This window comes from Notechis scutatus, chromosome 1 (genome assembly GCF_049901735.1).
Source record: "Notechis scutatus isolate UNSWTSFEM ecotype Mainland chromosome 1, rNotScu1.2, whole genome shotgun sequence".
NCBI lineage: Eukaryota > Metazoa > Chordata > Lepidosauria > Squamata > Elapidae > Notechis > Notechis scutatus.
This window is the reverse complement of record NC_142009.1, coordinates 308,621,017-309,774,449: the sequence shown is the minus strand read 5'-3', so window position 1 is coordinate 309,774,449 and position 1,153,433 is coordinate 308,621,017. Positions and strand designations below refer to the sequence as shown.

Here is a 1,153,433-nt window from a genome sequence, read left to right as displayed (position 1 = left end):
TGTATTCTTGGGTTCTTCCATCTGAAGGGAAGAAAGAAGAAAAAACCAGGGTGGAAATTAGATATTGGATTTTATCCATTTCCATATTTTTATATTTAATCATATCCAGTTTTGACATGTAAGATTAATAAGGAGGAATTCCCTTCCATTGTTAGAAATTCAGAGCTTACTCATCAACTGTACAAAGCTCATGAATTGAATGCCTGTATTTAATATTTCTATGGATTCAAAACTGAAGTGCTTACTGGAATGCAAAATCAGAAGAACTCTGGGTGGATCCAACATTTTTATTTTTGGATTCTTGCTATGTCTATAAGCAACATAGTAATTAATATTGTTTTGATCAAGAGAATCTAAGTCCACATTCTTTAAAAAATTACCATATTCTAGACAGAAATGATTTTAAGACTTAGAATGGGGAGAGAAAGAGAAAGCAGGCAATTCAAAATGGAAGTCATTGCACCTCGTCTGGAGCTCTGATTTATTAGGAGAAGGCAAACAATTTAAGTCATTCTGCTGACACACAAAATAACCTCATTATCATTTCTAATACCAATCAATATTCCCCACGCTGCCCTTTGGAGAGAGAAATAAATAAACACCAAGTTTTCCAAGCTGTGTAATTATTGCCAAGATCACATTAGCCAAATAGTGTTAAAGATTTCATGGTAAAACTTTAGGGCTCCCCATGGCAGTCTCCCCTTTCTCTGCCTCGTCAATATATTTTTACACTGAATGAAACGCAAATTGATATCTGGTCTATTGATTAGCTATCTTCCCCTCCAGGCTTCCCCCACTTATCCCACTACTAGCTTTTATTACTATTATTTGTATTCTTCTTATTGTTGTTGGTCTTATTATGCTTGTTGCTTGTGGCAACTTTGTCAGATAGATGTTCTGCTGCTCTCTGGGGCTGCCAAATGGCATTAGAGACCTCCTCTGGCTGACTTTAATGGCGCAACCTCCCCGTCCCCTGTGAATGGAGGTATTGTTTGAAGTTAACTGATTGATGTGAGAGCCTCCAGCTCCCACTCCCCAGCATGTGGTCCCAAGCGCAACATATGCTTCCTGCTTGCTAGATTTGTCTCCAATAAGAAAAACAGGATTTCTTTTCAATTTTAGGCTTGGGCCAAATTCATCAAGAGAAAAGATGCAAAAGCCAGACCAGATGATCTATTGTCTCTCTTTTGCTACTTAGGAAGTAAATAAAGACTTACTTAAATGGTATGTTTAATTTCTCTTCTACAAAGGGGCTTTATATGTGTGGGTATAATTCATTTCAATGTCACTCCATTTAAGTTAAATTTGATCAGAAGTGGACAGAAAGATGCATGAAAGAAATAACCCATTCCTGTTTAATTTTGCAATTCACTTAAATGTTATTTTCCTGCAAACTTCAGCTAAATATGTATTATTTTGGTGCTGGGGGGGAATGGAGAAATCCTTCACTAATGACCATGCTAGCTGGAGTGATTGAGAGTTGTAACTAGACAACATGTGGAATATCATTGGTTCCTTCTCTTGTCTATGGAGATTCTCAGTCATCCAGGTCATGAAGAGCTGAAGAAGTTTCTTGGATGAGAAGTTAAATGTTTTCAAGCAAAAACAAAGATAATCCAATTGCCATTTGAAAAAGCACCTTTGGGTGTCCTTTTCTTGCTGTAAATTAGTCCCTCATAATTTTAGTGATCTAAAATTCAGAAGGTGTTTGGGAGGGTGAAAATCATACCAGGGGTCTTGAGATTCCTAAGTGGTGGTTCAGGCTTAGGAGAAGCACAATTCTTTCCTTGTGATCTCACCCTTTGGAGCAGGGGTGCCAAACTCACATCATCACAGCAGCATCACGTGACGTATCAGGACTTTTTTTCTTCTTTGATACACTGGGGTGGGCATGGCTAGCACATAACGCATCCAGGCTGCGGGCCATGAGTTGGACAGCCCTGCTTTGGAGGGTCTTTTAGCATTGTGACAAGATCAGAGTAGTAATCATTCCATTCCCATAGTAACCATTCCATATTAGTTTGCTAGACTGAATTTCTCACAGAATTATTGTGTTGGCTGGTAAGCACTGAGTTAAAGAGAAGAACTAGGGTGGTTAACACTTCTGGGGAAATGGGAAAATTTTACAGCATTTACCCAGAATTTCCTCCAGCAACTGCTATTTCTCTTTTTCTTATCCCAAGAAGCAGTGACAATGAGGCCATATTGCTCTGATGAGTTTTCTAAAGAGAACCTGGGGCCCCCCTGGAAGGGATTCATGTTTTAATGAAAGGACTCTTGAGAACCATGCCATGTCACTTTCCAGACTTTGAGAAAAGAAAAAGGGATACCAACCAAGGGTATTTTCAGGCAGTTTTATTAAACTTTTCCCTGTCTATCAAAATATTGTTCATACACCCTTATTCAAAAGATGTAGAAATGTTTCCACATACATACACACACCATTTTGCAACCCACAAATAGGATTACAAAAAGGTGGATGCCATTTCAACTCAACTGTGAAATATAATTTCATTTACAGGCCATTCTGCCTTCCCATGGAAGCTTCAGAATTGTAATTCTTTGACTGAGGCAAACTATGTTTATAAGAAAAAGTCCCCAGCGTATTACCAAATTAAGATTCTCAAGACATTCTGAGAAAAGCAATGACAAATATAAGCAATACTAATCTTTGTAGCTTAAATGTAGACACAGTGGGATAGAGGGAAGAGCTGTGTTCATAAATGTTCTCTTCCACTCTTTCAGAAGAAAGAAGATTGGCCCTTATTTTTAGGGATTTTCCCCCATTTGGCAGATATATTCCCTTATGGGCAAGGTAATTCTATATAAAATGCAGGGTTAATCATTTGCTGAAGTAATAAAAAGTCTCTACATATTTTGCACTATAATGCACAAAAATATAAATAAGTCCATAATAAAAATATAAACCAAGTTTCCTTACACAGTAAATTCTCTGTGGGTGAAGAACAAAGAGAGATGCAAATCACAACTGCATATGTTGTAAGTTGATAGCAGAGTCACATTCTGATTGTGTCAATATATTACATTTATTTTTGAGCTGATGGGATACTGACAGCAGCACAATAGGTTGACTTGAAATTAGAAAATCTAGCTTGCATAGAACTTGAGAGTTCTTAGATTAAAAGATGGTTTTTGGTTCAACTGGTTGCAGATTGGACAAATTGTGCCAAAAATTGTTTCCATTACAGTAATAGGGAATATTGCATCTTCTACAGCTAAGGCTAATAAATTAGCCTGCACTTTATTTGACTGGAAAGCATTCAATTCAAATCAAATTCTTTACCTATGGTTCACAATAAGCCAAAGAAACAACTGTATAGAATCAAACAGTTAAAAGAAAAAGAAAGTGAAATGATTCTTAACTTATGTTTGGTATTAACTGTTGCTTTGTTTTAGTGATAAAGAAATTTGATTACTCTAGGTGGGTTCATATTTTTAACATTAGTTATTATATTTTAATATTTTATTTTAAGATATAAAAATGGTCATGTGCTTCTCTCCACTTTATTATGTGAAAATGTTTCACTGCCATAGTATTTCCAAGGTGATACTTATTTAGAGTACTTTTTTTCCCCTTCACAGTCTGTTAAAGAACATCAGGAAAATGTAACACCATAACAGAAAAGATAACTGAATCCTGGAAAAGTAGAAAGTATGAAAAATAAACTCACAAATCCAACCTTACAATTTTAGGTATAAATTGAAATATTCTGTTACTACAACCACCCTAACCTCATAAAAGTACATTCCAAGAATTAGTAGGATTCCTGTTTCTCAGTCTTGTCCTCTTGTAAATCTTGTAAAAGTTTGTACATTTTCTTTGTATGTTTTAAATACTGTAAAGAATATACAATTATTTTCCACTTGTATCTCACCTGGTGAGTCTCTCCATTAAAAAATTCTGATGAAAAAAATGCTAGAAACTACCTTTCTAAAGATTTATATGCATATTTCTGCTTATTCCAGAATTTGATATCAAATTCATCTAGCAAATGATTTGCTTTTCATTGTTTTCTATCTTTCTTTTTTAATTGTGGATTTGCAGTATTTGTCACACTTCTTCTAATTTTAGAAGTCCTTGATACCCTAAGAACATGCCCTAGAAACAAAAAGTCAGACTGAGTCACTAGAATTTATCTAAACCTTGTTTGCAGCTAATATGCTGTTTTATTACTATGACAATTTGAGTATAACAATGGGCATGCATTAAGAGCCAGATGGCTGAGATAATTTGCACTTTCTGTTTTCATTTGTAATTGATTTGCAAATAGAAGATGCCACTCCACCACTGACAGATATATTACACTTTTCCTACAGCACCATTTCTGGCATAAAATACATCCCCTTGCAGAAGAATCTGTAGGAGAAGAGTAGGCAAAGTTCAGGGTTGGAGTTAAGTACATCAGCAGCTTAGAGTCATTACATTCCCTTAGGTTCCCATAAATAGTCCAAATCCAACCTTTCTTGAATTCCATTGACCCTTATCTGGCACCAATTTAGAACTTTAGTTTACTAGATTCTTGTACATATATTTTAGTAATAAACCTTTTGTATTGCAACTCAATATATATAGTTCTGATCCTTGGTGCCTGACAGAACCCCAAGCAATCTTCACTGTCTGCATCCACATAGACATACATGTTTTAGTCCCCAGGGTTTTGCATCATTCTCACACCTTCCACTCATGACATAGTATTGGGGAAATCAACATCTATTTTCATCTATGAAGATCACTGGGCAACTTTCAATCAGTTGCTATATCTGACCTAACTCACAATGTTCTTGGAATAAGAAATCGGGAGAGAAAAACTGTGTATCTCTGCTTTAAACTCCTAGAACAGGAGGAACAAAACTGTAAAGGAATAAAATGATAATGAAAATAAAATTAAGCAATGCGTATGGAAATGTCAATTACTTCAGAAACAGGATTCCAGATTCTTTTACCTTTTAATATTGTAAGCTGCTCAGAGTTATTGTGAGATAAGATAGGTGCTTGATACATTTTACAAATAAATAAATCAAATATTCTTCATGATTTGAAGATATTTTGATATTTGAAATATTGAAGATATTTGAAGGTATTCATTGTATGTGTTGTTACTTGGAAAATACAGATGTGTTTATGTGTAATCAAGCTTTCTTCCCTTTTGTATTAAAATTGGTATTAAAATAATACTCTTTGAGGCTTTGAGTCCCATTTTTAACTTTCTTAATACACATAATTATATGAAATGATATAACTATTTGAACATATTGGTATTGTATATTGTTCCAATTGTTTCTAAAAATGATTTTGAATTATTTTCATTAATTATGGAATTATATTGCTATAATCTCCTGTGGTTATTTTTTTCTACTATATATTGTGGGTGTTATAGAATTTTTCTTTTATTGTCCACTATGAAGATTATTTTAGAGAGCAATATAGAAATGTGATAATGAATAAAATAATAAATACAAGTAGTCCTTGCTTCCTCATAATTGGCACCAGCAACTCTGTCATTAAGTAATATGGTCATAAAGCACAATATGACATGACCATACCAACTTACAACAGGAGTTGAGGCAGATCCAGTTGCTGTCATTAGGTGAGTCCCACATGGTCAGATCAACCCACCATCACATGATTGCCATTTTCAACCTCCTGCCAGCTTCCTCATTGACTTAGCTTGTGGAAAGCTGCCAATGAAAGTTGCAAATGATGATCATGTGATTGCAGGATAGTGGGACCATCATAATGGTGAGCCACTTGACAAGCCCTCAAATTCAATCATGTGACTACAGGAACACTATAAGGAACAGTCATTAGTCTCTTCATTCAGTACTGTTGTAACTCTGAACAATCAGTGAATGAATGGTCACTGAACAAGGACTATCTGTATAATATACATTAAGCAAAGCTTTGTTCCTGTGGCAAATATGAAGAATGAGGTATGTTCCTGCATTGGGGTATGAATTGTCCTCTGCTGCTAACCAGACTTCATTAAAATGGACCAGGAAAAGAAAAAAATGTTCTTTTTCCTTATTTCAAATACTAATAATCGTTACTTAATTTCTCATAGATAATATTATCCATTAGAAAAATGAACTGTAAATGTTATACAACAACTGATGCTTCTAAGCTTTGTTAAACACAATAGCTGTGAAATTACAATTTCCATTAGAGATTGGATGAATCTAGCCTCAATACATACACTAGGGAAATATTGTAGTCTTTAATCTGCTAACTGCATGCCATTACTGTTAAAGACTGCTAACTTTTAAAGAATAATAAGAGTGTTTTGTAAGCGCGCACATGTATGTATGCAGTTAACGTATTTTCTTTAACACAAGATAAGTAAGGCCAGAATGAAATCTTACCAGGAGTGAGCTTCAAAATTTTTAGCAATGGGTTCTCTGCCCGGTTGCTGGGTGGACATGGCCATGGTGGGCATGGCCTAGTTGGCCTCCTGCACCATGGCGGGGGGGCATTTTTGCCCTCCCCTAGCTTTGGAGGCTTTCCTTGAGCCTCTGGGAGGGTAAAAACAGCCTCCCCAGGCTCCGGAGGCTCTCTGGAAGCCAGAAACAAACCCATTTCTGGCCTTCCCGAACTTCCGGGAGGTCTGTTTTTCACCCTCCCTGAGCCTCCGCATGCGCCCTGCACTTACCTGCATTGGAAACGAGTTGGGTGGGTACTCCTGGGAGGGGCGGAGAGGGGAGGGCAGGGCCAGCCAGGAATGGGATTTGGGGGTTCTCCAAACTGTGCAGAATCTTAGCTAGAGGATCTTCCAAACCCCTGCAAATCCCCAGCAGCCCACCCCATGAATCTTACATGAAGGATGTCATAGAACTCCTAGAATGATAGTGCTGGAAAGGACTTTGGAGGTCTTCTAATCCAACCTCCTGCTTAAGGTAGACTTTATATCATCTCAGACAAACAGTTGTCCAATCTTTTCTTGAAAGCCTCCAGCAATGGAGCACACAACTGGAAGTTAAGTTATTCCATTGTTAATTGTTCTCACTGTCAGGAAATTTCTCCTTAATTCTCAGTTGGATCTCTCCTTATCAAGCTTCTAGCTACCCATTACTTCTTTTCCTACACTCAGATCAACCCCCTCTTTTCTGTGACAGTCCCTCAAAGTACTGAAAGACAACTATCATGTCTCTTATCATTCTCCTCAATAGGCTAGACCAGGGGTGTCAAATTCAAGGCCTGGGGACCAGATCTGGCCCGAAGGGCCATCCTGGAAACAGCAAAGGACTGGTCTGAGGTTCCTCTGTCAGTGAAAATAGAGCTTGAGAGGGCTGCAGAGTTAGGGTTAGGGTTAGCCATCCTGATCTCCATTTTTGCTGGCAGAGGGTTGCAGGAGGCTGTTGCAGCCTAAAACTGAGCTTGGGAGCTCGTTTTTGCTGGCAGAGTGCTCCGGCAACCACAGGTGCCCCAACATGAGTGATGTCAAGCAAGCCACCCCACCCTGGTCCCCCAAGGTCAAACACAAACCTGATGTGGCCCTCAATGAAATTGAGTTTCACAACCCTGGGCTAGACATACTTAGTTCCCTTAACCATTCATCATATTGTTGTGCTACTCAGATTTCAGCACTGAATTCAAAGAGGATTCGTATATTTGAAAATTATTGATGTTTTTCTCACTTTTTAATATTAAGATTAATGACAGAATTCAATTATTTTTGACACTGGTCCAACTGGTCTTAAAATGCACTCCACTCCAATTAACAAAAAGCTCCCCTTATAATGAAAACTTTTTCCTGCCCCATCATAATTTCACACTTTTAAATTGCATTTCTAATATGTGATTTAAATAATAATAATAATGTGAAATTCCAAAAGCATCATTTACATGTTAAATTCAAATAATAGAGCTGCCATTACCACAGCAATAAAATGCAGTTTCCTCTCTTCTCCTAATCCTTGGAAATAAACATATTTCTGTGGTCAAAAATGCATAATAAATTTAAAATATTGAAATAGTAAAATAAGATTCTGGACTCATGTGTGCCCAGTCTAGATGTTGATACCAGACCTGTAGAATGAATGTTCCACTTTGTAGATTCAGCTTTGATGAACATTGATATGCACCAGTGCAGATGGTTGATACTTGGACCAGTTTGTTATTGCAACCATCATAATCTGCTCTCTGAGAAGTCATTTGCCTCCCTTTGAAATGACCATACCTGGATCTCAGCCTGAAGGTCCAGCCCTAATTGTAATACTTATATTCCAAATAGAAAGGCTCAATATAGCGGTTAAGATATATGAGCGGTTAAGGAACTATAGTAGGACACCATGAGTTCTAATCACTTATCTCAGCCTTAGAAAATAGACTATGGCACTCAGAAATCTCACCAAGAAAACTGCATGGACTTGTCCAGGCAATTGTGAGAAGCCAAACCTGACTGGAAGACACAAAAATATTTTAAAAATAGAATCCTCATAGCATGAACATTAAAAACACTTCTATTCACTTTAAAAATAGCCTGGTTTGGTTCATCATTCTTTATTTAATAAATTAGCAAATGATGAAATATTTAACAATGACTTGCAATTCCTACTGGTGTTATAGGTTCAAAAACCATTTCTATTTAATATTGTAGTGGACATGCAGAAGTAAAATAGAGCTTAATAGAGTAATCCTTTATGTGTATAAGCAGAAGTAAACCAGAAGTAAATGGGCTGAGGAATTAGTGAAATAAATCAAATCAATAAAACAAATCATGTTGATGGGAGGAGCCATTTCACTGAACTATTTCTCCTCAAATCATTTGTCATTTTAACCACTTAATTCAAATTACTTTTTTGCTAGCTCCACTTCAGCCATGCTTTCCCATCTACGGCCATTTACACTTTTAGATGGCAGCAGAAAAACAATTGCAGAGGCAAAATGACAACCATTAGTATATCAGATTTCCCAGAGGGGCTAATGTCATCCACAGTTTGTGTGCATGGACTGGGAAGCCCTCAAGGCTCAAGAGAAGTTGGTTCACTTTGACAGAATGAACTGGCTTGCCCTGTGCTAAAAGAAAGGTCAGTTCTGAGGCTGGGTAATGTATGTGAAGATAAACAGATTAACAGAGTTGGAAGGAATCTTGTAGATCATCTAGTCCAACTCACTGCCCAAGCAGGAGATCCTACACTATTTCTGACAAATGGCAGTCCAATCAGTTCTTGAAATCCTCCAGTGATGAAGCTCCTACAATTTGCAAAAGCAAGCTGTTTCATAGATAGATTGTTCTCACTGTCAGAAAATTTCTACTTATTTCTAGATTGAATCTCTCCTTGCTCAGTTTCCATCCATTATTCCTTGTCTGGCCTTCAGGTGCCTTGGAAAATAGTTTGATCCCTTCCACTCTGTGGCAGCCCCTTAAATATTGGAACACTGCAATCATTGGAGAGTGGCCACAGGAATTTAAAACAATACACTGGGCATACTAAAGTTAGAACTCAACTTTTGCCATGACACTTCCTCATTATTATTACTTTGCCCAAAATAAAAGGATGGCTGCTGTGTATTTATTTAAAACATCCAAATTCAAAATAAGAAAGAATTCCAGACCATGAAAGGTACTAAGCAGAGGAACTATCTGCCTCCTGAAATCATGGGGATTACATCACTGGAAGTTTTCAAACAAATGTTGAACAGCCATTTATCTGAGAATCATCATTTTTGACCTAGTCAACACTAGAAGACCTCAAATGTATCTTATGATTCCATGAAAATGAGAAATGAACTTGAAAACAGCTGAACATTAGGTGCAAAACCATGCCTGATAATAGGAATGATAGGATTTTACAATTCCTAAACCACTTAGTGACATGTTCACTGAGACGCTATCCCAATTGTGGCTGGTAATACAGACTATCTATAAGGAAATAGCCAATGAAGGAAAGGGTTATATTTAATATATCACATTTCTATATCTGCCCATTCCTGAAAGTGACTCAGGGCAGCATACAAAATAAAGCACTCTAAATACATAAAAACTTATTAGAATACAAGTAAGATATATTTAAAAGTTTTTTTTTTAATCATGGAAAAAACAATAAATACGTTTCAATTAATCATCATGTAACCATCTTGCAGGCTCCCAATATTATGGGCTTCACAGGTCAATTGGAAAAAAAAACATGTTTTAAAGACCTTCCAGAAGCCTAGTCTCATCTCATGTTATTTCACTGAGGATAAAATTGTATCCTGATTATCACAAAGAGATTCATATTTAGAATAACCTACAAAGCAAATCTTTTTGTGGGAATCTTCTTTCTTGCCTTCTTTGTGACAAAGCTACAATGGAACAGTGGCGTTTTTGCTGGCTTTTGCATTACACAGAGTTCTTCCCGGTCTTTGCTCAAGTTCAGAATAGAACCATTTTCAGCATAGAAAATATAATGTCTTGCTTAGTGCACAGAGGGATGCTTACATTTTTCTTGACAAATTTGCAATACCTCCAACCATTTCAAGAGGGTAATTATTGTGACTGAATGGCTGGTCTAAATTTCCAACATGGGTTGGAAAATGTTTGGAGACTTTCTGAGCTGCTCCATCCTAATTTCTGTTGAAATGCATGGCACACTTTTGGAATTTTTAGCAATGGGATTCCATGACTTTGGAAGAACTCCGCTATGGAGTTTGGAAGAGAAAAGGAATGTGGGAACACTGCCTCTGACCTCAAGGATGAGGATATGAAGAATTATATCACTCCAGGAGCCACCATCTTGCATCCTTTAATGTTTTCTTAAGTGGAGGGCCTAAGCAAAAATTAATATTCTCCATCATCTGCAGTGATTTGAACTGGACCAAGCTGCTTAGGGATCTGATGGTAAATATGCAACACATTACCCAGAGAGAAAATGGCATATATGTTTGTTGTTATAACAAGATCAGATTATTCATCCATGTAATGACCACCATTCAGTTACTGTAGTGACTGGAGCCGATTAATGTTCCCTATTTGCAGAAAATACTCATTATTTATTGAACAGCAACTGCACAGCTTCCTCATTACTATGGTAAAAAAAAAACAGCCATTTGTGCTCTGAGCAAACAGCATTCAACAACGCTTTGCTCCTGTGATCATCACAAATCTACAGGTTCCCGCAGAACATTCGTGATGACTCTAGCTGATGAGCATGAAATTTAATTTACACTAATCAGTCTGAGGCAAGGGGTGCATGAAATTAACCTGACGCATTAATTTTACATTTTGCAGCACCTATTTGTCACTCCAAATAAGTGAAAATAGGCTCCTCAGCTAGGCTCTTCTCCTCACCCCAAACTATAATGCATAGTTAGCAATAGCAATAGCATTTAGACTTATATACTGATTTATAGTGCTTTACAGCCCTCTCAAAGTGGTTTACAAGTCAGCATATTGCCCCCAACAATTTGGGTCCTCGTTTTACCCACCTCAGAAGGATGGAAGGCTGAGTCAACTTTGAGCCTCGTGGGATTTGATCTGCCAAATTGCAGTAGGAGTAGCTTGTAGTACTGTACTCTAACCACTGCGCCACCAAGGCTCCTTATAGTTAACTTACTAAATGCACAGTAAAATGCACAATAATAAATAACACAAATTTTCATATCAAATAGTTGTGTGGATAGCTGTATGATAATTATATTTTGCTCCAAAAAGATGTGAAGGCCTCTGTGCTACAAGATTAATGAAAGTCACTCCAAAAGACCATTTAGACAAATATGTCCATCCATGGATGCAGGACTTTGAAGACTATATTTAACCTCAGCCTTTAAGATCTATATGATTGTACATTGCCAGATGCTGAAGAATCATTGTGTGGCAAGTCTATTCACTTAGATCTTGTCTAACAAGGCTCTACTTATTCTCTTCTTTCATGAAATTGCCCTATCTGTACATTCCTAGAAATCTATATATTATAATGTCTTGATATGTCACAGGATGCCTTAAGTCTTCAAAACTGTAGATGTAATTTAGGTCTAGTAATCTCTGACACATATGAAATCTTGTCGGTAATTACTCAATACGTGACATTATAGCCATGTTCCTGATATTTCCTTTAACTAAGAATAGCAAGGAAAGAAAAGTCAGTTTAACTACTTGTAGTGTTCATTTAGGAAAGTCAATGGAATTCATTGCATGATGAAGCTAAGCACTCAGGTTGGAACTAATATATAGCTGGCAGGGGACTAACATTTGGCATCACCTACCATTTCCCTCTGTGTAATTGTTCTATCAATCCGCTTGGGATCTCATCTAGCTTCTTCATTACAGGCTTCAGAGGGAGAGCTCTATGCACACTGTGAGTTAAGAGGAGATTGTGTCCCTCATTTAAGACCCAACATATCTTTCTGACTGCTTGCTAATTGTATAGCTACCTGGCCTCATTCTTCTCCAGCAGTCATTAAAATTCAACACCATGCTCCCTGAGCAGTGCCATTTCTGCTCTTGGACAGGCAGCTGTAGATGATGTTGATGATGACAATGATTTCCAACACAATTGTTAATATTTTAGAGTAACCATAACTGATCACAGAACTTGAGCCTGTGCTGGAACTTTAGTCTCTGTTCTGTTGTTTTTTTAATGTATAAATAAAGAAAGAAAAAAAGGGAAAGAATAGATGATTCTTGAAAGGACTTGAGCGTTTCAAAGGATCCTGCAGCCTGACATTAAATATTGATAAAAAATGCAAATTGTTTATTGATTTTCTCCTAGGCAAGGCTGAGATAATGAGAGAAGGGACCTGCTTTAAGGGTAGATGCTGGAGAGACTTTAAAAAAACATTGCCCCTCCTCCACTTTTTTTATTCATTAAAAAGCATCGTTGTTAGATCGAGTTAATGAGGTCTTCTGGTTCACTTGATGTTTCAGACCTTTCTCCTGGTTTGAAGAGAAAGGAGATCAATGCACCTTTATTGTACATGGCTCTGAACAAGGAATCCACTTTAAAACATACTAGAAAAATTTGTTGTGGTGTACTGGGATATTTTCAGTGGTGAAGGTAGCTTGATAATAATTTGATTATATATATGCATCCTCACACCTCAAAGGTAAATTCTTTGAAAAAAGTGATACTTCTGCTTTCCACAAATATTTGCTTTTCAGTTTGAATTTGATAATGCCAATATTGATGGGGTTTGTTGGTTAATGGTGATATCATCAGTGATACATGCCCTCCATCCCCAAGGCAGTTTGGCACAGTTAGCATAAAATTTTGTGTCTGTATGTGTGCATATGAAGAAGATAGATAATGATAGATAAGTAGATAATAGATGATAGGTAGGTAGCTAGGCAGGCAGGCAGGCAGGCAGGTAGGCAGACATGATTTATCTCACAAAAGATAGAAGAAATGCTAAGGTGGCACAAATGTACACAGGACAGCTCATTGCTATCGTTATTTTTTATTTTATCTATCAAATTTATTATACTGCCCACTCCAGTAGACTCTGGGTGGCTTACAAAATAAAACACTAAATTAAAACAATGAAAAACACAGTCAAAACAAAACAAGATGGCCCAGACTAAAAACAACTATTAAAACAAAGCATGACAGCACTTCCCCCCTCCAAACACATCCACACACACAAAACACATTAACCCAGACCCTGGACCAAAGCCAGGTCTTCATCTGTCATCAGTGTGTACACCCAGATAGCCTAGAGATTAATTCCCCCTTCCTCTTGTCAAAAGAGGCATAAATACAAATGATTTTTCTGATGCTCTTATTTGCTGGAAAATATTCTGTGTGAAAGATCCCATAACCTGGGGAGAGTTAACAAGGTGCATCTTTAGTACATTTTTTTAAAGAAAAGAATGATCTAATGTGAAAGGAAAGGAAAGGCACAGTACTAATATTCATATAATTAATTATAAATAGTGAAGTAAGATTAGATCACTACTTTTTCAGAAGAGTCATAGCATCTGCATTTTGTATATATATTTCATCTTTATCTTCAGACAAGGGAAGATTTCCCCATTTTAGGATTAAAATTCATACCATTTTAATATTTACACTTGCTTGCTCCATATTTTTCCTTTTATTACTCAAGCTACCTCTACATATTTTATACTGGCCTCATCTAGACCAAAATAACTGCCTTTCCATCCTGAAGAGGACACAATTACTGGCTTACTCAGTGCATAATTAACACCCTACAATTCAGTATTTGTGACTTATTAACAAGTTCTAAACATACTTCTTTCTGTTACCATGATTGACAACTGACAGCTTTTTGTTACATGTCTTGTTTGGTCTTCTTCATTGCTTTTAATAAAGTTTTCTTTTGATATTTTTCTAGAGCTTTCTTAGGTACTTCCTGTCTGGAATTGGATCTAGGGGCTAACTCTAGGCATAGAGTCCTCTGCTTGAAAATTATAATCCCAATCTTTGTTTTGTTTCTCTACAGTATGTCATCCCTCTAAAGTTTAACTGAAATCAGATTTTAATTCAAAATCAGATAGTTGATGTGTTCAAAAGTAGAAAATCTAATCTGGTCAGGATTAAGCAAATCCTCTGAATGACAGTAATGGAAAACCCATTGTTTGGTCTATAACAATTATTTTAGGCTATAAAACTGAGATAATTCTTGTGCGTTAGCCATAAGACTATGGAGCTCAAAAAGGGATACTTCAGAATTTCTTTGTAAATCAAATTTAGTTCAAATGCTTTTTTTTTTAAAAAAAAAAAAACAAGTTTTATTAATTTTTAAAACACACAAATTATCATTATTCATTACATGTTTAAACCTTTTTCCATTGTAAATTTAACAAGTCAGATAAATTATGATTCTGTTTTAAACCATTTCCATATAATATACCAAAACCTCTTATTCAATTTCTCTTTACTTCTCTTTACTCTTATTCAATATCATTATTATTATTTCATCTGATTCTTTCTGACTTAGTTACCATTATTCTCATTCTATATTTCTACAAGTTTTTACCAATTCTCCCCCCAAAAAAGACATATACACACAACACACAAAACATAAAAAAAAATCTTTTTGGAAAGTAACTTGGGCCCAGGTATCTCTCTCTTCATGGACTTCAATTATATTCATGCTCATCTTACATATCATTACTTATTTTATTTACCATTCTAAACCTTCTATATTAACTTCTCCACATATTTCACACTTCTTAATTCTACCTTAATTAATCATCTTAGTTTAAATCATTATACTTGTATCTTTTGTCCATTTTTTATCATCCCTTTGTCTCATCCCTTATAAAAAAAAAGAAAATCAGTTTCTCCTGAAATCATTAATCAGAGTATGATGCCTTTCTATCTCCCCTAAGTTAATCAAATTAATCTTTAAAATAATATCTAATACCCAATCAGATTTTGCTTGGTACATTCTATCTAACTAATACATCCAACACAATTAAGTGCATAATTAGACAATAAATCCAAATATTAAAAAGAAATACTATAATAAAAATTTTATAATAACATCAATACCATAATTTTATTAAACTCTTTAATTAAAACAATATTCTAAACCTCTCCTATTATTAAGTTTTAAAGCCAATCATTTTTAAACATTTTAACATTTTAATCTCTTATCAACTCTTAAACCATTACAATACTACCATCTCATCTTATGTACCTTGCAAAATCTTTTTTTTTAAAAAAATTATACTTTATCCATTATCCATAAAAATTCCTTTTTTCCATTTAATTTCAAAACATTGTAGCTTTTCTCCACCTTTTCCCTTTCTTTCTTTTCCCAACAAACCTTTCTACCCCCCTTCTTCTAGCCTCTGCCTTACCGGCTTCCCTTCTCTGTCGTATTTCTTTTCCCCTTTGTTTACAATCATCATATTGGTTTTGCACTTTATTTTTCCCTTTCTTAAATGTTTTTTGGATCTTAAGTCCTTAAATCCTTTAGTTTTCTTCTTTTCTCTTCTCTTCTTTTGTTTCTCTCTTCCTTTTTCTGGATCAAATTCTGAGATTCATTAAAGATGGCTCCTTCCTTTCTTTCTTGTTCCTCTGCTGTCTTCATCTGTTGTAATTTTTGTTGATAATTAGTAAGCGCCATTTCTAAGAAAAGGAAAGCTTCTTCCACACCATCTTTACCATTTTTTTTTGCTTGTTCATATTCTTTTCTTAATTCCTCAACAGAAAGAGCCATTATAAATCTTTTCTCTTCTTTTCTTCTTCTTTCTTCTTACAACAACCAGAATATTCAAAAGAAAATACAAAAGATAAAACAGTCCCAAAGTTATCAATCAGTCCAAACCAAGGCAGGGTTCTCACTTTCTCCTTCTGGGGTAATATCAATCAAAGAGAAAGAAAGTCCAAATCTGTTTAAAATCTTATTACAATATATTCTAGTCTTCAAATCCTTAAGGCATCTGCTCCAACAAATCTTAGCATACAAATATTTTCTTCTTAATCCTCTCTCTTCCCACTCATCGCTTAAAACCAATTTCCACCTAAAAAAATAGGTTTCTTAATATCCAGTTATTTATTCCGTAGGAAAAGAGGGAAAGCTATCCTTTCAGCACCTTCAAGCAGCCGCTTTTTTCCTCTTCTGGCAGGTATTATTCAGAGAATCATACTTTTCAGGAATTTTATTAAATATGTCTTAGAGTCCTAGGAGCCAAGAAAAACTTTCTCCTCTCAATCACTTTCTCCACTTCCTCCTGCGCATTCTTACCCGGCTGCCAGCTTCTTTGTGGCGGCCATTACGGACCGCCGCTGCACCGTCCTGGGAAAAGGGAGTTCTGCCGGCCAGGAGGGAGTCTGCAGCACCCCAAACCCTTCTCCGGATCCCCTACTTCAGCTGCCCCTGCAGGGCCTAGCTCCGTACCCGGCTGGGTCGGAGCCCCAAAACGCTAGCGCGGCAGGGATCGCGCAGCTTCGCAAATCCCTGCCGCTCGCGAAGCCGACAAACCGGAAGTTCAGTTCAAATGCTTTATTTTACTTTCAATTATACAACTGTTCTTTCTTATCTCTGAATTTGAATACACACTTTTTCTTGAATTTTTCATTTCATTTTTCTCCCATTTTGCCATCGACAGAGTTTATTTGTATATTCTTAGAATTGACAAACTAGTAACTGGTTTTTAATAAATATATAAGGACAGCAAGTAACATAATGCTACAGCTAGCAATAGAACTTAGGTGAAACTGTACTTCTCTCCATATCTCCTTCAGTCCATAGAACAAGAGTGATAATGATGACCCACTATATAACAATAAACGCAAGAGGAAGGAAAGGGCTCATGGAACCACTAAGTATTTTACTGAACTGAGCAAAGAAATATTGATAAATGCAGATGCAAAACATTAATGCAAATACAGAATATTGCAAAATGCAAATGAACTACATTTAAATTCAAATCTCACAATGAAGAAACATGTGGCGAGCTGATATATTCTTTGTCTTTGGAAATCTCTTTCTGCCTCCAGAGGTGTATGTAGTCCCCACTCTACTAGCTGTTCATAGCTGTTTTATTTCCATATGTCTTTGATCCTACATCTCTGAAAACTGGGGCCAAATATGGAGACAGACAGACAGATAGATGATAGATATAATGTTTTATAATTCTAGTTTTGTACTTGCATGCTACACAGAATTCTTTGGAACAAGTTAGAAACATGTTAATTAATAAAATAGTAAATGTCAACCACTGTGTGGAAGTTTTAGGTTTCTGTTCCTTCTTATAGTTCTTTCTGTTTAAATTAGTCTGGGCTGTATGGACAGGCTTCTACTACCCTGTATGACAGAGACTTTTCTTATAATACTGCCCTTTTCACCTTGCTGTTGCTGGCTGCTTTTTTGGAATAAGTAGATACTGTAAGAAGGAGAATTGACTAGTCTACAACTTGCCCTCTGACTCTGACAGATCTCTATGAACTGAGTTCAATTTTAGTCAAATCCTCGATTCAATTTGGATTATAAGTTCAATGCAATGGTTGGAATAGAATTGATTTGATTAAAAAATTCATGCCTGCATGCATGAAAAAAGTCCAAATCAGTCAATTTGGAGACATTTAATTCAATGCAATGATTTATGTTGTTGCTTTGATGTAAAAGTTCAAATCTTTGAACCAAAGCTTCACAGGGTCTTACCTTTTGAAAATAAATATGGAAAGAGAACTGGCAGAGAAATACATAAAGGAAGCATGGCAACCATGATAAAGAATATAGTGAGTAGAAGAAGGCAGTTGACTGGAAACATCTTGTCTGGAGACTCATCAAAACCTGAGCCTTGGAATTAGGTTCTATTACCAAACTAGAACTAAAGCTGAAAGCCAGAACAGACATTCCCCCTCTTGCAGATTTTACAAAGTCATGGCTTGAATTATTCACTCCATCCATATTTTTTTCAAATTGCACACTCCCTTAGCTGTCTTCAGGAAAAATAATACCATGTACTTGTCAAATAAAAGCATGATTATCATGATGTTGCCTCATAAAAGGAAGGCATTTCTGCCTCCCTGGTCCCCACTCTAACAATATTTCAATTCCTCAACTACAAGAGAGTTCAGACACAATAGAGAAATCAGCAAAGAAAACTTATTTTTTCTCTCTCCAGAGGTATTAATTATGCATTTATGCAAGCACACATATCAGAATTCTATTTTAAAAATGTCAATTCCCTTCCCCCCATTTTTAATTTTCTTATGGTGTTTTGGGGCCTATGATGTTTTAACTGTACGTACTTAGTCTTGGAATGGCATTTATTATAACAAATTATGAATCTACTGGTTATGTTTGATGTAAGAAGTCCATTCAGTATGGTCTATTCAATATTTCAGGGCAAGACCTAATGTCTATCCCTGCCCTGAAGGCCAAAGCCTAGATCATGTTAGAGCACTTAGAGTTTCTTAACCTTGGCCAGCTGGCTGAGAAATTGTGGGAACTGAAGTCCACACATCATAAACTTGCCAAAGTTTAGAAAGACTATCTTAGGGTATGTAACATTCTAGGTTGATACTAAGAGACTTATTCTTTAAACTGGTTGACTCACTTTTTAATTTGCCTGTAAGATAGCAATCAGTATGGGAAACCCTGATAACTTCAAAGCAAATAGTTGGAGGTTTTGTTATTTTATTATTGTCTGCTCTACTATTACTCATTTATTTGGAATAGCATCTCTAGGAAACTAACTAAAGCTCAAAGTTGCTTGAGGAACTCCAAAAACTTAAGGACAGCCCTTACTCCCAAACCATTAAGATGATGAAAAAAGAATAATTAAATACCACATTTTGGATGAATTTTAATTATTTAATTTGTTTAATTAAATGTAAACATCAATGAAATTATGTAAGATATAGATTTAGAAGTAAAAAAAAACTTTATTTTATTTTGCTCAATGCATCACACTTTTTGGAGTGCAAGATGGGCCACTCTCAAATATGGCAATGTGGCTACTGCGGTAGTAATGGCAGCTCATTTGGACAACTTATTGTCCAATTTTTGCAACCCACTTCTTCATTTCTGGATAGTAATTATAATTCAAATTACAGCTACTTAAATAAAGCCAAGTCTTTCAAAAACAGAATTATAAGTCACAATAATGGGCCAATATTATAATTATATGTAGCCAAGCATATGAATATAAACAATAAATTAAGCATAAAAGTTAAATAGAGTTATCAATTGAACCATATTATCAGTGTTAAAAACCATTGGGAGAAGGGTGGGAGATGGATCATTCAGTGGTGGGATTCAAATTTTTTTTTACTACAGGTTCTGTGGGTGTGGCTTGATGGGCATGGCAGGGGAAGGATACTTAAAACCTCCAGTCAGAGGTGGTATTTGCCGGTTCTCCAAATTTCTACTACCGGTTCTCCAGAACTGATCAGAACCTGCTGAATACCACCTCTGATTATGATCCTATAGAAAAATTCAAATGCCACATAATTTTTATTGCTTTATTGCTCTTCCAGCCTCACTGATCTTATAGAGTTGCTGTGATAATAAACAAAGGGGAAACCACACAAGTAGTGCCAGTGTCTTAAGAAAAGATCTGGATATAAAAAAGACAACAGGATTCAGGATGCAAGCCTCTCATCAGCTGAAATGTGAAGTGTCAGTTCATGTTCACATAGTATTCTAGCTAGCATCAAAAAGAATAATGTCATTATTTCAATGGGGCTTTCTTGCCCTGTAAATCTTTAGTATCGCAGCCTTAAAATGTTAACTCATAATATATTTTAAAACAAATGTTTTAAACCAAGACAACAGAAAACTGATTTTGTTGCCTTGGGGAGTGCAAACACAGCAGCAATAGAACTCATATAAACAAGGGAATATAGGCATGAAAATGAAATTAGGTAAATAAGATTCCCAATCAAGAAAATATGTTATTATGTGAGAACATGATTCTTTGGATGTTGGGATGTGGCTGGTTTCTTTTAAAGCAGAAAAAGGCAGAAAAAGCCAATTATTTCCAGATTCCATAAAAAAGGACAAAAAGCTCCTGCTACTGTGGAGAGCAATCAGTCATTGATGAGATTGACCATTGATTGCCTTTAGTTAGATAATTGAAAACAGACCCTCTCCTCTAAAAGAGAATTTTTGACTGCACCTTAACCTGACATGAGAAATTGATCCCATATGATTTTTCACTGTGTTTCTGCAAGACAATAGAAGGACCTGAACATCAGACTCAGTTCTCATACTTGGGGGTGGAATATGATGTAAGAATTTTATATGCACTATAAAAACAAAGCTGATTTTCTTCAAATTTCACAGGCTAAGCATATCTAAAAGAAAATACAAGTGGGGATCCATCACTTCCCTCTTATGTGCACAGACAGGAGCATTTTAACACTAGTAATGATCAAATACCATCCGGAAGATTGTTTCATGTGTCCAATGGAAATAAATTTGTATATAAGATATAGAAAATTCTGGGAGTTGAGGTCCACATGTGAAGTTCTAGATGTTGAAATGTCAACATTCCATTTTGGATATACGGAGTGTGAAATAAATCTGACATGGAGTGTAAAATAAATCTGACATGGAGTGTAAAATAAATCTGCCCACAGTTTAGTAAGTAAATATTTATATTAGTTTTTGTTTTTGTGAGGAGCAGGTACTTAGCAAAAAAAATGTTGATTAATAAACAGAAACAAGTAAAACCTTTGTAATGGAATGAATGGATATTAGTGAATGGGTCCATTAGCACTGTTCGCTGTTCAAAATTCATAAAGACCATGGGTGTTAAAGAAATCAAATCTAGTTATTTATTCTATTTATGAATAGCTGCATTTAGGAAAAAAAATGTTAAAGTAAGTTGCATATAAATTCTATATATTTAGAGAGGTTATAAATGACTGCAAATGCTGATCCACATTTTAAGACAACTGTAGGAAAATGGTTTGGATTAATCCCAATAATTGCTTTATCTCAGATGGCATTTGTAATAGGTCTTTTTGACTTACAGTATTATGTCTCTTTTAATTAGCTGATTTTTGAAATTTGCTTACAATATTTATAGATTAGACCACAAAGGAGCAAATCCTCAACTTACAACTCAACACACACAACATGAAAAATATGATACCATTGTGATGCAATATATTGTTGTTCTGAGCTATTGTGACAGCTGTTTGGGGTAAAAGGTAAGCTATCCTCTTACAAATCAATTAAAAGAAAAATAAACAAAACAGGCATGCAATGTTACCAAGCCAACAGAAACCAGAAAGTGCCTGTAAATAAATAAATAGGAATCCAAGCAAGATTGTTTGTCTGATTCTAATGCAGGAAATGTAACCCTGAGCTCAGTGATCCAAGAGCAAATTTCCCAGCAGGCTGCCCTTGACAAGCAGGTGTCAGTCAATCATGCACATTTTTGCCTCCCCAAGAGGACAGATGGTCCCAGCCTACTTAGCAATTCCAGCCTCTGTTGTCAGTCCCAACTCTGCAACACAGTGCGCTATAATAAAGATGCTCTGAGATTTGTGTTAATCTGCAGTCTTTGGGGTAAACTGTAAACAAAGTGTGCAGAGTTATTGTTTCTCATTATAAGACTGCCCTCTTATCTTTTTATTCGCCTATGGCATATAGATATCTTTAATAGCCTAGACACCCAGGCTCAGCTTCAGTGCAGATTACTTCCCATCATTCTGAAGCACCAACAAAATTACTTTGTCTGAAGAGGCTTGACCTAATCTGTGTGAGGCTTTGGGGAAAAGTGAAGGACCCTTATTTCTCCTGACAAGAAGAGCAACATCTTAACAGTGTTCCTGTTGTTAGATTTTAAGCAAACGTAAGCTTTATCCTCATTTGTACCTGTTTCCATTTTCCTATGCATATATACCTCTTTTTCTGAATAAAGACAGTGTTCTCATCTCTCTTTCCTAGAGAGACTAGGCTAGTAAAGTGGAATGTGTGTGTTTGAATGTTATGTTAGGTTCACAATTCTACCTTCTCTATGGTGTGAAGCCTTGCTTCTCCCATTAATTCTCTATACAAAAAGCTCACAAGATTGATTGGGGTGTTTAGAGTATCTGAAATGTTCTTGGGTGTGTTCTTCAATCCATTTTTAAAAAATAATTTTCTCAGCATTTTCATGTAAAATATAAACACAACATACTTTCCACAGCTTTGGGGGCAATGATACATGAACTCAAAACAACATTTCTCTGTATGCTTCCATCCAACACTTGGAAGAGGGCACAGGAATCTATATTTTGGCTGTGTCTTGAGAGCTGTGAACCTGTAGGCCAGGGCTGTCAAACTCACGGCCCACAGGCCAGATGCATTATGTGCTGGCCACACCCACACCCGGTTTAGCAAAGGGGGGGGAAAATCCCGATACGTCATGTGACGCTGCCATGATGATGCGAGTTTGATACCCCTGCTCTAGGCTGTTCCATTTTTTTGATAAAACTTCCATATATTTGATAAAATATCGGGGAAGTAAGATCAGGTGCACTTGGGTCAATTCCTTCTTCCAATCTGTGGATATGGCTATGAAATCAAGATGTGCTTTTAGAAGCAAGGCTAAGGAACATCTTGACTCATCCCCATCCATATAGTGAGGAGAAGGATTCTTTGAATGCTTATAAGTGAAGTTCATATTTTTAGCTGATTTTTTTCCAGATACAATTAAGTGGTGATATGAAATTCATTTCTTGTCTGTTGTACATTTCAAAGCTTACAGGAGGGGAATATTTAGCCCAATATTAGTTCCTATATTAAATTATGTTCCTAAATTAAGCAGCAAAGAAATTGGAAAGGTTGTATTTTACACATGTATTTTAGAGGCATATACCTACTTAATTTTCTTTTTATTTCCTGTTTTGGTTTTCCTCACGTGACTTCACAAGAATTTTATCACATTAAATTAATAGAGCTTTATTCTAAATGTCAGAATCTCTGGTTCCTTTTGTCACCATCCCTCTTGGCGTAGTAGACAATGGTGCCACAAGTGTCCAACATTTGGCGATGTCTTCACATTGTACCTATTTTCCTTTTTATGAAGCTCCCTCTAGGGTTCCTAATGCAAATAATGGTCTCTAGATTAGCTTCTTTTCACAAGGACTTTCTTTGGATAGGGTTCTGTATTCAGCTGCAAATAGTCATACAGGTAGTCACAATTCTACCTGAACTTTAGGATTTTGATATTGTTTGTAAATGCAGAGAAATGGCAAAAATCAGAAGATGCTGCAGAAAAAAAGAAACAATAGCAATCTCCACTCACATCACTACATTTATATTGTAAAGTATCAACTTCCTTATTCTGGGTACCCACCCTTTGGGTATAAGTACATTGTGTGAAAGAAAAGATACTGAATCCTACCATATGCAGGGAATTCTATGCATTTGCAGGACAATATAACCATGGATGCTCTCACAATATTGCCTGCAACCAGTATCATTCCGAAAGCTGAAACTGAGGAAAGAGGGTTTTAATTTCTTTTTCCATACCTTTGCCCTGGGAGGAGTGTGCATTCATCCTTAAGTCTCTTACCCTTGGTGGTCTGGACTGGAGAGCCAGACTCCATGCCTTGCTTCCTGCCCCCAGCATTCAATTATTAAAATAGTGAGCTCTGAAAGCAGTTTGCAAAATGGAGTGGGAGAAAACAATCTCAAGAAAAAGAGAGCTTGGGAGCAGCTTGCAAATCCAAACGTCCATTTATAGTTGGGCTCAGGCGCAAGTCTTCTCCACCTCAACATTCCTGCCTATAGACTAGAGGCTGAAAAGCTGAAAACAAGGAATATTTTCTATTTGTGTAGGCTCCCACACAATTTAAATTTGATAATAGCAGGATTCTAACCTGTGCAGAGAGTTGATATATGAAATACAATAATACATAGAAAGGACAAAACCAAGAGGTTCATCACTTGTTTTTTTCAAAACATTAATCAAATGGCAGGGGACCCCACCCAAGTCACAAACATGAGATGGGAGACACAGTAAATTTAATCAACCAATCAATCAATAACTTAATATATTTGATATGTATTTTGAGCCCTGAAATGTTTATTTGTTCCAAAAAGTACTGTCTTAAATATTAAACTGTCTTAAATCATATGAAGAAATCTAAGAACATTCCTAGCATTGCTCAGAACTATATGTGCACATCAGGGGTGCGATTCAATTTTTTTAACAACCAGTTCTGTGGCCGTGGCTTAGTTGGTGGGCATGGCTTGGTGGTCATGTGACTGGCTGGGCGTGGCCAGCTCAACATCACTCACATTGAGGCACTCATCTCCTCGCCTGGCCTCTCATGATTGTGGGGATGCTGCAACAGTCATAAGTGTGAAAAACAGTCATAAGTTACTTTTTTCAGTGTCATTGTAACTTTGAATGGTCACTCCACACAAGCAAAGTACCAGCAAAGGAAGGGGAAAAAAACTCCAGAGATGTTCCAGAGATAAGAAGTCTAGTCCTACTAAGAATGTAATAAGAGTTAATGGAGAGGCAGTTTCTGTAAGCAACACCAGAATGCTTCCTTCCTGCCTTTCTTACAGGATTAGGCCAGTAATTTCTTCTAACAACTGGTTCTCCAAACTGCTTAGAATCTAAACAACTGGTTCTAGTGAATAGGTGCGAACCTGTAGAATCCCATCTCTGGTGCACATTGAAACCTGTGCAGATAGAAGTTGCCAAATTCAGTTGAATGGCTATTGAAATACTAAAAGCTTTCTTCAGTTGCAGACAGATAGTGGGATTCTTTATCATCATGACTCACATAGTACATGCATATGGATACCTCATCAATTTCTGAGGCATGGTTATTAGAAATGCCTTTTGGTTTTGATTTCTCTTCAAAAATTTCATGAAAAAATGTCATTTGCACCTCCATTCTCAATGACAGTATTATCTTGTAAGTAGACAATCCATATATGACAATGTTTTAGTATGATTTTCAAAAAATGGCTGCTCATCATCAATGATGTACAAAAATGTTGTGTATTGATGATCATTTAACTGTTCAGATTGATAATAGTACATAATAATCAATATGTGACACACATTTCATATTTTATGTATTTTGTTGCAGGTCAGCTAGCATTAATCCCTTTTGGAAAATATACTGAGGCTTCCCTTCCTTTGGCTTCAGATCATCATTAGCAGAGGGAAAAGCAGACTGACAGGTTGGCCTTGTTAGAAGGGACAGCTTAGAATCTTTGGAGTCCTTGCTGCTCTCTGAGTTTGGTTGTTTGCTTTCAGCCATTTCATTATCTGACCAGGTAACTTCTTCAATGCTAGAAGGGAATGGGGTTTGCTATCTTTTATATACAGTAGCTTGGCTTTTCGGAGTTGGTACAGTATTGTTTACCCCTTTGTAGTTCTTTAATTAGGCTATTGTTTATGGCTTGATTGTTTGTCTGAATCTTGCTTTTTTGCTTTCTATTCTACCTCTTCTCTTTCTTACAATTTTCTGCTGGAATTCTACATCTTCTTCAAGGGTGGAAGAATGGCTTTGAAGTTGCTCTAGGTTCCACTAAATAAAACAAAATAATTTAAATCATTGCTTTTAATGTTATATAATAAATAAGTCCTATTGCAAACAAAAATGTTGTATCAGCCAATGCAAATGTCTAACGCAATTACTGGTCTTTTCTGTGATAAGGTTATTATCAGTTTGGGATGTAATTGTGAAATTAATTTGAAATTGATATGTAATTATATTTTCATTATTTATTTTATAATAAAATCATTAAAATAATTTAATAATAGTATTTTTCAATTTGACTAATTAGATTTGCCTTTATTCTGTTCATAATACATTTTAAGTTCCTTGTTACAATATTATTTGACTCTTCCAATATTATTCTCTCCCTCTCCATCTCCCCCCTCTTTCTCTCTCTCTCTCTCTCTCACACTCTCTCTCTCTCTCTCTCTCTCTCTCTCTCACACACACACACACACACACACACAAACCCACACACATTATTCTAGTCCAGTCTAGTCTTGTCTACTCTACTCTATGCTACTCTACTCTACTCTACTCTACTCTACTCTACTCTACTCTACTCTACTCTCAATCTTTATTTCTCCTTGCAACCAAACCGTTTACAAAATTAACCAGAGCAATACTGTTCTAACAGAATCCTGACTCCCTTTAGAAAAATGATTTCTAATATTAGGTACTGTAATTATATTACTAACTTCATCAATTCTTTACAAAAGGTTTTCCATCTTCTTGCTGAGCTGATTCTCAGAAAAGTAAAACTTGTCAAGATTGGCTTGTTATAAAAACATGTCCAAATCTTTACCTTTTTTTACAGAATATTCTGTATGATATTCATTTCCAAATCAAGGCGTCAAGTGGTAAATATTGTATATTTTTTCCAAGACACTGTTAGACTTGCAGATTTATGTTGTTTTGGTTTAATTCCATGGATTGACCATTCTCTTCCACCTCAATATGAAAGGCACATTATGAATCCAAATGGAAAAATTTCAGAAAAGATAATTAGCATGTCATCTGCAAATCTTTTATACCCATGTTAGTTGCTTTCTGATCTACAATCCCCATTAATAACTTCTCCTGGCAGGGGGTGGGGGCAGATAGGGAGGACAGATAGCATCCAGCAACATTTTATTTGTCACTTAGTGTCGAACTGAACTGGCATGGCTGCTTGCTATAATCAAGTAATTTATTATCTAACATGCTTTTAAAATGTTGGCTGCTGTATTCTTATCATTAGTGAGGATTAAAGCATGTTGCAGGGTGACTGTAGGGTATGGTAAAAAGATTCAAGTTGGCATCCATGACAGTATGACTGAAATGCCACCTGGTTTTTATGGCATCAGACATTATGGAATACCATTCCTGTAAAGATATGGATGGCTTCAATCCTCCATGCCTTTCAGAAAACTCTTAAGATTTGACTTTTTCACCAGGCATGTCTCTCTTTTACTTCTCCATACAGGCCTGGAGAACTGGAGAGTAGCTACTGACCAGCAATGACTGATGGGAGCATTAGTCACTGCTGGCCAGTTGCTATTCTCCAGTTTTTTAAATTGGGATGGGTTTGAACAACTAGTAGGCAAAGGCAGAAAACCAGTTTGGATGAACCAGACTTTTGCACTATCCAAAGGAAGATTGCCCTGAAATACAGTGTCCAGGGAGGAGAGGAAGGGACATGCTTACATTAGCATGAAGTATTCAGCAGGAATCAGGATAACTGCTACCCCATGGAGTACCAGTGACAGCACGAGTGGTCAGTAAAGCAAGTCAGAAATACACACGGTTAAGATAAGTTGAAGGGGAGTAAGCCTCAGATATAATTGGGGGATAAGATAAAGACAACAGCATGACAGGGCAGAAAAAAACAGAGGTTTTCAAGGCATGTTTATGCAGGTGGGGAAAACCCTAAAAGCAGGGATGAAAACAATCTGGCTATATAGGGGCAATATAGTACACTTTATAAGTCACTTGTTATGATCTTCCAAGAGGGATGAAAGGAACCTATACACAATCCATTGAATAAAATCTACAAACCTAAGAGAGTTTAATTTTAGGAATTACATTAGCTATTCAGCTCAGATAATTTATCTAGGTTCATACTTTGTTTAATTACAAATTCTGAGAAATCGAAAGAAACTTGTTTTGTTTCATCAACATATTGCAATAATATGTATTCCCTATATTGTGCTTTGTAGAAATCAGTGAGTTGGTATCTGTACCTTTTCTGCCATGTTGTCTGAATCCCTTTGTCAATTTCAACTTCACTGTTATCTATCACTGTAAAGTCACCACAGATATTATGGCGCCAGCTTATCTGTTACTATTTCAGCTGGGGGATTTATATAGAGTGAAGTCTATTTATAAAGCTCTTTGTATGACTGTCCAGTGCCTTCCAATAAATATTTTGTTCCCCTTACTCCTTCATGTGCCCCTAGATATTCTTTTGCTGTTTGTTACACCCAAATGTCTATTGGAAAACAAACACTTGGGTTGTATTCCTAAAAATTCAAAAGTAGACCCAAGGCATTAATCATACAATCTCTGAAACTGGATAAGAGAAACCAAATTCTTAGTAGTTTGATGGACATCCAAGCACATTAAGATACAGGGCAGGAATGAAAAGGGCCTTTGTTCTGATACTTAAATTGGACATTTCAGTTTTACAATTCCATATGCAGTTTTCATTGCACTTCATTTTCTTACTCCCCTACAGGAGGGATGGTAGATTAATTTGTTTAAATTGTTTTAATCTACAACTTTTGGATCAATGCTTGGCTTAAAACAATTTCAAATGATTTCCTTTTTTAAATTTTGGACCTCTTTTTAGCAGAAATTACATCCCCAAAGTACAAAATGTCACGCTGCCACAATTGAGCCTGAGAAAGTGGGAGGGAGGAATTCATTTGAGTATATCTAGTTAGACAAAATAAATTTCTTTTGTTGTTTCAAGGTCACGTAGTGTTGTGCATAGTGAAAAGGAAAGTTTACTTTGGGATGGATGGTGATTGGGCCATGTGATGTGGTGATAGGGATGGGGGATGGATTTGTAGTTTTTTTACTTTTGCAAGGAAGCCCGAAACTTTCAGATTCATGATTCCATAGATGTACCAGTTACTATCCAATTAAAGGAACTTTTGAGAGATGTCTGTCTTGGAGTTATTGGTTGAAATGGAGGTTTGCTGGAACACTGACAATAAATATGAAAAATGGCATATAATAATGATTACAATTAGGAAAAAATATGAAGTGCATGTGGGGAAATTGTCTTTATAAATAAATGTGCATTTTTGTGAAGTTTCCTTTTTAGGAACTAATTGCAAATTGATGTCAAAATGGATTGAATTCATGGCTACACTCATACAGAACAAGCATAGGTGGAAGACAGATTGATTTGCCCAATCTTATATCATGGGATCCTTATTTTAAATAATAAAAATTAGACCAAAAATCTCCTTTGACTACTGATTTTCTACATACATTAAAGAATACAAAGTTCACCCATAATAATCCTCTATGATTTTTCAAATCATGCACAAAAATCCAATCCACCATCTGGAAAGATAGGTACACTGATAAAATCCATGGAGCTAAATAATGCATATGCATTCTGGAAAATAACAAAATTGTCCCAATCTCTGCTAAATCTGTAGGATTGAATATAAGATATTCTATGATGCCTAGAAGGAACAAGGCAGCTTACTTGCAACAATAGGAGAGTTGCATTTTAAGCGTTCTTATTCTTAAGATTCTTGACCAAGCACATGTACCTGTGTACGCATACATATTCAAAATTATGAACTCTAAAAATTCTAGTCCACTTGCTGAGGTTGTTTTCTTGGCAGTAATTTGTCCTCTATCAGTTTTAAAATCAAGTAATCTTTCCTCTTCTACAGGTGTGCAGGCTTTCTGTTTCCCTGATGAATAGCCAAAACAATTACTGATTCTTGTCAAGGAAAAGACTAGTGCAAAAACATTCCTGATGTGTTTACATTTTCATTGCACTGAAACCAATGCTATTATAGAAGAGTATTTCCAGCTTACCCAGCATGAGCATAAGTATTTTAGGACAGGAGTACATGACATTGTCCTCAACCTACCCCTTGCTAACAGCTAACATGCTCATGGCCATTAATTTCACTAGTGGGTGCTGAAAAGCTGATCATTTCCCTTTCTTTTTTTGGCAAGTTAATTAATAGAACAGTGCAGAGATGGATTTAACCTTGGCTTTGGGGCTTTGTTTTTAACCAGTTAAAATTAGGAAGTCTTCAACCACTTTCCTTAAATAGCCCAAGTGACAGAGATGGAAAAGGTAAATCAAAGTTATGCTCTTTCTTCTTTATTCTGCTAGCCCATGAAGGGTGAAGAATCAGGGAAATCTGCCAGGCAGGGATCATAAAAATCTTTGTCCATAGCAAGCCATCTTTTGTTCTGTCTGTTTTAAATCACATTTAAACTCTGCCACATCTTGCTGGATTAGCTCCAAGACTTATACTTGATCCAGGTTTTGTTTTCATAGATTAGTCAAAGAATCTTCCTCCACCATCTTTTGCAGCTCAGCAGACAGAGACAGAGCTGGAGTTAAGTTAATTGTTGAACATTGTCCACACAGTCTGATAATTTGAAGTTTTAAAACACTTTTATCAGGAGAGAGGAGAGAGACAAGCACTGACAGCACCTTCTGAAAGCAGAACATCAGACCAGACCACTAAAATGGCCAAAGAGGAAAAGAAAGGGACTGAAATCTGGAAAGGGATTTTTCACAAACAGATTAATAACCACTTAAACTGCCTTCATTTCCTGTTTATTCTTCAGTTTATACAAGCCAGGCAGCTAAAAGTTGCGGAATGGAAAAGCTCTGAAAAAGAAAAGAATAAGTTTCCAGCATTAAAGTCTATGCAGTTCTTTTTTTTTTCACAAATCCTCCATTTCCCCCCAAAGGATTAAACAAAAATGAATTTATATGCTAGGCATTTGGGATATGTGCTTGTCAGAAAACAGGATTATTTCAGATGCCGAACATTTTGTTATTTTTTATCTCCTTTTCTCTGTGTCCTTCTGAAATAGCTGGCTACTAACTAGCAAAAAAAGGATTATAAGGGGTCAAAATGCTTTTCCCTTCATGCTTTTCCCTTCATCACTATGAACCTTGCACCACAGCATAACAAAGACTGTTGAATTATCCATATGAAACTGTGATATTATACTTACTAGTCTAGAAGAGATATGTAATAAAGAGAATAAATGTGGTTCTCCTCCCCACCCCCCAAGATTTGAATATTCCCAAGCCAATTTCCACTTTAAAAAATGTAGTCCAGTTGCTTCAGTTTCATCATGACAAATGCAGATACACAAATCTGATCTCCCCACTGTATTATGATATGTGTGTGCTATTTTTCTTTACCTACTACGAGTGGTGACAGTACAAAGAGAGTAAACCAAAGTCTTCTGAGCACTGGTGATTCCAGGAGATCGTAAGAGATAGCCTCCAGTGGTGATTACGGTTTTTTGAAACAGCAGTATTTTTATCTCAATTCTTTGGAATAAAACATTTATGATAAATAATATGGAAGCTGCTATGTTCCATCAAAGATCAAAAGATGATAGGTTAAATTAGATAGATAGATAGATGATAGATAGATAGATAGATAGATAGATAGATAGATAGATAGATAGATAGATAGATAGATGAGAGAGAGAGAGAGAGAGAGAGAGAGATGATAGATAGATAGATAGATAGATAGATATTGGACAGAGAGACAGAGATAAAGATAGTTCATTAGTAAACATAAAGTAATAAGCCAAGACTGTGAGTAATGAAACCACTGTTATTTTTATGAAAGAATTAAAAAAAAAACACTAAAACACAGCAGGAAAGCAAATTCACCTTCAAATCTGGAAATTGGCCAGATAACTTTTGGCCCATTACCTTCTTTCAACACATCCCACTGACAGGTTGTTGTTATGGGGAAAAAGGAGGCAGGCAGAGCATTATGTGTTTCACCTTGAGTTGTGCGTAATAAAGGCAGGGTATACAATAAATGTAATCATTAATAAATATAGGAATATAAATAAAACCCTTTTTACTTTGCAATTTATATTTACAAGTTACTTACATGCAAAATTTCCTGTATCTCATGGTCATGAGGTCACGCTGCCATAAATGTATTAGATTTTAAGATATCACATCACTTCTTTTTAATACAAAGGCTACTTATTATTTATTTAGTAAATGTATAGGCTGCCCATCTCATATACATGACTTTAGGCAGATCACAATTAAAACAGATTAAAAACAGTTAAAAAAAAAACCAACAACCAGAATTTTTAAAAACAAAAATAGCATAAATATAGCAGCTAAGACGACTCACAATGACTATACTGTATACCACATGCTATCTTGATTTCTCAAACACATGAAGGAAATCTAATAGCAAAAGAACCCAAAACTCATTATCACAGCACATAAGTCAGATGTGTAAAAAGCAAATTCTACAATATTTTCCCAATCTCTTATCCTGAATTTATTTGTTTACAGCAGTGTAAAGATGAGTACTTGCATAAAAGTAACTTGTAAACATAAATTGCAATAATCTTTTCAACAGAAGAACTTTCAGGTCCAAATTGAGATTATTTATTATTATTAATCATTGCATAGTCAGCCAGATGTTCAGACTGGGTTTGGCATTTTTGTCTGCCTATTGAATCCTTACCAAGGACCGGGGAAAGGCAAATCTGGATGTTTGACAGTGTTATTGGTACAGGATGGAAGCTGTTCCAAGTAAATCTACAATCTACAAGCCTTCTACAATTGACTGATGGCAAATTTGTCAATGCCAATGGTGTACAAGTGGTGCTCCAGTTGTTTTGGGATTGCACCCTATTTTTATTATTATTGTTGTTGTTATTTATTGGTTACAGAATCAGCCAGATGTTTAGACTGGATTTGACATTTTTGTCTACCTATTGAAACCTTCCCAAGGAAATGGGATAGATAGATGCTGTTTGATTGAGTTACAGGTATTTTGTAGAATGTATGCAGTTCCAAGCAACTGCCTTTTACAATTAAATAATGGTGATTTTGTCAATGATGATGTCAAATAATGCTCCAGTTGTTTTGGAATTGCACCCGAGGTGTCCATTACTGTTAGTACTATCTTTGCTCTCTTTTAGCACAGTCATTCTATTTGCTGGTCTCTGCATTTTGTGATTTTCTCCAATTCACATCCGATACCTGTACAATTAGCACAGCCCCCACGCCCAAGGCTGTGTGCTTTCTCCACTTCTCTTTTCCCTATATACCAATGACTGCATCTCAAATGATCCATCTGTTAAAATACTGAAGTTTGCAGATGATACAATAGTGATTGGTCTCATTCGAGACAACGATGAATCCGCATACAGATAGGAGGTTGTACAACTTGCCTCGTGGTGTGACCGGAACAATCTGGAACCAAACACACTCAAAAGTGTAGAAATGCTGGTAGATTTTAGGAGAAACCCTCCCATACTAACACCTCTTACAATACTAGACAACACAGTATCAACAGTAGAGACCTTCAAATTTCTAGGTTCTATCATATCACAAGACCCAAAATGGACACCTAACATCAAAAACATCATCAAAAAAGCAGAACAAAGAATGCTCTTTCTACACCAACTCAGAAACCTCAAACTGCCCAAGAAACTGCTGATACAGTTCTACAGAGGAATTATTCAGTCTGTCATCTGCACCTCTATAACTGTCTGGTTTGGTTTTGCAACCCAACAAGACAGACACAGACTTCAGAGAGTAATTAGGATTGCAGAAAAAACAATTACTATCAACCTATCTTCAATCAAGGACTTGTATACTGCACGAGTCAAAAAGAAGGCTGTGAAAATATTTACAGACCCCTCACATTCTGGACATAAACTGTTTCAACTCCAACCCTCAAAATGATGCTATAGAGCACTGCACACCAGAACAACTAGACACAAGGACAGTTTTTCCCCCAAATGCCATCACTCTGCTAAATAAATAATTCCCTCAACACTGTCCAACTATTTTTACTATTAATCTTCTCATCACTCCTTATCACCCATCCCCTCCCACTTGTGACTGTATGACTGTAACTTTTTTGCTTCTATCCTTATGATTTATATTGACTGTTTCCTAATATGATTTCATTGCTTATTGTATCCTATGACTATTATTAAGTGTTGTACCTTATGATTCTTGACTCTTGACAAATGTATCTTTTCTTTTATTGAGATCACTTGCACCAAGACAAACTCCTTGTGTGTCCAATCACACTTGGCCAATAAAGAATTCTATTCTATTCTATTCTTCTTTCTCTTCTATTCTCCTGCCTCTATGCTTTGTACTGTGAACTATCGAGACTGTTTTGTCTTTCTTATCAACAATTGTTAAGTCTGGGATGTTATGCAGCAAGCGCTTGTCTGATGAATTCTAAAGTCCCAGAACTTTAGCTTCTTCATTATCTATTACTTTGTCTATTTTCTAATCTTGCTTACAGGCAAGTGATATATCTTGCAGATATTCCAGAGCACCATTATTACTAATCTGTCATGCCATTATTTGAAGTCAGTCTATGCAATCTTCTTGCAGCAACTAACTAGGTGGTCCACTGTTTCTTCAGCTTCTTTGCGTAGGTGGCATTTGTTGTCTGTTGATATTTTCTCAGTTCTGGCTTTGAATGCATTTATTGTTAAGTCTAGCCAGAATTAGCCCTTTTCTTTTTCTTTTTTCCTTTTACTGTTCTTAGCCATTGCCGGATCGTGTTATCTGCTCTGCCTGCTGTTTTTTATATACTGGTCATATAATTATTTCCCTTGCCATGTTTCTTTTCTATATCTCATTTTGTTTTTCTTGTAGGCCAGTTTGGTCTCTCTAGTATTCAGTAAACTTTCCTGGGATGCTGCATCTTTTTCAATGTTCTTCAGATATTCACCTAGTGACCTTTTTTCTTCTTCTTTTTCTTCTTCTTCAACTGTCTAGTATATTGTCCAGTATTGCAGGCTAATTCTGCTGAATGCTGACTGCCACATTTCAGCAGTTTGAGTCTCACTGGCTCAAGGTTGATCAGCCTTCCATCCTTCCAAGATCGGTAAAAAGAGGACCCAGATTGTTGGGGGCAATATGTTGACTCGGTAAAACAGCTTAGAGAGGGCTGTAAAACACTGTGAAGTGGTATATAGGTCTAAATGTTAGTGTTATGTATTGCGTTCTGAGACTGTTCCCACTCAGAACGTGGACTGCTCCTATTGGCTGATGTCGTTTGACAGCTGATTATAAAAGGGAGCTGTCAAACAGCATCAGCTGATGCCTATCAGCTGGCTGCCCTGTTAGCTCATGGCAGCCGCAGCAACCCTTTATTGTTAAATAAAGTTATTGCTGAAGTTACTCTGCATTACCTCTGTTCTTCCCACCACCTATTTTTTATTATTGCTATTGCTACTTTTATCAGACTGTCATAGTGCCCTCCTATTTCCCTTGATAAGTAGAGTAATACCCCCAACAGAATCAAAATTCCAAGGCAGGCATTTTCCTTGAAGCTTGAATTTATTGCAAATGTCATATTGGCACATCTGGGAAAACTGGAATCTGAAAGTCTCTGAGTTTTCCCCACCCAAAGTAAAGTTCTTTCACCTGCACCAACAAGGGCATCACACGGTCCAATCAAGTCACTGTCCCAACTGTAGTTGAGGTGCAGGCTGAATGTCCTTGACTCCCAAGGGAAAAAGTGTTGTTATAGCTATACATCCTACATTGTCTCCATCCACCCCCTCCCATTCCCACAGCTTTCCCATCCACTGCTTGTGGCAGCCCTGAAGATCCAAATGTAAAGATGGCCTCCAGGGTTGACGTAGAGTCTGTCAATATCACTATGTAGATGAAAAGTATGATTTATTGTCATTATTTTTCTCAACTTCTTATCTCATGCTTTTAATTCTGCTTGAGTCCAGTCCATTGTTCCAGCTATGTATCTAATTGCTCAGGTATTAATTGCCTTGATGGAATTTCCCTCACTGAATTCGGACTTTAAGATTTTCTTCATTCTCATGATATATTCACTTGTAACCTTGTTATAATTCAATACCATTTGTGATTTAATTTGCATTTTGAAGTGTTTAGTATTTTAAAAAAAATTAAAAAGCCCATAAAATCACCAAAGCATGTTAGATTTTAGCAATCAAATGATCACACTTGAAGTTTCATAAGGATAGTGGTATCTTGTATTATCTTGATGAGATTGTGAGGTTTTAACTATATTTTTCAGGGGGAAAAATATAGGAACCTAGAGGAGTATGGTATCCTAGTAATGAAGAAACACATCTCCCACTCGGAAGGTTGAAAATTCAGTCCTAGGCAGCAGCATATTTCCTAGGTCGCAAATAAAAAATATTTGCTGCAAATTCCACATAGGCGTTGGGAATGATATCCTTCCAGTAAATGCTCAGCTCCATCTAGTCGCCCCAATTCTACCCTAAATAAGAGACTACAAGGTCGTAAAAGGGAGTTTTATTGCTATATACGGAGCTATCCAGGAATTCTCAGAGAGTTAAACTCTACAGCATAGAAGATTGGTTCTATTTTAGAAGCAACTCTCTTCTGCCTCCTGACACTTTCTGTGGGACGTTTCTTTGAAATAAGAGACAGTAAGAAACCAGTGCTCAAAACTTCCAAATTCAAAACATTTAATAAAAGTCCTTTTCTGACTATCATCACTTTTTCTATCCTAGAACGAAGCCATAATAGTGTTTTTCCTTCATTTCTTTTCCGCCCCAGAAAAGGCTTTAATAATTTATTTTATTTTATTTTAAATGTGCTACTGAAAGCAAACTATTTTTCTTAAGCTACAAAGCATAAATCAATATCTTTTATTGTCCAGGCCCACATCCAGGCCCCAGTACTTCTTAACAGCTGCAGGGCTTTTCCTCATTTTGGCCTTTTCAATCCCCATCTTGCAGTCACCTAAGACTCCCCCCCCCACTTCTTGGCCTTCAGACAAGGAGTAGCAGGCTTTTTCAACCCACCAAGACTCATAGAGCTCCAGCCGTTCTCTTTTATGTCCTCCTCTTTTCAAGCAGCTTCCATTACTGCTGCAACCTCAGCCCACATGATTATTTCATTATGAAACTTTTGCCTCTATTCCCTTATGAAGCAAGACAAAAGAGATCAGCACCGAAGAAGTAACTATAAATAATGGATTTTGCCTGCCTCTCCTGCCCAGTCAATAAGAGACTGTGAGGCAAATGGCAAACATGAGAGACTTTCAAAATGTCCACCATGAAAGAGGGATGGCATTGTTGGGAAGCTTTCAAACCAGGGAAAGGGTAGCTGGTGGATCACATTATATTTCAGTTCTCTAAAGACCCAATCAAAAACGCAACTGTAGCTTGTTCTGCATCTCTCTTCTCAGCTTAGGGCTTCAGGTATCAAGAGAACATTTGACAAGCTGCATGCTGTTGCTTTTTAATACCAAACTCACTGAACATTTTTTTATGGTGGAGACACATAACATCGCAGCAGACTTACCCTTTCTATACAAGCATGTCAGGTGTTTTAGAACTGAAAGCAGAAAGAAAACTGTTGACTTCTTTTGAACTTCAGCTTTTCCGACATAGATAATATTTACTAGCCCTGTTTCCTTGCTAGGTTTCCTTTCAGAAGGTCTGTTAGGACTGATCACTACTGCCAGATTTTGCCCACTAACATCACCAGCACCAGAAGATAATTGTTCAGGTAATAGAACCTCTGATGATGAATAGGAGACAAATAAGAAAAGTTGGGAGGTTTTCAAGGATTCTAAGCCCTCTCTGCTTTCCATAATACACTCAAACTGGGAAAAACATTATATAATTTGTGAAGTGCAACAAGAAGGATGCCTTTCAAGATAAAGCAGCAAGTGACAAAGACAAATGTTTGTCAGAGTACTGTTGCATTAGAGCCAAAGGATCTTTCTGTGTACATCTTTTTTTTTTTAATTAAACCATGTAATAAATTGTGTTGGAAGGTGTTATGTCTCACCTTTCCTCTTTCCAAGAAAGATGAAAGAGTCCAAACACAGGCAGGCAAGAAGACTCGGTCTTTACAGAGTTAATCTTTTATACTGATAATGTCCTTGGCATTCTAACACACTCTACCTGCCAAGTCCAAAAAGATAACCCAAAAAAACTACTCACTAAAGATTCCACAGCAGACCACAAGAAACAATCACACCAAAACCTAGAAGAGAAGTAAAACTTTGTCCTGTACAAAGTTTCCAGAGAAAACACACCCACTTTTATCCCCTGTGGGGTGTGGCTCAATGACTCAGCTCACACTCTGATTCGCCCACGCCCCCTACGTTGCAGCTCACATTTCTTTCTACGACGCTGCCTAGGATCAAGCCAACATTCATCTACTTGACTCCCTGTCAGGGGCTGCTCCGATATGCCCTCCTCCTCCTGATTAATCTCAGTCTGTTCCTCACGGTTGTCTGCTGAAACCTGAGGTATTATCAGGGAGGAAGGCATTGCCAGAGAGGAAGGTCCTGGGGAGGAAGGCATTCCCAATTCCTCCTCCTCATCTTCCGAGTCCTCTTCCTCTAATAACGCAGGCTCAGGAATCGGAGCCACAACAGAAGGTATATAATATACTTGAAATAAATATATTTTAAATCTGTCTGTATCAAAGCAATTCTATGCCTGGCCCTTAGAAATAAATCCTCATATAAAACAACTTATATTTTGGAGGAGAAAAGCAAAATGAAAATGCTTCATATTTAAATTTGAAGTATATAATTTTTCAGTAAGTGTCCATATAACTGTAAAACACAGGTGTCAAACTTGGTGTCACGTTGCTGTCGCATGATGTACCATGACATTTTCCTCCTTTGCAGAGCTGGGATGGGTGTGGCCTGCATGTGACATATCCAGCCCAGTTTGACACCCTTGCTGTAGAACATACAAAGACTTCTCAAGTCTACCTAATGTAGATAGTGACTATCAATCAAATTTCCATACTAGACATTTTGGAAGTACATATTAATTGAGTAAAAAAAAAAGCCCACACAACTTGCGGAACACTGAGCTCTTGCCCATTTTCTTCACCAATTGCCCCAGTAGCAGTGTGACTATGTTCTTTCAGAACTGGGGCTGTATTTCCATTTGCAAGGATGGTGACTGGTACAGAGAAGCACTGGAGAACAATGAACAGAGAACAGTGGGAACCTTCATGCTTTTTTGATACATATAGTGAAGTTATTTAGAGCAAGTATTTATTACAGGAGTATACCCAGCAGTTCTGACTTTTACCCGGCATAAGGTTTCTTCCTAAGTCTCCTTACCAACAACTATTTTCTTCCAGCAATTCTGCTAACTGCTTGACTTCATCCCTCTTTACTCTGCCTTCTTCCTCTGTTTCTGGGCTTATCAGAGAGAGCGAATAGAAAGGAAAGTGCTGGATGTATTGCTTGTGTGTGCAGCATAATCCTTCTCCTGGATTAGCAGATTGACTTCACTGACCAACTTCTCCTCCACCTGAAGGAAGAAACTTTTTCAGGGTCTCCTATCCAGTCCTTCCCCAGAGATAAGAGCTTCACCAACAACAGACAATGCCCTTTTGTGTTGAGATTTGGATGTTGTTATCACCTCTTCAGGACTTCCACTCCTTTCCTCCAGGGAAACCACCTCTAGTCTCTTTCCCTCTCTGACCATGAACTGTCAACTGCTTCACACACTCACATAATTTTTACTCTCCAACTTTTCCCTCCATTCACTCTGTTTTCCATTCTGTTCTCTTCTCCCTCTCTGTCTCTCCCAATTTTAGTCAGACTAGAAGAATGTCACCAGCAGATGAGGAGTTTAGTGTCCTGCCAGGCTTTTATTCTCCAATCTCAATATACCAGATTAGACCAATAGGACTGCTGTCTCTATGTCTGCCCCAATGGTAGGATTCAAATAATTTTACTACTGGTTCTGTGGGCATGGCTTGGTGGGCATGACATGGCTTGGTGGGTGTGGCTTCCATTCCCAACCCACTCCTGGGGGGAAGATTACTTCAAAATCCCATTTCCTCCCCACCCCACTAACCTGATTTCTAGCTCCATTCTCCTGTGCAGGGCAACAATAGAAGACACAGCCGATCAACTGGGACTCAGAATGCAGAGAATAGATGGGGGCAGGGGTATTCAGAATACTCAAAATTTCTGGTACCAGTTCTCCAGAAGATCTTCACCAACAACAGACAATTCCCTTTTGTGTTGTGATTTGGATGTTGTTATCACCTCTTCAGGACTTGTCAAGTCCTGAAGGGACTACCCTGTCAAGATTGGGATGAAGGGACTACCCTGTCAAGATTGGGATGAAAATACCGTATATACTCGAGTATAAGTCGACCCGAATATAAGCCGAGGCACCTAATTTTACACAAAAAAACTGGGAAAACTTATTGACTCGGGTATAAGCCGAGGGTGGGAAATGCAGCAGCTACTGGTAAATTTCAAAAATAAAAATAATTAATTTGGGAAACGATCTCACTATCATGAAAGGTTTAATTGATTCACTAACCCAAAAGAAGAAGATGATGATGACAGCGGGAGGCAGGAGTCACTCTCTTCCCCTCCTCGGAGGCCCCCTGAGTCAGGAGTCGCTACCGCCGGCGCGGCCCCAGTCCTCCGTCGCCTCAGGAAGGAAAGGCAAAAAGGAAGAGCCGCGGCAGCACTTTGCAACAGCAGCAGCGGCACCGGAGGCTCAGGGTCAGCGGCTCCTGGTTTTGCCCCACCCTTCCCAAGGCAACGCGGGACCGGAGCCGCACTGGCGGCAGCAACTCCCGACAGCCCCAGCCGGACACCTGAGCGGAGATGTAGGGAGAAGGCAAAGCGATGGAAGATCCTTCAGGGGAAACTGAGGGAGACTCACCCTGGTCCAGATGAGCCCCTTCCCCCCCTAAGGAAGCAGAGGCAGCCAGCAAGGGCAGGCAAGCCCCACTTCACAGACTCCGTCCGTCCTCACTCCCACCCAAAGCCACGAAGTCCCCAATCGCACAGCCCAGAATGGCCCTCCCCTCAGGGGCAGCAACGACACCCGGTTTTTCCCGAGACAAGAAGCTCCGCTGTGCAATGAAAGTGCCCTGGCTCTAGGCTCAGAAAACAACGCGAGCCAAGGTCGCCGCTACGCCGGCTTCTCCAACATCCGGCACCGCCCTGTTCTATGTGCCGGGCCCGGCAAGTCCGAGCAGCCAGCGCGTGGAGCAGGACGGCGCGGACATCGTTGGCTGCCTCTTCGCAGCACGGAGGCCTCCCCGGCTGGCCAGCTGCTCTCTTCCTTCTCTGCCTGTTTGTTCTGTGTGACCGAGGAGGAGGAGACCGGCCGGCTGGTTGGGGAGGCTTTCTGCACCGAGGAGGCGGCTGCTGGTGTCCGGCTTTGCTCCGTTTCTCCGATGGTCCGGTGCGGCCCTGTCCTTTACTTGGGCAGCCGGGCGCTCGCACTGCGCGCCACGGCGGCAACAGGCAGTTTCGCCTGGGCTCCGCTCAGGTGTCCGGCTGGGGCTGTTGGGAGTTGCTGCCGCCGTGCGCCCCAGTCCCGTCGCCTCGGGAAGGGAAAGGCAAAAGCGCTTGCCTTTCCCTTCCCGAGGCGACGCGGACTGGGCAGCACCGGCGGCAGCAACTCCCAAAGCCCAGCCGGGAAGGGAAAGGCAAAAGCGCTTTGCCTTTCCCTTCCCGGGCGACGTGGGACTGGGGCCGCACCGGCGGCAGCAACTCCCAACAGCCCCAGCCGGGAAGGGAAAAGCAAAAGCGCTTTGCCTTTCCCTTCCCGAGGCGACGCGAGACTGGGGCTGCACCGGCGGCAGCAACTCCCAACAGCCCCAGCCGGACACCTGAGCGGAGCCCGGTGGAACTGCCTGTTGCCGCCGTGGGCGCCGCTGGGCGCCCAGCTGCCCAAGTAAAGAACAGGGCCGCACCGGACCATCGGAGAAGCGGAGCAAAGCCGGACACCAGCAGCCGCTCCTCAGCGCAGAAAGCCTCCCCAACCAGCCGGCCGGTCTCCTCCTCCTCGGTCACACAGAACAAACAGGCAGAGAAGGAGGAGAGCAGCTGGCCAGCCGGGGAGGCCTCCCGTGCTGCGAAAGAGGCAGCCAACGATGTCCGGCGCCGTCCTGCTCCACATGCTGGCTGCTCGGACTTGCCGGGCCCGGCACATAGAACAGGGCGGTGCCGGATGTTGGAGAAGCCGAGCGGAGCTGAAGCGACCTCGGCTCGCGTTGTTTTCTGAGCCCGCGAGCCTAGAGCCAGGGTGCTTTCATTGCACGGCGGAGCTTCTTGTCTCGGGAAAACTGGCCGTTGCTGCCCCCTGAGGGGAGGGCGATTCTGGGCTGCACGATTGGGGACTTCGTGGCTTTGGGTGGGAGCGAGGATGGACAGAGTCTGTGAAGTGGGGCTTGCCTGCCCTTGCTGGCTGCCTCTGCTTCCTTAGGGGCGGGAAGGGGGCTCATCTGGACCAAGGGTGAGTCTCCCCTCAGTTTCCCTGAAGGATCTTCCGTCGCTTTTGCCTTCTCCCTACATCTTCCCTCTGTTAAAATTCCCCCCCACACACACACACACACTTATTTTCGGGCGGATAGATTTCGTGTCTGAGCATTCTCACATGACGGTGGGTCTTTCCCCCTAAAAACAGTTAAAAAAGAAAAATATATCCTCATGCAAGAACTTTTCTGCTTCCGATTACCCCCATGCTTAAAAGTTGCAAAGGAAACACGGAAGCAGGGAAGCGCCTGCCCAGCTCCGGAGCTCCACACCATTTTTTTTTTCAGAGGGGAATCTGACTCGAGTATAAGCCGAGGGGGATTTTTTCAGCACAAAAAAATGGGCTGAAAAACTCGGCTTATACTCGAGTATATACGGTAACAAAACAATTGCTGCCACTCACATTATATATTGCCTAAGAAGGGGATAAATAGCATAAGGCAACTTTATGATTACTGATAAGATCTGAAAGCAAGAAATACACGAAATGTATTAGTCTGAGAAATATAATTCTACTATTTTTGATCAATCAGTATTCACTGAAGCCTTTCCCAATCTAGACATCTAGATAAATGGACTTCAATTTCCAGAATTCTCAGAAATGGCCATATTGGCTAGTTAATTCCATCATCTGAAGTTTACACATGAAGTTTACACTTGTTCAAAGTGTTTTAAATAATATTGCAGAATAAAATTTGATAAAATTAAGTAAAATAAATTTGATTAGTAGCTGAAATAAGATTTTTCCAGGATTAAAATAACATCTTTCAGATATTAAAGGAGAGAAAGAAAATGGGAAGGATGAGGAAAGATCAAATAGGTTTTATCATTTCTAAAGCAAATATCTACAATACCTAAATCAATAAATGTACTGCTCCCAGTCTGGTTTCAATATCACAACTATACAGTCATGTCCTTCTTTAATTTACTAACTCCTACAATTGTTATGTTACAACCAGGAAATGTAATGTAAACATTACTCTTCCTTTTAGTTGATAGTTCTTTTGTAATCTCTAGAAAGGTAGCCAAATTTTACTCAATCACTATTGCTATTCATTGAAATTACTTTATTGATGTTTTATTCAGGTACATCTCCTGTTGCACCTGAATTTAATTCAATCTATTTATCTGTCTCTATGTGTCATATTCACTTATTCATTCTTAATTCATTCTTAATTTTTTGCCTGAAAATACAATTTTTATTTTTATTTATTTATTTAAATGATTTACATAGCCATCTCTCTCACAGAATCAACAGTGATTCTTTGAACAAAAAGGAGGAGAAATTTTAGCAGAAATAAACCAAGTAAACCAATTACCTATTTAGTATTTTCAAATGATTATTGTGTCTAAGCACTAACAGGTAAAATCCATATATACATATCTAATACTTGGAAAGTGGGAATGAGTGACTTTGCAAATATAAAATGCAAATTAGGTTGGTTTCCATTAATATCAAATAAGCAATGTTTCACCCTTCCTATTTGCAGGCAATTAGGAAAGAAGGAAAAGAAAAGAAGTCAGAAAGACGCAAGGTCAAATCCATTCTCTCATGACTTCAGAATAAGTAAGAGTCTTATTCATTATTTATATTGTTACCTGTCCATCATGACATGATTATCAGATTATGCTATGGTGGATCAGTTCCATAAGTCTCCTTTCAAGCTAGTAAAAACAAACAGAGTCTACATAGATTTCTTTTACTACTTTATAAAACATATTTTGATATATGAGCTCATTGTTATGCACTTATTGTGCCTCTCAAATACAAAGAGCAAAATCCAAGGAGATATTTCCTAGCTAATAACTTCTGGTAGGCCAAGTGTCTGTCTCATTTAGAGAAGATATTTTTTGGATGCAAACATTTTTTTCTTAACTCCAAATACAGTGAAATAAAAAGCTTCTCTATCTCTGGTTTCCCCCACAGTAATAACACACAAAGTACAAGATGTTTGTAACAGGCCCCTGTGGGGCTCATGGATTTTGAAACCGTGCTTTGAAGATGAATCCCAGTTTTAGAAAGACTGAAATCCAACAGAAATGTTGCATTACTTTATTCTACATTTTAACTTGTTCCGTTTTTGGTAAACCTCCACAATGTTAAGTTTGCAAGAGGTAAATGTTGCCGAGATAGAGATAATATTTATTTCACTCTAGTTGGAATTAAGAAAAAATGTTTGCATCCAAAAAATTTCTTCCATAAATGAGACAGACACTATTGCTCCAACTGCCGGCTCCCTATAGCAATACAAAGCATGAGGTAACACTCATTAAAGGCCTCCGTTGGGGACAACCCTAATTGCCAGATTTACATTTTGTAGGCAATGCATACTTAGACTAATAATTCTACTTTGAGGTGCTTTGCTAGCCAGAAAAGAAAAGAGCATATTCTATTATCCTCAGGCCTTCAAGAGGTGACGAGAGCAGGCCCAGAAGAGATCCTAAGGAAAGTCAAGCTTTCATATAATTGGCATCTATCCCACGCAAAGACTTGATGTTTGATTCTATCAGTTCCCAAGAAGGCAATAGGATTCCCAAAGGATTCCTCAGCCTTTTATCCTTCTTCTGTCTTAGCAACCAACCACTCATCTCATCATTAGAACAATCGTCCCTTTGCTGATTGAAGTGGGACTGGGAAATTCTAGCTTTCAGTTCCAAGTCTTATTACAGTGAAATATAAAAAGCCATAGTACTTAAAAAAAAACAAAAAACACCTTATCCATGATCATTGTGTCTATCTTTATCGCTTTCTCTATCTCTTTCTACAGTATTTCTATTATCGATTGATCAATCCATCTTCTTTCTTTCTTTCTTTCTTTCTTTCTTTCTTTCTTTCTTTCTTTCTTTCTTTCTTTCTTTCTTTCTTTCTTTTTTCCTTTGTTCTTATCTCTATCACTCTATCCCCTTTCTCTAGACCTCTATCTATAGTAGTGCCACTTAATTACTCCATTCCACAATATAAATAAGTTCACAAAGCAGCAGTGTAACATGCCCTTATAGTAACTGCCCTTATAGCTGCATTCTGCACAATCTGAAGCTTGCAAATAATCTTCAATGGTAGCCCTATATAGAACCCATTGCAGTAGTCCATGCAGGAGCAAGATTTAAGTGACTGAATCCAGGAAATAGTGCATTTGGCACACAATATGAAGTTGTGCAAAAATTCTCCTAGCCACAATTGCCCGGTGCTCATTGAGCAGGAGTCACGAGTCCAGGAGAAACCCTGGATTGCACACTGTGTCTGTCTGGAATAGTGCAAGATGTTAAAGTCTTGTATCTGGAAGCACCATCTACCCAAAGCCACTCAGTCTTATCAGGGTTCAGCTGAAGTCTGTTGTCTCCCATCCAGATACCAGCATCTTCCAGGCACTCTGAAAGTGCAGCAACAGCATTTGGGTCACCCAAAATGAAGCTGTATTAATGCTATATTGGCTTGTTTCCAATTCTGGCATATTTTTTTCCTGGGAGATAGAGTTTATTGTGTTTTGTAAAGACTGTAAATGTCCATCCTCCAGACATTTGTAATAAGAACTTGATAATTCAACTGGTCAAGGTACCTTTCCTTATTTGTTTGTTTATTTATTTATTTATCAAATTTATGGGGCCTCCCATCTCACAAACAAGCAACTCTAAGAAGGACTATGATAGCAGTCTTCGAATATTTGAAGGGCTGCCACAGGGAGGAAGGGGTCAAGCTATTTCCTAAAGTGCCTGTAGGCCAGACAAGGAATAATGGATGGAAACTGAACAAGGAGAGATTCAACCTGGAAATAAGGAGAAACTTTCTGACAATGAGAACTATCAACCAATGGAACAGCTTGCCCTCGGAAGTTGTGGGAGCACCATCACTTGAGACTTTCAAGGAGAGATTGGACTGCCATTTGTCAGAAATGGTGTAGGGTCTCCCACTTGGGCAGGGGATTGGACTAGATGACCTATAAGGTCCCTTCCAACTCTGATTATCTGTTATCTGTTACGTGGCATACAACAAGGCTAAAAAACTGTAGTTAATGAATAGCAAACAATTAGGACTGGTGTTAAAAAAATAAAATTGTAAAATACCAATCTAAATGAGAAAAAAATATTAGGTGAAGAGATATTAATAATAGTGTAGCTACCTTAATAATTCATTGGTCATGCGAGTCCCCGATCTGATTGCACAACCAAGTTAATTATCTGATGCTTCACCACTTGTCTTAAATGATTTTAAAGCAGTTGATATACTAGGAAAACAAGAGGCACAAAAGATCTTTTCCCCCTTTTGTTTCTTCTGGATGATTGTGCAATAACAATGTCTTACCAAGTGATGGATTCTTCTGCAGTCTAATGCACACATGGCCCCCAAGTCAGGCATGATAGAATTTCATAGAACAAGCCCACTGAAAACCAGGGATGCACACTATGTTTCTTTCTGTGATTTGCCCTTGCCCACAGCACAAACACCTATTATGTGTTTATGCTGTATATCCCAATTGGAGTTAGCTGAAACAATTCCATCTGCTTGTAATGAGCCCCTTTTGTTTGTAGGCTGATTTGGGATTACTTTGTCTCAGCAATAATTAACGGAGCCTGGGATTGAATAAATAGAATCCATTTGGATCTGAAGCTTTCCTGGAAGTGCATTGTTTGCTAAGTTAGACAAATATATTTTCTTAAGTGGTATTGTCAGTGTTTAAAAAACTAAAGCTAAATGGAGGACACAATAGTAAAATGCACATTTTTAGACCTTTTTTCCTCTCAATGTTATTATTTTTATAAATAACTCAAGGCAGTGGACATACCTAATACTCCTTCTTCCTCCTATTTTGCCACAACAAACCTTGTGAAGGGAGTTGAGCTGAGAGAGGTAACTAGCCTGAGGTCACCCAGCTGCCTTTCATGCCTCAAGTGGGACTAGAATACACAGTCTCCTAGTTTCTAGTCTGGTGGTCTTAATCACTAGGCCAAAATGTTCATTTTCCAAGCAGGGGACATCTAGTTCAATCCCATCCCCCTACACCTATTTCACAATGTAATGCTTTATAAAGCATGGGTAGGCCACCACTCATTCTTAAGCTACAAACAACAGCCTCTACAAACCTTCAAGATTGCATTATTAGCATTAAAGGGTAAAGTTAGTTATATTAGTTTCAAGAAAAAAGGATAATATTAGAGTGAGAATGAGGTTTCAATGTTTTGAGGCAAAATCTTCCATCAATACCCATCAACTTTCCTCAAAGTCCTCCAAATCAAATTTTAACCAGCCTTTAGTTTCTCCAATAGTCCTATGTGGACGTAATGTTGCCAGTATCTCCTGCAGTTTTCTAACAGTGCTGGCCCCTGAGCCTGGCCAGGGCCAGATGTTTGTTATGCAAAACTTACAAAAGAGACAGCTGGAAAAAAGGAATAATGGGGCTATCAAAGTCATCCAAGAAGACAAGCTGCATCAGATCTTCTTTCAGGAGAATTTCAAATCTATCGTTAACCTGCTGAATGTGTGTAGATAATTTTGAAATCCTTCACTGCTCTTGAGAATTTTAAATCTGTGTACCAAGCTAAAAAAAGGGGTGGGTGGGAGGGGTGCTGATCAATAGAAATGGTTTTTCTGCCTCTTATTGCAATGCACTTAAAGGGAGAGTTTTAGGTAGCTATGGCATTTGCAAAGGGCTTCCCAGAAAAGTCAGCCTGTGAAATCTTACAGAGCATTGGAGGCAGAGTATTCTCCTTCCAAGTGACTGAAAGACATATGATGCAATATTAAGTGTCTGAGGGTGCAGATAACTAACGATCTGAAATGGTCTCTCCACATGTCATCCTTAGTGAAGTGTGCAAACCAGTGTCTGCATTTCCCGCGTCAGATGAGGAGAGCACATCTTTCTCCTTCTATCCTGGCCACTTTTTACAGAGACAAGATTGAGAGTGTTTTAACAAACTGCATCACTGTTTTGTTTGGTGGCTACAGTGCCTCAGAGAGAAAGTCCTTATAGAGAGTGGTGAGGACAGCTGAGAAGATTATAGAAAGTGAACTTCCTGTTATTCAGGATACTGCTTATAAGTGCTATGTGCTTAAAGCTCAAAGCATTGTTAGAGACCCCACACACCCACTTCATGGTCTGTTTCTGTTGCACCCCTCTGAGAGAAAGTTTCAAAGTATTTCTAGCAGGACTACCAGATTCTGTAACAGCTTTGTTCCCCGTGCCATCCGTCTGGTAAACTTCCAATATTCATTTTTCTTGCCATGTACATGTATACATCTGAACTGGATTGTGTTGTTTCTCCATGTCATATAATATATGTGGATATATGCATAATTTTGTATTTATTCATTTATTTTGTCATATTTATATAGTTTATTGAGCTACCGACCCTTTGAGAGCTGTATGCAACAAAATTTCATTTTAATATATGCCAATTAGTGTACTTCCAAAGTGACAATAAAGGTATTCTAAGTCATTTACAGTTTCTGAAAGTGCACCATTACAACAACCTTTTAAAACTTTTTCCTTCTTCACCAGACTTTTCAAATGGAACAGTTTCTTATACCTTTCATAGTCTGGGCAGGTGGCAAGTTTCTTTTTCCTTGGATTCTGCCCCTGCTTCTGCTTGTTAAGGCCTAGATTTGGTTGTTAAGCTCTGTGAGAATTCACAGAAAAAAGATCAGTGGCTGGAAAGTCCCATTCCTCACACAATGTGTTTAATAATGTGAGAACAGCAAAGTCTGAACCACGTGAATAAGATTTAAATGTTGGGGATCTAGTCATTTAATATACAATAGACCTCATAGTTAGCCAGGCTCATTAGGAAGCTGATGATTATTTGTAGCACCTCGGATATTGTAATGTATTCATACACTTTTTGTTTTACTATTTACCCCATTTTGAGTTTTGATAAATATAATTTTCCTACATAAATCAGGTAAATGAAGACATTAAAAACAAAGAGGCTTTCAAATCAAGCTCAACATCTGGCACGGGCATCCTGGTAATTTAAACAACATGCCTATTCCTTCTTCTCTTTGTGTGTTATGGCTGGAGAAGAAAATCATTTGGCTTACATTTGAATACAAATGTAGCTGATTTTGCATTTTGACTGAAACCCAAAAGAAAACTCTATTGTTCCTTGAAATCTACGCTTGTCAAATATCACTAAGCTGCTTGTTATACATCACCAGTCCAATTGGACTCTAGACTGTTCCCATTCAGCTGTCTTCATTTGAGTCTTTGAAGGAGATTTCTTATGAGTTAATTTTATGGGCTAATAATCAAAAGAATGTTTATTGAACTAAAATAATAGCATGACCTTGGCCCTTCTGCTGGAGAGTGACATTTAATAGCATTATAGCATTTAAGGTCTATTCTCACACTAAAGAAGGATCTTCCAACATCACACCATCTCTTTTAAAAACTGAAGATACTGCTAATAATTGTCCTTGAAATTCCCTTTCACTTTTACCAAGACAACAGGTAATATATCTCTTCTTCCTAAAGTCATCCTAATAATTCTGTAGATAGCAGGATACTTGTATGTGGTAAATTTATCTTTTTCTAATAGAAGACAATAGCTGTAGCTTTCAGTTGAACAATGGATTTTTTGTTTGTTTGCATGCAGGTGTTTCATTACCTAACTAGGTAACATCATCAGCGTAAGTGCTCCTTGGTGAAGGTTTACTTGCATGCAAATTTCTCCTATTTGAATCATTTCTGAAGTGTCTAACACCCATTTATAGTTATAATAGAAGAGAATATCTGTAGCTCAGGGTTGAACTATGGAGTTCTTAATATTCTTGAACTTGTTTGGTTGGTTGCTTGCAGATATTTCATTAACCACCTAGGTAATATTATCAGTGCAAAGATATTACCTAGTTGGGTAATGAAATATCTGCAAGCAAACAACTAAGTTCAGAGAATATCTATTTTTTACTGAATGTATTCTTTGCCTCTCCATTGATATAAATTCTGGAAGCAGTTACAGCAATGAATACAGAATATAAAGCTAATGATAAAGCTTATTAAATTAAAATTAGAAGCAAATGTTAAAATATCAAATATATTTACAGTTATTTAAAATTTGTCTTGTGCTAAGAGACTTCCTTGGCCTTTTTTTATTTATTTAAGTTTTTATTGGTTTTTAAAAACAAACATAAACAAACAAAACATAAAAAACATCAAGCCATCTTCCATATGTATACATACAGTGTGCCGGTTGGTTTACAAATTGTTTTGTGCTTCCATTTCGTAGTCTTCAATTACAATTACATTGCATATAATCTCGTATTTTCAATCAAAATCAATCATTTGACTATACTTTTATTCATTCATGGTTTACAAGATAATCATAATTTACTTAATTTGTTTTATAACAATTCGTATCATCATCCCAGATCTATCCTAGAATCATTTTGTAGATATAATAAGAAAGAAGTACATTTTTATATATTTATCATTTTCTAAAAGTCTACATATTTCATTACTATATTTTATTGTCTAACCATTGATAGAATAGATCCCAAATTTTATAAAATTGTTTATCCTCTTGTTCTCTAATTTCAAATGTCAATCTACTCATTTCAGCACATTCCAATATTTTCTTAATGATTTCCTCCTGTGATTGTGTTTTCTCATTTTTCCAGTTTTTGGCAAATACAATCCTAGCCGCTGTTAATACATTTACAATCAGATATTTCAAGTCTTTACTGTATATTTCAGGTAAAATTCCCAATAAAAATATCTCTGGTCTCAAATCTATATGTTTTTTTGTCATTTTTTCCAACCACATGTGGATTTTAGTCCAGTATTTTTTAGCATCCGCACAAGTCCACCACATATGGTAATATGAGCCAGGTGTCTGATGACATTTCCAACATTTTTCAGATTTATTCTTGAACATTCTTGCTATTCTTGTCGGGGGGAAATGCCACCTGTAAAACATCTTATACAAATTTTCTTTATATGCTGTTGACATTGTCATTTTATAATTTTGAGACCACAATTTTTGCCATTTCTCTAAATCAATCCCATATCCAAAATTCTTCCCCCAAGCAATCATAGTTTCTTTAACTTGTTCTTCTTCTAGTTTAATTTCTAATAAATATCCATACAATTTTTAAATCACCTTTTCATCAGTACCTGTCAAAATCTCATCTAAATCATTCAATTTATCATAGAAACCTTCAATTTTAGAATCTTTATCATACCTTGAATGTATTTGCGCATATGAAAACCAATTCATCTTTATACCTTGTTCCTCTAGTTTTTGTATAGATTTGAGTTCATCCTTTTCATTCAATATTTCACTATATCTAACTGTTTGTTCCTTTTTGTATATTATAGGATAAGAAAATGGTTCAATGGTCAATAGCCAGACTGGAATTTTCAAGTAACATTGCCTTTTAGTCTTCTCCCAGTTTAACCACAGAGACTCCTGTATATAATGTCTTCTAAAATACCCCTGTGTTTTAGTTCCTTTATACCATAAAAAAGCATGCCACCTCAACAACAGATCATGTCCTTCTAATGTCAACAATCTAATATTTCTTAGTGTTATCCATTCCTTAACCCACATCAGATTTGTAGCTTGATAATACAACTCCCAATTAGGCAAACCAAATCCTCCTCTAATTCTAGCATCTTGCAAAAGTTTTAACTTTATTCTCGCTTTCTTACCTTGCCATATATATTTCAACACAATTTTATTTAAATCTTCAAAGTAATCTTTTCCAAGCCTAATTGGAATTGTTTGAAACAAATATAAAATTCTGAGTAATATATTCATCTTGATTGTTGAAATTCTCCCTCTTAGTGACAGTTGTAAATTTTCCCATTTCGCCAAATCTAGCGCTATCTGCTGTTTAAGTTTGATATAATTATTCTCTTTTAGTGTACTACATCTTGCTGTCAAATATATCCCCAAGTACTTGATCTTATTCGTGACCTGAATTTTCAATAGGTCTGCCAGTTCTTCCTTTTGTCTTAATAGCATATTCTTTGTCAAGATCTTTGTCTTATCTTTATTTATTTTCAAACCTTTCCATATGTCTCTATCTTTTCTATCAATTTTGGTGCTGTTTCTAGAAGGTCTTCTAAGATGAAAACCAGATCATCTGCAAATGCTTGCAGCTTAAATTCTTCCTTTTTGATTTTCATTACTTTTATATTCTTTTCATCTCTAATATTTCTGTTTAACACTTCCAAAGTTAACACAAACAACAAAGGTGATAGTGGGCACCCTTGTCTTGTTCCTTTTCTTATATTGATAGAGTCTGTCAGTTCTCCCTCTATCATTACCTTTGCCGTTTGCTTATAGTATATAGCTTCTATTGCTTGAATAAATTTTCTAGCAAAGCCCATCTGTTCCAGCAGTAATAACATGAATCGCCAATTCACGTTATCAAATGCCTTCTGTGCATCTAGAAATATCAGAGCCATTTGTTTTTCAGGATGTGCCTCGTAGTATTCCAAAGTGTCCAAGATTACTCTCATATTATCTTTAATTTGTCTCTTTGGCAGAAATCCATTTTGATCAGGATGAATAAAATTATTTAGATTTTTTTAAGTCTTTCTGCCAATATTGAAGCAAAGATTTTATAATCTGCATTTAGTAGAGAAATAGGTCTATAGTTCTTAATTTGTAATGGATCGGCCTCCTCTTTTGGAATAAGTGTAATATAGGCTTCTGACCATGATTTAGGTATCTTCTTCTTTAACATAACTTCATTCATAACTTCTAGCAATGGAAGATTCAACGATTCTTGTAATGTTTTGTAAAATTCTGCCGGAAGTCCATCTGGGCCTGGTGCCTTTCCATTATTTTGCTTCTTGAGTACTTCAGTTAACTCCATCATCGTTATATTGCTTTCTAACATTGTTTCAATCTCTTTAGGTATCTGGGGTAGATTAACATTCTGTAAGAACTGATTAACTCTTTCCTCATCAATATTCTCTTGCATTCCCATAGAAGTCTCGAATGATTTCCTTCTTCTCTTTACTACCATAGCAAACTTGGCCTTGGTCATCTGTTAATTGCAATATTTTCCTTGATTCTTTCTCCTTTCTCAATTTGTATCCTAACCATCTACCTGGTTTGTTTGCGTCTTCAAAGTACTTCTGTTTAGCACCTCTAATTTTCTGTGCTAATTCTTCTTTTTCTATTTGACCCATTTTATGTTTAACTATATCCATTTTTAGCTTGATGTCCTTTTCTGTATTTTCTGTAGCTCTTTTTCAAGTCTTTTGTACTCATCCTCTAGGGCCTTAGAGGCTAATCTTTTCATAGTATTTCTTTTCCTTGTATAGTCTATTATCAAGCCTCTAACATATGCCTTCATTGTATCCCATACATTCTGAATTGATGTATCTTCTTTTTTGTTTTCTCCAAAGAAGAAAGTCAGTTCTTTCTCCATCCACTGTGTAAAGTCTTTTTCCTTTAAAATAGTATTATTTAACGTCCATCTAGATCTTCTTCTTTGTCCTTTCCATTTAATTGTCATTGGATTGTGATCTGCCCAAGTACTTGTTTCAATATTTATTTCTTGAATATTAGTTATTAATTCTGTTGACATCCATATCATATCTATTCTGGACCATGATGAGTGTCTATTTGAATAGAAGGTGTATTGTTTAGTTTTAGCATTTCTTTCTCTCCATGTATCTTTTAAGTTTATTTCATCTACCATTTTAAAAAAAGATTTAGGGAGAGTCTTTCTGTTTTGCTTTATTGTTTTCTGTGCTATATAGTCCAATTTATTGTCTACAATTCCATTAAAATCTCCCATCATAACTATATTAGCATAGTCCAGTTCAATTATTTTCATATGTAATTTTTTGTAGAATTTTTCTTGTTTGTCATTCGGGGCATAGATTGCAATCAGGAGTGTTTTCATATTATTGTCCTTTATTTCCACCATTAGTATTCTTCTGTCATCATTGATATAAATCAATTTTGCTGGGATGGTCTCTTTAATATATAAAACCACTCCTCTTTTCTTACATTGTGTCAAGGAAGTAAATGTTTTCCCTAGTTTTGGTTGTATCAACAATTGTTCATATTGTTTTTTAATATGTACTTCTTGTAGACAAATTATATCAAATTTTAATTTCTCTAATTTATGAAAGGTTTTCCTTCTTTTAATGGCTGAGTTAAGTCCATTTATATTAATTGTAATCAGTTTTTTCTCTTCCATGGTTATATTTTGTAGTTAGGTTTAACAGCTCTCGTAGATCTTGGTTCACGTTGTTCTTTGGCTTCCACCTTTCCACCTACTGCACCTTCTTCTTTGTCAATCGCCATTTGGCAGTCCTCTTGGAATTCAATTAGTGAGATTTTGTTTTCTGCTTCTTCCTCTTTCCCTCCAAAAAATTCTGTATAAAATAATTCCGCTTTCTCAATTGAGTCAATTCTATATCTATGTTCTTGCCATGTGAACATTAAACCTTCTGGAATCAGCCATCTATAATTCACCTCTTTTTTAAGTAGCATTTTAGTCAGGAATCGGTATTCTCGTCTCATCTCTCTCACTCTTCTGGGTATTTGTTTCAAGACCACAATCTCCTTGTCTTTATATTTCAATGTTTTCTCTTGCCACTTGCAATATTTGTGTTTTAATGGCTTTCTTTGTAAATCTAATGTGAATTTCTCTTGGTAAGCTATTTCTCATCGCATATCTTGTGAAAACTCAATAAACCTCATCTATTCCACCCATCATCTTCTCTTGAGTTATTTCCAAAGCTTCAGCCAGTATTTCTATCATTATCTCAGCTAAGTTTTTTCCTTTTTCTTCCTCTACATTTTGGAATCTAAGATAGAATTCTGATCTATCCATCTCCCATCTCAACATACCACTTTTATCTTGTTCAACCACCATTAATCTATTATCAATATCTCCAATCTTGTCTCTTTGTTTATCTTCTTCTTCAATTTTTTGGAATCACTCATCATACTTCAACATCATTTGTTGGATGCTCTCCACTTTTTCATTGGTTTTCCCTGTTCTTTGTTCAATGTTCTCTGTTCTTTGTTCAATGTTCTCTGTTCTTTGTTCAATGTTCTCTATTCTCTTTTCAATATTCTCTGATCTTGCTTGAATATTTTGAATTCCTTGCATAATCATCTGCAGGGTCACTTTTTCTTGTTTTTTTTTTCTTGCTTTAACATTGTCTGTATTGAATGTTGTCCTCCAGATGGTGGAGAGGAGGAAGTAGAAGTTGAAGAACCAGGAGCTGTTAGTTTCCGACTCATTTTAAGCAATTCAGAATCTTCAGATTCTTCTAAACCTTAACCCAATTGTGAAATAACCAATTGTAGTTCGAAATAAAAATAGAAAAAAGAAGCCAAACAGTAATGATAAAAAAAAAGAAGAAGAAAAAAGGGAGGACAAAATTTATTCAGGTTCTTGTATACCTTAATCCAATTGGTGGTTAGATGAAGAAAAAGGCTTGGGGGGGAAAAAGGAAAAAATCTTCAGGTTCTTCAACACCTTAATCCAATTGAGAAGTCTCAAATAGAAAAGAGTACATAAAAATAAACCAGAAAGGTAGATGAAAAAACAAAAATACCAGGAAAGGAGAAAAAAAGGCTATTCCCTTAAAAAAAAAAAGGAAACATTAATACTAAAGCTTTCCCTTTAAAATAAAAAGCAAGCATAGAGATTGGACTTCCAAAGAAAAACAAAAAAGAAAAACAAAGACAAGCTCCAACAAAGCCAAAGATCCAAATAGCTATTGCAAAATAAATAAATAAATAAATAAATGAAATGAAATGAAATGAAATGAAATAAAATAAAACTGGTGAGGAGGGATAGCACAGCTTAGAAAAAGTAAAAAGAGCACACTGCACTTTGTTTAATTATCCAAGGCTCTTATTATAACTCTCTTCTCCAAAAACTTATCACCTTTTCCCCCCCTAGGTTTCAACACCAGACTCCAGCTGTTAATAGAAACCCAGAAGAGCACCTGCAATAATACTCTCCCATGCTCTTCCCTCTTTCTTATCAAACAGGCAGTGTCCTTGAAAAAAAGTCTCAATTCTTTCTCAGCTTTGTCTGGTCAAAGGAAAAGTAGAGTATTTCCAAGCCTCTAGTTGGCAGTGTTACAAAGTTTCTTTAGCTTTCACTTTCCCCCTCCTTTTCCAGCAGAGTATAATAAGAATTAGTTAAAAAAGGAAGAAAATATTTAAAAAAAAAAAAGACTAAAAGGGAGTCTCTGACTTAATATATTATAAAATCAAAAAGGGGAAAGAAAAGAGTAGATTTAAAAAAAAGGAAAAAACCAGTCCAGTTTCGAAATATAGGATCATCAGCAATAAGAAAAAAATAATTACTTTGACATTCCTGTTTAAAATCGCCGCTTATTCACTTCTGTCAAAAAACTTTTACAGATTCTTTCTTTCCCTTAGGGTGTCCTCTCAAATCTTTAAATAAAGAAAAGTTCTCACCAAACCGGCACTTTCTCTTTTCGGAGCTGTCCCAACTTCAGCAGCTTTAATGGCTGCCTATTTGCCGCTGGCAAAAAGAGCTTCTCCTGGATCTACCAGGGACTTTGCGATATCCCTGGGATCGACAGGATGTGCTCTTTACATTCACCGTCTCTTCGGGATGGTTTAGATCCACTTGGACCGTCCAGGAGCAAAGATATCGGCAGCGATCTCAGACCTCCAAGATCGCATGCTGTATCGTCATGACGCCAGCACCTCCCCGAGACTTCCTTGGCCTTTTAATGTCATGCTTGGGGCCACATTCAGAAAAAAAACAAGTAAAGCCAGGAATAACATAAAGCTGAAATTGATTCATTTTAAAGTAATTTAAATTAATTTGATTTATTATAATTAATCTTTATACATTTTGTATTTATTCCAGTACTCATGCTAATCTTCAGTGGATAATCTTAGTGACAAACATCTTGTATCTGAGCACTTGGCATTGGCCTGAAATTTAGTAGCATGATGGCCAAATTACACATTGAATCAAAAGATGTATTTTTATGCTTTAATCACATCTCCACATAAAAATTCACTCTCCTGGCTGTATATAAATATATATTTATTTATTTTTGGAAAATACTATTCACATTTATTTTTATGATGATTGAGAGTCTCTAGTGGAGAACAAATTGATTTCTGAAGCATTTGCTACAATAAAAGATGAATAATGCTTCAACTAACAAAGAGAAACTGGGAAAGAAACATTTCCATTCCACAGCAAACAGAAGGAATCAGTTCCCTGGGATTCCTGTTTTTCCTTCTGCTATCAAACATAAGTCATTCTGCATATTTTTCTCTTGTGGCGGCTAACTCTTGCATGCATTTTCTATTTAAAATATACTTGATATTTTTTCCTTCGTAGAAATAGGCCTATAAAACAATTAAAGCCAGGGTAGGCAAGCAGTGACTTTTCAGCAATTTTTTTAGGTTCCTTAAAGCAAAATTGCATCCAGTTTTGGAGGCCACGGTATCAAAATATGTTTAGGCTCTAGAAAGAATGCAGAGAAGAGTAACAAAGGTGATTAGGGGATTGGAAGCTAAACCATGAGAAGAATGGTTGCAGGAATTGGGTACATCTACTCTAGTTTAAAGAAAAGAAGGACTGGGGTGACATGATAGCAATGTTCCAATGTCTAAAGAGCTGCCTCAAAGAAGAGGTGGGTCAATCTATTCTCCAATCACCTGAAGGCAGAACAAGAAGCAATGGGTGGAAATTTATTTCTAGAAACTTATTTCTAGAAATAAGGAGAAATTTACCGACAGTTAGAAAAATTAATCAGTGGAATGGCTTGCCTTCCAAAGTTGTGGGTGTTCCAACATTGGAGGTTTTTAAAAAGAGATTGGACAACCATTTGTGTGATGTGGTATATGTTTCCTGCTTAATCAGGAGTTTGGATTCCAAAGTCCCTTCCAATCCTGTTATTCTGAAGGCACACATATATTTAAAAGGAAAACATTTTGGCTCTGCCCTCATCATAATGCTACTATTCATATTTAACTTTGGGAAGCTGAAAGAATGAAACCGAATTACAATCTTTTCTTCCCTAAATCAATGCCATACTATTTCCAGACTGAGCAGAAAAAACAATACTGGCATATTTATCTTCAAAGCAGCTTTCCAAAATCTAATGATCTCCATATATGTTAATACTTTACAGATAGTCAATATCATGTATGCGTTGGAATTCTGGGAGCTGTCATTCAAACACTTAGAAGACCTCATTTAGGAAATGTTGTACTAAAGCAACCTTCATAGAAATATGTCCCAATGATTAAGGTAGTTTTATACTTGTATCTATAATTGAGTCTAATATTTGGACCTGCTTTTTCATGTTTCAGGAAAAAAATTAGTGCTCAATGGGAGTAGAATTCATCAGGATTGTTTCTGTTCTTAAACTTCCTCCCCTACAATAATTTGAAAAAAGGCCAAAATTGTGTTACAATTTTCAGCACAAATATGGCTAAATATATTGGAAATCCAGACAAAAAACAATCAGAAATAGAAATCTATCTGAAAAATAAATAGCAATATACTGGAATTTCAATAATCTACAAATTCCTAGTAATAATTGTTTTTGTCCTTTATTATCAAATGGGAATCTTTGTTTAGCAGAATTCTGGCTATTTGTCTTTGGGACTTTATTACTGGCTGACTGAAGCATATGTTTAAGATGTCTACCAGAATTTCAGTAACCTTGCTGTCCTATTTGCTTGATTACTTTCCTTTGAAAGGCCATAACAAACACATCATAATGTTTTTATATCTTCTACTTGACCTATTGGAGCTTTTTAAGCTTCTAGAAAAGGTGGTTCTTTGATTTACAACTCTGATGTCTCTCAGTTTAAGTGAATGTAAATCTCACTAAAGGTGCCTTTCTCCCAAGTTCAAATTATGAAATCGAGGCATATAAAGAATAGCTGTTCCAGAAAAAATTACCAAACTAATTTTATACACAGTGATATAATTTCTCTTCTTCTCCAATAATTATATTATCAGTACTGTGATTAATCTCTGAACTCTTAATTTCTTACTACCATGTAGTATTCCTACTATGCTATTCAAATGTTGTTTGTTCATGAAACATTTTGACAAAAGAGGGAGGAAGTTTAGACAAAAGGACTTAATTAGAAGCTACTAAATGAATTCAATTTGCACCTTTCATTTATCTGAAGCTTTTGTATACAGCATCAAATGAATAGGCCGCTAATTTAATTCATATCTCTATTTATGTCTGTCAAGATAGAAGTAGGGGTCTTCAAAGCAACCTTTCCAACCTGAGGCCATCCAGATATAATAAATCACAAACTCTTTAGAATTTTAATGATTATGCTTGCTGGGAATTTTGGAATATGTTGTTCAACAGCTTTGATCTACAATGGATTGAGGAAGGATGTTTTTACATACCAGGAACAGTCAAGAAATAGTACCAGGGAGTCTTAAGAATGCATTGAGACAGAGCTGAGGGGGATCCATGAAAGTTGACCAAAAGACACTAGCACAGAGTATTGCACTCAACTACTGTCCAGAAGTGACAAACTTGCCAAAACTCTAGAGTGCCAGGCACTAGCGGAAATAAAATATCCACAGAAACTATGGAAAAATATGACACAGGACAGAAATGGCTTTATATGTACAGGAGAAAAACAGTGATGAATGTCTTAGAACCAAAAAAAAAAAAAACCTCCAAAAGGGGCTAAAAGCAGCTAATGGCAACTAACCTTCTGTACCCAGATAGTTGGAAGGAGAACAAACCAGAGAAGTGACTTGAAGATAAGGGAATAATAAATTTTAAAAGAGGGATGATAGCAGTAGAGACAATGGTTTAGTTCATATAAGGAAATAGATGGGTGATGATGGAAGGGTTAAAGTTAAGTTCTCATTGTTTAGATAGAGAAAGATACTAATAAATAGAAAGAATAGAAATAAAGTTATAATATAATAATAGAGAAATTCGAAGGTGGTAGTGAAATACAATATAGAAGAATACAATAATACATAGTATGATAACTTAAGGAGAAATTATCAATAATAATAATATTAAAAGTATTAATTATAATTTTTATTTAAAATAATGCATAGATAGAAACAGAAGACATACATTACAACTCAGAATAAGACAATAGATGAAATTCATTGCAAGAAACTTCTATAGTGCTGAGGAATGTTTGATGATTCAGCACAGATAATTAATTTCATAATGTGAAACATGCATTTTATTTTAAAATGATTCCTAAAGTTGTCCTTCTCAACTTTATGAATCTTTGTCATTTTGTGATTCTGAGCTGCATACAAAACACAGTCAAAGAGAGGATATTAATAATCATCAATATCTAATTGAAAAAAATAGGCACATATGTCTCAGAACATGCTCATTTATTATCCCAACCCAATAGAGGAGAGTAAAGCTATCTGTAGGTCTCTGTAGGTGTTTAGAATGATGAAAAGGACAGGACTATCCAAACTTCAGGAACAATTGTTCTAATGGGCAAATACAACAACAGAGAAGGCACACCTCCTAGATCTCATTATCAATCAATCAGAATAGAGTTGGAAGGGACCTTGGAGGTCTTCTAGTCCAACCCCCTGCTCAAGCAGTAGGCCATTTCAGACAGGTACTGGCAAGTCTTTTCTTAAAAACATCCTGTGATGAAGCACCTACAACTTCTGAAGTCAAGTTGTTCCACTGGTTAATTGTTCTCACTGTTAGGATGTTTCTCCTTAATCCCAAATTGCTTCTCTCCTTGATTATTTTCCATCCATCATCTTTTGTCTTGCTCTGGTGCTTTGGAAAATAATTTTACCTCCTCTTCTTTGTGGCAGCCTCTCAAATACTGGAATACTGCTATCATGTCACCCCTAGTCCTTTTCTGTAGACTAGCCATACCCAATTCCTGCAGGAAGCATTTTTACAAAGACAGAACTTGAAGCATGGTCATGGAAGATGTAGCAGTTACCAAAGGAATGGTAGTCTTGCAAGTAATGCAATACTATACCATGAAAGGCTTTATATGTGTCATTTTCCTAAGATGTCCTGGAATGGTATTGTACCAGGAATTTTGGGCATTGTGAGAAATCCCAATTTGAGCTGCTCATCATTTTCAGAGTGCTGCTACTGCAGTTCATGTCATTTGTCACCAAAGCCCTTAAGGACACTTTGCTCAGGTTTTCTAGCTTGGAAGAAGTAAGATCTGACATATAAATGGATTCTGAAAAGTTTTTAAAGTTTATCTATCCACAGTTACTGCTCCCTTCACTTCAAAAGATGGATCCACTTCTCATGCACAAAGAAGTCTGTGCATGGAGGAGAGTGGGGGTAACATGGTAGCAGTGGTCCAATATCTAAGGGCTACCATGAAGAAGAGAGGGTCAACCAATTCTCCAAAGAACCTGAAGACAGATCAAGAAGCAATGAACAGAAATTAATGAAGGAGAAAAGAACTAAAGAGAAATTTACTGACAGTTATAACAACTAATCAGTGGAGCAACTTGCCTCCAGAAGTTTTTAAGGTTTTTAAGAAAAAAAAGTGAATAACCATTGCTCTGAAATGATATAGAGCTTCCTGCTTGAACAGGGAGTTGGAGTAGAAGATCTCCAAGGTATTTCTGATTCTTTTATTGTGTTATTCTAGATACATATCTGAAATTAGTCTCCAAATATTATTTAGTATTAGAAAGTCAATTTAGTTCAATAGAAGCTCCAAGTGATATTTTTCTCCCCAGCTCCTCTTACCAATGTGAGAAGGCAACAATAACCATGAAAAATTAGTCAAGTTTAATCTTCCCCTCCCTGTAATTTCTGCAAAATAAATAAGTAAACAAACAAATGCCATCCAAATCCATCAGTTCTGTTATTCCATATAAAGACTTGGGATCTAATTATAGGACTAATCAATATATCAGTGGGAAGCAGCTCCTTAAGCACCCTCCAAGCAGTCATAGATTTAGGGCAACTGAAAAGAACATAGTCAGCAACAGCACAAAAGGGTACAGAAGCAAATGAGCCTCATAAAAAAAGGATGAATGATTCTGGCAATGCAAGATGCTCTGAAATAATCTAGATTTCTTCCCTTCCTTCCCTTCCTTATCCTCTCACTTTTTAGCTTCCTTCCCAGCAAAGCAAATTAGAAAAACACAAAGCGCAATGTTGTTGCAAGTTATCTAGATCTGATTACCCAGGATAAATATTATACATCTTCATTTATGTCCTTGCTTCTTTCCTGTAAAAGTGAAACTAACTTCACCATATCGAGGCACAATAAAATATTGTGTTTCAGTGAATTGTGCACCTGTCAGGTTGCATAATTTCAATGTTGCCAAAGCAAACACTCCTCTCCAACCCCAACCCCCATTGAACACAGAGTACCAGCTGTGCTAACAACAACTTCAACACATGGCCGACATGCTTGAAGGCATGATATACCCAAGATAGAGTGGCTCATTTTGTTTTCATTTATTTGCTCGTTTATTTAAAATAAATATCTCCTAAGTTTCTTCTTGCAAATTTTCAAGGCAGTGTACAAAAACCAGCATTATTCTTTGGGACTGGAAGAATCATTGTTGTTATCCAAGCCTTTTGAAACTCAAAATCTTTTATTATTGCAAATAATTTTTATGTAATGTTGAAAAATTAAGACTTATTATTGAACTTCCACAGGCAATAGAAGCCTGTGATCATTACAACTTCAGAATGCTTGCTGCATCTAACCCATGAGAATTGGGAGAGGTTCTCTTCCTGTCTATGAGCATCAATAGAAGAAAATTACTTTGATTGAATTCTGCTTTGGCATAAATCTTTTCTATGCTTCTATGGAGAAGGAAGAGAAAAGTTTAGAATACAGATTTTTTAAGGAACATAAGCCCACTTGGGAATTCAAATTATTCAATGCCAATTTCTGGAGAGGCAAAATATGAAGATGAATGTTTACCTTTTACTCTGCTAGTAGATTTTCAAGAAATATTGGCTAGTCATCAAAGGAAAGATATGTATTTATTATACATATTATACATACCTCTTTGCTGCTTCACTCATGAATCTTTCAGTGGTTTGCAACAAGAGCTAGAATACTACAGGTATTATAATAATTCCAAATCATCAAATATGTCCCATAACAATAATAAATACCAACAACATAAATCCAAAATAATCATAATAGCGAAAACCTTAACTTCTTATAAACCTAAGCATCCAGACTCAAATATATTCAATCCTTCTATTAATCAGGACACGAGAGAGGGGGAGAGAGAGGAAGGGAGGGAGGGAGAGAGAAAGAGAGGAAGGGGGGAGAGGGGGAGAGGGAGGGAGGGAGGGAGAGAGAGAGAGAGAATATTAAATAAAGCCTGTCTGTGAAAGTGTAATCTACCATTCAGGGAACAAAATATGGGTCATTCAAGTGAGGCGTAAAAGAGATATCAAGGTGTCACAGAGGCATTGACCTGGATCTGAGGATCTGACATTTGGTTCACAAATTTCCAATTAGGTTTAAATCCAAACACAGCTCCTCAAATTTCTAATTAATGACCCATCTAAGCAGACAGCATTTAGAAGACAAGGCATTGCAGTATTTTACACAGGAAACTGCAAGGAGAAAAAGAAAACGGAGGAAATAGTCCAAAAGGGAAACCTTCACTGGGGAAAGGAGAAGGAATTTATTTTATTATTAACAGTTTATTCAATTTTCACTTCATTGTTTTATCCACTAACCTTTCCCCAATTCTATCATTTATGGTCATATTCTGTGCCCTTTTAAGTTTCCCTGGTCACTCATTTTTACTGAATAAAATAATATGCATGTATAATAAGTAAGCCACTTGGAAAAAAAATAATTAGGGTAAAGTGTCTCCATATCATAAAATGTATCCTTTTCTTCCTGTACTGGCTATATAGCAAAAGTACCCAACCTCTGGACTGCAGACTGGTATCGGTCCACAGCTTGTTGGGAACAGGGCTGTGCATGCAGGGGATGAACGTGCAAAGCTTCATCTGTTCATGTACACAAAACCATCCCGCCCACTACTGTTGGTCTATGCAGGCAGAAAGATTGTGGATCGCTACTCTATAGCAAATCACATTTCTCAAAACGTAATGTAGGAACAAAGCAAGTATGAATATATGTGTATATCTCACTATACACAGATACTAATCAAAATAGGATATTATGCATCATTCAATGGATGGCTATCACATCAAATCTTGAACCAACTAGTCATATATGTCTCAAACTTTATTTGCTTCCCAGTTTTATAAAGTAATGCCAAGCCTAAATCACTTTTAGAAAAGAAAGCAAGGATCACACTTTAAATACAGGATTATTTTTTTAATCATTAATAGTAGTAAAAATATTCTTTTTTTTCCTTTTAAAGTAATGTTGATGCTAAATACTGTCAGTTATATAAATAGGCACTGGTTTCATAATCCTGTTACTTTGAGAGGTAATGAATCATTTCCCTTTAATTCCCTTCTTTTAAACCAGTTGCCTGCTTGATTTAGGTAACCAAATTGTTAAGCACTTGCTTTAAGACTACTTACTGCTAGTAAAGGCCAGAATGTGTAGAATAAAATCTTATGAGCCTATGAGACAGTGATGGATAAATATTAATAATAAATTAATAATTAATAATTAAATAATAATAATAATAATAATAATAATAATAATAATAATAATAATAATAATAATAATAATAATAATAATAATAATAATAATAATAAAAAATCAGTGTTTATTACTGAGACCTGATTTAACAGTAACAGGATTGTTGTAACTCTCTTAGAAATCTATCCTTCCAGGTTTTAAGTCACCAGAAGTCCATGACACCAAGGACAGAACAGGTGGGGTTCATAGCCATGGTCTTGCATGAAAGTCTCACAATGACAAGAATATTGCCTCAGAGATTAATATACTGTATATGAAAATTGGAGATATGCAACCACTGCTGCTGTTGTATAGATTCCTAGCTGCCTTCACAAGCTCCTAGATATTTTTGCTCCTAGATATTATTTCAGGGCTAGGAAATCTTCAAAGCTATTGGCCTTTAGTCAAAGGCCTCTGGTGTTATTCAGGAGTTCATGGCTACTATGGCAACCAAAGGTTTCCCACAAATAATTAGAAACTTGTCACATGTAGACAGACACAGTCTGGATGTGGTCTTCAAATCAATTGAGATGTGATCTGAAGATAGAGGACATTAATATCTGTCTTTCCAGTCAAATTGTGGATCATCTAAGTTTTGGTCTCCTGCAAGAATGGAAATCAATTAAAATGGACCTTGTGAATTCATAAATTTTCCAGAGATCCCTTGGGGATTTTTGCAGCAATTTCATGGGTAGTTCAATGATTAAGCGAGGCATTTATTAGCAAATACTTCATTTGCTAACAAATCCCTTGCTTAATCATCGCTTATCTGGAACATGATGCCCTTGTCCAATCTTTTATAAAGGTATTGGGATTTTCATCTGCTCTTTGGAATAATATCTACTACCTGAGATAGGTGCCACATGATTTGGTGTTCTTCCCTATATTATTTAACATCAGTGCACTGATGACATTGAATTATATATTTCTTCCCATCTTATGAATGTCATCATGCAGTGTGCTCAGTTAATAAAATATGTAGAAATATGTCCATGTCACAGATGAAGATTTTTCCAGAAAGAAGGTCACTAAGAAAGATAAGAAGAATTAGTGTGTATTTTTTTCTTTGCTTCATGTGGGAAAACAGAGAAACAAGAAAAAACAAAGAGAAAATGGGGAGGGGAGCATTAAAATGCATTATCTTTGAAAATGAGTGGGACCTGCTAACCACCTATCCACTCACCAATTGCTTCAGCCTATCTGTCACCACTATGCAATGCAGTGCAGTGCAATCCCACTCACTCACAATGCAGTACAGTGCAATCACTCCTGCACTAGATTGCTCCTTGCAACATTTAAAAGAAGTGTGATTTCTTGCTCCACTTAATGAGCTGAACTTGCAACTATATTTTGTTAACATGGCACTTGCCCTCTAGAATGCTATTCCCTCCAAGTCCTTAAAAGTTGTCTCTGTCCCCAAGCCCTGGGTCAGAGTGGCAGATGGACTCCTTATGTGATATTTTGGTCTTCAAATGCTATAGGTTCTTGCTTTCTGGACTTTCTAGCCACTATTTGAGTCTTAAATAATACAGCAAGACACAGGGTTATCATTTTTGTTAGTAAGCATCACTCAGAGACAACCTACCCAACTGGGGATAACACAATGCATAAAATTATATTAGCTAATTCTATCTAGCTAATCAGATTTGTTTACATGATTATGACATTTAAGATAAGGGAAAGCAATTAAGACATTTAAGACATTTACCTGAATAAGATATTTTTTTTAATGTAGTCCACAAGGGAAGACCTTGTTTTGTGTGACTGTTCGAAATGTTGTCCCCTAATATAATATTTATAGATAATTTTTTATGTTTTAATTGTACATCACCCAAGGTCATTCTGTAAGTGACATGGGTGATTTCTAAACCTGATAAACAAACAAACAAACAAAAGCTTTCAGTAGTTTCTTATCAGCCCTGCTTGTCTGGTCTATGATTATCATGGCAACAATTAGTATTAACTATTTATTAAAAATATAAGCACTATCCACACTTATAATAAGTTTGTATTCTACCCCTAAGGTTTTTTTATAAAAATTATTTATAATAGAATTCTTTATTGGCCAAGTGTGATTGAACACACAAGGAATTTGTCTTGGTGCAAATGCACTCAATGTACATAAAAGAAAATATACATTCATCAAGAGTCAAGAATCATAAGGTATAACACTTAATAATAGTCATAGGGTACAATAAGCAATCAAATCATACTAAGAAACAGTCAATATAAATCGTAAGGATACAAGTGACAAAGTTACAGTCATACAGTCACAAGTGGGAGACGATGGGTGATAAGGAGTGATGAGAAGATTAATAGTAATAAATAAGAAACATTTATGTCTTTAACTAGTCTGTACCATGGAGTTCAGTTCATGTGAAAAATAATAGCAAGCACCATTGGTATAAAGAAGGCATGTGTTTTCTTCACTTAAAGATGCAGGATCCAAATCAAAATGCAATAAAACTCTTTTCCTTCTAATAGAGGATATAATTGGGCAGAATCTCCAAGGAATTTGTTTGCTCCTTCTACATAAAACCCTATTACTGGCTGAGCCCAGAACAAAGATTCATTTCTAGTGATCTCCTACCCTTAATCCGCCCAGCTTTCTCCCTAGTGGGTACACAGGTGCTCAGACAAGTTAAGAACCTCTTTCTTTGCAAGGAAGCTGTAAAAAGACTTAGGCACGCTGTAGAAATGGAAATTCATCAGTGAGGCAGGAAAATGATCCTGTTCTATAGGGAGACAAAGAGGAGCTTTATGACCCAAACAATAGCAGAAAGTGGGGGAAATGGGTGGGAAGGAATGGGACTCCATAATGGCAAAAAGGAATTTGAATTTTATCTGAATTTTACCTTAGAAGACACTGTTGTTTCTGTTATTTTACAAGGATTTGGCACTAATGAAGTACAAAGTGCACTTGGTGCTACAAAAGCACACAAGTCAGAAAGCTCAACAAGCAGTCTCCTATATTCTTTCCTGCTTGTCAACATGAAGATATCCATTCAGACCCAAAAGAGAGCTAGAATGTCTCCTTCGGTTCTCATTGTGCAGAGTTTTTGTATGTGGAGGAACAATGGGTCTTATGTCAATGCTATCTGTTGTCTGAAGTTTACCAGGTTAGACACTGCTTTAAATATTCAACCAATATTGATTAAAATTGTGATCAGGTGGTAAATACATTACATCCAAGATTGGGCTAAAGCAGTGTTTTTTCAAACTTTAAGAGGTGTAGATTTTAACTTGCAGAATTCCCCAGCCATCACAGGGTTCTGGAAGTTGATGCTTCCAATGCTGGTTGGGGGATTCTGGAAGTTGAAGTCCACACATTTTAAAGTTTCCAAAATTGGGGGGGAAAACATTTCTGCTGGTAGGGTCCAGGACTTTTTTTGCTGTGGTCCCTGCCCTTTTGAACCTTGTGCCCCCCCCCCCCATGAGATCCCCACTCAACCTTCTGATCTTCCATAAAGGCTTGAAGATCCACCGGTTGGTCTGGGAGAGATGCACTTGAAGATCCACCGGTTGGTCTAACAGTTGCACTGGAGATGGTTAAGACATTAAGACAAGAACCCATCTTACCCTGTGTGCATCTTGTTCCCTTCCTCCCCATCTTTTAATTGTAATTTATTAATAAAAATAGTTTTAATGTTTTAGTACCGTGTTTCTCCAACAATATGGTCTCCACCAATAGGAAGCCATAAAACCAAATTAAGCCCCTCCCCCCAAATTAAGGCCCATATTAAACATGCGAAATGGGGGGGGGAATGGTGGGGGGCTTGCCATTAGGAAGTACTTTTGTTGCATGCCTGGATATGGTGCTGCCTGTGTTGGTGGGGCACTTCACATCGGGAGACTGGCACCGTTGCTTTCCCTTCTCCCTTGCTGCCGCGACATTACAGCAATGCCGCGGCATTTGGCGCAGCCACGTGCGGCCAGTCAGGGCTCCTCCCTGCAACCGGAGCCCTGAGGAGACACTTGGCTTCAGGCGCTCCTGTCGCCGCCTTCCCTTTGCCTTTGAAGGTAAAGCGAATTATTTTAAAAACGACACCCTACTACAACAAAGCCTCCCCTGCCCGAGAGGGCAGCCCAACCCCACATGGGGAGGCGAATCTCCTGGGGCCGCAGCACAGGATCGGGCCACCTCGGGAGAAGGGCCCAGCCGCCATCCCTGCCTGGTGCCGGGCAGAGCGCGAAGAGCTTCGCCTGGGACGCCCAGCGCAGCTGACAGGCGGGCCCTCCTTCCCAGCGGCAGAGCTCTCACCAAGACAGCGAGCGCCTCCCCGCCGGGCCCTCCACTCATCCCACCAGGGCCGCGCCAGAGCCGTGCGGGCTGGGCAGAGCCAGGAAAGCGAGCCACGGGAAGGGAATCCTAAAAGAGAAAGTGGAACCAAAACAAAACAAAAGGAGACCAGGTCAGTTTTCTGTTTTAGAATAGAATGGAACCATAAGGCTGGAAGACCTTGGAGGATTTTTAGTCTAACACCCTGCCCAAGGCAGGATATATTATACTGTCCCAGACAAATGGTTGTCCACTTTTTTCTTGAAATCTTTCTGCAATGGAGCACCTACAACTCTGACATGCAAGCTATTCCACTGATTAATTGTTATCACTATCAGAAAGTTGCTTGGATCTCTCTTTGACATACTTCCACCCACTGCTTTTTCTCCTACTCTGAGGTGCTTTAGAGAATAAGACAACCTCCTCTGTGCCAACCCTAAAGTACCAGAAGAAAAACTTCTCTTTGTTAAACTAGACATACCTAGTTCTCTTAACTGTTCATGGTATGATTCAGCCTCCAGACCTCTTATCATTTTTGTTGCTTTTTCTGCACTCTTTCTAGGGGAATGGAACAACTTGCCACAGCCAACTTGCTGCAGCCAACTCATCATGACCGACTCATTGCATCAACTCATTATGGCCAACTTATTGTGTGACAACTCGCTATGGCCAACTCGCCACAGGACAACTCACTGCAGGACAATGTATCAATTCTATTTAATTATTTAAAATAAATAAAAAAATATTTTAATTTTTGCCATTCACATTTTATTCTGTCCCTCCTTTTGTGTCCTTTCTTTAATGATTCTACTCCACCATTTCTTTGATATTAGTGTAACTCTCATCCTGCAGCGAGTTGTCCTGTAGTGAGATGGGTGTGATGAGTTGTTCTGCAGCAAGTTGGCCATGACAAGTTGGCTGTGGAGAGTTAGCTGTGAGGTTAGGTGAGTGAAGGAAGTAAGGAAGGGAAGGGAAGGGAAGGGAAGGGAAGGGAAAGAAGGAAGGAAGGAAGGAAGGAAGGAAGGAAGGAAGGAAGGAAGGAAGGAAGGAAGGAAGGAAGGAAAGAAAGAAAGAAAGAAAGAAAGAAAGAAAGAAAGAAAGAAAGAAAGAAAGAAAGAAAGAAAGAAAGAAAGAAAGAAAGAAAGAAAGAAAGAAAGAAAGAAAGAAAGAAAGAAAGAAAGAATCCGTTCAAAGATCATCAAGAGAACAGCCAAGTATCCACTGATTGAAAAATGGAGACTTTGACTTCATATGGTGCAGCTGGTAAATCTTTGCCATGCAAATAGATATAATATCTACTTTTCCATAAAGAGACAAAACTAACTAGTTCATGTCTGAAAGCCTTCCTGAATAACAGATCAGTATCTGGAAAACCAAAATTTATAGCCTGATGTCAAAGGGTAAAACTGATTAGATTTGCACACTGCAGTGTTTTGTTCAGATTCTATTTAGTGGAACATAGCAAGTACGTTAATATTTATTCCATAGTTTTATATAATGTTGTCATTATTTTTGTAACCTGATTACAAATATCAGATACATAAGTCATACACTGACTAAAATCCTCTAAATAAAATAACAATATGAAGTCTCAGGCCCATTTTTTTTACTCCGCACCTTTGAGGAAATTCATTTCCTAAATTTCATAATATAATTATCAAAAACTGTTGGTACAATATCCTTCTATTTTTTTACTCTATTTTTTTACTCTAAAGTAAAAACTCTCTGAATTATCCCTCCTGGCTGAAAAGATTTAATTTGCCATGCAATCTAAGAGAGATTTGCCAGATAAATGACAGCAACTGCTGATAAAGATATTCAGAAAAAAATGGAAGAAACGCGAAGAAGGGGATGGGCATGATGTGTCTGAACTAATGTGGTGTTTTATGACTCTCTAGTGATGATGAAATCCAATCAGCATCACTCTGTTATTTTTCTTTAAAGCCCTCTGAGGATTTCAAAGAGTTTTATAGCCCTAACACCTTTAATTGGAAGTAAGTTGCATTGATTTCTAAGGAACTTTGTTCCTTCCAAATAAGTGTCTGTTAGGATCTCAGCCTTAATGTGATTAACTCCCCATTAACAGTCCCCACATGTGTCTGATAGCTACTTGGTGCTTTTTTCTGAGCAGAATCAAGATTTTTTTTTAAAAAAAAATCATTTCATAATATACAGGATCTGCAGGGTCTCTGTAATCTGTTTTCTTTGCTATTATTCCTTGTCCCACATAAATGGAGGAAGGACCACCTAGGTACAAAGCGGGTATTGCAGAAACTAAATAGAGAACAAGTAGAGATAAGGGATCTGCTTACTAATTACTTATTATGAAAATGTACCTGGCCACCAAAATCATTCATGCTGACTCTGGGTGAATGACAGAAATAAAATCCAAATACAAAACCCAATAAATCCCCATCCCAGTGCCAACGATCAAATAAACCATTTGTTGGGCTCTGTATCATCCCAGGGTCCCTAGGCCTACTGGCAAAACCATGTCTTCGGGGCCTTTCAAAATAGTAATCATGGTATCAAGCCTATCTGGGGGTTGATATTCCACAAAGAGGGAGCAAACATGGAAAAGGTCTTCTTCTTGGTCCTACTATATGGCCCTCTTGTAGAGATAGGACCCATAACATACCCTACCTTTTCTCTCTAGTGGATTGGCTGTATGTAACCAGGAAATGATGTCCTTCAAATAACCTAATACCAGGCCATGTAGAGCTTTAAAGATGACAACCATCACCTTTCAAACCATTGAGTTTCCTAGCAGTTCTTTTTTTAGTTACAGTTATATAAAAGTTATAAATACCATCTACCAGGCAGAGCAATTAATAGATGCATACTATAAGGAAATCAACTGTCCTTGACAACGCTACAACAATACCTCCACATGCGGATTTCTTTTCCTTTTTCTCCAGTGTCACGACAACTACTATCAGGTAACTGAAATAAATTATTTCTCTCTTTTTTTTCTTTTAATAACAATAACAATAGCATTTAGGCTTTTTTACCATTTCATAGTGCTTTACAGCCCTCTCTAAGGAGTTTACAGAGTCAGCATATTGCCTCCAACAATCTGGGTCCTCATTTTACTGACCTCGGAAGGATAGAAAGTTGAGTCAACCTTGAACCAGTGAGAATCGAACTGCTGGCAGTCGCAGAATTAGCCTGCAATACTTCATTCTAACCACTGAGACACCATGGCTCTTAAAATACAAGTCAGCTAATCAGACATGCCCGAAAGTCTTGTTATTAGATGAAATTCTAATGGATAGAATCCAGTAGTATTCTTGGAAAGTCTGATGGTAAAAGTCTCCTCCTCTGAAAATGTTTTTTGCCTTGATTGGTCTGTCTTTTTTTAATTAAAAAAGAAAAAAATGTGACATTATGGAGACCCTGGGTTTTAGACTTTAAACCTAATTCCAAAATGTACAATTCAGTACAGTATTTTTGAGATTTTGTGAGTCTCCATTTAATTTGCTTAATTATTTAATACATGTATTTTAAATGTTCTACTAATCCTATTTCCTCAGGCCATGGTAATCAGAGGTGAAGTTGGCTTTAAACTGATGATTTTGGTTTTATAATATTATAAGAGAAGAGCAGGCAGAGCTATGGGTGGGGTGGAGTTAAGGACACCATCAGCCTAGAGACATTAGGTTGCCACAAACAGTCCAGTTCAACCCCTCTTGGATTCTGTTGACTCTTATCTGGCACCAATTTAGTATTGAACTTTTATTGATTAGAGTGTTGTATATAGGTTTGAGCAATAAATCTTTTGAACTTCAATGTAATACCTGGCCCTGACTCTTTGTGCATGATGACCATTCTATTATCTTGTCTGGTTATAGATTCACTTCAGATAAGTTGGATCTCTCAAGCTGATGAGAAAGTATGGGGAACTGTGAATGGAGAATGTGAATGTGAATGGAGAACTGTGAATATGGAAGAGATAATCATATGCTGGGTTCAGTGGTGGGATTCAAAAAAAAAAATTACTACCAGTTCTGTGGTGGGCTTGGTCGGCTGGCATGGTGGGTGTGGCAGGGGGAAGGATACTGCAAAATCTCCATTCCCACCCCACTCCAGGGGAAGGTTACTTCAAAATCCCCATTCCCTCCCCACCCCACTAACCTGATTTCCAGCTCCGTTCTCCTGTGCAGGGCAACAAAAGAAGACCCAGCTGATCAGTTGGGACTCGGGAGACAGAGAATATATGGGGTGGGGCCAGTCAGAGGTGGTATTTGCCGGTTCTCCAAGCTACTCAAAATTTCTGCTACCGGTTCTCCAGAACTGGTCAGAACCTGCTGAATACTACCTCTGGTTGGGTTGTTAAGGTTTCTTAATTGAGCAAACTGAGTGTTCCTTGGTTTACCTAAACAAGGGGAATAGAATATAATTACTACATCTAGAGTTGGTAGGAGTTGAACATTAGAGCTATTTTGGTAAATAACTTACTCTACAGAGTTAGGTGTCAACAACCCAGAGGTCTTTAAATTTCCACCTGACTATGCCCTTTACATTACAAGGAGGGCTAAGAAAATCAAGATGGTGGTCATTACCACATGATCAAACTCTGCTCACCCCCCTCTTTAAAGCTTTTTTGTATGTGCAACATATGTAAAAAAGAAGGTGGGTCTTTGTGAAGGACTAGCTTTCATTTGACATTTTAACCCCTCCCCTTATGGATGCTCCTGAACATAATGGTTCTGAAACAGAAGATGCAACACCATTTGTGGGTAGGGTGTTAGTTACCACCCCACCATTTTCTTTTTCAATATGCTCCTTCTGTTCTTTTGTACTATTCCAAATGGATATTCACAAACAGTTAAATTCCGTGAAAATAAGTAGTGTCCACTGAGTTATACTTGAATGATTTATTGAATGGCTGAAGATTGTCAATAACACAGCTGTCTCAGATGAAAAACTACATACTCATTTGAATGGGCATTGTGTAATCCAGAATTCTCCAGAGAGTAATTCAAATCTATGTGAAATTCCCACCTGAACCTCTGTAATCTTACATTTAGATTTAATTGAAGTAACTTACATGATAGATGGTGGGGAGAGGCAGAGAGGGGGGAAAGCTACATATTTCCTCTCCCTGTCGATTTTTGAAGACACTACAGTTATTTCCAGAACTTCTCTTACATCCACTCTTATATGTTGAACCAACTCATTACAGCTAAACAAAACCAATCACACTGAACAGCATGCATGGTGAAACTGTCACAATAAAGATCACGATGAAAACATTTGTGGCTATCTGCGCATTACAAAAGCAAATGTACTAGCTATGCACAGTGGACACAGTTTGGAGCATTGAGCAGAGAGCACAGATAGGAACCTATATTGCACTGCAGCAATTGATATTTCTCTATACCCCATTCATTGCTAGAAAATTGGGGCCACATATTTCTGGACAAGAAAGAAATAATTTAATCCAATTGGATTACTAGAGTGGTGGAGAGACCTATTTCTTTCTTTGACCAGGCTCCCTTGCCCAGAAATAGGAAAAATTGTTGCCTGAAATAGGAAAATTTTAAATGGGACAAGCTCCTTTGAATGTGTACAGTATGTAATTTTAAACATGAAAGGAAATGAAAACAAGAGGTAAAAATTAGTGCATTTTCTTCCTCTTTTCTTCCTTCTCAAAGGAAGGCTATTCTGGCTCAATGGTTCCTACACACAATGGTTCCCCCACACACCAATAACTGATTGCCTTTTATTAAGAGGGAATTATACATATTTATAGGAACAATTACACATCAACATTTAGAAGCTGGAGCACACATCATTCAGGTGATACAGGTAGCTTTGCAATTACCCGATATGGTACTTGACAAAACATTGGTGTTCAAACATGCCTACTCCTGCCATCTCTCCTTATTTTCTGGGTCAGCTACTCAACCTTTTGTTTAATAAATTATTTGGACATTTCTCTAAGTGGAATGTTTATCAAATCTGCTCATCATGTGAGTCTAGGAAAAACTAACATTTATAGAAGAGAGGATTGTAATAACGTTCAAAATCAGATCAGTGTGCTGAATGTTGGACTAAAACAAACTAGATGAAATCGAATAGATATGAATGTAAAGTCTTATCATTATTTACAAAATTATCAAATAAGCAGTATATGAATGCAGGATAGAAAAAATAGACAATAGAGCACATGAAAGGATAAACAAAAGGATTTTCAAATATTAAAAAAAATATTCAGGTGTTTGAAGATAACTGTTATGTTTCCTTAAGCCACATTTTCACTCTTACCTATTTTGGCTGGATTTTGAAACCCATGACCCACATAGAATCTTCTCTGGATAAAATTATTTGTCAATAGTAGAGAGATGTCATTTATTCCAAAGGTGCTTTTTCCAAGAGGCAACTGGACTTTCTGGTTTTCTTTTGAAGACGTTTCGCTTCTAACCCAAGAAACTTCTTCAGCTCTGACTGGATGATGGGGAATGGAAGGATTTATACTCCTTGCAAATGCTATAGCTCAGAAGGTATAAAAGAACATAATCAGGGAAGATACAGCATAGAGAATAATATTTAGCAGTCCTCCAATTCAAAGGTAAATTTGGTACCTTTTATCTTAGACTCACATGCATGTCTCAAATACAATGATGACATTCTATAAAATGAAAACTATTCCAATAGAATACACACACACACAACACACCAGGGTTTAAAGTAAAGTTTTATTAATGGAATTCAGGGCAGATCAAGCCCTTGCAAAGCACATTTTACACTAAAGGATGCAGTCATTGGTGAAAGTAGTGCTATTTATCATCATGCTAAACTGGGTTGGAAAACTAAATTATAAAGAAATCAAGGGTAAAGCCGAAAATACTATCTGAAACTGAATCATAATTCAGCTGTTATCTTTCCATGGGCTCTTCATGGAACACACAACCAATATTTTTATATATATATTACAGTCTCTGCCTCACCCCAACACCCAACATCTCCCATTCAGTGAAAGAGAATACCATTTTAAAAAAAACCAACACAAAAATGCCTTTGGGCCTCCTGGTTCTAGGGACCTTCCATCTTTGGTTTTGAATAGGGTACATGTGCAATCTGGGACTCTGTTTGTTTAATGCATCTTTTTATAAGTCTTAGGGAAAAGGTACAGTAATTTGTAAAGTTCATAGATAAAATGGATTGATTTTTCTGATTTCCTTCCTTTAATTTAAACGAATGACTAATTAGGCAAGGCCACCAAAGAAGATAATATGTAACAATGTAGTTACAATCTGACAGAGTCTGGAAAGGTTACAATTTCTGTGATATAAACTTAGTGGAGTGGAGCACAATTTATAGATAATGCTCATGATCAGCACTGATAATTTGCTGAAACAGAGTTTGGGGGGGGGATTATACTGCCAAGGGTTCAAGAAGGTTCATTGGGCTGGAATAAATAAGCCTGCAATGAAACTGTTTAATGAAATTTCAGTAGCCCAGGGAGGTGACCTGAATGATGAAAACTAGACATTGAGGATGGAGTTCAGAGACGTTATAGTGATTTATTAACCCCCTCATATTGTTTTTCTGTGCTCTCTTTTGAGCCCTCTTTGCATTATCTTCCACTTAAGTAAAAGTTTGCAAATTCTGTCATGTGTCCTTTCTCTGACTTGTATCCATGGCTCAATTGTTTTGCATAGTTAGAGAAGGTCTTCATTGGCCATTTTTTTCATAGAAAATTCACTACAGAAAGAATCCAATAGCCACACTGTTCAGGAATTATCTTGCAAAGCATAAAGATGTTCATATTTGTTTTCATTCATTTTTCTATAATAAATAATAGTATGAATTACACATATAACCAAAATGAAATAAAATCAGGATATGGGTACATTTATCTCTGCTTTCTATAAGTTTTATGTTTTCTGATGCACAAGATTGCTACGATTTATTTTTGTGTTTGCTTTTGAATGTTTGGATAAAAAGAACTGCATAAAAATGAAAGTTCCCATACACATTTCTTTAACTGGATGGAAAGATGAAGTTCTTCAAGTATATAATCATGTCTCACTAAATACGTATTCCACACTATAACTATACTCTAATCTATATATTAGTTTACAAAATGTGGACTTGGTTGGATCACTATTAAAATGAGAAGCAAAGATATTTTTTTCTCCTTGAGTCATGCAAAGGCCTTAATAAGTATAGTGTGTTTAGGGGTAGTTTCTTTACAGATAAATTAAGAAACACAAAAGAATGGTCAATATGTTTTTAGTGTTTGTTTTTTAGTCTTTAACACTATGAAGTATTCCTGAAATAAGATTATTCTTATTCATTCTTCAACATAGTGACAAAATTAGTAAACTAGCAAAATACTGTGGACATAATATATTTAGATTTCAGCAAGGCATTCGACAAAGTAGACCACAACCTACTTCTTAGGAAGCTAGAAAAAAGTGGAATAGATAGCACCACCACTAGATGGACTCGCAACTGGCTGACAAACCATACTCAACAAGTAGTCCTAAATGGATCTAAGTCTACATGGAGGGTGCCACAAGGTTCCTTAGGCCCAGTACTCTTCAATATCTTCATTAATGACTTAGATGAGGGAATAGAAGGGGAACTTACCAAATTTGCAGATGATACTAAGCTGGCAGGAATAGCTAACACCCAAGAAGATAGGCATAAGATCCAGATGGATCTTGACAGACTGCAACACTGGGCCATATCTAACAAAATGAAATTCAATGTAGAGAAAAGTAAAGTCTACCCTTAGGCAAGAAAAACCAAAAGTACACATATAGACTGGGCAAAACAAGGCTCAATAGCAGTAACTGTGAGAGGGATCTTGGAGCCTTAGCGGACAACCAACTAAATATGAGCCAGCAGTGTGCAGCAGCAGCCAAAAAAGCTAATGCAATCCTAAGTTGTATTAACAGAGGGATACAATCAAGATCAAGGGAGGTAGTAATACCACTCTATAAAGCTTTAGTAAGACCACACCTAGAGTACTTGTTCACCACATTATAAAAAAGATGTTGAGACTCTAGAAAAAGTACAGAGAAGAGCAACAAGGATGATTAGGGGACTGGAGACTAAAACATACAGGAACTGGGCTTAGCTAGTCTAGTAAAGAGAAGGACCAGGGAAGACATGATAGCAGTCTTCCAATATTTGCAAAATATTTACAAAATCTATTTTGTAAAGCACCTGTAGGCCAGACAAGGAATAATGGATGGAAACTGAACAAGGAGAGATTTAACCTGGAAATAAGGAGAAACTTTCTGACAGTGAGAACAATCAACCAATGGAACAGCTTGCCCTCGGAAGTTGTGGGAGCGCCATCACTTGAGACTTTCAAGAAGAGATTGGACTGCCATTTGTCAGAAATGGTGTAGGGTCTCCCGCTTGGGTGGGGGTTGGACTAGATGACCTACAAGGTCCCTTCCAACTCTGATTATTTGTTATCTGTTAAGATTAAACTGCCAGAATTACATCCTCTTCCCTGAAACTAAACTCACTGAACTCAATGAAATGCTGTAACAATTCAGTCCTACAGATGTCTACTAATAAGTCTGAGCTGAGTAATACCTACTTCCAGATAAGTGAATAAGAAATTGCAGACACATGGCTTACCAATTAAGGTTATATATTATGTCTGCACTTTCTACAGATTTAATTTTGACTTTCTGTGGGTAAGGCTGCCTTATCCTGCTTCAGCAAGTGGCGGCTCATTTCAGAGCTAAAATATGAACATATCCTTACACACTGTCCTGAAGTGGATTTTTCATGACCAGACATAAAATTTTTATAAATATACTGAGAGAAGAAGAAGAGGAAGAAGAAGAAGAGATCTATTAGATAAGAATCACAGAAAACTGAAACCAATGTAGCAGTGGGTAAATCTCATTCGAGGTGGTGGTGGGGAGTAAGCTTAATCAGAGCTGATATTGTTTCTGCAGTCTCTGAACACAAACCTGACTCAAGAAACTATAATGCAGAATCAAATTAAAAATGGAATAATCTAACCCTTGCTGCTAAATATGCCGCTATTGTATGGAGCTGATGCCCCTATAGACATAGTGCCTTCTTATTTCTTTGTGCCCCTGTTGTATGCTATCAAAGCAGGAGTTTTTTTTATGAATCCAACTTTCTCAATTATCTCTGAAACAAGAAAATATTATTAACAGTTTGAGAACATTGTGAATCTTACATCATCTTCAAATCACAATTAGTATTCAAACTAGTTACAATTCTGATAGTTAGCATTTCAAAATTAATTGGAAACAATTCCGACAGGGAGGGAGGAAGGGATTACATAGTGTCAGATCGTGCATCTGCCATTCTTCAATGGAAGAAGAAGGGGGTGGGGATTGATACAAGTAATCCTTTTTGATGTAACCTGAATATATTAAACCTTATATTGAATTTGTATAACTGCACATGATATACAACTGGAGGACTGGAGCCAGATGGCTAGAAACTTGTCACCTCTTGGAGAGATAGCAAGAGGAGAAGAGACCATAAAAATTCCAGCTCTGGAAGATACTCCCTGGGAAAATCCTCTAAGATAAGTTCACAGGAAAGGGGAGGGGGGGTTAACATGTTGGTTTTTTGTTTGACTAAATCTACATCTAAATAAGGGGAGGGATTCTAACTCCCTTTATCTATTACTGTATACCTGGAAGCACTTTAGATTCTGCTTTCACTAATGCTGGATTCACCTCCTTTCAATAAAGGTATATTTGAAAAATACCTGGTTTTCAGAAGTTCATTCTTTTCGGTTGAAGGGGAAAAGTCCATTGTTTACACATAGCAGTAGTAGGTAAAAATATATCCATATTATAGCATGCTACATAGAGATATGATTATCAGAAACATTGCAATTCAAAATATTCTATATATTTATTTACAAATAAATTCTTATATGAGCTGTCTGATTCTACCAGTGGACTATAAGGTGCACAATCTTACCAGAGAAGATTATGCAGTGAGTGGAGTGGCAAACAGATTTAATAAATAAAATAATAAAATAAAATAGGTTTGGGCTAGCCTTGTTAAGATTGTAGTTCCCAGTATACTTACTAGGAAATCAATCAATCAGAATAAGACTCATTTTTTTAATAAAGTAAGACTATGCTTTTTGTTTTATCTTTTAAAACATACGAGTTTTTATTTCCACCTCCAATCTTCTCCCACCAGTCTGGTAGTGGCAGAGAAGAAAGATGTATATATTTCATATTTTCAAATTTTAATATGAAAATATTTTAGTTTCCTTTCTTAATTGTAAATCACAGGTATAGCTGTTCAAGGCTCTTACTACTTATCTTGAGTGTGCAAGAAGGGTTGAAAAAAGGGTTGGTTGTTAGAGTTGTAACTGGTCTCTTTGCCCCATGGCTAGTCCTGATGCCTGGGCCTTGTCCTTGTCGGCTTTGAGATAAACAAGACAATTTTTCAAAATGACAGGGGCACTTTATCTTCTGTACAATAAAAACTATTTTTAATTTGTTAAAAAGAGAATTAGTTTCATAGCTGGGTAAAAGTTTGAATATGGGTCTAATGCTGCTAATCTTTTGTCCTAGCTATTAAACTGGATTTCAGAATAACTTTATGTTGGTTTACTTCTGAAAAGGACAGATTCGCAAACAGCTAATAAAGATTATAAATAGGATAAAGAGCAGGGGTGGGATTCAAATTTTTTAACAACCGGTTCTGTGGGTGTGGCTTAGTTGGTGGGCATGGCTTGGTGGTCATGTGACTGGCTGGGCGTGGCCAACTCAACATCATTCACATTGAGGCACGCATCTCCTCGCTTGGCCACTCATGATTGTGGGGATGCTGCAACAGTCATAAGTGTGAAAAACGGTCATAAGTCACTTTTTTCAGTGCCATTGTAACTTTGAATGGACACTCCACACAAGCAAAGTACCAGCAAAGGAGGGAGAAAAAACCTCCAGAGAAGTTCCAGAGACAGGAAGTCTAGTCCTGCCAAGAATGTAATAAGGGTTAACAGAGAGGCAGTTTCTGTAAGCAACACCAGAATGTTTCCTTCCTGCCTTCCTTCCAGGATTAGGCCAGTAATTTCTTCCAACAACTGGTTCTCCAAACTGCTTAGAATGTTAACAACCGGTTCTAGCAAATAGGTGCCAATCTGTAGAATCCCACCACTGATAAAGAGTGCCTTTGGCTTATTTAGCCCTGTAATTCTGCCTGCAAAACAGTTAAATGTCTCTAGAAAGTTCCACATCTGGCACTGTAAGAACAAAAGCCCTGTTGGCTTCTTGTTTACCCTAGGGCTGTGTTTATCAAGCTAGGCAACTTTAAGATATTTTGACATCAACTCCCAAAATTCTCCAGCCAGAATTCCAGGAGGGATAGTGGAGTTTTGATTCATCATCATTTGGAAGCATAATTTAGTTAATATTTCCCAAACAATTGCACAGATCAGATTTGTTTATTCTCAGTAAAAATCAAATGACAATTTCAGGTTATCAACATACAAATACTGAAATAACAATACCAGATTGCATGTAAAAATGTAGGTTCTGAAATAAAATGTGTTGTTTAGAATAGTTAAGAAGTCACAAAAAAGTTTAGTCTAGAGTAAGAAGCCTGAGCTTCTTATCAGCTTAAGAGCCTGGAGGTTATATGGAATGTTGCTGAGATGAATGGAGAACCCACTGGTAACTGGTGTCCTGTACCTCTTCACATCAGTTACCAGTGGATTCTCCATTTTTTAGGGCATAAAATGCTCTTTTTCTGTATGTCAAAACAGCTGCTGCCTCTGTAAAGTGAAGAGAGCTAAGCTGCAAGAGGGATTCCTTTTTGTGTTTGCCAAGCTCATAGTGCCATAGACTCTGATGCTGTAATTTATTTATTTTTATTTGTCAATTGCTTACAAGATAATAGGTATAAGTAAAAACATAGTTATGAATACATGGATACATATAAGAAAAAATATATAAAAGAAACAATAGGACAGGGATGCTAAGCACGTTGGTGCGCTTATGCACGCCCCCTACAGACCTCTTAGGAAAGGGGTGAGGTCAATAGTAGACAGTCTAAGGTTAAAGTTTTTGGGGTTTGGGGAAAAAAACCACAGAGTCAGGTAGAGTATTCCAGACATTGACCACTCTGTTGCTGAAGTCGTATTTCCTGCAATCAAGTTTGGTGCGATTAACCTTGAGTTTGTATCTATTGTTTGCTCTTGTGTTGTTATGGTTGAAGCTGAAGTATTCATTGACAGGTAGGACATTGCAATGTATGATTTTATATACTATACTTAGATCAGACCAAAAGCGGCATAGTTCTAGGTTTTCTAAGTCTAGAATTTCGAGTCTGGTCGCATAAGGTATTCTGCAACGAGTAGAGGCATGGAGGACTCTTCTTGTAAAATAATTCTGGACTTTCTCAACTGTGTTAATATCAGATACGTAATGTGGGTTCCAGAGTGATGAGCTGTATTCAAGTATTGGTCTAGCAAATGTTTTGTATGCTCTAGTTATTAATGTAATATTGTCAGAGAAAAAGCTACGTAAGATTAGGTTAACAACTCTTAACACCTTTTTGGCTATGTAATGGTGAGAAAGTTTATATAACACAAGCATCCAATGTGTTTCCTACATACCAATACAAACAGCTTCTTCCTATGGTGTCTTTGATACTCTCTGAGTTTGGTTGTTTGCTTGCAGACATTTTATTATCCAACTAGGTCACATCAAGTAAGCGTGGGATTTTGTCCCCTATTTATATACAGTAGTTTGCCCTACCAGTTTTGTTGAGGTATGCTTTTCTCCTTGGTACTTCCTTGATTAGGTTATTGTTCTCTGCTTGACTGTTCGTATACTGTTAATCTCCTTTTTACTGTATCTTTTGAGTAGGCAGAAAACTAGCAGACCACAGTCATGAACACCAACTAGCTGGTAGAAGACACAATGAAAACTCCTTAATCTCACAACACATGGGCAAGCTCAACCACAGTTTCAAATGGAAAACTGTGAGCATTCCAGATCAAGCTAAATCCAAAAATGCTCGTGAATTCATGGAAGTTTGAAATTCAGACAAATCACCATCAATAGACACTTAGAAATAAATCATACTTACACACCATTCAACAGACAATAAAAAAGCTACGGAAACAAAAAGATCAGAACACATCTTTTCCAGTGGCCAACACCCAGATAAGCAATGTTTTACTTCCCTGGGTACCACAAACTGAAAAGAATCTCAGATAACTTTTGTGATCTCAAGTGCTATTTGAGATAATATTTTCAATATATAAAGCTGCTTTCCTATGCCATTTATGCTTTAAACCAAAGATCTTCTACACTACAGCATGGATGTCCAACATTTTGGCTTTCCTGAACAGGCATTGAGTGAAGAGGAACTGTCTTGAGATGCATATAAAATAAATAATGTGGTTAATGTATCTAAATCACATAATAATGTCAGAAGTTTATAAATTTGTGGGGTCATATTATTAGCTGTCCAGGACTCCATGCAGCCTGCAGGCTGTGGGTTGGACACACCTGCTCTACAGTATTCTGGATCCATGGTTACATCCTTAGAGAAAAGGGACTCCCATCTAATTTTAGCCTCATCACTTCTAATTTTCCTAAGTGGTATATAAGCTTTTTTCACTTCAAAATACTGGAATGAAGCAGAAACTGAGCAAGGCAAAAAAAAAAAAAAAAAGCATATTTATTCTTTCAATATTGTGATTTGCTTTTATTTAATGAATATAATACATGTCTTATAAAGAGACCAATTCATCTTAAAAATTTTATTTTTCTATTCTTTTTTTGTTACAATCTCATAGTGATCCCCTATTATATCCAGACACACTCAGGCCCCTGAGACCAGTTTGTCATTTTGCTTGTCTGAATAAAACAATGTGAATTCTTCACACAACTACCTGACATAATAATGTTGTCTTCTTTAAAAACAACAAATTCTGTGCGGAAGAAATCTGAGAAGATGCTCAGTAATATTCCCCTTGTTGGGACAAGTCTGTTGGCCTCCCTTAAAGTATAAAGCCATAAAAAATTCCAACATAAAACCCATTTTTCACAAGATGGGAGTCAGCCACAGGTTGGCATGGTGACAACCGTACTATTAAACCAGACCCCTCCCCATTTCTTAGATGGAGATAAGATTTTGTGTATTGCATTCACCATTTATTTCCATGTACTCAATTTGTTCTACCTGCTCCCCCTTTTTCCTGCTGAATTCATTTGCTGATGAGAAATATTCTGTTCCTACAGCAAGGTATTATGGTGCATCAGCACTTCTGTCTTGCAAAGGAGTAATGAATGGTGACATTTTAAAAAGGTAAGGAGGAAAAAGCCACAAATCTGAGTTTCCTTATGTGCCTAAATATTGTTTCTGTGATACTATTGGAAGACCTCTCTTTTGAACTCAGGCTGAGGAATAAAATGATGGGAAATAGAATTTAGGTAAGGCAGTGTTGGTGTAACTGGATTTATTAGCAAAGATGTTTAATGGGGAAAGCTATACTCTTCTCACTGCTATCCATTAGTAAGGGTGATTCAAAGTAAAGCTTGTGCTGACTTTCAATAGCTGTGGTTGACTCTTAGGACATAGAATAAGGGTTGGAAGGAACCTTGGATGTCTTGTGGTCCAATCCCCTGCTCAAGTTGGAAACCCTATACCAGGGGCGGGCAAACTATGGCCCGCGGGCCACATCTGGCCCGTTGGTCTGTCCAATCCGGCCCGCCCCTGAAAAAAATTCACTGGGCGTGGCGTATTGCCCTGCACCGCATGGCCCCCAAAACTGCAAAACAGTGCGGAGCGCTCTCGGGGTAGGAAAGAAAAGAAGAACTTTCCAAAGGCCTCAGCTGGGAGTTCGAAATCACCTTCGAGTGCGACCTCTTCAAGGTGAGTCCCCGCGATCCCCCCCTTTTTCTGGGGCTTCAGGCTTAAACTTTGCAAAGGCAAAGTTTGCAGGCGGAGCATCTTCCCGCCGAGGAGCGGGAAGGGTTCCGCCCAGCGGGCGGGCTGCTTGGCGCGGGCTGCTTGGAGCCACCTAAAGCTAGGCCGCTGCTGGTGGAGCCTTGCCCTGCCTTGGTGCCCCGCTTCCCGGCTCGGCGGTCCTGCTTGGGCGGCACTTTAAAGCCTGCTCCCAGCACCGAGCAACTTCCCAGCAACTTCGGCTTCCTTTTAACTTCAGGGCGCTCGCGCTGGCTAAGCGCATGGCGGAGGCGAACCCGCAGCGCCGTCGGGTCGCCTCCTCCAAGCAGCCCGCCCGCCCGCCGGGCGGAACCCTTCCACTCCTCGGCGGGAAGACGCTCCCGCCTGCAAACTTGCCTGTGCAAAGTTTAAGCCTGGAGTTCCGAGCCGAGCAACTTCCCAGCAACTTCTGCGGCTTCCTTTTTCCTCGCGGGCGCTCACGCCTGGCCCCGAGCCGCGGGCGGAGGAAGCCTGGCGGGCGGGCGGGCTGCTTGGAGGAGGCGACCCGGCGGTGCTCTGGGCTTCCCTCCGCTGCGCGGCTCGGGCCAGGCGTGAGCGCACGCGACTTAAAAGGAAGCTGAAAGTTGCTGGGAAGTTGCTCGGGTTTCGGGCTTCCAGGCTTAAACTTTGCAAAGGCAAAGTTTGCAGGCGGGAGCATCTTCCCGCCAAGGAGCGGGAAGGGTTCCGCCCGGTGGGCGGGCAGGCTGCTTGGAGGAGGCGACCCGGCGGCACTCCGGATTTCCCCTCCACCATGCGGCTCGGGGCCAGGCGCAAGCGCCCAAGAGGAAAAAGCAAGCTGCAAGTTGCTGGGAAGTTGCTCGGGTGCTGGGAGCCGCCGTCATGGTGAGCGGCTCGTCGGGCACGTACGCGAGGAGGAGGGCTTTTAAAGTGCTGCCTGAGCAGGACCGCCGAGCCAGGAAACGGGGCACCAAGGCAGGGCAAGGCTCCACCAGCAGCGGCCTAGCTTTAGGTGGGCTTGGATGCCCCTGAGCGTGGTTTGCTGTTTGTTCTCTCCTGGGACTCGCGTTTGGAAAGCGTGGAAAGTAGTAGCAGGAGCAGCCGCGGTGTTACTTTTTCTTATCTAATATATAAGGGTTGGCCATGTTCTGATTGGCTGGAGGTGTGTTCTGTTCAGGTGGGGGGCCAATCAGCTCTGTGCTTCTTCTTCTTCTACCCGCGAGAACCTCAGAAAACAAATATATATTATATATATATATATTAGATAAGAAAAAGTAACACCGCGGCTGCTCCTGCTACTACTTTCCACGGTTTCCAAACGCAAGTCCCAGGAGAGAACAAACAGCAAACCGCGGTGTTACTTTTTCTTATCTAATATATAAAGGTTGGCCATGTTCTGATTGGCTGGAGGTGTGTTCTGTTCAGGTGGGGGCCAATCAGCTCTGTGTTTCTTCTTCTTCTACCCACGAGAACCTCAGAAAACAAATATATATATTATATATATATATTAGATAAGAAAAAGTAACACCGCGGCTGCTCCTCCTACTACTTTCCACGCTTTCCAAACGCGAGCAACTTCCCAGCAACTTCCCAGCAACTTTCGGCTTCCTTTTAACTCGCGGGTGCTCGCGCCTGGCCCTGAGCCGCATGGCGGAGGGGAAACCCGGAGCGCCAATGGGTCGCCTCCTCCAAGCAGCCCGCCTGCCCGCCGGGCGGAACCCTTCCCGCTCCTCGGCGGGAAGACGCTCCCGCCTGCAAACTTTGCCTGTGCAAAGTTTAAGCCTGGAAGCCCCGGAAACCCGAGCAACTTCCTAGCAACTTTCAGCTTCCTTTTAACTCGTGGGCGCTCGTGCCTGGCCCCGAGCCGCGCAGCGGAGGGGAAGCCCGGAGCGCTGCCGGGTCGCCTCCTCCAAGCAGCCCGCCCACTCGCCAGGCTTCCCCTCCGCCGCGCGGCTCGGGCCAGGCGCGAGCGCCCGAGGAAAAAGGAAGCCGCAAGTTGTGGGAAGTTGCTCAGGTTTCCGGGGCTTCCAGGCTCGGGTGCTGGGAGCAGGCTTTTAAAATGCCGCCCGAGCAGGACCGCCGAGCCAGGAAACGGGCACCAAGGCAGGACAAGGCTCCACCAGCAGCAGCCTAGCTTTAGGTGGCTCCAAGCAGCCCGCTCAAGCAGCCCGCCCGCCCGCCGGGCGGAACCCTTCCCGCTCCTCGGCGGGAAGACGCTCCCGCCTGCAAATTTTGCCTTTGCAAAGTTTAAGCCTGGAAGCCCGGAAAAAGGGGGAATCGGCAGGGACTCACCTTCGGAGAGGTCGCACTCAAAGGTGATTTCGAACTCCCAGCCGAGGCCTTTGCAAAGCTCTTCTTTTCTTTCCTACCCTGAGAGCGCTCCGCACTGTTTTGCAGCTTTGGGGGCCAAGCAGCGCAGGGCAATACGCCACGCCCAGTGAATTTTTTTCAGGGGCGGGCCGGATTGGACAGAGCAACGGGCCGGATGTGCCCCGTGGGCCATAGTTTGCCCACCCCTGCCCTACACCACTTCTCACAAATGGCAGTCCAATCTCTTCTTGAAAGTCTCAAGTGATGGCGCTCCCACAACTTCCGAGGGCAAGCTGTTCCATTGGTTGATTGTTCTCACTGTCAGAAAGTTTCTCCTTATTTCCAGGTTAAATCTCTCCTTGTTCAGTTTCCATCCATTATTCCTTGTCTGGCCTACAGGCGCTTTAGAAAATAGCTTGACCCCTTCCTTTCTGTGGCACCCCCTCAAATATTGGAAGACTGCTATCATGTCTCCCCTGGTCCTTCTTTTCACTAGACTAGCCAAGCCCAGTTCCTGTAACCGTTCTTCATATGCCTTAGTCTCCAGTCCCCTAATCATCCTGGTTGCTCTTCTCTGCACTTTTTCTGGAGCCTCAACATCTTTTTTATAATGAGGTGACCAAAACTGGATGCAGTACTCTAGGTGTGGTCTTACTAAGGTTCTATCCCAGTCACATAACTTCAGGAGGATATTTATTTAATTGCTTGTGTGATTGTTTACTTATAAATGGTATTTATAATTGCCCCCAATTCCAAAGTGCTATGGGTGATATGCAGCATCAAACAAAAAATAAAAAGGCCAACATAAATTTAAAAAATTACCAGTAGAACCAGAAGGCCCCTGAATCAATTTCTGATCCAGGGAATTCTCAAAAGATTCAAAAGTTACCTCATGCATTTCTACAAAAACTAAGCTGAGATACTTCTTTTTTTTTTTTTTTAGAAAAAAATTAACTGGAGGTGAATAGTGAAACTTTGTTCCCTATTATACATTCTCAGTCTGTCTTGGTAGTAAAGTATCTATTATAACTGAAAAACAATAGGCCACTGTATCAATTATGGCATCCAAGGCAGCATGGAGATGTGCAAATTGGTCGTCATAAGTGATAAAGAAATTGACATTTTCTTGTCATGGACCAAAAGGTAATTAGCTTCTATCACCTCCCCCCAAAGCTAAATTAGAGGAACCATTATACAAAACCTACTAGAGAAGAGTGATTGCTTCACCTTCATCACTTTATAATATGTTTCATTAGCAATAATTAAAATGTATTTCTGTTTGCTTTGTTTTGTTGTCTGTGGAGATTCTCAGTCATCCAGGTCATGGTTGCCCCAAAGGTGCCTTTTTTCAGGAGGCAACTGGACTTTCTTGTTTTTTCTTTGAAGGCATTTCGCTTCTCATCCAAGAAGCTTCTTCAACTCTGACAGGATAGTGGGGAATGGAAGGATTTATATTCCTTGCAGACAGCTGGTCATTTACATCCTTTTAGAGGGTCATTTTATCTCTGTCCTCATGGTAGCCTGAGTAGTTGCTTTGTTTTGTTGTGTTTCAAGAAGATTCTTTTTTGTCTGGAGTTTTACCAATAAAAGACTGAAGGCTGCATAGAATATTTGGAAGGACACAGCATCTCTTGAAGGCTAGATGCAGTTGTTTGAGTCCTGTTTCTGCAATTGTGCATGCATATAAGATATTTCCACAAACTCTACTGGCAAAGTGATACTCCAAGCAGTACAAATGCTTTGTATAACTAAAAAGCATTTGTACCATACGTTTCAAAAAGCAGGAGGAATAAAATGCAGTCAATGTGATTATATAATTGTTTCATGGCGCTTTTGAAATGGCATTTTATTGATGTGTGAGAGAGCCTGTGTGCATTGATAGAACACTTAAATTTAAAAAAACCCACATGCTGCAGTAATGTATGTAATGACTTCCAGATTGCTTTACTGCAATGTTTTATCAATACTTATAAGCACATCAGTAATGCAGAGGTGACGAAGGGAACAAATGAATTGAGCGACAATTACCTGACTAAGACTTCATTGAGAGATGGAGCTAGGTCCATAATTTTGAAAAACATTGTTATAAAAATCTGATTTAAATCAAGCTAAACTGTAAATGTCATTATGAGCAGGAGTCAGAAGCAAAGAATCCACAATTACAAGCAGGTTACAAATACAAGCCAAGAATCTAACAGACTAATAGAAAGACTACATAGTCTTTCTAAGGAACAACATTCAACCTCGCTAACTATTTTCCTGAATCTAGGGTTCTGGAAACTCACTATTCAAGCTGGTGACATTCACAGAAAGGTCAACAAAAACCAAGTAGCAGTCATGACTACAGATTTGATTCCCTGGCCCTTTAAACATGTATGAGGACAGGGACTTCTATCACAAAGTCCCAACCACCATCTTGAATTTTCTGAAACATGCTTGCATACTCCTCATGGATACCTGTGATACAGAGACAGTGATACAGATCTCTAAATGTTTGCTATTTCTCCAGCAGTTCCTTGAAATTATCTGTCTCTTGAAAAATAAAAAGCCACAGTTATTTGGTAAAATATAATAAATTTAAAGGGAATTTGGAGATTAAATCTGGAAAGAAGTTCTACAAATGATATCTCCCCAAGGATTTCTGCACACCAGAAATGACGGTTGCAAATAATTCTAGATATCCAGAAACAATTTCTTAAACAAAATTTTGATCAAAGATGTCCATAAATAGATGGATGCACAAGTCTAAGGTATTAAAATACCATTCAAGATTTAGAATAAGCCTCATTTTCAGTCATCTCTCACCTTCTGTTTCTAATTAACAATGTCGCAGAGCAAATTCCCACAGTAAACACAGTAAACATAGATAAACATAGACTTTTTACTGATGATTTTTCTAGACAACTATGTCCTCTGGATATTTGTCAGCAAAATGTATCACAATGAATCACTAAAGTTTAAAGTTTTATCTGAGTCCTCTCCCAGAGGTTTAATGGAATGGGAGATTAAATACGTGGAACTTTTCTCACCAATTTGTCCTCCAACATACATACATACATACATACATACATACTGTACATATACATACACATGTATTTGTTCATTCATTCATTCATTCATTCATTGAATTATATGTCTGTGCATCTTATAAATACACACAAACACATATATACATACACAAGTACAAAAAAAAATGAAAAAAAAAACTAGCAATGGTTACTCAAGGTAAACCAAATCAATTAACAGGTCTCTCAATGGGCCTCCCAACCATCAGGCCCTTAAGCACATCAATGTCTTCAACACTTTGAAAGGACACCAGAGTGATCTGGTCTTGTGGGGTATGGTATTCTAGAGGGCAGGGAAGTGTGAAAGGCACACTTCAAAGTAGCATCATTCTGTAATTGAAGTGGGAGAGGTAGATACAACTGGAGGTGTGGTCCCACGAATAACTCAGCACCATGACATGGAGGAGTTTATAGGTGTCAACCAGCACTTATAATTCCTCCTAGAAGCACATTGAGATCCAGTGCAGTTCATAAAGCAAAGATGTAACATAGTACTGTTAGGTATAACATTGATACCAAATATGGTTTGGGTGAATAAATATATAAAACTTAGATATCATGGTTTAAGTGCTTATCACTTTAAGCACAATGCAGCAGGCAATTAGCCGATTAAGGGTGCGGTTAGAAGTTACTATATAAGGAAGCATTAGAAGCTGGAAAGCTTACTGTGTGTTACTGCTGCTTGCTGTGAGCTGGCTGTCTGACTGTAACTGGCTGTAACTGTGTGCTACTGTAACTGTGTGCTGCTGCGACTAAGGTTCCATCCCAGTCACATAACTTCAGGAGGATATTTATTTAATTGCTTGTGTTATTGTTTACTTATAAATGGTATTTATAATTGCCCCCAATTCCAAAGTGCTATGGGTGATATGCAGCATCAAACAAAAAATAAAAAGGCCAACATAAATTTAAAAAATTACCAGTAGAACCAGAAGGCCCCTGAATCAATTTCTGATCCAGGGAATTCTCAAAAGATTCAAAAAGTTACCTCATGCATTTCTACAAAAACTAAGCTGAGATACTTCTTTTTTTTTTTTTTAGAAAAAAATTAACTGGAGGTGAATAGTGAAACTTTGTTCCTATTATACATTCTCAGTCTGTCTTGGTAGTAAAGTATCTATTATAACAGAAAAACAATAGGGCACTGTATCAATTATGGCATCTAAGGCAGCATGGAGATGTGCAAATTGGTCGTCATAAGTGATAAAGAAATTGACATTTTCTTGTCATGGACCAAAAGGTAATTAGCTTCTATCACCTCCCTCCAAAGCTAAATTAGAGGAACCATTATACAAAACCTACTAGAGAAGAGTGATTGCTTCACCTTCATCACTTTATAATATGTTTCATTAGCAATAATTAAAATGTATTTCTGTTTGCTTTGTTTTGTTGTCTGTGGAGATTCTCAGTCATCCAGGTCATGGTTGCCCCAAAGGTGCCTTTTTTCAGGAGGCAACTGGACTTTCTTGTTTTTCTTTGAAGGCATTTCGCTTCTCATCCAAGAAGCCTCTTCAACTCTGACAGGATAGTGGGGAATGGAAGGATTTATATTCCTTGCAGACAGCTGGTCATTTACATCCTTTGAGAGGGTCATTTTATCTCTGTCCTCATGGTAGCCTGAGTAGTTGCTTTGTTTTGTTGTGTTTCAAGAAGATTCTTTTTTGTCTGGAGTTTTACCAATAAAAGACTGAAGGCTGCATAGAATATTTGGAAGGACACAGCATCTCTTGAAGGCTAGATGCAGTTGTTTGAGTCCTGTTTCTGCAATTGTGCATGCATATAAGATATTTCCACAAACTCTACTGGCAAAGTGATACTCCAAGCAGTAAAAATGCTTTGTATAACTAAAAGCATTTGTACCATACGTTTCAAAAGCAGGAGGAATAAAATGCAGTCAATGTGATTATATAATTGTTTCATGGCGCTTTTGAAATGGCATTTTATTGATGTGTGAGAGAGCCTGTGTGCATTGATAGAACACTTAAATTTAAAAAAAACCCACATGCTGCAGTAATGTATGTAATGACTTCCAGATTGCTTTACTGCAATGTTTTATCAATACTTATAAGCACATCAGTAATGCAGAGGTGACGAAGGGAACAAATGAATTGAGCGACAATTACCTGACTAAGACTTCATTGAGAGATGGAGCTAGGTCCATAATTTTGAAAAACATTGTTATAAAAATCTGATTTAAATCAAGCTAAACTGTAAATGTCATTATGAGCAGGAGTCAGAAGCAAAGAATCCACAATTACAAGCAGGTTACAAATACAAGCCAAGAATCTAACAGACTAATAGAAAGACTACATAGTCTTTCTAAGGAACAACGTTCAACCTCGCTAACTATTTTCCTGAATCTAGGGTTCTGGAAACTCACTATTCAAGCTGGTGACATTCACAGAAAGGTCAACAAAAACCAAGTAGCAGTCATGACTACAGATTTGATTCCCTGGCCCTTTAAACATGTGTGAGGACAGGGACTTCTATCACAAAGTCCCAACCACCATCTTGAATTTTCTGAAACATGCTTGCATACTCCTCATGGATACCTGTGATACAGAGACAGTGATACAGATCTCTAAATGTTTGCTATTTCTCCAGCAGTTCCTTGAAATTATCTGTCTCTTGAAAAATAAAAAGCCACAGTTATTTGGTAAAATATAATAAATTTAAAGGGAATTTGGAGATTAAATCTGGAAAGAAGTTCTACAAATGATATCTTCCCAAGGATTTCTGCACACCAGAAATGACGGTTGCAAATAATTCTAGATATCCAGAAACAATTTCTTAAACAAAATTTTGATCAAAGATGTCCATAAATAGATGGATGCACAAGTCTAAGGTATTAAAATACCATTCAACATTTAGAATAAGCCTCATTTTCAGTCACCTCTCACCTTCTGTTTCTAATTAACAATGTCGCAGAGCAAATTCCCAGTTAACAAGAACACAGTAAACATAGATAAACATAGACTTTTTATTGATGATTTTTCTAGACAACTATGTCCTCTGGATATTTGTCAGCAAAATGTATCACAATGAATCACTAAAGTTTAAAGTTTTATCTGAGTCCTCTCCCAGAGGTTTAATGGAATGGGAGATTAAATACGTGGAACTTTTCTCATCAATTTGTCCTCCAACATACATACATACATACATACATACTGTACATATACATAACATGTATTTGTTCATTCATTCATTCATTGAATTATATGTCTGTGCATCTTATAAATACACACAACACATATATACATACACAAGTACAAAAAAAAAATGAAAAAAACCAGCAATGGTTACTGAAGGTAAACCAAATCAATTAACAGGTCTCTCAATGGGCCTCCCAACCATCAGGCCCTTAAGCACATTAATGTCTTCAACACTTTGAAAGGACACCAGAGTGATGGCCAATCTGATCTTGTGGGGTATGGTATTCTAGAGGGCAGGGAAGTGTGAAAGGCACACTTCAAAGTAGCATCATTCTGTAATTGAAGTGGGAGAGGTAGATACAATTGGAGGTGTGGTCCCACGAATAACTCAGCACCATGACATGGAGAAGTTTATAGGTGTCAACCAGCACTTATAATTCCTCCTAGAAGCATATTGAGATCCAGTGCAGTTCATAAAGCAAAGATGTGGTACAAAGTATTTTTATTTATTTATTTGATTTGCCAATTGTTTACAAGATAATAAGTATAAGTGTATACATAGTTGTGAATACATGAAATGGGTACATATAAGAAAAATAAAAGAAGAATAAGAGAAACAATAGGACAGGGACGGTAGGCATGATGGTGCGCTTATGCACGCCCCCTACAGACCTCTTAGGAAAGGGGTGAGGTCAATAGTAGACAGTCTAAGGTTAAAGTTTTTGGGGATTGGGGAAGAAACTACAGAGTCGGGTAGAGTATTCCAGACATTGACCACTCTATTGCTGAAGTCGTATTTCCTGCAATCAAGTTTGGTGCGGTTAACTTTGAGTTTGTATCTATTGTGTGCTCTTGTGTTGTTATGGTTGAAGCTGAAGTATTCATTGACAGGTAGGACATTGCAATGTATGATTTTATATACCATGCTTAAATCAGACCGAAGACGGCATAATTCAAGGTTTTCTAGTTCTAGAATTTCAAGTCTGGTGGCATAAGGTATTCTACAACGAGTAGAAGAGTGGAGAACTCTTCTTGTGAAATATTTCTGGACTTTCTCAATTGTGCTAATATCAGATACGTAATGTGGGTTCCAGACTGATGAACTGTATTCGAGTATTGGTCTAGCAAATGTTTTGTATGCTCTAGTTAGTAGTGTGATATTACCAGAGAAGAAGCTACGTAGGATTAGGTTAACAACTCTTAATGCCTTTTTGGCTATGTAGTTGCAGTGGGCTCTAGCACTTAGATCATTAGAGGTGAGTATTCCAAGGTCCTTTACAGAGCTTGGGTCATCAACAAGATCTTGACTATTCAGCTTGTATTTTATTTTCTGATTTTTTTGCCAATATGTAAGACAGAGCATTTATTTGTTGAGATTTGAAGTTGCCATTTGTTTGATCATTCTGATACATAGTCAAGATCTTTTTGTAGGGTAGCAGTATTGTCTGTGGTATTGAACAGCTTTACATCATCAGCGAAAAGAACGCAATTGCTCTTAATATGATCACAGAGGTCATTTATGTAGAGTATGAAGAGAGTTGGTCCTAGAACACTGCCTTGGGGGACACCACTATTGACAGGTACAGAATTTGATAGGACGCTCCCAATTTTGACCATTTGTTGTCTGTTTGCCAGGAATGCTTCTATCCAGTTATGCAGTTGTCCAGAGATACCATAGGATTTTATTTTTAGGAGTAGTTTGTCGTGTACCACTGAATCAAAGGCTTTACAGAAGTCTATGTAGATTGCGTCTATTGCTTTGCCCTGGTCGAGTTGTGTCGTCCATATGTTTTTGCAGTGTAAGAGTTGCAGATTACAGGATAGTTTTTTCTGAAAGCAAATTGTTTATTGGAGAGTAGGTTGTTTGTCTCTAAGTGGAGGATGATGGATTGGTTAATAATTGATTCCATGACTTTACAGGTGACGCAGCATAAGGAGATTGGTCTGTAATTTTCAACTAGGCTTGGGTCTCCCTTTTTGAAGATGGGGATGACTGTGGCTTGTGACCATAGGTTAGGCAAGGAGCTGGTCCTGAAAGATTTTTCAAAGATTATGCTTAGAGGTTTGGCTATGGCAGTGGATAGCTTTTTTAAGAAGTAGGCACATATTCCATCCGTATCAGTTGTACTTTTTCCTAGATTGGGGTCCCTTCATACAAACACTCATGTCTTGATCAATTCATAATGTGAAAGCTGCAATGCACTCTACATGGAGCTGCCCTTGACAGTTACCTGGAAACTTCAGTTAGTCTACCAGCTGTAGCACCAGAAGTGACGTATATGTTGTGGCCTGCCAGCAGAGCTGGCGGCAGACTTGAACAATGAGGAGGTTGGGGAGGAACATGGGCCAGTCCTGGAGTCTGGGGAAGGCTCTGATGAGTGCTCCGTGTCAGAGGCAGAGATGGGGCCAGGGCTGTCCAACAGTTATCAGCTGCCTTCAGAATTGGAGATTAGTGGGGCAGAAGAACAGCTGGAGCCTGTTGCCAATGTATGCATGCGCAGAGCTGCCAGGAGAAGGGAACAGTTAAGGAACAAGGGTCGACTCGGGAGTAAAGGCACAGGTGGTTGGTGAATGGCCCCTCCCATAGGGAATAAAGAGGAGCAAAAGGGGAGTGGGAGGAGACAATTAGTTCATTTAATTAGTGTGAGGATTTGTTTGTGACTCTCAGAGAATCTTTGCCAAGTATTTTCTTGTACAGCATTGCACTTGGAAGCTATCGGCCTGGTAGCTCTCCAAGCCTGATAAGGTTTGTAGTTGTAATTCACCCTTAAAAGACTGTTTGCCGGGATTTTGCTGGATGGGACATGATTCATGATTTTGTGAAGCCTAGTCAGAACAGGATATGCTTTGGTATCCTCTTGTAACACTTCTTGCTTCATAACTGCACTGGTTGCTAGTTTGCTTCTGAGTGCAGTTCAAAATGCTGGTCATTACTTATAAAGTTCCAGGTTACAGCAATTAAAAATACCCTGAATTTGGACCTGAGAAGTGTGGTTTTCTTTTAGCAGTTCCTGGCCTCTGGAATGAAGTTCCCTTGAAATTTTAATAGCTCCCTCCTTACAAGTACTTTGAAGGGTCTTACCCAGCTAGGTCTTCTCACAGGCCTTTGGATAGGATTGATGCCTCTTTCTTTCTTTCTTTCTTTCTTTCTTTCTTTCTTTCTTTCTTTCTTTCTTTCTTTCTTTCTTTCTTTCTTTCTTTCTTTCTTTCTTTCTTTCTTTCTTTCCTTTGTCTTAACAGAGATGATAGCCCAATATTGGTCCTCTTGGATCTGAAGATACAGAAGTCAATTTGCCTGTCAACTTACATCCAAAATTTTGTTATTTTCCAGGATTCGTTGGCAGATGAATCAAAAAGTATAGGTAGTCCTCACTTACTGACCACAATTGGGACCAGCACTTGAGCAACTTTGTTGTAAAGTGAAATGAGACCAAGGCCACTTTTATAAGTTCCAGCTGCTGTCATTAAGGGAATCACTGCAGTCATTAAGCATAACATCATCTGACCAGAACTTGCAACTTTCTGCCAACTTCCCCATTGACTTTCATAGAATCATAGGGCTGGAAGGGATCTTGGAGGTCTTTTAGTCCAACTCCTTCCCCAAGGCAGGCATTATACTAGCCCAGACAAACAGTTGTCCAATCTTTTCTTGAAAACCTCCAGTAATGAAGCACCCACAACTCTGGGAGGCAAGATGTTCCACTGATTAAATCAGAGTGTGGCTTTTTTAGTGGCCTAGAACTTAAGCCCTTATCAGAAACACTTTAAAAAACTAAATACACTTAACTTATCAAATTACGTATTTATTTGTTAAATAAATTTTATTTTATAAATATATTTTAAAATATAATATCTATTATATACCTGTGTGTTATTTATTTGTTTTATCAAATTTAAATTATTAAATTATGAATTTATTTAATATGAAATAAATGACAGAGGGGAGATATAATAGCAATCTACAAATAGCTGAAGGGTTATAACTTACAGGATAGAGTCCTTCTCTACAGAGAAGGCAGGACCAGAAATGGAGGATGAAAATTTTAAGGAAATAGGTTCAAGCTAAATGTCAGGTTAAACTTTATAAGTTGCCAGCCAGGGGAACAGATTGCCTCATACACTTCTCTTTTGATGGAAATCCATGCAGTTTTCTTAGCAACATTTTCAGCAAGTAGATTGTCATTACCTTCTTCCTAGGATTGAGTGACTGATCCAAAACACTACCCAGCTGGTTTTATGGGACTAGAAGTCACACTCTTCCAGTTTATAACCTGTTGCATGGTACTACAGGGCTGTCAACCCTCCCACTGGCAGGCCAGATGCATCCCGCACTGGCCACGCCCATACCTGGTTTAGCGAAGGAGAAAAAAGTTCCAATACGTCACATGACATGCCGTGACAATGTGAGTTTGACACCAATGAACTACCACATCAAACTGGCTCTAGTATATAATATAGTATAGTGCAGTGTGGTGTGGTTTAATGAATATCATAGCATAACATAACCTAGCATAATATAATTAACACTCTACATTTACTATTTTCCATGTAATTCAACTTTCATGGTTGTGTGAATTTTGTGGTCTAAATATTATGTATGGCAGGTCACCTCATGGAATTTTGAGAAGAGAAAGTGACTGCTAAAATGATCACACAAGGAAAAACAGTATACCTATGTCTTAGTGTCTTTATGGTCAGAAAAAAAAGCATCAATGTATAGGGAAAGATTCATTTAAATTTAGGGAACTAATACATCATTGTGTGTTGTTTTACATTTAAGAAATACAGAGATCATTTTGATGCTACCTTTTCGGTGTCACACAAATTATTGCTGAATTGGAAATGGAACAAAATTGAAGAGGGCAACATACGTAATTCCCCCTAGGATAATACCTTTGCTTAAAGACTTCCTGGGAGCATTTTTATTGCCATCTTTAAAATTCCCCACTAACATTAATCCTGACAACAGCCCTGCTGACTGATATAGACAGGATGGCAATTATCTAAGCAAAAACATTGCTTGGAGATTTCTAAAATGGTGTGAGAGAGAAGCAAGGTGTGAGAAAAGTAGCGGGTCAAAATAAATCAGCCCTGTTACATGAGTCTTCCCTCATCCACAGTTCAGGAAGGTAGATTTAGGGCATGAATTGATCTTTGATGAATGTTCTCATACCTTATGCTGTCTCATGGTTCAGAACACAGTGGGTTGGAAGGAATCTGATTTTCAGTTCAATATTTTGTTACCGTAGTTCTTAAAAAGCAATGGGCATGGAGAACCCATCAAGCTGAGATCAAAGCTCAGATAAGCTATAGTTTGTCCTTATGAGAAATGGGAAGAGTCCTTCACTTCAAAAGAAAATCCTTCCTTTCTGCAACCTACCTGAGTGAGTTGGCAGCCATATAAATTTTCTTAATAAATTATAAAATCCCTATTGGATCAAGTTGGATTTCTAACATGCTTGGCATTATGTGGCCTTCATGATACTTCTGCAAAGCTCATAAAACATGGGAGATGCTATGTGAATTTCAAAGAACAATTTATCAAGAAGTAAAAGATTAAACAGAGGGATGCAGCCCCTCCCCACAAAAGGGGCTGTCCTGTTGTTGTTGTTGTTGTTGTTGTTGTTCTGGTTTATCACACTGCTTACTCCCTTAAATGGATCCTAAAAGTTTAACCCTGAGAATGCGGCCCTCAACAGCAAAAAAGGAATATTTGTACATCTGGTTAACAGCTGCAGATAGGTATCTACCTCTAAGCATCTGCCTAATTTCCATTCAACCTATCCAACAACATTTCTAGATGAGGCTTTATTATGCAGTAATCTGCTTCATGCAAAAAAATATTATGGGTATGTCAATTACACTATCTTCCATTTATACCCCCAAATTTCCCCCATCTTTTTGTCTCACTCCTTCCCAATACATTTGGTTTGGTAACACTAGGAACTGTCTCTCTGGAGTAAGGTCCCATATCTTCCATGAATCTGTATTTTCTATACTGTGTTTTACTGCAGGTTTGAAAAGAAACTACACACCAACAACAGCCAAGCCTCCTACAACTGGCCCCAATCCATTGGGTTCACAACCTCTGGCGATCACAGAAAAAAAAGTGTAAGATCTATTACACAGACAAAAGCCAGGAAAAGCACCAGGGCCAGACAAGATAACTCCTTCTTGCTTAAAAGTCTGTGCTGACCAATTGGCCACCATCTTCACCCGAATCTTCAATAGATCACTAGAGATGTGCTATGTTCCTTTCTGCTTCAAACACTCTACGATCATCCCAGTGCCAAAGAAGCCCTCCATCAAGGAACTGAATGACTACAGACCAGTTGCTCTAACATCTGTAGTTATGAAAATCTTTGAAAGGATTGTGCTGTCCCACCTGAAAACCATCACAGATCCGCTGTTAGATCCCATGCAGTTTGCATACCGAGCAAATAGATCGACAGATGATGCTGTTAACATGGCATTACATCCTACAACACCTTGAATCTCCAAATACCTACGCAAGGGTCCTCTTTGTAGACTTCAGTTCAGCATTCAATACCATCATTCCAGACACTCTTCTAAGTAAATTAAACCAATTAGCGGTACTTGAACACACTTGTAAGTGGATCATAAGCTTCCTAACAGACAGGAAACAGCAGATGAAGCTAGGCAGAATCACATCCAATACCTGTACAATCAGCACAGGGCCCCCCCAATGCTGTGTGCTATCTCCACTTCTCTTCTCCCTATATACCAATGACTGTATCTCAAACGATCCATCTGTTAAAATACTGAAGTTTGCTGATGACACAACAGTGATTGGTCTCATTCGAGACAATGACGAATCTGCATACAGACAGGAGGTTATACAACTTGCCTCATGGTATAACCGGAACAATCTGGAACTGAACACACTCAAAACCATAGAAATGGTGGTAGACTTTAGAAGAAATCCTTCCATACTACCACCTCTTACAATACTAGACAACACAGTATCAACAGTACAGACCTTCAAATTTCTAGGTTCTACTATAACACATGACCTAAAATGGACACCTAACATCAAAAACATCATCAAAAAAGCACAACAAAGAATGTTCTTTCTGCACCAACTCAGAAAGCTCAAACTGCCCAAGGAGCTGCTGATACAGTTCTACGGAGGAATTATTGAATCTATCATCTGCACCTCTATAACTGTCTGGTTTGGTTCTGCAACCCAACAGGACAGGCACAGACTTCAGAGGATAATTAGGACTGCAGAAAAAAGAATTACTACCAACCTGCCTTCCATTGAGGACCTGTGTACTGCACGAGTCAAAAAGAGGGCTGTGAAAATATTTACAGACCCCTCACATCCCGGACACAAACTGTTTCAACTCCTTCCCTCAAAACGACACTATAGAGCACTGCACACCAGAACTAGACACAAGAACAGTTTTTTCCTGAAAGCCATCAGTCTATTAAACAAATAATTCCCTCAACATTTTGTTCAACTATTACAAAGTCTGCACTACTCCTGTTAATCTTCTCATCACTCCTTATCACCCATCCCTTGCACTTGTGATGGTAGGACTTTAACTTTGTCGCTTGTATCCTTACAATTTATATTGACTGTTTCCTAGTATGATTTGATTGCTGATTGTACCCTATGACTATCATTAAGTGTTGTACATTATGATTCTTGATTCTTAACGAATGTATCTTTTCTTTTATGTACACTGAGAGTATTTGCACCGAGACAAATTCCTTGTGTGTCCAATCACACTTGGCCAACAAAGTATTCTATTCTATTCTACTATTCTATTCTTCTTCCATCTCTCCTGCCAATGATGTCTCTGTCTCTGTCTGTCTCTCTGTCTCTGTCTCTGTCTCTGTCTCTGTCTCTGTCTCTGTCTCTCTCTCTCTCTCTCTCTCTCTCTCTCTCTCTCTCTCAGAATGGGCCCAGTGGCTGGACTTTTAACAGATGCTGGAACTTAAACCATCAGCTGCTACTCGTTCTTGCATTTCAAGTTGCTATTAAAATCACAGTGGCTGAGTAGAACAGAGTTAGCTTATTTTCTCTTGACAAACTGATATGGCTAGCCAACAAATGTTGACTGGAAAAAGTAAGAGCTGCTATTTAAGAGATTGTAAGGGCTAAATGGATGCTCTAAAAACTATTCTAGGAGTTTAGAGGATGTTTTCCAACCTGGGCACTTCTAAAGCAATATTTTCCTTAATCAATATTTATTATAGAGATGTTATGCTCAAGGCTAGGGATGTGTAGGGATCACACACAAAAAAGAGAATTACTTAGAGTTTAAGCTATATATTTAATTTGTACATTTTGAATAGGTTGTTTTTAACTCTCTGAAAGATCTATCTGTAACTGTCATTCATTTCCTTACAGGCAGATGCACTACTGATCTTTTTCTAAGTTTATGTATAATATTTCCTCAAGTAAATTTTTCCATTGTATGTTTTAACAAATTCCCCTCATTATGCTTTTTATCATTTGTTTGTTCATTTATTTATTAGATTTCAAGGCCATTTGATTCCACAGTATCTCTGGGTAGCTTGGATTTCTCCCATATAGGCTTTTAAATACTTGTAAATACTTTAATGCGAATATCCCTAGTATATGCGATTTTGCACAGAACCGCCTACTCTGTGTTTGGTGTGTGTGTGTGTGTGTGTGTGTGAAGTAATCATTGCAACGAAGATTATTGAAAAAAATGAAGGCTACTAGAAGATTATGTTGGTTGATCCCATCTGCTCACTAGAGTCCATTTTGGAAGAACAAGCCAATTCCATCCAACTAAATCAGTGCCTTTCACAAGTATTTCAAGTGCCATTTGCAGCCAGGCACAGGCAAAAAGTCCCTTTTAATGTATATTAGTTTTAGATTGCCCGCAGTTTACCTGGATCAACTTTGCTCTTTTTTCTCTTCAGAGGCAGCTTTGAGATTCAAACCTTTTGAATTAGTTTGCTACAATAAACCTCAGATTTAGTCTTTGATGTTTCCTGAACTTCTAGTCTGACCGGGTTGGCATATCTCTTCACAAATCTGCCATGGCCCTCATTCAAGTAGAGTTCATATGCTTTGCAAAGTCTTCTGTAGCCCTCATGCAGGTAGATGTTTTAGCCTTGTTTAATCCCTGGGACTTTAGCATGGCATTTTCCCAGCTCTTATATAATTTAATGTGTTTTATATTCTCACATTTAAAAAAAGAGAAAACAAGTAATTTAGGAAGCTGCTGAAGCAAACAGCTGGTCTTAGACATAATCTTTTTTTTCTTTTTCAATGGACTCTCTATATTTATTTTCTTAGAAAAGAAAAATGTCAGGTAGCAGCTGCAGCTGAGTGTTTTCAATGTTTTCTCTAGAAATGTACACATGTCTCCAGAATAAAAGTTAGCTGACACTGTGGACAGTTCTGTGAGATTGTTTTTGTCAAAATTTCCAAAATGATTGAGGATTTACACAAAGGATTACATATTTTTTTCATGACAGTCAAGTGATGTCGCACATATCATCAAGTTTCTGGGCTTGTGATTCAAATACAGACATTTGCAACATTAGCGCATTGATATCATAACAGACAAAGATATGAAAACACACAAGCCACTTAACTATCATATTATTTATTTATTTTATCAAATTTATATAGCTGCCCATCTTACAACTAGTGATCCTTGGCGGCTTACAACAAAGCTGAAGGACAGTTAATTAATAAATACTAAAACAATATTGTAAACATTATTTTTTTAAAAAATAAAAAGATCCCCCTAGCCATGATTGATTGTGCATGGGGCCTCTGGGTTGAACCCCACTCAGCACCAAAGATCGCATATTCCTAGAACCAACAGGCCCCATAATCCAGAGCCTCTCAGTCTTGCCAGGGTTCAATTGAAGCCTATTGTTCCCCATCCAGACCCTCAAAGCCTCCAGGAACCAGGATAAAACATCCAGAACATTACCTAATTCACCAGGGGCAGAGATGTATAATTGGCTATCCTTAGCATACCGATGAACCTCCCTTCATAGTGACAAATGAGTTCTCTCAACACTCTCATGTAGATGTTGGATATGAGTGGAGAGAGCATCGACCCCTGAGACACCCTACATAGTAGAGGCCAAGGGCAAGATACCTGTTTCCAATCACCACTGATCTGAAAAAGGAGGTGAACCAGCAGAAAACTGTGATGTTCACCACCATGCCTTTAAGTAAATCCAAAAACATACCAAAGTTGATCAAGTGAACCAAGGACGGACACTCTAATCCCATACTACCCATGCCAGAGATCATCCAAAAGTGCAACCAATTTCAAAAATTGACTGAAAATCATGACCATAAAGCTCAAAAACTCACAGAAAAAAAGGACACCTTTTTGAAATTTCTAACAAATCAGAAGATGAGATAAATCACGAGGATTGCCAAAATATGACTTTGCCTGGGCATGCCAAAATGTCTACAACCGGTCCTACTTTGGGTTGGTCATTGACTTGTAACACAGTCCACATCCCAGGATTGTTATTGTGGGTAGAACAGGAGAAAGGAGCTTTGTGTAAGCTGACCTCAAAATAAAGGTGAGATATAAAACTACTGAAAAGAAAAATAACATATATTGACATCATGGTGGCTTTTACGAGATGCTCTAAATGGCAGATAAATTACAATAGAAGTAAAATCTCCCAGTTCCTGTACAGCCCCTCAAGAGGTAAAGAAAGAAGGTTTCTCAGCCTTGGATGTTCACTTTGCTTATTGTTCTGCCTGAATACAGTCTTCATCTACAATGCTAGAAATGAGTCTATTTTCTCTTCAAGAGGATTCCTCCCTCCCGTTTCCAAACAAAGACCCTGACAAATGCTTTCACTGCAAAAACGCTTCGTGTCGCTATTAATGCTTATGAAAACGATGGAGCATTAGAGCCCAATCATTCCTTGCTCAAACTAGTCAATAAATTATTTAGTTTGCAAAATGTCATTATGTGTGGGGTTTACTTAATTGAATAGAATAATTTATGGTAAAACCTTGAAAAGAGATCAATGCAGATGGCATGTGAAAATGATTGAGTTTCAGCACAGGCAATTTGATTTTTTTTTCCTGGTCTCTCATTATAATAATATTAAAGGAGAAGCATCAACTTTTGTAAAAAAATAAATAAATAACAATAATAAAAAAATCAATATTTGATAAGTGCCCAGGCCATGAATTTTAACTAGAATTTTAGGAGCAAGGTAGAAATAGGAGTAAATAATTAATGCCTTCCCTAGCCTGAACAAATAAGTGTTTTGTTTGGTAAAAGAAAAAGTCCATTATCCAGAGATATTTAAGGCTTGTCAAAAAAAAGAGATGATTTAAGAATCTGGGGAATCTGACCTTTTTCATTTAAAAAAAAAGTGTAGTGTGAGACACAAAAAGATATTAGTGCTGTAGCCTCTTTAGATGTTCCACAGAAAACTGAAAATGATCATTTTTTAAAAAATCATCTTTAATTTTGTAGTGAATTGTGTATGTTCTCTTGTTGTAAGTCTACTAAATGGAAGGAAGAGAAATGTTTTCTAATTTTTACACAAGATGGAGCCATGCCAGGCAAAAAGAGAAAGTGTGTGTATGCTTGTTGGAAGGGGGGAATAGCCAGGATTAGAAAATTATTAATTTAAGAGGAAGAAAATTGAAAGATAAATCTGCCCATGGATTTCTATCAGTTATATGACATAAATGAAAAAAGAATTAACCCTAGTAAAATGCGATCGAGCAGGACAGATTTGTTACATTATAAATATGTAAACGAGACAGGCCATGGACATAAGGACATTTAAGGCTTTGAAGATGTGTAAATTTCAACTTCCATGTTGGCTAGGGAACTCTGGGAGTTGAAGTCCAGACAACTGCAAGTTGCCAAGGTTGAGAAACACTGCTTTAAACCCTTAAACTACTTGGCTATAGTAGCAACTACAAAAACCCACAGGGATTTCCCCAATCCAAAATGATAAATCTCTTCTTTTCCAGGACACTTATAGGGTAAAATGCAAATTAAATTGAATTGAACTTGATTCAAAGCAGCATGTCCATGTTGTTTTCTTGACAACAATTCAGAAAAATGATTTGCTATCGCAGTGGTGGCTAACCTTTTTCGACTCCTGTGCCAAAAATCATATGCCAGCACCCAGAAGGCTATATGCACATGCGCACACACCTCCCCGCTGCCTTACCTGCACTGTGCATACGTGCGCCTCCCAGTTGATTTTTGGCCCATTTGAGGCCTTTTTCAGCCTCCCTGAGGATCAAGGGAAGCCTCTGCAGCCTTGGGAGGGAAAAAAATGGGCTAAAAAATGGTCTAAAAAAATGCTAAAACAGGCCATTTTTCAGCCTCCAAAGGCTGCAGAGGCTTTCCTCAAGTCTCCGGGAGGGCAAAAAAGGCCTCAAACGGGCTGAAAATCAGCTGGGAGGCATGCACATACACAGTGCAGTAAGTTTGGCTGGGGCTCGTGTGCCGGCACAAATGGCTACGCATGCCACCTGTGGCACACATGCCATAGGTTCGTCATCACGGTGCTATCGCCTTCTTTCGGGATATTTCTTTCTTTAATTCCCAATTCTATCATACAATTATCAAGTTTTCCTGTGGTCTCCCATCTAGGCATTATCCACTTGCAGATATTAAATATTGCAGTCATAGTATATCTCCAAGACCATGACTGGTGGAAGTTGTAAGCTAGGAGTTCTTTTTTGTGGTTGTTGTTGTTTACATATAATTGCTTTCTATGGAAGAACACTGAAAATGAGACTTTTCGGGTGAATCTTGAAATGGTATTGTTGATTTATGTCAGGATTCTACCACTGCATTTTACTTCGCATATAAACTGCAGACTTCTACAATCATCCTCCCCTCTGCTTCTGATGGAGAAAATCTAAAATCCATTCCCAGGAAATGAAAAAACAAAGAACACCATATTTCAAGTGGTCCTAGTGTGCAAGCTATCACTTAGGGCTCTGAGTGAGCAGAAAACTAAATCTTGTGTATCTGGTTAGCTGTAAATTGTCGACAAACTGTTCCTATTCATTATGTGGATGTATTCTTTGCTTTGATATGGAGGAGGTTGTTTTATAATGGCCAACACTGCTTCACTGCAGCTACTAATATCTTGTACTTTCAGATCCATCCATCTACTATTGGTCAGAATTTGTGCAATGGGAGGAAAAGAAGCAGTATATAAATAAAATGTACATTTTGCTACAATCAGTACATTGAATATAAGGAAAGGGAGTCTTTGCTGATTTTACTCCGTAATTGATTATAGGGGACAACACTCATCTCCATTTCAAAGGCAATTGAGCCAGCATTGTCCAAAGATGCTTCAACAGTCATATGGCCAGCATGACATCATAGAATGCTGTTTCCTCCCCACCAAGGAGGTACCTGTTTATCTATTTGCATTTGAATGCTTTTGAATTGCTAGATGGGCAGGAGTAGGCAAAGATGGGAGCTTTCCAGCTGATAATCCCAGCATCTTAATCACTGTATTAATGCAATTTTAATGATCTGATTCAAGTCAGCTTACATCAAAACATTACAACTATTTAGATGGAACATATTATTATGAAAATCCACAAACAATAGTACAAACAATAACAATCAATGTAAATTCCACATAAACCAAAATATTATAAAGAACTTTAATTTGAGGAAAACTCTATCTCAGGTGGCAAATTCCTAATACATTAAAGCAGTCAAATTCATCACAAATTTCAATATTTCTGGTTCTCACCTCAGTTCCCATAAACATTTAATGTACCGGTAGCAGTTTCCAAATGGTATACAAGGACAGTCCCAGACAGAGCACAGATGTGACTGTCACTTTCTGAGTCACATTGTTTTGTACAACTTGATGGCATAAAAGAATAATAATTACTATAATTCAGTGTTGCAGTTAGCACATATCTGACTTTTCTTTCATTGTTATCTCCTTAGTCTATGCAAGAACTTGCATACTATGTATCTACATAAAACACAAAGTCCATATTCGTGTGGCATTTTTTTTCTATGTATCTATTTTGTATTTTATATAGAAAATAAAGCATAGAATTATTCTGAAAAATTGTTCAATGAGAACCGATACTTTTAACCATAACTACAATTCTTTGACTGTGTCTTCCTAAGCCTTGAAAACTATCATTAAAATTGTTGGTATCTTTGAAGCAATGTTCAACTTCTTCTAAATACACAAGCTGAACTAGGAAAATGAGTTTGAATTTGCACTAATGGTATCCCAACAAAGCTATTGTTCACAATAAGGTTTTTTGGACAAATGCATATACACCCACACTTCTTATCTGTTTTGGGGATACAGTCAAATGTTCACTAAGCATTGGCTCCCAACATTCTGTCCAGGATCAGTTTTGTTATCTAATTAATTATACAAAACCCAGATTATTGTATCTTGCTGCATGAATATTTTAAAGTTGATTAGGAGGTTCTTCTGTTCCATACTTAGATTCCACAATTGTCAAAGGGAAATATATTTGGTTTTATGAGCTGGAATAAGTCCACCTTTTTTAGAATATTATGAAAAAAGCCAAATGCTTGAAAAATTATAACTTTCATCTGAGATTGGTATATCTGTCAGATATATTTCAAGCTTTGAACAGGTGGAATGCTTCACGGAAGAAAACCACCATTATTACTCATTATTATGTAATTCAAGAATTTATGGACACATTCCAGCTATGGATATAGCAAGCTGGTTTTGAAACTTCTCTTCATTTTCTCTACCTGATGAGCTTTCAAGGACAAGATTCTTGAAAAAAAAATCTCAAGGATGAATTGAGGTAATGCTGAAAGCTGAAAATCCCATTTGAAAACATACGAGTAACACTTTTACCATTTATGTTTAGCCTTAGCTGCAGAATCTCCAAGAACAATTTCAGACTCAGCTTTGATTCAATTGCTAAACCTTACTTCCAACGAATCACTTTAATTTTTTATTGTTCTTAAAATATCTCTTTGTTTACCCTAAAACAAGCAAGCTATTGCAAATGTGATTTCTCAATGGTATTGTCATACCTTTTCAAAACTGATTTTTCTACACTTCTGGATTTAAACACACAGCATTCCAGCAAATTTGCATTGTTCTCTTTCTTCCTTTCTGCACAGAATTCAAAAGCAAGGGCAAGCAAGCAGGCCCCATTTTAATATGGATAACAATAGAAGGAAATGTTGTTTGATGTAAGATGGGAAGGAGGAAAGAAATATGGTTTTCTAACTTTGCAAATGCTTTGATTTATTCTGAGATTTTTTTCTCTTTGAAAGTTGAATGTAACAGGAAGGTTGAGTGTGAGATTTGTAGGTGGCACATGGTACTTATACTTATCAAAAGGGTATTTGTTAGAATAAGGTTGAGAAATGTTGTTCTAGCTCATCTTTTGAATTGCCAAGTCCTTTGAATAATAGACCTATAGGCCATCTTACATTCGTCTTAGCAAATGCTGCAATTTTCATATTTCCACCTCATTCCACCTCAAGCTTCCTTGAGGTTAAGTAGATTCTGCTGCTGATAGATTTATGCATTTAAATGTGTGATTAGAAACAGAATTAAACTTATTTAGGTTAAAGGGAAAAAATCAACAATTGAACAACCTAATCAAAGCATTTAAAGAACTGCCGGATTGAATATTATAAATCATAACATAATTAGAACTGAATTGATTTTTCCATTAACATGAAATTAAGACTAATTTCCTCATGCTATATTTACTCTAATATTCCCCAGATGCAAATGCAGAGTCATAAAACGTTTAGTAAAAATGATTTTCTAATTGTTTCCTGAGCTGATCTCTTACATCACCAGCTTGGCTCTTTCTTGAAGGTTCCTGAGTAATTTGTCTTTCATCCTTACTTTTTGACAGAAGATACAAAAAGAAATTTTGAATTAAAAAAAAATAGTAAGATGTTAATGACGAAAAAAATTCCCTTCTGCTTCACTCCCTGGAATTGTTTGTTGACCAGAAATTGGTAATTATAAGTTTATCCATTCAACAATTTATATAACTAATAGACCTTTTGATTCCCATCAGAACTGAATCAGTGGTGGGATTCAATTTTTTTTGCTACCAGTGGGTGTGGCTTGGTGGGTGTGGTGTGGCTTGGTGGGCATGGCTTGGTAGACATGGCAGTGGAAGGATACTGCAAAATCCCATTCCATCCCCACCCCACTAAGCTGCTTTCCAGCTCCGTTCTCCTGTGCAGGGCAACAAAAGAAGACCTAGCTGATCAGCTGGGACTCGGGAGGCAGAGAATAGATGGGGGTGGGGCCAGTCAGAGGTGATATTTGCTGGTTCTCTGAACTACTCAAAAATTCCACTACCAGTTCTCCAGAACTGGTCAGAACCTGCTGAATACACCTCTGGAAGTGATGGTCAGGGTTCCTGAGTAGGCCTGGGTTTTGTTTTATCATTCCTGGATCAGTCGGCTTGTCAAACTATGTAAGCAGGGGGAACTCACAATATTTATATCCAACTGGCCCACTTTGCAGAATCCAAAAATTAAGATTTTAAAATGTGTGAGTGTATATAAATATCTGAAAGATTTAAGGTACCTATCTGTTCAAAAATAAGTAATCCTCCTTCAAACCTCTGAGGAGAAAAAAGAAATTTTATCTGAAGAGGATGAGGATGGCCTCCAAGGGATATGAGGTTGCAAAGCAGGTTGAGGTTGTAGAGGCATCTGCTACCCTTATCTCATATTCAAAAATATTCAAACATACTGTTCAAATATTCCTACAAGCAGATGGAAACCTGGTTTGAAAAGCTCAGTAAGGTTCAACCGGGCTAGCATTTGAATGGGAATCCACCAGAACATTCCAGGCTTTGGGGCAAGTTGAAAAGTTGGGAAATATTCTAGAAGAAGGCAACAGTAAAGCACATCTGTACAGTTGTGGAGCAAATTAGAGGGGCTTGTCCATGAAGTGGTTAGAAACCAAGCTCACTTTGAGAAAGACTATCTTTGGATGTCCAGCATCTGTGGAGAGAAAACCCAGGAAAACACAATATCCATAATTCCTCTTCCAGCAATGCATGATTGCCATTGGCCTAAAGCTGGGAAGAGTTATGTAAGATTTTAAAGGACCATAGAATTACCATTCCTATATGCATGGATAAGATTTATACTACACTTCCCAAATGAGAGTAGAAGAAGGCATTTCTTCACATTGATATTTATTTTCAAAAAGGAAAAAATAACTCATAAATTTTTTTCATCGCTTTCCTTTTTCTTGTTGATTTTTAGATCTAGAAGTTGGTCAGTCTGACTTACCTTCTCCTTGAGCTCAATCTGTTGAGAGTGAGATAGATGGAGGTATTAACTTTGGACAGCAGGTGTGTCTGCAGATGAGGGGTATCAAATCTGCAAGAAGGAGGGTACAGAGTTGCAATCCAACCTCGCCCTTTTATAAATACCTATGACACATCTACAAGAGTGTAGATTATAATTCACAGATCCTGCCATCTTGAAGTTTTTGATCTCTTCCTACAGGCACGATAGCTCTCTAAACCAATTGGATGAATCATCATTCCAATAACATTGCTCAGCCATCAGAAAAAGACTTTTGAGCATTTCTTGAAGATTCTCACTTCAAAATCTAGCTGCCACTTCAATGAGGTGGACTTGCCAGTTATTTTTAATCACACACTGATGATTTTAAATAATAGCTTGGGGCACATGTAAATTAAAATGGTTTTAAAATCCATTCCACATGTAGTTTTATATATGTATTTTCTTTGTTAGTTTTCTGGGGCTTCATGTAACATACAGAGCAACCTTCCTTCAGTTTTTCTTCGTAACTGTCCTGTTAGGTAGATGGTGATCCATGACAGCCTTGAGTCACTGAGTGTAGTGGAATGTAGACTGGATTTCCAGGAAGAAGCAACTCCATTCCAGAGGACCACAAGAAAGTGACATTTAGGTAGTTTGGTTGGAAGAAAGAGAGTCAAGATGGCTTCTAATCAGAAGTTCTAGAGTATATATTTAATGATGAAAGTAGTTGCTTTCATTTTTTGTCAATACATGAAAAATAATAGAGGAAACTTAGAATAAGTTTCTTATTCTAAAGAAAACATGTTAGAAGTAACCATTTTTCTTGGCTTTTGAAGCCTGACATCAATCTTGCCAAACTAGAGCAACTACTTGCAACAGTAATGATATACTCTGAGAATATCTAAGGAGGAACTATCTTGTCCTCTTTCTCCCAACCCAATTAAATTTCACTCTCTCTTGGTCCTCTGAATGCAAACTACATTCTACTACACTCAGTGAATTATTGTGGCTGAGGATGGACTTTAACAAGGTTCTCCCCCAGAGGCTGCCCAGTTCTAATCCTTCAATTTAAACATTGCACGTCACTGACTCGCTTTAATTTCTAGGTACCAGATTGCTGTTCAGAGCATAAGCACAGTCAGGTGACATTAGAAGAAGCTCTCATGATGCCTGGGCAAGAGAGTGTTGAGCACCCCATTGGCTGTACCTGCTTCGAAGAAATGTCAATGAGCAGAGAAAACTTTTACTTTCCCTTCACATTTTGCTTAGTTTTGAACATGGTAAATTTTAAAAATGATTGACTCCAAAATGATTTATAAAAATGACAGCCTGGATTATCCAAGGACTTTCCTTCCAAAATAAGTAGAAGCTTGTGAAACACATAGAACTGACGGCGAAACTGACAGCTTCCTCCAATGCTCATGAATCTAGAACAGTGTTTCTCAAACTTGACAGCCTGAAGATGTGTTGGACTTCCAGAATTCTTCTATTCCAAATTCCAAATGGGGAATTTGGGGATTTGAAAACTATACATCTTCAAGCTGCCAAGCTTAAAAAATCTCTGATTGGGGCGGGGTGTGTGTGTGAGCATTTTTTAAAAATCAATCTTTTTCATGGAGAAATTCCACCACTCTCTCCCTCACACGTCTTCTCATTTCTCATTCCATGTTAATGTGCACTGCCTTAGGCCCTTCCTTTGCCTTTTTCTGATGTAAAGTTTCTGAATACTTGGAGCATATGGCTGAGAAAATTGGCCACTGAGACACTACCTCATTCAAGCACAGACACAATCAGATTTCTCAGGCTATAATTTCATTTGCTCCAAAGGCCGCCTTAATCACCAAGGCATGTTTTTTAACAAATTAAGACTTTTTCCCTTTTCTTTTGTCAACCTAATATGTTCTTGACCTTGATTCTAATTGGATCTATATGACCAATGACCAGTGCCAAAGACCTGTCACATTTTAAAACTACAAGAAGAAACAAAATAATAGTAAATTTTTGAAAACAGCAGAACACCTTGATAGTTGGGAAGGACATGAAAGAATAACAATGATCCAATTTTCATAGCTATATTTCATTTTACATCTAGAGATTGGCTCTGGGAAAAGTTCTAGGACAGGGGTGTCAAACTCGCAGCCCGCAGGCTGGATGCATCACGCGTTGGCACACCCACCCTCATTTTAGTGAAGGGGGGGAAGTCACAATATGACAACATGATGACATGTGTTTGACACCCCTGATCTAGAGAAACAACATGCTAGGAACTAGGAATCTACCCCCCAAAAAACGGTATGTTTCCATACTCCTGAGCTATTTGCATTCTATTGTGGTTCTTTGCCATGTTCAATATGCTATTTCTAATTGAGCTGGAGATACTCAATGATCAGTCCACTACATCAAATAAATGGAAGTTCAAGCAAAGTTCCATTGGCATTGGAAGGCCTTTTTTGTTTCTTCCTGTGAAGAAGAAGAACAATGAATAACTACATAGTCTCTCTTTTCTAAAAAGCCATAGTGCCATGATTTTGCCATAGGGACAGGAGTTGAAATTCCTCATGGATATTTATTAGCTTTTCTCTTCAGTTGTTTTAGGAAACAACTTCCAGAACTCTAAACTGACATAGAAAAAGACATCTGTGAAAGAAAAGGAGTGAGTTTTTGCAGTTGGAATATGAAACTGTAGCAGCACAGAATTTCCACACTTGTTTAAGTTGGGGAGATGTGCCTTGGGGAAAAATGTTAATGAAACTTCACAGCTTGGCAAAACCTATTATATTCTTTTTCCTCATTCCCTAATTATCCTTCCGGAGTGTTGCAATACATTGTGTTTAGGTTCTGTTTCTGATTGAAAAGCTGCTACTTCAGATGTGAAGCGTAGAGATTCATATATAGCAGCTGTATATAGCAGCCTTCATATATAGCAGCCTTTCATAATACACAAAGACATCCCAATGTTTGTCCACATTCACTATTTTAATGGGTTACTATCATTTGGGTACCATCCCAATTTACTTGGAAGTAGCATCTTCACTGAGTATCTCCAGCTCAATTAGAAATAGCATATTGAACATGGCAAAGAACCACAATAGAATGCAAATAGCTCAGGAGTATGGAAACATACCTTTTGTGTTGTGTTCCCAATCTTTGGAATAGCATGCATGCACGCACACACAAGAGTTTTGGAAAACTCTTAAAACTCAGCTGGGTCTAATATATTAATATTTTGTGGGAGGGAACAAATTATTATTTGTTGTTTTTTTTTGTTGTTGTTTTTAGATCATTTTAGTCTGGGCCCTTTATGTGTTTTAGATTTAATGGTTATGATGAATTGTGGTTTTTTTTTTAGTTCTGTATTTTGTCCAGAGTCCATTGGATTTGGGCAGCTATAATTCCCAATCAATAATTGGGTAGCTATAATGCCCAGAAATAATTTATCAATAATAATAGTTTTGATAGTGGAAGTGGCAGTATCTGGAGACAGCAAAATTAAAGAGAAAGAACTGGAGAAAACCATAAAATACAGACCTGCAAATAGGAGTAGAATGATTGGGGCAGAAGAAAGCAAAAATAGTACCAATAATGATAGGCACCTTGAGTGCAATCCCAAAACATCTGGAGCACCACTTGAACATGTGCAAAAATAATTATTATAGAGATCTTTTTCTTTCATCTGTTCCTACATGAAAAATCATCTGTCCCTTCTCTAGATTCCCAATTTTATAGAACCTTGTGATATGGCTATGGCTTTTGAATGACAATACATTCATTCATTCATTCTGGAATGTGCTTTCAGGAATATCTTTCTAGGCAAGACTTTTGAAATCTTGCTACATTTCTAAGCAGCTTTAGAGAAGGGATGGAGAAATCTGTGGTCACCCAATTACCTAAATTGCAACACACACACACATCACTCACACACACACACACACACACACACACCATGTAACTCTTCCATTATACTCATAACATTTTCTTTGTTTACTTGCCAGCTTCACTGGGTAGACCTGACCTAAAAAAGTGATTCCACAAAATGTTTTAAACTACTTTCTTGCAAGCCTAATTATGTTCCTCCTCCTCCAGTAAATTAGTGAAGTGCCTAAGACACTTCCAAATGTTAACTGAACATTCTGGATTTAAAATATGTTTTGTTCTTTGTTACCTTGGCAACAAGATAAATAGACCTTTATGCCCTCCTTATGAACATGCAAGAAGTATCTAGCTATTTTTTAGAAACAGAATTCTAGACAAGACCAATTTTTAATCTGATTAAGACCAACAGGGGTAACTCACCACAGAATTTAAAATGGTGTCATATGGTAACTGAATGTCAGCAGACAGAACAGCATTTGAAGACAGAACAATTTCTTTTTTCCCTGCCCTCTTTGTTGTTTCAAATTTGCTCCAGGTTCTCAGGTGACCCACTAACAAATGTTATGGGAGCAAGGGAAATGATACAGGTGAGTAGGAGAAGAAGGGAAAATGTCTGTTATGAGAATGGAGGTCCACTTGTGCAAATATTTGAATAACATTAATTGTTAATAGACATTCCCAACAGAACTTTGTAAGGAGAAAAGTCATTCTTCTGGTTCTTTTAAGGACAAAAACATTGCATAGACCACAAGCATTAGCTGAGTTCAAGCCTGGGATTTATAATGATCCATCTCCGTAAAGTATATATTTTCTATCTATTCAGTTAGTAGTTAGAAATATTAAGCATCTGGCTACAGATGCAGCATTCATTTCTCTCAATCATAGCAGAAAATCCAACACGCTGATTACATTAGTAGAATGCAATTTACATTTAAATTACATTTACCTTCTTTTGCATTTAACAAAGCCAAGTCCTTTAATCTTTTATGTGTTTAAGCAAAAAAAGAAAGATTTTCTAAAGTAGGCAAGAAAGCTTTTTTAAAAAAAAGAACTAATCACATTACTGTAGAAAATTCTCTTTATGGTTGCTCTAATTTGTATGTGTCAAGAAAGTTCTAAGAAAATCTGAGTTTAAATATGCATTACAAATCCAGTAACACAAAAAGAGGGTCCTAGACAACTACGCCATCGTTTTATGTAATTCTTTGACTGCACTATTAGTTAATCATATACTCTCCACCCGATTTCACATCCTGCCTGCACTTCATATACCGCCCACAGCAATTACCAGGCAGATATTATGGAGAGTCTCCTCTGCCTTTCCCACTTCTGAAACATTATCATTAGAAGATAATTTGGATCTAGATTTTTTTTAAAGACAGCCTATTGAAGAAGTTATACTTTGGAGTGTAGATGGACTTTTGTTTGCTTGCTTTATTAAAAAGTATTGTAAAAACATGCTAATGTCACAATACTTCTGGTATTTTCAGTAATACTAAATGCAAATGATGAGTGAACCATTTTCCCCACTCATTTATTAGAGGGAGTCCTTTTCTGACATGAAAGGCCGAAGATTTACCAAGACTCAGCTCATTAGCTACACTCATCAAACACAGATTCCTTTCATGGTGTGTGACACATCTAGAGATTTAAGAGCACAACCTGCAATTCCTTTTCCCTCAAAAGGGGCATATCTTAAATATCAGAGAGCAAAAATAGATGTTATCCTAATCTTGCCTGATCAGGCATTATGATTGGCCAACTATTCACCAAAGCGCTGCAGATTCTGTTTTCAGTGAAAATGTATTTCAAACTTAAAAACAAGGAAAGAAGCTTAAAGATGTAGCAAAAGTATAGATGATCATGTGCCTTGAAGGTTTTTCAGAATTCAGCTCCCACCGACACCCAGTCAGTGTGGCTAATGGCAAGGATGGTGGGGTCTTCTGAAATCTTCTGGAATTTGGAAGCTTGATGAGTGTACATGTACCTATCAGGCAAATTGAATAAATAAGTAGGACAGTGGTTAATTCAGGAAACAGAAACAAACCAAGTTTACGCACTCAGTGAAAGCAAAGCCATGACCATGGCAAAGAACAAGAAACTAATGAGTAGACCAGTTCTTTGAAAATTCTCCAGATGGCAGATCCTTATGAAGAGACCACAAGTTTTCTAAAGGTCTGAGCACAGAGAAACAATGGGGTTTAGCCATCCTGCTCACAGCCAATGGTGAGAATAATCAACCAATGGAACTGCTTGCCCTCGGAAGTTGTGGGAGCACCATCACTTGAGACCTTGAAGAAGAGTTTGGACTGCCATTTGTCAGAAATGGTGTAGGATCTCCCACTTGGGAGTGGGGTTGGGCTAAATGACCTATAAGGTCCCTTCCAACTCTGATTATTTGTAATCTGTAAACCACTGCAAACGACTTTTAAATGACGTTAAGTTCACAACTTCACTCACTTTTGGAAATTGGCCATTAATTAAAACTAGATGCTAGAGAAGATTAAAGGTTTTAGGTAGATGAAAATGTTATAGAGAGTTATAATTATAAAAAGGAGATTTTTGAAGAGTAGAACTAGAAAATAGTAGTCCCAATATGAATGTCTGTAATAATATCTATCTATGGATAGACTAAAAGATGTTAATGAAGAAATGACAGATGTAGAACAAATTTTATCTGATGGGAGAAATGGCATTAAAAGTAGTGTCCTACTTTTAGGACCCACCCCTGTCCTAGAGAAATGAAATATTTTAGGATATATTTAAAAAAGCAGAATATTTCCCCTAAAAGAGAAGTAGAAACTCAGAGAGGCAGAAACTCAGCCCCCCACCATTGCTAATGGGCCTGGGCCAGTCTATTCTACATAACAAAGATCTACCTCCTTCAGGCAGACCCATAATAGGAACCCCAAAGCCCTTTCATTACATCCAGCAAGGCTCAACCAAGCCTGGGACTCAAGACAGCCTACAGAGTTGCTCCTACATGCCCCCCATGGGAATCTGACAACCAATCAGAATACAAGCTCAAATTCAAATCCCAACAGAGGGCATAAAACCCAGCATCTCTTCCCTTTTTCACTCAGGAGCTCCAAGGCACGTGATCCTGTCCACCATTAAACCATCTTTCCAAAAAGCCTCCATGTTTCCAAGGTCTTTTTCCCCACTTGGAACTGAACCCAGAAAGATATTTCTTCCAACAGTAGATTTACAACCAATAAGACAAGAGACTAACTAGAAAAGAATGTTTCACTAGACCTCCAGTAAGTTTTTAAAATTAAATTTTAAAATTTAAAAGAGAATTATAAACAATCAATGAAGAAAATGGATACTTTTTTTCTACTGGAATTACAAAGGAGGGTTATTAAACCCTTGAAAAACTCTGCAATGGGAGAAAAAAGAAATGAAATCAAATCCTATGGCAACATTTGAATGAACTAGAATAGGGGTCCACAACCCTCAGTCCTTGTACCCACACTAGTCTGTGGCATGCCAGCATCCAGGCCACACAAACGAGCAAAGCCCCATCTGTGGGACGTGACAGCAGATAAAACCACACTCCCTCTGGTCCGTGGAAAAACCTTTCTCCACAGAACCAATCCCTGGTGCCCAAAAGTGGGGGGGGGGGGGCACTGAACTAGAGATCAAAACTGTTAGAAATAAAACAAAATAATACTTTTAATGGACATTCTGCACCAGGATTGAGAAGATGATGTTTAATGGATTTGTTTATTGATAAGAGATTGGATATGAGATAAAGAGGTATATATATGTAAGAAGGGTGGAGAGTATTTAAATTTATTCTTGTTATAATGATGGTTGGAAGTCACTAATTTTTATATTTCTTTTCTCTTGATTATATTTTTACTTTTCTTTTTCTTCCTTCTCTTTTTTCTTTTGCACTTTCTACTCCATTCCACTCTTTTTTCTTTAAGTTTAGTTTGCATTAGATTTTAGTATTATAGTGAAAATGTGTCTGTGTGTGTGTGTGTGTGTGTGCATATAGTATATGCATTTTGACTATGATAGTACATTATATGCACTGTAAATGAATATTATAACATATATATGTTTATATATACAATATATGTGTGTGTGTGTTTGTGTATATACACATACATACAAACAGCCAGAGAGGGAATAGCTTAGTTTTAAAGAAGGCATTGCAGTCACTTCCTGGAAAATGGAAATGTTCGTGTGAACAACAAAGCACTACTGTGTTTCCACAGCATCATTAGGCTTCTGCAGCTAATTAATTTCAGATTCAGCTCTGTAGGTTAATGCTGAAGCTGCAAAGTGAAGTGTTTCCCATTGGTGAGAATTCTCGCCTTATCCCATCTCCCGGCTCCTAATTCCATTCATCCTAATAAAGTCAAGATGTCATGGTATCTCAACATTATTTCAGATTGCTTTTCAAACTGCATGGTTCTTCCTCCCTGCTGAAGGGAAGGCACCAGGGTGGCTCACCACCACTTTATCATGCTTCTTAAACTGGTTGGATGTTTTCCTCCTTCATGAAAAGGCAAACACAGAAAAGCAACCATAGGAATTTTATTTATTTTATTTATTTATTTATTTGATTTGCCAATTGTTTACAAGATAATAAGTATAAATGTATACATAGTTGTGAATACATGAAATGGTTACATATAAGAAAAATAAAAGAATAAGAGAAACAATAGGACAGGGACGGTAGGCACGTTGGTGCGCTTTATGCACGCCCCCTACAGACCTCTTAGGAAAGGGGTGAGGTCAATAGTAGACAGTCTAAGGTTAAAGTTTTTGGGGTTTGGGGAAGAAACTACAGAGTCGGGTAGAGTATTCCAGACATTGACCACTCTATTGTTGAAGTCGTATTTCCTGAAATCAAGTTTGGTGCGGTTTACTTTGAGTTTGTATCTATTGTGTGCTCTTGTGTTGTTATGGTTGAAGCTGAAGTATTCATTGACAGGTAGGACATCGCAATGTATGATTTTGTATACCATGCTTAAGTCAGACCGAAGACGGCGTAATTCAAGGTTTTCTAGTTCTAGAATTTCAAGTCTGGTGGCATAAGGTATTCTACAGCGAGTAGAGGAGTGGAGAACTCTTCTTGTGAAATATTTCTGGACTTTCTCAATTGTGCTAATATCAGATACGTAGTGTGGGTTCCAGACTGATGAACTGTATTCGAGTATTGGTCTAGGAAATGTTTTGTATGCTCTGGTTAGTAGTGTGATATTACCAGAGAAAAAGCTACGTAGGATTAGGTTAACAACTCTTAATGCCTTTTTGGCTATGTAGTTGCAGTGTGCTCTAGCACTTAGATCATTAGAGGTGAGTATTCCAAGGTCCTTTACAGAGCTTGGGTCATCAACAAGATCTTGACTATTCAGCTTGTATTTTATTTTCTGATTTTTTTGCCAATATGTAAGACAGAGCATTTATTTGTTGAGATTTGAAGTTGCCATTTGTTTGACCATTCGGATACATAGTCAAGATCTTTTGTAGGGTAGCAGTATTGTCTGTGGTATTGAACAGCTTTACATCATCAGCGAAGAGAACACAATTGCTCTTAATATGATCACAGAGGTCGTTTATGTAGAGTATGAAGAGAGTTGGTCCTAGAACACTGCCTTGGGGAACACCACTATTGACAGGTACTGGATTAGATAGGACGCTCCCGATTTTGACCATTTGTTGTCTGTTTGACAGGAATGCTTCTATCCAGTTATTCAGTTGTCCAGAGATACCATAGGATTTTATTTTTAGGAGTAGTTTGTCGTGTACCACTGAATCAAAGGCTTTACAGAAGTCTATGTAGATTGCGTCTATTGTTTTGCCCTGGTCGAGTTGTGTCGTCCATATGTTTTTGCAGTGTAAGAGTTGCAGATTACAGGATAGTTTTTTTCTGAAACCAAATTGTTTATTGGAGAGTAGGTTATTTGTCTCTAAGTGAAGGATGATGGATTGGTTAATAATTGATTCCATGACTTTACAGGTGACGCAGCATAAGGAGATTGGCCTGTAATTTTCAACTAGGCTTGGGTCTCCCTTTTTGAAGATGGGGATGACTGTGGCTTGTGACCATAGGTTAGGCAAGGAGCTGGTTCTGAAAGATTTTTCAAAGATTATGCTTAGAGGTTTGGCTATGGCAGTGGATAGCTTTCTTAAGAAGTAGGCACATATTCCATCCGGTCCAATAGATAGAGATGGTTTTAGGTTGCGTATTGCTTTTTCAACATTGTCTTCTGTGAAATCGATATGTATTAGATCATTGTTGTTATCTGTGGTACGGCTAGGAAATATTGGGCATGATCCATTGCTGTTTACAAATACTGAGCCGAAGAATGTGTTAAAGATGTTGGCTTTAATGGTGTCGTCGTTGCAGTCTTTACCATCAGGTCCTATCAAGGGAGGGATGGACCTTGAGTCTTTTAGTTTGTTGTTTACAAAATTGTAAAAAGCGCAGGTGGAATTGGTGCTTAGAAGGTTTTCCTCTTGTTTAATGTGATAATTGGTGCATTCGGTCTTTATCTGGTGGCATAGATTTTTGTATCGGTTTTTGAAATTGGCAACGTGACCAGATTTGTTTTTCTGCCAGAGTGATCTCTTTTTGGATTGAAGTTTCCTTATTGATATGGGTAATCTGCTTTTTGTTTTGTTTTGGGAGTTGTTGTTGGTACATATAGTTTGATGACTCTTTTGACTTCAAGTAAAAATATGTTATAATGGTCTTCAACGGTATTGCATCCAGTGAATAGAGATTGCCAATCAAGGGATGAGAGATCGTTGTCTATAAGATCATAGTTGCCTTTTTGAAGTTACAATAGGGGATTACATCATTGTGGTGATTTTTGTGTGGATGTATGTTGAGACAAAAGTCGATCATATTGTGGTCACTACTGGAAAAGGGTTCTTTAGATTGTATTCCGTAGATTAGGTTCAAACTGTTGCAGAAGATGAGATCGAGGCAGTTGTTTAGTCTAGTGTTGTTGGTTACTAGTTGTTCCAGTCCCAGATTTGTAATAGCATTGTAGAAGGTTGTGTGTATGATTTCAGTTGTACAATCATTTAGGGTCCAGTTAATATGAGGTAGATTGAAATCACCAAGAAGGATAAAAATTGTAGGGGGATGAGCAACTGGGTAGAAGCCTGCTTTTATGCTTCTTCCTTGATCAGCTGAATGTAAAGGTGGCTTGCAGTACTGAGCGTTGCATAGAGAATCATATAACAGGGTGCAAGGTTTGTGCTAAAAATGCCTCTGAAAGTTTGGAGAGGAGTAAAACCTGTTGACCTTGTGGAAGTGTCCTTTGTCGGTTTAAAGAGTCCTTTAAAATTAAATACATGGACTGCTTCTGTCATTCTGCAATTCACTAAGCTGAATTGCAAGATCATCAGATGATCCCAGTACTTGTGAGATCCAAGAGATCTCCATCCTTCAGATTTGAAACCTTTATTGTCAGAATACAACATGTGTACAATGAAATTGGCAGAGCCTCCCTTCATGCACCTCCCACCCCACAACTTTTCAGCCTGCCAGAGTGCTGTGAAGATCTGGCTTTTTCTTCCAGTACTGGTGACTGGGCTGGGGCACTTCCATTTTTATCCGTCTTTCTATGTCTTGTTGTGTGCCTCCAAGAATCATTATAAGAAAGGCAGCCATGTAAGCCTTGTAAATAAATAGCTAGTGTCCTTATTCAGCTTCTGGCACCATATGACAATTAAAGACATGGGTTGCTTTTGTTATTTGATTCCCACAAAGCTGAACTGCAAGATGATCCTCTGATCCCAATAATACAACACTAAAACACAATAGAAAGCCAGATAACAGCTTCTGCTTTGGGCAGAAATGAAGAGGTTGTGTCTAGTCACCAATGTTTTCAGACACAATCTCTGGCCCAGCACGATGCTAAACATGTTGCATACTGATGCTCTCCAGTGGCTGCTCTGCCGCATCCTAATTCAAAACTGACTAAGAAAAACAAAAGCTGTTAACTGGTCATTTCATATGAATCAACCATAAGTGTCGTGATGCACATGTCATCACCTATTTGATTTGAAAAGTTTCATTATACACCAGATGCCATTTGAAAGCATTGGATTACAAAATACATGACAAGGATGGTATCAGAACAGCAGGAATTCTGGGACAACATATTGCATTTTTCTCTCTCTAATATAGTGATAAGGATAAAAAGGAATGCAAAGGCATCTTGCCTCTTTTCAAGAGCATGACTTTCTAATTTTAGTCACAGCACTCTAAGAGTCCTTGTTTATTAGGTAATATTGTGACTTCAAAAATCAAGTTCTAGCAAATAATCACAATGTACGGAGGGATATTTAATTATATGTACATCCTAAATTTTTTATCAAGGGGATTACAGAAAAATTTCCATTGTCAGGAACTACTGACCAAACTTCCACAATCAGCTTCTGAGAGATTGACTCCATCCAAATGAACAGGAAGGAGTAGAAGAACAGTTTGGGGCACAATGAATTTTGCTGCAACTACTTCATTTCTGTTGCACGATACGTTTCTGAAGTTGCTTCTTGGAGATGACATCTAAATTGGTTCCTGGTTATGATCTGTCTTTTATCCAGACTTCTTACTGCTCTCATCTCCAATCTTGCCGTTCATCTCATTGCTTTGTAATTGTGATTGGCTTGAGGTGCCTGCCTATCATCCAGGACAGTCATTCATTAAAAAAAAACACGTCCAAAGCTGTTTAGATTCTGTCTTAGAATAAGGGGTCCTTGGTGCTCTCTGAGCTTGCTTGTTTTCTTGCAGACATTTCGTTACCCTAACCAGGTAACATCATCAGTGCTAGTAAGGAGTGCTGTTTGCTGTCAGTTTACATTCTGGTGACTTGCTTGTCTGTGTGGGTGTGGGCAGTCTTAGAGATTCTTTAGTTTGGTTCTTTACTGATGACTCTTAGACAGTTTCTTGATTGGGGTATTGCGTACTTGATTGTTGGTCTGAGGTTAACCTGGAGTTCATCTGGGTGTTGATCTGGGTGCCTGTTACTGGTGGAGAGGTGCTGAAGTCTTTTGTCCTTTTTGGGCTGCTTGATTGTCTCTTTTGCATAGTCTATAGATGTTCTTAATGTCTATGTGTCTATTGATGGCTGATTTGTCAGAGTGCCAGGTTTCTAGAAATCCCCTTCTGGACTTGACGTGGTCTAGGACTGTCACATTTTCCCAGTTGAAACTATGGATAAATCTGTCTATATGTTGCAAAATTAAAGAATTTCCATCATGTCTTCTGACTGCCAGTTGATGTTCATGGATGCCTTCTGCCAATCTTCTGCCTGTTTGTCCTACATAGTGGTTGTTGCAGATCTTGCATTGTATGTTATATGCTGTTTTTTCTTCTGCGGTTGTTGGGTCTTCTGGTTTGCTTAGGATGTTTTGAAGGGCTTTAGTTGGTTTATATGCTATGCTGATTCCATGTGGTTGTCTGTTGGTGATTTTTGAGATATTTTTGATGTGTGGCATGACGTATGTAATTTTTTTAGGGTTTGTGTTGGTTGTGCTGTATTGGGTTGAGTGGTTAGAGACTTTTTGATAAAGTTGCCTGGGTATCCACTTTGTTGGAATGTGTTGTAGATGTTCCATTTCCTTTTTCTGCTGTTCTTGGTTTCTGTAGTGTGTTTGGGCTCATTTAAATAAAGTCCTTACATAGCTGCTCTTGTGCAAGGTTGGATTGTTGCTTTAGTAGTGGAGCACCTGGTTAGTATGGGTGGTTTTTCTGTAGACTTCCATTTCTAGTTTGTCATTGTGGTCTCTGCTAATCAGGATGTCCAGGAAGAGTAGCAAGTTGTAAACTGGATTCCTTTAAAAATGTTATTGATGGTTCTGTGGGTGTTCTCTAACTGGTCCTTTTTTATTATGGTGAAGGTATCATCTACATATCTGATCGATATTTTCAGTTGTATTTGTGGAAGTGCTGTGGGTTCTAGATGAGGTTCATGATGACCTGCCTTAGAATGAATCCATAATCTGTATTTTCAGACCATAATGTGTCTGTAAAGAATTATTTTTAATAAGATACTAAAAGCTCCATCCTAAAGAAAGTGTACTCAACCTAGACTTCAGCATTATCTATATAAAATTTAAATTTTGTATTGTACCATGCACTAGCTTGGGCTTTAGAAAATATTTGGTTAATCTTAGAATCTAAGCAGGGTCAGCTAGGTTATTACTTGAATGGAAGAGCGCCAAAACTGGGAATAAAAAACACTCAAAACAAAAAAAAAATGATAAACCACTTTGCATTGCTGCCAACAAAACTGCATGGTATAGTCCCTAGGAGCTGAATGCAGATCAAGGACATCTTTATCTTTTAAAGACACAATTCTTTGCATTTAAGTGTCAAATTTGATTTTCAGAAGATCCCTTTCAAACTCTTCACAATCTTTCTCAGCACAACCTAGGAAGAATATCTAATCCTCTGTTTGTAGCAGTAGTTCTAAGCTGCTTGCTGGTAGCAGACCAACGTGGAATAGAAAGGAGCAGTATTGCTGTCTTTTTTTAAAAAAAATCCTTTTATTTATGCACTGTGGAAGCAAATAAATACAATTCTCAAGCTGCTTTAAATTTGACTAGCGTTTAGAGCAGGAGGAAGGCCAGGGTGATTACACTCCAATAGATTCTCTCTCCCAGCTGGCCCTTCTCTTGCCAAATCTCAGTTAACAAGTTTTCTAGATAAGAGATTCCCAACTTCCAAAGGACTCATGTTAAAGAGTTTAATCCTCTCACTGTTCTGCTAGTTCTGATTAAGAACCTATCCCTCTGCTCTCAGGAATTTGGATTAATTACCAGACAGTTAGCTGAGCTTTTGGGATTCATTTACCTCCTGAGAAAGCATTTAGCTAACAATTATGCTGCATTTTAGCAACTTTCCAGAAGAGGCCCAGACACTGGAAAACATAAATATTTCAGCCAACAGGCATCTTTTATTCAATAAGCTTTAATCTCTAAATGAACATTGAACTACAACACAGAAATATACATAGGCAAAAATCAGTTAGCAACATACAAGAAGTTATAATCAATTTTACAAGGAATCATGCCCATAGAAAGAATAATGCAGATCGCCTTTGATATTATTTAAATACATTAAAGAATATGCCTGCCTAATGTCTTATGAATAATCATAGAGGTTATAATCACCTCTTCCCTATTTTTCATCCAAACGGAAAAAAAAAATCAAGGCCGCTCGGAGCCTAATTTGCAATCTCATAGGAGCCACGTTGATCAACCTTGACGGACGTTGGTTTTTAGAACAACAAATTTGCTGAGCTTTTTTGTTTTTACAAATGCAGATTAGTTTAGGAAACAATATTTAGTGACATTAGTTTGACTTAGAACTTCATCCATAAGTTTTTATTATTTAAAATTCCCAGTAATTGGGAATATCTAGCCCTATATCTATCTATCTATCTATCTATCTATCTATCTATCTATCTATCTATCTATCTATCTATCTATCTATCTATCTATCTATCTATCTATCTATCTATCTATCTATCTATCTATATTGTCAACTAAAAATGCTTCTTTAGTCTTTTTAGTTGCCAGGAGAAAGGGAGTGGGGAAAGTAGCGCATTCCTTAAATTCTTGAGATAATTGCTAGGCAGCCGAAGCTGTTGGTGTGCAGGATTATTATTGGAGAGGATGATTGATGACTATTGGTTATGGATGTGTCCCATTGGAGAATATACATCCAGGGGGTGGGGGGAAGACCAGGATCAAGGGTGAAATGAATGACGTGTCTTAAAGTCAGCTTCACCCAGGTAATGCCGACATGGTCACTCCTAATAAATCATTTTTTTTTTTTTTTTACTTTGAGAGATGCAGCTAGAGATTTATGATTTGAATGGGGACATATTGTCAGAGCCTTGACATATATATTCCAAGAATGGAAATCCACAAACTGCATGCAGCCCCAAATCACCCTTTTTATAATCAATACCACCCTGAGAAATTATACATTTTGAATTAAATCCCTGAGAAACAGAAGTGCAACTCCCCATCAGTTTACATGAAGAGAAGCTGTGAGTCCAGGAGGATCCCGACCCCCCCAAAAATTATACAGACTGTTCTAGCATTATTTTTGTATGTATATGTTATAAATTTGGAGGCTGGTTTTTCTATTCTATATTGAGTAAGGTTTATGATATTTCACTGTAAATGTCTGTTATTGTTTTTATAAATTGCCAAATGTAGGGATTAATAAAGGACTTCTCAAAAAGTTGTCTCTCTGTAGTCTACCCAAATTGACAGCCACCTAGCCTAATTTTCTGGAAAATTGTAGTTATCACAGATTAAATGTGAAATTTGTTCCTGTGATTCAGTTGGATAGAAAGGTTATCAAGCAGTATTGGGAATTAGAACTCACTTTGATACAACACAGCAGAAATATCTAACTCTCCAGTGAAATCATGGCCCTGAAAGATGAAATGCCTATATTTTTAAAGAATAATTCCAGGGGTGGGATTCTACCAGTTCACACCTATTTGCTAGAACCAGTTGTTAACATTCTAAGCAGTTCGGAGAACCAGTTATTATAAGAAATTACTGACCTAATCCTGTAAGGAAGGCAGGAAAGAAACATTCTGGTTTTGCTTACAGAAACTGCCTCTCCGTTAACCCTTATTACGTTCTTGGCAGGACTAGACTTCCTGTGTCAGGAACATCTCTGGAGTTTTTTTCCCCTCCTTTGCTGGTACTTTGCTTGTGTGGAGTGTCCATTCAAAGTTACAATGGCACTGAAAAAAGTGACTTATGACCGTTTTTCACATTTACAACTGTTGCAGCATTCCCACAGTCTGAGAGGCCAAGCGAGGAGATGCGTGCCTTGATGTGAGTGATATTGAGATAGCCACACCCAGCCAACAACATGACCACCAAGCCACATCCACCCAGTCACATGACCACCAAGCCACGCCTACCAACTAAGTCATGCCCACAGAACCGGTTGTTAAAAAATTTGAATCCCACCCCTGAATAATTCCATCTCTTTCCAAAACAAGAAAGACAGAAAAATATAGTCAAGTGGTGGAGACTAGAGATTAACTTCCTCCCTCACCAGAAAAGCAAGAAAGACAACAATGGTGTTTCTAACATATTTATGTTCATCAACAAAATGTCTCAAAGATATAAATGCTTTATCAGAACAGAAAACACCACAGTGTAGTGGTGTGTTTAAGATATTTGACTAGGATAAACATAGGTTCAAATCCATACTATGGAAATTAAGCCAATTGTTATACATAAAATTAACCTGCTTCACAAAGTTGCTGTTGTTGACCAGTATTATTTAAAAGAGATCCCCTTTGATGGAGGAAAAGAGGGAGCAGGATATATCCCTATTTATCTTTACATCTCAAGAAAGTTGAAGTAATCAAAGCTCCTATGGCAAATGCTGGCAAGCAGCCAAAGAAAGGAAGGTAAACTAGTGATGAAGTAAACCAGGAGTGTCAAACTCGCGACTTTTTTCCCCTTCTTCGCTAAACCAGGTGGGGGAGGGGCCAGCACATGACAAATGTGGCCCATGGGCCAAGAATTTGACACCCCTGAAGTAAACAATGAGAAATTAAGAAATTAAGAAACTCAGCAAGAAAAGAACATTTTAATTTAGTTGCTACTTTAAAATCCAGGTTGCTACTTTAAAAAATATCATAATCCTTTATTTTTCAGGTCAAGAAGATCCTAGAATAAATTAGGAGAAACTGGTTAGAGTGCCCCTCGTGTAAAATAGATGAGTGTGCTTTGCTTTCTGTAATATTTCCTTTAAAAATTAATTATGTGAGTTCTGCATGCAATTTATTTTATTTGCCTTCCACCCCACCTCCCAGGTTCTGCAAATTTGCATTGAATGACAGGTGCTTTTTATATGAAAATAAATGGGTGGAATAATATAGCTCCTTTCAAGCTATATTGTAGTAAAGTAAGAAAGGAGGAGTTTCATTCCAGAGACCAAACCAAAGCTCCCTTGACATCTATACAATCACTGGGGGAGTGGGGGAGTGGTAATGTATTATTATAGACTGGGAAATATAAAACAAAGCAGAAAATCTATAGAGAGTTAAGTAGAAAGGGAATAATCAGTTCAGAACAGAGGAAAAATGCTCCTAAGTAAGCTTTAATCTTCAAAAAAAGAAAAGGCTAGAATGCTAATAACAACCTGGTCTTCACATTCAGACTGCCAGAATGACCCAGGGCTGACAAGAGTATCAAAACCTCAGAGATCTTCCACACTTCTAATGCATCTATTGAAACGAACAAAGCAGTTTCAGTAAGAAGTTAGGCTTTGAGGCCAGACTGAAATGAACTGAAATTTAACACTTCACTCATTACTGAGTTAGGCTCGGTGACCTAAATAGCCCCATTCAGCTCTAGGCTTCTATGATGCAAGAGCATCTGGAAATACTGGCCATCACCGAGACTCAATGACTTGCTCCCAGTTAGTTGTAATACAGTATATTTCAATCTCTTCCAACCCTCTCAAGATTTTCTCTGAAAATTTCAAGGGTCCCTTGTTCTTCTTTCTTTGCACATACCTGCTTATTGTCTCCCTTCTTTCAAATTATATTAAACGTAGGAGTGTCAAAAACAATACTGACCAATATTATCTGTTTACATGTGCTGTCTTCAATTTAAAAACCTCTAATGCAGAAATTCTGTAAATTATCTTAATATGTTATACATTTACATACTTAGTTGTTATATTTGCATCGCATCATTTTATCAGCACAACAAAAAACAGGTTCAGTTGAGACATAGTGATGTCCCAAAATGCCCCAGTGAGCTCCATGCTGGATTTTGGACTTGATCCCAGATCTGTCTAGCCCTGGATCTACTCCAACACAGACCAGATTAGGATACTCAGGTTTTAACAATTGAATTATCCAAATGCAAGGGGCCAAACATTATTCTGAACATTTCTTTTGGCTAATTATCATGGATTTTGCTCAGATGCTAATCCTAACGCAGGTATTATGAATACCATCTAGGAATTTAAATAGCTTCATATAGAGTTCTATAGGTCCATGAATATTCATAATTATGCCATTGCTAGTCAGACTGATGAATATAGGTGTGGCCAGGAATGTGATCTGTCTTAAGGTTGGCTTGTGATAGGTGTAGTGCTCCATCCTGACTCTCCAGGTTCTCTTGTTGGCTTTTGAAAACATAAATCCTCTTGAACCAGCTCAGGGTTTGGTGCTGAGGGTCTGGGTTCCACAGTGGTTCTTTGTCTTTCTTTGGTACCAGTTCATGTGAAAGGAAGAGATTGAGCACAAAGGGAGTTATCCGTATACTCAGCATGATCTCCATCCCAGTCTATACAAGTGATGCCATCTAAGTTCCTATCCAGTGCCTACACTGGAGGCAGTGAAGGTCTAAATAGGAGTAATAGATTATTATCAATCCTAATAAAATAGAGTGGCCATGGGTTTTATGGTCCCCTGGATCGGGAAACTTTTCTCTAGTTCTGATTGGGTCACTACAATCTGGGGGTTCTCCTTGAGTTCAACTTGAAAACAATTTGGCAATCATGTCTAGGAGGACCTTTGCATAAATTTACCTTAACTTACTGCACCTCTGTATGGTTTGCCAACTGCACAGAGGCAGATAGGAAAGCACTCCAGAGGGTCAACATCATTGCCCAGAAGATCATTGGTTGCCCTCTCCCCTCTTTGGAAGAGTTTTATAGCTCCAGCTGCCTTAAGAAAGTTCAAAACTTTCTCAAAGACCCATCTCAACCTGGGCACCCTTTTTTTGAACTATTACCACCTTACTATGGTACAGAATACTAAAAACAAGCACAAATAGGCTGAAAACAGCTTCTATCCCAGGGCAGCAACTCTTTTGAATTCTACTGTATAAAGCAGTGTTGGTGCGGTGTTGGGGGTTTTCGGTTCAATGTGTGGAGCGTGAAGGATGTGTGTTTGTGTTTATTTTCATGTTCATGATGTGCACTGAAGATGGTGTTTGATTTCCTTGTATGAGGTGCAATGACAAAGTAAACTAAACTGAACTAAACCTTGTATGATAGCTGTGCTCATTCCTGAAAAGGAAGGAAGGTCTTACTCATTTTCAATTAGATTAATGTAATGGACTCTGTATGTGACTATGCTAGAAAGGCACTTGGAAGCTTCAGTTAGTCCAAAATGCATCAGGTTTCATCCAAGTGATATGACTTCTAGACAAGCTGCCCAAGCTCACAGTAAGCTTCTGGGCGCAATTCAAGGTGCTAGCTGTCATCTTTAAAGCATGGCATGGCATGGTTATTTGCCTGTCCCAATGGTTTCAATCCATTTTATCTGAGAACTGCTCCAGTTCTTCTTTCTGAGGCAAATGCCACCTTCTGGGTCCCAGCAGATGTAGAATTTCTGTCATAGCAGTTGCCCCCTTTAGATCAACCTTCCCCCTGAGATCCAACTGTAAAGACCGGCCTCAAGACTGTGAAGATCCAGTTCTTTCCTTACTCATCAGAACCTGGATATTAATAGAGCTCAATACATCTGTTAGTTTATGAGTTTTTCTGATATGTCTTAGTTGATTATTCTTATCAATCTTAATTGCATTATTTTTATTACTGTACTTTTTTACATATTGTTTGTTCATTTCTCAGGTGGTGAAGGAACATTTGCTCTTCTTATGATCTTATGATCCTGAAGAACATTTGAAAAAAGGAACTCGGGAATTGTCTGTTCTGAGTATAATTTTTGAAGAACCGAACTTTTCTCTAAATCACACATGGAAGTGCAGTGTCAAATTGTTCTTCATTTCTCTGTATAAGGATTTAAAATCGAGTAAATTCATAAAGTTTGCTTTGATTCTTGCTGACTGTATAGATAAAGGTTCACCATCCTGACCTGTCTGTAGCTCTTCCAAGAACACTCCAGTAATCTCAGTAATATTTAAACCATACTTTGCATTTTATAGCAGTTAAATCCACTTTGCACTGTCAGACATGGATACAATAGCATCATGGACTTTTGTCCCACGTTTAATTAAATTGGCAGAGATGTACAGGGAATAAGGCCTGGATATGTAATTGATTTTCTTTTGTTGATTATAAGAAGTGCCTCTTGGAAGGGGATTCATTTTCTCTTTTCCTTTAAAAAATATCAAAACTACAAGAACACTATAACAGCTGCTAAATTAAATATTTTTAGAAAAAAACTATTAGGTATATTTATGAAGAACTAACTTACTATTTCTCACAAAAGTTAAATGGAAGCTCTATGTTCAGAGGCAATATATCAGGGAATGCCAGGTTGGGTGAGTAAAAATAGAAGTATATTCCTGCTTTAATATCCATAGGTTCCCAAGAAGTATGAAGTTTTCAATTTCTACTGGAAAGAAGATTGCAAGACTAGATGATCTCTATATCTCATCCAATTTCCCCCAGCCTGATACCCTCCGAACAAGTTGGGATTAAAATAGTTTAAGTGAAAAGCTGCGATGTTCACAATTCTGGATAACATCATACTTAAAAATCTGAACATTGTCAAGTTACAGACACTTGGTCTCATCAAACTAGGATCTTCTCCTGTCCTCCACTGGTCATTTACTTCAGTTGAAACTTACCTAAAAGTAAAATTAAAAACTCTCAGTAGCCTGCTGTCTGTCTCTAATTTTAACTCCATGAAACCAAAACGCTTTAAGGTATTTAAAGCATTATGAACCTCGGTTCAAAAGACTACAGTGGCTTCTTTGTCTTGATTTTGTTTCCACTCAGCACATGTGTTAATCGGGCCTATTTATTAACAGGCCAACTATCCAAGATCAGCTTTTAATGGGAATGATTAAGTACTGTGTAGCACTTAGCAAAATAAACAGAGTACAATTGCATTCTTGTCAGTGGTTTCTGCCCTGAACAAAGGTGGACAAAGGCAATTCTGACATAACATACTGGGCTTCTACACTTTGCAAGAAATTAATGCCATGCCCCTTTAAACAAATCCTGCATTTTTTTTCTACAAATTCTCCTTCAGTCTGGTTGAAAGAGAACTGATTAATTTTTCTTTAATAATGTATGATACTTAGAAGATAGCCAAGGAATGTGTGTGATTTTAGAGAATAAGGTAAAAATTGACATTTCTATACCTTCAATTCAAAGGTCAGCTTCTTCTGAATACAGTTTTCATTTAGCTCTTACAATTAAGAGTTAACAATTTTTATTTTAAATAAATAGAAAATCAGAGATAATCAGAAACCCTTTGATTGACATTTTTAAGGAAACCGATCTGATGCACATGTCCTGGCTTAAGATGCATTTTGGAACATAAGGACTCTTCAAGTTTTCATATTTTATATTTAAACTAGGATGCATATTTTAGGTTAAGAGTGAAAAATCAAGTTTTCTTACAGAATTAGGGTTCATTTTCATGATTTTTTTTAAAAAAATGCAAATTAATGCAAAAAGGTCACATAAATCTATCCACATTTGTTGAATTTGACACATGCTAAAATAAACTGATCAATCTGTACTTAAAATATAAAATGCTTCAATGACAGATAATCTGAAATCTTTTAATATTTCGTATTTACATTTCAATAGGAGACCAACAAATATAGACTCTGTGGCAGCAGAATACAAAGAATATTGAAGGCAAGGTATCAGTGGGGTATAGTGAACAACCTTAGGAAAAATTCAGTTGAGCTTGCTTCCGAATATATGAAATGAAATGGTAAAGAATTTCCTGCCTGAGCACTAGAAGACCTCCAAGGTTCCTTCCAACTCTGCTATTCTATTCTATTCTATTCTATTCTATTCTATTCTATTCTATTCTATTCTATTCTATTCTATTCTGTTCTGTTCTGTTCTGTTCTGTTCTATTCTATTTAGCATTTTTGTGTTAACAATTTTCTCATGTAAAAATTCTAATAATGAAACCATTACAACTGAAATCACAAATTGCATTCATCTACCATACGTTATAACCAATAATGCTATTCCTAAATTTTCTGGGAAGGATCAGAAAGCGTTCAGTTCAGAAATACTTAAGCATAATGACCCACATTAATCCCTTTTTTGATTTGGATTTTTATTGACGTGACTCTATTCTGAGTTGTTTCTTCCCCTTGACTTCTCCCCAAAGCCAATGTTCAGTTACAGCAAACTGAAGTTATACTCATTTTTAAAAATGCAAGGTATATGATCTCTTCCACTAATTCTGATATCAAGGGTAACTATATGGCTACTGCCTTAATAAACTGCTTTAGTAGAATTATCTGCCCTTAAAAAAAGTATATGAGGATTTCGAAGATATCCAAAACCTCAGCAGAACTTCGAATTTATCATGGCATGTGATAACTTCTTTAGAGTCACATTAAGCAAAACTGCATGTATAGTATAGGAATGACAAGGCTATTGGGGTAAAAATTAGCTTCAATGTTACGTCATTGTTCATTGCAATGTGCAGCTACCAATGAGTTAGAGTTTCCTTGTCTGATTGCTCACTGCAATCTGGTGGTCCTACATAGTCAAAAGGGCAATCTATGCAGGGGATCTGGTAGATTGCACTCATATTCAATCTGTAAGCTTCCCATAAAAACCTGGTTGGATACTGTGATAACAGAATATTGGACTAGAATAGACTTTCATCTGATCCAATACAGCTGTACTTAAGATCACTTCATATACAACTCTGCAACTGAAGCCAACTTTGCTCAACCTTTTGTAAGAGGTAAGTACTAGTTAGGAAATTACCTGAATTTTTTAAAAGAGTGGAAGAGGTTATTTGGATCTATTCCCTTGCTTTTAGTAATAGTTTACAGGTAGTCCTCTAATTGCAACCACAATTGGGACCAGAATTTCTGTTGCTATGCAAGATAGTTTTTATGTGGGCCACACCTGATTTTACAACCTTTTTTGCCATGGTTGCTAGCAATGACATAACCTTGAGATTTTGCAACCATTATAAATACAAGCCATCTGCCAAGCACTCAAATTTTTATCACGTGCCATGGGAATGCTGTGAAAATCATAAATGCAAAGATCAGTTAGTTGTAAGTTACATTTTTCAATGCCATTGTCATTTTGAATGATCACTAAAATAATTAGTGACTTGAACTGTAAGTCAAGGACCTGCTCTAGTTTATAAAAAAATCAAGAGATGAAGGATTTGTTTAATAAAAAAATAAGGATTATTATATTGGGCATGTCAAAGACCAGGTCTGGCCTTTGTCTGGAGCTCCAAGATTCATACTCCAAAAGAGTAAGTGGGACCAGGAGAAAACCTAATTTTGCTTTAACTTAGTTAAATAATGGGATTATTTGATAATTTCCCCCTTCTGTCTCCTTAAAAACTAGATTGAAGTTGGGAAACAATTTGGAGGTTACTTTCCAAATCTGAGCAGTTGCCTTTGCCCTGGCCATGTCCTACTAGTGATATCCTCTTACGTCTGTAAATCCCATATAGCAACAGGAACTGGTTTCAAAGAGGGTGATCTCGCAGTTATCTTATTCATTAAGTCTTTGAATCTTGCTCCCCTAACTCATCAACCTTACCCTTCCCATGCTATCACAAAAGCTTTCACTGTCTACCCAGCATCAGCATCTGTCTGTGTCAAAGGCTCTAGGCAGCCGTAATGTTCTACCGCAGCATGGCATTCAACTGTAATCAAAAGACCTGCTGCAACAGAAGCCCTTGCTGGTAATTTCTTCCCAGCTCAAAGTCTTGGCAATGCAGCCTTGGAGCAGGCATATGAACGGCTGTCCTCCTTGTCCTCTTATTGAGCACCGTAGAGCTGGTAAAGAATGACCTTGCTCAAGGAATAGCACAATGCAACACAAGAGCAATAGCTGGCAGTACAAGAGTTACACTATGGGGACTGTAGTGTCATTGCTCTCTCTCTCTCTCTCTCTCTCTCTCTCTCTCTCTCTCTGCATGTGTGAAGGCACGGAAAGTTCAAGGCACACGTAGAAAAAAGAAAATGAAAGATGCACAGTTCCCAATTTTGAAGTAAAAAATTCTTCTATTCCCCTTTCCATTAGGGAATCTTTACTCTTAAGATATTTGTATGAGGAAGAAAGAGCAGGACATTTCATTTTATTTCATTACATGAACCCACTTCATGTGGTCTACATAGCCAGGATAATCAAAAGTATAGCACTAACACAGGTCTATTCAGTGGAGATAACATTTATTGTTATAGAGTAGGGATGTCAAACTCAATTTCATTGAGGGCTGCATTGGGGGGGGCAGGGGCAGCATGGCCAGGGGGGCAACTTGATGTTACTCATGTTGGGGGGGTGCCTGTGGCCCAAGCACTCTGCCAGTGAAAACGGGCTCCCGAGCTCTGTTTTTGGCAATGATTGCCTCCTCTACCAGCAAAAACAGAACACCTGAGCTCCATTTTTTGCTGATAGAGGGCTGTAGGAGGCCATCACAGACCTCCCAAGCTCCATTTTCACTGGGAGAGGCACCATGGGCCAGATCTTTGCTGTTTCCAGGGCAGCCCCACAGCACCCTTGAGTTTAACACCCCTTTTATAAAGAAAGAAAACATTAGTATCCATTATGTGATGATTATGATGATTGTTACAATAATAAAAGAATACCACAAAGAATCAAAGGAAAAAAGGGGGGGGGAAACCAGATAGAATGCAATGAATCCCAGAATGTTCCCTCCGATAATTGCCTGGCAATGCTCAAGATCCCTTTTTGAATAAAATTCTAGGAAAAGTACTGAAAGTCACCATTAGATTTTCTTGAATAAATCAGTCACTGGAGCATTTTCCAATGTGAATTCAGACCAGCAGCTTTGGTCAAACATGTGATCCATTCATAGAAAACAGACACAGACACATAGACAAACAAACAAACACACACACACACACACACACACACACACACACACAGATAGAGAGAGAGAGAGAGTTCAGGAATTGCATTTATACCTTGAACAACAGAGGCCTACAATTTTGCCTACTTCAGCATCCTCAGAAGACAGCAACAAAGCAACTCTAAATATAGAGATAAATGTTCATATATACAGAGTATGGCCACCCCACTCAACCAAAAGACTTTTTTTTTTCCAGAAGTTAAGTTCTTGGTAGACATTCTTCATTGGCTGTATCTGATTTCATGGATTACTGATGTGGAGGCCTGTGATGTGTCTTATTTTGTGTATGGCATGCTTTGCTTCAATCCTTTTGTTTGCTGTTTCTTTCTGATGCGTGAGATCTCAAAAAAAAAAAAGAGAGGAATTTCCTATCAGATGAATCACTTGAATTGATGGTTATTAACAACATTCTTTTTAACTACTGTGTATCTCCTCTGCAGAATCAGTATACTGATTACACTACATGGTTGGATTCACTTTCTACACAAGTGTCAGCAGAAGCCCGATTGAGAGCTTCACAAAAGAATAAAGGGAGACAACAATACACTTTTTTTGAAAGATGTTTTTCAAATGCTAACAATGAAACAGAATTAGTGATGCATTCTCATTTTTGCAGGCGTTTGTTAGAATCTGAAACTCTGACTCTGCTCTGAGTGATTTTCAAAATACCTATACAATCCAATTGGCAGCCTGAGTTGCATATTCGTATTATCTTGGCAGATGTTAAATTTCTAATGAATAATTATTGAGATTCTTATCCTGTCTCCCTTTCTTTAATAGACATGTGCTTGGACTTTCAAATGGCTTTTGACAAAAGCTCCTGAGGAAGCATAGCAATTATGTGATAAGAAGCATTCTTAGTGGACAAGAAACGCAGATATATAAAGGGAGAGGTGGACAAAGGCTATATCCCCATTAGCAATAGAATCTGGAGAAAGCCATGATGATATCAAAATAATACCTGCATGTCATCACACAAAAGGCACCATAATGTAATCATATCACAATCCTTATTAAATAAGTCAGTATGCCTTTGGCACTGTAGTATCATGACAAACATGTTGAGATTTCTATCTTCTTGCTCCACTCCATAGATATGTCACGTGTGCTCACTAGTGATTTTACATACAGTATCATCCAGCTGTTACCAAAGAGATTTAAAACATGAACCTCATTATTGTTCTTTTGGCACAAAAGCAATTGGATGACTCTAAAGACACTGTTGGCTGCTAATTTTTACATGATCTATGTGGGATCCTAATAAAACTGTATTGGGACTAAGAATATTTAACTAGTTTGCAGATGACATTAAAGAGAAAAAAAGAGAAAATGCTAATGGATGGAAAATAATGGTTAAAACTAATAACAGAACAGTAAAAGTAAAAACATTTTAGAGGTGTTTGGTTGACACACAATCCCAGCTACTTGGTTGTGTCTTTCTGCAACAGTCTGCACTTTGGGTCCTATCTATTGTGGTAAGTAAAATTATAGAATTATGTTCCGAAAAGAAATGTGCAATAAAACAGCTGAGGCAGGTAGGCCAGCCATCTAAATCTTAAAATGAGGAAACAGTATAGTAAAATACAGAGACACCAATTAAAGACCTTCCCTGGAATGTGGTATGATTTTTATGGTGTAAGCTTCTTCCACACTCAAAAGTGGAGGAAGTGCAGAAAGAAACTATGATGATGACACAAAATAGCATCTTTTGTAGCTTTAACTACAATTTGAGTGTAAAAAAGAAATCTTAGCAAGGACATTTTCTGATATGTGCAGTTCTGTCATAAAATATGTTTATCCAGCTTGGATAGCTCACTGGTTTGTCAAAGGTCAGTCAGTCCAAGATGGAAATGTGACTATCCCTTGAGATGATCATTTGCGATAAGATGGACTCTGTTACATGAGATGCAATCTAATCATAAATTTAAAGTTCTGCCACAGTGGGGTTCATTTACAACTAAAGGTGCAGATTTCAAAACACAAGACTACCCTTGTCCTTGGACAAATAATTCTCTGATACATTATGCTCTAGATTTGTTGAAGTACATAAAAATGATTACTTCTCCTCTACGCTCTTTGGCAATTGGGGTCATGAGGGCAGCACAGTCTGGATTCCTTTTTTTCCTAGTCTGGAGAAATTGAACTCTTTGCAATTCAACATGTCTGCATGTTTGCTTAGCCATTTAGTGAGAAGTTTCAAATTTCCTCACAATCCAGTGCTGTGAATGAAATTTTCTTTCCTTCTTTAATTTATTTCGACTTATATACCCATTCAACTCATGTTATGACTCTGCTGGCTGACAAACAAATTGTAAAATCATCATAAAAGGAATATGTATCAAATACAGACAAACCAAATACTAACTTATATAGTATAATATCCCTTAGAGATGGACTCATTCAATCTTCTGTCCCTGTGCCCATGGAAACAGCCAGGTCTTCAGTGTTTTACAAAAGGTACTTGAAGTCACTCTAAATATTAAAACTCTAATTCATTTCATCTAAAAATTGCCTTTGGATACATTGAATAGTATATGCAGTGGATATCCAGGTACATACTCTGAAGTCATTTTAGTTTGCAGTTGTGTTGAGAGGTGCTTTTTATGCCTGGTTTAGTTCTGATGGGGATGTCTCAGAAGAGTGCAGGATGTGGGTGTTTTAGCAGGTGTGGGTGGCAGCTTACCTGTCTAGATCTGGATCTGTGCTGCTGCTGAATGCTTGAGTAAAAGCGAGTCTAGGTTTCGGATGAGCTCTATGGACTGGTTTACACCTGTAAGTTAAATAGAGGGGGACTTTGGACCTGGCAGAGAGGTGGTGTGGTGATGATGGTGGGGGTTGGTTTGTTCAGGTAATATGGAGCAGCCAGTAACAAGATAGTGGTGATGGGCAGAGGGAGTTATGGTGGAACACAGGAAGGCATACTCAGCGCTTTTTACTGACTCTTCCTTTCAGTGGGCTCAATCCCAATGCCCAGTCACTAGATCAAGAGTGGCCATGGCCTTATCATAGATAAGACAGTATGTGTAACTGAGATCTGAGTGAAGGTCCCATATCAGAAATGTACCTACCTGGCTTTTGAGTGATGATCAGTTACAACTTCAACGAAAGGGACAGAGGAATGGCTTTGTTCATCCAGGAGACTCTGGTGACCTTCACAGACATTTCTTCACAGATAATCAAATGTGAAGCTCTGTTTGAGAAATCGGGCTCCAGTGAACAGATGGGATTACTATCTCTGTACTGATCTCCCTGCTGCCCAGAAGCTTCCCTGCCTGAACTCTCCATACTGTACTGAATTGGCTTTGATTTCCCCAGACTTATGGTTCTGGGAAATGTCAATATGCCTTTGCTGGACTTGGAGTCTGAAGTTACTGAGGAAATCAGGGTCATCCTGGCAATCATAAACCTATCCCAAATCACTAAGGGCCAGATAGGATTCACATATTGGATCAGTTTTAGTCTCAGGTTGATATCAATGTGATTTGGAGAGGTGGAATATCACTTTTTATTGCTCTGGAATTCTTGAGTTTTACTGGATTTCTTAAGGACATTCATATGAATCTGATTTTCTTCTCCTGTCTCTTTCTATACGTGTGCACCTTTCCATCAGTGTTAATTCCTGATGACTGTCTAGACTGATCCCTGCAAATTTATTGGCAAGATTTCAGTTGCGGTTTGGCATGTCTGTTTCCTAGGACTGAGAGAGACACAAAACTTATCACTGGATCTTCCAGAGTTGAATGATCCCTGGCCTTTTTCTGATCTTCCCTTTTGGGAAAGGTTTTGAAAAGGTAGTTGGCCAGCAGCTTCAGAGAGGATAGATATTGTTATTAGATGTTATCTGATACCTTTCAGTCAAATTTCATATCTGTATCAAAGTAACATTTATTTATTTATTTATTTATTTTTATTTATTTATTTTCACATTTTTGAACCACCCTTCTGTCTCAGAGAGGGTGGGGTACAATAACATACAGCAAACATACAGCATATAAAAAAATTTAAAAAATAGAAAGGTCTTAAATTAAACAGTTATAAAGGATCTGTTAAAGCCTTGTTAAAATTAGTTTAAAAAGCAAAGGGAGGCCTCTTAGAGTACCAGCCAGTCATATGGCAATGTGCATCTCTGGGCTTCTTACATGAGGCCTCAGAACCATGTTTTAACTTTTCTTCAGAATTCCAGGAACCTGGGATCCTGCTCCACCTCTGGGGGTGGGTGGGTGGAGAATATCACAGGATGGAGGAAATGGGGATATTGATAACATCTGTAGATGACCTATAGTGGAACTGGACTGGAGATGGTGCCTTCCTCTTATCCTTTTTGATATCCTGATGGCCTTCAGTATCACTGATCTTCTGTATGGTCTCAGGAGGTTGTGAGTGGGAAGCACATCATTATGTTTCTATTTTTTCCAGGTCGCTTCCAACTGGTATTAGTGACATTTCGGGGAGGCCCTTTTAGTTTAGTTTAGTTTAGTTTATTGTCATTGCACCTCATATAACGAAATCAAATACCATCTTCAGTGCACATCATGACCATGAGCATGAAAATAAACACAAACACACATCCTTCACCCTTCACACATTGAACTGGAAACCCCCGACACCACACCAACACTGCACTATACAGCAGAACTCAAAAAAGCTACTGCCCTGGGATAGAAGCGGTTTTTCAGCCTATTTGTCCTTGTTTTTATTATTCTGTACTATCTGCCAGATGGTAATAGTTCAAAAAAAGAGTTCCCAGGATGAGATGGATCTTTGAGAATGTTTTGAACTTTCTTAAGGCAGCAGGAGCTATAAAGCTCTTCCAAAAAGGGGAGAGGGCAACCAATGATCTTCTGGGCAATGACATTAACCCTCTGGAGGGCTTTCCTATCTGTCATTGGGCAAACCATACAGAGGTGCAATCTGTTAAAATGCTTTCTATGGTGCAGTGGTAGAAGGTCACCAGCAGTTTCTCATTCAGTTATTTTTTTCTGAGAAGCCCCAGAAGCCCCCTTTGACTCATGCTTTGTGAGGTACCTCAGGTTTCTGTTTAACATATTCATGAAGCTATGAAGACAAGCTAATTCCACTGGAGCAAGGCTGATAAAGCCACATTATACATGTCAATGAGATCTATTATACAAGTCAATGAGGTCTATTTATTATAAAAAATTGAATAATATACTAAAATAAATTTAACACCAATTCTTTTTTAGTGTTAACAATGCTTCAGCTATTTTTACTTAACACTTTATTTTTATTTTTGAAAAATTCAGTATACAGTAGCTCCTGAGATTCCATACACTGACAAGGTTAAAAGTGTATAATCAAATAATAAAAATATAATAAAAAGCTATTTGATCCAGCAGGAATCCTGAACATCATAAAATCATATGACAATTTTCAGAATCAGGCACCAAATGCTTGTTAAAATAGCATTATCTTAACAATTTTGAAGAATACAAACAAAGGATATCAGGCATATTTCTAAGGATAAGATGTTCAACAAAATGGCTACTATAGAGAAAGACTGCCTTTGGGTCCATGTCCCTTTGAATTCTTAGAGAGGCAGGACTCTGAGCATCCCTTCTCTGCATCCATATACAAGCTGAGCTGAATCTATTTGACAGAGATGGTCCCTAAGGCACCCTGGAACCAAGTAAAATGGGACTTTATAGGTCAAAAACAGTGCTTGAAATCTGACTCAGAAACCTTTTGGTCATTAGTGCAGTGACCAGAGAATTGATGTAACATGACAGTAGTAGCTCTTTTCCACTAACATTCTAGCCACCACATTTTGTACCAAGGTCATTTTCAAAGGCAGCCCCATCATGTGGAGTGGGGGGAGGGGTTGATGAGGACATGTATGTGTCACAGCACCGAGCCTGATTTTTTCCCCTCCCCCACAAGGAATTCTGTCCCTAAACAGAATCTCTAAGCAAGAAACTATGGATACCATAAGCACAGAGAAATAAGCTTGCTTCAATATATTTCACATAATATAATATTGAATACGTGCTATTGGTCATAGTTACTCTTTGTTTTCACCACTATTACTCCAGGTATTACTTCGTGCTCCACATTTTTTTTTATTATTTACTGTCTTTATTATTTTATAAGTAATACAAAGCAGCAAATATATCTAATATCATTTCCTCCTTCTGCTACTACTATTATTCTCCTGTGAGGTGTGTTGGCCTGAGAGAGAATGACTGGCTCTAAGATTTAGCCTGGTGCCTTAACCATTAATCCAATGGCTCTTATACATGTTATTCAAACCTAATCAATTGATAGTTTCATATTAATTCTGTAGGCAGAAAACAGATTCAGAAACAAAGATTTATTTATGGAGCTCTATCTAATACAGAGGACTGGGTATGTTTTGGATATCCCCTCGGCAATCACTTTTGAGAGATAGCAATAGGCATCCATGTATTTGATCTTAATGTTGCAAAGAAAGGAAGATTTTATACACAACCTCTGATGTCTTCTTGTTCAGTGGGAGTGCTACCCATCTTCACAAATATCAGAAATACTGTAATCAACTGGGGCTTCTACCTTGAATTGAAAAAGAAACCAACTATGATGTAGATTCTCTCCAATCAAGATTATTGCTATTATTACTATTTTCATGCTTGGTGTGGAAATGCATCGCCAAATTGTAATCAAAACAACAAGAACTGCTTGTTAGTGAATCACATCATCACTCCATCTAGTTTAGTTTTGCTGATTAGGAGCAGCTCTCCAAGCTATCAGTGGGAATGTTTTCTATCTTCTCTGAAAATGCCAAGGATTGGACCTGGCATCTTCTTCAAATCATGTGGCCCAACCACTATTATAGGATCCTGACTCTGATTTTTTTTGGGTGGCTCAGTAATGTTGTAAGAGCTCAGGCCATTTCAGTTAAACACAATGAAGTAAAGCATGGGTTAGCACATTGCACAAAGTCCAATTGATTTCTGATTGCTTATCAAGCGTTGTAATCCAGCTTGTCCAATGTTCTGTGTGAGCACCACAAGGAAGTGAGAACTAAAAAAGAAACAAAATAAAGCATTTGGACTCACTGTCAGGTGAATCTCCAGCATGGGTTTTCCCTTTAAGGCTTGCTTGTTCTCGGCTGCCATAGTAATGGGAGGGGAGGCATGGTATGTGGGTTTGGAAGTGAGTTGAGGTGATGAAGGTCCATATGAACTAAAATGGAGGTTTGCTCTCAAGTATTATTACACTGCTGAATGGTGTTTTTTTATGCCCAGTCAAGGCCAACCGTCCTAGAATTCCAGATGGACGAAACCACCCGAAGATGTGCTCCACATGACACTATGCAGAACGTGGATTGGACATTCAGCCTGGGTTCCTAGGGGGAGGGATTTGGGGAAGCTTTCAATATGTAATTTTCGCGCCTTTTGGATCAGATTTTGTTTTTCTTTCGCTGCTATCATTTCAAACTCAATAAAAGTACCTCTTCTCTACTTCAATGAAGTTGGGGGTTTTCTTTCTTGGGTTTTGAATGGATGCAAGCCTGACACTCACTTAGTATCCATCATCACACTTTTTAAAAACAGCATTTGCAGACTTTATCAGTTAATAAACTAGTAGTTCCCTTTACTGTCACAAAGTAGATTTTAACTGGGCTTTTAATCTTATTTGGTTATAGTCATTCCTCTAATGACACCTTAGTCCATAAATGTTCTTCCTTAAAGGACAGCCACATCTGAAAGGCCGAGGACACAAGTGAGACCAAAAAGCACCTGAGTAAAGAAGAGCATGGTTCAGATAAAATCACATTGTTCTTCAACCTGATTCACCCCATCTCCTCCAAAAAATTTCAAACACACATATACACAAAACTGGGGGAGAGGTACCTGAGCATTCATATATTCTTTGTTGTTCTATGTAAATAATAAATCTAAAGTGTCATAGTCTTTGTAGATCCTATACCCTACACTGGTTCTATAATGTAGGTGGAAAATAATTCCGTTATTTTTAGTCACTGAAATTACAGGGTCCAAAGGAGAAAATATCACTGACATGCCAAATAAAAGTATATCTGCCCTCTTTCTTGAAAAAGAGGTTGCTTCCAACAGGGGATGGCAATGAACTTTCACCAGAGTTACGTTTGATTTATAAGAACGCTTGGATAGGGTTTCGGATGTTTTCAAATGATTAACCAAGAAACAGAGGCACTAGATATTCAGGGGGCTCCATGCATTTTAAACACCAGAGAGGCTATTATTGATTCCCCCCGCCCCACTTCTCCTAGTATTTTGCCTTTCCCATTTGAGCAGATTAACAATTTGAACAATGTGTTATTATTTCGTGTATAATCACAGTGCGTATTATTCTAATGCCACTGGACAATTTTTATTATGTGATTTACAGCGCACTCCTGTACACTCAGTTGCATGTGTGCATAGCATAACAACCCCGACTATACAGAAACCTCTCAATTGTTTTTCACTGGAAAAAGGACTGGATTTTTTCTTTGTCCTTTATAAAAGCGCTCTTCCAATAGAGCTCCACTTATTGCTAGGTCAAGAGTATCATGAAAGTAGGAAAATGCTAGCTGGCACAAATATTGCAGCTCATTTTCAATGCCTACAAAGTAACAACCAATCACAGCAACAACTTGAGGCAGAAAGCAAGAGAAAAGGCTCTTTCCTCTGCTACAAGTGAGCCACAGCTCCAAAAAACTTTTCTTTCCTCCAGAGGAATGATAGAAATAATCTTAGCTCCTGGGCATGAAGATTATACTCTCCCTTTTTTAAGTGGTAACTTGGATAATAGAGGAACCATTTAACCTACATTTTGTGAAACTAGTCATGGCTGCCACAATCCAGTGTGCAATTTTTGCACTGTAAAAGGAGACCACGTACAGTGGGGAAGGGTGCCAGTTGCAAGAAAAAGAAGAAAAAGAAAGGAATTGCAAATTAGAAATAAGATAGAGGAGAAGCAATATCAGCAAAACATATTTGCTGGTTTCGCACATGAACACTTGGTTGCCAAGACCAATGGGTAATGGGTAAAGAGCCTATACCCCAAACCATCCTTCACATAATTATATTTAATAAATTTGTAATATTAAAAATGATTTTTGGTGCAGCACACTAAATGGAAATGTACATAAGTATGCCTTGTATACCAGCAGCAACTCTGATAATCACTGTTGGACTGTGAATTTGTCCAGCCCTTTTTCATCTGCTTTGCAATCACTTCTTAAATGATGAGAATCACTGCTATGATTTTTTTTTCTTGACAACAACATAACTTGTGCTAGACATTTCCCAACTCAGAGTTATATTTCATTTTTGAATACTGTTGATCTAGGAGTTACAGATAACAGATAATCAGAGTTGGAAGGGACCTTGTAGGTCATCTAGTCCAATCCCCCACCCAAGCGGGAGACCCTACACCATTTCTGACAAATGGCAGTCCAATCTCTTCTTGAAAGTCTCAAGTGATGGCACTTCCACAACTTCCAAGGACAAGCTGTTCCATTGGTTGATTGTTCTATATAGAGTTGCTTTAAATATCATGGGAAGCTTGAAAATGGGAGACCCATATTAATATGAAGAGTGACATTAGAAAGCTCCTGTCCAAATGTTGGCATTGAATATGTAATGGTATGTGAGAAAGCCCTTGAGGAAGGGCAAAGAAGTATTGTTTAGACAGGGAATGGTCAGACAAGAGAGAGGGCGGGAGCAGGGCCTGTCACTGCATAATGGGCAAAGAGATTCAGAAGAAACTCTCTTTAGCTTCTTATAGAGATGGCAGGAGAATTGTAATTTCAGATTTGCAAGATTAACGTGACTTCTTTAATGTAAATCTACATTAAGATAATCTAGATTTACTCTATCACATCTTCTGATAATATTTTATTGCTGCTTACTTTAAGATAGCTGGATAACCATTGCCTGCATCAGAAAAGTCTGACCTGGTATCTTACAGCCAAACTGACTGTAATGAAAGCATATAGCATTTCATCTAACCATGATAGTACCAAAATAACAACAAAAAAAGATCAGGTTATATATTATTTCAGTGATGGGTGACTAAGGCTGTGAAGATATTGTGAAACAGCACTTCAGAGAGGTCACAATGGAACCTCATGACCAAAAGTTATAAAGTTGAAGAATTGTTCTGCTCTGTAGTTCTTTTGTAAACCTAGGAAACAATTCAGGGAGGTTTTTGTTTTTTTGTAAAGACAACAGATAAAATTAGTATCAGAAAAGAGAAACCAGAGCATCAACTTTGGGCTCAAGTATTGGGAAATGGATCGAAGTAATTAATGCTATTAATCATCATGGTTATTTGTGTGATTTACATTTGAATGGGAACTCTGCTCATGCTTTCTAAAATCTGAAGTTATCAATTGTCTCATCTCTTTCTTTTAGCAAAATAGGACATATTGTGTGAAAACACAGCGTCCAGTTCATTATGAGTTACAGGGTCTTTTCATCAGTAACATTGCAAAATGCAATTGCCATTGACTGGTGCCTAACGAACAGCAATAGACAGTTTCCTTTAATTCCATTATTTCTCTTTTGAGGATAGGTGAATATTCAACAAATGAGCTGGCACAACAATTCCTTGTGCTGTCAACATAACAGATGACCTGGACCTTTAAAAAAAGTAGCTATATTCTGTAGCAGAACATAAACTTTACATGCAGAAGCACCCCAGTTCAATCTTCTTCATGCACCAATAAAAGAGAACTCAAGCTGTAGCATTCATTGGAATACTTCTGTCAGCCAGAATAGTCAATACTTGATGGAACAATAGTCTAATAGCGCTATTGGATCAGTGAACTGACGGAGTGTAAGTCAGCTTTTAATGTTTTACCATTTATTTGAAGCTGGAACATCACTTTGATTTCTGGCTTGAAAAGAGAACATTCCTTCTTTCATGATTCTACTGGAGGGAAGAAATGGTTTATACCAGTTAGGAATTGATAGTCACCTAACACAAGTCCTCACTGGTTATCAACTGAACCAAACTTGCTATATCATGGACTACCTAAAGACATAAATCCACAGATAAAAGCATGCTTGGTAAAATGTATTGAACTGGGGAAGCAGCAGAGAAGACTGAACCTTAACTCACTGTCAGATGAGTTTTGGGCAACTCTGGGCAAACCTCTTCAAACGTCCTCAATAAGCCTAAAGGTTTATATCTAAAGATACATTCTCTAAGGCAGCATGGGCAAAAGTCATTTAAGGCTTTCAAGATAATAACCAATAGTTTATACAGTATTTCATCCAGAAACAGACGGCTATCAGTGCAGTGTCTTAATCACAGATATAAATGGTCCCTTTGCATTCTTCCCAAGACTTCCTACCTGCACTAGAAATTGCAGTTGGTGCAAACTAGCACCAACTGCAATTTCTAGTGCGGGCACAAAGACAAATCCAAATGAAGTGCATTACTATAGTCAAGCCTGCACATTACCAGCAAATGAGCCATAGTTTCTCAGTCACTTTTGCTGGAAGAGATATAGTTGTTAATCAGCCAGAGTATTTAAAATAACAAACTTTCTGGTTAGAACTTGAGCTTGGGAAGCCAGAAAGAGATTTAGACCCAGAAGGATCTACAGACCATATATCTGCTCCTTTTGAGAGACTATATGCCAGTTTGGTCCAGTAGTTAAGGCACCAGGATAGAAACCTGGAAATTGCATATTCTAGTCCCACTTTAGGCATTAAAGTCAGCTGGGTGAGTTTGGGCAAGTCACTTTATTTCAGTCCAACTCACCTCACAGAGTTGTTGTGGGAAGAATAGGAGGAAGGAGTATTAGGTATGTTTATCACTTTGAGTTATTTATAAAAATAATAAAGGCAGGATTTAACCGATCTTTAAACAATAATCTTATTCAGAACAGTTAGATCTATCACTTCTCTAGAATTATGGAACCTAACAATAAACACCTCTCTCTTACCTATATTCAGTTTTAATTTATTATCCCTGATTCACCCCATACCTGACTGTAAGCAGGCATTCGGGGGAGAGTTCCTGAAGATGTCACAAAAAATAAATCTAGTAACATCAGCCTAACAATAACACCAAGATTTAAATCTGATTATCTTCTTCAGTAATCTTGTGTGGGTATTAAAAAACTAAAAGTGAAATGTAGAAAGAGCCATGGTGGCACAGAGGTTGGAATGCAGTATTACAGGCTAAATCTGCTGACTGCCAGCAGATAACAGATAACAGATAATCAGAGTTGGAAGGGACCTTGTAAGTCATCTAGTCCAACCCGCCCCCCACCCAAGTGGGAGACCCTACACCATTTCTGACAAATGGCAGTCCAATCTCTTCTTGAAAGTCTCAAGTGATGGTGCTCCCACAACTTCCAAGGGCAAGCTGTTCCATTGGTTGATTGTTCTCACTGTCAGAAAGTTTCTCCTTATTTCCAGGTTAAATCTCTCCTTGTTCAGTTTCCATCCATTATTCCTTGTCTGGCCTTCTGTTGCTTTAGAAAATAACTAGACCCCTTCCTCTCTGTGGCAGCCCCTCAAATATTGGAAGACTGCTATCATGTCTCCCCTGGTCCTTCTCTTTACTAGACTAGCCAAGCCTAGTTCCTGCAACTGTTCGTTGTATGTTTTAGCCTCCAGTCCCCTAATCATCCTGGTTGCTCTTCTCTGAACTTTTTCTAGAGTCTCAACATCTTTTTTGTAATGTGGTGAACAAAACTGGATGCAGTACTCTAGGTGTGGTCTTACTAAGGCTTTATAGAATGGCATTAGTACCTCCCTTGATCTTGATTGTATCCCTCTGTTAATACAATTTAGGATTGCATTAGCTTTTTTGGCGGCTGCTGCACACTACTGGCTCATATTTAGTTGGTTGTCCACTAAGACTCCAAGATCCCTCTCATAGTTACTGCTGTTGAGCCTGGTTTCACCCAGTCTATATGTGTACTTTTGGTTTTTCTTGCCTAAGTGTAGGACTTTACTTTTCTCTACATTGAATTTCATTTTGTTAGATACGGCCCAGTGTTCTAGTCTGTCAAGATCCATCTGGATCTTGAGCCTATCTTCTTGGATGTTTGCTATTCCTGCCAGCTTAGTATCATCTGCAAATTTGGTAAGTTCCCCTTCTTTTCCCTCATCTAAGTCGTTAATGAAGATATTGAAGAGTACTGGGCCTAAGATGGAACCTTGTGGCACCCCACTGCTTACTTTCCTCCATGTAGACTTAGATCCATTTAGGACTACTTGTTGTGAGTCCATCTAGCGGTGGTTTATTCCACTTTTTTCTAGCTTACTAAGAAGTAGGTTATGGTCTACTTTGTTTAATGCCTTGCTGAAATCTAAATATATTATGTCACAGTATTTTGCTAGTCTACTAATTTAGTTTGATCCTGATTGGCTCAAGATTGACTCAGCCTTCCATTCTTCCAAGGTTGGTAAAATGAGGAGCCAGATTGTTGGGGGCAATATGCTGACTCTGTAAACAGCTTAGAGAGGGCTGTAAAGCATTGTGAAGTGGTATATACATGTAAGTGCTAAGTGCTAGTATTATTGCTATGTAGTTCTGGGAAATGCATATGGTAACACCCATTTTGTGGAGCAACTATCTGTCTCTAAGGGAGCCATATTGTCTGAGACCTGACAGGCAAGCTGACATTTCTCCAGTCTCATTTGTGATCCATAAAGATACCATGATCAATGGTATCTAAAGCTACTGAAAGGTCAAGAAGAACTGAGTCACACTCACCCTCATTTATTTTGTTGACCAAGGAAGTCAATCCTGCTGCCTCCTCAATAACTATATTGAAATGTGTCAAAACACTTTGAAATGAGTTAAGAAGAAGACTAATAATTATCTCCTTTTAGCAAAAGGAGTAGTGTAAAGTGATGTATTAAATCAACTAAAGCATCTGTAATAACCTCCTAGCTAAAAGTTATGCATCTTGGAAGGTTTCTAGGAAGAATTCTAGGAGAAATATTACTGTATGGAGCACTTCCCTTGCAACACAAAACAAACCAGCAGACCATGAGTTTGCGGCTTTAAACTCACAAAAATATCTGTTTCTGCCATAGAAGAACTTATGAGTCTTCTACAATAAACATGCTCCATATGGTACAATTACTCTGCCATTCTTTTCACATTTGCTTTTAGTAAATAAATGAGTCTTACAGCGTGTTTTGGTGAATGACCATCTGATCAAGGAATGTTGGCCAGGTAATTATACATCACTCTTTGACAAGGTGATATAAGATGAAGAAGAGTTTCTGTGATGCTGTGAGTAAAGGATGTGCAGTAGGGGCTTTTTTAAAATTAGAAAACAGAAAACTCACCTTTGATATTTCTTGTAAAGTTATCTCAAACTTTATTTTCCTTCAGAAAAGAAAAAAATCCTTTTCACAGCATTTTTTAAAATCCTGGTCAAGCTTCAAATTTAATTCGATTGAAAAACATGTGTGTCGTACCTTGTAAGTCATCTAGTCCAACCCGCCCCCCCACCCAAGCAGGAGACCCTACACCATTTCTGACAAATGGCAGAAATGAAACTACGTTCATTGTCTCCCCTTGGCCAAAACAAATCATTAGCAATTCTGCCTTTCTGCCTTGTCTTGAAAAGTAAGCAAACTCCCCTTCTTTATCATCAATCCTTTATTCCCAAACCACATGTATAGATGCACTTCAGGGAAACCAAGCCAAGATGCCAATTCCTCTGTGAGGTTGCAGATGTGCATGCTTTACTATCAGTGCCATGCAACAGGTTATTTGAGGGGGGGGCATGGACAACACACACAAGGGCTCAATATTGTGGAAATTGCCTATGCTGAAAGATATTCCAGGCACTTTGTAATTAGCAGTGAAGAAAAGCATTCCTAATTCATTAGGTCAACTTTAATGGGTTCCTCATTAAAAGTTTTTGCTCTTAAGCTGACAGAAGCTGGAATTTAATAGTAGCTTCCAGCACTATCTTTATGAGCAGATCTCCATTGAATCTGTCTCTTTATCACCTGAAGAGAGGTTCCTAAATGGAAATTCCTCAACCCTAAGCAACACAGATTGATCAGAAGCCTAGAGATGGTTGTGCCCCTGTGCTTTAATAAACGGAAGCCACTCTTGCTGCAAAGGTCAGCCCTCATTAGTACTGACCAAGTTGGCTTTAAATTTATTTTAACTCCCTTGTCCACCCATGTCTTCACTATTAAATATATAATAGAGGAGTTCATAAATATAACCAGTCCAAGAAGAAATTTTGCAAGGGTTTAGCAACCCCAATCATAGTAATAGTAACCATTCCGTATGAACTTTCTTTATAAAGTAGGAGAGAACTTCTCTCATATTCAGACCATAAAATGAAGCCCTTTCACTCATCTTTTCCATTAAATATATTGTTACAACTCATAAAACAATGCCAGTCCCTTCATATAGCAATCCAAAACTTTAAGGACAGAGAAAAAATGAATCGGGGAGGGGAAAATGTGCAACAAACTCTAGATAGATCTAAATAACTAGATAATCTAGTTATTTATTCCTAAATTATTCTTACCATTTATCAAGCCTGAAATGTGGTAATTCCAAGGCCTGAGAAAGAAAAAGCTGAAAAAAGTTTTGGAATTCATCACATTCAGATCTTGTCTGTGAATTGGAAAGTCAACGTAGAAAATAAGATAGAAATGACGGAAATGACTTGCAGAAACTGTTATTTAGGCAAAAAATGGCTGAAGCATTTTTAAGTCAAAACAATGAGATAACATTCAGAAGCATCTGAGACAGACATCTCCCTAATTTATTAAAGTGCATTAAATAATAAAAAGGAGGAGGATGTAGAGCACAATCAAACTTGCAAAATTCTGTTAGTATAGCCAATATCTCAGTTAGACATAGTTTTAGCCTTCTTGTGGAGCTGGTTTCCTAGTTTAGTCTACATAGTGAAGTTGGCAGTCTCCAAGATTGTCATCTTCTTTTGCCAGTACTACTCATTTCCTTCCTTGGTTTCTTTTTCTAGAAAAAAAAAACATGATACAATCATTAGTACAAAATCCATCCATTCAAACTGCTTTCTTCTCACAATATTTCCTGTAGAAAAAGCTTCTTTCCTTAAGACTTTGTAGCAGGAGTAAAACCTCACTGTCAGTTTCAGCTCTGAATAAAACTAACTCATTTCCAGCAAAATGTGACAAAGCTATTTTTTTTAAAAAAAAAAAGATAAAGCAACAATATTAAGTTACAACTTTTATTCTTGATGTAGTTCTTGAGATTCTGAATTAGTGCTTGTCTTTTCTTTTACATTTCACTCCCACCTCTGCCCTGTGACAGGTGCTCTTCCTTTTCACTGCATGCTCTTCTACCTGCTGAACTGAAATTAAATCAGGGCTAGAAAATAAGTACTTGACAATTTTTCTAATATACATTTTTTTTTATCCCTAGCTTAAGGGTAAGCTGGTTCTCCATCTCTCCAACCTTGTCTCTCCATCTCTCATTTTGGGAGGACTTAATATATAAATGAAATCATTTTACTGTATTCAGATGTCCCCACAGCACAATTAACTAGTTTCATCCTATGCCTGTTTGGGAAAATAAAATTAAACCAAACATCTCTATTATGGTCGCTGCCAGAATACAGTGGACTTTTGTAATAGGTTTTACAGAGCTCAGATGGAAATATATAAAAATCTCTGATTAAGTTAGAAAAAATAACTTGCAGGCATAAATGCTAAAATGTTAAGCTTAATCACTTAATTATAAAACTATGTTGAAAAGTTATAGAAGAAAAACAGTTATAAAACTGTAATAAAAATGAATGTTAATAAGATTACATGGAAATTTACATCATGTTATCTTAGTCAGACTGAACAATAATTGTTATGTTTCACTATTTGCATAGTTCAAGCTCTGAAAAAGAACGTGACCATTTTAAAAGGGACATGACTGTTATGAACTTCAAGAATTAATAATATGTATAATTTGTCTGGATTGCTCAGGAACTTTCTTAGACATGAGCTTAAGTGACGAAGTTATTTTATATTCATTTGTTTATTTCTTCATTTTGAATGACTTCTCAGCCAAAATAAGTTGCTCTGGGTGGCTTTTAAAATGATCATAAATACAATACATTTCAAAAATGAAACAGATCATCAATTAAGAACACTAGTCATATTACAATGCCCCTTACAAACAATTTCACCCAAAACTCAGAGAAACAACCTAGTCTTCAGCTCTGCAAAAGGACAATAAGGACAGAGCCTTCCAAATTTCAGGGGTCAAGCAGTTTCACAGGGCAGGTACTGTGACAGTCAAAGCATTCATCATAAAATCAGCAGGACAGCAGCGGCTGTCCCATTTGGATACGTTACAACAGTACTTGATATTTCCAAGCAGCAGAGCATTACTTTTAGTAAAAGTAAGGTAAAGGTTCCCCTCCCACATATGTGTTAGTCATTTCCGGCTCTAGGGGGCGGTGCTCATCTCCATTACAAAGTTCTCCGTTACTTTTAGATGTCCACAAATATTCCAGTTATACTTAGTGCACTGGATCTGCTTCAACAACAGTTCCATGTTTTTGTATGTTTATTTCATGTGTGCAGCATAGCCAACAAGTACTAAGGGTGCACATTACCATTGTGTAAGAACAGTAGATTTCTATATAAAATGGTACATGATCAGTGAAATGGGCTGTGGTGGCACAGTGGTTAGAATGCAGTACTGCAGGCTATTTCTGCTGATTGCCAGCTGCCAGTAGTTTGGCAGTTCAAATCTCACCAGGCTCAAGGTTGACTCAACCTTCCATTCTTCCGAAGTTGGTAAAATGAGGACCCAGACTGTTGGGGGCAATATGCTGACTCTGTAAACTGCTTAGAGAGGGCTGTAAAGCAGTATATAAGTCTAAGTGCTATTGCTGCTGCTATTGCTAAATTGCATGTTATTTTCCTGTTTATCTGCCAAAAAAATCTATAAGATATACCCCAAAATGTTTAACAAGCCAGTGTTGTTGTCCAGTGAAATCAGTCAAGGTGGCAAATAGTAATAGCAATAGCACTTAGACTTATACACCACTTCATAGTGCTTTACAGTACTCTCAAGCATCTTACAGAATCAGCATATTGCCCCCAATGATCTGGATCTTCATTTTACTGACCTTAAAAATTAATAAAATAAAAGGACAATTATTAATATTAAAAATCCAAAATTTCTTTCTTTCTTTTTTCTTTTTGCTAAGATGACTACCTTTAACCAAGTAGCCAAGAGCCCTTTTCAATTGACATGGGAGAAGATAATACCTCCCTAATAAGTAGCTATTTTCTCTTGCAGCAAAGTTTCATGTTTCCTAATTCTGAAAGCATTAAAGTAATACTAATGGAGATTTGCTCAATCACAACTAAATTCTAACTTCATGTTAAAATGAGTTAATCAGGCTGTGAGAAATGTTGGGGTGTTTGCTGCTGCTCATACTGTCGTGCAATCATGTTCATTTCTATTCAGGAGCAGGCTCCATGTTTTCAACAGAATTTACTCACAAGTAAGCATGCATGTTGTTGTAATAGATAGAGCAATAGACAGGGATATTCAGAACCTCCAGTGTGGTGGGATTCAAATAATTTAACAACCAATTTGCCCAGGGTCAGGTTGGCCGTCGTGGGAGGCGTGGGCCATTCCCATCCTCCAGCTGTGCCGCACATGTGGGATGAGCCTCCCATGATGGCCAACCTGACCCTGGGCAAATTGGTTGTTAAATTATGCCCCCCCACACACTATCAAAGTGGATCCTGGGTGCTGCGCTGCAATGGAGAAATGGGAAATGGAATGGTCGGCACAAGGAAAGGAGGAGGAGCAGGGAGAAGAAAGAGGGAAAGCAGCCTCCTCCTTCCCTTGTGCTAGCCACTCCATTTCCTGTTTCTCCATTGCTGCACAGCACCGTGCCGCAGAGCTTGCCCCACCCACCAATCCCAACTTCACAAGATCTTTTTTTTTTTAGAAGTTAGAATTGGTTGGTTGAACTTTTTTTTTATTCCCCCAACTTTTGTTTCCCTGCACACGACCGCGAGAAATGCTACAGAGAAACATGACAGAGCTGGAAATCAGGTAGGCAAAGAAATGCTTGGGAGAAGTGAGGGCAGATGCTGATGTCTCTGTGCAGCTGCTAAACAGGACCACTGGAGGGAAGTCTGGCATCTACTAGCATTTAAACATGGAAGCATTCCAGCTCTTGCCAGGAAGGGAAAGCCAGTATGGTCATGCAGGTAGGATGCCTGCTTGCTTCAGTACCCTCCCTGACCCTCTGGTGCTCTGCCAGCACTTTGGCCTTGGGCTGCCACCTTATGTGCAAGCCCTGCCCCTGCTGCCTGAGACAGTTTTTGCCTGAGTGACATGATCAAAGGTTTCCATTGCTCTCTCTTGGACTTTTGGGGAGGGTTTTCCCCACTGCCTGGAAGGAAGTTGAATGAAAAACAGACATGTTCCAGAAAACACAGATTTTTTGGACTAGAACACATCTACCCAGTTCACAGAACTCAACAAACAATTGGGCACCAATTATAGTGAATCAGTGTGAACCGGATGAATCCCACCACTGGATACATCATTCTGATATGTTTTCAAACAAAAAGCCTAACAAAGTGCATTGTCAAAGCACCATAGCATCTAATTAGTAGACCAGAACACCTTACCTTGATTGACTTGAAGCAAGGTCCTGGATTTCTAAAAGACCCAAAAACCAAACCAAAGACACCTTTGCATTCAACTTCTGAGAAGTTTCAAAGATTCTTATTTATTTATTTGTTGGTTGGTTGGTTGGTTTATTAAATACATAGGCCACCATCTTCCCCCAAGGACATCATAATTTTCCATAACATCTCTGTTAAGAAACTGTGCTCAGAGTTAAAGTTAGGATTGCAATGGACTCTCCTCTTAATTCTAGTTCCTCAATATGGCTCCTCTGCCTATGTGCTCCTGTGCACCTCAGTTAATTCCTGAAAGAGTCTCATTTCACCACTGTTTTGTTTGGTTTTACGATTCTTCTAATTTAAATAAATACTTGGGGAACTATCAGTCTGCAAAGCAAAGTATCATCTTCAAATGTTATCTGTCTTTCTAACTATGCCTCTAGGCCTCATTTAGGCCTCTGAGGGTTGATTAGAATATTAAAAATAGTGAACAGCTGCCGCCAAAACTTTGTTTGGAAAGGAGCCCATCTGCCAGAAAAAGAATGGCAAAAGAAAATTGAGGTAGTAGAGAATATTTATTTATTTATTTTATTTGATTTGTCAATCGCTTACAAGATAATAGGTATAAGTATATACATAGTTATAAATACATGAAATGGGTACATATAAGAAAAATAAAAGAAACAATAGGACAGGGACGGTAGGCATGTTGGTGTGCTTACGCACGCCCCCTACAGACCTCTTAGGAAAGGGATGAGGTCAATATTAAAAAATCTAAGGTTAAAGTTTTTGGGGTTTGGGGAAGAAACCACAGAGTCAGGTAGAGTATTCCAGACATTGACCACTCTATTGCTGAAGTCGTATTTCCTAAAATCAAGTTTGGTGCGATTAACCTTGAGTTTGTATCTATTGTGTGCTCTTGTGTTGTTATGGTTGAAGCTGAAGTATTCATTGATAGGTAGGACATTGCAATGTATGATTTTATATACCATACTTAGATCAGACCGAAGACGGCATAATTCAAGGTTTTCTAGGTCTAGAATTTCAAGTCTGGTGGCATAAGGTATTCTACGAGTAGAGGAGTGGAGAACTCTTGTGAAATATTTCTGGACTTTCTCAACTGTGCTAATATCAGATACATAATGTGGGTTCCAGACTGATGAGCAGTATTCGAGTATTGTTCTAGCAAATGTTTTGTATGCTCTAGTTAGTAGTGTGATATTACCAGAGAAAAAGCTACATAGGATTAGGTTAACAACTCTTAACACCTTTTTGGCTATGTAGTTATAGTGGGCTCTAGCACTTAGATCATCAGAGATGAGTATTCCAAGGTCCTTTACAGAGCTTGGATCATCAACAAGATCTTGACTATTCAGCTTGTATTTTATTTTCTGATTTTTTTGCCAATATGTAAGACAGAGCATTTATTTGTTGAGATTTGAAGTTGCCATTCATTTGACCATTCTGATACATAGTCAAGATCTTTTTGAAGGGTAGCAGTATTGTCTGTGGTATTGAACAGCTTTGAATCATCAGTGAAAAGAACGCAGTTGCTCTTAATATGATCACAGAGGTTATTTATGTAGAGTATGAAGAGAGTTGGTCCTAGAACATTGCCTTGGGGGACACCACTATTGACAGGTACAGAATTTGATAGGACACTCCCAATTTTGACCATTTGTTGTCTGTTTGACAGGAATGCTTCTATCCAGTTATGCAGTTGTCCAGAGATACCATAAGATTTTAGTTTTAGGAGTAGTTTGTCATGTACCACTGAATCAAAGGCTTTACAGAAGTCTATGTAGATTCCATCTATTGCTTTGCCCTGATTGAGTTGTGTAGTCCATATGTTTTTGCAGTGTAAGAGTTGCAGATTACAGGATAGTTTTTTCCTGAAACCAAATTGTTTATTAGAGAGTAGGTTGTTTGTCTCTAAGTGGAGGATAATGGATTGGTTAATAATTGATTCCATGACTTTACAGGTGACGCAGCATAAGAAGATTGGTCTGTAATTTTCAACTAGGCTGGGGTCTCCCTTTTTGAAGATGGGGATGGCCGTGGCTTGTGACCATAGTTTTGGCAAGGAGCTGGTCCTGAAAGATTTTTCAAAGATTATGCTTAGAGGTTCAGCTATGGCAGTGGATAGCTTTTTTAAGAAGGAGGCACATATTCCATACGGTCCAATAGATAGAGATGGTTTTAGATTGTGTAGTGCTTTTTCAACATTGTCTTCTGTAAAATCGATATGTATTAGATCATTGTAGTTGTCTGTGGTTCGGCTAGGAAATACTAGGCATGATCCATTGCTGTTTACAAATACTGAGCCGAAGAATGTGTTAAAGATGTTGGCTTTAATGGTGTCGTCGTTGCAGTCTTTACCATTAGGTACTATCAGGGGTGGGATGGACCTTGAGTCTTTTAGTTTGTTGTTTACAAAATTGTAAAAAGTGCGGGTGGAATTGGTGCATAGAAGGTTTTCCTCTTGTTTAATGTGATAATTGGTGCATTCAGCTTTTATCTGGTGGCATAAATTTTTGTATCGGCTTTTGAAATTGGCAATGTTACCAGATTTGTTTTTCCGCCAGAGTGATCTCTTTTTGGATTGAAGTTTCCTTTTTGTTATGGGTAATCTTTTGTTTTGTTTTGTTTTGTTTTGAGAGTTGTTGTTGGTACATATAGTTTGATGACTCTTTTGACTTCAAGTAAAAATATGTTGTAATGGTCTTCAACAGTATTGCATCCAGTGAATAGAGATTGCCAATCAAGGAATGAGAGATCGTTGTCTATAAGATCATAGTTGCCTTTTTTGAAGTTATAATTGGGGATTACGTCATTGTGATGATTTTTGTGTGGGCGTATGTTGAGACAAAAGTCAATCATATTGTGGTCACTGCTGGAAAAGGGTTCTTTAGTTTGTATTCCGTAAATTAAATTCAAACTGTTGCAGAAGATGAGATCGAGGCAGTTGTTTAGTCTAGTGTTGTTGGTTACTAGTTGTTCCAGTCCCAGATTTGTAACAGCATTGTAGAAGGTTGCGTGTATGGGTTCAGTTGTACATTCATTTAGGGTCTAGTCAATATGAGGTAGATTGAAGTCACCAAGAAAGATAAAAGTGTGTGGGCAGGATGCTGCCCATGTTAGTAGTGTATTTAGCTTGTTTACATGTTCGATGTCATAATCAGGTGCTCTGTAACTTAGTAAGAATCGAAATGTGATATTTAAGGATAGTTCACAGACGATGGTTTCAGGAAGAGCAAGCTCCTGGGTAACTTGGATGTTTTTTAGATGTAGGGACTTTTTATAGAAGATAGCAACACCACCTCCTCTACGAATTTCACAATCTGATCGGTAAACATGATAGTCTCTTACTGTGGTAATGGAGTCAGGGAGAGATGTGTTGAGCCATGTTTCACAGACAAATATGATGTCGAATTTATCCATATTTAGTAAGAGGAGAAATTCAGGTATTTTATTCACAAGGCTTCTTGCATTGAGTAGCTTACATTTAAGGCCAGCAGTAGTTGGAATTGAGGTAGCTAGGGGCGTGCGTGCCTAGTCTTGGGTGATGGTGGATTGGTTGAGATAGGGTTGTGGTTGAAGGTTAAAGCTGAGTTGAGGGTTATGTGACTTACTTTTGATACAGTCAGCATGGTAGTCAATATACAGGTCCTTCTCTCCATTGTCTAGACGTTTTTTGAGTTCAGTGCGGAGTACACGGGAGCAGGCACGTTGCTGTATGGTTAGGTCAGGGCAAGAATGGAGGTTCTTATGGTTGGTGTTGGTTTTGGTGAGTGAATTTATAGTGTAAATGAATTTACGTTTGCTTGATTCATTTTCAAAATGACCCTGCAGAAGCGTGGGGCCACAGAGCCATCTCTGTTTTTGAGCTCTCGGCCAATGCGGGAAATGTCAAGTATTTCATCAGGGGAGATGGTAGACACTTGATAATCACTGATGATGTTTCAGACAGTTGTGATGTCATCATTATCATTGATATCCTCTAGACCAAATAAGATGGCATTTGGACATTTCCGTTCATGCTCAACAGCTTCTCTGATGAGGATTGGGATATCATTATTTGTCTGGCTTATGTTTTTTTGTGGATTGGGTTGTGGATTGGGTTGTGGTTGTTGGGTAGAGATGTGGTTTGTAGCTATTGGATGTTCAGGTTTTTGCATTGTGTCTTTTTTTTCAAGGTTGGATAATCTTTCTTTTAAGGCGTCCAGGGATGCTACTATGGTGTCAAGGGATGTTATTCGTGTTTCTATGGTATCAACTCTTTCAAACAGATCCAGTTTGGGTCTGCATGATTTGCAGAGGTATGGAAACTCATTGGATGATTCTAGGTATTGAATCATTTGCTCGGGTAATCCCAAGCAGTCATGATGAGCGTATTTGTTACATAGAGAACATTTGATGGAGTTTTCATTATCCTTTAGAGTTTTGTAGCATTTAAGGCATATTCTAGATAGCTAAAGAAGTTGGCAAAAGCAACTGTAGTAGTTTGCCTTCTGATGTGATTGACCATAAGCTCTAGGACAATCGCTTCTTCATAGTGACCTATTGTGTTCCCACTGGCATAAAATCTTTGAATTCTTTAAGTTCAATTTTTTTCTTACAATAGTTTTTTGGGCTGGACCGTAACACTCCAAATATATAAATGTTTATCTTTAAAAAAAAATTCATTCCCCATTTCTGTCAAGCTGGAACCAGTTACTATATTTTCCATTTTATTTTATTTTTAATGTAAATTTGAATGCAACAATTTCATAGGATTCATTAACTGCCATAATTGAGACCTACTTGTATATTTTATATTATTATTTTTTAAAGTATAATTGTATTAAAACTTTAAAGAAAGATTAAAAACTAATATAAAATGCAAAAAGAAAAAAGAAAGAGCTAAAATTTAAAGGGAAAGAAGGAAGGAAGGAGCTTCTGATTTTCTTTTCAGCAGTTACAATTTTAAATTTACCTCTTGCTCTATGGTGACAACACAACTCAATTCTTTCATCAATCATCAATTATCTAATCATCAAAAACATAAATCATAAGTTCATTTTTTTCTGTTTCGCACAAAACATCCATAAGGGATTTCCAATAAAATATTTTCTTTTTCTCTATCAAAGAAGTTGGTTTGGTCATTTCTAAAAGTTCTATCATCTGCACCAAACATTCCACCATTTGTGGGTAGTATTGAAACTTTCAATCTTTGTTCATATAATAATCTTGCTGTCATATACAAAGTTCCATGATTTTTCTCAACTGTTTGTCTATCAATCCCAAAATAAAAATCTTAAATTTCAATGGTGTATTAATTTTTTAAATCCTCTGAAATATATATATCCAAAACCTTCTGACTGCCTTACAAGCCCTTCTTGCTCAGTTTACAACATAAATTTGATGTTTTAGACAAATTCTCTGATGACTTATAGTTTATCATTTTATAAAAATTATCCTTAAAATTATAACATAATGTATATTTATAATTGAATACATATTTATAATGTAATGTATATTTCCCATTATTCCATCTCTAACCAAAAATTTTAACAGACTTTATCATACTTCCTCTTTTGCTTCAATGTCAATAAAAGTTTAGACATATTAGCAATTACATATTCATCATTTATAGCAATAGCTGTTAAGATTTATATGCAGTTTCGTGACGTTTTACAGCCCTCTCTAAGCAGTTTACAGAGTCAGCATATTGCCCCCAACAATCTGGGTCCTCATTTTACCAGCCTCAGAAGAATGGAAGGCTGAGTGAATCTTGAGCTGGTGAGAATAGAACTGTCAGTACAATTAGCCTACAATACTATATTTCAACCACTGCACCATCACAGCTACACAATTCTATTTCAAAAACAATCTTACAATGTTCAAAACCATGAAATATTTTATCTATTTCAAATCTTTCTAATAATTTTACATAAGAAAACTATGGGCAAGCATATCCTTGTACCACTAGATTGTCTCTTGATTTCATTTTACATTCCCCCTGGAAAAAATCTAACTTCTCGTGATTAGTTAGGCATTTGTGTTTGTTTATTATTTCTCATCTATAAAATCCTTCTTGTGCTGAGTGCCATAAAGATCTTTTCAGGCACAACCTGAACTTTATTGTATCACAAATTTCAGTACCACCGAAATCTCATGTTCTTCTAATTCCAAAAATCTTCTGCAGCACCTATTCTTTCATTCAAACCAAGCAACAAGCTTCAAAATACCATTTCAAATCAGGTAAATCCAATTCTTCTCTTCCTTTTGCATTTTGTATGCACACAATTTGGATATATCTTTCTGCTATTGTTTATATAGTGCATCAATTGTCAAAACAGGTATTGATAAACAAAAACAACTTCTAAGCAAAACATTCATTTTTTTTATCACAGAAATTCTCTTCAGCTATAATTTCTCCCACCTTAACAAGTGTTTTTAAAATTTCATTCTATGCATTTACATAATTATTTTGTAATAGCAGACAATCATATTTGCCATAGTGTTGCCCAAGTATTTTATCATCTTCTCAATCTTAAAGTCCATTTTATTAATCAGTTCTGTTGAGTTTGTATTTTCAGATTTTTTGCTAACATCTCTATCTTCTGTTTACTAATCTTAAATCCTGCTAATGCATCAAATTCTTTTAATTTGCCTATTAATATTTTGATTTTCTTTAAACCTTCCAATCCAACATTGAGTCATCTGCAAAAGTTCATAACATATAAGTCTCTTTTTAAATCTTTATTCCTTAATCATTTTATCTTGTCGTATTGTTCCTCTGTATATCTCACATGGTTTGGTTTTGTAATCTCCATTAACAATTAGTTGTGCTTTCTGTGAAAAGTAACTTTATTAAGATTTTTCCAAACTCCATATCTTCTAGTACCTTGAATAAGAAAGCCTAGTTCAAGTTATCAAAAGCCTTCTCTGTGTCAAAGAAGTCCAATTCGGGATTTTCGAACACAAAGTGAAAAGGTCTTGGTGCATAACACACCAGATTGAAAAGAGGAAAGTGTAAATCTTGATGTGGCGATACCAGTGGATAATAGAATAGAAGGCAAAGAATTGGAAATAAACACAAAGTATCATGATTTGAAAAATCAAAATTGAAAGATTATGACAGAAATGACATAACAACATGATCCCAGTGGTTCTTGGCACCCTGGATGCCACACCAAAAGCCTTGGATCACATTTAGAAAACCTGCACATTGACAAAGTTTCCATCATATATACTATACATTATGATATTCTATGTTATTGAGAATAACTCAATGTGAATGAAGTTCAACCCAAACTAAACATTATGTTATATAATGATATAATAATAATAATAATAAACATCTGGCTGACTGGGTAAGCTAACATAATAATAATAATAATGAGTATTATATCTGTTGTTTCCCATGTTTATAAGCCATATCAACTAATTCATAATTCTACTATTCTTTAATCACTTCTTGTTGATGTTGTTTTTTAAAAAAGCACTTCTATTTTTTTTCTTCAATCTTTTTCTGCCACACTGCAGTTACATTATTATAAACACATTGTTAATCTTATTGAATGCCTCAAGGATGTTTGGGAAACTGTCATTATTATGTTTCTATGATTTATATATATATAGAGAGAAAGTCTTTTAAAAAGTCTAAAATCCTTTAGCTGTATGAAATGCTAAATTAATCTGCAATCTGATAATTTTGACAAATGTACAGATCAAAGTAAACCAGATTGGCCAAATCCTAGTTTAGAAGCTAAGTACAGACCAGATATTACTTGTTCTTTTTTATATATATGATAAATATTTTACTATATTTATATAGCTGTTATCTGAGTGTGAATTTCTTGGTGCTCTGGGAGCTTGGTTGGGTTTTTTTTTGTTTACTTTTATTGTTGTTGTTGTTTTTGCAGAGATTTCATTACCCAACTAGGTAACATAATCAATGCAAGTGGCTGATAATGTTACTCAGTTGAATAATAAAATATCTACAAGCAAATAACCAACCTCGAAGAACACCAAGAACTTCATAGTTCAGCTCCAAGCAACCAATACTATATTCTATTGTTATTTGAATGCCAGTCTATTCCCTAATTATAGAGTACAGAATGAACATGGCAAACAAACAAAAACAGTTTCATTAATGGAATTTTCCCATAATATTTTTGAAGGAATTGCTGTAAATGGCAGACAGATGTTTCAGATTCTTTTGCTAATTGAATCCACTGGAGTTTGGAATGGTAACTTCACTCACTTGTTTAACATGTAAGGGCAATTTTGTCATAGATTTCAAGCGCAAATCTGAAAAAATAAATTTACATAAAATGTATGTCCAATCCATATCAAATACACACACACACACACACACACACACACACACACACCAGAGGTGGTTTTCAGCAGGTTCTGACCAGTTCTGGAGAACCAGTAGTGGAGATTTTGAGTAGTTTAGAGAACCAGTAAATACCACCTCTGACTGGCCCTGCCTCCATCTATTCTCTGCCTCCCAAGTCCCAGCTGATTGGCTGGGTCTTCTTTTGTTGCCCTGCACAGGAGAAAGCAGGTTAGTGGGCTGGAGAAGGAATGGGATTTTGCAGTAACCTTCCCCCAGGAGTGGAGTGGGAATGGAGATTTTGCAGTATCCTTCCCCTGCCATGCCCACCAAGCCACACCCACCAAGCCACACCACGCCCACCAAGCTATACCATGCCCACTAAACCACACCCACAGAAATGGTAGTAAAAAAATTTGAATCCCACCACTGACACACACACCAAAAAAAATCCGACTCACAAGTGATTGACCCTTATAAATAAAGTCTATGGGACATTGGGAATCTATGTTGATGGGAAGGGGGAAAATAATCACAATAATAAGAAATTTCAAAGTGGGGCAACTTGACTGTTGAAAAGAAGTCTCAATTGTTTTTATAGTTTTATGGTAGGCTGTTATATACTTATTGGTTTGTGGCATTTCTCTGCTGGATTGAGACAGCTCATTTGCCAGCCTTTCCATATGTTAATAGGCCCAAACTCTCCATTCCAGGGGTCTCTGATCTTAGCAACTTTAAGATTTGTGGACTTCAACTCCCAGAATTCCTCACCCAGCAAGGAGTTGAAGTCCACAAATCTTAAAGTTGCTAAGGTTGGAGACCCCTGCTCCATTCCATCTGTGGGTCATAGAACCATAGATAGAATAGGACAGTCAGCACCAGCTGATATCTGAAGTCTCTTTCTTGAGACACATAAAGAATACATTTTGTGCATATATTTGTAAGACATTATTTCACACAAAAGAATGACAATTTCATCACGGACTGAAATTAGAAGAAGGAATTAAATTCTTGGATGGAAGTCTGAAGTCTGAAATGTTCACCTTTTGTCTTTGGTAACAATTGCCCTGGTTAAAAAAGAAAGGGTGAGATCACAGATTCACAATTGTGTCTATTTTCAAGCCATTAAATTTTATGTAAAGTTGCTTTAGTTAAAATCTACTCATAATATCTGAATCAGGAGAGGTTGGGTATGTTCTGAATCAGTATTTGGAAGCATGGATGATGTTGACAGTTAGTAGACTAAAATTTAATCCTAACTATCCTTTGGGATGGATGGTTCCCAGGTTCAGGAACTGGGACAAACATCTGGTCTAATGGGGTTACACTTACACAGAAATCATACATATGGAGTATACTATAATTTATTTTGTATCCTGGTTGATATAATGGGTAGATAATATGGCCAATCAGGTTGCAGAATGGTATACTTGGCTATGCATAAATTATGCAGGGATTCTAATATTAAAACAAATAATTGTACAGTAGGGGGTAAAGTTGCTGTTTGGGTCTAATATGATGGTTAACGGGTTTAAGCAATAAGCACTATGTCCTGGGATATTAGCTCCCAGAATTCCAAGATAATTGGGAATATTTAAAAAAAAACGCACAAAATTGTGCAACACCTGATAATATCATGTGGTATCTGATTTGTCCTTCAGTTTTATTTTAGCTACAGCTTTCATTTTATTTCATTTTATCTAAAATTCTTCTCTGGTGCAATACTTCCTTCTTTTTACTAGCTAGTTCAGACCAATTTTACGCTAAATACTAATTGGAAAACTGGCCATAGTGACAACTGTTCAGTAGGGAGAAAAACACCCCACAAAGTAATATTAAATTGTTCCATATAATTGCAGAAAACTAGTATTAGTTCACACATTCACCAAAGAGCTAATTTCCCTTCTACATCCAAGCCTCTCCACATGTTCAGAATGAAATGGGAAAAAATTATGCCGAAAAGAGCAATGACAGAATAATAATTGGAAGGGACAAGGGAGACATATAAATTTAAGACCCTTTGAAATGGCCATATGCAGGATTTGTTATCAGCTAATCCTAGAGGCCATATTGTTTCCAAAAGTTCTGCAGGAGTGAAACAGAGGTTATAAATTTGATATGCCTACCGTGTGCTACATATTATGTTGATTTTTCCCTCTTGCAATTCTTGGTAGAAAGCTATTAAAATATTATTTGTTCAAGCATGCCCATAACAGATTCGTTTGTCCCTTAGTGTGGATTAGCATAATGTAAAGATACACACACACCCAAACATAAGCACATCAGAACACATTATGAATGTATGTGCTTAATTTAAATTAATTAAATCTTAATCTCAGTTTCTTCTTTTATTCCTTAAATAAAAAGACTCTGGAAGAACTCAAAGGAATCACTTATGGATTATCAGCTAATAGTAAACAGCACCCATCACACAGACTGTCACATTGTGTTATGTTCTGTTGTCCTTTTTCCTCTCAAGCTTCCAATCTGGCTAGGAATCAGAAGACACTGTCCTTTTCAATCAAACAGTAAAAGCTGTAAGGCAGAATACATGTGGACTCACTAAACAATAAAAAGCAAATTCGTGTTTAGATAATTCCATATACAGCGCTGATTGCCAGCAAAAATAATTACTCCATTACATTGAAATTCATGAATAATTTACCAGCTTCATCCAAGAAAAAAATCCAGGACTAGTAAACTGTTTGATGATCAATGTGAATTACCAGTTTTAAATAAAAGGACAATCAGTTTGATTATTTAATTAATGCATGGTGTAAATAATTATTTTTGTGTGAGAGTTCTTCTCCCTTTTTTATTCATACAGAAGAAGGGATTTTTGCTGACCAAAATCATAGTCCATTCAAGTAAAATTAGGAATTTTTTTTAAAAAAAGCAAGTTTGGATCAGGGAAAGTCATTTTGTTTTAGCATTTCTCAGACACTTAATCTGCATTGTTTCTTTTATTTTTCTTATATGTACCCATTTCATGTATTCATAACTATGTATATACTTATACCTATTATCTTGTCAGTGGTTGACAAATCTAAATAAATAAATAAATAAATAAATAAATAAATAAATAAATAAATAAATAATAAAGAAAGAAAGGGATGAGAGTGCAGTCCTGCCTTAGAGAATGCTATGAGATAAGATCCTTAAAACATCTGGAACATCTAAAGCATAATAAAGCTGCCAGTCTCATTTCTGCTGTTCAGCTTGAATCATAATCTTTGAAGATTATTCCTATTTGGGCAGTTCTGATCATAATAAATTCTTTCACAAACCTTGGGAGGAGAGAAGTCAGTAAAAGTTAACAGACCAAAAAACAAGTACAGTACTGCATCATCCTTCAGATTTAGACAGCCACATGAGAATATTGAAAAGATGCACAGAGCATCTCACTAAGACTAAAATGTTTGTGTCCCCTATGTCATGAATTTTACTGAGTAATCCCAAACCAGATTCTTACCTAGCTTAAATAACTTGTTAAACCAGGGTTTATTAAACTTGGATAATTAGCAAGCAGATTATGTAGGCATATCCTGGGGGTAATGAGCAATTTGTATTTGATTGTTTGGGAGTTGAGGATCCAGTTTGGGACTTCTACTGCCTAGGTGCTCATATATAGGCAACAATCTGGAATTGTCATGGGGTTGGGGGCGGGGGTAAAGACATTACATGGAAAAGAGGTAATTGGATCATACCACTTTGAGAACCTCTGTGCTAAGCCATAAAATGGGAAGTAATTGCATGAAGCTATTCTTTTTGCCGTTGTTATTACTTTTATACAGTATTCCAGCTGTCTGCTTATGTAAATACTTAAGGTCTTACACCTTACTATTATACTTACAATAATGGATTTTTTTTTCAACAAATCATGATTAAACAATATGTTTAAGCAAAGTTTGTTTAAGTAATGTAGCATTCTTAAGCTGCAAGGCTGGGGTTGTTGCTCAGTCTTTATGCTAAGCCATCACCACAATACGTAAATTACAACTGCTGATTCCCAAAACATATTAAGCCAAAACCAAACATATTGCACAAAGCAAAAAACTCTCTTAGCCTCATTTAACCCTGAGAGATGTTTAAGGATCAAAGTCAAGCAATAAATAAATTAGTAAATTGTTAAATTGTTCAGGATATGGAATAGATACAAATTCAGGTTGTATCTAAAAATAGTTTTGTTGTTCTCAGTACAAGAAGCATTTTGTAGATGAGAAAAAACAGGCAATCACAAATGGTTAACATACCGTGAGATACTAAAATTCTGTCAAAGAAAATACAAAATGAAACAGAGAACAAATTATGGGACAGAGACATAACAGTCAATGGTTTTCCTATTTACAGTTAACAGAAAGATTCAAAGTAGAAAAAAATTATAGTATCAAATATTCAAAGACTGACTTTCAAATGGAGTTGTGTACAAATGATGAGCATGTGATTGCTAAAGTATAAAAACTTTTATTGAAATCTGAAGCAAAAGATGAACAAGTAAAAACATGTAATGCAAAGTGGGCTATAATTTTTGGTTATAATATGCAGATGGAACAATGGGGGAATAAGTGATTGAAAGGATTGCGATTTACACCATGCTATAATCTTAAAGGGAATTTTTATAAAACGATACAACATTGTATATGACTCCAGAAAAAATATCTAGAATGTATAAATGTATTTCAAATCTGTGTTGGAAATGTGAACAATAGAACGTATCATTTTATTATGCTTGATAGATATGCAAAAAAATCTAGATGATTTGGGGTTTAAATGTATATATACTTATATATATAAGTAATTCAGAGGATTTTGAAGATTAATATACAAGTGAAACCAGAAATTTTCCTCGTGGGACTGATGGATAAGTGGTTGCAAAAAAGACATAGAACTTTGTTTTTATATATAATAACCATAGCAAGCTTATTCTGTATACAAAGATTGGTAATAACCACAATGGAGCAATGATTGGTGAAGACGATGGAACTTACTAAGATGGCCAAATTGACACTTTGATTAAAGAAAAGACAATGTCTACATTTATTGCTGACTAGAACTCCCTTATGTACTTTTTGCATGAAAAGAAATAACTAAACATGATCTATAGTTTGAAAATTAGATAGGACAAATTATAGAAAGTCACTGTGTAAGTGTAGAGAAAGAGAAATCTATAATTGTACTTATAACTGATGTGAAGGAGATCAGAAACCACTTCTTTAAGCTATTTTCATTTATATTCTGTTTTTCTACACCTATTTTTCTTCTTTGTTTTTGTACTTCAGCGTTGTCTTTTACTTCTCCCTTTTTCTTTTTTTCCTTTTTATTTAATTTTAGTTTGTATTAATTTTCATTCTTGTTTTTAAAACTTTCAATAAAAATTATTTTTTACAATTAAAAATAAACAAATATATATGCCAATCTGAGGCTCCACTGAAGGATAGAATCTTTACATATTCCTGACTGAGTTGCTGCAATTAAGATTATGGCCACAAGTACCCCAATAGTAGGAGCAGTAATGGCTGCCTCCATGCAATTCAGTCACATGGCATTAGAGAATTCTGCACCAGGCTGAAAGCCAGTTTGGGCCCCTGTGATCAGGGGTGGGCTGCTACAGGTTCGCCCAGGTTCAGGAGAACCCATAGCTAATGTTATGACCATTCAGAGAACCTCCAAATCCCACCCCTGGCTGGCCCCTCCCACCCCATTTCCTACCTCTGGAGGGCCTCTGGAGCCCAGGGGAGGCCATTTTTTTCCTCCCAGAGGCTCGAGGAAAACTTCCGGAGCCTGGGGAAGGCGAAAATGCCCCCCCATCATGGTGCAGGAGGCTGACTAGGCCACGTCCACCATGGCCATGCCCATCCAGCAACCGGGCAGAGAACCCATTGCTGAAATTTTTGAAGCCCTGTGATCCCATAGTATCAGCGGTGTGGGAACTGATTTCTGACTCCATGACTTTGTATTTGAAACCACAGTGAAGCTTGTTTTTATATATTTTGTTTTGAGATGCTTTGGCTTTATTTTCCCATTGAAGAGATCTCTGTCCCCACCCTCTAGGGACAGCTTCTGAGGTTCTGATCATAGATAAGGTCACCGCTGCATAGACAAATTTGCATCTCTCTTTCTGTGGTCCAGATGGAGCAGTGATGAAGTAGACACATTTTCTCTGTGATCCCGTCCTTTCTCATTCTTGGTATTAGCATGTAAAGCATTAGGATATGTCATTTTCTTTTTCTTTCTTTTCCATTCTGGATAAAGTGGAGGTAAAGGTATTTTGTAGTTACTCAACCTATAACAGCTCATAAGGAGTTTTTGTGCTCCTGGTTTTCAGCATTTCAAGAGGGCAGAGATGAAAGAAAGAAAATAAAAGGAAATAAATCAAGCTGACCTCAGCTATTAAGTCCCAGGCTCATATGTACCATTCAATAACAATGCATTTCTAAGTAGCAGTGCAAAACAGACGACGTGAGTCAGGTAGTAGATGCATATTTAAATGATATCTATTAATGCAAGAGCATTTGTCTTCTTCTGGTAGCACATTCATTTACATCCTGATTTATGTAAAGTGCATCGAGACCAGGCAAAGGGCAAATGCATAATGAGATTAATTAATGTGATCATCATTTCTCAACATTCTAAAATAAACTTCTTGACCTTTTCCTTCCTGCATTCAAAATCTGACAATTTCTTTGCCATGTTCTAGCTCAAATCTGTTCAGAAAGCAAAGTAACTTCTGGTGATACGTATAATTTTGAAAGTAGGCTGGTTGTGTGGCTCTCTAAATTATATGTTAAATGCCTTAAAGCTAGCCTACCCTTGCACTTTAAAAACAGCTTGATCACAATAACCCAGCTTGTTAATCAGCAGGCAAAGCTTTAATACCAGATAATTAATACCATAACTTTCAAAAAATATATCTTTTTAATTCTTATGGGTGGTATATGTCCTCCTCAATTTTGAGTCCTCTACCAGAGGGCTGGGAGTTTGAGAGTTCTGCACAGTATTGTACCTGTTCCTTAGCAATAGCATTTCGACTTATATGCTGCTTCTCTGTGCTTTACAGCCTTCTCTAAACAGTTTACAGAGTCAGCATATTGCCCCCAACAACCTGGGTCCTCATTACAGTTTACAGAGTCAGCATATTGCCCCCAACAACCTGGATCCTCATTTTACTGACCTTGGAAGGATAGAAGGCTGAGTCAACCTTGAGCCGATGAGACTTGAACTGCCAAACTGCTGGTAGCCAGCAGTCAGCAGAATTATCCTGCGATACTTCATTTTAATCACTGCACCATCACAGCTCCTGCGCTGCACTGTGCTGTTATGTACAGAGAGCTCTGGTGTCATTCCTCAGATCAATTGGAGCCATTTTCAATCTAGAAGTCATAGCCCTGAGTGCTCCTATCACCACCACTGGGATCACATTCATATATGCTACACTTGATGGCCACTTGTGTAAGCTTGTCTTTAGTTGATTTCCAATGTTGTCTTCCACAGTCCCCCGAGTTCTTGGAGAAGTCTTTAGTGTCTTGTTGACTTTGTATAGTGCCAGGCTTTTACAGATCTCTATCTCATATCAGCTGCTGTGCTCTGTAATGGTGGAGATGGCAGTGATGTTCCAATTTCAGTTATTGTCTGCACATTCTTTTGGGTATTCTTCAGTATGGGATATAACGTGTAGTTAGTCTAAATCAAGTTGTGAGAACAGCTTTATCTCTACTGTGTTGAAACATTTGGTAAATAACTGTTTCAATTAGTATGGATGTACATCCACCCCACTTCCCTCAACATTTCATATATGCCCTCTCATTAGGCCTGCTGTTGTAGTAGCATTCCATAATTCCAGGTCTCATCTATGTATGATTTATTACATGTAACCCCTGTATCATCAGAATGTTCTGATTCCCCAGCATCTGGTACATATAAGTACTCCACCCCTCCACTGACAATAGAATTCCCTGTGTTTCCAGGCTCAAAATTTTGAGGCTGGACAATCTAGATTTGCACCACCTATGGCCTGATCTAAGCATAGTACACAAAATTGTCTGTTACAATGTCTTACCTGTCAACGACTTCTTCAGCCTCAATCACAATAATACACGGGCAAACAACCGATACAAACTCAAGGTAAACTGCTCAAAATTCAATTGCAGAAAATACGACTTCAGCAACAGAGTGATCAATGCCTGGAACATCCAACTCGACTCCTTTGTTACAGCCTCAAACCCTCACAGCTTCAACCTCAAACTGTCTACCATGGACCTTACCCCATTCCTAAGAGATCCTTAAAGGGGGCATACATAAGCACACCAGCATGCCCACCATCCCTGTCTTACTGTCCCCATTTATCTGTATTTACTCCCTTTGTTCTTGTTTATGTTCATACTTATACTTGTTATCTTGTATATATTTGACAAATAAATAAATATCTGTAGATAAATGAAAGATAGATATAGGTAGATGATAAATAGATTATATAGATGGATAGATAGATAGATAGATAGATAGATAGATAGATAGATAGATAGATAGATAGATAGATAGATAGATAGATAGATAGACAGACAGATGATAGATTCATTTGAGTTAGGTGATATCATGAATACTATCCATGTGGCTTTTTGGTTTCCAAGTGTTTCATTTCAGGATGCTATTTTGCCTTCCCATTCTAATCTGAAGCCGTAATATTTCTAATTGTGTCCCCTCCGAGTACGAATCCTGTCTGAGTCTGCCTAGCTTTCCCAAAATCAGCCAAGACTGATTACATATCTCCATCCATTCCCTGCATCCACATATACATACCATACACATACACAGATTTTCCACATCTCAAATGTCTCTTATGTGATTGTGATTTTTTTTTATATTGTCGTTTTCATTTTTACATCTCATTGTAAATACTTGCAAAAGTGCCATGAACTGGAATTATACTCTTCTTTCCTTCCCTCAATTATTTACATTTTTCCACTGCCACTACTTCCCTCCCACTCTCAAACAAATAAACAATAATGCTGATTGCATCATTTTAGTCTTATTTGTGCAGATAAAAGCTTTACGCAGCAATGAATCTGTGCTGGTACCAAACAATTGCCTTGGTACTTGCATCTTCCAGAAATACACATTTGGTGTATTTGGAACCCAACAAAATTAACCCACCATCTGCTTTGTAGCTATGATTGAGATCGAAAGAACTATGAAATTAACTTAGTGTATCTGCCAAGGGAGACTTGGATGCAGCTTCTCTCAATATATAGCAATCTTTTAATAACATAATAGAGGCTAAGGAACTGCACTTAATACACACACCTGTCTTTTGAACTCTGAAGCCTAGAGGCGTTTTTTCCCCCTTATGTTAAACTATGCATCTTTACTCTTTTTGTGCAAAGATTCTTTCTAGAATGGAAGAGTCAGCAGCATTCCCAACTCCTACCCAGCTGCCTTGTTTATTTATTCAATTTATATTGTTTTCCTGTGGGGTCCTTTTTTGGCTTTTTCATTATCTCTTTTGAATGGCATGTAGATGTTTATTTTTATAGAGATAAATGTGCTATTCAAAAGAAACAATCAAAAAGACAAAAACACCTCTTCACACCCAGATGAGCAGAATTAATACCAAGATTGTATACTAACAATTAAGAATAAACAATACCCCAATCAAGGAACCACCAACTCAGACAAACAAACTATCAATAAACAACAGTCTAATCAAGGAACCACTAAGTCCATTCCCACACCCACATGGCAGGACAAGTCACTAGAATATAAAATTAGAGCAACCTCACTCTCTTCGGGCACTGATGAAGTTACCTAGTTGGGTAATGAAATGTCTGCAAGAAAGCAGCCAAGCTCAGAAAACATGAAGGACTTACAATTCAACCCTCAGTTATAATTGTTCTCTTCTATCAAAATTGTCTTCCATCTCACCTAAATGGGTATGGGGTTACATTGGCCCAATGTATTTTGTCAAAATATCTTTCTGTGCAATTCCTGTGTAATTTGGCCCACTTCAACCTAACTTTTTTGCCACCTTCTTCCTCCAGCAAATACCAAATTTCAGATCTAGCCTCCTTTTATTCAGATTTTGAAAGCTTATTATTTTTATGAATGGACAGAGTCCTGACCTTGATGGATTTTCCCCCCAAGATTCCATTGGGTTGAAAACAATGAAGACTATGGAAATCAAATAGGCAACTGAACCTGTGAAACTTAGCCAATAGTGTAGCACCATTCTCACAATGAAAAAAAAATGTATCTTTGTTCTGTTGTCCAGCTGTGAGCCATCCATTCTCCACCTCAAGAGGGATGGTAAAACATCTTACTCACACACATTATGCAACAACACATGGCTAAATGCAGTGCTGATAAATGGCCTTTTATCGCATCTCCATCCTTTCAGAGTAGCACATATCTCCTCCTCACAGTGAAGCAAGTAATTACAAAACAGACAGCATTTCCTGATCTATTTCACTTTGGGCCTCTCTAATTTGCTGTTCATCTTATCCACAGACAATTGCAATTGTTTTCTTGCAAACTTGCTATCGCCTCCACGCAATGCCCCAGTATTTATACAGTTGTCTCAAACTCTTGCAGACATCTAATTAAAAGAGGCTGTTTTGTGATGAAGTAAGGGGAAACTTTTCCCGCTATTGATAGCACCCATTTCCACAAGCAGCGATAAGAAGGTGGTCACTAATTAAAATAGTTAAGCAACCACTTGTTGTGACACATCTCTCATTGGGTACTTAACATTTCACTCCAGCACTTGGCTGAACTTCACTTAAAAGAATGGATGTCAGCTTCTGGTTTCAGGAAGCAAGCTGGAAGCAGCAGCATTATATTTCCCCAAAACTTTTTTTTTTTTTTTGAAAATTTTATTTGGGTTTTCACAAAAACAAAATACAAATAAAACATCTTTTTTGAAAATAGCATGGTCCCAGGTTATCACTTCTTCATACAGACACAAAACTCAATTTCATGCTCATTTTTATATTCTATTCCATATCTTATTACCATTTTATATTTTCTACATAGTTTTTCCCCTCTTTTAATTTTCTCAACTTTGTTTTAATTATCTCATCTCAATTCAAATCATTATATTTATACTATTGTCTGTCCTGTTTCAATTTCACATTATCTTTTCTTATTAAGCAAATTTTTCTCTGTAGTTACCAATTAGAGTATGGCACCTTTATATCCTTTAATTTTATCCATTCAAACTCTTATTTAAGCTTCAATGTATACCTTTAAGATTATAGCATTCAATATAATACATAACTTCAAATCGAGTTCTGCTTGGTACATTCTTAAAATAGAGACTATATTCTTAAAAAGAAAAAATTATATATATATATGTAAATAAAACACACATTCCATTCCAATTCAATTCTATCATTAATATGCATTAAAATCTTAACATCTTTAACATTTCTTTTCAATTAAATATCATACTTCCTTGGGAACACTTATAAACTTTCCATAGTTAATTCTTTTTTTTCCATATTTCTCACTTATATTTTTATAAATCATTACTAATAATTAAAAATGTTCCCTTTTAATTCTCTCAATCATTTTAATTCATTTATTTATTAACAAACATCCCACTACATTACAGTAAATATTTTATCCATCATCATATTTTCTAAAATTATTTCTATTTGTAATATAACAATGCTATCTTATGTACCTTTGCAGAATCCCTTTTGCAATTAAATTTTCACCCATTATCTCTAAACAAGCTTATGGTTACAATCCTTATATCTTTTCTCTGTTTCTCCATTTCTTGTTTCTGTTTTTACAACTTCTTTTCCTTGCCTTCTTCCCCCTCTTCTTCTCCCTCCCTTTTTACCCCCTCGTCTCTCTACTTCTAACTCTCTCATCTGCAATCCCCTCTTCTGTTGCTTTCTAATATTATACTTATCTTTCAAATTGTTCTTTTTTTGGTTGTTTTTTCTAGTCTTAAACCTTTCACTCTCTTTCCCCCCTTTTCTTTTTTCCCCCACTTAAAATTATTTGATCATTAAAGATGGCTTCTTCTTTGTCCCAATCTTCTTGTTCTGCAAGCGTTTCTTGTTGCTTCTCATAGTTCCAGATCTCCATTTCTAAGAATTGAAACACAAAGCCAAAAGAACTTCTCCCTTCTTGTGCATCTTCTTTCCATTTTTTAAGTTCTGTTTTCAGTTCTTCTAAGAGTGATACCATTTTAAAAACTTTTAAACAACCACACGGTTAATTTTAGTCATCTAGATGCAAAAACCAAAAATCACCAAATAATCCAAGGCTGTTTCTACTTGCTTCTTTTTTCCACTTTCTCTTCCTGAGGTTCTATTATTTTGTTACCGAGTTTCAATTAAAATGTATCTTTGAGGAATCTTGTTAAAATTTCACTGTAAGTTCTTTTTAATTACAGTTCCATTTCTTAATTCCAGGCAGTCTCCTCCATTTTTCCAGATCCTGCTCTTTTATTCTTTTTTTCTCTCCTTTCCTGCTTTTAAAAACTTTTAAATGTCCAGAAATCTTTATTATCCCTTTGACTTTTATTTTCAGCTTAGATGCCTATTAATGTCAAAGTGGATTTTTTTCCAATTTCTTGCTTAAGTCTCTTAGCAATCAGTATAAGGAAGGGAAGAAAAAAAAACCTAATCCTTTCCCTTCTCTCTCTCCTTCGCAGCTTCAAAATCTTCTTTGGGAACAATGTTGTTAAGTTTAAATTCCAGGGTACCTTATTTGTTGCTTTTGCTGTTTGACCCGGTCAACCAAAATTTTCTCTTCTTATCTTCCTCCCGCACATTCTTTTCTGGTCGAGTTCTTCTTTGTGGTGGCCATTTCTGACCACCACTACAACCGCCTTCAGGAAAGGGAGTAATGGCCAGCTGGGGAGGAGAGATGCAGCTCTCCTCAACCCTGCAGGCAGTCTCCCCCCTCTTCACCACCTCTACGGGGTGGCTTAGCCCCAAAACCAGCTGGCTCGGGGCGCTCCAGCGGCGAGCACGGATCGAAGCCTCAGAGAGACAAGGTTTCGGTCTGTCACCGAAGAAGCTCAAACCGGAAGCCATTTCCCCAAAACTTTGAGGGGAGGACAGGTATCTGCATTTGAGAGGGTGACATAATATTTGTATAATGGTCTGAGAGGCTTACTGGTGTCTTCCTTCCTCCTGCAGATTTTCCTTTTTTTTTCCCCTTTAAACAACAGCGCAATTCATAGTGCTAAAACAACACAAAGACTGATTTTGGTGCAAAGAAGAATTTATTAGACAGTTTCTCATGGACTGAGAAAGATATTTCTTATCACACTACCTATGATTAAATAGCTCATCTATGCAAGAATGATTGTGTCAAGCCTCCTCTTTTCTTTATGGACACAAGAAGTAATTCTCATTGTCTCTCCCCTCTCCCTTCATAACTTATTTACTTCTTTCCCTCTAAACAGTACTTATCTTATATGATATGTAAAGTTATTTCCTCAGAATGATGCTCCATACAGTGGATGAAATGGACTGTGATCTCCCAAAGCTTAAATGATAACAAATTTGTTAAGTTTTCGAAGTACCACAAGATGCTGTTATTTTTACAACATCTTTTTGTGTCTCCAGTGGCATTCTGAAAACACAGATTTCTAACTGTCAGCCAGCTCCTTTTTTTTTTCACTTGTACCAAAAAGAAAAAGGAAAGAAAAGGAAAACGAGGTAGGTGTCTTGACACAAAATAACTGCCTTTGCTCCTGCCCCTTTAAGAGAATAGTATCTCCTTTCTTAGCCTCTTCTTGAAGGCAGCAGAAATGAAATTAAGGCAGAGGCTACTAAAAATTAAGGAGACAATGCAAAGCCTTGGACAGTAACTTCATCTCAGACCTTCTAGCAGCCTTTCAGGTATTAAAGAGATTTGCTTTTATATTTTGTTTCTGGTTGGCAGCCTACCCTTTATAATGACACCATAAGTGAGGGAGAGTTTTCTACAACAGGCTTCCAATTTCCTCCTGTCTTCCTCCCCAACATTTTTCACAGCTGGCTTAACATAATAGTTGCACCTATTACATACTCTCCCTTTTTTTGGTCCATTACTCCAATAACCATAGTTAGCCTGAAAGAAAAAAAGAGAGAAAGTTGAGATGGGAAGACAGGCACTTTTCTAGGAAACTTTTATTCAGCATAATTCAACTTTATGTTTTACAAATAAAAAGCATTTATTTAATTTCAAAAAGAGATATTAAGAGAGACAGAGTGTGTGAAAGAGTTGGTTTTAAAAATACAGGCAGAAATAAACACTTCCAAAAAGTGTAGGCTGGAAAAACTCTAAATATAATATGAATCACAGATGTAACAGGTTGTGATCCAAGCAGATTTCAGGCTGTGACCTTGCAGATTTCACACATACAGAATATAGAATCATCTTCACTTCTTTTAAATTCCTATGGGAATAGCAAGGTTATATGGTTAATCTACAGTGTTTTAAATCTGGTTCTTAGCGAAATAGATGTTTGGACTCTAATCCATGTTGTTTTTGAAAGAAATGTAATATTTATCATTTTTCCTCATGATCACATTAATGAAAGGTTTGCAATTGGCAATATCACCAGTGGGATCAATCAAGATTGTTTGAGGATCCATTTCCAAGGTGGTTAATAACTATGTAGGGTAAGATACAGAAAAAAACACTGATGACACTCACTACTTTATTTGTGTCCTGTTAAGAGCCCAGTTTTGCTTTGGTTAAGAATTTCTGTTCAGTGGACGTCTTATTTAAAACCAGTTGGTTTTCAGGTACCAAAATGGTTGTGTTCTGAATTCATTTCAAATTGTTGGCATAAGAGACTGCCTCTTTCTGGTTGGTTTTGTCTACCCAGTGAGAATAGACAGAGAAGGGGCATTTGGGGCATTATTGTTTAAGCAATGCTATTTTATAAGATCTAGGAAGTGGCTTCCATCCTGATAATGTTCAGACAGCTATTAAAGACTTGGAAATTCTTCCAAACTTTGGAGCATAGTAATTTTTGGCCTCATGTTGGATGGGGTATTATGTATTTAGATGTTTGTCCTCAGGGCATTCAGGATATTTCTTTATTTTTATACTTTTGCTACTTTTTTTTAACTATAGGCTGCCTAGAGCCTCTGGGAATCAAGCTGACGCCAAATCATACTACATATGTGTGTATATGTATATGTATATGTATATGTATGTGTATATGTAATGATCAGTATGTTTCAAGGCCTAGATTTCTCAGAGACCACCTATTCTATGTAGATACTGCCCTCAAATGAACAGGGAACAACTGCTAAAGACTTCACCTATCTAGAGCAGGGGTGGGATTCTACCAGTTCGCACCTATTCTCTAGAACCGGTTGTTAACATTCTAAGCAGCTTGGAGAACCAGTTGTTAGAAGAAATTACTGGCCTAATCCTGTAAGGAAGGCAGGAAGGAAACATTCTGGCGTTGCTTACAGAAACTGCCTCTCCATTAACCCTTATTACATTCTTGGCAGGACTAGACTTCCTGTCTCTGGAACTTCTCTGGAGTTTTTTTCCCCTCCTTTGCTGGTACTTTGCTTGTGTGGAGTGACCATTCAAAGTTACAATGGCACTGAAAAATGTGACTTATGACCATTTTTCACACTTACGACTGTTGCAGCATCGCCACAGTCATGAGAGGCCAGGCGAGGAGATGCGTGCCTTGATGTGAGTGATATTGAGTTGGCCACGCCCACCCAGTCACATGACCACCAAGCCACACCCACCAACTAAGTCACACCCACAGAACCAGTTGTTAAAAAATTTGAATCCCACTCTGATCTAGAGGTACAGGAGGGGTCCTCAAAACAGCTTGCCTTCTCAAATAAGGTTGGTTCTCACTCTTGTGACTTTCTGGAGAGTTGTAAAAATGTCACTGTTATGGAAGTTTCTTGGGACCTGATTGGTGGGGAGTTCTCAGTGTCAGACGTGTAAAATGTGATTCCAGATACAACCACATCTCTCAATGTTCTTTTGCAGAAGCTAAAAATGAGGCTTTTTTGAAGATATTTTGTAGTGAGAGCAGCTGCTAGATAGGTTTGTTTCCTGAAATTGTTTTGATTTTGGTTGAGATATTATCTTTATGGGATACCTTATTTATCTTACCATGGTATTTTAAAGTGTGTTTGTTTGTTATCCATTGGAAAGCTTAGCAGATTAGGCCAGGTTACAGGTTGTATGAATGATGTGTAGATATGTAATTTGCATTTACCAAATTATCCTTATGTATTTTGTATTTTTGCCGTCCAAATTGTACCATTTTTAATCAATCAAATATACATCTCAAGAATAGCTATTTTTTGCTTTTAGGTACTAAATGACACATATGTTCTTGTTTAGCTAGGGATTTCCTGCCTGGGAGAAGTTACAAACTGTATTCCCAAATTAACATTTCTTTAAAAGAACAAGTACATTAAAGATTTAGAAAGAATAGGACATTCAGGAACAATTCAGAGTGGAAAAGCCTTTAGAGGCATTGAGAGGACTTTAGTATTTATTTATTTTATTTTATTTATTTATTTTATTTATTTATTTGATTTGCCAATTGTTTACAAGATAATAAGTATAAGTGTATACATAGTTGTGAATACATGAAATGGGTACATATAAGAAAAATAAAAGAAGAATAAGAGAAACAATAGGACAGGGACGGTAGGCACGTTGGTGCGCTTAAGGTTGCTCAATAAATATGACTGGCCAGTCCCTTTGAAATTATTACTGTCTATTGATAAAGCAGTTTCTGTGTTTTGGATCACTGCTTCTCACTTAACTGTATCAACAATATGAGTTTCCTGCTGCCTGATTCATAACTACATTTCTGTCCATTTCAAAATTTTAGCTGGTATTGGGAAGGGGAAAACCCATGGATCCTGGAAATTCTTCCAAATATATATGTCTCCTTCATATTACGCTATCATTCAGGGGAAAAGAATAAAACTTTTCAAAATCAACAAGCAAGAATACTTCCTCAGATTTCCCCCAGTAGATTACCTTTTATGATATTCAGCAAACATCCCAGAATTTCTCATGCCCCTATCCTGTTCAGTCAAGTGTACTTTTAAAATATCAAAGAGACATTCAAAAGACAGCTGGGTGTCTACTCAAATGTTCATTATCCAGGTCCAGTTAGTTCTTCTGACAAGGTTGTTTTTCTGAAAATGCCAGTGGATTTGGGCGTTTTATACATTTTCAGGATGAATAAGTAGAGATCTGCTTTTCCTGATCCTTAGAACTAGGCATCATATATCTTCACAGGTGACCAACTTGATACTAAAACACAGCTTACTGTATAAATCATTGTAGATGTTTATTTCTCTCCAATTGATGTTCTAATAACTTTAAATGCATTATCTGCAACCAAGGCATGACGCAAGGCATTCTTATGAGGTCTATTATAATCTGTACTGAAAGAAGAAGTTGAAAAAGCTTGCTTTGCATGTTGACTTCTTGACTTTGCTTTCATGTTTGCTGCTGATTGATGCACCACCAGATCAGTTGCTTTTTACCTTGCAGTAGCTGCTTTGTTGCTTGGCTCTAAAATCTGTGACAGGGACTTCCATTTTACTTTTATCTTCTTTAGCTAATGTTGCCTTTATAAGCAATTGTATCTGCATGCTCATTTCTTGCTCTGTGGGGATGAGCAGCCTAATTCAAAACCTTATTACTTATTTATTTATTTATTTATTTATTTATTTGATTTGCCAATTGTTTACAAGATAATAAGTATAAGTGTATACATAGTTGTGAATACATGAAATGGGTACATATAAGAAAAATAAAAGAATAAGAGAAACAATAGGACAGGGATGGTAGGCACGTTGGTGCGCTTATGCACGCCCCCTACAGACCTCTTAGGAAAGGGGTGAGGTCAATAGTAGACAGTCTAAGGTTAAAGTTTTTGGGGTTTGGGGAAGAAACTACGGAGTCGGGTAGAGTATTCCAGACATTGACCACTCTATTGCTGAAGTCGTCATCAACGATATATCATCGATATATCATCAAAAGTTTAGATTTAGAAAGGGTGAATGGCAGTGGCTGTCTTTCCAGTTGAAAGCAAATATCCAAAACAAAACAAAAATAACCAAAGCAACAAAAGATTGAATTGACAGGTATGGAATATTCAGAATAGGAAACTGAAGAGAGATTCCTCCCCTTTTCAATCGATAAGCAAGAACAAACAATAGCACCTGAAGTTTGACTGAAAATATAAGACAAAATTCATTGAAGTATGAGAGAGAAGGAACAAGAAACAAAGTACAGACCTCTCAAAATAATCCATCGCTGTATAATTTCTGTCGTCCAGGTTCCAAAGAATGTATACTATGACACCAGTAATCACACCGTCCTTAAAGAGCAACTTGAGTAAAGCCTTGATCACAATCACTACAAAAGAAATTGGTAAACTGATTTCTCAGGTGCATGAAAAACTAATGAGTTCCCTCCAAATCAGTTCAGATTTTAAAAAAATTAATTGAAATAGCTGAAAGAAATTTAAATTCAAGTAATAGATTACTGACTGGAAATTTGCTGTAAGTATTCAATCTGCAGGAAAAGCAGAACAGAATTCAAGATAATTATATGAGAAGCATCTGGGATTCAAATACCATTTTCCAAGGTTGGGTTCAGTTTTTCAGAAAAGTTCTGTTAACATGCAAAGATAAATCTTAATTTCCTACGTAGCTAACACTTGCAATTTAAAATTAATGCCAAAGACAAATTCTACTTAATGTCAGAGTAGAGTTGCAATAAGAAGTGTTGATACACAGACAATTATTTCTGGAAAGTACAGTATTAAGTGAACAGGAAACAGAAATGCAAATTAACAGCAATGCAATAGAAAAAATATTTATTAGGGAAAAAAGAAAATATATTTTAAATGTGGACTTCAAAGAAATAATAACAGTGTGTCATATACCACTGAAAATCAAGAAATTGTTAAACAAAATAAATATTTATATGTTTTGAGAATTCAGTTTAGCTACTTTATAAAAGAAATAATTTAGAATTATGTGGCATTTTAAAAATCGACATACTTTTGTTGTATAAAATTTCATGGGTTGTAGTCCAGACAACTACCTATCTAGAAATTAGAAAACTGAATAAAAGCAGCTCAAAACATTTTATATTAAAAATAAAATAAAATTCTGCTGTGTCATTAGTACTTTCATTATTGGTCAAATCCATATAAACAATTTCCTCATTCCTACACTTCAATTTTCTACTGTCCATTAGTACCCTGCTCATCATCTTTCTCATTATTTGTGAAAAATTCATAGGAGGTTTCAAATCAAGTGGGATGTCACTCTTGGAATTTACTGATTGATTTAATTTGATTTTTATCCCAAAATAATATTTTTATTATTGTTTATAAATAACTCAAGGCAGCAAACATACCTAATACTTCTTTCTCTTCCTATTTTCCCACAATTTTCCTGCATATTCTAATAGGAAGGGCAGGTTCTACATGTAACCAAAATAGCAGCATCCAAACATAGCAAACAGATTTTAACTAGTCTTGAGCATCTCTTAAGTTCCTCTGCCTCCTGTTCAGGGAAGTAAAAACTCCAAAACATCTTAGTAATGTGCCAACCTACTTGGTGAATATATTGTAGATAGTTGCTACTTGAGAGAATATCTTCATTGATTTCAAAAAACTATGGGAGTCAGACCTGGTTTGTATTTGGAAGGGACAGAATTAGGAAATATTCGAGGAACAAACTAAGCTAAGGAGTTAAAAATAATATCCCAGAATGCAGCAGTAAAAAGCCATTTCCCTCTAATTGCCAAGAAAATACATAAATAAGTGCTTGAAGTTGCAGAAGTTAGGTTCAACTAAAACAATGTAGCTTCACAAGAGCTATATTGTTTTCAGAGTAATAGAGTTGGAAGGGACCTTGGAGGTGTTTTAGTCCAGGGGTTCCCATCCCCTCAGGCTGTGGCCCACTACTGGGCCAAGACCTTTCAAAACCAGGCTACAGTAGAAATGGCCGAGCATGTGTGCATGGAGCTCCACTCTCACAAGTGGAGGGTGCTCACATGCAAAGCTCTGTTCGTGTGAATGGAGCTTTGCGCACAAGTGCCCTCCCCTCACAAGTGGAATTTCGTGTATGAGCACAAGCCCTCTCTGCTCAAGCACCTTACATTCATGCACGTGGCACTCCATTCATGTGAAGGCAAGGTATTCCACTGATTAATTGTTCCAACTGTCAAGAAATTTCTCCTTACTTCTAGATTGGTTTTCTTCTTGATTAGTTTCCAACCATTACTTCTTGTCTTGCCTTCAGGTGCTTTGAAGAATAACTTGACCTCCCCTTCTTTGTAGTAGCCCCTCAGATATTGGAACAGTGCTATCATGTCATCCCTAGTCATTCTTTTCATTAAACTGGACATACCCAATTCCTGAAAACTTTCTTTTCATATGTTTTAGCCTCCAGTATCTTAATCATGTTGTTGCTTTTCTCAGCACTCTTTCTAAAGTCTCAACATCTTTTTATATCATGGCAACCAAAACTGGATGCAGTATTCCAAGTATAATCTCACCAAGGCATTATTAAATGGTATTAATTATACCACTTTATACTTGTACCTTCTAGTATTGCAACACAGCCTCACAGACATCAATAGAAGATGGGATAATGTCCCTGCAAAACTGAAATGTTAATTTCTCTCAGATTTTCTGCATGGGGGTAGGGAAAAATCAGGTTATTTTGCTTTTCTTACATACTTTCTTTTAACTGTGTCACTAAGGTGCCCTGTGAATCATTTTTAAAAGTCATATCTTCTCCCATAATGAAGAAATGTATTCCTATTTAAATCTAAATATGTATAAATCTAAATATTTATATACATAATGTTATGTATTAGCACTTGACAGCAGTTCTCCTTCTGGTCCGCTGCCTGAGCGGGAGCGCCGAACGCTCCCATTGGCTGATGCCCTTTGACAGCCGGCTATAAAAGGGAGCTGTCAAACGGCATCAGCTGTCGCCGCCAGCTGGCTGTCAGATTGCATCTGAAGCCGCGGCGACCCTTTATTCACTGAATAAAGCTGTTAGCGTTATCCTGGCTCCGTCTCCCTTCTGTAACCGCCGCTCTACAACACTGGCGACGAGGGCGGGATGCAGTAAAGACGTCCAGGCGAAACAATTGAGCCGAAGTCACACAGAGAAAGAGCTGAAGCCGCTAATTACCGAGTGAAGTCACCGCCGCCGGCGCTCTCCAAAAGAGCGCGAACTTCAAAGCTCCGAAGCTGAGGAACCGAACGCCGCTGACAGGCGCTGCTGAAACGCTTTTTAAAAGCGACCGCTGAATTTTTCCTCACCTAGCACACCCACGGTTATCGCTCAAATGGCATCTACGCCGACCTTCCCACATTTCCAGCCCGGAACAGAGACTTGGGAATCCTACATTAATAGATTTGAATGTTTTTTAAACGCTATAGACTTGTCTAGGGCTACAGACCTGAGGAAAAGGTCTTATTTTTTAAGTTTTTGTGGGGCTACAGTTTTTGACACTGCCTCAGCATTAGTGTCACCACGACCTATTAAGTCTATTCCCTGGGAAGAGCTGAAGGATATTCTAGCCAACCATTATTCCCCCAAACCCTCGCAGATAGCTAGGAGGCTAGCTTTTAGGAGAAGGGTTCAAGCTGAGGGAGAAACCATAAGCCAATATATGGCAGCTTTAAGATCTGCTGCCATCCACTGTGGGTTCAGGGACTACCTTGATGATATGCTACTTGACCAAGTTGTGGGGGGGGTTAGAGATCTAAAGCTGCAACGTAGGTTATTAGCCAAGAAAGATCTCAACCTAGCCCTAGCCCTAGAAGAAGCTCAAGCTGCTGAGCTATCAGAAGTGTCTGCAGCTGAGATTCAAGGTACTTCCATTAGACAAGGGACGGCTACAGTCCACTACGATGAAGCCTCCCAGGAGGAAATAGAGGAGCCAGTAGAAATAAATCGCCTCACACGCCCTAGGGCACCTTTAGCTCCACCAAGGAGAAACAACAGCCAGTTCACCAAACAACAATCCCCTTGTTTGAGTTGTGGGGGAAACCATCCTAGAGCCAAGTGCAGATTCAGAAATGCTATTTGTCTGAACTGCCAGATGCAAGGGCATATAGCCAGAGTTTGTCAAGCTGAACAAGCCCCTGTCCCAAGATCCCGAACCTCTGCCTCTTTCCAAAGGCAAGTAAAAAGCTGCTACACTTGTTATCACGCAGGCAGCGTCTCCACTAACCCTAACAAAATAAGCGTTTCTCTTCTTTTAGAAGGTAAACCCTGCCATATGGAGGTGGACACCGGGTCAACCCTCTCCATCATTGCATGGTCCACGTTAAAGAAGATGCTGCCTTCGTTCCCAAGGAGGAAGCTGACCACCTGCCACCTGAATCTTCGGGACTACCAGGGAAGGAACATCCCCGTCCTGGGTAAGGGAAGATTCCTTATTCAATTCCAAAACTTTAGAGGTTACTTGCCACTGGTAGTTGTTGATGGTGCCCTGCCTAGTCTGCTAGGACTGGATTGGTTCCCTGCCCTGGGGCTTAGCATAACAGGGATTCACACTGTCAGAAACTCTGAAGTTGATGCCCTTTTTAACGACTACGCTGATGTTTTCAGCAGTGACCTGGGCTGTTATACAGGCACCCCCATATCTTTCAATGTGGGTCCACAAGCCACCCCAGTCCGTTTGAAACCTCGAAGAGTTCCCTTTGCCGTTAGGCCCAAATTAGACGCAGAGCTGGACAAACTCATAAATCAAGGAGTTTTAGAACAGGTAGACTTTGCAAGGTGGGAGACACCCATAGTTACACCTTTAAAAAGGATGGCAGTGTAAGAATTTGCGCGGACTATAAGACGTCCATCAACCGTTTCCTTCAAGTTAGCACATACCCAGTACCGGTTATTCAACACCTGCTTCACACATTTGAGCCAGGCCTAATCTTTGCTAAATTGGACATGTCCCAGGCATACCAACAATTCCCTGTGGACCAACAAACAGCTGACCTTCAAACCATAGTAACACACAGGGGTGCGTTTAGATGTAAGCGTTTACAGTTTGGGGTCAGCGTGCCCCTGGCATATTCCAATCACTCATGGAAAGAATCCTCCAGGGCCTACCCGGGTGGTCCCATACTTTGATGACATATTAGTATCAGCCTCCAGCAAGTCACAGTTGTTACTCAGGGTTAGGTCTGTTCTTGACAGGTTTAGACTAAATGGGCTCAAATTGAAAAAGAAAAATGCACCATAGCTACCAGTCAAGTAGACTTCCTGGGTTATCGAATTGATTCCTCGAATTCACCCTATTGAAAGCAAAGTCAAAGCCATTCACGATGCACCCACACCTTCTAACAAGGTAGAACTACAGGCCTTTTTAGGGCTTTTAAACTTCTATGCTTCCTTCTTACCCCACAAAGCCTCTGTAGCTGAGCCCCTGCATAGGCTCCTAGACAAGAATGTTCCCTGGCACTGGGGGCAGGTAGAAGCCAACGCTTTCCGAGCAGTGAAGTCCCTCTTGACTTCAAACGCAGTTCTGGTGCAATTTAACAAGGACTTGCCCCTAGTACTCGCAGCTGATGCCTCACCTTTTGGGATAGGAGCAGTTCTAAGCCACAGACTTTCAAATGGATCAGAGGCACCCATTGCCTACTTTTCTAGGACATTCTCTCCTGCTGAGAGAAACTACAGCCAGATAGATAAGGAGGCTTTGGCTGCTGTAGCTGCTGTAAAAAAGTTTCATGAGTTTCTCTATGGCCATTATTTTGAACTGGTCACAGACCACAAACCACTTTTAGGACTGTTAGCTGGAGACAAGCAAACCCCACAGGTACTTTCCCCAAGAATGACCAGATGGACTCTTTTTTTGGCCGCTTATTCATATACCTTGATCCATCGCCCCGGAATAAACCTGAGCCACGCAGATGCCCTCAGCAGATGCCCCCTGCCTACGCCAGTCGAGGACCCAGCTCCCATCCACGCAATCTTCGAGTGCACGGGACTGGACCTCCCAGTTTCAGCTGGGGATGTTGCTGCACACTCAAAAAAAGATCCGTTGATTTCGCAAGTCCTGGACTGGGTGGGAAGGGGGTGGCCGGATATACAATTTGCCCCTGAGCTAATTCCCTTTAGAACCCGCAAGCAGGAGTTGTCAGAAATTCAGGGCTGCCTGTTGTGGGGGACAAGGGTAGTCATTCCTGCCTCATTGCAAGAACCAGTTCTAAGGGCACTGCACGTGGGACATCCGGGCATGGTGAGGATGAAGGCCTTGGCCCGAAGCTACGTTTGGTGGCCTGGACTAGATGCCCAAATTACCAGTTGGGTCAATGCATGCCAGGCCTGCCAGGCGACAAGGGCAGCTCCACCCACAGCCACACCCACCAGGTGGGAGGACGCGGGGGCACCCTGGGCCAGGGTTCACATTGACCTAGCAGGTCCCATGATGGGAAAGACTTTCTTGGTGGTTGTGGACTCATTTTCTAAATGGACCGAGGTGGCCATGCTGACTTCCACCACAACACAAGCCATCACAAGGGTTCTGACCCAGCTGTTTGCTACGCATGGACTGCCAGACACCCTGGTGTCAGACAACGGGCCTCAGTTCAGCTCAAACGAGTTTGCCATCTTCGCAGCCAACCTTGGCATCAGACACGCACTCACAGCACCCTTTCACCCTGCTAGTAATGGGTTGGCCGAGAGGGCCGTTAGATCAGCCAAGGAGGTTTTAGCCAAGCTGAGCATGGCAGACTGGCACTCCAAGTTATCCACCTACCTGCTCACACAGCATGCCACACCATGCCCGACCACCAACAAGTCACCTGCTGAACTTTTAATGGGCAGGCGACTCAGGACAACCCTGGACAGGTTGCACCCCTACTACGCCTCCAGCACACCCCTGGCATCTGACAGCCATGCCAGGGGTTTTGCCCTGCAGGACCTGGTGTATGCCAGGAACTATGCAGGGCAACCATTATGGCTGCCAGGGCGGGTAGTTTCTGTTACAGGGCCCAGGTCTTACAAAGTCCTCCTGGAAGATGGGAGAACCTGGAGAAGGCACATCGACCAACTCCGGAGACGCTGGACCTCGCCCGCCGCCGAGAGCCTAGGCAACCCGCCGCCGAACTACCCGGTCTACTCACCGCCTGCCGCAGCCGCCCCGCAGCACTACCCGGTCTACCAGAGGCCCGACTTTCCAGCCAACCATCCACCGCGCGTAGACTTACCAGAGCAGCCGCCAGATGACAGGTCCGGAACAGCCATCGACCCTCCACAGACGCCTGGCACCGCAGAAGGCAAGAAGGACTGTGCTGCAGCCGCCCAGCCTCCAGAGCCGCGAAGGTCCGGTCGCGAACGAAGACCGCCATTACGATTTATGGACTGCGCATGCGCGCGACCAGGGGGAAGGAGTGTTATGTATTAGCACTTGACAGCAGTTCTCCTTCTGGTCCGCTGCCTGAGCGGGAGCGCCGAACGCTCCCATTGGCTGATGCCCTTTGACAGCCGGCTATAAAAGGGAGCTGTCAAACGGCATCAGCTGTCGCCGCCAGCTGGCTGTCAGATTGCATCTGAAGCCGCGGCGACCCTTTATTCACTGAATAAAGCTGTTAGCGTTATCCTGGCTCCGTCTCCCTTCTGTAACCGCCGCTCTACAACACATAAAAATTACCATAAATTGATTTTGTTCAAATCTGTCTCCTCCTTTTTCTACTTTCTCTCTTTCTCGCACTCTCTCCCTTCAAACCCTAGAAGGATTTGTACCCATCCCAGATGAAGAGAAAGCGGCAATCAGTCGTGTGTTCATCTTGATCTTTGTTGGCACCAAAAACAGATGTTCATCATTTCAAGTACTTCTTGAAGGCTCCTAACATCCCTATCAGATGAATAGATTGCATTTCATTTTTTCCCACAGTTTGAAACAGAGCAAGGAAATATACGCCAAGTCATTCAATCAGCCAGGCAACTGGTCTGTCCTCTTTTTATTATTACGGGGGCTGTTGGTAGCAAAGACATGAGTGAGGAGCAAAATGACAAACCCTTCTAACTTTGCCTCTAAGTTGGGCAATGCTTTAGCTTACTCACAGCTCCTGGACTATTACGCCAGAATAAATTAAGTCATGTGCCTAGGAGTGATGCTACAGAGCCATCACATGTATGACTTGATAAAGCACTTGTACATCTTGACGTATCAGTGTTAAAGAGCTGCAATTCTCTCCTGCTGAAATCAGTGGGAGCTCACAGTGTTTAAAGTCCAACAGATTGTGACCTGGGTTTCTAGTTTCCATGGTTACAAAACAAAGTCAAAGAGGCATAAATAAGAATGGCCATTATTTAAAATCCCATGAGTATTTTCCTGCCATTATATCTCACTTTTCTTCCAAGATGAAATTCGGGTAGGTTAACTGGCCACTGCTGACCCAGCAGAGCTGCCAGTGCCAAAGTCCCCTGAGAAAGGTGCCCTTTAAGGCCTTCTATACAATGCTAGCCCTCAGTTTCTCAGTTACACCTCTGGATAATTTTTATCCCTTGCTTTTCTTCTCCCTCCCCTCCACACACCTGCACACATATACTTTCCCTACTTTTTCAGGTAACATTTATGCCTTTTTTTTTTTTGGTATCTTCTTTTTAAAAGTTTAGGTACCTCCACAGGAAAGCTGCTGCAGGGAAAGAACGGGAGAAGGAGCCAAGAAAAAAAAATCTGCTTTATTTTAAAAGGATACACATTGCCTTCTGGAGCCAGTTCAAAATGCTTTATGGTGCATAAAGCCTCCATTGGCTTAGGCCCAAATTAGCTGCTAGACTGCTTACACCCATGAAGCACACCCTGCACTTTAGATCATCAAGGGGTTCATCTAGCAAGCCTTGCCAAGGCTATATTTAACGGCAATAGCATTTTTGTCACTTTTTTGCAAGGGGCAAGGGATAGACAATTAAAAATTCAGTTTTGTCTCTCTTTGTTACAGTTTAAAAGTGACTTAAAAGATTGTCTTTTCACCCAGAACTTGTAGGTTGCACTTTTAATGCCATTGGGCCAGAGGTGGTATTCAGCAGGTTTGGACCAGTTCTGGAGAATCGGTAGCAGAAATTTTGAATAGTTCAGAGAACCGGCAAATACCACCTCTGACTGGCCCCACCCCCATCTATTCTCTGCCTCCCGAGTATCAGCTGATTGGCTGGGTCTTTTTTTTGTTGTTGCCCTGTACAGGAGAATGGAGCTGGAAAGCAGGTTAGTGGAGTGGGGAGGGAATGGGATTTTGCAATATCCTTTCCCTGCCACGCCCACCAAGCCAAGCCATGCCAACCAAGCCACGCCCATAGAACCAGTAGTAAAAAAAATTCGAATCCCACCACTACATTGGGCTGTCATGAATTTTCATGGTTAAACTGAATTGTAGATCAGCCATATTTGTCAGCCCTTTGGAGCCAGGTAAATGGAAAAGGAAAAGTATTTTAATTAAAATAATGACATATATGGCACACTTCTGGTTGCTTCTGTGGGAAGTGAGACCTTCATCCTGCTCTCACTAGTTTTACAATACTATAGCCAAACTCTCTCTGTGTGAGACTGTTTCATCATCTCTCATGGGAAATTCAGCCCTGGAGCCAATTTTTAAAAAGGAAAGTTAATTTGATGCTTTTCACAATGAGAAATACTTGAGATTGAAAACTGCTCTTCAGAAAACTGTTCTTCCATATTTGAATTATTTCCAGGTTGTGCAGATAGAACTCCTCATAGTTCTATATACCAGAAGAAGTGATTATTTGAAGGCCATACTTGCTAATATATTCATAATGGATTCATAATGGATTTCAGAAGCTGCAAACTGATTCTGTCTTTCTCAACTGAAGGGCAGAAAATGTGTGAATAAAACCAAAGTATTTCATGGTATCACACAGTGATTTTTTTTAAAGAAAGAATGTGAGAAAAGAGAAAGTCCTAACACATCATACTGGCAATAGCATAACCTTTTCCATACTAGATTTAATGCGGGCAACACAATATTAGATGGACAAAGTAGATGTCATCCTTTTCAAATCCAAAGCTTATTTCAGCGGCAGCATCTAGTGCAACAATATATACAGAAATTACATTTCTTTGAGAGAGAATGGAGAATCTCGATGTAATTCCATCCTATCTCTCTGTATTTTGGAATTGTAGAATCTGGCTTTCAAAAGGCTTGAAATCAAAATTAACAATCCACCAGAGAAAGCACCCCTGTCACATCTGCTTTTGGGGTTGAACATGAGATTAGTATTTAGGTCATCATCCAATTCACAAGTATGGTAGAAATGCTTTCAAATCACAAGTTCCTTTGTTGTATAACATAAAAGATGTGCAATTCACTGTCTATCTCATTTTTCCCCTCACCATCCATTTAGGCTCTATCTAATAAGCCATTACCTTCCATCACCTCCCCCAGTTAAACTGGGGTTCATGCAGCCTCTGCAAAGAACTCATTCAAAGAGTGTGAAAGGGGCTACAGGCAGTTTAAAATCTGATGAAATTTCTATACAACAATGACAACTGTATGACCAATTGAGAAAAAAGCCAGGACACATGAAGAATTGACTAATTTCAATCAAGTCTTTCTGGAAATGTGAATAACAGAAAAACCAATTGGATCCCACAACTCATCGTATCTGAGGTTTACTTCATTGTTAACATTTATATTAATGCTGAAGTCCTCTTTTAGGGAAAATAATGCTTAAAAATAGAAAAGATTTTATTCTTTAAAAAACCTTTATTAAATTTATAGGGATAAAAGAAACAAACACAAATTGTATCAACATTTTCAAAGCATTTTCAGGAAATATGTTATAGATTGGGGTGATCTTTTCAACAGTTTCTTTCCATTTCCCCTCCTCCTCCACTTCCTTCCCATCCTCATTTATCCATCTCTTCCTAGTGTCCAAGTGTGTTGACTAATTTTTCGTACAACTGTTAGTTTAATTACAGAGAGGGGGAGAAAGAGATCATGGAAGTAAGGAGATTTAGCTTTAGATCTGTTCATCATCAGTATGTGCTGTTATTTTCAAACATAATTAAAGATTTAGCTATCCTTGGTAGAATCAAAATTGTCCTACACTGCTATGAATTAACAAAGAACTTTCTGTGGCTGATCATCCTTGTGTAAGCTATCTATAGAAAAAAGGAAAGCTTTTGTGATCTGTAGAAAACCCAATACAGAAAAATTGGAAAAGACAAAAATAAACCTTTGGGAAAGAGAGGAAAGAGATAAAAATAATCAAAAGGTCTTGACCATGATCACCATGGTGTACAAGTCATTAAATCTGTCATCCAGTCAATATTTCTGCTATATTGAAAGATTGTTATGAAATATAGTTAGGACTCCTTTGGACCTTGGAGGATCTGATTGCTTGTTAAGATTAATTGTTACATGTGAATACAATAAACTGGGGGCTAGGGCATGTAATTTTATCTCTAAAAAGGTCTAGAGCTATTGGGAGCTAAATTAACTTCCCCAGTCAACCATGTCATTTAAACAGAGAAGGTAAAATTGATAGGTTGGTTGCTTCTTTTGTTGCTGCTGGCATAAAGAAATAGGACTGAGGGAATGGGGACTAAAAAGTGTTGCTTGGGGCCCTCCTGTAATGATATGGAGGAATTACTGTAGGAGACAAGAGGAGAGCCACAATCAGGACAACAATGTGATAAGAAGCAGCTTACCACATAACAAGAATATAGACCCTTTCTACTTCTTTGGGATGAAAGGGTGATGGTGGAGAAATGTTCTTTGAGACTTACAGTCTGTAGAGATTCTCAGTCATCCAGGTCATGGTTGTCCCATAGGTGCTTTTTCAGGAGGCAACCGGATTTTTCTGTTTTTTCTTTGAAGACGTTTCACTTCTCATCCAAGAAGCTTTTTCAGTCTGACAGGATAGTGGGGAATAGAAGGGTATAAGTTCCTTGCAGACAGCTGGTCATTTGCATCCTTTTAGAGGGTCCTTGAAGCACTTGGAGTTTTATCTGTGTCCTCAGGGTCACCTGAATAGTGTACCTGGTTCCTGTAGTCTGCAATTTTTTCCCCTCTGGAAATCCATTCCTACTCCCACACCATTCAAAGGGTGTTCATCCCAAATTGTATAGCTAAAAGTCTGTAGAGATTCTCAGTCATCCCAGGTCATGGTTGTCCCAAAGATGCTTTTTTAGGAGGTAACTGGACTTTCAGACTTATAAGATTATGTTAATGCAACCTTACTATAAAATAGAATTAATTCACCTAGGTGTGTTGCCTGTCTTAACAACTTTGCAAGGCTGATAATGCCAGAGTACTTTAAAATTGATGGGAATAAAAATGTGGGCCTTTTGGATCTTTTTTTTTTTGTATAGAAACTAATCAAAATGAAGGTATTTAAGGCACCCATTTTGAAGTTGCCAAGGTTGAGAAACACTGGTCTAGCCTCTATAGGTAGTGTGCACGTGTGTGTGTGTGTGTGTGATTTGGCTAGTCGTTATATGTGATAGGTTGGAGCTCCTAACAAATTGCATAATTCACAACTTACAGTTGCATTACTGACTGAGTTGTTTGCTTATTCATTTATTTTACAGTACTTATAACCCATCTCAATCCCAAAGGGCTCTGGGTAGCTTTTTGATAATGTTGAAGAATTTACTTTGCATCTGGTAATAGCCCACAGTGTAAAACCAGGATGTGGCTATAGGTGCTATTGGTCTGCTGATGGCTTATTTATGTATTTTTTGTTCGTTTGTTTCTATCAGGTATAAATCTAAGTTTTACTAGACTTCTTCCTCATCCTTCAGACAAGTTGCTCTTTGGGGCTAATCACTGTACTTTCCAATTCACAGGGTATGATTTTTCAGAGTAGATAATAAGAAAGTTGGCATGGGGCCATGTGGTAAATGTATCCAAACTACCACATTTTTAATTCAACACTTCTGGATGGCATGAAATATCGAACAAAAAGAAAAATCTGAATACTAAAGAGCTCAATCTCAACAATATCAACCCCCCAACCTAACCACAAAAAGCACAGATAAGAGCTAAAATGTCCACCCCAAGTCAGTTGGGAATGAAAGTACACAGAAATGAAACACTTTTAACCTGCCTAGGCTAAAGGCCACTCCTCCTAAGGGAGAGAGCCAAATGAACTTCAGGGGAAAATATTAGTCCATTAGGTGGGATCTCTTACAGAGTAAGGTTGGTCATCTTACCCATGACTTGCAAACCTCAAAAGGATATGAATTTTCAGCCGGTCATATCTCAAAGACCTGACTAGACAGACAGATTCAATTCTGCCAAGCTGACATTGCCTGACATGTTGGGCTCTAATCTTCAGCCATTACATTGAAATAGCAGCTGTTCTACCTCAAACCAAAGTTTGATTTCTTATTTGACTTGCTTCAAGTAAGCTGGCCAACTATTGTTACCCTAAGGTCAAATGGCCCTCAATAAGCAGTCATTGAATGTCACTGTTTCTGGCAGACTGTAGATTGCCCTTTTTAACATAAAAGAGATTCAGGACAATCTAGAACATAAAATAGAGTTGGCAGAGATCTCAAAGGTGTTCTAGTCCAACTCCCTGCTCAAGCAGGAGACTCTATATCAGAGATCTCCAACCCTCAGTCTGTGGACTGACCCTGGTTCATGCCAGAAATCGGGCTGGACAAACAAGTGAACCCCCGTCTGTGGGGGTGCCCTCTTCAGTCTATGGACAAATCTCTCTTCCTAGAACCAATCCCTGGTGCCCAAAAGGTTGGGAGCCACTGCCCAGACAAAATTATCCAGTCTCTTTTTGAAAACCTTCAGTGATGGAGCACCCACAACTTCTGAAGGCAAATTATTAATTGCTCTCACACTTAGGAAATGTCTCCTTCATTCTAGGTTCTCTCTTTGGTTAGTTTCCAACCATTTCTTGACTTGCCTATTGGTGCTTTGGGAAATAGTTTAGCCCACTCATCTTTGTAGGAGCCCCTCAAATATTGGCATATCATTTCACCCCTAGTCCTTCTTTTCATTAGACTAAACATACTGAATTCCTGTAATCATTCTTCATACATTTTAGCTTCCAGCCCTCTCATCATTTTTGTTGTTCTCTGCACTCTTTCCAGAGTCTCAACATCTTTTTGTATTTTGGGGTCAGAATTGGATGCAGTATTCCAAGTGTGGTTTTACTAAGGCTTTGTAAAGTGGTACTAAAACTTCACGTGAAGAGATTAGTGAAACTCTTGAAAGTGTATTTGCCCCTAATATACAGTATATTTGCCTTTGGGTCTGAATGTCATACTGGAGTTGTAATAATATCCTGTTTGTTCTGTTCTGTTCTGTTCTGTTCTGTTGTGCTGTTCTGTTCTGTTCTAGCCTAGCCTAGCCTAGCCTAGCCTCATTTCACCTCACCTCACCTCTGTAGGTACATTGATGCCTTCCTAACGAGCTTTGCAAAATTTGCTTTCAGCAAATTGTGATCTGATTTGACCCTCACTTAAATGCCGTACACTCACCATTGGTGGCAAAAAGGCCCAAAGTTTCTTTTCAAGTTATACAGTATTTTATTCAGCTTGAGTCAGCCTCTCAATACATGTTAGTTGGTCACTTTTTTGAAGAAGGCATGCACCTAATCATCACCCTGGATTTTTAGTTAGTCTCCTGGGAATGATTGTGATGAGTTTAGCCAGGGCATTCTGCTAATCCAATTTTCATTGCCAGAATATATCATTCCTCAACAGTATTGTCAGAGGTGCTATCAAACTTAATTTGGAATATATTGTGCCAAGAACTGGTTTTTAAGAGTCTCTGAAGGTCTTTCTTTTCTTCCAGAGAGGGCATGCAGTTGATAAGTTTTGACTGCATTAGCATCTGGCCTGATACGACATACTGAAAATATATTCCTCCACTAGTAATTAGGTTTTCTCCTTAATGAATTTGTCTCATCCTTTGGGTAAGCGTACCCTTTCCAAAATGTATTTTTGACAATGACATCAAGTTCCTCCAGGGTGGTGACTAGAATAATCATAATCTGAACTATTAAGATACCTAGTACGACAGTCCAAAGTATTTCTTTCTTATTGGTGGAATACTTTACTACCTGTAACTGATTTGATATCCTTCAGGAAGGCATTTGAAGTGACATTATCACTATGGTGTGGTATAGCTCAGCAGATTCTTTATCTAACTTCACCTGATAATAATCATCCTTTGTACCAAAGATTATGAACAGCTTTTGCTGCCTTTTTCAACATTCTCCATCTGTATGAAAAACTAAACTTTGTCTTAATGACACTTGACTAAGCCATGACTGTTGGTCAGTGCATGTCTGTTGTATGTTTATGATGATAATATATCTAACTGGGTCAGGGATTGTAAAGGCATTTTCTGACATTCTTGGACAACTGGTGCTTAATGCCTGAAACTGTGAAACAGTTTTTGAAACTGTTTGAAGTTAACCAATTCAGTATCTTCACTGTGAATTCTAAAGATGATTACTTTAATCAATATCTTTAGTTTGAGCTTCCTTGTATTTAATTTTATTCATATTTTTGCTCCTTGATTTTCATTATTTGACTTTACCATTCACCATTGGAATTGTGGCAACAGCATAGCACAGGTTACTGACGTTTTATCCTCCTATTTGAAAATGAAACTCATCTTTTTCTAAGCCAGTGTCCCTCTGTATATATTTACATGAGGATGATGAGATATTCTGGAATCTTCTCTCTCCCCACCTCCCGACATGCTATAATTTGACTTAATTGACACAACTTAAGGCCATTCTATAATCAATAAAGCACATATTGATTTCTTTCTGGTATTCTTTGCATCAACAATGTCTTTCCTTTCTAAAACTATATCAACATCTGGCATCTTCCTTTACATGTAAGGTTGTAATCTGGGGTGGATAATTCTAAGCATTATTTTACTAGTATGTAAGATTAAAGATGTTATGAAATCATTTAATGCTGTGTTCAGTCCACAAAATCTAATTCATATTATTTTGTTATTGATGACATTGTACCCAAATATTGACTTTGACATATCCTTCTTACTATGAAAGTACCAATATTTCTCCATTGTTTTTCATGTCCTGAGTAGCAAAAGGCATGATTTCCAGATGAAAAGTGTCCAGTTTCTGTCAATTTCAGTTTGCTAATATATAAAATTTCAAATCATTGTAACTTGCTTCTTGCATTCCATGTCCCAAGTGTAATTCTACCTTTGTAGTTTTGGAATTTCTTTTCCTAGGTAGCAATGTCAGCAACTACATGTCTCAAAGACTTTAATCTAACAGTATGATAAACACAGTTAGTATTCTGAAAGATCCTTAGCTTTTCCTCTTTAGCCTTGTTGAGTGCCATCCAACCTGAGCAGCTTACCATCCAGTGCTATATCATCAGTCACAAAATCCATGTAGTTTTCTTGGTAAAATAATAGTGCACCATTCTTTATCTCATGCAGTACAAGAGGAATTTGTGCTATTGTCAATACAGTGAACATCCACTTATTTCCATTTTACTATCTAATAGCTGCCCAATATAGATGTCTGCTTGTTTTAAGTTGGCCCACTGAGATAAACATTACACTACAGTGGATGACCCCACTGAGATTATATACTCTTGTCATATATGCCTAATGTTCTGTCCTCATTCCTTTCAGGAACACCCTGTTGAGGCAGTATAGCAGGACTGAGCGGAAACCTTATATTAGCTTTGATTACAGATATACATCGATAACATATGATAAAGTTAGTATTGTCTGTAATATTGTTAGTTTATTATGTATGTTGTGAACCAGTCCAATTGGATTGAGGCAGTCAACTCAATAAATACTCCGTTTTCCCAGACTGATGTCTTTCAGACACGGGGTTTTTCTTGCACTTGCTGAAGTTCTTGAAAGCCACACAAAAAAATTACAAGAGCTTTATTTGGGGAGGGGGTGCAGATACATCCTATTTGCTGTTCTTAATTTGCAGAGCTTTATCCTCAATGCAGTGATGCATGACTACAGTTGTACAGTCTTCAAACTCTTTCACTGCTTTAGAGACTGTGAGGCATTATTTAAAATTCTGTTCCCATCTCTTCCAATTTTCTCCCAGATTGCCTGCAAATTGCTCGCCTGTTGGAGGTACAAAATATCCCATAAGTCACAAGGAACTGGAGTAGGTCAGTAGTAGCTAAGATGAGAAACAGGTCCACTTATGACACCATGAAACATTGTTCCCCCACAGTGAGTCTACAGAAAGTAAACTCATGTGGATTATATCCCTAGTGGGATCTGTTTTCCTCTTAGCAATGACAGAAACCAGTTGGTAAAACGAACAGCCTTCTTTATTAAATCTGGGGATACCTTTATACAACATAACATTCATAAATAGCAAACCATCTCCTCTTTTCAGCATACACACAACCCTCTTAAAGGAATAATATACAAACCATACTGATCATATGATCCTGGAGTGTAACTTAGTATTTAAAGCAGCTTTTTTAAAAAAACAAAGAGGAAAAGAGAAAGGGAGATAGATTATCTTAGAGACAGGCTGACTAATTGAATGCATCCCAAACAGGACTTAGCTGACAACATTTTGCTGTACACCCTGATGTATTAACACATTTCTATGACCTGTAATAAAATGAAACTGCTTCACAGTGATCCAAAGAGAGACCCCAGCCAGGGATGTCTGTGTAGAAGTAACAAAAAAGCCAAGCAGCAGCAACTAACACACAAAACTCTGCCCCCTTTTTATATTTTTTTCTGAAATGCATTTTTTTAAAGGGGGGATAGGACTTTGATTGCATAGTCATGGCTTCCACTTTTGATTTTTTTTTAACATACACCCTCGCAAATGTGGAGACCCCTGGCCTTCCCTACAAAGTTATTGATAAATCTTGATTAGAGTGCCATGAATAAATGGTAACTGAGTTTTTTGGATACATCCAAGCAGTTTAATTGTTGTGTAGGAGAAGGAAATAAAAGACACCTTGAGATTGTTTTTTTTTGGAAGAAGTGGCATTTTAAAAATTATTGTGTATGATTTTTATAGAAGGAATGCCACTGAAAGTCAACTTTGAATTAATTTTAAAGGGTCTTTAAAATTCTACCTTCAGGAGGGAAATACTAAGAAATTTCACAAAATTAACCATTTTCAGAATACCAGTGAACACTCTTAACATTTCTGTATGTTTTACTAAAATTTATTCTATTTCTTCTATCTTTGAAAGAGGCTGATGGCATAATCCTACACTTTTACACTCAGAAGGACATCCAGCTGAGATCAATAGCTTATGTTTGTTTTTTTCCTGGGCAGGTGAACACCTTTTTGCACTAAGTACAAGACTGAAATTATTCATCATAATAGAGAGCCATGTGGGAGCTCAGAAGTGTCATCTCTAAAGTTGACTGTATAATTGGAAAAGAAATGGGAACATCTCAAATGTCCTTATTAGGGACAAGCAGAAGGACATTTCAGAGTCAATCTTATCTGGAAAAAGGATAGCTAGTCCTTTGGTCGCGCATTCTGAGAAAGAGGTTTAAATGATTCTCACAAATCCCACATTAATACATTCACTAATAAATGATTGTTGGAGTTGGATCCTATTCAGCTTTTCAGATTCTGTAGATTAACCCCTTATCTTATTAACTATAGATCTAACAAATGAGACTCATAATCAATTTTTTTTCTGGGTTGTGTTGTGCTTTTAGGGGCTTGATAAATATTCTTGTAAAGATGACAAATCAGTTGAGATTTTATAGTTGAATGGGAATGGAGCTTAATTGACACCAAGGAAAATGTCTGTAGCACCACATTGTTACCATTGCTAAGCAGGCCCAAGGCCTTTTCTAGCAGCACCCATTTTGTGCATCTGTCTTTTCAGAATATATGTAATATATAACAGAATAACAGAGTTGGAAGGGACTTTGAGAGTCTTCTAGTCTGGCCTTCTGCTCAAGCAGAAAACCACTTCAGACAAATGGTTGTCCAATCTCTTATTAAAAACTTTCAGTGTAAGAGCATTCACAACTTCTGGAGGCAAGTTATTCCACTGATTAATTGTTCTAACTGTCAGGAAATTTCTCCTTAGTTCTAGGTTGTATGTGGAGAAAGGGAGGGAGGGAGGGAGAGACAGAGAGATATATGATAGAATATTTAGATGCTTTGGCTGCTTTTCCTTTCAGAAATCGTCAAAGTAGCTTACCAATGCACAATTAACATATCACTGTAACAATGTAAAAACAGCCAGTAGAAGTATAATAAAGGTGCTTGTTGATGACCAGGACAGAACAGATTAAGAAAACATGATAGAATGTGTGCAAGAGAGAGCAAGGGGAGGGTAGAATACATAAGCCAGTTAAGGCCTGAGAAACCTCCCCAAGGAAGGAGTTTGTACCATTTGTGTTTTGAATGGATGCTAAAGTGTTCAATCAGACAGTTAAGGACCAAATCCATGCAGACTTCCATCAGAGAAAAACAGATGTTGTAATCAATTTAGTTAAAACAGGGAGCCAACGAAGAGACATCTGGATTGTTTAATTTGCTCATTTTGATGGAGCCAGAGATCATTCTTAATGTGGCATTGTGAAGCTGGAGGTTCACTGTAATAATGGATGCTGGCAGAGCTACAAACAAGGAATTAAACTAATCCAATCGAGTTGTACCAACATTGGACTTCTGGGGAAGAAATGGTGAACTGAAGACAGTGTAGCCAATTACAGCAGAATGAAGAGCTGACAATTAGTCAATCTTTGTAATTCTTCCATCTCTTTGTAATTCTTCTCTCAACAAGGAGATTACTTGAGAGACCCACAAGAGCTCTAAACAGTTGCTTCTCATGAGGAGACTGCAAGACAGTGGTCTCTGGTGGCTTTTGAGCTCTGGGAGACAAGATAGTACCTTCTTTAATCAAACCATACTCAGCACCTTTATGAAAACTGGATTTTTATACTTCCTTTTCTAATTACTTTTGGAAATTGTTTGGGGTTTTTTTTAATAAAGAATTTTTATTTTTAAAAACAAAGATACACATACAAAATGTAGAAACATAAAACCATCTTCCATGTTATATAAAATGGAAATTGTTTGTTAATTGCTTTTCAACTGTTAGGAACCTTTCGATCAACAAAATAGATCCACTTTCCAATACATAGGAACTTCTGTTCCTATCCTTCTTGGCCTCTTGGTCACTTTAGAAAGCCTTTAAGGGGAGGAAATTGACAGCTTAGCAGCCCAAAAGAACCACATTTACTTTTCATATGACTAAAGAAATGTATGTGATTCAAAATTTGTAGATTGAGTCAATGTACAAGCATTTTTTCCTCTTTTCTATAGAGTGGGGGTAAGGGGGTATCTGTTATTCTGACCCTGCAGTAGTTTAGAGCATTGCAGTGATGAAATTAAATTATTTGATCCTTGTTCTAAACATTTCAAGGTCTCCAAAAGTGAAGCCTATTACAAATCATAATCAAGCAGCTTTTCAGAGTTTGGGGGAATGGAAATGATATAAAAAATTCTCGACTTATGACCACAACTGAGCCCAACATTTCAGTTGCTAAGCAAGATTGTTGTTTAAGTGAGTTTTACCCCATTTTAAAACCTTTCTTTCCACTGTTGTTAAGTAAATCACTGCAGTTGTTAAATAAGTAACATGTTGGTTAAATGACTCTGGCTTCCCCATTGACTTTGCCTGACAGAAGGTCTCAAAAGGTGACCTACAACCATCATAAATGCATGCCAGTGGTCTAGCATCCACATTTTGGTCGTGTGACCGTGGACATACTGCAACAGCCATAAGTGTGAAAAATGGTCAAAAGTCACTTTTTTCAGTGCCATTATAAATTCAAACAGTCACTAAAGTATAGTTGTAAGTTGAGGGCTATCTGTAGTAGTGTGAAAGTTGTTAGGTTGTTATAGCAACAGCAGTCTATGGCTATGTGCATGGAAAATGCTACAGTAGGAAGTCTGCATCTGATATTCAAACTTGACAGCATAATGTTCCGGTGGGAGCTTTGATTTAATACCAGGGAGACCCAGTTTCAAATCTCCACTCAGACCTATAGCAGTTGTGTAATTTTAGGTAGGCATTCTCTCTACCTAAATGACCTCCAAATATTATTGTGAAGATAAAAAGACAGTGAGTAGGTACTATGTATGCCACCCTAACCTCCTGGAGGAAAGATGGCATATCAGTGTAGTAAATAAATTAATGGAGACACTGAATATAGACTTTCCACATAAACATGACATATGGGTGGCATACAAATTGCTGTAAAGAAAGTAAAGAAAGAATAAATTATGGCATATGGTCACTAGCAAGCTTGTCCTCCATGATCTGAATAATCTTCTATGAAAGCTGTCCATAATGAGCCCAAAATAAATATATTGGTGCATAAATCTCACTTTCTATTTCCACCTTAGGCTAACAGGACTTCGTCATGTTAAAAATGAGATATTCAGAAAAGCTTAGCTTGAAAAGTTCCTCCAAAGCTCCAGGCAAGTAGCCTATAGATATTAGATCAGCCAGCTTCTCAGTAAATCATAGGTACAGAGACAGAGAAACCTCACTCATTTGATCATGGCCCCATGATAAACAAACAAATTATTACTATTTTATGTTATTGAGATACACAACAAAATCAATTGATTTAGAGATGAATGACTATTGTTTAATTCATCTTTTCTTCAAAGCCATACATGTTTAATTTTGGGTTACATTAAATCAAGCAATATTGTCATCAAGAAATTCCTTTTATAGGTACTAAACCCTAATAGTAATAGCACAGGGGTCTTCAAACTTGACAGTTTTAAGACTTGTGGACTACAACTCCCAGAATTCCTCCTCCAATCATGTTAGTTCAGAAATTCTGGGAGTTGAAGTCCACAAGTCTTAAACTTGCCAAGTTTGAAGACCCTTGCAATAGCTTATATACTACTTCACAGTGGTTTACAACCCTCTCTAGGTGGTTTACCAAGTCAGCATATTGCCCCCAATAATCTGGGTCCTCATTTTACTCACCTCAGAAGGATGGAAGGCTGAGTCAATCTGGTGAGATTCGAACTGCCAAATTGCAGGCAGGTGGCAATCAGCAGAAGTAGCCTGCCATACTGCATTCTAACCACAGCACATCACGGCTCTAATAATAGAAAAGGAATGCCAATAAGGATACAAAATAAAACAAGGGCTGATCACAAGTGGAGAGATGACTTACAAGCCTATCGATAAATATTCGACCATGGAAACCTGATTTCTTTTGCTCAGTTATGATAAATTACTTTCCTTTATCAGCCCTTTGAAATTTCAAATCTTAATGTGAACATTAGTGATGTATTTTTGGGCCACATAAGCCAAGCTGGCATGGAATTGGTTTCTCACAGTCTCAGTTTTATCTGCGTTATGTGCTTGCAGTGAGTCCAGGCAAACTAACTTGCTGTGAGCTTTGTTGCTAAATATAAAAGAGAATTTTGCTACAGAATGAAATTATCTTAAGTATCAACCTGTGGAAAGATGGAAACCAGGTTTTTGGGTTTTTTTGAGGAATATAAACCAGGAAATAGCCTGATTTATAGGTAATCATTCTGATATAATTACTGTGATGCTCAAGAACTTACCTCATATCCTATTCTGTCACATGTTTACTGGAGAAAATCCAAGGCTTGATAGATCATATTTCTCAGATTTAACTGAGATTAAATCTGTCAGTGTAAAATACAATATCAACTCAATATCAAGATATTTGAAGGAAATCAGACAGAATGAATATATATAACACCTGTAACAAAGGTCTCTACCTCTTTTTTTCTCACCTTATTAATCTGTAATATTAAACTTACATTTCCTATTGTTCTGCTTATTGTGGCAGAAATGCCCATCAAATTGCAAATAATACTAAATTGCGTAAATTCACATCAGTCTTCATAATTTGGTGAACTAGGTACAGATTATAGGAACTTGAGAGAGCCAAATGCTGATCACATTATTTAGCATACATACCACATGCAAACTGAATATGAGCCAACGGTGTGATGTAGCTGCAAAGAAGAAAATGTCATTTCAGGCTCCAGCAGAAATACAATTTCTTCTGGCAGTACATTCTTGTACTTTATTCTGCTTTTGCCAGACCCCATTTCATGTTCTGGGCATCACATTTTTATAGGATTTAGAGAAATTGGAACCATTGCAAAATAGACCAACAAAGATTATCAGCTCTCTAGAAGCTAAACATAATGAATAAAGACTGAAAGGTGTGTATTTCTAGCTTTTAAAAAAGAAAAACTGAACAAAGTTTTGATAGCATTGTTCAGATATCAGGAAAAAAATGCTGCATAGGAGGTAGCAATGAGCTGTTGTCTCATGTTCCAGAATGATGGTTTTAAGGCATAGGAAGGCAGATTCTGATTTAATTTTAGAACACATAGTGGCGGTTGGTTGCCCTCATATGATGTGCTTAAGTGGAGACTAATCAGGGTACCATGTGTCCAGAACATTTGATTTGGATTTGCACTAAATAGCAGGTTGTATTCAATGGCCTAAATGATTCCTTCAAGCTCTGTGATTCTCAGTTCTCACTTTGCCCTTTTGAATTCAGAAATGTTTAACATAGCTTTTAACTATGGTATTGGCTTTTTATACTAAACTGATATTGGCTCCTTATACTGAATAGATATTACTGCATGCAGGGGTATGTGTGTTCAATGTAAGAAGCCAATACCAGAACTTTTGAGGGGAAAAATAAAGAGAGGGAGGGAGGGAGGGGGGAGAGAGAGGGAGGGGAAGGGGAGGGGGAGAAAATATTTCCTTAAGCAGATTTTATGAAATTATATTAGCAATAATAAAGTAAGCAGTTGTCATCTGGAAAGAAGAATTTCACTGTTTTCATGCTGGTTCCAGCAGTAAACAAAATTCCTTCTTTCACACACTTCTTTCACTCCACTGCTCATTCCAGCTCATTGAAGGAAGAAATGCAAATGGTTTCCCCTTAGCCACTTTCTGCCACCAAGCAGATGGCAACTGCTGGAAGCCAGCAACATGGATACCGGTCACTGAAACTTCATCGGAAGCTCCCTCCGAGGTAAATAAGCATCTTCAAACAAACTAATTAAAAGGGTGTTTTTCATTAGTTAAGACCATCTGTTAGGCTATGGACCTGGTGGAATTGCAACCCTGGTGGAGAGACTAGAGATAGCTAAATGCAACATGGGGTCTCTGAATATTTATTTTGTTCAGTGATGATCCAATGAGATTTTTCAACTGTATGATTCCTGGTTTGTGCACTGCATAAAAAGCACCATTTCTCCTATTCCTCCTTCTCAAACTAGACATTTAGTCACATGAAAAATGTGCATGAACATTTCTTTCTTTTCCCAACTGGAGTTCCAACTGTATTTTTTAAACAAGAAGAGTTTTATTTGCTTTGTTTTTTAAAACAAAATTTTTGTTGAGAATATGAATTTGTCACACTTCTAAAATTTCATCAACTGGCTAACACTGGCAGTTGAAGTCCACAAGTCTTAAAGTTGCCAAGGTTGCAAACCCCTGCTGTAGAGGATTTTTAGCTCAACACAGATATTTTAGAAACTATGTGTGGCAGAACTGCCTACCAAATATTGCCAAGCATGACAACTTCTAAAGCATGGTGGAGTAGAAATGTGGAAGCAGTTGAGCTTGTGGGCTAAAACTAGCTTTTTAAAAGAATTGGTGGTGAACAGAACTTATTTTATACAGTTCATCACACATGGGCCTTCTAATTAACTGTACTAGATGCATTCAAGCAAATAACAAATACATATAATTGCGCTTGATGCAATCAGTACAAAAACACATCTCAAAAGAATTTTCATAATGTCATACATCATATTTTGAAAAAGAAACACTTCTTATATAGAGATGTGATATTTACAATTTAGAATAGAATGGAATGGAATGGAATGCAATGCAATGGAATGGAATAGAATAGAATAGAATAGAATAGAATAGAATAGAATAGAATAGAATAGAATAGAATAGAATAGAATAGAATAGAATAGAACACTTTATTGGCCAAGTGTGATTGGACACACAAGGAATTTGTCTTGGTGTAAATATTCTCAGTATACATAAAAGAAAGGATACATTCGTCAAGAGTTGAGAATCATAAGGTACGACACTTAATGATAGTCCCAGGGTACAATAAGCAATCAAATCATACCCAGAAACAGTCAATATAAATCTTAGTATACAAGCGACAAAATTACAGTCATACAGTAGGAATATTGTTGTTTCTATGCAACATTATATTCTATTTTTGCTCCATGATTCTCAGCATTTAGGTTTGCCAAACATCTAATTAATGTAGGAGATTTAGCTTCACCAGGTTTCTGGCATATGTATTACTTTTAGCTAGAATATGGAAAAGATTTTTTTTAAAAAACTCAGATCACATTTCTGAACTAATCCATGAGGGTTAGGAAAACGACTTATTGGAAATAACAGGGTAAACCATTATAATCTGGAAAGAGATCAGAATAGTTAAGTAAGAACTGCTGTACAAATATTTGATCCTAATAAATGGCACTGTTTTATTTGCTATGTTTCTCTTGGGGTGTCAGATTTGTTTAACATAATCACAATGAGAGCCAATAGCCTGAAGAATAATCTTTAAACACATGAAATAAGACAATATTTTTTACCCTTAGACAATTATCTTCCTTTTTATTATTTTCTGATTTTATAGCTTCACTAATAATCAGCCATTTAGATGCCAATATTGCTGCTCTGCTAACCAAGAGAGTGGCCAAGTACTTACCTTCCCAGCCAATATTACTTAGTGAGGCATGAAGATCCAACCATCATCTACAAACGCATGACAGAGCAGCAGCTGACATCCATCTCTTGGAAAATTAAGTTTAGGTGCACAAGGATGCTAAAGGTTGGCTTTCATTCATTGCCTTGGAATAACTGAGCCAGATTGCTCTTGTCAATGAAGCAATGATCAGCACCAGCTGAGGAGCTGGCTTGAATTTCCCATTAACTAGACCTTCTCCATTTCTGTGCCAGAGGTTAAAAGTAGAAAGATTTAAAGCTCAGCCAAACCAAAGATACATTTGCTTCCTTCCAGATAGCATTACCAATTAAACCTACCAATTATCCTTTGAGAAATCTAATTCTAATAATACAGTGTAATTGTAAAATGGTAATCCAGTGACCGGAATACCAGAAGTGGTTTGAACATACTTTTACATTTGGATAGTGCACCAGACTAGGGTATATGAATAGGATTTTTTTCCCCACAAATTTTTCCACAAAAAAGGAGCTTGTCTTGTTGGATTGGACTGATTCCCATTTAGTTCAACCTTCCATATTCAGAATAACCAAGAAGATAGGACTTGGGAAGCCCACAAACAGAGAGATATTTTATTGTTACTCCCTACCAGCTGGTATTCAAAGCATGCTACCTATGATTCAGGAGGTAGTAAACAACCATGGAGCCCAATCCTCCATGAATTTATCCAAATTTGTTTTTAAAACAGACTAAACTGGTGCTCAACACCACATCTAATTACATTTAATTCCAGAGTTTAACTGATTCTTCTCCAAGAGAAGAGCTGTTGTCCAAATTGATAAATCCATAATTGGAGGGAATCTTTTCACCAAAACTAGTTATCAGAAAACATATAGTAAAATAAACCCATTGTATAACAAGAACATAGGGCTCTGGTATTGTGGCATGTGTGTGAGCTAACTGGAAGATTCAGAAGACAGAAAAGAAGTAAAGAGAAAGTTTAGAGGGAGAGGTAGCATCTGTTATTCCTAAATATCCATAAAATCAGAAATTATATCATTTGTGTCAATCTTCATTGTTTACACAATGAAGTCTTTAAGAAAATCATGTATATCATCATAAATTATATAAAATTAGCATCGATCCAACATATTTTAAATGTAGCTGACATGGACAATTTCATGGGGATGCTAGGATGTGAAACTGTTCCATTGCATCTGAAGTTCACTAACTTGGGATATTTAAATTAAAATTTTACTTATTTATTCACACCAAGCATATTTATAAGGTTTGTGCATATTTCCAAGATTATTTGGAAGAGCTAACTTCACCCAAACCCAGCTATTAATTAAAGAAGCTTGACCCTGAAAACAATGGGCATTGCTTTAAGGAACTCTCTCATTAAAGGCAATTCTTAATTCCTTTAGCCATGGGGATTTTTGATAAGTTTGTTGGATCCCTGGATGAATGCATGATCAGATCTAGCAACTCTGTTCTGATGTTAGATTAACTAACCAGTTAAATCCTATTGTTTGTATACATATAATTTTGTGAACATTCTCTCTTAAACAATGTCATTTTATAAATACAGTGCTATACAATCGTGTTGGAGAAAACATCAGCAAAAAAAGTTAATCTTTATTAATATGCATGCAATTTGATTATTATATACAAGCTGCAGAAGATTTGTAGTCATTGACTTCCAAACTATTTCAAACATGTTCATGGTCAGAAGACCAGAGAGTTTGGATACTAGGGAGTCAAAGAAAAGCCAATTGGAGTCATAAACTCTATAGAAAATTAACTGAATAACAGAGTTGTAAGGGACCTTGGTGGTCTTCTAGTCCAACCCCTGCTCAGGCAGGAAACCCGATACCAGATGTGTCAAACTGGTGGCTCGTGGGCCATGCCCACCCCAGCTCCGCAAAGGTGGAAAATGTCATGAAATGTCATGTGATGGCAATGTGACATGGCGAGTTTGACACCCATGACCTATACCATTTCAGACAAATGGTTCTCCAATCTCTTCTTAAAAACTTCCAGTATTGGAGCATTCACACCTTCTGGAGTTAAGTTGTTGTTCTGACCCAAACTCTTTTCCAAGAAAACAAACATGAACCAAAGGGAACAGAAACCTGTTAATGATTCTTACAAATCCCTGGTTAAAAGGCTGCTGCAAACTAATTAATCTTGATAAGCACAAGCCTTGCCAAAACTGTGTGAGGCTGCCAAAAATAACAGAAAAGGTTACCTAGAAATATTTTACAACACAAGAGTCTTCAAATACCAACTAAGATACCACAATGTCCACAAGGCTCAAGTTTCAAAATGTCTTTGCTTCCTGCAAAGAACGTCTGATTCACAGCTGGCTTTTATCTTCTTGAAGGAGGGGCCATTACCTTGCAGCCTTACTCCTGAGTCACCCATGCTGCTGCAGCTGCTCTTTCCTGTGAGCAGCCCTGTGCGTAGGCGCACTTGGCACAGGCTCCTCAGGAACCTCCTCATTGCTGCTGCCAGCACCCACAATCTCTGAAGGCAGCAGTCCACTTCTTAATGGTCCTGGTTCCTCATCTGAGTCCTCGCTTTCCTCAGCCATCCACACCTGCTGCCAGCTAACCACAACCATTGTTAGGAAATTACTCTTTAGTTCTAGGTTGCTTCTCTCCTTGATTAGTTTCCATCAATTGCTTCTTGTCCTGCCTTCAGGTGCTTTAGAGAATAGCTTGACTTCCTCTTCTTTGTGGCAAGAAGACATTGGAAACTGCTGTCACATCTATGATTGCTACGATTGCTTGCTCTCTCAGTTGTATTCTTGGTTAAAACCAAACAACTAATATCTTTATATTCTTAAATGATAAAAAAGATGTTATAGATGCTTTTATCACAAATGCCAGTTTTTAATTAAAAGAGTGGAACTTTAAAAACTTTTAACAAGTTTTTAAACAAGTTTTAGAAGGTTGCTTAGATGTTACTAATCATTGAAAATGAGTTAGGTTGAAGACTACTTTTTTGACTTAGATAATACATATTGTTTTATGCAATATATAATCTATGGATGTTATATGTGTATTTTTAAATTGCTGAATACAAAATATATATTTAGGAATCTTGGATTGTGTCAAAGTTCCAAGATGCATAATTTAAAAGATGTATGGTTCCAAATACAATATCAATATTTTATTTGTTGGCTATGGGTAACAGTAGTAAACTAATGTTCAGGAATAGGAAACTATCCATAGTGAAGAGAAAGCTGAGTGTTATTATGTCAATAATTCTAAAGGAATAATGCAATCATTCTTGATATATAATGAGGTTATTAATAACAATTGAGAGGACCATGAAGGAACTCAAAGGAAGAACTGATTTGCAAAAGTTCTAAAAACTTTAGTACAAAAACACTGAAAACCTTTTATTTAACCACAATCATACATTTTTCTCCTATATAATCTATAATATGGAACAACAATCTTTTAAAAATTCTTTATTAAAATTATGCCAAACTAAAAGAAAAAAATTAATGAAGCTTTACTGTCACACTCATCTCTAGATTAAAAAAAATTTCTACTTTCCCCTTTATGTTTGGTTATTTCAGTATTTAAATACACTTATTTAACCTAACAGGAAAATGTCCTTTCCAAGAGAAGCAGATTTTTTTTTAAATGGCATTGAGCAAAGCTGCTGATCTTTCAAAGTCTTTGATCACTTCTTAAAGATTTTGAAGCCATTTTGTTCACTTTTAGAATAAATTGTGAGGGTTTATAAAGAAAATCAAATGGAGACCCAGCACAGGTTTGCCACTGACCCTTTAATTAGAGCAGCAGGGGTGGAAGTAAATAAACTCTGGCATCTTCTTTTCTGACCTTCGATTTCTGACAGGGACAAGCTGTACTAGAGAAACCTTTTAATAACCATGTTCCTTGCCAGGAGCGGGAAAAATGTTTGATCTTTCCTCCATAGGATGATAGTGTTGAGGCCAGGTGCTGCTGACATAGCAAAACAACAACCCACAATGTTAAAGAAAAACATTAATTTCTATCTACATCTTTCAGATTAGCCACAAAGCCCTTGAGGCAGACAGTATCCTTTAAGGAATAAATCTATTTGTATAGCTGTCTACCAACCCACCATATAGTCATCAAGAGTTGAGATTACCTTTTATGATTTAGCATTACTTATACAAGCTCAAGTGGACAAGGAGTTTAACACAATGAATGAATTCATTCACCGTAGGTTAACCAGAAACAATGAAAATGTTAAAGTATTCAACCATCTTTTTCCACGACTTTCTTCCTTGACTCAATGCTATCCAGGAAGATTTATGCAGGAATACTAGGCAAAGCAGCCTTTTCCAAACCAAGTCTTCTCCAAATGTGTATTGCAAATCCCAGGATTCTCAGCCAGCATAGCCATGCTGAGAATTCTGAAAATTAAAATTCATAACCCAGGGGCAACTCAAATTGGGCAAATCTGAAAAGGAGAGTGTCTTGGAGAGTGAAAAGTTGAAAGAGAATAGAAAATAGAATAGAATTTAGAATAGAATAGAATAGAATAGAATAGAATAGAATAGAATAGAATAGAATAGAATAGAATAGAACTCTTTATTGGCCAAGTGTGATTGGACACACAAGGAATTTGTCTCTGGTGCATAAGCTCTCAGTATACATAAAAGAAAAGATACATTCATCAAGAGTCAAGAATCATAAGGTACAACACTTAATGATAGTCCTAGGGTACAATAAGCAATCAAACCATACTAGGAAATAGTCAATATAAATCATAAGTATACAAGTGACAAAGTTACAGTCACACAGTCACAAGTGGGAGGGGATGGATGAAAAGAAGTGATGAGAAGATTAACAGTAATAGTAGAGCTGGATTGATTGAGCTTGGAGAAGAGACAACCAATCATCTCTTCATTGACATTTGTAGAGAAGTCCTATTCCACTTATTTCCAGTCTTTCCAAATAATTCCATGAATAATCATTTTAAAGATGTGGTAATATGCTGGTTCTCCTAATGGAGTCTTTAAAAAATCTGTGGATATCTCTGTACAAACTATAATGTGGACTTCATTCCTCTTCCTTCAGAGGCCATCCCACAGATGGTTGTCTTGCAATTTTCATATCTAGTAAAAATGGCAGGAACAGCAACTGGGGTCCAAAATAAAGAAATGGAAAATTAATGTCTGTAATAGACACAAATCAAACTTAAAAAGGAAGGTACCTTAGAGCTATAATAGCTCTCTTAGAAAGTTGGCATACTTCCAAATATGCTTGCATATACAGTGCCAGCACAGCCTATATGTTCAGACCTGTCAGATCTAGTCCTGTTTTACCTCTGGCATCATTCTAGTTTTATGCTTTCTCTTGTATCTAAGGACTAGATAGGTGAAATTTCATTGCCATTTATTTGCTGTTACCCCTGACCTTTGTGAACAGAAGTCTGTTGTTAGAACACAGAAGAGTTGTACAGCTCATAAATCCAGTGGCTCTGAAGAAATTCTTGTCAAGGTTAATGACCTGTTTCATAGGAAGGGGCCACAAAGCTTTCAAACCCTCCTCATGGGACACATAATCTGAGAGTTATCCCTGATTATTTCTGCATTATAATATCAGACAGTATTGACTCCCTTAACTTAATAGTAGTAGTCTCAAATTGGGTTTCTTTTCCTTGCTAATATCATTAGACAACCAATGATCTATTCATTGACTGATAATTGAAGGGAAGCCCTATTTTACTTATTTCCAGTCCTTCCAAATGACTCCATAAATAACCTTGTTTAAAATGTGGTGATATGCTAACTATTTAAACTGACTTCCCTATGATGGGAAGTTTTGTTAAAATGTATGGGGATTTCAAAACTCAAGGATTAGGCACATGCTATGCATTCAGAAAATCCCAAGTCCACAGCACTTTCAGACTAAGAGAGATTTTTCTCTGAAGCTTTAGCAAATTAGACTGAGCCAGATGGACTGATACTCTAAGAATTTTCCAGAATATATTCAAACAATATGAGGGCAGTTCAAAGTTGAAATAAAATGAGGGAAGTGTACATATCTTGTATATGTGAAAGCAGATAATATTAGCTGATGAAAACTTATATCTTTCTTGACTCATTTGAGTTCATTACTAATAGTATGTAGATAACTGGTTTTATTGATAGTCTCCATATTTGTGTTAACTTATCTTGCCAAAACTCCATCATAAACTTGAATCCTTTCACACATGTCTGTTCACAGATTCAACATTCTTTTGGCAAATTCTTTGGAAAACAAATGTAAAGATGCAGTTAACATGTAGATTTAGAAAGTCTTTAATTTATGGCTTGAGAGGTTTTGCTGCCTCACCAATTAAGATTCAGTAATACTTTTGCTTCTAAAAGGGACACTCATAAGGAAAGGACTACTTCAATTTAATATGCATGCAGTAATTACCTATTTGCGGGGGTGACATTTAATAGACTGAAGTTCATTGCGGATCGTTTTATCCTTTTGTGAGTTTCCTGCTGGGAAAGGACATGCATTTAACATTTAGGAACCTGGCAAAAAAGGAGAAAATTATACCTCTTGGCTATTCCTTTTTGATCTTGCCTGCTCTGCCAAGGTGAAAATATAAGGTGTGATTCATACCAAAGACTGTAGCACATTTGAAATTTTTGTTTCAATGGATTTGACTGATCCAATGCATTTTGATTTTGTAGAGATCAGGTTCGTCCTTCTAAAGTTCTAATCAAAGTAACTTATTTCATGCTTCCTTTTAGCGGTTCGTGTATTTTTTCACCCAAAAATTCAATCTAAATAACAGGAACACCTCCCCCCAAAAAGTTCACAAATGCTCTACTGCCAAAATAGGGGGAAAAAATAAAACCTCTCAAACAAATTAATGTTATAGATTACTGCACCTGGGTCTGCAAATGGGTGATCCATCCTCTTCTCTCCCCCATAAAAAGCACTTGTTCACCAACAGAAGTAGAAATGCCAACATTATTTTGCCATGTGTGGATAAATCATATTCTATCTTAAAAGAAAGAATCCATAGATAGATAGATAGATAGATAGATAGATAGATAGATAGATAGATAGATAGATAGATAGATAGATAGATAGATAGATGATAGATAGATAGATAGATAGATAGATAGATAGATAGATAGATAGATAGATAGATAGATAGATAGATATAAAGAGAGGGAGAGAGAATAGAATATATCTATATTCTATTCTATTCTATTCTATTCTATTCTATTCTATTTTCTCTCTCTCTCTCTCTCTCTCTCTCTCTCTCTCTCTCTCTCTCTCTCTACACACACACACCCTTTTTTTCTAAATCAGGGTGGCCATGTTAGTGGACAGAGCACATATCTTCCTGAAGACCATCTGGCTGGAGAAGGCTGCAAGCCTTCCTTCCTTCCTTCTGCCAGTTTTACAGTTCTGATAAAATTCTCTATATCTGTCAGTATTCTATGACTGGAATTTCTTTCTCAAAAGATTAAAAAAAACTAGACAACATCTTTAATACAAAAGCAATTCCAACAGTTACTCAAACCAGGGAAGAGCAAGAAAGGGAGATGGAAGCAGACCAATAATAACCATTACCAGGCTTTTATTACAAACGTTAGGTTGAGTTCCTTTGCTCACTGAGGGAAGGTTTTGCTGAAGATAAACCCTGCCAAAATTTAGCAGAAAAAGAAAGTAGTGAACTGTTCTTCATTTTACTCCAAAAGATTCTTCTTTTGGAGGAAAAAATTGCTATTTTAAGGTCATATGATTTCAACCAGTCAAAACATGTTAAATTAGCATTTTTATCATCAGGCAGATGCTGACTCACGAAGTACAGCTATATATACAATTCTAACCAAAGTTCTAATAAATCCCATCTGGTTCTGCTATGAAGTCAGCAATTTCCTTGATGTGAAATATCTAAAGGTTAATGCTCTTCTCGCTCTTAGTAATATTATTCTCTAAAGCTTTCACTTTTCTGCTCAGCAGCAATTTTGCTTTTACAAGGATCTCTGTGCTTCTCCTGTTTCAGGGAGAGCTGTCCCTTTGGAAATAACTCTTCACTGCACAAGAAAGTACATAAAGAACTACAGGGGACACAAATTTGCCAACTCATGCAGTCATAAAGTTTCAGTTTCTGAGAATTTTTCATAGCTTTAAGTAGCATATTACAGAAGATCCTAAGGAAATGTTGTCAACATTCTGTAGCCTCCATCTCCACATTAGTTCTGCAGCAGAAATTCTAGAAAGACCTGGCACCAGTGGCCTTCTGAATGTCTCTACCAAATTTCCAAGGAATGGGTCTAACAAATGGTTAGGCAGATTGAGATATGAGCCCAGTTGTTCATCATCCTCAATATTCAGTTAATTATTACTGGCTTAAGGTGTATATGAATGTAACTATGCTTAGGTTTATCTATCCTTGTTAGGGAAGATAGGTCAATATTCACACATGAATAAGTAGTTCTTTTTGTGCAAGCATATGTAATTTTGGGTAGCCAATAATATCATTTCATCTTTGAAAAAACTCACCAGCAATCGCATTCCTGAAAGTAGTCAAGAGCTTATCAAAATATAAATTTACTTTAATATGTATTTGCATTTAAGTTAAATTAAACCCATTAAATTCTATTTATAAGACTACTCCTTCATACACAATTTTCCCTTTCTGTCACATTTGGAATCATTTGGGAAGACTGAATGCTGTCCTAAAGCTATATCCTCCTGTTTTAGTATCGCTCCTACAATTTGCATTTGGAAAAAGGAACGGTGGTTTATTATTATTCTTTATTATTATTATGAGCCACAATGGCGCTGTGGTTAGAATGCAGTACTGCAGGCTACTTCTACTGACTGCCGGCTGCCTACAATTTGGCAGTTCAAATCTCACCAGGCTCAAGGTTGACTTCCATCCTTCCAGGGTGGGTAAAATGAGGACCCAGATTGTTGGGGACAATATGCTGACTCTGTAAATCATTTAGGTAGGATTGTAAAGCACTGTAAAGTGGTATATAAGTCTAAGTGTTATTCCTATTATTGTTTGTCATACAGTCAGCCAGATGTTCAGACTGAATTTGACATTTTTGTCTATTTATTGAGTTCTTTCCAAGGACCTGGGATAGGCAGATGTGAATGTTTGATGGTGCTACAGATATTGTTGCAGGATTGTTTAGTGATTATTATTATTATAGTTTTATCACACAGCCAAATACTTAGATTGGATTTGGCATTTTTATAAATCTATCGAATCCTCTCAAGGACCTGGATAGGGAGAAGTTGTTTCATGGTGTTAAAGGTATTGTCATAGAATATAAAGTGTTCCAAGTTTTGCAGTTGACTGATGGTAATTTTATCATTGCCAATGGTATTCAAATGGTGCTTAAGATGTTTTGAGATTGCCTCCAAGGCACCTGTTATTCACCTGTTTTCTTTTGCCATAGTCATTCTATATCTCTTTGCAGGTTGTTGTCTTTTGTGATTTTCTCCAGTTCTTTCTGTTCTATTCTGCTCTCTCCAGGTTACTCCCATATCCACTATCAGAAATTTTTATGTCTTTCTTATCAACCCTCTGGGGTGTTATGTGGCAGAGGCCTGTCTGTTAGAATTCTAAAATCCCAGAGCACTTTAGCTTCTTCACTTTATATTACATTGTCTATTTTGTATTCTCACCATTTCTTGCTTGCAGGCAAATGGTATTGTTTGCAGAATTTCCAATGGCACCACTGTTGTCATTGTGGTATGTTTGTCATTCCATTGTTTGTAGTCAGCTTGTGCATTCTTACAGCAGCTAACAAGATAGTCCACTATTTCTTCAGCTTTTTTATAGAGGTGGCATTTGTTGCTGTTTTCTCAATTCTGACTTTGTGTGCATTTGTTCTTAAGACTTAATTAACCAAAATTAGCCCCATTATCTCTTTCTCCAACTTTCCTGCTCTTGGCCATTGTCAGGTCATTATCATTATCAGGTCTTATCATTATCAGCTTTGCTGATAATGTCTTATCATTATCAGCTCTTATCATGTCAGGTCTTATCATTATCAGCTTTGCCTGCTAGGTTGTTTTTTGTTTTTTTTTGGGGGGGGGGGGCATACTGGCTATGTAATAATTTGCCTTGCCATGACTCTTTTCTATCCTTCATTTGTTCCTTATTATTATTATATGACCACTCAGCTTCCAAAATGCAGCATTCTCTCTTCTATTAATCTAATAAATATTCTCACACTGTGTGCAGAGCCTCATTTTGGAACTTTATATATAGCCATGTAAATAAATCAGTTTTCTTACTAGGAGATAGGTGAACTTGAATTCCATAGTTAACACTCAAGAGACAATACATCAAGTTGGGGCTTTGACGGACAGTGCAAAAGGGAAGAAAGAACAATGCTAATCACAACTTGCCAGTCTGAAAACAGGATGATGATATTCTAGTCATGAAAAACTTTACACCACCTTCCCCAAAATAAATACCTTATGTATTCGAGTACAGTGAATATCCATCTTCTAAGGTGTCACATGAAAATATAAAAATCCACACATTCTGATTTATTCCTGTTACCACCTTGCACTTGAAGCTGTATGAAATGACACCAATTCCACACATACACTAAATGGCATTTGCACCCTGAACTTTATGAACTAAATTACGCTGCCTCCTTCTCCAGCTGCCACAAGCTCCTAGTCCAAAGAAGGTGTGAAGTTCATAATCCACCCTCCTTCCCATCTGCTCTAGGTCACAAGAACTTTGGAAAGCAGCCATTTACAAGCTCAGACCCCAATACAACAGCTATGAACTTTGACAAAACTGCTTAGACAAAGGCACATTATAAAAACTATGGAACAGTTGTAGCTTACCTGACTTTTGTTTGCTTGCAAAGATCAGGGCTTAAATGCTTACTAGAAAGATGGCAACGCAGCCTGGAGAAGAACAATCTTATTTGTCTCCCCTGCCCTTATAATCTACAGACAATGCATGGTTTTGCAGTAGAAAAGTTGTGTGTGCACCAGCATGCCAATGAAAGAAGTGAATTTCAGAACTCTAACATCATGGCTGAAGAATGACATTGAACACTTCAAGTTGGAGCATTTCCCATCCAGGTAGTTCTTGCTTAATGAATGGTCACTTACTTGTGACAGACCTTCCTGGAGTCACAACCCAGTCCTGGAGTTCCGGCAGCCACACAATCCCCACACAGTCATGTGATTACATTTTGGGTGCTTGACAATCAACTTGCATTTTCAACTGTTTGCTATATCCCAAGGACATATAGTCACAATTTTTGGTGATTGTTTTGTTTTGTTTCCAACATCTACTTCCGGTTTCCAGCCCATTGAAGAAATGGGTTCACTTAAACAACTTCTGCAAAAAAAGGTCATAAAATTGGGCACATTCACATGGCGACCTGCTTAATGACTGCCATGACATATAATTGTGGATCCAGATACAATTACAATTGTAAGTTGAGAACCTCCTTCTCCTTCAGGGAAACTATATGGTCATAGAACTCACGCAGCTACTTTGGGCTTTTGTGCTCCAAAATCCTTTGCTGCTTCAGAGCATTGTTTCTCAACCTTGGCTGCATTGTAATGTTTGGACTTTAATTCCCAGGACAGAGCTTAAAAGATGGTTAGGGAACCCTGGGATTTGAAGTCCACATATGTTAAAGTTGCCAAGGTTGAGAAGCACTGCTTTAGAGGAGTTATTTAAAAGGATAGTGGAGAGGATTGAGAGTTATTTTGAAGCAACGCAGCTGTTCTACTTCAGCACAGTAAGCTTTTCTTTCTAGATTCTGAAGTAGAAAGAAGTGATTAGTCCCATCTGGGCAAAGAAGGGATTTTATTCCTTCCAACCAGAGCAAACATCTCTGTCTTCTGGGCAATACAAACTTGTTAGAAGATAGATAATGTGTAGCTTAGGAAAGGAAAATACTTGACTTGACTAGCTTGCCAGTATAATAAGAGGACAGTCCAGTTTTTTTCAGACTAGCCAATTCCCACATAGTCCTTGGATAAAATTCCTTGAGTTCATTTCATGATAAAATATCCAGCAATTCTTCTATTAATCTAAGGTTGCAATTCTGCTAATTAAATTTCCTTTCCCAATTGCTTGGTCTAAGTCACTGAGGCAAACATGTCAACTATTAAACCACCTTTTGAAGCATGGGGTTTCAGTCAAGGCTCCCTCACCTCAAAGTTTCATTTTCCTTTAAAATCAGTAACTGCAGTATTCCATGTTCCATTTCTTCCATGTTGCTGCTGTTTTTACTTTGCCCATCAACTCTCCCCTATTATTTAAAATAGGTGGTCCTTTGTGCCTTAACCACACCATTGTGTTTAATTTTTATATTGTCTTTCTTTCAGGAGTTCAGGACAATGTAATCCAATACCCCATGACTGTGAAACAGGTTGGTCCAAGAGATGATAATTATCCCAAAGTCACCCATAGGACTTCTTTGATTTTGGACAGATCTGACTGTGAGCATGCTCGGCTTACTCCAGTATTATTTTAATACATTATGCATTGTAGTACACTGCAGTTCTTCCCTTAAAGCAACATTGCTATTTTATTCCCACTCAAATCCGGTCATTGGAATCTAAACATCATCTCATCATGCTGAATCCTAAGAATGATTTTAAGTCACCCCTGTTGTATTCAGAAATCTGCCTCCATTTCCTAAGCTGTGTCTCCAGTTATACCTAACAATCACACAGTGTCCTGCCAACATTCAGTTGCTGCCTTTTCTCCATATTTCTGTTGTCTCATTCTCAGCTCATGAATGAGGTAGCCTTTAGCCCTAATTAGCCTGAAATGGGTATTGAAGTAGCATTTATCTCCTTTTAACCCCAGGAAAGCCTCAAGGTAGGTAAAACCTGTTAGGTTTTGTCACCCATTATCTTGGAGGACTGTCAAGTGACTGGCAGGAACAGAGAACAGAGGCCATATAAAGATTAGCAATGGAGGCAGCAAATTTCTTGTTGGAAATGTATTCTGCCAATTCAAGAATGAATGGATAACATTTTACAAGGGAATGAGAAAGACCCTCAGTCAAATTACATATGTTGCCCTTTGAGCTGTAACTTTGTTTTTATTATGAAAAACTAAACTGATTAGCAGATGGCTGCTCATTTGTTTCCCCTCTGTCAACTTTAATGCAACACAAAATGGAAATTATTTAAATGAATGCTCGGAGAACTCTTGGGAAAGCAAAGCTCCTGGACATTAAATGCTTAGCTATTTTGGCACATTCCACCAGCCTTCCCCACTTTTCTTTTTTCCAAATAAACAAGATTTTTCTTTTTTTTAAAATGGATCCTGATTCTCCCCCCTTTTGAACATTTGGTAACTTATAGTGTCATGAAAATGTTTTGATCTCATGGATTAAAATAGATAGGGCCAAACATTAACTCAGAGATAAGTGCATGTGTTGTGTGGAGGGCTTTTAGTGTATTCTCCAGATAGTCTTCACCACCTCTTGGCATTTGTTTCTGGTAAAGCCAGCCAGAAGACTTAGCCTGAATATTTAAAATAACAAACAGAAATGGGTAGAAATATCATTAATATACAAAAACATTCCCAACCACTCTTTCCCCAAAATATAGGTTTTGACAAAATATTCCATGTTGTTTACTGAAAATTTCTACTCATTTTGGACTTCCGGTTTGAAGGGCTTCGGCAACAGACAGAAATTCGTGATCGTGCACGGTTTCTGTCTGGGCTCGCCGCTGGAGCACCCTGAGCCAGCTGGTTTCAGGGCTAAGCCACCCCGTAGAGGTGGTGAAGAGGGGGGAGACCACCAGCAGGGTTGAGGAGAGCCGCATCTCTCCTCCTCAGCTGGCCATTACTCCCTTTCCCGAAGGCAGTTGCAGCAGTGGTCAGAAATGGCCACCACAAAGAAGAACTCGACCGAAAAAGAATGTGCAGGAGGAAGATAAGAAGTGAAAGTTTTGGCTGACCAGGTTAAATTCTAAAAGCAACAACTAAGGTACCCTGGAATTTAAACTTACAAAAAATAACATTGCTCCCAAAGAAGAGTCGGAAGCAGTGAAGGAAAGTGAAAAGGAAAAGGTTCGGCTTTTTTTTTCTTCTCTCTCCTTCCCTATATTGACAACTAAGAGACTTAAATAAGAAATTGGAAAAATCCGCTTTGACATCAATAAGCAATTAAGCTGCAAATAAAACAAAATGCCAAAGGGATAAAATATTTCTGGACATTAAAATTTTTCTTTTTCATAAGCAGGAAGGGAGAGAAAAAGAATAAGGGCAAGATCTGGAAGAGGGAGAAGACTGCCTGGAATTAAAAAGAATCTACAGTAAAACTTCAACAAGACTTCTAAAAGATACATTTTAACTGAAACTTTGCAACTAAATAGTAACCCCAGGAAGAGAAAGTGAAAAAAAGAGCAAAAAAGAAACAGCTTGCGTGTATTTGGATTATTTGGTGATCTTTGGATTCTTGGTTATTACATTTGAATGACTAAAATCTATCGGGTGGTTGTTTAAAAATTTATACAATGGCACCACTTCTGGATGAATTGAAAATGGAACTTAAAAAGTACAAAGAAGAAAAGAAAAATAATTCGAAAAATAAGTATAATACTGGAAAGCAACAGAAAAGGGGAATACAGAAGAGAGAAATAGAGGTAGAGAGACAAGGGGGTAAAAAGGGGAGAGAGAAGAAGAGAGGGAAGAAGGAAAGGAAAAGAAGTTACAAAGGACCAAAGCAAGATATAGAGAAACAGGACCTATTTAGAGATAATGGGTGAAAATCTAACTGAAAAAAGGATTCTGTAAAGGTACATAAGATTGTATTGTTATATTAGTAATAGAAATAACTTTAGAAAATTGGAAACAACGTATGATTAAAATAGTTAGTGTAATTTAGTGAAATGTTTGTGAATAAAATAAGTGAAATAAAATAAATGAGAAAATTGAATTAGGAAGGAACAGGAACATTTTAATGAGTTAATGTTTTATAAAATATAAGTGAAGGGGGGGAATTAACTATGGAAAGCTTATAATTGTTCCCATAGAAGTATGATATTTAATTGAAAAGTAATGTTAAAGATGTTAAGACTTTAATGAATATTAATATTAATGATAGAATTGAATTGGAATGGAATGTTGTTTTAATTATATACATTTATATTTTTTTCTTTTTTTAAGAATGAAAGTGTGTATTTTAAGAATGTACCAAGCAGAATCCGAATGGAAGTTATGTATTATATTGAATGTTACAACTTTAGGGGAAAGATATAAAGGCGTCATACTCCAATCAGTAACTACAGGAGAAATTTTGTTTAATGAGAAAAGATAATAGATAATTGAAACAGGACAGACAAAAAATATAAATACAATGATTTGAATTGAGATGAGATAATTAAAATAAAATTGAGAAAATTAAAAGAGGGGAGAAGCTATGCAGAAAATGTAAAATAGTAATAAGATATGGAATAGAATATAAAAAGGAGCATGAACCTGAATTTGTGCCTGTACGAAGAAATGTAACCCGGGATTATGCTACTTTCAAAAAAGATGTTTTATTTGTATTTTTTTTCTCTTTGTGAAAACTCAAATAAAATTTACAAAAAAAAATAAATTCTACTCATTTTGGCTAGTTTAACACAATACACTGAACCACAAAGTAGCCAGCCACATTTTAGCCCAGCTTTAATGCCCTATCTTATGTATTCAAGGTATCCCATCAGAGGTGGTATTCAGCAGGTTCTGACCAGTTCTGGAGAACCAGTAGCAGAAATTTTGAGTAGTTCAGAGAATCGAAAAACACCATCTCTGACTGGAGATTTTACAGTATCCTTCCCCTGCCACGCCCACCAAGCTACGCCCACAGAACTGGTAGTTAAAAAAAATGAATCCCACCACTATATCCCATATATTCAAGTTGACTAAATCTTCCATGCTCAAATTGATCATGTATTGATAATATTAAGCAAATAAAATGAGTGCAGAATGATTTAATTTGCTTTATTAATTTCAGATCTTTTTGCTAATTTCTGAGTAATGGTCCATTTACCTAAATAGAAGTGGCTCTTTATTAATTTGATGGATTTTACCAAAGCTGATCTTCAATACATTCATCTCCAACACTCCCACTTCTGTCTCCAGTCTATGAGTTTTCTGACTAAAAAGCATTTATTCTCATGCCCAGCCTAAGAAGAGCTCTCTAGGTCACTTGATTCAGAATGCCTTTTTTTTTTTTTTTTTAGAATTCTTACTCCAAAGTAAGTTGTTATACATGTTAAAATGAACACATAATCTCTCCCTCAAGAGTCTCATCCTTAACTTCAAAAATCCAAGAACAGCTGGAAATACTGGAAACTCCTTCTCATATCAATCTCTCATGTTTGACTCATATTTGAGCAGGCTAAACACATGCAAAAGATCTCTTTTTCTACACCTCGATTTGATAATGCTACTGGAATCATTCCAAATGTGTTTTGAGACAACAGTAATACAACAACTCCTGATTTAATGTTAAATTTCCTTTTTTTTATTTTTTTATAGGATAGAAGTAGCTTTGAGGGACCAAATGAAGCAATTGTCCGGAACAACTTCACTTAAAGGAGACCCAATTTTGGCATTACTTAGCTTATAGTGAAGATTGTGTAGCCTCGTCTTAGCTAGGCACTTACCTGCATCAGTATATTTGTATCAGCTTTGACACAGCCTAGGTAATGGAGCACCTTTTTTTTCCTGAACACCCATATAGTTTTGTGTTATAAATATTAATCTTCCAGGGAGGCCTCCGATGACTTGTTTGCCTAGGGCCAAAGGCCACCACTGTGGAAAGATGAAATCCCCCTGGATTATCAGAGTTGGCAATCAGGTTTTCTGTTATAATGATAGCACTGAGATCAATAGCAGGTATTTGAAAGACATTTTTCTATACGAAAACTGTATTAGAAAAAAAAATCTAAAAAGAGAGTGTTTTAACACTGTCAGAACTGTTGATTGAAAATTATATATAATCTTGGTTCAATAATATTGGTTATTAACGTAGCATAATCAGTGAACATGATGCTTTATCAAGAATGATGATAGTAGAAAATGATTCTATCAACATAGAAAAGTACAGAGGGTAGAGAAAGGCACTATTAGCAAAGATAACAAAATAATATTTAATATGTATCATAAAATGACACTTTAAATGTTCCTTTAATTCACTCATGCAACAGGCTGTATTAAAGGAAAAACATTTGCTTTGCCTGCAAAAGATCCCAGGTTCATACCTTAACAGTGCTGGGTAATTTCACAGAATGAACACTCTACTTTTGATAAGAAAGAGGATGGGTAGTGAATTGAGATCAAGTTTGCCAATTGTCTTCCTAAAACCTTCATTGTACCTAAGCTCCAATACAGCTGCCTTCTAGGAAACATTCAAAAGTACTTGGCCAGCTTACAATAGTTTATGTAACAAATGCAAACAGAATTTCTTCCCTCTTTCATCCCACCTCCCTTTCTGGTTTCCACTTTAAAAGAATGCAATAAATTGTTTTATGGGACTCACCCTTTATTGTTCCACCATTTTGAAACGAACTCTCTCTATCTGCAACTCAATTGCTTCTACTAATATGAAAATGTGCCAGTCCTAAAACACAACTAAATGTTTAACTATCACTAAATTCCCCAAAGAGTTAGTAAAGGTTTTCAATTTTTTTGTAAACTACAAGGTTTATAGCATGTAATATGTGATGACTAGTGCAACCTTTATCTTTTTTTTAACTGCCTATAGATCCTATTATTCCTTTAGGTCTTTGCATTGGCTAGACAGATCCCATGCTGCATTGTTTTCTTCTTTGCATTCTTCACTGATCTAGAATCACTCTGGATAGTCAGTTTTAGCAACCTCCCTCCCCCACATGCTTAATTCCATCTTTGATTACTAGTTATTCCCATACTCTCCTAAATTCAATTCCAATTCTGCTAACTTTCTTTTAGCTTCTTTCAACTGCCCATCTTTATGACAAATTTTGTCTGCATGAAAACCACTATCTGATCTTTCCAGCTTTTTTCCAGCCTCCACAAGCACAGTTTGTCTATTTGGAAAACCATGTGACCAGATGGCAGAGGGTGCTTATCTTCTCCATTCTGTTAAGATTCCTATAAACTGGCCAAATGGCCAGAGGATAAAGGGTAGAGTTGCTGCCATCTGAAAGGAATAGGCAAGTGAGAGCATGTGGAATAAAAATGGCAGAAAAACAATAGAATTCTCCCAATATGAATGAAGTAGTCCTACTAGATGGATCAATGTCTATTTTCTTAGCAAATATAATCATTGAGATTTGTCATAATTATGACATACAAAAAAAAAAGCATGTTCATATTTCTCATGTCTGGCAAATTGAGACATGACCTCCAGATAAATCTGGGAAAGAATGGCTGACATATTTTGTTTATGTTCAACCAGTGTGAAAAGATTTATGCAACAGACCAATTCCATATAAAGTCTAGAAAATCCAGTCAAAATGTCCTTTATAGGATGCTAAAAGCTATTGCTCAGCAATGCTTGGAAGACCACAGGTTCTCATTCCTAGACTAAAGAATAAACATATTGCTTTATCTAAAAGGCATTATCTTTTTGCTTCATTTTCTCGCATAATTCTACTTCAACAGCCATCTGTGATCGGACCTCAGCACTCTATTTAAATGCCAGAAGTCATCTTAGTTATGAAGTATAACCAAGTTTAGCTCTATATCTGCATCCTGCAGCCTATTTCTTATCTGTAATTTTCTAGTCCTTCTGGCTGTGACTCATTTATAGCAGATCTTACAACTAACGTTGATAAATGGACTTAATCCCTAATGGGTGCCAGGAACTTTAAATGTAACCTTTTCTCTATATGACTGTTCTAGAAAGCACAGTTTGCAAAATTATCTTCCTTAGGCTGCAGTTTTGAGGCAATAATTTAGACTGCATAGACCAGGTTCATGTCAAATAGCAAAATAGTAAGCAAAGATATTAGAATAATTTACAAGCACCATTTTTTGCTAAAAGAGAAACAACCGCCATTTTATTTACACAATTTAACCAATTCCAAGTCTGTAGTTTATGCCAGCTGCCCCACACTATGTCCAAATAATCATCAGATTATAATTTATTTGTTGTCAATGAGTTACAACATACAAATCTATATAGAATGTATATTAAAATTCCATGAATAGAAAGCCAGACTAGCTGGATTCTCTTGTCATGTTAAGCCATGGTTTGGCTAAATCTGATTTATTTAACCACAACTGGCTGAATTTGCGCAACATATTAAACCAGGAATGGGTAACTTTTGGTCTTATATTTGGGGTCATATGGCTCTAAAGAAGTTTCTCCAATCATCCAAGGCTCTGTTGTTCATTTTCTTTCCATTTTGAGAAAGGAAGCAAAAAAATTACAGTGTGAACTGGATTAACTTTGTTTTAAAAAGAAATACAATCCAAACCTTCTCCTGAAGCACAGAAAACAAATTTAAATTCTAGCTTTGCCTATATGATTCATCCCCAATACCTTCTCCTCTTCCACTGTCAGAATTGTTAAGTGAAGTTCCCAAACACACAAACACACACACACACACACACACACGTACACACAGAGGCCATCATTATGTTAAACCATAAATCACTGCTGGGCAAACTTCCAAAACATGGTCCTCATTGCTTTTTTTCACTCTCACAAGCCCACAGAGGAGATTGTTGCAACATACTGTTGTCACAGAGGTGTCATGTCTAAAATTATCATGCTATAATTCATGATTTACATGTTATAATAACTAAATTATCATAGAAAGTGTCATGGGAAAATAGAGATATAGGTTGGGATTTTCACAGTTTATTGAAAGTGAATCTTGAAATTCATTCTGGAGTAAATTACAAGAGCCAGTTTGATATAGTGGTTAAGGCATCAGGATAGAAAACTGGAGCCCATGAGTTCTAGTCCTTGCTTTAGGCTTGAAGGCAGCTGGATGATTTTGGGCCAGCCCTTCTTTCTCAGCATTAGGAAGGAAGCAATGGCAAACCCCTACTGAGATCTTACTAAGAAAACAGCAATGACTAATCTATACACAAAGTGTGGGTTATAACAAATAATAAAAATGTCACCAAACTGACAAAGGACAGCACTGCAGGGATGAAAGATACATTGAAAGTTAAAACCTGAGAAAATTAAACAATATTTACCTGATACTCAAAAGCTTATTTAGGTACCACATAACAACTAGTAGGCCTTGGATAATCTCAACAAATTAAGCAGAATTGGGCCACAGTTAACATTTGGATGGAGCAAGTCTTGTTGCCTATATTGGTAAACTGAAGAAAGCATATTGGGAAGTGGCAAGCCATTCCTGCACAGTTCCCAAATATACTAAATGGATGTGACTACAAAGCCACCAGGAAAGAAAATCAAGTTGAAAGAGACTTTACCTCTTTTAACTGCCTGGAGGCATTTTAGGAGCAAAAGTGTAGTTGAAAGGCTCCGTTCTTCATAATTCCCTGTGTATCTTCAAAGGGGCTCCTGAAGAAAATAATGAAGGGCTCAACAATATCAGCAATATACATTGTGCTCCTGCGGAGAAGGGCCGAACTTGAAGATTGAACCTCAAGCTTTACATGCTTTGCTTTGTTTGATGCTTTATTAATGTCTACTGTTTTTCTTAGTTATCTAGCTAACTGTTTATCTTAGTTATATACAGTAGTTATCTGCTATTCAGTTAGTATTACTGTCTAACTGTTTATCTTAGTTTATAGGTAATTTTTTTTTGGTTGGGCTTCAGAATTCAGGGACCGTGGTCAAACCCACAGATTTCCTGACATTTTGCGAGCAACTCTAGTGAAACATAAGGAAATGTGATGCTTAGACCACAGTCATTAAACCCTGAATCCTAACACCTCCCAATGTCAACAATACTGGGCTAGAAGAACTAATGGTCTGTGTCAAAAGCAGTTTTCCTGTGTACAGTATTCTTATCCTAGTGTGGAAGTAGGTTGGTGTAGAAGAAATTATCCCTCAGTTGTCTAGATTCTCTCCATTACCCTCAAGGACTTATGTTTTGCTGACAGAAGACCATATATTTCTCTTTCAATTCTGTATTAGGGTATCATTGGTCAACATTTATGCAATGGGATTAGCCCCACCCACCCCTTTGCTCTAGTGGAAGGGACTTGCTGCAAACTCCATCTGTTAAGGCTGGCAAGGTCGAGGAGAAGAGCCTTTTAGCTGTAGCTCCCACCCTGTGGAATATTCTTCAATCAAAGGCAAGATTTGCTTCCTCTTTTCCTCCTGATCTTTCAGAAGGGCCTTGAAACCCAGTTATGCTTGTTCGCTTGGGGCATCAATGGGGACACTCTTTGCTGGAGGGGTTAAGAAAACCTCACACTTCTGTATTGTCCATCCACTTGGCCTTAGTTCTTAAATCATTCCTCTTAACATTAATTCTTTTTGTGTCTACCCTTTAATCACCTGTAAGCTGTTCAGAATTACCTTATATGGGTAGCATATTAAATAAATAAATATAAAAAAATAAATAAAAACAATTAACTCTCCTGGGATGGGATGGAGTGAGTTGGGAACTTGCCCAGACCTTCCAGAGAGCTTGTATAGATTTGAGTATATGCCAAACTTTTGAGCTGCAACACTGCAATCATTCAGTGGATATGAGTACAGAATTTTGTTAGCAATCACATTCTATACAATTTTTCTTTGCATGCAAATCTCAGCAAGCTTACATTCTCTACACAGTATTTCAAGTGGCTTAATGTCTCCCCACCACCACATTATTTATTCTGCCTTTCATTTCTATTGTACGCTTTGCAGACCAGGCACGCCAAACAAATAGCAACTTGTTAGTTCCAATAATAACAGTCATCTACCTAATCATTGTCAATTCAGCTGCTGGTTGCTTTTGGGCATCTTCCCTCCACTCACCCACCCTTTTCTCTTTTACACTTTAATTTCAGGATTCAGTAGGCAAGATCACAGCAGTTAGTTAACAAAAGTATGCTCATAAAAACCACTCCTCAGATAGGCTGACAAAGGCAGTCTGCTTTTTGGTTTTATTGCAACTTGTCATCTGAAAACAGAGATTTTTAAAGAGAAGCTTAGCAGATTTGCTATTTCTCTCATGTGACTGGAAGTATTTGTCAGGCTAACCATTTTGTTTAGTCTATGAATATTCCGTCTAAGAATGTCACTCCTCCTCTTAACAGTAATAAAAGTTTTTGAGATGCAGAAGGAAGACCTTAATTCCAGGGGAGAAAATCAGTCCCATACTCCCAAGGCAAGGGGTTTCTTTGTGCCATCATTATATTTCATTTAAAAATGCTATGAGGTATTTCAAAGTCAGTGAGTTCTCTGAGGCTTCTTCTATTTTCTAACAACAGAAATAAAAATCCATTAAGGAAAAAAGAAATACTAGTTGACTGGAAGCCCTAGGTGCCTTCTATTTGGGACTCCCCTCTGAGAAAGATAAGCAGCACAAATAAACATTAAATTGGCAGCTGTTCTACAATAGCCTCTCAAATTCTCATCCCACTTTGCAGGCAGAGAAACTGTGAAGATTCTTTCACCAAATTTCTTCAGAAGGAGGGCAAAATCTCCCCTGGTTATTTAAAGCATGGAGCTCACCACAGGTGGTACCAAGCTTTTCTTAGGAGTTCTATTTTGGTTTTGGTTCTTTCTTCAGTAGCAGCAATGACAGCAGACATCTTGATAACAGAACCACCCTTTTTTCATGTGCCAAATGCTTGGATATAATGTTATCTGGGCCATTGTGGGGAATATGTCTTATTAACTGTAACAAGTATGCTTGTTTGTCAAATTTCTAAGGCCTGGACTTCGTAATGGCTTTGGGCTGGGTATAATGTTAAAAAGAGTTTGCAACAGTATAATAAAAAGAAAGGAACAACAACTGTCCAGAGAGAACAATAAGACATACAATCTGAACACAATGCATTCCCATAAGAGGCTTGCAACATATGCTAGCCCAAGGCCATGGGGAAGAACCGTTCTCTATGGCCCATTTAAATGAGACCTGGGAGAATTCTCTTACAGAGGAGAAGCACAGCAACAAAGGAGCCCACTTCCTGGTTCTCTTCAGATGATATGATTTAATCAACAGGATCTGAAACATGTCAACTCTCTCTAATCATACAGGGCAGGCAGAAAGTACAGGAGACAGTCTCCCAACTACCACCATAATGGCTGAAAGATTTGAATGTAGCTCTTTCCTTGGGGGAAAGATCAATGACATTCAGGAAAAAAAAGGTTCTCAAAAATTTCCATTTAGTTTTAACTAAAATCTCCTTTTTGTGGCCCCTCAGCTTAGCTGTAGCTCTATGGATAAGTCACTGACATAAGCCAGGGAGGATACCTAATCGTTCTTATATTTTGTCTGTTTCTGGCTAGTCCCTTGTTTCTTTTGCCTCTGCCCAAATGTTTCTTCTGACCTCTCCTAGGGAGATGTTCCATGTATTTTGTCTCTTTAAACTTCAGCCTTACTACCTACTTCCAGTTTAACAATTATGTATAAAATCAGGTCACAGAAACACTCAAGAGATCCCCAGTTAAGGTATTTACCATAGAAACAGTCATGTAACACCTAAAAAGCATTGCCATTCCCAAAATCAAACCCCAAGTAAAGAAGAATAGAATAGAACAGAACAGAATAGAATAGTTGGAAGGGACCTTGGAGGTCTTCTAGTCTACACCATTTCAGACAAATGACAATGACCCTAAAAGAAAATCAAATTAAAAACATGCTTCAACACTTAATGCCACAAACCAAGAGAGTAAGTTCACCAAAGAGATAGAGAACAAAGAAAACTCTTGCTGACCACATCACCACACCAAATGAAGGCATGCTACCTCCCAAACTCACAAAAAACTGAATACACTGCCATGTTTTACATTTATGAGGTAACCTTCATCAACAAAGCAAAAAGATGCTGAGGTTAGTGCATCCATTGCGATCCACTTTGATCTCTCAATGGCTTTCAATAACACTGGTCATGGTATCCCTCTAAGCCAGCTCAGGGGAATAGGAATAGGCACTTTTATAGTAATTCTCCTATTTCAGGGTTTGTTCCATTCAGTATTGATAGGGAGGTTAGAGGTTGAGTCAGAGGCCCTTTCTTTGTGGAGTACCTTAGGACTCCATTTTCTCTCCACTACTTCCATTTAACATCTTCATGATACTTCTAGGTCTTCTGTGGAGTACAGTATCATCAGATGCTGGTGGCACCCAACTACGCACTTCTACCCTCGATCAATCAAGCAACAGCAGCAAGATCCTTTCCTGATGCCTGGAAAACTGGGGGACATGAATGGGGAAATACAGGCTTCAGTTCAATCCTGGCAAGACTGAGTGGCTATGGGTTTTAAGGCCATCCAAATTCAGAGAGCTTCCACCTTTAACTCTGCCCTTGGGGTGAATTTCTCCAGTCAGAGCTAATATTCAGTTTGGGGGCCAATGTGGACTTATGGCTTCTGCTCAAAGAACAGGTTGCAGCTCTGGCTAGGGAGATCTTTGCACAAGTTTGTCCTCTGCATCAACTATGCCTATTCCTGTACCAGGAGACATTGCTCCTAGTGAGTCATGACTTAGTCACTTCCTGCTTGGATTTCTTAGCAAACTCTATTTGGGCTGCCCTTGAAGAACATTCAGAACCTGTAGTTCCTGTCTCTTGTTATTATAAATGTTCTACTATTTGTCATCCATTTTTCAACTTTCCCAGTTTGTAATATTTCATTAAATAGCCCAACTTTCATGGAGAATTATCAGACATCAAAACTCATACATTTCTTCTTTCCTGGTACAGTCCAATTCTTAAGTTTCTTTGCTTACTTTTTAATCATTTCATGACAATGATAAAGATTTTTAATCAGATGATGATGATGATTTTACAGCTAAATGTTTACTAAGAAGAGATTATTGCTTAAAGGATGACCTCTTTCTGTCCACCAGATTCATCCTAGGTATATTGTTGCTGAAATCTTGTTGGTAGTATGAACTTGAACAAACTCATAATATCTGAAATAGATCCAAAAAATTCTACAAAGTTTCATTTAACCAGGGCAGACCAGATAACTCTAAGCCTTTCTGTTCCTATTTCTAATCTCTGAAGCTTCTTCGGTACCCTGGCAATCTTCAAAAGCTTAAAAGATGGTGCTGAGGCAGCAACTGCTACAAAAAGAGAAATTTCCACTGTTCATTAAAACACCACTGAGGAGATTGGGAAAAAGAAAAATTGGACAAATCTGCCCTCATATCAAAGTAATCCCTGCAATCACCAGTGGTCTTCTCAATTATAAAGTCTTGCAAGAGGGAAAGAGATGTTGAAAGAAAATGCTACCATTCATTCCGCTTCATTGCTTCTCAGTATTTCATTCCCAACATCCATGTTTAGCAAAGTTTTATGAACTGTCTTAGCTAGTTGAATGCCTTAATTACAGTTTTTATACAGAAAAGTTCAGTGAGTTAATCTCTTATACTTTTCCGCATCCTCAACCTCAATAATCAATTCCAGCATATTCTTTATCCTCCCCATTACCCCCCAAAAAATCATCCTCTCAATCTTTTTTAAGATAATGACTAATAATCTTTATTGTAAGGATATTTCTTTCACTTGAAATTTCATTACATTCTTCTTAAAACAAAAGGTGTTAGAACTTTAAAAAAAACACCTCCAATTTTTAAAAAGTATTTCTTAAAAATCCTTTCATACATTTCTAAGTGCCCTGCACATTATATCCTGTCCTGATCAGAAATGGCTTGTAGACTTGTAGGCATTTGTCTTTTGATTTGTTTTGTTTTCATCATAAATGATAGGATGTAAGATCTCTGTTTTTCCAAATTCCAGTTCAAGGATTAAAAGGGGTTACAATATCCCAGCAGTGATAAAGAATGTAGTCAGTCATTTCTGAAGTTCATATCTAGCCCTCAGAGCATATCAAATAGTCTCTTCATGACTACATTCATGACAGCTTCCTCTGCTGGCTGGGGAATTATGGGAGTTGAAGTCAACATATGAAAATTTCTGGGAGTTGAAATCCACAAACAGACAACATAGAGAAACTCTGGTTTAAGTCATCTTTTTTCCCCCACATTCTGCTGATGTAAAAGGTTTTTCATAAACAAGATTATGATTCTGTGATTCTTTAATATCAGAAATTATTAACCCTCCCACAGTGACACTTTTTAATACTGCTTTTTGATGCCCCCAGATTAATATCTATAATTTACTAGCTATTTGAAACAACACTGAAAATTTCCCATCAATAAATAAATTGGATGCATTTCTAGGCTATTATTCATCTCACAACTGAAAGCAAGGGCACTCTGAAAAGGATGTCAAATAAAGAATCTTATCAAATCTTTATGAAAAAAGTTGCAATTTAGATAGTTGGATGCCAAACGATAGCATAGATGCCATTTGGGCTTATTAAAAGCAGCTCTTCTATTCACTCTATCCTTCCATATACCTTGATCCTAGCCATCTCCATTGTCAAGATCCTGTCACTATAGAGTGTATCCTCTATTCCTTTCTCAAGCATTGTTACAAGCCATAGGGAAGGTGGGTTGCCTTATCAAAAGATGAGTGCAGAGGATAGTAGTAGTAGTGGCAGGCATTTTAGTACTTTTCCTATTTCAGAGTGCCCTTGCTTTTAGTTGTGAGTTTTCTTGCATTACTATTGTGGATAATAACTATGATAGCTGATTAATCTCCAGCTGGTAAATAGGATCCATAGTAGTAATAGCTCTGGAAGAAGGCTCTCAATGGCTATTTATATTTTTAAGAGCCTCAGAGACACAGAGGACATAATGCTGATTTGAGCCCCCATCCCCAGTTTTTTTGCATCTAGTGAATTTGTTTGTTCACTAAAATCAATAGCCCAATAAATAAAAATGTGGAGAACTCCAAGTACTGAAATCACTCTTGGAAATATGATATTTTACATCCTGATACATACTTTGGATTCTCCTTCATGTAAGCATTATGGGACAATTGTCCCATTGCTCTTCCTTAAAATAAAATTTAAAGGACTTGTTCTACATTTGCCTTTTTGGGAAAAGAAAAGACAGAACTATGCAATTGAATGACTTAGATGCAATTCAATAGCTCTGTTGATTTTCTCCAAAAGGCCTAAGATTGTCAAGCTCATTGTAGGCTATCATTCTTGGATTAAGCTCAATAAGTGAGCATTGTGCAGCTAGACCAAGAAAAACATGCTTGTTTATAAAAAATAAATAAAGGGGGAGTATAAATAAATAAAAGCTTAAGTTTTTAAGCATGTGATCATTCTGGGTAACCAGGTCCTAGAAAGGTCTTTCTTGATCTTAGCTTTTAAGATTACAGTATGCGAAAGAGATGAAAAATTATTTCAATGAAAAATAGGCATATAAATAGTAAGGGGATAGAAAAGTTACTTGGAGATTTATATTTCCTTTTATTCACAAGGTCCAAGTCATATAAATAATGCACTCAGCAGTCCTACAATAACCTTTTCGTTGACAGCTCATCTTTAAAAATATACTGATCCTCCCCATTTAATGTCTCTTTCAAAAGCTCTTCTGAGAATCTGGCACTTTTGTCATCCCTGGTGCAAATTCCTTGAACAAAGAATGGCATTTATCACAGATAATGCTGCCCACAGTATATAAGCAGCAATTGCAAGAACAAGCCAACAAAGAGCAGATTGAGAGCTTATTTACGCAATCTCATTTTTTAACAGATTTATAAACTACTAACTGCATTTGACTAGCACATTTTGTTTATTTGCTTGTCAGGAGTTCAAGGTGGCAACTGCTCAAATATAATCAGTAGCTTCTAGGGTAATTTTCAACATTCATGGCAAACATATTTAAGTTTCATGAGCGTGTCCACTCTCTTTTACTTATTCCTTCTTTGCCTTGATTGTCCTTAACTCCACCTGTAATTACTGCTATGATGGGCTATGATGGCCAACAGATTTTTCCAAGGATGGCTTGACTTTTTGTCTTGCACAATGATACCATCAATTCTAGTGATGACAATTCCATGAAGAGCAGAATGAATCAAGACTATGGCACCCTGAAAAAGTTATGGAAAGCAACAGGAAAAAAAAACCAAGAACTTTCAACAAAGCAAGTATTTTCTCGGGCATTCTCAGTTCCTGAATCTGGAGGAAATCTAAAGATCAGAAAATAATTAGTGTTGCTAAATACTTCAGTAGATGAATCAAAATTTTGGATCAGCCCTATTAAGGGTATAGCATCATTCATCTTTTTTCTTTTTTTGCAGAAAGAGAAAGTGAATGAGGTAGTAAAAGAGGAAGACATTCAGTTAATAATTACAACAAGTAAATGGATCTGTGTACTTTAATAGAATGCTCACTTAAGATATGAACATGTAGAAAGGTGGAGGAGAATATGTTGTCTGTTGTGAGGAATGTTGATCAAAATATGCCAAAATAGCTGTATATAAGAGCATGACTGCTTACTTTGTATTAGGAAAGGACCATTGGTTGTGTTGAGAATCCAGGAAGAATGGGGCACTTAAGAAGTGTGATGCTAGAACAAAAATAGATGCTGGATGAATGTGGATTGAATACTAAAGTGAGTGAGAAATAGCTAGTACATTGAAATGGTTTTTTATATTGAGAGAATGAACAAATATGGAATTGCAAAACAATAAATGAAGCCAGAATGAATGAATCAGAGGTAGGAAAAGACCAAGAAAGTAATGCTTTATAAGAAAACAAAATGAGGCTGAGTATGCAGTATGGACATTGGTTATCTCCCAAAGAGGATACTGTCACAGGTATGCATGTATGTATTTAACTGATCACCAACTGATCACAGTGTTTATGGAGATTCTCAGTCATTCAGGTCATGGTTGTCCCAAAGGTGCTTTTTCAAAAGGCAACTGGCCTTTCTTGTTTTTTCCCTGAACGCATTTTGCTTCTCATCCAAGAAGCTTCTTAACTGAAGAATAGAAGAACTCAAGAAGAACTGAACAAGCATATTGGATGAGAAGCTAAATGTTTGAGGAAAAAACAAGAAAGGCCAGTTGCCTTTTGAAAAAGCATCTTTGGGACAACTGATCACAGTGCTGATACATTTTCTAAAAGATGATACTCAGATTGCCATATTTTTCTCCCAACAATTCCTTAGATTAGGCTTGTTATATCTCAGCTGCAAAACACAATATGATGAGAGATGACAGCCCTACTCTAGTATGGCAGTCTCCTGGTATAGCATCATTCTTAAAGAAATATTACAGATTACTAGAAAGTGTAATGAGCTTTGCTGATGCAAATGACAAACTAAAGACAGAACATGCTCAGGGGAGAAAATGTTTCCATGTTACACATTAAGTCTTGTCCCCCACAAATAAATAACGCCCTACTCTCTGAGACATGACAATTCTGGCCCAGGAACCTCAGAAAGGATTTGTGAAAGTAAGTGTGATTCTTATCTTATTTCATTTAAGCACCAGCATGAATATTATTATTATTAATGCTAATTCATAACTGTGCTCGTAAGTTATGCTTACGCACATTGCTGAATTAACCCATTTTCTTGGTTTTCATAATACTTTGAACCATGAACTAATTAAGCAAGCACAGTTTCCATAATACAAGCAGCCAAGACATGTCAACATAATTCTCCAACCAAAATCAAAAATTAAGTTTTTGCTCAGCCCTCATCTCTCCTTGTTAAGACAGTTCGTTACATTTACATTTACATTTTATTTGATTTGTCAGTCGCTTACAAGATACAGGTATAAGAATAAATATAGTTTTGAATACATGAGATAGATACTTATAAGAAAAATAAAAAACAATAGGACAGGGACGATAGGCATGTTTGGTACCCTTATGCATGCCTCATTATTATTATTTCATTAGTATTTATTATTTCATTAGTAGAAAATTTCTGTTACCTGATGTATCCAACTAATCTAGTCTGTCCATAGGGAGCAATCACTTTAGAAATTCAGAACCCAAAAAAGAAAAGAAGGATTTAAATGTCTTTAATAAATAAAATGGCAGTGCAGAGCCACCCACAAGTGTTTGGGGAAAGATCAAGAACCAAGGAGAATAACAACAAAAAAAATCCTCTCCTTCCATGTTATTTAATTACTATTATTCTTCAGTGATTCCTCATGACTTTAAATCCCAAAGGATAATCTTATCAAAATTGCATCTGCCTCCCATTCTCTCCCAGCCTCCCAAATCTCATGTCATTCTTGTCCTAAATACAGAACAGCACATGCCAAGGGCTTCGACATGAGTAATAATTGCACATTTATGGGCTTTTTTTTTTACAATAATCAAGGAAATCAGTCAGTCATCAGGATGACTTCATGGCACGGAAAATCTTCCTTAAGCACTACCGTTTATACTTTCAAGTGTCTGTGATTACCTCATCTTATTCTGGCCAGCAGAATTTGGGAAATAATTACAAATTAACTTCAGAGCCTGTATTCCAGCTAGAATATTCCTGACGTACATGATTTTCCCCAGAGAAATAACTCATGGTTCTCCACTTTCAGGAGAAACTTTTCAGTGGCAGCACTGGCCTTTTAGAGAAGCTTCTTGGTTGAAATTAGATTGGCTCCTTCCCTTTTAAACTGTAATTTAAAAACAACTCTTTCATCAAGCATTTTGGAATTAGTGCCGTTTCTTCTTTTCTACTGTTGCTTTTCAACTGTGCTTTATTTGTAGATTTTTACAGTGGACATTTTAATTGCATAGGCCTATTGCCTATATCTATGAACTGGTGAGTGTCCTTAATTGGATTACAGTGGGATGTAAGTTTAAATAAGTAAATAAATAGTTCAAAATCAAGGGAATTAGACATGAGAGGAAATCTACGTTGAAACAAAGCTGTGTAGTTCATTCAGTTCAGTCTAATCCAGTCACTTGTCTCTCCAAGTCCTCAAAGATCATTCTAAGCCCTCTGTTTTACAGACCTTTTGACTCAAAGCAGCAGGAACTGAACGAGAAACTCATGATTGCAATGTAGCCTCTCACATAAACTTTTCCAACCTTCATTATGGTAAGTCTTCCCAAGACAAAAACTGAATACACACATTCTGGAGAGAGAGGTTATCTGAGGATGGGCTCCAGCATGAGCCCAAAAGCTTGGCAGACTAAACCTCTGGTCCAGGTGACTGATTCAGATTGGATCCTGCAAAAATTGAATAATTTGAGCTACATTTTGTTTGTTGAAGAGACAGCAAATGCAGGGGCAAATCTAAACCTATGGAACATTTGCTGAAGTTTAAGGAGATAACGTTGGAGGAGACTTTGTAGGTATTTCAGGTTACTAGATGTAGGAAATCTAACCTCAAGCCTTTGCTTAAAGACTTCCAGTCAGGAAGATCCATCAACTTGTAAAATAAATTCATTGTCAAACTGTTTCTATCATCAAGATTGTTCATCTAATATTTAAGTGAAATCTATTTCCTATAACATGTTTCTTAGAGCTAGATAATTTTTATGCTAACAATTTATAGCATCATCCAACCATTGCAGCAGTAATATACAGTAATGTGGATAGGCTTTATATGGCACATTATATTGGTTAAATACTGCTATAAATCAATAGCCCAGAAGTCCTTATCATCCTGCTGTCAAAGCCAACAAAAATCAAGTACTTTGTCCTTGCCTTTTTGTCATCTCCCCTGCCCCTCTAGTTCTCTGTTTCAGATTAGACATGTCCAGTTCCTTCAAATATTTATCACAGAATATGTTTTTCACCCCGTTGACTGACCTCATTGCTATCTTCTATCATTTTGTTGGAATTATAGAGATTAAATTTCTCTATGGCCTTCTTAAAATGTGGTATCTACACTTAACAAATATACTAACTATATTAATTAGAGGAGATTTAAAGGTCTAATAGAACAGGGGTCCCTAGCCCTCCCAGGCCACAGACTGGTACCAGTCAGTGACCCATTGGGAACTGGGCCATGCAAGTGTCAGGCAAATACACAAAGCTCCATTTGTGCAAGCAGCAGGTGAAAGCATCCCTTCCCCTCACCACCTCCATTGCCACCGCCAGTCACAGAGCCAGAAATGTTGGGGACCTTTCCTTTCATAGAGAATAGAGTACAACTAGTTGAAACTTGTAAACGATGTTTCTATTAATGCAGCTAGCACTTAGTTGATTTTGGATGAAAACTAACCATAATCAGATCTAGCTAGTAATTGGATGAGATGACTAGGAAAGCCCAGGCCATAATCTAGGACAGAAAGTTGAAAAAGTAGCGTGGAAGAAGATAATGTTCAATCACTCCCATATGGGAGTGTCTATCTAGGCTCATCCACTCCAGTTGAAGCATGTTTTCTTTAACTTTTGTAGATATTTCAACAGCTAATGCATCTTATGGTGATGAGATGATATATATACCATAACAATATCCTGCCAATTTTTTTCTGGGAAAATGTGGCAGAACTCTGACCCCTCCCCCCATGTAGCTTCTACTACATGAAAAAGCCACTACTAAGCCTGTTTTAGCTCTGGGTTATCCAAGCCTGATATTCCTTCAATTTATGAAATACTCTACATATTCTACTGCTAAAAGGTAGAATTATTGTTGTAACTAAAAATACTACTGAATAAAATCAATTTGTACTTTCAAAGCAATAGCATTTAATGAAACACCTGGCCATATCTCAGACTTAGCAAACAGGGTGCAATAACATTTAGTGTCTTATTGTATCTTTTAGATCCTGAAACATCAAAGGAAGGCATTATGTTCCCCACATTCTTTGTTTTCCAACACCTGGAGTGGAATTTACACTGACTGTGAAAAAAGCCAAATTCAGTGTATATGTAACAGATCTATACAGCAGTCTTCCTATTTCCTATAAGTCACATCTTAAAATGTTCAGTATATGGAATGCAGTGCAGGGACACATTTCTTACAAAGAGTTCTAGTTAAATACACAAGCATGGGGAGTCCTATGTCTCAGGCAAGAGAGGTTGAAGGTACAAATGTCACATGGAAACAGATGTGATTGAATGGCTCGCTAAAGGGTTCAACACAATGAACCTTGGTCAGAAAAAAGTAATTCAAACTCATCAGACAGCTCTGCCAGGTGTATCACAATTTTATTTTGTTCTCATCACCATTATCTTAGATAGCCGTATGTGCAAGACCAGGTGGTAATGAAAACCAGCCAGCCAGGAGAATAATGTGAAGGATGGTGAATAAAACCAGTATATATCACCTGGCTCCTATCTTTATACTTTCTTTGGTAATCCTGGAGTGTCAAAAATTGACAGAAGTTAATAACCAAGTAGCACAATTTAGTTTCTTCAGAAGCTTTATTTTTATGTGGGACTTAAATACACCAGAGCTACACCTTCTCTATGAAGGGGGTGGAGAAGCATTTCTTTCTGAATTCAGATAAACATTTGGAGAAGAAAACTGATGTCCACTTGAGCTTTGGTCAACTGGATAGGACAGCTCCAATATGTGACAGAAGTGGACAGAGGCTCCCTATTCCTATGAGCATTTAGGAAGTTCAATAAGGCAAACCTAAAGAAATAAAGATGGCTGGAACATAAGCTACCAGAATCATTTGCATCTGGTTCTTTGTGCAAATATAAATAGTGGTCCAAAATGAATAAACAGAACAGACTAACAACCCACTTTACAACTGGCTGGAAAATGCTCTGAGATCCACACAGGAAGCCTAAATTGCTTGAATGGCTATTTGGAGCAATAAACTTAAGTGCAACTTTTCTTCTTTGCTTTTTCTCTACAAAGGTTATTACAGATCAAAAGTTCAAAGCTCTGCCCTCAAGTTTATTAAGCCACTTTTGAAGTAGGGTGGAAGGCCTTTATTATAGGCAGCAACTGCCTGCCAGAGACTTCCCATGTCACAAATTATGTTTCTTTACAGCAAGGAGCAGCTAACCAGCAGGCAGCACCAAAATGCCAGCTTTAATTAGGACCCCGATTTTCCAACACATCTTAATTTATTCAGAATAAGTAATGTTCTTTACCATTTGGAGAAAGAGAGAGAGGCACACTCTTGGCAGACTGCTGAGCTGAGCAAAATAAAGTTTTACTCTATTCCCAAGAGTCTTGGAAATACTGACGACTTTAAAAAAAACTGTCTGTGTGTGGCAGGTCTGAGAATCATGCTTTAACAGAAGAGGCAAGGCCGAGGCAGCTGGCCCTGAGTTTCATTAAAGAGATTCCATGCACACATACAAACACAGAGCAGAGAAAGAAAACTCCGGATTCTCTCAGATTGTTCTTATACATTGTTAAATCTGCCACTGAAGACATGCCAGTTTCATAGTTTCACAAGATTTTGGGGGGTTATTTCTCAAAATAAATAAACTTTTTGTATTTGTATCTGTTGACATTTTAAACTTGTAAGCTGCCCAGCTTGGTTAGTGGGCAGTGATATAAATAGTCGGCCTACTATGTCTCAAGATTGTCTTGATTCAGGGCAAAATTTAGACCAAATCCTGTTTAAATTATTTTTTATTGAAGAACGTCAGAAATTTCTCTCTTGAAGAGTTTATTGAAGACTTTTTAAAATCTGTATTTAATACATTATTGATTTTGTGAATTAGTTGTTAATTAACCATACATTATTTTATGAATTGTTGACAAATGATAGACAGGATACAGAATCAAAATCCCCCTTAGTCCTGAAATTAAATGGGTGTTTTCTATATATACGTTAAATCAGTATATTGGAAATATAGATATAGATATACTGTAGGCCATATATACAATCATTTAAATACTTTTCATATTAATTAATAAAGAATAGCCATGCAAAGTTACATCATAAACATACATGCATTTGTTCTTTGAGAAGATTTCTTCCCCAAACATCCTGCATAAAAATTCCCCAAACATCCTGCATAAAAATCTTATCTGAACTCAGATAAGAACAGTTTTGACCCACTAGAGAGAATGGTGGTCCTGCCAACTCAGCAGGTCAGCAAGAGTTTACCTCAGGATATTTCTTCAAGGCTATCCAATGCCTTGCTACTGCCTGCATAATTTGCTTGTTTCAAATTTTCCCTTTTATTAACCAATCTCTCTCCACACATTTTGCATCACTGTGTTGCTGATGCCACTTGTTACTAAATGATATTGTTACTAAATGATATTATTACTAAATGATATTACTTTTTTTCCAATTAAGAAATACCACTGGGGTGATTATCTTTTCCTCTTGGTCTTCTACATTTAATTTTCAACGTATCTATGAAGTTTCTATGGCAGCAATGGGCTAGTTTAAAAGCCCATGAAAAATAGGAGACTCTAATGTTCCAATAACAGTGATAAAATAATCATTGGGATAGAAAAAAGAAACAGGTCATTCTGGCAAATGTGAAACATTTTGGCTCTGCCAAGTTTATTGGCAATGTGAAAGACCCTTGTTATTTCAAAAAGTTTAGTGATATTTTGATTTCTCCTTCATATTAAGAAAAATGTAGAAGTCTAGACTCATTCTGAGCTAACCTATTTGGTGTTTTTTTTTAAACTCTTATTTATTGACTAAGGAGCCGTGGTGGCGCAGTGGTTAGAGTGCAGTACTGCAGGCTACTTATGTTGCCTGCCGGCTGCCTGCAATTTGGCAGTTCAAATCTCACCAGACTCAAGGTTAACTCAACCTTCCATCCTTCTGAGGTCTGTAAAGGAGGACCCAGGTTGTTGGGGCAATATGCTGACTCTGTAAACCAGTGCTATAAAAGCACTGTGAAGCGGTGTATAAGTTTAAGTGCTATTGCTATTGCTAAAGGAAGAGGGATTGTTATATAGTTGTGAAGCTTTTCTTACTGTGACAGTCTCAAACTCAGTTCCCTTCCTGAGCCATGTGGCACCCAGACAAGGTCAGTTCTTGCAGTCTTGCTATCCTAGTAAGGCCATGAAGTCATAGTGCCAGGTTTTGATAAAAACCTTGGCACTGCTGTTGTTTTTGGAATTTCTGCACACAACCTAACACTAGGTACTGTGGAAACTTGCTGCCGTTCTGGTACATCAACTGTTGTTACTAAGGAGCTCCTAGCAGTCTGTAAGAGATTTGGATATCTTCTTGGTTGGTATAGAATCATAGTGTGCTTTTTATGTTATGTATGTAAATCTGTTTGCTTTGACTAATAATAAAGCTTAAAATCCCTTTATGAACTGATGTGGTTATTGTCTCTCGATACAAAAGAACCAATTGATTGGGCACCTGATCACTGCCCACCTGATCACTTGGCAAAACACCAAGCTGCAAATCCATCCCTCATCTTTCTAATAATTGAAGTAAAGCAAACACCATTGGAAGGCATGTGTTAATTTCAAACTAAATCCTATCCAAGGGCAGGAGTACTCCATGTGCTCTGATAGTCCCAAAGGTGCTTTTTTCAGGAGGTAACTGGATTTTCTTGTTTTTTCTTTTGAAGACATTTTACTTCTCATCCAAGAAGCTTCTTCAACTCTGACTGGATGACTTTCTTTAAAAATATGTACAGCTGTCTGCAAGGAATATAAATCCTTTCATTCCCCAGACCTGAAGAAGTTTCTTGGATGAAAGCAAAACATCTTCAAAGAAAAAACAAGAAAGTCCAATTGCTCCTGAAAAAAGCCCCTTTGGGACAACCATGACCTGGATGACTGAGAATCTCCATAGACCATATGCTCTGGTATTGCCCTGTTTCCATTCATTGACAGCCATGAAAAAAGTAGCTGGGCTCATGGTGTGGCATCCATCTTCCATATTAAGTCAATTAGTTAAAGCAGCAGGGGGAGGTTAACCTTGGTAACTAAGATGTGGGATTCAAAAAAAATTACTGCCGGTTATGTGGGCGTGGCATGGTTTGGTGGGTTTGTCTTGGTGGGCATGGCAGGGGAAGGATACTGCAAACTTCTATTCTCTCCCCACCCCACTAATCTGCTTTCCAGCTCCATTCTTCTGTGCAGGGAAACAAAAGAAGACCCAGCCGATCAGCTGGGACCCTGGAGGCAGAGAAGAGATGGGGATCAGAATCTGCTGAATACCACCTCTGGTGTGAACTTCAACCTCTGTTACAGCTGGAGAAGTCCATATATTTTAAAGTTACTAAAGTTGAAAAACTTTGAGGGTCTTTCTGAAACACCGTCCCTCTGGCAACTTTTAAAAGCAGTAAGTATTATATCTGACAGTGCTCAGTAACTGCAAGGAGCCATTGCTAGAAAACTGTACAGAAAGACAGAAGTTTAAACTGTGCTGGCTCAAGATGAACATTGTCTGCAAAGTGGAAGTAGTAGGTCAGCCAGTTCTGCGGCCCAAGAGGTTGAGGCTTTTGGCAAAGTTCCTAACTCCCTGTATTCTTTTTCAGTATTTTAATTATCATAAAGACAAGAAAAATGTCAAGAAAAACAAAAGCGCAGTGGGAGTAATCCCAAAGTGATGTGTCCATAAAGATATCTGAGGGAAAGGGAGAAACCAACAGTTATCCAGTGGAGATATACAGTAAAAGGGAAACCAGATACTGGAAAACATTTCACTCTGGTCTGTCTTTCAGTTTCCCAATCAAATGATTCATTTTGCAGGACGAGCAGAAGACACATCCTTGTTACTCATTCTTATCAGGAGAGATTGATAGCCTACATCCATATGGCTGGAATTTTTATACTAGTATTTTTTTTAGTATTTATTTGATTTGTCAATTGCTTAAAAGATATAGGTATAAGAATAAACATAGTTTTGAATACATGAGATAGATACTTATAAGAAAAAAAAATAGGACAGGGATGGTAGGCACGATTGGTGCGCTTATGCATGCCCCCTACAGGCCTCTTAGGAAGGGGGTGAGGTCAATAGTAGACAGTCTAAGATTAAAGTTTTTGGGATTTGGGGAAGAAATCACAGAGTCGGTAGAGTATTCCAAACATTGACCACTCTGTTGCTGAAGTCGTATTTTCTGCAGTCAAGTATGGTGCGGTTAACCTTGAGTTTGTATCTATTGTTTGCTCTTGTGTTGTTATGGTTGAAGCTGAAGTATTCATTGACAGGTAGGACATTGCAATGTATGATTTTACATACTATATTTAGATCAGACCGGAGGCGGCATAGTTCTAAGTTTTCTAGGTCTAGAGTTTCAAGTCTGGTGACATAAGGTATTCTGCAATGAGTAGAGGAGCGGAGAACTCTTCTTGTGAAATATTTCTGGACTTTTTCAATTGTGTTAATATCAGATACATGATATGGGTTCCAGACTGATGAGCTGTATTCAAGTATAGGTCTAACAAATGTTTTGTATGCTCTAGTTAGTAGTAGGATATTACCAGAGAAAAAGCTACATAGGATTAGATTAACAACTCTTAATGCCTTTTTGGATATGTAGTTACAGTGGGCTCTAGCACTTAGATCATTAGAGATGAGTACTCCAAGGTATTTGACAGAGTTTGGATCCTCAACAAGGTCTTGACTATTTAGCTTGTATTTTATTTTCTGATTTTTTTTGCCAATATGCAAGACAGAGCATTTATTTGTTGAGATTTGAAGTTGCCCTTTGATTGACCATTCTGATACATAGTCAAGGTCTTTTTGGAGGGTAATAGTACTGTCTGTGGTGTTGAATAGCTTTACATCATCAGCGAAGAGAACGCAGTTGCTCTTAATATGATCACAGAGGTCATTTATGTAGAGTATGAAGAGAGCTGGTCATAAAACACTGCCTTGGGGGACACCACTGTTGACAGGTACAGAATTTGATAGGACGCTCCCAATTTTGACCATTTGTTGTCTGTTTGACAGGAATGCTTCTATCCAGTTATGCAGGTGTCCAGAGATACCGTAAGATTTTAGTTTTAGGAGTAGTTTGTCGTGTACCACTGAATCAAAGGCTTTACAGAAGTCTATGTAGATTCCATCTATTGCTTTGCCCTGATCGAGTTATGTAGTCCATATGTTTTTGCAGTGTAAGAGTTGCAGATTACAGGATAGTTTTTTCTGAAACCAAATTGCTTATTAGAGAGTAGGTTGTTTGTCTCTAAGTGGAGGATAATGGATTGGTTAATAATTGATTCAATGACTTTACAGGTGACGCAGCATAAAGAGATTGGTCTGTAATTTTCAACTAGGCTGGGGTCTCCCTTTTTGAAGATGGGGATGACTGTGGCTTGTGACCATAGTTTTGGCAAGGAGCTGGTCCTGAAAGATTTTTCAAAGATTATGCTTAGAGGTTCGACTATGGCAGTGGATAGCTTTTTAAAGAAGTAGGCACATATTCCATCCCGTCCAATAAATAGGGATGGTTTTAGATTGCGCAGGGCTTTTTCAACAATGTCTTCTGTAAAATCAATATGTATTAGATCATTTTAGTTGTCTGTGGTTCGACTAGGAAGTACTGGGCTTGATCCATTGCTGTTTACAAATACTGAGCCAAAGAATGTGTTAAAGAGGTTTGCTTTGATGCTGTCATCATTGCAGTCTTTGCCATTAGGTCCTTTCAGGGGTGGGATGGACCTTGAGTCTTTTAGTTTGTTGTTTACAAAATTGTAGAAAGCACAGGTGGAATTTGTGCGTAGAAGGTTTTCTTCTTGTTTAATGTGATAATTAGTGCATTCAGTTTTTATCTGGTGGCATAGATTTTTGTATTGGCTTTTGAAGTTGGTAATGTGACAGATTTGTTTTTCACCAAAGTGATCTCTTTTTGGATTGAAGCTTCCTTATTGTTATGGGTAATCTGTTTTGCCTGGTTTTGGGAGTTTTTATTGGTACATATAGTTTGATGGCTCTTTTGATTTCTAGTAAGAATATGTTGTAATGGTTTTCAACAGTATTGCATCCAGTGAAGAGAAATTGCCAATCAAGGGAAGAGATTATAAAATCATAGTTGCCTTTTTTGAAGTTATAATTGGGGATTTTGTCGTTGTGATGATTTTTGTGTGGACGTATGTTGAGACAAAAGCCAATCATGTTATGGTCACTGTTGGAAAAGGGTTCTTTAATTTGTATTCCGTAAATTGAATTCAAACTATTGCAGAAGATGAGATCGAGGCAGTTGTTAAGCCTAGTATTGTTGGTTACTAGTTGTTCTAGTCCCATATTTGTTACAGCATTGTAGAAGGTTGCATGTATGGGTTCAGTTGTACATTCATTTAGGGTCCAGTTAATATGAGGTAGATTGAAACTAGCTTCTCATAACAATGAAATAAATAACGCTTGTCAGGTTGTACTTTCATGTTCAAACAATACCATTAGATAATAGCAAACAAACACTAATATGACCAGTAAAACAGCCTAAAGTGTGTTCTTGTTAAAACAGAACTAACTTTCTTAAAAGTAACATGTGTAAACTCCCTATGCTCTAAAGGAAAGAAAGATTTTTGAAGAAAAAAAAAAGGTCTTTCATGAAATCCAATCTATGGATCTTCATAGCTAATACAATATGTTTTCATTTATTCTGTTTTGTTAAAATCCCAAAGGTGCTTTTCGAAAGGCCTCTGGACTTTCTTAGTTTTTTTCTTTAAAACATTTAGCTTCTCATGTATGAAGCTTCAGTTCATGAAAGCACCTTTGGGGCAACCATGACCTGGATGATTGAGCATATCCATAGACCAGGGGTGTCGAACTTGCATCGTCACGACAGCATTACATGACATATTACGACTTTTCCCCCCTTTTCTAAACTGGGCCTGGCCAGTCTGTGATGCATCTGGCCCATGGGCCGTAAGTTTGACATCCCTGCCATAGACAGTTGTATCTGGTCTAGACCAGATACCAATACAGTGATACCTATGGGCAACATGATCCACGTGAATGATTGAAGGTAGTGTCTGTTATTTCATACATTAAATAAAAAATATTGACTTTTTTAATGCTCAAAAAATTAGGAGGTCACTAAACCTGACAAGACTTTGGTGTTTCCATTTGAATTAGTAGTAGCAATTTATTTTGACTGTTGCCATTTTATATACCAAAGTCTCTTTGCAGTTTACAAAAAAAGAAAAGAAAACCAAACAAAATTAGTTAATACAGTTAAATAACAAATAAAATAATAAAAAATATATAAAAGCAGATCAATGGGGAGAAATAACCTTGGATTTCCTGACCTAAAGTTTCCTTACTCAAAGATATGAACAAAAATTGAAGTAGATTTCTACCACTCATTTTGATATAAGGGCGTATTTTTAAAATCTGCCTTAATAATAAAAAAAAACAATCACAATTCCCTTTTGTTTTGAACATAGCAAGTCATAAGGCCTTGGGAAAAGAAGACAATTGTCCACAACATATCATCTCTCCCCCATTTAACAATGCCTAGTGAATTATTTTCTGATTTCAATATTTCATTATAAGCATTTTTCATAACGGATTGGAAAAGTGAAGTATAATCTGATAAGTAAATAAATTGATTACTCTTTTTTTCCAACTCCAAACTGGAAACTCGTTTATAATATATTATCTGGGAACATGCAGTAATTTTAAAAACTATTTTGTTTTTCAATTGAAATCTTAATCATATATATAGGGAAATAGTGTTTTTAGGATGAGAGTGTAACTTCAGCAATCAAATTATGTGTAGGCTTGACATACAGAACCTGTAATTAATGTCTTCCCAAGATACATTTGCTAGAGTTAGAATTTGGATCTCTAAATCCAAACTGAAACTTATTTTGTTCACTGAGAGAGAAATCGGGGACTTAATAGTCCTGCTTAAATATGATGAATATATCCTATATACAGAGAAGTATTAAGCTTTTTTGTACTTGCTGTAAAGGTGATTGGAAGTCACTTCTTCAATTATTCTTTTTTCCCCCTTTTCTTTCTTTCCCCCCCTCTTCTTCCTTTTTTTCTTTCTATTTTACTTGACTTTTAAATTATAGTTTGTGTATCTTTTACTATCTTTAATAAAATACATAATATTTTAAAGTGCACAATAAAGAGTATTGGGAAAAAAGTATCCCATGCAAGACAATTAAGGGACTTTATTTTTCTGCTAAAAACAATAGATATGTAAATGAACAATGTACGCCCTTTCTGCTACAAAATTAGGTTATCAATTAAGCCTATTGCAGAAAGAGTCAAATTAGTTTGATTAGACTTAGCTATTTAAATTCAGAAACAGATGCCTTTTTGTGAGTTTTGTACAGATTAAAAACAGAGTTCACATACAAAGATGGGATTACATACACTTAAGACAATACCTAGCAGTTTGGTTCTAACAGATGGCCTTCACAATTAGTGGGATAAGGCTTTGCCTTTTTTGTTCTTAGATGCTATTTAAATTCTCCCTGGCTTTTAGGTTTTAGATTTCATTGCACAGACTTGTAATGGTCATTCCCAACCATATAACACTTAGCTTAAGGTACAACCAGTGCCTTTGGCTAGTGAAATATATACAACTCCCAGTTGTCTAGTAGCAGCTGAGTCTGGTTTAGCATGCATTTTACCAAGTGAAAGATGAATCAACCAGAAAGCACTATTCTTCTCTGTTAGAAGATCAATAGAGAACAGGTTAGAACTGCCCACTCAGGAAGAAGTTGGATGAATTAAAAAAAAGAGCCTTCAAAATTCCCAATTATCACAGCTGATCCAGAAGGACACAATGGTCAGTGGTACCGAAGGCTATTTAGATATCTAGCAGGATTAATAAGTCAATCTCCCCCTCTCTCACTGTAGGCCATTAGTGATAATGATCAACGCTATTTCCATTTCAAGCCCAGGCTGAAATCCTGACTGGAAGAGTCTAGATAATCCATTTATTCAAACTCCTTTGAAGATGGTGGTCCATCTCTTTCTCAACAACCTTGAATTCCAACTGAGAGATTTGATAGATCTCTATCTATCAAATAGACTGGGTGATAGATATAGGATTAATCCCTAAAGCAGCCATGCCAAAGTTTTCATTAAGTTGCAAAAAATAAGACTTTGCCAATCCGAGATGTGAATTAATAACATTAGAGAATTAAGAGAATGGAGTTGGGAAAGCAGTTATTTTTTATCATTCATTCCAGTCTATTGCATTTTTTTTCTTTTTATGTTGCTTTTTATTTTCCGTGAGCTTCCTAACGTCACTTGGAGTGAGGTAACATCAAAATAAATAAATAAATAAAAATAAATCCTGTCATTTTTTTAAAGAGAAAAAATCTTTTCAGTACTTTCTAAACAGAAAAAAAATCCTAAAATAGCAGACCTATAAAAATGGATCACCAATGAATGCTCCATGACCCTTAGAGATGTTGTTCTAGAAATAAACCAAAATGGGGGTGGAGCAGAGGCAGATGTTATAAAGCCACATCATTTTATTTATCTGACTAGACTCTGGGGGGCTCTGAGTGGCCGGCTTGCCTAAATTAATTAATAAATTAATCCCAAGATTTTCATCTTGTGTTTTTCCAAGAGCACAAAATTACTTCCATCTGAGTTTGCTGATTCAGAGTGTTTCTGGCTGTGGTTTTACCACAGAAGAAATATTGATGAAGCAGCCTAGCTTATTCTTGAATTAAGAAGCCAAGAAAATTGGTTTCTATGATCAAATTTAAATGGCTTCCCCCACTAGTTGCATGAAATGAAGGGAATTAGCCTAGTGTTCTGTCATTTTGTAAATAACCCTAACCCAATGCATTTATTTTGAATGTTTTTCTGAATCTAACTTTAGCAAGCTTTGAGTTTGTAATTTAACACATGGAAGGATTAAAACAAAAACTTAATTTGTGAATATTAAAAGGTAGAATGAAATCTATCATGAGGCAAAGTGCAGAGCAAAAATTTATCTTCAGGAGGACAAGAGAAAAAAAATCAGGCATGTAAGAATGTTGATACTTCATTTGAAAGCAGTATTTCAGTATAATAAAATTGCTATAAAAAAAAATCAAACCACAGACCAATTGCCTTTTTTCCCTGTTTATTCCATATAGAAGAGCGAACCTAGCAAGACTTTAAAAGGTGATCACTAGTACTTTAAACTTAACAAAACTAAAAACAGAAACAACACTAGCAACAATGCAATCTTTGTAGCATTAGTGTCACATGACAATACCAGGTAATGACTTCATGTCTACTTCAATATCATTAATATATAAATTAAATAGAAGGGAGCAAATAAACAGCCCTGTTTAACTTCCCTCTTCAATAAGATAGGGTGTTAATGTGAGCTTATTCTTACTCTAGCTGCAATGTAAGTATATGGTTCAATAATTAGTTTAAGAAGCTTATCAATATCTGTCCTAGCTAGTTTCTCCCAGAGATGAGACCTGTCAATAAAATCAAAGGCAGAGGTAAAGTCAAAAAAAATTACATAGAGTTGTTTTATATGCCCATCGGTATTTTTCTGAATAACGGCTTTTCACTCAATGGACAAAAAATGTCATTGTTAATGTGTGCTGATGACATGGCTCTAGTTTCCTATACTGAGATTGTCCATAGAAGATTACTGGGCAGACTAGCCACTTGCTATGAAAGGAAAAAACTGAAAATAAATTATAATAAAACAAGGGTAGTTGTCTGCAGGGTAAGTAGTACCAGGGGTGGGATTCTACCAGTTCGTACCTATTCACTAGAACCAGTTGTTAACATTCTAAGCAGTTCCGAAAACCGGTTGTTAGAAGAAATTACTGGCCTAATCCTGTAAGGAAGGCAGGAAGGAAACATTCTGGTGTTGCTTACAGAAACTGCCTCTCTGTTAACCCTTATTACATTCTTGGCAGGACTAGACTACCTGTCTCTGGAACTTCTCTGGAGTCTTTTCCCCCTCCTTTGCTGGTACTTTGCTTGTGTGGAGTGACCATTCAAAGTTACAATGGCACTGAAAAAAGTGACTTATGACCCTTTTTCACACTTACGACTGTTGCAGCATCCCCACAGTCATGAGAGGCCAGGCGAGAGGATGCGTGCCTCGATGTGAGTGATATTGAGTTGGCCACACCCAGCCAATCACATGACCACCAAGCCACACCCACCACCTAATCCACGCCCACAGAACTGGTTGTTAAAAAATTTGAATCCCACCCCTTACTAGTACTAAATACAAATGGACAATTAACCATCCAACAAATAGTTCAGATTGGAGGTGGGATGAAAAGGTCATTGCCCAATTGGAAATAATCCAGAGCAACTTCATAAGGAAGATCTTGCACCACTCTCAGGGCAGCCCTGTTGTTTATTTAAGGATGAAGGTAGGGCTACTTTCTATCACTGTTAGAATATGTCTTGAAGTGCTGGGGCAATGCAAGAAACTAAAAAGTCTTCAAGAGTCCCATGTTGCCAAACTCTTTTTCCATTACACAGCTGGAAATTAATGGACCAAATTCCTATCACCTATTATTCAAATGTATTCCCTATCACCTTTGAGAGAATTTAAATCTAGAATAAAGGAAATGTTTTTGTATATCATGTTTACACTGTATAATGCTTTGGTTTCCACCATCACTTTCCTTTCTGGCATTTTCTTAGTAAGAGTAATTGGTAATTGATTCTGGCTATGCAATCCATAGTGCCCTATCTCTGGTGCAAATTTAATAAGAATATAAGAATAAGAATTCATGAATAAGAATTCATACAATGAATTCTGGATCAGGGTACTTTATTCCATACAAGCATAGGCTGCCAAGTAAAACTTCAATTTATTTGATATTACATCATCCAATAACTTTTTTCTTTAGCCATTAAACAACAACTAAGCTAGTCTTTTGTGAATTTAGTCAGAAGTAAGTCCCAGAGGAATGCAGAAAATTGCAGCCCAAGAACTGCAATTCTGCAATTTCCAACTACTGATCAATATATCAGTACCAGAAAAATGGACACAATAGTTAATGTTCTGCAGGGAAAATACTTATTTAGAGATATATTTCTTTAGAAAGTTCCATAAATCTGAGCACAAAATAGTATAGCGCGTCAAAGAATAATAAAAAGAAATACTTTAAGCTTTTTATTATGTTAATCATTAACTTATTGTTGAAGTGCTAATGAGTAAAATGTAAAAATTAAGAATGAAAAAAGTAACAAAATAATGAGTAGGGTTGTGCAGATCCTTTAAAAAAATGCTTTAGAATACATGGGAGGAGGTTCTGAAGCCATTAAAAGAGACATTTCTTTTTTCCATGTTTACCCTGTGGCTGCTTTGGAAGCTGCTCCCAACTGTAGCAACCTTCATGTGGATGTGCAGTCACTTTGTTTTACATTCTTCTTGTAATGGCCTGTGGGAATGACTTTGGGGGACAGGAGGCAGAGCTGCAGTCTAGACAGTCATCATACAAAAGGTATACTAACTACCAACAGCATCCCAGTATTTCAGAAGAGACTTTGGCTAGTTTTGGGGAAAGTAAATTTAAAGGAAGAGAGAAGTGCTTTCCAATTTGCAATTGATGTCATCCCTTTATGATAGTCCAGGAAGCACAAACCATGAGTGCTAACATCACCTTTACTAGCATGTTTTCCCCAAAATAAGACCCGGTCTTATTTTCTTTTGGGCCCGAAATTAAGCATCAGGTCTTATTTTCAGGGGATATCTTTCACACTTATCTTAGGACCACAACAGCCAGGACTCCCATGCCCTGACACCTGCTGTGTCACTGTCTGACTTCTTCTGTGGCTGCTTGCGGCCACTCGTGGCTGGATGCCACATGATTCACATCACGCCGGTGCTGCTGTTCATGGCATGACATGCTATGCAGCCTCCTGCTGCGAGTGGTGGCACTGGCACAATGAGCATGTAAACTCCTGCTGCGAGCAGCAGCACCAGCGTGATGCACCATGTTTCATCCAGCCATGAGTAGCTGTAAGCAGCTGCAGAAGAAGTCAGGTAGCAGCGCAACAGGTATTGGGGTGTGGGAGGCCTGGCTGCAGTGGTCCTAAGTAAGTGAGTGTGGGATGCATGGGGCATCCACCCCACCCCACCCCCATCCTAACTTGATTTTTACACATGTGCCTCACCCGACCACATACAACCAGATGGTGGGATGGAGTGGGCAGAATCTTAACTAGGGCTTATTTTGGGGCAGGGCTTATATTAGGTGCACATATAAAAATCAAGCTATTTTCGAGATAGGTCTTCTTTGGGGGGAAACATAATATAAGTATAGTAACAGAAGTCAGAAAGCACTTTTCCCCCCTTTTACTTTTGCTTTTCCCAAAACTAAGAAGGTCCCTTCTGAGATATTTCCCATGCCTCTTTTCCTTCTGTGGGCTGAGATACCTTTTACACGATGGTTGTCTAGTCTTTGGCTGTTCCTCCTATCTCCCCAGATCATTCCTTTAGACCATTAGACTTCCCTAGCAAAGCAAAGCAAAGCAAAATAACTATAGAGAGCAGGGAGCATCACCCAAAGCAACCATGTGGGTCTGGATAAAGATGCTATAATGATTTGAAAAAAGAAGTTTAATATTCATGTCCAGGCAATTGAAAGCATATCTTTCAAAGTATTTGCCCAGCTCTAATGGCTATCAAGAGGTCTGAAAAAGTTGTATGCTAAATAAGTTATATTCATGCTATGGATCAAGATCACGTGGGAGTCTTTTCTCTGACTGACAGATGACGATAAAATCCAGCCTCTGTATACCAACTTTTTTTCCCTTGCATGGCCCCCAAATCCTCTCTTAAGGATTAGGAAAGGGAAGTCCCATTGCACAACAAGAAGTTCATTTATGTGATGTTGGATCTCAGCAAGAATGTCTTTATTAAAGCTAAGCAAGATTTCCTCCTTTGCTTCAAGTGACAGTATTGGAAGTATTTCAGAAATGTAATATTTTAGTAGAATAGCACATAATCACAAATACTAGGCATAGACTTTGGTTCAAATTGGTTCAAATCCCTGCTCAGCCAGTTCATTGAGTGAATTGAGGCTAGTTATAAATTTCTCAGTCCAGCTGACTTCACAGGTTTGTTGTCAGGGGAATAAGAAGAAACCCCATAAACACTTCATTGAACTCTGATAGAAAATATTGAAAATGAATGTAATAATTAAATACAATAAATGAATAGGTTACATAAGGTAAGAATGGCAGGAAAAAGAAAATGATTAGGTGTTTTTTGTATTTCTTGGGCTCATCTGCCTGGTCGATTTAGTTCACTACTACTAAATTCAGTTGCTGTAAACTTTTTTCTCCCAATGCACAATAACCCACAAAAATAACACAATGTAGTATAAAGAGGAGACTTGTGGACTTCAACTCTCAGAATTCCTCCTCCAGGCATGTTAGCTCAGGAATTCTGGGAGTTGACGTCCACAAGTCTTAAACGTGCCAAGTTTGAAGACCCTTGATATAGGGTAATAGAGTATTCTTATGAATACTCAAGCTATCATGGACTTTTGCACATTCATTTACAGATTCTTGCCTAAAACCTATTTATTTTTCTGTCTTCATAAGAAAATAGATCTTTGTTTCATTGCTCCTCCCTAATTTCTTGATTTTCTGCCCACCTTGCCCAGTGATTCTTTATTCTGAAGGGCAGACCCTCAGCATCCCAGGATAACTTTGTACTATGGTAGTTCTCGGCTACAAGTAGACCGGTGGGCTTACTTGCAAATTCAAAATAGATATAGCCAGGACAAGAAAATTTTTGGAATTTATACTAAGGCACAACAAATAGATAAAATTTTATTAGGTCCAGATTAAAAAAATATAACTAAATTTTATAATTATTTACTAGAGACGGAATTAGAAGAGGAAGTAGTCAAAGGCAACATGATAGCTTGGAGCAGAAACATAGGACGTAGCATTGCATTATTAGAATGGGAAAAGGTTTGGACAAGGAATAATAAAATTACAAGATCAGCAGCATATAAAGAAAATGCCTATAAAATGTTTTATAGATGGCATCTCTCACCCTTGAGAATAGCGAAAATGTCTCCTAACATGAATCCAAATTGCTGGAAATGTAAAAAGAAACAGGGAACATTTTTTTCATATGTGGTGGTCCTGCACTGAAGCCCAAAGATACTGGCATAGAATAAAAAAATGGTTAGAGGAAATAACAGTGGAGCAAATTGAATTAAAACCAGAATTCTTCCTATTGGGGATATTTAATAGACAAATTCCTAAAAATGTTAAATATATAATACTGCATATTCTTACTGCAGCCAGAATAACCTTTGCACAGTGTTGGAAACAAGCAGATATTCAAACAGAGGAAATGGTTATACAGAAGATAACAGCCTGTGCAGAGATGGACAAATTAACCTTAGCACTTAAGGAAAAAAGAAACATCAGAATATTATAGAAGCTGGGAATGCTGGTATGATTGAATAGAACAAAAATAGAAAATATATTAGTAAATAATGTAAAATGTAAATCATAATTATATATTCGCAATAAGATGTATTTGTAAATGTATCACCAATATTGATAACAAACAAGGAATCATAGACTGTCGATAGTAGAAATGTTAGGGTTTTTTAAATCATTTTCTTTTTTTCTATTTCTTTTCTTTCTTCTTCTGTGTGTTGTGTTTGTTTGATATTTTGGTTTTGTAATCAATAAAGTTTGTTTAAAAAAAAGTTTCCCTTCTCTTCCCTACCCTTCCCTACCCCTCCCTTTCCTTTCCCTTCCTTCCCTTCCCTTCCCTTCCCTTCCCTACCCTACCCTACCCTACCCTTTCCCTTCCTTTGGTCTTTACTGTTGTTTTTATCCAAGCACCAAATCTGTTATGTGTTCCCAAAGTAGAGCCCTGCGCATCTTCCCTTGAATGAACCCACCAGCCTGCAATGGAAAAGACTTTTTTTTTAAGCTTAATGCTATGGAGAGCGGTCATCAGAGTACACAATCCCAGGGTCAGCAATTACATTCTTCCTTCCTAAAGGCTTGACATGTGATATAGACAAGCTAGAGATCAGATCTAGGGCCTTTCTTTTCTGCTTGTATAATAAAACATAAAATAACCTGTATCTTCCCCTCCAAGCAAAGATTTTTAAAGCAGCTAACAAAAGCTTGCAATCAAAACAAAAACAGCCCGACAATAAAAATACAAAAATGCAACACAAATTATTTCTTTGAAAGGAAGAGAGAATATAATAGGAGAAAAAGCAGAGGCAATAACAATAACCAACTCCTAAGAGCCATAAAATCAAAAGCTGGTCTGAAAGAAAAATCTTCAATTTATTCTTACAGAAAATGCCCTCATGGATTTTGAATATATTGAGGAACACAGGAGAGGCAATCTTAACAAACGCTATGCATGGAATTGAAAATGAAAGTCAATATAGTAATGTTCCTACATAAATCCATGATGAGGCTGCAGAGTATGCTCTATTCTAGTCACCCCAACTTTAAAAAGGCTGCTGTAAAAGTGAAGCGGGAAACACCTAAAATGATTAGGTGGTTACAGCAACATTTCTGTCAGGTGCAAATAATCAGGAGCATTCACAGAGTTCAAAGCACAGAAGAGTTTATTATTGCTACTTCTAATACAAGAATATAGTCAACTCTAATAGTCAAAGCTAAATTGCTGCTTGATAAGGGTCAACAGAATTCATGGGAGGCTGGACTTAGATCACTTGTGGTAATACAATGACTCCAAACTGAAGACATATTGAAACCCCACCTTCTAGATCAGCTTGCTCTTCTGCTACAATTTCTATGAGGAAACACTACTGCTTGGAGCAAAGCTGGATGAGAGAAAACATGATCGAGCCACAAACAATTTTGCCTGAGAAAATGAAAATAAAGAGCAGTTATTTCTCCACAGAAACTATATTGGAATTTAACATTGAAATTAAATGAGGGGAGATTCAGACCTGGAGTTTGCTGCTACCAGATATAATGATAGTTTAAGTTGGTGCTGGTGTTGACCCATAAAGCCCTATATGTCTCAGGGGTACCTTAGGGACTACTTGTTCCATGTGGTATCTGCCAACCTGCATGATCTCATAGTCACTGTCATGTTAAATGCATTGCTTTGAATTATTATTTCAGAACTTCCAGAGGATCAGATAGTCAATGAGTACGACATGGATGATTATATTGTTTCTTGAATCACAAGCTGTGGATTGTTAGATCAAGGGAGGGACAATAAAAAAGGGTTTTGGAACTTTTGAACATAGTGCTAAGGTTTTCTAATGTACCTGATTGGGCCCTGGACCCCATGCTGGACTAGATGAGCTCTTAAGCTCATCCAGCTGCACCCTTCATGGACTTCTAAATGCTTAACTCCTGTTATATTCCTCCTTCGAGGATAAATGTCAAGGCTGTGTTCACACAACATACTTAAACTTATTTTACTTAACCATGATTAATTGAATAAATCAAAATTGGATTTCATATACAAAAGTATATGAAATCATAAACCAGAATTTTAAAACCATAATGCGGTTTCTCACAGTAAGCTAAGCCACATGCAAGTAAATTACATCAGCATTGTGTGCAGTTCAGTTAACGGAACAAAAAATATAGGAATTTTCAGGCAGGTTTTTGTTTCATTGGGAAGATTCTCTTCTTCTCTCTTTCTTGATGCTTGCTATACATCTTCAGAATGGAACAAATTAAGTTTATATATAAGCAATAGACTTTTTCCAAGTGTGCAATTGAAGGCACATCATTCAAATCTGATAGAGAAGTAAATAAATAAAAACACTACATTCTGATTTCACTTCTTGAGCTCATGATTCCAAGTTCATCTCCATAAATAAGTCTTGATTCATACCTTAAAAATAAGCATATGTAAATTGATGAGGGGGGAGAGTCACCAATACAACAAGAAGGAAAGCCATGTAATAAATTAAAGGTTATCTTGAAGAACAAACTCAATGGATAATTGACAGCCCATTGCTGGAGTTTAGCAGACAGTAGATTTATATTAAAAGAGCCATGCTCATTTACTCTGAGTCTCATCTTATGTGGTATATTTGTAATACAACAGTCTCGTCTAAATAGGTCAATTAAAAGCAAATGCAGGCTGGATTATGATAAAGAAGACATTGCAATGTAAATTAAGAGATGATTGATGATGATGATGATGATGAGGAGGAGGAGGAGGAGGAGGAGGAGGAGGAGGAGGAGGAGGAGGAGGAGGAGGAGGAGGAGGAGGAGGACAACAACTCTGGGGGTAAATGCACTTACACTCATCAGAGATTAATGAAATGGTTCACAAGTAGAAAGTTTCTATCGCTCTTGAAAGTTTGAGGAACAAAGAAAGTAACTGGTATTAAATGATGGAGAAGAAATCTGTAATTGATTTCTATGGTAGAAGAAATGCAGTATCTGCCAAATGGATTCTGCCATTGAACAGAATCTGCTGATGTTGGGCTTTCTTTGAGCAAAAAAGCTACACATGAGAGATGAGCCAAGAAGGTATCATATGTACATATGATGTAATGCTAAGGATTTTTATAAGATGCGCTTAAAAGATTGCCCTGGATTAAAAAAAAAAAAAAAAAAAAGAGAGAGACCATTCTATGACAATAAGGAAATAGACACAGTTAAAGAGTTTATTGGGAAATACATTAGAGGAAGTTATTTTCAAAATTCCAGGATGACAGTCAAAATGGAAACAAATATTTTTTAAAAAATCCATTAACCTCCCCACATCACTAATTAGGAAAAGAATTGCAATTTTTTGTTCAGTAGTTGTCAGGAAATAGTACCGGAAGCAGGTAACATCAATGCTCCTCACTGGCTTCCACATTTGTTAATATCAGTATTTGTAATGGAATAGACTTCACAAACTTCCATTTGCTCTATTTGTGCAAGAGATCCATAAGTTTTGTTTATAAAATGATAATTGCTGGGAACTAAAATAAAAAGTCAAAACCATAAAAAAGCAAAAGTTAGAATATTTTGGATATATGTGACACCCAGAAAAATACGGCATGCTTCACATAATCCTCCAGGTAAAAATTGAAGGCAAATGAGGTCCAGACAGAAGAAGAACATCATGGTTTCAAAATCTAAGGAACTGGTTTGGACAAAACTCAGCAGCACTTTTTTATGCAGCTTGATGATAAAAATAGGATCGCCAACATCATATGATCGATATAACACAACAAGAAGAAAATAAAAGTAAGATGGGGATCTTTAGAAAGCACCAATAGGGGCTTCCCTAATCTGAGTTTAATCCAGAATTGTGGAGTTTATCTCCAAGCATAGTAAGCAATGGCTGTGTTAGTTAGATGAGATGAAACCCACCCATCCAGAGGGCGCCTAGTTGAACTAAAGCTATCAAGGAGGTGATTTATCTGCAATCAGCTCATGCAGTCGGATGAAATTATTTCCCTTCCTCGATTTCCTGTCTGAAACTTCATTGTGACTTAAAGGCCAAAGAGATAATATGTAGAATTCCAATTTCCTGCCCAGCTTCTATGTTTAATTTCTTTGACTGATCTGAGCCCTTGTGTGCAAGAAGAAGTGAATGTATCGAACCTACACTTTCCCCAACTCTTTTTAAAATCATTAAAAAAAAAAAAACATTCACATATATACTTTGTAACCACATTTTTCAATTGTTGGCATCAATTTATTTGGTAGGTTTTAAAATATTAAAGACAACAATGGCGTAGCCTGTGTCTGTGCAATGATTTGTACCTGAAAAATTCTTTAAAAAGCAAGGAAATAGATGGAAAGATTATGCTGTTGTTGTACACCACCCAAAGTTGTCTTCAGTGAGATGAGAGGCTATAGAAATGTGATTAATTAATAGATGCTTCCCAACCCACTCATTATAGACCATCATTCATCTGCAGCTAAAGATATCATTTCAAATATAAATTGAACATACCATTTCTAGGCTGCCCTTTGCAAGCCCTTGAACAAAATTTCATTTTTAATATCCAGTGACAGAATCCTGCTTCCATCCCATGAAATTCTAGGATTGCATTGCACTTTTCCCCTTCTGCTTAAGAGAGATCAGCCAATTGATCTATTTGTCTCAATTGTGGTCTTTTTTTGCAACAAGAATTGATCCCTTTTAACTAGTAGCTCGGTGCTTAATGATTTTGTAATTGAGGCTGTTTACCTTCTGAGTAATTGTTGTTTCTTCAAATAATTGTATGAATACCAAAGGACAAATAATTAGGATTTATAATTATAGACTGAGCTTTGTGCTAACTCCACAGAAAAGTACTGAAAATTTATACACATTTCATGCTGCAGCTGTTGTTGTTATTCTAAACTTTAGTTGATCAATTCTTCTTTTTGCTTTTTACAGCACATGAATGCATTCTATTATTTAAATGGCTTTATCCTTTTGTTTTATAGACGGAATGGACTCTGACCAATACACACTGCAGGTAATCTTTGACTTATGCCACAAATGAGCCCCAAATTTCTGTTGCTAGGCAAGACGGTTCTTAAGTGATTTTTGCTCCATGTTATGATCTTTCTTACCACAGTTGTTAAGTAAATCATTGCAGGTGTTAAGTTAGTAACGTTGTTAAATGAATCTGGTTTCCCCATTGACTTTGCTTGTCTGGTTGCAAAAGATGATCACATGAACCTGGGACATTGCAACCCATCATAAATACATGCTACTTGCCAAGTATCTGAATTTTAATCATGTGACCAAGGGGATGCTGCAAAGGTTATAAATCAATTTTTATGCTGTTATAACTTTGAACGTTCACTAAACAAATGTTTTTAGGTCAAGGACTGCTTGTATTATATTCCCTGAATTTCTATTCCTTTACAGAACGCCAATAATGGCTCCCAGTCAAGGGTGAGATGGAAATATTTTTACTACCAGTTCTGTGGGCATGGCTAGGTGGGCATGCCCATGTGACTGGGTGGGCGTGGCTTCTTTTTTTGTGCAGCATCCACCCACCCGCCACGCTCCATTTTTTTTTGCTTCCTGAGCCTCAGAGAAGCCTCCTGGGTGAAGCAGTAAGACAGCAAGGGGGATCCTGGCACAGCTGATCATCGGAATAGCTGATCATTGGGAGAAAAAAAAAGAAATACCGGTTTGGCCGAACGGTAGCATTTTTTTACTACTGGTTCACCTGAACTGGGCCAAACCGGTAGAATACCACCACTGTTCCCAGTGGTTCCCACGTTCTTTTACTGCTGCTCCTTCCCATATTCCAACTTCTAATGATAGGTATGGATCCAATTACAAAGGACAGATATTACCAGATTCTTTCCTAGCATCCAAAAATCAACATCTGGAATTTCAAAAAAGTTATACTATAGAGTACACCCTCAATCACCACCACAACCACTGCCTCCCCTTTCTATCTTTGGGCTTTATGGATTCAAAAATGATCATTTTTGAATTCAACAATTGAGAAGAATCTATAAGTTCATGATTTTCTAATAATGAAAGTACACACACACACACACACACACACACATATTCTGCTAGAGAGAAGTTTCCCAAGGATGGGCTCCAGCATGAGTCTGAAGGCCTTGAAGACTACATCTCTGGTCCTGGTGACCAATCTAGATTGGATATGTGTGTGTGTGTGTGCGTGTATTATTTAATATAAATCACAGAGAACTTAGCTACTCTTTATGTGTTCTAATTAATACACAGTGAACTTTTTATTTTTACTTATTTGTATTCTGCCTTTATTATTTTTACAAACAACACCAGGTGGTGAACATATCCAACATACCTTCCTCCTACCTATTTTGCCCCCAAAAGCAGCAGCCCTGAGAGATGAATTGGGCTGAGAGAGAACGATTGATCCAAGATCACACAGCTGGCTTTCATAGCTAAGGGGGCACAAGAACTCCTACTTTCTACCCTGGTGCTTTACCTTGGTTCTTTTAAGGATGAGAAGTATAACTGTCCTATTCCCTACGGCTAGAGAAGAAAAGGGTACCCATTAAAATTAAGAAATCAGTTAGCAATAGACAAATCTTTTTATTCACATGGAAAAGCTGAAGCAAGCCATTGTTGTATACATTTATACAAAGGATCTGGAGGGGAAACACAACCCCGTACATAGTAAGATGATAGAAAATATGGTTCCTTATGAAATGCAGTCATTACATACACTATCAAATTTTTCCAAAAGTTATTTTGTTTGGCAACAGTTTATCAACAGTCTCCACTTGAAAGTGGCTTTATTTAAAAAGAATAGAAAGAAAGGGAGAAAGAGCACAAAATTCATGCAGCATGTCTAGAAACAATCCTGAGAGTTTGCCTTCCTTAGAAAAACTGTAAAAAGATATATTTGTCTTTCAAAGTTCATAAAATGCAAATGCTATATTTATTGTTAAAACTATACAAAAATATGAACCTAACTTAATAATTACCCCCCTCCCCCAAGAAAACATTTTACCCCACTTCTGTGCGATTTTGGCTGTAAACAGAGGATTAGATCCAGTCTGGTCATAGGATAAGTAGACCCGTTGAAATAAAAAGAAATGGATTTATTTCAGTGGGTCTGCTCTTGTGACTAAGTCTGGAGCCAACTCTTTTTTTTCCTGCACTCAGAAGAGAGAAAAGCCACAGTGTAGTTAACAGACTTCATCAAGTTAGATTAAGGCAGGGGCTGGCAACTTGATAGCCCACCATCTCTCCCCAATTCAATACGTCATTGGTCCAAGATTGAACAATGACCAGGCACCCCGGGCATGTTCAGTGGGACAGTAATTATGGTGGGAGGAGGTTTTCCAATGGTAAAAAACCAAGATGGATATATTGGGGAAAGAGAATCTGTGATGCCAACCCCTGGTTAAGGAATTCTAGGAAAGGGGATTAGTTATGAATGCAGTTAATTATCAGAGTTAGGGCAAAACTACATAATATACATAGACATGTGTAAAAGCTCTCATAGCTCTTTTCATCTAATCAAAGAGATTGGAGGCCATTTTCAAAGCAAAACGATGATGTGGTGCTTGATCCATATCCTACCTGGTAATTTGCTACCTCAAACAGTCTTTCTAGCAGCTCTACAATAATGGAGTAAAGTGTTAGTGATAAAAAAAATAATTCTCTCCCAAATTAGATTTGACTAGAAGTAGAAGCCATTGGGTCTTTTATGCAATCATGTCTGTGCAATAACTTATAGGTTGACCTTTATTACCAAGGCTTTCACTGCCTATCTCTTATGGCAGACCTACCAACATGTAATCACAGGCCACTCTGGGACTTTGTAGTTTAGCAATGTTGCCCATGAAATTACCTAACTTGTTAACCTGTTTATTAGAGCTGCTGTCTGATAAAGGAAATCTTGGCCAATCCACTATTTGAGTTTTGGCTTTTTACTAATCAATTAATTGGTAAATACATTTAAATGCACATAAATAAAAACAAAAGTTCTGAAGAGAAAAAAGTAATGTATCTTTTGTTTAAAAAAACACATGTACAGGTATGTTGCAATAAGCACCACCTGGGAACAGACATATCTATGTAAGTAGAAGAGAGAACAGGGAATGCTACAGTGTGCCACATGCCATTCTCAGCTTTTCCTTGTATTAAAAATAAGTTTAAACAAAAGTTTTAAAATCTGCTGCTCAGTTAATCAGGAGGCACCTTTTTAATCAAACTTATGGTGTTTTCATTGACAAATGTAACATATCAATCTATCAAATATTTCAGCCCTAATATTTGTATAGAAAAAACATGGAAAAAGCATGTTCGTCATGTTCTGAAAAAGAGTATCAAAACTGAATACAAAGCAAGTGTTCCAAAATGTCATCATATACCTTTCCAATAGATAATGTTCATAAAAATATATCAAATCCTAAACCATGAAAAAGCAATTACAATATAATTTTTGTTGTTCTGCTACATAAACCAGCTTTTCCGTAAAACAAGGAGGCAAATTCAGGTATGAAAACATAATTATTGCTTTTGCTACAATTTTTGTTTTGTTTTTACATATAGTCATAAATTACACTGTACAGTAGAAAATATTTCATAGGAATACATTTTATGATTTGTTTTGATTTGCTGGTTTCAGTTCTAACAACAAATAGAAAATTAAGAAAACAAGTCACAAATGAATGGTTAAAGGCACTTCGCTTTTCAAACAGTTCTCAGCATATTCTTTTCTGCGTTTCTCTTTTAGAAATTATGGTAAGCTTTGTACAATTCATAGATTGTTGAGGCACCATAAAGGTTTAGAACATTCCAATTCCTTGACAGTTTCTGGTTTCCACAACATTCCTTGTCGCAATAAATTCTCCCGTCTCCACCATCACCTTCCAATACACCCATTATTCTTTCTTCCTTTGAAAGTTTGATTCCACTGCCTCAAATCCCTTTACGAATGTTTTCAAACTTCCACTTCTTGTGCTCCATCCTGGATGTCATTGATCACTCCAATATCAAAGCAGGTGACTATCATGACATGCGACTTGCACAGGTTTACACATTGCTCTAATTCACTCGTCACTTGTTCTAATGCCTCCAGATAATCTTGCGATTCCTTATCAAGATCAGGATCAACCTCAACTAGTAAAAACAAACAAACAAACAGAAGGTGTTTAATACCCAAACAAGTATCTAGGGATTAATGTAATAATCTTAAACCAGCATTATAGGTTAAGAATTTCTAAGAAAGGAGATTCCAAGAGGGGGGATTTGTTTGATCAGTCTATCCCAGACACCTAATTGACCTAGTGGGATTCCAAAGGAAATTGGAGTTCCTGAATTTGTTCCACAGTTCAGTCAAGGTCTTAGCTACTGCTTGGAATAAGCAGGCAATGGTGACCTTAGAACAAACTGCACTTATGTGGACTCTGTGTTATCGATCCCAGAGGGTCCCTTGATTTTGGGAGCAGCTCCAGGATATGAAACAGCATAAAAGGCACCTAAAAGTGCCCCCCAGGAAAATGAAGAATGAGTTCAATCAAGCATAGGTAAGAGCCTGTCTTAAGATCTACACTGTGGTGATAAGGTAGCAAAACATAAATGAATCTGCTCCCAGTTAAAATTCTGTGTCAACCCTGAAGCTGACCTGAACGAGACCATTTCTGAGGCTTCAGTGTTACCACACTGGAGTTGAGGGATAGGGAGGAGGGACTATAGTTGGGGTTTGTAGCCAAAACAATGTTTTGCCTAAATCAAATGCTGATCTTTTTGCTAACCTCTATTTTAAAAAAACTTTTTGGGTTTTTTAATTTTATCTTTTAAATTTTCTTGAATTTAAATCTAAAATAAATACATTAATTAATGTAATTCATTTAAATGTTTTAATTTAGTTTTTGTTAACTTTGCTCTGCCACCATATTTTAAAAGAGCTCTATATTTTAAAAGTGAATTAACATGCAGCTAGGACAGAGACACTACAAGGATGAATTATGAAAAGAGATCAATGAAGATAATAGCTATCTCTATAGCTCTTCAACAATTCTGGATCAAAACGCTGCATTAAAATATTTAGATTGTACCATTCTTCAAAATTTTCTGCCAATCAAGCACTTTAGCTATTAGCACTAAATAAATACTTACATTCTCCTTTCCACTTGCTTGGATCCAACATCAGCCTGCATTTTGTTTCTTCCAATTCCTCTTTCAATAACTCATGCTTTGCTTTCATTTCCCTAATCCGTTGGTGACGTCTCTCTAGGATTTTCAGCTTCGTATTAAAATATATCAAGCCCTTTAGGGGAAAAAAATTATTCATCTGTAACTCTTTGCTGGCCATCTGCTTGCTTTTTCCCCGTTACCCAAAAGCCTACAGTCCACACCATTCAATTTCAACTGCTCATATACAGCCTCAGCAAGCAATATTAAACATTAGCTGAATTCTCTTCCATCCTATCTTTGCTGAAAGTGAACTTTCATGGATGCTAATCTAATAAAGCAACCTTCTACAAGCACTTAGGGCTCTTATTGCCATTCTGAATTAATGTGCTCCTTTACAATACTCTTAAATTACAATCATGTATACAGAAATTATTTCCCCCCCTGTGAAATGAGGAAATATAACTCCATTAGAAAAAATAAAATTTCAAAATCCCAATTCTATGTGCAGGTGGGATGCTTAATCATGTCCCATCTGGTTTGCTCCATAACCCATGCTCCAGTTGTCTTGCTTCATTTTAAACACGGTTTGAAAGTGGATGGGTAAAGGGTTTGCAGAGTAAAAGTAGGAGAGAAAACAAAGCCTCTATTCCCATTTTATTTGTCCGATGTTTAAGCTTTCAGGACAACAAAAATAAACTATACATAAAGCTAAAATAGTGCCCGATAAAATTCAAATATGATCAAAATTTTAAAAAGCAGCAAAATACAATTTACAATAATGGATACTAAAACACAAGAAACAATGTATACTAAAAGATCTAAGATTGATTGTGGAGTTATCAATTAACATAAAAATGCATATGTGTAGCATTTGGATGAGAAGTTATTTTACAAACTCCCCAACTCACTTAGGATCTCCTTCATTGGCCTGAGGGTTCTGCATTGAAACCATCCCCAATTGCATGCACAACACAACTAATTGAAAATTTTATGTTTGCTGCAAAATAGCTAGCTCTGAACAGATAAATAAGATGGAAATACATGACTTACCTTTTCAACATCCTGGAAAGGCTGTTGTAAATGAAATAAAAGAAGCAGTTATTTTAAACAGGTAGCAAACTAATGATTGTAATTCCTGTTACCTATCAGAATTAACTGGATTGTTTTGCCAATTACAAATAAATTAAACTCACAGCATCTTGAACTTAACAGAATTCTAAATGATACGTTGTGCCATTTACATAAAGAGTTAATGACCCTTTAGTGAAAGGAGACTCATAAAGTTTCATCAGGCAGGCAATTATTATAAAGCCTACTCATAATGTATTAATTGATATTCTCCACTCACTCCATCAACTGCATTAAACACAATTAATGGGAGACCAAATTATTTTCAATGGGCAAGACACCCCAACATATGAACTATTTAAAAATGGCTTATGATATTGATTTAATTGCAAACTTGTTCTTCCACTCGGGTACTAGATTTTAAGCTACAATCTTGCCTCACAGATTGTGAAATTTATATTGTCCACTTTGTTGTAAAATGTGTCCTGACCTCACTTTCCTCTTGTCGATGTCGCTGTAGTCGTTCCACATCATCAATCTCATAAACTTTTATTTCAAATGGCTCTTTTAAAGTCCCTGGTAAAGGGGGGAGATCAACCCACTGGCCAGCAACATTCTGTTTTCTGCCCAGAGATGAAGAATCAGGAAGTGGAGCTGGAATCAGCCGACGGCGCTGGAAACCTGAGATTAAAAAAAAGTATCCTCATATCTTTGCCTCCTAAAATAATTTATGAAAATTCTAACCCAAACAATACTTAAAATACTTGTATGTAGCCACAGACATTTTGCTATAATAATAAATACATTATGTGTCTAGTGAAATTCTGTCACAGGGCAATATAATCAAGAAGCATAAGTGTAGCTGAAAGTAAACAATTCACACTGGGCTTTTATGCCTGCAAATATCAGTTGATCAAAACTCCTTTCTTTTTCCCTCCTTAATTTTTTGATGCCTTAACACACAAAGTTCTACAAGTTTCCATATCAAAATGATTGATAATCAAAGTAATCCAATAGGATTCAGGAAACATTTCGACATCACAATAAGCTAAATGTTAAATAACAGTTTCTATCCCAGGGCAGTAGCTCTTTTGAATTCTGCTGTATAGTGCAGTGCTGGTGTGGTGTCAGGGGTTTCCGGTTCAATGTGTGAAGGGTGAACGATGTGTGTTTGTGTTTATTTTCATGGTCATGGTCATGATGTGCACTGAAGATGGTGTTTGATTTCATTGTACGAGGTGCAATGACAATAAAGTAAACTAAACTAAAATGACGTGATTGAAAAGCAAAAAAAAAAAAAAGCCATAAAGCAAAAAATCATGTGACCAAGCTGATTTATAATTGCAGTCTTGATTGCCAGTATTAAAGGACTGTTCAGGTTATTAAGCAAAGTTCTCATCCAACCATGATTTCCAACTTCCAATTGGTTTCCCCATTGAGTTTGCTTATAGGAAGCTGGCAGGGAAGGTAGGCAATCATGATCACATGACTTCAGGGAAACTGAAATACCAGAACTCTGAGGTCCCCTCCTAAGTCCTCTTCATTCAATCTTTGAATGGTTATAAATCAAGGACAATCTATAATCCTTATGACTCACAAAACAACAAATCCAAACACTGACATTCAACTGTACTAGACTCCAGCCTCACCCCATTCTAGCCCTTTTGAGAAGAACCAGCTCTTCGAGGCCTTTGAAAAAGCTAACAGAATGAGGGCCTGCCAGATCTCAAGGGGAAGAGTTCCACAGGGTCAGAGCTGCTACAGAAAATGTGTGCTTTCTAGGTGCCATTTAAGGCAAGAGACTTAGAGCATACACATATCCTATTAGACTGGTGAAAGTGAGGTAGAAAAAGAGGGCAAGAGATTCAAGAGACTCCCCCATTGCAGGATCATAGAACTCAACCTCTCCCTCCCACCAACACCAACTAAAAGTAGCCACAGAGGAAGGGGAAGAACCATTATAAATATCCCATTTCCAAAGCTCAGGGCTGTCAAACTCAAGGCCCGGGGACCGAATCCAGCCTGGAGGTGCTTAGAACTGGCCCACGGGACTGTTCTGGAAACAGCAAAGGACCGACCCATTGTGCCTCTGCCAGGAAAAAACAGAGTTTGGGAGGGCCACATGCGGCCCTTGTGAGCTCCATTTTTGCTGGCAGAGGGTTGCAGGGGGCCAAAAACAGAGCTTGGGAGCCCATTTTCGCTGGCAGAGCCCATTTTCACTGGGCCACCACAGGCACCTCCAACACAAGTGATATCCAGCTGGCCATGCCCACCCTGGTCATGCCCCCCCGGCAAACACAACCCTGATGCAACCCTCAATGAAATTGAGTTTGACACCCCTGCCGTAGCTGGTCCAGAAGAAAACCAGAAGGTTAATGTGTTGAACAGATCTAATAAGGCTAGGATAGATGCATCACACAGACCCCATCCCAAGGCCTCATCCATAAGCATGACCAATGATGTCTCAAAGTGAAGCCTTGACTAAAAGGGGGCCAAATACATTTCATCCAGGACCATCTGAAGCTGAGTGGCTACAACCCATTAACAACCTCCCTAAAAAGGGAAAGTTAAAGACTGTACACTTAGGTTCAAAGATGATTCCTAAAAGGGAGGTATACCATTACTTCCCTCAAGATGGATGACACCATTCCACCCACAGTGAGTTATTAATCACAACTTTGAACCAACCACATGCCACCTCTGATATGTCTTATCCAACCAGGAGTGGCAAAGGTCCATAATAATGTGGCAGAATTTAAGCCCTGATGGCACTTCCATGGGAGTAACCAGCTTAAACGCATATGAACGACAAGCCCTGAGAGTTCTTGGGCAAACTAAAAAGATAGGTGAATTCAGTAATCAAGTTAAGTTCATTGCATGAACACAATTTTGAGTCTTTACAACACTGCATCTTTATTTCATTTGGTAGCGATATCCAGTGATCATTCAAAGCTTGGGCTTCTCTGAACAAGGAGATGTACAGCCATCTTCAAAGCTGCAATCGTTCCATATCCCCATGGTCACATGATCACAATTCAAGGTACTTGGCATCCAGCATGCAATTACGATTGTCACAATGTCCTATGGTCACACAATCACCATTTGCAACCTTTACTGCTGGCTTCTGATAAGCAAAGCAATGGAGAAGTCAGCAGGAAGTCATAAGATGCAATCACATGACAATGTGCTTAACAACTGTGCACAAGTCACTGAACAATCGCAACCGGAACTGCTGTCATGATTTTTTGCTTTATGATCATTTATCCAACTGGTTATCCTAAGGCTATGCTAGCTTCAAATTAAAACAAGTTCATTAGCATATACAATTGTACTCATTTACCTGGAATTAAGCCCAACTGAATTCAGACATACTTTTCAATAGGAATATACAATTAGTTTTCTTTCTCCTCAAATCTAGAGCAATTGACTAAATTAGGAGTGGCAAAGCACTAAACACTCCAACAGGTAAACTGTAATTTATCAGCAGAGGACTATTCCAACTGACAAAAGAACTGTTTGTCATTTTAAAAAAGAAATGCCTTTAAAGCATTTCCTGGGGCAAAAGCAAATACAAATCCATCAGCCATAATACTCTTTCAATATGTGGGCAACTTTACAGAGCTGTTAATATTGATTTGCAGGGGAGACTTAGGAAGCTGATGTGCTATGAAAAGAGAACAACTGCAATGGCTGAAATGGGGCCTTTAAAACAATAGGTCACACAGTAAAATAAACTGGTTACCACGACTAGGAAGTACAACATGATCACGTATTTGTATATACGCATCCTAGACCTGTGAGGATAGGGTACCCAAATATCATCTATGGCTTTTAAATTGGAACGGTATCCCTAATGAATAAGTTAGTCACGGCAATGTATTTTAACATTTTCCTACCAGGGATGGTAATTTCAGATATTTATAAAGTGGTGTTTTCCTTCTGACATTTGTTACAATAGTTTAACAATATTCACAGGGCTCTTTGATAGTTGAAGTTTTGTTTATTTCTCTCAGGATTAATGCAACATCCTTTAGGGTAAAGAGACGTCACATTGGCAAATGGGCATTCCATGCCGTCTTGATGGAGAATTCCATACAGAGTTAATAAGCTGAGATTTCAATAGGTTGGGAAAATTTTAAAAGGTCTAGAATGTTGAAGACAAGTCTAGCTGCTGAAGAAAACAAAATCTCTGGAAACTCCGCTGTTACCTAGGTCTTGCCTAAAGAAGCTGAGCTACTGTACGGACACTATGGAGTGACCAGCTAATTTGGTTTCCTCTTTTCTCTAAAGTTTAGGAAACTAAACTATATTATTCCCAGTAGCTGGAATTGTCAGTTATTTCACTCTTCCTTCCTCCTACCACTTTATTTTCTCAAACTAGAGAAATCAATTTTTCAAAAGTTGAAGAGCATGATAGTAAGCTTTTCAATGAAAAGACTTTTTTCTGGAATTATTACACTATGAATCTACAATCTATTTCTAATTTCAGTTGATCCTTAGCTTTGTAGATTATTAATTCCATTAAGCAGACATTTTAGCACACCTTTTCCTTTGTGTACTCATAATTTTCATTTGAGGACCTACCACAGATTTGCATGAGTATCTGCTAGAAGTATAAAATAACACTTTCAAATAAACATATCTTTTCAAAACCTGGGTAAGATTCTTTTTGTCTTCTGTGGGTCGTGTTATCTTCTGTGGGTCGTAGTAATCTGGTAGCTCATGATGGCTGTTGGATTAGCTGAGCGAAATATAGACTAGTGAAAGCCATCCATGCCATATTCAACACATCCATTCACAATCCTTGTTATTACTATCACACACACACACACACACACACACACACACACACACACAATGCTTGGGTGGTGATGGGTATAAATAAGGGCATGTTGATGTATAGCAGTGGTAGTCAACCTGGTCCCTATTGCTCACTAGTGGGCGTTCCAGCTTTCATGGTGGGCGGTATGGGTTTTGTCCCCTACTTTATAAATCACCATTACTGTGGAACCAGTGGGCAGTTAGAGAAAATTTTACTACTAACAGAAATACAAAAGTGGGTGGTAGGTATAAAAAGGTTGACTACCCCGATGTATAGTAATGTGTGTGTGAGACAACTGTCCATCCTGCTTCATACCATGTTCATTTGAAGCTATTCAGATGAATCTAACATCAGGTAATAGAAAACTTATGGATAAGATGGGAGCTATTTTAACAGTGGATAGTATCTCTTTTAAAGTAACTGCCTGCTCTTCTTCATGGATACATCCCCAAAAGTAGTAGAATAAAGAATTACATGAGAAATTGGATTCTTTTTATCTCTTCTTCAGGGAAACGTAAGCTGCCCTTGAAAACTTCAACCTCTCCAGTGTAATTCATATGAAACAGAGTAAAATCTGCTAGCATCCCCATGGAGCAGCAATCACACCTGTCCCATAATAAAACAACTGGTTCTAAATAGCCATTACTAGTTAACATGTATTTAGGGAGTTCAGTGACAGAATTTATTAATCAAAAACGTAGTATTGAGGATCTGCCTCTTTCATTAAGCCATGCAGATTGATCATTTGCCTCTTTAGGTTAAAGCTCAGGTGCGACTTACAAATTAAAAATCTGTCAGGTCTGAACATGCCTTCAGTTTTAAGGACTACTATGATGGCATTTTCTCAGATACCTTATTTGCTAATAGGTCGGTTTAAGGTTGTGACAGACCTGATGCAGACACAAATCAATAGAAATTCTAATACCAAGTTTTTGTAGCTATTGTATTTTTACCTGCTGATCTTTTCTTTGGGGATTTCAAACTTCTCATGCGACTTGGTGAAGACATCCCACTTTCGCTCATGGAATCGTGTGCTGAAGAAGCACTGCCAGTGGCTTCGCTGTCACGGATCATGCTTTCATAGCCACTGCTGCCACCACTATGATAAAAAAGAGCTGTCCTACCCATTGCAGGTGGCAGTTCCCCACTCAAGACACTACTGTTATCACTCCCATGCCCACTGCTGTAGCGCTGAGGTCTTCTGGGTGCAGTTATCTTACTGTATGGAGATGGCAGCACCTGGATCTGTGACTTCTCATCACTTAGATTAATTCCACTGTCATTGCCACTATCAGAGTCTGTCGAACCCCGGAAATGGCTCATCTTGCCAGAGCTTCCTGACGCTAGCTCATTAACACGACTATTGGCTGCCCTAATGGCCTGCTTAGTTCCCATAATTGTTCCTCGACCAGGTTTACTGTTTGTGCCTTGCGTGGACTTTGGAGTTGTTTTCCCACTCAAAGGAATGCTAGAATTCTTCCCACTGGACTGAGCCAAAGATTTCACAGAGGAGCTCAGAGACTTGGATCCACTAGCTGAAAGGCTACGACTCTTATTCCCACTAAGCGCAGTTTTCTGACTGGTAGCACTTTTCACCTGACTATTTTTGCAAGATACAGACATGGTGCACAATGGAGGAGAGGTCAGGCCAGAAGTATCAGGAGAAACTCCCAGTCTTGGGACTAGCCGGACGTTCCTGCCATTGCTAAGGCTGCCACCACCATTTTCCTTATTCAGATTCGTTTTTCCTCCCACAGATAGCAAGCTATCACACCTTTCAAGGGATGTGTGGCTCCCATAACGATGGACACCTTCACTTTTTGATGCCTTGGCCTTTAAACTTGAAGTTGCTTTTGGCAAGGAATGGTCTCCTCTGAGGCTATATTTGCTACTGGCATTTTCAGCAGTACATAACCCAGTTCTCAGTCGTGAATCAATCTCATCCTCATGTTTTAGTGCAGCAGCCCTATTAGCTTCTAATCCTACAGCTTTGGCCCCTCCGTTTTTTTGCTCCAGGCTGGATTTACGAACAGGAGGTGCTGGAGGTATTATGCCATTTGGCCTGGGTAACATACTCATCTTTTGCTGTGTATTCTTCTTTTTCAGGCTCCCAATGGCAAAAGCAGCTTCAGAATTCCCTCTGTGCATACCTTCTGTAAACGCACCACTGCTGTGTGACACAGGAACTACTCCCAGTGTGGTGGCTCCTCTTTTGAGCTGTGGAATTTTAGGGAAAGCTTCAGATTTTTTAGCAACTCCACTAGAAGACTTGCAGCTCATTTCACAACCGTCTACCACCCTTTGTGTACAGGCAAGTAATGTCTGGGATTTTAAAGCTTTAGTTGTGTTACTAAATGGTTGGGTAGATCTTGGTGACTGCTTCTGTGAACTAAATGCCTGAGAATTTGAAGGTAAGAGATCTGTGGTATTGGCTTCCAGACAATCGTCTGTGCGAACCAACCAGGGATCTTCAAACATCACATGTGGTTTTTGCAGTTCTTTATCACAGAGAGTATTATTATGAGTCAGAGATGAGGTAGCTTTTGTTCTTCGGGGAAGACTGGAGTGTATAGTTTCAATCACTGGAGTGTTTTGAGAATTAGAAAGCTTAACTTTTGTGGTCTGATCAGTGATGCAAAGAGTACTTCCCATCTGACACACTTTGGTTAAGTCATAGTTTTGAAGGCTTCTGTTGACTCCTGAGGCTGTTTTGCTTGAATTCATGCTCTTGCTCTCCAATTCTGAAAAGCAAAACCCACTATCATTCAAGGTAGTTTTCAAGGGAACAGAGATATTAGGAGAGCCCAAACTTAAAAGTTCCTCAGATTTGTGGCAGCCATATGAGGGCTGCATAAGAAAACCATCACTGGGATGGGCTCCATCACTTCCAATTGTACAGATACTGACTTCACTTAGCCATGAGCTGATCGAGGAACATCTGCTGCTACTAGTGAAAGGTTCTTCAGAAAAGGGCACAACAATATCAATGTTGACACCTGTTGTACTCGCCTGAGAGGTATAAGCATCATACTCATCATTTATACTGCTGATGATACTAACTGGCCTAGAACCAGAGGCAAGAGCCTGAAGAGAGCAGTCACTATTAAAGCTGATGATGCTAGAGGGTCTTCCATTGTCCATAATACCACTGATAGATAACTCCTCAACCACTGTAAAGACAAGCTCATCTTCACCATTGAGTTCCACAGGCTTCTGCAAAGTCACTGTTGTTGTCAGTATATCCCTGTCAAAGCATGGGCCTTGGAAAGATGATCGAAATCTGTGTACTTCGAAACCATCTGCCTGCTGTTCTGTGTCATTAGTTGTAGTGTTATGTTCAGTTTCACTAGCCACTTGTTTACTCATTCCCACAGGTGGAGTCCTAATGGAATTGTTGTGATTCACCTTCAGGTATGCTTGTCTGCTTGTCACTAAACAGTCCTGCTGCTGAGGTGGTGGAGGAGCAGGGCTGGGCAATGGTCTCTTCATATATGAAGTTTTTTCTTTCACAACCATTTCAGCATCAGCTTGACTTGATTCATGACCCTTAGCACAATTACTTGTTGATAATCGACAGGAATCAGCCGCTACTTCATTATTCTCACTGAAATCTACTCTCTTGCTTTCGGGTTTTGATTGCAATTTGGCATGTTCTGTTTTTAAAGGAGATACCTTCTTTTCGGGGCAGGTGATGTTGTGCTGGAAATAAATGTTATGAACCTTTTTTGGAGTTCCTGTTTCTTGTGAAAATGGTTTTTTAAAGCCTCCAAGAGGAGAAGATGGTTTGGATTTAGACTGCCCATTTTCTGTAGGCATGGGTACTGTGCTATTGGAAGCTACAGCAGTAATCTCTCCAACAGGAAACTTGACAGGTTCCTCACTTCCATCGATACACTCCAATCTTTCCTGCAATTCTGCAAAGGTGTTACACTTGAAGTGATCTTTGTCAGAGCTTTTTGGAAGACCACAATTGTCCTTGCTTCTTTTTTTGTTCAAAGAAGGGATTATGGGAACAAATTCCGGAGGGCCTTCGTTATCTGTCAGCTCTCTGTCTGACAAAGCAGTGCCATTGGAACCTATATAGATAACAGTGTCACAGGACTGCTCACTGCTTGAGGAATAATCATGTTCACTAGAAAGATTCAACACAGGAATGTCAGGATCGAGAGCTATAGTCCTTGGATGAAATGGTCTCAGATGAGGAGGTCTTCGTACGTGGCCTTCTTCACATGAACTTTCTCCTCCAGATGAGCTGGATGCATACTGCTGATTGTAAAAACATAAATAGCAGAGAAGTATTTTTAATATTAAATTTATTCACAAGAGGACAAAATATGAGTCATTTTTTTCATATCCTACAGAATAGTTTTTGGTATCTATTGGAATGATTCCAACAAAAGGCACTTATGAGACATTTTTAGTGATAACTTCCAGTTTTCAAAAGGCAAAAAAGAATGATGTGGCAATTAAGTGGCACAATCACCATGAAGGAACATTGATTGAATGGCCAAGTATGCAATATTTTGCATTGGGTGGTAAGTTTTCAAATAGCATGGTTGCTTTAATACTTATAGAATCTTGGTTTCAGTCCACATTTCACAACATGACTGTATTGTCATATGATCAGGAATATCTGAAACCTAATAACTTCTGGCCGATATGCAATTCATTCCAGCAATGAGAGACTATGGATAAGTTCAGACTACAGGCAATCCTCATTGACCAACCACAAGTGGAATAACGAAGATAATGATTAATGGACTTTTATGATAATGACTTTGGTAATACTTCTGATATATGTCTCAGTCAAAAGCTTGCAAAACAAATTAACAGTAAAGGAATACTACAATCCCAACTGCAATAAATGAAAGTTAATAAAATCCTTTCCAAATTATAAAATATTTATTTGCCTGTGCACACCAACCTTGGATTTCTTCTTCCTCATCCTATGGATACGAGAGGCAAGTTGAAGTGTCATGAGACTTTCCGCATAACTTCCTGGGGAATCCGATATGTGGGCTAGCATGGTTGTTCTGCAGTTGATGTTCCCAAGTGATTCTCTTAGCAGCATTGTCAGTTTATTATCCCTATAAAGCATGTGGAGGTATAAAGAGTGGTTTGAAATATTTCCATTTCTTGTCATCATTTTTCCAAGCAGTCTATTTTTAAGTGATCATAACAGGTTAATGAGTTAAAAAAAAAAAAAGCAATCTCAGATTCAAATGACATCTGATTCTACAAAACAAAAATAGCTTGAGCTTTAGACCAGAGATCCCCAAACTTGGCAACTTTAAGACTTGTGGACTTTAACTCCCAGAATTCTCCAGCCAGCTTTAGACTGCTTTAGCTTTCCCCTGCTTTAGACTATCATCACCGCACTAAGGGAAATGATAAATTCTGCTCATTAGCCTTCTGATTTTTTTTTTCAAAATAATCATTTTTTTCCCTAATCAAATAACTGAAGGAAATAGTTACATATCTCTTACTCAGACTGCTGAATCATTTTGGAGTGCTCATAGGAGAAAAAGGAAGCAAAAATTGTAATGCATCATTTGCCAGGCACTATATGACATAATTACAAGATAAATGCTAAGATTCTGAAAGACAAGACAACACAGAGCAATTCACTTACTTGTATGGCACATGTTTGGCACCATTAATTAAGGCCAGAATGACACTGCCCAATGCAGACAGAGAGAGGCAGAAGGAATTTCCTCCATCTCGACTTTTGCTTAGCACTTTTTCACAGCTACCTAGGTCAATGAGATGTAAACGACTGCGTCCACCTGACACTGAAAAGTCGTAGGAACACAGATATATATTAATTGAAGTCTGGATGGGATAATCAAAAATAAAATGGAAGGAAATAAAATTCCGATGGAAACAGAAAATAAGCACTATTACATATTAAATGACTGCATGATGAACAAAATCAAGCAAAGCCATAATAATGTCCAACAATTCACTAAGAATCCTTTGAAACTCTTATTAATTTGCGAACTAATATTGCTTAGTTCTGACCATATTTTAGGACCAAATAAATGTGAACAAAATATTCTGTGTGTGTCTATATTAGAAAAGCATTTCTTGAATTCAAATGTTATTTTTAACTGTGTAAATCTCATCGCTGAACTTAATACTTTGAACATTTCCACTTACAGGCAAGAAGGAATAGTCAACTTCAGATGACCTAGCAATAACAAAACTTGCAACGGACTTTGATAAAACTGGATAATATTTCCTAAAAAAAAATCCACTAGTCAGGGAGAAGTGCTTACTTTTGACAGGTAATCTTTGACTTACAACCATCTGTTTTGTGACCGTTCCAAGTTACAATGACACTGAAAAAAGTGACTTTTGACCATTGTTCATATGACTGCTGCAGCATCCCTATGATCATGTGATCAAAAGTTGGGTACTTTGCAACTGGCATGCATTTATCACAATTGCACTGTCCTGGGATCATGTAACCATTATTTTTAAATTTCCCAGCCGGCTTCTGAAAAGCAAAGTCAAAAGCTGGGTTCACTTAACCAATGTGTAATTAATTTAATAACTGCGGCAAGAGAAGTCATAAAATGGGCAAAACTCACTTAACAACTGCCTTGCTTAAGAACAGAAATGTTGGGCTCAATTGCTGTTGTAAATCAAGGACTACCTGTATCTGTTAACTACCTACAGCTATCAATATGTAGCAATCATCTCATGCAGAAATATTTCTCCACTTGTGTAAGAAGCACACATTTCTATTTACATTTTAAACCCCAATGGGTGAGCAGCTGGACTTTTTAACACACACAAAGGTATGCATATTCCAATTCATATAGGTTTCTATCTAGTTGTCCACTGACCAGTGGTTAAAATGGTAACAACAGAACCAGAAAGATCCTGAGTTTAACTGCCTACTCAGACATGAATCTCCTTAAGTAAACTTACACTATTTATTTTATTAGACCATTTATCAGCCAAACTACCACAATAATTTTTTGAAAACAGGATTGGGAGGGAAATCTACATGTTCACCTGATCCCTTGGAGCAAAAGTTAAAGCATGTGTACAATGAGATTGGCTGAGCCTCTCTTCGTGCACTCCCCCGCAACACAAGTCACAGAGAGGACAGAAGTCGCTAACCTAATCCCAATCTTATTACATTATTACATGCCAGGTTTTCAAATTAGATATTCCAAAAAGCAATCCATTTTAAAGTTTTCTTGGCTAATACAAATCAGCTTCGGTGCTGGTAAAAATCAATTGCACTTCTTTTCAAAAATCAATGCAAGAATAAAGAGAGTTTGAGCCAAATCTACATACTTCCTCCTTTGCCACTCTTCTCCATACGATACTGATATATATGAAGTGTAAAAAACATGTGTGAATTCCTCCTATCTTCTTCATCACATTCTGGTTTGCTAGTACTCCTGGCAGCCAGTGCTGCATCAAGGAAAAAAGCTGCTTTCTCTGCTGTTGGGGCCCTCAATTCACTTTGATTCTGAAGCTGGAATATAAACAAGAAAACACCTAATTAAGAGGGACAGAATGATCCCTGCTTCCTGAACAGGGGAAAAAGCCACAAGGGTGCTAAAAGAAACAAATATGTACACTGTAGGACTGGAGATTAAAAATGAAAAAGACAATTAAAACATATATTTTAAAACTGATTAGAACTGATTTGACAGATCAAAGTATTTTTTTGGGGGGTGGGGAACAAATGTAAGGAAGAAAGAAAAAGCCAGGCTTCCTGTCCTGAGATTTTTATACCTGTGTTCCACATATGGGATCCTCTCGTAGGTAGACCCCTGGGGATTGTCCATCTTGAAGACTGCCGGTGGCTACTTCAGCTAACAAATCTGTAAGGTTTTCATCTTTGCCGCTGATCTCCACAGCAGATACTCGAATTGAGAAACGAGTCCCAGTCTTCTCTTTGCGCTCATTGATTAACTTGAAGAGCCATGAAATAGCACAAGGTACGATGCCAAGGCTCTGTGTGGAGTTATCTTCTCCAAACATTGTGTAGGATTTGCCTAAAATAGAAAGCAAATGGAGATCTAATTAGACCACTAAGCACATGACTGACTTTCTGGTGAAAGGAGGAGAAAGGAAGAAACAATGGGACATGAATGAAGCCACTATCCACACTCACATCCACTGTGAATCTTCTCAATGCAGAGAATGGGCCTTGTCTTTCCTCAGACTACAAAAAGAAGTGGAGGAAAGAAAAAAGGCTGCCTCAACTGTCCTCATTTTTCAACAAGTTTGTTCAGGCGGTCAAATGGCTACTGTCCTTAATGCAGCCTCCCTCCTCCTAAATATTCTGCTGAAGAATCACTCACAATTCCTGATATTTCAAGGAAAAGCAAATTAATTATTCACTCACTAGTCTTAGGGGGAGGGGTATTGCATTTTTAAAGATGTGCTAGTTACTGGTAATACTTATCAGGTTGATGAAGTTAGGATCTATTTCTGGGGTTTTGTGGTGAATCCAGGCTCTCTAGCCCTCATTTGGGACATAATCAGTGAGAATAATTAAGAGTAGATCTCATAGAATCACAGAATGTAAGGACTGGAAAACAACTGGAGATCTTCTAATCCAAACCCTCATGAAATTCAGGAATCCACTAGTACAGTGCCCCCAATCAGTCTTCCCTTCTCCAGGCTAAATATATTCAAATCCTCCAATAATTCTTGGTTAATTTTTCTTCACCTCATTGATTCTTCTCCTCTGGACACCAGTTTGTCAAGGTCTTTCCTAAAATATGGCATCCAGAACTGCACAATATTCATGTGATTAATCAATGTAAAATAAATAAGACCAATGACTTATTTTGATCCCAGAATTACACTTCTATTAATGCAGCATAGCATTTAAATCACATTTGATTTCTGCCACAAATTCTGCTTTGAATTTGTATTGGAGCCTCTTGATGGATATTCCTCCCCACATTGGCAGAGTAATTTTTTACAACTTCCTCCCTATCCTAGTTCCCCCTATCCTAGTTCACCTCTTACAGTTATCTAAAAAAGCTAGGATTTCATCTTAAGGCATGTAGAAATATTTATTCAATTCCAAAGTTGAATTTTGCATATATGAAAATTTGAGCAATCTTGATAGTGATTTTTCTAACTGAGGAGAAAAATGGACTATAAGTAGATAACAACTGGTTTATAGAAATGAAATACCCTCTTCATACAAGCCTTCAGATTATAACTAAACCACATACCTTAATTAAAAACGGGAGAGAACAAATGCAAAAAGTAGCTTTTACATATTTCATTATTAATCCATTGGTACTTAATTAATTTTTCCATACTTTGTAACTTTGTAACCAATTAATTTCTGCAAGTTCTTTGCTCTGTTTGAATTATGTCACAGGCTGGCCCTGAAAAAAATCTGCTTCTAAAGGACTTGACAGATGCACATAGCTACTTTTTACCTTTTATCCAATGTTTTTTTTTTAAAGAAAGACAAGAAAAAATGCACAGAACTTAAAGTCCCAGTGTAGAAATAAAACAGGAGAAGTTTGCATAACTAATTAAAAAGAAATTCTCATCTATTCATGTAGTCCAGGTTTATTGTTCCAAGAACTGACAGCATGTAATTACCAGGTTGACATAGTAATTAACTGTAATGAATTTGGGAGCTCACCAAGCTTGACATGGCCAAAGCAAAAGATGCAACCATCTGCACCATTCACGACAGACTGGATTACTTCTGCTACTGTTCCAGAGCATACCTCAGCCTAGTAAAGAAGTTGGAAGTCAGTTAATAAACATGGACTCAGATATATTGTATTGATATTTTGACATGAAAATGGTTCTTAAATCAATGTAGTTGCACATTTCATAGCATTAGTCACACTGTTCTAGTGTGACTATATTCCATTTTTTCTAATTAAATCTATTACATAAGCCCAAAATGATTTCCTATTTCACTAAAGAAGGTGCCATGGCATGTCAATTCCATAAACTCAGTTACAAATACTAATGTTGGAAATGCTAACCAACAAACATAGAATTAATATAACGTCTCATCATCCATCTTTTTTAATACTAGTAGACTGTGCACTTTCTATTTCCAAGCTTGCCGCACTGCTCTTTCAAACCCCTTTCCCTTCTCTCTTTCTGTTGGCAACTATAAAACAGCCATAGAAATGTTTTATGAGTTGACATAAAGGTTCGCTCTCTGAGCTTGTGGGTTGATTTCCAGACATTTCATTACCAAGCTAGGGAACATTTTCAGTGGAGTTTAGGGGATGTCAGTGTTCTGTTTATAAGGGCTTAGGTATGGGTCAGTGGTAGAATTTTAAAAAATTAACTACTGGTTCTGTGGGCATGGCTTGGTGGGTGTGATTTGGTGGGCATGGCAGGGGAAGGATACTGTAAAATCTCCATTCCCTCCCCTCTCCTGGGGGAAAGTTACCACCGGTTCTCCGAACTACTCAAAATTTCCGCTTCCGGTTCTCCAGAACTGGTCAGAACCTGCTGAATACCACCTCTGATGTGGGTGTGTCAAGTGAGAGTCTTGTGATAGAAAAAAACCTTTACCCTTATCCTACACCTGAGTATATTTTCCACTATAGCAAAGGCTATATACTGCCAAGGACACTTAGAAGGAAACACCCACAAACAAATGAATTTCATTTCACCCCAAATGAAAATTTTTGGAACTTTTAATCTTAATGATGAAAACCACATCTCCTAGAATACACACAGACACAAAGGACATGCTTTTAAGTCTCGTCTGTGTACTGGGGAAAGGAAGAGAAATGCTGTTCAATGGGGAGAGAACAGATTTCTTTTAATCAAATGTAATGGAACCATACAGGAAATAGAAGTCTGCATTAGGCACACAGGTTCTGTTACTCCTTTTGAGTTTCAGATGCATGTGTCATCTCCTGCCAGCTTTATGTTTTCTTTACTGGCCAGGGAGCCATTCAGGACAGCAACCGTCTGCTGTACCATATGTATTTGGCCTGGTTCTCTTCAGACAAACACCAGCTCCTGTGCTAAACCTATGCTTCATTGCCATTTTTCTCCCGACAACCATAATTACAGCCAAGGGTTGCATCACTAATATGCTGTAAATTTAAGGCTAACAAAGTAGCTACATAAACTAACTTTAGCTCCTCATTTCAGATAAATATTGTGATAAATAACAACTATCTCGACTCATAAAAACAATGTACAAATTAGTGGTAAGCCCACATTTCAAATTTTGATCAGGTAGAAAACACAGATTGATAAACCACAGGCAGCTCTAATTCTTAATCAAAATCAAGGCTACTTGAAAAATGCAAAGGAAATTCATGTCACAACAGAAAGGAAAGGGAGCCATAAAATCTACTGACACCTGACCTCATGTCTCTACCTTAGCAATATAACATGCTCGTGGAATGTTTCAACTAACCAGATAAACTGGCAAGATAGAGTACATTTACATGCCAGACTTAATTGTATTACTGAACTGACTTATTTTCTGAGTTTCCACAATATACTGTACTATATTCTAACCAAGCAGTCTAGGATTATGCAGGATGCCAAGCCACCAAAAAGCTTAAATCAAGGTTAGTATATGATGTTAATGCAGTCTTCTCCCATTGTTTCCACTTAAACCACCAGGTCTAACATGGAAGGTATGCTGCAAGTCCCTTCCATTGACCATGCCATCAGAATTGGGGAGAGGGGGGATGGGAGAAGGGGGGATCCAATGTCCATTTACATGTAAATGAATATCAAACAGCAAGCTCATGATATATTGGGCACTTATATATGTAGAAAAAAAGCATAGCTGATTTCTTTGTAACCGTTTTAGTACATTTTAGCACATTTTCTCTTTCTCATCTGAATGAGAAAGGAAGAAGGAATGGCAAGAATTATGGAGAATGGTGAGTTATTTCTCAGTCAGGGCAAAAAACAAAGAACAAAGGAGTAATGGGGGGGAGTGTTCCACAGTGGTTGAAGGAGAACAGTCTTCCAAATTCTCTTCCTTGTTTGTTTTTATTTCCATGAATTGGACTATGTTGATAGAGAAAGCAACAAAACTAGTGAAACAGCCACTCTCAGCTCTACTTTCAAAAACAGGTTATTTCAATCTTCCAATTGTCTCCAATGGGACACTAATTTGTGTATTGTGAAAAACATACAAAATTCATTAAAAAATCCTTCTAATGTAGGGTCCCAGGACATTTTGTAAGGCCTTTTTTTGTATGGATATGCAGTATCATTCTTCAAATGCACATGCATAAAACTGCAGGCCGAGGGTCTGTTTTAAACATGGATCATTATTCTAATGTCATGCCTCATCTCAAAGGTTGGCAATGATGGGCAGCCATTTTTTAGGAAGGACAGTCGACCATAACATATTTTCTCAAAAACTATATGAAAACTATTGCAGCATTCCAGATTTTCCCAGCTCCTATGGGCTAGGGATTATGGGAATTGAAGTCAACATACTTCAAAAAAACTGGACTATCCATTAATTCCATCCTTCCACAATCAAAAAAATATTTGATGATCTCTCATAATGGTACATATAAGCCCAAACCTATAAATGCTATGCTACAATTACAACTAAAAAGGGATACTATGGAAGTAACAAGCTACATGTATATGTTGCTTTAAACCACACAAGAAACATAGTAGGAATATAATCACTGAACAGAATTACCTCTACAGATATTGCTTCTTAATTTCACATCTGGGCTAAATTAAAACAGCGTGAGGCCTTGCAAACTGACTATTAATTAGCATGTCTTCCCAGTAATTAAACCAACTAATTCAAAGGAAAAAAAATACTGTAAAAGAACTCTCTCACCAGAATTAAATGGCATGGCAGCAACTCAAATTATCAGCTTTACATGTTCAGTTTTGGTACCTGGGAAGCATCCTGGGGGAACACTGCATCAAAAGCAAACATCTTTGGGACAGCCACAGCTCCTCTTCGGTGACTTGCATTACAGCCACTTGTAGATGGATCATAAAGTGTGATCTGCTTTTTTCGTGAATCTACCTTCAGAAATGACATAGATTCCGATGTGTTGTGTGTTCCTTGTGATGGGCAAATTCTCATCATTACCTTCACCTAAAAATCATTACAAAAATATAGATTTTAGTCCAGTTACAAGTAAATAACAACATCATACCTCAAATCCTTGCTTTACAGTGCTAATACAGCTCTGAATGAGACCATGCATCCATCTAGCTGTCTACCGAACTGTATATATTATCTGACAGGATTTCATACAAGAATCTTTCTAAGATTTTTCTGATTTTGACCTTTCATATGCACAGCATGTCTTCTTCCACTGAGTTACAGCCTGTATCTTAAGCTTGAATTAATTAGCCTGCCGAAAAATATATATTATTGATCATATCATTTGAAACATAATTTTCCCATAAAATCTTTACATATTCTACCGCTTGCATCAGTGTAGGTGCTTACTACCCAATGAACTTCAATATATCATGATCAGAACATTATGTAATAATGTACAAAGGAGAAATAAAAAGGCCAAAAGTAGGTAGCCTTGTGCATTCATGTTTTACTCAGTCTAAAATATATGGAGGAATTTGCTATTACAAGTATACAACGGCAGCTGTTGTCTTCAATGGATGTGAAGAAGGAAAAGACAAATTCATGAGAGGTAGTTCTACCAGCGATAATGAATCACAAGAGCTAAAAGTGACCTCCATGTTCAAGGTAGTATATCAATAAATATTAATTGCACTGCAATTCCAGCATTATGTAAAGTTTAATATATAGGATTCGGATGAGAAAAACTCAGATTCAACCTCTATTCAATTACAGAACTGAATGAGAGACTTTAGCTCAGTCACGTTCTGTTCTCTCAGTCAGAGAAATAACCTCTCTCCCTTTTCCAATTTACTGTTTTACTTTACTTATACTTCAGATAAAAAGAATATACATGCACAAATACTGCATACTATATTTCTAGCCAAAAATATGCTGGATTAATTGAAATGTGTTGACCATAGAAAGAGATTTCTTTCTTTTTTATATAAATAAATTTTATTGATTTTACAATTAAAACAAACCAACAACACATACACAAATGGAAGAAGAGAAAAGAAAAAATAGGAGAAGAAAATAGAAAGAAAAAATAGAAAACAATTAAAAACATTCTCATCTTCAACAGTTTGTAAGATCTCTTTTTTTTTAACCCTTAATTTATGCCATATACACACACCTAATCCTTACATATATCTGTATATCACTACTATGAATTTATCCTATCCTCTTTTACCTTATAGTGTAAAATCTATCTTTGGTCTATCCATTTGTACCAGCAGTTCCAGCTATTGTAGTATATTGAGGTGTCTTTATTTTTTAGTACCAAAGTTAATTTGTCCATTTCTGCACAACTTGAAATTTTTTGAATGATCATTTCCTCTGATGGAACCTGAGGCTGCTTCCAACATTGGGCAAAAGCTAATCTGGTCACTGTCAAAATGTGTATTATTATGTATTTTGCTTTTTTTGATATTTGTTTGTCAAAGATCCCTAACAAAAAGGACTCTGGTTTGTATTCAATCTGCTCTCTTGTCATTTCTTCCAGCCAAATTCTAATTTTCTGCCAATATTTTTGAGCTTCTGTACAGGACCAGAAGCTCAAGATTTCTTTAAAAAGAACATGACTTCAGGATGCTTTGCCATCTCTAAATATATTATATATTTACCTGTCCTATGAAATATTTCCCAATGTGCAGATTGGAACATTATTTTTATGGAAAACATCAAGATTAATTATCTACTGAAATCTTTTTGGCTAAAAACACTTCACTACCAGGAATACAATATTCATCAAACATGTTAGCTTTGGGAAGTCACTATCTTTTTTTTTTAGCATTTAGGTTTCTTTCCCTGCTCCATCTCCCTCACCATCTATGTGATATGAATATGACATGACAGTCCTAGAAAATAACTGAACCTTAAAATAAAATAAGCAATTGCTTCAAAATGAAAGTAATTATTGTAGGTGACACATTCAAGACTACTTTCCAACAAAAGCTGAATGAAGCTTCTACCAGTATATGTTAGAGAGGTTCCTTTGACCTTGGGAATGTTGCCAAGGGGCCAAGTAAGTAACATTTTATGTTAAATAAATATACAAAGAGGATATCAATTCAAAAAAAGCACTGAAGTATAAGGAACTGTAGCTATGCATATTCTATTTATATTTGATAGCTGGCATTTATCAATGCTACAACAATGCTCACTTCAATCATCATGATTTTACCCTGACTGACCTTAGGAGAATGTTAGATGTCAACAGCAGAACAAACTGATCTTCCAATACAACTGAGATTTTTAAAAGGTGAACCAAAACTGACTTTCTCAGCAACTAGAATCTAACAGATTGTCTCAATCAGGCAGGGTCTTCAGTTATGCTACATGAAGAATGTCAGATTCACAGCATTTATGTCCCTTGGCTTATCTAGGAAATAAGAAAAGACTTTTCCAACCCAATTAAATGTTTCTGAGGCATATTGGCAGGCTTGAAAAATACAGTATCCAAAAGAGCAAATGACAGAAACGGAAAGAAAACAAGAACCATATCCTGACTGCAAAATTTGAATCAGGACCTGACAGGAATTGGCCACAGAAATAAGTAGGATACGCCAACTTCTCTGATTATACAGTGAGAAAAGATCATTGCTTTATCACAATTTTAACTGTTCATATCTAAAAACTGGATTTTGGAAGAACAATTTGCAAGTCTCTCCACCCCCTCTTTTTAAGAAACTATCAGTACAAGAAATAGATGGGAAAATAGTTTCTACCCTGCTGCTTTTAAACATGAATGCGAATAGAAATGATAGTAAATCTCTTCCATTTAAATTTTATGGGCTGGGGAACATATACTTTTTCATAAATATATATGAGTAATTCAAGTATAATTCCCATTTTTGTATGCCTGTCTATGTACACCTGTATGTGAGAAAGGGAGAGACCAAGATGGAAACAGAAAGGGATTGAGTCTGATGTTGAATACAGCTAATGGCTCTACAGCAAACAGATTAATAGTAAATATTGTAAAACATTCTAGCCCTGTTTCAGATATCAGAGGAACCATTTCTCCTGCATTTATGTCATTGGTTAGCCACGTACATATTACAACCCAAAGATTAAGACATATTCTTTTCTCCAAATCCTATCAGTTCTCTCTTGTATCTCAAACAAGGACCAGAAAAGAACAAAGAAAACTCCTTAAAAATAGCATGTTCCATGTGTTTGTGGATCAAATACATGGCATCTCTTTTTCTTTTAATTCCCTACCCCACATCTGGAGGGAGATCTGAGGCCATCATCAGATGGGGTTTTTAAAGTAAGTAACCCTGAAAGGAGGAGGGGAGGAGGAGGAGGAGGAGGAGGCTGGAGATCAAAGGGAGATCTCAAAGAAAAAATAGTTTCTTTAAACCCCACAGGCCAATAACTAGAAACTGAAGAAAATCCTTCAATCACTATTCATTGCTTTAGGGATGAAGGTGCTTCCCTGAAGGTCACAACCTATCCATTCAACTACAGCAAGAGAGATTTAAAAAAAAACCAGGCTGGAGTACATAAGGCTATTGCCATGCACTTACGTGGAGCAAAGAAAATAAAAGATGCAAAACCAGTGGCACAAAACTAGCAATTTCAAGGAAGAAAAAAGATGTATAAGACTCTAATTTACATAATTCATTGCAAGTCAACATTTCTTCCACCGATATGCAATCTCATTTGTGCACACTGAAAGCTACACAAATTTAAAAAGTATGAGTACACCAGACCTGAGATGTATTCATTTTTTGTTTAGTTAATTATTTATAATTAATAAATCTTAATTATAATAAATTATAAGATTTGTATTTCTCTATGCAGTGGCAATGACTTCATTTTAAGAGAAAAGCACTGCTGATTCTGTACAAAAATGCTCAGATATGTCTTAAGAAGCTTAGAATTTGTACATTTTTTGCACAAAGTTGATCTACTCATGCAGATAAAGATACGAAGTTCCTGGTATGCATTTCACACCAAATGTGCAAGCACACACAATTTGAATAATTATAAAATTCTTCTATTTACTAGAAATCATCAATATCTTCTTTGAACTTACCTCTGCCACTATAACATCTGACCAAGCTTAGGAGATTTCAAGAAAAAAATTATACAGGTATAAATATCTAATCTCTCATCCATCTTTTGTTCCATAATGGTTAAACAGCATTTAAGTGAAAGGATCATAAAAGAGAAGCTGCTGTTGAGAACTTGCTTCTTTAAAATTATTGTTTTAGAAAGTGAGAAGCTATGTTTCAAATACACTATAAAATCTTATACCAGGTTGTCATAGCAAATCAATCTATTGCAATATAGGCAACCCCTACCCCCAATGAGGAATAGCACACTGAAACTAGATGACTATGCAGTAACAACAGAGATGAATCTGATTATGAACAAATTCAACATACTCCCACCAACTCTCTCACTGAGGAATAGCAGTAGCATTTAGACTTACTGTATATATTGCCCCATAGCACTTTACATGACTCTCTGGGCAGTTTACAATGTATTTGCATGTTGCCACCAACAAACTGGGTCCTCAATTTGCTGACATTGGAAGGATAGAAGGCTGAGTCAATCTTGAGCCAGTCAGGATCAAGCTCTAGGCTGTGGGCAAAGTTTGCCTGCAATATTACACTTTTAACCACTGTGCCACCAGGGCTCTGAGGAAGATTAAGGGGAGCTTCAGAAAATGGTTCGATAAAACAGACAGATTTCATTCATGAAAGCAAACTCGTGCTTTCATGAATGAAACAAGATCCCTATAGTCTTGTACATCTTCCTAAAATTTGCCAGAAGCAGACTGTGAACATTGCCGACTGATTGGTTCCCAGGGCCCCTGAATATATTAATGACATCCCTTGAAACTAGAGTCAGAACGAGCTTGTAGATACCCCCTTTAAACAATACTTGGAACAAATGGAGACTATTTTCCTACAGGAGATATGGTACCAGGATATTTCCCACCTCCCCTTTTTTTAGGTTTTTCCTCACATACACTTCCACCAGTGAAATTAGATTTGCATGAAAGAGCAAGTAAATAATATCAACTTTTATTTCAGTTGTCATAAAGGGAACTATACAGAAAAGGGATTGATCTGATAACAATCACGTCCAGGTAATCTGGTAGATAAGTAAATCATTTGGGGCAACTCTTTGTATTGATATATATTTCTCTGTTAGCAAGAATCTAAACCTGCAGTTTAAGATTTGGTCCTCTCTGCAAACTGTTTTGAAAAGAGATGCCAATTGCTGTCAAATGCAGATATTTTACTGACTGGAGAGTAACGCCAGAATTAATAAAGATATTAACAGTTACATCAGGAAGACATAGGTCAGCCCAGAAGATGAGTGTTATCTGCCTTGGTTCTCCATGGACAAACTGTTAAACAAACAAGGGGTTGTTTTATTGAATTGGACTTTAGATTTGGGTTCTATCGTCCTCATGGTACCAAACCAGCATTATTCAATAAAGGATAATATTTGTAGCCCATAGCAGACAAAAAGCCCTAAGGAAGGTCTTCCAAAAATGCACTGAATTTAGCATGATGACAGAGACCTCTCACATACATGGTGAGAACAGCATATACAATGAAGACTACCCAGGTATTTGAATGTAAGTTTCATTTCCCTTAAAGCTCAAGGAAACAAACATACACATGTTTGTAAATGTTGGAGGTCTTCCCAAAATAGATGCCCTCACTTGGTAAAACATAACGGTGACAGTTAAGGGATGGAGGAGTAGAGGATTTACCTCCTCCTAATCTGGTGGATTCATTCTATGTCTTTTTAAATGACTTTAATACAGTTTCCTTCTGTTTTGTTACAGGGTAGAGAACAATACGCCAGACATATTTTTCAGGTTGTTGGTTATGTTAACTGCATGATCATAATCAGCGTATTTAGAAATCAAGCTGTAAGGGTTCTTCTACAAACAAATTATAATTCCTGCAAATTATCCTAAAACAAATGCATGCATGGCAACCACTCTAAGCATCCTCATAAGAATGGATGCTTGTCTTTATTCATGAGGCTGTCTGTATTATGCAAATCACAAAACTATCTTGCTAATTAACTGCTTTGGTAATTCTTGTGGGTTTTAAACATGGTAGGTTCACATTAAACTGCTGAACTTCTCAGATTTATACATTTCAGTCTGAGTCCAAGAGAGAAGTGCTGGTGGGTGGGGTGGCTCAGCAGGATTAGGGAAGAAAATCTTACCACCGTACAAAACTACCCTTTAAAAATAAATAAAAATAGCTGGGAGACAGAAGGTTACAGAAACAACACAGACACACTTTGAAATGCTTCTATTCCTATCATTTTAAGGACATGTTAAGCTGATGCTAAAATGAAATCAAATCAGACCAACACTCTCGTAAACATTCATATTAACATATGCAACAAAACATGTAAAGAAGAGCCCAAAAAAGGATTTAAATTTCATTTTCATTTTTGGAGCAATTAAGACTGATAGAAACACATATATGGAAAATATTATACTGAACACAAAGGCCAGATGGAATGCAGGAAGTTACTATTTTTACACTACATTAGATTACTGTCTTATCTACGTTGATTGCAAATGAACATCCAGGTTTTCCAACTATTTTTCCACTTCTCCTTTTAGAATACATTTAAAATACATGTATTATCACTGAGATATAAAGCTTTCTTCCTTGGTTTCTGTACTCTAGGTGCTGCAACCTTCGGCAGTATTTTGTAGGTGCTCAAGATGCTAACCAACAAAGCCAGAGAGCTATGTGCCATGTAGAAGCACAGGCTGGGCATGGGGGGGAAAAGTATGAAGGGGAAATTGCACAGTGAATTACCATAACTCAGCCATGCAACCAGCAAATCAATGCTTCTCGTGCTAAATAGTGCCACTCTCCTGGAACTTCCATTCAACTTATTGGTGACATTCACGAAGATGATGAAGGGTCTAAAGGTTAAATCGTATGACAAACAGTTGTGGGACCTAGGTATGTCCAGCCTATTGAAGGAAAGGATCAGAGGGGCCATGATAACTGCCTCCCAGTACTTGAGGGGCTGTCACAAAGAAGAGAGGGTTGACTTATTCTCTAGGACACCAGAGGACAGGACAAAAAGTAAGGTGTAGAAGTTTGTCAAAGAGAGGCACAACCTAGAAGGAAGGAGAAATTTTCTGACAGTATGAACAATTAATCAATACATCAATAGTCTGGGGTTGTAGGCAGGGGTGGGCTGCTGGGGGTTCACAGAGGTTCGGAAGAGCCCCTACCTAAGATTCTGTGCTGTTCGGAGAACCCCCGAATCCCACTCCTGGCTGGCCCCGCCCACCCTGCCTCTCTCAGGAGTCCCCACGCATCCCGTTTTGGATGCAGGTAAGTGGAGGGCACACATGGAGGCTTGGGAAGGGTGAAAAATGGGCCTCCTGGAAGTTCCGGAAGCTGCCAGAAAGCCTCTGGAGCCCGGGGAGGCCATTTTCACTCTTCCGGAGACTTAAAGAAAGCCTCAAAGGAGCCCAGGGAGGGCCAAAGGAGCCCACTGTGGTGCAGGAGGCCGACTAGGCCACACCCACCATGGCCACGCCCACCCAGCAATTGGGCAGAGAACCCATTGCTAAAATTTTTGAAGCCCACCCCTCCCTGGTTGTAGCTGTTCCATCACTGGAGGTTTTCGAAAATAGACTGGACAACCACTTAACTGGAATGGTAGAAAATTCCTGTCTTGAGTAGGGGTTTGGCTAGAAGACCTCTGAGGTTCCTTCCTGTTCTATGATTCTATAATACATTCTATTATTTTGAGGCTATGTCAGGCTTTCCAGACAGGGGTAGCAGGGAAATGGACTTCAGCCTAGGAAAACTGTTGAGAATATGGACACTAGTTAGCATTATATCCTGTCAAGATTTGGGGGGAGGGGACATTTTCTAATATAATCTACATTTATGGGAATCTTGGTGGTCCCCAGTGAAATACAAACCATATCTTGCCTTGACCTAGCTTTGAAAAACTGACTGCTAGAACCTGGCATCCAGTGAAGACTTCTTAGGGAATAGCAAATGCTTCTAAGATCAGCTGTATCCCTCCATTATGGGTTATCTACCATTTTTCTACCAGAATATGTTCTTGATGAGACTCAATTTGTTCACCCTTATTCCTTCCAGGGTTCCAGACTGGAGACTGAGGTTATAACATGAAGTGGAAATAACAAACGAGTTGAATATTCTGTATTTCAATAAAATTGAAAATATTACTTTTCAAGCCTTAAATGGTTTGGGAATGAATTACTGGAATTGAAAACTTGTATTACCTGTATCAGTTATCTGCACTTCAAGACCAGGAATTGGTCTTTTTTTGTAGCTTCTTCTGAAGTTTGTTAAAACTTCGCATCACTTTAAGAATAGTCCTAAAGGCTGGCTTATTTAGCTAAACATTTATTTGAACCAATTGTATTTCTCTCAGCAGAGATCTAGTTAGAACCAAATATTATTTTAGTATTTTGGAAGTAATTTTGAGTTTTAACTTGCATTGGATTTGAGATTGATTTTATTTATCTTTTATCATACATGATAATATGAGTAGATAAACTCTTTAACAGTGCTGACCCATCAATAAGCAAACAAATAAATTTGGGCCATAATATCCTAAGCTGAAATTAGATATTGTATGATTTCTCTAAAGCAAGGAGAGGCAAATGGCAGCACTACTATTAGATCTTTGGGTGATTTATAGTAGATTTGCAAAGGTTTCCAACCAGTGGTGGGATTCAGCCAGTTCGTGCGCACCACTTTGGGAGAACCAGTTGTTAACTTTCTGAGTAATTTGGTGAACTGGTTGTTGGAAGAAATCTTTAGGGCAGAGAACCGGTTGTTAAATTATTTGAATCCCACCACTGTTTCCAACTCTTAATGACTGAATAGTAATAAGAAAAAAATTACGTTTCCCTCTTAGATTATATTCCTGATATCAAGAACATATGGACAGAAACCAAATTTCTGTTATATACTGTATAGTGATTTGTATACAGGTTCAAGTATAAAATCCTGGACTATGACACAAAAATCATTATTTTTGAAACTGGCTGCCATTTATCCAGTAGACACAGCTTCAAAGTCTGTGGTTATTGTTTTGTGCTTGATTGTTTGCCTGGTGTTAAATGTTAGCTCCAGTTGGAAAGGATGTCTTTTTGTTTCCTTCTTAGTTTTTTATTGTCTCTTTTGAAGGAGAACACCATGCCCCCAAGAAAACTGTCAAGGCAAGTTACTCTATAAACAGGGAGCAAACCCCTTAGGATGTTACCTAGCTGGATAGTGAAACCTCTGCTAGCAAACAATCAAGTTCAGAGAAGACTCCACAATTCAACCCTGACTTTTTCCAATTGCTTTTCTTCCCTTATTTTCCCTTATATGAAAAATTTAAGAATATAGCAGTCCCACTCTGCTTCTCCTTAACTCCTGCACTCTAAGATGTTCCCATCTGCAATCACCCACATTCCTACCACTGACTGACAAGTATATAACTTGCAAATTTGGTTCCCAGATATCCTTCACTGCTTCTACTTATGGCACTTTTATATGCAAACATTGTTAAACTAATAGAACAACTGTATCAAACTCTCTCGGGAGAACCTAAAAGAAGTACTATCATGTTACTCTTTTCAAACTATAACCTGTATTAAGTGGCAATTGATTCCCTTTTCCCCAAAGGCTGGCATGAAACCACTTTTAAAAAAAACAGGTATAGAATGAAATGCAGTATGTATTCCTCTGCAACTTTCCACCTTTTGATTCATACATTAAAGGCATTCACTAGAGAGACTATGTGTTTTGTGTGCATTAATCATTGATACAATGCAGTAAACAAAAAGCAGTTTGGTTTATTATTTTATATCATCATGATAAACTTTATTTCATCCAATTTCAATCCTATAATGGAGATTACTATTATTCTAATTTTACAAAATGCTTTCAGGCTTTAAAGGGGAGGAGGGTGGTGACCAAATCAGATCCAGGCATGATCTGAAATGATTTATAGTAGAAATTGCACTGAAGTTATTAGGAAACAAGTAGCAATAAAGATGACAAAATTACATAGTTATTTGTTATCCATCCAGCAACTGTCATAAGAAGAACTGATGAGGACATACAAGCAGTTGAAGAAAAAGTCTATATAGGGTTAGTAAACTGTGTTCAGTTGTGGCTGACAAGAAGAGATTTTAAAAAAACAATTGTTATTTTAAAAAAATGAAAGACAAGTAAATATATGATTTCTCAATTGATATATTAAGTCATGTTTTTTTTTCCTGTTCCCCCACAGAGAGAGAGAGAGAGAGGGAGGGAGGGAGGGAGGGAGGGAGAGATTTATATTGCTTAACACAAAAAGATAAATAAATTTCTCCAAAGCACCTGAAGATAGGACAAGAAACAATGGATGGAAACTAGTCAAGGAGAGGATCAACCTAGAAATAAGAAAAAATTTCCTAACAATTAGAACAATTAATCAGTGGAACGACTTGCCTGCAGAAGTTGTGGGTGCTTCAATAGTGGAGGTTTTTAAGAAGAGATTGGACAACAATTTGTCTCAAATGGTTATAGGGTTTCCTGCTTGAGCAGGGGATTGGATTAGAAGACCTCCAAGGTCCCTTCCAACTCTTTTACTCTGTTGTTTTAAAAATCGAGGGGGCCTTTCAGAATGGCAGTAGCAATAGAACTTAGACTTATATACAGCTTTACAGTGCTTTACAGCCCTCTAAAACTAGCACCTCCTGTTAGTTTGGTAATTGACACTAAATTACAAAGCATGTCCCTAATAGAGTTCAAAGAAAAATAACATTTTGCATTGAAAAAAGTTTTCTACAATTCCAGAAAGAGGGAAAAGAAAGTCACATTAGAATGCAGAGCACCACTTGTTGTAAAAAGGATGTCTTTTTTTAAATACCAGAATTTGATAAATTATCTTAAATAGCACATTAGTGTCAGAAACTGAGCATAATCTAACTTCTTTTGGTTGCAAAGGTTTTTGAACATCTTCCTTACTCGTTTGACATTAAATTTAATAGTGCTCAATGAGACTGCACAAAGAAATTATTCCATTTCTTTATTATACTGCACTAGATCATTGCCTTTTAACAAAACTGAGCTACAATAACTGGCACTTCTAAGTAACTTGCCACATGGTATCTTATCAATAGGACTATATGCATTCTTCAGTGTAAATTAAGTTTTAAAAGGGATATAAGACTGCCAATTTCTTAAACTTGGTTAATGGGCTATAGACAGGCCTATTATAGAGTGAGTTCAGCCCTCAGTTAATTTGTTGGCATTATTGATTTATATAAAAGGACATAAAATATACCATAAGAAATTTCACTAAGCTTGTCCACGTCCAGATATTTATGGTATCAACGGCTATGAGACAACTGCAGTGTCTTCAAAGCATTATCACATCACTTTATTTCAAAGACAAATACAAGTGTAGATCTGATTCATGTACGCCAGTTTGGTTGCCTGTTGTATGAACCAACCAACATTATTTAAGCAATAAATCACTCAAATAAAACCCAGCTAAATAACAGAATAACAGAGTTGGGGGGGATCTTGGAAGTCTTCTAGTGCAAACCCTGAACAGGAGACCCTGAAACATTTCAGATGAATGGTTGTCCAATCTCTTCTTTAAAACCCTCCAGTGATGGTGCACTCTCTACTTCTGAAGGCAAGCCATAACACTGATGGATTGTTCTAACTGTCAGAAAATTTCTCCTTAGTTCTAAGTTGCTTCTCTCCTTGATTAGTTTCCACCCATTGTTTCTTGTCCTACCTTCAGATGCTTTGGTGAAAAGTTTGACTCCCTCTTCTTTGTGGCAGCCACTCAAGTATTGGAACACTGCTATCATGTCACCCCAGTCCTTCTTTTTGTAAAATTAGACATACCCAATTCCAGCAACTGTTCTTTGTAGGTTTTAGCCTCCAATGCCCTAATCATCTTTGTTGCTCTTCTCTGCACTCTTTCTAGAGCAGTGGTGGCTAACCTTTTTGGGCTCCCATGCCGAAAATTGCGCGTGCACTCACATGCATACTCGCGTTTCAGCACCTAGAAGGCAATGCGCATGGGGGACCCCCCACGCCTCCTGTACATGTGTGTGCAACTCCCCTGCATCCTGCACATCTCTGTGCATGCGAATGTGATCTCCCCATGCACCATGCATCTCTGCGCATGCGTGCGAGACCCCCATGTGTGCGCTGAGCATCTCTGTGCATGTATGTGCATCTCCCTTGCACCCTTGTCCCTGCACATGTGCACCAGATACCCGACAATCAGTTGTTGGGCGAGCGGTGCACATGCATGCACAGTGGGGCTCTTCCGGGTGACCTCTTGCATGCCAGCAGAAGTTGCTCTGCATGCCACTTCCGGCATGTGTGCCATAGGTTCACCATCACGGTTCTAGAGTCTCAACACCTGGATGCAATATTCCAAGTTTAGTTTTACCAAGTCATTATAAAGAAGTACTAACACTTCATATGATCTTGATTCTATCCCTCTGTTAAAGCAGCCTAGGACTGTGTTGACTTTTTTGGCTGTTGCTGCACACTGCTGGCTCATATTTAAGTGGTTGTCAACAAAGATCCTAGAACCTTCTCACAGTTACTGCTATGGAGCCAGGTGCCACATATTCTATACCTGTGCATTAGTGTTTCTTGCTTAAGTGTAAAACCTTACTTTTCTCAACAGTCAATTTCGTTTTGTTAGCTAGGGCCAGTGTTCAAATCTGTCAAGATCCTTCTGGGCATTGAGCCTATCTTCTGGAGTATTGGCTGTTCTTGCCAGCTTGGTATCATCTGCAACTTTGACAAGTTTCCCTTCTATACCATCATCTACATCTTTTAAGAAGTTATTGAGTATACTGGACCCAAGATGGAACCTTGGGGTACCCCACTGCATAGTTTCCTCCACGTAAGTGAAGTTCCATTAAAGACTACATAGTGTGGTTGGCCAACCAATTATGAATCCATTTGGCTGGGGACTTCTGGGAGTTGAAATCCATCCATCTTCAACTTGCCAAGGTTGAGAAACGCTGGTTTAGACAAACTACAGGATCCCATTATCCATAAATTTATGGATAAATTTTAATAAAATCTACCAGGGAAATCATTAGGTATTTCATAATGACATCTTCATAGCACATTGTGTCATGCAGGGACATCATGAGAGTCAACAAAAGTCAAGATGCATGTATCAAGTGTGTCATGTTTTAAGAAGGGACAGGGCTTCAATTGTGTGTGGTTGTGGCTGCCATCCTGATTTTTTGAAACACATACCCCCCTCTATCCCTGTGGTGTCATGTAAAAAATATTTAAAATATTCCAACTACATTGAGCGGAAATAATTATTGCATATTTTTTAATATTTGTCAGCTCTCTAAAGAGGCCTAAAATGACCTCAAATTACTGAGAGGGAACTGGAGAGTATAAAAGCTGGTGACAAATCTAGCTTTTGTTAATGACACCCTTTCTAGTGCTATAATTCTGAGAATAAATTCTACCATAACCGAATTTAAATGTTAATGCAACTTATTTTTGAGGTCTCCCAAAACACTCACATTTTTGAAGTATAAAGCACTAACCTTTTCTCTTGTTCAATCACAGAGCAAACTTTTATCTGACAATGTAATTTAGAAATATGTACACTGGGGGAAAATCCATGGAAGTTATAATATGTTTCTTTAGTTCTTGTGCTTTTTTATTACATTTTTTCAAAGCTGCTTATTTCTCAAGAGAAAAATTCCAAAAGAATGACATGTCTAATGGGGGGGCACTAATTTGTTGCATAAAAACATATGTTTCCACACCACATCCAAGTCAAGGCATCTCCCCAGATCATCTTTTCCACACGTGTGCTTAAGTAGTCAAAAATAATCTGTTGTCAGAATTTTTATGGCAGCAAAGAAGCATTGCAATTGGGGTTGTAATAGAAATCATGTACATACTTAGCATTCCCAGCTAGCTTCCTTAGTGCAAGAGTTAGAAATGCACAGAGCAAAACTCACTTGGAATTGTGGAAAAGTATCTATAGCAAACCTGATCAACATCTTGCTACTGACCTTCCAAAGTCCTGAGCCCAACATCCCACTAAATAGATTATAGAAAATTTTGGCTATCTCTGTTCCAAACAATTTTTGTCCACAAATTGTACAATCCAAGAGCCCCCGGACTGCTATCATCTGATGAAGAACTGACTTTTTACTCTCACATTTGGAGTTTAGTGACAAGCTGACCAGGCCCTTTGTCCCTTAAGAGCCTTCTCATTAATATTATTGTTACATTATGTCTTATATTGTATTTTTAACAAATGTTTTATTTGTTTTAATTGGTTGTATTATTTTACTTTGTTTTTATGTACTGTAATTCATTGTAAGATCTTCTAGATAATAGGTGGATTATAATTATATTAAACTAGATAATCTGTGCTGTGTTGGGTTATTGCTTCAGAAATATTTCCTTACCAAAGCAAATGGGGGGAAGGAATGGGAGCAGAAGCAACTTCCAACATCCTGCCAACTTCCCCATTGAGTTTCCTTGTGGGAAGCTGGCAGGAAACATCAGAATAAATCTTCCTTCCTTTTTTTCCCCTCCTTCCTTCTTTTTCCCTTTCTTCCCTGCCTCTCTGTCACTCTGTCATTATCATATTTCCTTTCCCATCCCTCCTTACTTACTTCCATCCTCTCTCTCCTTCCTTTCCTCTCTCCCTTTTTTCTTCTAACTTCCCCCTTCCTTCCTTCTTCTCTGTGTTCTTTTTAACCTCCTTCTCTCCCTTTCTTCCTTCCTCCCACCTTCCTTTACTCCTTGCCTTATTCCTCCCTTCCTTTCCTTCCTGTCCTTCTGCATTATCTTAGCCATTCAGAGTTGTCTTGAACTGTGAAATAGAGACAATAGATAGACAGACAGACAGACAGACAGACAGATAGATGATAGACAGATAGACAGACAGACAGATGTGGGCAGGTAGACATATAGATAAAAGACAGAAACTTCTTTTCCCCTCCCTCCCTTTTCCAAAGTTTAATAAACTGCATTAAATGTTCCAGAATTTCAACTACAAAACCTCAATAATCTTATGGTGCTGTTCTCACATCAAACTCTATGTTATGCAGATATATCTAGAACTAATAGAAAAGAATATATGTTGCTCAGGATTGAACTATGGAATCCTTGGTGCTCCAAAGTTTGGTTGTTTTCCTACAGACATTTTGTTACCCAACATGGTTATACCTATATTTTGGTTGATTCTAAGTATAGCCAAGGAACTGTTATAGTTTCTGGGCTCTGTGTTAAAGAACTCCAAACATTTAGCATCCCAAACATGCAACCGAAAGTATGGATCCAGTATGTAGAAGACACTTTTGTTATAATAATAGTAAAAAAAGAACAACTAGAAGACATGAAACTTTCCACTTCTTCAAAAGGGTAAAATTCACAAGGGAATAAGAAAACAACAACATACGGGATATTTTCATCAGCAGAGGAAATGGTGGTAAATTAAAAACAAGTCTACGACTACCCATGCAAACCAAATGCTCCATTACCAAAGTAACAAGCTCTATTACCAACCTCCCACAAGAGGAGCTATGTAAGAACCCCAGAAAAATGAAACAGACCACCTACACAACATATTCCAGCAAAATGGATACCCACACAACTTTATAAAAAATTGCCTGATCACACAATGCACTACAGTACAACCAATGGAAACTATGAAAAAGATAACACTGCCATACATCAAAAGCGTATCCGAAACAACCAACCAACCAAAGCCCTACAAACTATCTTAAGTAAATCAAAGACCTAGTAGCCCAAAAAGAAAAAAAACAGGAGTCACCTACAACATATAGTGTAAGGACTGTAGCAGCCACTATGTAGGGCAGACAGGCATAACACTAGCAGGACACATCCACGAACATCAATTAGCAGACAGAAGACAGTGAAAACTCCTTAATTTATCATCCATTTGCTTTCCCTGGCCTTGGAGGCAGCTCAGGAGTTCAGGGCCGCCATGGCAACCATGGGTCTATCCTAAGTCATTCATGCAACAGTAGCCACAAACCAGACATGGTTTTCTTGTCAGAGCAATGGCAATGTGACCTGAGGGGGAGAGCTACTCCTGTTCCTTTGTCATGGTTAGATCACACCTGGTGAATTTGAGGTTCTCTTATCTTCCTCTGAAGAGAGGTAGCACCTATTGAATTGGTCTGTCCCCAGCAACCGATGGATTTGGTGGGATGCCAAAGGGAACTGAGGGATATACCTAAAGTTCTGCTGCATGTTCCTGCTGAGGCCCTGGTCATATGGGAGGTGTCCAAGGCCTTTAGTAGAATCGTGCCTGGGACCTCTGTTGGTCCATTGCTCCCAACATTCCTCATTGTTTATAGAACTAGGGGAGCTGAAAAGGATCAAAAGATGTCTAGAGGAAGAAGAGGAATGAATCTGAATGAACATCAAGTTAAATCCGTTATTAAGGCCTACCTTGTAACTGCAGCAAAACTTCAATATATCTCTGCACACATTGTATCCATAGTGACACCACATAAGGGTAAAGGGGAGGAGAGGTTAAGCTTCAGGGCTGTGCAGAATTCTGCACAGATAATGATAGCCAAATAATATTCACATAATTTTAGACATGAATAAGAAAATGGCAAGAAAGGTTTCCCATAGTATCAGTGTAGCCCTAAAGACCTCCTATGATCAATGTACCAGCACCTCTTCAAAAACTCTTCGCAGCAGCAGCTTTCAGATGCAGCTTAGCAAAAAGGTGCCAATTCAATTTAAAATTTGTGTCTATCCAACTATTATGATCTGCTTTTGAACTACCAGGAATCTGTAACCATGGATTACACTCTTGTCAACAGGAACAAACAGTTTTTCTGGATTAGGTCAGATTAATTCCAGTCAAAATACATTTGGTTATCCAATTAATATTGAGGAAGCAACTAGGAAACAGAGACTTAAATACCTTTCCAATTCCTGGGTTGTCTTTGACTTTTGATACAGCTCTTAAAAGGCATGGTGGTGCTGGAGGAGGATACATCTGCAGGATGCCACTAAAATTTGTGGCATAGATAGAGACACCATGGGAGTTCAGCAAAGGTGCATGATGCTTCTTTTTCTTTGAAGAGGACAGGTTAAGTTTCTGGGCAGCTCTGAACAAAACAAGGCCAAGAAAAAAGTTAACATTATTATATAGAAAGAGAATTGATATTGTTATAAAACAGATATTCAGCACCAGCACCACTTGTTTAACAAACCAAGCAATTTTATTCTATAATTAAATTTAAATGTCAGTAATAATAGAAATAGATTAAAAAATGAAATGGCAAGATATTTTTCTCTCTAAAAGAGTTTCAGTTCTATTCTAACTTTTAAAAAAACATTGGCAGAAGCCTAGAAGAATCAAATTAAAGTCTGCCAGAACCTCAAGTCATAAAATGCTGAAAGAATTTCAAATTATCATTTGCAGGGCCAGATGGGCTTTTGCTGCTGCTAACATTTATACAAGAGTTACATTAATTTGTACCCTAACAAGAGACAAAGCAAAAACTTTTGGCAAAACCAGATTAGTTGGACTGAAGCTCGCAAGAAAACCCCAACTATGTGTAAAAATCAAAAGAAGGGTGGAAAGTTTGGGGGGGCAAAGGGGAGGGATAAAAGAGGAATAGCATTGAGATCTACAATCAAATCCAAGGCTTTCACAGGAACCAGTTGGAATTTTAGCAGTATGGTTTTGGGTAGGATTATAATTTTTTTCCTAATTTCATTATCTCATTAAAAAAAAAGAAAATGCATTGAAGGGCACTTTTTAATGTTCCAAATAGTAACAGCATTACTTTTTTTTTTTTGGGGGGGAATGATTTCCATGCACAAAAATAGTTAGGATTACAAGCAATGGAGAAATCCATCTAGTTCCAGATCAAGTCCATTTACCCTGTGTTCATTCCATTCCAACTCACATAAAACTCACATTAAGCCATACAAAACATACATTTAAATTTAAATATGCCATAGCTTTGCCTTCTTTCAATGTTAACATTCTGAAAGTCGGTTATATTGAAGTATTGTTGGTATATTATTCTGGTATGCTTTGTAAAGATGAAAACTAAATGGCAAAATTTGAGAAGTAAAAAAATCTGAAGGATAACCACCTCACAGACCATGCATCAACAGCCATGTCCTCTTGAACCCCTCAAAGGCCAAAGAGATGTTGAGGGACAGAAAACACAAAATGTGGTCCCTGAGCAAAATTGCCTATCTTTAGGCTTAATCTTCATCAAGAGTCTGCAACCTTTGATTATTCCCCGTCTCCCACCCCATCCATAGAACTACAAGTATTTTTTTTCTAGTATTTCAGATGATGCTTGTTTTGATACATAAGCAAATATGATCATTCCTCAGCATGAAATTATGTTTGAACAGAACACTACATTCATTTTCATTTTCCTTGATCTTTTAACTCAGGGGTCTTCAACCTTGACAGCTTTAAGATTTGTGGACTTCAACTCCCAGAATTCCTCCTCCAGTCATGTTAGCTCAGGAATTCTGGGAGTTGAAGTCCACAAGTCTTAAACTTGTCAAGTTTGAAGGCTCTTGTTTTAACTTATAATCATGAAGTTACATGCCATTATTTTAAATTGTAAACTTACCTTGGATATATTTAGCAAAAAGATGAAAATCTATTTAACGGAGTAACTAAATAAATAAAAGATACAGTATGCATTACTGGCATAATCAAGCCTGCCTGACTCTCAGTTCATTCTACAAACATAACTGAACATCTGCCCACTAGAGGATTTTCAAGATGTATTCTATTTTAGAATATAGCAAGGATCTCTCTTGAACACAAATATGGGTTTATAACAGCAACAAAACAAAACTGAAATGCAGGCATAAACCAAAGGCCACAGCAAATCGCTCTGGTTTGATAGCACAATTTACTTTGCATGATGTTTATATAAATTGATTGACAGCTAGTACAAGAGTGTCTTGCAATTCTGAGACACCATTGATGTATTTCTGATACTCAGGTTTAACATGGTTCTCTATGTCCAAACAGCCTTGAAATATTCACTGCTTTATAAAAAGATATCTTCATATTTTTGATGAATAGGGAATATTATGCATATTTTAGCTATCATGATATGTTGTAACATGGAAATAACAAATAGGAAAACATAGCTCTAGAGAATCTTTTCAATGCTCCATGATGGGATACATGAAATCCTGATAGATTAATGATTGCTTCAGTACATTCTGCAGCTAGAGTCCCCTTGAGAAAAATATATAAAAGAGAAAAATATGCCAAGATTGAATTATGCATCCAATGTTTATTCAGACACCCAGGCCGAGTGTTAATAGCCAGATACATTTAGTGCTCACAAGGGAATCCACAAATGAAAGATGTAGGTCAGGTATACAATAAAGGTGTTAGATTTGCAATAAAACCCAAGGCTACAATCTTATACTAGGTTAAATTCAAGCTAAAATAATTGTCAAACGGAGAGCCAAAATTAGTTGGCATCCGGTTTGAATTGACTCTCTTAAAAATTGACATTTAGATTAAACTGAATTTCATTTGAATTCTGAAATAATATTATAGAGATTAGCTTGAAGTCCTTCACAAGTATACTTAAGGGCCACACTTAAACAAGCTTTATTCGCAAGCTTGATATTCTGGCATTAATACATCATCCTTGGTGACCAAAAACTATTTCATGCAACTTTAAATATGGACCCAAATATGAAATCATCAAATTTGTAAAATATAATAATAATCAGCATGTTTACTTAAATCAGGAACATTACACAAAAAGAAACTGAAACAAAAATGTATAAATTAAAAAAAACCTGAAACTGGAACTTGCTTCTTTCAGTATTTTATTACATTGCTCTACACGTGTGAAAATAAAAAACAGGGGGCCCTTAACTTACAATCAATTGCTTAGCAACTGTTCAAAATTATAACAGCAATGAAAAATGCGGCTTACCACTAGTCTTATAACTTATGACCATTGCAGCATCCCCAGGATCACATGATCAAAATTCAGATGCTTGGCAACCAGCGTGTATTTACAATGGCTTGAAGCATCCTAAGGTCATGTGATTGAAATCAGACAAGCAAAGCCAATTGGGACAGCCAGATTCGCTTAACAGTCCATGAATTACTTAACAACTGCAGCCTTTTGCTTAACAACCATGGCAGAAAGAGATTGTAAATTTGGGCTCACTCAACAATTACCTTGCTTAACAATGAAAATTCTGGACCTAACTATGGTTATAAATTGAGGACTACCTGTATGTTTAGCAAACAGTGTGCACATGTTGACAGGACTACAATTACCTTTTTTGAATGAACATATATTCCATTACAGGATAAACAACTATGCTACATTATACAAGAAAAAGCAAGTAGCACCAGTATCTGTTAGGAAAAAATAATAATTTCTATCTTCCCCTTCCTTTCAGCTCATTCACTTTTCATTGTTTTGCAATGTGGCTTTCATTCATTTTTTCTATATCACCAAATCATCTCAATATGCTTACTTTACATTGATCATTCACTTTTGTCATCAATCCACATTTATTCATCTTCTATTTATTTTTAACTCTATATCTTCTGTTTTATCACAATTCCAAAGCAACCCATTCCTACTGAGTTCAACTTATTCTTGTTTGAGTTTTTCCTGGTATGCAGTACCTAATCTCTACTTCCATAGAACAAAATGCTCAGAAGCACATTCTTAGAAATATTTTACTTCTTTCAGCAAGCATTCATCCTTCACACAGACCTCATAAAATTCACTAACTTTCTACCAGTGTTTGTATATTTCTAAATTTCTCAATTTTTACATCTTCACTGAACTTTCTACCTAGATAGGCAAAATCATGTACTTGAAACTATTCATTCTATTTTATCTGTTAAATTACCCTGGTCTGATTCATTAATTTTCAGATATATACTTTTCATTGCAACATGTAATCTATCTAATATTCATTGCAAGACATTTGAGTTCTCATCCAACAATATGTCATCATCTGCATATCAAAGTACAGGTATGTTTATGTCTTCAACTAATACAACTCCAATGATACCCCAAGCATTCCTTATACATAATAAATACATTTTAAAAACCAAGAGATCATCAAACATCCTATTCTCACTTCCTGCTCAACAGGAATCATTCTCTGAACATTTAATTTATTCTCCAAAAGGACATATATTTACATAAATCATTGCATAATTCAAGCCTATTCATTTTATCATATGTGTTCTCTAAATCAATGAATATTTTTGCTTTACTTGAAATGTGTTTTATGTCCTTTTATGTACCAACATATGGGGAACTGAATTGACAGATTAATGTGCTATAAGAAAAATCCCCTATTTTGAGCCCACTGATTTGGCAGTTGTATTGAAAATTTTTCCTTTAAAATTCTCATTGATTGAATTATTTCCTTCACAGAGAAGGGAAGCTTCTAATCACAGCACATCAATTTATTTTTGTCCAGTTATCACTAGACATAATTTTGAATGGAAAAATATGGAAATACTGTTAGGAGGACAGTTTAGACACATACTGTACTCGTTCATTGCACGATATTTAGAATTCATAAGAGTCCTTTTGAGCATAACCTGACAAATTTTATTTTGGAATCAGTGAAATGGGTGAGGCAGGGTTGTATAAAGCTAATATTAAGTCATTGGAACATGGTTAAACGGAAGCCATCTTCATAAATATAGTTCAAGTGAGGTAGAAATAAGACTGCATGTATATACATTGGTCCCAGTAATATTGCAACTCTAGCTTCACAATATTTTTTGACATTATGTATAAAGGGATATAAAAGAGTTATAAACTGAACTTTTCCACAGGCCAGAATTCTTGATAAGGCAGAACTCCCAACTGTGGGAAAAGTTTAGCTGAATATGTTAACAGCTATCCAACAGACCTGAACAGCCCGCAAAAATAAATGTTGGGCTCCTACATTTTTTCTTAATTTTCTTCATACTTGTTTCTGAAAAATTCAGAATAAGGCCAAAAGAATGTTCTAATTTTCCATATCAGTTCATTTCACTAAGACAATCCTATGATTAATACAGCTGAACCACTTCAGTGAGAAAGTTCAGTGTAATTCATGACTTCTCTCTTTCTCCCCGCCAAGATTCTATGGAAAATACCACAAGGAATAAAGGCTGCCATAAATAAAACTCTGCTAGATACCTTTTTTTGCCCTGTTGCTATTGTTAAAATGGCATGCTGTCCCTTGCTATGGATAGATCTATTGGTAGTGCTGTGTGTGTGTGTGTGTGTGTGTGTGTGTGTGAGAGAGAGAGAGAGAGAGAGAGATACATACACACACACACACACACATACACACACACATACATATATAAACATTACTTTGTTCATACCCTTTCGAAAACCACCATAGTCAGGAGGTAATCTTGCAACAGCAATCTCAAAATTTATTACATGTAGTCCTTGACTTATAACCACAATTGAGCCCAACATTTCTGTTACTAAGTGAATCATTTGTTAAGTGAATTTTGCCCCATTTTACAATCTTTCTTGCCACATTTGTTAACTGAATCACTGCAATTGTTAAGTTAGTAACACAGGGGCTAAATGAATCTGGCTTCCCCGTTGTCTTTGCTTATCAGAAAGTTACAAAAGGGGATCACATGTCCCAGGGACACTGCAACAGCCATAAATATGAGTCTATTGTCAAGCATCCAAATTTTGATCAAATTTACCATGAGGGTGCTGCAATGTATATAAGTGTCATAAGTCACTTTTTTCAGTGCTGTTAACTTTGAACGGTCACTAAATGAACTACTGTAAGTCAAGGATTACCTGTATATGTGGTATGAAGAAAGATTTCATTTTCTCTGTCCTCACTCCAGGATTTAACTTTATTGAAGAAAAGACCAAATCTCTTATCTCCATTTTCTACAGCTTATGAAGTTGCCTTTGATCAACTTTTTCTAGGAGTTCACACACACGCAAATATTCACACAAATATTGTTGCCTCTTCTCAGAGAAAAAATTGAAAGCAGCTGTTATGGAGAGCAATTAACAGTGAGCACAATATGCAATCTTAATTTTACTTCAGCTGCATTATAAATGTCTCTGGAGCTTCCCAAAACATTTATTTATATATGAAAACATTCAGTGAAGCATCACCAACTGCCATGTTGGCTGGGTTGAGTGGAATTATAGTCCAACACATCTGGAAGGCAACAGCTTGGCAAGGTTGTTATAGAGGGCACTAAAGTTCCTTCTGTAGGGGCAATTTCAGAAGCACCTCCAATAATTCAGCAGGTTCAGAGCAGATTCAGAAAAGCAAAAATTCAGGGACTTACATGAAATTGTAGGGCCAAAGGTTGCCAAATAGCCACTAGATTCTGAATAACTTTCATGTTTGTTTGTACAACAAAGCTACCTGCCACTCCCAACCACCCCCTTTGGAGTTTTCTGAACTATGATTTATATTGTACAGTCTGCAACACTGCTCTTTACAGAAGAAGAAGCAACTATCATCTTAATGATATTCCTAAAAGGAATTTATTAAAACTATATGGTAATGAAAACTAGCATGGCAATATGCCTGGACCAGCAGCAAAGGAGAAGCAATTTTAGTTCCCAGAGAGCTTGCCAATTTCAGAACATTCTCTGTGTACCAGCACTTGGCAAATATAGGCCAATAAATGCAGTCCCTAAGGCAAGGGTCTTCAAACTTGGCAAGTTTAAGACTTGTGGACTTCAACTCCCAGCATTCCTGACTGGAAAAGGAATTCTGGGAGTTGAAGTCCAAAAGTCTTAAAGCTGTCAAATTTGAAGACCCCTGACCTAAGGGAAATAACAATGTAGTTTTTTAAAGAAAAAAATACTATTGTAACGTCTTGTTTGTTGCCTGGGTCAATTTACAATTCTACACCAATGAAGAAGAATTGCTGAAAATTTATTTCAGGCTATTTTAAAAGAGGCGGGATTTCTTTGATCATACACACAAATATTTCTTGACAAATCTTCACACAAAAAAGTTACAGAAGGTTGCCTTGTATCTTGAGCCAGATATAAATTGTCTTCAAAGATGGCAATCAATGGGGAAAGTACTTATGAAAAGCCTAAAATGAATCTCATGCATTTGAATGAGCTAATGTAGCTATTCATATGGTCCATGTGGATTTGATGCACTGTTATGTAACTAAAATTTGTGGAGATTAAATATGCAGAATAGCACATCAGGTCATGGCAGCTTAATGAGATATCAAGGGGGAAAAATATGGGATTCAGAGTTCAATCATTCAGTCATCAGTTCCAGCAATCCTGCTTTCCAAAACATCTAACCAAAATTGGCAAAGGAAGGGAAAGGGAGATGCCATCCCATTATTATCATTCTATAGATGTCAAAGCTTCTTATACTTATCATGGTTAGTTTCTGTGGGGAAAAATGTTTCAGAATTGGCCATGAAATTGTTCCAGATTAGGGGTGTCAAGCTCTCAGCCCATGGGCCAGATGCATTACATTTTGCCACACCCACACCTGGTTTAGCAAAGGGGGGGGGAAGTCCCAATACGTCATGTGATGAGAACATGATGTTGAGAGTTTGATACTCGTGTTCTAGATGATTTAACAATCTAAGCCACAATCTTTCAACATGGGGTTAAAACAAAATTACTACAACCGTCTCTGTTGAAAGAAGGAAATATATCAGTAGTAAAACACATGCTTTATAGGAAAAGACTCTTATGTATTTTCCCCACTATCTCCAATATACATATGGAAAATGTATCTACAGTCACTGAGACCTGCTACAATGCTAGCCTGACAACCTCAATTACAAGTGTTAATTTTTACATAAAGTGTTACAATACAGATGTACTGTAAAACATATGCTTTGCATAGAGGATCCAATATTAATCTGTTCCTTGATAAATTATTATACCAGTAAGTTAGGTTTTCAATATCTTCAGTAATCTTCACATACAATTAACAAGGCTTCACCTGAATCCATGAAGGGTAATGGACATTAAGGTTAATAACAACCACACAGGTCTGATTTAAGCAAAACCCTTATAATCTAAGAAAGCTGGAGATTCAGGTACCATCTTTTTCCTTGAGTTTGACTAATCTTCTGCAAAAGACATAATGAAAAGGAACTGAACCACCCATTCTACCACCTTCTTACTCGTTCCCTAATTAATGCTTTTGAAATGTCACTATATATTATTTTCTCCTGTGACTATGAGATCTACTGTCTGCATTTTCCTTAACTCTTTTTGTCTTTAATAGAAGTCTTTTAAGATGCTCCAGAGAGTTCTTCCCTCATAGTAAGGTGTCAGAGCAGAAAATAAAAACAAATATACAGCACATTGAGGAGCACTCAAATATCAAATGGCAAGGGATAAGCCTCTAGCTTGCTCTTTTCTCTGTGCAATTTACAGATTGCTAAATTGGCTGTTGCATAGCTGAATAAAGAAAAGTCAAGAAAGAGAAACCCAGGAAAACCAATTCATTAATGGTATTCATCCAGGGAACCAAAATTGAAAATAAATCACTATAGTATGTCTGGATAATTAAAGAAAGGCCTTAAATTCTCAATTCTAGAGTCTAAAACAGGATATTACAAATTAGTGAAACCAGATAGATCTTTCACTACAATCTGCTGCAGTAAGAGTAGCAAAGTCTTGTGGTATAAAGATGAAGCCATTTATTTGTTATGGCAATGTTAACAATGATCTAGAATAGGGAATTTAAGCAAAAGAACATATAACAAGCTTCATAATGTCAATCTTTCTTCCAGTGTTGAAAGCAAATCTAAATTTTAAAACCAAAATCTGAAAAAGCCTGATGTTATTATTCAAGACATGCATATTTCCCTCCAGTAAAAGGCCCTGAAAAATATTTGCAGTTTTGCCAGTCAAAAGGAAAGCACCATTATAGATAGCGTGAATTAGATATTTGTGAATCACTGAGACATACAGCTGAAGCAAAGCTAGAAGAGTTCTACAACTGATTTTAAAACATCTGAAATTTGTGTGTGTGTGTGATTTTGATTGTTATAAATGTCCTAACATGTCAATTAAGGGTGCAGGAGGTGCAGGTTGTATCCATACATTGGTTATGTTAACTTGTGAATGGTAGGTCTGTTTTTACCTCAGCTGCTCTTTTATATGCTTTTGTATTCTTTTAACATTACAATTTTTAGTGTTTAATAATTTTGTGTGTTTAGTAAACATAAAATTTTTAACATTAATTATTTATGTTTTATCTTAATTGCCAAAGGATTCTTTTAATGTTTTACTCATACAATTGTTACCCAAAACAATGGATCTTACAGAATTTGGCAAGAAAACTGTACAATGTCACACTAAGAGCAGTACAGGTCAGCCAAGAGTTAATCCAGGAAACTGACTAATGTGTTAGAGCTGGTCTATCAATGACTGATCAACTAGAGAAATGCTGTTGGATGAACTAAACTCTGTTCACAATTTTTGATATCTTTTTTAGATTTCTCTTATTTGTATATATCTGCATGTAAGGCAAAAAAAAAAAAAAAAGGAAATGGCAACAGTTGCACCAGCACTCCTTCTTTAATATAATTAACCCTGCAGTAAAATTTATAGGAAGTTCAACTGTTTTTCCTAGAAAGTCATTCGCTTATGTTAAATGACTCAAAAAAGCCATTTAACCAGCGTAACCACAAAATGACATTTTGATTGATACCTTCTGTTGTCTGAAGGCCACATCTCACACTGAATTTCAAAGACACAGGCCTCGCCCCCTTTTTGGTGAAAAAAAAAAAAAATATGCAAACTATTTTGAGTAATTCATTCAACTGGCTCCAAGCCAAACCAATGAACTTCAAAATACTAGTAAAAATTTGACACTTAATGGATCTGGCTCTGAGCCAGAAATGCAGATTACCCCCATTCTAAAAAGTCATTTCTATGTCTCTTGAAATCAGGAAATTTTATCTCATATATATCTTATATATATATATATATATATATCTTATATTTTTTTCCAAAAATTATCTTCCAATTCTTCCATTTGCTATGAAAAAAATCTTCTGGATTAGATATTTAATAACAATAAATTTAATTCTTAACCCATTATCTAGACCTGAATTGTAAACTAGCATATTGATCTTCCAGTGAACACCATACTATATTCATTTTAAAATATGCTCAGTAATGTTAATTTACAATAATTTTTAAAATGCACATTATTAATCTTATCAACAGGAACAAATGGAATTGCTGTTCACCAATTTAAAAAAAAATCCTGCATCCCTAAATCAAACCAAGGTCTATCAAGTTTTCAAAAGTAGGTCCCAGATGTATGGATTAATCTGTAGCAGGGTGGAAAATCAAATTGGATGTGCACTTTCTTGAACATCCAAATTAATCATCATATAAAGCAAAACAGTGAGAAATGTGACTAAGACTACAGAAAATACAGATGATTGCTTAAAATCATACAAGATCACATAACTAATGAAGAAAAAGATACTTGAACTGTATTCAGTCAAGGACGTTGAAGAACAATTACAATGTTTTTTTGCACCGTGAGATACATATAATGCTAATTTTAACAGACAAAGCCCTGTACTTTTAAGTGCTTAAAAAAACAAAATCTATATTGTTGGAAATAGCTGCCTTAAGCAAAGATTTGATTGTAACAGTGTTTAAAACATAATAAATAACAAATATCTTTGTTTGGAAAAACTTATCCAAAGTTTTAACACTACTTAATATGTTGCTTTAGATAACATCTGCCGTTTTCAAATGCTGACTCATTGACAAGTTAAATATTTCTTCAACAACTTTTTAAAATCTGAACAGTATTATTCTTTCAGTCCCAAGAACTTTTGGTCTTCACATGAATATAAGAGCCGATGGTAGGCAAATCTATAAAGAAAACGTTTCCTTTCAGTATAAAAAATATTGAAAACAGATTTATATTTCTGATCACTAAATGTTAACATTCCCATAGCAGACAGTGAAGAAAAATAAATTGAAATGTAGTAGCTATATTAATAAAGTAAATGAAAACTATCCACATTTTGGGAAAAAAAATGGTTCGAATCATCCAATACATATCCCCATCACCATATACAGGTAGTCCTCGACTTACGACCACAATTTGAACATAAACAAAATTTATGTTGGTAAGTGAGAAATTTGTTAAGTTTGTCCCATTTTACGACTTTTCTCGCATTGACTTTGCTCATCAGAAGGCTGCAAAAGGGGATCACAAGAGTCAGACACTGCAACTGTCATAAATGTGAATCAGTTGTCAAGCATCCGAATGTAAATCATGTGACCATGGGGATGCTGCAATGGTCATAAGTCACTGAAAAATGGTCATAAGTCATTTTTTCACTGCTGTTGTAACTTCGAACAATCACTAAGTGAACTATTGTAAGTCGAGGACTATCTGTATACCATGTGTGCAGCAGAGGTGGGATTCAGATTTTTTTTACTACCGGTTCTGCTAGCATGGCTTGGTGGGTGTGGCTTGGTGGGCATGGCCATGTGACTGGGTGGGTGTGGCTTTTTATTGCAGCCACCCTCACCCATTTTTGGGGGCCTTCTGGGCCTCAAAGGTGTCTGGGGGGGGGCATTTTTGCTCCCAGAAGGTTCCTCTGGGGCTCAGGAAGAAAAAACGGAGCCTGGGAGGGGCACGCAGCACCTTCCACACTCTGTTTTGGTGTTAAAGAACACATACGTCCCATGACCTATTGTATTACATGGAGAAGGTATCCATGCACAGAGGTTTCTGATGATAATTTAGTTAACCAGATTTTCTATTAAAAAAGCAAACTGTTTCAAACAGTAAGACCAAAAAATATCATTAAATAAAGATGTATAAAAATCACATGTGTACATAAAAGTTTTTGCACAAAACATCACGGCACAAACTCTTTATTGAGCTTGGCCTTGGAGTCTTTAATCATAATATTGGCCTTTTCTAGACTGACAGCCAAAACAGCATATTAGAGAGAACTTATTTTCAAATTTAGAGTCTTTAATAGGCGCTAACAAAAAATATATATCATGCATTAGAAATCATAGCTGTACATAATATAGCTGTTCTCTTTCTGAATAAAATTTTTGGTGAGTTTTGTTCTTCAAATGCAACATGAAGAATAAAGTTGGTTTCCAGGAATTATATCTCACTGAAATCAATTGGGCTTTCACGATTGCCACTGATTGCTGTGAGATTTTTTTCATGACAAAGAAAAAAGAAAAATAAATACCAATGCTATTAAAATGATAGCTTAGAGGGGTTGTTTTTTTAAAAAAAATGTATTTGATTGAGGAAATCATAATTTTAACAAAATTATTGTACCGTGAAATTCGCAGAAATAGTTTTTGGTGGTTTAAATGTTTTTCAGGGCAAAACAGACTCTCAATAGGGCATAGAGCTGTCCTAAGAGGCAAATGATACATTAAAATGGGAAACTGAATGGGTCTGCTCTCAGGGCCCAGCATACATAGCCAACTCACACTCCCCACTCCTTCACAGCACACGTCCCCATTGTAGAGGCACACAATTACAGTGCAGGAGGAGACATCCCTACTCAACTTGGAGAACTGCTACCTTGAGATATTCTCAGCACTTTGAAGTAGCAGGTTTCTGATGAAAGGCAAGGAAAGCCCTGAGGAACTATCACCTCAAGCCATGTCCCAATGAAACCAATCTCTATTCTCAGAGAGAGAGAGAGAGAGAGAGACTCAGCAAAAACCTTATGGGATAAATTTGAACGATAACCTGGAGGGTCCTAATTCTTGCAGTAGAAAGTAAACATAGTTTTTGTCTCTTGAAATGCTCATGAAGCAGCTGAGATTATTTATAAAACCAAACAACAGGCAGATGAAGATTGCTTACTTCTTTCATCAGTGCCAATTATCTGCAGCCAGAGGGCCACATCTCAGATTAATTACATATAGGCCCTCAACAAGAGAACTTCTGTAATAATACCTATCTTTTCCTGGAAGCTAGGAAAACAGAGGAGGAACTCAGTTTTGATTACCTATTTTTCTCACCATTTCAAAAGCAAAAGTGAAACCAGGTGGAAGAAAAGAGATCAGAATGGCAAGGGATTTGCACAGAAATGACTGTTGGAGATAGGCATGTAGCAAATATTTACTAGGGTGGGATTTAATTTACCTCCCAGTGAAATTAATATGGTCAGAGTTTCTGCAGATTAACGGTAGCTCTAGATTGTAGAAGATTCTTATAAAAGGCATTTATAGTAAGAAATGGGAACCTGGGACATTCAGAGACTGCTCAATCTCTCACTGTCCCTCTCTCTCCAGTGCCGTCTCCAACAACAGTGGCAGCAGCGGCGGGAACCATGGAAGCGTTTCAGCTGCTTCTCAGGTGGAGGAGCCGCCTCTGTAACTTCCACGGTTCCCGGCGCTGCTGCCGCTCTTGTTGGAGACGGCACTGGCAAGAGAGGGACAGTTGCAGCTCAGCCTGGGCATGCTTGGAATGTAGGAACAGGCTGCGCACCGGGACTTTTGGAAACTGTTACGAACTAAGCTAACGCGTTCATTAACAAACCTAATAGTTTTACTTCAACAGCAGGCTCGTAATCCTGCACTTCTGATAGGCCCACGAATAGCGAGTTGTGATTGGTCGTTTCTGGCTGATCTGATTGGCTGACAGCGGGTCGCCTCTGATTGGACACTTCTTAGAGCGGTAAACTCAAATCATTGGTTGTTTTGACAGCAGCCAGCTCTATAAAAGAGCTGCTGCTGCCCAAGTATTTTGCTCTGTTCTGAAGTCACTAATAAAGAGTTGAAGTCACAGTTCAATGCCTCGTCTCCGTTCCTTGCGCCCATGCTCAGGACTTAACACTGGCGACGAGGGTGGGATACGGAGACGATAGAGCTGACTGAGCACTCATCGAACAATACAGAGCACGTGGCTGAGAGCGCAAGCAACAAACGGCAAGATGACCAGCGGCGCCATACCACCCGCTCCATTTGACCCGGCAAACGAAGACTGGGACTCGTATATGGACCGGTTCCAGATGTTCCTGGAGACCAACAATCTGAAAGATGCTACGCCTGGCAAGAAACGAGCGGTATTCCTGACCCATTGCGGGCCCGCCGTTTTTAAAATGGCTAAGGCGCTTGCAAAACCCGCGGAGGTGAAGACAATGGATTGGGATAACCTCGCGCCGATCCTCCGGGCCCATTATGCACCCGCGGTGCCAACACTCATCCGAAGACACAAGTTTTACCAGAGGGACCAATGGAAAAACGAGAGTGTTGGAGACTTCATCGCTGACCTCCGGAACCTGGGTGGACTCTGTGGTTTCGCAAACCTCGAGGAAGCCATGAGAGACCGAATAGTTCTGGGATTAGATGACCACATGATACAGAGCAAGATTATGGCGAAGGGAGACATCAGCCTCACAGATGTCATCGCCGACGCTACTGCAGCAGAAGCAACCAGGAAGTCAGCCGCTCGAATGCGCCGAGCGAACGCACCGCACCGCCAACTCGCTAGGGACAGTACGCCTTCCTCTGAGAGGCACACTACTACCGCCCATCATGAAGACCTCGAATCCTCATCAGACAGCGAGGAAGAGGAGGTCAACCGACTCCGGTCCGAACACGACCAACGAGACCAACGGAACCAAAGACTCCCGCGCCAATGCGCTGGTTGCGGGGCAAACCACCCGCGATCAGACTGCAAATTCCTCGACGCACTCTGCCGCTCCTGTGGAAAGAGAGGCCACATCGCAAAGGTCTGCAGAAGCAAGCGAGGGTCCAGTCCAATCCGGAGGGAGAATAATCTCCGCCAGGCTACAGGCAACCCACCTGTAAATCGGGACCGCCTGAACCACCAACAACCACTACTACAGAAATCGAGCACCTGACACTTCAACTAGACGAGAAGAGGCACACCAAACCATCACTATCGGCCACGCTTCATCCCTGGATGCAAGGAAGATCCGAGTAAAGGTCGCTATTGAGAATCGACCTTGCGTGATGGAAGTCGACTCGGGGTCGTCCCTATCGATGGTCTCCTGGAAAACCCTCAAACAGCTGATCCCTGCCATCCGTCGCCAGGACCTCAGTACTCAAAAAATCATACTAAAGGACTACCAAGGAAACAGAATTCCGGTTGTCGGCTCCAGCCATGTCCAAGTATCCTTCAAAGACCGCACCGCATCGCTACCTCTGACTGTCGTCGATCGTGACCGGCCCAGTTTGCTAGGTTTACAGTGGTTCGCCCCACTCGGAATTGAACTAGCTGGCATCCACCAAACCGGAAGCGATGACTGGGAAGAGGCCCTCATCCAGGAATTCCAGGACGTTTTCACAGAGAAGCTAGGCAAGTACAAGGGGACCCCTATATCATTTAATCTCAGTCCCGATGTAGCTCCTATTCGCCTTAAGCCTCGTCGGGTGCCTTTTGCACTCAAGCCAAAGATTGACGAGCAACTGGACAAATTAATAGCCCAGGGTGTGTTGGAACCGATTGACCAAGCCCGATGGGAGACCCCAATAGTAACACCCATAAAGCCAGATGGATCGTTAAAAATTTGTGGGGATTACCGGGCCACCCTAAATCATGCGCTTCAGCAGAGCGCTTACCCGGTACCTGTGGTCCAACACCTTCTTCACTCCCTGGGTGGTGGAAAAATATTTGCGAAATTGGGCTTAGCTCAGGCGTACCAACAGCTACCCGTAGATGCGAAGACTGCAGAAGCCCAGACTATAGTCACCCACAGGGGTGCCTTTAAGTGCAATAGACTCCAATTCGGAGTAAGCGTGGCACCGGGCATTTTCCAAAGTCTGATGGAGAGACTATTACAAGGCATAAAAGGGGTCGTGCCTTATTTTGATGACATCTTAATAGCTGCCCTTACTAGAGAAGTATTAGAAAAATGACTCAGAATGGTTCTCCAAAAATTTAAAGACGCTGGCCTGAAGGTAAAAAAAGACAAGTGTCAACTTTGTATGGAGAGGGTGGAGTTCCTTGGATACCTTCTTGACAGACAGGGAATCCACCCCACCGAAAAAAAACTAACGGCAATCAAAAACACCCCAAGACCTAGAAATAAGACAGACCTCCAAGCCTTCCTGGGACTCATTAACTTTTATAACATCTTCTTGCCCCAGAAGGCGACTGTAGCTGAGCCCCTACACAGGCTACTCGACAAGAAGGCTTCCTGGGTCTGGGGACATCGGGAAGAACGAGCATTCCAACAAGTAAAAGACCTCTTAACCTCAGATGCTGTATTAATGCAGTATAACGAGACTTTGCCTTTAACTGTCACCTGCGACGCCTCACCGTTTGGAGTGGGAGCCATCTTGAGCCACGTCCTGCCAAACGGCAATGAGGCACCTATTGCTTTTTTCTCAAGGACCTTATCAAAGATTGAAAGAAACTATAGCCAGCTCGATAAAGAGGCTCTCGCTATTGTGTCTGCCATTAAGCGTTTCCATGAGTATGTATATGGAAGACCATTTGCCACAATCACCGATCACAAACCATTGCTTGGCATTTTAGCGGGAGACAAACCAACTCCCCACATTTTATCGCCAAGAATGACACGTTGGTCAGAGTTTCTAGCCGCATACGATTATCAACTGCGACACCGCCCGGGGAAAACCATTCCCCACGCTGACGCCTTGAGTTGTTCCCCGCTACCTGAAGCCATCGACGATCCAGCTCCAACCCTAACTGCACTCCAAATTGAAACTCTTCCCTCACCACCGCTGACTGCACGAGACATCGCCACAGAAACAAAACAGGATCCTGTTTTGGCACGAGTCCTCAGCTGGGTGGAACGAGGTTGGCCTGACAACGAATTCAATGACACCTTTGCGCCTTTCAAACATCGGCAGACAGAACTATTCTCTCAAAAGAGCTGCATTTTGTGAGGAGACAGAGTCGTCATCCCAGAGAAGCTACAACATAAAGTTTTAAAACTATTGCACGATGGTCATCCAGGCATCGTGCGAATGAAGGCACTGGCAAGAAGCTACGTGTGGTGGCCAGGTATAGATAAGCAGATAGAAGCCTGGGTGGCCACATGTAGCAAGTGCCAGGAAATTTGCGCTGCCCCACCAAAAGCAACTCCAACTGAGTGGGAAGCACCTCGCGGTCCCTGGTCCCGCATCCACATCGATTTTGCGGGACCCACAAAAGGGCACACTTTTCTTATAACAGTGGATGCCTATTCCAACTGGCCCGAGGTCCACAAAATGAAGAGCACCACCACAGAAGCAGTCATTAAAAAATTGAATAAATTATTTGCTACGCACGGATTGCCGGACGTTTTAGTCTCAGATAACGGGCCCCAGTTCACTGCCCTGGCATTTGAACAGTATCTAGCAGACAGGGGCATCCGCCATGCTTTAACATCGCCGGCTCACCCTGCGGCCAACAGCAGGGCTGAGCGAATGGTCCAATTCGTGAAGAAGACCTTACACAAAATGGAACATGGGGACATTGACGACAAGATAACCAGAATGCTTCTCCTCCAGCACATCACCCCACACAGCGCCACAAACAGAACTCCGGCCGAACTCCTGATGGGCTTCGCTCACACCTTGATCGCCTACACCCTACCTACACGCCAGAAAAGCCCTTGGGGTCCAGCAGCAAGTCTCGTGCGTTCAAGTTGGCGACTTAGTCTTTGCAAAAAACTTCTCAGGTGACCCACTGTGGGTCCCTGCTACCATAACTCAACTCACCGGGCCCAGATCCTACCGTTTGCAAACTGATGATGGAAAATTATGGAAGCGCCACATAGACCAGCTTCGCTCCAGACTGGCACCTACGCCCATCTTGTCCCCTGAATCTCAAACCGGGGGAGGGACATCGAGGAGGCCGAAAAAGAAATAGCAGACGACCTAACAATTGGAACTCAGCAGCCTACACAAACAATCATGGGATACTCACCTCCAGAAGGAGAACCGAACCGGGTGATTGCCTCACCACGTAGCAGCACCGCGATGCAAGCGAATCCAAGGAACCCCGATGACAGCATTGGCGAGAGCGGTGAGGACAGCCCCGAGTCACACAACGGAGCAGTGGGACCGTCTTCGCCATCCAGCTCAGCAAGCAGCCCACCAGAACCAGAGAAACCGGTGGAACAGCGCAGGTCAAGCAGACAGGTGAAGCGACCTGCCTACTTGCGAGAATACGTCACCCCACCCCTAAGACGGAACCTAGGGGGGAGGGGTGTTACGAACTAAGCTAATGCGTTCATTAACAACCCTAATAGTTTTACTTCAACAGCAGGCTCGTAATCCTGCACTTTTGAATGGCCCACGAATAGCGAGTTGTGATTGATCGTTTCTGGCTGATCTGATTGGCTGACAGCGGGTCGCCTCTGATTGGACACTTCTTAGAGCAGTAAACTCAAATCATTGGTTGTTTTGACAGCAGCCAGCTCTATAAAAGAGCTGCTGCTGCCCAAGTATTTTGCTCTGTTCTGAAGTCACTAATAAAGAGTTGAAGTCACAGTTCAATGCCTCGTCTCTGTTCCTTGCGCCCATGCTCAGTACTTAACAGAAACTTCCAGAGCCTGAGGCTGCAGCACCAAGGGTAGCAGCAGCAGAGATGCTCGCTCGGTTCTTCTCGTGCCCACCCAGCTGCTCGGGATTAAACCAAAACGCAACGCGCGGCGCTCCCAGGTACCTCAAAATGTTTTTCTTCTTGTTGTTCTTGTTGTTACGGGGATGGGGGAAAAGCGGGAGCAACTCAGACGCTGTTGTTGGAAACAGTGCTGGCGAGAGAGGCGCCAGCACCGGTGGGAACCGTGGAAGCTACGGAGGTCTGAGAAATGGCTGAAATGCTGCCGGTGGACATCCACGCTGACATGGCCCGCCTGCTGACCCGGGTCTGCAGTAAAGGCACTTGGTGGGGGTAGGGAGCCCTCCGCGCTCTGCCATGATCGGCTGTTAGGAGCAGCTGATAGCGAGGCGTAGCTGCCCATGGGGCGCTCCTAATGGCCTCCCCCCCCCAATTTCACATGTTTTAAAATAGGCCTAAATTTGGGGGGAGGGGCTTAATTTCATTTTATGCCTAGAAAACATGCTGGGTCTTCCTATGGGGGTGGGGTGTATTGTTGGAGAAACACGATAGCTGAGATATGCAGGATGTCTAACTCTTTCTTACTGTTATCAGTCCTCTAACCACCTAAAATTGATACAAGTATTACCCATGCATATTCTTTACGAATAAACATTCTTTGTTCTTGCCAGACAGACTCTACATTTACAAGCATCCCAGTTTACTTTCAAGTGCATGCCACAGCCTTGCTTTGTTTTAGCAGGCAGCCCATCATTCGTGAATGGGTCCGTCCCCCCCTCCACTGGGGTTCCTATTTGCATGCTTTAAAAGCTAAAAATGAACTAGTATGCACAAAGAGATTATGGCCATTCCTTGAAAACTATATACATCCAGGCCATAAAAACTAAAGTGCAAGTATATATACATGGTGCAAATGAAAATGAATAATCTATATATATATATAAGTGAAATACCACTCATGCATCATCACAAAATCTCCTACAAATTTGAAATTTGGCACCTATGTTCCTTTTGGCTTCTAGGTGCTCACTGAGAAAGGATTTTTTCAAAATATCCATCAGAGCATTAGTATTTTGTATATTATTATTAACATGCTCTGGTGCTAAGGAGTTCTACTCCCCCTTCCCACCTGAAAAGAAATCTGTTCCAAATGCAAAACACAGGCAGAGGAGAGGAGTTTCAGTTTTAGTTTCATAGCACCAAGCAGCTTTAGCACAGAACAGTTGAGCTAAGCCACGTCCAGGCTCCTTGCTGTCTCCTTCTTGCTCACACAGCAAATACTACTTCAGTTTCCAAACAGCCATCAACACTCTCACACACTGACAGGACGTTAGCCAGATGAATACTTATGGATGCTGGTAGGCAGAGGCAGAATTTATTTTTCCTTATTTTCCTCCCCAAAAACTAAGCCCAACCGCATAGTTTTGTAGTGAAGCACAGGTATCGAACTAGTACTAAATGATACTAAAAGATGTACAGAAACCCATATGGACACTAAGTAAGAGGAAATCAGTTGGTAACTGTATTGAAACCAAGTTGTGTTTTAATCCTGCCAGTGTTATGAATGGTTAATGTAGGATGCAAATTAATATAGGATGTACATAAAGCATATTATTGCTGCATTGCCCTTGTTGTAAAAATTAAGATTTATCTATCAAACACAACTTAACTGCAAACAAGCCAAGTCTGAATCACAGAAAAAGCAACTTGACCTGCAGGCTTCAGAAGTGCATATTATGAATACCCCAAAAATTCTTTCTACCATACCCAACAATAAGAAGACAAAATAATACATGTCGAGGAGCAGACAGATCTTTATCCTTCAGTCTGTCAACCCTGGAGATAGTTAAATATATAATGGTACCAAAGAGCTGGAATGTCACCAATAAAAAAAGAGATACAAAAACAGGTGCACGCTGTCAAATTACCGCATGCTTGGCAAGTCATGATTATCACTGTAACTATGGAATGCTACAAACCCCAGGAAAGCAAAGCTACTGAGCATGACAGCTGCAGCTCTCGACCTGCAGGGATGGGGGAGGGGGATGTTAAACAAGAGATATCCAGATAAAAACAAGAAATTGAAATAAAAGTCAGAAGTTATTAAGAGAAAAGACAGCACTCAGGCTAAAGGAACAGACCATTTGGAGATTAGACACACAAAAAGTGGTGGAGGAAAAGCAAACAAAATCTTGCAGTCTGAAGATTGCTTAAGGAAACTAGGAGAAATGTGGACAGGAAAGGGGATTGGGATAAGAAATATGTACAACAAATGAATGGTGGTTATAATTCAGAAGAGTAGCTGATTTGTTAAGGAAATAAAAAAGAACAGAAAGGTAACAACAGACAGCTTCTCTGTGTAATTTTTACTTCTGTTTTATGAAATAAATCTACAGCTCTTTTATTTCCAGAAATATAAAGTTCAGCATGCCATATAACAGTATTCTACCAAACAGCTCATTAAGCACCAGTGCTTTCAAACAGAACAGGCAATTCATATTAATGGATTACCTGCCGCAGCAGCCAAAAGAGCTAATACAATCCTTGGTTGTATAAACCAAGGCATAGAATCAAAATCACATGAAGTTTTACTACTACTTTATAAACCCTTCGTAAGACCACATCTGGAATACTGCATCCAAATGTTGAGACTTTGGTGGGGGGGGGGGTGCAAAGAGCAACTAAGACAATTAAGGGCCTGGAGACTAAAACATATGAAGAGCAGTTGCAGGATTTGGGTTTAACTAGTTTAGAGAAAAGGACTAGAGGTGACACGATAGCAGTATTGCAGTATTTGAGGGGCTGCCCCAAAGAAGAGGGGGTCAACTTATTTTCCAAAGCACCAGAAAGCAAGACAAGAAACAATGGATGGAACCTGATCAAGGAGAGAAGCAACTGAGAATTAAGGAGAAACTTCCTAACAGTGAGGACGATTGAGTGAAACAGCTTTGCCTTCAGAAGTTGTAGGTGCTTCATCACTGGAGGTTTTTAAGAAAACCAGGGGGTTGAACTAGAACACCTCCAAGGTCCCTTTCAGCTCTATTCTGGTTTATTGTTTTGGCAGGAGTGCATTGAGCCCCTGGTCAGAGCTGTTTCTCAGAATCCTTTGGAAAATTAAATTCTTATGTAGCCAAGAAGCTCACTGGGTGATCCTAACCCAATTACTGCTTCACAATTTTTATTCTACAAGACTGCTGTGAGAATAAAATAATCAGAGGAAAGACTATGTCATGCCTACATCAACTTCCTGAATAAAAGAAATGCCATAAATATAATGAATGCTTGCTGCAAATTAGACATATTCATTAACCCACTGTAGTGCAACCATTTAAAAGCAGACTTCCTTCAGCTGAATGTGCTCCTGGTAGCAATAAGAAATTATTTTCCATCCTCTTCTTATGAAAAAAAAATGATGGTGATTGATGATGATATATTGCATACAGATCAAGAATTTGTAGTGATCCTCCATGCAGGTCTGGTAAGGTTGATATAAGCAATGTACCTACTTGCCCAACAGGAAATAATCCTGTTAATTAGGATGATGGGAGTACAGTATAGCCCAATACATTTCAAGGGCTACACACTTAGAAATTTAAGTTTGTACTCTCTCCCTTTTAGTTGGTTTCTACCCCACTGGCATTTAATAGAAAACTCAGTAGTATTTCACTTGCAACAAGCTTCAGTGCCTAAGGGCTCATGCAAATTGAGACTGTCACCTTTTGTTTAAGAAAAAAAAAAAAGAACAGCTTTGCCCTTAAGAGAAGATTAGTGCTATGACAGATTTATGAAGTTCTAAATTGCAAAGCTGATCTCTCCATCCTATACTCTGAAGTGCCTGAATGAGAAAGGCTGCCTATACTTAGTAGATGCAAAGTCCAAAATGTAATAATACAATTATGTTTTCTTTGTGAATCCTTAAAAACAGAAGAAAAAATGATTGTCCGTTTGCAATACAGTACAGTACCATAAACGGAACACAGTGGCTCAGTGGCTAAGACGCTGAGCTAGTCGATCAGAAAGGTCGGCAGTTCATCAGCTCAAATCCCTAGCACTGCGTAATGGAGTGAGTTCCCGTTACTTGTCCCAGCTTCTGTCAACTTAGCAGTTCGAAAGCATGTAAAAATGCAAGTAGAAAAATAGGGACCACTATGATGGGAAGGTAACAGCATTCTGTGAGCTTTCAGTGTTTAATCATGCCGACCCCGACCATGGAGATGTCTTTGGACAACACTGGCTCTTCGGCTTTGTAACGGAGATTAGCACTGCCCCCTAGAGCCAGAAATGACTAGCACATATGTGCGAGGGGAACCTTTACTTTAGCTTACAGTACCATAAAACTGATTAAAGAAACAAGATTGCAGAAGGCCATATAAGATTGTTTAATAATACTGTGCTTCAAGTATTTAATTCCACAAGGTTTTTTTTTGTTGTTGTTAATTTCATCAAGAAAGATAGCTTTGCAAGGCCATGTGGACTAGACTTGTCAGATCCTCTCTTTGGTGGAAACTGTGTGTATCTGCTGACCACATACTGCTGGCAGAGTGTGTGCCTAGCAAGCAGATCAACAATGGATGAGATAGTCAACATGGCTTTATAAAGTTTCTATATTTTCTGTTAATGCAACAGGAGATTCACCTGAAATTCTCAACTGCTTTTGTTTAGCAAGAGTTCAAGATAACAAAAGCCAAAAAGGCATGACAAAAGTAATTCACAGTTATCACCACATTTGGTCTGTTGCAATGTGTTCCATGCAGGATTGCCATTGAAGATTATTTGAAAGCTACAATCCAAATAAGATGCAATGAACATGCAGCGGTAACTCATTCTCTTTTATTGGTTGCCAGGAGGCATCTAAGCCAATTCAAAGTTCTGTCATTATCTATGAAGCCCTATATAGCAATAGCATCACCACAGGTTACTCTAGGGATCACTTTATCCTATATATAAATTATCTCTATAAATCAGTAAAATAAATACATAATTCATGATTATCCTGTTAAAATTTCTAGAGTGGGTCTTCTAAAGGTCTTTCCTTCATTAAAGGCAGAGTAGCATGAACCAGAAAGGAGGTATCTTCTGTTGTTGGTCCCACATTACAGAATATGTTGACTTTAGTGGTGTGCTTAGTACATTCAGGAAGGTTTTGAAAATGTTTCTGCTTAAAAAAGTATTTAACACCTAGCTGTTGTCTATTGGGCAATCATTTTTCATTATTCTTTAATTACATTTTGTATGTGGGTATGGCTTACACAGTGGCTCAGTGACTAAGACGCTGAGCTTGTTGATCAGAAAGGTCAGCAGTTCGGCAGTTCAAATCCCTAGCACCGCGTTATGGAGTGAGCTCCCGTTACTTGTCCCAGCTTCTGCCAACCTAGCAGTTTGAAAGCATGTAAAAATGCAAGTAGAAAAATAGGGACGACATTGGTGGGAAGGTAACAGAGTTCCATGCGCCTTTGGTGTTTAGTCATGCCAGCCACATGACCACGGAGACGTCTTCCAACATCGCTGGCTCTTCTGCTTTGTAATGGAGATGAGCACTACTCCCTAGTGCCGGAAACCTAGTGCACATATGTGCAAGGGGAACCTTTATTTTTTACCTTATGGCTTATTATGGGGGATGTCCACACACTGCTGTCTTATTGAACATCCAAAATCTTTTGAATGAATAATATAAAAATTAGTGTAAATAAAAAACAATGTACTTCATCTTGTTCCCCCACAAGGCATATTTACTGCAGTTTGGGGGAATTTAAAAATAATAGGCAGTGGAATAATAGGAGATACTAAATCCTCCTACTCTTCCTCCTATATCTTTTGCATTCCCAAAGTTACATTATTTGCTAAGGAGAAACAGAATTGGACACCTAGATTGTATTCTTTTGAGTTGTTTCTTCCAACATTATCTGCAGCTTAATAAAGGGATAGTTATTAGCAACACAATAATGGGGTGAATGAGGCTAGTTTAAAGTAATAGCACAAGGAAAAATAATTCAATCCTCACTCATCTCACTCTTGAGATCATGTTTTTTTTAAATGTGATCTACAAGCTAGGCAGAACCTAACAAATTATTATTATTATTATTATTATTATTATTATTATTATTATTATTATTATTATTATTATTATTATTATTATTATTATTATTATTAATAGTATTTATGTAGACTTTCATCCATATAAGAAAAATGCAAACATTACATTTGAAAACTCCCACCTTAATACTTTTCCATCATTTCTTCCTTCTGTTTGTTGTTGGCTCTATCCCATATACCAAGGTTTTTCATTTTTTTTATTTCTCTTCTTCATGCAGATTTTCCAGTGTGCACTTGATGAAGTGCACAATTTTACCTCTCTGTCACCACATACCTTAATATTTCATTTCTTTTTTGCTCTCTCAATTCTAGACATAATTTCTACCTATCCAACCTGCATAGACACTAATCTTCCTGCCTTCATATTGATTTCATTCCTTATTCTTCCTTCTGGTCACATTGGTCCCTCATACCCTCCTTTGTTAACCCACATCTTCAGTTTTGAACTCCCACTCAGCATCATTGTTGTTGTTTCCTGTGTTGATCACAATTTACTCCTGTCTAAAATTGCCTGTTTCTCATCTCCCTACCTCCAATCTGATCACTCAATCATCCTCCAATATTCTATCTATTAACCTCCCTGACTTCTCCATTATTGCCAGCCTTTACTATCCTTCCCATCTAAGACTGCCACCTGCAAAGATATTCAACTCATACACACATATCCAACCTCCTACACACCGCAGGCTCTTATCTAATTTCCCTTTCTTCATACATTAGTACTGTACCTTGAATTTACCAGGCATATTTGCTTTGCCTCCCCCCAAAATGTGAACTCTTTATGACAGTAAGCTCTCTCTTCTCTGTGTTCATAAAGTCCTGAGAAAAATGCACAAAGCTATATTGGAGCTATGGCTTCCTGCGACTCATTTTTGATTATTTGTAATAAACATGTCCTTGCAGCTACCCCTAATTCATCTCTCCCTTCAAATATTAACACAGAATACAACAAGAGCCAAGCAAATGTTACTATGAGAGAAATAGAAGGCCACTTAAGAGTAGTGATGGAAACAAAGCAATAGAATATGCAATAATGCTACCAAGCCTAAACTGACATTGTAGTCTGCTACTGAAATCCTCCCCCTGGCTATGCATGCAACCCAAAGAGCTGACTAGAGAAACCAGTAAAATAACATTCAAGCAATGCATTTCAACTAATATTGTATGAGAACCAGGGTACCATCCTGTGTACAGTTCAAGAAAGTGAGGTGTGGAAGATAACAGTGTACAAATCTTATGCCCACATTGGATTCTTGATAAATTCTGAGTTAATAGGGAGTTTTCATATCACACAATCCATCCAAGCCTTTAATCTGGAGAACACAGGTATGGAACATGAAAAAGCTATTCACTCTTCTTCTGAAGAATACTATTCATCATCAAGCAACAAAACTAGCCAATCAAGGAGGCATATAGTCATCATTTCCCTTAAAATTAGCACGTAATGTCCTGTGGAACTTGTAGCCAGTCACCCATTCCAATATATATTAGAAACACCCATAATTTGTTTGTCAAAAGCAGATTGGTAGAACCCTTTGATCTGAAGGTGACAAAGGTCAACAGCAGGAAAGAGCCTAACAAACATGAATTATTCCCTCCGTAATCCATACAGGATGCTAGAGCAATATCCCAAATGGCTAACTGTTTCTCAAATACCCAAGGACAATTTTCTCTTCTCAATTTTTTTTTCTCTTCCAGAATCAACAAACGCTGATCCCTAAAGGCCAGTAAATCTATGCATGAGTAGTCATGCATTGTGTAATTTGAAATTAATGAATAAAGAATATTTTTGTTGTACAGTGTTATCTTGAACTACCTATGAGGATGCCAAAATATTGTTTCTGTATCATAGCAGCTCTTTTAGATAGGCTGATTTGCTCAAGGTCACTCAAGCAGGTGTATACAAATAGAAGATTTGAAATATGTTTTTTCTCATATCAGATGCTGCAATAACTAATAAACTGCTTCGGTCAAATTCATTTATTAAATGAGTAACATTTTCTCTATTTTAAAATGTAACTAAATTTTCAAATGAATGAACAACTATAAGAAGAAAATGGATTTGACATTCCATCAAGAATTTGTAATTTATACTAAATAAAGGTGTTGGACTTACATAAGAAAGAAAACTCATCAGTGTTATCCTCTCCCTTTTTAAATGACCAAATGATGGTTGAACAGCACAATCCTATCTTACTACAGCCAGAATAAATCAACAATTCATTAACATTTTCACAAACACTTAAGAAAATATGAGGATTTCATGGGCTTGATTATTTAGCATAATCAAACTTTATACTAGTCCGAATCAGTATTACTTTTTATTTTCATAGAGCAAAATATTTCACTACAATGCACTTCCACACAGAAGAAAATAAAATTTCTCTAATCATACTATAGTGCATCTCATGATGCCCTATCTCCTGGATACATCATTGAAAATAAATGCTCATTACAGGGGCAGCTTTATTACATAATAAATCTGATCTTTATTTGGTATCACACTCCATACAAAGAGACTTTTCCACTACCACCACAGTACCTCAAGTGTCCATATAAATTTCCCTTAAAAACTTTGACTTCTCTCTATAGTCTCCAGTAATTTTACATGCAAGTTGTTAAAGAAATAAGTTGGTATCTGATGAGTCACAGAATCCATTAGCTTGGACTGACCTACATAACTACAGACTCAGTTATGCATTCTCCATCTGTCTAGATGGCTTTGCATCATGCCAGCTCTACACTGAGCTGAAGTGCCAGTTATTCCTAGAATGATCAGGATGAGTAAACATTTCTAGCTATTAAATACAGAAAATTGGAGAACTATATCAGCAACTCAACATAGAAATAATGCTCGTTTTAAGAGCTAAAGCAAGATTTGAGATGACACTTTTCCAAGATTTAGTTACAAATATTTCAAAAAGGGCTATTATTAAAGTATACAATATGTTTCTGTCTTCCTCTACCTTGATGAACATTCTGAAAGTGCTGATCATCACAGAATAATCAAGTTTAACAGGTTAGACATAATATATGCTTTTATTGTTGTTAATATATCATGACCTCCTTTCATTCAAACTACTGTTTCTTTTTTGGTCAGGTTTTTTTTTTGGCTGATGCTTTTAACACGTTTCTATGGTTACTAACCAAGGTCACATCACAAAAGCCTGGACAGCAAGCAGTTCAGAAAGACAAAAGGCAGTTCACATTTTTCACTGTATTAAATAATGTATGAATGTTAAGATGGGGAAGGGGTTAAAATGAAAAGTGTGCATTCCTAAAAGGAGATCTCAGCTATGAAGGACAGTAGAGCATACAAAGATTAGTCAAAGCATGCTAATGGTTACAAGGGCTTTGACTAATCTTTGTATGCCATGAATGTTTAAGTTAATATGTAGATGCCTATGTGTCTGTACACAAATATAAATAGCACAACATGCACATTTCTAAAAAAACATAAATCAATATCTTTATTGATAATTACAAAAATATGATATAGTAGGACTATGCTAAGATTCATCTATCTGAAGTCTTGAAAGACCAACAATAGATTTAATATTAGGCTTCCCTGGCTGGAATATAAAGCACCTTACAAATGGTGTCCATTAACACGAGATAAGGGGCCTATCTATATTTTTCCCATGAAAAAGCAATAATTTTGAGAAAATCGGTTTATGGTGGATTGACTGATTGGTTGATTGACTGAGATGTGAGTCAGTATTATTCCTGGTGACTGCTTGCAGTTTTCTTGGCAGTGTTTTCAAAACTGGCTGATCATTGCTTGCTTCCTAAGGATGAGAGAAAGTGACTGGTCCAAAGTCAACCTGCTGGCTTTGTGCCTGAAGCAGGATTAGAATCCACAGCCTCCAGGTTTCTAGCCTAGTGCCTTAACTACCACACTAAATTGGTTATGGTGATATAATCATATTTATTTACCTTATATATAAAGAGTGTGGAAATTACAGTTACCAGCAATTTACCTCATGCATCCAATGGTGAAAAAAGGCAGAAGCTGTAATCCAGGAGCTCCTGGGACCCATTTCTACTTAGTTTTTATAAGAGGACTCTACAGAGTGCACATCTAGAAGAACGTGTCACCAGCTTCAAGTTCCTGGGGATCCACCTCTCTGAGGATCTGTCCTGGCAGATCAACACCATCAAGAAAGCTCACCAACGCCTCTTCTTTCTGAGATTACTGAGGAAGAACCACCTTTCCCCAACTATTCTGATCAAATTCTACCGCTGTGCAGTCGAGAGCATCCTAACCAGCTGTATCTCAGTCTGGTATGGAAATTGCACCATTAAAGAAAGGAAGGCATTACAGAGGGTGGTGAAAACCGCCCAGCGCATTATAGGGATCCCACTTCCTGCCATTGTGGACATTCAGAGGAAAAGATGTCTGCGAAAAGCCCACAGCATCGTTAAGGACTTCTCCCATCCAGCCCATAAACTGTTTACCCTTCTTCCATCTGAGAAGAGGTTCAGGTGCCTGCAGTCTAAGACCAGCAGGCTAAGGAACAGCTTCTACCATACAGCGGTCTCCTTATTGAACTCCTCAACTCGTCTATCCCCACACACTGATACTTTTCCTGATAATATATAACATATTCATAAACATATTTGTATATCTGAATATACATACATACATACATACATACATACATACATATATATATATATATTCTTAAGTTTTGCAGGTACTTACATGTATGGCATTCAGCTTTGTTCGGGTATTTCCCACGTCATTGTAGTTGTGCTTTTAAAGTTGTAGCAACATTTCAGCAGAATCTCATCTGCCATCATCAGGCTTCTGTATAGATGAACACTATACAGAAGTCTGATGATGGCAGATGAGTTTCTGCCAAAATGTTGCTACAACTTTAAAAGCACAGCTATAATGACGTGGGAAAATACCCGAACAAAGCTGAATACCATACATGTAAGTACCCGTGAAAACTTAAGAAAACATACATACATATACATATACATATACATATACATATACATATACATATACATATACATATACATATACATATACATACATACATACATACATACATACATACATACATACATACATACATATATATATATATATATATATATATATATATATATATATATATATATATATACTTCATTGCTGTTTTGCACTTCTGGTTAGATGCTAACTGCATTTCATTGCCTGTGGCAATGACAATAAAGTTGAATCTAATCTAATCTAATGCATACTGTAAGTCCATATAACAGCTTTCAATAACAGTCATTATGGGCAAAACTAAGAATATAGGCACAAATTTAGGTTGTCCAAGAGTAATCATTTATATCCAAATATCAACAGATAGTTCAAGGAGAGATATTTATTGTGCAATTGCCATGCCTCAAGCACAAAACATTTATGTTCCATATTTGTAATAGTTATCTTTTTCTTCCTACTCGTGAAAACCTATTAAGGAAAGGAAAATGAAGCAACTGCATAATGCCTTTTGCAGTGTAGTACTACTAGAAGATATTCATCTGGAAGAACGCAAAGAAGGGAAACTATGCTTCCCATTGCAACTATCCCATCATTATCCTGAAATGGCATACAAAACAATCCAAAGCTTCCTATACAGTGCTACCCACAGTTCACAATGAATAGCCAAGTGAACAATTTATTAGAACTAATTGAAGTGCCTGAGCCTTGGAAGTAAAGCACATTAGTCATTTAGCAGTTTTTACTAATGTTGCAATGCTTTTGTTGCCATTTCATTACTGCTCCAATGGCCTAATCATATGCTCAGTCACTGTTCAATCAGAACCCCGACTCCTGACAAGCTGTCTTGTCAGGTTTAAAACTGGTAAGAACTCTGCTCTCTCAGTCACCTCAATTATTGACCGTATTTTATGGTCAATCTAATGGCCAAATGGTTATCAGCAAACCATCAGGTGCCTGTAATAGGAGAGTGACCCTCAGTTTATATGTATCATTAATGTTCATTAGCAAATAATTAGATTCTTTAATCTGAAAACTCAGAAGCATACAAATATGACTGAACATCTGATTCTAGAAATAAGTGTACTAAAAGGTTTTCTTTAAAGATAAAGAAGCTAAGTGCTGCTCTGGGCATTTGAGCTACAGAATTTAACTTGGAAGGGTCCCCCCTCCCCCCAATCAAATGTAATTCAATGCAGGAATCCAAATTAAAACATCCCTGACAGATGGTTGCCTAGCCTTCATTTCCACATATCCAGTGAAAGGGAACCCATGACCTCTCTGGGTAATTGGTTTCCCTGTTGATGTTTTCCTAATATTCAATTAGGAAACTGAAGGAATAGAACATACAAATTACTGAACAGACATTTTCAACACTACAAAAGAATGTTCATATATAAGCAGAACGCAATCAAGACAAGGTTGTGTGAGTAAGGCTGCAATGTTGTAAACATTTCATTTTCTTCACCTAAATTCCATTGTATTCTAGAGTAGCCGTCCCCAATCTGGTGTACAGTGTCCAGACATAGTAAATCTCAGCAGCCCGCCCCCAACTCTCAACTGATATGTCCAACCAGAAGATATAGGGTAGATGTGTCAAACATGTAGCCCGCAATAGGCTGTGCAGTTGGCCCACGGTTCATCCAAGAGAAACTGAGGGACCAGCCCCTGCTGCCCTAGGCCTGGCCACACCTACCCAGTCAGTCGTGATGACTAGACCACACCCATCCCAGCCCCCCAAGGGCAAACAAATTCCTGATGCACCCCACAACGGGATGACATCCCTGATATAGAGGAATTCAGGAATTGGCTTTCTATTTAAAATATTATTGTGGTACCAGTTTTTCTAAAGTGTTCCTGTGCAAAAAAAAATTGGGGAGGGGAAGCAAGAAGACAAAGAGAAATAATACATATTCCTTTGGAGGCAAATGAATAAAAATATCAAATATAACACCAGTACATAATTCAGCCTGATGAATTTAAGCAACCATTTTTAAATGATAATTTTTCACTCAAAATGGATATATATTCTGCATTTATGGAAAGTAACAAAATAACTTCTTACCAAGTTATGTAGATAACTTGGATACTATCTATAAAAAGACAGATGGAATCAGTGTGAGATTAAAATAATGGCTTTTAAATATACAGTACAATATATTATTCAGGTATTCTTTCTCTTTTGCAGTTCAGCAGGAAGAAGAATCATGCCAAAAGGCTCCATCTTAGACTTTGCATAGGCTGACTAGAGAAGTTGCCCTTCCTAGTACCTGACATACAACATATAGAGAGGGCATCATGCAATATGCCAAAAAATTGGGGGGGGGATTTATTATTTTATTTAATGCCATGCAAAAAGCAAAATAATTGCTTATTTATCATTCTGTGTGAAGGTTATCTAAACCAGCAATCCCCAACAACGTTTCGGCAGAATCTCATATGCCATCATCAGGCTTCTGTATTGTGTTCGTCTGTGAGTCAGACTTTCACAGCCATTTCAGATTTAAATTTGGGGCAAGCCTACTGCTGTGCCCGAATGGTTTTTTTTTTCTTTATCCTGATTGGTTGGGAGTCTTGTTCTGTGTTTATTGGTCTTGGAGTTTGCTGTGTTCTGCTTGATTGCTGTTTCTAATATCTTCTGTCTGTTTTGTGGCTTTTTTTGTCTTGATTGCCTGGCAACATTGTGTTCCTGTATTGGAAGCTTTTAGTGCAGCTTGGCTCCGAGTAAATGGACGGCTATCATTTATTAGGAAGCTAGGTTTCATCTGGGTGCCTGGTGGGGGTGTGTTTGAGCTGGAGGTATCGGGGGGGATCTGTTTGTGCCCAGGTGTTGCCTGGCTTGTGGTGTGGAGATTTTTTTGTGTGTGAGCACAGGCTTCCAAATAATTGACAGTCTGGTGGAATCATCTCTTCTATTCATGCTTTCAGGTCTTTTTTCAATCTCTATGGCTTCTCTGATAATTCTGTGGCTGGGGTTTTCTATAGTGGCTAGGGTTTTGGTGCCATTGAAGTCAATGCTATGACCTGTGGCTTTCATGTGTTGGACTAGTGAGGAAGTGTGTTCCAGCTTTTTTACTGCATTTTTGTGTTCATCTAGGCGGGTACTTATTCTTCCATTGGTCTGTCCAATGTACGTGGCAAGGCATGATGCACAGGGGACTTCATATATGCCTTGGTTTTCCAGGTCAATTTTATCTTTGGGGTTTCTTAGGATGGCTGCTATTTTTCTGTCTGTTTTGAAGGCAGTCTTGATGTGATGCCTGTGTAGTATCTTACTGATTTTGTCTGTAGTACCTCTTATGTAGGGCAAGACAGCTGTTCCATAGGTCTGTTCATTTTCCAGGTCTCCATTATGTCTCAGTGTGTTTTTGTGGATCAGGCCAGTGATTTTGCTTTTGTGGAAGCTGTTGGCTGTCAGTACTTTAGTCAGGGTGCATAGGCTCACCTCTACAGAATCTTGCCAAATTTTTTGCCAAACAACTCCATCCCTACACAGAATCCATCACCTCACATGTACAAAACTCCTTCCACTTCATAGAAACAATAAAGAAACAAAACCTACAACCCAGCGACCTACTCATGAGCTTCAATGCCATATCCTTCTTCACCCAAGTACCCATCAAAGAAGCCTTGACAGCCATCCAAAAAAAATACAACCTCCCCAAACACATCCTAGATCTGACCAACCACTGCCTAACCAACACATACTTCATCCACAATGGACAAAGATACAAACAGATAGAAGGAGCACCCATGGGATCACCCCTCTCACCTGTCATCGCTAACCTATACATGGAACACTTTGAAACCTACATTCTAGACAAATCCGAACACAAACCCAGACTCTGGCTTAGATATGTAGATGACACTTTCGTAATTTAGCCACACGGGAAAGAAAAACTGGACAACTTCCTCACACATCTTAACAAGCTACATCCCAAAATACAATTCACCATGGAAACAGAAACCAACAACCAACTTCCCTTCCTGGACGTCCTAATTTACAAAAAACCCAAAGGCTCCCTAGGACACACCATCTACCAGAAAAAAACACATACCAACCGCTACTTATATGCACAATCCCATCACCACCCTGTACAGATCAACTCCGTAGCCAAGACCCTCATCTCCAGAACCAAACGCCTAGCTGACAAAGACCACCTGAGAACAGAACTACACACCCTCACTAACGTATTAATTTCCAACGGATTCCAAAGAAACACAATTACCAACCTAATCCAAAGAGAGATACCCCCAAAAAACCAAGACACAGAACAAGACAACAGTATCATACTCCTCCCCTACATCAAACGCACCACAGACAAAATCAGCAAAATTCTCCACAAACACAATATCAGGACAGCCTTCGGCACTGACCAAAAAATTGCCAACATCCTAAGAAACCCCAAAGACAAGATCCAGCTAGAAAACCAAGGAGTTTATGAAATACCATGCAACAATTGCCCAGCCACATACATTGGACAAACCAACAGGAGAATCAATGCACGCATCGCAGAACACAAAAACACAGTCAGAAAAGAAGAGAATACTTCCTTCCTCTTCCAGCACCTTAAAGCCACAGGACATGAAATTAATTTTGAAGGAACCAAATTAATATCCAACACTGAAAAATCCAGCAAGAGAATAATCAGGGAAGCCATTGAAATAGAGAAACACCCCCATAACATGAATAAATGGGATGATACCTCCCGCCTACCAGACATCTGGAAACTAGCCCTCACCAACAAACAAGTCCCAGCCACGAAAACCAACACCAGACCCAAAACAACACGGGACATCACCGCCAATCCCCTCATCAGACCCAGGCCCAAACCCATCCTATAAACGAAGGACAACCACCATCCAGAAACCAGACCATGGCTGCTTCACCAGCTGTCGCACCCCCCGACCCCAAAACCAAACAAGCTGACACACGCCAAGAACACAGACCCAGACTCCAAACTCGAAGCCAGACCAAAACCCAGAATGCTACATCACAGCCACTCGCTCACGCTATCACATCAGAAAACTCAGGAAATTACACCACAAGAACTCTAGACATTGCAACACAGCAAATGACCCAGGAAATCACAGCACAAGACCAAGGATACCACAGTAATAAAACTCACAAGGTCATCACACAACCCATTACCCAAGCCATTACAACACAGGAGGCTAATAGAAAAGAGATCAAAACACAAACGACCCAGGAGATCACAACACAGGACCCAGGATACCACAACAAAAGAACTCGCAAGGCCATCACACAACCCATTACCCAAGCTGTTAAAACATGAGAGGCTAATGGAAAAAAGATCACTACAAAACAAACGACCCAGGAGATTTCAGCACAAGATCCAGGATATCTCCACAACAAAACTCACAAGGACATCACACAGCCCATTATACTAACATCAACTCCATCAACCGATCAAGAGGCAGCAGCGCAGCCAACCAGCCAAGCACACCAGCCCCCCATTATTTATAGACAGACAGCAGCTCTGATCACACACTGCTTGCACTGGCACGGCCGAAAGCACCAGCTTGAGGATGGTGAGTGGGACCTCGCCAAAACGTCCAGCCAAGATACTCTTAATCTTACATGGGAAAACACCCGAACACACCTAGACAGACAGACAGACAGACAGACAGACAGACAGACAGACAGACAGACAGACAGACATACATACATACATACATATATGGATCGTTGGTTATTTGGGTTTTCTCTCAGATGATTGGAAGTATCTGGCACGTTGATGAAGTCTCATTCATCATCTTCAGGCTTGTGTCTTCAGCTTTCTGCTTCTCAGAGTAATGTACATTACTTTGAGAAGCAGAAAGCTGAAGACACAAGCCTGAAGATGATGAATGAGACTTCATCGAAACGTTGCCTAGATACTTCCAATTTTACGCGGGAGAAAACCCAAATAACCAAAGATCCATATACAAATACCCGCGAGAACCTCAGAAAACATATATGTGTGTGTGTGTGTGTGTGTGGGTGTGTGTACATACATACACACACACACTCATTCCAATTCAATTCTATCATTAATATTAGTTAGAATCTTAACATCCTTAAATTTCTGTTCAATTGAATATCATACTTCCTTATTATAAACTTTCCATAATTAATTCTTTTTTTCCATATTTCTCTTCACTTATATTTTTATAAATCATTAATAATAATAATGTTCCCATCCTTTCCAAATTTCACTCTCTCATTCACTTTATTTCATTTATTTATTAACAAACATTCCACTGCATTACAATAAGTATTTTATCCATCCATCATTTTAATCATACATTTTTCATATTTTCTAAAATTATTTCTATTTCTAATATAACAATACTATGTTATGTACCTTTGCAGAATCTCTTTTTCAATTAAATTTTCACCCATTATCTCTAAATAGGCTTATACTTTCAATCCTTATACATTTTCCCTGTTTCTCTATATCCCTGTTTCTGTCGTTTATAACTTCTTTTCCTTTCCTTCTTCCCCCTCTTCTTCTCCCTCCCTTTTTTGCCCCCTTGTCTCTCTACTTCTAATTCTCTCTTCTGTGATTCTCTCTTCTGTTGCTTCCTAATATTGTAATTATTTTTCAAATTATTCTTTTTTGGGCTGTTTTTTCAAATCTTAAACTTTTCACTCTCTTTCCCCCCTTTCCTTTTTTCCCCACATAAAATTACTTGATCATTAAAGACGGCTTCTTCTTTGTCCCAACCTTCTTGTTCTACAAGCGTTTCTTGTTGTTTCTCATAGTTCCAGATCTCCATTTATAAAAATTGAAATATGAAGCCAAAAGAACCTCTTCCTTCTTGTGCATCTTCTTTTGTTTTTTAAGTTCCATTTTCAATTCTTCTAAAAGTGATGCCATTTAAACACTTTTAAACAACCACCCAGTTGATTTTAGTCATTTAAATCCAATAGCCAAAAATCCAAAAATCACCAAGTAATCCAAATAATCTAAAGCTGTTTCTTCTTGCTTCTTTTTCCACTTTCTCTTCCCGGGTTCTATTATTTTGTTACAAAGTTTCAGTTAGAATGTATCTTTTAGGAATCTTGTTAAAGTTTCACTATAAGTTCCTTTTAGTTCCAGGCAGTCTCCTCCATTTTTCCAGATCCCCCTTTTATTCTTTCCTTTTCTCTCCTTTCCTGCTTTTAAAGGTTTTTGAGTATCCAAAAGTCTTTATTATCCCTTGACGCTTTTATTTTCAGCTTAAATGCCTATTGATGTCAAAGTGGATTTTTGTCAATTTCTTACTTAAATCTCTTAGCTGTCAATATAAGGAAGGGAAGAAAAAAGCCAAATCCTTTCCCTTCCCTCTCTTCTTTGCTGCTTCAAAGTCTTCTTTGGGAACAGTGTTATTTTTATAGTTCAAATTCCAGGGTACCTTACATTGTTGCTTTTTCAGTTTAACCTGGTCAACCAAAACTTTCTCTTCTTATCTTCCTCCTGCACATTCTTTTCCGATTAGCGAGTTCTTCTTTGAGGTGGCCATTTCTGACCACCGCTGCAACCGCTTTGGGAAAGGGAGTAATGGCCAGCTGAGGAGGAGAGATGCAGCTCTCCTCGACCCTGCTGGTGGTCTCCCCCTCTTCACCACCTCTACGGGATGTCTTAGCCCCGAATCCAGCTGGCTCGGGGCACTCCGGCGGCAAGCACGGATCGAAACTGTGCACGATTACAGATTTCGGTCCATTGCCGAAGAAGCTCAAACTGGAAGCCCCACAGCCTAGTTCCTAATAAGCTATGGACTGGGACCGGTCCATGGACCGGGAGTTGGGAATCCCAATCTAAACAGCTGTGAAGGAATTGTTTAAAAATATTGAAAGATTCCCTTAGGACATGAGGTGGGGAGGCTCTTCAAGTTATTCTGGACTAATAGCTCAGTTTTCTTGGCAAGATTTTCAGAAAATATTTCCTTCTTCCTAGGGTATACAGAGAGGGCAACTTGGCCCAAATTCACCCAGCTGCTTTTTAGGTCTAAAGTGGAATAAAAACTTATGGTCTCCTGATTTTCTAGTCTGGTGTCTTAACCTCTATTTCTTTCTATTCCAAATTTTAAAGGGTAGTCTTTTCTAATTTTTCCAGGAACCTAGACTTTCTGAATGCACAAGCTCCTGGCAGTCTTTTCCAAAGCTTCTGAATCAGAAAATCTTACAAGAGGATCCTACTTCATCATAAATAAGGTCCATAAGCAAACTTATGTGGATGACCAATTCCTTTTTTCCCCCTATTGTTGTTAATTGTTACAGCTTCCCATAAAGAATGCTGGGACTTATCTTGTGATACAATTGCTATGAACTCTTGTTAAGAAAGACCACAACATTTCTCCAAGAGCACAGGAAGAAAAGGAATTCACTATAAACTCTACAAATAAGGGGGGGAACCAATGTTGGCAGTAGAATTATATACTTTTATAACACAGGCAGGTTTTTTTTTCCTTTTGGCAAAGCAGAGCCAAAAAGGCAGGATTTCCAGCAGATGCACAGTGGGTAGAAAGAGTTACTTAATTTTGCCATCAGTTTCTTCTCACAATTTCCTGTAGCTCACAAAGCTCCCCTCACTAAGGGTTTCAGACTTGTGCTGCCATGTATAATAATTACATTATCCAAACAGCCTCACTGCATTCAATTACTTGAGCAGTCCCCAAAAGGAAGAAAGTTTAAGAACATTCGATTTACCGCTATTTAATATTCAATGCAGCAGTATTACCTTATGAAGAAAGAAGCCGCTGCTGAAGTACCTGTGGAGACGCCAGCAGGAGCAACCAAACTCTGGGAACTGCCAGTCCCCATCTGGTCACAGTTGTTTTGTCCTGAGGTAACTTGAAAATTAGAACCTTCTTTTCCACACTCTCCTGTTGTTGCCTCCTATGAAAAATTAAATTAATTTTAGTTTAAAACAGAGTAATTTAAAATATTGTTAAAGATGAAGCATTTATTAGCCCGGTTTTGAAATAATATGAAAATTAGAAGGAAGTCCAAATGCTACAGAGGGCATAATTAAAACTAAACATCACTATGAGAAACTAGAGATTGAGAAGCCTGTTGCAGAACTGCAGTTCCCTGCATGCCTCATAATTTGCCCCTCTAGGTAGGACTGAAGGGAGTCTTTTTACATGCAATAGTTCTCACTTGCTTAAGATGATATTGAATATTTAAGTATCATGCAAGAGCAATTACCCAAAAATGGTATTAATACTATTAATTATATACATTTCAATTAACAGCATGATTTAAGATAAATAAAGGGCTTTTTGAATTAATCTTTGAAAAAGACAGAATTGATTACTTGCCTAGTTGTATCACATTACTATTACCATAGAATTCTGCAACTCCAATTTCAATAATTCTGGAAGATGCGGATGGGGAAAAACTGGACTGACCTTTTGCATGCTAAATTACTATTTAAATGAATAAACTAATTGTAATAGTAGTATGTGACACTTATCTTAAATCATGCTCTTTGGGGATATAGCCTGGGACATATACAAGGCAATTCCTACCAATGTACTTACAAGCTTTGTTAGGCCAATAAAATGGGGGTGAAGGTAGAATATAGTTTGGAATACTGTTTGGGAGACATAGCAAACATAGATCTTTTTAAAATATCTAAATGAAGAGACAAAAACATTTTAATGAAAAGAAAAAGAATTACATATTGTTGAAAATCAAAAGATGCCTTTGAAAGATCCATATCATGTTGTTGCACTGCTTCAAACTAAGTTCCATACCTGTGTTCTCCTACCACCATTTATGTCCAGCAGTTGAGCTGATTTATATCTTTCTCAACAAGGTCCAGCCCAAAATTATTTATTTATGACTGTGTGGGTGAGAGCGCAAGCAAGTGCAAAACATAAAGACTGTAATGATCCCATCTGCTATGTTGAATGTTCTACCAAATTTATGGACCTCTTTTCTTATTGGGGAAAATTTTCATTACATCCTGCTCTGAGCTGTAGCAGATACAATATTCTGTTTACAGGACCTCAAAAGGAAAGGGATTTGACAGTTTCATGAGTCATCTTTCACAGCTACCCTTAGATTAATAGACTGGCTGATTAATTTATTTGTATAAGATCAGAAAAATTCACCCTGCACTGCTGATTTTACTTTAAAATGTATCTTCAATTATTTGGATTTTTTTTTTCCTCTGCAAAAAATCATCACAAGTATTGCTCTATGCCTTGCATCCTAGCCAAAGGAAGTAGGATGAGAACTGACAAAAATACTGTTTTCCCTTCCATGGACAGGCCACTATGTTGCTAGAGATGTTTCTTTCCCTGAATCTCAACAAGACGGGAGTTACCAGCAATTCATTTTCTTTCCTCAGCTAAGTAGTAGATATGGAGAACTGTAGTCTTCCAGAATCATCTTCCTAACACACAGGCAATCTTCAGCTATCTGTTCTTGAGCCTTTATGCAGTTATTATTTAGGATACTTCTCCCCTTCTCCATCACTCCATACTCTGCGACAACATGCAACCATGTTTACAACTTCTGAGAAAAGCACCAGGTTCCAAAATGGATAGCAAGCTATCCTTTCAGCATCACGGCAAGCTGCTATTTTTAAAAAGTAATAAGCTATATATTTTACATTCTCCTGTTAGTCAACTAGAAGAGAGTGACTTGAAAAGTGTATGGCATTAGCAAAGACAACAAGTTGCTTTTGAACTTGGTTAGTGAGAGAATCAGAAACTGAATAAGGCAGTGTGGAAATGTCCAGTTTCTCAAAGACTGTGAGATAATAGTATTTCCAGTTATAAGTAAGAGACAAGAGAAGAGGGATTACTTAGGAAGAAACTAAAAAGGCCTGTGTAGCTCTGGCCACTCACAAAGAATGGCAACAGATCCTGGAAGAGATATTAGTGAAGAATCAAAAATTACAAACGGAACAGAAGGACATTTACAAGACAATTTACAAATTGTCGTCTGCAAAATTTGGAAGCTGACATGCTTTGGATTACATCAATTGAACAGAATGTTTAATCCAGCCTTTCTGAACTTGATGCTCTCCAGATATGTTGAGCTATAATTCTCATCATCTGTAGCCATCCTGATCCAGGTCTGATGGGAGCTGCAGTGCAACATTTCTGGGAGAGTGCCTAATTGTGGAAGGCTGATCTAAGCCTATTGTGCTGTCATATGTTTGCAAACCTCTCATGTCTAGCTGACAAGCTATTTTACTCATCTTTCCTGTATTCTGTACAGCCCATAATAAGTAATTAAAAGAAGTCATATGCAACACCAAGCAAGATTAAAAGCATGACCAGAGAAACATAACACGAATAATGCAGAAAATCTTTGTTACAGGTAATGTACTGTTAAACGATCTGACAAGCACGAAAAGATAGAACACTACAAACAGAATGGTTTTGTTTTACCGAATTATTGGTGCCTGGTAGAATTGCTTATCTGTCTGTGTTATAACTGTCAAGGATTATTTCTCAGTCTCACATCTCTTCAAGCATCTTATATTTTAAGAAGAACTTGCCAAAGAGTCACAGAAGCCAATGCAGCTCACACAGCAGCAGTTTTACATAGGCATATTGTAAAATACCCAAAACTGTAAGTGTGATTGAATTCTGGACCAGGTGAAACTTCCAAACGCTTTTCAAGGGCAGTCCCACATACAAAATGTGGCAGTAGTCCAACTCTGAGGTGCTGGTCATTGTGTGTGACAATGACCAGCACCTCCCAATCCAGGAATGGTCACAACTGGATGGTTTAGACTGAGAAGCTAAAATGGAGAAGTTGGCTAAGAGATTGAAGCATCTTGCTTTGAGGTCCTTAGAGGAAAAGTGGGATAGAAATGTTCATCCCTATTGTCTTATGTGATATATACCTATCATGGGTTGTGAAAAATCATCAATACCAGAGGTGTTAAACTGGTGGCCCATGGGCCGGATGCGTCATGTGCAGGCCATGCCCACCCCAGCTCTACAAATGGGGGGAAAATTCGCAAAATGTTACGTGATGGCAATGTGATGCCATGAGTTTGACAGCTGTGATCTATACTATCCTTCAGATAGTATCCCCAGCTAGACTGATTTATAATTATAATACCTTCTTTTGATCCATCTAAAAAGCCACTGATGTGTGTGTACCAATATGAGAAATGCAATCCCATTCAAGTATTTTCTTAGAAATGTCCAGGAAATCTTTTAAAAATGTTTAATTAGATCAGATGCCACAATACATATTTTTCACTAGGGTTATCCACTATATGAGATAATGTGCATTTCTGTCATCTGATATACTACTCTGACATTTCAAACTAATTAGTTAAAATAAATTTAGCCAAAAAGAGACAGTGTTGTAATGAAACACAAATGCAATTAAATACTCTCCAGGATGCCACAAAACTTTAAATTCTTTGCTGCCATAGATCATGTTTTACAGCCATCTCCTATGGTAACATGTTAGAGCCTTCTCATGATATGCCACAAGCATTGCTCTGCATTTATTACAGAAAAGTAAGCAGAAACCTTCATGTATTATTTGCATTTAGGAAGGCATCATTTGAAATTTGAATATCTAATGGCAGAACTATGACAATCATTCAGTGTTGAAGAAAGAATTACCATGATACTGCCACCAGATGTCCATACATTTGAATGCCCATCTGTAGTGGAAAAGCCTATGTGCAAACAATTTTGCAGGCACAGATTGCCACACAAGTAAAACATGAAATCAAACATCTTGAGTATCCATGGATTATGAGAGCAGTTGGGACCATAATCTCCATTGCTGATGCCACTGTAAAGTACAATGTCACATGACTGCATTACTTAGTGGCAATTCCAGCAGTCCCAGTTGCCATCATAACCTGAGGGTGGCACAGGTCATTAAACAAGGATCTCATGTAATAATTTCCCCATTGATTTTGCTTGTGGGATGTCACCAGAGAATGTTGGAAATTATGATCACATGGCCATCAGGATGCTGTAACAGCCAGAGCTCTGAGAACCCGTTGTAAATACCATTCATTCAGTGCTACTAAAGTCTGAATGGTTGCGGAACTATTGTCATAACCCCAGGATCACCTGTGTAAGGAAGTCTATAAAAAAGGAGCTGATCAGCCTTAGTAGGCTCTTTGCAAATTGCCCCCACAATAGTCTGGATCGGTAAAATAAGGTCAATCTCCACTTAATTCACAATCAATCAGAATAGAGCTGGAAGGGACCTTGGAGGTCCTCTAGTCCAGCCCCCTGCTCAAGCAAGAGATCCTATAACATTTCAGACAAGTAACTGTCCACTCTCTTCTTAAAAACCTCCAGTGATGAAGCACCTACAACATCTGAAGGCAAGCTACTCCACTGGTTAATTGTCCTCAATATTAGGAAGTTTCTCCTCAATTCCACGTTTCCATCCATTGTTTCTTGTCCTTCCCTCTAATGCTTTGGAAAATAAATTGACATGCCCACTACATCCTTAGCATTGGATATTTGCAATGCTCTTTGAAAGAGGAGTTAGTTTCCAACCAATAGGAAATGACATCCTCAAAAAGTATTCGGAGAACTAGTGACTTCATTATAACCTTGTTGTCATGTATCTAAAAATTTGGAAATTGCTACAAATCAAAGCAGGCAATTCCTAATTACAATTAATTCACTGTATAAAGTAGTTTCATATTTTATTTTATTTTTCAGCAAGTGGAGAATCTTTATCTTCTTCTAACAAAACTAATTGCCCATATCTGAGAAACCTATGTTGTTGTTGTTGTTTTTTAAAATGAAATGCCAGTAACATAACAATGCCAGAGTAAGCGCTGAAAGCAGAATCTCTCCTTTCATGATTTATGTCAATGGAATAGAATCTCACAAGCCTGTACACCAACTGTCAAATGGAAGAATGGCATCAGCTTGCCAAGATAAATTAATTAGGAAAACGACAATTTCTATAGATTATCCATATCACTCTACTAAATCTTTAATTATTCCATTAACACACTTAAAGTCAGCAGTTAAACAAGTTTTGCTATGCTGACAGAGGGTAAAATTTTAAGAAAATCATGTCCCTCATTGAAACACTTTAGGACTTTTGTGATAATATGATGAAGTGACCTGATGCCATAGTTTTAAACTTAGTATCTGTACATTTTTCTTGAATGTAAAGTAAATTGGCTGCAGAGAAAAGAGCAATACATACTCAGGAACAACAATAAAATGAGAATAGAATCTATGGATAAAAGTAGCCCTTCCTGTCTTGATGATTCAAATATATTAGATTACAAAAATTTCCAGTCAGCAAAAACCTATGTAGGTTGAGAAGCATGGTAATTCCAATCCCAAAATATTTGGAGATTGTTGAGGAAGGCTTGAGGAAAAATGGATTACTTTATAACCATTACTCACTTCCTCATCACTGTACAATTAAGTTATTGCAAATGGGAGTTGACTTTGGAGATATTTGGGCAGCACAATTATACCAAAATACTGTAGAACAGTTGCTAACAAGGATGAGAATATTTACCACTACAAAATTGTTGCTTCCATCATTGGAATAATTGCCATGAGGCTTCAAGATACAATCTAAACTCCCAGTTTTAAGACATAAAAAGACCTCATTCATATAGCTTGGCTTTCATATACATCCAAGACAGTCTGTTCCAATTACATTTATGCATTTCAAGAAGATGCTGGATGTCCCCATCGTCCATGAGTTTAATGGGATAGGAACCAAGAAGTGCTCCTTCTCTGTGGTGGTGTCGACACTATGGAAGGAACTTTGCCCCAGAGTTCATGAAGACACTTTCCTGCTTGCTTCTTCATTCTGAGATGGGCAGTCAGTGTGTAGTGCACTGTACAAGGTCTTCTTTTTAAAGGAGATATTATATCAATGATCGGCTTGATTCCCATATGAACACTAGGCTGCAAACCGAACCTATTGCCCATAAGCCACCAGGCCAGGGGTGGGATTCAAATTTTTTAACAACTGGTTCTGTGGGCGTGGCTTAGTTGGTGGGCGTGGCTTGGTGATCATGTGACTGGGTGGACGTGGCTTGGTAGTCATGTTATTGGCTGGTTTGGCCAACTCAATATCACTCACGTCGAGGCAGGCATCTCCTCGCCTGGCCTCTCATGACTGTGGGGATGCTGCAACAGTCGTATGTGTGAAAAATGGTCATAAGTCACTTTTTTCAGTGCCATTGTAACTTTGAATGGTCACTCCACACAAGCAAAGTACCATCAAAAAAGGGAAAAATACCTCCAGAGAAGTTCCTGAGACAGGAAGTCTAGTCCTGCCAAGAATGTAATAAGGCTTAATGGAGAGGCAGTTTCTGTAAGCAACACCAGAATGTTTCCTTCCTGCCTTCCTTACAGGATTAGGCCAGCAATTTCTTCTAACAACCGGTTCTCCAAACTGCTTAGAATGTTAACAACTGGTTCTACTGAATAGGTGCGAACTAGTAGAATCCCACCCCTGCACCAGGCCCTTGCATAATTTTTGTTATGTAATTTTATTTTAAATTTTTGAAAATTAAAAAGATTGTTTAGATGGGCAAAGTTAGCAAATGAAATTCTGCATACAGGTGCCTTATATGACTGAAGCAGCCCTGACTGAATCCATCCACCATGCTACTGGTCATGTTCCTCTTTTTCCATCTACCTTTACTAGCACTGTAGATTTCTCTAGAGAGCCATATTTTGCACAATCTATCCAATTTGGCTTGGTCATTTATGCAGATTTATGCAGATTCAGCAGGTTCTGACCAGTTCTGGAGAATCGGTAGTGGAAATTTTGAGTAGTTCAGAGAACCAGCAAATACCACTTCTTCTTTTTTTTAATAAATTTTATTCAGTTTTTCACATTAAAAACTAAAATCTCTTTTTAGTGGACAACATATTTCCGGGTCACCACCTTTACATACAAATATGACAGCAATTATACATTCATACATGCATACTTAATTCTATTATTACCTTTTCCATTTCAAATTTTCAGTAAGGAGAGAAACAAACACATTAATCCTAGCCTCTTTCATTAATCTCAATCGAAACATCTTTTTGTTTCATTTCAATTATTTCAAATATAATCCTTTAATATTTATTTTAAAAATAAAGATAAACAATATATGTTTGCCTAATAATAATAATAATAATAATAATAATAATAATAATAATAATAAAAAGTTACCAATGTCTCTCCTTGCTTTTAATAGTCTATATTAACTTATTAATTTAGTTGGTTCTTTAGTCTGTCATATTCCCTTTCCATTACACATTCTTTTTATAAATTCTAGATTAATACAAATTTTAACACTAAAAAAAAATATAGGTTTCCCCCCTTTTACTGTTTTGAGTGTGACACCTCAATGATTAGAATATACCTTTATTGCCTCATCTTGATTCCCAATAAACCATTATTTTTAAGAAGTTACAATAATCATTACATCTTTTCATTTGGATTCTGCAGCATATTTTCCCCCCTTGATTTTTAATAAGAATTATCAGTATCTATATTACCCTATTTTCTAAATATTTTTAATTGCAGAAATATTCTTATTACCCCTTGTCACCCTGCAAAATCCCTTTTTAATTCATCAACCATTATCTCTGAAAAAACAATTTCTTTTCAACATTTTACTATTTCCGTATTTCTTTATTTCATGCACCTGTTTCTTACTGCTTCTCCTCCCCCTCTTTTCCCCATATCTTTTCTCATTCCAGTTTATATCCCTCTCTTTCTTAATATCTTCCTTTCCCCTTTTCTGCTAGGTCTTTCTGCCTTTCCTGACTTCACAGGTATTCCCCCTTTTGATTGCCTTCTTAAAACTCAACTTTTTAACCTTCCTTCTTTCCCCACTTCTTTGTAGTGTTCTTTGTGTTAATTGTCTACTTAAAATTTCTTCTTCTTGAATCGACTCCTCCTCCTCTGAAGCTCTTTCTTCTTGTTCTTCAATCGCCATTTCCATTTTTTCTAACACAGAGCAAAGTGATTCGCCTCTTTCCTGTAGTAATTCTCTCATATTTTTAATTCCCGAAGAGATATCATCATTACACACTCTTATATTTTATGATAGTTAAAGTCCACACACACACAAAAAACACTTTTACTTTCCTTCTTTCTTCTTTCAATTTTCTAAAGTGCTCAGTTATTCCAGCCCAGGGTCTATACCAAAAACATCAATCAATCCCACAGTCAGTCTTTCCTTGCTTTTTTCTTTATTCTGGTTCTGCTTTCACTTTCTAAGATTCTTACTTTGTTTCAATATTTCTTTAATGTTATATCCACACAAGTTCATTCAGAAACTTTCCCTTTTGTTTGAGCTCAAGTTTTTGTCAAAAGGTGGCACTCTCCATTATACAAAGTCTTCACCTTTTTCCCTATTTTTTTATTTAGGGTTTTTCGAACCTCAATATTCCAGCACAGTCCAGTCTCCAATTTGTAAACTTTATTATTATTATTTTTTTTGACAATCTTAAATCCAGCTTTATTTTATGCCTGTTTATTCCCAAAATATTTTAGTCCAATTTAGTTAAATCTTTAGTTCCAGCTTCTTCCTTTCCCGGTTCGAAGCCCCGCTTAGCTGTCAAAAATATTTTCTTTTTTTTCCCCGTCCCTTTGTAATTTCACCACTCACTTTTCTTTTCTTAAAAATTCCATGTTACCTTAATCCCGGGGTACTTTTGTTTAGTTGTATTGCCCAGTTGTCCCGGTTCAGATGTTATCCACCTCTTTCTTCCCTCCTGCACAAATCTTAATCCAGCTGAGTCCTCCTCTTTGGGGTGGCCATTTTAAACTACCGCTGCAGTCGTCTTCGGGGGAAAAAGACCAAGCCCAGGGGGGGAGATGCGTCTTCCCTCAACCTGGCTTGTGGCTTCCCCTTACTCCGCCGTCCCTCCAAGGCAGTTTCAGCCCCTAATCGTAATGATCGGGGATCTCCAACGAAACAGCATGGACCATAGCCGCACAGAGTCGCGATCTACGGTCCGTCAGAGAGGAGGCTCCGCCTTCTTCCTTCTTCTTCAAATACCACTTCTGACTGGAGATTTTACAGTGTCCTTCCCCTGCCACACCCACCAAGTCATGCCCACAGAACTGGTAGTAAAAAAAATTGAATCCCACCACTGCATTTTTGTCTCAAGTGAGAATTCTGGATTTATATCTTTTATCATTCATTTGAGGTTTTGGGGGGCTGTCCATGAGATTTTCAAGAATCTTCCCCCTCAAAAGTATTGGTACTTTTTCTATATTGAATTGGATTGTCACAGGTAAAACCATTTCCTGCATAATTCTGACTTTTACTAATAGACACACCCTGGTATCTGAATAGCTTTGCAAGGCCTTCACTGCTACTCTACCAAGTGCTACCCTATATCCAATTTCTTGGCTGCAAAGCTTACATTAAGATTATGAATACAACTTTATGTCATAACCATGTGTTTTTTTGTTGTTTTCGGTCATGCTTAGAATTGATTGAGATGAAGCAGTGGTGGTGGTACCCTAAAGAGACAAGAAACAGTGATACAACAATTTTCCTATCACACTTCACTTCAATAGTTTGTTATCCTTCTACTGTATGACCAACTCTTAATCACAGAGATCTGAGGATAGGGATTTGCTTCAGAGTCAAAACATTTTTCAGAATCACAGACCCTCAGAGCCACTAATATTATGTGCCCCTTGTGGGGCAGATCAATAAGGAGCAGTCATATCAATTGAGATTTTTTTTTTTCTGTGAGGAATGACTCAACCAAAAGATAGCCTTCTGGTGTATACAGATACAGAGTTTATTCAGCTTAGGCTGGAAAAAAGGGACAAAGTTAAGAAAGATAGTGATACCAAAAATGTAAAAGAGTTATTTCAACTTCCTTTCATGGCTCTACCTATCATCTTCTCTTGAGATGAGCAGCTATATAAATTTGATTAATAAATAAATGAATGAATGAAATCTCTGTGTTTACTGTGGGTGATGTCTTTCTTCTGGGCCTAAACTGGGGAATCAAAAAGTGGGGAATCAATAACCAATATTTTTTTGCCATTGGACAGGTCCACCACATATGGTAATAGGTTCCCAGTACCTGTTTACATTTCCAGCACTCTGGTGATATGTTCTGGAACATTTTTGGCATTCTTGTGGTGGCAAATGCCATCTATAGAACATTTTGTACAGGTTTTCTTTGTACACTGTTGACATCATTAATTTAGAATAGAATAGAGAACAGAATTCTTTATTGGCCAAGTGTGATTGGACACACAAGGAATTTGTCTTGGTGCAAATGCTGTCAGTGTACATAAAAGAAAAGATACATTCGTCAAGAGTCCAGAATCATAAGGTACAACACTTAATAGGGTACAATAAGCAATCAAATCATACTAGGGAACAGTCAATATAAATCGTAAGGATACAAGCAACAAAGTTACAGTCATATAGTCTCAAGTGGAAGGGGATGGGTGATAAGGAGTGATGAGAAGATTAATAGTAATAGTTGTGCAGACTTTGTAAATAGTTGGACAGTGTTGAGGGAATTGTTTGTTTAGCAGAGTGCTGCAATTTGGGGAAAAAACTGTCCTTGTGTCTAGTTGTTCTGATGTGCAGTGCTCTGTAGTTTATGTCCGGGATGTGAGGGGTCTGTAAATATTTTCACAGCCCTCTTTTTGACTCGTGCAGTATACAGGTCCTCAACTGAAAGCAGGTTGGTAGTAATTGTTTTTTCTGCAGTCCTAATTATCCTCTGAAGTCTGTGTCTGTCCTGTTGGGTTGAAGAATTAATTTGTAATTTCTTCCCCATAGTTTTTGCCAATTGTCTAGTTCTATGCTATATCCAAAAATTTTGGCCCATACTATCATGGTTTATTTTATATATTCTTCTTCCATTTTAAAATTCAATAAATAATTATAAATTTATCATCTGGCCCTAACAAGATGTGGTCCAATTCTAGGGGTTCCTTATATTTCGGCATCTTTCTTATGTATATTTGTATTTGAATATGTGGCCACCAGGCCAAGTTGATTCCCTGATTTTTTTTTCCTGTTTTGATTTTAGATCCCCTTCTTTGTTTAGAATATCTTTGTATCTTACAATTTTATCCAGTTCTAAAGCATTAGGGTATATCAGCACTTCCATCATGGATAGCCAGACTGGTATTTTCATATAATGATTGTGTTTAATTTTTTCCCATATTAACAACAGAGTATTCCTGATATAGTGCCTTTGGAAGTATCTATGTAGTTTACTTTTCCCATACCATACAAATGCATGCCACCCCAATTGTTAATCATGCCTTTCTAATGTCAATAGAGTTCTCTAGGGGAGCAAGAATTGCTTGTCTGGGCCTGTAATTTATAAGATGTCGGTGATAACAGTTAGGAAAGGACCAATCCTATGTCAGTGACGAATATCTGTTGCATGAGTGTCTCACTTTGTTTGGATGTGGGAACAAAAAAGGGAAGAATACTGCAGGAAATGCTATGAGTCCAGAAGAAAAATTATCAGTGATTAGCAAAGGAAGATATGACATGAGATTTGGGGTGATTGGGTAACAACTTTCAATGTTATCTCAGATTTTTTTTTTAAATCTTATGGACAGGTCCTTGGCAATATAAACTCTGGTACCTATGGGTTAGATCTATTCATTATATGACTTCTATAGGGAACTAATGGGATATGCACATTTCAAGAGGGGAGAAATGCTTCTTTGACAAAAAGGATTATACATTTTGCATTGGAGGGCATGCTGGTGTATCCCCTAAAGAAACCAACTCTTGATCTAGCCATATTACATAACCATTTGAGGAATCTATTGGAGAAGGTGGTAGAAATGCCAATGTAAAGACCCTGGATGAGTGGATTAATTATTAATCTAGACTTCTTTTAGATGGATTTCAGATTGAGATGTGGAACTGAAATTGTGTCAACTCCTCTGGTGGGTGTCAGTCAGGAAGAATGGTCTTCTTTTCTGTGTCTACTTTACAACACTGAAGAAGCTTCACAGATGGGAAAAACACTGTAGCTTGAACTAGTATAGACTTTTTACAACCTCAAATTACTCAGCCTTTGCCAATGTAGTGTTTTTCAGCTGGGGTCAAACCAGAACTCTTTGCTGGCAAGAAATGGAAAATTTGGGAACTATATTTCAAATCTACCTGGAACACAAATGGTGATGAAAACTAGGGCATAAAATGGCTCTTAGATCATCCAGGGCACTGGCCAGCACTAATTTCACTGCCGCCTACATGACTAAGAATATGCACAAACTCTCTTAGAGCTGGGCATTGCAGGAAAAGATCAATAGTAGTTGGCTAGCATTCACAAAGTTTCAGCTATCATGAGTCATTTCATCATTCTGAGACCTAGAAATACTGAGAAGGGATCTGAAAACAGTGATTTATACCAGTAAGCCTTTTCTTTAAAAAGAGCAATATGAAAGTCTTCATAGGTTTTGATTCAGTTCTGACTGGTGCATTGATATACAAATCTAAAAGGGGTTAAGTAGTTTTATTACTTAGTTTAAAACATCTCACAGTGGACACAACTATTAGAATGGAAATGTAACAAGTTTCCAAAAACAGAAATGTGCTTGCTCATGAAATAGTAATAGTCTCACTTTAAAATGTTTTGGCTTAAAATTCTATGATCCATGACTGTTAAATAGAATAAATATGATACAAATTTTTACTTTCCCTGTGGAATTTCAAAGGACATAAAACCTTCCTGGAAGCATATAGGCTGCATACACATATTTAGCCAAGATGTCAGTAAAATTATACACTACAATTGCCACTAAAAGTACAGTAAATACAGTTTATGCTTTTTTCTAGAAAAATATTTCTCAGCATCAACTTTTTACTGTTCCTTGCCAGTGATTCCAGTGGGGCTCATTAAAAAACAGCATAAGAGAAATTTTATGATTAAACTTCATTTCTATAGAGGTTTTTAATACCTGCAGCTGCTGCACAGTAGCAAGAAAACTACTACTGCTGTCTGTGTCTAAATATGCGCTTCTGAGTTTTACATATTCAATACAGGTAAGCTATCCCATAAAACTTCTAGGTAAGAATTTTGTACCGATATTATTTCAACATTGCACTGTTGGTGATATTGTAGTGTATATATATATTTTTTCCTTCCATTCAATTGTATCCAAATGTCCCTGCAGTTTTCTTGGCAAGATTTTTCAAAAATTGTTTACCACTCCCTCCTTCCTAAGGCTGAAGGAAAATGACTGGCTCAGCTGGCTTCATGCCTAAGGCAGGACTACAATTCACAGTCTCCTGGTTTCTATCCTGATACCTTAATCACTACACCAAACTGGTTCTCATTGTACTATATATTACTATATAATTTTCAAGTAAATTTCTCCCCGTGTTACTTTTATTATAGAATCCCAAGGACATTTTAGCTATTAATGGCCATATGTCAGACCATCATGTCAAGCCGGGATGGTTTTCTAAACTGCTAATGAGGAGCCAAAGTGAAATGGGTTCTTCAAAGCAGCTTCCAAGCCTGTGGAAATATTGGTCATGATGGCCTGAGAATCAGATAACTGATCAGACGCACAATTTTGGGTTGAAAGGCTCCTTGGGAGAAATGTTCAGGATCTGCTTTGTTTCTGAACTAAGCAAGTTGGATTCAGATGGAGGCTTGCATCCTACATCAGAAAGTTTACCACTTGGAAATAATTTAGTGATGAAAACAACACCCATGCTTAATAGTGCATTCTTGTAACCAGTTCTATCCTGAACTTCTAAACTGCCCTTTGTGGAATTTGACATTTTATACCTAACTTTGCTTTATCTTGGTTTTCTGGATCTTATTTGGCTTAATGAAAATACTGGTATTCCCTTAGATTAATTTCTGATTTAATTCCTTGTCTGCCTCTTGTATTTTAGAGCAGCTCACATCCCTGTGGGACAGCAGAGTTCATGGTAGAACAGGACGAAGGCTTACAAAAAAGAGACAGTCATCTTTTTTTCTCACCTAATTATTGATCATGGAATCTGATGTTCATTCTTCCTTTATGCAATAAAGGATCTGCAGTATAAGTCGTCCCATTAGTCTGAAAGCCGGAGGTTCAATCATAGTAAAATAATCTCCACAGTGTAAATCTTGACTGCTATCCAGAAAACCTCAACAAGTATATTTGTCCTGCACCCAGACTCTTCACCCAACTACCCAACTATCCTGTATCCTACAAGCAATTACAAATATTTGATAAAGATAGCTATGGAGAAGATAGAAGCAATGTACAATACATTCTTCGTGATTTGTTATAAGAACAAATTCACATAGAATAATTGCAGAATCTCAAGATTCTCATGGAAGCAATATACTGTATATTAAATCCCATCAGAAAATGGAATTATGAATTCACAGAGGCAATTACCCCAGATCCCAAACAAAAATAAGCCAAACATACTGTATTCTACATTTTTTCCATAAATTTTGGCCATGCAAACATATCTGCCTAGAAACTAGATCACAGTGTAGGAAATCCAGGGTGGCAGATCAAGACCATGTTATTATTCCTATATCAATGGAAAAGTAGGATTTAGAAAAGTTGTCAAAGCTTTATCTCAGTTGAAAATTACAATAAGTTGTAGAAACCTATAAAGCAATTTGTTTGCTGATCTTTGGAGCTGTCCAAAGGTATGGTAATTCAATCCCTCCCTCCTGCCATTGGGGGGGGGGGTCTTTTCCAATTCTTAATCTGCCTCCAAAGCAGAATGTAGAAAAACTACAAATTTGTGCACTTCGAAACAGGATGCTATTTGATTTCTGTTTCTCTTTATGAACCAAGACTGTTAGCTCCATCTCCTACTTAATTTCCCCTGGAATCTGGTCATGAAGTATAGTAGTTAGGTTTCTAATGAGGAACAGAAAAACTGTAGTTCACATCTATGTTCATCCTAACAATGCACAGAATTGTATGAAGAAGGACAGGAGACCTATGCATGCTGTGTGGAACTCCATGGATGAAAGGTGAGAAATCAACAACATGTTGATTTCAGCCAAGCTGATGGTGAAGCTCATGGTTCTGACAAGAGATTTCTCAGAATACAATTCAGGAACATTTAAGTCTGTCTGCTAATGGTAGGTAGGCATGGAATTCAACACAACAGTCAATATATATGAAGTTACCCTTCTAGTTATTTTTTTTAATTCTTTTAAAGTAAGTAACCAGCTGGATTTACTCTTAAAACACTTTTAATTGTATACAAGTGCTATTTTAAAATCCTCAACAAAACCTCAATAATTGTTCCTCAGTTGCAGCAGAAAATTACCTCATCTTAGTTTCAAAAGTTCTATTTATATGCCTAATAATCCCATCATTGGTTACTGTGACTATATTCTAATTATAAATCCATTACTGCCTGAAAAGTGAAATAAAATCAATAGCACACATACAGGAAAAAGGGAGAATTAAAATTTCACTGTGCTATTATATACAGATTCTGTCATGAAACAATCCCATGTTATTATCAGGAGTTGTTCTTGAGATGTACAACAAAGATCTTGCTTTTTTGAGTTGAACTCAACTCCTGGGGACTTTAATAACTGTACATGTGTGGTTTCCTTGGCAACATCAAAGAAGTGGTTCACCCTGTGAAACTTGACAGTCTTGCACTGGTTTTGGCAAAAATAGTTGTCTTATGTCACAAAATGTGTGTGTTATAATATTCACTGAAACTGAAAGTGATATGGCTTGTTTGCCACATCTATTTCTTAGAATATTTCTTTTATTTTATTTAATCAAATTTATTTGCCACCCATCTCACAATTCAGGTAACTGAATGGCAATATTAAACAATTATCGCTCTGCTAAACAAATAATTCCCTCAACACTGTCCAATTATTTACAAAGTTTGCACTACTATTACTATTAATCTTCTGCACTACTATAACTATTAATCTTCTCATCATTCCTTATCACCCATCCTCTCCCACTTGTGACTGTAACTTTGTCGCTTGTATCCTTACAATTTATATTGACTGCTTCCTAGTATGATTTGATTGCTTATTGTACCCTACGACTATTATAAATTTAATAATAGTTGTACCTTATAATTCTTGACTCTTGACGAATGTATCTTTTCTTTTATGTACACTGAGAGCATTTGTACCAAGAAAATTCCTTGTGTGTCCAATCACACTTGGCCAATAAAGAATTCTATTCTATTCTTATAATTAAATAATTATAATTCCTATATGGTAATGATGTTTTATTTTTCATTCCTCCAAAGACTTTACAGTATCTTAACTATCGCCACAGTCTATGTTGCAGACATGTTGCAGACAACATAAACATTATTTTAAAAAAGAATTCTTACCCACTTAGTGGTCTGGGGGTTTCTTGGGCGGGGAGTTTGGAGATTGATAAATTGTTTCTGTTTTTTAATATCTGAATCCAATTTTGGTCTCAAGGTTCTACTTTATTTCAAGGAAAATCTGAAACTTTTTTATTTCAACATGCTTTTGGTTTTAGCTGACTGATTGTGGTCCTTGGTCTGATTTAGAGTTTATTTGTCATTGTTCTGATTTATTTATTCTAGGGCAGTGGTGGCTAACTTTTTTCGGGTCCCGTGCCGATAATTGCGCTGTGCTCCTGCGCTTGTGCTCGCATGCCAGCACCCAGAAGGCAATGCGTGCTGGGCCTCCCCACACCCCTTGTGCGTGCACGTGTGATTCCCCTCACCATGCACCATGCGCCTCTGCGCCTGTGCACGCAATTCCCACACCATGCATCTGCGCATGCATGCATGATCACCCCCTGTGCACGCTACGCATCTCTGTGCATGTGTGCATGATCAACCCCCTCACACCATCCATCTGCACATATACACACAATCCCTTGCACAGCACACATCTCTGTGCATGCACACGCAACTCCCATGCTCACTGCACGTCTCTGCGCATGCGCGTGTCTCCCATGCAACCCTGCCCCCCATGTATGCACACCAGATACCCGATAATTAGCTGTCAGGCAGCAGTGCACGCGCATGCATAGTGGGACTCTTCCAGGCGAGCTCTCACATGCCAGCACGCGTGCCATAGGTTCGCCAACACGTTTCTAGGGGGTGGTATTTTTGTTGATATGACACACTATCCAATCCTTTGAGACTAGGCCAAAACATAAAGAAATAAACAAAATATGATTAGTACTGGCTCCGCCCAGGGGTGGGATTCTACTGGTTCTATCCGGCTCTCTAGAACCAGTAGCTCTGAAGAGCAGCAGACATAGAACCGGTTCTATGTCTGCTGCTGTTTAGGCCCGCCCGCCCGGGTTCTTACCTGACCTTTATTACCTGTTTTTTCAACCTCAGTTGCTTTGCACGGCACAGCTGCGGTTGAAAAAGCAGGGAAAAGGTGCTTTTTCAAACGCTGCGCACCCGCATGTAGCACTGCTCAGCTGTCCAGGCAGCAAGTTGACGACGTTTCACACGCACAAAACATAAATCACCGAACTGGTAGTTACACCGGTTGGATCCCACCCCTGGCTCCACTACATTATGATTAATTCTGTTCCATTTTTCTCAAACTATCATACGATTGACCAGCTCAAAAAGTCTGCATTGGTAACCATCCAGTGAACTGTTATCCAGGGACTGTGCTTCAAAAAAGTGCATCCTTTTGCAACAAAAGAATGATGAAACAAGGAACTGAAGAGATCTTTGTGGGTCATCGATGCGCACACTTGCTCATTCATAAAAATCCAGAAAGGATGGAGAAACATTGTGGGTACTCACCTAGACAACATTCAAAACCAGAGACGTTTGGGAGAGCTCAAGAGATTCATATGCAACTTTAAGAAAGCCACATTATCCTTTTTTCCTTATTTGTGATATATTAATACATTATAAGAGGATACAGCAAATAACTTTTGTTCACGGGTCATACGTTGGCCTCATTCCAATAAATTCACAGATTTTTATCAATATCAATTAGAATCTTAACTGAAACCCAACTCAAATATATTTTTTACATTTCTAAACTTTTTACTTCATTATTTCTTGAGAGTTTCCTGAAACCATTTAAATCTGAACAGCTGTCATACTTCATCCAGGGATTATCTCTAAACCACACACAATTTGTATTCCAGTTTGCTAACTCTGAGGTGAATAAAAAGCTATTATGAAAATGTAGCATCCATAATTACATTCTTCAATGGACAAAGAAAATGCAGCTATTCTACAAAGAAATTATTTACTCAGGCATCACAAAAAATAATAAAGCTATCTTTATGACAAGTTTAACACTGGAGCAAATAAGGCAGAAGTGTTACAATGAGGTATTTTGCTCTATGACTATTGCTGTAAAATTGAACAAGACAGTTTAGGCTCTCAAGCCTTGTCCATCTCAGCTGATACATTCAAATACTAACCATATATATATATATCAATTTTGTATTGTTTTCTTTGCTTTTTTGGTGTATGCCAATATATGATGACCATGTTGCTTGTAACCTACTGGTTGTCATTCTCCCACATTTTAATATTTTACTGTGAATTGTTTTCACTGTTTGAACTTGGTTTTAGAGCTTTCTGTTGTCATTGTTTTAACTATTTATTTATATGGATTTGGGATTTTTTATTTAAACTCTGGGAGGCACCCAATCTCCCATACATGAGATGGGTTACTATATCAATTGAACACTGTAAATACATTTATTTTCCCCTTAGAATCACAATGTTGCATCACAAGCTCTTCTCCTTTGGGGCATCCATGCAACACTGCAATGCATATATTGAAAAGGAGAGATGCTCATGTAGAAAAGCCACTTTCATCAGTCTTACCTCCACTTTCCCTGAAACATGGCTGCCACTTATAGAGGAATGAAAATACTTCTCTCTCTTTTAAAATGAGGACCAGAAGGGAAAACCCCACTAGCCTCATTCCAAGAGATTTGCATTCTATAAATAAAGCATGGCAATGACAGCTCTGATATTAGCTCTTGAATTACAGGTAGTCCTTAACTTACAACCATTTTTTAGCAACTGTTCAACATTACAACAGCATTGAAAAAGTGACTTACAATCGGACCTCAAGTCATGACTATTGCCATAGCATCCTTATGGTTCCCCCTTGGTCACTCGATCAAAATTTGAGAGTTTGACAACTGGCATATATTTATGACAATTACAATGTCCCATGGTCACGTGATCACCATTAGCAATCTTCTGAGTTGATTCCTCAAAAGCAAAGTCAATGGGCAAAGCCAGATTCACTTAATATTATTCTCTTAACAACTGCAGTGATTTGCTTAACAACCCCAGGAAAAATGGTCATAAAATTGGGTGTGACTCCCTTAAAAATTGTCTTGCTTAGCAACAGAAATTCTGGTCCCGATTATGGTTATAGGTTGAGAACTATCTGTATTCTATCTTTTGGAAATGGGGTAGAAGGTGAAAAGCCCTGGGAACTCCCAGGTTTCAGATACGGATGGTATTTGAAATGATCAGATGGATCATTACTTTTCTTTCAGGATAAAATGCCAGCTTGCTGTAGTAGTTACAGGACTGGCCTAGAAATCAGGAGACTATGAGTTCTAGTCTCATCTTAGGCATGAAAGCCAGCTGGGTGCCCTTGGCCCACTCACCTGTCTCACAAATCTCACAGGATTATTGTTTGGGGAAAATAGGAGGATCAAAAATATTAAGTATGTTTGCCACCCTGAATTACTTTTAAAGTAATACCGTAAAAGAGAAAAATCTATTAAATAAGTACATTCCAAGAGATAGTTCAGCATTACATACCCAGTTAATTGGGCCACTGATTTCATTGGGTAAAAAACAGTTAAAGAAAAAAAATGTGTTGGCAGAATACAGAAAAAAAGAAAAATAGGATTCATTGAACATCCCAACTCCTGGACCCCTTCAGACTTTTAAAAAGCCCTGTGATAGGTAAAAGCTTTCAAGACAGAGGCAACGAAACCTGTAACTATGTGGAATATCAGAAACAGTAGGCAGTTACTTACTAGACAAGCTTGAGGAAGAAAACTGTTTACTCTGGAGATACTCCACATCCCTTCAAGGTACTGCTGAGCCTGGATCGTTACTGAGCTCAATGCCCCACTAAGGCCACTGGGAGCCACTGTCACTTGAACGCTGGAGTTTGGGAAGCCACCTGCACCTTGTGGCCACCCAAGTCCCTTCTTCCTCTCCATCCCAGAGAAAAAGCTTGTAGTTTTGCCAGGCTGTCTACCCCCCTGTCCAGCCGTGAGGGACAAGTCCCTCTGAGAAGAGACACTGACCATGTTTTGGGAGGTCAATCTTGGTATCACAGCAGCCATTGCCGCAGCATTTGTGGGGGGTTCTGTTGCCTCTTGACAGCTGGCTTGGTCAAGATTGTGGATGACCTGAATTGCTTCTTGCTTCAGCTGATTCAGATGGGCAGCACAAACATCACACCTGCTTTCCCCTTCACTCCTAGGTTTCTGTAAACATTCAGGCACTTGAAGCTTGTCAAAAATTAAAGCTGATAATTGTGGGTCCTGGGAAAAAAAACAAGAGAAGAAACACAATGAATCAAGACCAAAGAATACTACCCCAAAATATTTTTTTTTAAAAAATCAAACATTGGGGTACAAACTATATTTTATTAACCAGGTTAATATTAACTATTTACTGTACTGGCCCAGAACTGCCTCACCCAGAATAACAGAAGCCTCACCAAGAATCACAGCAGCTTCTTCCACGCCTGAGGCAAGCCTCTCTAAAATCTCTTTAATGTGATCTTGAATCTAAATGGAATATCTATTGCAAAGTCTGCATTCTGGCAGTAAGCCACAATCTTTCTCCAAAAGCATAAATAAATGATTGGGTCATCTACAATATTTCTATTTCAACATGCAGTAGACTTTATGATCTCCAGTGGAAGTCATTTTTACAATATTCTAATTGTATATGCCCAGAAGTGAGTTTAGTTTATTTTTCATTCAAAGCACACCACCTTCAAATATATATCTAAACATTCTCTTGAGAGGAAAAATGCCTCCCACCGCTCCCAAGGACTGCAGTTTGGGTGAATATACACTGTTCAGCTCTGAGCTCATAACTCTACAAGTGTATGGTTTTTGCACAAGTCTCCAGTTTAGAGAGTCACAAAATTATTACTGGAGGAATAGAATGTTTCAGAGAACTTCCAATTCTAATTCCATTTTCCCCTGGGCTTTGCCAAATGTACCCCTGAAACAAGGACTTACAAGGCTGGATAGTTTTCAGAAGTGAATCCTTCAAACTAAAAGCAATTTAAGATCTTGCAGATATAGTGCTCCAGCCTGTTTCAGGACTAAACCACCCCAGAACGCCTTAAATCACTTTCATTTTGGAAGGATTTACTTGCCAAAATCTCTGAACTATCTTGGAATACTGTGGTTTGGTGGGGGAAGATTCAATATGATCTAGACCAGGGGTGTCCAACCTTGGCAACTTTAAGACTTGTGGACTTCAACTCCCAGTCAATTCTGGGAGTTGAAGTCCACAAGTCTTAAAGTTGCCAAGGTTGGACACTCCTGATCTAGACTAACAGGGGTGTCAAACTGGCAGCCCGTGGGTCTCATGAGTCACATGCAGGTCACACCCACCCCAGTTCCGCGAAGGGAAAATACATCATGATATATCACATGATGGCAATGTGGTGCGACAAGTTTGACACCCATGAAATTCTACAGGGAAACAAAAAGTTCCAGAGTTCTCAGGAACATTCCATTCCCAGATCAAGAAATTTAGCATAACCATCCTCTTATTCATTGGTTTATTAGAACTTCAGAGTTCCAATGTTTTAAAATGTAGATCTTGGCAGCCTCAAATTTCCCTGTATCATAATAACACTTAAAAAGAAATCTTTTAGGGTTCAAGTGTGAACTGTAACCTAGCTGTTAGATATGAAAGAAATACCATTCTATACAATCTCCTCCTTGGCTGTGATTACATATGAATGTATTAGGCTATCACACACTTAAACATCATCTGAGTCCTTGGCAGACCCTTCATAGTTGATTAATAAGCCATAATAAGCACCATCACTCTATAATGCCCAGCATGAAAATGATTATCAAGCACTAACAATAGAGCTTGCAGTGTACTTGATAACTGCTTGTGTACTTGCCTTTTAATTAGCTCTCCATTTAAAAACAATGATAACTAGGGATAGACAAATCCAGCCTGTTCAATATCACCTCACATCTCATTTTTTACATCAGTTTTTCATTCTTTTTCTGTATTAAGCTATGTTTAAGAAACAAAGAGTTTGCCAGAGAATATTCACTTTTATACATTTCTAATGTAAATATTTGGGGACACACCATCCTAATGTAATATTTGGGAGAGGAAGCAATTTCCTTTAATGTAAATTTTATACTTTCAATAAATAGTCAATATTTTCAATATTTTATACTTTCAAATGTATAGATTTTACCTGATTTTTTGGGGGGGGGAGGGGGGGTTGTAAGCTAATGCCTCCAAATATAAAAGAAGCCACAAAAACTATATCCTGGGATGTAATCTAAACACTTTTTCCCTCACTCCTAACAAAATCTAATCTACTTAAGTTTATCATGTTCTGAAACAAACTTACTATTTGCAGATTTTTTTTCATTAAAATCACAACTACGTTTCAAAATCTTACAACCATGCATACCGGAACACCTAAACATTTAAAAAAATTCTACCATATTCTGTTAGTCTCTCTGTTGTTATTTGCATCTCTAATAATAATTAGAAATATTGTACTATAGACCATCCAACCAAGCAGAAGGTATCAAAGAATGATAGAGTTGAAAGGCACCTTGAAAGTTTTCTAATCCAATCTGCTGCCAAGGCAGGAGTCCTTATGCCATGTCAGATACCAGACTCCATGGTAGTACCTCCAGGAAGGATAGTTCATAAATTAAGCATTTATTCATTTATTTATTTATTAAATGTATGTGCTACTCATCTCACCACCATAGCTACCAAAGGAGACAATGTAGTTTTGGACTCCATCAACCGAGATTCAGTGACAAGATGATGCAAAGTTGCCATATTGCCCTTATGCTGCACTAGTCGAATCAAACCTGGAACACTGGCTCTAGTTTGCTGTACAACAAGGAGGAGGCTGGGTAACTAAAAAGATTACAGAGAAGAGCAAAAGAACTGGGAGGGACTCAGGGGTTAAATGTATGAAAAACGGTTTTAAAAATGGGTATTATTATAAAGAAGTGAAGAATAAGGGATGACATAACAGCAGTTTTCCATTATTTGAAGGATGTCAAGGGAGGTGAGGATGTCTCCATAGCACCCCCTGCTAAAACCAGAACCAATTATTTGAAATCATTTTGTAAAAAATGATTTCAAACCTGAAAGAAGAAGCAATTACTTGACTGTGGGAGCTATTACATAGTGGAACAACTTGCCTCCTGTAGCCATAGGTGTCCCTTCTCTGGAGGCTTCAAAAGGGAATGGGCAGTTATTTGCCCAGGATGGTATGAGAACAAGAAACAGAGCTGAATATATACTGTATACTTCAGAAAATCAAAGGTGGTATAAATGAAGCATTGCTTCTCATGGTGCATACAGTTATCTCAGTTTCCCCTTGGTTAGTAAGCTTGTCTAGCATTTCAATTTCATTAAAAGCCTATTCAACTATTTTGGCATGAAGTGACAATGGAACAAATCATGAGTTTAAATCATGGAAAAGCAAGGCTACTTTCCTCTCAGAAATACTGCTTGTCTTTAGTTCAACTTTCTCATCATTTGTAAAACCTAGATGCATTCAATTAGGAAATCTTGATCATGCATTTCATTTGATGAGAAATTCAAGAAATCTGTGGTTTCTTCCATAGTGATATGCACACCAAAGCTGACTTAAAAACATCACATACTCTTCTTCCACTGAGTGAGTTTATCTCATACTTTATTTCAGAGTCAAGGTGAACAAGGGGCTCAGAAAGGATAACAGGGAAAGGTATCTCCTTGGACTTGTTTCCCCAACCAATGCTATTGTGAAGATTAAAAACACATAATAAATACAATTTGGGTATACATCTATTAATATGTATGTTAATACTAATGTTCTCCAACAGACCCAAGGGCTCGCTTTGAGATCTTTATGTAGTTAACATCTTACACAGAAAATCACAGGACAGACAAGTGGTTTGTATTTTAAATTCTAGACTGTAGGATGGGAGACGCTTTAATATGATGTAATGAAAGCAGACAAAGCAAATCACCTCTCTTAACTAAGACTATTTCCAAAACATCGTTCCAAATTAGCAAACCTACATCCTTCCAAATTGGCAAACCTTTCCAAAACTCACACACTTGCACATGCACATAGAATTATATGGCTGAAAGGGGCCTTAGAGGTAGTTCAATCCTCTAACCATGGCAGAAGACCTTCTATCATCCCAGACAAATGACTGTCCAATATTTTCTTGAAAATCTCCGGCGATGGAGCATCCACAGCTCCAGGACATTATTCCATTGGATAATTGTTCTCACTGTCAGGAAGTTTCTCCTTAGTCCCAGATTGGATCTCTCCTTTAACAAGCTTCCACCCATTGATTTTTGTTCTACCCAAAGGAGGTTTGGAGAATAAGTCAATCTCCACCTCTCTGTGGCAGGCCCTCGTGTACCAGAAGACATCTGTCATGTCATTCCTAATCTTTCTCTTCATTAGGCTAGACATATCTAATTCCCCTAACCATTCCTTGTATGATACAGACACTTTAGTGCACTTAGTTGCTCTTTCCTGCACTTTTTCTAGGGTCTCAGTATCTTTTTTTGCATTGTAATGACCGGTATTTGACACAGTATTCCAAGTGTGGTCTCATTAGTGTGGTATGAAGAGTACTATCACTTTTCGTAAACTTGATGCAGCCTAGGACTGCATTGGCTTTTTTGGCAGCTGCAGCACATGCTGACTCATATTTAAGTGATTGTCCACTAGGACACCTCTCACAAATACGGCTGTTGACCCAGGTACTGCCTATTCAATATACGTATGTATGCAAGCATGTGTGTATGAATGTCACAAATGGATTACAGGGTCTTTTAAAAAAAGCAGATATGAGAAGGGTTCAAATCCTTTTTTCTAAAATTCAAAAGTTACTCTATTTCATGTATACAAGAACAACATGAGCAGTAATGGGTGTACAAACAGAAAAGGATATTTCAGGGTTGTAGTGTAATGGGTGTGTTGCCTAATACTGACATGTCTTCACTGTTTTCAAGCTACTCTGGTTACCAGTCTGCTTCTGGCTGCAATACAAGATGATAATTATCAAGCCCTTGGTGACAGGCCCAGTTACTTGAGTGACCTCTGGCCTCCAAATGTTTCAGCCTATGCAGTGAGGTCAGGCAGAATGGGCATGCTCCAGGTCCTGTCAATTAAACAATGTCACCTGGCAGAACCCAGGAAGACTGTCTTCTCAGCCTGCCTTCTGGAATGACATCCCCAAAGACTCATATTGCTCTTCCTTTAATGGCATTCAGAAAATCATTTAAAATTTGGTTGTTCTCTGAGGCCTTAGGGTAGGGTGACTGCAGATCCGCATGGGTTTTGTTCTTTCTTTTAGTGTCTTTCAGTCAGTTGTGGGTTTTTTTTCCTATCATGCAGTTTTTTTCCTATTAATTGTAAACTATCCAAGTCAGGCGGCCTCAAAATTTAATTAAAATAAATAAGACATATAGCACATATGTGATTGATAAGCTCCCTTAATGTAGGCCATCCCCCTCTGGTCACCATTCTGGTTTTCTGCAAAGTACTTAACAACTTTTGTTTTTTGTTTTCATTACTATATACTGGGTATTAGCAATTTTAAAAAAATAGAAAATATACCAGTGAGCAAACTGACCAAGTTCTGATCCTCAATAGGCATCACAAAGGATATTTTTCAAATTGTATGTCTAAATCCAGGCAATCAAAGTAAATACATCTAACATTACCATATTCTCCTGACAAAGTTAGATGTATCTATTAGCAGGGAACGAAACTCTTAACTATTTACCATCCCATTATTCCCTTTCCCTACAGACATATGCAAACTGTTTACCATATTAGTAAAGTGATTTATGAGTTCTGCTGAAAGGTATTTTAATTATAGCTTTTCATTCTCTTTGGAAGTGGAGACCTTAGGGGGAAAAGGGCTTTGAAGTTTTAAAGGAAGTTGCTGATATTCAGAGCAAAGGAAGGCCCCTCTCCAGCTACTTGCTGAGAGGTGTTTTACACCTACAGAGTAAACTAAACCCAGACTGGTCAGAGTTACTAGCCGTTTAAAAAAAAAAAGGAAAAAATTACTCCTGTGCAAAAACTAAATCTCAAAAATCAGACTGAAAAGGCTGTAACATTCTTCTGGACATCACACAAAATAACTTTGCAGTAATATAAGTACACATATTGTAACTGGAGGGGCAGATCTGAATTAGATTGGGAAAATGTGACTGCTGTTCCCCCACTAATATAAAAGCCTTCTTGCTACTTCAAATGACTTGGGAGATCCAGTCAAACATCTCCCACATCATATATAAAATATGATAATATGCATCCTATCCTAAAATACATTTATAGTAAGAAAACAACAGGTAGTCCTTGACTTACAACCACAATTGAGCTCCAAATTTCTGTTGCTCAGTGAGGTTGTCTCATTTGATGACCTTTCATGCCTCAGTTGTTAAGTGAATCACCACAATTGTTAAAGTTAGTAACACAGGTGTTGTGTGAATCTGGCTTGCCCATTGACTTTGCTTGACCGAAGATCACAAAAGGTGATCACATGACCCCAGGACATTGCAGCTGTCATAAATATTAACTAGTTGTCAAGCATCTGAATTTTGATCATGTGACCATAGGAATGTTGCAAAGATCCTAAGTGTGAAAACAGTCATAAGTCACTTTTTTTAGTGTCATTGTAACTTCGAATGGTCACTAAACAAACTGTTGTAAGTTGAGGACTACCTGTACCATTAGACTGTTGTCCATATAAGACAGTTTCTGTTGTATCTCTGTCTATTGAATGCATATTTATCAGGACAAAATAAAAGCGACTTCTAGTTTTCCAGACAAAACATGCATCCACTGAAGAGGTTTCCTTATCTGACTTTGTGGCATTCTGAACCAGCAAAAGAGCTCTGCTGCACACAGAAGACATGGAGGTCTACTACCATATTCCTTCAGCAGAAGAAAATCTTCCTAAGTAACCATTCATAAAGCACTGGACATGTCAGTCTATAATTAAGCCAAAGACAGATGGCAAGCACATACTAGAGGTGCACTTGCTCTTATCTGATACTTGAAATGCCTTGGCCCTTATTTCTATTTTTGGGAACACATCTTCAATTTCCACACCAAGAAGCAACTAGCATAGTCTTCAGTAAGTGTAACTCAACAAGTTATGGAAAATAGCCAGCATGCATATTAGTGTAGTGCAGAAGTGCAAGATGAAGTGGTTAACCCTTTCCACAAACAAAATAGTAGCCAGTAAACCCAGGGAAAAATCAGATACAAGCAAGGCTCAGATTAATATATCCTTTCTGCATTGCCCATAAGCTGTTTCCTAAAATATTGAGTCTTCCTAAAAACACAAGGTCTTGACACAAGGGAAGAAGGGGGGCAAAAGACTTAAAACAACCAGCATATCAAAATGTCTAACTCCCCACCGAATGATCAGATAGGAGCGAGGATGGATCTTGGTGCCAGATCTGTTAAAATATTCATAGTTCACCCTCTTATCAGTGAATCTCAGGGCACAATAAAAATCAGTAAAACAATAAAAACACAACAGTAACAATAAAACCAACTACTTTCATATTAACTGCCTTGCTGGTACGTTCTTTTTTCATTTTAAGTGTTATTCAACCAAATTCTCCACTTTATACTGTTTTAGTACATTGCTTTGGGCTCCCTCGAGAAGAAAAGCAGGGCACAAATAGAATTATTGAAATAAACAAATGTTAAAATGCTTAAAGCTAAGGCCATTAAAGTAATTACCTCATGATTCAATATATATACAGCATGGTGAGCTATGACCACTAAAACATATGCATACCCTCTACTTTGAGTAAATCACTCCATCTTCCCTTTGAGCTAGTGTAAAACCATCAGTCTTAGTCTGGCCTTAGGAAATCATGCATTTCATAGTCCAAGAATCCTAATTAAAGCTGCTCCCTCCTTCCCTCCCTCCCTCTTCTTCTTTTCATTCTCTGTTCTCAAATAATGTGTTTTTCCAGTAGTGGGGTGTACAGAAGAGCCCTCTCAGCCGATTTTAATATTAAAACAGGAATATATTGGGAAATATTCTCTCACAAGTGAGATCCTAATGCATTTAGAAAGACTCAAGTATTTGGGAATGGGAGAAAGCAAAATTCAGGGCTGCAATGGTTTTTAAAAGCACAGGAAAATTCTTTAGAAAAATTATCTCCCATCCCTCAGGACTTTTCCGTCTCCAAACATTGTTTACCTTGTTTAGAGATTAATGTCTGCACTGGTACTACACACCATAGAGATCATCCAACGAAAGCAAAATCAGTCTTTCTGTAAGACTGTTGGCACATATTTCCATAGAATTTACTCTTTACTCCATTCTATGAAACTGTAAAGTTGAGAAAGAATAGAGATTATCGAGCTGAGTCCTCCAAATAGCCAAGAATTATTGCAATCTGTGCTGTTCCACTGCAAAATGCAGTTGGGAACTTTCTCTAATTCTAACTGCTTAAACTGGGAGTTGAATGGAAAACCAGTGGACTAAAGGGAAGGAGCCACAGATTTGGGGAAGGCTAGAGGCTGTCGTAATTGGCAGGGGGACAGATCCAGAGACAAAGTAGAATGAAATATAGTGGCTACAATCCAGAAGCACTTTTGGCTGCATCAATTACACAATGTAATCCTATCCGTAACATTTTTTTAAAAAAAATCTACAAAGAAGATTAAATGTCTGAGAAACAAATTTTCACCTTCTTTCTGGCATGCTAGTTTTCAATATGCAAAAAAAATGTCTTTTGTCTGGAGGAGGTTTTGGTTAGATAGGCTCCTGAGGTGTTCTACTTACTCAAGGGAACTAAGCCTCCGTTTATAGGGCTGTTTATAAAAAGAAGCTAAAATATGCAACATCAATATAACCCCTGGTGTTCTCTAGGGGGAGCATCCCCCTTTCCCAAAGCAGCCAAGCATATGCCTCTGGAACATAAAGATAGCATGTGAGGATATGCAGAAAGATCCCTATTTTCCAGGAGTATTACTTCCTCAATAAGCTGTAAAATCCCTTTAAAATAATCACCTTTTGTTTTTGTTCTGTAATAATAAAATAACGAGAGGCAAGGGCCCTTTTTCCAGCTGTTCCAACCCTCTCTCCTTGGCTCCCATGGAGGCCCCAGCTGTATAGGGTGATTACTTTTTATTTTCCCACTTGGTGCAACAAAAACACCTGGATAATGGATGGGCGTAAAGGAAACACAAGCTAATGTTAGAAACATCAAATGTGACTTTAAACATTCAGCCAGCCCTGTTAAAAGGCATTTTATTGCCTTGTGACAATCCTTGGCCCCATCATCTCTGGATAATCTTACCACCAACACCACCAGGAATTCTTCACCTTAACAGCCTGAGTTCCATATAAAACCTTATATGGAAGTGACACCCTCCAGTTTTACACAAGGAAGACATTAAAATCTGCAACAAATGCTACCAAAGGTGCTATAAGAAAGAGGAGGGGGCTGGGGAAGACAGGAAGGCAGTGTAAAAGAAGAAGAAAAGACTAAAAGAGAAACCTAAACATATTGTCGGGGAATAATTCTGCACTTAACTATGCTTTTAAACCTATGGAAGGATTTCTGTCTTATGCTGCTACTGAAAGTACATCCCACAGGATGCAATGAACTTTGGGCCTGCTATTTTAACAATTCTAACAGAATTTTCATCTGTCCTCATACAGTATCTGGAGCTCATCAATGGTGTTAACTTGAAGTTGCAAATAGATATGATAGAAAAATACAGGATAGATATGATCCTCTGGGATCTACCACTGGGCTACATTCCTTCATGTTTGTATTGGTAAATAAAAATCCATATGACTGATAAATGAGGATTGCTACATCTCTATAGAAGGATTATTTAAGTGAGGACATGGATAGTTTATCTGTGGCTCTGGCAGTGGAATCTCATAATCAATAAGGGCAAGAGCAAGAGATTGGTTATAATGACTTGTCTCCATTAGTTGTGAATGCTCCAACACTAGTGGTTTTTAAGAAGAGATTGGACCACCAATTGTCTGAAATGGTAAGAGTTTCCTGCTTGAACTGGAAGTTGGATTAGGTGACAGAAATTTCAGTTTTGTAGAACACAATTAGGCTTTCTGCTTTCATTTTTCCCTGCTTCATTTTTCCTTGTTACCTGACCCAAGAGAAAAGAAGCAAACATCTGGCCAATCATTAGATAACAGTGAATTTTTTTCTTATAAGTGAATGAAGTCTGATAGCCTTCTATAGCACATACTTCTATAGCACATACATAAAATACTGTTATCGCTTGTGATCATTAGTGATCAGTTACAACATGATGATCACTTTACATTTCCAGTAATCTCCAAATACCCCATGGTGGGAAATTATGAATGACAGTTGATTCTATAAGTACTCACTCTAGCTCGGGAAAAAATGACTGAGACGTGGGCAGGCAGTTCCCATTCATAACAGCTTCATTAGGTCCCTAGGTCTTGCCTGAGCATATCAAATGCCACTGACTGCAAGAGATCAAAACATACAGGTGATAGCCCTACCCTACCTTAAGACATCTGCATGTAGCACTCAAATTTCCTTTGGGAAGAAGTTAAAAATGCTAATTTGGAAACTGTCATCTTTTTAATCCTTGAAAAGACTACATCACGGTATGACTCTGGAGAAAGCATGAAAAACAATATACAATATATTTATTCATACAAAGTTCTCTGAGTAACATACATAGATTAAAAACATACCTTACAAAAGAAAAATTTAAAATACACATAAGGGTGTAACACCAATTTAAACCAGCAAACCCAAAAGAACCCAAAGAAAACAATGCATTCAATAAACAAGAATTTCAAATTGCTAGAAAAAAGCTGCCCAGATATGAACAGAGAAAGTTAAATATGTGCTTAAATATTTTCCACTGAATTCTGTCAAACTTTGAAAGAGTATTATTAAACTGGATCATTTGTCATTGTAAGGCAAGAAGAATCAGTTGACAATTCTGTCATAGATATCTAAAACAAAAGGTCTTTAAAAAACCCTCTGGACCACCAACTTTGAAGGATAAACCAAGAAAAGTAGCAAATGGACAGATCCTAAAAACATTGGAATAGTCCCATCCAATCCAACCAAACTATTTCAAAGTGTAAAATTTCACAAGAAGGCATTCTTAAATACCTACCATTTCACACTGAAAAATCACACTGAAGTCCTTTTTCAGATCAGTAACAGAAGAAAGAAAGGTTGTGAACAACCTTACACAGTTATTTTGCTTTTAATTCATTTTATTCTTTCAATTAAGCTCTTTTTATATATATGCTAAAAATGGCCAACAAAATGATCAGCTTAATATAAAACTTAGTATAAATGTAAATTATCTTTGTGGATAAGACCTTAAAAAGATGTCATCGATGTTACCAATGTTGTATAGAATGAGCAAGATTGTTTTCAAAGTAATTTGTAGACTATTAAACCAAATACACATTCCCTGAAACCCATGGCAGCCAACTAGAGAGTCTGCAAACATTCAAATTTTGCTAGCTTCCTGTTATTCCTAAATCAAAGAGACAATCAATAATTTGGTGACAATATATGGAAAGTTAACTGCACTTGTCTCAACAGGTACAAGTTGTGTTAGCTACTTCAAATTTTTTAGAATGAAAACTTTCTTATAATCCTGTAAGAAGAAAGAAAGGGAGGGAGGGAGAGAGATTAAGTGAGAATAAAGAGAATGTCATTCATGCTCAGAGAGTGCTGTAAAGTACTATGGAACGCTATATATAAATCTAAATGCTATTGTTATTGCTATTCCTAATCCAATGGGATTGTTCTGTGAATATAATAGCTAAAGCAGAGTATTTCTGCTATGCAATTTTGCACACAGAATGAATACATATAAAGATACAAATATATAAAAGCAATAAATAAATCAGTAGATAAAACACTATGCAGAGCAACTCTATACATATATGTTTACTCAACCACACCTCTAGAGACACATTTTTTATAGGAACACATACATTTTAGCAGACTTTAGATTCTTAGTAGAAATCTACTGTGAAAAAGTAGAATAAGAAGCAAAGGCAAAAAGTCTTTTTTATCCTACCTAAATAATGGAAATCATGTTTTGAGCCCAAGAAATTTATTTCTATAGAATTAAATAGAAACTTTTCTTTAAATTATAGCATAAGTTGCAAATCTAGTACTAATCTATTTTTCATTTTGAAATTGGATCATATTGAAACTGATATTAATAAAATCTTATAATCACTGTAAATTATTTTCCAAACTTTTATCTAAGAAACAGTAATGTCTGTATATATCTATGTAGATATGTTTGATATAAATATGTCTATACATGCTGTTTTTCTTAATACACACACTTCCCAGAAAAAATCAATGTTAATGATATTTTAACTTAATTGCCTTCCTATTTTATGCTGTCCTCACAAAATTAGCTTTTACCTAACATGACATGCTGCAATATCCATTATAATCTTCCCTATTGATAAAAAAAAATTACAGGGAGAAGTCTGCTTCCTGCTATCTAGTCCTTGACAGAAAACAGAACAGTGATCAGAAAAACAGAGGCAATTCAGGGCAATCAGGAAATGGGGAGGATTAATGGTTTGCTTTTTAAAAAGGTTTACCAAATGTATCACACAAGTGGTATCAAAAGGCATTTGCCAATTTTCCCAAGAGAGCAAGAACATCAGTTATTTATCTAAGGGCAGAAGATAGAATAATTCATGTCATCCAATACAAGTGCCAGTAAAAGCAGAACATTTAAAAAGACAAAAAAGAAAGCACAGTCCACCACATAAAGGAAAGCATGATACCCAAACTAATAATTTTTAAAAATTATTTGTTCCTCTCTTTAGATGCTAATTCAAGCATGCTGACTTTTATCCTTGAAATCCTTGATTTCTCAGCTATAGAAACTATGTTCTTGAGTGACAGCCTATTCGGGATCCAGGTGACATCTATCTATCAGCTTCATCATTATCCCACAACAGTTTTCCCAAATCTACTGTTATACAGGTCACTGCAACCTTCCTGCTGCTAAAGTTGTGCATTGCAGAGAACAGTTATGAATGGCAAAACTGCTTGTCTACTGTTATAGTACTGGCTTGTTCAAAAGTTTGCACTGGGCCCCACAACTGTCTGGAATGAAGCTATAAAACATCTGTTTCCCTGAAAAGAGAAAACTGCTAGCATGTTTTTGATACAAGGTCCATGCCATTACCACAGGCAGTTGTGTGAGTTATGGTATCACAATAGAACCCTGTGATTTATATACCCGAATCTAATGTCCAAGTGCAAAAAAGGATGGAGTTGCATCAAAATATCAACATTCATTTTGTTATTGTTTCCATCATCACAATTTGTAATTGATGTTTATAGAGGATCAGTCAAGAAAATGAAGCTAAAGAATGGAAGCAAAGACGCCTTGCTTTATCTTTTCCTGATAAAATATCACTGTAGAGGTTAATAATGAGGCATCTGTTATACCCAATTGTAACAAAGAACTCCAAAAGTAATATGTATTTAAAATTTGAAGTGAAATATGTATCATCAAATTCAGACAATAGAAATTCATGAGGTTTCAGGTGAAATTTCTGGAATCTCACAAGATTTGGGCACTATTAATTTTTATTTATTTTTGTTGTTGTTACTGCCTACATTATCACATTGGTTTGAATAATTAGAACGAAAAAGTTTGACAACGCCTGAAATATAAGTATATCTTCTAGATGAGGACCTCCATGCCCTTATGCTAAAGTAGGGATTGGCTTTTTTTAAAAAAAAAATACAGTTATTAGGAAGACACTTCAGAATTTTCGCTAATAAAAATGGAATGTGATGAGCTAGAACATGGAAATCAGTGAACCATGTACCAAAAACTGTTTCAGAACACTTAGTATATGTATTACTATCAGCACCCTAGGCTGAAAACTAAACTGAGCACAGTTATCAATAGCAATGACTGCCGGCAAATTCCCAGCCACTTTAATTAGCAAAGTTTATTTGCTTGTTCTTTTCATTTCATCTCACTGAGCAACATTTAGCAATTTAGCAACTATTTACATTGTCAATTGAAATTTTATATATTCTCCAAACAGGAAAGGAGGCATAAGAAATGGAACAGACAGGAGGCAGCAAACATTTTATACAAGGATGTCACTTTGTATCCAAATAATGAGAAGGTCCAATATTACCACTTTGGACAGCAGTTACATGGCTTGTCATCATTCTCATTGTGGTGCTAAGTAGCAAAGCTGCAAATTACTATTGCCTTTGCCAATCTGGCTTTCTTAAGATGTGTCAGGATGACAACACCCATGATTTCCTGTTAACCTAATTTAAGAAATTCTGGGAACTACAGTCCCCACACATCTGGAGGACATCAAGCATGGGCAAAATCATTCCAAAGCAATGTTACTCACTCAAATATTTAATAATTTAGAGCACAGGATAAAAGTTAGAGTCATTGTTTTATCAATCCACAAATGAAGGTTTGGCAGCAATCAGGACCTGGCCTTCAGAAACCAGTAGGATGTCTTATTTAAAGTAAAAGTATTAGGCTTTTAAAAGATAGTATCTTTAAATGCTCGGAACAATTAAATCAGAGAGACTCCAACTCCCAGAATTCCTTAGCCAGCATGGGAATTGAAGCCCACATATCTTAAAGTTTGCAAAGCTTGAAAAACCCTGTACAGAATAAAAACACAACATAACAAAAAGACACTTGTGAGGAAAGGTAGAAAGGAGAAAAAGTATGTTACTTTATTTTTATTTATTAAATTTGTTTGTCACCCATTTTGCTGCAAGCCAACTTTTTAAAGCTACATAAAGAGCTTTATAACTTTAACGAGTTGTATTTCTGTTTTATGATTGTTATAATTAGAAGTGGGTCAGAAATTAGGTAAGCAAAAATAGAACAAAATACAGGGAAATTCAAAATCTTTCATTTTATAAACTAATTTCAATAATTTGAAATTCAATAATTTCAAAGCTTACAACAACTCCATCATGAAATAAAACACTCAAGAGGAAAGCATTTTAATGGTAATAATAAAATCTGGTGGATTATTTTACAGATTTGTAAATGTTGAATGGAATGGTAAAGTTAATTCATATGTTTGGGATCTGTCCTATCATCACTATATTTTGAGCTGAAATTATTATTTTTATATCAAATGCCCATGTTCTTGATTACATGTGCTGATTTCTCCAAGGTAGCTTAACATGGAAGATTCCTCTTCATTTTATATCCACAACTACAACTTTGTAAGCAGAGACAAAGATTGCCCCAAATCTTTTGAGTTTCCACAGCTTAAGACTACATTTGAACCTAATCTCTTTAGACAAAGTCCAAATATTTCACCCTGACACCACAGTATTTAGAATCTAAATCCAAATAATAGAGCCAGGGATAGACAAAATAAAAGCCAAATTCACACCCGATTCACAGTTTTGGATTCCTGATATGAACAGTTGAGTAGTTTTGTTTTCACAAAGGAACAAGAAAGTGAGCTCTTGAGCAGTTTGATCAAAACCCATGGACTTGTTTTAATCTATGGTACAAAACCTCCAGGAATTTTTTCCTCCAAAGTTTAATCATTATCGCTACTATGTATATTTCCGTATATATGCATATATACGTGTATGTGAATGTATGGTGAAATGCACGCAGGCACACATACATACACACAATAAAGTACCTACAAAAAAAAATGATGATGAGGGTAAACAGCTCTTCTCATTTGCAAGCAATCTTGTTCAACATAGGACTTGAGAGTTCCTCAATATTCAGATATTGATTGGGAGTGCCTCCCTTCACTTCCACACTTCAAAATTGGACTTCCACACTTCAAAATTGGAGTGGTGTGAGTGGAGTGGAGTGGAGTGGAGTGGAGTGGGCTGGGATAGAATTAGAATTAGAATTAGAATTAGAATTAGAATTAGAATTAGAATTAGAATTAGAATTAGAATTAGAATTAGAATTAGAATTAGAATTAGAATTATTTTATTGGCCAAGTGTGATTGGACACACAACGAATTTGTCTCGGGTGCATACGCTCTCAGTGCACATGCAAGCAACAGGTGATAAATCATGATCATAGTCATCACAAAAATACATTCATCATAAATCATGATATAACACTTAGTGATAGCCAAAGGATACTAATAATCAATTAACATATATCATATTAGAATACTAAATAAAACAATATAAATCATAAGATACAAGCAACAAAGTTATAGTCATAAAGAAGATAAGGAGATAGGTAATAGGAAAGATGAGAAGAAGAATAGTACTACAGCTTTACCAGATAGTTTGACAGTGTTGTGGGAATTAGTTGTTTAGCAGAATGATGGCATGGGGGGAAAAACTGAACTTGTGTCTAGGTGTTCTGGCGTTACATGACTTAAATGTTACATGAGTTCATTTTGTTTTCTTTTTGGAGAATATGATCCCAATGAATTTCATTTCCCTCAACTCTGGGCTGAGATGTGTCATGTTTTGTTTTTGGTTGGGTTTTTTTTTAAGCATCCATCTAGCAACTTGTTGCTGTTGTAGTGTCTTTAGGTTACTCAAAAGCCTCCCCAATGCTTTCATATACTTTGGTGGTCTCCCCTAAAGTTCTGAAGTTATACATCTCAACTGTTTAACAAATAAAACGAGCCCAGCCACTGGAATGTGAACTGTGCTGGAAGCAACAAATGAAAGCAGTTTGGCATCTGTACATCTGGGAGGCCCGTCAGTAACTTGATTGCTGTAACATCCTCTCCTCTTATCTTACTACTCCAACTCCCCCTCCCTTTTGGATGACTTCATTTCTAACCTCAAGCAATGGGGGGGGGTGAGGAATTGTCCCTGAACAGGAAGGATTTCAACAAGTCACTGTAAAGTTTATTTAGGGGAAGGAAAACAAAATAAAGGCAGTAGCTGCGGTTTTAAAGTAATTAAAAAGACACAAAGCCCAGAACTCCTGAAGAGATCAGTTATCGCACTGAAATGTGAAGCAAAACACAGAAACCAGACTATACACACACACAAACACATGAAACAGTAATTACCATCTACAAAATATGACTTGTAATCTCCTTTCTTTACTACCTAATTAAACAGATATTTTACTTTGGATTTGCAAAATGTTTCCCTCTTAATTTCATTCTATTCTAGCATTCTGTGTATTCTATAAACTACACACACAAACTAGTTGGTAATTTTATGACTTTTAATTTGTACATTTATTGTTAGTTTTAAATAACGTTTGCATTATTTTCCTCTTTCCTGATTCTTATTAACTTACTGTAACTTTTATAGGCAGGGGGATATTTCCTCCCCGCCAAGCTTTATAGAAACACATGACTTTTTTGTCACTAATGTTGTTACTGCTTGTTATTGTTGCCATTTATGCCACTTTATCTATATCATAGTACTATCATTTATAGTATAGCTTACACAGCTGGAAAAACAATTATAAATCCATTAACATGTTTATAAAGCTAGCCTGCTTTTACTAAAGTACTTACGAACTAATCATAGCTCTGCTGGATCAGGCCAATGTCTATCTTAATCCAGCATTTTATTTCTCCCAGCAGCCAACCAGTTGCCTTGGGGCACCTGTAAGCAGGAGGTGGAAACATTCCTACTGTGGTTTTCTTGCAACTGGCATTTAGTGCAATGCTTAAGACACTGGGCTATAGACTAGGAAATTGGGAGTTATAGTCCCGCCTTAGGTATAAAGCTAATACAGTGGATTTGGGCTGATCTTGCTCTCTTTGAGCTCTAGGAAGAAGGCAATGGCAGATACTTCAGAATATTTGGCCAAGAAAATTGAGAGAACTTGTGATCTGCTTACGTTTGAGGGTACACAACAAATTTTCCATCTTTTCCATCTTGGTACCAGCCTGCTAATCAGATAGGGTGGAGCCTGACCACAGAGATCCAGCAGTAAAATGGTATTTGCCACCAGAAAAGGCAATGCAACCTCCTATGTGGTCATATTATTTGAATGGATACTCAATTGCAGGATCTTCCAATTGCAGTACTGCCTTCTCACATTGCCCATTAGGTTCTCCAGAATACAGCCTTCCTGACAAAGGTTTGTTATGCGGCTCAGGCAGGAATAGCAACATTGGGAAAGTTCTACACAGTAATCTCCCACCAAATAGACAGGTGCTTTTCCCTTGATTTCCCTTGATTCTTCTACTGGATTTACTGAAGATGACAAAAGGCTGGGGAAACAGGAATTGTTTACCTCCCTGCTCCACTCCACACACACACACACACACCTATGGCACCCTTTGATATCCATAGTCCCACTGTCTTGCAAGGGCAGCAGCCTTATACTGGCCTCATTTTGGAGTCACAGCAAGAAACCACTGTGGAGGCAGTGTTTATTCAAGCAGCTTTTCAGGTTCACTGCTGTGCTGTATGGATGTAGTGAAAAGCCCTAAGAGATTTCAACAATTGATTCTTCATAAATTCAAAGCTGCTATGATGAAAATTCCATACATTAACTCTGTGCTGTAGAAAGAAGTACTGATCTAAAATCCTTCCATCAGCTGTATTGATTGAATTTTGGTTTTAGTGGGACGGAGAGATGGAATCATCTGGAAAGCCAGATTTTTTTTCCATTAAAATCTCCAAAGGTTTTTTATTAAAATTATTCCATGGTTAGAGAAGGAAGCTTCTCAACACCAGATGGCATTAAAGCTGAAGACCAACTTAAACATACTGATGGTCCTTATGGAGGTCTACCACTAAAATCTCTAGAAAAGATATAGCTTTTCAAATAACAATAGCAACACAGGGCTTGGATACACTGTATCACCTAAACCAGGGGTCTCAAATTCAATTTAATTGAGGGCCGCATCAGGGTTGTGTTTGATCTGGGGGGGCAGAGATGGGTGTGGCTGGAGTGAGCATGGCTGGGTGGGCCTGGCCAGTTCAACGACACTCGTCAAGGCTCTGTTTTCACCCATGATGGCCTCCTGCAGCCCTATGCCAGTCAAAATGGAGCAGACTCTGTTTTCACTGGCAAAGGCACCATAGGCCGGTCCTTCCTTGTTTCCAGGGTAGCAATTGAAACTGAAATTTCTGTCACTAAGCGATGTGGTCATGACCACATCGCTTAGCAAAGGCAATTTGAAGTTCCAGTTGCAGGTGTTAATTCCATGGTCATTAGTCAAGACAAATCCCTGCCTGCTTTTCACAACCAAGTCACTGGGGAAGACAGAAGGTAGTTGCAAGTCCCAGCCAGTGTCAAGCAAGCTGGCAGACAGGTAAGTGGCAGCTGCTGAGTGGGGAAAGACGTGAAGTGAGAAGAAGAATGCGGGAGAGGCACAGGAAGGCTTGGGGAGGGTGCATGGGAATACAGGGATGTGCAGAAGGGAGGTGCAGCAAGCATTGACTAGGGTGAAAAGGAGGCACAACAAGGCTCAGGAATGGTGTGCGAGAGGGGGGAGACTTATCCCAGGATTCCTGGGTGGCCAGAATTCCATGGACTGGTCATAACTGCCATTCATTCAGCACCATTGTAACTTGGAATAGTCACTGATCAAGATAAATCAAGGACTAGCTATATTATGAAAAATTGGTGAGCCAAGATAAAAGCTCAATTAACTTTTTCTCTAAAATGAAGTAATATATTTCATATTATTCATACTTGGGGTCAAGTTCCAAAAACCAAGAAAGACCCGTTGCGATATTTGTCTCATGAACTGTATGAACTGAATTGTGTCTTGCTCCTGTGGAATGCACTCCCTCCCTCCTGGGAATCCTGACTACTTTCCATCAATCCTGTAATACAAGGATCTTCAAACTTGGCCAAGTTTAAGACTTGTGGACTTCAACTCCCAGAATTCCTGAGCTAACATGACTGGAGGAGGAATTCTGGGAGTTGAAGTCCACAAGTCTTAAAGTTGTCAAGTTTGAAGATACCTGCTGTAATATAAAGAATTACAGTTTGTGGAGGAGATATAGACCATACTCCAGGATTGCAGGACCCACATGTTGTCTCAACTTACATGTTTACGATGAGCCTTAAACATCTAAGCCACTTAACATAATGGTCCCCTCTTGTACAGCACTTATTATTGCAAGAATGGCATGGCAAAATTTAAATATGAATGTATATTACCATCCTCTCTCAATGTTATCCAAAGAGAAGTTATATCTATAAATTGCTCTAAAATGATTGGGTTTCTAATCCAGAAATATGAGATCTTCTTTTAAAGGTATACTTTAGATTGTAGTATCTCATTTCAGCAAATACCACTCATTAAAGATTTTATGGCTAAGGATAGATCTGAATATTGGTATTGTTAGGGATAACATTGTTTACCCTAACTGGTTTGGGTAAAAATAATAAATAAGTTATCATGGTTTGTTGGTTAAAGTGTGTGTAACTTTAACTACAAGAATGTAATTAAGGGTGTGGTTGTAAAAGCACCATAAAAGAAGCAAGTCAATTGCAGCTCTCTCTCTCTGGCTTAATGATCCCTAATTACTGGATGGATTGATGACTGCGTTTTTCCTTACTGGGACGGAGGAGAGAAAGGAGTGTTGATTTCTCAACGGAGAGAAGAGATAATACGGACTGATTTATTGTAAGTGAACTGACATTGACTATTCAACACGGACTTTGCAAATTGAGTATACCCGACTGGACTGACTGAAATGATACATGACTAATGGACCGTTTATTTTGACTATGCTATAATTCCTAATGGAATAAACTATATTTTTGATAGCACAAGCGTATCTGTTTTTTACTGCGTGTTAACTAAAATACAAACTTATCTCACACATTTACCTGTCTTCCTATCTGACTACGCTACACATTCTGTTTAGTTTGTTTTCCTTAACACTCGTTGGGGAATTCAGGCTTAACAGGTACCTCTCCATTTGCCTTTCTTTTATCATTATATCTAGGCAACTAACAACCATATCATTATATCTAGGCAACTAACTAGCTACTGTGTGAACCAGGCACTTAAAAAGAAACACTGCATTCAGAGAAGAGGGCCTATAATACAATGGCAGGACATATGTTCTGAATGTAAAAAGTCAGAGCCAAAAAAGATTCTAATCTGATATCCTGCAGGATTCCCCTAAGAATGGTCTCTATGGATAGAACAATGATCTGACTTGGGAAAAGGAATCTTTCCATTCCCAGATCAAGGGCAGTCCCAATTCCTTAGCATTTGCCTGCCTCACAGCTGAAAGCAGCTTCGTACCTATGTTTATTCTTTTTATGTCCAGACTGTGAAGCATACCAGGTTGTTGGATAATGATGGTATTTTGGATTCCCCACAATGGCTTTGATATATACTCTTTTGGAATTCTGTAGGAAATTAGTCACCCAAAGTTATTGCTAACTGCCTTGTGGGTTATTCATTGACTGGCTACTGCTGACTAAGAATGTAAGATAATCAGGCTTCTTAGAGGAAGCTCACTGACCAAGCAAACAGGGAATGTGGGCTGGAACTTGTCAGTAGAGTTCAACAAAAAGAGAAGGCCTCTTTCCTATGGTTCCTTGGTGACAGAATACTTTTTCCAAGGCAGTGCATTTGAAGCCCCCACTCCCAGTACTCAATAAAGTGGCAGGAACCATTCTCTCCCACCAAGCTTTTAATTGTTAACTTAATGTTACTGAATTTAATTGTTTTATGTTTCATAATCTTTATTTTAATTGTTGTAAAATAAATAATCCCCTGTGTGAATTTAAGCTAAAGAAGGCAAATTCCAACTGAGTGTCTGAAGAAATTTCCTAACAATAAGAAAAAAAATCAACAATAGAACAAACTACCTAACAAAATGGTGTACTACCAACAGCAAAAGCACTTAGATTTATATAATGCCCCATAGTGCTTTACAGCACTCTCTGGGTGGTTTACATTGTCAGCATATTGCCCCTAGTAATCTGGGTCTCATACAAATTTAGAAGGATGGAAGGTTGAGCTCATCAGGATTGAACTTCAGGCTATGGGCAGAGTTTGCCCGCCCTACTGCATTCTAACCACTGTGCCACCAGGGCTCCCCTTGATTCAACGTGAATTAGTAAGAGACATTGCTCCTGCTTTCATGCTCATTTATCACTGAGAATACCATCACACTTTAATTTATCCTGGTACTTCTTAAGAGGTTATCGACACAAATTTCATTACTGAACTAAATATGCACTTTTTCATATCTATGTTTGTATCTGTGCTTTTGAATCAGTTTTGACCCCCAGTAATCACCTGAACAAGTCCCTGCAATTCTCTTGGTAAGATTTTTCAAAAGTGGTTTGCTATTGACTTCTTCCCAGAAGAAGGAGTGATTGACTCAAAGTCACCCAGCTGGCTTCATGCATAAGGCAGAGCTAGAACTCACAGGCTCCCAGTTTCTAGCCTGAAGCCTTTACCACTATTCCAAACTGGCTCTTCCATATTCACACAGATATATAAAGTACTATATTTGAAGAGGTTATTTATACAAAGCATCCATTTCCATTGAATCCTAGGAAAAGCTAACCATTCTCTTCTTTCTGATGGCCCACCTGTCCTCCAAAGAGTCAGAGCATAGGCAAGAGAAGAAAAGAAATATTCAATAATTTAGCAAAATTATTATACACATGCAATGGTGTCATAATACAGCGACTTTAGTTATTATAATAAAGTGTGTAAATTGCTTACACACATATATACCATCACTTGCTCTTTTTACAGATGCCCATAGTCAAAGGACTATGCATGTAGTGCTTAAAAAATATATCATCCAGATATTAAGGATGGACAAGTTTCAATTCAAGCAGAAATGCGTGGTACGTATTTATACAATCTTCTCATATATGGAGAGTTCTTATTTACTTCATAAAGCATGACAGATAATTAATAGTTTCTTTTATTTCATTTATGCAATCCTGTATTGCCAACTCATCCTTGAATCATATCTGCTTTCAAATTCCTGTATGTAATAAGCTTTTAAAAATGGAGCAAAAAATATTTGGATGGCAGAGAGCTACACTTAATATTTGGCTAGCAGGAATTATGTAATTTTTCAACACAACTTTGAGCTGGGGGAGCACCACATGTTTAATTCCCACTTGCTGTACAACTGTTCAAGACACAGGCACGTTGAATAGAGTACACAAAGCGAACATAGAAGCAGTTATTGTACCACAGCTGTTAACACTAGAAGAGAAGCCTCACTTAAAATAGAAGGGTATTATATGGTCTGCAGACAAAAGGTGTCCTTGAGTTCAGTGTACCTATTGACTAAAGTCTTCTATTCATGTGTTCCAGAAAATATTTATGAAAATTAGTAGATCGATATCAAAAATATACTGGAGAATAAGGAAATTATTTATGGTAGCTGTATAACTACAAATTCATCCATATGCATGGATGAAGACGTGTGTGTATAGATATGTGTACATATATACAGTATTAAAACTAAACATGGGTGTGCACAATTCCATAAAATACCAGGAAGTCCAACTCAAATTCAGCCTTCATATAATCATTATTTTACATCATATTTTCCAGATAGTTTATGTGCTGGATTGAATTATTTCGGCTACTGAAAAGTACATTACAACCATATGGAATTTCTCCAGTGTGGGTTAACACATTGATTCTTTTTTTTAAATCCTTCCATGGGCAGGGCAAGAGTGCACAAATTAAGGGCCTCCTTGTATTAAATACACCACTATGTCCATTTTAAAGAATATGATCTCAGTCAGCTTTGATTAAAATGATGGGCACTTATGAGCAAACAGGATACCAGGGAAGGGGAGAATGTTGGATGGCTCTGTTGGGTTTGTGAAGCTAATCAGCTAATCAGGACAGATTGTTTGATTAACTGGGTGAGGCTTTCTGCCTTTTATCTGCTTGAACTGAATATTTATTGCTTGTTGATCACACAATTTGAGAGGGAGGGAGTAAAATCTGAGCTGAATACTAATCAAGTGATTAGCTATTGAATGAAGTCATGTTCACATGCAACAACTCAATCCCAGCTAGGACTCTTTAACAAGAGGAAAGATACTTTTAAGAGTTCAAATCCATGGCAAGGAAACAGGAAAGGAAATAGCAACAAGGGTAATCCACTATCAAGTTGAGCAGGAAGAGCCACACTAATCTTCCATTTCCAGAAAATAGGTTTCAGGGTTGAGTTTAGTGAATGCAAGAAAGTCAAGGCCCCAAACTTTGTAAACATATAACACAGGGGCTAACTTCTAAGTTAAAAAGTTCCTAAAGAAGAAAAATATAAATAGTTAAAAATCTAAGTGTTTATAGGATCCATCCAAAGTCTCTTAACCAGCATCTTTAAAAAATTAATAGTTAATCCCTGCACCAGGCAAATTGTAGAAATTGTGTTTGTTTTAAACATAGAAGATCAACACAGATTCTGAATTTTATCAATGTCAGCAGACCCAATAGAGCAAGGGTCTTCAAACTTGGCAAGTTTAAGACTTGTGGACTTCAACTCCCAGAATTCCTGAGCTAACATGACTGGAGGAGGAATTCTGGGAGTTGAAGTCCACAAGTCTTAAAGCTGTCAAGTTTGAAGACCCCTGCAATAGAGGGAGATAAACTTGTTAACTGAAGGACTGCCTCTTTCTGTACAGTAGTATCTGCCTGACCAATTTGATCTTGCAGGATTGGCCTGCTCTGGATTCTTTCAATTAAACCAGGGGTCTTCAAACTTGATAGCTTTAAGACTTGTGGACTTCAACTCCCAGAATTCCTCCTTCAGTCATGTTAGCTCAGGAATTCTGGGAGTAGAAGTCCACAAGTCTTCCACTTGCCAAGTTTGAAGACCCTTGAATTAAACAATGCCATGTATTGGGGACAGCAATGAGAAATGAGGCTTCCACCAAGATCCAAATGGCTCCTATTGTGCTGTTGTTCAGACGACCAGTGAAGACCTGGCTCTTCACCCAGGTCTTTAGCAAGGGAGAGTGAGACCTCTTGCTTCATTCCAAACTTGCCATCTTTTATTAATTTTATTGCAATTTCTTTGATTGCTGTGGACCATCCAGAGATGCTGGGAGTCAGATATAATACAAGTTTATTGTTGTTGTTGTTGTTAATGCAGATTTTCAAAAACATTTCACAAAAGTTCCTCATTAAGGCTCCTGAGTAAATTTTATAGACTTGGGGTAAAAAGATGCATCCTTTTATGTATTGATTAAATGCTAATTGATTAAACAACAGAAAGCAAAGTCAGGAATAAATAAGTAATATTCTCAGGGAAGAGAAGTCTACAGCTCCTCAACAATCTCTGCTGGGACCAGTGTTTTTGTTTAACTTGTTTATAAATTGGGGGTAAAGAGAGAGCTGGGCAAGTTTGTGAATGATACCAAATTATTTCATGTGGGGGAATCCAGGAGCCTGGGAAGAGCTCTGTGAACCCACTCCGAGGCTACTGAATTCTCATTAAAATAGATGGTCTACCAAATAGCAAACATTATTCAACTCCTTGAAGTATAAAGTAATGTATTTTGGAACCACACACACACACACACCCCTTAAATTTACTCAGATGGTGATGATCTCTCTGTAACTAACCAGGAAAATACATTGGCTCACAGTGATAATTCAATGAAGATGTTGAGCCAATGTGCGGCAGCTGTGAAGAAGACAAATTTCACATTGGGGATTATTAGGAAAAAGATTGAAAATAAAACTGCCAACACTGTAATATCTCTGTATTTGCTCATCTGGAGTACTGTGTACAGTTCTGAAAAAGGATATTTAAAAATTGGAAAAAGTGGAGAAATCTGCAGACGAAGCTTAAACACTATCCTTATAAGAAAAGCAACTAGGAGGGAAAGATTATCAAAGGATATAAAAGCATCAAATGCATAGATTGGAAGGAAATGTTATCATGGCTCTACAAACACTAAGTTTAATGGATATCCACTGAAGCTTATTCAAAAAAAGTTTTATAAAACAGAAAAGAAAATAATAATAGCACTTAGACTTATATACTGCTTCACAGCCCTCTCTAAGCAGTTTACAGAGTCAGCATATTCCCCCAATAATCTGGGTCCTCATTTTACCGACCTCGGAAAGATGGTGGGATTCAATTATTTTTACTGTGGGCGTGGCTTGGTGGGTGTGGATAGGATACTGTAAAATCTCCAGTCAGAGGTGGTATTTGCCGGTTCTCCGAACTACTCAAAATTTCCACTACCAGTTCTCCAGAACTGGTCAGAACCTGCTGAATACCACCTCTGGATAGAAGGCTGAGTCAACCTTGAGGCTGGTGAGATTCAATCTGCCAAATTGCAGGCAGGCAGCAGGCAGCAGAACTACTGCAGTACTGCAATTTAATCACTATGCCACAGCGGCTCTTTCATAATTAATCTGTGGAAGACATTACAAGACATTAATGGTCCCTAAACTGGATGGCTTCAAAAGGAGATTATATAAAGTTCATGGAAGGTTTGTTGAAGGCTACTGATCTTAAACACTCAGTGTCCCCTTTGGGTGGTTGACAACCTGATTCCAAATGCTAACTCCAGGGAGAACAATAGCAAGTAAGGGATATCCTTTCGTCCTCTTAGAAAGTCCAGTTGCCTCCTGAAAAAACACCTTTGGGACAACCATGATCTGGATGATTGAGAATCTCTACAGACTTTCATTCTCTACTTAGGAGCACATTAGAGGCATCTGGCTGGCCTCCATGAAAAATGAAATGCTGGACTGAGGTGGGCTTTGTCTTCCTCCAGCAAGGCTGTTCTTTTGTTTCATGCTTTGATGTGCCATTATTATTATTTTTTAAAGGTTCAAATATCCTTGCAATAGATCTGGCTGCTGAGAGTTTCCAAAACAAATGGAAAATCAATTACTAAAAGGTACCAATCCTAATGATGCCACGGAATGAGGAAAATGAATCTGTTGGCTCTCCTCCCAGAGCTGGATTTTCTGGCATCTCCATGAAGAATTTGCCGAGAAAACAAACTACTGAGCTGATCCAGAAATATTTCAGTGAAGGCTCATAAGGGAGAGTAGATACGTTTCCAAAAAAACACATTTTCCATCTCTCTCTGTCTCGCTCTCTCACACATACACACAAATGTATGCACAAGCGTGTGTGCTCACACCCCACAGCAGATGGACAGAGGGATCAAAGCAGTTTTTAAAAAAAGCTATGCAGGGAAATCTGAAATGATGAATGTCCTTATTTTTCCAAAAAGGAAAAATACATTTAGCGTATAATGAAAATATTTTGACTGCTGAAACATACATTTGGAGTAAGATTACCTTCCGATACAATTTACACATCTTCTATAGTAGGACTTTGCCATACTTCAGACTGAAAGGAGAAAAAGTGATGAGGAAATCATACTTCAGCAACTCTAGGTCCTTTTTAGAGGTTATAATGCTTACTTTAAGGAGTTGTCAATGTATGCTATATTAGCATCCCCGCATGCTCCAACTCTCCTTTTTCCTTCAAATCCAAAGCTTTGGTGCAGCCTTATTGAATAAACCTGCTATCCAGCAGTTACTTTTCTGCCACATTAGTACATCACTTTTTCCCTATGGAGCTTAATATTTCTCACATACCCTTAGCAAAGAATGCAACAACTCTTTAGATAGAGCATTATTAGGGGTACTTGAGACCTCATCCTCATATTACACACCAAAGCAGCTGGGCATATTGGACTCAAATGGGCGTTCTTTTCATCTTTTCCTCCTTATCATGGAACAATTTTCTGCCACTAAACCTGACATAATTTGCTTGCAAATTTGTTTTCTCTTGCAAAGCAGCACATTATGGTTGCTATGATGCAAGGTCAGCACATCTGCATAGAGAAGAGGGCGAAACAAACCATTTTGAGGGACCTGTCCTTCTGCTCGCAACACAGCAAAATGCCCACCAGTGAAGGAGTTTATTCACCTGCTAACATACATGCTGCAATTCTTTCGTGAGGAGCACCTAATCATATGAAGGACTGTTAACACCTCAATTAAAATATGCATAAAATTTCAGATGAAACAGGGTGAGCCTACCTCTATGGTTGAGGGCATGATGACATTATGGATTGGGGCAAAGGAATCCTACATCGCCTCTCAAATATGACAAAGACAAAGGAATCTTCCTCATGTTTCCAGGCAAGATAACAATGGTAAGAAAAAAATATTTCATTTTCAGTTGTAGTTATTACTTCCTCTTTCTCAAATTCCCCTAGAGAACAATGCTATATAAATAAATATATATAACATATAAAATCATCTGGGGGCATCATGGCTCAGTGGTTGGGGGCATCATGGCTCAGTGGTTAAAGACTGGAGAGCCCAGGGTTCGAGATCCGAGAATCACGCAATAGGGTGAGGTCCCGTTACTAGCCCCAGCTCCTCCCCACCTAACAATTCGAAAGCATGCAAATGCAAATAGATACCACTTTGGTGGAAAGCTAACAGCATTCCATGCATTTTGCTGTATAGCAAGGGTCTTCAAACTTGGCAAGGTTAAGACTTGTGGACTTCAACCCCCAGAATTCCTAAGCTAACATAACTGGAGGAGGAATTCTGGGATGTAAAGCCCACAAGACTTAAAGCTGTCAAGTTTGAAGACCCCCGCTGTATAGTCATGCTGGCCATATGACTACAGAAATGTCTTCGGACAACTCTGGTTTCCTTGGCTAAGAAAAGGACATGAGCGCTGTCTCCTAGAGATTTGACTAGACAGGGGAAATCTTTACCTTTAAGATTGGTTTGAAGAGAAATTTGGAGGCAGAGGACTAGACACTGTGATTATCTATCTTATTTATTTATTTATTCGTCAAATTTATATGGCTGCCTATATCAAAGAGAGAGACTTTTAGTGATTATTAGTACTGCCAATGAGAAATGTTGCCACAACTGAAGAAATAGCATGTTAAAATGCCCTCAGTAAGAACTGTTGAACACTAGCCCCAACACACAGTATTCAATATGCAAAAGATTTAATCCTAATTAACTTGAGGTGAATTTCAGTCCAATTGCAACGCTTTTTTCAAATCACTTAAAGATCTTTTAGAAAAAAAATCTCAGAAAATAATTTTTTTCTCTTTGAAGTTCAAACATTTTCAGATTATAAAGTACAAGATTAGAGATGAACAGTGCTGCTTTCATTTAGACTGCCTATTGATTTTTACAAGGATTTCATATGAATAAAGTTTTAGTGACCAAACTGACTTAAAATAGAAATTTCAATACATTTCAAAATGGGTTTTCGAAGCACTAAATTATGCTTTCTCGGCTCTATAATAAATCAGTCTCTAAGATCTAATTCTTATAATATCTTCCCACTCTCAAAGCAAAATTTCATTTTTATTTTAAAGAAGAATATCATCCACATTTAATGTAGCTCACTAAGCCAGGGTTGATTTAATCTGACATTCAATTTGAATCACTTCAATTGTATTTAGAAATTCAAAACCACTGACTCTTTGAGAACATAAACCAATCGTATATTACATTTAAAACTAGTCATTCCCATTGCTCATGTTCTTCTGACTATATGGAAGAATAGTCCAGTAACATAAGCATGCAAGAGATATATGTTTAAAACTGTTAATCATTGAGCACTGAAGGACAGAAGCCCACATCAAATTTGAATATTTTTATTACACTATTTATCCTTCTAAGAACAAAACTCGCCAATGAATGCCCCAACAAATGCAGTCAAAATGGAGCTACTACTACACAGAAGAATGATCAAGGTCTCTCAAGATTAGCAGAATTTTAGATTTTATAAAATAGGAAGAGTTGAATTAGGGTGTTTGCATACTTTATCATTGCAATGAATGTTTAAAAAGAAAAGCAGAATGAAGAGCATTCATGTGCACCATTTGTATTTTGCTATTTCTTTCAAGCATCTGAAATTATGAATTTAGAAAGATAACAGATGCTCTAGTTCAGTGGTCGCCAACCGTTGGGCCGCAGCCCACTAGTGAGCTGTGAGAAAATTTTGGTGGGCCACAGAGAAATCTCACCCCCAGAACACCCACCCCAAAGCAATTAATCCAGGCTGCGCAGAAACAAAAGGCTGCGCCGCCCACCTGGCCCGCAGGATCCCTCCCTACCCACTCAATCTTTATCCAGTAAACTTGCCTGCTAAATTTCCATTTTTACTTTTTCCGACCATCAGCTGTTCTGCTGTGCCAGGAGATTTAGATTAGCTAGGAAGTAGGAAATGGTTGGATTTCTTGCTTTCTAGCTAGTCTTTAGATCTTTGGCTCTGCTTTTAAGTGTACAGCCGAACCTCCCTTAGGACTGAAGGTTTGCTTGCAAGCAAATTCAGTGCAGACTCACAGCACTGAATTTGGGAGACTGAGCTAACTGATGGCAGATAGATAGATCACTGAATGATTCTGTGAGCAACTCAATCTGCCTGCTTTGCCCGATTTTGGGTAAAAGTTGCTCTTTTTTATAAAAAATTCATTATTTACATGCATGGTGTGTTGTGAGTAAATTTTGTGAGTTTGCTTGCAAGCAGATTTTATGTGACAGACTGAGCTAGCCAATGGCAGATAGATAGATTTTCTGAATGAATCTGTGATTCTGTGAGCAACTCAATCTGCCTGCCTGCTTTGCCTGATTTTGGGTAAAAGTTGCTCTTTTTTATTAAAAATTCAATATTTATATAAATATTTATAATATTTACATACAAGCCATGCCCAGCCAATCACATGACCACCAAGCCACACCCACAAATTAGGCCACACCCACAGAACCAGTTAGTGGTCCCTGGGATCTAAAATTATGAGTCTGGTGGTCCCTGAGGTCCAAAAGGTTGGCGACCCCTGGGTTAGAATGTAGTACTGCAGGCAGTTCGGGTTTCACCAGCTCAGGATTGACTCAGCTTTCCATCCTTCCAAGATTGGTAAAATGAGGACCCAGATTGTTGGGGGCAATATGCTGACTTTGTAAACCACTTAAAGCACTGTGAAGTGGTATTTAAGTCTAAGTGCTATTGTTATTCAGAACTTCCTTTATAATGAAAGACACACTGGCAACATTTTGTGATGGATCCTGCTATTTTAAGCATGCAAAATGTGTCTATGATCATTTTTGTTATAATCATATTAAAAATAAGAAAAATGAAACATGCCAGTGTAATGCCTGTAACTGGGCGGATGGGCCTTGAGATTTGTTGACAAAGTAACTTGTGTATTCTCTATGTTGCATGTTTATTTCTTTATTTATTTGGTTTCTATAGCTGTCCAGCTCAACAAGTGCCCTTAACCACATACATCATAAAGCATTAAAACAATTAAAACAATTAAGACAGTACAAAATACTATTTATATTACAGATTAACCACCCAGAGTTAGTTGAAGTTGGGCAGCATCAAAGATGAATAATCAGATGAAGAAACGGAATTTCATTTTAATGTACGCTGATTAGTGTACATTTAAAGTGGCAATAAAGTTTCTATCCTATTTCATCCTATCCTATCCTATCCTATCCCACCTCTTACTACTGTTTCCCCAACTGCTACTCCTTATGAGTCCTACTCCTGGAGAAAAGTATCTTAATAGCTGCTTTATTTTTACACACACAAACCACCTCCTTCCTTCTCTCCCACACACCTCCAGATGTGTGTTGAAGTACATCTTTTATACTCAACATGGCAGTGCTGGCTTAAAGATGCTGGTTAAGAACTGCACAGATGCTGGCTATTTTCTAGGCAGCATACTTTTTGAGAGGCATAGTCTGCAAATGGACAATGGTTGGGACAAGAGGCTCAGGAGAGACCTTCCCTAGTGTCTTGGGCTGTAAAGGAGGCAGGGGGAGACATGTACGATCAGACTTGCAAGATTGATGTCAGAACAAACCAAACACAAAACACAACCAGATGAACTAATTCTATGTTACTGTAAAGCAACATTGACAGAATCTTATAAATCAAAAAATACATTTCTTCTATTTCTTTCCAGTGTGAGAAGCTAAAGAGAGTCTCTTTTGAGGCTCTTGCCACACCTATTGACTAGCTGCGGGCAATGCTGTCTCTTATCTGACCATTCCCTTTCCACTGTCTCTTTGACCAGTCTTCCAAGGTCATTCCCACCTACCATTATGCCCAGGGAGGAAGATATTCCTCTCTAGGGAAGCAGATGATAAGTGAATTCCAAAGTTGTTTTAACTGAGCATATTTCTTTAAGAGAAAGGATATGGAAAGCACTCTTTTACCCACAGAAAGTGTGAAGATTTCACACGTAAGACAATCTGTCCTGAGTGCAGATAAAATAGATAAAACTTCACTGATTCAAGTTGTCTGCCAAGAAATCAATGCTGAAAAAGGAAATTGCTAGCAGAAGAATGGAGTGCAGATAAGAATCATAGAAACATACAACATATGTTTGTGGATAAGCCCATCTCTAGATAAGCCAATCCTTGAATTTTTTTAACCAAAATACCATGAAAAATGTGCCCCACACAAACCCACCCACATTTTTCATGGTGGAGTTGGTTATATGGAAGTAATATATACATGGGATATATGGGTACTTTTAAAAAGTATTGTCGTATACTTAGGGATAAGCTCATCTATGAATAAGCCGATACCAATTTTGGCAGTATATTTTAGTACTTAAAACCCTTGGCTTATCTGTGAGTATATATAGTAGATCTGGAAAAGGCCAAGTAAATTATAAAGTTCAATGTCTGCTCAATGCAGGAATTAAAATTAAACCATTTCCAACATATGCTGCCTGAAGACATCCAATAAAATGGACCCCACCTCTCTCTCTCTCTCTCTCTCTCTCTCTCTCTCTCTCTCTCTTGGCAATTCAGTCAGAATCTTTTTTCTTGTACCTTACATCCCTATTTCCCTGTCTTACACTCTGAATAACAGGGAATAGATCCTTGATCTGGGCTCCCTCTTCCCTTCATTCCTTTCTCCAAACACTGATTTCTTTCCCAACTGTAGCGTGTCATTTCATGCCAGCCAAGCTAACTTTCTGGCAAACTTTTGGATAATTTAATGGCAAACTTAAGGTTTGCCAAATCTCAAAACGAAGAGAAGACCATGATAATTTGGGGTGGAGGGAAAGGGGAGCTAAGAGAAAAACAGCTTCAGGTGTCCACTGAGAGATCGTCTCTTCCTTCCTATCTCTTTTCTAGAACTTTTATTAAAGAATGCTGTCCTGTAAACCTAAAATGCAGCCACAACTGCTTGAATTTAAAAGGTATGATAAATTAGAAAGTGAGAGAGAATGGGAAGAAGCCGAAAGGGGGAAGAGGAAAACTGCCTAGAATGACAAAGTAGCAGAACCATTTAACTACCATGTTGCCTGAAGGCATCTCCAGAGCCATCAAAACAACTGATTCCGCCAACAAGCCAGATGCTGATACCACTGCTGCTAAAACATTTGCGCTAACATAAGCCAGGAGATATAAAATGCTTAACCATAAGTACGCATCAGTCATGGTTATTACTGTGAGGCAGTGAGAACATCATCACCATTTCCACTAGAATTGTAGGAAGATTCTCAGCAGAAACTTTTCTCACTTCTCTCCCATTGCTTTGGCATAACCCTATTTTCAAACATGATTTTCCTCATAATTTAAAAACACATGGTAAGCTGGGTGTAACTGGAAGCGACCTGATGCTTTTTCCTGTGTTAACAACAGAACCAGGAAAGAGCATCGTCGGCTAAACAGGCGGCTACAAAGTATTGCCAGAAAAAGCCCGGCTAACTTATCATCCAGCATAGGAAATTCCAATCCTGTCCACCAATTAATAACTCGGAACTGACTGGTGTGTGTTTGCATTTTTTTATTTTTTGCTCATAATCCCAAATTTGATTTTCAGAACAAACTTTCCCCAACACCTTCCACTATTCCATTAATCAGCAGGTGGGAATAGAGATATACTCAAAGGGGAACATTTATAAAAACACACATATGCACACACACCCAACTGCACCACCCCAGTCACATATTTTTACTCTCCAGTGGGAGATACACTTTGGAAAGTTACTTCCTCTCTCCACCCCTTTTTCCCATCATTTTGCAATGAACAGGCTAGACGCTTAATCAAATCCTCAAAAACAACAGGAACTAGTGGCTACTAGTTACAATGGGGTCAAACACTCCAGCCAATTCACTGTCCTTGAAGGCACTGTTTTAATCCACTTATTTCTTCCGGCAGCAAAAGCTATTAATGAAAGTGACTCGTCTTCACTCTGAGGCATCCAGTATTAAAAAGACACTGCTTTTTCATCACCACCTCAATCAGTGCCAAACACTCACAGATTATTGAACAATAGTACAGCTGAACCACATTTCCTTTTGCACGTCCATGCATCATTTGAGGTTGTACTTCATCACTGCCATTTCAAACTATTAGAGCCGTGTTTCTCAACCTTGGCAACTTTAAGAGCTGTGGATTTCATGCTGGCTAGGGAATTCTGGGAGTTAAAAATCCACACATTTTAAAGTTGTCACTGTGCTAGAGTAAAGGAGCTGAAATCTTTACAAATAAAACATATCAAAATGTAAGATAATCATCCTGTTAAACAAAACCATTCACACAGCAGGCTTGCTATAGGTTTAACAGGTTCTGGAATGATTGTAGAAACATTTGAAAAGTGCTGGTTAAAACCCTCAATATGATAGCTGAATTTCATAAATCATCACACAATACAACCACTATATACAGTATAGTTGCATCCCAGCACCAGTGGTTTGCTTTTACTGAAACTTGCCATTTTAAGAGGCCAGGCCCAGCACCAGCAGAAGGCATGAGCCCTTCTGCCATGTCCTCTTCTCTGGAAGTATTCTGATGAGTGCTGGGCATCTGCCATTTTAATGATATACAATAGTCTAAGTGTTATTATCCTATTCCAGGCCAACCCTAGTCAATTACATAGGTGGCTGGTACCAGCACCATGACCCAACCACTTCTTGTTGGGCTCTTCTTCCTCAATGATAAAAAGGAAGCCCTTAAGCCCTCTCCATAAGGAATACAGAAGTTCAAAAAGAGAATATTTTAAAACAAGAGACAGTATATAAAACAATGTGTTCTAACCTAGAGCTCCTAGATCTGTTAGGACTATAATTCCCAGAACTCTCAGTCAAGTATTGGATGATCTAGTATGGGTATAAGATTTATCTTTGTGACTGATTCTTAGACTTATCTACCCCAATACTAACTAGCTAAAGTTGGTTTCTAAGCAATACCTACAGGCATATCCCTGGATAAAGGAGGAAATTCTTTATAATGAGCAGCATTAAGCTGACAGTAGCTAATCTCAGAAAGTTAAGCAAGTTTTAACATGATTGGTTTTTGAATGGAAGAATGACATGAGATTTCAAGATTACAGACTGGACTAAGAAATAGAAAAAGAATGTCAGAAAAAGAAAGTGACAAACTACCAACAATGCTGCCAAGGAAAATATATGGTTGTGTCCCTGTCTCTATCAAAATAAAACTTTAATGTATCTATAGTGTGATTCGCAGGGGTGGAATTCTACCGATTCGGACCGGTTCTATAGAACCGGTTGTTATGATTCTGTGCAGTTTGGAGAACCAGCAAATCATGCCCCAATACTAATTTGGGGGGTTTCTTATTGGCATTAACACAACAAGGTACTCAAGATCAGAATGGTCTCTGTATCCTCCCAAATCTTTTTGGACTTGTGTCAAATTAGTATGAAGAGTATGGAAGAATATTTTCATATGTGGAATAATTTGGAGAGAATCTATTGTATGAAGAACTGTGCCACTGAACTGATAACAATATTGTTAGGAATTGATAGTCACCTAACAGTTGGGTTAGAAATATATAAACCAGGATAGACATTTAATATTGTCTCTTTAAGGGAATGCTAAAATTGTAATTGGGTGTGGTTCCTCAAACGGCCATAAAATGGAGGCAGAAACCTGGATTGTTAGTTCTGTTGTTGATGTTGTTTGTTGCTAGATGTTCTGATAGTCGATGTTCTTGGTTCCTGTATTTTCCCTATTGACTGTTGCGGATTGTCGTTCTTCTTGGATTACTGTGAGTCTATTTACTGAACTGTTTATGATACTGGACTTTGATTTTGGATTATCCCTGGACTGAAAACTGACTGCTTTAACCATGTATGACTTGGACTGCTTGTTGGACTTTACTTAACCGTTTACTGGAAGTAAAACCTACATTTTAGTATTCAGTGTATCTGTGTGCTGGTCGTGTGTTATTCAACCTCACTCTCACTACGTCTCCCTGTGTGCACTCATTCTCCTAATGGGGAATTACCTCAATAAATATACTGAAAAATCAGACTCTATAAACTTAACAACAATGAGGTTTATGTCCAAAGGAAGCATACCATCTATATTTTATACATTAATAGTTTTACAGAAGAAACTAATGGCAAATTCGATATCTTGAATACCTTTCAGCAATCCGCACCAAAATGACAAAAACCAACAAAATGCTTTATCTATTATGGAGCCAAGTAAACCATAATGCTATAAAACGAGTGACTGTGCTGACATTTGCTTTAGTTTTACATGTTTATAAATTGGACCCACAAGAAAGATAAGCAATTACATGGAATGATCCTGAGAAAAATGGCAATTTGTTAGACTGTTTCTCCCACATAAGCCCCCAAACTCAGTTTTAGAAACACAAATTCGGAACAATATTCTAGATGCATAAACTCTTACCTTTACTTTATAATGAGCCATATGCATCCAAATAGCATTCATGTCCCAGCTGAAGGAGGATTTTTATTTTCAACTAAGGATCATGCAATAAAATGAAAAGCAAATTCAGAGTCTGAACTATCACAGTTGCACTGACATATTTTGAGGCATATGGCAACTTTGTAATGGCCATTGGAGATGAAGAGCTCAGACTACAGCAGACATTGGATTTAAGATGTTTCACATAAAGCAGATTCTCTTTGAGGAAAAAACAAGGAGGGAAAAATTAACCCTGTGATTGTAATGTACCTGCCATCTGAACTCTATCTGGCAATAACATATTTTGAAAATCATAGCAGTCTTCTGTCATCACACTGGTCATCAGCTGTGGACTACCTATAACCAGCTTCAAGCTACAACACACTTAACACACTTAACCTGAATATTAAAAAAAACAGCAAAGGAAGTGAGAGTCGCTTTGGTGACTAAATTACAGATTTCCACAGGATCCACTCTAATTATTTCAAATGAAAAAAGCACCTTTGACAACAGACTTGTGGTGCTTTGAAAGGGTAGCAAATTATTAGGTAAGATAGTTAATTTTTTTCCTGCAAGGGATGAAAAGACCTGTTGTGGGAAAGAACTGGTAATAAAAATACCATGACCTCCATTCATATTGGGTTGTTTTCCAGCCACAGCAAAACACAAAGAATTGATACTGCAATTTTCCACTTATTTAATTTTATATGTTTTAAATGTTATTGTTAAATCTGATAAAGAAAAAGAAAATGGCAACCCTGGTCACTTTTGTGCTATGGTTCTGGGAATTTTTTTTTACATTTACATTCCTCAAGGTTTACCACACAAAAAAAGGACTTCTGATTCTATCTGACAAAACAATTGGATATTTTTTTTAAAAAATCATTCAAGTACAACTTGAGTCCTGATGACTAAATGACTTGCTCATGTTGCTTTCTTGGCCATTAGGTTACATAGCCTTAAACATCCTCTTCCAAATATACAACTCCAGATAAGTTGACCCACCATTTAGATCATCATTGCCAACAATTGAAGGTGATGAAGGGTACCCTCAGCACTCAGAAATAATGACAAATGGGACAGAATTGTATTTATTTTATTTATTTATTTTATTTATTTGATTTGCCAATTGTTTACAAGATAATAAGTATAAATGTATACATAGTTGTGAATACATGAAATGGGTACATATAAGAAAAATAAAAGAATAAGAGAAACAATAGGACAGGGACGGTAGGCACGTTGATGCACTTATGCATGCCCCCTACAGGCCTCTTAGGAAAGGGGTGAGGTCAATAGTAGACAGTCTAAGGTTAAAGTTTTTGGGGGTTGGGGAAGAAACTACAGAGTCGGGTAGAGTGTTCCAGACATTGACCACTCTATTGCTGAAGTCGTATTTCCTGCAATCAAGTTTGGTGCGGTTAACCTTGAGTTTGTATCTATTGTGTGCTCTTGTGTTGTTATGGTTGAAGCTGAAGTATTCATTGACAGGTAGGACATTGCAATGTATGATTTTATATACCATGCTTAAGTCAGACCGAAGACGGCGTAATTCAAGGTTTTCAAGTTCTAGAATTTCAAGTCTGGTGGCATAAGGTAATCAAATTTGTGATCAAACACTGATCTCCCACTTTGAATAAGACATGTTAGGTACAAGCCAAACAGGAAACCTGAAATGATGTGCATAACTTTTTCCAGACTAACCAGAAATTTTGTTAAATTAAAATCCAAAGGGAAGTGAAGGAAGAGAAGGGAAGGATTGGTATTGCACTCAGATAGTTATTTAATCCCTACAAATATAAGAGTCTTTGTGTTTGGCTTTGGAACCAGCAGGCTAGGGTTTTATCATTTCTTCTAACAGCCAGATCACCTGGTGAATGCCAATAAGACTCCAGCTGAAAAAGGATTGCTGAGAAATGAGTAAGAGGCAGCTTGTATCATCCCTAGTCCTTATGATCACATTGTGCTTGTAGGAGTGGGTATAACTTGTCATGCTTTTCACGATAAGGTATGCAACGTTGTTCAATAAGCTTCAAATAATATTACGGCACTCTTAAGTTTATTGTAATAAGCTATCAAAATCAATTGTTCCAGGTTAGTAAATATTCTTGCCAGTCTAAAAAAGAAATGAGCCGTTCATTTATACTAGCTATCTACAGTGGTGGGATTCAAAAATTTTTACTACCGGCTCTGTGGGCATGGCTTGGTGAGGGTGGCTTGGTGGGCATGGCAAGGGAAGGATAATGCAAAATCCCATTCCCTCCCCACCCCACTAACCTGCTTTCCAGCTCCGTTCTCCTGTGCAGGGCAACCAAAGAAGGCCCAGCCAATCAGCTGGGACTCGTGAGGCAGAGAATAGATGGGGGTGGGGCCAGTCAGAGGTGGTATTTGCTTGTTCTCCAAACTATTCAAAATTTCCACTACCGGTTCTCCAGAACTGGTCAGAACCTGCTGAATACCACCTCTGGCTATCTAGCAGAAATGTATCTCTCCGCTTCTTCTCTGCATTCTTCTCTGAGGCATTGTAGCTCCACAGTGTTTTGTTTCCATTCTCTCCAAAAGGTCCCCAAATTGATCCCTAACCATAGCAAAAGACCTCACTTTGGGGGATATACAATATTAAGAAATTAAGAAAGATCATGTGGCCCTGAGGATTTCTTGGCAATAAAGCTAACACTGGAGGCTGGTATCCTGCTTAACAGCATGGCAGCATCTACTCTCCTATGGGTCAAAATGGGAGGTTGATAAAAAGTCAAGCGGGCCATGGACTTTGAGGACATAAACTGAGCATCCACAGGTATGTTGATACCCATGGACACCATGTTAGGGAATCCTACCATGGTTATGAGACTTCAGTTCCAGACCCAGAAGAACTCTTGCTAAAAAAAAAAAAAAAGCATTTACTCCTTGTCAGAGTATATTCATGAACTGGAATAGAGCTTAGTAACAAGGTCAGCCAATGAGAGCTGAGTTGAGGGCTGAAACTTAAAGAGAGAATCTGGGCGTGGTTTCTCTCTGTTCTGTGCTCAGCTCTAAAGTGAAAGAGAAACTAACTTGCTTGCTTGATTGCTGGAGTTGAGTTGCTGTTCTGCTCTGAACCTGTAACATGTCTGCTTCTGTTTGAGTTTGCTCCATCTTGGAGAAATCTACAACTGGTATTGTAAAATTTACTTTGTGTTTATAAAGAAGTTAAATGAAGCCTCGGCCATCTGTGTTTACTTTTCTGGCGCTGAATTTACACTGCAATTCTCTCAACACTCCTGGTGTCTAACCACTTCTGACCACAATAATGAAGCTACTCATTTCACTTCATACTGCTCATGTTCTAGTCATAAGAGTTTCTTTCCCTCTCGCCGCTCAGCAGAACAGAAAGCTGAAATTCAGTTGTCTTGTACAAATATAATGTTGATGCATTGGGCTACTTTCCAAAAGCATCTATATTATATTTATACAAAGACAACGAAAATGGTCAATATCAAATTATAAATATGGCCTTGCTTCAGTCTAAGCAAACAACAATTGAGATATTGTTTCCTCCTTTGCTGCTAAGAATAACATTCCTGCTATACTAGCTGACAATTGTTTTGTCTGGAGAATTCTTTCTGATGTACTTACTGCCTTTTCACCGGTAACAGGATGCTCAGTAAGAGACTTTCAGACTGCAAAGAGATACTATATAAATAATAGGCCTTTCATTGCATATACTATGAAGTGCCATAGTCCAATATAATTGGCACCGTCAAAAAAAAACCCAGGTCACCTCAATGGAAACAGGAATTGATTCATAAGCAAACTCCATTTCTCCAAAAGTGTGTGCATTATTGTTGTTTTCAATACATTATTGTTCATATTGTTAAAATGTTTATATTAAATCTTGGGGGGAAACTTTTTTGGTTTCGACTGCTCAGAACGAAATTGAAAATTGCAACTTGTGGAGCAAATGCAAAGATTTTTTTCCAACTCTGTTCTATGGCATCCAGAATTGCCCTCTGGTTTTGATACATCTTTCTAACATTTTACAAAGATTCATAACGCTTTGGAATTGTTAAGTTACAAAGTAAGGAATATGAGGGGAGGGAAGTGTTTCTGAAATTTATTTTATTTGTTAAATTTATTTGAGCTGGCTCTAAGCACTTTAGAACAGAGGAGTCCCCAATACTCTATTCATATATTAATTGTAGCTTTCACATCAAAAGAGGTTGTCTATCTTTGTGTTATTAGGTTATTGGAGCTGCCACAGAAATTGGCAGCCATGGGTCACAGTATTCCGCACTGTTTCATTGAACATGGCAATTATTAAGCTTTTATATTTTCCTACACATACAAGTATACTCCTTACCACCAGCAGCCAATCTGGGGGGAAATGGCAGTAGCAGATGAAATGCTGAGGCCCATTCCCATGGTATCAGGATATATATACGTATACGTATACGTATACGTATACGTATACATATACATACATACATACATACATACATACATACATACATACATACATATATTTGTTTTCTTAAGTTTTTCGGGTACTTACATGTATGGCATTCAGCTTTGTTCGGATTATTTTCCCGTCATTGTAGTTGTGCTTTTAAAGTTGTAGCAATGTTTGGCCAGAATCTCGTCTGCCATCATCAGGCTTCTGTATAGTGTTCATCTGATGAACACTATACAGAAGCGTGATGATGGCAGATGAGATTCTGCCGAAACGTTGCTACAACTTTAAAAGCGCAACTACAATGACGTGGGAAAATACCCAAACAAAGCTGAATGCCATAGATAGATAGATAGATAGATAGATAGATAGATAGATAGATAGATAGATAGAGATAGAGATAGAGATAGAGATAGAGATAGAGGTAAAGGTAAAGGTAAAGGTAAAGGTAAAGGTAAAGGTAAAGGTAAAGGTAAAGGTAAAGGTAAAAAGATAAAGATAAAGATAAAGATAAAGATAAAGGTGTGTGTGAGGTTACTATTTGGAATGGGGGAGAGAGAGAGAGAGAAACCAAATATTTATTATAAAGCCTAGATCTCCAGATTCAAAAACTGCCCATAATTCACTGAAAATTGTTTAAAAGGGAACACAGAAGATTATTATACATAGTAGTTCAACAGGCCCCATCATTATTTGGGCACAAAGTGGCAGCTACAACGCTCTATCAATGCATACACCAAACAGTAAGAACAATGGGGTGGAATAGCCTCGGAGAATGAGGACTGATTTCTGCATACATGTATTTCAGGTGAGTCTAAAAACCCATTCTTTCATATGTGACTATTAATCCTCTCTTCTTCCAGATTGAATGAGGGAAACAAACCAGTCAGATAGGAAATAAACCACCTGCGTCCCTAGAGTAGCTCTCTAAATTGTTTGGCTGGAAGTATCTTTCTCAGAAAGAAAACACTTCGCATTCACTTTTTGAAAGTTGGGTCTATTGAGGACAATATGATGGGGATAAGGTTTGGTCAAACAGTGCAGCAAGTTAATATGGAGGCCTATAAACAATAAGAATGGAAAACCATAACTTTACGTTAAAATGGAATACATTAGTTTCAGAAATCGAGAAGGTCAAATCTAAAGCTCTAAACTCCAATTATTCATCTTCCATCAAAATTAAAGCAGTACTGGTCAACTATCATCCCTGTTCTGTTTCCAATATGGATTCAAGCTTGTTGCAACTATTTTCAAAATTGAGCAAGCTTTTCTAAATCTGCTTACAAGTCCTGCTTTAAGTATTATGTGCTATTATCATGAAAATGTCAATTTTCAGATATCTGAAAGCTTCCTGCCAATCAAATTATCTTTTCATGTTACTTCCAATACCACCAGAACAGACTAACTTTATTATTGCAATAAAGTTCCAAATTAACGTATGTATCCTTGTTTCATAAAATACTACTTCTGTAGAGATAAGTTAGGTGAAACTAAGAAAGGGTTGTGACCACGGATATCTACAAGTTTTTTTTTTGTTGTTGTTGTTTGGCACACTTGAAAGCAAGTAGAATGAGTGTTCCATTTTAGTATTCACTGCAAAATCTCAATGCAGTTAGCCCTCACAATATAAGTGATCACATTCAGAAGGCATAACAAATAAGCCAAAAGCATCATCAATAAATGTTATGCATGAGCAAACTCTTCAATCACCAATTTAAATCATTTTGCTTTAAGTCCCTCCACTCAACATTACAACATGTCACTGTTTACCAGTTGCATATTGTTAGTTGTAATTACCATGATCTTTATCCAATGGAAAAAAATTAATATGAAAATTATTTTGGAACTGTCAGCCGGAATAAGGCATATGGCTGGCACAAAAACACAAGTGCCGACCACCATGGAATGCAGACAATCTGTGAGTTTGGCTTCTTCTTGCCAATTTCAGTGGTAGAAAATCACAAGGAATTCAAGAAAAGTCCAAATTACGTTCTGTTTTACTGCTACTAGCAGAAACCTAAGTTAAGTTTTTTATCCCTTACAATCAAAGGAACCTTTAATCATGGTAGGCAGCCTATTATAGTTATTGCCACTATGGTACTAATTCAGCCTTCTAATTTCCGTAATATCCAACAAAATATGCCTTTTGTTTCAGGAAAAGATAAATGGGCAGGAGTCTAACACCATGCAAATCATGAAGGTGATATGGATTAAGAAAAACTGCCACCTGCAAATGGAAAGGCTTGAGAATTTGGAACATAAACAAATGTCAGTGTGCCAGTTTAAATTGTTACATCTTAACCTTGGAAATACATATTTTGCAATTTTACCTCAGATAAGCAGGTTAAAAAACATAGGAAGCTCAGAACCATAGAATACTCTCTTATACTAAATTGGTCCATTTAATCTAGTCTATTAACACTATAATTCTGAAGATTCCAGGAAGACAACTAATACTCATGAAATATGATTTCCCAAGAACCTGATAAACATCCTAAATTACATAATCCCACGAAAGAAGCAAGCAGAAGGTATCTTCAAATCCTAGGAAGATTACAAACCACAATTTGTTGCCTGTGTTTGGTGATGTAATCCTCCATAAGCATTCTAAGAAATGAAAACAGGAACTGTGAGGCTCGACTACCAAGAAGTGAGAAGAGGATCCTGGAAAGGCTGGAATGTTAATGAGCAGGTTACCTGATTTATTTTATGATTATGCAGTATTTTGTGATTGGCTTGCAACCATTTTATGGGAATGCTGTCAAAATTCAAAATGCCCCCACTGATTTAACTAAATGGCATGGGAATTCACCAGCTGCAAAGCATTCAACTAAGCGAAGTGTGTGTGTGTGTAAAAGAGAGGGGGGGGGAAGAGATGGACATTGGCATGGAAAGCAATATTTAAAGACTGCAGCTGATAAATTATCTCACCTGTCTTGAACTGAAACCTTACAATATAAGGCTTAAGCGAAGATGGTGACCTAAGCTGCATCATTACAGAAGGTCATGATAAATATTTCAGAGCAAGAGAAAACATATACCAGTCAAATTCACAAACATAAAAAGCCTAACTATATTTCAGAGAATAAGAGCAATGTTTCCCCAGTGCAAAATACTAACTATTAAAATAAAATTAAAAGCTATATATCCATCATATTAAAATTATGCAAAATTCATACATTAACCCATACACATATATTCTATTCTCTCCACCCCCTGCTCCCTCCCATTCGTTTCTTTTCCCTGGCTCCTTCAAAGCTGCAGATAAAAAATTAACAACATTGGAAGAAATAACTGCAAAATGCAGAACACGGGTATCAATAATGCATGTTTTTTACTTTATCTCGTAGGTAAATTGCTAGAGGAAATGGCTGTGAGATTCTGGATGTGTTATAAATTGCTTCTTCTTAGAAAAATCTACAAAAGAACAGAAGCATACCAGATTCCACTGCCATCAGTCATACAAAAACTATATCCCCAGCCTTACTGAAGAAATACTGGGCAAATAATTAGTTCTTTTATGTCAGAATTCAAGATTGTTGTGGGACATGATTTCCATACAGTAAATCGCTTTGTGCCTCATGCTTCATCATCAAGATCCAGCTTATAGGAGAACTATGAAAGTGTCTATGGAGACCAGACGTGGTATTCAGCAGGTTCTGATCAGTTCTGGAGAACCGGTAGCGGAGATTTTGAGTAGTTCAGAGAACCAACAAATACCAGCTCTGACTGGCCCCATCCCCAAGTCCCAGCTAATCGGCTGGGTCTTCTTTGGTTGCCCTGCATAGGAGAACGGAGCTGGAAAGTAGGTTAGTAGGGTGGGGAGGGAATGGGGATTTTGCACCAAGCCACACCCACAAGCCACACCATGTCCACCAAGCCACGCCCACAGAACCAGTAGTAGTGAAACATTTTGAATCCCACCACTGATGGATATTCACAGTCATCCAGGTCATGGTTGCCCCAAAGATGCTTTTTCCAAAAGGCAACTGGACTTTCTTTGTTTTTCCTGGACAACATTTTGCTTTTCATCCAAGAACCTTCTTCAGTTCTTAACTTAACTGAAGTTCTTAACTGAAGTAGTTTCTTGGATGAGAAGCAAAACGTCTTCCAGGAAAAACAAAGAAAGTCCAGTTGCCTTTTTGAAAAAGCACCTTTGGGAGAACAATGAAAGAAAATCAACTAAATGTAGTGTAGGAGCTAACAGTATTGATTTGCAACAATTTGCCAATATTAAGTTAGCCCTGAAGTTAATCAGAAAGCCCCTACTGGAACAAAATGTAGCACCTGGGAGACGTGACAGTTATAAGAATTAAAATCAAAAACAACTGGATAGCAAAGTGGGAAGCACAATTTAATAGCCCAAATAAAAATCAAGGACATATTCTTCCTAAATTAGGCAGTAATCAATATATAAATTTCAACCATTCACAGAGACCTTCCAATCACATTAATAGCAATATAGAAATCCTAATAAACGGAGTACTACATATAAGAGGGAATTAACAAACTAGTTCTTTGAACATTCACACAAAGGCTTTCCATTCAACGCTTGCCCATATCTCACCAGTTAATGATGAACTTCAACAAAGATATCATATTCCATTTTTGTTCCAAGAGATTTTAGCATTATATCCAGAGCTATGGGAAATGTCTCCAAATAATTTGAATGAAGATGTGTTAAGAGCTAAACAAAAATTTATCAGTTTCCCTTCCGTTGTTCTCTTTAATCACTTATGTGAAGATATTGGCATATGGTATTAAGGCTTTATTAAATTCCAAAAGTGGTGATAGGAAATCTGATATTTAAGAACTATTCCTTTCCAAACTGGCTAACATTCAAAGAAGAAAAACTTAAAAACCCCTTTTAAAAACAATGTTTTTTAGAAGGAAAGGGGATGGAAAGCAGTAAGCTAAACATGGCAGAAAGAAAGAAAGAAAGAAAGAAAGAAAGAAAGAAAGAAAGAAAGAAAGAAAGAAAGAAAGAAAGAAAGAAAGAAAGAAAGAAAGAAAGAAAGAAAGAAAGAAAGAAAGAAATCATTAATGACCACAAACCTGAAGCAAAAATTAGACCTTCCTTCGTATGGGACATGCTAGTTCTATAGCAGGAATATCCAAAAGATAGCATCCAATCTGATGCCCCCAGATATTTTTTAATTGTAATTTCCTGACTTTTTTCAACATCCATTTCTAATATTGTTGAAAATACAGATTGCGTTTTAAGCTGAGACTTGCTTTACAGCATGTTATCATTCCATTCATTAATAAAAAAAAAGAATATTAAAAATAAGTGTAATTCTGGAAGGCGGTAACTTTGATAGATACAAGAAAACATCAGCCGGCACCCTTTCAGCTCAGAATCCTGCACCGAGGATCAAGACACTCTGTCTGCAAGCATTGGCCAGTTATGGATCTCAGACAAACTTTTTTATTCTAAGACACCAGCTCTAATACTATATTTAGGCTCAGATCAATTTAACTGATCCCACCAATTGTTTCCTCAGGTTCCTGTCTTTGTTTGTAGTTCCTGGAGGAGAAAAAGAAGCAGCAGGTCCACTTGCTTCCAGTCTGGCCTTTTCTGCTAGCAGCAGCTGCAGAACCCAACATATACACTTATATGTAGTATGGAACAGGGCAGGCCTGCAGCTGTGGAGTTTTGTCCATGGAAAGAACAAGCAAGCGGAGTAGCCAATGAGAGGGCCCAGGACCACACGGATGGAAAAGGAGTATAAATAAGTTGTAATGACAGAAAAAGATTTGTCACCAGAAGGTACATTTTTGGACTCCACTGTGATGTACACCATCTCAATAAAACTCTGGTCAAGAGAAAAAAACTAGAAAGCCATAAAAGAATGGAAAGAACATGCCAGGAATATGCCTCCCATAAATAAATTCCTCTAGCATTCCAAGTGAAACAGGTGGAAAAGATGTGTGTCAGGGAGTAATCCAACACCATGTTGCATGGAGATCAAACATAAGCAAAGTGATATCCTAGCAAAAGTCTTGCACTCTAGTATCTACAGCATATATTCCACCCAATCAAGCCAATAGCCAAGATTATGGGAATTTTGGTCCAAATTATTTGGAGAAAACAGATTGACCATTCCTACTGCAAGCAATTCATTTCTTCAGTTTCAAAAACAAAGCACATTATTATTAACTCCCAAATCATCTATCATATTCCCACCTGGAAAATATAGAATTCTGTTGAAAAAGATTAAGGCTCTCCAATCTTTTCCCCTATAGCAGTGGTGGCTAACCTTTTTTGGGCTCCTGGGCTGAAAATTGCGTGCACGCTTGCGCACACTTGCTCACATGCCAGCACCCAGAAGGCAATGCGCATGGGGGGCCCCCACACCCCCTGCACATGCATGTGCGATCCTCCCCACGCCATCCCCCTTACCTGCACTGCGCATGCACACACCTCCCAGTTGATTTTTGGGCCTTTTTTGAAGCCTCCCAGAGGCTGGAGGGAAGCCTCTGCAGCCTTTGTAGGCCAAAAAATGGGCCCATTTCGTCACTTCCGGTATTTCTGGAAATACAGGAAGTGATGAAATGGGCCTGTTTTTCAGCCTACAAAGGCTACAGAGGCTTCCCTCCAGCCTCTGGGAGGCCGAAAAAGGCCCAAAAATCAGCTGGGAGGTGTGCGCATGCGCAGTGAGGTAAGTTTGCCTGGGGCTCGCGTGTCCACACAAATGGTTCTGTGTGTCACCTGTGGCACACGTGCCATAGGCTCGCCATCACGGCCCTATATCAGTCTGATACTTTATCCCTGAAGAATATTATTTTCTGATGTAAAGGTTCAAGAAAGAAGAAATAGTCAAGCAAAAGAAGAACTTTTTTGGTTGCATGCATACCATACCCATTGTTTGCTGTCTTTACTGGCTCCCAAACCATTTGAAGACTCAATCCAATTTGAAGTTTTGTTGGGGTCATATTTCCTCCTAGTATACTATGTACACTAATGAGCTCATTAACAGAAAGATCCTCCACCAACTGTTCCTCCAAAGCAGAGGCATCAAACTCATGCATGGTCTGTGCACCGCATCCAGTCCATGGGGTGCTTAGATCTGGCCAGCAGTGCTGCCTGGAATTAGCAAAGGACCAGCCCATGGTGCCTCTGCTAGTGAAAACAGGGCATGGGGGCATGCACACAGGCACCCTGTTTTCAGTCTGGATAGGATTCTGCCAGCAAAACAGGATGTGGAGCGGGGGGGGCACATTTTGGCCAGCAGAGTGTTGTAGGAGGTGTCTGTCCCATCTGCTGTCCATCCAGTCTCCTCTCGCCCCCCCAATGAAGGATAACTACAATGTTGATCCAGCCCTCAAACAAATGCAGTTTGACACCCCTGCTCTAAAGCAAGACACAGCACACAGGAAGGCAGTAAATGGCCTCTTAACACTTCTTCATGGGATACCCTGCTCAGAGTGTCTTTTCTGACACCTACTTTGAAGTCTTCCTAGTAAGAGCAAAGATCTTTCCACCTGGTTTCTATGTTTGACACAACTGTTTTACATGGTGATTTATTGTGGTCTGCTGTTATCTGTTACTTGAGATGATGTACAGTTTTCTTTGTTTTAGTACTGCTTCACTGACATGTTCCCAGAGGCAATCATAGGAAGGATTTTAAAAAGGCTTTGTGACCAAAGCTACACTTTTTTAAAAAAGTGCAACAAATGGGGGGGGGGGAACAGAGGCAAAGCTTCCACCATTCAATTATGGCTATCATCTTGACTTTTTAACACAGGGGTCTCCAATCTTGGCCACTTTAAGACTTGTGGACTTCAAGTCCACAAGTCTTAAAGTGGCCAAGGTTGGAGACCCCTGTTTTAACACACACACACACACACATACACCATTATTGTTCCTATTTGTACTCCTATTGATTTTCTTATTTTTAAACCGTATTTCATTTTAAACTTAGTAAAGAAAGATACATCCTGCTGGTTCAGATCAGAAGTTAATTCTAAATCCAGCATCCTACTTTTCCCCCCAATTTTTTTTTAGGCAGAACATCTAGCAAAAGCATGCTTATCCCCTGAAACTGGTATTATTTTTTTTTTGAGGAGGGGGGAATGCTGCTGAAAACAGTACTGCCTTAGAACCAGCCCATCATCCATAGTAGCCCCTGATAAGCCCTTTCCTCCAGAAAATAGATCTAATTCAAACATACAGCACAAGAAGAACCACATGACCCTGAAGGAAAAGAAATGCATGGACAAGCCCAGGAACGAAGGAGAAATTATCCTAGTCGATCTTTTCCACGGCAAGGGAGAGCCAAGCCTGTGTGGAAAATCATCTGAAGTCACACAGGGTGAGTATTCCCTCCTGCAGCTGTGCTATTAACATGTCTGAGAAGCCTAAATCGCCATAGCTGAACATTTGGCAGGAACAATAAAGCCGCTACCGCGTATTTCAACAGGTTCAAAGTAACCTCAGATGTCAGGAGCAGATGCTCTTGCATGCTCCCCCTCCCCCTCCATCCCTCAGGACTTTTGAACTGGTTTGTGTGTTTCCTTCCCTTCCCTCTAATAAGGCAGGGTGCTGGAGAAATTAGTTGGGGAAAGGAAAAGAACAACGGTAATTACCCTCTGCCGCCAGCCTGGGAGGCCTAGATAAATTGCAAGTCTTCTCCTCTCTCTCCTCCAGTCTAGATCCCTGATGGGGGGGGAGTACTAAATGTAGGCCCCAGGGGTCAGTGCTGCATAATGATACCACTTCACCTGTCTCTCTGAAGCACTTCCCCCACCCACCCACCCAAACCCTCAGCATAAAGCTCAGTCACCCATGACAGCTTCCTTAGGGAAAGCACCAATGCCATTTATGATGCTTCTGACAATACCAAAATCTCCTTAGGCTTTCCTACAATAGAAACACTAAAAACTGTGAAAAATGTCTTTTTGCTTGTTGGCTTATTTCTTTTGGATCTAGAAAAAACATCCATTCACATCAGGCCTAACTCTGCAGAAGCCATTTTAATCGTGTCCTGCTCGATCCAGGGACTTGCTTAATGTATGTATTATTATATGGATTGTATGCGTATGTCTACTTCCCTTCTGTCATGTTCTCATCATAAGCTAGATAAATAGTAATTTGATGAACTTCTGCAGGTAGGTGCTTACCCTGTTCCAACCTGTTTCGCAATGGCATCAGCAACAGTAAAGTTGTTGTTTGCCCATGAAAGCTTGCTCCAGAAAACCCATCTCTATCAGAGGTGGTATTCAGCAGGTTCTGATCAGTTCTGGAGAACCGGTAGTGGAAATTTTGAGTAGTTCGGAGAACTGGCAAACACTACTCCTGACTGGAGATTTTACAGTATCCTTCCCCTGCCATGCCCACCAAGCCATGCCCACAGAACCAGTAGTAAAAAAAATTGAATCCCACCACTGATCTCTATCCTTCTGTCCTCCATCATCCATCTCAAGTACTGTTCCATTAAGTAACTGTGGCTCAACATCTTGTGGGAACCCAGCCAACATCACAGCATTTGAGTAAACCATATGATTCGCACATTAGGGCACATTAGGGCATAGCACTGTATGAGCACAGGAAGTGTTCTTTGTTAACCCAGTTTAGAGTTTCAAATATGCATCAGTCCAACCATGGTCACACTCATGCTCTATCTAATTTAGTGTTGCCTGCACCAATTCACTGCAGCAACACAAGATTTTCCAGTTGTACCTACAAATGCCAAAGATTAAATCTGGGACTTCCTAAATGCAAAATGCATGTGGAGGAATGCCTGGGTATAATCCCATTCCAATTATTCATGGCAGCTGGCAGGAGGTAAAATCACAATGCCAAGTTTCATTATGCTTTAAGGAAATAAGCATTGCAAGCCATAGTCTGGGCTTGGGCACCAAAACCCAGCTCCTGGATGGGGTCTATGACCTAGTTAATGTGTGTGAAATTTTACTCATGAATGCCTACATATATCTGTATAAATATTCTGACTATATGCAGTGGGCGGGGTGTGTGGTAAAATTGGACCAGTCTTCCCCTTATATTTTTCCATTTGCACTTCTAAAAACTGCTCAGTAGCTAAATTACTTAAAAGTCATCCTATTAATATTTAATTAAATTTTCATTCCTTATCTATTTTTAAAACACTTTTATGTGGCCCTGCCCCCTTTTGAAATGCAACCCCCAATATATTGCATTCAAAGGACAATGTGGGTAAGATGTAGAGAGGTATTTAATCTTTATCGTTTTATCAGTCTCTGAGAGCCAGTTACACAAACAATTGTTTGTATAATTTCAATCCTTATCATGCCAAAGGAGGAAAAATTAAGAAGGCAGATGACAAAAGATTCATGAATGTTTAATTATATGTTTGAAAATCACAGAAGTTAAAAGAACTGGAGGTTTCACAAAGACTTGCGTGTCTGCTGAGCTTAATGAAACATCTCTTTTACAGAACGATTTCAATCCAGCGAACCATCATTCTATTTTCATACCATTCTAAACTTGAATGCAGAATCATCATTTTTTATTCTAGGAAGACAATTTCCTTCGATCAACAGCAATGAGTAAAGCTTCTGACATTCACCCTTTCTATCATCCTAGAACCTTATATCCAACAAGATCAGGTGGAAAAACCTCGATGAAGCTATGATGAAACAGCTAATTATAATAGCAAAGGACTTAAAACTTCTAAATACATAGACTAAAGTACCCTCGTTATGTTTTCCAGAGAGCTAGAGCAAGGCCCAAAGGATCATCCTGGTTTTTTTATGCTGACAATTTTTCTCAAGTTAGTATTAGAGGTCTTTCTAATTCTTCTTTCCTTCTTGCCTGCCTGCCTGCCAGTCTTCCCTTCCCCATCTTTGAAATCAACTGAAGAGGAAGAGAAAATCCAATCTCACGCACAGGAAACCTGCAGCCCGTATGTAGACACCATGGCCAGGGGTGGGATTCAAATTTTAAAAAAACCGGTTCTGTGGGCATGGCTTAGGTGGTGGGCGTGACTTGGTGGTCATGTGACTGGGTGGACATGGCTTGGTGGTCATGTTATTGGCTGGGTGTGGCCAACTCAATATCACTCACATTGAGGCACGCATCTTCTTGCCTGGCCTTTCATGACTGTGGGGATGCTGCAACAGTTGTAAATGTGAAAAATGGTCATAAGTCACTTTTTTCAGTGCCATTGTAACTTTGAATGGTCACTCCACACATCAAAGTACCAGCAAAGGAGAGAAAAAAAGCTCCAGAGACATTCCTGAAACAGGAAGTCTAGTCCTGCCAAGAATGTAATAAGGGTTAATGGAGAGGCAGTTTCTGTAAGCAACACCAGAATGCTTCCTTCCTGCCTTTCTTACAGGATTAGGCCAGTAATTTTTTCTCCAAACTGCTTAGAATGTTAACAATCGGTTCTAGCAAATAGGTGCGAACTGGTAGAATCCCACCCCTGACCATGGCGTGCCTTGAGTAATGGTAGGGCAAAGTGGCCATCTCAATCTTTCACCCCAATTTTTTATTTCATATTTTTAGAACTTATGTATGGATAATAATATCATATAATGATTCACAGTAAGTATAAAAACAGAAGTACCCTTCCTCCCACCAGGCATCAGATCAAACAACTTCCAAGCTCAACTCCCATCCTAGCCCAATGCTTGGGGGAACAGCCTGGTTGGTCCTCATAGCCCTCCAGAAGGTTAAAAGATCCTTCAGATCTCAGTGGGAGATCGTTCAAAAGGGCCAAATTGGCCATTCAGAAGATGTGCCTCTAAATGTGCCTATTGCACATTTAAGGGAGGAACCTGGAGAGCACCCACCCTGTTTAATCTAGTAGGATGGACAGATATTTTCAGGGAGAGGCAATCCCAGAAATAACCTGTGTCTGTCTGTGTCATGGAGGATCTTCAACAAGTACCTTATATTAGGCATTTAGAAAGCAACCAAGAGCCAATTCAGCTCACACAGCGGTGGTATTACTCAGGTAAACCAGGGGATAGCTGAAATTGCACATCCCCCTGCATTCTGGACCAGTTGCAACTTTCAGGTAGTCTTTAAGGATAGCCCAAATAGGCAGCTTACCAATAATCCAAACAGGGACTGAAGTATGAGTGATGTGAACAAAGCTTCCCAGTCCAGAATGGGCACAATTGGCATACACAATGGATTTATGCAAAGGCCCCCCTGGCTACAGCTGCTGTCTGCTCTTCCAGCAGGAGCTGCAAGTCCAGGCAACAAATTGCATATTATATCTATCAGGGGGAGTTTCCTCATCCATGCTAGCCTTGCCCACTATGATGGCCCCGTGATGTCACCAGACATGCCTCCCAGCCCCTAGTGATGAATAAAACAAAAACAACATCAGAAATTACCCACTTCTGCTATATGGGTTAACTTGAGAGAAGAACATCCTGCTGCATCTACTGTTTGGGGCTTTTTTCAGCAAACATGCAGATAATTGCTGTATTTTTAAACACACTGACTAGAAAGCAAAACCCAATGATATCAGTTGGACTTGGAATTAAGGAAGAATGGCTAGAACTATTCTGCCAAGTTACATAAGAAATGCTTACTTCCTGCCTCTGGAAAATCAACACACTGACCCATACAGTATTCCAAATATTCAGATGTTAATACTTTCCACTCTAACATCACTACAATGACCATTTTCCAATACAAAAAAGCCTACACACTTGGAGCACAGCCCAGATTTCTACTTAAAACTGCTTTTAGGACAAAAGAAACAGTACTGGCAATCTTGATGCTTCTTAGCATTCTGGTACATTTATAAAACTGGAATGGAGCAAGTCCATTTTGCAGGCTATTGTGAAACTGTGGAAAACATATGTATTTAATAACTGATTTCTTTCCATTCTCCATTTCCATCCACTATCACTCTGCTATATTTTACTACCCCTTCGGCCAGCGTGTTTCCTTTAATATTACCAGTGATCCATTTGTTTCATTAAATCACATTTTTGTCAATATGAAATACAGGTGCAAGGAGACCAATCTGTGTCAAGAATACAACACAAGGAACAACTTATTGTTTAAAAATTCCTAAGTGATGCTTCTGCAGTTACTGCAGAATAAAAGAAGTAATAGTTAATACTTCTATATATTAAGCAGAGATGGCCAACTTCTAGGTTTGGGTGGTGCTTTTGTTTTGCTTCATCCAGCCCTTGAAGGTCATGGTTGTTGACACCACAGTACCATCTGAGATGGCAAGACTAACCACATTGTGGCCTACAGGTGCTCCTGCAATAGCAATAGCACCTAAACTTATATACCACTTCACAGTGCTTTCCAGCCCTCTCTAAGTCAGCATATTGTCAGCAATCTGGGTCTTCATTTTACCGACCTTGGAAGGATGGAAGGCTGAGTCAATCTTGAGCCAGTGAAACTCGAACTGCCAAACTACAGGCAACCGGCAGTCAGCAGAAATAGCCTGCAGTACTGCATTCTATCCACTACACCACCACCACGGCTCATGTTCCCTTAACCATAATCACTGAAAATTGACAAGACAATTCCCTGTCATTTTAAGGGGGAAAATATCTACTGAAAATATGCATAAAGTTATTTAAGGCAGGGGGTAGGAAGAAAAATGGGGGGGTTTGCAGCAAAAGCTGGGAATAGCAATAGACTTATGTACCATTCCACAGTGCTTTGTAGCACTCTCTGAGTGGTTTACAGAGTCAGCATATTTCCTCCAACAATCTGAATCCTCATTTTACTGATCTTGGAAGGATGGAAGGCTGAGTCAACCTTCAGCCGTTCAGGATTGAGGGAATCAAACTGCTGGCAATGTGAGCAGAGTTAGGCTGCAATACTGCATTCTAACCACTGCACAGGAGTGGGCAAAGATTGTCAAGTGATGAGCCTCTCTGAGAAACAGGATGCTGAGCAAGGCAGGCCTGTAGTCTGATCCAGACTAGAGTCTTGTGTTTCTGGAAATATTTTGGGGGCACTGAGAAGCCCATCCAAGGCTGTCCTGGCAACAATTAAGTTATTACTTTCCTTAGCATACCCTTAAAAGAAGAAAGGCAGGGCGAATAGGTCTAATTTCTTCATCCTCAAGAATTTATCACAGAGGGTTCCTCAGAATTTGGTACAAATGAGACCACACAAACAGACCAGAGGAGAGAATTCCCTCATCTGATCTCCTAAATAAGAACCATTGGCTGGCAAACTCTTCACTGTTGTCTTTACTACCTATGACAAAACCTTGTTTGTAGAAAAAAACCCACAACATGGAAATAAAAGCTACAATCACCCCTATCCAGAGCAAGGATCAAGCTTAAGCAGGATTATGTGTTCCTTGCAAGTCATTATACTCTGCAAGTAAACAATGGAAAATTAACTTTCCATTCTCTGCTAAGTGGACAATCAGAAGTCTAACTATTTTGCAGTTGATTTTTTTTTTCATTTCACATTAAGGGAACAAAAAAGGACTGATCTAAACAAACCAGCAGAAAAAGACTTCTTATCTTCCTGCTCCACTTCCCCGCTATTCACAGGCTTTGCATCAAACTTTGAAACATGGCAACTTGATCTCTACAACCCGATATTATTTTAGCAAAGCCACTCCTCAAAGCAATTTATATTTAGAATCTATGGGAAATTAAATTGTTCATAAAAGGAACTCTTGAAGGACAATGGAAGAGTGACTTCCTCTGCAGGACCTCCTTTCTCTCCCCTCTTATTATTGCAAGTCACCAGAGAAATATTGTTTGGAAAACAATACATTATTTCCAACCTGATTTTAAAAAATTATTGTTAGTAAGACAAAAAAAAGCTCCAAAATTTCTCATAAGTTTTATAAATGGTTTGTAAATAATTGGCTACAAATTTTCATTCTATTTCTTCCTAATATAAAGACAAATCAAAGGTAATCCAATTACTACCTTGTTCATGCCCCAATGTGTACTCAGCTCAGGAATAGTGCATACTTACAAAGTGCAATGTGCAATGTTGCCAATGACTGTAACACAAGTCTACTTTTTCCAATCAGATGCCTTCCAAAGGCTTTGGGAAAGCCCCAAGTCCCCAGACAGTACAACTGATGGCCTAACAAATCTGAAGGATGCTAGGCTGGAGAAGGACAACTTGTCAAACTCAGAAAGCATTGAGGATCTTAATGGCAGATACAATATCTGTAACACACCATCCTTGATGGCGGCTGCATCATATCATTTTGTACAAGGTGTACTTTAGAACTTGCATTGCTGTATCTGGTGCAAATATATGTGATGTCATCTTCAACACAACATACATACCATAATTTGGTCCAGCCTGGTAAACATCCATGAATAACAGAAGGATCTGATAACTGTAATGATATATATATATTCAGATATTCTGGTCTATTGCTACACAAATCAGCAAAAATCTAACTGTTTTGAATGAAGCATGTACAGAAATTGATTTAGTTAAGGAAAAAAATCAAATACAACAGGTATTTGGCATTATGTGAATGATATTCAATGCTATTAACATTAATTTTGGATCAATACCTATTTAATTAGAGAGCACAAGAGAAGTTCTGGTTATCTAGAGAGGGATTGTCTTGCAGATGACACATGGCATGTGCACATTTCATAGAACAGGGCTAGCCTAGAGATGTGACATTGGACCAGGGGCACAACTTCCTTCAGCTTTATCAGATAAGTGTTACAGCTGAACATGCAGAGCTCCAGACAACTTGTTTTACCAAATAATTAAATACATACCACAAAAAGTTACAATTTGGCAGATATTTGTTTACAAAATCCACTTTCCTTTGACAGATGTGGTCATTTTCCCTACCCTGTTCAGCATCTACATGAAACCATTGAGAAAAGTCATCCACCAGGTAAAGTATGCTGAAAATACTCCATGATATACAGCAAGTCTTCATACTTGGCAAGTTTAAGACTTGTGGACTTCAACTCCCGGAATTCCTGAGCTAACATGACTGGAAGAGGAATTCCGGGAGTTGAAGTCCACAAGTCTTAAAGCTGTCAAGTTTGAAGACCCCTGATATACAGTAACTTTATCCCAGGTCTAGTGAGGGAGGAGATGGAAATCATGACCCAGCATCTGGAGGCTATGTGGATCTTGATAGGAAAAAGTAGTTTCGGGTCATTGTTGATTCAGAGGCTAACTGATTGCCAGGACTATGACATCTGCAGCTTTTGACAGGATTGTGTTCCCTCAGAAAGAGCAGTATAATTATCTGGGAGTCCTCCAAAACTCTCAGCTCCTTCCCAAAGAGCAGGTGGAGACTATGGCTAGAAGGGCTTTTGTGGAGCTTCAACTGGTGTGACTAGCTGCAGCTTTATCTGGGACAGGATGCACTGAATGTCACTCATGTCCCTGCCATCTCTCAATTAGATTAATTCATTCTCTACAGGATTGCTCTTGAAGACCACTTGGAAAATTCAGCTAGCTCAGAACACAGCAGCATGGGACCTTAGCAATCAGCAACAGTACTAACTTGTTGCACCCCTACTGCACGAACTGCACTGATTACCAGTAGGTTCCCAAACACAATTCAAGATGCTTCATGTAAAGCCCTTTAAGTCTCAGGCCTTTCCTCTGTAGTATCTACTCATCCTATAGGGAATGCTACTCAAGGGTCTTCATCTACCAGAAAGTACAATGTGAGGGAGCCCAATAGTGAGTCTTCTGCATAACAATTCCCTCCTCTGGAACAGTTTGCCTCCTGAAGCACAGATGATCCCCACCCCATGGCCAGAAATACATGAAGGCACAGCTTTTCCAGAGACCCTTTGGGGATTAACTAAACCCAATGGTGCCATGTTCCATAAATTTAATCTTTAACCTTTAGTATTAATTTATTCGAGCCATGAACTGGAACTGCTATTTCAATTCATTCTTAATCTGATTTCGTATTATGTTTTTATTAGGCAAGCTCTGTAAGCCACCTAGAGTCTAGTTGGTTTCAGGCAACAGAAAAAAAATCCACAAAGTAATAAAAGATAGAAGGCATCCTGATTATCTCAATGATTTTTACTTTGCACATAAAACTTTTAAAAGTGAGGACAATTTAATGAAACTTTGTTGTAAGTAGAATTGATATGGTTATCAGATTGGCCTCCATAAGAAATATCACCATTTCTGAGGTGGCAATGGAGCACTGAAAGAGTTGGAAAGACAGATATCTCATTATAGAGGAATTCCCATCAAACATCTGGACTTTTAGTAAATATGGAAGAAATTGGATCATTATTGCTTTACACACCTATTATCTGGTTGCACCTTCCAGTTGGCTGCATGTTTGACACTAGTGAGAAAGAGGCTGTATATCAGTGCCTTAAACAATGAGAAGGAGAATTTAGAAATAGATAGGTGATATCACTTCAGGCTATAAATGATGAACACCCTCTGGAATGATTCCATGATTATTTTCCAGGGGGTCATCAAAAACAGTACCTTATTTTTTTAATTTGACGCAAAACATCACATTCTACCACTAATCTAGAGCTAATTGAACATTAGTCCTATGACATGGAAAGAATTGTAGCATCTTCCCATACAACTGAGGCAATATTCAAAAGAATACGGGCATGGATAAGCCACAATGGCACCACATGACATTACTTGCCTGAATACTGCTGGTATCAAGATGCTATTTCAGCTCCCAAAGTTATATGATTGATGTTTAAAGATGAAGAGAACTCCAAAACTGGATGATCTCACCTTTTCTATTTTGGGGTCTCCTAAACAAATTGTCAATGTAGCTAATTTTCATACTTCTATGTTTGGAGGAAATAATACTGGTAAGTAAAGCAAACATATCAGTCTTCTCTACTACAGCCTTCTCAACACGACCTCCACTTCTTGGCAATCCCACCAACAGTAAAAACAACTTCCATTCTGTGCCATGTTTACCCAGGGCATTTATCTTCTGACATTTTCCCAAGGACAACTCTACAGCTCTTGGAGGCCAATGATGTTGAGAACTGTCACTGATCTAAATCCAGCTTCACTTGGCAAATTGAATCAGCATTTCTACTATTCTAATCTAATACTTTCACACCTTATGCCAGTTGCTCTTGGGAGAAAAACCATCTCATTCTTTGCAAAATTTACTTCCAATTAAATCTGCACAGAATCAAGTGGTCAATGCACTTCAATTCCATAAAATCAGAAGCCTGAATGTCTTCACATTACTTTCTGAAGCTTAAATTCTTCTACCAGTAATCACTAAGACAGAAAGTATAAGCATAGATACACAAACAACCACACAATCCATTATTAATTGCTTTCTTAAGTTTAGGTGTACATTTGCTAGACACTGAGTTCACACAAAAGAGTAAAATAAACTAAAATAGGAGTTAGTGGTTTAGCTGCTACTTCCAAAACTCATCTGATTAAATCACAATATTATATTCTTGGATGAAGTGAGCTATGTGAATGCAGAGATTCTGTCACATGGGAGTTTTCAAATTTGGCACCTTTAAGATTTGTGGACTTCAACTCCCAGAATTCCTCAGCCAACCAGTTTGTAGATCCCTGATCTAGGTTTAGGGTTAAGTGTGTTGCTCAATCCAACCAATAATTAAATATTGGTTAGCAATTCCTAGGATCAAACTAAACACTAAATCTGGTGAGTAAGTAAGGGCAAAATCTGTCCTCCTATCTCTAACAGATCCCCAAACAGAAATCTTTGTTAAAGCCAAGTCATGGGAGAATAGTGAATAGATCTCCTAAATCAAACATCAATTCATTGAAGTTTTTAACAGCACCAGATATTACTTGATTCCCTTAACCAGGGATGTCAACCTGGTGGCCCTTGGGCTGGATGTGTCACATACAGGCCACCCCCACCCCAGCACCACGAAGGCAAAAAACATTGTGATATGTCGCGATATGTCACGTGACATGATCGAGTTTGACACCCGTAGGTTAGACAGAATATGAACTCTTTACAGAAATGTTTGGTTCTGAAAGGATTTGATCAATTTCATCTGAGTTGTATGTGGGTCTACAACATGATGGGTTAGGTGCTGGGCTAGAAACCAAGAGGCTATGAATCCTAGTCCTTCCTTAGGCCTGCAAGTTGGTTAAGTGACTTTGAGCCAGTCATTCCCTCAGCTCAGCCCAAGCTACCTCGTAGGGTTGTTGTTGTGGGGAAGAACAGGGGGAAGGAGCTTTTTGTAGGTCACCTTGAGTTGTAGAAATAACAGCAGGATGCAAATCAAATAAGTTGAACAGGTACAAAAATAACATACATCAAAAGCAAAACTGATATGCAAACAGACTTTCCAAATACTGATTAAATGATCAGTATTTTCCTACATAACAGACATAAGTTACCTTCTAAGGATTAGAATTTACAGCCTGCAGACATGATGTGCATCAATTGCAGTGCACAGATGACATACCTACAGTTGGACAATGCCTCCCCAGAGCCTGGGAGCACAGATTCCATTGTCAATTCCTAGCAATGCATAACTAACACTGCATCAAGGACAAGGGTGTATATTCATGGTTATTCCTAGCATGAGTATATGATGCAGTCAGTTCCCCAGCAGTACCAAAAGTCTAAAAAGGAACAATGACAATATTCAACACACAGCAAAAGCACAACACTGCACTGTCACTGGTCTGAAGATACCGTACATACAAAATAATTAGCTTCCCCTTCAGAGAGAAAAAGCAGCTTCTAGAGGTCTAACATAACTTTTGGGGCTAAGTAATATGAGACTCTTGCAAACCGGTGCAAAGAATATCCACCAGGGATATAATAGACATCAGCGCTGACCTAGCCATGTCTGCAGATATTGACAAGGGCCAGATACTGCTTGGGGCAAGTGGGTGAGACAACACTGTGCACTGGACACAAATGTACACTGGAATGTAGGAACACAACAACATAAAAAAAACAGAGCAGGGGTCCTCCTTCACGAATTGCTAACCCAGTGAGAATGGCAATCCCCAAGTGAGCCACAGAATGCACATTTTCTCTCAGATGTCCACGCTTACAGGTTTTTCAGCTACCAAGGCAAACTACTGTGCAATCCTCCCCCCCCACACACACACTTTTTGTACTTGCCCGTGCAATCAGCAGCGCAATGCCCCAAGCGCAACACTCTGGAGAGAGGGAAAACCACGCAGTAGTGCGCAGGAATGTATGCAGCGGATGGGGCCGTTCCCCAGGCTACAGTAGGCTATAGTATTTTCCTGGGGAAAAGAGGGCTCTTGCCTTGTCGCCCGACCGAGGCTTCCAAAGCGAAGCAGCGTTAAAAGGACAGAAGACTAAGCAGAGCCATAGGTACACCGGTGGCATAACGCCACACAGAGTTCCAAGGATATACACCCCTCTCCTCCCTTGCAGTGTTCTGGGTGCCAAAAGTCAGGACGCGCGATCGCACTGGGCTTTGGATGTAAAAGCACCGGGGAAACACACACACACACACACACACAGACCACTCCGGGACCCTCCGTCCCCCTCAGCGCAAGCGTGGCGCAAACCTACCGGCGGGGCCGGGCAGCTGGAGCCTGAGGCCAGCTTCGCCGCCTGCCTCTTGAGTTCGGCCAGCTTGGCTTGGCAGCTTCTGCACCATTCCCCTTTGGCGGCTCCCTCGAAGTGGCTCAACTCGCCTGCCGAGGCGGCTCCGGCTCCCTCCGGAGCTGGGCGACTGCCGCATCGGTCTTCGGGGACGGCCGGCTGGAGGGGTCTCTTGCGCTGTGGGAACTCGAGGGAGAGCGGCGTGATTTCGCGCCGAGAGCCGCCTTCGGTTACCTGGAAGAGACAAACGGAGCCAAGATTAGGCGCTTTGGGACAAATCGGAGTGGGGGCGAGACAGAAAACTCCCCCCCTCACTCCCCTTCTCTGTGCTGCGCTCAGAGACCTCGAGATGAGGGAAGCCTCCGGGAGCTCCAAGCCCTTTTCCACTCACCCCCAGCACCGGCGGCATGTCAAATCCCAGCCTGGGGGGCTCCGGAAAGGAACAAACGGGTCTACCGGACTCCAGCCAAGCCGATCCGGAGCTGGCGGTAAACTATAATAGCGCCGGCAAAGGGAAGCCTCCCGGCTTTGATCTATCCAGCAAGCCCATCGCGAAGCGAGAAGCCCACGGCGGGACGCAGGAAACTTCCAGCCACGCACTCCTGCTGCTTCGGCAACCGAGCAAAGTCGTGGCGAAAGTCGGTCCCGCTCCGGCTCCCGCTGCTACATGATGCTGCCTCCCAGGTTGCGGAACAGGAAAAGTGGAAGATTTGCAAAGTTAAAAAGAAGAGAGAAGTCCCGGGCAGAGCCGTCGGGGAGGACAGGGCGGGAGGGGAGGGGAAGGGAGAGAAACTTGCTCGCAGTTCTCCGCCCACCCCGGCGCGGAAAGGAGGCTGAGCGAGAGAGCACGTGGAAAGGAGGGGAGGGGAGAGGAAGCCCCCTTTGGCAGCTGCAGTGTTTTCCCTCTGGGATTCCAGACGCGAGGTGGTCTCGGCTGAGGTACGAGCAGAGCTGGTTGATTTAAGTTGCATTTTTGGTCCTGGGTCTGCTTTTAAAATCAGAATGGAGGAAGGAGAAAGGGGGGAGGGGAATGTATAGGCATGTTATGAATTAATGCTGCTTTTTCAAAAGCAATGCTGGGAATCTTTGCATCGTGTAAATTTGACACAGGATGAGTCCCAGTCCCACTGACCAGAATCGGATTTATAGCTTTGCCTTAGATTTCCTTAGACAAATCAATCTCTTCCTCCCAAATCTAAGCCTTCCTTCCTGATTTTCAAGTCATTATCCTAACCAAAAGTACTTAAGGAATGATTTGTTGGCCTTGTCATCACCTGAATCACTTTGTAATCCAATCTACTGAAGTGTATATTGGCTGGGAAGCATTACCTTTGAATACCCAAACATCCCTCTCTCTCTCTCTCTCTCTCTCCCCTTCCTCTCCTCCCCTCTCCTTCTCCTTCTTGATTTGAATTAGGCAAGATGGATCTCTAGTTCAGAGACTTAATCTGGGCCCATGACTGTTACCAAAGTCCACCTTACAAAAGACTCAGTGATATTCCCTCCTTTCTTCCAAGCCTTGTCTTCACTAACTCCATGGCTCTGGAGAAGGACCTTTAAAAATATTAGAGACTTTTGCATTAGATGATGAAACAGTGAAGAAAAAAATGTAAACGCATAGGATCACTTCTTGATCCTAAAAATATGGAACCTCTTTGCCACCAATTACTTCAGATTCAGCTACTATCACTTTTCTAAGTCATTCAGCTCCAGAAAAAAAAAAAAAACCCAGTCATTGACAGTTCCCCAACCTGGATATAAAGTAGAATATCTTATATTACCAAAAAAACTGAAGGGAAATGACAAAGAAGCTTTATTAATATTTAATCAATTTATTAGCCGCATCGGTTGCCAAAGCAGCTTTAGGCAGTATACAAAGATAAAATAATTATTTAAAACAAGGTGTCTGAGACAAAAATGGCAAGAATTCCAAAGAAGCAATTGGAAAGATGGGGTCCAAAAGGGCATCCAGATGACAGACATGATGGGTTTTTAGGTAACTGGATGAAACTGGGTTGGAACAAGTGCTGTAAAATGAGGAGCTCAACTTTAGTTTCTCTTTGTTTTGTGTTGATCCCTGGTTACTAAGTTGGAACAATTTTGAAAATTGGGTAAGATGTAGAGGTTTATTTTCTTCAACACCAGCATTCAGAGACAGCTAGTGAAATTAATTGGCAGTGGATGTAAAAGAGACAAGGAAAAGTACTTTTTCACACTTGGTTCCTAAAGGGAATTTGCTGCCAGAAAATGTGGTGATAACTACCAGCTTAGTTGATTTCAAGGGGGGATTTAAAAGTAGGATTAAACATTCATAGACAAATGAAATAGAAGTCAGGCCTATCAACACCTATTATCCCAGAGAGAGCTAAAAGGAATGTCCACATTCCAAAGCCGAATAGGCTGGTAGGAAAACACTGATACTTCTTTTGTGGGCTCCTTAAAATCATCTGACTGATAGTCTTAGTAATAGGATACTGGATTAAATGGAGCCTTGTTCAAATGATGCCGGATTTCTATCCTTTCTCTACAAAGCCATGCCTGTGACACAAAATTGTATACTCTTTTGCTCCAGTTTAATTCATCTAGAATAACAACCACACCCTGCTTGTTATGTATTACTCTAAACTGACAGGTGTCTTTACCAAACTCTACCTATTCTGATTAGGGCAACCTGTTATAGCTTCTTACTTGCATGGCAGTATTAAATAAGAATCTGTTTGGTGTAGTTGTTGGAGACACTAAGCTAGAAACTGGGAAACTGTAAAAACCATTTGGATGACCTTGGGCCAGGGATTCTCTCTCAGCCCAAGGAAGGAGGAGGCAACAGCAAGCTACTTCTGAAAACCATGCCAAGAAACCTGCATGGACTTCTCCAGGTGTTCACCAGGAGTCAAGAATGATTCAAAGGCATACACATAAAAAGTGTTATATACTACACATTCAGAGGAACGCGGCTAAGACACTGAGCTTGCTGATCAGAAAGGTCGGCAGTTCGGCGGTTCGAATCCCTAGCACCGCATAACGGAGTGAGCTCCCGTTATTTGTCCCAACCTAGCAGTTAGAAAAGCATGTAAAAATGAAGTAGAAAAATAGAGACTACTTTGGTGGGAAGACAACAGCGTCCTGTGAACTTTCGATGTTTAGTCATGCCAGCCACGTGACCATGGAGATGTCTTCGGACAGCGCTGGCTCTTTGACTTTTTAATGGAGATGAGCCTAGAGCTGGAAACGACTAGCACGTATGTGCAAGGGAAACCTTTACCTTACTACACATACACAACATACATTTGGTGTTTAAACAACATATAATGTATGAATGGGAGGTGAGCATGGCCCCCTTATCAGAGAGTTGTAACTGGTTACAGTTGTCACTTCATGCATATTCTCTACCATTGGTAGCATTGGATCCTACCTTAATCCCATTTAATCCCAAGCAATGCCCTAGTAGAGGAAACATTTCATTCTTGCAATCCCAACAGAAAAATAGGAAAATCTCATGAGTCCTTTTAGGTTAATGGGATGGACTGAGTTTTTGGAGGGAACACAAATTATTTTAATGGCCTTTCTATTGCACTATTTTGTAGACTATTGTAGACTAAATCTGCAGCAACATTCTGAAATGTGCTCAAAATTTGCATTGGCTGCACTGGCAGCCAATACAGCTTTCAAATTGCCATCATAGTCAATCAATAATGTATACTAGAACCTCCCTTACCCTCCCTTGCCAGTCCTTGAATCTATTAGAGCACTGTTTCTCAACCTTAGCAACTTAAAAGTCCACACTTCAAGTTGCCAAGGTTGAGAAACACTTGTAAGGAGGCAGCAGAGTTGGTTAAAACAAGCAAGTTAAACAGCAACAAGTCCCTCTGAGGCTTGTTAAAGGGAAGTAAACCTACCCTTCCCCCTACCCCAATCTTATGCACACACCTATACAGGCAGTGGGTGAGAATTTGAAGTAAACACACAGAGCAGGGGTGTCAGTGACAGAAATGCATCTCGGCAGCGTCACATGACATATCAAGACTTTTTTCCCCTTTGCTACAGTGGGTGGGGATGGGGCCAGCACATGATGCATCCGGGCCACGGACCGCAAGTTTGACACCTACACAGAGGATTGGATTGTTTGGCCAATTCACACCTTTGCTAAGAGGAGGCTTTGCTTTGTAAAATGTAGGCTGGAATATAAGTGTGGTGATGGGATATAAGTGTGTATCACATTTTTTTAAGTGTTGGTCTTAATCATTAAAGCTCTGAAGTGTTTGTGGCTTGGGGCTAGTCATCTAAAGCAGAGTCCTGCAACTTGCAGGATCAACTCTGATTTTATCACAAATTTAAGAACCAATGGGAGCTCGCTCGTAATAGTGGATTAAATTTTGAAAGGGAAAGGTTTTTAGTCACTGCCATTCATATAGATAACTGGAGTCAACCACTCTTTTTTATGATTATAGATCACATTTTCTAATATGCTTTACTCTACCTTCTGTTGATCCTAAATGTCTTCACTCATATTACTCATATTACCTACCTTAATAATGCTGGAAGCATTATTTGTGTATCTCCTAGTAGAACTCTAACTAGATTTTCTCAATGGTGGTCCCTAAATTTTAGAGCTTTCTTTATAAATCCTGCGTTTAAGGTGTTTAAGGGAACCAAGAAGTTATTTATTTAATGCTGCTTTCTTCTAAAAAAAATGTGTGTAGCTGTGAAGTCGTTTTCAATATGTGTCTACTGTCTATGCATTCTTAGTTGTGTTGCAATCTGAAGTTATGCCCAGTGGCTCTGGAAGAAAATTATTCAAAACGAATAATATGAATAATAAGATAAATCTTTGGAAACTCACATATTATCTAGGTATTCTTTTCCTCAGAGAGCTAGGATTCACTGCAACTCCCTCTCAGTTTTACCAAGGATACCAAATTGGGTTTACTGCCTTGTCATCATGATCTTAATTCCAGATATGGGTCCGTAATTACTCAGTGACAGAAATGCAGTAATAAAAAGGTGGCCTTTATTAACATTGCCACATTTACTCAAAGGCATCTGAGATCACACCTGTAAATGCAGGTCCTTTTTCCATGTACAGTAGCTATGTAAAATGATTGGGAGTAGTAGGCTCAGTAAAATGTACTCTTCACAGGTTATAAAAAGCCCTTTCTTTTATTAGTACAGCATTTTTCAGAATCTGAACTTAAGATTTCAATCAGAAAGTCATGGCCACGATCTTGGTTTGAATTGAACTGCGTCATTTTTTTTCCTCGCTGTATTTTAACACATGCGCAGGAGCGCTGTTCTTACGAGTGAAAGGCCCAAGTCAGGGGTAACAATTCGATTTCACTGAGGGCCGCATCGGGGTTATGTTTGACCTAATGGGGCCAGGGTGGGTGTGGACAGCTCGACATCACTCATGTCGGGGGCACCTGCGGTGGCCCGAGCACTCTGCAAGTGAAAATGGGCTCCCGAGCTCCATTTTCAGCTGCAACCGCCTCCTGCAATCCTCTGCTAGCAAAAATGGAGCTCCATTTTTGCTGGCAGAGGCACTCTGGGCCAGTCCTTTGCTGTTTCCAGGACTGTCTCATGGGCCAGATCTAAGCAACACGCAGGCTGAATCCGGCCCCAGGGCCCCGAGTTTGATACCCCTGGCCTAAGCAACCCAAGCAGTTCTATGGATTTCCTGCCCTTTCAGGAACAGGTAGCAACTAGGGGTGTATCTTGGGTGCATTTCCAATAATATTCTCCCACACCGTATTTAAAATAAATATTAAAAAGCGAAATGCCCCCTCTTTCCATTTATATTTTTAAATAACCAGAAATTAGAAAGACTCTACGCTCCATTCAGTATGGGTGCTTGGTACCATTTCCCAAACTCATGCTTTTGTTTTGGGAAAATTATAAGCGATACCATAGACTTGAAATCTGCTCACCTTCTGTTGCACCGGACTGACTTTTTAAAGCACTTTGTCTTTTCCATTTTTTAAAAAAAAAATCCCTCTCCTTGACTTCCATTAGAACAAAGCAATGACTTCCAAAAACCTCTAGGATTCCTCACTGCGAAGACAGAAAGAATGGTCAAGCTTGTCAGAATGTCTCCTTTATTGATTAGTGTGGCTCATAGAAATTGGCACATCTTTCCAGGTTTGAGCTACCAGTCCTCTTGGTGACCACAAGGTAACAGCAGAGAGTTACAGGAAACCCTAACCCTGGATTTCTGTAGCCTAGACCCGGTTGCCTTTTATCCAAGGTCTCAATGAGAGGCCTTGCCTCTTTATTTACTATCTAAGCCCTCTGATTGGTGAAATTAGGGATTGCCCTGATCGCTTCTTAATGTAGAACTGTTACCTGAAAGGCTTAAGTTATTTTGCCCTTGATCCTTTGCCCTTGCCAGACACACCCATATTCCTGGGAACAGCAGTGGTCAATGTAGTTGCTTTCTCCATGCCTGATGCAATGCATGAGTTGAATGAGCTGCAGTTCCTCCCATTACAGGTGAGATGGATATAGAGCAGGGGTCTCCAAACTTGGCAACTTTAAGACTTGTGGACTTCAACTCCCAGAATTCCTCAGCCAGCATAGCTGGCTGAGGAATTCTGGGAGTTGAAGTCCACAAGCATAGCTGGCTGAGGAATTCTGGGAGTTGAAGTCCACAAGCATAGCTGGCTGAGGAATTCTGGGAGTTGAAGTCCACAAGCATAGCTGGCTGAGGAATTCTGGGAGTTGAAGTCCACAAGCATAGCTGGCTGAGGAATTCTGGGAGTTGAAGTTCATAAGCATAGCTGGCTGAGGAATTCTGGGAGTTGAAGTCCATAAGCATAGCTGGCTGAGGAATTCTGGGAGTTGAAGTCCACAAGTCTTAAAGTTGCCAAGTTTGGAGACCTCTAATATAGAGTGTGCCCTATCCTGTGTATGGTCAGTTCCCACAAGGAAGGTTGAACCCCAGCCGGAATGGCCTATGTGCCAGATGTATGTCTCTTTTAAACCCTCTGAATCATGTTAGAGGTTCTGTGGTATTTGTAAAACCTTGAAAGGGAATCCCAGAACTCAGAGTGAATTCCCAGACATTCTCTTTAAGCACAGGCCCCATTCCACAAACGCAAGGAGTCCATTTCGGATTAAAAGTCGTGTGTCCCCTCTTAGTTGCTTCCACGCTGGAGCTGCCCTCCGTGAATTTCAAGCAAAGATGTATTTAAACAGGCCAGTTGCTAGGCACAAGGCTCAGTCCCTCAAGGGAGGAGTCCCTTGAAATAAGAGATGGCCCAGGCATTTTTCACTGTCGCTTTTTTCTTCTTCTTTGCCTCTCCATTGTCACACAGTCTCTGCGAGAGCTGCCTCCTCCTCCTCTCATCCCCTAAGAGATGAATTGATGGAGATGATTTCTACAGAGGAACCCTGACCCGGCAGCTGGAGAAATTAGCATAAGGAACTAATTGCCTAGTCAGCTGCTATTTACTATGGAATACAATTACTGTGTTGTTTTAAATCCATCCTTGAGAGAGGAAACCTCCTCGTTTCTCTGTGTAAAGCAGGGATCCCCAACCTTTTTGATGCCGCGGCCCGGTACCGGCATCAGCTGGGCGCCACGGCCCGGTACCGGCATCAACTGGGCGCCGCCATCTTTTTGACGAAAAGATGAGGGCGCTAGCGCCCGGTGAGCTTTTGGGTAGAAATGGCTTTCTACCCGGAAAAGCTCACTGAGAAGCGCCGCCATCTCTTTTGATGAAAAATGCTTCCCGGTGAGCTTTCTACCCGGAAAAGCTCACCGGAAGCACTTTTTAACAAAAAGATGGCGGCGCCCAGCAACCAGCGGCCCGGTAAGAGTTGTTCCGCGGACCGGTATCGGTCTGCGGACCGGCGGTTGGGGACCCCTGGTGTAAAGCATCCAGCCTCCAGCAATGTACTGAGCCCAAGGTCTGTGATGTTTCACAAAGGTTCTTTGCACAGCAAGGGCCCACAGCCTTGTGGCTTCCTTGGGCTACTTCAGAGATTGAGGCACCAGAGGTGCCATACAACCCCCAAGAACAGGGACCCCCCAAACTTGGTAACTTGAAGACTTGTGGACTTCAACTCCCAGAATTCCTCAGCCAGCTGGCTGAAGAATTATGGGAGTTGAAGTCCACAAGTCTTTAAAGTTGCCAAATTTGGAGACCTCTGCCCAAGAACTTTGAGTGTACCTCAATATGTTTGAAAGGATTGTTAAATACAAGACTGGAGAGCAATCCAGCTTTGAATGTTAAATGTGGAATAGCATGAATTGTAGTGTTTAACATTTTAACATTGGGTGCTATCTAACAAAATGAAATTCATTGGTGAAAAAAGTAAAGTTCTACACCCAGAGGAGAAAAACCAAATGCACAGGTATACTATACAATACCTGTGCATTTGGTTTTTCTCATCTAAATGCAACACTTTACTTTTTAGTATAGGTAGTCACCTGGCTCAATAATAGTAACCGTGAGAGGGATCTTGGAGTCTTAGCAGCCAATCACTTAAGTATGAGGCAGCAGTGTGCTGCAGCTGCCAAAAAAAAGCCAACACAGTCCTAGTCTGTATTAATAGAGGGATAGAATCAAGATAAAATGAAGTGTTGATACCACTTTATAATGCCTTGGTAAGGCCACACTTGGAATACTGCATCCAGTATTTGGTCACCACAATGTGAAAAAGATGTAAACAATGTAAAAAAGACTCTAGAACAAGGGTCTTCAAACTTGGCAACTTTAAGACTTGTGGACTTCAACTCCCAGAATTCCTGAGCTAACATGACTGGAGGAGGAATTCTGGGAGTTGAAGTCCACAAGTCTTAAAGCTGTCAAGTTTGAAGACCCTTGTTCTAGAAAGAGTGCAGAGAAGAGCAACAAAGATGATTAGGGGACTGGAGGATAAAACATAAAGAACAGTTGCTGGAACTGGGTATGTCTAGTCTAACAAAGAGAAGGGCTAGGGATTACATAATTGTAGTCTTCCAGTATCTGAGGGGCTGCCACAAAGAAGAGGGGGTCAAGCTATTCTCCAAAGCACCTGAGGGCAGGACAAGAAGCAATAAATGGAAACTAATCAAGGAGAGAAGCAACTTAGAACTAAGGAGAAATTAGAACAATTAATCAGTGGAACAACTTGCCTCCAGAAGTTGTGAATGCTCCAATACTGGTGGTTTTCAAGAAGAGATTGGACAACCATTTGTCTGAAATGGTACAGGCTTTCCTGCCTGAGCAGGGGGGGTGGATTAGAAGACCTCCAAGGTCCCTTCCAACTCTGTTATTCTGTTATCAGAAAATTCACTCTTTCAAGTAGGACTAATATGCAGTTGGAAGTGGGGCTCCTGGTCTGGGAAAAGTTGTGTGCACAAGAAGTCCTTTTTTCCTTCTACTCTGGGTGAGACTACCCCAAGAGGATTGTATACAGTTCTGAACATCACATTCCCAGAAGGGACAGGTCAGAATAGGTGTGGAGGTACACAGGGACTTGGGGACAGGCCCTAGAAGGACATGCAACAGGAATGCACGCTGTGCTCAATCTAGATAAAAGAAAATTGGGGAGGAGAGACTGGGACATGATATCAGTCTTTAGATATATCAAAGGTACCCTAAGAGGATGAGAAGCAGCTCTTTCTATTACCTAGGAGGAGAAATAATGAATAAACCATGCAGTTCTCTATATTGTATTTAAATATAAGGAAAAACTTCCAATTAATTTGTAATAGATGATATCTGTGCTATACAACATTAGAAGAGGCCACACCTGGAATACTGTGTCCACTTTTTGTCACCACATGACAAAAAAAAGATTTTTAGTCTGGGAAAAGGGCAAAGATGATTATTAAAGGGCTGGAGAGAAAAACATATGAAGAACAGTTGCAGGGTTTGGCCAGAGAATGAAGGACTAGGGGTGACATGATAGCAGCATTCCAGTATTTAAGGGGCTGCCACAAAGAGGAAGGTGTCAGCTTATTTTCCAAAGCACCAGAAGGCAGGACAAGAAACAATGGGTGGAAACTAATCAAGGAGAAACAACCTGGAATTAAGGAGAAACATCATAACAGAACAATTAACCAGTGGAACAGCTTGCCTTCAGAAGTTGTAGGGGCTTCATCACTGGAGGTTTTTAGAAGAGACTGGACAGCCATTTGTCTAAAATGGTATAGGGTCTCCTGGTTGAACGAGGGGTTGGGCTAGAAGACCTCCAAGATCCCTTCCAGCTCTATTCTGATTGAATCTATCTACAGATGTTTTGAGTTCTCTGTTGTTTTTGAAGTATTTAAGAAGGGGATAAAGAGCCATCTATTGAAGATGGTTTAATTGATTTTCCTGCAGAGGATTGAACTACCGTGTTTCTCATATAATAAGGCCAGGTTGTGTTTTTTTTGAGCCCCGAAAAAATGGCTAGACCGTCTTTTCGGGGGTGACTTAATTCCGCCCCCCTTGCATCTTTGGACGGGCGGCGACGGCTTGGATGTTGACCTTGGCGTTGGTGGGGCACTTCATATCGGGGTCAATGCAGGCAGCACCATATCCGGGTGTGCAACAAAAGTACTTCCTAATGGCAAGCCCCCCCACCACCACCATTTCCCCCATTTCACATGCTTTAATATAGGCCTTAATTTGGGGGGAGGGGCTTAATTTCATTTCATGCCTCTAAAACATGCTGGGACTTCCTATTGGGGGAGGCCGTATTGTTGGAGAAAGAGGGTAGATCAGGGGTTGCCAAACTTTTGGACCTCAGGGATCACCAAACTCATAATTTTAAATCCCGTGGACCACTAATATGAATTTTGACTGACGGTGGCTTGCTGAGCAGCTCATCCCGGAGCAGCTGCTCCTCCACCCGGGTACACTGGCCTGCCATGGACTGGAGGAGCTGCTCCGGGATGACCAAAGGGCCAATCTTGTGATTACTGCAGCTCTGGAATATGGGACTGATTTTCCCGCCAACGTCAGCAAGCCACCCTGGGGCGGATTTCCCTTCCCCGCCGTTGGTCTTACCTTCCAGTTCCAGCTTGCGTGGCTCTACTCAAGGTAAGGTTTGTGCTTGGCTGAAGGGGAGGGGCCAGTGGGTAGGCAGGCCATGTGGGCGACGCAGCCTTGTGTTCCCACACAGCCTAGATTAATTGCTTTGGGGGGAACATTTCTCTATGGACCACCCAAATTTTCTCACGAACCACCAGTGGTCCCCGGCCCACTGGTTGGAGACCACTGAACTAGATTACCCTAATGGTGCCTTCCAACTGTACAATTCTACGATTCCATATCATACTTTTAAAGAGCATCTATTTGGCAAACATTTATCAGTTGGTGCCCAAGTTATACACCTAAATTGCAGGATGCCCAAAAAGAAAAAAACGTCTCGGTTGTGGGCATTTTTAAACATTTCTTCTTTTGAGTCATGGCGAGAATGGTTGCTCGTGGCTTCCTTGGTTGATGGCGATACAGGGGAGGAAGCCTTATAAATGCGTTAAAGAGACGCAACCGCCGAGCTAAGGTAAAAGGCGTATTAGAGAAATCAGACTAATGTCGGCGACTCTCCGGTCCCTGTAGCTACAGCGCCATCTGCCGGTCCCTTGTCGCTCTGCAATCGATCGTCAAAAGAAAATTAAGCCATCTGCGCTGGCAAAGAAGCGCGCGAAAGCCACGTTCTCCGAGCGCTTTTCATTCCCACGCTCCTCCTGCCAAACAACCTAGCCCTGAATACCCAGGATGACCTTCCTCTTTTCTTGCCCGCAATCATAAATGTATACCCAGAAACTTTGCAGGTAGTCCCTAAACTAGAATACATATATAGAGCTGGGGTCTTTTTATACATCTATTTCTAGACCTTCTCTTTATTGTTCTGAGATATGCACGCCGGTAATTGAAACCCACCGAGCCTCATCTTGCTAGCCGCCACCGCCCTGCCCAATGCTAACCCTATTTCATCAATTCCCCCTCCCCCATCGCTTTTCTGCACGAATGCCCGCATTCTGCACCATTCCCTCCCCGGTGCAAATGACAAGTTGTAAATGAAAAGGGGTGGCAGCTCCTGGGTTGACATCTAAGTTTAATCCGTCAAGGTGGAGACGCCCGAGGCCGCCTCCGCCTTCGCTCTCAGCCGCGGGGCTAGCGCGAGCACACACGCTCCCTCCCGCCTTCCCTTTCCAAGGTTTCGGATGTTTTCAAGCGCGAATCGCAGCTTTGCTTTCGCTCTACTTCCTCCGGCGCGCCACAGCCGCTCGCCCGCGCGCAACCCCCAGGCAAATCCCCGAAGGCAAAATGAGAAACTCCGAAGGGAATGCACAGTCCGTGACTCTTCGTCTCCTCCCCGTCCCTCTTTCTTCCCTGCCTCCAACCGACAGCTTTCCAGCCTCATCTCATCAGCCCACCCCTGAAGAAGCGACCGTCTCCCCCACCCCGCTGCGCGCCACCGCTGCTTTAGCCAAACGTGGCGCTTCGCATCCAATTTGCGAGCACAGCAGGAGAGGTTCGCGAGAGGCGCCAAGCCACGCTGTTGGCCTGAGGGAGGGGATACGGAGAGGAAGGAGGGGTGAAATCGGAAGGTACAACTCAGGATAGTCTCTTTTCAAATGCCTTGGATTCGGGGTCAAAAGTCTTCAAGAGCAATCTTGGAACATATTCAGCGTTGCCTTTCTTCCTCTCATCGGCACTGTTACCTACTAGGCAAGTTAAACCTACTAGAATAAAAGCGTAAATCTTAAATCTATAGCATTTCAGAAAATAATAACACAGTGGGAGGGGGCGAGATTCTTTCATATGCTGCTCTGTAAATTACTTCGCGTAAAGCAATGGCAAACGCGTGACTTTATATCGCTCCAAGGAGCAGAGGCGCGACGCAGCAGCTCGCCGGGTGCTAAATGAAACTTTCCATAGGGAACAGAGGGAGCCGGAAAAGAAATGATGGAGGAGCCATGGAAGCAACCCATTGTAGCATCCCGTGCCGTGCATAGCTTGGAGAGGGGGCGATTTCATTAGCATTGGTTTCACTCCCTCGTTCCTTCCCTCCCGCATCGCAGTTAACCTGGGAGGTGGACGGGGAAGACGCGCCTGGCACTCGCGCATAACAATAAAAGTGCCTGACTCCCAAGCCTCCCGCTGCTTCGGCAGCTCAGCAGATCTTCGCTAAACTTGCTTAAATATTTCATGTGTGGGAAACCTCCTTGGGCTCCAAGAAGTGGGGTGAGGAGAATAAGAATTGGGAGGGGAGGGGTGCTAGCGAAAGCCGTAGAGTCGCGCTTTGTTTTCCTGGGCGCATTCCAGGAGCTTTGGAAAACGAAGGGAAAGTCCACGTGGAAGATCAAGGTGAACAAAACTCATTTGGCGCTATCCGCGGTGCTGAAAGCGTTCGGTGGTAGCCTAAGAAACCTCGGGCGGTTCTAATCAAAAGTCCAGCGCCACGGCTTCAACTTTTTTCTTTCTAACTCTCCTTCCTTCCTTCGCTTATTTGCTACCATGGCTCTAAGTTTTTGCTCCATGTGTGGGCTGTCCGAAGCCGCGTGGCTGCTATACCCTCCCGCCTGTTGGAAGCTCCCCAGCCACACCTTCTCTTACCTTGCTTTTCCTCTTGAGAAGGTGGCTGGTAAACCCGAAGATGATCTCGGAATCCAAGCAGAGCGCTCCGATCTCCAACAAACTGGGAGGTTTCCTCGTAGCGCTGGAAGGCTCTGTTGTTTTTTGAAAAGCCATAGTTTTACGCTTGGGGGGAGAGAAGAAGTGAAGGGAGATAATTGACTTCCTTGGCTTCCTGAGCAATAACCAAAGAGTAGCGGGGGAGAGTCACTCCCTGGTGGTCTTTCTGCTGAGATGCTCTCCGTTGTATATGAGGATCCCAAGCCAAACCACCGATCTCTCTCTGCCTTGGATGAAAACCTCCTGTGGGAAGGGTAGGAGTGGCAGCAGTAGTAGCTCCTCTCACCGTCCCGTCCAGACTCTTGCCTCTCCCAGGTCGAATCCACCAGACAAGGAAAAGCCCCCTCTGCCATCAGCTAGCCGGGGCTGAGAAAGTGCGCTCCAAAGGCGCAGGATGGGAGCAAATCACCCCGTTGCCTACCTTGCCTTCCTCACACTCCGGCAGGTTGGGACCGGTGATGATAACTCAGAAGCTTGATCGAGATTGGCAGACTGAAGGTGTGTTCCGAGTGGAAGAGCTCGAGGAAACAAAGAAAGCACTTTCCAAATCTGGGGAGAGCGCAGAACCGGGAAACGAGTGGCTGCCTTAGGTGAGCTCTCGCTCTCCAGAGCAAGTGCGCAGCCCATCCATCCAGGCTAGCTGGCTTTGGCCACCACCGCTGGCCCTCCTTCTTTCCCTTGGAGTCGCTGTCCAGCAGCTGATCAGCCTCGCTGAGCGCACCCTGGAGGCTGGCGCAGGGAGGAGGCAAGAGCGGCGGCAGCAGCAACAGCAACAGCCACCCAAGCCATGCTTACTCAGAGCCACGGAGCAGCAAAGTTGCTTGCCTGCTGGCCAGGCTTGAGCATCGGCTGACGGCACTTCCCCTTGCGCTGCCTGTGTGACCCAGAGGAAAGATGCGTCACTGCCAGAGCCAACCTGGCTCTGAGACACTATGGGGCCTCGCTCAAGAGCCTCGTCCCTGCCAGCAGATGCCTCAGGGCTGGGGGGAAGAGACAGCAGCTCCCTCCTTTCCTTAACCCCCCCCCCCTACTCACTCCAAGCGCAGCTGTCTATGGTGACATCAGCTCAGAGTGACAGACAAGCAGTGCTTACGGTGCACTGAAGGGGAAGAGCAGGATCAATAGCTTCCAAGGATGGGAAGGGAAGGGAAGGGAAGGGGGAACTGAGAAAGAGAACCCCCTCTTCAATACCCCTCATCCTAACCCCCACCCCCCATTTCAGGGTGCATTGTGAAAGTGAGTGGAATAAACTACTCCTGGAAGAATGAGGTGGGGAACTGCCCCGTTAATCCTAAATTGGTGGTTCCTTACACTTAAAGGAGGGGGGAAGAGTGGTCCTTTCTTTACCTTTCTCAGACATTGAGCTCTTCTCCCTTGGACTCAACTCCCACCACACCCAACTATTTGAATTGAAGGCTTTTTAGACAGAGAAGGTACCACCATTCCTTGGATTGTACAGTGACTTTTTTGTGCAAGTTCACACGTGGATGTTTCTTCATCAATTACCATCAAAGGAGAACTTCAAGGCATGAATGAAATACTTCAAGAGCAAATACCCCAAGGAGGATTCCTACTATTTGTCAAACATGATGGTTTTCAATACAGACATCCTTTGTGGAAGAATGGAATTATATACGTGTATATATGAATTAGACGGTTGTTCTAGGAAAAGGATAAAGAAACTTTTAGTTGGGAAGGGACTTGCTCAATATTTTTTGTGGGAATTTAAGAACATCAAGTGGGTGAGTGTACATCACATATTTGAGCACAGCTGAGTTTGGGTATGAATGGTGGTATATTCCCTTTGTTTCTGAACTGTGATATGCCTGTATCTAATATTATATTCAACACTATAGTACATGGGTTCTCTTTTCACTGCATGTACAAAAACCACATCTTGCAGCAACATAATTTTGCTCCATAAATTTGCTCCTATTTCCTGCCCTCTACACTTGACATCGGAGGCAACCACATCATTTTGCCTACTGATGGACTAACATGTATTCACACCTGCATCTGGAAATCTTTGGGGATCTCTGTCTCTACCCATACATCTTCACAAGTGGAAATGACAGGTTGTAATGGCACTAGCAACAAAATCCATAATAGTGCACATTTGAGTCAAAGCAATAAACTAACCCTAGTTCAACTGCTGTCTTTGCAAGACTTGATCCACACAACATTAGACTAGGCTAAAACGGGATGGGGGAGATTTATGGTACGAGAATCACCAGAAGGAATCCAGCTCCTGTCCTAGTATACAGTGGGAATCAAACCATCGCATGAAGCTAATTTTGCACACAGCATTTTATTTGAACACAAGAATTATATTTAATTAACTTGGTTTAAGGTTTAGTGTACGATGCAAACACAGCACCTAAATGTCCCAAATGTACTATTCAAAAGGCAACTGGACTTACTTGGTTTCTCTTTCCTTGAAAACATTTTGCTTCTTATCCAAGAAGCTTCTTCAGTTCTGGGTGAATGATGAGGAATTCTTTGCAGACATCTGGTCATTAGCACTCTGAAGGTTGGTCATTAGTTCTCTGAAGACTAGCTCTCTAATGACCAGATGAGTGCAAATACTGTAAATCCTTCCATTCTTCACCATTCGCCCAGAACTGAAGAAGCTTCTTGGATAAGAAGCAAAATGTTTTCAAGGAAAAAACCAAGAAAAGTCCAGCTTCCTTTTAAATAGCACCTTTGAAGCAACTATGATCTGCCGATTGAGACTCTCCTTACCTTTCAGCCCCTAAAGGTCTTTTACTCATCTGTTTGCTAGATTGATACATAGCATAAGCATAGACAAAATGTTATTACATTTTCCAAGTTTGCAGGGATCACATCAATGGTCCTGAGGCATATCTTGTGCATAACATTACTCCCAATTTTGACTTGTCCTCAATGCATTTTCAATCCTTTAGTACTTAAGAAAATGCGATATTAGTGAGTGTCGGGAATAAATCTTTTGGTATAAAAACTGTGGTTTATTTAGTTATTAAACAAATTTATGTGGCTGCCCAATTCACACATGGTGACTTTGGGTGGCTTACAACATTAAAAATCCACTGCATGAAGCTCATACATCCTCCCTACTCATCCCTGGAGGACATATTATATGTGCACAAGGTCCTGGGTTTGATACTGTACCTAAATAAGGATTCAGAGGAAAATTCTGGAAAATCAGTGGATGATATTGCTAGATTAGTGGAATGGATTTTTGTTCTTTAGATGATACGTTTCCTTGATTCCTGTGAAGTAGCTCACTTATGATGCTGATAGAATGTAGTCTAGAAACTTGGTTTCAAATTATACTAGAACCATTTTTGGCTAGTCCCTACCCTAGTTCCCATACTCTTATATTCATTATAGCTACAAACTAACATTAGCTTCTATTTGAGATTAAACATAAGCTAAAACCTTATCATAGTTATGGCCAACTGAACCTGGTATCATACATTATTATTTAATGTTGGCTTTGTCAACACATCAAATTAAGATTTACCATAGTCTGTTCTCTATTAAAGGACATATCAGCCTTATATCTAAAAAGGAAGCAAATGGAAGCTTCAGATCTTACCCTCAGGGCCATATTAGAGGACGGATGGATGCCATGTAAACCCAAGATATTTGTAACTCATGTTTATAACATTTAACTACAATTTAGCACAGGTTTGAATAATGCATTTAAATTGGGCTGCTAAGCTTGTTTTGCCTGAAGAGATTGGAATCCACATTTTCTGTTCTTGTGAAAAGCCCAAGAATACCCATCCTGCAATAATTGGTCTCATGTCAGGAGGGAGCAAATTCATATTCCAATTAAAAAAACAAAATAATATTTTAAATGTTAAAGTTTTGAGGATTCACTCATGCTGCAGAGTGGAGTGGGGCAATCTTAAGCATAATTATGAATTACAAATAATTTTAATTTTTGCAAAAGTACCCATTTGGCAATATGCGTAGTTGCTCGAATAACCATTTCCTTTCACTCAAGGGTTGCACAAGTGTATTTAAAGGGGATTGAGTAATGTATTGAATAAGGTGACTCCTGGTTATGCCAATTTACACTATGGAAAGCAGCGCAGGTAGTCCTCGACTTACAACACTTCATTTAGTGACCATTCAAAGTTACAACAGCACTGAAAAAAGTGACTTATGACCATTTTTCACACGTATGACCATTGTAGCATCCCTATGGTCACATGCTTTACATTCGGATGCTTGACAACCTCGTCACATTTATGAAAGTTGCAGTGTCCCAGAGTTGCAACCTTCTGACAAGCAGAGTCAATGGGGGAACCCGGTTCCCTTAACAACCGTTTTTACTAATTTAAGAACTTCAGGGATTCACTTAACAAATGTGGCAAGAAAAGTCGTAAAATGGGGCAAATTCACTCAACAAATTTCTCACTTAACAATATGAATTTTGGCTCAATTGTTATCATAAAGTTGAGAACTACCTGTATTCCTGTCAGTGCCAATTTTGAAGATAACAATATGCGAAAGGCAATGGAATTCAAGTGTCAGCTTTGGAAGCCATTTTGAGACATCAAGTTCTGTGAGAACTGTGTGGCCATTGAAAAAACAGGATACATTAAGCTCTCCACACATCCTGAATGACAGTCACTACTTCTCAGCACAACCTACCTCCCAGGGTTGGTGTTGTGGGGGAAATAGGAGAATGAAGAAATATAATATATATTCACTGGCTTGAGTTTCTTATAAAGTAATAAGACAGGGTAAAAATAAAAATAAATAAAACAATCCCTTGGCAAAGTAATTAGATCTTATCCTTGCACAGGAAAGCCCTATGTGAGGATGTCCTACAAGATTGGTGGCTGGTGTGGCCAACTCAATATCACTCACATCGAGGCACGCATCTCCTCGCCTGGCCTCTCATGACTGTGGGGATGCTGCAACAGTCATAAGTGTGAAAAATGGTCATAAGTCACTTTTTTCAGTGCCATTGTAACTTTGAATGGTCACTCCACACAAGCAAAGTACCAGCAAAGGGAGGAAAAAAAACTCCAGAGAAGTTCCTGAGACAGGAAGTCTAGTCCTGCCAAGAATGTAATAAGGGTTAATGGAGAGGCAGTTTCTGTAAGCAACACCAGAATGTTTCCTTCCTGCCTTCCTTACAGGATTAGGCCAGTAATTTCTTCTAACAACCGGTTCTCCGAACTGCTTAGAATGTTAACAACCGGTTCTAGCGAATAGGTGCAAACTGATAGAATCCCACCTCTGGTTATTATGCACAACAAAACAAGTCCCTTTTGGATCTCTTTAGATAGTTGAAATTTCTGGACTGCACTGAAAAGTAATATCACAATATAATCTGCATTGCATTAATGAACAATGAAGGTACAAAATATGGATAACTACCAGAAGGCTAATTCCATCCAAATAGGTTTGCAACTGGTGTGTCAGTTCCAGTTTGAAAAGCTTTAGCATTTTCTTCTTTCTTTGCTTCTTTACTCCCCACTGAGTCTCCTATTGATGCTTTTAATATAAACCACATATAGCAGATATATACAAACACACATACATTAGAAACAATTATATGCAACTTCTATGCCTCATCAATCCAAATTAATATTCTTTCATTTGTATACGTGCCAGATGATCATCAAGAGACTCAAAGTCATGTTGGCAGACTTCCCTTTTGGTTGCCAGCATAGCCTGCCTGTGGCACAGCCCTGCCAACCAGAAGAACCCTTTTCTACTGATAAAACAAGGGTGATGGATTTTACCTCTTTGTGAACTTCCCGTTTGTTCTTATCAGCTAGTGTCACGAATGGTGGAAGCAATTGTCTGGGGCTAGTCAGAGAGTGGTCATGCAAACAAACACACCAGATAGGAATAAGAACATTCAGAGAAGGCAACAGGATTGAGGATCCCAAAGATACATCGGCTCCATCCATCTATGGAGCCATCCATCTTGTGTTACTAAAGATGGGGAACTTGTAGCTCACCGTATATTACTGAATTACAGTTCCCAGCATACAGTTCCTACCGTATATTACTGAATGACAGTTCCCTGGCAAGAGAGAGAGAGAAATTGGTCCTATTTTTTGGCTATGTCTACTTTCCACAATTAATTAGATCATGATCTAAACTTAGATTGGTTTTGGTTTACCCCATCACGTGCATCATGCAAACAACATAACTCAATAAAAATGGAGTAGTGCTTCCACTGATGTGTTGTCTCCTGTCTTTTGGAGAAGGTGGTGCTCACTAGGGGTTAGTGAAGCAGGTATTGTGGGGATGTGAGAACGGAGCAAGCATGCTGACAGGTATTGACAACCAAACTGAATAGGAGTAATAGGTTTTTTTTGTTGTGTGGAGTAGTATTGTTCTTCTGTTTCATATCTTTCCTCCTGACTGGCCACTTGTCTGATCAATGGGAAAGAAAAAACTTGACAATAGTCTTCCTGTGCAAGCTAAGGCTACCACATCTGGGTTACAAAAAAAAATCAGGTGACAGCAAGGATTCGTGACATGCCTCATTCTCTTTGAAAAGTTAGACACTTTGTATTCCCAAATGACAACATTTGACCCAGGTACTGTGACTGAGTGCTGCCAGAACCATCGGTTTCACAGAGCTTGTGATGGACCTGGTTGTATTTGTTCAGCAAATACCTTCAGACAATGGCTTCTTAATTAGTTACATCAATATGCAATAAGACAAAATCAGCCAACTGAGAGATAGGGACCCCAAAATGACTAATGAGGAATATGGACTAGGAGGAATATGGACCTGGTTATTGCCTCCACTGAACCTTGGAACTCATTAGATAACTCCAGGCTAATGACTCGCACAAATCTCGGAGTGACTAAGAAACAGAACTCAGAATTGGGCTGGTGATGCAAAGCAGTTAGCGCCGCTCACAGGATCATGCTGCAATGGTAATAAGTAAGGTAATTCTTGGTGGAAAGTATAGTGGTATACTTGGCAGCCATGGGAGTCTAATCTGAAATATGAAGAGCCATGGTGGTGCAGTGGTTAGAATGCAGAAGTGCAGGTTAACTCACTGTTCACTCCAGGAGTTCAATCCTGACTGGCTCAAGGTTGACTCAGCCTTCCATCCTTCCAAGGCCAGTAAAATGAGGACCCCAATTGTCGGGGGCAATATGTTGACTCTGAAAACCACTTAGAGAGCACTGTGAAGAACTGTGAAGCCATATATAAGTCTAAATGCTATTGTTATTTCTATGTTCCTGTTTCAGTTAGAGTCTTGGACCATTTCTATCTTAAATTGGATCCTGGAATCATAATTTACAATCAAAATATGAATCCAACAAAGCAGGGATATGAGTCCAGGTTTTGCCCTACATTGTGGAAGTAAGAACAGCAAAAGGTTTGTATTTCTCCTCCCTTATGGCATCAGCAAGCTGACAGATAACTGCCTTTTGGGGGGCAGCCCACTCTGTTGAGGAGAAACTCCCTCCCTGTCCCCTTATCATTTTGCTTAGTACTTTGCCAATAAAAATTGAACAAAGTCTTGAACCTTAATGGTTAGAGTGCAGGGTAGTGTCTGGGTTAGCAATTATTATATTATCTGAGATTTCTTCTGGCCTTTGCACTCTGATGAAATGGATAGAATATTCTCTAGCATGACCTCTGTCACCTGTAATCTGGATCCATGACCTTTCTAGCTCTTGCTGATGAAAGAAAGGAGCATGTTTAGCTGAAAATGGGAGGTTGTCTACACAGAGTAGAGGGGAGAGATGTCTGCAGTCTTGAAAGAGGCTGTAGTATGATCTCTCCTTAATACGCCATCTCTAAATATTGGCCAGCCTCCAGTCTCCAGTACTTGGGGAAGAATCTTGACAGAATCTTAAGGCACAGGGTGTTCAAGGGGGAAAATTCAAGGTGTTGGTTTTGATCTCTAAAGTTCCCTATGACTTTGGAATCAACCCATTTAATTTGGAAGAAGCAGTTATCTCCCATTTCCATGAAGTGATGGGGGGCACAGCCAAGAACTATGTTTGTTATTGCCCCCAACTTAGGAAAGTCCCCTTAGAAATGAGATTGCTCTCTTCTTTAATAACTTTCCAAACAATGGTTCAAATAGCATTATTAGTTAAAAATAAAAGCACCATTATTATTTAGTATGCTGCTTTAATTGAATGGAGTAAAGTAAATCAAAAGCCATTACTCAATATTACCATAAAAATAATAATATATTTCCTGATTGTTACATTGCATTTCCTAATGCAATAAAATAATCAATACAAAACATTTCTTAATACTAGTACAATCATAATATAATCAATAAACTAATAATAACAACTACTACTACTACTCCTCAGAACAACATACATTTTAAGAAGATACTTGCATGATACCTAGGATGTTGGCAGTAACCCATATCAATCATCAGAGCCAGTCAATGATATTTTTGTGATACATTTTTAAATGTTCAGTTGACTGAGTTTCATTTTAATAAATAAAAGTTTATAACAACAACAATAATCCTGGAAAAAGAAGCTTTTAAGAGCCTTTTTAAATGTAAGAAATTGGACTCCAAAGGCAATTGAAGGGGAAGTCAATTCCAGAGTTAGATAGGGAAAATATTAAACCATGAGGAGGCCATTTATGAAAAGTTAATCAACCTTAACTGCATAATCCAGACAAATGCACAGAATATGAATTGTAATCAATTTATTCAAACAACTGGGTGTTTATACAGTTTATACTGATAGCACTTCCAAAGTTCCAATCAATATAGGAAATGATGAAAAAGAAGAGATGTTCGTTCTTATTCTCTTGTATGAAATATCTTGGTTGGTGTAAGAAGAAAGAGGGAAAAAAGAAAAGAAAAGAAAAAGATTTATAATGGCTTTTCCTTTTGAGGATCTGAGGGAAGAATATGAGCAAACAAAAACAGATGGTAAAGATGGTATGGAAAAAAGCCTTCCTTTTTTTTAGAAATGGCGCTGGCTAACTATCAACAGACAATACAACAGATCGAGGCAGAAGAACAACAAGAAGAAGAAGAACAGAAGAAGCCATCTTTAATGAATTTCAAAATTTAATTAAGAAAGAAGGAAGGAAGAAAGCGAGGAAAATGAAGGACTTAAGATTTAAAAAACATTCAAGAAAGAGAAAAATAAGATGCAAAATAAATATAATGATAGTAAACAAAAGAAAAGGGAACACAACAGAAGGGATGCTAGCAAGGCAGAGGCTAGAAGAAGGGGGGTAGGAAGATTTGGTGGGGGAAGAAAGAAAGGGGAAAGGCGGAGAAAAGCCACAAAGTTTTGAAATTAGATGGGAAAAGAGGAATTTTTTTTAGGGATAAAGGATAAAGTACAATTTCTTTTAAAAAGATTTTGCAAGGTACATAAGATGGTATTGTAACACTTGTATTAGAAATAGAAAATTAGAATGGCTTAAGAGTTAATAAGAAATTAAAATGTTGAAATGTTTAATAATGATTGATTTTAAAATTTAATAAAATATTAAAGGGAATGTTTAGAATATTGAGTTTTAATTAAAGAGTTTAATATGACTATGGTATTGATGTTATTATAAAACTATTATAGTAGCATTTGTTTTTTGAAAAGGCAATGGGAAAGCTATAAGATTTAATATTTAGATTTATTATTTAACTATGTATTCAATCATTTTGGATTTATTACTCTGTTTTTATAATTATTAAAATAAATTAGTAGATAGAATGTACCAAGCAGAATCAGATTGGGTATTAGGTGTTATTTTAAATGTTAGTGATTTCAGGAGAAATTCTTTTTCTTTTTATTATAAGGAATGAGATAGAGGGATAATAAAGAATGGGCAAAAGATACAAATATAATGATTTAAATTAAGATGGATTAAATAAGATAGAATTAAGAAGAGTGAAATGTGTGGAGAAGTTTTTATAGAAGATATAGAATGGTAAATAAAATAGGTAATGATATGTAAGATGAGCATGAATATAATTGAAGCCCATGTAAAGAGAGGTACCTGGAGCCAGTTACTTTCCTAAAAGATTTTTTTATATGTTTGTTTGTTGTGTGTTTATGTTGTTGGAAGAATTAATAAAACCTTGTAGAAATACAGAATGAGAATAATGGTAACCAAGTCAGAAAGAAATAGATGAAATAATAATAGTGAAATTGAATAAGAGTCAAGAGAAGTAAAGAGAAATTGGATAAGAGGTATTTTTATGCTCATATGGAAATGGCTTAAAATAGAATTATATTGTATAAAATAAGGTTTTATCTGACTTGTAAAACTTATAATGGAAAAAGGTTCAAGTATGTAATGGTTGATGATGATTTGTTTGTTTTTGAAATTAATAAAATTTGTTTAAAAAAAAAATAACTTTCCAAACAATGGTTCAAATAGCATTATTAGTTAAAAAATAAAAGCACCATTATTATTTAGTATGCTGCTTTAATTGAATGGAGTAAAGTAAATCAAAAGCCATTACTCAATATTACCATAAAAATAATAATATATTTCCTGATTGTTACATTGCATTTCCTAATGCAATAAAATAATCAATACAAAACATTTCTTAATACTAGTACAATCATAATATAATCAATAAACTAATAATAACAACTACTACTACTACTCCTCAGAACAACATACATTTTAAGAAGATACTTGCATGATACCTAGGATGTTGGCAGTAACCCATATCAATCATCAGAGCCAGTCAATGATATTTTTGTGATGCATTTTTAAATGTTCAGTTGACTGAGTTTCATTTTTAATAAATAAAAGTTTATAACAACAACAATAATCCTGTAAAAAGAAGCATTTAAGAGCCTTTTTAAGATGTAAGAAATTGGACTCCAAAGGCAATTGAAGGGGAAGTCAATTCCAGAGTTAGATAGGGAAAATATTAAACCATGAGGAGGCCATTTATGAAAAGTTAATCAACCTTAACTGCATAATCCAGACAAATGCACAGAATATGAATTGTAATCAATTTATTCAAACAACTGGGTGTTTATACAGTTTATACTGATAGCACTTCCAAAGTTCCAATCAATATAGGAAATGATGAAAAAAGAAGAGATGTATGTTGGAAAGATACAGGATGATATGAGTCAGATTATTGCAGAGGTGAACCAATAGATGGAGATCAAAATCAAAAAGACTTACAAGTGTTATACCGGTACTAATCCAAGTAATATACCACCAAGGCATGAATTTACCCCATAGCCATTTCTGAAGGATCAATAAATTCTCTGAATGTATTCATATGAATGAATTCTATGGATATTCAAGAGTAAAAGGTTACAAATTCTTGTAGTTTTATCACTGACGAGTTTACAGTAAGTTTTTCATTTATAAGAATTCCTAAACCAAGGTGCCAGATAGGACATCTGCAAATGACCGTGTTGAAAAACAAAAGAAACAATGGAAGGTGAAAGAGAAGGATTATCAGGATGAAAAACAAAAATTCAGCCTTTTCCAGATTTAATTCGGGTTACTGAGAATTCATCCAATTGGATATATAGCTCTATGTATAGAGACCGAGAGAAAAAAGACCAGACCAGCAATAAAGGCAGAGTTCTTCTGGAGAATATATTGGAATAATCAGTTATTGCTATTGCTGCTGGTAATGGTTATTATTGTTACTTAATCTTTATTAATTGGGTTAGAGATGAAGGGTTCATCAGTTTTAAATTTAATCTAATTTAATAATATTATCAAGACAGTCAGTGGTCCAATATGTTAATATCTTTGAAATTTTTATGGATGAAATATTAACACAGATGTTTGTTTTAATAGTTGTGGAATAGTTATAAATCAGCATGAGTCCTTGTAAGATTCAGCAGTACAATGGCAATTAATAAATAATAAAATAACAAAGCATAAAGGATGCCGATTAACTAGGAAGAATGCAGAGAAGAGCAATAAAAATTATGAAGGACTCAGAGGCCAAATCCTATGAAGAATGATTAAAAGAACTGTGCACGGTTAACCTTAAAGAAGAGAAGACTAAGGGGAGACATGCCAGCAGCCTTCCAATACCTGAAAAGTTATCACAAAGAAGAGGGTGTGGATTTATTCTCTATAAATGCCCAAAGATAGCACAAGAATCAATGGGTGAAGGTTTTACAGCAGGGGTGTCCAGTTTTGATAACTTTTAAGACTTGTAGACTTTAGCTACCAGTGTTCCCCTGTAGGTCTCTTAATAAATCTTAGCTTAGCTTGACTGGCTGGTGAATTCTGAAAGCTAAAGTCCACAAATCTTAACATTGCCAATCTTGAACCCCTCTGTTTTACAGAGAAAGATCCAAACTTGAAATGAGGAATTTCCTGACCTTGAATTCTATTAAGTCATATAACAGCCTCTCTCCTGGACTTGTGGGGACTCCGTCACTGGAAATTTTCAAAGAAAGGTTGGTCAGATATTTCTCGGGCAAGATCTGAGGACTGTCATGATGGGCAGGGATTTGTACTCGAAAACCTCCAAGGACTTTTTCCAATTCTGTAATCATTGTACAGTAGGCTATGACACTTAAACAATTATCTGAAGGGCTCATCTATTGCTATATATGAATTCTTGTATGGCCAAAGAAGTTAGTTTAATTTTTCACTCCTTTCTTATTCATAAAAAGAGTATGTTACATTTTAATGCTTTAATTATATAATTTATATGTATGACTAGAGGTGTTTGTGCTTTTTCTTCTCTTTTTGCATATTCGGTAAAAACTTACAAATTAAATCTAATGGACATTTAAGTAATATAACATATTCATAACAGGTTCATTGCAATAAACAGTGATTGATGGAATATCTAATTTTTCTTTGGGGGAATAATTAGTAAGCCCTTTTTATGGGGAAGCAGCTGGAGAATTGGATTGTGCAAATCTAAGATATTTTTTCTGGCCTTCAGGAATTCTCATTCACAAGCCTGTTTTCTGTTGCAAACCTTTCGTTCTACGATTATTCCAATGGAATCTATATGGAAGTGAGTATTTGAGGTCCCCTAGTGGAACGAACTTCCCAAGCCTTAAGCATGCACCCCCCCATCCCAAGTTTCCCTTAAATAAGCTCTGACAAAGTGAAAAATCCCCCAGGTGTCCTGCTGATAACAGGGAAGTTATTAGTTTTCATTCATGGTGTCCAAACTAAAGTAAAACATCCACACAGGCGATCATACATAATAATGGACTAGATAAAGTCCATTTTTCTTGGGCTTTCTGAAAGCAATCCTTGGGTGTTAAAGCAGGTCTCTTAATAAATATCTTATCTCCTCCCCACAGAGGCCTGGCTGCAGATAAACAGACATCCATTACTGTATCTTTAATAATAACTCGAATTTCCATCAGGGCCCTTCAAAAAGGCTCCCCCTTTTAAAGGCCTCTTTGAGTGGAAGGCATTGAATCTTGGGAATGGAGAAAAACACGGAGACACAAATGTTTCCTACCCCTGCCCCCAACTCCATAGACCCATTTCTAGGACTGTTGAATTCACTTCTCTTCACCTTCCACCACTGTCAATACATGTACTTTCTTCTGCTTTCTGCAAAAGCTTCAAAATTATGTGAGATTGTTTCTTCTAATATTACTCTTAGAACTTGATTTTAAAAATTCCTGAAACTTATTTTCAGGAAGCAGTTGCTACTGTACTTTCCCTGCTATACAGTTTTTGGAAACAGACAAAACAATAGTCAAAAACATGGATATTATCATGGAGTTTTCACAAGAATCCCCACATCCCATAAAAAGACTGCATTGCAAATGAAAGTCTTCACTTCCATAGCTTTGGGTGGAATTTTTACCTCTCTGTACATAATTTACAAGCTCTTGGATTCCCTTCATGTCCCCACATTTCTCAACTCTAGACCAGCTGTTGTTGGCTGCTTTTGTTCTCAGCTTTTGCCCACTGTTCAATTTGCCTTAGACAGATCCAATAATTGTTACATTTCCTTCTTCATTTGTTTTACTTGCAGTCAAAATGGGATTTACTAAACCCCCTTTCATGTTTTTTGAAATGCAGCGTTACCCAGGAATATAACAATGTCATATGAGCATATAACATAATCATGAGGCACACAATACATAACTGCAGGAAAAAGAGCAGATGTGGAAAAAGCCAACTAGTTTTGACAGCAAAAACCATTTGTGTACACCACAGCTGATGTCATATTTGTCTGTTTCTTCAGTGTAGCATGCAGTGGTTCCAGCCATGTTCTTTTCTTCCTGAATATTGTATTTATTGTTTAAGGAATAAAATTTTGTTTGATTGTCAGTTCCAAGCATTCTGACTTGCACATTAGAATTGTTCGTGTTTTTCTCATGCATGGTAATAAGATAAGCAAACATTTGTTTTAATCAATCTCAGTTTGATCCAGATAATTAGCCAGCCTAAAAAATCTATGGGTTATCTACAGTAAGGCAACTTTTTAGTGGCCAAAGGGCATACTTAGCATTAGTGAGGGGATGGAATACTGCTAAATGAATGATATCATACCTTCCTTGTGAATAGGGCTGGTGGGGTGGGGCAATTTTTAAGTGTGTTCCATCTCAAAATGACACAAAAATATGCAGTTAGCAAAGATGGATGGATTCCAAGGGGCACAAAAAATGGAATCAATACTGTCTTTGGACCATAGTTTAGCTACTTCTATCTAGAATGAAGGAAGCTGTTCCAGAAACTCTACCGCTAATCCACCAACTGAATCCTACAGTTGGTACTCACTATGATTACACTGATCTAGATTCAAAGAGACATATGTGATATGAAGCACACGTGAATGCACTTGTTGTACTTGGCAGGACCTCCTCAAAGCAAATATATCTAGTTCTGGGATCACATGACATCATCACATGCCCAACATTTACAACTTCATTAAGGAATTGTTGACTGGTACAACATGCATGCCTATGTACATTGCAAATTACCTTTTCCCTATTGAATCCAGATTTGGACACAACCCAGACTCCAAATCAATCAAGAGGAACAGGATTACTTATGATGCCACGTGGCCAATCAGTTTAGGTCATGCGATATATAAAAAGACAGGTAAAGTCAAATGAAAATTGTTGTCATAAATAAAAACTTGTCATAATAAAAATAATTGAGACAACTGCATTATTCTGCACAACTAAACAGATTTGTATTCATTATAATGGAATTAAGGGCAAATTGAGAAAGAGAAAAAAAATGCAAGGAACATAAGCATGGTTAAAATAAAACAATCAATTGGGAATTACTTTTAACACCAGTCCAGAAGTTCCTGAAAGGAGGGAATAGTTACAGTCTGGTGCTGTAAAATATACAGTATATATTATTTGTTTTAATGGATGTATTTATTGCTGTGACTTGCAGCTAAATTGAATTTATTAAATATATTGCTGTGGTTATATATTTTTTACCATTTAATTTACGAAGAATGCAAAGGTTCGGTCTAGAGGGCCCAGGGGAAATCTAGGAAACACTGAGCAAAATCCATGAAATTCAATGTAGCACACTAATCATGGTGGCATTATAGTATTAATTGCTATAATGTTATACTTCTAATCCTATCTTATACATTATAGCACGTAATTTCATTGTGAGAGAGGGGGGAAAGGGGCGGGAAAAGGAATTAAATTTGGCTCAGTCGTGTAACTTAATAGAGTAGTTTGACTGTACATTCTCAGGACTGTGAGGTTAATGTCACACAGTACAATCCACCAAGGGATCCTACAAGGACAAACAACTCTGACACCCATGTAGAAATAGGGACGTTAGCTTCTTTGCTTTTTCAAGAGGTACCCAGGCCACGTAAACAATAATTAGAATTCATTGTAAAGATGATTTATCAAGTCCATCATTGTGTTTGAAAAGGCGAGGTCACCCATGAATGCTGATGAAATTTCCCAAGATTCGATCCCTAAGGGTTTTCTACATCTGCTGCCCTCTGAGGTTGGGGAAAATATCCCCCAGGCAAGCTTCTTCTTAATGTCAGGCAGAAAAAAGGTAAGCGTTTTGTCCAAGATAATGTTTTTCTTCCTTTCTCTACCTGACACAATCAGATCTTAAAATAACCTGATAATAGGAAACATCCTTGTGGATTTTTTTTCATTGATAGTCGCAAAAGCAACCAGCATTCCCTCATAATCTATGAGGGGAAGTTGTTGCTGAGAAAAATCTGAGAAGAGGCATCCCCTCCATTGGCTAAGTCATTTCACCAGTATGTTATAATCAATTAATTCTCAATCAAGATGAAGACACAACTTCTCCTCCTCTTCCTCCTTCTCCTCCTCCTCCTCCAATGTTATCAATTAATTCTCAATCAAGATGAAGGCACAACTTTTCCTCCTCCTTCTCCATCTTAATGTGACACATTGATGTTTGCAGAAGTCTTTAAGGACCATATAAAGAAGGGTTGTATTAATAAGGTAATGCTCCTACTCAGGGCTCAGTGATTTTTTTTTGCTGTTAAGGGCAATCTTCCCTTGAAATTATTCTATGGGGAACCACATATAAGTGGCACTGAGTGAGCAGACAGGGCCAATTTTTGCACATTCTTTATCCTCTTTTTTTCTTCCAGATGCCCTGTTCTGTCTGTATTTGCTTCTTTTCTTATAGTGGACTAGGATAGAATATTCTTGCAGAAGTCCGAATTATTTGGAGATACTTTTAAAATTGGGCCAAGGGCCGCTGGTTACCCAGCAATAACCTAACAAAATGATAGTTCAATCTGACATAGCCTCAAGCAGATTATTAGGTGGGTTTTTGGACTCTATTTTGAAGTTATTAATATCAGACATGCTTTTTGCTCTCTTTAACATCTAGGTCACATTTCTGAACTATTGCAACATCATTAAATTTTTGGTCTCCTAGCAATAGCAATAGCACTTAGACTTGTATACCGCTTCACAGTGCTTTACAGTCCTCTCTAAGCAGTTTACAGAGTCAGCCTATTGCCCCCAACAATCTGGGTCCTCGTTTTATCGACCTCGCAAGGATGAAAGGCTGCGTCAACCTGGAGCCAGTCAGGATCGCACTCCTGGAGTGAGCAGTGAATTAGTCTGCAATACTGCATTCTAACCACTGCGCCACCACAGCTCTTACCTGGAAGAAAATCCCATTGAAATCAAAGAAAATAATTTCTGAAAGGTTTGTATAGATTTTTCACTATAACAAGTCTTAAGTTTGACTCAAGTTTTCTCACTGCATGGAGAGATTTAACAGATTAACAGAGTTGGAAACAATCTTGTAGGTCATCTAGTCCAACCTCCCACCCAAGAGGAGACCCTACACCATTTCTGACAAATGGCAGTCCAATCTCTTCTTGAAAGTCTCAAGTTTGATTTTCACTTCCACTAAAAGTTTATTTATTTTATTTATTTATTTATTTGATTTGCCAATTGTTTACAAGATAGTAAGTATAAGTGTATACATAGTTGTGAATACATGAAATGGGTACATATAAGAAAAATTAAAGAAGAATACATAGTTGTGAATACATGAAATGGGTACATATAAGAAAAATAAAAGAAGAATAAGAGAAACAATAGGACAGGGACGGTAGGCACGTTGGTGCGCCTATGCACGCCCCCTACAGACCTCTTAGGAAAGGGGTGAGGTCAATAGTAGACAGTCTAAGGTTAAAGTTTTTGGGGTTTGGGGAAGAAACCACAGAGTCAGGTAGAGTATTCCAGACATTGACCACTCTATTGCTGAAGTCGTATTTCCTGCAATCAAGTTTGGTGCGGTTAACTTTGAGTTTGTATCTATTGTGTGCTCTTGTGTTGTTATGGTTGAAGCTGAAGTATTCATTGACAGGTAGGACATTGCAATGTATGATTTTATATACCATGCTTAAATCAGACCAAAGACGGCATAATTCAAGGTTTTCTAGTTCTAGAATTTCAAGTCTGGTGGCATAAGGTATTCTACAACGAGTAGAGGAGTGGAGAACTCTTCTTGTGAAATATTTCTGGACTTTCTCAATTGTGCTAATATCAGATACGTAATGTGGTTTCCAGACTGATGAGCTGTATTCGAGTATTGGTCTAGCAAATGTTTTGTATGCTCTAGTTAGTAGTGTGATATTACCAGAGAAAAAGCTACGTAGGATTAGGTTAACAACTCTTAATGCCTTTTTGGCTATGTAGTTGCAGTGGGCTCTAGCACTTAGATCATTAGAGGTGAGTATTCCAGGGTCCTTTACAGAGCATGGGTCATTCACAGAGATGCCTTTGTCCAATCACCATCATATGCTTCAGACATCTGTTTGTACAGGGATGATAATGGTCGTGAAGACCTCTCTCTCTCTCTCTCTCTCTCTCTCTCTCTCTCTCTCTCTCTCTCTCTGTGTGTGTGTGTGTGTGTGTGTGTGTGTGTGAATGCAAGTCCCATAAGTTTTCTTGGCATCATTTCCAGAAGTGATTTGCCATTGCCTTCTTTCTCGTGCTGAGAGAGGATGACTGATCCAGAGTCGCCCAACTGTCTTTGTCCTGAAGGTAGTACTAGAACTCACAATCTCCTGGTTGCCTTAACCACTACATCAACTTGAAAGCCTGCTTTACAGAATTATTATAAAGATTACTAATGCTTTGGTTGCATTTGCATATTGTTCTATAAATGCTACTTATTATTATTACTATTGACACCATAGTACAACTGAAAACTAATCCATAGTTGTCTGAGAATAAATTCCACTTAATTCAATCTGACATAATTGATTAGACATGCATAGGATTTTGCACAGTAAACTAATTTCTGTTTAATGAAGTATGGAAAATATAAAGTAATACTAACTTACTTTTATAGGAAAAATGCAAGAGTGCATAAATCTTAGGGATAGAAAGAAACCTGTTATAAATGTAATCATTTCAGGCAGAAATAAACAATAATGCAATCTTTAATATACATTGATCGACATAGGTTTGCTGCATTTGGGGTCAGCATGTGTAATTTCGGGTTGGTCAATATGTGTTTAATGTGCAAAATGGTATTTAATTATTTGAGATGAGTAAAATGCTTGCATTTGTAATCAAGTGAACATAGTTATTCTTGGTGAAGAATTCCACTTAAATGGAAAGGGTTAGGGTTATCTTATATTATCTTATCTCTTCGATAATCCAGTTATTAACTGGGCTTTCCAGAAACACTTAGAAATATTAAATGTTGCTTTTGCTCATATAGCAAGGATGAGGCTAGAGCAAACTGCATGAAAATGAAAATCTAAGAGTCCAAACAAGCTTAATCATTGTTAAAAGGAAGAATGTAAAAGGAAGCATAGGTTGCAATAGCAAAGCAATGAACATCTTTTTTTAAAAAATGCAATATGAAAAAAGAGGTTTTTATCTGACTGAAGTTTCTACAATAAAACACCTGTAAAATATTCCTAATGTTAGTGTTTCTATAACTTGGAGTTCATTGAAATATCAGAATATAAAAATACTCCTCTTTGTGAATCCATCTCTTCTAGGACATTCCCATTCAGTTCAACCATTTCATTCCATTTTTCTGTTTCTATCCCCTAAAAATTGTTCAGCATTTTCTATCCCTTAAGTATACTCAATCCACACTGAACTATTGCGGGGCGGGGTGTAAATGTTATCCCTACTGTCTTTTCTTAATTTAGAACCAGGTTTAGTGCTGTTTTTGAATGGTTTCAGCAACAGCAATGAGAAATGGAATAATATTGAATAGTAAGCAGAAAAGAAGAATGCTATAGAGGTAGTCCTCAATTTATGACCACAATTAAGCCCCAAATTTATGTTGCTAAGTGAGAAATTTGTTAAGTGAATTTTGCCCCATTTTACAACTTTCCTTGCCATATTGGTTAAGTGAATCACTGCAGTTGTTAAATTAGTAACACGGTTGTTAAGTGAATCTGGTGTCCCCATTGACTTTGCTTGTCAGAAGGTCGCAAAGGGGCATCACATGACCTTGGGACACTACAACTGTCATAAATGCGAGTCAGTTGTCAAGCATCCAAATGTAAATCACGTGGCCATGGAGATGCTGCAACAGCCATAAGCATGAGGCAAAGAGGGAGGGAGAGTCTAATACTTAAAGAGATTTGTGAAACACAACGGCAGGAACCTGAGATCCCAGTGGAAGAGATGGGGATGTGACTTACTTCAATTTTACTGCCCAGAAATATTTATAGCTGCCAAAATAATCTGGCTATCCATGAGAATGTTCATTTTGTCTAGGGGCAGTGGCTGGTGCTTGTGACTCAACTCAGGCAGCACAATGCTTTTAGTTCATTCTTATAGGAAAATGGGCAACATTGTCTTAGCACCAGGAGATCCTGGGCTCCAAGTGCACGCATACTGTGTGAAAGAGAGACACTTTTACAGCCTATATATGAAGAATAATTTGAGATAGGAAAAAAAAAAACCTAAAGGTCTGTAGGAAGAAATATCCTTCTGGGTTCGGTTCCAAGTGGGGGAAAAGACACTGGAAATATGGAGGCTGTTTGGAAAGATGGTTTAATGGTGGACAGGATCCCATGCCTGGGAGCTCCTGAGCGAAAAAAAGGGAAGAGATGCTGACAGCCCCTGGGTTTTAGGTCCTCTGTTGGGATTTGAATTTGAACTTGTATTCTGATTGGTTGTCAGATTCCTATCGGGCCATGCAGGGGCAACTCTGTAGGCTGTCCTGAGTCCCAGGCTTGGTTGAGCCTCGCTGAATGTTGATGCAATGAAAGGGCTTTGGGATTCCTATTATGCGCCTGTCTGAAGGAGGTAGATCTTTGTTATGTAGAATAGACTGGCCCAGGCCTTAATGGCCCGATAGCAAAGGTAAGGGGGCTGAGTTTCTGCCTCTCTGAGTTTCTACTTCTCTTTTAGGAGAAATATTCTGTCTTTTTAATATATCCTAAAATGTTTCACTTCTCTGGGAGAGGGGTGGGTTTTAACTTCCAACATGCCCTTCTCAAAATAAGTTTTAAATGTGCATATCTGAATTATATATCCACAGTAATGTTAGTTTTACTCCAGAAAACATGCTGGCTGGAGAATTCTACTAGTTGAACTCCATGCAAGGTAGAGGAATACTGGGCTAGGGAAATAGAGGAAGTCCAGACGGAAGAGGAAGAATCTGTAGGCTTCATGCTTTAACTGCATTTCGTTGCACTGAGAGAAATTCCTCAAGAAAGGCAAGTGGCTGTTGGGTAATGGAAAAGACAAAGACTATTCATGCTAGGAACATCAACGCATGGGAGGGGGAGGGGAAACCCCAGATTAGATACTACATGTCTGAGATATGCATCAAAATCAGCAGGAAGTCTAATCCCCAGTTCCAACTCCGTTCCCCAAAGATGTAGATTGTTTCTGACAATTAGACGCCAATGCCTATCAGCAGTAAGTAAGACTTTGGTCCAGGCATATTGAAATGTGAATTTGAGTAGATTCTCCTCAGCTCTGAAGTCTTGGACAACTAATTGAAAAATCCTTACTGCAGACAGTTGTTGAAGGTCGGGAGGGGGGGGGAGAAAGCACCTGACATGTTCCTAATGAAAGACAGTTGCTGGCAATCATTTGCTCAGTTGTCCATAGCTGGGAGGCAGTAGGGTTCCCTGCACAGAAGCTTTTCTAATTTCCATTCTAATTTGCAAGTCATAAAAAGAGAAGCCATTTGTGATACGGGAGCTTCCATTTAATTTCTTGTCACCCTAATCATGCCAGTTTAACCCTCACTTGCTTGCTTGATTGCTTTGCATGCTCAGTTGATCCACTGCCTTCTCCTGAAAACGTAGCACATTCTCAACTGAGGCATCAGATATTAATACTTCCTCTTTGCGGTTGAAGAAAAAGAAAACAAAAATGCTGCAGCCTCGATTATTTCTGAACAGCTTGGCTGTGAGTTGCAATCTAGAACCAGTGTGCAAGAAAAACAAAGGGCCTAATCCATATTCAGACTCTTGAAATTGCTTTATAGCACAACTATAGCAGTAATGTGAAAACTGATTTGAAATTAACCGTATTGGGACACATAACTTCTAGGCAATGTTAAACTTGTCAAAATATTAAATTTGAAGGATATTCTGCCAGACAAATGTTACCATTAAATCCATTTGCCAGAATTCATTTATTTGTTCATATGATAAATAAAAGTATAGCCTATACATTTAAGATAAACAACCCAAATAAAACTTATGATTTAGAAATATCAGAATGGCAACTAAATGGTGTAGTGTACCAATTTACAATTGTTTAGATTGGACGATCAGCCTTTCAGAATTGAAAACTTTATAAAAGATGTAAGGCCAAGTGAATTTCCTTTGAAAATCTAAAATTCTTAGGATAAATACAAAAAGGACTCACTTCTCATACCCATCGCTGCTCATGAAATAGCAGTGCTGTATAGCATGAGCTGGATGCCATTCTTAAATCTTGGGCAGGCTTATGTAGCAGAAGATAGTTTTCGATGAAAATATTTTACAGCCACATACAACAACTGGAGAAATATTTGGCAGGCAATTCAGAAGGCCATAATATAAAACCCAATTTCATACATGCTACTAAATATTGCTTCACAAACGCATGTCAGAATATACATACAAGTGTACAGAGAACAATTGATATGTTCTGCTTATTTCATTTACCTTCTTCTGGTATAAATGGAAGTTACCCAATTTTGTCCACATAAATTAATCACAAAGTGAATGTCATACCTAATGGAGAATTCACTATAGCTCCCTCTAATTTAACAGTGTCCATCACACAATTGTCAAATAGCCAGGCAAGCAGTCAAATATTTGTTTATGGGCAGCCAATTTAATCTAGTAGTTAAGGCACCAGGCTAGAAACCAGGAGACTGTGAGTTCTAGTTCAGCCTTAAGCATAAAACTAGCTGGATGACTTTCGGTCAAGCACTCTCTTTAGCCCAACTCACCTTGCAGAGTTGCTTTGGGGAAACTACTAGGAGGAAGGAGCATTAGATATGTCTGCTGCCTTGAATTGTTTATTATTTCATTATTTATTATAATTTTTTATCCCAGCTTTATTACTTTATAAATAACTCAAGGAGGCAAATATAATGCTCCTTCCTCCTTCCATTTCCCCCATAATAACAGCCCTATGAGATGGATTGGACTGAAAGAGAGTGAGGGGTCCAAAGTCACTCAGCCGATTTCTGTACACCAGGTGAGACTAGAATTCACTCTCTCCTTGTTTCTTATAAATGATTTTTAAAACATAGTTATTTTGTCAGAAACTATGCCTATCTATACCTCGAGAGTCTAAATATGTGTGTAGGAAAGCTCTTGCTATATAACCAGACCATGTTAATGAAGAAAACTATATGTTGTAAGCATGTGCAGAGGAATCTGTAATGTGATAATAGGATAATCAACTTTTCTAAGGAAGTTGTGGGAGTGTAGTTTTTTATGCATGTATATAAAATAAAGCAATTATCACTAAGAAATGAAGAAGGAAGTTAAGAGCATGTTGAAGAGCTGCCCCCTACTGGCTGCTATTGGCAGTTAGAGTCAAGGCTCCTAACTAAGGCGTTGAAGAATTTTTAGGACTTTGGGGAGCTCCATGAGTTTCTGTGTAGTCTTTGGACCTGCTGTTCTGGACAAAACTGATTAGGTCGCATTATCAGCTGAACAATCAATGATATTAATAGTCTTCAACTCTATAACCCAGAGGGACCAGAATTACCACAGCCAATTAAACCTTCATATCATGTGCAGAGGGGATTATCTACAAAACCTGCAGACCGAGAAGATGGATAACAGCAAAGTTTATGCTAAAAATTTGAAATGTTGACACTTCTCTTCTCTCTCTCCCCCCCACTCCAACAATGTATGTATAAGAACAGGTATCCTTTAACAAGAACTGCATTTTTCTGTGCTTGATCATTATCACACCAGAATAAACGTTGCACTTGCTCACTAGGAAAGTCCAATGAATTTCAATAAGTCTCTTTCATGAACTTGATTTTCTGAGGAATGGCACTTTGTTACTTTTTACTTTCTTCTGAAGCTAAAACCACATTTTTACTGGCACTTACGCAGTGATGAGCTTCATAAATTAGTTGGATCTTCACTCATTCTAGCACTCATATCTGCTTTCAGATTACTGTATAAGGAGCAACTCCCTCCCATTAGATCAGCCATCCTTCTTCAAAGGAACAAATAAAAGTGATTTCAATAGGCAGGTAGTTGGCACATTACTAATCTAAATAAAGGAGCTTTAGATCTCAGATTAGCCAATTGGTTTGTTGGGTTCTTACAGCACACTAATTCATATATCATTTAATTGTAGTTTATCAAATCAGTCCAGTAGTCTGGGTTCACAAAAACACTGAAACCAAAAGTTAATAATACAGACTGGGTTACATAATGTGTTGAGCATGAAACAACCAATCACGTTTTGGTCTGGCCTGTTGAATGAACCCAGCCAATTATTTGGCTTCCCTGCACATTTCTTCTTGATCCTCAAACGTCAGTGCAAACATCATCAAACTTTAGCCCCAGAATACATTTTTTAAGGAGATGACTAGATTCATTTGGCAAAGATAATAAGTGGTGGTGAATGGGAGAACACGTTTCATTTGGCATAAGCAATGAGAGGTAGTGAAGAGGAGCATAAATAATTCACTTAACATGGATAATAAAAGACAAGAAATGAATATGTCTTGTGAATAATTCCTTCCCCCTCCAAATTCTCACAGGCCTGGGAAGAAACATGATAGAACATACTGAAGTATAACATACTCAAATGGTGATTTATTTGATTGTATATTTATTTTGTTTATTTATTCTATATTTATTTATTTTAAGTATGTATTTATCAAATTCCTATAGCCATCTATCTCATGAATGTGACTCTGAGAAGTTTGGAAAAGGCTTCTAAGAATATTATAGATAGTCAAGAAGCACAACAAAAGATCATAGGATAAGTCAATATAGAATACTCCCTTGAGACACAAATCCAAAATTATTATTAGGCATCAGATACATTATATGAAGAGCTAATCTTTGGAGGTCAATAATACTGGGAAAGATAGCAGGAAAGAGAAGAAGACAATCAATAGCAAGGTGGATGGACTCAGTTATAGCAGTAATGGGTACAGTATATCATTAGAAGGTCTGCAGCATCAGGTTGGGAATGGTCTGGAAAAAATCTGTCTATGTGATAACACTTAATCAATCAATCAGCAGAGATGAAGATGTATTTACTGGTACAGTGTTGGATATTTTCCCAATAACCCTTTACATTCCACAGTATATGCTGTGAGTCACATTTGTTGGTTTGTTTGCTTGTTCATTCATTCATGAAAAATATTTGCATAGCCTCCAATCTTGTAGGCCGAACTCTGGAAAGCTCACAACAAAAGAACAAAACAATGCACAGTTTACAAATGATGAAAGTAGAGAACAACCAAACCATCCATTGTGCACACTATGAGATACTTGGAACATTACAAACCAAAACTTCAAATAGAACTGGGTAGAATCCCAATGGATTTAAAGGTACAGAAAAGCAAATTCTGATTTAATGGGGTGGGGATTCTGTGTGATAAGAGCTGTCAGACAATAGAACCAATTACCCTAAGAATGATGGGCTACTCCTACTAAATGTGCTTAAGCAGAGACTAGGCATAGACATCTGTCAGGGATATTTTAATTTGGATTCTTGCACTGAGGAAGGGGATGAGTTCAATTGTCTAACTGTAACGGTATTCTCAGAGCCTATGAAACAGAATGTCCATTTTATATTACAGGACCAGAACATCTGCACATTCCTCTCATACCAGGGAAGTGACTAGCAAGGTCCCCAGTGGATTGAAAGCAGTTAGCAAGAAGTTCAAAGAACCTCCAACCTTACTTTACAGGTAAATGGAGCTCTAAATACATCCACGTTCCAAGATTATGTAACCTAAACTTTTTTCCTTTCAATAAAATCTGGTTAATAAGATTATTATGATAATAGTTTTGGTTGTGAAGAGCTGCTAGAGGTGTGATATCTATGATTAGTTTATTTTACAGTGTGAATTGGGTTCATGTATTCAAATTCTAGGCAGTCTTAAGGTACAACATTGGCAGTTTCTCAGCACCAAGGCCCTATCTAGACCAGTCCTGCCAGATTAAACAGAATAAGACATCCACCTCAGATGGGGTATTGAGTGGTAACAGAAGAAAAGGCAGCAGCTCTGCAGATGATTTCCTCTCTTGAAACTTTGCCTGAATCTCCCTAGATATCCTGCCACTCCTTAAATTGAGAGGTGTTGTCTTATCATAAAGGGAAAAACGAACTTGTAATTGCCAGCTATTTTTATTTTCTTGTACAGAAAGGGAAAGGAAAGGGGAAATTGCACAAGAATACAAATTAATTTATAGTACTCAAAACCAATGATACGTGTGTATGTGTGTGAGTTTGTGTGTGTGTGTGTGTCATATTGCAACTACATGATTAGTATTTCAGTTGTGTCACATAAAAGTAAGAGAAATAACATGTACATTTAAATTCATGTGTACAATTAGATTTTGTCAGAAAAACATGTAGGTAAACATCTTGTTTTTCACTTCAAGGAGCAAACTTGATCCAAGCCTGCCTATTTGTAATTCTAATGAAGTAATTGTTTTGATGTACCCATAGTGGGAAAAACGCAGCTTAAAAATACAGCATCTATGAAATATGCACAAGTGTGATCATACTGTTGCCAGTGAAACTATGCAATTATCATACATATTGATTTATAGCTGTTTGGTTCTTATATAAAGACATGTCTATATTGTTTTCTTGGTAGCACTACACAGGTATAAAAATGAACGTGCATGAAAGATGGAGTGCCTGTGACAAAGAGAAGAATAAACTACATTTATTCATGTACTGGGGTTGCCTTTCATGTATGCCTTTCCCATCTCTTTTTTTCTTTAGCTTTTAAATTTTTTATAAAATTTCAGCAAAGGGGGGAAGAAGAAGAAGAAGAAAAGGAAGAAGAAAAGGAGGAGGAGGAGGAGGAGGAGGAGGAGGAGGAGGAGGAGGAGGAGGAGGAGGAGGAGGAGGAGGAGGAGGAGGAGAAATTGTTAGGGAAAAGAGAGGTTGGAGGGAAAAAATGACCTAGTTCCCAGCTACACACAAGCATATCCACTAAGCTCTCGGGAATACCCAAGATTTCCAAAATATAAGCAAGTCAACTCTGTACTGAGGACTGAGCATACTTAATGCCCTCCACATGCAGATTCATTTCATCTTTCTATTGTTACACTTCTTCCTCACAGTAGCCCAGGCTTTTCCAACCGAGGCTACCCAGAACTCTCTCTCACAGAATCAAAGTCAACATGTCTGTAGATTGAGTCCTGGGAGCTGTAGTCTGGACATATCCAAAACATTCCTGAATGAAATACTCTAACATTTTGAAAAATGGCAACTCTAAACATTTTCTTTTGGGAGCAGGAAGAGGAGGAGGAAAAATGAGATGTGGTGGCAGTGGAAATAGTGAAAATTTAGCTGGAAAGATATCTTCTGAGATAAGCTGCACTAGAAAAAACAAAAGCATGCACCAGAGCCATCAGTCTTCCAGCGGCTTCTTTTGGAGTTTTATTACAGAGTATCTCTCATATAGCAGCAGGTGGCACTATACAGCCATGCTGGAGCATGACATGAACTGTAGAAAAATGGGATTGAAAGTTGGAAAAGAATTTGTGTAAAGAAAAAAGATGTCTGAGAATATCCTATTATATAAATAAGTGGTTGCAAGATAGATCACAAAGCAGTACGATGCAGCTGCAGAAAGAAAGTGAAGAAAATTAACAGAACCTAAATTTCCAAGTCACAAAGACACAAAAGTGATATTGTGAGAAATGGATTCAGAGGTAAGCATGAAATACAGTCACTTATGGAATGTTTAAAGAAACGGTATGTTTGTGTGTGGAAATGAGAAGACTGGGTATGAAAACACAGCTCACTTGAAGGACTTTTATGTTAAATGCAATGTCTCCTATGAATTAAGATTGACTCTGATGTCAGATGGACATGGCTGTGTAGTTTTCTTGCAGCAGTATAGTACCTAGTTGCCATTTCCTTCTTCTGTGAATGCTGGTTATAACAAAATAACAGGGTTGGAAGAGACCTTGAAGGTCTTCTCATCCATCTCCTGCTCAGGCATATAATTTCAGATAAATGATTCTCCAATGATCTTTTCTTAAAAACCTCCAGTGATAAAGCATCCAGAACTTCCTGAGACAAGTCGTTCTACTGATTAATTGTTCTCACTGTCAGGAAATTTTTCCATAGTTCTAGATTGGTTCTCTCCTTGATTAGTTTCCATCCATTGTTCCCTGCCTTGCCTTCTGGTGCTTTGGAAAATAAGCTCACCCACTCTTTTTTGTGGTAATTCCTTACATATTGGAACACTGCTATTCCTTCTTTTCGTTAAACTAGGCATATATAGTTCCTGCAATCATTCTTCATATGTTTTTGCTTTGTGTGTTTGTTTGTTTGTGTGTGTGTGTGTAGGTAAGTGAGTGCATATGTGTTTATTTCCCAGCCTACCCTTCAATCCTTTGATTTTCTAATAGAAACCCATCAAAGTATGTAACAAGCTTTCAGCTGTTTTACTGTGGTCAGTTAAGGCTTTTTTTTTTTAATCTACTGTAGGCTATCAAGCAGAAGAGAGCAATTATTTACTCTACTACCCTAGAAAACAGGGCTAGATCCCATAGGTTTAGTTATTGGTTAGCAATTAAAGGAACTGCAACTTAAAGTGCATTAACGGGAGCATAAAATTCATGTCACAGGAAGTAATTGTTCCATTCTACCCTGTCCTGACCAGACCCCTTTAAATTACTATGCCCAGTGCTTTTTAACCAGTGTTAAAAAAAACAGTGACAAATTTGAGAATTCAGAAGAGGGCTACCAAGATGCTGAGAGGTCTGGAAATTAAGCCTTGATGGGAATGACTGAAGGACCTGGATAGCCTTCAAAAGGGAAATATGAGAGCATTTTTCATATATCAATGGGGTTGTAACATAAGCGTATGTGCCTAAATGCCCAAAACATTTTGGGTTAAAACTAAAGGTAGAGGGTCCAGGTTGGACATCAAGATAAATTTTCTGACTGTACAAACTATCAGGTGATAGAATAAGATGTTAAGTGAAATAATGAATTATCCTTTGTTAGAGGTCTTCAAAGATTCAATAGTAGTCCCTCAGACATTCCCTAGTGCTTTCTATACTGAACAAAAGTTGTATTAGATGATCTCTAGGGTTATGCCCTATTTTATAATTCTATGACAAACCTGATGATATTTCACCCTCCTTAAAAGTGTTATGATCACTTCCTAAATGAACCAATTTCCCCCGTTCAGTTAGTTACCAAGGAACCAAATGGACATGGAACCAGCCCATTGATTGCAGAGCTTGTATCCACTTCCCTAAATTCCACAAGCTTAAAACTATTTACTGGGAAACGATTGGGATATTTTTTTAAAATTACTTTTATAAGTGAAAACTGCTGGTCTACTTGATCATCTCAAATACTGAGCCATACTGAATCATACTCCATGGATTGGAAACAGGGAATTACCTCTACTGTCCTGCTTCCCTAAAATATTCCAATGAATTTTCCAATTTATTTTATTTATTTATTTTTATTTATTTGATTTGCCAATTGTTTACAAGATAATAAGTATAAGTGTATACATAGTTGTGAATACATGAAATGGGTACATATAAGAAAAATAAAAGAAGAATAAGAGAAACAATAGGACAGGGACGATAGGCACGTTGGTGCGCTTTATGCACGCCCCTACAGACCTCTTAGGAAAGGGGTGAGGTCAATAGTAGACAGTCTAAGGTTAAAGTTTTTGGGGTTTGGGGAAGAAACTACAGAGTCGGGTAGAGTATTCCAGACATTGACCACTCTATTGCTGAAGTCGTATTTCCTGCAATCAAGTTTGGTGCGGTTAACTTTGAGTTTGTATCTATTGTGTGCTCTTGTGTTGTTATCGTTGAAGCTGAAGTATTCATTGACAGGTAGGACATTGCAATGTATGATTTTATATACCATGCTTATATACCATGCCAATGATATTTTGTTTCTAATTTAGTAAGGCTTTTTCTATTTTATGTTCTAACTAGTAAGCAAAGGTCCAATAAGGCAAATGTTTATGTCTGTAGAAAACCCTGAACATTAGCTTTTATACTCCAATTTAGCAACGTTGCTCTAACTCAAAATATTTTAAAATAAAAAACATTGTAGTCCAGAGGACATATGCATAATACCTGATGAAATTTCCCTCCCCTCCCATTCAATGCACATGTAAGTTATCCAGTGTATGAAATGCAGTCACTAAGAGTTATTTTTAGATTTATTTCATCTTGTCAACCCAATGAGTCCAGAGCTACTTTACAACACTTCGAAGGTTAAACTGGTTATAGAGAAAGAAGACTTCTGCTCATTGCTGCTATAAAAATGTCATGGAATTATTCCTAATTTTACCATCAGGTTAAAAGAAATCTCCTGGCTTTTTTTCTCTCTCTTGTTTTAAAGGGGGATAATAAATTCAAAGCAATCCAATGCTGGAGAAACACCGTTTGTTAAAACAATAAAGGTTGATGAATGGTTGGTTTGAGTCAACGTTGGATGAGTTGCATAAGGATTATAAGAAATAAAATACAACACATGTGGGGACACCAGGCTACTTTAGATTGGTTTATAGTAGCCAGTCAGTGTTTCACTTCAGAAAAATCAGAACATTTAATCATGGTTTCTTTTCAAGCAGGACCTCATTGCTTTCATTGGAATGACAACTGCATTGTTGAGACATTGTGCCACAAGTCCTGTCCATCCAGACACCCTTTTTTGTAGACACTGATGTTTTTTTCATTGATACATATATTGTTGGATGTGCATTGCTTTTTACATTAGTGTCATGAAATCATTATGTATTACAGTTATAAGAAATCGGACAAGGGAAAACAGTACTTGGAATTTAGGAGCACTCAAAAATGGCAGCTATGGGCAATTTGCCTCTTGTAGAAGCTCTGGTAGGCAAAGATTATTACAAGGTTTAACAGAAGATGAATTTCGTCTCTTTCATGCTGTCTATGAATCCAATAGAACTTTTCTTGGTTCCAAAGCCATTGTTGCAAATAATTACTGGTACCATTTAGTTTTTCATTTTTAATTATAAGATCTTTTTTGGAAAAAAATAATAATCAGATGGGGTTGTACCCCTAAGGAAATATTTGGGAGAAGAATGATGTCTGTAGGCACTATATACCCGATCCCCACACTAAACCACAGTTCCTTTCATCTGGTTCACATGTCCTAATATTAGAAAAATCCTCAGATGGTGGGCCGGGCAATTAAAAATCTGTGTTCTTTCAGAAGCTGTTAACTACAGCTCCAAGCAACACCAACAAATAATATACAATTGAGGAATGCTGCTAACATTCAGAAGTATTTTGAGAAACACGGGTGAATTTTAATCAAGCCAAGATCCAAACTCTACTATGAAGGATTAGGTTAGGGAGATCCAATTTATAGAAGCAACATGACACAATTGTGATATAAGTTCCACCCTTTTTTCATGTATGTGTGAAGTTGTGTACAAAAAAACAAGTATAGAGCTTGTGTCACAATAGCAGAGTTTGCTTTTGTCATTCTGACAAGTTTCCAGTTCTGTACATGGGATTGGATGATATAAAGTCTAGCTGACTGATTATGATAATAAAGTGGAAGATCCTTCTTAAAAGCTACAGGGGGAGGCCTCCAACTCATCCAATAGTCATTGGATTTGGTGTTGACTAACAATTCCATCTGAACCTCACATTCCACTTTTGGAGTAGAGTTTTTGAAATATAGCCTTTTACAAAAATGTTGCATAGCAGACCTCTTCTGAGTAAGCTCATTTAAGATTAGATTCAAATTTATTTCTAAAATGACTTCTTTGTTCAGTCCAAGTGTGTTTCATATTCCTGAAATATGGAAACCTGTGAAGTTTGTAGTGCATATATCAATACTTTCCATGTTATTAGCAGCCATTCTTCCAAGATGATCGAAATCCCAAAATGGATCCTTATTAGGTGAATCTCAGATCAGCTTGACCTTTGTCAGGGAAGGTAGGAATTAATACCTGAATTATGCATTCTTGTTTTTTTGTTTTTCCCCTGTCCCCTTTCTCCTTCTTGCATTGCATCTAAGGTTTTAGTATTTAAGTAAAGCTTTTGTTTTTTGAAACTTGGAAAATATTAAGTAAGTGGCATGCAATCAAAGATATTCTATGAAGCAGCCAGTCATATGATGTGATTCTTACAGTAAGCAGATTGTCTTCTTCCCATGCATGGTTGTTTCTACATTCATTATGGACAATTAAGAAGCTGTCAGCAATGATAATATAGGAGTGCTCCTTCCAGCCAAGCCCCAGACAAAATGCACATGTTTTTCTAAATTTTGTTGGGCTTGTTTTGGCCTGCTGCAGAGCTTGAGAAACACTGCTAGAGGGCCACCCTATGGTGACTCCCAGCAAAATTAAACTCATTATGCCACAGTTAATCTCACCTAACCTGTTTTTGATTTGAGACAGCAGAGTTGTAATACCTGTTCCAAGCAGCTTGTTCAACAGACTAATCCACCGGACTGGTTGGCATAGGTCAGCATTGGTGCAATTGGTTTAATTTGCTTTCTGTAAGATTAGGCTGCAGTGTTGGATGTGCTGACACACTTAATTCTCAGTTTTCACTAAATAATTCATGGAATTATTTCACTTAATTTCACGGAGTCATTTCACTTAATTTATTTTGAATGTGATTGATGCTTTATAGTTCCTACATAAGAGTTAGAAGGTGGGAGGTATATATGTTCTGCTATGAACCATATGAAAGTTCTAGGAGTTGTTTAGACAAAATAACATAAAAAAGCCTTTAAAAATGAAATATATAGTGGAAAGGTAGGGAATACCTTTCCAAATCATATCCACTAAATATAACAACATGCAAAGTATTTAAAGGGAAATACATTTATTTGTTGATTAAAAGTATAATATATTGAAAAAAGACATGAAGGAGAAAGTAACAAAGTCTGTGTTGCAGAATAATAATCTCTTCTTTCATAGCAGCTTCTCAGTTAATAAAACATTCAAAATATCATTTTAACTGTTAAAGTTTTTTGTTCCTGAATTTGCAGAGCATTCCTAATCAGATTCCCAATCTACCTGGTTCCATTGAATTTTATAAACTTTATAGTGGACATATGACAGCAGTTTCCCCCTTTAATTCATTTATGTACAATTTTCCATGTCTTGATTTATTTAGAAAATGCATTAGAATACTCTTGACCATTAATTCCAACCACTTCCAATCAAGTGCCCTGAAAATGTAGTTAGACTATAATTCTCATCATCTCACCATTTTTTCAGTGATTGGAATTATAAGATTTGAAGTCCAACATATCTGAATAGCACAATGCTAGGGAAGGTTAATTTATTTCTTTTCCTATTCCAGTCCTACAAATTATTATCTAATAAGGCTATCATAACTAGGGCCAAAAAAAAAATTCAGACAACCTCTAGAGATACAGAAAACCCATGACTCTTTCCTGAATTCTAATGGTTGACTGGATATTTTCATCCTGTAGTCCTAATCAAATGACTATTCCATTATATAGCACAACATTATAAGATGATCCCCTCTTAATTATGAGTTTTGAGGGCAGTAATAATACCTTACAAGAGCATTCACAGCAACTTCTGGATTCAAAAGTGTATTATCTTCAACTCAAATTCATTTGGTCGTGTTTTCTTCTAAGGGGTTCTGGGAAATAAAGCTACCGGTAGATACATGGCAGCAGTCCTAGAAATCCAGCTAGTGCTCTCTTCTCAAACCGATTCCTAGATTTCCTAAGGGGAACAAAGTACTAAAGAATCCATTTAGTGCAGGATGCGTATATTATATATTTGTGCTGTAAAAGTGCTAGGTAACCTGCTTAATGAATTAATTGATTTTCTGGGTTTGCACTATACATTGGATCAAAAACTAATCAAGTACATGGGGTTCAAAACATACATTGAGTTACTGGGGCGGGAAAAACCTAATCAAGATTAAGACTAACTAAATTAGCATATTATACAAATGTGTCTCTGACTTGTTTCATTGTATTGTGTCAAAATAGCCAAGACAGATCTCTTTCTCTGATGAAAGCTGTAGCTCAAAAAGCTCATGCCTTTCAACAAACTGTGTTAGACGGAAAAAATTATACCAAATTCATTCTAAATTTTGGCTACGATAGACAAACATGGCTTTCCTCCCTTGACACACGTTTATTGTAATTTGAGAAAATGACTGATGAATAAATGAAACCCTTAGCATTCCTGCTCAGGCCAGTTCAACAGGAGGTACAACTAATAACTAATGCTTGATGTGACTAGCCACAAGTTGTAAAAATTGTCACCTCATGTTGAATGAAAAAAAAAAGGATTGGGTAACTCTTTCATCTTTATGATGTTTTGCCAAGAGATAAAGAAAATGTCACCACACCTTTGTACCCAGGTATGATACTGAGAGCAGCAACAGAGTGGGAAAGTGCAACCCAGTGCAACTTATTTTCTCTCCTGGTTCACTTTTTAAGTATATATGTTAGCAACCTGCAGTCAAAATCAAAAACATCACTTTTCTGGTTTTGAATGTGGAAATAAATACATTGCAATTCATCAGAATGATTCATTCAATGATTCATTCATTCATTCATTACAGAATCCTAAATATTACAAATTAATAGCAATATATTAAATGTACATGCTACCCAACTCTCAGAAACTCTTGAAATGTTGAAAATTCTTTGCATAACACTGATTTAAAAATGGATTGTTCAACTCAATTTTCTGGCTTTGTACCACATTAACTAATTACATGAGAAACTGAGTTGCCTAACATGCTAAACTGAAATATGTTGGCCAGGTTTTTTGTTGTTGTTGTAGTTCAGCAACCTTCTACACATTTCTTTCCCCATACTCCCAGAACAAAGGGAAGATAACTTTCTCTATATTTATTACATTGTATACTTTTTTCTTCTCTTTTGTGGAAGGGAGTGGGAGAATAGGCCCATTCACGTAAAGTTGTAATCTAAAGAATTCTCTTACCTGGGAGTATATCTGATCAAAATCCAAGGAAACAAATTTTGAGTTGAGTTCTCAGAAAACACTTGGATTCCAAATAATTTATTCTGCAGTGGCAATGTTCTGGAGTTGTCAATATATCATTTTAACAACACAATGAAAATTACTTAGGCACCTGCAAAAGTAGATCTCCAAAGTGAATACCTGGTATTTTTGATGTCTCTGAATATTTATTCCACTAAAATCAACAGAGGCTTTATTCTACAATAAATAGTGTAGGTGACACCAGAAGCTGTCAACCTTAGATTTCTACCTTCAGTGTCAGAATCTACAAAACAAAAATCTTATTATCTGTTTTTTTAAAAATTACTATCCTTATCTTGACTTGAATAGCTAATTTGCTGGCACACTGATCTCATTCTATTGCCACAGCTTGATAACCTGGCTTTTCATATAGTGAGAATTGTTTTATTTTTGATTTAGAATAACAAAGAGCTGTCACTAACATGAAGCCACATTTTACACATGAAACAAATTGTCCCATCTATTCCTTCTATTGGACTTCTTTGACCATCATGACAGCAATTTATAATGATTACGTTTATTTCCCTGCAGTTAGTTTTCTAGCGCTGCTTAGTGAACAAAGTGCTTTCTATTTCATTTTGCTTATTCGCCTGTCCTATTATTTTTGCTTTCTCTTTGCTCTTCGAAACTTAGTCATCCTGGGAACTATACATTTGCTTTTTTAAAAAAAAGTTGAATTGACATTCTCTGTTTTAAAATTTTCTTTGTTTGTTGTTTCCCCCTTTGACTCCACATTTTTAAGAGGAGAAGTTGTTCTGAGATTATTTCTCTCCTTTTTTCTTCCTGACTCATTCAGACTTTCATTGGCTTATCTTCAGGATTTGCTGGGGTTCCTGCAGATGAACCTAGACGGGCCCTTTCACAAAGTGGCTTTAAACCTTCCCCCCACCTTTGCAAATGATTGACTCTTCCTCAAGTGACAGCAGCTGAAATCCGGATTGAGTTCGTCGTTTTTCTCTCACGAATTATTCCCCTTCCCCTAAATCCACAGGGTCATTTCTTTTCCATCCTGCGACGCACAGGCCGTCCGGATCAAGTGGTCCTAAACATTTCACAATTATGCTACAGAACTGTTGAACTGTTAAGAACCACTGCACCCAGCCGGCTGAGAGAGCTTGGAGTTGGAAGGACAGGGCTGGGCTGGGCTGGGCTGAAGAAAGGGGGAGCGACCTCCCGCCCGCTCCCCCCGCTCCCCAGTCCCGCCGCCAAACCAAAAAAAAAAAAAAAATCTCACAAAACCGCACTTCACGTTTCTGCACCTCCACGACCTGCTAAGCCAGACGAAAAAAGGAAGGGGAGGGGGAGGGAAGCAAACAGGGAAAAAGAAACGGCGGAGGCATTAAAGACACCGCAGACAAGCCTGCCTTGGACCCAACACCTCGCAGGCAGCGCCACTTACAAAGTGCCAAGAAGATCCAGGCGAGAAGCGCGCGCGCTCTGCCCCTCCGCCCCATACCCGCGCCAAGGACCGGCCAAGTCAGTGGCGGCGGCGGGAGGTGGGAGAATGCCGGGTGCGAGGCCGGAGGAGCTTCTTTTAAATTATCCTGCCGGAGCGTCGAAAGTCGAAGCTGGGCTGCCCTGTCAGGCAGGGAGAGGTGGGCTCGAGCCCAGCCGGCTCCTCTCGTTCTCTCCTCGCCGTCCCGAGCTGAGCTCGAGGTGCCTCGACCTGCTCCTCCTCTTATATACCCGCCCGACTCCTTCGCCGTCGCCTGCAGGGGCAAGCAAGAATGCGGCCCGCGCCCCTGCCGCGACCAGTTTTTCCAGGCGGCCTTTGCAACGACAGCAAGCGGGGTGGGGGTGGCGGGGAGGTGTGGAAGGGTGCTGACGGTGTGTGTGTGTGTGTATGTGTATGTGCGCGCGCGTGTGGTTTCTTTTCTTTCTTTCTTTTTTTTTTCCTTTTCTCCACAGCGCTCATCTGGGTCGGTGTAAACGTTAAGCAGGGAGCGGGCCGGAGGCAAACCTGTTCTGTGGCGCGTTTGGGCGCCTCCTGCTCTCACCCAGGTGCGCTCCGAACAGTCTCGTCATTGGGAAAGGAGCAACAGCGACAAGAACAAACAAACACAAAACCGCTCAACAGGTTGGGCCGAGACCGCCTTAAATCATAGGGGGAAGCAGGGAAAGGCGGGCGGGTGGCGAGTTTCTCAGGAAAAGCCAGGCTCCCTCCGCCTTGGCTGTCTCGCACGCGCCTGTGAGTCCTTTGCCGGCATGCCGGAGAGTGAGAAGCCTTTTTCCAAGTCCGCGGAGGAGCGCTGGGCTGAGGTGACAACGCGGTAACCATGACGCTCAAACCAGCGCGGGGAAGGGGGCAAGGGGCTTAGAGCAAGCCTCTATTTGGGCGGTGGGCGGTGGGGAGAGAGCTTAACGAGAAAGGCAAAACAATTCCATGAGGACTGGCCAGTTGATTAAACGCTGCAGTTTGCTGGCATGAGGTGGTGTGACCTGGGAAAGGGCCTGCCTGCCTCAGTCCAAGTCCCACCGGTAAGTAGAAAAGTCACCGTTCGAGAATCACTTATGAACGTGGCTTGCACAGTTTTTCCAGCAGCTGCGTCTCCACCCTAATATGAGAAAATCTTCACCCCCCACCACCTTGCCTCCACTAGTGCGCAATGATATACACAGAATGGAGCCTTCTTCATAGGTCCACTGTTCAGTTTTCTTCACAAATGAGCAATTGACGTGGATAATAAAACCGAGACCTTTTGGAAATGAGTTAGTTAATCAACCCAAAGTTAGCCACCTTTCTGGATCCTTTCTTCTATTGTCAATATGGTGGAAAGGTGAAATTTGTGGCATGTAGCCGATTGTGAACCTTGTATGCCTGCATCCTCTTTTCTGCCTTTACATGGCTACAAAAGGACAGGTGGCAGCCCTCAAGATTTTGGAAGCAAAATTACCAGAGTTCTGTAGCATACAAAAAAATTCATATCTCACCCCCTTGAATCTATATATGTATATAAAAGCCAGCATGATATTCAGGTAGTTAAAATAGAGAGAAACCAGAATAAATCTGCACTTGACCATGGAAATTACTACGTAAGTTCAGGCAAGTCACTGTCTTTTGAAAAATGATGGCAAGTGCATTCACATGAACACAGAGTGATGACATGGGCTAGGTTTTCATAACATACAAGGTTAAAGGTGTTGATTGGTTTGTAGTTCAGTACGATACAGCTAGCATGAGCCACTCAAGCAGTCTATTAGTTTCACTGGGCCACAGAAGGTTGAGAGCATTTCAAGTCATGCAGGCATTTCAACTCTTCTGGAAGTGACTCAGTGGGTGGAACCAGCATTAAGAGTCATTCAGCCCTTCCTCGGTTCAAAATGTGGCTGGTGTAAAAAAAGAAAAAAGAAAAAAAAACCAAGTTGTCAAGCAGGGTCATCCATCCTATAAGCATTAACCTCCCGCTCAGCCTACACTCACATAATAACATGCTTTTGCAGAAAATAATACATTCAGCAGCTGAACATGAATTGCCTTCAACATGAACCAAAATTCTAAGGCAAAGTCCCATTCTATTAGGAGCACAAAGACTTTCTCACATGGACAATTGTACTGAATGCAGGAAAAGCAAGCTGACATAACCTAAATGTAATCAGTAGAGGGCTGATTAGCACACTGGATTTGAGAATGTTCCAATATGGTAAATGAAACTTCTCTCAATTTCCACATCTTTCTTAGTTCATCCTACATCCAAACTTTATAAAACATGCATGCATTTTAAGCAGTTAACATGCATTTTTAAGCATTTCATGGTTCCTCTTCTTGACACTGAAACTGTTTTGGAGTAAGATGTAATGATCCAACACATAGCGTGACAATGGAGACATCTCTTTAGGAAATCCCTTCTAGGACAACAGGATCAGGCTATGAGTAATGGTTTTTGCCAAAGCTTTTGGTAATCCCATAGGCATGTCTTGTATAATTGACCTGTTTCCTGAACACAGAGACTACCTTGATTTGTTTTTGTGTTCACTTCTGTTAGCTTTGCACTTGCCTGAAACTGGCACTATCCAGAGAGCTTAAAATCAAAGAAAGGCAGAAGATGTGGATTGCTATGAAAAGACCAAAAAAAAATCAAGTACATATTGTAATCTATTACTATCATAGAAAAGGGCCTTTAAGGAGATTTTTTTGGACTCAGCCACCAAACCAATTTAACTACCCTTGATTATAATGCCCCTTGAAGTTAGAATGAGGATGGAGAATCGTGTGGTGTTTTACCTTAGGCAGAAAAATTGGCATTTACACGAACCACAAAATTGTAAGTAAACAATTGAGGGAAGGAGGTAGTTGTGTTATGTAGCACTGCCTGTTTTGCAGATGAAAGTTTGTTCCTGGTACCTCTAAAAAGCACAGCTAGGGAAGATGCATAGATAGATTGGGTAAAAGTAAATAAAGTGGAGGTGGCAGAGAGCTTCTAACCAGGCTAGAAGAGTTAATATGGCTGTGTTCCAAATTGGGCAAAGTCTGAATCCAGGACAGGGAGCAAACAGATTTCATTCACCTGAGACAGGATGGAATGGTGTTTACCCACCTTATCTCTGTTCAAAACTTTCTATGAGTTTCTGGCCTGGGTTTTCCATTCTGCTGAAGTTTTGATACGGCTGGCACATTTAAAATGGGAAGTGTAAAACAAGAATTTTTTTTTTAAAAAAAGAATGTTACGTGCATAAAATGTCTTGGTGGAGAAGTGAGGGGAACGATGGAAGGAGAACATTCAATTTAGGGAGAATATTAAATTTAGCAATCAATTCATCTGTCCTGGACTCAAAATGATTCTTGCAATCTGACCATTGTGAGCACATACCAAGAAAGCCCTGTGGATGAGTGGGGATATTACTGGGTCAGTGGTACTCAAGCACTATAGGGCAGTCAAGGAAAATTTTTGAGATAGGAAGAATGGTGGCAAGTTTCAATCAAATGCAAGCACATAATACTACATGGAGTTTTGTGAAGTCCAACAAAGCCTGAGCAGATGGTTGCTAAGATAGGACGGGACAGGACAGGGCAGGGAACAACAGGACAGGACAGGACAGGACAGGATAGGATAGGTGCTTATAAGATGTTATGCCAGGCTCAGATTAACTATTCTGACTTAATTTAGAGGACAAGGAGTCACTGTGCCTTAAAAGGATAAACAGGAAAGTATTAAGATGTGTATTTCATAATAGACTTGTCATTCCATTCTCATTTGATAAGTCAGTGGGTCAGCCTGTTTCCCCCCCCCCCCTTTTTTTACACATGGTTTAAAGAAGTCCAGCACAATCATATATTAAAGGTAGCTTATGTCATTTTAGGATGAGTCTCTCTGCAGAGAGTATTTTCTAGAAAAATTGTGCATAGTTCTTCCTATTTAGACTAGAGACTTCATTAAATGAACCGCAGTGGCATTGATAGAAGTGCTGTTACAATGAAAAGGACACAATGAAAAGGACAAGAACATTATCTGTGTTTTGATTGCAAAATGACCTTAGAACACCAGGCATTACAGTCGTAGAGTTTGGTTGTTACAGTGTATGTTGGATTTTTTTAAAATACAATTTTATCTGCAAATGTGCACAGGATTGGATGGACTTCCCTTCTATATGGCATACCTGATCCAGATTTAAAACATGAAATTGATAATTTCCCTATTACCAGTTTCTGGAAAGCAAAGATCAGCCTTTTCGTCCTCTTTTGTTAATTCCATTCTAGCTGAGCTCTCTAGTTAATTTGACAGTCCCAAAACATCAGTGAACTCAATCTGAAATCTTGTCCAGTTCCTTTCCCTCCATTCCATTTAGTTGTATAGAGGACTGAGCTTGAATGTCCCTATTTATGTAAGCAGCAGCATATTTCTAATGCTTTGGTGCACAAATGAAACTGACAGTTTTTCAGATTGGAAGTACCTTATTCTCAGTAATACATGAAAGCATTGTAAGTATATGCAGAGAAAAGATATGTTTCTAAGGGGAAAGAGGTTCAGGAGGACCAGTTAGAGCATGTACTGTGAATCCCAAGAGTGTGGTAATTCATACTGTGATAAGATATTTTCATTCAGAGAATAACCAACTCTTGCTTTTAATTATATACCAGCATCATGGTAGATGTAGAAGAGGCTGTTGCCCTGTCTCTTTAAGGTCTGCCATGAAGGCATTATAGTGGGAAGAGTCTGATATATCAAAGATACCATTGGAGTTCCAATAGATCCTATAAAGGTGATAATTCAGGCCTGGATAATCTTAATCTTATTACTTTGCCTGCCCTAGTCTGAGAATACTTCTTCATTCAGGGCACCCTCTACCAATAAAACCATAGATGGTAATGAAATTTACTAGTTCTGGATTTTCTGTAGCCTATTACCATTTTTAAAAATTCCCTCATGTCCAATTCTCAGAGATTGCCTGGACAAGTCCATATTACCTGTACTTTTAATCAACCAATGTACAAAGTTGCTTTTGACAATATATTATTGTGGCTGGCCATTGGTGCTGCCAGCAACTATTTTGTGATCATAAATCCCTACTGGCTCCAACATTAACCTTGAAATGGATTGGCAATAGAACATAAAATAAATCCTTTGTAAAGTAGTGTAAAACTACTTTTAGTTTCCCATCTACTCAGACCAGATGGGAAAGAGTAGGTTTAAATTAAAGAAAGTATGTTTTGGTCATAGATCAGGAAAAATATCTGTCTTGGATTTATAGCTTTGGACAGTATATATAGTCTCTCTCTCCCCTTTTCCCTTTTCAAATTATTTACAGACATTACTTTGCCATACAGAATTCATTGTGTCTAGTGTCGTAAGTTTTACATATATCAAAAGAAAAAACAAAAATACTGTCTGGGGATCTTCTAGTCTGCAAATTTTAACTTAATCCAGAGGTGTGTGTGTGTGTGTGTGTGTGTGTGTAGGATGGACAGTATGTTTGCAAGAGGAGTTGTGCAGAATTACCACTCCAGGGCCTTTGGTTTTGCCTATGGTCTACAGCAGCTTCCTCTTCATAATGTAAACTGGATGCTAACCATCCCCAATCCAATGGCTAAGTAACCATTCATCATAGCCAATAGTCCCTTGACCTCCTACGACTCATCCTTAAAATTTTACTATAGCTCTTTGAACTGATCTTTCTTTTAAAAGAATTACCTCAATATTTAGTCTTCAGCTTAGAAAGATGTGTTGATGGAATGTCTGATATGCCCCAAGAAAATGTGGTAGTGATAGCATTACTTACTGGTAATTCTTTCAGCCAAATCTGGATTGTGGAAACATGTGGAGGATATTCCACCAAAGGGCAACTTATCCAATTATAAAATGCCAGGATCTCTGTTCCAGTCACAAAACACCCTTTTCCCAAAAGACAAGCAAGCAAGGTTACAGCCCAATCCATTCTATTTCCCTTGGGATGTTTTCTTTTCTGTCCTACTGTATATTTGGCTGTTTTCTGAGGTGGGCAGATTTCCTTTTAAAACACTAGACTGTAGCCATCCAAGTTTTATTATTATTATTTTCTAAAAATGCATAAGAGACCTAGAGGCATATTGTACTTGTAAATAAAGTTCATGCTAGAAGTTGGCACTTTCTTTGCAGCATGGCCAGATTCCACCTAATTTTATTTTTTAATTAAAATAATCTATTTAAAAAGTCAGATGGGGATGGCAGAGGATTTGTTGGTGAGGCATTGACTGTCGTGGGCATCAGGTATCCTATCTCTGAATTAGGAAATACTCAGATCTCTTCTTGATCTCCAAGGTCCTTTTTGATCCTGTGAGTTTATGATTCTATCAAGGCAGGGTTTTTTTTCCAGTTTAGCAAAAAGATTCTACATCAGGTGCTACTATTACAGCAGCCAAATATAGTGTCTGAGTAAGGGAAATAATGGATTTGACTAAGATTCTGCATGCTAGAATCCCAGTCTGCCTTTCTCACTTGTTAGCCTTTGATATGTTAATAACCCCATGTTAGCTGAGAAAACATCTGTCAAGTAAACAAAAGTGGAATAATAGTTCATGAAACATATATTAAGAAGAGAAATACAGGTGAGGTACTATCTTATGCAAGCAAAATTATGCACACATGTACAATAATTGAGACTGCACCCATATATTGTTTACTTTGCGATTTTCAATTATAAATTGTCACTGTCCTGGACAGTTTAAATTGTGTCTTCAAAGTCACCCTCTTGTTTGGCTTTCTTTTGAAATTATCTTAAGATTTTATTTGTATACTTTGCTACGTAGAGTATATACACACACACAAATAAATCAAAGCAACAAGCATATCCAACACGTCTTCCTCTTCTCTTCATAATAACAAACCTGTGAGGAGGGGGTTGGGCTGAAAGTGAGTTGCCCAAGATCAGCCAATTGGCTTTCATGGCAAAGACAGACTTTGAATTTATGGTCTCCTGCTTTCTAGCCTGGTGCCTTAACCACTAGACTAGCCCAAACTGGCCTTTACTTATTTGCTGGAATAAGACTAGTCAATTAATGGATGTTGAAAATATCAGGCTTTTTTGGGGGGAGGGGGGGATTTGGTAGTAAAGTTATCAACGACTTGATATCAAAGCTGAATTTGGTTTGTATGGTTTGGAGCTTAAACTATAAATTATAATGTGTGTTCAATAGAAGAGAATATACAGTATGTAGTTCAGGCTTGCACAGGTTTGAATAGGCTGTTTGGAGCAAACCCTATACTAACTAGCACTGATCATATTACCTGATCAGAGAATGAAATGTCTGCAAGCAAATAGCCAAACACAAAGACCAAGGAGGACTCTAATGTATGTTCAAACAAAAACATGGGAAAAGCCAAGCCTTATTCAGGATAAAACAAGTCTGTGAAATAAAATTCAGGATTATCAAGTCTGAGATTCTTGCATATGAGCAAATTTCTCTGTGAAACCGTGTAATCAATCCAGATTACAGCAAGGCTTTAGTTACTGTTTTTTGTTATCACAATTGTTGCAGCATCATTTTACTATTTAGATGAGGGGCAGGGAGGTCAATTCTAAAGAAAAGTTCAAAACCTGCCTTTGTTGATAAGTCACAAGGGAAAAAAAACATGTCTGAGTGTATCCTCTTTGTTGAAAGTATGCAGAAAATTATTGTTAGTGTTATTTTTAGTTATGCACCATTAGCATCCTCCTCAACTGTCTACATGTCCCAATCTTCAAATGCCCAGTAAAAAAGTTTATTTGTTGATACCTTTAATTTGCATTGAGTGATCTTGTGAGAAGCCACCAAAATTGCAAAGCATTCAACAGATTATTATTCAGTGGAAAACAAGAGATTCAGATGAGCATGTTGCATGAAATCAACAGTATGAAAAGCCACTGCTCCGGGCAGCTTTGGTTGCTTGTGAGTAAAATGGCATATTGTCTCAGACAACACACACACAAAATCACTTCATGCTGAACAAATAATTTCCAAAATATTTTATTGAAAACCATAGCAGCACGTCATTACATTTTAAAGGTTATAAAGCACATAGTATTTGGCATGTAAGTAATTTAACAGAGGCATTAGAAATAAGAACTCACAATGCCTACTTGAGAAACATGAGAAATATTATCAAAATTTTATTAAGTTGTTTTCAAATTCATATAGTTATACCCCATATCAGATTCTCTAGAAGGCTGATTAATTTTCATTTCACTACCTATAGAAACTTGCAATTTATTCATCTGCTTTAACATACTGATATTCTTTGATTTCTGAAATTATCTAGGTTTCCCCTCACCTCCTACAGTAGGAATCTCTAAATTCATGCTAAGATTTGCTTTACATGTATCAAACTGAACATGCCACAAAACACCACAGAATCTCCTCACCATACAGTATTCCAGACAGACAGATCTTTTTTCAAGATAGGCCATTTCATTGCCAACCAGTTATTCCATTTTTTTTTCAATGTTTCAGGGGTATGAAAGAATGTATGAAGCATCATTCAGTGAGGATGTTCTCAGTTCTCACTCACCTGGAATCTGCGTGAAGTTAAGATTCCCCTTTTTCCCATCCCCACCTCCATTTTTTTCTCTTTATTAAAACTTCTGAGTTTTTTCAAGATTTGCTTACATCTTTCCCCATTATTTCTCAGTGATCTTCACAAAGGTTCCAGTCCTCTTGGCAGTCCATCTTCAGTTCACATATCAAAAAAAAAATTATTTGTTGGGAAATCTACTATTCAGTTTCTAACACAATGGCCAATACCTGATCACGTTGTTTCTTAGAATGCTAAAAGTGGAGTTATGCACTTTAATTCTAAATTTTATTAAGAAGTGTTGATTCACACTATCTACCACTGAATTACAGCAAATAGCTCGAGAGATCTCAGTTGCAGAGATAATTGCTTTGAGTACAAAATAGCCCTTCTGAATCTGGAGTCCTATCATTCCCAGCCTAGTATCGCCCATGGTGACTAGGGATTATGGGAATAATAGTCCTGTATATTGAGATAATCAAAATTAAAGAGCAGCAGCAGGAGGAGCAAAGGTTTCAACTCCTATGGATTACAGATTAACAGAGTTGGAAGGGACCTTGTAGGTCATCTACTCCAACCCCCTGCCCAAGCAGGACACCCTACACCATTTCTGACAAATGGCAGTCCAATCTTGAAAGTCTGACGTGATGAAGCTCCCACAACTTCCGAGGGCAATCTGTTCCATTGGTTGATTGTTTCACTGTCAGAAAATTTCTCCTTATTTCCAGGTTGAATCTCTCCTTGTTCAGTTTCCATCCATTATTCCTTGTCTGGCTTTCAGGTGCTTTGGAAAATAGCTTGACCCCTTCCTCTCTGGGGCAGCCCCTCAAATATTCGAACACTGATATCATGTCTCCCCTGGTCCTTCTCTTCACTAGACTAGATTAGACATAAAGTCCTAGTTTTACCAATGAATACTACAGTGTGATTTAGTATCATGTATTACTTCCTGAAAACAAAATACAATCTGACAGGCTACTATGGGAATACAGTTTGGATCTATGATACCCTTATAAGCAGACTATTTTTTTTTTATTAAGGATTTGGTTTTTTTTAAAAGACAGATATAAAAAGAAATCTCCATACTAAGTTAATTCTAAACATCATAAGCATTCAATTGCTTTTTCCAGTAGGTTGTAGAGTTTGCACAAACAGTGCCTTTCTTCCTCACAGTCACTAAGGAACATCATGTATCTAAAGTTTTTTTTTAAATGACAGAGAAGGAGAGAAAGAGAGGTGGTTAGCTGTCTGAGTATTACTATAAAACAATACCTCCCTAGTCTTAATATCTGCCTTAAAAGGTAGGCTTTGACTTACACCCATACATTTAATGACAATTCAAAGTTACAATGGCACTGAAAAAAGTGATGCATGACCATTTCCCATACTTACAACCGCAGCACCATGGTCATGTGATCAAAATTCAGGTGCCTGGCAACTAGCGTGTATTTTTAATAGTTCCATAGTCCCAGGCTCAAGTGATCACCATTTGCAACCTTCCCAGTTGGCTTCTGACAAATAGTGTCAATAGGGGAAGCCAGATTCACTTAATGAGCACATGATTCATTTAATAATTGCAGCAATTCACTTAACAACTGTGACAAGAAAGGCCGTAAAATGGGGTGCACCTCAATGGACAACTGCCTTGCTTAGCAACGGAAATTTTGGTCTATGGTTGTATTTGAAGGACTATCTAAATTGCAATGTGGATCCTGACTCTATCGGGATCTTCTGAAATACCACATTTTGTCGTCTTCTGCATTTTTTGTTGTTTTGTTTTTATCTGTGAGTCTGCTTTCTCTCCCAAGTCATTCCAGAAAAAATATTTCCTTCTCAAGCTGAGAACACAAAACACCCTCAAAATTAATTTTCTCTCTGCAACATAATTCCAGTGCAAAAATGTTGCTGACAATTTGGTTGCTGGAATAGACAACTATTAAAATGCTGATATCTATGTATATCTCAACATAATATACAAACATATATGCTAGAAACTTTGCCTATGAGGGCTTTAAGACCATTTCATATCCAGAGAAAACTAGAAACCATTTCATCATGCCTCTGAAGCAATGTGAAACTTCTCCCACATTATGGAAGGAGCCATTTTTCTAATAACCTGAAACCCCAATGGGGATTTTGCAGACTTTGTTAAATGGCTATAAAGAAAAAGAGAGCTGTCAGCAACTGTGCCCTGAAGAGGGAGTTTCAGCTAACCACAGATCCACAGCATGAGTACCAACACAATACACTTTTTAAAATCCCTCTTCATTTCATTTCATTCAGAATTTAAATCTGTCTGGGTACGTTACCAGAAAGTTTTAAGTAGCTAGGAAAACAAACGTGTGCCCACTGTTTGCTTCTAAAAAGCTGATGAGTATAGCTGATTTGATTCTAGGGACCTCCTGTCTGAATGTCATCTCTGAAATCGGTGGTTTCAAAACTGAACACCTTGAGGATCTGGGACAATACATACCAGGATTCCGAGTTTCAAGTGGAAAGAAACTACTTTTATAATTTTGTACAGATTAGAAAAAAGAAGTATCCCAAAGTCTGTTTCAAGAAGTAGACTAATCTTGCTGAATCTTGTTTTTTAAAAAAAACCTTGGAGAGACACCATCCTTGATCTAAGAAAGCAAACTAGATTATTCCAAAATGGTTTAAACCTTTGCCTTACCCCCAAATTGTCTGTTTCTGGGTAAAATATAATTGTGTGAGGATTGCAATACACAGAATTCCCACCAGAGGTGGTATTCAGCAGGTTCAGACCAGTTCTAGATAACTGGTAGCGGAAATTTTGAGTAGTTCGGAGAACCGGCTCATACCATCTCTGACTGGAGATTTTACAGTATCCTTCCCCTGCCATGCCCACCAAGCCATGCCACAGAACCGGTAGTAAAAAAAGTTGAATCCCACCACTGATTCCCACCCAACTCAGCCAATTCCAATAGCTCTAGTGCCAGAAAATCTGGAGCATATAAATTTGAGCAAAGTTGATTTGGAAACCGGATGGATGGATGGATCGAGGGAGGGGGGGAGAGTCTTGTGATCTTCAGTTGGGAAAAAAGTTTAAAAATAGCAATTTTACATGGGATTTGGGAGATGAAGGGTAAAAAAAAGTGTGTGCTTGTATAAAAGAAACTTTGCAATTATGTGGTGCATCTATGTAGTTAAATCCTGGATGCTTAATTTAGGGATCTGTTTTCACTCAAAGTTTATTCTGAATATAAATTGACCACAAATACCAATGTTTTCTGAGCTCTTTATTAATACATAGAAATAAAACCTGGAATGTGGTTAACTTTGAAAATCCTACTGCTTAAATAAGAGAATCAACTGTTCTTATAAATACTTTCTCTGCTTTTTTCAGTCCTTTAATGTGTGAAGATATAAAGGATAATAACTCAGAGAAATAAGACTGGTCTGAAAACATCCTCATGGAATTCAGTGCAAACATAAATGTCCTTTCTAGAGGTAGACTATGAAACCACATGAAAAAGTAAAGTAGCGTAAGTTGAAGTAAAAAAAAAAAGCCTGCATTATACAGATTAGTTATTCTCGCACAAAAAACATTTCCCCTAATTTACAGAGCAACTTAAAAATCATTTCATTTTATTTATTTTTCAAACTGAAATAAGCTCACAAGAATGGCTGTTATAATTTGTTGTAGGAAAACAAAATCAAAATCTTTGGGCACCCTAAAGACTAATATAAATTTCAATCTATTTTTGCATGGACCAAAGCTTATAAGGTACTTGAGGACAAGGAAACACATAAAAGTAGAAAGTTATATGAAACTTTTGGAAGTAATAAAGCAAAGCCTGAAGATTTGAGAAAGGGCAAGACTGAGAAATATATTAGTTGCTATTAATTCATTCATGTACTTGTCTGTAATTGAAACTACAAAACCCTTGCAGGTTAGCCAAATAATATACTATGAGTAGTATTTACATTACATTTGTCTTTACTGAAACTGAAAAATGCCTAAAAACATTTTGCTGGTTCAAGTATCTTAACTCTCAGCTAGTTCTACACTCAAATCACTCTTCAAGCAGAGAAACAAGCACATCTGCTATAAAAGTCAGTGGCAAAATGACAAACTTGAACCAGAGGACCATGACCTCACCCATCGCATTTTCAATATTGTGCTGCATGACCAACTGATGTACAACAATGAATGCTAGTTTTTTTTTAAAAAAACTTACCAAGTTCAGGATGCCAATTTATTGAAAAACTCAATGACTTTTGCATGTCCTGCAGCCTTGGCCTATAAAAAAAAAAGATTGCAATGCCAGTAAGCACCATCACATTTACATATACTAAGGAACACGGTGGCTCAAATGATTGGAACATTGGGCGGGACCTTAGCAAGCCTGGGTTTGAGAGCTGAGAGCTGCCATGGGGCAGTGTTGAGCTCTCATCCTTTACTCCAGCTGTTGGGGACATGAAAGGAACCCCCAAGTGGGTGTGCCCAGGGCAATGGTGGTGTCACCATTCAACCCCAGAAGCACATTTGGTACCTTGATGCTTCTGACTTGAGTGCAAAATTTACATATACTGTATATCTTCCATAAACATAGCAATAGCAATGGCAGTAACATTTAGATTCTCTGGGTGGTTTACAATGTCAGCATATTGCCCCCAACAATCTGGATCCTCATTTTATCAACCTGGGAAAGATGGAAAGCTAAGTCAATCTTGAGCCCCGTCATGATCAAACTTCAGGTTGTGGGCAGAGTTTACATGCTATATTGCAGTCTAACTACTGCACAACCAGGGCTCCTCAATATGTTTGTGATATATATTGCGCATATGTGCTTATATGTGCCTATAAGCATCATCCTGTTTTATGGTTCAGTCAAGGCTCTGCTTCAAAATTCTCCAATACTTAATACCTTCCCAGGAATGATTTGACATTCTTTGAAACTTTATTAAAATGTGATCAATGTTTTTATTTCATAAAGTTTAAAATTATACTATCTATACCCCATCCAAGAGTCAAGGAATGCTTGAAAGACACCCATTGTTTGAAAGAAAAAAACTGAGTTGTTTTATTTTTCTTGATCTTCTGATTTTCTATTCACTTTTATGGCTGTTTATTCCTTCTGAGACTTTATTACATATTTTGCTACTTTTAAATCATGGGCTAGAAACCTCTTTCAGCTGCACTAGCAGGAGACACATGCAAAATAGATAAATAATCTATATATACTACACATGCATAATTAGAAGGGTTAATTCCATGAATTGTATTAATGCCATGGCTAGACAGCAGTTATTTTCCTCCATACATATGCACACCTATAGAGACATACACTGCAATTGTATAGGTATTTGCATAAAATACATGGCAATTACCCATTTGAGCAATGTAATTCTTACTTGCTGGCCCAGCTACTTCTCTTTATTTGGAGGCAGCACTATCAAACTGAATTTGCCCCAGTCAGCCATGAGAGTTAATTATGCAGAACTGATGTGATACATGTACAGTTGGTCTTGCAAAATCTCCCTCAATGGGTTTCCCATTAAAATGTCTGAAAAAACCTCTTACAAAGCTTTGAGCATGACCTAGCAATATTCCCTGCATCTAGAACTGAAATCGGAATATAACGTATAGTCATCCACATTCATTCTTACCACGTTAGCTGGAGTGTTTCCATCATAACCAGTTTGATTCAGATCTACCCCAGCTAAATGCCATGCCAGCAGACCATCAAGATCTCCGTGAAAAGCAAGACTGCAAGAAAAAATATATTATTATTCTAAATATTCTGAGTTCAGAAAAATACAGCTTATTTTACAAATATACAGAAAACCAAGCTTTTACAAAATGATAATTAACCATGTTTCATTTCTACCATATATTTGTTTTCTGTAATTCTAATTGAAATATTTTTTAATTTATTTATTACAAATGTTTTTATGCTAATTCATTTTTATGTCAGTCTCTAATCAACTTATGACTATAAAATTCAATACACCAATCAATAAACATATTAATTTATCAAAAATAAAAGGTACAATCAGTGGTTATATTATAAGCATCAATCAAGCAGATTCATCCCAAATTCAAGTACTTCTAGACATTCTTGCCTTAGTCTCCAAATCTACACTGAAAAATCTATATTATTAAAATATCTCTATCATCTATCTATCTATTTATCCATCCATCCATCCATCCATCCATCCATCCATCCATCCATCTATCTATCTTCAAGAGCTAAAAACTGAGTTCCATGAAGAAAGATTGGCAGAACTGGGAATGCTTAATCTTTAGAAGAAAAAAATGGAAATTTTCTTTCCTTTTTGTTTCTTTTTTGTTCTTCCATTTAATCATGTCTGAATCTCAGAGACTGTTTGGTCAATTCCCTGCCTGGCAAGGTTTTTCAGAAATGGTTTGCCATTGCTTCCTTCCTAGGACTGAGAAAAAGTGGCTGGTCACCCAGTTGTTTTCATGTCTTCATGGTGGGGCTAAAAACCACAGTTTCCCAGTTTCTAGCTTGATGCTTTAACCATTACACAAATCTGGTGTAGCCTTATTGTAATACTCTCCACATATCTGAAAAGATGACACATAGATGAAAGCCCTGTCTTCTATCATTCCAGAGTATAGAACATAGAATAATTACTCAACAATCGATTAGCTCATCTTCGCTGGATGTATTCAAATAACATATTTCAGGGATGCCTGCACTGAGTAGTAATTGGATTCCATGGCATAAATAACTCCTGACAATTCTATGATGCAGTATGATTCTTGTGCGTAATTTTTACTTAAGATGTTTCAAATAAAATGGTCCCCATTTAAAGAATAATACTTACAGTTCAGCAACAGCAGAGATTATAATTAATTTAAAACATTAAAACAGAGTCTTATATTAGTATGTTAATTACATCTATTTTAAGTTTTAAAACGTAATTTTACTAAAATCTATTTCTGAGAAACTATGCTTAGATTCAAAGCACTAATGTGAAATACTTTAGTGTCAGGTTTGAAAAGTTTAGTGAAACATAATAAGCGCATCCTCTATCCTCCAATTCTTATAACATGCACCTGGTAGCAATTCAAGAAGACTGGACTGGAAAAAAACTGGCCTTCACTTTCTCTATGCAGACTGAAACATTTGAAATCATAGTCCCAACAAGATGGTTTATTCACAGAAGCTACATAGAGTTTTTTTGGGGGGGGGTTTTTTTTGTTTGTTTTTTGTGGGGGGGGTTGGTGTGGGGGGGGGGGGGGAGGACTGAAGGAATCCGGGAAGCTCCTTCGGATTCACTTATTGGGTTTGCCTTCTTCAGCACCCACCTTTACTCAAAATCTCGTTCATCTTGTGGAGTCCTTGGTGCTCTCTGAGCTGGGTTCTTTTCTTGAAGACATTTCATTACTCAACTTGAAAGGTCTGCAAGAAAGCCACCAAGGACTCCACTGTTTAATCCTGAACTACAAATATTCTCTTCTATTTGTATTTCCTTCATCTTTTCCAACCAATATAATCAAATGGTACTGTTCTGTTGACACATACTGTTTCAAACTGCAGAGGGAGGAGTGGATTGCTTTTCCAACATTCCATTATTAGAGAAAAACCAAAACTCTTAGCAGGTAAATGAGGCAAGCTTATTTTTATTCTTCACATGATCTAACCAACAAAAAAAGCAATCTATGTACCTGTGAGTAGACATGGTGGAAGCAGGGATGCTTTACGAGGATAGAAAGGAATGGAAAGGGCTAGTGAATGAGGTTACTATAAAATATCTTTACCTAAATGTCCTTTTCCTTTGTGTATGTGATTTTAATTTCTTTGGCTTACTATTTCTTACTCCTTTTCTGTGGTGATGATGTTATTCATTTAATCAAGTCCAATTCTCGGTGATTCTATGGGCCAGGTCTCTCCACACGTTCCAATCTTGAACCATTTCTTTGATTTTTTCTATGCTCTGGCTGGTGTCAGCTTTGACAATGCCCAGCCATCGTGTTCTTTGACAGTCTGGTTTCCTTTTACCAATAATTCTTTCAAACATGTTTCCAGTAAAACCCTTTTCTGTACTTTGCATAATATTGCTAATAAATATTAAGTCCTAATAAAGTCCTAATAAAGAATAGGGTGATGGATATGAATATATTTATATATGACATGGCAATTTTTTTTTTCTGAGGAGGAACATTATGTCAAGGAAGCATAAACCTAAAATGGTTTACTCCTGGGTAGATTTTAGCAATAGTTTCTTGTGATTGCATCAATTGGGCCCTTCACTCACATATTTTTCTATTTATGCTTATCTATCTTGTGCAATATAGTAACAGGGCCAAGATATCCTTGTTCTCTGCACTCTCTACTAAGGCTATAATATCTGAGCTTCAAAAAATCTGAACAATCACTAGATGGCAGCAAAGAGTTATTTCCATAGAGCTACCCCCTTGGCAGCCATCTAATGACCATCCAGATATGTCCAAATATTGAACCCTATCTTTCAGACTATTAAAATTGGTACCTACATTTTTTTTTTTGAGAACAGGTTTTTTTAAAGGGTGAGAAACAAAAGGCTTGGAAAAGATGCCAGAAAAAGAAAGACAAGATTACAAAAGCCCAAATAGCTGAACAAGCAATACTGCTTGATGAATCAGCTGTATAAATTAACAAGGGCGTTTGGGAAGAAGTTTTCGACAGGCTGGTTTCACCCAGAAGGTGTGCCCATGACCAAAGGGAAAGAGGCAGAGGCAGTTTCATATTTCACAACATCACAGCTATCCCATAAAATGCAGTTTAAAGGGGATGTCCTGCACTGATGTTGCTTCATATTTCATGTTTTTGCTTCAAAATTCAATACTCAAATACAATATGGGAACAAAGCAGTCTCATAAGCATGTTATTATTTAATATTAAACATGATCATATAATCTCTAGCCTCCTGAAAGATACTTGCCTCCTCAAGGTTCCAAACTAGAAGCTAAGGAGGCGTTGCAAAAGAGCAAGTAGGCAGGATATATAAGGTGCCTCACTTAAGGGCTGCTCCTATTATTAGGCAAAGTGAAGCAGCCACCTATGGCAAAAGATGCTGGAGGACAGGAGAAACAGTCCCCTAGCCAATTCAGCTAAATCCTTGGATGGAGCTCCACATACCACATATCTATTCTGGGTCAAATAAAGTAAGAATTTATAGTGATTACCCATAACTAGAAAAATACCATTTCCTTTTGCTTTAAACCAGGGGTGTCAAACTCAATTTCATTGAGGGTTGCATCAGGGTTGTGTTTGACCTTGGGGGGGTCAAATTGGCGTAGCCAGGGTGGGCATGGCCAGCTCAACTACATGCAGCCCTCTGCCAGTGAAAATGGAGCTCAGGAGGGTGGCCCTCCCAGGCTCCATTTTCACTGGCGGAGGGCTGCAGGTGGCCATCACAGCTAAAAATGGAGCCCAGGCGGGCCACACACAGCTCTCACAAGCTCCATTTTCACTGGCAGAGACACTGCAGGCCGGTCCTTCACTGTGTCCAGGGTGGCCTTGCAGGCCAGACCTAAACACCCCATGGGCCAGATCTCCGGATCCGGCCCATGGGCCTTGAGTTTGACACCTCTGCATTAGACCATCAGGGATTGTTGTCCACATTCTTTGGATATCATTGGCATTGCCTCATGTTTAAATTTCTGTGGTAAATTCCTGGCAGTTTTTCTCAGTCCCCCTATCTCTCTCTGATCTTCGTCCATAACAATATTGCTTGGGATGTCTTGACTCCTCCATGTTATTCTCATGGCTTAGTCAGTACAGGATTCTTCACTGGCTCCCTATTCTAGTCACTATATAGCCCACAATAAATTATTAGTGATTAAGTTTACAGCCTTTCAGGGATTAAACAGTACAATACAGAATAGACAGCACCTGACACAACAGTAGTACCTGTCACAGGGTTCTAGATGTCTTAGTAGATAACCACATAAGTATGAGCAACAGTGTGCTGTAGCTGCCAAAAAAGCCAAAGCAGTGCTGGCTGCAGCAACAAAGGTATAGCATCAAGATCACAAGAAGTTATAATACCACTCTATATTGCACTAATAATATGGAATATTGCATCCAGTTCTGGTCAACACAATATATAAAATATGCTGAGACCCTAGAAAGAGTGCAGAGAAGAGCAACACAGATGATAAGGGGTCTGGAGGCTAAGCCATATGATGAATAGCCATATTTATATATATATAAATATTTAGCTTAGGAGTGATATGATAGCCATCTTCCAATACTTGAAGGGCTGTCACAGAAGATGAGATTGGTTTATTCTCTAAAGCGCCTGGGGACAAGACATATAACAGATAATCAGAGTTGAAAGGGACCTTGTAGGCCCAAGTGGGAGACCTACATCATTTCTGACAAATGGCAGTCCAATCTCTTCTTGAAAGTCTCAAGTGATGGTGCTCCCACAACTTCCAAGGGCAAGCTGTTCCATTGGTTGATTGTTCTCACTGTCAGAAAGTTTCTCCTTATTTCCAGGTTAAATCTCTCCTTGTTCAGTTTCCATCCATTATTCCTTGTCTGGCCTACAGGTGCTTTAGAAAATAGCTTGACCCCTTCCTCCCTGTGGCAGCCCCTCAAATATTGGAAGACCGCTATCATGTCTCCCCTGGTCCTTCTCTTTACTAGACTAGCCAAGCCCAGTTCCTGCAACCGATCATTGTATGTTTTAGCCTCCAGTCCCCTAATCATCCTGGTTGCTCTTCTCTGTACTTTGTCTAGGGTCTCAACATTTTTTTTATAATGTGGTGAACAAAACTGTATGCAGTACTCTAGGTGTGGTCTTACTAAGGCTTTATAGAGTGGTATTAGTACTTAGAAGCAATGGATTGAATCTTGTCAAAGGAGATCCAACTTGGAACTAAGGAGCAATTTTCTGTCAGTGAGAACTATTAGTTAATGGAACAGCTTGCCTCCCAAAGTTCTGGGTGCTTCATCACTGAAGTTTTCAAGAAAAAAATTAGACAACCATTTGTCCAGGACAGAATAAAGAATCCAGGCCTGGAAAGGGGGTTGGAGTAGAAAATCTCAAAGATAATTTCCAGCCCTATGATTCTGTATTCTTCAGTATCTTTTTTCTCCCTACAATTCTGTTCATTCTTTATATTTCTCTGAGCAAAGTCTTATTGTGATACCTTTATAGGGGGTTATGGCCTCCAGATTATGAGCCTGGCTGTGTGATTCTGGAATCATTTCCTTTCATCTTTATAAAAATCTAATGGCCTTTAAAAGGATTTAAATACTTTTTATATACTCTGTTTATTTACTTTTTTGATCAACTCCTCCTTAAAACCACTGTGTGCAATGTGAGAATAATATAAGAATGCAGGTGAAATATTTTAGAATAGAATAGAATAATAGAGTTGGAAGGGACCTTGGAGGACTTCTAGTCCAACCCCCTGTTTAGGAAGGAAACCCTACACCACTTCAGACAAATGGTTATCCAACATCTTTTAAAAAACTTCCAGTGTTGGAGCATTCACAACTTCTGGAGGCAAGTTGTTCCACTGATTTTAAAACTTGGACATGTTCTACAGATACTAATGCTCTATAGATACTAATGTTTATTAAGATTACTATTATAATTAAACTACAAAGTAAATTTGATTTGCCACAAGTTGTAGGTATATGTGATCATCTAAATTGTTAAATTGTTGATTTAACAATTTATCAATCTGTTTATCAATCAGAATAAAAAGTGTATAAATGTGCAAAAAGTTCATCAAATTGTCAAATCAATTACAAGGCACCTAATCTGATACATGAAGTTGACTTGGCAATTGGCAATTTAATTCAAAGATTTGATTTTAAGACAAGATAACTGAATCACCACTTAAAATTGAATCTTCACATAGCTCTAGAGAGTTTTCAATCTAACTCACCTCACCAATTTTCTGTGTACTAACCTTGGAGGAAAGATCAAATAAGACAGAAAAATAGTTATTATTTTGTATGTTGAATGTGCCATCTCACCTTAGACTTGAGAAAAGTCAATGGCATGTTACAAGAAGCAGCAAGGATTTCCCATAAGAATTACAGAGAATTGGCAATTTCATATCTTTCCTGCCTCTGAGGTCACTTCTCAATCCAGCATTGCTGATAAAAATATGTAAGCCTTTGGGAACATCAAGCATTGGAAAGTAGGGGAATCAACCTGCTGAAACATCCCAGGAATGAAAACAGAAGTATATAGAGCCAGGAATAATGCCCATAGTTAGTAAAACTCATGGAAGGATGTCTGCCATTTTTAAAATACATCCTTTAACACCAGATGGGAAAAGCTATACTCAACTGGAGAACCAGGACTGAGAAAACCTTTATTCTCTTTGTTTGTTGAGTGAGTGGAAAGCTATAAAAGAATGCCTCTTCTATACCAAATGGAAAGAAAGGCTTAAAGTGAACCTCTGAATAATCTAATTAAGATAATGGGACTCTTTTGCAGATGCTCCATTATTAAGGAGTGGCCATACAATCAACCATACAATTGCAAACTTTGTACTGGCGAGACTTCAGCTTCAATGAGTGAGGAAACAAGGCCAATGTCAGGTTAAGTAAAGCAGCTACCTTACTTTAGTTAGATATTGAGGACAGATTGTAGCATGGAAGCAATGAGGGTAGCGCTATAGTTATTGTATATCATGAAACCTGCATTGTACCTCACTAAGCTAGCCTGCTGTCCTCAAGTGATATTAAAGAGAGAGAATGCCATCTTGGGCATAAAATGTGTTGGGCTTGTAAAATAACACATTGCTTTCCAAAGGTCTGAAACTATGTGCTACACTGATATCCAGTTTTTGGTTGCTGCCATCTTCCATGGTCCCACCAATCTTATTGAATTATATCTCCAAGCAATCTTCACCATTATCTATGCTGGATAGTCTTCTGGAAGGGATACATGAGTAATACCAAGAGAGACACATATTCCACTGTCACCAAAAATCTAAAGCCAGGATAGGAACCAAGCAAAACTTACAGAGAGCTATCAAAGAACAGGTAGGTGCAGTCCTAGTGGTTCATGAAGACTTTTCTCTCAGAATAGGGACTATGTACCATTCACTCCAAAGAACAAATGCCGGAAAATCTGAGCATCTAATAGAAGGAAACAGAGAGCTTAATATATCTAAATAGAGGATACTTCTAGAGTTCCTCTCTTCACATAAACATCACGGCTCCATAATTACAATGACCATGTTACTAGTTTTCTGTAACGTTCATTCTATGTCTAAACAAGTTGTAGACCTTCTCAAGCTAGGATGCTTGCTTGCTGCTATGCCTCATATCCTCATCACCTTGTCTTTAGACTCCTATGGTTCACTTTACATGAGGCACCTTTGACAGCAACTCAAAAGCTGCAATTGGTTCAATATGCAGCAGCCCAGCTATTTGGAGGGAAAAGCACAATCTGTTTAGAAGCACTGCCTCAGTCCCTCGTCACTCAACTGCTGACAAATTTCTAGAACTAATTCATGGTGTTGTTTTATAAATCCCTAGTGAAGCCTGTGCTCCCAACTTGTGTGAAGTGAAAGGACAGTCCCAGGTTTACTTCTTCACATTGGTGGGGCCCAAACTATGGCATGCCTTGCCTCTCACAAAGCAGCCAAGATTGCCTTGTTCTAAAGGGCTTCTGGTGCAAATAGTGAACCTGAACTATTATGGTAATATTATTTTTAGGAGTTTGTTATTCTATTTTTACCATAATATTATTGTAAATTGCCTTGATTTGTTGGAATAGAGGTGTAGATGCATGACTATATAAACAAATGAATAAATAATAAATAAAATATCATCATAGAAGGGAATCACCACTTCTAAGGTCAATATGTGAGCTGAATTTGTACATTTCTCTCCAGTCCTCCTATCCTGCTTGAAAGTAGAAACAAGGATCCAATTTTGCAACACAAATATTCTCATGATTCTGTGTGAGGTTTTATAACATGGTTGCCATACCAAAACATTAAGTCATTCAAAAGGCTTCATAATTTAATCTTTTCCTTATTTTCTTACAGATCAAGATATCACCTTTAAAAAGAATAGAATTGATTAGTACAAGTCATTTATTTACCCATACCAATCTCCTCATGGTTCACATATTGGGTTAATGATGTTCCTGGCATGGAAAAATTGCCTTTTAGATTTCAGCCCTTTCTCTCATTACGAGTCCGGAAATTTACTTAATCTGTTTCATCAGATGCATCACTAATTATGTCCTTTCCACCATCTTAGATATACATAAGATTAATAATATGCTGAAAGACATAAGCCTTCAACTAAACTTTAGATATCCAAAAGACCTGTTATTTAAATAAATTTAAGAAAAAGGCTGAGATGGAAGTTTATTAATTCATCTATAAACCTAAGACCTTTATGGATCAATATTTCAAAGCAAAAATGGCAAAATGTAAATCATTGATTACAAGATATAGCATAGTACTAGAATTAGAGAATTGCATGTTTGATAAAACACAGTGTAAAAACTTGCAGACGCTTAGGGGATTCAGGGAAATGTATTTAGGTTTTAACACAAAAGAATGCACAGCCTAGAGACCTAAACAATATGGCATATCCCAAAGAGCACAGCACTCAGAGCCCTACAAATGTTGTTCCAAATAGTCATTTTTATAAAATAAAAGAGAAAAATATAAACTACATGTCTAGAAAGTAATATCAACAGATTTTAACTGTAAGTTAAATGTTAGTTTTTCTTCACCTATTGCTTTTTGGACTGCAGTCTCCATACACAATTCAAAGCCAGATATATGACAGCCTTGACCAAGAAAAAAATAAGACACTCTTTCTATAGGTTCACAAGCCTTTGGGGTTTTTTTTGGGGGGTGGGGGAGCTTTCCATGGGAATCATGTTTTCGTAACTTTGGAATAAGACATCCTACCTATCCCAATCTGGCACTATCCAAAATTTGGCCAGCCTAACCTACAACTAGTGTGATTTGTTTGGATGTTTAATGGATTATGCCAGGAGTGTCAAACTCTGTGAGCTGGATCTAGTTCATGGGGTGCTTAGATCTGGCCCACATGGCCACCCTGGAAACAGCGGCCCATAGTGCCTCTGCTAGCAAAAATAGAGCTTGGGAGCAGCCCTCCCAAGCTCTGTTTTCACTGGCAGTGGGCTGCAAGAGGCTGTCGTGGCTGAAAATGGAGCTTAGAAGGGCCGCTCACAGCCCACCCAAGTTCCACTTTCATTGGCAGAAGGCTGCAGGAGGATCCCCCCCAGCTCCACCTGGCCCACCAATGATGGCTCCAAAACGAATGACGTTGAGCTGGCCACCCCACCGTGGCCATGCCCCCTCCAGCCACCCAAGGTCAAACACAACCATGATGCAGCCCTCAGTGAAATCAAGTTTGACACCCCTGGATTATTCAAACCCAGCCATTATCATTTGAAAATTGAGGCAATGGTTTATATAATGTGTAAAACCATGGTTAATTGAAGAAAACATGGCCCAATAAACAATAAGTAATCTCAACCATTTAATGCACATTCTAGGTGTGCTTGCTGGACATTAACTGAACAATTTAACCAATCTCTTCTAAACAGGTAAAGTTCATTAAGACTGATGAACAGCTAATATTGCACCTATCTATAAAAGGGGGGGGGGCTAGAAAAAAAGCTGGCAACTATAGGCCAGTGAGCTTATCATCTGTAGTATTGAAGTTAATGGAATCACTCCTGAAAAAAAAGATAGATGAACATTTAAAAGGGTACAACTTGATGGACCCAAAGCATCATGGGTTTACTATAGGCAGATAATGGCAAACTAATCTGATATACTTTTTAAACAATGTCATAAATGTTTGGGACAAAGATGTAGACATAGCCTATCTCAATTTTAGCAAAGCATTTGATCACAGTTCCACATAATGAACTTATAAAAAAAGTTGTACAGGTTAGGACTTTATCACTGGGTAGTTCAGTGAATAGGAAGTTGGATCAGGAATAGATCCCAGTGAGTAATTGTTAACAGGGCACTGTCCGAACAGAGGTCAATCACAAGCGGTATTCTAGGTCCTATTGTGTTTAATGTGTTTGTAAGTGAAATAACAGAAAGATTGCTAGGTAAAGTTTGTCTTTTTGCTGATGATACAAAGATGCATAATTTCGTGGGGGGTATCTGTATCATGGAAAATGATTTGGCATGGCTGGAAAAATTATCAAAAACTAGAATTCAATGTTTCTAAATGTAAGAACATGCCCTTAGGGACAAGGAATCCTCTGGCGGGGCATAGTATTGGGTCCACAATGTTAGACAGAACAACAGAAGAAAAATATTTAGATATGCTTATAGCAGATGACTGCAAAATGAGTGAACCATTGGCCAGGCAGCTGTGAAGGCAACAAAATTCTGGGATGTATCACTAGAGGGATCACCCGCAGGGAAAAGGAGGTCTTAGTCCTGCTACATAGAACATTTGAAAAAGTTTGAAATACTGTTTTGAGAATACTCTTCTTGCTCATAACAAATTACCAATACTTTTGACAGAATATTGTCCTTCAGAGCAGTGATCCCCAACCTTTTTACGCCGCGGCCTGGTACCGGCATCAGCTGGGCGCCGCCATCTTTTTTGATGAAAAAGTGCTTCCGGTGACCTCACGGAAGCACTTTTTCATCAAAAGATGGCGCCACGCTCGGTGAGCTTTTCGGGTAGAAATGGCTTTCTACCCGGAAAAGCTCACCGAAGCGCTGGTGCCATCTTTTTGATGAAAACGTGCTTCCGGTGAGCTTTCTACCCGGAAAAGCTCACCGGAAGCGCTGGCGCCGCCATCTTTTTTGATGACAACGTGCTTCCGGTGAGCTTTCTACCCGAAAAGCTCACCGGAAGCACTTTTTCATCAAAAAGATGGTGGCGCCAGCAAGCCAGCGGCCCGGTAGGACTTGTTCAACCGGTGGTTGGGGACCCCTGCTTCAGAGAACATCTTAAGAAGACTGCAGCCAAACTGCAATCTAAGAATAGCATCCTGCAAGCTGTGTGGTTCTACCTGGAGTTCCTTAGCTACCATTCTTGAGATCCGTGTTTTTCAATAGCAGAATGTTGTTCCCTGATCTGAATAAATAATAGCCATACCACAACTGAATCACATGTGCATCTTATTGGACACAATAAGATCTACCCCACTTTCTGATTATCAGTTTTGAGCCATATTCCTCCACTACATCTATGAAAGAAAATGCTCTGCTGTGAGATATAAGAAAATAATTAGTACTGTAATATTCACTCACCAATCAATGCTGCTATATCGCTGATGCTATAAACAAATAAAAATGAGTAAATATTTGTTCATTTAGAATGTAATTGTGATCTACTTTTTAATATTTTTGCCATACAATCAATCAATCAATCATGGAATACTGTGTACAGTTCTGGAGACTTCACTTAAAAATTATTGATAAGATTGAGTGAGTCCAGAGATGAGCAATAAAAATGATTCAAAAACTGAGGGACAAAATATATCAGGAAAGATTGGAGGAACTGAATATGTACAGCTCAGAGGACAAAAGAGGAAGGGGGACATAATTGAAACCTTTAAATATGTTAATGGTGTGAAGGTTCTAGAAGGCAGTATGTTCAATATTAAGCAAAAATCAAGAACATGGGCATGACCTCAAACTGATAGGAGGGAAGTTCAAAAGTAATATTAGAAAGTGTTACTTGGAATAGAATTGAGCTTCCTCAGCGACAGACCGAAGCCTCGTCTCTGCGAGGTTTCGATCCGTGCTCGCTGCTGGAGCGCCCGAGCTGGCTGGTTTCGGGGCTAAGCCACCCCGTAGAGGTGGTGAAGAGGGGGGAGACTGCCAGCAGGGTTGAGGAGAGCCGCATCTCTCCTCCCCAGCTGGCCATTACTCCCTTTCCCGAAGGTGGTTGCAGCAGTGGTCAGAAATGGCCACCACAAAGAAGAACTCGTCCGGAAAAGAATGTGCAGCAAGAAGATAAGAAGAGAAAGTTTTGGTTTACCGGGTCAAACAGCAAAAGTAACAAATAAGGTACCCTGGAATTGAAACTGTTAAAAAAAATAACATTGTTCCCTAAGAAGATTTTTAAGCTGCGAAGGAGAGAGAAAAGGGAAAAGATTTGATTTGCTCCTTTTCCTATACTGACAGCTAAGAGACTTAAGCAAGAAATTGAAAAAAAAATCCACTTTGACATCAATAGGCATTTAATGCTGAAAATAAAAAGTCAAAGGGATAATAAAGATTTCTGGATAATTAAAAGCTTTTGAAAACAGCAAAGGAGAGAAAAAGAATAAAAGGGTAGGATCTGGAAGGGAGGAGATTGCTTGGAATTAAAAAAAAAAACTTATAGCAAAATCTCAACAAGACTTCCAAAAGATACATTCTAACTGAAATATCGCAACAAAAACCCCAGGAAGAGAAAGTCGAAAAAGAAATAAGAAGATATAACTCGGGACTATCTGGATTACTTGATGATTTCTGGATTCTTGGTCATTGTTTTGAATGACTAAATGAATCGGGTAGTTGTTTAAAACTTTTTAAAATGGCTCCACTTTTAGAAGAACTGAAAATGGAACTTAAAAAGTACAAAGAAGATGCACAAGAAGGGAGAGGGTTTTTTGGCTTCGTATTTCAGTTTTTAGAAATGGAGATTTGGAATTATGAGAAACAACAAGAAATGCCTGCAGAACAAGAAGATTGCGACAAAGAAGAAGCCATCTTTAATGAACAAGTAATGTTAGATGGGGGGGGAAAAGGAAAGGGGAGAAAGAGAATGGAAAGTTTAAAATTGGGAAAAACAACTCCCCCCCCAAAATAGAGTGAAAAATAAATATAAAATCAGAAAGCAACAGAAGAAGGAAATGCAGAAGAGAGAATTAGAGCTAGAGAGACAAGGGGGTAAAAAGGAGAGGGAGAAGATGAGAGGGAAGAAAGAAAGGAAAAGAAGTTATAAAGGACAGAAGCAAAATATAGAGAAACAGGGCCTATTTAGAGATAATGGGTGAAAACTTAATGGAAAAAGGGATTCTGCAAAGGTACGTAAGATAGTATGGTTATATTAGAAGCAGAAATAATTTTAGAAAATATGAAACAATGTATGATTAAAATGTCTGATAAAATAGCTATCGTAATTCAGTGGAATGCTTGTCAATAAATAAATGTAACAAAAGGTATATTTAATGATTTATAAAACATATGTGAAGAGAAATAAGGGAAAAATTAATTATGGAGATTATATGTGTTTTTAAGGAAGTATGATATTTAATTGAAAAGAAGTGTTAAAGATGTTAAGATTTTAATGATTATTAATGATAGAACTGAACTGGAATGGAATGAGGGTTTATAATTACATATATTTACAATCTTTCTTTTTTTTTTAAAGAATATAGTGTGTATTATAAGAATGTACCAAGCAGAATTCGATTGGAAGTTATGTATTATGTATTATATTGAAGGTCATAAACTTAAGGTATATATTGAAGTTTAAATAAGAGTTGAATGGATGTAATTAAAAGATATAAGGGTGTCATACTCCAATTAGTAACTACAGGAGAAAATTTGTTTAATGAGAAAAGATAATATGAAATTGAAACAGAACAGACAAAAGTATAAATATAATGATTTGAATTGAGATGAGATAATCAAAATAAAATTGAGAAAATTAAAAGAGGGGAAAAACTATATAGAAAATGTAAAATAGTATAAGATATGGAATAGAATACAAAAAGGAGCATGAAATCGAGTTTTGTGTCTGTATAAAGAAGTTCAACCCGGTACCATGCTATTTTCAAAAAAGATGTTTTACTTGTATTTTGTGTGTGAAAACCCAAATAAAACTTTATTTTAAAAAAAAAGAAAAGAAAGTGTTACTTCACAGAAAGAGTAGTGAAAGCTTGGAATAAACTTCCAGCAGAGATAGTGGGTCAGTCATTTGTAACTGAGTTTAAATATTCTTGGAATAAACATATATCCATCATCTGTGGTGACACAAGAGCTATGGTGGCATAGGGGTTAGAATGCAGTATTGTAAGCTAATTCTGCCAACTGCCAGTAGTTTGATCCTGACCAGCTCAAGAATGACTTAGCCTTCCATCCTTCCAAGGTCAGTAAAATTACTCCCAGATTGTTGGGGGCAATATGCTGACTCTGCAAACTGCTTAGAGAGGGCTCTAAAACATTATGAAGCAGTATATAAGACTAAGTGCTATTGCTATCCAGCAAAAATTAAAATAAATAAAAAAATAAACTAATTTTTAAATTAATTAATAAGAAAACCAGAAATAAAGATGTCAAAGGGCAGACTTGATGGAACACTAGATTTTTTTTCTATCATCAGTTTTCTATGTTTCTATAACTCTTGCCTAACCTTTTGATTTTCCACCCTGGGCAGCAAGTTCATTACTGATAATTCTAGAAGTTGAAGTCCACTCATATGGAGGCCAGCGAGGTTTAAGAAGCCAGCCGTGGCTGGTGTCTTTTAAAAGAAATACAATTTGTGAGCTAATTGAAGCATAGCCCATCTTTTCTATCATCTTGTCCATCTAAAGCTTTGTCATAGGACTTTGTTGCCTACCTTGGTTTGCAAAACCAAGTAGATTTAAACATCTTGCAGGGCACTATATCTGGTGGTGGCTTAGTTGACTCACTTTTTCCAGGAACTCTTCCATACCTTCCCACCTTAAATCCTCCCAACAAGCACATTAAGTCCTGATGGGAGATTTAGATGTTTACAGCTGAAAACTATCTTCCAGATAGTGAAGATATTATCCTTCTGTGTTGGTGAAAAGCCTTGATAAGAGAAATAGAGATTTTACATGCAGGGAAAGTAATTCTACCTGGAGCATATTCATGCAATAAGTCTATATCTTTTTATGAATTTCCTATAAAACCTAGTACAGATTCAGACTATAAAAAGATACTCCATATTTTATTTTATGAGAAAGATAAACTGGTATAAGAAGCATAGTCAAAGTTCTATCAGAAGCCTAATTTTTTTTCTAACATCTATAATCATAAATGAACAGCGTTTTAGCCTAGAGAGCTAAAAGCTTTAGCCTAGAGAGCTAAGAGCTTTGGAATAAAGCATTTTTTGATTTCATCATCCAGTTTTTATATAAATAGTATATAGGAGAAAGAAGAAGGACGGAAAGGAAAAGAGAATTTGATTACTTCTCTCTATCTAAATATTCTTATGTTTTCACATTTCATTCAGAGAAACAATCCAAAGATGAAAAGGTCAAGGCTGAACTTCTTTTTTCCTAAACAGAGTTAGGGATGTCAATTAAATCTGATCTCTGGTCCAATATGTTATTGCAGAGTCATTTTTAGAATGGATATTTATGTTCCTGCTATATAATTTCTTTCCTAAAACAGGAAATCTGGTTTGGCAGTTAAGATGAGAACAACTGTGAGTCAGTTCACATCACACCTTAGCAATGCGATATACAAAGAAGTCACAAATTAAGTGATTCTATCCAAAGTTTTTTTTTTTCAATACTTGTTTTTCACAAATGGAATCTACAGATATGCAAAATATATAGGGATAGCCAAATGATAGCTTTGGGTCTAATTCTGTATATCCAAAAACAGCTCATGAGAGCTTTTCTATTTTTTTCTCACACATTGCAGCAACAGCATTTGCAGAATTACCTCTGAGTATTCCCTATCCTACCCTTTTTTTAAAAAGAAAAGAAAGATGCCTGCCATTAATGCTTAATAATGGGACATTTAGAACATCATAGACTACTTAGCATTACTATAGTATTGCTCATCTGATCTTTACTGGAAAAGCAGACAAATATGGTGCAACTACTAATGGCGAAGTTTCCCTCCAAGAAAATAGTGGAGAATTCTTCCTTTCCCCAGAGAAACAAGGTGACATAGTCCTTCCAATGTGGTTGGGCCCAAACAGGGAAGAGAATATCACTGTGTCTACCAGGCAACTAAAAATTATGGAAATTGAAACATAAATTTAGAAGGCACCAGATTGTAGAGGTCAGTTTATGGGAGTGTTTGGCTCTAAAAGCCACTATAAAATTGTAATCAAATTTTTTAATGTGAAATCAGGAGAAATTACTTAATGCACAACATATAAACATATTAAATGTATTTAAGTAAATGTATATTGAAGTTAATTACACTAAAGTTAATTATCCTGCTCAGCCCAAAACGAAGAGTTTGAAGTATAAAAAAAACTTATATAGAGATAAGCATCCAATATAAGGTCCAACTTTCCTCACGTTTTCAAACTAGGTTTCCAACTTTAGTTAAAGCTAATAAATGTATATACAGGTTATACTTGTGCATATGCACATGCCAGAAATAATCCTTCAGGGATCAGAAGGGTGAAGTCACCCACATATATACAAATACAGAGAGATATTGTATGCTACTGATTCAAATTAATTAAGAATTCCATTTGATAAAATTGATTCCCCCATCTGCACATACCAACTGTTCTCTCACACATAAATAATTCTCAGAAACACAAGTGTTTGTGTGCATGTACATACACTGCCCTTCCAGCAGCTAAGGGCATCCATGGAGAGCAGATTTCAAGATGGTGACCTCAGCTGCATGACTAAGATCCTACATCTTTTCGCAAATAATGTAGTAGTAGTAGTAGTAACTGTGAGAGGGATCTTGGAGTCCTAGTGGACAATCATTTAAATATGAGTCAGCAGTGTGCTGCAACTGCCCAAAAAGCCAACACAGTTCTAGGCTGCATTAACAAAGGGATAGAATCAAGATCATGTGATGTATTAATACCAGTTTATAATGCCTTGGTAAAAGAAGGTTAGGGGTGATATGATAGCAGTGTTCCGATATCTCAGGGGTGGGACCCATATCAAAGAAGAGGGAGTCAAGCTATTCCCCAAAGCTCCTGAGGGCAGACAAGAAGCAGTGGATGGAAACTAATCAAGGAAAGAAGCAATCTAGAACTAGAGAAATTTCCTGACAGAACAATTAATCAATTAATCAACTTGCCTCCAGAAGTTGTGAATGCTCCAATACTGGAAGTTTTTAAGAAGAGATTGGACAACCATTTGTCTGAAATGGTATAGGGCCATGATGGCGAACCTATGGCATGTGTGCCAGAGGTGGCATGCAGAGCCCTCTCTGTGGGCACATGAGCCATCACTCCAGCTCAGCTCTGCCACACATGTGTGCGCGCCTTCTGCTGGCCAGCTGGTCTTTGGGTCTCTGCCGTACATGCTCAGGTGCATGTGGGGGGCAGGGGGCATGCAGGGGGATGGGGTCCATGTGTGGGACAAGCACGCGCATGTGCAAGGGGTACGCACCACATACATGGGGCAGGGCATATGTGCAGGGGGCACCCATGCATGCATGGGGGACGCGCGTATTGCATTTTTTGGGGATTTGGGGCACTCGGTGCCGAAAAGGTTAGCCATTACTGGTATAGGGCTTCCTACTTGAGCAGGAGGTTGGACTGATCTCCAAGATCCCTTCCAACTCCGTTATTCTACTCTACTCTACTCTATTCTATTCTGTTCTGTTGCTCAAATAGTGCCCATAAATAGGGGTATGCCCTCAATGACACAATCATGACTGCCACCTTGGTGTTTCTGACCTTTCCCTGCAGATACTGACAAAAGCAACAAGCACCTGTAGATACTAATGCATTGAACAATCTATTAACATGACCTGAATTCACATATGACAAGAACTTTTAACCAATCACGTTTAGCATGTTATACTCCATGAAGTTTTTTATACAAGTATAGCCAAACACTGTATAGGCACTGGTTGGGGGTAGTCCTATATATGTATTCAAATGAAATAGCCACATTTTATCTGATTGTAACCTTACATACTTGCCAGGTTATTCCACCTCCCTCACGTAGACAAATTGAACTGTATGGGAAAACATCATATGAGATAGAATCCACTGCTCAACATTTTCTGTATATAGAACCAAGATATTGCAATGGAGTTTCGACTGGGCAAATATGTCACCCTTAACACCAACAGGAGAAAAATAGTGAAAACTGAATGAATATTGATGCCCTTTGGAATAACTTCAAAAGTCTGGATGAGGAAAATCACTGGCCACACTTCAAACTGACAACATCAAGCATAAAGACAAAAGGAAGGTTAGAAGTGAATACATCATGAGAGTGAAGAGAGTACAAACTCAGTGGAGGAAATTCCATCAAGGCAATTAATATCTTGGGAATTCCAATCATTAGACAGTTGGAATAGTGAACTGGACTCAAGCAAAACTAAAAGTTCTGGATAGGGAGACCAGAAAAATAATCACAATATTGTAAATCATATCTTTCATCCACACAGCAACATTGACAGATTCTACTTACTAAGAAAAATAGGTGATCATGGAATGTAGCAAGTATACAAATAAAAGGGCATTAGAAGAATATCTGCAGGACTTTTCAGTTCTTTCAGTCTTAATGTCACCATTGGCATTGACAAAAGCAACATAAGTTGATTGAAAAAGGTCTCTCATTTTCAATTTGCCCTACAAGAAAGACCAAATGAACTGAAAAAACATGACAAGTCAAAATATTACATAGCCAATAGTAGGCAAAACAGACCTGGCAATAGTTAAGAGAAAGAAAGTTGAAGAAACAGACAACGGGCTAATTTTTGGCAGTATAAAACCAAACCTTCAGAACAAATGCATATAAAGCCAGAACTGAGAAGACAGTGAATGCCACATCTGCAAAAAAAAAAACTGGAAAAATAATGGGCCACCTAGTTTGCTGCTGTAAGGAGATTACACAAATTTACTACAAACAACAGCATGACAAAGTAACAACAATGGTGCACTGGAACATCTGCAAGAAATATCTTTTGTTTGCAAGCTGATGGGACTGCAACCTAGGAAAAGAAATAAAAAACAAAGAAGCTAAAGAGCTGTGTAATTTTAGAATTCAGTCGAATAAGCACCCGCTATATAACACTCCAGAGTGAACAATTACTGTTAACAAAGGGGGTGGGAGGAGTCTGGATAGTTGATGTTGCAATACCTGGAGAGAGCAGGAGAGAAGAGAAAAAAAATGGAGAAAATCACAAACACATAAATCGACAAACAGAAGTAGAATAAACTGGCAAAAGAAAAGTATGTTAGTACCAAAGAAAGGTTCAATTCCAAAGCAACAGGAGCAGAATATAAACACCACCAGCATTGACAAAATCATCATCGCCATCAATTGCAGAAGGCAGCTTTATTTGGAACAGCTTACTTCCCGCAGTGATACCTTTAACACCATCAAACTACAACAGATCCTTGGGAAGAACTTGATAGGAAGATAAAAGTGCTAAATCCAGTCTGAACACCTGGCTGACTATGCAATGAGCCATAATAAATAAAAACCTTCATGGAAAAATGAAACAATTATTCGGTTAGAAAAGCAATCTAAGCAAACAAAATGTCTCAATAAAAAAATTATTTATGCAGTTATCATTTTTCTGATTGTTGAATGCAGCCCCAAAGCAGTTTGCTGTCTTCTGTGATTAACCTGTTAAACTGGATTTTTACATGCAGAAAAGGCTAAGTGGGTTAATCTATTTCCTAAAGAATATAAAGTTTTTTAAGCCACTCCTCTTAATTATCTTGACAACTAAACAAGATTTTACAAAACAGATTCCAAGCCTCTCATTCTATAAATAATGCTACATTAATTGGCTTCATGGAATTGTTGTTTGGAAAGCACAAAACAGAACTAGTCTTATATTCAACAATTTTATGTCACTCCTATGCCTCAGTACTTTTGAAAGTTAACAGTAGCTAACTAGCTTTTCTCTAAGTTCTTCTTCTTATCTTCAGCAACTTGATTCATCTAAGCCAGAGATGGCAGAAAGTAACTGGGATCATATATCATTTTGCAATAGCTCAGACCCTATATACCAAGGGTCTTCAAACTTGGCAACTTTAAGACTTGTGGACTTCAACTTCCAGAATTCTTCCTCCAGTCATGTTAGCTCAGGAATTCTGGGAGTTGAAGTCCACAAGTCTTAAAGTTGCCAAGTTTGAAGACCCTTGCTATATACCAATGACTGCATCTCAAACAATCCATCTGTTAAACTACTGAAGTTTGCAGATGATACAACAGTGATTGGTCTCATTTGAGACAATGATGAATCCAAATACAGATGGGAGGTTGAACAACGAGCCTCATGGTGCAACCAGAGCAAACTGGAACTGAACACACTCAAAACCATAGAAATGGTGGTAGACTTTAGAAGAAACCCTCCCATACTACCACCTCTTACAATACTAGACAACACAGTATCAACAGTAGAGACCTTCAAATTTCTAGATTCTATCATATCTCAAGACCTACAATGGACATCTAACATCAAAAACTTCAACAAGAAAGCACAACAAAGAATGTTTTTTCTGCACCAACTCAGAAAGCTCAAACTGCCCAAGGAGTTGCTGATACAGTTCTACAGAGGAATTATTGAGTCTCTCATCTGCACTTCTATAACTGTCTGATTTGGTTCTGCAACCCAACAGGACAGACACAGACTTCAGAGGATAATTAGGACTGCAGAAAAAACAATTACTACTAACCTGCCTTCAATTGAGGACCTGTATACTGCACGAGTCAAAAAGAGAGCTGTGAAAATATTTATAGACCCCTCACATCCTAGACACAAACTGTTTCAACTCCTACCCTCAAAATGACACTATAGAGCCCTGCATACCAGAACAACTAAACACAAGAACAGATTTTTCCCAAATGTCATCACTCTGCTAAACAAATCTCCAGTCAGAGGTGGTATTTGCTGGTTCTCCAAACTATTCAAAATTTCCGCTACTGGTTCTCCAGAACTGGTCAGAACCTGCTGAATACCACCTCTGCATTAGATAGTCCCTCTTATTTTCAATTCTACAGTCAGTTCACAAAAATACCATAGTCAATGGTTTGAAAAGCCACCAAAAGATCTGAAAAGGCCAAAAGAGGTGCACTATCCCCATTGAGGTCTGTTACCCCATGGAAGTCATCAGTGACTTTCCATCAAAACTAAAACAATTTGGGATCTGAACAGGATAATAGGGTAGCTTATAAAAGAAATATATCAGTGAATCAGTAAAATGAGAATTAAGAAATTACAATATTAATATGAACACTGCACTTGATACCTTTTAATTTATTTTATAGAATATCTTCAAGTAAGTCTTAACTTACTTGAACACAATTAACAATTAACAATCACAGTTGAGAAAGTCCAGAAATATTTCACAAGAAGAGTTCTCCACTCCTCTACTCGTTGCAGAATACCTTATGCCACCAGACTCGAAATTCTTGACCTAGAAAACCTAGAACAAAGCCGCCTTCGGTCCGATCTAAGTATAGTATATAAAATCATACATTGCAATGTCCTACCAGTCAATGAATACTTCAGCTTCAACCATAACAACACAAGAGCAAACAATAGATACAAACTCAAGGTTAATCTCACCAAACTTGATTGCAGGAAATACGACTTCAGCAACAGAGTGGTCAATGTCTGGAATACTCTACCTGACTCTGTGGTTTCTTCCCCAAACCCCAAAAACTTTAACCTTAGACTGTCTACTATTGACCTCACCCCTTTCCTAAGAGGTCTGTAGGGGGCGTGCATAAGCACACCAATGTGCCTACCGTCCCTGTCCCATTATTTTTTTTTTATTTTTTTTATTTTTCTTGTATGTATCCATGTATTCATAACTATGTTTTTACTTATACCTATTATCTTGTAAGCAATTGACAAATAAAAAAAAACAAATAAAAAGAAATAAACTTCTGGCAGTTGCCTGAACAAGTCCTTGCTGTTTTCTTGTTAAGATTTTCAGAAGTAGTTTGTCACTGTCTCCTTCCTAAAGCTGAGAAAGAGTGACTGACCCAAGGTCACCCAACTGGCTTTGTACCTAAAGCAGGACTAGAACTCATAGACTTCTGGTTTCTAGATCACTGCCTTTAACTGCCGCACCAAACTGGCTCAGTATTACAGTTTTATTATTTACTAATAAAATAAGATTCTGCGTTTCTTCAGATTGTTTGATTCAATTTCTACAACATCCAACTCACCTAAGTGACTCTAATAATAGAAAATGTCAGATTAAGAATGAGAAAACAAATTGTACTGATGCTTAATGCTGAATCTGGAGCATTATTTCTAATTCCTATAATTCTGCCACTATTGACAGAAAGATCTGCGTCCAGAGGAACTGTTTCATTTGAAGTTCTGCAAAACTCAATATTTGTTAGGTCTGAACAGGATGAAGAGACAGCATTTTGTTTTTCTTTGCCAGTTATTACACATGAATGAACTATATTTATTTGCCCTAGTTTCTGAATTACTATAGATCTGTTTCTGATTTAGAGGACCAGTACATTTATACATCCAGTGACTCTCTTTCAATACGCACCAAAATGTTTGAAATGCTCCTAGTTCTCTTCTCTGATCTCAAAGTTTTGCCACTATCTGGGAGAGAATTCTTCTACACCACCAATAACTGAGCAATAATTAAATGTATGCCAAAACCACTGTGAAGGCATATCAGGGATCATAAAAAAGCAGCCTTAATCAGAAAAATCAATATTTGATATATATTTTTAAATCACATTCATTCAGCGTTAGTTGCCAAATATTCAGTTCTTGAATGGAAGGAAATCAGCTGATGGAGATATATATTTGTATCAGTGGTGGTATTCAATTTTTTTTACTACCATTCTGTGGCTTGGTGGGCATGGCGTGGCTTGGTGGGCATGGCAGGGGAAGGATACTGTAAAATCCCCATTCTCTCCCTACCCCACTAACCTGCTTTCCAGCTCCATTCTCCTGTGCAGGACAACAAAAGAAGACCCAGCCAATCAGCTGGGACTCAGGAGGCAGCGAATAGATGGCGCGGGGCCAACCAGAGATGGTATTTACTGATTCTCCGAACTACTCAAAATTTCCGCTACTGGTCTTTCAGAACCTGTCAGAACTGGCTGAATACCACCTCTGATTTGTATAGTTCAGAGTCATACTTGCCTGCAGAGTTCTGTCCCAACATTCACAAGTTCTTGGCTGGAAAGGTGAGCTCCAGTTTTGCGGAGTAGTTCAATTACTTTGTGATTCCTTTAGAAAAGAGGGGAAGGAGAAAGTTTAATTCTTCATCCTATTTGTGCTTCAATAAGAGTATCTCCTTCAATCCAATGATAAGCAGGATCAGAGAATAATTTCACATGCTGAATCTCCTTCACAATAGGACCCTGCAAATCACATCTATGGTAAAGAATAGAACAGAACGGGACAAAATGAAAACTGTGCTAGGATGGCATCTTCTTGGATTTCTGAAGGTCATGGTGACTGATGGCTGTTTCCCCAACTACCTGGGCCAGGATATCAGGTGAGCACTCTTGTGTTGTAGTTTTAATCATTGGGATATATTGTTTACCTTGAGAATTATGGATCACTGCTTATAACCATTGTTTTAATCTTTGCATATGCTGTCTTGAATCACTGTTATGACATAAGCAGCCATATAAATCTATATAAATAAAATAAGAATTCTGGGATTTGCAGTCCCAATACCACTGGGAGGCTGGTTTACATCCAGGCCTCCATGTTAAACCACCATAACCCAACTGAGAATTTTCAACTCAAAATATCCAAGTTTCAATCATTAAAACTACTCAAAATTTCTGCTATCAATTCACCAGAACTGGTCAGAACCTGCTGAACTTCTGTTAAGGTAATCTAGTGGCCCACTTAGAGGTGATATAACACCTGTATTTTTGTCTAAAAGTAAAACCAAATCTGGAGAATAGAACAGATTCCTTCTGTATCTCTAGATTAGAAAGCAAATCACAAAATTTCAGTTATATTTTTTCAAATTGTTTAAAGCACCCTCTACTTAGCTTAAGTTGTTAGGTATGCATGGCCAATCTGAGGCATATATCGGATTTTTTTTCTTCTTAGATTTATTGTTTCTTGGTCAGCTACACAAATTTTTTTTCACAATATTTTTAACGCTTCTTTTGTTGCATTACTAAAATCACAATATCAATGAAATTCTCCTTCTCCTGGAAAGCAATATTATTCAGTCCTTTTTGCTGAGCACCTATGTATTAACTATCATAATTACAGGCCTCCCATGTTGCTTATTATCTTAAATACATTATTGCAAGTATTCCATGAGAAACAAAACATCACCTTAGATATTTTCTCCCTTTTCGGTTGGTAGGTAACTTACATTGATTTTCACTTCAGCCTGCAATGTACCATATAAATGTTATATAAATGTTCACAGAACATTTCAACTTCAATTAGCTCATACCATGTTGGGAGGGGTTGAGTGAATTGTGATTCACACAAGACTTCAGGAGTCCTCTTTGTGGGCTCCTAGGTACTTGGAATAAAATATTCTGAATTTCATCCAGGTGTAAGTTAGTGAATGTTTTCCTGAGGAAACATCCATGAGATTTTTGCACTGTCAGTTCCATATGCCTCAAATTGCACAGGCTCATAGGCGCCTTTCTGTACCATCAAGCTGAAGACAATGTGGAACCACTGATTAAACTTCTTGAGTACCTGAAAATTCTTTTGAAGACATCAAGGGCTACAAATAACTTGTTTAATATTCAGGTCAAAATCAGAAGCAGGCAGACAACTCACCTGACACAGAAATGTATAATGACTGGGTGGAATTCTTACTGAGTTGCAGATAATTATATACAGGTAAGTCAGTGCCTTGAATAGGTAAACTGCAAACCCTGGGTCTCATTCTTTGTAACACATGTGCTGGATTTTCTGAGGTAATCACAATTTGTCCCATTGATAGCAGTACATTTTAGGTGTTCTTGGTCTATAACCTGGATTATCTCAGATTAGAACTAGTAGACAGGGTTTTGGCAAAATACAAACTTCAGTCTCAGCTTCTCATCTACATTATGAGACTGAACAGAAAAAGTGAAGTGAAAGGTAAAATGCCTCCTTGGGTTCAGCCCATCAATGGGAGATTGTTGGAAATCCCCTGGATGTTGCTTCTCAGCTCAGAATAAAAATAGAACAGAGATACTTTACATTAGTCATACATTGATCCACTTAAGAAGTGCTATCGGAAATCCTTCTCACTCAGTAAGCCAGAGAATAAATCAGAAATATTTTACATGCAAAACTATAGCCCCACCTTAAACACTCTAAAGCATTATTATACATGATAAAGATGATTACAATTATTATGCTGTGAGTGAGTATGAAGATTCCCTAATGCTGACAGCTGACATTATTTTTACATATGTTTTAAATAACAAGGATATTTCTTTTCCTTCAGGAATTTAAAGACATGCAAATGTTAAACCCAGGCTTCAGCTTGATGGACTTTATTTAAATTCTTTAATTTGGTTCTCTGGTAAGAAATAAAGAATTGACTTTTTACATAGTCTTGACAAAATTCAAACATAGGAAGCAGCAGAGCAAGAAAACTCTGTCCTTAAAAGAGCCAGAACAAGATGCCTATTTGTGGATTACTAATAATATTGTCATTTTTCTTTGCCCAGTATTTAAGAAATCATAGAAGGCATAAATATTGTTGGATGTTTATTTTGCTTTCCCATAAAATATCCAACTTTTCAAACAGAAATATTGATGTCTAAGGCCCACACAAGCTGTTTCCATCATACTTATAAACAAAAAAGCAATACACAGTTCTACCTTAAATCTCATAATTCCTTTTTATTGCTAAAGTTTATTTATTTACTTATTTGAGAAGAAAATGTTGTGGGAAATTAAACACAAAATAAACATGCTTTATGAGTGACTGGGCACATATGTGGGACTATATATTAGTATGCAAGTAATTTTCTCTCACATAAAATGAAAGCAAAGACCTATCCCTGTACAACATTATTTTTGCTCCAGTTGCAGTAATAATATGTAATGCAACCAGATTTAAATCATCCCTTGCCCTTTTAAGATTGGCTGCAAAGTCTTTCAGCACATAGGAGCCTAAAGCATTCCTTCCAGACTCTACAAAATGATGACTAGTAAGTCTCTTCTAACAAGAGCATAATCTTGAACTCAATTTAATTCTGTTCTTCCAGTCCCCCTTTTGGCAGCTTTCAAAAGATCAAGCTCCCTCTCTCATGGGAGTGGTAAAGCAAAAGAATCTGAATAACAAACTCATGTGAAATTCCTCAGGCAGCCCTGGGTGTGGTTAAACACACATGCAGGCACATTACTGTTTACAGGAACATTTTGCACAGGCGTGCAGAGCAAGTTGTAAGTGTTTTTAACTTGCACTAGAAACTCTTAGGAAATTCCTTTCCTGTGTTCTGGTATTTGTAGAACCTGGTTAGCCATCATATTGTCACAGATCATTTGGAACAGATGCCAAATATCTTAGAAAAATACTAACCCAAGAGTGTGAGGAATTGACCACAGTATTAGCCTTGTGGACTGGTGATGATGGAAACTGTCATTCCACAATTCTGGAACTCATCAGAATGTTACATTATGTCAGGCATTTATCTGAATCCTTAAAGAGAAAGCTTTACTAGTGATTGTTTTATGAGGATGAGCCATGGATAAAGTTGTTACAAGCAAGCATTTAGCGGTGTCACGTTGCCATCACAATGTTTTTCCCCTTCGCGGAGCTAGGATGGGTGTGGCCTGTTCATGAAACATCGGCCCGCGGGCCGCCAGTTTGACACCCCTGATTTAGATCTATTGCATCAAACTCTTTCCATAGTTGCGAAGCTCTGCAGACTTAATTTTAATACATGATTTATATAGAAATATATACAATATCTGCAAAAACTTTCTTGTTCAATTACTAGGATAGGGACAGTGAAATAACCAGTTAACCCAATTAGGAATAAAAGGAGAAAAAACAATGTTTACAGAGAGAGGCATAACATGTAGAGAGTGCTAAAATCCATTAAAATGCTCAGAAAAAGTCCCTTCCTGATTTTGAGTTAACAAAAATCTCAACATGTTATCATGTGCATAAAAGATCTGAAACATAATACAGTAGCTTCTTTAACCAGAATTTTACATATTCCATATGCAGAATTCTGGATTTTATTCCAAAAAGTTGTTTTGGGACATCTAGGGACAGAAATGTTTCATCAGTCAAGTGACAGTTGCAGATGACAGTTGAGCCAGGAAAAGATATAGTTACTTTAAAGAACTGCCCATGCATATTATGTTCATTTGCCTGTGCACTTTAACATACCTTTTTGAAATTGATTTCAAAGTTATGAACAGCCTTGATGAGTGAAATGCCATACAGCAGTGTATTTGCCAAAACATCTTTCCAATAGACGCTAAACATGTGCTTTATATGTATTGATCTTTTACTATACTATTAGAAAATTTTCCAGCTTTATTGCTTGAGATACGGCACATGACCAAAAACGTCTCTTTCATTTCCAGCCATGAAACTTGATTTGTAAAAGATAAGTTTTGTAAAGGAATAAACTGTTCCGAGAACAGTCGTTTAGCATATAATATTTATCTGTCCCAAAATGTATAACAATGTATAACAATAAAACTAGCCTTCAATTCATTCAGCTGCTTATGTCCTAACTCTTCCAGGGTGCTTGATTTAAATTATATTTTAATAAGATACCTGAACTTGACAGCATTCATCAGTGGAGTAGCTCCTAATCGGTCTTTTGCATATACAGTTGCACCAGACTTCAACAGATGCCTGACTATCTTCAAATTGCCTTCACAGGATGCAACATGAAGTGGAGTGCGACCATCATAATCACCAGAGCTCAAGTTTCCACCCTATAATAAAGTTGTTTAAAATATATACAAAATTGTATCTGTCTTTAAATTCTTCTTCCAATATTTACTGTCTACCCATATCTTTTTCTAGTTTATCAGGAGTTGGACTTATCACAAGCATGAAATGTTTCTATCGTTGTATTATTCATTTATTTAGTATTATTTCATTCATTCATTCTCATGAACTCTAGGACCAATGGAGAAGACTCACCTAAAATTACTTTCTGAATATCAATCTAGAACCCTTAAGGAATAAAGAAATGTAGCTTGACTAAAGTCTCTAACAGTATATATACAGTATATAAGATGCAAATAGATTAGGGTGTTGTGCAGATCCTCTGCTTTTCAGGAGTCCCTTTTCACATGGAAAACCTAGATGTTGCTAATGATCTCTTTTCAGATATTATTATATTGATAACTGAATTCTACTTGCCCTCTCTTACATTCAATGTACATTCATTGATATAAACACTTTATCCAATAATACAATTTCACGTAACAATCTGATGACTAGAAGCAATAATATAATTTTAACGATTGGGACAAGCAATAACGAAGAGACAAACTCACTTTTGAATTTTCCAGAACAACTGCATATTAACCAAAAATGTGGAATGCAAGAAGAATAAGATAAGAAATCCCCATCTGCAATTTTGAAATATTAAGATCACCTGAGGGATGTACTAGGAGTTAATGGGATTTTCATTAGATTGCAAGGAGCAAAAGAGAAAGTTTGGTGCTTTCTACTCAAAAATATAAAAGTGTAGCAGTTATTTCAAACTATCTCCAGGTTTTAATCAGCTGTAAATCTGGCATTCTTTCTAATAAATACACAAAGCTTCTTGAAATTGATTATAGATAATCTAACATGTCTGGGTTTTTTATTTTCCTTCTAAATCCAGATTCTGGAGGCCATGGAATAACCTCTTGGAAAAATACAGTTCAAATTAATTGGTGAGCAAAAATTGTTTGACACTCCAAAACAGTCATATAAGAAGAAATGAAAAGAGACAGTTACCAAGTCCTGTAAGATTTTCAGGGCAGTTAAGTCACCATTTTTTGCAGCCACGCATGCCAAAGAAGGAGTCAAGGCATTCCTTACAGCTGCCAGTTCCTGAGAAAAGGAAATAAAACTATTAGTTATACATATTTCCTCCACCTGCATTTGCATATACAGTAGTTGGACATTTTTGACTAGATGTGCTTGTTTGAGGAATCACGTTCTAAGCAATGCCTGCTTTCTCCATTTATTATATAGAACTCTGGAATTTAATATGGTTTGTGCAAAATGAGCATATGGACAACATGACTCTTTTTATTTTTAAAGTTTTATGAAATTACAGTTTCCTCTCCATCAGTCCTGTACTTCAGTCACTCCAGCAATCTTCAAACATATTTTTATCAAGCACTTTAATTACTGTATCTTTCTTTAATCCGTTATGGAAAAGAAAAGTTATAAAAATGAATGAAAGAGCCTGATATAGCTAAAGCAAATTGCAGACTTTTTTTAATGTGCTGAATATATAATTGATTAGAAGAAAATACGATGACCATCTCTTCTAATGTCAGAGGCAGTGGTTGGTGAGCACAAACAAGAGGGAATGTATTGCACACATACATAGATGTGGATTTCCATTCAATATCTGGTTGATCTATTTGGGAAGAGACCTCAAGACCAACCGGTTCGGTGGGCCTGGATATTGTTGATAGTCCTTGGACATCATTGTCAATGCTCTTGATTGGTTTAAAAGATTTTGTTTTGTTTTCTTGTTATTTGACAGTATAACACGGTGGATTAAAGTCCTAGGAAGGAGTTGTCCCTCACAGATCAGATAAGGTGCTATTTTGTTTACCTTTCCCTTTGGGTGCTCTAATTATGAATCCAGTATCAATGTTTACATTAATGATAGCAACCTCTATCAGTCTTTTATGGCTCTGGATGATGTGTGGTCTGGAATGTTTTATCTTCATAGAGCATAACAGTGCCATTTGAGCTTGTTCTGAACCTTTCGTATTATTCTCACATTTTAGTACTATATAGAGCTCTTCACTGGCTGCTAAGTGAAAGCAGTCTCAAGTTTAAATTAATACTACTTATATTTAAAGCCCTCCGGTCACAAACTCCTCAGTATCAGTCTGCTTTTATTTCCTCCTACAGTCTACTTATGTTCCAAACAGCAGGGTCTTATTTTGGTTTCTTACTTCAGGGGTGCAGGCTCCATGTGAGATGTGGACCCATGGCTCAGGGCCCACTTCCCCCCTCCCTCTATGTCTGTGGAAATCAGATATCCCTTAAAGGGATTTAAATATTAAATTATTTTATTAGTGGGTTAATCTGCTTTTTCCATCCTATCTGACAGTTATAGATAAGTACCTTTTAAAAATGATTGTGGATGTACATACATTCAGCTTTATTCTGTGGCATTATTTTAAATTTATTGTTGTTGTGTTCATCATTTTAGAGCTAACTGTGCTGAAGCTAAATTCCAAGCCAATGATATAGCACTGGTTGATATCACTTTTTAAAGTTTGTATTGTGCCTTGGTAAAAGAAAGCAGTAATAGGGAAGGGAATATTTTCACCATGGTATATTATTTCACAACTGGTTAAACTGTTCTGCAGTGTCCTTTGCTTGAACAACTGCCATTTGAACAAGTACCTCTTTGCAGCTGATCAACAGATATTTTGCAATCTCTTGTATAAACTTGCAATCTTTGAGAGTTATCTGGGTTCCAATGGGTACAACAGTCATTTCTCCTCTCAGATTCTTACTCAGCATCTGCATAAAGAAAAGACAGTCTATAATCCAAATAAATAAATCTAAGATAACTGAAGGACCATCTACTCCAATCTGAGTGGACCATTCAAGCAGATCCTCCAAGCACATTTTGTGCAGTGGTGGGAAGAGCGCTGAGACTGAGACCTAGTCAATCTGTTTGTGTATAATGAATTAAATCACAATCCCTAGATTTTATGCAAAAAAGAAACTTTAAGAAAGTAACAAGATGAAGAAGAAAAGAGATGGTGCAAAGTCACACGACTCAAACTTATTTCATCTTTTATACGTAGTACGAAGGATTAAGATTATATGTTACTTGGTTTATTTAATGTGCACAATGTGAACACTCACGAAAAGTATTGATTTTTTATGTGTTAATACTAATTTGAAATATTCCTTTACTCAAATCCTGTAGATATTGCCTGTCTTATAATCATAAACTCATTCATAGAAGGGTAAAACCATGTTAAATAGCTTGCTGCTATTAAGATAACTAAGGCAGGAGAAGTACTAGTAGTAATAATCTGAGGCAAACATCATCAGTCACATTATGCCTCTATTTGAAATGCAGGAGAAGAGTAAGAAATGTGGGAGAATGTGGGTTAAGCATAGAAAGATGGCATTGTAGGCATGAAAAAACAGCCTGAATGTACACTATGCGCTGTGCACCGTGCTCACAATCAAGAAGTTTCGGGGATATGTTGAAGGAGGACTAATGATACAGCAGAAATCAAATCTTTTTTCTGGAAAGGTAAAGATAGAAGGGAGAAATGGTTTCCTGAGAACAGGAGAGGAAGACATGTTAAGAAGCCAAGATGAGGGCTGCAAAATATCAGAAGTAATAAAGAATGGGACACCAAGAAATACAAAGTCAAGTGTGCATCATGACAAGTCTCCAGAACCTTACTGAACCTTACTGAAGCCTGTAGAAGTTTACACATTTTATAATACATGACAATCCTCAAGTTTCCAAGCAGGCATCTCATTCTGAACTCTAAAAAGCACACAAAATGGAAAGTAATTTACATGGCTGCTGGACCTATGAACTGGATCTATCACAGACCACATGAGAAAGATATTATGGATAGTATAAAAAAGGATTAAGATCCGTGTCTGGATGGAAATTCATTTATGATCAGGGGCCTTGATCAGTATACCCTGATTCCTGACTTGCTCTTCATAAGATTTTCAGGAACATCATTCTTACTTACTTCATACGATTTTCCTGAATATCATTCATACTTAATCACCTTGAAAAGTTAGCATGTTAGCAATATTAGAAAGATTAATCAATCTCCTTATAAGTTCCTGCTATGATAACAGTTATGAATTAGTAGCGTTCTGATACGGATTTGGTAAGTGGAGGTGTTTTCTCCTAGTTGGCTTGGATTTCAAGTGGTCTTCACTTAATAACCACAATTTGGACTGGGAATTCCATCACTAAGCAACATGGCAGTTAAGTAAAACATCATGTGACCATGCCAGACTTACAATGTCATTTCTTCTGCAGATGATAAGCAAACCACTCATGGTCATTAAGTATGACATCAACTTGAGACTTAATGCTGGCAACCCAACCGACTAAAGTTCAAGGACCAGTTGTAAAACTACTACTTCAATGCTGCTAAATGTTCAAATGGTCACTAAACATAGCACTCTGCAGCCAAGGACTACCTGTATTGTATGAAATGACCCATATGAAATATACATATTTGTTGTGTGTGAGTTAAGGTTCTCTGTCTCAAGAATCTAACCCTAACAAAAACAAAACAAAAGGCCATTGTCAACCACTGTGATCTGAGAGCCCTTAGCCTGTAAGATGCCATAGCTAAGCACAGTCTGGTTCTGACAATAACACTGATTATTTAGGAACAGAGGAAGAGGAGAGGTTCTGGGATAATATTGGAGAAAGACTGAAAACAAAATAAAAACAGTGCTGCACATACATGCAGAACGCTTGTGTAATGCAGAATTGTTCCCTGATTAGAGAGAATATGGGAATATACATGCCTAGTGATGCCTATCTATCTAGAAGCATGGCTGTACAAAGTTAAAGAAAGCAAGAGTACTGTGGGAAATACTAACTCACTTTTAGTACTGTTTAGGCATGTCTGAAAAAGAATAAAATAAAGAGAACATTGTAGGTGTGGGAATTTTTTAATGCTACTTTCCAGGGGAAGTTAGGCCCCAATTTTTATATATGTAAAATATATTACACATACAAGGATTCTTCCCAAGCCACAGGATAACTTTTAGCAAGTGACATGTGTAGTTGTTCTCTCAACACCGTATTTCAACTATCATTGAGTTAGCAGCATTCCTTACTCTAGTTATCAAAACATACACAGATTTTCCCCACAGTTCACCAGGTATCCATAGCTTACAGGAAACATCTTGCAATAGACTATGTAGAATTATATTGCTCCATGGGTAAAAAATCTTTTGTTTTTTTCTTGTTTTGCTATTTTTATACCAAACTTTGACCTACAAGCCTCTGTGTATAGCAGGGGTGTCAAACTCGATTTCATTTAGGGCCGCATCAGGATTGTGTTTGACCTCGGTGGACCGGGATGAGCGTGGCCAGGGTGGGCATGGCCAGCTTGATGTCATTCATGTCAGGGGCGTATGTGGTGGCCTGAGCTCTCCACCAGTGAAAACAGTTTGCTGAATCTCTCTGCCAGCAAAAATGGAGCTCAGGAGGGCTGCGTGCCATTTTCACTTTTCAGAGGCACCATGGGCTGGTCTTTCACTACCAGGGTGGGCCCATGGGCCAGATCTAAGCACCCCATGGGCCGGATCCAGCCTCCGGGCCGGGAGTTTGATGCCCCCGATGTATATCATAAACCACACTGTGGGCATACTGTGGGAGATTCTTTATTAAAATGGGCCTCTCTCCCATTAGCAGCAGCTAAATTAAGAATAGGTAATATTTTTTACCTGTATTATACCATAGGTACTATTTTTTTTCAGCCTCTAAGAGCTACAAGAAACATAATGAACGGGCAGCAATTGAATGTTAAAGACTTTCTTTGACTTTGGGTAGAAATTTTTAAAAAGCTCAGCAGGATTTTGTCTCTGAAGTTCAGCAGGTAAAAACTGGTTCTGAAGATCATTCAAGTGAGTAGAAGTGAACTGATCCATTTATTTTTTTATTTGGGGGCCAAGGCTAACTTGAGATGTTTGATAGAGAAGGAGAATTTTATGTCAATATCATCATCATCATCATCATCAAATTGATAGAGGATGAGAATATCATGATCATCACCCTTGTCATTATCTTCATCATCAAATTATTAATGTCAGTCTTGCTGTTGCTATCCAATTCCTATTTATTCTTATTAATATGAATCTTGAACAGACTTAGCCATACACACTGACTCCACAGGGTCTATTTTCATAGACATTAATAATCAAACACATTATCTCAATATGTTTTGACCTTGCTTAGATATTTTGTAGCTTACTGTGCTGAGAGAACTAAGCCACCATCAAGAGCAGGCTGTTCTTTAAACTTCCCTTGGCCACCGGCTACTAGTTATGCACTTTGTGGGATCCTATGTGCAAGAAAGATAAGGAAACCAGGCATTTAAAAACTGAAAAGAAAAAGTCATTTTACCTTTTTCTTTTTATCAAAAGTAAGTCCAGGTTTGCTCAGGACATAGGATAACTTGGCAAGAGCAGCTTCTGGCGTCATATCTCCTCCTGGAATTACACCGGCATCCATGAGAGTCTATATTCAATGCCAAAGGGGGAAAAAATACAGCTTGAATTAAGGCACTGCTTTCTAATATAACTAGAATGAAAAACAGCTCTGCAAGTGCAAAGTATGATCTGGGGGCAATTACAGATAGTCCTTGACTTACAACCACAGTTGAGCCCCAAATTTCTGTTGCTCAGCAAGACATGTGTTAAGTGAGTTTTGCTCCATTTTATTTCCTACCACAGTTGTAACATGGTTGTTAAGTGATTCTGGCTTTCCCATTGACTTTGCTTGTCAGAAGGTCGCAAAAAATGAAACATGACCCTGGGACACTGCAACTTTTATAAATATGAACCAATTGCCAAGCATCCGGATTCTGATCATGTGACCATGGGGATGCTGCAATGGTCGTAAGGGTGAAAAACAGTCATAAGTCACTTCTTTCAGTGCTGTTGTAACTTCAAAGGGTCACTAAATGAATGATTTTAAATCGCGGAATTACCTGTACTGACTGCAGCCCTCTGTTCAACCAATATTCTTCCGATGCTGCAAATCTCAGGAAGATTTTTTTTTAGAGCCAGCTTGTTTGTGAAGGAATTAATAAACACAGAACCTCTTGCTGTGTTTTGCAATAGCACTTAGACTTATATATTGCCGCTTCACAGTGCTTTCTAAGCGGTTTACAGGAGTCAGCATATTTCCCCCAACAATCTGGGCCCTCATTTTACTGACTTTGGAAGGATGGAAAACTGAATCAACCTTCAGCCAGTGAGAATCGAACTGCTAAATTGCTGGCAGCCAACAGTCAGCAGAAGTAGCCTTCCATACTGCATTCTAATCACGGCTCTGCCATCACGGCTCATTAATGAATATTAATGAACAAGCTTTTTGCTACTGCACCAGTCAATGTGATTTAATATTTGTTATCATTATTTACTAAGTTCTGGTAAATGTCTGAATGCCTAGAGTAAAATTTGAAAATGTAAATAAGATTTTAATTGTATTATTCCTTTGATTTAGATGTCAGTATTATTTTGCTGGGTAATGGACCGTTGGTCCATTATAACAGCTAACTTATATCTGTTTTTTTTTTTTAAATCAATTTTATTTGCTGACTTCCACACACATGGCACATTTTAAACACAGGATTTTTTAAAAAATAATAACAATATCTTAATTCATAATGCAAAGCTAATCAGGAATAGGGCCTACCTGTTGAAATCATACCAATAACAAACAGGCTTTGTTGTTATAGTATAATGTAACATATTTCAGTATATTTGTAATGATTTCAGAGTTATTTTGCATATATTATAGGCATGCTTTAATAGGGCAGTTCGGATGCCCAGAATTGAGTTTTTGTAACAAAAATTATCCTATTCAACGTAAAGGAAAGTCATTGCACTTGGAATCTTCTCAAGGTACATGCTAGATTAAAATAGATGAACACGTTTGTAGAACAGTCCCACAGGGTAGTTTCACTCAAATGCAAATTGTTTCACTATATGTCTCTCATAACCTAATATTCTTTCTTTTTCATTACCACAACGACAGACAATCAGCCATTTGCTAATGGCAAACCTTTAAGCCAAAATACTTCCTGGAAAAGCAAAGCCATTTTAAAACCAAAGAAAAGCAGCTACTTTAAGCCTAAACCATGTTTTTTAATTAAATATTAAAAATAAATAACACGTATGTCTTTGTACATGACAGTATTCATCTGTTAAGATGAATTAGGCATAAAAACCACAATCTTAGAAGCAATTGGTGCAAGAACTAGTCATCTTTGGGATACAATGGGGATTATAGAAAAAGAAATTAAAAAGTTCCAAGTGCCAGATCTGACATAATTCTATTAATTGGCACAACCACTTAAACTTGATCCTATCCTACTCTTCAAATCACATCTGCCTTGGATACAATCTGCCATTCATGCTATACCTCTTGGAAGCATCCTGTCTTGAAAACCATTCAGAAGTTTCAGTCAGTTCAGCAAGCAGTTGCCTGAGCTGTTATTGGAATACCTACCTTCAAGCATATAATATCACTACAAAGGGAGCTCCATTGGCTGCCTATCAATTTCAGAATACAATTCAAAGTGATACAGTTTAAAGTTCTACATTGCTGAAAGCTTGGATATCTCCAAGATCCCATTCTGCAAGCTGAATTTGCCCATCCAGTAAAATCCAGTGCTAAGGATGCCAACTCTGAGGAAGTACTGTCTATATCAGGGTGGGCAAACTACGGCCCGCGGCCACATCCGCCCGCTGGTCTGTCCAATGCGCGCCCGCCCTGAAAAAAATCGCTGCCATTGGTCTGTCCAATCCGGCCCGCCCCTGAAAAAAATCGCTGGGCGTGGCGTGTGATTGCCCTGTGCCGCGTGGCCCCAAAGCTGCAAAACAGTGCGGAGCGATCTAGGGGTAGAAAAGAAAAGAAATTTGCAAAGGCCTCGGCTGGGAGTTCAAATCACCTTCGAGTGCGACCTCTCCGAAGGTGAGTCCCGCCGATCCCCTTTTTTTCCGGGGCTTCCAGGCTTAAACTTTGCAAAGGCAAAGCTTGCAGGCTGGAGTGTCTTCCCGCCGAGGAGCGGAAGGGTTCCACCCGGGCGGGCGGGCGGGCTGCTTGGAGCCACCTAAAGCTAGGCCGCTGCTGGTGGAGCTTTGCCCTGCCTTGGTGCCCGCTTTCGGCTCGGCGGTCCTGCTCGGGCGGCACTTTAAAAGCCTGCTCCCAGCACCCGAGCAACTTCCCCAGCAACTTTCGGCTTCCTTTAACTCGCGGGCGCTTGTGCCTGGCCCCGAGCCGCGCGGCAGAGGGGAAGCCCGGTGGGCGGGCAGGCTGCTTGGAGGAGGCGACCCAGCGGTGCTCCGGCAGCAGCAAGAGGCAGTTTCGCCTGGCTCCACTCAGGTGTCCGGCTGGGGCTGTCAGGAGTTGCTAGCGCGGCGCAGCTCAGGCGCTCCAGTCCCGCGTTGCCTTGGGAAGGAAAAGGCAAAACCAGGAGCCGCTGAGCCTGAGCCTCCGGTGCCGCTGCTCCCGTTGCAAAGCACCGCCGCGGCTCTTCCTTTTGCCTTTCCTTCCCGAGGCAACGCTGGACTGGAGCTCGCTGAGCCGCGCCGGGCGTAGCAACTCCTGACTCAGAGGGCCTCCGAGGGGAGGGGAGCCTCTGAGGGGAGGAAGAGGAGAAGAGGGGGGAAAGGGGGCGATTCCCAAAAATCTTGTGCTGACCCGGCCCGTCCTGTCAAATTTTAAAAGTCAATGCGGCCCCTGAGCCAAAAAGTTTGCCCACCCCTGGTCTATATGGATATCTAACTGATGGCTCCAGACTTCTAGAACAGCCTACCCCCAGTTATTTGGACTACATTATATTTGAAAGAGCTGTTTAAATGAAGATTTTGCTGCCCGATACATCTCAGCCTTCTTGTCGTTATGTTCATGTTAGTGGTTCTTATGTTTTAATTGTATGGAAGTTTCTTGGAATCTTTGGAATGGAGTGGTCCGTAAGAGAAGAAAAACAAGTATGTCCACTAGCTAAGCATATTGTTTAAATCTGCCATCTAAAATAAGAATCTTACAAGTGTCTTTAAGATCATGTGAATTATCTGGAAGCCATCAAGTTGGGAAGAGTGATTTAGATTGCAGAATTCCTCTCACCTTTCCTGTGGCATAGACTGATGACACAGATCCTCGCAGACATTGGGTGCAATTCAAAATCACAATATTGGAATCAGTAGCTTTCCTCAGCAAATCTAGTAATTCTGGACAATTATTTGGAGCATTTCCACTCCCATAGGTCTCAAGTACAATGCCTTCCATAGGACTCTGAAGAAATGCCCTTACCTGCTTGGAAGAGAAAAACGGGAATCAGAAATTACAGTTCAAACTCATTTCAATACAATTTTATGTCTTCTCAGATCCATCCAAAATGTATGAATAATCACATTAGTTCGGTAATGCGGAATATAAATAACTCAGTGTTGTCTTTTGACTGGAGTAGCATAGACCCATTAGTAAATAAATTTTCAAAAAGGAACAGAAGTGCTAATGATTTAAAATTAATAAGTGGATGTTACAAACACATGTGTGTATAAAAATACACACTCTCACACAGATGCAAACACTTGCGCAAGAACCAATAGTTTATAGTATGTCACACCACTGGCTGTGGCTGGCCAGAGTTTTTGAGGATTACTGGGCTGATCATGGGTAGGGAAAAGTACAGCTAATATATACAGCATTGCACTATGTACAAAGAATGTTGAGAAAGCAAAGACAGACTACAGTCAAAAGTGAAAAAAATATGATGATTCAGAAAGATGTAGGTAATCTGTCTATTTTAATTATGTGTTAAAATAATCTGCTTAAATAAGGACATTAATATATAACTTCAGAGTGAACAGCTTGTGATTACTTTTGCACTTAGAATTATAGACTTCTAATACAGACCTCGAAGGCCGTCTGCTAGGATTGCCTGCTTCTAATCACAAAACCCTGATTACACAATGCAGGGAAATATGCTGCTTGAAGTCTGAGACAGTAGGAGTAGAGGGGAGATAAAAACGTCAAATGATCGACTTTCTTTGCTTTAAGTGTTTGACAGCAGAAAATTAGGACATCTTTCCTTTGTTTAACAGACATTTGCAGACTAGCCTCACTTCCTAGCAAGAGCAGTACACTTGTCAACGGGACCGAAGCTGTATGAAAGGCAGTTGCCAGGGTACAAGAGAACTGTAGCCCTAGACTTTTGCTGGAGATGGGGCCAGGTTTAGACATGGTGAGGCCCCAAGCTATGAGAAGTTGTAGAGGCTCTACCTGACAAGTACCAGCAGAGAATAAAGCTGTGTAACAAGTGAATTTGGCAAGACTGCTGCCAGGATGCATAGCAAACCTGTGGTAGAGAGGGGATGGGCCCTCTTTGAACAAAAGGCATTAGTGCGTGCAGAAACAAAGCATATGTTAATCAATTATTGGGGGTCATGTGACCATACTAAAAGGCTTAATTTAATTTCCCATATTTAAACAAAAATCTGAAATTATAAGAAGCCTCTACAGACTGTGAAACCTAGTGTAAGTTATAGCATCTTTGTGTTAGATCTAAATGTTGAGCTTTTTGTTTAATGTAAGCCTCAGCTTTCTTCAAAAAGAAAAAAAAAAGAATTTAACAACCAATTTGCAAGCATAATGATAGAATAGAATCCATTTTATCATCACTATCATCTAAAGCTTTTCATTGCGCTATTATTGCTGAATAAAAAGTATGCATAAACTAATAGATCCTCTGTGCAAAATGCAAAGCCCAGCAGCTCCCATTTGGTGGCTCCTGTGACACTCCATTTAGATGAAGCCAAAAAAACTGCATTTTTTTTCCCAGGTTCTTTAGGCATTTGGGAGATTATTAAGGAGCAAAATGGGTACTATAAACCTTGAAAAAATGAAAGGCCACCACACTCTACAAAAGCTGCAGTGGTCAAACAATTGTTTGACTTCAAGCTGTCTATTTTGACTCCATCTATCTTGTCCATTGCTGCCAATCTCATATTATATATATTATATGCAACTTTGTCTTTTTTCATTTTCTATTGAACACTATTCTATTTTTCCACACCCAAAGCTTGCTATTATTTCTTGTTCATTGTAAAAATTTCTCAAAAGCACAATCATTTGACCTTTTAAACTCCAACATATATTAAGACCAATCAATGGTCGTGCTATACAGTAATCAATTTAAAAAGATAGAATTCTTCTTGTTTTTGCTCAGCCCATTTTTTTGTGCTATGTTAATTATCTGATCTTGGGTTCCTCCACTGCCTTTCCTGAAACCTGCCTGTTTATTTGGAACTCCAGTTTTCATGGACTGTATGGTTCTGTTCTTTGTAGATCCCTAAGCTAGACTTTGATTGTGCAAGAAATTAGTGCAACGCTTTAATTTGTATATTCTCTTACATCTCTCTTCTTTGGGATACAGTAGGTATATACAGCAAACTGTTCCCATCTCTAACTTAGCAGTCTTGTTTTTGACATGGTGCTGCTTTGATTTTAACTATATCTTGTCTTTTAGCTTTAAACAGTTAAAAAGATATTTCATCTCTATCCAGTGATTTTCTACCTGACAACTGTTTTATTGTATCCCACTTTCTATTGGAATTGATATACTCTCTCTGCAAATTTTATCTCTAAATCACATCTGTAAAGGGTTTCAATATATTTCCTCATCTTTTTTTAACTTCATTTACATCAATCAAATCTCTTCCATAATAACTCATGAATAATCCTCTCTTAATGTAAATGTTCTTCTCTGATCTTCTAAAAAGTTTCATTTCTCCTTTCATTGTATTTTCCAATTCTTAATTGAGATATTTGTCTTTCACTTGACAGTGAAAATCTTCGCTTAATCATCTCCCAATTGGACTTGTCGCATAACTTAATGGGGCTTATTTTCTAGATCATCCTAAAGCTATAATTGGTCCAGAATCCAATAGTGCAAGAAATTATGGATTCCTCTCACTATGCCCATGTGATATCACTACCGTAGTCCACATTTAATGGTAGTAATTGGGACCAGATTTCTATCACTAAGCAATGTGGTCATAAAGTGAGACATTATGTCACTGTGCTATTTAGCAATGGCAATTTTGGCAGTCCCTAGTTTGTTAAGAGAGGACCTCAAGTAACTGCAACTTCTGGCTTCCCGCCATCTTTCCCAGTGACTTTGCTTGTGGTCGCCAATGTGACTGCAGATTGTTGCAATGGTCAAAACTTTGTGGATCAATCTTAAGTACAATTCATTCAATTCCATTGCAATGGTCACTGAATGAGTGGTTCTTAACCAAGGACCATCTGTACTCTACAAGCCATACTGGCTCCCCCATTGGATTTTGGCTCCAATTCAAAGTGATGCTTATCATCTTTAAAGCTCTATGTGGCATAGGACCAGTATATTTGAGGGGCCACCTTCTCACCAGAGTGCCCCTTATACACTCTGGATTCATTAATTGAAATAAAGTTATTGTATGGGACCAGGAAGTGGACCTTTATGGTGGCAGCTCCTATTTTATGGAACAACCTTTCTCCCGACATACAGTTAGCCTTGACTTTGCTAGCTGTTAGAAATGCTGTCAAGACAGACTGTTTCCCTGGGCTTTGGAGTCATGATATACTGGAGCCATGATTAGATGATGGTTTTATTTCTGTTTGGATCACCAGTTTATTATTTTATTATTTCATTATTGTCAGATTACATACCTTGGTTTTATGTTCTTCATATTCGGTTTTGTTGAATTTTATGAACCAGACAAAAACACCTTAGTTGAGCTAGGTGACCACATAAATATGTTAAATACATTTTAAGTAGATATGCCCTTTTTCCCAAGGCTATGAGTTAGCAGCTTAAATTTTACAATTGCCCAGATAGCATTCTCCTGTTGTAAAATATTGCCTAATCTTTACCAGGGTCAACTAAGCAAACAAACTGAGGGATCTCAATACAGAGTTATGTCAGATTTGTAAGTAAATTTCCTAGGCACCAAGAAAAGATTTCGAACAAGTCAACCCTGTACAAGATAGACAAGCTCCACCTAACTAAAATGGAACTAGGCTGCTGGCATATCATTAGAAAAAAGCTGTAGAGCAGCTTTTCTACTGATACCTAAGGGAAAATCAACAGACAGGAAGTAGCATCTAGGGTGGAAGGGTATACAGATTTTAGAAAATAATATAAGTAATAGTATTGTGAGTTAATCAGTGGACAAAACAGTCAGGAAACAAAAAGACAAGATGCGGGAAAGGATCTAGTGTAGAGTATAGCTGTTTCTTTCCCAATGCTAGAAGTGTCCAAGCAAAGAATGGAAAATTAAAGTACTTTGTTGTAAACAAGAACATAACAAGAACTTATGTACTGTATAACTGAAATCTGCTGGAATGGAAAGAATGACTGGGTTAGAAACTTAGAATAATTCCTAACTATACAATGTATATAAAGAATAGAAGATATGGGACATATATCTGAAGCTGTATTGGCTTTTTCAAGGAAGTGATCAGGATAAATAAAGCAAACTGAGATAACAAGGGAAAATACTTCTAGGATAGACCACCCTGTCCTTGAATGGCTGGGTGGACTGGACATTAACATTTGAACTACTATAAGTCTATGTACTTGCCATATACTAAATACATAAAACTTCTAGAATATCTTGAGAGGTTAGAGCAGGGGTGTCAAACTGGCAGCCCACGGGCTGGATATATCACATGCAGGCCACGTCCACCCCAACTCCGTGAAGGGAAAAAACATTGTGATACATCATGTAAAAGCAACGTGACACAACTAGTTTGACACCCATGAGTTAGAGTAACAAATCACTGTTGATGAGATCTATCCAAGAGTTTTTCTTTACCAACCTTCTGTGGGATTGTTAATGGCTCCGTCAACACTATATACTTGGATTTTTAAGGAACTTTCAGAATGACCTATACAGTCTATCTTTCTTCACACTGTCAGACAGAGAGATGTATTTTATATCATGTCAGAATGTACAGGATTTAATGTGACTTCCACCCTCTTTCTTGAATTTCTTTATTTTTGCCCAGTATATATCCTCTATGGTATTTTTCAGTTACATTGACCATCAGTAGGTACAATGTTCCTCATCAAAACTGTTGAGTAAACCCAGTAGTCAAGAGATCAGAAGGTTTGCCTTTGAATGACTAAAAACCAGAAAGCAAAGAATAGGAATAAATGAGCTATTTTATCAATAAAGCCAAGAAAGGAATTTCTTCAAGAACCTAAATTAGGGCCAATTTAACTTTCAAAAAAAATTCCTGATTTAAGAGTAAGGAATTCCCAGGCATGATATTCCGCTCTGGAAAAAAAATCGGGGCCGGACAAAAGAGACCCCCCGCCGCGCGCCCGGGGAGCGCCCGCTGCTTTCCCTCGCCGGGGCCGGGCGGCGGCGTGTTGCACGGAGGCTGGTCTGTGGCTGGCCCAGCTCCCTTTTCCTGCTGCTCAGCGGCCTCCGCTCGCACCGCCCGGGCTCCGCTCAGGTATCCGGCTGGGGCTGTCAGGAGTTGCTACCGCCGGCGCAGCTCCACGCGACTCCAGTCCCACGTTGCCTCGGGAAGGGAAAGGCAAAACCAGGAGCCGCTGCTGCCGTTGCAAAGCGCCGCCGCGGCTCTTCCTTTTTGCCTTTCCCTTCCTGAGGCAACGCGGACTGGAGCCGCGCGAGCAACTCCTGACTCGGGGCCTCCGAGGGAGGGGAAGGAGGAGAAGAAGGGGTGGGGGGAAAGGAGGGGGCGATTCCCAAAAAAATCAGAATTCCAATTTTAATCGGAAGAATATCATGCCTGGGAATTCCTGCCACCCGAATAGTTTTATATCATCCACCAACTATTTGGAGTAATGACATAGAAAATGGTTTTGAAAAACTTTAAAAGGTTTTTTTTTAAAAAAACTTGATGAATGGTCAGCCAAATGACAATAGAGATTCAGTTTAAGTGTGAAATGTTGCACATTGGGCAACAAGCTGTAATACCTCTTTTATGCACCGATAGTGTTTGAGCTATCTGCAACAAACCAAGGAACAGATCTTACACAGATCTTATGATTAACTCAGTGAAGATGTTGACAGTGTTCAGTTATGGAAAAAGTCAAATTCTATGCTAGAGATCATTAGGAAAGCAATTGAGAACAAGACTGCCAAATTTGTAATGGCTTGATACAAATCTGTGCTACATCCCCATTGATAATACTATGTACAATTCCAGTTACCCCTTTTGAAAGAGAATATGCAGAGCTAGAAAACATGCAGAAGATGATTATCAAAATGAATAGCAGACATTTCCTTTAGTTTGGAAAACTAGTGAATTAGATATATAAAACATGCATGGCATGGAGAAATGGGCATGGAGATTTTTTTCCCCTCCTTCTTAAAATATGAAAATCAGGATTTATATAATTATGCTGATCAGGAGGAAATTTAGAAGAGTAAAAAAAATTAGCTCTTTACATAGAGCATTTTCATTATCAAAAAGTACACTAATGATTCCTAACATGGATGTCTTTAAAAGAGAACAGGATAAATTTGATCAGAGCCTCCAGTTTATTAGCTATTTGGAAATTACTGAAAACAAAGTTATTTGAGGGAGCTTTCGAACTACATATATCACCAACTATTTATTGGTTGAGGTTTTGGTCTGTTTGGTGGTCAGGACAGAGATATGTCCAGTATCTGCATCCTCAGACTCATTTTTTTGTAAGAGAAAATCACAGTGTAAAGGGCTTGGCCTACTTCTCCAATGCAAATTACCCTTTAACAACCTCAAGCCATAAATAATATAAAAGTGTTTCTCAAGTGTCAAAGTTTGAGAAGATTCTTTTGGCCACAGAAGCCCCCAAAATCTGGTAGCTTCCTATTACAAATGTTGACATAACAGTATTCTTGGAAGTATTGACCAAGTATTATAAGATAATTCATTCAATACTAATTCTCTGAGAGTATTTAAATACCAGCAATGAACCTGGGTAATACCAAATATCTTTTCTCATTGCTTATTCATTAAATTTAATCAATACTCCAAATTTGCTCCGAGATGTTCTGAGGAAGTGGGAGACTGACCGCTGTAGCAGTAATTCCAGGGAAGAGTCTCAGTAGTCCCACGTTGCAATTCATGTTCATATGGATCTCAAATTTCTTCATCGTGTTAGCTCTCCATATGGTCTCCCAATTAACTATGAAAACAAAACAAAAATCATTCATTCATGGAATATTCTTTCCTATTGTGTTCAAAATCTGCCTTACAGGAAATCTGATTAATATTTACCCAAAAATAACTACCACCTTATATATATACAAGAGACCACACATAAGACCCAAAGTCTTATAAATAAATACATAGATAAAATCTAGTACCCTACAACTGAGTGAACTTTTAGTCACACAGAAAGATATTTTTCCTCTCCTCTGACATTCTCTATGGCTCTGCAAATCTGCAAACCCTACTATTCCCTTCCTATTTTTTCCCTCTAGCAAATATTAAATATTGTAGCCAGGATTTTAATCTTAATTCTACCAATCAAACCCATTCCATAAATGAAACTGGGCAATTTATTACGATTCAGGCTTCATTCATCTGGAAAATAAAAGTTAAGTGCAACATACAAAGTTTTCTTGCATTCATCTCTTGTAAGTCTCCTTTTCTTCTCATAGGTAGGTAGCATCTAAAATTTGCAATGTAACCCAATGAGGAGAGAATCAGCCTTATATTATTCTGAAAAGTTTTGTATCAGTAGCACAACATGACTGTTACATAAATGAAAATAATTTCCTTGAGTTCTGCCCAGTTATAGATCCAATATTGGGTCCTGTTCTGGACTTAATTTCTCATAGGAATTTCAGGTTTCAGAAGGTCAATAAGAGATCATATGTATTCACTTTTTAATAATTACAGCAGCAATAATGATGTGAAATACAACTAATCTTCACCTTTATGTTTCAAAAGAAAAGAGGAGAAAAGATTTTAAAACCCAAGCATGGTATTTTATATTTATTTAACCATAAACATTAAATGTCATTCTTTATTTCAAAGAATAGTGCAAAATTAAAATGAAGAATTATTTCAAAAGCATAACGTACAATTAGAAGATCCTGTGAAATTTAACAGTCTGAACTCTGCAAAAAAATAAATAACTGAGACACAGAACTCTATGAACTCAAGAGGGAGCTGTCAGAGACAGTTCATGAGTATGGTTCTTATTAAAGAACAATTCTACCGGTGCAATGATTTAAAATCTTATTCTTTCTCTCTTTTTGCTCAGTAATCAGGGAACATAGGCATATAATAAGTTGTGGAAAGTGGACTGCCATTATTATCCATGGAAATGAAGCAGTGGTAGGATTCAAAATTTTTTACTACTAGTTCTGTGGGCGTGGTTTGGTGGGCGTGGCATGGCATGGCTTGGTGGGCGTTGCTTGATGGGCATGGCAGGGGAAGGATACTGTAAAATCTCCATTCCCACCCCACTTCAGGGGAAGGGTACTGAAAAATCCCCATTCCCTCCCCACCTCACTAACCTGCTTTCCAGCTCTGTTCTCCCTGTGTAAGGCAACAAAAGAAGACCCAGCCAATCAGCTGGGACTCAGGAGGCAGAGAATAGATGGGGGTGGTATTTTCCGGTTCTCCAAACTACTCGAAATTTCCGCTACTGGTTCTCCAGAACTGGTCAGAACCTGCTGAATACCACCTCTTAAATGAAGTATCCAAAAATTGATCTGGAAAAATACTATGCAATGCATTCTGGCTAATGCACAAAAGTCTCAGCCAATTAGAACTGAAGAAGCCATTGGATTTTTGCACAACACCTGTTTATAACAGCCCAAGTTGAAAACCAATATGTCAACACATTCCAAATTGTCTGAATAATAATTTTCAAGTGCTCTGTTATTAGAAAGATGTAAATATGCTTAAGCATAATTGATATATTCTGCTTCTCTAATCCCAGTTTCATTTTATGTACCTAGGGCAACAGTACCAACATGTGCCTGGGGGGAAGAGTGAAGCAAAGCAAGGCCACCTTGCCAGCCGTCTGCAATGTGACACATATTTCACACGTCTTTAAAAGACAGATGTTGTTACTCTTACCACTAAACATCTACAAAGTTTATAATGCAGTTACTAGCGATTAAATAAAATGGCAATGATTCAATTAAGTGTGATTATACATTGCAAGCCAGATGCCAGCTGTTTAACTAATAGTCATGCTTCAGTTCCATTGCTGAAATGCCAAAACATTCATTATTAATTCTGAAAAATCTCACTATCCCTGTCTAGCCGACAATGAAATGAAAGATTAGATGAAAAGCTGCATCCACGAGATGCACATTCGTGGGCTATCCAAGATAATACCAAGTTAAGAAGTCTGGAAAAAGAGATGTTGATTTGCACTGTATTTTATGAAGTATCTAGGACTGAACATTGCATAGGGTCATTAAATGTAAATAAATGCAAAATAAACGTTAAAACACTAAAATAAAAAATACACAAATACACAGGGATTGTTGATGCCCAAATCAGAATGTCTCTCTAGAGAACAGAGGTGTCCTAAACTGAAATTAATCTGCACTGGTAGCACCTTATCTATGCAGTGAATATTTAAAAATCATGTATCTTTAACATTAACTTCAGGGAACTTTTTGAATTAGGCCTCTTCAAAAGATCTCAGATGAGGATACAAGTCTTATAACTGCTGGAATGTGACTCAGAAGAGATACTAAGGCAATTAAAAGTAACACAGAAGTCTATTTCAGAAAGTTTCTGTCACCAGTTAAGCCCTATAATGGGAAGAGTAAGACCTGATTTCAGTTCTGAAAGCAAAAGATGCACCATCATATTTCATGAAAGTATCATTATACCCAACTCAATTTTTTGCGGCAATTGTAGATTAATTTGTTTTGTGGCATCAATATGGCTGGCATCAACTTTCCCGGAAAGAGTTTCTTTCTCAGAAGATGTGAAAAAGAATTATTGTCACATTGAATGTGTCTGGTTTAGAAACTGTGTATTTAATACTTTGGAATAACCAGGAACACCATTTTTGAGATAACATACATTAGCCATATTCACTTTGAATGAAAATACACAAGATGACAAGATGAAAATACACAATTGGGAGAAGCCACAGCAATGAATTTTTTCGTAACTGTTTCTGAATTTGAATGTAACCAATTACTTCCATTTCTTTCATCCATTCATTCATTTGCTGAATTTATATCCCATTTTAACTCAGGGGGATTTACAAAGGGGGGTCACATAACTTTATCCTTACAATAACTTTGTGAAGTAGGCTGGCTTGACAATGAATATAATTTCTTAGTAAATTCAGTGGTTGAGTGGGGACTTACAACTCAGCTCTCCGTCTGGTTGCAATACCATAATCTCTACTTTATATTGGATTACTTCCAGTACAAGAAAGAGAGGGTGATTAAACCACCAATAACTATTGTTTTAATCCAGTGGTTCCCAAAGTGGGAGGTACCACCCCCTGGGGGCGGTGGGATACCTTAGGGGGGCACTAAGAGGCAAGGGGGTCGGCAGGGGGGCACTAAGAGGCGGCAGGGGGCATTCGAGGTGCAGGCCCTACAGGGTCACCCATTGACTGTTGCACTGCTCTGGAGCCAGTGCCTTGATCGCCCCCCTGCCGCCTTTTAGCACCCCTCTGTCAGCCCCTTTGAGGATGCTAAGAGGCAGCAGGTGGGTGTTTGAGGCGCAGGCCCCACAGGGTCACCCATTGACTGTTGCACTGCTCCGGAGCCAGTGCCTCGAATGCCCCCCTGCCGCCTCTTAGTGTCCGCAAGGGGGCCAGCAGAAGGGTGCTAAGAGGCGGCAGGGGGCCGGCTGTTGCACTGCTCCAGAGCCGGCGCCGCTCGAATGCGGCCGCAGTGGCACGTTACGTGCCGCTGCGGCCGCATTCGACGCACCGCCCCCCTGCCACCTCTTAGTATCCTACTTACCTACCTATCCATACATCCATCCAAAAGGTCTGTCTGTCTGCCTTCCTGCCTGCTTGCCTGCCTGCCTGCCTAGCTACCTATTAATCTAACAATCTATCTATCTACCTACCTACCTGTCTCTCTATCCATCCATCCATCCATGTTCAAAGCACCGGCCCCGCAGGCACATCGGGAAAGTAGAGCAAAGCCAGTCTGGGAGGGAGGGAGGGAGGGAGGGAGGGAGGGAGGGAGGGAGAGAGAGAGAGAGAGAGAGAGAGAGAGAGACCTGATGCATCAGATTGAAATGAGGCCTAGTTTAGACTGAAGCCCTTTTCCACATTGAAACATCTTTGGTTGAGGCTTTAAACAGGATCCATTGAACCAGATCTCTACCCTAAAAATTACTTTTCCCCAATGTATTACTGTGCCAATTCTGAAGAAGGCAAAACCAAAATGTACTGGTAAATTACAAGAACACACACACACACACTCCCTTCTAACCGAAAGCAGGTGGAGCAGGTGATTGGACTAGAATAGATAGCTCATTATCTTTCTCTTCCCTCCCTCTCTCCCTCTCTCCTTCTTTATTTCTTTTTCTTTCTGTCCCTTCCTTCCATCTCCCCCTTTCTTTGTCTGTCCCTTTTTTTCCTTTCCCTTTTCTCTTTCTTTTCTTCCTTCTCTCTCTTTCTCTCTCTCTTTCTTTTCTCTGTCTCTCTTTCCCTTTCTCAGGCTCACCCCATTGACTTGGTGCACTGCTCCGCTCGGACTTGCTTGGGCAGGTCCCTCCAAAGCAGCAGGTTCAATGGGGTGGACCTGCAGGGCCGGCACCTAGAACGCGGCAGTGGCAGCACATTTGAAAAATAGAGCAAAGCCAGAGGTTGGTAATTTTTGCTGCAGAGAATCACAAAAGGTTCTGGGTTGTGCACAAGAAGGAACACACATGTCAATGAAATTCAGCACATAAAATAAATACAAATAAAAATCAACAAGAATCGGCAAAGCATCTCTGATTAAATTCTATTCACTACTAGAATCTAATCAGAAATGCTTTGCCGATTCTAGTCCAATGACCTGCTCCAGCAGGGTTGGAAGGGAGTGTGTGTGTATGTGTGTGCATGGCTGTCAAAACTCCAAAAACAGGTTCAAGTATCTCTGGGGAGGCCAGTCATAAATTAGAACACTTGCTAAACAACCAGCCATTAAGTGAGGACCGCTTGTATTGGTTTGCCAGTCACCTGGCCACGCCCACCCAATCACATGACCACCAAACCACACCTACCCGGTAACGTGACAAGCAAGACACACCCACCCAGTCACATGACCAGCAAGCCACGCCCACCCAGTCATGTGACCAGCAAGCCACACCCTCAAATTAGGCCACACCCACAGAAATTTGAATCCCAACCCTGGGTGGGTGGCACTGAGGATGAGTTTGTAGCAGCAAGGGAGCGGTGGACTGAAAAAGTTTGGGAACCACTCTTTAAATCCATAGAATGGTACTCTACAAGTTTTGGGGCATCCCACTTCAAGAGCTTCTCCCACCCCCAAATCATGCCACTAAATATTTGTGACAATCTACAGTAAACATAATTTTCTTCAATTGGAGAAACAACACCCCTGCATATATTCTAGCAATGGCAACTTTACTAACAGGTATCTGTGGAAATAGGAAAGCAAATCTATCTTTATTTTGGAGCACACTTCTATTGGTTACACTAGTGTTTTTCAAACTTGGCAATTTTAAGATTTGTGGAATTCAACTTCCAGAATATTAGGATTCTGGAAGCTTAACTCCATGAAGCTTAAAGTTGCTGAGCTTGCAAAACACTGGGTTGCACTCTTCATTATGAATAAGCCTGATAATGTTCAGTTCAAGTTACAGTTAAATATACATACTATATATAGCCTCTGAGTAAAAACAATTTCATTAATGGGCAGCCACATCTACTACATATATCATTTATGTCTCAGAGTAGCATTGTGGATGAGTCACAGCCCTGAATAATTATTGAGAAGAAACAGTCATTCTCACCCAGCTCTCCACCAAGACCAATTCAGAACTAGGTAAAACTTTGAAGGAAAAGGTAGGTCCTTTGTACTTATGGAGTTCAATCAGCAACAGCAAATACCATAAACCGCTTAAGGTTAAAGGTAAATTTATTTTAAAGGTGACAAGTTCAATGAAACTTATTTATTATTTGGGACAGATAAGGTGTTTTTTTTTATAATTTCTGACCCCTTAAATGATTGTATTCCATGGGGAATATCATTATTAGTATCTAATGACTCTAGATTTACCAAGATTATCTGCAAGGAATCCAAGAATTGAGTTGGCATAAAGCAGACATTATATCATAAATCAGATACACTGCCTTTTCTAGCAGCATAAGACTGGCTATTTTTGAGCTCTGTTTGTCAGGAAGAAACCATACTTCCTGTATGCTCAAATTTTCACCCTCCCCGGGTTCTGGAGGCTTTCTTTGAGAGGGTGAAAATGGCCTCCCCTCTGGAGGCCCTTTGGAGGCTGGAAACAGGCCCATTTATGGCCTTCCGGAACTTCTGGGAGGCCCATTTTTCACCCTCCCCGAGCTCCAGAAGCTTTCCTCGAGCCTCTGGGAGGGCGAAAATGGCCTCCCTGGACTCTGGAGGCCCTCTGAAGGCCAAAAACAAACCCATTTCCAGCCTTCCAGAGCCTCCGGGAGGCCCATTTTTCACCCTCTCGGAGCCACCGCACAAGCCCTGCACTTACCTGGGATCCAAAATGGGCCATGTGGGGACTCCTGGGAGGGGTGGGGTGGGGTGGGCAGGGCCAGCCAGGGGTGGATTTGCCAGTTCACTTAACCAGCCATAAAATTAACAACTGGTTCACCAATTAATAAAATTAACCGGTAGTAGCCCACCCCTGGGAAGGTATCAATTCTGGAAGATTGGACTTGTCACTAGCCCACTTGAACATTCAAAATAAAACTATAGTAGTGGGCTGGAATGAACATGGTTTCTTCAAGAGCCAACAAAGGCTTGACATACACCTACACGCATTAATGACATGCAATCTGACATTTTAATTACATTGCATTTGAGATAATGTTTTAATATCATGGCATTTCTGTTTGATTTAGATCTGTGATACAAGCCACTTCATGTTGCACTCAACAAGTGATGAAATGTAGATGTGGACATTAATACTTACACAAGCTGTTTGCCTTTTAGCTTTTTCTTCTTGTATTTTTTTAGTCACCTGAGAACTATTATGTAGTACAATAAGGGATTAGAAAGTTATATCAGGCCCGTAAAGTTTGGGGAACATTTTCCATCAAGAATATAGTTCTTCCTTAAATCAGCAACCATCGTTTTGAGTATAGGATGGCTTAACAACAGAATCATGCTTAGAGTATTAACACTCCAGATGTTAAGATAAACTAAAAATATTATTAAACATATAAATATTGTGACGGTCTCAATATCAGATGAACTGATCTCTCAAGTTTCCATGTCCACAACCATTTTTAGAGCTTCATAGATGTTACTACCTTAAATGGTAATAAATATACTATTGTAGTATACTATTGGCAACCGAAGTAGTGCTTGAAGAGATGGAGCAAAGTTCAGCCATCTTTTGAGTCCACATACTACCTTGACTGCCATATATAAGATGGCAGCTGAACACAGAATACAGTGCAACAATCTAATTAAGAGATTACTAGTGCATGCACTACTGATGTGCAGCAATCTACACTCAGAAATGGACAAAGTTGACTAATTGTGCATGTTCGACACTGAGGTCACTGTGCCCCCAGTGAAAATTAGGCTTGAAAAATGTTTTTATAGGAGAACATCATCCTATTGGGTTTAAAGCCAATTCCTAAAAATAAGAACTATTTAGCCAGAGAATTTCACCCTTACTCTATCAGTTTTGATCCATTCCATCACAACCTGAAATCATTGATACAGCAATTCCAATGCTACTACTGGTTCCTTTGGGAGAGGCTGGTTGACTATTATCTATTTACTGATGAAACTTCACTCTCAATGTCAGAATGACTTCTACTAGCAGTTTCATACAGATATTTGAGAATACCAGGCAAGATGGACCATACCACAACTGTTACAAGGCTTTACAAAAGTCACCCTGCACAAATCCCTCTTTGGAACAGATTTAACAGATAATCAGAGTTGGAAGGGACCTTGTAAGTTATCTAGTCCAACTCCCCGCCCAAGCAGGAGACCCTACACCATTTCTGACAAATGGCAGTCCAATCTCTTCTTGAAAGTCTCAAGTGATGATGCTCCCACAACAGCACCACAGGTAGGAATGGAACCACTATGAAACAATGCCTCCAAGTTTCAACTCACAGAGTTACCTCAATATGATTCTACATCAACAGCATCAAAAAATGCTAAATAGAAGAATCAACAGAATGATACTATCTAGGGCAGATAATCAAGATATAAGGTTAATTACCAAAGTAACCAAGCTATTTTCTATGCTGGTCTATGATGGATCCAGAAAAATATCCAACATCCATTATTACCACAATTCACTAGTTATCAGTTCATCAAATCCTGTCCAAAAATGGAATGTTGAGAGTAGATATTTCTGGATCCTCTTCAACCAAGGTCAGATCACTGATATCTTCAAATCTGTTGTCTTCTTTCTTTCCATTAATGTGACATCCATTACTCTCTTAACCCATTCCAACATTCTTGACCAGCTTGCTTGTGAGACTCACTAAGAACAAAGATCAAAAGGGCAGATAATCAAGAAAATAGCTTGAAGAACTTTGTCAATCTCCTCAAGTCTCACTGGTGAAAGTGATTCTATAGTAAATAATCATATGGTGTGCTGACAAACTCTCCTAATTTTGGCAGACTTTAGCAATTTTGCCAATAAAGTGCATGACAAAGTCATTGTTTTGCTTCTGCCAGCAAGAACTTGACTGTATAATTCACAATCTTTGGAAAAGTTCAGCTGGGTAATTCAGTGGGACACAGTGGGTTCTTTGACACCATAATTAGTGCTATGAACACAAACGTTTTTGCCCTCATAAGTACCCCATACATATTAAGTGCAATTATATTCATATTGAGACTTTTAATATATATATTTCAATTATATCTCCCCCCATTTCATTCCTGTGTGCTTTTCACTAAACAAAGGAGCCCTGTGAACTCTCACTACTTCTATGATGAAGGTTTCAATAGTGGAGGAGGGATGTTAAGTTGATCAGAAAACTCCATAAAGCTTTCAGGAACTGCTACAATTTCATAAGTCTTAGGAAGCATGCTAGATCCTCACTCCTGAAGATAGAATTGGCAATCTGTCCAAATCATAGCAGGAAGTAATCCAGTCATGACAGAGAATAACTTTCCCTCTTTAACTATCACTTCACTTTCCAGCAATTGGAAAAAAAAAGATAAACCGCTGCATAGTGATCCAGGATCACCAGCATGGGCATTGAGATCCATAAGCAGTCCTAAGTTTCTAAGAACCATATTGGAGAGCACCAGTGTAATCAATTGTTGGACTAGCAACAAAGTACTCAGTTTCCCTGTCCCCCCACCCACCACAAAGTATAGTTGCTGGAGAATCTGATTAATGGAGAGGGTATGTTTTCCCTACAGATGACTGTAATTCTACCTCACAATCTACCTTGATGCGGTACAATATCTCCAGGCAGGCTTATATGGGTTAAATTCAGGCCACCCAGCTCTCCTATTCTGGTCTCTATAACATAACCAGACCAGATTGCTGATCCACAAGAAGATCATGGATAGAAAATACTTTTATAGTGAACTAATCTGGCATTCAGCAACTGAATCAGGAGGTGTGTAAACCAACCGGTTTGACTATTGGATCTTGGTAACTCAGACCTAAGAGTAGCCCTAAGGGTACTATATCTTCTGTGTCTGGGAAGAATGTTACAACCCCAACCCCCTTTCTTTTTCCTGGCCCACAGGTTGCCTATCCCTTGGGTATTGCAAGAAAATATGAGTCCAAGATAACCAGCAAGTGCACCCTACTAATGATGGCATCCAAACATACGTTTGTAGATTTGGCTGAGTTCCTAATCCTTTAACAGCAGTCTGATGTGCAATAATTAAACATGTATAATAATTAAACATGTACTGGGATGAAGAAAAAGTGATGGGGAAAATTTCACTTGCTTCATTTCCTCCCACTCCAGGTGGTGAAGATATATTACCCATCAGGTTACATAATCAAGTTAGGTTGCTTTTGCAGTCCTTGGGAGTATAGACTTGAGAGGTTTACGAAAGCCGAAGCACTTTCGTTGGCTGCCTTCCACTATCCAGTATCTGGAAAGACTTTCATTTCAAAACACACAGAACAAGAAGAAGCAGCTCCCTCTTACTAAGATCAAGCACACAAGATGCTATTTAAGCTGTGAAAAGCCAACACACTATAAGTATTGCCAGCAAGGTCGCATGCAATAAAAGAAACTCTGTCTAAGAGCTGAAGAGACCAAACTAATCCACTCATACAATATTCTAGAAAGCAGTAAAGCTGGATCCATGTTGCCATACAGGTTTGAATTCTTTCCTTTAAAGGAGTACAATAGTTTTGAGAAGTGACTCCTCCCTAAGAGGGAGGGAGTGGGGAATCCATCTGCAAAAGCAAACCTGAAATGCAACTTTCAGATGGTTCCAAACTGCTGGGAAGACCTGACACTGTTTTTTCATCTCTTTCCTGCATGGCTGAAAGTAGCTTAACCTCAATTACATAACTTTGCACGTTCATTCTGAGTACAAAGAGACAGCAATGAGCTAGAAAACCCTGAACAGTCAATAGTGAAAGTTCTTGAACTGGCAAGGCAAGAGACATACAAATAATACAAGACAAAGACAAAGACAATCTTTTCCTAGCCAGAACAAAATTATATATTCACTACTACTGAAAATAATTGATGGAAGTTCTTATAAGCTAAGGTAGCCTAATCCATCCAAACAATAATGTTACGTATAAATATGCTTGTATTTATTGGGCAGGGGTGTTCAGAAGTGGCTTGAGCTTTTTAAGCTGAATAGGACTGCCTAGAACTGGTTCATAAAAATTCTGGCTTAATGGTTCTAAGTTGGTTTTTTTTTTTTTAAATTATGTGGTTAATGAAACAATTTATTAAACAGGGAACTCAGACTGGTCACAATTCTCTACTTAGCTGTCCAATGGGTGTGATTTTAAAAAAAAGTCAAGATGGCGGAACAAAATGTTTCAATCAAACTTCTGGTTGTTGTTGTTTTAATGTGATACACATAAAAAAAGGGATGGGGCTTCACCTTTTTGATCACATCCCTGTTATTGACTCAGAAATCTAGGTTTACTATCATGCTAGGCAAGCTAGTATTCCCTATGGCAGCTGTACATTAAATGGTTTCTTTAAGGTCGTCCAGACTGTTCTGTAGATCTAGATGAAGAAAAGCTAGCATCTCTCACAGATGGATGCCCAGTTTCTGCCAAAAGACCACAGTTTCAACAAAGAACATCTAGTAAGTAGGATTCAAATTTGCAGTTGTATTTGGCATATTGAATGTGGGGTTAGTTCTGGCTCTGGGAATCTCAATGGTTTATTTACCGAGAAAGTTATTCTTTTTCTTCCCTAATGAAATATCTGCCAATTGTCTAAGCAAGTGACAGTATATGGCTGCTCTTGCTTAGTTTGGGCTCCCAAGCAGAGTTGGCTTGGTGGCATCTGGCTTGGAGGCCTCCAGGGACTACTAGAATTGTAATTCAACTGGGAAGTTAAGAAATCATCCTAGAAGAAAGCGGTAGCAAACCACTTTGTACTGATGCCAAGAAAACTAGATCGGTATTTCTGCGAATCTACCAGAAGCCAAAATAAGTCAAAGGAAGCTTTAACTTAAGCTATGTGGCATTGCACTGTAATATTTGTTCTAAACATGTCTCATTGAATACATTTGGTTCATATATGCTTAAGTGCAAGTAAAGATTACACACCATAATGGCTATGCTATAACCATAAGCCAACTACTGAACTGAACAAGTCAGAATTGCTTTAGTCCAATATGTGAAATTGATACGTTTGTCCGCTCTTGAATTATTAGCATTAATTTAAAATCAAGGTGCAATTTTGCCAGGAGAACAAGGCAGGTGAAATGTTTATCCTTCCATGGGAGATTTAATTTATAAATATTCACTGCTAGGCTTAAGCATTTCGGTTATAAAATCTTTTAATGCAATAAATCATTTATAGTTAAAATGTAAATTTCATGCATGTCACTTTATGTTCTGAGTAATCCTATTCCTTAGCTGAAGAAGGACGATAGTATCAATGCAGAATTACAGAATTCTGATATCTGTTGTTAATAAACCCTGTTACTGAGGCATGAAGAGATGAATTCACTTCAGGTTTATGTAACTTTAACTGAAGTTAAATTCAGGTGTGCTTTTATTCTCCAAGGGCCTTGGGAATATGTTATATCCTATTCTAACCAATAGAAGTATGCATTTCATCAATAAAAATGAACACTAGTCAACCCTCAATTACACATGGTATTCTGCTACAAGCAGAACTCACAAGACACTAAAAACACTCCTCTCCAACAACTTCATTTTACCACCTGCCTTCAATTTATACTTTTATTAACCAGTCATTAGCCAGACATTGCTTTAGGTTTATTTGTCTGGTTGACAACAAGTGAAACTGAAGGCCAGTGAGACAAAATTCCTTGACAATGGCCTCTTTTAGGGGGACAACTGGAGAGACAATAAGGAGGAACAATTGGACAAACAGTTGCAATCAGTTGCTAAGCTATGTCAACCACGTCATTCAAAAGTGATATAAGAAGTAGATTTCGTATCATGTCTCTTTTGAATAAAGAGAGAATTAGGTGCTTATTGTAATACTGGCAAACAAACAAACAAAAATGATCTCATAGATAAAAGGTAAAGATGCTTGAACAATTGGACCCATGTGGCCACAATCCAGGAAAGGGTTACAGATTAACTACAGCCTGAAAGCTGAAATCACATCATTGCTTACTTATAATATCAACCTCAGCATTTGCAAGCGGAGGCAGGTTAGGTGAGGAAAAGGCACTGAAACTCCCTGCATCCATCTTAGTCACCCGGTTTCCCCTGTACAGTTTATTATCAAAGTACAGGCACACCTACAAGGATGAGAAAAAAAGCATGTCAGTGTGCAAACCTTATAATTAAAAGATCCAGCAGATTAAAACATACACACACATAAAGTTGACTTTTCTTTCTATACAATGAAAGCTTCTTTAGAGAGAGTTATAAATATAATTAGGGTTATGTAGGAGGGTTTTAATCCCTTGGCTGCTTTGAAAAGTGCTATGTCTCTTTTGGATTTTGATAACAAAATACAGGTAAACTCCTTGTGAGATTTCCTTCCAAGAACAGGTTTGGCAGCTCTCAAGGTTTGTGACGGATCGCTGAAGTTAAAGATATTTTTAAAGGGGATAGAATGGCTTTTAATAATGTGCAAAATCCCCCCAGAAGGGTTGATGGTCGCGACACAGCAGACAAAATTGGGTTATTTAGAAAGGCAAGTAGAAAGTGAGTCTACCTAGATATCAGTCAGGCTTCTGGGTTTCCCTCTGAGCAGATTGTCTCAGCCTATTGGGGGTTATGACACTACAGATTGATCCCAATAGAAATTCAGAGTGGGAAACCTTTTACTAAGTAACTCCCCATCACACTACACCAGGGTCAATGTTGAGGAATACTAAAAGCTGTATACCAGACACATGTGGAAGATCATAGATTCATCACATCTGAAATAATCTATGCATTTTCCTATCATATTTTATTCAGATAATTGGTAATTTTCAAGAGTGATGAAGTTGATTTTTGACATTTATTTTTTGGTGGCTTTATATTAAGCAATGTCACACTAAAGTAGAAGGACCTTTATAGTAGTAGCAACTTTAAAAAAAACTAATTGCGAGAATAGGCAGTACCTATACAACCATTAAAATGATTAGGAAATCCAATATTCTTATGTGTACTGCAGGAAACTACTATTGGTAATATTAGAACTCATTGGCTCCAACATTCCAGCAGAATCTGCTTTCCTGTAATTTCGTGTTCCTTGTCCAGTGCCAAGAACTGGACAACAGAAGTAGGAATCTCACCAATGCAAAACACAAGCTATTATTTCCCATTAGAATTGTCAACGAAGATACTGAAGTGATGGTTAGTTTTTGCCTTTTAGGATCAGCTATCAACAGTAAAAGAGTTAGCAGCTGAAACACTCTGCAGACTTGCACTTGGTAGAGTAGCAATCAGGGTCTTGGAAAATATATCCTGAGGTTGGTATATATTGGTACCTATTGTTAGGAATATGGGTCACCTAACAGCTATTTGGGTTAGAAATATATATAAACCAGGATAAACATTTTAAAACTGTATCTTTAAGAAAATGCAAAACTGTAATTAGGTGTGGTTTCTCAAACGGCCATAAGATGGAGCCAGAAACCTGGGTTGTTTTGGTCTTAGTCTCAGAAGAGAGTGTGAGTGTATCTTTGTTTCCTTCTGTTGGAAAGTATTGCCATTGCTCCATTTTTCCTAATTGACTGATATTTTCTGGATTTAGTGTAAGTCTGTTACTGAACTGTTTTTTGACACTGGACTTTGATATTTGGATTATCCCTGGATTGAAAACTGACTGATTTAACTTGTGAATGACTTTGGATTGCTTATTTGGACTTTGCTTAAACCTTTCTGGAAGTAAAAACCTACATTTACTGTACAGTGTATCTGTGTGCTCTGTGTGTATTATTCCAACACTACTCTCTATACGTCTCCCTGTATGCGCTCATTCTTCTAACGGGGAATTACCTCAACACCTATAAAAAAATTCTCTGTGACATTCTCTAAAAGTGAAATAGCAAATATTGATGCTTTTGAACTTTGGTATTGGAGATTTCTGAGACATCATTTATATCTAAGAAATTGAACAAATGGATCACTGAACAAATCAACCCAGTGTTCTCACACAAGGCACAAAAGATCAGGCTTAGATTATCATACTCTGAACATATTATGTAAGACTAACTTTCAAGAGAAGCTCTATTGCTGGGAAAGATGAAAGGGAAATGGATGACAAATGGAAAAAGTGGATGGGCTCAATTACAGCATTTTACAGCACTGTTGGAAAACATGAAGGTTTAGATTGGGGACACACATCATGGATAAAATCTATGTATGTGGTCATGAAGAGTCAAGATCAATTTGATGGCACCAAATTGCTTTCCATCATTTGAAAAGTCCAGCTCTATAGAGGCAACCCAAAAGTGAATTTTTCTTTTTTAGCAGCCCTATAGAATGGGTGGCATGGTGTTTCAATGGTTAAGAAGCTAGGCTCATTGCCTGGAAAGCCAGCAGTCCAGGTTTGAGACCCAAGTGCCATGTGATGGGATGAGTTCCCATTCTCACTCCAGCTCCTGCCAACCCAGAAGTTTGAAAACATGCAAAATGCGAGTAGATGAATAGGTACCACTTTGGTGGGAAAGTAACAGCGCTCCATGATGTCATGCTGGCCACATGACCACATAAATGTCTTCAGACAGTTCTGGCTCAGTTCTGGCCTTGAAATGGAGATGAGCACTGCCTCCTATAGTCAGCAACAATTAGCAAAAAAGTAAAATCTGCAGGGACTCTTTTTTTTTATAGAATCATAGGGCTAGAAGGGGACCTTGGAGAGCTTCTAAAATCTAATCCAATCCCCTGCCCAAGGCAGGAGTCCTTATTCCACCCTGAACAAATATTTATCCAATCTTTTCCTAGAAACCACCAGCAATGGAATACCCACAAATCTGCAATACAAACTGTTTCACTGACTAATGCTTCTCACTGTTAGGAAATTTCTCCTTAGTTCCAGGGTGGATCTCTCTCCTAGCTTCTACCCATTGTTTCTTGTTCTGCTCTCAGGTGCATTGGAGAATAAGTCAACCCCACTTCCCTATTGGAAGACTGCTATCATGCTAAGCCTTCTCTTCATTAGACTAACCATATCTAGTCCCCTTAGTCATTCCTTGTACAGTTTAGCCACCAAACCCCTTACCACCTTTGTTGCTTTTTTTGCACTTTCTCTCTCTCTCTAGAATTTCAGTATCTTTTTTGTATTGTGGCAAGCAGAACTGGATGCAGTATACCGAGTGTGCCCTTACTAGTGCAATATAGAGTGGTACAATCAATTCCTGTCATCTTGATGCCATCCCTGTGTTGATGCAGCCTAAGACTACATTGTTGTTGTTGTTTTGGCAGCTTCAGTGTACTGCTAGCTCATACTTAAGCAGTGGTCCACCACACCTGAATTCCTCTCATTGGTACTACTGTTGAGCCAGGTACTGCCTATTTTGTACCTGTGTATTTGGTTTTCCCTGCTTTATAGTAATATTGAATCAATAGTGGATCAAGTATTTTATATTGATATATTTGTTTTTGTTTTTTAATTAAAGTTCCCTCTAATTGCTGTTTTGTTGCTATTTGCATGCTCTGATATTATTTTTATAAATCAAAATATTTCTGAAACGACCTCCGCACCCCCCCCCCCCAGTTAGGATCTACAGCATAGCCCTTACAGGGAACAAAGGGTCTAAAAGCAAACAAATAAAAATAAAAATGAGCAGACCTCAGGAATTACAAACTGGCCCGCAATCAACAGTGCCCCCAACAGGTTGGCTCTGCCATCATTCCTCAGTTCATATATTGGTATCTAGAAAAGAGAAAAACGATAACCAATTGCCATTCAAAAAAAAATCACACGCACTCAGCAGCAAGAGAGAGCAACTCCAGTCAACATAATACAAAGCGAGTGTAAAGCCATGCATAATTTATGAAACATTCTCTTAACACATGATTTATTGGAACATGGATGCATTTCTTCATCTCAACTATGGCAGATGGTGGGATTTCTTGTTTGGAATGTAAAATACTTTCTCCCACACCTCATGAAATTATTCTTGAATTTTACCATATTCTTTTTGTTGGAGTGAGAGAGGGAATAACTCAAAGGGGAAGTGGGGTCCCTGCAATCCTCCTCAACATCTAGCCTATTCCTTTGCATTTTATTTGTAAGATTTAGCTAATACAAAAGTCAAATTCCCACCAGAGGTTCATGACAATCAGGAACAGTCTTATGGCAAGGAATTAAATAGCAAATGGTCTATAAAAGTAAGATATTTTACTGGATCCCCTTTTAATTGTCCTTTCTTCACAGTAACCACCATAAAGAGCTAAGATGGTTTTTTGGTAGTGGTTAAATGAAAGGGATTCATTACTTCTTTCCAAAACATTGTTCCCTGATAGAAATCATCCCTTTAAAACTGTTGCAACCCAGCAACTATAATGCCAAGTGTAAGGAGAAACAATTTGAATCAGGAAAAGGGAGAAGGTTAAAAAATAAAACAACAAACTTTCAGCAGTACCAATATCTCAATCAAACTACCGTATTTTTCAGACTATAAGAACTTCCGAACTATAAGAAGCACCTAGTTTTTTGGGGAGGAAAACAAGAAAAAAAAATCTGCCTCTGCCTCCCCACAATTTGCTTCCTTGCAGCAAATAGCAAACAGCCTGGTCAGCTTCAGCACAGCCTGATTTAGCATGAGCAGCTGATTGTCGGTTGGATCTGCTTCCCGGGATACTGACAGTCAGCTGTTCCAGTCTGCAGGGATTGCCATTGCCTATCCCTTGATTTAGGATGAGCAGCTGATTGTCGGTAGGATCTGCCTCCCGGGATACTGACAATCAGCTGTTCCAGTCTGCAGGGATTGCCATTGCCTATCCCTTGATTTAGGATGAGCAGCTGATTGTCGGTAGGATCTGCCTCCCGGGATACTGACAATCAGCTGTTCCAGTCTGCAGGGATTGCCATTGCCTATCCCTGCCTCCGCGCACCCCATGTGCCCTATTTTTGGCCTTTGTGTGTCCATTTCTGGCCTCCATGCACCCTGTTTTTGGCCTCCACACCAATCCAACCAACAATCAGCTGGTCATGCTAAATCAGGCAGTGCTGAAGGTGACCAGGCTGTTTGTTGTTTGCTGCAAGGAGGCAAATTGCTGGGAGGCAGAAGCCGAAGGGTGGGGGGCAGCAGATGGGTGGGGCTTCAGCAATATTCATGATATAAGCAGTGGTGGTATTCAAATAATTTAACAACCGGTTCTCTGCCCTAATGATTTCTTTCAACAACCAGTTCACCAAGCTGCTCAGAAAGTTAACAACCGGTTCTCCCAAATTGGTGCGAACTGGCTGAATCCCACCACTGGGTATCATATGCACAAACATTTCCACCCACTTTTTTTGGGGGGGAGGAGTGCGTCTTATACACCAAAAAATATGGTAACTGTCTTTCAGGATATCACCCAGAGAGGGAAGGAGCCCATCAAATGGCTAGTGTGATCTGCTGTCATCGGGGCGGGGTGGGAGGGAGTTGGTTTTTGTTTTTTTGTTTTGTTTTTGTTTTCCCAAATTTTGTTCTATTGTACTTTACTAATTTATTTGATTCTTTTTGTTAGTTTTTATTGTTCTTTATTTTTATTTTTTGTTTTAAATATGGTTTTACATTGTGTAAGCTGCCTCGAGTCACCATGGGCGAATAGGTGGCAATATAAATCAAATAAATAAATAAATATTTTCAATTTAAAAAAGAACATCATACAAGGTCATGAATTGTCTCATTTCTCATTCACTGTATCCCATGTTCAAATAGGGGTGGGGAAAAATGTAATAAGTAAGAATTAAAAAACGTATCTTCTAAACATAAATGTATTGCTTAAATGAAAATTTCTTACCTGAGATCCTGTCAAGATTACAGTTTTGCCCAGGTTCTCACATATGAAGGACAATGCTGAAGATGTATAAGCCATTGTGTCTGTGCCATGGAGGATCACAAATCCGTCATACTTCTCATAGTTTGCCTGCCAATTTAAAAAAAATGATTATGGTGAGAGAAACAGTCAAAGGGACAAAGTAATCAGTATTTAAATAATACAAACTGTTTGAGAATTGTGGGGAATACAACAGTATTTAAGGGTCAAGTTGAGGTAGACAGATTTCATGCTTCTTGCATTTATATCAATACAATCAACACCAACCAAGCACAAAAATTATTAATTTAGAATTAAATAGCAGAGGGCAAGATAATATAAAATCTGTCCACCTCAATGTAATTTAGTTTGCTTTCAGTACCACAAGAAAATGAAACTGAGCTCTCATTTATAGTAGAGGTGTTCTTTTAGTGCAGATGATATTAGAATTTCTCTGATCTCTAAAAAGTAGGTAGAGATGAAAAAATTGTCTGTCCAAATGCACTTTTAAAAGGTTATCATGAACAAACATTCCAAAATGGTGTCCACTACTAGATGAGTTGGATGTGTTGCCAGTTAGAGGATATTCAAGATGGAGAAATGACCGAATGTTGGAGACTTACGATCTGATCTCTATCAGGCAGGTCTGCCTGTCCATGTAGAATAAATACTTTTTTCCCATCCTCATACAAATGGATGCGAAAACATAAATTGGAAAATAAAAACAAAGGAAGGACTTGAAAAATCTCAGCAGATACCCTTTATATCTGACCAATATAAAAAATGTGATCAATAATCTCTTCACCAAGACAAATTCCTTGTGTGTCCAATCACACTTGGCCAATAAAGAATTCTATTCTATTCTTATTTATTTGAATATGCCCATCTAGCTTCTAAGAAAAAAACCATAATTATTTCTTAAAGAATACAGACAACATAAAATCTAATGAGGTTTTTTTCAGTCACTAATTATGACAACATTAAAAGACTTGTTCTTCGGTGTATAAATATTAATGATATGTCCTTAACCAGAGGAAGACTGCTAATTAAGAAAAGCTTAGCAGTAGCTTTAAAACAGGAATGTTAACATATGTAAATGAATCATATGGTCTGATTCCTTGTTCTTGCTTTTACTTTGGGGATTATACCATTTATGGGAGCAGACTAAGCAAACTGGAGCTATTGTAATAGTGGATACAGAAGAAATGCCATCCTTAACAGGCACTAAATGCTAATGGAAGACTGCCCTCATCTGTTCAAAAGACAGTACAGAAAATACACATACATACACATACACAGAGTTTTCTTCAAAGAAAATTAGAAATTTACATAGTCAAAGAATGAATAGGCACTTTTTCTATTAGGGCCAGAAATACAGATGCAGTTGGATGTACTTTGTCTCCCAAGTGGCTAATAGTAAATTCTAAGATATCATTTGCCAATCTTAAAATAATATAATTAGTAGTACCCAGAATCAAATCATTGATTTCTCTGTTCCAGGACTAATTGTCTGACAGGCAATAGGTTTCTAAGATTTCAAGCAAGCTCTTCTCATCACCTGACTTCTTTTAAATTGGAGATGCCATGTCTATTGCCACTGTACTATGACATCTGACCTCCTATAATCTGAATGACAACATTATTTATATCTAATTATTTTTTCTCTGAGGTAGAATTGGCAACGATTTCTTTGTTTTCATGCCTGAAATAATTACAGTTTTCAATGGAGCAAAGGAAAGTAGATCTAAAGTAGATCAAATTATAGGAGGCTTTCAAATTAGCAAGGATTTCTGGCTTACAATGGCAAATGTATTTGGAAATATTAATTTGTTATTTATTCTTTTATTTGTCTAACAACAAAGTTCTCTGGGCAGATTACAAAATCATGCAGTCAAAATAGTCAGAAATATTAATATAGCAAGATGGATAAAAAGTCATAAGTTATAATAATTATTATTTTTTAAAAAAAGAAATATCTTCAATATCTGGCCTGGTATTAATTGCTTAATTTTCTCAGTTAATTTAATTTATAATTGGAATCACACATCCCAATTAGTCATTAGTTTACTTATATTTGGCTTCCTGAAAAGACCCACCATTGGTTGCGTTCATACACCACCCAGCCTAAATCAAACAACCCACATGATGGTTTAGCATGATGTGTGAACTCACCAATCTGTAAAAATTATAATGTAATAACTTGTGACATTTTGCTGAGCTGTCCTCCTGGGTATGATTCTACCTCCAGGAGTAACTATTTTACATTTAGTTCCCATTGGAGTTTATTTACACCACTCTGCACTGTGAAAGAATCAGAATTAACCATCCTTTAATGAATCCATCCAAAATGTAACTCACTGGTTCGAGCATGATTTTAAATTAGAAATGAGCAAGCTGAAATTGGGGAGGGAGGGAGGGAGGGAGGGAGGGAGGGAGGGAAGGAAGGAAGGAAGGAAGGAAGGAAGGAAGGAAGGAAGGAAGGAAGGAAGGAAGGGAAAGGGATTGGCTCAAAGTTACCTACCTGGTTTTCATGCCTAACGCAGGACTAGAATTCACCAATCTCCTGGTTTTTAGTCTAGTGCCTTCCTCACTACACCATTTATGATTAGGGTTATGATTCTCATCATAGACATATTTTATTTATACTGTATGTTTGTGTATATATTCTATTGATAATTTATCCATACAGGATTGAAAACATCTCAGTGGACGATTGGAGCCATATGTAAGCCTAAATAATATAAATAAATATCTTGAAACTTACATACATACATACATACATACATACACACACACACACACACACACACACACACACACACACACACACATTACATACATCACATGACATTTACTAATCAAACAACAATTTCAAACATGGAAAACATAATCCAATTGTTCACAATGGCCATCTTCTCTAGATCTAGCTATTTTCTCTAGCTATTTGTCTAGCTATTTTCCAAAGCCCTGAAGCCAGACAAGGAATAATGTATGGAAACTGAACAAGGAGAGATTCAACCTAGAAATAAGGAGACATTTTCTGACAGTGAGAGCAATCAACTAATGGAACAGCTTATCCTCAGAAGTTGTGGCAGCTTCATCACTGGAAGTTTTCAAAAAGAGACTGTCATCTTTCAGAAATTCAGAGACTTTCAAGACTGTCATCTGTCAGAAATGGTGTAGGGTCTCCTGCTTGGGTGGGGAGTTGGACTAGATGATTTACAAAGTCCCTTCCAACTCTGTTAATCTGCTAATCTACTATGGTCTGTTAAAACTGCGGTGTTTTTATGCACCTTCAGCAGGGGTCCAAATGGAGGTATACTAGCAACTACAGCTTACAGGACTTGCAACTAGACACCTACATAGTAATTTGTAAGTGCCAGATTGATAGGATAATTCTAAAGCCCTTTTAGTTGAGAGAGAAATATCAGAACAAAGGAAAAGAGCACCGACCCACTGAATAAGTGCATACCCAATGGCCACACTTTGATTTTGTAACATTGAACATTTAATCTCCCTCCACTGCCCTTTATCTCTTTCACCAATGCTAATCATCAAATAAATAAGTGAACAGTCATTTATTTATCACACAACTCTGCTTTCTTATGCACCAAGACTGTTGAGATTGCACAACATTTCAAGTGAGGATAGTTGAGGAAAAAGTCATGTAATCAATCTGCCATAGGGAAGGACCACTCTTGCAAAGGGAACACAGTGGTACCTCAGAGGAAAAGAGAATTGGGACTTAGGAGGCAGAAACTCAAGATCTCACATGCTGGACTTCTCGGGGATGTCCTCAAATATAACACTAAATAAATAAAGAGATAATTATGAAGTCCAGTATTTAAATTTGCCTCACGGATGCTTTTGAACTCTGATGTTGGAGAAGACTCCTAAGAGCACCACGGACAGCCAAGAAAACAAACCAATAGGTCATTGAACAGATCAACTCAAAGTTCTCACTTGAGTCACAAATGATCAGGCTGAAATTAACCTTCAGATATCTTATGCAGAGGTCTAGCTGTTGTGCAGGGAAAGGGAAGAAGAAGACAACCAACCAAAAGGTGGATAGTGTCAGCTACTAGGAAATAAGTGCACTATTGGAAGATCCAAAAACCAGGTTAGGAACGGACTGTTATGGAAGAAATCTATCCATATGGTCACTAAGAATTGATAGCAACTCAACCATACCTAATCAATGCATCAAAAGTGCACTACTGCATACCAGATATTTGATTTCTACTAACAAATGAAAATGATTTTTTTGTAAACCCCTAATACATTATCTTCTGGAAGCTCAAACATATACCAAAGAACAGAAACATCAGTACAAATACACCCTATACAATTTATACACCTTATACAATTCAGATAGACCCAAACTGGCTGGGAATTCTGGGAGAAACAATCCTAACGAAGCAATTATCAGTCCTTAGGACTTCCTTTCCCAAACCTGCTACTTTTAACTCCTCTGAACAGAAACTTCAGTGATTAAATATTTCTGTGTCCAGAGAACATGTTCTTTATCAACAAAGTTATGGGGTATGACACTCATCATTCCACTGAATTCTATTTTTAAATATTCATTGTGTTTCAATAATGACAGATTGCTCTGTAAATTGCTTATTCTTCTGCAAATGCTGGCTGGCATGCCATCTGTAAATTTTGCAGAGCAAAAAGCAGCAATATACTACCACCTTGTGGTCATATGAATTTTAGCAGAAAGGTTTTAAAAACCTGTTTTAAGTGAGTCATAGAATTACAGAACTGGAAGTCACTCAAAATTACATCAGCTTTCCTTCTCCTCATTTCTTTTTCTAGTGTTTTTTAAAGTGTGATCCTAGAGGTAATATAAAACTCTTTAAGAGGTCCATGAAATCACCATTAATTTGCCAGATATTGCAGCTACAGGTAGGTAGTCCTCGACTTACAACAGTTCACTTAGTGACCATTCAAAGTTACAACGGCACTGAAAAAGTGACTTATCCCCATTTTTCACACTTATGACCGTTGCAGAATCCCCATGATCAAAATTCAGATGCTCATATTTATGATGATTGCAGTGTTCCGGGATCATGTGATCGGTTTTTGCAACCTTCTGACCAGGGGTGGGATGCAAATATTTTTACTACTGGTTCTGTGGGCTGGGCTAGGTGGGCGTCGCTAGGTGGGCGTGGCCATGTGGCTGGATGGGCGTGGCTTCTTTCTTTTTTTGCAGCACACCCCTCCCTACCCCCCATTCTCCTTTTTTTTTGCTTCCTGGGCCTCAGGGAAGAGGCCGTTGTTGCTCCCAGGAGGCTTCCCTGAGGCCCAGGAAGCCAAAAACGGAGCACGGGGTGGGTGGGGTTGTAGTCAGGGAAGCCTCCTGGTGAAGCAGTAAGACAGTGAGGGGAATCCCGGCACAGCTGATCGTCGGAACAGCTGATCGTTGGGAAGAAAAAGAAAAGAAATACTGATTCAGCTGAACCAATAGCTGTTTTTTTACTAGCAGTTCAGCCGAACTGTAACATTTTTTTACTACCGTTTCACCCGAACCGAGGCGAATACCACCACTGCTTCTGACCAACAATGGGAAATGAAGATTCCCTTAGCAATCATGTTACTAACTTAACAAATGCAATGATTCACTTAACAACTGTGACAAGAAAAGTTGTGAAACGGAGCAAATTCACTTAACAAATGTTTCACTTAGCAACATAGATTTTGCATTCAATTGTGGCCATAATTTGAGGGCTACCTGTATTTAACTCAACATTATTCTTTATCATTTTTATCTGTTAAAATTACAGTTTTTTTCATAAAAACATTTTATTTAAATCAACATCTAATGGCTTTAATGTTGTTATTTTACATGATTCAATTCTACAAATGCATCCATTTTCATTTTTAATTCAATTAATATAACCCATACAGACCAAATCTTTTTTGCGGTTGGTCCTCTATAATTTTTAGAAGTGGGAAGAACAAAATATTTAAGAAACAGTCCTAGAGCAATCTTGGAATCAGGATCCTAGTTTTTAGAATAACATTTGTGTATAAAAAAAGGATTGTTTAAGAGATGCTGGGCCATAACTATTGTTATTTCAATGACATTCTCATGAGTTTGCTCCAAACCATTCCTCAGAAAAGAAATCAATAATAAAGTGTTGGAAGTTAAAACCCACCCCTCTCCTAGGAAAATGAAATATTTTAGGATCTACTAAAAAGGCAGAATATTTCCCCTAAAAAGAAAAGTAGAAACTCAGCCCCCACCCCCACCTTTGCTAATAGGCCATTTCTCAGGCGTGGGCCAGTCTATTTTACATAACAAAGATCTACTCCAGGTAGAGCCATAATAGGAATTGTCCAAAGCCCTTTCATTACATTATCATCCAGCAAGGCTCAACCAAGCCTGGAACTCCGGACAGCCTACAGAGTTGCCCCTGCATGGCCCCATGGGAGTCTGACAACCAATCAGAATACGAGCTCAAATTCAAATCCCAGCAGAGAGCATAAAGCCAAGGGACTCTCAGTATCTCTTCCCTTTTTTCTGCCCAGGAACCCATCCTGTTCATCAATAAACCATATTTCCAAACAGTCACCATGTTTCCAGTGTCTTTCTTCCCCACCTGGAACTGATCCCAGAAGGATATTTCTTCCAACAAAAGGAAATAGAGAAAATGGAAGATGCCATATATTAGTATGAGTTTAACAGACAGCCATGTGAATCACACAACTTGTCAATTAAGCGAATTAGTTGGCTTTGACTATGTAATCATCTCAGTTAAAAATTAGGGATTTGAAAGAACTGAAGTTTTGGAGCTGTATTAGGCAATTGATCAGAAATAATATCTGAGTTACTGATCACAGAGTGATTGTGTATCTGTGACCAACAGCATATTATTTAAAAAAAAAATTACCTCAAGGCAGCTGGCAATTTTGTCCCATTCAGACGGTGTCATATTTGAAGAATCTAGTAGAGGAGAAAGTTCCAGGATGGTGTAGATAATTCTTTTATCCTGGTTGGAAGAACTGTCATAAAAAAAAAATCTTCTGAAATAAGCTGTTTTAATGATACTCTTTTTCAGATGACTGGACAAAGGTATCAAGTTATAGTTGATGAGAAAATCTATAAACAGAATGGCTTTCATGCAAGATATTCCTGGCAACTTGTGAAGGGTTGACCTGGTACAGATGCAAATAAACTTCAACACCTACAGTCATTCTGAAGTTGGGCAGCACCTAAACTGAATAAATAAATTAAATTAAACCCCTATACCCCTCCTTGACTGTCACTGTGCAAATTCATTTCCCTCTCCGTCAGCCTCCTGAGGCTCCACTATTCCACATTGTTCTAATATCTTTTAATTCTCTGTACCCATCCTCAACCTCCAACTTTACCAACTCCACAAAATAGAAAACCCCAAATCCTGTTTTGCACTAAGTACACAAGAGTGCCATCTTTTTTAAAAAAAGAAATGTTTATCTGTACTAAAATAGTGAGGTTTTCCTTTAAAAATCGGCATTAATTTAAACTAATTCAATCATTTTCCATCTATTTGATATGGTATCTATTCTATAATTGTCTGATTTGGTACAGCAACCAAACAGGAGAGGTTCACAGACTCCAAATGGATATTAAGACTGCAGAAAAAACAATTGCAACCAGCCTGCCTTCCATAGAAGGCCACTACATTGTGAAGGTCAGAAGGAGAGCTGAGAAGATATCTGCAGACCCCTCACATCCTGGTTATCAACACCTTCCCTCAGAATAGCATTATAAAGTATTGCATGGCAAAACGACTAGGCAAAGGGAAAAAATTTTCCCTCATGTCTTCATGCTCTCAACACTTAATTCTCTCAGTGCTGCCTTATATCTATTAATCCATGTATTGTGGCTGTGGTATCTTCTTTGCTCCCCCTTTTATTGGTAATATTATTATTATTCTATTGCTTTGCATGTACATTGAGTGCTTCTGTATGGAGACAAATTCCTTGGGTGTCTAACCACACTTCGCCAAATAAAGTATTCAATTTAATTTAATTTTAGTTAATTTAGATAATTGGCCAGGTATTACAATTTTATTTCTTCAAACCGCAAAGGGATTAGCTCAGGATTTGGGTGGCTCCAATCCCAATATATCTGAAGAGTCCCAGGTTGGAAAGGGTTATTCTAGACACAATTTTAAATATTTTTTTAAAAAATATCCAGGATGCTTCAAGGAAATTCAAAAACTCATTAAATGAAAACATTCCAGTATTCCAAATACATACGGAAGTACCAAAGTGTTAACTCCAAGGCGGTTATCTAGTTGTGTTTCCTTGGCATATGTTGCATCATGAAGTATGGTCATCTTTTTCAGAGCTTCTGCAAGCTTGTTAGCTTCAGGGACAAGACCTGAGAAACAAAAAAAAATCATGAATAAAACAATGTTCTCTGAATGATCATCTGAACTTTGAGACTGAGATGCAGGTCGGTAGTAGAAACATGGTTCGCATGAAGATAATTCCAGGTTCATTCCTTGCATCTCCATTTAAAGCTAGACATATTCTTGCCTAAAACCCTGAATAGTCATTTCAACGATTGTGAAAATAACAAACACAAATGGATCAATAGCAAACATTTACTATGCTGTTCCACTAGAACCAAAAAGAAAATTCATATAAACTGGTATCTGAAATCATAAAACATTGCCCATGTATTTTGCTTATCTAACACTGAAAAGAGGCAAGGTATGAAATGAAACAGGAAAGGCTATCACCTGCAACAGATTTTACACCATCACAATATTGCTTAGTAGAATATGTGAATGTCGTTCCTGTACTTTTGGTCCCTCCCAAATAAATCAACAATGAAGGGTCTGGCTCACACTTAAATTGCTTCAGAAGAATCCTGAAAAGTTTAGCATCAGCCCATTTCATTATAAAATTACTGTAAGCATTCGACTTAATCTAATTCACATTCCTCATTGACAGTATGGCCCAGATTAATACAAGTCGTCCTCAACTTAAAATCATAACTGAGCTTGGCATTTACGGTCGTAAGTCATGTAAGTCGTAAAGTGGGTCACCACGTGACCAGACCTGTTTTTGTGACCTCTTTTTTTTTTTTGTGGTAGTCAAAAGTGAATACTGGACTTCCGGTTTGAGCTTCTGCGAGGCGCTCGCCGCTGGAGCGCCCCGAGCCGGCTGGTTTGGGGGCTAAGCCACCCTATAGAGGTGGTGAAGAGGGGGGAGACTGCCAGCAGGGTGGAGGAGAGCCGCATCTCTCCTCCCCAGCTGGCCATTACTCCCTTTCCCGAAGGCGGTTGCAGCGGTGGTCAGAAATGGCCACCACAAAGAAGAACTCGACCGGAAAAGAATGTGCAGGAGGAAGATAAGAAGAGAAAGTTTTGGTTGACCGGGTCAAACAGCAAAAGCAACAAATAAGGTACCCTGGAATTGAAACTGTTAAAAAACAATAACATTGTTCCCTAATAAGATTTTTAAGCTGCGAATGAGAGAGAAAAGGGAAAAGATTTGGTTTTCACCTTTTCCTATACTGACAGCTAAGAGACTTAAGCAAGAAATTGGGAAAAAATCCACTTTGACATCAATAAGCATTTAATGCTGAAAATAAAAAGTCAAAGGGATAATAAAGATTTCTGGACAATTAAAAGCTTTTGAAAACAGGAAAGGAGAGAGGAAGAATAAAAGGGCAGGATCTGGAAGGGAGGAGACTGCCTGGAATAAAAAAAGAACTTACAGCAAAATCTCAACAAGACTTCCAAAAGATTGTAACTGAAATATTGCAACAAAAACCCCAGGAAGAGAAAGTCGAAAAAGAAATAAGAAGATATAACTCGGGACTATCTGGATTACTTGATGATTTCTGGATTCTTGGTTATTGTTTTGAATGACTAGAATCAATCGGGTGGTTGTTTAAAGCTGTTTAAAATGGCTCCACTTTTAGAAGAACTGAAAATGGAACTTAAAAAGTACAAAGAAGATGCACAAGAAGGGAGAGGTTCTTTTGGCTTCGTATTTCAGTTTTTAGAAATGGAGATTTGGAATTATGAGAAACAACAAGAAATGCCTGCAGAACAAGAAGATTGCGACAAAGAAGAAGCCATCTTTAATGAACAAGTAATGTTAGATGGGGGGGAAAAAGGAAAGGGGAGAAAGAGAATGGAAAGTTTAAGATTGGGAAAAACAACTCCCCCAAAAAATAGAGTGAAAAATAAGTATAGAATCAGAAAGCAACAGAACAGGGAAATGCAGAAGAGAGAATTAGAAGTAGAGAGACAAGGGGGTAAAAAGGGGAGGGAGAAGATGAGAGGGAAGAAAGAAAGGAAAAGAAGATATAAAGGACAGAAGCAAAATATAGAGAAACAGGGTCCATTTAGAGATAATGGGTGAAAACTTAATGGAAAAAGGGATTCTGCAAAGGTACGTAAGATAGTATAGTATTAGAAGCAGAAATAATTTTAGAAAATATGAAACAATGTATGATTAAAATGTCTGATAAAATAGCTATCGTAATTCAGTGGAATGCTTGTCAATAAATAAATGTAACAAAAAGTATATTTAATGATTTATAAAACATATGTGAAGAGAAATAAGGGAAAAATTAATTATAGAGATTATATGTGTTTTTAAGGAAGTATGATATTTAATTGAAAAGAAGTGTTAAAGATGTTATGGTTTTAATGATTATTAATGATAGAACTGAACTGGAATGGAATGAGGGTTTATAATTACATATATTTACAATCTTTCTTTTTCTTTTTTAAAGAATATAGTGTGTATTATAAGAATGTGCCAAGAAGAATTCGATTGGAAGTTATGTATTATGTATTATATTGAAGGTCATAATCTTAAGGTATATATTGAAGTTTAAATAAGAGTTGAATGGATGTAATTAAAAGATATAAGGGTGTCATACTCCAATTAGTAACTACAGGAGAAAATTTGTTTAATGAGAAAAGATAATATGAAATTGAAACAGAACAGACAAAAGTATAAATATAATGATTTGAATTGAGATGAGATAATCAAAATAAAATTGAGAAAATCAAAAGAGGGGAAAAATTATATAGAAAATGTAAAATAGTATAAGATATGGAATAGAATACAAAAAGGAGCATGAAATTGAGTTTTGTGTCTGTATAAAGAAGTTCAACCCGGGACCATGCTATTTTCAAAAAAGATGTTTTACTTGTATTTTGTGTGTGAAAACCCAAATAAAACTTTATTTAAAAAAAAGTGAATACCATAGTCATTAAGTGGTTGTTAAGGGAACCATTTTTCACTATGGATTGATTTTTTACTGGAAGTAAACATTGATTTCTGGCAAAAACATTATAAATTATGGCTACATAAATCGGGCTGCTAGAAATGGCCTAAAACATGATCCGGTTGCGATCATGTGACCATGTGACCATTTCAAAAGTGTGTCATACGTCCCTTTTGAGGCATCAGTGATAAATCAAGGACTACCTGTATTGCTCTTAAACAATTTTAATTTGCCATGTGATCAGAAAAAGAAACTGGGTCTTCCAATTCCTAAAAAATTAGCACTGTTTACATGAAATAAAATATTGCTTTACAATAGTACAGTACAAATCTTGTTTCAAAAATTAGGTTTTCAGGTATGTAAGTATTTGTCTAGAATAAACATTTTTCCATGTTAGCCCTGCCTATGGAGGAAGTGCCCTTTACGTGAGGGGTTTGCCTTATTCAGGAACCTCTTAGTCACTTGGAATAGTGCTCATTTTCAATATTACTCAGGCAGCTGTTGCAATAGGCTAACTGAATTGCACTGTTGCAATAAACTAGCCAAATTACAGAATTACTTTAAAACTTCCAGGCCTCCAGGTTTTCTTCCTTGTGTCTATAAAAAGAAAAAAAAATCTAAAACATCAAGTAAGGCTTCTTGTTATCATTTTATTTGGATGTATCTAACACTTGAGAGCCAAAGAATCCTTCTGCAAGTTGCCCTGTATTACCAAAAAGTTGGGAGAGAAAATGAAAGTTGGATCAAGAAGAAAATTGTGTATTAATAATTGACCCACACATCCCTAGGCAAAAGCATGTAAACATCCGAAGTTATTCAAGGAGGGTGAAGTAATGTGAATGTATATCAAAGGTTCATGATGAAAAGTGACTTATTTTGGTGTGAACTAGTATGGAACAATCCTATGCATAACAAGTCAGGGAAAAGAAGCAAGAAATAGTTTCTGGCATTCTTATAGATCTTTTTACCATTTTTAATTTGATTACAGGAAGCATCAATTTTACAGTTATGTCTTTATGTGTGTTATGCTCTGCATAACAGATATATCTCTCTGTGCATGTGCAAAGGGACTACTGAGGCAAGTGCATATAAATTATTCTAAGTATAATATAGTTAAGACACCTGGGTAGAAACCAGGAGACCGTGAGTTCTAGTCCTACCTTAGGCATGAAAGCCAGCTGATTTTGGGCCTGACATTCTCTCTCAGCCCAATCCACCTTACAGGGTTGTTGATATGGGGGAAATAGGAGGAGGAAGGAATATTAGGTATGTTCACCACCATCTTGAGTTATTTATAAAAATAGTAAAGGTAGGAAATAAATAAATATGTCTAATCTCCTGTGTTGCGCTTATGTCTATGTATGCGCAATATGAGGCAGGCTGCATTCCCTCAGCTCTGGGTCATGCATTTGGGAAGGATGGAGAAGGAATGGAGACATCCAACCCCTGGATCATGTGATCATAAAGGAAGCACATGTTGGCTTAGAATAGAAGTGTTAGCATTCAGATAACAGATAATCAGAGTTGGAAGGGACCTTGTTAACCCGCTGCCCAAGCGGGAGACCCTACAACATTTCTGACAGATGGGAGTCCAATCTCTTCTTAAAAGTCTCAAGTGATGGTGCTTTCACAACTTCCAAGGGTAAACTGTTCCATTGGTTGATTGTTCCCACTGTCAGAAAGTTTCTCCTTATTTCCAGGTTAAATCTCTCCTTGTTCAGTTTCCATCCATTATTCTTTGTCTGGCCTACAGGTGCTTTAGAAAATAGCTTGACCCCTTCCTCTCTGTGGCACCCCCTCAAATACTGCTATCATGTCTCCCCTGGTCCTTCTCTTCACTAGACTAGCCATGCCCAGTTCCTGTAACTGTTCTTCATATGTTTTAGTCTCCAGTCCCCTAACCATCCTGGTTGCTCTTCTCTGTACTTTTGCAAGAGTCTCAACATCTTTTTTATAATGTGGGGACCAAAACTGGATGCAGTACTCTAGGTCTTACTAAGGCTTTATAGAGTGGTATTAGTACCTCACTTGATCTTGATGGTATCCCTCTGTTAATGCAATTTAGGATTGCATTAGCTTTTTTGGCTGCTGCTGCACACTGCTGGCTCATATTTAGTTGGTTGTCCACTAAGATTCCAAGATCCCTCTCACAGTTACTGCTATTGAGCTGGTTTCACCCAGTCTATATGTGTACTTTTGGTTTTTCTTGCCTAAGTGTAGGACTTTACTTTTCTCTGCATTGAATTTCATTTTGTTAGATACGGCCCAGTGTTCTAGTCTGTCAAAATCCATCTGGATCTTGAGACTATCTTCTTGAGCGTTAGCTATTCCTGCCAGCTTAGTATCATCTGCAAATTTGGTAAGTTCCCCTTCTATTCCCTCATCTAAATCATTCATGAAGATACTGAAGAGTACTGGGCCTGAGACAGAACCTTGTGGCACCCCACTGCTTACATTCCTCCATGTAGACTTAGACCCATTAAGGACTACTCGTTGAGTATGGTTTGTCAGCCAGTTGTGAGTCCATCTTGTGGTGGTGCTATTTATTCCACTTTTTTCTAGCTTACTAAGGGTCTACTTTGTCGAATGCCTTGCTGAAATCTAAATATATTATGTCTACATTCTGAACCAATGTGCAAGTGCTTCTCCCACAGGGATACCTTAGAGCCGTGATGGCAAACCTATGGCACACGTGCCAGAAGTGGCACACAGAGCCACTTCTGCCAGCATGCGAGAGGTCACCCAGAAGAGTCCTACTGCACATGCATGCATGCACCGCTGCCAAACAGCTGATTGTCGGGTATCGGGCGCACATGTGCGGGGGTGGGGTGCATGGGAGATGCATGCACATGTGCAGAGATACATAGCACATGCAGGGGGTCTTGCACACATGCGCAGAGACACATGGTGCACGGGGGGTCGCACATGCATGCACAGGGGTTGTGGGGGGCCAGCACACAAGCATGCACACAATTTTCGGCACCGGAGCTGGAAAAAGGTTAGCCACCACTGCCTTAGAGCAGGGATCTCCAACTTTAGCAACTTTAAGACTTGTGGACTTCAACTCCCAGAATTCCTCAGCCAGCTCTGAGAGTTGAAGTCCACAACTCTTAAAGTTGCTAAAGTTGGAGACCCCTGTCTTAGAGAATATTTTAGGAAAAGAATTCTCCATTGCCTCAACCTGGACCCAGTTCATTTGCAGACCTGGTCCTTCTTTTGTTGTTTTGTCCTATTAAATAAACTTTATATCTCTCTTTTTTATAGTTATCTTGCTGCCAGATGATGGAGTCCCAGTCTCCTTTACATTACAGTATTCTGTTCCAACAAAGAATTAAAAATCTCTATCAAATCATATTCAACACCTGGTGGCTTCATGGACATCCCCTTTCCACAATCCTAATCACATTAGCGCCCCCACCCCCATTTACCCAATGAACTCATAAGACCAATGATCATATGAAATCATTCATATTTTTCATATGAGTGTGCCTACTTAAGTCAGCTTCAGGGTGGCTGCCATTGGCTAAGATCTCAGGAACAGTCAAGTAGAAGAAACGAGACCAAATTTCTTGAGTTGCCTTCTCCAGTGCAATCAAGCAATCCCCGAATTACAAACCTGACCAATAGGCAGGATGGTTGGAAGAGAAGGAAGATGTACTCTATCCCAGGGGTCTCCAACCTTGACAACTTTAAGACTTGTGGACTTCAACTCCCAGAGTTCCTCAGCCAGCTTTGCTGGCTGAGGAACTCTGGGAGTTGAAGTCCACAAGTCTTAAAGTTGCCAAGGTTGGAGACCCCTGCGGCCTATCCCAAAGGTGCTTTGGGGTTTCTGGTTTTTCTTTGAAGATGTTGCACTTCTCATCCAAGAAGCTTCTTTGGCTGAGAGCCAAAGAAACTTCTTGGATGAGAAATGAAACGTCTTCAAAGAAAAAAAAAGTCCAGGTGCCTCTTGAAAAATAAAATAAAAAAAGCACCTTTGGGGACAACCATGACTTGGTGACTGAGAATCCCCATAGACATCAAGCTGTACTCTGGCACATATGAAGAGCACCAAATTGGACTCCCGTTGTATAGGATGGCTTCAATCGGGCTAGATTTCAATAGGCGCTTCTATCCACGAGGGGGTGTGAAAGCGTCCCCTGTTGAATTTCTGCCGAGAGGCGCGTGCAAGGAGGGAAGGATCCGTGGGGAGAGAAGACCGCTCCTCTCTTTGAGGGGCTCGGCTCGTTACTCCGCCTCCTCAAGCGCCTTCTGGCTCAACTCACCCTCTGACTGGGGCACCATCCCGATAGTCCCGCCGGTGTTGATCACCAGCACCCACACTTCGGCCATGGGTCTGCATCCGATGTCAAGGGCCGGAGCGGGCTCGGTGTACGAGAGAGCCCTGCCCAGCTCGCCGTTCTCTTCTTCTGCCATGATGGTTCCCCGGTAGGAGAGAGGAAGGGCCGGCGGTAGGGATGCCCCAGTCGGGCAAGCTGGGCATCCAAATACCGGCTCTTAGCACCGCCCCTTTCCGGGCTCGTCGTCTCCCATTGGCCAGGCCTCGTCCTACCTCCCCAGTAGTGGGCGGAGGGGCACGGGGAGAACGGGAAGACCCTCTGCAGCTTCCTCCCGTTGAGCCACTGGGTTGCGCGGAGGTGACTAGGGAGGGCAGGTTGACCTGGGGAGGTTTCATTGCCCTCCGGCGGTTCCACCTCCCTCCCTTCAATGTACTGCCGCCTTGAGCTCTTCTCTAAGAGAGGAAAACAAAGTGCGCCCACCCCACCCCCGCTTTTTTATTGAAAGCCGGCGCTGAGAAACAAGCCGGGGCGAGAGAAAGCTGGTTTAAAGAAGAGACCGGATAGTCACTTCCCTGAAATGGTTATAGGATCTCCTGCTTCAGCAGCGGGCTGGACTAGTAGTTCCAGCTCGATTCTGATTCTGATTCTCTCTTAAAACTTTCCTGAGCCGCCTCAAAGACAAGCCCCCACTTTTCTTTTGGGTCGATGTTTCAATTATTAACGTTTTCGAAATCAAAATACAGGGTGAAGAAGTTCAAAGCAAAGAGGGTGAAGTATCTTGCTGCGTCAGACCAAGAGAACGCCGAGTTCAACATTTCCGTTTCGACACCGACCGGATACCTGAAAGCCTTTTCTTTTCTGAAGGGGCCCGTATGAAAACGTCCGCCTTGGGCTGTTGTGTGCTCTTATATTGATGAACGGCCTCTAAAAATTCAGTGAACTTTTAGGGTGAAACGGCTGAATTAAAATGTTGGATCTTCGAATAACGGAGTGATTTTCCAATTCCCACAGCGTGTTGAAATTCAGTCAAACGCCTACGGTTGCCCGTTATCAAAATAAAGAATGTATTTGGCACCCTAGTCTAAAGGGCTCTGGGATTTCCTGCTGTTTTGTTTTTTTTTAACATAAAGGCCTATAGTATTCTATATGTTCCAATAACACTCAAAACATATATCATTACTTTTGTAATTTTTTTTAAAGCTCTCCCTCTGCTTTGGGGGGTGTTGTTTTCTTTTCCATAACAGAGCCACCTCTTGACCTACCCTTCCTTTGTAATAACTGTACAGAATAACCACGGTTTGTACACCTTTTGTCCTTTTCTTTTTTTACTTCCATATATTTTGCAGGGAACAATTTAAGATGTTTCGGTGCCTGAGGTGGGATGTACGTACTCTAGCTAAGTAAGTATATAATGGATTTATAGGGCTGCCAAACTCAAACAAAGTGGTTCTGGACAGCATGTGAGCAAATGGACAAAGAATCATTTCCTCAGATTTCTCCAGGGTAGGAAAAATTCTCCTACAGCTATTTAACATTCACATTTATCAGTATTAATAGTGAACTTGCCATGTTTGTTTGAAAGAGGGCTTTTACTTTCCTTTTATTTTTGTTTTCATTTGCTACAATTGCTATTGCCTCCCCATAAGAACTGTGTTGGAGATTTTGCTCCCTAGTGGCTTGGACCATTTTCATAGAAAATGAAAACCGCCAGCAATGAAGCACCCACAACTCCAGAAGACAAACTGTTCCATTGACTAATTGTTCTATCAAGAAGTTTCTCCTTAGTTCAAAGCTGGATCTCTGACTAGCTTCCACCGATCATTTCTTGTCCTGCTCTCAGATGTTTATGAAGAGTCAGAACAGTTCCAGTTGCCCAAAACAATGTAGTTTTTGGTGACTGACCCTGTACGGCTCCTTGGTTTATTTTACAAAAAAAAAAAAAAAAAAATCCAGGAAATGAAATTGTAGAAGTAATATCCGGAGCACCAGTGAAGATGAAAAGCCAGTTTGAGTTATATAACACAGGTAGTTCTTACAACCACAGCTAGAACCAGAATTTGAATTGCTAAGCAAGTTAAGTGAGTTGCACCTGATTTTACCCTTTTTTTTTGCCATGGTCGTTAAGTGAATCACATGGTCATTGAACAAATCCAACTTCCCTCTTTGACTTTTCTTGTCAGGAGCTGGCTGGGAAAGTCACAAATGGTGATCACATGATCCCAGGATGCTGTAACCATTGTATATATATGATAGTTGCCAAGCACCCAAATTTTGATCACATAACCATGGAGATAGTAATGACAATCATAAGTGCAAGGATAGGTCCTGTCACTTTTTTCAGTGCTGTTGTAACTTTGAACAGTTGCTAAACAATTGGTTGCAAGTGGAGGACTACCTGTAAGGATTACAAGGGTGAAGCACCACTTTTCCTCTCTTACTGGAACATCGGGCCGCACTCCAATAGCCTCGTTTATCTGCCAAACTAATGTGAACAATTTGTACTGCACTTTACCAATAGTCAATCAGGTTTTAATTGCTCATGAGCAATTAATTCTATGTGGCAACTGGAACAAAGTCTGTGTCCTCTGTGCCCTCTTTTTAGCCTTCTGCCCCATGAGTTCAATCCAGGCTCTCTAGGAGGACACCTGAAAGTTAGCATCACCTAATTTTGGGAGAAGGGTTTGTGGTAGCCTTCGGAGGAACAGTGGCACAGCATTTCTTAAAGAGCACTTCCTTGGATCTGGTTAATTTCAGCAATCTTCTCTAGAAGGAATATTGGAGATTCTGCAAGTTTTCCAGTTAATTTTGATAACTGTTGCAGACTCCATTTTTCCCTTTCTGGGGAAAGTGGTTGAAACTGTATTAGGGGAATCTGTGAAAACAACCTAGAAAAATGCGTAATATTTGAACCCTTTTACTCAAACGTGAAATGGAAACAGCACTGGTCACTCCAATAGATGACCTTGGTTGGAACTGAATAAGAGAAGTATGCCCATCTTGGATCATTCCAGACCTCTCAGTCTGTCAAACATGTTTCAAAACTGCCTCAAGGACTGGGGATTGGAAGCACTTGTTTGAACTTTATTTTACAAAATTACCTATTCCGATTCTAATGAACTCTGGGCAGAGAACAACAAAATCAAGTGCAACAGGCAGAAACTAAAGTAAATGTTTAATATAAGCAATTAAAGTTAATGAACTGTCAACAGTCATTGGAGGAGATGGCAGCAGCACCCACTGGGTTTGCTGGACTCACTAGCTTCTAGCACAGCAGCACTGCAAATATTCTTCCAGTCCTTCCTTAAAACTCCAACATACCTCTAAATGGCAGAACAGCAAGAACAGTGCCAGTTCCTCTCTTGGCAGAAGACAGAGAATAAATAACTTCTTAGGAATGAAAGAGAAGTCATTAGAATGATTGTGAGGATGGACATTTCTAACCTTCTCCCCCCAAAAACCCCTAGAGTTTAGAAGATCTTTGGAGGTGATCTATTCAAATAAAGATAGGGGTTGTAGAACGTAACAACAGCATCCTTAACAAATGGCTATCTATGTGTCTATGGAGATTCTCAGTTATCTAGGTCATGGTTAGAAAGTCCATTTGCCTGTTGGAAGAAAAAAAGCACCTTTGGGACAAACGGCTAATTTATATAGCACATACCAATCTTTAGGCAGAGGATTCTATAACAAACTGTTCTTACAATCTGGGAATTTGATTTAAATATTAAGCTTAAAAACAGTTTCCCTGCAACTGCCACCTTTACACTTTAGCTCCTGTTCTCTGAAGTGAGAGAAAAAGTCAGTACCATATTGGCCACCCCAATATGGCATGCTGCAGATATTTGGGGTTACAATTTGCATGCTGTTCTCCAAGCAGACCAACATATTTCTCGATGAGAACCCTTATTATTCTCTTTGATGGGCAAAATTCATCCAGCAGTTTTAACAGTTCTTCAGAGACCTTGATTTCCAGACATCAGTTATCAACCTGGATGCCTTTGTCTAAGCATGCTACTAGTAGTAGTCAGCATCCCTCTTTAAAAAATTGCAGCTAGAACACAATATTCTCGCAACTCGACCTCTAATGGAATGAAATATTTTAACAAGAATGAAACAGAAATGTATGCATTTCACTGTATATTTGCTCAAACAAGTATATAAACCAAAACATATCACGTGAACCACTCCAAATTTTGCTCTGTGGTTCATCAGCAATAAAAAATCAAATGCATTAACATAATGTTCAAATACATGTTACTATATTTTTAAATATTATTGTAAAAACAAGAACAATGTGCATGTATAGTAAAAAGTTTGGTAATATCTTTTAAGACTAAAAAAATCATTCTAATGAATTATAAGGACTTACAATAAAATCTGTCAGGCATAAAATCTCACAGAGCTGTTGTTCTAGGATAATAGAAGAAGTAAGGAGTATGTCATTGCCTTGAGTTATTTATAACAGGGATCCCCAACCTTTTCGGCGCCGCGGCCCGGTTCCGGCGTCAGCTGGGCGCCTGACCCGGTTCCGGTGTCAGCTGGCGCCGCCATCTTTTTTGACGAAAAATCACTTCGGTGGCGTCACGGAAGTGATTTTTCGTCAAATAAATGCGGCGCCAGCGCTCTGGTGAGCTTTTTCGGGTAGAAATGGCTTTCTACCGGAAAAGCTCACCAAGCGCTGGCGCCGCCATCTTTTTGACGAAAAATTGCTTTTTTACCAAAAGATGGCGGCGCCCAGCAACCAGCGGCCCGGTAAGGCTTGTTCAGCGACCGCCCGGTCCGCGGACCGGCGGTTGGGGACCCCTGATTTATAAAACTAATAAAGATGAAGTAAAAATAAAGCTACCAAATTCTCTTTATCTTTTGGCTACCGTAAACAAACATGGCTGTTCCTACAGTGTCCACCAGGTGGCAGCAAATTTCCCAAAATTGGTTATTCCAATGTTCAGTTCCACAAAAAGCCCTAGTCCAGTACTTTATGGTTAAGTTGGGCTGAGAGAGTGAATGCTTGGTCTCAATTTGAGTCACATTAAGATACAGTATGTGTCCTTAACTCCCAGAATTTTCCAGCCAGCATGCTGGCTGGGGTATTCTAATTGCTGATGCCCATACAGCTGTACAGGTTCAAAAACAGTACTTGTTCAACTATTACTACTCCCTGTCAAAATAAATCTTATATTATGAGATGTTCAAAATAGTATATTTTCTGAATAAATTTGGCCTCTCATTTCCATTTTGGACTAATTCAGTGTGAAAAGGCTGTTTTTAAAACTGATAGAATGAAACCGAGTTTATCTCATAGTACTTCTTGGTAATTTAGCTCACTCACTTAACCAGATTATTTCTTCCTGATGTTACTCCTACTTCTGAAGTTCACCACTAGATAAGAGCTGAAAATACTTTACTTTTTTTCTGGAAAAATCTCTCTTAATCAACATAGATATTAGGCTATATAGAAAAAAAGGTATGAGCAGTTTTTGTTTGCTATTGTAAACTTCATGTGGAATTGCAGTGATTCCTTACTACGGTATGGATGCTATTTCTAAATTCCCAGCCAGCAGCGTACCAACTGTGAAGCATGCTGGGTACTTAGTCCAACATCACATACTTTCACAAGACACTCCATGCTTACCACATACGTTCCATTCAAGGCAATGTTAAGGCAAAGAAGCAATAGCGTATTAAATGTGGTGCAGAGCATGTAATTAATTGTTATGTTTAAGAAAAAAAGCCAAAAAGCTGGTACAAGATGAGGATTTTCATTATGATGGTATGGCAATGGATGAAACTCAGGAAACTTTCCTTCCGATACTGAAGACTTGAGGAAAATTGCTTACTTTCAGAGTTATGCTTAATACCAAGAAAGGACCTACATCCATTTATACTGGAACAAGTGCTGTCTTAAATTTGGTAGTTCTTATACAAACAGCACTTTTGTCAGCCTTGCAAGTTTCAGTCAGTTCTAACAGGTTCTGGAGAACCAGTAGTGGAAATTTTGAGTAGTTCGGAGAACCAGTGAATACCACCTCTGGTTAGCCCCACCCCCATCTATTCGCTGCCTCCCGTCACAGCTGATCAGCTGGGTCTTATTTTGTTACCCTGCAGAGAACGGAGCTGGAAAGCAGGTTAGTGGGGTGGGGAGGGAATGGGGATTTTACAGTATCCTTCCCCTGCCATGCCCACCAAGCCACACCCAAGCCACACTACGCCCACCAAACCACCCAACGGAACTGGTAGTAAAAAAATTTGAATACCACCACTGCATTGCAAGGTGGACCAAACAGGAAATAAAGCCAGATGAGCTAATTCTACCTCATTGTAAGATAATTAACAGAATCTTGCAAGTCAGGAAATATACCTCTCCCCTTCCACCCCACTCCTTTACAGCCCAAGAACTTGGGAGGGTCTCTTCTGAGCCTCTTGTGCTGCCAGCACTCCTGCCCTGGGCTCAGCTGCCTTTTTTCTCACCATTCCCTTGGCTGCTGTCTCTTCCACCTATCATCCAGTGGGCATTCCTAAACACCATTACAAGTTTTTACGGTAAGACTCTTGCAGGAAAAGAAACCCCAGAACTTTAGTGAAGTGTGACCATCAATTTATCCTCTTACACAAAGTCTTGATATGTGCTTGTTTGGGAAAAATGAGATCCAGAATCTGGAAGCTTTAGGATCAGGATGGGTAAAATCAAGTTCAGATTAAGGTGGAGTTGGTAGTCATTGGTGATAATCTAGTAGTCATTCTGAAACAGATCATGGTCTCCCTGGTAGAAATGATTCAAACCTACAAATCTTGGTTCCTACTCAAACAGCAAGTGGAAGATGAGGTCAGAGGGATCTTCACACAACTGAGGCTCTACACCAATTACCCCGATTTCCAACTGGACCACTATAACATGCTCTGTATGGGGCTTCTTTTGGAGATGACCTAGAAGCTACAGCTGGTACAAAATTCAGCAGCTAGACCATTGGCAGGACATACCCAGTAATATAGAATTATTTTATTAAAGTTGCTACATTGGTTCCAAGGTACTTTTCCAATCCCCCCAAAAAAAAAAAAAAATTAAAGTCATTAACTTTAAAGCTACTGAGAGTTTGAATTTAAATGCATGGAAACATACTTTTTTTCAAATAAAAAAATTAAGCCTATGTAGCACACTTACCAAGAAATATACCTTGTAAGAACAAAATCTGTCTATTGCTGGGCCAAAGTGTCATTCACTTAATCAAAACACTTTGAAGATGCAATATAAATGTATTAAGCACGCAAACCACTATTGTGTACACTGAATTTCTAGCAAAGCATTGGCAGCTTGTTAAGCAGCCCTGTGGAAAAGCAGAACCACAGCTTAATATATCTTTGGCCTAGCCTACTAGATTTCAAAGATAAGGGAAAGGGAAAGGCAGACCCAGTGTAAATTATAGCACGATGTTGGAATGTTTTTCGACCAAGCCATCTGGATAGCCTTATTACTTATCACTTCCTAACTAGATCAGCGTGCTAGCTACAGGGCCAGTAAATATCAACAATTTAAATTAAAGGACCACTGAGTCGTGACTGATTTTTCCCTCTGGTGCTATTCAGGGTCAATTCAGCTTGCTGTAAATTATTTCTTACAAGGACAACTTCAGGGAGTTCACATGTAATGGGAAAGGGGGAGGAGCCTCCCATAGATTTGCAAGGGATTGTAGCTCATTTGTAAGCTGCCCATTTATCACCACTGTGCATTCCGGTCATTTAGTAAAAGCCTGTTGAGATCTCTTCAACAGAGGGAGAGGGATATGACATCATTTATCTCCAATCTACAACACAGTCCTTTCAACAGTTCCAAGGCAGCTCCACACCCATTTGCACTACTCAGGTGACCCTGAGGACACAGATAAACGTCCAGGTGACCTTAACAACACTCTAAAAGAATGTAAATGGCCAGCTGTCTGCAAGGAGTATCAATCCTTCCATTCCCTACCATCCAGTCAGAACTGAAGAAGCTTCTTGGATGAAAAGTGAGATTTCTTCAAAGAAAAACCAGAAAGCCCAGTTGCCTCTTAGAAAAAGCACCTTTGGGATAAGCAAGGCAAGGTTGTCCCAAATGATGGGATGACTGAGAATCTCTACAAGGTTGTGTTACACCAGTAAGAAATCAGCTTTTAGTGGTTTTTGACTTATAACTTGCATCTTGTATGTGTAAGCTTGGTGAAACAGCTGTGTATTTTTTATTATATTGCCATATAGTGCACAGAGTCTTTCAGGACTGGGTGGAAAATAAATACATACGTATTGTATTAATATGGTGTATTCAAAATAAATTAAAAACAAATATATTTTCCTCTTAAGTAAAAAAGAATTGTTTGAAACAATGAGGATGTTTTTTATGCTCACTTGTTCTTTTAACTCTTTGCAAAAAGTGCTTTATGCTCAATAATTTTATTTTTATTTTTCAGGTATATTAGAAATTTAACACAGAATAACTGAAAACAAGTACCAAACAGGACATATAATTTTTCAGAATCTTTTGAAGGCAAAAAATAAAAACTTTTTTTTTTAGAAAAAAACACTTTAACATAATGTAAATAATTAACTTCTTTCATAAAGGTTTTTTTGTGAGAACAGGTAACTTATTAAATCTTAAATAAACTTTTTTTTCTGAAAAAAAAGGCCAAATAAAGGCATTAACAACAGAAGGTCTTCCAGCATGAATTTAAGCATATAACAACACCAACTTATGCAACTGGTATAGAGAGGAATTTCTCCTGCTTACAGCTGGCTGATCAGATGGATCAATAACAAGTGATGATCTCAGCTAAAAGGGGGAAATTAAGAAAGTTAGTAATAAATCACATTTTTTATGTAAATAAAGTAAGAAAACTGAGCAACTTCAAATTTTCCTCAATACATTTACAAATCCTTTTCCTCTAAAGTTCAATAGTGCAGGTATTCCTCAACTTGCGACAATTGAGCACATTTCTGTTGCTAAATGAGCCATTCATTAAGTGAATTTTTCCCCATTTTACAACATTTCCTGTCACAGTTGTTAAGTGAATCACTACAGTTGTTAAATTAGTGACATGGTTGTTAAGTGAATCTGGCTTCTCCAATGACTTTGCTTGTGAGAAAGTCGCAAGAGGTGATCACATGACCCCGGGACATTACAATTGTCATAAATATGACTCAGTTGCCAAATATCTGAATTATGATCCTATCAGTGGTGGTATTCTCCCGGTTTGGCCCGGTTCTGCCGAGACGGTAGCTGCGATGAGCAGCGGAGACCAAACTGGTCCTCTCCGCCGCTCTGCTGTTGGGCCCACCCGCCCCCACCTGGGCTCCCACACTCACCATTATCCTCTGAATTTGAAGCGCAGCTGCTTTGCGCAGCACAGCACAAGCGACCAGGAGAGTGCAGGCTTGCAGGAGGTGAGTTAGAATGCCTCTGTACCTGCGCAAACGCCTCTGGGCCTGGGCAAAGTGTGTGTTTGGCACGTGCACGCAAAGTGTGTGCACACGCACAAAACGCGCCCCCACCAAGCCACGCCCACCGAACCAGTGGTAAAAATATTTGAATCCCACCACTGGATCATATGTGGGAAAAGCTGCAACGGTCATAAGCTTGAACAACCATAAATCACTTTTTTCAATGCAATTGTCATTTTGAACCATCATTAAATGAACTGCTGTAAGTCAAGGACTACCGGTACACAATATTTCTATAGTCATAAGCAGTTCTAATCATCAAATCCCAAAATTAAAATTTCATTTCTTTCGGTTTCAAGCAAAAGTTCAAAAGTTGTCTTCATGTACAGTTATTTTTTTTTTCATTTTCCTTTTTTTCTTTTATATATTTTAAAACAGACAGACAGATACAACTTTTTTTATTTTTATACCATCATCTTTGTCGTTCAAACTCAAAACAGGTTTTGTTTATATATTAAAACAAGATTAAAAACTGGGGACAAAAACCTACCTGGGTCCATTCGTATGACTTCTTATACCATGTGGGAGGAACAGCTTCACGGGGTTTCGATTTGCAAATTAAGCTGAATGAGAATTGCAAACAAAACAAAATTTCCATATGAATACTATCCCCGCAATGGAGAACAGATTAATAGGGAAATAATAACACTTCAAATGCTGAAAGGATGTCATCAAAAAAAGTCAAGATTTGTTCAGTCTCATTCCAGAATGCAGAACACAGCTTATACAAGTACATTACACCGGAAGGAGGGCCAATTCTGATTTGTTTTTGGTTTTTTGATTTATTTAACAGTGAATGAAGTTTAACAGCGGAAGTAATTATTCAGAGAGTGATGCTAGCCTTCTCTTCACTAGATAACAGATAATCAAGAGTTGGAAGGGACCTTGTAGGTCATCTAGTCCAACCCCCCCGCCCAAGCGGGAGACTCTACACCATTTCTGACAAATGGCAGTCCAATCTCTTCTTGAAAGTCTCAAGTGATGGCACTCCCACAACTTCCGAGGGAAAACTGTTCCATTGGTTGATTGTTCTCACTGTCAGAAAGTTTCTCCTTATTTCCAGGTTAAATTGCTCTTTGTTCAGTTTCCATCCATTATTCCTTGTCTGTCCTATAGGTGCTTTACAAAATAGCTTACCCCCCTCCTCTCTGTGGCAGCCCCTCAAATATTGGAAGACTGCTATCATGTCTCCCCTGGTCCTTCTCTTCTCTTCACTAGACTAGCCATGTCCAGTTGTGCTAGACTAGCCATGCCCAGTTATGCCCAGATGTGCTCAAGCAATCTAATTAATTAGTTTTGGGCACCTGGAATTGGATTTCAAAACCTAAAATGCAATTTCCAACTCTTTAAGGTTTTATAATTCTGTATTTTTTTTTACCATAAAGCTAAAAAATAAAAAAAAGTAGGCAGTTCTCGACTTGCAACAGTTTGCTTAATGACTGTTCGAAGTTACAGCACTGAAAAAAAGTGACTAATGCCCATTTTTCACACTTATTGCAGCATCCCCATGGTCACGTGTTTTACCTTCAGGTGCTTCACAACTGACTCAAATTTATGACGGTTGCAATGTCCTGGGGTCATGTGATCCCCTTTTGTGACTTTCTGACAAGCCAAGTCTGGGGAAACCAGATTCGCTTAACAACTGTGTTACTAATTTAACAACTGCAGCGATTCACTTAACAACATGGCAAGAACAGTCATGATATGGGACAAAATTCACTTAACACATTTCTCACTTAGCAACATAAATTTTGGGCTCAATTATGGTCATACATTGAACACTGCCTGTAAAGGGTAAATGCAAGACACATCATATGCTTGGAGCAGGGATCTATGGTTCAGAACAATTGAGATTCCTTTCCTCTGCATCAGCCTTTTTTATTGGATGGTCTCCATATGTTTTGGTTCTGCAACTCTCAGAACGCCTAAATATTTCAGAAGCTATTTATAAGAAGGGGGGAAGGTTGAAAGTTATGAAAAGGAGGGAAATGGTCTTTAACGAAATCCAGAAGCTCCCCCTCTAAATCTATACAAGGTAGTCAAATCATCCCACAATCTAAGATTAATAAGTAGCTAGGGCAAAGGGTCCCTAATACAATTCTAAATTGCATTAACAGAGGGATACAATCGAGATCAAGTGAGGTACTAATACCACTCTATAAAGCCTTAGTAAGACCACACCTAGAGTAGTGCATCCAGTTCTGTTCACCACACTATAAAAAAGATGTTGAGTACTAAGAGCAACCAGGATGATTAGGGGACTGGAGACAAACATATAAAGAACAGTTACAGGAACTGGGCATGGCTAGTTTAGTGAAGAGAAGGACCAGGGGAGACATGATAGCAGTCTTCCAATATTTGAGGGGCTGCCACTGAGAGGAGAGGGGTAAGCTATTTTGTAAAGCACCTGTAGGACAGACAAGGCTTAATGGATGGAAACTGAACAAGGAGAGATTTAATCTGGAAATAAGGAGAAACTTTCTGACAGTGAGAACAATCAACCAATGGAACAGCTTGCCCTCGGAAGTTGTGGGCGCGCCATCACTTGAGACTTTTAAGAAGAGATTGGACGCCATCTGTCGGAAGTGGTGTAAAGCAGTGGTCCCCAACCTTTTTTGTACCAGGGACCAGTTTCAAGCACAAACACTTTTTCAAGGACCAGGGGGTGGGGGTGGGGTGGGGTGAAGAATCCGAGTTTGGTGGTTTGCTTGCAGACGTTTCATTACCTGACTAGGTAACATCTGATGTTGTTACCTAGTCGGGTAATAAACGTCTGCCAGCAAACCACCAAGTTCAGGAGCGCCTCGGCCCTGCCTCCCTCAGCCCCATCCCTCAGGTGTCTCCCTCCCTCCCTCAGGTGTCTGCCTCGTTCCTCTCTCAGTCGCTCTCTCGCTGCTCCACCAGCCCAGGAAGAAACTGCTTCAAAGAAGCCGGGGTGGTGGTGGCTTTCCTGTCGCCGCAGCTCCTCCGAAGCGCCCGTTTACCCCCACCCGCCGCCCCGCCCCAGTTCAATCCAGTGCTCCGTTCTGCCTGCCTGCCTGCCTTCTTCGTTTCGGAGCAGCTTCGGCTGATAAAAAGAGGCGAATAGTTATTATTCTCAGCCAAGCTGCTCCCAAACAACCAGACAGGCAGGCAGGCAGAACGGAGCACTGAATTGAACTGCGGGCGGGCGGCGGGTGGGGTAAACGGGCGCTTTGGAGGAGCTGCAGCGACAGGAAAGCCACCACCCCCGGCTTCTTTGAAGCAGTTTCTTCCTGGGCTGGTGGAGCAGCGAGAGAGCGACTGAGAGAGGAACGAAGTGGGAGGAAACCGAAGCTGCTGAGCCAGAGAGCAGGACAGGCTTCGGTTGCTTCCTCCCTCCCCTTCTTTCATTTGTGTCCTTGATCCCTGATCCCAGCAGCATTCACCGAAGGCGAAGAAAGCCGCCATTTTTTTTATTTTTTCTTCTTTGCGGCCCGGTACAGAGTGCTCCACGGACCGGTACCGTTCCGCGGCCCGGTGGTTGAGGACCCCTGGTGTAAAGTCTCCGGTTTGGGCAGGGGGGGTTGGACTAGAGGACCTACAAGGTCCCTTCCAACTCTGATTATCTGTTATCTGTTATCCCAACCTTTCTGGCTCCATGGACTGGCAGCCCCCATGGGGCAGAGGGTTTTGCATGCACATGGCCGCCATTTACACAAATGAAGCTTTGCATGCTCACACACCGCTTCCGTGGCCCGGTTCCCAATGGGCTGCAGACTGGGAGCAGTCCGCAGACCAGGAGTTGGAGACCCCTGAGCTAGAATGATAGCTTGCTGTCCTTGCTTCCCTATCCTAGCAGCTCAGATACCAACTGGAAGAATTTATTAAGTATGTTCTGATGATACAGACATTTTTAAAAATATAATTTTAGTCACAGTGTTTAAACTTTGCACTAGCCCGGTATATACATATAATTATGTGCCATCAAGTCAGGATTGATTCTTAGTGATCACATAGATTTTTTTCCATGATAAATATGTATGGATTTGTGGAAAGGGAACTTCACGAGGACAGTGGTGACACCTAAGCAGGAAAAGCCCGAGGGGAACATCAGGCCAGCCATAAAACAAACTTGCATAGGAAAAGGAATCAAATAAAAGAAGCCCCTTAGACAAAAGCCCAAATAATTAAGAAAACTAGGGAAACAAGAAAAGAAAACCCTTACAAACACAAGACATGCCAAATCAGCTAAACAAACAGACAAAAGACACAAAATATATTGCAAAGGACACAGACAGGAGATTGCCACAAGAAAACATTAGGAAACTGATAATCCAATCAAACCACCCTGCAAAGTTTGCCTTCTGCACCCCACAGAGTTTACCCTCCGGCGGAAATGAAGACAACCCCTGACAGGATTTAAAACATTAAGAAATACAAACACAAGCACACACACACAAAATGAGAAAAAGGTATATAAATCAGGGGGCTTATCATACAAAGCTAGCTAGCCCAGGAACGCAGACTTCTTGCTATCTCTTGCCTTCCTGAAAAATAAAAAGACTCAGCTTTCAAGCAGTTGTCTGAATCCTTGCACTGGAGTTCTCCCAGCAGGAAAATAGAACCCTCAGAAGAAAGGCATTTTTAAAGCCTTTCAACAGATGTATCTATATATATACTATATTTATGTGCCTCTATCTATTTACTTATCCATCCACAGAAAAAAAGCTATGTTAGCTATTTTTAGTGTCTTGTGTACAGAAACTTGATTGCTACAGATTCATTCTCTGCCAACTCCTTCCTCTCTAAACTGTGCAAAGTAAAGCAGTATTTGTATTCTAATTCATTCTGTCTAGACGCGTTTTTCAAATACATAACTTCCTCTTAAATAGTGAAGACACATAACACATACAATTAACTTAAAATGTAGATATATGAATTGCCGATGATTTTGAAGCTATCCCCCTCTTCATTTTTAATGCACTTTAGGATCCAGGCACATTATTAATTTTATCTAATTCTGTATTTTTTTAAAAAAACTGCAGAGCAGGTAAACGGGGAAGGAAAGTAAACTATCCATTCAATTTCTCCTTGAATGACAATTTTATCATTATTCCTATAGCTTGAATTTCAGAATTGCAAAGGTAAGGGAAAAAAATCATTTTTCTTGCATGCTGTTATTGCTTGTATCTCTATATATAAAAGCGAAATACCAGTCATGCATCATCACAAAATCTCCAGAACTGTAAAGCCTACAAACTTGAAATTTGGCACATATGTTCCTCTTGGCTTCTAGGTGCTCACTAAGAAAGGATTTTTCGAAATGACCATCAAAGCATTAGTATTTCATATATTATTATTAACATGCTCTGATGCTAAGGAGTTCTAATCCCCCTCCCCACCTGAAAAGAAATGTTTCAGATGCAAAACACAAGGAGTTTCAGTTTCACAGCAGCTACAGAACAGTTGAGCTAAGTCACACCCAGGCTCCTTGCTTTCTCCTTCTTACTCACACAGCAAATATTGTTTCAGTTTCCAAACAGCCCTTAACTCTTTCACACACCGACAGGATGCTAGCCAGGTGAATACCAATGGATGCTGGTAGGTAGAGGCACAATTCCCCCCCCCCTTATTTTTCTCCCCAAAAACTAAGCCCGATCACATAGTTTTGTAGAGAAGCACGGGTATAGAGCTAGTTTTTCATACACAGGAATCCAATAAAATGTGTGCTTTTACTTGAACACAGAGATTGTGTGGGGAACAGGCAACAACATTTACACTCTTCATATCATAAACCTTGAAATTATTCTCTTTCAATGCCTTCGTATTTTGGGGGGATTTGCACTTCTGATTTGTGGTTTTTTAAGGCATTAGAAAACACGTGCAACCTACATTACAGCTAACTGTAACTTCATATAAACCAAGTAAAACCCAAACGAACGTTATATCCAGATGTGAACCTTCACTTCTATCTTTATTGTTTGTGGCACTGTGATGTACAGTCCACACAACTTGTTTGTATTTTGAGTTTATTTTTAAAAATTTGCATCCCAGTGGATAGACAATGACAGAATATGCTTCTTTGACCCACCTCGGCCTCTTTCCCCTCCCACAACACATAATTATAAGCACAGCTCTTTTACAGAGTGGCATGCACTTAATCTCTTCTGCTCTATTTCTCCATCCATCCATTTCTAAATTCCAGTACTTCCAACAACTACAACTGTATATTTGTTCTTTTGAAATTCAAGTCTAGAAAACTAACCCTTTCCCCACAAATAACACACTAAGAAGTTGGCTGTTTCCCTTCTATCCTCAAAATTTTCAAAATAGGGCTTTTTAAGCCGTATCATTGGAGATTTCCACTACCAATTTAGGCTTTCAAAATTAAATTAAATCAATTCAGTCCACTTATAGGTAAGAGTTAGGAGAAATAAATCACTGATTGATACTAAAAATGACAAGATCATCTGGATGATCAATAAAATTGCTGTCGAGAACTAGGCATACAGCATACGAAAAGGTCCACTTGGGCCTGTTTTATATTGTAGGTGGTTGTAATTAGATCTTTCCACATGTTTTGATGAAAAATATAGCTACAGGTTTTAAAAATGCATTGATGAGACTACACCCTACAATTTTACAGGTTTAAATTGGCATCTTTATTGAGATAACATATAAAGAAAGAGGGGAAAAAATAACTGCTTTCATTCCTTCCATTTCTGGCTTCTTTATTTGTCTGATACATACCCTACTTTTCACTCAGGAGTTTAAGACAGCAGAGGTAGATAGCAATTCCTTAGACAAAAGGTGAAGGTGATTGGGGGGAAAGGAGGGGGAAGGGAAGCTATTAACCAGCCTTCCTCTAGGCTTGATTTAGATGACAGATTCTGGCTTCCAGTTGGAAGGACTCAAGTAAATGTCCTTCCTACTGTAATTACTGAAATGCCCCTCCAGGGTCATCTGCAGCAAGCCAAGATTTTGCTAAAATGACAAAGCATGTGTCGCAACATCACAATGCAAGCTGTACTCCTTATGCATTTCCATGTGACATCTGAGGCACAAAAGGGGCAGAGTTTGCATCATGATGTCAGAACTCATTTCATCATTTATCTCTCCTGTGAATGCCCAGAGCTTCTTCCCATACAATTTACTACATGAAACGTGGAGCTGGGGTATTTTGGCTCAAGGCTAATATGGGGGGAAAAACAGCTATATTTCCAAGGAGCCTTTCTCTTTAGACATTATACTAAGATGCAACCTTGTGCATTTTCCTCTGGGTTTAGAGGATGCCCAATTATAACACACACACAGGCTTTTATAATTATAGCACATTAGACTAACGAACAGCCACATTTGCTTGTCCACACAATGCAATTATGAAGAATAGAAACAAACTTAAAATATTGAAGAGGTAAAGGAAAAATAGAGTTTACCTTAAAAGCTTTTCGCGAGCTGTATTCTGCAATTGGGCAATTTTCTCAGGACCAAAATGCAGCAGGCCGTTTGGTTCATCAGAGGCTAATTTGTTAATATATGTCCTCAGAATGTTTATCTATAAAGATAGTGATTTTTTAAATAAGAACAGTGACAGTTGGCAATTATGTTTTAAAAACTGTTTATCTATGAAGATGGTGATTTTTTTTTAAAACAAGAACAGTAACAGTTGGCAATTATGTTTTAAAAAATAAAATGAATTAAACCTTTTGGCTTCCAACAAAAAGCATTTACTTGATTATATTTATAAGACTTTTAAATTCAAGTTTCAGTCTATTAAAATTTGGGATTTCCAGATTTTCTAGCCAACATCCAGCCATTAAATCAATGGTCGGACTGGAGAAGAATCATAGAAGCTGAACTCCAAGTCATTTGGAATATCCCCGATTCCTCTTAAGAGCAAGACCATACAATTTAATCAACTCATGTTACCGGCCTTATAAAGAAAAAGCACATGAGCCTGGTACAGACAGAATATTTAATTAAGATTTTTAAAGCTATCACTGTTGAACAAGTTAATGTGGCCTATTTGTGCTATTTTTTTCTTTCCATTCAACCATATCCGATTCTCAGGGACTGTCTGGAGAAATCCTGCCATTTTCTTAGTAAGGTTTTTCAGAAGTGGTTTGCTAGGACTGAGAGAAAGGTCACCCAGCTGATTTTGTGCCTGAGGTTGGACATTATACTAAGCCAAAACCTTAACACACCATACTACAGATTCAGCGACTGTCTAAATGTTTTGACGTTTTGCATGTAGTAAAGGCCTCCACCATTCAGTAAACTTTGAATAATGGACAAAGTCTTTTGTTTCTGTGGCTGAATAATGTGCCAATTTTAAAATTTAAATTTACATCATAATTCACAAATTATTTAAACTAATGCAAATAAATGTTCAGTAGTTAAGGCATCAGGCTAGAAAGCAGAGGACAATGAGTTCAAGTGCCGCCTTATAGCTATGAAAGCCAGCTGGGTGACCTCTGAGCCCAATCCGCCTCACAGAGTTGTTGTTGTGGAGAAACCTATGGTCACAAGCCACAGTCATCCCCATCTTCAAAAAGGGAGACCCAAGCCTAGTTGAAAATTACAGGCCAATCTCCTTATGCTGCGTCACCTGTAAAGTCATGGAATCAATTATTAACCAATCCATCATCCTCCACTTAGAGACAAATAACCTACTCTCCAATAAACAATTTGGTTTCAGAAAAAAACTATCCTGTAATCTGCAACTCTTACACTGCAAAAACATATGGACGACACAACTCGACCAGGGCAAAGCAATAGACGCAATCTACATAGACTTCTGTAAAGCCTTTGATTCAGTGGTACACGACAAACTACTCCTAAAAATAAAATCCTATGGTATCTCTGGACAACTGAATAACTGGATAGAAGCATTCCTGTCAAACAGACAACAAATGGTCAAAATCGGGAGCGTCCTATCAAATCCAGTACCTGTCAATAGTGGTGTTCCCCAAGGCAGTGTTCTAGGACCAACTCTCTTCATACTCTACATAAACGACCTCTGTGATCATATTAAGAGCAATTGCGTTCTCTTCGCTGATGATGTAAAGCTGTTCAATACCACAGACAATACTGCTACCCTACAAAAAGATCTTGACTATGTATCTGAATGGTCAAACAAATGGCAACTTCAAATCTCAACAAATAAATGCTCTGTCTTACATATTGGCAAAAAAAATCAGAAAATAAAATACAAGCTGAATAGTCAAGATCTTGTTGATGACCCAAGCTCTGTAAAGGACCTTGGAATACTCACCTCTAATGATCTAAGTGCTAGAGCCCACTGCAACTACATAGCCAAAAGGCATTAAGAGTTGTTAACCTAATCCTACGTAGCTTTTTCTCTGGTAATATCACACTACTAACCAGAGCATACAAAACATTTGCTAGACCAATACTTGAATACAGTTCATCAGTCTGGAACCCACATTACGTATCTGATATTAGCACAATTGAGAAAGTCCAGAAATATTTCACAAGAAGAGTTCTCCACTCCTCTACTCGTTGTAGAATACCTTATGCCACCAGACTTGAAATTCTAGAACTAGAAAACCTTGAATTACGCCGTCTTCGGTCTGACTTAAGCATGGTATATAAAATCATACATTGCAATGTCCTACCTGTCAATGAATACTTCAGCTTCAACCATAACAACACAAGAGCACACAATAGATACAAACTCAAAGTAAACCGCACCAAACTTGATTGCAGGAAATACGACTTCAGCAATAGAGTGGTCAATGTCTGGAATACTCTACCCGACTCTGTAGTTTCTTCCCCAAACCCCAAAAACTTTAACCTTAGAGTGTCTACTATTGACCTCACCCCTTTCCTAAGAGGCCTGTAGGGGGCGTGCATAAGCGCACTAACGTGCCTACCGTCCCTGTCCTATTGTTTCTCTTATTCTTTTATTTTTCTTATATGTACCCATTTCATGTATTCACAACTATGTATACATTTATACTTATTATCTTGTAAACAATTGGCAAATCAAATAAATAAATAAATAAATAAATAAAAAATAAATAAAAAATAATAATAAAAAAAAATAGGAGGAGGAAGGTGTGTTGGATATGTGTGCTACCTTGAGTTATTTATAAAAATAATAAATAATAAATAAAATACATAGTAACACAAATTATCTTACTTTCAACAATTTGCAATATATTAACAATTTACCTTCACAAATGGTCCATTAAACTGCAAATAACCATAATCCCTAGGATTATGTGAGCTATAGTTCGAATGTATTTTAGGCATTTCACATTGATGGTTAAATTACAAAACATTCCCAAAATAATAAAGTATGATTTCCAAATGCCCAATTATTTCCACTAATAGAAATTTTCACTTTCGCAACTGCAGACACAAGACCTAGTTTTCTGCATTTCTGATGATCCAAATTAAACTTGGCTTTTTTTGCCCACCAATATTAACAGTATGTCAATCAAATGAAACTACTCTTAATTGGTATTTTTAATGGTTCTCTATTAAAAAGGTCTTTAGAAATTTGTAATCTGCAAGTAGCCTAGGACAATGCTCAAGAATATGCCCACATTCCTGTTTACATAAAGGCAGGCATCAATTAGATGCAGGCAATCTGCCAAGGAAGCTGTTAAAACATTTGAAAGGCAAACTGTTACTTCCTCTTCAGTCAATGAATGTTAATGTTTTAAAATGTAGCATTTTATAAGCTAGCGCATACATGGGGAAAACTGAACAATCAATCAGTTTTAAACAGATTTAAATGCATAGTGTGGACATCCCCATACAGTTAAGTTTGAGCTGCTTTCCCAATTCAAACTCAAGAAAAAGCAGCTTGAAAGCCCAGAATTAGCATCCAGCCCTCTCTACTAAGGCCCTGGTAATCTCAGTGAGTAATGTCAAATGTTTAAAACTTTTTAAAAATATGTTAAAATTTAGAGCAAATTTAAGAATCAAAACAGGTATCTTAAGACTAGCAGAACTTTGATATATCAGCCATTTTTTCCCCAAAGAGGCAGGCTGAAATTAGGGACAATTCTGCCTCTTAAGTTCCACATGTCCCCAAAATAGAGGAGAAAAAAACGGAAATTATTTCAGCCTTACCCATTTAAATAACATCACAATTTTATTAGTGAATTCCCTTATCATATTACCAAATACATTTCTTTTGCTTTCTCCATGAGTAGCATAGACATTCAGAAAGTTTTCCTTCTCCCATGTCACCATTGTTTTTACTAGCCTTTTTAAATAAAAAATAAATAAACCTAAATAAAACTTATTACAAACTCCTAACTTTTAGGCGCCGTGAATAATAAATCTGAAATGGATTAGCTTCACCTGATTCCCTCAGAATAGAGGCTCATTCATAAAACTTAAACTGTTTATAGTTTCTGTAACTCCAACAAAATCTATGAGTTACTTTGGTGAGTCGCTATAGATTTTCAGCCTTAGTACACCCCTGTTCTCTTACCATCATTGTTTTGCAAAGCAATTTATGTGTAAAATGAATACACAATAAAATGGCAAATTATTGCAGAGAAATAAAAACATGCTATCTTCGTTCACGCATTGAATTCGAACACTGGTGGCTTTGTACGTTGCCTATTGTTCCATTTTTATTTGTAAGGAAATGGTAACACACTATTGGAAGTCGTACCCCATTCTGTTACCTTATTCTGCTGCAGTTCTAAGATTTAGAATATAGCTACATAATACTATGTTTACAATTGAACAAGCAAAATTATCTATAGGTTACAACCAGGCAATCTTGTTTCACAGAAACCAGAGTGTTTGTTAATTTTGAAAAAGCCAGATTCATTCCAAGAAACCTAAGGGAGTAGGTTAAAATGTGACATTCCAATGGCCTACTGTCATAATATCTGAAAAGCCGGAGCACATTTTACCTGTGTTATGTCATCTGCATCAATCATCACATCAAATGCAAGTTCCATATCATGATCTTGGAGGACTGGGCTGCGCAGAGACTGGTTCCAGCCCAAACCACATAGGACACCAGTGTATCTCTTTCTGCTTTCATCAACCCTCAAGTAACAAGATTATTAATAGTAAATGTAAGAAAATACAGCACCTATGCCTGATACATAATGTCATAACAATCCTGTATAGACATGAGTTTGCATCCTTACATCATTTCCATAAGAGAACTATTTTCATTTGCGGAAAGCTTTTTTTTAATTGGTTCCAGTTAAAATGATGGATGAATAGAGACCTTCATTATCCCATCACCAAGTTCATAGCCCCCCACTGTCCCTCCCCCTTCTCCAATGAAGCACATTTCCAGGGGCTCAAATGAAGCAGGTTTCCAGGAGTTGCAAAGAAAAATGGGAGAAAATGGGAGAAAAAACATGATCACCAAGTTCCTCCTTGGAAATGTTCGCATACCTGAGATCTATCACAGGAGCAAAGAGCATGCTCAGTAATGCTGGGAGACCAGGGATATGAGGCATGAGAGAAGTTTCCTTTAGCATCATTGTTGAGCCTATCACCATAAAAAGCAAATTAACATGACCTTTCAAAACAAAAAAGTCATACAGATAGTTATAGCTTTGATTAGAAATATAGTGTAGGCAGGAAAGATTATACATGCTATAAACCAGGGGTGTCCAACCTTGACAACTTTAAGACTTGCAATTTTTAAGATCTGTAGACTTCAACTCCCAGAATTCCTCAGTCATCATAAATACTTCGACAAAGCATTTTTTTTTTACCTGTTGCGTTTACAGATATGGAAGCAGAAACCAGTATTTGTTGAAATGCATTTTCAGGACCATCAACTAAAACCACAGAGTTTACGCTCTCCTTCTCTACCAAGATTGTTCTAAAGGACGGGAAAAGATTCAACATGATTTATTATGAGAATTTTTAAAAGTCCAATATTGCAACATTTCGTTGATGGAGTCAGTTTACTGAAAATTTTCCAAATGTTTAAAAATAAATAACGCTATAACTATTTAAAAACGCTCTATGTACAACTATTACACAAACCATAATAAGCACAGAATATTCTAGAAATATCTCACAACCACCTCCCTCATAGAGAGCAGAAAATAAATACAAAGGAGAAGTGCTTCCAGATTGGAGAATTCACAGAACTGCTGGGGTGGAGGGTGGATGTGTAGGTTTTCTATCTCTATTTCCTTATTGGTTAACAAAAGAGGAAAGGTTAGAAAAATGGGAATGGTGAAATGAATTGAAGATGCTGTTATCTGCAGCCTGCCTAACCTTCATAAAATGTTATGAATGGACAGAGTAATAATAAGCACAAAAAAGTTTGTGCTCCTTTCAGCCTTAGTTCTTAATCAAACATCTGGACAAAAGGTCCATCTGAAGCGGTGTTCTGTATTCTGCAGTGGTCCACCAGATATTTTAGAGATGCCTAAAAGCAAAACATGAAGTTTATAATCTTACATAGTTGACCCCAAAGCACTGTAGAACTGTATCTTACCTGAATCTGGAAATTCTGGTCATACTGCTGAATTTTAGGCTGCAGACATTGAAGGGGCCAAGTAGTGTGACCTTTTCAAAAGAGAGAGAGAGACAAAATGGGATTAGGAAGACATCTGCAACATTTCAGTTTGTTAGTTTGTTCAGTTTCTTTATTACATTAAGTGAAATTCCATGTTTCATTTTTGTGTCTTGGTTTCCGAGATAACATATACACCTCAAAACAGAAAGCCTCTTCTGAGGCTCCAAAACAGCTTGTACTAGCTTTGTAAGCTGGGCTTTACAGGATTAGCATGCAGCCCAAAGGGAGGCAGAAAGCTCTTGATTTAAACAAAATATAAATAATATAATGCTTGGTCATTCTTTGCAGATACAAAAATCTTGCACACATATATCTTCTCTTTAGTCATTGCCAAAAACAGATTGTTTAAATAACATGTGAAACCTAAACTGCAACTAATCTTAATCAGAGTATTTTGAAACAAATCTCTCTTAATTCAAAATGTAAAATTGGTTGTTGCAACGAACTGTAAGATTAAACAGGGAGGGAGGGAGGGGTGGAGGGAGGAAGGAAGGAAGGAAGGAAGGAAGGAAGGAAGGAAGGAAGGAAGGAAGGAAGGAAGGAAGGAAGGAAGGAAGGAAGGAAGGAAGGAAGGAAGGAAGGAAGGAAGGCTCTTGAAACCTCTTCCATAAAATCCCAGAGAGGTAAACTCACACCTACACATATGTCCTGGTCTTGTTCATTTTTCTAAAATTGTCTAGTTCTCTATGAACAATAACAGCACAAATGCTTTACAAATTAAATTTTAATAGGTACAAATGTTTTGGTTTTTCAGCTGTTTTCACAATGGCTTTAGTATGGAATGATGAAGCAATCCTATTATTCATAAAGACAGGAACAAAACAGCATTTCATACTTCAGGTGAATCATTAAATGCTCACCACTAACATGGTGTTGGGAGTGGCAAAAACCTTTTAATAAATTTTAAACTTACTTTGCAGTTTGGGGAACAAATCCTCTTAGCAGAGCAACTCTCCAGTATTTTAGTCAGCGCATTCTCTTCTCTTGAGCACATCTGGAGGGATGCCGATTTATTTCCCTCACACTCTTCTGGATTTGAAAACATTTGCTTGAGAGTTTCATGATTTAGCTAAAGAGATTGGGAGGAAAGATTTTGACAGGTGAGTGAAAAGGCAGGAAGAGAAATTTGTATTGTTATGGTTGGTTGAACAGTGTCAGTCAGCTTGCACTGGATTTGGCATTTTTATCCACCTATCGATAAGGAGCTGACATAGGTCAACGTCACATGTTTTAAGCTGTTCCAAGTAAAGCTGCTTTTGCAATTGAATGATGATGATTCTATCAATACAGACAGTGCTCCAGATGTTTCGGAATTACACCTAAGGTGCTTGATACTATTGGTATTATTTTTGCTTTCTTTTGCCACAGTTATTCTACTTCTACATATTTTGTGGTTTTCTCAAACCTGTTTCTTTATCAATATTATTATTTAATAGTTTATATTATTATTTAATAGTTTATATCAGGGGTGTCAAACTCAAGGTTGTGGTTGGATCCAGCCCGCGGGGCCGCCCTGGTCGACCCAATGTAAAGAGGAAAGATCTGGCCAGGATGGCTTCGGCCCGGTCTACCCAGTACTAAGAGTAAAGATTGGGTCACCCTGGCTTCAGCCCGGTCTACCCAATGTGAAGAGGAAATGTGCCAGCAGTTTGGGGAGTGGCATCAAACTAACCACGCCCACCCAGTCAGCCACACCCACCCAGTCGGCCATACCACCTCCCCCCCACAAGGTCAACCACAGCCCTGATGAGGCTCTCAATGAAACTGAGTTTGACACCCTTGGTTTATATCATGCCTTTTTCTATAGTGTGTATCTATAGCACTCCCTCCTCTAATTTTGCTTCACAAGAATCTCCTTTGATGTAAGGTGGGCTGACAGAGAGAGAGAGAGAGAGAGAGACAAGCCCATAGTTACATTGCAAGCTTCCATATCTAAGGATAAAAATGAACCTGAATCTTTCCAGTCACATCCCAACATACTCCCCATTACACCACACTGACTCTCACAATAAAAATCTCATTACTCCAGCCCATTCTCTTCAATGGATGAAAAACACTCTGGCCCATTTCCTACTTCTTCTCACTTCAAATACAGGATTCAACAAACTTACTTTTAATCCTTCTGGTGGAAGACGCCATATCCTCACCCTTCCTCATGACAAATGAGAAATTCTTTCTCACACATAAGGAAAACTAAGACTCAATATGCACTAAGGAAAATTTGAGAATCAAAGTCCAAGCAACAATACAGGAAAAAATGAACAGAGAGAACAAAAAAATCTTGCAGAGTAAACACAAGAGCATAAGCATTATTCCTCAAATAAGAAGGGCAGTGAGGATAATTGGAATGGGAACCCACAACTGCAAGTTCAACTGGTTCTAATCCGCCAAAGTAGCTAGTGAGAAGAAAGTGCCAGTTCAAGATGTTTGTTTTATAATGTAGTTTACAAAAATAACATATTGCATGGAAGTTGTGGTACTCTACCTGTATCTTCTAAATTTATTAGATGCTGGAAAAGTTTAGAGGAAACTAAGATGTGTATTGTCTAAGATTTCATGGATCGCAGTCCCTTTCGCTAAATGCATGGAAGAATTTATGCATGCGTATGTAAAACCTACCAGAGAGTTGGGAAAGGAAGGGAGGGGAAGGCAGAAGGGGGGGTTGGGGGGCAGGGAAGTGATCAAAGCTGAATTAATATAATAAAGGTATCCTCATTATATGCTGTTGAGCTGTGCCGTGTAAGTAACTTTACGCTCTACTTAAATCATGAGAATTTTAAATCTCCCAATCAATTTCAGCTCATCTGCTTCACAATAAAATCCATCTTTTCTAAATGCTCTTTTGTAAAGGCATTAGAACATGCCCCAAAATAGCATATGCTCCTGTGTACAATCACAAAAGAGAAGGACGATAGGAAGAGCACTTAGACTTATATACCACTTCACAGTGCTGTAGAGCTCTCTCTAAGCAGCTTGCAGAGTAAGCATATTGCCCCCAACAATCTGGGTCCTCATTTTACCCACCTTGGAAGGATGGAAGGCTGAACCTTGAGCCTAGTGAGAGTCAATCTGCCAAACTGCAGGCAGCCGGCAGTCAGCAGAAGTAGACTGCATTCTAACCACTGCGCCACCACGTTTCTATAGTGGTGGGTCAGTAACCATCCTTAACTCCTCAATTTCCTGCATCCACAAGTTCAAGAAACCGCCCAGAGCCCCTCTGTGAGGGAGATGGGTGGTAGGACAGACAGACGCATACTACAGTTCAAATCATTTCCCTAACAGAAATAACATAAAGAGAAAAATCTCTTACTTTTGATTCATAAGAGTCATCTGCAGGTTCTGCATAGCCTTCTTCAATAAGTATGGTACAGATATTCACCACTTTCGCAATGCCAGAGCACTGAAACACATCCACATGTAAGATGCCATGTACAATTGAGAAAATCTTCACCATCAGAACATGGTCGCTGACCAAGGAAGCAAATCTTTGGTTTGCAGCATAACTCCACTGTTCTCCACAAACAAGAGACCATGCAGAAGGACGTATTCTGCGCACCTTGAATTCCAGAGCCTGAATAAAAAATATCAAAACAAATACATATTTTCCAAGAAAATGAAATATTCTGACTGCCACACTCCCCCCCCCCCGCCAGAACACTTTCCTGTCATTCATTAAAAAGTAGAGAAAAGTTTACCTGAAAGGGAATCTCTCGGAGGTTGCTTGGAATCTCTCGCAACTGGTTTAAAGCCACTTTTGATCTATTGCCATAATCCACATAGAACACCTATAAAACAAAAAGCAATTAAAAAGAAACTTCTTCCAAGGCTTAGAGAAGAAAAGAGTGCAATCCCAGGCGACAGTGAGCTAAATTACAAATACAACACATTACATAAAGCCAAACTGAACAAAACGTGGATTAACACAAAGTGCAGAGCTGTTGTGAAAGTGGAGGTCTGCTTCATTCAAAACAGGACGCTATTTCCTATTGTTGCTTCAGTCAGCTCTTTCTATCATCTCCCCCAAAGAGTATTGTAATTGACTATTCTTTTCCAAACATTCATTGAAACATGGCCCTGTACTTAAAACTTCTCCAAAACAAATCAACGAGCAGCCCTAAGACGCAACCCATAAAAACAATTTGATCTATGGATACCCGTGGATGCTTCAAGGGTATCCCTGCTAGTTCCAGCGAATGCCAGAAATAGACAGGAATCGCAGATATTTTTATGTGACTAGGAGTATATATGTTCCAAATCAGCACAACTGCTGCTGCCCAAAATAGTACAACTTATTGCTCAACTTATTTCTCAAATGGGAAGATAATACTGTAAAGTTACACAGGGGACTCTTGCTATTCAGAAGTAGGATTTTTTTTAAAAAAAAAAAATGTCAGTCTTCTATTCCTTTCCAAAAGAGATCCATGCTTTTATTGCCTTTACTCCAAGCAATCCATAATGTATTTTTAAAATGTAAGCAGAGACCAGTTATTTTTTTCCCCAGATGCTGCCATCTGTTATGCTAGACGAGCATCTTTCAACCTTGGTGACTTTTTAAGATGGGTGAATTTCAGCTTCCAGAATTCCCGAACCAGCTCTGCTCTGCAGAATTCTGGGAGTTGAAATCCAACCATCTTAAAGTCATCAAAGGTCAGAAACACTGCACTAAACATATTCCGTACGATTATACTTGAACATGCTCAAGGATTTGAAAAAGAAGCACCTCGGCACTGTCTCCAGACACATACAGGATTTGGACACGGTAGTACCTCTCTTTTTCCCATTCAGTAAAAGGTGCCAAACAAACCAAGTCTGGATAAGGGCGAATAGGCAAAGAGGTCAACTCCAGCTGGCCAATCTCAGCGGACAGTTTTTGTAATGCAGCCATACTTCTTTCATCTGTTCTGTATCCACAGAAGTGCCCAACCTCTACAATCTGAAAAGGGCAAGATTTGTTTGTAGCATCCTCTGACACAATACACACACAGAAACAAGCCTGGATTTTCAAACTGCTCTTAATTAATAGGATTTAGTTAATACTCAGTTAAATGGAGAGTTTGGGAGTCAAGTAGGACAAGAGAAAAACGGCAGAAATGTAAATGATTTATCTCAGGATTTACCCCCAAATTATTATATTTTGCAAGTGACTATTTTGAGCTAATTATTTCTGTCTTTCTGTAACATTTAAATATTTTTAGCTCAATTGCAAATCATGGGCATGTTTTTTTTTAGCAAAATTAACAATGTTTTAAGGCATACTCTTTAGGAATGAAGCTACAGGTAGTCTTTGCTTAATGACCACAATTGTAATTGGCAATTCTGCCTCTAGGCAAGATGATCATTAAGTGAGGCAAAACATGAATGCAACAATTTATGACTTCATTTCCACTAACTCATGGGGGGTAATTAAGCAAGACATTATATGACTGCAACTTGCAATTTTGTTGCCAACTTCTTCACTGACTCTAGCTGGCTGTGAAGAACTCAAATGTCAGTCACATGGCTGTGGGGATGCTGCAACGGTTGCAAACAAAAGGATCAGTCTTCAAATTACTTTTTCAATGCTGTCAAAGCTTCAAATGGTGGCTAACAGAGCAGTCATTAAGCAAGGATTACCTGTACTATGATTCACAAGCTAATGAAGTTGGTGCTTTTCAAAGTCATCAAGGGACCAGCCAAATATCCCAACTCTAGAATATCTATATCCAAAATCTCAGGGGCTGCCATAAAGAAGAGGGAGTCAAGCTATTCTCCAAAGCGCCTGAGGGCAGGACAAGAAGCAATGGATGGAAACTAATCAAGGAGAGAAGCAACCGAGAAATTTCCTGACAAAACAATTAATCAATGGAACAACTTGCCTCCAGAAGTTGTGAATGATCCAACCCTGGAAGGTTTTGAGATTGGATAACCATTTGTCTGAAATGGTATAGGGTTTCCTGCCTAAGCAGGGGGTTGGACTAGAAGACCTCCAAGGTCCGTTCTGTTCCGTTCCGTTCCTATTCCTATTCCATGTCTATTCTATTCTATTAACAGGCAGGAGGGAAAAGTCTAGCATTTAAAAAACCTGGAACACACAAGTCTTTGCAGAATATACAGATGTGCATCTGTGGTTTCATTATTGTTGCCAGTAAAAAGACCTATCTTGCCCACTTGTATGCCTTGGCAGAAAATCATTTAAGATATTAAATGACTGGAGAGCTCAGATTTATAAATGTATCTGGTGTGAAGTTTGACACAAATGATTTTAAGATTTAGTTTACTAAGAAACTGTTTATCTCCCCCATTTTAGAGTTCACCCCACTAAAGTTGAACAGGTACTGCACACAACGGCACACAGACATATTTATCACCTACCTCAGTGACACAAATAGATAAATCAAGACTATTTATAGTCTGCAGTTTATCCAAGGTATTACAAAACTTCTGCACGGGAGTCACAGTATGTTTCTGAAAGTCAATGTTCACTCTAAAAACAAGTTATCAAAATAATAAACAAATGCTAGTCATTAATCATGTATAATCTAAAGACAATAAGTAAGTAAGTCACCTTTGGTGCTATTCCAGAAAGGTGGCCTATGGACCCTGTTTTTCCATATATATAAAGCACACACATATATCCATTATCAAGATAAAACTGTTTAAATCAACTGTAAGGTATGCAAAAACCTTTTATCAACTTGATTAGGATTGGAACCCCACGTTCCCTTCATTGTATTTTCATTGCATTTCCTGGGTGTGAAGCCCTTTTATTTTCTATACAAAGGATGGACAGTTGTGCTAGGCCTTCCACAGAATTATTTTTTGCCTATGACTATTGGCAAACATTAAAAAACCAAACAGTGGATTAGGAAGGAGCTGATTAGTTACTCTTAATTCATTTCGTAAGATGCCAGATCAAGCGAAAAAAGTCATATGCCATTGTGCTGTCCAGCCAGTGTATGGGAATTGTATAGCTAGGTAGCAATTGTGAGCTGTTTGTTCCCTGAAGGGAATGCATCACGGTAAATGTAGTTAAGATATCCTGGAAAATGTAGTCCATGTCACGTGACCATATCTGTAATCCTAATTGGTCACTAAATTGACCCTCGATGGGTTGGGGGAGTTTTCCTCACTCTTGGCTGAACTCATGGACTCTTGGTAACTGTTCTATCGTTACAAGATGGGAGAAAAAGGATAGGAGATAAACCATCTTTTTACCTACAATACAGATATGCAAAGGATTGGTCATTAAAGAAGAACTTCATCACAAATGTGAGTTATGAGGATACCTGATGAACGAATAAAAGTACTTTGTTATGGATGTTTTGTGGAGTTTATCTATCTGCATCTGTACAGGATACAGAATAGCCATGGTCTTGGACATTCCAAGCCTCTTCTCCATTTTGGAGCTCCATATCACTCAGTCTTTAGTATTCCAAATTCTGCATTTTGTTTTTTTGTTTTTAAAAGCTCATTTCATATTAGAATCTTGCAAAGTATATTTTGGCTCTGCTTAGGCATTGCTGAATCAAAGCAGAACAGCTTCCCTGTCAGATAAGGAACCAAATCCAGTTTCATAATAACATACCTCGTGTCCCTTAGAATGCTGCTACTTATACTTCCCAATTTGTCCTCTATCTCCTCTGAGGAATGGGTGTTCAGTTCAAATGGAATCCTCATTTGTGCCATTTTAAGAGCAAAATACACGGCAGGAAGTGTTTTAAAACGTTCTGTAGGATTCCGAGTAAATTCTACAAAGGCTCTAGGTAAAAAAATTAAAAAGAAATAAAATTGTCTCATAGGGAAAATATGGGCATGTGCATTTGTGTACAAACACACACATGTAAATATACAGATAAAGGTATTAAGATATTAAGATAAGAGAGAGAGGAAGTGGGGAGAGGGAGAGACAGATGATGATGAAGATAGACAAGACAGACAGATTGATTTGCTTCCCACTTCATTCACAAATGGTGAAAGAAAGAAGGGAACTGAGGTGTGTGGTAGAGCAGTGGTCACCAACCGGTGGGCTGCGATCCACTAGTGGGCCGCGACAAACTTCTGGTGGGCCGCAGAGAAATCTCACCCGCAGAGCACCTCCCCCAAAGCAATTAATCCAGGCTGTTCAGAAACACAAGGCTGCGCCACCCACATGGCCCGCAGGAACCCTTTTATGTGACAGACTGAGCTAGCTGATGCAGATAGATAGATCTCTGAATGAATCTGAGATTCTATGAGCAACTCAATCTGCCTGCCTGCTTTGCCTGATTTTGGGTAAAAATTGCTCTTTTTTTAATAAAAGATTCAATATTTACATACATGGTGTGTTGTGAGTTAATTTTATGAGTTTGCTTGCAAGCAAATTTTATGTGACAGACTGAGTTAGCTGATGGCAGATAGATAGATATCTGAATGAATCTGTGATTCTGTCAGCAACTCAATCTGCCTGCCGGCTTTTGGGTAGAAGTTGCTCTTTTTTATAAAAAATTCAATATTTATATAAATATTTATAATATTTACATACATGCCATGCCCAGACAGTCACATGACCACCAAGCCACAACCACAAATTAGGCCAGGCCCACAGAACCTGTTAGTGGTCCCTGGGATTTAAAATTATGAGTTTGGTGGTCCCTGAGGTCCAAAAGGTTGGCGACCCCTGTGGTAGAGAATGTGCAAAAGAAGAAGAAAGTGAACTAGGATATTGTTGGTAGAACAGTCCTAAGAAATGTTCCTGATGCCTTCTGATTCTCCAGGATTCCCATGGAAATATACAGAAACAAAGCATGACTATCAGGAGGACTCTTCTAGATACTGAGGGAAGTAACATAAAATTGGAAATTTAGAGCAAGCAAAAGGGAGCAGGAACCAGGAGAGGGGCAATTCATATTTCTGTATTTTCTGTTGCTTCCTGACATAATGATGTTTTCTTCCCATAACAGAGCCACCGCCAACATACAAAGATCTGAGAACCACAATACAGAAATCTGAGAATTCCCAGTGGGCAAAAGGAGAGGCCAGGAACCTCAGAAGGGCGGTCAGAGGAGTAACCGAACGAGCCCTTGGCTGAAGAGGAGAGAGAAGAGTTGCAGCTGATTACTCAGAAGATGGTTAACAAAAACAAAAATTACATAAAATGAAAACATACAAATCCACTTACTTGCTTCCATCATAAACAATGGATTTGACTTGACCACACTGTCTGAACAGAGATTGCAGCTGCTTATAATACAGAAAGCCATAGGGAGGAATGTTCTTTAACTGTTAGGAAAAATAAATGTGCATCTTCAGAAAGGTTGTATTCTGATACTTTTAAATAAGTTTGTTGTTATTATTATTGTTATTGTTATTATTACAGCAGCAGAACTGCAAAAACCTGTGCTACCCGGAACATCATACATTTTAAGAAGATACTTGGTTGATAACTAGGATGCTGGCAGAAACGCGTATCAACCACCAGCGCAAGTCAATGACATTTGTGATACATTTTTAAATGTTCAGTTGACTGAGTTTCATATTTAATGAATAAAAGAGATAATAATAATAACATGAATTAAATCATTATTCAACATTTATACAGTATATTCTAAGATAGATTACCACAGCAAATATCAGTTGATTAAATCTAGCTCTCCTATCTTGAACAGCCTAACTTCTACTAGTATCCAAGTTCTGCCAAGTGTGACCTTACTTCCTGCTAGAAGAATATAGTGTCTCTTGGCTACCATGAAAAGTTTCACTGGTTCTTTTTTTTTCTTTGTTCCCAATCTCTATTCCTCCAACATTTTTCTCTTTTCCACATATTCTTATAATCCACTGTAAGTGGACTTGAAATAAGCTAGGAAATGGAGCAGCTATGGCTACTGTAGCCATGAAAATGTATGCCATAATAAATACTTGTGCCACAAAATTAAGTTACATTGGCCACAAAAGATTAATGCACCTACCATGTGGAAAATTAAGACCCCTTTGTGAAAGCCACTTAAAACTTAACTTACATACCATCACTGTTGTTTTGGGATCTCTGCCTGACAATTCCCTCACAGCAACTTCTTTATCATGGTGCACAAAGGTAAAATAATTTGGATAGAAAGCTCCAGCAATCACCACCTGAGAAATAAGAGGGAGTTGTCATCATCATAACCATCATCATTTTAGCCATTTTCTTTCTACTGCAGGATGAAGGTCTCTTCTGCATGTTTCCAATCTATATAGTCTTGAGCTTTCTCTTACCAATTTGGCCCACAATACTTGCTGATGTTAAGAGGGAGTAAGTTGCTATAAAAGGGGGACTTCCCTCTTAGCCAACCCCTTCTTCCCTCTGCAGTTACTTAGATGATCATGTGACCCATGCTTATTCCTAGTTACATCCCTTTGGTTAGAAAGTTACTTGGCCATGACATCTATGAATGGAATAGTTCTTTAAAATATAATGATTGTTTCACCATTTGTTATATACCTACTGAATCCTTACAATTTATATTGACTGTTTCCTAGTATGATTTGATTGCTTATTGTACCCTATGATTATTATTAAGTGTTGTACCTGATGATTCTTGACGAATGTATCTTTTATTTTAATGTACACTGAGAGCATATGCACCAAGACAGATTCTTTGTGTGTCCAATCACACTTGGCCAATAAAGAATTGAATTCTATTCTATTCTATTCTATTCTATTCTATTCTATTCTATTCTATTCTATTCTATTTCTATTCTGAATGATAAGTGTGCATGTGTGAAAGTCTTGTTATAGTCTCAACATACAGTTCACATATTTTCAAGCAGAAGATGTAAGTATAACATTTGGACATTTGGTCTCAATTAAAAACAGGGAAAATCTGACCTCAAGGAAAATTACTGAAAATATCTGTTTGACTGTCCCTTTTATTCTTGGAGGGAAGTAAGTGGCATACTGTATAAATGTACTGTAACAAAGAAACAATACAAAAACACTAAACCATGCAGTTTAATTGGATTTCCATATACTATATGTCTCATATCTAGAGAAATAAAGCGTTCATATTTAAAATCTAAAAAGAAAATTGTGATCACAAAATCCATGTATCTTTACTTTAATTATACTTTTGTCTGAATGCTTCTAAACTGTACAATTAAAATAGAAAAGAATAAAAATATTCAAAGCCACACTCTGAAATTAACCTGTGCTTAAGTCTCAGCAGATTCATAAATGTTTTGAATATCCTTGAAAACATTTCTAATATAATCAACTCTCTCACCTGCAAAATAAAACGCTGCTTATATGCATGCTCTCGATCCATGATGGGAGAATGAGTGTTGACATGCATATTGAATATGCTAATTCTTTTTTTCAACTCCTCATACAACTCAGCCACCTAAAAATTGTAAAACTGTTTTAAAGTACATGAGAACCTAAAAAGTAAAGACGCATCTAAAGATAAAACACTTGTACAAAATAAATTCTCGTATATTTATGTCCTAGACTTTTGCTGATAATCTAATAGTACCTAAGCACCAGACTGAATTTATCAAAAAGCAGCCATCTCATATTCTAATGCAATGATGATCAACCTACCACATGCGTGTCAAAAGTAACACACCATGAAGTTTTGGGTGACATGCCAGTGTTTACCTTCACTCAATAACTATTCTTGAAAGCACGCCCCTTTCTTGCACAGATTTTGGAAGACAATGGGGTATGCTCTTGCATGAAAGTCTGGACTCTCCAGAAGTCACAAAAGTGGTGCATGTTCTCACATAGCCTCTGAAAATTGCATGACAACAGGGCAGGCTTTCATGAAGTTTTCAGATGCCATGGAAGAGCATTTTCCAAATATGGTCCAAGAGAAAAGGCCTCATACAACCCAGAGCAACCTCAGATATGTTGCAGGAGTCCGTCAACAGAAACAGAACACTGCCTGAGGGTAAACAATGCGTGACAGATCCTGGAGAGGACTGGGCCACAGGAACATTCATACTTTGGGGGATGGTGCAAGGCAGCCCTTTAGAGTGGCAACAGTGATGTTAGGCCTGAAATCAAGGCCTGGTCTTCCACTTCAGGCCTAGTCTCTATTCAGGGTAGCCTAGACCCGTGTGTGTGTGTGTGTGTGTGTGTGTGTGTGTGTGTGTGTTAAATAGAGAGTTATCTTTTGTTTGATGGGGCGGGAGGGCGTGGCATGCCAACAGATTCAACTTAGGCATTTTCCAAATTTTTGACACACTGAGCCCAAAAGGTTTCTTCATCACTATTCTACTGCCTCCCAGATGTGTTATGTTAGTAATTTCCAGAATTTCTAGCCAACATGGTGGCTAGGAATTCTGAGAATTCTTTCAAGAAGATCCTCAATTCTCAATGTGAATATGATTTGAAAGTTGGCTGTTGAATGCAATATGAGTTTTGTGTGACAGAAATAAGGCAAAGCACCTATGGAAATTAACTGGCTGCTAAGAGAAAAGTTCAACACTGAACAGGAATAAATGATGTCCCCTATGCTATTTCATGCACTTTAGTTTAAAATAATTCAAAAATACTGGCTAGTGTATTGATTGAGGACATGAATAAGGGTACTTTTGTCTGTATCTCATGTGCGTTGTTAATTAAGATCATGAATGCATTGCAATGATATAGCTGAATGATTCAGAAAGGGGCTTAGATTTAAATATTCAGTAATGATCTGAATGATCTAAGTTTGATCTGAATAATGGAGTTGAAAATACATGGGGAAAAAACTAGAGTCAGTAATTGAATTTGTGCATTTGGCAGAATGTTTACCAAAGATACAGGATGGCGGAGACATTTTAATACATATAAAAGATGGCACAAACAGAGTAGGTAGCATGTGGCATGCTGTAAGAATTGTCAAAAGAAGCAAAAATATCTGCTTACAACAACATGCTTCTGCCCACTTTGTGATACAGAAATAATAAGACTATGAAAAGAAATAGAAAGTAAGTTGAAATGACTTGTAAACTGTTAGCCAACTCCATTATTAGAAGAGAAAGGGGAGATCAGGGGAACAAGAAACAGGGAATGTAGTAGATTAGAATATTACTCTACATTTTCTCTTTCAATCTGCAACCATTACAGAACTATACTAAATGCTACAGTAACTTTAGTGACAGAGGGTTCCTCAAAAATACCCATAAGCAGGCTAATTGCTTATAGCAGGAATATGCAGTTTTGTTAAGCAGTGTCATGTGATTTCAGGCAACAAATTGCGATTTTCCCTTTCTACTCCACTTTAATAGAATTTAACTGAGATAGTATATGACTGTTTGTCTGATACGAATGTATTTTATTTCTCTTGGGCGTGAATAAGTGTACCATTTCTCAGGAGAAAAGCTATTCTCAGAAACTAAAGGCAATAGGAAAGTAACTTTGCTTGGAAAGGAACATGGGTTCAAATTTACATGTTTGGGCACTAGCTTCAAATTTTTATATTCAAGAGAAGAAAATGAGAAGCTTATCTATTATATTTTTATTAATTAAATATGTTACAGACAGCAATGCTTATTATGCTAATCACTGTTTTATTATTTTATACTGATGTTGTTTTCCTATGTATTTTTACCACATACCTGTTTGCATGTACATAAATATGAGATTTAATAAAGATAAAAGGGGTTGCAGATTGTAAAAATATATTCCTTTTTTTATCTAATCAAATAGCTAAAACACAGAACGCTACTAAGACTCACAAGGCACATAGGACAGCATTCCATGTATTCCTCTGAACTAATGAAATTAAATCATCTTTCTAAATGCAGTTAGAAAAAAAAAAAGAATACAATCAAATTGGATGGATGAGAGGCGAAACTCCTGATAATACTGCTTTCCCTGGAACTCCGAGACACAAATGGCCAGATTTCAAGTGACTGGGTTTCTTTTAAAGCCTAAATCAGCCCATACGAGAGCAAGGAAAAATAGCCAGAAGTTTTTAACTGTGTGTTGAGGCACTGGGGAAAGATTTTCCCATCATTCTCTCCAAACCTGCTCTGTATGAACGAAAAAAAATCATGTCACCCGATCTCTCTTTGAGAGCTCTCTTATAGCATTCATAGTTTATTCTCCAAAGGTAATGTGAAAATTCCTTCCTCAAATAAAAATTTTAAAAGTATTTTTAATACTTTTCAGTGACACAGACAACACCCTGGGGATGCAGATCTGATTAATCTGGGCTGTCTTTATTTTTTTAAGTCATATGTGGAGAGCCAGGTCTTATATTTCCACTTTAAAGGCACCAGGTAGACACTGAGTCTTGCCTAGGCACTGGCTGGATGACTTTGGGCCTGTCATGTCTCTCAGCCCATATTACCTCTCAGGTCTTGTTGTGTGGGAAAAATGTGGGGAGGAAGAAGATATGTTAGATATGTTGAATTATTTATAAAAAATAATAGATGGGTTATAAATAACATGAAGTGGCACCATAGGCAAATTAAGCTTAAAAAAATTATAACCTATTGGGGGGGGGATTTCTAACCATAAGAAGTAAAATTTTACTAACCTGAAAAAACTTCGCAAAAATAAAAAGCCTATCTAAAATTTGGCACATCTACTACCAAATATTAGCGGTATAAACTGGAACCTGCAAAAATACAACTAGGGAGCTACAAAAAAATGTAAGGAGATGGCCAAGCAATCATTTTTATGATGTAATGGGAAGGGAAGAACAGTGAAACAGGCAAAGAGATTATCATATTCACCTCTCTCATTCTCTTGATGTGAATGTAGTTGGAACGGCCCCAGTCCACTTCATTCTGGAGGGGGAAACAAAAGAGTTAAAAATAACTAAAATTGTAAACAGAAGTTGAAAAAGCAACTTGCATAATCTCAACTGTTTTTGTTTCTGTGCCATGCCCTATTTTAAACCTACCAAGGTTTTGTTCCTGTAATCATTAGCAGCCTACCAGAACTATTCAGGCAGTTGAGCAAAGAGCAAACAATGAAGAATTTTTACTCTAGATACAGGTTCTTCCCTACCCACAGATTATGGTCATGTGAGAACACAAACTTCCATTCTTGTAACATGCAAGCACTCGATTTTTTAGTTGCAGGATATTTTATATGTGTAACCAGGATTCCAGAGGCAGGCTAAGTTGTGGTGTCAGACTCCCTTTAACTTCCAGTTAAATTCTTCTCTAGCCTACAAGCATTTCAGAAGGTGGGTCAAATCCAAGAGGGAGAAATCAAGAGAGCCCCAGCTCTCTACAATAATTACTGCTTAAATACACAAAATCTTAGAGAAATCTAGCAACTCAAATTCATGAATATGCAGAGTGGAATCAGTGCATCAGTACCCCAAAATAGTTTGGCAGCTTAGAAAAGCTTACCAACCATCTAATGGATTAAGACAGGACAGAAATATTCTAATAAACAAACATTTTAAGTGCTCCCATCTGATTAGCTGCTTTCTTTAAAACAAACATCCAAGGTAATATTCTGAATGCCAGAGTTATACCAATCTGTTCAAATACCAAAGTGCTGGATGAGAAACAATCTTGTCAATATGCACCAGATGCAAGAAAACTTTCTACATACAGCTGTTAGGATAAATGGTCTATTTGAGTATCAAGACTCATTTATGAGACACAGATTTGTGCATGCTAATCTCTTCTCCTACAATTGGATGGGTTTCCCTCGGTTTCTCCTAAATTCTAAATTTAGGACATTAATCCAACATCTTCAAAGATCAAATCAGCAATATTGAAAGATGCAGAACATCCATCCCACCACAGTGTATATAGAACATTTGATCAAGTAAATATCCAAGTTAACAAACAGATTACCAATGGAACTAACCTTTGGATGCCTAAGCTTTCCTTTTTGCCTGTTTTCTTGCCATTCCTAACAACGACAAAAGAAGTCATAATGTAATTTGTAATTGACCTTCATGCAGCATATTCCATGCACATTGATCCAAAATCCTATAGTCAAATAGCTTTGATTTTTATTACATGGAAAATATTTTATATTGCCTTTTAATTTAAAATTTTAAGGACAATTTGAAATAACTCATTCAATAGTTAGTAATCACTAATGGAAACGAAAAATAAATAAATGCAGGTAGTAACAAAAAAAAAAAAAATCCCCAATTATGCCAGTAACATAAGATATAAAAGCAGGAACAAGGAAGATTAGTTACCTTAAATGCATTAATAATCGCAATACAATCACTACTGCTGTTCCCAGAAAATTGTAGCTTGTTCCTGCAGAGCAAGAAGAGGTCTAAAATACATGTATTGTTTTATATATTTTATACTATTTCTTTCTGTTTTGGCCAACCCTTTTATTCCATGAATTCAAAAAATATGTATGTAGCAAAACATATTTTATTTCTAAAATTATTTGCAGTTATATGAAAAAGGAAAAAAGTCAAGTCAATTTACACATAGTCTTCAGAAGCAGCATAAACAAAAAGTCTGCAAAGTATTTGGATCTGATGTGAAGGGCTTAAGAACATGCAGGAACAAGAACCCAGCACCTGTCTGAGATCATGGAAACTGATGTGAATGCTTTAAACAGTAGAAATCCTATTTCCATACATTTCAACATACTTCTACTAAACTGAATCGGAAGCACTGCACAGCCCTAGTTGTAGCAGCTGTTACAACTGCATAATGCTCCCTTGATTAACCTTATTTATTTGTATCCCATCTTTATTACTTTTACAAATAATTCATATGTATTGAACATATTTTCTCCAAAATAACAACTCTGTGAGGGAAGCTGGGCTGAGAGAGAGAGACTGGCCCAATGTCACCCAGCTGGCTTTCATGGCTAAGGCAGGACTAGAACTCACAATCTCTGGCTTTCTAACCTGGTGCCTTAAGCACTAGACCAAACTGGCTCCCTTCTGAAGAAAAAAGTGGGGTATAAACTTGCCTTCCACTTTTGGGTTGCTTTCCTTTAGTGAATGTTAAGATGTTTAGAACGTTGGAGCAAATTTCTTGAAAAATAATAGTATATATACACAAATATAAAATGAAGGATCAAATTTCAATAAATCAGATGGTGGCTTTAGAGAAAATACCTATATCCATCAAGATGTTGCTTGAAAGGTATTATAAAGAAACTGTTCAAAGAGAGGGCTGCAGCTGTAACAAAGAGAGAAAAAAATAGCATTTGCTAAAAATTGTATTTGCCCTTTTAATCACAAAAAGGCAGCAGACTCAAGTTTTATTTCCATGTACAAAACTTATATAATCTAATTATCAGTTGCAGGGTACTAATGGTGTATTTATATATGTATCCATTCCTCATTACATAAGTATCTTCCTTCCAGCATCATTGATTTTAACAATTTTATTTCATCAATTTCAGTACATTATTTTTAGGTGGCTCTTTGGCCATAGTCATGCATTTCTAAGTTTAAAGATCTGCCTCATTCTTACTTTTCTACTATGAACAGCTTGTAAGATATTACTAATCTAAGTTGAGAAAAATAGTATTTATACTCGCCTATTATAAGTGTTTCTTCCAGGCATCCAAAGACATGTCCAAGAACTATTAGTTTGCCTAGGTGATGATTCACAGGTAACTGTGCCAGCACTTTTCCCAGAAAGGTCAACTCACCATCGTAAGGATTTCTTTCTTCAAAATGATCGTTAATAGCAAGTGCCCCTAACTATTTCAAAACAAAAGCAATAATAATATTAATAGGAGACACAATCATGACTTTTAAGACTAATTTTTAGTATAAGCCAAAATGGCACTTGTAAAAAGCTTGGTAGCAAATGAAGTCAGGCTAGCACAATTTGTAGCCCATAGGGCAGGTACTGTATATATGAGTAATAACAAAACAGTAGACTTTTTTGTGATGCATGTGGTCTCATTCCCTGATTTCATTTTTAATTATTCAGAGACACCTCCCAAAACTGAATTCTGAGAATTAGTTATCCATGCTCAGCAGGTAGAACCATACTGGTTAGGTTGATTTACAGTGACATAACATATACAAATTACAAATATTACAGATTATTTAACTTTCCATCCTCCTATTAAGCAAACAGATGTCTTGGTTTTTCAAAAAACAAAAGGCATACTTAAAAAGAATTATAAAACACCCACCTCTTTAAGGTGCAGAATTGTGCGTTCAATATCACTGCTAACAGGAGGCGAGAGAGCGGTTGCTAACAGAGCTCTCGGTTCTCCCATGTCAAGCATCTTCACTTTCAGTACAGTAGTTTCCAATGGGCAACGCTAAAAGGATAAATAAAAGTTCTGTGTTTGACACTCTCCAATTCTGCAAGGATATTCTTGAGGTTTTTTTTTAACAGTAGTAGCTGGTAAAGCTAGTTGCTTTTATGCTATGCGCAACCTATAGGTAACAGAACAGAATAACAGAATTGGAAGGGACCTTGGAGGTCTTCCAGCCTAACTCCCTGCCCATGTAGACACAATGTCATATTTTTTACTCAATAAGAAATACTATCTTTTTCTAAAAGTGAATGTGAAAACTCTGAGAAGCATATGGGGGAGTTCAGCTGGTGTGAAAGAGGAAGCACAGATATTTAGAGCAGTCTAAGAAAATGTTTCAAGGAGACACTTAGTTGATTTGGGGTAAGGCTACCTGGAAACTTAAAATTTACAGTTTGCAAAATTTACAGTTTAGGTATTAATACTAATGAGTAGTATTGAGCTGAGCAGCAAGTTGGAAGCCATGTAACTGGCAACGCAAGAGGTGAGACTGATACAACATTCTCTGTTCTTTTACTCACTTCCTTGCTACTGAATACAGAAAGTTTTGGCCAAAATCTCAGTCCCCCAACTGTATGTTCCAACAGTATGTGGCTTCCATCTTGCTGCTCAGATCCAAATGGACAACCACAACTATCCAAGCCCACACAAGAAAACGATCAAGAGAAAAATGCCACTTGTAAAAAGAATGGATTTTCTGACTCTACAAATGAACACTAAAGCAAAAGTTCATGCAGCCAAATAAAATCCCAAAACATTGGGAGCAGCACTTGAACACCAACAGCATTTACAAAATCATCACCAGTCAATTGCAAAAGGCAGCTTTTTTTTGGAACAGCTTACATCCTGCAGAAACAGCTCCTTCAAGTTACTTAACAATCTGTCCTTGAAATTACAACACACACCCAGTCACATTGTCACATTTCAGGCACTTGTTAACTGGCTCACATTTATTTAGTTATTTGTTAAATTTATTTGCCACCTATCTCACCATGGGGCTACTCTAGGCATCTTGCTCTAGGCGGATTTATGAGTAGTTGCAGTGTCCCATGGTCAAAAGAACATAATTTGTAACACTTTTTAGCTGGATTCTTGGGGTGGGGAATTAACTTAGGAGAATAGATTTGTTTAATGATCACGTGATTCACTGAAAGATCATGATGATTTGCTTTATGACCATTGTAAAAATTGTTGTACGATTGAGTCAGATCATGTGGTGCAGAGGTGGTATTGACTAGTTCCGGAGAACCAGTAGCGGAAATTTTGAATAGTGCTGAGAACCGGCAAATACCACCTCTGACTGGAGATCTTATCCTTCCCCTGCCACACCCACCGAGCCACGCCCAGAACTGGTAGTAAAAATATTTAAATCCCACCGAGTGGTGCCACACTTACTGAATATAATGACAGAAATTCTGAGTTCAATTGTGATTAAAAGAGAATTAGATTATGGCATCTTGGATTTTATATTGTTGTGTACATAATAATAATAAATTAAGGTTGTATGCTGTCTAATAACTGGATGGCAGAGTGGCATGAGATAACTTTGAAGTACTATCTAAAAAAAATTGAATTTTTTTTTTGAAAGATACATAGAGACACATACCTTTTTTCAGTCAATTTGTTATGAGTGAATTGTAAAAAAAAAAAATCAAGCAACAGCCAGAAAAAATATTTTTCTTTCTGAGTTGTCTATTGAATGTACCAGATTTAGGTAACAATTGTTTGCTGATGGCTTAATTATAGCTAAATACTTATTGATTGTTCCTAAGAATGTCAGAATCTAAAACTGTCCTTCCATCATCCTTTGACGTTTTATCAGTGAGTTCTCATCACTTCCTGCCATTGTTCTTAAACATAATGGCTATTTTTTGGTGGTCAGCAGAAATATAACTGGTCTTCCCACTCTAAAGTCATGCAAATGGGTGTGTGTTATTCTTACCACCATCTCAGGAACAGTGCTTTCCGGTATATAGTTTGCCCAGAAGTCTTTGTATACTAGTCTGTAGCAGTATCCTTTGGACACACGGCCAGCTCGACCTTTACATTAAAGAAAAATCTTCAGCACTTACAATTCAAAAGCTGAAATACCACTTACACTTATTAATGGCAGCAGGGACTAGTATTGAAACACACTGGTTGCCTGTTCACAATCAAAGCATCAGTATCTCAGTACAGGAATTATCTAAAGATTATTTCAGCCTAGTGCTGTGATGGTGAACCTACGGCACGCGTGCCGGAAGTGGCACACAGAATCATTTCTGCTGGCACGTGAGCCGTCATCTGGAACAGTTCTACTGCGCATGCGTGCATGCCTCCCACCAGCCAGCTGATTGTCGGATATCTAGCACGCATGCGCGGGGGTTGGGGTATGCATGGGAGACGCATGAGCATGCGCAGGGGGTGGGGCGCACGTGGGGGTCACGTGCATGCAAAGACGCACGGTGCACAGGGGTCACGCGCACATGCGCAGAGGTGCGTGGTGCATACAGGGGGGTTTACACATGCATGTGCAGGGGAGTCACATGCGCATTACATTATGGGTGCAGGCATGCGCACACGTGCGTGCACACACTTTCGGCACGCAACAACAAAAAGGTTAGCCATCACTGGCCTAGTGCAATGATGGAGAACCTCTTGGCTTCAGGGTTCTCAAAAATTGGGAAAATGCCTAATTTGACTAATTTGACTCTGCCTGTGTGTCATTAGCAAAACATTCCACAATGCAACAATGCAACTGTGAGATAATGATTTAAGATATATTGTTACAAGGGACACCTTTTTAAAATTTAATATAAGATAATTCTAATTAACATATTTTATAAATACCATTGCTCTTAATCATAAAATCTCTGTACTGCAAATGTAGAATTATAGAATCATTGAGTTGGAAGGGACCTTAAAGCTGTTTTTCTAGTCCAGCTCCTGGCCAGTGAATGAATCCTCACACCATCCTCGACAAATGGCTGTCTAACCTCTTCCCGGAATGGAACACCCCTGATTTCAAGGGGCAAGCTGCTCCATTGCTTAATAGCTTTCACTGACAGTTGTCTGAAGTGGAATAATATTACAATTGTACCAATCTTGGATAAAGATGTAATGATAGGGAAGTAACTTCCCCCCTCAATCCACCACATGCACACGTACATACAGTGAAGTTAATTTGCTCTGTCATTAAAAGTGGCATGGCCATCTAACCATCACTGCTTTTATTTCTGAAATACGTATGTGGTTACTTAAACCAGTGGTCCCCAATCTCTTTCACACCAGGGACTGGTTTTTGGAAAAGACCGTTTTACCACGGACCAAGAAGGGTGGAGGAGGGTGTATTGTGTGCTACCTAGATCCTGCGCATTTACAGATGAAGCTTCACTTGCTTCCATATCCTGGTTCCACAGCCTGGGGATCTGAGCCCCTAACTTAAAACAACCAGTAGGAAGAGCAAGCATGTATGTCTTAATTCAAACACATAATTGCAGATTAAGTTAATACTTTTACTGCACATATGTAAGACAGAGTTCACACATAAAATGTTTTCAGGATTAGGGTCTCCAAAAGACCTGGAATTTTATACAAGGAAATCCCCTTACCCATCCTCTGATCACAGCTGTTCTTGGATGCCCAACAAAGTCTCAAACTCTGATAGTTGGTATCTTCATCACAAACGAGATTTCTACTCAAACAAAAATCAATGACTGTACAATAAAAGCAAAAGATAAAAATAAGTGGAAAATATATTAGAACATTCTGAAGTACTTTAAAGAGAAATTACATTCAATTCCATCTTGTGGGAACAAAACTTTTTTATGCAACCTGAGGTAACATAGTTCATGGTTCTCCCAACTCAGTTAAATGAAGGAGTGGAATCCTGAAATAACAGCATGGGATTATGAAGTAGCTATGGGGATAGGACAAATACTACCCTATTGTAGAATCTTTTCCTGCTAGAGTTACATTGCTTTTCCAGAAGCAGATAAATTAAGATAATGGTTTTAATTATATTACAATGTTATCTGAAATCCCTGGTGGCTTTCTGTAATTTAACTCAGGAGTATCTCTTGAATTGAGCAAGACTGTTTTTTAACTTTAATTAGAAGATTCCTTCCAATGACTTCTCTCCATTTAATACCTTTCCAAGTTTTATTTTTAGAAAGCAAAACCAATAATGAAAATGCACATAAAGGAAGCAGAAACCAAATGAGATACAAGTTAATGTTCTCACTATCCTGTTCCTGGGATTACAGAGGAAAAAGGTAGAAGAAACTATCTCATAAAGAAGATATAACATTGCCAGAGATACAATAGCTTTTTATTTCCACTCAATATTATCCTACAACTACAATATACTTTAAGTGAACAAAATAAAAGAGTAAAAGCACTACTCTGCCAGTAAGTGCAGAATATACATTGAATCTCCTGCTCAATATATATTCAAGGAAGGAAGGAAGGAAGGAAGGGAGGGAGGGAGGGGAGGGAGGAAGGAAGGAAGGAAGGAAGGGAGGGAGAATGAACTAGGTTTGGCAATAACCACTGAACTTTTACTTTGTCAAGTGAATATCAAAGAAATTGATGAGATTAACTACTCAGATATGTTACTGATTTCTAAGGCATATAGAATGCTATGTTTCTTTAACCTTAACTTCCTGAGTACAATTTCCTGATGCAAGAGTAAGGAATAACATCCCATGAAACTATTACTATTACCTGATTAAATGTCACTATTTCTGCACTGTTACATTAAGCATTCCTATTACTATGCAACATGTCGATTCTTTTTTTATCAGTGTGATCCTGTGTGGGCAGGGTTTAACTCACTATTTCAAAACTGAGTTCTCTTTATACAGCCATTATGATATGTTTTTATGGATGTGTGAAATTTTTTGTCTGTATAGTTTCTTTTATTTTTGTATTTTATATTTATTTTTAAATTATATCATTTTGCATTTTATTGTTTTCTCTCTTTTGCATATTATGGTAATCTAATAAAAATACCTAAAAATGCAAAATGTTAGAATATTTCATTTGCTGTAATTGGTCATTTTCTATTTTAAAAGTTTCAATTTCTAGCTCAATGTACTATTTATTATTTTTATGCGAGTTGAGTGTGGAAAACTCATCAAACCAAATTGGTTTTGAGTAAGACTGCCTGTAGCTGCTATGGGCTGAAAATGGTACATGAAAGTTTGCAACTGTTCTATATAGCCTTACCCTTTGCCTGCATGCAATAACTACCCCACATCTCTTCGCCTCTCTATAATTTCTACCCTTTCTTATCTCTGTGGTGTTTGCCAAAGATAAACATAAAAATTGAACGGGATAGATCAGAATAACTGAGTTGGAAAGGACCTTGGAGATCTTCTACTCCAACTCCCTGCCCAAGCAGGAAACCCATACCATTCCAGACAAATTGTTGTCCAATCTCTTCTTAAATGGAGCACTCACAACTTCTGAAAGCAAGCCATTCCACTAGTTAACTGTTCTAACTGTCAGGAAATTTCTTCTTAGTTCTATGTTTCTTCTCTCCTTCATTAGCTTCCATCCATTGTTTCTTATCTTGCCTTCTGGTGCTTTGGAAAATCGGTTGACCCCTCTTCTTTGTGGCAACCCCTCAGATATTGGAACACTGCTATCATGTCTACCCTAGTCTTTCTTTTCACTAGACTAAACAAACCCAATTCCTGCATTGCCTTTGATGTTTCAAAAAACAAATGAATCAAAACAAATTAAAATGCTATATTTAATTTAATTCAAAGAGTGATCATAAACAAATATCATTTAATAATTAGTAGTACTAATGACATTTTTCATCTTTTTTTGCACAAGTACAAGTTGACATAACAGAATTTGATTTTTGCACAGAACAGAAATTTTCTGAAAAGCAGCTGAGGGAGAAAGGTTGTAATAAAGTTGTAGTAACTGTGCCCTTCACTTTACAGAAACAGCATTTTTAAAAGTTATTTCTAAACAAAGATTTTTAAAGATTCTAATCACTCTTGAAGCCAGATTACAAAATAAAAGAACAAAATATGCACAAACTTTGTTTCTATAACATAAGAAACATACCTACCATATTTGACATCTGGTACTGTTACAGAGCTCTGTGCTATGTTTGTAGACAGAAGGATCTACAAGGAGGTTTTAAAATAAGATTTAAGACATTTTAAAATCTAAATGTTGACCTCATTTACAATAATCTCATGCAATTACAGACAGTGATGTATGTTCTTCTATTATATTATTTACGTGTTTATTAAATTTATATGCTGCCCATCTCACTGAGCAGTGACGCTCGGCGACTTACAAAATGTAATTATACATTCTGCTTCTCCAAATCTAAATGGAACCCAAATAAAAATAAAAACTCATTTTTTCTTTAAAATATCCAACAAAACTATTGTATTTAAAATGTAAAAATATTGATATTTTGCACTCGGGGGATCAGGAATAAAATGTCAAATTTTAATGAATTTCATTCATCGTCTGCCATCCATCCATCCATCAATCCACCTCTTCCTTTTCTTCAGCAATATTTTACTATAAGCATTTTTTTATTCAGCTAATGATGCCTATTCATCCCACCCTCCACCTTCAAAATAAGAAATCACAGTACTAACTCCCTAATTAAAAACTCACTTTTCGATAACCAGGAACTGGCGCCAAAAACACATTATTCTGTTCTTCTAATGTGACACTGGAGTGGAGTGGATATACTTGTAACCTAAAAAAGTCATTTGAGAAACTGTACAAAGGAACATGTAGAAAGATGTACATTTTCCCCGGGTTGGGTTCAAAACAACATATTTGAAATTGTCAACAAATTCCTTAGAAATATATACTGGAAATAAAACAGTACTTCAACCACTCTTGTTTCCTATGTTTCAGTGATCTTTATAGATGATTTATGACTTAACCTGTTACGTGAGAACATAGCAAATTGTAGTTATTTTTTAAAACATTGTTAAAACTGATGGCATCTCAATGTATTAACACAGTCAATAAATGTGCTACTGTTTAATTCCATCTAAAAAGGACAAAAAATGTAATCATCTAGCGGAAAGAAAAAGGCATTGAGCCATGCAGCCAAAGAGAAACCAGCTCATTCTGGCACTTCAATCCATCACTCTGAAAATTCCTTCCCCTCCTATTTTACTCTGTATGCTTAAGGGGCTGTGCAAAAGAAGAAAAACAAATGGAGAACCCCACAAAAAGCTTTCAGCTACAGAAATGGAGAAAAACAAAAAGCAGAAAAGGCAGGCAGGGAGTGGACAGGAAATTCGTAACTCCGAACCACAAACTGAAGTTGTCTGCAAATAACTAGTTGTGAGTTGCATGAATGGGGGAGTGTGAATGAGGTTGTACACCCAAGGATCATATAATACCCAGTCCTTTAATATTTCAAAGTCCATTCATCAGGGCTTTGGCCCACACCCGATGCTTTAACAGTGCTTCTAATCAATAATCTTTAAAAGAATATGCTCCTTGACATATCAAAGTCCATTATGCTTCCATTTCTTGCATCTCAACTCATCTAGCAATGAGATGAATTAACATACCAACAGCACACTATTCCTCTCATGCTATTTGCATACCTCAAAATCCTCCTCCTTTTTAAAAACCTCCATACACTTGCAGGTATATTCTGTGCTACCACGTCAAACTCTGTCTTCATCAGTTACTTCAGCCTTACCCCATTCATAGTGCATTGTCACAGAAACGGCACTCAGCAAGACCTGTGTGACTTTATAGAATGTCTGGCACAGAAAATAATTGGTCTTACCTCCTGTGAACCATGTTTGTGAGAAGCTCAAGCAAATAAGTTATTTCCGCCAAACCTGACGAGTAAAAAAATAAAAGGTAATGATGCTTGTTTCCTCTAAATGAAAAAAATAATGTAAAATTATTAAAATTTAGAAGTTTCTTCAGTTGAAATAGCTACCTTAGCATCTTTGATTCCAGCTTAGATGATGGGTTAATGTTCTCATTTTTAGTCATCATACTTATTAGGTGTGTAATTAGTTAATTAATAAGTAATTATGCTAGCTTATTATATCAAAGGTCAAAAACAAGCAAAAGAGTTAGCTGAAATTGTTGTCTGAACACAGCTAATTGTAATTAATTTAGTAAAGTAGGTTAAATATGTGAACCAAGTTAAAATGTGGCATTTCATCCTCCAGTTTACCATTAAGCCTGGTAGTAAACATATCACAAACTGATTTTTCTCAAAGCCATAGTCCCTAAAAGAAGGCAGTCGGGCTTCATTGACCAAGTACTGATCAAAAACAGGTAATTTCCCTAAATCTGGCCAATCCACAAGCTTTATAGTACCTGTCAAAGGCAAGGACTTTCCCCCCCAAAATGCACTTAATCTATCATATTGTAAATCATCAGGCTAGGCTCCTAATCTAAGGAAAGTCTCCTCAATTCAGCCATAAGTGTCCCCAAGATGGAGCACATGGCGTGCAAAATGTTCCCACCACCTTCAATCACTGGCATCTCCCATGTGTTTTCCTTTAAAAATATTCACCTAATAATGGTGGGCCTAGCTTGTTCAGACTGGTGGGTGCCCTCACCAATGGCCATCTGAAGATGTAGTAGCCACATTCATTTTCATTGACTAAGAAAACTTTCATGGACTATTTGGGTCATACTTGGAAGTAAAGATATTATTTTATCTCATGCCAGCTTTCCATCTTTTTAATTGAGAAGTTTTAAAATGCAAAAATCAAGCAGGACAGGAACGCTAACAGATTTTTAGAATGTACTTAGTTCACAGTAGAGATCACAAATGGAGCAGGATACCGGGGAAATTTATGTTTAAGTCTTTGTAGGTTGCTTAAGTCACTGCCAAGTTACTTTAGATAACTGGTTTAGAATAAGAAATACTCCTATTTGCCGTAACACTTATTTCAAAGTCCTCATCAGTCAACTCATGCCTTGGTCACCTCATGACTTGACTATTGCAATGTCTTTCACAGAGGGTTGCCCCTGAAAACTATCAGGAGCTTCAACTGACCCAGAATATAGAACCACCCACAGTGATGGGAATGCCTCAGTATGTCCATGTAATACCTCTGCTTCATGAACCAGTTGCCAATTTGCTTCCAGGTGTAATTCATGGTGCTGGTCTCTACCTATAAAGTCCTACATGGTATAGTGCCTGATTATTTGAGGGACCATAGTGCCGCGTCGATCCCATTTGGCAGGATTGGCACATTCCAGATTCCTTCACTTAAAGAATGCCATATAACAGGAATCTAGAAAGGCAGCTTCTTTGTAGCAGCGCCTACCCTCTGGAATGTGGGTAGATTTAAATAGCCCTCACCCTATTAATGGCTCTGAAAGACCCTGAAGATCTGGTTCTTAGGCTAAGCTTTTGACAAGTTTGATTGAAGCCCCCTTTTCTTCGTTTTCTTTATTCTCATCTGGATTTGCTGTAACTGACATCTTTATTCCTTTTTGTTTTCTTTCCCTTTTTTTAAATGATTAAACAATTTGTTGATTGCCCAGAGACTCTGGGAGTCAGGTAACATAATATGCAAAAGAAAAGGTTGATATTTTTCCCCCAGTTAAAAAACCAGTGCTCACATATTAAAAAAATAACAAAAAATAAAACTCACCTGGTAAAAATACTAGCACACTGCCACGGTCTGACACAAACTCCAAATTGCGATCCCTAATATTAGAAACACAGTTTTTGTCTTAGTTTACATCAAAGCAAATATTATTTCCTCCGAAGACCATTGGAGGACCATATATGCTTAAAGACTGACTAGCGCACTTTTTCTAGCACATTTCCAACCCAAGCAGTCTTTTAATATGTGGACATCTATTCCCAGAAATCCCAAGCCAGACTACTGAGAATTCTGGGAACTGAATTCTGGAAATCGCCATGATTAGGAAAGATGAGTTAACTGGGTAAACAGATCTAACTATTCACAAAGACTTACTTAAAGGTAGGCTTGTAGTAAATATATACAGACAGGGGAAGCTAAAAGCTAATTATTCACTTATGCAATATTTAATTTGAAATAAACTGGAGTTATGTAACAAGCTTTTGCAATATGAGCCTTTCCCGTGGGAAAGGGGAAGCTTTCCTAGGTGAAGGGCCTAAAGTAATATTATTGGATTCTTAGTGTATTCTAACTTTGTTTTACTGTGGAATCCTTGGTGCTCAGTTTCATTATTAATAATTATTTTTGCTTATTATAACAGAGCAAAGTTCAAAATCAAGCAAAAGAGATGGCTGGGTTTGTTGCCTGAACACAGCTAATTGTAATTAATTTAGCAAACTAGGTTAAAGATGTGATCTAAGTTACAATGATGTTTGCATTTCAATCAGTATCTTAGAATTTAGCACAACTTAAAATGCCGTTAGTTTCCCTTAAATAGTGGTTGAATTTGTCTATGTATTGAGAGATTAAGGAATTTTAATGTATTTTGACTGCCAGTTGATGTTCATGGATACATTCTGTCAATCTGCTCCATTTGTCCTACATAGTGACTGTTATTCCCTTTACATTACATGTTGTAGAGCAGTGATCCCCAGCCTTTTTTATGCCGCGGCCCGGTACCGGCATCAGCTGGGCGCCGCGGCCCGGTACCGGCATCAGCTGGGCGCCGCCATCTTTTTTTGATGAAAAAGTGCTTCCGGTGACCTCACCGGAAGCACTTTTTCATCAAAAAAGATGGCGGCGCCCAGCAACCAGCGGCCCGGTAGGACTTGTTCCGCGGACCGGTACCGGTCCCCGGACCGGTGGTTGGGGACCCCTGTTGTAGAGAACTTCTGCTTTCTGTTGTTGTTTGGTTATTGAGGCTTCGATTTTGTTTAAGATGCTTTGGAAGGATTTTGTTGATATGTGTGCAACGGTGATGCTCAAAGGTTGAAATAGTCTGGATTGTATCATATGTTTTTGCTGTTTGCGAGAGTTATCCTTTTCATAATTTATGATATGTCATATAATTGGGAATTTTTAATGAGGTTGTATTTATATCTGTTATATTGCAAAACACTGTATAGCTAATGTGCTTCTTTGTGGTACCACTAAAAATGGAATCACCAGGATGATGTACATGGGAAGGGGAGGACAACATTTTAATTCCTTTTTGGTACCTTTAACATTAGGAATAGGAATAGGAAAGAAAAGCTAGCTTGCTCAAGTGATTGGGGTAGATTTGAAGTTGGGAAACCATGAGTTCTAGTTTTGCTGGAGGCATGGAAGATGGATGGGCAAGCTAACTTAATTATTTTCTCTCAGCTCTAGGAAGAAGGCACTGGCAAGCCACTTTCAAAAAATATTGCACAAACACTTGCAACTTGCCCCTGGAGTTACCAGAGGTCAGAGCCGACTAAGGGAAACTATGAAAGACCATCTATTGAATTACCATTTCCATTTTTAAAAATCTTCCCAACTCTTCTTATCCTCCCAAAATAGCCTGAATCATCCTGAAAAATTCAAGATCAAAATGCCCCAAATTTGGAAGGCTATTTTTCTACCTTATATACATGTACATGTACGTGTCTGTGTACACACACATACACGCATGTATTTATTTATTTATGATGGCCCATGAGATAGTTTTGTTCTGCAAACTGCATTCTAAACTCATCTTTAAAAAGAACTCACACCTGCCACTGAAAATCAGCCACTTTCCTAATGAATTTTATGTGCCACATCCTGAGAAAGAGTGGCATATGAAAAGTCAGAAACAGTTTATGAATTGTTCACCTTTAAATTCTTGTAAAGCTATTTTAGACCCTTGATAGGCAACCCAGGGTACACAATGGAAAGAATGTGATGATCCCAGTTGAAAACTAAATTTGATTAAATTTAAATTTAATTTGATAAATTAAAAGTATTCAGTGTGATTTTATCCTTCATATATTTTTCTCTACTGTCACTTCAAAAAGTACAAGTCAGAGCAACTTTTGGATGGGAGCTTCAGGTTTTCAGCAGTTAAGTCTACCTGTTTTAGGTCATAATATTTTATATATAATACACATAGTTATGCACTGAATATAACAATTAAGATCAACAAAATAGCACTGTGGTTTTAGACAAACTCTAGATTGAAAAACAAATGGAAACCTTTAATTTGTGCAAGTGTGCTTTACGAATTATACATCTTTACGATATTCGGCTAAATGTATACATGCTTTCCCCTAACACTGACATAGATGCTTGCCATAGTTAACATAAATCCAATCCTATAGCACTGTATTCTCATTTAAAACTTGGATGACTCTGAAGTCGATTCCAAAGACAATCTACTATACCTTAAGAACAAAATGCTATATATTGCATACTTGGATTTTTTTCTTCCCTTCTACTTTCCCAACATGCCCTCTTCCTACTCCAATTTGTTTTTAATCGTTTTTTCCTCCTAGGCAATTAAGGTATCTTGTCTTGCTCCCAAAAATTAATACAGAGATTCATCCACTCACTGTTTCAAAGAAATAACTATGTGGAGCCTAGAGACATTTGTGCAAATGAAGATGAAATCAGAAGCTGGTATTTTGCTTTACAGCATGTCAACATCTCATTTAACATTTTCGTAAATTAAAATGATTTTTAAAAATAAAAGCAGGCAGTGTGGGGAGTCATCCATAAGCACATTTGATTGCCTATCCCTGCCTGAGGAATAGAAGAACTCTTTTATAAACTCAGATTATTTTTACATCTAAATGAGCATTTTCTGTAATGGCTTGCCATGTTGTATTTCATAATACTCAACCTGATGTTAACGGGAGGAACCACAGGCTTCCAAACAAGCAACATTCTTCATACATATTAGGTATTATTTTATCTATTACCTTCCTCTTAAAACAAGTGATTGATGGCTCCTTCAAAATTGGTCAAATTTGCACTTTTTAGGGAGTTTTACATGGTAATCCCCTGCAGTTACCCGAATAGCAAGCTAATAAATTAACTGTACTTTGAGTCTTCTTTTAATAAAATTCCAAACTCCTTCCTGTGGATTTTATTGGACTTGTATCCTATTGCATCATGTAACTCTCACCATCAAATTAATACTACTGAACAATATATTTCTTGTTAGAACTTATTTCTTGAGTTTCTCAAACTGAATCTTTGTGAGCTGCATAAGAACAAAGAAAACTAGAACAAAAAAATGGCCTCATCCATGTGGAAGGCATGAACATAAAGTCCATGTGGAAGGCCTGAACATAAGATTTCCCTAAATGGACAAATGGTCTATCTTAGCATGAAGTTATTTTCTATATTACATTTAATCCAAATCTAGTTCATTTCCATATAGTTTCCTTACATGAATGAGATTCGACAAAAAAACAAGGTTTTAAGTATCGCGATTAATTGAAGGTGGATTTTATTTTGATAATTTAAAGTCAGAGACCCAACAGAGAGAAGATGGTTCAGGGAAGCCTTATGATAATTATTTGAAAAAGACCTTGTATTTTCATAATGCAGAGTAATTATCTGTTTTAAAAAATTCCATCAATTATTTTCTTGCTGCAGTGCAATATAATGAGGTTTTAAAAGTACATTGTATCAAATTTGTCTTTTTGAAAGTTATATTTGACAGTAAATCTTAGTAACACTACCAAAATCTCAGCTGTAAACAATCTAAAGTACAAAAAGGCCAGATTAAATACACTGCTCAAAAAAATAAAGGGAACACTTAAACAACAAAATGTAACTTCAAGTCAATCACACTTCTGTGAAATCAAACTGTCCACTTAGGTAGCAACACTGATTGACAAGCAATTTCACATGCTGTTGTGCAAATGGAATAGACAACAGGTGGAATGCATAGGCAAGACATCCCCAATAAAGGAGTGGTTCTGCAGGTGGTGACCACAGACCACTTCTCAGTTCCTATACTTTCTGGCTGATGGTTTGGTCACTTTTGAATGCTGGCAGTGCTTTCACTCTAGTGGTAGTATGAGACGGATTCTACAACCCACACAAGTGGCTCAGGTAGTGCAGCTCATCCAGGATGGCACATCAATGCGAGCTGTGGCAAGAAGGTTTGCTGTGTCTGTCAGCGTAATGTCCAGAGCATGGATGCCCTACCAGGAGACAGGCCAGTACATCAGGAGATGTGGAGGAGGCCGTAGGAGGGCAACAACCCAGCATCAGGACTGCTACCTCCACCTTTGTGCAAGGAGGGACAGGAGGAGCACTGCCAGAGCCCTGCAAAACTGACCTCCAGTGGGCCACAAATGTGCTCAAACGATTTGTTTGGATGGCTGTCAAGTGAAGAGATCCAGCAGAGAATCATCCCCAGAGAAAAATCATCCAGATGCCCGAAGCTCTATGGCCTCCCCAAGATACACAAAGACGGAATACCACTCAGACCGATAGTCAGCTCCATAGGCTCACCTCTACAGAATCTTGCCAAATTTCTCGCCTCCAGCCCTACACAGAATCCATCACCTCACACGTACAAAACTCCTTCCACTTCATAGAAACAATAAAGAAGCAAAACCTACAACCCAGTGACCTATTTGTGAGCTTCGATGTCATATCCCTCTTCACCCAAGTACCCATCAAAGAAGCCCTGACAGCCATCCAAAACAAATACAACCCCCCCAAACACATCTTAGATCTGACCAACCACTGCCTAACCAACACATACTTCATCCACAATGGACAAAAATACAAACAGATAGAAGGAGCACCCATGGGATCACCCCTCTCACCCGTCATCGCTAACCTATACATGGAACACTTTGAAACCAACGCTCTAGACAAATCCAAACACAAACACAAACTTTGGCTCAGATATGTAGATGACACTTTCGTAATTTGGCCACACGGGAAAGAAAAACTGGACAACTTCCTCACACATCTTAATAACCTACACCCCAAAATACAATTCACCATGGAAACAGAAACCAACTTCCCTTCCTGGATGTCCTAATTTACAAAAAATGAAATGGCTCCCTAGGACACACCATCTACCGGAAAAAACACACACACCAACCGCTACTTAAATGCACAATCCCATCACCACCCTGCACAGATCAACTCCATAGCCAAGACCCTCATCTCCAGAACCAAACACCTAGCTGACAAAGACCACCTGAGAACAGAACTACACACCCTCACTAATGTATTAATTTCCAACGGATTCCAAAGAAACACTATCACCAATCTAATCCGAAAAGAGATACCCCCAAAAATCCAAGACACAGAACAAGACAACAGTATCGCACTCCTCCCCTACATCAAAGGCACCACAGACAAAATCAGCAAAATTCTCCACAAACACAATATCAGGACAGCTTTTGGCACTGACCAAAAGATAGCCAACATCCTAAGAAACCCCAAAGACAAGATCCAGCTAGAAAACCAAGGAGTTTATGAAATACCATGCAACAATTGCCCAGCCACATACATTGGACAAACCAACAGGAGAATAAATGCATGCATTGCAGAACACAAAAACGCAGTCAGAAGAGAAGAAAATACTTCCCCCCTCTTCCAGCACCTTAAAGCCACAGGACATGAAATTAATTTCGAAGGAACCAAATTAATATCCAACACTGAACACTCCAGCAAGAGAATAATCAGGGAAGCCATCGAGATAGAGAAACACCCCCATAACATGAATAGATGGGACGATATCTCCCGCCTACCAGACATCTGGAAACTAGCCCTCACCAACAAACGAGTCCCAGCCACGAAAACCAACACCAGACCCAAAAAAACACGGGACACCACCGCCAATCCCCCTCATCAGACCCAGGCCCAAGCCCATCCTATAAACGAAAGACAACCACCATCCAGAAAACAGACCACGGCTGCTTCGCCAGCTGTCGCACCCCCAACCCCAAAACCAAACAAGCTGACACACGCCAAGAACACAGACCCAGACCCCAAACTCGAAGCCAGACTAAAACCCAGAATGCTACATCACAGCCACCCGCTCAGGACATCACATCAGAAAACTCAGGAAATTACACCATAAGAACTCAAGAAGTTGCAACACAGCAAATGACCCAGGATATCACAGTACAAGACCAAGGATACCACAGCAATAAATCTCACAAGGTCATCACACAACCCATTACCCAAGCCGTTACTACACAGGAGGCTAATGGAAAAGAGATCAAAACACAAACGACCCAGGAGATTACAACGCAGGACCCAGGATACCACAACAAAAGAACTCGCAAGCCCATCACACAACCCATTACCCAAGCCGTTAAAACATGAGAGGCTAATGGAAAAAAAGATCACTACAAAACAAACTACCCAGGAGATTACAGAACAAGATCCAGGATATCTCCACAACAAAACTCACAAGGCCATCACACAGCCCATTATACCAACATCAACTCCATCAACCAATCAAGAGGCAGCAGCACAGCCAACCAGCCCAGCACCCCAGCCCCCACCACCAGTATTTATAGAGAGATGGCAGCTCTGATCACACACTGCTTGCACTCCATACATGAGACAAATCTTTATATAGGTGCAATCTCCTGTTGTGAAAAGAATGCTCTTAAGCCAAGGATATATTACTTTAAATAACCAACCCATCAAGAAATTGGGGTTCAATCTTTCTTATTGACACCTAATAACAAAACATTAAAACAAAATCAAGGGATACTTCTGTCAACTCTCTACAAGGTTCTACAACATTCCAAGACTTGTTGGATAGGAGATGCCACTGTGAGGATCATTTCATTGGTCTGTGATGAGTCGACAGAGCTTGGAGGAGTGGAGAACACAGAGTCCAAGAGCCACATGCAGCCCGAAATTCTTTATATGTGGTCCTTCAGAATTCTCTAATATCATATTGAAATTGACCAGCATGCCAGAAAAGAGCTCATTCCTCAGTAAGCGCTAAATTCAAAAGTGCTCTATTCAAAAGCGCTCAACGATCTGTGACTCGACCCATCCTTACTAGAAGGTAAGGCAGTGAGACAGTGAGATTCATCCCATCCTTGCAGGGCAGTGAGCACCAGGAGCTGTAAGTCGGTCTTCAGACATTTGCAGCCAGGGTGTGAAGCAGACTGCTTTCCCCCTGCCGCCCCTCCTTCCCTCTTCCTTCTTCACCAAATTGCTAATCCATACTCCCTCTTTAAAAGGACAGTAACTTAGTTTTGTTATAACTGAATTCCTGTGAAGATTGGAAGCAATTTTATTTCCTGTGATAGAAGCAGAAGTATATTGAAGCCAGGAGCGAATGCTCAATACAAATCTGAGTCTACATAGTAAAAATATAAACTGTTTGAATTGCCAGTACAAGACTATCTACGTGCCTCTTTCTCTTAAAGCAACAAACTTTGAAAGTGTATTTAATTAACTAGGAGGGGGCCTGAAATCCCATTCATCAAAGGAAAACAAAAACAAAAAGTTTCCTGTTGCCTCTCTGTGAATTGTTCTGTTTATCTCTGCTGAAGAAGGGGCCAGAGATTCCCACCCTTCAGCATCTTTGCATCTTTACTATCTCAAAAACTCAATCTACAAAACAAGAAAGAGTGTAAACCCTTGCTCACTGATTGTTTTCAAGAGGAAAGAGTGTTTGACACAAAGAAACTGCTGTTTCTCCAGCCCAGGAAAAGAGGCCTCCTGCCAGTTTATTAGAGGTTATAAACCTATTGTCAGATATCAGCAACAGCTAAGCAAAGCAAACTTACTGACTCTCAATAATACTTCATTACTTTCAGTATCTCAAAACTTATTAACTTTCTACCTCAAGACCTATATCAAAGATTAGATAATGATATCTCCAAATCAATTTCTTTAAAATAATTAATTTTATCAAATGATTAATTGATTTATTGTTTTTATTGATTAGTATGATTGAGTGTTTAGTGCATATAGTATAATTACAGAATATCTGATTAGTAAAATCAGTGATTTAGTGAATTTAATTGACCAGTGTGTTTAGTAATTACTGTAATAAATTAGGCTGTTGCTTAGCAAAATTATTTGATTAGAGTGATTTGAATAACCAATTGATTGATTGATTGATTTTTAGTAATAAGTAACCTTACTTTTGATTTGTTCTCTAATATATCAATTAACATTTATTAATTACCAACATTCATTAAGTAACTGTCTACCTATCACATTAACTAGCTATTGTAATTGATTACTGTACTATTGCCATTGACCATGCCAGCCAAAAACTCCAAACCAAACAAAAGAAAAATATATCTACTAATGACCTCCGAGACTCCTGCACATGTTTCAGATGTCTTGAAACCATCAATGAAAGCGAAATTTACATCAAATGCCGCCTATGCGACAATCTAGCCCACCCTGCCTGCTTAAATGCAAACAAAAGCCTAGCTGATATGGTTAAAAATTCAGATACATTCTTTTATCTATGTCCATCATGTTCTCCTAAACTAAACAGAGTACCCTACCTGACAGAGTTGAAAGCATAGAATCACTCATTAGAAGAACGCTTAGGAACATGTTTTGAAACAACTGTACAAGAAAGCCTAATTTCTCTTGAAAAAAAAATACAGCAGAGATAAGTGAGTACCTATCAGCTCAAAATCAAATCCCACAACAACCACAACCTCAACTACAATCACAACTACAACCAAAATAACCACCAAACCACAGCCATAAAGAATTACTATCCCTTCAAATAATTCCACAAATATCTCCTTACTCATCAGAGACACCATGGAACGTAAACAGAAACGTCCAAATGCCATCTTATTTGGTTTCGAAGACACCAATGAATCAGACGACATCACCAAAGTTCGCGATATCATAAGCAACTCAAATACAACAAACATCTCTCCTCAAGATATCATTGAAATAACCAGAGATGGCCCTGGGTACAAATACAATGACAGCTCTATGGCCCCAAGATTTTGTAGAGTTGTATGCAAAAATGAGTCCAGCAAACGCATATTCATACAATAAACGCCATTGCAAAAACCAACCCCAACCACAAAAAACTTCGCTCAAGACCAGACTTATCCATACTGCAAAGAATCGGCTCCAGTGAACTCCGCGAAGAACTCAAAAACCGTCTAGACAATGGAGAAAAGGATCTATACATCCAACCCCACACCATCCAATCCAACATCACTCAAAACTAGGCATGCACACCCCTAACTACCTCTATTCCAACCACAACTGGCCTTAAATGCAAGCTACTCAATGCAAGAAGCCTTGGAAATAAAATACCTCAATTTCTCCTCTTACTAAATATGGCTAATTCGACATTATATTTGTCTGTGAAACATGGCTCAACGCATCTTTCCCTGATTCCATTACCACAGTAAGAGACTATCATGTTTACCGATCAGATCGTGAAATCCATAGAGAAGGTGGTTTTGCTATCTTCTATAAAAAGTCCTTACATCTAAAAAACGTCCAAGTTCTCCAGAAGCTTGCTATTCCTGAGACCATCATCTGTGAACTGTCCTTAAATATCATATTTTGGTTCTTACTATGTTACAGAGCACCTGATTATGACATCGAACATGCAAACAAGCTAAATACACTACTAACATGGGCAACATCCTGCCCACACGCGTTTATCTTTCTTGGTGGCTTCAATTTATCTCATATTAACTGGACCCCTAATGAATGTACAACTGAACCCATACATGCAACCTTCTACAATGCAGTAACAAATCTGGGACTAGAACAACTAGTAACCAACAACACTAGACTTAACAACTGCCTCGATCTCATCTTCTGCAATAGTTTGAATTCAATTTACAGAATACAAATTAAAGAACCCTTTTCCAACAGTGACCACAACATAAGACTTTTGTCTCAACATACGTCCACACAAAAATCATCACAATGACGGAATCCCCAATTATAACTTCAAAAAAGGCAACTATGATCTTATCTCTCATCCCTTGATTGGCAATTTCTATTCACTGGATGCAATACTGTAGAAGACCATTACAACATATTTTTACTTGAAGCGACCTCGGCTCGCGTTGTTTTCTGAGCCCGCGAGCCTAGAGCCAGGGCGCTTTCATTGCACGACGGAGCTTCTTGTCTCGGGAAACACCGGGCGTCCTTGCTGCCCCCTGAGGGGAGGGCGATTCTGGGCTGCGCGGTTGGGGGACTTCGTGGCTTTGGGTGGGAGCAAGGACGGATGGAGTCCGCGAAGTGGGGCTTGCCTGCCCTTGCTGGCTGCCTCTGCTTCCTTAGAGGCGGGGAAGGGGGCTCATCTGGACCAAGGGTGAGTCTCCCCCTCAGTTTCCCCTTAAGGATCTTCCGTCGCTTTTGCCTTCTCCCTACATCTTCCCTCTGTTAATAATCCCCCCCTCCCCACACACATTTTCGGGCGGATAGATTTCGTGTCTGAGCATTCTCACATCGCGGTGGGTCTTCTCCCCCCCCCCCCTAAAAACAGTTAAAAAAAGAAAAAACAATATATCCTCATGCAAGAAATTTTCTGCTTCCGATTACCCCCATGCTTAAAAGTTGCAAAGGAAACATGGAAGCAGGGAAGCGGCTGCCCAGCTCCGGAGCTCCACACCATTTTTTTTTCAGAGGGGAATCTGACTCGAGTATAAGCTGAGGGGTTTTTTTTCAGCACAAAAAATGGGCTGAAAAACTCGGCTTATACTCGAGTATATACGGTAAATATAATTATTTGAATTGAGATGAGATAATTAAAATAAAATTGAGAAAATTAAAGAGGGGAGAAGCTATGTAGAAAATGTAAAACAGTAATAAGATATGGAATAGAACATAAAAATGAGCATGAAATTGAATTTGTGTCTGTACGAAGAAATGTAACCCGGGATTACGCTACTTTCAAAAAAGATGTTTTATTTGTATTTTTTTGTGAAAACTCAAATAAAATTTACAAAAAAAAAAAAAAAAAAAAGGTCCATCCCACCCCTGAAAGGACCTAATGGTAAAGATTGCAACAACGACACTATTAAAGCCAACCTCTTTAACACATTCTTTGACTCAGTATTTGTAAACAACAATGGATCATGCCCAGTATTTCCTAATCGAACCACAGACAACTACAATGATCTAATACATATCGATTTTACAGAAGACAATGTTGAAAAAGCACTATGCACTCTAAAACCATCTCTATCTATTGGACCGGACGGAATAGGTGCATACTTCTTAAGAAAGCTAACCACTGCCATAGCCGAACCTCTAAGCATAATCTTTGAAAAATCTTTCAGGACCAGCTCCTTGCCAAAACTATGGTCACAAGCCACGGTCATTCCCATCTTCAAAAAGGGAGACCCCATCCTAGTTGAAAATTACAGACCAATCTCCTTATGCTGCGTCACCTGTAAAGTCGTGGAATCAATTATTATCCAATCCATCATCCTCCACTTAGAAACAAACAACCTACTCTCTAATAAACAATCTGGTTTCAGGAAGAAACTATCATGTAATCTGCAACTCTTACACTGCAAAAACATATGGACTACACAACTCGATCAGGGCAAAGCAATAGACTCAATCTACATAGACTTCTGTAAAGCCTTTGATTCAGTGGTACACGACAAACTACTCCTAAAACTAAAATTTTACAGTATCTCTGGACACCTACATAACTGGATTGAAGCATTCCTGTCAAACAGACAACAAATGGTCAAAATTGGGAGCGTCCTATCAAATTCTGTACCTGTCAACAGTGGTGTCCCCCAAGGCAGTGTTCTAGGACCAACTCTTTACATAAATGACCTCTGTGATCATATTAAGAGCAACTGTGTTCTCTTCGCTGATGATGTAAAGCTATTCAACACCACAGACAATACTGCTACCCTTCAAAAAGACCTTGACCATGTATCAGAATGGTCAAGCAAATGGCAACTTCAAATCTCAACAAATAAATGCTCTGTCCTACATATTGGCAAAAATAAATAAATCAGAAAATAAAATACAGGCTGAATAGTCAAGACCTTGTTGATGATCCAAACTCTGTCAAGGATCTTGGAGTACTCATCTCTAATGACCTAAGTGCTAGAGGCCACTGTAACTACATAGCCAAAAAGGCATTAAGAGTTTTTAACCTAATCCTACGTAGCTTTTTCTCTGGTAATATTACACTAATAACTAGAGCATACAAAACATTTGCTAGACCAATACTCGAATACAGCTCATCAATCTGGAACCCACATTATGTATCTGATATTAACACAGTTGAGAAAGTCCAGAAATATGTCACAAGAGTTCTCTACTCCTCTACTCGTTGTAGAATACCTTATGCCACCAGACTCGAAATTCTAGACCTAGAAAACCTAAAACTACGCCGCCTTCGGTCTGATCTAAGTATAGTACATAAAATCATACATTGCAATGTCCTACCTGTCAATGAATACTTCAGCTTCAACCATAACAACACAAGAGCAAACAATAGATACAAACTCAAGGTGAATCGCACCAAACTTGATTGCAGGAAATACGACTTCAGCAACAGAGTGGTCAATGTCTGGAATACTCTACCTGACTCTGTGGTTTCTTCCCCAAACCCCAAAAACTTTAACCTTAGACTGTCTACTATTGACCTCACCCTTTTCTAAGAGGTCTATAGGGGGCGTGCGTAAGCGCACCAACGTGCCTACCGTCCCTGTCCTATTGTTTCTTTTATTTTTTATTTTTCTTATATATATCCATGTATTCATAACTATGTTTTTACTTATACCTATTATCTTGTAAGCAATTGACAAAAATAAATAAAAAAATAAAATAAATAGAAACTATGAAGACGAAAATACCTTACCCATTTTCCTTTGTCTCCAGCTCATCAAACCACTGTATTAGAGCAACTGCAGCTTTGTACATATCTGGGTGTATCAGTGGGTCCTCATTAATTTGAAGAGGAATCTAGAGACGAAAAAAAGAGGAAAGTAAAGTCATTACTGGCATTCTTGCTCTACATAAGCCATTCCTTCGCTGTAGGCAATGGAATAGAAATAAATATGCAAAGAGCAAATTCTGAAAGAATGTGGCTGAGGACAAAGAATAAGATGTTACAGTTGATTTGTTAATACAGTATTTTCCCATCCAGAATACAGGTAGTCCTCGACTTACAACCAGAACTGAACCCAAATTTCTGTTGTTAAGTGAGATACTTGTTAAGTGCATTTTGCCCCATTTTACGACCTTTCTCATCATAGTTGTTAAGTGAATCACTGCAGTTGATTAGTTAAGTAACCTGGTTGTTAAGTGCATCTGGCTTTCCCATTGACTTTGCTTGTCAGAAGATCACAAAAGGCGATCACATGATCCTGGGACACAGCAACAGTCACAGCAACAGTCATAAATAAGAACCAGTTGCCAAGCATCTAAATTTTGATCACATCATGGGGATACTGCAGAAGTCGTAAGTGTGAAACTCACATTTTTCAGTGTCATTTTAACTTTGAACAGTCACTAAACGAACTGTAGTAAGTTGAGGACTACCTGTATATTGGTGAAGAAGGGTACAGAATAATTTCTAAGGGCTGCTTCATGTGATATGCTTTTGCCACATTAAGGATGTTGCCACAATGCCTCAAGTGGGTTTATTTTGCATAAATAAACCAGGTAAGGTAGCATGAGAAAGGAAATTTCATCTCGTGGGGCTTGCTGGAACAAAGGATAGTTAAAAGGTGCATGTGACTTTAAAAGCTTGTTTTAGCTCTGTTACACCATACCCCCAACACAACTTGCTTTCCACTGTTCTTTTCACAATATCAGGCTCAAGGCCTGATATTATATTCATATAATCAATTGTCATTTGCACCAGGATTTCTGAATTCATTCTGTCTGTTCTACTGTGACTTCATTCCTATCTTTTACAATTGGAAAACCATCATTTAATCAAGCTGAAATGCAAAGCCTTCTTTTCCAAGCAAACCTCCTTTAAAACTGCAGTGGAGCTGTAGAGCAAAAACCATCATCTATAGCAGTGGTTTTCAACTTTCCTAATGCCACGACCCTTTAATACAGTTCCTCATGTTGTGGTGACCCACCAACCATAAAATTATGGCTCGGTTCCTAAGACCATATGTGTTTTCCAATGGTCTTAGGCGACCCCTGTGAAAGGGTCATTCAACCCCCAAAGGGGTTGCAACGCACAGGTTGAGAACCACTGATCTATAGCATCCTAATTTTCATTCTCAATTAAGGAAAGAAAAAGGTGGCTACTAAGGAAACAGATCGGGTGGGGGGTGGAAGAGAAATACACAGCAGCCAGATTTTAAAAAAACATTATGAGGATGAAATTCACATAATTGAAAGAAAAAGTATGCCAGGAACCCAAAATTCCTCCTCTCCCATTCACAAGGATGCCAGGGTTGGAGAATGCCTGTTAATCTATCCTTGAGGCAATTGCACATTTGACAGATCTAACCCAACAGCAAAAGGTCATCCAGTAAACATCCTGGTTATTTTTACAGTTGTCAACCCATCACCAACAATCTTTCATAAATGTCAGATACTATTAAACTTTCCCTCCTGACACTATCCATTGAAGCTGACACATAATTGACAAAACCCTATCGAAGGGTTTCTATTCTTTTAATGTGTATTCAAACCTATTCTCTCTGCCTAGAACACAGAGTCAATCATAATCTCTCATTGCCTCCTGTAATTCCTAACACATAACTTTATAACTATTCATCAATTATCTGGTGTGATGCACCATTCAACTGCATCATACTAGATGAACCCCTATAAGAGAATTTAAAAAAATAGCCATTATAACTTGTAACTGGCATATCTTGCTCAATGAATTCAGATTTATTTATTTCTTCAACTTTAATGGCTATCGTTTATTCAAGAAATCCTGGTTGAAACAGTGCATGACATATAGCACGTGTATGAGCTCGAGTACTGATAGTATGGAATCTCATTAGATTTACAACCAGTAGGATTTCAAAACTGGAGGAGCAATGGCTCAGTGACTTAATAATATTGGAGATAGTCTTTGCTCCAATGGTTTGAGTCATAGCACTGTATGGCAGGGTGCCTCAGCTTCTCCCTCCTATGGCGCATCTTGGGAAGTGTGCAAGTGTGTCCAACAACAGGGCTGGTACCTTGGCAAGCCAAACTATTACTCTGCACTTGCATTGTGGTCTCTGGCTACTGTAACAAAGCCATACGCTAATAATAATAATTTCAAAACTGATTGGGAAAATTCTCTATTTCAATCATCTCTCCTATCTAAATATTTTAGATAAAAAATCTGGATTCTCATTTTACTGATCTCGTGATGGAAGGCTGAGTCAACCTTGAGCTCAGTTAAGATCAAATTCCAGGCTATAGGCAGGGTTTGCCTGCAGTACTGCATTGTAAGCCCTGAGCCAGCAGAGCTCCTCCTTCCAGATATCCAATGAGAAATAAAACAAAGTTAGTTATTCCATACCTTAATGTGACTAAGGACAGGCTTCAGATCATCCAGATAATATTCGTCAATCGCATGAGGTTTTCCTTCCACTTGAAATACATAGGCTGGATACAACTTGTTGCGAACTGGTAGTGCAAAATAGTTGGCAAACTCTTTACAGTCAATAGTTGCAGACATCAGAATTATCTTTAAAAACAACAACATACACATTTTAGAAGGTTCAGGCCAGGCAACAGCAAATTTTAATTGCCCAGAACATGTTTTCCTCTTGTCCAAAAAGTTAGATACATTTGAGTTTGCCAATATCTCACAATATGTTAGAAAATGTCAAGTTTACTTCCTGGAGTGGTTTAGAGACATATGTGGACATGTATCTTATTGATTGGTGCTACAAAAAGTGAACTACAACAATGAAGTACAATCCAGAAGGATGTTTTATTTTTTGACATCAAGTATTTTGAGAGCCAGTCCAGTGTAGTTGTTAAGGCAGCAAAGCTAGAAACTGGGGGACTATTAATTCTTACATAAGGTACAAAGCCAGACTGGACCAAGTCATTTTTTCTCAACTCAAGGAAGACAACAAAGGAAAATCACTTCTGAAAAAAATATCATCAGAAGTCAAATTGACTTGAAGGAACCAAGAAAAAAAATCTGTTTATTTTTCAGGTCCTGCGCATATCTATAATCCAAAACTATAAATTTGCATTATTTCTATCTTTACGAATCCTTTTAGCTTCATAAATTTGTAATACTTCATACAATGATCAATCTCAAGTATGGATAACAATTTACTAATTACTAATTCACATTTTAAAACTGCAGTGTTCTTTTTTATTAACAAACTTAATGAAATTGCATAAATCATATTATGTGTGAAATAGGCCACATATAATGCTGCCTCCATCTATTGTATTAAATCATAATCTACCATTTCCAAATCTTGTTTAAGAAGTTTGCCTAGGCAAGATGAAATAAATCACATTAAGACTTAGGGGGAGGCATGAATCTATCCAAAGTATCAAACTTTGGATATATAAAGCAGGAAAACATTGAGGTGAATGGAGCACAAGTGATAGGAATAAATACCAATTTAATAAATAAAATAAATAAAAATAAATCCAAATCTAGTCCATTCCTCAAACCTCCTACATACGAAAATGAAGTTTTTTATTTTATCTGCAAATATAAAAATGCAGGCTTGTGACTGCACTCCACCCTCCCATACACTCTTCAATTTGGTTCTTATAATCCAAGCAACATCACATAAAATAAATTTTTCTTAATAGTTTGTATGTGATTTTAGTCATATCTTTCAAATTTAAAAATGAAATATATACCGTGTTTCTCCAACAATACGGCCTCCACCAATAGGAAGGCCCAGCATGATTTCTAGGCATGAGGTGAAATTAAGCCCCGCCCCTCAAAATTTAGGCCTATTTAAACCATGCTTTCCCCCGCCATTTCTCACATCGTTCATTAGAACTACACGAGATGAAGAGAAATGGGCGGGGGAAGCGCGGGGGGGATGGGGAGAAAACTTGCCTTTAGGAGTGCCCTGCAGGTAGCCTAGGCTAGAATACCCCAATAGCCGATAGAAGCTCCCTGAAGGCAGAGTCCCCAGCCGCTTCAGGACGTGGCGTGGCTACCCATGCCCCTCGCCTTTAGGGCAGTCTCTTTCGGGCGATGGAAGCTCCCCAAATGCAGTCACCAGCCACTTCAATCGGCCGGTAGAAGCGGCCTCGGGGCGAGCACACACACTCCCCTCGCCGCGAGGCCACTTCTTTCGGCAGACGAAAGCTCCCTTGAAGGTAGAGTCCCCAGACGCTTCTGGGTGAGGCGGGGCTGCCCATGTCCCCTCGCCTTTAGGCAGTCTTTTCAGGCGATGGAAGCTCCCCAAATGCAGTCACCAGCCACTTCGATCGGGCGGTAGAGGGGACATGGGCAGCCACGCCTCGCCCTGAAGCGGCTGGGGATTCTGCCTTCAAGAGAGCTTTTGTCTGCCAATAGAAGCGGCCTCATGCCGAGGGGAGTGTGTGTGTGCACGCTCGCCCGAGGCCGCTTCTACCGGCCGATCGAAGTGGCTGGTGACTGCATTTGGGGAGCTTCCATCGCCCGAAAGAGACTGCCTAAAGGCGAGGGGACACGGGCAGCCACGCCTCGCCCCGAAGCGGCTGGGGACTCTGCCTTCAAGGGAGCTTTCGTCTGCCGAAAGAAGTGGCCTCGCGGTGAGGGGAGTGTGTGTGTGTGCGCTCGCCCCGAGGCAGCTTCTACCGGCCAATCGAAGTGGCTGGTGACTGCATTTGGGGAGCTTCCATTGCCCGAAAGAGACTGCCTAAAGGCGAGGGGATACGGGCAGCCACGCCACGCCCTGAAGCAGGTGGGGACTCTGCCTTCGGGGAGCTTTCGTCGGCCGATAGAAGTAGCCTCGCGGCAAGGTACATGCGTATGGCCCGCTCTACGTGGGGGAGGAAATTAAGTCACCCCCGAAAAGACGGCCTAGCCGCTTTTTCAGGGGTCAAAAAAAAAATAAGGCCCAGCCTTATTTTGTGAGAAACACGGTATATGAGAAAATATCACAGTGTGGTTGTTTAATATGAATTAGAAGACACTTTCTTATATGTCTAGAATCCGTTCAAAATTTATGTATAGGAAAATGTCATAAAAAATTTTTTTTTGTTTAGGACAGATGATTAAAATCTGAGTGGGTCGTTAAGATGCAACACCTCCGTTTCAGGCCAGCAAATATTTTTAGCTGCTTACTTCATTTTTTATCGGTACCCACCTATATCCCTGGGGTTGTGAACTATCAATGACTGTTGAGGGCCACTGGACAGAGAAAACACCATCCTCTTGTATTTCTTTCACAGTTGAGAGAATAATTTTACAGCCATCAACAAAGCACATTAAACTGTGCATTGTTTTCATTGTTAATGTCACAGTGATCCCTTCAAGCATCTTATGGGCAGAAACCAATGTTTAAAGATGGATGCTCACAAGGGGCGCACTGAACTGTCATGGCTTCCACCTTATTAATGCCAGGGAAAATATCCAGACCTCTGAACTCTCCAGCCAAGGACATTGCCCCCCACAATATAGATGGGGAGGATGGACAACAGGATTGTTTCAGAATAAACTTAGCTGCAACTCTTACATTTAAGTGGATTGAATTTAGTTTTTCAGCAGTTTGGGAACAAGTTAAGCATTAGTAGTAGATGGCAGTGGAGAAAAGACTGAAAACAAATTCAGGAGAGAGAAGAATTTATCTTAAGCTAAAGATTATTTACTTTCTTAAATACAGGGTAATGCTGACCCCAAACATTTTAAGAATAAGGTACATGTATTCTTTGACTTATGACCATAAATGAGCCTGAAATTACAGTTGAATGTCACACCGGTTGTTCAGTAGGTCATCATATAATTGATTTTACATTATTTTTTGTGTTGGTCATTAGGCAAATGTTGTGATTATCAAATAAACACTGTGGTTGCTAAGCAAATCCACTGTTTACAATGGGGATTTAGGTATGTATTTTTTTGCTAGAAACCAAAGGTTAATGCCAATTTCCACCCACCCCAAAAAACTCCATTGTAAATCATGGTCACAGGACACTGCAAACAGCTATATATATGGATTGGTGGAAAGAGCACCCAAAATGCAATCATGTGACTGAGGAGAGGTGTGTGATATCAGAATTTCGAATCTGGGTTGTATCTTTTGGGGGGTCCATAGTAAATTTGAACAGTTGCTAAGTATCTGGTTGTTAAGTGAGGACTACCAGTATTTAGCTTCTTTGTGAACGAGAAAAATATTGAAAGTATGTACATCAGGGCTGTCAAACTCGTAGTCCACGGACCAGATGCATTACATGCTGGCCAAGTCACGCCCGGTTTAGCGAAGGGGGGTAAAGTCCAATACATCATGTGACACCACGAGTTTGACATCCCTGATGTACATGATCAAAAGCAATGAGGACTTTCTACAAACAGCTGCCTATATCCTATTGGTAAATGTTAGTAACAACAGAAACTTAAGAACTTTTCCAACAACTGTGGTAAAGTATCACTGTATTACTGAATAAACCTTGAAATTGTCAGTTACCTTCACAAATCGTGAATTTGTTCGCAGCAGTTTACGGATCACCAGCAGCAAAAGATCCATATCTTCTGTACGCTCATGTATCTAAAACATTATTTTAAAAGATGAGACAACTCAACTTGAAATGAGTTTACAAATAGAGGCACATGGATTCTAAGATGAACTACTAGAAAACAGCAGGCTCTCAACAGTTATATAAAAGATGGTACACAGTGAAAAACCTTTGCTGAAATACACTTAATGACCTAAATAAGAGAGTTACAATTGAAAGAGCTAAACCAGACATGTATGCCCTAAGGCCTCAGGGGTATTGTACAGTTTTTAAAAGTTTTGAATGTGGTCCTAAAATCTCCCAGCAACATCTATCAAATTTTAATTTTGAATTTTTGGAGGGGATATAACATACATGATTGATGAGTAATTATATTAATTTTACTGCAATAAATATTAATGTAATTCTAACTAAATCAAATAGATTTTGTCCAGGCTATACACTCTTCCTTTCAGAATAGGCTTATACAAGATGACTGTCCTCTGCTCTTGAGATATGTCTCTCCCTGATGAACTAACTTACTCATATTCAAACTTAATTGGTCCTATATATTCTAATGACAATTGTATTGAAATGCTGGATCCAATCACTGTGATTAATGATGATAAAGGCCAAAAAAGCCTACACTTACTTGCCTTTTATACTATGCAATATTGTGTGTGTGTGTGTGTGTGTGTGTGTGTGTGTGTATGTACCGTGTTTCTCATATAATAAGGCCGGGTCTTTTTTTTTTTTTTTGAGCCCCGAAAAAATGGCTAGGCCATCTTTTCGGGGGTGACTTAATTCCCCCCCCCCCTTGCATCTTCGGGCGGGTGGGCAGTGACGGCTTGGATGTTGACCTTGGCGTTGGTGGGGCACTTCGTATCAAGGTCAACGCAGGCAGCACCATATCCGGGTGTGCAACAAAAGTACTTCCTAATGGCAAGCCCCCCCACCATTCCCCCCCATTTTGCATGTTTTAATATAGGCCTTAATTTGGGGGGAGGGGCTTAATTTCATTTCATGCCTATAAAACATGCTGGGACTTCCTATTGGGGGAGGCCGTATTGTTGGAGAAACAGGGTATATGTATAAGTATATATAAATAAATAAAACTGATAGGCTTAATTTGGTAGAACAGGGCAACACTACCAATTCTCCAAAAACTGTCAGGGGGCTTGATCTAGCCACTAAATTTAGCATTGTAATCACTTCAGACTACTTTGGAAAAGTCAAACAGCCAGGCTCAACTATTCAAGTAGAAAACTAAACCAAGATTTTTTTTAAAAAAAAAACTGGGTTCAGGACAATTATAAACCACATATCTTGAAAACTGCAGAGAGATGCCAGATATAACTCACCATAAGAAAATTAATCCTTGATTTATGATTGTTCATTTAACAACGGTTCAAAGCAATGACAAAAGAAACACTACACTGGCCCTTGCAGTTATGATTGTCCCTACTGTCACATGCTCGCAATTCAAGCATTTGGCAACTAGTTTGCATTTATGACGGTTGCAGCATCTTGCAGTCACGTGATCATGATATGCAACCTTCCTAGACAGCTTCTGGCAAGTAGCATTGGGGAAGTCAAGATTTGTGTAATGACTGTGATTTATTTAATAACTGCAGTGATTTGCTTAATGACTGAAGTAAGTATGCAGTAATGTGATGCATCACTTAGGAACCGAAATTCCGGTCCTAACTGTTATCCTAAGTCAAGGACTACACATATTCCAAAGAAATGGGAATTTATTCCTAAGGCATTAATGTCCCAAAGCTTTTTGAAAAGGCAACTGGACTTTGTTTTTCCTTGAAGGCATTTCGCTTCCCATCCAAGAAGCTTCTTTAGTTCTTGCATGAGAAGCAAAACATATTCAAGGAAAAACGAAGTCCAGCTGCCTTTTGAAAAAGCACCTTTGGGACAACCATAACCTAGATGACTGAGAATCTCCCTAGACATTAATGCTTTTACTGCTTAAGCAAATGTTATATAACAATGGTGGCTAACCTTTTGGGGCTCCTGTGCCAAAAATAAGGAGAAACTTTCTGACAGTGAAATCAACCAATGGAACAGCTTGCCCTCGGAAGTTGTGGGAGTGCCATCACTTGAGACTTTCAAGAAGAGATTGGACTGCCATTTGTCAGAAATGGTGTAGGGTCTCCAGCTTGGGCAGGAGGTTGGACTAGATAACCTGCAAGGTCCCTTCCTACTCTGATTATCTGTTATCTGTTAAATTGTGCGTGCGCTTGCACTCTCACGCATCAGCACCCAGAAGGCAATGTGCACCCCCCATGCCCCCTACGCATGCGCACAATCCACACCCACCGCCCCCTTACCTGCACTGCGCCTCACAGCTGATTTTCGGCCTTCCAGAGGCTTCAGAAAGGCTTCTTCAGGCCGAAAACTAGGCCCGTTTTGTCACTTCTGGTATTTCCTGAAAAACAGGAAGTGATGAAACGGGCCTAATTTTTGTCCTGAAAAGCCTGAAGAAGCCTTCCTGAAGCCTCTGGGAGGCCAAAAAAGGCCTCAAACCAGCCAAAAAATCAGCTGTGACACGCATGCATGCTCAGTGAGATATGTTTGCCTGCAGCTCGCGTGCCGGCATTAATGGCTCTGCGTGCCACTTGTGGCATGCGTGCCATAGGGTCGCCATCACGGTTATATACTGTATATCATTGACAGAACTCTCATGAAGACATCTATAGAAAATATCTGTCATAAAAACAAGGCTAAACATTATTTTATATACTTGTAATCCAAATAAATCAAAAGTATTCAAAATAAACAAGCCAGTTCTAAAGTGATGTTCTACTTTTCTCCAACTTACTTCATCTATGAAGATATGGGTGAACTCCAAAAGACTTTTGGCTCCAACTACTTTCTGCAGGAGGACGCCAGTCGTCATATAAATCAGCTTCGTATTCTTTGTTGCAACTTTTTCTAAACCAACCTGGAAAGATACAGGACATGTTGCATTTATTTAGAAATCAATAGGAAAACTAAGTATCTCTGATAAACTCACCACTACATTTTAAAATGGTGAAGTATTAAATAGAAGCCCCACATTTATTTGAATGAACATCATGGGTTGCAGCAAGTACTGCAATCTCATTTGCTAAAATAATTCCATGATCTTTAAGACATGGTTGAGATTAAATAAAAGGATACAAAATTTATCATGTGATACAATTTTCTAAAAAAAAATTTAAAATTAGCCCAGAGCATTAATGTTGCATTGTCCCTAATTTGTAGCTGATATTATCCATGTTTAAGTTGCTGCCAGTATGTGTCTTCTAAGTTTGTGCTTAATTATTTGTACAAATAATTCCTATTATTTGTATATGGTTTGTACAAATGTACTTCAATATCATGATGTCAAAGACATTTTGCTGCTTAAGGTAGTGACTTCTATTCTTGGAAGATTTCCCAGAATATCTTATGAAAATGTAAAACAAGATTAAATTATAACAAAACAATGCATAATGCATTAATAAAACATTGGAACAGAAGCATTTTAAATGTCTGATTAAAGACAAATTCAGAAGAAACTATACAAACGTATTTACAAAGAAAATATAAAAACATGAGCTCAGTTATCAACCTGGAAGATCTTAACAATAGACTACAAAAAGGATAGGATTTACTAGTGGAAGGATTCCAAGGAACCTCAACCATAAGCTTGGATCCAAAACACCAAGAGCACAGATCCAATGGTGGTTGCTCAATGGACAAAAGACTAGACAGATTGAATTTCTCATCCCTCCTTCAATCTCAAGACCCACTCTCAAGAGTTGATAACTGTTTAGACCAAATTTGGACAAAGAAAAATGATGGGAAAGTAGACACCTGTTCCACTTACACAATCTTGTGCTTTGACTAACGTCTTTTCTACAAAGGTATGTTTCTAATTTTAGTACACCCCAGAGGCTATGAAAGAAATTAACTATCTCTTACAGCACAGGAAATGAATTTTAAAAGGAGGGGGTAAGTAAAATCTGAATGTGATTTCCACCTCAGAGACATCATGCGATCCGGAGTAACACACTGCTCTACCTGATAGCCCACAAGTTCACCCAAGGGCCACGATCTCTGCTTGCTAATCCATCTTGCAATGCTGCTGGCACCAATTCTCCTGGGCTGTGTAACTACAATGTTACAATAAATAGAGTGCTGCCCACAGTGATCCAAAACATACTGTGGAATTTGTGTGCTTTTGCCACTACCAGTAGATCCATGTACAATTACCACCGAGTGGTTTTCTATCAATGAAAGAATCTGAAATTTTAAAAAAAATGTTATTAAAAGGATGAGAGACCCAAATTTTAAAATATTTTTGCAGTTCTGCCTTTTTTATGCCTTACCACTTTCTTTCAGTCTTAAAAATTCTGAATTTGTCTTTTCTATATTTTCTGTAGAAAATTCTTGTCAGCGTACCTTTACTGTTTCCCAAACTGCTTTGTCTCACTTTTTAGCCCCCTCCACTTCTATCATATTTGGCTGCCTACCACAAACAATTATTTTCAATTATCATTTCTCCTCTTTTGCTGACCCAGCTGCTAGGCATTCTCCTCTAGAATATCTACATCAGGGGTGTCAAACACAACACCCGGGAGCCGGAGCTGGCCCACAGGGTGCTTAGATCTGGCCCATGGCCGCTCTGGAGACAGCAAAGGGCAAAGGCCTGCAGTGCCTTTAGCCAGCGAAAACAGAGCTGAGGAGAGCCGCATCCAGCCCTCCCAAGCTCTGTTTTTGCTGGCAGAGGGTTGCAGGAGGCCATCACAGCCGAAAGCGCTCAGGCCATCACAGGTGCCCCCGACATGAATAATGGCGAGCTGGCCACACCCACCCCAGCCCCCCAAGGTCATACATAACCCTGATACAGCCCTCAATGAAATTGAGTTTGACATCCCTGATCTACATCAAGAGCAAGTCTCCAAATATTGTTAAACCCCAACTGTGGTTTTTTTAAAGTCCACACTTTTAAGTCATATTCCACAAAATCTTTGTTTATATATGAATTTCCTTTTATTCTCCAATCTACTTTAGACAATACACATATTTAATTTATGAGGCATCCCTTAAATTGCTGGAGTACAATCAGCAGAAGTTTACTGTATTGTTAAATTCATTTTCCATTAAAACAAACATATATTAAAAAGGACACAATACACTGGATAATTTTTTAAGTAAAATGCCTGGCAAGTACAAGATAATAGCCCTACTGCCTTATTGTATGGAATACAGTTCTTTTTCCATAGTAACTCCATGCTTCTGAATAATTTCTTTCAGAAGTTATTGAAGTGTGAATAACTGTGGCAACATTATCCAAACTAAAGAAAAGATTACCAATGTCACATCAATGCTGCTGAAGAAAAGCCACATATATCTCTTGAATTTGTGGCATATTAAGCAACACTTTGGGCTCTGAACTTGTTATCTTCTGAGGCAGTCAATTTCCCATGCAAAATAGGGTGAACAACAAACCCAGTTAGCCTAATGTAAACTTATATTTATGCAGACCAGCTTGAAAGATTGAAAAATAAAGTTAATTCAGCATCACAAAAACCATTAATGGACAAAATCAAAAGAAATCAAAGAAAAGTGATGGTACAGGGGGGAAGAAAGACCTAACACATTTTAGTTATGATTTACAAATAAATTGGTAACCTCTTCCTTGTATCTTGAGATGGGCAAATCAGGGTATTTGTAATCGCGATCTGGTATGTAAGTCACCAAAGTAGATTCATGCTGAGATGATCCTGGAGACACAAATGAAGAGATCAGAAATGCAGGTTCTTCAAAATACTGTACTCAGAGACCACAAAATCCAAGTTTCCACAGATCAGGTCAGCAGTAAATACTGAATACAAATTAGCACAAGATTGTACAACCACCAGAGTTTGCATCACTTCTGAATGACTGCCTGTTTTCTAATTCTTAATATCTAAACTATTCCTTCAACTGTGCATAAGATCTACAGTTGGCTCTATCACAAGCAGCATTCAGAAACATGAAGAAACCTGCTTTTGGCAGGAATCATGTAAGAGGATGAAAAGAAATGAAAGCAAGAACTAGTATCTCAGTGATCTAACTGAAATTTCTTCTCATTCATGTGCGCCATTCATATTTTGCTATTTCTTTCAAGCACCTGAAATTATGAATTTAGAAAGATAACAGATGCTCTAGTTTACACAACACATTAAGCCGTAATGTTATTTATTCTTAATGTGCTCTGTGGACTCAGCAACGCAGTTAATACATTTTTATTTATTTATTAATTTACAGCAATGTAAAGCCCTAGTTGCCAGCTCTTTAGCAGCTCTTGATCCTCGTACACATTGAATTCTTCCCAAGTACCTAGTATGTCATAATATGTTGGTATAGTATATGTGCAGATCCAAGCAGTAAGGCCTATTGCAATTGACAGAGAAAATTTTGTCAGTGCACAGATTTTTTAATTGACGTCCAACACTCTTTGATATGGCACTTATTGTTATCCAGAGGTAGGATTCAACTGGTGTTACTACCGGTTTGGTGATTCATTTTGCACACGTGATAAACCTTAGGCCGTGCCACCTGGACAACTGGTGAGCACTGTGCGCAGGTGTACAGCATTTCAAAAGCCACTTTTTTTACTGCTTTTTCAACCTCAGCTGTGCCGCACAAAGCAGCTGAGGTTGAAAAAGCAGGAAATAAACGACACGTAAAAGCCCGGGTGGGCCAAACAGCAGCAGACACAGAACCAGTTCGGTGTCTATTGCTCTTCAGAGCTATCAGTTCTATAGAGCCAAGCAGAACCGGTAGCATCCCACCCCTGTTGTTATCTTCTAAGAATAACAAAGTATAAAGAATCAACAAAGGAATTATATACTTGGCTTATGTTCTTTGGAAATCTGAATACCCTCTGCCCAACATAAAACCATGTGGGCACTTCCCAAATTTTACTCATCACCTCTAAGCTCCCTTTTTTTACCCCCTTAATCCTTTAATTCGGGGTAGAGTCAGGGCGACTGGTTGGAACTGAGGATTTATTGGTCAGATGCCCTTCCGGATGTCATGCTGAATTCGTGGGAGATATTTGAGACATCTGGGGAGGCGAGCGGCTTCACCATTAGGCCACTATGCCACTGTTTAGTCATCACTTCTGTGTCCTTTAAACCAGAATTCTGCCAAACATTTTTCCAGAACATTTAACAAAATAAATTATCTTGTGTTTTTTGCATTCACTTTTATCAGGGAAATGTTAACATTTTTCCCATCATCAGGCATATGTACAGCATTCAAACACACGTGATACAAATTAGACTGCCACTTTGCAAGCAAACCATGTTAATACAGGTTAGTACAGGTATTTCCCATCATATCATCTATATCTGCAGCCTTACTATCTTTCCACATTCTGGGGGGGGGAGGGAAAGGGGGAGGGTGGAGGGAGAGAGGGAGAAAGACAGAGATGGCGGGGGAGGCTAGAAAGGCTATTTTGACCCACCATGGCTGAGGCCTTCTTTTATATGGCAAGCTTCTTTTGTAAAAGAAGACCCTGGCTGGCTGCAAGACAATCCCCACGCTGCACTGGTGGTTCTGGCAAGTAAAGCAGTGGCACATAATGAAGTGGATGCAACGGTCGGACAACTAGAAGCAGCAGGTAGGTGGGCAGCCAAAAGGCAATCATATATGTGGGTGGGCCAGATCAGGCCCGAATTTTGGACACATTATCATAGAGGGGCCTACAACAGCCACAAGTCTGAGAAGCAGTAATAAGTCTCTTTATTCAGCACCACCATAACGTTGAATGGCTGCTAAACAAATGGAAGGACTACCTATAATGCAAGTTGGCTAATTTGTATCTCATTCTGTTATACAAGCCCAACAACCAGTATGCTTGTTTCGTGCTTCGGTGTATTAGGCTCTGGCAACTGAATTAATTCAGTCAATCACGTTAGTGTCTCATGAGAAGAGCATCTTTACTGACCAAGCAAGAACTGTTTGGAAGGACTTTCACATTATCTCAGTCACATCTGATGTTGAGATTTATTAACATGTTGCCATATTAACATTATAGCAGTTCTTGGAATCTGAAAGGATTGGAAGGAAAGCAAGTATCCATTACTGCATAACCTCATTTAGCAAGAAGCTCATTTAGCTTCTATTTAAATATCTCCAATGAAGAGAGTACACCAGTTACTGTGAAGCACTATGTTCCAGTATAGAGCAAATTTAAGTATTTTCCTCATATTCAACCAAATATACTTCCTTGTCATGCTGTCTTCTGGAGTAACTCTGAACCATTCTCTGTCTTTCACATGACAACCAGTACCTGAAAAGAGCTATTGTGTCTCTCTATAATCTCCTCCAAAACATATCCAATGTTTCTAATAGTTCCTCCTAGGCTTGTTATTCCATTTATCATCTAATGGTCTACCTAGACATGCTCCAGTTTGACAATGTCCTTCCTAAAATACAATGCTCAGAACTTGGTAAAATATTCAGGTAAGATTTGACCAACGCTAAATAGAAAAAAGTTACATATACTCAGAATAACTTGCATTATCTTGTTCAAATAGCTAGAGATTTATTTTATTTTTATTTATTTATTTATTTATTTATTTATTTGATTTGCCAATTGTTTACAAGATAATAAGTATAAGTGTATACATAGTTGTGAATACATGAAATGGGTACATATAAGAAAAATAAAAGAATAAGAGAAACAATAGGACAGGGACGGTAGGCACGTTGGTGCGCTTATGCACGCCCCCTACAGACCTCTTAGGAAAGGGGTGAGGTCAATAGTAGACAGTCTAAGGTTAAAGTTTTTGGGGTTTGGGGAAGAAACTACAGAGTCGGGTAGAGTATTTAGAACAAGCCAGAATTGTAACCAAGGTCAGAAAAAGACTTAAAATCCTGGCTTGTTCTAAATCGCAAAACCCTATCTGCCTGGTTGTGATGCAGTAAAGTTAAATAAAGTGAACTGTTTATATCTGAGCTTAATAACTAAGATAACTAATTACTGCAATATGATAACTAAAAATAAGCCATTTTTATGTTAAGAGTTATAGTGTTGATAATAAAATGCTAGTATTAATATTGGGATATTTTTAAGAACACATTTCTTCTGAACAACTCATATATACTGTCACATTATAGAGCTGGCTGGTATCCACCCCCTGGCAAATTCAAAGATGTCAGTATGGAAACATCAAGTGCTCTGTACAATTTGACCAAATGAGCTAGAAGATATTTCAAGCTGCTAAGAGAAATATTTCAAGTGCTGCTTGAAAAATCCCAGACGTTCACTGACAGGTGCCTAGAAATGTGTTGGTTAATAACTAGAAAACTACATTTATTTTTTTATATACAGTTCCAAACAGAGCTGCAAGAAAGCACTGTCTTGCATAAATGGAGGACACTTCTTATACCCCTCTACTTTCTAGTTAAAGCTAAAACACATTTTAATCTTCAGTTTCTTCAGAAAAAGTTACCAAGGCACCACTTTATTCTTATAATAAACATTATAAATAATTGTAGTATAATAAGATTCCACCCATTATCCAATCCCTCTATAGAAAACATAAAAAGGTGACAATATTTATAAACATTTATATTGCCAAACACTTCCCTTTTTCCTTATATTTTATTTATTTAATTTATTTTGATTTGTCAATTGCTTACAAGATAATAGGTATAAGTATATACATAGTTATGGATACATATAAGAAAAATAAAAGAAATAAAAATAAAAAAGAAACAATAGGACAGGGATGGTAGGCACGTTGGTGGGCTTATGCACGCCCCCTACAGACCTCTTAGGAAAGGGGTGAGATCAATAGAACACATTCTAAGGTTAAAGTTTTTGGGATTTGGGGAAGAAACCACAGTCAGGTAGAGTATTCCAGACATTGACAACTCTGTTGCTGAAGTCGTATTTCCTGCAATCAAGTTTGGTGTGGTTAACCTTGAGTTTGTATCTATTGTGTGCTCTTATGTTGTTATGGTTGAAGCTGAAGTATTCATTTGACAGGTAAGTCATTGCAATGTATGATTTTATATACCATACTTAGATCAGACGGAAGACGGCGTAATTCAATGTTTTCTAGGTCTAGAATTTCAAGTTTGGTGGCATAAGGTATTCTACAACAAGTAGAGGAGTGGAGAACTCTTCTTGTGAAATATTTCTGGACTTTCTCAACTGTGCTAATATCAGATACGTAATGTGGGTTCCAGACTGATGAGCTGTATTCATGTATTGGTCTAGCAAATGTTTTGTATGCTTAGTTAGTAGTGTGATATTACCAGAGAAAAAGCTACGTAGGATTTGGTTAACAACTCTTAATGCCTTTTTGGCTATGTAGTTACAGTGGGCTCTAGCACTTAGGTCATTAGAGATGAGTATTCCAAGGTCCTTTACAGAGCTTGGATCATCAACAAGGTCTTCACTATTCAGCCTGTATTTTATTTTCTGATTTTTTTTTTGCCAATATGTAAGACAGAGCATTTATTTGTTCAGTTGCCATTTGTTTCACCATTCTGATACATAGTTAAGGTCTTTTTGAAGGGTAGCAGTATTGTCTGTGGTGTTGAATAGTTTTACATCGTCAGTGAAGAGAATGATGCTCTTGATATGATCACAGAGGTCATTTATGTAGAGTATGAAAAGACTTGGTCCTAGAACACTGCCTTGGAGGACAATACTGTTGACAGGTACAGAATTTGATAGGATTCTCCTAATTTTGACCATTTGTTGTCTGTTTGACAGGAATGCTTCTATCCAGTTATGTGGGTGTCCAGAGATACCGTAAGATTTTAGTTTTAGTAGCAGTTTGTCATGTACCACTGAATCAAAGGCTTTACAGAAGTCTATGTAGATTGCATCTATTACTTTGCCCTGATTGAGTTTGGTAGTCCATATGTTTTTGCAGTGTAAGAGTTGCAGATTACAGGATAGTTTTTTCCTAAAACCAAATTGTTTATTAGAGAGTAGGTTGTTTGTTTCTAAGTGGAGGATGATGGATTGGTTAATAATTGATTCCATGACTTTACAGGTGACGCAGCATAAGGAGATTGGTCTGTAATTTTCAACTAGGCTGGGGTCTCCCTTTTTGAAGATGGGGATGACCGTGGCTTGTGACCATAGTTTTGGCAAGGAGCTGGTCCTGAATGATTTTTCAAAGTTCATGCTTAAAGGTTCTGCTATGGCAGTGGATAGCTTTTTTAAGAAGTAGGCACATATTCCGTCCGGTCCAATAGATAGAGATGGTTTTAGATTGCGTAGTGCTTTTTCAACATTGTCTTCTGTAAAATCGATGTGTATTAGATCATTGTAGTTTTCTGTGGTTCGGCTAGGAAGTATTGGGCTTGATCCATTGCTGTTTACAAATACTGAGCCAAAGTATGTGTTAAAGAGGTTGGCTTTAATGGTGTCGTCGTTGAAATCTTTACCATTAGGTCCTATCAGGGGTGGGATGGACCTTGAGTCTTTTAGTTTGTTGTTTACAAAATTGTAAAAAGCGCGGGTGGAATTTGTGCGTAGAAGGTTTTCCTCTTGTTTAATGTGATAATTGGTGCATTCATTCTGTATCTGGTGGCATAAATTTTTGTATCGGCTTTTGAAATTGACAATGTGACCAGATTTGTTTTTCCGCCAGAGTGATCTCTTTTTGGATTGAAGCTTCCTTATTGTTATGGGTAATGTTTTTTTTGTTTTGGGGGTTGTTGTTGGTACATATAGTTTGATGACTCTTTTGACTTCAAGTAAAAATATGTTGTAATGGTCTTCTACACTATTGCATCCAGTGAATAGATATTGCCAATCAAGGGATGAGAGATCGTTGTCTATATAAGATCATAGTTGCCTTTTTTAAAGTTATAATTGGGGATTACATCATTTTGATGATTTTTGTGTGGGCGTATGTTGAGATAAAAGTCAATCATATTGTGGTCACTGTTGGAAAAGGGTTCTTCAGTTTGTATTCTGTAAATTAAATTCAAACTATTACAGAAGATGAGATCAAGGCAGTTGTTAAGTCTAGTATTGTTGGTTACTAGTTGTTCCATTCCCAGATTTGTTACTGCATTGTAGAAGGTTGCGTGTGTGGGTTCAGTTGTACATTCGTTTAGGGTCCAGTTAATATGAGGTAGATTGAAGTCACCAAGAAAGATAAAAGCGTGTGGGCAGGATGTTGCCCATGTTAGTAGTGAATGTAGCTTGTTTACATGTTTGATGTAATAATCAGGTGCTCTGTAACATAGTAAGAATCAAAATGTGATATTTAAGGATAGTTCACAGATGATGGTCTCAGGAAGAGCAAGCTCCTGGGTAACTTGGATGTTTTTTAGATATAAGGACTTTTTATAGAAGATAGCAACACCACCTCCTCTACGAATTTCACGATCTGATCGGTAAACATGATAGTCGCTTACTGTGGTAATGGAGTCAGGGAAAGATGCGTTGAGCCATATTTCACAAATATGATGTTGAATTTAGCCATATTTAGTAAGAGGAGAAATTCGGGTATTTTATTCGCAAGGCTTCTTGCATTGAGTAGCTTGCATTTAAGGCCAGCAGTAGTTGGAATTGAGGTAGTTGGGGCGTGCGTGCCTAGTCTTGGGTGATGGTGGATTGGTTGAGGTAGGGTTGTGGTTGAAGGTTAAAGCTGAGTTGCGGGTTGTGTGACTTACTTTTGATACAGTCAGCACGGTAGTCAATGTACAGGTCCTTCTCTCCATTGTCTAGACGTTTTTTGAGTTCAGTGCGGAGTACACGGGAGCGGGCATGTTGCTGTCTGGTTAGGTCAGGGTGAGAACGGAGGTTCTTATGGTTGGTGTTGCTTTTGGCAAGTGAATTTATAGTACTGTATAAATGAATTTATGTTTGCTTGATTCATTTTTGCAAATGACCCTGCAGAAGCGTGGGGCCACAGAGCCGCCTCTGTTTTTGAGCTCTCGGCCAATGCGGTAAATGTGAAATATTTCACCAGGGGAGATGGTTGATACTTTATAATCACTGATGATGTTTCGGATAGTTGTGATGTCATCATTGTCATTGATGTCCTCTAGACCAAATAAAATGGTGTTTGGACGTTTCCGTTCATGCTCAACAGCTTCTCTGATGAGGACTGGGATATCATTATTTGTCTGATTTATGTTTTTTTGTAGATTGTGTTTTGGATTGTGTTGTGGTTGTTGGATAGAGATGTGGTTTCTAGCTATTGGATGTTCAGGTTTTTGCGTTGTGTCTTTTTTTTCAAGGTTGGATAATTTTTCTTTTAAAGCATCCAGGGATGCTACTATGGTGTCAAGAGATGTTATTCGTGTTTCTATGGTATCAACTCTTTCAAACAGATCCAGTTTGGGTCTGCATGATTTGCAAAGATATGGAAACTCATTGGATGATTCTAGGTATTGAATCATTTGCTCGGGTAATCCCAAGCAGTCATGATGAGCGTATTTGTTACATAGAGAACATTTGATGGAATTTTCATTATCCTTTAGAGTTTTATAGCATTTAGGCATGTGCAGGAGTCTTGTGGTTCATTGGTGGGGATTACTTTCTCTTTAGGTTGTTGTTTGGCATTGGATTTTTTTCTTGGCATGGTAGGTTTGTTAAGATGGTACGTTGATTAAATTACTTAATGAAACAATTTTGGGTAATCAATATAGCCAATATCACACCAATCAATCAATTGCAATAATCTCTCTAGTCAAATAATTTTGCTAAGCAACAATCAGCCTAATCAATTAATTACACTAATTGCTAATCAATTACACTAATTATTATTCACACTGTTCAATTAAATTCACTAAATCACTAATTTACTAATCAATTAAATTAAATGAATCTTGATCTGTTTAATCAGTAATCATACCATTTTCATTAAACACTCTAATCACACTAATCAATTAAAACAATAAATCAATTAAACCATTAATAAATTATTTTATAGAAATTGATTATCTAATCATTGATATAGGTAATGAGGTAGAAAAGTTGCAAGTTTTGAGGTAATGAATTAATCAGTGTTTGATTAAAGTAATGAGGTAGTATTGAGAGAGTCTGCAAGGAAAGGGTTAATTGTTTTACTAGCAGCTGTTATTTACTGGGTGGGAGGAATTTATTGCTCTTATGGCTGCTACTATTACTCTGTAAACAATAGGCTGTAACAAGATGTTCAAAAGCACTGCTGGATTATTGAAAGAGCAAAACTTGCTGAATTAAAACACTTTAATTACAATCAATATGTCTCTGTATAAGATTGTTTTCCAATAGTTTCCCAAAGTTCTCCAAGTTGAATAGTAGTAAAAATACAGTCCAGAAATTTGGGTTAACCAATCCAATCTGTCCTTTACCTTTAAAGTTACTTCTAGCTGCAATATCTTTTTTTTTTTTTTTTACTAAATCTGACAGTTACTCCCGATCGTTAATTGCAGCTAATTTCCTCCTTTGAGTCCCACTTTCCACTGCAGAAATTGGAGTGATGCTTACCAAGACTAAGCATGCTGTTACAAGATCTTTCCTTTCTTTTTCACTTCCGTCTCAGCTGCCTTCCTGGCTTCGATTCAGCCATGCTGGCGGTTCTCTTTTTAGTTCGGATGGAGGGGTTTTCTTCGGGTCAGTCAAGGAGACTTTCCTCTCCTCGTGACCACTGAAGCATCCCTCTGCTTACCACCCGCCCAGGGTGACTTTCGGCTCCTAAGAGCCTCAGGGCTTTCTTCTCCTTCGTTTCTCCCTGCCAGTTTCTCCAATGTGGCTCCGGGGAAACTGAGTGGGGGATATTAATGGAAACACGTTGTCTGGCATAGAAGATACTTCAATCAGCTGTGTGAGGGATTTAAATGAAGGTACGTTGTTTGCACTCCGCTGGCTCCAAGTGATCCAGTTTAAGAGCTCCACCAGTGTAGCTAATAGGGCTCGATGGAAAGAGCTTAACTTCTTTGGGGAAGGAGAGGAGGGCTCCGGATCAGCTAGCAGGAGATCTGCCAGCATGATTAGGGCTCCAGGGCTTCAGAATCCAGCGTTTTTGGGGTTGTTTTTTGGGCTCTGGTTTACTCAGAGTTACTGGTGCAGGCAGCAGCTTTAAAGGTGATTTCTGGTACAGGTGGTGGCTTTATAGGGAGATAAGTGCTCCAGAAGCGAGAGCCTCACCTTTCTAGTTGGGCGCCGCCATCTTGACCATCCATTTTCATCAATGGAATTTCCCATTTAAGACATGCCTTGCTTTATTTCCTTTTCTATATTTCTACATGCACAAAAAAGTTTTTAGTCATCAATATTTCATCTATTTGGGTTGTATATGTAACATCAATGTTCCAAACTATTTAAAATATTAAATGTTTTGATTTGTCATAGTATTCTTCTTCTGGATTCACATCTCTTTGTTCTTTAATATATTATTCTAGTTTTTATAGTGAAAAATGTTCATTGTCATTGAGAATCTGGCATTTTTTTTAAAATCTACGTATACACAAATAATTTGTGTTGCTGGAAGTACAGCTAATGTGTTAATTAACTATCTTAATTAAATAGAGACACATGTCTGAAACTATCATTCAAGTGTAACCCCAAAAATATTTGTTATAATTTCCTATGTCATCTATGTGAAATTCACTTTATACTGAACTGTCATTAAAGAAAATTCCACATTTACAATCTGACACAAGATGCAGCTGCCTGCTTGCTGATCACTGTTAGTTACAGGTTAGTTAATTACAAGACAGTCCTCAAGTTATAGCAGCAATTGGGGTGACAATTTCCATCACTAAGTGATATGGTCATGAAGTACAATGTCACATGACTGCATTACTTAGCAATGGCAATCTCTATTACTGTTGTTAAACAAGGATCATGGGTTGTTAAACAAGCACATAGAACTAAGAGTAGGGATACCCAGAGTCTGCTTCATCTTATATCAATGGGTAATGTTTTGGCCAATCACTCTCTCACAGTCCAATCTCTCTTCATAGGACAGTTGTGGAGAAAAACAGGAAAGAGAATTTTGTATGCTATATTGAGTTAATGCATAAAGAAGATGGGAGGCAAACTAAATACACAAGTAAGTAATTTTAGGTTATCTACACTTGAGCTTAATCAAACAGCTAAGGCATAGTATTATAAAGATCAATAGCTGTCCATTAATTTACTCAATTTACTTTTAAACTTATCTAAGTTAGTGGTCACAACTCTGTGTTATGTTAATGAATCTGAAAGGTTATTGCAGGGGTCTGCAACCTTAAATACTCAAAGAGCCATTTGGACATGGGAACCCTACCCAGCCTGGGAACCACAAAACGCTTTTGACCTTGACCTACTTCTCTACCTCCTTCTATCTCCTTCTCTCCCTCTCTCCACCCCCCTCCCTCCCCTTGTCTCTCCTGGGTCAGGGCGGAGAGCAGGTTGCACATGTCCCGCAAGAGCGAGGTGACACAGAATCAGCCATGGCCCCTTCTCCATCGCCCTTACCTTTTCAGGCCAGGCAAGGAGTGACAGAGAGGGGAGGGGAGGGGCCAGCCAGTGATGGGAATCAACCAACAAGGAGCCACAGCAGAGGGCCCAAAGAGTCACATGCGGCTCTGGAGCTGCAGGTTGCCGACACCCAGGTCAGCGTAAGGGCTATGTGAAGTAGTGCTTCCTTCCATCTCTTTTCAAATTCCTTCCAGCCAGCTTCACTGGATGTTCTTCGTTCCTGGCATTTTCAGCTCTTGCTGATGAAATGGGTAAAAAGCAGAGCCATTCCTTCAAATGCAGCATCTTATTCCAATGTTTCCCAAATGCCACATTTCACAATCACTTTTGTGCTCAATGCATGATTGGAGAGGATGTCTAAGATAAGAAGAAAGTGGGGGAAATACCTGGTGTATAGGAAGAACAGTTGACACCTGCTGTCTCAACCTCTTTTGCCTCCAATTGCCTGTATCTTTTTACATATTCCTCTCCATCATTTTGCAACACAGGTGTCCTAGAAGTAAAAAAAAAATGATGAATTAAAACGAAAACTTATAATAAAATCTGACTGAAAATTCCTGACTAATTTTATGAAGATGCATATTAGTTATGGGCCACAGTTTTCTGAGCCAATGCTGATGGAGAAGTTTATAAGAACTGACAGAGGGAAGCCGAACAAGTTATTAGTGCTACTAAAATACAGAAAGAGGAAGAACTGGCTAAATCTATTAAAAAGGAAGATAAAGGGGGGGGGACCTATGCAATCATTAAAAGGGACAACTTTAACCATATAAACAATGGAATTAAATATCTAGAAATGTCACACATGAGGCAAAATTAGAACTGCTGGTCATGACATATTGTGTTCCATTACCAAGCAGAGATAAGAATAGACATGTTGCGTAAAAACCTAAACCAGAGCTAATAACTCTAAGAGTTGTTTTTTTAATGACAGGGAACTAACTATTCCAGGATTCTACTAATGTCGTTAGTAAGAGAAAATGACAGGGCATTAAGAAGGCAAGTAAAGTATGAAAGCTTAAGTGGGGAAGAAAATAAGATGGAGCAAAGCCACTGAAAACTGCTCTCTTGAACACAAGTTTTTCTGACAGCATCCCTTCACAAACCTCAATCATTTTAGGGCCTTATTTTCCACTTTAATGCCCAATTCTCTATCCCAGCGTCAGTGCTTTCATAAGGAAACAACTGGAGGTTTCATGTGAAATGGATGCCAACCACTCTCAACCCAAGGGTGTGCTTTCAACCATACAGATGCTCTTATGCAACGCCAATCTCTTCTTGCCCAAGTAACTGTTATCTCCCTTTTTTAACTCCTGGACACTTTTTAAGGGGAAGGACTAAGAATGTGCTGCTCAAAATGGCAACAGCATTAAGATTTGTCTTTCCTTTCTTTAGATTGGGCGTTGGTTCTTACCTGATACGCCCCTTCTCGGCGAGCCGCGAGGAGCATCCAGAGAGTGGGATGTGCTTCTGAGTCCTCTTCTTGCAGGCTGAGCTTTAGCTGAGGAAACGCTCCGCCTCCTCACGTGACTCCACGCAGCGTTCCCCCAGTTTTTTTGCGATAACGAGAAGAAAGGTTATGAATTCCTTCTAATCAACTATTGGCTCCTTGGCTGAAACAAGAGTCCCCACCAGACGGAGGAGCTAGGGTGGGGCTGGATGCTCCTCGCGGCTCGCCGAGAAGGGGCGTATCAGGTAAGAACCAACGCCCATTCTCCCTCGAGCCGCTCGGAGCATCCAGAGAGTGGGACATACCAAAGCTTGGCTGTCCTACAGGTGGGACTCCGTCTGGGCCGGAAGCCCCTCCGGGTCACTGATGACCCTCTGTAGGACTCGTCGGCCAAAAGAGGCCTCCGCTGAGGCATATATGTCTATTTTGTAATGTCTGATGAACAGGGACGGAGAGGCCCAGGTGGCTGCCCGACAAATGTCAGCGATGGGGGCTTGCGTGGCCCAAGCCGCCGAAGTAGCTGCACTCCTGGTGGAATGAGCGGTTATTCCACCAAGTGCGGGCAGAGATTGAGATAGGTAGCACCTGGCGATAGTCGCCCTGATCCAGCGACTGATGGTGGAGGGAGAGACTTTGAGCCCCAGTGTCCTGGGCTGAAAGGAGAGGAAGAGGGATTCTGATCTTCACAGGGATTGAGTGCGCTTAATGTATATGCGCAAGGCCCTTCTAACATCTAGGGTGTGCCAAAGGATTTCCCTGTCCCTCGAGGGTCTGGGGCAAAAGTTTGGTAGGACCAGTTCCTGTGACCTGTGGAAGGGTGAGTTAACCTTGGGTAAGAAGGTGGGGTCGGGGCGAAGGACCACCCGATCAGCGTGGAACACGCATAGATCGTTCCTGACTGACAATGCTGCTATTTCCGAGACTCGACGAGCAGAAGTAATAGCCACTAGAAAAACTACCTTAAAAGTTAGAAATTGAAGGGAGGACTCACTCAGAGGTTCAAACGGGTGTCTTGTAAGCGAAATGAGGACCTTGTTGAGGTCCCATGTGGGGAACCTGTGAACGGTCGGAGGGCACAAGTTGGTGGCGCCCCTGAGGAAAGCCCTAACCCGGGGGTGATGAGAAAGGGAACCGTAGTTATCACAGGAGACAACGGTTGAGAGGGCAGCGACCTGCCGCCTCAGGGTGTTAGGTGCAAGCCCTTTACGTAGGCCTTCTTGAAGGAATTCCAGGACCTGCGCAATAGAGGGAGAGAGGGGTTCAACTTGGGACCCACTACACCACTTGCAAAAACCCTTCCAAGTGGCATCATAAATTCGTGTGGTGGAGGGTCGCCTAGCAGCCAAAATAGTGTTGATGACTTGACTGGAGAATTTCTCTCTTGTCAAACGGATCCGTTCAACCTCCAGACGGCTAACTGGAGCCATTGAGGCTCCGGATGCAGAAGGGGCCCCTGAGAGAGGGAGATCCTGTCCGGGGGGATCCTCCATGGGGGCGCTACCGATAAATTGTGGAGGTCCGCGAACCACGGTCGCCTGGGCCAATAAGGAGCCACCAGAAGCAGGTCTGCCCTCTCGTGTATGAGTTCCTGTATGACTCTGGGAACTAATGGCAGCGGAGGGAAGGCATATAGGAGCCCTGGGGGCCATGGGCAGCATAGTGCGTTGTGGTTCTCCGACCTGTGAGATGGGTACCTGGAGAAAAACCGTGGAAGCTGTGCGTTGGATGGGGAAGCGAAGAGATCCACCACCAGTAGGCCGAATATTCTGGACGCCTCCTTGAATAGGGATGGATGGAGGCGCCATTCTGCTTGGTCCACCGTGGCCCTGCTCAGCCAGTCCGCCTGGATATTGGAGATTCCGGAGATGTGTTCGGCTTTTAATGAGAGGAGGTTGGATTCTGCCCAACGGCAGAGACGCTTGGCCTCCCTCATCAACTTGAATAGACTGGGTGCCCCCTTGCCTGTTGATATGGGCCTTGGCCGTGACGTTGTCCGTGAGAATAAGGACGTGGCGTCCGTGGACCAGGGGGAGGAAGCTGCGCAGGGCCAGGTGGACGGCATGAAGCTCCAGCCAGTTGATGCTGCATCTTTGCTCGATCGGCGACCACTTGCCCTGTGCCGAGAGCGAGTTGACGTGAGCGCCCCAACCGGATAGGCTGGCGTCCGTGGTGAGGGTAAGCCGTTGAGGTTCCGTGAAGAGGTGGCCCCTGTTGATGGCGGGGTTGGTCCACCAGAGGAGAGACATGAGGACCCTTGGAGGTATCTTGACTCTGGACTTCGAGTTGCTTCTTCCGGATCTTTGGAATGGGAGCAGGAACCACTGAAGGGATCTGCTGTGTAAACGGGCCCAGGGAATAATTGAGATGCATGACACTATCTTACCCAATAATTTAGAAAGGTCAAGTAACGCCACCCTCCTTGATCGCCTAATCTGTTTGACCAGAGCTTGAATGCTGAGGAACCTCTCCGAGAAGAGGAAGACCTTTTCTGAAACCGAATCGATTATAGCTCCCAAGTGGGTGATTCGGGTGGATGGGGTCAGTTGGCTCTTTTGCCAATTGACGAGGAACCCGTGTGCCCGTAGAGTGGAGAGGGTGACCCTGGTATCCCTGACTGCCTGGGACTTGGACGGGGAGAGAATAAGGATATCATCCAAATAGCAGTGGAGGCGGACGGGAACGCTCCTGAAGTGAGCCGCCAGGGCCGCGAGGACCTTGGTGAAGGTCCTGGGGGCCGAGGCCAGACCAAAGGGGAGGGCCACGTATTGATAGTGAAGGTTATTATAACAGAACCTGAGGAATTTGTGGTGAGAGGGCCAGATTGGAATATGGAGGTATGCCTCCGAAAGATCTATGGAAGATAACCAGTCTCCCCGCCTGGTACCCAAGAGAATCGATTGCAAGGTGTGCATTTTGAATTTGCGCTGGATAAGGTAGCGGTTTAGCCGTTTTAAGTCTAATATAGCTCTCCATCCCCCAGAATGCTTGGGCACCACAAAGAGGTGGGAGTAGAATCCCCGTCCCCTCTGAGCCAGTGGGACGGGTTGAATGGCCTGAATGTCAAGCAGATGTTGGATGGCTGCATCCATTAGTGCACGTTTGGCGGGATCCCTTGAGGTGGGGGATGAGATGAAGCAATCAGCGGGGGCGGACCGGAACTCAAGGGCGAGACCAAACCTGACGGTGTCCCTAACCCATGCATCGGATGTGGATTTGTCCCATTGGGCGGCGAAGTGTCTGAGGCGGCTGCCGATGGGGAGGGAGGAAGAAGTTCTATCTGGTTCGGCGGTAGGGCCTCCCTCCCGATCCCCTAAAGGGCCTCTTATAGTTGCTGCCCCGTCTGCTTCTGTCGCCTGAGTCCGAACGATCCTGGGATCGGAAGGAAGGGGGTCTCAGGTATCTGGGCGGGAAGGGGGGTTGGTAGAAGGGGTGGGGGAAGCCCCTCCGAAAGGGCTGCGGGCCTCTTATCTCTGACCTCCGAAAAAGGGAGGGCAGATACTTCCTCTTGCTGCGGCCCTCGACCAACAGGGGTTCCAAGGCCGGGCCAAACAGTTTGTCTCCCTTGATGGGAGCAGTGGCCAGCTTGACCTTGTTTTCAACATCCACCTGCCAGTGCTTGAGCCACAGCAGGCGGCGAGCTGTGACATGCGACGTGATGGCCCTGGAAGAGAACTTTACCGATTGGTAGGTGGCGTCAGCTGAGAACTCGGCTGTGGCCACCAATTTCGCTATGTCTTGGTGCGCTCTCACATTGGACGCGGGAACGTGTCCTCTCAGCTGTCGAAGCCAGCGGATAGAGGACCTTGTGAAGAATGAAGCGGCCGTAGCCGATTTAATGGCCCAAGCGTCGGATAGATGGGCCCGGCGCAATGCCAGTTCCGTCCGCTTGTCCTCAGGTTTCAAGGCCTCTAAGGCCTCAATGGGGGTAGAGGAGGAAGCAAGGCCCACAATGGGATCGTCAACCTCCGGGATGTTCAGAAGGCTAGACATTGCCGAATCGAGATTAAAGAATCTCTTGTCTTGGCTAGAGGGTGTAGGGGGGGCCCCCGTGGAAGCAAGTTGTTTCGCCACTAGGTCTACGAAGATGGGTGGGGTCGGGATGACCTCAGCCTCCACCACTGGTTGTGTGAAAATGGAGTCCTCTGGTTCCTCTGAGGCAGGGTGGGAGGGCAGAGGGAGACTGGGGAAGAAGACCAGAGACGTTCTTGGCTTTAAAGAGGAGGGATTTAAACATGTGTGGCTTGAACAGCCCCCCGAATACTGCAGTAATAAATTAGTTTCTACAGCTTCGGTACAGACTAGGCCTCACGTAGGCTGAAAGCGTACCAGGAACAGAGATCATCAATCAAGAAACACGTCATCATGGGCGGATAACTGTAATGCAGGCGCTGATTTGTTACCTTGTACCTTTCACACTGACCATGCACTGTAATTGGATGTTACTACGTGTGCACTAATATTCCTTCTCATGTAACTTAATGATTGGATAGAATTCACTGCTTGTGACGTATCACTGTGTGTTTTTTAATAAAAGAGTTTCCCGAACTTGTGATCGGGGCAGCTCATCCAAGATAGAACCTGCGTTGGTGTCTTTCTTGATGCATTCGACCACCCAGTGGGCAGCCTTCCAAATTCGGAGCAAAGCCGCATCTGGTGACCCCGACGTGATCCATTAAAAGAAATGGGTGCATTTTCGACTGCTTATCTCACCCGGCCGGACGAGCCAGTTGCAACTCAGGGACGCCGTCTCGTGTCACGGATCCCTCCCCAGGAATCTTCCTTAAAGAAGACATCCTCCCTTCAGGTGAGTATGGGCGGAAAGTTCTCCAAAAAGCAGATAGCACATTTGCAGGAATTAGGAGAACTAACGAAGAGCTCAATTCGTATTCTTAGGAATCAGGGCAAAAAGCTCCCGGTTCCAACTAAGAAGGACCTTATCACCCTTTTGACTTACATTTATACACAATATCCGGCTTATCCGGAGAAAGGGTCCTTGAAAGTCTCCACATGGCAACGTTTGGGTGATTATTTTCATGATAACCCCAGGGCTCTGCCAAAGATTCTGACCACATGGAGAATAGTCCTGGAATGTTTAAAAATCCATGGTTTAGCACTGACCAAAGCCCCCCCGGGTCCTCCTCCCTATACAGCTGAAACCAAAACAAAGGACGCTCTCCTGTTGGAAGCTTCCTCCCCCACAGCTCCTAAACCCATAAATCCTCCTAACTCAAATTCAGCGGAGGATCAAACACCCATGGAAACGATCGCGCAAGCAGGGAGGGCTCTCTTACCCTGGAGGAGCTCTCTCTCTGTCCTGTTGAATATATAGGGGGATGGAGCCGGAAATAAGGTGCCTAGACTTGAACCTTTACCCATGAAATTAATCAGAGTTTTAAAACAAGCCGTGGCCATGTACGGCATCCAGGCACCATATGTCAGAGGCTTCATTAACAACATCAGCCTTATGCCGAGTTTGTAAAGGAACTTCAGAAGGCCATTCAGAGGCAAATCTCAAATGAAGAAGCCCGTAAAGAGCTTCTGTTAAAACTGGCTGTTGAAAATGCAAATGAGGATTGCAAGAGGATTCTGCAGCCTCTATCTGCCCGAGGGGGGGCTTCCCTCTCGGACTATATGTTTGAAAGTAAACAAGAAAGCAGCAAGGAAAAAAGAAATGGGAGGGCGACCCCTAGTGGGCTGGCCTTTCCAGAGAACACAGATTGATTTCACCGAAGTACTAACTCCATACGCATATCTGGGCTATAAAATGCTTTCAGCTACTGCCTATCCTTCACTTCCCTCTCTGTCTCTACCTTCTCAACCCACCTTGGTTCAACTTCAGCAATATCTGGGTACCATAAACTGGGCCCGACCTTTCCTGTCTTTAACCACTGATATTCTTTCTGCATTGTTTGAAGCCCTTACCTGGGGGAAAAGGCCTGCTGACATAATATCCTTGCAGCAACCTCAGCTTCAAGCAATAACTCAAATAGAAGAAAATATCCGAAAGGTATGGGTAGATAGAGCTGCTGCCAATACTCCTCTAGATGTGGTCATTTTAGCCACCCCGAGGCTTATGACCGCAGCAGTAACTCAAAAAGACCAAAAACTCCACATCATAGAGTGGATCCATCTTTCCCATACGCCATGATGCTCTATCACTTCCAAATCAGCTCAATTGGCTCAATTGATCATAAAAGGTAGGAGCCGTGCAAAATTACTTATGGGAATAGATGTCTCCACACTTTATATCCCTTTTTCGCTACAAATATGGGAATCTCTATTCCAAAACTCCCAGGAAATTCAGTTTGCCTTAGCCGACTGGCCTGGACTAGTTTCCTGCCACCCGCCCGCTGATCCACGTTTTCAAATCATTCGGACAATACCCATTTCTTTCTCCTCTCCCATCAGCAAAGGACCTTTGGTCAACGCCTTGACTATATTTGCTGATGGCAGTAGGGAAAGAGGAGCATGCGCTTGGCAAAGGAATGGGGTGTGGCACACTAAAACCACCCCTGTGCAGACATCACCACAAAGGGCTGAACTCGCTGCAACCATATTAGTCCTCCAGAATTTTAATGAACCCCTCAACTTGATCTTAGACAGCCTATATGTTACTCAAATAGTCTCTACTATTCATGACTCTTACCTCTCTCCCGCTATTGATAAAAACCTTCTCTCTCTTTTTGTTACATTGCAACACCTTATTGCACAGCGTCAACACCCCCTCTTTGTAGCACACATTCGTAGTCACCAACCCTTCCCAGGAATCCTCCAGGAAGGAAATGATGTGGCTGATCAAGCAGCTGCAGGCATCATGACATCACAAACATTGACTCCTTGGGAGAGCCATTCATACTTCCATCAAAACACCAAAGCTCTCATGAAACATTTCAACCTCACTATGGCCGAAGCTTCAGCCATTAGGCAACAATGCCCCACCTGTAGTCAACAAGCCCATTCCATTCCCTTAGGGGTAAATCCCGCGGGTTGAAAGCCTGCGAAATATGGCAAATGGACGTTACTCAGTTTCCTCCATTTGCCCCCTGGAAGTATCTGCATGTCACAATTGATACTTATTCAGGGTTCATAATGGCAACCCCGCAAAGAGGAGAAGCCTCCAAACATGTCATCAATCATTGCATTCGCACTTTTGCATCGTTGGGACGCCCAAATGAAATAAAAACAGATAATGGTCCTGCATACACTAGCACAGCCATGTCAGAATTTTGCACTAAGTGGCAAATTACCCACAAATTTGGGATCCCTTATAACAGTCAGGGACAAGCCCTGGTAGAGAGAACTAACTTAACGCTAAAAACAGCGTTAGAACGACATTTGATCAAAGGGAAAAGAACCCCTAGCCTCCCGGCGATGCAAGACACTCTTAATCTCTGTCTTTATACTCTCAACTTGCTCAATCTCTCAGGCACCCCTGCTATGACAGCAGCGGAGCGACATTTTTCCTCCCCACCTTCCCCTGATTCTCCCAAACCACAGGTATACTACCGCCAACTGCCAGACCCTATTTGGAAAGGCCCTGCTGGTCTCCTCACCTGGGGTCGTGGCTACGCAGCTATCCAGCTTCCAGATCGTGTCCTGTGGGTTCCTGGACAACACGTCAGACCATACCACCCCAAAGTAGAAAAATCACCACCCACAGACATACCAACATGATTCGTCTCGTTGCCTTGCCGACCCTCTTCCTCCTTCTTGCTGCACATGCCTCCAAGGTCTCCATTCCATCTCGAGTGACGTACTTTACGCCAGGTACTCCCCTCCTGCTGACCTGCACTGCATCTGGGGACATTTCCCCCCCCTATCTTAGATGGTCGACACTCCCTCAGCCATGGCTCCACATCTCCAGCAATGCCTCTTTCCAGATCAACACCTTTGAACGCCCTCCTCGGACTACACTCCTCATACTTCGTCCTACTGCCACTGCCTATTATTGCTCTGGTCGATGCCTCTATGATTCCATACATAACATCTATGACTCATGGACAGTCCTCAGACCCCGTTCACCCCATCGTCATCACAGACAACTCACGAATCAGCCTGACATTCATGCTCAGGCCCCCCCCTTTCCACATCGGGTTAAGAGATCGCAGAATCCCACCAGCGTGTCAGATGGCTGCACCCCCTGCCTGACCAAAACCACACGAGTAGGCTTCATTCAACTAACTCTCATCTACCATACCCAACAACCGCAGAAGTGCCTTCCTACCGGAAAAACTTGCCAAAACAACGGGACCATGTACCATCTATGCAAGATGAACTCAAAAACCATTTGCTACGATCCCAAGACGGCTGTTCGTCTCAACGTTACCTTATGGGTGGGACTTCCAAGAACCTCTGGCAGATCTGATCCTGAGGGGGAGGGAAAACTTTATTACCTAAACCACACCACCATGCTCAAGGACGGTACTAACCCAATTGTTTTAACCTTTGATGTTTGTATTGCTTGTTCTAAACCAGGGGGGCATTCATGCGGGTCGGTTGACTGGAAAAGAACATACGCTCACAATCATAAATATTTGTGTCCTACACCCATCAACTGGGCCATAGGGAACCCCAATCAATGGGTCCCTTGTGGAGGTTCCATCGAGTGCTTGGGTTGGTCTTGTGTCTGTGATTATACTGGGGGAGGGTACAAAAGCTGCAATCATCTGTCACATTTCAAACAAATATCAGGGTCTACCACAGACAATAAGGTAGAAATCACCATCTCCAGACAACACCCTGCCTTGGATACTTATGGTATAGGGATTGATGGCACAGGATCGGATCCAAACATTACATTACCATAAAAACCGAAGTGATATATGAAGGTAAGGAAACATCATTGGGCTGGTCGATATATAATAATTTAAGGAAATTAGAAAAAGCCCCTGATACCAGTGTAATTGCAAAAAACTTGTTCATGGATATGGCAGAAAAAATTGCAAAACAACTTGCAATAACCAATTGTTTTGTCTGTGGGGGAATCACCACAGGAGAACAATGGCCGTGGCAAGTCTTGGAAGCCTCACCATCACTGTTCAACAACATGTCTTCTGTAGGAAACATAACAGCTAGAACAGTTTCCAATCCACTTATCTGGACAATTACCACCAACTTAATTGGTAGAAACTGCTTTTCCCGAAATGGGTCCACTCCAGTAGGACACCTCCTTTGCTTAGGTACATGGGATAACTCCTACCAGATCTGGACAACACCTGACAATGCTACCACCACACCTGCCAAGTTCAACACCTCCCTCCTCCCCTATCTCAATGACACAACATCTTCCCAAATTTGGGCAGCCCCAAATAACATGTATTGGATTTGTGGTAACCTAGCCTATCCGTCCCTTCCTGCAGATTGGCAAGGGTCATGTGCATTGGGGTGGATAAGACCTTCCTTTTTCCTCCTCCCGATCTCTATTAAGCAAGAGCTAGGCATCCCTGTGTATGATACATTATCCCGCAGGAAAAGAAACACCGATAATGCCTTTGCAGGCTTCCCCTGTCAATCAGAATATACAGGGGATACCTGGAGCTCAGAAAGAATCGTCTGCACCTACGGCGTGACTACTTGGGCCCAAGACGGGTCCTGGGGGTACAGAACCCCCATATATATGATTAATAGAATTATTCGCTTACAAGCTGTTTTAGATTTAGCTGGCCAACGAATAGACAAAGCTCTAAACACTCTAGCAACTGCCACAGACAAATTGCGCACAGCTGTTTACCAAAATCGCTTGGCTTTAGATTACATACTAGCCAAAGAAGGAGGGGTGTGTGGTAGGTTCAATCTTACGAATTGTTGTCTTCAAATTGATAAAGTTGGCAAAGCAGTAGCACAATTAACAACTGAGATGCGACAATTAACCTATAATCCTAATCAAGTATGGCAAGGTATTGATCTTAAAAATATTTTTAGTTCCTGGTTTCCAAAACTACCAGGATTACAAGCTATAGTAGCTCTCATAGGTATGATTGCTTTAGGATGCGTTATTCTTCCATGTGTATTACCAATTTTTATTCGCACTATCTCCAATAGTCTATCCTTGTTAGCTGAAAAGCGCGCCATTGCACAGGTTAATGCCCTCTGGGAAAAGGAACCTCTGTACAAAGTCATACCCTCAGAAGACCCTGATGCGTGCGCTCGCACAAGTTTTTGCATGGGCAGTGACGAAGATCCAGAAGAAATTTCTTTCTATAAAACTAAAACAGAGGAGATGCAGTAATAAATTAGTTTCTACAGCTTCGGTACAGGCTAGGCCTCACGTAGGCTGAAAGCGTACCAGGAACAGAGATCATCAATCAAGAAACACGTCATCATGGGCGGATAACTGTAATGCAGGCGCTGATTTGTTACCTTGTACCTTTCACACTGACCATGCACTGTAATTGGATGTTACTATGTGTGCACTAATATTCCTTCTCATGTAACTTAATGATTGGATAGAATTCACTGCTTGTGACGTATCACTGTGTGTTTTTTAATAAAAGAGTTTCCCGAACTTGTGATCGGGGCAGCTCATCCAAGATAGAACCTGCGTTGGTGTCTTTCTTGATGCATTCGACCACCCAGTGGGCAGCCTTCCAAATGCGGAGCAAAGCCGCAGAATACGGGTTGGTCGGGAGAGGCCCCCTCGTCCTCCGACTGATAGAGTACCTGACCAACCGGGGGATCCGGCTGTGGAAGGGATCTGATGGATAAAGAGTCGTGCTCGGGAGCCCGTGGAGAGAAGCTTGATCTGGACATGTGCTGCAGGCCCTCCGCAATGCCCTGGCGGATAGCCGATTCCATCCAAGCCTTGATGTGGGCTGGAACCTCGGATGTAGAGGATTCTTCCTGGCGCAGACCAGCGGCCGTAGGTGTAAAGGTGGCTTCAGGCGTCCGTCTGGTCGGTGGTCCAGGGGTCAAGTGACCCTGAATTGGACTGCGCCTAGATAGGGAAGACGGGTCTGGAGGGGGAAGAGGTTGAGTAGAGGTGGAGGGAGTGGGAGGAGGAAGGGCTGAAGGCCCCGAGCGGGACTCCCTTGATCGCCTATCAAACTCCTTTTCCAATGCCTTATGGCGCCTTAAGGCGTCTCGTTGGGAGGCCTTGGAAGGTTCCTTGGCCTGCCTGCGCAAGTAGTGGGACTTTGCCTTAGCCTTCAAGGAAGGTTGTTTAGAGAGATTGTCGTCTGTCATTTTGTCTGCCATTTTGTTAAAGATAATAATAATAATAATAATAATAATAATAATAATAATAATAATAATAATAATAATAATAGTAGTAGTAATAATAGCAACAGGCGGTTGGCTCGCCTAGAAATTGGCCTGTGAGTAGGGCCGGGTGAGGTGTGAGCTGGCCCACTCCCCCTTTTGGAATTTAATATGTACAGTGATAACAGGTAGCAAGGTATATATATACATATATAATATGTACAGGTATATAAACTTTTTTTTTTTGTAAAGGTTATCTATGTATATACCGTGTTTCTCCAACAATACGGCCTCCACCAATAGGAAGCCCCACCATGTTTTATTGGCAGGAGGTGAAATTAAGCCCCGCCCCCTAAATTAAGGCCTATTAAAAGCATGTGTTTCCCCGCCATTTCTCACATCGTTCGTTAGAAGTACACGAGGTGAAGAGAAATGGCGGGAAAGGGGGTGGGGGGGTGGGGAAGGGCGGGGGGTGGGGGGGAAGAAAACTTGCCTTTAGGAGTGCCCTGCAGGTAGCCTAGGCTAGAATACCCTGATAGCCGATAGAAGCTCTCTTGAAGGCAGAATCACCAGCCACTTCGATCGGCCGGTAGAAGCGGCCTGGGGCGAGCGCACACACACACTCCCCTCGCCGCCAGGCCGCTTCTATCTGCCCATCGAAAGCTCCCTAAAGGACACAGTCCCCAGCTGCTTCGGGCGAGGTGTGGCTGCCCGTCCCCTCGCCTTTAGGGCAGACTCTTTTCCGCGAGGGAAGCTCCCCAAGCGCGCTCAATAGCCACTTCGATCGGCCGGTAGACACACACTCCCCTCGCCACGAGGCCGCTTCTATCTGCCCATCGAAAGCTCCCTAAAGGACACAGTCCCCAGCTGCTTCGGGCGAGGTGTGGCTGCCCCTTTCCCCTCGCCTTTAGGGCAGGCTCTTTTCCGCGAGGAAGCTCCCAAGCGCGCTCAACAGCCACTTCGATCGGCCGGTAGAAGAGGCCTGGGCGCGCACACACACACTCCCCTCGCCACGAGGCCGCTTCTATCTGCCCATCGAAAGCTCCCTAAAGGACACAGTCCCCAGCTGCTTCGGGCGAGGTGTGGCTGCCCCTTTCCCCTCGCCTTTAGGGCAGACTCTTTCCGCGAGGAAGCTCCCCAAGCGCGCTCAACAGCCACTTCGATCGGCCGGTAGAAGAGGCCTGGGCGAGCACACACACACACTCCTCCTCGCTGCCAGGCCGCTTCTATCTGCCCATCGAAAGCTCCCTAAAGGACACAGTCCCCAGCTGCTTGGGCGAGTGTGGCTGCCCTTGTCCCCTCGCCTTTAGGGCAGACTCTTTTCAGCGAGGAAGCTCCCCAAGCGCTCAATAGCCACTTCGATCGGCCGGTAGAAGCGGCCTGGGCGGCGCACACACACTCCCCTCGCTGCCAGGCCGCTTCTATCTGCCCATCGAAGCTCCCTAAAGGACACAGTCCCCAGCTGCTTCGGGCGGTGTGGCTGCCCTTGTCCCTCGCCTTTAGGGCAGACTCTTTTCTTTTCGTGGCGAGGGGAGTGTGTGTGCGCGCTCGCCCCAGGCCTCTTCTACCGGCCGATCGAAGTGGCTATTGAGCGCGCTTGGGGAGCTTCCCTCACGGAAAAGAGTCTGCCCTAAAGGCGAGGGAAAGGGGCAGCCGCACCTCGCCCGAAGCAGCTGGGGACTGTGTCCTTTAGGGAGCTTCGATGGGCAGATAGAAGCGGCCTCGTGGCGAGGGAGTGTGTGTGTGTGCCGCCCAGGCCTCTTCTACCGGCCGATCGAAGTGGCTGTTGAGCGCTTGGGAGCTTCCTCGCGGAAAAGAGTCTGCCCTAGAGGCGAGGGAAAGGGGCAGCCATGCCTCGCCCGAAGCAGCTGGGGACTGTGTCCTTTAGGGAGCTTCGATGGGCAGATAGAAGCGGCCTCGCGGAGAGATACGTGCACATGGGCCGCTGTAGGTGGGGAGGAAATTAAGTCACCCCGAAAAGACGGCCTAGCCGTTTTTTCAGGGGTCAAAAAAAAAAGGCCCGGCCTTATTATGTGAGAAACACGGTAGATATAAATATATATAATTTTATATATAAATTTTGATTTTTTGATTTCTTTATATATATATATATATATATAAACAATAACAGTAAATGAACTAGGAAGGATTGACCAAATAATGCCTGAGGCCTAGAGAGAGAGAGGCCTCTGGCAGCAGGCCTCCAGACAACAAACCGGAGGGGGGCGGCTGCAACTTCGCCCCGATGAAGGCTGCGGGAGGCCAACAATAAATGAGAGCGAGCCAGGAAGATTGCTAAAATAAATTAAGCCCTTGACCAGAGGTCTGAGACGTTTACATCCACCGCAGCAGCAACAGTCAGAAATAAAAATGACGCCCGACCACGATGTGGCGCCAAGATGGCGGCCACGAGCTGAGCTATGTCGGGCACCTTCGGGACGGCAAGGAGGGCTTGTCCGGTTAGCTCAGTGCGCCTGGTGTCCTTAAGGAGCGACTAGCCCTTCCCGGTTGGCGTTTTGGGTGGGGGGGAATCCAGCAAAATTGCGCGCCACAAGGCAGCGCGGAGGCAGCGACGCGATCTACTAATGGGGGGGTCGCGCGAAACGCTGCGAACCCGCCCGCTTGGCCCTTAGGGGCGAGGGGAGACTTCCCCTAAGTCCCAACCCTTTGCGCAGGAGGAGGAAGGAAAGAAAAAACCAAACCTGAGAAGAAGAAATTAGCCAGAATAACAAATGTTTGAATCAGCCAAGGAGCTCTTTCTAACAGCAGCCTGACTCTTCGAGGCTGAGCAAAAGACTGGGGGAACGCTGCGTGGAGTCACGTGAGGGGGCGGAGCGTTTCCTCAGCTAAAGCTCAGCCTGCAAGAAGAGGACTCAGAAGCACATCCCATTCTCTGGATGCTCCGAGCGGCTCAAGGGAGAAGCTCTTACTTGTACTGTTACCCACATTACTAGAAGTATATGGAGATTCACAGTCAACCAAGTCATGGTTGTCCCAAAGGTGCTTTTTTCAGGAGGCAACTGTGTTTGTTTGTTTACTTGCTTCTTTGTTTATTTATTTATTTTGTCAAGCAATTATAAGATAACAGGTATAACTATAAACATAGTTATGGATACATGACATGGATACATATAAGAAAAATAAAAGAAATAAAAATAAAAAAAGAAACAATAGGACAGGGACGGTAGGCACGTTGGTGCGCTTATGCACGCCCCCTACAGACCTCTTAGGAAAGAGGTGAGGTCAATAGCAGACAGTCGAAGGTTAAAGTTTTTGGGGTTTGGGAAAGAAACCACAGAGTCAGGTAGAGTATTCCAGACATTGACCACTCTGTTGCTGAAGTCATATTTCCTGCAATCAAGTTTGGTGCAGTTAACCTTGAGTTTCTATCCATTGTTTGCTCTTGTATTGTTATGGTTGAAGCTGAAGTATTATTCACTGACAGGAAGGACATTGCAATGTATAATTTTATATACTATACTTTTTCTTTGAAGATGTTTTGCTCCTCATCCAAGAAGCTTCTTCAGCTCTGAATGGATGGTGGGGAATGGAAGGATTTATATTCAAAACATCTTCAAAGAAAAAGTCCAGTTGCCTCCTGAAAAAAAGCACCATTGGGACATCCACATTACTGTTTGCAGTAATGCAAACACAACTGTGCTATCACAGCAAATATAGACGTACTAAACATTGCAAGGGAGCACTTAACAAAAATCAATGACTCAATTAGATGTATGAAATGACACTGAAGTACCAGTCATAAATGAATTTAAGATGCAAAAAAGTACGATGCAATTTCAATCCAAGGCACACAATATTCCAGGGTCTGTTTCAGTGAATGCTGAAAAAGACTGAGCACACTTCAACCAATTTTCACACAGAAAGTGTCTTTTTTCTTTTAAATGACTAGCATTCAAAACAGTATGATGCTAAAAGTTTCGGGTATCAATAACCTAAAACTGAAGGGAGATGGGGATTGTAAACTACTACAAATTTTTTCATAGAAGCGGGATAAAAATTGCTTTTAAATGCGAGCAACTGCACTACACAGAAGACCAGAGGGTACACCCAGCACAATGTTTTTTATACTCTGGTCACATAGCAACAAATGCAGCACTGTTTGCTTTCTGTACCCATAAAGCCATTCATTCACACCTTCCTACACATGTTCTAACTCAAAGTTTCAGTAAACTTCGCTAGGATTGAATTCCATAAAAAATGAGGCAAGAGTCTCACATGGAACATTCATTTTATGCAATGACTCGCAAGGACTAGGAGGTTTAGAACCTCACAAAAAGTTGACCGATTTCAAGGTAGCTCGTACCTCATGAACCTTTTTCACCAGAATGCCTTTGTCTGATCCAATTCAGATTGAAATAACTGGTGTTTAGAGAATTGTCTCTTGCCATTTTCAGCCTGGTACTTTTCTGTGTGTTATGTATGCTGAAATCTTCCTAAGCAAATCTTTCTGGTATTTCAAAGTATTTACTTCATTTTTCTTTCTTGTTCATTCACTTGAAGTATGGCATGAAATTATTGCATATATAATGACACATGATTGGCATGCTCTATTAGTGACAATATACTGCTCTGTATGTGTATGGATAGATGGATGGATAGAGTACAGTAAAACCAACTATTAAAACCTACTATAAAAACCAGTTAAAACAATTAAATCATTACATTCAACAAGATCAGGAGAGTTTAGATGTCATACATAGTGCAACCAATGCCAGAAGTTCTCTTCTCTCAAGGGATCTGATTTTAGAAAAAAACATGTTCTGAGGACTTTCCCAAGATCCCTAAGGATTGGAGCTAACCTAACCTCAGGGAGATTAGGTATTCTATAGGGAGGTGCCATCACAGCAAAGTTCATCTCCTGAATCCAATCAAATGGAACTCTTTAGCACAAAGGACCCACATGCCTCTACTGCCGGACCTGATGAAGTAATTACTGTAGAAGTAACTTCGGAGAGGTGGATCCTCAGATAACATGGCCCCCTGTCATGTACAGCTTTAAAGGTCAACCCCAACACTTAAATTGCACGTTGCAAATAGCTACCAATGCAGCTCATCAGCAGATGTGCAATGTGTGTCCTCCTAAGAATACCCATTACTGTCTCATCTGCTGTATTTTGCACCAGCTGAAGCTTCTGGATACTCTTCAAGGGCAGTCCCATATGCAGCATGTTACCTTAATACATTCAGGAGTGGAACAAGGCGTGAATAACTCTGAGCAGAATTAAAATGTTCCATGGTAGTTTCAATATGTATTGATAGCTCAGATTTTTTTTGGTGTGTTTTTGAATCAGTGTTAGTTTCCTGTGACTTCCAGGATTTTATTGCCAAGGTTTTTTCAGAAGTGACACAGCTGGCTTTGTGCCAAGGTAGAATTAGAACTCATAGCCTCCCAATTTCTAGCCTGGTGACTTCATCACTATACCAAACTGCCTCTTTATACAGAATGTCATCACATGTAGATGATACATAATCCATAAATGCCTGGCTCACTCATGAAGCATGAACTCCAATGTAAATGCTATGCTTTAACATGCATATTATTCTAAAGAAAATTATAACTAACAAGCAGCCATATAGCACAATGCATAACAATATTTTAAAACAGTATGGCGCAGGGAGACCAGCCTCTTGGCTAGTTTAACAATAGAATTCTTTTCTGAAGTTTGGTCAATGTGACATGAATCTCTTGAAGACCTACTTCCAAGACATACATTACAAACAAGCTCCTTTCTCATGTTGAACATTAAACACATCTTGCCAAGGGCATCTAAAACTTTAGGCATCATTGGTACCTTACCAGAGGGGTTTTCTTAGAATAGGTGTTGGCTTACCTTAACGCAGTTTCTCAGCATGCCTTGGGATAATCCATACATATTGAATCTGCCTTTCTGCCCAGGGACTAAGTCAACAATCTTTGCCACACCTCTTCCTGTTGGGGCAGGAAGCCCCTAGCCCCAGTCATGATGACGGTGCAGCCATTTGATGATCTTCCTGTCACGTTGGCTCTGCCTCCCACCTGGACACTGGACCAGACGATTGCCAGAGTGGGAGTGGATTATCCCAAGGCATGCTGAGAAACTGCGTTCAGGTAAGCCAACGCCTATTCTCCAGCATGCCTTTGGTATAATCCGCACATATGGGACATACCAAAGCTGGCAGTCCTTATGGGCAGGAAGAAGTCTGGTCCTGTGCCCTCCCGTCTGTATGCACTCACTGTAGCACTCTTCTTCCAAAGGCCACCTTAGCTGAGGCGTATATGTCCAGTCTGTAGTGCTTTACAAATGGAGACAGGGAAGACCATGTAGCTGCCCTGCAGATGTCCTCAAGTGAGGCCTGTGTCGCCCAGGCAGCTGTAGTAGCTGCGCTTCTGGTCGAGTGAGCTGTTACCCATCTGGGTGTTGGAAGAGCCTGGGTCTCGGAGGCCTTGGCTATAGAAACCCTGATCCAGCGGCCTATAGTTGAAGAGGAGACTTTAGTGCCCATTGAAGATGGCTGAAATGAGACAAACAGGGCCTCGATTTTATGATACATTGATGTACGTTTGATGTACCTGTGAACATCCAATTTGTCAACATCCTCTGAACATCCAATTTGTGCTATCTGTGCTCTCTGTCGTGTGAAGGAGCAGGGCAAAAGTTGGGAAGAACGACTTCCTGAGCCCTGTGGAAACTAGAGTTTACCTTTGGGATGGAAGAGGGGTCGAGGCGCAGGACAACCCTGTTGTCATGGAATGTACAGAGATCTTCCCTGATGGAAAGAGGTGCCAATTCTGATATGCGCCGGGCCAATGTGATGGCCACTAAGAAGGCGACTTTGAGTGTTAAGAACTGCAGGCTTACAGATTGAAGACGTTCAAACGGGTCCTGAGTAAAGGCTTGTAATACTGCTGACAGGTTCCAAGAAGGATAGTTGTGAACTGTTGGAAGTTTAAGATTGATAGCTCCTTTGAGGAAGGAGCAGACGATCGGATGATGACCTAAGGAATTCCTCTTCCCGTAGTGCAACATGGTGGATAGGGCTGCTACCTGCATGCATAGCATACTAGGAGACAACCCTTTGTCGAGTCCTGTTTGTAGAAAGTCCAGGATCTGTGGCACTGAGGCCACAGTCAGATCTGTGCTCTTCTTGGTGCACCATTGATGGGACGCTTTCCAGGTAGCGTTGTATATTCTGTTTGTAGAAGGCCTCCTGAAGGCTTGTACTGTTTTGATGACATTTCTGGAAAAGTTACCCCTCCTCAGGATCCTCCTCTCAAGTGACAGGTGGTCAATTGGAGCCACTGAGGCTCCAGGTGTTCCAAGACCCCCGGCTGAGATATATCCTGCCCTGAGGGATCCTCCAAGGGTGGGACACCGACAGATTCACTAGATCCGCATACCATGACCATCTGGGCCAGTGGGGAATGAGGAGGATGATTTCTGCCTGTTCTATAAGTACTTTCCTTTTCACCCCCGGGTATGAGGGGAAGAGGAGGGAAGATGTAAGTGAGACCCTTCGGCCAGCAGCTGTGAAGGGCGTTTACCCCTTCTGCGCCCAGCGACAGGAATCTGGAGTAGAATCAGGGAAGTTGGGTGTTCGTTGAGAGTGGCAAAGAGGTCGAGTACTGGCCTCCCAAATCTCTGAACTATGTCCTGGAACAGATCTGGATGGAGACGCCACTCGGAGTTGTCCACCCTGGTCTTGCTTAGGTAATCTGCCTGGACATTTGCTATCCCTGATATGTGCTCTGCCTTGATTGATAATAGGTGAGCCTCCGCCCAGGTTCCCAGTTGATGCATTTCAGACATGAGGGATCTGGAGTGGATCCCTCCCTGGCGATTGATGTGTGCTTTGGCCGCCATGTTGTCCGTTAGGATCTGTACGTGTTGGCTGGTCACTGTGCTTCATAAGTGTCTGAGAGCTAAGTGAATGGCTCTCAGTTCTAACCAGTTTATGTTGTGTTGAAGGTCCAATGTGGACCATTGACCCTGGGCAAGCTGGGACTGTAGATACCCCCCGCTTCCCAACAGACTCATATCTGAAGTAACTGTGATGAGACTGGGTTCTTTGAATAGGGACCTCTTGGTGATTGCTTGGGAAACCCACCACCTGAGGGATCTGAGGACATCTGAGTGGAGTCGGACCCTGACGTTGGAGGTGCTGGTGCCTGCCCTCTGAAACAGTAGGAGGAACCATTGGAGAGGCCTGGCATGCAATCGGGCCCATGGTACTATGGCTATGCACAAGATTAATTTTCCCAGAAGCTGGGAAAGCACCTCCAAGGGAGCCGCTTGCTCCACTGTGACCTGTGCTATCAACGACTTGATGCTGTCCTGACGCTCCTGGGAAAAATATACTTTGCATAGATTTGTGTCTATCACCGCGCCCAGATGAAGATAAGATAAGATAAATTTATTGTCATTGTACTCAGAACCTGAGAACAACGAAATAAGGTGTTCTTTCACAACATACAACTAAACAACACCAAAAGACATATACAAATAACAATGTAAAACAAATTAAAACAATTAACAGTTAAAAACTATACAACCAGGATATATATATGTTAGGACCACCAGATTCATAACTCTGCATTTAACCTGATCACAGCAGGAGATGGGTGGAAGGTATTAGCTGGCTTTTCTGGAAATTGATTGAAAATCCATGGTGCTATCAACGACTTGATGCTGTCCTGACGCTCCTGGGAAAAATATACTTTGCATAGATTTGTGTCTATCACCGCACCCAGATGAAGGAGACGGGTGGAAGGTATTAGCTGGCTTTTCTGGAAATTGATTGAAAATCCGTGGTCCTGTAGAACCTGGATTGTGTAAGTCAGGTCTGATTTGGCTTGTTGGCTGGAGCTGGACTGGATTAGAATGTCACCAGATAGCACTGGACACGCACCAGAATTGTTCTGAGGTGCGTGGCCAGTGCTGCCAGCACGTTTGTGAAGGTCCTGGGTGCCAATGAAAGTCCGAATGGCAGGGCCTTGTATTGATAATGCCCCCCCGCATAATAGAACCTGAGAAACCTCTGATGGGAGGGGTAGATGGGGATGTGGAGGTAGGCCTCTCCCCTTATGCTCTCCAAGATGGACTGCAGAGATTGCATCTTGAATCTCTTGTATTTTAAATGAGCATTAGGCTTTTTGAGATCCAGGGTCGCTCTCCACCCCACCCCACCCCCGAGGACTTGGGTACTACAAATAGAATGGAATAAAACCCGTGCCCTCTCTGGTCCTCTGGTACCGGCTCGATGGCCTGGATGTCTAGCAAATGCTGGACTGCCATGTCCATGAGCTTTCTCCTTACGTGGTTCTTGGAGGTTGGGCAATGGGTAAAGGTTCTCTGAGGAGTGGACAGAAAATCCAAGGTGAGACCGAATCGCACTGTTTTCAGGACCCAGGAATCGGATATGATGGTCTCCCATTGGTCTGCAAATAGGGCCAGACAGCAGCCAATGGGATGAAGGGTCCGGCAGTCATTTGGATCGATGGTAGGGACGACCTCCTGTGCCATGAAAGGGCCTGTAAGATTGAAACTGTTGTTTGTTTCTATCTCGAAATCCTGATCTATCTGCAGGACAATCTTATCTGGGCTGGTAGGACCTTTAGAATTACGAGAATTCCTGGCCTGAGTCTGAGGAACGAAATGGCTGTCTATTGGTGTAGGGAGAAGCCCTCCTATCAGCCCTCCTGGTAAGAGAGGAGAACACCTTTCTCTTGTCTTTATTCTCGACTATGAAGAGATTTAAGGCCTCTCCAAATAGGGAAGAACCATTGTATGGGGCAGAGGCCACTTTCCATTTGGTTTTAGCATCGGCCACTGTAGCCACAGCAGATGATAAGAAGTGATGTTGGAGGCCATGGCCCTGGAGGAGAATCGGGCTGCATGCAGGGAGGAGTCGGCCACAAATTCAGAGGCTGCCACCAGTTTGTTGACGTCCTGATGCATTCTGATTTCCTCAGGGGGAATCCTAGCCTGTAATTGGCGAAGCCAGAGAAGGAATGTCCTAGTGAAAAAGGAGGTGGCCGCAGCTGCTTTAACCGCCCAGACGTTGGCCTGGTGTGTTCTGTGGAAATTTTGTTCTGCCTTTTTGTCCTCCATTTTAAGGGCCTCTGCTATGTCATCTGATATTGCAGAGGGAGAGACCAAGGACGCCAAAGGTTCGTCCAGAGGGGGAAGTTGAAGTGACTCAGAGAGGAGAAGAGCCATATTGAAAAAACAATTATCATTGCCCCCTGGAGTGCAGAAGGATCCACACTGTGCCCATTGTCTCTGAAGTACATCCAAAAATAACTTGGGACAAGGAATCTCCTGTTGGAGAATTGTAGATTCAAAAAAAACCCTGCTGTTGGGTCCGAGTATCAGGTGAAGCAGTTGGTATAGTGGGCGGAGGATCAATTTGGGCAGTGGTCCTAACCTTGTGGAGGAGGGATTTAAACAATCCCAGGCTAAACAGACCTGTGAATGGGGATGGATCAGGTGACAGGTCCTCATCTGATGAGAACCCCTGCTCCCCCTGAATTTCCTCCTCCCTCCCAGATACCCTGCTTCTGATGGAGTTGGTTGGAGAAGCCTCCTTCTGGTGCCTGGAAAAACCCATGGAGGCCTGGGTTGCACTGGGTGCAATGGCTGAGGATCAGATTTTGGGGAAGAAGACTGGCTCCTCCCCCTCAGAGAGGAGGCTACCCCATGAGAAATGGCCTGAGCAATAAGGGCCTTAAGATCCTCTCATAATTCAGGGGCCATCCTATCTGCTGAGCACATCCCCGCTACAGTTGGAGTAAAAGTAGTCTCAGGTGTTCCAGTCCTGTCTCTGATCTGCAAATCTGCAGGATGAGGAAGTATGCAATCAAAAGGAAATCTCTGAGTTTGGATTTCCTCAGCAGGAGGGATAAATTCCTGCTCCCTATTTCCCTCTGGTGATCAAGCCCCGGGAACTGCAGGCAACTCCTGTGCTAAAGGCTGCTGGGGGAGGGGGCTAACAGGCCCTGGCTGGGGGGAGGGGATATACCTCTCCTGGTCAACTTGCTTCTGAGCTCTGGAGAACTGCTTTTCCAATGTTCTTTGCCTCCTTACTTCTCTTTTGGGTTTTCTGGAATAAAGAGCCTTTGCCTTTATTTTGTTAGCAGCCTCCTTACTTGCAGATCTGGCCTTCCTGGGACTCTGCTTGGATGGTTTTGCACTTGTGGGCTCTCTGCTGCCTTGGTCAGCCATGCTGCTAATGCCTAGGTTGCAGAGAGGAGAGCTCTCTCAATCCTCCAATCCTGCTGCTCCAAGAGAATTCCAGGCCTGGAAGCTTTCCCTGGGCTGTGGCAGTGGTGGCCCTACCAGTCTCCTGGATAACCTGCACAACTCGCCATGCGACCAAAATGGCCACCACCTGCCCTGAAAATAAGCTGGAGACCTTGAAAACGAAAGTGGCTGCTCTGGAGCTATCCGGTTAAGCCTGGGAGCTCCACAATGCGCTGGGGGTAATCGCAGCTTCAGCGCCCGCCTGGGGTGGGGGATCATTTTGGAGATCCCCCTTGACTGCCTGGGCTGTTAGGCCTTCAATTGGTAGTTCAGGGGGGCTTCAAAAAAATGGAGCAGGCAAAAGTTCCAATTGCTGCCTGTTTATGATGATTTGGATACTTTTGAGGGAGTTTTTGCAATCCTTTGGGAAAATCCACACTTTAAACTGCTGCTTTCTGTTGAAATTGTTGGAGCCAACCTTTGCCACGTCTCTATAGGGCCAAGACTGAGTCATGACTGGGGCTAGGGAGCTTCCTGCCCCGACCGAAAGAGGTGTGGCAGATTGATGACAGTATCTGGGCAGAAAGGCAGATTCAACCCATATGTGTGGATTATCCCAAAGGCATGCTGGAGAAACCTAGCATTGTTCAATCATAAACCACCTTCTGTAAGGATATGGTTCTATTTTGGTGTCTGGGGGGCTAAGGTTTTGATGGGAAAGAAGAGGCTTCAATTCAACTTCACTGAATGACTCGTTTAAACTCATCCCACCCACTTACTCTCCCACTTCTGGAAACCTCTCCTTTTTTCACACAACTCTACGATGCTCTAAGGACTGAACTTTACTGAACTTTAAAATATACAGTATATCATTTTTACCCGTGCTGTTTAAGTAATCTAGCCTCTCCAGATTGTTTACTGAATCCTTAATCCTGCAGAATTTTAGCTTCTTAATTATTCTGTAGAGTGGCTCACATTATCCAAAGTATGTTCTTTTTTCGAACGCAACTTATCACCATTATTTAGCTTTCACAATAACAAAAGAGTTGTTATTGACCTGGCAACTATGCCAGCAAAGAGATGGCAAAGAACATTTTAATTCTGTCTGAAAATTTGCAAAGGCATTCTGTCATTCTACATCCAACTCCTTTCTTCACTTTTTATAGCACCACACACAATGCAATGTGAAAACCTTCCAACTGAGGATGATTAGTACTGGCATTTGAATTTTTCCAACATATAAGCAATATCAGCTTTAATAACAGACACAGATGTCATCCTTTATACAGCATGACATCTAGACCAGATTTGCAGGACTATTTTTCAACAACAGTTCAATTCAACACTTTTGAAAAACAGATTAACCAGCCGAGAACATCAATTCTTATAAAAAAAGACTATTGCCACTTTAAAATATACTGGGTGAAAGAAGGAATTAAGATGTATTCCATATTTGTTTTTCGTATTTATAGCAAAAAATCCAATAAAGGGAATAGCAAAATGGGAGATTTTTTTTTTTTTTTGTGCGAAGAAAAAATAACAAATGTTAAAGTGGAAATCACTACTCAAGCTCCCCTCCAACCTTAACCAAATACAGGCAAAGTAAGAGAGAAAATATGTACAAGTATGGAAGGAAAATCTAGGAGCAGATATGAACACTTATTTTCTCAACAGAGCTAAAATCTAAATTAATTACTTACTCAATTCCATGTTCCAGATTCTGGTACAGAGGATGAATTAGCAGATATAATAATAGAAAAGACAGAAATAGGCAATACCCAAAGCCTCATATACTTTATATCTATCTACTTACCTACCTACTTACCAACTCGAAATCTAGAAAAGAACTCTGGGCAATGTACTATGGTTGCTTTATGTATGTTATGTAAACCCAGCAGACTATGTTTCATTCAATAAAACATAATTTAGACCAAATGTATGAATCCCATTGTAGAATATGAAATACTGATCTAGATGAAGAAAAAATCTGATGACCTGATGTAAGGCAAAGTTCACTGACACCTTGATATTAGGAAGTTATTTTTTTAAAAAGCATAATTTCACATAGTTTTTCTGAAGTGTAAGAGGAACAAGTACGCTATACGCTGCTTAATAAGTAGTCTTAGACTGGCATAAAGTTGCTTGATATGAGCTTACATAAGTCATGTTAATACACACACACACACACACACACACAAGATGAATAGGTAAACAGGGTGGAACAATAATTTATCTTGGCACTAATACAAAGAAGCAAACTACAAATTCGGCCAAAATTGCTCCAAAGTTTAGTCCAATGACAAAAAGCAACTAGGTTATTTTTAGAGCACAACAGGGCATAAAAATACAGCAGTGAACTGTGACCTACAGCTATGCACATCCAAGCATCACATCATCCAACCGACAGTTTTACTTTAGCTGGAAGCACATCTGGCTTGGCTTCAGATTACGATTATTCATATGACTACAGACAATACATTTAGCATCCATAGACAGCTTCTGAAACTGTTCTCACTGACTCAGGACAAAGTCTATATGGAAAGGCAGAAACTGTGAAAGGGCTTTGTGGAAAGAATTTCAGAGGAATCCACTTCAGAAGATTCTGGGTCCTCTGCTGATAGAAGGAATTAAGTTATTTTAAAAGCTGGGATAATACACTTTTCTTAAGTGATAAAATGAGGAATACTTGTCTCAGACAGAACATACTGGAATGAACAATCATCACATCAAGCAGAACTCATCTGGTGAAATAGATTCTTTTCTACAAATACAGTAAGTAGAAGAATAATTCTAATTAAAAAATTTTGATGCACTAAAATAAAAATATAAATCTCTTAAGAGTTACTCCAAATATCCATGAATTTTGAGATGCTATAAAAATGGAAGCATTTTAATTGCATATATTTGTTAGTCTGCCACAAGTCTCTTTATGGTTTTTGTAATTTAAAAAACTGTTGCAAATAAACTAGTCTTTTCTCTAAAATCTAGATTTTCTCATACCAAATGTTATTTTATAAATATTATCTAGATTTGTATTGTTTACATTTAGATTGAAGAACATACAGAATACTATAACTTAAATTGTGTTTGTTTTTGAAAATAGTAATATTGAATTGAGATGGACTTAGCCAATTCCTTCAAAAGGTGCTACAAAGATTAAATATACCCAGGACAGAATAAAGCTAAAGTAGAATATTTTAAGTATCATACTAGTTTCTGGGAGGAATACAATTGCATTTTGATTGTACTATTACTGACAGCACAATCCTATGCATGGGAATTCAGAATTAAGCTCTACCGAGTCCATTTAAATGTAGATACATTTGCAGTTTAAAACTGCCTGGCTATGTGAAAAATGGGTAAGTTTACAAAATTGAACTATCAAACTTGAGCGAGAAATCCCTGAGAACCAAATTTCCAACTCACCTTTTACCAATGGTATGTGCATGTGTCTTTTTGTTTCTATTTTTTAAATAGTTGTCAAAATGCCATTCTTTGGCTGGATGAAATGGCCAAAAAGTTATTCTTACAAAAGTGGACAATATCCTGGCTCAGAAGTTGTCACAAAGACACTTCTGAGAGAACTAAAATGGCATTTGAAAGAACGTGAACGGCTGATACAGGAGATTGAAAGTGGACACAAAATTCAAAAACCTGAAAGTGATTACAATGAAATAAGGAGCTACCAAAATCTTCAAATAACTATCCCAGCTACTGAACAACGACAAGTTGAAATTCTTTGCTCTCAAATCCAACCATGTCAAACTGGAATCATACTCAGCAGGTAAATAAATGTATTGTCTACATAGTATAACAAAAGCTTCAGGAAAGGAAAAGGGTCCCCATCTTTGCAGCTTCATATTAAATTTATTCCTACAAGAAAACAGTTTCAAATTAATTCAAAACTAGCATGCTTCAAACTAAAAAAATAATTCTTTGAAATGAGGTTCAAAGAAACTTACTTTCTGGCAATATACGCAACCTTATTCATAAGACTCTCTGTGTTGGTTGTGACATCTCAAAAAAGCATTGCTAGGATTTCATTTGTTCAATTAAATAGCATGCAATGAAGGAATTTCCAAGATTTGCCCACAAAATAGAAAAAGAATATGCCTTCAGCTTTAATTTTAAGCTTAGCAAAACAATTAAATGTAACAATTCAGAATATGCCACTTAAATGCTTAGTAAGTACTCACAGCTCTAATATTTAGAGTGCTAATTTGTTTGTTCCTTTTGCTAAACTTTTGCCTTCATATTCATCGATTACATTTTTATCATGTGCCCAGTTTTAAAATCTGCATGGTATGATTTTCATTATAAACTAGTGAACTTGATTCACATTTGTTTCATGCAATTTTGATATGAAACTGTTTTGATCACAAAGCAAGTTTCTCTACAATTCTCCAACATGTTTTATATATATACATATCAACCTGCACATACAGCATATGGAATTTAAAACAACACAAACCCACGAACATTTCACTGATTTCTCTCTGATTCTAGAAAAGGGCTCCAGGGAAATGCCAGTTTGAATCAACTTGCTTGGACAAATTGGACCAGAAAAAAAAGTGCTTCAGCTGTTTGCATTGCAAACATCATTCTTTTCTATTCCGTTTTTTTTCCTTTAAAAAGCATTGCTAAAAAGGATAGTATATCTTCTCTCCCCCTGCATTTTTAACAGATAAGTTGAATACATGCTAATAGAATTCAGGCTATTTTTTCTTTTTTTCTCTCTTTCCTTTTCTAGATTTCGAGAGGCCCTAGCAGAAAATGATGTTTTACCCTGGGAAATTGTTTATTTATTCAAACAAGTTTTAAAAGAGTTCCTTACTAATCTTGAAAAAGAAGCACAGCAAGATCAACTGACTGATGCTTGGAATACAAATTGTTCCAGCCAATTTGGAGCATCTAGCACCAACTCCAGGAAAATGGACAAAGAAGAAATCCCAACTATATCAAGCTATGTTGATAAAAATACACAAGGCATCCTTCCAACATTCTCCCACAGAATCTGGAATCTTCCCTATTACTACCCATCGAGTTAATTATTTTCTCTTTCGCTAATACTCATTCAGCTTGGCTATAATCATTTTGTAATGATTCAATACACCAAAATTACCTTCCCATCCTCATAAATGCAAACTTAAACTTAATAACTGGCATAATCCTTAAATAGGATGCTTTATACTAATTAATAGTGACACATTAAAATCCTTCTTATAGCAGAGACTTTTTTTTATGGAGGTTTTATGATTTTTCTTGGCATTAATCCTGCATGGTTGCAGGGTCCCCTTGTTTTCATTGTATTCATCTAATTATTAGAGCAAATCTTAACAATTCATGATGCCATGAGGGTTTTTGTTTATCTGCTGTCTTGTCTTACAGCCTGATGTTGATGTGGGCTGAGAGCGAATGATTAGTCCAAGGTCACCCAGCTGACTTCTGGGACTAAGGATGGACTCGAAGCTGGATATTGTTACTCTGAGTCCACCATCTTAACTGACTATGTAAGCTGTCTTTAATACCATTTATTTTGCCCCTCTAAATATGCAACAAATTAAAGACTTAGCAATGCTCTGAAACATAGTCATGGTGAAAGACACTGACAGATTGTTATAATAATTTGCTTACACAATGCAATGTTTTCAAAACAAAGATGTTGAATTCTAATCTGAAATCTTAAAAAGAAAATAATCCATTTTGTAAAAGATCTTGTTTTTAATAAACTGGAAACAGATAAGTTTTACAAAGGCCTTTATAAAGCAGGTCACAACAATAGCACCATATTTTGCCTTTTAAACAAAAAAAAAAGAGTAGTAAAAGATGCCAAAGATACACTAGAACCCAAAGAACACTTTTTTTATATTGACACTTTGGAAAAATACATACACATTTTAAGATTTAATCACAGATTTAAGACAAATATATATTTCTCCCTTTTATAATGGCTACAATGTGCTCTCCACAATTCCCTGCCATGAGACTATATGAGATATTGTGGAACAGTTTTTCTCAACCTCGGCAGCTGTGTATAGATTTCAACTCCCAGAATTCTCCAGCCAGCTAATTGAGGGAGTGAAGTCCTCACATCTTAAAGTTCCCATGGTTAAGAAACACTGCTGTGGAGGATGCAAATAGTAGCAAGACTAATGCTAGTATTATTATTGGAGTAGTATTTGCATTTACACAAAATTAAAAATTAAAAGGGGAAGATAAATCTGTGCAAAATCTGCATGGCAGCTTTATTTACATCCTGCAGAAATTTAGTAAAAAGTTTATAGGATGATCTGAAATGGCATTCATTCACAGGTTGTAAAAAAAAAGGCTATATAAGCCAAAATTCCATCATCTGAAATAGGGTGATAGAAAAGCAGATACATTATGGATTCCAATCTTTATTACCAAAAAAATAACTCCATTTTTCCTTTGCTTCAAATCTACCAGAAAGGATAAATACCCAGAAGCAATACATTGAATTAGATTTTATGCTGTAATTTTTTATGAAGAATAAAATCTAGATTTGCAAAGAAATGGGGTTTTTAAAATTGCTAAAATAGTACTTTACCAAATGTTAATTTTTTGAAAAATCATGAATAAGGTTAGCATGTGTGTGAGAGAGATTTGGATGAAGGTTAAAAATTGAACTAAAAGAATGCTTCCGCCGTCACGTCTGTCAATGCTGAACTAGTTAGCCTCCACAGGGTTAATTTCAAAGAATCAATCATAATGTTAAGTCAAATGGCTCAATATGTACAACATTCTGAACTAAAATATGGTTGGTTAATATGTGTTGTATAAATTTACTCAACAATGTTGATTTGGGAACCTCTAGTTAGGCTCTACACTGAAAGCAATTGAACAAGTGTGAAAATTAGAAGAGGACCTCAAAGTGTTTTTCTCATTAGCATTCTTTTGCTTCACTGTCTGCAAATAATGTTATAAAACTGTGAAGTTAAAGCAACAAGGAAAAATATTATTGTAAAAGTTGGTTAGTATACTCTTACTGTGAATAAATCTTATTTGAGCTATGATATTCTTCTTAGCAAATATGTCAACAAATGTATTGTTCTTCAGGATTCAAACCCCGTTAGAAACAGGCAACAAGAAAAAAATTATGTAAGATTGAAATATTTTTCTCACTGTTTCTCCATAAAGAGTTCCCATTTGCTTCATTTTCAGTTAAAATACTTATTACTCTACAAAAACAGTGATAATTTAAACAGGCTAACATTACCTCAGAGGATGTTAATATAGCTATTCATTTTCAACTCTCCCTATAAACAGCCATGAGACTACAACCACGAGGACTTAGAATTTAACATTCTATAAACAGTTATAGTCTCATATGAATTGTTAGAACTATAGCCATACAGTAATTTTACATTTGCAGAGCAAGACACCAGTGAAAATAATTGTTGAGATGGATAGATCAAATCCAAGATCTATCTAGTCCAGGGTTTAATCTCACAATAGACAATTTATTTATATGGACAGACAGGCAAGCAAGAATTCTCTAAGAATTACTAGCATGCTATATACGGTGCTCATATAATGGCTGAATACACACATCTGTATTATAAACCCTACAGTGGCTTGGATTTAGTCTGGTGTGTTGTGTACATAACCCATTGTATTTTATTAAATAAAGCATAAGAAAATTGTGGCTTATTGCTATAGTATCTGTGAACACCATAAATGTTTTTGGTAAAACTGAAGTTCTTGGCAAGATGAGATTGACAAACTTTAAAAATGTTTAAAACCAAAACCAAATATCCTGCTTGAAGTTTATATAACCTGGTCAAGTTGAGGCCAATTCAGAAAGAAGCAATTCCCACTCTTATTTGTCTCTGCTTTAAACAAGAAAACAGCACTATATTATTTGAGGTTCTGACCATTTAATAGATTCAGGTTGACTGTTTATTGTCATACATGTTTTTTTAATGCACACACCATTTTTCGGGTAGCACTGAGCTTGTGTTTAGCTTACTTTACAGAGGCTAGCTGCAATTCAAAAACAAACGCGTTGCAGCAACTTCAAACTTAATATATCGTTACACAATTCACAATTTGAGGTAGGCCACCATCAGACTATTACGGATGGTAGATGGGTGGGTGGGGGCGTTATTCTATTTCTAAAAACAAATCGTACTTCATTTCAATAGAACCTGTGCAGCGGTGAAATCCGTCCTATTGATGAATTGGGGGGGGGGGGGGTTATTTACTGATGGAAGGGGCTTTATTTATACCATTCAACAGCAAAGAACCTGGGCAGTTTTGGACCTATCTAAGCAGTTATCCTGTGAAGCGTGCCTTCGATGGAGAACTAGTTTTGCTGCAGGTCCCGGCCTACTTACACATTAGCAGCAGGCGCCGCCTCTTCAACAGATTCCACGAGGTGATGAGCAGAGCCAGCAGCCCGGACTTCGCCCCCCAGGAATTCCACCCCACTGACCGCTTTGCCAATTGTGAACCAATCGTTGATCTGATCTACGGTGAGTTTTCGCAACATGGCTCGACCCTAAGAAGCCGCGAAGAAAGAAATCTATCCTTCCGTCGACCGATCCGCGCTGAATTTATTAGCGGGCCCCGCCCGGCTACAGCCACGTGCCCAATTAAGACCTCGAATTACTGCACTTGTTCAGCGAACCTGCAAGTACTTTGCTTTCTTTCTGGTTAGCTCGATTTTCGGTTTCCTACTTCGGCATCGTATCTCCTACGCACGCTTAAGATGCGCTGAAAATAAGGAGCTTTATTTTTGAGAAGGGCGCAGGATTGCGCTTGAAAGCAATTCTGATTGTATTCAATGTAGGCTTACAGTGAAAGTACGCGCAAATACAGAATGAGTTAAATTTGCATGGTATCTTTGATTATTTAACCCAGTTTTCTTTAATATACTAGATACGGTTACGTTCACTCAACACACTATTGCAAAACGAGATGGGCTGCTTGGTGATTTAATGTGTTGTGAATTTACTCAACATAAAGCCAAGTTAGGGTTGCAGTCTATATCACACCACTTGGATATGTATATACAGAAGCTATCCATGTGATTCCAATTGCATTAAATTGCAGTTGTGCTTGTGTTACTCGTTAATTTGGTGTTAACTGGCCTATAGCTAATGGAATTAACCCAAATGGCTGCATTTGCACAAATCAACCATAAGGCAATTATTCCAGCTGGGTTCTTCAAACAATTAACAATTCACATTCCTAACCAGGAATTCTGGAATTTGTTATCCCAAGCAGCATTACAAGTTCTGGCTTTAGCACTTCAAATCAAGCACTGCATATTTAATGGAGTTAGGAGGAACTTGTGACTGGGATGAGAGGTCTTCTGCCACATTATGCAGTGAGTGCATCCTGACAATTGATGAGAGAGAGGGTTGCCAGATTCTGCTGCACTAAGCAAGCCAACACATGTCTGCTGGCTGCTTTTAAATCCAGAATTAGCCTTCATTGGGAGGGGGGAGACATCTTTAAAGGAACCCACATAACATCTAAACAGGCTGAGCTGGAAAGCAGGATTCTGCCTCTTCATCCAACCCCAGGCATTAGGCTGATCTCACTTTGGTAGCTGGGTCGAACTCGTTATCAGCTTGCAGACCTGATGGAGTTAGGAGAAGTATAACCTGAAAGAACATGCCCTAAGGCTAAGCCAAGCCACTCTAAATGACTGTCCCAGAATCACAATGTAAAAAATTGCCCAATAGGAGCTGATCTGACCTTCTAGGAATCATCAGAGTATGGTGTTAATGGAATATTTAGGGAAGCACGTTCAATTGCGGCAAGCAAAAAAGTGTGAGAATAAGAAAATTACACCTGTGCAATTAAATACACTTAAGTCTCTCTCAGGTATGGGTTGGATATCAATTGAAGGTTTTACAGGTAGTCTTTGACTTAAACATTTGTTTCACAACCAGCTGAAGTTATAACAGCACTGAAAAGGTGACTTATGACTGATCATTGCACTTACAACTTGCAGCATCCCCATAGTCACATGATCAAAATTCAGGAGTTTAGCAACCAGCATGTATTTATAACAGATTAAGCATCTTAGGGTCATATGATCACCATTTGCAATTTTCTCAGCTGCCTTCTGACCAGCAATGTCAATAGGAGAAGCTGGATTTGCTTAATGACCATATGATTCACTTAACATCTACAGGGATTCATTTAACAACTACATGGGAAAAATTGGGTGTGACTCACTTAACAACTGCCTTGCTTAACAATGGAAATTCTGGTCTCAACTGTAGTTTTAAGTTGAGAATCACCTGTAACATGAGAACATAGCAGAAAAAGAGGTCGTTGGGATGTTTGTGTTGCACTTAGATGGAGCTTTTTGAATCGTATTCTCAGGTTGCTGATCAGACAAATTGGTAGTTCTGATCCTAACGTAGGAAGGTGCTATGTTAGAGAAGTTTGATCTAGTGTGTTGTATGTATCGAGTTCCCCTTCACTTACTTTTAGAAATCCACAAAGCTGTAAGCTGCAGAAATAATTTAGCTTAATTAGTTCAATATATATTTATAATGTTGACAATGTAGATAGCAATAAACTTAGACTTACATATTACTTCATAGTGCTTTACAGCCCTCTCTAAGCAGTCAACATATTTTCCTAATAATCTGGGTCCTCGTTTATCAACCTCAGGATGAAAGGCTGGGTCAACCTCTAGTCCTCTCAGGATGGAACTCCTGGCAGTGAGGAGAATCAGCCTGCAATACAGCATTGTAACCACTGCAGTAACGTGTAACCTTCAAAGACTCACTAGCAAGCTTATCAGAAAGCTAGCTGCAGAATTCACCCGGACTTCTTCTATCTATCTTTCTGTCTTTCTTCTTTCTTATATACAGAATATAAAACCAAAATACCACTCACACATCATCACAAAATCTCCAGAACCGTAAAGCCTACAAACTTGAAATTTGGCACATGTTCCTCTTGGCTTCTAGGTGCTCACTAAGAAAGGATTTTTTTAAATGACCATCAGAGCATTAGTATTTCGTATATTATTATTAACACACTCTGATGCTAAGGAGTTCTATTCCCCCCTCCCCATCTGAAAAGAAATCTGTTCCAAATGCAAAATACAAGCAGAGGAGAGGAATTTCAGTTTTAGTTTCACACCAGCAACCAGTTTTAGTACAGAACAGTTGAGCTAAGCCATACCCAGGCTCCTTGCTGTCTCCTTGCTCACACGGCAAATACTGTTTCAGTTTCCATAAGCCTGATCACATAGCGAAGCAGGAGTATGGAGCTAGTTTGGATATAAACAAGATTGCAGTTTGTATTGTAATTCTAATTTAGACTTTGTTCATCTACAAACTAGTATTTGTTTAACTGCAAAGTGTCCTTAATTAGTACTACAGCTATTCCACTATAATACAGTGGTATCTTGGTACTCAACTGCTTTGAAACTCATCGAATTTGGTACTCAAGGCATTTTTATGTGAAAATGTCCCTGTACTTATCATTTGTTTGCTACTCAATGCATAAACTAGAACTTGTCAGTGTGAGTTGCCTTGTAACTCACTATATTATTATTCCTTATGGGAAAATTTTGTTTGGTACTCATGGTTTTTGGACTCATCGCACCTCCTGGAACAAATTAAAGATGAGTACTAAGGTACCACTGTAATTTGTTCTCTGGAATTTTATAAAAGTGTTCAGCCATTCTAGTTTATAGCTAGATTTACACAAAATGCTAAACTAAAATATCAAGCTAACTTGCAGTTTAGCATGTGATAAAAACCCAGTTAAAATAATGAACTGTGGTTCAATTAATCACAAGTTAGTGTTTTGCAATGAATCTAGTTTAACAATGCATTTCAAAAAATGATGATCTATAGAGTTTCACAAAAGCTATAAAACTACATTCCATGAATCCCCACCAGTAAGATTAGGATTACAGTTTAAAATGGAGTATTCCTATCTTTTATTGTTAACTATCTGAATTTAATATAAGCCTCAAACTATCTCAGCAACATGTCTCAACAGCTGAAATAAATTCAACAGACGTGTCTCCCCTTCCTTCTATGTAATATTCACCTGCCAAACCAGACATCCTGCAATCTGTCAGATCTACAACTAACCTGCAGATTTATGATAAAAACAAGCTCTTGCACAGATAAATTGAAAGTATAGCGAGTGAGCTGAAGAGATTTATGAATCTGCACTTCATGTTATGCATGCTTATACAGAGGTAAATCCCATTGAGAGTCAAATGACATATCATTTTAAAAATGATGTGCAATTTTTATTTTAAGCTGTATTCTCCAACCTGGGGCCTTCCAGAAGAGCTGGACAATCCTAACCACGTTCAAATCAGCATGGCCAGTGATACTTGACTAGGATGAGTTATTCTGCCACGTCTCAGTATTCAGAATGGTGTGGATCATGGAATAAAAATGGCATTTAGTTTATGAAGGTTCTGATTCAGTCTTTCCCAATCTGATGCTGGATTGGATTGAAGCTGTCATAAGTTTCCCTTTAGCTATTAATTTCCAGTAAACCAGGATGTGATCAAGTTGAAGACTGGATTTCTTCCATTCCTAACTAAGGAACATTTTAGATCCCAACATAGTTGATACATCTTATGTTGTGTATTATAAACCAAGGAAAGATCTCCTTATGCTTCGTCACCTGTAAAGTCATGGAATCAATTATTAACCAATCCATCATCCTCCACTTAGAGACAAACAACCTACTCTCCAATAAACAATTTGGTTTCAGAAAAAAACTATCCTGTAATCTGCAACTCTTACACTGCAAAAACATATGGACGACACAACTCGACCAGGGCAAAGCAATAGACGCAATCTACATAGACTTCTGTAAAGCCTTTGATTCAGTGGTACACGACAAACTACTCCTAAAAATAAAATCCTATGGTATCTCTGGACAACTGAATAACTGGATAGAAGCATTCCTGGCAAACAGACAACAAATGGTCAAAATTGGGAGCGTCCTATCAAATTCTGTACCTGTCAATAGTGCTGTCCCCCAAGGCAGTGTTCTAGGACCAACTCTCTACATACTCTACATAAATGACCTCTGTGATCATATTAAGAGCAATTACGTTCTTTTCGCTGATGATGTAAAGCTGTTCAATACCACAGACAATACTGCTACCCTACAAAAAGATCTTGACTATGTATCAGAATGGTCAAACAAATGGCAACTTCAAATCTCAACAAATAAATGCTCTGTCTTACATATTGGCAAAAAAATCAGAAAATAAAATACAAGCTGAATAGTCAAGATCTTGTTGATGACCCAAGCTCTGTAAAGGACCTTGGAATACTCACCTCTAATGATCTAAGTGCTAGAGCCCACTGCAACTACATAGCCAAAAGGCATTAAGAGTTGTTAACCTAATCCTACATAGCTTTTTCTCTGGTAATATCACACTACTAACCAGAGCATACAAAACATTTGCTAGACCAATACTCGAATACAGTTCATCAGTCTGGAACCCACATTACGTATCTGATATTAGCACAATTGAGAAAGTCCAGAAATATTTCACAAGAAGAGTTCTCCACTCCTCTACTCGTTGTAGAATACCTTATGCCACCAGACTTGAAATTCTAGAACTAGAAAACCTTGAATTACGCCGTCTTCGGTCTGATTTAAGCATGGTATATAAAATCATACATTGCAATGTCCTACCTGTCAATGAATACTTCAGCTTCAACCATAACAACACAATGTGGTAATATATTTTATTGATCATTTTCTGTAAGTCCTTTGTACAACTATTAGCATAGATCTAGGGATATGCAGGCATTCTTGGTGGGGGTAGGAGTACCTTTGCAATGAATGTCTCATCCTGTTTTGATCTGCAAGTTTAGAAGGAACAGGAAAATAGGTAAAAGTTCAAGGTACACAGTTGTGCTTTCTCATGGGACTTTCCAGACTTTCCCATGGGACTTTCCGTGGCTGTATGATCTCATCCTAGTAAGGTAACATCTGGGACTTTCCAAGATTGTATGTTCTCATGCTGGTGAGGTAATTCTGTAGAGGTCATTGTTTTCTGAATGCATACTGTACTTTTGTTTTACTTTTTCTCAATAAATACTGCTACCTGAGTTCACTCAGGGCTGGCATTTGCTCAGACATTTTCCCTGTGTCTCATTTCGAATGTCAGACCACCACACACAAGAGCACACAATAGATACAAACTCAAAGTTAACCGCACCAAACTTGATTGCAGGAAATACGACTTCAGCAATAGAGTGGTCAATGTCTGGAATACTCTACCCGACTCTGTAGTTTCTTCCCCAAACCCCAAAAACTTTAACCTTAGACTGTCTACTATTGACCTCACCCCTTTCCTAAGAGGTGTGTGTGTAGGGGGCGTGCATAAGCGCACCAACGTGCCTACCGTCCCTGTCCTATTGTTTCTCTTATTCTTCTTTTATTTTTCTTATATGTACCCATTTCATGTATTCACAACTATGTATACACTTATACTTATTATCTTGTAAACAATTGGCAAATCAAATAAATAAATAAATCAAATAAAAAAAATATTATTTGCAGTTTATGTTGTGAAGAAAGTTCTATTTTGAGATCATCCCATGTTACAACAATCAAAGCTGCAATTCTTAATTGTGAATAGTAAGCAAATTAACCATTTGCTGCCTCTATTCAATAGGCTGCATTTCTATGATGAATATTTAATATATTGTACTTTAAAAGAACAACTGTGATGATTAAGGTAGTAATTTTATACATTTTTACTTAGGAGTAAACTCTATTGAAATCAGTATGGCATATTCTTGAAGTGAAAAGTGTATACTTTAAGCTTTGATTGTAAAATGTAAGCCAAAACAAGCACATTTTATGCATATTTTTGGGATGAGAGTCACACTGAATTTATAGGAGTGTATCATTCGAGGAAAATCATACATCTTAGTCTAACATGAATTAACAGAGACATAGCAGACTATACAAAGCGTTAGCCAGGAGGACAGCCCAGTTCTATTCAAGTCGACTTAAAATACAGTGTCAATTAATCAAATAAAACGGAATTAATCCGCCTGCTAGCGTCCATGGTTATTTCAGCCTCTCTTGGATATACTCTTTGGCAGGCTTACTTCTCTCTACGCACTGAATCTAACTGAAACCGTAAATGTATTCTAAACTCAAGTGGCAGCTAATGCTCCTGCCCGTGGAGAAACAGAAATAACAGGGGGCTTCCTTGCACATCGGTGTCTGTGCCTCGAATTGTCCGTTATTCGGAAGAACTGAAATCTGCAGAAAACAAGCCAGAGCAAGGTTTCTTTTCCGGCAACGTACAGCCATTGCGGGACGGGAAGCGACTCTTCTCTTTTCTCCTAAACAGGGGGAGCTGTAGGCGGGCGAAGCGGGATGAAGAGCCGTTCTAGGCAAACGCTGTTTCCGTACCCAGCAACCCTTGCGGCATTCTTACTTTACAATCATCCGTTTGTGACCTTTCTTTCCTGGGGTTTCTCTGACTTTGAAGGTGGGTTTGATGTTACCATTTGGGAATAGCGGGCTGGCTAAGAGACTTTTTTTTACCCTTTTGCTGCCTGTCAGCGCCCCGTCAGGCGCCTTGCGAGTGTCTCGTTTGCGAATGAAATCAACGCACCGTTTGTTGGGGAAGGTTACCGGGATGGGTCTAGGGAGCACAAAAGACACTGTATAGTCAGAGACCAGTCCCAGGTATTATGATAGCAGGGGAAGGATTGGGAGTATAGAGAAAGACGTATTAAAGCAGGGGTCTCCAACCTTGGCCGATTGAAGCCTGGGGGGACTTCAATTCCCAGAATTCCCCAGCCAGCTTTGCTGGCTGGGGATTTCTGGGAGTTGAAGTCTGCCAGGTTTTAAGTGGCCAAGATTGGAGACCCCTGTGTTAGAGGACTTACTACCCCCCACTTTCACTCGCGCCCTACTTTGTAGTAGGAGAGCCTTGTTTAGTCTATGATGGCAAAAACTGGTAGCATCTTATCCAACTAACAAGCTATTTAAAGGAATACATTTTCCTGAGCTGCAGTTCCTACCTGCGTCTGTTAAAAATGAGCCTTGGGGAACCAGTCCTAGAGTATATGAAATTCATTGCCACTAGAGGTGGAAGTTGCTATCATCTTTTGATACATACCTTTTATTCTCTTCACGGAAAAGCTGTACAAATTTATTAGGGGAGATATGCTACATGAAGCTACTATAAAAACTAGGTTGGCGTTGCCAGTGTGGTATACAGATGTGTTGTATTTTGATTTATGTCCTGGAGATATCTGTTGTAGGATGGAAAATAATATATAAAGCTGCCTCATCTTGAGCTTTTTGCTCTTGTAGAATCTAAGCTATGGCTTGGGTAGCCATAGTTTCACAAAAGATCCACAATTGGCTAGGTACACTTAATGTAGTTTATGGTTAACTCATAAAAAGGTCCAACAAACTGGATGCTGTTTGCTAGGCTGGAGAAATAAATTTAATAAGGGTTGGCTTTTGGTTTCATGCTAGGTGGCTTGTAGTTGATCACTGGCAAATTACAAGATAATAGATTTCAAGTGTGACCCAAAAGAACTCTTACTTTCTTAGGTAAATGAAGGACAAGCTAGTTACATTCTGAATAAAGCCTCCATATACAGAGGAGTGTCTGTAGGTCACTAATTAAACTCCAAATTTAAATATACATTTAATAAACCAGTAAGCACTAGTTTATTTTCTTTATTTATTTTATTTAGTTTAGTTTTAGTTTATTTATGTTGTTTGCTTCCTACTTACAGATGCTGGGTAATATTTCAAAGTTGTGGGCTATGTATAAACCTTCACAAGAATTTCAACCTATCGTGTTTTCTGCGATCTTAACGGGATACCTTTTTTACAGACTTGAATTTGGAGGTAAAGTTTATATGCTTGTATTCTGGAAGTCTAGTTACATATGCAGTTTTGGATTTATTTATTAGATTTTTATACCACCTTTATTACTTTATAAGTAACTAAAAATGGTGAAAATATCTAATACTCCTATTTTCCCAACAACAACAATCCTTTGGCGTGGGTAGGACTGGACCCAAGGTCACCTGGCTGGCTTTCATGACTAAGGCATGAGTAGACCTCACTGTGTCTTGGTTTCTAGGCCAGCACCTTAACTGCTACACTAAATTGTGTGCAGTCATTCATGCCCTGGTCATCTCTTACTTGGATTACAGCAACACACTCTACACGGGGCTACCCTTGAAGACTATTAAGCTACAACTACTACAGAACACAGTTGCATAGATAGTTCTGAAGGCTCCTTGGGTGGTACATTTAACACTGTTGTTGTTCGAGCTGCATTAGTTGCCAGTTTGCTTTCAAGTCTAATTCAAGGTGTTAGTTGTCACCTTTAAAGCCCTGCACAGCATGAGTGCAGGTTATCTTGAGGAACTATCTCACTGTACTAGGATTAACCCATCCCATTCACTTCAGCAGAAGAAGCCTATTTCAGATCCCATCTGCCAAAGAATTTTGCCTGGCGGGGTCTAAAAGAAGAGCCTTTCCTGCTGTGGCCCCTCCCTTTGAAATATAATCCCATTGGAGGTGAAATTGGCCTCCACATTCCTGTCCTTCTAGAAGAGCCTTAAAACCTGGCTCTGCCAGCTGGCTTGGGGCCCTGATAGAGGCACTTTATGCTGGGGTGGCTCACAGGGTAGAGGAAAAATCCCCACTCCCTGTCACCTGTCCTCTTGCTTTTTAGTCTTTATTTAATCTTTCCTAATTTTTCACAGTTTTGTATTTTTTATTATGCTTTAAGCCGCACAAAGTTGCTATAGCACTGAAAGGGGTGGCATATAAATTTAATTAATAAACTAGCTCTTCTTTCTTTTTTATTCATTTGAGATAGAAGACAAAATTACAATACTCAGCTATTGAGTAACTTTTGGCATCCATATAAATAATTTTTATTAAGCTAGATGTAGATAATCAATATACTACAAACTGATTATATTAATGAAATCATTATGGGGAAGCTTCAATTGATTTTTTAATGATCTGTGGCCTGACAATCTATTCCCAAATTTGTGTTATGGCTTCTTGTCTTAAGTTTAATTGCATCCAAATAACTTAAGTACAATAAAAGATTATGCATTCCATTTGATTTATGGTATATCTTTAGTTGACTGAAAATAGATCAAATTTTCTTATACAAGATTACCGTATCTTCCCTTTTTGCCTTGTATTATATTCATTGTACAGAGGTATTATATAACTGAAGCAATTTTTGCTGTTGAAGATCAATCAAGGAATTTCATTTTTTATTATATAAAACAAATCAACAAAATACATGTGATAATATGACATTAAGCTTTTCCTGATCATTCTATTAAAAATGTAGATGTTGACAGTCCATTACCTATTTACTGCTTCAAAACATACGTAGGTTTCAAGAACAACATCTTCAGCCCTGATTCAAAGATTTCTGTGGATTTTAGCACAAAAATATCATAAGAGGAAAGCAAGATGAAGCCATGTGAATTAACATTCCAACTCTTGAATTGCATTGTTAGTACTGTCTCATAGTGATTGTAACCAATCCTTAATAAAACATTACCTGAAGCATTCAGACAATTAATGGATATCAAACTTGCCTCAAATTTTGCAAAAATTATACCAACAATCTTATTTCTTCAAATACTTATAAAATCAGGTTACTGGTTTTGGACCTAATATGTATTATTTAGCAATCTGTAATAAATGTGTAATTTCAAGGCATTAGTGACATTAGTGTCAAAATAACCAAAAAACAAATTGTTAAATTGAATAAATAATTCAAAATCATTGAAAGGTAATCCAAACTTTCAGTGAAATAAGATTTTTCATCTATGACTACAAAATTTCTGGTATTAAATTTACAGATTTTTTTGTAATTATTGACTTTTTGGGTTCACATATACATTTTTTTTTCTTGAAATATAGCTTTGTCCTGATGCGATCTATGTCTCTAAATATATTAGGAACTATTGTTTTGCCTTTTAATAATGAAATTCTTTTATCCATAGGTAAAAATGCAGCGGAAAAAGAGAAGAGGAGTAAGTGCTAGTATAACTGGAAATGCATATAGATCTGTCATAATTACATTTCATTAATTAAGATCTTAATGTAGAACTTGACAGTGGTTCTGCATTTATTGTTAGTACCAAATGTGTACATAAAGCTCTGAAAGTAATGATACTTCTTCTGAATCTAAGATTTTCTTAATATGTATAGCCATTAAATAAGATTCACATTTTACTTGGCATGAATCTAGGCTAGCTAGGCTCCTTCTTTCCACATGGTGGAAACTAAAATAGTGTGATATATGGAAAAGTAAGGAGTAGCTCTAAAAACAATCAGTGACTTTTATGATTGTATCCCCTTTCCTCTTAACCCAATAAAAAAACTCCCTTTTTATCACCCTGTAATCCCTTAATTCGGGGTAGAATTGGGATGACTGGATGAAGTTGAGTCTTCACTGACTAGATGCTCTTCCTGAGGCCACTACTTAACCCATTAAATTGGATTATCCAAGCCAGTTTATTTGTTAAATTTATATGCTATCCATTTCATTATCCAAAGCAACTCTTAATAAAATATTCAGGGGATGGGTAGAGGTTAGCTCTTGTCAGTTTGCTAAACTAAGTAAAAAACATAACAAGAGGAAACTACTGGTATTTTATAGGTTTAAAATCTGGATCCAGTCCGTTTGGTATTAGATTTAAATTAAATCACTGTCTTATCTAGATAACAATTTAAACTCTTACTCATAATCATGTTTTTCCACTTTTTTTCTTTTTTGCAAATACCATTATTTTTGAACATACATTATTTTATGCATAATTAATTTAAAGTTAAGTAATATTTAATTTTAAATATTTAAATTAATTAAACTATCATCTTTCACAACATACATACCTGAAAGAATCTAGCTGCAGTTCTCGCTGTGCTTTGTAGCTGGTGTTCACATTCTTGTGTTGTAAGCAGTTATAACAATTCCATGCTAGAAAAAGCAAATCTGTTACTTGGCTGAGGCCTGTTAAAACTGCTTCTAGATAATAGAAGGACTGATTATAATTATATAGTTATTGCGTCCTTCGTATGCTGGTTCTGACAGCCATGTATTAATGAAGGAAATGGGTGAAGTGCAAAAATGCTGTAGTTCATAAGTATTACAAAGTGAAACATATTGAATACAGTGTGATTGATTACCAAGTAAACATGCACAGCATTATGCTATTTTATCTAGATTGTAGCATATTATGTGTTTGTATAAAATAACACTTAGATTTGCATATCTATTCAGAGTGCATCAGGCACAATGAGCAAAAGGAACAAACTTTGAAGAATTCAGAGTTATACTTCTGTTTCAGAATAATTGATAGATGTATGATCTTCTTTCCTACTTCAATCTCATATGTATAACTTAGGTCTGCTATGACAGCGGTCGCCAACCGGTGGGCCGTGGCCCACTGGGGGGCCGTGGCAAAATTTTGGTGGGCCACAGAAGAAATAGCCCCCAAAAGCAATTAATCTGGGCCATGCAGTTCTCGCGCCTCCCGGCTCTCCGAGGGTTCCCAGAGTCAGGTCCCTGAGATGCACGCGCCAACCAGCTCCTACACCCAGCGCCGGCAGCAACAGCAGTCCCCTCCCCCAGCTCCCGCTGTTAGCTCTCCCCATTAGTTCTCTAGCTTTGAATTGCTCCCACCTCTCTTTCCTCCCCTCCCATGCCCACGTGCAGGCAGGAAAGGGAGACGGAGCCATGCGCAGCTCTCCACTCTCCCACCCCTTGCTGCCTCTCCCAACATCGAAGCCTCGGAGACGCAGGTAAAGCCGCCGCAGCAGTAGCGTCCTGAGTTTCCTTAGCATGCTCAGTTAAGAATCACCCTACCCAGAGAAGGAAGTGGTGCTGGAGGAGGTGGAGGCAGTAGTGGAGAAGCAAGCAATTCAGGGTGCTACTGCTGTGGCGGCTTTGCCTGCGTTTCTGAGGCTTCGATGTTGGGAGAGGCAGCAAGGGCTGAAAAAGGGGAGAGCTGTGCACGGCTCCATCTCCCTTTCCTTTCCTGCCTGCACGTGGGTGCGGGGGGGAGGAAAGAAAGAGAGCCGGGAGCAATTCAAAGCTAGAAAACTAATGGGGAAAGCTGACAACGGGAGCTGGGGGAAGGGTCTGTTGTTGCCGCCACCGCCATGTGTGGGACCTGAGCTGGGAGGCACGGGAACTGCAAGTTTGATGATTTCAAAGAACTCCTGGAACATGGTAGATTGGCATTTTGTAGGTCTCAGTGAAAGAGTGAGTTTTGTTTCACCTCCTTTCCTCCCCGGGTAATGCAAGAGATGCTTTCTCTCTCTCTCTCTCTCTCCCCCGCCCCCAAATAATCACTGGCTGTGGCTGGGTTTGGCAACGAAGTGCTAAAGCGAGCGAAGTACCCCTAGGGACACCTTTCCTTGCCTGTCTCCAGGTGAGGCTGGAAGAGCCCTCCCCCCCCCCCAGCTTTTCCTCAGCTGCAGATCTGAGCCTCTCAATCCTCCACCCTGGATCTGAAAGGAGCTCCCACTTTCTCTCCCTCCCCTTTCCCAATTAATCAATAAGGGCAGCAGTCCTTCTGCAGGCAGATGCCTGCTGAGAAGCCCCTGGAGTGGCAGCCAAGGGGCACTGCCCCCCAAAGAGAGCAAAGCCCTCTTTCTGCCTCTGCTTCTCCCAGCGGCAGTTGCCCCAGGCCCCTCAGCTCAGATACACACACACACACACACACCACCTGCTCTTCTGTCTCTTTCGAAGGTGCCAGGTGGGGGGAGGCTTCCAGCCCAGAACGTTTTAGTTTGTTATCATGAAGCATTTACATTTTTGTTATAATTAAATGTGTGTGTGTGTATATGTGTGTGTGTGTGTATATGTATATGTATATGTATGTATGTATGTATGTATGTATGTATATGTATGTATATGCATGTGTGTGTGTTCAGGTATTTTCCCACGTCATTATAGTTGTGCTTTTAAAGTTGTAGCAATGTTTTGGCAGAATCTCATCTGCCATCATCAGACTTCTGTATTGTGTTCGCCTGTGAGTCAGACTTTCCCAGCCGTTTCAGTTTTAAATTTGGTGCTAGCCTACTGCTGTGCCGGAATGGTTTTTTCTTCATCCTGATTGGTTGGGAGTCTTGGTCTGTGTTTATTGGTCTTGGAGTTTGCTGTGTTCTGCTTGATTGCTGTTTCTAATATCTTCTGTCTGTTTTGTAGCTTTTTTTGTCTTGATTGGCTGGCAACATTGTGTTCCTGTATTGGAGGCTTTTAGTGCAGCTTGGCTCCGAGTAAATGGACGGCTATCATTTATTAGGAAGCTAGGTTTCATCTGGGTGCCTGGTTGGGGTGTGTTTGAGCTGGAGGTATCGGGGGGGGGTGTCTATTTGTGCCCAGGTGTTTGCCTGGCTTGTGGTATGGAGATTGTTTTGTTTGAGAATGCAGGCTTCCAAATAATTGACAGTCTGGTGGACAGTGCTTAACCAACACATATTTCATATACAAAGGACAAAGATACAAGCAAATTGAAGGAGCCCCTATGGGATCACCGCTGTCACCTGTCATTGCAAACCTGTTCATGGAAGAATTCGAATCCAGAGCTCTAGCCAATGCCACCCACAAACCCAAACTATGGTTAAGATACATCGATGACACATTTGTTATTTGGCCCCATGGAAAAGAAAACCTAAATAATTTCCTGACACACCTAAACAGCACACACCCCAAAATCAAATTCACCATGGAAAGAGAAACAAACAAACAACTACCATTCCTAGATGTACTAATCTACAAAAAAACAGATGGCACACTAGGACACACCATATACCAGAAGAAAATACACACCAACCACTAACTCAACGCTCAATCCCACCACCACCCAGCACAGATAAACTCCATGGCCAAAACACTAATTGCCAGAACCAAATGCCTGGCAGACAAGACACACATAAAGACTGAACTATGCACCCCAACTAAAGTACTGACAGCCAGCGGCTTCCACAAAAGCAAAATCACTGGCTTGATCCACAGAAACACACTGAGACATAATGGAAACCTAGAAGATGAACAGACCTATGGAACAGCTGTCCTGCCCTACATAAGAGGTACTACAGACAAAATCAGTAAGATACTACACAGGCATCACATCAAAACTGCCTTCAAAACAGACAGAAAAATAGCAGCCATCTTAAGAAATCCCAAAGATAAAATTGACCTGGAAAACCAAGGCATATATGAAGTCCCCTGCACATCATGCCCTGCCACATACATCAGACAGACCAATAGAAGAATAAGTACCCACTTGGATGAACACAAAAATGCAGTAAAAAAGCTGGAACACACTTCCTCCTCATAGTCCAACACATGAAAGCCACAGGTCATAGCATCGACTTCAATGGCACCAAAACCCTAGCCACTATAGAAAACCCCAGCCACAGAATTATCAGAGAAGCCATAGAGATTGAAAAAAGACCTGAAAGCATGAAAAGAAGAGATGACTCCCCCAGACTGTCAATTATCTAGAAGCCTGCACTCTCAAACAAAAATAATCTCCACACCACAAGCGAGGCAAACACTTGGGCACAAACAGATACCTCCAGCTCAAACACACCCCAACCAGGCACCTAGATGAAACCTAGCTTCCTAATAAATGATAGACGTCCATTTACTCGGAGCCAAGCCGCACTAAAAGCCTCCAACACAGGAAACACAATGTTGCCAGCCAATCAAGACAAAAAAAGCTATAAAACAGACAGAAGATATTAGAAACAGCAATCAAGCAGAACACAGCAAACTCCAAGACCAATAAACACAGACCAAGACTCCCAACCAATCAGGATGAAGAAAAAACCATTCTGGCACAACGTAGGCTAGCACCAAATTTAAAACAGAAACGGCTGGGAAAGTCTGACTCACAAACGAACACTATACAGAAGCCTGATGATGGCAGATGAGATTCTGCCGAAACGTTGCTACAACTTTAAAAGCACAACTATAATGACATGGGAAAATACCCGAACAAAGCTGAATACCTACCATACATACATACATACATACATACATTTAGCATGAAAATTATATTAAATATATTAGCTTTAAAAAAAATTCGTATTAGTAGTCCTTGGGATTTAAAAATATGAGTTTGGTGGTCCCTGGGATCCAAAAGGTTGGAGACCCCTGTGTTATGACACTCTGGAGCAAATTTGGGGCGTAAAATTGAGGAACATTTGGTGGAATCTTCCAATGAGAAAACAAAATTAGGTAGTGCCCAGTGGAATATGTCATATTATAATTGACTTTGATGTTTCCCCCCTAGCATTTTAAATCATAATTTTCCAGTAAAGTATAAGTATTTTATTAAAAATGGTTTGTTTTTGTTCTAATTAAGATTATGTTATTTCAGGAACCAGCCCTCAGCATCATTAAAACTTGCAATCTTCAGTATGAATTTTTGAACTGTCATCCTAGCTGTAAACGAGCTGAGCTACATCATGGGAAACTAATTATTCTGTAAGCAGTGTGCATCATTAGCACAGTGGTAATCTGCCATTTGTCGTGGAGTGAATAAATGTGGTGTTCAAGAAGTGTGCCGAATATTTTATTAATCTATATTTCCTAGACGTAATCGATATTTTTTACTTATTTATTTATTAGATACTTTTTTCACTACTTTCTTTTAATTGCTTCTCTTTAATTGCCCAGCTACCAAAATGGCATGCAGTACTACATAACGACATTATACAACACAGTTATCTAAAATATAATGCTATATTTAGCATTCCTAGGGTTCAGGTTCCAGGATACACTACAGAAAACTTCAGAACATAATATAGTAGATAAAGCATGTTAAAAACAGCAGGATCTCTTCTAGACTAACGTAAAACCATAAAATCTAGCCAACCAAAATCAAACCCCACCAAAATAGTTTCTACTTAAAGGAACCTAAGGAAAATGTTTGCCAGCTGACACAGCTACAAAGTCACATCACAAGGGAAAAAATCTGAAAGCTGAATGCTTTTAGATAGTAGCAGTGGATTGGCTCTTCCATCCTTTCAGATAAGTATTTTGTCAATAAACTATCAGATATATGCTAACCCACTACCTAAAACTGAACATTGATGACAACATTGATGATAAAACTGCAAGGTTGCATGAACCTGAACTGTAGATGTGAGGGGAGATAAAACCTGAGGCGAATGGGAGAAATTAAGACTGCTGAATGTATTGAAATATCAATTGCATGCTAGACAGTGGTGGGATTCAAATATTTTTACCACCGGTTTGGTGGGCGTGGCTTGGTGGGTGCACTTTGCGCACGTACGCACCAAACGCACACTTTGCGCAAGCACAGGGGCATTCTAACTCACCTGCATGATCCCGGTCACTTCAGCAACTGCCACGCAGCACTCTGCTGTGCTGCGCAAAGCAGCTGCGCTTCAAATTCAGAGCATAAAGGTGAATATGGGCGGGTGGGCGGGCCCAACAGCAGAGCAGTGGAAAGAACCGATTCGGTCTCCACTGCTCATCGCCACAACTGGCTCGGCAGAACCGGGACGAACCGGTAGAATTCCACCACATGCTAGATTGCAGATAAAAATGTAGCATGCATCGCCACAAGTTGGCATGGATCTCAGTCACATACACAATCAGATACTCCCAGGCTTCATTGAAAAACAATTGTATAAGAATGTATAATTTTTCTTATAATTTCACAAGTCTTTCCATATCTCTTCTGAGATTCTGGCAGGCTGCTGCCATCCTTGGTCCTAGAACAATCAGATAACAAATGAGGTTAAAAAAACCAAAATGGCAAAAGAAAGTATGCAGTAAAAATGTGATCAAGTGATTTTCTATTTTGTTACCCTTTCTTAAGATTCTATGATAATGAAGTTAGGCTGAATTGGCTTTGCAGATAGAGTTGGTCGTTATTTTTTATGTATGTATTTATTAAATTTATTTGTGGCCCATCTTAACCATGTGTATAATATCTAAATTGTTCATTCACTTAGTGAATTTCACTTACACCCCCCCCCCAATTAGCACTTCTGCTATGAGAATAAGTGTCTAGGATATAATCAGCATTTGATTTTTGTACATTTTGTTGAAATAGAGTAGGTTAGTTTTAAGAATATTCTAAAATGGAAGTGTCCTTGACCTTTAAACATTTAATTTCATACTAGATATATTTTTGTTTGCCCTAAGGATATTTTTTGTTTTATTTCGTTCAAAGATAAATTCCTGTATTGTTCAAGGTTATAAACCTGTTGTACAAATGCACAGTGAAAAACAAACCTAATAAGCACTGATAGTTCTCGTCTGTATTGTGGACTGAATATGTTATATAATACTCTTAGCTGTAAATACCATTCTGCCCCATGGCAGCTTGAAATAGCTGTCCTTAGTCAGTTTTGTCAGTATCACTACCAATATAAAAACATGAAACTGCACTTGTTAATTTTGAATTAACAATTGTTTGATCCTGCAAAATAATGCAGTTTTGTCAATATGCCCATTCTTTTTCCTGGAACCCTCCAGTTTTTGGCAAGGGGGCTGGATGTGGGGGAGAGGTTTCAGCTATAAGAAGCCACAGCCAAGCATTATGAGAAATTCAGCCTAGAGGGCAATGTGTAGTCATGAAACTAAGATTCTGATCTTGTAAGCGACTTTCAGATTTGAAAGTCTTTGAGCCCTTATGTTTTTCTGACAATAAGAACAATCAACCAATGGAACAGCATGCCCTCGGAAGTTGTGGGAGTGCCATCACTTGAGACACTCAAGAAGAGATTGGACTCCCATCTGTTAGAAATGGTGTAGGGTCTTCTGCTTGGGCAGGAGGTTGGACTAGATGACCTACAGAAGTCCCTTCCAACTCTGATTATCTGTTATCAGTTATGCTTCTCCATGGCCATTGGATGGAAGACACTGCATTTAAGTGTAATAGTATGCCTCCCTTTAATGATTCCTATCTGATGGATTTCTGGAGGGCCATATTTTCCTAGGCCTTGAGCTTGGTTAGCTGGAGCCTCCAGAGGATGTTTGTAAATGTGCTGCCTAGTAGATTCACCATCTTCCTCTTTCTTCTTTTCTACTTTGCCTTTTGATCAATATCCTTACTGTATTGTGAGCTGTGCAGAGTCCCTTAGAAGTTAGGCAGTATCAAATCAAATAAAATATTGGGAAATCTTTTAAAAACCATGTTAGGAATATGTTTGTAAGTTGGCTGCTGTTTTAATACTATTGAGATAGTGTTTTGTTTTGCTGGGTTTTTATTATGTTTTCTGTAAATGAACAGAAGACATAGATTAGGAAATAGTTGGCAGGTGAATTATTTTGAATAGTAGTAGGACACAAAATGGTGGGATAAGGAATGCAACTCACCCATAGCTATTAGCAATACTTTGAAGGATGTGATTTTTTCAATATTAGCATTGTATGCACATATGTTAAGCCATACATTCAATTAAGACATACTTAACATCCCTTTTTTACTCCCTAATTCCATCTGCAATTAAAATAATTACAATTTTGGCCAAAAAGGCTAAGACGGATAATGCAGAACTTAAACTTTGCAGCCTTCATCTGCTTGTATGTATGCTGGTAAATTTGAAATACAGACATCTTATGACTCAAGCAGATTGTTATATATAACAAAAATGCCTTCTGTTGGGTTTCTATCTCTAAAATAAAATAAAATAAAAATCCAGAGATGCAAAGCACTATATTTTAGCAGTAGAAACAGGTCAGGCAGATTATGCTGCCCATCCTGTTTATTTAAATAAAAGAAGAGCACACAATCTCTTTAGCAAACTTCCAATCAGTACAGTTCTACTGTATAATTCAACAGAAGAAGTTTAGATAAATTGAAGTAAATGGATATTTCCTAAATTACATGTTTTTAAAACTAACCATTCATATCCTCTTTGAATATACAGGTAAATTGATGCTTTAAACAGTTGTGTGTTAGCCCAAACAAGCTAAAAATAGAAGTCAGGGACAAACAAGTTTATGGAAATAAGGTTTATGTGCCAATTTTGATTTGTTTTCTCTATTCACCTCATGCAAGGAATTTCAATAAGGTAATGTTGGATTTATTTATTAATTTAAAGGGATGTCTTACAATTTTGAGAAGTTTTGAGAAGTTGCTTTGTATTTCTAAATCCCTCAAAAAGTAATCTGAATTGTATTCAACTTTAAAATTATAATTATATCCGGCAGGAAATTATTACAGTAGGTCATTGTTTACTTGTGTTTAATCATTGGAGACGAATGCCTTTTGTAATATTTATGTACAAATATATATGTTCTATCATTGAATACATAGTATAAAATTTGTTTTCAAAAGTTCCCCATCCAATCTTTGTTTAGCTTTAGTTCCATAGCAGCATCATGTCCCTCAGGTTATGTTACATATTACAATAGCCAGGTGTGTGGTTATCTTCACATGGATAACAAACTTGGTTTATTCAATGTAATTGGTTGTTGAGTAACAAGTCATTGCATACTTTCAGTTGCTGCCCTGGATGTCTAAAAATTGTTTTTATTTATATGTTGGCTGGGAATCATTCTGATTGCAATGGGGTAGAAATGTATTTAATGTCTGGGTTTAATGACACACTGAACCATCATCTAACTACACATCTGGGTTTGCAGAATATGCTGGTTACAATATAGTTGGCATTTGTGATTCAGTATCTTGTATGACTATACTCTATGACTTGATAGTCTCAAGATACATAATACAACCATGTGGTAAAAGCTAAGGAGGTCTCAATGTGATCAGTAATCTTATGGAAGTTTATTTAACCCCCCATATCACCTTGAATTTTATAAGAGGAAAAGTGTGGATATAAATGATTTCCATATTTTATGATTTCCAATGTAGATTAAAATTTATGTATTTAGTACATTCAAAATCAAATAAAGAGTATTGTAACTGATTTCTTCCATCATGCAACTCAAGACAACAAAGAAAGGGGTATTTCTCAGCTACATGTTCTCTAAATCCAGCTGGTCTCACTTTTGGCGACATTTGGCTTTAGGTACCCTTCAGGCCAGATATTAAAAGAGATATGGTTTTAGCATACATTACTATGTCCAGATTAATTTTCTCCCTTTTCCTCCCTACCCTCCAACATGTTCCCCTTCCACTGGATGATGTGGAATATTATTGTTACAAGGAAAGGGGAAGTCAGCACCCTTTGTTATTTTGCAAGGGAAAGAAAAGAAAAACTTGAGCTGTCCTTGTGCCATTAGCAGTAAGAAACTATGCTCTGCTTTCCTTCGATCAATTGGATGATGAAAAAAAACTGGAATAGCCGCCAGCAGCTTCAGAGACTGAAGAAGGTGTTTAAAACATGGATTGTCAGACCATGATTTAAAATTTTAAATCATTCTATGGAACCCTTTCAAACAGCATCAGTAATTTTACAGGAGACAAGGTTAAAACTTTACTATAAAATAAGATGTACAATATTATAATCCTCTGAACTTTTATTATTGCATTAAGAAAATTGTCTACATCCTGGGATCCCATTGCAATTGGGAATGAAAAAAAATATCGGGTTTTGTTATTCATAAGTAATGAACTACTGGAACACAAAAATTGCTGTAACTATCAAGAGTTATTACGTTCAAGACATAGCTCTCATTGAAGCAGTAAACAATTCAAGTCTGAAAATGGTCCTCTTCAAATTACAAAATTCATTTTTATGCAAGCATTTAAACTCAGATGCAGAAGTTAATGGATGCAGTTAAAGTGTAGAAATAATAAGTACAATAGGATTACAGTACAATAAATATCAAAAATACTAATAGATCAAGGAAAGATGGAAGGATCACTAGTTAAGTGGAAACAAGAAATGGCAATAGATGCATTTTTCCCTAGGATCCGCAGCTGTTGAATACAGAATCTTGCAGATACTTTTTGTACAAATTCAGCTTTGAATTAAATTCACAATTTTAAATTCAAATTTTTCTCCCATGAAATGTTTCTTTTTACTCCTACTGATCTTTCTCTGGGCTGCTGTGCACGCTTCCAAACAAATATTCCACCGTTTGCATTTTCTAAACATGCTTATAGAGCCCATTTGATGGCCAGAGGCATTCTGTAAAAAAAAAAATAGGTTGATACTTTGCAGCTTCCCATTTAAAATTCATGATTATAAAATTGAGGAGCCTGGTAAATACTAGATACACTCTGAGATGATACCACATCTATTATAAACTCAATGTGTGCTTAATTAAAAGTTCTGGAGGTAATATATACCCAGTTAACTGATCAAGTCATTGTCAAGCAATAGATGAGAGGGTTTCTCAACCTTGACAACTTTAAGATGTGAGGACTTCAAATTTCAGAATTCCCCAGCCAGCAATTTTAAGAATTGAAGTCCATATATCTTAAAAGTTGCCAAAGTGGAGAAACACTGGATTAGAGTATTGTGCAAACAGCTGAGTTGGTATATATATGAATACATTTTAAAATACAATGAGGTTAATAATTGATAAGCAGTACTGGGAGGGGTCGGGATGTCATAAGCCAGTCAGCTTTAGGTATATACAATTTCTGCCACAAAGACGCTGAACAGGTTTTCCCTAAGAAGCAGCAAGAGGTGAAACACAGGCTACTTTAGAAGTATGGCTCAAACTCTCATAACTAAATATTCATAGGGTGGTGGGGAAAGGAGACAAGAACAAATTAACACAAAGCTGTTATGGTATCAAGGTTATATCTCATTGCCGAAATATTGATTAGACTTCACATTTAAAAAGCCAGGGACTTTTCTTTTTACTCTTTCCAATCTGCCAGAACTTGGACAAATCGCACTAAGCAGGTTGTGATTCTGCCCACCTGTCAGCATAATTACTCCTTGAATTTAATTCAACAGGACTAAACTTGATGTGGCAGAGGAAGATAGCAAAAGAAAGATTGAGTTTGAAAATCAGGCAGGATCTGGGGAGAAAAAGAAAAATTCCCAAAGCATCGCAACAGGAGAAATATATTACGGGTAGTATACATTTTAAGCTCTCTTCTCTGGTTATGTAATGCAGAGCCGAGTGTATTTTATTTATATCCTGCCTTTATGATTTTTATAAACAGCTCAAGGCGGTAAACATATCTTTCTCCTGTGAGGTGGGTTGGGCTGAGTTGAGAGAGAGTACCGGTATTTGTTTAAAATAGTTTGCAAAAATATATTTTCACTTAATACCTTTCTCTGTAATTTTCCACAATGTATAATAGCCAACTACATCTTAGCTTAAAATGTTCTTTGTGTATAACCCATGTTAAATTACAGCTTCTTATGTCAAGTAAGCCTAGAAATTGGTATAATTCAGTAAAGCATGATTAAGTGAACAGCTTTTAAATATTATCTGTCAAGTTTCCTGATCACAAAATCAATTACCATCACAAATAAATTTGATTTGATGTTACTTCTAAATACTTCTAAATATTTTTCCCCAAACCTTACATGTACCTTTTCCAAGTCTCCAGTAACGATAGGAAATTATGTTTCCCCCCCCACTTTAAATTACGGTCATGCACACCCCAGTGGGTTTTTAAATGTCTGTCTCTACCTCAACCTCCCACTTTCAAGAAAGCCTTGTCCCAGAGCCTTGCCTTGATGGAGAAGCGGAAGGACTCCGCCATCTGCATTCCTTGCATACCTCAAGTTGGTAGTAAGGGACTGTCAGCTGTGGAAATTCTTTTAAAGTGCATTGTGCCTTTAGCCCATAGGGTGTAACCTAGAGGAAGAAGACAGGAAGAATTACTCTTGCTCGAGTCATTCTATGTTTAAAACTGCTGTTAAGACTAAGCAAAGCTGCAGAAAGAGAAACTGGATTTGATTTTTCATCTATGTATAGTATAGCACGGTAGCTGTGATCACAGATAGAAGCACAAAAAAGTCAACCACTTTTTAGTGTAGGGAGTTTTGTGAGCCCAAGTCTATCAATTTATGTGTGGTGTGTTGTGAATGTAAAAAGTTAGAATAATTGAGTAGACTCTGATTAACTTGGGTTGGCATAATATCCAAGTAGAGCCAATGCCAGTTATTGTTAACAGATCTTAGCAGAGAACTATCAGAAATTTTCAGATAGGTTTCTAGTTCCTCGATATATTTTTCCCTACATTGAGTTTGCACTTGCATATATTACCTATATAGGTAATTTGAATAGAACAGTGTTTCTTAACCTCAGCACTGTTGTCTATGGACTTCAATTTGCAACCAACATAAAGTTCGGAGGTTGAGAAATACTGGGGTAGACAGAACAAGAAATAAAGATTACCAGTTCTGCATGACATTCAAATTTGGCTGCATCTCTTTTTTGAATCATTTAGGAAACATGTTTTCAAACTCTCATTGTCTCTCAACTGGAGACAAAAAGAGAAGAGGTAATGTAGTTAGAATAGCAACATGGAGACACTCTTTGCATCTGTGTTGGTAACTGGAAAAGAGTACTCTCAACATCATTACAGGGTTCAGACAAAATGAGAAGCCCGAGTAAAATAAAAATAAGCTATGTCTAAGCAAGTTGAGTGGGCCAATGTTATGTGGTTTGGTTAAGGTTTCGTCCTTTCCTAATGAGGTGCTCTTATTAAAGGTAACATGATATCATGGACAAACTTGCCAAGTCTTTGTAGTGGCTTACCATGTCATGTGAACACAGCCTAAAATTAACTAACTTTACCAGTTAGACCTCTGGGATTTATACTACAGGAATATTTGCTGAGCATCCAACTTCTAATCTAAAATATTGACAGACTGGAACAATGTCACTAGTGTTAGAAAAATGTATTGTGGTATCTTAAAAGACTAACAAGCTTCTTATCCTTAAAGCAACCTAATCCTCAAAGCTGCAAATCCTTAATATGTGACCCTTTGTGGATTTGCTGAGTGTGGATTATTATTAAATAATTCACCTTAAAAGAAACTTTGATTAAGTGTGATATATATGAAAATATGAATCAAGTCAGTATTTGAGGGATCCATAAATTTGGGCCTCTTTTAAAGAGAAGTGAGGTGTTTTGGGAGCCCCATGTGATTCCTGAATTTTAAGATACATTTATTTGAAAACATTTGTTCTATTTCTATTTGTTCTGTTTTATTCAAATTAAAATAAAACATTTTCCTAGAGAATTATCATATTTGCTATTATGCAGACCTTTCTGAATTTTATGTTGCCTATGAAAGAAAGCTGGTTCTATGCCTTGGTAATTCACATGCGGTTTCTTGTTCACCACATAATCTACTTCTCTTCAATATTTTAGCTTTTACTCCAGCCATTGCCCAGATCAAGGTCTAAAAAACCAAACAAATTATACAATACAGCGGAAAAAGGAAATCACAGTAGAAACACTTTGAAGCTTTTGATATACCAGGATTTGGGGGAAGGGGGGTATAATGAAAAGAAATACATTTGTATCCATTCCTACTATGTTTATTAGGAAGAAGTCTAATTTGTGGTTTAATTTCGTGTGTGAGGCAAATTTTATGTGAACACAATTAGTGAAAACTTTAATTTTACTTTCAATTAAACAATGGAAGAGGTAATGTTAAAAATCATAATTGATCAGTAGTAGAACAGATCTCAATTTATATGAATTTGAGGTTTATGGTATTTGCAATTACAGAGATCAATCCCAATACACAAGCAAATTAGGGAGGCAGAATTCTAGGGGGAAATAAGGTTGTGAGCACATTTAAAAATAGGGTTTGACAAACTTAGTAGAAGAAAAAAGACTTTCGTATTAAATCAGTGTTAGTATTTGTTACAAATGGAGATGGAATGCTGAAGATTAAGAAAGGGATTTCCCTCCCTCAATATGGTGTTTTACCCTCATTTCTATTGACCTATATAAATCCATAAAAGGAGGCTTAATCTTCAGGTGGGGGGGGGGTTTCCGTCTCCATGACCAAGAAGAGGAGCAAGCAGAGGTGATATATAAAAATGATTTTTCAGTCCGAACAGCAATACAGTCGGTCCTGCTAGCAAATGCAAAATACACACACATACACGAGGAAAGAACTTGTAGGCGGCCTTTGCTTAGGGCAGCAAATCCTACGGTACTAGAAGGGGAAGGAAGTTCGCAGGATGCCAAGTATGTAGTTCAAGACAGAATTGGAAAAACAGGAAAAACAGCCGGAAGACAGCAAATCCAGAACCAACTGGGGCCATTAAAAGCGCCAGCCCAGCGTCTCTCAACTTGGTGCCTCACGACTACAGAATTGACATTAATCGGAATACAGCGTTACCAACGTTGTCCTTCTGAAGGGTATCAAACTGGGGAAAGATAACGGCGTCATATGTTTTGGTTTAATTAGAAACACATCCTACGTTGGCTTGAGAATGGCGGGGCTGACTTTAGCATCAAGCTGCCTTTTAAGATTGATTCAGAATCTATTCTATAGGAAAGGTGAAATTCCGCGATCCTGCAGTGACGCACCACTGAACGCCCACGGGAGAAAAAAAGAAAGGGGGAGGAGGAAAGGGATGGGTCGACTCTCCTATGCACGCAAAGCTCGTGTAAAATCCACTAGGATCCATTCCCCGCCCCCTCCCCTATGGCGAAAACCTTGCAGGCGCATTAGGAGGGTGGTTCCTTCCTGCATCCTAAAAGGCCCCAGCAATAATAACCCGGCCTGTGTCACGTGCGACCCAAAGAGCAGGTAGGCGGCCTCGCATTCCTCTCTCCCTGCCTCCTCCCCTTTTCCTGCTCATTCCAAGGGCAGTGGGAAAACCCCTCCCGCTTTTCTCTCCTGCCTCGGCCAATAGGGAAGCGTCGTCGTTAACCCTGGAGAGGCGGGGTAGAGCGGAGCTGAGAGGAAGGGCAAAAAAAAAAAAAAAACCTCTGAGGAGAAAAGAGGAGGACGAGGCGGCGGCGGCGGCGGCGGCCGGGGCTTGTATTGCCCGTTCTTGATTCTGCGGCCGCTGTCATCGCCGCCCGTAAAGGGGAGGACGGGAAGGGAAGAGAAAAAAAAAAAAAACCACCACCAGAAAACGAGGACACCCTTCCGCGAGGGGGAAATAGGACAACGGAGCCTGGCAACCGTGCTGGAAGCCACCCTGTCTTAATTCCGGTCCCGAGAGCCAGAAGGAGCGGCAACGCAGCCAGGCCTGGTCCGCGGTCGCCCTGCGCCCCTTCCCCTTCGTCCCTCCGACCGGCGTCTTGATTAGCACTAGTGACAGCGCCGGAAATGATGCCGGTAAGCAGGATTGCGGGTGGCTGGGTGGGTAGAAAAGAGGGGTGCCGTTTATTGTGGGGGGAAGGAGGAATCATAGCGGGGATAATCTTTTCTCCGTCCCGGGTGTTTGCGACGAAAAGGCCAGCCAGAGGTAATCGCCGAAACAGGCTTGGTAACGATCTGAGATTTTCAGCCTGCACAGAACGTGATTCAATTGGAGGCGGTTGCAGCACCGCGCCGCACGTTTTGGTCCCCCCCCCCCCAAACATCTTTTCCCAACAGATGCAGGAAGGATTTTCCCTCCCTCTCTCTTTCCCTCCCTCCCTCCCACCCACCCACCCAACCAACCTTCTGGGCCATTAAGCAGCTGAATGTGACAGGGCCAGGCTGCTTTTCCCGAAGGAGGTGATAAGTTTAGATGTTGGGGTTATTTGAAGGACGGATCGGATTATATATTTATATGGTTCCTTTTTATATGTTTATATGGTTAGCTTCTCTCTCAACCCTCCCTAAGGAAAGATTGGCCAGATTTAAACCACCTCTGCCCATCCCCACTCCCAAATCATCAGTTGTTACTTCTTACAAGGTTCTTACACAACCTTACATTGCTATGTATGTTAGGTTCAGGGAAAGGTTGGTGTCTTTTTAAAAAAAATAACATTTAAATCATGGGAATGCTGTGCCCTTTCTGGTTTTTTTTTTTTGTAGATAATTCAGATGGGAAAAACGGGTATATGAGCTCTCTAGCCTTTCATCTGGCACAGTCAAGGGGTAATCTGAATATGCATCAAAGAAAAATACAGGCTGTGTGGTGAAAAGCTAGGATGAGACACCTTCATGGTGCAGTCCTATGTCTACTTTTGTATGAGTAAATCCCAATCCAGAAAGGTTTACTCATGACTGAGTATAGTTGGATTTCTATGTAACAGAAACAGGAAGCATTAAACGAGGCTGTATAGTTCATTCTGTACGTTTCTGTATTTATTTAAATAATTTGTTACCTCCTGGAAACATGTTTGCAAAATGTGTTGCTCATCTCAGCATAAAAGAATGTGACCTTGCCTTGGTTCTTTATCTTTTCCAACAGTGATAGGATTTTTTTTTTAATTTATTCTGTTTATCAGCAGTCTGGTTTCTCTTAGTTGGCTGTGCTTTATTTTGATATCTGTAAAGATATAATCCATTACTTATTTGCTTGGATTGGGAATTATTTTTCCTGAATTGCTCTTGATATGCAAAAGAAATAGCATGGTTCTCAGAAAGAAGTATACATAATTATACATTTCTTTTTATCTTCCAATAAATAAGGGAGAGGCAGGATTCCTTGTATTATTAACCATATCAAAAACTGCTTGAACATGAGAATATAAGTAAGAAATACATGTTGACTGTGCATAGTGAAGTTATAAAGTAATAGTTTCGATGAAATTTCTGTAGCATAAAGCATTTTAGTAAGAATGAGACAAACCTATTTGGTTAACTTCCCACTCATTCTGTGATGATGGTATTTTACAGTTGTGAAAAACAGGGATATTAGAATTAATGAATTTACGGAACAAGCAGATGATTATAGATCTCTGGAATGGAAAACATTTACAAGCATACATAATTGGGCAATAGCTTTATTAGCCTGAATCAAAATGTTGCAAAACATTTTGTACGGTTTCAAATTTTTGAGAAAGCATGAGTGATTTTTGTAGCATTTTGATTGGTCTTAGTTAAGGTATTACCTAACTTGTTTTTTTTCTCATCAATCGGCATGACTGTCTTTTTGTTTGGGTGTATGTAAACTTAATGACTGTCTTTGCAGTTCAAGATAACTTCCTGACTTGATTCAGTAGATTGTTCTTTAGATTGCATTCACTAAATAGGTATAAGGCATGTCACTGGATGTCGTTTTATGAAATATGCCATTTAGAAGTTTCTGCTTTCAAAGTATTAGCTTGCAAAATGATCATAACATTACTAGAAAGCAGATGTAAAATGAAACCTAATCATCTTTACAAGTGTTGTACCATTGAAGTGAACCTTCCATTTTCTAAATACTGTATGATTTCTATATAATTGTGTTTCTTAATCATTTTCTCTCAGATCTCCTTTCTGCTTTTAAAAATTATGGAGCACCCCAAAAGAGCTTTTGTTTCTATTGATATTTACTATATTAAAAATTAAAATAGATACATTCACTGATGCTATCATTTCTCACAATTGTTTGATGGGATTTTAATATTGTATTATTTTTCAACATAGGCTGGCAAATAGTTTTGATTTTGAGGACTCCTGAGAAGGTCTCCCAAGGCCACACTTTAAGAAACATTGTTCTATTGTATAAAGGTTTTAACATTTTTTATATTTTAATATTTTCCAATATTTCTACTCTTTTTAATATTTCTATATTTTATATCCACAAATTCATACATGAACTATAGCAATTTGATATTACATTACATTTACATTAATGAATGAATGCTTCAGATCTTTTAGGAAAAAATAGTAGCAAGGAAGAGAGTTTCCATAAACATGGAAGAGATGTCTCACCCATTCCTATAAGTGAAGTCCCCTCAATTATTGCTTTATTTACTTTTTTTTTAGTTTCAACCTGCACCATTGTTATTTAGTCCATACATTGACTTACCAAGAGTAATAAAGACACACATGCCTAAGGCATCATACATTATATACATTGTAGTACCCTAGTATACACTGATAATATATTGCTGTTCCTTTTTAAAAGTGTGATTGTGTAGGCTGTTAAGAAGACTTGGCTCTTGTCATAATCTCTGACTATTAATAAATCAAAGTCAAGGGTTTTGGAAAACAACACCATAGTGGCTATTAGATGATGAGCCAATAAAGGTTAATACCTTTTCTTACCTAGGGGAAGTTTTTCTGAGGCTGGATTTTGGCTCCATCATCAAAGGAGCTCACTTAGAACAAGACCAGGAATGAATCTACTCCCTAATTTTTTTAAAAAAATAAACATAGTTATTTAGATTGCTCACCCCTAATTATTAAATTATATTAGGCCAAGATCGCTTCAGTGCTCTTACATTGAGCTGAAGATTGGTGCTCAAATATCAATAATAAAACAAACATAGTGACTACATCTGAGAAGTATTTTGGGTTTGGATAAAAGACTTCAGCTGCAACAGATAGAGCTGAATTGGGAATTTATACAATTTGTTCTTTATCTAAATTCAGGGCATATAATTTTTGGTCCAAAGTTAATGCTGTGGAAACTAACAGACTCCCAAAACTGTGTGTGTTAGAATAGACAAAAACTCAATAAAAGTTGAGTTTGAATTGTACAACTGACGAATTATATTGGGAGTGTGATCTCCCTGTCTCCTATACAAACTGGAGAATAAGCTAAAAAGATTATTGCACAAAAAATATTTGATATTGAAGCACAAAAAATGCAGCCATCTTCAGTAAGGTTGGCATATAAATGTACTTTTCAAATTGCCAAATATCTAAACACAAAAAGCCTAAACATCTTAGGGCAGTGTTTACAAATGCGAGCTTTAAAAAGCTTGGATGACTGCTTAAATATGAAAGTCCTTTGCAAAGAAGTCACTTGCATTTGTGGAACTCCAGAGATAGAAGATACAATACATATTATTTCAATGTCAACTTTATAAGAAAGAGAGTGATTAGTATCTTGGACCACCTATTGGGATTCTTATATTAAAACAACATATTTCATATCTGGTCAGAATTTTAAAATCACATATAACATGGCTCTATAATTGAATAAAAGTCTAGTTGAGGTCTGCATATGTGGATCCGACCTGGGTAAATTATACTGGTAACATAGAAATATTGTTTACATTCTTTATTCTTATTTAATCTGTTTCTTTTATTCTATTTTTACATATGATTTTATCAATGTCTATGGCTTACATTTTAAATTATGTTAGTGAGAAGTTTGTCCATATAACATTTATTTTTGAGTAAATTTTTATTTATTCAGAAAATTAAGATAAAATACAAATTCCAAAAAATTACAAAAACAAAAGATTTACAAAACATTAAAAAAGTACATTAAAAGAACAAAGAACTAAATCATATATACATATATGGTTGCCTCTAGTTGAACACTGATAAATATGTTGCAACAATATTAGTTTCTTACCCTTGCGAAGCATACCCAAAATTTATAAACTTCAACATCTATTTGCAACCAATTTGACCTGTCATCTGTCTACTCTATATAAAAGCAAAGTAATTAACAGTTGAACCAACAGCAAAATTAAACTTAAAAGTCCTCTGTTAATGATCTATTATTGTATTTAACTCATAAAAAGTTACAACGGCTTCTTATCTATCATAAATCACCACAATCATTATCTCTGATCCTCCCAGGAGCAGATATTCTCATTTGATAGAATAGAATAGAATAGAATAGAATAGAATAGAATACCTTTATTGTCATTGCATTCCACAAATACAATGAAATTTGTAAGCTACTCTAGCACAGTGCCCCAAACACCACATCACAATCACACTACAAAGTATTTAAAAATTAAAATAATTATAATAATAATAGAACTAAATCACAAATGTACTGTTTGATTCAAGACAATTACTGCCTTGGAAAAGAAACTGTTTCTCAATCTATTCGTCCTCATTTTAAGACACCTATAACGCCTCCCTGATGGTAACAATTCAAAATATGAATGTCCAGGATGAAAACGGTCTGTGGAGATTTTTAGTGTTCTAGAGAGGAGTCTGGTCTTCGCAATCTCTTCCAGAGAAGAAAGAGAGCAACCAATGATTTTTTTTGTGCTGTGTTTATAACTCTCTGGTATATCTTCTTATCCACTGCAAAGCATCCAGCATACCACACTGTTACACAGTATGCCAAAATGCTCTCAATAGTAGACCGGTAAAAAGTAACCAGCAACTTCTCACCCAGACCACTCTTTTTCAGCAACCTCAGAAAGTGCAGGCGCTGTTGGGCCTTCTTTGCAGTGGCCATAGTGTGAACCAACCAAGTAAGGTTGTCGGAAATATGAGTTCCTAGAAATTTAAAACTATGAACTCTTTCCACACAGTCTCCATTAATATATAGTGGGAGATGCTCTGCTTTGCATCTTCTGAAGTCTATAATCAATTCTTTGGTCTTTTTGATGTTCAGGTTGAGGTTATGACTCTTGCACCACAAGACCAGTCTGAGAACCTCTGACCTATAGGCCGTTTCGTCGTCTTCTGAAATGAGTCCCACCAACATGGTGTCGTCTGCAAATTTTATTATAGAGTTAGTGGGACAAGAGGGAGTGCAGTCGTAGGTATAGAGTGAATACAAAAGGGGGCTCAGCACACAACCCTGTGGAGAGCCAGCGCTGAGAGCAAAAGTGGAGGAAAAATAGCTGCCAATCCTAACGGTTTGGAGTCTGTTAGTAAGAAAGTCCTTTATCCAACAGCAGATGTGAGAGGAGAGGCCCATTTCCAGTAACTTTTTAATCAGTATATCCGGAATGGTGGTATTAAAAGCCAAGCTGTAATCAATGAAAAGCATCCATACACAGCTCCCACTATGCTCCAGATAGTCCAGTGCAACATGGAGAGTCATGGCAATAGCATCCTCTGTGGATCTGTTATTCCAATAAGCAAACTGGTATGGGTCAAGGGTCGATGGGAGACAATCCTATATATATTTTAAGACCAGTCTCTCAAAACACCTTATGATTATGGGTGTGAGAGCTACTGCTACATACTTGATTCTTCATAAGAAAAGTTTTCCTTAAGATTTTGGTTGAGAATTTTCTCAACAATTGTATCTTATACTCCAGAATCATGAAGCTCTGTTGTCTATCCATCTACCCCCCCTCCCAAATAAACATTCAGTCCAAATTGTTTTCCAGTTAGGTATAGTAAGTCCATTCCCCAATCACCATCAATCGTCTTAAGAAAGTCCAGTTCATCACTCACTGATACTGTTAACTCCAAATCTGTAGAATCCAATCCTCTTTCAGCCTTTTTCAGTGCACTTGCAGTTTCCAAACCAAGTTCCTTTTAAATCTGTCAACAGCAGTTTAGATTCCAATCCATCCACTTGTGAGTCTAGGCAAGGGTCTTCAAACTTGGCAAGTTTAAGACTTGTGCACTTCAACTCCCAGAATCCCTGAGCTAATATGACTGGAGGAGGAATTCTGGGAGTTGAAGTCCACAAGTATTAAAGCTGTCAAGTTTGAAGACCTCTGATCTAGGGTTTGACTACAATTGCTTACGTTGGGACATCCTCTTTAGTTTGATTTGAACCATTATTTTCTCAATTTTTTTAACCAAAGTTTTCAATTTGCATTGGGAAAAGCATTTTTCCCAAAGGCCTCCCAAAAGGCTTTATCTTTAAGCTGGTGCATTGTTTGCATTTTTAATATAATCCTGTAATTGAATATTTACAACCAGACATAAACAGTTCCTTTCAAGAACAGGGGAGTTAGATATACTGTAACAAAGTAGCCACAGAAAAAGTTGAGATCTCACAATAAAGAAGGATGGGGGGGGGGAAAATCCATCAAAAAAGAGCTTTTTAAAAGTTAAGAAGATAAGAAATACCTTTAGTGAAAATCTAATGCTAATGTGACTCCAAACAGGTCACTTTCACTACCCAGAGAATAAAGGTTGACTTCCATACAGAAAAAATGAAAGTAATTCAAAATTGCAGAGTAAAACCATGAAAAAAACGTTGAAAAATTCATGTTATAATTCAACAAAGGGTTAGAACAGGGTTGCCAGGCGAGGCTCCATCCAAAATCCAAGTAAGAAACCCTTAGACTCCATTGTTATAGAGAAAAGGACTTTTACTGGAAATCAAGTGGTAGCATGAAAAGAATTCAAGATCTGAGGCATTCGGCGCAAAAATCACATATTCAAAGTTAATGGCAACGTTTCCACCCGCAATAGTTCAAACTGGCCATCTAATCTGAGATGTGTATAATGTCACGTGGGGCATCTTCAGGTGGTATTTCAGACATCTGGCTCGCCAGGGCGGTTGGTCTTGGCTCGCTTAGATAAGAAGTTACAGCAGCTCAATAAGCAAGTGAGAAAGTTTCCCCAAGTTTTACAATTCACTATCTCAAGCCTCCAGCACTCTCCCAACCGCCATAAAGCCCAATTAATTCCCCCCGTTTTTATGGCAGCCGGAAAGACAAGTAGAAGAAGGATTCTTGAAGGCTAACAAGGGCTGTCAAACTCAATTTCATTGAGGGCCACATCAGGGTTGTGTTTGACCTTGGGGGGCCAGGGTGGGTGTGGCCAGCTTGACGTCACTTGTATCAGGGGCATCTGTTGTGGCGCAAGTGCTCTGCCAGCAAAACGGGCTCCCAAGATCCATTCCTGCAACCCTCTGTTCAGCCCTTCTGAGTTCCATTTTCACTGGCAGAGCACCGTGGGCGAGTCCCTTGCTGTTTCCAGGATGGCCTCGCAGGCCAGATCTAAGCCCCAGGCCTTGAGTTTGACATCCCTGGGTTAAGTCACTTAACTTTTAAAAGAAAGATTGAGATAAAAAAAAATTCAAAAGCCTTGAAGCACTCAGCAGCAGTACTCTTTGGCCAAGCTGACTAGGAATTTTGGGAGGTAACTCTTGAAAAAGGATATTGTAGAGTGGAAAATGAAACATGACACCATGATTAAGTACTACACTAGTTCTATCAGGAAAGAATGTAGCATCTGCATTTTTTAAAAGCTTGGGGTGAAGATGAGTAAGGGGAGATATGTCAGGCATTTAAAATCATGCATGTATAATTTAATATGGGTAATATTTTTTCTCACATTGTTAGACATTGGGTTAATCTATTAAAATTAGAAGAAGAGATGATAAGTATAGGAAGCCCTCGTTTAATCATTACAACTTTAATCATGGAATTTCTATTGCTAAATGATATGGTTATAAAACGCGATGTCACATGACTGCACTACTTAGTGATGGCAGTTCCAGTAGACCCCAGTTAAGCAAAGACTGTGCGGATCATTAAGTGAGGGCCTCATGTGATCATGATTTCTGACTTTCTGCCTGCTTCCCCATTAACTTTGCTTGTGGAAAGCCAGTAGACAAACTGTGATCACATAATTGTGGGACATCATGAAAGTCAGAAATTTGGGCTAGTTGCTGGTGCCCAAATCTCAGTCACATGATTGCAAAGCTGAAACTTTGAGGACCAATTGTAAGTATCATTTGTGCAGAGACCCAAAGCAAATTTGAACAATCACTGCACAAGTGGTTGTTAAACTGACCAACTGTATTGCTTTGCACAATAATTAAGCTGTGGAATTTGCTGCCATTAAATGTTGGTTGAAGGAGAATAAGACAAATTCATGGAGAACAGAGCCACAATTGGTAGCATGTCTTGAATACCTGATGCCAGGGAGGAAACATTAAGTAAGGCTGTAGCTGCATTGGTGGTCATGTGACATAGATCCTTTTCAGTTTCTAAGATATAGTAGTATAGGCTGAAATTGTCAAATTAATAGCCATTTTAATAACTTTAGAGACAATCACGTTAATAGAACAAGACAGATATAACATATTGGCTTTCATATTCAATTATTATCATGTATTTCTTCTAAAATTAGTATTTGATGATTTCTAATTTTAGGTCATAAGAACTTTAGATAGAGAGACTCATTTATATTGCCAACATTACTTTTATTTCTGTGTAACCAAATGACCCTTACATGTCATTTGGTTAAATAATAGCTTCAAATAATTCAAAACATTGATGATAGGATATAATTCTAATAGCATCTTAACGCAATATAAGATTTGGAAAAGATGGCACTATCTAAGTTTTTCAAAGTAATGCCATATGTTTCCAAAACTTTATCTTGAATACAAAATAGAGGAATAAATTAAAATACATTTTGAAATTGTAAGGAGAAATGTTAAAATCTTAACTCTACAGTTGCAAGTAGTTCTTGAGGTATGACAGGTCATTTAATGACTGTTCAAAGTTATAATAGACCCTTCCAAAAGCTACACATGACTTTTTTTCAAACTCTGCAGAGCCCACCTAGTCATTTGCCCTTATGACTGACGGCAGAGATACTGCAGCGCGCCCATCTATCTATTTCTCCCCCCCCGTTCTCCTGCCAGGTCCTCAAAGGCACTAGGCCTGTTTTGCCCCTCCATTGGATTCCACACAGTTCTCCACAGCTCACGATCACTCACCTTGTGAAGATCTGCAGAGCTCCGGAGGTGGGGGAAGGGAGGGAGAGGAGGTCTCTCTTGCTGAACTAGGTGGGAGAACTCTACAAGCAGCATCTTTTTCGACCCAGCCACCCATGCAGCCTAGCAACAAAGCTAAGCAGCATGATCAGGGAAAGCCATGTGCTTTGCAAAGAACGTTTAATTCACCAGCAAAGCAATCTTTTCCCTTCTGCACAGAGAAATTTCTGTGTTTTGAAATCTGAGCTAGTTCTGGTCAGCCTTGTTGCGTGGAAGGGTAAAAAAGGCTGCCTTGCTGGTGAATTAAACGTTTCTTTGTAAACCATAGAATTTTCCCAAGCTAGCCAATCATGGTGCTTAGCAGGGTTCCAAGTAATACACCCATAACAAACATAACTCTGAGGCAGGTGAATTCCTCAAAGAACAGTTTTATTGGATATACCATGTTGGCATAGAGTGGTGAAAACTGACTCTGAATGTTTCCGCAGTTTTCACCTAATTAAAAGTAAAAGTTTTCCCCCTTCCTCAAACAATCAGTCACATGGTCCAGTCACAGTGTCGTCCAGTTGCCTGCCTCTCTCCAACCACCTGTGGGAATGTCCTTGGTTCCCAGGAGAAAATATTTTGTTTGGCTACAAGCCCCAGCTATCTCTATTCCCTCCCTATCCCACAGCTCTAGTGTGGCAACACTGAAGCCTCAGAATGGCCTCAGTCAGGTCAGCTTCAGGGTTGACAGCTAGCTCAGATTTCAAAATACAGAGGTTTCTCTGCATGGAAGGGAAAGAGCTGCTTTGTCCAGAGCTAGCTCAGATTTCAAAACTTTCTCATTTTCCCTTCCTTCCCCTCCTGAGCTCTGCAGGTCTTATACAGTAAGGGAGCAATTGTTACAGGCAAAGGAGGCCCAAGTGAGTATGGGGACTCCAAGGGATCGGAAGTAGAGCATGGGTATTTTAGGAGATGGGGGATACCTTGAGAGACCCAAGGCAGGTGAGCTTCTGCCTGCACTAGGCCCTCCAGGGTTACCTGTGAAGTACCCCATGCACACTTAATGACCTGCATGTTTGTTTAACAAATGTGTTGGGGAAAGCAGAGATGAGAGATCATTAATTGATGTGGCTTATTTAACATTTATCCTGACTTCAGACATTAATGGGCAGGCTGCAGTATAATGGTTAACCTTTTTTGGACAGCACTAAGCTTTTCAATACTTTTGCATTTGGAATACGTTTACTGCCCATCTGTATAAATGACTATTTTTAACATTATTTTTTTTCATAGTGACAATGTTGTTAAAGTAATTGTATTTTGGTACTATTAATAATTGATTATACACTAAGTATGATCACAAAGAAAAATTATTCTAAATGTGATAAAGTATTTAACATGCATATAAACATAATCATTAAATATTAAACATTAAAATTATTTCATTTTTCATTTTAATGTCAAATTTGGGATTGATGTCCTTCAACCACAATTCATTATCAGACTTTAAACTTAAAGCTTAAAGTAAAAATATCTTTTAATACTACAGGCAAGTGATTTTCTTTCTTTCATGAGAATATGATTGACTACACTAAAAACAATTCATCAAATTATAAAGTTTGAAAAGTTAATAGGAAGGTTAATTTTAAAAAAATCATTTGTAGTTTGATTAAAATCATTTTGTTCTGCCAGAGTCATTAGTATTCACTTTTATTGAATTCAAATTTGCATTTGTTGTGAATAATTCCAGTTTTTCCTTTATACACAACATGTATATTGTACATACTTACCTGAAAGGATTCATTATGTATACATCAATCTTCAAATTTATTAAGTCAGTGAATCATAATCTTGTCAGCTTTCAGAACATGTAAATAATCTCCAAATTTTTCTGTCAGCCCTTTTAAATTCATCTTTGAGAATAGTTCAGGAAATTAATAGAAATCTTCCTGCAAGATATGTTATTAGATCTAACTAATTTACTATTGCAATTAATAGTTACAGTACTTGCTTATCCTGAAGTTTCAGGTTAATTTAATTAAGGTTCTGAAAGGAATCCAGGAATCTGGATGAAATAGCAAATATATAAAAAACAAAAATAAGATGCAAAATAAACTTGGTCAAGTTAGAGAAGTATGTAATTGTATTAAAACGTTATTTTCTGTTTAATTCAATGACTACGTTAAATTCTCTCACTTAAATTCTAACTGAGACAGTGGTTAATACTACACATTTGATTAAGTGAATTCTTCTTGTAAATTTACCTAATTAGGTGAAACCCAATCCACAATATCTGCTTGTCACTAGGCTCTGTCTTGTTTCAGTAGCCTGGCTTATCTTCACACGTCATTATCTCTTGTATTCATTTACTCAGCATCTAGAAGATGCCCATTTAAGTAGATTCTCACTGCAGCCTGTGCACAGGAACTATTTTAGATTTTAGTTTTCACTGTATATTTTATTTTTTAAAAACCACCTTTTTTTCTCTGTTATTTACACATGAGGAACCCTTTAAGAATGATTCTTCAAAACCTCTTAAACTTACCAAAAGACAAAGATTGTCAACATGGCAGGAACAGCATAAATCAGAGAAATAGAAAAGTAAACAAAATAATGGAAAAAAAGGTGAGAATGAACGCTTTTTTCATTATCGTGATGGTCTCACAACAATTCTTATAGTTCATGGGGCAATTTGCAATTATGTACTACAGACATAGTAACATTTTCATGTTTAGAAATTTACTGTTTGTACATGAATTTGTTTTCACTTGCATGTTTAAATTTTGTACTTGAGGTTTTTTACATAATATTTTTAGAATATTGTTACAATCACATTGTCTTGTAGATACTAGCTTACAAATTAAAAATTATGTAACAAATATTGATAAGGACAGCAGAGATTTTTGAAAAGTAGCATTTTTCTACATTCCTCTCATATTTATAATATTCCATAATTAAAAGCATTCTGCTTGTAAGACAGGTTTTTGCTGTTGTTTCTTAGAAAATAGATTTTTTGGGCTTTAATATCTGTGTGTGAATATTTAGTAGAAAATTCATTTTTCTACTATTTAGGATCCTTTATTTATTGCATTTAAAGAGAATTATCTGGTGCCCTTGACACTTGTATATTATTTTAGGATTGCCTCCTGGTAAAGAATAAAGGTGCAAAACAATTGTTAGTATTTTTTAACTCTGACAAATATTTATCAGGTTGAAAAATAATGCACCATTTTGTAGTGAACAAGAGGCTATTGTATAGTCAGATAGTTTTAGAAGATTAGTTTCTGTAGTCTGACCTTGCACTTGTAATTTACAAAGTCATGCCTTAGGTTATTTTTACTAACAGTTAAATGGCTGTTTCATTTCCTGAATTTGTAGATGAAACAATAAATTTGAATTGTCTAGTGTACTCATTAAATCTTAAAATGTCTGTCTAAAATTTTTAATGCAGTCTCATGACACATTTCAAAGCCACTCTTCAGATCATTCATAAAAATACCCTTAAGGGCATTTTACATGATCGTTGCTTTGTGCAATTGTTCTTAATTTATTATTTGTACTTCATATTCTCTGTTGCCTGTATTTTGTAAGTTTAAGTCTATATATTGCAACTAGACACTTCTAGTTACTTCTTCCTTTCTTTTAGCAAAACTGCTGTTACTGCAGGAAAAAAAGATTGGAGTTAAATAGGTTGTATGCTTCAGCAGAATATAATTTTATTGAACTACATTTAATAGCAGACATAACTGATCACAAACAATTCTTATGACCAAAAAATTGCATTGTTTTATCATTTTTGTGGTGCAGTGATTAGAATGCAATACTGCAGGGTCAAGGTTGACTCAGCTTTCCATCCTTCCCAAATCAGATAAAATGAGGACCCAGATTGTTAGGAACCATATGCTGACTCTGTAAACCGCTTGGAGAGGGCTGTAAAGCACTGTGAAGCAGTATATAAATCTAAGTGCTATTGCTGTTTCCTTGGAAGAAGAAATTATATGAAGTTGCTTAGTATAATAGATAAACAAATTTGTTCAGGTTCATCTTCTTAAAAAAATAAAAATAAATGTTGGATGTGTTATCTTATGTTTTATCAGCTTAATTGTACATTTTTGTACATTCAAAAATGTACATTTTTGATAATAGGACATTGTAAACCCCCTTGGTCATCTGCAGATGCAATAAGAGCAAAGAAAAGTGCACTTCAGTGGTCTTACTGCCACAAGCTAAGTCCTAATAAAGACTCTTACTTAGGCTTGGTTGGCTTCATCCCTCCTCTTCTTCCAACAATTCTATAGTGTTTCTTGTGTTGTTTCATTTTCTGGAGCTCTGCCATAAACTGGGGTCCTATGGGATCCCTGATCACAAAGAGTCCATATAGGTGTGATCCTATCCCAAGGCCCTTGTGTCATTCCAGACTGCAAGTAAGACTGCAGCCAAATCATGCACCAGAGTCTCAGGAATAACCCCAAGTTTCCTTTGAAACCAATGTTCTTTTATTAGTGGTCATAATATTACTGGATGAGTGCTAAGGAGTGGATTTATTCCACTCATTCTATAGATCCAACCATATTTGTCTAAGGTCTCATTTCTTACAATTTAACAATATAAGCTATAAAAACTATATTACGGCTTCTTGATTAAATGGGATGCACTGCTTAAATTTGTACTTGATAGAAACTCAGATGTATTGTTTTTGCTGACTAGTATTTTGATTGCCAGTCTGTGAGCATAACATTCTTTTATTTCTTTCCAGTCTACTGTAATCAGATATAACATATCACCAGAACATGATTATTTGAGAACAGATGGGAGTTGTAATTTCTATTATTAACTCTGTTGATCTTTGGGCCTATCTTTATTCTGTTTCATTTTTCAGTGAATATTTGCTGAATTTTATAAAGGATCCTTGTTCTGTAGTTTAAAAACTCATTGTCTCAGGACAAGTGCACCAAATTATACAGATCAGATTAGATTGTATGATTGAAAAAGTTTGGATCTATATTGTATAGCGGTTTCCTGTTTTTCAGATGATATTGACTGTGTTCCTGAGCAATAATGAACAAATTTTGACTGAAGTGCCAATTACTCCTGAAACAACCTGTCGAGATGTAGTGGAATTTTGCAAAGAACCTGGTGAAGGTAGCTGCCATCTTTCTGAAGTGTGGCGTGGAAATGGTAAACAATACTTTGGTATTCCATATTTGTCTATGCTGCATTATGTCAAGCATTATCATTTATCAACAACAGTTTAAAAGAAACATTTCTTTGTGACTGCATATTATCCACACTTTAGGCTGAAATTATATATTTTTTCCAGACAAGTGGGGGGAATTCTTGGTCATATGAAAAATCAGCAGATCAATAAAATATGAAAGTGTTTCATTTCCAGTTATTTCTTTATAATAATGAATTAAAGCATAAATCAGTCAAAAATATATTCATATATGTATTAAATTTACTAAATAGAATTCACATATTTCAATCCATTTTGAAAAGGAGAGCTTCAAAATGTTTATTGCATAGTTAGCAGTATAAAAAGTCTGAAAAATAAATTAATTTACAGTAAATAACACAGAGCTTAAGAACAGTAAATACTGCAATGCTTAAGAAAAACAGATATCTTTTTAAAAGCCCCCTAAAGGAAACATTAGGTGGGTGCAATTATCTTCACTCAGAATAGCATTCCTTGGGTAGGGACAGTTTTGAAATATTTGTCATAGTGATGCCTGCCTGATCTGAGAAGCAAGTATGATTAGAAAAGATTAAACCATATATCCATGTGGGTTTTGTAGAATTTTAACAAATCTGGATCCAATTTGGAGGAACTTAGCTTCAGACTGAACTTTCAATTTAGCTCCAAAATTGGCAAATCATATAGTTAATAAACAGGATCTGACTATTTAGTTTGAGAAAAACTAAAACAACTATATTATGTATCTGTGAAGTTTCTAAAGCTCCTTAAATTTAGCACATTACATTAGCCTAGTTTTACTTAGCCTAGCTAAGTAGGATGCAGCAGCCAGGTAAAGGCATTTCTGCCACCTCTGTGTCCACAGAGATTGAGCTTTTTTTTATAATTCCAGAGTTTTACAGTTGTCAGGGGAGCAAGATGTGGCAAACAGAGGTAGAGGTATTTGATATATAGATAAATAAATAGATAATACAGCAGTGCAGAGTTATAATTTCCCTCAGTTGTTTCATATAAATCTTAGATTCCATAAAAGACAAATGGAACTCCATAGTATTCTGCTAGTTACTTCTTTCTCTTTAAATTTTCACGGCAAGAAGCATGCTACTCAATCTAGCAGAGTACCATTACTGTACCTGTGTAGAAAGCATGCTTGTAACGTGAACCTGAATAGAGTTAAATGTGCATATTTAGCCTTAAACCTATACCAACATTGAGGTGCTAATCCCTCATCATTATTTTCTAACATCCTGAGTTGTGAAAGAGTAAAATATTTATGGCATTCAGAAGGTCACTGAGTGATTGTGGGCCAGTTATTCCCTTTTACTCCAAACTATCACACAGGATGCTTATAATGGGCAAAAACTGGATGAGAAAGTGCTGTATACACTACCATGAGATCCTGAATGAAAAGGTGGGATATAAATCTAATATATAAGTAATATTTTAAAAATATAAACATGGTAACAACTCACATGAAGCTATAGTCTTGTGCAAACTACAATCCAGTTCAGCACTACTGTCATTATTTTTAGAGATTATATCATTTCACTTTGTGAACTTTTTCAAAAAAAAGTTACTCTGTAATTGGGAGAATTAGATTATCCATTGGAACCCTAGAATATTATAATTTTGATGGAGGGGAATGACAGGAAAATCATTCTTATTTTATATATCTCTCTCTTATTTTATGTACTTATTTTATATACTTGTTTACCATTATTTTAAGTAAATTGCCAGTGAATTGCTCTAATGAATGATTTCTGATTCTGTATTCAGAACGACACATACCCTTTGATCATATGATGTATGACCATCTACAAAAATGGGGACCTCGTAGAGAAGAAGTGAAATTTTTTCTCCGACATGAAGAATCCCCAACAGAAAGCAGTGAACCAGGTATTCTTTTATTCTATAATGTTTGTTACTGTATCATGGATATCTTTTTTTATGCCCCGACTTTTATCAGTTTCAATTAAACCTGCTAGCATAGTGATAAAGTAGTGTTGGTTTTAACTACTGTAACTCTAGGTAAAGGTGATCTGCAAGTATTTCTATAGATATTGATTTTTAAAGGTATGCTTCCTGTCCTTTTGTATGAGGAATGGGCAAACATTCCTATATATAGTGATGTGAGATACTGATGACAAATTACAATAAATGTTTGTTTTTACTTATTGCAGCTGAAGGTGGTGAAACCAGTTTCTGAACCTAAGGAGAAATTTATTTGTTAATTATATGTATTATATCTTTTCAGTTGTCTGACTTAAACAGAAATTAAATTATTTTCAACCTAAGATTACTTAAATTCATAGATTATATTTTCACACTGTATGATGAATGACTTAGTTTATGAAACATTATGAAACAAATTTCTAATATTAGTGTTATTTCTCTATTCATTCAATTTATATATTACTAGGACCCACATTAAACTTATAATAATATTCAATGGCAAAGATAAGAAAATTCAAAAGACTACAATATGTTTTCCTAGAACTGTAAAGTTTATTTTAATTCTTATAAGTGAATTCCTAGTTTTTAACTGTGGAATGTGTGTAAATGAAAACAATCCATCTTGTATTAACTACTGTGAAACAATATCAGGATTTACTAGTGCTTGAAAATAATGGTTAAAATATTTAGGTTTGCTTTGACATTTTCCTTTTCAAACAAATCTTTTAGGTTTGTAAAAATATCTCACTCTTTTTGGGACTGAACATTGTACATTTATGCATTCTGTATTTAGAATCTTATTTTTCCACCTGATACCTTTTCCCTATGGTATAATTATAGGTCTAAAACGCCACATATAATCCTGATTTAAATTTGTTTAGTCTACAGTCCTAAGGATGCTATCTAAAAGCTTTTTCATTTTGTTTTCAATTGCTGGCTTGTAAATTTTCAGTACTGTTAGTACTTTTAGGCCCTAGACAAGCTAATTTCTGTCTCAGTAACATGTTTTACTTAAAAGCATCTAGGACTTTCTATTTTTTTCTTAATTAGAAAAAGGAATTGAGAAGCAGAGCTTATTAAATATACAGATAAAAGCCTTTATTTTGCTTTAGGGGATAAGGGCAAATTTAGACATCAAAGGTAAGTAGGAATGAGTGGGTTCTTCTGGAAATTATACATAACACATACTACCTTTAAAAATCCAATACTAAGATTGAAGACTTCAGAATAATTGAAGAAATAAGTTTTAACACTTTTAAGTATGCTTTTATAAGAAAATAAATGATAATAAGACAGTACTTGAAAGGAAAAAGAACAAAAAGAATAATAAGATAAAATACACTGCTCAAAAAAATAAAGGGAACACTTAAACAACACAATGTAACTCCAAGTCAATCACACTTCTGTGAAATCAAACTGTCCACTTAGGTAGCAACACTGATTGACAATCAATTTCACATGCTGTTGTGCAAATGGAATAGACAACAAGTGGAAAGGATAGGCAGTTAGCAAGACATCCCCAATAAAGGAGTGGTTCTGCAGGTGGTGACCACAGACCACTTCTCAGTTCCTATGCTTTCTGGCTGGTGGCTTGGTCACTTTTGAATGCTGGAGGTGCTTTCACTCTAGTGGTAGCATGAGATGGAGTCTACAACCCACACAAGTGGCTCAGGTAGTGCAGCTCATCCAGGATGGTACATCAATGCGAGCTGTGGCAAGAAGGTTTGCTGTGTCTGTCAGTGTAGTGTCCAGAGCATGGAGGCACTACCAGGAGACAGGCCAGTACATCAGGAGACGTGGAGGAGGCCATAGGAGGGCAACAACCCAGCATCAGGACTGCTACCTCCACCTTTGTACAAGGAGGGACAGGAGGAGCACTGCCAGAGCCCTATAAACTGACCTCCAGTGGGCCACAAATGTGCATGTGGCTGCTCAAACAGTCAGAAACAGACTCCATGAGGGTGGTATGAGGCCCCGACGTCCACAGATGGGGGTTGTGCTTACAGCCCAACACTATGCAGGACGTTTGGCATTTGCCAGAGAACACCAATATTGGCAAATTCGCCACTGGTGCCCTGTGCTCTTCACAGATGAAAGCAGGCTCACACTGAGCACATGTGACAGACATGTCAGGGTCTGGAGACGCTCTGGAGAACGTTCTGTTGCCTGCAACATCCTCCAGCATGACCGGTTTGGCAGTGGGTCAGTAATGGTGTGGGGTAGCATTTCTTTAGGGGGCCGCACAGCCCTCCATGTTCTCGCCAGAGGTAGCCTGACTGCCATTAGGTACCGAGATGAGATCCTCAGACCCCTTGTGAGACCATATGCTGGTGCGGTTGGCCCTGGGTTCCTCCTAATGCATGACATCGCTAGACCTCATGTGGCTGGAGTGTGTCAGCAGTTCCTGCAAGACGAAGGCATTGATGCTATGGACTGGCCCGCCCGTTCACCAGACCTGAATCCAATTGAGCACATCTGGGACATCATGTCTCGCTCCATCCACCAATGCCACATTGCACCACAGACTGTCCAGGAGTTGGGGGATGCTTTAGTCCAGGTGTGGGAGGAGATCCCTCAGGAGACCATCTGCCACCTCATCAGGAGCATGCCCAGGCATTGTAGGGAGGTCATACAGGCACGTGGAGGCCACACACACTACTGAGCCTCATTTTGATTTGTTTTAAGGACATTACAGCAAAGTTGGATCAGCCTGTAGTGTTTTTTTTTCCACTTTAATTTTGAGTGTAACTCCAAATCCAGACCTCCATGGGTCGCTAAATTTGATTTCCATTGATAATTTTTGTGTGATTTTGTTGTCAGCACATTCAACTATGTAATGAACAAAGTATTTAATAAGAATATTTCATTCATTCAGATCTAGGATGTCTTATTTTTGTGTTCCCTTTATTTTTTTGAGCAGTGTAGTTATGAAACTAGGGTCCATTTCAAAATATTTAACTTACTTGAACATTAAAACTGTTAAGTCAACTGTTCAAACTGTTCAGCAAACATGAAATCCTCTAGGGCTGCACCTTTTGACACATAGCAGTAGTATGTTTCTCTATTCCATCAGTCTGAGGATTTAAATCAAGAATTAAAAAATCAGTAGTTCTAATAAGCAAACTAACAAATTAGTAAGTGCTTTTTGAGCTTTTGATTTGATATATCTCTTAATTTGAAAGAGATATGTATACTCTGTATAAAGGTAGAGCTTGTATATCAATTTAGAATGGAAATTCTTTTCTGCAACCCCACTTATTTGGACATCATACCAGAAATAAAGAAAAATAAGAACCAGTCTTGCATCTGTTACTACTAGAATTAAAAGCCACCTATAATTTCCCCCCTGAACCTTATTATTAATTTATTGTCATTGTTCTGCTCTCTAAATTTTGAGGGGTCCTTGATGTCCTCTGAGCCTGATTATGTTCTTGCAGATGTTTCATTACCCAAACTAGATATTATTGGAGTTAGTTATCTAGTCAGGACACAGATGATGTTACCTAGTTTGGATAATACAACATCTGCAAGGAAACAAAGAAGCTCAGAGGACCCCTCATTTCAACCCTAAACTACAAATAGTTTTCTTTAGCAGGCTTTTAAATTTTAATGCATGAGTATTTACTTACCTGTGGTAAGATGAGCAGTCAATAAGTTTAATAAATAGATAAATAAAACTTGTTTCCTTGAAATTTATGCTGTATTTCATCTTCTTTGCAATTATAGATGAGTTAAGAATAAAAGCTTTAAAAATAATTGCATATGATTGTTAATTGTTAAATAATTGTTAACATATTTCTTATTTCTATTCGTTCTTCTTTTCAACACTATCATTAAGTCAGCCACTCCCAGTATTATTACAGAACAAGAGCTGCAGCTTCTATCAGATTTGTGATTCATGTCCAAGAGAGGCCTACCCCCTGGCTCTTGTCATATCTCCCCATGCCATCATGGTTGCAATACCCTCCCCTACCATCTTCCCTCTTTTCCTGTTCTGCTTCCCTTTCTGATCGCAGCTCCCATCCGTAAGGCAGTGGAAGCCATCCACATCCAACCTAAATGATCAAAATAGACAGATTCTGCTCAGGTTCTGGCACTCACTGACCAGACACTCCATCTAGCCATCTTAACCTATGTCTTCCTTCCTTCCTTCCTTCCTTCCTTCCTTCCTTCCTACCTACCTACCTACCTACCTACCTACCTACCTACCTACCTACAACTCTTGTATCCTAAATCAAACTTTCCTGTGTTATTATTCCTTTACACTCTGTTCCTCAGTCTTACCCAAGCAACAGAGAAGCCACCCCCAAAAAGGACTGGAAGGCAGAATCCCCAGCCCTTTCCCATCTCCCATATGAAGGTAGCAAGACAAATAGGCATACAGGTGGTCTTCAACCAGCCCCAATTCCAGCTACCAAATCTTAATAAAGTCCATAAAAATTTTCTTAATTTGTGTGCCAGCAACTTCAGTCCCAGGTATTCCTGGACAGGCAAGGGAATCCACTGCTGCTTTACATGTGGCCTCTTGAGCAGTAGTTGCAAGACACATGGCTGCCCTCCCACAGTTCCACTGCCTTGCTCCTGCTGCCATAAACCACTTGGCCATGTGAATCATCTACTCCAGTGGCCACCAACCTTTTGGGTACCAGGGACCAGTTCCACGAAGAGAGGTTTTTCCATGGGCCAGAGGGGACATAGTTTTGCATGTGCCTGCATCCCACGGATGGGGCTTTGCTTGTTTGTGCGGCCCAGTTTCTGGCACTCCACGGACTGGTGCCGGTCCACAGACCAGGGGTTGGGGACCCCCGCTCTACTCCACTGGGTCTCTACCAAGCGGAACCCCTAGCCACGATCACATCCATTTCCTGTGCCAGTTGAGCCTGTGTTTATATTCTCCTGGGACAGAAGGCCCAAGATAGAGGACAGCTAAGGTGCTAGTTTATTTCTGGTCATTCTGCTGTACTGCTGCATCCTCTGGTGTCTGTTCCATAGTTAGAGCAGAGGCAACTGATCCACAGCCCTACTGAGTCCCACTTCAGGCTCACCAAGGAGCCTCCATAATGGAGGGGTCATCCACCCCCTGACCCAATCTCACTTGGTTGCCACCCAGGAAAATATGAACAGGGCTCCACTGGCTTCCCAACCCCTTGGTCCATTGCCACCATGCCAGCTCCCTTTTTGTAATTTAAAAAATTATCAGAATTTGCATTTGAACAAAATTAAAGTACGGTTGTTTAGATCAGCGGCTTGTTTTTATAATCTTAGGCATACTGTTACTCTTCATGGAAAAATAGCAATCACAGCAAGCAAGTTGATACATGGAAAAGATTGGGCAGTGATACTCCACAGTGGCTGGTAGAAACTCAGGCTTAATAGAGTTTTGACATTCTCTTCTGTGAATAAAATGGTATGGTGGTGGTTGGTATTGTTTACAAATAGGTAAGCAGATAGTCCTCCACTTACGACTGCAATTGAGTGCAAAATTTCTGTTGCTAAGCAAGACAGTTGTTAAATGAATTTTTCCCTATTTTAATATCTTTTTGCCACAGTTGTTAAGTGAATCACTGTAATTGTTAAGTTAATAACACAATTGTTAAGTGAATCTGGCTTCCCCATTGATCTTCCTTGTGAAAAGATCACAAAAGATAACCATATGACCCATGACACTGCAATCGTTATAAATATATGCCAGTTGCCAAGCATAGCAAATTTTAATCATATGACCATGGGGATGCTGCAACAGTTATAAGTGTGAAAAACATTCAAAAGTCACTTATCCCAGTGCGATTGTAACTTCAAACGATCACTAAATGAATGGTTGTAAAGTCAAGGACTACCTGTAATTGAAATTAGCAGCAGTAGTGGTGATAGTTTTTGTGGAAAGGGTATAGTGAACAAACATTTTACCTTTTTACCACCCTAATATAACTGTGGAAAACAATATAGTAATTAAAACTGAGATAATGTCAATTCCAGTGGTATTTTAGTTGTTATTGAATGGAGGTTCTACTGACATGTAGAAAAACAAACCTCCGTACAACTAAAAAATGGAAAACATTTTATTCTCCTCTTCATCTAAAATTTTGTTGGCCAAATCAACACACAAGCTTGGGCATTATATTGTCTAAATAACTATTAAACAGGAAACCTAAATGTTATAATTGTGTTTTTCCTAGGACGTCAGACTCAAAATCATAGAAATGGAATCTCTATACCTGTGGAGAAACGTACAGAAAATGGGGTATGTGGCAAATTGCATATTAACAGTATATATATTTTCAAATTGATTTGTATTTTTAAACCTGCAATTTTGGCATCCTCAAGTGGGTTTTCATAGTTAAGACAGAAATAAATAAAGTAACATAAAATAACAACCAACATTTTGTAAATAGTGCAATATCTTGTGTGATTTTGGTAATTTTACTTCTGCAATCTTTTACAGTCTAATATGAGAATACCAGAATCTTGCATGTCTTCATAAGAATTTTTTTAAAACAACATTAGGATTAATTAATCTATCTATGGAAGTTATGCCTACTTTCGCTTTCTCAGACAGTATATTTTAAAATTTCTAAAATACATTTTAAAGTAAAATATTTTACATAGCTTTCCCTAAGGCAAACAATTTTACATTTTACAAATTCGGCAAGGATTTCTTTTATAAAATTTATGACAGTTGACTACATACCTTTTTTCCCCTCCTGAATTTAACGTTTAAAAAAAACAGTTTTATATGGAATATTTATAAGAATTTAACCCACTGGTATTTCTATTATACACAAAAAGTTTTCAATATGTGTTATATATCCCAAAACTGTGTTACTTTGCAACAATTTACTGAAGTGTTTTTTTTGCGATGGTAGGTTTTTTTGAGAGATTCCTGGCGGGGGGCGTCGGGGTCAGGAGCGCCACTGCCCGGTGTGCGCAAAGCCCCCCCCGTGGGGCTAACGCCTGGTTAGTAGTAATGTAGACTATTAGAACAAATTTTAAATAGTATTTTTTAAATATTCAGTGACAGTGTTTACAATTACACAAAGTTTCAGTGCAGCTGTTGTGATTGTGTGGCATCTTCATGTATTGAATACTATCTTGGAATAAATACCACATTTCTGCCGTTATTGTTAGTACCTAGAATGAAATATTTGCAGTATTCTTATATATTATATAAAAGAGCTTTATATAATCATATTAGCACCCCATTTCCCACAACAGACAGTTTTTAAGCAAATGCATGAACTCAGTAATTTCCTGACCATTGAATAAATAGCTTTAGATTTATTTATTTTAACTTTAGGGAAATCTATAGCAATATGGGATTTAGGAAAAGGTTTGCCATTGCCTCCTTCCTGGGGCTAAGAGAAAGTGATTGGCTAAAGATCACCCAGTTGGCTTTATGTCTTAAAGTGAGTGTAGAACTTATGATCTTTCAGTTTCTAGCTCAGTGGTTTAACCACTGCACCAAATTCTTTTTATCAGCTATCCTGGTTCTGAATTCTAGTGTCGTTATATATGTAGACTCCAAATGATCTATCATAGTCATGTCTTTTCAGAAAATAGCATAAAATATTCATATGCTTCTGGATGTTACATTTGTTTGGTTTGTTTCTATTCTTATTCTTTAGAAAGCAGAATTTTTAGAAAATTTAAGATAGCTGTTTTATTTCAGTGATAAATGTTTACTTCAGCTATCCAACGCCAGTGGACTCTGGACAACATAGAAACATTTTAAAAACATTAAAAACCTTTAAAAACTTAAAACCACACAGGCGTACAAATCATAAAAGTTTCTATTCTGCTTTGTTTTTGTTTTGAAATTTAAATCCACAGTCAAGTGTAAAAATGGAAATAGCTTAAACTTCTCCATTGAATACAAAAAGGACAATGCATTGAGTAATTAGACTTGACAGCTGATGTGATCTTGTCGTGATTAGGCTTTTCACTGCTAGCAAAATCCGCTAGAATTTTTTTCATTCATTGATTTTTGAAGAATGCCCAGGGGCAGTTTTCCATATTGAAGAAGGATTTAAATAAGAGGAGAAGAAGGCTTTTGTTTTTGATCGAAGAAGGTACAAAGCCACCTGAGATTTATTAGATTCATACAAACCGAGGATGAAAGCTTATTTCTTATGAGATGGGAGTTATTGACCAACTTAGCTTGTGAATAGCATATTTGTAGTTCATTGGTTTTACTATTAATATTAATATCAATATTAATATTAATATCAAACAACCTAAGCTCCAGAGCTCACATAGGTAACAGCATTGCCAAAAAGGCATTAAGAGTTGTAAATCTAATTTTATGAACCTTCTCCTCCGGAAATATTGAATTGCTAACTAGGGCATATAAAACCTTTGCTAGACCAATACTTGAATACAGCTCCTCTGTCTGGAATCCACACTGTATATCAGACATTAACACAATCAAGCAAGTCCAGAAGTATTTCACGAGAAGAGTACTACACTCCTCTGCTCGCAACAAAATACCCTATATCACCAGGTTTGAAATTTTGGGCTTGGACAACCTTGAACTACGCCACCTATGGTTGGACTTAAGCGTAGTACACAAAATTATCTGCTACGATGTCCTACCAGTCAATGACTACTTCAGTTTCAACCACAACAATACAGGAGCACACAACAGATACAAACTCAATGTAAACCGCTCCAAACTTGATTGCAGAAAGTACAAATTCAGCAACACAGTGGTCAATGCTTGGAATGCACAACCTGACTCTGTTGTTACATCCTCTAACCCCCACTCCTTTAACCTTAAACTATCCACTATTGATCTCAACCCATTCCTAAGAGGTCTGTTAGGGATGTGCATAAGTGCACAATCGTGCCTACTGCCCCTGTTCTATTGTCCCCATTTATTTGTACCTATTTCCTGTATTCTTACGCATGTTTATACTTATACCTATTATCTTGTAAGTGATTGACAAATCAAATAAATAAATAAAAATAAAATACACATCTGATTTTTGTTTCAGTAAATCATACTTAGCTATGAAAATAAATGGTGAAATAGAAGAAATGGTACTACAAGAATTATCTATTTACATTTGGCAATTGTACAAATTTTTATGGAACACTGTCAACAATTTAATTTGAAAAAGAAACATTGTAATGAAAATGTGTGAGGCAAGTAAATGCTGTATGATGCCTGTAGCATTAAATTTAATCATGTGCTGTTTTGAATGTCTGTTTTTGAGGTTGTGTCACCTTCATAAACATTGCATTAACCACAATGTTGGAAAAACAAAAATAAAGTAAAGCCTATGGTATTTCAGAATTTTTTAATGAGCCTTAATCATAGCAGGTTAGAGCATATCACACTAGGCTGGCTTTGTTTCCTCTTTAAACAGAGAAATCCAGTTTCACAAGTCACAATTAAAGGAACAGTATTTATTTATAGTGCTTAATGAGACCTTTCTATTATTCATAATTGCTCTTGAGTGATGAATTATAGTAAACACAACATTCATATTTTGGCTTGCAGTTCTTTCCAGTTTTCAGTAAAAGGAGGATGGAAATCATTTCATCACTGAGCAGTCTTCAGTTTGTAGTATCTTTTGTACATTTCACAGTGAACCAATGTACAGTCAATAGATTTTCTTTTTTTCTATTTGCTTTAAAATTAGATTACATTTATTACAATTTTGGAACTGATTATCAGTTATTAAAGGGAAAAAGCACTACATATTTGAAATATTTGTCACAAAACCAATTCATGCTCCTCTTTAAATGGATCATTAAGAAGTACAGTCTGATAAGCAGACAAAACAACAAGAAAAATATTCAAGATTAACTTGTTTTGATTCTCTTTGGGTTTTGGGATTTCAAAGTTCTACTAAAATACCCTATCCAGTTGAATTTCTGTAGCTCTTGTGGTGTTTTGTCCTGGCCTATCTGGTAGAGCTGAAAGTATTATTCTGTGTTCAACCCTTGTTTCCAAGTCCAAGCACTTTCCAATGCTGTCTGAGGGTAGACTAAATCTGATAAGGGAGGTGGTGTAGAGGAGTACAAAGTTCTTCTTTAAGAAAGAATGTGAAGGTGGTTATGTAAATACCAAGTCAACCCTGAGAAAGAGATTGGGCTGCGGGGGGGAAAACCCTCAAGATTACCCCGCCCTGATTTTCTTGGTTACAAAAGTGGGCAGAGAAATTTGTGTCAGGTATTGAATATTATTATAAGCTGTGACATAGAGTTCTAATAGTTCTTGTGATCTGTTTCCTGTTCTACCCCACCTTGAAGGGCTGACAGTAGCAGACTGAATGAGGACATATAACTGAATGCACAAAAGACAATGCTTAACGTACAAAAAGATAATGTATTTTTTTCTAGCTGGACAGTTCTGACCTGCTTACTTTGAACGGCAGGTTGGGTTTATTCCTAGATTTAAATCCTTGATTCTTTGTATCCAGATTTCAGTATAGCTGGCAGTATATTTGCACAGTTAAAGATTTTAATCTATTCTCTTTTAGGGAAATTTCATCAGGTCTCGATTGCACAGCCAAAATACTGATTAGGGTCAGTTGTAAAAAGCATATGACTTCCTTGTTACAACTACTTCATTGTCTGCTTTTCTGTTTATGGGCACAGTTCAGCACTGGCTATGATAAATAATAACTTTATTTTATTTATTTATTTATTTGATTTGATTTGTCAATCACTTACAGGATAATAGATATAAGTATAAACATGAGTAAGAATACAGGAAATAGGTATATAATAACTTATATGAACTTACACCAGATTATTTGAAATACTATCTTTTCTCGTGTGAACCTTATGGAAGACACCTTTCTTTCTGCCTTCCTATAATCTGAGGAATACTTAGAAGGCTATTCCCAGAACATGGGGATTCCTGACAAAAGAAATCTGGTATCCTGCTGCTGGCAGCATTTTTGTTGTTGTTGTTGTTCAAATTGGGTTGGGTATGTTAAGTGATGCTGCTGAAATTGTATTTACTGTAATCTATACCTAGTGTTATTTATTAATGTTTAATTGATTTGTCTTTTAATTGCAATGTTGCCATTGCCCGCAATTTAAAGCAGCATTTTAGTAGAATGGTATATTAATTTTTATAATAAACAATGGCATAAGGAGAACTTTGGTGACATTTTTAATGTAATATTAATAGTATAATTAATCACATTTTAAATTATATTGCTAGGTGAAGTGTCCAGTGGATATAAATATAAGGCCTTGAAAAAATATGAGTTTTTAAAAAAACTTTAATGAAGTTTAGTTTAATGACTTAATTTTTAAAGCAACTGCATCTTTTTAAGCTTTCGTGGCGGCCTAAAATATCAGAGAAATGTTGTGCTCCTATGAGTGCAAAACATTTATTCTAAATCATTTTTAACTATACAAAGCCTCAATAAATATGATCATTAGATAGTCCTGTCTTCACTGTTTTGATTTTTGTATTCAAATAGTTTCCCTTTTTGTCTAGATTCAGTCAATCTATATTCACATGAACCTAATTATTGCCACTGTAAAATTTACATTTTCCTTCCCAAATGGATTCCAAATGCAATTAATTTAAAAAATGCAAGACAGAAATGTAGATGAAACCTGGGAATAATAGTATATTAGTTTCAATTGGATATCATGTAACAATAGCAAGGGTTATGCATCACACAAAACAGTTACAAAGTTTGAAACTATAGTAGCAACATAACATGTGAATTTAACCTATTAATTCGGTTTTCTAGTTCCCAGATTTGAGCATCAGTGATTATTTCAGTATTATTTATTTATTTTATCCCTCAGTAGCAACAGGGTCATACTGTTACAGATAACAGGTTATGGTTAGAGTAAGGCTGGTGGACTTCATCCCCTCTGTCCTTTTCTACTTTAGGAATTCCAGTATGGCATATCCTACTGGTCCCCTATGATCTTATCTTCCCAGCACCTTCTTTTCTTCTTCTTAGCCATTATTGGCTCTGATAAGCATATCCCAATTCTACCCCCATTTTTTCACTGTCTTCCTTCCCCCCTATCTCTATCCCTCTCTCATTCGTCCATCTTCTTTCCCACCGTCCCAACAACAACACACTACCCCTGCATGGATCAAGATTTCTTTTCATCGTATGAATAAATAAAAAACATGTCTGTTGTATTCTGGACATGGACTGAAACATCAAAATCATTTTGGCTTCAGTATTGACAAACAAAATCAACTGTTCCATAGATGGATTATTTTTCGTATCTATATAACAGATTTTAAACAGATATGAAAACACTATCTTCAAGATTCCAGTCTGCAATTTATTTGTGTTTCTTCATATACCGCTGCAGTGGCAAAATATATGAAAATTACAGGTTGATAAGCATAATCACATGCCAGGGAACTATATATTTATCACATTTCCGCTTCATTGTTTTTTAAGGCTGGTGCTTCTAGTACTGGTGTGCATAGAAGCTTATCTTTGGGAGTTGAAATGTACATCATCTGATAGAGATACTTTTAAATAAATGAAGAAAATAAATCATGCAAGGACTTCTATTGAATAAAAGATTATTTTAATCATGATGTATAATGTTCTTTCCAATTCTTTGTCACTGGATATGGTAGAACTGAAAATAAAGTCAGACTTCACTGGCTATGTTTCCAGTAGGTGATACTTGCTTTGCTCTAAAAGATTTCTCAGATGTAATAAGTTGAAGTATAAATATTATGTTTTTATACAAGTTTTTCATTTATAGATTATTGTGGTCAGAATTCTATTTGCATCAGTTCTATTTTAAGAGAAAGATTTCTCAGCTAATAGAAAGAAGCCAATAGTTAGAAAACGAAGCTCAGAATGATTTTTTGGAATGTATGTGGGAGTGGTTATCTATGTACCTGTGCCTTTTATGAACACTGGAAATGCATTATTATTATATTGTCAGTGAGTGCCATGAGGTTTTTGTGTCTTACATGTGATAGGCTCAGGTTTGTTTTGAAAAATAAATGATGTCATTCGGAGAACAACTATATAAGTAGTATGAGTACAGTATTTAGTTGTACAATATTTTGGGCTCTCAGACTTTAACAGGATTAGAAATGTTTACTGTTGTTTTCTTTGAGCTTTGTTTTCTAATAGAAAACTTCATTTGGATGAGAAAAATTTCAGATATTTTTCATCCATTTTATCTGAACTGTAACTGAATTTAAAAGAATTAGAATTAAAAGCTTGAATCCTTTTCAGGAAAACTGTATTACTTGAGAACAAATTTTATGAAGTTATTTAATTTTCAAAGACTTGGCTGCCTTACTTTGATGAGCCAAACATACTGGTTCTGATCTTCAGAATTTACAGCTCTGAAGCTGAGTGTCTTTCCTGTTCTTCTACAACCATCTTTTTCTCATGTGGAGAAAGAGGAAACAGCCAAGCATAATGCTACAGGTTTAAACCTTTGTTATTATTCCTGTTTTGTTCATATACTACTGCAGAATAGTCATTAATGGTAAAGATTTGTCTTAATCGGTAGAAAGTATATTTGTGTCTAGAAGGTAATCGTCATAATTTGCTGTTATGGATAGAAGGTAAAATGCTATATTTTGGAGATCCTTTAGTTATTTAGTCCTTCAGTATTATGAAATGTATGCACTTAACTGCAATATTTTGGGGGTAATGCTAAATTAAATTTTCTTTAATGCCTTTCTGATTTTTATATGAGAAGTTGGAGCCATATCCTAGTCACAAGTTAAACTTTTTCTTAAGACATCTGTGTGTGTGTGGGGGGTATTAACCTCTTTTTCCTAGCTAGTGTTTTTATTTTCCTCACCCTTCTTGTGTTTTTTGATTTAGTATAAATCAGACTCATGGATTTTAACATGCTGTATCAAATGTAATATTTAAGCCATTAGGATTATGATGCATTCTTCTGTTGACTTTGTTTCCATAATTGAACATTGTATTATTATGCACAATTATTTGATGGTAAAACAGTTCCAAAGATACTGTTCGATTGTAAAAAATAAAATAAGATAATGAAAAATATGTGCATTTATTAATCATGATACCATACTAATTATCAAATAATTTTGTTTGATAGGCAGACCAGGCTATCTTGAAATTCACAGTCTAAAAATGGTAGAAATTCAAAATATGTATTATGCTTTATGAAAGGAGAAAATATATTGTATATGAAATTGTAAAAATAGATATCTTTATTTAGTAAAAGTGTAATTTATTTCTTTTAAAAAGTATGTTTTCCAGTAATCAAAAGATGAAGCAATGTGTTTTTGTTTAGAATAATATTATCATTCTTGTTATTTTTCTGATTAATAATAGTGCAGTGTTATAAGGTACCGGACAGCCCATGAACCATTGCGTCATCCTTTCAGAAATATTTCATTACATTAACATGAAACAGAATGACCAAGCATGTGGGCAAAATAGCAGTGGGAGTGGGGGTAACTTCCCACTTCCTGCTGGCTTCCCTATTGACTTTGCTTGTGGGAAGCTTGTGGGAAGCTTGCAGGGAGCACTGGAAATCACAGTTGAATGACTGTAGCTACCCATGGTGATGCTGCAGCGGCTACAACTTTGCAAATACAAATGATGTGAAGATCCTTGAAATTTTAATGTGTATGGGTCTCAGATTTTGCATACATTTTAAGTAATCAGATTTGAGGTACCTCATTTCAAAAATGTTTGTGCTATGATGCACAGTTAGGCTAACTGAAAATTACAAACACACAAGAGAGCTTTAGTAGATTTTCGATAAACCAATTATTTCTGTACAGCATCTATGTATAATATATACACATGTGAAAAATTTAGATACTTATTAGTGAGTTTTTTATTTTGGGGTTTGTTTTCTTTAGGATTGTTCTAGGATTTTGTTAGTTATGTTACTGGTTTTTTTGTGTTTTTTATAACTCATTGTCTACTTTTTGCTAAACATTTTTTTAAAAATTAAGAAACTTTGATGTGTCAGGAATGTAAAAGATATATTTGGTTTCAGGAAGCTAAATTTTCAAACATATTTCATATATAATGTATACAGTATGTGTCATTTTGGAGCGCTGTTTTGTCTTGAGATTGAGTAATAAATTATTGTTTGCTTTTAATTTTTTCCACTTGTGAAACTGAAATTGTTTTATTCTATCTCCATTCAATGCTCTTCCTTTTTTACAATTGATCTTTTTCCTTTATAGGTTGGAAATCCACGTGTTGAACTCACGCTGTCAGAACTTCAGGATATGGCTGCCAGGCAGCAACAGCAAATTGAAAATCAGCAGCAAATGTTGGTTGCCAAGGTAAAACTTCCATCAGACTTTGAAAATATACTGTCCAGAAGATTTTTTAAATCTGACTATACAGAAAATGATGTAATAAAGAGTTGCTGCAATTGAGAATTGTTTTTCCTCCTTAAAATGCTGCTACAGCTGTACATATGCAACTGACCTTACATTATACTCTTGAAATAAAAGTGGATAGGATTCTTAGTGGTGATACTGCACGAATGCAGCAAAATTAATTGGTGATACTGCACGAATGCAGAAAAAATGGCTCAGATGTTTTATAAGGCAGCAGTTGAAACAACACCACATTTTATAGCTAGGTTTTTTGTTTTGTTTTATTTTGTTTCATCAATAGTTCTTTGGAGGTAGTATGGATTAAACTTCTCAGACTATAGATTTCATCTCTGAGAATAACACCTCTGGTTCTTTCTCTTTTTTCCTTTTGGCTCACCCAGTTTATTTGAGCTCAACCAAAAATTTAGTGTGGATGCTTTTAAATTAAGCATGGAATGCTCTGTGAATGTTAAGAATAGAGATAATTTGAGTTTCCAAAGGTTTTTTGTATGTGTGAATGTGTGTGTATGTGATACGTCATTATAGTTGTGCTTTTAAAGTTGTAGCAACATTTCGGCAGAATCTCATCTGCCATCATCAGTCTTCTGTATTGAGTTCGTCTGTGAGTCAGACTTTTACAGTTGTTTCAGTTTTAAATTTGGAGCTAGCCTACTGCTGTGCCAGAATGGTTTTTTCTTCATCCTGATTGGTTGGGAGTCTTGGTCTGTGTTTATTGGTCTTGGAGTTTGCTGTGTTCTGCTTGATTGGTGTTTCTAATATCTTCTGTCTGTTTTGTGGCTTTTTTTGTGTCTTGATTGGCTGGCAACATTGTGTTCCTGTATTGGAGGCTTTTAGTGCAGCTTGACTCCGAGTAAATGGACGGCTATCATTTGTTAGGAAGCTAGGTTTCATCTGGGTGAATATATATATATATATATATATATATATATATATATATATATATATATATACACACACACACACACACATACATACATACATACATACATACATACATACATACATACATACATATAGGTCTAGGTGTGTTCGGGTCTTTTCCCATGTAAGATTAAGAGTATCTTGCATTGGCACGAAGCCGAAAGCACCAACCTGAGGATGACGAGTGGGACCTCGCCGAAACGTTGCCAAGATACTCTTAATCTTACACAGGAAAAGACCCATATATATATATATATATATATATATATATATATATATATATATATATATATATATATATATATATATATATATGTGTTTTCTGAGGTTCTCGTATATGTGGATCTTTGGTTATCGGTTCCGCTAAGATTCAAAGTATCAGGCAACGCCGCAACGTTTCTTGCACTGGCACTAAGCAGAAAGCACCAGCCTGAAGATGGCGAGTGGGACCTCGCCAAACGTTGCTAGATACTTTGAATCTTACGTGTGTGTGTGTGTGTGTGTGTATATATATATATATATATATATATATATATATATATATATATATATATATATATATATATATATATACACATACATACATACATACATACATACATACATACATACATAGGTCTAGGTGTGTTTGGGTCCTTTCCCGTGTAAGATTAAGAGTATCTTGGCGATGTTTCGGTGAGGGTCCACTCACCATTCTCAGGCTGGTGCTTTCGGCTTCGTGCCAGTGCAAGCAGTGTGTGATTGGAGCTGTCTGCACTGCTTGCACTGGCACGGCCGAAAGCACCAGCCTGAGAATGGCGAGTGGAACCTCGCCAAACATCGCCAAGATACTCTTAATCTTACACGAGAAAAGACCCGAACACACCTAGACCTACATACTTGTACCCGTGAAAATCTATGAATAGATAGATAGATAGATAGATAGATATAGATATAGATATAGATATAGATATAGATATAGATATATAGATATATAGATATATAGATATATAGATATATAGATATATAGATATAGATATATAGTATTCAGCTTTGTTCGTTTTTCCACGTCATTGTAGTTGTGCTTTTAAAGTTGTAGCAATGTTTGGCAGAATCATCTGCCATCATCAGGCTTCTGATGATGAACACTATACAGAATCCTGATGATGGCAGATGAGATTCTGCCGAAACGTTGCTACAACTTTAAAAGCACAACTACAATGACGTGGGAAAATACCCGAACAAAGCTGAATACCATAGATATATAGATATATATAGATATATATTCCAAAGTATTTTAGCATCTGAAGTATTTTAGCATGTGTTACTAAAATACGTGCCATATTAGAGGGAAGAAATGAATTTTAGTTTTTGTTTTGTGTAATAACAAAGTGCTATGAGAAAAAAGGAAGCATTTCCTGCATTTGTTCAGTTCATAGGCTGTGATTCTAAAGAAGTGATATATATCTTGCTTTGGATCTCTTTATATGTTTGTAATCCTATGATAGTCACTGTTTCCTTTGGGAAGTTGTGCAATGGAGTGTTGGGACCAATTTTTCAGTGGAAGGAAGCATGTTTGAGTAGCAGGAAGTTCGCTTTACAGGAAACTTGCAACTATGCTGGAATGAATCGTTCACTTAAATTCTTAAAAGTGTATATGAGGTTTGATCTTCTTACAGGTTTGACAGGGAGTTAATATTTGTTTTTAGACTCAAAAGGAAAAAGATCGCCAGGCAAGAAAGCTGTTAACTAATTTAAAGATTAGCTGTCTCAGCATGCTTTTAATACTAACAGACTGACTGGTAATATTTTTCTAAAAATAAAACAGAATGATTACATGTTGTACTTGTTTTGATAGGAACAACGTTTGCGTTACCTCAAGCAACAAGAACGCCGTCAACAACAGTCTGTGTCTGAGAGTGAAAAGCTTCAGAAACTTAAAGAACGAGTAGAGACCCAAGAGACTAAGCTGAAAAAAATCCGTGCCATGAGGGGACAGGTGGACTACAGCAAAATTATGAATGGCAATTTGTGTATGAGTGATTTTTTTCCCATTTCTGTAATACTTGTTACTGGACTTTTTTGACCCCTTATTTGATTTAGAGATAGTCATGCAGTGAGATGTGTGTCAAACTGCTGTGGTAATTCAGATATGGAAAAGCAATCATCTGAACCATTTTGAACATGGAGTTAATTGGAAGCCATTTCTGCTATTACACTTTTATTTTTCACCCTCTCCACTTTTCATAACAAAGACAACTGCTGAATATAGCCAAGTTTACATTATTTTTCAGCATGTTGTAAGCACACATCTGATTAAGAATGAGATATAAGTGTTCATGTATAGTTAAAACTATTAAACTTGGTATGAATTATCTGAACAATGCAAGACATCCATATATTTCAATAAGCCAGGATTAAAAAATGTGACTTATTATGTGAGCCTAATGGTCTATTGGCGATATGGTCTATCTATTATGTGAACCATTATGTGGTCTAGTGTACATATAGTTCACCATCCTGCAGATCCAACATGTTCCCATCCCTTTTATCTTCCAGAGAGCATCCAAGACCTGGCTCTTCCCCCAGGCACTGAGATAGGGTGAGGTCATAGTGGGAGGGGGCATAGTTTGATTTTAATGTGGGTATCTGTGATGACCTGTAGTCTCTCAAAATAACCCAAAACATACATTAAAGTCCGGTAATGCCTTCAACTTAACTTCACTGTTGTATTAGGCACAGTTTAAAGTCATAAAAGTAAATAATGAGGCAAAAGGAAACCAAAACAAACCGCATTGACGAGAGTTCCGAAGCAAGCCAAGATAATTAATCATACAGTCCAGGAAGATAACAGGGAGAGTCCATGGGAAGAACGTCAACAAAGATAAACCTCTTTCAAAGAAAACACTAAACTTTGCTCCAGCAATTCTGACTAAGCAGTTACAAACTTATATACATAGCTCCCAGCTGCAAGCCACGAGGAGGATCATGGTAATCTCCTCCTGAGTAGACCTCGCTTTTCCCTGATCCTCTCTTCTCTGCATGCCCTAGGATGGATAGGGGATGGGCTTGGATCCTCTTCTGATTGCTCAGCCGGCCTCTGCCCTTCCCCAGCCTCCTCCACCACCTCTGGAGCCACACTCCCACTCCCTGTTGTCTGTTCTTCCTCTTCCTCAATCTCCACCAGGGGCATGACAGTATCTATACAAAAGTTTTACATAAATAAGTAAATATAATTCTGAGACATATATTTACATGCTATGCTTATTCAAAAAGGAAAGCACATGATTAATCATTATATTCAAATCAGAAGAGTTATTCAGTATTAATATTCTCAATTTTTACTGTTTTTGGAGAATCTCTTAATATTCTTTCTTTCAAACATACAGTATTTATAAATTCATACACTGATTTTCTTAAGTCCTTAAGTACAAATGCAGGCTTCTTTGTTTATGGAGTATGACACCTTTATATCTTTTAATTACATCCATTCAACTCTTATTTAAACTTCAATATATACCTTAAGGTTATGACCTTCAATATAATACATAATACATAACTTCCAATCGAAATCTGCTTGGTACATTCTTATAATACACACTATATTCTTTTTTAAAAAAAGATTGTAAATATATGTAATTATAAACCCTCATTCCATTCCAGTTCAGTTCTATCATTAATAATCATTAAAGTCTTAAACATCTTTTACACTTCTTTTCAATTAAATACCATACTTCCTTAAAAACACATATAATCTCCATAATTAATTTTCCCTTATTTCTCCTCACATGTTTTATAAATCATTAAATATACCTTTTGTTACATTTATTTATTGACAAGCATTCCACTGAACTACGATAGCTATTTTATCAGACATTTTAATCATACATTGTTTCATATTTTCTAAAATTATTTCTGTTTCTAATATAACCATACTATCTTACATACCTTTGCAGAATCCCTTTTTCCATTAAATTTTCACCCATTATCTCTAAATAGACCCTGTTTCTCTGTATTTTGCTTCTGTCCTTTATAACTTCTTTTCCTTTCTTTCTTCCCTCTCATCTTCTCCCTCCCCTTTTTACCCCCTTGTCTCTCTACTTCTAATTCTCTCTTCTGCATTTCCTTCTTCTGTTGCTTTCTGATTTTATACTTATTTTTCACTCTAATTTTTTTTGGAGTTGTTTTTCCCAATCTTAAACTTTCCATTCTCTTTCCCCCTTTCCTTCCCCCCCCCCAATCTAAGATTACTTGTCCATTAAAGATGGCTTCTTCTTTGTCACAATCTTCTTGTTCTGCAGGCATTTCTTGTTGTTACTCATAATTCCAAATCTCCATTTCTAAAAACTGAAATATCTTTGTACTTTTTAAGTTCCATTTTCAGTTCTTCTAAAAGTGGAGCCATTTTAAACAGTTTTAAACAACCACCCGATTGATTTTAGTCATTCAAAACAATAACCAGGAATCCAGAAATCATCAAGTAATCCAGATAGTCCCGAGTTATATCTTCTTATTTCTTTTTCGACTTTCTCTTCCTGGGGTTTTTGTTGCGATAATTCAGTTAGAATGTATCTTTTGGAAGTCTTGTTGAGATCTTGCTGGAAGTTCTTTTTTAATTCCAGGCAGTCTCCTCCCTTCCAGATCCTACCCTTTTATTCTTTTTATCTCCTTTCCTGTTTTCAAAAGCTTTTAATTATCCAGAAATCTTTATTATCCCTTTGATTTTTTATTTTCAGCATTAAATGCCTATTGATGTCAAAGTGGATTTTTTCCAATTTCTTGCTTAAGTCTCTTAGCAATCAGTATAAGAAAGGGAAGAAAAAAAAACAAATCTTTTCCCTTTTTCTCTCCTTCGCAGCTTCAAAATCTTCTTTGGGAACAATGTTGTTATTGTTTTTAAAGTTTCAATTCCAGGGTACCTTATTTGTTGCTTTTGCTGTTTGACCCGGTCAACCAAAACTTTCTCTTCTTATCTTCCTCCTGCACATTATTTTCCGGTCCAGTTCTTCTTTGTGGTGGCCATTTCTGACCACTGCTGCAACCGCCTTCGGGAAAGGAAGTAATGGCCAGCTGGGGAGGAGAGATGCAGCTCTCCTCAACCCTTCACGCAGTCTCCCCCTTCTTCACCATCTCTACGGGGTGGCTTAGCCCCGAAACCAGCTGGCTCGGGGCGCTCCAGCGGCGAGCACGGATCAAAGCCTCACAGAGACAAGGTTTCGGTCTGTCGCTGAAGAAGCTTAAACTGGAAGTCCCAGGCTTCTTTGTTTATGGAATTTATAGGCTGGTTGTGGCATAGTGAGCATCCTATGCTTTGAACATGGAGCTGGACTGTACAATTTAGGGTTTAAATTTTCATGATAGTATTCTCAGCTCCCCAGGTTTGTCCATTATTGCTTGTCACAGTTTCTACATTTCTCATTTTTATTTTGCTCACAGAGCATTAATGCAAACCAATAAAGGAATATATTTTAGTTCAGGATTGAAATGGGTCATCCTTGTGCTCTCTGGGCTTGGTTGTTTTCTTGCAGATGTTTCATTACCTATACTAAGTAATATCAGTGCTAGTCACTAGCACTGATGATGTTACCTAGTTTGGGTAATGAAACATCTGCAGTAAAACAACCAAGCTAAAAGAGCACTAAGGACACCTCATATAATGCAGAGTTTGCAAGGATACAATTCTAAAGTATTGCGTGTAATCTCTGATGCTCCTTGATACTTTTTTCATTTTTCATTTTAATTGTAGCTACTGAAATTGAACATATCAGTGCCATGTTCCAGGAAAAGCAACAAGAATTACAAGCTGCAGTGTTAAAAGTGGACCAGCTTACTCAACAATTAGAAGATCTAAGAAAAGGGAAATTGAATGGGTTCCAGTCTTATAATGGACAGATGACAGGACCTGCAGCTATAGAATTAAAAAAATTATATCAAGAGCTACAGGTAAATAATTAAGATATTTACTTATTTATTAGCAGAAGTGTAGCATTCCTTTGGACTTTTAAAAATCAGTTATTTCTCTACAACAAAATAAAACAAAAACAGAGAATCCATCAAAGCTGAACAGGACACATCAGCTATGTTGCACTAACAGTTCAGTTATTGATATTTATTGGGCAACTCCTACAGGTATTCTTTCAGTTATGAGAGCAATTGGAACCAAGATTTCCATCACTAAATAATTTCATCATAAAGTGTAATGGCAGCCCTGATTGCCATTGCATCCCCAGGGCCGTGTGGGTAATTAAGCAAGAACAGCATGTAGCTGCAACATGGGAAGAGGAAGAAGTTCCAGGCAAGGAGGCTGGTGCGTGAAAGCTACAGGTGGGCAGTTGAGTGGGCTCTGCAGAGTGCAAGTCATGAAATAAAATTCTGGGAATGATTTGCAGCTTCCCACCAGTTTCCTCATTGACTTTGCTTGTGGGAAACCAATTTGGAAGGTCACAAATTGAAATCATGTGACCACAGGATACTGCAACTGTTGAATTGCAAGCCAGCTGCCAAGCATCCAAATCACATGACCACAGAGACACTGCAGTGAATACAATTTTGAGAAACGGTCTTAAGATCCCCTCATTTGCACTGACATAACTTTGAATGGTTCCTGAATGAGCGGGCATAACCCAAGGACTACCTGCATCTCTGATAGTTTCTCCCATTCCACCAGATGCAATAGGATGGGCATATTCAGGTCCCCTCTATGAAATTGTTATCCTGTTGGAATGAGAAGATGTCCTTCTATGTCACAGTGCCTGCCCTATTGATTGGGCACTGCCTCTTCCTGTATGATGATTTGGATGATCACATTTGTCTTGGCTTTCCAAAAAAAGGCTGTTAAAACTAGGCTTTTTCTCCAAGTGTCAGGGCCAAGGTATTAGGGGAACGTATTAGTTATGTTAACTAATAAGTTACTTATTTTTCAGAGTCACATAAAGACCAACTATGGGTTTTGATCTAAAATCATAAGTGAGATTCAAAGATATATGTGAAAATGTACAGTGTATGCTTGCTAGAAATTGCTTTTCTGGAGAAACCACAGGTCTTCAAATTAAGGGAAAAGGAGACTGTAGTCTAAAATTACTTTAAATCCTGTTACAACATGCATTTCTGCTCCTCAGTATATTCAGGTCAGAAATAAGCAGAGAATGAGGAGGGAAATTACATGCCAGCACTTTTCTGCTCACCTCTGAAATGAGCTGAGCAGTAGGATACTAGGAGATCTAGAATGAACTTCTTGATATTAGCTCACACAATTTAGATAGTACTCTGACATTGTCTGACTAGTTTAAAACCTCATATGATCACATATAGATTATTTTTGGTCTTTGTGCAACAGACATATAGGTTTCTAGCTCTGCAAAAGTTGGTCTGCAGTGAGCTAGATCTGAAATTCTAATGGGATTAGATCAATTCCCTGCATTGATACACTTTAAGTGAATGAAAATTCCTTTACTTTTCTCTCAGCTCCTGAAAAAGGTTTAGGTTTGGGAAACTCAAACCATTGAGATTCAGAAATTTCTGAGATACGCACAAACTACTGTCATTTCACATGTTTTTAAATGAAACAAATTTCATAGCGTATATGTTTCAATCTTGTCTGCTGGATCTTAATTCTTTTCACATTAAGTATCTGTGAGTAAATTTGGATCAACTTTGATATTTTTTTAAAAAAAATAGATTCGCAACAGGCTTAATCAAGAACAGAATACTAAACTTCAGCAACAAAAAGAACTTTTGAACAAGCGTAACATGGAAGTGGCTATGATGGACAAACGAATCAATGAGCTACGCGAGCGCCTGTACAAGAAAAAAGTTGAGGCACGTCAAAAAGAAAACATCCCTGTAAGATAAACTATTAAAAGGGCCACATTTCAGTGAGTTCTGTAAAGCCAAATGAATTTACATTTTTATGCAGCTGTAGCATTCAAATATCTTACAGAAATACTCTTTAAGTTATTGAGAATGTATAACTTTTTAAAATATTTATTCACACCACAGATACGCATGTATGATTAAAAATGTGCTATGCTGGCAAAATCTGGGGTTTATTTTCAATATTGCATAAAAGAGTGAAATGTATGAAACACATGAAAACTTAGGGAGAATGCTCTGTAATCTGAACAATACTAATTCTCGCAGAGAACACTTTTATAGTTAGAACAGTAAAATAGAAATTGTATTTACTTTTTTATTAAACTTGCTTGCCACCTATCTTTCCAAAGGAGAAATTATCTCCTCCGTCTCTCTTGATTTTCCTATCAGCTATCTATTAATATTTTTAGCCACATCCTTCTCACTTAAAACCAGTAGCATGTGAGCGGGAAACTGCTGACAATCTATAACTTGCTGAACCACAATTTGCAGAATCTTCAGGGGTTGTGGCCAATCACGAGAGAAATCTGTCTGCTGTACTTTTGTAACATATGAAAGGCTACAGTTTCTTCAACCTTGCAACTGGAAGAAAATAGATTATATCTATATCTGAGATAATATCTGATCATTCTTTCTATATTGAAGTAGATATTGAATGATTTAAGGTTTCCAGCATTGAAGGCATTACTATTCTTAAGAAATACACATTATTGGGGGGGGGGGTGCCTGACATCATCATAAAATTATTTTTTTAAAATGTGCTATCTCTTAAAATATCCAGTAAGATTGAAATGAAGGAAATGGAGTAGATGGCACTCATTACTTTTGAGCTTTTATTTATTTTTTCAAATGCATATTAACACAACTTTTGGTTTGTTATTTTTAGTTAAATCGGATAAATGGAACTTCCTCACCACAGTCCTCACTGAATGCTTCAGGCAGAGTTGCAGCAGTTGGGCCATACATTCAGGTTCCTAGCTCCAACAACTACGCTGTACCACTTGACCCAGTAAAACCACAGTCCCTCACAATTAATACTAGCACAACTCATGGAAGGTCCAAATCTGGTAAGTAGCTCTTACTGATTCTACTTGTTCTGTACAGAGGGAGATGATAAAGGAGTATTTCTTTGAGATGGCCCCTCTTATCTCTTGAGATAAAATATTGATATAAAGCAAAATGGCCCCTCCAACTTTCTTTGATTTTAATAATCTTGGGATAAATATCTCTGTCTCATATTTCTGTTTGGTACCTCTATGGATTTTCTAGATGTGCAGTATTATACAATTCTGCTATGAAAATTAATTGCAAGAAGAATAGAATTAAAACATTATAACAAATATTTTTTCAAAAACAGAAAGATTGCTGTTCAGTCATGTATATGATAATTACATATATGCTTCTTTTTGAAAGTTAGCCTTTTTGCTCTAGTAAATTAAATCAAAAACAATTTGTGAAAAGATTATATACTAAGTATATAGAACAGAATATATTAAATATCACATTTTTCTTCCTGTAATTTCTGGGGTGGGGTTGGGTTTTTTGTTTTTACATATCATTTATCATTCATTTTTTAATTTTATCCATAATCTATTTTTTCTGTTATTTTTATTTGTGACCACATCTAGTTATTTCCTATAGTTACAAACTATAGGTATGGTGTACAAACTCCAAATCTACAGAAGATTTCTGATTTAAACATAATGAATAGTCTTCTGCTATCTCCCTCTCTTCAGTCTGGTGTATACAACGTTCACTCAACACATATATCTTTTCTTGCATTATGAATTTGTAGATTATTGACTAATTAAGAAATTCAAATTTTAATATGGGTATGTGAAGTCTTATACACAGATACATGTTCAACAGAAAAGAATGTTTAGAGATTTTGCATATCCACCTGTGTATTTTAGATAAATGTGCATATGACTTTTTGGGAGGAGGAAAGAAAAGAAAATGATTCAGACTTTTTAATGATTAGCAAATTGTAATACTCTTTTTATATATCTGGAAGAAACAGAATAGTTTGTAAACATTAACAGTGATGCCACTTTCAAAATACTGAGGATAATCTTGTTTCCAAAGAAACATGAATGCATGCATTGTGCATCTCCAAAAGTGCTTTTTCAAAAGACAACTGGACTGTTTTTCCTTGTGGAAGAAGAACAAAATGTTTCATTTATCATCCAAGGAACAAAATGTTTTGTTCTTCCTGAAGGAAAAAAAAAACAGTCTCGTTGCCTTTTGAAAAAGCACATTTGAGACAACCATGACCCGGATGGCTGAGAATCTCCACAGACATACATTGTTCATCCTACCTTTACTTATATTCTCTGCTGTGTTCAAACAAAACAAATGATGTAATTTTAGAAACATTTTAAACTAATCTTTTTGTAAACCCTAGAATACCTTTCTGACTAGAATAGTTTGTGGCTTTTAAAAAAAATAATTAAATCAGGAATAAAAGAAAGTTTATACTTTCATTCTTGAACTTAAGAATTTTAGAAACAGTTATGAATTCCCTTTGGAGGTTTCAGAAAGCAGGTCATCCACACCAAAGGACAAAGAAAAATAAAGTTTTCTTCAAGTACTGTAAAATTAGAGTTTTTTGGAAGCAGTGCAAAAGTGCTTTTTCACTGTCTTCTAGGATATTTTCTCAACTTCTTAATCTAGTTATAACCATTGGAATTTGTGATGATGTCCTCCATTCTAGTAATAAACAAGGTTTAATTTTTTGAGATTGGCCATCTGTTGCCATGTAACTGGGCACCAGTAGGGCATCAAACTGAAGAGATTTTGAAGTGCTTTGTCTTATGTTTATTTTATGTGACTATGTGCATATGTCTTGCTTGAAATGAAAATAAGGAAACAATTTTCACAGCTATTACTTTGATTTTTTTCATATAATTAAATTAAACCTGGAACTATACCAGTATACACCTTGTATTTGAGTATATTGGATATTATGTTCTATGGAGTGCAGAAATAACTGACTCACTTCATCCTTTTACCATTCAGTCATTTTTTTGCAGTTAGGTATTCTGCTCTTGTGTTTTGCTAACACAAACTCCACAAGCCAGAATTTGCCATGTCTCTATCCTGCATTTTAATATATATTCTGTTATTAAATTGAGTATGAAACTTTCCAAGACAGATTTAAAGCTGTAGATTTGATGTCACTTTTTAAAGATATGTGTTTAAAAATATTTTGGATGCTGCTTCAGCTATAATAAAAAAAAAACCCACAACATTTCCTCTTACTAGGCAAGCAGGCATGGAGTTAAGGTGATTGTTGTGGTAATGGTGGCAGGGTTGGTGGGTTGAATGGGTAGAGAAAGTTCATTTTCTGATTCTTTGTACTATCCTAGATGATGGTTATAGGTGGTCATGGACAGTATCAGACCTTGATGTCAGGCCTGAATGCAGCTCTACATGGTATCCGAGAAACAAAACTAATCAGTTTCGGAAATGTATGTTTTACAAACCATAATATATTTAAACCAACTATATTCTTCAATTATTTTTAACTCTCCAATCAAAAATCAAGTCATTTCATTCTCAACTGATTACTTTTCAGCATGTTAAATTTGAAGATAAATCTGTAAAATTGCTAATATTGATTTTATTAATAAAATTAGAAGAAGAAATTTAATTAAAATAAGATTATTCAGTAATAATTGATAATATATACATATTGGGTGATTGAGTATAAAATCACAAAATGTATTTAATCACACAGATTGAAAATCATGCATGTGTATGGGAGAGAAATATAGTTATAGTCAGATTATCAAAACTATAAGAAAATACATATTTTAATGGTATAGAATTTGTAGTTATATTCTAGTTGTATTATCATTTATTAACTAAAAAGTGTGGTTTATTCCAGCTTTAAATTAATAAGTTAAATTAAGACACAAAATTGTACATTCTAAATTTCATTTTCAGCAGAATCTTTTCCTGGAAGTCATATATAGTAACATGAAGTAAATTTGTCAGCAATTATGAATATGGGAGTTGCTTGTTTTTAGAATAAAATGTTTTTCCCAAACGTGCCCTTTAATCGCTCTGTGTGTGTGTGTGTGCGCGCGCGCGCTTACATATGAGTATAGAATCTACTGTTTCTTCTTTGCACAATCAGTGTTTTTCTTATTAATATAATAAGTTATTAAACTTGTATGTTGCTGATTTGGGCACTCACAACAATCAAAGAAATTATAGTAAAACTGAGATAAAAGATAAAGATAGAAGTTAAACATGGCAAGTGTGATAGACAGAGGGAATGAAGCAAGAGGCCTCCTTCTCCTTCCCCAAAGGTCTGAGGCAGAGGCCGGAACTTCATGGCTCTTCTAATAAACAGACGATGGGCTTCTGGGGTTCTAATAAATTGCATTGCTTAATTGAAGGAATCCAGGACACACCAATCCTACAGGGCAGATATTATGGGAGAGAGACAGTTCCTCAATTTACCAGATCCCATGACATGTAAAATCCTAAGACGGACAAAGGACCAATTCACAACTATAATTTTGTAATAATGAACCAGAAAAATTATACTAAATTAAGGGGTATTAAATGTTGATTTGGAGCAGATAGTCTACAACAATTTTCAGCAGAATCTTATATACTTGTTGAAATCCTCTCCTAAACATTTAAAGTGAAAAAGAAACGTCTTTTATATCTGGCTATACCATAACTTGCTATTACTGCATGAGTATTGTACTGCATGTAATTAATCACATTTTGGGGAAATTCTTCTTTCAAAAATCTTGCAATTACTATTTTGTTAGATTCATTTTAGATTCCATGAACAGAACTTTTTTTCTTTTTTTTCTCAGCACAAAATCATGATTGAAAAAATTAGAAAGACCTGCTTTTGGCCTATCAAATTAAAAATAGGTAGAAATTTAAGGCAGAAATTTAAGTTAACTTAATATGCTTAGACATTTTAATGCCATTAAATAATTCTGATTTAAGTGATTTCTAGCTGTAGAATTAATGTCATGGGTCTTATTTAAATTGTACTCTTTTAAGTGAGCAAAATTGTACAATTCATTGTGCAAAATCACTGATTATAAATGCACTATTTTACCCCTGACCATAGAAGAGAATTTCAACATCTATAGCATTGCTTTTTCTATCAGTTATTAATGTGCTAAAGAAACCAAATCTTCTGAATGTAGCTATTTTAAATAACAAGTAATTCTTTTGATATGAATATGTTTATAGCCTCTTGTAATTTGACCATAGTATGGAACAGAAGAATGCAAAAATAATGAACCTTTAGAATTAAAAGTACATCTGTTTTTTGGCTTCTCTGTTACCACTTTTTATTTCTTTAATGTAAATTTTTTGTCTAGACCTATTTGATTTATTCCCCAAACATATATTTAATGAAACATTTTCCTTTTTTTTCAAGCTAATGATGGAACATGGCCTGCACTTAAACAAACTGCTGTGGTAAAACCACCACAACTCTCAAATACAGACTGGAAGGAATCAAACATGGATGCAAGTTTAAAACAAGGAACGATATCCAGTCAGCCGTTGTCATCGTCAGGCTTAGGAAGCACTGATAAACTGGTGGGTTTTTTATTCCTTCCCTTCGTCCCTTTCTTCTTTACTTCCTCTTGCTTCACATAATATTAAAATTTTCATTGCTTTTACAATTTGGTACAGAATCCGTATACAACTCATTTGTTAAAATGTTATACTATGGTGCTCCTTGGCAAAATTGTATGCATCTCGTCATTAGATTTATATTTCAGTTATCTAGCTTTCAGTGTGGAATAGAGCAGCCTAACCAGCCTTTTAAAACTTTTTTCCTTAGAGTCTTGATGTGGGCAAAATACCACCAACTATTCCTGGTGTAAATAAACAGTTGCCTCAAAACTATGGGACCTATCCAAGCTCTATTCCTTCAGGACCAGGTTCCACTAATTCCTTGGAAAGACGAAAAGATGGCAGCCTGCCAAGGCCTAGTTCCACAGCAGCGAACCGGCAAAGACCTATTCCTTTACCTCCCACGAGCAGCATTCACCAACCAAGTTCTTCACAGCAGATACAGCAGAGAATATCTGTGCCTCCAAGTCCAACATACCAACCTTCTAATGCACCATTATTTCCAGGCGGTGATAACAGGCCTGATCTCCCTTTAACAGTGGCCATTAGGCCTTTCTTAGCTGAAAAGGGTTCCAGGCCCCAGTCTCCTAGAAAAGGGCCACAAACTGTGAATTCAAGTTCCATATATTCAGTCTATCTGCAGCAAGCAACTCCACCAAAGAACTATCAACAAGCTGTGTATAGTACGCTAAATAAGTCAGTTAAAGCAGGTAGAATAATTTTATGCTACATTTTCTGGCTGTGCTTTAGAAGTTGCAACCCTTTAAGAATTATGATCAGACTTGATTTGTTTAATAGTTTAATAATTGTGAACAGTGATTCTGAGATGTATATCAAAGAGATAAGGAACATACGTATGTATGTCTATGTATAGTGAGGTCCTTGGTGTTCTCTGAGCTTGATTGTTTTCTTGTAGGCATTTCATTTCCAAACTAGGTAACATTTTGAAATTTATTTGTTTGTTTCTATCTGGCCTTTATTATTTTTACAAATATTTCAAAGTGGAAAACATGTCCACAACAACAGCCATATGATGTGAGTGGGGCTGAGAGAGAGTGTAAATGGTCTAAAATCACTCAGCTTTCATGGCTGAGGTGGGATTAGAACCCAGTCTCCTGCTTTCGAGCCTGGTGCCTTAACCACTAGACCAGAGGTCTCCAAACTTGGCAAATTTAAGACTTGTGGACTTCAACTCCCAGAATTCCAGGAGTTGAAGTCCACAAGTCTTAAAGTTGCCAAGTTTGGGAATCCCTGCACTACACCATACTGGCTGTATTAGTGCTAGTAGGGAGTGGGGTTTGTTCTCATTTCAGAATATGTGAGATAAAAAGACATTTTAACGTTTAGTCCATATGAGATGAAAAGACATTTTAATCTCTATGTATATATGAGATAAAAAGCCTTGGTGACACTTAGTTTAGTCTAAAAAAAAAGAGTATAAAAAGGAAGATCTAGAAAATAATAGAAGTAGGATTAAAATGTAAATTGACCTGTTCAGCTTCAAGGAGAGAAAAGGGAGCTAAAATAAATCAAACATGGGAAATAATCAGACATGTTTGGCATTATAATTTCTTTCTCTTCAGGATACTTCAATTTTTGAAGAATGTAGAAGGGATTGGAAAATTATATATGTGTATTAGGAAATGTTACAAGTCAACCACTAGGATAAGTAATTTTGATTTTTTTTTTCCATTTAAAATTATATAATTCTAGTTTACTTTTAACTGTCCCTCCATTACCTTTTCTTTTCAGTCTATGGGAAACCTGTTGTACAGTCTGGCTCAACATCTCCTTCACCACTTCCCTTCCTTCAAGGATCTTTGCCTGCCAGTACATCACAGTCTCAAGCACCAAATGATATGAGTGAAAAAGAGCAAGAGCAAGAAAGCGCTCCATCCTCTGGGGATAACAGTAACGTAGAAAACATTCCTCGTCCTCTCAGTCCGACAAAGCTCACCCCTATTGTTCATTCACCCCTTCGTTACCAAAGCGATGCCGATCTTGAAGCTCTTCGCAGGAAACTTGCCAACGCTCCTAGGCCTTTGAAGAAGCGAAGTTCTATCACAGAGCCAGAAGGTCCCAGTGGACCAAATATTCAAAAACTCTTATACCAGCGCTTTAATACTTTGGCAGGAGGAATAGAAAGTGCCCCTTTTTATGAGTCAAGTAACTCACAAGAGTTCATCGGTACCTTGGCAGACGTGGATAATGGGAATATGAATACTAATGGCAATATTGAGGGTCCCGTGTCAGTATCTCCTACAGTTCCTCTTTCTGATGAGCCTTCATCAGATGCTAATGATAATGAACTACCCTCTCCTGCAACGGAGGAGTTGATCAGTGTAGAAACTACAAATCAAATTCCTGAGACAACTGAGGATGATAACAACAACAACCCCGCTATGGCTCTTCCTATAGAGCGGCCTCCTAGCCCAACACCCATGGGCAGTTCCTCAGATGATGATGAAGTGCAGGTGCCACCTGTTCTTCCTCCTGCACCTCCACTTCCTGTGGTAAGTTACAGCAAAACAGGAATAACGTATTTTTAAAACATATTTTTAGTGAATGTGTTTTTAATTGGTCAATGCCCATATCATTTTTATGGCAAACTTCTCCAGTGCTGACTTAACATGTGACTTGGGAGGCTGAAAGCATAATTCATCAGTCAAATAATGATAGCTTGCCAAAGCTTAACAATATTCCCGACAGGAAGTCTAGCAGTTTTCTGATGAGTTGTATCTGTCTTTAATGACTCATAAATTAGAGGCTATACTTTAAAGCTTTCAGTTGAGGATTTTTGTTCCACAATCCAGTTGTAGCCAACAAAAGTAGGTCGTACCAATAATTCAACACATCTTTAAGCAGTAGAGAGAGAAATAAAAAGCTGATTCTCTCTCCAGTGTTTGAAGTTTATTAAGATTCTAGAATAGCTCAAGTAGATTTTCAGTTGTATTGAGAGAATATGGCATATTGCAGATAACAGATAATCAGAGTTGGAAGGGACCTTGTAGTCATCTAGTCTAACCCCCCGCCGAAGCAGGAGACCATACTCCATTTCTGACAGATGGGAGTCTAATCTCTTCTTGAAGGTCTCAAGCGATGGCGCTCCCACAACTTCCGAGGGCAAGCTGTTCCATTGGTTGATTGTTCTCACTGTCAGAAAGTTTCTCCTTATTTCCAGCTTAAATCTCTCCTTGTTCAGTTTCCATCCATTATTTCTCGTCTGGCCTTCGGGTGCTTTAGAAAATAGCTTGACCCCTTCCTCTCTCTGGCAGCCCCTGAAATATTGGAAGAATGCTATCATGTCTCCCCTGGTCCTTCTCTTCACTAGACTAGCCAAGCCCAGTTCCTGTAACTGTTCTTTATATGTTTGTCTCCAGTCCCCTAATCATCCTGGTTGCTCTTTGTACTTTTTCTACAGTCTCAACATCTTTTTTATAGTGTGGTGACCAAAACTCTAGGTGTGGTCTTACTAAGGCTTTATAGAGTGGTATTAGTACCTCACTTGATTTTGATAGTATCCCTCTGTTAATGCAATTTAGGAATGCATTTGCTTTTTTGGCTGCTGCTGCACACTGCTGGCTCATATTTAGCTGGTTGTCCACTAAGATTTCAAGACCCCTCTCACAGTTGCATTTTATACATACTTAAGAGAAGGTGAAGATCAAGTTGGAATACATCTTTTATTTGTTCTCATTCGTGTTAATTTCTAACCTCTAACAGCAGATTAGAAATCTGCTGAATCTTCGTTAGCTTGTGGATAATGAGATAGAGATGAACGGTGTATAAATGTAATAACTAATGAAGAATGGGACCTGGATAGTGAGATGGGCAATATATAAATTTAATAAATACATTAAAAAAAAATTCATTTGGATAAATTGAATATTGTCACAGTGAAGTACTTTAAAGATATCCGCATTGTTGTTCAGACGAAAAGGACCAACCTGAAGAAACCAGACTCAGAGAGAACTGGTCATACCTTGCGGGTAAAGTTTAATCCCTTGGCCTTGCTGTTGGATGCCTCACTAGAGGGAGAATTTGATCTAGTGCAAAGGATCATATATGAGGTAAGCTGGGAAATAGGATCAAATTCATCAGCTTTGTTTAATAAATAAAAATATTTTCATGTAGCCATACTTTTTTTTTCCCTAGGTGGATGATCCCAGCAAACCAAATGATGAAGGAATTACCCCTCTGCACAATGCAGTTTGTGCTGGCCATCACCACATAGTTAAATTTTTATTGGATTTTGGGGTCAACGTTAATGCAGCAGACAGTGATGGATGGTAAGGTATTAATGTGATGTATTAATAACCCTTCTAACAATTGGAGAAGAAAAACTAGCAGCCAAATGCTAGTTGGTTTCATCTTAGCATATCTACATAAAATCAAATTAAGCCCCTCCCCCAAAATTAAGGCCCTTTTTAAACATGCGAAATGGGGGGAATGGCGGCGGGGGGGTTGCCGTTAGGAAGTACTTTGTTGCATGCCTGGATATGGTGCTGCCTGCGTTGGTGGGGCACTTCATATCGGGAGACTCAGTGCTCGCGCTTTGCTCGGATGAGCAAATTGGAACATTTCGGATGCCTCCGCCGCCTCCTCCTTGCCCATTGCAGGTGGCGGCGGCAAGTGGCAGCTTCGCTGAGGGAAAAGAAGACAGCGCAGCCGCCTTGCTTGCTTGCCTGCCCCAGCTGGAGCAGGAGCTGCGGCGGTGGCAGCAGGCGCGCACGCTCCTGCCAGCGAAGGGAGAGGCGAGAAAGAGAAGGGAGCGCAGCAGCGGCGGCTGTCACAGTATCGCCTCATAGCGGGGCAAGGCTGGCAAGCTGAGGTGGCCGCACCAGAGGCGTCGCTGCCGACCCCGTCATGAGGATAAAGGAGCGGGATAGAGATTCAGTCAGACGTCACCCTTGGCTAGAGAAAAGAGCCAGCCTCTCGGAGCACGCCGGCATCTCTCTCTCTCTCTCTCTGTGTGTGTGTGTGTGTGTGTGTGTGTGTGTATGAAGAGCTCACCTTGCTCGGAGCGCACACGAGTTTCGCAGTCGGAGAGGGAGGCGGCGGCAATGGCAGGATGCTGCAATTGGGCAAGGTCAGGACCTTGCATTGAAGCAGACCAGGGGGCACGCAGCCACCTCCCTCCAGCCCACCTTGAGGATTTGCCTTTTGTTGTTGGTATACTTGGCTAGGCGCTCCTGTCGCCGCCTTCCCTTTGCCTTCGAGCAAGCGAATTATTTTAACCTCCGCTCATCTCACCAGGGCCGTGCCAGGCCGTGCTGGCTGGGCAGAGCCAGGAAACACCCGCGGCTCGCTTTCCCGGCTCTGCCCAGCCAGCACGGCTCCGGCGCAGCCCTGGTGGGATGAGCGGAGGTTTTAAAATAATCGCTTGCCTTCGAAGGCTGAAGGGAAGGCGGCGACAGGAGCTCCTGGCTAAGGTCTCCTCAGGGCTCCGGTTGCAGGGAGGAGCCCTGACTGGCGGCGCACGTGGCTGCGCCAAGCGCTGCGGCGTTGCTCTAACGCCGCGGCAGCAAGGGAGAAGGAAAAGCAATGGTGTTGCCGCCCGCCCACCCGAGGATGCATGAGGGGGAATTCAGTCACCCCGAAAAGACGGCCCAGCCGTTTTTGAGAGGTCAAAAAAAAAATGAGGCCCGGCCTTATTATGTGAGAAACACAGTATTTATATCTTTTATTTGCCTTATACTGATTTTCCAATATCTGCTTTGTTTCAGGACTCCTTTGCATTGTGCTGCCAGTTGCAACAGTGTTCACCTCTGTAAGTTACTTGTTGAATCTGGAGCAGCAATTTTTGCTTCAACTATAAGTGATATAGAAACTGCAGCAGATAAATGTGAGGAGATGGAAGAAGGATATATTCAGTGTTCCCAGTTCCTATATGGTAGGTTTCATGTTTCCCTGTAGAATTTGAAGATTCATAGCTTAAATAATGTCTCTTCTCAACTCATTTCAAGATCTATAACAGGGGTCTTCAAACGTGACAGCTTTAAGACTTGTGGACTTCAACTCCCAGAATTCCTCCTCCAGTCATGTTAGCTCAGGAATTCTGGGAGTTGAAGTCCACAAGTCTTAAACTCACCAATTTTTATCTTGATCTATAATACTTAATTACAAAAATATTTTTTCAATATTTGCACAGACATAATTTTTTGAACAGTATTTTTCTTATCTGAATTTGTGTTAAATTGAGAGATGGAAAACCTAACTTGCCATCTGTCCCAATCTGGTGCCCTTCAGATGTTAAGATTGCAGTACAATCCTCATAATATCGCTCAGATGAAGAAAGCTTTCGTTTAGATTGGCCACTTTAACAGTTGATAGGCATAATAGTTCCTCCTTCTTTGCTCAGTACTTTGACAGCTTTTTAAGATTCCAGTATCTGCCACTTTAAACTATCAGCTTTACATAGTATAGCCAGTGGATAGCCAGGACTCAATTCTCTCAAAGAAAATGTGTATGCAAGTATGTCAGTATGGGAGAGTGTTTAAATTGTTTGGGGGCAATATGCTGACTCTGTAAACTGCTTAGAGAGGGCTGTAAAGCGGTATAAGTGCTATTGCTACTGGCCTTGGATGGAGCTGCATTACAGTCCTTCTAAAATTGCAAGTACTGTTCAAGTAGCAGGGGGCAGCTCTGGCCAGGGCTATTGCACAGGTCCATCTTGTGTGCTCATTGCACTCCTTCTGTCAGCGTTCCAGAAAAACCCAACTCCAATGACACCTACCTTCCTTGGCAGGCCCTTCCAATAGTTACTCATGCATGGATCACCTCACAAATTTATTGTTGTAATGTAATTATCATGGGGCTGTGCCTGAAGATCACCTGGAAATTACAGCTGGTTCAAAATATGGCATAGGGTGTAGATATCTGAAGGAATGCTTGTCTCCATTTCGGCACTATTAGGATATTTCAGCAGAGTAATTGTGTTCCAGGACCCCTTCATTAAACTTTCTCTTCTTGAGGGGCAAAGGAAGTAAGATAATTTTTAAAAATGGTTTTTGTTTATTTTTTCACTGCCCAAAGTCCACTGGAGTTTGTACACCACCCATAATCCATTGAAGTTGGGGGTTTATTAAAGTCAAATAAATGAATAAATAAATAATGCAGCTGATATTTTTACTGATGAAGCAATGAAGTAGGGATTGATTATAATTATGCAAAGTTCATAACCTTTACATCTTTATTCCTACTGGTCAGAAGAAAAGGGATTTTTATGTTTTATAATTATATAAATTATAATTAAATAAATTTTAATTTCATAATTGAAATTATACCATTTCCAGTTTTAAAATAGTTCATTTTTGTTAAAACATTTATTAACAGGTGTACAGGAGAAGTTAGGAGTCATGAACAAAGGCATAGTTTATGCACTGTGGGATTATGAAGCTCAGAACAATGATGAGTTATCATTTCATGAAGGAGATGCGCTTACAATTTTGCGGCGCAAAGATGACAGTGAGACAGACTGGTGGTGGGCTCGGCTCAATGACAAGGAAGGCTATGTGCCTAAAAATCTCTTGGGGGTAAGTATGATACATACTTTATCCTAAGTTGTGATATAGTTCCTAGGCTGGATATCTGATTGTTCATACCACAGCCATTAGAAATGGTGGTATTTATTTTGAAACAAGGAATAGCCACAATAGAAATAATAAAAAATGATTAATCTACAGCTTTATAATGTATTTTAATTCACCTTCTAATAGCTTGAAGTAGCTGTCATAAAGTCTACTATTCGAAAATAATTACATGTGCAAATTACCATAGTGTAAGAATAATCCATATGAAGGGCTAGACAATCCTGGTCAGTGGAAGGAAACGTTCAGTTCTTCATCATGGTGTCTGTGATACATACATACATACATACATATACAATACAGGTAATTTTTGAGTTATGAGAGTTCATTTAGCGACTGTTCGAAGTTGCGACATACCCCCGCCCCGTACATAGGACACCGTCCCAAGGTTACAAATGTCACCCTGATGTCTGATCACAGAGGTGATCACACCACTGTATTTTGGGCACTGGGCAAGTGTCCCCATTTATGGCCATTTGCAGTGCCTCATGGTCATGTGACTGCATTTTATTATGGATTTTGCCAAAACTCAAGAAATATAAATTGCAGTCACATGAACATGTGTTGCAAATGGCAATAAATGGGGCCATTTGCCTAGTGCCCAAAATGCAGCCATGTGACACCAACCGACCATTCATCAGATTCAAATTATAAGTATCCTGGAGAGGTCACTATGAAACCTGTTACAAATGAAGAACTGCCTGTACTAGACTTCTGTAAACATTGTCGATCTTTTTTTATCACACCTGATACAATAAGTCCTCTCACCCAAGAGTAACACATTGGAAGTATGTGTTGAAGACCATAGATTCTACTAAACCATTTTCCTTAAAACTCATTCCTTCTGTTAGTTCTAGATACAACTATATCAAAATTGGTGATTGATGGTTCCCAGGCTGCTTTGCAGGTTTTAGCTGCAGATAGCTTTTTTGTTTATAAGCCACTCAAAAGGCGGGGATTTTTTTGTCCCTGACAAAAGGCTTTGAAAAAGAGGTCAGCTGTCATACTATGGCAGGACAAAAAGAGGAGAAAAATAAGGCCCATGGTTTGCTCCAGAAATTTCTGTGGTGATCCTAGAAAAAGCAGTTAGCAAGAATTATGCATATATTTGCAGGTATATATGTGAGCAAGACTCATGCCAAAATTCATTAAAGCTCTCAAAGGTTTTGATCAGAGCTCTGCACAGGTACAGAGTCTGTGTGAATTCGCTGATGATCATTTGAATATCTAAGTTGCAAGTAGATGACTGATTATTTTCAGGAATTTGGGAAAATGATTAGAAGTAAAAACTGCTAATACTGATTGAACTTTAAATTCAGAAAATGACTATGAATAGAAGTTTCACATAGGAAAATAGGTATTCTATACCTTTTATGAAAATTGGTGCTTTGATATCAGGCAAACCTGACAAGAACATTCCTTAGATATTAGTAACATAGTGGCATTGGAAACATTCTAGATTAAAATTTCAATTGATAAATTTACGGTTGTCCTAGCTATCACTCTTTGCATTACCTTAAGCAAACCAGTATATAATACACTTTATATAGTAGCAAGTTACTTTATTTCTGTAAAAAAGCCAAGAAGTATTTTTCATCTCCTCACATCCATTTTTTTTTACAATGCTTCAAAATTTCTAGAAATGTTACAACTTTGTCCTTACATGTTCGTCATTCTTTTGCACTTTAAATTTACTTCCAATTTCATGTTATTGCAGTTATACCCAAGGATAAAACCAAGACAGCGAACACTTGCCTGAATCACTTGATTTGTCAATATTTTTTTCTGGGAATTGGAAGATGGAAAGTATACACTGGAGACATTTGCAATTACATTTCACCACAAATTAAAGCTATTCTTGTTTTAAATGGTGCTCTTGTTTAATATGATAGACAGCATTTGAGATTTTCGATCTGCAGTTTGTAAGTGAGGTCTGCTCCGTATTAATCTGCCAATCATTGAGAGAGGTACTCAAACAGTCTACAGTATTTTTTGCCAATTGAATTAAAAGTGCTAGATGTTAAAACCTTTGTAAAATGCAGATACGCTGTCTACACTGTCATAGTTCACTGTAGCTACCCTGTTATGTCAAGAACTTTACAATTAAAATATTCAATTGAATGTTAAGTTTAATGTGTAAATCCTTAAAGAGCTTGTAAGAGTTGACAGCCTGGAGTAATGAATAATCATATGATATATAAGGTGTTTCTGAACAGGACAGAGAAGCATTTATGCTGAATGGATTTTGCACACTTCTAAAAACTGCACTTGTTCCTTCACTTGATGTTTCTTCTTGATATTCTGCTTACAATACAAATTTATCTTCCCAATATTCTGTTATCATTCCTCAAACACATCCTGATTTCTATTTCCTAGACAATCCTGGCTTAAGGAACTTGTATGTCTTATGAAAGAAAAGTGCAATAGTTGGAAATGGTAAGAGGTAGGCTATAAAAGCTAGAAGATTCAATTTAAGGACTTTAAATTTTATTTGTGAAAGTAGGAAAGTGATTAAAAGGTTGGATAAAAAGATAAAAGTTGGTTCAATAGATTGGGGTTGAGAAAGGAGAGATAATTTACTTTTTGGACTGAAATAGTATCTGTGATTCTAGTGACCCTGCTTGCCAGGGTGAGATATGCAATAAACCCAGTATCTACTTTCAAGCAAAAAAGCACTTCACTGGAATACTAATTGTACATGGTTTTATATACAGAAGTCTATTTTGAACTTCCCATTATGTTGTAACCATGCTTATTTGTTTGCCAGTAAACTCTAGACCAATTGGCTTTATTCATTACACATTGTGCATAATTTACAACCATTCATGCAGTGCTGTGACTTGCTTTTATTATTGTTTAGCATCAATTGTATATATTGTGTGATGAGAAGTGAAAGAGTATTGTAAAAGAATATTTGCTAAATGAAATTAAAAGTTAAAAAGTCTGCAATACACTGCTAATCCAGTGTGCACAATAAACTACTACTAAGAATTGTTGACGTTTCAGGTGGTTGTTTAACATGTATGCTTTTTCTGAAAGTCATTTATGAAGTTTTCATATACACATCTTACATGCGTTATACTGTTATATATTTTCTGCATGCCCTTAAGAGTGATGTGTTAAATCAAGTCTTCAGACGGAATTCTTTAGAAACTTTCTGTATTTGTATTTATTTTTTACTTTTTTCCTGCTTAATTTGTACTTGATTTCATACCAAGTTCAAATTGACACCGATCTACATATTAGTTAAATGAATTCCCAATAGTGCTACATCAGACAAGATTACATAGTATTTGATAAGATTTTATTAGCCAAATCCCAAATTATCACAAAATGTCTATAAAATCTCAAAAACAATTTTGCTGACAGTTTCATTCAAAAAGGCCAGTTTATACAGCACTATTTGTAGTATTTTGTAAATCTTAATTTTACAACAAAAAAAGCTTTAATCTCATGATACAAACCCCTCACCAGAAGAAAGGGTGATTCTATATAAAGTAATACCTAAGACGGATTTGATAGATCATTTGGATATATGGGGGGAAACCTGAGATCTACATTTCTGAAGAACTTTTTCCAGGAACAATGAGGATTGGTTTTAAGTGAATTACATAATTTGTATTATAAAAGTTGTGCTATATATTTAGCAATAGTGCAGGTCACACTTCATTTTACATATTAAGTGCAGATAAGATTTAACAAAATAAAGTCATAGATGCAGAGCTCTATTTAAAGCATTAATAAACTGTATACATATTGCACACGAAATAAGTGAATACTTATAGGTCCAAATACTCACATTATAATTGGCCAGTGCTCACATGATGAACCACATTTAACGTAGGAAAGGAGGAAGGGAGAATCCCTATACCATGTGTAAATAGCAAGTAGTAAGAAGCTTATTTTTAGAGTTGAACTTTTCCCCTCAATTCCAAAAAACTACCTATTGTTCCCGAGATTCATAAAGTAGTTTTGCTGCCTGTAAGATGACAAAAAAGAACAAAAAATGAAGAAGTGAATTGTCATTGTCAGAAGCTATTTTGCACATGCAATTCAGCAGTGGGGCTGAATTATTTCTGAATGCATTCAAATTGTTATAATAGAAGAAAAATGCAAAGCAAGATGTGCTAAATGTTAGGATTCTGATTCATCAAATGGTACATGGAAAATTTTCTAGAATTTCAAAAGATAAGTATGATTATATGAAAATCTGTACACAAACACTTATGCTGGTAGTCCTCAACTTGCTAACATAATTGGAGCCATATATTTCAGTCTTAGTCACAGCAATTGCAGGTTGGGACTAGACCCACCTTTTTACATTTTTTGCAAGTCGTTAAGCTAAACAGCAGCGGTTGACGGGCAAAAAAGTTTGCAAATCATGGTCAGATGATCGCAAGTCACTGCAGCTAGCCACAAAGTTGCCAAATTCCCCAAATATGGTCACGTAACTGTGGGAGAGGGGTATTGCAACATTTTACAGCAGCTAGAAATGCCTAATTACTATGGGATTAGGTTAACAATGGCAACAGGGTAGCAAACGTTGCCTCCTAAACGATGCATCACTTAATGGAAATTCTGGTTTCTGTTGCCATCATAAATCAAAGACTACCTCAGCTTAGTATATGACTAATAGCCTGTGGTAGGTAAACACCACTCTCTTTAAAAGAGACGTGGTTTTGATTACAATGGCATACCTGCCATCTTGCCAATTTTGACTCTGAACTTCAGTGGATTCTCCCGGTAGAAGAGACTTGCTAAACACCGTGTTTCTTGCCAATTTCCTATTGGCATCTTGGAAGTTGATAACTGAACCAGGGCTTTAGGTTTATCTAAAAGTACTCCTATATGATTTTAAGGCATAATTTAATTAACAATTGCTTTAGTTACCTTATGCATTGCTGCCAGCCAGGTAGCTGATAGCTTTTTATTGGAACTGAAATCTTCACCGGCAGTAAATTTAATCTGTTTGAATTCATCTGATCCTGGTACTTTGTATTGAAGCAGCATACCTGTAGCACGAGTATTGCCTCCTAAGGGGAAAAAATAAGGTAAAAATACTTCATTATAAATACAAAGGGCTGTACCAAACTATGGCTGCTTTTCTTGACAGAATGGATTATATGAGCTGCAGTGGTTAGAATGCAGTACTGCAGGTTACTTCTGCATGCTGGCTGGCTGCCTGCAATTTGGCAGTTCAAATCTCATGAGGCTCAAGGTTGACTCAGCCTTCCATCCTTCCGAGGTGGGTAAAATGAGGACCCAGACTGTTGGGGGCAATATGCTGACTCTGTAAACCACTTAGAGAGACTGTAAAGCACTGTAAAGTGGTATATAAGTGCTATTGCTATCACCAGAAAAATTACGCATCCCAAAATGCAATCCAAACTTTGAGTAAATTTCTGAACCAGACCTAGAAAAGGGAGAACAAGAGGAAGTCCCCATTGTGCAAGTGGAAGTTTATTCAATGGCATTAGATGTAATCCACAGATTTACATTGCAAAGCAAATACGGCTTTATCCTTACAATGGTGGCTGGTTAACCCATCATCTCTTTCTAACCCCAATCACTGATAAATCCTGAAAAGAATATTGAGTAATGTATTAAACTCTCGGTTATATAGTCACACCAAGAAATAATGATATAGAGAAAGCCACATGCAAAACAACTATGGCCGAGCAAGTATTCAGACTGGATAGCTTTGAGGTTACAAGAACTAGTGTTATAATGAATATAAGGCCTCATATTCAAAAGTACATATGGAGAATGTACATTATACAAGACATTATTTAGACGATATATGCTCAAATAGACAAACCTTAAATAGCTTGCAACAATGGAAAAAACATGGAGCAGCGTAGAATAATTCAATCCATTAAACAATACAGAAGTTATTCTAAACATCTTTCAGTATGAGGATTCTGCGAAATACAGATTTATTTACAATATTAGTGATTTATGATTACATCCCAAATTCAATACTGCAACAACAACAAATACCTGTACCCATCTCCTTCATTACAAGTTGACATGTATTTTGAATAATTTTTTTCCTGTGAGATTGATGGTTAAGAGTTGACTTGAAAACACCAACTAAAACCACTATAATCTACAACAACTGTTTATGACATTAGAAGTATCAAAGAAATCCTATCACAAAGGCAAAGTCCCTAATTATTCCTTTTTAATAGAAAAAAATTCAAATATACACAGTTCTAAATCCTTGTATTTGTACTGCTGTACAAATGCAGAAACTGCTGATTTGAGAATAACAAAGCACACACAGAGGATGGCTTCTTGAATTCTTTCCAACAGTTTAAAACAGTTGTATTTCAGATCACATGATTGAAAATGTCATATCAACAATCTGCCCAACTGCCTCTCTTAGGGAAGCATTTTTTTTTTCTCTGAAACCCCTGCCTGATACTGTTGAATTCGATCTTTCTTTTTGCAATTCTTCCTATAGATATCAAATTTAGTCCCATTCTGTTATCCTGTTCTCAAGTCTATCTACATAATTTATCCCCGAGATTCTATTGTGTTGGAAAGAATACAAGTTGACTTACAACTGGTCGCTTAGCAATTGTTTGAAGCTACAATGGACCTACTGGGAAGCTACTTATGACCCAGATTCAAAGTTACGATGGTCGCTTCCCCTGTGGTCATATGATGGTACTTCAGGTGCTTGGTAACTGAGACACATTTATGGCTGTTTGCAGCATCCCACAATCAGGCAACACTCTTACACGATGGCTTTGCCAAAAATTAGTATTTACTTCAATTTTCAGCAAAACAGTGCTCATAGGAAACCACTGATTTGCTTAACCTGTTTTACAACTGTCACAACTTCGGACCATAATGGGCAGGCTCCATTACAGTTGTTAAATGAAAGACTACCCATGAAAATAAAAGGGTAGTGTGAAAGAACTGATGTTGTTAGTCTTTCATGAGATGTAAGACTGGAATTTTTTTCTGCATTATTTTTCTGTAGACACATTTATCATTTCTAGATTAGCATTTTATGAAGCTGACTTAACTAATGGAAACAGTATTAAAAATAATTTTGGGGTTATAATGTCTCAGAATATATTTGAGAAATACGTAACATGCATAGCTCTTAATTTGTGTTAATGTGAGAATATTAAAGTAAGTCTATTCAATTTATTCTTTTATATACAACGATAAATGCATTTGACTGAACAGTAATATAATTAAATTTTGAATGTGAGCCATAGTTAAGTTAGCTTTCTGGGATACCTAAGCTGTGATTTAATAGTTTAAACAGCATAGAGAGATTCAACAATAGGTAAAACTAATACGGAATTCTTTTCACTTTCGTTTGATTAAAAAAAGTCAACATGTTAAAATAATCCTAAGTAGACAAAAATATTTTTTTAAATGGCTATCTCTGAACACTGATCTAGCAACAAGGCTAGAAGTATGTGCAATATTTTGGATTTCATTCCAAAATAGTATTTCAGCATGTGCAAGACACAAACAGAGTATTTTTTCTGAAGCTCTTCAAAGCAGATACATATGTTCCCAAGATCACTTGGAAACTGCAGAAAGCAGTCATGGGAAAGGCATGGCTGTTTTAAAAATTACAGATAACTATATTTTTTCCCTCAAGAAATATGAATCATCCTTTGAAACAGAATCTGAATAGTTGCAGCACACTCCAATTATTCAAACAGTATGAAGCTATGTTACATTTTAAATTTAATGTAGATACTAAAAAGGCTAAATATACAAATCAACTCCTACACCACCTTATACACAGTGTTCAAACTGATGTAATCAGACTAATCTTTTGGTAAGGCAGAACGAATCCTTTGCCTTGGGTAATTAATTGTGGCCACTGCCTAAAAACTGTCTTTTTAATTCATCTGTTCAAAGCTATCACCTACCCAACTCCATTCTCGGAGTGATGCATGCAGAGGAAGTGACCATAGATGACTATAGAGTTGCAAACAGAGTGGTATTAAATGTTTCTCAATGTGACATATGAATCAGGAAAGATAATGAAGCAACCAGAAACAATAGTGAGTTCTGCCACTTCCAGAGTTAGGTCATAACCAAAAGTATTTCCTCAGATTTGTCATGTGCAATTCTATAGAAAGATAGGGTTTACAGCTGTTTGCGGCTGTGCTAAGCAATGTATTACTTACATCTTTCCCACATTGTATCATTTTAAACTTACTTTAAATGTATATCAAATATAACTTCCAACATCAAGTCAGGTCCTTGGCCAAAATAATTTCACATCTCTGCTAGGGGAGGGGGCAAAGTTGAAACCATCTCCTGTTGGATTTATAGTATTTATCCAGTGAAAGACTTTTCCTTTTTATAAGCCTTTCCCCATCTCATCTGGAATTATGAAATGATCACATATCTTTTTCTCACTTAAACACAAACCACTCAACCCCTACTTACAAAAAACCTCTGGCAGTTTCATTCATGAAACTTGACCCAGATAAGTAAATACACACATAATTTTGGAGAAAAGCAAAGCACCTCTGACCTATTCCAATAAAAACATACCAAGATATTATATTTTACCGTTAATATTTCAGTCTAACACAACTTCTTTTAATGTTTAAATGTTTAATGTTTTATAGTCCAAGCCTAGCTGTCAGACAAAGAGGAAAAAAAGGAACAGTGGCTACATGTAGCCTGGGGAATGCTAATTGGCCACTGAGATGGTTTGTCGTGAATGGATCTAAAGTTCAGCCATTAAGGAAACATTCCCACAAAAAAACTGTATCTGCGCCAGGCCTCACATACTGAAGAAATAATACAAAAAGCATGCTTAGGAGTAATGAGTTCCAGTGCTGACCTTCCATAATGTGTTCACTTTCCAAGAGGCAGGTATAAGTATGAATGTCGTTTTCTACATCAAGGAAGCAGGCAAGCAATGAAGAGAAATGTTAATAAAAAGAAATACAGAAGTTTAAAATGAAGATTCAATTTATAGCCATAAAAACTGAACAGATAGGACCAATCATTTAGGAAAATATACAGAAAGCTACAGACAAGAAATGGATATGAATGCAATCTAATCCAGTAACAGAATACTTGAAACATTGGTCTCAAATTTTATTCTTTTTTTCCTGAATTCTCACAATCACATTTTTATTAATGTGATCTAGCTTTAATGGTTTATAAAGTCAGCAAAATCTTGTATTTTTCAGAACTGGCATTAATGAAATAATTCTTTTTTTTTTTTAATTCTTATATAATAGTTACTTTTGTGGCTAACACAATGTTAAAGAAAAATAAAAAATGAGCTACTTGCAATCCAAAATTTTCTTAAAACAATGTGCTTTAATAAAGGGTTGGCTTAATATTTGTTCATAATTCAGTTCCATATTACTTTAAAATGTACAAAATAGAAATATTGTTAAATTATATTCTACAAACAATTATTATATTACCAGACTCTCAAGGATTCTAAGTAGTTGAAAACAACAGGTTTTATATACTGATTTGTTTAATTACCAGTCACATCTTTAGGAAGTTATCCTGTTGTTAATACCAGCTAAAAATAATTTCTAGACATTCCAAAAATAATTCAGAATATCTGATTTGCACAACACTCCCAATCATGTTTCTTGTTTTATTTGAGTTTATTTTGAATTAATATTTACTTCTATTATCAAGCCAGTATTTTTCTCTTTTATATTGCAAATATCCTGTAATTTTTTTTTGAAAAAATATAATTAGACATTAAAAATAAGGTTTGGAATGAAACAATGACTGAGTTTCTTGTGGAATTCTTGTAAGTTTGTGACATATTGCAAATACAGCCACTATCAATCTTTTTTGCTAGCTTAATGAAGTGAGAAACAAGTCCTAATTACATGCTTACATCTGTGGCAGAAGCTATTACCTAAAATAAATGTTTAGTTCCATAAAAGTATAAAGAAACAGTAGTAAATTGGAACTTTAAAGTCTCATACCTATTATAAGCAAGCTCACTTCAGGTAAATAAAAATTGCATTTTGTTTCAAACAATAAAGATTTCTGAAGTAGAATCAGAAACAAAATCTAAGAAATACAACAAAATTCTAAAATGCTTTTATGAAAAGCTATACTTCATAAAGGTAAGGTAGTCATTTTGTTTTTCGGCTTGAGGTTCTTTTAGACAGATATTACCAATATGATGATGATGCTCAGGTAAAGTGGGTGACTTAGTGGATGTTCTTTTGTGTTGCCTGGAGGCTGTGGGGGTTTGGATGAGGAACAGACTTCAACTGAACCCTGATAAGAAGGGATGGCTGTATGTGGACCCCTCTGTATCCAGGAGTTTATCATCTTTGGTCTTGCATGAGGTTGCACTATCTCAGAGAGTCCAGGTATGTAACTTGGGGAACCTATTGGACTCACCGCTCCTGCTGCATTGTGCACCAGTTATGCCCCTTCCTGGGGAGGGAGGCCCTCCATTCAGTCACTCATGCTTTGGTCATCTCCCAATTGGACTATTGTAACCCATTCTGCGTGGGGCTACCTTTGAAAAGAATCTGGAAGCTTCAACAGTGCAGAATGCGGCTGAGCGAGCCATACTGGGTGTCCAAAAAAGGGCACATATACCACTTTTGCTCCACAAAAGTTATTCTTGGTGCTGATCATCAACTATAAAACTCTACATGGCAGCATCCCATTATATCAGCCCATCGCACTCATTCATGGAAAGTATACTGTAGAATCTGTCAGTCAAAGAATTTTGACTGGCAGGGTATAGTAGGAGAGCCTTCTCTATTGCTGCCCTATACTGTGGAACACCTTGCCTTCAGAGGTGAGTAAAAACCCCTATCTCTTGGCCTTCCCGAAAGGGATCAAAATTTAGCTATCCAGTCTTACATGGGGGACACAGAGGTCCACACATTTATGCAGACGGCTGGCCCCTTGAGAACTTCCCCCACCTGTATTAACAACTGCTCCCCATCTCGGAATTTTTCTGAAATTTTATAATTTTTAAATAATTTTAAAAGTTTTTAATCTTAATTCTGATTTTTTTAATTTTATTCATTATATTGTATGCCGCCCAGAGCCACTCTCTGAGAGAGATGGGTGGTTAAGAAATAAATATTTGCAAGCTCCACTATGATAGCGATCAAGAAGTATCTGACAGTTAATATATTTATTCACAATACTTTCATTGTGCACAAATGTGATCTATGCATATAATAATTATACTTAATTACACAGAAAAACTTGTTCATTAGCATATGTAAGCATTATATTAATCTGAAAGTGCAAAAGCTACAAACATTCTAAATTGAATTAAAAGAGGTGTCTAAGCAATCACATTAAGAAAAAATGTCCTACAGACTATGTGTACTGTGTGGCCCTGTAATTGGTCACTATTGTGTTAACAATTGTAAGTTCATGATATCATAAAATTCTCAGACTGGATGTTTCTGAACTAAATAACCACCACCCCTCCTTCATAATACTAAAATGTTTCCTGAAGAAAGGCAGTCAGTTCCCATTTTTTACTAATTTATTTGATTTGTACATACATTTTCTACAGAGGTTCACAAATCTTTTTTTTCCCATTTTTTCCTCCACAACAATCATCTGGTGTGTCAGGTTGGGCTAACAGAGAGTGACCGGCTCCAGGATACCCAAATAACTTATGCTAAGCAGTGGTAATATTCAGCTGGTTCGCAACAGATCGGGCAAACCGGTAGCAAGAATTTGGTGTGGGTTGCCGAACCGGTAGTTAAGTTCTGGCTGGCCATGCCCCCCCCCCCCGGTCGCCCTCCAACCCGATGTTCGCTCACCCTGCCTGCCTGACATTCACCTAAGGTATTTATTTCTTTTTTTCCCCCTCCTGATAATCAGCTGTAGATAAGATCAGCTGTGCCGGGATTCCCCTTGCTGAGGCCCAGAAAGGCAAAAAAGGGAGGAGCTTGGAGGCCCCAGGAGGAGCCTTGGGAGCAAAATGCCCCCCTCCATTTTTCTGAGGCTTCAAAGCTCCCAAAATAGAGCTTGGAGGAGTGCAAAATGCTCTGTTCCCCCGAGGCTTCTCAGAGAAGCTTTAGGGAGCCCCCAAGCTTCCTGAAAATAATGAGCTTGGAGGAGTGCTGCGTGCCCCTCCCATGCTCTGTTCCTTTTCTTCTTGAGCCCCAGAGAAGCCTTAGGGGAGCAAAAACACACACCCCCGAGGCTCCTCTGTGGCTAAGAAGCTCCCAAAAATGGGTGGGGACTGCAAAAAAAAAAGCCATGCCCACCCAGTCACATGGCCATGCCCACCAAGCCACGCCCACAGACCCAGTAGTAAAAGTTTTTGAATACCACCACTGATGCTGAGACATATTTGAAGAAGTACTGTGTAAGCCTGGTGCAGCAGCTTAATTACTACACCATCCTGATTTTTACCCTGTATTTCAGATATGTATCCCAGAAAAAAAGGAGAGAAAACTCAGAGACAAATATGCTTGCCATTAAGAAGCAATCTAAGAAAATACCCCAAGAAGTTAATTATTAATTCTAGGAAGATTTGACAAGAAATACACTAGGTAAAGAAAGCTGGATAAAATAGGTAGACATTTGAAAGGCAAAATTTAAAAATGGCAAAGAAATTAAAGAGAAACAATAAGGAAGTAAAAGGAAATATGTACAGCTAATAAGAAGGAATCAGGCAGGGAAGAGATATGCAGTGTATTGTGTTGTCTGGCCTGGAATACAGATAGAGGAATTCTGTAAATTATGGTTTCAGTCATAGAAACACTACAATCTGGAAGGCTTAAACTATGAAGGGTAAAATCCAGTGATTTTAGCTACAGGTTTCTAGTTACTATTTATGCTCAATAACAAATTACCTCCAGGAGTAAATCCTTCAGTAAGAATTTGGACCGTGGAGATATGTGAAATTTCTATTTCATAATGGCTTTCTCCATCCAAAAATAGATACCTACAAAGAAAGGTGTTCATTTCATGTATATTAGTGATTCTTACAATTATTACAATTACATCACTAAGATCCATACTAGAAAATAAAACAATCATTTATAATTACAATTAATTATTGTAAAAAACAATCAATTATTGTATAATTACAAGACATTACATTTGTTAAAAGTTTATTTACTCATTATTCGTAGTACCTATGCTTTGTTGTATCACTTCACAATAGTTTAAAGTGTTTTTATTGTTTAAAAAAAACCCAGTAATGTACTAAAACAGTTTCCAAAGACTATTCACTCTCAAATGAAATGTTTAAAAGTGTTTCTAATATGGGAAAAGCCTTCCCAAGGAAACTTCCTCCTAGATTCTGTCAACACTTCTATACTTACAATATAAACAAATTACCAGGTGTCAAAACAATTACCTCCTTAAACCTTTATAAAATAATGAACGAAAGGTAGCAATTTTCCTAACTCACTAAAGAAGATTAATCTCTTGTTGATATGAGTTGAAAAATATTGGTCATTAGCTATCTTTCTGAAATATTAAAATGTATTCCTCCAATAAGATCATACTTATACAATCATCAATACCAAAACATTAATAAGGTACACTAGACTACTTATTAATTATAAGAAAAACAAAAAATAATACATACAACCATAGCCAAAACCTTCAAAAATGGAAACTGAAAAAGTATCAATTTTCTGCTAAGAGCAAGTCATAGCAATATTGTTCGGATAACACTTCGGAAATGACAGCTGAGATGCTGGATAGGTAATTCTTCAAAATGTTGAAACAAAATATGTAGCAAATATAATATTTTTCAGAAAAAGATTTCAACTGATTCAATTCCTACTAGCAAACACAACACATTTCTTACCTCTGGTTGTTGGAAAGTCGACAAACCATCATTTCTGTTTTTTCTGATGTCCCTGGAGTTACAAAGAATGTAGCACCTCAAAATTCCAGGAAGAAAAAGAAAAAGAAGGGAAGAAAAAGAATTAAAGATACATTGTTAAAAATACAATATAATTAAAACAAATTTAAAAGTGCAATTCTCAATCTTACTATAAAGAGTTAAGGTTTATTAACCTTTTCCAGAATTTTTGTTATTAACTGGAAAAAGAAAAATTGGGCATATCCAGATTATTCCTATTATGAGACAGAGGTTTACCATTTTTTATTCTGGAATCCAAAGATGTACTTATACCAGAAAAACCCAAGCTGAAGCACTTTTGCAGACCCAAAACATTTAGTACATTCCCCACAGACCTTCAAATATTGTTACTGAAGTGTAATAACTAAAGGGAAAATTAATATATAATGACTAAACATGTACTGATTTTACCCAAAATTAACAAAATCAGATAGTTTCTGCCTTCTACTATCCATTACTTCCCTCAATATACCACCTAATGGCCAAGTGTAATTTTTTGATTAAATTTCACAATCCTGTTTTATGTTGTGTATTTATTACTATTATTAAGTGTATCACCCCAAACAAATCCTTATTGTCTCTTAGCTAGTCAAATAAGAATCTATATTCAATACTCACCATTCATAAGCACTTTGAGTTGCCTGTCATAGAACTCCATTTCTTTCTGAGAAATGAGAGCACATTCAGCACACTGGCGTACAGGATCAACAAAGTACATACGAGGCAGAGGCACTTTCTTGCTGCAGCATTTATCACAAAAGCACTTTCCACATCTCCTGCAGTGATGCTGGAATAGAGGAGAAAGAGAGAGAGATTAACCAAAATTGGATCATTAAGTTTAAAATATTTGATTCTGCTCTATGGCAAATTCTATCAGGTAGAAGAGAAATAAATATTGCAGCAGAAATACAAGGAATATAAAGAGGATAAAATTCTGATATGCCAGATTAAAAAAAACCAAAATATTTGCAAAAGCAAAAACAAATTGAGAAAAATGTCTGAATTAAGTCTGAACTCCCATGTCCTAGAGAAAGCTGTCTTTGCAGATCACATTGTACTACTTTTGTTTCCATAGAAGTCTAGCAATCGGTCCATGAAAGTGCAGAGTACAAAGTGCAGAGTTTTCATTTCCATGTTCTAAAAAATCAAGCACACTCAGCAAGCTTCAAGTACCAAATGTCCAGAGTAATTTAGGTGACATTGGTGCTGTAGAAATATAATAAGTATAAATAACTATCAGCAAACCAGAATTAATGCTTAAGTACCTGAGTTACATATTTAGAGAATACAAACAGCGCTTAATACATTTTGTAATCTCCATATCACAAAACTGAGGTAGAGGGGGAGGGGGAGGAAGGAAGGAAGGAAGGAAGGAAGGAAGGAAGGAAGGAAGGAAGGAAGGAAAACAAATAAATTCAGGAAGTATTCATATAACATACAAAGCTGCAAACAAATTATGTATTATCCTTAAAGAATTGTACAAATTCTACTAATATAAGGTTTAATATACCCTATGAATTAGACAACTGTGGATTTTTTCAATAGTCCATGGTTAAGCTATCCACAGCTTCACATACCATGTGAAAATGACATTTGATCAAGCCGAATATTTCCTTCACTATCTGAAATATATCCAAATTATGTTTGTTAAACAAGCATCTTTTGTAATGAGAAATATTTGGGCCACCAGATCAGGATTGCAATAATCTGAATGAATGCTAGATAGTAGTAGAGCTATTGTGCCATCTAATGGTCATCCAGATTTTTATTCTGGCAGCCCTATGCAGTACTGCATCCTTATATCTACAGTTCTGAAAAAAAAAAAATGCTATCCTAATTGCCTATCAAAAACTCAATGAAGTTACTACACAAGAAATCAATACATTATTTGAGAAATTGTGAAGCATATAATTACATACATAATTTATATAATCATATTATATATGTATTATATATACAGTATGTTAAACATAAGTATAACCTAGTCAGCTGGTTTATTCAAGAAATCAAAATTAAATACAACATGAATTAATGTAAACACAGCAAATCTGTAGCATCAAAAAGCATGTGCACAATATGTAGTTTTCAACTGTAATGAGTATTGCCTGCATGGCCTGACTAAAAAAAAATTAATTAGAGAAGGAGCCATAATTGCCTCAAGGATAACAATGTAAAAAAGAGAGAGACAGATTTGTGAAAGTATTTATTATTGCATATGTAGCGTACAATAATCATGTATAACGAGATTTGTAATTCTGGCTTTGGTTATACTTAAAAACAAATGTTACACATTTTGAAGATGCCATCCAGCTGAACCTCAGCCTGAAACTCTGAATATGTTAAGGGCCCCATTTTTTTTGATTTCCTGTGAATTGTCTAATTATCTTGGGTGCTGTATATATTTATTTTGGATGTTTCTATTGTTTTAAATATGTTTAAATGTTTTAATTGTTTTTATATTTTTAGAATCATTAAGCTGCCCAAAGTTGCTAGTTGAGATATGCAGCTATAGAAGAAAAATAAATAAATGCATCTACTGAATTTTTTTAAAGTGTTCACAATGCAATTCCAAAAAGATTGAAAAAACAAAGAAAATTTTGTTTCACTATTAAGTATGTTCAGTACAAACACTAATTTTTTTCAACATAAACGACCCCTATCCTAAATGTTATAGTTATAACACATTTGATGGTATGCAGAACATTCTACTCAATAGTGACTGACTATGGCAAGGACATTTTATTGCTTTCAGAGGAATGCCTGCACCCATAATGCAATGCATGCGCAACAACCCTGTGCACACTGCGTGCCTCTGCACATATGCGCATGACACTCCCTCATGTGCCCTGCCCCTGCGCATGTGCAGCAGATACTCAACAATCAACTGGCTGGCAGGAGAAATGCATGCATGCGCAGTGGATCTGTTCTGGGCAACGGCTCACGTGCCAGCAGAAATGGCTCTGGCATTTCTGGCATGCATGCCATAGGTTCACCATCACGGTTCTATAATAAACTTGCATCCAAACTCTTTACCTTTCTGGTTATGAAGTCAAACTTTGTATTGCACTGCATACATCTAGGACACTATAAAATAATAATACAAAGATATTAAAGTTTGTTTCAGTCAAAGATTAAAAAAATACATGGCATATTATGTGACACAATTCTAAAGAGCCTCATTGGTTTACGTGAGTAAGCCTCTTTCTGTACCATATTTTTCTAAAATAAAAATAAAAGATCATCTGTAGTTCAGATTCAAGCCCAATTAGCATGACCAAGCTAAGGACTACTTTCTGAAATCACATCTAAACCCCAGATTTAAAACTGCTTGAAATCAATCTCCAATGTTACCATTTCTTCTAATGAACTTTTAACAACCGATTCCTGTCCACTTGATTTTCTTCACCTTTATACTACATATTTTCCAGACAGTGCTTGAAATATCATTTTACTTAAAAGGATAAAAAACACCAATTTATATTGGGCCTAAAAATAACATAAAAATATGTTATATGGGGAAAGGGGGGGTAGCTCTGAAGAAACAGAAACCTTATCCTTCACATATGTTGTTCTGAAGACTTGTATTTTGCAAGAGTCTCAATCACAAAGTTTTCTTCATGCACATAAGGACAGTATATACTGCCAATATTTTTCATGATTCATGGAACATAAAATATGTTGGGCTGCTGTGAAACGTACTTTATCCTATTGTTCTTGGACAACATGCTAAGCCCCAACAGGCTTCAACCTACTTTCTAGACAAATATCTATTTCTGACATCATTTAACAAATATTCTAGAACTGGTATTGTTTGCAATGTTGTTGAAACTTTTTGATAATTCATGATTTTCCAGTATTTGATAAAATAAGTAGAACACATTTAGTTAAGGACTTGTTTATTTTTTATTGTTGTGTTACCTAGCATTTGCAAAGAATGATTTAGACATATAATGATGTATGTGTCTGTTGTCAATTCTGGTGTCTGGTAGAACCACTGCTCTACTGAGCACATTTACATCTTTCTTTTTTGTTTCAGTAGTAGTAAGTCTGAAACAGTGACTGCCATTTCTGCCTCTTAAGATCCTGCAGCTGCTACCATCACCTCCGGTTTTTCTTCCCAAGCCATTATTTGTTTCCCAGGTCTCTTTAGCTATGTGATCAGTTTTCTTAATGTTTCCATGAATGTGAAATCCATAAATGAGCAGAATACTTCTCCCTTCAAATCCCTCGCCCAATTCAGCAATAGAGTGGTCAATCTCTGGAATACTCTACCCGACTCTGTAGTTTCTTCCCCAAACCCCAAAAACTTTAACCTTAGACTGTCTACTATTGACCTCACCCCTTTCCTAAGAGGTCTGTAGGGGGCGTGCATAAAGCGCACCAACGTGCCTACCGGCCCTGTCCTATTGTTTCTCTTATTCTTCTTTTATTTTTCTTATATGTACCCATTTCATGTATTCACAACCATGTATACACTTATACTTATTATCTTGTAAACAATTGGCAAATCAAATAAATAAATAAATAAATCGTTTCTTTCACAAAACATATACTTAAATCAGCCATTATTGAAAGTAAACCTTATTTTTCTAAGACCATTCTTTCAATTATCTCCAATATTTCCAACAGACCGTCACTATTTTATTTCTTTAAAGCTTTTATATAGCCATGTTACAACCAATTTCGGGTCGCTTCCAATCAAAGCACTGGTAATACATTAGGACCCCTCTAATTCAGCCACCATTGTTTTCTACTCAAGACACCCCCTGCTGGCGGACCGAAGAACAGCACATCCAGTGCTAGCCCCGTTCTTAAGCAAACTGTTCTGATGTTCTACTTTGGAGGGTGATTTTAAGGCAAGTACGTTCAAAGAATCGATCCAACGCCTGAATCCAGGGCGAGCTCTAAGCGTCGCAGCGGGACTTTCATTCCAGCACGTGGTGGTGGGGGGAGCTCCCGCGAGAGGAATAGACCTGAAGGTAAAAAAAAAAAGGGGGTGGGGTGGGGAGATGAGGCGGAGAGCACCCCTGAAGTTCCGCGAAGGCCTGCTGTTCCACGGTCCAACAGTCTCCACACGACTAGGGACCGAAAGGACAGGCTTTGGCGGAGGGCGGCAGAGACTAGAGGGAGGGAGGAGATAACACTGAATAAAGGTCCAGATTTGAGCCGCCCTACCACCGTTACCTCCTTATCCGGCACCCACGGCGGCTCTTCCAATCCGAAAGGGCTCTGCGCAGCCCGGCTTTCGGGGACCATTCGAAGCCCACTAGGGGAGCGAATCAACTTTTTGCCTTCAGGGGCCTGGCGCCCCGACATTTTCACCTCAGACCTCGTACCACAGCCGCCGCCACACGGCGACGCGCCCAAACCATCGATCCACCCCAGCCACCCAATCCGAAGCCACCGTCCCGCCACAGCTATCCAATCGCCAACGGATTCACTAAAGGTAGACGTCTCTCCGGGCCAATGAAACGTTGAGAAACGTTTCTCTCTTCGGGGTGGGGGACAGAGCTGTTGTTTTCAACATTACAATGGTGGGCCGACTCCTCCTCTCCCCCGTTGATATATACTTCTCAGCCAATCCCCTTCAAGGCATGTCAGGCCAAATAGGAAAGTGAAGAAGGGAGAAAGAGAGAGGAGCCTCGCACGCGTGCGCGCAGACTAGACAATAACGCCGCATGCGCCTTTTACCTGGACAGCGAAGTTTAAGATCTTGATGACGAGCGAAGCTTTCTGATTGGTTATTAACTCTTTCCATCATTCTGTGATTGGCCCATGCTTTCCGCGGTTTGATTCATATTAGCGCCTTTCTCTTCTCTAAGGTTTAGGGTCGTTCATTGAAGGTAGGAAATAATTTAAAAGCGTCTCTGCCTTCATAGGCTTTTCTCGGTGGAGTTTGAGTTGGGGGGACTTTTGTCCGACTGTCCGTTTTTGAGAACTCTGTTTAGCTTTCAAAATTGGCATTTTTTTTCAAGTTGGTTTGCAGTTTTGAGTCTATAATCACATATGTGCTTGACTTGGGACTATAAGGCAAATAAAGATTCTATGAAGAAGTAAAAGAGTTAAGTTCAATAATTATTTTTTTCATTTATTAAAATTTCTTTACTTTTACGTATAGGGGTGGAAGCTTTTTTTCATTCAACTATCATCATTTTTTGGTTCACTTTCATGATAAAAGCTTCATTCGTTTTCTTCCCATGGATGTCCTACTCGACGTCTAACAGGCTAGGCTGTTTGATTTCCAGAAGAATAGAGGAGGGAAGCTCCTTATTCGTGGGATGATTGTAAAATAGCAGTTGCATCTACTTTCACAACATTCAATATGTCTTGGCCAATCTCATATGTCCTTATATTTTTCCACCTAAGTGTCATTGTCTTATGCAGTTTACGTTTGAACTTCACCCCTGATATTTTTTTCACATGCTACATAACCTGAAAATAACTAAAACAAGCCAAGGAGCCTAGGAATTGCAAGTCAGTATATAGCACTAATAACATAAAAGCATCAAAGAAAACTTGGAAAAATAATACTGAGATATAGGAGCAAGGCTGATGTGAAAAGCTATTTCAAATCTTTCTGTTAGCATCTTTTTAAAGCTATGTCTTACTCGGTTTTCTTCCTCTATGTTACTTAATATTGTGTGGCTCTGCATTTGTGAAGAAATGGACTGGGATAAGTTTGACATGAACCCTAGAGTGATTGCAGCTATTAAAAAAGGTACATTAACTCTACAAATCCTTGTTTTCATATTATATGCCACCCGTCTACCATTTTTATATATTGATTGTGTAAGAAAACTGTCTTGCTGCATTTGATTAAGGGATTGTATAGACTACAGTTGCAAGTGGGTAAATGCTGATTGTGATGAGATTGGGTATATCCAGATCTGAAAAGAAACTAAGGTCACAATTTGAAATTTTTCCATGTTGGACTCACTTCTGAATAAACATCTGTGAGTGTGTCTATAGCTGATCATTGATGGGATTTTTTTAGCCTTGTTCTCATTGCTGAACTACAGGTACTAGGAACCCCACTTAATGTTTAGAAGTATGAAGAATGAATGAATGAATGAATGAATGAATGAATGCCAGTGATAAGGGATGTTCTGCATAGTTGAGCAACAGTGAACAATTATAGTTTCACAGTTTTGCTTTAGAAAAAAGTACTTGCATAAAAACAAATCTCTATATTAATGGTGCTATGCTATTCATGTCTACTTAAAAGTAAGTTGCATTGAGTTGAATAGGCCATTCTAAGGTATATGATACAGGATTCCAGAACAAGATAATAAAGTAATAACATGTCTATGCCCTGTAATATTACCACTTTTCAAATAAAATAAATAAATCTATGTTGGTTATAGAATCAATTTTCTTATTTCAGCAAATATAACATCAATTAAAGACATTTTCCATCTTTCGGGATCAGATTTGCAAAGGTTAACAAAGCTATCCAAGACAGATGTACAATATCTACTAAGAACAATTTCTAGTACTTTGAGAAAAAACACTGTTTTTACAGGTAAGTCTTCAACTAGCTTTTTTCTAAACAATCAATTTTAAAAAATATTAAACTACTATAAACCTATAAATTGAAGGTATAGTGGGATTTGATCTTCCAGATTTTTTTATTAAATCTAATTGAATCCTTTAACTTGCTGTAAAATTTGATGTGTTTATGTCATAAAATGGTAACAAGGTACCTTTTTTCTTCTCTAATTTTGAGACTCTCTTTTATTCTTTTCCTGCTGCCGAAATGGAACATTGTGCTTTTGCTGGATGTCTTACTGAATGCTTGCTGAGGATTTCTGAATCAGCTGATTAAGAGCCTCCATGCATTTATTTTTTGAACCATTTTGAGATAATTACATTGAAAGTGACATACAAGTGTATTAAGTAAATCTACTGTCAAATTGTTTTAGCACTCCAACTATTTCAAAACCAAGCCCCCAGCACTTCCCAAGGCCAGAAGCTGAGTCTGGGCTGCGCAGTTCTAGATGGCTTACTCCGAGGTGGAATTCCCAATACAGGAATTACTGAAATTGCTGGTGAAAGCTCTGCTGGGAAGACTCAGATTGCTTTGCAGCTCTGTCTTTCTGTGCAGTATCCATACAGATATGGTGGACTAGAATCTGGTAAGGAATATGCTCTTTTAATGTTTTTAATGTTTTTGAGCAGGGTTTTTCTATTAGTATTACTCTGCTTTTATTGTTTTTATTTTGTTAGCCACCCACAGGTGCAGTTATAAAATGGGTTGCCATATAAAATATTTTTTTTAAAAAAGGAAATTATTATCCCTTCCCAGCATATAAATGGAGACAGTAAGACAGGGACGGTAGGCATGCTGATGCGCTTATACACACCCCCTTTAAGGAGCTCTTAAGAATGGGGTGAGGTCCACGGTAGACAGTTTGAGATTGAAGCTGTGAGGGTTTGAGGCTGTAACAATGGAGCTGGGTAGAGCATTCCAGGTGTTGACCAGTCTGTTGCTGAAGTCGTGTTTTCTGCAATCGAGTTTGAAGCGGTTTACCTTGAGTTTGTATCAATTGTGTACCCGTGTATTGTTGTGGTTGAAACTGAAGAAGTCATTGACAGGCAAGACGTAGCAGACAATTTTGTGTACGATGCTTAGATCGGACCGCAGGTGGTGCAGTTCCAGATTGTCCAAGCCCAAAATTTCAAGCCTGGAGACATAGGGAATTTTATTGTGAGTAGAAGAGTGGAGTACTCTTCTCAAGAAATATCTCTGAACTCGCTCAATTATATTAATGTCCGATATACAGTGTGGGTTCCAGGCAAATGAGCTGTATTCAAGAATTGGTCTGGCAAAGGTTTTTCATGCCCTAGTTAGCAATTCAATGTTACTGAAGAATAAGCTTAGCAAAATTAGGTTTGAGATGAGTACTCCTAAGTGCTTGATAGGGTGAGGGTCATCTACGAGATCGTTTCCGCCCAACTTGTATTTGGTGTTCTGATTTTTATTGCCAATGTAGGACAGAGCATTTATTAGTTGAAATTTGAAGTTGCCAATTACGTGACCATTCTGACACATAGGCAAGGTCGCTTTACAGGGCAGTAGCATTGTCGGTGGTGTTAAATAATTTTATGTCATCAGCGAAGAGGACACAGCTGCTTTGATATAGATTGCATAGGTCATTGATGTAAAGCAGAAAGTGTGGGTCCTAAAACACTGCCTTGGGGGGGGGGGCACAACTGTTAACTGGTGCCAGATTTGATAGGGCCCTTCCTATTTTGACTATTTGTTGCCTGTTTGACAGGAACGCAGCTATCCATTGTGCAGGAATCTGTAGATGCTGTAAGAACTTAGTTTCAACAGTAGTTTGTCGTACACCACTGCATCAGAGGCTTTGCAGAAGTCTATGTAAATTGCGACTATTGTTTTACCCTGGTCAAGATGTGCGATCCAAATATTTCTGCAGTGTAGGAGTTGCAGATTACAGGACAAATTTTTCCTGAAACCAAACTTGTTTGTTTCCTGAAACCAAACTGCTTGTTTGTTTCTAAGTGAAGCATGGTGGATTAGTTTATAATTGATTCCATGACTTTACAGGTGACACAACACAGTGAGATTGGTCTGTAATTTTCTATTAGACTAGGGTCTCCCTTTTTAAAAATAGGTATGACCGTGGCTAACGACCATAAGTTGTGCAAGGAGCTGGTTCTGAAAGATACCTCATAGATTGTGCATAGAGGCTCAGCTAGGGCAGTGGCAAGCTTTTTCAAAAAATAGGCACATAATCCATCAGGGCCAATAGATAAAGATGGCTTTAGGTTACGTAGTGCCATTTCAATGTTACCTACTGTAAAATCAATATGTAGTAAATTGTTACAATTTGTTATGGTACGACTAGGAAATGGGGGGACAGCAGTCATTGCTATCAATAAGTCATTACTATCAGTCATTGCTATCAGACTGAGCTGAAGAACGCATTGAAGAAGTTGGCCTTAACAGCTTTATCGTTACAGTCTTCCCCATTAGGCCCTTTTAGGGGTGGGATAGTTTTCAAGTCTTTAAATTTGGTGTTTACAAAATTATAGAAGGCTCGGGTGGATTTCGAGTTTAATAACTCTTCCTCCAGTTTGCAATGGTCATTGGTACATTTTGCCTTTATCTGGCAGCATAAGGCTTTGTAGCGGTTTTTAACATTAGCTAACATAGACAGTTTTGTTTTCTCGGCAAACAGATTTTGGGGGGGGATTGTAACTTTCTTATTGTTATGGGTAGTTTGTTGTTTTTTCTTTAGGGGTTATTTTTGGTATGTATAGATTAATGACTCTATTAACTTAGAGCAAAAAAGTTTATAATGGTCTTCTGCAGTATTACAACCTGTGAACAAAAGGTGCCAATCAAGAGATGTGAGGTTGGCAGCTATGAGATCATAATTGGCTTTTTTAAAATTATAATTTGGAGTCACATCATTATGACCCTCTTTGCAAGGACACAAGTTGAGACAAAAATCAATCATACTGTGATCACTGTTGGAAAAAGGTTCTTTAACTTATAGGCCATAAATTGAGTTTAAGCTATTGCAGAAAATGAGATCTAAGCAATTGTTGAGCCTAGTGTTGTTCGTTATCAAATGCTCCAGCCCCAGTCATAACAGCATTGTACAGGGTTGCATGTATAGGTTCAGTTGTACATTTGTTTAGGGGCCAATTAATAAGAGGCAAATTGAGGTTATTACTGTAATAAGGAGTCTAGAAAGGATGCATTCAACTACGTCTCGCAGACAAAAATAAGGTCGAATAGGGCTGCATTTAGAAGCAGGAGGAATTCAGGCATTTTGTTTGCAAGGCTTTTTGCATTAAGTAGCTTGCATTTTAGGCCTGTAGGGGTAGACCCTGTGTGTGTGTGTGTGTGTGTGTTTTCCAGCTGATTGCCACAAAGAGAAGCCAGTAATTTCAGATGGCTTGGCCTTTGTTTTAGGTGCAGTTTACATTTGCACAGAAGATGTTTTTCCTAATAAACGTCTGCAGCAACTGATTGAGCAGCTGCCAAAATTGAGGAGTGATGTTCCATCTGAGGTGATGCAGAAGATAAAATTTGGAAACAGAATATTTGTTGAACATGCGGCAGACCTGGTGAGTATATTATCTGTCTGTCAGTGCTTCAAAAGGTTAGATTCAATCTATGCAGCTGAAAAAGAGCTGTGATGCTACATTCCAATGTAGAATATGCATTTTGTAAATCAAAATAACAATTACTCACACTTAACATCAATTTTATAGTATCGTTTCCATAAATGCCATTTCTCAGCAAATCTCTACAGAAAAAAAGGTTTGTTTGTTTTTACAAAATATATACAGTTAGCCTTCCTTCCCCCCAAATTTTCTCAATATGAAGCTATAAGACTACAAATAACGCATATAGAACATCCATTAGTTAAACCATGCAAAACATTAAAAATGGTCTCATTAAAAAGACCTTAACTTATAGAACACATTCAACAAGTCACGTTTGAACTTCAGTACTGCAAAAAAGATGTACAGAACTTCTGAAAAGAATTTTCATTTTTCTTCTATTTTATAATAAAAGGGTACGCTTTTTGTTCTCAGAGCTATGAAACTATGCAAAGTTGAAAGACGCTCAGAAGCTAGAGTAGTGCTGTTATATGCCTACTTTTTTGGCACTAAGTCATCTGAATTATAAACATTTTTAAAGAACTTTGTTTCAGGTTTCCTGCACAACCCATCTTGTACATCTTGCTATCAAGAGAAAACTAAAAGAATCAGTTTGAATAAAAGCAAATTTTAATCCATCAATAATAAATCTCAAGTCACAGAATCATTGGCTGCCTATTTATATATATATATATATTGTCTTAAATGTTATTACTGCCTTGAATTTTAATTTTGGGCATAGAATGCAGAATTATAGTCTGCCTCATTGATTAATGTTACAGTAACTTGCATTTTGTTCTCCAGTATACCTCTGATGTTAGAACAGTTTGTCCATTAAATGGTGGGCAGCAGTAAAACTCAGGGACTGTGATCAAACCAGTCTGCAGGCCTCCAGAAACTTGTACTCTGGAGACAAGGGTACAGCATCACTGCCCTCAACAAGGACAAAGTAAGTGAGATAGGAAGGGAATCAAGGACAGGGAAGAGACTTCATTTGCTGTTTCAAAATTGGCAGAGAGGGGAATTGTTCGGCATTTGATTACTATGCTGCAGGCGTAGAAAATCTTTTCAACTAGGCATTGCATTGCATTGCACTGATTTTGAAGAGAAATTGATCTGACTTAATCAGTTGCTTGTTTTTCCCCTGGCATATTCAGTGTTTCCTTTGTGAGAAAATACACTGGAATTTCATAGGATACCTTTTGCCTAAGATTGTTTTAAAAAAATTTTAAGGAAAGGAAAACAAAAGTGGAATGCCCAAGAGAAAAATGTAGGTCAAATGCTTTCCTTTTGTTCGTTCCAACCCAATGGCATATTAGAAAGTCATTTCCTAAAAGGGCTCAAAATGATGGCTATCCGTCTGTCAGCAAAATAATTCTCTCAAACAGAACATAATGCAACCATATTTGATGTAGGAGGTAGGAGAAACTGAAAAAAAATAAGAAAAAAAAATATTGATTTAGAAAATGCCCATGGGCTGCAAAGAATTTGGGAGGGGCGGATGAGCAATGGTTCAGCATGCCACCACTCCTCTATTCTAAACCCCTCCCTTCTCTCTTCATCACATTACCCAGGGCAGCATGTTTGCCACTTGGCCTATGCTTTTTGATGCACACACATATTGAAAGCCAAACAGATACAATATGAAGGAAGAACAGAAATTTGTATACAGAGGCAGCTCTCATGTGTCTATCCTAATTAGACATCTGACACAAACAGAGATGGGCAGTGCAGATGTACATATCCTGATTAGTCCCTGGTGAGAAAATGTGTGTGTGCACATGGAACACATTACTTGATTAAACAGAAGAAAATAGGAATTCCTCTTATGGCCACTGCTGCTACAAAGCTGGGAAAAAATGAAAAGGCCATGTTTTTTTTTTAAAGTTAGGTGTTTATTACAAATACAAGGTCAGTGAACAATACAATCTTTAGTGTTTCCTGAAGCTTTTTGACTAGACATCAGCCTTTGTAAATGTGCCTTTTTAAACCAGCTTTTTTGGTCAAACTTTCAGTTACTTGATGTACACTGCTCAAAAAAATAAAGGGAACACTTAAACAACACAATGTAACTCCAAGTCAATCACACTTCTGTGAAATCAAACTGCCCACTTAGATAGCAACACTGATTGACAATCAATTTCACATGCTGTTGTGCAAATGGAATAGACAACAGGTGGAAAGCATAGGCAGTTAGCAAGACATCCCCAATAAAGGAGTGGTTCTGCAGGTGGTGACCACAGACCACTTCTCAGTTCCTATGCTTCCTGGCTGATGGTTTGGTCACTTTTGAATGCTGGCGGTGCTTTCACTCTAGTGGTAGCATGAGATGGAGTCTACAACCCACACAAGTGTCTCAGGTAGTGCAGCTCATCCAGGATGGCACATCAATGCGAGCTGTGGCAAGAAGGTTTGCTGTGTCTGTCAGCATAGTGTCCAGAGCATGGAGGCGCTACCAGGAGACAGGCCAGTACATTAGGAGACGTGGAGGAGGCTGTAGGAGGGCAACAACCCAGCATAGGACCGCTATCTCCACCTTTGTGCAAGGAGGGACAGAAGGAGCACTGCCAGAGCCCTGCAAACTGACCTCCAGCGGGCTACAAATGTGCATGTGGCTGCTCAAACGGTCAGAAACAGACTCCATGAGGGTGGTATGAGGGCCCGATGTCCACAGGTGGGGGTTGTGCTTACAGCCCAACACCGTGCAAGATGTTTGGCATTTGCCAGAGAACACCAAGATTGGCAAATTCGCCACTGGCGCCCTGTGCTCTTCACAGATGAAAGCAGGTTCACACTGAGCACATGGGACAGAGGTGACAGGGTCTGGAGACGCCATGGAGAATGTTCTGCTGCCTGCAACATCCTCCAGCATGACTGGTTTGGCAGTGGGTCAGTAATGGTGTGGGGTGACATTTCTTTAGGGGGCCGCACAGCCCTCTATGTGCTCTCCAGAGGTAGCCTGACTGCCGTTAGGTACCGAGATGAGATCCTCAGACCCCTTGTGAAACCATATGCTGGTGCGGGTGGCCCTGTGTTCCTCCTAATGCACAACAATGCAAGACCTCATGTGGCTGGAAGACGAAGGCATTGATGCTATGGACTGGCCCGCCCGTTCCCCAGACCTGAATCCAATTGAGCACATCTAGGACATCATGTCTCGCCCCATCCACCAATGCCACTTTGCACCACAGACTGCCCAGGAGTTGCGGGATGCTTTAGTCCAGGTGTGGGAGGAGATCCCTCAGGAGACCATCCGCCACCTCAAGAGCATGCCCAGGCGTTGTAGGGAGGCACGTACAGGCAGTGGAGGCCACACACGCTATTGAGCCTCATTTTGACTTGTTTTAAGGACATTACATCAAAGTTGGATCAGCCTGTAGTGTTGTTTTCCACTTGAATTTTGAGTGTAACTCCAAATCCAGACCTCCATGGGTTGCTAAATTTGATTTCCATTGATAATTTTTGTGTGATTTTGTTGTCAGCACATTCAACTATGTAATGAACCAGGTATTTAATGAGAATATTTCATTCATTCACATCTAGGATGTCTTATTTTTGTGTTCCTTTTATTTTTTTGAACAGTATATTAATACTCCATATAGATTCCTGGCACTGTATAGTATAAAACAGATAAAGTACAGGATAAAAATCACAGGGTAATGTCTTAATTTACCCATTATGATATTGACATAGTATCTCCCAGTGACAACATGTAAACATTAAAAGTGCTTTTGAGTAACTCCATTTTAGCCACCTTCCTAAATATGAATAGGGAATGGGTCATTGGGGAAGGAGGCTGTTTCAGCTTACTAGAACAGTAGCCAGAAGGGTAAATGAATGCATTAATGTATTGATAAGAACTTGATTTCCAGTATATTTCTCTTGCATTTCATTGTTCACTGGAATGATTGTCAGCTATATTCCTTGCTTCCCAGTTTGATGCTCCATCAGGAACATACAATAAAAGTTGTGCAGAGAAAAACAGATTCATTCTATACCAGCTTATAAATGGCTTGTGGGTTGCAGTGGTAGTAATGCAGCAGAGCTCTGCAGTTAGTAGGATATATTTCAGTTTGGAGTGGGGTAATTTCTTTTAGGAGACTTAAATCAATTTGTGCTGACCACAGTTAATCCTTTTCTGTTGGTACTTATTTCAGTGCTGATGGTGACATTAGGCAGGACCCATGTCCAGGGGATTGACCCCTATCTGAAACCCTGGAAAAAACATCCCTGGTTAGGAAATGCTTGTACACTTTGGCAGAAAGAAGCTTTGAATAATCATATTTACAAGCATGGAAAAAGGATATTTATTCTTGCAAGAGATTGTTTTAGAGTGAGGAGCCATACCGATAATCCTGCTGTAAAAATCTTAATGTAATCCTATTATACATTCAGTGGGTTTAATTGGGGCTTAATCTCAAAATAATGTGCATAGATTTGCAACGTTGCTGTAATTCTCACTCAGCTTCCTGACTCAGTAAAGCTCTGATGGATTGAGTATACAATTTGCTGTTTGCTGCATTGCAAACAAATACAAAAGCTTGGAATAAGGATTACTCTAGCTATTGTAGTAATTACTGTGCATCCACTGGAGCACAGATTTTTTTTTTACAACTGTGCTGTTCTTGACAGACATCCTGTTGTATTTCCTTCTTATTATAGGACACTTTCCATGAATGCATTACTAAGAGACTTAGCTTGCTACTCTCAAGAGGAATGGTGCGGCTAATCATTATTGACTCCATTGCTGCCTTGTTCAGATGTGAATTCAGTGCTACAGATTCTCTCTCAAAAGCTAAATATTTACAGAGATTTGGGGCAAAACTTCACAGATTAAGCTGCAGGTTCCAGACCCCCATAATATGCATTAATCAGGTAAGATTGCAGTTTGCTTGGCCTAAGCAACATCTCACTAATTTCAGGAGAGTTATATGCCTCTAACTGGTTTTTACTATTTGACTGGACCTTGATTTAATCACTTAAATGAAATTCACAGTTAAGAATGGAATGTTTGCAAGTAAAATTCTGTGTTTCACCAGAATTAAGATTGGTTAATTAACTGGTTTAGCCAAAGTATTTTATTTGAAGTAAAACTATTTTTCTTTCCTGTTACTACATGCTGACAAAGCATTGAATGTACATTTCTTTCTGTTTCTTTTGCATAATCTAGGTAACTGATACAATGAATGAGAGGGAAAATGCTGTTTGGAATACTCAAAGGTGAGTGGAAAAAAATTCAGTAAGCACACATGTATGCACCCATGCACGCCCACACATACATACAAAGTGAGAGAAAGAGATCTAAACATATATATCTCATATATGTTGTATGTGTGCAATAGTGTGCATGTGTTGTACCTTATGATTCTTGACTCTTGACGAATGTATATTTTATGTACACTGAGAGCATTTGCACCAAAGACAAATTCCTTGTGCGTCCAATCACACTTGGCCAATAAAGAATTCTATTCTGTTCTGTTCTATTCTATTCTATTCTATTCTATTCTATTCTATTCTATTTATTCTATTCTATTCTATTTCTATTCTATTGATACTGGGTTCTTCTCACCCTACCTATAATAACTCATTTTGAGTTGGAATGATGTAAGAATTGTTATTGGATTCTGTGGCTAGCCCCAAACACAAGGTGAAAACACCTGATTTTAGATGGATATCTGCTTCATTGAAACAGTAACTGTGATGAGTGAGGCTGTGACCAACCACACTTCTACCCAACAGAAATCTTCTTGAGTAGAATATTTTGTAATTGCAGGCTTTGTGTTTCAGCTGCTCAGCCAGGACTGTTGTTCCAGCACTGGGAATAACTTGGTCTAACCAGCTGTTGATGAGATTGATGGTGTGTCGTACTGTAAACCAAGCACTGACTGGTGGAGAAACACTGTATAGTAAAAGTGAGCTCCGAATATTAAGAATTATTTTTGCGCCTCATTTGCCCCAGCATTTTTGCTATTATACTGTAAATTTAGAAGGTGTAAAAGGAATCAGGAAAATCAGTCATGATTATGAAGAAACGTAAAGCAGTATTTTTAATCATTTTTCAGTATAAAACGGAGCTAATATATTAAAAATCCTCAATCTGTTCCTGTGCTTGTATCATCCTATTTATTGCATTATCCTGTCTGCTCAGCAAAGTGCCTGCTCAATAGTTCTTGTATTATTTGAACTGGACTGTGCTGTCAGAATGGTGGCAAATAATAATTTGAACTCCAGTTTAAACTACAAAAATAGAACAACAAAACTTCAGTTCATAAAAGAATCCCCTTTAGCAGTATAAAACAGATATATTACAAACATCTGATCAAATAATTTTGAACTGAAAAACCTTTGAAGGTTAAACTATTTCTATAAAGGAAATTCTTTGCTGTCAGCAATTACATTTACATGTATTTAACACAGGATTAACATGCTGCACTGACAGTGCTTAGGCTGAAATAATAAAGAGATCCATTTAAACATGCTGCAGTCTTAAAGTCAGGGTAGACTATTAATGGTGTAATGCAACTTACTAGCATGGCTGGGGAATTCTTTTCCTGGGGAGATTTAGTTGGGTCCCATGTTTATCTTTTAAGATACCAAATTTGAAAATGTCTTTTTAAAACTTTTTTTGCTGTTTTAACTTATGAGGTCATATTTATATTCTGCCTGTGCACTAAATGTAAATATAGGTAACTTCCATTGCAGTCTCTACATGGGGAAAAATAATTTGATTTTCTAAATTTCTAAAAATTAAAATTTAAAATATACAAGAACCCCAAGAGATGAAATTTACTAGATAAAGTCCTCATGTCCCCTATCTTAGGGGGAAAAGATAATAAGACTTAAATGTCCATATTTATTTACTATTTATTTAAATAGTAACTCTGGGGAGCTTATACCCGGCTAAAAATATTTTAAAAATCCTTCGCAGTAGAGGTTGATTAAGGCCAAATCCCAACAGACTCAAATTAAAAGTCATTTCAGAGTTGGGGTAATCAAAATCTGATGGGAATGAAATTCTATAGGGTGATGTTGTAACATAGAAGACAAACTTTCCAAATCCTAATAGATGACACTATTTCATTAGGGGGACTTGAAATATCCATATGCACCACTGGTAGATTTCATGGGATGAGCAGAGACAGTCTGCTGATTGATTCATTTATTCTCATATCATTGTCAAATACTGTGCCTATATACCGTACTTGTTATACAACTTCTCCAAATCATATTTTGGGAGATGTTTTTCCTAAATGCTGTAATAGATTTCTGCAATTGCCTGAAGAAGCTTCTCAATGCAATTTATGGATGATTAAATGGAGAGTATTCCTTCACTTTGTGTTTTGTGTCTAGAAATATTTTATTATACTGTATTTAAACGATTCCCATTATCACAGGAAGTCCTGTTCAAATAATATTTAGCCTAGTTGATCCTATTCATTAAAACATCTTCAGATCACAATGTTTTGGTTAGCATATTGCATACATTCTAGTAAATTGTGAAATTAATCAATTAAAATGCAGCAGCTTCTTGTGGCCACACAAGGATAGCAAATCCTGGACTCTTTTTATTTGTCCAAATAAAATATTTGTCCTGCTAATAAATTTTCTCTGTAGGAATACATGAGACTTTCTTTCTTTCTTATTAATCAAGCTTTTTTTCAAGCTTAAAGCTTTTAATTTTTTGTTAATACTATATGGCAATTTGCATGTACTTTAAATCATGTTTAACAATAAAAATTATCAAAAAGCCATGTAAATATTAAAGTAATGTAAAGTAATAACATTTTAACATACTATGAACAAATGTTGAGTGCCACAGCAGCAATGGAGAATCTTAGATTTTCATTTAACACTGAATCTTTTTTAAAGTTTTAATTATGTCAGAAATGCTTGGGAACTATATGGTGGGTGTGTTTTATCTCCATCATGACTGGAAGAATTAAATGATACAACTGTTATTAGATTCCATTTCAAGCAGATTGCAGAAGTCTGATTGTTTTACCACAAAAATTTAGATGACTGTTTGGTTAAGCAACTAAAGATGAAGATTATTTAAGTTTACAATGCAAACATTCAGCTTTCCTAATATAAACTACAGGCTTATTAAAAGTTGAATATATGTTTAGAAATTTTCCAAAGTAATAAAATACACTTGACTTTGGCTGGATTGTTTTCCTGAAAATATTTAATTCTGTGTCTCATTATGTTGTCTTAAGTTTCTAGCTTACTAGAAATACCATCACTTCACAGAACGATGGCCTGAAGATAAAACGAACAGTTCAGATTAAACAAAACATGTACTTGTCTCCAATGCAATATCCTTCAGGGTATTTAAGAAAATAGCACTTTCTCCCAAATTTAATGCTACATTTTTAAGGAAAAAACCTTGTTCTCCACGGAGAAACAGACTGCATTAGTCAAGATTGTACATTGTAGGATAAATTTCTTTCATAAATTCCCCAAACGTTCATTTGAAATGTGGATCAGTACACAATAATCTTGAAGCACAAGTTGTTTTTTAGGTATGCAGAAGTTAGGGATGCAGCCCTCTGTAGAGAATTATGCAAAATAATGGATTGGATATAGCAGCATATCATGTATATGCATTAGCAGGGTGGATTCTATAAGGTAATGGGGTGGAATTACAAAAAAGATGGTTTGAGAGAACAAGGAGAACATAAGTTTTTTTGAACGTAGTTATTTCCTAAGATAATGTTTTAAGATGTTTGACTTCAACTCCTAGAATTCACAGCTGGTTGCTATGTTGTAACTTGTGATGGCCATAAAGCAAATCCCCACTTTTAACAGTTCTTTTTTGTGGCAGTTGTTAAGCAAATCCAGTGATTGTTAAGTGAACCAATGGTTCACTACAGGTATAGTTTTGCTAAAACCCAGAAGTAAATGTTGGTTTTCAGCAAAATTTTGTAAAACGTGATCACAGAACACTGCAAAGGGCTGTAAAGATGGACTGGTTTGTACAGTCATGTGACTGTAAGGGGAGCACACTTTTGGAACTTCAAATTTGGACTGAAGCACCCGGTCTGTTTGAACTTCCAGTGGTTGCTAAGCAACCAGTGTTGAGGACTAACTGTTAACATTTCATGCACAGAACATTTCTGCCCCTTTAATAAAGAAACCACATTTATGTAGCTCTGTTTGACTCTTTATTTTTACACTTTGAGAGTAACAAGAAAGCTTTATGAAACGAATACTTCATAACTCTGTAACAGATTAAAACAAAACAAAAGACACCATGCTATACACTTCTGAAGAAAGTCTGCTTCTTTAGCCTAAGGCAAATATTTTCGCTTTAACATCCATTTAAGAATCCAAATAGATGAAGGGAATTGTCGTGGCAAATTGAAAATATGCTTTTCCAATTAAAAAAAACACTTTGTGACTTTTAAAAGAGCCATTTTTTAGTTTTACAGATAAATTATCATGCATGATTTCTTCATGTAAGAATAAAATTCCTCATTAGAACAGTTCTGTTTTAAAGAGTAAATGCAATTTTTTAAAATAAAATATGGAGAATCAAATCCTAAAAGATTGATTTAGCCTATTTCCATTTTAGTATTTTCCAGTGTTAAAATTATACTATTTAGAACTACAGGTAGTCCTCAACTTACAACCACAATGGAGCCCAAATTTTCTGTTGCTAAGCAAGACAGTTGTTAAGTGAACGCTGTCCCATTAATGCCCTTTCCTCCCACTGTTGTTAAAGAGAATCACTGCAGTTGTTAAAAGTTAGTAACATGGTTGTTAAATTAATCCGGCTGCCCCATTGACTTTGCTTGCCAGAAGGTTGCAAAAGGTAATCACATGACCCTGGGACACTACAACCATCATAAATGTGAGTCAGTTGCCAAAAGTCTGAATTTTGATCACATGACCATAGGGATGCTGCCACAGTTGTGTGAAAAACAATGCCGTTGTAACTTCGAACTATCATTAAATGAACTGTTGTAAGTCGAGGACTACCTATACAATTTATTTCCTTTTTTAAACTGCTGCTTTGTTGCTTTTTCTCCGATTAGGGTATCCTTAAGTGCTCTGAAGCGAGTTTCAAAAGGGTACATGAATTCCTCCATTTCAGCAGTTTAGCTGAATATCCTGCCATTACACAATAGCCCCATCAGTGCTTCCATGCATAAAGTGCACAGATGAAATGCCATTAGTTACATCCAGTTGCGATAAGTCATACATACAGGGTACAAAAACTATTTAATTTACTATTTGAAGCCATAGAATTGCACATTGATAATTACACACTGATTAAGAATTACAGTAATGTGTTTTTAAAAGTAACATTTTTTTCATTTTAGTAACATTTAATATTGCGATATACAATAATGAAATAAAGTTTCATATTTTTAAAAGGGAATATTCATAATTTCAGCAAAATATAAATATGTTCTGGCAAAATATTTTTTACATGGATTTATGTTACAAGTATGAATTTTGTACTTCAGCAGATTTCATAGTAGCAGAGTTCAGTGGGAAAATTGACCTTGTTAACAAATTGGTGTATTTCAACATTGTAAACAAATTCAGTAAAACACTACACAACCTGTTTCAGAAATATATACAATAAAAATATTTAATTTTCCATAATCAGTGGAATTACTAGTTTAACGCAAAACATCTTTTAGCCAGCTGATTTAACATGTTGTTAAACCTAAAAAGCATTCCTGCTTGCAAAGAGGGATATCTGCAGTAAATGTCATCTGAATTGTTTTCCATGAAGCATTTTCTTGAAACCAGATGTTACTAATGCCAATTTTTCATATATTTATGAATAACTAAATCAAGGCAAGTGTTCTAGATCATCATGTTAACAGAATAACAGTTAGAAGGGACCTTGGTGGTCTTGTAGCCCAACCCCAATGTTTCTTTCAAAGACTTGTATAGTGGCTAATTATATTCTTGAGTATCCTAAATGGATATAGGAACATCTATTAAAAATGTAGCTTAGGTAAACTACATTTAATATTGCAATGTATTTTTATTTATTTTATAAGACAAATCAAATTGTGACTTGGGTACTAGTTAACAATATTGTCTAAGAAAAGATATAATGTAACAGGCAATTTAGATTACCACCATCACTTATACTATTTTAAAATTAAAGAAAAAACTAAAGAGAAAAAAATCTATCTGAATAATGTTGCTGTCAAGACAGCTAATGTGCAGATATCAGATAGATTAATATTGCAACTGAGCTCTCAATTCACTGCTGTTTTAGTTAAAAACCCCAGAGTCGTGAGAAATGGCAATCTTCAGGAAGAACCCCCATGCTGGTGAGTTCTTCAAATGGGTACAACAGATGCACAAACCAAAGTTATTTTTGCACCAAATACAAGATTCTAATGAAATGAATGGTGATTTATTGTTTTTACAATACTCACTTAAATTAGTGAAAAGCTAAACTGTTTGTATCATGAGCTGGAAATATATGGTAACTGTTTCTGTAACATTGCAGAAGATAAGATATACTATAGCCATAATTTCCTCAATAGTATATCAGTAGAGTGATAACAACCACCCATCGCACAGCATGGCCCAGCCATAGGTTTGTGTATATCTACTTTTCTAATCAAATGAACTGAGTAAACTGCTTCAAAGAAAAGTATCAGGTAAATTTTTTCTCTCATTTCTTATTCACTGATAGATCCATAATAAGCAAGGCAGGATAGTCAGATACTAAGAACCAAGTTTAGCAGAGTTATACAGATTAGCCATAAATATTTATTTCCCATGAGACAATATTAATATTTTAGGTCATTTGCTTATTCATAATACATAACATACTAGATTTATCTTCTAAAAGTAGATTTTCCTATAATTTCCAGAATTTTAAGTCTAGATGACCCAAAAATTCTGAGAATTTACTTCATCTCCTTTGGAGGACATAAAGTAACAATATTCATACATTCTACTGGACAGATCAAAATTTTAGTCCCACCAAATGAAGAGTCGGCTGTTGTGCTTCATTCCTCTAAGCATACTACTATACTTTGTTATAAGATCAAAATAAGATGGTATTAAAGGGCTGCCCCCCTTCAACTTTTTGGCAGCATATATTTACAACTTTCATTTAAACTGTATGCATGCAAGAGGTAATTTTATAACAATATAAAGATAAATATGAATATTCATTTGAAAAAATGTTTATTAAACACAAAGGACAATGTAACTCACAACCATGTTACCATACAGAAGAACATTTTATTTATGTATCTTTTTCTCCTTAAGAAAATAAAAATGGAAAAATTGTTAAAAATAAGGGAGACTAGTATTATTTTAATAACCTAACCACTTCATTCCAAAGACCTTTAAAATTTATGTTCTTATTCTCAAAAATATATTGAATAAGGCATATTTGTAGTCCACTTTGAGTAACAGGCTGAAATTGTATTAGAATATACCACCAATGGTAATTTTCAGCATTTTCAGACAGGGATCCAAATACAACAACTTTAAAATGGAGAGTCATTGTATCTTACACCAGCTTTTTTGGTTTCTTTATATTTGCTTTCCAAAGTCAGTTCAGAATTTTAGAATTTAACGAAGATGGTTAAGAACAATATAACCAACTCCATTGTGAACCAGCAAGTATAATTCACTGAGATTTACAAATGATATGCAAATGATATGCAAAACCTCTATATAGTCAGCAGCATTGACCAGACCTCAGTTTTCATTTAAAGACTAGACTGATGTAGCTTCACCACAAATCTTGTTACATGTAATTTTTATAAAACTAGAATACATTCCCCTTTTAGTGCCTTTAACCTCTGCAGTTCACATTAATATTGATTGTACTGCAAGAAAGTAAGCAAAATTAATTTAGCTCGGTTATTCCTAGTGGCCAGAGATTTAATTTTCTTGGCATACAATCATGACTTGGACACATTTCCTACTTCCTGCTTGCAAATAATAGTATTGCAAAATGGAAACAGATAAACATCCTTTCTTATCTAGTCCCCTGAGAAGAGAAAGACTTTATCATCCAAACAAGTACCGTGTTACTCATATAATAAGGCCGGGTCTTATTTTTTTTTGAGCCCCGAAAAAATGGCTAGGCTGTCTTTTCGGGGGTGACTTAATTCTCCCCCCCCTTGCATCTTTGGGTGGGCACGTGGCGACGGCTTGGATGTTGACTTCGGCGTTGGCGGGGCACTTCGTATCGGGGTCAACGCAGGCAGCACCATATCCGGGTGTGCAACAAAAGTACTTCCTAACGGCAAGCCCCCACCATTCCCCCCCCATTTCGCATGTTTTAATATAGGCCTTAATTTGGGGGGAGGGGCTTAATTTCATTTCATGCCTATAAAACATGCTGGGACTTCCTATTGGGGGAGGCCGTATTGTTGGAGAAACAGGGTAAATAAACCAATGGAAGATTGAAAAAGTTGCCACTAATTGGCTTTTTTTTTTTATCCTGACAAATTTCTTACGAGTTCCTCTTGCAAGCCACAACTTCACAGTACAGTACTTATTTTTCCCCTTTTGCACTCCAAACTGAAATAGAAGTCAGATTCAAGAGGAAACAAGTTCTTACAATTCGGGACTGAGGAAAAAAAGGAGTGTTCTGTGGGATTGAAATGAAGACTGAAAACCTGATGGGTTTAGCTTATTCTGCTTTTCTCTTCCAGGTTAAAGTAAATTGCACCACTTTCCTTATTTTTTAGACTGAAGAAAGCCACAATAAATTGGCTATTGTCATTTTCAAGAGGTGTCCAAGTTATTCCATTCCAATTAACCAGTATTGTGCCTTCTTGATTTCAAACCTGAATGTCATAAGCTACATGACAATTTTCATATCTGTAATCTATATATAATGTGTACAAAGTCCTTATTCCTTACAGCAATGAACTTAACGTAAATCTCATTCTAGCAGATGCTTACATAGTTAATAATGGATGCTCCTGTAACAGTTTTAAAACAGCATGTTGAGGAAAGCTTTTGCATTTTTTGTATTTCAGTTCCTTTTTGTGGACATATTTTCCTCTGCTTATGAATACTGCTATACAGCTATCTGTAACAAACTCCAATTTGCTAGTAACAATGCAACAAACTCAGCATGCTTCAGAAAGAAGCTAATTGCTAACTCTAGGATTCTTTAAAATGCCAGTTATTTTAAGAGAGCCTAGAAATAGTCCATTCTCCTATGTCTTTAACCTAGAAAGTGCTAAAAAGATCATAATGGGGACCCCCAAAACCTCTGAATCTCAGTGCTTCATGATTCATACGAATATTTTAGCTAGCATCTGTTCCAGAACCTCAGTGGGCCAAATCAGTGTGACTGACACTCTTAGCTCTTGAATCTGTCAGACAATTAGTTCGTCCCTGCATAGGAAAGAGAACAAAAAGAGTTTATATATAGTTGTAAACTGTGCAATCAGTCACTGAAAAATACAAACTCCAAATGAACAAAATACATGGTAATCCAAAATAAAAAAAACAAAAGACTGGTACTGTTTACCTAAAATTAGTTTTAGGATCTTAACTGAATTTCAAGATTGTTCAGCACACTTTCAGTTATCTACATAAGCTTTATTCCAACATGCAACAATAACATTTCATATCTTTATCGGTGCCTGATTCAGTTCCTTAAAGAGGAATCCAAAAAGCTCCGAATTAAAGTACCTTTTTTCACCACAAGCACAAACCTGGAAGTAGTTGCTTCTGTTCTCAAACTGTGGTTATCTGAAGAACACGTGTTCAGTCAAATCATTCTTTATTACACAAAGTAGCCAATTGTACTATCAGATTTTTTTTATCGTACTTGTTTTAGGAAGTGAGCAATTAAAAATATGTTTCTAAGATAGCATGTGAGCATGAAAGATCTTCAAACCTGTTTTATCAGAACTTAAGGTATCTTGGAAGTTTTTAACAATCCTAAATTCTATGGTTTGTATGATAACATTGACTGATAACAAGTTCTGCCACAGGATATAGAACTCATGAAAATATAGCAACTTCAGCAAACAAGAAAAAATACAATGTTGCATCCTGAAAATGCTAAGAGCTATGATTATTTGTAATATAAAATGCACATCATATATCATATATTTATATTATATTATAAAAATAGGACTATTTTACCTTTTTCATATCTGATCAAACTTCTGTACAGATTCAAGGAAAGGGAGGGGTGCCTATGATGCTACTGTGGCCTCATTAATTAAATATTTAGCTTTACAACCTTATTAAGACAAACGCCTCAAAAACTGAAGACTTTATCCCTCCAACTATTTTACTTTTATTAACTCATGTTATTATATTCCATTTATAAATAGTTCCATTTTTAAAACTGAAATTCTTATTTGCTTTAGGTATCTTATTTTGGGCTTTATATAAATGCAAGAATATTTCAGACAACTGGAACTACTCATGTGTAGGTTTTTCACTCTCCTGGTGTTATGCATTAATATTGAAAGATCCGCTACATTGCCATCTATGTTAGTTGAAATTATAGGGTTAGTTAACAGCCATAACATAACACTAGTCATTTAAACAAGACTACTAAATCAAACATGACAAATATTAAGACATGTGAAAGAGAATCTTCATGCAGACATTATTAAAATGTGACTGGGTTAATATTTTGAGATCTCATTTTTCCCCATGGAAGATTGTAGCCTACTCAATTATTTTCATTAGCAAGTACTATATAGAAATTGAACTTTGAAAAACAATCTTTATAAAAAGTATTGGTTGGAGTTTGAAAATATTTTTGAAGTGTAAATCTTCCTGTAATTACTCAGGGGCACAATTTATTTTTATTTATCGCCCCTTGGGGTAGATTAAAGTTGTTCTAGAGCAGGGGTATCAAACTCAAGGCCCACGGGATGCTTGGATCTGACCTGCAGGGCCGGCTTGTAAATAGCAAAGGACCAGCCTGTGGTGCCTTTGCCTGCAAAAAAGGAGCTCAGGAGAATGCTATGCAATCCTCACGAGTTCCGTTTTCACCGGCAGAGGGTTGCAGGAGGCTGTCACAGCCAGAAACAGAACTCGGGAGCCCATTTCCCTGGCAGACTGCTTGGGCCACCACAGGCGCCCCTGACATGAGTGATGTTGAGCTGGCCACACTCACCCTGGCCCCCCGAGGTCAAACACAACTCTGATGTGGCCTTCAATGAAATCCAGTTTGACACCCCTGCTCTAGAGAGTAAACCAAGCTCTGTGAGTAGCCTCTGGCTTTAGCAAAAGCTGGCAAATTGGAAAAGCCACACAGAATTCCTTCCACTGTTAATTGCCTTCTAGACTAATGATCCAATTTACACAACTGACAAAGTGCTGCAGATTGACATTTAAATGCATCAGTATGCTGGATGTTGTTCAGATATATTTTAATCCTAATCAGTGTGACACTAAACTCCAATAGTCACTTAAAATGCCTGGACAGTGAAGGTAACCTTGCAAACGTCAGGAAATGTGAACATAAAGCAGTCAATAACAGTTTGTCTGCTTTCCCTTAATAATCAAGGTGGAAGACAAGTATGGTTCAGAAAAAGCATTTTGATGATTTTGAAAAACCATGATACAGTAAAATAGTATAAAAAGGATAATATTTCTGCAAGGGGGATTTGAATATCAGTGAGTTTATGTGTAACTTCTAATGCCTTTATACTACAAGCCATTACAGAATAACATTGTCCATATATAAGACAATAAAAATAATACAATGTCTGCTACCTGAAATTATTTATAAATAGCATACAGACACCTCTCACAACTCTATTAACCTCTGCTTGCCTATTATGGGAAAGACAGTATAATATGTGTTTTTTTCACATATAGCCAATTATCTTTATCAGTCTCCAGATAGCTTCATTCATACATTTATGACTTATTCTCTTTTCCTACAAAAAAGCATACGTAGACAGATGCAAGCAATGCAAATCCACAACCCAAGAAGACATGTTCAATTACACAACACCTGAGTGTAGTCTGAACTGCATGGTTCTGTCACCTCTTTTGCTATCTGTATGAAAGACTTATTGTTTCTATTGACAACACTGGAATTTGTGCCTTAAAATATTCAGAGAATAGAAAGAGCAATGAATTAGCAGCAGTCAACAGTATATAAAAGGGTAAAACTGCAAAAGTTGATGGCCATTTTAAATAAAGTTGTTGGGCCTACATACTAGAAGCTTTGAAATAGGTTGTCGCAGTGTTATGACATAAAATTAGGAATGAAACACTATCAAACTTAGTTCCATGTATGAGTTTGGGTTCTCATATGCCCAAATTCATCATTTTACCTATAGCTATTTTAAGCCCTGCCAGTAACGTCTAGTTGCATAAGAATATTATAGGTCTTCTTACTTGAAAATGATCTTCAGTTGTTTTGCCACCCACGTTAAGAATATTCATTGAACTGGCACGCTTCATGCTGGACAGTGAACATGCAATGATAAACCAATCAGAAGAGCTGAAAATGGAAAGCTCTGAATACACAAAACATATATTACAAGAAAATAACTCCTACACTAATAACACCGTTATGACTGAAAGAAATACAATTTAGTATACACACATTTTCCTATATTTATCACAAAGGTCATAAAATTTAAAATTATTTTAAGTATCATTTTATTAGCAATTAAATTCTTTTGCTCTGAACTGGAAAATCCCACCATAGAACTTCTAAAACCCACTGTATCGTACTGTTTTAAATCATTATTTTAAAGATAGATATAGTACTACCGGTATCTACATTTTTTAAAAAAAATCCTTAGTTAAGAACATGTAGTTCATTCTTAGTAACTAAGTGGACAAATGATAGCCTATCTTGACTTGTCCCTTAATAGCTTTAATTTAAATTAAATAATTAAATAATTTAAATTATTGGTTTTTAGAGATTCTCTTTTCTGGAGATAGTTTTTCTGATCTGGACTGCAGATTGTAGAATATAATATATATGAGGCATTGCCAAAATTCTGCCTGAATATTTAAACATTAGCCAACTGAAATCCACAATCTGCAGAGATTTGGTAGCAAACCTCACTGTATTAAACAAGGTAATCAACTCTTCAGCCCCAGAGGATGTTATTATAATCATATTTAGCTATAACAATGCAGATAAAACCTTGTAGAATTTCCATGGTATATTCCAAGATTTATTGAATGATTATCCTACATAGAACTACAGTTATAATAATTTAGGGGGTTCTAACATTTTAGAGGTTTTACCCTTAAAGATTTAAAACCAAGTAGCATAATATACAAATTACTATTTTTCTATACTCTTGGTGTGCTCAGCACAGCAAACATTTGCATTACTGTAGACATTTGCCAGCTGGGATTCTTATGAATCTTTAAGGTCTAAACAGTAAAGTTGGGTGATTAATTAAACTTGGATATTTGGGGATGAAAAACATAAGGGAGCTGACTATTACTACCCAGTCAGTTTACACTGGTCATTTTGGTAAGGGATTTTTATGGGAAATTTGCAATAGTTTATTCCTTGCACTGGAAAGGTCATATTGTGGTGGCTGAAATTATTTGGTCTTATAGATTTGTGTTGTGAGTGAAGCAAGTGTATATCAGTAGACAGGCACACCATATCTTTTGGCACAGCTTAGCCAAAAGACAGTCCCAGCAACATATAGATTTTCACGGGTACAGGTATGCAGGTCTTGGCGTGTTCGGGTCTTTTCCCGTGTAAGATTAAGAGTATCTTGGCGACGTTTTGGCGAGGTCCCACTCGCCATCCTCAGGCTGGTGCTTTCAGCTGTGTTCATGGCGTGTGTCCGTTTGCTTGGTTTGGGGGTCGGGGTGTGTGGCAGCTGGTGATGCAGCCGTGGTCTGGTTTCTGGACGGTGGCTGTCTTTCGTCTATGGGATGGGTTTGGGTTTGAGTCTGGTGAGGGAGAATGGTGGTGGTGTCATGTGTTGTTTTGGGTCCGGTGTTGGTTTTCCTGGCTGGGACTTGTTTGTTGATAAGGGCTAGTTTCCAGATGTCTGGTAGGCGGGAGGCATTGTCCTGTTTATTCATGTTATGGGGGTGTTTCTCTATTTCGATGGCTTCCCTGATTATTCTCTTGTTGAAGTGTTCAGTATTGGAGATTAATATATAGGGAGACGGCATCTCCAATCACGCTTTGCTCGCACAAGCATGAAGCCGAAAGCACCAGCCTGAAGATGGCGAGTGGGACCTCGTCGAAACGTCACCAAGATACTCTCAATCTTACATGGGAAAAGACCCGAACACGCCAAGACCTGCAATAATAATAATAATAATAATAATGTGTGTGTGTGTGTGTGTGTGTGTGTGTGTGTAGATTTTCATGGGTACAAGTATGTAGGTCTAGGTGTGTTCGGGTCTTTTCCCGTGTAAGATTAAGAGTATCTTGGCAACGTTTCGGCGAGGTCCCACTCGCCATCCTCAGGCTGGTGCTTTTGGCTTTGTGCTTGTGCGAGCAAAGCATGATCGGAGATGCCGTCTCCCTATATATTAATCTCCAATACTGAACATTTCAACAAGAGAATAATCAGGGAAGCCATCAAAATAGAGAAACACCATCATAACATGAATAAACAGGACAATGCCTCCCACCTACCAGACATCTGGAAACTAGCCCTTATCAACAAACAAGTCCCTGCCACTAAAACCAACACCAGACCCAAAACAACACGATACCACCACCATTCTCCCTCACCATACTCAAACCCAAACCCATCCCATAGACGAAAGACAACCACCGTCCAGAAACCAGACCACGGCTGCATCACCAGCTGCCACACACCCTGACCCCCAAACCAAGCAAACGGACACACGCCATGAACACAGCTGAAAGCACCAGCCTGAGGATGGCGAGTGGGACCTCGCCGAAACGTCGCCAAGATGCTCTTAATCTTACACGGGAAGAGACCTGAACACACCTAGACCTACACACACACACACACACACACACACACACATATATGGTATTCAGCTTTGTTGGCATTTTTTCCACGTCATTATAGTTGTGCTTTTGAAGCTGTAGCACGTTTGCAGAATCTCATCTGCCATCATCAGGCTTCTGGATAGTGTTCGACAAACACTATACAGAAGCCTGATGATGGCAGATGAGATTCTGCTGAAACGTTGCTACAACTTTAAAAGCACAACTATCAGGACATGTGAAAATACCCGAATAAAGCTGAATACCATACATGTAAGTACCCACGAAAACTTAAGAAAACAAATATGTGTGTGTGTGTGTGTGTGTGTGTGTGTGTGTGTGTAATTTTCTCACCTATGCACACCATTAATATAACAAGCCTTGGAAATTCAAGCAAATTTATTGTAAACAAAATAAGAAATATTTACACTGTATTGGTGCCAACAATAACAATATATTTCTGCATATCCAAGTACTTCAATGCATGCATATTAAAAAACAGGTGTTATCAACATAAAGTAGTAAGTCATGCAATATTTACATATTATTTATATATACTGTTAAAACATGTATTGTTAATCTAAAAATGTTTAACACAGCACAGATATGAACATCTGAGTTTTTAAATGAAAATTATCCACAGATGACACTAAAACATTAGTCAATTTTTAAAAATTGACTTCATACCCAGGGTGATATAAATTTAATTGTTTTGGAATATAAATAGTAGCAGTACATTATATGGGAAATCTTTGACAAGACAAAATCTGGTTTTCACATGTTTCAAAATTCCTGTTGCATTAGAATCTGCAACCAGGTCATGATACTATTATTCCTGCAGCACCATTCCTTCGAGTACAAATCAATTAAGGTACAGGAAAAAAAATCCCGACGATTTGAACTAATATCAACACTAGATAGCCCACTAAAGACAGGGCTGTGTAAAGGCTGAGTGTCTAAGGGCTGAGATTGAAGTGAAGGACATTAGCATCAAGAGGCCTGCCAGTTAATTTAGAGAGGTGGGAAGAAGAAGCCTAGAATGTTGACTTGTGGCTATAGAGAACAGATATACACAGCCTGTGACTTCTTTGCACTGCACTGGGAAATCACTGTTTATATCTTGTCTGTAATAAAAAATTAAATCTAGTCAATTTGATCTGAGCATATTCTGCCTAATGGAGGTTAGAATTGAATAAAGAAAAACCTATTATTTACTGCTGAGTGTTCATTTGATTTCCTTAAGCACGTTCAATAAACAATTGGCCCCAAGTTCCAAGTTGGAGGTGGGTAGTGGTGTAGATTGTTCTATAAAAACAAAAAACAAATCCAACCCTAAAAATTGACATTACGGGCCATTGTTTTACTGATCACACATAAATATCATCATGGACAGATACCACTTCAAATGAGCTATTAGTTAGAAGTTAAACTATATAACAGTTTGTATTAAATAAAAGTAGATTGGAATCTTGTTATTCTTCTATTTGGGCAAATTCCCACTTGCAGCAGAATTCAAGAAGTCATACATGTTTTGAACCAATGGATTTATGATTCACAACAGCAGTTTTCCAAGAGTGTAAGCCTCTTAAGATAGGCTGTCAAAAACAGTTTGTGATACTGCTCTGAGACTTGCTATTTTTAATCTTAAAATCATCACGGCCCTTTATATAAATAATGTTTCAAATTGTTTATTGAATAATAATCATATTTAAGGAAATGCAGCAGCATGAAAGTAATATAGGAACATGAAAGTAATATAGAAGAGAAGATATATAATTATCTACAGTGACAAGTTGAATATCAGAATTTATTTTTTTATAAAATAAAACTCCTGCAGTGCCAACTTAATTGTGCCAAAATAAAGTTAATTAACATAGAATGTAAGACTACCAAGTTTCACACTGGATAATAAACAATGTAGCTACCGAAGATTTTTCTCTGAATGCAAAAACTTCCTCAAAGCTGATCTTCTGGTAATTATCTAGACATATGCAGATAGGATTTGGTTGTGGGGGTAATGTTTTGTTTTCGGCACAGTATAGAAATTATTTGCCTCTTTCTTATTTTAGCAATCTTTTTATATGATTTACATTCCTGGGATTTCCTAATAATTTCCCATCCAAATACTATCTAGTTTGATCATCCTTAACTTTTCTGAGAGCAGGTAAGTTTTGTTGAATGCTCCCATCTACTGTGATTTACCAAATGGGAAGAGATTGGAAAGTTTGAAAGCAAACAATCATCTCGAAAAAAATAAAAGCAATAGTTCAAAAAGGAAAAACATGTTTTCTATTTAAAAGAGGGAAACACTGCAGTTCTTCTGAAGGAATTCCAAAAAAGGAAGAAAAGTTAGAATAAATAAGATGGGAAAATACTATACTGTAGCTTGGATTAGAATAAAAATAAAACAAGTACCAATAATAATAATTATGAATTTAGAAGGATATTACTTCAATTGTAAGAAATTAAAAAAATAAAATTGCATTTGAACTCCAATAATTTTTTTAATCAACAAGCTCTGAAATATTATAAAGGCATAATTTAGTTGTTAAACCTTCCTTTTTATTTCTTAAAAATATAGGTAATTCTCTTTCAAAACTGTGTATAGAACTTTATAAAAGTAATACATAAATCTTAATTTATTTCCTTCTCCCCATATCCAATACTATTCCAAAACTGATAGGTTTTTCACTTGTATAGATTTATCAGAAAAAAGGATCTCAAATTAATAGAAATAGCAGATCTCAATAAGGGCACTTAAATAATACCGTTATTTAACAATATTTTATAGAATGTATATTTTCAAAACAAAGTGGATTGCTCTTTGAAAAACAATGAAAGTAGTTAAGTATTTTATTTGTAAACCAAACTTTAAAATTGATGAAAGCTTATGCTAATGCAACATTTTAAAGCAATATAAAATAACTGTGAAATGTTTACAAATTTTTAAGTTGTTTTTTACTCAGACAAAGGGAAAAGGCTGGTTTTAGAAAGAAAAATATTCTTGAAAGAAACAAAAAGTGCATTTAAGAATATTTTAAGGAAAGGAGATGGCTTTGGAAATATTTTGCTATTATTTATTGACTGAAAATCTAGTAGTTCAGAGAAAAAGTATCCCAAAAATGTTTAACTGCCTTATCAATAACCTAAATACGGAAATATTCCAAACTGGAAAGTGACAGATTAGAAAAGATTATGGGATAAAGGCCTTGATGGTTACAGACAAAGTCAAAAGATAATCACAAGCAGAAGTAACCATGTTTACTGTAGCAAAAAAACAATCAGATCTGATCTAGATGCTTTCCTTGTTAAAAGAAAGACTTTCATTTCCTTTATTACTGTTACCTGTTTTTCAAAGCACCATAGGTAGAAATAGATTGGTTTCTATATTTCCAACCAGACTGTCTTCATTGTTTTTACTGAAATGGCATCGTATAACTTCTTTTAACAGTTAATAATACTTTCATGTAATAAAATCTGTAAAGTTTATTTCCTTAGACCTGGAAACAACTCTCTCTCTCTCTCTCTCTCTCTCTCTCTCTCTCTGTGTGTGTGTGTGTGTGTGTGTGTGTGTAGAGAGAGAGAGACAGACAGACAGACTGATAACATATCTCTGTATATTTGGAGTGAATAACAAAGTTATTCATGCTTTTTACGAAAAAAAATTCAAACCATAAGATTCATAAGGAAGAATGAGCATACATTTCAAAAGGAGCCCTGATGATATTGGTACCAAGTATATCTTTTATTTATTAGAAGGACTGGATAAAGAATTTCAGTCCATTTTAATATAACAATAGTTTATTTGCAGGAATTCTAGACAAAGTAGACGAACAGGTTTTATTAATATGTGAGAATTTAAAAAAAGTTTCATGTTTACATGTTTATTAAATGTAAACAGGTCCCAATTAAACAGATCTGTACAGATTCAATAAACTAGTTTGATTAGATATTATACACATGGGTTAATTTCTCATGTTAAATTAAATCTTAATAACTTTCAGAATAAATTAAAAGGCTCGTATTTGTTATTAAGGAGAACCTGCTGAAATTCCAGCCAAGTGCATTAGTCATTCTATGTAGGATGACAGCGCAATCAATTCTTGAACTAGTCATTTATATAATGTCAAAATTTTTACAAAGCCATAATACTGTTTACAAACTTTTTACAACTATTTATGACTAACTTTCAACATCATCCTCTGTACTGCATTTTTGTGAGAACAGCTTCCTGATTAAACTCTGGTGTATTTGCACAGCAGATAAACCCATTACACAGCAGCATAGGTTTAGGCATAATTCAATTCCCATGTGTTGCAACACATCTAAAAATAATTACCCAGGACTTTCTCGTGAACTTCCTCCCTTCAGTTTTCTAACCAGCTTCTCGCTGCTGCGTCTAATTGAAGCACGAAGTTTGCTAAAGGAACCACTGCGTTTTAATGATCCAGTGCCATCCTGAAAAAAATGACCACGTTTAAAACCACAGAATCATTCATCCTTTGTCAGAGTTTAGTGATCACGAATAAACACCAATTGGTTATGTTCTGCTGTCATTGAAGTTATAAGCAAGTATCACTGAAGTTATAAGCAAGTATATAAACAAGATTTAACAAAAAGTTATTCTTAATAGATAGAGTGGATAATCTCCAAGATCACTTTGAACCCTTAATTCTAAGTTTCTGTGATAATGGCTCTGAGATGAACAGATTAAAAATAAGTACACAATATATTATCTATCGGGGGTGCATCACTTTAACTGAACCATGATGACAAGTTAACCAAGAATTACAATTCTCATACATTTCAACGAAACAAATTTTGGTAGATAGTTTTAATAAGATAAAATGATTTAATTATCTGAACACTTAATTGCTCATTTCCAATAAAATTAAATGGACCTGTATCAAAACAGTATATAGGTAAAGGCAATTCCTTGCACAATAGCCAACATTTCTATTAGCAGCACAGACATCTAACCCATTATTGCATTCTATGCAAACCATGATGCAGTAATAAGAATACAACAAAAGCCCACCACCAAGCAGTAGCATTATAGTAACAGCCGAGTGAGCAAAAATGTATTGAGGCTCAATCTCATTTGGCTCATACGTAGCAAACATATTAAGAACAGAAGCATATGATAGCACAAAACATTTTAAGTTCTTGCACTCTAGACTTCTAGAAAGTTAAGATGCAAGGCCATAATTTTACAATAATATATTTGGTGACATTTTCCAGAGGACCAATTTACATGGTGAAATATTTTGTTAACTTTATTCTCTAAGTAACTTGTTTATGCTTTATTTCAAGTTACTAATACCTTGCTGTTTTTAGAAAATAAATCTTTCCATACACAAAAGGTAAGAAAGTACTACGCAGAAGACAGAGACAGACGTCAGTTGGACTGAGTTTATTAGACAAATACACAAAGTCACCCATCACCAAGATTAGTAGAGAAAAGCATAATTGCATCTTCACATGAATACTAAACAGCACTGCTACTTTTGAATAAGCATTAAGTCAAGACATCTATATTGATGTTAAACCCTGTTATAAGTCTAAATACAATGTAAGCATGTACCTTACAGTTTGAATTATTTTTAACTAATTACTTTGTCAAAGTAACCTTCATGCTATTTTAATTTCTTGCGTAATAGCTTAAACTATCTTTCATTATAGTGAAACATTTACTTATGAATTTTCATTCTTAGTTTTGTTAACTCGTCTGTTACACAGCAAATGGTTATTAAGACTACATTCTAGAAGACTACATATCTGGCAAAGCGACACATATACAAGAGAAAGAGGATCCCCTGTCCCAAATGTGAGAGACACCAGCACTGAAGAAGTGGCCATTTTTACAGGAAGTATAGCTGTGACAAAGATCTTAAGGGATTGCTAAATACACAGCAGTCAGTAGTGGAGAGAAGTTAGAGCTTGAAGATGGTGTACGCCCGTCATGCAGGAGACAGTATTAGAGTCAGAAAAGGCATCTAGGCCTGTCGGACAGAAATGGAGAGAGAAAAACCTGGATGAAACTGTTGCGGAGGAAGTTCAACAGTTTTCAGTTTCAAGCTTGTTAATACTTATTAACAGTATTTCTAGGTCACCTAATTATGTGAATTGCTCCGTATATATACTTAGCAGAGAAGGGGGAAATTGAATATCTTTAAGATGAAAATAAAAGCCTTTAGGCAGTCCTTTGTCTTCTATTGCAAAACTCTTAGTATTCACATGCTGAAAGAATCAGAATCATCCTGTGAATATAACAAATATAATTGAGAATATATAGATTTTATAGCCAATGAATTTCCATTAAAAAAACACATCAGCCAAAGTCAAAAGGGACCAAAAAAACCCTAAAAAAAACCCAGAACAAGGTAGAGCAATTTGATTTTTGGATACTATTAACAATACCAATGTGCTCATAATAAATGCATCAATATTCCAATACTTCATTATACTGTTAAAAAAGCAAAGCAATAAACAGATGCAGACCGTCCAGCTTTCCCAAGAGAGGCAAGCCTCCAGTCCTTTACATTAAAAAAGTAGAAGAAATGGCAAGAGTTTTGCAATGATAAATTGCCCAAACAGAAGTATACTATAAGATTTGAAGATACCTGTTGGAATACTCGTATTGCGGCCTCAACCTTTCTTTGAATAAATACTATTTATCAATTCCTTCTTTTTTGTTCCTTCGATTAACTGTTTTCCACCTAGACTGCAAGGAGGAAAGTGTGACTGTTCTAAATTTACACCAACCTCAAATTTATGAATAAGATCCAATGAGATTGGCCTGCTTTCTTCTTAAACATGTAATGAAAATCTGGGCAAATTTTAGGCCTGACAAATCTGTGTGTATTTAATTAAACAGTAAAGCACCAGGGGCTTCTAACTGAGGCTTAGGTTACCGTTGATGACAAAGTCAACCTAAACACTTACTTTCAGTATCAGAACTGAACCCCTCCAGAGTTGCCTCAGCGAGATGGGTGGTATACAAGTTTCATAAATAATAATAAATTTACAACCACAATTTATGCTCGCTGTTTTGAGTTATTTATAAAAATAATAAAGATGGGATTAAAAATAAATAAATACATACATTTATATGTGTTTTCTCCCAAGCTTTGATTGTTAAAGTACTTTTGAGGGAAAGGAAATGATTAGAAAATAATGAAAACTACCGAAGATTAGAAAACTATTGTCCATGAGGAAGATCCCAACAATTATACACATGGAGTGAAGTTAGCACATTTATTCTTATTTATAGATTTTCCAAAACTATCACAGCACAGGAGCAATACTGCATGTTAAATATTTAAAGTTTTAAAGTAACATTTAAAAAAATATTTGTTGTTTAAAATACTGCCTTGACCACTTCTACAACAAAAAATGTTGTAAGAATATAGTGTAAGAATGAATAATAAAACACCCTGAAGCATTACTGCCTAGGAAGGATAACAAGTCCTTCTTTGAAAAAAGAATGTAACATCTATTCTTAATCAAGAGGCTTTTCTGAAAGATTTTCAATTTTTGTACCTTCTATTCAGAATATAGAAACATATATTGTATTCCAATAAGCATTTGAAATCTATTTCCATTGCAATTACTTGCCTTCAGTCCCTTTCTAGGAACAAATGGCAGATTGATGATGGCTCAGCTAAAAGCGGAGCTGAAATTTGGAGCTAACGGAAAGCCGTCCAGTAGATCAGCTCCTTTGACCTCTTCAGTGAGGTATTAAAGTGAGTTGGGAATGCAAAAGAGAGAGGCTGAAAATCCTTATCATATTAAATTTCCATCCAATTAATTATTTCAATATCACAAACTGCTAGGATTATTTTAAAGATGACTTTTCAGGCAAAGATAACATGTTAAAACAATAAAATATGATTAATATTCTTAGAGAAGAATCTCAAATTTAGCAGTGTTTTGTAAGAATATGATGGATGTTTAAATTGCAGCTATATTTGACATGATTTAAATCTGGTTTACTCAACCCTAAAGACCACATATCATTCAAAGCAGATATTTCCATTTTGAAGGAAGTCATTATTGATCAGAATATTTTAAAATATGGACTTTGTGATCTAGAAATACTGTTTATTTCCTTGAATGCTCTATCTAATCACAAATCTGCATATATCTTAATAAAAAATAAAACACATGCAAACAGTGCATCTTCCTGCACTTGAAAACGGAAGGCATGCCAAGCAGAGGGGGGAAAAATTCAGGGAAGAGTACAGTACACAGTTCTAATTCTAACAGGAAAAATTAAAGAATAATAAGGTAATGGTGTTTCTATTATATGCTGATTGACTGTCTTAGCACTGTTAATATTAAATCAGAAAGGAGGTCAAAGAAAGTCAAAGATGAGCAGGAAAAAAAGTCAAAGAAGAAAGGAACAAAATAGAGCCACACAACCTTTGGGGCTCTAAAATTCAGACAAGATTTTAGAGCAACAGAAGAAATGTCCGAAAAATATCCCACTATTGAAACTAATCTACACTTCCAAATGCAAGATGAATTGCTATTGGTTTCAAATGTATTATAAAAACAAAATTATCATGATGCGCTTATGATGAGCAATAATTCTATCTGCTCAGGATATCCAGTTACAAATCAAAGCTGGAAAACTATCTGCTGCTACAACAAGCGAGAATCATTACAACAATGATAAAGTTATCAGACAAATAGAAAAAGAACAATACTGGCTTTAAAAAGTCCTTTTTGTTTTAACTTCTACAGCACATTTTTGCATTACCCAATGGGAACAGATAGCATGAGATAAAAAACAAGTTTTTTTCTAAAAATGCAACAGACTTCCAGGACGTTTGGAAGCAGTAATTTATCCTGCTGTAGAGCCAGATTTTATTTTTGCATTCTAGTGTCATGAACTTTGAGAAATGTTGAATACAGAATAGATTCTGCAGCACAGCTCACAACATACAGGTGGTCCCTGACTTACAACAATTAATTGGAACTGGAATTTCTGTCATTAAGAGATGCAATCATAAAGTACAATGTCATGTGACCACATCACTTAGCAACAGCAATCCTGGTGGTCTTCATTGTAGTTGTTAACTGAATCCCACTGGTGAATAAGCAAGGACCCACTTAGATCAAAGCCATTCCTGCCTTGATCCCTCCCCATCCTGAGCTCCAGTAAAATAAGGGAGCCTCCTCTTCAGCTCCCCCACCTTCCTATCTCTGCCCTTGGCCACTTTGCCTAGTAGCATTCCTTGGCGGCAGCAGCAGCAGCAGCAGAAAAAAGAGGCCCAAGGCCTTCGGCAGTCTCAGCCAGCCATCACTATTCTGAATCCCTACTTCAGCCTCAGCACTGCCAACGACAGGGAGTGCCACCTTAAGCCCCACACTTGCAGCCAACTAGAGCCACAGCACAAAGTCCCAGCCATCACCACCGCCCTGCAATCTGCAAGTCCTGCCACACCCAGCTGATCTTCACCATCTTCTTCCCACTGCTGAAAAGGCAGGCCCAACCTGGCTATAGGTGAGGCAGCTGCTGACTATGCCAGACCTCCTTTCTAAAGCCACTCAGGTCATTCTCCAAAAAATTGTGAGTGCTCTTCTTACAATGCTTCAGAGATCTTCCGAGGCCTTCCGAAGCATTATGGGAATTGTGTGCATAATTTCAGCGACAGTGAGTCCTATCTGCAGAATGGCGTGAGTAGATTTGGTGTGGCTGGCTGAGGCTAAAGACCCTGGGCCTATTTTAGCTCCACCACTATCACCACTATCACCACCACCACTGCCGCCACCATCACCAAAGAGGCCACTGTATAAGGTGACCAAAAGGACAAAGGGGGGGGGCAGATGGGAAAGTGAGGGGAGTTGAAGAACCAATGCAATCATAAGTACAGCCAAGTTACCAAGCACCCAAATTTGAATCACATGACCAAACTGGTTGTTCAGCACCACTGTAACTTTAGACAATGAAGCTGAATGAATGTTTGTTAAATGAGGACTCCCTGTATGTTAAAAAAAAACTAGTGGATTTCATTTATACCGAAGTTATTTTCACTTCGTTTTCACAATACAGTGTCCAGGTTTTTCTTTTGTATCATTCCATCTGAGTTTACAGCAGTGTTTATTTCCCGAATCAGCAAATGTTTTAAGTGATAAAGAATACAAGCATGTGACTGTCATACTTTGCTTCCAGAAAAAAACATTAGCTTGATTTAGGCTGCGTGTTAACTAGGACATTCAATCAGCATTCAAGCAAGCACAGCAAGATCCAAAGATTAATTCCTAGGTTTTCCCCATTTGAGTATTTTCCAATTGATGTTAAAATATAAAAAGCAGGATTTTTCTTTTACTCAAATCTGCAGATGAATATAAACCAAGAATATGTTATAATACCAACAGAATAAAAACTTGACTGCACTGTGTACTGTACTCACCCCATTCCATTCTAAGCTCATACTCACTTCCTCTCCTCCATCCGGTCCACTCTCATACTTTACCACATCAATATTAAGGCTCTCACGGCTTTGTCTTCTCTCTATACTTTCTGGATCATTAAGTACTTCAGCAACTTTTTGTTTGTGAACATTATCAAGTCCCTATTGCAAGAAAGAAAGACAAAACAAACATCTGCAAGGAGCTTTTCAAATCACTCCACCTTAATGAATTCACAATAAATGAAGATTAGAAAATCCTTTTATAGCTTCCGAGATTCTGTATTTATCTCCAGAGTAGCATTAAATATGCTTTACTAGAATCTGTGTACTAAAATTGCTTCCTTGATCTTGTCAAACTTGTTAAGGAGCACGTCAGATTTAGTTGGGTCTCTTTCAATCACACTGAATGCACAATGGATGGCTCACCCAGGAGTCCCTCTCAGTCTCTGAACAGTCAGTAAATAAGCATCATACTCCAACAGAGTCCACATGGGTTTTCCTAGTCCATGCAGAATATCCATTAGAATAGGATTCATCCACATGCCCTACCTTCAATGTGTATGGCCAGTAACATTGTTGGACTCCAAGCCCTAACCCAGCTTGGTCGCAACAGGTTGTGCTTGCCCTGAGACATCGTGTACTCAAAGAACAAGCAATACAGTGTACAGCGCATGAAACTAGTGCTCAGGCTGGAGGCCCATTCTTCCCCAGCCAAAGTCATCATGCCATCAATTGTCTGACTGTTTTGCTGGTTAGGTGTGTGCACTTCATACAAGTGTTTAAATCTTTCTTGTCAATGTTGAAATATGAAAAATCTATATGCAGTAACCGTCTTTTTCAAAGATAGTTTGAAAGCTCCATAATCAACAAGACAAAAGGGCGGTAGAGAGAGCTCATTCATAGCTGAATAAAACTAAGTTATCAACATAGTTTAAATTTCTCCAAAATCTACGCAGATCACCTTGGTTTGTTGTTGTTTTCTGGGTGCATCTGAAAAGCAAGATTCCTGGATAGCTCTTGCAAGTTTTTTTTTTTTTTTTTACTTTGGTGCTGTCAGTGATCATTTGTCCTTGTTTTCTATGCACTGCTACATTCTCTAGTGACCTTTGTTTATTGATTTGAAGACCGGTATTCATTTGAAAATGTAGAAAGGACTCCTTTATGGTCGGCCTGCTAAGCTCCTATGTATGCAAACTGTGATCCTGTGTGTCACTGATTAAACAGAGATGCTTAGACAGATACTGAATGGTCATTTGTCAAAGATGCTAGCAGTGGATTCTTGTACTGGGAACAGACTTGGGGTCAATGAGCACTTGGAATTGTTATTTCCTGATATAGTCAGTGATACATTTTGCTGCAAAGGTATCCTTGAACTTGTTCATTTGGCCTGCTTATGGCCAGTTTTCTTTAGTATTTCATGCAGTAAAGGAGCACATATCATCCATTGTTCCTAAGTTTATCTTTGTTCTGCTCTAAAATAACGGTAATATTGAAAATTTAAACAATTTAAACATTTTTAAGAACCTTTTTGTGTTATAGTACTCGCCTGTTTACGGGACCTCATTGCTGCCTCTTCTAGTGTTTCAGCAGCTTCAAACTTGCCTTGACGTCTATAAAGTGCTCCAAGATTCTTTAAAGTAGTTGTAACTGTTGGACTGTTAAATTAAAAATCAAAATTATTTCTGACAGCAATCCATAACTACCCAAGCTTGCAACAATCCTGCTTAAGACTACATTGGAAGATTAAAAGCCAATGTTCATCTTAAGCCTAATTAGCATTAGCACTCAGACTTATATACCACTTCTCAGTGCTTTACAGCCCTCTCTAAGCGTTTTACAGAATCAGCATATTGCCTCCAACAATCTGGGCCCTGTTTACCAACCTTTTACTAGAAGGATGGAAGGCTGAGTCAACCTTGAGCCTGTGAGACTCAAAACTGCCGAAATGCTGGCAGCCGGCAGTCAGCAGAAGTAGCCTGCAGTACTGCATTCTAACCACTGCACCATCACGGCAGTATGTATTAATAAATTAATAAAGTAATGGGCATTTATTTCCTAAGAGCATTCAATTTAAATTCTTGCTTGTTATGGTTCATGCATGCGATTTTTGGATAACATACTTGCACACATTGTTTTCAGTTATTTTAGTCCATGTTATAGTTAGTTCTAAAGCAATAGCTTTAAGACTTACAAATTGTATTATCAATTTCCCTTTATTAACTTTGTTCAAGTTTTTTTTTAAAGAAGAAAAACTGCATAAAAATATCTGATACATAATATTCTGCATTTATCATTTTTTGCTACTTGTCTCTTGCAGAAAGTGTGAACATTTTTATTCCGATAAAAGAAGTAAAACCACCTCTTATTAACAATTTACAAATTCAATGCCACATCAATATTAAAAATAGGATTAAATACAAAGAGCAATAGCATTAAGGGGGGGGGGGGGGGGGGGGGGGGGGGGGGGGGGGGGGGGGGGGGGCGGGCGCGGGGGGGGGGGGGGGGGGGGGGGGGGGGGGGGGGGGGGGGGGGGGGGGGGGGGGGGGGGGGGGGGGGGGGGGCGGGGGGGGGGGGGGGCCCGGGGGGGGGGGGGGGGGGGGGGGGGGGGGGGGGGGGGGGGGGCGGGGGGGGGGGGGGGGGGGGGGGGGGTGTGGGGGGGGGGGGGTGTGGGGTGGGGGTTGGGGGGGGGGGGGTGGGGGGGGGGGGGGGGGGGGGGGGGGGGGGGGGGGGGGGGGGGGGGGGGGGGGGGGGGGGGGGGGGGGGGGGGGGGGGGGTTGTTGTTGTGTTGTTTTTTTTTTTTTTCTTCCGCCTTTTTTTTTTTTTTTTTTTTTTTTTTTTTTTTTTTTGGTTGGGGGGGGGGGTTTTTTTTTTTTTTTTTTTTAATGGCTTTTGGTTTTGTTGGGGGGGGGTTTTTTGTGGGGGGGGGGGAATAATAACACAAACATACAAAGTGCTGCTCCCTTTGGTGCTCCTTCTCTCAAGGCACTGTGGTTATGGTGCTTTTCTAGCATAACCACTTTAGGCCACAAAATGCTTTCAATCGCAATAGTAAATCCATTAGCTGCACCAATAAAACCCTTGGCAGAGCAATTCAGAAATATTCTTAAGAATATTTAAGATTTTTCTCTAGACCATACTGTTCTGGTGGATGGTTTTATGGTTTTGGGAAATAAATTCTCTGAACTGAAAATAGTTTGAGATATTCTACAAAAAACATTACAGATGGAACAGCCTTTTTTTTTTATCCAGAACACTGGAAACACTTCAAATGCTTCTGGTTTCAAGAATTTATTGCCCAAAGGTGTCAAAACTCCCCCATTCTCCAAAAAGAGCCTGGCCCATTGGGAACAAACTGTTGCAGTTTTCTAGAACTATTCATTTTGGAATCAACAAAATGTGCACATTGTTAACAATAGGTGTCCTAAATAACGGTAATTTATATAATTTTTAAAAGAGCTACTAATATGATAGCCCCCTCCCCCACCTTAAAATTCTAGTTTGAAAAATTGGTGGCTACTTTCACGAGGCAGCCATGCAGCCCAGGACAAAAATGCTCTATTTTGCTGCCTTAAGCGGTCTGCACAATACTACATAAACTTTCCGCAGCTGTAGAAGCAAAGCAAAGTGGTTTGTCCCTAGGCTGCATGGTGGCTTCATGTAAACAGCTACCCCTTTAGTGTACTGGCAAGAAATAGCAGTTGTGCTAAAAATGACAACTGCTTCCAGGAGGCAGACACACTCCCTAGGGACTCATGCCCTGCCCTCCTTACCCAAGCAGTGGATTGGTCCAGAGCTCTTCAAAAGCTAAGTGAGGAGGAATATGTGGGGCCTGGTTGAGGTAGACATCAGGATTAAGACCTGTGGGGACTGGGGGGAGGGAAAGACCTGCAAGGACCAGTGAGGCAGGGAAAGGCCTGTAGGGACCCAAGGGCTGGGAAGCAGAAGGTGAGACTCTTAGGAGTGGGGAGAACCTTCGGAGGCCCAGGGCAGATGGGTCTAGGTCTGTGCTAAGCCTCCAAGACCTTCCGCCACATCTGAGACACCTGTGCTCCGCTTAATGTTTCACACATTAACAGCTGCTTCAAAAGAGTAGGGGATGAGAGTCATTAAGCGAGACTGCCTTGCTTAACGGTCATCATCACTTGCAAACATGATGGGCAGGCTCCATTACAGTGGTATCTCTAGTACTATCTGTAGCTTTGGTAAAATGATCCCTTTCTTATACATCCCCTCTGACATTTTGAAGAACGTTGAATGGTTTGAAGTAATACATAGGCCTATCTAGCAGGGGTAAAATAGATCTAGTCACACTACAAACATCAAGTGCAATAGGCAAGCAGGGGATTGTGAAAATAGTGTTCTTGTCGCCGAACCCTAAGAATTAAACAGAAAAATAGTTTGAAAACTGAAAACTTCAGGTTACCTATTTATATGATATAGGTTTTTTTTCATATAAAGAGGTAACCTGAAGTTTTCACTAGAAAGCAGAGAATATGTAATACTATGACACAATTTTTAAAAATGATTTATACTTTTTTAGCTATTATGATTTCTTTACATTTCAGAATTCATAACACTGCCAGCAGCCAAACACTACAAATGATTTGGGGAAAGTATACCTACCTGTCAACTTTGCAAGCTTTGTACCAGCCTCCATATTCACCAAATGTCATGCCGTCTTTTTGTTTTCCCTAAAGTGAGAGCAATATATTAAGAAGCAGAAAAGTGGAATATATTAAGAAGCAGAAAAGTGGAATAACAACAACATATTTATAAATTCATTTCTGCTTTTTAATTTCTTACCTTGCATTCTTCTCTCTCCTCAGCGTGCATCCAAATCGGTTTGTTTTCATCTATGTAAGAGTAAAATACGGAATTGCGAAATAAATTATCACACATTCCAGAATAATGGTTAAGGAAACATTTTATATCTATATAGAGAAATCTATCCTAGACTCTGCTAGTTTCTAAAACATGTTGGTCAGTGTTAACTAGTAGCTCTTATTTCTATTGTTGTAAAGATTACACAATTCTGTTTTTTAAAATAAGGTGAATCCACAGAAAATGGGCGTTGGTTCTTACCTGACACGCCATTTCTCTGGAACCGTGAGGATCATCCAGAGAGTGGGGAGGTGCTTCAGTCTGCGTCGTTGTAGGCTGAGCTTAATTACTGAGGATCGCTCCGCCCTTCATCACGTGGCTGCCTTGCGATCCCCAGTTTACGCGAAGTCGAGAGTGAAGAGAATACCTTGCTCTAATCTTACTATGCTAAGGGATTCATTGGCCGAAACAAGCCCCCACCAGACGGAGAAACTAATCAGGTGGGGCTGGATGATCCTCACGGCTCCAGAGAAATGGCGTGTCAGGTAAGAACCAACGCCCATTCTCCTGAGAGCCGTTCGGATCATCCAGAGAGTGGGACATACCAAAGCTTGGCTGTCCTATGGGAGGGAGTCCGTCTGGTCCTGCAATCTCTGCGGCTCCTTGAGGACTCGCTGTAGAACCAGTCTACCAAACGAAGCCTCCGCCGAGGCAAATATGTCGATCTTAAAATGTCTGACGAAGGGAGATGGGGAGACCCAAGAGGCGCCCGACAAATCTCAGCAATTGGAGCCTGGGAGGCCCAAGCTGCAGAGGTAGCAGCCCTTCTAGTGGAGTGTGCCGTTATTCCGCTGGGAACCGGCAGGGCCTGGGACAAGTACGCTTTGGAAATAGTAGCTCTAATCCAGCAGCCGATGGTTGACGGGGACACTTTGTGGCCTAATGATTTGGGCTGAAAGGAGGGGAATAGGGATTCGGATCTCCTGAAGGGTTGGGTACATTAATGTAAGTGCGAAGGGCCCGTCTTACGTCCAGGTTGTGCCAGAGCTTCTCCCTTTCCCGCAAGGGATTGGGGCAGAAGTTTGGAAGTGTGAGTTCCTGTGCCCTGTGGAAGGCTGAGTTGACCTTGGGCAAGAAGGTAGGATCCGGCCGGAGAACTACCCGGTCGGCATGGAAGATGCAAAGGTCCTTCCTCACCGACAAGGTGCTATCACTGATATTCGGCGAGCCGAGGTAATGCCACCCGGAACACTACTTTGAATGTTAGGAACTGGAGAGTGGATTCCCTGAGAGGCTCAAGGGTTGTTTAGTAAGGGCCACCAGGACCTTATTGAGGTCCCAGGTAGGGTATCTGTGAACCATCGGGGGACACAAGTTAGTGGCTCCCCTGAGGAATGCCCTAATGCGAGGGTGGAGGGAAAGGGACCCCAGATTGTCAAGACAATGACGGTTGAAAGGGCTGCGACCTGACGCCTCAGGGTGTTCGGAGAAAGACCTTTCCTCAGACCCTCTTGGAGGAATTCCAACATTTGAATGATGGAGGGTGAAAGCGGGTTGACCTGGAAACCGAGCACCACTTGCAGAAACTATTCCAAGTGGCATTGTATATCCAGGTTGTGGAGGGCGCCTGGCGGCTAGAATAGTGCCGATAACCTGGTCAGAGAACTGCTCCTTTCTTAAGCGCTCCCGCTCAACCTCCAAACGGCTAACTGGAGCCACTGAGGATCCGGGTGCTGGAAGGAACCCTGAGAAGGGATATCCTGATCGGAGGGATTTTCTAGGGAGGGGCCACCGATAGGTTGCGGATGTCCATGAACCATGGGCGCCTGGGCCAGTAGGGTGCCACCAGAATCAGTTCTGCTATCTCGGAGATGAGCTTCTGGATAACTCTGGGGACCAGGGCTAAGGGAGGGAATGCATATAGAAACCCTGAGGGCCAGGGGCCACGGAGGGTGTTGTAGTTCTCAGCCCCGTGGGAGGGGTACCTCGAGAAAGAACCTTGGGAGTTGTGTGTTGAGGGGGGAAGCGAAGAGGTCCACTGACGGGAGACCGAAAGGCTTGGTCGCTTCCCTGAACAGTGATGGGTGGAGGCGCCATGTGGCCTGGTCCACCATGGTCCTGCTCGACCAGTCAGCTAGGGTGTTTAAGACCCCTGAGATGTGCTCGACTTTGAGAGAGAAGAGATTGCGCTCCGCCCAACGGAAGAGGCGCTCGGCCTCTCTCATCAAACAGATGGATTGGGTGCCCCCTTGTCAGTTGACATGGGCCTTGGCGGTGATGATGGCCGTGAGTATGAGGACATGCCGCCCGCGTACCTGAGGGAGGAAGTTGCGCAGGGCCAGGTGGATGGCGTGGAATTCCAACCAGTTTATACTGTATGCCCGTTCTACCTGAGACCATCTGCCCTGTTGCAAGAGCGAGGGGATGTGAGCGCCCCCTCCGGACAGGCTGGCGTCTGTGGTGAGGGTGAGGCGCTGGGGCTCCTTGAAGCCATGTCCCTTGTAGATGGCGGGACTGGTCCACCAGAGGAGAGACTTGAGGACCTTTGGAGGCACCTTGACCGTGGCCTTTGAATTGCTCTTGCCGGACCGTTGGAACGGGAGCAGGAACCACTGTAGGAACCTAGTGTGTAACCGGGCCCAGGGAACAAAGGAAATGCATGAGACCATTTTACCTAGTAGTTTAGACAATTCCAAACGTGTCACCCTCCGTGAACGTCTCATGTGTTTGATGGTTTCCTGAATGTAAAGGAATGTTTCCGAGGAAGGGAAACCTTTCCTCGAACTGAGTCAATGACGGACCCCAAGTGGGTGATCCGTGTAGAGGTAACAGTCGGCTCTTTTGCCAGTTTGCCAGGAACCCATGGTCTTAGAGGGCAGAGAGGGTAGCTCTGACATCCTTCTCTGCTTGGAGTCTGGAGTGGAACAGGATGAGGATGTCATCCAGGCAACAATGGGGACGAACCGGGAGGTCCCTGAGGTGGACCGCCAGAGCCGTGAGGACCCTAGTGAAGGTCCTCGGGGCAGAGGCCAACCCAAAGGGGAGAGCCACATATTGTAAGTGGCGGAGGTTGTAGCAAAATCTGAGGATTTTGGAATGGGAGGGCCGGAATGGGATGTGAAGATACGCCTCTGAAAGATCTATAGAGGTTAGCCGGTCCCCCTGCCTGATGCCCCAAAGAATGGAATGTAGGGTGCATCTTGAACCTGCGGTAGATCAGGTAACGGTTCAGGCGTTTCAGGTCTAGAATAGCCCTCCATCCCTCTGAGGATTTGGGGATCACGAAGAGGTGGGAGTAAAACCACTGCCCCCGCTGGGCTGTTGGGACGGGTTGAATGGCCTGTACGTTAAGGGGATGCTGAATGGCTGAATCCATTAAGTTGCGTGGTGGGATCCCTCGAAGGGGGGGATGCCATAAGAAGTCGGGGGGGGCGCGCTGGAATTCAAGCGCGAGACCAAGTCTGATGGTGTCACGGACCCAGGTATCAGAAGTGGAGGGGTCCCATCGGTCAGCGAAATGCCTGAGGCGTCCGCCGATGGGAAGGGAGGAACAGGGTCTATCTGGTGCGCCGGAAAGGCTTCCCTCCGGGACCCCTGTAGCTGCCGCCCCTCCTGTTCCTGTCATCTGGATCGGCTTGATCCTGGGGCTGGAATGGCCGGAAGGAGGGGGGTCTCAGATACCTGGGCCGGAAAGGGAACTGGTAGGAGGGTCGGGAGGAACCTCTCCAAAAGGCTTGAGGTCTGACCTCCGAAAAAAGGGGGGGAAGAAATTTTTTCTTGCTTCGGGTTCTGGATAGCAATGGCTCAAGGGCGGTGCCAAATAGTCTGTCCCCCTTAATGGGGGCAGTGGCCAGCTTAACCTTGTTTTTTATGTTCGTCTGCCCGTGCTTGAGCCAGAGCGGGCAGCGAGCTGTAACCTGAGAGGTTATTGCTCGGGCGAGGAACTTAACCGCATGGTAGGTGGCGTCGGCCGAGAATTCTGCTACGGCCATTAACCTTTGCGATGTCTTGATGTGCCCTAGTGTTAGAGGGGGAACATGCTGTTTCAGTTGGCAGGGCCACCGGATCGAGGGCCTGGTGAAAAAGGAAGCGGCCGTGGCCGATCTGACAGCCCAGGTGTCAGCCTGATGAGCCCTACTCAATGGCAGTTCGGACCTCTTGTCCTCGGGTTTTAGAGCCTCCAAGGGTCACTGGGGGAGGACGAGGATACTAAGCCAACGAAGGGTTCGTCTACCTCGGGGTATTAAGCAAGTTGCAGAAGCTTGAATCGAGGTTAAGAATCTCTTGTCCTGGCTGGATGGGGCAGGGGGAGCTCTTATAGAGTCCAACTGGTCTGAAACTAGGTCGTGAAATATGGGTGGGGCCGGAATAACTTCCGCCTCCACCACGGGTTGCCTAAAAACGGCGTCCTCTTGTCCCTCTGCCGGAGGGGGGAGAGCGAGGAGGACTGAACAGATAGGCCAGAAATGCTCTTGGCCTTAAATAGCAGGGATTTAAACATGTGTGGCTTGAACAAACCCACAAGGTGGGTTGATCGGGAGTGAGGCCCTCGTCCTCGGACATGTCCCCTTCCATCGGGTCTATCTCCGACAGGGGTTCCCCTTGGTGTATGGACCCCCATTCAAGATCTTCCTCCTCCCCGAACCGAACCAGGTCCTCTATAGCCTTCTCCATTTCCCCTTGTGGGAAGAGGTTGTCCCCCATAAAGGTACCTGACCATGAGTGGGGTCCAATCTAGGCAAGGACCTGAGTGATGGCGAGTCGTGTTCGGGCGCCATCGAGGGGGGACCGGACCTGGACATCTGTTAAAGGCCCTCTGCTATCCCTGGCGGATAGCCTGTTCCATCCATGCCTGCATGTGCGCAGGAATCTCGACAGAGGCGGCCTCCTCCTGGCGCAGGCCAGCGGCCGTGGGCGTGAAAGTGGCTTCGAGCGTTCGTCTGGTTGTTGGTTCGGGCACCTGGTGTCCCTGTAAGCTGCGCCTGGAGAGGGAAGAGGAATCTGGAGGATGGGGGGTGTCTGGAGGTAGAAGGAAGGGGGCTGGGGCACTGGTTGTGCCTCTCTAGATCACCTGTCAAATTCTTTCTCCAGTGCCCTATGGCGCCTTAGGGCGTCTCTCTGAGAAGCCTTAGAAGTTTCTTAGAGGCTTCCTTAGCCTGTCTGCGCAGGTGGTAGGACTGAGATCTGGCCTTCAACGAAGGGCCTCTAGTGGAATTGTCATCTGCCATTATAGAAGAAAGGACTATAGCTCCAATTTAAGGCGGTTGGCTCGCCAAGGGTTCGCCTACAACAAAGGCCGGGTGTCCTTTCAGCTGGCCCGCGCCCCTTTTGGAATTTAGATATGTAAGTTCTACAATATTATTATTGTTATAATTATTGATATAAATATATATACATGCTTATAAGCACTGTATATGTAATCCAATCAGTGTTGATAATGCGTTATTGCCATGTACCAATAGATATATATGTATATCTCTATATAATATTTCATTATATTATTATTATTATTATTAATTATTATTATTATTATTATTTATTTTTCATATACAAGAAATGAACAGGGATCTGTTCAGTGCTCCCAGGAGGGAGTGACCTCAGATATAATGTTAAAAATCTCCAATTGGCCAAATAAACGCCTGAGGCTGGAGTGAGGCCTCTGGCAGCTGGAGCTCCCAGGCACAAACCGGGAGGGATAGGCTGCGATTTTCTGCTCTGAGCATGCTGCGGAAAGCCAACAAGATAGCCAATTAAATTGAATCTGCAGTAGCTCTCATAGGCTGGCAGGCCTACAACAGGAGCTAGCCCTTCGCAGCCCAACGAGGCCTATTAGAATGACGCCCGTTATACACGCGGCGGCGCCCAAAATGGCGGCCGCCACCTACTCTTTAATCCCGGGCCGCTCAGAGCGCTACATAAGCCTCTCCGGCACACCTAGGAGCCGAGCGAGGCAGCCAAGTAATTTTCGCCTTGCTGGGGCGATCGGCGTTTTGGTGGGGGGAACACCAGCTGCGCTTATCAGCGCGATCGATAGAGCTGCTATGAGAGCGGCGCGAAACAGGCGGCAGGCAAGGAGCCGAATTGAAAGGGGAGGATTGGCGCCGGAGCGCGAAACCGCCCGCTCTCATTCCCCTGGGGGCGAAGAAACGCGCTCCCCTGCTACAGCCACCCCAATTGCGCAGAGGCTAAGGGAGAACCAGGAATAAAAGGCAAACCTGAAATAATAAGGAGTATGCTTGAATCGGCCAAAGAGTGGGAGATACACAGCCTAATCTGACGAAGGCTGAGCGTAAACTGGGGATCGCAAGGCAGCCACGTGATGAAGGGCGGAGCGATCCTCAGTAATTAAGCTCAGCCTACAACGACGCAGACTGAAGCACCTCCCCACTCTCTGGATGATCCGAACGGCTCTCAGGAGAATGATCTCATCCCGCTATGTCAAAATGCATCTACCTTCTTAGACGTTGTGAAAAAAGGATCTATAACTCCAAGTTGTTCTATTTAAAGTAGCTTTGATCTCAACCAACCTTCAAATAGCATGTTGAGAGAACACAGGTGTCTGCTAAAGCATTACAAAGTTTTTCACTGATCACAGTATTTCGGACAACTTGTCCATCCTTGTTGACATAACTGATTTAATTCAATGAAGCTACTACACTGAAATTACTAAATACAATCAGTATTTCTTCTGTGAAACGACACTCAGCTGACTTATTTTTATTAGTACTATATTTACTACACTGGGCAGAATTCTATTACTTATGAAAAGAGGCCTAAAAAGCAGACAGATAATTGTAATCAATGGCATTTGAATGTTTTGCTTTTTAAAATGCTTCTTCCATCCCTTATTCATTATGCACTGAAATAACCTATGACCTGTTGAGTCATCATTTTAGAGCTATTTCCTTAACCAGATTCCTCAATGCATTCAACAATGGCAATGCTTCTAATGTACTAGAAATGTTGTTAAAGCTTCAGGGAGATATTCAGAGATATACCTGCCTCAAAAGTAGCCCATGTGAACTGTAAAGCACAGTCAAAACATGAGGAGTTGACCACAGAATATATTTTAAGATTTTGTATTATGCTTTATAATACAAAGAAAATAAAACATAAAACGTTTTATAAAATTTGTCAAACTTCAGTTCCACAACAGTCATGGCTCCTGGATTTTTGAACGCATTCTGTCAAGTTAGCCCATTTGAGATACCTTGGTTGAAGTTTTTTTGCTCTATGATGCACTTTTACGCCAAGCTAATGGTTGCAGACATAAGAATTTTAGTAGTATATATACAGTATTTGGGGGGGGTGAATTCTGCTCAATTTAGAATTGGGGGGTGGGGTTGGGCATACCTCAAGCACAATTTGAAATATGTATCCCTTGAAAAAAATATCTATGGTCAGATCTGCAGAACTAATATAGAAATAAACACTTTTCATATAAGAATTTCTAAAATTTGTATTATTTTTAAATATGTAACATACATACGTCATATCGTTTGGAAAACAATCTCCATGTCTAACATTTTTTCATAATACAAATATTTACCATCCACAGAGCCAAATTCTCTTTCATGGGCACGAGTAAGAATCTCTTTGTACAAAGTTTCTGCTTGCTTAAATTTCCCTTGTTTCAAATAGCAGGATGCCTGAAGAAAGAAAGCATTACTTTAGCATGTTTTAAATTTAAATATCAGTATTAGCACTTGTGTAAGCATTTGTAGGACAAGCCAGCAGCTAAGGTCACAGTGTTTTGAAATCAGTTTCACATTTTCAACAAACAAGGACCACAATGGCTTGCTTCTCTGCTTTTTATTCTATTATACAAACATACCAAATTATTCTTTGTTTTTGCTACATTTGGATCATCTGGCCCCAATTTTGTTTGGTAGATCTCAAGTGCCCGCTGATAGTAGTATTCTACTTCTTCATATTTGCCCTGGTTCTGACATAGTAATGCCAGATTATTTAACTGTTTGGCAACATCTGGATGGTCTTTTCCCAGCACCTAGAAATAAAGAGAAATTTCACATTATAATTTCACATTCTTTCCTTTCTCAGATATAGCTAACATCTATTTTATTGAGGAGTGGAGATAATCTTTATCCACCTATGTTTAGTATTCATTTTTTATCAATTAATTGATTAAATTACTGCTATCACATTTACTTTTCTAGTTTTTTTTTACTAATATTCTTATTATGAATGTATTACAATACATATTTTTGTTTCTCAAATTAACCATTTAATTATATCCCAAGTCCAAAATTTATCGATCAGCATTAGCAGGATTTATTTCCATGCAATGCAGATTTTAAGAAGATATTCTGGTTCATGATTTTCATGTTTAAATGCTTTAAGGTTTTCAGGTATAACTTTACAGAATTGCTTACAGTTAAACAAGTGTGGACAGCCCTAATAAGCAATGCCTTTGCATGGAAGTTTTGTATAATGGTATTTGGGAAAGACCTTTGGAGATGGGGGAGAAGAAATGTTGTGTGGGAATAATCAAATAAGAGAGGGCATAGCTTTCAGGGCGGAGCAAGAGGCTCATAAAGACCCTCCCTAGTTTCTCGGTCTATAAAGAAAATGGCAGATTTGTGCTTTCAGATTTGCAAGATTCTATTAATGTTGCTTTATAATAAAGTACATGGTCATGTTTCTGTCTGGTCTACCTGGTAAGGCTAACACTTTGGCAGGGAAAAGAAAGTACCATGAATGATTCTTCCACTGATTCTATTTACAAAAACATACTGGAAGGCTAAAACAAATTTTCTAGCACAATTATTTATAGCACAAACACAATTGTTTGGGAAATACTATTTTCTGTAGAACAGAGAGTCATAAGTCACTTTTTTCAGTGCCATTGTAACTTTGACCCAGTCACCAAATGAACTGTTGTAAATCAAGGACTACCTGTAGTTTCTGAAGGATTTAATCTAGTGTATTTTCAGTAAACAAAAGGCTGGGAAATTCAATTGTTGTGATATGCCAATCCTATTAATTTAAATCTCCTATTAATTTAAATCTACTATGCACACCTAGAAAACATATTGAAATTCCCTGGTTACGTTACTTCATATTATTTCTTCAGACTTTCTTCTCATTTATTTATTCCTTCCAACTTCATAAATTTCTTTATTGCGTCATGTTGACAGAAAAAGCTCTATAGGAAATTATCTTTGTCCCCTATTATCTTTGTCCCCTGCTGCCCAACTTCCCAGTCTCCATCATGGTATTCTTACTGCTTCCTTCAGAATCCCCTTTTGCTCTCATACTATTCAGGTTTTAGATAGCAAGGTGGGAACACTCTCCAATCTTTTTCTTTTTAAATTAGAAATTCTGCGATTAAGGAAGTTTCACTTAGAATGAAAAAAAATGTGGTATGATAGATATGCTTAAAACATTCATGTAACGACTATTTAAAAAATGTTTTGATTCCCCCCCCCACCCCCCCGCAGCATCTGCTAATATTTTCACTGGGGTGTTTTTGGCATGTAGATTATCTTATGAAACTACTTACAAAAAAGTTCATACAATATTCTTTGTTAACAACGGTCCTTGTCCTATTACAAATATTTTAATGTTCTATAATAACAAATTACAATATATCTATATTACACCAAATATTTATAAGAAAAAAACCTCCTATCTGCATACATAGTTTTCTTCTTTAGCCTGCATGCATCTTGGTAGTCATAAATTTAAAACTAGTTGCTTGCAAACTTTTAAATTCTGACAGACCTCTCCAGAGTATCGTCCAGGATACTTACAACCCAGTTCTAAAGTTCCAACACCTACCCCCTCACAGTGACATAACTGCATTTCAGGCACTTGGGAACTGGCCTACATAGCAGTTTGCAAAATCCTGTAGTCACATAACCACATTTTATGATATTTTTGCTAAAAATTTGCATTTCTGGATTTTGGCAAAACCGGACCATAGCAAATAATTGGTTCACTTAACAACCATCACAAAAATGATGACAACCATGATTGCAAAAGCTGGTCAATCATGTGGATGACCTGCTTTATGACTGTCATAATTTACAAACGTAATGGGCAGCTTCATTTAGTTCGTAAGTTGAGGACTACCTGTACTGCCATTATTATAATTGTAAAATATATTCAACAAAAATAACAGAGGACAATATTTTAAATGTAATGGTATTCTGCTTTATATTAATATTTGTTTATTGAATTCTAAGCTAATTTTACTGGCTTCATTTGTAATTATTGTGTTGTTTGGTAAAAGTATGTGGTAAGTTATTATTATTACAATTTTATGAGGGTTGTTTTGTATATCACACAAAACTAAATAAATGTTACCTTTTCTCTGATTTCCAAAGCTCTCTTACATAAAGGTTCAGCTTCCTTGTATTTTCCTCTTTTCCCATAAAGTACAGCAAGATTATTTAAAGTTGCTGCAACCTGCAAGAAAAACCAAACACTAGATCAACTACTATGCCTGCTGAAACAATTTTTAAGTTAAATAGCTCACATACTTATATTTTAGTATACTTCAAATGTAAACAATTCAGTTTTTTTAAGTGTTTATTCAAGAAATACAATTATAGGCAATATCTGTTTCAGCAGAGGAATATACTTGATACATGTATGAAGAAAGTAATTTAAATAAATAGAGCTAAAAAGATTTGTATTCAGTTATTATAAATTAAAAAAAACTGAAGGTCCTCTAACTTCAATTATGTTTAACAATAAACTTTAAAACCTTCATTTCAAATGTAACATTAAAATAAATTTTAAGGAAAAGAATTTGTGATAGGAAAAACAAAAATCTGCACTATATACAGACCGCGGGATGATCTTTGCCTAAGGTCTTTTCACGAATGGCCAGGGCATCATTCAGTAAATTTGCTGCATCTTTATATTTATTCTGGTCCCTACATTGGGAAGAAATAATTAACACACACTAGTTTATAAATCCTTTATATAAACAATATATAAATATTCAACACTTCACTTCAAAATATTGCGTGTAGCTGTCAGTGAAGCTAACAATGAAGCTAAACTTTTATTATAGGATTTTGTGGAACCACCATAAACATTGGTGAAGACAATACTAAAAAAAATGAGAATCCAGTTCTTAGGTTTAACTAAGAGACATAGCTGAAATAAAACTATGTACTACTTAGCCTTGTGGAAACCCACAAAAATAAGAGGATTTTTAAAAAAAATTTAACAATAATGTGCCTGGAATAGTAGGATTAATAAGACTTGTAAATACACTGCTCAAAAAAATAAAGGGAACACAAAAATAAGACATCCTAGATGTAAATGAATGAAATATTCTTATTAAATACTTTGTTCATTACATAGTTGAATGTGCTGACAACAAAATCACACAAAAATTATTAATGGAAATCAAATTTAGCAACCCATGGAGGTCTGGATTTGGAGTTACACTCAAAATTCAAGTGGAAAAAAACACTACAGGCTCATCCAACTTTGATGTAATGTCCTTAAAACAAGTCAAAATGAGGCTCAGTAGTGTGTGTGGCCTCCACGTGCCTGTATGACCTCCCTACAATGCCTGGGCATGCTCCTGATGAGGTGGCGGATGGTCTCCTGAGGGATCTCCTCCCACACCTGGACTAAAGCATCCCCCAACTCCTGGACAGTCTGTAGTGCAACGTGGCGTTGGTGGATGGAGCGAGACATGATGTCCCAGATGTGCTCAATTGGATTCAGGTCTGGGGAACGGGCGAGCCAGTCCATAGCATCAATGCCTTTGTCTTGCAGGAATTGCTGACACACTCCAGCCACATGAGGTCTAGCATTGTCGTGCATTAGGAGGAACCCAGGGCCAACCGCACCAGCATATGGTTTCATAAGGGGTCTGAGGATCTCATCTCGGTACCTAATGGCAGTCAGGCTACCTCTGGAGAGCACATAGAGGGCTGTGCAGCCCCCTAAAGAAATGCCACCCCACACCATTACTGACCCACTGCCAAACCGGTCATGCTGGAGGATGTTGCAGGCAGAACGTTCTCTAGGGCGTCTCCAGACCCTGTCACGTCTGTCACATGTGCTCAGTGTGAACCTGCTTTCATCTGTGAAGAGCACAGGGCACCAGTGGCGAATTTGCCAATCTTGGTGTTCTCTAGCAAATGCCAAACGTCCTGCACGGTGTTGGGCGGTAAGCACAACCCCCACCTGTGGACGTCGGGCCCTCATACCACCCTCATGGAGTCTGTTTCTGACCGTTTGAGAAGCCACATGCACATTTGTGGCCCACTGGAGGTCAGTTTGTAGGGCTCTGGCAGTGCTCCTCCTGTCCCTCCTTGCACAAAGGCGGAGGTAGCGGTCCTGAGGCTGGGTTGTTGCCCTCCTACGGCCTCCTCCACATCTCCTGATGTACTGGCCTGTCTCCTGGTAGCACCTCCATGCTCTGGACACTACGCTGACAGACACAGCAAACCTTCTTGCCACAGCAAACCTTCTTGCCACAGCTCGCATTGATGTGCCATCCTGGATGAGCTGCACTACCTGAGCCACTTGTGTGGGTTGTAGACTCCGTCTCATGCTACCACTAGAGTGAAAGCACCGCCAGCATTCAAAAGTGACCAAACCATCAGCCAGGAAGCATAGGAACTGAGAAGTGGTCTGTGGTCATCACCTGCAGAACCACTCCTTTATTGGGGATGTCTTGCTAACTGTCTATCCTTTCCACTTGTTGTCTATTCTATTTGCACAACAGCATGTGAAATTGATTGTCAATCAATATTGCTACCTAAGTGGACAGTTTGATTTCACAGAAGTGTGATTGACTTGGAGTTACATTGTATTGTTTAAGTGTTCCCTTTATTTTTTTGAGCAGTGTATAAAATTCTAGCTTCCAGGTTGAAAAGCTCAGTTAGTGGTGGGAGAAGGGAGAAATCTTGCAGGCTACTAATGAGCGGGAAGACATCCTTTTTCAGCTGTTCAGTTAACAGAACACATCTCAAGGGAGAACATGCCAGATTCTGTCACACCAGAGCCCAGACAGCCCAAGCACCCCTAGGCTAAATTACTTTAACACAATAAATTGGACTTTCTAGTTCAGATGCTTGGAGAATGACACAACTAAAGATCACTATCAGCTAATTTTACTGGGACTATCAAAGAGATGAGCAGTCTGGGCATAGTAAAAGATGAGATGGCAAGAATCTAGCTGATCTTTTTTGAAGTGACAATATGTTAATTATAGCAGAGTCTGTGTCTAATCCTATTTATTTTAATGAGGCTTAGTCCCAGATAGGCTGACACTGTATAAGATTGCTGTGTTTAATGGCACTGTAGGTAACTATTCTGTCTGCATATGTGAACATCTTCATAGTGACAGGCCTCTGCCACATAGTCTTGTGACAGTATATAGTGAAATCCTGTCAATAAAACTGCCATCCTGATTTATTACCTGGCTATCATCCTAATAATGGTTTGGCTTTCTTAAAGCTCTAGAAAAGAAAATAGAAGGTTAATGGAATGGGTCTATAAATCTAGCTTTGATTGAGGTAACTTGCAGAATCCTTTCTTCCAAGCAGAATTTGCCAGTCTTGTTGAATCAGTCCACAAGCATTTCATTTGGAGCTTGTGGAGGAAACATGGGGGCCCTGCCTCTTTAGACCAATTTACCCACACACAACATTTTGTAAAACAACAAAAACCTGGCCTTTCCTGTTAGCATTTGAGCTTGAGGTGTTGGATATTTTTAACTGTCTTATACTGTAAATAAAACATTGCATTGCAGCATCAGTACATTCTAAACATGCAACATTTTAAAACTATATTCTTAACCTTACTAACCTGTATACTAATGCAAGTATGTTCAACATAGTGGCAACATCAGGGTGATCATGGCCTGAAGTCTTTTCAAGGTCTTCGAGAGCTTGCTTACAAAGTGGTACTGCAACCTCATATCTACCTTGGGAAGCATACTGAATGACAAGATTATGGAGGGTCCTTAATCTTGCTGGAATCTCATAACCACCTTGTTGGGCAGCTGCTGCTGCGCTGCTATGTGGCTGTTGAACTGGAAATAATCAGAATAAGACCATTCAATTCTGAGGCAAGGTTAGTTTCCAATCTCCTGGAAGCTCATAAAAATCTGATTGTTCCAAAACAACTTTGGGGCTTGACAGCTATAAACTTTTCAATGCAGGTATACTATATTCACTACAATTTCACCCATCATTTTATATTTTGCTGTATGGTATGATATTAATATTATGGCAATAGCTGCAACTGTTGATTTTGTATACCATTTACAATAGCCTTGACCAAAACTAACAGTTACTTCATTATAAACCAATCAATCTACCATTAATATAGTTGAACTGGCCTTTGTTAGTAGCGTATACACTAATGTTTTACCTGTAAAATATTGTATACCTATTACGCTTAATAATATGACATGCTAGTGTTTGAGAATACCTCTTTTTGGACACGTTCTGTAAAAAAAGTTAAAGTACTTTCATATTGCTTTTCTCTTCAAATTACCTGGTTTTTAGACAAACGTAGTTCAGCTCATGAAAGGAAGAAATGTTAGGGACCCATGCACTAGTAATTGTTAAACAACGTAACTGGGGGGTGGATGGGGGGGACCAAAAGTTCTCCCCAATTTCAAATTTTGGGTGAAGGCTTACTAAGACAAGATTGGGTTTCAGAAATGAAACAGATTCAGGGTGTAGTCTGGTAAGTTTAGTAAATTAATTACAACTATAACTTACTTCCTTGTCCTTGGTCATCTTCATCATTGGGGAATAAATCATCCAATGGTTCTTTGGCAGAATCTGCGTCTTTGTCCTCCTAAAATGTATCCCAAATATGCAGACTATTAAAATTGCTGAATCAAAATATAGATACATTTTTACTTTGGATTGTATGTTGTTTTAATTCTGAGGGGTCCTTGATGTTCTCTGAGCTTGTTTACTTGCAGATATTTCATTGCCCTAACTAGGTAACATAATCAGTGCTAGTAAGGAGCGATGTTTGCTGTCAGTTTATATTCTGGTGTCTTGCCTGTCTGTGTGGGTGGGGTTAGTCTTCGAGATTCTTTGATTGGGTTGTTTACTGATGACTCTTAGACAGTTTCTTGATTGGGGTATTGCTTAGATTGTTGGTCTGAAGTTAACCTTGGAGTTAATCTATGCTGATCTGGGTGCTGATTACTCACCAGTAATCAGCACTCAGATCAGCATAGATTAACTCCAAGGTTAAAGTCAGACCAACAATCAAGTAAACCATCAGTAAACAGTCCAACCTAAGAATCTCTAAGACCACCCCCACAGACTGGCAAAACACCAGAATATAAACTGACAGCAAACTGCATTCCTTACTAGTCCTGATGATGTTACCTAGCTTGGGTAATGAAACATTTGAAGAAAACAAGCAAGCTCAGAGAGCACCAAGAACCCCTCATTTCATCCCTGAGCTACACATATTCTCCTTTATTATTTTAATTCCGTTGTCTTTCTTTTTACTCTGAAAATGTAACAATCAAGAATTGTTAGATTGTGGTGAGATATCAAACCAATAAAATGTATAGCACATATAGCATACTTAGATTAGAAGGTGCATTTGGGAAAGTAGAAATTAATTTGTTTTAAAGATATAAATGTACTGCTTTAATTTCTGGCCTGTCCCACATATTTGTCCTTTGGCTTCCAACTAGAAGCCAAGTAAATACTGGACTCAAAAGAGGCTGCATTATAAAAATATTACAAAATTACACATTTTATGGAATTCGATAAGTAAGCAAGATTGACATCATGTACAAAGACTATACAGCAGTGGTCCCCAACCTTTTCTGTACCAGGGTCCAGTTTCACGCAGAAACACTTTTTCAAGGACCGGGGGGGGGAGTCCGAGTTTGGTGGTTTGCTTGCAGATGTTTCATTACCTGACTAGGTAACATCTGATGTTGTTACCTAGTCGGGTAATAAAACGTCTGCCAGCAAACCACCAAATTCAGGGAGCGCCAATGCCTCCTCATTGCAACCCTGAGCGACAGATATTCTCTTCTATTGGGACATTTAAAACGGAGGGTTTCAGCTGCAGATTCAGGAACTGCGCCTGGCTGAGGAGCGCCTTCAAAACTGAGCGCTGGGCGGTGGCGGCCCACAGCTGTCTTCGCAGCTCAGGACAAGTCCCTGCAGGACGGCTGAGAAGCCCCGCCTCTTGGCCCTGCCTCCCTCAGCCTCATCCCTCAGGTGTCTCCCTCCCTCCCTCAGCCTCATCCCTCAGGTTTCTGCCTCGTTCCTCTCTCAGTCGCTCTCTCGCTCCTCCACCAGCCCAGGAAGAAACTGCTTCAAAGAAGCCGGCAGGGTGGCTTCCTGTCGGCGCAGCTCCTCCGAAGCGCCCGTTCACCCCCACACAGCCGTCCGCGGTTCAATCCAGTGTTCCGTTCTGCCTGCCTGCCTGCCTTCGTTTCTGGTTGTTTCGGAGCAGCTTTGGCTGAGAATAATAACTATTCGCCTCTTTTTCTCAGCCAAAGCTGCTCCGAAACAACCAGAAACGAGGCAGGCAGGCAGAACGAGCACTGGATTGAACCACGGGCGGCTGTGTGGGGTGAACGTGCGCTGGAGGAGCTGCGCCGACAGGAAGCCACCCTGCCGGCTTCTTTGAAACAGTTTCTTCCTGGGCTGGTGGAGGAGCGAGAGAGCGACTGAGAGAGGAACGAGGCGGAGGAAACCGAAGCCACTGAGCCGGAGAGCAGGACAGGCTTTGGTTGCTTCCTCCCTCCCCTTCTCTCCTTTGTGTTCTTGATCCCTGATCCCAGCAGCATTCACCGAAGGCGAAGAAAGCCGCCATTTTTATTTTATTTTTTATTTTTATTTCTTTGCGGCCCGGTACAAAGTGATCCACGGCCCGGTACTGGTCCGGGGCCCAGTGGTTGGGGACCCCTGCTATACAGCCTTTGTCTATCATTACAGATATTAAAGAAATTAAATTTGCCTTAAAAATTCTAAATATTTTCAGAGTAACATTCATTCACAGAAAGGAATTTAAAGAAAATCATGTAATTTATTTGAAGCTACTTACTGAAGGTGATATATCATCATCATATTTTTTTAACTGATTCATGAATTCAAGGTGCTTCTTTTCTTCTTCCAGCTGAGCCACAGACTGTTCACTTTTTTGTAATTTCTGCTGGGTATTAGCGAGTTCATCTCTTAGCCACTGGTTTTCTTGGCATAGCCTACGAACTTGGGCACGTAATTTCTGTTTCTCTGATTCTACAGCATTTAGATGATTTGACAAAGCCATCATCACCTAGAATGCACCAAAATTGTTATTTGTTTGATTCAATGTTCTAGTACTTAAATATTTTGTAAAGCCATGAGGAAATGGACATTGGTTAGATAGAGAGATGATAGAATGATAACTAGAGAGAGAGAGACAGACAGACAATATCCACCAATCAATAAATTAAAGAGCTGACTTCATTAAAAACAAAACAAGGGAAGCCATGACAAAGGAAACAAAGCATAAACACGAAGAATTAAAAAAAATGCCTTAAAGTCTAAAACATTTATAAGACATTTATTATTAATGTATATATGACACTGACCAGAGGACAGTGGATAGAAAGCAGGATATTAAAAATAGATGATTTATGATAAAAATGATAAATTTAATAAAATACTTTAAGAATTAATATATTAAATGTATAACCTATTGAATAACAGACTACTGTATGAAGTAGACATGTCAAGATTTTGTGTTATATTTAAGTATGTATAAGTAAAGCTGTTTACTGATTAGTGACAAATAAGATAGGGCAAAAAATAAAACCTACATGCAATGTGGGAAATCTAGAAGAACAAAATTGTGAATTAATAATATCTGAAAATAAAGAAAGTAGTTTCCTTCATAGGAATGTCAACTAAATTCTCCTATCGATGCTAAGGATTTTGGCCTGATACCAAGGAACAAATAAGACTGTCCTAAAGACAGACGAAAACAGAATGTATGTTACTGTAAAAACAGAATCGAAAAACAGCATGTGTACTGAAGTCAGTTTTATCCAAAGCACAGAGCCAATTATACATTGATCATATACAATCATATTTAAATTGAATTAAAATACAAACTTTCCCCCTTGATTTTGAATATCAGAGATTAAATAAGGCTATCTTCATTCATTTTATTTACCTGAGCTTCACTTAGTCCCAATTCTAGCATTTCCAAAGACTTCCGAATCATATTTGATTTTTCTTCCACCAGATTGGTCTCGTCATCTTTCTTCAAACATTTTAGTGTCTCAAGTAAACTCTGTAAGATGGAATTGTGCTCATTCTTCAAGGCTTCTAGGCCTTGAATCACTTGTTTAGTCTTGGAAATAATCTCATCCTGAGTGAGCTTTTCCAATTTGTCTTCTTTTAGATACACCATTGTGGACATGTTGTCATACATTCTACGAAAAAAAAGTTCCAGAGATATTATTTAAATACCATCTAAATACATTGTTTCAATATTAAAGTTTTAGCTCACGTACCCATAATGCAATTTATTTACTAATAATTATGCCCAATAACATTTATTTTCTGAAATGATCACAATGATATGTAGCGTTCATCTTCCCTTAACTCAGAAGAGAGAGATTGTTGTTATATTATGTCATGTTCCTATGTAAGGAGCTTCACATGACTTTCATGCCTCTTGGGGATGGGAACATTTCTCTATTTCCATACAATGTACATCCTATGTGATGTTTGTGTTTGCTTATTCTGTGGAACCAAAAGTTTATGGAATAAACTGTATATTAAATGTAGATTGTATATATCATTCTGATAATTTCTAGATATCACCTCCTACAACCACTGAGGACCAGGACCTGGACATTTCTTAAAGCTAAACATTCATGGGAAGGAAACATTAATGAGTTCAGTCCCTAGTAGAGAATTATAGAGATGCTACAGAATAATATCTAGCTCCCTATATTTCACAAGCTCCAAATAAGGCGATCCAATCATGTAACACCCGTTTATGGTAGTTGATATACAGTATTCTCTGGAAAACTCAGAAGGATGAAAGCATAGTATCAAATGACATTTTATGATTCTATTAATGTATAGGCAATATTGAATAGGATTCCAATTGTAAACAGAAGATAAATAAGCATATCAATATAAAGTGCTCAACAAATAATTCCATAAGCAGTGATGCAGCTCTGACATTTAAAACAGGTAGTCCTTGATTTATGACAGCAATTGGCACTGGAAATTCCCTTGCTATGTGGTCACTTAGCGATGGCAATCCTTACAATTCTGGTTGCTGTCATTAACTGAATGCCACAATTATTAGGCAAGGCAACTTCCTGCCACTTCCCACAACCAGTCAATCCCAAACTGGCAGGAAGGTAAGTGGCTGTTGCCATGTGGGGGAAGAAAGAAGAGGGTGTATGGAGCGTATGGAGGGTTGAGGAAGTTGCATGACAAGCACACACAGGTCAGAGAGAGAGAGTGTGTGAGAGGTATGAGTTGAAGAGAATAAATGAGGGGACATATGAGACACTGCATGGGTCAGGGAGGTACAAAGAGGATGCACAAGAGGTGTCATGCAGGTCAGGTAAAGTACATGAGTGTGCATGAGAAGTGCGATGTGGGTCATGGAGGGTATGTGAGAGGTGCAGGTTGGGGAGGATGCATGGAGGTGCACATGTGGCCAAAGCGAAGCAAATGCAGAGTGGCTGGGGAAGGGTGCACAGATGGAAAAGTCTTATTCAATCACCTTGCAGTTTTCCCTGCTGGCTTCCCCACTGCCTTTCTGAGGAAGCCAAAAAGGAAATTGCAAATGGTGATTGCATGATCATGGGGCACTTGGCATCCAGTCATATACTGTTTGAAATCCTTTTTTTTTTTTCTATCTTTCAATGGAAAAAACAGGTAGAAGAAAGGCATATCAGCAGCAACTATTGGAGTTAGCTCTATTCATTAAATACATTTCTCAAGAGTCTGGACATAGGGAAATCAATAACTGTTCTACCTCTCAATCCTGTCATAGCCATGCTTTGTTACTCCTACTTCTTGTCCAATTCTTTCTTTTTTTCAAATAGAAAGGTTCACATCAACATAAAGAATAAAAGAACTATAATTGCCATACTGCTAAGATATGCTCTAAATCCCAGGTAACCTCATACATTTGATACTCCTACCATAAACTTCCATAGTCTCCATAATTGGTACATACATTGATACATTTTTATAGTTCTGTGTCTTAAATCTATTTTGATTTTGTTGCTGTTTTTATTATAATTTACTTGCTTTGTTCATAAGTATCTATGCTATTGTTATATTTGACTGTAAATGTAGGAAATAAATTGGCTAAACAGCATATTCAAATATAAGAAATAAATTAGTAAGCAAAAACCCAATAATACTTTCTATCATGCCAAGTTACCAAACATTGGATGAAGCCTGTCATTCCCAAATCTGAGCCAGGGAAAGTACCGGTACCAGCAGATGAACCCAGCATGTAACTCCCGACACTCCCAGAATCAATTAGGTTTAAAAATATTTTAACATATTGAAATGTCAACATATCTATTACTTCTTCAATCAGTTAACCTTGACAAGTCTTAAAAATACCTAAACCAGAAGTTTTCAAACTTTCATCATTCACCATGCTCAAGCTATGTATAGTGACAGCCCAGTTCACCAACAGTTCCATTTACTAAGTGGTAAAATATCTCTCAGTGCTCTATGATTTTGCTGCAATGCCCCAAGGTACGCAGCATATTGCTTGAGAACAGTGGACCTAAATACAGCTTCTATGTTCGATAATTCTCCACATTTTTCAGGACAAGAACTTTTCTCATTAGTTCTTGTTTTCTATTTGTAACTACTGACTTTTTTCATGTACTATTAATTAACAAGCCAGATACCATCCAGATGATTTGACCATACTGACTGGGATGAAAAGGTTGAAATCCAAAGTACCTGGACTTCGCTTTAAAAAAATCTAATATTGAAAAACATTTTTACTTATTTATCAAACTTGTATGCTGTCCATCTCATTGAAGGCGATTTTTTAAAAACTTGTTTTACTTTAGAGTAGATGAGAAATCAAATCTGCAAATACCAATTCATTTTTTAAATTTATTATTTGTAAAAACATCATTTCTGCACATAAATACATGAATACATATCTAGACACCGAATATCATTGGCATAGAAATTATGAGTCTCCTTGGTATTATTCTTTAATAGGTTCTATATTCTTTTTTTTCTGGACAACTACAGGTAGACCTCGTTTACCGATGAACTCATTCAGGGACAGTTCATTGTTAAGATGGTGCTGAAAAAATAACTTTAAAACCAATGGCTGTGTTTATAACCTTCTCAGTGTCTCTCAGTCATAAGATCACCATTATAGTCAATATACATTGACTGATCCATTGTTCCTACCCACCCATCTGCCACTTGCAGAGTAGAAAGACTGGAGAGGAAGGGATTACAAGAGAATAAGCAGGGATGGGTTGTTTACCTAGTACAGTTGGGACTGCTGGCTCCACCACATTCCTTCCAATATGCATTCCTCCATTGTTTGTACCTGCTTACTCTCTTATAATCACTTCTTCTCCAATTAATTATAAACATTAATTCCTTACTGCTAATTACGCCATCGTTGGAGATAGCACTCCAAAGAGAGGTGGAGTGGGGGGAGTGGGGAGGAAGCTGAAATAAAATCATTAGGAGGCAAACAAATGCAAAGATGTTAAATTGATTACAGTGGTCTTGTCAGTTATGGGCAGCTGTGGCAAGCTTGCCTATTATGGCAGCACAGTAAGCATTCCACAGGGCAGGGAAATGGGTAAAAGCAGTCACATTATTTCCCACATAGTAACCACTTTGCTTAACAATGGACTGCTGGTTCCAACTGGGTTCAGTAAATAAGAACTAAGCAGATTTTTAGTAATATAGTAGATTTTTGCAAGATATAAAAAAGCAAATCACTATGCTAATTCATGTATTGATCACTATTTTTCAACAGTTACGTCATAAATCATTATACAGTTAGCTTTAAAGTTTTAAACAGATTAACTTACTGAACTAGCATACATTGAGAAATGTAGATATTTCACGCTTTTGAAATATCTACATATGCTACATCATATTTATGAGATATCAACAGATATGTTTTATACTAAGGCAGAAGTCCATGCTTTTTCAGGATGGAGTCCACAGTTGGTCTTTTGAGTTGTTCTAAAAATCAAAAGCAGGATATAACCTTAAAATTACATTTAATTTGGCATGAAGCACTGAGGTCCCCAGTTGTTCCAATTCTACATACAATAAATTGTTTACAAACTGCAATAGATGGTTTGATAAAAATGTGGATAAAACCCAGTTTTATACAGTAGTTAGAATGATGTGCACATCTAATTCATTCAAATACTACTAAACTCATATCAAAGCCTTCCTACTGTTTATCTTAGTGTATGTGGCCTCTTTAACTCCAATTTTCCTTTAAACCACACTTTCTTGCACTGAATGCAGTCACAGTTTACTCTATATGGTGATCTCAGATACTGGCTGGTTAAATGAAGATTAAGCTGATTTCCCAGTTATAATCTGATTCACAATCTGTGCATGAACTCATTACTTAAGAAACTGAGATCATGAAGCAAGGAAGCAGGAGATGCTTCTTTTAGCTTAACTGAAGAGTAATGCATGAAACAGACTCTTGTGCAAAATCAAGTTAATTCCCAATAAAGTCAGATTTGCAGTATTCCCATGAAGTGAAAGATCCTGCAGATCCCTTTCAGAATTAAATAGTTCTGGCTATTTTCTGAAAGCCCACTTCAGATTATTTTGGCAGTTTAGTATAGCTATTCTTGTGAAACCTCTCTTTCCTAAACATTTTTGATTCCTCAAATTGAAGACGCTGGGGCTATTGGCAAATAGGTTAACTGAAGTCTGAATACAGATATCACTTCCTGCACAAAACTAACAGAGAAGTATACTTTTATAGGACAAGACATAGCTGAATAAATATGTGCATTTAAAAAAAAATTACAGAAATCTTCATCATGTCATGAAGACCTAGGTCTGAATTACACTAACAGTATCCAAATCAGGCACAATCTAAGTATCAGTGGGCAATGGGTTTAGGTTGAAGCCACATTCAAACTTCAGTAATATGCTGAATATGCTGGATTCTACCAGTTCATTACCATTCCCGGTAGTTTGGAGAACTGGTAAAACGGGCCCCTGGCTGGCCCTGCTCCTCTCTGCCTGCTCCGTTCCCTACCCAGTCAGTCCTTATTACACATGCGCAATATCGTATGCATGCGCAACAATCGCTGATGGCCACAGCGGTGCATTGGAGAAGCGGAGCAAGCAAAGCCGGAGGTCGGTAATTTTCGCTGCAAAAAAGCATCCAAATGCCTTGTGGTTTTTTCGGTGCATCTGGAATCCAGCCGCACCGAAAAAACCACGTGGCGGCTGGAGGTTTTTTGCAGCGAAAATTACCGACCTCTGGCTTTGCTCTGCTTCTCCAACATACTGCTGCGGCCGTATTCTAGGCGCCAGCCATGCAGGCTCACCCCATTGACTGCTGTACCACTCCGCTCAGACGGAGTGGGCAAGTCTCTCCAGTGCAGCAGAATCAATGGGGTGGACCTGCCCACCCAGTCACATGGCCACCAAACCACGCCCATCTGGTCATGTGAACACCAAGCCACACCCACCCAGTCACATGACCACCAAGCCACACCCACAAATTTAGGCCACACCCACAGAACCAGTTGTTAAGAAATTTGAATCCCACGCATGGGTGGAGAGCACTGAGGATGAGTTTGTAGCACCAAGGGGACGGTGGACTGAAAAAGTTTGGGAACCACTGAACTATACCATAAAAGTAAAGAAAGGTACCAAAAATGAGGATGTGGTAAAAGAGGAAAATGAGCACAATGAAAGAGAAAGTGAACAAGGACAAGTCTATGGACAGCCAAATGTTTCCAAGAAGACTACTCTGAAAGTTTATCAAACAAGATAATATAGCTTCATACAATCTTCCATTTCTATGAAAAAAGTTTTTTTTAACTTCTAATCCATCACAATCAAAAAATTATGAGCAGTTTATACAAAAACGAATAAAACATATATGCTGCAAGCTTCCATAAAAAAGACCAAAAACACCAATTATAAAAACACAAATAATAAAATAAATGTGCAAGATGCATGGTAAAATCAAAGAAAGGCTCTTGGAAACAATTCCAGCTTTAGAAGCTTCTAAACAACTTCATCTTTAATAGAATCTTGAGAGTTAATCTGATCTCTTCTGAGAGGCTGCTTGGTAGGGTTGGCATTGTTACTAAAAAGTAATGCCTCCTCATCTCGTCTCCCAAAACCTCCTAAAAATGCAAGATCAATAATACTGTCTCCCTGTAGAATCTGATGAAATTATTCTAAATCACACAGCTATACACAACCAAAAACAAATCTGTCAAGCAACAAACCTGATTAGATGTAAAACAATGCAATTTAAGAGATAGATTACTTTCAAATACATGAGATGAAGTCTATCACAAATATATAATATTGCAATTGGCAACATGTAATGGATTTTTTTTTATGTATTTAATGCATTTAAAGTATATCAGAAGCATTCATAGAAGAAGGCCTTCTCCATGGTGGCTCCCTCACTGTGGACCATCATCCCCACCAAGCTAAGATTGGTCCTCACTTTAACACTCTTGAAAGGCCCTGAAGACCTGGTTTTCCAATGTGCCTGGGGACCCCAGAGTGGAATGGAGCTCATCAAATGGCTTATTTGACTGTTGTCATCAGAGGGGCTGGGAATTATTGCTTTTTTATTGTTTTTTTATATTGAGTTTTTATTCTTGTAAGCTGTATACAGTGAAAGTGAGTTGGGCAGCCATATACCGTATATACTCGAGTATAAGTCGACCCGAATATAAGCCGAGGCACCTAATTTTACACAAAAAAACTGGGAAAAATTATTGACTCGAGTATAAGCCGAGGGAAATGCAGCAGCTACTGGTAAATTTCAAAAATAAAAATAATTAATTTGGGAAACGATCTCACTATCATGAAAGGTTTAATTGATTCACTAACCCAAAGAAGAAGATGATGATGACAGCGGGAGGCAGGAGTCACTCTCTTCCCCTCCCTCGGAGGCCCCCTGAGTCAGGAGTCACTACCGCCGGCGCGCCCCAGTCCGCCGCCTCGGGAAGGGAAAGGCAAAGCGCTTTTTGCCTTTCCCTTCCCGGCTGGGCTGTTGGGAGTCGCGGCCGCCGGAGGCGCGACTCCACACCATTTTTTTTCAGAGGGAATCTGACTCGAGTATAAGTCGAGGGGGATTTTTCAGCACAAAAAATGGGCTGAAAAACTAGGCTTATACTCGAGTATATACAGTAAATTTTCTTAAATAAATTCAGCCTTGTAAAGTCCTTGACCTACAATAGTTTGTTTAATGGCCGTTCAAAATTACAACAGCACTGAAAAACTGACTTATGACTATTTTTCATACTTATGACCGTTGCAGCATCCCCATAGTCACATGATCAAAATTCAGACAGTTGGCAACTGACTCATATTTATGACAGTTGCAGGATTCTGCGGTCCTGTGATCACCTTTTGCAACCTTCTGATAAGCAAAGTCAATGGGGAAGCCAAATTCACTTAATAACCATGTGATTAACTTAAATGCAGTGATTCACTTAACAACAGTGGCAAGAAAGGTCATAAAATGAGGTGAAATTCACTTAACAAATGTCTCATTGAACAATATAAATTTTGGGTGCAATTGTGGTCATAAGTCTAGGATTATCTATGTAACCAATATTAAATATTACAAAAACATTATCAGGCTGAAAAGAAGCTGTTTACAAAGTAGCTTTAAATGTTACAATCCTAACCTTTACAATACATTAGCTGCAATTTTTGTCTAGTTATAATTTTTCCAGCTTTTAAATTAAAACAGCTTATTTATATTACTTACAATAATACAAGCTTACAGTATTTTCCAAGAAAGACTAGAATGTTTATTACATAATTTGAAAATAGTGAAAGGGGAAAAATTATTTCCCAATGAATCACTGGCTGTGCAACATTTTTTAAGGTTGTTTTAAAAAAGCAGCTAAAACAAATCCACATTTTCTATGATCAACATTTATTTCCACATCAGTAATCAAACATGGAAAATAAACTGGTAACAATTTTTCTAAAATATTTCATTACTCAAGTTCCTCTACATATTATCAAGCTTATAAACACTTCATCCTCTTAAGAACAATCTAAAGCAAAAAGATTTTACTTTATATAAGTTCTAAAAACTGAAGATCAATTTTCCTTTCTCCTCCCTTCAAGAGAGGAATTGAAACAGCTCTTTCAGATAGTTTTGATTCCTATTGCCTTATGTGCTGAATTACTCATTCTGGTCATTAAAATAATCCTGAAATATATAGGAACCATGTTGTCACATTGTGTATGCTGAGATTTAAAATTAAAATGCAGCTATCAAAGCATGGCTTTGAAGCAGATCAAAGAAATGGAGCCAGAAGAGTAGCTGCGCTAATCCACATGTCCAAAGGGAATTCAGCCTACAATAAGAAGCCAGACACTGCATTACAGGGTACAATCTAACATCCCAAGGGCACTGAGGGAAGTAAGAGAAATAAACAGATAAAATAAGAAACAAAAGGAAAGAGAAGTAGGCACAAATTTGGTTAGATCCTTTTGGGGAACTCCTTAAGCAGAAAATGAAATCAACAATTTTTTAAAAAGCTTCTACTATACATACAACTATATATTATATGCTGATCTTCATTTTATAAATATCTTCATTTAAAAAATGTTAGATATGTTCCATCTTCTTGTTGCATATTTAAAGGTTTAATTTGACACTGCAAACATTAGAAAAACGAATGACCTAGTTTTTCTTAGCTTTCTTATTCTAAACCATATTTCATTTCATTTCCGTTTAAAAAAAACCACAAATACGATATGATTGTTATATTAATATTTTACAGTTGATCTTTTTTATTTTAATGCTTTCATATGCAACCTCCATTTAGCAATTTCAAAAATGTCATATTAATTCTATATATAAATCCTATTATCAGGCGCATGGAAGATAGATTACTGCAATATAATATAGAAATGTTATTCAATCCTGACTTCCTAAAATTGATTGCATTAAATTTTGGCATATAAACTTTGCTAAATTGGTATGCATTAGGACCACAGTATTCCTAGCTTCAAGCCTGATATCATCTCATGATATTTTTCCTGGTCAGCAATTTCCTTGCTACAATACAGTTACTGGTGTATTAAGACTTTGCCTAATTAAACTGTTTGACCTTTACTGTTCATGATTCTTCTTTTTTTCATTCTAAGACTCATAATTTAGTTTTTAATTGTTATCAGACTTGTGTTGGCAATTTTTAGAAAAAGATATTTTCTATAATATTGCATTATTTAAATTTATTCAGAAAACATTTATACTTGTACTATTTATTTAATATACAGTTTCAAAATTAGTTCAGAAAAACATAATTCCATTTACAACTTATTTGTATAAATGCCTACTTAAGACATATTAACCACCAAATTCAACATGGTTTACTCATAGGTAAGCGAATACAAGATTGGAATCTTGAATTTAATTTTTGCTTTATGTTGGTATCAGGCAGTTGAGTTTGACTTACACTACAGCCTTCCTAAATTTCATTAAATTTCTCCACCCAAACCATATTGCAAAAGGGAATAAATATTTCCAGACAGTTCTTTAAAACTCATATATCAGTAGCCTAAAGCAAAAGGTGCAGCTTTGTTTTAGCTATTAAAAATTTAGCTCTATAAATTATTAAATAAGCTGAAATCCTATCAAGATTATCCATCATACTGCATACAGATAATAAGCTTTGCTATTACATTTTTCCCATCCAAAATCTTCTAGCCATAAAAAGCCTTTTGGAAAAAAAACAAACCTGATGGCTCTGCCTACAAACTCAAAACACAGAAAAATGGAAAACAGAACTACAATTTTTCTGATCTCATTTCAGGAAAAAGCAAACAAACACACAAACCCCAGAAATAGCCATCTATTGAAGAAAAAAAAGGTAAAGTATAGATTGTAAAAAAATAATAATTATCCAATAAAAATATGCCAAGAAAACAATGTTTTCATAGCATGATATCAATAATGATATACATTAAAAATCTACATACGAATCTATGTTATGTGAAGTTGTGACTAATAGACGCAAGCTTTTAATAACTTTAATGTAAAACCAACCTGAAAGGATTTTTTTTAATGCAGAAGAAAAATAGTCCATAACTATACATATCCGAATATCCAAAGGACCATTCTTTATTTGACCAGATGTCCCCATTCCTGGATGTTGTCAGGCCCCAAATTGCAACATAAAATTGTCAAAAGCAGGGGAAGGACAGTAAGCACAAGTGGGGGGAAGGGGAGGTGTCAAAGAAACACTTGCCCAACTAACAACTAGTTCCTTCCTCTTCAATCTCCCTTCCTCAATTAGCTTTCTTTTTTTTTTCATTTGGAAGAGCAACATCACCAGCAGAATAAGGATGGCTGTTGTCCTCAGAGATTAGTCCAGCACTTAGAGACACCTAAATCAGCCTTTTCTTCTAGAATGACAAATTGGCAATGAAAGACACTCTACACATAGAATTGCTATCAGCTTCCTATGTCCTCTGTGTCTGGGAATCTTCGATTCCTTTTCCAGATCTGATTTTTCATCATCTTCTCCTCTATAGAGATTCTCAGTCATCCAGGTCATGGCTGTCCCCAATGTGCTTTTTTTTCAGGAGGCAACTGGACTTTGTTTTTTTCTTTGATTTCCAGAGAAAAAAAAATTGCAGATTACAGGAACCAGGAGCACTACTCAGATGACCCTGAGGACACAGATAAACCTCCAAATGCTTCAAACGACCCTCTAAATGACCAGCTGTTTGCAAGGAATATAAATCCTTCCATTCCCCACTATCCTGTCAGAGCTGAAGAAGCTTCTTGGATGAGAGGTCTTCAAAGAAAAGAAAAGAAACCTCAAGGAAGTCCAATTGCCTCCTGAAAAAAAAAAAAAGCGCCTTTGGGTCTTCATCTTCTCAGATGCTCCGCTCAACACGCCCCAGTGTGACATCCCTTCTTCCATCGCCCACCCAGGAACCTATCCACTCCCCACACAGGACCCGCTTCTCGATGCTGCCGCTGGTGAGCACCACACTTTAGTTCCTTCTCATCTACTCCCAATTCTTACACGCGCGCTCACACACTCGGAGCTCTTCCTACTGCTGGCGTCCGCAGCTGCCACCGCCTTGGCCGCTTAGTCCTTAAGAGCGATCAGCATTTTTTGATGGGCGGCAGGCCGCCGGGTTCCCTTGGTGGCGAAGAAAGGGGAAAGGATGCTAAGGAAGGCGGCGGGGGACCCATGCCGATACTCACCCCTGCTCTGACTTCACCGCCCGGGTGGAAAGTCCGGGCTGTCAATCACAGGACGGGGGCGACCCCAGCACCGCCGTTGCCCCCACTATTACCTCCCGTTTTTCTCACGGCCGGGAGACAATTTCTTCCCGGCTTCCCAAAGCCTGACTGACCGGCCTTAGCCCCACCCCTCTCCTCTCCGAAAATGGCGGTTCCCTCCCGGCCCACAATTCTGCGCGTGCCCAGAGCCATGATGTCACTGGTTCCGAGAAGCAGGGATGCAAGGGCGGACGGAGGGCTGGAAAAGTTAAAGGAGCGCGAGGGAGGAATACGCGAAGGCTTTCCCACAAACGCGCATGCGCCACGCTGCGGGCGGGGAGACGAAGCCGCGGTTGAATTGTTGACCGATCGATATTTTGTAATTCTCGGTGGTTTGCGTTGTGATGCGACTCTAGGAGATGGTGGTGCCATCATTTCGTGAATGACAATGATCAAACGGGATGCTCGGGGATAGGGGGGAAGTGGGATTGCCTCTTAAGTCAACAACCACTTCCAATGTGATCCCCGCCCCTCCACAGGGTCCCAAGCCATCTGGCAGAGCCAGGTCTTCAGGCTCCTGCGGAAGGATGGAAGCCAATTTGACTTTAGGGGGTAAGATGTTCCACATCCACAGGACACGTATTTATAATTTCATAAATTTAGACCACTCAGTTCTGGATCTCAATCCACTGTATCAAATAATGAAAAGTACTGTATAGCCCCAAGAAACAATGTGTGTATGGGGTGGGGGGAGGGAAGGTATGTATCTGCTATTTTCAAAGTGGGGAAGAGAAGAAAATGGTGAAAGGGGCAATAGAATGAGGAAAAATAACTTCAAAGCAGTAGTTAGGTGTGATAACATTTTTATATTGAGTCGATTAATATATTCAATTGGATGTATGACTAAATGAAAAACAAGAATGTTTATGCTGATACTATCTTGACAGTATTTTTCAGTTCTTCACCATTCCCTTATGAGAATATTTCTCAGATCTTAAACCACTGTACATGCCTATTTAAATGAAATATGATCCACAAAAATTTCAGGAATAATGAATTTCTTAATCTTTATGGTGTTGCAAAGTTCTTCACTGTTATGTTGCCAACAACACTACCATCTAGAAAATATTTGTAATATCTGAGATCCCAGGACTCCTAGTTCATTATTTTCCTCATTTTAGCTCTCAAATTTCCAAATTATTCTGAAGTTATTTTATCCTGGCAGACTACTTTTTTTCAAATTACACTCTTGCAACAAAATGAAGCATTTTATATCAAATAAAATGTAGGGAAAGTGTACAGTGTGTTTAAAAATAAATATTAATCTAGAAATGTTTCTATGTGTTTACAAATAATAAAAACATTCATTTTACTTAATAACCATTATATTAAATATTTAAAACCATGACACTAGCAGATCAATACAGTCCATGTGCTGGAGGATAGAAGCATTCCCATTTTTTTATTTTCCTTACCTGTTTTTGGAGACAGCGCTGTCTTCAGAAAGAAAGAAAAGAAGTAGCAAACTACAAAATGTTTGCCAGAAAAGCTGGATCCAAAAAGGAAACAGCAAAAGGTTGGTGCAGGTAACTGGGAGATTCTGCAGCTGGGTGAAAATGCTTGCTGAAACTTTTCAGGAGTGAACAAATCCTTGCTGTTGTTTCCTGAATCTTCACCATTGTAATTTTGGTGGCTGAAAACATGGTTGTAAGTTGAGCACTACCTGTAAACACTTACAGTAATATTTCTCTGGGAAAAAATTATTATTGGCTTATGGGACCTAACTTTTGGTTGTATATAATTTGTATATACAATACATAAATGTTATTTATATATCTAAAAGTTTATACTTTTTCTATCATGGAAATTCACCTCATTGTCCTTTTAAATTATGTTTCTAAAATGCTAGTTGTTTTACATATTTTTCCAATTGCTTGCCCTGCATCTACTTTTTTATTAAATGATTTGTTGTCTTTAGATAACACCTGCTTACCAACCAAAGTGGTGGCATTATAACTTACAAGCTCTCTGGAAGTCATTAGGGAATATTTCACAGTTGCCTTGGAAGGTAATTTGAGATTATTTTAAAAATAAAAGGTTGGAACTATACCAAAGAAGCACAAACATCTAAATTGCACTATCTTACCTTTGGTTAAATGGAAAAAATAAAGAATAAAAGTCCAATTTTTTTTTAATTTTAGAGAGCTTGGACAATATGTGTGTGGATCAAAAAACAGAAGTTAATAATGGACATACTAAGCAGATAATCATTTATTCTACTAAATCAACAATCAGACTTCTGGAACAAAATTTCTAGGAAGAAAAATGAACTCTAAATGTGTGAACCATGTTAGTATCTACATAGAACTCCAAATATCCTCATACTACACTTACTATATTTTGCAGCTGCTTTTTACAGGCTTGTCAGCTATCTGCAAGGATATCTGGCTGACTCCTTAAGTGTAGGAAAAGTAAATAAAAGCTTATCCTCTGGGATGCTAGCATATTTTGCTAGAGATTCCTCTGTTAAATAGGCTTATTTTTGAGCTATTAAAAGCTGATTTTCAAATGTTCCTTCCTCTTTACCTCCTAAATTCAACTGTAAAAGATTAATATTACACTTAAATTGTAGTGTACATTCAGAGTATAGTCCCTTCAAGCCCACCTGCCCATTTCTTTTTGTCTTTTTAACGTATATGTTGCTAGTCTGGGTACTCAAAAGTTTGCTACTGAGAAACATTAAGGTCACCTGTGTAATCTGTGTAATGTTATACAGCAGATAGAAAAATGAAGCAGAATGATGCACCCAGAATCCATCTACAAGATATGATTCAGCCTCATCTTCTAGTGTAAAAGGCAAAGCCTTCAAAATCTTCCCATGTACAAAGCAAGCCTAACATTAAGTGGTTGATACTCTTTTCAGGGAAGTTTATGAATTAGTTTTTCCACTATACTATATTACTCATGTGTGCACAGATGCACACACAGAGTATTCTCCTTGTTTGTTGTTGACTTGTCCAGGTCTTTGTTATTTCTGTTCATTACAGAAATACATTTAGCTTACATTTGCTTACATTTAGTTGTGAATGCAGATAATGAAATTCAAGAATACAACACTTCTTATGAATGATTCAACAAACTAATCAATTCGGGGAGAGGGCAGGGAAATAAGTTGTCACAGCAAAATATGAAGGAATTTGGGTTATGCTTTCAATCATACACGTAGCCAAAACTCTGGCTAAAAAAGAAAATAATTAACTTGGCCCCCAAAACAGGAAAGAAATACCGACTCAAATTATTTGTGTTTCTAGGACTAGGTTGTCCAAGAAAAACATTGGGTTCAGGAAATGACTGCTAGAATTTGATATATTTTATTTAATGTATTAGTATAATGAAGTATTTTTCAGAAAATTCAATAAAGATAGGCCAAACATTGTTATTGGCTAGTGGCTATATAACTAGTGTGAATACTAATTTGGAAAAACCCTGGATGAAGGTTGTAACAAAATATTTTCTGTACTTTTTCCAATAAAATTGTGTAATAGTCCCCATGTATCCACAAGAAGTCAAGTTTGACTCAAGGACCTCTTTGTATTTAGACCAACTGAGCATATTGAGAGAAAAGTTTCCAGGCATTCTTTTAAAACAATACAGATATTATGCTATAAAGATTACATATGCATAGTTGGTATTGAGTGCTGTTTTTTTAGAGTGCAACACCCCATACACACCTTTGGCTTAAAGAAACATTACAAACCAAGTGGTTTGTGGTGAAGAGAATGAGAGTTAGTGAATTCATTGGAACTTACTAATGAGTAAGCATGGATTTATGCTTGCTGAGTTTCATCGTTATACAGTGAAGTTGTCTATTTGTGTATATGTTGTGTGAGGAAATATCTTTTAATCACATCTGGGAATCAATTAGCTTTACAACCCATGCCCTGTTTGCAGACAATAAATTTTATTACACTTTTTTTATTTGCCTATCCTTTCTGGGAATTGTGATCTCTGGCTAGTATATAAAAGTACATATTTACCTGCATACAGATGCACATTTACAAGTTTATCAAATGTAGACATTTATTAGCAAAGATGATTCGTATAATGAGGAATTGGGCTTAATAACAAGATAGAGACTGTATCTAATCTTCCTTTCGATCAGGGTTACTTAAAGGGCAGAGTAATTTCTTGATTAAGCAATATTTGAATGTTAAAAAATTAACAAATTGGAACAATGCTTGTTAGTAGAATCCATAGAGGATATAATTTGGAAAAGCTTATGCTGTAAAAATATGTTAGTCTTTAAATTTGATTTTACTTATTTTGATGCAATAGTTAAACACTATGACCCTTCTATACTCAAATTATTTTCACTCTAGAAATTTCACTATGCTAATATCTGATATGTAGTCTAAAACGCACACCCTAAAACAAGATTCCACTAATAAGATTTCATGCACTAGACAGCAGCATCTGTAACAGTGTTTCTGAAACTTGGCACAGCAACTTTAAAATGTGTGGACCTCAATTCCCAGAATTCCTCAGCCACCAGGGCTGCCTGGCTAATTCTAGGAGAGAAAGTCCTCCTAGACTTTCCACACTAACCACACCCATTAAAGTTGCCAGTTTTGAAAATCATTGATGTACACAATGGTCATCTCACGATTATGCTTTTTCAGAACAGTACTCAATCAAAAATAAACAATAGCATTTGGTGCACACTGTATTTGTGGACAGGTAAAAGAATTATATACTCTTTGGATCAGACTATAATTATAATAATGCAGATTATAGTTTCCCTATCAGATCCAATTGGATTCATAGAGCAATCTTCTACTGGGACTCCAGATTCAACAAAGTGATATCTGAAATCACATGGTATCTGTGTTGTCTCACATTAGCAGGAAATTGGGAGAAAGGAGTGCAGAATAATCACAATCCTTTTCAGATCCTCTTTTTTATTTGGAAATGAGACAACCAGTGGATTCGAAATTAGGAGTGAGGATGCTGGTAATATAAAAATTGAAACACTAAGAACTGACAATAATACACCATGAAAGCGCTCTTCTTTTGCATAATTAAAAATACTCTGGTTTATAAACACACATTCTGTAATAGCAGTGCAATCACACAGAGACATTCATAAGAGCTTTTAGTTTAGCCTTAATCAGCCTCTTCCTTCTCTCTCATCCTCCTCTTATTCTAGTGAAATGAATACTTCAATGAAGAGATCCAATGAATAGCAGGAAATAAAGGACATGCTTGGAATGAAATCACCATTTCCCATCAGATTAAACACCATGTAGAATTTACAAACAAGATGTTTCATCATAGAATTCACAATCTTACTGAAAAATACTAGACATTAAAAAACATTTAACTTCAGCTAAAAATCAAACATTTATTTTTGTTTCTATGGAAAGCCAATGTCATTGATATTTCCCTTATTTGATTTGGACGTTACAGCAGCAAATTCTGAAAAATCCATACAGTACTCTGAATATATATCAGTAATTATAATGCAGAAACTGCTGGATCAGAATTACCTTTACCTCAGGGTTACAAAAGAATGCAAGATTCAGGAGTTGAAGAATTCTTCATCTAGGCAATTTATTGTTTTTTTAAGGGGGTGGGGAGAATAATGGGACAAAAAGCAAATGAAGCCTTTTTTAAAAAAAAGCTTGCCAGTGAAGAATTTCTGAAACTTAAGTTTACATGCAGTCCTGTAACTCTTGTCTAAGAAAAAGATTGCTATGCACAGCACTGGCTTTTTTTTTGGTGGCCATTATAATTGCCTTTGGTGTGGGTTTGTGCATATACATTGTGTATACCAATCCCTTTTCATCTGGAGCTACTAGCATCCTCTAAAGATCTGTCCTACAGGGAGATGAAATTGGCCAGACCTATTATTAGAATACTAATGGCTGCAGGGGATGGAATGGATAATAAAAGTTGCTTTCACCTGCTTATGTTTCCTTTACTGAAGGAAATGTGCCTGTAATAAAAGCAATCTTTCCATGTGTGGAAGGAACGCACAATCTGAATCCATTAGAAGTACTGCTCTATGCAAAATCCACCAGGAACCTTTCTATTCAGGCAGAAGTCGATCACAATGAGCCACTTTTCAGAATAATGCCATGAGCAAATCATTATATGACATGCCATATGGTATATATTTTGAGTTGTGGAATAGTTGCTGCTTTTCCATTAAACTAATGCAATCTATCATACATCTATTAAAGAGGCATCGGATGTGCAAATCAATAAATAAAGGTAATATTTATGTAAGAATAGATTGACAGACACAGATGATTTCTTCTAGAATGAATAATGAATATGAGATTTTAAAAAATGAATACATCAAAATGGAGACATGTTTGTATTTAATTAAATGAAGCATTAATTCCAAACTCATCTTAAAATATTTCAGTCATTTAGCAATTAATGATGTGTAAAAAAGATGAAAGGATTGGACACTGTTAGTAAAGCAGAGATCATCTGGATCGTGCTGGATTATCTGGATCAATCCAGTCCTCTTTATATTTTCCTGGGATCCATGCTGCAGGTCCAATATGTCTTAAGTGTTTCATATGCAGCCAGATAATTTCTTTTATCTCGGAAAAAGCCCAAACAGGTTTCAGAATGGCATTTGATGTGTCTTGTTGGGCAGATTTGGCATTTCTACTTCTCTGGTCCTTGGACCTATCCTTCTCAGATGTTCCCCGTGCCACATCATAGCATGTGTTGTTAACATACAATTTTCAGCCATTTAGCAAGATGTTCTATACATTTGGTCACAAATTTTTAAATAATGCAATGCAGGACAAAGCAATTCATACCCAGCAACAAAAGTCTTTATTAGGAGAACCATTCCTAAATTATAAACTTTTCAGAGATAATGATGTAAATGACACAAGTACAGTATCATCTTCATGCATTACAGTATAATGCTGGCATCTTCATGAGTGGTAATTACAGTTCCATAGAAAAATATTATTTGAATTATTTATAGTTGAAACAGTATTAATAAATTACCAGTCTTTTATAACAAAAGACTCACCATGACTAAGTATTAATTTATTTTACTCTATGAGTATCAAGTTCCTGACATATGCAGTGTTCTTGTATGCAATGTTAATCATTTTTATATTTAGACAGACTAAGAGCAACTCCAGTGGAAGGAAAAGGAACATTTAAATTACACTATATGACTAAAGTGTAATGTATGTTTACTAAGTTCAATGCCATTCTCCCCTCACTGTTTTGACAAGGCACTGGGCATGAACCTAACTTGTTGGACTGGGTATCCTCTTCCTTTTATTGTATTCTTTAATCATCTTTTGATTTATTGTTCTGATACTGCAATTTCTGGGGTTTAATCATTTGTTTTAGACAGTTCTATTATAATTATTATTTATTTTATAGTTTTCCATTATATATTAATACTGTTTCTTAACCATTGCTGTCAGCCAGAAGCATCTGATATATAAATGAACAAAATAAATAAATAAATAAAAATAAGCACCTATATACAAATATACCAGAATGCTTTGATATAATTTAGAAGAGAAACTCAATTCTTCGTCTCATCTTTGGTTGAAAAAACTAAAAAGAGAGAGAAGAGAAAAATTAGACTATAATTAGTCTATAATTAATATTTGGGCATGCTTACTATGTAACAAGCTTAATACACAGAGCCACTAAAGTAATAAAAGAAACACAACTGGATTTTATCAAAAGAGAAAATTAATATTTCTTTCAAAATTGTGTTATTCTATTTTCAGTAAGCTATAAGTGAAATTGGCAATATACTTAATCTAAACTTCCCCCAAAAGAGGAATGTTCTACAAAAGGGCAGAAGCTGCTACTTAACCACTGGGGTGATTTTTTTAAAGAACTTGTTAGCTTTAAATTAGTATAATGACATAAATGTAAATTGTAGTTGATAACTCTGTATGCAGCACTCTGAAACATAATTTTTAGTTTTGTATTTTTAAATGTCAAAGCTGCAACTTAAGAATCAAATTTACCCAAAGTTGCTGTTAGTTTGCATTTCATTTCAGTCCAAATTTCTTCCACGCTTTTTCAAACGCTACTTGTGCCATGAGGAATGTGATAGCAAAATTCCGTTTGTACCATTCCCTACATTTGAGAAGCAAAGGAACATAGCAAAACCAGTCATCCTTAGAAGATAAATATTTAGGGGGAAAAACTTCTGTCTTTGCATAATTAAAATGAACCCTAACAGCGTGCTGTTGAAAGTACCTTTCTAGAAAAATACCCTACTCTGTACTATCTGTGGATGTATGCAAAATCTGCATGATTTCAGTGTTATTTATTTTATTTCATATCCCCACTTATCTGCATATTTCAGTGAATACAACTGAACGTACTAGGCCTCAAGATATCTGCCTCAAGGCCTGCTATTATCAGTTACGTAGAGTATGAGACTGATGCGCAGCCTACTGCACTAGATGAAACAGTCAATGAAGAAATATTAAGAATATAGAAAATACAATGCAGATTGGTAGGTGAATAGCAAGAGAGAAACAGGTAAAGTCAGCTTTTTGGAAACAATTCCAAAAATGTTATTAAACAAATTGGTCTTAAAGAAATCAATGAAAGTGAAGGATAGAACTGATTTGAAAAGTAAGGAAAGAAAACTATCCTGAAAAGTATCTCTCACCTATTGTAGTATACATTTTTTCCCAAGTTTTTACTTAGGAAATCTTTGTAAAATTCAGCCATTTCCTCTATAGTCAGTGATGCTTTCTGACCTGAAAAGGAAATGAAACCACAATTTATAGATCAGGAAAAAACCTTAATGGTTAATTTATTTGTTCTTTATTATGACAGGTTTAATATCAAATTGAAATTGAAGGCAGGTTATCCAAATTTATAGATTTATGGCTCCCTATGATCTCTTTTATATACAAACAACCCTCCACAGAACAGTTGTATTATTTTAGGAATGTTCTCTTCACATTAAAGATCTGTATGAATCCTGTAAAATGAAAATGCTGTATGAAATTCAAGCAGCAGCATTAGTAGTAATTGGTTAAACGTAGGTATCCAAAATTTTGGCTTGCCTATGCTGTACTGAGTAAAGAGGAATTATCTTGGGCCACATCAATCTCTCTCTCTCTCTCTCTTTTTTTCTTCTCTCCCCCCCTCTCAGTTTACAATCTATGGGTATGCCTTACTAGCTGTCCAGGGTGCATCTGGGCCTATGGCCATGGGTTGAGTTGCCTGGGTTAAATGAATAATACTAAGCGGAGAAGAAAAATATTTTTTTTATAACTAAGACTCACTCCAAATTCATGAAAAGTTATGGACTTCTTTCAGGCTCCTCTGTAACTGAATTTTAGTTATATTACTCTATATCATAAGTTCTCTAACTTATAACTTCACTCTCAAGAAGCATAATGTGTGCGTGCGTATGTGCGTGTGTGTGTATATATATATGTGTGTGTGTGTGTATGGTTAGATTTAAGTGTGTGTGTGTGTGTGTGTGTGTGTGTGTATGAATGGTTAGATTTGAAATCCACAAATAATATAAATCATTTAAGAATGTATGCCAAATCGTAAAATTAATGATCTAACCTTTTTCATCTCTTGGCTGTATACCCTTGGCTTTCAGTCTAGAACAAATAAATTCTTCTTTTTCCTGAAATAGGATTCAATAATATTATAATATACTGGTTCTTAGTGTATTGGTATCATCTTATAAGTGACTATTATCAGTCATAATAGTCATTGCAAAATCCACTCCATCTAATATTTTAACTGATGGATAAGATTCTCTTCAAAACAGAGATTAATGTATCTTCAGCAAATGCAATTCTGTAAAAAAAATTCAGCAGCTATCTATTCATTTTGATATGACTATTAAAACTGAGAGAGGACCTACTTAAGACTAACACATTTGTACAGCAATAAAAATACAAAAAAATACACTGGCTCTAGCTTAGGGTAAACAAACAATTAAGTTTATGACAGTAAGACTTCATAATTGGTATTGGAGTAATTTAGAAATGAAAAATAAATTAAAATATCACAAATATAAAAATGAATTGTATATTGAACAGTTGAATAATATCATTCCTTTAAAACAAATATTATGCAAGCCTTAAAAGAACACCTAGTGCCACCTGGTGGTTTTATATGTCTACCTTTCTAAATGATAAATTTTGATTTGTCCAGAATTCTTGATTCCAAGCCTGGGTTTCCTGCCTAAGTTCTCTCAGTCTTCGCTCCAATGGAGTTTCATGTTTAGGAACATAAAATATTACTGGTCGAAGATTTGAATATTGATCAGGAGGTCCAATCCAATCACAGCAAGAATCTGAAGGCGGGTAAAAACGTGAAACCTTAAAAGAGAGGGGAGGAGGGGTTAATACAAAGCATCACAAATTATTTCAACATTACATTTCCCAAATGAAAGAAGCAAGCTATACAAACAATTATAAAGGTGAGATTTTTTTTTAAAGAATAACATTTAACACTGGACAAAATTCAATCTTATGTCTATCTTGTAGTTTAGCAAACATCAAATAGGATAGTGGTGATGAAATGAAATAATCAGAACAAATATTTTAAAAAAAAGAATGCTATCATATTAAAACATAGAAAAGGAGACAATTGGGACAGGCAATCAATACAATACATACAATTTTCCAAATTTCATACATAGATCCCCAATTTGTTTTCCCCTGATAGAAAACAGGTGTGGTTTATGATGTCTCCATAAGACTTAGTATCTCTAGTTTGCCCTTAATTCCCCAAAGGCCCAAATGTTCAGTTCCAAACCCATGATATCATGCACTGCTGAACATCCCCACTGTAATTTTCAGATCCTATTTTTAACAAGAAAACAAGTGAAAAACTAATCTCCTCATAAAGGAAGTAGCTCAATTGGAAAAAAAGAAAATAAACTACAAAACAAAATACTACAAAGGAGTAAAGTTCATAGAGGACAGATAAACTAAAGCAATTGTTTGTAATTTTAACAAAGAATTGTGGGGATATTAAAATCATTTTACAAGCTGCCCTTCAAAATATTTTTTTCTGGATACTGTAATACAGTATTCTGAAATTGTAATTTAAAATTGAGACTAACTATAATCTAACATGGCAAAAAAACCCAAAATATTATTGGCGATAAATGGAACAGCAATACAGTTACTCTTATTTCTAGTTTTTGGAGATTGTGTTAAAGCTTCAAAAGCTAACAAAGTAGGCTTCCCTCATTCCAGATCTAGGGACCATTACAGATGAGATAGTGGCACTGGTGGAGAAGGGTATCAGAAGGGAGGACATTGTACTTAATGTGATGATCCAAGCCCCATCCCTTTATAAACACATATAGAAAGGAAGGCAGAACTTAGATTACGATGGCATAACCACTATCCCACTGATGCCACAGTGGGTAGTTGTTCTCCATATATTTCTTGCAAAGTGTGGGGAAGGATAGTCTAAATATCTACTCTTCTTTAGGCAGTTCCAAAATATGAAGAGATTCAGGAGTTAAAATCAGTTTCTTAAATTGAAGTCATGCAGACCATGAAGTGAATATTTAATCCCAGACAGTTCATTTGGTATCACCGTTTCCAAACTGTTTTCAAAATCAGCTTTACACACAGTGCAAAATGGTAATCTAGGCAGTTAGCAGAGCACAGATTACTAAAGACAGCCGAAGTGGTTAAAAGTGCATTGAACAGAAGAAAACATTTTTGTGTAATGAAAAAACAATCTCGCATCAACAAGAGAGGCAACCTGATCTTTTTCTGTCACAGAAAGAAAACCGAAAAGGGGAAATATTATACCTTAACCCACACGTTATGCACAGAGCCTTGTCCAGGATAAGAGACCATCATTTCACTAACTCCAAGCAGCTTCCTTCATTTCTCTGATTTGCTTACCAAGACTTGATGAGTAAATCACAATTGGCTGAATTTACAAAACACGCAAATGCAACCAGATTATCGTTAAAATTTGGGCTATGTGAACCAAGCCACCGACTCTATGACAGCAGATGGTTACCCGGTGCCCTCCCGCACTCAAGTCACGCTGGCTGGGAACCAGACAAACGGAATTACGAAACTTTGACAGGGCACTTGGGTACCTTAGCCCCTTATTTTCTCCGCGTTACCTGTGTCTTGGGAGGCGAGGGCGCGCTCTTCCTCTCCGGATCTTCGCCCTGCGAAGGCCCCCCGGAGACTGAGGACGACAAAAACCTGCAGCCGAAGCAGGTCGAGACTAAGTACGGGCAACCGCCTAGGCTGTATAGAAACCCTCGTCTCCTCAAGAGTGCCGCCATCCCGGACATACCGAGGCGACAGCCGCAAGAACTGAACGCGCCCGTCACTTTACGGCAACGTCGTGAAAGGGGAGGGGCGGAGGGAGATTTCCCTGTCAGTTCTCGCGCGCTCTCCTCGTTGCCTCAAATGGCGCCGGCGTTATCGAGCGCCGGGAGAGCGCGCGAGCTGGCCTGGCGGCGGGAGTGTTGCGATCAGCCTGGATCATTTTCGAGCCATACTTGAGGTGAGAAAGAGAGCGGAGAGGGGGAGGGACGTGGCGCCGAAGGTGCTACGGAGAACTCCCATCCTGCAGTGCGCTTCCGAAGGACGATAACGTGGGGATTGGAAAGCGGGAAGGAGAGAATGGAAAGCCCGCAACGTCGGTTCGAAGGAAGGGAGCTAGAAGAGCGGAGCGACGTTAGTGGAATTACCTGACTCGCGGGAGGGGGGAAAGAGTATGGAGTGGAAGGTGAAGGGGAGAAGACTTGCGGCATAAGGAGGGAAGGGAGGCTGGTGCTTGCCGACGGGGCGAAGGAGCTGGGCGAGTTATAGTGAATATGCCCGGGCGGCTGCTGTTTAATTGGGAGCGTGGAAGCGGGTACAAGGCTTCTCAAACCGAGGGTGAAGAGGAAAGCAAAGGCAGGCAGGCCTGGTAAGATTGCTTGGTGGGCGATTGTGAAGACTGGCATTCCGATGAAGTTGGCGAGCCAGGGGCCGAATCAAACAAGCCGGGGGCTTGAAGGCTCGGCAAAACCCCGCGGCCAATAGGGGTGACCTGAAACCTGCTCTAGTCTAAACGACCCCAATTGCCGCCCTTTCCAGTCGGTCCTGTGGCGTCCTCCCCTATGCCTGCCTGCCTGCCTTCCCCCACCCCTTCCTGCTGTCAAGGTGGGCCGTAGAGAAAGAAAAAGTGCAGAGAAGTCCTCGTTTATCGGGGCCCATGGAGGGACGAATCTGGATTAGGCAAGGGTCACCTGTGGGGGGGGGGGGTTGGAGAGAGGGGGGTCTCCCAAGGCGGGTAGGCCAAGCGGCTGTTCGCCTCGTGTTGAGTCCAAGCCCCCCCCTTTTTTTAGTGCAGCGGGAGAGCTTCTCGGGAGACCCGCTCTGCGTCAGATCAGGCGACGAGCCCTCACTACTTGGCAAGCGTTGAAGCAGCGGCGTGCAGGGGGCGGGGGCGACTATTTTTAAGCGTAGCGTAGCGCAGCTGGCGGCGGCGGAGTCCCGGCAGGGGGAGGGGAGGGCGAGATTTAGGAAGCAGATGGGAAGAGCCGCGTCGGGGGGGGAATGGGGTGGCGAATGGAGACCCGTGTCGGGGATTGGGGTGGTGGTGAAAACCTATGCGGAGATTGTGACGGCGCAGATGGGTCTTCCCCCGGTAAATAGCTCCAGGTTGATCAAGGGTGTTTGCGAAGGGGGCGGGGAGGGGGGAACCCCCTGTCCTCGTCTCCTCCAGAACTCGAACCCGTTTGCTTTCTCCGCCTCCCCTTCCTCCTCCCCCCGCCCCAGCGGCCTCCCCTCCTCTCCTTCAGACGTTCCCGGAGAAGCGCCCCGGTGGCCAAAGCGGAATTAAGATTGTGCAGCATTGTGAAGTCACTGGTGGGGGGGGGGAGCGTGGGGCGGCGAGGGGGGGGGTCAGAGAGAGAGGACGGCGGGGAGGTTGTCGGCGCGCTCTACCTGGGGGAAGCGGCCCGAGCTCGGGGCTGATTCCTGGCTACCTTCCTGCAGGAATGTAGGATTGAGACAGGGGCCGGGGATCAAGCTCTGTGCACGGGGACTCGCTTCCCCCGAAGAGCTTCTCACTGGGTAAGAATAGGGCGGACCCGGGAGGGTTGGGGTGCAATAAGTATCGGGGCTTGAATGAGTTGCAGCTTCGCTCTGTGCCAAGCGGTAGCTGGTAGACATGGCCGCAGTGTGTTTTGAGTGGAATCGATGGACCGGACTCAAAAGTATTGTCACCCTGGCTAGTACAGTTTGAAATGACGAGGAGGACTGTCTTTATTTCTGGAGAAACGAGGAAAAGGCAAAAATATAACTCCCGTATTTCCCTGGGATGACCAAAGAAGGGTAACAAGAGATATATCTGTTTTTGTCCCTATTTTATCTGCTTTTGATTACTAGAAGAATATTGTGTGGGGAGGCAGTTGGTACTGTTTTTTTCTTCAATACATCAGCACTTGTTATGACTTGCTTGTGGTATTTAAAAGAGATTGGGGAAAGAAACCACTCTGCTTGGAACATTTTAGTTTATACTTTTTACTTTTGGCAAGGGGTAGACCAATTTAATTAGAGATGTTGTAAGTTCATAATATGCATCAGATTTAAAGCAACTGGCAGAATCTTTCAATATTACAGCTATGATATCGTCAAACTGATGTGTTGTACTGTATTGTCTCTCAAATAAAACAATAGTGGAATATTTATTGAGTACTTCCAACTGCACATACATGTTCTTAGAATATTTTCAAACAATCTGTTACATTTTATTGTGTTTTCCATTGTTTTTAGTTCTGTTGAAACTGGATGAAGAAAAAGAATGGATATGGGTAACCAACATCCATCTATCAAAAGGCTGCAAGAAATACAAAAAGAAGTCAAAGACTTTGAATGTCAAGTCGTAGCCTTCAGTGGTTTGTCCAGTGATAGAGCTTACAAGAAATTAGAAAGGACTTTGACTAAACAGCTTTTTGAAATAGATTCTGTGGATGCTGAAGGAAGAGGTGATGTTCAGCAAGCCAGAAAGAGGGCTGCCCAAGAAACTGAGAAACTGCTTAAGGAACTAGAGCAGAATGCAAACCATCCCCAAAGGCTGGAGATAGAATCCATATTTAACGAGGCACAGGCATTGGTGGAGCAGGAAATCACTGCCTTTTATAAAGGAGGCAACTGTGTAACTGAGGAATTTGAAGAAGGTTTACAGGATATAATTTTTAGACTCACTCAGGTAAAAACTGGAGGGAAAATTTCTCTGCGGAAAGCCAGATATCGCACCCTGACCAAAATATGTGCTGTTCAAGAAATTATAAGTCATTGTACAAAGCAGCAGCCTTCCCTGCCATTGTCTAGTGATGCACATCCTTCTGTTTCCAAAATTAATTCTGTCATAGGAGATGTGAACAAAGCAAAAGGGACTCTTATTGCTGTATTAATGGGAGTAAACAACAATGAGACCTGTAGACATTTATCCTGTGTACTCACAGGTCTGATTGCTGATCTGGATGCCTTGGATGTATGTGGTCACCCAGAAATAAGAAACTATCGTAAAGAAGTAGTGGAAGAGATCAATAGATTGCAAAAATATCTGGATCTGGAAGAAGAAGCAGATTCCACTTATGCTTATGACTTGGCACAAAACGGATCCATTATAAAAATAGAAGAAATACGCAATAACATGAAAGAAGTTAAAGGTTCCCTTTTAAAAATAGAGAAAGCTTCAGATTTGTATCTAAAGTCAAAGACAGAGTTGCAGGGGTTAATCGCCCAGTTGGATGAAATAAGTCCAGGCAATAATCCCTGCATCCGAGAAGCCAGGAGGCGAGCCGTGATAGAAGTGCAAACCCTCATAACTTATACTGACTTAAAGGAAGCACTTCTTAAGCAACAAGCCTTTGTAGAGCAAACAGAAACAGAAACAGACGTCTCATCACAAAAAGCAATTTGGAATATTCTTGGAAACGTAGCTCAGATTCAGCAAGAGGTGTTGTCTTTTGATGGGAACAGAACTGATAAGAACTACATGCGGCTAGAGGAGCTCCTCACCAAACAGCTTCTAGCACTTGATGCTATAGATCCTCGAGATGAGCGTTCAAAAGTATCCAGGAAACAGGCAGTGAAGCTTGCACAGAACATTCTTTACTATTTGGACATGAAAACTGATGAATGGGAGTACTAAAATAATATTGGTCTTGTGTGCTAGATGTTGGTTTCTCTCTTGCACTTTATAACAGCCAGTCTCCCTGTTACTATAAGACTAACAGTTCCATCATTTGCTCATCTGTTTGAGGTTGAGTAAAAGTTGGACTGGGTTAAGCAGCAACTTTTTCCTGCTCGTGCAATCAGGCAGTGAAGGCAGTCCAATTATGTTACAATTTTTGTCATAGCCTGTTTTCTGTTGTTTGCATGATTTGTGAAGAAGACTCCCAAAACTGCATCTCCAGCTGTTGCCTAAAGCTTTCTATATAAAATTCTACACCAAGACAAAATACAGTCTTGTAAAATCAAAGCAAAATTAATGAGAAAATCCAGTGCAAATGTCAGTCAGCCTTAAACCAGTTTAGATGTTTGCAGTTGTCTGGTTCAATCCAGTCGCAATCCAAAGGATTAAATGCAAATTACTCATGGCTGTTTTGTGTGTTTGATTTAATCTTGCTGATCTTTCATCTGAGATTTTTTTAAATATCTGAAATATAGATATAAATTGTAATTGCATACTTTCTTCTGATTTCCATAGGATTATTTCAGAATTAACAGAGTTACAGTCGATCACCTTGCACATTCTGGAATTCTCATTATGTAACAGCGTTCCGTGCGCCTTTGGCGTTTAGTCATGACAGCCACATGACCACGGAGATGTCTTCAGACAGCTCTGGCTCTTCAGCTTTGAAACGGAGATGAGCACTGCCCCCTAGAGTCGGGAAGGACTAGTACATTTGTGCAAGGGGAACCTTTACCTTTTTAAACTAGAAGAACACCAGAATATAGAAATGGTACTTTAAAGATAGAATGCACAGCATAAGTTGAATATATATTTTCTGAATTATGGTGAACTTTTCAGTAATCAATGATTCTGAATTTGGGATCTTAATAGCTGTGTAGATATTTTCCTTTAATTTTGTGATGATTTGGTAGATATTGGGCAACTTGTCAAACATTCCTTTGCATTTTTTAGATTGATTCATCAATTCTTTCTCCAGACTAAGCTTGACACAAAAATGTTACTTTTTCTAAGATTTCATGTGCTGCTATTATAGCTTAAGAGTGTTGTTTAAAACTGTTTTATTTTCCAAATGGCTGTTCATGATTTATGAAGGCAGCAGATATTTCTTTTAACTTTTTAAATCTTTCAATCCATCAAAATGACTAAACATTTCAGAAAACAGAATTTAAAAAATAAAAGCATTGTTATATATTACTTTAACTATCCTGAATAGGTTATATGTACTATTCCTAAGTATACAAGAAAAAGTTGCTTTAGTTTTTTTAACATTTTGTCCTCTATTACCTTTTTGTTTTCACTGAAGTCTCATAATTCATTAACAGTATCTGATAATATTTTTGAATACATTAAACCTAAGTCAGTTTAGCAATAATTTTTCCCTGTTGCTATTCGGAATAGGAGAAATCAACAGCAATTATATTTTTAGAATGCATTGTTAGTATCATCCAGAAATCTGCAGTCGATTAATATGTAGAATAACATGTTTCTAATCCAATCTCCATATAATAATCAAAATTATTGGCTTGTAGAATATTATTTCTACAATACATGATTAATGCATGCTGAGATATTACACTGATGTCTATGAATAAAGTTTTAGTATAGAATTAAAAGGCATAAGGCTTATTCTTCAGAAACAAGTGCCTTTTAAATGACCTTTGAATTTGTAGCACCTTGTAGCTTATGACTGCTGTAGTTTACTTCATGGTGTTTTTCAGTGAAGTTTTTTCTGTAGTATGGATTACATCAGTTACAGCTTTAAAAAAGCTATCATATTTGTAAGTCTCTACTGTGATATTAGCAAACGCCTAAAACCTTGATGACGGCAACCTCCATTTTGCTTAGTTTTGTCCTTGGCCTAGTCTCATTGGCTCAATTCTCTGATCTCTTTGTGTGTTTCATTTCTGTAAGATGTAAAAAAGAGTAGTAGCTCAATTTACTTTAAAATTAATTTTGATCTTGTTGCACAAAAAGTGTTTTTAAAGCTTGATGTATTTTTGTTATTCTAATATTTTGGTGAATCTGTGTCAATGAACAGTTAATAAGAGTCCAAAATGGACTAATAAGCATTTTGTTAACTTCATCATCAGCAACTTCATGTTGTCCTTTTTCTCATTGCTTAAAATGATTACTTCTATCTTTTTGTACTGTTCTAGTTTGGGCCCTTAGTAAATTGTCTACCATATCGGATTAAGATATTTACACCTGAATTAGAAGTTTTCATTCTACTTACATGATTTTGATCCCACACCCTGCACACGTAGTTTCCACATGGTTTGGATTCCCCATTAATATAACTTTCAAGACAGTAATACAAGTGTTTTTCTTCCAGTCTCTTTTCCCCTTCTTCCACTTCCATGTGGAAGCTATTGCTTATTTGAGTACTCTGAAATGAGATGGCAGATTAGACATGTATTTTTTAGGGAACAAATAAATAATTGGCTGTGTATCTACTTGTCCCTCAGCTCACAGAAAACTCTTCACAGAAGATACCTTTGTGAAAGGAAGAGAAAGATGATTACTGCTGATTCTCCTCTCTCTTTACTTCCCTGGATTCCATAAAATAAGCTTCAGTGTTTGGGGAACAGCATTACATTTGATGTTGAAAATTGTAGCAGAAAGAAAGTTTATATTTGGATTTAGTTTTTATGCTGTTTATGCTTCAGAAACATTCTTAATATTGGTTACTAGTGACTGCAGGTAGTACCTTGTATGGAAAAAAAATCTTTTCAGTAAATTCTAACTAGTGGAAGAGGAGAAAGTCCTTTATTCCCATGTAGTTCTGAAGGAGTCTAGCAATCATTTGGGGGAACTTTCTGGAATCACATAGAGAGTGGTTTAGTGGTTTAAAAAGAATGGAAAACTGTAAAAACAGCTCGGAACTGTTTCCTTTATGCTATTCTAGTTTGCATCACATACATCCTGTTTTTTGGGGGGGTATTTTAACTTTAAGATTTTCTATTAACCCTTTGCTCATATTTTACACATAACTGCAATGCTGTGTTATTCTAAACTTCAACATGTAGGCTTCTAGTACACAGGGACATTCTTACAGTTCCCATGACTCTTGCACCTTGTAAAAGCTGCAGGTTTTAAAGAGAATGTGTAATAAAATTACAGTAGATATTGTACTAAGAGCATAATTTTCCATTTTTCTATTTACAAATAATCTCTAGCTCTCAAATTTAAGTGTGCTTTGCTGATCTATATTAAGTTACTTGGTATAACTATAAATCTGCTTTTTGCATGAATAAATATGAAAAAGTAAATATGATAAACCAAAATGAAACATTGTAAATTTGGTTTGCGCATTTAAGAATATTCATTTTCTACTTAACATGCAAGTAATTACAGCACATATTTTCCATTGCAAAGATTTAACAGTCTATTCTGCAGTTCTGCATTGGACCAGATCAGAGGGTGTTTTTTTTAATATAAAGGTTTTTGTGTAGTGCCATAGTATTTAGAGTAAGAAACACATGTAATTCTACTCAAATACATCATGATTTTGATTGTATTGCTTTAGATGTTCTGTTGCTCTAAATAGCCGCCTGATAGCTTTCTGATATCTTTGCCAGCAATCACAAAACAATTTTGTTTTGAGCAGTTTGAAATTAACTATTCCAATATGATTGACAAACCATTGTAATCAGCTTTTATAATTAAGCTTTCTCTGGGCACTAGACCTGTAGTTGGTACATATTCTGTTGTATGTTAAACTTGAGAACAAGCTACCATGTGGTTGGAACTTGCTATTTTTTGAAGAAGTGTATTATCTCATGTTTATGTATTGCACTGTTCAGTATATACAGATTCAGAAATCAAATAAATTATTTGGATGTTGCTTTCTTGACAATTTATTCCAGGACAGAATAATTCTTTGTGTTGCATGGCGGGTTGTGGGTATAAAATACTTTCTATACTTCGACATAATGGTCTACACAGCCATTGCTGATACATGGATGGGATTAGAATGTTAAATTAGGATTTTCTTCTTTTTGATAAAAAAAAATAGTTATCAAATATAGGCCTTTTTAAGAAGTACAATTTTAGAAATAATATGTTAATATAATGAAATGCAGCCTTTCCTCAACTAGACCCTGGATGGTCATACATGCCCTGACCACCTTATAATTAAATTATGGCAATGTGCTCTATATGAGGCTGCCCTTGAAGACCTTGTGGAAGCCTCAACTGCTTCAAAATGCTGCAACCTGAGCAATAATGGGCACTTTTCATTATGCTCATGAGTCCCAATTTGTGTTGGTTGCCAGTAGGCTTCCAGGTGCCATTCAAGCCTGGGTATCCGAGGGATTCCCTCATCTCCAAATGTTCCTGCTCACCCATTATGTTTGGGCTGAGTGGGTGTACTCTGGGTCTCCTCAATTAAACATCTTGTGGGACCGTTGAAGCATGCTTTTTAAGTCACTGTCCCCTACCTCTGGAAAATAATCCGCTCAGAGATATGGACACTGCCATTCTGCAATTTGGGAAAACACTTAAGACCTGACTCTGTTCCCAGACTTTAGGTTAATTGCTTGTGTTTTCATAGTTTTGGTTGTTTTTGAATTGAACTGTTGGTTTATGTTTTTAATTGTTTTCGCCAGAAATTACTGAAGTGATCAGCCATCACATATTAAATTATTATTAAAATGTAAAATTGGAACCTTAGAATCTGACTATCTAGGATTTAACTACTTGAACTCCTGGATGAAAGAGGTGATGTAATTATAACCACTAAATGCAATTTAATGGCCTTCCCAATCAAAAAGCTTTTCAAAGGGGCAACAGATTACAAATACTTCCATCTTTCTAAAATGTTCCTTTATCCTGTTTTACCCCCCACTCCATGGGGTTTGGTATAAGAAACACAAGATGGTGAACCTTAAATTATTTCTACTCCTTTAATGATTATATCAGAATAAAATTTTATTGATAGGAGGGGAAGTTATATTTGTATGTCCTGCATAGCTAAGATCTATTTAATGCACTGTAGATAGTTGGCAGAAAGAAAAACTTTAAAAATGGTGGATAATTCATTTATTTGGTGTTTTAGGAGTTCTGTATTAATTTTCTGCAAAGTATCAACATAGCATGACATGGATCAGACCATTTTAAGATTTGGAAACTAGATTTCACTTAGAGATTGGTATGTTAATAAATATACCTACAATCACGTAGCGACAGTGTAAACAGAAGCATCTTTTTAAAGTCAGCCTAATTATATGTATATTAAGAAGAGTGGCTTCCTTAAACCAATTTCATGCAGTGTCATTTTCCCTGGGAAATATGTTAGAAGAATTGGATTACCGAAGCAATTATAATGAACTTCGTTCCTCCCCAAGGACATCCTTATATTCTGGGATTTTATGGTAAATCTCAGTACAAATTCTGGTTCCTCCAACTTTTTACATTGAATATTAGATGCTAATTATAATTTTCTCCTAGCACTAGTTTTTGAGTTCTTTAGAGGAAAATCTTAAAATACAACTGGATCTCAATCACCTTGGTGCTCCATTTGCAAGGGTGGAGGGGAGTAGAAGGGAAGAGGCCAGGAAGCCCATTTTGGCCCCAGTGTTCTGGTATAGCCTCCCTGCCTTTCAAGTTAAAATGGAGCTCATATAGAGCATTTAGAGATGTTACCAGAGCTTTGTCATCTGTTAAACAGCTATATTACATCACTCTTGTTCTTTTGTGGTATTTTAAAATGAACATTTTAATAATTTTATTGTATTGATTTTATTATTAGTGCCAAAAGTCTTGGAGCAGATTGATTGATTGATTGATTGTTGCATGGTTTTGTTCCACGTTTTCATGCAGGCATCAGGTTTTGGAAGAGTTCTCTAGAAAAATCTGCCTTATAAAAACTGCACAGAAAACAACTTTATGGAAAGAATTAAGGCATAAATTACATCTAGCTTACATTTATGCTTTAATAAATTATAGTCTCATTTGCCAAGTAAAAAAGAAGCAAGATAATCAAGCCATTCTAGCCCAGTTTGCATGCACATTAATTTATCAAAAAAAAAACCTAATGACAAAGCAAGAATAGTTATACTATTATGCAGTGAGTGACTTTTCAAGAAGAGCCGGAAATCTTAAGGGAGTGGACTGGACAATGTAAACATCATATACTGGTTTAAAATAAGGTATCTTTAGGAATGTAGGAAAGAAAAGGGAATGGAGAGGGGGAGAGAGAAAGAAAGAAAGAAAGAGAAAAGAAAGAAAAAGAAAGGAGGACAATGGAAATACCTATAAGAATGTAGAAAATACAATGGAGTATACCAAAAGCCTATTTTTTATTGCTCAATTCAATAACTCTACCCTAAACTAAGCTGAAAATATTCTGAGTATCCTGATGAAATAAATATGTTGTTTTTGATTGACTATGAGCCATCACATTGGCATCAACTCATAACAATCACATAGATATTCTCCATCATGATCTGTCCCTAATCTGATAATTTTTTAAGTCAGGGGTCCCCAACCATTGGCCAGCCTGGTGCTGGTCCGCAGCCTGTTGGAAACCAGGTTATGCAAGCAGCTTGGCATGCATGGGAACTAGGTTGCATGTGCAAAACTCCCCCTCGCCATTGCTGCTGCCATGGAGCCAAAAAAAATGGGGACTGCTTCAGTATTTTAAGTCTTCCTGTGGTGCACCTATTGACACTAACTGAGTACATCCATCTTGCTGATAGTCATTCTTTTCTCTTTCCATTTTTCCTAGCGTTACAGCCTTCTTCAGAGAGCTGAGTCTTCACATAATATGTCTGAAATAGGATAATTTTAGTTTGGTTGTTTATGCATTGAGTAAGACCTCTGGCCTGATTTGTTTGATGATCCATTGGTTTGTTTTATTGATAGTTTGTGTGCTGTACTCTCAGGGGTCTTCTCCAAAACCAAAGTTCAAAAGTGTCAATACTCTTTGTCCTGATTCTTCAAAATCCAGCTTTCGGTTCTATAAAATAGGGAATATCATGGCATGCAGAATTCTCATCTTTGTTGGTATAAACATGCTCTGTATCTGAATATCTTTTCCCGGGCTTCCTGGCTGTTCTACCAAGTGCTTTTCTTGACTGTTCTTTTACTGATGACAATTGATCCTAAAAGACAGAAACAATTTAGCATTTTGATATCTTCATTATCACTTCGATGGCTGGTTGTTTCCACTGTTATCTTTAGTTTGGTCTTCCTTTTATTTAATTTTAGTTCCATATTTTTCAGTATGCACCCTGCCTTTTATTAACAAGAGATTGTATATTTGGCTGTCAGAGTAGTGACATTAGCATAATCACCTACAATCACCTTCAGGTGAAATGGGTGAGATAAAAGTTAAATAAGTAAAAATTAAATAGTGATGGTTATTGATATTTTTTCCTCCAATTTTTAAACTGCATTCATCTTCCAATTCAGCTCCCCTTAATATATGTTCAACATATAGGCTGAATAGAATAAGGGGAGAGTGTACAATGTTGTTTCAATCTTTTGCCAACATGGAACCAGTCGAATTCACCATGGTCTATTCATACTGTAGTTATAGATATATAGGTGCAATTTTGGAAGAGGACAGTGAGATTTTCTGAGATTCCCTCTTTTCTAAGCATTTGCCACAGCTTGAGATGATTGAGATGATCACAGTCCTTTCTATAATAAACAAAACACAAACTTTTAATATTATTTGGTTATCCAATGTGCAATAATACTATATCTCATGTTCCTCAGTTTTTTCTAAGGTCAACTTAATATCTGAAATGTCCCTTTCCATTAAGGTCTCCAATCTGCACTGAACAATCCTAAACATGGTTTTGCTACAATGTTTACACACTGTTAAGTCTCTCTCCCCCTCTCCCTTACTAGAATTTATACTCACGTCTTCCAATTCTGGATTCTTTCTTCAGATTTGCTGACATAATTTACAAATTCTTTGTTTGTTGCTTGCCATATTTCTGTAGGTATTTCATCAGTTCCTGTAGCCTTCCAACTTAGTGATAATCAAAGTGCTGATCTAGTTTCGTCTGTACTAGAGTTTATGACATCTTGTATGCTCGCTCATATCTCTACTGTACAATATTTTAGTATACTCCTTCAATCTTTCTATGATCGTCTTTTAGTGAGTTAGTGTCCATAACTGTGTTTTAGCATGCAAATTTAAGATTGGAAAAGTTCGAATATCTTGTGGAAGACTTTCCTTGTTTTTCCTTCTCCATTTCCATCTTCAATGTCTTTACATGTGCAGTTATAGTACTACTTTCTGTTTCTTCTGACAGAAGACTGTTATGTTCTTTCTTGAGATTTTTGCCCTTCTTGCTTCTTTGGCTTCCCTTCTCCTTTTGGCAGTCTCTCCCCCCCCCACCCCCCACCCACCCCCCCGACATATAGTTTGCTTCATCTTTGGCAACTTGGTCATGTTTATTCCTAACAGCATCTTTAAGTTTATTCCATAGTTCCTCTAGTAGTTCTCTATAAATGGGTTTCTGGATTTCAAAGCAATTTCTGATGAAATTGAAAATGCTCAAGATCATATTCTGGAAAACAGTTGGTTTTCTTCTTCTTTAGCTTAACTTGGAACTTACATATGAGCGGTTTGTGATCTGCTCCACAGCCAGCACCTGGGCATCTTTGGTGCTAGAATTGAGCTCCTCCACCAGCTTTTAACAGTGGTAGTAATCTTGGTTGGTTTAAAGACCCATGATTGGATGTGGTGATAGTTAATAAAAATAAGTCTTAATATTTGTTGGTAGAACAATATAGATCCAAAAGAGACTCTGAGAATCACGAATATACTTTATAATAGTTAAGTGGACTAATTGTATTACAGGCTGCTGGTTGTTGCTTCCAAAGTAAAGAATCTTGAGCAGTGATATTACATCCAAGCCATGCAATTTTTTGAGTTTTCCAATAATTGTCTCCAAAATTTTTGGAGACAATTATTGGAAAACTCAAAAAATTGCATGGCTTGGATGTAATATTTTGTATGTCTCTTGTGCTAGGCTCTTATAGGAGACAAAGTAATCTCTCTATTTTAAGGGAATGCTTCAAGGAATCATAGATGAAGATTCAATAGTTTAGAGTTCAGACTCTTTCTCAGTACAAAAAATCCAAATTAAAATATACCCAGCAAATATCTTTCCAATCTATAATAAATATATCCTATGAAATCAAGACCACCATAATCTTAAATGTTGATTCTTCTATTTCATTTGTTGCGATTTCCTGTAGCAATTTCATCACAATATGAAAAATACAGTTCCATATGTCACCTCAATACATATCTCCTTAATCTGTTTTCCTTTTAAAGATGCAGTCATATTTTGCTTATAATATTATTTCCTCATTCCAGAAGGGAAAAAATACATGGTGGCTGTACAGCTAAGAAATCAATCCTGAATATTCTATAACTGAATGATTTAATGACACTACTGTATGTAGCTAACACAATGAATATAAATATATATTTTGGAAATCGTAAGATTTGGAAAGAACTAGAAATAGTCTAGGTCCATCCTTTTGATTATTCATATAATTCCAGGTAGGAGAAAGCAGAAATAAGGTAATTCTTCCTCAAGAGAAATGTAATTCAGGGTATCAGTTGTGCATTATAAATTAGGAACAGATACTGTACAGGTAGTCTTTGATTTACGACCACAATTGAGCCCAACATTTATGTTGTTAGGTGAGACATTTGTTAAGTAAGTTTTGCCCATTTTATGACCTTCCTTGTCTCAATTGTTAAGTGAATCACTGCACTTGATAAGTTAGTAACCTGGTTGTTAAGTGAATCTGGTTTCCCCATTGATTTTGTTTGTCGGAAGGTCGCAAAAGGGCATCACATGACCTTGGGACACAACAATGGTCATAAATCAGTTTTTTCAGTGCCATTGTAAATTTGAACGGACACTAAATGAACTGTTGAAGACTACTTGTATGCAATGTATTGTGCTGAAACCATGAATAAAAATAAACTGAAAACTGAAGAATATCAATATGAACACAATGCATTGGAAAGTGTCAAGAGAAACCACGTTCTATTGTTGTATATAATTTATTCATTTTTATCTCAATTTTTAGTTTAAATGGACTTATTCATGGATTAACAAATATGTCAAAATAACATATTCTTTTTTTAAAAAAAAACAGTTTTATTGATTTTCAAAGACAATACACAAACAAACAAAACATAAAAACATAGAACATCTTTTCTGAAAGTTGCTTGATCCCGGGTTACAACTCTTCGTACAGACACAAATTCAAATTCATATTCATTTTATATACCATTCCATATCTTATTACCACTTTCAATTTTCTATATAACTTCTCACCTCTTTTAACTTTCTTAATTCCATTTTATTTATCTTATCTCAGTTCAAATCATAATACTTATTATTCTTTGTCTGTTCTATTTCCAGCTATCCATTTATCTTTTCTCTTTCCACAAAGTTTCTCCTGTACACTGATTGGAGTATGACGCCTTTAACTCTTTCCCCTAAATTTATAACACTTAATATAATACATGACTTCCATTGGGATTCTGTTTGGTACATTCTAGAATTACACACTATATTTTAAAAAAAGGAAAAATTATAAATGTATAATATAATTAAAACAACAATCCATACTAATTCAATTCTATCATTAATATTAATATTCATTTAAATCTTAACGTTTTACCCATTACTTTTCAGATACGTATCATTCTTCTATGAGAACACATACACTTTCCATAGTTAATTCCTCCCCACTTCACTTATATTTTATAAAACATTAGGTAATTAAAATGTTCCTGTTCCTTCCTAATTCAATTCTCTCATTTATTTCATTTCATTTATTTTATTCACAATTTTATTCTCTAAAATTACACAATGTTTTTAATAAAGAAAAAGAAAAAAAGGAAATTATAGGTATATGATGTAATTAAAACAGCTATTAATGCCAATACAGATCTAATCATTAATATTAATATTCATTTATATCTTAAACACTTTACACATTACTTTTCAATTAAATATCATACTTTTATGGGAACACTTATACTTTCCATAATTATTTCCCCCCCCCACATCACATATTTTAAATCATTATTTCATTAAGATGTTCCCATTTCTTCTACTTCAATTCTCTCATTTATTTCATTACCTTCTTTTTCCTCACAAAAGTTTCACTAAATTACACTAAATATTTTATCCCATTTTTGATTACATGTTGTTTCCAATTTTCTAACATTATTTCTAAATACAGATATAAGAATACAATCTAGTGTACCTTTACAGAATCCCTTTTCAATTAAATTTACCCATTGTCTCTAAAAGAATTTTGTTTCTTTACATCTTGCTCCCCACCATTGAGGCTTCTCATCCCTTCCATTCTCCCTTGCTTATTCTTCTCCTTGCCCTTTTTACCCCCTTGTCTCTCCACCTCCCTTTTCTTCTTCTGCTTTCCCCTTTCTGTTGATTTCTAACATTGTATCCACTTTTCCCCTTATTTTTCTCTTTTGGGGTTGTTTTTCAAGTCTTAAAGTCCCTTTTTCTTTTCCTCTTTCTCCTTTCCTTCCCCAAATAGAGTCACTTGTTCATCAAAGATGGCTTCTTCTTTATCCCAATCATCCTGTTGCGCAGTCAGTTTTTCATAAGTACAAACCGCCATTTCTAAAAATTGAAAAAGAGTGCCAAGAGAATCTTTCCCTTCTTGTTCTTCTTTTTTGTATTTTTGATATTCAATTTTCAATTCATCCAAAAGTAATGCCATTGTAGAGAGAAAAAGTTTTTCCAAAACAACCACCCAAGTGCTTTTAATCAAAAGTAGTTCCCAAAAGTTCCAAAATCACCAAACAATCCAAATAAGCTGCTTCTTTTAGTACTTTCTTCTTTCTTCCCTTTCTCTTTCTGGGGTTACTGTTTAGTCACAAAGTTCCAGTTAAAATATATCTTTAGAAGTCTTGTTAATATTTAGTAACTCTTTGAAGTTCTAGGCAATCTCCTCCTTACTTTCAAATTCTGCTCCAATTTTTTTCCCTCTCCCTTCCCACTTACAGCAAAAAATATATTTTTTTGAATATTCAGAAATCCTTATCCCTTTAGCATTTAATTACCTCCAATGCGGGTTTTCCGATTTCTCTTGCGGTTCTGTTCACTGTCACGTTAGGAAGAAGAGTGAAAAGAAAGAAAAACTTTCCCTTTTAAATTTCCATTCACCGCTTGTAAGTCTCTGGGAACGATATATCTTGGGCAACTTTTACAATCCAGGATAGTTTCGCTGTTACTTTTCCCGGTCAGCAAAAAACACTTTCACTTCTTCACGACTCCTCCTGCACTTTCTTTTTCCGGCTGAACGCTTCTATGTGGCGGCCATTTCTGACCGCCGCTCAGCTGCCTTCGGAAAGGGGGTTTTGCCGGCTAGGGAAGAGAGGTGTGATATCTCTCGACCCTGCCAGGCCCCCTGTCTTCGCCACCTTCTACAGAGGTGGCTAACCCTGAAGCCGGGTGGTTCAGGGCACTCGGGCAGCGAACACAGGCAGAAACCGCGCACAATCGCGGATTCCTGCCTGCCCCGAAGCGCTGCAGACCGGAACTGCCGAAATAACATATATTCTTGAATACAACTAAAAATGGCATATATAACTACTTAGGAATTTAAACTTATGGAAATAAGGAATTTTCCCGTAATAGTACGTATTTGCCATGTTTTTAGTACTTGTAAGGAAATGTTCACTAACTTATTTCGTTATATACTAGAACTAAGCCAGTTGGATAAACTGAATGTAGGAAGGTGAGACAAAAAGGTAAGATCTGTCTATATCACCATCAGATTTCACAAAATGAATAATCTGCTTCTACTTCATACAAGATTGGGATAGAATGTAATACCATGTCATAATTTCACTGATATTTCTTCTCACTATTTGTCCATTTATAGCAGGCCTGTCAAACTGGTGGCCCATGGGCCGGATACAGCCTGTGCAGGCCACACCTACCCCAGCTCCACGAAGGCAAAAAACATTGCGATATGTCACGATAGTCCCGCGATGTGAGCGGGTTTGACACCCCTGGTCTATACTATGATGGTAGGGAGCACAATGGCTGAGTGGTTAAGATGCTGGGCTGATTGACTGGAAGTTTGGCAGTTTGAGATCCAAGTACCGCATGATGGAATATGCTCCCATTCTTGCCCCACTTGCTGCCTACCTAGCAGCTTGAAAGCATGCAAATGCAAGTAGTTAAATAGGTACCACTTCAGTGGAAGTTAACAGCATTCCTTCAGTGTATAGTCATGCTGGCCAGATGATCACAGAAGTGTCTTCAGACAATACTGGTTCTTCGGCTGTGAATTGGAGATGAGCACCATTCCTAGAGTTGGATACAACTGGCAGGAAGAAATCTTTACCCTTTTTTAAACTATGAAGTTAGCATACTATTTATTTGCAATAGTGGTGAATATCTGTAGCTTGTGTGTACAACCTACAATCAGCCTACGAACCTCCCAGAATCCAAATCAACCGGACAGCCAACCAGAGACACCACCAACCCTCAATCAACCCATGCAACTCCTCCCAGCAGTTCACCTCCCAGTGACCCTGACCTGATGTAATCTCCTTATCACAAGACCCAAAAGGCCCGTCACAAGACTCACTGATGACTCACAACTGACCCACCACAAGATCTTCACTTGATACACCCACACCTGAAGCCCTTTTAAACAGAAGAACACTGACACTAACATCCACTAAACTCCGCTGAAGATGTTACCTAGCCTAGTAACAAAATGTTCAGGAAACCAACCCAGAAGCTCAGAGAACAAACTTTCACCCTAATAATTATTATTATTTATTTAGAAAATTTATATGGCTGCCCTCTCGCTCTCAGTGACTCTGGGCAGTTTACAAAAATAAAAATCCAATACATAACCATAAAAAACATCCCCTCCCAGCCCCCAAGTTCATGTACTAAGAGAACATGTCACAAATATGATAGAAGAAAACAAATATCTCACATCTTTTCCCCAACTTTGAAGAACAATATTACAGTTTGTTTTATTGGCTTCTGTTTTATAGAATCAAGGTTTCAGGGTTGTTGTTGTTTTTAAAAAACCTCCAGTTTGGAGAGACCTTTTATCTATACGATGACTAAGTATGTGGTATGTGGAAATTGAGCTTGTTTTAGGCAAGCACGCTACATATTTCCTAAAATTCTTGTTTCTCAAGGGCAACTCCCTATCCATGAAATTCTTCTGTCTTGGCAAAGCACAAATTATTATATTAACAGTGGTAACAAATCTGGTCAGAAGCAAAATTTGTTTCCCAGCCATGCCTGAAGAAAGGCTGATCCTATACTACAAATATTCTGTAAACATATTGTGGTATTTGATTCTTTAAGTAATTGTGCTTCCTCAAGTTTGAAATAATATTTCAAATATAAAAATAAAACTGCAACAGTTTTGATGGTTTTGTATATTCCCTATGTGAACTATATATTATAAATACTGTATAACACTTAAATACAGCATCCATTAATATACAATTTTGTGCTTAACAAGGATTTAACCAACTAAACAGTCTTGTACAAAAAGGCTAACACCATACTTATCACTGAAGAATTCTGTGAAATAACAGACTATAATAATAAAGACCAATGTTTTCATTCGCACAATGTTATAGCTTACTAAATAATTCTTAGCAATAACAATTCTATCCTGCCATGGAATGATAAATTCCATGATCCTACACCTTAGTAAATTGCAAAGCCAGGGAAAGAAAACATGTTCACGTGGATGAAGAATGGCTGTTTATTTTACTTTATGCTTTTTTGGAGATGTACCTTAATGGCTTCATGATACAATTAACTTGTATTTCCTTCCTGTAATTAAGTTTGAAGTAATTCAATTAACTATGGCAGTCAGTGTATTGATGTTGGGATATACAATAAACTTCATACATTTCTTCAAGCTTGGCACTCAATGTCACTATCACAGTGGAGTAAAATCTTTAAATTTGCCATTAAACCTAGACTAAAATTAAAAAATAAATAAAAAAGAATTAGACTCTCTGGCACCTATTACATAGATCCAACATTCAGACAGTTTTGCTTTCATCTTTCATCTTTCTGAGTCAAACAATATAACCTGTCTAATTCATAGTACCATAAGCTATAATCATATTCCTGAGTTTTTAAAGTTAGAACTAGTCAGGATAATATAATTTATGCTTCATAAAGAATAAAATTAAGACAACTATTTGATCTTGAGATTTAAGACAATTTTTACTTTAAAACGATTTTAATATAAAGAGTACCTAGTTGAAGTATTTACTATTTATGTTATATCTCACAAAACAAACTTTTATTTCAAAAATAAAATTAAAAATTGCTGAAAAAACTCAGTTTATATATTTGGTAGTGACTATTCAACATTTCCTTTCAGTTGACATGGCCTCCTATTTTATCTTAAAGTTTTCTTTCTGTTAATAAAACAGAAAATATTTAATGAATCAAAAACTATTAATGATAGATGCAGTTCATTTGTACTTTATATACAGATTTCTCATATTAGAAAATAATAAACATTTGTATTTATTTAAGTAATCTCTATGTGTGTGTGTGAATGTATTGTGGTAACAGAAAAGGCATATCTCCTGGGTCCACCAGATAATACTGCTGAAATAACATGACCCTAAAGCCTTCATGGCACTGTGATTAGAATTCAGTATTGCACGCAAACTCTGCCCAGAGACTGGAGTTTAATCCTGTTGGGCTCAACGTTGACTCAATGTTGACCTTCCATCCTTCCAAGGTCAGGAAAACGAGAACCCAGATTATTGGTGGCAATATGCTGACATTGTAAACCACCCAGGTAGTGCTGTAAAGCACTATGGGGTGGCATATAAGTCTAAGCGCTATTACTACCACCATTGCTATAAGCCAGAGCCACCAGGTTTTATTAGTTGGGCAGAAGTGATTGGAAACAAGTGATCTTATGAATTGTCCCAAGAAGGTCTTTTAGGTGACCAGAAGCACACGTGTAGCTCATGGAGTAAGTATTACATGGGTGCATCATAGCCCATAATTACTTATGCTGTTGCATTCTGGACCACATATCATTTATGACACATCTTCAGTGGATTTGTACAATGACAATTTGAGCCATGGGTACAATGATACCAGGATAATCAATAAATTGCACACTGGGTCTATAAATTGCAATTAATGCAGAATGAAATTAATGAAAGATAGAAATTCTCTGGATCCAGGTGGCCCCAAATTCCAGACACCTGGGTTTTAGTAGGGTTACCTATTGAGCCTTTAATTCACAATCCAGATCCTCACAGGTTCCTGACATTGAGACAGAACTTCAACAGCATTGTGGGGATAGACAAGGGTTGAGATTATAACTGGGTTATCATCTTATTGATAATATCTAAACCCATCCTGACCAAGGGTGTCATATGGATATTTAAAAAGTGAGGGCAGAAACTTGAGACCAGAGGTATGCCACAAAGCAGGATCACACTCTCCATCAACATCAACTGGAATCCCAAAGGTGTTGTTCAAAAGGCAACTGGACTTTCTTGGTTTTTTTCCTTGAAAATCTTTCACTTCTCATCCAAGACGCTTCTCCAGTTCTGTCTGAATAGTAAGGAATGAAAGGATGTACATACTTTACAGTTATCTGGCCATCAGCACTGTGAAGGTCAGTCATTCATTTCCAAGAGTTGTTGAGGCCATTTAGAGGTTTATATCCTCAGGGCCACCTGAAACAGAGTACAAATGGGTATGGAACCTTCTTGGGATTGCTGAAAGATTGTGTTGTAGACAGGAAATAGGAGATGTCGTATCCTTTCCCTCTGTTGAGAGAAGGCTGTTCAATTTTAACATAGATGGCCTTTTGACTCCTCTTTCAAACCAGTGGCCTTCTTTGTCCAAAATGTGGACTTTACTGTCTTCAAAAGAGCAACATTTGTCTTTTAGATGCAGGTGGACTGCTGAATCTTGTCCTGATGGAATTGTTCTCCTGTATTGTGCCATGTATGTACAGTAAAGTTCACATTCTGGACAGAAACGGCCACTGGTTTGAAAGAGGGGTCCAGTTGCATTTTGAACAGTACTTTGTGATAACCATGTCCTGGATGATTGAGAATTTCCATAGACATCAACTGGAATCAGTCCTGAAGGAAAGAGGAGAACCACTGTAACACCATCTCAGGAAAATGTTGAAAATATTTCATTAAAACATTGACATTTTCTAAATTTTTATTTAGCATAATTGACAACCACTATACTATAATGTTTGAAATGCTGGATTTAGGAGCAAGAAAATTTTTTCAAGGGAAAGTTAATATAACATATACAGGAAGAAAAGATCTTTCTATGGATGACATAAACATAGAATTGAAGAAGCAAATGTTTGGAATGTCAGAATTCCACTTACTATATTTGTAATAATTGTGTGTCCATGTATAGGTGGCAGCATTTTGGTTGTCTGAATAGTGTTAGCTGTGAAGAAGGAATTGGGATGATAAAAATTGATAAGCTGTTTTTCTGCTTCATTCTGGTTTTATAAACTCTATAATACAGATATTGTTGAAAAGTTCAAGCTGAAATCCCCATAAAGCTAAGAAGTGCTCTAGTCTAGATAGGGCTAAGCATGATGTAACCATTTGTCAGCATTTTCTATCTACCTCATTTTCTGAGGATGAAAAATGGGTTGGACACAGCCATTGTCCCAGCTTACTCCACACACAGAAGGAAACTCCTTCAAAGGGGTACAAGAGTGAAACCCAAATCTTTAGGCTGTGTTTCTGCACGGGAGAAGGAAAAGGAGTTGTTCAGTTTTCCTTGGCTAGCAGCTCTTTCAGCCAGCCCCCAGAGATAAGAGGAAGTTGTCTCAGCAAGTGGCAGGCGCCACCAGCAGCTTGCAACTTATCCTGGTGGGTTCCCATTGATTTTCTGGGGAAGCTGGCACAGAACATTGCAAATGGCGACCATATGATTGTGAAGCGCTTGGCAACAAAATTGTATGTGCAAACAGGCACCAAGCAACTAGACTGTTGTCATCTGACCTTAGAGGTGGTAGTACAATGTTTTGCAAAAGCCAAAGTTGCTTTATAGGCATCATAAGTACAGTCTGTAAAGTACCCTTTCAAAGGCCATCCTAATTACTATTGTTAAACTATTGTAAGTCAAGGACAACTTGTACGGTAAGTTGGTAAAGCTGCTTACAAACCTATAAGGCTAGCTTAAACCTACGTAGCCTCCTTTTCACGCAGTTCTTATTCAGAAAATTAATAATTTCAGCAAGTTGCACCTAACTGATCTTATCTAGGTCTGGAAGCTAATCAGGGTTGGGCATGGTTAGTACAAAGTTAGGCAGGAAACATCTGGGAAATATCAGGGTTGCAAGCTGGACTAGGTAGTTGAAAAACATCCAAGAGGACGGCAGTGCCAAACCACTTCCAAAACCAGCAACAACAGAAACTTGCATAGACTTGTTCATGAAGTCATTGGAGAGTCAAATTCAATTCAAAGGAAATCTGACATTTACGTTTTCCTTCCAGGACCAAGAGTTTAATTGTGGATAACAGAACAGATTTAAATCAAATAGGACACTAGGGAATGTAAAGTAAACCAGGAGTTTAAAAACAAACAAATTCTGAGTCATTAGCAGAGAAGTAATAAAGAATGTTAAAAGGATGTCAGGTGTGAATTTTTCTTGATCTCTTGTCATCTGCCTGGATTATGTATGACATCATGAGGAATTGGTTTGTCTGGCAATTACGGCTTCTTTGCTAATGATATCAGCGTTGACAGTCCGTACACTTGTCTGCTGTGAAAATAAAACACTTAGCATAACACATTACTTGTTTAACTTAAAACAGTGTAATTTGTGTGGCTATGTCCCTAAGGTTTGTGACTAAAGATCAGAATCTTAAGTGGCTTGACACTGATGATATGGAAGTGTTAAACTGGTTCATCATGGACTTCAAAAATAAAACCACGAGCAAGATGCTGCATGAACCTAATTTATTTATTAATTTTATTTTAAAATAGTTGGATACTTCCCTTTATGATATTTAATTTCAAGGATAGGAAATCATTGACATTAGTAAATTTAAAAAATAAAAATAAAAGTAAAAATTTAAAAGACAAAAAATAACAGCAGATGAAACCTTAAACAGGCCAATTATTTTATTTATTTTTATTTATTTTGATTTGTCAATTGCTTACAAGATAATAGGTATAAGTATAAACATAGTTATGAATACATGGATACATATAAGAAAAATAAAAGAAACAATAGGACAGGGACGGTAGGCATGTTGGTGCTCTTATGCACGCTAACTAACTAACGATCTTACTGTTGAACAAAAATGTTCTTTCTTTTTCTTTTGGTAATGTATAAGTGATATCAGTACCAAGCAAACTATTTTGAAGAAATAACTAGCTGTTGCTGTAAAATATTTATGTCCGCTTCTTTTTTGGACACCAGAAGTCTGGGATCCAAACTAAGTGATTGTAGCTAGCTGCCTAAGGCAGGGGTATCAAACTCGCGGCGTCACAGCGGCGTCATGTGACATTTTTGGGACTTTTTCCCTGTTTGCTAAACCGGATGGGGTCGGCCTAGCATGTGATGTGAGTTTGACACTCCTAGCCTAAGGTGATATCAGAAATCTAAGCAAGGTCAGCCTTGTAGATGATCATAATGAAGTTTCAGGCTGTAGGATAGACTGATAAGTAAGGGAAGATGTTTTCAGAGGAAGACAGTGGCCATAGTGTTGTCAAGAACACTGCATAGACATGTTGATGAACTCATCACAAGAGATTTTTTTTTTAAAAAAACCACCACCCAACACCAAAATTCCTAAATGTCAGTACAGTTGTCTTTTTACCTTGTTTTTTTCAAAATCAAACTTTGACTTTTAAAGAGGATGGTAACAGCCTCAGAATAATTTTTGTCTGCTAGATTTAACCTGGACTTAAGAATGAAGCATATCATTGTTGGCAAAAATTATTACAAATTTCCCCTTGGGGAAAAAAATTGCTTTTAGGAAAAAAAAAACTCTACATGGCAACATTTAAGCAGGAAGTCTCTTTTAGGCAATTTCCTCTATTATGAACAGTGCAAATATTCTGAAATTCAAGTTCTAATTCTGGTTTATAATATATAATTAGTTAACTTACAATTATTTTACTTACTTCATTTGGAATTATTTATAAGATTGCTACTTTTTTTTCTTGTCACTTTTTCCTTGTCTCAAATAAATTACTTTTTATTTATTTTCTTAGTCATTTGGTCAGCCATTTCTGCTAATTCCAAAGGATTAGGAGCAGAGCTGATAGTTATTTGTTCACTCTTTTGGAATTCAAGCAATATCTCACAATAATATCAGCAAAGAACAATATGGTGCTGGTCTTGCTTGCATTTGGAAGGAGCCGATCCAGATATTTAACTGGACAGCTAAATTTAACTAAAGAAGAAAAGAAAGGGCCCTTTGCTAAGTTAAAAAAAAAGTTTCCCTCTCCAGATTAATACACAGCTATGATGTTCCCTTCAGTCTTCCTTTCTAAAAGCCCAATAAGATTTTTGTTTGCTGCAGTATTATTTCAGCATTATAAAATTATATGTGTCACAGAAATTCTAGAAACTTAACTTCTGATATATCTAGCAGAACCTGATCTGAGAAAGGTACTTCAACTGCTTTAATATGATAAAGTGATATAAATGATTGCTTCACTTTTAAAGTCTTCTAGATCAGGGGTCGCCAACCTTTTGGACCTCAGGGACCACCAAACTCGTAATTTTAAATCCCGTGGACCAGAGACCCTTGGAAAATCTAAAAAAAAGTCTGCAGGAAAATTCCCCACCCTGTTTTCCTACCAATCGATCATTCTTTATTTGGGATTGCAGGATACCATCTCCAGCTCTGTTCTCAAGGGGAGAGCGCGCGCGCGAGAGAGAGACTTTTGGCTTCATGCAAGGAAAGCAGCAGAAGCAGTAGAAGTCTTTCTTTCTCTCCCCCAAACTCCACCAGAAATGAGTTTTTGTGAGACTTGTCATGCCAGCGCAGCCTCTTGGAGCAGGATGCCTTGCAGGGTCCCAAAAACTCATTTCTGGCAGAGTTTGGGGGAGAGAAAGAAAGTCTTTTGCTGCTTTCCTTGTATGCAGCCAAAAGCAGAAGAAGAAAGAAGCGGAAAGAAGCAGCCCAGTGGCCAGGCGAGGCACATGGGGTGAATGGGGCAAGTTCCCCCCCTCCGCCCTTTCCACCCTCCCCTCACTACCTCGGGTTGTTTGCAATGCAAGCAACACAAGCCTTGTGTTCCCGCAGGCCATGTGGGCAGCACAGCCTTGTGTTCCCACACAGCCTGGATTATCTACTTTGGGGGGTGCTTTGGGGGGTGACACTTCTCTGCGGACCACCAAAATTTTCTCACGGACCACCAGTGGTCCCCAGTCCACTGGTTGGCGACCACTGTTGTAGATGTTCAGATTAGTTGCTGTGTTGATATATTGTACTAAATCATAATTTAGTCCACCGGTTCACAAAATAACTGCAGGGGAAAGATGTTTGTGATAGTAATTAAGTGTGAAGTTAATTAAAAACATATAACGCATAAGCACAATAATGAAGCCATCATCCCAAGAGTATGATCTATTGCATGAAACCCATCACTACGAGATATTTCTAGAGATAATTCCACTGTAGACTTTAACGTTAATGTGGAATTTCAGTATCAAGAATTTTTACCACTAGATGGCATTGTTTGTAAACAGTTTAACTGAGATAGCAACTAAGGAGTTGGTATTGGGGCATTTTCTCATGAGAGAAAATGCTAACACCTCAAAGATTCAAGATGGATTCCCTGATATTATATGCAAAACCAAGGAATATGTATATTTTGCTATTTTATCAATGTAACATAATAGAATCTAAAATACTCAAATCAGATTCTATAATCCTATAGATACTAGTGAAAAAACAATGAGAATGTCCATTGTAATATCACAACAAAAAAATCATACTTCTGCTAAATGCCAGAGGCAAGACTGTAAGTAATGGAGTTTGTTTCATAATTTTAAATATAAGCATCCACCCCCTACTCCCATAGATGCTTATAGTCTATTCAAAACTCAATTAACCATCCACTTGACATGTTACTGAAACAAGGCTCAGGTGAGAAGATGCATCTTTTTTTCAGAAAAAAGGGTCACTTCATATGCTGGTGCAAGAGGTAATATATTACTACATGACCTATTTTAATGTACTGATACTGTGTAATATAGTAATATAATATATAGCAGAACAGCGATACAAGAAATGCTTGTTTCATTTGACAATGGTTCAAAGTTAGGATGGCCTCAGATAAAGTGTCTTACAATCCATCCTTGAAGTTATGATGGTCACAACATCCTTGCAATCATGTGATCGCTATTCGGGAGCTTGGTAATTGGCTTGCATTTACAATGGCTACAATATCTTGCAGTCACATGATTGCAATTTGTAACCATTCCCAGCTTGCTTCTGAGAAGCAAAATAAACTGGGAAAGCCAAATTTGCTTAAAGGTGGCATGATTAATATACTAAAAAAATTATCATAAACTTGGATCTGGTCATGTGATGGTTTGCTTTGCGACTGCATTGACTTACAATGGAAATCCCAGACCCAATTGTGGTTATAAATTGAGGATTACCGTAATATTTTTGTTTCGCCATCAGTGCCTGTGAAGGCTGTGGCTGTACAGTATTAGATTAGCGCTAGGTGGAAAGAAAAAGAAAAGAAGCTTTTGCAAAAAAAAAAAAAAAAGCTTTTGTAAAAAGAAAACCTTTACTGGGCATTTATTGTGACCAAATGTGGAAGAGGCAATATTATGTACACAGTCTTGAACACCTTGAGGAAAGGTGGGATATAAATTGAATGTATAAATAAAACCACATTTTAAGGTTTCATAAGAACATCCTGAATCAAGCCAAAGTTCCAGTATTTAGGATTCTCCACTATGCACTAAGAAGGGTAAGCTGAATTCTGTAGAAAATTAAAAACATCCAATTTGCTTCTGAGCAGAAAGATGGAATAACTTATCAGTTAGACAAATAATCACTTTATTAGTTCATGTAAAGTGAAGGTTGCATTGGAAAATACGTACATGCATTACTGGCCTGACCAGTTATGTCATTAATGGTCAACCTTCAGCTCCAAAAGTCTTCCATTCCTCTATCAAGCCCCTTAAATTAGGTTAAACAGAATTTAAAAAATCAAGTAAAGTTCCTGCTTCCTTCAAACAAAAACAGAAATATACAGCTCTACCTCTTGGAATAATTGCCTGATCTCCTGGACCCTTGCTTCTCCCCACCCATTCAGGGTGCCTCTGGCCATAACAAGGGTTCTCAGCCATAAGTTAATAGAGGCAGAGGTGGTATTCAGCAGGTTCTGACCAGTTCTGGAGAACTGGTAGCGGAAATTTTGAATAGTTCAGAAAACCGGTAAATGTCACTTCTGACTGGCCCTGCCCCCATCTATTATCTGCCTTGGCTGGGTCTTCTTTTGCACAGGAGAACAGAGCTGGAAGGCAGGTTAGTGGGGTGGGGAGGGAATGGGGATTTTGCAGTAACCTTCCCCCAGGAGTGGGGTGGGAATGGAGATTTTACAGTATCCTTCTCCTGCCAGGCCCACCAAGCCATGCCAACCAAGACATACCCACAGAACCAGTAGTAAAAATGTTTGAATCCCACCACTGGAGGGCTTTACGCTGCGGGCTATGGTTCATATTCTTCCAGATAGCTCTGCTCTGGAATGGACTTTCCTTTTCTGAGTCACCAGTTTATATTTCAAATGGCCAGTAGGAGGTGTCCTTCCTTTGCTCTTAAGGGAGGAGAAACCCAAGATATTCTCCATAGAGATGCTATTCATTAAAAAAAAATATGTGGTAATGCTTTTGTGGAGCACTAGCTCTACTATTTCCCTTCTAATGCTCCTGGTTTCCTGGGAATAAAACCTATTAAGCAACCCTTCTGTTTGAATTGCCATAGCAACTCCCTCACAATGTCAGTGTCCTATTTCTCCCCCCTTCATCCCACCCCAGCTCTTGTTTCAGAGCTGACAGCTGTGATTTGAATGCTCCTTGAACCAAATCCTTGCATGTAGTGCTGCTTTGTGAAAGGAAGAGGAGGAAGAGGAGGAAAAGGCAGGGTGGTAGGAACAGCAGCTTTTAATCAGAGCATGTTGAGCTATTTTGTTTAGGCTTGAAAGGTGCAGAAAGGGCTCTTAACACTGCACTCTCCTGTGCCAATAGCAGAACAAGTTTTTATAATGACCACCAAAAAAAAGTAGCAGCAGCAGCAGAAGAAGAAGAAACAAGGGCAGATTCAGTCGTTTTTAGACCACATACATGCCATGGTTTCAGAGGAGCCCAGGAAATCCCAAGATCTCACCTTATGTAAATTTAATTGCTTGAAAATCCCAATGATTTAGCTATAGCATTTCTAATCATTTGGCTTTTAAAGATATGTCTGGCTATCTGGATTACTTTTGACTTGGGAAGTTTTCTGAAAATTGGGGCTTCCTCAAGGCCCAACCTTTTTGCTTGTTCATCCCAGTGATTTGTTAACCAGATATAAACAATGTTTTAAATTTTAAATAATTTTAAAATGATAAGAAATTGCAGAAAACAGGCAATTTGCAATGGCTCCAGAAATTCTTTTTTATTTTTCTTACCAGTTCTCATTAAAATGTCTGAAAGAATATTTATTTTAGATTTTATTTTTCAGAAGAAAATCCCCTAAAATGCTTATGGGTTGAATGTGGGTATGCCATTACGCTTATTTTAGTTCTCAGGTGGCCTCTGGATACGTATGCAAATAAAAAATGTATGATCATCATGTCAATGATCTGCAACCTCTCTGGCCTCAGAGGTTTTAATTCAGCTCTAAGGAAAGACATCAGGAAGGATCTCTGCCATTTGCTTTTTAGTAACAGTACACTAAATCCGTAAACAAACAAACAAACCCAACAATCCACAAACCCCTCATACAGCCAATTTTTCTGAACACAGTTTTGGTGGAGAATTTTGAAAGATTATATGTATCCATTTGTAAACTTTCCATAGAGCTGCTTTATATCAAATCAGAATAATTTGCTATTATAATAATACCTTTTCCAAGAAATCTAGGACAGTGTACATGGTTTCTTCTTTTCATATCCTATGGTTGATTTGTATCCTCTAACTAGCTTCTTGCCATAATGTAAAACACTCATTCCAAATCTAGTGCTCACTAACATATTAACACCTAACCCTAAACCGGACAGAGATTATTTAAACCCAACTCTTGGACTCCAAGATAGGAAAGGTTAAAATCCACATCCATGCAACCAGCAACACATTATCTCACAAGGCTTCACAACTGTCATTTGTTTACCTGGGCAATGTAGTGATGGTGACACTATGATAAGCCTTTCCTTCTGAAGAAGACTGTTTTGTGCCTTTTTAAAATTGTTCAGTCATGTCCAATTTGCAGAGACCGCCTCATGCTGTCCAACCCCTGCTGTTTTCTTGGCAAGGTTTTTCAGAAGTTGTTTTCCTTTGCCTCCTTCTTAGGACTGAGAAATATGACTGGCCCAAGGACAACCAGCTGGCTTTATGCTTTAGGTGGGACTCAAACTCATTATCTCCCTGATTCTAGTCTGATGCCTTAACCACTACACCAAACTGGCTCTTCATTCTGTACTTTCTGATCATTTATTACCTCCCAGTTGGATCCCGATTGGCTTATAATGTAGGTAGGACATCAAACTACTTACCACAGTATAAGCCTTCCCCCATTTTAAAATAGAACATTCTTGGTTCCACATACTGTGGAATAGAAGTGCAAAATGGCTTTTCTCTTAGTTTCACTTTGAAACTTCAGAGAGCTGCAGTTGATTAGATCTCTAGATACGTGTCATAAATATTCATTTGTACAACTGTTGGGTGCCTGAATTACAACTTCGTTTTTGTTCTTCATTATAGAGCACAGCACAACACAGGGAATACATATGATACAAATGACACATTGGCTTTTGCTATTAGCACAACATGTAATCCCTACAGGAAAACAGGATAGACAGAAGATGGATAATTTAATAATAACCATATTATAATTTAAATTATATTATAATATTATATTATAATATTATAATTATATTATAATATTTAAACAAATATTATAATTTAATAATAATAACCACAATCCAATCCAAAACCCAATCCACAAATAAACACAACCCAGACAAATATTGATATCCCAATCCTCATCAGAGAAGCTGTTGAGCGTGAACGGAAACGTCCAAACGCCATCTTATTTGGACTAGAAGACAGCATTGCCAATGATGACATCACAACTGTCCGAAACATCATCAGAGATTACCAAGCATCAACCATCTCCGGTGATGAAATACTTGACATTTCCCGCATCGACCAAGAGCTCAAAAATAGAGACGGCTCTGTGGCCCCACGCTTGTGCAGGATCATTTGCAAAAATGAATCAAGCAAACGTAAACTAATTTACACTATAAACTCACTCGCCAAAACCAACACCAACCACAAAAACCTCCGTTGCCGCCCTGACTTAACCATACAGCAACGTGCCCGCTCCCGCACTCCGCATCGAACTCAAAACCCGTCTAGACAATGGAGAGAAGGACCTGTACATTGACTACCATGCTGACTGTATCAAAAGTAAGACACGTAACCCAATACCCAACTTTTACCCTCAACCACCACCCTACCTCAACCACCTACCACCACCCACCATCACCCAAAACTACCCACCACCCACCATCACCCAAGACTAGGCACGCACGCCCCCAACTACCTCAATCCCAACTGCTGCCAGACTTAAATGCAAACTACTCAATGCAAGAAGCCTCGTGAATAAAATACCTGAATTTCTCATCCTCTTAAATATGGCTAACTTCGACATTATATTTGTCTGTGAAACATGGCTCAATGCATCTCTCCCCGACTCCATTACCACAGTAAGAGACTATCATGTTTACCGATCAGATCGTGAAAATCGTCGAGGAGGTGGTGTTGCTATATTCTATAAAAATCCTTACATCTAAAAATATCCAAGTTACCCAGGAGCTTGCCCTTCCTGAAACCATCATCTGTGAACTATCCTTAAATATCACAATTCGATTCTTACTATGTTACAGAGCACCTGATTATGACATCGAACATGTAAACAAGCTAAATACACTACAACATGGGCTACATCCTGCCCATACCCTTTTATCTTTCTTGGAGATTTCAATCTACCTCATATCGACTGGACCCTAAATAATTGTACAACTGAAATCATACACACAACCTTCTACAATGCTATTACAAATCTAGGTCTTGAACAACTAGTAACCAACAACACTAGACTGAACAACTGCCTCGATCTCATCTTCTGCAATAGTTTGAATTTAATTTACAGAATACAAACCAAAGAACCCTTTTCCAGTAGTGACCACAATATGATTGACTTTTGCCTCAACATACGCCCACACAAAAATCACCACAATGATGTCATCCCTAATTGTAACTTCAAAAAGGCAACTATGATCTTATAGATAACGATCTCTCATCCCTCGATTGGCAATCTCTATTCACTGGATGCAATACTGTTGAAGACCATTACAACATTTTTTTACTTGAAGTCAAAAGAGTCATCAAACTATATGTACCAACAACAACTCCCAAAACAAAACAAAAAGCAGATTACCCATAACACTAAGGAAACTTCAATCCAAAAAGAGATCACTCTGGCGGAAAAACAAATCTGGTCACGTTGCCAATTTCAAAAGCCGATACAAAAATTTATGCCACCAGATAAAGACCGAATGCACCAATTATCACATTAAACAAGAGGAAAACCTTCTAAGCACCAATTCCACCCGTGCTTTTTACAATTTTGTAAACAACAAGCTAAAACACTCAAGGTCCATCCCACCCTTGATAGGACCCGATGGTAAAGACTGCAGCGACGACACCATTAAAGCCAACATCTTTAACACATTCTTCGGCTCAGTGTTTGTAAACAGTAATGGATCATGCCCAATGTTTCCTAGCCGTACCACAGATAACAACAATGATCTAATACATATCGATTTTACAGTAGACAATGTCGAAAAAGCACTACGCAACCTAAAACCATCTCTATCTATTGGACCGGATGGAATATGTGCCTACTTCTTAAGAAAGCTATCCACTGCCATAGCCAAACCTCTAAGCATAATCTTTGAAAAATCTTTCAGGACCAGCTCCTTGCCTAACCTATGGTTACAAGCCACAGTCATCCCTATCTTCAAAAAGGAGACCCAAGCCTAGTTGAAAATTACAGACCAATCTCCTTATGCTGCGCCACCTGTAAAGTCATGGAATCAATTATTAACCAATCCATCATCCTCCATTTAGAGACAAACAACCTACTCTCCAATAAACAATTTGGTTTCAGAAAAAACTATCCTGTAATCTGCAACTCTTACACTGCAAAACATATGGACTACACAACTCGACCAGGCAAAGCAATAGACGCAATCTACATAGACTTCTGTAAAGCCTTTGATTCAGTGGTACACGACAAACTACTCCTAAAATAAAATCTTATGGTATCTCTGGACAACTAAATAACTGGATAGAAGCATTCCTGTCAAACAGACAACAAATGGTCAAAATCGGGAACGCCCTATCAAATCCAGTACCTGTCAATAGTGGTGTTCCCCAAGGCAGTGTTCTAGGACCAACTCTCTTCATAATCTACATAAACGACCTTTGTGATCATATCAAGAGCAATTGCGTTCTCTTCGCTGATGATGTAAAGCTGTTCAATACCACAGACAATACTACTACCCTTCAAAAAGACCTAGACTATGTATCTGAATGGTCCAACATATGGCAACTTCAAATCTCAACAAATAAATGCTCTGTCTTACATATTGGTAAAAAAATCAGAAAATAAAATACAAACTGAATAGTCAAGATCTTGTTGACGACCCAAGCTCTGTAAAGGACCTGGGAATACTCACCTCTAATGATCTAAGTGCTAGAGCCCACTGCAACTACATAGCCAAAAAGGCATTAAGAGTTGTTAACCTAATCCTACGTTGCTTTTCTCTGGTAATATCTCACTACTAACCAGAGCATACAAAACATTTGCTAGACCAATACTCGAATACAGTTCATCAGTCTGGAATCCTTATTACGTATGTGATATTAGCACAATTGAGAAAGTCCAGAAGTATTTCACAAGAAGAGTTCTCCACTCTTCTACTCGTTGTAGAATACCTTATGCCACCAGACTCAAAATTCTAAAACTAGAAAACCTTGAATTACGCCTGCCTTCGGTCCGACTTAAGCATGGTATATAAAATCATACATTGCAATGTCCTACCTGTCAATGAATACTTCAGCTTTAACCATAACAACACAAGAGCACACAACAGATACAAACTCAAAGTAAACCGCACCAAACTTGATTGCAGGAAATACGACTTCAGCAATAGAGTGGTCAATGTCTGGAATACTCTACCCGACTCTGTAGTCTCTTCCCCAAACCCCAAAACTTTAACCTTAGACTGTCTACTATTGACCTCACCCCTTTCCTAAGAGGTCTGTAGGGGGCGTGTATAAGCGCACCATCGTGCCCACCGTCCCTGTCCTATTGTTTCTCTTATTCTTTTTATTTTTCTTATATGTACCCATTTCATATATTAACAACTATGTATACACTTGTACTTATTATCTTGTAAACAATTGACAAATCAAATAAATAAATAAATAAATTTTGAAACACTGGGGCATTTGCATATGTGTATATGGGTTATGCAGTCACCTTACATTATTTGGGGCAGTTACCTGTATCTCTTCTCCCTCCTTGAGTCCTTCCTTTCTTTTTCTTTACCTCCCACCATATAATTTAACACTCTCTTCTTTCTCTCACCTCCCCTTTTTCTATTTTCTGAACCTCTGCTTCTATTCCCTTACCATCACTAGATGTCAAACATCTGTCTTTTAAAAACAGAAATCCCGTGATATTATTATGCATGCATTTTAAGTTTTGTGATGCCACTCACACAATCTTTTTGATGTTCAAGATCTCAGACCAAAATATATTACTAACCAAGGACAGAAGCAACCTAGAACTACAGAGAAATTTCCTAACAATGAGAGCAATCAACCAATGGAATAGCTTGCCTTCAGAAGTAGTGGGTGCTCCATCACTGAGGGCTTTCAAAAAGAGACTAGACAACCGTTTGTCTGAAATGGTAGAGAGTTTCTTGCCTGAACAGTGGGTTGGACTAGAAGATTTCTAAGGTCCCTTCCAACTCTATTATTCTATGTTCTATATTCTTTTTTCTGATTCAGAGTATAGCTAATTTCCTATGCTAGGTATAATGTACTTCCCTTAACTGAGAGGTAAGGGAATGAGATAAATGACATATAAATTTAATAAACAAGCAAATAAATAAACCAAATATGACTAGTTCACTGTCATGCAGCAAATCATGTTAGATGCTGCAACATAACAGCAAAATGAGGTTATGCTTCATGAATTCAGTTTAACAAAAGAAACAAAGGAAGGTTGAAGAGGGAATATTCAAAGGACCCTCCCCTCATTCATACACATAACTATCATCTATGGGGAATTCTTGTCTTCCCCCGTCCCCCTATGCCATCTGATCAGGATGCAATAGGACAAGGGAGTATGGGGAGGGGAGGGGCAGTATATGTTGCTCAAACAACTGCTTTCACAGAGATTCTCTCCCTGTTGTGTACTTCTCAGCATTTCCTTACTGCATAAGATCCTGAAATTCGAATCTGTAACACTAGCGCTGTGTACAGCATTGCTCCTGCTGCCAACAAAAAAATTAGGCACATGCAACTGAACCACAGAAAGATGGTCTAGGCCAAGGGTTTTGCTCTGTGTAAACCCCCCCCAAAGCACAGAGGTACCTGCTTGCTAGATTCCTCTCCCTCCCCTCAAATCTGGAGCAATCCAGCAAGACTGGAGGCTTAGAGGAAAAGTGAAAGGCAGTGTGTTGTTTATGGCTGCAAATGTCTATATGCGATGCTGGAGGATATGAGAGGCTAGAAGCAGAGCCCATGGTCTTTTCTCCTGCAATGTCATCCAGAGGCTCTCCTTCCTTATGTAAGAATCTTAAATGATGTGCAAGCTGATTCCAGAATTTCATACCTTGTGCTACAGCTTTGCACAGTCTGCATGAAAAGCAACCTATCACAGAACTGACCTTGCAGACCTGTAATATAATATGAGGTGATAGGATTTCATTTTCAGCAGGATAAATCCATTCATTAATTCTGCTTCCTTCTACATCAGAACGACCTCTGACAAAGTAAAACATGTACAGTTTGGCGAACAACTTCCAGTAGGAGGAATAGAAACAGATTTTTCCCCTCTTTGGAATCTCTGATTTTCAGCCTCCTTTCATAAATCTGAGGCTCCTCCCACTTCCAACCCAGATCCTCCACAATTCGGAAGTTGCTTTTTTGCAGGAATTTTTTTTTTTTGCAGTTTGTTTGTTTACTTTTTGCTGCTCCTGGCTTCTGAGGACCAGTTGCTTTGTTACTGTCCCCATTCAAATGCCAGCAAATATAAAGAGGCTTTGTTATTTTCCTCTCTCTTTCTCCCCCTTCCTTGTCCCTTGGTTTTGTCCTCCAAGGGATCATTTTTATTCAAGTGTGATGAATGATGTGAGCAGAATTCCAGTCCTGGACAAAGGGCTGCATCAGAGCTGGCCAAGCGTACAGCTGCCTTTTTGTTTACCAAGACGAGAGATGTAACCTCAGAGGTAGAAGATAATAGACAAGACTATAGAAGAAGCCTGAGAGTTGGCTTGACTCTGCTTTCCAGAAGCCAAGTAGCCTTTATTAAACATAAATCATGTCAGCTCTTACCAAGAAAAAGCCCCTGAACTCTGCCATTCATGTGACATGAAGTAAAGGAATAGTAGTATTCATCTGCTTTAAAGACCAGCATACACAGCCGTTAATGGGGATCAATAATATTTTGGCCTGCTGAAACAATGAAGTTTGCAATTGTCTACAATTATCCAGTTCGCAGCAGAACATTTGAGAATGTTTAGATTAGATTAACAGAATTGGAAGGGACCTTGTAAGTCATCTAATCCAACCCCCACCCACCCAAGCAGGAGACCCTACACCAAGGGTCTTCAAACTTGGCAAGTTTAAGACTTGTAGACTTCAAGTCCCAGAATTCCTGAGTGAACATGACTGGAGGAGGAATTCTGGGAGTTGAAGTCCACAAATCTTAAAGCTGTAAAGTTTGAAGACCCCTGCTTTACACCACTTCTGACAGATGGCAATCCAGTCTCTTCTTGAAAGCTTCCAGTGATGAAGCTCCCACAACTTCTGAAGGCAAGCTGTTCCACTGGTTGATTGCTCTCATTGTCAGAAAATTTCTCCTTATTTCCAAGTTGAATCGCTTCTTCTTCAGTTTCCATCCATTAGTCCTTGTCTGGCCTACAGGTGCTTTAGAAAATAGCTGGTCCCCTTCCTCTCTGTGGCAGCCCCTCAAATATTGGAAGATTGCTATCATGTCTCCCCTGGGCCTTCTCTTCACTAGACTAGCCATGCTCAGTTCCTGCAACCATTCATCATATATTTTAGCCTCCAGTCCTCTCATCATCTAGGTTGCTTTTCCTCTTAATCTTGGTTAGATTCTTTATCCCCATTCAGTATAATATCCATTTGCCAAATCATCACACAATTGAATATTCTTCTACAGTTAGATTGTCAACTCAATTACCCATAAAATTCTGATAATAACTTCCCTTCACTATGCAAAGATTTTGGATTGACCATTCTTTGTGATAACTAATTTGATAAGTCAACTATCATCTGAAGTTTAACTGATTAATTGGCAAAGCTCAGTATGAACAAAAGCATCGTTTCAGATTATTACAATTTATTACAAAATACAGCACAATTTTTAATTAAAGTTTGTTTACTTTTTTGGCTTTTTTGGCTATAAATTATGAATGTTTTTTTTCTAATGATGAATGAAAGTTTTCATTGATTAGGATATAAATAGCTCTATGCTCTTTGAGTGACGGTCAGATTTAATTGATTATTCAATCAATTGGTTATTTAAATAATAATTTGAATTTGAGAGCCAATTTGGTGTAGTGGTTAAGAGCCTGGCCTAGAAATTGGGAGACTGTGGGTTTTAATCTTGCTTTAGGCATGACTAACTTTGGGCCAGTCATTCTTTCTCAGCCCAGCCCACCAAACAATTTGTGGAGAAAATAGGAGAAGGAAGAAGTATTGATATGTTTGCTGCCTTGAGTTGTATATGAGGAAAAAAAGTTGATATAAAAATCTAAAAAAATATTGCTGGACAGCCATAGTGTCAGAATTCAGTTGTGTCTGTCAGAGGAGGAATAGGAACTAGAAGTTCTATCAAGTTCTATCAATACTTGCAATAAGAACTTTGGAATTTATTGTCCTCTTTTCAGTTAACATAAAATTATTCCCACTAAATAAACATGCCTTAGTTGTTGTATGTGCCATCAACACATTTAAGACAACTAGATCCACCATTTAAATTTGGATGGCAAGATGCCTTTGCATATCAAAAACATGTTTTTAGTCTTCTATCTGAATATCTGCTGTTTCTATCCCTTGAGAAATGTGGGGCTGGAATATTTCCAAATAAAAACAAGTGGGAAAGCTACATTGTCTGATATAAATAATGGGATGGGTCAGAGGTTAAAGAAACTTTGAACCAAGCAGAAGTTGTTGGTGCCTTGGGGAACAAGTGCTTGCTCTTTTTCCTTCTTGGATCTACTTAAAGACATAAAACTCTTAATATTTCGCTTAACTTTTCAGTTACCCATTGCTTTCTCCAGATCTTGAGACTTCTGGAACTTTTGGAATAGGTCCATTTAGAATAGTCCCATTACTGTAAAAAAAAAAAAAAAAAAGGAGCATACATTAGACTTTAACATGAATTACCATAAGTCCCAAATCAAATTGAAGTTATTTGCAAGCTTCGTGTGAGATGAAATTGCTGTTTGACAATGACTTCCTGTGTTTCAGAACTAGATTTATAATTAGTTTATGGCTCAGTAGCTCTATTGTCCCTCCAGAAACAAAACAAGGTGGGGTAATGAGGGTCACAAAATGGATCCATTCCAATAGGAGTGTATCTGTTCTTCCAGTTTTCTTTTTAACAGTTTGTAAGCACCCGAGCTGTGTATGAAAATAAAGGGGTCAGGAGAAGGATTTACTTTTCTCCAATCCACTTGTACCAGCTTTGACCTTGTCTGAGCCACCATGCAGTTTTTGTTTTATTTGCAAAAATCCAGAATAGAATAAAATAAACAGGAAGTGTTGGAAAACAAACCGTGCAAAAGTTTTCTGGGACAGCTGCCAAAAAGGAACCAGACTTGCAAATTGCTGTCAGTCAGAGTTTGCAGTGTCATCTGTGCATGTGCAAGTGCCTTAATTATTTTCATGCTAGGCCATGTGTAACGGCTGCATACTCCTGTTTTCCAATTACTGCTTCTGGTGGTTAATGGAATGTGATGCTAATCTCTCACATTTTGACCAATTGCAATAGCAATATTGCTAAAACCATGAGTACAAAAGTCCGCAAAGAACCTTCATGTAAAAAAAATCCTACAAATGGATTGACTAGTTTATGCCCAGCACTGAGCCATAACATGGTTTGTTTGAATAGGGTAGGAACAAGTAATATGCAATTCTTTCAATACATAAATAAACTATATTTTAGTGCGATTGCGAATTCAGTTATTAAACCAGTACAATCCATACAGATAGATGTATCTGGATTCCAGTAAACTCCTTTGGATTTGTGTGTCATTGCTTTCTTTGTATACGTAATCCAGCCTACTTGGTTTAAGTGATCTAATCTAAAAACATCTAGCAATAGTTTTAAAATTGCAGCACACTGTAATTTTTACTGCAGAGTAAATAGCAACCAGATATAAGTAAGAACCTTCACTTTCAGACTGACTGAAGTATAAATATTTATACACTGTGTTGTTCAGTGTGCAATCGATTCAGACAACATGCTGCACAAAAATGTGGTTGTCTGGTTGACAGCTCAGTGTGTTATGTCAATGCAACCAATGTGGTAGTTTACATTTCAGTGTGTTGCGCAAAACCAGGTAACTTGACTAATGCAGCAATTACAAAGTTCCAACAATTATGGTTAGTGGATTTATAAATAGTGTCAATGTGGGAAGCTATTTGGATATTTTTATTCTTTTTAAATTTAGAAAAAAATCTTGAAAGAATGAAGGAGCTAATAAAATTGAAAGGGAAACTCAAGAAGGCAGTATGTTTGTTTTAAAGGCATTCAGAAAAAAATGAAAGAGATCACAATAAGAAAGACAGAGTGAAATTTTGTTGAATGCAGTTAAGACATTATTGATAAACCAGAAAGGTTTAAACTAATCTTATCTTGTTAATATCTTATATTTGATTACTTAAAAATTGTAAAAAAAAACTGACATTTTGTCTCACTAACAATTTTGATTTATTTGTTGATAGCTGCACGCTCATTCCTTTGTTTATCTTAGTATAGATTTACACAAAATTTTCTCATCTGATAAATTTTGGCACAAATGAAAAAAGGCTTAGACAAATGTTCTAGAATTATTTTAGGTATTTGGGAATTAGATAAATATGATTATAATAAACAAGTTTGAATTTTATTTTGAAAGATCTTCCTATTTTTATTCCCCCACATTATTTTAAGAAAAGCAATATGCTCTTAAATAACTTATTTTCACAGTGTTGGGAAGGACTATTTAAGTCACTGAGCCTAATCTCCTGCTCAGTGCAGAAATCCAATTTAAAACATTTCTGACAGATGGCTGTCTAGCCTCTGTTTGAATACATTCAATGAAGGAGAGGCCATAACCTATCTGGGTAATTAATTCCACTGTCAAGCCATACTGTCAGTTTTCCCACTAACATTCAATTGGGGTCTGTCTTTCTGCAGCTTAAATCTGTTACTCCGTGACGTGCTCTCTGAGATGAGAGGATAGGTCTTGGCCTTGTTCTGGGTGACACACTATCACAACTTGATATCACACACTATCACAATTGCAATTTGCAGAGGGAAAATCTTGAAGTTGAAAAATAGAGGTTCTTGGCTGTTATAAAGAACTTAATGTGAACAATTGTTCTGACCCAAGCCTTGTTCAAATTAAACAAACACTAACTGTGTAAAAAAGCAAACCTTTTTTAATGCAGCGCTGGGAATTCTGTGCATTCCCAGCCAAGATACATTTAAAACTAATTGTCTGATATCAAAAGCAAGCCCTTTCAAGTTTGTGAAAGGCCACCAAGATCAGAAGACTAAATTACTGATTAAATATCCACCGACAGAAGTTTCAAAAACAAACAGGAGTAAGCAAGGCTTTGATGAGAACCCTGAGTCTAAAGAACTTATTTGTTTCCTGCAAAGAACACGTCCCCGAAGGCTGGTTTTTATCCCTTATGGGAGGGGCCATCACCTTCCAGCCTTACTCCCGAGTCGCCCTTGCTGCTTCAGCAGCTCTTTCCTTCGACCAGCCCTACGCACACACGCACTGGGCACAGGCTCCCTGGGGTCCTCTGCGTCACTGATGCCAGACTCCACAAGCTCCGAAGGCAGCTTCCCACTCTCTGATAGTCCTGGCCCCATCCCTGCATCACGCACATCCCCTCGTCCGAGTCCTTGCTATTAGAGACCTCTTCCATCCGTACCTGCTGCCGGTGAACCACAACAACAATAATGAATGTGTCCCAAATGACTCAATGGCTGCATACAGTTGCATTCCTGTTCCTGTAGGTAGAAGTCCCAGCAACTCTTTAATACAGAGTTCCCTAACCTTTTAGGCTTTGTGGACCAGTGTGTGGGGGGAGGGGATGATTTCACATGAGCGGCTCGCAAATGCATACAGCTCCATTTGCATGAATGGTGTGTGTGCCCGCCACTCATGTAAATGGAGCATGTGTGCACACACTCACCTGTTATTTGCATGGCCCAGTTGCAAATAGCTCACGGCCCACTAGTGGGCCATGGCCTAGAGATTAGGAATCCCTGCTTTAATAATAATTGCTCTCCAGAATTTTCTCTTTATTTTATAAGTTTTGCAAACTTAAACCAAAAAAAAAAAAAAAATCTTACAATGTCTTAAATTGTCATTTTAAAAGATGAACAGGTTGGGACCCTGCTTTTATGAGACAGGGTTTCAGAATTTGGGTCTTTCTAGCTTATAAAAGAGATGAATCAGAAAAATATAAGATAGAACTCTGGGCAAATAGTGCTGGGTGTGAAGCAAATAGCCACCAAAAGGTGTAGAAATGGGATTAAATACATTCATAAAAAGTAAGGCTAATCGGTGGTGGTTAGTCATGACAGACATATGCTAGTTCTGAATTCCAGGACAATATGATTCTGAATACTAATCAGAGCAAAACCACATCAGGAGTCAGGTTCTGTTCTCCTGTCCTCATTTTAGAATTCCTGGAGGTTTTTTTACTAGGTACTATGAATAACAAAAAGATGGACTAAATATTATTTGGTCTGTTGCAGTCAGGGTGCTCTGTTCCTTGTTTATGTTCTTAGATACATTTTTTCTCACATTAATAGATTTCTGCAGTTACATCCTCTATACAGTTTTTAATCATCAGAGAAATATGATTGAGTAGTTCTCAAAGCTAATGTTCCTTTCATGTGAACTGCGTCTTTCTGAACAAATGTGAAAAAAAAAATGGTTTTCTTTCAGCAAATTGCCCGTGAATTATGAAGCTCTCTTCTTACACAGCTAGTCTCCAGACTACATTTAGAACCCCTGAGGGAGACTCTGCAGACTTATGTTCCTGGCAAACCAATCCAATATAGAGCAGCAAATGAAATAAATGGAAAGTACCTTTAAAACAATAATCAAATAATTAAGTAAAATTGTATTCCATGACCCAGGAACCTGGGGGGGAAAATGAACCAAACATACAAGTAAACATTTCTTCTTTTTGAAATACATATTCCTTTATTTATGTTACCTGCACACAATACCTGGAAAGATCATCTAATACATTTATCATTTATGATCTCATTGTTTGATAGTACTCATTTTTGAATGTTTAATTATTTTTGGTGCAATTATATTAAATGTAATAAGTTTTGATAACATAGATTGTGTACCTTAGTAGATTATGTATTAAAAGCAGGAATGTAGGTGAAGATATTTTTTTATTGAATTATGAAGCATTATAAAATACGAAGTAAGTGAAGATATTGTAAGATATGCAAATGCTGATAGAAATGTAGTGGGAAGTATGTGGTATGTTGCAACAAATGTTATGTTTGTTGAAATAAATAAAACTGGCTGCATATTACAGCATGCTTCTTCCCAGCTTTTTACATGGAAGTAATAAGTCACAGGAGTTGGGTTTGTCAGGAGAAACATCAAAAGTAAATTAAATGCAAGGTGTGTATGTATTAAATGGGGTGGTAAAAAAGTGTGCATGCTAAAACAAAAGAGAGATAACGTCACAACTGGTAGAAAGGCATATATTGAGATGGGTTAATTGTACTGGAAGGATGAAAGAGAAGGAGTGAATAGATGAATCAGAAGAAGTGGAGGACTGAGAAATCATAGATGCTGTTGATGAGATCCCCAAAAAGAGAGTTGAAAAACTTAAAAATCAAAGGCAATAAATATTTTGGTGTACAGATGTGAAAGAAAGGACTGTTTGAAAAGATAAAAAGGTATAGAGCGTTATATAGGATGGTGTTAGTGCAAATAATCTTTGTAGTTTTATTTTTTTCCTTTTAGTTCCTGCTTGTAGTTTCTTTGGTTTATTTTTTACTGCCTTTTTGTGCCTTGCATACCATTGCTTACCTCAAAATGGAATCATGTGATAAGTATGCATGTCATAAATATGTATTATTCATTACCATTTTATCCCATAATCTTTCTCCACTCAGAAGCTCTTCTAACACAATCTCACCACAAACACACATTACGTTCAAAGGCCTGAATCAGCCGAGGAGCTGTCCAGCAGGAGCTAAGTTCACAGGGAAGCTGTCCTCCCACAGCTCTTACATCTAACAAGCCCAAATAGAAAACTTTCATAGCGGGAAAGGTCCGCTTTTGAAGTCCAGTTCCAACACTTGTTTCCTTCAAAGTATCAGAGAAGATCTGTAAAGGCAAGTCTAGGATATCAGTGATAGTTTTGAGATAAAACTAAATATTATAGCCAACATTAACATAAAATAAAATACAAAATAAAGAATAATAAAAAATATAACCGTACTTTAAAAATGTTTGACTGTCGATTCGGTGCCTGGAACTGATGGGCAGATTGTGCCAACCTGCAGAAGCTTACATTAAGGAACAGCATCAAACATCATTAACGAATAAAAGCATCAAAGAAAATAAAAACATGAAATGATAGCAAAAAAAAAAAAAAGCTTACATAAAATTGAGAACAGACATTATACTTAAGTTACAAAGTGCTAAGATGAAAAAGAAAGTTTTTGATTAAAAAAGTAAGTTCTCAATTTCTCATGTAGTAGAGATGGAAATTCACTGCCCTGGGAAGAGATCCAGGGCCCTAATTGTTTCTAGATGGACATTCTTTCTAGGTGGCACCCATAATAAGTTCATACAGGAAGTACAATATTACCAGTTAGCACACAATGAGAAATTATTCCTTTAGGTAGGTAGGATACAAGCTGCAAAGAGATTTTATGTTAAAGCAAGTACTTTGAAAGGGAAAGAAAACAATGGAAAGCCTATCCGATCTAGCACGACTGTCAAGATATTTGATGGGAAATGCCCAATAGAATCCTAGTTTTTGCATTCTAGGTCCAATTTTTGCAACATAAGTGCATATGCTTTACATTTGTCTGGTTCCTTCTTAGTTAGATAATAATAATATGGTCAATCAGGTTCTTGGGAAAAAAATAAAGTTTAACAACATTAATATGGCACTAAATTACACCAAATGCTGCAATTTTTTTCTGTTTAGGAAATCAAACACATAAATTTGTCTGTTTAGGGAGTTCAGTCACACTTGGCTTGTTGAGAAAAAAATAATTATATATTTCTGGGATAAAGTACAGCATATATACCAGACGTAAAAGCTGCATTAGTGAAATTTGTTAACTTTTTTTAATGAATAGGATGTATAGAAAAGTAGAAATAGTAGAATAGGTTACATTTGTTGTTTAAAAACAAATGATTAGTAATAGTTTGTATGATCAAAAACTGTTATTTTATTGTCACAGAAAAATAGTGTCATTTTTTGATTATTGATTTTTAAACTATTATTGTTGTTGTTTTCTATTTTCCTTTAAAATCTTTCTTGTATGTAGTTTCTTCTTTAATAGGTGAAAATAAAGATTGTACTTAATTATTATTTTCACTGCTTAAACATTTCAATGCAATTATTAAAGTAGCAATTTCCTGGGAGTCCTTTAAATGTATTTTAATAACCTATTCAGGAGGTAACTAGTGTGTACATCATGGAAGCTAAGTCAGCTTTGGCCAGCAAAAGTCATAGTTGATAGATCAAATACAGATGAAAGAAAGTGCCATAATTCTTGTGCTTAGATGAGTTCTCAGGGGGTTGAGAAGCACTCCAAGCTGTGAATCCAGTCTTTGAGAAGGGAATGCATTCTGGTAAAGTCCTCTCTAGTCAGATAAAGCTATTTCTAACATCCAATACTTCTTCGGATTCAGCATTAGTCTATTAGGTCTTATCCACATGGCAGTCTGTAACCAACACCTCATGAAGATGGAAAATAGAAATAGATCTGGTATCACTCTTGTAGACAGCCAGTTTGTTGTAGTAGTTAAGGCATCAGGCTAGAAACTGGACCAGCCATATTCTCCCAGCCCTAAAAAGGGGCAATGGAAACCAATTAGGCATGAAGCCAGTCAGCTGTCCTTGCCAGTCATATTACTCAGCCCTAGGAAGGAGGCAACGGCAAACAATTCTGCAAAATCTTGCCAGAAAACTTCAGAGACTTGTCTGGGCACTCTCTGTGAATTGGACACAATTGAACAGAAGGGGGAAAAAAAAAGATGTATGCAACTGCACACTCCCTGTCAGTTACTTTGTGTAAATATTAAAATGAGGGGTAGAACAGAACTTTACAGTATCCACAGACCAAAGATCTTAGGGAACAACTACAATCTCCCAGTATTATCATCTAAAACTGATCGTCAAATTTTTTTTGGGGGGGGGGGGAACATCTCAAAGCAACGATTCCCTGAAGTACTTTGGGATGATTACATGGATTGGTAGATGGTTTCTATGAAAAGGTGCAAATGAATCAGACAGACACCACCCCTCCTAAATTGTGATCTTCCAATAGATTGCCCTTTAGAACAGCCAAGGCTGCCTTCATGCCATATCCTGGTATGAAATTGACCTGCAATATATCAGTATTATCTAGGACTGCTTTGAGTTATTCAGCCGTAACCATTCAGCCATCTTGAAAAAGAGTGGTAGACTAGAAATTTGTGCATAACTTCTAAAAATAAACTTTTTTTCAGCAGCAGGTCAAGCAAGATGGTATCTTCCCCTGGGAAAGGGAGCCATAGAACATAACATTTCGCTCAATAGATCTTTTCCAGTAAGAACTAGCCAAACTGCACCAGATCCAATGATAATGCAATAGCCTGGAGCACCGTATCTACTTTCAGACAAATCCTAACCCAATAAGGCAGTACATTGACACCCACCCTACCATTTTGCCTAATGGTATCTTCAGTCTGCTTGTGAATGTAAATGACTATAAGAATAATTTCAGCTTCCTACTAACATAAAATGATCTTCTGTAACGGTGACTATATTAATTCCTGCAGCACAAGCGGCTCTTTCGGGTAAATTTCAGCAGATAAAATGATGGTAGAGAAGATTCTGTAGACGTGGTGAAATGCTAAAGACTAGAAGAGAGCAAAGGTTTCCTCTATCTTCAAAAAAGAGAAAGAAGATGACCCAGAAAATGACAGAATGGTCAGCTAGATATCTTGAGAACATCCTTGAGTGGGTTATTTGAAACATGTTTGTGAGTACTTGCATAGAAACGAATCAATAATAATAGCCAACATGGATTTGTCAAAACAAGTTGTATCAGTCTAACCTCATCTCCTTTATTTGATGAAATCATCAGCTTGATAGATCAGGAGGATGCTATGAAAATACTGTATTTTGAGCTTATAAAACATTTTACAAAGTCATCATACTGTAAATATTAATGATATGATAAAGTATGATAGGGATGCATTCATAATAGGCTAAATAGCCTCATCCAGGAAGTGCTTATAAATTATTTTATGTCAATATGGAAAGTGATATTAAGGGGAGTACTTCAGGGCAATATCCTACATCTTGTGCTGCTTAAGATTTTAATTAATTAATGACCTGAATAAATTTCAGTAAGATTGAGATTAATTATCAGCTTTGCAGATCTTGGCAGGTTTCAACATGGCTAAAATGAACAGGATGACATTCAACAGGGATGTAATACAATACCTTACATCTTGGAAGAAAATATAAAAAGTGCTAATAAGGGATAGATGTGACTTTGATGATAGTACATATGAAAAAGATCTGGATATTTTAGTAGCGCAGAAGTTAAACATGATACAATAGTATGATACAGAAACGAAAGAGACAAATGCTATTTTGGAATGTATTAACAGAAGCACAAGATTCCAGATCACAGGAAGTAATTGTCCCATTCTATTCGGTCTTATTCAGGTTCCACTTGCAATATTATGTCCTTTTCTGGGTATTGCAATCTAAAAGGGACATTGACAAACTGAAGTGATCTCAGAAGAAGGCTAGCAAAATGGCAAGGGGGATGGAATATATATATCTTTTCAGAAATAGGTAAAGGAATGTTTAAAATAAATGAATATGCAGAAGAAGAAAAATGAAGGGTGGTATAAGAGCACATTCTACCATAACTTTCCCCAAATAATGCACTTCAACAACTTAATACTAAAAGGGACATAATTTTCCACCTATTTACTTAGACCAACTTAAAGATACTGTAACTTTATTATTGCACCAACAATAATAAAACCATAGTAATACATGCCTATCCAATAGATACAGACTGCAACTTATTTTAACCTGAGTATTGATTGGCCAGGCCCTTAATTCTAGACTAACTACTGACTGTTATTGTTGAGATGTCTTTCCCTTCAAGTCAAGTGATGTGCATTTGCCTACAATTTAACTGACTACTACTCAGAAGTGGTATTCAGCAGGTTCTGACCAGTTCTGGAGAACCGGTAGCTAAAATTTTGAGTAGTTCAAAGAACCAGCAAATACCATCTCTGACTGGAGATTTTACAGTATCCTTCCCCTGCCATGCCCATCAAGCCACGCTCACAGAACCGGTAGTAAAAAAAATTGAAACCCATCACTGCTACTACTGCTTACATCAGTCATGTAGAATGGTTTGTCCAGTATGTCTGAATCACAGGAATCATTAAATGTTCCTAAAACTAAAATGTACAAAGCATGCCAATCTTTATATAGTCAAACTGAATAACTCACATTTAAAATGATGTTATCTGTAGGTTCAGGGAAATCCTAAAGATTGAGGGATGCTGTTCCTGTTGCTGTAAGACAGAACAGAAAAAAAGGATGAAATGGGTGGAAGAGGACTTGGAATAAAGTGCAATAGAAGCATTTCACACCACATATGGGCACCCTTGAAGGGGCAGGCCTTTGATCACATGGAGTCATATTGGGGTTTTTTGAACCCTAATGCAGATGCTTCTGGTGTTCTGGAGTTTAAAGTGAGAGTGGAAATTGGCTTTTGAAATTGTGCCAAATTTACTTTGTTGAATCATATAGATTAGTAAGGCCAGTTCCTTGTTGAGGAGGTGTAGGAGAAACCAATGTTTATTCTATCTTTCTTGCTTTATTTTTTAAAAAATATGCTTTAATTGATTCCTGTATAACCAAATAGCCTTCTTGCTGGATCATTGAAAGTAAATTGTATGCCTAGTTATTGATCCAGGCCATGTTTTATTTCTTAAAGCAAACATTTCTTTCCAGTTGTTTGATTTACAAAAAAATAATATTGTGGAGGACTGGGAAAATTAAACCTGACAACATTGGCATCCAGTACCCATAAAATGTTGACAAATATTCTTGGCTAACAACGGGAGGGACAGGATCAAACAGGTGTCAGTTGAAGGCCACAAAAGCAGAGAGGAAGCATGTGACTGCTTAAGAGAAGCCCCCCCACCCACTAGAAAATGCTTAATGAACTGCAATCTGTTAAAATGTCTGAGGTAGCCTTAACAATAGGGCTTTTCACCCATTATGTTCTCCTGGCCTTCTGTGTCAACCTACAGAATGAGTTGAATAAGGGTAAGGGTAGACAAAGGGATATATCTGGGCTGACTCCCAATGCAGCAAATGCTTTGGGCCTATTTAACTATTCTCTCTGCATACATAATATAAAAAGTAAATAATCCCAGCCTTTGAATAGATCCTTTATACATTATATTTGTACCCTTTATAAAATATCACCAGACAAAATATCACTAAGTGAACTTGTTTCTTTATTTCTTTACTTTTCCTGAGTGCCCTGCACTACTTCATTTTATTTTTGTTAAAATACTTCAGGCTACAAGTTGTAATGAATAATAGACAGAGACTGGTTGCTTCATTGGCTGTTTGAATCTAGAATTAGGCAGAACTTTAATAGAGTGAATTTGGAGATTCCAGCTGCATCAGTTTTAGCTGTTGTAAATTTTGTAAACAGTAGCATAATTTTTCAGTTTATGTATTTTTCCTTTACATTTTGATATGCAATTAAATCATATTGAGAAGGGTAGACATATTCAGCTGAAGGTAGACAGCAAATGCCTACAACATGTTTATTAGAGCTTATTTATTAAATGTATGTCTCAACTTTCCTTCATGAGTTCAAGATATTGCAGATGACAACTCCAACCTCCAATTTTTCCTACTAGAAAAGGTTTGTGAGGTAGGATGGGCTGAGAGAGAAAGACTGGTCCAAAATAAACTAGTGAGCATCTAAGGCGAACAATAGACTTGAGTTTGGGCTTTCAGAATCCTGTTCTAACACCTAAACTGCTGTCCTGACTCCTGGTTGGCTAGTGTTATTTCTCTGCAAATAGCACAGCTACACTGGTGCTTAACTTTGAAAAGCCTTGACACTGAAATTCACCACAGTGAATTCTTGCAAGAAGAAGCAAGCGAGAAGAAACTGAAACAAAACTTAGGTTTCTATACAAGCTTGTTCCAGGTGCAGAAAGTCATTTTGCCGTATTCAAATGGTGCAACAACCTCTGAAGCTGCAAGTAGTTGCTTGCACCTTCTCTTCAGGAGTGAGCCCAAACAAACCGGTCACGTCACCAGAATATAACGAGTTGCAAAATGATACTAAGATTAAGTGGTCTTTTACACATATGCAATTTTTTTATTAGTTTATCAGAATATAACATGCAAAGAAAATGAAAATAAAGGAAAAGTAAGGCAGGAAAAAAGGGAAGAGGAAAAGTATAGAGTAAAAGGAGAAAAAGAAAGAAAAGCATTTACTTTTCTTTTTAGTGCAGTAGAATACGGTAATAACATACAGGCTCAACATTTTGCTTTTACATAATATATATTAGCCATGTCTATAACAACAAACCTATTTAATCAGCAAAACCCAAAGTCAAATTTTTATTTTTTTCCACCTCAATCACAAAATCCAGAAGCAGAACTTGATTTTTTTGTTAATATTATGCACTGGCCAAATGCTAGATGCTAGGACTTCTATTAGAATCTCCATCACTTGGAAATTGTTAGCTTCTAGATCAGGTTCTAGCTGTGGAAGAGAGCAGTGATTCCTGAGGGAGAACAAAATTGAAAATACATTTGCCAAAGGATGCTGTTTATTCAGACTTTTTTTATTGGGGTAAACTCTAAGAAGAAAACTACATGGTATCATCAAGTAAGATTCTTTTCTTTGCTATTTACATGTAAGTGTAGGCTTTTGAGCTGTCCATGAATCAAGCAGATTCTTGATGGCTCCAAATTCTGTAAATAGTTTACATAGGCTCATTTCAAGATTACAAATAGATTATTTTTATCCCAAACAACCCTATTCTATTTCTCACATGAGTGAAACACTGAATAGCCCAAGTAGATAATCTCATAGCTGCTGCCTTACAACTCATTCTGGACCAGGATAAAACCGATATAGTAATGAAAGTTAATGAAAGAAGTTCTTATTAAAAAAATAACAGTAGTAAGCTTAGCCTAATGTAAATCATGCTTATTAGGAAATAAGTTTCACTTACTGGGTATAGTGGATGTCATTCACATATTCAGTTAAACATAGTATAATTTAATTAAAACTAACAGAAATTATTAATTGCTAAAGTTTGTATATCTTATATATATTTCATTACATATTTCAATACATATTTAGCCATTGATTAAATTTTATTAATGATCATGAAATTATATTTAACAACCATTGGTAGAAATTAATGCATTTTTCTGGGCCTCATATTTTCGAGGACTGTATTGATCTCTCCAAATTCAGTCTGCATGCACCAGTGGAAACAATATTGTGCTAGATGGACCAATAACTGTATCCTATGGAATAACTGTAACAATAACTGTATCCTACAGAAAGCAGTTCTTGGACTCCTAAGATGGGAGACAGAAGATATATAGTGATCATATAATTTTAAATAAGTGAGTGAGTCTCATTTTTCTTTGTTCCACCATACAAAAATTATTGTGCCAGCCCAGCAAAGGGATCTATTTTTCCCAATATTGTCATTAAGCAGTAGAAGCTAATGTGGTATTGATAGCCCTGGACTTAGAACCATTCCTTTAGTGACTGAAGTTACAACAGCACTGAAAAAAGTGACATGACCATTTTTCACACCAATGATGATTGCAGCACTCCCATGGTCATGTGATTCAAGTTCAGGCGCTTGGCAACTGGCTTGTATATAGGGTGCTTGCAGTATCCCAGGGTCATGTGATCATCTTTTGTGACCTTCTGACAACCAAAGATTCCGTGTTACTTCACTTAAAAACTAAAGGGATTCACTTAATAAGAAATGTCCTAGAATGGGGCAAAATTCACTTAATAACCATCTTAGCAATGGAAATTTTGGGCTCAATTGTGATTGTAAGTCGAGGACTGCCTGTATAGTGGTTGGGGCATGACTGGAAAAACTCGATCCAGGTTCAAGTCCATGCTCAGCCATGGAAACCGCTTCTGTGGTCTAGGCCAGTGTTTCTCAACCTCAGTGACGTTAAGATGCATGGACTTTCAGCCAAAATCTCAGATGCCACTATTGTTGTGACCCGTCAGCAGCCAGCAGAGTTGGCAGCAAATTCAGACAGTGGGGAGGTTGGGGAGGAACATGGGCCAGTCCTGGAGTCTTGGAAAGGCTCCTGACGAGTGCTCTGCGTCAGAGGTAGAGATGGGGCCAGGGACATCTGACAGTTATCAGCTGCCTTCAGAGTCGGACATCAGTGAGGCAGAAGAACAGCTGGAGCCTGTTCCCAGTGTACACATGTGCAGAGTTGCCAGATGAAGAGAACAGCTAAGGAACAAGGGTTGACTTGGGAGTAAAGCCACAGGTGGACAGTGAATGGCCCCTCCCATAGGGAATAAAAGAGGAGTGAAAGTGGGGTTTTGCAGGAGACAATTAATTCATTCCTGCATTCTTGCCAAGTATTGTGGGGTCTGAAAGATATCGGCCTGGCCACTCACCAAGCTTGATAAAGGTCTGTAATTGTGAACTATCTTGAAAGACTGTTGGCTGTGACTTTGCTGGAGAGGAATTCACTGTAAATTAAATAAGGGGTTTATCGGGATGAGGACTCAGCTTTGTGCTATTGAGGAAGCCTAGGTCAGAACAACTATTCCATATTGGTTGATCTCCTATCAACTCCTTCCTCTGGCTTTCAGGACAAAACCAAAGGCCTGGAGTTCCCCCACTACTCTGCTGCAAGGGTTTTAAATGGAATTATGACCCAGGAAGTAATCCGTTCAGAGGAGAAAGGAGGAATAAACAAACCCAAGGCTCACAGCAGCTCAATTCTTTTAAGGCTGATAAGATGGGTTTAAATTTTGGAGGGACAAATTAAAAGTATCTGAATGCATCTAAATACAGTTATAACTGAAACTTCTGAAATCAGTCTTGCGTTTGCAAAACCCAGATTAGAAGTTTCACTGCTGTGTGTCATTGCAAACATACCTTTGTTTTGGTAGATGGAAGGTCCTGGAGAAAGGCCCCTGAAGACAAACTTCTTCAGATTTCTATATAGAAAGAGATCATATAATTGTAATAATACAATAAATTAGCATCATTAGATTTGATAATAATACAGACAGCAATAGTTTGCATTATACAAAATTCTTTTCAGGGAGATTTAAAAATGCCTTTCAAAGGGGATTAGACAATTCATAGAAGATAAGTTAGCGATGACTGCCAATTGTTATTTATTTAATTGGTTTATTTATTGGGGCGCTCTATTGCTGATGCAACTCTATGCAGCATACAACAATACATAATTGAATCTCATTTGTTGGGGAGAAATAGCAGGAAAGAACTACTCCTTACATGACTTTTCAAAGAAATAGATTGGTCACTCTGGGAAAGGTTCCGGGACTTCAGTCTGATCCTTTAGAGTTAATTATTATTTTATTTATTTATTCATATTATATTGATATAGCTTCATAAAGCTTCCCGTTCTTGCCATCATTATTTCCTCAACTGAAGTATATAGAACAAAATGTGTAACTCACTTTCTCCCTTAGGTTTTTAGATTTAGATTTTATTTAATTGTTGATTGTGGACACAGGATCTATCACCAGCAAGCATTTTCCAAGTTAATTGAATTCAGCAGAAGAGAGATGGGACTGTTATGTACTGTATGTTTTCTTTCTCTCTCTCTCCCATTTAAGATCTTGTTAATACCTTTACACTTTTTGGACAAAATATTATTTCTGCTGCATTCTAACATGACTTTATACATCGAATGGAATTTACAAAGCCAAAACAAACCTCTACTCCTATTTTTTTCCCCATTTTTTTTCCTGTTTACATGTAAATATCCCATTATGTGATTAAACTGTTTTGTGACCCAGAAATGTGAAACAGTTATATTCACAGCAGGGGGCAGTGCTATATGCACATTGCTAGTTTAACTGTATCAGACATTTTAGTCCCAAGGATTCTTAAAGGCCAAATGTAGAAACTGAAAATAGATAAATCATTCCATTTTCACTGAATCAGAGATGATAAAGGTGCCTTTTAACTTGCAGCGATGAGAACAGTTGCGCTTTTAAATCAAAAGTGATCTCAAGAGGCAAATCGCACTTCATCTACTAAAGTATTTTACATATATTTATAAGAATGTCTCCTTCCGAAGTGATGTTAGCTTCTCATATGCAACAGAAACTGTCAGTTAACATAAGACACTGTGTTCATCTATGCTGGAAATTCCCACCAGAAACGAGGGAGTTATAGCCTTTCACTGCTTGCAAACAGCCCTTAAAACAAATGATGAAGGACTGCAGCACAAAAGTGCTTATGTAATGAAATCCAGCACATGGTTGTAACTGGTATGTCTAAGATGTTTTGGGGGTTTAAAGCATGGTGGCTGAGGAATTCTGGGAGTTGAAGTCCATACATCTTAAAATATGAAAAACACTGATTTAGATTTTCTGAAAACAAGATTACTTGAGTTTTGAAAGAAAAAAAAACAGGCATATTTTATATATGGAATTTTAAAAAACTCAAATAGCAATGCTATTATTGCTATAATAATGTAAAGGTATAATAATGTAAGGGTATAATGAACTACCCTATACAATTTTAGTCATCACACTGGAAAACAATGGCAGAGCTATAAAAGGTGCAAAACAAAAAAATAATTACCTGGCTATATGAAGAAATGTAAACATGGGCTAGAGGGCAATAGTCATCCATTGTTTTATAGTACCTGGTATTGTGATGTTCTGTCTTTGATTTGGGATGGAGTATATACAAAGACCAAAATGAATAGCTAGTGATAGCCTGGTCCTCGTTGTTTTGTTCAAGTCTCTTTTAAGCCATCTAAATTGATGGCCATCACGTCTAATGGCACCAAATTATACTTTAGCTAGTCGTGCAAATAATTGTTTTTTGCATTTAGTTTTGAAAGGTGACCCATAACGTCTAACCAGGGTTCCTAAACTCTTCAGCTCATTAACATCTTTATGAAGTTTCATATTGTTTGTCTACCCCAATTATGAAAGTAATTTAATAAATACTATGTTAACCATTACAGTAGTACTATGGATAAAAGTAACAATAGTAATAACTGTGTGACCATTGATAAGAATGAGTAGTCACATCAACTCTTGAGGGTTGATACTGTACTGACCACTTTGAGAAATCCTAGTGTAACCATGATTGATGAGATTTATATGACCTTTTTGTCCAAGAATTCAAGATAGCTCATTGCAGTGGTTCTCAACCTGCGGTCCGTGATTGAGGGTACCGGAGGGGGGGGGCACACTGTCATCACAAGGTGTCTAAAAAGACTTGAAGAAATGTTATGATTTACATCTTAAGTCTTGGTGGTCCATGGCCATGGTCAGGGGCACAAAATGTATTTAAAGGGGGTCCATGGTGAAGAAAAGGTTGAGAATCATTGGCTCATTTCCCTTCCTTTAGCTCTACAACAGTAACCTTGTAGGCAAAGGCTTCTTTCAGACTAACCTCTTTCTCCCACACGTACAGATTATACCTTTACAAGGAAGTAATGCGAACATACCCCAGCTCCAGGCACCTTTCCCCTTGAAATTTTAAAGCAGGTTTGCCAGTGTTTGATGTTAAACACCATAGTGTGGTATTTACTGGATGTTTATAAATTTACAGATTCACAGACCTAATCCATGCATTGCTTTACTGACTCTGTTATATTGCTTTACTGAGACCATCAGTAATTATGTTGGTTTCCTGACAAATCTGTATTGTTCAGAGGTCTCTCAGCAATGCTAGAGAGTAGACTGTGTCTCTTGCAAAGTTTCTGGGAAAATATAGAAGAATTAACTTTAACCAGCATAATTAGCTGTGAGACATGGCAGCACTTGAAGACTTTGTTTAAACAGGTTTGGTCCTGGTTAGCATTTAAATGCAAGGTTACATGGATATATCAGGGTTTGAGGTTAGAGTGGGAAGTCAAACAGCATATAGGGAAAAGGCAATGACTTTTTCTGTACAAAAGTGTCCATGACATTATAGCGTTAAGCTCAACATTAAGGAGACTACCTTATTAATTAGCCTTTCAAAAAGCACCAAGGCAACCTTCCTCTTCCATCATAATCCATGGCTTGGAAGGGACTTGTTTCAAACAAATGAAAGTAAAGAGTAATTACAAATGAGATGGGAAGTTGCACTTAATCAAAATTAAAAACAAACATTTTCCAGGTCCTCCTCCTCACATTAAAAAAGAGAGAGAAATGGTAAACTTTACTTTTCTCCTGGTCTGGAAAGGATCTTTGCAGATTGAGAACATGTTGGTTACAGTGCAATTTGCTGTACTATACAAATCTAACAATTTTAATTATGGTTAGTTTATAGCAAGCCAAACTATGGAGTAGGCAGCAAGATTGCTTGAAATATATGCATCCTTAGTTTAGTTGATGACATGCTAAATCAGCCTTCCAAAATCTAGCACACTTGAAGATGAGTGGACTTCACATGCCACAATTTTGAAGTTTGAAAATGACTGGTCAAGCATATGTTCTTCCAGATGCAGTTGGACTGCTACTCTCAGCATTCACCACTAGCAGAAGCTTCTTGTGCTGATGGTAACTTTTGGTAGTTGGAATCCCAGTGTATCTAGAAGGCACCAGCTTGGAAAGACTGCATTAAATTGTGATGAACTGTGATCGGAATGGGGAGATTATTTTTAAAGGAGTAGAGGCAAAGGAAGTGGAAATGTCCAAGGCCACCTAAATATATTTCACCATGCTAAGTAAGGGAAAGGCATTATTTTTTCTCTTTGGAGTCACAATCCTTTAGGAATAATCTTTTGGGACAGCATTGCATGCCAATGGGTTGGGCTGAAGAAAGTAGTCAGTGAGGCCACAGTCAAAATGACTGATTAGCAATAGCAATAGCACTTAGACATATATACCACTTCACAGTGCTTTTACAGCCCTCTCTAAGCGGTTTACAAAGTCAGCATATTGCCTCCAACAATCTGGGTCCTCATTTTACTGACCTTGGAAGAATGGAAGGCAGATGCAACCTTGAACCTGGTGAGATTAGAACTGCCAAATTACAGTCAGCTGGCAGTCAGCAGAAGTAGCCTGCAGTGCTGCATTCTAACCACTGCTCCACCACAGCTCTTATGTCCTATGTCTCTATGTCCTCTTTATCAGATAATGTACAGATTCCTTCAAGTCAAATTTCAATGCAGGGAATTTTATAGACATTTGCTTTTGACAACAACATGGAAATGTCACTGTCTATCTGGTTGTCTTTCCACTGCTTCCTATGGTCTTCCAACTGAATACTCAATAGTCTGATCCTTCGTAGTGTTATTGCCCCTTCACTGGCTGTTTCTGTTATAGCTTTTGTTATTTTATTCTCTCTTTCAGTCTCTCTTTCTTTTTCTTGTCATATAACAGGTTTTCGGGAAGAGACAGATCAGTCTTGCCAGAGGCTTGAATGGGGAAGAGCTTTTCAAATTAATCTGAGGCCAGAAATTGCCCACTGCCTATGCTAAATCATAGTTTTGCCTAAATGCAGCTGTTGACATGTATCAAGCTGGTATTGTCATAATCTCGCTGAAAATTTAATAAATAATAAAAGATTTATTTCAATAGCCGATGGATATTATGAAAGTTTCCAGAGATGGCCATTCTGACAATGTTCACAAGAATGGAAACAGAATGTTGTGAGATTGAAAATGAAATGACTAATCAGAAAGCCTGCTTCAGACCAGGAAGACAATAAGGAAAGAACAGTAAACCCAAATGGAAGATCATACTCATAAAAAGAACCAAAAGGGGGAAAAAAACCTCACAGCTGAGTCATCTTAAAATAGAACATTTACTTCTGGAACACTGAGCATCATATGGGAAATTGGTATTAAAATATGGGATGTTCTGGGAAAATGTCACTTACCAGACATTACAGAATGCTACTTTTACCACAATCCCTAGAACAGCCAAAGAAATACATCAGGTCATGTTTGTGCACAGTCCTCCCAGACTAGAACCAATCTCATTTCTTGCTGTAATCTAGGCCTCTAGAATACAACAGATTACTCAGATAACACTGTCACTTGGCAGTTGGGCAAAGAAGACAAGGTATAATTAGGCACAACTCTTGCTGATCTCCATGGGAACAGTCCTCACTAAAACACTATGTAAAAGAAAGCATTCTAAATGTCCATTCTACTCTTGACTCTAGTAAATCGTTAGTATTTTTTTAAACAAAGGGGGATTCATTGCAGGTAAAATCCTAAAATTTTCTGGTCAAAGCAAGGATAAGGAAGTAGAGGTCAAATGTTTGTTAGGACAACAGGGCTTGGATAATCCAAGCAGGAATATTATATGTGTGAGATAATTGCTTGGAAAATGAAAATAAATATTTTGTGTTCTGCTAGTGGTCTCTGCAATCTGACTTCCTAAAGCTGCAGTTCCCAGAATAGTTGGGGAAAAGTCATGATAATTAAAATAATTCACCTTTTGAGAGGTGAAGATTATTGCCATTACTAAATAAAGATTCTCTGTTTCGCTTCAGAGAATCAAAATGAGCTATGGGCTTATGTCTTCTCTCTCCATTTTTGTTGAATGAATATTTGCATTGCAATTTATTCCTCCTCTGCCTGCCCCCAGGTTTTCAGCACAGTAAGCGGTTAGTGTCTGCCTTAGAACACAATAAACTGGACACCACAGTAAGCATTGGTGCTTTGGACAGAATAAAGAATTCTGTTTGGCTACCCCCTCCAAAAAAAACCCCTCACCCGGTGGTCCCATCCTGCAAATAACATTGCTCTAGAGCATGAACAATTTAAAAAAAAAAAACAGCTGTAGCTTGCCAAACACTGACATTCTCCAGATATTGTTTATTTATGTAGTTGTTTATAAGCCATCCCTACTGTGACAGACTCAGGCTGTTTTATAATATAGCACAAATAAAAACAGAAAAGATGAACAACTACAAATTATACTACCAAATTATTCTACCAATTAACTAGATTAGGTATAGCGCAAAACTCATTCAAATAAACCCAGTAGGCAAGAAAATAAAAATAAATAATCTCTATAACATTTATAAAGATAGCCCAGGTGCACTTTTCTAGCTGAAAGCTTGCCAAAACAGGATTGTTTTTTTCACCTTGTGAAAAGTGAGGAAGGTAGAGGAAGGTATACCTCTGGAAGCAAGTTGTTCTATAAAATGGAATCATCAACAAGAAGACACATCTCCAAGCCCCCACTCGTATCAGTCCACAAAAGTTGAAGACCCTCTACAAATCCTCTTTGTACACAAGGCAGACCAAGTCTGAATGTTGAATGTTGAATGACAATTCCCACCTTCTCAAAACATAGGACTTTGCTGGTGGGAACAATGGGCATTGGTTTCCCATAACAGGATGCCAGCTTGAAAAAAGCTCAAGTAGTATCTGAATAACTGAACGTTCAGAGGAACAGCAGGCCATTCAGAGATTGAAGGTGGATAATAATAGGAATTTCGAAGCAGCATCATATTAAACAAAAGAGAAATAAAGGGAGAACTGCTTTTGAATAGGACAATGTAATCTTTTTTTGTAGACAGGAACAACATTTTGGATCCAGAAGACAGGGTGATCCTGTTATAAGTTTATAAAAATGGGTGTTTTGTTTCTTTGTTTATAGAAGTGTAGCCTATTTGAAGGAAAGTGTAGATGATTTTTAGCAGCTGCCAATGAATTTCATGCAAAAATATGTGGAGTCCTTGGGGGTATTATGAAAAAGATTAGGAATCACATGCCAGCTGTGAGCCATAGGTTGCCCATGTTTGCTCATTCTTGCTTCAGCATCTAGGCTGAATTTTACAACAAAGAGATTTACAACCATTAGATTCAATTCGATAACCATTTCATTTGGTCCTTCCTCTTCCTTATACCTGAATACATAAACAGCTGAAATATATCTTGTGATAAAACTTTCCTTTTCATTAGCACATCTTAAAGCTAAGCAGTCCCTGAGATCAGACTTGAAATGAAAATTGATTTCTTCACACATTGCTGTCACAACATGAACAGCCCTGGAGGAGTTGAATGAGGTCATCCTGGCACTTCTCACTGCACACCTTTCCTCTGTAAAGCTAGATTAATAGGTGGCTGTTTAGCAGGGAAGGATGGATTTAACCTTTATTCTCAGGGCTTGCACTGACACTAGGAGCATATTTATAGCTAGCCTATTATAAGGTGACCTGGACATTTATTAAAGTCTTCAACTGGTCTGTGCAGCTTGTGCCCTTCCAATTTGAAGGCAGGCCACCAACTCAAAAATGCCACAAAATCTGGATTTTTTTCCAACATGCTCCAGAGAACTAGCATGGCTGCCAGACTCTTGTTTGATTCCTCCTCAGTGAATAAATACTAGTTGTTATCTGTTCTTTTTCAATAAGATGTCCATTGATTGTCCCACTTATACTGAGGTATGCATCACACTCTACTATGGAATGTAGCCTGGAGTTATTGCATGAACTCAGGTCCTCTTTTTCCAATCACTACATGGGGTTGCTGGAAGGAAAAAAGGGATCCATGATCTATCTAATATAGAAAATCTTATATGGAGATTTTCAATCATCCAGGTTTTGGGTGTCCAAAAGTGTTTTTCAAAAGATAACTGGACTTTCTCTCTTTCTTTTTTCTTGAAAACATGAGAAGCGAAACGTTTTCAAGAAGAAGATAAAAGCTAAAGAAGTCCAGCTGCCTTTTAGAAAGCGTTTGGGCCAATCTGTCTGACATTGTAAGTTTCGAGCTTTCAGTTTGTCTCTTATAATAGCCTAAATACTGCAAAATTGTAAGCTGGCTCAATATTGCATATGAATTCTTAATTTAGTCCACATTATACTCCAAATGCAGAAAATGCAGTTACCTTGTTGCAGCTAAGCCAGTTGGCAGCCCATCTGGTATTCTGTGTAAGCCATTCTGAGTTTTGTGAATGAAGACAATAAATGACATATCAAAAGGCAACATATTATAATATTCAGTGGAGAAATTTATTCTCAGCATTGTTTTACTATATTTTTTATGTTTTAGCACTTTTATTACCTTCTCTTATATTGGGTATTTTGAATGGATTACAATTGTTTTATGAATGTATGCCTCACTGAGTATCAGCTGGAGCCAAAAAAGGCAGAACAAAATTTGAAAAATAGTTATTTTAAAAAATTATAGCTAATTCTACTTTTGCATGGAATAATTTATTTATTTATTTATTTATTTATTTATTTATTTATTTGATTTGATTTGCCAATTGTTTACAAGATAATAAGTATAAGTGTATACATAGTTGTGAATAAATGAAATGGGTACATATAAGAAAAATAAAAGAAGAATAAGAGAAACAATAGGACAGGGACGGTAGGCACGTTAGTGCGCTTATGCACGCCCCCTACAGACCTCTTAGGAAAGGGGTGAGGTCAATAGTAGACTACTAATAGTAGTAGCAATGTACAAACTGCTCTTTAACAAATATAAAATATATCATCTCCTTCAAATCAAGCTCAACTCCTGTTTACTTATGAATATTTAGCTTTGATACACCTAACCTTTGTGCAGGAATCTGCTAAATTTATCCTTAGTGGAAAAATACTTTAAGACTTGGGAATAATGTAGCTGTTTTCTTTCTTTTGTTTTCAATCGTGTCCAATTCTTGGAGGTTGCCTGTCCAAATCCCTGCAGTTTTCTTGACAAGGTTTTTCAGACACTCTTTTCCATTGCTTCCTTTCTAAGGCTGAGAGAATGTAACTGGGCCAAGGTCAGAGGTGGTATTCAGCAGGTTCTGACCAGTTCTGGAGAACCAGTAGCGGAAATTTTGAGTAGGAGAGCTGGCAAATACCACCTCTAACTGGAGATTTTACAGTATCCTTCGCCTGCCACGCCCACCAAGCCACGCCCACAGAACCAGTAGTAAAAAAAAATTGAATCCCACCACTGGCCAAGGTACCCAATTGGCTGTATCGCTAAGGCAGGACTAGAATTCACAGTCTCTCAATTTCTAACCTGATGCCTTAACTATTATACCAAACTGGCTCTCATATTGGAAATAGGGTTATGCTAAGTTTATGACTGGTTCATCAGCTTAATACTGTGCCCATTATCTGTTCAGATAATGGAGCAAAGGGCAAGTGAGGGAAACAAGTAGGTTTAGTTTCCTATTCATTTTACAGATTAGGCAGAATTTCAGAAGAAATGTATATAAAAACATTCCATAGTCTGGGATGGGTATCGGATAATACCCAATTTGAATAGTTCTGAATACTTATATTCTTAATGTTTATTCAATCATAATGATAGAAATGTTCAATATAAATGCATTGGTGAAATTGTTGTCTCCACCATAGAGTCCTAGAGGGCTGTCACAGCACATGTTACAGCTGCGAAATATTGTAATGGTATGTGGATATACCTTGGGAGACAGGGCACAAAGATGCAACCAATGGAATGATCAGATAAAAGGTAGCTGGCCACAACACAAATGTGGTGTCAAAAGGTCAAAAGAGACCCTCCCTAGTCTCTTGGGCTGTAAAGGAGACAAGGGAAGAAATGTCAGACTTATATGATTCTGTTAATTCTGTTTTACAATAACGTAGAATTACCTCATCTGGTCATGTTTCCTGACTGATCTACCTCATAAGGCTGATTGATAGGGGCTGAAAAAATTCAGACAATCACTACAGGCTACCAAATAGTGTGAGTGAGGTAGGCAAAGTGGGGCAGGGGGGGAAGCAATACCAGGGTTTTCAATAATGTCTTTATTGTTGTTTGGTATAATAACAAAACCTTAGAAGCTTGTCATAGGTTGTCTGTACTACATCTTATTTCAAACAAAATGAAGGTAGGGTTATTTTGAGTTTCTTCTTTTAGAAGCCTCAGTAATCTTTTCTGAAACTGCTCTCTTCATTCACCCCTTCCTATTCCCAGAGCCAGATTTGCATTCCAGTACAGTTACCTTTCTAAATTTCATTACCGCTATCAAGTGGGTTATCTGGATATTTGCAACCAAGGTATGTCTAACTGCAGGAAGCTTTTGGTTCACAGAGCCTTTCCTCCATAAGCGTAGAGCAGGGGTCTCCAACCTTGGCCACTTTAAGCCTGGAGGACTTCAACTCCCAGAATTCCCCAGCCAGCACAGCTGGCTGGGGAATTCTGGGAGTTGAAGTCCTCCAGGCTTAAAGTGGCCAAGGTTGGAGACCCCTGGCGTAGAGGTTTCTGCTTCTATTTTTCAACTAATTGTTGTTTGTTCAATTCCTACGGTCATCCATCTCAGTCAATGAGTCCAGGTGACTTACAATTTATAATTACTGTTTTTTTTCTGGTGTCTAGATTTAGACAACTATGATTTGCTTGAAATCAGGAACTGAAACAGTTGTGTGGTCCTGCCTTGTTCATTAATTAGAATTAAAATAAATAGCTTATTTGCTTAAAGTGGATACCTTGGGAAGCTGTGATTTTTAAAATTAATTATAGATGTTTACTATATGGGAACAGGCCCACATTAAGTATTTTATGTTTGTCCTACGGCACTGAAAGGAGTTGGAAGTTAATCCTTTCCTCTTTTTTCCCTTTTATCCTACACTTTCCTCCTTTGCTTTTCCACCCTTTATATTTTCCCACTGTTTTCATTTTTGCTTATATTTTGCACTCTAATAAATTTTTAAAAATATATTATAAATAAATAAAATAAAAAATATATATTTTACACATATTTCCCTAAAAATAAGACCCAGTCTTATATTGTTTTGGACCCCAAAATAAGCACCAGGTCTTATTTTCAGGGATGTCTTATCTGCTTAGCTTAAGACCATGGAAAAACACCATGAAGCTCATGGCAGAGGGCAGCGGCGTGATAAGCCCTGTGGCATTCTGCCATAAGCAGTGACATTGGCACAATGAGCCTCATAGTGTCCTGCTGCAAGTGGCGGCACCAGCGCAATGTGCCACACAGCCTAATGTAAACTGGGTGCGGGGTGTGGGGCAGCTCCACTCCCCCACCCCCCTTGATTGATTTTTATGCATGAGCGTCACCCCAACTTATACAACCAGATGGTGGGTGGGACTTATCTAGGGCTTATTTTGGGGGTAGGGCTTATATTAGGCACATGCGTGAAAATCAGACTTGGGCTTGTTTTCAGGGTAGGTAGTATTTTCATGGAAACATGGGTACTATAGAAAAAAAAGATGCAGTATTTTATTGTCCTGTTCTTGGGACCTAAAAGCAAAGCTCCTTCATTAGGCTCCTATAATAACATCTCCAACTATTTTTATGTGTGCTGCATCCCTTAAATTGAAACTACAGAGGCAAGAGACAGAATGAAATTGACTGAAGTAATGAAATTAACAACCACTTACAGTTTCTGAAAAGTTAATTACTACCAGCAAATGATAGTAATCAACACATTCTGAAGGACACTGCAGCTAAAAAGCAATTAAGCAGTTTGCAGAGAAACATGTTATAAAAAGAACAGGGCTGGAGGGCTTTTTCATCTTTGTAAGGCTGTGTGAGTACTCTAAAGCAATCTTTTTTTCCACCAAGTACCCACCAGACATATTGCATTGCAATTTCTATCATTTGCCAGTGCAGCCATCCAAATCCTGCAATTCCCTTTGATTTAACTTGGTCTGGTTCTCAGTTCTCAGCAAAGGCCAGGGGTGGAAGAGCAGAGACACAGTAATAGGTGCTATTTTATACAAAACATGCAGCGTTCTCACTGAGTACTGTGGGGCCAGTGCTTACAGTATACAGTAAGGCTTGAAAAACTTGCTGTACTGAGAACTGAAGGGTATATCCCTGAAGTGCTGAGGTCATTCAAGGTGACTAGCATTTGTAAGTCTTTCCAGCTACCTTGTTGTAACTTGTTTTCTCTGAGGATTACATTTCTTAGAAGATTTCTCATTAGCGTCACTACTGTTGTGTTTCTGTGGGTCTATTAACATTGTGGAAAAAAGACAGGGTAGCATAGCTGTTTCCTGTTAATACTCTGCACACAGCTTAAGTGAGAAACAAAAGAAATGAAATGAAACCATGGACCTTATGGTCATTCCAGAGATACAGTTTATGATTATGAATAAGTTTATAGAGAAAAATGTTATTCTGCAGTAAAGGAGAAGTAATTTATCAATCCAGTTCATATGGATTAATTAAAAAGTTCTTTAATTTTTAGTATTTGCGATTAACCAAGTGATTGGGTAGAATACATTTAATTTTATATATATTTATTCAGAAGAAAAAAATAGAACTCATACAGGATTTTAAAATTAAAAGAAACCATGCACATGGAAATATAAAGTAATTAACAGGTTTAAATGGACAATATATTTCTTTTTGGTCTGCAGACAAAGTTTGTTTGTGCATTGTACCACCTTAACAAATAACAATATCTAGGATAGCAATGTTCAAGATTTTTATCAACTCTACAAGTTCTTTGCTTATGTAGCAGATTGTAAAAATAAATAAAACTTGTTTTTTAATACAGTTATCTGAAAAATCTACAAATATTGTACCAATGTTAAAAAACCATTCTCTATTTTTTATATATAGGAATTCCTTAATTCCAAAGATACTAGGTATGAAACATTCATGTATGTATCTTGCTTAATAATTGTGCTTTTTAGCCAGAAATTAATACATGCTAAAATATGTATTTGAACTATTGATTTCATGTTTTACTTAATATGATAGCTGTCCCTGTAACTATCAAGGAATCCTACCTTTCTAATGTACATTTATTCAATCAGTCCTACTCAGCTGTTATCTCAGTTCCCTCTACAATTGTCCTTTGAGAATTGGGAAGCAGTGTGATATAACAGTTGATGAGGGACTTATTATGTTCAGCCTAAAGAACCCAACTTGAGTCATGTTGTTGATCTGAGCTCTCTCCATACACCACCATGGACTTCCAGAGGAAACCCAGGATAGAAATGGATGGACATGGATGGAAATTAATCAACGAGAGATCCAACCTAGAACTACGGAGGAGAACTATGGAGTTAGAACAATTAATCAATGGAACAATTTGCCTCCAGAAGTTGTGGGTGCTGCAACACTGGAGCTCTTCAAGAAGAGATTGGACATCCATTTGTCTGAAATGGTATAGGGTTTCCTGCTTGAGCAGAGAGTTGGACTAGAAGCCCTCCAAGGTCCTTTCCAACTCAGTTATTATGTTAAATATTTTAAATAGTGGGATATCGGTATTTAAAGGTAGTTTTAGTACTGCTTCTTTGCCCTTTCATTTTAAAGTTATTTTGCCCTTCGATTCCTTTTGCTTATTTATCATGGCCATGGTGTTCCTAAATGATCCTTAACGAAGCCGTTGAACATTCTTATTTTATTGCATTTGGAATTGCAAAACCATACTCTTAAAATCATAAATTAATGAGCAATTAATAAGGTGTCTGCTGATAACATGGGAGAAATAGGAATTAAAAATCACCAAACTGACAAAAGCTGCCTTCAGAAGAAACATGCAAGTGATCCACAAGTAATCAATAATATATTCACAGGTCTGATTCTGCAATTGCATTTCATTTTTAAAAGAGCCTCTTTCTTTTTTTTTGAGAATGATCAGAACCACACTGGAAATGAATGAGTTGCCTACAGCATTGTCTGATAATGAAAGAAGGCTTTCATTTTAGACTAAAGGCTAGCAAAGAATTAGTTAGTGGCATTGATCCAAAATAATATTTCATGTAAAGGATTGAGTAAGTGGGATAAGTAGAAGGGGGTGGGATAGAAATGCTTGTAGGCATATTGTTGTTTGCTAAAGACTGCAAAAATATTGGCCATATGCAGGGATTTAATGGGACTGTTCATGTAAATTCATTTGGTAAATTCATTTGGACTCTTAAACACTGTGGTTGTAGCCAGAGGAAATAATAAGGACATGAAGGATTTCTCCACCATCCAATCCAAAATTAAACCAGCACAGGGGGAGTTGAATCACTCATTTTCAAATTAATTAATTAAAATGTAAATCCTCCTCTGTGATCAAAGGAGGCTGCATAGACTTGGTTGCTAAGCAGCCGTCCTTTGTCCAAAGTTATATTTGAATGCCCTTCTTGTGTCAAATGGATTTAGGAAAGCATTTTGACTCTGACTCTTCCTATGCTTCTCCAGTGCATTTACAGAGCTCTGCCAATGATATTTCACACTATTATTTGGCTTGCAGCATGGAAAATGCTACCCTTTGCAGGATTAAGATGCAGAGGCAAGTTTCTTTGTTGAAAATCAAAAGGAAAGACAAAAAGCGAGGCTCTAATATTTGTAAAAAATCACTGCTTTTTCCCATGAGGATTAGACCTTCTACTCAGGACAATCTGTTCTAGCATATCTGGCATACTTTGTGGAGTTTTTTTTCCTGAAACTGTAAACGTGGCACAGTTTAAGAGCTGAAATGAGCAATGCAATTGGTTATGTAAAATCCCCAGGCATGAGCCATCTGCAACTCAACGTTTAAGTCCAGTTCATTTGCAATTGAGAGCTAGGCATGTTCTCTTGGTAATAAATATAACTTCAGGTGCTGAACTTTGACTAAATTATTTCAACTCTTGAAAAACTCCATAAAATATCCTAGTATATCCTATAGAAATATGTTCCTCAACTGAATATAATATATAATTAGGGTTATCTGATCTAGGTTGAAAAATCCAGATATTCCCTAGATATCAGTATAGATTTATAGTTTGTGGAGGTCATTCAGATTTCTGTAGCTAAGATCTGGTTGCCCTAACTTGTCTAGGAATCAACGAATATTTGCACCTATTTTGGGTGGAGGGGGATTTCAATTGTTTACTGGCCCAGAAAAAGTACTGCAGACCCTTTGCAAAATTTAACCAGAAATAAACATATGTTTTCTTATGTATGAAATGCAAGCTTATTCAAATCTGAAGTTTTGTAAGTTTCAAGGACAAACTTTCAGCCACCAAAGTGGGTCTAGAATCTTAATTCAAGTAGACAACAGTTACCTTGGCAAAGATGGCAAAATTGACACCTTTGGTTAAAGAAAAGGCTTTGACTAATTTTGTTTCTACATGGAAATCACTTTTTGCAGGAAACTGAAAGAAATAAAATGTTGATTTTGAAATCTATGGGACTATACAATATAGGCTGTTGTGGATTTAGGTTAGAGTTTGATGGTTTTTAAATCTAAAATTGGAGATTGGGTTAAAATTGTCTAGTACTCTTTGGTCCAATGATGTTTTATTGATGAATGGATAGACTGTTGCCTCACCCCAAAATGAATCTATCATTGCCTAGACCCAAGCACGTATTGTCTTTTGTGAAGCCCTGACTGGCCAGGAAAGATAGGGCCTAACAGGTGGCTAAATCTACAGCTCCACAGCCTCTGTCCATTTCTTGTCCCCTAGACAGCATGTTAGCAAAGGCTATAAAGACAGTAAGGCAAGCAACTAAAGAAAAAGAATATAATAAAACAGGAAGATGACTCTTACTTAGCAAGCTGACCAGTTTAAGTCAAGGTCATAGTTAGGTCAAGAAAAGGATATTACATTGGAAATAGATGGTGGCTTTTCTGTTCATTGTGGAAGCCGCTTAGATGTTTTGTTGTGAAATCCCATTTCTTCCTCACTGTTACATATGCTTGCAGTGTAGTCCAAGACACACACAAGGATGCCTTCCTTGCCAGATCATTCGTATTTGCGTTTTGAAAGACTGTCTTGTTTTTTTGAATAAAAATCCACTTGTATTTTTAAACAAACAAGAATATCTTTCCCATGGCTCAAAGTAGAAAGGGATTTATTTATTAGGCCAGTGACACATGTGGTCCAACATTCCTCATCCCTGGAAGGGGATATAATGGGCATCTGGAAGAGCTTTTATTTATTTTTCACATTTGTATCCTGCTATCATCCAGAGACTTTTACTAGCTTTCATTTGGAGCCTTGGATTCATTGGTCTGAAAACTGTTCCCATTTCACCTCTGCTTGGTCCAGATCCTATTCTTCCTTGGAGCTTTCCAAGGTTGAAATTTTCTGAATTTGGAAACCGTTTGTCAATGGAAACAAACTGGGGGTATAAACTCATCAGTGGTGGGATTCAATTTTTTTTACTACCGGTTCTTTGGGCGTGGCCTGGTGGATCTGGCTGGGGAAGGATACTGTAAAATCTCCAGTCAGAGGTGGTATTTGCCAGTTCTCCGAACTACTCAAAATTTCCACTACCAGTTCTCCAGATCTGGTCAGAACCTGCTGAATACCACCTCTGAAACTGATGCCGAATTCCTCTCTCTGAAATCAGATGCCTCTCTAACCCCATAGAGAAAAGCTAATCAATCCTACAGTGTCTGTGTTGCAGATCAAATACTTAGTCTGAAAACAAAGCCTTAGATGGAATCTACAATTAGTCTTTCTCCAACTGCATCCGTGTTGTTTTGCCTGCATTTTTCAATGCAAGCAGATATGCTTTTTTCTTTGCTTGCATGCATCATGAATTAGATTTTCAGTCAAATCTTCCCACTCATGTCAGGAGGTACTGAATTGATATTTGAAATAGCTTTGGTCATAAGGGGAGATCTGAATCACTGTATGAATCAGGCCTTTTATTCCTTGGTGAGGATGAACTGAGTTCATGCAGAATAATACTGTTCAGCTCCTTGGTAAAAAAAGAAGCAAGAAAAATTGAAATGTTCCTTTCAACCATGCCTGGTTCTGAAAAACTGCCTGGGGAAGCCCCTGCAGTTTTCTTGGCAGAGTTTTTCAGAAATGGTTTGCTATTACTACCTTCCTAGGGCTTAGAGAAAGTGGCTGGGTCAAGGTTACTAAGCTGATTTCATGCCTAAGCCGAGACTAGAATTCATCATCCTCTCATTTCTAACCATCTTTACCATAACACAAGACTGGCGTTCATTGCTACGTACCAACTATTTACAGAAGATCAGCAGAGGTCACAGGAAGGCAGTATATAAATGTAATCAACCAATCAAAAAGCAAAGTGCACATATTTTACATCAATGCAATGTACATTAATGCCTACATTTGCAACAATAGACATATATAGGTGAACCCATTTGGAAAATAATTCAGAGATTGTTATTTTAGATTAATTGTCAAATTTTGGATTGAAGGATAGGCCAAAATTCCATATCTAGTCCTCTCAGATCCAGTTTAAAAGATTTCTGGTTAAAACTAAGATGGAATCGATTGACAGAGTATGACTGATATTCTCAGTGGAATAGTAATAGGTGAAGTAATTGAGACTAATCACAACCTTATTGGTTACTTGCACCTTCAGCACAACATGTCCCCAAACATAGCCACTTTCTTCATTACTTTTAACTGCCTGTCTTCTACTGAGAGGCTCAGTTTGCAGAGTTGCTTTTTTCTGGTGTACTTCTAGGCATAATTCAATGTATCGATTATTACTATATATAAAGACTTTATGACTGAGGAACTGAGCTATTTTTAAGGACCATCTTCCCTCTTCCACAACCATTACCAATACATTCATCAGCAGAGGCTTTGTTCCATGTCCCTTTCGTTTAGTCTATCCAGCTCAGTATTATCTAATTTCCGAAAGTGACTATTTAGGGCAAGGTGCCCTCTCGATTTTGAATCACGGTTTCTACAAATCCCATTTCAGTCAGCATGACCAGTGTTTAAGAATGATAGAAGATGTGGTCAAAAACAATATGAATGGCTAATTTATTACAGGATTTCAGAGGTTCTTTTTACTCTCTAGGAGCACATACAGGACAGTAAACCCTACCTGAAACTAATCCTTTTGACAGCTCCTATTTCACATCATCTGCCTTAATTCCTTTTTCCTTCTTCTCTTATTGATTACAACATTGTGGCTCCGGTTCTAAACTCATAATCCATGTATTTATTTTGGATTGTTACTTAAATTCATACTAATTTTCACCAAGTTCCCTTGTGAAAAAGTAGTTTTAGTAAATCATGTTAATGTCTCTTTTCCCTACCTAAACTGGTGTGACTAAGGGCAATAAATAGGAACAAGCTGTTGACGCAGCATAGCGAATAAGATGGTTGGTGTCTGACTGTTAGACTTTTCCATTTAAAGCAGGGTCAAGAGACATTTATTTCATAGTTTAATTTGGTTTTCCAAAAGTTATTTTTTCAAATGTACTTATTTTTCAAAATGTATACTCCTCTAAATTTCTGATTGAATTTGTCAAGAGAAAAATATCTCTACAGACCCACACAATGCACAGAGCATGCATTTTTCTCTTGAATATATATTTGTGTGTGCATGTGTGAAAATATTTTTTTTATATTTTATAAATATCACTGCAAAGTGTATTAATACTGACTATAAAAATACATCATTTAGGAGAAATTCATAAAAGATGTGTACAGAGTTTTAAGCATAGTGTTTACATATTTTCATACAAATGCAGAAATTAGACTAAAAATCTGAGAAAAAAAGTAAAAATGATGAAAAATAAAATAATATGATAGGCTTACCTGTCTTAGATATTTAACTTCTACAAAAATAAATTAAAGATCCCAAGGAGTTTTTTCAAAGCATACTATAGATGAAGGTATTTACATCTAATACCATCTGATTTCATGCAATTTATTTGTGTGCTTCTATAAGATATTTTGTGTTCAATGTTTGGAAGGCTATATTCAAAAGGTCACTCTCAGGCTGGAAGGCAAGCAGGAACTACAGAGTGGAAGTACTGGCTCCCTTTATGCTGCCAATATTAAGCAGAATTATCCTTTGTAATCCTTCTCCTTTTACCCATCCTACTTTCTCCCTCTCAAGTGATTCTAGGAAGCAAAGAGCCATTCAGTGTGGCAATGCAAGCTAAATAGGGAATTGTGAAGGGCAAAATTAATTAAGGCTTCTGCAATTCTGTTCCATATAATGAGAGTTTTCTACAGGCTTCAATAAGGTCAGCACTACACAGCATGGCTACATGGAATGTTTATTGTCAGAAAAAAATACTCTGCCATGCTTTAACAAACAAACAAGCACACACACGCAACAGAGAGAGAGAGAGAGAGAGAGAGAGAGCTGTTAAAGTTATTTTGGCATCCCAAATCCTGCTGTCAAAAAATGACCCATGCAATGGTTAGGAAGAAAATATGTTTTTTAAAAACTTCCCTAAATATAATGAATTAAGAAGTAAGGAGAAGGTTTTATGTCATGCTCGTCACAATAGAATGATAGGGGTCACTGATCCTTGAGACACAGGAGAATTGATCCCTTTTACCATCTGGAGCCAGGAAATCCAAGCCCATCTGCTAGACTCTAGGACCTAGACCACGGGTGTCAAATTCACACCATCACAGTGGCGGCATGGGGCGTATCAGGACTTTCCCCTTCTTTGCTAAACCGGGTGTGGATGTAGCCAGCACGTGATGCATCTGGCCTGTGGGCTGGGAGTTTGACAGCCCTGGCCTTGAGGCTCAGCATTATGCAATCCCGACACCAGTGAAGGTGAATCTGTCTCCAGAGCATCTGCTTGAGAGATGATATCCAAGCAGTCAGAAGTACCATTCATCAAATAACAGTAACAATTACACATCAGGCTGCAGCTGCGGATACCATCTGTGTTGACTCAGAGGTGGTATTCAGCCAGTTCTGACAGGTTCTGGAGAACCGGTAGCAGAAATTTTGAGTAGATCGGAGAACTGGCAAATACCACCCCTGACTGGCCCCTCCCCCATCTATTCTCTGCCTCCCGCGTCCCAGCTGATCGACTGGGTCTTCTTTTGTTGCCCTGCACAGGAGAATGGAGCTGGAAAGCAGGTTAGTGGGGTGAGGAGAGAATGGGGATTTTATTACACTATCCTTCCCCAGAATGGGGTGGAAATGGAGATTTTGCAGTATCCTTCCCCTGCCACACCCAACAAGCCACGCTCAATAAGCCACACCACACACATCAAGCCATGCCACGCCCACCAAGCCACACCCACAGAACTGGTAGTAAAACATTTGAATACCGCCACTGGGTTGACTTTATACCTGCACAAATTCAAGTTGACCACAGGTAGTGGAAAAGAGCAAGAATGAAGGCAAACTTGGAGAAAAAAATGTGCTTGTTTTCTCTTGCAAGCATTTCTGATTTCTGAACCATTGGAATACATTTGTCGAGAGACCCAGTTTCTGCCAAGGAAGAAGATAAAACTGAGAATGAGACATGACTAGACCAAAGGTGAAGAAGAGATCAGACAGATCTATGGTGAGAAACACTGAAAACCAGTAGAGTCTAAAAGGTCGGTCTAAGACTGGTGAGATCCAGGTTAAAGTCTACTTCCATTGTGAAAGCAAATGAAGTCACTACCTTTCAGACAAAACAATTTCATAGAGTTGTGTTGCACAATGACCAAATCTGAGATGAAAGTGCTTTGTACATTCCCTTGACCCCCTGAAGGAAAGAAGTTTATAAATCTTGCAAATAAATAACCTGTAACGCAACTGGTGGGGTGCATTTTGGGATTTTAGATTGTGTTTTTTCATTTCTGTATACAGGCCGGAGTCACCACGTGTGAGTTTGGTGGCCATATAAATTTATTTAATAATTAAATAAACATATTTTACAAATGCACCGGCCTTCACTCTGAGGCTTCCTCTCCCTGTGCTTTAATATAGTGTGGTGGAAGGAATAGCCTGAACTGGGTTAATAGTATGGTAAATATATTATGCAAACAGCAGAGTTTAATAAAAAATGAAGCAGTTTTCAAATTACATCCAGTTGATCCTCCAAGAAAAATTATATAGCAATAAAAATCCATACCAATGCCTGGGAGCCCAGAACCCTCCCAACCATTGCTTGCCATATGATCGATGGTCTAACCCAGTGGTCCCCAACCTTTTTTGTACCAGGGACCGGTTTCAAGCAGAAACATTTTTTCAAGGACGGGGGGAGAGAATCGAGTTTGGTACTTTGCTTGCAGACGTTTCATTACCTGACTAGGTAACATCTGATGTTGTTACCTAGTCGGGTAATAAAACGTCTGCCAGCAAACCACCAAGTTCAGGGAGCACCTCGGCCCTGCCTCCCTCAGCCCCATCCCTCAGGTGTCTCCCTCCCTCCCTCCCTCAGGTGTCTGCCTCGTTCCTCTCAGTCACTCTATCGCTCCTCCAGCAGCCCAGGAAGAAACTGCTTCAAAGAAGCCGGGGGTGGGGTGGCTTTTCCTGTCGCCACAGTTTCACCCCACCCGCCCGCCGCCGCTTCAGCGTTCAATCCACAGTGCTCCGTTCTACCTGCCTGCCTGCCTGCCTTCTTCGTTCGGAGCAGCTTCGCTGATAAAAAGAGGCGAATAGTTATTATTCTCAGCCGAAGCTGCTCCCAAACAACCAGACAGGCAGGCAGGCAGAACGGAGCACTGTGGATTGAACTGCGAGCGGGCGGGCGGGCGGGGTGGGGGTGAACGGGCGCTCGGGAAGCTGCGGCGACAGGAAAAGCCACCACTCCCCCACCCCGGCTTCTTTGAAGCGAGGCGGGAGGAAACCGAAGCCGCTGAGCCACAGAACAGGACAGGCTTCGGTTGCTTCCTCCCTCCCCTTCTTTCATTTGTGTCCTTGATCCCGATCCCAGCAGCATTCACCGAAGGCGAAGAAAGCCGCCATTTTTTTAAATTTTATTTTCTTTGCGGCCCGGTAAAGAGTGCTCCACGGCCCGGTACCGGTCCGCGGCCCGGTGGTTGGGGACCCCTGGTCTAACCCATATAATGGTCAAGTCATATAATGAAGCCCTGGCAGGACTTTCTTGGAACAGAGGTTCAAGGAACACTAAGGCACTTCCTAATGGAACTGGATGAGATCCTATATCCTCCAAGTGACAGCATGTTTCCAGAATTATCAATAAAGACATTCGACTGAATTATACAAACAAGACCAATGTCTATGTTTATAGGAAGTCTTCTCCTCCTTCTTCTGCCCTTATTGTGATATTGCCAAGAGTTAGTCAAGAGTTAGGATCTGGCAGATTCTGATGCGGTTCTCTACTATTAATGCTTATTAATGTAAGTTGCTTTTACGTTAGAGGCAGCATGTCTCTATCAGTTCTATTAAAAACCCGAGGTGGAGTATTCATATACTCGTTGTGGCTTTCTCAGGAGCATCTGGATAGCCACTTTGAAAAGAGAAAAGTAGATTAGAAAGAGCTTGCTCTTATTCAGCAATTCATTCTTTTAACATGGGTGTCCTCCACTTACAACCACAATTGAGCCCAAAATTTCTGTTGTTAAATGAGACGTTTGTTCAGTGAGTTTTGCCCCATTTTATGACCTTTCTGGCTGCGGTTGATAAGGTAGTAACCCGGTTGTGAAGTGAATCTGGCATCCCCATTGACTTTGCTCGTCAGAAGGTCACAAAAGGGAATCACATGACCTTAGGAAACAGCAACGGTCATAAATACGATCCAGTTGCCAAGCGGCTGAATTTTGATCACATGACCAGGGGATGCTGCAGAGGTCTAAACTGTGGAAAGCAGCCATAAGTCACATTATTCCATGCTGTTGTAACTTTGAACAGTCACTAATAAACTGTTGTAAGTCGAGGACTACCTGTATTGTTATGATTACCACCATGGATGGCTGCTCTCTTGGTATTACTGCAATGAAGTGTATGAAAAAAAACAAGAAACATAGTACTTTGACAACGGCTTAAAAGTTCAGTTGTCTGCTTTGCTTTACACCATACTTGAATTCGTGGTTCATATCTTAAGAGTCCTTGAAAATCAGGGGGTTGGACTAGAAGACCTCCAAGGTCCCTTCCAACTCAGTTATTCTATTCTATTCTTTAAGCTATTCTATAAAAATAATATTATTAAGGAGCTAAAAAAAGACCAGAGAAATGAAGCCACTCCAAAACTGTCATCTTTCATTCCAATGTAATGCTACAAAATGTGGGTGCCAGCTGTGTCATCCGATTAAGTGTGTGCCACATATTTAATTTCTCGAAGTAAAAATTTAATGAAGCAGAAACACCAAACGCATTTTTATATGCTAAAACCTCATGCTGCCAATGCATTCTACTTCACCACTTATTACAAGGATTCTTACATTAAAAGCCCTTTTAAAGGCATGATAATAAATTGTGGGAAAAGAAAGAAAAAATCAATCCCATCCATCTCTTTCTTTCACTGGAGCTTTTAGTACTTTGCTGTTAATCAGTGCAGGATTTAAAAAAATCTAAATCTTTTCAAAAGGTTTGTTTTGGAAGTCCTTTAGCTGTTCGGTGTCCATAGCCATCGAGCATTTAAATACCTGGAAAGCCATCACTTCCAGCTCTATCATTACCTATAGACTAGAGAATGGGCGTTGGTTCTTACCTGACACGCCAATTCTCTGGAGCTGTGAGGATCATCCAAAGTGTGGGAGGTGCTTCAGTGTACGTCGCTGATGGCTGAGCTCAATCACTGAGGAACGCTCTGCCCTCCATCACGTGGCTCTCTTGCGTTCCCCAGTTTGCGTGAAGACGAAGGTGAAGAGAAGGACGTTGCTCTGCTCTTCCTATGCTAAAGAGGTCATTGGCCGAAACAAGGCCCCACCAGACGGTAAATTAAGGGTGGGGCTGGATGATCCTCACGGCTCCAGAGAATTGGCGTGTCAGGTAAGAACCAACGCCCATTCTCCTGAGAGCCGCTCGGATCATCCAAAGTGTGGGACATACCAAAGCTTGGCTGTCCCACGGGAGGGACTCCGTCTGGTCCTGCAATCTCCAAGGTTCCCTGAAGACTCGCTGGAGGACTCGCCTACCAAACGAAGCCTCCGCCGAGGCAAAGGTGTCAATCTTATAGTGTCTAATGAAAGGAGAGGGGATGCCCAAGTAGCTGCCCGACAAATATCAGAAATTGGAGCCTGGGTGGCCCAAGCCGCCGAGGTGGCTGCACTTCTGGTGGAGTGTGCTGTGATCCCCTGGGTACCGGCAGTGCCTGGGACAAATAAGCCTTGGAAATGGTAGCCCTAATCCAGTGGCCGATGGTTGACGGGGACACTTTGTGGCCTAAGGATTTGGGTTGGAAGGAAAGGAAGAGGGATTCTGACCTCCGGAAGGGTTGAGTACGCTTAATATAAATGCGTAGGGCCCGTCTAATGTCCAGTGAGTGCCAAAGCTTCTCCCTTTCCCGCGAGGGATGGGGACAGAAGTTTGGGAGTATGAGTTCCTGGGCCCTGTGAAAGGTCGAGTTAACCTTGGGCAGGAAGGTAGGGTCCGGTCGGAGGACCACCCTATCGGCATGGAATATGCAAAGGTCCTTCCTTACTGACAAGGCTGCTAACTCCGATATGCGGCGGGCCGAAGTAATGGCTACCAGGAATACTACTTTGAATGTTAAGAATTGGAGAGAGGCTTCCTGAGAGGCTCAAAGGGTTGCTTAGTCAGAGACACCAGGACCTTGTTAAGGTCCCAGGTGGGGTATCAGTGTACAGTTGGGGGGCACAGGTTAGTGGCCCCCTGAGGAATGCCCGGATACGGGGTGGTGGGAAAGGGAACCGGGTTGTCACAGTCAATGACTGTGGATAGCGCTGCGACCTGACGCCTCAGGGTGTTAGGGGAAAGCCCTTTCCTCAGGCCCCTTGGAGAAACTCTAAAACCTGAGCTATGGAGGGTGATAGCGGGTTGATCTGAAGAGTATGACACCACTTGCAGAACCCCTTCCAAGTGGCGTTGTATATGCGGGTTGTTGAAGGTCGCCTGGCGGCTAAGATGGTCTCGATAACCTGGTCAGAAAACCGCTTCTTTCCTTAAGTGTTCCCGCCAACCTCCAAACGGCTAACTGGAGCCACTGAGGGTCCGGGTGTTGGAGGGGCCCCTGGGAGAGGGATATCCTGGTCGGGGGAATTCTCCAGGGAGGGGCCACTGATAAGTTGCAGAGGTCCGCAAACCAGGGGCGCCTGGGCCAGAAGGGAGCCACTAGAATCAGCTCTGCCCTCTCGGAGATGAGTTTCTGGAGAACTCTGGGAACCAGGGCTAGAGGCGGGAAGGCATAGAGGAGCCCAGTGGGCCAGGGGCAATGGAGGGCGTCGTGATTCTCGGCCCCGTGGGAGGGGTACCTGGAGAAGAACCTGGGGAGTTGCGTGTTGAGCGGAGAGGCGAAGAGGTCTGCTAACGGGAGACCGAACATTCTGGTCGCCTCCCTGAATAGGGACGGGTGGATGCGCCATTCGGACTGGTCCACCGAGGTCCTGCTTAGCCAATCCGCTTGGGTGTTTGAGTCCCCTGAGATGTGTTCGGCTTTGAGGGAGAGGAGATTGCGCTCTGCCCAACGGCAGAGGCGTTCGGCCTCCCTCATCAAACGGATGGACTGTGTGCCCCCTGACGGTTGATGTGAGCCTTGGCGGTGATGTTATCTGTGAGTATGAGGACGTGCCGCCCGCATACTTGAGGGAGGAAACTGCGCAGGGCCAGGAAGATGGCGTGGAGCTCCAGCCAATTTATACTGCACCCCGTTCTACCTGAGACCATGTGCCCTGAGTTGAGAGCGAGAGGATGTGAGCGCCCCATCCGGACAGGCTGGCGTCTGTGGTGAGGGTGAGGCGGTGGGGCTCCTTGATGAAGTGACCCTTGTTGATGGTGGGGCTGGTCCACCAGAGGAGAGATGTAAGGACTCTTGGAGGCACCTTGACTGTGGCCTTTGAGTTGCTTCTGCCGGTCCGCTGGAACGGGAGCAGGAACCATTGTAGGGGTCTAGCGTGTAAACGGGCCCATGGAACAATGGAGATACAAGAAACCATTTTACCCAGTAATTTGGACAATTCTAAAATTGTAACCCTTCTGGATCGTCTGATGTGCCTGACGGCTACCTGGATACTAAGGAATCTCTCAGGGGAGAGGAACACCTTACCCTGCACTGAATCAATGACAGCCCCCAAGTGGGAGATACTAGTAGATGGGGATAGTTGGCTCTTTTGCCAATTAACTAGGAAGCCATGGTCTTGGAGGGCCGAGATAGTGATCCTAATGTCCCTCTCTGCTTGGGGCCTGGAGGGAGAGAGGATGAGAATGTCATCCAGGTAGCAATGGAGGCGGACCGGGAGATTCCTGAGATGGGCCGCCAGGGCCGCGAGGACCTTAGTGAAGGTCCTCGGGGCAGAGGCCAACCCAAAGGGAAGGGCGACATATTGGAAGTGGCGGTGGTTATAACAGAACCTGAGGAATTTGAAATGGGAGGGTCGGATTGGAATGTGGAGGTAGGCCTCAGAGAGGTCTATAGAGGATAGCCAGTCCCCCTGCCGGATGCTAAGGAGAATGGACTGCAGGGTGTGCATCTTGAACCTGTGAAAGACCAGATAGCGGTTAAGGCGTTTAAGGTCCAAGATGGCCCTCCAACCTCCGGAGGATTTGGGAACTACGAAAAGGTGGGAGTAGAACCCCTGCCCCCGCTGGGAGGGTGGTACGGGTTGAATGGCCTGTATGTGGAGAAGATGATGGATTGCTGCATCCATTAGGTTATGTTTGATGGGGTCCCTTGAGGGGGGATGCCAGAAAGAAGTTAGGGGGCTCCTGAATTCGAGTGTGAGGCCGAGTCTGATGGTATCACGGACCCAGGTATCAGGGGTGGAGGAGTCCCATCGGTCGGCAAAGTGCTTGAGGCGTCCGCCGATGGGGGGAGGGACGGGATCTACCTGCGACGGAGGGGTCTCCCTCCTGAGCCCCTGAAGGCGCCTGGAGCCGTTGCCCCTCCTGTTCCTATCGGCCGGATCGGTTCGATCCTGGGGCTGGAACGGTCGGAAGGAGGGGGTCTCGAGTACCTTGGCGGGAAGGGAGACTGGTAGAAAGGGCGGGAGGAGCCTCTCCGAAATGGCTGGGGGCTCTAGACTCTGACCTCCGAAACAAAGGAGGGAGAAATTTTCTCTTGCTCTGGGTTTCAGATAGTAAGGGTTCCAGAACCGTGCCAAATAGTTTGTCCCCTTTATGGGGGCAGTGGCCAGCCTAACTTTGTTTTTAACGTCCGCCTGCCAGTGTTTAAGCCATAGCAGGCGGCGAGCAGTTACATGGGACGTAATTGTCCGGGTAGAGAACTTGACCGCATGGAAGGTGGCGTCAGCCGAGAATTCCGCCGCAGCCGTCAGTTTTGCTATGTCTTGGTGAGCCCTTGTGTTGGAGGGGGAACATGTTGCTTCAGTTGGCGAAGCCACCGGATTGAAGATCTGGTGAAGAAAGAAGCCGCAGTGGCTGATCTAATGGCCCAGGAGTCTGCTTGATGAGCTCTACGTAAGGCGAGCTCGGACCTCTTGTCCTCGGGTTTCAAGGCCTCTAGGGGGTCACTGGGGAGGACGAGGAGGCCAACCCAACAATGGGCTCATCCACCTCGGGGTGTTGAGTAAGTCACAGAAACTCGACTCGAGGTTGAAGAACCTCCTGTCCAGGCTGGAAGGGGCGGGAGGGGCCCTAGTAGAATCCAGCTGATTTGAGACCAGGTCATGAAATAGGGGTGGAGCCGGGATAACCTCCGCCTCCACCACGGGTTGACTAAAGATGGCGTCCTCCTGACCCTCTGCCGGGAGGAGAGAGCTGAGGAGGTTTGTACAGATAGGCCAGAGATGTTCCTGGCTTTAAATAACAGGGATTTAAACATGTGGGGCTTGAACAGGCCCGCAACAGTGGGTTGGTCCGGGTAAGACCTTCATCCTCGGACATGTCCCCTCTATAGGATCTACCTCCGATAGGAGCTCATCTTGCTGTATAGATCCCCATTCCATTTCCTCTGCCCCCCCCCAAATTGGTCTAGATACTCTATATTCTCCTCCGGATCCCTTTCTGGGAGAGGACTGTCCCCTTGAGAAGGTACCTGACCACGAGTAGGGTCCGATCTAGGCGAGGACCTCACTGATGGTGGGTCGCTTTCGGGCGCCAGTGAGGGAGTAGACCTGGACTTCTGCTGAAGGCCCTCTGCTATCCACTGGCGGAAGGCCCGTTCCATCAATGCCTGTATGTGCGCAGGGATCTCGGATGTGGGGCCTCCTCCTGTCGAAGACCAGCGGCCGTGGGCGTAAATGTAGCTTCAGGAGGCCGTCTGGCTGATGGGCCGGGAACCTGGTGTCCCTGGGATGGACTGCGCCTGGAGACGGAAAAACAATCTGGAGGAGGGGGGGTCTGGAAGTAGAAGGGGTGGAGGGTACTGGAAGTACCGGTTGTGCCTCCCTAGATCGCCTGTCAAATTCCCTCTCGAGGGCCCTATGACGTCGTAGGGCGTCTCTCTAAGAAGCCTTAGAAGTCTCTTTAGGTATTTCGTTAGGAGTTTCCTTAGCCTGGTTGCGCAGGTGGTAGGATCTGGATTTGGCCTTCAAAGAAGAGCCTTTGGTGGGAATATCATCTGCCATTGTACAAGAAAGGACAGTAATACAGTTAAGGCGGTTGGCTCGCCAAGGGTTCGACCTACAACAAAGGTCGGGTGTCCTTTCAGCTGGCCCACACCCCCTTTTGGAATTTAGATATTGAGATAATTCTTAATACTTATTTGCACAAGCAGGATAACAATCCAATGAGGCTTGGAATGCTAAGGTTCAATATCAATAAGAGAAAAATTACAGGAATAAACTCACCCAGATCATCTATATGTGAGTATAAATATAAACATATCTGAGGGGAAATATCTAGACCTGCATACAGGCAGATATTCCAATGTCTATTAGTATTAGAACTATTGTTAATATTCTTGTTCTAATATTCTTATAATTATTATTATTATTATTATATTATTAATATTACTCTAGTAATGAGAAATTGCCAATTTTCCGAATTAAACGCCTGAGGCTAGTAAGAGGCCTCTGGCAGCTGGAGCTCCCAGGCAACAACCGGGAGGGATAGGCTCCTATCACTTGCCCTGAGCCTGCTGCGAGAAGCCAACCATCAATAAGTATCAATTACCAAAAAATATCAATTACCAAAGGCCCTACAGGCTGAGGGTCCTGTGCTAGGGCCGGTTACTTCGCAGCACTATGAGGCCTCAATAAAGATGGCGCCCACCACGTGGAGGCGCCCTAGGGGTGATCGCCCACGTTCCTAAGTCCCGGGCTGATCAGGGCAATGAAGCTTCCTTCTCTGGCCCTAAAACGGCCGAGGAAGCTAGGCAGTAGTTTTTCGCCCCTTCTTAGGCGAGCGGCGCTTGCGGTGGGGAATACCAGCTGCGCTATCACAGCGATCAGTAAAGCCGCTGCAAGCGCGGCGAAAGAAACGGCAGGCAAAAGATCGAATGGGGGGATTAGTGCCGAAGCGCGAAAGCCGCCCGCTCTACCTCTGGGGGCGAAAGAAGCTTGCTCCCTTAAATCCTCTGTCCTGCGCCAGAAGGCTAAGGAAAATACTGCTTTTTCTATAAAAAGTATTCAAACCTGAGAGAAGTCTTGGATCGGCCAAAGAGTAGGAATGCACAGCCTAACTTGACGACGGCTAAGCGCAAACTGGGGAACGCAAGAGAGCCACGTGATGGAGGGCGGAGCGTTCCTCAGTGATTGAGCTCAGCCATCAGCGACGTACACTGAAGCACCTCCCACACTTTGGATGATCCGAACGGCTCTCAGACTAGAGAACTATCAAATTCTAGTTCCCATCATCACTTCTCAGCAGCAGCTCAGCGGGAGAAGATGGGAATTGTGGCCAAGAACCTCTGGATGACACTTGTTCTCCACCATGATGCTCTGGAATAGGATGCAGTGAACTTTCGGTTTATGTAATCATTCCTCCATTCTTTCTTACAAGAAGTATAGAAATTTTCATTTTTAAAATCATTATTGATTCTTGTGAAGTCCAGTTTTGGACAACTGTGATTTGCTTGCTGAAACATTGGTGTGGTCCAGGTTTGTATTCATGAATTCAAATTGAAACAAAAAACAACACCCAGATTTCCCCCCTCCCACCAAGCCTTGGGAAATAGACTGTTTGAAGGGCAGGGTTTATCATTCCTCTTTGAAGGGTGCAAGAGATGAAGATCAGTGATAAACCCAAGCCTTACTATGAGTAACTCCTGAAACAGGAAACACATGATTTCCCATTATTAAATTAGGCTGGAGGGGTATACTATTTCAAAATATTGCATTACAGCTTTCCTCCTCTGAAAAGCATTTCTTATACTATTGCTTGGTTATTCCCACACTCTCTTCTCTAGTCACTCCATCCAGCTGGGGATCCAGTTGCATATTTGCTGCAATGTAGACAAAAACAAGAGACCACAACGGTCAGCTCTTTGTCCCTATAAATTAAGTTTGTGTGATGTGTTCATATAAGCAAGATGATCTGTTTTGTTGTGATTTGTTCTCTGGAAATAGAAACACAGCAACTTCTCAGAATGTTCAGGAATTCAGAGTTTGCGGTGCAGTGTGTGTGAGGGGGGGGGAGGGAGAGAGGGAGGGAGGGAGAGGGAGAAGGAGAGAGGGAGGGAGGGAGGGAGAGGGAGGTGAGGAAGGTGTCTATCTGCTCTTGCATTCAAGGATCCATTATCATAGTATCCCTAGTAACACAAATGTTCAACTGAAGGACTATGAGACAAGAATTTAGGACAGCTCCTAATCTGTATGCTAGATAGACCCCTGAGGCAAACCAAGGCTGAATATATTGCCTACAGATTTCAGAACAATAACTCTAACTGAGAACTGCAGCACTTGTTAAATAGAACCAATCTCTGGGAATAATTTATGGAGAATGACAGTCATAACATTCTCAATGTTGCCTTGAGTGATCTGTGTACCTAGAATTACTTGCAGATATGTTGGGGAGGGGGGAGGGGAGATGTGATATTCTGTCCATGACAGGCCCTTGTGGACAGAAACGGGAACACATTTTGTGAAAATAGCACAACCCCACAGAGAAGCAGATATGGAAATGGTAGATGACATTTCAGGAGAAAGCAATTCTTTTCTGTAGTTTAGGGCCTGTCCTTATGGCATAATTCACTGACAGCACCATTTTCTCCTCTTAGCCAGGACTTTAAACTTATTGAAGTTTCAGCCCCTGGATGAGACAGCCTTCAGATGTCATTAGCAGTACAGTTTTTAAAAAGTACCTTCCTCTTTAATTTGACACTGTTCAAACTCAGCCTTCTAATAGTTATTATATTTCATCACCCATTTGCCTAGGTGTGTGAAGTCAGGTAACCATAACAGTATAGTCACAGGTGTGCTTGAGGGGATTGGTAGGCCCCACCCACCCACTGGTCACTTGGTCATTACTATAGCAATTTTCCAGGTTTCAGAGCAGAACAAAGCAGATCTCAGCTATTTCACTTGTGGAAGAAGAGGAAGTATGTTTGCATTTATTCACTTTAACAGTTTTCTTAAGCAGCACCAGCTATGCCATTTCCCCATTTCTCATTACAGTGTTCCTTCCCAAAATAATGAGGATGTTGAACATACGCTATATTTCCCCCCTATTTGTCAATTTTAATCACTTCTGCCTCCTTCACCATGAAGCAAATGAATATTTGCTGGCTGCTCATCATTTTTAGTTTTTTTTTTACTCTACAGGACCAAGCAAGTTGCTAGCTAATAATGACAGGGTCTGCATCCTCCTCTCTGGATCTTATTTTGGGCTAGTTCTTTCCCATCTGTTTCTTTATTTCTTAGTATTTTAACTTGGAGGAAGGACAGACACACCATTGTACAAAAAGCAGACAATCTTGAAATCAGAATCTCCTATTTCCACTGCAGTACATGTTTTGGTGGATTTCTTTCCTGGCTGGGTGATGACTTGAGAGGGACGGCAGCAGAGCCAGAAGAGAAAAATCAATAATTTTGCTTGCATCTGATAGTGGTCACAAATCAGGACAACATGACTCAAGAGAGAGCAGGGACCATAGCAAAGTTTGCACCAGCACTGTTTTGTGCTGAATCAAGGTTGGGTGAACCCTGAACAGTTAAAAATGGGGCTGAGGGAAATATCCCATTAAAGACAATTGGGAAGTTATGTTGAGAGCTAGCAAAGCCGGTTATGTCTGCAACCAAAGTGTCTCCTAACCATAAGACTGAGAAATGCAAAACAAGATATCCATTAAGCAACGGGAAAGGCAGGAAAAAGAAATGCCAGGTTTAAACTGCAAAGGTTACAAGAAGGAACTGCACTCTCATGTTGATAGAAAGCCATCAAGTGTTTACACAAGAATCATACTAGTAAGCAATAAAAAATTGTTATCTAACCTGTTATATGGGGTGTCTGGATTATTGCTGCTGAGCTCACATTGGGGAGCCTGACAACTAACTGAGACATTAACTTCTAATGCATCTTTCTCTATCACAGTCCATTAAGTCTGAATCAGTGTCTGCCCCATACAATCATTCCCCAGCACCAATTTTTCCCCAGGAATCAGTATGTATTCATTTATTTAAACTATGAATGATGGAGTCTTTTAAGTCTACATATAATTTTCAGAAAGAAAGGTATATGAACCATTCAGTCAACAATTTATTGCCTTAATGATGTCACACAATAGAATCAATAAATGATGTGTATACAGTACAAATTTTAATTGCCCTTACAAGAGTTGTTCACATGAATATCACACAGATTTGTCTTCACTGTATTTTACTTCTTCAAGGAGAAATAAAACAACCTTTTTTTTCTTAATGACCTCTCCTCTAATGCAAGCTTCAAATCTAAGCTAATTGGCCAGGAATTAGAATTACCTCTCCCTCTTGTGCGTTTCTGTTCTGTTCTGAATAACTATGATACACACATTTTCAAACCCATACAGTATTTACCGAATTACTATGGTAATCTGTAGAGAAGTATCTTTTCCCAGAAAAATCCTTCCAATTGCTCAGTCATAAATGAAAATAATCTGAACAGCTCATTGAATCATCTGAATTCAATTTTATAGAATACGTAAAATACTGAGATTAGCAAATCTGATTGTGAATCTGTTTAAGCTAATTACTAATGGCTTGTTTTCCACAGTGTCCTTAATGAAAGACAGATGTTTGAAAAGTGAAAGAAAGGAATATTTGCTTCTACTTTCAAAAGGCAATGGGAATAAAAGGCCCAAAGCCAGATGGGATCTAAGGGGAAATAGGGAATGGATAAAAAAAAGCAGAAGGAGAAGCACACAGGAATGTTCTTATAGGACCTGTGGTGTAGCTAATCTGTACCTGTCTTCTTGATGATGCTTGTTATATGTACACCTAATCAGAAAAGGCCTGCTGTTCAGCTTACTTTCACAAGTGATTCTTGTTCTATTGTGAAACAGTGCTTTTCCATTCATATTACAGCAGACCTCCACATGTCCACATGAGTTCATCCCTGCTTTGTCAGAAGGCAGCTTGAAATGTTATTAATTTTATTTAATTCTTTTTGGTACATGAGCTGTCATTTTCATTGGTGATACATAATAGGCTGCAACTGAGGGAAGACAGAACACAAGTTTCTACAAGTAATGTAACTGGGGTAGATAGCAATGACAAATGGACATTGTATGCAAAATGCAAAGCCTCTCAACTTCCTGGTTTATTTTCATGGTGAGAGGAAGTATACATCATTAGGGGCTTTTTAAGAAACCTGACTTTGATCGAAGACTTCTACCGGTCTTTTCCCCCACGTTTATAGGCTTGTATGCACACAAACCCTGTCTACAAAACCTATCCTTACATGGTACTAAATTTGATGCAAACATTTAAAAGAGGGGTGTAATACATGATGCATTCAGATGAATACCTGTGATTGGGAGTTGCTTTTGGACAGCTGTTCAAAGGGAAGCAGCAGGACGTACAATAGTTTGAAAGGCAAAAGCAGAATCATGTTCATTGGAAGCCCAATTCAAACTCATGTCGTCACGGCAGCATCACATGACATATCAGGACTTCCCCCCCTTTGCTAAACCGGATATGGGCGTGGCCAGCACGTGACGCATCCAGCCTGCAGGCCAAGAATTTGACAGCCCGGCCCAAGACAAAGCAAGCTCCTTACCCAGTGATTACCCAATTAATTAAATCTGTCCCTGATCATCCATAGTGCATATATTTCATTACTTCATTGTATTGATGATGTTACCTAGTTTGGGTAATGAACCAAGCTCAGAGAGCACTAAAGACCCTTCATTTCAACCCTAAGCTACAATATTCTCCTCTATTGGTATATATTTCATCTGTATAGCACCATTCTGATTTTCTGTTGTCTGGCTATTATGAAATGTGACCAATATGTTGATCACAGACTAATAGTAATTCAGGACAGACTATATCATTGATCATAATATGAGCATTAAAGCAGAAACACATGCGTGTGATTCATATGTGATTCTAGCCCAAGGCTCTACAGTTGTCCTAATATTCAGGGCAACAAACTGAAAAGGAAAACAGCCACAACAATGCAGTAGAATTTCCTTAAATATGCCATTAAAAAACTCCACATTGTTATTGTCAAATTGCAGCAACTCCATATTTAACTTCTTGGCATGTGTTTAAGATAATTGACCCCTGGCTGGAATATTATGAACTTCCTTTCTCTTCTACAATCATGGTGCTACTTCTATTGTTCTTCTGGACAAGAGGCAGGAAGAAGAACTTGCTTGCAGCAATTTCCAATTCTCTGGCCAGCCGCCAGACTAATCTCTGTGTTCTTTCTGGAAGGAGAATGTAATCTCTACCATTCTTTTTTTTTTAACTGATGACATCACAAAACCCTTTGTACAGTGCCACCTTGTCCTTTCCTTCACATCTACAACTGCAGTGTAACAGTGGCTAAGGTGAAAAGCCTATGAGTAGAATTGTCACCATTGCTCTTGGAGCCATTTGGCCAGTATGGCTTAACTGGCTGCTAATGACATTGGATAATACCTTGACCAAGAAATACTTATAACAAAGTTTTCTAGATTTGTCACCTAGGAATTATAATAAAAATACCATTTTCTTCCAAAGGAAGAAAATATCACAACTAGTCTCACCTGCACTTCACAGGTTAATGTGACTCACAGTTAGCTAAGGTATGACTGCAGTTGCATAGAATTACAAATTTCCATATATAACACCATATATTTGACCTTCTATTCTTGATGTCTTTATTGGTGTCAATGAAAACATTTTAAGCCAAGAATCACAATGTAAATTTATAATAAAATACAGGACTCTACAGAACTTATTTATGTGACCGACCAAAGTAACAGTTATGGCAGAAATTCTGCTATTTTTTTTTCCAATCTTTATACTATTTTGAAATAGATGAAATATGATTATTGTTTCATTATTTCTAGGATATAATGAGCACCAGGCTGTTTTTTTTCTCCCAAAAGATCATCTTGAATTTAACATAATGGATAGCTTCTGCCTTTTAGGATCTACTGTCAGCAGTAAAGAAATCAGCAGTAAAGAAATACAGCACAGACTAGAATAGCAGTGAAGACCTTGGAAAAGGTATTTAGAGGCCAGGGTATATATATACTGCACCTAGAAAGATCAGATAATACAGATAATCAGAGTTGGAAGGGACCTTATAGGTCATCTAGTCCATTTGGGAGACCCTATACCATTTCTGACAAATGGCAGTCCAATCTCTTCTTGAAGGTCTCAAGTGATGGCGCTCCCGCAACTTCTGAGGGCAAGCTGTTCCATTGGTTGATTGTTCTCACTGTCAGAAAGTTTTTCCTTATTTCCAGGTTAAATCTCTCCTTGTTCAGTTTCCATCCATTATTCCTTGTCTGGCCTACAGGCGCTTTAGAAAATAGCTTGACCCCTTCCTCTCTGTGGCACCCCCTCAAATATTGGAAGACCACTATCATGTCTTCCCTGGTCCTTCTCTTTACTAGACTAGCCAAGCCCAGTTCCTGTAACCGTTCTTCATAAGCCTTAGCCTCCAGTCCCCTAACCATCCTGGTTGCTCTTCTCTGTACTTTTTCTAGAGCCTCAACATCTTTTTGATAATGTGGTGACCAAAACTGGATGCAGTATTCTAGGTGTGGTCTTACTAAGGCTTTATAGAATCAGAATCATGCAGGCAGTGGCTTTTCCTGTGAAGCTGTATGGAAGTGAATATTAGACTTTCAAGAAGCAGGATAGGAAGAGTATTGACACTTTTGGAGTCAATACTCTTTGAAGATACTATGGACAGCCAAGAAAGCAAAGCAAACCTGGACCATCAGACAAACCAACCCAGAGTTTTCACTCAAGCCACAAATGACCAGGCTCAAATCTACTTCAGATACATTATATAAAGATCAAGTTCTCTAGAGAAGGCTCTAATTCTGGGAAGCATGAAATGAAACGAAAGGACAACTAGGTGGATGGACTCAACTAGTATCCACTGGAAAAATTGAAGAATCAAGTTAGGGCTAGACTATAATGGAGAAAATCAGTCAGTCCAAATTTATCTTGAAGCACTGATAAACAGGTTCAAATTATCATAGTTTGGACACATTATTTGAAAACCTAGGTCTCTAGCAGAGGTGGTATTCAGCAGGTTCTGACCAGTTCTGGAGAACCAATAGCAGAAATTTTGAGTAGTTTGGAGAATCGGCAAATACGACCTCTGACTAGCCCTGCCCCCATCTATTCTCTGCCTCCCGAGACCCAGCTGATTGGCTGGATCTTCTTTTGTTGCTCTGCAACAAAAGAACAGAGCTGGAAAGTAGGTTAGTAGGGTGGGGAGGGAATGGAGATTTTACAATATCCTTCCCCTGCCACGCCCACCAAGTCATGCCCACAGAACTGGTAGTAAAAAATTTTTTGAATCCCACCACTGGTCTCTAGAGAGGTTCATGATGCAGAGAAAGTGAAGGGGAAAGAGAAAAAGAGGACTGTCAGCACCAAAAGGTATACTATTGGAAGGTCAGAAGAATCAAGTTGGGGACAGGTTGTCCTGGCAAAAATCCATCTTATGCGGTCACTGAGAATTAACACTAATTTGATGGTACATAATCAGTCAAAAGAGGCAAGCTAATCAATCTTTCTTTAAATGAAATATTTCTGTTTCCCCTTTGTACCCAGCAATATGCAAAGATCAAACAAAGCCATTATGTTGTATGCAGATAAGATATTTGCTAATCTGTCACCTGAATTAAAGTGAACTTTGCCTCTAAGCTACCCAGGTACATTTTTTATTATGCATATAACCCTTTGCGGATCACAAAGCAAATGACTGAGCTTCAGAATTCTTTTAAACTTAGCCAAGCCAAAGCTAAGCAAATGTCTTGCTCTTATTGTTCTTGCCTTAGTCTATAGCTACTTTGATACTTTAACCTTCAAATATTATTCCTAAAGGTTTTTTTCTTGGTCACCTACCGTGGTGGGATTCAAGATTTTTTACTAACGGTTCTGTGGGTGTGGCTTGGTGGGCGTGGTTTGTGGGCATGTCAGGGGAAGAAATACTGCAAAATCTCATTCCCTCCCCACCCCACTAACCTGCTTTCCAGCTCCGTTCTCCTGTGCAACAAAAGAAGACCCTGGGACTTCTTCAGCTGGGACTCAGGAGGCAGAGAATAGATGGGGTGGGGCCAGTCAGAGGTGGTATTTGCCAATTCTCCAAAATTTTGGAGAAACTCCGAAATTTTGGAGAAAGTGGAACTCAAAATTTCCACTATCGGTTCTCCAGAACTGGTCAAAACCTGCTGAATACCACCTCTGGTCACCTACCTCTTATGCTTTCATTAATAATCTTTTCAAAAATACTGATTAATCATCTAATCATGAGATTATGCTTAGAATAATTTCAGTCTAAATCACCATAATTTTAAAGTTCGCAGCTAATTCTGGATATTTTTGTACAAGACAGTTGTCATAAAAATAATTTGTGATGCCTTCAGAAAAAAATGGAAATATTTAAAAAGCATTTACAAAAAAACTAGCACATAGAAGCTTCCCCAAATTTGTCCCTTTTGTCCTATATTTTTAAGACAGTTTCATACCATTTAGAATCAAAGAATAAGCATATTTCAACATCGTTCATTAAATGAGTTCACCTATTTTGTTTGATTCATTTTATAACTCTGCCCAGCTCACTCTTCTAAGTTATGTATTAAATTATTACATAAAATAAAACTAGTAATAGTTCATCACCCAGGTCAAAGTAAGTTTCACTTCAGACAAACTTTAAAATATGTTGAGCTAGAACAATAATGTGAATCCCTGAACACAAATGCCTGTAATAGAAAAACTGTCATTGACATTGTCATTGCTTTCATATACTTTCTAAAAAGCAGCCTTGAGTATGCAGGGTCCTTGCTGGAAAAGCTGGTAAGACATGGGAGAGATATCTTATATATTTAGCTACCAAGCCTCCAAATGTATGTATCAGCTCCTTGCAATTGGAGAACTGATGGCTAAAGAATGAACGTCCCACCCCATTCTTTGTCATCCCTATTTGTTCTGTGAGCTGATTCTGAGGTTACCAGCACTTCAAGGTGTGTCAAGAGAATCAGCATTTCTCATAACTGTCCTCCACCACCACTTTTCTTGTATCACTTTTGAAATCTGGAGAGAGCAGCTGCTAAATGGGAGCAGTGGCTGGAGAAGGAGGGGAGGGGGAAGAGATTACTCTTTGATCACCAGTTAAGCTAGCTCATGGGTATGTTCTACAGGATCAGGGATTGTCAACTGCAGAGGAACAGCTCAATTTCAAAGAACTGGACCTTCCATTGCCAAGAACAGCATTGTCCTCAGAAACAATATCCACTTAATAAGATTGCCATAGGACAGCTGACATATGGAAATATATCCATCCTCAATTGGGTGATTATTGTATTGTCCTCCCAAGCATTCTGGCAAAGCACAGAATAGCTACTGCTGTAGCTCAGTGTTAAATCATCTGCTTTTCATTTGAAAAGGCTATATCTATATAGAGATTCTGTCTTTTGTATTCTTGACTTTGTTCTAGGCAGCAAGCAGAAAATTGAAATTATTCTCCCCAAATCCCAGTACTCATAGTCATTTAATTACTTAACTTGACTGCCAAGAAGCTCTGGAAAGATTAAAGAAAGTTATATAGCTAGGACAAGCAAGCAATACATATTCTGAAAAACTAATTCACAAAATGACACAACTTGTAGAGTTCTTTGTTCCAAATATATTATTTCTGCATTGGCGGTCTTGTTTGGGAACCATTGCATAAGCCTAAACAGTACAATAACTTCTTATAGATGTCTTAAAAATTAGACTCTGTGGGGTTTCCAGAGAGTATTTCCCTCTCAATTTATACCTGATTCTTTTAACTAGAGATCCTAAAGATTGAACACAGAGCACTTTGTATACAAACTATGTGCTCCATCACCAAATTATGCTCTCTCTGATAAAATAGTTTTTAATCTGCAAAACAGGAATGCTGAGTTTTGTTTTCAGATATACACTGGCAGTGTATATGTAAATGCATATTTAGTTTGCAGAGGTCTCCATTTCCTTTCCCTTTCTTCTTTTCTCCTGATTAAAATATTAACAATTTTAAAAATGTTTTTGAAGGCACAATACCGTGACAATTCAGGTCTTCAAAAACCACTTTAAAATCGATTTAGACCACACAGCATAATAATAATAGTAGCAAAAATACTTTCTTAAAATTGACACAGAGACAGCCATGTTATTTTTCTAGAGGAAACAGTTTCAAAGAGCCATCCCCATCATTGAGCCGGTGTTTTTCAAATTTGGCAACTTCAGCATGTGTGGATTTCCACTTCTAGAATTTTCCAGCCAGCATAATCTAAAATGATACTCAGTTTGCATCTCTGGCTGCATTTAGCATTCTTGGGGGGAAGGCAAGGGGAAATAAAAAGTTTAGCTGGGATCCACATATTCAGTTTTGAGCTAAAAGGCCATTTCTGATTATTAGCTACAGTTCTTCTGAAAGCCCTTCTGCTAGTAATTCTCAAGTTCATACAAGCCTAGTTCCAGCAGCCTTGTCATGTGCTTTTCGGACCAAGTTGCAGAAAGAGGTCATTGCAGCCTTGGTTACATGCCAGGCACCTGCTTGGAGGCTGGGGAAATTCCTTGCAGTCAGGAAGGACAAAAGAGACACTTTGCTCTAAAGGAGACATGTTGAGACTTGTGTGAGGAATGGCATTTTGCCACCCCCTACCTTCAGACCATATTAAAGAAAGAAGGCAACCCAGCCGAACAACTTCAATCCCAAATTGCTTTCCTGTGGAATTCTGTAATTGGACTCTTGCTTTTAACTCTTTCAAGGTCAAACATTTGGTACCCTCAATGTAGGGGAAAGGAAGGAATCCATGGAAAAACAGTCCTAGAAACAGTATTTTTCAAACTTTCCCAGGTTCCCCCTAACCTGGGGAATTCTGGGAACTGAAGTCCAGACATCTTAAAGTTGATAAAGTTGGTTTGAAAAAAAACCACTGCTCCTATCCACTGCTCCTTCCCCAGTCAATATGTATTGTGTCTGGGTAGGGACATTGGGAAGTGTAGTCAAGCAACCCAATTGCCATTCACCTGAAAGCCTATTATAAATTATACACATAAGAGTTGACCTGACCAGCTGAAACTTACCTGGGATTTTAAAGCTGATATCATAACATAGCCAACCACAATTTATAATCAAAGAACAGCTACTATTGAGCAGATGATGCTGTTTAGTTGTTCTTCAGATCAAACAGGGACACTATAGTTTGTCAGAGCAAAAATGGAAACCTTTAGCAATTTCATTTTGGTTTGCAAAAGCTTTAGTTTTGGGGAAGATCAAAGAATTTAATGTTCAGTAGAGCTGTGCAGCCTTTGAAAATGATTCAGAAGAAGTTATTTGGAGCATTCAAAGGTGCAAATAACCCTTTTTTAAAAAAACAATGTTATTTCTTTTCAGGTTTTTATATGGTCTAAAAAAAAGATGTGGCTGTATTAAAGAGACAGCTCCTTAAAGCAGCAATGTCCAGTGTTTTTAATTTTTTAAACAGTAGAGACCTTCAAATTTCTAGGTTCTATTATATCACATGACCTAAAATGGACACCTAACATCAAAAACATCATCAAAAAAGCACAACAAAGATGTTCTTTCTGCACCAACTCAGAAAGCTCAAACTGCCCAAGGAGCTGCTGATACAGTTCTACAGAAGAATTATTGAGTCTGTCATCTGCACCTCTATAACTGTCTAGTTTGGTTCTGCAACCCAACAGGACAGACACAGACTTCAGAGGATAATTAGGACTGCAGAAAAAACAATTACTACCAACCTGCCTTCAATTGAGGACTTGTATACTGCACGAATCAAAAAGAGGGCTGTGAAAATATTTATAGACCCCTCACATCCCGGACATAAACTGTTCCAACTCCTTCCCTCAAAACGATGCTACAGAGCACTGCACACCTGTTCTGACCCAACCAGGTTCCCAAAGAGCAAACACAAAGGTTTAATAACAAATTCTGTTCCTTTACAGAATGGTGGCTGCTTGCCACTAATTAGCTCTGACAAGAAAGAGCCTTGCCAAGTTGTTCGTCAATGCTGCCAAAAACCCAGAGATAAGAACTAATTTACAAGATTCTCCAAACATGAACTAAGATGTCCACAAGTTGAACTTCAGAGCTTCTTTGCTTTCTGCAAAGAACGCTTTTTCAAAACTGGCTTTTATCCTCTTGCCTTACTCCCGAGTTGCTTGTGCTGCTGTAATTGTTCTTTCCTCTGAATAATCCTTCATGCACATGCACTTGGCACAGGCTCCTCAGGAACCTCCTCATCACTGCTGCCAGCCCCCACAATCTCTGAAGGCAACAGTCCACTCCCTGGTGGTCCTGGACCCTCATCAGAATCCTTGCTCTCCTCAGCCATCTGCACCTGCTGCCAGCTAACCACAACACCAGAACAACTAGACACAAGAATGGTTTTTCCCTGAATGCCATCACTCTGCTAAACAAATAATTCCCTCGCCACTGTTCAACTATTACAAAGTCTGCACTACTATTACTGTTAATCTTTTCATCACTCCTTATCACCCATCCCCTCCCACTTGTGACTGTATGACTGTAACTTTGTCGCTTGTATCCTTATGATTTATATTGACTGTTTCCTAGTATGATTTAATTGCTTATTGTACCCTATGATTATTATTAAGTGTTGTACCTGATGATTCTTGACTCTTGACAAATGTATCTTTTCTTTTATGTATACTGAGAGCACTTGCACCAAGACAAATTCCTTGTGTGTCCAATCACACTTGGCCAATAAAAGAATTCTATTCTATTCTATTCTATTCTATTCTATTCTATTCTATTCTATTCTATTCTATTCTATTCTATTCTATTCTATTCTATTCTATTCTATTCTATTCTTCCATTATTTGACCATTATTTACAAGATCTTTTGGAAGCCTGAAAATTGTGGTGACTTTTGAAAAAAACAGTGCACTCCTGCTTCTATTTTGCAATATCCAGACTCCAAATAAAGAGAGGGCCAATTTCCCCACGTAAGAACAGAAGGTGTCAGCTTAACCACCCACACCAGGCAGAATGCTTTGAGCTTGGGAAACTGCTAGTCTAACATTTTGTTCTTTCAGAGTGACCAATTAGAAATTCAACAGCAGGACAGTTGCTGGGAAGTTGTAATCTTGTGATTGTGTTTCCCACCCTCATTACTGTCATAGCTTGCATTAGCCGCAGGCCTGTAATTCTGGGACATCTGCAACAGATAGCAAAGTATGAGGCAAATTCTTTTATTTCCTGAAGCACTAGTGGGAGATCACCTTTTAGGCTTGGCTGACTCTCTGGGCAGATTCCAGCTTGTTTAGGAAAAAGAAAGGTCTTATTATTTTGCAAGCATGTCCTAGATTCAAATGATCCATTTTCTCAAGAAATGAGAAGCCATTTGTTTAAAAAAAAAATTGGGAGTCTTTGACCCAAAATATTTGAGGAAGTTAATAGTAAAACTATAAAATTGCTGTAGGCGTTATTGGTAATGATGTAAAGCTAGGAAACCATACTTTCAGAATTGTTAAGTGATATTGTAAATGTTAGGTATCAGAATTAGACTGATGTGAATATGTGACACCCTAAACTTGGAAAAGAGAAGCTTCTCCTGAACAGATGCAAGGATTTAAAGAATTGGCTGACTGAAGACAATTGTTGTGACAATGAGACATTTGCACTAATCTTTTGCACTAATCTATCATAATTCCTTCCACTTCTTTTTTGTTTTTATTCTGAGTGTTCCACCATTTCTTACAATAATTATACTTCCTTCAAGATGTTGTGCTTCTTAATGTTTGTGAAGTTCTTAATGTTTACCTGGATGGTTATATATAAAATGCTAAACGTTAAAAACAAGTTCACTTGGATAATATTCCCGTTACCATAACTAGTGTGGGAATTAGGTACTAATAACAATAGTAATCTACAGCTGATATTAAGAGACCCATTACCTTAGATGTACAAATAATCAGATTTGTAGCCAACAAGATTCTTAATCTCGGTGGCTGGGTCTAATCTCCTTTTCTGAACAAGGGATTCCCTCCCATCCTCTCCTGTTCTCAGCTCATTCAGATACTGAAAGAGAATTTAACTGATTCGTGTTACTTAATGTTATACTTTTCTTTTCTTACAAACTCCTTTTAGTTTGTATGATACCTAATATTATTGCCTTTGAGTGCTGTTTATACACATAGGCTTTGATGTACGACCACAACCGAGCCCAAAATTTCTGTTGTTAAGTGAGACCATTAAGAGAATTTTGATTCATTTTTTACAATCTTTCTTGCCACCGTTGTTAAGTGAATCACTGTATTTGTTAAAGTAATAACATAGTTGTTAAGTGAATTTGATTTTCCCATTAACTTTGTTTGTCAGAATGGTTGCAAAAGCTGATCACACGACCCTGGAATACTGCAAATGTCATAAATATGAGTCAGTTGCCACGCACCTGAATTTTTATCACCTGACCATGGGAATGCTGCAATGATTGTAAGTGTGAAAAATGACCGTCACTTTTTTTTTTTAACTGCTGTTGAAACTTTGAACAGCCATTACGTTAACTGTTGTAAGTCAAGGACTACCTACAGTGGTAAGATAGGCTATATATTTAAGGAAGAATAACAGAATCTCTACTTTAATCTGGTAGGGATCCATCAATAGACGTGTGCTCCTCTATTCCAATATTATCTTTTAAAACATTATATTACTCAGTGCCTTGCTGTCCTCAGTGTTCTCTCTCATCTTCCTTATCCATATTTTGAATGAAATGGAGGTTTTGATAAAATCAGCAATGCAAAATATTTGAATTGCACATTATTTTAATGTAAGGAACACGTATGTGAGAAAGGAAGGATTATATGCATAGACCCCTATGCAAATTCATTGCCTAGGAGTCCTTCCCAGGAATCTTAGCTTGAAAGATATTTCCTTGAAATTAATTTCATCACAAATCCATACCAAACAGATTCCTGAATACTGGAGTTGATTGAATCAAAAGCACACTTTACAAAACAGCTATGCTTTTTTTTCTCACTGACAGGAAGTCCATAGGCGACAAACTATCTGACTGAGAAATCAAGATACACCCAAAATGAAATTTTTTTTTCAGAAGAATGTATAGAATGCATCTTTTAGAGGTTTCTTTTTAAAAAAATATTTTTTTAAAAAAATGATCTTTTTTAAATGAGGTTTTTAATCTTTCATTTGTGGTTGAAAAAAAGAAAAGGAAAGGAATACAGGCTCCAATTGGCATATGTGTCAATTAACTGTAGTGCCCTGAATATGAGAGGGTAATAGGAACACATGTATAAGGTGGAATTTAGCTTATGCTTCTTGGCATGAAGTTCTTTCAATAGCCACATCTGTGTTACAATAAATTAACCCTGACTCCATTACTCCTTCTTGCAACCTTTTAACTTCCCTTCTACCAATTCAGTGATTGGGAGTTTCATTTCTTGCATCTGACTCAAAACCATAAACTTGCTAAGGGGCCGTTTAGGCCAATGAGCCCTGTCCTTGTTCAGTGCAAGAATTCAGCTTCAAACTTGCCTGTGACAGATGCCTTCTTAACCTCTATAAGAAAACATACACTAAAGGGGGCCGCTCCTTCTCTGAATAATTGATTCCACAGTCAAACTATGTTGCTAGGAAATTCCCTCCTGCCCTCCACCTTCAATGGAGTCTGCCTTGCTGTAACTTAAATCCACTGTAACATGTCCTGCACACTGAAATGTTAGAGATTAGGTCCTGACCTTGTTCTATGTGACATCTTTTCAGGTATCTGTCAGGGCTATCAGATACCTCAGTCTTTTCCTCTCAAGGTTAAACATTCCCAGTTTTTAAAAGCTCCCTTCATAGAATGTACTTTCCAGTCCCTTGATTGTCCCCATTGCTTTGTTTCTGAATATATTCCACATTGTCTGAATTGTTCTTAAAATGTGGTAGCTAGAACTGGATACAGTACTGAAGGATCTGATCGATGCAAAAGTAAAATTGAATAATTGCTTTTGGCGATTTGGAAAATATATGTTCAATAGAAGAGAATATATTGCTCAGAGTTGAACTGTTTGGTTCTTAGGCCTTTCTGAGCTTGATTGTATTCTTGCAAACATTTCATTGCCCTTCCTTTGGTTAAATAATACAATTTAATACTAAACTACTGATGAGCAGTCATTGATTATGATTTTCAGGCCAGTTGTTCATCAGCTTTTACCATCTAGCTGATAGCAATAGCACTTACTTAGATAATTTACAGGCCTCTCTAAACGGTTTGCAGTCAGCATATTGCGCCCAACAATCTGGGTCCACATTTTACCCACCTCGGAAGGATGGAAGGATGATATTTAACTGGTTTGCTAGTCAAAATATTATGAAGCATTTTGTAAAAAACCTTGTGTAACATATTAAGTTACAGTACTGTAACACTTAAGAGATAAGATTCATCATTAACAAATTCATAGTCTGTTGCTTACAAATTTATCTCTTTATGATATGTACTAGCACTTCCCAAGTGTCCGTATCAGAATGAATGGTCTGTAGTTCCCTAAAAGAATTTTGCCTTCTTTCAACTTTTCTATCCCACTTATCTTATTTTATCCCCTCTCCTGGATTTTTCAAAGACATTACAAAAAGATTTGGCTAAACCATAGCGGCTGGGTATGTGTTTGTGTTCCAGTTGAATGAATGACGTAAAACTATGCAATAAACTTCTTACAGGAAACCAAGCAGATTGCCAAGATGGAAGATCCTCTAAGAAATTCATTTACGTTATTCTTATATAAAAAGCAGGATATGTGTGATTAGATGCTGCTGCACAGCTTCTTGGCACAATTGTGTCATAGTCTAATTTATTGTGTTGAATTTCCCCCCCTTTTTTGTGTATGTGTTTAGGAATGGATGTTGCCTATTTTTCTGTTTTTTTGTTTTTGGTTTTGAGGCATACCACTTTCTTCCTTGAAAAAAGATATTCTGCAGTTATTTACAATGTGTAACGTGGCAGAATTTAAGTGAACCTTGGAAGCTATGAGACGTTTCCTTAGTTAATACTTGGATGTGGAACAACCTGAAATCTAAGTTTTTGCTAGACTAGGAAGTAAAAGAATCTCAGAACATAAATAACTTGTCTTAATGCCAAAAAGTAGTCCCTTGGAGCTAAGCTCAATTCAATGGAGACTTTTCTTAATCACCCCACATCAATTTTGAAATGGGCTTGAGAGCTCAAATATGTGGCAAACTTTGCATTTACAGAAAGATACTTTGACTTTGGAAAGTTAGCTAAAGCGTTCTGAAACAAAGCAGCCATGGGAAAAAAATCATGAAGTATGCTACATTCTTTTCTTTTTTTAATTAATTTTATTTTATTTATACAAACATTCCATCTTTCATTTGAACAGCGTGTCATCTGCGTATACATAACTTGTGCAATAATCATTATAGTTTAGACATATTCCTTGCTTTTACTTTAATACTCTATTCTTACATGATACTAATCTACATCATATACCTAATTCTTCTAACATTTCCCATCTTAACATTGAAGTGTGCTCCATTCATACTTCCACTGTCCTGTGCCCTTAGTTATTTTTTCCAAATAAAATACTTAAAGTAAAATTTTTATTAAATGCTAAAAGATAATGCATTCAGCATCCTTATACTTCACTTCTACAATGGATGCCATCCCAGTGATCAAGATTCCACCCTCAGGAACATGGCATTCCAAGTAAGAACTTGTAGCATTAATCTAGGACAGGGGTGTCAAACTCGCGGCCCACAGGCCGGATGTGTCACATGCTGGCCATGCCTATACCCAGTTTAGTGAAAGGGGGCGGAAGTCGCAATACGTCATGTAACGACACTGTGATGCTGTGAGGTTGACACCTCTGGTCTAGATGATTTAGCAGGTTATACGGAGTCTTCCTTCCACTTCTAATTCAGCTGGCCTAACCTTTAAACAAATATGAGCCTTCCCTTCCTTTGCAGGGAAACCCTTGTGCTACCCTACTAATGATACAAGAACTTTTGTCCTACTTTCCCACAAAAGTATTTTGTTAAAGCGTGCCATAAAGATTTTCACCTCTTCTGAGGGGAAAAGCAGTCATAAGGCCAATTGTGTAACAGCCTCTTCTTAGACAATTTGCTTTCCTGATTTTTAATCTGCTCAGCCGTCCTTTAAATCTTATCTTTGCTACCCACGGTGGTTAAACTGTTACAGATTAGCACCAGAGCTGTAATCTACCTGTTCCAAGATTCATTACGTTTTTTTTTCTTGTCAAAAAAAGGGCAAAATCAATTTCATATTTCAAGCAGATATATTAAATAGCCTGTACCTGGAGCGGGTATATCTTGTACAGTTCATTGTATCAACTATCTGCAGAGATAAAACTCTTCAATGCAAGAAGGCACCAAGAATAATTTAATCTTAAAACCATTTGCAGTGATAAAATTTAATCTTATATGTAAGAATGATCAAACAAAGACAGCATTTGATGATGGAGTAAGAGATGAGACTGTTGCAAACATAGCCTTTCATTTATTACATATATCTGTATTTGTGCTTAGAATTTATTCATAGAATGAGCTCTATTTGGGTATGAATAAAAACATGTTTACTCCATATGATGCGGTTTTTAATGGCCTTAATTGAAAGTCACACTAGACTTGTTTCATATTCTTCTGTACAAAAAAATATTATATTTATAAAGCAAATATTCAGGCCTGGAAAAAAAATCTTTATGGCAAACCCGCTTTGAGGGAGAAAAATGTCAAAAAGACACACACACACACACACACTCTCCTGTGACTTTTATTTTGTAAATTCCAATCCGCACCTATTAGTTATCAGTCCATCTTCCGTACCTGACAACCAGGCAAGCACTGTTTTAGAACAGCAGCACATTGCCAAGACCGATCTGGCTAGTGCTCCTGTCTAGCTATTTAAACAGAATATCAATCTGACTATATATGGAATTGCTCTGGAAGCTGAGAGCTGGGAAAGTTACATTCAGAGGGCATGCAGCAGAAACACTCTCGAGCCTGTATTTAAAATAGGTTTTTAGTAGCAAAGGTCAAATAACCAGTGTGACCCACCATTTCCTTAAGTGGCACACCACTCTTAAATTGTATAGTTTCCTGCTGAAGATTTGGACACAAGGCACCTTCATTTGATAGGTTGCCTCCATCAACCCCAGTGCTGGAATTACCATCTGCTTTTCCAAGATCAGGGATTTGCAAACTAATTGTTCGAACATTGTACACTCTGAGCAGAATCTCTGAAGTAGTGATTTCAGTAAAGCCGTGCTCCTCCAAAGCTAAGCAGGTCCTTTGAACTTGCTCAATGCAAGGGGAAAAGGAACATATGCGTCCACCTACAACAGAAAAAGGAAGGTTGTGAATGGAAAACCAGCAATTTTAAGAATCCTATCTCAATCTGAGTTCCTATAATGCTATTTAAAGCACGTTCCTCTGAACCATTTATTTCCAAAGGAGATTCATTAAAACCGGTGGGATCACTCTTCTGACTACAGAATATATAATGACTGTAGTTGCTGGTTTATATAAAAGGAAAGTCTTAAATCTTATACATTGCAGATGATTGCAGGAATAGTTATGTGAAATCTACAATTTTATGCATGGAAAAACTTCAACAGAATCAGAAATAGGCAGAATTTAAATATTTATTTTAGACTGCAAGCCTACACCATTGATCTGGTAATAGGCTCCATAGAACTTAATGGTGTTTGAATAGATACAGTATGTACAGTATTGAACCATCAATATATTTCTGCATCGACTCTTATGTCTTGCGTACCTGATTGCCATATATAGACAAAACTGGAACAGTCTGTACCTTATTCTTATGCCTGTCCTTGATTTCTGTTCCAATTCTTAAATTCTTCACACAGATGTTAGCAGCTCATAAGAGGCAGTAACTCTCACAATGCCCTTCTGTGTTTTTTTGAGAAGATCCTAATAGCAGGTTCGAAAAAGTGACGATATATTTGAACATATAAATTTTTTTTCGGCTGGGTAAATTATTTGGAGCCAGAGGAAGATGTTAAATTTGGCTTTCTGTTCACAGTGCTTATTGACAATAGCATCTCTTCAATTATCCTCTTCACAAACAAAATGTTCAAATGAATTGACATTAATCTAATACGGCTTTTTTGTTTTTCCTTGACAGGAGGAACAGCACTGCATAACTTTCTTCGCCTTTGCACAAAACCTGACACTCTTTTATGGATTTGTCAAAGCTGCTTGTTTTATTATCAGTGCATAAATTTTGTATTAAATAAAAAATCTCCTTCAAGTCAAGTGTGACTCCTAACTTCACAGACTGGACCAGATAGTTTTCCTGGCAACAGTCTGGATATTGTTTGTTACTGCTGTTTGCAAGATGTTTCTTTGACTTCCTTGTTTACAAACCTGGAAGATTAATTTTTTTTTGTTGGGGGGGGGGATGTCTCCCATCCAATATCACTAATTCTAATTCTATACTTTCATGAAACTGGATGTTCAATCAATGATGTAAGCCTATAATCACATCAGAAAAAAGCACATTTATATAAGATATGTATAAAATTATTTTCTGGAACTAAAAATGATTGAAAATTGACAAGAGCTTACATGAGCATGGCTGGATTTAAGAAGTGGTTTCTATATCTTAGAGCAGGGGTCTTCAAACTTGACAGCTTTAAGACTTGTGGACTTCAACTCCCAGAATTCCTCCTCCTCAGGAATTCTGGGAGTTGAAGTCCACAAGTCTTAAACTTGCCAAGTTTGAAGACCTTGTCTTAGAGGAAGAGCGTGTTGCCCCCACCTTTCTTGAAAAGAGGTGGTTGTGGACACTGTCTGGAGTAGAATAAGAATAGAATAGAATAAGCTGGAAGGGATCTTGGAGGTCTTCTAGTCGAGTCCCCTACTCAAGCAGGAGAACCTATAATGTTTCAGATAAGTGACTGTCTAGACTCTTCTTAAAAACAGCCCATGATTTCTGGAGGCAAGCTGTTCCACTGGTTAATTGTCCTCACTGTTAGGAAGTTTCTCCTTAATTCCAGGTTGCTTCTCTCTTTGATTAGTTTTGTATCTTGTCCTCCGGTGCTTTGAAGAACCAGCTGTGTTGGGATAACTTCTGCCCTGGAAACTGGTGAAGCTGCTAATCACAGAAGTGGATTATGTGAATAGTTTTTAGTAAGTTTTCAGGATGTATGATTGAAACAACACTAATCTTCTGTCAGGACCTGGATAGAAAGGGTGTGCTCCTCTCAGTCCCAGAGTTAGCAGAGTTCAATATTATTGATCAAGATATCCTTCCAACCACCTGGACGGATTAGGATCACTGTGGAGATGGCCCCACAGTATTTCGCTCCTATCTGAATGCTGGATGTTATACTGTGTAATCGGAATAACTTTGAGGAACAGGAGGAAGAGTTGCAACCAAGACAACGGTCAAATAAAAGAAATCCGAGTTCTTGGCAGAAATGCAATTTGAGAAAGCATCTCAGACATGATCCTCCCCAGTACTGAAAATAAAGGGAAGGAGGGAGGGAAGCACATTCAGACTTGCAAGATACTGTTACTTTACAATAGCTTTACAATAAAAGTGGTATTAGCTTGCATGTATTTGGTTATAAATTTGGTCTACCTTGTGAGCTGATCTACTGGGAGAGCATTTAGCATCTGTGGTTGTTCCAAAGTCGAGTATTCCAGGGCTTGGAGTTTTCTTCATTACGCAACATCTATATGAGACTATGGGGACAGGTAACTGATGATACTCAAATTATACATTGCCAATGCAGGCTCAACTAGAGGTACATGACTTGGGACTCATTTCTCCTGGCTAAATGGCAGCAGAAGATAATGGTTGCTGGACCTCTGGGGGTCCAGAAGGGAAGAAATGCTCTCTAAGAAACAATTGGACAAGAGACACAAGAGCCCCCAGTCGCTTAACAGTCAGAGAAAGAAATTTAGGAAGGACCCTCCCTAACTAATCGAGCCATTAAAAACGACAAGGGAAGCTTATAGTTTCAAGATTCTGTTAAAAGTAGCCTTACAATAAAATAGAATCAGTTCATCTAGTCATGTTTCCTGTTTGGTTAATTTGAGAGGACTGCCATCAATCTTGTAAGTCTGAAACTACAAACTTCCTGCCAATTAATATTTGATCCATTAGGGCTGGGGCTTCCTAAGTTTCTCAATCTGATTGTTAAGCCACTGGGGGTTCGTGCCTCTCTTGTCTGTTTCCTAGGCAGCATCTGTTCCTTTTATTCTGCAATTACAAAATCTGAGGCTGCAGAGTGACATCTATCTCAATGGCTTCTGGACCCGAAGGGTAACCTTATTCAGCATGATTCTGCTTGTTTTGAATAGACATGTTAAATGGATTTTCACAGGATCCCTCTCCTATCAGAAGTAAGAGAGGTATGGGCTGGGAGAGAGGCCTTTTCTGTGGTGGCACCCATATAATGAAGTATACTACTTTTATTTTTAGAATGACTGCTGCCTATATACTGTATGAATGATCTCCAAGATATCCCTGTCCTCTTCTTCTGTAATTTTGGAAAACATTAACACATACTTTTGTCAACAGACTATTGTCTCCAAATGATGAACAACGGGCAACTGTTCAGTTTTATTGGCCAATATGTTTAGTATTTTAAAGAGGGTGAGAGTAGGGTTGTTAATTTATGTCAATGGTCTTTATTGATGATTTAAAACAACACCCAGAGTTGGTTGACTAGGATAATACAAAAATGTGGTTAATAAACAAAATATAGGTGGTATTCCAGGGAGATTATTACTTTTATAAGTTCATTAATGTTAATTTGAATACCAATGGCTTAAGAAAGCAAGACAGATACTTCATTATTAGTGTTCCTAGTTCTACTCATTCCTCTGGTAATTAAAAAAAAAGACAAGAGATACTAAAATAAATAGCTGATAAAGTCTTGACCAGAAGGTTTACATTATTCAGTAGAACAGAAGTAGAGGAACAGGAGAAGAAATGAAGTAAGTCCTTGTTTAAGAATCTATTTTTGGAGAGGGGGAAAAGATAATAAATTTAATTTTGTTCACTTTCTTATTTTTGCAAACTTAAGTTTATTTTGTCTATTTCTGCACCAATTTGAAAAAAGAACCTGCTAAAATCATAAGCATTTATATACATTTCTTCTAAAAGGAACATGTACATATTATTTTAAATTCAAAAAGGTTATTAGTTTTAAAGCATAATTAGATTTCAGACTGTACAGTAATTTCAAAATGCAAATTACATTCATACTAAAATGGTAACTTCCCATCCCTTTTGATGACAGGTTATATGTAACTGCATTCTGCTTAACACAGATGTGTAGAAGGAAGTTTTATGTCACTTTAGAATGTAGTTGAGGGATCTTTTAATATAAATAATATAAAATACAATATTTTAGATTTAAGTTCATTTTCAAAGAGGAAACAGGCAGCCAGGACTGGACTGAACTGTTATATTTGTTTTATTTTCTTTGAGATAGCACAGCATTTAAAGATCTGTTCCTCCCAACCCCCAGTCTAAATCAGATTAGACCAATATAGTACTCCAGGATCCTATAATTTTATGACTTGGCTGGAGACAGGATATTTCAAGTATGACAAGCAATAGAGCAGAAAGGCTAAAGTACAAGAGAAGCAAATAAAGATAATGTAATTTATGGAAGAGGATATATTTCTAACATTTAAGGAGCCACAACATAGAATTGATTTATTCTGGCTTATAGATTCACATTTTAAATTTTGCCTGATCAAATTAAATTTAAAACTGATTGGTCCATAGACAAATGCACTCAGATATGGATTTCATCTTTTCATCCAAGAGTAAACAAAATGACTAAAAGATTAAGACACAAGAAATATCAGAAGACTAATTATGGGACTCAAAGGATTGATCTAATTCTTTACTTTGTCTCACACAATAGGTAGCCCTGGGTGGACCATAAGCAGCATGTGAAGGAAAGGAACCTCAGCTTTGCTCAAACAAATGGAAATTTTGACCCATGCTCTTACTCTATTCCAGAATGTTCTCCTATCTTCAAACTTTCATTTTCCCACTTTTCATTAACTCACGCAAGATGATATGTACTTTGACTTTAATGTATTTTTAAAAATTACCTATTGATAGTAATAAAGGTGTGTGTGTGTGAGAGAGAGAGAGAGAGAGAGAGAGAGAGAGAGAGAGAGAGAGAGAGAGAGAGAGAGAGAGAGAGAGAGGGAGAGGGAGAGGGAGAGAGAGAGGGAGAGAGAGAGGGAGAGAGGGAGAGAGAGAGAGAGAGAGAGAGAGAGAGAGAGAGAGAGAGAGAGAGAGAGATGGATTTCTGGAAAATTCCATAAAACAGAATGTGATTTCACACTAAAAAAGTTGTCCCCTTCTTCAGAATATGGCTACAGTTCAATCTAAACTTTCCATTCACTTTGGAGAATTGTATCATTACAAAAATGTCAATAGGTCCATTTTATTGAAATTAATAATAATGCCTGTTCATACACGTTTTGTTAAAATCTATAATTCATCTTACTTAGTCTACTACATGGTACAAAGTGTTTACTCAAAAATCCACAAATCACAAAATACTCCCATCATACCAAGACTTTGAAAAGAGATGTCATTTGCAAAATATGAGAATTTTCTTATACTTAACTGGCACACCAAGTGTGGAAACAAAATGGCAGAGCAGGGTCCAGATCCAACTAGCCACTGAGTTGGAGGTTTCTCAACCTCTGCTCAAAAGTCATAAAATATAATAGCAAATGCACAATCTTTTCTTAATGATTTTTAAAGAATATGCATCATGCCAGCTATCCAGTGTTAAGAGTGGTATTTTTTTCCAAATGTTTAATTTATTCTCAAATAACAAAAGTGTAGAACTTCAGTTCCTTCCCATGCTCTTGAAATTCTTTTTCTGAACCGATACCTAATGACATCACTTGCTAATATTTTTTTTTAACTAAAGAAAAATGAAAATAATATAAATCACGTAGGCAAAATGTATTTATAGGAAATAACTGAATAGAAAATAAATCTTTACTTCAGAATTTATGTTAAAAATCTAATCAATAAGGAAATTAACATTGGTGACATTTGGTGACAAGACTATTCTGACATAAGCTGTTGTGGACCATATTTTACATCACTAGATATAACCTCATTAAAGCTCATTGAAAATGGAAGAAGGAATAGTAAGGCCTGGAGATCCTGAAGAAGAGGCAGGATCTAAACGTAATAAACAAAGAAACTGGATGTTGTTGGCTGGTGGAGGGGAACAGCTAAGAGGGAAACAAAAAAGAACAGAACATATATCCTCCAGCAGCAACCCCCAGAGAAGCAAGGTTTAACACCAGACAAACAAGCAGAAAATAATATCCTAATCAAGAAATTCCAAGGAGAAAATTATACCCATACCAACATTGGCTGTGCAAGCTACTGAATACAAACTGTGAGTAAATCCCACACTGATGATGTCACCTAATTGGGTAATGAAATGTCCACCAAAAACAACCAATTGATTCAGCAGATTACTGTGCATTTGGAGGACTGTGTTTATTTAAGAGAATAGTATGTATACATTATACAGAATAATCTCTTAGATGAAGAATTCAGGAGACTTTACCTTTCTAGCCAAGAGTCCTCACATTTTTCTGAACATATAAACTGACAAGAGACAGCAACTGAAAATCCCTCCCAAGGTTAACAGATCGAGCAGATAAAACAGAAGTTTAGCGCAAACATTGTTGAGCCACACCTACCCTGTTTCTCCAACAATACGGCCTCCCCCAATAGGAAGTCCCAGCATGTTTTATAGGCATGAAATGAAATTAAGCCCCTCCCCCCAAATTAAGGCCTCTATTAAAACATGCGAAATGGTGGGGGGGAATGGTGGGGGGGCCTGCCGTTAGGAAGTACTTTTGTTGCACACCTGGATATGGCGCTGCCTGCATTGACCCCGATACAAAGTGCCCCACCAACGCCGAGATCAACATCCAAGCTGTCGCTGCCCGCCCGCCTGAAGATGCAAGGGGGGGGGAATTAAGTCACCCCCGAAAAGACGGCCTAGCCATTTTTTGGGGGCTCAAAAAAAAAAAAAAAAAAAAAAAAGACCCGGCCTTATTATATGAGAAACACGGTATTTACAGAGAGTTTATTTTATTTATCATTGTAATGGTCAAGATCTTTTAAGCACAAGGAAGCTTGCTTGTAAATAACTCAGCTTTCTCTGAAATTCTCTCAGTTTATCCTAATGTCACCTCTGCAGTACAGAATAGCATGCTGCAGATTTACTCAGAAAAGGCAAGTGGCCAAATCACACGACGGAATTAAAGGAGATGCTGTCCTGCCAGAAAGGCAGGATGGCGTGATCATGGTTATGATGTAGCATCTCTGCTATACAGGCCTTTTGACACAATGGGTTTTAAATGCGGGGGAGGGGCAAAAAGAAAAGAAAAATAACAGTGGGTGTGGTGTAAATTGTTTTGCTGCTCTTCCCTTGATTCCTTCCCAACTCTCTGCCTTGTTTCTGAATCCTCTAATGGAGCAAAATCCCTTACAAAAGACTGTTATGTAATCCAAGATAATAATACAACCTGCCTGCTAAAAATAAAGTATAATAGGGGCACTATATTGGTTTATATCTAATTCCTTCTTTGAAACAGGAAGAGAAAGATAAACTCTGCATCTAAAAATGCTATGGAAAAAGCAGAATGATTCACAAGTTAGGCAGAATAAGGAAGCACATTTTGGGACCCACAATTTTGAATCCTCCCTACAAAAAAAGTAATTATTTAAAATTAATTAATTTTAACCCTTCCCTTCTCTAAGAAACAGGGGCAGTGTACTTTCTCTTCCATATGTTGTCTTCAAACAATCCTTTGAAGTGTATTAAAATGACGGATGGGCCAATGGTCTAAGATAATCTGATGAACTTTTTAGCTAAAGGGGGATTTGACTCCAAGCTCCAGTGGTAGTCTCGCATTCAGCCAATACATAAATTACATAAATTTTAAAAATGGCTACTTTAAATTTTGTATTTGAGATTAAATTTTATAAAATATTAGCAGAACAAACAAACCTTACCAACTGAGGTAAGTCACAAAGATACTTCTGACATTTTTTTAAAAAAAAATGTATTATTTTAATAAAATGCAAAAGTATCTTCTACATTATGTTTTGTTTATGGGAATGGCCCTGAGCTATCTAAATATTCCACTGAATTAACTAAGGAACATCCAAGAAGGCTGGTTCACTATGTGGTATAATTGTTTATTTAACCTATCAGGCCCAACATAGCACCCTTTTTTTTAAAAATGCACCCAACAAAATGCCAACTATGCCCCTCCCCAGAAGTTTGCCTAATTCCATGGCATAAGATGTGGCAGGTTATGTAATGTCTTGAATGTCTACTCTAAGATGCAATGAAGATGCACTTAAATCTAAAGACAGGGATTCTCAGAAGACAAAGGCTTCTTGGTTCTTCCAGGAAAAGGTACTAGAAAAGAGATTGTTAAATGGAGATTATCAGTAAAATACAATGGATGTCTGAGAAACATGGAATTCAGCCCTGTACAGAGCTGTCACTGAATAATTAATTCCATTACGGCTCACTTAGTTATAAATGATACCACATATGCAATCTACTTAAGAATTAAAACAGAAAACAACATGGAATGCTTCCTTATCATTTATCATGTGTCTTTAGATCCAATTATGCCCTTTTCCTCCTTTAAATGTTAAATCTGTTTCCCAACCCCTTCATCCTTTGTTTTAATTCACTGTAGAGGCTGTTGGTTAAATTTTTATATCCAGAAAATAGGATGCATGTCACTGAATAGGATACGGTCATTAAAATCACCGAACATCTGGAATAGATATTTCTTGCCAACCCAAACTGTTTGTGAATCTGTGATGCCTGGTGCATTTTAAAGCAGCACAGAAGGTCGGGGATCTAATTAACAAATCACAGCTAACAGATAATATATTCAGGAGATTTGCCCACAAACTGATGGTGGTTGTTCCTTTTAAAACAGAAGCTGTAAAAAGCAAGGAGCGGGGAGAAGGAGATGCTCTAATTTTCGGCATTTATGGAAAGTGGGAGGGGGAGGGAAGCATTGTGAAATGTCACCTCACAATAAAGGCTTTGTGCTCAGAGAAAGCACTGAGGAGACATGAGAGCAGCTTTCAATTGTTTCCAACAGGCTTTTAAAACGTTTTTGTGTTTAATGGTTTATCCTAGAATGCGATGCACTAATGAAAATAAAATGGTGTCTGGTGATATATACCACACTCTAGATAAGGAAAACATAGACATTTCCAATCTTTCAAAACAAAGAAAAACATCCATGAGCTGTTGAGATGCTCTTCCTAAGCTAGGCTACACAAATCATCTCTATAACCATAGGGTTGTTTTTTAAAAAAATTATTTGGTGAATCTACAAGACTTTGCATGTCACTATAGCTAACAGATTTCCCAGCTGGGAAGTGATTTGTTAACAGTAGTAAGCAATCTCTGGGGAGAAAAACGGTAGCTTTCATTTCTGAATCACATGCCACAGAGATCTGAAGTAAAAAAAATTAGAGTAATTTAGTTTGTATATGTATGGTTATTAAAATAGAATTAAATTGATATTTTAATACTGTCAAATACTGGCTGTCAGCATTATAAAGATGCTCTATATCAGAAATACTTTATGAATTGACACTCTAGGCACATTTTGATGCGGTTTTACACTAAAATATAAAATGGGTGTTGGTTCTTACCTGACACGCCATTTCTCTGGGAGCCGTGAGGATCATCCAGTGTGTGGGAGGTGCTTCAGTCTGCGTCGTTGTAGGCTGAGCTTAATTACTGAGGATTGCTCCGCCCTTCACCACGTGGCTGCCTTGCAATCCCCAGTTTATGCGAAGTCGAGAGTGAATAAAAAATCCTGCTCTCCTCTTACTATGCTAAAGGGTTCATTGGCAAACAAGACCCCACCAGACGGAAACTAATAAGTGGGCTGGATGATCCTCACGGCTCCCAGAGAAATGGCGTGTCAGGTAAGAACCAACGCCCATTCTCCTGGAAGCCGTTCGATCATCCAGTGTGTGGGACATACCAAAGCTTGGCTGTCCTACAGGGGGACTCCGCCTGGTTCTGTGATCCCTGTGGTTCCTCGAGGACTCGCTGGAGGACTCGTCTACCAACTGAAGCCTCCGCCGAGGCAAATATGTCGATCTTATAGTGTCTAATGAAGGGAGATGGGAAGGCCCAAGTGGCTGTCCGACCAGCATCAGCAATTGGAGCCTGGGTGGCCCCAGCTGCAGAGGTAGCAGCACTTCTGGTGGAGTGTGCCGTTATTCCGCTGGGAACCGGCAGGGCCTGGGACAAGTATGCCTTGGAAATAGTAGCTCCAATCCAGCGGCCGATGGTTGACGGGGACACTTTGTGGCCTAATGATGTGGGCTGAAAGGAGAGAAATAGGGATTCGGATCTCCTGAAGGGTTGGGTACGTTTAATGTAAATGTGGAAGGCCCGTCTTACGTCCGGAGTGTACCAGAGCTTCTCCCTTTCCCGCGAGGGATTGGGGCAGAAGTTCGGAAGTGTAAGTTCCTGTGCCCTGTGGAAGGCTGAGTTGACCTCGGGCAAGAAGGTAAGGTCCGGCCGGAGAACTACCCGGTCGGCATGGAAGATGCAAAGGTCCTTCCTCACCGACAAGGCTGCTTTCTCTGATATTCGGCGAGCCGAGGTAATGGCCACCAGGAACGCGACTATGTATGTTAGGAACTGGAGAGAGGATTCCCTGAGAGGCTCAAGGGGTGTTTAATAAGGGCCACCAGGACCTTATTGAGGTCCCAGGTAGGGTATCTGTGAACCGTTGGGGGACAACGTTAGTGGCTCCCTGAGGAATGCCCTAATGCGAGGGTGGAAGGAAAGGGACCCCAGATTGTCAACACAATGACGGTTGAAAGGGCTGTGACCCGATGCCTCAGGGAGTTCGGAGAAGACCTTTCCTCAGACCCTCTTGGAGGAATGTCAACACTTGAGCGATGGAGGGTGAAAGCGGGTTGACCTGGAAACCCTGGCACCACTTGCAAGAACTATTCCAAGTGGCATTGTATATCCGGTTGTGGAGGTCGCCTGGCGGCTAGAATAGTATCAATAACGTGGTCAGAAACTGCTCCTTTCTTAGACGCTCCCGCTCAACCTCCAAACTGCTAACAGGAGCCACTGAGGATCCGGGTGCTGGAGGGGACCCTGAGAAAGGGATATCCTGATTGGAGGGATTTTCCAGGGAGGGGCCACCGATAGGTTGCGGAGGTCCGTGAACCATGGGCGCCTGGGCCAGTAGGGTGCCACCAGAATCAGTTCTGCTTTCTCGGAGATGAGCTACTGGATAACTCTGGGGACCAGGGCTAAGGGAGGGAATGCATATAGAAACCCTGAGGGCCAGGGGCAACAGAGGGCATTGTAGTTCTCAGCCCCGTGGGAGAGGTACCTCGAGAAAGAACCTGGGGAGTTGTGTGTTGAGGGGGGATGCGAAGAGGCCCACTAACGGGAGACCGAAAAGCTTGGTCGCTTCCCTGACCAGTGATGGGTGGAGGCGCCATTTGGCCTGGTCCACCATGGTCCTGCTCGACCAGTCAGCTAGGGTGTTTAAGACCCCTGAGATGTGCTCGACTTTGAGAGAGAGGAGATTGCGCTCCGCCCAACGGAAGAGGCGCTCGGCCTCTCTCATCAAACGGATGGACTGGGTGCCCCCTTGTCAGTTGACATGGGCCTTGGCGGTGATGATGGCCGTGAGTATGAGGACATGCCGCCCGCGTACCTGAGGGAGGAGTTGAGCAGGGCCAGGTGGATGGCGTGGCGTTCCAACCAGTTTATACTGCATGCCCGTCCTACCTGAGACCATCTGCCCTGTTGCGAGAGCGAGTGGATGTGAGCGCCCCTCTGGACAGGCTGGCATCTGTGGTGAGGGTGAGGCGCTGGGGCTCCTTGAAGCCATGTCCCTTGTAGATGGCGGGACTGGTCCACCAGAGGAGAGACTTGAGGACCTTTGGAGGCACCTTGACCGTGGTCTTTGAATTACTCTTGCCGGACCGTTGGAACGGGAGCAGGAACCACTGTAGGGACCTAGTGTGTAACCGGCCCAGGGAACAAAGGAAATACATGAGACCATTTTACCTAGCATCTTAGACAATTCCAAAAGTGTCACCCTTCCTGAACGTCTGATGTGTTTGACGGTTTCCTGAATGTTAAGGAATGTTTCCGAGGAAGGAAACCTTTCCTCGAACTGAGTCAATGACGGACCCCAAGTGGGTGATCCGTGTAGATGGTAACAGTCGGCTCTTTTGCCAGTTTACCAGGAACCCATGGTCTTGGAGGGCAGAGAGGGTAGCTCTGACATCCTTCTCTGCTTGGAGTCTGGAGTGGAACAGGATGAGAATGTCATCCAGGTAACAATGGAGACGAACCGGGAGGTTCCTGAGGTGGACCGCCAGAGCCGCGAGGACCCTAGTGAAGGTCCTCGGGCAGAGGCCAACCCAAGGGGAGAGCCACATATTGTAAGAGGCGGTGGTTGTAGCAGAATCTGAGGAATTTGGAATGGGAGGGCCGGATTGGGATGTGAAGATATGCCTCTGAAAGATCTATAGAGGCTAGCCGGTCCCCCTGCCTGATGCCCCGTAGAATGGACTGTAGGGTGCCTCTTGAACCTGCGGTAGATCAGGTAACGGTTCAGGCGTTTCAGGTCTAGAATAGCCCTCCATCCCCGAGGATTGGGGATCACGAAGAGGTGGGAGTAAAACCACTTCCCCGCTGGGATGTTGGGACGGGTTGAATGGCCTGTACGTTGAGGAGATGCTGAATGGCTGAATCCATTAAGTTGCGTTTGGTGGGATCCCTCGAAGGGGGGGATGCCATAAAGAAGTCGGGGGGCGCTGGAATTCAAGCGCGAGACCAAGTCTGATGGTGTCACGGACCCAGGTATCAGAAGTGGAGGGGTCCCATAGGTCAGCGAAATGCCTGAGGCGTCCGCCGATGGGAAGGGAGGAACAGGGCCTATCTGGTGCGCTGGAAGGCTTCCTCCGGGACCCTGAAGGGCCGCTCAGGCTGCCGCCCTCCTGTTCCTGTCATCTGGATCGGCTTGATCCAGGGGCTGAAGTGGCCGGAAGGAGGGGGTCTCAGATACCTGGGCTGAAAGGGGACTGGTAGGAGGGTCGGGAGGAACCTCTCCCAAAGGCTTGAGGGTTCTTGACTCTGACCTCCGAAAAAAAGGGGGAAGAAGTTTTTCTTGTTTCGGGTTTTGGATAGCAATGGCCCAAGGGCGGTGCCAAATAGTCTGTCCCCTTAATGGGGGCAGTGGCCAGCTTAACGTTGTGTTTATGTCCGCCTGCCCGTGCTTGAGCTGGAGCAGGCGCAAGCTGTAACGTGAGAGGTTATTGCTCGGGCGGGGAACTTAACCGCATGGTAGGTGGCGCGGCCGAGAATTCTGCTGCGGCCGTTAACTTGCGATGTCCTGATATGCCCTAGTGTTAGAGGGGGAACATGCTGTTTCAGTTGGCAGAGCCACCGGATCGAGGGCCTGGTGAAAAAGGAAGCGGCCGTGGCCGATTTGATAGCCCAGGTGTCAGCCTGATGAGCCCTACTCAACGGCAGTTCGGACCTCTTGTCCTCGGGTTTTAGTGCCTCCAAGGGGTCACTGGGGAGGACGAGGATACTAAGCCAACGATGGGTTCGACTACCTCGGGGTGTTAAGCAAGTTGCAGAAGCTCGAATCGAGGTTAAGAACCTCTTGTCCTGACTGAGTGGGGCAGGGGGAGCTCTTATAGAGTCCACTGGTCTGAGACTAGGTCGTGAAATGTGGGTGGGACCGAATAACTTCCGCCTCCACCACGGGTTGCCTAAAAACGGCGTCCTCTTGTCCCTCTGCCGGAGGGGGAGAGTGAGGAGGACTGAACAGATAGGCCAGAAATGCTCTTGGCCTTAAATATCCGGGATTTAAACATGTGTGGCTTGAACAAACCCACAAGGTGGGTTGATCGGGTGAGGCCCTCGTCCTCGGACATGTCCCCTTCCATCGGGTCTATCTTCGATAGGGGTTCCCTTGGTGTATGGACCCCCATTCAAGATCTTCCTCCTTCCCGAACCGAACCAAGTCCTCTATAGCCTTCTCCATTTCCCCTGGGAGGGGCTGTCCCCCTATAAAGGTACCTGACCATGAGTGGGGTCCAATCTAGGCAAGGACCTGACCGATGGCGAGTCGTGTTCGGGCGCCATCGAGGGGACCGGACCTGGACATCTGTTAAAGGCCCTCTGCTATCCCCTGGCGGATAGCCTGTTCCATCCATGCTTGCATGTGCGCAGGAATCTCGACATAGGCGGCCTCCTCCTGGCGCAGGCCAGCGGCCGTGGGCGTGAAAGTGGCTTCGAGCGTTCGTCTGGTCGTTGGTTCGGGCACCTGGTGTCCCTGTAAGCTGCGCCTGGAGAGGGAAGAGGAATCTGGAGGAGGGGGGTGTCTGGAGGTAGAAGGAAGGGGGCTGGGGGCACTGGTTGTGCCTCTCTAGATCACCTGTCAAATTCTTTCTCCAGTGCCCTATGGCGCCTTAGGGCGCTCTCTGAGAAGCCTTGGAAGTTTCCTTAGAGGCTTCCTTAGCCTGTCTGCGCAGGTGGTAGGACTGAGATCTGGCCTTCAACGAAGGGCCTCTAGTGGAATTGTCATCTGCCATTATAGAAGAAAGGACTATAGCTCCAATTTAAGGCGGTTGGCTCGCCAAGGGTTCGGCCTACAACAAAGGCCGGGTGTCCTTTCAGCTGGCCCGCACCCCTTTTGGAATTTAGATATGTAAGTTCTACAATATTGTTATTGTTATAATTATTAATATAAATATATATACCTGCTTATAAGCACTGTATATGTACTCCAATCAGTGTTGGTAATGCGTTATTGCCATGTACCAATAGATATATATGTATATCTCTATATAATATTTCATTATTATTATTATTATTATTATTATTATTATTATTATTATTATTATTATTATTATTATTATTATTATTATTATTATTATTATTTATTTTTCATATACAAGAAATGAACAGGGATCTGTTCAGTGCTCCCAGGAGGGAGTGACCTCAGATACAATGCTAAAAATCTCCAATTGGCCAAATAAACGCCTGAGGCTGGAGTGAGGCCTCTGGCAGCTGGAGCTCCCAGGCACAAACCGGGAGGGATAGGCTGCGATTTTCTGCTCTGAGCATGCTGCGGAAAGCCAACAAGATAGCCAATTAAATTGAATCTGCAGTAGCTCTCATAGGCTGGCAGGCCTACAACAGGAGCTAGCCCTTCGCAGCCCAATGAGGCCTATTAGAATGACGCCCGTTATACACGCGGGCGGCGCCAAAATGGCGGCCGCCACCTACTCTTTAATCCCGGGCCACTCAGAGCGCTATAAGCCTCTCCGGCACACCTAGGAGCCGAGCGAGGCAGCCAAGTAATTTTCGCCCCTTGCTGGGGCGATCGGCGTTTTGGTGGGGGGAACACCAGCTGCGCTTATCAGCGCGATCGAGAGAGCTGCTATGAGAGTGGCGCAAAACAGGCGGCAGGCAAGGAGCCGAATTGCAAGGGGGGAGGATTGGCGCCGGAGCGCGAAACCGCCGCTCTCTATCCCTGGGGGCGAAGAAACGCGCTCCCCTCACAGCCACCCCAATTGCGCAGAGGCTAAGGGAGAACCAGGAAATAAAGGGCAAACCTGAATAATAAGGAATCTGCTTGAATCGGCCAAAGAGTGGGAGATACACAGCCTAATCTGACGAAGGCTGAGCGTAAAACTGGGGATTGCAAGGCAGCCACGTGGTGAAGGGCGGAGCAATCCTCAGTAATTAAGCTCAGCCTACAACGACGCAGACTGAAGCACCTCCCACACACTGGATGATCCGAACGGCTTCCAGGAGAATATGCTTAAGGATTTGCGGTTTTAAATATTTATCATTGTGTATTATTAATAATGACAACTATTTGTTCTTTGATATTTCCCAATAATTCTCAACATTACATTACATATCTGTATCTTACAGGATGCTAATAGAAATATAACAGGTTCTAAAAGAATGAATAAAGAGAATGAAACATCTAGAACACCACTATTTCTTGTCAAAAAATTAAGAATTCAAATACCCCACAAATGACTAGCCAATCTTTTCTTTCAGTTTCCAAACAGGAGAAAACCAACCCACCTTCTAATTAATTAATTTAAATCCTGAACTGTTCTAAATCCTGAACAAGAAGTATCTGCTAAAGTTCTATTGACATTTACCTCCCTCTAAGTCTTAAAACGTGAGCTCTGGAACAGAAACAGAAACAAATGCTTGGTCTGTATTATGGGTAAGCCCTTAAGTTATTTGAATAGGAGGGCTACAAGCAAAACCAACAAGAAATAAGTCTACTTCTTGCTTAAAAGAAACATTCCACTAACATTTTCAGGACAGTCAAGGAAAATTTTTGTCCTTGAGAATGTTGGTGTACAGTTCCTGCAGGACTAATTTCCACAATAGAGATTCCCTAGGGAATCCTAACATGGGAACAAATGCCTAATGAGTGTGTGCTGTGTGCTATGTGTGCTGTGTGAATACCAACCACCTACCTTTTCCTCAAGTGGCTCCTTTGGGTGTTTTTTCCTCCCTTCCCTAAAAGCTACCAGCACACAATTTGTTTAATGAGATCTGTCAGCCCAAGTTGATATAGTAATTATCCCAGATTAGTCTTGCTCACAATGGAAGCTGCGTGAGCCTTTTGATCTGATGGAGCTGCCTTTAAGAATAAATGCTCTATCTAGAACTGTTGTGATGGAAAGACAGGAAAAACAACAAGACAGTCTGAAGAAATTCTTCTGTCCTACATCCATTCAACACAGGGGGCAAATTGTTTTGATGGAAATGACTAAACTGTCAAGCTTCCTATTCCTTAGGCTGGAGAAAAAGGTTAGGCAGGAGGCCAGCAGACATTTTGATTTTGAGTTTGTACAGATCAAAGTGGAGAACCAAGAAGGTAAAGAAAGAGGAAGCAGCACAAGAAAAACATTATCCATTTGGATAGCCTGCTTTATACAAAAACTGTATCAGAGACTCTTGGTAATTCAAGAATTCCCATACACTCATTGTTTCTTTCACAAAACACAGAGAATGCTGTTTTGGAGTTGCTATGTTGTGCTATTGTACTCTCAGAGTTTTGCTCCAACACTTCCACCACAAGAAAAACCTGGACTTCTAAACAGATTTATCATTTTATGTTTAATAAGTATGTATTGAATATAATTTTTAAAACCACTATTTTCCTCTTCATCTTTTATCACTTTTAAGTCTGGGGTTTGCTTTCCAGTTTTTCAAAAACTCACAACCTGGAATGAAACATGGCTAAATATTTACCTGGTGAGGTTGACATAAAGGAACCTATACAGGTAATCCTTGACTTATAACCACAATTGAGCCCAACATTTCTGTTGCTAAGCAAGACAGTTATTGAGCTTTTCCCTATTTATCACCTTTCTTGTCACGATTATTAAGTGAATCACTGAGTTGTTAAATTAATAACATAGTCGTTAAGTGAATCTGACTTCCCCATGGACTTTGCTTGTCAAAAGGTCACAGGTGATCACATGACCTCAGGAAACTGCAACCACCATAAATACATGCCAGTTGCCAAGTATCCAAATTTTGGTCACTTGATCGTGGGGATGCTACAACATAAGTGTGGAAAATAGTCATTAGTCCCTTTTTTTCAACGCCATTGGAATGTTGAATGGTCACTAAATGAATGGTGACTACCTGTACAACATATTTGACTTTTGGATGTGTTCAGACAGAAACACCACTTTTTCTTGAATTTGTATGAAGCATTTCAGGAGGAACAATAAACACATACCTAGGATCATCCCTATACCTTATACAAGGCCTAGGATCCTATTTCAAGAATATGAATCTCACAGGCAAAGCTCAGGAGATCTCACCCTATTTTCAAGAGTGGCCTTCAGCACCTCGCAGGTTTATTTTGGGTGGTTGTCATCCATTGTCTAGAGTCCAGGGGTGTCAAACTGGCAGCCTGTAGGCCGGATGCGTCATGTGCAGGCCACGCCCACCCCAGCTCTACAAAGGGGGAAAACGTCACAATAAGTCTGTGACAGCAACATGACGTGGCAAGTTTGACACTTGTGGTCTAGAGTCTAGACCTTTGCTACCAAGGAGGGCTTTTCTTCTAAGAGTTTTATAATTGGTACATGGAACTCACAGAAAACCATCAGATTCAAGAGTTTCAAAGCATGCAGTGTTTTCATTCCCAAAGAAAGGTAAGATCTTTTATTAGGGATTTCATGCATAAAAACAAGACTATCTCAACAGATACAACTGGTTATTGCCTTCAGTGGACAAAATTTCCTAGAAGAGCTACACGAGGTAACTTCTAAACTTTAATCCCTGTTATTTCTGAGTTGTGCTGGGAAATATCCACTCTGGAGAACCACCGTATATTGATATGGAGCACAGTGGTGAGATTCAAATATTTTTACCACCGTTTCGGTGGGTGTGGCTTGGTGGGAGCTCTTGTGTGCATGCACACACGCGCCAAATGCGCACTTTGTGCAAGCGCACAAAGCAGCTGCGCTTCAAATTCAGAGGATAAAGGTGAGTATGGGAGCCTGGGTGGGCGGGCGGCTCCAACAGCAGAGCAGTGGAGAGAACCGGTTCGGTCTCCACTGCTCATCGCTGCTACCGGCTCGGCAGAACCGGGCCAAACTGGTAGAATACCACCACTGATGGAGCAAGGATACAAGATTTGACATTTTTCAAATGGTATGAACTTCAGTTCCCATCAGGTTCAGGTAGCGAAGTAAGAAATTGTGGAAGGTGTGATGCAAAACACCTGGGAAGATGCCTGTCATTTGTGAGTAGGCAAAACTGAGTTACAGGTCAGCTAGAATGAATTATACATATGATGCAGCATATGGCAATTTCTTGTATTTTTTATATTTAACTTTCGTACTAATTTTCCCAACTATTAAGAGTGGCAACCCTCTGGATTTTTCTTCAGGGAATTCAGTATGCTTCAAAATGTCATTGCAACATCATAACCACAACAGTAAATTACTGGGATCTCAATGTGAGGTGAGGGTGGGAATCACTGATGGTTTGTGGGAGTGAGGCAGCAGTATCCGACAACATCCTATCCGCATTTATTCAGTGTTTAGAGCATACTAAAAATACTGCCTTGGCAAAGAGGGGACAGAATGTCCTTTAAGTGAGAAAGTATGTGGGCAAACTGACATTTTGCTGACAAGGAAAACTGCAGGATTTAGCTCCCAGAGGAAACTGTATGTTGCGCGTGTGTGCATTCACATGCAGGTGACTGTACTCCTACTCTAGATTCATTTCAATGTGCATTCATTATCAACAAGGTTATTATGATTAATACTTCCAATATTAAATTCAGCGAACAGGGTTAACTTTTCTGGGGGAAAACAAACAGTAGATCACCTTTCCTGTTGCACAAGGAATAGAATGCAAGATAGGACTTAGAGTCAAATGATGAATGGTATTGCATTGCTTTTATAATCATTTGTCCTTTAACAAAATAAAATGAACTTCTGGTATTCGCTGTTATACAAATATGGGCAGTGTTTCCATAGGTATACATCCATTACATTGAGAAGGTGCTAATAATTCTTATCTTAAAATTCCAGTTCTTTAAGAAGTAGTAGTGTTTACGCACTTTTTGGGGGAGAGAGAAAAGATTTATGAAGTTTTTCCACATATATCCATCTGATGGGAGCTGTACATTCTCACATTTGTATAATTCCCTTTCTAACGCTGTTCCTTCCTGGCTGTTTGCCTCGTCTTCTGCTTTGTCCTCTGCCTTCTTTCTCAGTGCAAAGCAATTGTTAATTATTCAAGACTTTTAATTCTGCAGTCAGAACATTGTGCAGATTAAAATGTGCATAGCTTATTCTAAGCACAACACCTAGATACTTTAGAAGAAACCTGACCTGGTATTTATTTATTTAAAAAAGAACACCTCCCACTTGCTTCCCATTTGTTAGAGAGACTTATCATGAGAGAGAGAAAGAGGGTACACTTGTCCTCAAATATAGAAACTACAGAAAGATCAAGCTACCAATTGTGAAAGACATATGTACGTGCATATGTATGTGTGTAAAATGCTACATGTGCAGATCTAACCTCTCTCCTCACTACATTTCTCATTACATTGTCCTATGAAAGCGATATCTGGCATGCTCTTTAGCAGTGTTTTCAAACCTGGCAATGTTAAGATGTGTAGACTTCAACTCCAGAATTCCTGAGCCAGCATCTTAAAGATGCCAAACTTGAAAAGCACTGCTATAGAGCAAGGCACCCCAGATCTTAGCTCAAAGCTCCCTCCAGGAACATGATGCATTGAGAGTAAAACTGAACCGTTTTAGGATTTTATTCCATGTTACAATGGAGCAAGTTACAATGCCCCAATTGTACTGATCTTTAAGACTTCAATTCCGTTAACCTATCCAACTGGACTTTGAACTCACTGGAAGGGGAAAGAGCATATGGAAATTGAAGTCCAACACTTTGGAGGGCACCAGGTATGGAAGGCCAGCATGCTGGATGTTCACCACAGAAAGCCAATTATCTTGAATGCTATAGAGAGAATCATGATAGGCAAAGATATTCACATTTTAATAAAAGTTCACTCTTGCTGTCAGTGATTTTTTTTGTTCAAGCTTGCGGAATTGTCTTGGTGTTTTACTGCTTTACTGAGAAACCAAGTGCAAGAGATAGCTAAGGAAGGCAACTACTGAAGCTGTCTCTGAGCTTCTCAGGAATTTGTTTTAGTTCTAAAAGACACAAATTCTTTCCGACACATATTTGCTCCTGTTCTCCCCCTAAACATCTACTAGTAATGACTGAGGGTGGATATATTCATTTAGAAAAACCATGTGCTATATAGTCCTCTTCTTCTTCTTCTTCAGACTGCAGCTGAGGGGATTGCCCTTTCAATCTTTTTGTGTTATTCTACAAAATCAAGTTAGAGCCTGGCTAATATAGAATTCTGACAGATGACAGCTATAGGATACTGTCATGGATCAAATAAAACCAGTGGTACAACCAGCTTATTATACAGATAGTCCTCAACTTACAACCATTCTTATAATAACCATTCAAAGTTATGACAGTGTTGAAAAAAAGTGACTTAGGGCTGGTCCTTGCACTTATGAATGTCACAGCACACCTGCAGTCACACAGTCACAACTCAGGAGCTTAGGAACCAGCATGTATTTATGAGAATTGCAGTGTTCCAGGGTCACATGATCACGATTTCCCAGGAGGCTTCTGACAATGAGAGAAGCCAAATTTGCTTAACAACAATGACATAAAACTGGGTGCAACTCCCTTAATGACCAAATCACTTAGCGATGGAACTTCCAGTTCCAATAAGTTCAGGACTACCTGTATCAGCTGACACTGAGTGAGTATCAAAATGAAATTTGATACTGATTTGAGTATCAAAATCTATCTCTGTATCTATCTCTGTTTGGAGTTATTTAATACATATGGAGTTACGCAAACACATATTATATCACCGAAGCACAATTTTTCCTCTATTAACTGTTACTAGCAGCATGTTTCTAAGATAGTAACAATATTGGTCTATTCTACAAAGTTCTGATAAATTCTCTTACTGTAAGTAGATAGTGTGAAAATCACTAAATATTATTATTAAAATGGTATAACCCCAGATGCATGCATCCCTCTCCCCAATTATTTAGGGTAATTCTGTATTTAATGCAAATTCAGAATCAGACTCTTAAGCTCCACCTGCTAGGTACAACAAAACTCACTATTGTTTTTCCTGAACAAAATGGCCCTTGATCTCGCCTGGGATAAGCAATGATCATGGACTTCAGTTCAACATCCCATTCATTTGTTGGAAACATGAATGAATCAGAAACTGAAATGGATCTAGGGTTGTCATTGATGAAACACATAGCAAGAAATCTCCATGACAATTCAATCAAACACTGTGTCTATATCTTCTACATATAGTTGAGCATCCTCTACTGTATATTGATAGCCTAAAGAAGTTTTTTGACATTGAATTGAAACCAAAATCAAGGTACTCTAATGAATGTAATGAAAAATATTTATCAGCAGATGCTAAAAAGGGGATGAAGGGAACAGAGAGATTATGCAAGTTCATCAAGGAAGCAAAATCTGCAGTGCAACCTCTTTGGGATCCTCCAGAATTCCAAAAATGAAGACCACCGTAGGCAGAAAATAAGGGCTTGCAAAAAAGCACGGCAAGCGTTATTTTTAATTCTTCCAGCTCTTTGCAATATAATAGGTTGGGAGGGAGGTCAAAGCATTCTAAGGACAGGAATAGAAGCAATAGATGTAAGCTTAACAGACCATTAACTCTCAGCCTATTAAAATAATGAGCAAAGCTTTTCAGAGATCAGGACTGAATCAAAGCAGTGGAGGAAAATGTATTCTTCCTCTTTACCTCCTTGTTAGGGACTTGTAGAATTTGTAAAATAAAAATTAACACCCTCTGCCAAAAAGAATGGTATATGCATAGATCACAGTTAACATTTAGCTGAGAGCAACATTCTCCAATTTGCTCCTCTCTAGGTTAGTGGTGGACGGATGAGAGCATGACCTGGTATTTACTTTCTAAAATCCATCCACACAATTGCTAATGACATGAAAGGCTCCTTCTCATACAGTTTGGTCCTAAGAATTCTGATGAATAAGTACAAAATACTCACTGGTATTTTTCCTGCTGAGAACTAACAAAAAGCATCTAATTTTGGAAATAGTTGGCAAGATTTGCTGAATTATTCAGCCTATAATACTTCAATACAATACAATTTGCTCATCTAAGAAAGCAGTTGCATCTTAAGGCCACTAGCATGAAACAGTAGGATATAGGGGTTTATTTTGATGATCTAGTCTGTATAAATTAATTATTTACCCAAGAGGCAATGGAAGTTAGGTTACATGTCCAGCTGCCAACATACTGTACTTAAGACAAACTCCCATCAATCTCAATGATGTGATCTCATGGACATTGACATGATCTGATCCCAAAAGATGAGAGCAGGGGTATCAAACTGGTGGCCTGCAAGCCGCATGCATTACACGCAGGCCAGACCCCCCCAGCTCCGTGAAGTGAAAAAAGTCACGATATGTCACAGAACGGCAACATGATGCGGCAAGTTTGACACCCATGGACTCGAGCCTCTCCCATATAAATGCCACTCTCCACTATAAGTTGAATTGAAAGGAAAAGAGCCTTCTTGTCTACAATACCACCATTAACAAAGGTCTCCTCTCATTACACAATCTGGCTGGATTTAAATCAACAGGAGCAATCAATCAATATTCTATCCAGATAATAGGACATGCAATGTTGTGGATGAGGAAACAACGTTATGTCCAAATCACAAATCCAGTATACAGTAAGTGGAAGCTCTCAAGTATCCTCATCATGCCCAAAGCAACGAAGTGATTCAATTCAGCTGGATCTGAGAAATTAATTACATTAACATGCTATGAACATTTTATTCAAGCTTAACTGATAACGTGGGCATTTTGCTTGAAATTAAAACATGGATGACCTTTAACAGATCCAATGTTCTAGCCTTCATGGGATGATGGGAGCATCCTTCTATAGTTCCAAAATCCTGTTACATTAGTCTCTGCTCAAATTATTCCGAATAAAAGATCAACACAATTTAAGCTAAGTCCAGGAAATCAGGTGGTTTCTAGAACAAAAAAAGAGCTAATGGAGGCATTCCAAGACATCTGCTGTGAAACAACACAGGATTTAAAATACATTAACAGCATTTATTCTGCATAGAGGGATTTATATCCAGGTATAAGATTATAGAATTCCCCAAAAGTCAGTTATCCCTGATTGGTTATATAAATATGTTTTGGATCAGGAGAACTGGATAGAAGAGAATAATAAATCTTTAGTCTCCATTTGGCATAAGCCATCAGTTCTCTTGTATTTAAGGTAGCTAAATGTGGGAACAATAATAGAAAGGAAATGTTCTACCATTTTTTATGTAAAGGATGACTTCCATTCCGCAAGATAGCTATTTGATAATTGTGCTAAACAAAATGACACTGCAAAATCTTTTGTATAATTTACTGTGCACTTTGTACAACTATTCAGAAAGCCAACACAAATTACTATTGAATTTATATTCTAAAGCAGCTATGCAATTGTTTTGCAGATTAGTGCAAGTGGCTCTATGTTTCCTTCCATTTACACTTCTTTGGCTCCAACTCATGATCATTTCGCTAGTGATCCATTCAAGCTTGTAGATCATGCATTGCTTAAGATTATTATCATGGAGAGATAACTATCCATGAGCAGATCACATAAAGTGCCTATAATAGCAGGCTAAGAGATGCCTAGAGTGTTGCCGGCAAAAGAAAAAGAACAAAGATGACTGGGAATGAGCTAGAGCCACTATTAAGGCCTATCTTGTGGTGATAAGTATGGTGCAACATAACTACTTCTCTGCCTCTATTGTGTCTGCTTATAATTGCCCAGTGGTCCTGTTTTGGGAAACAATGCCAAAGGCCAACTAAAGGGTCACCATATAGCAGAGTCAATGGAGATGGCGGTGGCTACATCTTGCAAGGTAGAGTGGGAAGAGTTTGAGGTCATGGAACCTGAGAAAGTGGACAGAGGTCTCTTGGATGCTAGTTTGGCCACTTGCGTCTTAGATCTGTGTTCCTCCTGGATAATTAAGACCTCACTGGAGGGGATGAATGAGTGGGTCTGGGCAACGGTTAACGCCTGCTTGAGAGGAGGAGTGATCTCTCCCCCCGGCTCTTAAAGAGGCAATGGTATGCCCCCTCCTCAAAGGACCATCACTCGACCCAGCTAATCCAGGCAAATTTTATTTGGTTTCCAATCTCCCCTTTCTAGGGAAGGTTGTAAAGAGAGTGGTCACAAGGCAGCTTCAGAGAATCCTGGATGAGACAGATTATCCAGATTACTTTCAGTGGGGATTCAAACCAAACCAGGATTTGGGACTGAGTCGGCATAGATCGCTCTCATCCTAGCAAGAGAGGGATACAGGTAGTGCATACACCCTGGCTCTTCTTGACTTTTCAGTGATGTTTGATATCATCGATCACGGTATCCTTTTGGGCAGCTCTGATCACTAGGGGTAGGCAGCAGTGTACTGTGGTACTTCCTCTTTCTCTGGGGCCAGTTCCAGTCAGTGCTGATAGAGGGAGAGATATCCAGCCCATGGATCCTATTTTGAGAGATGCCTCATAGTTCTGTTCTTTCTCCTAATTTAACATTTATATGACACCGCTGGGTGAGGTGATCCATCAGTTTGGGGTGAGATATCATCAATATACTGACAACATCCAGCTTTTATATCTAGTTTAGGGCCCTTAAGTCCTGTGTCTGGAGACGATTGGGGACGGGATGAGGTAAAATGGGCTCTGACTCAACTTTAGCACGACAGAGTGGATGTGGGTATTTGGATGCCTCTGAGACAATGTTCTTTCAGCTTTGGTTCTGGATTGGTTGCACTGCCCCAGACAGACCTGAGGATCCTCCTGGATTCACAGCCCCTGCTTGAAGAGCAGGTGACAGCCAAGGCTAGGAGGGCCCTTGCAGACTTTCAAGTGGTGCCCCAATTGTGCCCATACTGTGATCAGGAGGCCCTGCTCATGCCCTTGTAACCTCTAGGTTAGACTACATATAGTCTATACATGGGACTGCCATTCAGGAACTTCAATTGATGCAGAATGCAGTGCAGAGTGCAGCTGTGCAGGTAGTAAACAATGGCAGATAAACAGCACAGGTAACACCACTTTTGCATGAATTGCACTGGTTACCAGTGTGTTAAAGCCCTACATCACTTGGGACTGGGGTAGCTGAGGTAGCCTTTTTCCAACCATCTCTACCTGTCCTACCAGATCGAGCAGAATGGACACATTGCAGATCCCATCCGTCAAAGAATGTCAGCTGGCAGTAGCCAGAAGACAAGCTTTTTCCTCAGAACATTCTCCCTTTGGAAGTTAGAATGGCCCCAACCCTGTTAGCCTTTCATAAACCCTGTAAAAATCTGGCTATGTTCCTGTGCCTATGGGCTGAATGTTTTTCCTGATTGTATTGCTAACTGGCAAAGAATCTTGCTCCCATGTATATTTGATCCGGTCATTTTTAGTAATTTACTCATTTTATTGTTTTAAAATATTTTTAGTATTTTTAATTGTAATGAATTTTCTGAACTGTAGGCTGCTCAGAGCCACTGACAGAGATGGGCGGTTACAGAAATTGATTGAATAAATATATAAACAAATAAACAAACAAACAAAGTATGCTGATCTGGACTGAAGCTAAAGGTTCATAAGAAATAGAAACAAAAGTGCCATTGAATCTCAGAATTATTAGGAGAAAGGAATTGTCTGTGTGTGTGTGTGTGTGTGTGTGTGTCACACATATGAATGCTATTAACAAATTGTCAGAGAACATTTACATTCAGCAACTTATGCTACTATGTCTTCCCACACACTTGTAGTTCAGCTAGAATACGCTTGACAGAAGTTCAAGAGCGTTTTCTATTATGCATAAGCCAGCTACAATTGGTAATCAAAGACAAACCAGTGGGAGAAAGTTGTTTTCTTCCTCTTGCTGCTTGTTGAAAAGCCCCTAGCATTTTTATTATGGTTATTTAAATTAATTAACAGTCTCTGAAGTAAGGCATTCAATTTGTGAAATTAGATGATCTCTCACAGACAGGTACCAATCATTCTAATACATCAAGCTGATGATTTTCTGGTTTCACTGTATCCTGTGGCATAATCCTATGAATTAGGAAGTTAGGAGTTAGGAAGAATGACTGAAGGTAAGACAAGTTTGGGAAATTCTGAAATCACCTAGACTCCAAATCTTGCAAAACATGTATCAAATCATAGTAATAACCCTTCCTAGACTATCTTTTCCCAACCTATTATCCTCCAAATGTATTGGAATACAATTCCCATCACAGCTATCCAGCAAGATATCTATGTTCAGTTGCATGACAGAAGTTTTTACTCAACACATCTAGAAGGTAAGAGGTTGGAATAAATTATGCAGCAAGTACCGTGTTTCTCACAAAATAAGGCCGGGCCTTTTTTTTTTTTTTGGACCCCCGAAAAAATGGCTAGGCCGTCTTTTCGGGGGTGACTTAATTTCCCCCCTTGCATCCTCGGGCGGGCGGTGATGGCTTGGATGTTGACCTTGGCATTGGTGGGGCACTTCGTATCAGGAGACCTTCTGCCACCGTTGCTTTCCCTTCTCCCCGTGCTGCCGCGGCGTTTAGAGCAACGCCACGGCGTTTGGCGCAGCCACGCGGCATTTGGTACAGCCATGCAGGGCTGGCCATGCCTCCTCCCTGCAACCGGAGCCTGGCGGAGACACTTGGCTTCAGGCGCTCCTGTTGCCACCTTCCCAGGCATCATTTGCCTCCCCATGTGGGGTTGGGCTGCCCTCTTGGGCAGGGAAGGCTTTGTCGTACCGGTAGTAGGGCGTCATTTTTAAAAGAATGGGCTTTGCCTTCAAACGATGCCCGGGAAGGCGGCAACAGGAGCGCCTGAAGCTGAGTGTCTCCGCCAGGCTCTGGTTGCAGGGAGGAGCCCTGGCTGGCCCCGCGTGGCTGCACCAAACACAGCGTGGCTGCGCCAAATGCCACGGCGTTGCTCTAAACACCGCGGCAGCACAGGGAGAAGGGAAAGCAATGGTGGCAGAAGGTCTCCTGATACGAAGTGCCCCACCAATGCCGAGGTCAACGCAGGCAGCACCATATCTGGGTATGCAACAAAAGTACTTCCTAACTGCAAGCCCCCCCCCCCACCATTCCCCCCCATTTCGCATGTTTAATATAGGCCTTAATTTGGTGGGAGGGGCTTAATTTCATTTTATGCCTTTAAAACATGCTGGGACTTCCTATTGGGGGAGGCTGTATTGTTGGAGAAACACGGTAGTTTTGAAAAAGACACATACCTTCATGTTTTAATGCTAGTTTGGCATGGCCTACAGCTTCCCATGGGGATGGAATGTCCAGAAACACTGCATCTGCAATGTTGGTGACACCAAAGCCATTTTTGCAAACATCCTGGGTCTTGACTGTCACCAAATGCCCCACTTTGTGCTCTTCAAACTCCTCTACTGCTTTTTCAGCTCTCTGTTGATGGAACTCCACTGTATACAGATGCCCAGTTGGAGCAATTGTCCTGATGATGGCATGAGAGAGAGAAGCACTTCCAGTTCCTGGGAAGACAAAAAACAAACAAATAAATAAATTAAAACAAAAGCAAAATCAGGCAACTATTGAGAGAGTCAAAAGCAGAGCTGCATAGATGCAATTTGGAGAAATTTGCTTAATTTCCTTAATTTGCTAAGATGGAAATTTCCTTAATTTGCTAAGATGGAAAGAGAAGTCACTCTAGAAGTTGTTTGTCTCATATGATTAGTGAGAGGCCACATTTTGCTAAAGAATAAGGTAACCAAGCTTTCAGTTGCAACAACTACTTCTCACACATGAATCAGGTATAAAAGGAAAGTCTGCAGCCAGATCTGAATTAGGCAGGCAACCACATAATCACAAAAATTAAGTCCCACAACGTATGGAAAGTGTTCACTTGGGAATTCATAGTTATGGCCAAACTAAAAATAATTGGCAAATAATTAACCTCTATTTGCATTCTGACAAGGAATAATGTGATGATTATCCAATAACAGAATAGTCAGATATGGAATTGGTTGTTTGGTTAAAAAAATCCTCAAGGCATTCTCTCTCTTTTTCTCTCCAAGGTTCAAGTTGTTACGTGGAAAATAAAATTCTCTCAGTAAGTGAACAAAGACTACGTCCAAAATTAGGATAGCCTTCCAATTGTTAAAAGATCTCATTTTTTCTCCAAATAATGCCTTTCCCGTGTTCTGAACTGCCTTCATCCTGAATTACTAGCCATGTTGGCTGTAGCTCAGGGGTGTCAAACTCACCCTGACCCCGCTCAGTTTAGCAAAGGGGGAAAAAAGTCCTGATGCATCACGCGACACTGCCGTGATGATGCAAGTTTGACACCCATGCTGTAGCTGATGCAAGTTGCCATCAGAAGAACTGAGAAAAATTGGCAAAAGGCAAAAGGCTAGGTCACCACCACCTTCTAAACTTCTTATCCACAATCAGATGCTCATAAAATCTTACTAATCTTTCTATTAAACTTTTCTCTATTTTCTTCTTTCATACTTTTTATACACAAAAGAGTGGCCCAACTCTTGATCTTCGAGATGGCCAATACACAATCGAGTTTCTAAGTTTATTTTACTGAAATAAAAATATGCTTGATCGTCCATATTGGCAGTGCCCACAAATTTCTAAAAAGGGATAAAAATCCTACAAAAACAATCAAAGATTTGAAACAAAAGCTTCAGTGGTCTGGCTTATACATGTTATTTTCCCTAGCAAAGAAAACAAGACGTGCAGCATTGTAAGAATGCATCTCATCTCTGATATATTTTAGAATAGCATATTGTCTATTCTAGTGTTTTCAAACTTGGCAACGTTAAGATCACACACGTAAAGTAATACTGGCTGAGAAATTCTAGGAGTTGAAGTCCACACATCTTAAACTGGCCAAGTTTGAAACATACCGGCCTATCCACTCTGTCAAAGACCTTGCCCAAATCTTCTTATCAAGTAACTTTTTGCAACATCTCACCTTGTCATACCTAGCATCTTGTCATACCTAAAGCACCTCCAGCACTTTTGCTGTAGCAGTGTGTCCACAGGTTCTTTGTCATTTTACCATAGAACCTACTCTTACTTTTGCACATAAAGACTCTGCAACAAGAGCTCATGAGGCCAACACGCTTTGTTGAATCTCTTGCCAGAGGGCACAACTGTACTGGGAGGGAGCTGTGCATCCCACTGATGTAATGATTCCCCCTCCTCCACCTCAAGTTACCTTTGCCCTTGCTTTGGATCTCTTTGCATTCATCCCCAGAAGTAGCAGCAGGGATAGAAAGCTGAGAGGGCAGCTGCTTGGTTTAGTTTTCCACACTGCAGTCTTTTACATTTTTAATCAACTGCTTTTTACGATCAGCTGTTGAGCCATAGAAGATACTGTCCTCATTTCCTTTCTAGAACCCACAGTAAAACTGGCTGGTGGCCTGGCTCTTGAGATTAATCAAACCTCCGGTTTATGCCAAATCCGGAATCTGATGGTACTTTCTGGTTGATTTTATTTTTTTGCCAAGCACTTGTGGTTCTTGCCAACAGAACAATCTCCTATGGTAGCAGGAAACAATCTGCTAAATTATCATTAAAAATCTGTTTTGGAAATATATAATGGGGAAGGGGGGGGACAGAAGAAGTTACTGTAGCTTAGGCCCTAAGAGAGAACCAGCTCTTTTTTCTTCAAAAATAAAATTATAGAAAGTCCAAAGTGATTCACGATTGCCATAGAGAGCCCTTTTATTTGTCCCGTGCATCAGGTTTCCACATACATGTTTAACTCTACAAGTAGTTCTCAACTTACAACAGTTCATTTCGTGACCATTCAACGTAAAACGGCACTGAAAAAAAATGACATGATCATTTTTCACACTAATGACAGTTGCAGCGTCCCCGTGGTCACACGATCAAATTTCAGGCGCTTGGCAACTAATTCGTATTTATGATGGGTTCAGTGTCCTGGAGTCATATGTTGTGGTCATAAATTGAGGACTACCTGTACTTAAATATCTACAGCAAAACAGGAATTTGGTTTCTTATTATCATCTTTTAGAGATTATGATCAACGGGGCTGTATAGTTCTCTCATGTTTGAGACGGAGAAAGGTACAACCAACAATGTGAGCATTTATTTATTTAATTTATATGCCACCTATCTCACTGCTGAGCAATTCTTCAACCAGCATATTGCGGCTCTATCCCTCAACCTGTGCGACTGGGAGGGACGAAGGATTCACTTCAACAATCCTCCTTTCTGAGGGCAGGTGGTTCAGGCAAGTCTGGCAGATCTTGCCAAATCAAATTCCATTTTTGTTAAGAGAGGCAAAAGCGACAACTAATCCAGCGTTTCTCAACGTTGGCAATGTTAAAACGTGTGGACTTCAACTCCCAGAATTCTCCATCCTGTTTAATGTTGCCACGGTTGAGAAACTCTGATCAAATGAATGCCAATTAATGAACACATTTGCTGAAAGGTAATGGTCCTGCTAGTTTTTAAACCTTTTCAGAAATCTCACCCAAGCAAAACAAAAAAACCCACAAAACCATCCTGAGGTAAATCCAAGCAACCATGCTGGAGATCTCTCTTGAGACAGATGCTATAAATTTTCTAGCTCCATTTGCTGAAATGGCCTCTTTGCCTTAATTGCTGCCTATCCTGCCACATTATAGATACAATCACCACATTTTCTTGGAAAAATAAAGCAGAAGCCTGAAAAGAGGGCAACTCTGAAACAGGTTCATAAGGATGAAAAAAAAGTACGTTTGTAACTTTGCTTCACAAAGGAAAATTCAAGAGCAAAATCAAGGAAATCATTAAACTGAATAAATCTAAAGGGCAGATTACTGAAATAAAGGTCTGACCCTTATAATAAAGGACATATGGCTACTGTATTTATAGAATACGAATAAGCATTCCAGTTTATCAAAGCACTATTAAAACCTCTTTTGGCATACTAAATGTAGAGATTAATAGGATAAATAGAAGCGAAGCAAAACATCATACTGAATGTTAGAGAATATAGCGCAATGTTTCTGGGAATCGTTTTTTTGATTATAGTAGTAGATAATATGGCCAACAGACAGATAGCTAATAAGAGAGCATATCATTGTGCACACGAGTTTGACAGTAGCATCAAACAGGATGCAAAAGAACAGACAATGAATTTCAAAGGAAAAAAAAAGACTCAAGCATACTCAATCTTGCTTTCCCAAGGCTTGGAGCAGTAACAACCAGAGTTATCTACAGAGTATAGTCAAAAGTAAGGTTTTACACTTAGGCAAGAAAAACTGTGTAGGTACAGACTAGGTGAAACTTGGCTTAATGCCAGTAACTGTGAAAGGGATCTTGGAGTTCTAGTGGACAATCACTTAAATATGAGCCAACCAAGTTGCGGTAGCAGCCAAAAAAAAAAAAGCTAACGCAATTCAAGGCTGCGTTAATAGAGGGAGAGAATCAAGATCACATGAAGTCCTAGTATCACTTTACAAAGCTAGACAGTCACTTATCTGAAATGGTATAGGTTCTCCTGCTTTTGTGCAGGGGGTGGACTAGAAGACCTCCAAGGTCCCTTCTAGCTCATTCTATTCTATTCTAAGATCATACTTGGAATACTGCCACCAGTTCTGGTCACAATATAAAAATGGAAAGAGTGCAGAGAAGAACAACAAGAATGATCAGTGGGGTGTGGAGGCTAAAACATGCAAAAAATATTTTCAAGAATTGGGTATGTTTAGTCTAATGAAAAGAAGGATGAGGGGAGACATGTTAGCAATGTTCCAATATTTGAGGGACTCCTACAAAGACAAGGGGACCAAATTCTTTTCCAAAGTGCCAAAAGACAAGAGAAAAAACAATGGATAGAAACTAACCAAGGAAAGAAGCAACCTAGAACTAAGAAGAAATTTCCTAACACGGTTGCTGCATCACTGGAGGCTTTCAAAAAGGGACTGGACAATCATTTTTCTGAAATGGTATAGTGTCTCCTGTTTGAGCAGAGGGTTGGATAAGGTCCTTTCCAACTCTATTATTCTATTATATTCTAAAAAGTCAAGATGGTGACATGACAGTAAAGACAAACAGCCCCCTGTTTTTTATGTGTGACATACCTGATAAAAACCCTGTAAAATAAAAGCAAGTCAAACTAAGTTCTTTCAGTGTGTTGGCTGGGAAATTCTGGGAGTTGAAGTCCATATATCTTCAAATTGCCAAGTCTGAAAACAGTGTGCTATTATAATGTACAGAATTTATTTTGGGGAGACATCTTCAAATAGCTCAGTCTCCAGGCTCTGGGATTATTTTTGCTAGTGTGCCAGTTGTTATGAGAACAGAATACCTGAAGTCTGTGTGCCAAATTTTACAAATCACTATTCTCTGAACAACATCTGACACAATGAAACTTAGTAGAAGTGCCACACAGTGCCAGATGGGTTGTTGTTGTGCATCACCAGTTAGCTTTATGTTGTCCTCTTTCTTCACAGTTAAAATAGCTCCAGACTTCAATTTATTTATGCACAGATGCCATATGGGCTTTGAAAAGGTAAACATTCTTTGATCAAGCTATCTTTCATCCTGGTCTCTGTAGGATTCAGTTGATTCAGACTTCTTTGTTTAAATCAGAACTGTAGATTCTCCCGTGAAAGAGGGACAATTTTGCATCTCCAAAATAAATACAGTGGCATATTTACTGGAAGTTGAGTCATGTCAGCATATATGAGTAGGCAGAGTCAATGGAGTGTAAATATTTCAACTCCTTTATCCCAGGGAGGCCTTCCTAGTGAACCTTATGAAGTGGTTCTCAATAAAAAAATGCATAAAAAATGGGAGACAGGTTGTTTCCAAAGCCTTAACTTCTATTCAGGGAAGGATTTTCCACTTTGGCATAAGTGCATTCCCCCACTCTTCCCTCAACCAATCAAATCAATAGATTAGGTGCGAAACAAAACCTCCCTGGAGGACATATAGGTGTGAAACAAAACCTCCCTCTACTTGCTCAGGTTGAAGAAGGATAAGCAGTGAAAGTTTCAAACCAGCAACAAAAGAAGTCCAGTTGTCATCACTCAAATTCCAGACAACTCTACATGGATGACTGAGAATCTTCACTGACATTGACATATTTATATATTTTATAAACAGGTAGATCTATTTCACAATCACAACTGAGATTAGCAACTGCAACTGTGCTTAGCAGAACTATCATTTCCTCTGATCTCAACATTATACCTCTCCTAATGCAGCCCAAGATTGCAGTACCCCTTTTGGCAGTCACATTACACTTAATCTGTAATCTGTGTGCTTAATCTGTGATCTCCCATACTCCCAGGTCATTCAAACAAAAGGTAGTGCCAAGCCAGGAAACTACTTATCGTAAACTTTTGTATCTGGTTTATCCTGCCTAAATGTAAACCCTTATATTTCTTACGACTGAATAGCACTTTTGGTGGGGCCGAACATTCAACTTTATCAAAATCCTTTTGAACCTTGAGCCTGTAGTCCTCTCTCCCACCAGCTTTGTGTCATCTTCTATCTCCTTGTCTAAGTCTCACACATCTGGAGGAAAGCAAATCAAGAGCAAAAACAAAGAGATAAAACAAATAGACAAATCATTTCTTAGCTGCGACGTTAAGAGATTGGTTAAGAATCCCTGAAGAGGGATTCTGGCTTGAGTAGAGGTGTATTATTTCTCGGCGATTGGTGACTTAAGTGGATCCCACTATATGTCACCCTCAGCTACTAGGACAGGGGTGGGCAAACTACGGCCCGGGGCCACATCCGGCCCGTTGGTCTGTCCAATGCGGCCCGCCCCTGAAAAAAAATCACTGCCATTGGTCTGTCCAATGCGGCCCGCCCTGAAAAAAATCACTTCCATTGGTCTGTCCAATCTGGCCCGCCCTGAAAAAAATCACTGCCATTGGTCTGTCCAATCCGGCCCGCCCTGAAAAAATCGCTGGGTGTGGCGTATTGCCCTGTGCCGCGTGGCCCCCAAAGCTGCAAAACAGTGCGGAGCGATCTAGGGGTAGGAAAGAAAAGAAATTTGCAAAGGCCTCGGCTGGGAGTTCGAAATCACCTTCGAGTGCGACCTCTCCGAAGGTGAATCCCTGCTGATCCCCTTTTTTTCCGGGCTTCCAGGCTTAAACTTTGCAAAGGCAAAGCTTGCAGGCTGGAGCGTCTTCCCGCCGAGGAGCGGAAAGGTTCCACCCGGCGGGCGGGCGGGCTGCTTGGAGCCACCTAAAGCTAGGCCGCTGCTGGTGGAGCCTTGCCCTGCCTTGGTGCCCCGTTTCCCGGCTCGGCGGTCCTGCTCGGGCGGCACTTTAAAAGCCTGCTCCCAGCACCCGAGCAACTTCCCAGCAACTTTCGGCTTCGTTTTAACTCGCGGGCGCCAGGCATGATATTCCGCTGAAAAAAATCGGGCCGGCCAAAGAGACACCCGCTGCGCGCCCGGGAATGCCCACTGCTTTCCTCGCCGGGGCCTGGCGGCGGCGTGTTGCACACAGGCTGGTCTGTGGCTGGCCCAGCTCCCTTTTCCTGCCGCTCAGCGGCCTCCGCTCCACCGCCCAGGCTCTGCTCAGGTATCCGGCTGGGGCTGTCAGGAGTTGCTACGTCGGCGCAGCTCACGCGCCTCCAGTCCTGCGTTGCCTTGGGAAGGAAAGGCAAAACCAGGAGCCGCTGCTGCCGTTGCAAAGCACCGCCGCGGCTCTTCCTTTTTGCCTTTCCCTTCCTGAGGCAACGCGGGACTGGAGCCGCGCGAGCTGCGCCGGCGGTAGCAACTCCTGACTCAGGGGCCTCCGAGGGAGGGGAAGGAGGAAAAGGGGGGAAGGGTGGGGGGCGATTCCCAAAAAATCTTGTGCTGACCCGGCCCATCTGTCAAATTTTAAAAGTCAATGCGGCCCCGAGCCAAAATGTTTGCCCACCCCTGTACTAGGACAAGAGAAAACATGCAAACTATTCAGGTTTGTAGCTCACTGTAGAAAGGAATGTGCGATTTTCACCAGGCTGAAGGCTGCACCAGCCTTTGAATCTATCAAAATTCAAAAGAATCCAGAAGAAATAGGCCCATATAAAATGGCTCTGAAATTCTGGATAGTGAAAATTAAATCCAACACAAATTTACTTTTAGTATGTTTAATTATATTAACATCACATTCTATCTGCAGTTAGAGTGATCCCCATTGCCTCATCTCTCCGATTTTAAATCTCTTGATTTAAAATAAGAGGAATGTGCACAAAGAAAATGCTTCATTTTCTTTTTAATTATGATTGTAATAAAGTATTTATCGAAACATAACTTAAAAGAAAACAAATGTTCTGTTTTACCAATATACTTATGACCTTCCTAAGTACAGAGGTTGTGGGCTTGGTTAATACACTTGGGAGGAGACACTTGGGTTGCCTTGACAAGCTTCATTCACCTCCTACGCTGCAGGTTAAGCCTCTATGCTGCAAGACTGCTTTGCAGGCATCAGCTTTGCCCACAGAGTACGTGCTTTACATGCAGAAAGAGTCTAGTTGCAGTCCTTGCCACTTCCTTTAAAACAACACCAGCAAAATGAAAAGTACTTCCTGAACTGTGCAGATTTTTTAAAGACTACTAGTAACTGGGCTGGCTGAACCTAAAGTAAGGTTTGCAATGTGACAGGTTCCTGTTCATTTTGGCGGAGAGCAATCTGCTTTCTTCACAGATTGGAATAATACAGCAAGAAATATTCCAATATAGCTACTTCTGTTCCTTAAGCACCTGGCTATTATATCTCTCTGCATAGCTGATCTGAGAAAGTTTTTTTTTAATTGTTGAGCAATTGCATGCATTAATCAATATTTGGGGGTGGGAACTTAGGAATAATTCCCGATCAATAAAAAGAATGCAAGAACTGTGCCAAACAGAAAAAAAGACCCTTTATCAGATTTTGTAGTCCCAAAATTTCCTTTGATGCACCTGGTCCCTTACTAATCACACAGGCCAGTGTAACTGTCAACCTTCAAAACAGAAGGTGCACCATACAGAGTAGATGCCTATGATTCAGTGCAAGCAAAGTGCAAATCCTAACACTGATTCTCTTAGTCTTAGTGTCATTGTGCCAGATGCACTTCCTAAAATGGCAAGGAAATCCAGCCCGCCCTTTGCTAAGTTGCCCTGATTACAATTTCTTTAAAAAGTACAGCTGTCCATTCTTTAGCTTAACCAGAACACACTAATCATGGATGTGACTGGGGTACAAATGGGAGCAAAATTCTAGGTTGCTTCACACTGTTGTCTTTAAGGATTGTCCTCAGCTGCCTCCTTCCTATTTCAGGAGTCTGCACTGCATTCAAATGCCATCTGCAGACCACACACACTTTAGACCCATCCATATCCATAAGCCTCTCTGCTACAGCCCAGGAGATTAAATGTTTAATAATCTTATAATGTGGTGCTCATGGAAATTAAATTGCTGTATCTTAGATTCATGATTCATCGTCCAGCAGGGCGGGAGGAATTCCACCTGCACTACATGAAACGCTTTGGGCCTCTTGGGGCATAAGTCCAAAGCTGAGGCTTGGCTGCCTTTTCCAAGAACTGTGAGGGATGATTCATCATTCCATGCAGAGAAGAGCAATTCCACCTACTCAGAAATATCTATCTGAAATTTTTACAACCAATTGCTTCTGGGTTCCTCCCCCCCCCCACTTTTTTTTGTCTTCCTATATAAACATAATTTGTTTTGCATCTATGTTCCTTTTCTTTCTGTTGAACAATCTTGAATTGATCAACTGGTTTCCATCTGCTTTTCTTGCATTTTTTAAAATGGCTTTTGGTTGTTTCACTTTTTACATCTTTTCCCCACTTTCTATTTATGACTTTCAGTTGATGGCTTTTCCTCCTTTCTGCTCACTCTTTTTCCCTACTGTTATGTGCACCTTAAACACTAGTTTGGTGCAGGAGTTAAGATACTGAACTACAGTAGAAACTAGGGGAGTAAGTCCTAGTCCTGCCTTAGGCAATGGGTGACTTCAGGCCAGTCCCTCTCTCTCTTAGCCCAACCCAGTTCACAGGGCTACTGTTGTTGGGGGGAGGAAGTAGGAGTATATATAATAGCTTGAACTATACAAAATAAATATGAAATATAAAGTTTATTTCTGTTCCACTGCATCTTTTTATCAGTCGGCAGTTAAATTCCAATTACTGAAATACTATAAGTTGTAGCCTTGCATAGATTCTTTTGGTTAGATTTTACCATTGCTCACTTTAGTTTTTTTTTAAAAAAATTCCATTTATTTTTACTATTCCATCATCAGATTCTTGAACATTTTTCAAATCTTTACATGTTTGCATCTTTCCTTCTCCTCTTTCTTTTCTTTTCACTGTAAATCTGCATATCCTGGCACTTTTAATAAGCCTAACCATCAAAATACTGAATATATTCAACACCAAGACCACAGGTGGCTTGCCACAGTTATCCAAAAGCTGTAGAAGGTGCACATTTTCGTTTTTAATGCAGCTGAAAAATAAATCAAATATATGATTGGGGGAGGGTAATTATATTAACTGCATATAATAGAATTTATTTTTTGGTTCCATCTATTATTTTTATTCATAGGCATAATACTGGGCAAAATCCAAGAATATTTAGAAAAAAATAATATCCTTCCAGTAGAACAGAAAGAAAATAAAAAGTAAAGCAGAGATACAGAACATCAATTTATGATTATAAAATATTTTGGAAAATTGCAAATGCCAGAAAACCAATTTACATAAGATCAGGATTATTTATGTTATTCTTATTTTGTGTTTCTAGATTGCCCATCTCCTTCAGGGATTATTTAAAAAGTGTTTGGTTCATTACCATATAGTAGGTTCATTAAATGTTTGGAAACAATTGGTGTCAATAAAAATTAGAATGTTTATAGAAAAAAATAATGAAGTTGTGGCAGACAGAACCGGGGTTAGAAATGGGAAAAAAAGAGCTTGTCAACATTAGAAGAGGCATCTTCCAGGTGACTGATTATCATTTTTATTATTTGTCATTGCCATGATCCCATTTTCAGTGATTTTGAAGAAAACAAGTGTTAGCAAAATGTGCTAATAAATCTCACTTTTGGTACACATGGATGATCTGAAGCTTTATGGAAAATCAGGAATCAAAATCCAGTCGACATAGTCTAGAGTGTGTTAAATTTTTCAACTTTCAATTTCCAAACATTAGGGGTGCTCAAAAGTTGTGGCATGCCTTGGGGATGGTAAAGATATTTTAATATAATGTAATGTGCTTGGTAAGTAACTACGTCAATATCATAACTTTTTAGCATTTTGTTTGTTTCGTTCATACACTATAAGAATTTTTAGCAAAGATATAGCAATGGAATTCAGCCTAGGGAAATGTGCTGCAGTAGCAATAAAGCAGGGTAAAATCACAAACAGTAATGGAATTGAAATACCAAATGGCCAAAACCATCGGGAGCCAATTGGATGAAGCCTATCAGTATCTGGGCATTTTACAGTTGGATAACATCAAGCAAAAAATGTGATTACTAAAGAACGCGTTCAAAGAGTGCAAAAAGTGCTGAAGACAAAATCGAATCATAGAAACACCATTAAAGCTATCCATATCCAAAGCTGGGTCATATCTGAGAAACAATACACTATTGGAATTATTAACTCGACAAAAGTTGAACTAGACAATTTGGACTGTAAACAAGAGAACTGATGACTATTCACAATTACCGTATTTTCCCCAAAATAAGACCTTGTCTTATATATATATATATATATTGCCACCAAAGAGTTACCAGGTCTTATTTTGGGGGGATGTCATCCACTGACTAACCTCACTTATATACGTCGCCCCCCGGCCTCCTTTTCGCTGTCAGAGGCCTTCAGGAACTTCTTCTTCTGCAGCCAGCAAGGCTTTCCTGAAGGCTTCTGCAGCCAATAACAGAACTCCAGATCAATCCTGAGTTTTGTTATCAGCTGCAGAAGAAATGGGCCAGCAAGGCAGGTGTCGGGGTATGTGAGGCCTGGCTATAACTGTCCAAAGGTAAGTAGTAGGGCAGCTCCACCACCCCCACCCTAGCTTAATTTTTACCCGTCCACTCTGGACTAGGTGGGATCTTAATTAGGGCTTATTTTGGGAGTGGTTGTAAAAATTGGGCGCATGTGTAAAAAACAAGCTAGGGCTTACTTTCAGGATATGTCATATTTTTGGGAAAACAGGGTACATCCGTGTAACGATATTGATAGATTATACTTGTCCTGCAGAAATGGAGGCAGAGATTTACTTCCGGTCAAACTGACTGTCAAAGAAGAAACACATGCATGGGCTGATTATGTAAAAGACAGCCAAGAACAAGCATTGTTGTAAATTTAAAATTCGAACTTAATCAAAGTACAGGAAAAAACATGAATATTGAAATAATAAAATAAAAGCATGTACAGAATATTGGTAAGGAAAAGCATTACATGGTTACTGTCTACAAAAGAGCAAGCAGAAAGTGGATAAAGATAAAATCTGGCAATCGTTTAAACTGAAACACTCAAAAAAGAAATTGAAGGCTAGATATTGACTTCTCAAGAACAAGCTATTCAATCAAAATCAGAATTGAAAAAAAATCATCTCATGATTCAAACTGTAGATTGCGCAAAGAAGTAGAAAAAAATAGATCACATGCTCAGCTCTTGCAAGAAGTTTGCACAAACAGATTATAAACAACGACATAAAACAGTTGCCAAAATGATTCACTGGAACATCTTTAAAATTATCATGTACCAGTAATGAAAAATTGAGCAGAAGAGTTGAATAGTCCAAAATGAGCAGGTTACAATATTTCAGGATTTACTAATACAAATTGATAAAGTCTTGATTCATAACACACCAGATTTAACTGTGGTTAAAAAGAAAAAGGTGTGAATAATTGATATGGCAATAGCAGGAAATAGCAGAATAGAAGTCAAAGAACTGGAGAAGATCACAATATAACATGACCTGAATATCAAAGTTGAAAGATTGTGGTGTAAACCAGTCATGGTGATCCCAGGAGTTAACCACAAACTGGGTGCCATACCAAAAAAATTTGGACAGCACTGAGAAGATTTGTTTTATGTATTTAAAATGATTTATACAGCTTCCCATCTTTTAACCATCTCTGGGTAGCTCCCAAGATTTGGGCACTTAGGAAATATACATATTGACAAAATTTTCATTTCAAAATTTTCATTTTTTCAATTAAAAAGGTTGGGACTGCATATATACTATGCTGATACTTTACAAAATCCTAGGTTTTTGGAAAGAGAAAATATGATGGCTAACACCAGCTAAAGAACTGGCAGCTGTGATTTCACATTGTTGTGTAAATAATCATAATAACAACAATTAAAACAATGATTTGTTATTACAAATCAATTTCAATGAGAAGAGATATCTGGACCATAATACAAACCAGCAGATCAACATCAGTTTATAATGTGAAATAAAAGCATTCACAGAAGTAGAAGTGGAAGAACTGCAAAGGCCTACCCAGTGCAAAGAAATTGAAACTTTGCCAGAAGTAGCTCAGACAGCAGAGACAAACCAGAGATGAAAAACAAATATATCTTCTGTTTGGTTGCATTTCCAACAAATATTTGAAATTTCCTCATGCATTTCAGACTTTATCCAGTATCCTAAACCAGTGATACATTATTTTATAAAAATTATCTTTAAGGTTATAATTCAGCAAAAATTTCAGCTCTTTCTTCCACATATTTTCCCATTGGTCTAACTGTATATATTATAGCCAATTTTCCCCCATTTTATCATACAACTTTTAACTCATCCTCTGTTTCTGTTTTCAATAAAAGTTTGTACTTAGTACAAATATGACCATCATTTGTATACAATTCCACATCATGTGGCAAAAGAAAGCAATTATACACTTAATATTATTAACAAGATCTGCCTATTCCTGGTTCTTAAGAAGACAAAAATGCCAGATCCAGTCTGGCTGACTGTGTCAGCAACCACAACAACAATGAAATAAAAATCTGTAAACATTATGGGATTTTTCTCCTTAGAATGTATGCATGAGATTATAGTTATTCTCTCTTGTTAAATAGGGTCAAGGTTAAAATCCTACATGTTCAATCCAGAAGTGTTCGCCCACATGTAAACTATCTTTTCTTACTACAAGATCCCCCACAACAAAAGAAAGTTAGGGGTGTTTCCATTTGTGCAAGATGTTGCACAACCTTTTACATAAAGCTACAAGAAGCACGCTAGCACAGGCTCTCAAGAGTATTTCCCACTAATGGATCACAGAGCAGCATTCTTATTAAAATATCTTGGGAATTAGCCCATGATTTTCATCTCAATGTATGACATTTTTAAGATTGAAAATTCACCAATAACAAAATAAAATACCCAATAGCAGAATTTTCATCTGTAGATTATCATTTACCAAACACACAAAATTGTAATATTACATCCTACTGAAATAATGTAAATGAGTTACTCCTCATATCTCAAACATGGATGTATTTTATCAAGAAAACTGTCTGCTCTCTTTGACATGTGATATGGTTGAGTGTTTTAAGTCAGACAAGCATCCAAAATCCAACCAGCTGGAGCACCACATTTTCTCATCTGCTCATAATCTGTTCAAAAACAAACATAACATCTGCAAGCTTTAATAACATATGATTATAAATCCTGTCCATCAAGCTGTCAATTAAGCTCAGTAGTTTCAAGTCAGAATCACTGTCCTAAGTTCTTGGCAGAAACTTAGAAACGCATACTTGCACTAGTGATTTATTCCAAATGGAACTATATCAACCATCTCTTTTTTTAAAAAAAAAGGCTCAGCAAAGAATAAAGGATAAAAAGGCAAAAAAGGGGGTTAGGGAAAAGAGAGGTTAAGGAAAAAAAAAATCAAGGGTGCCAAAGGAAAGAAAAACAGGAAAAAGAAAAATAACTTAACTTTTTTTCTGCACAGATATAAAATACTTTAACCTCTTACTCTAAAACTAGCAATAATGCAGTATTTCTATAATTATCAACAGTTCTAATAGTCAAAATCCAAAATTACATTTTCATTTTCTTTACAGAAATGGTGGTGCAGTGGTTAGTGTGCAGTACTGCAGGCTACTTCTGATGACTGCTGGCTGCCTGCAATTTGGTAGTTCAAATCTCATCAGGCTCAAGGTTGACTCAGCCTTCCATCCTTCCGAGGTGAGTAAAATGAACACTCAAAATTGTTGGGGGCAATATGCTGACTCTGTAAATTGCTTAAAGAGGGCTGTAAAGCACGGGGTTTCCGGTTTGTCGGCTTCGCGGCGGTAGGGATTCGCGAAGCTGCGCGATCCTGCCGCGCTAGCCGTTTGGGGCTCCGATCCGGACGGGTGCGGAGCAAGGCTGCCCTGCAGGGGTAGCTGAAGGTAAGGGGATCCGGAGGAAGGGTCTGGGGTGTTGCAGACCCCCTCCTGGCCGGCAGAACCCCCTTTTACCAGGACGGTGCAGCGGCGGTCCGTAATGGCCGCCACAAAGAAGTCGGCAGCCGGGCAAGTATGCGCAGGAGGAAGAAGAGAAAGTTATTGAAAGTGAAAGTTCTTCTTGGTCGACCCAGGGCTTTGAGATTTATCTAATTTAATTCCTGGAAAAGATGGTTTTTTGATGATTTTTTCCACAAGAGAAAAAAAGCGGCTATTTTGAGGTGCTGAAAGGAAAGTTTACTCTCCCTCCCGACGGAATTAAGCCGGAAGGGAGAGGATAAAGAAAATATATAAATTTGGATCTTGTTGAAGGAGATGCCTTGAAGATTTGAGGACAGAAACATAATTTTAATAAGGCTTTAAAATATAGATTTGGACTCTTTTTTTATTTGTTTGATACCACCCTGGAAGAGGAAGGGGGAATTTTGGCTTGCTTGGATTTATTGAGGATTGTGGTTTTGGGATTGTTTTACCTTTCTCTCAGAATATTTGGTTGGTGTAAGAAGAAAGAGGAATAAAGAAATAAAGAATAAAGAAAAGAAAAGATTTATTTATAATGGCTTTCCCTTTTGAAGACCTGAGGGATGAATATGAGCAAACAAAAGCAGCCTGCAAAGATGGTATGGAAAAAGCTTTTCTATTTCTAGAAATGGCGCTGGTCAATTACCAACAGACAATGGAACAGATGGAAACAGAAGAACAACAACAAGGAAAAGACGAAGACGCCATCTTTATTGAATCCCAAAACTTATCTAAGGAAGAAGGAAGGAAGAGAGCAAGGAAAATGAAGGACTTAAGATCTAAAAAACATTTGAGAAAGAGAAAAATATGATGCAAAGTAAATATAATGATAGCAAACAAGAGAAAAAGGGAACACAACAGAGAAGGGATCCCAGCAAGGCAGAGGTCAGAAGAAGAAGGGAGGGTAGGAAGATTTGGTGGGGGAAGAAAGAAAGGGGAAAGGAGGAGAAAAGCCTCAAATTTTTAAAATTGGATGGGAGAAGAGGAATTTTTTTAGGGACAAAGGATGAAATATAAACTTCTGTAAGAAAGATTCTGCTAGGTACAGAAGATGGTATTGTAACATTTATATTTGAAATAGTAAATTAGATTGGTTTAAGATTTAATAAGAAATTAAAATGTTGAAGTTTTTAATAATGATTGATTTTTAAAATGTAATAAAATATTGAAGGAAAGGAGGATACAATGTATTTAAACATTTTTGGTGGATAGAATGTACCAAGCAGAACCGAATTGGGTATTTGTTATGTTGAATGTTAATTTTACTAACTTAGGGGGAGGATAGAAAGGCATCATACTCTGATTAGTGATTTCAGGAGAAATTCTTTTTATTATAAGAAGAGATAGAGGGATAATGAATGGGCAAAAGATATAAATATAATGATTTAATTAAGATGGATTAAATAAGATAGAATTGTGAAGAGTGATATGCGCTGCCCATGCAAAGAGAGGTAACTGGGGCCAAGGTACTTTACTAAAAGATTTTTATGTTTGTTTGTGTTTGTGTTTTATGAGAATATTGGGGAAATTTTTGTAGAAAGACAGGAAAAGATTTAAATATGTAATGATTTGTTTGTTGTTGAAATTTTTAATAAAACTTGTTTTTTTTTTTTTTTTTTTAAAAAAGAGGGCTGTAAAGCACTGTAAAGTGGTATACAAGTCTAAGTGTTATTGCTATTTTCTAGCAAGAATGATTTTCAAGTTTTTAATGGTGGTTTTCAAATAGAAACCAAGTTAGACAAAGACTTTTCTTTAATGAGAATAATCAGCTTTGCTATCTTAGCCAATTCCACTAGCTTCACCATCTGTTCTTCCACTCTAGGAATTTGTAAGTCCTTCCATCTATGTGCATTCAAGTGTCTCACTGCTGTTGTCAGGTAAAGAAACAAAATTCCATATTTCCTTTCAATCTATTTATCCATCAAATCTAGAAGGAAAACCAGTATATTTATCTTAAGAATTAAGAAAACATAGATAAAATATCTATCTTAATTACTAAAACTCTATCCAACGATAGCTGCAATTTGTTTAATAAATCTTGTTTAATATCATTCCATACCTTAGTACAGTTATTCTGAAACAACATACAATTCATATTTGTCAATGTGATCCCTGGATATTTAATCTTCAATTTTAAAGCCAATCTTGTTTACAACAAGCCTGTCAATTACTGTCTAGTGTAGAGAAATCCAACATGAAGTCCTGGGGTTCCATAGTTAAATAAAGGTTTTGATTCAGTTCGAAGACTGCTAAAGATTTTAAATCTTTTTATCATTTTTTAAAATGAGATAGAAAGGGGAAAATATTAAACACATAATTGGAATTACTACTTCTATTCAGATTGAGCAGTGAGTTCAATTCTAGACACTGCACTTTAAGAAAAATTCAGAGATATTGAAAGAGGTTCAAATAAGCATCATGAAAATGATTGGATATATTCCTTGCTCCAAACATTTTTCTCCCCTAATGCTGCTCGTAGTCTTAGCAAACACTTCACCAGTTAAACAAGATCTCAATTCAAAACACCATTTTCAGTCATTCAACAGGATGCTGGAATGGAACCATTTAAAGTCCAGAGAATGAAGGAAATTCCAAATAGTTTTAGTCAGCAATTTAGTAACAATTTTGACTGGTCAAAAAATCAAAACCTTTTTTGGCTAACAAATCCTAAACCTTGCTTGCAAATAAATCTGTAAAATGTATAGAACCTATAAAAAAAGCACTAGCCTATGCATATAAACATATAAAGGGAGAAACTTATTTGCTCTGTGGCAGATTCTTTGAATAAGAAAAGCACCTTGCTAGATTCCCAGGGTGAACCAGCCATTTCAAGGCTGAGTGCATCTATTTCAAGGAGGCTGAGATTTTGTACTGTTTCATATACATGGCTACAAATCCTTCCACCGGGACAATAATCTCGACAGAAAGATCCTCTGACACGCATACTTATGAAGACCTCAGAAAAGGGGAAGAAGCTGAGGCTGCTTTTTGTTGCAGATATAGAGAAGTGCTTTACTTAGGAAGCTGGCCCTAATACTTGTAGTAAGTTCTTGTGACACATGGAAAAAGAAACAATTCCCTTTTCCACCCACAGATGCTTCCTGTTTGCTTCTCTAAAGGGAATCTTTATTTATTCAAGTTTTAATAAAGTAGCTACTTAGAAGACATGAGATTAAATCTGCCATCTTGAATTTCTCAAACTAACCTCAGGCAGGGAAACTAATGAAATGAGCATGGCAAAATTTCATAGGGTTTCCTAGTTTCAAAGTTAGTATATCAGAGGGTATTCAATCCAGAAACCGTTTACCAGTCAAGAAGTTTCCCACAGAGTGGGGGAGAGAAAGCGAAACATCCTGCCAAATAAGGAAGCACAGCTACAGATGGTACTAGTGCAGTCCAAGAAAGATACCATCATATCAGAAGCCTGCCAAGATTATGCAACTGCATTACTTTCACCCAAAATTTATACATGTCCTTCTACTAAAATTACAGTAAAGACTTGGCTAGGGTAGGCCCTAGCATTACAGCACACAACAAAATCATAGAAAGGGGGTTTCTTGGAAATTTGGTTGACTTATCCAGGCCAGGACTATTTTAGCATCATAGGCCTATGTGCACGATTGATGATTCCATTTTTTCAATGTTTTCAATGATTTCAAACCTTTTGAAAATGCATTCCTATACAGTACTTCCTCATATAAGAATTGTTATATCCAGTGTTTTATTTATTTATTGTTGAGACTTCTAAACCACTTCAGTCTTACAAATCTAAACTCTTTACCCAAACTAATAGAACATAAATTTTATTATATATATATATATACACTGCTCAAAAAATAAAGGGAACACAAAAATAAGACACCCTAGAGCTGAATGAATGAAATATTCTTATTAAATACTTTGTTCATTACATAGTTGAATGTGCTGACAACAAAATCACAAAAAAATTATCAATGGAAATCAAATTTAGCAACCCATGGAGGTCTGGATTTGGAGTTACACTCAAAATTAAAGTGGAAAAAAATGCAACAGGCTGATCCAACTTTGATGTAATGTCCTTAAAGTCAAAATGAGGCTCAGTAGTGTGTGTGGCCTCCACATGCCTGTATGACCTCTGTACAACGCCTGGGCATGCTCCTGATGAGGTGGCGGATGGTCTCCTGAGGGATCTCCTCCCACACCTGAACTAAAGCATCCCCCAACTCCTGGACAGTCTGTGGTACAACATGGCGTTGGTGGATGGAGCGAGACATGATGTCCCAGATGTGCTCAATTGGATTCAAGTCTGGGGAACGGGCAGGCCAGTCCATAGCATCAATGCCTTCGTCTTGCAGGAACTGCTGACACACTCCAGCCACATGAGATCTAGCATTGGTCTAACACTAGCATTCTAGTGTTGGGCTGTAAGCACAACCCCCACCTGTGGACGTCGGGCCCTCATACCACTCTCATGAAGTCTGTTTCTGACCGTTTGAGCAGCCACATGCACATTTGTGGCCCGCTGGAGGTCATTTTGCAGGGCTCTGGCAGTGTTCCTCCTGTCCCTCCTTGCACAAAGGCAGAGGTAGTGGTCCTGATGCTGGGTTGTTGCCCTCCTATGGCCTCCTCCATGTCTCTTGATGTACTGGCCTGTCTCCTGGTAGCACCTCCATGCTCTGGACACTAGGCTGACAGACACAGCAAACCTTCTTGCCACAGCTCACATTGATGTGCCATCCTGGATGAGCTCCACTACCTGAGACACTTGTGTGGGTTGAAGACTCCATCTCATGCTACCACTAGAGTTAAAGCACTGCCAGCATTCAAAAGTGACCAAACCATCAGCCAGAAAGCATAGGAACTGAGAAGTGGTCTGTGGTCACCACCTGCAGAACCACTCCTTTATTGGGGATGTCTTGCTAATTGCCTATGCATTTCCACCTGTTGTCTATTCCATTTGCACAACAGCATGTGAAATTGATTATCAATGAGTGTTGCTACCTAAGTGGACAGTTTGATTTCACAGAAGTGTGATTGACTTGGGGTTACATTGTGTTGTTTAAGTGTTCCCTTTATTTTTTTGAGCAGTGTATGATTAATCCCTAAAATAATATATGTATTTATATTTATATATACATATACATATACTTGCACTGGCACAAAGCCGAAAGCACCAGCCTGAGGATGGCGAGTGGGACCTCGCCGAAACATCACGAAGATACTCTTAATCTTACACGGGAAAAGACCCAAACACAACTAGACCTACATACATACATACATACATATATTTGTTTTCTTAAGTTTTCGCGGGTACTTACATGTATGGTATTCAGCTTTGTTCGGGTATTTTCCCACATGTATGGTATTCAGCTTTGTTTGGGTATTTTCCCACATCATTATAGTTGTGCTTTTAAAGTTGTAGCAACGTTTCGGCAGAATCTCATCTGCCATCATCAGGCTTCTGTACTGTGTTCATCTGTGAGTCAGACATACATACACATACATACATACATTTTCTTATATTTTCACGGGTATTTATATGTATGGTATTTAGGTTTGTTCGGGTATTTTCCCACGTCTTTTAATAGTTGTGCTTTTAAAATTCTGCCAAAACATCGCTATAACGTTAAAAGCACAACTATTAAGACGTGGGAAAATACCTGAACAAACCTAAATACCATCCATCCATCCATCCATCCATCCATCCATACATACATACATACATTTACTAGCAGCATCCATAAATGTTGAATAATCCTATATTCCACACAGCATTCTCCTCACTTGAAAACCTGTGGAAAACCTCCCTCCTTCTTTAAATATCAAATCTTTCAGTCCCCAAAAGATCTGCAAAAAATCAATGTTTTAATTATTTTGTACTCCTTAAAAAACTGCCATTTTTTAAGGTCTGTGGCCATTTTACGTAGCAAGCTGATCCAAAGAATCCTACCAAAGAATGTTCATTTCTGGGTGCCTTCTACTAAGGTGGGGGTTCTTAGGGTGCCTCTCTGCTGGAATTACTGGGTACCTTACAAGTTACCCAGATCCCAAGTTATTTAGGTTGTTATAATTATATCTAGCATCTTGAATAGCAGCCAGAAGCAAACTGATAATCATTGCATCTCCTCCAGAATAGTATGTGATTCTAACAGTGCTCATCCATTTCCAAGGAAGCTGCTGCATTTTGTACCAGTTGAAGTTTCTGAATGGTCTTCAAGACAGCCTAATTAGAGGTACTTATTATAGCCCCGACATGAGGTGACAACAATATACAGGATATTATGTGCTCCCAAAATTCTGGGAGTGTATAGCTGCTGCAGCCGCCAATTCTGAGACAAACCTCTTACGGTCGTGGTTCCCATTTATTATTCTAGGAAGAAGCCAGATTCTGAACTTGCTTTTTCAGGAGGTACACAGCTCAGTTTGGAATTATCCGGGGGGGAGGGGGTCAGTCAGCTTCTAAACAGCCAGCTATTTTCTATTTCAGGGATTAAGCACAAGCTTGTTTTCTCGACCTAGACTTCAGATCAAGACTTCGACCATATCTCCTGCACCTCCCCTGGGTGCAGGAATATAACTGGATATTATGAACTTAGTGATCCTGCAATCCATACTCTCTTCTAGAAATTTCAGGTAAAGGTTAAAATAGAGAGGATCAAGCTCTGGATCACCCCATAGTGGAATCATCCACTCAAAACAGAACAGAATCAATCCAGCACAATCTCAAAGGTGCTTTTTAAAAAGGCAACTGGGTTGTTTTTTTTCCTTGAGGAGGAAGAAGACATTTTCCTTCTCATCCAAGAAGGAAAATTCATTTTATTCTCATTCCTATTCATCGGTTCTGGCAGGATGGTGGGGGCAATAGAAGGATTAGTTCTGATAAGATTGGGGGGAGGGGTGTTTCAAAGGATCATATTTCTTTGCAGTCATCCATGCATTCTCCCTGAGAGCTCTTGAAGCCATTTGGGGGGATTTATCTGTGCCCTCAGGATCACTTGTAAGAGTGTAAATGGGGGTGGAATTTTCTTGGAATTGCTGAAAGAACTGTGTTGTAGACAGAACAGAGATGGTGCTGAGAGGGCTACTCAGTATTAACATCAATGGCCTCTTTCAAACCAATGGTCCTCTCTATCCAGAATGTGGACTTTATATTATTCTGGACCAGTTGGAGCTTCTGGGTGGTCTTTAAGAGCAGCTCCATAGAGAGTATACTGCAGTAGCTGAGCAGTGAGGTGACATAGGTGTAAGTGGCTGGAGGGCTGACTAATATAGGAAAGGAGCTATGAAATATCCTTTTGGCCCTAGCTACCATTCACTCTTTGCCTCAGCTTGCCCATATTGCACCGCTGCTTTCTAACTTGTACTGGTTGCCAATATGTTTCTGTATATGGTTGGGCTTGGCTATCTGAGGGACTGCCCCAGATAGGAATCCAGATAGGAATCCAGGACAATCTGGCAAAGCGGGCATACTTGAGGTAGGTTGCACGGGACTCCTCCATCTGTGATCATTTTTTGTTTTGGTTTGTTATCTGGGTTGCTTGTCTGTGAAAACTCTCAATCATCCAGGTCATGGTTATTCCAAGGGTGTTTTTTTAAAAAGACAACAGGAGTTTCTTGGTTTTTTTTTGGTTTCTTGAAGAAGCTTCTTTGATGAGAAGTGAAATGTTTTCAAGGAAAACAAAAACAAAAAAAGTCCAGTTGTCTTTTGAAAAGCACCTTTGGGAGTACTGCATGAGTTGCCTTCTTGTACTTATTTTTGTATTTTGCTCCCATCTACTTTGTTGTAGGTTTTTTTTTTATCTTGCTCTTTATTTTGGGGAACATGCCCTGCCAGTCATTTGGACAGTATCCAAATTGAATACATAAAAATAAACAATTGTCATTTGTACCAGAAACAGTTGATTGAAAAGAACAAAAAGAAACAACAACATTGCAGAATGCCATGTTCCATTACCTGATTCACACACTATACTTCCTGGTTTCAACTCAAGCATCATGGTGATTAAAGAGATATCCGTTGAATATAGGATTTGAGTTCTGTGGCGTAAGTTCAAAGTCCATAACTCTGGGGTCGGATACAGGATGTACACCCAGCCTCCTTTGCTGCAGGTCACCTTGGAACCATACTTCTTTCCAATGAGGTCAGTTGAGTGTCTAATAACACCATACTTAGTCTGAGTTTTACCACCATGTTGCACCTTCACTGGAAACATTGATTCATGTCCCAAGAAGACAACTGCCGTGTCCCCTTCTTTTATCATATCTCCATATTCAATAAAACTCATCACGATAATGTTGTCACTGGCAGGTTATTTGCAGCTAAGGAAAAAAGGAAACAAACATACTTGAGAATCTCTCCTTGCTTCTCCTTATGTTAGCCTATCAATCTTATTTCTTCTTCGCAACTACTCTTTCTCATTTAAGTTCCCCATCTCCAACTCAAATAAAGCATCATTCCATAGTTCAAATCATGATCTAAAGGCAACCTGATATAGCTTCATTCCTGAAGCTAAGCAGGCTGTGCTTGCTCGATGCTTGTCAGGGAGTTCACTTTGGAAACCCATGAACATACATTCATTACTACAGTACAAAAAAAGACAGGATAGAAATGAAGCAGGAAACCCCTTTTGCACAACTTCAATTCTTGTTGTCCTTTCTTGCTGTCACCTGCCATCTATTGTAGCTCTAATTCCTGCTTTCCTCCAGATATTTTGGTGTATAAGTCCTATTAGTACCCCAAAGAATGAATAAAAACCAGGAATGTGGATTATAGTCCAGAGCATCTAGAGAACACCATTGGACAAGACACAACAATAAGTATAAAATAAAAATCAGAAGGAATAAATATAAACAATCTTTTTTCTCTCTCTTAAAGGCAGGGGGTGGGGGGTATTTCAGTCACTCAGTTTCCTTCCAGTAAACTAAAGGAAGTCCTTTAGTCCTCACTAGTGAGGAAGACTTCCTTTAGTGAGGAAGTCCTCACTAGAGAGGACTGATTGTCCTACAATCCTAAATAGCCCTTTCACACAAGCAATTCACAGGAGAAATCAGTAATCTAACAGCTGGAGTGGTTCAAGTTTAGTTTGATATTATGAAGAAGTCCAAAATTCAGTCTTTTCCACTGTAAGAACTTGGCACAAAATGCAGCAGTCTTTAGCAGGCTATCTAATATTGATAATTATATCATATTTGGGGAGTCCAAAGTCTGTCTTAGGCCCAGTACTCTTCAATATCTTCATTAACGACTTAGATGAGGGAATAGAAGGGGAACTTACCAAATTTGCAGATGATACTAAGCTGGCAGGAATAGCTAACACCCAAGAAGATAGGCTCAAGATCCAGATGGATCTTGACAGACTAGAACACTGGGCCATATCTAATAAAATGAAATTCAATATAGAGAAAAGTAAACACTTAGGCAAGAAAAACCAAAAGTACACATATAGACTGGGTGAGACCAGGCTCAATAGCAGTAACTGTGAGAGGGATCTTGGAGTCTTAGTGGACAACCAGCTAAATATGAGCCAGCAGGTGCAGCAGCCGCCAAAAAAGCTAATGCAATCCTAAATTGTATTAACAGAGGGATACAGTCAAGATCAAGGGAAGTACTAATACCACTCTATAAAGCCTTAGTAAGACCACACCTAGAATACTGCATCCAGTTTTGGTCACCACATTATCAAAAAGATGTTGAGGCTCTAGAAAAAGTACAGAGAAGAGCGACCAGGATGATTAGGGGACTGGAGGCTAAAACATACAACGAACGGTTGCAGGAACTGGGCTTGGCTAGTCTAGTAAAGAGAAGGACCAGGGGAGACATGATAGCAGTCTTCCAATATTTGAGGGGCTCCCACAAAGAGGAAGGGGTCAAGCTATTTTCTAAAGCTCCTGTAGGCCAGACAAGGAATAATGGATGGAAACTGAACAAGGAGAGATTTAACCTGGAAATAAGGAGAAACTTTCTGACAGTGAGAACAATCAACCAATGGAACAGCTTGCCCTCGGAAGCTGTGGGAGCGCCATCACTTGAAACCTTCAAGAAGAGATTGGACTGCCATTTGTCAGAAATGGTGTAGGGTCTCCCGCTTGGGTGGTGGGTTGGACTACATGACCTACAAGGTCCCTTCCAACTCTGATTATCTGTATCTGTGGAATGCATATTTAAATCCAAGTTCTTCTTTACATGTGAATCAGGTTTCTATGAATAGTTATTTTAGATAATTGTCCTGTCCTCCATTCTCCAGTCTAACACCTTGCAAACTGGTTCCCTAAAATAGCAAATTCCTAAGAAAAGACTTGAACATAAACTATCCTACAAAGGATCTTTCAACTATCCTACAAAGTCTGGCAATTCTGAACAAGATTCTTGACACCCAGCATACATTCATACAGGAAGATGGTTTAACATTTGGGAGAAGGAGGGACAAGAACTGTACTCGGAGCGAATGGGACCATACCAAACATCATGTGGCAGAATCTGAATTTACTTTGCTGGGGAACTTTTTTTTTTCTTTTTTCATTGGAGCATATTTCTCACCTCAAACTGGTTAGAGTGCAACTCATTTTCAATAACTGCAAATGGAAGTGGCTGAAAATGTTGCAAAAATGGTTAAGAAGGTCACATAAGCGTGGTGCGGAGGATCTCAAGTTACCTACTCTGATTAGGGAGACTTAAGGAGAAGCTGCTGCTTCAGATACACATGAAAATTGGAGAAGAGTACATTCTGAATTTTAACAAGCTTTTTAAAAAACACACTATAGGATGTAGCAAAAATTATTTGTGTTTATTTATTCATTTTCAGTTACATGGTAAATATCTCAGCCACATGACACTATTATAAAATTTTAATAGAAGGAGAAGGAGGATTAATAATGCAAGAGTGTTATGTTTAACTGGACGGACGCTGTACCTTGCAAATCACCATGTCTATTCCAAAGGGTTTGGAGCATTGCAATTACTTGACAAAAAGTCCTTTTAGCTCTTATACCAGCATCACCATTAGATCTTTTATCTCAGCACGTAACTGCTGACCATCAAAATTAAGTCATAATTTCATGAGGCTCCTATGCTTAATCTTGTAATCATTATTTTTTATTATTTATTTATTTATTTTATTTGGTTTGTCAATTGCTTACAAGATAATAGGTATAAGTAAAAACATAGTTATGAATACATGGATACGTATAAGAAAAATAAAAGAAACAATAGGACAGGGACGGTAGGCATGTTGGTGCGCTAATGCACCCCCCTACAAATTAAATTACACTCGCCATACATTTGATCTTTGTAGATAGGGACAGGAGTACTCTCATAAGTAGAGTTGTATTTCCAACACGAGACTAATCAGAATTACAGCCAAATGCAGTTTAGAGTTGGAAAGCTAATGCAAGACTATGAATCTGCATTCTGACTTTGTTAACTTATGTTCTGATTTTACATGCTAATGGAAATTTTTAAAAAATGAGAAAAAAGTAAACAATAGTACAAGACTAATTGGTAGGTAGCATGAAAGCATTCTTTGAATGAGGAGGTTTTGTATTAAAAGATTGCCATTTTTTAAAAAGGCTTTGTTGTTATGCTACTAAGAACTTCTTGAACACAGCTATAAAGCCAATGAAGCTTTTCTTGGCATTGAAACAAGTGGGAGGAAAAAAAAGTAATTTGCCAGCTACTAAACAACATGAACAAGAACATTTTTTTAAAGAGAAAGAGACAATGGCAATGGTAGGATATAATGTACCTTGCAGTACCTTAAAGAACAATATCACTGAAAATAGAACAGTGATTCCTGGATTATTTCCTCTTTCTAAAGATTCTATACAGTGCCAGGAAAGAAAAAAATGTCAGAAAGAGAATCCCATTAGTCTAATGAAATACAATTATATTTGGAAAAAATTCAGACATCAATGTCTTTCAAATTTATCATGGTGCACACCCTCAGAATTATATGGCATTTTATCGAGAGATAAAACTAAAAGCTTAAAATGAGGCAAAATGCAGAAACCAACCAACCAACCCAACCCTTGATTCACTGTAGAAGAAAATGAACCATCCTCTTAGAAATTAAGGACATTGTACAATAGTTTGCTGAACATATATAAAGGGAAACTGGATTGGAAAAAGATTAACATAGTTTTGAAATTGGAGGAAGAAACATCTATAGTCTATGTGTTATGCTGATGGGACTAAGATTACATATAAAAGGCCAACCTAAAGAAAACAGACCTTAGAATTGACAGTGAAGATATTGAAATGGTACACAGCTTCTGCCTTTTAGGATCGATCTACACAACAGGAGTCAAACTCAATCGCATCACAGACCGGATCATGATATATTGCGGTGTTTTTTTTGCCTTTGTGGAGCCGGGGTGGGTGTGGCCTGCAAGTGATTGATCCAGCCTGTGGGCTGCCAGTTTGATAGGCCTGTTCTATACTAAAGGAACAAGGAGTAAAGAAATATACTACAGACCAGTACTTGCTAGAGCAGTTCTTGAAGGTCATGGAAAATATATTTAATTTGCCATGATGTATGTACAAAGATCAGAATTGTGCAAGTAATGGTATGACACATTACAGAAGGAAAAATTGGACATGGAAGAAACAGGATAGAAAGAGCATTTGCACTTATCTTTTGTGGTGGAGAAAACATCTAAGAATAAAAATACGAAAACAAACAATTGATCATAAAAACAAATCACAGTTCTCACTTGAAGCCCAAATGGCCAGGCTAAATGAACTTACTTTAGAAACATTATGTAAAGACCTAGCTCTATGGAAAAAGGTTAATAATGCTAGGAAATGTGGAATGAAAGAAAAGAGGACATCTAGGAGAAGGTGGATGGAATCAGTTATACTGCTGAAAGACTTGAAGGACCAGGTTAGGAACAGATTGTCATGGAGGAAATATATTTATGTTGTCCTTAAGAGTCAACACCAACTGGTGTTGGTGGTGGCACATAATCAATCAATCAATTAACCTTGCTAAAGATCCTTTTTCTCCTTTTTGTTCTCCAAAAGAGAACATACCATTTATAGCAGATGAAATAGCTAGACTCATCTTTATAGCATTAGCAGTAGCTAAGCCATGCATAAAATTGTCTGGCATTTGTCTTCTTCTGCTGTGTCTATATATAATATTCCTATTTCAGCACTACACTCTGTGCATCTGATGAACCAGATAGCAGTCCACAAAGATTGTGCAGTAATAATTCATGAAGTCATTAAAACTTCTTTCCTCTATCATAAGAGTTCTTTCAATGTCTCTACGACAACTGGAAAAACTGCTTTGCTAACTTTCCAAACTGAATTCTAAACAGTATTTGTTTGAAACCAACTGCTATATTGGAACATGACTTGTTTTGGAATACCAATAAACTGAGTTTTTTAAGGAGAAACTGTTAGATCAGGTATGTCCGGCCCACAACGTATATAGATTGCATGCAGCCCTGAACAGTTAGTAATGTAGCCCCATAAGATAACAAATTTTAAAAAGAACTAAAAAAGAATTATTTATATGCATTAATTATATTTATATTTATATGCAGCTCAAGACAATTCCTCTTCACTCAGTATGGTCCAGGCAAACCAAAAGGTTGGACAACTAGGTGTTAGATAGAAGCAACTACAACATATGTTGTTTGAGAATTTCAACACACCAGGTACAACTTTCTACATGTGCAGTTTTAATATGTAATTAATATATAGAAGTTGTAAAAACTAAAAGACATTTTTAAAACCCCAGACTGAAAGAAAGCATGGGATTTTCATATTTTATCCACCTCTTTTTTTTAATCTACACTTTCACGTTTCATGTTCCTTTTTTCAGCCTGTTTTGCACTTGTGACCTACAAACGAGTAGTCCCTATTTACCTTTTCTATAGGAGATGCTTCTGGAGCAGGAAGGGAAAAACAGGCCCAAGGTAACACTTCTGTGTTGTTATCAGACCATCGTTTGTGCTCACGATTTTACCTCTGCTGACATCCCGTTCTTTAAAATTAATGAAATCGCAGGAGCTCTGCTTTCCTTTGGAGACCTTTGGAGATTGTAAAGGTTTCCCTTTATAAAGTTTAAAGCATGTCCACTCAAAAGAAGGTTCCAGAGTAGCGAATGGAGTGGCCTCTCTTGCAAAGAGGCAACCAAAGTGCAGTACTTGGTGTCGTTTCTCGGCCCCGACTCCTTAAACAGCCGTTTGCTTTAATCTCACTTCACTCTTACCTTTCCGACTCCCTACTTGCATTCAGGCAAGAAGCATCAGCTCAAGAGCAGAGCACAGCCTCGGCCGGTGCAGACACGTGTTTTCAGTACTTCCTCTCTCTTGCTCGTCGCAGCCTATGACGTTGCTCCTCCCCTCCCTTCCATAGCCGGTCGTGAGCGGGAGGAAGCTCTTCCCCGTTTCCAGCTTCGTTGGAGTGCTTTTGCTTCCTTTCGCGGTGATGCAGTTCGCGTCCTGTCGCCTCTGCCCCTGGCTTCCCGTTAGTTGTGTGGTGCAATCGGTGCATCACTGAGTGGTATTTGTTGTCGCTATTTTAAATAACCAGAGTCGCAAATTCACTCTTACACGAGCGTCTCCTTGTCGCGTTTAGGCGACAGCTCCATCCCTGCTTATCTGGGACTAAACCTCCCTTTGAATTGGAAGGGACTTCTGAGTAGAGTGTAGGATTGCGCTAATAAAATCGGTTCCTTTCGTGAATACACTGCGAACCACGGCATTGTTTTTGCAAGATCAGCTCTGTCAAGGAAGGCTTGCATTGATTAAAACTGGCATTTCATTTCTCCTTTACCTTCACTGTAATGCGATTACAGTATTAATCTGTGATATATGTTCCTGGTTTTGAGATTGCATATATTCCTATACCTACTTAATCTGGGTGCATACATACTGCAGAATATCCTCCCATCACTTTCTTATTATGTGTCAATGACTGAAACTGTTACCTACCCAATAGTTATACGTTTTAAATCAGATGTGTTTCCTTGAAAATACAGTAAGCCCTACTTTCTTCAATGGAATGTGCTGTCTGATTATTATTTTAAATTTGGATTTTTTTTCAAATGGCTTTCTTACATTGCTTAGGTGTAATTCTCACAGCACAGTAAGGTAAAGGTCTATCTATGGTCACCTCCATGTTGCCCTCTGTGTTGCTGAGATGAGGACTGAAATTAAGAGAAAGTAGATTTTTGTAGGTGGAGAATCACAGGATTCACAAGGATGACACGCCAGGTTAATATGTACAGTGTAGAATTACAATTTGACTTTCTCTGCTATCCCAGTTCCCTAGCAATGTGTGTAGGACTGCAGCCTTGAGTCATGATTGAGGAACAAGCTAAACAAGCTCCAGAAAGAAGAAAGGGGCGGGCATGACTCTGATGTATACTTTATATGGTAGTGAATTCTTTTTCATTAGTGTATGGAGTTTGCCAAGAAATAGCTCCAAAGCAATGTAAAATGCTCTTCACAGAGCAAGTTTACACATAGTGTAAACAAAATTAACACGACAAACATAAGAACAGCTTTGTCGATGCAAAATTATTACTTTGCTCCTATAATGTTGCTCTATGTTTTTTCAGCCAGTTAAAGAGAGTTTTTAGCTGACTCTTGGCATAAGGGTTGGGAAATATTTTGAAGAATAGCTCTTAGTTCACCCAGCAATTCAGTGTAAAGATTCTGCACATACTTTGTTTTCTAAAAAGGGGTTTTATTGTTGGGAACTAAGCCAATAAAAAACAGTCGTTATCATTCTAAAACTGATTCCTGCCATCTGATTTATGCAGAATATATGGATGAATCTTTCTCTGTCTTCTGATTGCCACAGATCCCATCATCTTTGTGAAAAATAACTCCTTTTATCATCAAAGCCATTGCATTTTAATGATGAAATAACAGAGACGGAGAAGAACTGACAGTGAACCCCCTTTTGAAAAAAAGCCTCCAAACGGTCAGGGAAAATTACAACGTATTCTTCTTACAAGAGCTTTAATATGCTTATAATAAAAGAAAGCATCCTGACAAAAAACTCATAATTTGTTTTACATCTTCAGATATTACATTCTTACATGATTGCAGCATACTCAGCTTTTATCGGCTTTAGGCTGAAGTTAGCTTACAAATAAATAAGAGGGTGGCAGCCTGGGAACTAAATCTTATCTATTTAATTTAGTTGCGTGCTATATTGTTATACTGTCATATTTCCCAAGGACTCTTGTGTACAGTTAAATTCAACACTCATTAAAGAAAATCCACCTAATAAACCATATAAAATAATATACATGAATAGTGTATAATTTATTGGTCATGTGTTTTCTTAGTGGTTTGGAAATGATGGTTGATAGTTGGAGATGATAGTTGATAATTCCTTCATTTCCCAGGTTCAATTTAACAACTTCATAAACAGAAATGTTTTCCTTACCTGTAGAAGAGAATTGCCATGATGAAAATTGTATTTTTGCTATTGAATTGTGGCCCATTACTGTTAAGGAGCAGAAAACCTTAAGAGACAAGAGTTTAGCATGCTATTCAAGAGTATATGATATTACAGATCTAGGATACTTATAAGCCTAGTAAGTTTTCAATTGCTGTTTGTAGCACTATGGTAGGCCTTCGTTGTCTTGCATTTTTATGTGTTTATGGCTTTTTCTGATTTTTTATTTTTGCATATCACACCTAGAGGAGTTGGTGGAAAAGTTGGCAATGGCTGTCACCATGTAGGTATTTTTTTAAATTAGATCTATGTCTGTGATTTCACAACATCCTGACATGTGGATATGAATCAGATGCTTTTTCCCTTTCTGACAGAAAAAGTTCCACTTGCTAAAATAACTTCAGAAAATTCCACCTACTACATGCACCTACTAAATAATAAATGCATGAAGAAAATTGAAAAAAAGTTGACCTCCTTAAAGTTGGCTAATAATTTGTTTTAAAATAAGCTGTATTATCACTGGCCATTTGACAAGTATAAGGAAAATGCTCAAATGGAAATCATTTTGCTATTTTTGTACCCAGACCTTCACCATAATATTCCTTGGTCTCAGAAATTTAACTTCAGCATGATTTCATAACATATGCAGCTCTCCTGGTGTAACTTTACCATGGCTCCTAACAATTCCACCCAGCATGGCTAATAATGAGGGATGCTGGGAAGTCTGTCAACATCTGAGGACAAATTGTGCATTCATGTGACACAATTAAATGTGTTAGGTTCATGTCCCCGAAGCTGTGACATTCTTTCTATGCAGAGGCATGTCTTAAATCCATTAACATTCAGGGGCAATATTGGATAGACTGTTAGATTCTTTCGCAACATTTCAGAAGTGTAAGCTGCTTTTCCCATAATGCTTTGTAGCATTTATAATTAAGCCACTGGGGACACTCCTAGCATGGCCCTAGAGTAAATTGTCTTCTGCTTTCCTGATCTACATCCTGGAAATATTTGCAACAATTACTTATGAAGCTTCAGTGTTTGCTTTTTGCTTTATGTTGGGCCTCTCTACTAGGTAACTCCACACGGTGTTTAAAATCGTAGCCATGATAGTGTATAATGCTTACCTTCTCCTCCAGAGCTGTTGCTTACAAATTTCTGAGATGGTGGAAGTATCATTTCTCAACAAACTCCTCAAATATAGTGGTCAGCATCACACTGTGCTTGAATCAAATAACAACAGTGGTAATTAATCCACAGGGGAAACGGGGATGGGCTGATGCAAGAGAAAGTAGGCAGATCCTTATATCTGTTCATGATCTCAAGGACAAAGTTGCCTGTGCATTCACAAGGGTGCCACTAGAACATTACTCTGGGTACTCCGAGTCAAGTCCCCATTTGACAAATTACTGTATGAGCAACACAGCCTCACCAATAAATTTACCTGCTCTATTTTAAAAGTGCCAGTATCAAATTATTGAAGCCAGACTCTAAAATTACATAACTGCACAGTGAATTGTAGCTAAAGCATTAGTGTATTTAAAATGCTGGTGTGTACATTCAATGTCAAAACCTTAGATCGAAGGGGTGCTATATTTGATAGCTGTAAGGCAGACTTTAAATGAGACATCACTTTTATTTGCTAACAATTGACTGCCCAAATTCTGACTGTTGGAAGCTTGCCTCTTTTTTATTTTTTCCTCCAATCATCCTATTTTGTTCCTTGTGTTTTATGGAGCAGAATAAAAGGCTTGAATTTAAACAATTGCTGTAGCTTTTTTCACACAATAGTTACATCTGAGGATCCTTTAAATGTTTCCCAGCCATTTATATCCTAAATGAACAGGATGATTATATATTTTCTTCTCTTGCAATTTGAATTTAAAAAAAGAGTTGGTAACTCTGCTATTAGAGAGAAAGAGAGAAGATTTTAGGAGAATAAGTTGACTCTGTGATTAACACAGCCACCTAGTCTATCAATTTTAAGTTAACCATAACTAAACATGTTATGCGAATACAACTACTGTCTACTTTCTTTGAAGCTGCATTCGGATATGTTTAAAGAAAAAAAATTGGGAAAAAGATGTGAGAGGGAGTAGCCAGGGTTTAGTTCCTCATTTCTATTAAAATTCTCATTCCACACTAAGTAAAAGCGTAGTTACTTTGCTTTGAACTTGTTTTTTGTGTCTCAAATCAGCTGCAGATTATTTAGACATATGCAGATTATTAGACATATAGCTGCAGCCTATATGTCTTAACAAGATGTGTCTAACAAGAAAACCTTGTGTGCATTGTGACATTTTTATTGTGGCTACATGGTGAAGAAAGGATGATCTAAGGCAGGGCTGTCAAACTTCCGGCCCATGGGCTGGATGCATCACACGCTGGCCAAGCCCACATCTGGTTTAGAAAAGGGTGGGCAGGGGGGAAATCCCAATACATCATGTGATGCTGCTGTGACGACATGAGTTTGATTCCCCTGATCTAAGGTTATATTTAGAAGGCATATTGTGAATTATTTATTCTGATGGTGACGGCTATGAGGGAGGTTTGGCTTGAAATCCCAAGAATGTGTTCTGGGTGTACTTAAGGCCTGTAGCCATCACTCTTGGACAACAGCCCACCAGAAAAGGTACATTCAACTATTCCAAATACAAAATTACTACTGCTTAGAACCATTAATAATTTACATCCTCCACATGGTAGGCCTTGAACTTTTAAAAACAATTTCACAGCCAGACATTAAGCTGGTGAAGAATTATTTGCATGGAATAAATAGTAGGAAGTATTTATTATAAGTTAAGGACACAAGTTAAGGTAGCCCGCAACTTACGACCACAATTGAGCCAAAAATTTATGTTAAGAAATGTGTTGAGTGAGTTTTCCCCTATTTTATGATTTTTTTTTGCCATGTTTGTTAAGTGAATCACTGAAGTTGTTATGTGAAGCTGTCTTTGCCATTGATTTGCTTGTCAGAAGGTTGCAAGATCACATGACTCTGGCACACTGCAACCATCATCAATGTGAGTTAGTTGTCAAGCATCTGAATGTAAATCACATGACCATGGGGATGCGACAATGGTCATAAGTGAAAAATGGTGATAAGTCACTTTTTTCAGTGAAGTTGTAACTTCGAATGGCCGCTAAATGAACTGTTGTATGTTGAGGACTACCTGTACTTTCAAAATCACTAGTAAAAGAGAAGAAATGCATTAGAGAGCACAAACTGAGTTGTAACTGGTCAGAGGCATCAATAATTTATGGACAAACAAACACACAAAAGGAAAGGTCCAGGAGCACAATGCTTTACTTCAGTATAAAATTAATGTAATTTAAGATAAAACTAGGCCTTTAAGGCTGGAATTAAAGGAAATTATCATGGCGGGACCTACACTAATGAGATAGGATCTATTTGTGTTCCTTTGATGAAAGAAAAGTTGTGGGAAAATTCTTCAGCTTGGTCTGTACTTTTTACAGACCTCAACATTCTTGAAGTGAAGAGTTAAGAGTCAATAGAAGAGTGGCTATTACTGGATTCCCCACCCACCCCCTTAATGGAGGAGAGTCTGCACAGTAGCTTAGCTGCTCTATCATGAGCTGAAAAACAACGTATACACTTTTTCGTGTCTGAGAATGCATTAATGGATGATGACATCCATTAACCTCTACTGGCATTTCTGCCTGCTGCTTGAATAAGAAAGGAGGTATTTTAATTCAACACATCTTCCATTCAAATATTCATTGTCCTTTTTTTTTCATACAGGTTTCTATTAATGACAGAGAACTTGAGTATTCAGTTGGTATTCTATATTTTTCATCTTAGTATGCCCATCAAGTTGGACTCTTAATTTAACACAGACCAAATCTGGTGTGTGTATGCACGCTTCTCATATGCTGTGTTCCCATGATACGTTTACCCATACTTAACAGTTTAATCAATTAAACCTTATTTTCTGAATTCACATAACACGTTGACTACGGTGTAATGTGGCTATGTATGGCTGTGACCCCAGTAGGTCTTTTGCATGTTGTGCAAATCCAGATTAATTAAGCAATGATTAGAGAAAGTACTCCAAGGTCACTTAGGGAGCTCTTTAGCTAAAGCTTTTGGCCCTGACTCTGCAGAAGACTTTGGCGATGAATGTAGCTGTAATCTCATCAGCTAGCTTGCATTTTAGAGAACGTTTGTTGCAACACATGAAATGATTCATTGGAGTTGTTGACAACATATAATGCCCTATCCTGGTCTACATTTTGGACCAAGAACTAGTTCTACAAACTTTTATTAATTTGTTGCTCTATTTAAATTAATGAAGCTGCATATTTCATGTTCTTATATAGCATAAGGGAAGCTGTTCCTTGAGTGTCATCAAGCCATTTAGGGAGCTATACGAATGGAGGGTTTGAAGTTTCTCCTTCCTTTTTTCCTTCTGTGGTCTCTCGCTATTTCTAGTCAAATTCTAGCTTCTTAACGAAGTGCAGTGCAGATTAGCCATAGTCCAGTTTTTACCTGCTCTAAGGAGCAATGACAAGAAAAACTGCATTGGTTGAATTTCTCTGATGTTTAAAGGAATAGAGTTCCTGTCATAACTTAAAAATTGCAAACTTATACATATTCACTCTATGGTACCTTGAATAAGTTCCAGAGATATTGTTGGAGATTTAATTTCTTCTGAATAAAAGAGCACTAAATACTGGTGGTGTTTTTGCAAAATATTTTGTTTACAATTATACAAGCAGAGTGTAATTAAAAAAAAACACCCTAGGAAAATCTAGAGGTTGCATGATCCAATTGAAGCAACCCGTAAGTTGAGGCAACAGAATGAGAGTCGGGGACCTTTAAAGTCCTTAAAACCCTGGCAAATGCACACACTCTAAGCACTGGTTGGCTTTTTCTGGAAATCAATGGCTTTTTCACTACTATCTTCTGCCAGCAGCAATGAAGACTTTAATAATTGAGCAGAAGAGGAATTTCAGCATCTGTTCTGCTCAAATTACAGAAACATTGTTCTTTTTAAAAATTTATATTAGGCTCCAAGACTCAAGAGCAACATAGATATTTTGGATTAAGTCCTGGTCTATTATCCACTGATTAAAATCAATTTATAGTATCATTGCATGCATGTAACTAACTAAGCAATGTTTTTCAAAATGCTGTGATCCACATTTTGTTCACTGTGATTTTCTTTTGTTCACATGAAAAGGAATGTAGTGGCATACTCCAGAACCAAAAACAGTGGTGGGATTCAATATTTTTTTTTACTACTAATTCTGTGGGCGTGGTTTGGTGGGCGTGGCTTGGTGAATGTGGCAGGGAAAGGATACTGTAAAATCTCCATTCCCACCCTACTCCACTAACCTGCTTTCCAGATCCTTTCTCCTGGGCACGGCAACCAAAGAAGACCCATCCGATCAGGTGGGACTCGGAAGGCAGAGAATAGATGGGGGTGGGGCCAGTCAGAGGTGGTATTTGCCAGTTCTCCAAACTACTCAAAATTTCCGCTACCAGTTCTCCAGAACTGGTCAGAACCTGCTGAATACCACCTCTGAAATAGCCCCTGTAGCTTTGCTTTAAGAGTGGAATTATGTCTGAAAATTAGGAGGTGAAGTTGCTTGCATCATGAAGAGAAAGACTGCTGTGTGTGTGTTCATTCCTGCCTCTTGTAACTGTTGTTGAAGCTCCTGTTGTTGCCCTGGTCCCAAGAGTCCGATAATGTACCTTGATTGCTCTCTCCTTTTTCACAGGCTGCAACCATCACGTGGAATTTTCAACTTCAAGATGGCCTGATCTATTATAATTTATTAAAGGGTTTCATGCTGCTTTTCAGCCCTGACTAGGTCCCCACAGCAATTTACATAACATAGAAAAACCAGCAGCAAGTAAGGCAACATTATAACATTTTAATAAGATGAATTAAAACTTCACTTTTATTTTTAAAAGAAAATTAAGAACCAGTGGAATAAATATTTTTGCTGGCTTATATCCCTATTCATTACCTCCCTTTTACCATGATTTTGCTGAGTAGCTATTATGGTGCTTCTACTGTTTTCTTATGCTATTATTATTTGGGTTTCTGATTTTCATCTCTACATTAAGTTACATCATAATTGTACACATATTTATTCTGAAATGTGTCTATGGATTGTATTGTCCTTGAATTAAAAACTACCCAGTTACATTTTAGATTAGTATATTGTAAAAGCTCAGCCAAGGGGTTAAGCTTTAATATAACACAGAAAATTGTGTTGATAAGGATATTAGGTATAAAGCCATAACATTTCCCCCCAAATATCTTAGTTAAGACTTGCAAATTTACTAGATTTTGGCTGTGGCCTGTTTCACACAAATTGACTTGAACTGCAACCCATTTTGTTTTGTTTTGTTTTCCTACAGATTAGATAACTAATGTCTCATGAGTTCCCATTCCCTCTGGACCCCACAGTTTCCCATCATTTTCAGCTGAGAAACAGATACTGAATCACAGTTTGAGAAAAAAATTAAATCCTTGAATTCCACTCAGAACGTAAATCCAGCCACTCTGTGGCCTTCAGCAAAAATAAAAATGTTAAGTATGGCTCTTGGCCATTAAAGGTCTATCACTGATTTAGCATGTTGCATCAATTTGGTTAGTGGTTTACTCCTGTGTGAATCTTTTTTCTATTTTGAAAGTTTCATCTGTATGTTACTATCTATTGTATATGTTAACTGATTTTAATTTCTCAAAAGACTAGATATATTTTTTACATAAAGTAGAATAATAACAATAAAATACTCAGTGACCTGCTGTTAATTCATGCAAGTTGAATTCAGAAGTGGTCATAAGTTGATACTTTCTCTTTGAAATAAGATGAGTATAGATGGGTATATTTAAAAAAAAACACCTTTCCCTAACCAGTATACTTACTACCTGCAACAATATTTATATCTAAAGTTGACCTTGATAGAGACTATCCCACCTCGCAGGGTTGTTATGGGGGGAAAGAAGAGGAGGAAGGTGTGTTGGAGATATTCACTGGCTTATTTGTAAAAATAATAAAAGTGGAATATAAACAAACTGTATGCAGCCTTATGTTCAAATACAGTTAAAACTTAAGACTAGAAAATATCTAGTTCAGCCTATTTTTTGACCTGCTTTTTTTCCTCTGGTGTAATTTATTATGCATGGAAGTCGTAAAATAACAAGGGCAAAAAGCTTTGAATGCTTTGAGCAGAGTTCAGACAAGGGCAAAGAGGCTGGATTTTTTTTCTATAGGGAAAACCTGCAAAGGAATTTCTGTTAGGAATAACAAAGATTGGCTGCTTTTCACACAGCATATAAAAAGTTAAAATGTTGTCTGCATTTTTAGCTGAGGAGATGACAGCACCCATGGAGCCCCCAGCAATCTGGAGCTTGTTAAAAAATTATTGCTGAAGGACTTTGTAGCTCTTTTTCTCATTTGCATTTGGCCATCTCTGATAGAATTTCATTTTCTGTTCCAATACATAAAGACAAATAAGTAAAATAAGCATAAGCAAAAAGAGGAAATAAAAATTCTGCTCTTGTAAGGCCAAGTCTTCCCAACTATCTTTAGAAATAAACTCAAGAGTTCACCAAATTAAATTTAGGGATGAAGGACTCATGACATTTCTGATGTTGCTAAACTATGGCATCAGTGTGGCCAATGGCAACATTGCAATTGAATTGTTCTTCAACAGCTGGATGGGGACAGGTTCATTCTAATTGACAAAGACCAATCTTCGTAGATTTAAACTATCTTAGACTCATGGTAGGGTTCATCCTGTTGAAATTAACCTCATTTACTCCTAAGTATATTTATTTCCTTTGGTATTAAGACTTGTTATTCAATCAAACATGAAATAGGCTTAGAACTGATCTGCAGAACTCAATTTAGAACAACTGTTTTGGTGCAGTTCTTAGATGTCCCCCGAGCTATATGGGCTGGGAATCTGGGAAGCTACAGTCTCCCTGTGTATCTGCTAAGTAGCAGATAACTCTATGGGCAGTTGCTAAGATAATATATTGCAGAACAATCCTATCAAAAAGCTCTCCGAAGTTGTAACAATTGTCTTGGTTTAGTTTACTATCTGATGAAAATCCAACTAAGCCATGAATCGTGGTTAAACAAAGTATGGCTTAGCACAGCTGTTATGTAAATCCAATTGCAGAGAATTTCACAATCAAGCACTAACTCTTTAAAGCTCTTGGTTGTATTTCTCTCCATTGTACTGAAATACTCTTGTATTCATTTTCACTGGATGCAGAAGAAAAAACAGCGAATAAAAGAGGAGAGGGGGGAAACAGGTCTGCATCGCATCGACCTGAGAGGTCTCACTCAGGAATAAAACACGTTTGCGGAGGTTTATTCCGAAGCATTGCATCAAGCAGCGGTTTCCTGATTCCCAGGCATGTGGTGTTTCAGTCCCTTTCGGTGAAGGAGGGAGGGAGGGGGGGGAAGCTGGCGACGGCATCCTTCTTATTTCCCCACAGTTAAATGTCTCCAGTGACTCCCCTTTGTTGAAAGCCTTTTGTGGCTGTCCGAGACGCCACGGCCGGGGCATCGGACATTAGGAGGCCCGACAGCAAAGTGGGGGACCACAGCTAGATCTCCAGCAAGGCGAGAAGTTCTTCCCCCACCCTTAGAAGCAAATCTCCAATGGAATGAATGGAATATAAATACCAGCCAATAAGCAGCCGGCTTAGGGTGCATATAAAAGGGATGGGAAGGTGGAGGGAAAGGCTTCATTTCAGGCAGGTCTTTCTGGCGGAGCTTTTCCTTTCGCAGTTTCCTCCGAAAGTCTCTCGGTAAGTGCGCAGGGCGAGCGGTGCCGGGCAGCCCCTTTTTGGGCTTCGGATTAGAGCTTGACGTTGGCGAGCTGGACGCCCGGCTCTGCGGCGTCTTCTGAGGAAAAACCCGAGCAGGCATTTTACTGGCACGAAAAGACCAGCATTGTTGTTGTTTCTCTCTCTTTGCGAAGGCGCGTTTCTTGAAGGAAGCATCTCGCCCTGGGGAGAAGGAAGGGCGACTCGGGGTCTGCTCTCACGCCGCAACGATTGTAGCTTCTTTCTTGGACCGAGAGAGAAAGAGAAAAAAGCGCCACGTCCAGAATGTGGACGTGTCCAAAGGCTTGGAGATAACGCTTCAAATCTTTGCAGGAGTCCTCGGTTGTTGGTTGTTTTTTCCCCCCCACCCTTTTAAAAAATCCGACTCCTTTCGTTGAGGCGCGATGCTCGGACGGCTCCGGCACTCGCCCTCTTCCCCCCGCGCCCGCCCGCGCGCATGTAGAGGACTTAGGGTTTTTCGCGCAGAGCAATTGGCTCCATTCATCTTGGTTACGTAATGGTGGCCCGTTTCATTTTCGAGGTCGCTGCTTCTCCTGAGGCTGAGATGCCCCCAAGAAGAAAGCGCATTCCTGGGCAGTGCACGAGGGAGGGAGGGAGGCCGCCTCTTTCTTGCCCTTATAAAGCAGGGCTGCAGGGGAGAGCGGGGGTTCCCTCGCTAGTCTTCGGGAGGGCTACAGAGGGAAGCCAAGTTGCGCCAAGCCAGCGGTCCCAACTCCCTGCCACCTCCCGGCCATTTGTCCCCCCAAGGTAGTACAGCCTTGCCGGAACTGTCGCGCATCGCAGCTCTCCCGCTCAGGAGACCTTCCAGGCTCAAGCAAGCCAAGGGAGAGAGCGCGGGTGGAACTCGGCTGCGATACATCGCAGCCAGCGCCCTTTCCCCCCACCCTGCTTTCTGTTTCGATCCACTTAAAGCCTCCCTCCCGCCTCCCGTGCCTTTTTTTTTCCCCCCTCCGCCGCGGCCGCCACCTGCTCCTTCCGACACGCTTCTGCCGGAGAGCCGATGGAAAGTCGTAGGTAGATAACAACCCCGCGGCCCTTTCCATCTGCGCTTGTTTGTGCCAAAGCCCTGCGCATCCCTAACCGGCTTCTCTTCTCTTGCAACAGAGAGGTTAGGTGCCTGAGGCGCGGAACGAGGCAGCCCTGACGAGGGGAAGGCTAGAATTTAAGGCTGGCTGCCTCCTTGGGCTTGCTTGGCAGGGCTCGGCTCTCCCGGCAGCCGGGGGGCGGCTCTTCGCAAAGGAACCCGTGGCTGAAAACCCACCGGAAGGGAACTCGGGGTTCTTTCTCTCTTCTGCAGCAAAATGTCTGCTATCTTCGAGGTGAAGGTGACCTCTGGCATCCAGGAAAAAAGGAGGGAGGCAGGCGTTCTTTTAGAAGCTGGGGGGAGGGGGGCAGGTAGGTGTCTGGGCTTCCTATTCCTGGTTGCTCAGCCACAGATCTAGCACCTTGACCTTGGCCAAGCCTCTTAGTGTTGGCCCAGCCTGCACGCCAGCGGTATGGGGAGGAGTTGAGTAATATTTGGCAACCCTCCACAACTGCAGGTGCTATGCAGTGTTGAATTGAGCAGGTAAGGGAGAGACTGACTGCAAGGTGACCTTGATCCTGACTAGCCTTTTTCTGTATAACTGAAGCTAAAGTTAATACCCTGCAAGAGGCAAAATGATGTTTTCCCTCTCCTTCCCCCCCCCCCCTTTCTCTTAGCTCCTTTCAGACAGGCCAGTTATGCCGTTTTCAAACAGCCACAATCTTTGCAAGATGAATTACTGCGCGGAAGATGAATACCCAGATCTAAGTCTCCATAACAATCACATGGCTTCAATTCTGACCTTGGAGTTATATTCAAAGCTGAAGGATAAACAGACTTCTAGTGGATTTACTGTGGATGATTGTATTCAGACAGGGGTTGACAACCCAGGTAAAGGAAAATGGCTGCTCATTTAATTTCTGTCTGTTCCTTTTTTTAACAAGGAAGTGCTGTGCTGCTTTAGGGAAAAAAAACACCATCTGTGAGAATCTCCTGGCAACCTTAAAAAAAAAAATCCTGCAAAAGTGTTTGTGCAGAATCTTGATAGCAACAAGAATGGCTTTATTTACTGACAAATACAAACTTATTGATTCCTTCTGCTTATCCCCCCATAAATATTAATGTTGAATGAGAAACTCCCTTCCCCTCCCAGGAAGTCCCAGTTCTAAATGAATATAATTTACAACTGTAGTTTTTAAAATGACTCCCTGGTTAAGAAATACAGCTGCTCTTTGGCAAATAAAGTAGGAGCAGATCTCAGCAGTGGGGATATTACTGCATTTTTCCTGCTACTCTCTAGCAATATTGAACTGGCACCTTTAATAATTAGAAACTGCCTTCCAATGAGACCATCCATGGTCAAGTTTCCCCAAAAGCCATGTAGCTGATGTTCTAACCCTGAATCTGAGCTAGAAATTGCGAATCCTTTTCCTTGTAAGATGTTATTCAGTCTGGGGTTGATAATCCTGCCAAAGCCTTGAGCCGGTGAACTGGCTAATGCAGATACAGGCTTTTGGCATGAAATTGGCTATGGCCACAGAAATGCAAAATGGCTGAAACAAGCCTGGTTTAGATGAAATGCTTGTTAGTTGAGGTTAACTGTAGTATGTAATGGAGCTTTTTAGAATGGCTTTTTTATGCCCTTTATGCCTTGGAAACCCTCCTTCAGAACTATTAGATGTGATGATGGGAGGACCATTAACTTCTCCTAGCCATTAACAAAGGGGTTGAATTAATTGAAGTCTCTCTGGCTAATAGTCACAATGACTACTTCTAGAAATAGACTGCTGAGTACACGTTAATCAAAACAATAGTGATAAATAGAGCCCCTGTGCTCTACAGTCTCACGTTTCAGAGATAACTGTAGTCTTGACATCCTGTTTGCAAGTTTTATGGAGGCACCTGGGTATCATTTGTTGTGGACTGGATACCAAACTCGCCAATGTTATAAAAAGTCTGGGCACCAGTGACTGATAAATTATAATTTGATAATGATCTCTAATGAAAATGTATATGTCCTCAGAGGTGCTTAGTCTCTATGTGATAATGAGAGTGAGCTGGATGGTATCTAAATTTGATAAATAACAATTGCATTCAATTTTAGTGATTTCTGAGCATTTAGGCATTTGAGTTCCAGGCCACTTTCCTGTAGGTCTGATAGAAATTGATCCATTAAGGCAGGGATCTCCAACCTTGGCGACTTTAAGCCTGGTGGACTTCAACTCCCAGAATTCCCCAGCCAGCAAAGCTGGCTGGGGAATTCTGGGAGTTGAAGTCCACCAGGCTTAAAGTCGCCAAGGTTGGAGACCCCTGCATTAAGGGATGGCCTTGCCAGAGAAATACCTGGCTTATTATGAAGTTGATTTGTGATTTTTTTTTTCAGACACTGATTACAGTCTTCCTCAACCTGGTAACTTCCAGACATTATACTTTACAATGCCCATGGGAACCACTGGCTAGCAGATTAAGGACAATGGTAGTTTTGCAGTTCTGAGGGTTGGCAGGTTAGAGAAATTAGCCCTGCTTGAAATCTCAGAATTTAAAAAAATCTAAATAAGATTTCACTGGTGAGAAAATAATGAGTTGCCTTCACCCCATTTTGGTGCTGATTTCCCTGTGATTGTATTTTGCAAAAGTATGTGTTTCAGAATGGATTTTGCCCAAAAGAACCCTCCCCACTTTGTAATGTGTGCTGACGGTAGAATTTGGACTGCCTGTGTAGATAACGTTTGATACCTACACAGAAAATATATAGTTCTATGTATTTTTATAATATTAATAAAACACAGATTAATGGAAACTAAGGTTTTAGGGTTGCCTAATTCTGGAGCATTCAGGGTAAACCAAATATTCAAAGCAAATATTTACTTTCAACACACGTACACACTTTTAAAATGTGCTGCATTCACACAAACCTATGAGCAAACTATAAAGTCTAACTGAACAGAGAACTCACAGTGTATCCAAGTCTTTATACCTTTTAAAGCTAACGACATACAAAATCTAATGTGTTTGAGTGGAAATGCCAAATGCTAGAATGGAACCGAAGCATTATCCAAACCAAAGCTCTTCTGGCTTGTTAATTCCTGTAGGCCATCCCTATATTAAGACAGTGGGATGCGTAGCTGGTGATGAGGACTCGTATGTCACATTCTGTGACCTCTTTGACCCAGTTATTGAAGATCGACACGGAGGCTACAAACCTACGGATCAACATAAGACTGACTTGAATCCTGATAACCTGAAGGTAGGGAAGTCTTTTAAAAGGAAGCAGATACTTATGAGGGGGTCCCTGGTTCTCTCTGAACTTGTTTTCTTATAGATGTTTCATTACCCAAACTAGGTAACATCAGTCAACTGGTCAACTAGTACTGATGATACTATCTAGTTAGGATCATGAAACATCTGCAAGAAAACAAGCAAGCTCAGAGAGCGCCAGAGACCCCTCATTTAAACCCTGAGCTACAAATATTCTCCTTTATTGGCAAATATTTATTAACAGATTTCTAACTTATTCTTTTGATGCTGTACTTTCTGATTCACACCTGGTAGGCAAGTTAAAAACTACCCATTGGTAGCTTCCTTAACCTAGAATTGTTTCTGCAGCAATAGAATATGTTTACGGAGTGACATTTATGAAGGTTGCAATCTGTATTGCCAGTTTCAAAATTTTAATCGATTCCTGTTGCTAAAGAGTTTTAATAGAAATTGCACAGGTATGTTTAGGATTAGCTTAGGCCTCACTATTAGGTTTCTTTCTCATGTGTAGAAAGATATTCTTCAGGAGAGAATTTTTGTCTGTACTCTGAACATTCATTTAGAATCTTTTGGACAATAAACATGATAAATTGACTTGTTTAGTCCTTTATGCCTTAGCAGTGGAGATGGATAAATCGCTTCCATCATGGAATATAGGATTGAAGAGCACTCTATCACTAGACTGTCACTATAAAAAATAACTGGCCATGGCTAGTGAGCAGAGCTTCCTATTTGTGGAAGAAAATCATCTTTATGTTGGAGAGATTAATGAACTGATGCTCCAATTTTCTTCCAGTGCCCTCCAAATGTATTAGACTCAATTCAAGGACAGGTAAAGGACTAATAGTAATGAAGCAAATTGAAACTTTACCTGTTTTCAAGCCTCTGTAGCAGAAAAAATGGCATAGGTTTTGGCTCTAAAGTAAGCCCTTGATTGCCAGTATCCCATTTCCAGGATGGAGATGCCGTCCAAAAATGGGCTTTTCTCTCCATGACAATATCTCACACTTCTTCATAAGAATGACAAGAGTTGGCTTAAAATGCTTCTTTCAGCATAAGTACTGACCTTGCTTAATACATCTTCTAGGGAAATTATGGAATGGTGCTATTCATCAGCAAGGCTGGCTGTCATAAAACGTTGAAGTGGAAGCAGTTAGGAACTGGGCATTGGCTGCAATTTGTACAGCCATGTCAATCAATCAGAATAGAGCTGGAAGGGACCTTGGAGGTCTTCTAGTCCAGCCCCCTGCTCAAGCAGGAGACTATATACCATTTCAGACAAGCGACTGTCCAATTTCCTCTTAAAAATCTCCAGTGATGAAGCACCCACAATTTCTGGAGGCAAGCTGTTCCACTGGTTAATTGTCCCCACTGTTAGGAAGTTTCTCCTTAATTCCAGGTTGCTTCTCTCCTTGATTAAATTTAAATTGATTAAATTTTAATTAAAGGTTATGGAAGGACAATGAAAATACAGAACTAAGATTTAATATCACTGGCATTTAAATATAATGTGCACCATGTAACTCTGAATTTGCCTTTCATTTGCAGAGTAAGTCTAGATGGAATTAGCTGTTGGGTCTCTTACTACTATGATGAAGCTCTTTCCTTTTATAGGGTGGCGATGATTTGGACCCCAACTATGTTCTGAGTTCACGTGTCCGAACTGGTAGGAGCATCCGTGGCTTCTGTCTGCCGCCCCACTGTAGCAGAGGCGAGAGACGTGCAATTGAAAAACTTTCTGTGGAAGGTAAAATTCAGCATTGCTTGTGTACAAACCTCCCCAAACAAGTAGAATTGGTTTTAGTCCTGATGGTAATTTGATAATCAAAAAGAACAAGTAGATATAAAATAGGGTAGAATTACCCTTGCCTTTTGCATTGTTGGTAGTCCTTAACTTACAACTGTTTGTTAACAATGGACTAGAATTATGATGGCCACCAAAATGATGTTTTATGGCCCATAAAGCACATCTGGACATCACAAAATGTTGCACCAGCACTCCTGCTGAGAGGACTCCTTCTAGCTCTGGGGGGGCTGGCTGAAAGAGAGCTGCCTCCTGAGAGGAACTGATCTCCTTTAATGGGATGCAGAAATCCTACCGATTTCAGCCCCATCTTTGCATACCACCGAAGGAATTCTCTTCTGTGCATGGAGGGGAACTGCATTGCTTTGGCAGGCAGATCCTTCAGCCAGAGACAAGATGGAGCTGAAAGCTAAGCAGAGGGCATGGTAAGATAAGAAGCATGAGATGCCCCAGATGAGTGAGTGAGGCCCAGTTCATAAGACATGTAAGTATCTCTCTACTTGGGTTGAACACCCTGCTTGGATATGGGCAGGGAGGATTCTCAGCTCCTGAGCAGTGTCTCCCAGGACTTCCCTATTCCCCAACACATTCCTTACCTGGGGTCTGATCTACCTAATGATCTGTGCAAAAAATAATCACAACCATGAGTGTTGGGGATTGCAGTCGTTGCACAAAGCAGTCATGTGGGCAGTCAGTCACATGATATCTCACTTAACTGCTTCACTCAACAACCAAGATTTTGGTCCCAATTGTCAATAAATTGAGGACTATCTGATTTGTTTAATTAGATGCTTGGTGAGTATGATTGAACTATCTCTTTGAGTGTTTCATGTTAAACTCCTTTGTGCCAGCTAGAAAGCTGTACCATGCCTGTAGCTCAATGCACCTTTGAAGTCTTGCCTGCAGCAGAAAATTGAAAGGTAGTTACTCTGCTTCCCTTGCATTTATTCAAGTGAATCCAAGGGAAACAGAGTAACCACAGTTCACAGCTCCTCCTGTTTTTGCAGTGTTTTCATGTGTGGAGCTTTAAACACTTTGTTGCAGCCACCATCTTGACATGAGTGTGCTTTGCAGATAACTCTGCTGGAAGATTGTTCCTGAAAACAAACACTACTTTAGGAGTACCCAATAACTGCATGTTAATTAATGGAGCAGTTAAAAAGCAGGTACATTGAATGAAGGGTCCATTCTTCCTCCCATTCCTGCCTCAAGACTCTGGAAAACAGCCAGTGCCTTGCTCTGCTAGAAAATGGTTATAAGTTAGCATGCCAGGCTGAAGCTACGCTTTTTGCTCTCTTTGGCATAATGAATGTTAGGCCAGAAGAATAATAATCACAACCATGAGTGTTGGGGATTGCAGTCGTTGCACAAAGCAGTCATGTGGGCAGTCAGTCACATGATATTCTATTAAATAACTCATTTAAAACCATCTCAATGCTTACAATCCTTGCTATTCTTCCTTCAGCTTTGGCCAGCCTGGAAGGGGATTTCAGCGGGAAGTATTATGCTTTGAAGAATTTGACAGATGCCGAACAACAACAGCTCATTGATGATCACTTCCTTTTCGATAAACCCGTTTCCCCTTTGCTCTTGGCTTCTGGAATGGCCCGTGACTGGCCTGATGGAAGGGGCATCTGGTGAGTATTGCCAGGCAAAGTTGCATCTTGAATATTAAGACATTCATTTAAGCTTGATATTGTGATTTATAAATTCTTATAGCCATCCAGTTGTGGCTTATTCAATAAAGGTGGCTTCACGATATTGTGGATTACAAGTACATGTGAAACACGTCAGTGAGTTGATCAGCAACATGTATAATTTAACGTATTAGAGACTTGCTGGAAGACAGAAGCTCTTTTAACTTAAGCTCATGTTACCTAACAGATACACTCGTTCTGCATAATTAACTTGGATTCTTTCTCCTGACCCAAACTTTTTTCTGATAAAATTGGTTTTTTTAATTAAATAAAAATCCTAGCAGTGCAAAATAATATATACTTGTCACACTAACTTGGCATTAACCAAAGAAGTTAAAGACATGATATAAGGAAACATAATTAAAGCTAGCTTATATTAACATCATTAATTATTTCTCTTCTTGCCTTCCTGTCCTTGTAAAACAATCCTTGCTTTCATGCTGCACTTTTGTTCTTTAAACTTCCTACCTGATGCTTTCTCAAGACCTCATTTATTCTATCCCACCATGACTTTTTCAGGTTCTTTACCCTAATCTGTTCGTTCATTCTTCTCACATTTGTTTTCCAGTTCAGGTTTCATTAATTCCCTCACCATATTTTTTTTTCGTGCCAGACACTCATTCAGTATTAAATTCAAATCATTCAGCATCTATTCTCATATTTTGATCTTTTAATTTACTTATCTTGCTCTCTCTGGTTACATTTGCAAATATCTGTGCTCTCCATATCCTTTACGCATATGTCTCTCATCCTCATTTTCTGCAACACTAATTTTTCTTATGTGCATTTTCCTACCCATACATCCAGGTCACTTAGAAGAATATTTCTTCTGCCTGGATGAAATGAATTCAAAAATTTTATAGTTTTGTTTTCCAAAATTTATACCTGGTTTTTCCCATTGTCTCTTTTCCTTGGAACATTACATGCAAATATCACCAGACTATGGATTCCTACATTTATGCACACCTTTATCAATGTAGACAACATATTTCATACTTAGATTTCAGTTGTTTCATTCACAGTTAATGTATACTTTCATTTGTTGTATGTATTCATTAACTCCTAATGGATTGGTTTTACATTCTGATGAAAAAATTGGTTGATGGCTAACTATTCTTGGGTAGTGTAACATTCCAAGGAGCCATGGTGGCACAGTGGTTAGAATGTAATACTGTAGGCTAATTCTGCTGATTGCCAGGGGTTTGATTCTCACCAGCTGAAGGTTGATTCAGCTTGCTGTCCTTCCAAGGTCGATAAAATGATCCAGATTGCTAACTCTGTAAACCACTTAGAGAGGACTGTAAAACACTATGAAGCAGTATATAAGTCTAAGTTCTATTGCTATTACTATACTGCACTATTGGTACACCCATTTCTGAACAAATACATAATTGTAGTGAGTGCAGATTTCCCATTTATAGTTATGTGCTTGGAAGTGCTTGGTATATTTTGTTAATCTACTAGGCAACCTGTGCCCTATTGGATCAGTGTTTCAGAGATATTTCCTTATCTTTCAGAGAAGCAGAACGATCAAGGGTGGGCAAAAATGCAGTGGGCACAGGAGTGACTTCTGAATTCCTGCTGCTTCCCCATTGAGATTCCTAGTGGGAATCTAGCAAGAAGTATTTGAAATCCCCTTCCCTTCTAGCAAGCAGGTGGCTGCCGTTGGGTGGGGAAAAAAGCAAGGGATTGCAAAGCTGGCTGGGAAGCTGTCATAGGACAATGAAAATGAAGATCACATGACTGCAGCAGCAGGTCAGCAGCAACCAATAACACTGAAATAGCTACAACTTCTCCAAATTTCATTGTCTTGGGAGTCATGAGCCCTGGTTTTGGATGGATTTGAGGTATCTTGGTTCAAAAATTATTCCCTGTGATGTAGCATTTTGCTCAGTTAAAGGTCATAGCAATGGGTATACAGTAGCCATAGTAGTAATATACAGATATGGCTACAGCAGAGTAATGGTATGAGCGCAATCAGAAGCTATAGAACATCATTTGGAAGCTTTTGGGTATGTAAACTTATATATGTTTATGCTTGAGATAAAGGAGTCTTTTTTTGTCTTCTTAGGCATAATGACAATAAGACTTTCCTTGTGTGGATCAATGAGGAAGATCACCTTAGAATTATTTCCATGCAAAAAGGTGGAAATATGAAAGAGGTTTTCGCTCGCTTCTGTTCTGGGCTAACACAGGTAAATATAATTGGTAATGGAAGCACGTAGACTTTGCCCAGGGATCCAAGCTGATGCAGCCTTCTCTACAATATCCAATTCAAAAGTGCTGATTTAAATACAACACAGACTTTAGGACAAACATATCAGGATATAGTGATGATAATGATTTCAAAGTATCTGTTTAGGCAGAAGTAGCGGTACAGTGAGCTTGAAAGTAAAAATGTACATCCTTCCTGCCCCAGAGACTTCTTGGATATCACTCTCCCTGTTTATTGAAGGAATAGTGGTCAAATAATAGTGATATATAATATATATTATGTCTCTGGCCAGAAATCTTAAATACTTGCAGATTTAAGGCATTCTCTAACTCAGTTGCCTGTCTTGTACTAACAGATAGTTATATGCAACTTCAGAAATGAGTTTCCAAGAGCAGAGAGGGCCAGTCCCAGCATGTCTCCAGTCCCCGCAGAGCTTATAATGAGGTTTGGCCATTGCTTGTTCTAACATTTCTAACTGGAAGGTATCTATGCTGTGGTATGCCACCATAGTTGAGATTGGGGAGGGGGGAGTCTCTTTAATTATTTGTAACCTATACAGTAACTTTGTAAATTCTCTGAGCAAATTCTTTAGGCATTAGGGTGCCTAAAATGGTAATATGTTTCTAAGCAGTAAAGAAATAGCAATCAGTGCATCACAGAAAGAATAAAAAGTTCATCTTTCATTCATTTAAGATGAAAGTATATATTAGCCCCATCCATCTATTAGGGATAAAACAAGCTGTATATTGTATTTGCTTTGTGGGGGGAGAAGGACTCTGCTTACTTTCTAGTGGTATATTGGGAACTGCATTTCAGCAAATGGACAGAGAGAAAGAAGGGGAAATAGTATTTTTGCTTATTTAAATTCAGAAACAGAAAGTGATGTAATTTACTTCCCATACATATACTTTATATGGCATACATGATACTGCATATTAAAGGAACTCCATTTTGGTGGCAGTCTTTGAATCAACTCTGCAGATTGCACCAAAGATTTATGGTCTTCATATAACATGGAGACCTTAATTTGGCCCGTCCTATGCCAATAATGTTGATTTTCATCAAGCTGAGATTATACTTTGGAGAAATACAGAGTGGAAAACCTACTTTGCATGAAGAACCTTGTGGCATGTCTTGCTCTTATAGTGCAGACTTTATCTCTTCTTCTACTTTTATGTTTGGGAACTGAAAGAACTAAACTACCTTCATACAATAAAGCAAGGGGGCAACAATCTCATCCAGCAATCTTTTATATGATCATGACAATCCCACTGCTGAGCCACTGATTGTTGCATGACAAAGCCAAAGATTCAATTAATTTTACCTGGAAATAATATGATGGCCATAATTTATTTAACATTGGAATCTGTAGATATGTTAAAAGTTGTGTTGTTGACCTTGAAAGATTTCTTTCAGTTTTCTTCAACTTGTGAAATGAAGAATGAAGTTCTTTATAACTATCTGCATTTCTCTCTAGCTTGAATCACTCTTCAAAGCTCAAAACTATGAATATATGTGGAATTCCCATCTGGGATACATCTTGACTTGCCCATCCAACCTTGGCACAGGTCTTCGGGGGGGAGTTCATGTTAAATTGCCGAATCTTAGCAAACATGAGAAATTTGGAGATATCCTCAAGAGGCTGAGGCTGCAGAAACGTGGTACAGGTGAGGAAGGAAGCATGGATGGTGCTTGTTTCATTTGTTTGAAATCATTCTGTCAAGAACTCATGAGCCAGATTATGGTGAATGATAATGATAAACATACAATAAAACCCATTTAAACAACTTCTGAGAGGCATTTTAAAACATAACCAAACACAGTTTAAACAAAGTGATTGGGGGAAGGTCATAATACAAACAAATGAGTCTTTGATACAGATTTTTAAAACATAAATATTCTCTTTCAATCTAACTTTTGTATGCAGGGAATTTTTTTCATGTAAAAACTATTGTACAAGACCCTAGCATCACTTTGAATTATAATCAGTTTCTTCTCTCTCAACAATGAGAATTTGGCTTTGGGTAATATCTCTAATTCTGAAAAATGTCATACGTCTATCTGTATTTAAGAAATATTTCTGCCCTCCAGTTGGTAAATGCCGTATTACTGATACTTATTCAGCAGAGCCAAGATATTAATAGTTCAGCACAGATTGTCCTAAAATCTCCAACAGCCCTCAGCTTTGAAGTCTTAACAGACATGAGGCAGTTTTTTGCAAAAAGATATGCTTGCTAAGAATTCTGGGGATTTTGTAGCCCTAATATATCTGGTAATGCAGAGGTCTCCAACCTTGGCAACTTTAAGACTTGTGGACTTCAATTCCCAGAATAGCTGGCTGGAGAATTCTGGGAGTTGAAGTCCACAAGTCTTAAAGTTGCCAAGGTTGGAGACCTCTGTGGTAATGTATAGCTGCCCAAATAAATTTGCTCTCCCGAGTCCATGGGGCTGAATCCCCACTTAAGACAGGAAGATGTTTCTTTTGCCTCCCTGAGTTGGCAGTAGGAGCACTGCTGATCACACTAGTTAGGCATCATTCTGAGGAGGATCTGCCTATAACTATCTCCCTGTACCTAGTTTGTCAAGAGTAAAAAAACAAAAATAAGATAGCAGTCCAGGGGGTTTCACCTGCTCTTGCCAAAGGCCTTGAAGAAGAGACAGGGCTCGAAGCCCCATTGAAACACTAGTAGAGTGGGAACCATCCAGATCTTGGGGGCAACCTTATTATGCAGGGCAAGTGCTACAAAGCTTCTGGCATCCTGATACAGTTTAATTGAATGAATCTAATCCTAACCCCAGCCAGATTAAATTAGCCAGGCAGATGGTAAGCAGTGGTATCAAAGGTAAGCTGTCCTCCAGGCAACCAGGCTCTCTCTGCCATGTTGTGAGGTAGCTCACAAACTACATATTCAGGCAGCCTCCGTGGGTTCTTTCACAGTGCCCATCATTCCGAGAAATCACTGGGTGATGCACAAAGGGCAGCTGTTTAGGACTGGACCTCAGAACTGCTATGGAGAACCAAATACTTCAGGCAAAGTGAAACAGCTCTGCTGCTGGTAGATTGTGAGAATACAGAAAAAGGGAATGTGACCCAATTTATGGTGTTGCATTCTGCCTCGTAGCAGGGACGACCCTATGTAGCAAGTAGAGTCTACTCAAAAAACATAAAGGCTGACTTTCCAAGACACAGTGGTATATTGTTGTGGCGGTGAGGTGTAGTCTAAGGCAGCTTAGTTTTGATGTCTGATACTTCAAAGGCACGGCCTAAATGATATGACTCCCTTAGGGTCTGATAGTCACATGCACAATTCACTTCTGGAATTTAGGAACTACATGCTGCTTTTCCTTACTAGAAGTTGTTTGAAAGGAGGCACATCCACATAAGCAATTTAGTTGGATCATTTTGTGATCTTAAGACAATCCTGCAGAATTTTAAAGGTAAACATGTTGACTGGATGGTTGTAAAATAGCGCTGTTCAAACATGCTGGAATAAGAAGTGTATATTGTAATTATTTGAATTTGAATTCTGATCCTAATGTAACAATATATTCACTGTATCGTAGAGCTTTTAATTTGGGTTCCTCACTTCTGTTTTGGTTTGTTTTAGGTGGTGTGGACACAGCAGCTGTGGGGGGAGTATTTGATATCTCCAACGCTGACCGTCTGGGATTCTCTGAAGTAGAGCTGGTGCAGATGGTAGTGGATGGAGTAAAGCTGCTGATTGAAATGGAGAAACGCCTTGAAAAGGGCCAGTGCATTAATAATATGATCCCAGCTCAGAAATGAAAAGCACTTTAATGTTCTAGCTCCTCATGCTTCTTCCTAACTTATTGGATGAATTATACACACAAAATAAAATGACACTCCGATCAAAATCATGGAGTCAAAAGAGATTTACCCACTTAGTAACATTGTAGAAAGTCTTCCATCCACATGTGTTAGAGTTTATTTTTTTGATGGCTGAAATATCACCGAGAAACTGAAATAAAACATCATTTGCCCTGAAAGGTCTCTTGATTTTGTTACTGGGTTAAAAAAGAATAATGAGGTAGCTACAGCTACAATCTTACAGCTGTCTTAAAGCTGCAGGAGCTATAGGAAGATTCTAAGCAGTAGCACAGACTAAGCATTAAGTCAACTGAGCGGACCAATGCCTATAGTGAGAGAGCTGTTTAAAAAAAAAAACGATGTGTGGACTTAAATTTCCAGAATTTCCTAGTCAGCATGTATATCTTAAGGATTCTGCAGGATAATCTTAGGATCACGAAAACATCTGTGGTATTTCTGTGTGGAGTTGCTGTTTTGGTCTATGTCCAGTCAGAAAATGTTTATCATAGAAGGGTTCTGAGCTGAAGGTTTCCTCACCATAAGGTCTATCTCTTGTCCGTTAGACAAGTTCATGCCAAAGGTAGGTCTTTTAAAAACACGACTTACCTATTTTTCTTATTACTCTCCACCCTCCACAGGATGGACACCACATATGCCACATGTTTATCCAGTATCCTTTCACTCAGTGCCTAGTCTCAGTATAGAGGTGGGGGAGAGGAGTAGGAGAAATAGCTCCTGTCTGCATCCCTTAAAGCAGGGGTGTCCAACCTTGGCAACTTTAAGACTTGTGGACTTCAACTCCCAGAATTCCTCAGCCAGTTGCCAAGGTTGCCAAGGTTGGACACCCCTGCCTTAAAGCAAATGCTTTTTTTGTAGTCCTGCGTCTTCCAAAATACTTTCTGGAGATAAGATTCAAACGTTGGACAAACTTAGTATTCATATTTGGTGAGCTGAGAAGGGGATGAGGCCTAAACTCTTGCAACCAGTTTACTAAATGATTATATGAATAGTGTTTATTTGTTACATTTGTATTTGCTGCCTATCTCATTGTGGATGTATTTCATAAGCCTATCTATAGCTGCTGGATTTGTCTTCCAACTATTTTCTATTTCTTGCTCATGTCTAATGAGTGCCAAGGGATTGACTTTAAACAAAGATGGTGCAATTATGTCATGGAACGTTGCTGATAGTTCTTGGGAATATTTCTCCTACCCACCCACCCACCCTGTTTTTGGTGTCACTTGGAAGAAATTTTAAGTCATAATAGGATGGATTGCTCAAGTGCTCAAATGGGTCAGAAGGGATGCTGTAAAGGCCCATGGCTGATACAAGAGTTCCAAAGAAGTCAAATTAATTAAAAAGTGCACCAGTCCAAGCCTTGCATCTCTTACACTGGATCCACTTAAACCCTTAAGAAGATTCCACCTGGCTTGCATTTTTGACACCCAGTCCCACATTATTTTGCTCCCCGCCCCCACAGAAGCTTAGTTTACATGGATTGCCATGCTTCCTCAACTGCTCATGGTCTAGTTTGTAAGCACTTGAAAAGTTAGCACATAATGTTGGATCATTGTTTTTACTACAAATCTCTCTTTAATCCTAGTAATACTAGTCTTTTCCAGCATGTTTGCCCACCAGATGTATAAAGTTCAACTCTTAAGGATTCTCTTTCATGATCATACCAGCAAGTAATTCTGAGAATTGAAGTCCATACAACTGAACACATCAAGATTGGGAAAAGTTATGTCAGAGCAGAATTGGTCAGATGCTCACCCATCCATCTTAAGGGCAATGGGATTATGGGATATACTGCTTCTAAACATGGAGGCTTCATAGAATCATCATGACTTTAGATCTGCCCTACATCTTGAAGGAACATGCATTCACTGACATATCAATGCAATGATACTGCTCAGACATGGGCAACAATGATCTCCACATCTGCTAATTAGAGGAATGAATATTTTTCTAGGAACAAATAAAGAAGATACATATGAGTCATGAATTTTGGTCCTTATTTTAATCCAGGAGAAAAATGCCTAGATATTGACTTTTAGTGGTTCCTGAAAGCTATAGTAGTTTCTGGAACTTAAGGGTTGCTTCTGACAGGTACTTCTTAATTCCTCTAGTACTTTTACCCAATATTGTCTCACAGAGAAAGATATCTAATAAGGGACAATGCATCTTATGTTGCACCAACAATCTTAAATGTTTAATCCCAAAGGTGCTTTTTGAAAGGCGCTTTTTCATTTGCACCATTCAGGAAACTCTGAAGACACAGATAAACCTCCAGGTGGCTTTAACAACTTGCTAAAAGAATGCAAATGACCAGCTGTCTGCAAGGAGTATAAATTCCCCACCATCCAGATAGACCTGAAGACATTTCTTGGATGGAAAGTGAAACATATTCGAAGAAAAACCAGAAAAACCAATTGCCTCTTGAGAAAGCCCCTTTGGGGGACAGCAGTGACCCGGATGACTGAGAATCTCCATAGACACTTAAGTTTTTAACCCTATAACAGGATTGTAGTCAAGAAAGAAGCAACCCATTGAATAGCACAACATTGGACAACCGCATGGACCTTCCAATGGCATTGAATGTCAACTTCCCACAACATTGATTTATATGGCTCCTCTCATCAAAATAACTCTGGGTGGCAAACAGAATTTAAAAGCAAAATAATATAAATAACTGTAAACATAATATATGATCAAAGAAAAAGAGAAATATTAGTAGGTTCATGATTTTCATGGCTAGACAAATAGCCAAGTCTTAAGTGAAACCCAGCCAGCAAAATTGGGGCCAATCTGATAAAATGAAATCTGAGCCCAAAGCAAAAATATAATCTGAGTAAGTGTATTAGAATTGGCCCTCCCTAGTTCTCTGGAACATAAAGGCAGATAAGAGAGAGCAACATACAGACTTGCAAGACGCTTACTGTAACCTTATAATAAGGGTAAGATTAATATTCATGATTTTAGTTTTCTGTCCAGACTGTAGGAAGTTAGCACTCCCCCTCTCCTAGAAAAATGAAATATCCTAGCAAAAAGTTAGTTTTAAAGGTCTTTGACATTACTGATAATGCTATGGAAGAGGAACAAGTATTACTGGACAAGACTGAAGTTAAATCAAATGTGGGTTTAAAAACGAGGATGTGGGAAAAAAGATGAAATGTTGGATATACAAATGAAACCAGGGAATGATTTGACAACTAAAAAGAACATACAAATAATGAACCAGAAGAGTGTCTTGGATAACTTTTCTAAACTGGATTTACAAAAGAGACTTATTTTTTTTTGTCTTTTAAATTTATCTAATTAAGGTTAAACCAGTTACGTTGTGCAGTAAACTTTTATTGAATTTTTACTGATTAGAGTTGAAAGATAATGTTTGGGAGACTTGTTTAATGATAGAAAAGGAGATATGTGTAATTATAGAAAAGGAGATACAAATGTAAAAGGAAAAAAGTCAAATGGGTTTATAAGATCAAGTTTTTAATAGATAGAGGTTATTTTTGGAAACCCTTAATGGATCTTTGCTGATTAGGATTGATGAGGTTTTAAAGATTTATAAACAATGTGCTGAGATATAGAATGAAATGACTTTTTGTTGTATTTTAAGATAAAGGGGTCAGTTTAAAGTTGTTTATACTTGCTGGTATGAAGAGGAAAGTTTGTCTCCTCTCCTCTCTTTGGACTTTTCCTTTTTTCTTCTTCTTTGATATATCTTGTACTAATTTTCTCTGTACAATTGTTTAATAAACTATTATTATAGAAAAATAATTGAACTTCAGAAGGCAGTAAAATTATGAACAATTATAAAACAGAATGTAAGGAATCACTAAAAATGAAGGAATGAACTAACCCTAGGAATGGAAAATACAGACATATTCTTGAATAGTAGATACATTCAAGAAACAAATATTAAGCAACAAATATTGATCTCTGAAGATCATTTCTATTCCCACAAGAAACATCACCTGGAAATGGCTTAGCTTATAGTTTCAGAATGTACAGAAATCTTAATTTCACTTATTTCTGAGATATGGGATATTTGGTATACAGTACTCAAAAAGTCTCCTTGCTATGCTCCAAAAAACCATTGTTTTTTGTCCTTTTTACTAGATTGAATTGAATAATGCTTTAGTTCACTTGTAAAATTAATAACAAGTGAATTAAATTAATGGGAACTCAAAAAACAATACAAGCTCCCTAGGTGGAAGTAATTTATAAGCCAAAATGATTTGTAGAACTGAGAGCTGTTCACACCATTTAGAGACCAAATTAATCTCCAAAACGCAAGGCCTCACAATGGGAACGGATCGTTCATCAAGGTCATTAGTATGAACCGCATTGTATTAAACAAAGCTGAATTGGGTGTTTCTTTTTTTGTGAACAAATAGAGTTGCTCATTTATTTCCCCATATTACCAGATTGATAGTAAATGAGGCAGGGGCAGCAAAGGCCAAATCAAAGCTCCACGTGGTTTTGGTTAAATCTCTAGTTTGAACTCAGCTGTTGAAGCACATTCTCTGGATTCCCTGTAAAATTCCATGAAGAAGTCAGGAAAAGCCTTGACAGAAAGTCTTCTTATGCCACCCTAGGTTTTAGACAGAGCAAAAATGTGTAAAGGTTGCAAACATGAACAGCTGTCAGGTGAGGAGAAAACCCCACCCCTCCTCACAAGGAACATTTAGCTGGGGGTGATTTAGCCAGACTCTGTGGGAAGGTGCATTTGTTGGGAACAGCCATTTGGGAACAGCAAACATTTCTCTGGCTCTGGTAAATCCTGCTTGATGGATTTTGGATTGTGTTTCAGACTTATGGACTTTGGACCTTGCTTTGTGAACTCTGAACCTTGTTTGTGGACTTCAAACTTCCTCCTTGACTTGTGAATTGGAGTTGGTGATTGTTGGACCTAGTTTGTGGACCAGGTTGCCCTGACTATGGATGACTGCCTTCAGGGTAAATTGGGGTAGAGCTTTACTGGCACCATTGAAGGGCTGCCTGTCACAGTAGCTGTGCAATAAACAGGCTTTATTGATACGTACACTTGCCCGGGGACCCAGGTCAGAACATCCTTTGTGGATGCCCTTTTCTCCTATTTTTTCTCATACAACAGAACATAATTCCATTTGGGTGTATTTTCTTTGCTAGCCTCATTTCAGCAAATCAGCTTCTGCTTTCTGAACCAGAAGTTACAGCCTTCCTGTGGTCATGGTTTCTTTTCTAGGGAACCAGCCCAAACTTGTCCTTGCTTCCCATCTAGAACTTTCAGTTCTGCTGTCTGATCAGATGTGGCTTTAGCTGGTAGCTGACTAGCTTCATAATAAAAAACAGACATTTTGAAGCACACACCCAATTGTGTGGCTGCATCTTTTCATCAACTGCATAGCAGGAATAGTATGGAGCAGATGTATTGGGAATGCCAACTAATTCTCATTTGACTGACTCATAAGCTGTCAGGAACATGTGAGTGAACAAGAGCTAGATTCTTTACTTTTTAATCATCTGCAAGAAACAGAGAAGCCAGAGGGTGCAGCTTTTGTTTCTATGGGAACTAGACAAATAAGACCCTTTTCAGACAATTGTTTTGTTTGCAAAGGGACAATGCTTACATCCCCTAGCTTAGCTGGCCCTGAGTTAGCTCCCCTGCAGTCTTATTACTTTGCAATCAGAGATGGGACTAGGGGGGGGTTGTTTTTGAGAGTTACCATTTTAATATAGTACAACTACTTTGCCAACATGTATCAACATTTCTTGCTTTCACATGTCCCTTTCTCATCAGATACTTTTGTTTAGGACACCCCCTGACAAGGATCTCACATCTACTCAATTCACTTTTAGAAACCTAACTTTTAGATGCTAGACATTAAATTATCAAATGCCATACCTCTTATTGTTGATAGTTTTATTCTTGGGCATCTCTTCCTGCTGTTTACACATTGACTTAGTTGTGAACTGTTTATTAAAAAGCTGAACAGGTTGATACTCAGATTGGTCCACAAGAATCTTTTATGCTCCTTTGTGGTTCTAGATCCCCAGTTGGACATCACAAAGGCAACATTGGTCCTTCTGCCTCCTATTTTCCCTCCAATAACCCTGTGAGGTGAATTGAGCTGAGACAGATTGACTACACCAGGTCACCCCGCCAGCTTTCATCCCTAAAGCAGGACCAGAATGTGCATCTCTTGGCTTCTAAGCCAGTATCTTAACCACTACATCAAACTGGGTTAGTTTAAAATGAAGCAGCTGGGCTCTTAAGGGCTAAAAATACATCTGGGTTGTTGGCAATTTGTTGTCTTGATTTAAGATACTGGTTTTAATGGTTAATTCCCTATGTCAGTATGCACTTACCTGATTTTAGCAAGATGAAGAAAAATTTTATTCTGTCCAAGTTCACCAGTCTTTTCACTCCCCCCTCCCCCACACCCTAGAGGGCAATTCCATCATAGCATGAGGCATTTTAAAAATAACTCTGGTTAATGGAAATTTGAAAACAAATAGTGGCAGTACACTAAATATAACAGTCCAGGCTTCAATGGTTTATAATATGTCTGGAGACCCTCCTCCCTCCATTGCAATTTGTGGGCTGGGACTGGAATGGCAGGAGCAAAACAATATCTTGCAATCCTAATGATTGCTTTCATTGCAACAGTGTCAAGACAAGTGGAGAGAATAGAAGGCAGGCTAGTGGAGCATTATATTCAACAGCAGATTGGGTGACTATGCTATAAACAAGAGTTAATTACAGAGACTTGCAATAGGATCCATTGCTAAACCTATTAGGCAGCAGCAATATTGAGATCAGTTTTAATTCCCAATAAAAGTGAGTTGTCCCTTCCTGTAGCATAGCAAATGCTCTTTAGATGTCTTCTTAGCCAAAATGAGCTGTTAATTACTTGCATAGAGACTGGCTGTATTTATAAATCCTCAATTCCTCTTTTATCTTCATCACCATCACTGCCTGTCTCTATCAGATCAGAAAGATTGGGCATGCTCCTAGTCCCTTCCCTTAAACATTACCACCTCATGGGATCTATAAAGCAGGCCTTTTCCTGTGGCAGCCTTGACCTGTGGAACACCCTTCCCCTTGATGAGATTTCATAAGAATATTGGAAGTTTAACTTTGGTGTCAAGCTTTTGATGTTTATGGCTTTAATAGATGTATGTTATGTTGTTTTTACTGATGTTGTCTTAAATGATTAGGACCTACCTCTAATTTGACCTTAGATGGGCAACTATATAAATGTTTTAAATAAACAAATTCACGTGCAGAGGAAAAATTTGAAGCTGCTTTTTTTCTTGTGTTACGTTCTTTTCAGTCACACCTTCACATAATTACATAGCTGTTAAGGAGATACACTGCAACTTTTTGTTTGTAAGGCTCCACTTCCTGCCTTCCATTTTAAGAAAGTGACTAAAGGCAGACTTTGTGGTTTTAGTGTCAAGCCAGTCTTTCCTGTAACCCTCACTTGACGTTTTTTGTGTCTGTGGGTAGTTATCTTGACTTCCTGTGCAATTATATTTCCTAAGTCCTAATAGAGACTTTTGCAAAGGCTGACACCAGACTGGAATTTAAAAGATGCCTTGCTGAGACTAAGCATATTCACTTTTGCTGAGTTCTTGAAACATTGCAGAAATGGTTTTCCACAGGCTGACATCTTCCAGATATACTGAACTACAATTCCCATAAATGCAACTGCAAGAGTGTCAGTTCTAAATTTTTCTTTTTGATTCTACTGAGATACAGGGGTCATATCAAATTTATAAAGCCTTCAAGGTTTAGCCTCCATGTACTTAAAAGGTGTGTTATCTTACTATTAACCAACCATGTGGGTTGATATCTATTAGGAAGGTTCTGCTACTTGTAGATATAACCTTCAGGTTTTCTTGGTAATGGCATTCCTTCTGAATTGTATTCAACTTATCAATACTTGAGGGTTTTATATTTAACTTTAAATACAAAACTAGGCTTTTCTTTTGAGTGTTTCATTTTTCTGTTTTTATTTGCATGCTGTCTTGGAACACTTCTGAAAAAAAAAAAGCCCACAAGTCTTAAAAATAAACGAACAGATCTTCCAACAAACCAAATTAACCACAAATCTGTTATTATTATAATTTCATCATTTATCTTTCAGCAGATCTGTCTATTGATGATAACCTCCAGAATATACATATTTTTTTCTATTTCTGCACCTGAGAGACATCGTGTGGCCACCAAGGTCATTACAATTTTGTGGACATAGCTTTGCTGCTCAGTTAGGTATAAATTCCAGAGTTACTGTATTACTTTGTCTGTTACAATAACTCTTAATTTAAATGTTTCCAAATGCATTTGACTTCTTAAAAAGCTCAGATGAACAGACTGATTATACCAGTCATTTCCAGAAGTCTTCAATATCATTTCTGGGTGCATCCTCTCCCTGCCTCCTGGTTAATAGCTGGGATTTTAAGGACTTATTCTTGCCCTTTCAGTCAATTTACCCTATTTATCCTGAATTTAATAACATTTATTTTTAAAGGAAGGTGCACAGGGTTTACTGTTATTCATAGACACAAGTTGCTGGAAAAACACAATATATGAGTGGAATCCTTGATGCTTGCTGAGCTTGGTTGTTTGCTTGAGATGTTTCATTACTACTAGACTAGCCATTATCAGTGCTAGTAATAGTCAATGAAATGAACCAAGCTCAGAGAGTGCCAAGACTCCGTAGTTCAACCCTGAGCTACTTATATTTTCTTTTATTGGTACAATACATAAGACCTGCTGAAAAGGAATTGGAGTGGCTTCTGCCAAGAAAGCAATGTATAAGGAACATGTAGACGGAGTAATTAAGTAGATGCTACAACATAAATGTAAAATTTCCTAATTCATGTGTTGAGACCCGGATCACTGACTATGCTACCGTAATTCTACATGTAAATGGACCTATTCAGCTTCCACATGAATTTGGAAATGAGTAGTGATGTAACCAAATCATTGAAGGACACCTATTTAAAAAAGTAAAATCCAAAACTGACTTTGAACAAGAAACCTAGAATTGCAAAGTGCAGATTTATAAGAAAATCCACACTCACTTAAGCATTATGATACCTAGGGACAACTTTCAGTATTCACTTGTTTTGGACTTTTTGCATAAGCCTTCATTAGCCTTAACACTAGGACATAAGTATTTAAATTCTGGAAGATACTGGTTTTTTTCATTCATTTCTTCATTCTAATGCTGATTGCATTTAAAAAAACAAGTACATGTTCAATATACTATTCAGAATAGTCATAGTGTCTGATAAAAACTAAATTGAGAGAGGCAGAGCTTCAGAATGCCAGCACTTAATAATGATCAACATTTGTTGTTTTTATACCAGCCACTGAGATTTATGCAATTGATAGATCCGTGATGGTGAACCTATGGCATGTATGCCACAGGTGGCACGCAGAGCCATTTGTGCCGGCACGCGAGCTGCAGGCAAACTTACCTCACTGCGCATGAGGGCGCCTCACAGCTGATTTTCGGCAGGTTTGAGGCCTTTTTCAGCCTCCCAGAGGCATGAGGAAAGCTTCTGCTGGCTTCTACAGGCTTAGCAGACCAAAAACTACGCCTGTTTCATCACTTCCGGTTTTTCTGGAAATACCGGAAGTGATGAAACGGGCCTAGTTTTTAGCCTGCAAAGCCTACAGATGCCTCCCTCAAGCCTCCGGGAGGCCGTAAAAGGCTTCAAACTGGCCAAAAATCAGCTGTGAACGCAGTGCAAGTAAGGGGGTGGGGGTGGCTGGGTGGGGATTGTGCGCGCATGCATAGGGGTAGTGGGGGGCCCACATTGCCTTCTGGGTGCTGGCATGCGAGCATGCAAGCACGCACACAATTTTTGGCACAGGAGCCAAAAAAGGTTAGCCACCACTGTGATAGACCATTATGGGAAATAGGTGCTAAACTAGGTAAGTTTCTTGACTGAATACCTTTTCATTCTTTTATAGGAAACAATACTTCTATATAGCTACAGTATAAAGTTAAAGCAGAAACAGTGTTAAGAAATGTTTGGCTTAGTATAATTATTTGTTTCAAGCAATATTATCTCATTTGTCACCAAAATTATATATCCCAAGCAGTAGGCATTGATCATATACTCAAAGAGCAAATTGGAAATGACATTAACATTTGAACTACACTTAGCATTAAATTGGAAACAGGAAGTCCAGGGGGGAAAAAAGTACAGTGGTGTTTGTAAGCAAGATTTTGAGTTTCTCTGGTAATAATAGCATTTCCAAAAAAGCTGCCTCTTAAGAATGAGAAGCAAGAATGCTCTTACAATAGGCAGAAGCTATTTTCCTTTCCAATGTCTATGTATATAAGATGACTCCATCATACTGCTAAGACAACCATCTCCCTGGTAGAATAAACAGTAGCTAGAGAATTGGGTGAATTATGAACAGGGGTGGGATTCAACCGGTGCTACTACCAGTTCGGTGAGAGTGCGTTTTGTGTGCGCACAGCATTTCCAAAAACCTCAGCTGTGCCACTCAGACAGCTGACAAGCGCTGCATGCAGGTGCACAGCATTTGAAAAGCTTCTTCATTTCTGCTTTTTCAACCTCAGCTGTGCCGCACAAAGCAGCTGATGTTGAAAAAGCAGGAAATAAAGAACAGCCAAGAGCCCGGGTGGGCGGGTAGGCCAAACAGATGAACAAAGGGTTGTTTCAGCGAACCAGTTCAGTGTCTACAGAACTGGGCCGAACTGGTAGCATGCCACCCCTGATTATGAAGTAGACAATGGAATATTTAGTTAATTAGGTGCTTTAAAATTCTAAATCTGTGAATTAATTCAAAATTAAGATGAGTACAATATATGTGACTGACAAATAGAAACAAGTTATGGCAGGTGAGAAATTTATTAGAAAACCTATAGCATCACCAGAAGGTTGGTACTGCAGAATACCTTCAGCACAGAAATTATGAACATGGTAAAATCTCATTCAGCAAGTCTGCAGACTCTAAAGAATATATATTATCATCTTGAAACATCCTTTTTACTTCTCACTTTTGGCCTGGCTCTCTTCAGAACAATATAAAAATGGGCAATTTTTATGCATTAAAAAGTTCAATTAGCTTAAAAAGATTTAAACAGGAAAGATAACAGGACAGATGGATACTCACCTGAAGTTTTAAATAATTGCCCTGAAATGTTATTTATTGCTTTGACAAAACGGAGAATCAGTACTTGCTACAGCCACTGTTGAACAATTGTTATAATTATATCTCTATACAGAATACTGTTCTTTTCTTTATAAAAAAACAAGTCAGTCACTTTGTGCTATACTACAGCAATGCAGGATTAATATAACATCTTTACAAAGTTTCAAGGGAGAATTACACTTAGATGAAAAATGTCTGAAATATTCTGTATACCGTTCTGGATTGAATTTTAGTTGGGTGCCTCCAAATGAAATATTAGAATTCAATTCACTACATTTTAAATGAAGTTTTTTTTTTTTTGCCAGACCATATTATCTAATACATGATCATTTAAGCTCCAATCAAATTTGAATCAAAATGCATTGATTCAGTCAGCAAAAAATATATCATCCTTTGATTTGATTTAGACAAAACATACCCAGTTTAATAAGGACCAGCAGAGGAGATAGCAGTTTGAAAAAGGCAGATAGTTACAGCCAATTCATGTAGAGTACACCCTGAAATTGCTTCGTATCACCTGCAATGCAGGATCAGTAAGCCTTCTTAAAAAGTGTTTTAGTCATCATAATTACACTGAATGTCTGAAGCTTTGTCACAAGGAAATAGAAGTTTAGATAGAAGTCCAGGAATTGGATTTATGCACCCAGCATAACAACAAAGATTTAAGTCATTTACAAACCCCCCTTTAAACTCCAGTGCACTGTGACTAAAATATTTTTAAATATGAAGCTGTGCAAGAAAGCATATAAACCTGTTTAGATTTACAGAAGTATTTCCAAATGGAAATTATGAGCTATCATGTCACTGGCAGGCAATCCTCTTCACCTACCCACCCTGTTTTCAACAGCTTTTTCTCTCTAAGAGCAGAATTTACTATAGAGATGCAATTGATAATAAATGAAGACTGGACCAGCAACAAGACTTCAAGGAAGTTTAAGCCTAAGCCTCTGACAAAATATATATATATGGTATTCAGCTTTGTTCGGGTATTTTCCCATGTCATTATAGTTGTGCTTTTAAAGTTGTAGCAACGTTTCGGCAGAATCTCATCTGCCATCATCAGGCTTCTGTATAGTGTTCGTCCAGCCTCAATGCAGAAGCCTGATGATGGCAAAATATACATTCCCATAATTCCCAGCCTGCATAACCAATTTTAAAATCTGGACAGCAAACAATTGGGAAAGACCAAATGAAACATAAATGACTGGACAGGTCATACTTTCTCACTTTTATGAACTATGGTGATAGTGTTTTGTTTATGATTAACATTATCAGTCATTGTACAAGAAAGTTAAATTATTGGAATTCAAGAATTCTCTCTTGATCATTTTTTTGCTGATCTGGCCCAGCTATTTTGTCATAGGAATTTCTTTCATACTACAAATGTCTGAGTATATGTTTTTTACTTCAAAATACATTATTATAAGGCAGCCTAAATGCAAAATTTATATCAAGTGTTCAGGCTGTTTCTACAGTATTTAATTAGCAACAAGTTTTCCCTGCACCAGCTCCACTGAAATGAATGGGAGTTGAGAATAAACTTTTCAAGTAAAAATTATAATGTGTACTAGAAAAAAAAAAGGTGAGGATAAAATGCTCATGAAAAAACATGTAACCTTGAAGTCTTTCCCCCACAATTTTCATTATCATAATTAAGTAATTTAAACTGATTTCAGACTTAAATAATAATAAATAGGCAAAAGAAAAGAAAGAATGATTTTGTGGGGGGGGGGATTTAAATCATGAAAATTAATTTTAAAAAACACAGGAATAATGTTCACACCCATAAACCCAAACCTTCGTAGTCTTAAACACAACAGTGAACTGTGAAACTTGTGTTTACCGATTATTTAGTATTCTTAAGGACTTTCAACTTGGCCATCTCAATTTTAGCACCAAAATTAACCTGGAAGAGGTACTGGTACAGTTCTGATGCTATAAATGAATTGTTTACATATAATACTTTTATATTATAATTATACACACATACTGTACATTCACACATCCACACAACAGGAGGAATATTCAAATGTATACATGGTGTGTTTTAGATTGTTTGTCAAGACTCAAAGCAATGGAAATAAAGCAGAAGGGAATATTTTACATAGGCAACTTTAATGCTGTAGTGCACTTATAAAAAAAGTCCAACTCCCCTCCCAGCTCAGCAGCTTGTCTGAACTGTTTTGTTTCAATAGCACGATCCAGAAGATGCAGAAGTTATTGCCCTAGTATTCTATACATGACCATCGGTGTCCTCAAAAACAAAACAAAAACACTTGAATTTGCTATTTAATTTACAAACTCGATTGCTCCTCTCATTACAGCTTTAATTCATTGGCAATTTTGGAAGCAATGTTTTTAAAAGCTATGGATGTTCCCGATATCCGTTTAAAGCGAACTCCATTCAGGGACAGTCTGGGTAGCTTACACACCTCCATCTCCCATTGCACGAGGTTTTCTGCATGGCCATCCCCATGGACACAGAAAAGCAAGAAACGTTCCCTCTGTTCATAGTCACAATTATTGGCATCCAGGACCTTGCGAATTTCCCTCATCATATCATTAGGATCCATTGAACTGGTAGTTTTCATGCTCCAAGTAAATCGTAGTGAACGGGGTTTGGCTTCCTTGCTGTCATCCTTCTGATCAACAGCCACGTTACGACTGAAATGAAATCAAGTTTCAGTATTCACGGATGAACCTGGAAACTGCTGTTGGTAAAAGCTATTGTGTTTTGAGGCATGCATTATTAAAAACATTCTTCTATCAGTATTAAAAAGCTTAGGTTAGTGTTTAGCAACACATGAATTAGACACAGCCCTATAAAGCTAAAGGCCACAGTTACTTCCTCCCGAAAGCAGATGTTATGGGAGTGAGGTGGGGGCTGCAAATGGAAGTGTGACTATGGTATTGCGTATTACTTTGCTGCAACTTCTCTGCTCCAAATCTTTCTCCCTTATTGGTCATATTCCTATCCTCACAAAATACAAACAAATAGGCCTGCCTATGCCAAATTTTATAGAGTATACTCAGGGAAATTTACAACATTGGGAATTGGGGTTTTTAAGAAACAACTTCACTACTAAGACTTTTTAGGGAGAGCACAATAAGTTGGTGCTACACTTCGAACCTATTAGAAAAGACTACTTAAAAGTTTATAATTGCTAGATGATAACTTCAGACTTAAAATTTTCTGTTTTCTTTAAAAAATAGAGATTATAATTTTTCATGTTTTACATTAATAATATGGATTCACCAGATTATTTTATAAATTATCACCCATAATTTGTATGGATGAAAACTGCCATTTATGTTTTGTTCCAGAAAAACAACAAAATTAACATACATATTCCGAAACTGTTACACTGTATATATAGATAAATTAGAATTAAAATTATAAATTGCGATCTGGTTCAATTTATAACAGCAGCTGTTGCTTATTGTTTATCGAACTATAGTCTTCTGGGTGAAAGTACATTTGATTCTATCTGACAAATGGCCTCATTCCTTTCCCAACCCAATTCCCTTACTCTCTGGGGATAAGCTAAGATAAAATGAGGTCATAGGAATTTTTAGAAGTTCATACTCTTCTGCTTCTTGATCCTGTGAAAAATTGCCATGCCCTTCTGAAAAGCATTAATCACCTAAATTCTAAAAAATAAAGTTATCTAGTACTGTTAAGTTTTGTGCGTGGAATCATTATAGCACCAGGTGCTTCGGAGATAGCACTGTGGCATTCAAGAAAAGAACTACGTTTCATTTAATTTCCTAGCATGTGGTATTTTCTAACAGGATCCTAGAGGTGGTGGTGGTTGGGGTTTTTAGGCCAATAAAATCTATGAATTTATGTAAAGAATATTAGCTCGTCATTCAAAGCCCTTGTTACAGACATCTGTGATTAAGTCCTAGTCACATGAAACTGCTTCTATGGCAGGATGTTTTCCCATCCTAGGATCTGAACTGGCAATTTCAGCATGTAGCTCCTTCTTTATCTGGCAGTGAAAGTAGCTTCCTTTCAGGACAATCTGAAGCTAAATGGAGAATATTCTTTAGCAGCAAACTACCAGCTGGATCTCTCAGAGCTGATTTATTACATTGCAGCTAAGATCATGGATTCTTTCTAAGGATGTGGAAGTAGGTCTAGACCTGCATGAGAAATCAGAATCGTGTACTTTGAATGACTTAATCACAGTTTTGCAGATAGGAGGCATTTTGGGTTTCAGATATTTCAGAATCACCGCCACCAACACCACCAACACCCTTACATATTTTGAAGGAGGGGAGAACGAGACATACTAATCTAAGTTAAAATTTTAAGCAAAAAACAATTTTTCCCTCACCTTGAACCCTCATATCTCCCATTCCTCTCATATTCAGTCGGGAGCCTCAATGAAAACAATGCCGAAGCACAAAGAAAGCAGGAAAGAGAAGACAAATCTTACACTAGCACAAATAATGATGGCAGAACACTGCACACTGAAATCTCATTTAATTTAACTGCAATTCACTGTTTGGTTTTAAACACAGAAATAATCAGTACATTCAGGATATCAAGCATGCCTTTTTCTGTATCAAATATATTGGGAAGCCTCAGGTATTTACTATTTGAGATATTCTAGAGATATTAGAAACAAGTTGGCTGTGAAAGATTTGATTACTTGCAGAAGGTGCTAGATAGGAAGGAAAAAAATTAAAGCAATAAAAAATTATTTCAGTTTAAGATAAGCTAATAGAACATTCTTCCCAGGATTTTAGCAGCATTTATTTGATACATAAAGAAAATTTTACAGCCAATTTGATAATTGCTGTTCACAGTATCCGTATTTTCAGCTAGAAATTTTATTATTCTGTAACTTCATGTACTTATCATACTTTTCCCTATCTGTTAACAACAAATCTTTAAAGAAAATAGTAATAATACAAGATAAATACATCTTAATTCTTTCAGGAAGAAATGAAAATAAAACTTGCATAAACTGGATGTGAAACAAGAATCTCAACCAACCTTCTATATTTTCTAATTACTATATGGTTTTAAAAAGAAATATATTAAACCTCTCTTTAAAATAAATTTCTGCCTACTACAAAATTACTGTCAATGGATAGATAGATAGCTAACAGAGTAATAAGGAAGAAATCCTTTCTTGGCATTGTAAGTTCAGAGCTATCTATATTATTTTTAGAAGTCTGAGATACTAAACTGAAAGTATGCTGACTAAGTCTTTATACAGATCTTTTCTGAATCCCTAATTATGGAACTATCACAGCTTTGTGTGGAATTTTAGTCACACTGATATAGAAAGTTTTACCTCAAAAGTCAGTATACAATATAGAAACAATAAAAAATATATTTGATTGGCTCAACATATTCAGGTGAAATTCTACATAGTATTCTGTATGGAAAATAAGGCTGTAAGGCAGCATCTAAATATGTTCTAAACAGGCTGGCTGGCTGCTATATGAAGATAAAGCTGATTGATATAATTGAACTATTTCACAAATCTATGAAAACTAATTTCTTTTTGCAGTTCAGTGCACTATGTATTAAATCTATAAGGATTTATAACTCTGTAATCTAGAGCTCCATACAAATGTGAAGTCCAATTCTGCAGAGTTATAAAATTTGACAGTAGCGTTCTGTAGAATAATTCAAAGGCTTATTAATGTTTTAATATTAGAAGTACTGGTCTCCAACATAACCATAGTAATATAACTTCTTCCTTTCATTTGCACTATGTCCTAGAAAAGCAAAATATACTGGAAGATAATAAAAGAGAAATAAGAAATATGATATTTGGCTGTAATTTATTGTTTTGGCACTGTGTTATACAAGAGCACTTGTACTGGTAAATTTTGTTAGGTTGTTAATATAGTGATGCAAGATATATGCTAAACATTATAAATTAAGCAATTAACTCACATAAGAACAACCTAATAGGAATTTATAATTGAAAAACTGGCATACGGCAGCCACAAAACCAGATGGCTTTTATGCTGTCAATTAAGCTGTAATTGACAACAATACAAACAGAATGTACTAAAATTATAGTTATAAATAATCAATACAGAATCAAAAGTGCTTTTTAGACAGTTTTCCCCTGGTGGTTTCAGTGCCTGAATGGTTTCTACTGCTGTTCTGTTGCTTCTTTTTAAAAAGGCATTTTAATAGATTTTTATATTTTTATTATTTCATTTGGGGGGAGGTTGGAAAAGAGTGTTAGAAAGTTATAAAAAACGAAGCTAAAGTATTCACTGGTTTTATACTCTGTTAACCAAGTAAAATATATTAGTTTTAAGTCAAAACAAGTATGCCTCTGTTTGCTACTATCAGAATAGCTGTATAAAACTACACTAAAAGTCAGACAAGGCTATTATGATGCAGACACCACTAGGGAAACACAAGTTAAAGCAAAATAAATTTTAATTGTATTTGAAATGGTTTTGCCACTGTGGAGAGGTCTTAAGTAATTTTAAGAAAGAAATATCAGTTTTATGTGCAAGAATAGTGGGGGAATACTATTCTTACTGAGGACTTGTGCATTTCATTGGTCGTGTGAAATGAACAATACCTATGCCTCCTGGGATGCTCATTGACAACAGCTTTAATTATGTAACCCTTACAACGTTATTTGGGCCTGCAAGAACAATGGCTTAATTCAATCTATAAGTAGCCCTCAACTGATGACTGCAATTGGGACCAGAAAATTTGCCATTAAGTGGTGCAGTTGTTAAGTGAGGCATCAATGGGATTGCACCCAATTTTACATTTTTTGCCATAGTCATGAAGTGAATCATGGTGATTGTTAAGTGAGACATCACATGACTGTCATGCAACCTTGCCACTGGCTTCCTTGTAGATTTTGCTTGTTGGAAGGCAGCTAGGAAGGTCGAAAATGGCAATCGCTTGATCCGAGGACACTGCAGCTGCTGTAAATATAAGGGGGGTGCCAGTTGCTTGGGTTGCTATCACTTGACTGCAAGGATGCTGTGAAGGTTGTAAATGCGAGGACCTGTCATAAGTAACTTTTTTCCAGCACCATTTTAACTTTGAATAGTCACTAAACTACCTACAGTTAACTCAAGGGCTAGCAATGCAGACCACTGCAAGCTGACAACTATATATGCAAAATAGCTCTAATAGTCTTAACTGTTGTATCTATCAAACACTGAATGAGTATTTGCCAATAGAATTAATTCTCCCTTCTTCATACTCGGAAGAACTGGGAGACTATCCAGCAGCCAGGAGAGGGGAAATAAAGCAAAGGCAACTCCTATTGCATAAGAAAACTCTACTTATAAGGCATATGTACTGGTTGCAGTCCATATGAAAGTGGAGAAGCTCCCAAGTAGAGGAACATGAAGCAAAGTGTATGAAGAGAGGCTGAAATGAATGAAGGCAGTAACAAAAAATACAAGTACACACTAACTGATGACTAATTTTGAAAATGGCGAAGACAGTGAACCAACCAGTTCAAATTATACATATATGCAATAAGGTATATTCCACTTTTTCTTAAACCAAGGAGTATAAAAAATATTTCTCTGACTTGCAGAATATTCAGGCAAGCTCCAACAAGCTCTTCCTGGCTGCAAACTGACAAGGGAGAAAAGTTGGAAGCAATAGCTTCTTTATTTCTCCTTTTCTGATTAACATATTCATCAATATCAAGCAAGCAGCAGAAATACCACCAACACACACACATACTCTTTCTGAAAATCTTAAAGATATTTAACACTGTCATTATCAATATTAATAGTTTATTTGCAAATCATAAATTGCTTCTGAATGTATTATTAGTGGAAATTTACAAGGTACTAAAACTAAAATGTGAATAATAAAGCAAGTTCTGAGTTACTTACCTGTTTCTTGTACATTACTCGTTTAAATCAGTATCACCAAACATCAATCTCCAATCACAAGCATGCTTAAGTGTATTAGTATAAAGAATAAAATTATTTTTGGAACTATTGAAGTAAGTAAAGCGCACAAGGCATGCTTTGCATCTCATTATTCAGGAGTCCACAGGGATTGTCATTAGTTAATATGAAGTTTTTTATTTTATTTTCTTGGGTTCATGAAAAGTATTTTTAGTTCTCAGCAGAAGGTTTAGTGTTGTTTCATTTTTAAAAAGAAAAATCAAGGCTAGAAAGCCAAATTTGGTGTTAATTGCAAGAGCTGGTTCTTAAAATATAAATAAAATCCTACCTTTTGATAAACCTGAATGACATGTTTCTAAAAGAAATTAAAGCCAAAATAATAATTAACAAATGTGTTATTGGTGAAATAAACTGAAAATCTATTCAATGTGTGAGACAAGAATAAGCCTAGCTGAATGAACTATGGAAACACTTCAAAATCATTAATTAAATTAAAAATAGCTATTGAAAGGGATGGCCTTTCAGTATGAGGAATTCAACATTTTTCTTCTAGCACTTATCAATAGTTGATCTAGAACGTCTTCTGAGTAGCAACGTATCCTTTCATGTCATTTCTGCTTTCTACATTTTATCATTAACCAAAGACAGTTAAATTAGGGCAGTGTATTACTATATACTATTGTAATAGATTACTGTAGGCCAGGGCTGTCAAACTCCCGGCTCATGGGCTGGATGCGTCACATGCTGGACATGCCCACGGGAAAAGTCCTGATATGTCATGTGACGCTGCCATGAGGACGTGAGTTTGACACCCCTGCTGTAGACAGTATGCACATGTTCTGGAAGACAATACATAAACACAGGATATCAGCCCTGAGAGGAGACAGGTGGAAGATGATTTGCTTTACCAACCCACAAATGCTGATTTTCTCTACAATATTATCAGAATAGAAGATCTCACTAGGCATTTAAGAAGAAAAGGGTCATCAAAAACTGGATGGAAAAATTGACAAGTGGTTTTGCCAGTTTTTTTCTGAATTTCCTCTACATTCTCGGAGCTTGAGAGAAATAATCAGATGATTTAAACAGGAGTGATTTCTATTTCATTTCTGCTGGCTTCTCCCTATAAACAAATGTCTATGTCTAAAGCAGTGTATTTTAAAGTACTGGGGACTTGAAAAAAAGAACTTATTTTTCTAATTTATTTCCTCATTATATGACCTAAATCTACTACTTTTTCTATTTTTCCAAGGACAGAATCACAAATATTTCAAATAAGATAAACACCCATATTTTGTTTAATGCTTTAAATGTCTAAACAACACTGTTGTAGGGCATAAATACATAGACAAAGGATGATGGTTTGGGAAAGATGTACGAATTATTCCAAGCATAAAAATACAACATTTTGAAGTGAAATTCAAATGTTTGGCCAGTTGTATATATAACTCTGATCAATAGCAGAAATAATGCACATATTACATCTTTGGTAACTAGGTATGAAAAATACTGCTTTCTGAATGCACATATTTTAGGAATCCATTCTGAATATGACAACATATAAACAAGTTTTCTACAAATATGATTAATTGTCAAAAGGACTTTGCTTAAAAAGTATGTCAATAAATTATTTATGTATGATTCAAGAGTGTAGATGTGGATTGAAATACTGAGCAGATTAGTACCATGCATATTTCAGAATGTTTACAGACATTCTTTAAAAATTTCAGATACAATGGGAACTCACATTGTAAGTATTTGAATATTTTGGGCTAGGGATGTACAATATTTGTCTACTCAGGAACAAAATATTTAATTCCCAAATTGTTGAATTTTGTACATTCCAATTTTGGACTAAAATGACTTTTAAAAAGTAAAACCTTTGGTATTCATGAAAGAAATGAACTAGATGGCCCAAAAGATTCTCCACAGTGCTCTTAACTTTTGTTAACAGAACTCCAAACATTCTCCTTCATCTGTACTCCATGTCCAAGTTCCCTGCTACCAAATGAATAGGATTCTTCCCTTTTTCATCAGTCATAAGATTTGTATTGGATATCCAATGCATCAGTACAGGCAAAGATTAATATTGCATGTGTGGTTTAAACTCGAATCAGGCATCATTAAAATGATCTAAGCAATGGTGGAACAGTAAAACTCTCTTACAAAAAACTGCTGAGGAGATTTTTTAGTGAAAAAAACACAAGAACTTCAATATATGAACTACTGCAGACATCCAAATTTACATGGAAATATTGAAGATAGAACTTGGTATCTTCTGCTTGCAAAACATCTTCTACAACTAAGGAATGGACTTTACCCATTTCCTTAATTAGTTGCAACTGGGATCTCTGAAACATGGGAGTTTCGGAGGTACAGCTCCTAGTAATCAATAATTTCAAACAAAGATAAATGCCCCTAGAAAGAATCCTTTTTCTCACATTTCTTGTAAAATCTGCAGCCATAACTTTCATTATTTGAAAGCAGACAAAAAGGTGTAAAAGATGTTATGTTTGGAACTGTCATTTTCTCTGATTTTCATTTTGAGCCTATATAGCACCTATACCAGCGGTTGCCAACCAGTGGTCCGTGGCACACGGGTGGTCTGCAAGAAAATTTTGGTGGTCTGCAGAGAAATGTCACCCCCAGAGCACTCCCCAAAGCAATTAACCCAGGCTGTGCAGGAACACCCTCCCCGCCCACTCACTCCTTATCTGGCAAACTTGCCTGCTAAATTGCTATTTTTCCTTTTTCCGACCATCAGCTGTTCTGCTGTGCCAGGGGATTTAGATTAGTTAGAAAGCAGGAAATCGTTGCATTTCTTGCTTTCTAGCTAATCTTTAGAACCTTCCTTAGGACTGAAGCAGTGCAGACTCAGCTAGCCAATGGCAGATAGATAGATCTTTGAATAAATCTGTGATCCTGTGAGCAACTCAATCTGCCTGCCTACTCTGCCTGCTTTTGAGTAAAAGTTGCTCTTTTTAAAATAAAAAATTCAATATTTACATACATGGTGTGTTGTGATTTAAATTTGTGAGTTTTCTTACTAGCAAATTTTATGTGACAGGCTCAGGTAGCTGATCTCACAGATCTCTGAATAAATCTGTGATTCTGTGAGCAACTCAATCTGCCTGCCTACTCTGCCTCATTTTGGATAAAAGTTGCTCTTTTTTATAAAAAAAAATCAATATTTATGTTAATATTTATAATATTTACATACAAGCCATGCCCAGCCAGTCACATGACCACCAAACCACACCCACAAATTAGGCCATGCCCACAGAACCAGTTGTTAAGAAATTTGAATCCCACCCCTGCGTGTGTGTGTGTGTGTGTGTGTGAGTGTGTGTGTGTGTGTGAGAGAGAGGTAAGTTAGATCAGATCTCTCTCTCTCTCTCCCACCAACGTCAGCAAGCCACTGTCAGTCAAAATTCATATTAGTGGTCCCTGGGATTTAAAATTATGAGTTTGGTGGTCCCTGAGGTCCAAAAGGTTGGCAACCCCTGACCTATACTGTCCAATTAATCTGCTTCTGTCTCTACAAGTCTAAAGCACTGAATAATACCATAGTATCTAAAGTTAATTCTTTGTGTCCTGTTTGTTGTGCATTTTGAGAAAAGTTCTTATAAAGAACACTTCTCATTTTCTCGTGATATGTTACAGAGCTGAATCACAATAAAACAACTAAATAGATAAACAGCAAAGAGGAAACGTTTCAGAAACGTTAGCCAAACAAAGATTTTGTTGGTAAGATTTCCCAAGTTCAACTTGGCACATGTATTTCCTCTGCCTCTCTGCCTCCCAATCTTCCCAGGGGATTCCTTTCAGCCAACACCAATATCACTACTTGGTATGTCTCCCTGCCCTGCCATCCTCCAATTTTCTCAGAACTTTCTCCTACCTCTCTTTAGTGAACATTGTTCTCCTTATCAGGAACTAAACAGTTCCATCCTGATGAACTGTTGACTGTGCATTTAACCAAAGTATCATTAACATGCATGTTTTATCAGTTCAATCAAAGCGAATCCTGAATCCAACTGATCCAGACACATGGAACATTTTCTACAGTCCTACTCATTAAAATATGCCACATTACAGCAGATGTTCTATATCGTATTTCCCACTTTTTAAAAGAGTCATTTTAAATGGCTTCCACAACTACAGTTCTCTCTGAAGGATGAAAATCTACTGTATTACCCATTTTAGGTAACATTTGTCTGAGAGAAAACACAAGCAGCTCATTTACAAAGTAATGCTCCTGAACTTGATCTATAATTTCCATACTTTAATAGTCAATACTTTAACTTTTGAAAATAGTTTCAGAAAAAAACCACTGACACATAAAAATGCCATATGTATATAAGTGCAACTGCTCGGTCCGGAAAATTCCTGTAGTAATCATAACTTAGTTTGTGATTCTTTAAAAAATACATACCTTCTAGTCAGCTTTGAAGTCAATTTACTGAACAAATTAGTGGAGCCCCTACTTCGTGTCTGTGAAAGTGGTGTTGCCTCATGAGATAAACTAGGTGATGCAGGGGGTCCATTATAGGTGGCAGTGCGCCTTTCTCTAAGCTGACCATGAAAAGTACTACGACTGGCAGTTCCTCTTGGGAATCGGATACGATCAGGTGTTGTTGCACTGCTGATACTGTGAGTTGAAGCAACTGGTGTTCTCTGATCAGGAATGGTACTAGAATAAAGCCAAAGGAACCTAAACTCACTAAAACATTTCAACTATATAACCTCAGTCGTTTACAGAGCTGTGTTTACAAACAGCATAATATACTACTATAGCATATAGACAAAGATTTGTAGATTATAATATAGTAGATTATTTTTCTATATTGTTATATACTGTACATTTTACAACACAACATATTGCAAAATGGTAATAAATGTATATAGCAGAAAAAAGATTTTGTAATATGCCAATGAGTTGCAAAAAGCAAGTTGCAAAAAGCAAGTAAGCAAACAAACAAAAACAAATACCCATACATTATAATACTGTATACATGTATAACAGACATAAGACTATGGAGAAAACAACTTACCTAAGATTCCTACTATATTTTCCTTATAAAAAACTTTCAAGACTTTCTATACATTTTCAGATTTTAACTAAATGTCCTAAACCAGGGTTGTCAAACACACATTGTCACGGCGTCGTCACTTTTCCCCCTCTTCACTAAACTGGATGTGGGTGTGGCCAGCACATGATGCTTCCGGCCTGAGGGCCGGGAGTCTGACAGCCCTGTCCTACACTAACACTTGCTTCTCTAGTCAATTGTTTGATAATTTTTATTATTTAGATCTCATATTTTTGCCCATATTAAATAGCAGTACATAGCTAAAAGGCAGCAGATTTTTCTGGTGTTACCGCAGAAAAAAAGGTTATTTAAAAGTTTTTTTAACACTAAGCAGGCTTACTATCAATATGCAGTAAAATAAGCCAATTGATTACCTTTTTGCATAATCAAGAAACATTAAGGGAAAAAAGTATCTATTCTGCCAATCTGCACATTCCAGAAGAAAAACAGAATATTCTGAGAAACACCAGAACATTCCATGCCTAGAATTTTACACATCTCTGTATTGTTTGCTTTTTTCATGCTTATCTTCTTCACTAATAAGCACCCCTTTACCGATATGCTTTTAATAATCCTGAAATAGTAATGTAAGCCTCCTTTTAGAAACGTTTACCTGCTTTCCTTGCCATTCTGAATTACCGAGTGTCTGTCTGCAGTAGTTCGTTCACTACAAACATAAGTGTTTCGTCGTGTCATGGCTCCAGGTGTAGTGTTGCTCTAGATAAAATAAAAAGCACATTTATACTGATTACCTAAGGAAGGGAACATTGCATAATCTTAGTATAAAATGTAACTTAGATTAAAATACAAATATGTTTACTTGTAACAGCTGCAAAGGAAGTTTAGTTAAATAGAAAAGAAAGTAAGAACAGAAAGGATTTAGGCAAAAATATTAGACAATACATGATGAAATATGGATACAAATATACAAAAAGAAAAATTAACCACAAGCCCATTTAAAATATTTTGTTTAGAGACAACAGTACAAAAACAAAAATTAAATAATTATTTTGCCTCTTACTTTCCAAAGAAACAATGTGTCCAAGTCATGAACAGTTTTCCATCAACGAGAATGGAATTATCAGATATGACTATTTAAAAAGAGATACAGAGCAAATAAACAATGATTATTGGGCTTATTTATCAGGAATCAACATGCACCCACTGTGACTTAAGAGAAAACAATAATAGCTGGAAAGTTTTGATTTTTCTCCCTCTGAGTAATGCAATTAACTACGAATGGGGGCCAGAAATGTCACAAGCCTAAATATACTGCATCTCAGACTAGAAATTTGCTGATGGTCAGACTGATTTATGTTTAAGAAAGCCATAAGAACGGGGAAAAAAAAGATCAACCCAGAGATGGTGCAGATGATTTTGTGAGGATATGACTAGGTTGCCTTCGCTGTCATAGATCAGATCATCTCCAGATGATACTAAGTGTGCATTTCCCCCCATTTCTATTTCTTTCACCTCTTTCACCTGTTAAATCTGAAAGCTTACCTGACTCTAAAGCAACAAATTTAATTACCAGAAGCATTTTCACTTTCCACAATCAAAATTTCAACAAATAAGGTAGTAATTCTCCAACTGTATTTTGGGAAAACTGTATCATGTATCTGAAATAGCTGAATATCTATTTCCCTTACAGAACTCCACATTAATAGCCAGTTCAAAAATAATTAAAAACATTGTGTCAGTACCATAACAATGACTTGGTTTACCCTAAGTTCAAAGTTGACTCAGCAGGAAAAAAAAAACTAATCAACAGATTCTCACAATCATACCCACATTCAGAATCTATGGTAAGACAGTTTCAGAATTAATATGCTACTAAACTAATTTATAGAATAATGATTACAGCACAGAATAGGCCTGTGATACCATGTTTCTTACTGATAAAAAAATTAACATGCCCCAAATTGTTCTTAATATGTAAGTTTGATTCAAGAGTAAGATGGTCTTATAATTTAAAGAAAATCCACAACTTACATTGGGCGTAACAGAACTTCTTTTACGTTCAGGTATATCAGCTTTATTTGGATTGTTTGCATTCCCAAGCATAGGGCTAGCAGGAGCAATTCCTTTTCCTCCAGCTGCACTGCTGCTGGACTTCCTTGATGGAATCCCTTCTTCTTTGAGGTCATTGTCAGTAGTACTCGTCTGGCTCCTTTTAGGATATGCTACTACTGGAGGAACAGATGGACCAGCTGAAAAAAAGCAACAACACAGAATTGTTGTATATTATGCTTGCAAAGTACCCATGAAAGTGTAATACTTAAGAAATAAGCAACTATATCTAAGCAATATTTAGTGAGGGCATTACCAACAATACATCTACTTTTCTTAAGTTGCCCACTCTCTAGGGAAGGGCTGTTAAACTCCCAGTCCATGGGCTGGATGTGTCATGCGCTGGCCACATCCACGCCTGGTTTAGTGATGGGGGGGGAGTCCCGATATGTCGTGTGACAATGCCGTGATGCCATGAGTTTGACACCACTGTTCTAGGGCAATTATTTTGTTTTCTACTACTAGTACAGTATTTCTTTCTGAAACCCAAGTATAAAAATTAGAGACGCATTCTAATTCTTGTAAGATTGAAGATACTTCCAATTAAGACCAAGCCTTGAATATGGGTGGATTACCTCCTGCTTTGGAAGAGGTATTATTATGTCCCTCCCAATCTTAAAATGATATCATTTGACTCCTCTATTTTAGACAACTATCAGCCATTCTCCAACTTTTCCTGTTTAGTAAGGTTGTTGCATTATAGCTACTGAGATTCCTGGATGAAATGGATTTGCTGGACCCTTTCCAGCCAAGATTCAAGCTTAGGCGCTGAACAGAAATATCACCATTACTTTTGTTGATGACCTCTAGCGGTGCCAGCATTGGACTAGTGCTCCTGGCACCACCAGATCTTAAAAATTATATTATCCAACTTTTCAAACCATTGATTTTTTATTATATGCAATAACATATTAAACATGGACTAAGTTTTTGTTTTTAATTTTCAAACATTCTTAGACATCTGATTACATTAGCTCTTTTGGGGGAAAAGAAGAAATTAAAGTAGTAAACCCTGTTTATCTTTTGCAGCTGTTAGCAAGAGCTTCAGAAAGAATTTAATAATTTATGTATTTGTGAAATTTGTTTCATTCCTTTTGTTCAAAAACTCAAAGTAGCACATATAGTTTTTCTCTTTTCTCCACAACAACAATCCTTTGAAGTACGCTGGGAAAATGACTGTCTTATAGCACTTCTGTGGCTAAGTATAGATTAGAGCCTAGGTCTTCCAATGCCAGTACAACATCCTAACTATTACATCACACAAAAAATAATGCAACCTATTTTCCAATTTGTATCCAGGATGACTATTACAGATTTTTCTTTCTGCTGCAAATCAACTTGTCACAGAATCTGCAACTGTTTTCTTTTAAAACAATGAGGATTTATTTATTTGTCAAATTTAGCTGCTACTCATCTCATTCTCAACTAAAATTTTATATAGTTAAATGTAATTTTGCTTTTATGCAGTCAGTAATGGCGGTTATTATAACTTAGTCTGCACACACACACAAATTTTGCAACGAAAGAACACACGCCTTCCCATCTACTCCAAATATATGTACGCTTTCCTTAGTTTAAAAACTTCAAGATACCCTTGTCTTCAAAATGAAGTAACTGCGTTTGGAATAAAATCACAATGATCTCATCACCAACACATACTTTAGTATAGTATAGTAGTAAGCAAAATAATCTTGATCCATTTAAGATTTATTAGCATTTTTTCATGTTTCAAATTTATAGATATTTGGGTGGACGGCATACAGCCTCTAGAAAATTAATTCAAATGCATCCTATTTTGCCTTGTAATAAATTGCACTGGTGTAAGAAGCTGGAGCTTTTAATTTTGTTCACACGACTGTTAGAAACTGAGTAAAAGAAGAACAATCTATTGTACTTTGGATTAAGCCTTCAAATCCATGTAAAATAAGAAAATGTCTGCTTTTATTACATCATACAGAGCAAATTTGATTGAGTTGCTGCTCTATATAATTAGGTTAAAAAAAAGGTAAAGCAATTCCTGTGGATTTTACTCCACCTGTTGTTGCTTGATTATAGAGGGTGGTGCTCATCTCTGTTTCAAGGCCATTGAGCCAACACTGTCCAAAGACATTTCCACAGTCATGTGGCTCGTGAATTGATACCTATTTATCTACTTGCATTTATATGCTTATAAACTGCTAGGTTGGCAGGAGCTGGGGCAAGGATGGAATCTCACCCTGATGTGTGGCACTCAGGTATCGAAGCTTGGTTGCCAGCTTTCCAGCTGACAAATGCAGCATCTTAACCAATGAGCCATTGCACCATCCCATATTTAATTAGTAACTTTGTGAAATAAATGACAGATTCCCCACAGAAGAAAAGGAAATGAGAGTAGGAGTAAACATGAAGTTCCTCATGAAAACAGTACATGCATACACATATACCATCACACAACAGAACTAGAAGAAAAGGTGTTTTGTGGCAAGAAATCTCAAAAAAATGTGCTTATTAAACCTATCCATTAGGTAAGAATGCTATTTGATACTTTTTTTTCTTATTGATAAGCTTTAAGAAAAATTATATAGTAATAAAATACTGTTTTAAAATTGTACTATGGATAATGGAAACAGCAAGAGATAAGTCAATAGACCATATCTAATATCTTATTCTATAATGAAAACGTATTTGGGTGAAAATATATAGCAATAGGTCCAAATATGTAACATCAAACATCCCTTTATTAGTTTTTAGAATTTACTTGGCATCAACATTTATAGCCTACTAGCTTGATACCGATGCTTCGCTACGAAACTATGTGGTTGGGCTTGGTTTTTGGAGAGGAAAACAAGGGGGAAAAATTCTGCCTCTGCTTACCAGCATCCATCGGTATTCATCTGGCTAGCATCCTGTCAGCGTGTGAAACAGTTGAGGGTTGTTTGGAAACTGAAGCAGTATTTGCTGTGTGAGCAAGAAGGAGACAGCAAGGAGCTTGGGCGTGGCTTAGCTCATCTGTTCTGTACTAAAGCTGGTTGCTGCTGTGAAACTAAAACTGAAACTGAAACTCCTCTCCTCTGCTTGTGTTTTGCATTTGGAACAGATTTCTTTTCAGGTGGGGAGTGGGAGTTGAAATCCTTAGCATCAGAGCCTATTAATAATAATATAGGAAATACTAATGCTGTGATGGTCATTTTGAAAAATCCTTTCTTAGTGAGCACCTAGAAGCCAAGAGGAACATACGTGCCAAATTTCAAGTTTGTAGGCTTTATGGTTCTGGAGATTTTGCGATGATGCATGAGTGCTTTTTCACTTTTATATATAAAGATTGTCTTGAATAATAGTTAAATCTGCAACCAGAGAAGCTGTAGTACGTAGTTGGCCTCCACCATTAAATTAAAAACTTTCTGATTAGTCATATTTATTTATTTCATTTTATTTTATTTATATTGTTGCCTATTCGCCCATGGCAACTCGAGGCAGCTTACACAATGTAAAACCATATTTAAAAGAAAAAATAAAAATAAAAAAACAATAAAAACTAACAAAAATAATCAAATAATTAATAAAGTACAATAGAACAAAATCTGGAAAAAAAATCCCCCCAACTCCCACCCCCCCACCCTGACGACAGCAGATCACACTAGCCATTTGATGGTCTCCATCCCGTTCTGGGTTCCCCAAGCCCGCTGGCAAAACCAGGTCTTCAGTGCCTTCTGAAAGAGTGCTAGAGTGGGAGCCATTCTAATCTCTGGGGGAATGATATTCCAGAGAGAAGGAGCCACCACAGAGAAGGCCTTTCTTCTGGGTCCCACCAGATGTATCTCCCTCAGGGATGGGACCCGCAACATTTCGTACCTCCCTGCTCTAATGGGTTGGGTAGATGTGACTGGCAAGAGACGTTCCCTGAGATAACCCAGTCCCAAGCCATGAAGGGCTTTAAAGGTGACAACCAGCACCTTGAATTGCACCCGGAAGCAAATCGGCAACCAATGCAGCTCCTGCAGGAGAGGTGACACATATGCATACCGGGGTCTGCACAAAACCATGCGGGCTGCTGTATTTTGCACCAATTGGAGCTTCCGGATGCTCCTCAAGGGCAGCCCCAAAATGAGTTTATGCTAAACTCTTCATTGCTGGCACAATCTTTTCTTTTTCTCTAGAGCAGAGACTCAACTACTACACCTATGTGTTGGTTTTCTAGAGCAGAAGAGTTCTGAGACAATGAAAAGTCACTCACCATGGTCGCTGTACCTTCGCTGCTTCTGGCTAGAAGATATATTTCTCTGAACTTTGTGATGTGGAGACTGTCCAGTGCTATTGTTGAGATCACTGCTTGGCCTGACTTTAGCAAGAGAAAGGTTGCTGCTAGAACTTGAGTCACTAGCATCCAACTAAATATAAATAGATTGGACAAAGGTTAGTTATTAGCAACATGGATCAGCATTTAGGTCATTAGCAATGTGGATCAGCATTCAATAAGAATATAAAGAAAACTAAGTCTAATTCTATGAGGCTGACTTTATACATCATGCTAAATGATAACACAGTAGGCCAGTGATGGCTAACCTTTTCGGCGCCGAGTGCCCAAAGTGCATGCATGTGTGCACACCCCCAAAATGCAATGTCCGTGCATCCCCATGTATGCACCCCCACCCCTGTGCATGCACGTGTATTTCCCGCGCATGCGTGGCAGAGATCCGAACACCAGCTGGCCGTTGGGAGGCATGCGAACATGCACGGCGGAGCTGAGCTGGGGAGATGGCTCACATGCTAACAGAGAGGGCTCTGTGTGTCACCTCTGCCACGCATGCCACAGGTTCACCATCTCAGTAGAGGGAGGGGAGTTGGATTAGTGTGATGTATGAAGCTAGTCATTATACCTTATTCCACCAAACACAGTTAAAATAATTCAAGATGGGGTAAAAAATGTTCGTATTGCAAGAATTTTCTCAACCTTACTACTCCTGAAAAAACAATCAGACTAAAATTATTATTTGTGATTCTATTCCTTGCTACTGGTTGGGTGTGGTTGGGAAGATCAAAAATGGGGCTATGAGTGTTTTGCCTGCCAGAATTTCCTGCACCACTTCCTTTCTTAAACCTGGGGAAAAAGCCACTGCAAACAGGCCATTTTGGATTCTGATTACACAACTGCTGTGTGATGGGAAGCTGCATGCAGCCTTCAGACATTCTACCATAAGCCATCCAGCTGAAATTAATTAAAAACTGACAAAGCCAAGAATTATCAAGTTTTTTTTCCCCAAAGCCATCCAGCATTTTAAGATCAGAATCATGAGATTTCCTGTGACATTCTAGAGAAGTTAAAGTTGGACTTTGAAGAAGCAGGATGGGAAGAACATTGATACTGTTGGAGAAGACATCTGAGAATCAATGAGTTCTAACTTCAGGCACAAATGACCAGGCTCAAACTGTCCTACTTTGGATGCATTATACAAATGGTGAATTTATATAGCTTGTGTGTAGGATGAAGGTGAAGGTTTGTTCTCCAAGCTTGTGGGTTGGTTTCTGAAATGTTCAGAAACCAATCCACAAGCTTGGAGAAAATCTTCACCTGCATTATACAAATACTGGTGAAGGCTCTAATATTAGAAAAGATAAAAGGAAAAAAAAGGAACAGGATGACCATCAACAAGCTGGATGGATTCAGTTCCAAAATGATGAGTGTCTCACTGAAAAATGTGAAAAACCAGGTTAGAGATAGTTCCTCAAGGAGAAAATCTATTTATGTGGTTGCTAAAAGTCCACAATGATTTGATAATGCACAATCATTATTTGATTCAACATTTCCAGTTGCTGTGGTAATTTTTTTCTTTCCCTAATTCCAATTAGGAACGAGGGGGGGAAAGACAACTTCAATTTAAAAATATTGGCCGTTATAAAAGAAATATAAAATTCCCTAGTGCTTCCGCTACCATTACATGTTTGGTATCAGTTGGCAACTGCCAATGAATATTCAGAGCTTGTAGTAACTCAACATCACTAAGATGAAGATGTGAACCTAATATCTTGCATCTGCATCTCCCCTGATCACAGAGACTCAATGTAAGAGCAGGATATCAGTAAATAACTCTGGTAATTTCTTTCTAAAACTATTATCTTTATTAATACTGAAAATGCTTTTTGTGTGTATGTGTGTGTGTGATTTCCTTTCTCTCCCATCTTGTAAAAAGGAAACAGATACATGTAAAATAACAGAAGTATAGAGAGAAAATGTAAAATCTTGTTTAAATAGAAGCACCACTATTCCAGAAGGGATGATTTCCTGATTTCTACGCCTCAACCATAACACCAAACTGTCTCTCCTAAATTTACTATTTCAAGTGTATTAAGATGCTTGTTAAGCCAAACTATTATTTGTTTTATATTCAAGGGTATATAAGCCAATTGAGATAGCTTACATCCTAGTTTATTATGAGAACAAGCTGCTTCAAGCCTTAAATTCATGTGTCTATTTAAAAAGAACTGCTGCACAGCTGATATGGGAATCAACTTGTGCTGATAAATACTGAACACACACACACACAGACCACACACAGTGCTAATTTTAAAAAAATATTAATAAAACAATATGCTTTGATTATATTCAGCTTATAATGTTAGTTTGAAAAATTTACTTACCTCTGATGATTTCCTTCCCAGTAGTAAGTATGTAGCAGTGATTTCATCATATTTCATTTTACTAAGAGATTCCTGAATTTCTTCTTGAGAATATCCCATTCCAACCATAATATCTAAAAAAGGAGTTTTCAGGTTTGATTGGCATATTATATTAATTATAGATGTATAATAGAACATTTAACTCAATTTACATATTATGGCAAATATCTTTCTCCTATATAAATTTGCACATTAAACAAAGCAGTACCCCATATTACAATGTACACTATTTATTTTATTAATTATTGATGCTTCCCATTTCAATTCATTGGTTACCTATTCTCTTCTGGTCTGCGATGTCTAATTCTGGTTCCACAAAAGGTTTAAGTTCATCATCCTCATGTCCTGCATTGATCCATCTGTCTTTCATTATTTGCTGCACATAAAAAGTTTTATATCTTTTATATTATTCCAACAGCAACAAACATCTCTAGTAAAGCTCACATCTAAATACTTTAGATAATTGAAGGCAAGTAAGCACTGGCACTTTCCTTTCTTTCCAGTATTAACACTGCCATCATCCTATATACAGCAAAATAAATAGTACATATTTTTAACATGTGGCAAAATTATTTCTCCCAAATCTTACTTTCTTATTCTGCATGCAATGCACCAGATGTAAATTTTAAATTCCAGCAATAGAAAGCCAGAAGGACAGCTAAAGAAAGTCCATATTAAGAACTAGTTCAGGCTATATTGAAATTATCATGTGACCTAGCCTTTCTGTTACAATCTACCACATCTCCCCTATGAATATAACTACTGAATCACCTTCTGTAGGACACTTACTGAGGAAGGAAGGACAGTATGGGATGTTTCTGGTATATAGGCTTACATTGATCCAAAGAGAGAAAGAAGTGGTCCCCTCAAAGGAAATAGGGGAAAGTATGGTTATCTAAGCAATCTTTGACTTCTTCCTAGGAATCAGATGGGATAGATGCTTGCTGCTAAAACAGACAAGTCTTAGTGACTATAATGTCTGTGTTCATAATACAAAAGAAAGAAGGAGAGGTGTACCAATAACCCTCTATCATTATATAGTAGAGAATTAAAAGATTGGTTTCAATCAAAGGGAATCACTATAATTTCAGATATGCTATAGTCCTTTCCTTAAATATTTTTATCGGTAACTTTTTATCTTTTTTCCATTTACATAATGGTGAATTTGTACAAAAGAATAGGGACATTTCTCTCACAAGGAGTCTCAAAAAGTCTGCTCATTCACTGTATCATGTAATGAATGCCTTTTTTCCATTGCTCTGAAACAGTAAAGGCTGTTACCAAGTGTACATTTTACCAGACATTGTTTTTACCAGCTTACCAATACATAGTTTGTGGAGGAAATTAGCTTGTTATATTTTTCTCCTCATTTCTTAGATAGCATGGTATAGTGGTGTGGTGGAGCCAGATTGTTCCAGCTCACAATCGGCTCGATTGTTAAATTTTCTGGAATTTTGTTAGCTGACTGAGAGCAGAGCTAAGCTACTATGCCAAGCATGCAGATCAGCTGTTCAGTGTAGCAATGGCAGCAATGAAACTAGCAGAGCCGGTTGTTTAACCATTACCAGTATACCACTTGATTGGTACTTAAGATTCCTTTCACATAATATAACTAACATGAAAAATAGTATTTGGGCTGCAAAAATTTGGAGAACCACATGGATTCACTAATGGAGTGGATATTTTCAATTTCTGCAACCCAGGTTCATTAGACCAAGGATAAGGCTAACAAACATACTCATCAAGATGGTTTATATATTATTTGTAGCGTATCAGAACTAGTTGTTGAGAAACCAAGGGAAAATTGGTTAAAACGAACATCAAAGTGATTTGTGTCTTGCTTGTGGGCTTCTCAGAGACAGACAGCTGGCTACCACTGAAACAAATAGATCTCTTCTTTGATTCTATAAACATGTTCACAAATCACTTTGATGTTTGTTTTAAAGTGCTTTCTAAGGGAGAAGGGACAACATTGGTATATAAATTATTGTTATAAAATCATTCAGTTAGATTCAGACTAACAAATTTCAGGTGGAACACAACCTCGTTAAAATTCAGAAAACTCTTTAACATTCAAAAACCTGTTTAAAATACAGAAACTTTAAAAATATCAAGGACAAGTTCACTACTGACAATACAATGATTTCAGTTAACTGCATGGTGCCCTGATTTTCTTAGTACAATATCCAAATAAGGCAGCAACAAGATTTGAGTTTCTCATGTAATGGAGAGGCATGGGAGGTAGATTAATTATATCTGGTATAAAATATGCTGCATGCATTTTAATATACCTAAGTATGTTTTCTCTTTCTGCAATTGGAAAACAACTTGGGAGATCCAGCAGATGAAAAGTTAGCAAGGAATATAATCTATGCAAAAATGAATGTAAAAATTAGTAAGTGTACTAAATGTGTTATAATAAGTTTACTGAGTATGCTATTACCTCAAGAGTGCCTCTTTTAGTTGGGTTTAGCACCAGGAAACGTTTTAGCAGGTTTTCACAATCTGTTGACATGTAGAAAGGAATCCTGTATTTTCCTCTTAACACTCTCTCTCTGAGTTCCTTAAATCAATAGTGATCAGAAAATTCCAAAAAACAGTCAATATGCTGATACAGCTGAGAAATGACATAAGAAGGGTCTCCCCTCCCTCATCTTTTAAATATAAATTAGATACATACCTTTAGATTCTGCCCATCAAAAGGCAGAGATCCACTCACAAGAGTATAAAGAATGACACCTAAGCTCCAAACGTCTACTTCAGGTCCATCATATTTCTTGCCTTGGAAGAGTTCTGGAGCAGCATATGGAGGGCTGCCACAAAAGGTGTCCAGTTTATTACCAACTGTAAACTCATTACTAAAACCAAAATCGGCTATTTTAATGTTCATGTCTGCATCAAGTAATAGATTTTCAGCCTAGAGGGGAAAAATAATGTGATCAGATTTGTGCGGGGGTGGGAGGTGGGGAGGGTGTTCTTGCCCCCTCAAATAAACAACTTCCTCTATGTGCTGGCCTTCAAGATGTAGTTTATGGAATTGGCGTAATGGTTAAAGATTTAATAGATAAGCAGCTGAACATTATCTGGCAACTGAAAACAAATAAGGAATGTAAAATATACCCAATTATATGTTACTGCTTCATAAAGATTTATCATCTTTATGAAAAGATAGCAAAAACAGCAGATTTTTTTCAAAAGCTGAAGTTTCATAATGAATTTTCAGAATATTGTTTAGAATTGAGGAAAAAAGGAAAGTTAAGGGTTAAAACTATTATTCTTTATACTATATGCTTTTGGCAGTAAGAAATTAAAATGAAACAGTTAAACAAGAGTTTTAAAGGTGGACATTAAAGGAAAGGAAAGGAAAGGAAAGGAAAGGAAAGGAAAGGAAAGGAAAGGAAAGGAAAGGAAAGGAAAGGAAAGGAAAGGAAAGGAAAGGAAAGGAAAGGAAAGGAAAGGAAACAGGTTTAAAATCTTGGAACAGCACATGAAGAACTGAAGAAATAAGGGAAATTAAACAAAGATGCTGAAAGCCCAAACAAAGATGGAATTATGAGGATATTAAAGTATGCGCAAGCATACTTTATGCTGCTGTTGCTGCTGTTATGTTCTGGAAATAGACCATATCGCACTGAGTATGAACAACTTTTCCTAGAGACAAGGAGTGATGGAATAAGAAACATAGACAGTGTGAGGCTATGTAAAGCTTAAAGTGAGAAGTTATATGTGTTGCTTCTACTTTTGCCTTTACAATCATCTTGTACTTGTGCAACAGAGCCTTATTTAGTATAAAAACATACTTATTTCTATCCCCTAAAACATGTTCAACTTTATTAAAATGCCAGCCAAATATTTGCCTTATTAACATGCCAAGCAATAGTCCATCTTTGTCACAGAATGTAATCCATTATTTTTTCAGACTAAAACAAAAGTTAAATGTAACAGTAAAAAAAATATGCACTAAAATGCAAATTATTGTCCCATAAAATTCTTTATAGTTCTCTTACCTTGAGATCTCTGTGAACAATATGCTTTTGGTGGCAATACTGCACTGCAGATACTATCTGGATAGAAAACAGGTTCAATGATAAAAGTATTGTTTATAGAATGAGATTTTGCAGTCATATATTCTAGCAACTATGCTTAAAATTAAGAAAAGTTACAAAGGCAATACAAGACATATTATGAATGCTAAAGGGTGCAGGTCAAAATATATTTATCAAAATTAGTAAGAATTATTCAAATAGTAGTATTTACTACAAGACTGAAGGCAAGTCTATTATTTACATTGGCTATTGTTAATTTTTCATTAGCAACCCAATGGAATTAAAAAAAATGTTCTAAGTAATTCCAATGGGTCCCAAGTGTGCCCATAAGTATTCTTGAAATAAAATTAATGATGAATGTGAGTCCTTTATTCTGTAGCATGTTAGTCTCCATATTCAAAAACAAAAATCTATTTTTAAAAATGAAGTGAAGCTAGGAATCTGGGTGCTAAGAAAGTTATTTTGCGGATTGTAATGGTAATAACATAATTATACAAAAGTAATTCATTGTAGAGTTCAAAAAAATTGTTTCAATAACATAAACAAAGATTTATAACAAAAAACCTAATACAACCAATTCTAAGGAGGAAAGAAAATTTGCATGATTGCACCATAAGCCTACATGACAACAAAATGCTCAGTGAAGACTTGCAAATTAAAACAGCACATATGAAAGATACATATAGGTAGAGGAAAGAGTAATGTACCATCAAGGAAGAGTGCACAGAGGCAGTCCATAAAGTTGGTATGACATTGAGCAGAGATTGACAAAGAATAATAAGAACAATTAACAAGAAGACATTCAGAAATATTCAAAATAAAGAGAAATAAATTAGTATATCATCCGCTTGATCAAGACTGTAAAATACTAGCAGACAAAAAAAAAGTGAAGGAAAACATAAATTACTCAATTCTAGCTTCTGCTCAATCTTCCTCAGTAAGATGGGATGTGTTCCTCTTGGCAATTACAAACAGCAGAATGAAGGCGCAAGTAAAAAGCATGGGACTGAAGAAGTATAAAATAAATAACTTGAACTCTCTAGAGCCAGATGCAAAGCAAGGAAACATTGATAATCCAGTTGAAACTCTATGAATTCTTCTGGAAAAATCCTGGTCTGGTAGTGAAGTATCAGATGAATGTAGAGAACAAATGTTGCTTAAAAAAGTGAAAGACGCTAGAATGTGGAAGTGAAGTTGGTCATATTTGTGGATAACTTCTGAAGGCAGTGGTGTAGAGGTAGCGCTCATCAAACTGGAGACAGAAATCATGTGGAATGCCACAAAGGGACTGTTTTGGATTCTCTACTCTTTTAGTATTTTTATTCATGATTTTAGTGAGCAAGTGAACAAAATGCTTATCAAATCTGCAGGTGACACAGTCGATGGAATATTAATATCCCATTCACAAACCATTTTCACAATTTACAAAATGAGCTAAAATTTAACAGATTGAAATATAAGAGAGACAAAAATAAAATTCTTCACTTAGGAAAAACAAATCAGTGAACAAGTGTAGGATGAGGAATATCTGGTATGGTTAACAGCACTTCAAAAACAAGTTGGTTGCAAACTGAGAATGAGCCAACAATATGATTATTGGATAAACATCAAATGAAATTTAAAACCGCAATAAAAATATATTGAAATCACAATACTTCCTTCTAGACTAATCACACCACCTCTCAAAGCTTGTGCCCAGTTGTGGGCATCATACTTCAAAAAGGAATTAGACAAACAGGAACAGGTTCTGAGAACAGCAAAATGAATTATCAGGGAGTTAGAAATTGAGTCCTATGAAGAAATACTGAAAGAATGGAGTTATTTAGCCTGAAAACAAGAGGGAATTATGACAGCATTTTTTAAATATCTGAAAAAAGTGTCAAACAGAAGATACCAAGACCTGTTCTCATCCTACAGGGCATAGAAATCAATTTAAGATTTTTAAAAAGCACACTCTAATTCAATATCAAGGAAACATTCCTAGATCTGGCATACTAAAGCAGAAGAGAGACAAACATTAGTTGTCAATGCCTTTAGGTTCCTTCATAGGACTGAGATTAGATTTAATGGCCTAAACAGTCTATTCCTGCTCTGATTGGATTCTTCTATTAAGATTATTATTTATTAACTCCTTGTAGAAACACAAAATTATGTAGAAGTTACCTTTTTTAATGCTGTATCATATAACTATAGCTTCAACATTGGTGGGCTGCAGTCACATTATTGAAGTCAATATTATCAGTATTTTCCACCATGAATAAACGCATCTATCTATATGCGAAGGATCAATCACTAACAGGAAAAATATTTTACATCAAAATATTTTCATACCTGTCTAAATTTAGCTCTTGCCTCTTTTTCCTTCATTCTTCCATGTGCAACTAGATAATCAAATACCTCCCCTGTAATTAAGGCATACAAAAGAAAAACAGATCACAAACAGAACATTCATGTGTAATCTTATAGATGTTATGTTATATATTTTATTAAAGATCTTCAGAATTGTTATAGTTCTATTAGTTTTTGGTTTTATTTTTAATGTTTTACTTTTTATCATTTTACATTAAAATTAATTTTCAACTACTGTGAACATTTTGAAACTCTGTGGAGGATAAATGGCGTATAATTGCATTAGGTAAACCAAATTATCTACAAGAAATGACAGCAGGAACAGAGCAGAAAGATTTTTTTCTCACTTATCTTGGAATTGATATTCCAAAATGTGCTTTTTCTAATCTTGGTGAAGCAAGATAATCATGACAGCAATAATAAATAACACCATATCTAATGTTGATCCAAAATGGTGATTCATTTAGATTAGTAGATTCAATAATTCAACTGCATATTGCATGAAAGAGATAATTTTGCCTGTCCTCAATCTCCTGCAATAAATGGCATTAGGTAATTAACTTTTAGTAGCACAAAGAAGAAAAAAACTATTATTCTTTATACCATATGATTTAGTTTTAATTTTGAATATGATTCAGTAAGCCATGATCATGTTTCTCCATCCCCCCGCCCAATGCTGTAGTCTATGGGACAGTTCAAATATTGAAATGTTTGCATAGTAAATAAGGTCAAAATTATTGTTGCAGCAATATCACAGAAAGTCAGATCATTAACGGTAGGAAACTGAAGATGTTTATAATGACTTGTATCTTGCATTAGAATGAAAAGTAAATACATGAATATAATAAGGAGGAAATTGCCTGAATCAAATTGAATTTTCTTATACTACCACAGATTCCTCTCCCCAGTTATTAGCAATTTTCCATCATCTGTAGCCCCATACTTAGAGCCTCCAGCTCTCCTGAACTTTTGCACACAATGATCCACAGATGGCTTTGGGGAAATTATGTGAGGTGCTTTCCCATCCTATAACAAATATAGCCCACCTAATTTTAGAGAATTGGAAAGAATTTCAGGATAACATACGTTGCATTCCTTTAAAAGTCGTCCATAATGTATATGTCAGAAATTACTTCTGCGGTTAGGGAAGCAGAGACTATGGTTACCATGCTTCTGCACTTGAGAGTGTTGCATCAAGAAAGGCCCTTATGATTGTTTCTCACACTTGGGAGTTTGCAAGAAAAACCTACGCCAAAACAACAATCCCTCATCTTGGGAAATATGGGAAAGCTCTTCACAACCCCATATTTTCAGGGTCTAGAAAATGGTGGTTTAACTACCAAATTATTTAGGTCCCACAGGAAAACAAAATCCATACTAGTTCCAATTTGGAAGCTTGTGAATAAATACTAGAGGATGGACTGACCTGATTTAAGCCAACTAAACATGGTCTCCTCTGTGTCTAGGTTGTGTCTAGGTTTCTGTTTGTGTCTAGGTTTCTGTTTGTAGGTAGTTCACAAATTATGACTGGTTGTTAAGTTCAAAGTTATAATGGACTCCTGAAAAGCTACCCATCACCTGGTTTCAAAGTTATAGCCGCTGCAGCGCCCCTGCAGTCACATGAACAAAATTTGGGTGTATTTTCCCTTATGATTGACAGCAGGGATCTGTAGTAGCCTCCTGCCCATTTCCCTCCCAATCCTGTTCCATAGGCCTGCTTTTATATTCCACTGAGTCCCAGACTCTCCTCACCAACTCCAATTTTAAAATTGTACATGTAGTAGAACATCCCTACCCCATTTAAATGAATATATTAAATACTGAATGCAGGTAAACAGAATTCTGAGTTACCATCTATCCAGATAGGAAGATTGGCAGGAGAGGAAACTCCTGAAGTCAAAGGCTAGATAGAAAGGGGAGGGCTTGGAGAATGACAAATCTATTAGCTGCTTTGAGTGGTCAAAGGTTTTAAACAACAATAATAACCACAAAAAACAATAATAATCAGTAGTAATGGGAAAAGCTATAGATTTTCCAGGCATAAAAAATATTCCTCAGTTTTGACATCATAAATAAAATAGGTGCCTTCATGTACCTGTCCATCTTATCTCTAGTAAGCTTCTGAAATTATTTTCTATACTGTGCAGGTTAATGGACTGAAATTGATCTTGGATAAACTAGCCCAAGACCATTAAGTGCTTTAAAAAACATTAACTGTACTTTATACTGAACCCAGAAACAACAGAAAATCAATGGAATTGGTAATCACAGTTCCAGGTTGACTGTTGGAATTTAGCCAACCAATGGTCTAGAAAAGGTTTACTTTTGCATTATTTAGATGGTAGTAAGATTTTATACAGAGGAAATAATTTGTATGTATGAATGTTTTTGTTTGAAAAAGGAAGACATGGGATAATTTTCAGCTTGTAGCTATCACTGAAATGATTTTTCCTATCTGCAAGACAAACTGCATGAAAACATCAGAACAATCAAGCACCTCATTTTCAGAAGACAATATAACATCAAATATTGGGGACTGTCCAAAATATTAATAAGAATTAAATTAAAAATCAAAAGTGTGACTAAGCCAAGATAGGGGAAAATATTGAAGTAACAACTAAACTAATCAATCTCCTAATCAAACACAAGGGATTAAATGTGATTTGAAAACCACAAGGGATTAGCCCAATATGAAAGGCATCCTGACCAAATATAATTCATTTATAACTTTTAGAATAATTAAAGTAAATAAAATTAAATATGAAATGTACAAACACAGAATTATTTAAGAAGTAACTGAGGATTTGGGGAAGCTATTTCTAAAATAATAAGAAACAACTGTAAGCACTGATTCCTGAGGAGATATCAAATTATTGTTAAAATTTAAGTTCTGATGCTTTGAAAAACATTTAAAAAATCTTTTATAATCTATTAAATATGAATATAAACTGTTCCCACAGTTAATCTTTAATCACTAGTTAATCTAGTGTTTAGAATCTGTGTTCCATCCCAGTGTTCTTTATCACTGAATAGAAGGAAGCTATTCTATGTAAATAAAAAAATCTGTCCAACCATTTCTTACAATATGAGTATTTATCTGCTAAATAACTCTTATAGACTGAGATTTCATTGTGTTTTCCAAAATGCAAAGTAAAGAGGAAGTAATGAAGATAAAATTATCTTGTTTGCAGACAATTCTTAGGCTTAACCCCAAACATTATTTTGATAGCTAATCATAACAGTCTGCATATAAAATGTTTTATCATGTACAGATAAAAAAGGAAGTTGCAAGTTATATACTATTCAGTGTGCAAAGGACAAACCAGTGTAAAAACTGTTTATTTGCAAATTAACATGTTATTTGGGAAATATATAAAGCACCAAGGATATAAAAAAAGAATAGAGGGAAAAATACACATTTCAAGAATTACATTTTTTATTTTTCCAACTGGATGGAAAGGGAGTTTATTAATAACAACAAAAATACAATTATTTAAATAGAGCAAATGAATTAAGAAATACTAGTGTTTTATTGAAAGCACAAACATCTAAAGTTCTGGATTCCTATTCTAGATAACTTTAGAGTCCTTGCATAATAACAAGGGAAAAGTAATCGCTAAAATTAATTAAATATTAATTAAATATTCTTATATTTACAATGAAAAGAAAGTGGTGATTCTTAAATATCTTGTTCAAAATAAAATGTTATATAAATAGACAGGTAAGTGTTTTGCTTGCAAGTGTTTGAACTTACCTCCACTTGCATATTCCATGATTAAGTAGAGTGTTTTTTCAGTCTCAATTACTTCAAATAATTTAACTGGAACAATAACAACCACCAAAAAAAAGAAAGAGAAATAATTAATTTAGAGATGCTATCAAATATATGTATCTACTTGTACAATATTAGTATATTTCATTCTCCTATCTGATATTCTGGTAAATGATATCAAATACAAAATACATATTTTAATCAATTTTTCCCTGGAATACAAGAACAGCAAGGCATTGATAAACACATGAGAAACCTGGCACCTTTTGCAAAATGCTATCCCAATTTTCTATTTAATGTCCTTTGGCTAGAAATACTAAGGAATGAATCTACATAGTATGTTGATTTTACTGAGTCATAGCCTCTCCTTAAGATGAACTGCATATTCTATAATTAAAATCACAGGGGAATCTCAAAAGCAGTTTACAGGCAATTTACAAGTATTCACAGAAAAATATCAGCTGAAAAAAACCTGCATTTTATTAGGGGATGCAGACCAAAATTGCAGTACCGAAACCACTTAAAGATCCAACCTCTAAGTAGTTTCAGGAAGCACCAATTGATTATATTTTAGGAAGCCAACCTTTTTCCTGCTAGAACAAATCAAAGGCTAATGCAGAAACATTTAAGTGTGCCCATCCTGTTATTTCACAGTCACATTCAGGAGATATAATACACTAGATATGTAACATTTATTACAGTCTATATATAAGACAGCTAAATTTATTCAAATAAGCTAAAGCAATAGAAATGAAATAATAACAAGATATTACCTGTTAACAATCATACAGGAATAATTATAACCTAGCTTTCCATTGTATATATCACAACGCTCACTTGAAATCAAAATTGAATCACAAGACTTGCTTCTGACATCTCAAGATAGCATACAAATTCATTAATAGTATCAATTTTATTTTAAAATCTGAAAATTGACTTTTACCATTATTACTCATTTTCCTTAAGAAAAAATGTTGTTCTATTTACTTGACTGTATTAGAGTAGAAAGTTTTATTAGGAAAAAGTAAAGTGCTGATTGATACATATGATATGGGAATTGTACTCCTCCATTCAGAGGTGCTTCATACTGTAATCTGAGGGTCTTACTGGGCTCAATAAATGATCACCAAGCAGCAGGTATGGCAAAGACTTTTGTACTGTTACATTTTGTGCACCAATTGCAGCCATTCCTGGACAAAGGCTCTTAAAATTACTAATGCCTTACTGACCTCCGATTTATATTATTACACTACATGGAGCTGCCCTTATTTAGATGCTACTGCATGAGGCTTCTTCTTCAAAAGCATATTACTATCATTCGAAAGAAATCAAAATGGCCTTTGAAGTAAACCAAGAAGAAACATTATTACTCAATTGCCTAATACTGTATATGTACATAATATCATTTAATTATTCATGCTAGTATATTATTTATGTTTAGATAGTGAAGTGATAGATATTTTTAGATTAATTTGAATAGAGGTGCACATATAGTTACTGGAAGAAATTTACAGAAATTAAGGCAGACTTCTGTATTAATAAATCAATTCTCCATAATTATAATCTTCTCTCTATATTACACAGAGAAAGGCTAAGATTACAATATTTATTCAACTTTTGGTGAACTTATAACTCTTATCAAAGATCAAGTCTTCCTACATAAAAAGAAGATAATTATAATTGAGAACTAAACATTACTAATGAATTATGCTAGACACACAAGATTCAAAATGATTCCTCTCAAATAATTATTCAAATCAATATTCACACCTGAATCAAATACTCAGATGACATCCCAAAAGATATATAACCTAATTCTTAGTTTTTCTCAAATTAGAATCATATAAACAGTTATTACTTAATGTGTTTTTAACTAAACGTTCTTTATCGTGACAATGCCAAAATAGTGTTGTAGTTACACATTTTGAGAAAAAAGGTAAAAAAGAGAAAAGCATTATTTTTTTCTGCCCATTTCATAACAATAAAAAATACTTAGATATAAGTAATCAGTGTTGATTGATCTTCAGAATGTAATCCAAAAATAATAGTCTCTTAGCAGCTGCAAACTAGTTACTGCTTCAATATCTTCAATATCCAAACTACAAAATACTAACTCTACAAAAATACATTGTTAAAATTAACTAATTTCAATACTTGTGTTTACTTTTAAATGCCAATTAAGCTGATATAACTCAATCTCATTTGAAAATAAATATGTACTTGGGTTATAAATTTAGAATGTACAACCCTCTGCTGAATGCTGCAGAAGATCCAAATATTTTAAGGACAAATGATGAGTTACCCTGAAGCTGAGGAAAATTTTTACAATGAGACAAATTATTTTATGGATAGCAATAGCACTTAGACTTACATACTGCCCCATAGTGATTTACAGCACTCTCTAGGCAGTTTACAGAGTCAGCATATTGCAATCTGTCTCCTCATTTTACCAACCTCAGAAAGATGGAAGGTGGAGTCACCCCTCAGCCAGTCAAGATCAAATTCCTGGCAGTGGGCAGAGTTAGCCTGCAATACTGCATTCTAACCACTGCACTACCAGAAGTTATACCTCAACAGCAGGCGAGACCAAAGACAAAGTCTCTTTGGGAGGCACCATTCTATTCATTAAGGTTATTAGATCTGAGCTGCCTAAAAATAACCCCTTGGCAACTCTAAATCAGGCATAGAAAACAGGCAACTGCCGGAATCCTGACACCCCTTTTACTGAAATTCAGTGGCCATCTACATAATTATCTTCTGTCCAGATCTGGAAGCCTATTTTCTTGCCATCCATTCATATTTCCCCTAAATCCCCTCCATATTTCTTTCATCATCCTTTTCTCTAGCAATGCTTCTAATCCTTTTCTTTCTTCCTGCCCAATGTTCTATACTATTCCCCTTTGTTCCCACTCCTTTTTCCTGTGCTCTCTCCTGTTAGCCTGAAGTTGCTCAACATATGTTACCCAGGTGAATGAGGGCTTATTGGAGGCGGAGAAAACAGAAGCATAGCTGAGTGTTTGCTCAGAGCAGCTCAAGCCTTTCCAGAAAGAATTGATGTAATAGAACATGTCTGAACACTTATAAAGAAGAATAGTGCACAGGATAATGAGACAGCTGTACAAAAGACAAAGCCTTTGTCTGAGGGCAGAATGAAACACAGAAAGCAGACTTTTCAATTGAAAAGCTTTTCAAGATTTATCTAATCCACTCATTCTCATATCTCAACAATTAATATTCTTCAATATGCTCCAGAAAAAAAACTGGATTATCAGCTGTAATGGATATATATACAATTGCTTCCTCTGAAAGGGAATAAACTGCAGGCAAGATAAAGTATTCATTTACATCCAGAAGGCTTCTGACTTTGAAAACTGCCTTCCCCTGCAGAATGCTCAACTACTTAAGTTATGATGAGCCAATGTTATTTGTGATATCTGCTCACAAATAACCACTGATTGGTGATATTATGATGAACACATTAATTCCGCCTTGCAGCAAATAATTAAGGAAGAGGCATGCTCAGGTTTCATTTACAGGAGATAACTATATGATTAATCTGCATACTAAGACTTTAGACTTTTAAATTTAAGTATAGTTCAGTGAAACTGTGGAAATATAGGAAGATATTGAGTGCATTAGGAGATGACTGATGAGCTTAAAAATCAAATGGATTATGAAGACATTAAATGCACATACATTTTAAAAATACATATCTGAATGGATAAACAGATCTATGCAAAAAGAGAACATTTAAATCATACTCTACCTATGTTAGGATGATTTAAAATCTTCATTATCCTTACTTCTCTAAACAGCTAGAAAAGAAAATTAAAAAGTTAATATTACATAGCTAGCAACCGTGAGAACATGCGGATGTAAGAGTGTTAAAACTGTAAACATATTTGAAGAGTCTGGAAAATAACAAGTATACCAGAAAAAATAATAATAAAAGCTTTTCCTCTCTCCATATACAAGCAAGCATACTTTGAAGACCAAGTTTTAACACGAAAGAGATTTCAGAAGAACGTTCAATCTTCTTTCACATTTTCTTAATCTGAACACTGAAGCCACTAGGCTAGGAACCAGGAGGCTGTGAGCTCTAGTCCCACCTAAGGCATGAAAGTTGACTGGGTGACTTTGGACCAGTCATTCTCTCTCAGCCCAACTCACCTCACAGGCTTGCTGTTGTGAGGAATAGGAGGAGGAGGAGAATATTAGATATGTTCGCTGCCTTGACTTATTTATAAAAGTAATAAAAATGGGGAAAAATTATAAACAAAATTTCATACATTTAATTCTTCAAGTGCCAAAGCTAAAACGTTCTAAAATAAATTTACAGTTTGATGAGAGACTGGAATCTGTTCAGTTCTAAATCAATATCCTAACCCTGTTCCAGAGTTACCAGATGAATTCCTATCTGAGGACTTGCAGGAAGTCGAAGTGAGCTAGCTGGTAATCAACAGGATTGCCTGCTATTGGTTTCAGATGAATGTTCTGAGCTGTTGCCTCCATTCAGGATGAGGGTTCACCACATGGAGAAGACAGTGGAGCAAAGGCGCTCTGCAAGGCTCCTTGCAAGACAGGGCCCATACCTTGCTGTAATGAGCAACAATGACTGTCTCTACTTAAAGTAGATATAGTAGCTAGGAAGCAAACCTTGGGACAATTGTTCACTAATTCATACTCCATGTTCCTAAAATCTTTTGAATCCCATGACTCCGACTTTAGACTGCAGACTGTCTGACAAATCTTCTGTGGCTCTTTGACCTCAGATCTCCCTGACATCTCTTTTGCATGCTGCTTTCAACATGGAAACTTTGGGACTCTAATAAGGTGACTTTTCTTGATTTTGGGAGTTTCTTCCTCACTTATGTGTACATGTCCACTTGGGATCAAGGTTCTTCTCCAAAAGTTCCTCTCCAACTTCTCATTTTTTAATGCAGAAATTCAGAATTCAATGAGACAAGGAGCCTGATGAGGCAAAGGAAGTTCCCTGAATATATTGGTACTCTTAGCCACCACAATGGTAAATCTGTCTATCGACAATAATTTATAACAATCATTCAAATGTTGGAAAATTCCCTCAACTAAACAAGGATGTATAATATTCTTAGCCATTTTTTCCCCTGCAACCCATTATACATGTTATACATGTCCACAATATGCACTGTGCTGCAAGAATTAGAAGGTTTCTAAAAATCACCTCTCCATTCACATTTTTAATCACCGGAATGACTACCATTAATTAAAGGTTCATAATAATTCAACAATGCTTATGTTCTTCCCCCTTACATAACTTGATTTCTTATATTTAATAAGGAACATGACAACAGAAGGTTTTTAAAATTGCATTTGTATTTGCTTGCTTCTGTGAAAGCACTTGAACTGTTTTGGACATTTAGGTATTTTAAAATAAAAAAATGCCTTTTTATTATTTCCTATAAAATATAAGATTCTATTTAAATACGTAACTGGATTGTTCTAAACTGAATACACAATATAGCCTGGGAAACTGAACTGCTTGCTAAATTATTTTCAACTCAAAGTAAGATATTTTCATCAAGATGTTAGTAAAGTAAACAATATTCATTTGACAGCTGGGATTTTCAGCTGGAAAGATTCCAAAAGCAAAGACTGATTCCTAAGAAATGCATTATCTACACAATGGTTTTCTTTTTTTGCTTTTAAAGTAACCAAAGTTCCAAGTTGACACTCCAAACATTTGCTTTGTTATGTTCTGCTCTTAGTAGAGAAAGGAGCAGAACAATTAAATTGTTTTATTTTAAATCAACCCCTGCCTCAGAGATAATGCTATCAAAGTATCGTTTCATTGTGGATCGAACAGAGTTTTTAAAAAAAAATCACAAGAAATTAGCGTTCCAACAATCATCAAACATCTATAAAATTTACTGAATAAATAATAGCATCATTCATAGCTTGGAAATATACATTCAACACAAAATCCACCTCACTGCTGGAGTTAAGTGACAATGGGCAAGATAGACTGCTTAACCTTTCCTATACTTCCTTCTACATCTCCCCCTCCTTCAGTTGCTTTTCTACAGAGGATATTCCTGATACAAATTTGTTACATAACTCAAGGAAACATTTTGGGTGATGGGAAGTTACAAGCATGGCTTATACCTCCTCCACTGAACAGATTCCCAGCCAATTTGTAATCTAGATCTCTAATTTCAATTCATATAGTTCCAGCCTGAGAAAATGATATGTGAAGATGTTGTTTTTATCATTTTAAACCATTAATTAAAATGGCAGGCACAATTCGGTTTATACTACAGATTTGGGTATGAGAATGTAGGTATGGTATTTATTTCACATTTTTGACAAAAATTCTGAGCTCAGATCAATATTAATTTTATTAGATTATATTCCTTCCATTCTATCCATTAGAAGAGAAAATAAGTATGATTAAAATGAAATCATATTGAATACATTATTCTTAAAATAATACAATGTTTAAAAATGGAAGACAGAAGTGCCAGAAAAGAATATTCTAAACAAAATAGTATACATAAAAGATGGAATATCTAAAAAACTTACCTTTTGTAGACTAGTTGGATTCAATTGAGTTTTGTCAATTATTTTTATTGCAACCTAGAAAAAATACAATTGTTTGATTTCTCTTAACTGTAGTTGTATTACAAAGCAGAAATATTTGATTGTTAATAGCATATTACCGAATGAACAAACAGTGCACAAAATCAATGTAATGTCAATAGTAATAGTAATAATGGCAGGGTATAAAGTGGAATACAAACAGAAAAATACAATAAAGAAGAGATCTATTTAATGATACATGTGATTATGGCAGCAAGATTAACTTTTGCTCAAAAGTGGAAAGCCAAAGAAATTCCTGATGAAAATGATGTAATAAAAAAGATATGGACATGCACTGAGATGAATAAACTAACTAACTTTAGAGATGAATGATAAAGAAGAGATAGAATACTAAAAAGTATGGGATAAATTTTATCAATGGTGGGAAAAAAAGAAAGATCTAGAATTAAAAGAGAATAGGGTTGGCAGAGTAGATGACTAGAATTGGAAACCACTGCATAAATGTACAATGTATAAATACAGATATGTATATAAAATATGTATTCTATGCCATAATATGTATGACAAACAAGATGGTCGGAACGATCACGCCAGGTCCAATGTTTTAAATAATTTACTTAATAAAATTTTGTTTTTTAAAAAACGTAATAGTAATAGTGGATGACGATATATTGAATATATATGGCACCTAGCTGCCAGTGATTCTGGGCAGTTTACAAATAGTTTAAAACATTAAAAGACAAGATATACAACAAGAGACAAAAATGAAGAATAGAGATGACAAGGATAACAGAAAGGAAAACAACTCATAGATTCTAAAGAGAGTTTATAACAGAACCTTTCTTCAAATCCCCCTTCTAAATACAGTCCACAATCAATATTTCCAATATTTCTTCTGCAGTGACTACAGGTTTTGTTACTAACAATGGACGCTCAAGTTGTTATCCAGTACACAGAAAGTGATCTCTTGAATCTCTCTTTCCACAGACACATATAATTTGTTGAATCTAGAATTCTGATAAGCAGAAATATATTTATACACTTCTTCAACATCACGAATACTCTGCAATCATGACTTTCGTTGTGCCAAACAGGAACATTTTAACTGGTCAAATTAAATCACAGTGGACCTCAAAATTCTGAATTCTATTTTTTTCTTGTCTAAGTTGCTGGTAAGAATCAATCAATCAAATCTCTCTTCATATAAGCCTCATTCCCCTGATTCAACATCATGTCCAATACAGGTATCGAGAGTTTTTGGAAACTGGGCAGCATATAAATTTAATAATGAAATAAAAATAAAAATATATTTGGACAATACATTACTACTTTGAACTAGGTGTTTATAATATCCTTACTGAATTACAGCTTTATGTGTCTTCAGACTGAATTCACCTTAACATTGTGATGGCAAACCTATGACATGTGTGCCAGAGGTGGCATGAAGAGTCCTCTCTGTGGGCATGTGAGCCATTGCCCCAGTTCAGCTGTGTGCATGTGTCTCCCAGCAGCTAGCTGGTCCTTGGGTCTCTGCGGTGCATACGTGGGGGGGCGGGGCACACACGCAGAGGTCGTACGCACATTGGCGGGGTGCATGTGTGGGGGTTGTGCCTGTATGCACAGAGTGCGGGAGGTCACATGCATGCGCATGCGGGAGGTGCGCATGTGTGTGCGCTCTTTGGGCACTTGGTACTGAAAAGGTTAGCCATCACTGCTCTAACATAATTCACTGAGTTGTGTAACAGAACTGCTTGGAAACATCAGCTGGTATAAAAAGACAGCTGTTTGTTTCAAATACTGTTTTCTTTTTGAAAACAGTATTACTATATTTCTACAATAACTAGCAGCAAACAGTAATATTTATTTTCATTTAATTTTTCTTAAGCAAAAAAAGTTTACCTGATTTGTCATATGATTTGTATTATCTTTTCTGTTTTCTTTCATTCCTTTCTACTTAGATCTCCTTTGGTTGTAATTTTCTGGCAAAAATCTCCAAAGGACCTTTTCATTAATAAAAGGCGTTAGCTAAGACTACTAAATCTATTTGTCAAGCTTCAAAGTGTATCATCTCAACATTATGTTCTACTTGAAGACATACGAGCCACGGTGCCTGCAATTTGGCAGTTCGAATCTCACCAGGCTCAAGGTTGACTCAGCCTTCCATCCTTCCAAGGTCAGTAAAATGAGGAGCCAGATTGTTGGGGAAATATTCTGACTCTGTAAACCGCTTAGCGAGGGCTGTAAGGCACTATGAAGCTGTTTATAAATGTAAGTGCTATTGCTGTAAGATACACTGAGTAAAGAGATTGCCTCTAAAAACATGTTTAAGGGAATTTGTCCTTCCAAATGGCATCACAAAAATAGTAAATGTTATCAAAAGTCACCCATTAAAGATGGATGACTCTAAACCTACAAATGAAACAGCAGAAAGAAATTTTGAATGTTGCATATCTGTCTGTTTTTAGAGTTTTTTTTTACAATTATGTTCAAAGTGATTTCAAAATGTACATATTCCTGCGAAACGCAAGATAAATTGCTGCATAACTAGTGACTAATAAAAGACTATTAAATCAGGAGAGTTCCTTGGTGCTCTCTGAGCTTGTTTGTTTTCTTGCATACATTTCATTATCCAAACTAGGTAACATCATCACTAGCACTGATGATGTTACCTAATTTGGATAATGAAATATCTGTAAGAAAACAAGCAAACTCAGAGAACACCAAGGACCCCCTCATGTCAACCCTGAGTTACATTTTTTTTTTATTAGTACTATAAAATCATTTTAAGTTCAGGCTGAAAAGGCTCAGTCCTTAATTAGCCAATAAAATATAGTATTGGATTTGGATCTGACGTGGGAAAAATTCTTCAGATTCAGCATTGGCATATCTGTGCTATACTCTGTATCATTGGCTCTTGAAATAAACTATGCTTTTCCTAGTCTTACACAGCAGCTGAGCAGAACTTGTACGAAAAAGTATCAAAATGACGTAGTATTTTACCAGATATAAAATCTAATATCACTAAACAGCACTACAATAAAATGTGGGCAATAGATTCTACAGCAGGGCATCCTAACCCCCAGGCCGCAACCCACTACCATGCCTTGAGCTGTTCAGAATCAGGCTGAGGAAGCGGCTGTTGAGTACACAGGCATATGCATTGCGCATTCCCATCTGTGCAAGCAGATGAGCACGGACGTGCATGCTCCATTTGTGCAAAGGGCAGGTGTACCCGCCGCTCCCACAAATGGAGCTGTGCAAATGGGTGCTTGCCCACCACTTGTGCAGAATACCCACCCCGACTTGGTTCGCAAAGCTGGAAAGGTTGGGGAACTCTGTTCTATAGCATCTGTACCACATGGATATAGTCAAGCAGTATATGGAAATTTTTTGTATCTGCCTTCTAAAATGACTTTAATGCAAAAGATCATTAAATTGAGCCTGTAAAGGCCCTTCTCAGCTTAAATACTGTAATATAGCAATAACACTTAGACTTATATACTGCTTTATAGTGCTTTATAAAGCCCTCTCAAAGCGGTTTACAGAGTCAGCCTATTGCCCCCAACAATTTGGGTCCTCATTTTACCCACCTTGGAAGGATGGAAGTCTGAGTCAACCTTGAGCCTGGTGGGATTCGATCTGCCAAATTGCAGTAGGAGTAGCTTGCAGTACTGCACTTTAACCACTGCGCCACTGAGGCTCCTTATATGGTTCAATATGGTTCAATATATATTATAAATAAATATATATGAATAAAAATATGGTTCAAGTATCTCACCAGTCTGAACATATAAGATTGCCTGCTCAGGAAAACATTCCTGGATAGTAGAAACTGTACTTGTTGTTTGTGGAGATAAGAAAGAAGACAAATGAACATAATGTATCAACCTTTGTATGGGTATTACATATCTGTATCTAACCGGTTGCAGCACCAAGATATTCTACAGCTGTAGAAAGAAGCTGAAAAAGGCAACCAATGATGAATTGGAGTCATCCATTTACGAAATATGATTACAACCACTGACAAATGATTTTAGAAAAAGATTATACAAATGTATAGGTGATATGGTAATTAGTGGATAGCGGCTACTATCACACTGTCCACTACATCTGCAACCACCTCTAGTATTCTATAATTGCTAGGCAACAGTTGCATAGGGGGCTGCTTTCTTCATACTTTTTAGATCCTTTGCCATCTAGTTGGCCAAATAGGAAAGAGGATATTGGAATAATGGGCCTTGTTCATTAGCATAAGTACTCTTGCATTCTTAACTAAGCAACAAAATCCAAATTCATTTTAATGGCAGATTTTTAAAGGATATATAAAGATGCTTTACATAAATACTGCCAAGAATATATATGAAATAAAGAAACCTACATGCCAAACCAATATTTCTATAAAGGAGAATATTTTAGCTTCTCGTAATGAAGGAAATTTATTGGGATTTCCAAGAACATTAATTTTTATTAGTTTAATTTAGTTTTAATTTACTTTAATTAAATTTTAATTTAATTAATCATTCTCCTTCATGGTTCACTGCCTTCTCATGGCGAAGGAGCTTGTGCAGCTCAATAAAGCTATGAGTTGTATTGTGCAGGGCCACCCAAGATGAATAGGTCATAGAGAGAGGTCTGACAAACTATGGTCCATTGGAGAAGGAAATGGAAACCCAACTCCAACATCTTTGTCAGGAAAACCCCAAGGACAGTATCAGAAGGTTAAAAGATATGATGCCAGAAGATGAGTCCCTCAGGTTGGAAGATATCCAATATGCTACTGGGGAAAAGTATAGGGTGATTACAAGTAGCTCCAGAAAGAGTGAAGCAGCTGAACCAAAGCTGAAAAAATGCTTAGCTGTGAATGTATCTGATGGTGAAAAGAAAGTCAGATACTATAAAGAATATTGCATAGGAACCTTGAATGTAAGATCTATGAATCAAGATAAGCTGGATGGAATCAAACAAAAGAGGGCAAGATTGGTCATTGACATCTTGGGAATCAGTGAACTAAAGTGAGGGATGGACAAATTTAATTCTGATGATCATTATTTACTACTGTGGGTAAGAATCCCCTGGAAGAAATGGAGTAGCCCTCAATAAAAGAGTGGGAAAAGTACTTCTGGGGTACAAGCTCAAAAATGACAAATGATCTTGGTTTGAATCCAAGGCAAACTATTCAACATCACAGCAATCCAAGTCAAAACCAAATCCCAACCACTGATGAAGAGGTTGAGGTTGACTGGTTCCATGAAGACCTACAACACTTTCCAGAACTAATACCAAAAAAAGATGCCCTTTTCATCATAGGAGATTGGAATGCTAAAGTAAGAGGTACATTATCAAAAGGTAATGGAAATAACAGGCAAGTTTGACCTTGGAGCACAAAGTGAAACAGGGCAAAGGCTAGTAAATTTTATTTTGTTAGAATTTAGTCAAGAGAACATGCTGGTCATAGCAAATACTCTTTTCCAACAACTGAAGAGCAGACTCTGCACATGGACATTGCCAGAAATCAGACTGATTATGTACTTTGCAGCCAAAGATATGGTGAAGCTCTTTACAGTCAATAAAAACAAGACCTGGAGCTGACTGTGGCTTGGATCATGAGCTTCTTATTGCAAAATTCAGGCTTAAAATGAAGAAAATAGGGAAAACAACAAGGTATTCAGGTATGACATAAGGCATATCTCTTATGAATAAACAATGGTGGTGATGAATAGATTTAAGGGACTAGATCTGGTAGACAGAGTGCCTGAAGAACTAGGAATGGAGATTTGTAACAATATACGAGATGCAGCAACTAAAACCATCACACAAAAAAAATAATACAAGACATTGAAGTGGCTGTCTGATGAGGCTTTATAAATAGCTGACAAAAGAAGGAAAGCAAAAGGCAAGGAACAAAAGGAAAGATATACACAAGTGAATACAGATTTCCAGAGAATAGCAAGGAGAAAGCCTTCTTAAATGAACAGTGCAAAGAAATAGAGGAAGAAATAAAATGAGAAAGACTAGAGATCCCTTAAAGAAAAATGGGGATATCAAAGGAACATTTTGTGCAAAGATGGGCAGAGAAGCAGAGAGATTAAGAGAAAGTGGCAAGAATAACCAGAATAACTATACAAGGAAGATCTTAATGCCCCTGATAACCACAATGGTGTTATCATTCACCTTGAATCAGACATCTTAGAGTACAAAGTCAAGTGAGTCTTAGGAAGCATTACCAACAACAAAACTACTGGAGTTGATGGTATCTAAAAGATGATGCTGTTAAAGTGTAGCACTCAATATGCCAGCAAATTTGGAAAACTCAACAATAGCCATAGGACTGGGAAAGATCAGTTAACTTTCCAATCCCAAAGAAGGCCAATTCCAAAGAATGCTCAAACTACCGTACAATTGAGTTCAGTTCACACATTACCAAGGTTATACTCAAAACCCTACAAGCTAGGCTCAGCAATATGTGAACCAAGAACTACCAGAAGTACAAGCTGGGTTTTGAAGAAGCAGTGGAACTAGAGATAAAGCTGCCAAAATTTGCTGGATTATGGAAAAAGCAAGGAAGTTCCAGAAAAACATCTACTTGTTTCATTAACTATGCTAAAACCTTTGATTGTGTGGATCACAACAAATTGTGGCAAGTTTTTAAATAGATAGGAGTATCAGATCAACTTACTTGTCTCTTGAGAAACCTCTATGTGGGTCAAAAAGCAATTGTTAGAACTGGACATGGAACAACTGATCGATTCAAAATAGAGAAAGGAGTGTGACACGGCTATATATTGTTACCCTGCTTATTTAACTTACATGCAGAGTACATCTTGTGAAATGCTGGCCTGGATGAATCACAAGCTGGAATTAAGATCACAGGGAGAAATATCAACAACCTCAGATATGCAGACAATATCACTCTAACAGGACAGAGGTCGCCAACCGATGGTCCGCGGACCACTGGTGGTCTGTGAGAAAATTTTGGTGGTCCGCAGTGCAACAGGGGTGATACCAGCAGCGGATGGACTGATGCGTGCAGGGAGGGAAAGTAGCATGCAGATTGCAGCATTGGAGCCCTTTCCGGGTGTTCCCTGGCCTGCGAGGGGGTGGGGGTGGGGGGAAAGGAACCTCTGAACTGGTGTTGCCTCCGTGCACAAGGAGGCCGAACAGCTGCCAGCAATGCCCTCAAGTGAAGATGTTGAGAGGGGGAGGCTTGACCCCTCCTCTCAGGAGCTGCAAAGCGCTCACTGCCCCTCTGGCAGCCACCAAGCCTCCTCCTTCTGGCGAGGAGGAAGCACGGTGGCAGGTGGCTTGGCAGCTGCCAGAGGGGCAGTGAGCACTTTGCAGCTCCTGAGAGGAAGGGTCGAACCTCCCCCTCACAACAACTTCACTCGAGGGCATCGCTGGAAGCCTCTCAGCCTGCTCAATGCACAGTGGCAGGACGCAACACATCAGTTCAGAGGTTCCTTTCCCCCCACCCACCCCTTGCAGGCCAGGGAACACCCGGGAAGGTCTCCGATGCCGCGATCTCCCACATGCATCAATCCATCTGCCACTGGTAATACCCGTGTTGCCCCACCCCGCCAGCCATCTGGTCTTCAGCACGTGGCTCGTCGGCATCCGGACATCAGATTCCCACCACCCAGCAGCAGTTCAGAGACTCCTTTCCCCCCACCCCGGAGAAAGGGGGGGGAAGAGAGAGATGAGAGAAATGAGGGGTGTGTGTGTGTGTGTGTGAGAGAGAGAGAGAGAGGGGGGGGGAGAGATATGAGAGATCCTGGTGTTTTGTTTTCTGTGGGAAACGGGTCCAAATGGTTCTGAGTATTTAAGGTTGCAGAAACAGGCAGCCAAGCTAAGTGCCCTGAAGGACCCCATCCTGTCAGTGGGAGTCCAGGCACTTCAGCGAGCAGCATGCTAGGTTCATATTAGTTGTCCACGGGGTTTAAAATTATTAGTTTGGTGGTCCCTGAGGTCCAAAAGGTTGGTGACCCCTGTAATATGAGGCAGTGAAGAGGAGCTAAAGAGCCTCTTGATGAGGGTGAAAGATAAGAGTGCAAAATTTGGCTAGAAACTCAATATTAAAAAAACTAACGTCATGGCATCCTTTCCCTTCCTAGCAAATAGAAGAGGAAGAAATTGAAGAAATGACAGATTTTATTTTCTTGGGCTTCAAGATCACTGCAGATGGCCACCACAGCGGTGAAATTAAAAGACATTTGCTTCTTGGGAGGAAAGCTATGGTAAAACAGCATATTAAAAAGCATCACCTTGCCAATAAAGGTCTATATAGTCAAAGCTATGGTTTTCCCAGTAATAATGTATGGCTGTGACAGTTGGACCATAGGCTGAGTGCTGAACAATTGATGCTTTTGAATTTAGTGTTGGAGAAGACTCTAGAGAGTCCCTTGGACTGCAAGGATATCAGTGAATCCCAAAGAAAATCAACCCTGACTGTACTTTGGAAAACAGATAGTGAAGCTGAAGCTCAAATACTTTGGCCAACTAATGAGAAGAGAGGATTCACTGGAAAAGACCCTGATGTTGGGAAAGACTGGAGGCAAAAAGAGAAGGGGACAGCAAAGGATGAGATGTTAGATAGCGTTACTGATGCAATGAACATGAATTTGGACAAATTCCAGGAGACAGTGAAGGATGTGCTATGGTCCATGGGGTCATAAAGACTTAGCGACTGAACAACAACCACAGTTTAATCTAGCAACATTTAATCAACCTTTTAGTTGTACTGCTAACACACTTCGTTAGCATTGATTATACAGAAAAAACATCCTGTTAAATTTATGCAAAGTTCATATTTTTTTAATTATTAAAAATCATTGTATTAGGAAATTTATCTTGCAATTTTTTTAAAAAAATGCTAGTACAAGACTTTACCTCTCTGCCAGTAAGGATGTGTCTGGCCAGTTTCACTTTTGCAAAATTTCCCTTTCCAATTGTCTTAAGGAGTCTGTAATTCCCAATATGAGGCTGCTCATCTGCACAGGAAGCTATAGAATTCCTACAGCGAGCCCCAGACCGACTAGTTCGGGAGGAAATTTCCTGTCGTCCTTCACTGTGAGAGGTATGCTATAATAAAAACAGAAAAACTTAGGATACACTGTGACACAATAGACTCTAGAACTTGATATCAGATTAGGAGACACAGAACAAACAGGCACCAATTTAGATGACATTAAAACAGTTCATGTATATAAGTTATGATAGCCAAATTAAAACTTTGATATTTAAGTAGAAAATATTTCTGTTGATACTTTTGGAAAAGCAAACAAGCAAACACCTGATATTTTCCCACTTTTGCAGTCTGCCTATTGAACAATCTCAACAGCTATTAGGAACAAGATGGATTACACATGGATTTCATACTTTGATTTCTAAAATGTTATTTTAAATATAGTATAACATAATAGTATTTTTAATGAATAGACACTCTTGTTGAATATTTAAATCAGTAATACCAATATAGGCATTTCCTGCAATGATTTGGAGAGATTCTGTTGCTTTCCACCATATTTCACATTTTAGTATGATGTAAAGTCAATATCTTGCATAATTATTTAAAATCTTTGATAATATGACATATAGCACCTTTGCCCTAGCTGCAAAAAGAAAAAAAAGCCAAACCAACCATGCGCCCAAGCTCTTTTTTAATTAAACTTGGAGACAAAACTAAGTCATTATATTTAGGAATCATTTTCCACTATTTTTTTAATAATTGGATATGCAAACTTCATGATTTCCAGTCAAGTCCTCCCTTCTTCCCCACAACCACTTTTAAATAAAACTTTGCTTAATGAAGAAATTTAGAAATCTTGAAACAATTTTATACATTAGGTTGGTCCCAATACATATCCTGTATGAGCTTGGATTTTGGAATTTTCATTAATGATCAATACTACATTATTCCTTCCTTCCTTCCTTCCTTTCCTTCCTTAAATTTATATGGTTGCCCACTTGTCAAATAGTTTCTATTTTATTCCCAGTCAAGGAAGTCTAGGCTCCATCTATGTAATCCTTCTGTTGACAGAATAAAGCACATTTATTCAGAAAACTTTCTTGTTTTTAAGCTGATGTGAGTTTTATTTTAAGGGGAGCTATTAACTTCTCTCTGACTTATTTTAGTGTTGTAATCATAATACGATAATTTATAATTTTACTGCTGATAATCTTAAGCACCCTTTTATTTTACAAGTGAAATATTTGCTTTAAATATATAATAAACATCCATGTATGGTCAAAATATTTCCCCCCATTTTTAGTAACCTAAATTAGACAATTTATTGTATGCATAAACTGGCCATTACAATATCATATACAAAACAACCTTTTAGGCGTTACAATTTTGATTCTGTTATTGGAATGACAATAAAGTGGCATTGCCACATGTATTTTATGAGTCTCCTTTTTTTTACAATAATATTCTCGCATAATTGTTTCTTCATGTTCTTCGTTATATTTACATTTAGTATTTCCTTTATATTTTTTATTTATTTAAAACATTTATAGAGCTGCCCATCTTCTAACCAACTCTGGGTGGCTCCCAATCAAAAATTAAAACATATAAAATCATAGTAAAAATATAAAACTAAACACATTAAAACATTAACAACAAAAACCTGGTAACAAGTCAAACTTCTATATGTGCAGTCATAATAGTATCCCAGCACTTGGGGAAAATATTTTACAATTAATTTCCTATATTTTACTATTATTCATACTATTCTACATGTCCTTACACTTCCCCCAAATATCTTTCCAATTCTTTTTCATTTTCTAAACTGTTGCAGTAATTTATCTATTTATTAATTTCAATGTCGTTCTTTCTACAAAATAATGAACAATACTGTAATGTATTGTAAATTTAAAAGTAAGTAGATGTAAATGTATTGATATGTCTCTAAATGTTCTGCAACAGTTTGATCAGGTTTCGTGCTTTCCATTGTCTAATAACAGCAATACTTAAATGAATTCATTCTCCCCAAATTTAATTACTTTAGATTAGAGAAATACTGGTGATCGGGTAGACCAAGAGTAGATTTTTCATGAATATCATTTTAGTCTTGGTACTGATACTAAAATCTGATTTCTGTATTAGAATGTGTGCTCAGAAACTCCATATTTTAAAATTTATATGGTTACATGCCTGAATAAGTATTCAGCAACTGGCTTCAACTGGCAGCCTTCAGGGCTATATTAAAAAAAAAAAAACAAGTTCCTGCAAGTTCGGCAGGGTCTCATCCCAACATAATGACTGCTACAAAATCATCAACCTTCATTCAGTGATTGAAGTCACTTGTTTTTTGAAACCATTTACAAATGTCAACTAATCACAAACTACTTAAGAAGCTATCCTTGAATACTTTTTGCATAGTGATCCTTTCCTTGCAGTGCTCCATTAGACATAGTTAAGTAGCCCAGGATCTATCTTTTAGTCAACTTAGAATTATTTAATTTAGCACTTTATGCTACATTAATTTACTTACTTATAAAATTTATATAGCTGCCCATCTTATAACCAACTCTGGGCAGCTCTAAATCAAAAACATACAATGGTACCTTGGTACTCAACTGCTTCAAAACTCATAAAATTTAGTACTTGACACATTTTGATGTGAAAACATAGTCCTAATACTCATCCTTTTTTGGTACTTGATGCGCTGTGATAGGAAAAGGGCGACAGGTGTGGAGAATGGACAGGAAGTTGGCCATCCTGGGAAAGTTGCTGACATAAGAAAAGGACAAACAGAAAATCCTTCCTAGCCAAAACAATGGGTCATGTGGTAAATCATGTGGTTTGTTTGGCATTCCTTGTTTTTAGTACTCATCACAGCTCCCATAACCAATTAACAATGAGTCCCGAGGTACCACTGTACAAAAATATTAAAATTATAAAACCAAATACATTAAAACATTAAAAACAAGAAAGTCTGGTGCCAAATCAAACTTTTAATGCACAATCATTTAATCTTATCCCAATAGTTGAGGGAAAAGCCAGGTCTTCAGAAGCTCACTCACATTGAAGGGGCCTAGGATTCAACCATTCTTTCCATATCAACACCAAGACCAGCCAGAGAAAGGAGGAGAATCACCAGTGTCTCATACTCCCAACTTTCAAAGCCAATCCAGAAAAATAGCAAGATTGATGATATTGGAAGTTGCTACAAGATCCAGGTGGGCCAGAAGAGTCACACCAACTCTATCTCAAGCCCTCCACAAAGGTCATCAACAAGTGTGACTAATGCCATTTCAGTGCTGTGTTCCGGCCTGAAGCCAACTGAAAAGGTCCAAATAATTCACTTCATCCAAAGCCCTTTGTAGTTGTGCATCAACCACCCTTCAACAAACTTCCCCCCAAAAGGAAGATTCGAGACTGGACAAAAGTTGTTCAATACTATGGGGTGCAAGGATGGCTTCTTGAGAAGGGAGTGCACAGCTTTCTGTCTGTCCCTTTTCTTATGTCAGCAATCTTCCCAGCATGGCTGACTCCGCAGCCGCCACCCTTTTCCTATCATGATGCATCAAGTACCAACAAAAGGATGAGTATCAGGACAAATGACAGCTGTATCATCTCTCCTACAAAGAGACATCAATCATTGCTTGGACTCAACACATGCCATTTCCCAGGAGGCCTTAATCAACCAGGATGGGCATGGATTCAGAATATAGGTGGCAGAACTACCGGTAATAGTTCCAAGGACCCTGTCCATTTTGTCAGTAACAACTGGCTTGAACTCCCCACAGATAACAAGATTCAGACACATCTCCATCACCTTCAAGGGGGTCTTATTAACTTTCAAGTAAGTGAACATTATTCAACTTTTTTTCACAAGTAACAAAATATTTTGAGCACATCTAAAAGCCTTTGAGTCAAAATGCAAACAAACAAAGCAAGATACAGGAGAGAAAACTGATATTAAAAGTTAATGTTCTAACAATATTTTTTCACAGAAAAATGTGAAAAAGGTTAATACTTAAAGTAAGCGTATATTGAGAAATCAGCAATGTATAGGGAAGCATAAATAGCAGAGATAAAAAGTGACAAATTCCTCCTGAAAGAATCTAAAGTAAAGAATTTTAGATAAGATTACATAATCCTAGGTAAATAAGAATGGTAAATTTCACCATTATTTCACTATTCTATTTCAAAACATCCAAGCTTACAAAGTATTCATGGAAAGGATTGGTAATTTTACTAACTACCTCCTTCTTAGCAACTGGATACCCTTTTATTTTCTGGTGATTTAGAATAAAATCGACAAGAGAAGAACAGAGAAATAAATTTCATAGTTAATACTGTATATTCAGAAGACAGACAGATAAAAGCCTGATTTTTTGGACAAAAAAATATAACCCACCTTTTCACAAAAGTTTTCCCCTACAGATGTTCCAGCATCCTTTTTCATTAAGAAATAGGTGTAGTGAAAGCAAGAAGAGAAAAATAAATAGAAATAAACTTGTCAAAAGGTGCTGCTGAATTTTATCAGAGGGATATTTATATATTCTTTTTATTGAAATATATTTCAAAAAGTTATAAGGACATATTAACAATGATTAAAACAGGACATTATCATTAACATGCATGATGAACTACTAGTTATTCTACAGAAATACTAAGAGATCAACAGTTAAGACACATGGTTGGTTATAAACCTGCTGTCAGCATTCCAGGGAAAATCCATTCCTGTCAGTAACTCCAAGACAAACATAATCTCAAAGTACTTTTATTAGAATAGCATCTGGCACATTCTGTGGAATTCTGAAACTAAAAGTTTCCCAGCTTCCCCACAATGTCCCAACCTACAACCATCCCCTTTTTACTCATCATCACATCACATGAACCAATCCCAAAGTTCCAATTCTTTCTGCGCTGCACTCTTTAACCTTGAATTATCGAAAGAATATTATTTTGTCTGCTAAGAGCTATTCAATTAACACCACCTCCCTCCCACTTTCCCCAGATATGTGGCAGCGATGAATCATGATTCCATAGCTGACACCTGCTAAAAGATTTTTTTTTTAATGATAGAATGGTTAGGAAATGAAACTGTATTGTATTTTTGTAGGAATTTCTATTTATTGTCCATCTTTAAAATTTTATTTTTAAAAACACCTATCATAAATTGCTGGACAGAAAATTACATATATTTGGACTATTATGTATTATCCTAACAACACATGTCTAATAGTAAGTTCTTTTTTTAAAAATTTGTATTGGTTTTTAAAACAAACATAAGCAAACAAAACATAAAAACATCAAATCATCTTCCATATATGTACATACAGTGTGCCGGTTGGTTTACAAATTGTTTTGTGCTTCCATTTCATAGTCTTCAATTATAATTACATTTTCAATCAATATATTAAATACATTTATATCATCATTAATCAATCATTTGACTATACTTTTATTCATTCATGTTTTCCAAAATGATCATATTTTACTTAATTTGTTATATAACAATTCGTATCATCGTCCCAGATCTATCCTAGAATCATTTTGTAGATATAATGAGAAAAGAATACATCTTTATATATTTATTATTTTCTAAAAGTCTACGTATTTCATTACTATATTTTATTGTCTAACCATTGATAGAATAGATCCCAAATTTTATAAAATTGTTTATCATCTTGTTCTCTCATTTCAAATGTCAATCTACTCATTTCAGCACATTCCAATATTTTCTTAATTATTTCCTCCTGTGATGGTATTTTCTCATTTTTCCAGTTTTTAGCAAATACAATCCTAGCCGCTGTTAATACATTTACAATCAGGTATTTCAAGTCTTTACTATATATTTCAGGTAAAATTCCCAATAAAAATATTTCTGGTTTCAAATCTATATGCTTTTTTGTCATTTTTTCCAACCACGTGTATTTTTTAGCATCTGCGCAAGTCCACTACATATGGTAATATGAGCCAGGTATCTGATGACATTTCCAACATTTTTCGGATTTATTCTTGAACATTCTTGCTATTCTTGTCGGGGGAAAGTGCCACCTGTAAAACATCTTATACAAATTTCTTTATATGCTGTTGACATTGTCATTTTATAATTTTGAGACCACAATTTTTGCCATTTGTCAAGATCAATCCCATATCCAAAATTCTTCCCCCAAGCGACCATAGTTTCTTTAACTTGTTCTTCTACTAGTTTAATTTCTAATAAATATCCATACAGTTTTTTAATCACCTTTTCATCAGTACCTGTCAAAATCTTATCTAAGTCAGTCAGTTTATCATAGAAACCTTCTGTTTTAGAATCTTCATCATACCTTGAATGTATTTGCGCATATGAAAACCAATTCATCTTTATACCTTGTTCCTCTAGTTTTTGTATAGATTTAAGTTCACCCTTTTCATTCAATATTTCACCATATCTAACTGTTTGTTCCTTTTTGTATATTATAGGATAAGAAAATGCTTCAATAGTCGATAGCCAGACTGGAATTTTCAAGTAACATTGCCTTTTAGTCTTCTCCCAGTTTAACCACAGAGACTCCCGTATATAATGTCTTCTAAAGTACCCCTGTGTTTTAGTTCCTTTATACCATAAAAAAGCATGCCACCCCAACAACAGGTCATGTCCTGCTAATGTGAACAATCTAGTATTTCTTAATGTTATCCATTCCTTAACCCACATCAAATTTGTAGCTTGGTAATACAACTCCCAATTAGGCACACCAAATCCTCCTCTTATTCAAGCATCTTGCAAAAGTTTTAACTTTATTCTCGCTTTCTTACCTTGCCATATATATTTCAACACAATTTTATTTAAATCTTAGTAGTCTTTTCCAAGCCTAATTGGAATTGTTTGAAACAAATATAAAATTCTGGGTAATATATTCATCTTGATTGTTGATATTCTCCCTATTAATGACAGTTGTAAATTTTCCCATTTCGCCAAATCTAGTGCTATCTGCTGTTTAAGTTTAATATAATTATTCTCTTTTACTGTACTGCATCTTGCTGTCAAGTATATCCCCAAGTACTTGATCTTATTTGTGACCTGAATTTCCAATAGGTCTGCCAATTCTTCCTTTTGTCTTAATAGCATATTCTTTGTCAAGATCTTTGTCTTATCTTTATTTATTTTCAAACCAGCCACCTTTCCATATGTCTCTATCTTTTCTATCAATTTTGATGCTGTTTCTAGTGGGTCTTCTAAGATAAAAACCAGATCATCTGCAAATGCTTGCAACTTAAATTCTTCCTTTTTAATTTTCATCCCTTTTATTTTCTTTTCATCTCTAATATTTCTGTTTAGCACTTCCAAAGTTAACACAAACAACAGAGGTGATAGTGGGCACCCTTGTCTTGTTCCTTTTCTTATATTGATAGAGTCTGTCAGTTCTCCCTCTATCATTACTTTTGCCGTTTGCTTATAGTATATGGCTTCTATTGCTTGAATAAATTTTCTAGCAAAGCCCATCTGTTCCAGCAGTAATAACATGAATCGCCAATTCACATTATCAAATGCCTTCTGTACATCTAGAAATATCAAAGCCATTTGTTTTTCAGGATGTGCCTCGTAGTATTCCAAAGTGTCCAAGATTACTCTCATATTGTCTTTGATTTGTCTCTTTGGCAGAAATCCATTTTGGTCAGGATGGATAAAATTATTTAAATATTTTTTAAGTGTTTCTGCTAATATTGAAGAAAAGATTTTATAATCTGCGTTTAGTAGGGAGATAGGTCTATAGTTCTTGATTTGTAATGGATTGGTCTCCTCTTTTGGAACAAGTGTGATATAAGCTTCTGACCATGATTTAGGTATCCTCTTCTTTAACATAACTTCATTCATAACTTCTAGCAATGGAAAATTCAATGGTTCTTGTAATGTTTTGTAAAATTCTGCTGGAAGTCCATCTGGGCCTGGTGCCTTTTCATTATTTTGTTTCTTAAGTGCTTCAGTTAACTCCATCATCGTTATATTGCTTTCTAACATTGTTTCAATCTCTTTAGGTATCTGGGGTAAATTAGCATTCTGTAAATACTGTTTAATTCTTTCCTCATCAATATTCTCTTGTGTGTATAGTTTCCTTCTTCTCTTTACTACCATAGCAAACTTGGCCTTGGTCATCTATTAATTGCAATATTTTCCTTGATTCTTTCTCCTGTCTCAATTTATATGATAACCATCTACCTGGTTTATTTGTATCTTCAAAATAGTTCTGTTTGGCACCTCTAGTTTTTTGTGCTAATTCTTCTTTTTCTATTAGACCCATTTTATGTTTGGTTATATCCATTTTTAGCTTAATGTCCTTTCTCTGAGGCTGATCTTTTCATGGTATTTCTTTTCCTTATATAGTCTATTATCAAGCCTCTGGCATATGCCTTCATTGTATCCCATACATTCTGGATTGATGTATCTTCTTTTTTGTTTTCTCCAAAGAAAAAGGCCAATTCTTTCTCCATCCACTGTGTGAAGTCTTTTCTCTTTAAAATAGTATTATTTAACATCCATCTAGATCTTCTTCTTTGTCCTTTCCATTTAATTGTCATTGGATTGTGATCTGCCCAAGTACTTGTTTCAATATTTATTTCTTGAATATTAGTTAACAATTCTGTTGACATCCATATCATATCTATTCTGGACCATGATAAGTGTCTATTTGAGTAGAAGGTATATTGTTTAGTTTTAGCATTTCTTTCTGTCCATGTATCTTTTAAGTTTATTTCATCTACCATTTTAAAAAAAGATTTAGGGAGAGTCTTTCTATTTTGCTTTATTGTTTTCTGTGTTGTGTAGTCCAGTTTATTGTCTACAATTCCATTAAAATCTCCCATCATAACTATATTAACATAGTCCAGTTCAACTATTTTCATATGTAATTTTTTATAGAATTCTTCTTGATTGTCATTCGGGGCATAGATTGCAATCAGGAGTGTTTTCGTATTATTGTCCATTATTTCCACCATTAATATTCTTCCGTTGTCATCAGTATAAATCAATTTCGCTGAGATGGTCTTTTTAATATATAAAACCACTCCTCTTTTCTTACATTGTGTCAAGGAAGTGAATATTTTCCCTAATTTTGGCTGTATCAACAATTGTTCATATTGTTTTTTAATATGTACTTCTTGTAGGCAGATTATATCAAATTTTAATTTCTCTAATTTATGAAAGATTTTCCTTCTTTTAACGGCTAAGTTAAGTCCATTTATATTAATTGTAATCAATTTTTTTCTCTTCCATGGTTATATTTTGTAATTAGGTTTGACAGCTCTCATGGATCTTGGTTCACGTTGTTCTTTGGCTTCCTCCTTTCCACCTACTGCACCTTCTTCTTTTTCAGTCGTCATTTGGGAGTCCTCTTGGAATTCAATTAGTGAAATTTATTTTTCTGCCTCTTCCTCCCCTCTGGAAAATTCTGTGTAAAATGATTCAGCTTTCTCAATTGAATCAATTCTATATCTCTGTTCTTGCCATGTAAACATTAAACCTTCTGGAATCAGCCATCTATAATTCACCTCTTTTTTAAGTAACAATTTGGCCAAGAATCGGTATTCTCTTCTCATCTCTCTCACTCTTCTGGGTACTTGTTTTAAGACCACAATCTCCTTATCTTTGTATTTCAATGTTTTCTCTCTTGCCACTTTCAATATTTGCGTTTTAATGGTTTTCTTTGTAAATCTGATGTGAACTTCTCTTGGTAAGCTATTTCTCATCGCATATCTTGTGAAGACTCGATAAACCTCATCTATTCCATCCATCATCTTCTCTTCAGTTATTTCCAAACCTTCAGCCAATATTTTTGTCCTTTTTCTTCCTCTGTTTTGGAATCTAAGATAAAATTCTGATCTGTCCATCTCCCATCTCAGCATACCACTTTTATCTTGTTCAACCACAGTTAATCTGTTATCAATGTCTCCAATCTTCTTGTCTCTTTGTTTATCTTCTTCTTCTTCAATTTTTTGGAGTCTCTCATCATACTTCATCATCATTTGTTGGATGTTCTCCACTTTTACATCAGTTTTCCATGTTCTTTGTTCAATATTCTCTGTTTTTTGTTCAATGTTCTCTATTCTCTTTTCAATATTCTCTGATCTTGTTTGAATATTTTGAATTCATCTGTAGGGTCACTTTTTTTTGTTCTTTTTCTTGCCTTAACATTTGTCTGTATTAAACGTTGTCCTCCAGATGGTGGAGAGGAAGAAGTAGAAGTTGAGGGACCAGGAGCTATTAATTTCCTACTCATTTTGAGCAATTCAAAATCTTCAGGTTCTTCTAGACCTTAATCCAATTGTGAAATAACCAATTGCAGTTCCAAATAAAAATAGTAGGAAAAAAGAAGCCAAATAGTAATAATAATAAAAAAAGAAAAAAAAATCTTCAAGTTCTTGTATACCTTAATCCAACCGGTTGGTTAGATAACAATAAAAATTCAAAAATGAATTTTTGAAGGAACAGACCATAAACATACACAAAAAAGAAAAAGTTGTAAAATCCTAAAAAAGGCGAAAAAGTGAAGAATAAAAGGCTAAAAAAAGAAAGGAAAAATTCTTCAGGCTCTTCAACACCTTAATCCAATTAAGAGGTCTCAAATATAAAAGGATGCATAAAAATAATCAAAAAAAAGAAAAAAGAAAAAATCAATATGGGAGGTAGATGGAAAGACAAAAATACCAGAAAGGGAGAGAGAGAGAGAAAAAAGCTACTCCCTTAAAAAGAAAAAGAAGGGAAACATTAATACTAAAACTTTTCCTTTAAAATAAAAAGCAAGCGTAGAAATTTAACTTCCAAAGACAAGAAAAAAAAACAAAAAGTTCCAAAGAGCTGAAAATCCAAATAGCTATTACAAAAAAAAGTAAACTGATGAGGAGGGGTAGCACAGCTTAGAAAAATTAAAAAGAGCACACTGCACTTTAATTATCCAAAGCTCTTGTTATAACTCTCTTCTCGAAAGACTTATTACCTTTTCTTTTCCTATAAGCTTTAACACCAGACTCTAGCTGTTGATAGAAACCCAGAAGAGCACCTGCAATAATACTCTCCCATGCTCTTCCCTCTATCTTATCAAACAGGCAATGTCCTTAAAAAGAAGTCTCAGTTCTTTCTCAGCTTTGTCTGGTCAAAAGAGAGATAGAATATTTCCAAGCCTCTAGTTGGCAGTGTTACAAAGTTTAGCTTTCACTTTCCCCCTCCTTTTCCAAGTAAAATATAATAAGAATTAATTAAAAAAAGAAAAAGATTAAAAAAAAATAACTAAAAGGGAGTCTCTGGCTTAAAACATTATAAAGTCAAAAAGGGGAAAATAATAGATTAAAAGAAGAGAAAAAAAAACCAGTCCAGTTTCAAAATATAAGATCATGTGTAGGAAATCCAGCTATGAAAAAAAAATATATATATTACTTTGACATTCCTGTTTAAAATCGCCGCTTAATCAATTCTGTCAAAACTTTTACAGATTCTTTCTTTTCCTTAGGGTGTCCTTTCAAATCTTAAAATAAAGAAAAAGTTCTCACCAAACTGGCACACTCTCTCTTTCCGTTGTCTTTCGTTTCGGAGCTGTCCCAACTTCAGCAGCTTTAATGGCTGCTTCTTTGCCGCTGGCAAAAAGAGCTTCTCCTGGATCTACCAGGGATTTTGCGGTATCCTTGGGATCGACAGGATGCGCTCTTTACATTCACCGTCTCTTCGAGACGGTTTAGATCCACTTGGACCGTCCAGGAGCAAAGATATCAGCAGCAATCTCAGACCTCCAAGATCGCATGCCGTATCGTCGCAACACCAGCTCCGCCCTCCTCTAATAGTACTATCTAATAGTAAGTTCTTTGACTATATGGTCAATCATCTCCAGAGGTCAAGTTCAAAATTATTTCAAAATATGATAATTATTATATTATGAACCAATATCCATATACTGTGAATGGATCATGCGTATGTGCTTCCACACTCTGCCTGGGCAAATGAAAATCATATTTGTCCTCCACACATTCTGCTTACTTAACTTAACAACATGAAAGAGTGGAAAATGACATTTCTAGGAAAAATCCGTTTTCACAAGACTATTGAACTAGATACTATTCCTTTCTTTTGTAACTTTTTACCAAGTACAGATAGTCCTCGCTTAACAAGTATTCATTCAGCGATCATATGAAATTGCTGAATGAATTGTACTTAGATCTGGTCCTTGAAATTTCTGCCACTGTGGTCACGTGATCAAAATTCAGGCACTTAGGGTGAGCGGTGGGGGGCATGGCCAGCTTAACTTGTGTGATCAAATGCCACTTTTGCTAGTAGTTTCTTTTGCTAGCCCTCTGCCAGCAAAACCAGAGCTCGTGAGGGCCATGTGTGGCTCTCCTGGGCTGTGACAGCCTCCTGTAGCCCTCTGGCAGCAAAAATAGAGCCAGGGAGGGCTACACGCGGCCCTCATGAGCTCTGTTTTCGCTGGCAGAGGCACCGTGCACTGGTCCTTCGCTGTTTCCAGGGCAGCGCCATGGGACAGATTTGAATCTGGCCCGCAGGCCTTGAGTTTGATAACCCTGCTATAGATAGAAAAGTTATATCCAATAAAATAATAATCACTCACAGATATTTGTTGGTTACAGCAAGTAATAATAATAAGTCTTTATTGATTAGCCCTTGGGCCATATCAAAGTACAAAGTTCCATATCAAAGTGTATAAGAGGATGAGAGACAGATATCTTGGTCTATATATCAGACGAATGACCCATTGGGATACCTATATCAAAATAACTTACCTTATGTCCGGCCAGAACTTGAAAATAACATTTAAAGTAGTATAGTATTTAAACAAAATGATTTGGTTGAGATCTGCATATGTGGGATTGATTGGGGTAGATTGGAAGGGAGACTCCGAAATATAATGCTATTATATTTTATCTATATCTTAAATTATTGTACATTATTACAATTTTATTTTGGATTGTATTTTATTACTATATCATTTTTAAATCGTATTTTGTCTAGATTCCTTTTTAAATTGTATTTTATCAAGTTCCGTTTTGAATTGCTTTTATTAAATTTTAGTAACAAATTGTTGCTGGAACTTTGCACTTTGATATGGCCCAAGGGCTAATCAATAAAGACTTATTATTAGTTACAGCAAGTAACTTTACGAATCTGGTCTTGTTAACTACATGACTTTATCTACTCTCTCCTAACTGATCTTTTGACAGCAAAAACATTTTTTTAAAAAAATGGATAATTACTGATTTTATTTTACAGATTTTTTTAAAAGTAAATGAATATATTTGAGTATGCAGCAATTTCTAAACTATTTTTCTGCTAAAAGCTGAAATTAAACTACAGAAGACATTTGATCTATTTTTTTCTGAAACCATACAATACTATTTTTAAATAATATGTAAGGAGTCAATTTTCTTTGATGGCAGATTCTTTTTATTCCAAGATAAGGAATGCATCAAAAACTTTTCCCTATTTACAACATGGCATTTGAATCATGATTATTAATTCTGCTCATAATTTATTACATTTTCCCAATATTCATCAGCAAATCTTTATTTGTTACCAATCTTCTATTTTTTAAGGACTTTTATCTTTAAAACGGAGACAGGCAAACATTCGGCAACCAGGTGCCATACTTTTTAAAACTATTGGTTTTAAAAGGGGCCACAATGAAAGATATATCTGCATCATTCTGAGATTTTTTCGTTTTTTTGATGTCCTAAATATCAGATAGAATGGTTATAAAAGTTCTAAACTAAAGGGACTATGTTGGGGACAGTGTACAACACAGTACTTAACTGGAGTAGAAATTCACTGCAATAGAATTATAGTTTCAGCAGTTTTGTCACAATGAAATTAATTTTATAGGGGTCACCAACCTTTCGGACCTCAGGGCCACTAAATTCATGATTTAAAGACTGTGGACCACTAATATGAATTTTTTAAAAAGATAAATAGTATTTAGTGCAATATAGAAAATGCAAATAACTTTTCTGTGAACCATCAAAATTTTCTCATGGACCACCAGTAGTCCACAGACCACCAGTGGTGACTACTGCTCTATAGGACATGTAATTACCTTGAATTTCTATTTCTTGCCTACCAAGATTTGGTATGGGCAGATTTCAATCTTCAGAGATCAGTTTTGTTATTTTGTTAGACCCCCAAAGTTATTTATTATTTTGAGATAGATTCTGGAATTATTTGGATCTACAAATACTGACTTTAGAGAGATTATCAAAAATGGAGAGGATACCCTTTTATGCTGTAGGCATGTGACAAACATTTGGAAGGTAATTTCCAAAGTGATAAAAATGCTTGTACAAACTTGCTTCTCAAAATGTTGAGGCAGCATATCCTCTCAGAGGTTTCCCATGGCTGCTTTAAGGACCTCCCATATTGTGTGAGCCTACCTCAGGAGCAATCTCAGTTAGTGACCTGAATCAACTACACCAAGCTTTGAAGCCATGACGTCTGGATATTTCAAATATCAGTTCAAAGGTGTAGTTGGTTGCTTTATGAAGCACCCCTCTAAATACGTACTACAAACCTACCGAACAATTGAGAAAAATAAGTCCATATACTGCAAATCATTCAGCAATATATCAATATTTATCTGTTCTGTAGATTAGCATAAGCAGGTGAGATTGATTTAAGCTGTGGATTAAGCCTGGGATATTTCAATATTATAACATCACACGTTGCCAGTTTTGGATTAATATATAGGTTCATACCTGATCAACCCAGAATAGTCACTTGAGGCACAAATGGCCAGGCTTCACCTACTTCAGACAAATTATATGAAATCTTAGCTTTCTGGAGAAAGCTTTAATGCTAGGAAAGGTGGAAGTAAATCAGAGAAGAAATCAACCAATAGCAAGAGGGATGGATTCAGTTACAACAGTGATGATTGGAAGACTTGAAGGATCAGTAGGGACAGATCATTATGGAGAAAATTTATGTGATTGCTAACACAATCAAATGATGGCATATCATCATTATTTACCCTGAATCCCAGAATGTCATTCTACCAGAATCATGTTAGTAGTATAATAATCTTTAGCAATAATCTATGCAACCTTTGAATATCTATGCATTCAATTACCCTTCTTTAATCTGGTGCTCTTCAGTCATGTTTGGACTAAAACACTACACTGGCATGAAATTTTGGGCTGCATTTAACGCAGAAGACCATTAAATTATCTGTTTCTGCAGAACAGTTGAATTATTTACTCAGCTTTTTCCCATGTGCAAATCTATCCTTTGGATAAAAATAAAGTTTTTTTCAAAATAAAATAATCTTTCAAAGGAATATGTTCGAGAGGCATACATACTGGACCAGTACTGTCACTTGCTTGAGATGAGCAGTTATAGGAATTGAATAAATAAACCTTAGTGAGAAAACAAAACAAAATAAGAGAAATATGAAACATCCACAGTGAATTTCTAACTGGAAGCCAGGCTGCATTTTAAAAAGTGAAACAATTTCCAGTATAATATGACTTCTGTTTTCTGGATCCACAGAAAGTACAATTATGTTACTACAGTATTAAACATGGTTAAACTAATTGATCAGATTCCAAAGGATCATCACTTTACTATGAACAATTCCAACTTTCTGAATGCACATTTTAATATTTAAATATTAAAAAATTCTTGCCAACAAATATTTAAATCTGAATGGAAACTACTGCACTGCTACAAAAAATACAAGAGGAACAGCACATTCAAGCAACCACTAGGCAGCTAGTAATATTGATCAATGAAAATAAGCAGCTGATTCAACAAAATGGAGTTTTCCTTTCTGTCATCTCTCACTGTACTTTATTTCACATGAAAGTTTAACAGCATAGGTAAAAGAAAACATACATTCCAAATATAATATACTATCCATAGCCAATCACCAGACAGAACAAGAGTGACAAAGCTGGGCATCACTATGCCAAAGAGAAAGAACTGGAAATAATTTATTAAATCTTTGCATTATGTATCTTCCTCATAGCCCAGGGGCTTCTATGGTCCTTAAATTCATATTTTGGGAGGTACTTTTCTTAGTTTTTGTTTAGTTGCATCGATTTATTTATTCGGTAAATTTACATTCTGCCCAAAGTGACTCAAGGTGGCTTATAACAACTAAGAAGCAATTTTGATTTTGGTCATTGGTATACTATAACATCACCATGAGAAATAGTATATATTAATTAGATACTATTAATCACAAAGCACTCATATTTCAAACTTAAACTATGTCATATATCTGGGTTACCTGAATACCTGAGTTAAGAATTAGCAACCATTTCGAGGTAGGAAGTGTATTTGGAAATTTGAGCACATAAAATGTCAGAGAGTGATTAATGGTTACTGTAATGGACATGATATAAATATAATATCAATTTACTAGAAGGCAAGCTAATGAATGCACTCTCTGAAATCCCTTCCAGAGTCGCAGAACATTCTGGACCATCGTATTATTTTCACTTTTTCTATGGAAGTGTGGCCAAGAATCATTCTTCAAGACCCAATTCAGTAGAATGGTATCCACAGCCACCAAGATTTCTATAACATTCCTCAAGTATACAGGCCCTGCACCTTAATAATAATAAAAAATACCATTAAAAGTTGTTGAACCCTCCAGAGACTTTTACATTCTTACATGAAAATGTAATATTCCTATGGAATCTTATCACTGAAATCTTGGGAAATTTTTGTAATTTTTATTTGCAGTTTTACATACTTGAATGACTGCCCATTTCACAAAATTGCATGAATGCTGGAAAAGGATCCCAACCACTGTTACAAATGAGATTATTAATAGACACCAGTACACTGTTCTACAGAATGCCAATTTCACAATATTATTTTTCTAATTAAAAAAACAACAAAAATGAGACTTGGTAGATGCCAAGAATTGTGTCCATGGGCATTCTTACACTCAAAATGCACACTTCCAATGTGGATACTTGGAAACAAAGAGTAGCCTTGGATTTATCATGAAATAAATAATGACTCAGTTAGGAACTGAGGGGATCACCTGCACAAAATAAATAAATAAACCTAGCACTAAAATAAATGAGTTATTTTGCATAGAACATTCTAGCTTCATTGTTACTTACAGAACAAAATTGCTTTTTTCACAATCTGATATACTGTCCCAATCATGCCAAGTCTGTTCACTCATCAGTTCACTGATCAGACTACATTCTTACAGTCATCAGCACTTAAATGTAAATATAGCAACTTAAGAGTAAGACATAGGCAAGCCTGATCTGCTATTGTTAATAATCTACACTATTACTATTAATCTTCTCATCACTCATCACCCATCCCCTCCCACTTGTGACTGTATGATTGTAACTTTTTATCCTTATTATTTATATTGACTGTTTCCTAGTATGATTTGATTGCTTATTGTACCCTATGATTATTGTGTTGTACCTTATGATTTTTGACTCTTGACAAATATATCTTTTCTTTTATGTACACTGAGAGCATTTGCACCAAGACAAATTACTTCTGTGTCCAATCACACTTGGCCAATAAAGAATTCTATTTATCTATGTATGAAACCATAATAACATCCAATAGGCAAAGATTTGGGATTTGTGTTAGAAAGTATCTTTTTAAATTTCATTATGCAACATAAGGCTACTTTAAGAAGTCATTTTTGCCCCCAAAATTCTCTTAGAAATAAAATCCCAGAGATATGTGAACTTGGGAATTCAGGAATGTAAAGGTCAAATGTCAACCCTAATTTTTATTTATTTATACAAGTGTGTGTGATTCATATTATTTAACTGCTTTGAAAAACCCCAAAACACCAATAACAAAATGCTGTGAAACTTCCATATTCCAATTATATATATTGTATAATGTATAATGTAAATATAACTGTTAAGTATCCCTAAGATGATAAATATAGTTTATGCTTGATTTTCATTCCCAAAACAACTGCATTAATATTTATACAAGAATAACTCCATCTCTAATAACCTCAGTGGATTGTTTTTCTTCAGTTCTATCGTGTCAGATTCTGAGATTGCCTGGACAAGTCCCTGCAGTTTTCTTGGCAAGGCTTTTCAGAAATGGTTTACTACTGTCTCCTTTCTAGGATTGAGAGAGAATGACTGATCCAAGGTCATTCGGCTTGCTTCGTGCCTAAGAAAGGGCTAGAACTGATTCTAGCCCTTTCCCTCTTCTAGCCTAATGCCTTAACCATAAGACCAATCTCCAGTGAAATTGCTTCCAAGTAAAAGGCCATTAACACTGCATCATGAAAATAAATTATCTGTGATTATTTATTTTATTTATTTTGATTTGTCAATCGCTTACAAGATAATAGCTATAAGTATATACATAGTTATGAATACACGAAATGGGTACATATAAGAAAAATAAAAGAAATAGGACGGGGACGGTAGGCACGTTGGTGCGCTTATGCATGCCCCCTACAGACCTCTTAGGAAAGGGGTGAGGTCAATAGTAGAAAGTCTAAGGTTAAAGTTTTTGGGGTTTGGGGAAGAAACCACAGAGTCAGGTAGAGTATTCCAGACATTGACCACTCTGTTGCTGAAGTCATATTTCCTGCAATCAAGTTTGGTGCGGTTAACCTTGAGTTTGTATCTATTATGTGCTCTTGTGTTGTTATGGTTGAAGCTGAAGTATTCATTGACTGGTAGGACATTGCAATGTATGATTTTATAAACCATACTTATATCAGACCGAAGACGACGTAATTCAAGGTTTTCTAGGTCTAGAATTTCAAGTCTGGTGACATAAGGTATTCTACAACGAGTAGAGGAGTGGAGAACTCTTCTTGTGAAATATTTCTGGACTTTCTCAACTGTGCTAATATCAGATACGTAATGTGGGTTCCAGTCTGATGAGCTGTATTCGAGTATTGGTCTAGCAAATGTTTTGTATGCTCTAGTTAGTAGTGTGATATTACCAGAGAAAAAGCTACGTAAGATTAGGTTAACAACTCTTAATGCCTTTTTGGCGATGTAGTTACAGTGGTATATTGGTTGTGACAGCCAATGACTGAAGCAGTCTATAAATTCATAAAGGTGCATCAGCAAATACACTTGATTCACATTTATAGTAATGTCCTAACCTATACTATATAATTTAAAAGAATATCATTTAATACAAGTCACTTAGCATAGGCAGTTTGATTTATGAATTAATAGTACATAATTTACTATGAAGACCCTAGACTACTGAGAAAGACTGCACGCAAAGGCACCACATTGGAATACTACATTGTTTTCATACTGGTAAATCACTTAAATTTTATTATTTTTAATTTAAGCACAGTAACTGATCTATGGAACATTTTATGGTGCCATTGCAAAGTCTGATTTCATCTATTTGTTTCATGCTACAAATGGGTCTTTTAATAATTGAGTAAGATGTGTAGTTCGTTCACAGTGTCCATAAAAATACAATTCAAACACATGCCTTATAAGAACAATGTTTTCCAATTTAACACAATTCAATTTTACCGAACCTGGGGTTCTCTAAAAGTCTTAAACTCTGCTTATGTTCAACACTGCTTATGTGCATAGCTATTGGTTATGCTAACTAGGCTTGACAGCAGTTGTGGTGCAATACATCTGCAAATATCAGGCTAGGGAAAGCAGGTCCAAGTCACTGCAAGTATATAGTCTAGAAGAAACTCAGTAACAAACTAAATCTGTGTCTTGAATGCCTGGCAACAGCCTGTAGTTTTTTGGCAACAATTTTAGAAGTAGCTTGCCAGTTTCTTCTTCCTAAGAGAGAATGACTGGCCCAAAATCACCCAGCTGGCATTATGCCTAAGGTGGGAACAGTTTCTTAGTTTCTAGCCTGATGCTTTAACCACAACAAACTGACTCTCCCTCTAAAATAAATTAGGTTTATTTTAGGAACAGTGCAAAGACAATGGGGGCGTATAGATGTGTATTAAATATTCTTAAGAATACGGTGTAAAACAGAGTTATTTCCATGTACTGTACAATCAAATGAATATTTGATTAATAGACCTTTTATGTAAAGGGGCTCCATCTTTCCCAAATGTTCTAGTTTATCATAATGATGCAAATGACATTTAAATAAACTTAATGGAAGTTCTCTATTTTTAAAGATGCCTTCTCTAGCCTACTTTGGATACAATAGTCATGTCCAATATTTTGTGGGGATGTTTCCAGTGGTATCAAAAATGTATTAAACTGGAAGAGGGATTGCCCATTAAATTTAGGTTTCTTTATACATTCCCCCTATGTTTGATAGTTATCGCTTGCAAGGAAAATATCAAATGTGAAAGCCACCCCCCAGGATGGATGTTGCAAGTGGAAAAATATTGCTAGAATACAAATGAGCATTTATTCATGTTAAAATATGAATGAGAGTACTGTATATAGAATCTCACAATCAAAGCCAAATTCACTTGTAGTGTTAAGCAATATTATTCGTTTTAGTCTTGCTGTGATGTGCAAGCCTACTTATTACAGTTTCTGAATCAAACTACAAAGACTTGTTCAACACAACATGAATAAAAATCTTAAACTTCCAATATGTGTGAATGAAACCAGACACAGAAACTAAAACAGTTTAAGCTTATAAGCATAGTGAAATAATTCCAGAAAGACATGTCAAAAATTATAGGTTCAGAATAAGCCATCCTATTTCAGAATACCAAAACCTGAAATTGTTTATAGAAATGATTATTGCCAGCAGTTTTAAGAAAAAGTAACCTGCTACACTAATTTCTAAACCCCTACTATGCGATTTCTCAAGATACATGCATACTTCAGATTGACAAATATTCCATGGTGTTCTTTTTTTAAATAACAATGATACATTAATAAGCTATTTAAGTATATTCTGGAACTTCATTAATTGTATTGGAGGGCAATTTTCACACATGGCTTCTAAATTACATTAAGTGATTGATGTAAACAACACTAAAAGATCTAAGGAAAGTGTATATGAATAATCCTACTAAATAATTCTCAGAATGACCATGATTTACAGAAATATCTAATTCTGAACAATTTTATCTAAAATGAAACTTTGAAGGCTTGAACTGAAGTTCAAAATGTTCTATAGCTGAATTTCTGCATTTAACTTTTGCGGAACACAATTCTGCAGGTTGTATCAAGAGCTAAAGTAAACAAAGGAGAAAAGTTTTATCAACAATGATAGTGAATACAAAACCTTGATAGTACAATTATTCTAAACATATTTTCTTCTTGTGTCTAAACCTGGGTCAATCACATTCCATTAATAACAGTGAACTGAGTAATAAGTTGAATTGATTAAAAAGGCATTATAAAACATTCAGGTATATTTATTATTCCTGCATTTAAAATCCTAATGGAACTTAACATTTTCCTTTCTTGGAACCTAACAAGCTTCTAGTTTACTATTAGCTTGCAATCAAACCAAATACAAATAGAAGTATTTATTTCTTATGACTTAAGATCTCTATCAATCAACATATTATGTACAGTATTGGATTTCTTTGATTATCTGTTAGTGACAGTCCAAGACAAATGCTTGGGTTCAACATACAGCTTTTCATTTTAAATTTCCACAAAACATCTTTATCTAAGCTGTTTCACGCTGTTAAAAATACCAGATTTTATCCAAAATAGAAGTGTTTTTTTCAATATGCATGAAATTAGCAAATGTACAATTTAAGGATGGATAATTCCTCTTCACTACCACCCAAAAAGGAAGCAACTGAATATTACCCTACTGAATATCAGTATCAAAGTTTAAATAGTTAAAGGATATACACATTAGATATGAAAAATACGTATTTACTGTAGGTAATACTGTTCATTATCTGTCAGAACAAATGACACAGTCTTTTTCACAATATATGTATTCATGATCCCTTTTTAGCAACTAATGTATTTTATGTCCAAGAATGTATGTTCATTTCTCAATTCTCCATTGTCTTCTGAAAACACATTTTTAAGCATGAGAGGCTTATTTTGAAAAAAAGGTGAGGAAAAAAAGCAGGATTCCAAAAACAATAGAAAAGGAAGGTTATTACACCAGGCAGGCCTCATAACAATTTACTTCCAATTGACATTTGCAACAACCTGTAAAAAATAGCCATTATCAGATTTTCAGCTTCCACTAAAAAAAAGGTTGCTGTGGTAGAGAATTCCCTATGTAATATTAAGCTATATTTTAAATGAACATAGATTATTTCTCTACATGCTATCTTTTTTACATTGATTTTTTCACTGAAAACAAAAGGTTTTTTCATTAATCCAAGGATCTGCATACACTTATACTTCGTATGATAGACATTATTAAAATGGTATTCAGTTACTATGAAGCTAAGCATTATACCAATGAAGAATCCTTAAGCGCACTCACGTTTTCAGTGTCCCGTTCATTCACCGTGGGCAATGGAGTTCTAGTAGACATTTTCATTCACTTAGCTGAAGCACCGTTTGCAATGGCAAAATCCAACGATTTATTATATAAAAATAAAAAAAAATCCTAACACCTCTCTCCCCCCGAGCACATATACATATATATATTTACAAAAAAATGTGGTTTTACAGCATGATAGCAGTTATTAAGTGCCACCATCAAAGGAAAAGGTAGTGCGGGAGAGAGAAATTTGAGTGATTTTTCTCCACCACCGCTACCCCTCTTTCTCATCTATCTTCCAGTCTGATAATGAAGCATTATATCCCCCTGGGAATCTTCAGGAATCATCTTATAGACAGATTACGGTCTTTAGAAGGTGGGGACGACAGATTGGAGGAGATTCTCATGGAGCACCAAAAGAAAAGGAAAAAACAGGCTAAAAATTGTCCGGTGCCGTTAAGAGGAAAGAAAAAGCGGGGAGCCGGGAGAGATGGAGCGAGCAGGGCGCTGCAGCAATACGGTACAACCCAACTAGCAGGCTGCTGAGGAAGGAAAAGTGGGAAACCAGCAGCCGCTTTCCGCTCAACCACCGTCAGCTGCGAAAGAACAAGCAACCAACCACTCAAGAGCTGGTCAAAGGGAAGCGGGCCAAGCCCTCAGCCGTTTTGTAGCTCTACACGGGTCGCTTCACCGGGCCTCGGGCTCTCGTGTCTTAATTGCGCCCCCTCCTCTTCCTTCTTCTCCAGGAGAACTCCTAACTCCTTCGCTGCCTACTATCCCCTATCCCAAAGGGGAAGGCTCAGACCCAAGGAGTAAGACCCTTCCGTCACAGCCTGGAGGCTTGCCGGGTTGGAAACACTGTCAGAAGAGAACCCTCCGCCGCCGCCAAACCAGCTCCCTTGGCTCTCTCAACCAGTAGCCACAGCAGCAGCAGCAGCGGCAGCAGCGGCAGCAGCGGCCGCTCCCGGATGATCCAAGATGGCCGCCCGGCTTCCTCTGTTCCTACATGAACCGGAAGAGACCGCCCCTTGCACACAGGGACAGGCGACGGGGAGGAGGAGGAGGAGGTGGGGAGGAGGAGGAGGAAGCCGAGGGCGCAAGCGCAGGCGTGCGTGCTTGGTTCGCCTCTTGTTGCTAAGGTGTTTTGGCGGGGTGGCGGGGGGGAGGTGGCGTTGGAGGAGGAGCGCTTTTGGCGTGGAGGCAAGGAGAAGCCTTGGGCTGCTCCTCGTTTTGACAGGCTGAGGTCTACGCGGTTACCCGCACAATTTGAGATTCCCTTTAAGGGTTTCGGTCTTTTTTAATTAACCGAACTCGGGTGCGGATGGTTAGGGAAAAAATCGCACATGAGGGGAGGGGGAAAAAAACCCAGCCATGGTTAGCTTCTACACGAGAAATTTAAAGGTACGGGAATTCTTTGTATCCTGAAAGGTGATCTGTGTAAGACAGACTTGGTCTCCGCTACTCCAGAGGGGGCAGCCCGGTATCCGTGAGTGGGAAAAAGCAGATGTTGTAAGAAGTTGGTGGGGGAAAAGCATCTTTTGTTTCCTAACAAACCGCTTCGGAAATAGTGGATTCATCTTCATTGGAGTTATTTAAATTGAGGCTAGACAACCGTTTCTCCTGAAAGGCAGCTGTGGCTGCCATCAGCAATACCGTTCAGGGAGGAAGGGGAGCCTTCAGAAGAGGCTCCGTTTTCTTCCGGAGAGCGTATTTTCAAATAAGAACATAACACAGCGTCAGACAAGAGCCTGTGTTCTTGTGGCCCTATAAAAGCGACCAAAAATTATTCTAGCAATATATTATGGTGAAAATTGTTGAGGACTTATGGAAACTACCAAAGGGGATAGCAGATGTACAGATAATAAATGCACTTTATGGGGGTAAAAGGATTTTTCATATTGTTTTGCCTTCTCTGAGAAATGCACTCAGTTATCTACAAAGCATGAGTTCATCGGTGTAGTCTCCCAAATATACCAGACAGAAAATACAAGATGAACTAATTCTACCTTTTGTAAGGCTACATTAGCAGAATCTTACAAGTCTGAAAGTACAAATCTCCTTTCTTTTTACCACTGATTATTTAGGATTATTTATTGTATATTATTTATATTTCCTTTCTAACTTACTTTCTCTGTCATTCAGTTACAGATTCCTCCCCCTTTTATCTGGTAATTCCCTAGGCAATATCTCTCCTCCACTCCACCCCATTTCACATTATGAAAGAATAATGTGACAATATTACTCAAAAAAGATTTTGTGAGGCACTGTATGTGTTGGCAATAAACTGAAAGCTACTGCAGTTTTAAAATATACTACACCATTGTATATATCCTGTGAAATAGAAGAGAACCTGTTAAAATGTCTATAGCTCTAGAAGAAGAGGGAATTAAAGTATTAACAGCTCTGTGTCATAGAAAATATGACTGGCTTTGAGATTGGAAAAGATTGGTATATATGCCTGTACAAAAAAAGGGGGATACAAGAGAATGTGCAAACAGTGAAAAGCTGTTGCAAGAATTGTTGATGATGGAGCAAAACAAAAATGCTTTCTTATTTATATTTAATATATATAAAGATTAGATTATAAAATGTCAGGATTGTAAGATAAGGTAACTGGAATAAATTTAGCCTATAAAAAATAAAGAATGACCTCTCAACAATAGAAACTCAAATATCTGGGCATATGATAGATGCAGATGAAGGCCTAGAAAAACTAATATGCTTGTCAGGGTTGAGGGAAATAGATGGAGAAGAGAATGGAAAAAGCAGATGAATGGGATCAAAGAGATACTAGAATGTCCTTGGAGGACCTGTGAATTAATATCAGTGACAGACTAGGAAGGCAAGCCTATGTCCATCCAGTCAGGAGGTAGTGACTCCTGGCTACTGTTCTATGTTTTGAGGTCAGCAAATTTGAAGATCATAAATCCCCTCCATACTGCTTTTGAAAGATTGGGAACAGAAGCAGCGGTGAGATAAAATATGTAACATTTTCTGTTTTCAATCCCATATTGTGAATTATTGCTATTGCTTTATTAAAATGTGCTTTATAAATGCAAGTTCCAAACATCATTCTTAACATTGGCCTTCTTTGGCTATTTGTTGTATTTTTTTATTTCATGTGCTGCAATTAAAAAAAAAACAATGAAAGGATTCATTCATATAAATACATAGGTGATTCTAGCATCTGAAATTGTCTGTTTAAATACTTTTCCACCTACACTGTATAATAGTGGCAGTTAATAGTGCTGACATTTGTATAGTGCCAGCAAGCACCCTGTTTGAATTTTTGTATCATTTAATAGTTTGCTGGTTTAATATGTATACTTATTAGTAGAATAGAAATACTGAGTTGACTATTCAATATCCCATCTGTTTAGATTGCAGCATTGTTTTCATAATCTGAGAATAGCTAGTGAAGGACAAATGTTACTGAAATGTTACTGTTCTTTTCTGTATATGTAATTTTACAAATTAGAAAAAAAGCAAATATAATTGCAATTTTGTTCTTAATTATCTTATAAGGAAGTTCTCTTAAAGTAATGTGTAATCATTTACTCATCTGAAAGTATGTTAAGTCATAACTGGTCATCTGCAGAGTGGGCCTCTCTGGTTCTTTTCCCCCCAAGGGATCTCTACCATATTGACTTTGCTAGGTATTTGTTTCTCCCTTCTTGCTCCTTAGTAAGTTATCCATGACTGCAGAGGCAAAAAGAAATGCAATATGACCCCAGCCAATAGCTGGTTCTGTGCAAGCAAAAACACATGTATTAAAGGCAAGTGAAGGGAAATACATAGTTGTCTGTTGCAACAAAAGAAAAAAATGGTCTATTTTACACCATTAACTACTTTATATTAGATATAGAATAGAATAACAGAGTTGGAAGGGAACTTGGAGGTCTTCTAGTCCAACCCCCTGCTTAGGGAGGAAACCCTACACCACTTCAGACAATTTTTTTTTATACACTAGATATAGTACTACATTTCATCAAATGCTTGGAAAATTACTTTAGTTACTTTTTGTTGTCAGTAGAAGGTAGTGTACATGGTATAGATTGTAAGAAATGAAGATTGAGATAGATTTTTTTTGGCAAAGCTTACATTTATACAAGATAAGAAACATGATCCTCACTAATAGTCTGCCAGCTTTACTTTTGTTAATTTGACATTAAAACCTAGATGGATGTAATTGAGTTTGCTGAATGCTTATATTTCCAGTGTTCAAAAGTGTGAAATAATTGGTTTTGTATATTTATACATTATTAAAATATTTATTTCACTTGTTCCCCTCTTTATTTCAGTGTGAAATTTCAATGTAAATCTAATATAAATTGTCATGTAGCCTAATGTAAATTGATATACATCTCTCTGTATTCTCTCCATTGTAATTACAGCAAAGAAAATTCTGATGGTGTTACTTATACAACAGAAGATGGTACGCATAGTGTATTTTGATGTTTAAAACCAAATTAGTCAATAATGGTTTATGAGTAGCAGGTATAGGATAAATCAATAATATGAATCAGTGATTGTATGTAAAAGAAGAAGCAAAAACCCAGAAATGGACAGTTTTCCTGCTTGAGAAACATAAAAGAATCAGTATAAAAATAATTTACTGGCAGTGAAATGGCCAAGGTTCCTGGTTATGCAGTTATTCCTGAGTAATTTAGAGTCCATAATAATTTCTCTAAGATGCAGGAGAGTATGTTAAAAGGACTGTTGCCATTTACCATAAGCATGGGTATATATACGCAATGTCTAAAGAGGAAACAGATCTTGGGCTTGCCTTGAGTAGTGCAGTTAAAACTGAACTGTGGCTGCTATGAAAAAGATAAAGGTCATGCTGGAAATCTTTAGAAAAAGATAGAACAGCTGCCCCAAGATGAGCATTCCAGATTTATGGGACTTCCCTAGCTATAGGCTATGTTGGTTAAGGATTGTGGGAACTGAAGTCTCACACATTTGGAAAGCACCAAGTAGAGGAAAATGGGTAACAAGTCAAAGGAAATAATTTCATAAAAATCTGTGTTACCAGCTCTCTTGAAATAATATATGCATTTCTCCTAGAAATCATTGTAGAAGATAGACAAATAATTCATGTAAGGTAGGTCCCAATTGCCCTTTCTAAACAAAACAAAACAAAACAAAATTAATAAATACAATAGCTATATGTATCCTAATCTAAACAAGTACAAGTACAACTAAACAAGTAAATTTCCTTGTATATTGTACCTGGGGGTGATTTCTTGCTATACATATATAAAATTATGCTGAAAATATGTCATTGATAGCATTATTAGTTAGCAGCCCTGATAATATTTATGATAAATTAATTCCTTTCATACCAAATTATTATTTTATTTAAAGATGTTTAATATTGTTCTGTTAACTTCCAATAACATATGTACAGGAAGGATACTCAAGCTGTGTAAATTAAATGCTGTTAAGAGCAATGGGTTAAATTTTTTCTTAAGTATTTTTCTTTTGAAGATGATGAAGTCATGCCAATAATTTTGTTTTAACGTGTTTTAAAAACAACAAACTTGTTTTATAGAAGTCTCCGGTTCATATCACAGCATGTCCTCTTTGGCGAGTCACTCTCTTTGGATTCTCTACCTTCTGAGTCAAGCATGTTATTGTATTTCCTGTGTAGTTAATATGGAATCAAAGGATCCCATTCATAAACCATACTTATATCAGACCGAAAGGCATGAATTCAAGGTTTTCTAGGTCTAGAATTTCAAGTCTGGTGACATAAGGTATTCTACAACGAGTAGAGGAGTGGAGAACTCTTCTTGTGAAATATTTCTGGACTTTCTCAACTGTGCTAATATCAGAAATACGTAATGTGGGTTCCAGTCTGATGAGCTGTATTCTGAGTATTGGTCTAGCAAATGTTTTGTATGCTCTAGTTAGTAGTGTGATATTACCAGAGAAAAAGCTACGTAAGATTAGGTTAACAACTCTTAATGCCTTTTGGCGATGTAGTTACAGTGGTATATTGGTTGTGACAGCCAATGACTGAAGCAGTCTATAAATTCATAAAGGTGCATCAGCAAATACACTTGATTCACATTTATAGTAATGTCCTAACCTATACTATATAATTTAAAAGAATATCATTTAATACAAGTCACTTAGCATAGGCAGTTTGATTTATGAATTAATAGTACATAATTTACTATGAAGACCCTAGACTACTGAGAAAGACTGCACGCAAAGGCACCACATTGGAATACTACATTGTTTTCATACTGGTAAATCACTTAAATTTTATTATTTTTAATTTAAGCACAGTAACTGATCTATGGAACATTTTATGGTGCCATTGCAAAGTCTGATTTCATCTATTTGTTTCATGCTACAAATGGGTCTTTTAATAATTGAGTAAGATGTGTAGTTCGTTCACAGTGTCCATAAAAATACAATTCAAACACATGCCTTATAAGAACAATGTTTTCCAATTTAACACAATTCAATTTTACCGAACCTGGGGTTCTCTAAAAGTCTTAAACTCTGCTTATGTTCAACACTGCTTATGTGCATAGCTATTGGTTATGCTAACTAGGCTTGACAGCAGTTGTGGTGCAATACATCTGCAAATATCAGGCTAGGGAAAGCAGGTCCAAGTCACTGCAAGTATATAGTCTAGAAGAAACTCAGTAACAAACTAAATCTGTGTCTTGAATGCCTGGCAACAGCCTGTAGTTTTTGGCAACAATTTTAGAAGTAGCTTGCCAGTTTCTTCTTCCTAAGAGAGAATGACTGGCCCAAAATCACCCAGCTGGCATTATGCCTAAGGTGGGAACAGTTTCTTAGTTTCTAGCCTGATGCTTTAACCACAACAAACTGACTCTCCCTCTAAAATAAATTAGGTTTATTTTAGGAACAGTGCAAAGACAATGGGGCGTATAGATGTGTATTAAATATTCTTAAGAATACGGTGTAAAACAGAGTTATTTCCATGTACTGTACAATCAAATGAATATTTGATTAATAGACCTTTATGTAAAGGGCTCCATCTTTCCCAAATGTTCTAGTTTATCATAATGATGCAAATGACATTTAAATAAACTTAATGGAAGTTCTCTATTTTTAAAGATGCCTTCTCTAGCCTACTTTGGATACAATAGTCATGTCCAATATTTTGTGGGGATGTTTCCAGTGGTATCAAAAATGTATTAAACTGGAAGAGGGATTGCCCATTAAATTTAGGTTTCTTTATACATTCCCCTATGTTTGATAGTTATCGCTTGCAAGGAAAATATCAAATGTGAAAGCCACCCCCAGGATGGATGTTGCAAGTGGAAAAATATTGCTAGAATACAAATGAGCATTTATTCATGTTAAAATATGAATGAGAGTACTGTATATAGAATCTCACAATCAAAGCCAAATTCACTTGTAGTGTTAAGCAATATTATTCGTTTTAGTCTTGCTGTGATGTGCAAGCCTACTTATTACAGTTTCTGAATCAAACTACAAAGACTTGTTCAACACAACATGAATAAAAATCTTAAACTTCCAATATGTGTGAATGAAACCAGACACAGAAACTAAAACAGTTTAAGCTTATAAGCATAGTGAAATAATTCCAGAAAGACATGTCAAAAATTATAGGTTCAGAATAAGCCATCCTATTTCAGAATACCAAAACCTGAAATTGTTTATAGAAATGATTATTGCCAGCAGTTTTAAGAAAAAGTAACCTGCTACACTAATTTCTAAACCCCTACTATGCGATTTCTCAAGATACATGCATACTTCAGATTGACAAATATTCCATGGTGTTCTTTTTTTAAATAACAATGATACATTAATAAGCTATTTAAGTATATTCTGGAACTTCATTAATTGTATTGGAGGGCAATTTTCACACATGGCTTCTAAATTACATTAAGTGATTGATGTAAACAACACTAAAAGATCTAAGGAAAGTGTATATGAATAATCCTACTAAATAATTCTCAGAATGACCATGATTTACAGAAATATCTAATTCTGAACAATTTTATCTAAAATGAAACTTTGAAGGCTTGAACTGAAGTTCAAAATGTTCTATAGCTGAATTTCTGCATTTAACTTTTGCGGAACACAATTCTGCAGGTTGTATCAAGAGCTAAAGTAAACAAAGGAGAAAAGTTTTATCAACAATGATAGTGAATACAAAACCTTGATAGTACAATTATTCTAAACATATTTTCTTCTTGTGTCTAAACCTGGGTCAATCACATTCCATTAATAACAGTGAACTGAGTAATAAGTTGAATTGATTAAAAAGGCATTATAAAACATTCAGGTATATTTATTATTCCTGCATTTAAAATCCTAATGGAACTTAACATTTTCCTTTCTTGGAACCTAACAAGCTTCTAGTTTACTATTAGCTTGCAATCAAACCAAATACAAATAGAAGTATTTATTTCTTATGACTTAAGATCTCTATCAATCAACATATTATGTACAGTATTGGATTTCTTTGATTATCTGTTAGTGACAGTCCAAGACAAATGCTTGGGTTCAACATACAGCTTTTCATTTTAAATTTCCACAAAACATCTTTATCTAAGCTGTTTCACGCTGTTAAAAATACCAGATTTTATCCAAAATAGAAGTGTTTTTTTCAATATGCATGAAATTAGCAAATGTACAATTTAAGGATGGATAATTCCTCTTCACTACCACCCAAAAAGGAAGCAACTGAATATTACCCTACTGAATATCAGTATCAAAGTTTAAATAGTTAAAGGATATACACATTAGATATGAAAAATACGTATTTACTGTAGGTAATACTGTTCATTATCTGTCAGAACAAATGACACAGTCTTTTTCACAATATATGTATTCATGATCCCTTTTTAGCAACTAATGTATTTTATGTCCAAGAATGTATGTTCATTTCTCAATTCTCCATTGTCTTCTGAAAACACATTTTTAAGCATGAGAGGCTTATTTTGAAAAAAAGGTGAGGAAAAAAAGCAGGATTCCAAAAACAATAGAAAAGGAAGGTTATTACACCAGGCAGGCCTCATAACAATTTACTTCCAATTGACATTTTGCAACAACCTGTAAAAAATAGCCATTATCAGATTTTCAGCTTCCACTAAAAAAAAGGTTGCTGTGGTAGAGAATTCCCTATGTAATATTAAGCTATATTTTAAATGAACATAGATTATTTCTCTACATGCTATCTTTTTACATTGATTTTTTCACTGAAAACAAAAGGTTTTTTCATTAATCCAAGGATCTGCATACACTTCTACTTCGTATGATAGACATTATTAAAATGGTATTCAGTTACTATGAAGCTACGCATTATACCAATGAAGAATCCTTAAGCGCACTCACGTTTTCAGTGTCCCGTTCATTCACCGTGGGCAATGGAGTTCTAGTAGACATTTTCATTCACTTAGCTGAAGCACCGTTTGCAATGGCAAAATCCAACGATTTATTATATAAAAATAAAAAAAAATCCTAACACCTCTCTCCCCCCGAGCACATATACATATATATATTTACAAAAAAATGTGGTTTTACAGCATGATAGCAGTTATTAAGTGCCACCATCAAAGGAAAAGGTAGTGCGGGAGAGAGAAATTTGAGTGATTTTTCTCCACCACCGCTACCCCTCTTTCTCATCTATCTTCCAGTCTGATAATGAAGCATTATATCCCCCTGGGAATCTTCAGGAATCATCTTATAGACAGATTACGGTCTTTAGAAGGTGGGGACGACAGATTGGAGGAGATTCTCATGGAGCACCAAAAGAAAAGAAAAAAACAGGCTAAAAATTGTCCGGTGCCGTTAAGAGGAAAGAAAAAGCGGGGAGCCGGGAGAGATGGAGCGAGCAGGGCGCTGCAGCAATACGGTACAGCCCAACTAGCAGGCTGCTGAGGAAGGAAAAGTGGGAAACCAGCAGCCGCTTTCCGCTCAACCACCGTCAGCTGCGAAAGAACAAGCAACCAACCACTCAAGAGCTGGTCAAAGGGAAGCGGGCCAAGCCCTCAGCCGTTTTCTACACGGGTCGCTTCACCGGGCCTCGGGCTCTCGTGTCTTAATTGCGCCCCCTCCTCTTCCTTCTTCTCCAGGAGAACTCCTAACTCCTTCGCTGCCTACTATCCCCTATCCCAAAGGGGAAGGCTCAGACCCAAGGAGTAAGACCCTTCCGTCACAGCCTGGAGTCTTGCCGGGTTGGAAACACTGTAAGAAGAGAACCCTCCGCCGCCGCCAAACCAGCTCCCTTGGCTCTCTCAACCAGTAGCCACAGCAGCAGCAGCAGCGGCAGCAGCGGCCGCTCCCGGATGATCCAAGATGGCCGCCCGGCTTCCTCTGTTCCTACATGAACCGGAAGAGACCGCCCCTTGCACACAGGGACAGGCGACGGGGAGGAGGAGGAGGTGGGGAGGAGGTGGGGAGGAGGATGAGGAAGCCGAGGGCGCAAGCGCAGGCGTGCGTGCTTGGTTCGCCTCTTGTTGCTAAGGTGTTTTGGCGGGGTGGCGGGGGAGGGGCGGCGTTGGAGGTGGAGCGCTTTTGGCGTGGAGGCAAGGAGAAACCTTGGGCTGCTCCTCGTTTTGACAGGCTGAGGTCTACGCGGTTACCCGCACAATTTGAGATTCCCTTTAAGGGTTTCGGTCTTTTTTAATTAATCGAACTCGGGTGCGGATGGTTAGGGGAAAAATCGCACATGAGGGGAGGGGAAAAAAAACCCAGCCATGGTTAGCTTCTACACGAGAAATTTAAAGGTACGGGAATTCTTTGTATCCTGAAAGGTGATCTGTGTAAGACAGACTTGGTCTCCGCTACTCCAGAGGGGGCAGCCCGGTATCCGTGAGTGGGAAAAAGCAGATGTTGTAAGAAGTTGGTGGGGGAAAAGCATCATTTGTTTCCTAACAAACCGCTTCGGAAATAGTGGATTCATCTTCATTGGAGTTATTTAAATTGAGGCTAGACAACCGTTTCTCCTGAAAGGCAGCTGTGGCTGCCATCAGCAATACCGTTCAGGGAGGAAGGGGAGCCTTCAGAAGAGGCTCCGTTTTCTTCCGGAGAGCGTATTTTCAAATAAGAACATAACACAGCGTCAGACAAGAGCCCGGGTTCTTGTGGCCCTATAAAAGCGACCAAAAATTATTCTAGCAATATATTATGGTGAAAATTGTTGAGGACTTATGGAAACTACCAAAGGGGATAGCAGATGTACAGATAATAAATGCACTTTATGGGGTAAAAAGGATTTTTCATATTGTTTTGCCTTCTCTGAGAAATGCACTCCAGTTATCTACAAAGCATGAGTTCATCGGTGTAGTCTCCCAAATATACCAGACAGAAAATACAAGATGAACTAATTCTACCTTTTGTAAGGCTACATTAGCAGAATCTTACAAGTCTGAAAGTACAAATCTCCTTTCTTTTTACCACTGATTATTTAGGATTATTTATTGTATATTATTTATATTTCCTTTCTAACTTACTTTCTCTGTCATTCAGTTACAGATTCCTCCCCCTTTTATCTGGTAATTCCCTAGGCAATATCTCTCTTCCACTCCACCCCATTTCACATTATGAAAGAATAATGTGACAATATTACTCAAAAAAGATTTTGTGAGGCACTGTATGTGTTGGCAATAAACTGAAAGCTACTGCAGTTTTAAAATATACTACACCATTGTATATATCCTGTGAAATAGAAGAGAACCTGTTAAAATGTCTATAGCTCTAGAAGAAGAGGGAATTAAAGTATTAACAGCTCTGTGTCATAGAAAATATGACTGGCTTTGAGATTGGAAAAGATTGCCTGTACAAAAAAAGGGGGATACAAGAGAATGTGCAAACAGTGAAAAGCTGTTGCAAGAATTGTTGATGATGGAGCAAAACAAAAATGCTTTCTTATTTATATTTAATATATATAAAGATTAGATTATAAAATGTCAGGATTGTAAGATAAGGTAACTGGAATAAATTTAGCCTATAAAAAATAAAGAATGACCTCTCAACAATAGAAACTCAAATATCTGGGCATATGATAGATGCAGATGAAGGCCTAGAAAAACTAATATGCTTGTCAGGGTTGAGGGAAATAGATGGAGAAGAGAATGGAAAAAGCAGATGAATGGGATCAAAGAGATACTAGAATGTCCTTGGAGGACCTGTGAATTAATATCAGTGACAGACTAGGAAGGCAAGCCTATGTCCATCCAGTCAGGAGGTAGTGACTCCTGGCTACTGTTCTATGTTTTGAGGTCAGCAAATTTGAAGATCATAAATCCCCTCCATACTGCTTTTGAAAGATTGGGAACAGAAGCAGCGGTGAGATAAAATATGTAACATTTTCTGTTTTCAATCCCATATTGTGAATTATTGCTATTGCTTTATTAAAATGTGCTTTATAAATGCAAGTTCCAAACATCATTCTTAACATTGGCCTTCTTTGGCTATTTGTTGTATTTTTTTATTTCATGTGCTGCAATTAAAAAAAAAACAATGAAAGGATTCATTCATATAAATACATAGGTGATTCTAGCATCTGAAATTGTCTGTTTAAATACTTTTCCACCTACACTGTATAATAGTGGCAGTTAATAGTGCTGACATTTGTATAGTGCCAGCAAGCACCCTGTTTGAATTTTTGTATCATTTAATAGTTTGCTGGTTTAATATGTATACTTATTAGTAGAATAGAAATACTGAGTTGACTATTCAATATCCCATCTGTTTAGATTGCAGCATTGTTTTCATAATCTGAGAATAGCTAGTGAAGGACAAATGTTACTGAAATGTTACTGTTCTTTTCTGTATATGTAATTTTACAAATTAGAAAAAAAGCAAATATAATTGCAATTTTGTTCTTAATTATCTTATAAGGAAGTTCTCTTAAAGTAATGTGTAATCATTTACTCATCTGAAAGTATGTTAAGTCATAACTGGTCATCTGCAGAGTGGGCCTCTCTGTTCTTTTTCCCCCAAGGGATCTCTACCATATTGACTTTGCTAGGTATTTGTTTCTCCCTTCTTGCTCCTTAGTAAGTTATCCATGACTGCAGAGGCAAAAAGAAATGCAATATGACCCCAGCCAATAGCTGGTTCTGTGCAAGCAAAAACACATGTATTAAAGGCAAGTGAAGGGAAATACATAGTTGTCTGTTGCAACAAAAGAAAAAAATGGTCTATTTTACACCATTAACTACTTTATATTAGATATAGAATAGAATAACAGAGTTGGAAGGGAACTTGGAGGTCTTCTAGTCCAACCCCCTGCTTAGGGAGGAAACCCTACACCACTTCAGACAATTTTTTTTATACACTAGATATAGTACTACATTTCATCAAATGCTTGGAAAATTACTTTAGTTACTTTTTGTTGTCAGTAGAAGGTAGTGTACATGGTATAGATTGTAAGAAATGAAGATTGAGATAGATTTTTTTTGGCAAAGCTTACATTTATACAAGATAAGAAACATGATCCTCACTAATAGTCTGCCAGCTTTACTTTTGTTAATTTGACATTAAAACCTAGATGGATGTAATTGAGTTTGCTGAATGCTTATATTTCCAGTGTTCAAAAGTGTGAAATAATTGGTTTTGTATATTTATACATTATTAAAATATTTATTTCACTTGTTCCCCTCTTTATTTCAGTGTGAAATTTCAATGTAAATCTAATATAAATTGTCATGTAGCCTAATGTAAATTGATATACATCTCTCTGTATTCTCTCCATTGTAATTACAGCAAATAAAATTCTGATGGTGTTACTTATACAACAGAAGATGGTACGCATAGTGTATTTTGATGTTTAAAAACCAAATTAGTCAATAATGGTTTATGAGTAGCAGGTATAGGATAAATCAATAATATGAATCAGTGATTGTATGTAAAAGAAGAAGCAAAAAACCCAGAAATGGACAGTTTTCCTGCTTGAGAAACATAAAAAGAATCAGTATAAAAATAATTTACTGGCAGTGAAATGGCCAAGGTTCCTGGTTATGCAGTTATTCCTGAGTAATTTAGAGTCCATAATAATTTCTCTAAGATGCAGGAGAGTATGTTAAAAGGACTGTTGCCATTTACCATAAGCATGGGTATATATACGCAATGTCTAAAGAGGAAACAGATCTTGGGCTTGCCTTGAGTAGTGCAGTTAAAACTGAACTGTGGCTGCTATGAAAAAGATAAAGGTCATGCTGGAAATCTTTAGAAAAAGATAGAACAGCTGCCCCAAGATGAGCATTCCAGATTTATGGGACTTCCCTAGCTATAGGCTATGTTGGTTAAGGATTGTGGGAACTGAAGTCTCACACATTTGGAAAGCACCAAGTAGAGGAAAATGGGTAACAAGTCAAAGGAAATAATTTCATAAAAATCTGTGTTACCAGCTCTCTTGAAATAATATATGCATTTCTCCTAGAAATCATTGTAGAAGATAGACAAATAATTCATGTAAGGTAGGTCCCAATTGCCCTTTCTAAACAAAACAAAACAAAACAAAATTAATAAATACAATAGCTATATGTATCCTAACTAAACAAGTACAAGTACAACTAAACAAGTAAATTTCCTTGTATATTGTACCTGGGGGGTGATTTCTTGCTATACATATATAAAATTATGCTGAAAATATGTCATTGATAGCATTATTAGTTAGCAGCCCTGATAATATTTATGATAAATTAATTCCTTTCATACCAAAATTATTATTTTATTTAAAGATGTTTAATATTGTTCTGTTAACTTCCAATAACATATGTACAGGAAGGATACTCAAGCTGTGTAAATTAAATGCTGTTAAGAGCAATGGGTTAAATTTTTCTTAAGTATTTTTCTTTTGAAGATGATGAAGTCATGCCAATAATTTTGTTTTAACGTGTTTTAAAAACAACAAACTTGTTTTATAGAAGTCTCCGGTTCATATCACAGCATGTCCTCTTTGGCGAGTCACTCTCTTTGGATTCTCTACCTTCTGAGTCAAGCATGTTATTGTATTTCCTGTGTAGTTAATATGGAATCAAAGATCCCATTCATAATAGGAAGAAAGGCATGATTTCAGTCTATAAGAGTTTTAAATACAAATTAATTATTGATAAGCTTGAACATTAGTAGAAATAAACTTACTGTATTCTGCAGCAATGAAATATGTAACATTTGTGCTAAAAGGAGGAGGTGGAGGAAGAGGAGGAGTAACAATAAGAGTAATAATTTGACAATAGTCAACTGAAACCAATGATGTGATTTTTGTACTGGATGGAATTTACAGTAAAACATGATAATATTTTTTCTCTTCCCTTCTGTATTATTCTAAACTATTAGACAAAAGGAAATATAAATATATGCAACATTATTAAAGAAATGTGATTTCAAAATTAATTATAATTTTAAAAAAGTATGGATTCTAAAAACCACTGATGCTGTTGGGTATTGCTTTAAAGTGTTCTTTCTTTCTCCTTTGTGTGTTTGTTTTAAATATGAGCAAACTTTCATTTGTACAGTTTTGTATTTAACACTTTAATCCCGTGGTCTTTATAGAGCTTACAAAAGCTTACAATTCAGTTTTGGATTTAAACTCTCAAATAACGTTAGCTATAATAGCAGGATATTTATGTGTTCAATTCAGTGTTTGATGTTTCTACATTTCATCAACTGTCCTAAATTGGTTACAACACCATTATTTCATTTTGTAGTTTATTATAAATTCAAATTCCTTATATAGGATTAGGGATAGGCAACGAATTTAGAAAGCTTCAAGTTTTTTCAAATTATTTGACGTAAGATTCAAGAATCTACACCATACAAGCATCAGTAGTGTTGACGATGCACATTTTAATAGCAATATTTAGACACCATTTCAGACTGAGGCAGCCTGGCTGATTCAGTTGCTGATATTGGCTGTAGCAGTTATCTCTCTTCTTGAACAATTGAGCCAAGATATTTAAATAATTCAACTTGCTCAAGGTGAACTCTCTCAAAGTGGGTCTCATCGGTATTGATGGTCAAGCCATTTATTTGTATAAGCAGAAGCTTCTATAACTGAGTAGAATGTCATAAGCATCTATTTCACTGTCTGCAAAAATCACACTGTCATTGGTAAACATTAATCTATGATGAATTCATCTTGTCCAAATTTGGCACCACACTAACTGGCATGGATTTTCTGTAGGACTGCATCAATCACAATGTTGAGCAGCAAAGAATATACAATGCATTTTGCCTTAGACCAGTGAAACTTCGAATATTTTGCCATTAATGCAAATAGAATTCCATGATCCCTCAAAAAGCTGCTGCAGGAAGTGTTCTAGCAAGCATATGTTCTGCAGTGAGTGCTTTCTGCAGTGTTGATTAATGGGCATTATCAAAGGCTCCTATAATTCATTAACACAATTATGAGCTCTTTTCCACTTCTGGTGTGTTCCTTGAGCAATTGTTATAATAAGAAATTTGGACACAGCATCCTCTTGACAGAAACTTTTGACTTGTCCTCTTCTGAAGGCATTTTTGGGCTGCTTTCATAAATACTTTGCCCATGATTGACAACAGGATAACCCCATGGTAATTCTTTAATTGATTGTCTCCTTTATTGAAATTGGCACTATTATTGCCTTAAGAAATTTAATATTTCCTAAGATTCCCAGACTGTTTGAAGAAGTGGAGACAACAATTTAATATATCACCACCAGCCTTAAGTAGTCATGCAGAAATTTAGTCAATTACTATGTATGCAGTTCAAAGAGAAACAGGAAAAACTACTTATTCCCAAAAGAATTGAAAGCTTGTAATTGAAAGCTGTAATGTAAAACAAGTATACAGTCCAAACCATTCTATATATTAAATAAACTTGAAAATGAAACTTTAATCACATATCTCTCCTAAAGTTAGCATTGTTGAAATATTAATAAGCAGCCAAACTTCCAAAGCAGAAACATCAAACTATTTTTTGTTTCATGTTGTGGTGGGCCTTCTGTAGACATTCCATACCTTAGGTGGAGAAATATTGTTTGCTTCTTAAATCTACCACCTTATGATAATTATGAACTAATTTTCCTTAGTTCATAAACAATCACATCTCCATGTTTGAAAGAACAAAAAGGGCAAAACTATATACAAGGAGTGTATCCTAGACAGGAGGAACAATGGAAGGTGAGATGGTTATGTAGAATCCAGAGCAAGGATGTCAAACTCACGGCTAGCAGGCTGGATGCATCACGCACTGGCCATGCCCACTCCCGGTTTAGCGAAGGAGAAAAAGTCATATGAGATGCCATGACAATGTGAGTTTGGCACCCCTGATCTAGAGCATCTACAGTATTTTTATGATTTGAATCCCAAGGAACAAATTTCTTTTAAATAAATACATCCATTCTTATCTTTTATTTTGAATGTTTAGTATATGTCCTGGACTTTTTAGTTTATAGACTCCTTATTTTAATTATGATGTTATAATTGATTATATTACTATATGAATAAAACTAGTACTACAAATTTGAAGAACCAGTATAGAAATACCTTCCTTTACCTTTTATTTTGTAGATTTATACATCTGCCATAAAATCAGAGCTGGAAAAGGCCATTTAGGCCGGTGACAGTAGCAACTTAGTTTCTGCTTCAATACATCCAAGGAGAAGCAGTCCACTATATTACCGAGCAAACTACCTATCTTCCTGCAGTTCAGTTCACTACAAAGGGGATATATGAGAAAGTTATATGCTCAGCCATAGGAAAAAAATAAGCTGTACAGACTAAGGAATTTTGTCATGTTACCACAATTATGCAAGACAACCTACCAGAATTATATTAATTTTTTATGAGTGATTAAAAAAACATGCATATGAAGGCAAATCTTTATTGAATCATACAACTAAAGATAATTGGAAACAAAAAGAAAGACTTACAAAAGTTATCTCTCTGAAATATTTGCTACAATTTAATAATAGTCATTTTAATACAGTTAAGAATATACAGAGTATCATATGTAACAATTCTGATTCAATTATCAACTTTTAAATGTTTAGTCTATTATTTTATAATAGAGTCAAATGGAAATGGAAAAAGAAAATCATTTTTATATATTCTAGTTCTTCCTAAAATTATATATGATCAAACTCTTAGATGCATTTAAATCTACGAAAACCATGTTCCAGTGGTCCTATGCTATATCTATAGAATTCTATGTCCTGATATTATTTGAGGTCCAAAAGGATGACTTTTTAAATACTGTAAAGTTTTTCTAACCTTCTGCAATAATGCTTGTGTAACTGATGATGACTGATAAGATTCCTGCTGACAGTACGAAGTATCACTCAATTTAAGTAAAATGATGTCAAAATATTGACTGCAGCCATGGCATGTAGATGATAATTGCTTTTATTACCAATCCAGTACAATGTGGTTTTACAAAATTTTGTCAAGCGTCAAATTACACTGCTAATTCATATTCTTGACACAGAATCTGAAAAATTGAAATCTGCACTGATTTGTCTTACCAGAAATACTGATTGAGGAAACGGCAAGAATTGTTTAAAAGTCACCCAAATACAAAGTTTCAGGAATAGATGGGCTACCAACAGAAATAATTCAAGAAGCAGGTGAATCATCAGATGGCTTCATAGAATCTTTAATGCAGCATGGACACAACTAACTGCGCTTACTGATTGGCAACCAGCAATAATACCACTGTGGAAAAACAAAGGAAGCAATGAGAGTGCACACAACATCTCACTCGTCATATAGGGAAAGTGTACACCAAGATAATACAAATGAGAATAAGACCAATTGTAGAACCACAACAAGCAGAAGAGCAGATTGATTTTAGAAGAAATAGAAAATGCACAGATGCAATTTTGTGCTTAAACATCTAATAGAAAAGAATATTCAATCTTCAATATCTTCATCAATGATTTAGATGAGGGAATAGAAGGGGAACTCATCAAATTTGCAGATGACACCAAGCTGGCAGGAATAGCCAACACTCCAGAAGATAGACTCAAGATACAGAAGGAAATCAACAGACTTGAACACTGGGCCCTATCTAACAAAATGAAATTTAATAGTGAGAAAAGTAAGGCTCTACATCAGTGGTTCCCAAAGTGGGTGGTACCGCCCCTGGGGGGCAGTGGGATGCCTTAGGGGGGCAGTAAGAGGCAAGGGGGGCAGCAGGGGGGTGCTAAGACATGGCAGGGGGCGTTCGAGGTGCTGGCCCTGCAGGCTCACTGACTGCCGACCACGCAGCCCATTGACTTTCATCGCTTCGTAGCCGGCACCTCGAATGCGGAACCCGTGCGCAGTGAGCCTTGCCAAGCCTGGGGGGGGGGAGAGGTGGGAGGTGGTGGAAAGAGGGCGCCTTAAGCTTGCAGGCTGCCCCCTCGGGTGGAAGTGGCGAAGGCGCGCGAGAAGGCCCAAAAGCAAAACCCTCCCAAGGCGCGTAGTGAAAGGGGTGGGTGGTCTGGTGTTAGGGCTCCCTTCCCTGGAGGAGAACAAGGGAACGCGCAGCACCCGCCCAGCCTCCGCCTCTCCAGCCAGCCGGGTTTACGCGCAGGATGCGGGTGGGTGCAGCTGCGGCTCTCCAAGGCACGTGGCTCGGTTCGGTTCACCTCTACATGGCCGTCCTGGACCTAGAACCTAGCCTCCTTCTGCAGCCCGGTTTTTCCGACTGAGCCCTGCACTTGCTTGCTTAGTTTCCAAGCGATTGTTCCCTCTGCCTCCGCTGGTCTGGGCTGCTTCCACACACCTTCCTCCTCCCGGGCGGAGTATAAAGATGGGTGGAACGCTTCACTGAAGTTGGGAGTCTCTGAGCATGTGCAGAGTACCTCCCCTTGCTTGGCCCGATGAAAGTGGACCTTGGGTTGAAGCAAAGAGGGTGAGGTCGGCTGCATCGCTGCCCCGGGGAGGTTGGCATTGCAAAATTGGATGCCAAAGGGGGCTGGAGAAGGGGCAGAGGGGCAGCTGCAGGGGGCTGGAGAAGGGGCAGAGGGGTAGCTGCAGGGGGCTGGAGAAGGGGCAGAGGGGTAGCTGCAGGGGGCTGGAGAAGGGGCAGAGGGGTAGCTGCATTAAGGAGCAGGAAGATCTTAGCCATGGTTTATTCATTGACTAAGCCGGAATCAAACAGCATGCTAAACTCTAAACCAGAATGGCTGGCTTGATATATTCAGCCCGTGTTTCTCAACCTTGGCAACTTGTGTGGACTTCAGTTTCCACTCTGGCTTTGCTCTACTTTCCCAAAGTGCCACTGCTGTCGCATTCTTTCTGTCTGTCTGTCCATCCGTCCGTCCATCCATCCATCCATCCAAAAGTTCTGCCTGTTTGTCTGCCTGCCTTTCTGTCTTCTTACCTACCTACCTACCTACCTACCTACCTACCTACCTACCTATCTATCTATCTATCTATCTATCTATCCATCCATCCATCCATCCATCCATCCATCCATCCATCCATCCATCCATCCATCCAAAATGTCTGCCTGCCTGCCTGCCTG

At 38.3% G+C, this 1,153,433-nt stretch overlaps 13 protein-coding genes, 4 long non-coding RNA genes and 1 pseudogene across 57 annotated transcripts; 6 read left to right on the top strand and 12 right to left on the bottom strand.

The window, feature by feature from the left end:
• Positions 1-136,916: 136,916 nt before the first annotated feature.
• LOC148133486 (uncharacterized) lies at positions 136,917-139,913 on the bottom strand. The gene is made up of 3 exons (XR_015747416.1): positions 139,751-139,913; positions 139,366-139,452; positions 136,917-137,023 (listed from the first exon to the last, which is right to left on the bottom strand). It is a non-coding gene; the product is annotated as an uncharacterized LOC148133486 (long non-coding RNA).
• Positions 139,914-264,011: 124,098 nt separating this feature from the next.
• On the bottom strand, positions 264,012-438,556 carry KIF26A (kinesin family member 26A). 5 transcript variants are annotated; one of them, XM_087952243.1, is made up of 16 exons: positions 437,515-438,556; positions 423,953-424,219; positions 362,178-362,693; positions 341,968-342,125; positions 303,551-303,737; positions 286,379-286,585; positions 283,151-283,244; positions 281,266-281,528; positions 280,819-281,002; positions 279,140-279,299; positions 278,432-278,594; positions 274,461-277,770; positions 269,176-269,366; positions 268,668-268,688; positions 267,600-267,750; positions 264,012-266,600 (listed from the first exon to the last, which is right to left on the bottom strand). In XM_087952243.1, exons 1-16 carry the CDS (start codon positions 437,647-437,649, stop codon positions 266,422-266,424), a joined length of 6,186 nt encoding a protein of 2,061 aa, XP_087808369.1. In that variant the 5' UTR covers positions 437,650-438,556; the 3' UTR covers positions 264,012-266,421. The 5 variants fall into 5 exon arrangements, with proteins under 5 accessions (XP_087808369.1, XP_087808366.1, XP_087808368.1 ...); XM_087952240.1 differs by lacking the exon at positions 437,515-438,556 and adding an exon at positions 424,377-424,727 and having other exon boundaries at positions 274,461-277,773; XM_087952242.1 differs by lacking the exon at positions 437,515-438,556 and adding an exon at positions 424,377-424,727 and having other exon boundaries at positions 275,658-277,773.
• Positions 438,557-482,071: 43,515 nt separating this feature from the next.
• ASPG (asparaginase) lies at positions 482,072-567,889 on the bottom strand. The gene is made up of 16 exons (XM_026670056.2): positions 567,634-567,889; positions 560,368-560,491; positions 559,014-559,125; positions 552,100-552,225; positions 549,938-550,021; positions 546,320-546,446; positions 533,433-533,545; positions 526,480-526,665; positions 522,748-522,861; positions 519,012-519,131; positions 517,371-517,466; positions 516,189-516,352; positions 511,607-511,693; positions 488,266-488,365; positions 486,834-486,895; positions 482,072-483,825 (listed from the first exon to the last, which is right to left on the bottom strand). The coding sequence occupies exons 1-15, from the start codon at positions 567,782-567,784 to the stop codon at positions 486,839-486,841; spliced, it is 1,761 nt and encodes a 586-aa protein (XP_026525841.1). The 5' UTR covers positions 567,785-567,889; the 3' UTR covers positions 482,072-483,825; positions 486,834-486,838.
• Positions 567,890-575,016: 7,127 nt separating this feature from the next.
• On the bottom strand, positions 575,017-687,113 carry TDRD9 (tudor domain containing 9). Its single transcript, XM_087952239.1, has 36 exons — positions 686,906-687,113; positions 655,049-655,155; positions 643,871-643,962; positions 642,257-642,478; positions 641,031-641,153; positions 638,170-638,250; positions 634,089-634,256; positions 631,461-631,564; positions 618,395-618,450; positions 616,555-616,609; positions 615,411-615,495; positions 614,845-614,902; positions 612,368-612,472; positions 610,720-610,817; positions 608,649-608,780; positions 608,040-608,205; positions 607,612-607,675; positions 606,724-606,787; positions 606,381-606,425; positions 605,285-605,338; positions 601,840-601,956; positions 600,602-600,709; positions 599,760-599,860; positions 598,188-598,361; positions 596,975-597,086; positions 595,344-595,556; positions 594,319-594,408; positions 593,934-594,194; positions 591,537-591,692; positions 590,543-590,613; positions 589,806-589,915; positions 589,480-589,576; positions 588,981-589,119; positions 584,511-584,629; positions 577,604-577,676; positions 575,017-576,445 (listed from the first exon to the last, which is right to left on the bottom strand). The coding sequence occupies exons 1-36, from the start codon at positions 687,058-687,060 to the stop codon at positions 576,344-576,346; spliced, it is 4,077 nt and encodes a 1,358-aa protein (XP_087808365.1). The 5' UTR covers positions 687,061-687,113; the 3' UTR covers positions 575,017-576,343.
• Positions 676,792-677,525, bottom strand: LOC148133485 (uncharacterized; annotated as a pseudogene).
• Positions 680,957-686,212, top strand: RD3L (RD3 like). Its single transcript, XM_026670105.2, has 3 exons — positions 680,957-681,320; positions 682,026-682,332; positions 683,299-686,212. Exons 2-3 carry the CDS (start codon positions 682,034-682,036, stop codon positions 683,594-683,596), a joined length of 597 nt encoding a protein of 198 aa, XP_026525890.1. The 5' UTR covers positions 680,957-681,320; positions 682,026-682,033; the 3' UTR covers positions 683,597-686,212.
• Positions 687,029-988,362, top strand: LOC113413660 (uncharacterized). Of its 2 annotated transcripts, XR_015746865.1 has the most exons (7): positions 687,036-687,223; positions 690,615-690,756; positions 693,904-694,044; positions 695,312-695,426; positions 697,568-697,597; positions 702,962-703,971; positions 988,348-988,362. It is a non-coding gene; the product is annotated as an uncharacterized LOC113413660 (long non-coding RNA). The 2 variants fall into 2 exon arrangements; XR_003371075.2 differs by lacking the exons at positions 690,615-690,756; positions 988,348-988,362 and having other exon boundaries at positions 687,029-687,043; positions 702,962-703,142.
• On the bottom strand, positions 703,198-713,383 carry LOC148133484 (uncharacterized). The gene is made up of 3 exons (XR_015746867.1): positions 713,129-713,383; positions 710,221-710,298; positions 703,198-708,662 (listed from the first exon to the last, which is right to left on the bottom strand). It is a non-coding gene; the product is annotated as an uncharacterized LOC148133484 (long non-coding RNA).
• Positions 713,407-770,334, top strand: PPP1R13B (protein phosphatase 1 regulatory subunit 13B). 11 transcript variants are annotated; one of them, XM_087952225.1, is made up of 19 exons: positions 713,407-713,759; positions 725,397-725,517; positions 727,923-728,070; positions 729,863-729,982; positions 736,216-736,280; positions 745,197-745,298; positions 748,117-748,291; positions 752,005-752,201; positions 753,936-754,076; positions 755,017-755,197; positions 757,499-757,600; positions 759,550-759,713; positions 759,961-760,462; positions 761,505-762,265; positions 763,685-763,822; positions 763,908-764,041; positions 765,479-765,645; positions 767,088-767,287; positions 769,059-770,334. In XM_087952225.1, the coding sequence occupies exons 2-19, from the start codon at positions 725,410-725,412 to the stop codon at positions 769,098-769,100; spliced, it is 3,447 nt and encodes a 1,148-aa protein (XP_087808351.1). In that variant the 5' UTR covers positions 713,407-713,759; positions 725,397-725,409; the 3' UTR covers positions 769,101-770,334. The 11 variants fall into 11 exon arrangements, with proteins under 11 accessions (XP_087808351.1, XP_087808350.1, XP_026525884.1 ...); XM_087952224.1 differs by having other exon boundaries at positions 753,936-754,100; XM_026670099.2 differs by lacking the exon at positions 725,397-725,517.
• On the bottom strand, positions 770,629-786,584 carry ZFYVE21 (zinc finger FYVE-type containing 21). 2 transcript variants are annotated; one of them, XM_026670102.2, is made up of 8 exons: positions 786,378-786,584; positions 784,227-784,277; positions 781,812-781,980; positions 781,137-781,212; positions 780,169-780,260; positions 776,178-776,231; positions 772,232-772,374; positions 770,629-771,320 (listed from the first exon to the last, which is right to left on the bottom strand). In XM_026670102.2, exons 1-8 carry the CDS (start codon positions 786,507-786,509, stop codon positions 771,285-771,287), a joined length of 753 nt encoding a protein of 250 aa, XP_026525887.1. In that variant the 5' UTR covers positions 786,510-786,584; the 3' UTR covers positions 770,629-771,284. The 2 variants fall into 2 exon arrangements, with proteins under 2 accessions (XP_026525887.1, XP_026525889.1); XM_026670104.2 differs by lacking the exon at positions 776,178-776,231.
• XRCC3 (X-ray repair cross complementing 3) lies at positions 785,968-799,671 on the top strand. 3 transcript variants are annotated; one of them, XM_087952235.1, is made up of 8 exons: positions 785,968-786,053; positions 787,855-787,911; positions 788,578-788,715; positions 789,116-789,328; positions 792,142-792,296; positions 796,998-797,210; positions 797,506-797,555; positions 798,123-799,671. In XM_087952235.1, the coding sequence occupies exons 2-8, from the start codon at positions 787,857-787,859 to the stop codon at positions 798,370-798,372; spliced, it is 1,074 nt and encodes a 357-aa protein (XP_087808361.1). In that variant the 5' UTR covers positions 785,968-786,053; positions 787,855-787,856; the 3' UTR covers positions 798,373-799,671. The 3 variants fall into 3 exon arrangements, with proteins under 3 accessions (XP_087808361.1, XP_087808360.1, XP_026525879.1); XM_087952234.1 differs by lacking the exon at positions 785,968-786,053 and adding an exon at positions 786,197-786,639; XM_026670094.2 differs by lacking the exon at positions 785,968-786,053 and adding an exon at positions 786,872-787,036.
• KLC1 (kinesin light chain 1) lies at positions 801,487-857,134 on the bottom strand. Of its 7 annotated transcripts, none has more exons than XM_026670084.2 (16): positions 856,917-857,134; positions 845,631-845,892; positions 844,518-844,748; positions 842,204-842,282; positions 841,281-841,506; positions 838,291-838,378; positions 837,804-837,905; positions 835,309-835,482; positions 835,024-835,123; positions 827,457-827,506; positions 827,277-827,344; positions 824,200-824,308; positions 822,654-822,815; positions 816,572-816,690; positions 809,673-809,739; positions 801,487-806,687 (listed from the first exon to the last, which is right to left on the bottom strand). In XM_026670084.2, the coding sequence occupies exons 2-16, from the start codon at positions 845,889-845,891 to the stop codon at positions 806,622-806,624; spliced, it is 1,902 nt and encodes a 633-aa protein (XP_026525869.1). In that variant the 5' UTR covers position 845,892; positions 856,917-857,134; the 3' UTR covers positions 801,487-806,621. The 7 variants fall into 7 exon arrangements, with proteins under 7 accessions (XP_026525869.1, XP_026525870.1, XP_026525871.1 ...); XM_026670085.2 differs by having other exon boundaries at positions 822,681-822,815; XM_026670086.2 differs by lacking the exon at positions 809,673-809,739.
• Positions 863,767-869,353, bottom strand: COA8 (cytochrome c oxidase assembly factor 8). The gene is made up of 6 exons (XM_026670097.2): positions 869,086-869,353; positions 867,107-867,304; positions 866,538-866,601; positions 865,621-865,711; positions 864,965-865,076; positions 863,767-864,539 (listed from the first exon to the last, which is right to left on the bottom strand). Exons 1-5 carry the CDS (start codon positions 869,260-869,262, stop codon positions 864,989-864,991), a joined length of 618 nt encoding a protein of 205 aa, XP_026525882.2. The 5' UTR covers positions 869,263-869,353; the 3' UTR covers positions 863,767-864,539; positions 864,965-864,988.
• On the top strand, positions 869,351-877,011 carry BAG5 (BAG cochaperone 5). Of its 4 annotated transcripts, none has more exons than XM_026670088.2 (2): positions 869,351-869,477; positions 871,739-877,011. In XM_026670088.2, exon 2 carries the CDS (start codon positions 871,767-871,769, stop codon positions 873,120-873,122), a length of 1,356 nt encoding a protein of 451 aa, XP_026525873.1. In that variant the 5' UTR covers positions 869,351-869,477; positions 871,739-871,766; the 3' UTR covers positions 873,123-877,011. The 4 variants fall into 4 exon arrangements, with proteins under 4 accessions (XP_026525873.1, XP_026525876.1, XP_026525875.1 ...); XM_026670091.2 differs by lacking the exon at positions 869,351-869,477 and adding an exon at positions 869,492-869,650; XM_026670090.2 differs by lacking the exon at positions 869,351-869,477 and adding an exon at positions 870,552-870,608.
• On the bottom strand, positions 968,039-1,027,541 carry TRMT61A (tRNA methyltransferase 61A). 4 transcript variants are annotated; one of them, XM_026670082.2, is made up of 4 exons: positions 1,027,154-1,027,541; positions 1,020,892-1,021,256; positions 997,771-998,037; positions 968,039-970,070 (listed from the first exon to the last, which is right to left on the bottom strand). In XM_026670082.2, exons 2-4 carry the CDS (start codon positions 1,021,220-1,021,222, stop codon positions 969,745-969,747), a joined length of 924 nt encoding a protein of 307 aa, XP_026525867.1. In that variant the 5' UTR covers positions 1,021,223-1,021,256; positions 1,027,154-1,027,541; the 3' UTR covers positions 968,039-969,744. The 4 variants fall into 4 exon arrangements, with proteins under 4 accessions (XP_026525867.1, XP_087808362.1, XP_087808363.1 ...); XM_087952236.1 differs by having other exon boundaries at positions 1,026,808-1,027,367; XM_087952237.1 differs by having other exon boundaries at positions 1,026,908-1,027,367.
• A 10,509-nt stretch (positions 1,027,542-1,038,050) lies between these two features.
• CKB (creatine kinase B) lies at positions 1,038,051-1,052,206 on the top strand. Its single transcript, XM_026670080.2, has 8 exons — positions 1,038,051-1,038,161; positions 1,039,902-1,040,115; positions 1,042,317-1,042,471; positions 1,044,097-1,044,229; positions 1,045,752-1,045,923; positions 1,048,055-1,048,178; positions 1,049,676-1,049,865; positions 1,051,807-1,052,206. The coding sequence occupies exons 2-8, from the start codon at positions 1,039,923-1,039,925 to the stop codon at positions 1,051,983-1,051,985; spliced, it is 1,146 nt and encodes a 381-aa protein (XP_026525865.1). The 5' UTR covers positions 1,038,051-1,038,161; positions 1,039,902-1,039,922; the 3' UTR covers positions 1,051,986-1,052,206.
• Positions 1,052,207-1,065,317: 13,111 nt separating this feature from the next.
• MARK3 (microtubule affinity regulating kinase 3) lies at positions 1,065,318-1,133,973 on the bottom strand. 11 transcript variants are annotated; one of them, XM_087952218.1, is made up of 20 exons: positions 1,132,976-1,133,973; positions 1,115,021-1,115,059; positions 1,112,809-1,112,853; positions 1,110,543-1,110,734; positions 1,101,642-1,101,695; positions 1,098,847-1,098,895; positions 1,095,063-1,095,128; positions 1,091,291-1,091,361; positions 1,088,921-1,088,977; positions 1,087,594-1,087,830; positions 1,087,357-1,087,476; positions 1,085,190-1,085,289; positions 1,084,875-1,084,987; positions 1,082,473-1,082,626; positions 1,078,182-1,078,399; positions 1,076,803-1,076,906; positions 1,075,535-1,075,792; positions 1,071,428-1,071,454; positions 1,067,562-1,067,606; positions 1,065,318-1,065,885 (listed from the first exon to the last, which is right to left on the bottom strand). In XM_087952218.1, exons 6-20 carry the CDS (start codon positions 1,098,872-1,098,874, stop codon positions 1,065,540-1,065,542), a joined length of 1,944 nt encoding a protein of 647 aa, XP_087808344.1. In that variant the 5' UTR covers positions 1,098,875-1,098,895; positions 1,101,642-1,101,695; positions 1,110,543-1,110,734; positions 1,112,809-1,112,853; positions 1,115,021-1,115,059; positions 1,132,976-1,133,973; the 3' UTR covers positions 1,065,318-1,065,539. The 11 variants fall into 11 exon arrangements, with proteins under 11 accessions (XP_087808344.1, XP_087808345.1, XP_087808339.1 ...); XM_087952219.1 differs by lacking the exon at positions 1,067,562-1,067,606; XM_087952213.1 differs by lacking the exon at positions 1,112,809-1,112,853.
• Positions 1,133,974-1,140,385: 6,412 nt separating this feature from the next.
• On the bottom strand, positions 1,140,386-1,142,990 carry LOC148133483 (uncharacterized). Its single transcript, XR_015746862.1, has 2 exons — positions 1,142,327-1,142,990; positions 1,140,386-1,141,094 (listed from the first exon to the last, which is right to left on the bottom strand). It is a non-coding gene; the product is annotated as an uncharacterized LOC148133483 (long non-coding RNA).
• Between the last annotated feature and the right edge of the window lie 10,443 nt (positions 1,142,991-1,153,433).

Coding starts and splice junctions, on each gene's coding strand:
- KIF26A (XM_087952243.1), bottom strand. CDS start 437,649: ATGGCTTTTCAAAAAACAACAGAGCCTTCCAGCGCTACGAGGAAACCT. Junction 278,595..279,139: donor GCCAAACATGTGCCATACAA/GTAAGTGAATTG, acceptor CATGCTTTATAG/GGATAATAAACTGACAATGC. Junction 269,367..274,460: donor CCCAAAGAAAAGATCAGCAG/GTAAAAATACAA, acceptor TTTTAATCTCAG/GTTTCCAGCGCCGTCGGCTG.
- ASPG (XM_026670056.2), bottom strand. CDS start 567,784: ATGGCAGAAGAAGAGAACGGCGAGCTGGGCAGGGCTCTCTCGTACACC. Junction 517,467..519,011: donor TGTTGATCAGCTGCAAAGAG/GTACTTGTTCAA, acceptor TCCTTTTCTCAG/GAACTGGCAGCTGTAAGGAA. Junction 516,353..517,370: donor TGAAAATCTTACAGGACTTG/GTAACTGTCTCT, acceptor ACTTTATTATAG/GGTGGAAACTTGAGCTCTGG.
- RD3L (XM_026670105.2), top strand. CDS start 682,034: ATGCCATTCTTTGGCTGGATGAAATGGCCAAAAAGTTATTCTTACAAA. Junction 682,333..683,298: donor ACTGGAATCATACTCAGCAG/GTAAATAAATGT, acceptor TTCCTTTTCTAG/ATTTCGAGAGGCCCTAGCAG.
- TDRD9 (XM_087952239.1), bottom strand. CDS start 687,060: ATGTTGCGAAAACTCACCGTAGATCAGATCAACGATTGGTTCACAATT. Junction 606,426..606,723: donor CGATTATTAATGCATTTAAG/GTAACTAATCTT, acceptor TGTCGTTGTTAG/GAATGGCAAGAAAACAGGCA. Junction 576,446..577,603: donor AGTCATACGAATGGACCCAG/GTAGGTTTTTGT, acceptor TCCCCCTTTTAG/CTGAGATCATCACTTGTTAT.
- PPP1R13B (XM_087952223.1), top strand. CDS start 725,392: ATGAGGAACCCTTTAAGAATGATTCTTCAAAACCTCTTAAACTTACCA. Junction 754,101..755,016: donor GTCAAAAAGAAAACATCCCT/GTAAGATAAACT, acceptor TGTTATTTTTAG/TTAAATCGGATAAATGGAAC. Junction 762,266..763,684: donor CTGCACCTCCACTTCCTGTG/GTAAGTTACAGC, acceptor ATTGTTGTTCAG/ACGAAAAGGACCAACCTGAA.
- ZFYVE21 (XM_026670102.2), bottom strand. CDS start 786,509: ATGTCGGGGCGCCAGGCCCCTGAAGGCAAAAAGTTGATTCGCTCCCCT. Junction 781,981..784,226: donor TTGACTTCATAACCAGAAAG/GTAAAGAGTTTG, acceptor CCTCTATTCCAG/CATCACTGCAGGAGATGTGG. Junction 780,261..781,136: donor CGACTTTCCAACAACCAGAG/GTAAGAAATGTG, acceptor CTTTCTTTGTAG/GTATCTATTTTTGGATGGAG.
- XRCC3 (XM_087952235.1), top strand. CDS start 787,857: ATGGACTGGGATAAGTTTGACATGAACCCTAGAGTGATTGCAGCTATT. Junction 787,912..788,577: donor GATTGCAGCTATTAAAAAAG/GTACATTAACTC, acceptor TTCTTATTTCAG/CAAATATAACATCAATTAAA. Junction 792,297..796,997: donor TTGAACATGCGGCAGACCTG/GTGAGTATATTA, acceptor TTCTTATTATAG/GACACTTTCCATGAATGCAT.
- KLC1 (XM_026670084.2), bottom strand. CDS start 845,891: ATGTATGACAACATGTCCACAATGGTGTATCTAAAAGAAGACAAATTG. Junction 835,483..837,803: donor CTTTGGAAATCAGAGAAAAG/GTAACATTTATT, acceptor CTTTATTTCTAG/GTGCTGGGAAAAGACCATCC. Junction 806,688..809,672: donor CAACTGAAGATCATTTTCAA/GTAAGAAGACCT, acceptor TTTCCTATGCAG/GGACGAACTAATTGTCTGAC.
- COA8 (XM_026670097.2), bottom strand. CDS start 869,262: ATGTCCGGGATGGCGGCACTCTTGAGGAGACGAGGGTTTCTATACAGC. Junction 867,305..869,085: donor CCTCGCCTCCCAAGACACAG/GTAACGCGGAGA, acceptor CTCTCTTTTAAG/GTTTCACGTTTTTACCCGCC. Junction 865,712..866,537: donor ACAGCCAAGAGATGAAAAAG/GTTAGATCATTA, acceptor TTTCCTTTTCAG/GTCAGAAAGCATCACTGACT.
- BAG5 (XM_026670088.2), top strand. CDS start 871,767: ATGGATATGGGTAACCAACATCCATCTATCAAAAGGCTGCAAGAAATA.
- TRMT61A (XM_026670082.2), bottom strand. CDS start 1,021,222: ATGAGTTTTATTGAATATGGAGATATGATAAAAGAAGGGGACACGGCA. Junction 998,038..1,020,891: donor AAGTATAGTGTGTGAATCAG/GTAATGGAACAT, acceptor TTGTCTTCCCAG/GAACTGGAAGTGCTTCTCTC. Junction 970,071..997,770: donor ACTAGCATTAAAACATGAAG/GTATGTGTCTTT, acceptor TTTCTGTTGTAG/GTGGACGCATATGTTCCTTT.
- CKB (XM_026670080.2), top strand. CDS start 1,039,923: ATGCCGTTTTCAAACAGCCACAATCTTTGCAAGATGAATTACTGCGCG. Junction 1,044,230..1,045,751: donor TGAAAAACTTTCTGTGGAAG/GTAAAATTCAGC, acceptor TTCTTCCTTCAG/CTTTGGCCAGCCTGGAAGGG. Junction 1,049,866..1,051,806: donor GCTGCAGAAACGTGGTACAG/GTGAGGAAGGAA, acceptor GGTTTGTTTTAG/GTGGTGTGGACACAGCAGCT.
- MARK3 (XM_087952213.1), bottom strand. CDS start 1,133,032: ATGAAAATGTCTACTAGAACTCCATTGCCCACGGTGAATGAACGGGAC. Junction 1,087,831..1,088,920: donor TTGTTCACAGAGATCTCAAG/GTAAGAGAACTA, acceptor TTTCCCCTCTAG/GCTGAAAATCTATTACTTGA. Junction 1,067,607..1,071,427: donor TCATTCAGGTTTATCAAAAG/GTAGGATTTTAT, acceptor GTTTTCATTGAG/GCTCCCGACTGAATATGAGA.